Source organism: Schistocerca nitens, chromosome 1 (assembly GCF_023898315.1).
Source record: "Schistocerca nitens isolate TAMUIC-IGC-003100 chromosome 1, iqSchNite1.1, whole genome shotgun sequence".
NCBI classification, from domain to species: domain Eukaryota; kingdom Metazoa; phylum Arthropoda; class Insecta; order Orthoptera; family Acrididae; genus Schistocerca; species Schistocerca nitens.
This window is the reverse complement of record NC_064614.1, coordinates 469,439,254-470,592,686: the sequence shown is the minus strand read 5'-3', so window position 1 is coordinate 470,592,686 and position 1,153,433 is coordinate 469,439,254. Positions and strand designations below refer to the sequence as shown.

At 41.7% G+C, this 1,153,433-nt stretch overlaps 4 protein-coding genes and 1 long non-coding RNA gene across 12 annotated transcripts; 3 read left to right on the top strand and 2 right to left on the bottom strand.

Moving 5' to 3' along the window:
• Positions 1–387,363: 387,363 nt before the first annotated feature.
• Positions 387,364–484,727, top strand: LOC126251906 (protein SCAI). 2 transcript variants are annotated; one of them, XM_049952644.1, is made up of 15 exons: positions 387,364–387,906; positions 388,421–388,516; positions 388,594–388,680; positions 388,770–388,868; positions 388,961–389,057; positions 402,289–402,446; positions 406,933–407,026; positions 407,128–407,247; positions 415,836–415,983; positions 442,761–442,847; positions 451,188–451,278; positions 460,783–460,937; positions 461,020–461,190; positions 461,277–461,377; positions 481,340–484,727. In XM_049952644.1, the coding sequence occupies exons 1-15, from the start codon at positions 387,776–387,778 to the stop codon at positions 481,481–481,483; spliced, it is 1,779 nt and encodes a 592-aa protein (XP_049808601.1). In that variant the 5' UTR covers positions 387,364–387,775; the 3' UTR covers positions 481,484–484,727. The 2 variants fall into 2 exon arrangements, with proteins under 2 accessions (XP_049808601.1, XP_049808593.1); XM_049952636.1 differs by having other exon boundaries at positions 388,943–389,057.
• A 390-nt stretch (positions 484,728–485,117) lies between these two features.
• LOC126251881 (plectin) lies at positions 485,118–977,562 on the top strand. Of its 6 annotated transcripts, XM_049952605.1 has the most exons (13): positions 485,118–485,365; positions 643,985–644,117; positions 825,811–826,870; positions 855,109–855,395; positions 874,402–874,891; positions 888,899–889,663; positions 902,581–902,999; positions 917,909–918,164; positions 933,863–934,147; positions 941,898–942,185; positions 966,814–967,014; positions 976,458–976,922; positions 977,278–977,562. In XM_049952605.1, exons 1-13 carry the CDS (start codon positions 485,347–485,349, stop codon positions 977,386–977,388), a joined length of 4,779 nt encoding a protein of 1,592 aa, XP_049808562.1. In that variant the 5' UTR covers positions 485,118–485,346; the 3' UTR covers positions 977,389–977,562. The 6 variants fall into 6 exon arrangements, with proteins under 6 accessions (XP_049808562.1, XP_049808571.1, XP_049808545.1 ...); XM_049952588.1 differs by lacking the exons at positions 485,118–485,365; positions 643,985–644,117 and adding an exon at positions 715,655–716,290 and having other exon boundaries at positions 933,863–934,151; positions 941,902–942,185; XM_049952597.1 differs by lacking the exons at positions 485,118–485,365; positions 643,985–644,117 and adding an exon at positions 715,658–716,290 and having other exon boundaries at positions 888,902–889,663.
• LOC126251920 (uncharacterized) lies at positions 623,727–716,317 on the bottom strand. The gene is made up of 3 exons (XR_007545806.1): positions 716,199–716,317; positions 625,506–625,535; positions 623,727–624,603 (listed from the first exon to the last, which is right to left on the bottom strand). It is a non-coding gene; the product is annotated as an uncharacterized LOC126251920 (long non-coding RNA).
• Positions 977,563–989,346: 11,784 nt separating the features above from the next.
• On the bottom strand, positions 989,347–1,032,974 carry LOC126236043 (negative elongation factor E). Its single transcript, XM_049945080.1, has 6 exons — positions 1,032,740–1,032,974; positions 1,024,296–1,024,589; positions 993,668–993,843; positions 993,521–993,575; positions 990,972–991,083; positions 989,347–989,614 (listed from the first exon to the last, which is right to left on the bottom strand). The coding sequence occupies exons 1-6, from the start codon at positions 1,032,818–1,032,820 to the stop codon at positions 989,535–989,537; spliced, it is 798 nt and encodes a 265-aa protein (XP_049801037.1). The 5' UTR covers positions 1,032,821–1,032,974; the 3' UTR covers positions 989,347–989,534.
• Positions 1,032,975–1,033,176: 202 nt separating this feature from the next.
• LOC126251868 (circadian locomoter output cycles protein kaput) lies at positions 1,033,177–1,148,462 on the top strand. 2 transcript variants are annotated; one of them, XM_049952558.1, is made up of 17 exons: positions 1,033,177–1,033,382; positions 1,033,569–1,033,613; positions 1,033,699–1,033,847; positions 1,044,860–1,044,951; positions 1,052,451–1,052,540; positions 1,053,791–1,053,911; positions 1,054,003–1,054,098; positions 1,054,190–1,054,274; positions 1,067,622–1,067,753; positions 1,083,031–1,083,137; positions 1,083,221–1,083,368; positions 1,094,581–1,094,735; positions 1,101,399–1,101,607; positions 1,120,579–1,120,854; positions 1,130,652–1,130,852; positions 1,136,154–1,136,321; positions 1,148,096–1,148,462. In XM_049952558.1, exons 1-17 carry the CDS (start codon positions 1,033,342–1,033,344, stop codon positions 1,148,201–1,148,203), a joined length of 2,223 nt encoding a protein of 740 aa, XP_049808515.1. In that variant the 5' UTR covers positions 1,033,177–1,033,341; the 3' UTR covers positions 1,148,204–1,148,462. The 2 variants fall into 2 exon arrangements, with proteins under 2 accessions (XP_049808515.1, XP_049808522.1); XM_049952565.1 differs by having other exon boundaries at positions 1,101,402–1,101,607; positions 1,148,096–1,148,461.
• Positions 1,148,463–1,153,433: the final 4,971 nt, after the last annotated feature.

Here is a 1,153,433-nt window from a genome sequence, read left to right as displayed (position 1 = left end):
GTTTTTTACGCACGCCATTCAAGAGTGGAACGGTAGAAAGACAGCTTGAAGGCGGTTCATTGTACCCTCTGCCAGGCACTTAATTCTGAATAGCAGAGTAATCACGTAGATGTAGATGTAAATGTGTGCTCCTTTCAACTTACCCAGGCCCATCTCCTTAATTTTCATGTAGAGATAATAACCAATAAATTGTGATCAGAGTCACATTTGCCCCTGAAAACGTCTTACAATTTAAAATCTGGTTCCAAAATCTCTATCGTAGCATTAGAGAACCAATCTGAAGCCTTCCAGAGTCTCCAGGGCTCTTCCACATACACAACCTTCTTTCATGATTCTTAAACCAAGTGTTATCGGTAATTTAATTATGTTCCGTGCTAAATTTTCATTCCTTCCTACTATTCCATATTCACCTACCATTATGGCTTCTTTTCCTTTTCCTACTATAGAATTCCAGTCCCCCGCGGACGAGCTAGTTGGCGTATAAACTTGTACTGCTGTGGTAGGTGTGGGCTTCGTGGTTATCTTGACTACACTAATGCTTTCACTATGCTGGCCACAGTAGTTTACCCGCATTCCTGTTTTCATATTAACTATTAAACTTACTCCTTCATAACCCCTAACTGATTTTGTATTTATAACCCCATATTCACCTGACCAGAAGTCGTGTTCCTCCTGCCATCGAACTTCCTTAATTCGCACTATATATAGCTTCAATCTATTCATTTCCCTTTTTAAATTTCCTAACCCATCTGCCAAGTCAGTGGAGCTGTGAACGACCTTGATGCCACAAGTAAATAGCGAAGGTTAAACAGCGCTGACACCGCGATTCAGCTGAACTCGGAGAATTGCGCCGACCGAAAAATGCCGCACTGCATTGATAAACGAAATGTCTCGCTGTCCCGGATACTTTCGACAAGGACCGAACAGAGCCAAGTGACAAGCCAGACCATGGCCCGTACACGATACATGTATGAGTCTGGCACGCAATAGCCGGCTCTGCTACAGGCGGTATCTACCTTTCCCCTACTGAAATATGCTTCTAAATCCTTGATTTTGTTCTCTAGCTATTCCTGCTTATCCATTGTGCACTGCCTATCAATCTCATTTGTTAAACGTTTGTATTCCCTTTCACCTGTTTCATTTGCTGCATTTTTATATTTTCTCCTTTCATCAAGTAAGTTCAATACCTCTTACATGATCCAATGTTTTCTACTAGGCCTTGTCTTTTTACCTTTTTATCCTCCGCTGCCGTCACTATTTCATCTCCTAAAGATTCTCAGTCGTCTTCTACCGTATTCCTTTCCCCCGCTCTAGTTACCCGTTGCGTAATACTACCTGTTATATTGCTAACTACCTCTGGTTCTTTCAACTTACCCAGATCCCACCTCCTTAATTTCCTACCTTTTTCCAATTTCTTCATTTTTAATCTGCAGTTCATAATCAATACATTATGGTCAGATTCCACATCTGCCCCTAGAAATGTCTTACAATTTAAAATTTGTTTCCAAAATGTCTGTCGAATCATTATAAAATCAGTCAGAAACCTTCTGCCCTGGTCTCTTCCACGTATACAGCCTTCTTTTATAGTTCCTAAACCAATTGTTAGCGATGATTAAATTATACTATGTGCCAAATTCTACCAGGCGGATTCCTCTTTCATTCCTATCCCCAAGTCCATATTCACATACTATTTTTCCTGCTCTTCCTTTCCCTGCTATCCGCATCTCGTGGTCGTGCGGTAGCGTTCTCGCTTCCCACGCCTGGGTTCCCGGGTTCGATTCCCGGCGGGGTCAGGGATTTTCTCTGCCTCGTGATGGCTGGGTGTTGTGTGCTGTCCTTAGGTTAGTTAGGTTTAAGTAGTTCTAAGTTCTAGGGGACTTATGACCACAGCAGTTGAGTCCCATAGTGCTCAGAGCCTTTCCCTGCTATCGAATTCCACTTCCCCGTCACAATTAAATTTTCATCTCTTCTAACTGTTTGAATACTCTTTTGTACCTCATGCGTTTCTTGTATCTCTTCATTATCTGCGGAGATAGTTGGCACATAAACTTATATTACTGTGTTAGGCGTAGGCCTCGTGTCTATCTTGGCTACGATAATGTGTTCACTATACTGTCCATAGTAGCTTACCTGCATACTTATTTTCTTATTTATTATTAAGATCATTTCTGCGTTACCTCTATTTGGTTATATATTTACAAACCTGTAGTCACCTGACCTGAAGTCCAGTTCCTCCTGTCACCGGACTTCACTAATTCCGACTATATCTAACTTCAACCTACCCATTTTCCTTTTCAAATTTTGTAACCTTCTTGTCCCATTGAGGGATCTAACATTCTAGTCTCCGAACGGTACAACGGCAGTTTCTTTTTTTTTTCCCTGATGACGACATCCTCTTCAGCATTCTCCGCCACGCCAATCAAAGAAAGCGAGTGAAACGTGTTGACGTTGTATTTGCTTTACGTGTAGCAAGGGTATTGTCTATCATACATACCTTCTCTACGGACCTCTTCCATTTTTATCTGTCCAGTGCACTGTGTTCTCCCAGTGTTACCTCGCCACATAATTCTGGGTCTTCCTGTCGTGCCATCTATTGTCCTGCAGAATGATATTTTATGTACTTCATTCTCCGTCATCGTTTCTATGCGGCTAGCCCAGTTCACTTTCTCTTCTTTAGCACTTCGATGATGTTAAAGCGCTTTTTCTTCTCTCATAATTCTTCATTTTTCCTTATCCTCCATCCTTATCCTCCATTCCATATTATTTTCATCACTTACTGGTCCAATTCGCCCCTTCCCCCCCTCCCCCCCCCCCCACCATTAACATGGACGTTGATGATGGTGTAGCGCCTTGCGTTCCTCAGCGATACACGTTGCCGTATCATAGATGTAACCACAACGGACGGTTATCTGTTGAGAGGGTAGACAAATGTGTGATTCCTGAAGAGCGGCAGCAGCGTCTTCAGTAGCTGCAGTGACAGTAGTGTGGATGACTGACTGGTCTGGCCTTGTAACATCAACCAAAACGGGCTTGCTGTGATGGCACAGTGAACGGCTGAAATCAAGGGGAAACTACAGCCTTAATTCTTGACGAGGGCATGCAGGTCTACTGTATAGTTAAATGATGATGGCATCCTCTTTGGTAAAATATTCCGAAGGTAAAATCCCCATTCTGATCTCCGGGTGGGGACTATTCCTGAGCAGGTGTGTATGCTCGAAAAGACCCCTGCTACATGCAAAGTAAGAAAAACGGCAACAGTTTTCACTCGCTTGCGTTGAGTGGTGTGGTGTGGTGTGGAATGGCGAGTTGCGTTGTCAGGAAGTGTTTTTTTTATGTTACGGAAACGTATTAATATACAAAAAATTATACAGATAAAAAGTGTTCAGTTTTGAGACCTCTATTCGACCGACCAATTTTTTCCAATGTTCCTGTTTCAAATTCTGAAATGGAGTACGTTTTTTTCCATTTTCCAGTATCTTCGAGACAATATAAGTTTCAACATTCTGTTCATCAGTTTCCCAAAAACCTTTTATCCGAAAAAGAATCGACGCACTGTTTCCATGATAAACTCTTTGTAACACCATATAGCCTACTTTATATGTGATGATTTACTAACTGTTCCACAAATTCTCAAAATCTTACCTGCCACCACAAAGGAAAGTTTTTCTGTCGGCATGATTTCTAAACTGTTGAAACACATGCGAGAGGGTTTAAAACGATTAACTTCTTTTGTTTGAAAATACATAGTGGAAATGATGGGAATGAAGTTGTCCACCACGTATTCCTAGAAGATAACTCTACATGAATACATAGCTTGGACCGTAACTCCAACTATCAGCTGCAGATAGGTAGATGCTACTAGCGAACGTCCTCCTCTCCCCTCTCTCTGTCCATCTCCAAATCCCCCTATCTCTCTCCACCTCCACTTCTTTATGTCCTCCTTCCCCTTCTCTATCTCCCCCCCCCCCCACTTCACCGCCGAACTCCCGCTGTCAGTCTCCTCTTCCCCGGTCTCTCTGATGTTGAGCCTTGTTCATCGTTATTGCCAATGAAATCTTGACTGGAAATTGAAGTCGCAAAAATTAGTGGGTAAACCGTTTGGGATGATTAATATAAGGGGTATGAATGACCTCTCCTGCTACTGTATATGTAAAGATAGTAGCTTCAAAATGTTCAAATGTGTGTGAAATCTTATGGGACTTAACCGCTAAGGTCATCAGTCCCTAAGCTTACACGCTATTTAACCTAAATTATCCTATGGACAAACACATACACCCATGCCCGAGGGAGGACTCGATCCTCCGCCGGGACCAGCCGACAGTAGCTTCAATGGCGCTATTTCGCATAGTTTTAATCTGCAAATGGGTTGGATTACAAAGTTTCAGACGATTCAGATGCTTTAGTAGCATTCCAATCATAAGCTATGAATACTATTTTTTTCTTTTCTGATATAACAGATTGCGAGGAATTAAACAAAACAGTATACAGTTGTGTATACAATTTCTGTTTAAAATATGAGAAAGAATGTGTATGGGTGAAACGATATGTCTAATGTTAAAAAATGCGCTGCTCTCTTACTTAAAACTGATCAAGAATGAAAACGAAACCGCACGTTTTTCAGCACAGAATCGCACAATTTTTTTTTCTCACAGACGGTTTCAACAGAAAACTCGTTCATTGTTGTTGCAAAATATGTAGCTTTCTGAATGTTTATTATTCGGCTATTGAGTAAAAATCTGAAGCAAATCGCTCAAGAACTTTTCGAGATATTTGCTACCGTCTACCCTTTAGGAACCATCCCCAGAACGGATCGCTGTCGGGTTCTGAGCCAAGTAGAACGCTTAAACCAGAGATTCTGATACTTCTGTGGCGATCTCGGATGCAGGTTTTTTTGAGCTCCATTATCGGATGGAGGACTGAGCAATCAGCTCAACTGGTCAGGGATAGACTGCCACAGGAAATGGCTACTTTGGTAGAAGGTACAGGATGGCTCAAAGTTGAATTAAGGGCCATAAACGGAGGAGGAGTAGATAAGACTTGTTAAGCACAGATTAAAAGTTCCTTCTTGCAGATCAGAAGGATACAATATTAATGTGGTGTCAGTTAACAACCGAAATGTGCGTGATGAGCCCCAGAACATTAGTCTCATTTGCTAAAGATTATAACACCCAAATAATACTAGGAACGCAATAGAGAAAGTCAAAACTGAATACCACAGATCTCTTAAATTCAGATTGAAATATACGTGGTGAATCGCGTATTTCGTGAATGGTTCAAGGTAACGAAACGAGATTTCCGGCCAACGACGGTACATAATTTTGTTGTATGAGAGTGGGGCTTCGCGGTCTTAACATCACAATAGCTGATTCCGGGCGCCTTACCTTTCAGTTTCAGGATGTTTCTCAGATACTGTTGCAAAATGCTAACGTTAACCAAGTACTACATCACTATACTTGTCTTTTTCAGAAGCTTGCGAATGACGTTAGAAGAATTATACTGTTCCATTTAGAAAGGCATACTTGCTCCAATAATACCCTTCATACAAAGTATCAAACAATGTAATAGAATTACGTGCACTTCTGTGTTTTTTCATTTTTCGAAAACATCGTTTCCATATCTTGAATCCTTCACAAAATGAAGGGTCGTTAAGTCCTGCATGTTGTAACGAAGGCTGGACGTCAGTGATAGCAGTGTATTTATTGTCGTAACTAACTCGATAAATCACGTGGGGTTATTACAGATTGTGCCTGTGATATAATACGGGTGAAGGCAAGCATCAAAGGTAGGTCAAACATGGAAACCGGATGCCTTTATTGACCACCTGCTTCAGGAACTGTTGTGGCAGAACGTCTGGAGGAAACTTGAAGAATATTGCAGGCAAAATTTCCTGATCATGCTACTGTAATTGAAGGAGATTTCAACTTGCCAGCTCTAGAATCGGGGAGGCACGCGAATATACTGGCGTCAGGAATAGCGATTCACGTAACACTGTTCTGAACGTCTTTTCTGAAAATCTTTCTAGCATTTATTTAGAAAATCGGCACGTGGAAGTAATGTCCTAAATCTCCTAGTAAATAACAGAAACGAATTTTTTGAAACAGTTAGCGTATAGGAAAACAGTGGTAGGCTTATTACACTAGTTAAAAGTAACAACAAGAAAACGTTTTTCTCAGTAAGTGTGATAGTAAATAGGTTGCACATTATATGGGTTATCAACCTCAAGCATTCATATCTAGAGAGGATGATGCGTGTCAATGGATAAAATTTAAAGCTGTTGCACAATACACTTTAGAGATGTACTGCTAAGCAAGGTTTTGAGAGATTGAAAAGGCATGGCATAGTTCAATAAGCGTATTAGAAACTTGCTATGAAATCAGATAGAGCTCATCACAAATTTACGCTAAGTACAAACAAACAAAAAGTGAACGAAGCCAAAGTGAGTCTTAGGCGAACAATACGAGAAGCGTCCTGTGAATCCGAAAGTATTAAGTCTACAACCTCGCTTCCGCTGTTTTGCAATAGATAGCAGTAGCGGCAAGTGGTGGTGCAGGTCGTACGTCGTAAATGTCATAAAATAAGGTTCGCCATTTTTAAACATAATACCATCAAAATATTAGTCCATTATTGATTGTATCATAAAGTTATTCTCGATTGAATATGTCAACTTATGAGACTAGTTATCGTCGTTTGCGGGAAGTTTTAATTTTCTGCTTTAGCATGAGGAAGTCTGCGACTGAGGCTCATAAAATGCTGGGTAAGACCTATGGAAAGGCACCTATTAATAAAAGAACGTACAGGGAATGTTTTCAAGGCTTCAAGAACGGTGTTTCTGACGTTGAAGACAGGCATGGCTGTGGGAGTGAGAAGGCTTTCGAAGCTACTGAAACTGATGGGAACAGTCACAGGAGATCGTTGTCGATAGAAATTGAAGCGTTTGAGCCGAACACTGAAAGACGAACGGCCACGTTACAGCGATAGACATGAAAAGGCGACTTTACAGCATGACATTGCTCGACCCCAAGTTGCAAAACCCCTCAATACATATTGGAAACGTTGAAACTGGACGTCCTATCTCACCTGTCGTATTCTTCAGAAATTGTTACCTCTGACAACCACATTTTACAACCAACAGAATGCGGCCTGGCTAATCAGCATGTCCGAGTATAAGAACAAGCGCAAAATTTGATCGCTTCATATATCTCCTTAAATGCCGCCCAGTTCTTCCGCAGCGGGATTCTGAAAGAGAGGAGAAAGTAGTGGCCAGAGACAGTCAATACTTTGAATCGTAAATGTCATGTAAGATTTTCATAATAAAGCCTTAAACATCGAAAAAGACGGTGCAAGTGAAGTTATAGACATAATAAAATTTTGCCGAACGATGTGATGAAAAATTTTTAGCGACAGTCGGTCTTCCTACGCAGTATAGTTGAATAACATCTCATACACCATAAGCTAGTTGTGGAACATGCACGTAGTTGTAGATAAAGATATAGATTCACCCGACAATAGCACAGCGCATTGAATTCCACAGGCGTACACATTGCCTTAGTAGTCCGCAAGGGTGAGGTAGATGTGGGAAGAGGGGTACTTACGCCCCATGCTCCCTGTAATCTTAAACATGGAGTTACTGTTCATCATATGACCTCCCTATCACAACTATTGAATGTATAACTATCTATTCTTTGAGATACAAGAAACTATTTTTGTTACCCATTAAATTTAATTCTTGTGATAGGATCAATTCATTTATACCAAATTTTACAGTTTTTTCTTCCCTTCCCCCTCCCCAGCCCAGATAAATTTCTGGAAACGCCTATCTGTACGTCGTTGCAGACATACATATCCGTCAATAGTATTCTACTGTCACGGAACAAGCGAAAATGATTTATAACAGTTCACGCTGAGCTGACAGAAGTCATGGGACAGTGGTATGCACATACACAGAAGGTGTTAGCATCGCGTACACAAGGTATAAAAGGGCAGTGCACTGGCGGAGCTCTCATTTGTATATGGCTGATTCATGTGAAAAGGTTTTCGACGTGATTATGGTTGTACGACGCGAATTAACGCATTCTGAAAGTAGAATGGTACTTGGAGCTGGACGGAAACGAAAATCGTTAGAGAATTCAACATTCCAAGATCAACAGCGTCATGTGTGTGCAACGAATACCACACTTCAGACAATACCTCTTACTTAGCGACCGAGAGCAGAGACGTTCGCACAGAGTTGCCAGTGCTAACCGACAAGCAACACTGCGTGAATTAACCGTATAAATCAATGTGGGACGTCCGACGATCGTATCCGTTAGGACAGTACGGCGTTAAAGAGCTGTGGCAGCAGACGACCGACGCGAGTGCCTTTGCTAACAGCACGACATCGCCTGTACCATCTCTCCTGTGCTCGTGACCATTTCGGTTGGACCTTAGGCGACTGTACAAATGAGTCCTGATTTCAGTTGCCAAGAGCTGAAGGTATGGTCCGAGTGTGGAGCAGACCCCACGAAGCCATAGAGCTAAGTTGTCAACAACGCACTTTCAAAATGGTTCAAATGGCTCTGAGCACTATGGGACTCAACATCTGAGGTCATCAGTCCCCTAGAACTTAGAACTACTTTAACCTAACCAACGTAAGGACATCAAACACATCCATGCCCGAGGCAGGATTCGAACTTGCGACCGTAGCGGTCGCGCGGTTCCAGACTGAAGCGCCTAGAACTGCTCGGCCACAACGGTCGGCTAACGCACTTTCAAGCTGGTAGTAGCTCCCTAATGGTGTGCGCTGTGTTTACATCGAATGGACTGAGTCCTCTGCTCCATCTGAACCCATCATTGTAGAAATGGTTATGTCCCGATATTTGGAGACCATCTGCTGTCATTCCTGGACTTCATGTTCCTAATCAACGACGGAATTTTAAGGATGACAATGTGCCGTATCACCTGGCCACAACTGTTCGCTATTTGTTTGAACAACATTCTGGACAATTCGAGCAAAGGATTTTGAGATCCCGATCGCCCGACATGAGCCCCATCGTAGATTTATGGGTCATAATCGAGAGGTGAATTCGTGCACAGAATCCTGCAGCGGCAATACTTTCGTAATTATCGACGGCTATAGAGGGAGCATGGCCCATCCGTAGGGCACCTCCAACGGCTTATTGAGCCCATGCCATGTCAAGTTGCTGCACTACCCCGGGCAAAAGGATGTCCGACACGATATTAGAGGTATCCCATGACTTTTCTCACTTCATACAAACTACATTATAGACTTGTGTGTTAAAATCATATCATAGCACTAATGATTTCGATGATTTTTAACAAATCCAATGTATTTGTAAACTCGTCAGACAATTTTAATCACATCCTTAAAAGAGCAAATTGGTCCTTAGAAGCTATTTTGTCAGAAACTGACATTTTGAGCCCTTGGCTGTGTATAAAATATAGGTTGACTGTTACATAGAAGATAATAGCAGCTAGCCACTTTTTAAAATTCTATTTATTTATTTAAACAGCGCCGTTACCAGTTTCTAACCGTTTTACATTAGCTTTCGCCTTTTGTTTCCCAAACTGACGAAATTTCCTTGGGATGGAAGTGCCCTACAACCAAAACATGATGTGAGACAGTGTTTAAATAGATAAATAGCATTGTAAAAAGTGGCTGGTTGTTGTTACCTTCTATGTAAGAGTCAATGTTCAAGTGTGTGTGAATTCCTAAAGGACCAAACTGCTGAGGTCATCGGTCCCTAGACTTACACACTACTTAAAGTGACTTATGCTAATAACAACAAACACACCCATGCCTTAGGGAGGACTCGGACCTCCGGCGGAAGGTGTAAGAGTCAATCTATGGTCCCTAGAAGGCGCAAAGAATTGGTACCAGGTGGTCATGTGACCTTCCTTTGCTGGTGTAAATAATGATAATAGACTGGTGTCTATGTGTCAGTCTATTGTATGGTTTCAGTGCAGTGAGACGGATGGACATGGAGACCTGACAGAATGGTAGAAAGGGACTATAATTATTCAACGTGCACTCGATCATATCGTGAAGTAAGTTGTGCGATTTGTTTGTGTGTTAACATGGACTGTTCATTGTATCTACAAGGAATGGTGTATCAGTCGTAACCTTGTACACGGCGTAAGAAAAGTGGTCGTAAAAATAGCCTAACACAGACGGACTGTAGACGAGTGTCATACATTGCCAAAAAAATGGTTCAAATGGCTCTGAGCACTATGGGACTCAACTGCTGAGGTCATTAGTCCCCTAGAACTTAGAACTAGTTAAACCTAACTAACCTAAGGACATCACAAACATCCATGCCCGAGGCAGGATTCGAACCTGCGACCGTAGCGGTCTTGCGGTTCCAGACTGCAGCGCCTTTAACCGCACGGCCACTTCGGCCGGCCATACATTGCCAATGCGAATCGATTTCAAACCCTAGAGGAATTGTTACTTCCATTGGCTGTTGGTCCATCTCAACCAGCTTCCAAACAAACACTGAGAGGGAGCTGACTACCTCGCAGAAGCTACGTCTTCTGTGGGACAAACAACACATAAACTTTGTAACAGCTGACTTCAGGCATGTAGCGTGGTCCGCCAAGTCACAATTTCGCTGATTTGGGGATGATGCAATGTGTCTAGTACAGCGACGGACCAATGACGCTTTTAAGACGTAGTGTGTGGAGAATGCAGTTCAGTATGGGGGTAGCACTGTGATGGTTTGAAGTGTTTTTCGCACCATCACTATAATCCACCATAAATTACCATGAAGATGGACCAAGATGTTTATTTTGACATTTTTGGAGACCAAATGCTGACCTTCCTTCTACATCTTCACGATGAGTACGCTGAGCCGGACCGGGACTAAAATCTGCACATCCCGCTTTACGCGAGTGGTCGCCTAAACCGCTTTGGCTATCCGTACACGACTCACGGCCAGACCCATACTTCGGGTCCCAGTGCGACACAGATTTTCATTGTGGTCATTCCTTTATACAGCTGAAGGCTATTCCTTATACGCAATTGCGAATACATTTCGTGTATTCCATAACGGTAAAGAATATTGCATCATTCTTCTTAACAACACACGTACTGCAATATGGTATTCATCCACCGATACGGGGCAGCGACTATCATTTAAAATGTCCTCCCCTATACAGGAATTACATAATGTGTACACGAGTACAGGCTGTGACGCAGGAACCACGACGTATGGAGATTTATGTCTGGCCGTGAATCGTGCACGGATAGCCGCTCGCGTAAAGCGGGAAATCCTGATTCGAGTCCCAGTCCAGCACAAATTTTCATTGCCGTCATTCCCTTATACAGCTGCTGGTTGTTGGTATTCGCAACTGTGAATACATTTCGTATCTCATAACGGCTTTAGTTGCCGAAGTGCCTGTTCCTTCGGACGTGGAAGCATGTGCGAAGGAATATTGCATCATTCTCCTTGATAACACAGGCACTGCAATGTTATAAAATAAAACGCCCTGAAGTTAGCGGGTCCATAAACTCCTTGCCACCTTCGTTTAGTGTGCTAGGCTTCTGAGGCTCGAGGCGGCAAAGAAAGAAGTATAGGGCTTAACGTCCCGACGACGACGAAGTCATCAGAATAGGAGAACAGGCTCTGTGTCGGTTTGGAAAAAACAGCCGTGTTCTGTTGAAAAGAACTAACCCGGTACTTGCCTTAAATAATTTAGGGAAGTCGCAGAACACCTAAACCTAGGTTGTCGCACTGGTATTTGAACCCCGTGTTTACCATCGCACTACCTTGCCTGAAGCCAGAAAGACATGCGAAGAGATGGAATACAGTGTTGTGTACGACTGGTCCTCTGGCTGTGATAAATGCAGCCACTACCCTAAGCCCCTCACCAGTAGATGCATCGTGTATGGCGAGTAAGCACAAAGTAGCAGCCACAAGGCAGCGTGTCGGCGCGTGTCAGGCGTGGCCGATGGCGCTCTGCGAGCCCCGATGCGGCTGCGGCTCTGGCTGTGGCGTACAATCGCGGCGGATCTAAATCAATATCCCGCCCCCGCCCCCGCGCCGCCCTGCCGCCCCGCCCCGAGCCGCGGATACAAAGGGACGCCCTGGGGGAGTTCCTCGGCTGCCACCGGGGTTCCACGTAGCTCACCAGCGCCGCCTCTCTCCCACATCTCATTCGACGACACTCGGCACTCCAGTCATACACACTCGAACGCCAGGAGCTAGCAGCTTCTATCTAACGTCATATTGTCCAACAGATTTCCGGTACGCAACCGTGCATACTCAATCACATCTGCAAATATTTCGGCCGCGTGTCTTCCGACCGTCCTCGAACTAATCCAACAGAGGCCGAGGACGGCTTGAAGACACGCGCCGGAAATATTTACAGGATATTATAGGGCCTATCAATGTGTGGTGCCTCATATTTCGGACATGTGTGAAAGAACAGACACCACGCGGAATCCGCAGCTGTGATACATTATATGTAAACTGAAGGCGGAGCAGTGAGAAAGGAAAGGAAAGGGAGTGGAAGGAAAGGGAAGCTATTACTGATGTCAGCTGATTCCGCGTAACGCCCCGATGCAGCTGGTATCAGTAATCCCTTCCATTTCCTTTCCTTTGTCCCCTCTCCACCTTCAACTTACATATGATACACAGAATACATTGAATTTCCACTGCTGCGTGCCGCAAATTTATTGAACTATTCGTTACGCGGCGAAAAGCTGAAAATAACGTTAGATAATCTGCCACTGAGGCCCTTCATCTTGAGTGTTTGGCGTCTTTCAGACATCCGATACGACCACTGACAAGTGCATACAAGATATTATCCTTGATAAAGAGATTAAAAATTATGATACAACAAGTAACACCCCTTAAGAATACGGAAAGAAACTCGTTTTATGTACTTATGTATCTTTCTGAAGACCGAAATTCACCTCCGTAGGAACCAACATACATTCCGTCAACATCTGTCTCGTGAAACTCAGGCCGCGCTATTCAGGCACGATACTCAAGACAGTAGATACCGGAGCCTAGGTTGTTGCTCTGCTACTTAACTTCCTTAAGGCGCTCGATACAATTCTATACCGACAACTTACATAGAAAAAATGGACGTACGGAATAAAAGACCTATTTTACGACCACATTGGGAAGTTCGTAGCAAACATAACACAACGTGTCGTTCTTAATGTAGATAAATCTTCACACGTAAAGATAGCTTGGAGCTTATAACAAGAGAGTGTTGTATGCCCGTTACTGTTCACAATATTTGTAAAGAAGCTACAGGTTAACTTCGGAAGCTTCATGGGGCTGTTCTCGAGTTATACTCTTGCGCGTAGGAATCTAAATAATAGGAAATAGTTGAACAATGAAAGAAGGCCTACAAAGATCGATGCTTGGCGCAGGCAGTAAACATTCAGAATAAACAAATGCGAAGTACTGCGCATAAATACTTAGAAAGACTCATTATTGTCTGAATACAAGATTCTCGAGTAGACACTGATAACGTGTAAATATCACGTAAACCAATCTCAGGAAAGACCAATGCGTTAGAAGAATTTTCAGGAAGTGTAGTCTTTCAATGAACGAGGTAAATTGCAAAACCGTCTTCCGACTGATGTTCGATTATTACTCTTTGGTTCGTTACCAACTAGTAGCAATGGGGGAATTAGAGAACGTCCAAAGAAGAGCAGCACACTTCCCCGCGGGTTCATTTAGTCTGCGCAAAAGGTATCAAGGAGGTTCTCATTCAACAACTCGACAGATGTTACAAGAGAGGCATTGTGCAACGCTTTATAGGTTACTGTTAAAGTTCCGATACAGGAGGTTCCTAGAAGGGTCAACCAGCATACTGCTCCCACCTACATACATCCTAAGAAAACACCATGAAGCAGAATCAGATAAATTCATGCTCGTGCATAAACTAACTCACCGTTTCTCAACCACCTTGTTGCGACACACTGGTGTGTCGCGAATACATGTGTGTGCCGAAATTTTTATGTTCCTGCTTTTAGAGTCATACGTTTCTTTTATCGTGTGTTTTACGTTTTACGTCCTTACGCTATTCAAGAGTATCACGTAATAAATTATTAAAATTTGAATCTCATTGTCGTTCCAAAAAAAAGTGCTGTACGTACTTTGTGTGTTTGCTTTTTTGGATCTAACAAAAAAATCACATGCAGGGATGTTGCAAAAGTTTGAAACGTACTGTAGAGTGCCCCATAGGAAAATTGGTTGACAAACGCGTTGCTAATCAACAGCCGTTCTTTCCGCGCATACTTCACAGGGAAATTGGGCGTGACAGTTGCAAACCAAGAACTCTGCGCCACACAGTGTAAGGTCGGAGCGAGCTGGCACACTGGATTCGCATTCTGCACTATCACAACCCGAGCGACTATTATTTTTAACAGATACTAATATAATTTACGCTCCCAAAGGAAAACCTTTGAAATTCAGAGGCGAGAGAGACAGTTTAACTTATCGCTGCTTTAATTTCGACCCTCAAATGTTTTAAAGTGATTTGCAGATTTTGTAGCCTTTGTCTTCATCCTTTCTGATTGAGGTATCCGAGTGAACGACGCACAAATAGGCACTGCTATGTATTGCTATCATTTCATAGTAATTACCACCTATTTTAATTTCCTGGTAGGCCAGGAACACAAACATTTACGTAAAAAAGTTATTGTATGAGGACCAAAGTGAGAAGGCATTTAAAAACCGGTTCAAAATGGTTGAAATGGCTCTGAGCACTATGGGACTTAACACCTGTGGTCATCAGTCCCCTAGAACTTAGAACTACTTAAACCTAACTAACCTAAGGACATCACACACATCCATGCCCGAGGCAGGATTCGAACCTGCGAACGTAGCGGTCACGCGGTTCCAGACTGAAGCGCCTAGAACCGCACGGCCACACCGGCCGGCTTAAAAACCGGTAAATCTAATTTTTTCAGGTACCTCATTGAGTATCTTTATCCAACAATGAACGCACTCATCATTAACAACAATTTTTCTGAAACCTCCTGGCAGAGTAAAACTGCGTACCAGCGTGCCGGACTGAGAATGGAATTCGGGACGTTTGCCCGTCGAGGGCAATTGCTCTACCAACAGAGCTACCCAAGAAAGACTCACAAGCCGTCTCCACAGCTTTGCTTCCACCAGTACCTTATGTCCTATCTTCCAAACTTCAAGGAAGATCTTCTGCGAAACTTACAGGACTAGCACTCGTGGAAGAAAAGGTATTGCGGAGACATGGCTTTGCTAGAGCCGGGGGGATGTTTCCAGAATGAATTTTCACTCTGCAGCGGAGTGCTCGCCGAAATTTTCCTCTTTGCAGATGCATTCATTGCTATTAAAGAAACTGCAATCCCTGGTACAGTTAGTGATAGATGTTTGACTGTATGTGTATTGCCTGGCTCGTTCAAAGCGAAATTTAATTGACCTAATTAACATTATTTTTAAATGTAACGTTAACCAATATCTTTGCATATGAGATGTGCAGCCATAAAGCATCGATTGCGCACCGCCCAGCGCAAGGCCACGTAAACGGCATCAAGAAGGCGCCCACCCGCGCGCCAATGAAAAGAGTGAGCAGCGCCGTACCTCCAAGAAGACAGAGTTCAGCGCCGCCGTCAACGTTGACTTAACGAGCCGCCCATCGATGATCGGGCCCAGTCGATCGCAGACTTCGAGAGCATTAGTACTGAATAATAGGAAGACGATATTTAGCCTGTGTTCTGCGAATAGGAGTTGCAAACAGGAGGCACAGGAAGTCACCTCATAAGGAGAAGTTATGTTCTTTCCTCTTCAGAAAAAAATTCTATTAATCTGAATGTGTGTGTAGAGATCATTTGAGATTCCTGCCCCCGGCCATTGCAGCTTCTCTCCCTTCTCGTTTGAGTCCATCCATATTTCCGTATTTCGTGATTTCCCTATATCTCTCCAGGCAAATGGGATAACTCCTATGAAAAAGGCACGGCCGATTTCCTTGCCCATCCTTTTATAAACCGAGAGTGTGCTGCCGGCGTAATGACCGAGCTGTCGATAGGACGTGAAACTCTCGTCTTCATTCCTTCCTTGACAGTGTAAGCTATATAACGTAGTAAAGATATAGATGTAGAAATGTTAAGAAAGTGGGACTATCTGAGAACACTTTTATTCTCTCAGACATAAAGACTTGTGGGCAGCCCCACTCGCACCTCTTTACCGATAACAACGTCGAGCGGTGGTGAGGCAGTGCACTCGTATTACGGAGGACGGCGCTTCAAATCCCCGTCCGGCCATCCACTTTTAGGATTTCCGTGCTTTTCCTGTTTAGCGCAAGACTAATGCCGGGATGGTTCCCTGGAAAATGAAACGCCAGTTTCCTTTCCCATCCATCCGCAATCAGAGCTTGTGCCCGGTCTCTAATGATCTCGTCGTAGACGACATGTTTCATTCCCATCTTCCTTCTTCCCTTGCTTAATCAGTGTCAAAACAATCATTATAATTAGACGTCGACGGCAAAATTATGTCTCCTCTGTTCTATAATCGTGCGCAAAATTTTTTAAACTATTGCTGGAAGTGAGATGACCTGTGTTTTCAAAAAAGGTAACTGAATTGACCAGTCGGAACGTATAAAAACATCACCCGAAACTTACATATACTTCACGGCTAGCGATGTAAACGGTTCAGGTTTAGCTTCCAGCGAAGGTGACGAGTAGGGGAGGGAAGGTGGTCGATCAGCACTCAGAATCGTTTTGCCTCCTGGGCCACACCGTCTACAATTGCCCACTAAAATTCAGGATCTTTGAAAAAGAGGTTCACCCTTGTATATGACGTCTGACGCAGATCTCAAATTCGCATTGCTGAATGTAGAACTTCATGGATTTTTCTGTTCTGCGCCGATTGTGACGTAATGTGAGCCATACCGACAGATAAATGTACAAAGAGACATTTTAGAGCAGATATCACATGAGTTATAGGCTACCACTATTCGTAAGCTCCACATGACTTGCCCGGGAATGGCAACATTACGTGGGTCGGAGGTGAACAATATGAATAATACGTACAGCAGTCTAAGACATTGTAGGTTCATCTTTGAAATAAAACCAACTTTGGCTGCATATTTCTAGTCATTCAAATGTTTATTGTGCCGGACAGTAATCGGGTCACATTCGCATTTTCAGATGCACACTATAAGAATCATTACGCCAAACGTTCGTACAGTGTGTAGTTGAAAATGGGCATATGATCTGATCCGGTCTGGCATAGTAGAATTTAAAAAATTAATCCTATGCGACCGATATTAACTCTTTGTCATCATAAAGTTCCTGAAATTCGTGAGAACTACAGAGCTCCGTGTGTAGGAAAAGTTTATGCATAAGGCAAAGCAAAAAGAGTAGATCCTATTAATGCAAACTTGGAAGAGATATAGAAACCAGAAAGAAATGTAGACACAGTTGCAACCTTTTTATATCACGTGATAGGTAAGTGTTACGCAAACATAAAATCGTCACAGTCTTCAGGCCCCCAGCAAAGATACGGCACTAATGAAGCCTTTGAAAGATGATGTAGGTCTCAGAACACCGGGGTGGGTGTGGGCAGTTTTATGCTGGTCAGGCTTTCCGTACTATTGAACAGCGTCGCACAGAACATGAAAGGTGTTTCCGCCTACGCTATCCCAAAAAATCAGCTGTAGCGGAGTATGGTCTGGAAAACGGACACCGAATTTCATTCGACGATACTTATATTATTAAAAGGACCGACGGCTTCCAGGATAGCGTAATACACGAAGCAATAGAAATCAAAATATCGGACAACACCGTCAATAAAGACGGAGCATCGCAGCTGAGTACCGCCTGAGATCCCGTGATCAGGAAGTTGAAGCGGGCGCGGGGTTCGCGCAACCGAGACATTGACACATATGGCGCGAGTCTAGGCACCAGTGACGTCACTGATGGTGGCACAGCTATATAAGCAAGGTGGCGGCATTCAGACAACAGTCAATCACTTGACAGTGGCAGAGAAGATCTCTGCCGAAAGCTCGCGGGCAGTTAACCACTTGACGCGGCGTGAAACCCGAGAATATTTTATTGACTATCGGTATGGCCTTTCTCCGTCAAAAGGCACAGTTAAGGGATGCGTGTAAGTTCGAAACTAGTTGGGGGTTTTTCCTCCACTGAATGGATTAGTCACTACGGTTCGCACATGGCATGCAGCTGCGACAATGATAAACTTACAGAACCATGGAGCTTCGTCTTCAGCAGGAACACTGCAGAGGTTAGGGACCTGCCTGTTTCGAAGAAGCGAAGCCACCCATTGTGTGTTTCACTGGTGGCAGGTGGGACGCCACATCGGCTTACATTGCCCAAAAGCCACAAATGCCTTATACTGCAGTGGAAACGTTAACGCTGTTGGTGATGTGCTGAATGGCAAAATGTACAAGTATTTAACGTCCCTTCAACGGCGAGGTCATTAGAGACGGAGCGCAAGCTCGGATTCGGCAAAAATCGGCCGCGTCTTTTTATCACTGGAACCTTCCAGGCATTTGAATTTAGCGACTAAAGGAAACAACGGGAAACTTAACTTTGGATGGTCGGATGGGGATTTTAAACCGCCGTCCTCCACGAATACGAATGCTTCCTGGCACTGCACCATGTCGCTCGGGCAAAAGAGTTGAAACAACCTTGCCTATTATCTGTCACAAGACGTGCTAACATTCACAATTAGATCGAAAGTGCGTAAATGACTACTAGATGTCAGAAGAGGCGGACTCACCAGTGCGAAAGGTGGCGGAGAGTATTGTGTCGTCAGCACAGAAACTGTGACAACCGAACGCTTCGTTCAGAAGGGCTCAGTGACTTTGAACGTCTACCAGTCTCAGGATGTCACTTGAGTAGCACATCCATGATGGACATTTGAGCTCTTCTAAGGCTACCCATGTCGACTGTTGGTGATGTGATTGTGAAGTGGAAAGGCGAAGGAACATTACAGGTAAAGCAAGAAGACTACTAGTGCCTCATGTATTGACGGACAGGGGACGTCGAGCACTGCGGGAGGGTCGTTGTAAGAAAAATCGCGTGAAGTCAGTGGAAGGAATCGCTCGTGAGTTCTAAAGTTCTTTTTTTTTTTTGGTTACTTAGGCAGTATTGATAATAAACTAAAATACCACATTTATAAAAAGCAGTAATTCATACATTTACAATATAACATGTAATAATACACAACTAAAAATCTTAATTCTATCTTTGTTGTATTGTAAATGTATGAATTACTGCTTTTTATAAATGTGTTATGTTAGTTTATTATCTTCAAAACTGCCTAAGTAAAATTTGTATACATCGTACTTAGAATACTTCTATCACCCAAGTCAATGTTTAGTAAACAGTAGCTTAGCTAGAACCTCAAAACTTTCGTAAAATATAACTCTGTCCATAGATAAAACTACTTCTATCTAAAAAAACTGTCAGTCGACAACATGGCGGATAACGCAGTGCGTCTGTGTGAAATACGTGACAAAAAGTGTTTGTGCTGTTACAAAAAAGAAAAAAAGCCAAGAAAAAACAAGGAGAGGAGAATGTAAGTAAAATGAACAACTGATAGTGCGTAACTTTAAACTCGCGAAATTGAAGTAAATGATTGGAATCGAGGCTTTTGCACAGGCCAGCTGCAGCATCCAAACTGCTGTCGATATTGTATCAATGTAGAAACTGAAGATATATCTAATTTGCCAGCTGAAGATGGGTGCAAACCCGAAATGCATACTGGCATACATAAAACGCATTAAAAAAAGTGGCTGGTCGCTGTATTTTTATAGTAAAATATCATTAAATCTTGATGTTCTCGAGTCAAGTGAGAGACGGCAGAAATAGACGGACGGAAGCAGCGGACGGAAGCAGCGGACGGCGCAAAGGGGTCGTCTCGGTGCGTCAGGGTGCGGTTTGTGTGTGTGTGTGTGTGTGTGTGTGTGTGTGTGTGTGAGTGCGGTTGCGCCGATAAATTAGGCGCGATGAGGCGGCAGTAGGTCGGGTAAACACACCGGCTGGCCTGCCGCCGGTCTAACGAGGCGGCAGCGCCTGGCGCACTCACACCACACACGAGACACGTGGCCGGCGCCTGCCAGTGCTCGACCGCCGCTGCCACTTCGCTGCCCCCGGGGGCGGCAGTGAGCGGTGAACGGTGAGCGGGGACTTCAAGCACAGCGCTGCTACCGGTGCCAGGGGAATGTTTTCTGCCCGGCGCTGAAAAGTTGCCTTTTAGCGCAAATTGCACTTTTTCTTTCGATGTATCTTCAGGTGTGGTGGTAGCAACACGTCCCACATCCCTTCTACTTTGGCGATGAAAGATGGTCGCTTAATTTATGGTGGCAACAGCAAAGACCGCATTCTGTGTGCGCATCTTTTATTTGTGCGCGGATACGAAACCCAAATGCAGGCACAGTACAGCAACAAGGCGCGACGGAGAGCGAGTGTTAGGCTGGTGAAAAGTAGCCATTTACACTTTGACGCCGCGACTTGAAGGTGCCTCGGACGCCAAAGAAGAAGAGGTCGGAACAACGATGGCTGTTGTTCCGAAACGAAAACAAAAGAAGATTGTATGGAATTAGTTAATTAATTACTTATTTGCTTCTTGACTTTGGAATACTAACGATCTATCTGTCGACAAGTTGAGTTACTAAGAACCTAAATGTGAATGTTTATTTGATATGTGGTAATTGCGATTGGGACTGTTAAATATACAACGATTCTGAAAAGAAGTAATTACGTGATTTCGTAGACAGTGGGTACCAAACACAATCTTCCTTTATCACAGCGCTTTCCTGCAGACGGTGAAGAAGTTCGACACAGCTACGACGGCACTGCGTAGCGGGTCCACATCTTCAAGGAGCGACACGAGTGCAGAAAGATAAGATTTAAAGGTGATGGTAATTACGCACATACGACCGACAGATCGCATTAACGGAATTGGTACCCTGGTTATTATTCTCCAGTATCGAATACCAGCGGTAACAGATTACATGTCACCCTTTTCTTCCACCGAGTAGTTTCTTTACTGCGGAAATACTGCAATAGCTACCAGTAAGTAACAGTACTACAGTAGTTATGTAGAGATGAAAATATTATCACAAGACGCGGAAGGCTGAGAGATAGCATCAGATCAGTCGAAAGACTGCTGGCTTAAGAAAATTCTTACCTGAATTACAAGCCTGGAAGGACCATAAAATATCCATCTACCTAGGCCACAAGCTCTTCATTGGGCTTAAAACAATTCCCAATACCTGGGCGAATAGATGGAAGTGTGGATGTTCCAACAACTTATACATAAGTGTTTTCCACTGCCAAATAACTTTAGTGGGCAGGTTCACTTATATAATGTAGGAACTTTTTCAGTTTTTCACACTTCGTACCTACTGTTCCATCTACGCGGTAATCCCGAAAATACGTGTTATACTCATTGGTTACTGCTTTAATTTCTGGAATTTCACTTCACAATATTCTTCCAAATCACACAAAGCCTTAATTATAAACTTAAGAGCGAAGGAAATAGACTTCACATTTTTTTATGCAGGTTCAGCGGCTGGCAGCTACTACTTCGGTTGCTGCCTCACTTCTATCTTTAATTGTTGGACACATCTCAGCTAAACTAACAAACAGATGGACACGTTCATTTCCATTCTTTTCAAAAACCAAAATATATCTCCAGTAAATTGCACTCTCTACAATTTACAACTTCATGTAATCATTAAGTTAATGTAGCCGCTAGGGCAAGAACGGTAAACAGTAGCGTTCTTAAATGTAGTTTAATCCAAAGAAACATGAGTCCAGAAGTTTTTACAGGAGGGCCAAAGGACATCTAGAGAGGACAAAAAGATTTAGTTCTCAGTTTACACCTTTTACTTAACCTTTTAAGTGGTTATGACGGATATATCGGTCCACGCTCTGTTAATTCGCAGTAGGTTGGGCGGATATATCCGTCCGCTGCGTTCTGTTGCTAGTAGCTAGTGGGAATTACGAGTTATCGGCCTGCCGTTGAAACTGTGTTGTTCTCTTCACGCAACAAAGCGTATTCTGGGCTACTTAGAACATCTTCCACTCAAGCGCGCGTAGACACTACGCGTTCTGTGAAGCAGCCGCAGAAGCGTGATTTTTTTCACCTGTGTTTACCCCCTCGCTAGTGAGAGATCTTTCGCAATGGCTAAAAGAAGTCGTTTATCGGATTCGGAGGTAGAGCAGTTGCTTTTAGAAAGTGATTATAATTGCACTGACAGTTCTGAAAGTTTTCAAGAAGCGGATGTCGAGGCTAATGAAAATGACTTCGATTCAGAGACATCTGAACACGATAAATGACTGCAGCACATGGTACCTAGTGCATTTATGCATGCTAGCTCAGTTCGTGATCAATATTTGTTCAATGGTACATGTGGTGCAGTTGTGCGTCCAAAAGAATATGATGTGATGAGTTGTTTTATTTGTTTTGTGAAGGAAATCTTTGCGCACGTTAACAGACGAACATATAGCTTCTCATCAAAAAATATCAGCACGCTCCAGGGTTCGTCACTGGCAGGATACTACAAGGGATGAGATAAAAACATTTATTGGAATATTCATACTTCAAGGGATTCTTCAGAAACCAGAATACAAGGTTTACTTTTCAGAGAGAGAAATCACTAATGTGTGAAAAGCGGTTTCATCTTTTATTGAAATTCCTCAACTTTGCTGACAATACCTCGTATGTTCCACTAGACACTGTCAGCAGGAAACTACTCCAAATTCACCCGATTATGGAGCATCTGCGGCGTAATTTCAGATCAATATACATAAAGGAACATCATCGTTGAAAAATAGTTGCATATTTGGAATGGACGGCTTGGATGGAGGCAATTTTTTCCATCAAAGCGCAGCGGATTCGGCATCAGATTTTACGTACTCCGTGAAAGCAGCTCCAATTATGTATGGGACTTTATTTTTTACGCTGTAAAGGACAGTAATTATGGTAGCCACTATCCAGAAGAAACAATAATCTCTCTCATTGTTTTGGTGCTTGCACATAATCTATTCGGGAAAGGCCACTGGGTTTATCTTGACAGCTGGTACACGAGTCTTGATTTGGTGGACAAAGTAACTAGCAATAACACCAACGTTGTCGGCACAATGTGACCAGACAGGAAGAGGTTCCTGACTTCGTAAAAAAGGAAAAACTGAAGAAAGGACAGTAAATAAAAAGGTACAGAAGCAAGCAGATGGTAATTCAATGGAAGGGCAAAAAGAGACTTTGTTATGCTCCGCACTGTGCTGGCGTAAGCGACCAGAATAGACGGCGACGAGTATAATACAGAAGAAGATTTTGCTTGCTTCTGTAGTGTTTTAGCTTGCAGGTGTGCACATTGCTATTTTCTTGTTGTGTTCTTGCATGTACTCCAGGAAGGGAGCTGCAGAATTAATCAAATTTCTCTTTTCAGAGGCTTTGCATGCTTTGTGCTGTAACATATTTGTGTAAACCATTGCTACCCCACCTCCTCCAACCCCAGCCCCCGCGCCGCAGCCACAGACAGCCAATGTGATGGATCTAGCACAAGCTTTTCGGTTTCAGAACCAAGTAATTGCTGCTTTGCTGACGACGGTACAACAACTTCTGGCTGCAAAAGCCGCATCAGCACCACAACAGCAACATCCAACCGACTGACAAGCCCAACAAGTGCCGCCGACCAGCATACCAACGTTCGGACAATTTCACGACATCGAAGGGTACTGGTTCGAATACCTGACACAGTTCCAAGCACATTGTGGGATTCATCGAGTTCAAGGTACTGTGAAGCTACAATATTTTCTTTCGTTTGCGGGGTCCCCAGTATTGAGGTTAATACAAAAAATGTATCCAACTACATCTCCTGCCGAACTCAGATGCGACGAAGTAATCACAGCATTACCTCAGTACTACGAACAGCAAGTTCAAATAGCCGCAGCCAGATATCAGTGTTTTCACTTGCAGGAAAAGCTGTAATAAACATACCGTCAGTGATATACAGAATTAACAGGCATGACTAGGAAGTGTAATTTTAAGTGCATTTGTAGCAACTTTTACAATGACTTAATGATTAGGGATGCAATTACATTCAGTGTCCCAGATAGTAGAATACGGGAACAGATCCTAAAGTACTCTGATCCATCACTTCCTCTATTGTTGCAAATCTTAGAACAATAAGATTCTGGTGCCATAGCAGCCAATTTGCTGGGTCGAGTCGCCCCTTGCTCGCGACTGCCCCAAGCAGCCACAACAATGAGAGCGTGCACAGCCACACAGTCATGTAGACAGGTAAATCGACCTGTGAACTTAGTGAAGTCTTGGCCTACATGTTTTGCTCGCCATAAAAGATAGGATTACTCATCACATAATGCAACGTGTTACACGTGTGGAAAAGAAGGCCATGTCCGAGCAGTTTGTTTGCAACACCACAAAAACGCCAATTCTGGCCGCTCCCAGAAAAAAAGGCTCGTGCTTATGGTAGTGAACGCTGTGTTTTCTAAACCTGTAACATGTTCTGACAAAAGTAAGATTAAGGTTGTGCCTCTTTTTGGCCCTAGTGTCGTGCAACGACGTTCTAACGAACTATTTGCTCATTACGCATTGCCGGCCGTCGTGTGAACTTTCAGTTAGACACAGGTGCCTCAGTAACTTTGCTAAACCGTGCCATGTATGGACAGTTACAGGGTGTTTCAAAAATGACCGGTATATTTGAAACGGCAATAAAAACTAAACGAGCAGCGATAGAAATACACCGTTTGTTGCAATATGCTTGGGACAACAGTACATTTTCAGGCGGACAAACTTTCGAAATTACAGTAGTTACAATTTTCAACAACAGATGGCGCTGCAAGTGATGTGAAAGATATAGAAGACAACGCAGTCTGTGGGTGCGCCATTCTGTACGTTGTCTTTCTGCTGTAAGCGTGTGCTGTTCACAACGTGCAAGTGTGCTGTAGACAACATGGTTTATTCCTTAGAACAGAGGATTTTTCTGGTGTTGGAATTCCACCGCCTAGAACACAGTGTTGTTGCAACAAGACGAAGTTTTCAACGGAGGTTTAATGTAACCAAAGGACCGAAAAGCGATACAATAAAGGATCTGTTTGAAAAATTTCAACGGACTGGGAACGTGTCGGATGAACGTGCTGGAAAGGTAGGGCGACCGCGTACGGCAACCACAGAGGGCAACGCGCAGCTAGTGCAGCAGGTGATCCAACAGCGGCCTCGGGTTTCCGTTCGCCGTGTTGCAGCTGCGGTCCAAATGACGCCAACGTCCACGTATCGTCTCATGCGCCAGAGTTTACACTTCTATCCATACAAAATTCAAATGCGGCAACCCCTCAGCGCCGCTACCATTGCTGCACGAGAGACATTCGCTAACGATATAGTACACAGGGTTGATGACGGCGATATGCATGTGGGCAGCATTTGGTTTACTGACGAAGCTTATTTTTACCTGGACGGCTTCGTCAATAAACAGAACTGGCGCATATGGGGAACCGAAAAGCCCCATGTTGCAGTCCCATCGTCCCTGCATCCTCAAAAAGTACTGGTCTGGGCCGCCATGTCTTCCAAAGGAATCATTGGCCCATTTTTCAGATCCGAAACGATTACTGCATCACGCTATCTGGACATTCTTCGTGAATTTGTGGCGGTACAAACTGCCTTAGACGACACTGCGAACACCTCGTGGTTTATGCAAGATGGTGCCCGGCCACATCGCACGGCCGACGTCTTTAATTTCCTGAATGAATATTTCGATGATCGTGTGATTGCTTTGGGCTATCCGAAACATACAGGAGGCGGCGTGGATTGGCCTCCCTATTCGCCAGACATGAACCCCTGTGACTTCTTTCTGTGGGGACACTTGAAAGACCAGGTGTACCGCCAGAATCCAGAAACAATTGAACAGCTGAAGCAGTACATCGCATCTGCATGTGAAGCCATTCCGCCAGACACGTTGTCAAAGGTTTCGGGTATTTTCATTCAGAGACTACGCCATATTATTGCTACGCATGGTGGATATGTGGAAAATATCGTACTATAGAGTTTCCCAGACCGCAGCGCCATCTGTTGTTGAAATTTGTAACTACTGTAATTTCGAAAGTTTGTCTGCCTGAAAATGTACTGTTGTCCCAAGCATATTGCAACAAACGGTGTATTTCTATCGCTGCTCGTTTAGTTTTTATTGCCGTTTCAAACATACCGGTCATTTTTGAAACACCCTGTAGGTTCACCACGTCTTTCTAAATCTAGCAAGCATCTCATTGCGTACAACAGACAGGAAATTCCACTGATTGAACAGTGTAGTTTGCCTGTAACTTATAACTCTCAAACTTTGTGGGTGAATTTTACTGTGTCGAAATCAAGAGACAGTGGGACCATTTTTGGTTTAGATGCCTTTGCATCCACGACAGCTGTGTAGCATTTTGGAGGGGAAGGATGTGATGGGTGTAAACTGGCATAGAGGTTACGGGAAGATCGATAAAGGCCAGCGACTGACTCACAGGAAACGTGCCGCCATCGCCCTCTGGGCCGTCAGTATTTAGATCGCCGCCGCGGTCTGTTGCATCGAGTGGATTCCAGTCTGTCATCACTCGCAACCCAGTGGAAGTGGCAGTAGCAGTTAGCTCCGCCGCTAGCTCAGAGACAGGCAGCAAACAGCGACCAGAACAGTGCACATAGCGGTCTTTGTACGTCACCAGCAGTGAGACTAACGTGGACTATTACAGAGAGCTTGTACCACGACGTCTATCTTGAGTTAAGTACCTTTCTATTCTTATGAATGAGAAACCCGGTAATATATGCATGCAGTCGGTGTTATAGAAAGAGGATACCGGCCACAAAACATCCTCTCCTTACTAAAAATGGCTCTGAGCACTATGGGACTTAACATCTGTGGTCATCAGTCCCCTAGAACTTAGAACTACTTAAACCTAACTAACCTAAGGACATCACACACATCCATGCCCGAAGCAGGATTCGAACCTGCGACCGTAGCGGTCGCGCGGTTCCGGACTGAGCGCCTAGAACCGCTAGACCACCAGGGCCGGCCCTCTCCTTACTCCTACGGTACAGCTCTACAGAAACAACGATACGACACAGAAAGCACCTAATAGCGATAAATTTTTAAATGTCTACTCGAAGAAGAGAACTGTTCACACGACGCATGTTGTTGATTACAGCAAGAACATGGGACGTGTGGATATGTGGGATTCTCAGTCACAGAGCTACCAGATGGTCAGGAGCAGACTCAAAAACTTATCAGAAGCTTTTCCGCACATTGTTGGACACTGCATGTTACAGTGCATACGTTCTCTACAAGAAGCATGGTGGCGAACAAAATGGAATAAGCTTCTTGATTAGTTTGGCGAACATTTAGATATATATTTATCATAACATTGGCCATCAGTAGGACGCCCATCTCGAACACCGAAAGAAACACGCCTTACAGCCAGGCATTTTCCAGATATTCTGCCGCCCGTAACGAATAAAAAATGAACAAGGAGGTGTGTGGCGTACTTCATTCCGGTGAGTAGAAGCGAAGTTTCCTTGTGTGCAGCACCTTGCTTTAAAATGTTTCACGCTGAAAACGACTTGTGACATCGTGAAAATAAATTTTCTTTGACTTCTGCAAAATATTTAATTTATTCCCACCCAATATCAATTTAAATTCAAAAACGAAAACATGAAGGAAAATTTTTATGTGTGAGAAAGGTACACAGCACCATCGCGCCGGGGTGTGCTGGCGCAAATTTTCCACTGAGGAAGAGCCGCGCGCATAACAGGTGAATGTGAATATTAGTTCGCCTAAATATGGCTGTTATAAAACATTACATAACAACATCGAATAAGATTTCTGGTATTCCCCAAGGTAGTATTACGAGCCCTCTGCTGTTTCTTCTCTTTATAAACGAGTTAGGAGACAATCGGAGCAGCCATCTTAAGTCAGTTGCGGATGGTGCTGTCTCTTATTGTCTAGTGAAGTCATCAGAAGATCAAAACAAATTGCAGAACGATTCACAGAAGATATCTGTGTGGTGCGAAAATTGGCAGATGACCGTAAATAATGAAAAGCTTTTAGTCATCCACATGGGTGCTAAAAGGAATCCGTTAAACTTCCTACACGATAAATCAGTCAAATCTAAAGGCAGTAAATTCAACTAAATGTCTAGGAATTATAATCACGATCAACTTAAATTGGAAAGAACACATATAAAATGCTGTGGGGAAGGCGAACCGAAGGCTGTGTTTTATTGGCAGAACACTTAGAAGATGCAACCGATCTACTAAAGAGACTGCCTACACTACGCTTGTCCGTCCCCTTTTGGAGTACTGCTGCGCGGTGTGCTATCCTTACCAGGTAGGATTTACGGAGTACATCGAGAAAGTTCAAAGCAGAGTAGCAAGTCCTGTATTATCGGGAAATAGGGGAGAGAGTGTCACTGACGTGATACAGAAATTGGGGTGGACATCATTAAAACAAAGGCGTTTCTCGTTGCAGCGGAATCATATCACGAATTTCAATCACCAACTTTCTCCTCCGAATGCAAAAAGATGTTGTTGACGCCGACCTACGGAGAAGAAACGATCATCATAATAAAATAAGGGAAATCAGAGCTCGCACGGAAAGATATAGGTGTTCGTTTTTTCCGCACGCTGATCGAGATTGGAATAATAGAGAGTTATTGTGAAGGTGGTTCGATGAACCCTCTACCCGGTACTTAAATGTGATTTCCAGGGTGTCCATGTAGTTGTAGATGTAAATCCAGGCTACTCAAAGCATTAAAGTTGACCAAACCGTTATTATAATAACAATTTTCTTTGCAGACTACTGGATGTACCTAAACCAGTTAGGTCAAACACATTAGAAAGAAAGAAGTTATTTTGATAGGGGTCTTTACTCTTGCGGGTTTCTATCTCCAAGATAAATTACATTTCTACTAAACTCTTCTCCGCTATGTAGCCCAATCAACGTTTTTTGTGTTTTCACTTTTGGTAAATTTTTTTTGTTTTGTTTCTTGTTTATTATACTTCGTTCCCTCTAGGAGACAGATTGGCATACTTGACGATGGTTATTAATTTATGTCTACCGTTGGTGCCGGTACGTCCACACGCTAATGTTTTGCTAAACACCTTGGTTCTGATTCAGTGCAGCGCAAACACAGACCGTTACCTACGCCGTGACTGGTATCGTCATTCGCGACAAAAGCCCGTTGTTATAAGAACGTTAGCAGACAGAGCTCGGAATCTCTGTGAACCGGAGCTGTTCGGCGTAATACGGAAGTATCTCACTAGCGCGTTCCTGAAGAACGGATAATTTCCGACTGAAAGCAACATCAAGATCATAGTGATGTACAGCCATCTGTGGAACTAAGATTTTCTTGTTTCCTACCCTTCGTTGCAGACCTTACTGACGTCGTAAGAAAGATCTTGAAGAAGGGTCTACAGATCCACTCGATAGACACAGGAACGTCTAAGGTCAGTCAAAGCTGTTAGCTGACAGCTGGAACAGAGGCGTAACTAGGCTTGGACAACCGGGCCAGTTCTCTGGAGCCACCGAGGAAGAGGGACTATTGGCGCCCGAAAAAAAGAAAAAAATAAAGTGTAAAAATGACTGAAACTGAACGGTCAAACGAAGTCTTTTTCTATCTTAAAATAATCAAAGTTGGTCTTAGAAATCATATGAGGTAAAAATTGGAAATTTGTCGTAGTCCTATGGGACCAAACTGCTGAGGTCATCGGTCCCTTGGCTTACACACTACTTAATCTAACTTAAACTAACTTCGTCTACGGACAACACACACACCCGTGCCCGAGGGAGGAGGTGAACCTTCGACGGGGATAGCCGCGTGAACCGTGGCAAGGCGCCTAAGAGCGCACGGCTACCCCGCGCGGCCATGTGAGGTAAAGATACTCGAATTATTTAGTCATTTTAGCTAGAAGACGATTCTGTGGTCAGTGCGTCTATATACTGATAAACTAAAGCAGACGTTAACATGAAGAATTAAAGATCACAGAAACGTCATATGTAATTGAAGCTGACATGGATTAAACTTATTGTTACTCCCGATGAAGATACTATTTGCACAAAATATTGAAAACTAAGATCGGTAACAATCGTAAACAAGTGAATATCAGTCCGAAATCGTGCACAACCTTACAGATTCTATCGAAACATCTACTCCCATCAGCCATTGTTCCAAGATCCTTATCAAAGCGAACGGCTTAAAGTTCTTGTGTCAAATCAGGGGGGTACAAACCGGATAAGAATTGTGGACAAATGATAGCGTTACAAATTACTCATCACCGAAATGAAAGACAGCGTTAAGCAACGACTACTATAGTGTCGGGTCGTCTGCTCACAGTTTCATTTGATAACCAAAGTTCGCAGCGAGGAGAATCAGCATATTAGGGCATCGAATTCCAGCAGTCTCTATCGGTTCAGTACTAGGGAGACGAGAAGTCAAGAAAACGTGGATGCGCAGTATTGAAATTGAAATACGGACGAAAGCTAACCACCTTTAATTATACGTAAGCAGAAACAACAGTTTCCAATCGCATTTCATTACGTTTATAAAACACCCATAATTTTAAAGGCAAATTAGTTTTCTCTTAATACTACAGCTTCATTTTTGAAATCCGTCTATAATGGTTATAAATTTTTATAAAAATTTATTTCTTAGGATATGTGCATGATGCACGGTGACACACTCGACTTGGCTAACAATAGCTATATCGGCGTATGCAGACATCACTTATCACGGAAAATTCGTAGCAGTATGTATGATTTGTAGTATTCTGATTTTCCTGTAATTAGAAGATCTGCAAAATTCTTGCTTTCCCAATAAAAAATGTCTCAGACAAAACTTAATAACAATCTGAATGACTAGTCAGCAATTCTGACTACCTTCAATACGACTGCATTACCTAAAATCTCTGTATTCATTTAACATGCACGCCTATGAGAATTTGTTTAAAGTGCCACAGATTGCCAGAAAGAAGATGTTTGTTGAAGGCTTACCTCCTGAGTAGAGTCGTTGCCCCGCGTTTTTAGTGCATTTCACGGTTTTCTTAATGTTCTGTTGACTGAGAACGGATTCATTCATGTTGCTCGCCAGCCGCCTCGTCTCGAACTGCTGCTAAGCAACGGCTTCGCCCGCTGCAGAGAAAGCCTGCATTGTTGAGAACTACGCCACGTCGCAATATGTTTTTGTCTCTAAGAGGAGATGCCGAAGATAATCACAATACAAATAAGGAAATTCTCTAGCGATAATAACAGGAGGTTGGAGTGAACAGGGCAGTGCCTCCAAGTATAATGTTCGTCTTGCGCCCAAAGGAAAGAAAGGAAAAAATAAGGAAAAACAAGAATGGGAAGGAAAAGTTGGAAAAGCTGAGTGTTCTTTTTCCAGTTCAAAAATATTTTTTTAAATATTTACGTTCTACGACTCCTCAGATGTAGTTATCAGGTTTGGAAGTACTACCAATGGCGAAAATAAGCGTGAGTGACCACAGACTTGTCTGACTGGCGAGAGAGTGTGACTTTAGCGTTGAAAAATCCAAATTGTCAGAACCTTGAACTAATACGTGGCACATCTCTCAAGAACATGTTTGGAAATCTCCAAGACCCATCTTTCACAGTAGAAACCACAACTGCTTTTCTGCCCCTTCATGTCTATCTCGTAGAGATTGTGCAGATCGAGTTATGAAAATATAAGATTGTGCAGGCGTGGAGAAGAAGTCAGTTTTGCCACGCTCCATTTGCGAATAGAAGAGAAATAGGTTTTAATGTATAATCCAGCAAAAAATCTCCTCTGTTTCACAGTATACATTTGTTCGCAAAATATAAATGAAGACGAAAAAATGTAAACCTATGAATGAGCTGGAAGAGCACAAGCAATGAAATTTACTAAAATAATGCACCATGTTGCACATACAAGAATGAGAAAAAAATCATTCAAGTGAGACAAGACTTTACGCCAATAAGCTCATACATTTAATTAGCATTTTATATTAGTGTTCAGACCTATCTACTTCCTTGGCATTATCGACTCGTTCTTTTTTAGGTGTGCAATACAGTATTAAATACTGTTTCACTTTTTGTAACGTTATACAGTTTCTTAATCATTTTTATTCTTGTATTCCGAACGTAAGAAGATTTATTACTACTTAAAGTTTCTCGATAGAAACAGTTTGATTTTGTATTCGATTAAAACATACCTTGGGTGGTGTGGACTATTTGTTATGTGCAATGATATACGGTCGAATAGGAAATGTTTCATAGATGAATCAATCAAGGAAAAGTGTTAAGATTATATTTCACTTCATCAAAGTATTCAAAATAAAATAGCATATTTTTTCTTAAGTTTTGCTTACTCATTTCATTTTTTGAGTCCTAGTGGGAGGAGCGAGGCTAAAGTAATGGTTTAATGTAGAGTACATATTATGGTGGGGGGAAGGGGGGAGGGGGTTCGCTATGAGAGACTCGGTGTGGGAGGCGTTCTGTTAAGTTGGGAATGGAGTGGGGAAGGGTAAGCAAACATGAAGGTGAGGGAGACTTCACCTTATGTACTCGCTTCGAGGCCCCTGCGCTGCTCTCAAAAAGGATTCAAATGGCTATAAGCACCATGGGACTTAATATCTGAGGTCATCAGTCCCCTAGACTTAGAACTACTTAAACTTAACTAACCTAAGGACATCACACACATCCATGCCCGAGGCAGGATTGGAACCTGCGACTGTAGCAGCCGCGTGGTTCCGAACTGAAGCGCCTAGAACCTCTCGACCACTGCGGCCGGCCCTGCGCTCCAAAAAGCAGTAATTTACGGGATACCGTGAAGCTGTGGAGGGGTATACGTGGGTACCATAAAAAGAACTTTGGAAAAACAAGTGGAACAACATAAGGTGAAACGTATGTATCAGCTGTTGTAGAACACGGTTTGCATCCAGATGACCGTCAGACTCGGTTTGATAAGACTTGAGTAGATGCTATTATAGGCTATACATGGAGGCCATATACTTTACTAGATACGCCAGTAATTTTAATCGGAAGGAGGAGGGTGTGAATTTCAGGGCTGTAGAAGATGTGTGCCAGTCTTCCAGCGTGGGAAGATAACAACAGTGGACGATAATAACCGAAAACGATCAGTCACGCTCGAGTTTTGAAACCACATGAAGTACTCGTAATACTTTCGCACGTAAAACGCGGAAATAAAATTTTATCTCAGCGTTAGCGAGCCAAAATATGAGCTGGATCTTCATAGAAACTGCAACACCCTGTGGCAACATCCTCTGCACATGACATCAAAACGTTGTTTTTTCCTAACAAATTTATTCGTCCACAAGGTAACAGCCCTGAATATTTTAACAAGTGTCACAAGTAAACTTTCTTGCGACCAGGCAGAAACAACATACGATGTCGTGTCTGAATTTTTGCATCAGACGAGCACTTATTGATAATGTGACAGCAACAGCACGTATTAGGCACGATGCTGCACCTAGAATGCCAGTAGAGACCATCAAAACTGTTTAGCGGAAACTGAGCTTCGGGCGAGGATGTCCGTCGCCAGGCTTGCGCACACACCTCTTCGTCGCACAGCCCGTCACCAGTTGGGCGACGAAAGAATCAGTTAGTGGGAGCAAGGACGTAGTGTCGTATTTACTACGAGAGCAGTATCTGCTCTTGGGTTACATGTGAGTGCAACGTCGACCACCACAGCGCAGCTACTGGAGTGTGTCAGACATACGCCGAGCATCATGACACACGGAATAACAGTTTGTAATGATACTACACCTCTGGCGTTTCTTGGGAGAATACCAAAGAGTGTAGGAAAAGCGTACATCACATTCTCTTGCCGTTCCTCCAACATCATGGAGATCCTCTTTTTCAGAAAGACAATGCCTAGACACTCACTTCTCGCGTTCTCCATGCATTGTCCATCATGGTCAACTCATCTGACCTGCAAGATCAACAGACACGTCTTCTAATGTGCATGTGCAAGATATTGCGCACAGTATTTGTTCTGCGCTGCGGTACTAGCAAAATTTCTGGAGTATTTGCTGCAACTGGTAGAAGCAGCGTACAAACTGCATCTCAGCATATTTGGCGTCTCTACTATTTTCTCCGTGCACAACTGGAAAGCAGTCTTGTAGCTGTGGAGGAAACATAAGATTATTTAAATCTATTACCTCTGGAGGCAGCACCCCCAACCGTGCTCTTCTCCCGTGCCTGCAGTGGTCTTCTCTACAGAGAGCAGTCCACAGTGGCTATCAGCTGAAGTACCAGGGGCGTCCAATAAGTAATGCAATACATTTTTCTTTTCTCAGCAAATTTCGTTTATAGTTTCATGCAGTTCTGATAGGTGCCGGCGTTATGCGTCGCCTTCAAAATGGCGTCTGTAACGGAGATATTTTCAAAGCATAGAGCTGTCATTGAGTTTCATTTGGCGAAAAATCAGATCATCGCAGATATTCATAGGCGCTTGCAGAACGTCTTCTGATACCAGGCAGCGAACAAAAGCGGTGTGAGTCACTAGGCGAGGCGTCTGTCATCATCGCAATAAAGCTGCGCAAACCTCTCGGATCTCCGGCTTGTCGGCCGCCCTCAGACAGTTCTCTCTCCTATGGACACTCTTATTCGGGATGATCGACGGATCACAATTAAATAACTCGCTGCACAACGGGATGTCTCTGTTGGTAGTGCTGGCACACTTCCGCCGCCCGGAGTGGCCGAGCGGTTCTAGGCGATACAGTCTGGAACCGAGCGACCGCTGCGGTCGCAGGCTCGAATCGTGCCTCGGGCGTGAATGTGCGTGAAGACCTTATGTTAGTTAGGTTTAAGTAGTTCTAAGTTCTAGGGGACGGATGACCTCAGAAGTTAAGTCCCATAGTGCTCAGAGCCATTTGGCACACTTCCACCAGCGGGGGTACTTACAGGTGTGTGCCCGCTGGGTTCCTCGCCGCTGAACACAAGACATTAAATACACTACTGGGTATTAAAATTGCTACACCACGAAGATGACGTGCTACAGACGCGAAATTCAACCGACAGGAAGAAGATGCTGTGATATGCAAATGACTAGCTTTTCAGAGCATTCACATAAGGTTGGCGCCGGTGGCGACACCTACAACGTGCTGACAGCGGAAAGTTTCCAACCGATTTCTCATACACAAACAGCAGTTGACCGGCGTTGCCTGGTGAAACGTTGTTGTGATGCCTCGTGTAAGGAGGAGAAATGCGTACCATCACGTTTCCGACTTTGATAAAGGTCGGATTGTAGCCTACCGCGATTTCGGTTTATTGTATCGCGACACTGCTGCTCGCGTTGGTCGAGATCCAATGGCTGTTAGCAGAATATCGAACGGTGGGTTCAGGAGGGTAATACCGAACGCCGTGCTGGATCCCAACGGCCTCGTATCACTAGCAGTCGAGATGACAGGCATCTTATCCACATGGCTGTAACGAATCGTGCAGCCACGTCTCGATCCCTGAGTCAACAGATGGGGACGTTTGCAAGACAAGAACCATCTGCACGAACAGTTCGACGACGTTTGCAGCAGCATGGACTATCAGCTCGGAGACCATGGCTGCGGTTGCACTTGACGCTGCTATCACAGACAGGAGCGCCTGCGATGGTGTACTCAATGACGAACCTGGGTGCACGAATGTCAAAACGTTATTTTTTCGGATGAATCCAGGTTCTGTTTATAGCATCATGATCGTCAAATGGTTCAAATGGCTCTGAGCACTATGGGACTCAACTGCTGAGGTCGTCAGTCCCCTAGTACTTAGAACTACTTAAACCTGCCCGAGGCAGGATTCGAACCTGCGACCGTAGCGGTTGCGCGGTTCCAGACTGTAGCGCCCTACCTCTCGGCCACTTCGGCCGGCTCATGATCGTCTCATCCGTGTTTGGCGACGTCGCTGTCAACGCACATTGGAAGCGTGTATTCGTCATCGCCATACTGGCGTATCACCCGGCGTGATGGTATGGGGTGCCATTGGTTACACGTCTCGGTCACCTCATGTTCGCATTGACGGCACTCTGAACAGTGGACGCTACATTTCAAATGTGGTGCGATCCACGGCTCTACCCTTCATTCGATCCCTGCGAAACCCTACGTTTCAGCAGGATAATGCACGACCGCATGTTGCAGGTCCTGTACGGGCCTTTCTGGATACAGAAAATGTTCGACTGCTGCCCTGGCCAGCACATTCTCCAGATCTCTCACCAATTGAAAACGTCTGGTCAATGGTGGCCGAGCAACTGGCTCATCACAATACGCCAGTCACTACTCTTGATGAACTGTGTCATCGTGTTGAAGCGGCATGGGCAGCTGTACTTGTACACGCCGTCCAAGCTCTGTTTAACTCAATGCCCAGGCGTATCAAGGCCGTTATTACGGCCAGAGGTGGTTGTTGTGGGTACTGATATCTCAGGATCTATGCAACCAAATTGCGTGAAAATGTAATCACATGTCAGTTCTAGTATGACCTCGGATGTTCAGTCCCAAAGTTCTTAGAGCCATGGAATTGCTTGCACGTTACGAGGGAAGTTATTCATGTAGCAAGGCGTTGGCTCCAACGTCGACCAGTAAGGTGGCACCGTGCGGGCATCCACGCCCTCCTAATGATAGGAAATAACAACCTCATTATGTTTAAAAATAGGGATTCGTAGCTAAAGGACTGTCGAATAATATGGTGTACTGGAATCCTGAACAGAGCCAACCTGCTTTCAGTAAAAAATGTTTTGCTTTGCTTATCGAACGCCCCTCGTAGATAATCGTCATGAAGTACGACAAGCAGCCTGTAGCCGGCTATTCCGGACCCCGGCACGGAGAGACGGCGTGTCCGGCGGTGATTCGTTTCTGGTGAAATACCCCGGGCGGCAATAAATTAGCCATCAGTGGGGTCGGGCCCAGTCGGGCGGTGAGACGGCCTAATCGATGCGAGGCGGGGCTGGGAGGGGACGACCGTATGGTAGCCGCCTAATGAGGTGGCAGCGGCAGCAGCGGCGTGTACTGTACAGACCGCTGACTCAGGCCGGCCGTCTCCAGGCTCCAGGCACTGGGGAAGGTAGTGCACGCACAAGTCACTTACCCGGATCTTAACTTCAATTCCTCCATTAATGGCACTCTCCTGGGGTTTCTTGCACTCAATTGCCCAAGGTTGGGTAAGATGCAAATCACCCGGAGCACTAGTCCAGGTCAGGCATATCTCTCAATGAATGTCAACACAGCACATCTCGTACCCAACGAGAAATCTGGAGCACAATTATGTCTATACTCACTCCAAAATTAGAGCAAGTGATCCTCCTGTTGTAGTGTACTTACTTTAACGACTAACTTGCCCACTTATTGAGTTTTCCTGTCAAGAAGTTGAGATTCACTTTAATGAGCAAGTGATCCTCCTGTTGTAGTGTACTTACTTTAACGACTAACTTGCCCACTTATTGAGTTTTCCTGTCAAGAAGATGAGATTCACTTTAATGGAGCGATGAGAGCCGTTAGTGGCAGAGTCATATCTACACCTACATGTTGGCTACCAAAACTGTCATCGAAAGGCGGCTCTCTGTGACCTGCTACACCAAGATTACAGAACTGAATCAATCCCATTTCACGATTTTCTCTAGCTGCTTAGGAAACGCCTCAAATTCAGAAGACCAGCATATGAAAAAGTAGTCCAAATGGTCTGCAGTTGGTTCTGCCGGGACACTAAATGGAAACGTGTATGGCAAGACACGGAAACTCGGAATCACGAACTTATTGACAACTGAACTGTTAAAGTTCCAGGCTTTCATCATCCTAGGAAGGTGTGGATACAGCTTAGTAGATTCGGGCTGGAGAAGGTACGTGCAAATACAACATGCACAGGTGGGGCTTTTGCACTGACAGTAAGTATGAGTGTGGCTATATTCATAGACTTCTGTAATTGTGTGTCCTAACAAACGTACCCCTGATGCCTGGTGGTATCAAGAGTCTGTATAAGGCATCCGACGAGGCACTACATTGGATTCTGCCCTCCAACATTCTTGTGTAGTCTGGGCCGATGAATGTGCCGACAACGTAAACCGTTGCACATACGCATTTTTGGTTAAACATTTTTAACATTTTTTGCAGTAGGCCTAGTTGACACATACGATAATAACAGTAATAATAATAAATTGGGTCATCACTAATTGGTACGAAAGGCTGTCCTATTATCGTTCCCCGAACTTCACGTTACAATAAATCAAGTTGAGAGCGCATACTTGGCGCGATTTTTTTTATCTCTGCTTGTGTTCGAGTAGATATCCAAAGGCGCTATATGCTCAGAAATTTAGGATTCCTTGCTGTTATTCTTTTCGGCCGGCTAGAACAGTGAATTAATGAAATATATATATCAAAAATTGCCATTTTGTCTCCATCAGTCAAACTACCAACTAGATTTCAGAAAGCTGTTGTTATTGTGTCATTCACATATTAATAAATGTTTAGGTGAACATAATTGTGTCTGAGTCTCTCATTAGTCGTTTTACTCATTGCTGAGTTTCGTGACCTCATTTCCTCATTCATTCTTACGTAGTTTGTGTCTGAGTAGATAACTGCAAATATCCTAATCAATAATATTGAAGAGAAATAATTAATTAATGATTTTCATTAACTGAAAAACGGCGTAATAGAGAACTTACAAAGTCGATCCCACACTGTGTCATGCATTATTACAATTCCATCTGGCGGGTCCAATTATTAAATTAGAATATAGCCATTAATTTTATTTCGCGACATTGAACCCGCAGCTTAGAAGTAGGTTTTTTCCAAAGATTACGATGATGTCATTTTTATTTACGATCATTGACACCAGATAGGACAAGTAGTATATAAACGTGATATACAACTTGGTAAATGCGTTGAACACTATAACTTCTTCTTTTGTGCTGACTATCAGAGAAGTCTGGCTTGAGGAAATTCTTCACTCCATCGAGTGGAGCAACACAGACTGGGGCAAAGCGGCTTGAGACGCCCTCAGAGTAGTTGTGCAGTGTCACAAAACAGTAGTCGTCAAGACTCAAACATATGTCAAACAACGATCTAGATAAATACGTATCGTGTACGTAAATTAATAAAAGACAGCCAAGACCCAACAAGCTAAATCATACAAGTCGAAGAACATTCCAAAAATAGAACTGCAACACTCTAGCTTCAAAAGGCGATGTAGGTAATACAATAAAGAAACTCCGTTGGTAACTCCTGAAATAAATTCCACCTTCCCAAACAGCAAAAAATCTATCATAAAATCCTAGCAACGTCTACTGACACTTAAATCCAATGAACAGTTCACAAGCTCCTCTTCAGTCTCTCCTGGATCACTCTGATTTTGAAACTGAAGGTAACAGACATTCAGTCACCCGAAATATTAAATGCTGTAGTTAAAACTGTATTTATGCCTGAGGATACTAGTACACAAATGTTTGAACGCCACATAGAATCAGAAGTAAGAGCTACGGGAATACCTTCAGTACTGAAAAACGGGGAGGAGTAGTCCAAGCGAACAAGGCTCGAGGCCATGACGGAATTCCTGTTACACAGTTACATATTAGATTGAAAGAGCTGCGGAATTAATCCCATTCTTATGTCGTAATTATTAAAAATTCCGCTCTCACCAAAGAGGTCCAGGTGGCTGGAAAAGACCGCACGCCATTTCTGCTTCGAGTCATGACTGACATTGTTGACACTGAAGGAATGCAGTTGTTGCTCCTGTGTTGGTTGTTCTTACAGCTGGCGGTGGTGGTTGCGGCGCTGATGGCGATGGCGATGATCGTATTCTCCTCGTTGTTGCTCCCTTGTTTCCAGAACTGTTCATGTTCTTGGATTTTCTGTTGGCAGCTTGTGGTGTCGTGGACATTGCAGAACGATCAGTTTCTGTAATACCCGGTGTTCGGTCATATCCATTCATTGTTGCTGGCACACAAACACATCTTTTCCCAAACACTCGAGACCAAACTCACGTGCCAATTGTAAATCAGCACTAGAAAAGAGGATTGTTACTTCTAGAAGATGCAGAATGCTAGGTTCTGTCGACTATGGAGGATCTCCGCTGTGGATTTTCCATTCGCTGGCAAGGTTCAGTAGGTACTGAGAAAGACAGCGAGAGCTATTTTTAATAATGCCTCTCTCATTATTTTGGTCAGAGGTTTCTTGAATGCAGACACCGTGTAACTGCATCGCTATTACACCATGATTGTAACTGTAGTGCTGCTAGGTGTCCCACTCCACTCCCCGGGATAAATCCGCTAAACAAATGAGTGAATGACTGTGAACCATTGTCTGAAACTAGCTACGCTCTAAGACAAAGAAAAAGCTCGCCAACGAAGGAATTATCAGAATGGGACGGAAATCGGTAGAAGTGATGTATATGTACAGACAAACAAATGATTGCAGTTTCAGAAAAATAGGATGATTGATTCAAGAGAAAGTGCTTCAGAAATTGAGCAAGTCAGTATCACGTTGGCCCTCCTTTGGATCTTACACAAGCAGTTTTTCGTCTTGCCAATGATTGACTGAGTTGCTGGATGTCCACCTGACAGATATCGTACCGAATTCTGTCCAGTTGTCAAAATGCCGATATGGTTGGATTATCCTACTCATGCCCCCGCCCCCCCCCCCCAACCCCTCCCGGTTGGCAGTGCGGTCTAACGCACGGCTTTCCGGGCGGGAAGGAGCGCCTGGTCCCCGGCACGAATCCACCCGGCGGATTTGTGTCGAGGTCCGGTGAACAGGCCAGTCTGTGGATGGTTTTTAGGCGGTTTTCCATCTGCCTCGGCGAATACGGGCTGGTTCCCCTTATTCCGTCTCACTTACACAATGTTGGCGATTGCTGCGCAAACAAGTTCTCCACGTACGCGTACACCACCATTACTCTACCACGCAAACATCGGAGTTACACTCGTCTGGTGTGAGACGTTCCCTGGGGGGGAGGGGGGGGGAGGGGGGGAGGTCCCCCGGGGGCCGAAACGCACAATACCCCTGGGTTCGATGTGGGGTGGCGAAGGGGTGAAGTGGACTGCGGTAGTCGTCGTGGGGTTGTGGACCACTGCGCCTGCGGCGAGGACGGAGCCTCTCCGTCGTTTCTAGATCCCCAGTTAACATACAATACAATACAAATCCTACCCATAGTCCTCCAAACGTTCTCAGTTGAGTAGAGATCCGGTGATCTCGCTGGCCAAAGCAGTGTTTGGCAAGAAGGAAGACAAGCGGTAGAAACTCTCGCCGTGTGCAGACTGTAATTACCTTGTTGAAATGTAAGCCAACGATAGCCTGCCATGAAGGGCAACGAAACGAGGCGTAAAATATCGTCGACGCACCGCCGTGCTGCAAGGGATTACAACCAAAGGAGTCCAGCTGTGAAAAGAAATGGCAGCCCGGTCTCCTGGTTGTCGGGGCCTATGGCGAGCGTCAGTCACGGTGATGTCCTACCTCTGTCCGGGGAGTCTTAGACAGGTCTCCGCTGGTCATCGTGTCTCAGTTCAAAGCAGTATTCATCACTGAAGGTAGTTCTACTCGAGTCAAAGCGAGTGCAGGCCGAGTATGTGTCTAGAGACGCCCAAGACCGCGGTGGGATACCAACCAAACTGTTGTCCGCCATATGGCCCGGCAACCCTTGTCATCCGCGGCACCCTTACATCACAGCGGTACGCTGCCGATATACTACGGCCCGTTTTGTTGCCCTTTATGGCAAGCCATCCTTGGCTTACATTTCAGCAGAATAACGCACGCCCACACATGGCGCGAGTTCCAACTGTTTGCCTTCGTGCTTGTCAAAACTTACCTTGGCCAACAAGGTCACTCGATCTCTCACCAACTGAGAACGTTTGGAGCATCATGGACAGGGCCCTCCAACCACATCGGGATTTTGATGATGTAACGCACCAGTCGTACAGAATTTGGCGCGATATCCCTCAGGTGGATATGCAACAACTATCAATCAATGACAAGCCGGATAACTGCTTACATAAGGGACACAAGTGGACCAACGCGTTATTTACTTGCTCAATTTATGGAGTTCCTTCTCTCGAATAAGTCATCCAATTTTCCTGAAACTGTAATCATTTCTTTGTCTTTATATGTACATCACATCTACCGATTTCCGTCCCATTACGATAATTCCTTCGTGATGCATCTTTTTTTCTCCCTCCCTCCCTCCCCCCCCCCCCCACCCACTCTCTCTCTCTCTCTCTCTCTCTCTCTCTCTCTCTCTCTTAGAGCATATTCTGGCAGTCTCTCAATAGCAAATTACATAGTTTATGCTTTTGAGTTAGCTTCTACTGTTGTCGAATGCATAATTTTATAAGCGTGGGTGGATTTTTTTCACATTTACAATGATTAGGCACACTAACCGTTGGAACACAACTGCAAAATCTATATGAATCTTGTACCGGAGTTTGGTCAATGCTGGTCATGTTTATAATATCTGAAGTGCCTGTTCTTCTGCCAAACTGACTGTTGGTATCAGAAAAGGGTATTAAAGACATTCAAAAGTAGTACCACAACTGTGTATCACAGCTTCGATCTCCTTTAACCCACTTGGCGAGTACGCACATCAGCGATCTAAGCGTTTAATCCTGTTTATACCAAAACGGCCTTTGTGTAGTTGCTTCAGGACTATAGTCCTGAAGTCCTGGGGAAAGACTAACCGTAAGTCTTCCGAGTCTCTTGCCAACAGAATTACTCAATCATTGACTGGTAATCTGTATTATAATAAGACTAGCGTGGGCAACAGTGGATCGATTGATGCTGGAAGATGATAAAGCTATCATTCATTGCATCACCTGATGCATGTTTTCAGTGAGTCGACTTCCCACATCTAACTATCTAGTTCATGGACGTCAGTGCCATGTCCCAAGATGAAAATTTTAGATAAGTTGACTGCCTAGTAACATCAACAACACTGCAAGCAACTGTCAAAAAACTAGTTTATTTGAATTGATTTGGCTGATGTGCTTTATCAGAAAACGTTCCACTTTCGGTGAAAAAGGAATAGTAGTTTATTTACCGTAAATTTCTTAATTTGTACAGTTATTTATTGCACCGTAAGTTTAAATACCATTAATTTTCATTCAAAGATTTAATTGTTTTATGTTACGTAACGATTATTAATTGAGCCCAGCATTCTTCGTTCAGGAAATCTCTATCCAAACCAAGTGGTAGTAGCAAATGGGAAATTGCTGACGAACTTCAGAATTTCCTAGAAATTGGGAACTACATTATTTTTGGTGTGAATTAAGAAATAAAATAATCTGCTCAATATGTAATAATGTTATCAGTGTATGAAAGTTCCAAAATATTAGTCACCACTATGAACAACATAAATCAAGATAGGGTGATTACGATGGATTAATAGGACGAGAAAAGATGGTAATCACGAGTGCAGAAGCATCAGTGTGTGTTTTCTAATGCGTCAAAAGAAAGCGAAGCAACGGTGCATGTCAGCTATGCGTTGTCAGAGTTGATAACATGCATAACCTTTTGCTAAAAGTGATTCCATTACGAAGTATCTAACTAAAACCGTAGAGGTTATCTACCTGGAAAGGGCTTCTCAATTAGTTTCCTTGTCTCAGAATAATGTTGCAGAAAAAAATTACTTATTTGGCCTGAAATTGAGCATTAAAGTCAAAACAGAACCATCTAGTTTCGAAGGTTTTTCCACTGCATGTGACAAGAGCACGGATATTGGAAGCTGTTTTTCTTCATGCCTGCGATACACTTATCAACTGTTTAGAGGAATTATTGGATATGTTGTAACTGTATAACGCTGACAGATGATATTTAACTGTATTTTTGATTTACTATAAAAATTCAATCTACCATCATCATAATTAACGTGTGTAACTGCAGGCAGAACTGCTACCATGATCATGAAAAAAAATGCATTATGAAACTTCATCCAAGGCATCTGTAAGTATTGGCACTGAAGTACTAAACATGCAAATGTATGACATATGTAAACAACTTGTTAATTTAATTAAATCTGAAGGCTTACGTCAGCGACATTTCTCTGCTTTCTTAAGTGAATTAGAAAGAGAATTCTCCGATTTGGCGTGTTATACCGACGTACGTTGATCATGGTGGTTCAGAACTCTTATTTATGAGACTTGAAGGAAGAAATATAATCAAGACGAAAACGATGTTTTAAGGCATATTGTTACAAGATATATCCTTCTTCGTTGATATAACGAAGCACTTACGCAATTTAAATCTAAAATTGCAAGGAGTGAAACAGATAATACGAACCTAAATTATCTAGATAAGATATTCAAAAGTAAACAAGTTCTTTGAGAAAAGCAGTTGAAGAAACCTTATTGGACGCAACTATCCGACATGGAACGTGAACAAATACCTTTAAAATAAAACTGCATTATATCAGAAATACAAGGAGAAAATTGTTCAGGTTACAAAATTTTGGAAGGCAGTTCCTCTTTGCGTTCCTCTTTGTTTTCAATAGGTATTGAATCAGCGCCTAATCAAATGGAAATGGAGGTTTCTGAAATGCAGAGCGATTCAAACTTAAATGTAAATTCAGTGGAATCGCCGTTCGTCGATTTTGTAAATTTTCACATGGTTGGATTGAAAATACCAAAAAATTCACTTATGAAATTACAGTACATCAATCTTTGGAAGCACTTTTCAGTGTGCGCATTTACGTACAAATACGTATGTCGCTAAAGTTAATGCCAAATCAGACCTATTTCCTGCCAGTGGAAATAAAATGAAGCTGTACACTACCAGTTGATTCAATCTATAATTATTTAGGAAAAAGCTACCGAGTTCAGAACGAGATATTGTATTTCATGTAACTTTTTTTATGCAAAATTTTACAGCATTACCATTTAGTGTGTACAGAATGTTTTTATCAGCATAGACACTGATAGTTTTCGATGGAATAAACTGACGTACCTTTTAAGTCGTGACTGACACTACTTCAACCGTATTTCAAGGGGGCAGCAAACAAAATTCTCTGACACACACTGAAAGCAGCACCAACCACCATCGCAAGTGGAGTGTTGACAGCCTACCAGCGCGGCCACGAGCCGAAGACGAAGAGCGGCAGCTACATCACAGTGACAAAACAGATCAGAATTTAAATGCTATCTTGGTCTGTATCTTCTCTCATTTCAGCTGCTATTGAGAATAGAAAATGCATTCATTCCACCATCACACTTAATATTCATTGCAAATAATGGTGTGCTGATAAACGTCAAGTGTTAGCAGGAGTTTACCGGCGATTCTTTAGTTTACAGTGGTGGTTGTTCTTTGTTCTTAACATTGCCATACATACGTACATCACATTTTAAATTTTATCTGGGACAGTGGACAATACTGTCGCAGAAGTAAATTGAAATAGTTTCAATCTACCGGTCCCGACCAAGGAATTTCCCCTTCGTTACCAGACGAATGTCGAAACGGAATTCCCTGCCAAATATTTCCAATTTGTCTTACTCCTAGACTACTACGAAATCTGTCTGGAAAGAGCAAAGCTCTGTAATAGCCCACCAAACTCTCAATACGCAGCAAATGAAACATGTAAAAACACTTACAAAACCTGAAATTAAAAAAAAAAATTGTGTCCCAAGCCCGACGTTTTGCGAAATTAATTTATGTGCTTTGAAATCGTAAAAAGATTATTCAAACAATATTTTTAGTTTTTGAGAATATAAATATTATTAAAGTAGTTAACGGGTCAATAATACTGGGTCATCAACATCCAGTTCTTCGGTACACACTTGACGTAGCAATTTCTTTTGCATCTTAAACGCAAGTACCAGTAAGGTTATAAAGAAAGAACGCTTGCCGTATAAGATGCATAGGAAGTTTTAATGACATTCCAAAGAAACATAAAATATTATAGCGGCCGTAATCTCGGTCCTTCAGAAGTTTCTATTGTTTCCTACCTCTAAATCGTGAGTTATCGTTCGCAAAGACTGGTTTAGACTGGTTTTAATACATTTTTTTGCATACACGATATGAAATAAAAACCGAGAGCACTTTGGTGCGCGCAGAAAGGATATCCTTGATCTGCCAAAGTTTTTCTGCAGGCGGAAGAACGTTGCTTGAAGATTTTTTCTTATTGTTTCGAATATGAGTTCGTTAGTATGGAAATTATTAAACATAGACGTCTGTACAACAATAAGTTTCCCTTATCAGCGCAAAATACACGAATATTCATGTTTTTATTGCTGTTCCAAAACGTCTGACTTTTCGCATCATCTGAGGGAGTTTAAGGTACACGCAACGGTAATATGTTATTAATTAATAATTGACAAATTTTTTCATTGTACATATATCATCTTCGGTGTTTATCACAGCAATATAAAAATGGTCAGTTTAAAGAATACAACAAAATATTCTGAAATTTAATTAGTTTGAAATCACTGCCAACAAAACAATGAATATAAATACAATACGTATTATAATAAAATACGTGTAGCTTTCAAGGCTGCCTACAACAGACTTACAGCCTTTGCCGCTTCTAGCGAGTATCTTCACCTATGTACTATTTCTGCGCTAATTTAGGCAACTGTGTCTGCTTTATTCGATAGTCTACAGTTGCTTCGTGTCTTGACACTGCTGAATGCTTTGCAGATCCGTACGGGTTATTATTAGATTATTATAAATTCCAAGTCAACAGATGCACGTTAGACTTCCGGCACTAACCGAGAACATTGATATACAAAGCACCACACATGCTAATGCTTATTTTGGAACTTAAATAGTGGAAATTTCTTAATTTACATAAACGTTCTTCCCAGTTCGACAGTTCGAGAGTTTCATCCAGATCCACGGCCACGGACTATAGAACTGCAACACTTCTCGTTGTTACATTCCCTCGTTCCTTCTTTGCATCACACACATCGATACACTTCTCAACTAATTTAATTAATAAATACAGGCAATGTGGTCAATTTACGCAAGTCTTGCTTTCAAAACTCTTCGTGAAAGTTCTTTGCATCACACACATCGATACACTTCTCAACTAATTTAATTAATAAATACAGGCAATGTGGTCAATTTACGCAAGTCTTGCTTTCAAAACTCTTCGTGAAAGTATGTCCACATTGGTTCATTATTGCAGGTTCTGTTGAAGTTCACATAGGTCACCTTGCCTAAAATATTGCTCCTAGCGTCTGCCTGCAATTGGCTTGCTTCCTCATCTACACCTACATCTATACTCTACAGGCCACCTTACGGCGTTTGGCGGAGAGTACTTTGACTACCACTGTCCCTTTCCCACTTTCATATTCCAGTCACGAATGGTGTTTGGGAAGAACAAATGTTGGTAGGCCTCCGCGTGAACTCGAATCTCTCCAACTTAGCCTTCATAGTCTTTTCTCGATATATATGTAGAAGGAACCAATACATTGACTGACACTTCTAGGAATACACGTTCTCGGAATTTTAACAGTAAACCACATCCACTGGATCATTTATATGTTATGGTCATTCAAAAGAAACGAGCCGGTGGCTGTAAAATTAATACTGATAATGGGATCGTGATGCCTTTGTCTGAGAAAGTGTGGTCCCTACAACAGCGCTGATGCCTGAAACTCGCCACTAGGGGAGCATGGACACACTCCCACTCGACGTGCACTTGTACGCGTGTACTGTACACGGCATTCAATGGTGCAGAAAACAGCGAAATGGAAGGGTCAAAATAAGAAAAAAGAGGTGTATTGCATTTCCTTACAGCGAAACGAAACAGGGAACGATAATTCATCGAAAAATTGCACGTGTGTACGGAGAGCAGTGAATGTCCGCTGCATTTCCGACGCTCTTTTCGACATCTGGGGCAACAGTTGCCACCAGAACTCGTAGGTCTTCAATAATGAGGGCATCCACCCGCCGGACAATGGAATCGGTAATGCGGTATGGCGTTCCAGTTCGTGCGTCATCGGTGAACATCATCCGTTCTTCCTTTAATTGCTTGCAACTGTCATACATTGCTATTCGCACAGTTGTGTCATTCTTTGATTGTCCGTCAGAACAGACACCACTCGAATATACACATTTCTGTAAGAGCGTGACGGCAAAATATGCAAATGTTCAAATGTGTGTGAATTCATAAGGGACCAAACTGCTGAAGTCATCGTTCCCTAGACTTACACACTACTTAAACTAACTTATGGTAAGAACAACACACACGCCCATGCCCCAGGGAGGACTCGAACCTCTGGCGGGAGGGGCAGCCTGACGGCTCCTTGATGTTTGTTTCCCTGCGAGAATCAGTAATTTGCGAGCAGGTGGTTACTGAACGGGGGACGCTGAATTGTTGGACATTTGAGTTGGTCAGTGACCGTTTCCGGATGATGGAGGCAGTTAAGGCAACCGCTCACGAGGAGTGGCCAATCCGGCTTCTAGTCCAAGTCCCCTACAAATTTCCAACTTTCGCCTTAGCTTCACTACAATGCCCTATGTGGCTGGAAGTCATAAATTTTATCAATCCTTCTCCTTTCTTTCCTCACTCTCTGTTGCAAATAAATGTAAATGACGTGTTTCATATATGTCTATAAACTACTGTGATTAGGCGTAGTATACACCAGAATGAAAATTGCTCTTATTACAGCATAAAATAAGGCGAATATGTCCTGGGCAGAGTTAGGGATGTAAAAGAAGGGAGTTTGCTTTTCGACTTACCTGGCAGCTCCAAAGACATTTAAATGAAAACGTCTTGACATATTTGCGCATTTTTACTTGTTAGTATTGTAACCATGTCATGTAATATAATGCATCGTGTCATCTAAAGTAACATGATACATGACGTCATGTCGTATAACATGACATGTCGTTGTGTAATCCAGTACTGTATTTGTCATGTCGTGCAAAATGTCGAAACGTGTCATTGAAGTTTAGGATGCGTGCATCTCCATTCTTGGATACCTCGTATTATAGATACACCATCACTTTCGAACACTTCCTACTGTGGATGCATCCCACGCTCTAGAAGCACTTAAATGTGTTTCTATTTGTTCTTACACCCCTCATCACACATGTAACAGGTGGTGGGTTTGGGGGAGAAGTGGCTACTCGGGGAAAAAAATCAACAGCCACCCTACCCAGAACCGGAAATCAAAAAGGGATTTTAGCGCGCCCCCTCCCCCCCCCTTCCCGGAATATATCCACACCCCGAAATTTTTCCGCTCCAGTAAAACATTTTTAACTGTTACATTTATGTTCTTGAGTAATATGGTATTATGTATTGTTTATTATGGTCGGCAAATCATGTGGATTTTGGGCACAGAATCAGGGATTGTGGTCTATAAATTGCAAGCTGCAGGAGTGCCAACACCTTTCGAGCTAAGAGAGCTTAACTGCGATGGGGAAGTAGGATTCACTGGTAAAAAGAGCGAATATGTCAAAATGTTCTGATTTAAATATATTTGAAGCTGCCACTGATGTCGTAAAGCTAGTTCTCTTCTTTTATATCCCTATCTCTGCCCAGGACAAATTCGCCTTCTTTGTGCTGTGATAGGAGTATTTTTCATTCTGGTTCCAAATTTTTACTTTACCACAATTTTGATATTAGCCCGCCATAGCTTGGCAACCGATGTAGATTTTTGTCGGGCGACGACTGATGCGGAATAGGTCTTTTTACTACCTTTCGAACCACTTGTCTTGAGCTGAGGATCATTAGCCTGGCTCCTCTATTATTACCTGCCTGGTATAGTTGAACCTGTCCCGTATAGCCTACTGTGTTCTCAGAGCACACAAGCATCACCACCACGTCAAGGACACATGCCCGCAGATGGTATTTGTGTTACTTTTTATTTTTTATTTTATTTTATTTATTTTTTTAGTTACAGACATTTTATTTATACGTGCATGAGACTGTATACGTAAACATATAAAACAATAACCATAGATACTTAATAAACTGCACATAAAACAGCAAACATAAATACGATGCCGAACGAAATATTAAGTATTGTGCGAAGTTTATGATAATGATCTATGTAAATAGTTTATATCACGGAGACAAATTTACGATATGACCATATTATATAAATAAACGTACTATATCGCAAGCTGAACGATTCGAGCAACAAATAATAAACTACTGAAAAGCATACGTCAATAGTCTCTCATCTTAAAATTCTTGTTATTGTTTATTTAAAACATGCAATAATAAAACTGAAAATTAAGAAACTGCCGGTTAGAAACACTCACGTGAATAACTTTGGTGCGAAATGTTGCAACAACAAATCCGAATTAAGGATGAGTATGATTGGCTGGAGGACTACGAAACAATGTATGGAAGATCTACAAAACAATGTACGCACGACAAAATACTGTCAACTTTTCGATCCCGTACGAGAAACGACGAACTTAACGGTGTTTTGCCCGAGAATAAATCTTCTACAAGGCAGCATGGCAGTTTTTGAAGAAAACGCAGTAAAACATTTTCTATTTGTTAGAAATAAGGTGACCTTTTTCTTGACAATTATTTTATAGTGATTTTCAGGATACTTTAATTTACTGTGTGGTCATCGATAAAGCTTGAAATGATCCATCGAACAGTATATAATTTTGCAGAAGGCTGGGCACAATTCTGGTATCATACATACATTGTTTTCCACGTCCAAAGATTTTCCGAAGATTTTAAGCCACTAGTGAAAAGTCTTTAACGTATAAACAACGAAACCACAATCAACTGTAATAACCACTTTTTTGAAAATTATATTCCAATACAGCTCTTAAAATGAAACGCATTTCTACGAAACACAGTGCCATTTGCAAACCCATGATTTCTCGCACGTAAAACCCGAACGATGAAAGACTTTTGCAAATGCTCCCTCTCATTACCGTAGGAATAATTATATTTTTTATTATCATCTCTACCACTTTAAACCGTCTACGCAGGTGCGATCCGCGTAAAACTACACTCCTGGAAATGGAAAAAAGAACACATTGACACCGGTGTGTCAGACCCACCATACTTGCTCCGGACACTGCGAGAGGGCTGTACAAGAAATGATCACACGCACGGCACAGCGGACACACCAGGACCCGCGGTGTTGGCCGTCGAATGGCGCTAGCTGCGCAGCATTTGTGCACCGCCGCCGTCAGTGTCAGCCAGTTTGCCGTGGCATACGGAGCTCCATCGCAGCCTTTAACACTGGTAGCATGCCGCGACAGCGTGGACGTGAACCGTATGTGCAGTTGACGGACTTTGAGCGAGGGCGTATAGTGGGCATGCGGGAGGCCGGGTGGACGTACCGCCGAATTGCTCAACACGTGGGGCGTGAGGTCTCCACAGTACATCGATGTTGTCGCCAGTGGTCGGCGGAAGGTGCACGTGCCCGTCGACCTGGGACCGGACCGCAGCGACGCACGGATGCACGCCAAGACCGTAGGATCCTACGCAGTGCCGTAGGGGACCGCACCGCCACTTCCCAGCAAATTAGGGACACTGTTGCTCCTGGGGTATCGGCGAGGACCATTCGCAACCGTCTCCATGAAGCTGGGCTACGGTCCCGCACACCGTTAGGCCGTCTTCCGCTCACGCCCCAACATCGTGCAGCCCGCCTCCAGTGGCGTCGCGACAGGCGTGAATGGAGGGACGAATGGAGACGTGTCGTCTTCAGCGATGAGAGTCGCTTCTGCCTTGGTGCCAATGATGGTCGTATGCGTGTTTGGCGCCGTGCAGGTGAGCGCCACAATTAGGACTGCATACGACCGAGGCACACAGGGCCAACACCCGGCATCATGGTGTGGGGAGCGATCTCCTACACTGGCCGTACACCACTGGTGATCGTCGAGGGGACACTGAATAGTGCACGTTACATCCAAACCGTCATCGAACCCATCGTTCTACCATTCCTAGACCGGCAAGGGAACTTGCTGTTCCAACAGGACAATGCACGTCCGCATGTATCCCGTGCCACCCAACGTGCTCTAGAAGGTGTAAGTCAACTACCCTGGCCAGCAAGATCTCCGGATCTGTCCCCCATTGAGCATGTTTGGGACTGGATGAAGCGTCGTCTCACGCGGTCTGCACGTCCAGCACGAACGCTGGTCCAACTGAGGCGCCAGGTGGAAATGGCATGGCAAGCCGTTCCACAGGACTACATCCAGCATCTCTACGATCGTCTCCATGGGAGAATAGCAGCCTGCATTGCTGCGAAAGGTGGATATACACTGTACTAGTGCCGACATTGTGCATGCTCTGTTGCCTGTGTCTATGTGCCTGTGGTTCTGTCAGTGTGATCATGTGATGTATCTGACCCCAGGAATGCGTCAATAAAGTTTCCCCTTCCTGGGACAATGAATTCACGGTGTTCTTATTTCAATTTCCAGGAGTGTATATGTTATCTACATTTATGCGCAACATTAGAATGATATACCTTGTCAGTTGATAAAGCTTCCACAAAACAACAGGACGACCACGAATGACATGTACTTGTCTACCTCTTTACAAAATTTGAACCGATTTGCACAAGTCTGAAACATATAAATGGCTTGAGTAAGAAAACACAAAAACTTATTTTTTTGCACGTAAAATCCTAATGAAGCTAGATTTTTGAAAACGAGTTTTCAGCTTTATCTTTGCAATACATTTTTATTTATCTGTTTCATTTTTAAAATCGTTTCCGTGCATTCAGTTAATGTGAAAACAAATTTTACGTGGTACATTTAGCTGGAATTTAAACTAACGTACATCGACAACGAATAAAGATTATTTGCTAAAACGAATTTCGTTTTGACTTTATCCATTTATCTATCTTCGTACAAAGTTTGAACTGATTCCTACAGATTTAAAGTGCAGAAATGGCGCGTTTCGAAATACTTCTAGAGAAATATCCTTTCTGCATGTAAAATTTAAAGGAAGCAAAATTTTTTCTAACGGTTAAAACTGATCAAGGTCCGTTACATCGGTGGACCAAATTTGAACTATCAGTCTCGTTGAAATGCGGAGTTATTTAAGGGTGACTGTTCTCGCGCGTAAAATCCGAACGAGTGTGATTGTTTTTGCGCGTAAAATTAGATCGGTGGACATAAAAATAGTGCCATTAACTGACCTTTAATTTCAGCCCAATTAAAATCTTTTACAAAAGTAATTAATCGATTCGCACAGTTTGCCTGGACGCTACAGTAAGACAGATGTTAGACTGGCTATGCAAATATCTGTTCGTCCGGGCTAAACCAAAAAGCTTTTACCTCACGTTCCCAGCTCGAATAACAACCGAGCACCAAGACCCCCAAAACCACGATTCTGCGTGCGGCGTTTTCATAGACATTTGTTAAATCACTTCGGCGGTGTAAAGGTGATTAATATTGTTCACATACAAAATTGTTAAGGCTTTCGTGGCCACTTGTTGACAAACTGCCAATTGGCTTCTGTCTCGGGTTCTTCGGCCGACGTTCATCTAATGATTTTTCTATGTTTCGCCAGCACGAGTGGCTGGCATTGTCACACCACCGGCAATGGAGGGTGAAGCTTTGACAATGCCAGCCACTCGTGCTGGCGAAACGTCAGAAAAATCAGTAGATGAACGTCGGCCGAAGAACCCGAGACAGAAGCCAATTGGCAGATTGTTCACATACCTCACAGTTGAAAATCTTAATTATTGGATCTGAGCAAGTACTTCATAGACCTTGTTTCTCTGCGACTCTCGAGCTTTAAGAAACATTCGCTTCCCGTGATTTCACATTTATTCCGATTCCCGACATCATTAAATTTTAGGTCTCTTGTATTTACAGTTTTTCTTGTCGATATATCTACAAGAATCTGCAAAAGGTGCATAATGTCGTTCTTCTTTTATAAGTTGCTAAACGCATTCGCCGACTTCTGCTTAGAGATTAGCATGTTGTAGTGTGGTGTGAAAAATCATTTGTGGAAGCTACATTTTCAGTAACGTTACGTCTCCTGGGCAATTAAAAATGGTCATGAATATCTACTGTGCGGTGTACAGTGTGATTTGACACTACTTTCACATATGTTGGAGACAGATTTCTTACACCAAAACAAGAAAAAAGTTCATACATACATACCGTCAGTGCCAAGCCAAGCCAAGCCGAATAACTGCTTTCATAAAGGCCAGAGGTAGACCAACACCTCAGATTGTGAAGCTCTTTCTATTGAATAAACCACACAACTTTTCCGAAACAGTAATCATTTTGTTTGTCTCTACATGCACATCACTTCTAACAATTTCCGCCCCATTATCGTTCGATTTTTGTTTCTTTCATTGTTTATTTATTTTTGAGTGTACACACATGGTTTACATCCACAAAAGGTTCTCTTCTATTGTACAGTTTGGCAGGAATCCACGTGAAACGCTGTTCAAAGGTCAAAATGAAATTAACGGAATACGAAGTCATGTGCCCTTTATTTACAACTCGTTCTCGGAGTATACTGAGCACTATTTCGGTTTATCTGCAGTTAAATAACGTGAAAATTGAGGGTAAAAGAATGTTGTCACATAGAGACTCGATCCCACAGCCCTGAAATTACCGTTCAGTACTCTTTCCGCTGCGCGAACCGTTCATGCCTCGCCTGCGCCGAGTACAAAATGTTACTTTTTTTAAACGCTTGGCAGTCTAAAACTCCCACTTGAAGTCGATGAAGGCGAGTAGGCACGGTCCTCGTGTGAGGTGGATTGTTGATAACAAAAGGCATCAGCGAATAAAAGTACTGTGCGGTTCTGGGTAAAATTCCCAGCTGCTTGAAAAAATGTCCGCAAAATGCATGTCCCTCTTCGCAGACATAATTCTAATTAGTTTCTTTTGTGCAATGAATAACTTTAACCTAAGTGAGTAATTATCGAAGAATATCATCCCACATGATCCACGAGTGAAAATATGCAAAATATGTTGAAGTACTGACTTGTATATCCCGTAAGTTGGCAGTTATAGCCGAAAGTAAACGTTGTAGCAGGTCTAGTGTATGGTCCCTATTCATTTTTTTATCAATATGCACACTTAAGATCTTGGAATTTTCTAAGGTACTAATTACGTATTTTTGTTGGTATGCTGAATTAACAGGAAGTAGGATATTTCTCACAGCGCAAAACTGGATGATCTTTTTTTTTCTTTTCTGCAACACTACACAGTAACTTTCACAATATACTATTTTCTCGAAAGGTACAAAACAGTTCTCGTACCATTTGCAATCTGCAGACAGTACTAACTGTGCCTCCTGATTCAAAACGAAGTGGCAGATCAAGAAAGAAAAGCGGAAACAGCAGTGGAGCGTCAGCCCCTTTACCTGAGTGGTCGGCGTGTCTGACTACCATGCAGGGGGCCGGGTGCGATTCCTGACCGGGTCGGAGAGTTTTTTTTCTCTCGAGGACTGGGTATTGCGCTATCCTCATCGACACACAAGTCTCCCGATGTGGGGGCCAACTAAAAAATCTTCCAACCTGGCCGAAGTATTTCCTCAGGTGAGGAGTCCCAGTCATCAACGTCATACGAGTATTTCATTTTTCCAGTAGTGGACCAATGACCGAACTCTACGGGGCTCCCATTGTAATGAAAGTTGGCTGCAGTAGTCATGCCGATTTGAATCTGTATCAAACCACCCTTAGGACTGACAACCTTAAGAACAGAAGAGAAGCTATAAATATGGTACTACCAACCCCTTTCCCAGGAGTGTTTTAAAATTGTTGCCACCACTCCACGTAACCTCCAGCCCTGTAAGAAAGAGTTAACAATGACTGCGTGACTCACGAGAGCGACAAGTGTGCCAGCAGAGGGCGCTGGCAGCAGTGGCTGCCTGGCGCAGAGCCTCGCCACGTCGCCCGCTGTGAGTGCGCCCGCTGTGAAGCCGGAACAACTGTTGGCCCACATTCGCAGATGGCCCTCTCCTGGAGCCTCGCTGCTTCCTCGTCAAGTGGCCCGATTAGCTCCACAGATGGCTCCACTTACCTCCCGCTGAACAGCAGCCACTAGACACAGGCTCTCTAACCGCACTGGCTATGTGTTGTTACTCATTTCCCAACTCTTCCGTCCGTTTGAGTGACAGCAGCTTTGTCCGTGCACCAAATGTCCTGTTTCTTTTTGGAACAGCAGTACTGGCTTTAATATTGCCTTACTTCCCTAATAGTGAGCAGTTAAGTAGTCCACAGCCACATTGTTCTTGTTTGTCATAATACTGGTGTTGTTAACATCTTCGATACACCTGTCCTCTCTGTTGCAGTTGTCTGTGCCATTAGCGTATTCTGAGAGATCAGAGATTCTCAGCTACCAATCTCTGTGTTCATTGCAATATTCATCGATGACGCTTAATCTCAACGCGCTATTCGTCCACGAGACTCAGAGGGCCATAGACATGGGTTCCCAGGAAGATGCTGTGTTTCTTGACTTCTGCAAGGCGTTTGATACAGTTCCCCGCAGTAGTTTAATGAACAAAGTAATAGCATATGGACTATCAGACCAATTGTCTGATTGGATTGAAGAGCTCCTAGATAACAGAACGCAGCATGCCATTCTCAATTGAGAGAAGTCTTCCGAAGTAAGATTGATTTCAGGTGTGCCGCAGGGCAGTGTCGTCGGACCGTTGCCATTCACAATATATATAAATGACCTGATCGATGACATAGGAAGTTCACTGAGGCTTTTTGCGGATGATGTTGTGGTATATCGAGAGGTTGTAACAATGGAAAATTTTGCTGAAATGCAGGAGGATCTGCAGCGAATTGACGCATGGTGTAGGGAATGGCAATCGAATCTCAATGTAGACAAGTGTAATGTGCTGCCAATACATAGAAAGATAGATCCTTTATCATTTAGCTACAATATAGCAGGTCAGAAACTGGAAGCAGTTAATTCCATAAATTATCTGGCAGTAGGCATTAGGAGTGATTTCAAATGGAATGACCATATAAAATTAATCGTTGGTAAAGCAGATGCCAGACTGAGATTCATTGGAAGAATCCTAAGGAAATTTAATCCGAAAACCATGGAAGTAGGTTACAGTACACTTGTTCGCCTACTACTTGAATATTGCTCACCAGTGTGGGATCCGTACCAGATAGGGTTGATAGAAGAGATAGAGAAGATCCAACGGAGAGCAGCGTGCTTCGTTACAGGATCATTTAGTAACCGCGAAAGCGTTACGGAGATGATAGATAAACTCCAGCGGAAGACTCTGCAGGAGAGACGCTCAGTAACTCGGTATGGGCTTTTGTTGAAGTTTCGAGAACATACCTTCACCGAGGAGTCAAGCAGTATATTACTCCCTCCTACGTATATCTCGCGAAGAGACCATGAGGATAAAGTCAGAGAGATTAGAGCCCACACAGAGGCATACCGACAATCTTGCTTTCCACGAACAATACGAGACTGGAATAGAAGGGAGAACCGATTGAGGTACTCATGGTACCCTCCGCCACACACCGTCAAGTGGCTTGCGGAGTATGGATGAAGATGTAGAAATATACTTCCGAAGAAACGCCATCATCCCGTCGGACGGGTGGGGGGAAGGGGGATGGGGCAAAAGCGGGCGGTTGCACCCTCCTGCAATTTGGGTACAGAATTCTCACAAAGGCGTGATGGTAGTTCCGACGTCGACCTACATTCAAAGTGTATATGATGGTTTGCAGAACATTGCCACAGTGTAGTTTCCAAACCACGGCGACAAAGATCTTGGAATAGTGATGTGCACATACACAGATGGCGGTAATATCATGTACACAAAGTATAAACTGGCAGTGCTTTGGCAGAGCTATAATTAGTACGCTTTAGATTCAGGTCAAAATTTCCGACGTGATCATGGTCGCACGACTGCGGAATGAAGTTGGAGCTAGACTCATGGGACATTCCATTTCAGAAATCGTTAGTGAATTCAATATCCGAGCCCCACAGGTTAAGAGCGTGCCGAGTACATCAAATTTCAGCATTACTTCTACACGGGACAGTGCAGTGGCCGAAGGCGTGCTCTTGACCGAGAGCAGGGGCGTTTGCGTAGAGGTTGGTTGATTCAGGGGATGGAACCACAGAGCGAGGTCGTCGGTCCCATCGTATTAGGGAAGGATGAGGTAGGAAGTCGGTCATACCCTTTCGCAGGAACTATCCCGGTATTTACCTTAAGCTATTTAGGGAAGTCAAGGAAAACCTAAACCAGGATGTCGGCGCGCAGATTTGAACCGTCGTCCTCCCGAAGGCGAGTCCAGTGTGCTAACCACTGCACCACCTCACTCGATTTGCCTAGATCTGTCAGTGCTAACATAGCTGGCGGACCTCCCATCCTACAATGCTAACAGACAAGCAAATAACCGCAGAAATCAATGTGGGAGGTACGATGAACGTATCCGCTACGAAATTTGGCGTTAAACAGCTATGGCAGCAGACGACCGACGTGACTGCCTTTGGTAACAGAACGACGTCGCGTGCAGCGCCTCTCCTGGGCTAGTGGCCATATCGGTTGGACCCTAGACGATTGGAAAACTGTGGTCTCGTTAGATGAGTCCCGATTTCAGTTTGTAAGAGCTGATGATAAGCTTCGTGTGTGTCGCAGACCCTACGAAGCCGTGATTTGAAGTTGTCAAAAAGACATTGAGCAATCTGGTGGTGGTTCCATGATGGTGTTCCAGCAGAACCGATCATTCACTGTAAATGGTTATGTTCGGCTACTTGGAGACAATCTGCAGCCATTCATGGACTTCATGTTGAAATATGCCAATAGAAAATCAAAACAGGCCATGAAAAATATTTATAAGCTAAGAAATATGTAAATAACAATTGTAGTGTGTAAGAAAAATGTTAAGAAAAATGTTTTGTAAAATTTATTTAAGTTCTTTGGATATCCATGGTGACAGTGAAGTATACGTACCAAGCTTTTTGTTGGAGCGAGAGCGCGCAGCATTGTCAATAGAACACTCTTGCGTCAACCTTTGTGTAGTGACGTTGTGTGTAGAGATAGAGCGGTGTGCCTGTTCGCCAAGGGCTATGTATTACTTGAAGAATACTATAATTATATAATGGTAATTTGGAGTTATTAAAAATCGACGTCATGAAGACATCAAAGGTATTTAAGCGCTATCTGCATATTGTAAGTTCGTTGTTACATTTTTAATCTGTTTTATGTAAACTATCCCCAAACTAAACTTTTATAAATTGAATCATTATAAAGACTAAAAATTTATAGTCAATCATTTTCAGAATAGATCAGTTTATCTCAGTCAATATCGTATTATTTTTCATTGAACCCAGCAACCACAAGATTTAGCTTTTGTTGAGTTTTCTCAATTTTTTTTATTCAATAATGACACTGAATTTTTCACCAGTAGCTTCAATCAAAAAAGCAAATGAATAATAAGTACAGTTTTAGCTCAAATATTTGCAATCCCAGTAAATGAATGCCAACCCAAATAATTATCAACAATAGGTCAGTGTGAGTATATTCAGACATGCAGTCAGATGACGTTATCCAGAGGCGACCCAGTAAAATAAAACGTAAGGAAAATATATATGTGTGGTTTCAGGTTCACTGCATAGACAATGTTGTGTCCAGGTCCTACCGTCCAGACACAACGAGGTAGCTAGGTGCACGCTAAACTAACGCAGACGGGCTTGAAGTTCTGGAACATGAGACTTATTAATGAATAAGAAGAAAAGTACATATAGGTTTGTTACTTAACTTTAATGAATCCTTGGAATACATCTCTCTTGAATATTCGTTAGCTATAAGCACTGATACAAATGGCGCCTTGCTAGGTAGTAGCTATGGACTAAGCAGAAGGCTATTCAATCTGTCTCTCGGCAAATGAGAGGAAAGCTTCGTACGTCTGGTCGCAAGCTATGTAGTCCGTACAACTGGGCGAGGTCTAGTCCGTGTCTTGTGACCTGCCATGTGGTGGCGCTAGGTTTGCGGTCACACAGTGGCGACACGCGGGTCCGACATGTACTACAGGACCGCGGCCGATTTAAGTTACCACCTAGCAAGTGTGGTGTCTGGCGGTGACACCACAGACAAAATGGTTCAAATGGCTCTGAGCACTATGGGACTTAACAGCTGAGGTCATCAGTTCCCTAGAACTTATGACTACTTAAACCCAACTAACCTAAGGACATCACACACATCCATGCCCGAGCAGTCGCGCGGTTCCGGACTGAAGCGCCTAGAATCGCCCGGCCACCGCGGCCGGCTACTGCATAGACAACCAGTACTAAGGGCTACGGCGTAAGCTTATGTGTTCACGCCGAAATAATTTTCTTTTGATCAGTCACATTAATATTGTTACCAATAAAGGCACAAGGCGTACAAAATTGTGTACGCTAAAGACTATCGTATCAGACACGTTGTCAAAAGCAAGTCCACACAGGAAAGCTGCAAGGCACAAAAAGTTCAATTCTTTTTCTTTCTTTCATTAGACGGAAAGTGAGTTAAATTATTTCTTTTATTTATTCGACGGGAAGGTTTCAGTGTTCCTAAATAACGATGCACTTTTAATGAATGGGAATGCGCCATGTCACCGGACCACAACTGTTTACGATTGATTCGAAGAACATTCTGGACAATTCGAGCGAATGAGTTAGCCACCCAGACCGCCCAACATGAATCCCATCGAAAATTTATGGCACATAATCGAGAGGTCAGCTCGTGCACAAAATCCTGCACCAGCAACACTTTTGTTATTATAGGCGGCTATACCTCCACCCCATGAACCATGGACCGTGCCGTTGGTGGGGAGGCTTGCGTACCTCAGCGATACAGATAGCCGTACCGTAGGTACAACCACAACGGAGGGGTATCTGTTGAGAGGCCAGACAAACGTGTGGTTCCTGAAGAGGGGCAGCAGCCTTTTCAGTAGTTGCAAGGGCAACAGTCTGGATGATTGACTGATCTGGCCTTGTAACAATAACCAAAACGCCCTTGCTGTGCTGTGCTGGTACTGCGAACGGCTGAATGCAAGGGGAAACTACGGCCGTAATTTTTCCCGAGGGCATGCAGCTTTACTGTATGATTAAATGATGATGTCGTCCTCTTGGGTAAAATATTCCGGAGGTAAAATAGTCCCCCATTCGGATCTCCGGGCGGGGACTACTCAAGAGGATATCGTTATCAGGAGAAAGAAAACTGGCGTTCTACGGATCGGAGCGTGGAATGTCAGATCCCTTAATCGGGCAGGTAGGTTAGAAAATTTAAAAAGGGAAATGGATAGGTTAAAGTTAGATATAGTGGGAATTAGTGAAGTTCGGTGGCAGGAGGAACAAGACTTATGGTCAGGTGACTACAGGGTTATCAACACAAAGTCAAATAGGGGTAATGCAGGAGTAGGTTTAATAATGAATAGGAAAATAGGAATGCGGGTAAGCTACTACAAACAGCATAGTGAACGCATTATTGTGGCCAAGATAGATACGAAACCCACACCTACTACAGTAGTACAAGTTTATATGCCAACTAGCTCTGCAGATGACGAAGAAATTGAAGAAATGTATGATGAAATAAAAGAAATTATTCAGATAGTGAAGTGAGACGAAAATTTAATAGTCATGGGTGACTGGAATTCGAGTGTAGGAAAAGGGAGAGAAGGAAACGTAGTAGGTGAATATGGATTGGGGCTAAGAAATGAAAGAGGAAGCCACCTGGTAGAATTTTGCACAGAGCACAACTTAATCATAACTTACACTTGGTTTAAGAATCATAATAGAAGGTTGTATACATGGAAGAACCCTGGAGATACTAAAAGGTATCAGATAGATTATATAATGGTAAGACAGAGATTTAGGAACCAGGTTTTAAATTGTAAGACATTTCCAGGGGCAGATGTGGAGTCTGACCACAATCTATTGGTTATGACCTGTAGATTAAAACTGAAGAAACTGCAAAAAGGTGGGAATTTAAGGAGATGGGACCTGGATAAACTGAAAGAACCAGAGGTTGTAGAGAGTTTCAGGGAGAGCATAAGGGAACAATTGACAGGAATGGGGGAAAGAAATACAGTAGAAGACGAATGGGTAGCTTTGAGGGATGAAGTAGTGAAGGCAGCAGAGGATCAAATAGGTAAAAAGACGAGGGCTAGTAGAAATCCTTGGGTAACAGAAGAAATATTGAATTTAATTGATGAAAGGAGAAAATATAAAAATGCAGTAAATGAAGCAGGCAAAAAGGAATACAAACGTCTCAAAAATGAGATCGACAGGAAGTGCAAAATGGCTGAGCAGGGATGGCTAGAGGACAAATGTAAGGATGTAGAGGCTTTTCTCACTAGGGGTATGATAGATACTGCCTACAGGAAAATTAAAGAGACCTTTGGAGATAAGATAACGACTTGTATGAACATCAAGAGCTCAGATGGAAACCCAGTTCTAAGCAAAGAAGGGAAAGCAGAAAGGTGGAAGGAGTATATAGAGGGTCTATACAAGGGCGATGTACTTGAGGACAATATTATGGAAATGGAAGAGGATGTAGATGAAGATGAAATGGGAGATACGATACTGCGTGAAGAGTTTGACAGAGCACTGAAAGACTTGAGTCGAAACAAGGGCCCGGAGTAGACAACATTCCATTGGAACTACTGACGGCCTTGGGAGAGCCAGTCCTGACAAAACTCTACCATCTGGTGAGCAAGATGTATGAAACAGGTGAAATACCCTCAGACTTCAAGAAGAATATAATAATTCCAATCCCAAAGAAAGCAGGTGTTGACAGATGTGAAAATTACCGGACAATCAGTTTAATAAGCCACAGCTGCAAAATACTAACACGAATTCTTTACAGACGAATGGAAAAACTAGTAGAAGCCGGCCTCGAGGAAGATCAGTTTGGATTCCGTAGAAATACTGGAACACGTGAAGCAGTACTGATCTTACGACTTATCTTAGAAGAAAGATTAAGGAAAGGCAAACCTACGATTCTAGCATTTGTAGACTTAGAGAAAGCTTTTGACAATGTTGACTGGAATACTCTCTTTCAAATTCTAAAGGTGGCAGGTGTAAAATACAGGGAGCGAAAGGCTATTCACAATTTGTACAGAAACCAGATGGCAGTTATAAGAGTCGAGGGACATGAAAGGGAAGTAGTGGTTGGGAAGGGAGTTAGACAGGGTTGTAGCCTCTCCCCGATGTTATTCAATCTGTATATTGAGCAAGCAGTAAAGGAAACAAAAGAAAAATTCGGAGTAGGTATTAAAATCCATGGAGAAGAAATAAAAACTTTGAGGTTCGCCGATGACATTGTAATTCTGTCAGAGACAGCAAAGGACTTGGAAGAGCAGTTGAACGGAATGGATGGTGTCTTGAAGGGAGGATATAAGATGAACATCAACAAAAGCAAAACGAGGATAATGTAATGTAGGCGAATTAAGTCGGGTGATGTTGAGGGTATTAGATTAGGAAATGAGACACTTAAAGTAGTAAAGGAGTTTTGCTATTTGGGGAGCAAAATAACTGATGATAGTCGAAGTAGAGAGGATATAAAATGTAGACTGGCAATGGCAAGGAAAGCGTTTCTGAAGAAGAGAAATTTGTTAACATCGAGTATAGATTTAAGTGTCAGGAAGTCATTGCTGAAAGTATTTGTATGGAGTGTAGCCATGTATGGAAGTGAAACATGGGCGATAAATAGTTTGGACAAGAAGAGAATAGAAGCTTTCGAAATGTGGTGCTACAGAAGAATGCTGTAGATTAGATGGGTAGATCACATAACTAATGAGGAAGTATTGAATAGGATTGGGGAGAAGAGAAGTTTGTGGCACAACTTGACCAGAAGAAGGGATCGGTTGGTAGGACATGTTCTGAGGCATCAAGGGATCACCAATTTAGTATTGGAGGGCATCGTGGAGGGTAAAAATCGTAGGGGGAGACCAAGAGATGAATACACTAAGCAGATTCAGAAGGATGTAGGTTGCAGTAGGTACTGGGAGATGAAGAAGCTTGCACAGGATAAAGTAGCATGGAGAGCTGCATCAAACCAGTCTCAGGACTGAAGACCACAACAACAACAATAACAGGCGGCTATAGAGGCAACATGACTCAGGGTTTCTGCAGGGCACTTCCAACGACTTGTTGAGTCCACGTCATGTCGAGTCGTTTCACTACACCGAGGAAAAGGAGGTCCGAAACGGTATTAGGAGGTATCCAATGACTTTTGTCACTTGCGTCCTTTCCTCGTACAGTGATTATTGAGCTCCAAAACGAGACCACTTCAGTACCCTGGCTAGGGAATTCCGGCTCCTATCCACACCAGCATTAAATAAATATGGCTACAGGATACCAGCCCAACACTCGTACCTAGTCCCCTCAAGGACACTCTCCCTGCTGCGTAACTTAATTGCAACAGTATTTTATCACTTGCCTATGCTCAAAGAAGATCCGTCACTGCTTCCTGAGACCGTCACCGCTTCCTGAGACCACATTCAATATTTCAATCGCAGAGCGGAAGAAAAGTGTGAAAAATCAAAGCACAAAAGGATCTCTACTTCAAGAAATGGGATCTTCTGAAATTCCAAGGAATGCAACACAGCACAACATGCAGTCATACAATTACGAATTTGGCAGTGTAGAAGGAATATCTACACAATAATTTCACAAACTGGAAGGAAGATGAGGTTAAGACTCATCTTGGTTCAATACTATGCTGTTAAGAATCGATTGCACCGGGCAATTTGTTTTTGAGAAGTTTCCCACATTCATCTTGTCGAATGCTGGCCTGGGTTACATTCCGCACAAACAACTTAAAAATGTAGCTTTCAGAAAACATTTTGTTAATCTTCAGCTATCACAACCAACATTAAGGAATAGAAAGCATGAAAATAATAAATGAAATGCGTCAACAAAAAAAATGGTTCACATGGCTCTGAGCACTATGGGACTTAACATCTGTGGTCATCAGTCCCCTAGAACTTAGAACTACTTAAACCTAACTAACCTAACGACACCACACACATCCATGCCCGAGGCAGGATTCGAACCTGCGACCGTAGCAGTCACGCGGTTCCGGACTGAGCGCCTAGAACCGCGGGACCACCGCGTCCGGCTGCGTCAACATGATCAGACGTGAAGTTTTGAAAACAAACAGTGATATTGGTGGTATAATTTTAATAAGCGTTTCTAAAGTTTGTTTTGTGTTTCTTCACTCTGAAGAGTATTAAATGGTTCAAGTGGCTCTGAGCACTACGGGACTTAACTTCTGAGGTCATCAGTGCCATAGAACTTAGAACTACTTAAACCTAACTAACCTAAGGACATCACACACATCCATGTCCGAGGCAGGATTCGAACCTGCGACCGTAGCAGTCGCGAGGTTCCAGACTGTAGCGCCTAGAACCGCTCGGCCACTCCGGCCGGCGAAGAGTATTAACCAGTGCCATTTTTGTTTTTGGCTATTTATTCTAAATAATCTACAGGAATTTCTCGAGTTCCTGGTCTCAAAGACGGCAAAGTTTGCATTTTGCCCTCTCTCGCATAAATTCTGCGGGCGCCCGTGCCCCCGTGCATGATCTTCATGTGAGATGACTGGCTGCAACGAGCGTGAGGTGGTCGTGCATCTAGCGGCTGCAGCTGTCATATTTAGCGTGAACTATAGTTCCAGTGACGGACATAATAGTTACTTCTACTGTTATTTATTTGATTATGGGACACACTGTAGTTGCATATTGTCTCCCCTATTAATTAACGAGCATCTGAAGGATAAACATCGACCTAACACCCTCAGTTAGGTTTGTGTAACCTCGTATCCCAATAATTAACGTTTACAGTTCTGGTGGAAGCTGAAAATGCAATGATGAACTACAACAGTTATACATTACTCAGAAACAGGGAATATTTTAGAAACTATTTGAGACAAATAAGTGCAATAGACCTGATTCTATCTACAGAAACAGAAGTTCTTTGACAGACAGTTGCGAAGAACAAAGTAGGACAGGTCATATCAGATTAAGACATTCCGAGAAGAAATGTTAAACGCAAATCCATCTATCCATTCTCCGTATCCCACTGAAAGCGTAATGGATTTCTTTCCTATGCAGTTTCCAAGCATTGCCAAAACCAAATAATTACATATCTGACTTGTAAAAAACGGGAAAATAAAGAAAGAGAGAAACTACGAAACCAAGGAAGAGCTCCTCAGCAGCTCTTTTTTCAATGAACGCATGCAAAGGAAAATGGGGAGGAAGGTTAAAATCGACAGTGGGGTCCGTAGAGACGGGTCACTAATTACTTCGAGAAGGTAGAGAGAGGGTGCAACTGCGGCCTATCCAAGTATTCGTCTGAGAGAACTACAGTACACCTAAATCAAAACGTTGCGACAAGTGTTCGAATGCGGCTAATCTGGTATACGAGTGCATTGCCTTTACGAAGCATTCTCTCGTTCAGAAAAATACAGGCAACAGATGTCTGCACCAAAACTATTGAGATGACTACCTACGACTCACGCAGCAGTAAGTAAATATCGTTGAAAACTGTTCCTTACCTCAGTCTTAAGACAATTGCCATTCATTTAAAGTCTTGATGAATACGACGTTGGAAGGTTTCCTATTGTATGTCCAGCACACACAGTTTTGCCTTTGGAGGCAGTATCACATTTTCACTCCATGAAACGTATACAGTAGTACACAGAATATACGTAAATTGGTTCAGTGTTTAAAAGTAGTAGATCGTAATGTTTAATTTTTCTGTTCTATACTGCACTTAGGTACTGTAATGTTGGCCGTAATATCAGGAACTTGTAAAAGGAAAAAAAATACAACAAACACAAAGGAGAACAGTACACGCAGACGCTGTGCGATTCAGGCCGGAAAACTGAACTGACCGCTCACACACAAGATCTGGTATTCAAGATATTCGCTCTCGGAACAAGTCGGGTTGGTTGAGGGTTGTCGTGTTGACGGATCACCTACATCACTCTCAGGAAAGAAGCTGTTAAACGTGTGTTTGGCTGCTGATAACAGATTACTGGTTCAATACATCTACATGGATACTCTGCAAGTCATATTTAAGTACCTGGCAGAGGGTTCATCGAACCACCTTCACAAATCTCTATTATTCCAATCTCGCATAGCGCGCGGAAAGAATGAACACCTATATCTTCCCGTACGAGCTCTGATTTCCCTTATTCTATCTTGGTGATCGTTCCTCCCTATGTAGGTCGGTGTCAAAAAAATATTTTCGCATTTGGAGGAGAAAGTTGGTGAAAAACGCCTTTCTTTCAATGATGTCCATCGCAAAGCCTGTATCATTTCTGTGACACTCTCTCCCATACTTCGCGATAATATAAAACGTGCTGCTTTTCTCTGAACTTTTTCGATGTACTCCTTCAGTCCTATCTGGCAAAGATCCCACACCGCGCAGCAGTATTCTAAAAGAGGACGGACAAGCGTAGTCCAGGCAGTCTCCGTACTAGATCTGTTACATTTTCTAACTGTCCTGCCAATAAAACGCAATCTTTGGTTAGCCTTCCCCACAACATTTTCTGCGTGTTCCTTCCAATTTAAGTTGTTCGTTATTGTAATACTTATGTATTTAGTTGAATTTGCGGCTTTTAGATTAGACTGATTTATAGTGTAGCCGAAGTTTAACGAGTTCCTTTTAGCACTCATGTGGATGACCTCACAATTTTCGTTATTTAGGGTCAACCGCCACTTTTTCGCACCATTCAGACATCTTTTCTATATCGTTTTGCAGTTTGTTTTGATCTTCTGATAACTTTATTAGTCGATAAACGACAGCGAAGACGGCGGCTCAGATTGTCTCGCAAATCGTTTATATAGATAAGGAACAGCAAAGGGCCTATAACACTACATTGTGGAACGCTAGAAATCACTTCTGTTTTACTCGATGACTTTCCGTCAGTTACTACGAACTGTCACCTCTCTGACAGGAAATCACAAATCCAGTCACATAACTGAGACGATATTCCATAAGCACGCAATTTCACTACGAGCCACTTGTGTGGTACAGTGTCAAAAGCCTTCTGGAAATCCAGAAATACGGAATCGATCTGAAATCCCTTGTCAATAGCACTCAATACTTCATGCGAATAAAGAGATAGTTGTGTTTCATAGGAACGATGTTTTCTAAACCCATGTTGACTGTGTGTCAATAGACCGTTTCCTACGGGATAATTCATAATGTTCGTACACAATATATGTTCTAAAATCCTGCTGCATATCGACGTTAACGATATGGGCCTGTAATTTAGTGGATTACTCCCACTACCTTTCTTGAATAATGATGTGACCTGTACAACTTTCCAGTCTTTTGGTACGGATCTTTCGTCGAGCGAACGGTTGTATATGATTGTGAAGTATGGAGCTAATGTATCAGCATACTCCGAAAGGATCCTATTGGTATACAGTCTGGACCAGAAGATTTGCTTTTATTGAGTGATTTGAGTTGCTTCACTACTCCGAGGATAGTTACTTCTACGTTGCTCATGTTGGCAGCTGTTCTCGATTTGAATTCTGGAATATTTACTTCGTCTTCTTTTGTGAAGGCATTTCGGAAGGCTGTGTTTAGTAACTCTGCTTTGGAAGCACTGTCTTCGATAGTATCTCCATTGCTATCGTGCAGAGAAGGCATTGATTGTTTCTTGCCGCTAAGATACTTCACATACGACCAGAATCTCTTTGGATTTTCTGCCAGGTTTAGAGACAAAGTTTCGTTGTGGAAACTGTTATACGCATCTCGCATTGAAGTCCGCGCTAAATTTCGAGCTTCTGTAAAAGACCGCCAATCTTGGTGATTTTGCGTCTGTTTAAATTTGGCATATCTGTTTAGTTGTTTCTGCAACAGTGTTCTAACCCGTTTTGTGTACCAAGGAGGATCAGCTCCGTCATTTGTTAATTTGCTTGGTATAAATCTCTCAATTGCTGCCGATACTATTTCTTTGAATTTAACCCACATCTGGTCTACACTTATATCATTAATTTGGAATGAGCGAAGATTGTCTCTCAGGAAGGTGTCAAGTGAATTTTTATCTGGTTTTTTGAATAGGTATATTTTTCGCTTATTTTTCGAGGATTTGGGGATTACAGTATTCAATCTCGCTACGACAACCATGTGTTCACTAATCCCTGAATCGGTTTTGATGCTCGTTATTAACTCAGGATTAGCTATTTGTTGCTAAGAGGTCAAGTGTGTTTTCACAACCGTTCACAATTCGCGTGGGCTCGTGAACTAACTGCTCGAAATAATTTTCAGAGAATGCGATTATCACAATTTCGGATGATATTTTATGCGTACCTCCGGAATTAAACATGTATTTTCGCCAACATATCGTGGGTAAATTAAAGTCACCAGCAACTATTACCGTATGAGTCGGGTAAGTGTTTGAAATCAAACTCAAGTTTTCTTTGAACCTTTCAGCAACTGTATCATCTGAATTGGGAGGTCGGAAAAGGATCCAATTATTATTTTATTCCGGTTGCCAACAATGACCTTTGCCCATACTAAGTCACAGGAAGTATCTACTTCAATTTCGCGACAAGTTAAACTACATCTAACAGCAACAAACACGCCACCGCCAACCGTGTTTTGTATATCCTTTCGGAACACCGTTAGGTTCTTCGCAAAAATTTCGGCTCAGCTTATATCCAGCTTTATCCCGCTTTCAGTGCCTATAACGATTTGAGTATCAGTGCTTTATATTAGCGCTTGGAGCTCTGGTACTTTCCCAACACATCTACGACAATTTACAACTGTTATGCCGATGGTTCCTGTATCTACGTTCTTCCTGTGTTCAGCCTGCACCCTTTTTGACTGAAGCCCTTCTTGTGTTTTCCCGAGACCCTCTAACCTAAAAAACCGCCCAGTCCATGCCACACATCCCCTGCTGCCCGTGTAGCCGCCTTCTGCGTATAGTGGACACCTGACCTATTCAGTGGAACCCGAAACCCAAGCACCCTTTGGCGCAAGTCGAGAAATCTGCAGCCTACACGGTCGCAGAACCGTCTGAGCCTCCGATTCAGACCCTCCACTCGGCTCTGTACCAGAGGTCCGCAATCGGTCCTGTCGACTATGCTGCAACTGGCGAGCTCTGCTTTCATCTTGCAAGCAAGACTGGCAGCCTTTACCACTTCTGTTAGCTGCTCGAAACCAGAGAGAATCTCTTCTGATTCAAAGTGACACACACCATTGGTTCCGACGTGAGCCACCACCTGCAGTTGGCTGCACCCTGTGCTCTTTCCACTTCTGGAATGACTCCATCCGGTATGCACACGGAGTGCACATTGGTTTTCTTACCCTCCTTGTCAGTCAAGTCCCTAAGGGCCCCATAACGCTCCTAACGTTGGAGCTCCCAACTACCAATAGTCCCACCCTCTACTATTGCCCGGATCTTGCAGGCCTAGTGGTTTCTTCGGAAACAGGACAGGCGGCAGCATCTGGCTCAGCGACAGTGTCATCACAGACAGCACCTGGAATCTGTTTGTCAAACAAACCGAGGAGGCCTTACGTGCGGCCGCTTGGGAAGTCTTTCGCTGTCTGCTTCACCCCCGGGGCGACCTCCCACTTGACCACAGGTCAGGGATCAGCCTCAGTTTGAGCAGTAACTGGGTTGGCCACCGGTGAGGACCAATCGGAGGACTCTGACGTGCTGGACGTCCGCTGGATCCCCACGGCCGGCCCACAACAGTGGTGCTCATCCTCCGCAGCCTCAAGCTGTGTAACCGAAGCCATCACAGCCTGAAGCTGAGAGCGAAGTGTCACCAAATCAGCTCGCATCCGCACACAACAATCGCAGTCCCTGTCCATACTAAAGACCGTGGAAAACTACACTATGCAGATAAACGGACTGTCGGCACGTGGCCGGCCGCGGTGGCCGTGCGGTTCTGGCGCTGCAGTCCGGAACCGCGGGACTGCTACGGTCGCAGGTTCGAATCCTGCCTCGGGCATGGATGTGTGTGATGTCCTTAGGTTAGTTAGGTTTAAGTAGTTCTAAGTTCTAGGGGACTTATGACCTACGATGTTGAGTCCCATAGTGCTCAGAGCCATTTGAACCATTTTTTTGTCGGCACGTGCTGCGCAACTCTACTGTAGACCCTGACGAAAACGTACGAACTGTGTCTAGTAATACGCAGGTATTCAAAAATCTATCTACCGAAGCACTCAGGTGAAACTAAATAATATGCCCCTGATTAGGAACTTTTAATGTCACAAAATCGGTTTCTTTCCGACCCAAACGAAAACGCGCCAACTGTGGCTATTAGATAGTAAATTTACACGCAGAAACACAAGAAACTGAACTATTAAAGCACACCGATGATATAATAGAATTCGCTCCTGGTTAGGAACTCGTAAATGGCAAATGCGGTTACTTCCCTGTTGCTGCGTCTGTGTCAGTCGACTATTATACAAATAAAAATAGAGCTGGTATTACTTTTCAGCAAAAACCTAAGGAGGAGTGAAAAGCTCAAATTATAGTTGTTTCAATCATCCGCAGTCCAGCAGCTAACGATCTGTTGTGTGGTATGTGGTGTGCACTGTCAACATTGCTTCGTATACCAACTTCGTTAAGCATTTTGAGCATGGTACTCGACAATCATCTTTCGAGTGGCCAAAGCAGGGGTAAGATCATAGCTAAGGCAAGGCCTTTGACATATTCCTTAAAGGACATGACTGCTAATATTGGTGATCGTCGCTTTTCTCTGACAATTTTTGCTCACCAGCCTCCAATTTGATAACGGCAATAGACCACCATTTTCAGTCGATATCTCGGCCCCTCTCGACCGAATTGTCTACCCCATTAGTTCACTCTTATTTTACCAACTTGCATCATACCCCCAAACATGGTTTTGTCTGTCACGTATAGATCAACCAAGGTGAGTGCACCGCTATTGCTTTTACATGGGACTGTTGTCCGTAGCGATATCGCAAGCTCATTCTAAAATTTCGTGTGAATTGCTTTGTTTTAGTGAGATATTGTTTTTTCGAGAATTTTCTCCATTTTACGTAAATTAATTGCTGTATCATCACAAGTCTATGATAGCGAACATCACAAATAGTAAGAAGCGAACTACCAGCTGCAGAATTACCATGAAAGGTGGCTGGCCTGTACGCTTATCAATTTTATGTAAACATAGGATGGGCAACAAAAAATGAGTTACATAATACACTCCTGGAAATGGAAAAAAGAACACATTGACACCGGTGTGTCAGACCCACCATACTTGCTCCGGACACTGCGAGAGGGCTGTACAAGCAATGATCACACGCACGGCACAGCGGACACACCAGGAACCGCGGTGTTGGCCGTCGAATGGCGCTAGCTGCGCAGCATTTGTGCACCGCCGCCGTCAGTGTCAGCCAGTTTGCCGTGGCATACGGAGCTCCATCGCAGTCTTTAACACTGGTAGCATGCCGCGACAGCGTGGACGTGAACCGTATGTGCAGTTGACGGACTTTGAGCGAGGGCGTATAGTGGGCATGCGGGAGGCCGGGTGGACGTACCGCCGAATTGCTCAACACGTGGGGCGTGAGGTCTCCACAGTACATCGCTGTTGTCGCCAGTGGTCGGCGGAAGGTGCACGTGCCCGTCGACCTGGGACCGGACCGCAGCGACGCACGGATGCACGCCAAGACCGTAGGATCCTACGCAGTGCCGTAGGGGACCGCACCGCCACTTCCCAGCAAATTAGGGACACTGTTGCTCCTGGGGTATCGGCGAGGACCATTCGCAACCGTCTCCATGAAGCTGGGCTACGGTCCCGCACACCGTTAGGCCGTCTTCCGCTCACGCCCCAACATCGTGCAGCCCGCCTCCAGTGGTGTCGCGACAGGCGTGAATGGAGGGACGAATGGAGACGTGTCGTCTTCAGCGATGAGAGTCGCTTCTGCCTTGGTGCCAATGATGGTCGTATGCGTGTTTGGCGCCGTGCAGGTGAGCGACACAATCAGTACTGCATACGACCGAGGCACACAGGACCAACACCCGGCATCATGGTGTGGGGAGCGATCTCCTACACTGGCCGTACACCACTGGTGATCGTCGAGGGGACACTGAATAGTGCACGGTACATCCAAACCGTCATCGAACCCATCGTTCTACCATTCCTAGACCGGCAAGGGAACTTGCTGTTCCAACAGGACAATGCACGTCCGCATGTATCCCGTGCCACCCAACGTGCTCTAGAAGGTGTAAGTCAACTACCCTGGCCAGCAAGATCTCCGGATCTGTCCCCCATTGAGCATGTTTGGGACTGGATGAAGCGTCGTCTCACGCGGTCTGCACGTCCAGCACGAACGCTGGTCCAACTGAGGCGCCAGGTGGAAATGGCATGGCAAGCCGTTCCACAGGACTACATCCAGCATCTCTACGATCGTCTCCATGGGAGAATAGCAGCCTGCATTGCTGCGAAAGGTGGATATACACTGTACTAGTGCCGACATCGTGCATGCTCTGTTGCCTGTGTCTATGTGCCTGTGGTTCTGTCAGTGTGATCATGTGATGTATCTGACCCCAGGAATGTGTCAATAAAGTTTCCCCTTCCTGGGACAATGAATTCACGGTGTTCTTATTTCAATTTCCAGGAGTGTATTTATTAAGATTATGCACAAAAGTAATACTCAGTTTTGAGCGTTGACATGGGCGTGACTCTGCATTGAAGGTCCAACACACTGACTGCCTCAACACTTTGAAGATGTTTAGTAGGACTACCGTAACTGACAGTATACTGGTCTGTCTCTAATAACTTCACTTGACACTTGGTGCTGAACAGTCCAGCGAATACTGATAAATAGCGGCTTGCTACACGGTGACGAATGAGGATAAAGTTGGCTGTTTAGACTGGAATTGCAGGCATTTTGAAGTGAACTCCACGTGAACTGTGCTTGGCGTGAACTGGAACTGAACTGATGCGTGAACTGTATTGAGTTTTTTTTTTTTTTTCCTTTATTGGATTTCGATTCCCCCCCCCCCCCCCCGAAGGGGGCGGGCTGGCAGCAGCTTAGTACGCCGCTCTTCAGCCTACAGAATTTTTAAACATAAGAAGATAAGAAACAATAAAAACAGGCTATAAAACGGTGACGTAAAATGTAAAACGACGGAAAATTGTGGAAAGTTAAAACATAAAAGAAATGGTGGGCGATGATAATAAAAACACACAGGGAGCAGACAGGGAAAATAGTAGACAGACAATTAAAAGACACGGCGACAGTCTGGATTCTGTTGGCAAGAGATATTAAAAATCACACCCTGCGACAGCATGATATCCGTTCTCAACACTTCGGAAAATACGCACAACACTTAACGATCACTGGGAACAATGCACTGAAAAGTCGGCATGAAGATGACACACCACAGGCAAGGGCAGATGGGGGGGGGGGTCTGTTGAGTGCAGCGAGTCGCTTTTTATTCCACTACTGACGGATTAATCTTGCATAGGCGAAGAAGGAAACAGTTCCAGATATCAGCGTCCCCTGTGGCGGCTGATATCACTAGCGGCGGGTGTATCTGACGCTCAGACAGCCTTACAGCGGAGGCAGATCTCGGTTCCACGTTATGAGCGCCATCTAGGCGAGACGCTAAAAAAGCGAAATGGAGGTAGACCTGCAGGGGATCGACGATTGGTGCAAGGGATGGTAATTGACCGTCAACATAAATGTAACGATTACGAATACGTAGACAACAAGACTTTCTACTGTACGATTAGAAAATTGCAGAACATACACTGAAAGCCTTATTTCCATAATAGACATTGGAGTACGCGTACTGAGCTAGTTGAAGTGGAAAGGCCTCATAAAAGGAGTCCTGGGTAAAGCAGGTGATAAACTGAGATCCATTGGAAGAATTCTCAGGAAATGTAGTCGACCAACAAAGGAAGTAGCTTACAAATCACTCGTTCGATCAACACTCCAATACTGCTCGTTAGTAAGGGGTTCGTAGTAGATAGGACAGATAGAGGAAATAAATAAGATTCGAGCCGTGCTGGCCCCGGCTTATGCGTTGGTTTAAACCTTGACTGTTACTGTGCGTTTGGTTTCCCGCGGTTACTGCCTTTATGCCGTGGTTCTTCCTCTTTCTACGTGTGGCAGCAGTGGTTTGTATCGATATTCGCATCTTGTACTATCTTTGGTCTGGTACTTATGGTTTCCGGCTAGCCGGTGTGCGGCAGTCGGTAGGTTGGTGTGGATCAGCCAGAAAATCTCCGCGCGGCGCAGTGGGCCGGGCCTGCTGGCGGTCTCTACGCAGTGTCGGAGTGTGTGGGAGCTGTTCCGATTGCTACGAGGTTCGTGGCTCACCGACCCAGGACATCAAAGTTGAGTGGTGATTTAATTACCGAAGCCAGTCCGTTCACAATGAGCCGTTGGTTTTCATCGTTGTCTGTTGGGGGTATTCTCATGAGCAACAGCGAGTGTTCGAATTGGCGAATGTTTGGCTGCCATCCGGTGGAGTTTAACTGTATTTTGGTTATTTGAAATCCAAGTGCACCAGCGGAATGTTCTGCCTTGTCGCCGTTAGCGTTCCGGTTACCTGCCCTGGCCACTGACGCAAAATTCAGGCAGTGTCCTTTCCTCACCGTGTTGTCGCTGTCCAACACGTGTGTGTAGTTTTGACAGCTTATGCATACTTGGTTGTGGGCGGCTACGCCTTTTACGTTTTGACTTTGGAGTTCCTTGAGTACTGGACGGGAGGAAAGCAAGTCGTCTTGTCGGTGGGTCCGTTGACTGTCTCTTGGTTGGGTTGCCGGCGGATCGTATGTAGTTGGGCCGACTACCTGTCTCCCCTAAGCGAACGTTAATATCTCAAGTGCAGACCGACCCCCGCGCCGCTGGCTGTACTGCCTTTTCTTATTGGTGTTTGATTGTGTATTTTAATGGCTCATAGCCTATGGTTTGAATTTGTATGCTTTTAGTTGGGTTTTAAATAATGGGCCTTCAGCCGCTTTAAAATTAAAATTCCTTACTTGTTAAGTCTTAGATTGTTTGGACCTTCAGCCTCATTTGAAATATTATTTAAGGATAAAACCTTGCGCTTTCTGCCTTTTCAAAATTTATTGTAGTTTTGTTCTAAATCATCGGCCTTCAGCCGTTTTAAAAATTAAAGAGGTTGTGCCCTTAAGCCATAAGATTGTGTGACATATTCAGTCGATAGTTAAGTTCGGAAATTTGCGCTGTAATGTTTGGACTACTAAATAAAGTTATATGTGTTCAAGTGTAACTGACAGCCGCTCATTTTTGGCCCCTTTTCCACAATTCCAACTATCTGTTCTGTCCTGCGGATTTAACCAGGCGTTTCAATATCCAAAAAAGAGCAACACGTTTCTGTTGAGGATCGTTTTAGTAAACACAACAGCGTCACGTAAATGCTCGGCCAGCTCCAGTCGCAGACGCTGGAAGGAGTGGCAGTCTGCGTCACGGTAAGGTCTACATTTTAAAGTTCAGAGTGTAGAAGAGTGAACAATTATACTGCTTCCTCCTACGCATATCTCATCGAAAGAAAATGAAAATAAAATTAGAGAGATTCGAGCTTACACGGAAGCTTACCAGCAATCGTTCGTTCCGCGAATCGTAGCAGAGTGAACAGCAGTAGGGGGAAATGACATTGGTTCACAAAGTACCCCCCGCCACACACTGTAAGGTGGTTTTTGGAGTATAGATGTAGATGCAGATGAAAGCGGAAATAGACTGGAAATAGGGTAGAGTCACACTTGACGTGCCTGGAAGGTGGGCACCCTCTGATGCGTATCGCTGTGTACCAGTGACGAATTACTCGCCTTTAACGTAGAACCGTTTCTCGGTGTATGCAAATTGCCATCCTTGTTTGTTAGACTGTACAACTCTTCCCCCTGTCGTCTGTTAACTTGAGGGTATCACAGTACTCCAGACAGTTAGTTGTTAACCCCTAAGGATGATGGCGATGTCGTTCATCGTAAATACAAATTTTTATGTTAACTCACGTGTTACACAGTGCGCCTTACTCCCTGTGGCCGGAGGCTGTGCCAGGTGCAGCAGTGGCCGCCCCGCAGCAGCTGTGGCGCGAGTGGGACAGCACTTCCGGCGCCTGCAGTGCCTCTGGAGAGAGCCGCGAGGAGCCAGATTTAGTGGCCACAAAGTAGGTGTTGCTGGACGATGTTGGGAGTTTTCGCCGTGATAGGAGGCCGGGCCACGGCGGGTAATTGATGTAAGGCATGAATATGGAGGCGGCAGCCGCGGCCCGCCACCCACGCCGCCCACGCCGCCCTCGCCGCCCTCTGCTCGTGCCATGAATATGGAACGCGAGGCCCGCCGCGGCCCCGGGCGGAGATAGCAAATAATTGTCCGCGTTTTTTTAATGCCGTCTGCTGGACGCACGCGGGCGCCGCCACGCCACTTGATGAGACCTGTTTGACTGTCAGAAACTCTTTCCGCACACTATTAGAAAGGAAATCACTCCTATGCCTGCAGCTTGCTACTGTTTCCTCCAGTAACCATTGTCCTCCAATTGCTCTATTGGTGCGGATCTACATCCTAATTAGGACTGACTACTGGCAATATCGTCTGCCTCCGTACCTCAGGGGTCAGCATGTCTGACTGCCACGTGGAGAACCCGGCTTCGATTCCCCATGCTGCCAGGGATTTTGTCCTTGGTGGGAGTACTCGAATGGAATGCACTCAGCCTCTTTATGCCAACTAAGGAGCTTCTCGAGTGAGAAGTAGCGGCCCCAGAACCTGGGAAGCTGACTGCGACAGAGGTGTGCTAACCACGTGCCCATCTGTAAGTTAAGCGCTGTTGGGCGTGGCCGGCACTTGGATGAGTGACCACCAGTCGCCATGCGCTGTTGCCATTTTTCGGGGTGCACTCTGCCTCGTGATGCCAATTGAAGAGCTACTCGACCGAATAGTAGCGGCTTCGGTCAAGAATACCATCATAACGACCGGGAGAGCGGTGTACTGACCCCATACCCCTCCCATCCACATCCTCCTCTGAGGATGACACGGCGGTCGGATGGCCCCGGTAGGCCACTCGTGGCCTGATGACGGAGTGCTGAGTGCTTGTGTGAGAATGACAGCATTAGTAATCCATCAGAATTGTGGAAAACATTTCATAATCACTCCCTGTCAATAATTGGTAAGTTAAATCATATTGGGACAAGTAAATATGTAGAATTCTTAAAAGCTGCTATTCTGAAACAATTATATTACGAGGGCTATTCGGAAAGTAAGGAACGATAGGTCGCGAAATGGAAACCACAGTGAAAATCAGAAACATTTTATTTTCAAGAGTTAGTTACAACCTCCAGCTACTTATCTCCATAGTCGCTGATCCGACTTAGACGTTTGTCGTAGCGTTGTACCAACTTTCCAATACCCTCGTTATAGAAGGCAGCCGCCAGTGCTTTCCACCAATTCTCTTCGCTGGTCTACAGCTCGTTCTCTGTGCCAAAATATTGTCTTCATAGCCAGCGGTTCATGTGAGCAGAGAGGAAACTCAGAGGGAGACAATTACGGTCTGTATTGTGGGTAATCAACCATTTCCAATTGAAAACGATGCAGGAGCATCTTCATTGCCCATGCAGAATGCGGCTGAGAATTGTCTTGAAGACGAAACCGCACGACAGTTAAGTAATGTTGGCTGTATAGCTTCAGGCGAAATTTCTCACCAGGCCCTCGTGCTTGACGGGAGACACTATTGTTCTAGGTATCTTTATGTGCTCCCTGTGTGCTCGGAAATAAAAAGAACGACGTAAGGCGATCGACGGGCGTACTAGAGACACTGCCCAACACACCTGGGCTAAACGTCATCGGATTTTCACTGTGGTTTCCATTTCGTGACCGATGGTTCCTTTCTTTCCGAATAACCTTCGTACAAGCGGCTACAGGAAACAAGCAAAGAAAATGAATAATTTTTTAAATAATTTATTGACTATAGAGTAAGGACTTCCGAATTGAAATTGAAATATCAAGAATCATTATGAAGGTCAGTGCACTATGTAAACTGTATAGCCACACTAATGTGACCACCTGTCAAAAGCCTGAGTAACCAACTTTCACAATGCGGACCACTGCGAGATGTGCAGGGAGAGAGTCACTGAGGTTCTGGAACCTACCAACAAGGATGTGGATCCATGCTGACATCAGTGCCGTGGCCCGCTGCGGTAGGTTTCTACGTTGAGGATCCATGGCGCTAACAGCCCGATCGAGGTGTTTTCCACAGGTTTAAATCCTGGGAGTTTGGTGGCCAGGGGAGTAGGATAAACTCATTCTGGAGCCCTTCGAACCGCACAACTTACACTGTCAGCTGTTGACACGTTGCATTGTCCTGCTGGAAGAGGCCATCGTGCCGACGAAAAACAAACTGCATGTAGGAGTGGAGAAGGACCCCAACGATAGTTCCACACTTACGTTGATAGATTGTACCTTCCAGAATGACAAGGTCACCCAGGGAATGCCCTGCAGCTTGAACCCTTCCGACGATTATTGCATGGTGTTCGCTTTCAGACAATGCACTCCGTACGCGCCAATGGCCATCTATTCAATGGAGCATGAAATATGATTTATCTGAAAAGGCCAGTTGTTGCCACTCAGTGGACGCCCAATTGCGGTACTGGCGTGCAAATTCAGGCTTTCATCGCCAACGAACACCAGTCAGTGTGGGTACATGAACCAGGTACGCGCAACAACGTTGGCTCAACGGTGGTTGAAGAGACACTGTTGGTAACCTCTTGGTTCATCAAGGCGGTCAGTTTCTCAATAGTTGTACGTCTATTCGTCCGCTCACATCTCCGTAGCCGTTGTTAACCTCTGTGATCTATGGCCCATGGTACACCACACTTGCTTCGGCGCTGGTTTTGGATAGCGCCATTTTGCCATGCAGGTACACGTCAACCTTGGTTACACGTGTACATTTTATATGGTCAAATGTTCAGATGTGTGTGATATCTTATGGGACGTAACTGCTAAGGTCATCAGTCCCTAAGCTTACACACTACTTAACCTAAATTATCCTAAGGACAAACACACACACCCATGCCCGACGGAGGACTCGAACCTCCGCCGGAACCAGCCGCATAGTCCATGACATTTTATAAACTTAGCATTTCAGAGACCCCTCCACCCTTGGTCCGAAATCCAATGGTCAGATAATCGCTTCATTCATGAATTTCGACAACGACTGGGCTGCTTTCCATACCCTCTTCCACCCTCTTCTACTAGTGCTTCCACATACCGTCTGTGAGTGGTTACTATACGTTGACATCGAACATAGACGGTGACATGTTAATGCGACTAGACCGTGTAACAGTTCTGCATTCAGTTACCTCTACAATGCGTGTTTCCAGTGTGGGCCAATGTAATAAAAGTACTCAAGCTTTTAACAATGAATATCTTTAGCGGAACAAAATTGTTCAACTGTGACCTTGGCAATGAAAAACATATTCTAACGTATCCTTACAACCGAAGAGATTCTTGGTGGACATTTTCATAACAAAACTGAGGCGCTGTTATCATCTTCGGATGCCTCTATGTGCGACACAGGATTTTTATGTAAGCAGGCACAGGCGCTTACTGGTTCAGAATAGTAACTGAGAGTCGTGGGCGATCATATCTGGTGAAACTAGGTTGAGACGTGGCTGGCTCATGCTATGCGCTGGATTAAACCTTGGTTGCGATCCTGAGTTTAGTCTCCCACAATTATCGCGATTGTGCTGTTATCCTCTCCTTCCACAGGTGGTAGCAGCTGTGTGTATCGATATTCGCACCTTGGACCATCTTTGACCTGCCACTTATAGTTTCTGGCTGGGCAGTGTGTGACCAGTCTGTCGGTTGGCGTGGAGCAGAGAGCAATTCTCGGCGGGGCGTAGTTTGGCCGGGCCCACTGGCGGTCTCTACGAGGTGTCGGAGGGTGTGGGCTGTTCCCATTGCCACGAGGTAGGTGGCTCACCGACTATGGACACAATAGTTGAGTTCTGATTTAACTTACCAACAAGTCAGGACTGTTCACATTGTGTCGTTTGGAGTTCATTGTCGGCTGTTGGGATATTCCAGCGAGCAACAACGTGGTTTTCAAGTTGGATAATTCTAGCCACCCTCTGGTGGAGTTTCACCGTATTTGGTTATTTGAATTGAAGTGTACCAGCGGAATCTTCTGCCTTGGGACCGTTAACGTCCCACTTACCTGCTTTGGCCGTTGACATAAATTTCAGGCAGTGTAGTTTCCTCATCGTGTTGTTGCTGTCCAGCACGGTGTGTAGTTTGACAGCTCCATGTATGATTGGTTGTGGACGCCAATGTCTTCTACGTTGTTCCGTTGAACTGCCTGTTGTGCCCTGGTCGGGTGAAGTGGAAGTTATCTTGTCAGTGGGTCCGTTGACTGTCGGTCGGTTGGGTTGTCGTCAGATTGTGAATGGTTGGCCTTTCTGCCTGTCTGACCTAAGCGAGCGTTAGTGTTTGAATTTCAGGCTGAGCCTTGAACATCTGAGCGCCCTTGAGTCTACTGACCTATTTTTTAAAATTTGTTCTTGTTGTTTGTACTTGTTTGGCTTCTAGCCGATTTTTTAAAAATTAGAGTTGTTTTGCTGTTAAGGCGTTCAGCCTGGTTTAAAGTACTATTTCACATAAGCCCTTTGGCATTTTACAAATTTTAATGTTGTTGAATTTTTAAGTCTTGGGCCTTCAGCCGATTTTGAGTTTGAGTTGTTTGCTCTTAAGGCTTTCAACCTAAATTAAAGAACTGTTTCACGTAAGGCCTTTGGCATTTAAAAAAGTTAATTTTATGGAGTTATAAGCGTTAGGCCTTCAGCCGATTTGAATTTAACTTCTTTACTTCAGCCTAACTAAATAAATGTTTTAAAATACGCCTTGCCCTTTAAATTTATGATTATGCTTGCATTTTAAGTTATTGGCCTTCAGCCATTTTTAAATTAAAGTGGCTTTCAGCTGGTAATTAAGTGCCAAAGATTAAGGCTGTGTGTTTACAAAAAAAATGTTTTTGGGCTCTTGTGATCAATTAATAAAGTTGTATGTTCGTGTGTAACTGACAGCCAGTTATTTTGGCCCCTTTCCACAATTTATACTATCTGTCCTGTCCTGCTGGTTAAGCAAGGCGTCTTACTAGTAGCAGAGCATGGTTTGCGCTTGTGCTTGCCATTCTAGTTGCTGTCAGTTTTACTCTTCTTTCGTTTGTGTTCTGTGGCACCATATTGTTTTGGCTGTTACTTGTTTCAGGTACTTACCGTAATGGCAGTCAGTGTCCGGGGATCGGCCTGCTCAGAAAAGACCACCTTGTTTACGAGTTGGCATTAAGGCGCCAACCGTTTGAGGGCAGTGTTCCGGAGCTGGTAACCCGTTTGCGGGCTGCCGTTCTTCAGCCGGTTGACGTCACACCGGCGTTGGTGGGTGAGACAGGAGCGGCAATTGAGATCTTGTTGGAGGCTATTAGAGGCCTTGAGGACACTATTTGTGTTTTGAAGGGAACCCAACCTAGCGACAGTCAGCTGGATAGGATGCAGGCAGAGTTAATACATTTAACTAATCGGGTAGCGGATTTGAGCACGTTAGATTTGGAAGATCACCACAAAAAATTAACCGTTGAGCGCATTGCAATTTAAGCTTACGTGTTTGGAGTTGGATGGGAGGAAGGTTGAAGATAGAGACTTGCGCTGTCAGGGAGAGAGTGAGAGCCAGCACGGGGGTGGTACTGTGACAGCATCTGTCTAGTTAGATGCTGTGTTTGCTAAGTTGCCTAATCCTCTGGCCTATTTCTTTCGATATATTGCTGAAATGGTTGTGGAGCGATCAGGTAGAAGAATTATTGTGGTTATTGGTTCGCTTAGAAAAACACGCGGCCGCTTTTCGAGTTTCGCACCAAGTAATTTTGTCATTGTTGTACCCGTTAGCTAGAGGCGAGTTGCAGAACCTTCTCTCGGGAGCCATGGCGAAAGGGTTTTCCTTGCGGCACTTAAGGGAACTCGTAATTAGGCAAAGGTTGACCACCGGAGTTCGTAAACAGCTTGAGTGTCGTTACATTTGGGAAGTGCAGAGGGGTGAGGAGCAGTTACATCAGTATGTCGATAGAGTTCAAACAGCCTCTTTGGCCTTGCTGATTGATTTACCTGAACAAGGATTGGTCTCTGTCGTTCTTAGGGGAATGCGTGCGGCGAATAAGTCGCATTTTGTGTTCCGTAAGCAGCCGTCAACCTGGGAAGATCTCCATGACGTGGTCGTAGCAGCATCTGCATTACTACTTGACAACCATGTATGGCACGAGGTTAAGGGGTGGGACGTCGGCGCTGATGCCGGAGTATCTACATCTGCTGACGTTATCAAAAGGGAACGCCGGCGTTTTTTCAGGTGCGGCAGTACGGCTCATTTGGTGCGCTCTTGTGTTCAGTCTCGTGCACCCAAAGCCAATAGATGACGCCGGATTGGGCCGCGAAGTCGTGTTCGAGATTCCAGACATTGGTGTACTCTGGTGGTCGCTCCCTCATCACCCCCCTTGCATTACGTTTCTTCTCGGGTAGGTGGCGAGCGTAGGTGGCGAGCCGGTCTGTGCTCTTTTGGATTCTGGTAGTTCCTTTTCATTATTGAGCTTCGAGTGGTTTTTCGAATTTGGGCATCTCACGAAACTTCGGTTGGTCCCTTCGTCGGTGCAGAGATGTCTGGTGGCCAATGGCCAGGTGTTGCCTCTGTACGGTTGGGACCGGGGGAGTATATCGGTCGGCGATTTTACCTGACCTATGTCTGTAGCCTTGGTTAAAGAACTGCCCATTAATCTAATTTTGGGGTGTCATTTCATCAATAAAACCGGCTTGGTCTTGGATTATTCTGGACACACCTTTTTCTTTTCTTTAAATTCGCCCCTGGAGAGAAGTTTGCCCTTTGCGAGTGCGCTAAACCTGTTGCGCATCAAACTGTTGGGGCGTTGGCCATAGAGGCTGTAGCTAACGAGTTTGATCTGGCCCATCTTTTGCCCCATCAGGCTTCTCAGTTACGCGAGTTGTTGCACAGTTTTCCCCAGCTCCTTGGTGATAGCCTGGGCGTTACTAACGTTCTTGATTATCATATCCGTCTGTGAGACAATATTCCAGTTAGGCAGTCCCCATACCGCCTCTCACCCACTAAGGTGGAGATACTTAAGGGTAAGATATTTCAGATGCTCCAACAAGGAGTAATTAGGCCAGAAGGCCTGCCTAGTATTTCTTGTACCTAAAGATCAGGGGCGTGATTTCAGACCTGTGGTTGATTACCGCCGTTTAAACGCTAAGGTTGTCCTTGTAGCGGTACCCCTACCTGAGCTGCATAATTCTTTTATCTTGGTTTTACTGGCGCTAATTGGTTTACGGTCCTTGATTTTAATCAGGCGTGTTATCAGATTCCATTGGCTGAAGAGTGTAAACATGTTACTGCATTTTGTACTGATTGGAACCTGTTCGAGTTCAAAAGAGTCACTTTTGGTCTAGCAACTGGAGCGGCTGTGCTTACTCGTTTTTCGGATAATATCCTTCGTGACTTGAAGTTAGTCTGCGTGTATAATTATTTGGACGACTTGGTTATCTATAGTTGTTCGTTTGAGGATCATTTGGACCATATTCAGCAAGTTCTTTTGAGATTACAGGGAGCAAGGCTGACCGTTAAGCCTAGTAATATCACACTAGCCAAGCAGCAGGTATCTTTCTTAGGTCATATAGTGTCGGATCAGGGTATTCGCATTAACCAAGAGCGAATAAAGCCTTACGGGCTTTGCCTCCACCTATTGATAAGCGGGGGATTGCTAAATTCATAGGCATGACAAATTATTTCAGGCGTTTCGTTCCCAGTTTCGCTCAGTTGGCCGCACCCTTAAATCAGTTACGCCGGAAGGGCGTCCGTTTTGAATGGGGGACCCACCCAGGAGGCTACCTTTGAGCATATTAAGGCAGCGATAACCAATCCTCCGGTCCTTGGGGTACCCGATTTTAATAAAAGGTTTATTGCTCAAACTGACGCTTCAAGTGCTGAGGTTTCAGTTGTTTCCTCCAGGAATTTGAGGGGCAGAGACAGCCATTAGCCTATGCATCGCGACAGTTAACTGATGCCGAACTCAAGTATTCCGTCTACGCGTGTGAGGCTTTGGCCGTTTTGTTTGCATTAGAGAAGTACCGCTTCTACCTTGAACATCGGGTTTTCCAATTATAAACCGACAATCCGGCTTTGAGCTGAGTGTTGGCTAGGCCGCGTAAAAATGGCAGTATGGCTAGGTGGGCAGTACGCATTTCGGCATTTCAGTTTGAAGTTAAACATGTGAAGGGCTCTGAAAACATCGTTGCGGATGTCCTAAGCCGGATGTTCACCGAGACCACACGTAGTGAGAAAAACCAGCAGGTAGAAGGAGACGGTCTTAATTGTATGGTGTTGAGTGAAATTCCCTTCTTGTCTGAAGATGTGGGTCAGCATCAGGATCAGGACCCTGTTTGGGCCCCCATGAAGCAACGTGTGTTGGCAGGAAAGCTGTCGGATGAGTACGTTGTTAAGAGTGGTATTCTCTGTAAGAGGGTGGGTGAGGCTAAGCAGTGCAAGATCTGTTTGCCTGTAACTTTGGTGCGCCCGGTTTTTCGTTATTTTCATGATTCGTTGGTCGGTGGCCATTTGGGTACTTATAAGACAATCCAAAGAATAAAGAGCATTTAACTTGGCACTCCATGGACACGGATTTGAGAGAGATTATATCCCAATGCCGCTTGTGTAATGTAGCCAAACCCAAGAATGCTCTTCAACAGGGTTTGTTGAGTTCTGAACTAGAGTCGTGTCTTATGCACGAGCTCTATATTGTTTATTCAGGACCTTTACCTCGTACTAAGAAGGGTCATCGATATGCACTAGCTATTATTGATGCGTTCTCCAGATTTACTTGGCCCCTCCCCACCCGTAACGTTACCGCTGCCACCACTATTTATCATTTAACTAATATTTTCAGTATTTTCGCCCACCCAAGCAGCTTGTTAGCGATAATGCTCCCACTTTTCTTTCGGCTCCTTTCAAGGCCTTCTGCTTTCACAACAGTGTCAGGCATATCACTACCACCCCGTATTATCCCAAGGGGTCTTTCACGGAGAGAGGTAACCGAAATCTTAGGTCCGCATTGATTATTTATCATCAGAAAACCCCTAGTAAATGGGACTCCAGTCTTCCCTGGCTTAGTTCTGCCTTTAATACCGCCAGTCTTAAAGCCTTGCGAGCTACGCCCGCCTCCTCGATCTTTTCCTATCCGGTTAATTCCACCCTTTCAAACTTGTGGGGAATTCAGGATCTCATTCCAGCCAATATTAGTCCTCGTGTTATCAAGGAAAACTGGAACCTGGCCAGGTGCAATATACTCAGAGCACATAATAAACAAGCTGAGCGTTATAATCGCAATCTAAAAACATTTAAGGGCAGGCCAGGGGATCAAGTTTATGTCCGAAATTTCCCGGGGAGGCAGGTGCGCGGCGGGAATCTTAGTAAATTTACTCCTCGTTTTCTGGGGCCTGTCACTATCATGCGTATTTTAGGCCCGTTAAATCTGCTGGTCAAGGAGAACAGTTCAGTTAAGCAGTATCGGGTTCACCATATCCAAGTTAAGTTCAGGTAGCTCAGGGATTGAATTAACCCCTTCCTGCATTAAGTTTGAGGGGGAGGGGGGGGGGAGGTTGAGCTGTGGCTGGCTCAAGCTATGCCCTGGATTCAACCTTGTTGCGATTCTGTGTTTAGTCTCCCGCGGTTACCTCGATTATGCTCTTATCCTCTCCTTCCGCAGGTGGCAGCAGCGGCGTGTATCGATATTCGCACCTTGGACTATCGTTGACCTGGCACTTATACTTTCCGGCAGGGCAGTATGCGACCAGTCAGTCGGTTGGCGTGGAGCAGCAAGGAATTCTTGTCAGGGTGTAGTTTGGCCTTGCCTACTGGCGGTCTGTCTGCTGTGTAAGACTGTGTCGCGCTGTTCCCATTGCTACGAGGTCCGTGGCTCACCGACTATGGACACAAAAGTAGAGTTTTGATTTAACCTACCAGCGAATCAAGACTGTTCACATTGTGTCGTTTGGAGTTCATTTTCGGCTTTTAGAATATTCCAGCGAGCAACAACGTGGTTTTCAAGTTGGATAATTCTAGCCACCCTCTGGTGGAGTTTCACCGTATTTGGTTATTTGAACTGAAGTGCACCAACGGAATCTACTGCCCTGTGGCCGTTAACGTTCCGGTCACCTGCCCTGGCCACTGACGTATATTTCAGGCAGTGTAGTTTCCTCATCGTGTTGTTGTCCAGCACGGCGTGTAGTTTGACACCTCCGTGTATGATTGTTTGCGGACGCCAATATCTTCTACGTTATTCCGTTGAACTCCCTGTTGTGCCCTGGTCGGGTGAATTGGATGTTATCTTGTCGGTGGGTCCGTTGACTGGCGGTCGGTTGGGTTGTCGTCGGATCGTGAATGGTTGGCCCGACTGCCTGTCTGAAAGAAGCGAGCGTTAGTGTTTGAATTCCAGGCCGACCCTCGAACATCTGAGCGCCCTTGGGTGTACTGCCCTACTTTTTTTCTGCTGGTAATTAATTCCTTTCTTCCAGGAGTGCTAGTTCTGCAAGGTTCGCAAGAGAGCTTCTGTGAAATTTGGAAGGTAGGAGACGAGGTGCTGGCAGAAGTAAAGCTCTGAGGACGGGTCGTGAGTCGTGCTTGGGTAGCTCAGTTGGTAGAGCACTTGCCCGCGAAAGGCAAAGGTCCCGAGTTCGAGTCTCGGTCCGACACACAGCTTTAATCTGCCAGGAAGTTTCATATCAGCACACACCCGACTGCAGAGTGAAAATCTCATTCTGGAAACTTCCCCCAGGCTGTGGCTAAGCCATGTCTCCGCAATATCCTTTCTTCCAGGGGTGCTAGTTCTGCAAGGTTCGCAGGAGAGCTTCTGTAAAGTTTGGATGATAGGAGGCGAGGTACTGGCGGAAGTAAAGCTCTGAGGATGGTTCGTGAGTCGTGCTTGTGTAGCTCAGTTGGTAGAGCACTTGCCCGTGAAAGGCAAAGTTTCCGAGTTCGAGTCTCGGTCCGGCACACAGCATTAATCTGCCAGGAAGTTTCATATAAGCGCATATCCGGCTGCAGAGTGAAAATATCATTCATGACACTTTTATATTTTATGGTTCTTTATTATTTTCTATTACAAGTAAAAAATTTAGACCACACTGCGGTATTATTTTCAGCAAGAGTAACTTCCGCTGGGGAATATTTAAAATGCTTGTTACATTCTTTTCGGTTTCATAATTCTTGTGTAGCTTTTGTGTTAATATTTCAATATTCAGACGATATTATAGTCCCATATTCAACACTGATGACACTATTTATTATATATTTAAAGTAGGTATTTACTCTTAATTAAGGAATAATAAGGTGTGCTGGCCTCCCACATAGACTTTATGTAATACTATATGAATATTTAGATTGCGAAATGCGATTGCTCTTTTTCAAAGATTCAGCTGGTTTGTGGCATACAACATTATGTTTATCAGTGCTGTGTGTCCTAGAGTTTATTTTAGTGTTTGATAAATTAGGGGCTACATTAGTTCTTCTGCTAATCTGGTGAATGAGGACCATTTTTCTGCTCATTAGGATGGTTTAAATGATCAGCTTGGACTGTTGTTGTTGTTGTGGTCTTCAGTCCTGAGACTGGTTTGATGCAGCTCTCCATGCTACTCTATCCTGTGCAAGCTTCTTCATCTCCCAGTACCTACTGCAACCTACATCCTTCTGAATCTGCTTAGTGTATTCATCTCTTGGTCTCCCTCTACGATTTTTACCCTCCACGCTGACCTCCAATACTAAATTTGTGATCCCTTGATGCCTCAGAACATGTCCTACCATCCGATCCCTTCTTCTAGTCAAGTTGTGCCACAAACTTCTCTTCTCCCCAATCCTATTCAGTACCTCCTCATTAGTTATGTGATCTACCCATCTAATCTTCAGCATTCTTCTGTAGCACCACATTTCGAAAGCTTCTATTCTCTTCTTGTCCAAACTATTTATCGTCCATGTTTCACTTCCATACATGGCTACACTCCATACATATACTTTCAGAAACGACTTCCTGACACTTAACTCTATAATCGATGTTAACAAATTTCTCTTCTTCAGAAACGCTTTCCTTGCCATTGCCAGTCTACATTTTATATCCTCTCTACTTCGACCATCATCAGTTATTTTGCTCCCCAAATAGCAAAACTCCTTTACTACTTTAAGTGTCTCATTTCCTAATCTAATTCCCTCAGCATCACCCGACTTAATTCAACTACATTCCATTACTCTCGTTTTGCTTTTGTTGATGTTCATCTTATATCCTCCTTTCAAGACAATGTCCATTCCGTTCAACTGCTCTTCCAAGTCCTTTGCTGTCTCTGACAGAATTACAATGTCATCGGCGAACCTCAAAGTTTTTATTTCTTCTCCATGGATTTTAATACCTACTCCGAATTTTTCTTTTGTTTCCTTTACTGCTTGCTCAATATACAGATTGAATAACATCGGGGAGAGGCTACAACCCTGTCACACTCCCTTCCCAACCCCTGCTTCCCTTTCATGCCCCTCGACTCTTATAACTGCCATCTGGTTTCTGTACAAATTGTAAATAGCCTTTCGGTCCCTGTATTTTACTCCTGCCACCTTTAGAATTTGAAAGAGAGTATTCCAGTCAACATTGTCAAAAGCTTTTTCTAAGTCTACAAATGCTAGAAACGTAGGTTTGCCTTTTCTTAATCTAGCTTCTAAAATAAGTCGTAGGGTCAGTATTGCCTCACGTGTCCCCATATTTCTACGGAATCCAAACTGATCTGCCCCAAGGTCGGCTTCTATCAGTTTTTCCATTCGTCTGTAAAGAATTCGCGTTAGTATTTTGCAGCCGCGACTTATTAAACTGATAGTTCGGTAATTTTCACATCTGTCAACGCCTGCTTTCTTTGGGATTGGAATTATTATATTCTTCTTGAAGTCTGTCGGTATTTCGCCTGTCTCATACATTTTGCTCACCAGATGGTAGAGTTTTGTCATGACTGGCTCTCCCAAGGCCATCAGTAGTTCTAATGGAATGTTGTCTACTCCCGGGGCCTTGTTTCGACTCAGGTCTTTCAGTGCTCTGTCAAACTCTTCACGCAGTATCATATTTCCCATTTCATCTTCATCTACATCCTCTTCCATTTCCATAATATTGTCCTTAAGTACATCGCCTTCGTATAGACCCTCTATATACTCTTTCCACCTTTCTGCTTTCCCTTCTTTGCTTAGAACTGGGTTTCCAGAACTGGGATATTCATACAAGTCGTTCTCTTTTCTCCAAAGGTATCTTTCATTTTCCTGTAGGCAGTATCTATCTTACCTGTAGTGAGATAAGCCTCTGTATCCTTACATTTGTCCTCTAGCCATGCCTGCTTAGCCATTTTGCACTTCCTGTCGATCTCATTTTTGAGACGTTTGTATATCTTTTTGCCTGCTTCATTTACTGCATTTTTATATTTCTCCTTTCGTCAATTAAATTCAATATTTCTTCTGTCACCCAAGGATTTCTATTAGCCCTCATCTTTTTACCTATTTGATCCTCTGCTGCCTTCACTACTTCATCCCTCAAAGCTACCCATTCTTCTTCTACTGTATTTATTTCCCCCATTCTTGTCAACTGTTCCCTTATGTTCTCCCTGAAACTCTGTACAACCTCTGGTTTAGTCAGTTTATCCAGGTCCCATCTCCTTAAATTCCCACCTTTTTGCAGTTTCTTCAGTTTTAATCTACAGTTCATAACCAATAGATTGTGGTCACAGTCCACATCTGCTCGTGGAAATGTCTTACAATTTAAAACCTGGTTCCTAAATCTCTGTCTTACCATTATATAATCTATCAGATACCTTTTAGTATCTCCAGGATTCTTCCATGTATACAACCTTCTTTGATGATTCTTGAACCAAGTGTTAGCTATGATTAAGTTATGCTCTACGCAAAATTCTACCAGGCGGCTTCCTCTTTCATTTCTTACCCCCTATCCATATTCACCTACTACGTTTCCTTCTCTCCCTTTTCCTACTACCGAATTCCAGTCACCCATGACTATTAAATTTTCGTCTCCCTTCACAATCTGAATAATTTCTTTTATTTCATCATACATTTCTTCAATTTCTTCGTCATCTGCAGAGCTAGTTGGCATATAAATTTGTAATACTGTCGTAGGCGTGGGCTTCGTGTCTATCTTGGCCACAACAGCGCGTTCACTGTGCTGTTTCTAGTAGCTTACCCGCATTCCTATTGTTTTATTCATTATTAAACCTACTCCTGCATTACCCCTATTTGATTTTGTATTTATAACCCTGTATTCACCTGGCCAAAAGTCTTGTTCCTCCTGCCACCGAACGTCACTAATTCCCACTATATCCCACTTTAACCTATCCATTTCCCTTTTTAAATTTTCTAACCTACGTGCCCGATTAAGGGATCTGACATTCCACGCTCCGATCCGTAGAACGCCAGTTTTCTTTCTCCTGATAACGACGTCCTCCTGTGTAGTCCCCGCCCGGAGATCCGAATGGGGGACTATTTTACCTCCGGAATATTTTACCCAAGAGGACGACATCATAATTTATTCATACAGTAAAGCTGCATGCCCTCGTGAAAAATTACGGCCGTAGTTTCCCCTTGCTTTCAGCCGTTCGCAGTACCAGCACAGCAAGGCCGTTTTGGTTAGTGTTACAAGGCCAGATCAGTCAATCATCCAGACTGTTGCCCCTGCAACTACTGAAAAGGCTGCTGCCCCTCTTCAGGAACCACACGTTTGTCTGGCCTCTCAACAGATACCCCTCCGTTGTGGTTGCACCTACGGTACGGCTATCTGTATCGCTGAGGCACGCAAGCCTCCGCACGAACGGCAAGGTCTATGGTTCATGGGGGGGGGGGGGGACTGTGATCTCTTCCTTTCTCTACATTAAACGTTCCAAGTCTGCTCTCCGATTCAAGGGGAGTCTGATGAAAGTTGTCTGTTATATATTTGCCAAATCGCTAGGTCAGAATAGAACAAGAGTCGCCTGAAGTGTTGTGTGTGGGGAGGAGTTTCAGCACGGAGACGTGATCTTTGCGCTCCTCTTTAACTTAGCTCTAGAGAAGATAATTCGGTAAATGACAACAAACCCAGGGGAAACACTGTGTAACTGGCAAATCCAGGTGGTACCACATGCTGATGATGTATTAAATAAAAATAATGTCAGAGTTCTGAATATTAATTGTTCTGCATTAAAATAAATGCGTTAAGTTAGGACTGGAAGTACACACAGGCAAAACAAAGTATATGACGTGGGAGGTACCGGTAGTGATAGAGACTTCAAAATGTGAAATAATATCAAAGAGCTGAATAATTTCAAAATCTAGATTTAATAACGACAGAAGATAAGGCAACAGCAGTAACAAGTAGAAACCGGTGCTGTTATTCGTTGAAAAATATATTCAAGTCCAGACATGTTAGTTGATGTACAGTAATTTATGGACCAGAACGCTGGATGATGACTGTGAAGGAATAAAGCGGTTGTTAAGATGGGAAAGGAAGATTTTGAGAAAGATATCTGAGGCAGTGAAAGAGAAAGAAAGCTGGATAACAGTGACAAACGCAGAACTACAGCCACTTTTTGGACATGTGAATACTATAGTAAAAACCTATCTGCTCTCAGATCTGAAGATGGTAGGTAAGCTACGGAAACTGGACATCACTTTGTAAAAAATATTTAATGTTGAAAGCGACTGAGACAGTATATAGAAGAACCTTTCGAAAGTTTGAAAAAGTCTTATAGAAAGTGTTTAAAATTTTTATAATTTTACTCTAGATGAGGGAAGAATAAGATATGGTGGCCTCCCACCTAGAGGCTATTTTCTCTTTGAAAGTCTCTACACACCTACTGATGCCCACGAAGAAATTGTGAATAACTCTGAAATTGGAAATTTATGGTAAGGTCTTATGGGACCAAGCTGCTGAGGTCATCGGTCCCTAAACTTACACACTACTTAATCTAAGTCAAACTTACTTACGCTAAGGACGACACACACACACCCATAGACCTAGGGAGGACTCGAATCTCCGACGGGGGAAGCCGCGCGGACCGTGACAACACGCCTAAGACCGCTCGGCTACCCCGCCCGGCTAATAACTCTGATAAATTTCAGAATTATAGCTAGTAAAATGAAAAATTTTGGTGAAAATTGTGAAGCTTCAGCGGATATTTTTTTCTAGAACAACACAGTTTCGTTTTTACGTGTGACACTTATTGATTAGATACAGTTACCACCCTAATTTCCACATGAATAAAATGTTACTCACAATTAATCAGTTGTCACGCCAATACCTGTATTTTCCTTCCTCTACCATAGGTTAGATGGCGCACTAACATTTCTCTTACGTAAAATAGGCATCTATTCTCGTCGAGATTTATTAACTACTTTCATTTCAACAATGAAGCTTTTTCTTCTTTCGTTTCACCCACTTTAGATCAATTAGTTTTTTGTGTGTTGTTCTTTTCTCAGTGTCCAGTAATTCTTCATTCTTTCTGAACTTCTTTTCCTCTCTTTTTCCGGCATGATGTGCTTGGGTTTTTGTGTACATTTGTCTCGGAATTTTATATTAGCGTCTTTAGTAATTAATTTAGCTGTTCGATCGATTAGTAATTTTTCTGAAACCTTTAATTCTACTAGGTCTTTCTCAGTTTCTTTAAACCAATTGGGTTTAGTTTTGCGGTTACGGAAAAAGTCAAAGATTTGTTCGGTTTATCTGTTAAAGCTCATTGTGAAAAGATGCACATAAAAAGTTATATTCCTTTCTGTATCTGAAATTTTTTCTTGTAGCGAGTTTAATTTTTTATCTTGGAATTTTGGTCCTAAGGTTTTCCTTAAAATTTTCCTTTCCTTTATCTCAAGTTTCTCCATTTGGCCTTTGAAGTTCATTTTTAGTGATTCTGCTGCATACAATGATTCTGCCTTAATCACTATCTTGTAATTTGGGATCCCCTGTCTTCTGTTACCTGGAAGGCCAGTTCAAGTTTATTTTTTCTGGATTCCATTGCTTTGCTTTCTCCAGCGTTCCAACTAATGCATTCTCCGAGATATTTAAATTCTTTTAGTACTTCAATCTTTTGTTCTTGGACTTTGAGGTGTTTACGTGAGTTAATGAAGGAAATTACATATGTCTTTGCCCTTGATTTTTGGTATGTCACAATCTACTTAAGATTTAGTATTTGTTCCTAGCATGACCTGCCCTTTCCAAAAACCTCCCTGGTATTCCCCGATTTGCGGGTATAATTGCGGCTCTGCCCTGCTCAAAAGAAATCTAGAAAGAATCTCGTATGATATATCTAGCAGTGACATTCCTCTATAATTGTTGGGGTCTGTCTTTAAGTCTTTCTTGTGAATAGGATGGATGAGAGATGTTCTCCATTCTGGAGGGATCCCTTCTTCTTTCCAGACTTTATCGAAAACGCATGGAAGGAGTGTATTAGCAATTTCGTCAGCTTTTTTCCCATAGTTCGGCCACTATTTGGTTTTCTCCGGACGCTTTATTGTTTTTCAGTTCTGAAATTACCTTTCGTAGTTCTTCTTTCGGTGGTAGTTCTAAATCTGGTTTATCACAGTTTGTTATGATGAATTCAAATTTTTCAAGGATTCGTTCTCAGTTCCGGAGCTCCTTAAAGTAGCGTGCCAATATCTTGCAAATTTCTGTGTTACTGTGAGCGTTTACATCTCTAAACTGGAGAGTCGGAACTTTGTGTCTTGATAACCTTAGTTTGAACTTTCTGTAAACGCATCTCGCATTGTTTTTTAGTAAATTCTTCATCAATTTGGAGAAGAGTTTTGTTTTCATGAGTCTTCTTAACCCATTTTATACTTTTATCTACCAATTTTATAACTGTAATGAAATTCAATCTGCTTTCTTCTGTTTTCTGTGTTCGCCAATTTTGTCATGTCTGTTTTCTTATTTCAATAAGGGCATAACATTCTAGCGACCATGGGGCGCGTTATTGCTTTCTAAGTTGGGTCCTATCCGTTCGGCTGAAGTAATGATGTTTTCCTTGATATCAACTTTGAGCCTGAATCGTTTCTGTTGCTTTTGTGAGTTCATCTGATTTTAATATTTTTCTGGTGTTGCACTTTCGACTTTTGATGTGTTTCATGCTTCGTTTCCTGTTTGGGATGACTTTCAACTTAATTTTAGAGAGGTAGTGTTCCGTGTCCAAGTTTGCACCCCTGAGTAACGATCATGATTTCTTTGCATGAAATTTTCCTGATGGGCACACGATCAAGCTGAAATGCCGCTAGGCTGCGATTTGGGGATGTCCAAGTCTTTTGATGTCGTGGTAGTTTTTTGAAAGCTGTAGATTTAAGAATTAGGTGGTGTGCATTGGCAAAGCTCTGTTAGCCTGGTGCCATTTCTGTTTGTTCCTTTGTGGGCAGGATAATCTCCAACAATTTTCTTATACATTTTATCTTTACCAATCTGTGCATAAAAGCCTTCATGGAGAATGATGACGCTTTAATCCAGGATTTTCTGAATAATGTCATCAATTTGATTGCAAAAGGCTTCCACTTTTTCTTTGTTTTTCTTATTATCTTCATTTATAGGGGCATGGACATTGACGATTGTGTAGATTTTGTTTTTGCTTGTGAATTTAAGACTTGAGAGTTTTTCCGATGGGAAATCAAACTCATCTATTGAGTTCAAGATTTTTGTCGATCATAAAGTGGGTTCCAAGATACGGTGCATTTTCCATCACTCTCGGTCCCATTTTCCCTTTGTATATCCTTAAACATTCGGAGTCAAAGGTATCTGTTTCCATTATCGCGTTTCTTGAATGACTACTAAGAGTATGTTGTGGTTATTTGCCATATCTATCACATGTTTTAGTTTTCCAGTCTTTAACAATGAGTTTACATCAAATATTGGTAACAATGTTACTTGTTTGTGTTGTAATTTGGACGAGATTCCAAGACATTCCAACTTGTTTTTGTTCAATGTTGAAGACTTCCCAGATTTCCAAATGTCTGCTGACGTTCTGACGTACGGTGGCTCGTCCACCTGGGTTAAAATAGTTTACGTTACACACTTCCATGACTGATGACAGTTATTTTGGGAGGAGCCTAAGGGCCACAAGAAAATACAACCACGATTGTGAGTCGTAGAGGTAGTTCTTCCGCTCTCTCCGACGTTGGGAATCTGAGTTTCCTCCTCTGCCTTTGAGACTGTAGACCATGTTTCACTTAATAACCTTAGGTAAGGACCCTTACCGGGTGTTACCATGTGGAGCCAGATGGACCCAGGTTTATTTAAGAGGTGTTACTTCCCTACTGGCATTCTACGGATCGGAGCGTGGAATGTCAGATCCCTTAATCGGGCAGGTAGGTTAGAAAATTTAAAAAGGGAAATGGATAGGTTAAAGTTAGATATAGTGGGAATTAGTGAAGTTCGGTGGCAGGAGGGACAAGACTTTTGGTCAGGTGATTACAGGGTTATAAATACAAAATCAAATAGGGGTAATGCAGGAGTAGGTGTAATAATGAATAAAAAAATAGGAGTGCGGGTTAGCTACTACAAACAGCATAGTGAACGCATTATTGTGGCCAAGATAGACACAAAGCCCATGCCTACTACAGTAGTACAAGTTTATATGCCAACTAGCTCTGCAGATGATGAAGAAATTGATGAAATGTATGACGAGATAAAAGAAATTATTCAGGTAGTGAAGGGAGACGAAAATTTAATAGTCATGGGTGACTTGAATTCGTCAGTAGGAAAAGGGAGAGAAGGAAACATAGTAGGTGAATATGGATTGGGGGGAAGAAATGAAAGAGGAAGCCGCCTTGTAGAATTTTGCACAGAGCATAACTTAATCATAGCTAACACTTGGTTCAAGAATCATAAAAGAAGGTTGTATACCTGGAAGAATCCTGGAGATACTAATAGGTATCAGATAGATTATATAATGGTAAGACAGAGATTTAGGAACCAGGTTTTAAATTGTAAGACATTTCCAGGGGCAGGTGTGGATTCTGACCACAATCTATTGGTTATGAACTGCAGATTGAAACTGAAGAAATTGCAAAAAGGTGGGAATTTAAGGAGATGGGACCTGGATAAACTGAACGAACCAGAGGTTGGAGAGAGTTTCAGGGAGAGCATAAGCGAACAATTGACAGGAATGGGGGAAAGAAATACAGTAGAAGAAGAATGGGTAGCTCTGAGGGATGAAGTAGTGAAGGCAGCAGAGGATCAAGTAGGTAAAAAGACGAGGGCTAATAGAAATCCTTGGGTAACAGAAGAAATATTGAATTTAATTGATGAAAGGAGAAAATATAAAAATGCAGTAAATGAAGCAGGCAAAAGGGAATACAAACGTCTCAAAAATGAGATCGACAGAAAGTGCAAAATGGCTAAGCAGGGATGGCTAGAGGACAAATGTAAGGATGTAGAGGCTTTTCTCACTAGGGGTAAGATAGATACTGCCTACAGGAAAATTAAAGAGACCTTTGGAGAGAATAAAACCACTTGTATGAATATCAAGAGCTCAGATGGCAACCCAGTTCTAAGCAAAGAAGGGAAGGCAGAAGGGTGGAAGGAGTATATAGAGGGTTTATACAAGGGCGATGTACTTGAGGACAATATTATGGAAATGGAAGAGGCTGTAGATGAAGATGAAATGGGAGATAAGATACTGCGTGAAGAGTTTGACAGAGCACTGAAAGACCTGAGTCGAAACAAGGCCCCGGGAGTAGACAACATTCCATTAGAACTACTGATGGCCTTGGGAGAGCCAGTCATGACAAAACTCTATCATCTGGTGAGCAAGATGTATGAGACAGGCGAAATACCCTCAGACTTCAAGAAGAATATAATAATTCCAATACCAAAGAAAGCAGGTGTTGACAGATGTGAAAATTACCGAACTATCAGTTTAATAAGTCACAGCTGCAAAATACTAACGCGAATTCTTTACAGACGAATGGAAAAACTGGTAGAAGCGGACCTCGGGGAAGATCAGTTTGGATTCCGTAGAAATGTTGGAACACGTGAGGCAATACTAACCTTGCGACTTATCTTAGAAGAAAGATTAAGAAAAGGCAAACCTACGTTTCTAGCATTTGTAGACTTAGAGAAAGCTTTTGACAACGTTAACTGGAATACTCTCTTTCAAATTCTGAAGGTGGCAGGGGTAAAATACAGGGAGCGAAAGGCTATTTACAATTTGTACAGAAACCAGATGGCAGTTATAAGAGTCGAGGGGCATGAAAGGGAAGCAGTGGTTGGGAAAGGAGTAAGACATGGTTGCAGCCTCTCCCCGATGTTATTCAATCTGTATATTGAGCAAGCAGTAAAGGAAACAAAAGAAAAATTCGGAGTAGGTATTAAAATTCATGGAGAAGAAGTAAAAACTTTGAGGTTCGCCGATGACATTGTAATTCTGTCAGAGACAGCAAAGGACTTGGAAGAGCAGTTGAACGGAATGGACAGTGTCTTGAAAGGAGGATATAAGATGAACATCAACAAAAGCAAAACGAGGATAATGGAATGTAGTCAAATTAAATCGGGTGATGCTGAGGGGATTAGATTAGGAAATGAGACACTTAAAGTAGTAAAGGAGTTTTGCTATTTAGGGAGTAAAATAACTGATGATGGTCGAAGTAGAGAGGATATAAAATGTAGACTGGCAATGGCAAGGAAATCGTTTCTGAAGATGAGAAATTTGTTAACATCGAGTATAGATTTAAGTGTCAGGAAGTCGTTTCTGAAAGTATTTGTATGGAGTGTAGCCATGTATGGAAGTGAAACATGGACGATAACCAGTTTCGACAAGAAGAGAGTAGAAGCTTTCGAAATGTGGTGCTACAGAAGAATGCTGAAGATAAGGTGGGTAGATCACGTAACTAATGAGGAGGTATTGAATAGGATTGGGGAGAAGAGAAGTTTGGTGGTGGTGGTGGTGGTGGTTAGTGTTTAACGTCCCGTCGACTACGAGGTCATTAGAGACGGAGCGCAAGCTCGGGTTAGGGAAGGAAATCGGCCGTGCCCTTTCAAAGGAACCATCCCGGCATTTGCCTGAAACGATTTAGGGAAATCACGGAAAACCTAAATCAGGATGGCTGGAGACGGGATTGAACCGTCGTCCTCCCGAATGCGAGTCCAGTGTGCTACCACTGCGCCACCTCGCTCGGTGAAGAGAAGTTTGTGGCACAACTTGACTAGAAGAAGGGATCGGTTGGTAGGACATGTTTTGAGGCATCAAGGGATCACAAATTTAGCATTGGAGGGCAGCGTGGAGGGTAAAAATCGTAAAGGGAGACCAAGAGATCAATACACTAAGCAGATTCAGAAGGATGTAGGTTGCAGTAGGTACTGGGAGATGAAGAAGCTTGCACAGGATAGAGTAGCATGGAGAGCTGCATCAAACCAGTCTCAGGACTGAAGACCACAACAACACAACTTCCCTTCTTCTCCTTCCTCATCACTTGCGAGATGAGGCCCCGATTGGGAACGGCAATAAGTCCAGAAAATACTTTTTGTGAAGTAGGCTGAATAATTCTTCTTTAAAAATATAGCTGCAAAATAATACAATGTATTGTACTTGATAATATAGATGCATTAACAACCAAAAAAATTTATCCAACTACATACAGACTTAACAAGATAAAGAACAACTAAGATCACTACAGAAATGAAAGTAAAACAAGTTGCATATATTTGAAAACTGCTGTAAACTCAAAGCAACTTACACAATTACACACGAAACCTCCAGCCTACCCCAGTCATAAAAACAATAAGCACTTTGACTTATGCACCACAGATCAACAAAGCATCTCTCAACAAAGAAACTACCAAAACATTCTGGACACTATAATACAGATAGCCACAAATAATGGATATAGTAGCAACATACTCACACATCTGAACTCACAGAAAAACAATAGAGACAATAGGACAATAACTGCTGTAACATTTTATTTATGTAAAAATGAAGGTGCAAAATGTTTTGAACCTCTAAGTACCAAAGATTCAAAGTGATCGTTGGTCTGCTAACGTTGATAAAAAAGCAAGTAGAGTTCTTCCTTGAAATAATTTTATTCATCAGTGTAACTATACTACTACATTCACAACACTTCTTAAAAGTGACTTAGGCGGGCTTCTATGTACATATGACATCAGCACACGAAAATCTATTTTATCCATTCGAACAACCGTGGTGTTGTGATCGAACTGTGTCACAAGCTGCGAGCACTCTTGCAAGGAGAGGTACTAAGCACAAGAAGAAGTCAGTTGGGTTCACACAAGGTGAGCGATCTAGCCACGAACATTTTGTTTGCTAACTCTGTAACGGGCTACATCCCCAAACAAAACCTTTTATTTCCAAAGTTTTCACTATGGTTTCTCGACCAGGGTTCCTAATCTGAAACAGATACCTTTGCTTTTCGATGTCGTCACCAGAAGTTTATATCATCATCACCATAGAACCATACTGCAGAAATCAAATATGTGCAGGTAATCACCCAAGCCGTTTTTCCGGTGACGTTAGCTTATGTGTATGGGAAGACGTAACGCCTTATCTACAGATAAGTCTCGGCAGCAGCAGAAGCCTTCGCGAAACGCTTGGCGATGCAACTGGTCGTCGTTTGCAGTTCGAACTGGAGAGAGATGCTCGCATTTAGGTGCGCTTATTGCCCGTGATCGTCCACAGAAGGCGCCACGGCCGCACCGTTACGGCAGAAAACAAGCGAGCAGCGGGGCGCGCAGTCAACAGTTTTACAGCGGACCGCCTTGTTCCGAATTTATGGAGGCAATGCCGCCAGACATTAACGGGAGAAGATCATCAGGCTACAGAATTTTGTAGCAGGCGTAAAATTGCTATTCATGTCCGTTTTACGGCTGCCATTGTTCGCCAACAAGCGGCAAAACACACCCACATCACGTTCTCTCTCTGTCTCGGTGCCCTGCTGAAGCGAATAAAAAAAAGGGTGCTCTCTGGAAAAGCTTTCGCTTCCCCGCACTAGTGCTCGAACGGGGGTAAAAAAAGAACTGTTTTCCTCGGTACTCAGCCAGTGTTTCTCGTTAAATGCCGTATTTGCGAGTTCGTTCCATATTCCCGCGCCTAGTTTGCAGAACAGTTTGTAATTTGGGTCTCGCATGAGCAGCGTGCTTAATTTATAATTCTGCAGATACTCGGATGGCAATTTACATGCCACCGTCTGTCTTCACGGCATTCGTAAACGCCCCATTCATTATCAGGCGGTAATTTAGATGTGAATATAACTGCTTTTGCTGGTTAGAATTATGAACCATTCTGCGGAATAGCGGTTTGTCATGCCAAGGGCGAATAACTAATTCATAGCGGCTTTAAAATATTGTGCTCATTTACATTTATAAAAACGCAGGAACAGGTGGTCGGCAGGATAAGAATTCATTTACAAGATCTGTTGTGGTGCATTACCATAAAACTTCGGCGCGGATGTTTAATTCACTCGTCGCCCCTTCATCTACGTAGATCCCTCACACGTAGGTCTGTTAACTTTAAAGAAAAACGGTAGAATTTAAAATAATAATATGTACCATAGTTCAAGATACGTAAAACCCTAAGTGAAACTCTTTGTTACTCCTGAGTATCGTTAATAGCTACACAAGCTGTTTGAAACCTGTAAATCTAGCTGAAGTGAAAGATTTAAAAGTATTTGATAGCGCTAAGAAAGAAAATTATTGCTATATCCAAAGTGTAATATGCTTTGTTAAAGAAAATTAACAAAATTCGTGAATACTGTGAGCCGTATTGAGTCTGCTTTGTCCGTGATTGTGACGAAAATGTAGCTACAAAACGGTGGCCACAATCATTCACATAACATTACTAATTTATTTTATTTTGCTTATATGGACACAGCAGTACGCTTTGCGCAGTGTCGTCCATCGTCTGAGTGGTGAGGGCACTTTTTCTCAAGATTTATATGCACTGCTGGAAAGGTTCAGTGTCGTTACACTGAATTCTGAGAATCAGTTCAAAGTATACAACCGCTGGTAAACAAGAACAGACATCAGAAACGGCACACTGCTGCGACAGCTTAAATTAGGGTAGATTTTGTTTTCATTTCCAGCATATGCGTTGATCGTCCAAAACATTATGACCACTACCTGCCGCAACGTTGGGTGCGGCACGTGACGTGGTAATAATCGTCAGAGGAGCAGACACGGACGGAAGATCACCCTAGCGAGGATGTGGGCTGCAGACGGGGAAATCCACTGAGATAAGCGACTTTCACAAAGGGCAGATTACTATTACGCAGGGACTCTGAAAGAGTATCTGGAAAATTGCGAAGCTTGTCGAACGTTCAAATGCTTCTGTCGTGAGCACCTACGGAAATAGGTAGAAGGACAGTGAAATTACCTCTAGGTGCTAAATCGTTGGTCGTGCAAGACTTTTCACAGAACGTGGAGTTCGGCGGCTTGTCTGCTCTGTAAAATAGGATAGATGGTGATCTGTGATATCTCTGTCGAAAGAGTACAATGCTGGTGCACGCAGAAGTGTTCCTGAGCACACCGTTCATCGTACATTGCTGAACATGGATCTCCGCAGCAGACCACTCCTACGTGTTCACAGGTTGACTCAACGCATCGCCAATTACGACTGCTGTGGGCACGGAACATCGGGATTCGACCGTCATTCAATGGAATCGTGTCGGCTCTTCGGGTGAATCGCGTTTTTGCCGCTCTAGGTCGCTGGACGTCTCCACAAACGTCGTCGTCGAGGTGCACGGCGGCTCGAAATGTGTAACGCGCCACAGTCGCAGTGGGAGAAGTATTACGCTACGGGGGACATTCTGCGCTTGCTCGGGACCCGTGTTAGTAACCGAAGGCACGCTGACAGCTGCGAACCACTTGCATCCCTTCATGTTTGACGTCTTCCCCGACGGCGATGTCGTCTTTCAGGTGTATAACTACATCTACATACACACTCCGCAATCCACCATATGGTGCGTGGCGGAGGGTACCTCGTACCACAACTAGCATCTTCTCTCCCTGTTCCACTCCCAAACAGAACGAGGGAAAAATGACTGCCTATATGCCTCTGTACGAGCCCTAATCTCTCTTATCTTATCTTTGTGGTCTTTCCGCGAAATATAAGTTCGCGGCAGTAAAATTGTACTGCAGTCAGCCTCAAATGCTGGGTCTCTACATTTCCTCAATAGCGATTCACGAAAAGAACGCCTCCTTTCCTCCAGAGATCCCACCCGAGTTCCTGAAGGATTTCCGTAACACTCGCGTGATGATCAAACCTACCAGTAACAAATCTAGCAGCCCGCCTCTGAATTGCTTCTATGTCCTCCCTCAACCCGACCTAATAGGGATCACAAACGCTCGAGCAGTACTCAAGGATAGATCGTATTAGTGTTTTACAAGCGGTCTTCTTTACAGATGAACCACATCTTCCCAAAATTCTACCAATGAACCGAAGACGACTATCCGCCTTCCCCACAACTGCCATTACATGCTTGTCCCACTTCATATCGCTCTGCAATGTTACGCCCAGATATTTAATTGACGTGACTGTGTCAAGCGCTACACTACTAATGGAGTATTCAAATATTACGGGATTATTTTTCCTATTCATCTGCATTAATTTACATTTATCTATATTTAGAGTTAGTTGCCATTCTTTACACCAATCACAAATCCTGTCCAAGTCATCTTGTATCCTCCTACAGTCACTCAACGACGACACCTTCCCGTACACCACAGCATCATCAGCAAACAGCCGCACATTGCTATCCACACTATCCAAAAGGTCATTTATGTAGATAGAAAACAACAGTGGACCTACCACACTTCCCTGGGGCACTCCAGATGATACCGTCACCTCCGATGAACACTCACCATAGAGGACAACGTATTGGTTCTATTACTTAAGAAGTTTTCGAGCCACTCACATATTTGAGAAGCAATCCCATATGCTCGTACCTTAGTTAGGAGTCTGCAGTGGGGCACCGAGTCAAAGGCTTTCCGGAAGTCAAGGAATATGGCATCCGTCTGATACCCTTCATCCATGGTTCGCAAGATATCATGTGAAAAAAGGGCGAGTTGCGTTTCGTAGGCGCGATACTTTCTAAAGCCGTGCTGATGCATGTACAACAAGACACAAATCAGTGGACCGTTATTTACTCAAATTACGTGACCTGTGTGTAGACATCTACTGTCATTTACCTCCACAAACTAACCAACAAACTGTCGGATTCGTGATACAGAGAATCAGTGATGTATCTCGTTCCAAAGACGGACAAACAAGCTATAGATCGGGAAGTCATAATGTTTTGGCCCATCAGTGTAGATGTGTTTTGCGTTAAACTTAAGCAAATAAGGCACCGATAATGGACAATAGTCCGACACGCATTGCGCCATTTCTATATCAGGAATAAAAATGAGTGAGTTAGTAATTTTATGTGGCTGGACATTGCCATAAACATGTAGCTACAAAATAAATTCATATTAGCTAAGATTTTGTTTTCAGTTTTTGACATACTTAATTATATGCTCGTAAAACACCGAGACTTTAACACCAAAACACAAGATATGCATCCTGGTATCGCTTGACACTAACACACCAAAGGAAGTTCCTCTGTTGACGTGATTCTTCCTGATCGGTTCCAAAAATAATTGCAAAGAAAAAAAGATTACAATTTAACGTCAGATGCTCATCAGACAATCGGAAAGGACGTTCACTTAAGTAAGTAACAGACATTTTTATAGAGAACGAAGGACTACATTTTTTGCTAAATAAATACTGGCTAAACAGTATTCGGATTGTTTCTTACTTCGACGACATCCTTGAAAACATCTAAACCAGTTTCTGTGATGTGTTAGGGATCATGCATGGTTCGGATCGGATGCCTTTCTGTCTTTTCATCCAAGGTTCCACCGAGGACTGACACTTTTTACGCGCACTTGTACCTTGGAATTCGTGGCACCATGAGGTATTAGTTTCCAGAGTACATCGCTTTACTTGCTGGGTTGTACATAAGGCCATAAGAGTAGGAGTGGGCGGAGATCTGAACAGCATGTTGCAAGGCATCCCAGATCTGCTCAATAATGTCCATGTCTGGGGAGTTTGGTGGTGAGAAGAAGTGTTTAAACTCAGAAGAGTGTTCCTGCAATTCTGGACTTACATAATTGCGTAGGCTTCCGCAGCCAGAGTCAGTCAACATAAAAGTTTTAAAGGTATGGTAACCCGTCATAACGCATAAAACTACTGCTGATGCAAAAAAAAAAAAAAAACGTTGCGGCCACAGTTCCAGCGGCCTTTTTCTGAGTCTAGTGGTCAGTAGACTCAGAAGAAGGCCTGCTTTGTTAGGTAAGTTATGTTGACTTACTAGTGCTTTTACTTATGTAGTTTTATTCTATACGCAAATATGACCTGAAGATATACCTCCAAGGTATGTAACCGGTCTTCATGCAATGTAAACTCGATAAACAGCTATTGCGGATTTTGACTTTCACTTAGTTATAATACAGGATATTTTACCATCTCCGATTTTAAGTAGTTTCATTGTCCTTGACGTTATGTACAAGTTTTTTTAGCCGTGACTGCCCAACGTACATGGTTTTTTTTAACGTGAAAGTCTTTCGTGTTTTGGTGTAGTACAGGAAAATGTGATGATAAAGCAGCTATTTCCTCGAATTCTCGTAACTAAGCAGAACGTACAATACTGATTTTCGCTAAATGTATAACTCTGTAGACTGGATGAGGCAAGTGTTTAAAACAGGAAGAAAGAACAAACAATCTTGTGACATTGTACTAAACGTATTTTAAGAAATTTGTCTTGAGCAGCTGATGAGAGAACCCATTTGTACTTGTTCTAGTTTAAAGCTGAATATCAGCGACGATGCAGCTTTGGCAGCATCATTCAAATGGTTCAAATGGCTCTGAGCACTGTGGGACTTAACTTCTAAGGTCATCAGCCCCCTAGAATTTAGAACTACTTAAACCTAACTAACCTAAGGACATCACACACATCCATGCCCGAGGCAGGATTCGAACCTGCGACCGTAGCGGTCGCGCGGTTCCAGACTGTAGCGCCTTTAACCGCTTGGCCACCCCGGCCGGCGCAGCATCATTGCTCACTAGTGATGAACGAAAAGTTGAGAAAGATAAATGTATATTTCTTTTCGATAAGTGCGAGAAGAAAATCTGAGTGGTCAGCAGCAGACATGAGGACACGACGAGGAGAACATGGAAGATCTCTGGCACAAATTGAGACGTATTGTAAGCCAAGTACTAGGTATAATGGTGTTATGGAATATGCTGAGGAGTGGGATTGACACACAGTAGTTCACAAAGAATATTAGTAAGTTACTGTGAAAGCAGAGAGAGCTGCATAGCAGAGTTAAACGGAGCTAAACACTTGCTGATGAGAAAAATAAAACTGAAAGAAGTCATGGATTAGAGTAAGGGTTGGGAGGGACAGCCCGTGGTTCAGTAACTATAATATATTACAAAGTTTTGAAGCAAACAGTGAGAGCTGCATTGCACAATCAAATGTGACCGAGTCGCTACTGAAAAAAAAATCTGAATGCTTTCGAAGCAAGCTAAATACAGCTATGTGATAAGCGTTCACGAAATCGAAATCAAGGTCTTAGCTGCCGAATTACCAAAAAGTCTTAACACGTCTTGTTGCAACGTAAAATAACTCAAATGGAACAAGGCAACTGTCTTCCGAAACTACTTCACCGTAGACAAACGCGGTTCCAACTTTCGACTGTCGTACAAATATGGGAATAACAGATGTGTAAGTAGTGAGGACAGAAGTGAAGTTTAAGTCATTTCACGCGATGGAGGAAAAGCATGTATGTAAACCGTTGGCAGGACAGCGGATGTAGCTGTGAGACTGTTCGTCCAGCTATGTAGAGGGAGGAGTTATCCGTAGGTTGCTAAACATCTCATGGTTCATGGCACCAAAACAGAAGACTTCACCGTACACACAACGGGGCTTCAACTTTGGACCGTCCTATAGACATGGTCCGCAGCTCGTGGTCTCGCGGTCGCGTTCTCGCTTCCCGAGCACGGGATCCCGGGTTCGATTCCTGGCGGGGTCAGGGATTTTCACCTGCCTCGAGATGACTGGGTGTTTGTGTTGTCCTCATAATTTCATCATCATTCATGAAAGTGGCAATATTGGAATGAGCAAAGGTTGGGAATTTGTACGGGCGCTGATAACGGCGCAGTTGAGAATTTGGAATTTTGTGGTAAGATCTTATGGGACCAAACTGCTGGGGCCATCGGTCCCTAAGCTTACACTCTATTTAGTTTAACTTAAACTAAATTATGCTACAGACAACATACACACCCATGCCCGAGGGAGAACTCGACCCTCCGACGGAGTGAGCTACGAGGACCGTGGCAAGGCACCTCAGACCACGCGCGGCACCCCGCAGTCGAGCGCCCCACAAACCAAACATCACCATCATCATCATCGTACAGTGTGGTAATAACAGATGTGTATGTTAGTGACGGCAGGAGTGAAGTTTAGGTCATGTCACTCGATGGAGGAAGAGCATTGTGTAAACGGCCAGCAGGATAGTGGATGGTATCTCTGAGACTTTTCATCCAGCTACGTATGTGGTCTTCAGGACTGAAGACCACAACAACAACAACAACGTATGTACGGGAAGGAGTTATCGGTATAGTACTAAATAACTCGTGGTTCGATGGTTCACAGACTCACTTGCATGTTGCCTTTCGAACGGCTTCCAGGGGCCACACAAATTTGATTTTCAATATTTCGCATGATTATTCGCTGAATTTAAAATGCTAGCATAGTTTACTCATTAACAGCTATCACCTTATGTTATAGATATAACACATTAAGAGAAGTATTATAATAGTTACGAACGGTACGAACTGTGTGTCCTGGGCAGCATATCTCACAACGCGCGAATACCCACATCATATACCTCCAATACCTCCAGTGTTTGAAAATGAGTCCTTAGTGACGTGAAACAAACTTTACACATAATTTCAAACCTTTTCGAAACATTTTCTCGCTTACATGCTCAACATCAATTATTTAAGATAATAACTCATTTGTAAAGTAATTAGAAGTTTGAAACTGTTTTATACATGAGAATATGATTCTTTAAAGAATCGGTAGTGTATTGGTCGTTAATAAATTGTCAAGAAAGACAGAGAGAGAGCTGAAGATGATCGACATATGGTGAAATGATTGGCGGTTGATCTTCCGCATAACTGAATGGAATGCAGTGCATGTAAATACACGAAACAGTCCCATCACTGGAATCTACATCTGAATCTACATGATTACTCTGCAATTCACAATTACGTGCTTGGTAGAGGGTTCATCGAACCACCTTCAAGCTCTTTCTCTGCCGTTCCACTTTCGAAAACAGTACGTGGGAAAACGAACACTTAAATCTTTTCGTATTAGCTCTAGTCTCTCTTATTATATTACTGTGATCAGTTCTCCTTATGGAGCTGTTCGCCAAAAAAAATATTTTTGCGTTTGAAGGAGAAAGTTGCTCATTGAAAATTCATGAGGAAATGCTGCCGCAACGAAAAACGGATTTGTTTTAATGACTGCCATCGCAACTAGCGGATCACATTCGTGGCATTGTCTCCCTATTTCACAATAATACAGAACGAGCTAGTCTTCGATGAACTTTTACGACGTCCTTCGTGAATCCTATCTGATGCGGATCCCATGCCCTGAAACACCAATCTAGAAGAGGGCGGACAAGTGTATTGTAGACAGTCTGATTCTAAATGTTCTGCCAATAAATCGTTTTCCCCTCAACATTATCTACGTCATCGTTCCTAGCTAATTTGTTCGCAACTGTAATCCCGAAGTACTTACTTGAATCCACAATCAAGTGAAAAACAGCGAATTCTCGGAGAAATTTATAGTGGACGACCACACATGTTCTCCTGCGGCATAGGGCGATGTCAAGATCTGTTTTATTGGTATAATCTTTAGGAAATTCCCAACTGGGAATTATGTGCTCGATGCCCGGGGGCCGGCAGCAGTGGCCGATCGGTTCTAGGCGCTTCAGTCTGGAACCACGTGACCGCTACGGTCGCAGGTTCGAATCCTGCCTCGGGCATGGATGTGTGTGTTGTCCTTAGGTTAGTTAGGTTTCAGTAGTTCTAAGTTCTAGGGGACTGATGACCTCAGATGTTAAGTCCCATAGCGCTGAGAGCCATTTGAACCATTTGATGCCCGCGGAGGGGTCGAGGCGGTGGGGGGGGGGGGGATCAACAGGAATCCGTCGGAGGTGGAGGAAGCTGTAGCGCAGGACAGATGGCGTTTGTGAAATTTCTTTTTTATTCATCAGCTCGATCAGGTACAAGTGCGGAACCTCGTCCACTAGTGTAGTCTGGCGTCGATCCACGTACATTCGTATCGGTGCAGCGGCGGCAGATGTCCCTAAGGCCCGCATTACGCTGTCTAAGTTCTTTCGTAAAAGATCTCTTTCAAAGATTTTGTCAGACTTCTTTGATCAAAGTACTTCACTAGAGCTATTACACTATCGTCAAATTTTTCGTCATAGTTGTTGGGAAATAGATGTTGAACAGTTAATCGTCTGTACAGCAACATTCAATGTAATACTGACGGCAAGTGCATTGCTTGAAAAGAAAGAGAAACGGAAACGATGTTGTGTGAAACTATGGTTGCGAAAAGCGAAGCTCGAAGCGTTCATCAGACTTTGTTTCGTGAGCTACTGTGCGAGAACAAAGAGCTACGAAAATGCTCATAAGCAGATATATATTTGAGAATGAACGAACAAACATTTCAGTTTGTCATTAATAAAATGCCCCATTCATATTTGTAAGCAAGATAGTCATTTAAGAAATGTGATTTCTACTACAGATAGTCTCATAGTTATGTTAAGATTTTTGGCGAGAGCCGAAACCCATTCGAGGTTGAATATAGTACTTACATCGCACAACGTACAGTTTCACGTATTGTTCCGGAAACATGTGAACCAGTAAATGAACCACTTAAGGAAGGTTTTATGAAGGTTATGTCATGTTATTTACAGTAATAAATAATACATTTATTTCACTTATGTACACTTTATTGACATTTTTATTCCCACACCTTGTACATACTATTACTTCCTTACAGCACCTAAAGCGCAGCCATTTCGAATACAAATGATGGCTGCAGCTATTTCTTTATGACAGCTACCCGATCGATGTGTTTGGTGTTATGAAGAAGGCCGCTTTCCTCGTACTTGAAAATCGACAGTGTGTTGGTAGCCATATATAACAAGAAAATTTTGAAGTCATTTTACAGGTTGTAATCTACAACGCGAAATTCCTGGTAGCCGCAGCGACAGTGCTGGCTACAGCTGGCGGTGTGTAGGCGAGGACTGAGGCGTGGACACGGGGTCGTATGACGACCCGATATCCAGAGTATGAGTGGCGAGCTGATGATGACTTCGGCTGTCCAGTAGATGCTCAAAGGTGTAGCAGCACAGGGGTCGTCTGGTTACAGTTGTCAGCTCGAACCTGGCTGGTGGCTTGTTCGGCACTATAAATAATGCCCCAGTGACCATGATGGTTCTCTAGCAGTGAAAGTATTTCAGCGCTGGTTGGCGCAATTCTACATCGACGAGTCATTACGAGTGTCTTGTTACACGTTGATGTGATGTACTGGGCGTTTTGCAAGTCGACTGTGTCAGCATCAACGTGTCTTGGAACGGTAAATGGAACACCGTGTCCCGAATTACCTTGGCGTTGAGGTATTCTGTCCGTACAGCAACTGACCACTTACTGAAAACTGTTCCACGATGCGAGATCCTTACCAATTTGGATTAGCGGAAGAGACAGAAAAGATTCAAAGAGGAGCTGTCCACTATGGGATTTGTTCATTTTGGTAGTGCTGGAAAGCCAAGGAAATGCTTAACAAAGCACAGCCATAGGCGTGACAAGAGAGGCCTTATGCGTCACGGAGAATCGTAATCACAGAAGTGCGAGAACCAACGCTTTAAAACGAGTCAAGGACCATTACTGGCTACAATTCACATGTCGCACAACGATCACGACGGTAAAATTGAGAAATATCCTGCGATATCGACTATCTTTCTTGCTGCGTACTGCCCGCGAATGGAATAGGAAGGTGCAATGTTTACCCTCCTCCACAAGCCGTAAAGTGGCCTGCTAGGCTGAGGATGGACAGGCACGAAGGGATAATGATGTTGACTTTCAGATGCTCATAGGACGAATAATAAACCGATTAGAGCCTTTCAGGTGCTCAAAGAACCGAATAATAAACTGATTCGATTCCTTTGGTATATCAGTAAAATAAACACAATAAAACACCCGCTGATTCATGCTGCAGAATATTCCCACTGCTCTTTGCAACAAAATTCTAGAATAAAGCAAAAATGTGCATTCGTAGTTATAGTCAGATCCACGTCGACGTTTCCATTTTCCCCTTCATTTTGTGTGTGTTACTGACCTTTCTGCTCGTATATTAAACTTGATTCATCAAACCAAATTTTGGCAATATTTTAATGCCATGCACGAGATAAATGTGAACTACCTCATCTCATAGGCACAGTCAACTGATGAGCATCCTGGACAGTGCAGCGACGTGTAACCGCTTCCTTGTATTCTCATAAATTAAATTCACAAGAGTTTATTGGTTGTCTCTGGTCTGCATTACCATTATGTATGTGGTGATGATCTGCAGAACGAAAGTAAAATATTTCACTGCACCTCTTCGTCAGATCATCACTTCAACTACACATTTCGTTTGGAAGGCTAATGATCTTCTTCACCCTGAAGTTACGCGTGTATCATTACAGCCCGTTTTCCGCGGATGCTAATGGAATTGATCGCTCACGTTGCAATAACTAGGAATGAGAGGAAATAATAAAGAGCCTGTATCAGTCCATCATGAATTTGTTTTCCAATCATAGCGTTATTAGTGACGTTTGCAGGAGAACCGATAAATATGGGTTTAATAGGCACTTGCCTCAACAGAACGATATAACACTAACTGCACCTAAATAGGTCCATCATAATTTAGAATGCCCAGAAAGTAACGAGAGAAGAATGTACCGACAGACAAGCAAGAGTTGAAACTAAAGGTCAATCAGAGCTACGTAATAGTAGGATGTTTAAAAGATACACCCGAAAATTAGATTTTAACTGTTTTACCCGGAGAATACAGTACACGAGTGAAACCAAATAAAAAATATTGTTTTCTATGTCTCAGAATGAAGAGTTAGAGACAGCTTCAGAGGTTGCATTGAGAAAATCAGGAGAGAGTTAAAAAATAATATACTGCTGTTTGCAAAAATTTCGACGCCTGAAACTACTGAGATACCAGGCATTAAATGTAACTGGTAGAAGCCTAGAGCTTTCTCTATCAATGAACATAGTTTCACCATCACTGTTGGTATGGATGTGTAGCACCTATCTATATTGTAAACGATGTGTAAAGATAGCGCACAATGTAAGCTACGAAAAATAAGTGTATGGCATTGTAATATTAGCAGAATTTGGTTTGATGAATCATGTTTAATATACGAGCAGAAATTGAAATATTTCCTTCCCAGTCACAACATGTCTCGTCGCGGTCAAAGTGTACATCATAACAAAAGTAGAGCGTTTCCAGCAAGGCATTAACGCTTTTTTCTGCATTAGTCAGTAACAGTGAAACGTTACTGTTCTGCAGGGTGGTATACGAAAATCTTGCAAGAGCTCCTTATCCAGTCGTTAAGTCCTAATCTGTCAACATTTTCTGTTCATCAACGCAACGCGTGTGCCGAAAATATGTCACTCAGTCTGTTCCAAGCAATCGCGTTGGACTTTTTTTAGAACTGAAGGATGACACGTATGCAACACGGTAGATCACACACGTATCAGTGATTCACTTGCGGAAGCGGATGCTGCAGCCGCAACGAGTTCATACGCTGTGAAATCGAGTTCATACACAGTGAAACCTAGCCTCCGATCGGCCCAACTGATACGCCCATATTTGATTCTTATAATTCGGATCTGTTAAACTTTATATTTCGTCTGATGAATCTCATGCACATTTCTTATCCTAGAAGCCTTTCCCTTGTTATGGAAGTGTGAGTAGTTAACAGCTTCATTCCAAAGTGTTTCACTATTTTTGTGTGAACCCTTTCTTGTTTTTCTCCTTGACTGAAGGCTATATTTTACTCGCACGAAGCGTTCCTCCGAGTAATACTGCGGCTTAACATTCTTGACCCATGACGCATACCGACCGACCAGTGCAAAGGCGCAAGAAACGTCCGTTGTAATTATCATTCTAATTCTAGCTACCGTCAGAACATCTTGAGGTACGGTGGGTCTCATCTGAAATTCAGATCGCGCTTAATTGGCACATGAGGTTCGTTACAACGAGTAACCAATTTTGGAGTACGACTTGCGGAGGCGATATGCAGTCCAGTAGCGCGGGCTCATATTTTGCTGCTGCTGACAAAACGGGCTCTAAGCCAGTGAATTAAGTTATTGCAGCAGGAGGAGGGAAGTTAACTTGATTTTGTCATATTTAATATCACAGATTTAATTTCTCGTCTCACTGTAAACACTTGTCGAAGCTTTTTAATTTTCCTAGAGGCGGCATCTATCTTTCCTCTATTTATGCAAGTTTATACAGCCTTTAATTTGTCCTCTAGTCATTTCTGCATTTCCTGTCAAATTTTAGACGTCTGTATTTCCTTTCGCATGCTTCATTTGCTGCATTCTTTCGCCAATTCAATTCAATTTTTCTTGTTTTTTACAAAGATTTATACTACGCCTTGTTTTACACCTACACTATTTCATCTCTCAAAGCTAAGTATTAGTCTTCTGTTGTACTTCTTTCCCCTGTTTCAGTCAAACGTTGCATAATACCACCTCTGAAATTCTTAACAACGTCTCATCCCTTTAGTTTATCCAGATCCCAACTCTTTAAATTCTAACGTTTTTGCAATACTTTCAGTTTTCATCTGCAGTTCGTAATCAATAAATTATGGTCAGGCAGAGCGCCTGGAAAATTCTTGCAGTTTAAAGTATGATTTCGAAAATCTGTCTTTTTCATTGTGTAAGCGGTCTGGAACATTGCTGTATCTCCGTCTCTCTTCCGCGTGTACAGCCTTCTTTCATTACGTGTTTGCGATGATCAAATTACGCTCTGTGCACAATTCCACCAGGGGGCTCCCCGTTTCATTCCCCCCCCCCCCCCCAAGCCCCCTCCAGTCCATATTCATCTACTATTTTTCCTTCTCTTCCTTTTCCTATAGTCGAACCACAATCGTCCGTCTGCAATCTACTCTGCAATTCACACTTAAGTGCGTGGCAGACGGTTCATCGAACCCCTTTCAAACTATTTTTCTGTCATTCCACTTCCTTTTTCTCCGTTAACAATCTGAATAATAATCCTGTATGGTGGGTATTGGCTCAGTGTCTATCTTGCACTTCACTTGTGTTCACTATGCTGTTTTTAGTAGCTTAATCGCACTCCCGTTTTCTTATTCATTATTAGACTTATTCCTGTTCACCTCTACCTGATTTTCTGTTTATAACCCTGTAACTCCTGACCAAAAGTCCTGTTCATTCTGCCACCAAACTTCACTAATCCGCACTACATGTAACTTCAATCTATTCATTTTTCTTTCTTTAATTTTCTAACCTACCTTCCCAGTTAACAGATCTAACATTCTACGCTCCCATCCGTAGAATGGCAGTTCTGTTTCTCCTGGTGACGACATTCTCCTGAGTAGTACCCGCCCGCAGATCCGAATTGGTAACTATTTTACCTGCGCAGTATTTTGCTCATAAGGATGCCATCACCATTAAACCACACAGTGGAGCTGCATCTCTTCGGTAAACATAGCGGTTGCTGTTTTCCCTCGTTTTCGGGCATTTGCAGTACCGGAATAGCAAGACCAGATTGGCTAATGTTATCATCCCAGAACAGTGAATCGTCCGGATTATTTCCCCTGCAAGAGAAGATTTTGGTGGAATTTTGAAGGTATGTTTGTATTTTCTTTGAAATGAGAAAATTTTGTAATTGTTAGATTCTTCTTATGTTGTGCATTCTTTTTGTTAATAATCAGAATCTGATTTTTCAAAAATGATTTTCTTTAAAGTAAAATCCATCTACATGAGTCATCATAAAGTTTTAAAATATTCTGTCGAGGGTACACTGTACCTTACACCACACGCAATAACAAATTTTTTCTGACAAGCGAAGAAATTTAGAGTAGATTATTTATCTTTAGCTGCTGCATCTGCTGATTGGTATTGGCTTTCGAGAACTTTAATACATGAGACACAAAACAGCATGTCGAGCAAGAGGTTGGTCACTTTTATTTCAGGGCAGATTTCACCTTACATTCCTGAGCAAACAGTGTGTTGTCAGAGCTATCAGGTGGGGTACTAGTAAGCCGATTAATTTTCAGTGAAGAGTGTAGGTAATTTCAAACGATTATTCTCTTCCAAGCAGACCCGTAATTTATTTTTTGTAGATTTTCCAAATCTAACATTGCAGATCTTATCACTTAACGTTCATTATGTAATTCGGTTCTGAGTTTTAGTTATGTAGTTTTCATTGAGCTACAGTAGTTTCCTTTCACGTTTAGTTGGATTCAATTTCGTCCTTTCAAATTTTGCTTTTCAAGAAGTTTAAAGTTTTATTTCACGACACTGTTTAGATGTGCAACACAGGGCCAACCAACTTTCAGTTCTCCTCAGCAACTGAATACGTTGTCTAAAGTACACGTTACATGAGGAGAAACCTTTCCTAAATCAATTTATTCAGTTTTCTCGCATACAGACAATATTATTTTTATAAAAAGCTTACACGTGGCCCCACCCATGCCTTATGGTCTGAGGTGAGGTAAGTACAAATCTCGTTCACTTTTGGTGTTTCTGGAGGGAACGCCAACCAGAGCTCGATACTTGCAGGATTCTGTTAGACGCGTTATTTTGCCGTTCTTGCAATAGGAAGGTGATGTGTTGCTCTAACAGGATAATGCTCGCCAACACACTGCCAGTGAAACTCAACGTACTCTGCAAGACACGCAGCAACTTTCCTGGCCAGTAAGATCTCCGGACTTGTCTCCTCTAGAGCACATATGGGATTGGATGGAATGAGAAGTGGCTCGTGTGACTTGTCAACCAACAACTCTTACAGAAGTATGTGAACACATGAGCAGGCTTGGAATAACGTTTCCCAGGACAGTATCAGCCGTCTGTATGACCGACTGGATGCCAGAGTCAGTGACTGCACTGCCGCCCGTGGAGACTACACGACGTACTAATATGGGTCGACAGCTGGTACATCAGAAACGCTTGTGCCATCGATCACTAAATGATTTCATTTCATATACACTACATGCACCGCTGCAACAATCAGTCTTGAGTAAATTGGAAACCTCTAAAAGAGTGTACTTTTTTTTTTTTTTTTTTGTCCAGTAAGGTAGTAGGGACGCCTTGCATCCCAAACAGGTCTTCAGATGTTCCCGTAATAACAATCAGTGCTAATGACGCTCCTCTCTCGCTTCATGTTATGTACGTGAATCATGGATTGGTTATATTACACAGCTAAATTTGATCCTTAATTGTCACTGAGACGAACAGAGCACATGCCCCACAACCCACTTTCTACACTCATGCCCATAAATTAAGGATAATTGCAGAATGTGGTGCCACACAACGTGGCACTACACAAAAGTGGCGCTAGTAGCATAGACACATAGGGAACACACACGACACTGATCTGTAAGTCCACGGTATTGGTAATAAGTTTAGAAAACCGCCCCGAAACACATGTGCTACAAAAAACGACACTGTTTCCTACGCATGTACCCCGACATCAATATGGGATATGATCACCATGCACACGTACACAGGCCGCACAACGGGTTGGCATAATCTGTATCAGGTGCTCGAGCAGCTGCTGGGGTATAGCCACCCATTCTTGCACCAGTGGCTGTCGGAGCTCCTGAACTGTCGTAGGGGTTTGAAGACGTGCAGCGATACATCGACCGAGAGCATCCCAGACGTGCTCGATGGGGTTTAGGTCTGGAGAACAAGCAGGCCACTCCATTCGCCTGATATCTTCTGCTTCAAGGTACTCCTCCACGATGGCAGCTCGGTGGGGCCGTGCGTAATCACCCACCAGAAGGAAAGTGGGACCCACTGCATCCCTGAAAAGGCGGACATACTGGTGCAAAATGACGTCCCGATACACTTGACCTGTTACAGTTCCTCCGTCAAAGACATGCAGGGGTGTACGTGCACCAATCATAATCCCCCCCCCCCCCCCCCCCACCATCAAACCACGACCTCCATACAAGTCCACTTCAAGGACATTAAGGTGTTGGTATCTGGTTCACGCCAGAAGAAAATCCGGCGAGAATCACTGTTCAGATTATATCTGGACTAGTCCGTGAACATAACCTGGGACCACTGTTCCAGTGACCATGTAGTGTATTCTTGACACCAGGCTTTACGGGCTCTCCTGTGACTAGGGGTCAGTGGAATGTACCTTGCAGGTCTCCGGGTGAATAAAACATGTCTGTTCAGTCGTCTGTAGACTGTGTGTCTGGAGACAACTGTTCCAGTGGCTGCGGTAAGGTCCCGAGCAAGGCTACCTGCAGTACTCCGTGGCCGTCTGTGGGCACTGATGGTGAGATATCGGTCTTCTTGTGGTGTTGTACACTATGGACGTCCCGTACTGTAGCGCCTGGACACGTTTCCTGTCTGCTGGAATCGTTGCCATAATCGTGACACACTTTGTGGCACACGGAGGACCCGTGATACGACCTGCTGTGTTCGACCAGCCTCCAGTCGCCCTAGTATTCTACCCCTCACAACGTCATCAATATGAGTTCTCTTAGCCATTTTCAACACACAGTCACCATTACCACGTCTGAAAACCTCTGCACACTTACTCGCTGCATCGTACTCTGACATGCACCAACACACCTCTGTTTATGTGGACTGCTGCCAGCGCCACAGTGCGACGACCGCAGGTACAATGCACCGCATGGTCATACCCCGAGATGATTTAAACCCGCAAACCGCCCACCTGAGCGTTGTTTCACCATGTATCAGCATTATCCTTAATCTATGAGCATGAGTGTATTTTGTAGTGGGTATACCATACTTGGAGCCTCTGAGCATGAAGGCATGCTTCACAATAAGTACATTACAGAATTATAATCACCACCCGTTTGTATGTAGTTGAGTTTCCATATTTAGTATATATTTTAACATTTCAGCAGTAGGTAAAATTTTCACATCAATTAGGACCCTAACGAAAACCAGTTACGTTGAAGATGATCCTAGGAATACAACAGTACACTTAAGAAACACTGCACCCATATCACAGGCAAGACAAGATTTCAACTTCTCGACCACTCTCTTCTTTAGACACTCTTACTTGAGAGATCAACATGTAGCGGCTACAATCAGCTTGTAATACCGTCTAGATTAAGAGATTTGTGTGATCGCATGGTCTTTAGTCATAAAACCTTCGAAAAACAGCGTAACACGCAGTAATGTATGTATTCATGGTATCTACGTCCTCTACGCATTTATGCATACTAAACGGCACTGTCAGACATTTATCTCTGTGGTATACGTGCGTGCAGTAATTCCCGCATCTCCACGACACCAGTTTCTGGTCGCACAGTGTATGATACCAGCTATGTAATGAAGTCGGACTTGCAAGCGAAAGTGGGGCTGGATATACCACTAGTAACAGTTTGCCACAAATTCTTATTTTTGATTGAAAATTTCTAACGTCTCTTGTTGACCGAAACGCAATAGACGCCTAGAGTAAGAACACTGAAATTAGTAAATAAAAACTATAGCAACACTGTCAGTAAATAACGGTTTTGTGTGCACAGAAGCGAAGGATTCTTTTCATAATTTTCTTTAATCACTTCTCGTCATCTACTGACGATGCGTAGCGTTTAATGCAAATAATAAAACTGCAAAACAACGCAAGTATTGCTGAAAAATTAATGTTACGAAGTTATAGTGCGCGTGTGATTTCTTCGATTGTTTAAAGTTGCTGCCTGAAAGAAAATATATTAACGTGCATTGGATAGGCGGAAAAAATGATCTCACCTTGTACTCGTATTTTACTCCTGTCATCATTTGGCCTAATAAGGCTTGTAGCCATCCTGTTCATATACTGAATTTACATGAAATTACTTAAGAGCAATGGCGCAACTAAAAGCGTTCAGTATGCCAGCTAATATAAGCCGCAAGCGTTGACACACATTTCACAAATACATTTCGAACTTCACAAAACGAGGCCTCATAAGGATCAAATACCATAAGATACACTATGCGATCAAAAGTTTCCACTTCATTATCACATCGGAAGCAATGGACCTAGGGATGCTCGTTGTTGTTGTTGTGATCATCAGTACAGAGACTGGTGTGATGCAGCCCTCCTGCGCAAACTTCTTCATCTCCAAGTAACTGCTACAACCTACATCCTTTTGAATCTGCTTAGTATATTCATCTCTTGGTCTTCGTCTACGATTTTTACCCTCCACGCTGCCCTCCAATACTAAATTGGTGATCTCTTGATACATTAGAACATGTCCTACCAACAGATCGCTACTTCTAGTCAAGTTGTGGCACAAATTACCCGGAACCGCGCGACTGCTACGGTCGCAGGTTCGAATCCTGCCTCGGGCATGGATGTGTGTGATGTCCTTAGGTTAGGTAGGTTTAAGTAGTTCTAAGTTCTAGGGGACTGATGACCACAGATGTTAAGTCCCATAGTGCTCAGAGCCATTTAGCCCACAAATTACTCTTCTCCCCAATTCTGTTCAGTACCTCCTCATTAGTTAGGTGATCTATCCATTTAATCTTCAGCATTCTTCTATAGCACCACATTTCGAAATATTCTATTCTCTTCTTGTCTAAACTAGTTATCGTCCTTGTTTCACTTCCATACATGGCTACACTCCATACAAACACTTTCAGAAAACACGTGCAGACAGGAAAATCTATGCTCGATGTTAACAAATTTCTCTTCTTCAGAAACGCTTTCCTTGCTATTGCCTGTCTACATTTTATATCTCCCCTACCGCGACCATCATCAGTTATTTTGCTTCTCAAATAGCAAAACTCATCTACTACTTTAAGTGTCTCCTTTCCTAATCTAATTCCCCCAGCATCCCCCGATTTAATTCGACTACATTCTATTATCATCGTTTTGCTTTGTTAATGTTCATCTTATATCCTCCTTTCAAGACACTGTCCATTCCGTTCAACAGCTTTTCCAGGTCCTTTGATGTCTCTGACACAATTACAGTGTCATCGGCATACCTCTAAGTTTTTATTTCTTCAAATGTTCAGATGTGTGTGAAATCTTATGGGACTTAACTGCTATGGTCATCAGTCCCTTAGCTTACACACTACTGAAGCTAAATTATCCTAAGGACAAACACAGACACCCATGCCAGAGGGAGGACTCGAACCTCCGCCGGGTCCAGACGCACAGTCCACGACCGCAGCGCCCTAGACCGTTTATTTCTTCTCCACGGATTTTAATGCCTACTCCAAATTTTTCTTTTGTTTCCTTTACTGCTTGCTCAAAATACAGATTGAATAACATTGTGGATAGGCTGTACCCAGTCTCACTCCCTTGCGAACCACTGACTCCCTTTCATGCCCTTCGACTCTTATAACTGCCATCTGGTTTCTGTACAAATTGTAAATAGCCCTTCGCTCTGTATTTTACCCCTGCCACCTTCAGAATTTGGAAGAGAGTATTTCAATCAAAACTATCAAAACCTTCTTTATGTCTACAAATGCTAGAAACGTAGGTTTGCCTTTCCTTAATCTATGTTCTGAGATACCGTTGTAGAGTCAGTATTATCTCACGTGTTCCGACATTTCTACGGAATCCAAATTGAACCCCCCCCCCCTCAGAGGTCGGCTTCAACCAGTTTTTCCTTTCGTCTGTAAACAATTCGTGTTAGTATTTTGCAGCTGTGACTTATTAAACTGATAGTTCGGTAATTTTCGCACCTGTCAACACCTACTTTATTTGGGATTGGAATTATTATATTCTTCTTGAAGTATGAGGGTATTTCGCCTGTCCCATACGTCTTGCTCACCAGATGGTAGAATTTTGGCAGGACTGTTCTCCCAAGGCTATCAGTAGTTCTAATGGAACGTTGTCTACTCCCGGGGCCTTGTTTCGACTCAGGTCTTTCAGTGCTCTGTCAAATTCTTCACGCAGTATCATATCTCCAATTTCATCTTCATCTACATTCCCTTCCATTTCCGTAATATTGTACTCAAGTACATGGCCCTTGTATAGACCCTCTATATACTCCTTCTACCTTTCTGCTTTACCTTTTTTGCTTAGAACTGGGTTTCCACACGAGCTGTTGATATTCTCGGAAGTGGTTCTCTTTTATCTGAAGGTCTCTTTAATTTTCCTCTAGGCAGTATCCATCTTACCCACTAGCGATATATGCGTCTACGTCCTTACATTTGGCCTCTAGCCAGCGCTGATTAGCCATTTTGCACTTCTTGTCGATACCATTTTGGAGACGTTTGTATTCCGTTTTGCCTACTTCATTTACTGCATTTTTATATTTTCACCTTTCATCAATTAAGTTCAGTATCTCTTCTGTTACCCAAGTATTTTTACTGGCCCTTGTCTTTTTACGTACTCGATCCTCTGCTGCCTTCACTATTTCATGTCTCAAACCTATCCATTCTTTTTCTACTGTATTTCTTCCCCCATTCTTGTCAGTCGTTCCGTAATGCCCTCGCTGACTCTCTCTTCAACCTCTGGTTCTGTCAGTTTATCCAGATCCCATCTCCTTAAATTCCCACCTTTTTGCAGTCTCTTCAGTTTTAATCTACATTTCATAACCAATAAATTGTGGTCACAGTCCACATCTGCCCCTGGAAATGTCTTACAATTTAAAACCTGGTTGCTAAATCTCTGTCTTACTATTATATAATGTATCTGAAACCATAGAATGTCTCTAGTCCTCTTCCACGTATACAACCTTCTTTCATGGTTTTTTAAACAAGTATTAGCTATGCTTAAGTTATGCTCTGTGCAAAATTCTACCAGGCGGCTTCCTCTTTCATTTCTTACCCCCCATTCAATATTCAACTACAACTCTTCCTTCTCTCCCTTTTCCTACTATCGAATTCAGTCCTCCATGAGTATTAAACTTTCGTCTTGTTTCACTATCTGAATAATTTCTTTTATCTCATCGTAAATTTCTTCAATCTCTTCGTCGTCTGCGGAACTAATTGGCATATAAACTTGTACTACTGTGGTAGGCATGGGCTTCGTATCTATCTTGGCCACAATAATGCGTTCACTATGCTGTTCGTAGTAGCTTACCCGCGCTCCTATGTTTTTATTAGTTACTGAACCTACTCCTTCATTACCCCTATTTGTTTTGTATTTATAACTCTGTATTCACCTGACCAGAAATCTTGTTCCTCCTGCCGGCCGATGTGGCCGAGCGGTTCTATGCGCTTCAGTCTGGAACAGCGCGACCGCTACGGTCGCAGGTTCGAACCCTGCCTCGGGCATGGATGTATGTGATGTCCTTAGGTTAGTTAGGTTTAAGTAGTTCTAAGTTCTAGGGGACTGATGACCTCAGATGTTAAGTCCCATAGTGCTCAGAGCCATTTGAACCATTTTCTTTTTTGTTCCTTCTGCCACCGAACTTCACTAATTCCCACTATATCTAACTTTAACCTATCCATTTACCTTTTTAAATTTTGTAACGTACCAGCGCGATTAAGAGATCTGACATTCCACGCTCCGATCCTTAGAACGCCAGTTTTCTTTCTCCTGATAACGACGTCCTCTTGAGTAGTCCCCGCCCGGAGATCCGAATGGGGGACTATTTTACCTCCGGAATATTTTACCCAAGAGGACGCCATTATCATTTAACCATACAGTAAAGTTGCGTGCCCTCGGGAATAATTACGGCTGTAGTTTGCCCTTGCTTCCAACCGTTCGCAGCAAGGCCATTTTGGTTAATGTTACAAGGCCAGATCAGTCAATCATCCAGACAGTTGCCCCTGCAACTACTGAAAAGGCTGCTGCCCCTTTTCAGGGATTCTTATGAATGTGAAATCATGCGTACAGACGTATGACACAAGTGACACCCAATCACCTGACCAAGTTCGAAGACCGTGAGTTCCGCGGAGCGCCCCATTCTGCTCTCTCACGATGTCTAATGCCTGCTGAAATTGCTGATTTGGAGTACCTGGCAGTAGATGGCAGCACAATGCACCTAATATGAAAAACGTTTGTTTTTGGTGGTGTCCGGATACTTTTCATCACGTAGTGTAAATATAAATTCATGAAGTATAATCTAATCACATCTCGTATAGATTAGTATTCACGTACTTTTTGTTTCACAGATCCATAGCGATGGTGCCCTCAAGGATGTGGAACGTGTCATAAAACAAGAATATGTAATATACACTGGTGTGCAAAACGTTGCGACGAAAGTAACTTTTGGCACGATATGTCTCTGACTAATAACAGAGCTCGATGAAACTTGGATTATACATGGAAAGAACTGCTGAAATTTAGTACAGGGGGTGACTGAAAGAAATACGTAGTGAGGCGAACAGAAATGACACCTTTGTTCAAAGACAATAATTACGCTGGAATCGCAGCGAATTGAGATGGTCCTCTGGACAGTAAGAAAGGTGGGACATGGTTCTTGATAGGCTGTGTGGTCAGCACGAACGGCAATGAACGCTGTGCAAAGTGCTATCCCGTTGGCCACAAGATTAGTGAGGAGTTCTTGTGGTAGAGTGTTCAATTTCTTCACCAGCGTGGTTGACAACTGCTGGAGGTCGTTGGTACATGAGGACGTGCTGCAACACTCCCCGTAACGCACACAACACGTGGTCGACGGAGTTTGAGTCGGGGAAACGGGCAGGACAGTCTGTTCGCGGAATATCCTCTCGTTCCGAGACCTCCACCAGCTGCGCAATTCGATGCGGTCGCACATTGTCATCCGTAAAAATGAAGTCAAGGACGAATCCAACCGGTTAAGAAGCACGTGGTAATGGAATACAGTGCCACAATAAAGATGACATGTGAGCGTACGTCTTCAAAGATTTGGGTCAGTACGTCCATGTAGCATCATGCCTTCCCACACCATAACACCTGGACCACGAAAACGTTCGAGTAGTGATTCTGGCGAGAGGTAGGAGCACGTAATACACCCAGAAACATTGTCAAACATGATCGTTTTGTTGGTCCAGATGTTATAGTGTGGGGCAGCATAATGTTGCATCGGCGTACTGGCTGTAAAATGTTTGAAAAGGGTGCACTCACCCATCGAAATTTTTGTGACGCTACTCCTTCCACATTTCCTTTTCATTTGGTGAATTCGTTCTCTACTACATTTTTATGGACGACAATGCGCGACGGCATCGAACTGCACCGTGCGAGAAGCTCTTGGCACGAGTGAATATTCGGCGAATGGTCTGTCCTTCCCGTTTCTCCGACTGAAATCTTGTTAAGTACCAGCTGGATGCATTGGGGAGGCGAATTAAAGCACGGCCGCATCACTAACAAGCATCCAGCAGTTCTCTATCACGCTGCTAGGGAATGGAGCGCCCTACTGCAACAACTCCTTTCCAACCTCGTGGTCAACATGCGAGCACGCTGCACAGCATGCTCTACTGTCCGCAGTGATCATCCACCCTATTAACAGTCATGTCCCGCATTTTATAATGTCCAGGCATCCATCATAAATCTCTATGACTGCAGTGTAATCAATGTCTTTGAACAAAACTGTCGTCTCTCTTCGTCACATTACGTAACACTTTCACTTGCCTTCCTTCCAATGGCGTAGCAATTCTATGTAAGGACCAAGTTCCGTCGATCCATGTTACATGGCAGTGACACGTCACGTCAAAGTTACTTTCGTCCTTACGTTTTCCATACCAGTGAACATTTACTAAGGAAAGATAATATGCTAATATAACGTCCACAGAGCCGAAGTGATATCATTTTGTGAGAACCAAACACGTAATGTTCTCAGTTGTACTTCCTTCATGATATCTTCACTTCTTTGAATGTCAGAAACGAGAATGACGTTACCGTGGTTTTATTTCAGCTGGCTTACATGTAAGACAGTAAACAAACATGATAATACGAAACTACGCAAGTCGTGGCGATGGTTCTTCTTACTTAAAATTGAAGCACAGCACGTTTGTAACTAATTCCTTTGCCAGTAAATCAACCTTTTTGCTACCAACGATTCCGCAATGACGTTCAACCTAAATGAATTATATTTCTTTATTGGAATTTCTATAACCTTCTCTAATATTTTTGTAATTAAGTGGTTCTACATTTTTTTACACTTGATGATGTCAAGAGGTTTCACTGTCAAGATCAAAAATTTTATTACTGGAATATTAAACAGTGTTTCAGTATAGTTCGAGACGCAAGTCATCGAAGTGCCGTGAAATAGATAGACTTGTACAAAACAGACGAACTGTCCCTAGTCTCCTGGCCAACAGTGCCATACGATTATTTAATTTCACTTAATATGGTGTAACAGAATACTGTTGTACTCCATAATCCATTCAGTGTGCACGCCTAAATGTTTTGAAGTTTCTACCCGGTGAGCTCTGAGCCAAGAAAGTTAGTTCGCGGCAGGTCAACACGGCATACTGCATGACGTAGCAGAGGGCAAGGCTATAGTCGAGCGTTGCCAGACAAACTCCGAGTGCGGGAGCAAAATCACAAACACCGCAGTACATCCTAACAGGGCAGTATGAAGCAACGCTCTCGAACTCAAGGCACCAGAAATAGTCAGACTTTGCAGAAAGACCCCAGATCGACAACCCAGAATAATTACTGAATTACCGCGCCGCGCGGGATTAGCCGAGAAAAAAAAAAGCGGTCAAAGGCGCTGTAATCATGGACTGTGCGGCTGGTCCCGGCGGAGGTTCGAGTCCTCCCTCGAGCATGGATGTGTGTGTTTGTCCTTAGGATAATTTAGGTTAAGTAGTGTGTAAGCTTAGGGACTGATGACCTTAGCAGTTAAGTCCCATAAGATTTCACACACATTTGAACATTTTTTTTTAATCACCGCAATGAGGTAAGGAATGTTACAACGCCAGGAAACCAGGACAAATTCGGTCATCTCCTCAGAGCAGCCGTATCATAGGCGTGCTCGGATACTTTAAATGATCTTTCGCAGTTGACAGACACGTCCAGTCACGGCGCCATTCTGTCCATGTTATCAGTACCAAAGAGAATTGCGATCTATTGAGTTTCAGTGCACCTATGACAAGCTGAACGATGATGGCTTGCCTGCCACCTGCTTGCTGACTTGATGCAAGGCGCAGCCATTCCAATGCAAGCCTCTGCTGCGGTCTGGCGTTGTAGCCTACTTGGACATCACAGATGAGGAGAAAACTGGCGTACTGCCAGCCCCCCTCCTACTGAGGATCGTTTTTGGATGATCTGTAGGCTGGCATCCCCACAGCATACAGGCACAACACGTATGCACAACCCTGACCATCCCATAAGCATCTGGCGCAGTTTGGTCATCCCGTGGTCGGGGACCAGGGTCTGTCCTACATGAAAGCTGTCGTCCTGTGCCGCGCAGATTGCTTTACACGCTTAAGTGCGCAATAGGGCATCCACGAAAGTGCTGATGTATACAGGGTGTTACAAAAAAGTACGGCCAAACTTTCAGGAAACATTCCTCACACACTAAGAAATAAAATACGTTGTGTGGACATTCGTCCGGAAACGCTTACTTTCCATGTATGAGCTCATTTTATTACTTCTCTTCAAATCACATTAATCATGGAATGGAAACACACAGCAACAGAACGTACCACCGTGACTTCAAACACTTTGTTACAGGAAATGTTCAAAATGTCCTCCGTTAGCGAGGATACATGCATCCACCCTCCGTCACATGGAATCCCTGATGCGCTGATGCAGCCCTGGAGAATGGCGTATTGTATCACAGCCGTCCACAATACGAGCACGAAGAGTCTCTACATTTGGTACCGGGGTTGCGTAGACAAGAGCTTTCAAATGCCCCCATAAATGAAAGTCAAGAGGGTTGAGGTCAGGAGAGCGTGGAGGCCATGGAATTGGTCCGCCTCTACCAATCTATCGGTCACCGAATCTGTTGTTGAGAAGCGTACGAACACTTCTACTGAAATGTGCAGGAGCTCCATCGTGCATGAACCACATGTTGTGTCGTACTTGTAAAGGCACATGTTCTAGCAGCACAGGTAGAGTATCCCGTATGAAATCATGATAACGTGCTCCATTGAGCGTAGGTGGAAGAACATGGGGCCCAATCAAGACATCACCAACAATGTCGGCAGAAACGTTCACAGAAAATCCGTGTTGATGACGTGATTGCACAATTGCGTGCGGATTCTCGTCAGCCCACACATGTTGATTGTGAAAATTTACAATTTGATCACGTTGGAATGAAGCCATACTGACGAAACTAAAATGAGCTCTAACATGGTAATTAAGCGTTTCCGGACACATGTCCACATAACATCTTTTCTTTATTTGTGTGTGAGGAATGTTTCCTGAAAGTTTGGCCGTACCTTATTGTAACACCCTGTATAAGTTGCCCTGTGCTGTCAGAACGTCTACTAACAGACAATGCCTTCTTCTCTTCCACACTGCATCCTTCACACCTTCACAGCGACTGCTACTCAATGACCTGTGGCACCAGCTTCATAACTCACTGATGAGGGGCATCAGCGGTTCTCCCCAGTGCGTGCTGAGGTCTGCATGCTTCATGATGCTACGAGGCAGTTAGATAACTCTGTGTATTCATCCTGACAGTACAATGTCATTCCAGATTTCACTGACACCTCTCTGTATAGCACATGAACTCTCCCACACCATACCGTCAGACATTCTGATGTGGCTACATTTGGTAGCAACGATCGTGTCTGCAGCATCGATCGTCGTCTCGCAATAGTGGCACAATTCCGTGTGGTGAGTGAACATTTTTCTTCATTGTTGGCCTTTTGGTTTGAGTACGTACCGTGTTTGGCCATGGTAGAACTTAGAGGACATTCAGTGTAACTTTAAAGTTACCCTTGTCAGGCGTAGAATCTTTTAGATTAATCGCAATTTAGAGGGAACCGTAAACAGACATGCTTAACGCCAGTGCGGTGTTAATTTTTTGTAACCTTTCAGGGCATGAGTTGCCATGTACCAAAGCTGTCACAGCCACATGCAGTATTGGTAGACCGGTTGGACATTTGACACAAGATTGTTTTGAATCCCATTGGGCGATGATATGACAAAAGGACTAGTATAGAATTATTTTTTGTGTTTTTCACGTACAGTTTCTCTATTTGTGTTTGTATGTTTAGTAAACAGAAGTTGTACAGTTGAAAGGTCTCTGTTGGATTCCTTTCATGTTAATTTCTCAAATATATTGTCATTTACGACATAAATTCCTCTTCTAAATTTACTGTGGTGTTTCTGACTATCTGGGAGGAGACTGAGCAGTGAAACGTGTTACTTTTACACATAAACAAGAACAATCTGTCACACTACTACACTTTAAAACACATATGTAATTCATGTCACACAGTCTCATACGGAACCTACATCCGCTTTCTTTCATATGCTGTATATGATAAGATACTGTCATCCCCCTTCCCTTCTGTGTGAAAGAATGAATGAGCAAATGTATTTCTAGTTGCATGCTTGAGGGTAGCAGACAAGCCTGTCGGAACAGGTAGCTACGCTTTCTAAAAGCAAAGAGGTTTCTATCCTTAGTATGGTCCTGTCCGTCCCTTGTCATGTTGTTATAGGAAGCTGCCTCTCTGGTCACTTCCGTTGGTATTTGTGAAGCACCCCTCAGGAAGGTACCACGGCAGTCTGTCTGCGGCGAGCGTCTGAAGTGGTAAGATTTCCGGCTAAGCGCGTGTCTGCTAAGTCCGTAGGACAATGGATTTCTTAAGTTCAGCCTAACTGAAAATTTAATCACATTTATTTCAGGTTTAGCTCTAAAATATCTAATGTTATCTTAAATTGCAACGCAGTGTAATTCGCGTGTGAAGTTCAGAATATCTTCCGGAAGTTGCTTTGTCACTACTTTGTGAATAAAGTGGAACCACGTGTTGATCAGTAACTCTAATAAGATCATCAATCTTAAATGCGAATGTTCGTGTGATTATAACGTCTCCTCTGGACAATATTTTTCAATATAGCAACTTTTCTTTATGTTCAACCCACGTGGGGTGTACTTTATGAGACCAGTACCATGTGCTTATACAACTGTTTGACCCATCAGGTTAATAGTAAGACGATAGTAACCAGTTCGAGGTTTTTCTTTTGTAAATTGCTTTTCGATCTAATTTATTTTAATTATCAAAATTATTGTGGAGTTACACTCTTTGTGTAAACCAAGTTGACCACGTGAAGCATGTGGTGTAAGCATCAAAGTAGCCCTCAGCTATTCTTTTCGGGAAGATTTCACAGAGAGTTAGTATGAATTTAGTATACCAGTGTGTGGTAATTTCATGACGGACAGGATTGCGCTACGAACGTAACTTCTTTGGGTGGAAATTGAATCGGTTGGTTGTGGTTAATTTCCTCTTGTATTTTATGAATGCAGTGTTGTATGTAGTCTCCCAATCTTGGCTCCCTATTTGATGTGTTCCGTAAGATTACAAACTCACATTTTCACAGACCTGAATAAGGCACCAGCTTAGTTATGACTCAAGTTTAATATGCTGAAATTGCAATTATCAACGTTAAAATAAATTTCCAAATATAAACTGATTTATTTCTTTTTATTTAAATTATCTTTATATATATATATATATATATATATATATATATATATATATCACCAGTTGTCGTATGACGATTAAAAGATTATAATTAATGTTAGTCTGGTTGGGAATTTGGTAAGCTAGACTGGATAGCTGGTGAAACAGTTGCTCAGTAATGCAAGGTTAACTTCCCCAGACAGCTCACAGCTTTAACCCGCTTTTATTGTCTATCAGTAACGCTTTCATAGCAAATTAAAGCAACAACGTTACACAGTAGGCAAAATGCAAGACACACATGCTGCTACAGTGGTGAGACTACTGACGCTTTGACAGATCACGACAGGCATTATTAAATGTAAATTCCCATCAACAGCAGTATAATGAAGAGCCACATAGACAGGTAGAAGCTTTAAAAATTACTCAGCAACAATTACAGCTGGGATCAGGTGAAGCTAAGTCATTTCAACCTATCGGCTGATAGCTTAATAAAGCCTTCCTCTGGAAAAACAATCGAAAATGTAACTATGTATGTTAATGATGTTAGGTTTACGCCGCAATGAATGGTTGGTCAGACAAGACTTCTCTCCGCGTGGCTAATTTACAATTGATAGGCGAAGCTACAGCATACGTTTCATATCAAGAAGTTCTCAGTAAATCACAGATATTTCATTAACTAGGGTGACGGTTTACATCAGCGTCATCGTAAACAATATAGTAAAAGGTTCTTCAGAGAAATGTTAAATACTTTAGTCCAAAATCGTAATAAATCATTTACAAACCAGGAGATTAAGGCGCAGACGTCCAACTGATGCAAAATACAGAAGCAGAAAGACTCTTACTGCGTGAGGCCCAAAATAGTTTTGCTGCTTGGTATCCCTACTAGATGTCACGCAGACTTAGGATGGAAAATTCTGATTACTTGACTGCATCTCTTAAAGACGCTACGCAATTAGAGGAAATTGACATTGCCACAAAAGTACGTACTGACCACCGTTTCAGAGGTAAAGTTCTATAAATTTGGGTGTGGTGGTGATGTATAGAAACAGTGTCGACAGTCTGAATGGTATAGGTGTGGATAAGTTCGTGAGCAACTATAGGAATGTGTAAATCGGAGGCAGGGAAAACAACTTCAGTGAAATCAGCCGTTAAACACAAACATGAATCAGGAATGCTTCAATCACCAGAAAGTATTCCCAATACAACATAACATTGTACAAATATATGCACAGACCGAGTGCTGCTAGGCAGGATCGGTATAAAGTAAGGAGCATAAATTTCTGGGAGACACGAGTACGCAAGTGTCATTTGTCAGTGTGAACCATATCAGCAGAAAGAGATTTAGGTCTTCCAGTTACAAAACACGTGGAGTTGGTGACAATAGCGTAGAGTCATTAGGTACGACACTGCTCAGATTTAATATTGGTAATAAAAGATGTTCAAATGTGTGTGAATTTCTAAGGTACCAAACTACTGAGGTCATCGGTCCCTAGGCTTACACACTACTTAAACTAACTTATGCTAAGAACAACACACACACCCATGCCCGAGGCAGGACTCGTATCCCCGACGGGAGTGACCGCGCAGTCAGTGAAGTGGCGCCTTAACCGCGCCGCCACTCCGAGCGGAGGTACTAAAAGTTTTCGTGGGATATGGAAGTGTTACCATACGTAGGTGAAGGGTATTCAGTAACTCTTGGGCTGGATTGTCTCGACAAACATCATGGCTAATATCGCCGATCTGCTGTATACAGTAGAAATCAGAGGGACTTCGTTTTCATTGTCGGATGTAGCTGCAAAAGAGATACTGTCGGAAGCCACACCCTTCATGGAGGTGTTGCCAGCTAAACTGCGAACACATACACTAAGGATTGGTTCCACGACACTACAGTGTCAGGCATGGGGAAGCTAATGTGGGTTTCTGTTGACGCAGATTTACCATGTGAAGCATTGTATGTGGTAAAGCCACTGGTGGATAATGAAAAATTAGACAAAATGCATTGTTTGTTTGCGGAACTGTAGTGTGTGTAAGTAATATTAATGGTGGATTTATGGTTCGTATAAATTTGAATAATTTAGTCATGGGGATGGTTCGTCTGTTGTAAGACTTAATGATTGCCACTTTAGATGTATTAGATGAAGAGGGTATTGGTAGGTCACGTGACGACCACAACCACAAGCAAATGTCAAAGCATCAGTATTATGGAGGAAAGTGGGACACTTGCAGGGCTGTGATCAACAGGCAATGGAAGCTTTGCTACTGCGGTTTATGGATTCATGTAGTACGGATATTTCTTTAATAGCAGCACCTGTTACCCAACACTGTATAGGGCAGTAAGGTGCCACTCAGGAGAAAGCTGTACCACATAAAGAATCATCTCCAATCCATAATGGAATAGTTCATAGATCAACAATTGGGACAAGGAATAATACACTGACGAGCCAAAGAAACTGGTACACCTGCCTAATATCGTGTAGGGCCCCCCACGAGCACGCAGAAGTGTCGTAACACGGCGTGGCGTGGACTCGACGAATGTAGTGCTGGAGGGAGTTGACACGATGAATCATGCAGGTTTATTTTCACAAGTCCGTCTTGATCACATAGATTTCTTTGCACTTTATGACCGGTTTCGGCTCGTCGCCATCTTCAGATCGTTAAAATATTCTGATATAAATCATGACGAAACCGATCATAAAGTGTAAAGACATTTATGTGATCAAAACGGACTTGTAAAAATAAAAGTTCTAAAAATAAAATGATCGCGAACTCATATACAGACTTTATGTCTTCAATTGAATCCTGCAGGCTGTCCATAAATCTCTTCTGAGCAGCACGTTGCAAGGCAAACCAGATTTGCTCAATAATGTTCATGTCTGGGGAGTTTGGTGGCCAGTGGAAGTGTCTAAACTCATAATAGTGTTGCTGAAGCCAAACTATAGCAATTCTGGACGTGTCGGGTGTCGTATTGTTGTGTTGAAATTGCCCAAGTCCGCCGGAATGCACAATGGACATGAGTGGATGCAGGTAATCCGACAGGATGCTTATGTACGTGTCAAGTGTCAGAGTCGTATGTGGAAGTATTAGGAGTCCCTTATCACTCCAATTGCACACGCCCCATACAATTACAGAGCCTCCAACACCCTGAACACTCCCCTGCTGACGTGCAGGGTCCATACACGTACACGTCCATCCGCTCGGTACAATTTGAAACGAGACTCGTCCGCCTAGGCAACATGTTTCCAGTCATCAACAAACAGTCCAATATCGGTGTTGACGGGACCAGGCGAGCCGTAAAGCTTTGTGTCGTGCAGTCATGGTGCACGAGTGGCTCTTCGACTCAGAAAGCCCATATCGATGATGTTTCGTTGAATGGTTCGCATTAGACAGCCTAGCATTGAAATCTGAAGCAATTATGCAGAAGGGTTGAACTTCTGTCACGTTGAACGATTGTCTTAAGTCGTTGTTGGACCCGTTATTGCAGGATCTTTTTCCGGCCTCAGCGATGTCGGAGATTGGATGTTTTGCCGGATTCTTGATATTCACGGTACATTCGTTAAATGGTCGTACGGGAAAATCCCCTCTTCATCACTACCTCGGAGATGCTGTCTCCCATCGCTCGTGCGCCGACTCTAACACCATATTCAGTCTCACTTAAATCTTGATTATCTGCCATTGTAGCAGCAGCAATCGATCTTAAAACTGCGCCAGTGGTGGTCGGCAGTGCCGTATTCTGCCTGTTTATACAGGGTGAGTCACCTAACGTTACCGCTGGGTATATTTCGTAAACCACATCAAATACTGATGAACCGATTCCACAGACCGAACGTGAGGAGAGGGGCTAGTGTAATTGTTTAATACAAACCATACAAAAATGCACGGAAGTATGTTTTTTAACACAAACCTACGTTTTTTTAAATGGAACCCCGTTATTTTTGTTAGCACATCTGAACATATAAACAAATACATAATCAGTGCCGTTTGTTGCATTGTAAAATGTTAATTACATCCGGAGATATTGTAACCTAAAGTTGACGCTTGAGTACCACTCCTCCGCTGTTCGATCGTGTGTATCGGAGAGCACCGAATTACGTAGGGATCCAAAGGGAACGGTGATGGACTTTAGGTGCAGAAGAGACTGGAACAGCACATTACGTCTACATGCTAACACCTTTCTATTGGTCTTTTTCACTGACGCACATGTACATTACCATGAGGGGTGAGGTACACGTACACACGTGGTTTCCGTTTTCAATTACGGAGTGGAATAGAGTGTGTCCCGACATGTCAGGCCAATAGATGTTCAATGTGGTGGCCATCATTTGCTGCACACAATTGCAATCTCTGGCGTAATGAATGTCGTACACGCCGTAGTACATCTGGTGTAATGTCACCGCAGGTTGCCACAGTACGTTGTTTCATATCCTCTGGGGTTGAAGGCACATCACGGTACACATTCTCCTTTAACGTACCCCACAGAAAGAAGTCCAGAGGTGTAAGATCGGGAGAACGGGCTGGCCAATTTATGCGTCCTCCACGTCCTATGAAACGCCCGTCGAACATCCTGTCAAGGGTCAGCCTAGTGTTAAGTGCGGAATGTGCAGGTGCACCATCATGCTGATACCACATACGTCGACGCGTTTCCACTGGGACATTTTCGAGCAACGTTGGCAGATCATTCTGTAGAAATGCGATGTATGTTGCAGTGCTCTCCGATACACACGATCGAACAGCGGAGGAGTGGTACTCAAGCGTCAACTTTAGGTTACAATATCTGCGGATGTAATTAACATTTTACAATGCAACAAACGGCACTGATTACGTATTTGTTTATATGTTCAGATTTGCTAACAAAACTAACGGGGTTCCATTTAAAAAAAACGTAGGTTTGTGTTAAAAAACATACTTCCGTGCATTTTTGTATGGTTTGTATTAAACAATTACACTAGCCCCTCTCCTCACGTTCGGTCTGTGGAATCGGTTCATCAGTATTTGATGTGGTTTACGAAATATATCCAGCGGTAACGTTAGGTGACTCACCCTGTATATCTCTGTATTTGAATACGCATGCCAATAGCAGTTTCTTTGGCGCTTCTGTTTAAATCATAGTGATAGCCATGAGCTTCCAGAAAAAATGTTTATGGAACTAAAAATACAGATTCTGTTGCGACTACCATTACTTGAATTCGGAAACTGTCACTGACACATAACCCATTCCCAACATTAGGAAAACGTTTAACAACTTAGGAAAGTGTCAGTACTTTACAATGATGGTTCTAAGATGCAGGTATCAGCAGCTACATGAAATCCCAAACGACAGATCACAGACAGCTTTCACAGTATCATGGCGTCATTAGCAGTACCGTACAGAGTCGTTCGGGGTCAAAAATGCACCAGTGACATTCCAGATGTTATTAGACAGATGTGCTACATGGATTAAAGCCTTAAACATGCATTGCATTTTTGTGCAGTATCACTATATTCTCACAAGATATGCTGGGACTTGTGAAATTATTGGAAGATGTGTTCAGCAGAATACAATCAGCGCGTATGACGCTAGCGTAGGTATGTGCCATCTGGCACTGGCATAGGTGAAGTACCTTGGATATGTGATTAGCAAGAAAAGTGTTAAAAGCAATCCTTGCCTAACAGAGGCAGTTTGGAACTTAAAAATGTCATAGACCACAAAAGAACTACAGCCATTCCTGGGCTTATATAATTATTACCGAAAATTTTTATAAATAATTTTTCACAGATTGCAGAATCATTGAATCAGTTATTAAGGAATGGTGTGAAATTCCAGTAATCAGTGGAAAGTCAAATTATGTTTGAAACATTGAAGACAGCATTAATATCTGATCCAGTATTGATCTTACCTGTTTTTGAAATTGAATTTATCTTCTCATGCAACGCCAGCAGTGGGGTCGTTAGTTGCATTCTATGCCAGAATATCGATGGGTAGGAACATCCAGTAGCTTATGCTTCAAGATAACTGAACAAATTGGGTCATGACTGCTCCACTTATGGAGAAGGAAATGCTAGTGGTTATATGGTTATATATGGGATTGCATTATTTCATTGTTATTTACATGGCCGGAAGTTTATCACTGAAATGGCCGTTAGAGCTGAAAGTTCCTTCAAATAGATAAAAAATGATGAACACTCAGCTTCAATGAGTTTCATTATATGGTACAGTCAGATTCAATGAGTTTCGTTATATGGTTACTCATAAACCAAGGAGGAATCACACAAATGCAGACATGTTGAGTAGAAACATTACAGTACTGAACATGGTAGGGAAAAGTGGAATGGAGTGGCAGAGTGCAGGCATCTGACAAAGTCTGTCAGACGTTCAGGTCACAACTGTAGGTCGTGACACCTCTTGGCTTACTCTACAGAATGACTAAATGAGGACCATGTATAGTGGTTCCTGCAGTGCTCAAAGGCGAGGTGTTATGACAAGTGAACGACCATATGTTGTGGGCTATAGAGGCTATACAGAACGATGGAAAGACGAGTCTTGGAAAGGTTCTCTTGGAAGACAAGAAGACGTGAAGTTGAGCAGTGTGTAAAGAACTGTATACCTTGCGCACAGAGAGCAGATCTTAGTCAGCGAAAAATCTCTTTACAAAGGATACCAGAGGCATGTAACCTTTTTCCAATCATTGGGCTTGATGTCCTGGGACTGTTCAGTATAACATCCATAGGAAATAGACCACTTCTCAAGGCTACCATGGTAGCAACTCCCAATCGACAGACTAATGCAGTAGCTCACACTATAGTTAAACGCTGGATACTTAAACTAGGCGTGGCTGATACCTTAATTATATACCAAGGTAAAAATTTTGTATAAGACTTGATAAAAATATAAATTCCATGTGGCTAGGGCCTCCCGTCGGTAGACCATTCGCCTGGTGCAAGTCTAATGAGTCGATGCCACTTCAGTGACTTGCTTGCTGATGGGAATGAAATGATGGTGGTAAGGACAACACAACACCCTGTCTCTGAGCGGAGAAAATCTCCGACCTAGCCAGGAATCGAACCCGGGCCGTTAGGTATGACATTCTGTCACGCTGACTATTCAGCTACCAGGGGCGGACGTAAGATTGGATGAAGCAGTTATGTCATGTACTTCGTATCCGGAAGATATGAACAAGCCCATTCCATCCAGAGTACTGCCAGACCAGAGCGAGTGCTTAGGATCATTTCTAAAATGTTAGATTATTACTTTAATAATCAACACTACAATCAGCACTAGAAACAAGATATATATTTACAGCTCACAATTTCTGCACATAATTCTAAAGTAGATACCAGCACCCACCTATCAGCATTCAAGGTGGTGTATGGCAGGAAAATGGTGGTCCCCTTGGATGTCATGATTCCTAAATTAGGTTCAAAAATGGTTCAAATGGCTCTGAGCACTATGGGACTTAACTTCTGAGATCATCAGTCCCCTAGAACTTAGAACTACTTAAACCGCCTGCCCGAGGCAGGATTCGAACCTGCGACCGTAGTGGTCGCGCGGTTCCAGACTGAAGCGCCTAGAACCGCTCGGCCAATACGGCCGGCTCCTAAATTAGGACCTAACTGTGAATCAGTAAATAAATTTGTGAAGAAGATATGTGAGATGTGGAAGAAAGTGAAGTGAGCAATACTAAGACCTTGCAACGACAAGAGCAACTGGGATATGTGTGTAGGGCGGGGCAACCACGCGGTCTGGTCACCTTGCCACAGTTCGCGCAGCTTCACCCCGTCGGAGGTTCGAGCCCTCCCTCAGGCATGGGTCTGTGTGTTGTCCTTAGCGTAAGTTAGTTTAAATTAGATTAAGTAGTGTGTAAGCCTAGGGACCGATGACCTCAGCAGTTTGATCCCATAGGAACTTACCACCAAACACATATAGGAAAACTACCACAATATTGAGTTGGTCAGTGGGTCTTAGTCACTAATCCTTACACTTCTAAGGGAAAGAGAAAGAAATTCGTGACTAAGTATCAGAAACCGTACCAAGTGATTGAAATAACTTCATCAGTGAACTTTAAAGTGCAGTTTCCGACTAAAATGTCTGTTGTCTATGTTAGTAGAGTTAAACCTTTGAAAGGAATGGTGGTTGCGTTACCACAAATTCCAGCGACTGAGTCACTGCACATCCAAATAACTAAGAAAGTATAGAACGGTTTACCAATAGAGAAGCACGGCAATCCTATGCAATGAGTTCAGGCAATAATTAGTAATATTCGTGTTTTGTTATGTTATTTCTTGAACTATTCAATATATGTTTCACTTTTTTTTCTTGTTCAAGTGTTATTGAGATTTTACTTCTAAATTAGTTCCACGGGTCATTACAGTTTGTGTTTTGAATACAGGATGTTTGATAGTTGATTTGTTTTGTACACAAGTTTTTGAAGGAGGAAGGGAATGATGAACGTTCCTTTCCTCAAGTGATGGAAAAGAGCATGGCTTTATTCTACCACATAGTAACTGTAGAACTGAATACAGACAGAGCAAAATTGTATGTATCTGTCCAGTTACCATTAGTAGCAATGAAAGTGAGGTACCAGTATTATATTAGGTTGGTGCGTAAATTCGTAGCGTTTTTCGATTAGTTAAACAAACACGACAGATACGCATAATAGAGACTTCAGTCACCAATAATATATTCTCCTTTATTATTTACAATAATCTGCCAACGCTGAGGTAACTTTTCGATTCCGTGACGGTAGGAATCGAATGGTTTTGAGGCGAAGAACTCATCGAGCTATGTTCGGAGCGCACTTTCATCCGGAAAGTAAATTCCTTGAAGGTTCTTCGATAGAGAATGGAAAATTTGAAAATCTGTGGACGCAAGCTTAGGTGACAGCCCAACCCAACTCCTGTATAGTGTTTTTTGTCAGTCTAGGAGAATCCAGGTGGGCATTATCCTGGAATTGCGTCTCTTCACTCAATCTTCCTGGTCGTTGTTCTTGGACTGCGTCTGCAAGGCGTCTCAGTTGTTGACAACAGATGTCAGCTGTGATGTTTACACCGGGGGGGGGGGCAACCCATAGTACACCACATCGTCGCTGCTCCACCAGATGGATAACGTTATCTTTTGTGGATGCGCGCAGGTCTTTGTACGGGGAGTTTCTGCTTCGTTTTCCCGCGCTCGGGTTCCCGGGTTCGATTCCCGGCGGGGTCAGGGATTTTCTCTGCCTCGTGATGACTGGATGTTGTGTGACGTCCTTAGGTTAGTTAGGTTTAAGTAGTTCTAAGTTCTAGGGGACTGATGACCATAGATGTTAAGTCCCATAGTGCTCAGAGCCATTTGAACCATTTGCTTTGTTTGGGCTCACCCACTCCTTTCTTTTCCTTGTGCTAGCGGAACGACACCATTTCTCGTCACCAGTAATGACACAAGATAGAAATGGCCGGTGTTGTTCACGAGCCAATTGATGCCGAGCAAGCAGAGCTGCACATATGGGCATCCGCTGATTTTTGTGATTTTGGCGTATACCGTCCGGTACCAATAGAACGGATTTTTGAGCCTTCCTCATTGTATGCAAATGTCGTATGATGGTGTAATAATTACAGTTCATCACATTTACAAGTTCTCGAGTACACTGGCGTGGATCGTCATAGATTAACGCGTTTAAACTAGCATCATCAAACCCTGAAAATCTTCCTGAACGTGGAGTCTCACTAAAGTCAAAACGATCCTCCTTAAAATGAGAAAACCTTTTTCCCGCCTTGCTCTGTCCAGTGGCATTATCCCCACACAAGGCGCAAATGTTTCTGGCTGCCTCCGCTGCTGTCACCCCCGTACTGAACTCAGATAGGAGGATATGTCGGAAGTGTTCCGATCTCTCCACCTGGCACTCTCATTTTTAGCGTTCACAGTTTCATTCACTACGTCCAAAAGACAATTTGCAAACCCAAATAGGAACAGTGAACTACAAATAAAAATGTCAATCGATAAATAAACCGATAGCAACCGAAATACCAACAAACAGAACAAGAACGCTACGAACTTATGCACCAACTTAATACAATTAACCCTTACCCAGTATGACTGGGAACAGTAGGTAGGTGGATGCAACTGACGACACGAGAGATGTTAATAATCTCTGAGCGCCGAGAGGCTCACGCTCTTATGTCACTAGGGAACCTGAGCGATGGTCTACAAGAAAGCATCACAATTTGTCCATACAGAAGAGTACGGCTGATTCACGGACATGCAAAGTGCAACTGTTTCTAGGAAAGACAGGAGCAACAGAATGTCAAAAGGAAGTACTGGCCCCACAACATCGTTTTCCAGGAGCAGAAGCATACTGCACCTACTGCATCCATTCAGTTTTTGCACTGAAAGAAATGATCATGAATTGCTATGACAATGGGAAACCTAAGGACACGGTAAAGCTCGAGTGCCACAATAATGGTAATTTTTGAACGGTGTAACTTTCATACGAAGAGTTTCTAATTTGCTTTATGGTCAACAATGTGAAAATCGTCACTTAACACTTCCGGGCTGAGATGCCGTGGTCCATACATAAAACTCTCCCCTGACGTTTCGCCTTCGACTGCAGAAGGCATCCTCCGAGAACAAGCGGCGAACTGCAACGAGAGCGCGAGTCAGGGCAGAGTTTTATGTATGGACCACGGCATCTCAGCCCGGAAGTGTTATGTGCTGACAACACCTGCCATGAAAGCCTTCATTCTATGAACGTAAAATTCCTTGTACAACTGTGTAAATACGCTGTAAAACAGTTATCCTTGTCGAGATCTGAAAACTCTGTTATGGTCATACTGTATTCTGCTACTTCAGAAACCAATATGTGCTTCATTAACAAGGTTCTATTTATTCAGGTAACACATCAGTCGTCTTTCGTGATTGTTTCAGTTATTTTTGAAAATGAGGGCAGAGAATCTGACTTGTAGTTTCCAATATTTTCAACGTTATCTTCGTTGACTACAGGCGTGCGATGCACATACTGTAAAATACCTTCATTAAGATATTTGTCAATGGAATTTGAATGCTGTTTATTCATGCCCTCAGTACTGAGATAGACACTTCATCTAGGCCTGGCGAATTTCTATTTTCTAACTTTTTGTTATCTTTTGACTACATGTTTTGTCGTGGAAGGCCGCATCATACCGGAATATAATTACCGTGCTGCACATTCTCTGCAATATCAGAAACATAATCTTTCAAACAATTTGCTATTTCCAGTGGATTGCTTACTAATCCACTCCCGTATTTAAATTCCATGTCGTTATATTTGTTTGGGCCTTTACGGTTTTCTTTTTTATGCCTTCCCGCACTGCTTTACTTTCATTCTCTGCTTTGTACATTACTTAGTCATTGAATGATATTTTTGGCAGCAATCAGTATCCTCCTGTATATTTTCTTGCAATTGTGACAACAATTTAGAAACTCTGGATTATTTTACTGTTTTTGTAAAGAAATGGGATATCTGAACGTCTATAACAACTTTCTGATATTTGCAGTTATCTGTTTATCTTTCTTAGCTGTTCCTGCAGAAGTGATCATTTTTCGAGATGTCTCCTCAAGAATTGTCTTTACAGATTTCGGATTATGTACTCATTAATGAGATTTTCACTCTGCAGCGGAGTGTGCGCTGATATGAAACTTCCTGGCGGATTAAAACAGCGTGCCGGACCGAGACTCGAACTCGGGACCTTTGCCTTTCGCGGCCAAGTGCTCTACCAACTGAGCTCCTCAAGCACGACTCACGCCCCGTCCTCACAGCTTTACTTCTGCCAGTACCTCGTCTCCTACCTTCCGAACTTTACAGAAACTGTCCTGCGAACCTTGCAGAACTAGCACTCCTGAAAGAAATGATATTGCGGAGACATGGCTTAGTCACAGCCTGGGGGATGTTTCCAGAATGAGATTTTCACTCTGCAGCGGAGTGTGTGCTGATATGAAACTTCCTGGCAGATTAAAACTGTGTGCCGGACGGAGACTCGAACTCGGGACCTTTGCTTTTCGCGGACAAATGCTCTACCAACTTTTATTTTTCTGTCGCGCTGACCACTTTTTTATTTTATTTTATTTTATTTTTCAAACTGAGAGTACATATATATACACAAAGCAACAGTTCTTCAAGGTACCAGTTAAACATATACAAATGAGTGTTAGGAAACAAATTATTAGAATAACATTAAATACGACAAAATATAACATATTCTGCCTTCTTCCTTTTTTTTAAATAATCTTTATTGAACAAACTAAAAGTACATATATATACACTATGCAAGAGTTCTTCAAGGTACCATTTTAACATATACAAATGACTGTTAGTTAAACAAAAAAGATTAGAAAAACATTAAATACGACAAAATATAATATATTCTGTCTCTTTCCTTTTTTTATTTGTTCTTTTGTCGATGCATGAGAACGTGGATAAGGGTGCTGCATCATGTGACAGGTAGGCATGGCACACCCCAACTTTGAGGGGGTCAAGGAAGACGCTGCAGAGATAACCGGTAAAAGTTTGTCGGTAAGATGGTTTTGGGGTGAGGGTGCTATGTGCGGTCACAACTTTGTACCAGAAGTCAAGGACTGCATGCGGACCACTCTGAAAGAGGTATTCTAAAGCCTGTCCTCGAAACCAGATTAGGGTATGGTGCTTAGCAAGAGTATAGTGAAATGTCTGGGGCAACAACAGGAAATCCGGGGTTACCGTCGTTGGCGGGGCACGGAGGTAAAAGCCCACGGGTAGTTGGACGAGGAGCCATACGTTTCGTTTCAGGGGGCACGTAAGACGGTGCTCGTCGGTGTCTTCGAGCTGACAGTCAGGGCAGAGTGGGGAGGTGGCCAGTCCTATGCGATAAAGTCGACTATTAGTCGGGAATTTGCCATAGACTAAAACATACCAGAGTGCAGACACAGACGACGGTAAAAAGGGTGCATGCACACACCCCCAAACCGTTCGCCAGTTAATGTCAGGATGCTGTAGCACCATGGGGTCGCAAGGGTTGGACAGCGTTAACAAACGATAGTAATCTTTTGTACGAGGAGGTCGGCTGACTGGAAGATCGGCCCGATTGTAGCTGAGTTCTATGAAACAATTGGCGACGTGGTACAATAATGGAGAAATAGGTGCCACATTGATCGGTGGATCGAGAGAAGCTGGTCGGAGGACATCTAAGAGACAGCGTGTTAAGGACGAGACCGGCCCCTGCCAGTGCCGCAACATAGTGTGGACAAAAAGTGCAGAAGATCGTGCCCGCACGTTGACGAGTCCAAGGCCACCTTTTGCAGGAGGCAGTGTTAGAGTGATTTTAATGCAAAAATAGGGAGGAATGAACATCCGTATGGAGTTTCTGGAAAATATTCACTACATGAAGAAAACAATGAGAATGGAGACTTACTATGCCAATTCGCAGCAAGGAGTAATATGATTATTAAAAGTACCTGCTTTCCACATAAAAGGATCCATCTGGGTACTTGGAAGTCTGCAGCCAATGGAGTAGTCAATCAGATTGACCATATTTTAGTGATTGCACCGCCACTCCACGTCAGTTACGGATGTACGGAGCTGCAGAGGACCAAACTGTGATTCAGACCACTTTTTGATAAAATCAGTCTTGAGAGAGAAACTGTCACTAACAAAGGGCAACAGAATGGGAAAGATGATGAAATGGAATACAGACAAACTGAACATCCCTGATGAAGTAAAAAAATACCAAGTAACACTAAGCAGAAAGTTGAGCAATGAAGAGACCACAGTAGGAGTAGATGAAAGGTGGAACAGGTTTGAATAAGCCATTAAGGATGCTGCAGAGGAAATAATAGGCATAAGAAGGAACATAAGAACCCAGGAGTGGTTTGATGAAGATTGCAGGTCAGCAATAGAGGAAAAGACCAGGGCAAGAACAAAAGTGCTACAGAGAGAAACCAGAAATAATGTGGAGCAACATAGAGAATTAAGGAGAAGAGCTAACAGACTGTGCCAGAGAAAGAAAAGAGAGTGGAATAAGAAGAAATTTCAATAACTAGAAGAACTAAAGGAACAGAGTGAAATAAGAAAGTTCTATCATACCATAGGCAAAATGAAGAATAGATTCCAACCAAAAACAACGGCCTGTTCCAGTAAAGATGGGAAAATGATAAGGGAGGAAGAACAGATAGTGGGAAGATGGGTAGAGTATTTCAATGATACACTAAGCACCAGCCTAGAAGATGAAGAGACAGCTGCACAGGAGGGAAGAGTGGAGCTGGAAGTAGACAATGAAACCAATGAGGCAAGAAAGCCAACACTGCAAGAGATCTCCCAGGCTGTGTACAAGTCAAAAAACAATCGAGCCCCTGGGGGAGACAGCATAATTGCTGAATTAATAAAAACTGGTGGTGAGGCTGTAATAAAGGAACTGCACACATTAATATCAGATATATGGGAAACAGAAACTATGCCGGATAATTGGAAAATTGGAATAATAGTCCCCATTTATAAGAAAGGGGACAGAACAGCATGTGAAAACTATAGAGGTGTAACACTCCTAAGTACAGCTTATAAGATCTTCACAAGTATATTAAACGAAAGGATACAGAAGTGTGCAGAAGGCATACTAGGGGAATATCAGTGTGGCTTTCGACCAGGCAGAGGAACAACGGATCAAATATTTGTGATAAGGCAAATGATGGAAAAGTTCTATGAATATGATATAGATCTGCATTTCTTATTCATCGATTTCAAACAAGCCTTTGACAGCATAAATCGGCAAGAACTATACAGAGTACTGAAAGAAGTTGGTATATGTGCTAAATTAATAAGACTAATCAGAATGACAATGACAGAGAAAAGAGCAAAAGTAAAGGTCCTTAGCAGAACAAGTGATAGCTTTGACTTTAATAAAGGTGTAAAACAAGGGGATAGTCTCTCCACTGTCCTATTCAACATAGCCCTGCATAGTGCAGTAAATAAAATCAACAAAAGAGGCACCATATTTATGAAAACTAGCCAGATATGTGCATACGCTGATGACGTTGCTATAGTAGAAAGAAATACCAATACACTCCTAGAAACATACCGGGCAATGGAAACAGAAGCCTTAAAAATTGGCCTCATAGTAAATGAAAACAAAACAAAATATATGGTAATGTCACAATCTGAGGCCAGAAGAACCCCTAAAAACCTAAACATCAATGGGAAATGCTTCAATGGAGTGTCCTCTTTTAACTACTTGGGAGCCCTAATAACAAATGATAACAGTATTGGAAAGGCTATAAGGGAAAGAATACAAGCAGGAAACAGAGCTTACTTTGCAAATATGCAGCTTTTCAAAAATAGCCTTGTTACAAGAAAAACTAAACTGCTAATATATAATTCCCTAGTCCGCCCAGTTATCACATACGGCTCAGAGGTATGGACGTTGACAGAACACGATAAAAATGCTCTAAGAAGCATTGAGCGGAAAATACTACGCAAAATCTATGGGCCAATAAGGGAGGAAGAAGGCTGGAGAATACGCTACAATGCCGAATTACAAGAGTTAATACAAGGCAGGGACATAGTAAAATTTGTGAAATCTCAGCGAATACGATGGCTAGGACACTTGCAGAGAATGGCAGAGGATAGAATTCCAAAGAAAATGATGAAAGGTGTGATCCATTCAGTTAGGCGAAAAGGGAGACCTAGTAGAAGATGGATCGATGAGGTAATAATGGATATCAGCAATATGGGAGTCCGGGGGTGGAAAAGAGCAGCAAATAACCGAGAAGTGTGGAGGAAGATTGTTGAAGAAGCCAAGGCTCACCAAGGGCTGTAGAGCTACTGAAGAAGAAGAAGAAGAAGAAGAAGTGTTAGAGTGTTGTAGCGGACTCTGAAAAGTGCCCCTGCTGACACGAAATATCCAGAGGCTGATTGGATGTGGCGGCCAAGGAGTAACGGCATTGGGAGGATCTGGGCGACGTGTACCAGTTTAGGGGCGACATACATGTTGACATAGGACACACGTTGGAGTTGGTTTAAGTTACGGTGCACTTGACCGCGGACATGGTGCCGAATCGACTGCAAAAGCCGCCGGTAAGTGAGGGCCACTGTGCGGTGTGTGGAGCTCGTAATTTCGGTACCCAAGTAACGAAGGATGGTACTGACTGGGAGTGGGGTCGGCACCATAGTCGGAAGGCCGCGCTCAATGTGCATCATAGTCAATTTACGGACATTAAGAATGCTACCAGAAAGACGTCCATACTGGTGGATCCATTGGATGGCGTCATTGAGTTCCGTGGAGGAGCAGCTGAGAAAGAGGAGGTCGTCATCATAAGCCCTGTAGTGAAAGTTGTAGTCACACAAAGTGAGACCCTGCAGTCTAGAGGTAAGACCAGTGATGAGGGGCTCAAGTACAATGGCATATAGTAAAGTAGACATAGGGCATCCTTGACGTACAGAGCGGCGTATAGAAATCGGTCCTACAAGCCTCCCATTGACTTGTACCATCGAGACCGCGGGAAGTAGTAACCGGCGAATGGCATCGACAAAAGTAATGGGAACCCCATACGTGTCGCCACCATGAGGAGGAATGGGCGTGGAACGCGATCAAAGGCATTCGTAAAATCGATGGATACCAGTGCTGCACGAAGGCGACAAACCGACGCCAGTGCGATGAGGTCACGGCATTCTCCTAGGTCTGTTTGTAAGGTGGCCCCACAACCACGTGCAGTCTGCTCCGGTGAAAGGACCGTAGGTAAGACGGTGCGTATGCGCGCTGCTAAGAGGCGTGCATAGATTTTATAGTCTGCATTCAGTAGTGTAAGGGGGCGATATGCAGAGACATGAGACCCTCCTTTCGGTTTAGGCACAGGTAGAAGAATGCCAGTGACGAATTCAGGTGGAATTGGGAAGGACGGAGTAAAGAGTTCCTGAATCATTTCCGTCCAGCGAGGAAGCATTAACGTGGTGAACGCCCGGTAAAATTCCACTGGGAGACCATCTGGTCCTGGTGATTTTTTCTTGGCCCCTTTGTTGATCGCATCTACCACCTCTTCTGCGGTGATTGCAGACATCATGGGCGTTGTCTCGGCTACGGTGAGGGTCCGATCAGGGGAAGGATGGAGATCATCAGGAATTGGCGTTGCCATCGGTTCATCATCATAAAATTGGCGATAATGTTCAGCAAAGGCAGACACCACTGTCGCCTGTGTTGTGTGGTGAACACCATCGGAGGTCGTGATATTGGGGACGAAAAGTGGACGTCGACGACTATGGTCGGATGCGGCATGGATTGTGGATGGGGTTTCGTCGTGGAGGAGGTCTTGTCGTCGGGAACGCACCACGACACCATGCAGTCGTGCACGTTCGAGAGAGAGGAGACGAGCTTTAGTGCGCTGTCGTTCGCTATGGGTGTCAGGTGATGGAGGGAGCGCATCGAGCTCACGGAGGACGGCGTAGTGAAAATTTGTGGTGTCTCGATGCCATGCTGCTGCTTCCTTGCCACATTGCATGAAGACCTTTCTGATCGCAGGTTTGGCACATTTGAGCCACCAATGGAACGTGGATGTGTACTGGGGGAGGCGTCTTTCGTAAGATGCCCATGTAGTGGCAATACATTGTCGGCAGTGTGGATCATTATCGCTGCGCCACACTGACTGAGGTGGCAGAGCCAGGGAGCAAATTACGGCGCAATGGTCCGAAAATGCAAGGGGCCATCGTTCAGCTTGGCGACTTCATTACCAAGGTGGGCAGAGACATAAAACTGGTCCAGTCTGCTCGCAGAATGTGCTGTATAATGCGTAAAACCGGGGGTATTGGCATGAATTTTCTCCCAAACGTCCACTAGATGAAAATCTTCGATTAAGGTGAGCAGCGCCGGGCATGGAGAATAACCAGGCATTTGGTCCTGCGAATGGAGGACGCAGCTGAAATCGCCTCCCATGATAAGGCGATCATAGCGTCCAGAAAACAGGGGCGCCACGTCATGTCCGAAGAAAGCGGACCGCTGCCGACGGTTCGTGGAGCCAGACGGAGCGTAGATATTGACGACGCGCGTGTCGAAGATGGTAACAGCCATGCCCCTTCCACAGGGAAGGATTGTGGAGTCCTTGAGTAAGATCCCTTCGCGTATGTAGAAAATCACTCCACGCCCTGATTGATCACATGTGGACGTGTATGAGTCGTAGCCGTAGACTGGTGGTAGTGTGGCAACGCGTACTTCCTGAAGAAGGGCGACGTCGACGTCAGAGGCCCGAAGCAAGTCACATAGTAGTGATGCAGTGCCGATCATGTTGATGTTCAGTGTGGCGAACCGGTACGTTTGTTTCAGTGGTATGAGGAGGGCACCGACAGGAAGTCCCGTCCCATCACCTGCAGTGCCTCGCTTTTGATGTTGACAGGCAGCCTCGCCCGGCGGAGGCAGTTCATCCGGAGGAGGGGGCGTATCTTCCTCAGTGTCGTCGGCCCATGCTCCTGTGCCGTGGGTCTGTCCAATGTCCATGGGAATTGCGTCGGGGTGAGAAAGATCTGAAGTTGTCGGCGGGGCGACAGGCGTCTCAACCTGCGCACCGATCGCTACATTGTGCGTGGCGACCTCCATGTTGGTCCCGTCCTGCGAAACGTCTTGTTCATCGTGAAAGTTGCCCGCCGACCTCTGCGTGGAATTGTCGGCTGGTTGGGTGTCGTCTTCGTCGTCGCGAGTGGCGACGCTTTGAGAGCCCGTGGGTGAACGGCGGCGGCGTTTGCGCCGACGTGGCGAGCGTTGTTTGCACACGTGTTCCTCAGTGTCGGACGACGGCAAGGAGGAGCGTCGACTTGGTTCGAAGGCGTCGGTGGGTACAATGAAATTGTCAAACAGGTGCTGTGAAGAAGTGCTGGTCTCCTCAGAGTCCGCTGCGGGAGCCTGTTTGGCGGCAAGGTTGTCAGGTGGACGTCTGCACCGTCCGTAGGTGACTTGGACGGTGGGACGTGCCGATCGGAAGGACCGGGCGACGGACTGGACGAAACTGTAGGCGTGGCAAGAGCCGCTGCGTAAGTGACCAGTAGGGCGGTCATCGTGGGTGTGACGGACGCTTCCGACAACGGGAGCTGGCGACACGTCGTTGAATGCATTCATACCGTAGATGACCTTCTTTTCCGCAACCGGAACAGGTCCGAGGTTGGCCGTCGTACATTATAATGGCACGGCAGCCTCTGATACGTAGATAGGAAGGCACGTGTTTCTGCAACTCGATCCGGACCTGTCTAACACCATTTAAAACGGGATAGGTTTGAAATTGTGCCCATCGTTCGGCAACATGTTCCAGAACGTTGCTATAGGGACGGGGCGCCTCGATGACGACGTCTGCAGGTAGTTCGAACGGTAGTTCGAAGATCCTTATCGTCCGTGTGCCGAGACCTGCGTGATCGACGGTAACGGGTCCGACGTTGCCGTCGGAATGACAGAAGCGCAGTCCACGTTTTGCCTCTTGAAGCACCTTGTCGCACGCCGCATCGTTGATCATTTTGACGTAGACGGTACTGCTAACTATGGACAAGTGGATACCAATTAGATCCGTTGGTGGTATTTTAACTTCATCGCGAATAAATCGTTCTACCTCCAGGGCCTTGGGTCGGGCGAAGTCGGAACAAAAGTTGAAACGTAATGTCTTCTTCCGATAGTTGTGCGCCATGGTGGTCTAGAAGGAAAACGGCACTTACAGCGGCCGAAGTAAACACAAACACACGGTGCGTGCCTCGCCCGCAGCGCTCTGGCGCGTGACTGCCTCTCAGCACTGCCGGCGGCAGACTGCCAACTGAGCTACCCAAGCACAGCTCACGCCTCGTCCCCATAGCTTTACTTCTGTACTCAGTGCTTTCTCCAGTAAATAGAAACATATAAGACGGAACTGTTTACTACTGAAGTCAACAGATAACAACTGACACTAACTACGAGAGGCGTTCAATAAGCAATGCAACACATTTGTCTCTCGACCCATTTTAGTTGCAAAAACGCGAAATTTTTCGTGGGACATCGCGGAATATTCCCACTACAGCTCCTATAGTTTCATGAAGTTTGGATAAGTGGCGCCGCTCCACATAGCTTTCAAAGTGGTTTCTGCAACGGAGGTGCGTTCCAAGCGGAGAATAGTCATTTAGTTTCTTTTGGCGGAAAACTACAGCATTGCTGATGTTCTTAGGTGCTTGCAGAATATCTACGGAGACCTGGAAAATGAAGTGAGTCGTCATGCGAGGCGTCTTGAAGTAAAGCAGGCGCTGTATCGTGTGTGAGGTACAGAGGCGAGCGAGTGTGCCGGGACTTACCCCAGTTCAATGCTAGTAGCGCCACGCCACCTTAAAGCGTCCGCTTGTAGCGCACAAGTATTGAACCACAATTAAGTATAAAATTAAAAGTCAAAATTTACTTTTAAAACTTTCTTAAAATATATTTTATCGTAATTGCCGTTTTAAGAAAAAAATAAGTGGCGCTAAATAATAAAGTTAGAAAGCCAGGATTTGGTCAGAATGTGCCTACGGAGCTCATAAATAAGTGGTGCAAGTTTTAAAGCTACAGAACGAAAATTAAGACCAGAATCCACGTTTTTAAGAAACATGGAAAGCGCTAAAAATTGGACTTAGAAACGTAAAAATTTGTTTTATGCTTCAGTTCAGCCTAAAACTAATAAGTGAGAGACCACATTAAGCTACGTCTTATAGTTTTTGAGAAATTTAATAAAAACCAGATTTGTAACAAAAATATACCTATTTGTAGTAGATTAAGTTCTAGTAATTTTAATGATAGAAAATTTTGGATTCAGCACATGGTAAAACTTACTAAGCAATAGAGCTGTACCAAAGTTTAGAGTTGTGGTATTAATAACAGCCAATAGAAGTTCTAATAATGGTATGGTACAGAGGTAACGATCTACCGTTAGTTCCACTATAACAATTCTAGAAAGCAAAGTTTTTATTCACGCAAGCTGAAACTTTTTCTGTGATTTCAAACAACTTACCTAAATACATGCAAAAATTAAGAAGGTTCTAAATTAATTCATAACTAAATTATTAATGAATTAGTTGCCAAAAAAAATTGTCTTATTTAAACACGCCACCCCACAGTTTGGCAACAAGATCGCGCTGAACCTGTCCAATCTCCTGTGTGCCAGCCGGCCACACACAGCTATGACTCCTGCAATGTTGGAACATGCGTACATATCGCTGCTCAACTGGACGTGTCTGTGGTCAGTGCCGACTCACTCGTCCACCAGTTGGAACACTCAAAGGTGTGTTCGCTAGGTTCCTCGCCGTCTAACAGAAGACCATAGAGAGCAAAGAATGACCATCTATGGGGAATTTCTTGCGCATTACGAGCCTAACAATTTTTTTTTTTTTACTCATCGTCACAGGTGATGAAACATGTGTTCATTATTTCGAACCGGAAACCGCCTCTCCTCCGAAGAAAATGTTCGAAGCTGCACCCTCAGCCACATTAAAGTCATGGTGACGGTTTCCTGCGACTCTCAAAGGATTATTCTGCTTGATGTCCTCCATTATGGTGCAACAATCAACTCTGAAACTTATTGTACTACCTTCAGGAAATTGAAGAAACGACTTCGGTGTTTTCGTCGCCGCAAAGATGCAAATGAACGTATCCTTCTGCATGACAAAGCAAGGCCTCACACAAGTCTGCGCACCCTTAGAGGAGCTCACAAGTCTTCATTCGACTTGTGAGGCTACTGGTGTGTAGTATCTGTAAGTGGTTGTTCTTTGGAGGGTGACAATGCCCAGTGGCCCAGAGAGTCGCAAGTAAAGGTAGTTGTTGAGAGTCTGTGGAAGGTGTTAGGCTGCGTGAGCCAAAGGCGGTTGCGTAGCGAAGGATTTAGCTCTATGTTTAATAGTAGTGGCACACAGTTTGCGGTCCTAGGCGCTTCAGCCTGGAACCGCGCTACCGCTACGGTCGCAGCTTCGAATCCTGCCTCGGGCATGGATGTGTGTGATGTCCTTAGGTTAGTTAGGTTTAAGTAGTTCTACGTTCTAGGGGACTGATGACCTCAGATGTTAAGTCCCATAGTGCTCAGAGCCATTGAAACCATTTTTGGACCAACGCATTATTGACTTGCTTAATTTCTGAAGCTCTATCTCTTGAATAGACCACCCAATTTTTCTGAAACTGTAATCATTTCTATGTATGTACATGTCCATCACATCTACCAATTTCGCTCCATTCGGGTGATTCCTTCTAGTGCGTCTTTCTTTTCTTTTCTTTTTCTTTCTTAGAGTGTATTAGGAAGGTAGTATGGCACGCCTTACTCTTCGAATTAACTATAAAGGGAGTTTCGTGCTACTTGGTGGGCACATTATTCACTACCGAACAAAATCAAATGCTACAGTTATTTTCTCAGAAGAATTTGGACAATTTTAAACGACTAGAGCGTGGATTGGGTGACTATTCAGTAAGAAAGTACATTTTTGACACTGTTTCACAACTTACTGTTCAGTTGTTTTCTTGTGTGACGTTTGGGTCATTTCAAAAAATTTACTGTCTCTGTCCAGATCATCCTCTCTCACAACTCCGCCATCTCACTCCCCACATCCACCACTGCTGGTGGCTCACCTCCAACTGTGCAACGCTACGCGCTGTTAACATCCAGCTGCCCAACACTACAATGGCAGACAACAATGCAAACTAGCCACAGACTGCACACAGCACAGCCAGTGATTTTCATACAGTGCGCTACGTGGCGTTACCAGTATAAAAACCTAAACAGCCTACTTACACAATATATATTAACATTTTACTGGTATTTATATTACTGTTATTTTTAATGACATAGATTTATTTTTGGATACAGTGAATACTTGTGTAGGTTACTTCCAACTTCCTCAGAAGTAAGCCTGATGACCTAAGTGATTTTTACAACATTTTATGCACTATACATTCCAAACTGTACTAGATCTTGTTTTTCGCTGTGTTGATTGTTTCCTGGGATGTTGGACAGAGGAGTTTTCAGGTTATGTGGTATTGAACCCATGGCACCAGTGACGACTGGGAAGATATCCGTTTTAACATTCCTCATTCGACTGACGTCGATGCTCATATCTTTGTACTTCAGTTTCTTCTGAGCCACCTACTCATAAATTTTCCCTTCACACGGGACAGGCACAATATTTTACCTAGCTGACGTACAATAACGTCAGAGTTGTTAGGTACAGCCGTTCGGCTGGAGTGTATTTGCCGGTCCTACAGGATTGTGCTACAGCCAACTCTTGTAACCGCACGGCGTGAGTATCGTGCCATTTTCTGGAGAGATGCATTATTCCTAGTGTTTCTTATATTAGCCATTAAAGGTCTGAGCACACGTTTCTGTGCCTGTTTAGGTATTCATTATTCGCCAACACAGGACAGCCCGCTGTTATGCGGTCTATGATCTCGAGATGAACTCCACAAAGTCATCGACTTTCGTCTTGAATGGGTTTCATTACAACTTTTTCATAACAGTCTCAAGGACTTTTCTTGCCCAGCTTCGATCAGAGCTTCGAGCCCCGCAGTTATTCTCCCTCCTCTAAACCACAGGTGCGTCTGATCTCCAACCGGTTTGGCTAGGAACCATGCAGTTTTTGCTGTATCATGTTTTTTTCAACTTATTTTGTGTTCCCATTTTGACGCTACTTTTCCAGATGCTAGCCAGCCTTATAAGTACCGTGGGGTTTCTGTATGAACTTTCTTGCAAACTTCTTCTTCTTATTATTAAATCTACAACTTCTCTTTCACCTTTTTTTCTCTAAGTTGAAGGCCTTATTGTGGAAAGCTCGCTAAAGATTTACGATTGGAAGTATCAGCCATCGCTGACCACTACTTTCTCCTCTCTTTCGGCCAGCAAACGAATACCGCGGAGGAAGAACTGTGCGTCTTTGGGGAGATCCATGAATCGATCCATTGGCTCTTCTTCATATGACCGGATGTGCTGGTCAGACAGACCGTGTCCCATTGGTCGAAAAACGTGCTAGTCAGAGAGATCAATGTTTGGACAACATGATCCGCTGGGTAGGACTTCTCATTTCAACGTTTCCAAATATATTGTGACGGGTTTTGTGATATGGGATCGAGCACTGTCATGCTGCAGAACCACCTTACCATGTCTATCACTGTATTGTGGCCATTTTCCTTTCAGTCCTCAGCTCAAACGCATCAATTGCTTTAGATAAAGATGCTCCGTGATTATTTCCATCTGTCTCAAAGGCTTCGAAAACCTTTCTTCGTGCTAAGGCAGAAAATTAACGCATCCTGTAAACGACGAGAATTGGATCCGTAAGTTGATGACTTCAGTCGAGAATAACTTGATGATGCAATCACAATTCGACTAATATTTTGATAACCTTATGTTTACAAATGCCTAAACTTATTGTATGACACTTATGACCTACCACCTGCACCACCAGTTGCCTCTAATAGCCACTATCCGCAAAACGGTGGAAGCAAAGTTGTAAAACTAATATTATCGTCATTATACGGGGAAATTACTGTGTTGTTGTGTCTTCAGGCCAGACACCGGTTTGATGCAGGCCTCCATGCTACTCTATCCTGCGCAAGTTTCTTCATCTCCCATTACCTACTGCAACCTATATCCTTCTGAATCTACTTAGTGTGCTCATCACTCTATCTCCCTCTACGATTTGTACCCTCCACGCCGCCCTCCGGTATTAATTGGCGATCCCTCGATGTCTCAGAACATGTCCTACCAACCGATCTCCTCTTCTAGTCAAGTTGTGCCACAAATTTCTCTTCTCTCCAATTCTATTCAGTACCTACTCATTAGTTACGTTGTAATATTTTAGCTTTGATTTGGTATTCTGACATCGGGTGCTAATAGTAGAATAAAAGCGGGTTAAAAGCCGTGAGCTGTCTGGGGAGAAGTTAACCGTGCGTTTACTGGGGAACTGTTTCAGCAGGTAACTAGTCTAGGTTTACCACATTACCAATCAGACTAACATTGATTATAATCTTTTACAGTCATACAACAACCGGTAATATATATATATAAAAGGAGAATTTAAATAAAACGAAAGAAATCAGTTTATATTTGGAAATTTATTTTTAAGATTGATCATCGAAATTTCAGCATATTATACGTGAGTTATAACTGAGCTGGTGCCTTATTTACGATTGTGAAAATGTGAGATTGGAATCTTACGGAACACATAAAATATGGAGCCAAGATTGGGAGACTGGATACAACACTGCATTCATAAAACAACACACAAATAACATTGAAACACATGCAAGAGGAAGTTAACCACAACCAACAGATTCAAATTTTCAGTCAAAGAAATTACGTTCGTAGCACAATCCTGTCCGTCATGTAATTACCACACACTGGTATACTAAATTCATATTAACTCTTTGTCAAATCTTCCCAAGAAGAATAGCTGAGGGCTACTTTGATGATTCCACCGCATGCTTCACGTGGTCAACTTGGTTTACAGAAAGCGTATAACTCCACAATAATTTAGATAATAAAAATAAATTAGATCGAAAAGCAAATTACAAAAGAAAAACCTCGAACTGGTTACTAACGTCTTACTGTTAACCTGACGGGTCAAACAGTTATATAAGCACGTGGTACTGGTCTCGCAAAGTACACCCCACGTGGGTTGAACATAAAGAAATGTTGCTATATTCAAAATATTGTCAAGACGAGACGTTATAATCACACAAGCATTCGCATTTAAGATTGATCTTAGTTAGAGTTACTGACCAACACGTGGTTCCACTTTACTCATAAAGTAGTGACAAAGCAACTACCGTAAAATAATCTGAACTGGACACGAGAATTACACTCCGCTGCAATTAAAGATAACCTTAGATATTTTAGAGCTAAACCTGAAATCACGGTGATTAAATTTTCAGTTAGGCTGAACTTAACAAATCCATTGTCCTATGGACTTAGCAGACACGCGCTTCGCCGGAGATCTTACCATTTCAGACGCTCGCCACCGCCAGACTGCAACTCTCTACTGCTGGACTGCAACTCTGCTACTACCAGACTGCCACTGCCTACTACCCAGCGTGCTTCCTGAGAGTGGCTCACAAAGACAAACGGAAGGGACCAGAGGGGCAGCTTCCTGTACCAACATGACAAGGGACGGACCGGACCATACTAAGAATAGAAACCTCTTTGCTTTTAGGAACCGTAGCTACCTGTTCCGACGTTGGTCCTACTGTTCTCTAGCAGACAGCCTTGTCTGCTACCCTCAAGCATGCAACTACAAACACATTTGATCATTCATCCTCTCACACAGAAGGGAAGGGGGATGACAGTATCTTATCATATACAGTATATAACAGAAAGCGGATGTAGGTTCCGTATGAGACTGTGTGACATGAATTACATATATACTGTGTTTTAAAGTGTAGTAGTGTGACAGATCGTTCTTGTTTACGTGTAAAAGTAACACGTTCCACTACTCAGTCTCCTCCCAGATAGTCAGAAACGCCACAGTAAATTTAGAAGAGGAATTTATTCCATAAAAGACAACAAATTTGAGAAATTAAACATGAAAGGAATCCAACAGAGACCTTTCAACGTGATCTATCCATCTAATCATCAGCATTCTTCTGTAGCACCAGATTTCGAAAGCTTCTATTCTATTCTTGTCTAAACTTATCGTCCACGTTTCACTTCCATACATGGCTACACTCCATACAAATACTTTCAGAAACTACCCCCTGACACTTTCAGAAAACACGTGCAGACAGGAAAATCTATACTCGATGATAACAAATTTCTCTTCTTCAGAAACTCTTTCCTTTCCATTGCCAGTCTACGTTTTATATCCTCTCTACTTTGACCATCATCAGTTATTTTGCTCCCCAAATAGCAAAACTCATTTACTACTTTAAGTATCTCATTTCCTAATCTAGTTCCCTCAGCATCAGCTGATTTAATTCGACTACATTCCATAATCCTCGTTTTGCTTTTGTTGATGTTCATCTTGTATCCTCCTTTCAAGACACTGTCCATTCCGTTCAACTGCTCTTCAAATGCTCTGACAGGATTACAATGTCATCGGCGAACCTCAAAGTTTTTATTTCTTCTCCATGGACTTTAATTCCTACTCCAAATTTTTCTTTTGTTTCCTATACTTTCCGGCCTCTGTGGCCGACCGGTTCTAGGTGCTTCAGTCCGGAACCGCACTGTTGCTACCGTCGCAGGTTCGAATCCTGCCTCGGGCATTGATGTATGTGATGTCCTAAGGTTAGTTAGGATTAAGTAGTTCTAAGTCTACGGGAGTGATGACCTCAGATGTTAAGTCCCATAGTGCTCAGAGCCATATGAACCATTTTTTCCTTTACTTCTTGCTCAATATACAGATTAAAGAAGATCGGGGATAGGTTGCAAACCTGTTTCACTCCCTTCCCAATCACTGCTTCACTTTCATGCCCCTCGACTCTTCTAACTGCCATCTAGTTTCTGTACAAATTGTAAACAGCCTGTCGCTCCCTGTATTTTACCCCAGCCACCTTCAGAATTTGAAAGAGAGTATTCCAGTCAACATTGTCAAAAGCTTTCTCTACGTCTACAAATGCTAGAAACGTAGGTTTGCCTTTCTTTAATCTATCTTCTAAAATAAGTCGTAAGGTCAGTATAGCCTCACGTGTTCCAACAATTGTATGGAATCCAAACTGATAATCCCCTAGGTCGGATTCTACCAGTTTTTCCATTCGTCTGTAAACAATTCGTGTTAGCATTTTGCAGCCGTGACTTATTAACCTGATAATTAGTTTTCACAGCTGTCAACACCTGCTTCCTCTGGGATTGGAATTATTACATTCTTCTTGAAGTCTGATGGTATTTCGTCTTTCTCGTACATCTTGATTACCTGATGGTAGAGTTCTGTCAGGGCTGGCTCTCCCAAGGCTATCAATAGTTCTAATGGAATGTTGTCTACTCCCGGGGCCTTCTTTCGACTTAGGTCGTTCAGTGCTCTGTCAAATTCTTCACATATTATCATATCTCCCATTACATCTTCATCTCCATCCTCTTCCATTTCCATAATATTGTCCTCTAGTACATCTCCCTTGTATAGACCCTCTATATACTCCTTCCACCTTTCTGCTTTCCCTTCTTTGCTTAGAACTGGTTTTCCATCTGAGCTCTTGATATTCATGCAGGTGGTTCTCTTTTCTCCAAAGGTCGCTTTAATTTTCCCGTAGGCAGTATCTATCTTACCCCTAGTGAGATAAGCCTCTACATCCTTACATTTGTCCTCTAGCCATCCCTGCTTAGCCACTTTGCACTTCCTGTCGATCTCATTTTTGAGACGTTTGTATTCCTTTTTGCCTGCTTGATTTACTGCATTTTTATATTTTCTCCTTTCATCAGCTAAGTTCAATATCTCTTCTGTTACCCTCTCGTCTTTTTACCTATTTGGTACTCTTTCAGAGCTACCCATTGTTCTTCTACTGTATTTCTTTCCCCCGTTCTTGTCAATTGTTACCTAATACTCTCTCTGAAACTCTCTACAACATCTGGTTCTTTAACTTTACCCAGATCCCATCTCCGTAAATTCCTACCTTTTTCGCAGTTTCTTCAGTTCATAATCAATAGATTGTGGTCAGAGTCCACATCTGCCCCTGGAAATGTCTTACAATTTGAGACCTGGTTCCTAAATCTCTGTCTTACCATTATAAAATCTATCTTAAACCTTCCTGTGTCTCCAGGCCTCTTCCACGCACACAATCTCCTTTCATGATTTTTAAACCAAGTATTAGCTATGATTGAGTTATCCTGTGTGCAAAATTCTACCAGGCGGCCTCCTCTTTCATTCTTTACCCCCATTCCATATGCATCTACTATGTTTCCTTCTCTTCCTTTTCCTACTATCAAATTCCAGTCACCAACGACTATTAAATTTTCGTCTCCCTTCACTATCTGAATAATTTCTTTTATCTCATCATACGTTTCTTCAATCTCTTCGTCGTCTGAGGAGCTAGTTGGCATATAAACTTGTACTACTGTGGTAGGCGTGGGCTTCGTATCTATCTTGGCCACAATAATGCGTTCACTATGTTGTTTGTAGTAGCTTACCCGCATTCCTACTTTTCTATTCATTACTAAACCTACGCCTGCATTACCCCTATTTGATTATGTATTTATAACCCCGTCTTCACCTGGCCAGAAGTCTTGTTCCTCCTGCCACCGAATTTCACTAATTCCCACTATATCTGACTTTAACCTATCCATTTTCCTTTTTAAATTTTCTAACCTACCTGTCCGATTAAGGGATCTGACTTCCCACACTCCGATCCGTTGAACGCCAGTTCTCTTTCTCCTGATAACCACATCCTCCTGAGTAGTCCCCACCCGGAGATCCGAAAGGGGGGCTACTTTACCTCTGGAATATTTTACCCAAGTGGACACCATCATCATTTAACCATACATTAAAAGCTACATGCCCCCGCGAAAAATTACGGCTGTAGTTTCCCCTTGCTTTCAGCCGTTCGCTGTACCAGCACAGCAAGGCAGTTTAGGTTAACGTTACAAAGCCAGATCAGTCGATCATCTAGACTGTTGCCCTGCAACTACTGAAAAGGCTGCTGCCCCTCTGCAGGAACCACGTGTTTATCTGGCCTCTCAACAGATACCACTCCATTATGGTGGCACTACGCTACGGCTATGTGTATCGCTGGAGCACGCAAGCCTCCCCACCAGCGGCAAGGTCCATGGTTCATGGGAGGAGGAATTATTGTTATGAACCTTTAAAAATCCCCGAAACGATGTAGATGATACTGAGGCAAGCAATTTGATATCAGACACATAGGGTCGGAAACGACGGGAAATGCTTCAAAAATGGATGAGAAGTGTTGAACGTGTTCAAAAATTGGCTCTGAGCACTATGGGACTCAACTGCTGTGGTCATCAGTCCCCTAGAACTTAGAACTACTTAAACCTAACTAACCTAAGGACAGCACACAACACCCAGCCATCACGAGGCAGAGAAAATCCCTGACCCCGCCGGGAATCGAACCCGGGAACCCGGGCGTGGGAAGCGAGAACGCTACCGCACGACCACGAGATGCGGGCTGTTGAACGTGTGACGTCACCAAATGACGTACCTAGCCGCACTTGCAGCGGTTGGGCATGGGCGCAAAGGGATGACTGAACGATGCAATAGTTGCATTCGAGCAAACAGTGCAATTTTCAAAGACCTTTTGTAAATGTGATCTGCTGTAAAAGTTACAAAATTATAGTCCGCGCTTTAACAAAGTAAAACTGTGCTTTTTGTGTTTCTTTCCTTTTATCCGTTCTTTTTTCGTTTACAGACATTATTTAGTAAAGAACAGGTAGGTTGTTTACTGGTAACGACGCAGTTCTACTCATTTTCATGCGACGCAATACGGTAGGCTTTTGTTGTGCTGCAATTTGCAATAAACCAGCGGAGAGCGCGAGATCGGTAAATAAAATATTAAACGTTAACTATTGTAAACAAGTAGTTATCTGATGCAATAAAAGAAATACTGCCTGTCAGACGCTAGACTCGAACTCGGAGCCCCGTTCGCTAAAGTCAAGCACATGGGCCTAGAGTTATACCTACGGAAATACTTGACTTCGGATAATCAGGTGCGTCGGACCGACAGGCTCACCCGCTGAACGCGCGACAAGTTACATCATGTGGTGACGTCACATGTTCAACATTTGTCATACACTTCTAGGGTATTTCCCAATATTTGTCACCCGATATGTCCTATATTACATTAATTAACTCAACGTCATCTACACTCATGCTCATAAATTAAGGATAATGCTGATACATGGTGAAACAACGCTCTGGTGGGCGGTTTGCGGGTCTAAATCAGCTCGGGGTATGACCATGCGGTGCATTTGACCTGCGGTCGTCGCACGGTGGTGCTGGCAGCAGTCCACATACGCAGAGGTGCTGGTCAGACACAGCAGGTCGCAGCACTAGCCCCGCGTGTGCCACAAAGTGAGAGTGTACAACACCACAAGAAGACCGATATCTCACCATTAGTGCCCGCAGACGGCCACAGAGTACTGCAGGTAGCCTTGCTCAGGACCTTACCGCAGCCACTGGAACAGTTGTCTCCAGACACACAGTCTACAGACGACTGAACAGACATGTTTTATTCGCCCGGAGACCTGCAAGGTGCATTCCACTGACCCCAGGTCAAAGGAGAGCGCATAAAACCTGGTGTCAAGAATACACTACATGGTCACTGGAACAGTAGTCCCAGGTTATGTTCACGGACGAGTCCAGGTGCAGTCTGAGCAATGATTCTCGCCGGGTTTTCATCTAGTGTCAACCAGGAACCAGATACCAATCCTTGTATGGAGGTCGTGGTTTGATAGTGTGGGGTGGGATTATGATTGGTGGACGTACACCCCTACATGTCTTTGACGGAGGAACTATAACAGGTCAGGTGTATCGGGACGTCATTTTGCACCAGTATGTCCGCCTTTTCAGAGGTGCAGTGGGTCCACCTCCCTACTGATGGATGATAACGCACGGCCCCACAGAGCTACCATCGTGGAAGAGTACCTTGAAACAGAAGATACAAGGCGAATGGAATGCCCTGCCTGTTCTCCAGACCTAAACCCCATCGGTCACGTCTGGAATGCTCTCGGTCAACGTATCGCTGCTCGTCTCCAAACGCCTAGGACACTTCAGGAGCTCCGACAGGCACTGGTGCAAGAGTGGGAGGCTATACCCCAGCAGCTGCTCGACCAACTGATCCTGAGTATGCCAACCCGTTGTGCGGCCTGTGTACGTGTGCATGGTGATCATATCCGATATTGATGTCGGGGTACATGCGCAAGAAACAGTGGCGTTTTGTAGCACATGTGTTTCGTGCCAGTTTTCTCAACTTATCACCAATACCGTGGACTTACAGATCAGTGTCGTGTGTGTTCCGTATGTGCCTATGCTATTAGCACTAGTTTTGTGTAGTGCCACGTTGTGTGGCACCACATTCTGCAATTGTCCTTAATTAATGAGCATGAGTGTATGTCGCTTCAGAGGTTTTTAAACGTTGATAAGAATCATTTTGTATACTGTCCATATGAAATAAGTTTTGGAATACTGTCTCGCTAAGGATGTGTGCTTAGATGTAAGAGAGGAATTAAAGATACTAATGTTGTCAGATGAAATAAATGCATGAGTAAATAAATGTTTTACCGATCCTCCAAATCACACATCAGCGAGGTATCTACTCAGTGGCATATCGTCGAACGACGTGAGATAACCTAAAGAAAATTGAGGTGGGCTACCAACACAAGTACAAGGATAGTGTACCAATAGGGACAAGAAAGGAGGCATGAAGGGCGCCAAAACAGAAATAATAATCATCCATTTATTGCACCACTACACACGCACATTATGATATATGAGACATTATAATTGTCATACTGAAATCTGTGACACACAATATGTATCAGGAAGGCACACACAATGGAGTTTAAGAAATTACAATGGCACATCAACTCCGCTATGACAAACAGCGTGCGTAATGAAGGCCGCACAATCTTACCAATGTAAGAAATTAAAACAATACTAGCATAAAATTAACTAAAATGCCTTGAAGGAAATGTTTATTAGAAGAACACGACGGGGCCGTAAGGGAGGAGGCAACACAATAATTAACTTAGGTGCACGAGAACAAACAACGGACTCCAGGTCGCGCCAACAACGGACACGTAAGGCACGCAACTACTCTCTCCGTTGCGGTTCCGCGCGTTCCACCCAAGTAATAGCTACCTGAAACATTTTAATACTTGGAAGAGTACACCAGCGATCAGCAAATTAAAAAAAGAATAACATGACATGAAAATATAATAATTTAGGAAAATCACATCACATCATATGAGTATGAGCTTACGGTCTTTCGGTAATTAACAGATTACGAAACAGGTAAACGGGAAAGTGCCACTATTAAATCTTCCGTAATTACACTACTAAATTTCTCAGTACCCAAGTTGCAATTAACGCAACACGAATTAAATCATTTAAGTGATAATGCTACTTTAAAATAATAATAAAATCATTTCACACATCAGAGGACCAAGAATGGCCCGATCAGTACTCCCCAGTGAAGCAGTTCACACAAATGGTACTTCACGGCTCCGAGCACACAGCCCCATACAAAATGCAACACAACCACAGCGACCCGGCGTACTACCAGAACCACCAGGCAGTAAACCAAAATCGTACTAAGCCAAAACAAGCACCGACCTTTAAAATAACGAGACCTAGCCGGGGCCGGACAACAGACCAAATCCCGGGAAATCCATAAGAAACCTCAGCCAACTTAATACCAAAACAACAATTTATGAACAATATGCAAAACACAAGACCTGTCAGTCCAAAGGCTTCCGTTTAGTCGCGAAGGTGGCTCCGACCCGCCTGCTGAGGTGCCAAGCGTCGTACGGAGTGCCGAATCAAGCTTAACCTTCGTTGACGAAAAGCGGAAGCACCACAAGACAAAATAAACTCCAATCTAACTGCGCAAGGCAAACTCTAAGGAGTGCCACTCGAAGACGATGCACGTGAAGATCAAACATAAAGCACCCAGACTAACGAGCCGCTGAACGACGCACTTCCATCACGAGCGTCTAGTAGAGTACGGAGACCAGCGTAGCCCATCGATATACATCCATGGGACGGTAAACGAGGATAGAAATCCCAGGGACGGAGAGACAGGAGGACGAAATGACATTCCGCCGCACATAGAAGGTATTTCAAATTCAGACTCGACAAACTACAAAAGGCGAGATTTTGCTCCCCTTGCGAATCAAGTTAAACGGCACACCACGCCGCTGTCCACACTATTAACCGAAAAATCACGGTTCGGTCTTCCTATCGGACCCCACTCGGCGTCCAGACGCAATCAACCCCAGCCGAGCCGAACTGTTTTCACGCCAAGGCAGCCACCTCTTCCTTTCTCCCACGCCTCGAGCTAAGCCCCGGCCAGCGATCACACACGGAAACAACCGCCTAACGTCAAAGCGCCATCTGAGTGAAAACTCAGCACTAGGATCGATACGGACTTGGAAATAAGCGGACACCGTAACAAAAATAAATGGAGTTTGACCCCAAAAGAATAGTCTTATGTTGACGAGTCAAGAAACTCTCTCTTTGTCTTCTTAGATTTAATTCTCAAGGGTGCGAGAGTGACGTACTGAAATACCAGTAGTGTTTTGTTGGAAGATATGACAAAGTGGAGATCGCCCGCTGGACCCTCGGCGACTTGCCGGGCGGACACAGGGAGGAAGCGGCCGCGGCCGTGGCGATGCGATGCGATGCGATGCGGCGCCGTGGCGCGCACAGATATTGATCGGCAGCCCACCCCCGCGCCCGCCCCGCCGCGTTCGCACCGTCCCGCGCCGTGCCGTGCCGTCCCGTCCCATTAACAACAACTGATCCAATCCGCGCCCCGCTCTGATTTATGAGCGGCCGTCGCCGGCAGAAAAAACCGACCGGCTCGCCGACCAGCGCCGGTGACCGACGGCCGCTCGCCCCCCAGCGTGGCGCCGTCCCGTCGCCTGCGGATGCCACGCTACCATCACTTCCACGCTCTGCTCTCGCTTCTCTGCATCATCTTAGAGTCGTCAGAGTCTTTTTAGTGCTAAAACGCCTTCATACCGCGGAAAGTGTCTGGTGTTGCCTCTTTCATTTTCTCACCACCTATTTAAACTTTCCAAAGATCTACAATGTACAAGGTGAAGAAAAAATGGCGCGCGTGGTGATCGGCATGCGATTCCTCATCCTAATTCAAGGCAAAAGAGTATGTAGCAAAACCTAGTCTCACCAACAGGTGTAACAGAAATGTGATTTGAGAAACTAGGCTCTGGCAACTGAGTTCAGCGTGACCAAGAACAGCTAGCATAAACTCTGCGCTTTGCAAGCCATGCCTTGGGCAACATGAATGCAGACTTGCCGCTGTTCCAGTCGCTTTCGCATAAAACACTTATTTTCAGTTAACGCATCATATTGTATCTAATTTACATTTCCACAATGAGCTATCTTGTGTATTTCTTTCTGTTAACGTTATCTTAAACAGCAAGACGTAACAAGGACTTCTTACAGACAAAAATGACCACTTTGTTTCGTTCATGACAAAAATACAACCAACAGAAAATAATAATGGATACAGTAACATCGTCTGCATCCAGTGACGTGCAAAAACCAAAATACACTACTGACCATTAATTACTACACCAAGAAGAAATGCAGGTGATAAATGGGTATTCATTGGACAAATGTATTATACTAAAACTGACATGTGATTATATTTTCACGCAATTTGGCTGCATAGATCCTGAGAAATCAGTACCCAGAACAGCCACCTCTGGCCGTAATAACGGCCTTGATACGCCTGGGCATTGAGTCAAACAGAGATTGGATGGCGTGTACAGCTACAGCTGCCCATGCAGCTTCATCACGATACCACAGTTCATCAAGAGTAGTGACTGGCGTATTGAGACGAGCCAGTTGCTCGGCCACCATTGACCAGACGTTTTCAATTGGTGAGAGATCTGGAGAATGTGCTGGCCAGGGCAGCGGTCGAACATTTTCTGTATCCAGACAGGCCCGTGCAGGACCTGCAAATTGCGGTCGTGCATTATCCTGCTGAAATGTAGGGTTTCGCAGGGATCGAATGAAGGATAGAGCTACTGGTCGTAACACATTTGAAATATAACGTCCACTGTTCAAAGTGCCGTCAATGCCAACAAGAGGTGACCGAGGCGTGTAACCACTGGCACCCCATACCATCACGCCGGGTGATACGCCAGTATGGCGATCACGAATACACGCTTCCAATGTGCGTTCACCGCGATGTCGCCAAACACGGATGCGACCATCATGATGCTGTAAACAGAACCTGGATTCATAAAAAAAAATGACGTTTTGCCATTCGTGCACCCAGCTTCGTCGTTGAGTACACCATCGCAGGCGCTCCTGTCTGTGATGCAGTGTCAAGGATAACCGCAGCCATGATCTCCGAGCTGATAGTCCATGCTGCTGCAAACGCCGTCGAACTGTTCGTGCAGGTGGTTGTTGTCTTGCAAACGTCCCCATTTGTTGACTCAGGGATCGAGACGTGTCTGCAATATCCGTTACAGCCATGCGGGTAAGGTGCCTGTCATCTCGACTGCTAGTGATACGAGGCCGTTGGGATCCAGCACGGCGTTCCGTATTACCCTCCAGAACCCACCGATTCCATATTCTGCTAACAGTCATTGGATATCGACCAACGCGAGCAGCAATGTCGCGGTACGATAAACCGCAATCGCGATAGACTACAATCCGACCTTTATCAAAGTCGGAAACGTGATGGTACGCATTTCTCTTCATTTCGCGAGGCATCACAACAACGTTTCACCAGGCAACGCCGGTCAACTGCTGTTTGTGTATGAGAAGTCGGTTGGAAACTTTCCTAATGTCAGCACGTTGTAGGTGTCGCCACCGGCGCCAACCTTGTGTGAAGGCTCAGAAAACCTAATCATTTGCATATCACAGCTTCTTCTTCCTGTCGGATAAATTTCACGTCTGTAGCACGTCATTTTCGTGGTGTAGCAATTTTAATAGCCAGTAGTGTAGGTACGCTACACTAGAGTGCACATTATGCTACACAGCGTAATTCCATTCTGTACATTTGACGTCCAGGGTTATCTTCACAGAGTCGGTACATACACGTACGACCAACGTCCACTGTTCACTGTTCAGAGCGACCACCTTGCATTTGCAAACACTTTCCCACTTGTCGGATCGTACTTTGCTGTAGCTATACAACATAACTGCATCCACCATTTCCGAAGCGGCGTACACGCGAGCTGTTAGGTTGTGTACATCCATGGGTGGAGTACTATAAACTTGTCCCGTTAAGTGTCCCCACAAATAAAAATCTAGTGGATTAAGATCCAGAAAACGTGGAGGACAAGCATTGGACCTCCTCGATCAATCCTTTTCCCTAGAACTAGCTTCGTCGGTCCATACCACGTCATTTACAAAGTGCTCCTTATCTTCCACTTGGTGCAGAAACCGTTAACAAAACTGTACTCTTCGGATGGGCTTTCGGACCACTGGTGTTCAGCTAACAAGTTATGATATGGATGCAGTTCTTTATCGTGCAACACTTCAACAACTAGGCTTTAGGATTTCTGGAAATGCTTTGTTATATCACCGGTACTTCGCTGAGGTGATTGGTGAACTGTTACACGAATCATGCCCTCTCTTTGTGGAGTACGTCTAGTCCTTGGACGACCTTTGTCCATTACTTGTCGACGAAGATTACCGGTTTCCCGGAAGGCGATGCACCAGGTGACGAAAATACTCTTATTGGAATGGCGCCTTTGAGGGTACCGTTCAGCGTTCGAAAGAGAAGCAGCAGCTTGTTTAGCGGATGCAACAAAAACATATCGATGTATTCATCGTTTGTGTACTACATCGGAAAGTCACCCCGCAAGAAACTGACAGGACCAGCTATCGTTGTGCACTGGGCAGTTAGCAAGCACATGTATGTATTTTAACACTAGAGTGCACGCGCCCATAAACACTCCTTGAGCGCATGCGAGGGTTACATACGTAGCCCAGCAGCAAATTATGTTATTTACAAATTATTACATAATTTAAGGAAAATACCTTGTACGAGGGTGAATCAAATGAAAACCTTAAATATTTTTAAATATTATTTATTGTGCAGAAGGGGTACAAAGCTGTATCACTTTTCAACATAATCTCCCCCACGCTCAATGCAAGTCCTCTAGCGCTTACAAAGTGCATAAATTCCTCCAGGAAAAAATTATTTTGGTAGTCCGCGCAACCAGTCATGCACCGCGTGCCGTACCTCTTCATCAGAACGGAACTTCTTTCCTCCCGTTGCGTCTTTGAGTGGTCCAAACAAATGTAAACTACTTGGGGCAAGATCTGGTGAGTATGGTGGGTGAGGAATACACTCAAAATGCAGGTCTGTGATTGTTGCAACTGTTGTACGGGTAGTGTGGGGCCTTGCATTGTCATGTTGCAAAAGGACACCTGCTGACAGCTATCCATGTCGCTTTGATTTGACTGCAGGCCGCAGACGATTTTTTAGATTTGTTCTGATGACAAAGGTCCCTCTAGGCATATCATGCTCCAAAATGACGCCTTTTTTGTCCCAAAAGAGAGTCAGCATAACCTTCCTTGCTGATGGTTCTGTTCGAAACTTCTTTGGTTTTGGTGATGAGGAATGGCGCTATTCCTTGCTCGCTCTCTTCGTTTCCGATTGGTGGAAGTGAACCCAGGTTTCGTCCCCAGTAACGATTCTTGTAAGGAAGTCATCACCTTCTAGTTCAAAGCGCCGAAGAAGTTCTTCACAAGCAACAATACGTCGTGCTCTCATTTCAGAAGTCAGCTGCCGTAGCACCCATCTTGCAGACACTTTGTGAAGTGTGGTGTGCTGACCCATGACTAATCTGTAAAAATACTGCACTGTAGTTCAGTGTCACTCGGCAGTTTTCCTTCGCTATGGCTTCAACTGCTGCAATGTTCTGTAGAGTCACAACTCGTTGTGCCTGACCTGGACGAGGAGCATCTTCCACTGAGGATACACCATTTGCGAACTTCCTGCTCCATTCGTAGACTTGCTGCTGTGACAAACATGCATCACCATACTGAACCTTCATTCGTCGAAGAATATCAATAGGTTTCACACCTTCACTACGCAAAAACCGAATAACAGAACGTTGTTCTTCCCTGGTGCAAATCGCAAGTGGGGCGGCAATATTTATACTGATACTGCGACGGTATGTGTGCATCTGCACTATGCTTCCACCTACAGACCATTCTGCACGCTGTTTGTAGCACGCTTACTAACTTACGAGATAACGTCGCGAAATTTCGATTTCTTATTACAATTTTAAGGTTTTCATTTGACTCACCCTCATATAATTACCAAATATCTTTATTTTTATCACTTTTATGGATAACATCAATAAAATTTAACGTTTTAACTGTCTTTACAAAACACCGGTTTTGATGATGTTCACATAATTTTGATTTCAAAAATAATAGGTATTAGTTTCTTGATGCCTGATCTTCTAATGGAACCAATAAACAATTTTTCACGATCATCTTCATTCAGTTGACATACATTCAGGGCACAAGATCGCAACAAATGCGTCTCGTACATCTGCTGCATTGTTTACGCCTTGCAGAACAACGGCCATCTCCTCCGTGAGTAAGTGTAACAGGCTGCACGATTGTTCTTGAAGTTCAAGAAGTAGTTTGCTTTTCAGTTTGATAGCTCTGGATATGTTTTGCTGCAATATTCGACGCTCAAAAAAAGGTCTTGCTAGAGCGAATCCAACTTCTTGTAGGTAGTAACGGCAGACGACTTTCTTTTCAGAGTTGTGTATCTGATACATCACAAGACCATTTATGCCTGCCATATTGACAAAACTGTAAAACGGTGAGAGAAGCCATCGGCGACTGTTCCGAGCAATGTCATATTATCTACGCATTTTATCAAAAATATCGACGCCACGCTTTGTTTGGTTATGAAATGTGATAACTTCTGGTTTTCTAGCATCACCACTAGCAGCATCGGTTTTGTCTTCATTGTGAAGTGTAGATAACAACAAAACTACTTTATTTCGCTTTGACACATAACTGACTAGTATGCAATTAGATTAAAACCCGAAAATGGATTCAATTACAGTATTTCTCGGTTTCGTGTTGTTTTGAACAGTTCAGGTACCTCTGGTTTATTCTTTCTTAGTGTTCCTACTGCCGTAATCTTGCGAGTCAACAGTTCTTTGCATGTAGGCACATTAGTAAACCAGTTGTCCATGGTGGTCGGCCATAGTGGCCGAGCGGTTCTAGGCGCTACAGTCCGGAACCGCGGGGACTGATGACCACAGCAGTTAAGTCCCATAGTGCTCCATTTGTCCATGGAGATATTGCATCACAGGCCATATAATGGACTCAGAATGCGATGGACTATATCAGGCACTTTATTTGATTCTCTAAATGGCCCCTGAACGGAATAGACAGTGTCTTCAAAGGAGGATATAAGATGAACATCAACAAAAGCAAAACGAGGATAATGGAATGTAGTCGAATTAAATCGGGTGATGATGAGGGAATTAGATTAGGAAATAAGACGCTTGAAGTAGTAAATGAGTTTTGCTATTTGCGGAGCAAAATAACTGATGATGGGCGAAGTAGAGAGGATATAAAATGTAGACTGGCAATGGCAAGGAAAGTGTTTCTGAAGAAGAGAAATTTGTTAACATTGAGTATAGATTTAAGCGTCAGGAAGTCGTTTCTGAAAGTATTTGTGTGGAGTGTAGCCATGTATGGAAGTGAAACGTGGACGATAAGTAGTTTAGACAAGAAGAGAATAGAAGCTTTAGAAATGTGGTGCTACAGAAGAATGCTGAAGATTAGATGCATAGATCACATAACTAATGAGGAGGTATTGAATAGAATTGGAGAGAAGAGAAATTTGTGGCAGGTGGTTCTAATGGCTCTGAGCACTGTGGGACTTAACTTCTGAGGTCATCAGTCCCCTAGAACTTAGAACTACTTAAACCTAACTAACCTAAGAACATCACAAACATCCATGCCCAAGGCAGGATTCGAACGTGCGACCATAGCGGTCGCGTAGTTCCAAACTGTAGCGCCTAGAACCGCTCATCCACCCCGGCCGGCAAATTTGTGGCATAACTCGACTAGAAGAAGGGATCGGTTGGTAGGACATGTTCTGAGGCATCAAGGGATCACCAATTTAGTATTGGAGGGCAGCGTGGAGGGCAAAAATCGTAGATGGAGACCAAGGGATGAATACACTAAACAGATTCAGAAGGATGTATGTTGCCGTAGATACTGGGAGATGAAGAAGCTTGTACAGGATATAGTAGCATGGAGAGCTGCATCAAATCAGTCTCTGGACTGAAGACCAAAACAACAAGAAATGGCCCCTGTGGTTGCGTGCGTACGTAAACTTCAAAATCATAGGCATATAGATACTTGACGTCTACCACCATAATGATCTTTATACCGAGCTTTGCTTGTTTATTGGGTATGTACATCATGAAACCGCAGCGTCCCTTTAAAGCGACTAACCGCTCATCAGTGGTACGATTTTCGCTTGCAATGTAATATTTCTTACAGTTCTGAAATATTGTGTTAATTTTTTTGACGTTTTGCAGCCAGTCGGTCGTTTGCATGACGAGCCTGCCTGTCCCTCACATAATCAAAGCGGAGGGCTCGCAGTATGAATCCGAGTCTACTCTCTGACATAGTTGTATGTATTAATTCTATGTCAGTACGTTTCGAATTATCCCAAAAGTTCTTTAGATTTCTTTGACCTGCGTGACAAGTTCCAATTACTAATAAAATGCCTACAAGCGCCTTGATTTCTATCATGTCAGCATGAGATGCATCTCTGTCTCTTTGATATTTGCTTTTTATGGTGTCAATGTACATTTTTGTCGAATCAACGAGAATATACCAAGCATCGCCATCGAAAAATAGCAGAAATGATAGAACAGCTGTTTTAGCGTCTTTAGCAAAACCTGTTGGGCCTGGCGGACGAGACAAAATGTTGTGAGATCTGGTTCTTGAAGTGGATCCTGGTAACTTGCTCCATTTCGCGCCATTGCAAGATTGAAAGGTAGCCAACGCCAACAGAGACATATCTTCGTCAGATCGTCTTCCTCGCCTTCCTGTTCCATATCAGACTTGTGCGGAGAAACAGGCGGAACATTTTGTTCCACGAGTTCTTTTTCCTCCTCTCTTTCGCTAAAAACGTCACCATTTTCGTCATTCTACTCTAGCCATCTCTGAATCTGTTCACGCATCTTATTTATATAACCCGCCATCTAAAAATAGAATATAAAGAATACGAAACGACTAACTGCAAAAATGCGTACAAACAGCAACACTACAAAATACGCAATGCTTTTGTAGTATTAATCACAGTAATTGTACCATATTTACACCAGTTTTACAACTTGTGCAACCACAAATTTAAATTCCGCGAACGGTCGCGCGGTCTACCGACGTATCCCACAGACTTCAACGACAGTTTATTGACAAGTCTTTGCGCCGCGGGAGTCGGCACGCTACTAGCGAAAACTGGGATTCATACCTGAGGAATACGACAAACGACGGCATTGTAGCGCACCAATTGCTGAGAATAAACGACTTACTCGCTGCGCTACATACGAGGGAGAGTCAAATGAAAACCTTAAATTTGTAATAACAAATCGAAATTTCGCGCCGTGTCCTGTAAGTTGGTACGTGTGCTACAAACAGCGTGCAGAATGGCGTGCAGGTGGCAGCATAGTGTACATGCACACATACCGTCGCAGTATCAGTATAAAGATGGCCGCCCCACTTGCGACTTGCACCAGGGAACAATAGCGTTCTGTTATTCGGTTTTTGCGTAGTGAAGGTGTGAAACCTATTGAAATTCATCGACGAATGAAGGTTCAGTACGGTGATGCATGTTTGTCACAGCAGCAAGTCTACGAATGGAGTAGGAAGTTCGCAAATGGTGTGATTTCAGTGGAAGATGCTCCTCTTCTAGGTCAGGCACAACGAGTTGTGACTCTACAGAACATTGCAGCAGTTGAAGCTATAGTGAAGGAAAACCGCCGAGTGACACTGAATGACACTGCAACATGTTTACAGATTAGTCATGGGTAAGCACACCACATTGTGCATGATGTGCTCCAGTTTCAAAAAGTGTCTGCAAGGTGGGTGCCACGGCAGATAACACCTGAAATGAGAGAACTACGTGTTGATGCTTGTGAAGAACTACTTCGCCGCTTTGAACGAGAAGGTGATGGCTTCCTTGCAAGAATCGTTACTGGGGACGAAACCTGGGTTCACTTCCACCAACCGGAAACGGAAACCCACCATACTCACCAGACCTTGCCCCAAGTGAATTTCATATGTCTGGACCACTCAAAGACGCAAAGTGAGGAAAGAAGTTCCGTTCTGATGAAGAGGTGCGCCACGCAGTGCATGAGTGGTTGCACAGAATACCAAAAGAATATTTTTCTAAAGGAATTTATGCACTTTGTAAGCGCTGGAGGACTTGCATTGAGCGTGGGGGAGATTATGTTGAAAAGTGATACAGCTTTGTACCACTTCTGCACAATAAATAATATTTTAAAAAATATTTAAGGTTTTCATTTGACTTACTCTGCCCGCATCTCGTGGTCGTGCGGTAGCGTTCTCGCTTCCCACGCCCGGGTTCCCGGGTTCGATTCCCGGCGGGGTCAGGGATTTTCTCTGCCTCGTGATGGCTGGGTGTTGTGTGCTGTCCTTAGGTTAGTTAGGTTTAAGTAGTTCTAAGTTCTAGGGGACTTATGACCACAGTAGTTGAGTCCCATAGTGCTCAGAGCCATTTGAACCATTTTTTTGACTTACTCTCGTATGTAGCCAGCGCGTGCGCTCTAGTTTTTAATGGATTCAACTGTCATATTATCGGCTACTGTCATGTGACAAAATGATGACCTGCTTATAAATAACGAGAATAAGGAAACGGATGTTCAACAAGTATTAAGTAACCTGATGAAGATTCGAACTATGGATCCATGCTAGTTGTAGATTTGATGCCACCACAGTCTACTCAGTGAGTTACGATGGGTGGTAGTGTAGTGTGGTGAGATACAAGTTCCTCTGTACATTCCGATGCGATCCACGGAGTGACAGTGTTGCCAGATCCTCGTTTTCATACATGTGTTTCCCAAATGCACCCAATCCGATTTTTGCCAGATAAAATTTTGTCTTGAATCTGGATGAGGAATTGTATGCCGACCTCCAAGTGCAGCTTTTTTTCTTCACCGTGCGTATCCTATAGCTATCTCTAAGATATTCCGGGGCAAGTCGCAGGTGGCGGACGACGGACGACCCTCAGGCACGGGAGTATCTACGAATAAGGCGAGACAGGAGGAGGTAGTACCAGATCGAGACAGCGAGTTCTCAGGGTCGTGCGAGGGTAGCTTATGGCCGAGTTACATTCAGCAAGTACTATATATGCTCAATGCTGTGCCTGTATCAAAGCGAGTAAGCACCGCTACAAGTGCTGCTGTCTTGAAAAAAGGGTTTATCCCAAAGACTAAGGTAAAGGAATATCCTAACAAAAAACCAAAGTGCGAAAATATCTCTATAGGCGTGGAAAAGCCAATCTTTCAACGGGGAAAAACGACGACTGCTAAACCGCAGTGTTCCAGGTTGGGAGTTGGCGACGCGCTACCGATCCGTCCTGGAGAAACTGTTATCGGTACGAATATCACACATGGACCACAGATAGGAATAATCTCTACAAAACGACCTAAGCGAGAACATTGATTTCGAAATGAAAAGCAACTAGAAATCTGGAACGTCAGAAGCCTATACCAGCCTCGGATAGCAAAATGTGTTGTAAGGGAAGCCGATAAACATGGAATAGATCTGCTTACTCCGCAAGAGAGACGGTGAATAAAGACCGGGTCTATAGAAATGGAAATCCATGTCGTGTTTCAGTCAGCCTTAGATGCAAAACATTCATCAGGTTCAAATGGCTCTAAGCACTCTGGGACTTAACATCTGAGGTCATCAGTCCCCTAGACTTAGAACTACTTAAACCTAACTAACCTAAGGACATCACATATATCCATGTCCGAGGCAGGATTCGAACCTGCGACCGTAGCAGCAGCGCGGTTCCAGACTGAAGCGCCTAGAACCGCTCGGCCACAGCGGCCAGCCATTCATCAGGGACTAATATTTTGGTGAAGATATCTCTGTGTATCAGTGCTGTAGATTTTAGATCAGTCAACCCCGGAATCTCACTTGTACCAATAGACACCATTAAACACAAAGTCTCATGCATAAATGGTCATGCCCACACCGAAGGGAGTGATGATAACAAAGAAAAATATTTCTACTAGAAACTGAAGACAGTCTTGGACAGTGTACAAAGTGAACACGACAAAATCATATTGGAAGATCTTAATGCAAAAGTAAGAAAAGAAGCAGCTTTCAAAGGGACCATGCGTGCATGATGTGAACAAAGATAACGGAATTACGTTGGCTAATTTCGCGACTGCAAAACAGATGTTCACAAGTAGTACTGAATTCGACAGAAAAAGAATATGAAAACGACTCGGGCATCTCCAGTTGGGAAGACACTGAATCATATTGGTAGTGACAAAAGTAGAGAAGTGGACAAAAAACATAAAGACGGCAAGAAGTGCTGAATGTGGATTGGGCCACTTCTTTGTTAAAGTACTAAAAATGGTTCAAATGGCTCTGAGCACTATGGGACTCAACTGCTGTGGTCATCAGTCCCCTAGAACTTAGAACTACTTAAACCTAACTAACCTAAGGACATCACACACATCCATGCCCGAGGCAGGATTCGAACCTGCGACCGTAGCAGTCGCACGGTTCCGGACTGCGCGCCTAGAACCGCGAGACCACCGCGGCCGGCTGTTAAAGTACTGAAAGAGGTAATCTGGAAAGCCGAAATATGCAAAGGAATCCAACTAATTACTCTATATGATCAGGATAACATTTACAAAGGTAATACAAGTGAAACTTTCAAGATCTAACTGACCAACTCTTTAAAGTATCGGGAAATGAAGAGGACTAAAATACCGAGATAAATCACAATTGGAAGGTAATTACAGATGCAATTTAAGAAACAGTCTGTGAAGTAAATATAAAGTGAATTAAGGTAAAATGACGGTGGTTTGACGAGGAATGGAGGAGCCTTTACGAGAGAGACGTCGAGGAAATAAGAAAAAAAAAATAAAAACTTTAAGAACGGCAAGAGTTCAGGACGGGATAAAATTCCCGCTGTCCTTAGCAAGGCTGGCGACGAAGCTCTCTGCGCCAAAATCCACAAGGTAACTGAGTTAAATTTGACATAACATACAATATCAGAGGAATGGAAGGTAGCTGTTATATGTCCCACACATAAAAAGTATAAATCAATATGTGATAACTACAGGGGCATAGTGCGACACAACATCTGCTTTAAGATCTTCTCTAGCTGTCTACTAGACCAAATGAAATCCCTCACAACAGAAATAACTGGAAAGTACGAAGGGGGCTTCCAAATGGGGCGATTAACCACCGACCAGATTTTTGCCTTTAAACAGGTCTATGAGAGAATGTACGAGTACGGCAGAGAATTAATAAACATCAAGATGGACTACGATAGTATCCATAGACCGAGTCTGATGAAACCATGACAGAGCTTGGCAAACCAATGAAATTGGCGGGACTTGTATAGATATACTTAAATGTCACAAAAGCTAAAGACTAAGGTACGCAATAAAATGACAGGAAGTTTGCAAGTGGATACAGTATTAAACCAAGGAGGTGGATTATCAGATGTCCTTTTCAATCTCGTACTCGAAAAGCTAATGCTTTTCAAATCAACAATAAAAGTATTACCTGTTTGTCCTATGTACTGACAAACAGTAGCTTCAGTTGTTTGTTATAATTTTCGAATTTTATGTACTGTTTCACTGCTTTGAGCTTGCAACTGCTGAATGGTGTGAATTGTGAACAACCCACTAAACGTACAGCCAATTCCTCTTTTAGAATGAAAATAGCACAAACAGTTCTCGCATAGAGCTGAAAGATGATACACAGTAACCCTCAAAAGGGTTTTACGTGACATAAAAGGTAAATGTCTGGGTTTTCAAATGGCAGAGTTAAGAGATTCAGATCATGTTTTAAGACAATGGAATCATTTTGCAGTGAATACATAGTCCGTAGTGGGGCGATCACACTGTTGCAGAAATAATTCAGAAGCCTAGATGGCTTAAATACTGTTTACTGGATAACCGGTTTCAACACACTAAAGTTGCCATCATCGGATCTGTGAAGATATAACATGACAGGTTTGAGGGAGGGCCTACATAAGTTACACTATATACATTACTATTAGTACAGTGCCACATACCTAAATGTAGATTAACATTTATAAACTATTTGGATACAATGATACATGAGGCAGACCAGCTGATAGAAAATCATTGTCACAAAAAATAAAAATCAACTGTTCTCATGGTCATTCTTTTCCATAAGATATGTAAAATCGCAGCTACAATATAAAACTCTTTGGTACTTTACCGCTGCTCGACCAACAACGGTCTGCATTACACTGCCCTATTCCGCGCAGGTATACCTGCTGAGATTCTAGTGTTCACAACCGGCCACTAGATATCGCTCTCCAAGCAGTGCATACACAGTCCCACGGTATAACCACTCATTACTACTACAATACAACTTTACTATTACTTCTAATCGAATACCCATGCAAAGAACACTTTCACATACACTTTCTATACATACTATGCATACTATACATACTATAAAGTGCGTCAATTACAGAGCAAAAACATCTGAAGCAAAGGCATTATCCATATTAGCGCCATACAAAACTACATATTATAATTTACCCTTATTCATATATGGAAGTCAGGACGATACACATAGTAAGCTGTTCATAACACGACTTAGATACAATGTGACGAGTGATTAAAACCTGTATGCTGGGCTTTACCTGTCTGGGCACTACGGTCTTAGGTATTCTAAGCGCCAAAACAGTACTATCTTGCTTTAAAAGGCTCTCACCACCTACACACTCATTATGAACGTAGAACGGACCGACTATGAATACCTGCATAGGTACATGAAAGTAAGGAATGCCAAGTCAGAAACAAACCGAGGGAGCACGGGACACGGGAACAGGGGGGGGGGGGGGGGGGGGGGGGGGAGAACAGACACACGCGTACCAAGATGCACAGACACTCCACGTGCGCTCCCATCGGAATCGCACTTGTTCCGTCCATTCAGCTCACTGAATGGGAAGTAATGGAAAACCATATTACTATGATACCAAGAAAACACCCATTCTGGTCGGCCACACACAAATATATCTGTGGAATACAGAAACGTGACGAAGACACATTTGGCGGGCAATGGTAATTATCATGCAAAGATTTACTGGCGAGGCTGACCAACTACACGTCAAGCCTCATAACAAGCATTTACCTTACCATGGCAGGCCACGCCCAGCAAAAAAAAAAAAAAGTGACCGATAAATGACATTAGCAGTACTATATATGTGGTTTTCCGAGCATAGTAGATACGCAACACCCTTCACAGTGTGTGAATAGGCCGCACAGGATCCGTAGAGCACCGTATCAAATATGTCAAAGAAATTTTGGTCCGCCGATTCTAATTGGTCGTTCAACAATATACTTGGAAACCTCTTTCTGTTTTTGTAAATTTCGAGGTTTTCCAAAACGTTGAGTTTGCTTCCTTTAGGTTCTTTATGCAAGATTTTCATACATTGTTGCGTATCAGTAATTTTATGGTTCGAGTCCTGCAGATGGTCGCCCAAAGCGGACTTATTGTGGGCACTCGTGTGCTCACGAAAACGCGTAAAAAACGATTTCCTGTTTGCCCCACATAAAACCCTTCAGACCGGCCACATTTTAATCTTCATACCCCTGTGTTTCTAAATTTATCAATGCTGTCTTCAATCGTATGCCTAAGCTTCGAGCGCAAACTATTTTTCGTGCTAAATGCCAGGACCACGCCGGACTTACGAAACTGTCTGTCTATTTTGCCAGAAACCGGCCATTGATATGTCATTGGAACATACTTGTTACCCCTACTATTGTTAGATGGCCTTTCCTCCATATCCTTGCTTTTTTTAATTTTTGTATACAACCTGCCCACCATGGCCGCATCATAACCATTGCTACAGGCTATATACTTGAGGACATCTATCTCTTGCCTAACACTGCTCCGTTGCAACGGCAGCTTTAAGAGCCTATGTATCATTGAGCAAAAATAGGAATTTTTATACTTAGATGGATGGTTGGATTGCGCATGAACAACAAGGTCTGTACCTACTGGTTTCCTGTAAATGCTAAATGTATGATGGCCGGCTGCTCCAGTAATAGTGAGGTCTAAGTAATTAATACTATTATTACTTTCAACTTCTACTGTAATTATGATCTCCTTATGCATAGCATTCAGCGCATTTAAATAATCATTGATGTATTTTCTATCACCTATCACGAGGGCTATAACAGTATTTAAGCGATCTTGGCTTTTGAATCATTTCTACAACAATGGAATCACTTTAAACGCCTTTCATTCATACTCAGTTTGCCCAGCCAACATGCTCATAAACTGAATACTATTCGCATTAACAGTTACATTTTCGTTGTTTGACTCAAATATTTCCGTGTGTCCCAGACCAGACTACTAGGAAACGGAGTGTTTACGAAGTGTAATGCATCTGAGTGCTGATCATAAATAGATATGTACCAAACACCGTCACTGTCTCAGTACAATCCAGCTATATTAGCTATATTTGATTATTTAAAGCAATGATTATTGTTTTTTTGCATCAATGTTTATCATGGCATGTTAGTTTCCAATCACGTTCCCTAGTTTTCCATGTGTTCACACAAAAAAGCTATTGTGCGTATTAATGTTAACATAAATTTACTGTAACATTCAACAGGAATCACGAACTTGGAAAGCTTCTAGCTTTTGAAAAAATTTAAAAAAATAAATAAATAAAAAAGGTGGTCTATAACATTGATTGAATACCATTAATTCATGCCATTAGGCAGAGATAGAGCCGCATTGCCGGCCGGAGTGGCCCTCGGTTCTAGGCGCTACAGTCTGCAACCGAGCGACCGCTACGGTCGTAGGTTCGAATCCTGCCTCGGGCATGGATGTGTGTGATGTCCTTAGGTTAGTTAGGTTTAATTAGTTCTAAGTTCTAGGCAACTGATGACCTCAGAAATTAAGTCGCATAGTGCTCAGAGCCATTTTTGAACCAGAGCCGCATTCCTGCTGTTCATACAAATTTTTCTAATATCAACTAACTTGGAAAATGGGAATTTACAGACAAATGAAACATTTATCTTAATTGGTTGGCTGAACTTGCACACCCTGTTGCGAGAAACTGAAATACATGCATCAAGAAAGTGTTGAAGTGCATATTCGGCTTTTCAGAGCAGAATCCAAGCAAATCTATTCAGGAGTACTAACACTGATTTTAACAAACTTTGCAACTAATTCACTCATTATTTATACTTATACAGGGTGAGTCACTAACTATTGCCACCTAGAATAACTCCGAAAGTATGATAGTAGCTGAAAAGTTTGTGGGACAAATGTTGCGTGGGACAATGGCGGCCATAATATGACGTTGGTTTTTTGTTGCTAGGTGGTGTCGCGACATAGATATGGTCAACTTTGTTTTTTTAAATGGGATGCTATAGTTTGGTACTTATTTTCTGGTAGCGGCTATCGAGAAGAACACAATGATGTGTAACAGTAACGTTTTGAAGGTGCCATGGACGTCCATTCACAGAAGGTGTTCGAAGTGATGACCATTAGTATCAATGCAGTGCTGCAATCTTCTTATCATGGACTGTCTGGTATTCCTTATCATATCGGCTCTTATCGAAGCACATGCTCTGACAATTCTACTTGCATTTCTTCATGTGTAGTTGGAACGTCTTTATGTACACTGTCTTTTACAAATCCCCACAAGAAAAGATCCAGAGGTGTCAAGTTTGGCAAACGAGCCGGCCAAGACACATCTCTTCCGCGTCCAATCCAACGATTTGGGAATTGTCTCTGCAACTCATTCCTAGCCATCAGAGAAAAATGTGCCGGACACCCATCATGTTGATATCACATTCTGTTGCTTGTTCCTAAAGGTATTTCTTCCAATAACAGACCTAATGTTTTCTGCAGGAATGTGATGTACCTCCTACCATTAAGATTGCCTTCGGAATAGGGGCCTATAATTCTGTCCTCCAGAAACCCACGCCATATATTCACCGACCACGGTTTTCGGTGTGTAACTTGCCGAAGCCAACATGGATTTTCAGTTGCCCAATAATTCATGTTATGCAAATTAACGTTTCCATCGTTCGCAAATGTAGCCTCGTCAGTAAATAAAATCAAATTAAAAAATGTGTCATCCCTCTGAATCTGAATTTCAGCCCATCGGCTGAATTCAATGCGACGCATACAATCCGTACCAGTTAATTCTTGGTGGAGAGTGATATGGCAAGGATGATATTTATGGCGATGCAGAACACGAACGACACTACTCTGGCTCATGCCAGACTCCCTTGCGATTTGACGCGATCTAACAAAAGGCTCTCGAACCACAGTGACAAGAGTATCAATTTCCGTTTCCTCGTTACTAACTGTCCTTTGCCGGATATGTTTCCGATGCGTTAAATATCCAATTGTTCTCAATTTATCATCCACATATTTAAATGTACGACTGGTAGGGTCAGTAGGTTGAGGATATCTTTCAGCGTTTATGTCTCTAGCTCTCAATGAATTTCGATGAAAGGAATACACCATTCACATTCGCTTGAGTCGACGATAGTGGTCTTACCGTTCCCGTTAATGTTGTATTGCGAAACCGTCGAATGGTGTTTACATTTCAATGCCACGTTAGATGGATATGCCGTATTCGGCGAATATTTACTATTTGCACGATATACGAGAGAGAATTGTTAGAGCAAGTGCTTCGATAAGTGCCGAAGTGATAAGAAATACCACTGGTCCACGATAAGAAGATTGCAGCACTGCTTTGATACCAATGGTCATCACTTCGAACACTTTTTTGGCCTTCGTTGATCTTCAAAGACCTTATTGTTACACTTCATTGTATTCGTCTCGATAGCTGCTACCAGAAAATAAGTACCAAACTATAGCATCCCACTTAAAAAAAAAAAAAAAGAAAAAGAAACCGAAGTTGACCTTCATATCTCTGACGCGACCCTACCTAGCAACAAAAAACCAACGTCATATTATGACCCCCGTTGTCCCATGCAACATTTGTCCCACAAACTTTTCAGCTACTATCATACTTTCGGAATTATTCTAGGTGGCAATAGTTAGTGACTCACCATGTATACTGCTAAACTGTGTATGACGCCTCATCTTCGTCATCAACAGCTTGCAAATGGAGATGTCACAGTAGTTAACATATCATGGTTGCAGTTACCAAATGACAGAAGAAGATCGTCTGAACTTATATGAACACTGCAGTACAAAAAATATAAGAACTGATACTGCTGTTGCTGTGGTCTTCAAGCTAGTCTATCCTGTGCAAGCCTCTTCAACTGTGAATCAACACCGCAACCCAAATCCATTTGAACCTTCTTACTGTACTTGCATCTCGGTCTCCTTCTATAATTTTTACCGACCACGCTTCCCTCCAGTACTAAACTGGTGATTCCTTGATGACTCAGAGAGTATTCTAGCAAGCGAGCACCTCTTTTTAGTCACGTTAGGCCACTAATTTATTTTCTTCCCAGTTATATTCATTACCTTCTCATTAGCTACCTAATCTACCCAGGTTCGAATCCTGCCTCGGGCATGGATGTGTGTGATGTCCTTAGGTTAGTTAGGTTTAAGTAGTTCCAAGTTCTAGGGGACTGATAACCACAGCAGCTGAGTCCCATAGTGCTCAGAGCCATTTGAACCATTTTTTTTATCTACCCAGCTAATCTTCAGTATTCTTCTGTAGCACTACATTTCAAAAGCTTCTGTACTCTTCTTCTATGAGCTACTTATCGTCCAAGTTTCACTTGTCTACAAGGCTACCTTCCGGAAAGACTTTCAAACGCTTAAATTTGCGTTCGATGTTAACAAATTTCTCTTCTTCAGAAACTCTTTCTTTGCCGTTGCCCTCTCTGCTTTAGTCACCACCAGTTATTTTACTGCCCAAATAGGAAAACTTATCCGTTACATTTAATGCCTCATTTCCCAGTCTAATTCTTTCACCATCGCCTGATTTAACTGACTACATTCCATTACTCTTGTTTTGCTTCTGTTAATGTTCATCTTATATGTTCCATTCAGGACACTGCCCATTCCGTCCAAACTGCAGTTACAAGAACTTCGCTGTCTCTTACAGAATTACATCGTCGTAGACGAACAGAAAAGTTTTTATCTCCCTCTTCTCTGAACTATAATTCCTTTTCCAAATTTTTCTTTAGTCTCCTTCACTCCTTGCTCGGTTTAAAGATTGAACAACACTGGGGAAGGGTTACAACGCTTTCTCACTCCCTCCTGAACCACTGCTTCCCTTTTCTTTCCTTCGACTCTTATAACTGCTATTTAGTTTCTGTACAAGTCGAAAATAACTTTTTGGACCCCTTATCTTACCACTGCTGCTTTCAGAAATTTAAAAGTGTGTTTCAGTCAACAGTGTCAAAAGTTTTCTTAAAATCTACAAACGTTACTAACGTAGGTTTTCCTTTCCTTGACCTATCTTCCAAGATAAGTCATGAGGTCAGTATATTGTTCAAAATGGTTCAAATGGCTCTGAGCACTATGGGACTTAGCATCTGAGGTCATCGGTCCCCTAGAACTTAGAACTACTTAAACCTAACTAACCTAAGAACATCACACACATCCATGCCCGAATCTGCGACCATAGCGGCCGCGCGGGTCCAGACAGAAGTGCCTAGAACCACTCGGCCACAGCGGCTGGCATTGTCACTGTTGGTAAGTAATGTTCTTTATTCTTACATTTTGAAGCTGCCCGACATAGAAAAGATGTAGAACCACACCATTTTATTTAATACACCGAAGGCAGTTACCAATGTAGGAAAGAAGGGTAATTTGTATGTTTAATCATTCAGATGTGTACTTCCTTATAATAGATCCCTGAATCCAGTTTGGTAATGTTTGTGAATTGAATGAATGGCTGGTCGTCTGCTGACCACAGATAGTGAAGGTAGATTCTATAATCATCTTTGAGACGGTTCTCTGGTCACCTTTCGCCGAACCAAAGAGAGGAAGTATACGAGAGCACCAGAGGGCCTGGAATGTGGCTGACCAATACGGTGGCAAGGTCCTCCCCCACTTCTGCGGAAGCGCGGGATGACCGGATGAACGGCCATGTTTCAGCACTCTGTCGCTGGTTCCTGAGGTGTGAAGACGTGCTCTATGTGTGCTCCAGAAAAACGAATTTAAATGAAAATGGTGTGCATGTGGAATACTTAAGAGTCGATGCACTAATAATTGCTCTTTTCAGAAACATTTTGTGGGAGGCTCATACAAATTGTTCGGGGAAAGATAGGCAGATAAAAAAAAATTCATGGGGAACATAGGGTTCTTCAGAAGTGACAAAGAAACCACGTATTGTAATTATAAGACGACATTTAGCGTGTGGTAGTTTTAAGATGAAACACTCGCGTATGTAAATCTAAGTTGAAAATAATTAAGATTTCCATGTGCAGAACTTGAATTAGAGACAAGCACTTCCACGTGGTGAGTACAGTGTGTGTCTCAACCTGACTATGAGACAGTAAAAAGAATTAGAAGTGCTTGTCCTAGCATTCAGTTGAGGATCCGTGTGTGAAATAAATAAGATACCAAAACTTCCATTATGAGATACATTCGTGTGACACCAGCTTGATATTCAGATACTCTGAGAGTGAACTGAGGAGAGACAGCCATCTACCCGGCAACTCCATGAGGGTTGCATTGCACAGGGAGATGTGCATAAATCCTCCAGAGTTTGTGGTAGGAAAATTATTCCGTGGGTCAGTGCTGTGTGAATCTGGGATAAATATTGTTTGATGCGGGTAAGCAGGACGAGTAGAAAACCAAACATTTTGTTTTTAGAGATGTGTTTTATACTGTTAGTGTTATTTATTATGTGTATTTAATCTTTGTGATTTGCATGAGACAGTAGCGAATTTAGTGGGTCAAGCATGATTTTTTCCTAGTACAGCACGAAATTCAGTAAATTCGTTATGTTTCTAATGAATGAGATTACGAGAGTGTGGGAGAGAACGAAGTAGCAAAAGATTCCTTACCAATCCAGAAAGTGCACAGTAGCAATGGACAGAAACATTAAGAGACCATAGAATAGTAAAATGCTTATGTTATGTCATGCCCATTGGGTGGAGAATCCCTTGCTTAACTATTTAAGTGTAATGCAAGAAATTTTGCAACATTAGCGTCAAAGAATTTATTGTAATAAAAGAAGAGATATGTGAGACTAATAGAGGTCTTGATTATTGAGTTGTGGGTAGCCATTTTGTTGAGGTATTTTACCATAACCTCCATTTACATGCTGGGATGTCCAAGCTTTGGATAGAATATATACGACAGGAAGGAAATGTGGCCTTGCCAGGGCTGAGTGAGTCCATCAGAAATGTGCACTAACTATTTGTCAGATGCGTCATCCATTCCGTTGCATTAAGAAGTAAGGACGAGAATACGTTATAGCTTAACTGATAGGCACTAGGGCTCATATTTCAAGCATAGTTGTAGTGTGCATGATAAGCATGAAAATATTTCTGACGTACGAATAATAATTGCACTCGCTTGGCAAGCCACTGATCTAGTAGGCCTGACTACTAGATGCCACAGAATGGGGGAGGAACCTCCCAAGCTGAATGGGGTTATGCATGTGTGTAAGCAAAAGCTGTCGCTGACACACACACACACACACACACACACACACACTCACACTCACAGAGAGAGAGAGAGAGAGAGAGGGAGAGAGAGAGGGAGAGAGAGAGAGGGAGGGAGAGAGGGAGAGGGAGAGAGAGAGAGAGAGGGATGGAGAGAGAAGGGGGGGGGGGGCGGGGAGGCAGGGGTTGTCTCTGCCAGGAACAGGTTCAGTGACTTACCTCTAGTGGCTGCCTTGCTTCTAATATCAATCTTCCAGTTTAGTCAGACAAGGCGAAACACGCAACATCTAAACACATCCATTCAAGAAATTACTGATGCACTCTTTAAGTGTGTCATAATTCGCTAGGTCGATTGAAATGTACTAGAAATGTTTGCTGGAAAGGCATTGCGTTAAAAACTCGCAAGTCATATGTTGACTGTGACTACATCTTTTCTACTGAAATTTAGTAGTTCCCGTTTTTGCTGTCATTATCATTTGAAATAAAATCGTTTGTTGACCACCCTGTATTGTGCCTCACATTTTATACGTAGAGGTCGGGACGTGACCCCTAAGGTGGCGGGTATATCGGCTGTTGGCAAGGCAGTGCCGTTACCTTACCTGGATGTAGGCTGAAGAGGTAGTGATGACTGGAATTGTAAGGCGGATCTCAGTGAAGCATACCTGGTTAAGACAGTCTTTTATTCATGTCAGAGAGATGGAACAGAAGCCAGAGAGAAGGTCGTTGCTGTCTGTGATGTAGTAAGGCTCGCTCACGCAAAGTGCCGGCGTGCCTGTGTCAGCGGTTCGCCCACCGCTCAATGAATGCGTGCTGGTGGCAGAGTTTGCGACGTCAGCACAGCCGTGCGACAGCAGCGTACAACATATCAGGATAGAAGTTTGAACTGCAGTGCCCAGCATGACTGACGACCATGGCGTGTACTTGCTCAGGGCAGCGGACAGAAACAGTGCAGCTGTGCAACTAGCTGGATCAGCCCGAACCAGTGGCTGTCTAGTGAGCTGAAAATCAGTAGAAGGTGATCACCCAGCAGGTGACCCAATGGGTCTAAGGCACCAGGTTGATAGCACGGAGACTTTAGCCCAGGCACAATCCTGTGGCTACTGGTAGGAAAGTCTGCGGATGGCGCCTGGCTGCTTCCTCTTGCATTGCAAGTGGTCTTCATCTTGTAGTCATCGACTGGCACAGAGTGTGTCGCTTGGCGTGCCTTACACACCTGGGTACTACTGTGCACAATGAACATCTGAGAAGGAGGGTCTCATTTGCATGGTATATATGTGAGCTGGAAGACTACTGTTTCTGCAGCAGCAGCTCACCCCTGCAATGAAATCATCTGTCCCAGTTTTACTGTCTAGTCAGTTTTTTCACAAGCGCTGCCAGAGGTGTAAGACGTCACAACTTTGGCTAGGGTATTCAGCAACGTCAGCGTAGTGAATGAGTGTTCTTTCGTCCTGAATATGCTGTCTATCCGAGTAGGATATGGCCTTTAGATGATGGGCTCCTCTCCCTCTATGAGGTCGTTCAGCTGATGAACGCAGGAACGTTCATCGGCCTCGGCGAAGCCGTGGTGCAATACTCCTCCCTCCCTCGAAAAAACGGTGCCAGAAACCGAGACACCCGTTCTCACGATTTTATCGCATTGCTTACCGTGATGTTGCCGTAAATGCTGGAGCATCAGCTCGGAATTAGTATGAGCTTTCTTTTTGGCTATAAGTTTTTCCTCCAAATAAATAAGGTCAGGTTTTAAATATTACTTATGTACTTGCGGTACTGGGTTCGTAGCACATCCAGTAGTTTTCCAGTCAGTTCAACAAGGCCTGTATCTGATTCATTATAGTGCTCCGACAGATAGCAAGATGGAAAATAATTCCTGCTATATCACAAACGGGAAATTTGTGGTAAGACATGGGGCCAAACTGTGAGGTCATCGGTCCCTAAGCTTACACACTACTTAATCTAACTTAAACTAACTTACGCTAAGGACAACGCACACACACATGCCCGAGGGAGGACTCGAACCTCCGACGGAGGGAGCCGCGCGGACCGCGACAAGGCGCCCTCAGACCGCGCGGCTGCCCCACGCGGCACTATATCACAGGTTGTTCCATTAACCAATAATCCATTACCTCGCAATTCCAACCAAGTCATTCCCTTGGGCCGACTCTTTTCGTAACAATTTCCAATAACTGTTTCTGATGTAAACACGGAGTATATCCACAGTGTACTGACCCTTTGGAAGTAAGGGTGCAGCGCCAGGGCATCCCTTTGGCACCCTACTCCATCCACTTTACGTAAGAATAATTGTACCTCACACATCATGGTCGCCCTTGGTGCTGTCACGAACTGAGGGAAAGAAATATGTATCACTCTCCCTTCTGGTCTTGAAAGACCAAAGGCACATAATCCATCAGAACATACCAAGAGTAACACAACTCACACCGTTACTTCTGTTCCAATTATGCACTGTACTACCATCTGCCAACTCCATTACTATTAAACTCAATAAATGGAAACACTAATTTCCACAATGCGAAAACTCCATAATAATGAGACAATGATGTGAACATAACGTAGTTTACTAAAGTGCTTCTGTATGAATCTCGTGCATGGTAGCCGTCTACCGCCACCACCGTCTTCCATCACCAAAGCAGGGGCGTGACTTAAACAAGAAACTGAAAAGTTTGATTCGACGATCTGGTACGACAGTAAAAAACTCAACTGTGATTGAGAGACGTAACTGAGTGCTGGCTTGGAAGCTCTCTCATTGGCTATTCCCAAGAAATTTGAAGGGAAAGGTAGAGCAATGCTGATGGGAGGGGTAAGGGGAGGGTAAGGAGGTGGATGGTATGAGGGAAGGGGGGGGGGGAGTTTGTTAGGACAGGACAGTGGCATCAGATAATCTAACAATAAGTGGAGTAGACATCTATGCGACGAGAAAAGAAATAAAAACAGGTGATTCTTCTGGTCAAACTTCGAAAACCAGCAAAATGTGTTTCATAGTAATATACAGGGTGTTACAAAAAGGTACGGCCAAACTTTCAGGAAACATTCCTCACACACAAATAAAGAAAAGATGTTATGTGGACATGTGTCCGAAAAAACGCTTAATTTCCATGTTAGAGCTCATTTTAGTTTCGTCAGTATGTACTGTACTTCCTCGATTCACCGCCAGTTGGCCCAATTGAAGGAAGATAATGTTGACTTCGGTGCTTGTGTTGACATGCTACTCATTGCTTTACAGTACTAGCATCAAGCACATCAGTACGTAGCATCAACAGGTTAGTGTTCATCACGAACGTGGTTTTGCAGTCAGTGCAATGTTTACAAATGCAGAGTTGGCAGATGCCCATTTCATGTATGGATTAGGACGGGGCAATAGCCGTGGCGCGGTACGTTTGTATCGAGACAGATTTCCAGAACGAAAGTGTCCCGACAAGAAGACATTCGAAGCAATTGATCGGCGTCTTAGGGAGCACGGAACATTCCGGCCTATGACTCGCGACTGGGGAAGACCTAGAACGACGAGGACACATGCAATGGACGAGGCAATTCTTCGTGCAGTTGACGATAACCCTAATGTCAGCGTCAGAGAAGTTGCTGCTGTACAAGGTAACGTTGACCACGTCACTGTATGGAGAGTGCTACGGGAGAACCAGTTGTTTCCGTACCATGTACAGCGTGTGCAGGCACTATCAGCAGCTGATTGGCCTCCAAGGGTACACTTCTGCGAATGGTTCATCCAACAATGTGTCAATCCTCATTTCAGTGCAAATGTCCTCTTTACGGATGAGGCTTCATTCGAACGTGATCAAATTGAAAATTTTCACAATCAACATGTGTGGGCTGACGAGAATCCGCACACAGTTGTGCAATCACGTCATCAACACAGATTTTCTGTGAACGTTTGGGCAGGCATTGTTGGTGATGTCTTGATTGAGCCCCATGTTCTTCCACCTACGCTCAATGGAGCACGTTATCATGATTTCATACGGGATACTCTACCTGTGCTGCTAGAACATGTGCCTTTACAGGTACGACACAACATGTGGTTCATGCACGATGGAGCTCCTGCACATTTCAGTCGAAGTGTTCGTACGCTTCTCAACAACAGATTCGGTGCCCTATGAATTGGTAGAGGCGGACCAATTCCATGGCCTCCACGCTCTCCTGACCTCAACCCTCTTGACTTTCATTTATGGGGGCATTTGAAAGCTCTTGTCTACGCAACCCCGGTACCAAATGTAGAGACTCTTCATGCTCGTATTGTGGACGGCTGTGATACAATACGCCATTCTCCAGGGCTGCATCAGCGCATCAGGGATTCCATGTGACGGAGGGTGGATGCATGTATCCTCGCTAATGGAGAACATTTTGAACATTTCCTGTAACAAAGTGTTTGAAGTCACGCTGGTACGTTCTGTTGCTGTGTGTTTCCATTCCATGATTAATGTGATTTGAAGAGAAGCAATAAAAAAAATGGTTCAAATGGCTCTGAGCACTATGGGACTTAACATCTTAGGTCATCAGTCCCCGAGAACTTAGAACTACTTAAACCTAACTAACCTAAGGACAACACACACATCCATGCCCGAGGCAGGATTCGAACCTGCGACCGTAGCAGCCCCGCGGTTCCGGACTGCAGCGCTAGAACCGCACGGCCACCGCGGCCGGCGAGAAGCAATAAAATGAGCTCTAACATGGAGAGTAAGTGTTTCCGGACACATGTCCACATAACAAACACCCTGTATACAGTATAAGACCGGGAGCAGTTGCAAAAAAGATCTTATTTACCGTCCACACCGCGAAAAAATGTTTTCTCAGAAAATTTTCCTGTTTCTGTTGCCTTTCTTTCTTTCTCACACATATATTCGAGCATTTTACGTTATCTGTGTTGCAGTGAAGTAAATTAGTAAACCGTTCGGTCCTTATGGGCTCCGCGATTTCGGAGACACGAAATAAAGACTACTGAATACAGAGCCAAAGTGAGCTAAGTGACATATATCTTTGATAATGACTACTAAAAAAGGTTTCCGACAGTACAGATCACGTGTTATTGTGATCAATAGCTATTTAGGGAAAAACTTGTTAAGTAAGGCAAGAGAACTAGATTTTGCTCAGGTTTCTGCTGAAAACAAATCACTTGGGACTTTGGTCTCTTAAATGTATCTGCAAGCTGAAATATATAAATGTATAAGATCTTGGCATATTGAATTCAGTGAAAGGTTATGTCTGACATCTCCCAATCCCCTCCCAAGCTCCCGAAAAATCTGGGAGACATAGATATTTAAAGAAGTAATTTTCAGTGGATCTAGTTAATTTCCAAACGTGAACTTAGTGGTCATCCTGAGCTATATTCCAGTGGTTTTCCTATATCATTAGACCTCCGCCTCCCAATCTCCCGAAAAATCTAGGAAACATAGATATTTAAAGACGTAATTTTCAGTGGATCTAATTAATTTCCAAACGTGATCTTAATGGTCATCCTGAGCTATATTCTAGTGGTTTTCCTATATCACTACTAGCTAATGTTACGATCTATCGTTAGACCACGAACGTCTTCCTCCTCCATCCGTATCATCTGAACTAATCTTTGCCTGTTATATCCACGAAGCGGACTGGTGTTAAACTCAAACTATTCGCCCTTCCTTTCACAGTGGCGCACATCTATGCAAAAGAGGAAAAGCGTCACTTCATATTGACATTTGTTTAAAAGCCACCTCTTCTCCTGTCGGTGCTCTTACTTTTCCTAATATTTTTGTGGTCGCTGCGCGACGACATTATTACCAAAACTCGCCTTTGGAGTATGCACGCAAACGTACATTTGGTGTGTAACTCACGCCACGAAGGTAGGCTGCTTGTATTAAATAGCACAAAAGTGACCAGCAAGACTATGAGAAGTGGTGAGGTGGTTCCTGATTATCAGCCCTTGCGCCAGTGTGCTGATTTAAGTACCAAATGTAACAGTTCTGGTACTAAATGTAACTGTGTTTTCTCTTTTGATGCTAGTCAATTGTCAGGATGAGCATCACTGCAATGGGCATTTAATTCTAAAGCATTATATCAGGGTGAAAATACTAAATAAATTAATTTTTCTCTCTTAACAACATGTGGGCAGGGTGGGTTCTTCCTTGGCTCGGGTATGAGTTAGAATGAAACAGCATTTTTACTTAAGATAACTTTTATTGAAGATTTGTACAACTGTTTCCTTACTCGATGTCCTGGCTCTGAGAGCGGCAGCTGTGTCGTTTGCGAAGCCTTCTGCTGCGGCAGCGGCAGCGGCGGCGTCTGATTACGCGTGGCAGTGTGTATCTCGTGTCGCCATATCGCCCAGCTGACTGGAGACGCGCAGCGCGAGGTGGCCCGTTTAATTATTGCGAGCGAAGTCGTGCATCGGATGGTGATACCTTGGATGTGGCGTCCCAGTGTTTCTCTTCTCTAAGCGGCCGCGTGTGTTGTGCGTCGGCCAGCGGAGCGGCGCGGCGGGGGAAGGCCAGTGTCCCGGACTCGAACAACGGACTCCCGCTTGCCAGTCTTCGGCTGTCAGATCTTCATCCCAGCTCACAGGTGACTGCTGATGTGAGGCCGTCTCCTTCCCGTCCTCACGAGTCACCCGGGTACGTAAAAATCAGACTTCAAATACCTTTTAACTCCTGTCTTCTGGCGCCGAGGCTGCTGCTTGCTATTCCATTACAGCGGCGAACTTGGTGCGTCTGTGCATGATGTAGTCTCTTCTTGCATGACGGTGTTCAGCACCGAAACTGACTGAAAACTACTGCTGCTCTTCTCTTCTTCCTTCGTCCGTCGGGCCCACTGCGTCTCGTGTATTTATTCACTTCAGTTCACTGGAGGTGAACGACTTCATGGTCATTGCCTCGTCTGTCACATTGAAAAGCTTCTCGAAGAATCTTCTTAACGTTGGCCATTGGCTCTTGGAATGTAGGCGAGGGCCTTTGCTCACATGTGACAACTGAGAAACACGTGAGCCGGTCATTGCCTCTTCTGTCACGTTGAAAAGCTTCTCGAAGATTCTTCTTAACGTCGGTCATTGGCTCTTGGAATGTAGGCGAGGGCCTTTGCTCACATGTGACAACTGAGAAACACGTGAGCCGGTCGGGCGATGCCCTGACGGCTGAATCGACAGCGTCCGCTTATGTGGAACTTGCTGACTTCACGGTCATTGTCTCTTCTGCTCTGCTGTTCTGCCCGCTGTTTGCCAGTATGTAACTCTCTAAACTAAACCAAGATTTTCATTTATATTCTAATTTCTACTTCACTTTGATTTCACTAATTTATTTACTTAAGTACCACTCAACACAAATTATTCCGCAGTATCTCGAGGAGTGAAGGAATGTGATACAACTAACATCCGAGTATGTTCCATCCGTTAAGTTGGGGTGGTAAGCTTAGGTTACAATCAGTACTACACCACTGGCCATTAAAATTGCTACACCACGAAGATGACGTGGTACAGACGAGAAATTTAACCGACAGGAAGAAGATGCAGTGATATGCAAATGATTATCTTTTCAGATCATTCACACAAGGTGGCGACACCTACAACGTGCTGACATGAGGAAACTTTCCATCCGATTTCTCATACACAAACAGCAGTTGACCGGCGTTGCCTGGTGAAACGTTGTTGTGATGCCTCGTGTGAGGAGGAGAAATGCGTACCATAACGTTTCCGACTTTGATAAAGGTTGGATTGTAGCCTATCGCGATTGCGGTTTATCGTTTCGCGACATTGCTGCTCGCGTTGGACGAGATCCAATGACTGTTAGCAGAATATGGAATCGGTGGGTTCAGGAAGGGTAATACGGAACGCCGTGCTGGATCCCAACGGCTACATATCACTAGCAGTCGAGATGATAGGCATCTTATCCGCATGGCTGTAACGGGTCATGCAGCCACGTCTCTATCCCTGAGTCAACAGATGGGGACGTTTGCAAGACAACAACCATCTGCACGAACAGTTCGACGGCGTTTGCAGCAGTATGGACTATCAGCTCGGAGACCATGGCTGTGGTTACCCTTGACGCTGCATAACAGACAGGAGCGCTTGCGATGGTGTACCCAACGACGAACCTGGGTGCACGACTTGCAAAACGTCATTTTTCGGATGAATCCAGGATCTGTTTACAGCATCATGATGGTCGCATACGTGTTTGGCGACATCGCGGTGAACGCACATTGGAAGCGTGTATTCGTCATCGCCATACTGTCGTATCACCCGGCGTGATGGTATGGAGTGCCATTGGTTACTCGTCTCGGTTACCTCTTGTTCGTACTGACGGCACTTTGAACAGTGGACGTTACATTTCAGATGTGTTACGACCCGTGGCTCTACCCTTCATTCGATCCCTGCGAAACCCTACCTTTCAGCAGGTTAATGCACGACCGCATGTTGCCGGTCCTGTACGGGTCTTTCTGGATACAGAAAATATTCCACTGCTGCCCTGGCCAGTACATTCTCCAGATCTCTCACCAACTGAAAACGTCTGGTCAATGGTGGCCGAGCAACTGGCTCGTCACACAATACACCAGTCACTACTCTTGATGAACTGTGGTATCTTGTTGAAGCTGCATGGACAGCTGTACCTGTACACGCCATTCAAGCTCTGTTTGACTCAATGCCTAGGCGTATCAAGGCCGTTATTACGGTCAGAAGTGGTTGTTATGGGTACTTATTTCTCAGGCTCTACGCACCCAAACTGCGTGAAAATGTTATCACATGTCAGTTCTAGTATAACATATTTGTCCAATGAATACCCGTTTATCATCTGCATTTCTTCTTGGTATAGCAATTTTAATGGCCAGTAGTGTATATTTCAGTATCGCCTTCCGCCATCTCCCTCCCTCCCTCCCTCCCTATCTCTCTCTCTGTCTCTCTCTCTCTCTCTCTCTCTGTCACACACACACACACACACACACACACACAGACAAATACAATACTACACTCGGCACAAACTAATTACAATCGCCTACACTAAGTATTAGCTCTTAATGCACAATACACTCTCTTCACAAAGGAAAATTATCTAAAATTTGCAAGTAAGTGAATCTTTGCGATCTGGCTGTTGAATCTAAGTGTGGGGACTGCTAGTCAATAACGAAGTACCACTTTAATAGAATTTTATTTTTATAAGTTGTTACTGTTAATGAATAATAATTCAATGTAATAAAGTTATTCTTCCGTCTTTCCGTAAAGTTAGTGTGTTTTCTTTTTCTCAACAACTAAACAATTATTGGCAACTGTAGTGCCACATCCAAGTATAACAGAGAGCTTAAGCATCTTGTCACCATCTTGGCTGAAACCCCTAACACAGTTCATTTTGGTGAAGAAATATTCCACTTACCCTGGGTAATTCAGTTTTCCTGTTTTGCCATTAAACTGTATTTGCTGAGCTGTAGGATTTGTGTTTTTTCTTTAGAAATTGGTGACCCCTAAAGCACACACAGCCACGGATTTTGACATGAAAAAGAAAATGTCATATGGTTCACTGTTTGTGGCGTTTAGCCTTACGTATTGGCTTCACTGTGTATTTATCCAAGCAGTTCCTCAGATAGCCTCATGAAGCTGAATATGCCCCGTGTAGTTCACCAAGAGCCAAATCCAAATCCTCCACAAACTGAACACGCATTTAACACCAAGTTATTACGTTTCAAACATAATAACGTTGTGGAATGGTGTGTGCAGTTTTGTGTACTATGCAGGGAAGATTTCAGTGCTTCAGCAAACGCTGGAAGAATCAACTGCCCCTAACATTGGAGTATTACGCAATGCGCATTACGTCTGTATTGGAAATGGTACCCAAACAGATGACAGCGATTTAATCGATGCAAGTTCCCTCTCAGAGCTCAGGGCAACTGTTAGCAAACTGAATAATATTGTAAAAAAAATACTAGTGAGAATTGGCCGTTAGTTACAGGATATTTTTGAAGCAAGATATACCTTACTTTTGCCACACTTAACCAAGTGTCTCCAATCTTCCTTTCTGTAATTGTCGGGGTAGTCATACAGCTCTTGTATTTCTCTGTAAGTTCATTTCGTTTATAGTACTTAATCTTCCTTGTTTTTGCCATATTTATGCAAGAGTCTCCTGTCTTTCTTTGTGTAGCTAGCGATGTACTCGTACAAGTTCTGGATGTTTCTGTAAGTTTATTCAGTTTATATTACTAAATCTTTCGTAAATTGTTCAGAAACGCTGCCTTATAAAGTGTGTCTCACCATCGAAAACAACGAAATTAACGGGATATCAAAATAGACAGCCTGGAAGTAACAACTTTCCGGTATATGAAAGAGTAATATACGAGTTGACAGATTAATGTTCTAAAAATTGCACATTACGTCTAAGATGTCTCCGTCTAATTTACCAGTTATTCTACGAAATTTCGACAATGTGCTTGACATCTAGCGAGCGAACTGGGGCTGCATAAAACAAATCGCTAGGAGAAGCTGAATCACCCCGTATGTTGCGCACACATGTGAGAGAAAGCAACCCATACTACTCCTGAAGATGCCTAATATACTCCGGCGTAACCCGTAGAGCAAATCGAAAATTTGTTTTATTCAGCTGCACATAGGCAGGCAGAATCAAAGAATCGTTTCTGTAATATTCTCTACTTGCTGCATGGCTTCCAGATGTTACCTTAATATTTCATTTCTTGTGCAATCTTCGATTTAGGCTTCATCAGAAGAAATCTTAACAGTTTTTGCATGTTTTGTTACATAATTTTCTGGATGTACTTCGGAGCCTCCAAGGATTGTCTAAATGTTTCACGCCGTTGTTCATAGGGTGGTGTAACTAGCATACGGCTGTCAAACACATTTGCAAACATCTTGGAATAAGTAGTTGAGGTATGGTTCGACGGTAAAGATGAGATAATGCCAGTGTCAACGTCTTTATATCCTTGGCCCCACAGTCATCGTAGATTTCTTTGAACTATAGTCGAGCGACATATGTCGGTGGCACCTACCGCGCGGGGAAGCCGTGCGGTATGAGGCGTGTTGTGACGGTTCGTGCGGCTCCCCCCGTCGGAGGTTGGAGTCCTCCCTCGGGTGTGTGTGTTGTCCTTAGCGTAAGTTAGTTTAATTAGTGTGTAAGCCTAGGGACCGATGACCTCAGCAGTTTAGTCCCATAGTCCCTACCACAAATCTCCAAAAAAATTTGTCGGTGACATCCACAGTAGCGGACAGCACGCAGCATGCCGAATTGATTATCCTGTAACCAATAACTGTAGTTCACTACTATGCCGAAAAAAGTGATTGTCGGTCGGGGGGCAAATTCAGTTTGCCGATCAGTTTAGGCTAACGACTGCTCCAGTTATGTATGTGGTTGTAGCTTCTCGTTCTCTAGCAGTCAAATCGTGTTATAACCTAAAGAATCTTCCAAGGAGACATATCAAAACAATTATTCGAATAAGGCTGTCGCATGCATGTTTCCCTGTGTATGCGTACAGTATCGGAGTGATAGACTCTATCACATCCAGTGAACACACAGAAGACGATGGAGATCTGAATAAATTCACACTGGGAGCTATTAAAAATATTCCATACCAAAATAAGCTGTGGGAAAGTCTTGCAAAAGTGCGGGTTGCGTTACCAAACAAACACTGAAACCTGTTTAGAGCCAAAAAAATCTCTAAATTAACAGTTTAATAGCACCACATCTGCAAGAAGTGGCCATATATCTCTGATGTACCGAATCAAATTTATAAATTTATACGTATATAAAACCACAGTACGCTTACAATTTAACTCTCATAACTAACCTTAAAACGCGCTTTAATGTAGCTGTATTGTTTCCCGCCAAAAGTCAACACATTTTTTAAGTGCCAGCCCAGTGTTAATATAAAGCCGACAGACGTATTATACGACAGCTGTTTTGAAACATTTTTTCTGTTTTAGAAAAGGCATGGTGTTAAAACTGGCACTCTTAAAATCCAGGGGACTAATGGAATCATAACACGAATATATATCCTCTCTTATCAAACAGTTAACCTCACCACCTACGGTGTGCCCTGCCTACCAGACGAGGCTGCTACGACCAAATTTTTGCGGTATTACCATAACATCGAGTACAGAGGAAATTCTGTAACACACTCACCTAGGTGAGTTACGAGCTGTCGCTAGTAAAACCCGGAGATGACAGCCCCATTATCAGTCTTACGTGTGATAGACCAGCATTCCATTCAGAGACCCAATTAACATATTTAAAATATTCACCCTAGCCACAGGAACAGGTTTGATTACCAGATATGATACGATTAAGAAACAGGAACAAGAAAAATGGTTTAAGGACTCTTGGAAATCTGCCACCTGGAACGCTGGCAGAATTTCTCTTAAGGTAATCGAACTAGCTAAACATGTAAAAGAAAAGGAAATATATGATCTACAGCAGCATAATACAGGAACAAAGGTCAATAAATATGTTAACCATCGACATTCATAAAAAATGGGAAGGTAAAATACTGGATTATGAATTCGTAAACGAACGCTATCGGAAATAGAAGACCCAAGAGAAATCCTAAGAAAAACTGACAAGTCCAAGACCTTTCACGAACAATTAAAATGCTATTAATCAGGTACAACAAAAGTCAAGACGTGCATAGATTTACCTGATCAGCAAGAGAACGTAGGCCTATTATAGATTATATTATAATAAATGAGGGATTTTCTGGGGAGGTTGGAGATACCATTGTTTATCTGGGAGTGGATATTGGATCATATCTCTTCTTATTGATGTCAACAATTGACACTTATGGAAGTTGCAGAAAACGAAAGAAACCAGTTAAGGATCAAAAGAAAGAATAATTTTTAAGGTGCACGTTTTAGATCCCTACCAAAATAGAATGACAAAAACTTTAACAAGTTTAGGAACGTTAGAACACTTGGAAGAAGGATGGAAAAACTTAAAAACAGCCGTGTCAAACATAGCTAATGAAGTTCTGGGGAAGAAAAGGAAGTACAGGAATCGTAGAGGAGTAAGGATCTGGACACATCAAATGGAAACAGCAACTAAGGAAAAACAAGAAGATTCAAGACGTACATAAATAATCCCACAAATGAAAACTATAAAGAATGTAAAGAGGGGAGAACCAATGCGGATCATATAACTTGGAAAACACCCAAAAAAACATAGGAATGATGTATGAGGAATATAGAGCATGATTTCCATGGAAGACAAACAGTAGCTTATAAGGCTATGAAAACACTCAGTAGACAAGAAAAGGAACATATACGTGTCAATAATATAGCAGAGTAAGAATGGATAGCACATTACAAAGAATTTTGGTATGATGATAACTGTATTTCAGGCTTTATTTGACCTAAATCACTCAAAAGGTCTGGATGATACTGACATGAGAGAACTGACGAAAGCTCTAAAACCTACAACGAATAGGAAAGTCACTGGTTAAATGGTATTCACATGGAACTTTGGAAATATGGAGGGTTATTTTTACATCCAAGGGTTCCTCATATCTATAATCGATTTTGGAGAAGTAAGAATGTACCAAGAGGCTGGCTAAAAGCCAAAGTAATTTATTTCTTTAAGAAGGGTGATAAATATAAATGCAATAAATAGAGGTATAAATCTCTTGGTTTCTGCCCGTTAATTGTAGGCCAAAATCCAGAGTGCAAGATCAAAAAATATTGTGGAAAAAATATCTGAAGAACAATCATATTTTCGAAAGGGAAGATCAACTATTGACACTGTTTTTGTAATATAACAAGTTGTAGAACAGCCTCCATGCCAACATAAAATTTACAATGGAAGTAGAAAAGGACAAAAACTGCCATTTCTAGATGTGCTGGTCACAAGGGATGGTGAAAACCTGGGACACAGCGTGTATCGAAAACCGACACACACGGACCGATACCTGCACAAACTATCAAACTACCACCCGAGCCAGAAAAGAGGCATGATTAATACGCTCGTAAGGCGAGCAGGAAGAATCTGTGAGCCGCAGCACCTCAGACGCGAAATGCAACACCTGAAAAGTGTTCTGTGGAGCAATGGGTTCTCCACAAGTTTTGTTAGAAGTGTAACAGAGCGAAACACTCGGCGAAGTAAGGAATCAGAAAAAGAAATGCTGGATACGGCCTTTCTGGCGTACATTCCCAAAGTGACGGACAGAATCGGCCGTATATTTCGCAAACACGGCGTAAAGACGATTTTCAAACCGACAAGGAAGATCAAAGAGTGTCTTAGATCGGCAAAGGAAAAAGGGGACCCACTTGCAATGTCGGGAATATACCGTAAACCATGCACATGCGGAAAAGTTTATGTCGGATGACTGGGCGATCAATCAACACCAGGATCAAAGAACATAAGCGACATTGCAGGTTGGGGCAGGTGGAGAAAGCGGCCGTGGCAGAGCACGCACTGAGTGAGACCGACCACGTAATAAAATTCGCCGACACGGAAGTTCTGGCTGTAGAGAAGCACTATCACACGCGCTTGTTCAGAGAAGCTGTAGAAATACACAAACACGCGAACAGTTTCAACAAGAAAGAGGAAAGCCTTAAGGTAAACGGATCCTGGGTTCCCGTACTGCAGCGAACGACCGTCGCAGGTAGCAAGAGGAGAACCGCACCGGAAATGACCGAGGAGAAGCCCTCGGACGTTGGCGCGCCAGGTACATATAATCTGCGGCCGCGAGCTCTGTTCCAGTTTACCACCGGCAATGGAGGGTGGAGCTTTGACAATGCCAGTCACTCGTGCTGGCGAAACGCCAGTAAAATCATTATATGAACGTCGGCCGAAGAACCCGAAACAGAAGCCAATAGGCAGTTTGATCGCAATAATTCACGTCTCGTCTTCGGCATGTAAGCGAATATATTACGGGACGAACAGAAAAAAGGATTATATTTGTGCTGCACCTCAAACAAAGGTTATGCACAAAGAAAGTTTGCAAAATGTTCCGTAGATAACGATTGCTCGATTAAAAGTGCGTTTACGGCCAATGAAACAGCACAAATTTACCGCGCGCGTATTGTAAAGAGAAATTATGCTTTTGTACGTACACGCGCACATGTGTAGAGCGCATCAGGCTGCGGATTTTCCGAGAGCAGTCGTAAACATGCGCAGCCCCTGCTCAGCGAAATATTTTTGTTCAACGCGGCGTTAAATTCTGTTTTTGGTGTAAGGTTTTATATGACTTCCACTCGGAACTGGCCCCCCCGGCGGCCGAACAGTCAACCCCTCTAATTATCACCAGCTATTAAACGGCGTTAACGCGGCGCTCTGGAGTTTCCTTTGCGCCGATGAACTGGGCGGAAAAAAGGAACAAAAAAAAAAAAAAGAGTAGCAGCCGAAACAAAAACGTGTCAACTTGAAGCCCAACTATCGGCCGTGACACATTACCCTGTTCCGCGCATATTCGAGTACATTAAAATGGAGCATTAAACCAGCGAGGAAATGAATTAGCAGCACCGGTGATGCCCTCCACTGCTCGCCATAACCCGTCGGCCGTAAAATAAAACAACAGAAAGAGACTAGTAACCGGTAGCGGGAGGAACAGGGGAGGCGAAAAAAAAATAGTGGGCTGCATCAGGAGCGGCAGAACTGCAAAAAACTGCGGCACAGAAATTACGGCCCCCGCCCGAAAATTAACAGCACGGGGACCTGCGGCCGGCACCTGATTTGTATCGCGACCAATTTTTCAGACGGCAGTGTGGCAGCACTGCGAGCTGGCCCCACCGACAGAGGAACAGCCGAGTTTCCGCGTTTTATTAATAGGTGGCCGTACTAGAATTACGTCTAGGTCCTATCACTCTTCTCTCTCTCTCTCTCTCTCTCTCTCTCTCTCTCTCTCTCTCTCGCTCCTCCCCTCCGGTGATGCTGTGAGTGCGGTGCAATGTCGTGAGAGGAGGGCGAGAGAGGGGGAGGAACAGGGGGAGGGGCAAGAGCGAGCGGTCTCGCTCAAACGCGAGCTGGCAGAAATTATCTGCGATCGAAATCAAATGTCCTCTGGCCGGCGTGAGCGGGAACGCGTATACACGCCGCGACACCCCGTGTTTGCATCGCGTCGGCAGGAGAGGGAAGGAGAGAGGGGCAGAGGGAGAGAGCGCGTGGGAGAGGGGTGAGGGAACAGCGGGAGGAACAGGCATCGCAATAAATTCATCGCTCTGTATCTGTTGTATAATGTCCTCTCGCGCGGCGCGCGCATTATATCAGTGATTTACGAGTGAGCCGATTGAACGGCTGTGCTCGTCATAATATACATGTGAGTCAATTAACTTCACATCTACCATACATCAACAGACGGACGAGGGCGAGGGGGGTGGGGGGCGGGGGAGTACCCGAGGGTCGGCGGAGCGACGGTGGCGCCGCCGGCAGCGGCAGCGGCGGCGTACATGAATATTGCATCATTACGGCGCGGGCTAGCCCCCGCCCGCCGCTCGGATTCAATGCTTTGCATATATTTATAGAAACGGATAGATTACCGGCGTCACGACAAGCGCCGCTCCGGGCCCGCACTGGAGCCGCGCCGGCCAGCACGTTAAAGTCCCCGTATTCCTGCTAGGCGGCGCGCCTCTAAATATGTCCTGTTAGCGGCCTGTTTAATTAAGGGGCTTTATCTGTATGATAATGGGCGGCGATGTTTACAGGCGCGCTGGCCGCTCGCTGTCTGTTTTGGAGGCGCGCGCCCGCCAGGTATGAATTAGGCGGCGCCATTGTGGGCGAGCGGCGCGTGCATCATCATCATCACCATCAGCACCATCACCGCGCCGTCCTGCTGCCGGCGCACCCCTTATCTGGGCCGCCATTCGCGCACAATGCCCCATTGTCGGCGGGCGCGCACTTTTCGCCCGCGCGGAGTGCAGTGTTGTTGCCGCGCTGCACGGCCGGCCAGCCTTCCGCTCCACGGCGGCCAATCACGGACGTGTCGGCCGTACGTGGCCGCTTCCTTACCACGCCACACGCGTGCTCCCGTGCCGATACGTCAGTGTAAGCGCGCCGCCTTCTCAGCGCCGACAGAGACCACTATACTCCATGGTTGTACACAATCCCAGCACACAGAGCTAAATTTCATACAAACGCCATTACAGTATCATCGTATGCTTCTGCACTTCATCTATTTGCCATTTGAACCCGTTCTGTCTTCGCAAATTGACTGTTCATTTTTTCTCTGTTTATAAACTAATACCAATTTGGGAAGTCGTATGTTCCCCGCCTATCCTCTGTCTGTACCCGTAGCAGGAGCTATGGTTTTCACGATTTGCTGCTTGAACACTTTTAACTCTTGCCACACTGTTGCTATTTTTAATGTAATATCCTCCAGACAAATAAGTGATATTTCTCAGAAATTTTGTTTCTCCATTTCGTATTTTGCATACTTTTTTAGTTCTCTCTCTCTCTCTCTCTCTCTCTGTCTGTCTCTCTCTCTTTCTCTCTCATGGTATTAGAGGTATAAGTGCAGATATTTCTACTGATGACAGAGAACAGTATACTGAACAACATTAGATCAGTATTTACTTCATTTGCTGACTACGATGTTTTTAGGTGATTTAGTATCTCCATGTACACAAGGCACAAACAAGATATTAATGTTTATTTTGCCCTGGGCAACAGGGGACACATGGGTGCAGAACAGACAGTCAATAATAAAAGGTTTAGCCCACTTCACGGTGTAATTATGACTGTGCAGAAAAGATTAAGTAGTAAATTATGTGATGTGTTTACTTGAAGACTGTCAGATGCAGAGAAAAAACACGTAACACACTGAAGGTGCTATATGTTAAGGCATCAGTCATCGCATGATCTGTACCTGTACCCTTAACACTCTGTGTAATCTGATACATCAAGCTTTTGATGTATGAAGACGGGCAGGAGATTCATAATTTTATAAAATCTTACTCTTGTACTCCTTTCATCTTATTTTGAGAACCCTTTTTTTTGTAATCCCTTTCTTAATTCCAAACCTGCTGACATATTTAACACTATTCCTTCCGGCTTAAGGCAAATTATTCATGCAATAATTTACCTCACACTTTTAGTTTACACACCGTGTCGAGGTGGTGTCGTGCTTAGCACACTGAACTCGTTTTAGGAAGACGCTGGTTCGAACCATCTCCCGGGCATTGAGAGTCAGATTGCGTAATTACCCTAAATAGCCTAAGCCAAATGCCAGGACGGTTCCTTCGAAAAGAAACAAGATGATAGGCTTCCCCATCGTTTAATCTGATCTGTTCCATCTCTAATTAACTTCTAGTCCACGCGACGTTAAAACCTAATCTTCCTACCATCTATTGCTTTACACTGTCCTTACGTGGTGATCTTATAAATAAGCAAATGAATTCATCTTCTCTCTGAATCTACGATATGCCACTCGGCTGTAAATACAATCGAGGGAACTTTCTGGCATTCACCCCTTCTAGGCGGAGAGGAGGAAACGTCAGAGGTAGAGGGTATAGGGACTAGACAGCTTCTATCCTTGGACTGAAGAACAAATGTTAAGGACGGAGGAGCTACAATTTGTCCAACAACTTAAGATGAAAAATACAAAAGGAAAATGTATTACGAAATCCAAAATATCAGGACTTCTGGTGCGTCAGAGATTTGGAAAATATGATGTCTCTGCCTTTACTTCACGCCAAGTTTATGTATATTTAAAAAGTAAATTTTTTTCTCAAGTATTTAGAATTGCTGCAACGGTAGATAATGATATGCATCAGGAAGATTGGTTGTTGCATGTCAAACTGGTAACTGCAGAACTGAACCTACACTGAAGATCTGTGTACAGATATACCACAGCTATTGAACGTCTACTTTTATGAGTCTCGATTAACTTCATCTACTTCTACATGACTACTCTGCAATTCACATTTAACTCCTTGGCAGAGGGTTCATTGAACCACCTTCAGACTATTTCTGTATTGTTCAACAGTGAGGAAAACGACTACTTAAATCGTTCCGGACGAGCTCTGACTTTTTGTTACGGTGATCGCCACTCCCTATGCGGGGTCAACAAAATATTTTCACATTCGAAGGAGGAAATTACTGATTGAAACTTTGTGAAAAGTCTTGGCGCAACGAAAATCGCCTTTAATTTAATTATTGCTACAGCACGTCGCATATCATGTCCTCTCTCCCCTATTCCTAGATCATACAGAAGGACTGCCCTTCTTTGAACTTTTTTCATGTCATCCGTTAATGCTATTTGGTACGGATCCCATAAAGCGTAGAAATACTCCAGAATAAGACGGACATGTGTAGCGTAGGCACTCCCTTTAGTAGACCTACCGCATCTTCTAAGTTTTCTGCCAATAAAATGCAGTCTTTGGTTTGCCTCCCCCATAACATTGTCTATGCAATCGTTCCAATTTAAGCTCTTCGTAATTGCAATGTCTAGGCATTTAGCTGAATTGACGGCCTTTAGATTTGTGTGATTAGCCGTGCATCGGTAATGTGACGGATTCCCTAGAGTACTCACGTGTTATGACCTCACACTTTTCACTATTTAGAGTCAATTGCCACTATTCGCACCATACAGAAAAACCTTGTCTAAATCATTTTGCAATTGGTGTTAATCTTCTGATGACTTTAGGAGACGATGAATGACGGTACAATCCGCAAACACTCTCAGAGGGCTGCTCAGTTTGTCTCCTAAATCGTTTATATAGATTAGGACCAACAGATGGCTTATAGCACTTTCTTGGGGAAGATCTAAGAAACGAAAGGAAAACATTAGGGTCTAATGTTCAGTTGATGGCCTTCCAGGCCAGTCATTAAGAAATTACTCATATGAAGTGCGTGAATGCAGAAGCGGTTGGCCACTACTGGCCATTAAAATTGCTACACCAAAAAGAAATGCAGGTGATAAACGGGTATTCATTGGACAAATATATTATACTAGAACAGACATGTGATTACATTTTCACGAGATTTGGGTGCATAGATCCTGAGAAACAAGTACCCAGAACAAACACCTCTGGCCGTAATAACGGCCTTGATACGCCTGCGCATTAAGTCAAACAGAGCTTGGATGGCGTGTACAGGTACAGCTACCCATGCAGTTTCAACACGATACCACAGTTCATCAAGAGTAGTGACGCGTATTGTGACGAGCCAGTTGCTCGGCCACCATTGACCACACATTTTCAATTGGTGAGAGATCTGGGGAATGTGCTGGCCAGGGCAGCGGTCGAACATTTTCTGTATCCAGAAAGGCCCGTACAGGACCTGCAACATGCGGTCGTGCATTATCCTGCTGAAATGTAGGGTTTCGCAGGGATCGAATGAAGGGTAGGGCCACGGATCGTAACACATCTGAAATGTAACGTCCACTGTTCAAAGTGCCGTCAATGCCAACAAGAGGTCACTGAGACGTGAAACCAATGGCACCCCATACCATCACGCCGCGTGATATGCCAGTATGGCGATGACGAATACACGCTTACAATGTGTGTTCACCGCGATGTCGCCAAACACGGATGCGACTATCATGATGCTGTAAACAGAACCTGGATTCATCCGAAAAAGTGACGTTTTGCCATTCGTGCACCCAGGTTCGTCGTTGAGTACTCCATCGCAGGCGCTCCTGTCTGTGATACAGTGTGAAGGGTAACCGCAGCCATTGTATCCGAGCTGATAGTCCATGCTGCTGGAAACGTCGTCGAACTGTTCGTGCAGATGGTTGTTGTCTTGCAGACGTCCCCATCTGTTGACTCAGGGGTCGAGACGTGTCTGCACGATCCATTACAGCCATGCGGATAAGATGCCTGTCCTCGACTGCTAGTGATACGTATCCGTTGGTAACCAGCACGGCGTTCCGTATTACCCTCCTGGACCCACCGATTCCATATTCTGCCAACAGTCATTGGATCTCGACAAACGCGAGCAGCAATATCACGATACGATAAATCGCAATCGCGATAGGCTACAATCCGACCTTTATCAAAGTCGTAAACGTGATGGTACGCATTTCTCCTCCTTACACGAGGCATCACAACTACTTTTCACCAGGCAACGCCGGTCAACTGCTGTTTGTGTATGAGAAATCGGTTGGAAACTTTCCTCGTGTCAGCACGTCGTAGGTGTCGCCACCGGCGCCAACCTTGTGTGAATGATCTGAAAAGATAATCATTTGCATATCACTGCATCTTCTTCCTGTCGGTTAAATTTCTCGTTTGTAGCACGTCATCTTCGTGGTGTAGCAATTTTAATGGCCAGTAGTGTAGTTGCGGCCTTTCCCTGTGTCTCTTCAGCTGTTTCAGATTATATCATACGCACTGATGGAACATGTTCATACAATTTAACACACTTGCTGCCATGTGTATCAAACTGACACACAAGTTGATTTTTCTGTCAGGCCCTGTGCATCAAAGTGATACACATATTCCTGGCCGTGTGATAATACTTATACACAGCTACATGGAGTTCAAACAGATACACGTATACAGTTGCCCTGACCTTCTCGAGAGGCAGTGCACTTTTTGTTCCGAAATTCGTTGACGGGTAGTGTGACAGTTGACTCTTGTAAGTTTGCCCTACAGTCAGTCAGTGTTTTCTTGCGTTTACGACTTCTGTTACATTCACGGTAGCTCACACGGCAACATTGCTAGAAGTTATGTGTATTTGACGTCGTGTTTCCCTGAAGATCTGAGTTTGTTTTCTTGTGAATTTGTGACAATGTCCGACACAGAGACAGCTGCTGGTCGGTTGGACGAGGAAAGCGAATTCAGTGAGAGTGAGGCCAGTTAGTACGGCGAAGTATCTGATGGCGATGATCCTGAGTACTTTCCTGAAAGTTCTGATGCGATTCCGACGATTATGATGCAGGTGGATCGAGGAAAAGATAAAGATCAACTGTTGGGGAATCAGAAAATGTGCTCCCTGAGACGTCTCCTAAGTTACTAGGCATGATGTAATTGGAAATATGAATGATTTTACCGTAAACTGTAATAACGGACTTGCTGGTCGTCTAAAGATGAAAATGTCTGGAAGGTGTGATTAATTGGATTTTTACCGATTATTTTTGAAGACCAGGTTTTGGAAATTATTTTCGGCCAGACGATATGCCGAACAACAAATTGGTGACAATATTGTCGATGAAAAATGCTTAGAACACTGCAAACTACATAACAGGTGGGCAAAAATAATGAAGAAATGCTAGGTTTATTTGGATTCGTTTTATGGACTGTTTTGGATCGAAAACCTGCACTTCAAAACTATTGATCAAAAAATATACTATACCAGAATGAATAAGTAAGGCTTTGCCGCCCAACAAGTTTGAGGCTCTTGAGTGCGCTGCATTTTTCGGACAAGTCTAGCACAAACAAGGGCAAACAGTATAAAATTCGCCATTAGTTGAACTAATAACCGATGTGTTTCACGAAGTACTCGTATACTGTCCTGCTGATACAGCAAGCGTTGATAAAACCGTGATTCCGTTTAGAGGCAATACATTCCGGGCAAACTTCGTAAATATCGTCCTAACCTATTCAGGATGTATGTTCAGCTAAGCTATACCTGGCATGTCACATTGTATGCTGGAAATGAAATTGCCTCTTCAGAACATGAAATATGTTCCAATGTAGCGATGGAGGTAATGGATCCATTATTGAATGTCGGAAGCACTCTCTACGTCGACAGCTACTGCACATGTGTTGCCATAACCTATAACTTGAACAAACATTTAATCCACCTCGGTGGTACATCGAGGAATAACAGAAAGTAGAGTCCAACGACTATAGTGAAAGGTAAGTCAAGAAAGGTGAAATATCATGCATCCACCGTAAATTAAATTTTATTGCGGGGAAATTGAAGGACAAGTGAAATGTATTCATCCGACCACTAAATAATTTTCGGAAATGACAGCAACCACCTCACGAAAAGGAGCAACCAAACAACCAGCCACAATTTTGGAATATAATGCCGCAAAATTTGAAACGTCCCCTTAGAAACATTATAAATGGCTGTCCTTAAACTGACACACAATATTTTTAGCGCAACGCAATCTGACTTTCAAAAATCCCTACAAAAGAATGGCCCTGACTAACAATAACCTATACCTTTCATGAGTCACTTACCTCACAAAAATCTTCGTTGCTCAAACTATTGCAATACAGCATGCGCCAATACTGCCAGCTGAATAAAAAATTCTAACTATTGAAGGCACTAACTACTGATAGGCACAGTTAGTAAATGAAAGATTTGGATAGAGAACAAACAATGTATTTACCTTAATAGTGTTCAAAAGTCATATCGGTTCATGATATCCAGTATTACAAATCTACTCTTTCTGGCAACACACGTCCAGATCGTCCGCTCTTAAAATTCTGCCATCTCTCTCCCCCACATCCACCATTGTTGGCGGCTCACCTCCAACTGTGCAACGCTAAGCGCTGTTAACAGCCAACTGCCCAACACTACAATAGCAAATTCCAGCAATGCAAACCAGCCACAGACTGCACACAGCACAGTCAGTGACTTTCATATAGAGCGCTACATGGCGTTACCAACATAAAAACCTATACAGCCTACTTACATAGCCCCCATTCTCCTCACAAAAAATTTTACAAATTGTTTTGATAGTGGCCAATACAGATTTGAAAAAAAACTTTCATAATTACAATAACAAATAAATCAAATGCACACGCTTATTGATACAACGTTGGTCAAAAGCTAAAATTTTCTCACAGTCCATAAAGACAGTCCTGATCATTCATCACAGAAAAATTGCAGTGTTTTTTTTCCTCAAAGTCTGAGCAGTGAAAGAAAATGCACACGGAAGTAGTGGATTTCCATGCTGTCTTGAAGAAGTAGTGTTGTCCTTTCAATGGAAAGACAGTGCTGACTCTTGACATGCAGATAGGTAATGGGCCACAACAGAGCAGAGTCAGTCGAAGTTTTGAAGAATATTGGTAGGTAGGTCATCACAGAGCAGACCCACTGTAGTCCTTGTAGAGACGGCCAGCAGCCATCTACTGCGACTGTGCAGGTGCACAATCACCATCAAAGAGTCTTGCGGACAATATAGCAAGTCCATAAACCACCACTTGTACACTCACAAAGTTTTTGGAATTGTCCTTAGAACCAGCAATGCTGTTAACCAGTCCCTTGCTGAATTATTAACACACGTTCAAACACTAACAGTTCCTACTTCTCACATATTGTGCATATACTATGACCAACAGAAATGTGTGCAGTGAAATGTGACTTAATTTGAAGAAATGGTGTCTATACAATTATAAATTTACAACATAAGAGTACAATTACAAAGGTACAAAATACATCATTAAAGAACATAACAATACAGATAACATTTGTCATAATACAGGCTTTACAAAAGAATAGAAATAGACATATACATCAGTGTTACAGGAATTATGACATAATTACATAAATAAAATAATGAGAATATGTTCGAAACATTAATTTCACATATGAGCATTGAAACAGAACAGAATAATGTCTAAACATCTTTACAAAGTAAATAACATAGTATTAGAAAAATTCTACAATATATCTCTTATCAGACAAACACATAAATACAGGAAGAACACAAATACGCAAGGGTACACAAACACATAGCGGAATAACACAAAAGGAAAGGACAGGGTTTGTTTTCAGTGTAACATTTGGTACTGCAGTCCAACCCAAAACTTCATTCCATAGATCTTACCTCTTATTTCAACATTTGCTCCTGTGAAAAAAAAATCCTATCTAAGCCTGCTGTCCTTAAACCCTACTGTTATATTCATATCCTGTTTCAAAGTAAATCTTTCTCATTGTACAATACTCATTTTTGCCCAAATCTTTTTCTTATAACTTCTCAATGCATTCTTTCCCAATTCTTCATAGTTAGTTTCTTATATAGTCTACCCCCTCTTAAGCTAACTTAAATCTACTGAACTCAGATATATAAACTAAGGGACGAGGCAATGCAGCAGCACAAAACAATTAACACAAACAGCACTGACAAAAAATGCAAATTTGCAAAGCAGGCAGCAATAAATACAAATTAGCAAAGCAAATGCAACATTATCACTAATGTAAGCCAATGTGCAGCAAAAAGAAAGTAAATCAGTAGTAAAACTGGCTTAATACAATGTAAAATTCAGTAGAACTATGCCTGGCAAACAGCAGCAGCAAATGCAATAACTTATATCTAAACATGACAAATTCACAAGTAGAAAAAATAGTACACTAAAGACAACAATGCAGATAAGGGAAATGTCTATTCACATCTTAATGTCTATGTCATTAAAGTGGTGCACCACAACAACTTATTCTACAAAAAAAAATTACCCAGTAGTTGAAAAGAGAATTATGTATGCAGTTACTGTTATTAGTCCCTTCTTATTGATCTTTCCTTTCCAAGTGCTTTTTTTTAAGAATGTGGATCATAAAATTATTATTTAATAGATCTGTTGACAGAAAGTGTTCACATTAGCAAATGCATTTAATTTTATTTTATAAAACCAATGCTGCAACACAGATGGAAACCAGATATCAAACAAAACAGGCAAATATATACATAAAGCAAGGCATGAAACATCATTCACTAGCCATATGGCATTTCATAAGACAATAAAAAAAATCTCTCAACTAGAAAGACAGTAGTCATAATCTGGTGTATAGACATAAAATATTTCTCATCATTTCATTAGGCATTTCAGTAAATATCAGAAAGTATTTGAAATGCTTTTTACAAAGAAATGTCAATAGCGAGATTAATGGCTTATTTTTTCTTTACCTAATGGCTTTTTCACCAGGTGACTGGCACCGCTGGGCGTCCACAACGCATTACGTCAAGGTCACTTAGCTTTCTTACCGAAATATTTACGACAGCAGTTTTTGTTTGAATTTTCTAATTTGTTCATACTCTTCTGTGTCAGTGAAGGTTACATGTCTTGTGTCATTCAGATTATCATGTACCTTTGTAGATACGTTAGTGAACTGATCCAAAAGTTCAGTTACTTTCTCCGATAGTGAACTGATTTCCTCAGTGTGTTTTTCTGAACCAAGTTTCAGCGTGTCCATTTGTGTTGAAATAGTATCTACTGTCTCCTTTAAGTTTTCCTGAGTTTTTGCAAGTTGCGTAACCGAATCAGTAGATGCAATTGAGTCAGTTTTAGCTTGCAAGGTGTCGTGATTTTCATGAACAATAGTTTGCAGTTCTTTTATGGCTGCCTCATGATTCTGTAATGCATTTTCATGACGCGAAAAAATAGGTTGAAAATGCCCACAAATTTGTGTTTTTACATCATTACAGACATTTTGATATTTCGATTCGATTTTAAGTAACTCAGCAGTTAAACCTTCACGTGTTTGTTGAAGCATTTGTTCCATTGAGTCTAACTTTTGAAGCTGTTGCTGTGTTTGTCTCTGATTTTGTTCCATCGTGTCTAACTTTGGAAGATTTTGTTCCATTGTGTCTAACTTTTGCTGTGTTTGTCTCTGATTTTGTTCCATTGTGTCTAACGTTTGAAGATTTTGTTCCATTGTGTCTAACTTTTGCTGTGTTTGTCGCTGATTTTGTTCCATTGTGTCTAACTTTTGAAGATTTTGTTCCATTGTGTCTAAATTTGAAGCTTTTGTCCCATTTGTTGCATTAATTGTAATAACAATGCACTGGTGTCTGAAACATGTTCCTAAGTGCTATTCGGCAGTGCATTTGAACCGGAAATTTTCGCATTTTGAAAAGCAGAAAATGTGTCTCCACTTATTTGAGAAACCGGTGAGGACGCAAAACCTGAATCTACAGTATTTTCAAGATTGTGTCCTGTCATTTCGGATTCCTGAGGCGAGCTGTTGCCGACCGATCGATCGATATTGCTTCCCTGTTCACTAATTGTTTCACTGTCTACACCATTATTTGCCGCCCGCTCCATTTCCCTATGCACAATTACCACATTACTACTTTTAATGTCTGTTAATTCATTACACAGTGGTGCTGATAAGCTACGCTCGTCGTCACTATCATTTCTCAATTTGCTTTGGAGCCTAGTGTTACGTTTTCACACGCCATAATTATCACGTATTTCACCCGATAACAAGAAAAGCACAATTTGATGAGCAGAAAAAAGAAAACAAATTAACATAGCACTGAAAATAATATCTAGTTAATTGCAAGCGCAGCTGCGAAATACTTGGTGCAAATCTACATTCATGCCACAACTGTTTTACTGTACAACAATGAACAACAACAACTACAAAGGAAATTCTCTCTATAATTACGTGCTAGCAATAAACAATAGCTACACTAATTACACAAACTACAAGAAAAAATCAGAAGATTCCAGTGAGGTATCCTCGGCTAAGGGTCGACATACGAAACGTCCCCTTAGAAACATTAATGAATTACTGTGCTGGTAAACCCCTTAAGTTATTTGATTTTCAAACGGATGAGCAAAACTGAATGTACTCAGACATTTCTCTCTTGACTTATTCTGATCATCACTAAACTGACACACAATATTTTGAGCGCAACGCAATCTGACTTTCAAAAATTCCTACAAAAGAATGGCCCTGACTAACAATAACCTATGCCTTTCATGAATCACTTACCTCACAAAAATCTTCGTTACTCAAACTACTGCAATACAGTGTGCACCAATACTGCCTACCGCCAGCTGAATAAAAGATTCTATCTACTGAAGGCACTAATTACTGATAGGCATAGTTGGCAAATGAAAGATTTTGATAGAGAACAAACAATGTATTTACCTTAATAGTGTTCAAAAGTCATTATATATATATATATATATATATATATATATATATATATATATATATATATATATATATATCCGTTCATGATATCAAGTATTACAAATTTACTCTTTCTGGCGGACACACGTCCAGATCGTCCGCTCTTAAATTTCTGCCATCTCTCTCCCCACATCCACCACTGCTGGCAGCTCACCTCCAACTGCGCAAGGCGATGCGCTGTTAACAACCAACTGCCCAACACTACAATAGCAAATTCTAACAATGCAAACCAGCCACAGACTGCACACAGCACAGTCAGTGATTTTCATATAGAGAGCTACATGGTGTTACCAACATAAAAACCTAAACAGCCTACTTACAAATTCTTCATGGACGTTTCAGATCAAATGGTATCTTATGCCTCAATTTCGCGAAAAGGATTGAAGTAGTACCGCAAGATTACGTTCGACCTCCTCACAAATACGGCAATTGCCAATGGTGATGCTACCCGTAAGCAGATAATTGACAAAAAAGAGCATGTAACTGAATTTCGAGATATAGCTGCACTTGTATTGCTAAACTTGGAAACCTGAAAGATGTGTCAGGATCATCAGGAACATCAATTTCACGGAACCACGTCTTGCAAGAAACTGCCAGCTAGGGAAACAAACGCACATCATGTTACCGAAGACAGTATCAAGAATTTGGTTGAGCTGAAGCTATAAAGAAATCAAAGCAAGCCATGACAAACTGTTAGGGTTGTCCGAAGGAAAAGTTGATGTGCTTGGAATGTTTTTCATTATTCTCACTTGCTAAGTAAAGCATACAACCTGTTATTTAACTCATATATCTTGTTACATCCGCTACGAATTTGTAAAGCAACCTGTTAAAGTATTAAATATTCCAAATTTACATTATCTTTGCTCTACTTTTCTGAAAAATTATTGTCATTCGTTTCAAATGCTGAAAGGAGTTCTGATTTGTTATCAAAGGTTGTGCATAATTCCTACAGACATGACCTAATTGGAATGATATTGAAAAAATTAACTTCAAGCACATGTGGCTAACAGTTACATGCACCTGAAAAAGGCCTCGGCGTGGTACATAACATTGGAAAATTCAAGTCCATCAGCCTTTGTGTTAAACTGGTACGTAATCTAACCAATTTACTACCCTGCAAGTAATAATGTGATACTTTTTCCTCAGATTAATTCACAGAAGACTTCCTACCTCTTACTGACATAAAAGATAACAGATCTCCTTCCACTACACAGGGATGGACAACAATGCGAATTTCTCGATATTCTTTCACTGGTCTCACTGTGGCTCCAAAGTCAGGAATTTCTGTTATGGAGCTCAGTAGAATGCCGCATCATGGTCATCGCCGTCCTAGGGACAACGACAGTTAGGCTTTAGCATTATCAGACGGCGCATCAATAAACGTTGGCTACACAAATAAAGAAAGGAAAAGTACAGAAGCTCCTGTAAAATGTACAGGGCTATTACAAATGATTGAAGCGATTTCATAAATTCACTGTAGCTCCATTCATTGACATATGGTCACGACACACTACAGATACGTAGAAAAACTCATAAAGTTTCGTTCGGCTGAAGCCGCACTTCAGGTTTCTGCCGCCAGAGCGCTCGAGAGCGCAGTGAGACAAAATGGCGAGATGAGCCGAGAAAGCGTATGTCGTGCTTGAAATGCACTCACATCAATCAGTCATAACAGTGCAACGCCACTTCAGGACGAAGTTCAACAAAGATCCACCAACTGCTAACTCCATTCGGCGATGGTATGCGCAGTGTAAAGCTTCTGGATGCCTCTGTAAGGGGAAATCAAGAGGTCGGCCTGCAGTGAGCGAAGAAACGGTTGAACGCGTGCGGGCAAGTTTCACGCGTAGCCGCGGAAGTCGACGAATAAAGCAACCAGGGAGCTAAACGTACCACAGCCGACGGTTTGGAAAATCTTACGGGCAAGGCTAAAGCAGAAGCATTTCTTAAACAGGAGATTGGAAAACCGATGGATCGGTCGTGGTGGAGATCATGATCATCAATTCATGCCATGGCCTCCACGCTCTCCCGACTTAACCCCATGCGATTTCTTTCTGTGGGGTTATGTCAAAGATTCAGTGTTTAAACCTCCTCTACCAAGAAACGTGCCAGAACTGCGAGCTCTCATCAACGATGCTTTCGAACTCATTGATGGGGACATGCTGCGCCGAGTGTGGGAGGAACTTGATTATCGCCTTGATGTCTGCCGAATCACTAAAGGGGCACATATCGAACATTTGTGAATGCCTAAAAAAAACTTTTTGAGTTTTTGTATGTGTGTGCAAAGCATTGTGAAAATATCTCAAATAATAAAGTTATTGTAGAGCTGTGAAATCGCTTCAATCATTTGTAATAACCCTGTACATGCCGTTTAATGCGAATGATGAAAAGGACGGTACAATTTATTGTCTCGTAGATTTCGAGTCATATGAGTCGAACTACTAGCTCGAATTGGACTAGGGTGCGGACAAAAATCGGCCGCAGCTTTCTTTCAGAAATAATAGACGTATTTTTCTGGAGTAATTTAGGAAACAGAAATATCACATGCGAATGGGATCGGTTGCAAGTGATTTCATTCCCGCTTCTTTGAATAAGAAACACCTGTCGCATTCACTGGATCAGGTCACTCTATTTTAGTTTCCAAATACAGAAATTTATGGGAAAGACGATGAAGGAATTAGAAACGGCGGGATCGGAATTTTCACCTTCATAGTTACATAAACGTTTTAATCGAATCGAGCAGCGTCGGCACATTTACTGTCGAAGAATATTTCTATCATAGTTCTTAAGGATGAAAAAGTCACTGGAACGTTGTAATGCCACAGAAATTTTGTTTACCCTCTGTTTCAACCAAGTTAAAAAATTATAATCTGTATCGGAGGCTCACAGGCATCCTCATACATTCGACATTAGCAATTCAACTTGGTGCTGAAGCCCTATGACTTTTACAAATATGTGAAATATTCAGAATTCCGCACAAAGCCGACTGAAGTTCAATACTAAGTGCCTCTCTGTCTTAATGTATAATACGCAAGTTTTCGAAATCCCAGGAAATATAGCTTCATTAGTTTTAAGTAACAACACTTTTTGTGGTTCTTTATGACCTACAGCAAACCCATAGATCAAAAAGTGACAACAAATACCTTGTCCGTAGTATTCCAGCGAGGTATGCAAAATGAAATACGTAAGTCGTAAACAAGGTTATAAGAAAGTACGAGAGCGGTTGTTAAGGTGGAATCTATGCGGCGTTTGCCTTCCTTTTCAGAATGTTTTCCTTCTTGTCTTCAATGCCTCAAATTCTGGTTGTATGACTGTGGTCTCAGAGCATATACGTTTTTCTATACACTGCAGACATATGGGCACATTTTACCATGACTTCCAAGCTCCAATTCAGAGAGCTTTATATTTCGTGTTCCTAACCTGAGTATTTGATTCTTCGGATCATATTCAATCGGCTTTGTCTCCTGGATGCCATTAGTTGAATCTTCGACTATCATTGCCAGACGAAAGAGTCATCACAGCTGCTCCTTCCAGTTTCTTCTTCGGCTACTGACATTTTTACAGCGCGGTCTGAGTGTGTTATATCGTAATTTTGTAGTGTGTGGTTATTCACATCGGTGTTCGTGATTCAAAACCGTAAAAAAATCTAGGAGATTAAGCGTCTGCAAGGTGCAATGTTTGTGGTTTTGGTATTCTTCTGTTTCGTTAAGGCATCATTGGAGCGACCCAAATATCGGTCCCGTTTCAGTTGTTTAAAGATATCCTCCCACATATCTCATTTGTTCGCTGACTTGTTTATTGGGATGACAGAGGCCTATGACATGTAACTCTCTGTAATATAAAACGAAGATGTCAACAAAAAGGAAGTTATAAAGTAAGGCTCCGCATTTTAGACAAGAAGGACGTGTGGAACTTCCGTTACCTCGAGGGAATTGTTATGCCTGTGACAACATGTTTCCACCGTCGTTTCGAGTGCGCTGCAAAAATTTCGCTGAGAAGCCTTTATAGATCCCACATGCAGTACCGACCACTCCTCATGTATTTCTATATTTTGGGAGCCCTGAAGAAAGACATTTGTGGCCGTCGATTTGCTTTGGACGAAGGGGTGGACGCCTGGGTACAGCCGTGGTTCCATAAGCAACCGCAAATATTTTTTGTTTAAGGCACTGACCGTCTTGTCTCATAGTGGGACGGATATATTAACAGCTACATTTGAAATAATAAACAGTTTACTTACGGTTTTTAAATGTCTGGTTTTCATTTGACTGCCCCGGTTCTTGCATCTGTCTCGTTTTTATCTGACCACCCCTTATATTTTGCGATTGTCGGCCATAGTCACGTAAAATGGAACGACTGGGAAAACATGTTAGGCTAACATTCTTTGGAAGAATTCCTACGAAGTATACTCATTTACAAAATAAGTTTCTCGCAAAAGTCTCCTCCACTTGATCAATGAACATGGTTTCCTCCTGTGTGCCATCACTACAGAGCACGGTTAACATATATAGCGATTCCTGTGTTCTACGACCTGCGAAACGTAACGCGATCGTTAATGTTTAGAGGGATGTCACAAACGAATGCTAATGGACAACCAATCTGACAACCTCAGTGTTGGAGAACGACGGGGTACTTGCTCAAGTGTGTGGTTGGCACATACATTAGATGTTGTATTCGAGAATTTGAGAGATTCTTTCTGTTGTGGTTCGCAAGAGAGCCAACACCGTTTTACTAAAGGAGGCCGAAATGCACGCGGTTTAGCTCACGCAGGCTGGCGTGAGGTCTGACAAGGAAATTAGAGTTTAGAAAAACGGACGTAGCTGGTGGAATACTTAACTTTAATCCATTAATGATGAACGTCGGCCTTGACGGTACATGATTCAATATCAATAGTAACTGAATATGGCGCCTTGCTAGGTCGTAGCAAATGACGTAGCTGAAAGCTATGCTAAACTATCGTCTCGGCAAATGAGAGCGTATTTTGTCAGTGAACCATCGCTAGCAATGTCGGTTGTACAACTGGGGCGAGTGCTAGGAAGTCTCTCTAGACCTGCCGTATGGCGGCGCTCGGTCTGCAATCACTGGTAGTGGCGAAACGCGGGTCCGACGTATACTACCGGACCGCGGACGATTTAAAGGCTACCACCTAGCAAGTGTGGTGTCTGGCGGTGACACCACACTTTCTTTCATTATTCTAAGCCAAATAAACTGATGGGCCACTCGTAAACCACGAACAGTGCCCGTGACAATATACAAAATGCTAAGAAAACGACAACACACGAAGCTCTACCGCCTTCAACTATTAAAAACCCAAAAGGCTGCAGACTTTGAGCTCTGTCCCAACTTCGACCTCAGAAAGTAAAATCGAACAAAACAAAGGAAGGTTTCAACATCCAAATAGATTTTAGAGATGAAACGATATTTCAAATAAGTTCCCAAGTAATTACACACGTCATCAAGTGTAGTGGATACATATACATTCCAAGTGGTGGAACAACTGACGAACGTCCTAAAATTAATGTATTATCGTTCTTCCCAATAGGCAAATTACGTTTCCGTAAGTAGAAACTGCAACGAAGTATGTATATACTATGCGTTTCAGAAGGTCTCGAATAAGATTTGAAAATTTTTTTTATTCAAGGCATTGATAGTGTTTAAACAATACTTTCTTGGTAGACAGCTGCTTCGAGACGTTCGCTTTAACGGACTTTGAAGATACTTACATTATTTTTTAATGTGGAGTTACGTAAATTATCGTCTAATTGCAGTAGTTATGACAGTTGTAGTCATAGACAAACATATGTCTCAGATAAAGTTAAAAATTATAAATTCTGGGGTAGTGTAAAACCATTTCACCTGAAATATTATTGACACTCTTCCTGTAAGACATAAAAATTTATATTTCCCCTGTTATTTTGCTCCGACGTGTTTCACACGGGAAGTACGTAGGGGGGGGGGCGGTGGGGAGGGGGAGGGGTGTAATGGAGAAAAATATGGGAACGCCGCGAGAAACGAATGTTTGAAGATAAACGCATATACTAGCCAAGCCTGCAGGTTCTGCTTCTTTATTTGGCCACGAACGGCACATGTGCAATGTCTTTAATGTGTTGCAAGTGTAAGTCGTTACCAAAACAGCGCTGTTGTGAGTTCATTATGTCGAAGCTCATCGCATTCGAACGTGGGAAAACTGTTAGGTTACGTATGATGGATGCTTCCGTAACCAAGGTAGCCGAAGCGTGTTGTTTCAAGAGGCAGGGAATTGGGTGTTTATACCGCATGCAGGGAAAGAGAAAAAGCGTCATCCACTAAGTCTCAACGCGGACGAAAGTGTGTACTGAGTGATCGTTGTGGAAGGTCTTTGAAGAAGATTGTCACGAGAAATAATAGGACGGTAGCTGCAAAAGTCACTGCAGAACTGAATGTCACACTCGCGAACCCAGCAACAAAACAACGTGAAGGGAGCTTCATAACCACTCATCATCAGTGATACAAATACCTTAACAGCAAAATGTGCTGCCTAAGCCATAAAACCTTCACCTGACTTAAATTTTGTACCGTATTTTTAATTTATTCTTCTCATATTTTTAAGTACTGCATCGATTTAAGACTGCAACGAGCTTAACGAATAGTTAGGGAATAGAGCGATCCGAATCGGTCAATAAATTAATTTCTCTTGGTTACCTTTCTGTTTATCATCTACGTCTGTTTCCTAGTAACTTTCGCGTAATTTGATGTTGATTACAATAAGAAATAAGGGAAAATTAGTTTCAAACAGAGAAAACTGTTCAGTGGAGAGGACGTGCACGAAAAGTACGAATAACTCACCCATGCAAATCTATCGGAACGACGTGACAGAAATACGTAACTGAGCCGTGTCACCTAACCGCGCTGGAGCTGCTTTTCATACCGGTATCTGATACGCCACGGTTCCTTCCTAGTATCCGCTAGATCGCAGTCAACAAAGGGAAACACAGTGCATAGTAATTACGTTATGGACAAGCCTCCAACACGTTTTTATAGTGCGTAATTAGGCATAAATTTCCTTCCAGGTGAGAAACAGGACGGCATCTAATGTAAATTAATGTATTTACCTAGCAATTACAAGAATTATCCTTCGTCAGCTGCTGCATAATAGTCATAACCCGGCATAATTAGGGCGGTGCCATTTACGTGCCGTGTTCAGCATGCGGCAGGACGTTAGCCCGCGAACTATCGAGCCAACAACTTAAATGAGACCTATTTTCTCTGCTTCTCTTCACAACACGGTCAACTATGCTTCATTATACAGTGTCTATCACAGGATCGATACTGCAAAGGGCTTACGGTAATTATTTATTTCGTGAGCTCCACAATAGGTACGGCTACACTCAGCGTTCATTACAGAATGGGGACTCGATATCTATCACATGTTACACACATGGAACAAATCCTCCTTACAGTAGCAAAGGTTTAGGAAGTAACATAATTCCCCAAACTAGTTCAGTACTGTAATTTATCTATACTGTAATATAACTGTAATATCAGAAACAAAGAAGAAACTACAAAGCTCTAAATAAATTAACGGTTATATAATGATAAACAATGGTGTAAGTAGAACTGAACAGGCAAGGTTTGAAGTTGTACCATCAACCATTTTAGAATAACAACAACAGTTTTCTAAATCTGTAATAGACAATATTATTACAAATGAGGAAGCCATTCCATTAATAGAAGACACCAGAGTCTACAGAGGATGTGATGCTAGCACTGACCATTTTCTGGTAATATCGAAACTAACTTTCCCACTGTATATCAATAAAAGCACTAACAAAAAATAAACATAAGATCCAAGCATTAGACGGTTGTACATAAAACATTTAGATGGAATTGTAAAAAATGTGCAAGAGAAACAGAATATTAACGAAGAGTGGAAAGAAATAGTAAGGATAATAGACATACGTAACTGCTGGTGAAGCTTTAGGGAAGGGCTTGAAATATGAAAACAAAAGGAGACTCCAATCTGGAACCAAGAACTAACAGATGTCATAAAATGTAAGAAAAAGGTCTACCTGAAATATCTACAATCAAAGTGACAAGAAGACTAGATCGATTAAAGCAGTACACAGCATTAGTCAGGAGAGAGACAAAAAAACTAAAACAACAAAATTGCAAACGTTTTCTGACTGTTGTACATTGGCAACAAACTAAAGCCTATGAGATGCTGAAACAATGAAGAGACAAGAAATATGATTCAAACTAACTCCACTTCATAAAGTGAGTGGCTGAATTATATGCAAAGTTATGTACAGACGACGAGGAAAATGTGAAAACTGCTGTTAGTGACGAGCTTGTTGATCTTACAATCAAAAACAGAAAATCCCCAGGGGAAGACAACTTCACTGAGGAATTATTTTAACATCCTTCAGAATCGTTACTCTCAAAACTATTAAATTTTGTAAATATTTGTTGGAAATACAGCAACATACTAGAAAACTGGTAACCTGCAGTTGTTGTCCTATTATTTAAAAAAGGGGATCGAAGGATGAGTGACAATTTTTGAACTCTGGATACAAGAAATATTTGAAGCTATTTGCAATAGACTAAATGTATTTACAGAAACATTTGTTACAGAAGAACAGAACGGTTTCGGATAGAAAGATCTTGCTTACACATTATTTGTCCAGTCTGCCAAATTATCGAGAAACACAGAATAAAATCATCCCACATTCATAACCTTTACTGACTATGAGAAAGCTTTTGATAAATTTAACAGAGTTGAATTATATGATATTTTATAAAAGAATAGTATGCCTCACCATCTAATAAGTGTAATTCAAAGTACTGTATGACATACACAGCAAAATCAAAGTACGAAAAGGAAATCCGTTTGCGAGAACCGTCTGTCATGGAGTGAGACAAGGATGTTCTTTCTCACTCACGTTATTTAACATGTACATAGAAGTCATAAAGACATGGCAGAATAAGGTAGTGCACTATTACAGACTTAAACCTGTTTGCAGACCATCAAATAACCTCAGCGGATTCATAAGATAAATTACAGAGAGCAATTTGGCCCTTGCGCAAGATAGCAAATGACTATGGTGTATACAAATATAAAACTAGATAATATCATTCCATGGTAAGGAGAATTTAAGAGCAAAAACACTATAAATCGCACTCCCCAAAAAAGCCAGGAAAGACACAGTACTGAAATTTAATAATGTAATGACAGCACAAGTTCTAATGTAGGGGTCAGAGACTTGAGACTCTAACCTCGAGTCAAAGGAGAAGGACTGAAGCAGCGGAGTTGAGAGTCCTAAGATCTCTTGCCGGTTGCAGACTCACAGATCGCATAAAGAACAATGAATTTTGAAATAAAGTGGGCTTCAAAATTATACTTCAGAAAATAGAAGAGTAGAGAGAGAAATGGCTTGAACACATTCAAAGGATGCCAGATGAACGAACACCTAAATTAACCTACAAACGTGCATCTCAAGGGAAAAGGAATGATGGCAGTCCTAAGAAGGGATGGAAAGACCAGCACATTCGACTTGAAACTGTAACAGACAAGGTTGCCTAAACCAAAACTGGATATGATTATGATGATTGCATATAAAGGGGAAAAGTTACTAGCAAAAATCTCGAAAAGTTCTTGGCCAATTTACTTCAAATTTTTATATGCGACTCAAATAAGCATTCGGACGTACACACGCCATATATTTTTCAAATAAAATAGTGCAGATATTCTGTTACTATCGACTTTGAGAAAAAAATGTACTGCGAAAATATGCTGCTTCGTTTTCTTTCTTGCAGTCTAACTACGACAGCAGAGTATTTAAACCGTTAGGCAAACTGTTTTAGTCCACAGTGAACATTTATTCTCTTTGTAGCAATCGGGTTCAACAAAAAATCTTTACATAGTGAAAGAGGTATTTATGGCTCATCGACTTGTGGTTAAAATACGATTATGCAATTTGAACTGTTTGCAACTTTGTTAGCTGATCATTCGCGGATTTAAATTATATTAAATAACATTGTTAAGGCTAACATCTTCGCAGATCCAGCAGCTCGAGAAATCTGTCTCCACACCCCTTAAATCAATCATCACAACGTCAGTGATTTTCTATGGATCTGTGAAAGAGCAATCACTGCACCACTTAACATTTATGCTTCTGAAATAAACAATATTATTTTGGAAAAAGTTATAGGAGAACATAAGGAATTCCAATCAATCGGAATTTGGGTAGTAGTTCACTAAGCACAAGAATTTCTAAACTCACTGAATCCAGCTGGCTTTCCGTCACAAAGTTCAAGGCTTAAAGTCGTCTTTCCTACAATACTAGTCAGCAATCTCAACTGGTACCCGTTTGCAGATCAAAACTACGGGAAGTAATGTCATTGAAGGTGCTGTCGTCATACGTTCAGCAGGAGAGATCGCTCTCGTACCGCATGCACCAATGATCCCAACCAATTTACTCATTCATTTTAATCGACTTCAATTCTCAATCAGTTTTTTGTTTGCAATCGCAGTAAACAAGATGCAGGATCAGATATTCAAATCAGTTGGAAGTGATTTACGAGTCGGCCATTGTGGCCGTGCGGTTCTAAGCGCTTCAGTCCCGAGCTGCGCTGCTGCTAAGTTCACAGGTTTGAATCCTGCCTCGGGATGGATGTGTGTGATGTCCTTAGGTTAGTTAGGTTTAAATATTTCTAAGTCTAGGGGACTGATGACCTCAGATGTTAAGTCCCATAGTGCCATTTGATTTACGATCAGAATGTTTTCCGCATGATCAATTTTATGTTGCCCTTTCACGAACTAGCATTTCCGAAAGTCGCTTGATACTCTTACAACACATTATTCAAAGAACTAAAAATGTTGTGTATTCTGAAGATTTGTATTTGTAATGCGTGCAAAACATTAAAGAAAATATTAAAAGCGAAAACAAAGGAGTCTTTTTCATTCATATTCTGTATGCTGAATTCCTACGCAATTATAAAATATTCTACATCATTTGAAAGTGGGCGAAGTCACAACGAGAGTATAAATCTGCGTCCTGACACAGTTCCAAGCCTTACCTCAGGTTAGCACGTATATCCAATTCCCATACACATTTAGCAATTGCTCCTATCAACAATGTGCAAAGTATTTACTAAAATTGTCAGCCACAGAACAGACAAAAACATCGGACTTTAATCAGAATAATGAACAATCTAGCGCTAGAAGTAGTAACTATTTGCATATGGTGAACAATATTATGGTACAGGGTGTCCGGACCGAGCGAGGTGGCGCAGTGGTTAGCACACTGGACTCGCATTCGAGAGGACGACGGTTCAATCACGCGTCCGGCCATCCTGATTTCGGTACCACCACCACCACCACCAGGGTGTCCGGGTTTGACATAAAATAATATAAAATGTAATACCTTGAGACATAATTGAGATGTTTATTGGTGGTTTGATTCTTCAAGTATTTTACCTCAAAATATTTTCTGTGTTTGCTTTTAGCAGTTGGTACAGCGTGCGCATAGTGTAACTGCTGTGTTCACGTAAACGTGGGTCAATAGTCATACAGACTCCATAGCAGAACGCATTGTGTGTGCTTTCATCCACGAAGCTAATTTTGTCGCACTGGTGCAACGTCGTTTTCGGCGTGAGTATGGACTGCGACCAATTGGCGATAGTCTACGATACGTAGAAATGGGACAAGCGGCTTCGGGAAAGTAGGAGTTCGCTTTCTACTTCGGGCTACCACGTCAAGTACGGAGTTCCAGAGGCTACTGTTGAATTAATCCGTACGTCCTTCCAGCGGAGCCCTTTGTAACTCAATGCGACAAGCAAGTAGGCAGTTCCATTTACCTCGTTGGACAGTACACGATTTAGTCAATAAAAAGTTACGCCTAAGGGATGAAAACGAGGCTTCCATGATTTCGCCTGTTTCTCGAACAACGTTACATTCCACACTTCCGGCACATCAGTAAGCACCACAGTGGTCACATATGGGGAACTGAATCCTGTCACATAGTGATAGAATGCAAACGTGACTCTACGAAAGTGAATGTGTGGTGTGGATTGTTGAAGGACAGAGTTATAGGCCGATTCTTTTTCGCGGAGACTACAGGTAATGGAACAACGCACGAAAACATATTGGAGCTGCATGCTGTACCACAACTTCCTCGTGACGTAATCTTTCAACAAGATGGAGCACCATTCTATTTGCGAACACTGTCCGGATTTCTTGGATCATGAGTTCCTAGATTGATGGATTAAGAGATGTAGTTCATCGATTGCTTGACCACCTAGAAACCGACATCACGCCACTTGATTTTGTTTCTGTGGGGGTTTATCGAGAATCAAGTGCACCAGACATCAGTTCGTGATCTGCCAGATCTGCACCATCGCGTTCGTGCAGCTATCGCAAATGTTATGCATGCAGTGTTGCAAAACACTTGGGGAGAAGTATATGTCGGTTGCGCCACTAATGGTGCGCATATCGAGGAGTAGATATATAAAAATATTTTGAAATACCACACTTATGGAAACATACCATAAGTAAATGTCACGGTTATTTCTCAAGTTATTACATTTCATAATATTATACGTTTAAACCAGACACTCTGAATAATTCGGAGTAATACTTACGAATTACCAGTTCGCTTGAGATTTATGGATTCTGAGAAAGTTTTTGAATCAATTTCAGCACTTGTGGAAAAAGCTTAAGTAATTCTCCCTATTTTAGTAAAATGAAGAATATGTAGAGCAATGCTGCGCTCTGAGCACTATGGGACTTAACTGCTGAGGTCATCAGTCCTCCAGAACTTAGAACTACTTAAACCTAACTAACCTAAGGACATCACACACATCCATGCCCGAGGCAGGATTCGAACCTGCGGTCGCGTGGTTCCCGACTGAAGCGCCTAGAACCGCTCGGCCACAGCGGCCAGCGCAGCTTCAATTATAATGTACTATAGTAGGCGTGAGAAAGTCAGAACTGAAAGAGGAGTCATGGAAGTAGATTTCATAACGCCAAAACTGTTCTCAGAATTCCTGGAGGAACTATTTAGCAAAGTGAAAAAGAAGAAGGAATACGTATAAGGGTAAAACATCCGAACCACCTTCGTTTTGCTAACGATATTGTATTATTTGCCTCTATTGCAGGTGTACTTTAACAGCGAATGGAAGACCGGGACCGAACTGCTGCAGCTGAAAAGCTGAAATAGTACAACGAGCAATTAGTTCAAACCCTGAACTATTAAACTACGCAGTATTATAAGAATATTCTTGCCCCCGAAACAATTTCAAACGCTATCTGACCACAGATATCTAGCACAATAGTCACAGAAACGTAATCGAAGCCCAACTGTAACGAATTTCACATAGATACTGTTGGTTGGGTTGTTGTTGGGGGAAGACACCAAATAGCGAGGTCATCGGTCTCACCGGATTAGGGAAGGACGGGGAAGGAAGTCGGCCGTGCCCTTTCAAGGGAACCATCCCAGCATTCGCCTGGAGTGATTTAGGGAAATCACGTAAAATCTAAATCAGGATGGCCGGACCCGGGATTGAACCGTCGTCCTCCCGATTGCGAGTCCAGTGTGCTAACCACTGCGCCACCTCATTCGGTGGCTACTGTTCAAACATTAAATAATTAGTAATTATTCGTTAAGAAGAGGTCCAAAAATTGATTAGTGTGCTTGCTTTCGGATTACAGCTCCAAGCAGTGCAGATGAGGATGTTCCCTCAGATAAATAATCACTGACAATGAGTTTGAAAGAATATTTAAACCAACACTTTCTACAATCATTGAGATCACAACGCAAGATCAGAACGTAGTTTACACCTAGTATCGTAATAAGAAAGCCCCCTTTGTATCATGTAATCCACAACATATCTCATAATCTGCCAGACCACCATGTAGTCGCAGCGCGAGGCATTCGTGCGGTCAGAGGCGCCTTGTCACAGTTCGCGCGGCTCCTCCCGTCGGAGGTTCCAGGTAATAAATCAAATGGCTTGGAAGAAATGAAATAATTGAAAGAAAAGGCTATGAATATATGTGTATATTGTCCTTAAATTACACTCGGTGAAAAACAGCACCAGAATGGCGAATGCACATTCAGACTAGGGTACCTCTCTGTCCCATAACCACGAAGGCTTTTCATTGGCTGGTGGCAAAAACCGACTTCTAAAGATGCGAAATTGCTGAGCAGGCACACAAATAGATTTCTCGCAGAGCTTATTTCGATCAATAGACACTAATTGTAGTAGACAAATGCAAAGCATTACAAAGATAATATCATGGTTCAAGAAAAACAAAAATATAGTGAGCAGAGAAAATTGTTCAAATGGCTCTGAGCACTATGGGACTCAACTTCTGAGGTCATTAGTCCCCTAGAATTTAGAACTAGTTAAACCTAACTAACCTAAGGACATCACACACATCCATGCCCGAGGCAGGATTCGAACCGGCGACCGTAGCAGTCGCGCGGTTCCGGACTGAGCGCCTAAAACCGCTAGACCACAGCGGCCGGCTAGTGAGCAGAGAACGAAATATGGAGATGAACAAGTAACTTTCAAACGTAATGGAGCAGTTTTGAAAGTCGGCCTGAAAATGAATTAAAAGAGTGGTCTGATCGATGGCGGTGAGACATGGAATTTTAATGAGGAAAAAGGGGAAAACTGAATGTTGGTAAGAGAGTAACGGAAAAATGTGCATTGTAAACTGTTAGGAGAGAGGAAAATAAACAATGAGATCAGGAAATATGCCGGACGAAATAATGGCTACAATTACAATAAAACGGTGACGGGTAGGAGTGTAGCGTTATCGATCGTAGATGATCCAAGGAAGTGTTTTACTGGTTATAAAATATAACACCAAAACGTAAATTTAAGCACAGATAGCTGGATAAATTTACAAAATGTGGGTGGGTGTTGCTGAAGAACGTAATGCATGGAAAAGTCAAGAGGAAGGTTTTGGCCCAGCAGTGGAAGTCGCGTGGCAGATGATGGTATGTACTCCACATGTACATTTTCATCTAGATCTACATGATTACTGTTCAGTTCACAATTAAGTGCCTGGAACAGGGTTTATCGAACAACCATCAAGTTGTTTCATAGCGTTACATTCTCGAACAGTGCTTCAGAAAAACGAACACTTAAAACTTTGCGTGCTAGTTCTGATTTCCCTTATTAAATTATGATGATCATTTCTCCCTATGTACGTGGGTGCCAAAAAATACTTTCACACTATGAGGAGAAAGTAGGTGATCGAAATTTCATGAGAAGATCCTGCCGCAACTGGTTTAATAGCTGCAATCCTAATTCGCATATCATATCCATGGTACCTTCTCCCCTATTTCGCGACTACACAAACCGAGCTGCACTACTTGGAACTTTTTCTATGTCCTCCGTCAATCCTATTTAATGCGGATCCCACACCGTACTCCAGAAGACGGCGGGTAAGTATAGTACAAGCAGTCTATTTAGCAGACGTGTTTCGTTTTCTAAGTGTTCTGCCAATAAATCGCAGTCTTTGGTTTGCTTTCCCCACAACATTATCTATTTGGTCGTTCCAATTTAAGTTATTCGTGACTGTAGTCCCTAACCATTTAGTTGAATTTACAGCCTTCAGATTTGTATGATTTCTCGTGTAACCTAAATTTAACGGATTCGTTTTGGTAATCATGTGAGTTACTTCACACTTTCCATTATTTACAAAAATTTACCACCTTTATCAACGTACAGCTATCTTGTCTAAATCATTTTGCAATTGGTTTTGATCATCTGATAATTTCACAAGACGGGAAATGACAGCACCATCTGCAAACACTCTAAGAGAGCTGCTCAGATTGTCTCCTAACAAATATTCTTAAGAGGGCTGCTCAGATTGTCTCCTAAATCATCTATGTAGGTCAGGAACAGCAGAGGGTCTATATCACTTCCCTGGAGAAATTGGAAATTTGTTGTAAAGTCTTATGGGACCAAACTGCTGACGTCATCGGTCCCTAAGCTTACAACCTACTTAATCTAACTTAAACTAACTTACGCTAAGGCAACACCCGCACCCGTGCCCGAGGGAGGACTCGAACCTCCGACAGGAGGAGCCACGCGAACCGTGATGAGGCGCCCAAGACCGCTCGGCTACCCCGCGCGACCACACTTCCCTACCGAACGTCAGATATTTTTTATGTTTTACTCAGTGACTTTCCGTCAGTTACTACGGACTGTCACCTTTCTGACAGGAAATCACGAATCCAGTGGCACAACTGAGATGATACTCCATAGAGACTCAGTTTGATTAGAAGACGCTTGTGAGGAACAGTGTCAGAAGTCTTCTAGAAATCAAAAAATATGAAATCAATTTGACATCCCCAGTCGAAACCACTCATTACGTCGTGAGTATAAAGAGCTAGTTGTGTTTCACAAGAATGGTATTTGATGAATCCGAGTTGGCTGTTTGTCAATAAATCGTTTTCTTCGACGTAATTCATAATGCTCGAAAGCAGTATGTTACAAAATTCTACTGCAAGTCGACGTTAGTGATATGGGCATATAATACAGCGGATCACACGTACGCTACTGGCCATTAAAATTGCTACACCAAGAAGAAATGCAGATGATAAACGGGTATTCATTGGACGAATATATTTTACTAGAACTGACATGTGATTACATTTTCACGCAATTTGGGTGCATAGATCCGGAGAATTCAGTACCCAGAACAACCACCTATGGCCGTAACAACGGCCTTGATACGCCTGGGCATTGAGTCAAACAGAGCTTGGATGGCGTGTACAGGTACAGCTGTCCATGCAGCTTCAACACGATACCACAGTTCATCAAGAGTAGTGACTGGCATATTGTGACGAGCCAGTTGCTCGGCCACCATTGACCAGACGTTTTCAATTGGTGAGAGATCTGGAGAATGTGCTGGCCAGGGCAGCAGTCGAACATTTTCTGTATCCAGAAAGGCCCGTACAGGGCCTGCAACATGCGGTCGTGCATTATCCTGCTGAAATGTAGTGTTTCGCAGGGATCGAATGAAGGGTAGAGCCAGGGTCGTAACACATCTGAAATGTAACGTCCACTGTTCAAAGTGCCGTCGATGCGAACAAGAGGTGACCGAGACGTGTAACCAATGACACCCCATACCATCATGCCGGGTGATACGCCAGTATGGTGATAACGAATACGCGCTTCCAATGTGCGTTCACCGCGATGTCGCCAAACACGGATGCGACCATCATGATGCTGTAAACAGAACCTGGATTCATCCGAAAAAATCACGTTTTGCCATTCGTGCACCCAGGTTCGTCGTTGAGTACTCCATCGCAGGCGCTCCTGTCTGTGATGCAGCGTCAAGGGTAACCGCAGCCATGGTCTCCGAGCTGATAGTCCATGCTGTTGCAAACGTGGTCGAACTGTTCGTGCAGATGGTTGTTGTCTTGCAGACGTCCACATTTGTTGACTCAGGGATCGGGACGTGGATGCACTATCCGTTACAGCCATGCGAATAAGATGCCTGTCATCTCGACTTCTAGTGATACGAGGCCGTTGGGATCCAGCACGGCGTTCCGTATTATCACCTGAACCCACCGATTCCATATTCTGCTAAGTCATTGGATCTCGACCAATGCGAGCAGCAATGTCGCGAAACGATAAACCGCAATCGCGATAGGCTACAATCCGACCTTTATCAAAGTCGGAAACGTGATGGTACGCATTCCTCCTCCTCACACGAGGCATCACAACAACTTTTCACCAGGCAACGCCGGTCAACTGCTGTTTGTGTATGAGAAATCGGTTGGAAACTTTCTACATGTCAGCACGTTGTAGGTGTCGCCACCGGCGTCAATCTTGTGTGAATGCTCTGAAAAGCTAATCATTTGCATATCACAGAATCTGCTTCCTGTCGGTTAACTTTCGCGTCTGTAGCACATCTTCGTGGTGTAGCAATTTTAATGGCCAGTAGTGTATTTGCCTTCTTGGGTCTGGTGTGTCTTGCGCTACTTTCCAATCCTTAGTTACGGATCCTTCGGCGACGTGGCGGTAGTATATGATTGGCAAGTACGGAGCTATTGTATCAGTATACTCTGAAAGGAATCTGACTGGTATACAGTCTGGACGGAGGTGTCGCCTGTATTAAGTAATTTAAGTTGCTTCACTACAACGGGGATATCTACTTCCAAGTTTCCCATGCTGCAGTAGTTATTGACTCGAGTTCTGGAATATTTACTTCGTCTCCTTTGGTCAAGTAATTTCGGAAAAACTTCTTTAATAGCTCTAGAAGTGACACTGTCGCCATTAACAGCACCGCAAGCATCTCGCATTGAAGTTCTCGTTAAATTTTCTGTAAAACTTCGTCAATATTCGGGATTTTTTGTTCTTTTAAATTTGGCATGCTTTTTCCGTTGCTTCTGCAACAGTGTTTTGACCTTTTTTGTGTACGATGAGGTAATAGTACCATCTCTTATTCATTTATTCGTTACATATATGTCAACTGCCGTCGAACTTATTTCTTTGAATCCAAACAAAATCTACTCTGCACTCACTTAGCCAGATTGGAAGGAGTGGAGATGGTCTCTCAGAAAATCATGAAGCGAAATTTTTAATAGATGTAGTTTAAATTTATTTTTGATGGGTTTGGATGTTACAGTATTCAGTCTAGCCACAACAACCTTGAAGTCATCAATCCCTGTATCCGTCATGATGCAACCTATTTGCTTGGGATTAATTTTTGATAAGAGGTCAAATGTGTTTTCGCAGCCATTGACTCTTCGAGTGGGCTACTGAATTAATTGTCCAAAATAATTTTCTGAGAAAGCATTCAGTACGATTTCGGACAACTTTCATGCCCGCCATAGTCTTTAAACACGCCTTTTCGATAACATATTGAGGGTAGATTGAAGCCACTGCCAACTATAAGTGTATGAGTGGGGTACCTATTCGAAATGAGACTCAAGTTTCCTTTGAACTGTTCAACTACTCCACCAACTGAGTCTGCGGTTGTCAGGTATAACCTCTACTCATACGAACTAACAGGAACTATTTACTCCACTTGCACTGCAAGGTAAACTGCTTCCGATAGCAATAAACACTCCAGTACCAATTGTATTTAAGTAATCTTTGCTTTGTGAACACGGTTAGGTTCTTCGCAAAAATTTTGATACAACGAATTTATGGCTTTAGCCAGCTTTCTATACCTGTAACGATTTGAGCTTCAGTGCTTTGTGTTAGCGTTTGGAGCTCTGGTTCTTTCCCAACAGAGCTACAACAATTTACAACTATAGTACCGATTGTTGCTAGACTTACCTTCATCCTGTGTTTGCCCTGCACTCATTTAAACTGACGCCTTTTTGTAGTTTCTCGTGACCCTCTAACCTAAAAAATCCCCCAGTCCCCTCCACACAGCCCCCGCTACCCGTGTAGCCGTATAGATAATGCTACAGATGATGAGAAACACTGCACTTGCATTCTTCACCAAGTCAGCTAGCCGCCCCAAACCAGAGAGACTCTTTTCTGATTCAAACCGACGTACATCATTAGTACCGACATGATCCACCACCTGCAGCTGCTCTTTGTGGCATCCTGAAGCCCCCATTTCACATCTGGAAACACTTCTCCAAGTGTGCACACAGAGTGCACTCTGGACTCCTTCCCCTCCTCGGCAATCATATCCCTGTGGGGGCCCATTACATGCCTCGTGTTTGAGGCCCCAACTACTAGTAATCCCATCCTCTGTGAATGTGCACCGAAGCATCTGGCTCAGGGTCTTCGTCAGCCACAGGGAAGGCTCCGCGATCAGCTCCTTGGAAAATCTTTTGTTCCTTGACATTCCTTTGAACCACCTCCAACTGGACAACAGATGAGGGATCAACCTCAGCGCAGGCAGCATCCGGGGTGTCTACCACAGTGGACCGCACAGGGGGCAGCTGTGATGCGCTGGACGTTCCACAGATCTTTAGATGCGACCCCTCACGGCGATACCGAAGCCAACACAACCTGGAGTTGTGAGCGAAGAGTCACCAACTCATCTCATCTGTACACAACACTCAAGAGTTCCTATCCATACTAAAACTTGGGAAATATACTTTAGATAGTTAATAAAACGCAGAAAATGTAGCAGATCAAACTAAAGAGCACAGAGGAAACTCAGAATAAGTCTCTTCTAGTGAAAAGCTGTGTCGAATCATACAATGAAATGGTGTACCTCAGTGCACTGCTGCAGCAACGAAAGCTGCCACTAGACTGATGGATCTAACTATAAGTACTACAAGTGGATCTTCAAACGCAAAGCGCGGTGCAGACAGCGGTAGTATGCACTACACAGTAAATAAAACGCGGAACACTTTACCTGATAACTATACAAACACGAACGAAATATAGAACATTTAACTAAAGAGCATAGAAGAAATTTAGAATAAATCGCTTGTAATGAGAAGCTGTATTTAATCTGGTAATTCGTTAACTTCAGTTTACAGCGTACTTGAGAGTCTCTACATATAAAAGCACTTCATAACTGATCACTGTAATCTAAAACAGAAACCTACGTTACATGACTGAGCAAATGCATAATTCGGCTGGAATGGCGTTAGACTAGCAAAAATTGCTTTGAATTTTCTCATTTTGAGAGAACTGAAGGGCGTTTTTTTTTAATCCATTCAACAGCCTAGATCGTATAAAATGTTTCTTTATTTAAGACAACCGATTTCAACAGACTATGCTGTCATCTTCAGGTCTTAAATCTTTTTGTTGTAAAACATGTTCATTTTACGCTGACCTCATACACAAGATGCCAAGTGGATAAAAATAGCACATTATAAACTGTTTGTCATCTCTAAAATATTTAAAAGCATAAAGCATCTAACATGTCTAGGGGTCCAGAATATGAAAACAGTTGTACTGCTGTGTGCTGTGTTTGTGTTATGCAACAAGCAACTGGGAGCAGTATGTATAGGGACATAGTCTGCTGCACAAGGTGCTTTACTTTTTTAAATATTTTAGCAATGACAAATCTTTTGTAATGTGCTATTTTTATCAGCTTGACATCTCGTGCGTGAGGTCAGCGTAAAATGAACATGTTTTACAACAAAAAGTTTTAAGACCTGAAGACGACAGCATTGTCGATTGAAACCGGTTGTCTTAAATACAGAAATATTTTACGCAATCTTGGCTGTTGAATCGTTTTAAAAATTTCTTTGATGCACTGGTATGAATAGAAGTACACTGAGGTAGCAAAAGTCATGGGATACCTCCTAATATCGTATCGGACCTTTTGTCCCACGCAGTGCAGCAACTTGACGTGGCATGGACTGAACAAGTCGTTGGAAGTCCCCTGTAGAAATACTGAGCCATGCTGCCTCTATAGCCGTATACAACTGCGAAAGTGTTAGCGGCGCAGGATGTTGTGCACGAGCTGACCTTACGATTATGTCTCATAAATGTTCGATGGGATTCGTGTTGGCCGACCTGGTTAGCCAAATCATTCACTAGGATTGTCTTGATCGTTCTTTAAACCAATCGCGAAAAATTGTGGCCCAGTCACAATGCCATCGCTGTTTGGGAGCATGAAGTCCATGAATGGCTAAAATGGTCTCCAAGTAGCAAAACACAACCATCTCCAGTCTGTGACCGTTTCAGTTGAATCGGAGGACCCAGTCCATTTTATGTAAACACGAAACATACCATTATGGAGCCACCACCAGCTCACACAGTGCCTTGTTGACAACTTATGTCCGTGGCTTCGTGGAATCTACGCAATATTCGAACACTACCATCGACTCTTACCAACTGAAATCGGTACCCATATGCCGACGCCACGATTTTCCTGTCGTCTATACTCCAACCGGTATGGTCACGATCCTAGGAGAGGGGCTGCAGGCAATGTCGTGCTGTCAGCAAACGCACTCTCGTCGGTCTTCTGCTGGCATAGCCCATTAACGCCACATGTCGCCTCAGTGTCCTAACGGATACGTCGTCGTACGTCCTACATTGATATCTACGGTTATTTCACGCAGAGTTGCTTGTCTGTTAGCACTGACAACTCCATGCAAGCGCCGCTGCTCTCGGTTGTTAAGTGAAGACCTTGTCCCACGACATAGTCCATAGTGAGAGGAAATGTCTGAAATTTGGTATTCTCGGTACACTCTTGACACTATGCATATTTAATTCCCTAACAATTTCCGAAATGGAAACACGTAACCCTTACTTTTACAATCATACGATCTTCATGTACACTCCTGGAAATGGAAAAAAGAACACATTGACACCGGTGTGTCAGACCCACCATACTTGCTCCGGACACTGCGAGAGGGCTGTACAAGCAATGATCACACGCACGGCACAGCGGACACACCAGGAACCGCGGTGTTGGCCGTCGAATGGCGCTAGCTGCGCAGCATTTGTGCACCGCCGCCGTCAGTGTCAGCCAGTTTGCCGTGGCATACGGAGCTCCATCGCAGTCTTTAACACTGGTAGCATGCCGCGACAGCGTGGACGTGAACCGTATGTGCAGTTGACGGACTTTGAGCGAGGGCGTATAGTGGGCATGCGGGAGGCCGGGTGGACGTACCGCCGAATTGCTCAACACGTGGGGCGTGAGGTCTCCACAGTACATCGATGTTGTCGCCAGTGGTCGGCGGAAGGTGCACGTGCCCGTCGACCTGGGACCGGACCGCAGCGACGCACGGATGCACGCCAAGACCGTAGGATCCTACGCAGTGCCGTAGGGGACCGCACCGGCACTTCCCAGCAAATTAGGGACACTGTTGCTCCTGGGGTATCGGCGAGGACCATTCGCAACCGTCTCCATGAAGCTGGGCTACGGTCCCGCACACCGTTAGGCCGTCTTCCGCTCACGCCCCAACATCGTGCAGCCCGCCTCCAGTGGTGTCGCGACAGGCGTGAATGGAGGGACGAATGGAGACGTGTCGACTTCAGCGATGAGAGTCGCTTCTGCCTTGGTGCCAATGATGGTCGTATGCGTGTTTGGCGCCGTGCAGGTGAGCGCCACAATCAGGACTGCATACGACCGAGGCACACAGGGCCAACACCCGGCATCATGGTGTGGGGAGCGATCTCCTACACTGGCCGTACACCACTGGTGGTCGTCGAGGGGACACTGAATAGTGCACGGTACATCCAAACCGTCATCGAACCCATCGTTCTACCATTCCTAGACCGGCAAGGGAACTTGCTGTTCCAACAGGACAATGCACGTCCGCATGTATCCCGTGCCACCCAACGTGCTCTAGAAGGTGTAAGTCAACTACCCTGGCCAGCAAGATCTCCGGATCTGTCCCCCATTGAGCATGTTTGGGACTGGATGAAGCATCGTCTCACGCGGTCTGCACGTCCAGCACGAACGCTGGTCCAACTGAGGCGCCAGGTGGAAATGGCATGGCTAGCCGTTCCACAGGACTACATCCAGCATCTCTACGATCGTCTCCATGGGAGAATAGCAGCCTGCATTGCTGCGAAAGGTGGATATACACTGTACTAGTGCCGACATTGTGCATGCTCTGTTGCCTGTGTCTATGTGCCTGTGGTTCTGTCAGTGTGATCATGTGATGTATCTGACCCCAGGAATGTGTCAATAAAGTTTCCCCTTCCTGGGACAATGAATTCACGGTGTTCTTATTTCAATTTCCAGGAGTGTATTTGTAGTGCTGATGCAAAGGATCAAGGAAAGCCCACTGATGGAAAGTTGAACGAAGAGGCACAGTGTTGGAGCACACACTGCATTCACGCTAGGAAGTAGTTTAGTTCAGGTTAACATACGTCCATCCAGATTAGATTCTCCTTCGCTTCCTTAGAACAGATGCCAGTAACACAGTTAATCCCTTTCGGAGCATTTGTATCACAATCTATGGTATTTTCTATTTCCATGTATGATGTATTGTAGTACTCGTATATTCCATTAGTAATGTAGAGTAAGAGTTTGATTAAATGCAAGATTAAAATTCAAGATTGAGGGAAATCAATGATAAGATTCGCTGGTGATACTACTATCCTCAGTGAAAGTAGAGAAGAATTACAAGATATGTTGAATGGAATTAACGTTCTAATGGGAACAGAATATAGACTGGGAGAAAATTGAAGAAAGATTAAAGTAATGAGAAGTAGCAGAAATGAGAACAGCGAGAACACCAGAATTGAAGATTCCAAAGTAGGGGTAGTTAAAGAATTCCGCCACCTGGGCAGAAAAATAACCCATGTTGGACGACGCGAGGAGGACATCAAAAGCAGACTAACAGTGGCAAAAAGGGCATTCCTGGCCAAGAGAAGTTTGCTATAATCAAACACTGACCTTAATTTGAGGAAGAAATTTATGAGCACTTACGTTTGGAGCTCAGCGTGGTATGGTAGTGAAATACGGACAGTGGTAAAACGGATACAGAAGAGAATCGAAGCATTTGATCATTTGAGATGTGGTGTTACAGACGAATGTTGAAAATTACGTCGACTGATAACGTTAAGAATGAGGAGGCCCTCCGCAAAATCAGCGAGGAAAGGTCTATATAAAAATACTGCCAAGAAGAAAGGACGGGATGATAAGAACTTCTATTAAGATATCAGGGAATAACTTCCATTGTACTAGCGGAAGCTGTAGAGGGAAATCTGTAGAACAAGATGGGGATTGGAATCTATTCAGAAAATAACCGAGGACGTAGGGTGCAATTGTTACTCTGGAATGAAAAGGTTGGCACACGAAAGGAATTCGTGGCGACCGCAACACAGCAGGCAGAACACTGAAGATTTAAAAAAAAAAAGCAATGGTCGACAGCCTGACCCAGCTTTGTCAGACTAGGGCTTTAAGCTCTCAAATGCCGTATATATGAATTCTGTTTTTCGTGCTTAAACGGTAATACAATTATGTCAAATGCCCTTGTATAAGTGATCCACAAATGAATGAAAATACTACTGCTACTATTACTAAATCGGTTCGAATATTTTAGACAATGCATCCTTCTGTTTTGTTACACAGTAATACCGTTATCTTTTGAAGAATAAATTTACAGAGCATAGATATGAAATTTAGCATTGAATAAAGTAAATATATTGCTTACAGAGAACATGTTAGCAAACACAAAAAATTTTTTAAAAGTTAAACAAGACAGTTAGAATTTATATACTTTCACTATTAGGCAATGTAAATTGGAGGCAGGTATTTGAAAATAAAACTATGAGCTACTTGAATAGGAATCAATAATACGACATAAGAATTGAGGTGACAAGTAAGAAACAATAACTTTATCTTGGAACTCTTCCATTAGGTCTGTGTTTGCATAGGAAAACAATAATATAGGAATTGTGATTCCGACTTGATGCAAAACACCTTGTTATTTTTAGAGTAAAGTTCAGTCTTGATCACGTTATGTCTGTTTTAATGAGTAACCGGTTTCGGTTTTTTTATAAAACCATCGTCAGACCCATTGGCTCCTTTGGGCTGGTAGGTGGAGCTCTCCTTGCTGCTGTGCACAGCAGCAAGGAGAGCTCCACCTACCAGCCCAAAGGAGCCAATGGGTCTGACGATGGTTTTATAAAAAAACCGAAACCGGTTACTCATTAAAACAGACATAACGTGATCAAGACTGAACTTTAATCTAAATATAACAATTAATTGATCACTGTATTCCAGAAATGTTTACCAAAATTGTACCTTGTTATTTGTTTACTTATCTATTCCCCATACTAGCTTCGGCGACAAATATCACTATCATCAGTGGGTTCTTTAAATCTTAATTATTGTATATTAAGGCATGTTTTGAAGAATTGTTGTCGCTGTTTGCGGCATATGTTCTGTGCTTTTTCTGTTGCCGTTTTTTATCAGGGTACATCATGTCATATGCAAGTTCGTTGGACGGTAAGTAACTGATTCTATACACAGAAAAACAAAAATTTCTCATTTTGTTTATGATCCACAACATTATGCTATCTTGCTGTTCAACGCAAGACTTGCTGGACCAAAACATAATACCTGCAGATCCGGAAGAATCCAAACTGCAAAGATATTTTAAGAAAGGCCAATGACCAGAGAAGGATGGTAACAAGCAGGTAAGGAATATAAAAGTTTTTCTTTTATTGTATTGTCTGTTGAATACCACTTATCGCAAAAAGAGTTTAAATACAGAATGATGCGTATAAACAAGAGAAAAAGGATAATACTTGAGTTTACAGTATTAGTGCCTCTGAAGACTGTCAAAATATTTAAACAGAAAAGAGTAACGTAACGAAATGATGTGCATGAAAGATTTGAGAAGGCATTCTGGGAAACTGTAGTACATCCGTCAAGAAAATCGCATACAACACTCCAGTGCGACTACTCCACAGTACAGCTCTAGTATTTGGGCGCTTACCAAGTAGGCATACGAACGACTTATACTGCGAAAACATTTAGAGACGCGTTTTAGTATCGTAACTTACGACTGTCTAACACACACACACACAAGGAACCTAGCTGACAAAATTTGGAGGAAAGGAGAGGTTCTTCACGCGGCATAAACATGGTGAGTGTTCATCGGAGGTGAGAGTATCATCTGGAGTGTCCCAGGGAAGTGTGGTAGGTCCGCTGTTGCTTTCTATCTACATAAATGATCTTTTGGATAGGGTGGATAGCAATGTGCAGCTGTTTGCTGATGATGCTGTGGTGTACGGGAAGGTGTTGTCGTTGAGTGACTGTAGGAGGATACAAGATGACTTGGACAGGATTTGTGATTGGTGTAAAGAATGGCAGATAACTCTAAATATAGATAAATGTAAATTAATGCAGATGAATAGGAAAAAAGAATCCTGTAATGTTTGAATACTCCATTAGTAGTGTAGCGCTTGACACAGTCACGTCGATTAAATATTTGGGCGTAACATTGCAGAGCGATGTGAAGTGGGACAAGCATGTAATGGCAGTTGTGGAGAAGGCGGATAGTCGTCTTCGGTTCATTGGCAGAATTTTGGGAAGATGTGGTTCATCTGTAAAGGAGACCGCTTGTAAAACACTAATACGACCTATCCTTGAGTACTGCTCGAGCGTTTGGGATCCCTATCAGGTCGGGTTGAGGGAGGACATAGAAGCAATTCAGAGGCGGGCTGCTAGATTTGTTACTGGTAGGTTTGATCATCACGCGAGTGTTACGGAAATGCTTCAGGAACTCGGGTGGGAGTCTCGAGATGAAAGGAGGCGTTCTTTTCGTGAATCGCTACTGAGGAAATTTGGAGAACCAGCATTTGACGATGACTGCAATACAATTTTACTGCCGCCAACTTACATTTCGCGGAAAGACCACAAAGATAAGATAAGAGAGATTTGGGCTCGTACAGAGGCATATAGGCAGTTATTTTTCCCTCGTTCTATTTGGGAGTGGAAAAGGGAGAGAAGATGCTAGTTGTGGTAAGAGGTACCCTCCGCCACGCACCGTATGGTGGATTGCGGAGTATGTATGTAGATGTAGATGCGGCACCTACTGGACAAGTTTAGAGAACTTATATTCGAGATATTATGTGAAATATTCCTGTTGGCATCATTGTATAACACCGGTTGACCCCCTGATAGACGACATTAAGACGTATATGGAAGCATACTGACAATTGCATCTAGTTATCTCCACCACCCAGGGAGACGCTAATATTAGTACAAAGTACTCTTCTCCATGCTTTATACAATAGCTTGCAAATTTGTAGATGTGAACACAGATTTGTACAAAGCGTCGTATGACGCAATGAGAGGTGGTAGAACGCCGAAACTAATAACTAACTACCACAGCATAACTAATAGACACAGGGCCGGTTCAAAGCCCAAGCGACACGTGGGTGCTAAATGGCAAGATGCTTGTGCGGAAAAATTTTCTCGGACTGGCCCTGAATATACAACTACTGTAGGTAATCTAGCAAAAAGATGGAAGGAAAAGTAGTGAAAGAAAGTGTACTACAGAGCGGGTATTGCATGTAGAAAGTCGAATTAAAATATCGCAGATGCACTTAGCGAAGTAGAAATTAGCGACACTTTGAACACATCAGTGCTCTGCTTACAAGACATAACCTTTTAATTTCAGTAAGTGTACAAGTAGCATCATCATCGTAAATAAAATGATACACAACGAAGAAAATGGCATTTCTGTTTACTTTTCATCTGTGACTGGAGCGCTTCACACACTGATAAAATTACGAATTTCCTCTACAGCTAAAGTGACGTAAAATTTGTATTGTACATCGCTGTAATCGTGCGCATTTGCATCACTCCAAAACGCGAAAAACGAAAATTACTTAAGATATTGAAGAAAAATTACCAACGCACTGGCAGGAGTACGTAGTTACGTACATGTGTGACCTTTCTTGACATGTTAAAAGCAATCAAATAACGGTGCAACTACAAGTTATCTTCAGTTCCCTGCGGCGAGAGATCCTGTTTTTTTTTCTTTTTTTTTTTTTCCTTTGCGTAGAGGCGCTATTGGCCTTAACAATATCTTTGCTCCTCACAGTTTTGTGCGCCACAGCATGTCAGTTTCACGGTAAATCTGAGGTAAATTCGAGTAGGAAACTAAACTTCTGTGCAACTCAACATTTTTCATATTAAAAAGCATTGTCACAGTTGAAAGTAGTGATACGTGAGAGATAAAAATCTAGGTGTTTTTTTGTGAGTTACTCGTTGGAGATCTTGGATTATATCTTGAGAAGGATGTAATTCCAGATAGTTGAGTCACAAAATCGTTGATATTCATGTTAAAATATAAAATCATGAGCTTTCCACATAGTAATAAATTAAGTGTATCATTTAAGTATTAAACATATCTACTTCAGAAACATTGAGTAGATGTCGATCAATCATTTGAATACAATAACTTCTTTGTATTTCCTGTCATATTTAATTCTTGGAACACGATATGTTCTAAAATTTAGACTCTTCTGCCCTCGTGGGTAAATTTCTGCGTACGCACATGCACAGAACCACGCACCTTGCTATAATTTTCATATACTGTACTTGGTTAACGAAGGTCGGTGAAATCCAGTCTTTTTCTCAGGTAAAATTCCTGGTGTAAATATCTTCCTGGCCATTAAAACTGTTCAATATCTCTCTCTTTTGCGTATCCGTTACTCCAAAAACACCCGCCGAAAAATTATATTGTTCAAACAGTTAAGCATTATCTGTACATTAACGTTAACATAAAATGTTATTTCAGCCAATATTTACATACACTGATACATACAGAATAAAAGCTTTTAAGAAATTTTGATTATTATTAATTGATTCAATTACTTCAGCTCGCATTCGATGTTTACTTACAGGAGTACACGATAGATGGAACTATCAATTTATAGGTCCATATTTTTTTGAAACATTTCTAGTTCTAACCTACAGACGTATAACACTGCATTTTTGTAGTTTCTTATTCCAGATATTATCGTATACGCCAAAAACGGTTGTGGAAAACTAAGCTGCTCTCATCTCACAGCACGATGTCATGTTTTTTCAAGAGGCATCTGTATTTGTGGAACACTTGATTTTAATAATTACACGCCCGTAAAGGTTTGCCTAATATAGTGAACCCCCCACCCCGTCCTCGGGATCAAAGACGAATTCCCTGCTAAAATCGAAGTTACATCAGTCACAATGTCTCAGAGAATGCTCATCCTCGCAGACAGGATATAGAAAAGATTAATATGTTATTAGTAAACAGCAAGAGCATCCGAGGAAAGGTCTCATAATTAGTATCACTTGCTAAAGGCTGTAATCCCCAGAAAGTATTAGGGGCAGGAAACTGGTTGAAACCGGAAGTGAATAGCAACGAAATCGTGAGTTTAGAGCTGAATATTTACCGTAAGAAAAGATTAGTTGTCAATGTTGGCGGCGTATTCATTATAGTAAAGAAATCGATAATATCTAGATAGGTTGTCACGAATTCCGATTGTGAATTACTCTGGGTGAAGTTCATCAAAGATCAGCCAAAAGTAGTAATCGAGTGCTTTTATAGATCGGCTGGGTCGGTAGCTGTATCGGTAGAGCGCTTCATCGAGAACTTGTAGTATATCGTTAGTAATTTTCCTGAACATGCTGTTGTAATGGTGGGTGACTTCAACTTACCACGTACAGATAGGGAGAATCGTGCTATCAAAGCTGGTGCAGGAGACAAGGATTCGTGTCACATTATTCTGAAGATCTTTTTCAAAAATTACTTCTAGCAGATAGTTAGAGAATCAATCCTTGAAGATAATACCTTAATGTAGAGAAAAGTATCAGTGATCATATGGTTGTGATAGCAACTATGACTCCGGGTTATACAAGGAATGTTAAGAAAGGTAGGAAGATATTTTTGCTTAGCAAGAGCGACAGAACTCAAACTGCGATGTATCGGTGATGAGGACGAAGACTTGAAGCAAAAATGTAAATAATTCAAAATCATTTTCCAAGTTACTTGGAAAAGTATGTTCCGAGCATGGTTTTAAGAGGTGGGAAGGACTCACCGTGGTTTAGTAGCCGTCAGAAAACTGGTACATAAATAAAGAGAGCTTCATCACAGATTCAAGAGAAGTCAAAACCTAGCTGACAAACAAAAGATGAACAGAATGAAAATGAGCCTATAAGGAGAGAAATGAGGGAAGCGTTCAGTGACTGTCAAAGTAAAAATCTGTCAACCGACCTGAGTAAAAACCCTAATAGGGTTTGGTCTTATGTAAAATCAGTAAGCGGTTCGAAATCCTCTATTCATTCACTCAGTGACCGTGGAGGTCCGGAAACTAAGGGTAACAGAGAGAAGGCCTAAATACTGAATTCAGACTTATGAAATTGTTTCGCCGTAGTATATCGTAACCCTCATTTATCATCGTACGAACGTCGAAATGGTAGATAGTGAGGCAACCGATCGCTTAGTAGTTGAAAGACATCAGGACCAGATAACATGCCTGTATGATTCTACAAAGAGTATTCAAAAGAACTTGCTCCCTTTCTAACTGTAGTTTATCGTACACTGAGGGAAAAAACCAGTACCTAGAAATAATTAACCCAGAATAACGAAATTTCGGGATTACATTTTCTAGGTAACATATTTAAGTGATTAACATTGCGAGATCACAGGTTAATGTAAGCGCGAGATAATCCATTGCAAATGTGAAATCCTGGTACATTAATAACCGGTGACACTGCCAGAATGTTGAATTCAACCATGCAAACGCACATGCGTTGTGTTGTACAGGTGCCGGAGTCAGTTTGTGGAATGGAGCTCCTTGCCCGCTGTTCTTGGTCTGTCAGTATAAGGATGGTTAATTATGGTTATGGATGACGCTGGAGTCGTCGTCCTATGTTGTCCCATATGTGCTCGATTGGAGACAGATCTGGTGATCAAGTAGGCCGAGGCAACATGTCGACACTTTGTAGAGCATGTTGGGTTACAACAACTGTATGTGGACGAGTGTTGTCCTGTTGGAAAACACACCCTGGAATGTTGTTCATCAATGGCTGCACAACAGGTCGAATCGACAGGCTGACGTACTAATTTGCAATCAGGGTGCGTGGGATAACCACGAGAGTGCTCCTGCTGTCAAACTAAATCGCAAACCAGACCGTAACGCCAGATGTAGGTCCAGTGTGTCTAGCTCACAAACAGGTTGGTTGCAGACCCTCAACTGACCTCCTCCTAACCAACACACGGCCTTCACTAGCTTGGAACTGTCCTTGAAGTAACCGATTCGTAACAGTTCGTTGTTTCACTGTGGTGCCAACTGCTGCTCAAATTGCTACTGCAGACGCAGTGTGATGTGCTAGAGCCATACGTCGAACACGATGGTCTTCCCTTTCGGCAGTGCCACGTGGCCGTCTGGAGCCCGTTCTTCGCTAGAACGAACGTTCTCGTGACCAACGCTGCCAGTAGTTATGTATAGTGGCTGCATTCCTGCAAAGTCTTTTGCAATATCGCAGAAGGAACATCAAGTTCTCATTGCTCTCTTGCGCCACCTCGGTCAAACTGAGTGAGGTGTAGTTAATAGTTTCTTTGTCGTCTTAAAGGCATTCTTGACTAACATTAAGTCACCACGTCCAATGTCAAATGTAACAAACGGTCACGACCCGCAGAGCGTGTATTTAAAGCGCATCTGATTTGGATCCACAAACTGGCGCTACTAGCGCCACAGTGATCCAACTGGTGCGAAATTTGAATAGACATCATCTTTCAGATGTGTAAACATGCCTACCAACTTCCGATTATGTCGCACAACTCTTTCTTGGTGTTCTGAATTCTTTTCCGTCAGTGTAGGTCAAAGCAAGGAAAAGAAAGCGCAGATCTTTCACTTTACCAGGATGGGCCATAGAGTAGATATAATTAAAGGCCTATGTCGTTGACGGCAATCTATTGTAGAAGTGTAAAACATGTTTTATGATCAAGAATTATGACAATTTTGGAAAACGAAAATTACCTCAATAAAAATCAACATTCCAGAATGAGATTTTCACTCTGTAGCGCAGTGTGCGCTGATATGAAACTTCCTGGAAGATTAAAACTGTGTGCCCGACCGAGACTCGAACTCGGGACCTTCGCCTTTCGCGGGCAAGTGCTCTACCAAGGTACGAGGTACTGGCAGAAGTAAAGCTGTGGGTACCGGGCGTGAGTCGTGCTTCGGTAGCTCAGATGGTAGAGCACTTGCCCGCGAAAGGCAAAGGTCCCGAGTTCGAGTCTCGGTCGGGCACACAGTTTTAATCTGCCAGGAAGTTTCAAAATCAACATCGATTCCGCAAACAGAGAACTTGCGAATCTTAGCTTGCTCTGTTCCTTCATGACATCCATAGCGCTGTATACAGCGGCGCCCATATTGATGTCCATGTTTCTTGATTTTAGGAAGGCATCAGACACCATACCGCGCTGCCACCTAGAAAAAACAAGAAAAAAAGAAAAAAACGACGTTACTGATTATGGGACCAGATTTGCGTCTGGTTTCAACACTTTCTTGTAGATAGAACTCAGCTTGTCTCTCTTAACGAACAAAATCGAAGGAAGAAAAGAGAATTTTCGGAGTACCTCAAGGAAATGAGATAGGATCTTTACTGCTTACAATGTACGTAAATGACGTACGTCGTTGAAAACATCGGAAGGTCTTTAAGACTGTTCGCATATGATGCAGTTGTCTATAAGAAACTAGCAATGACAGAAGACAGTATCGACTTTCAGAATGATCTATAAAAGATTTATGAATGGTGCAGGCTCTGGCAGTTGACCCTGAACATGAATATACGTAGCGTATTGCACATACGTAGGAAAAGAAATTTATTGATGTACAACTACAGTTTTGGTGACAAATTGTTGGAAACAGTAACTACGGTAAAAGTGTGTAGAAGTAACTAACCAGAGCGCCCCGAAGTGAAATGACCACTAAAACAAACAATAGGAAAAGCAGATGCCAGACTGAAACTCATAGGAAGAATCTTTAAGAAATGTAACTCATCCACGAAGGAAGTGGTTTGTAAGGTATTCTTGAGTGCTATTCATCAATGTGGCATCCTTACCAGATAGGACTGCTAGAAGAGACAAAGAAAATCCATCGAAGAGCAGCACGTTTTGTCACGGGATCGTTTAGTCGGAGATGCTCAACAAACTCAAGTGGTGGATGATACAAGAGAGGCGCGGTGCATCAAACAGAAGTTTGATATTTAAATTTCTGGAGAACACTTTCTGGAAAGAGTCGGATAATATATTACTTCCTCCCACACACATCTCGTGAAATGACAACGACGAGAAAATTTGAGAAATTAGAGCTAACACTGGGGGTTACCGACAGTCATTCTTTCCAAGTGCCATTTGGGAGTGAACAGGGTGGGAGGCATCAGTTGGTGGTACCAGAACTACCCCTTGCCATACACGGTCAGGTGGCTTGCGGAGTATGATGTAAATGTGTTTACCTGTTTGTACAGAATCTCATAGATTTAGTTTGCACGACAGTCAAATGAAGAAGAAAGCTAATTCTCCTATATTCACTGTTACGGAATGGAGGGGGGGGGGGGGGGAGTGAAAGTGAAAAGTACTCATGCTTTTGTCGAAAATGGCTCATGTGAAAAGCATTACAGACGTGCTGCAACATCGAAGACGTTCACAACATGGTATCGGGCGAACGTTGATTAAAGGTGTAGGAAATGACTGCATGGCATAGCATATGAAAAGTTGTGGCACGTTCTACATAAAGAATCAAGTGTGAGAAAAATTGGTGCAAGGTAGTGCTGCGTTTCTTGAATACTGACCAAAAGTAAATGCGACCAGAAATTTCTCAGCACTATTTGAACCACCGTAAACAGAACCCGACTGATTAAGTGTTACACTTTATTTTCTTCTATAAGACGTGGGTTCACGGCCTCTCGCCAGAAACAAAACGATAAAGCAACTTGCGGAAGCCGGTAATCCTATATGACAAAAACGACACCAGTTCATTTCGTCGACATGTTATGTCGATTACACTGAAAACAGCAGTAGAATAATAGATGTATAAAAATTGTTTGAATCTAATTGTATCAAAAAATGCCTGCAAAGAGGTCTGGGCTGTAAAAACTAAAAAAAGATCGTTTGCATCACGTCTTTACACCAGTCCAGAAAAGTGCCCTGACAATAGGAAAGCGAAAGGCTTAGATATAAATTATTGGATGATCATCCTATTCACTACTAGCCTGCTCCCCTCATATATTGAACACATCTCGTTCTCCTCCTCTCTGCATTATTCACCTCTTCATCCCTTTGTCTATTCATCATGTCTTCCCATCTGTATCTGCCTATCTCCTACTTCCAACTCTCACCAGCTCTTCATCTCTTCCTCCCTCACTCCTTGCTTATTTCAAATGGTTCAAATGGCTCTGAGCAGTATGCGACGTAACTTCTGAGGTCATCAGTCGGCTAGAACTCAGAACTAATTAAACCTAACTAACCTAAGGACATCACACACATCCATGCCCGAGGCATGATTCGAACCTGTGACCATAGCGGTCGCTCGGCTCCAGACAGTAGCGCCTAGAACCTTGCTTATTTCCTCCACCCCTCTCTCTGACCATTTCATTCTCCCCTTTCCTCTTACTATATCCTCCTCCTTCTCTGCTTTCCCTTCTCCACCTCCCCCTTTTCTTTTTTCACCTGTCCACCAGCCCTCGACACCTTTTACCTGCCTCATGCATCCCCACTTCCTCCCTACTCTCTGTGTGTTTCCTCCTACCCAATGCTCTGTCTGTCCCGTCCTCTATCTATCTCAGCCTGACTCCAGCCATGCTCATCAGTATGTTTAGACCCTGCAATACAGTTCAGTAAAGCAGGTGGATGCTGCTCTCACAACATGCCAGTCATGTAAAGCAGACTACATTTCAGAGTCTTGAAAATCAGTTATTTGCCCCTTACATACAGGCTGCCATGTAAAGCAAGACAATGAAGCAGGCCTGTCATGCAGGTAAACCTACATTTCAGGGCATGGAAAAACCATTTCTTGCCCCTGATATGTAATCTGCCCTGTAAAGCAGGTTCATTTGGCATATTGTTTCCACAGAACATGTCTGTCATGCAGGTCAGCCTATACTCCAGTGGCCGGGAAAAACACATTTACCCATATTCCTACTGGAGCTGGGAGATTATAGACCACACAGTGCTGATACTCATGAGGCCTGCTGTTTCTGTGCCAAATTTAGTTGAAATCGATCCAGGGATTTGGGAGGAGATCCCAGACATACACACAGGCACACTTACACTCTGCTTTACATATATAGCAAATTTGGCACTTCCGAACTTCTATCTCTCTTACATATACAAAAACTAATACTGAAAATCTTTTTGGCCATTGAAGAGGTAATGGTAACTGTAGATGGGTATTTTGTAGACCTCCCAAAACTGTGTTTTAGGGGTAGAATCTAATGACTATAAAATGTTTAGCAAAGTACACTGTTCTGGAAGAAAAACGTACCTGAACGTTGTGTTTCTCTGATAATGCTCTTACTGACTGATTAAGGAGGGTACAATTCACAGCTTGCACTTCAACTTCTGTTGTGCCAATATGTATCTCGTACTTTCCAAACTTTGTGGAAGTATTCCTGTGTACCAGTGCCGTTGCCCCTCCAAAACTCCAGGATATTGCGAAGAAATGACTTAGCGACAGCCTAGGGGGCTGTTTCCAGAATGAATCATTCTATCTTTCTGTGCGCTGTTTTGAAACATTCTAGGAGGTTAAAAACCCCTACCGGACTGGGCCTGCATACTGGAACGAGTAATGTCCCTTGCCTAGACTGTAGCTAAGGTATGTCTCCCCAACCCTTTCTCCCAGGAGCGCCAGAGCCATGAGGAACATAGGAAAGCTTCTGCGAGGTTCATACAAGTATAAGATACGTGTTGCTGGAAGTAAACCACTGAGTTGTACCTGAATGGCTAAATCAGTAGGGTATCGCCAGGAGTGCCCCTTGGAAATCTGATACTAACACGTTCTCAGTGTACAAAAACAATCTCGTGGATATTGCGAGTAGAAATCTGGGACTGTTTGCTGATGACGCCGCAGTGTGTGGCAAAGCGTCGTCGTTGTGTGTCTGTAGGAGTATACAGGATGAGTTAGGACAGAATTTCTATTTGGTGTGATGAGTGGACCTGAGCGATGTGACGCAGTGGTTAGCACACTGGATTCGCATTTGGGAGGAGAAAGGTTAACCAGCGTCCGGCTTTCCAGGTTTAGGTTTTCCGTGATTTCCCTAAATCGCTCCTAACAATTGCTGGAATGGTTCGTTTCCATTCTTCACACAATCCGAGCTTGTGCTCCATCTCTAATGACCTCGACGTCGACGGGACGTTAAACTCAGTCTTCCTTTCTTTACTTGTGATGAATGGCAGAATGCTCTAAGTGTACAAAAACATAAGGTAATGTAGATGAGTAGGACAAGCAATCCTGTAATGTTCAAATACAATATTGATGGTGTGCTGCTTGACACAGTCATGAAGATTGAATATCTAGACGAAACGTTGCAAAGCGACATGAAATGGAACAAGCATTTAAGCTCGGTAGTAGGAAAGGTGAATGGTTGACTTCGGATTTTTGGAAGAATTTTAGGAGAGTGTAGCTCATCTATAAAGGAGACGGCGTTTAGAACATTAGTGCGACCCATTTTGAGTACTGCTCGAGTGTTTGGCATCTCCAACGGGTCGGATTAAAGGAAGAGATCAAAGGTGTGCTGCTAGACTTGTTACCGGTAGATTCGATCAACAACGCGAGTATTACGAACATGCTTCGTGAACTCAGGTCGGAATCCGTGGAGACGAAGTTCTTTTGACGAAGCAGTATTGAGAAAATTTAGAGAGCCGATATTTGTGGCTGACTGCAGAAGGATTCTATTGCCGCCAACTTCTACTTCGCGTAACGAAGACAAGCTAAGAGAAAAACAGGGCTCGTATGGAGGATGAAGACAGTCGTTTTTCCCTCGCACCATTTGCGACTGAAACGGTGAAGGGAATGACTAGTGGTGGTACAAAACACCCTTCACCACACACCGTGACGTGGCTTTCAGCGTATGTATGTAGATGGTGTTCCATCGCTCGGGCGCCGACTACAACACCACGTTTAAACTCACTTACATGTTGATAACCTTCCATTGTAGCAGCAGTAACCGATCTAACAACTGCGCCAGATACTCGTTGTCCTATATAGGCGTTGCCGACCACAGCACCGTATTCTGCCTGTTTACAATTCTCTGTATTTGAATAAGCATGCCTATACCAGTTTCTTTGCCGGTTCACCGTATTTTGGAATTCTGGCTTTGTTCTCGTCGGACAGAACCCTTACACATCGCGAAGGGAAGGTGCGAGAATCACGAAGGAAGCTGTCATTTTCAACAGCCCGTGGGTCGGCAGCCAGCAACGGCGCACGCCTCCCTTTCCGGCGCTTCTCGGCCGTGCCGGCTGCCAGGGTGCGCGCAGTATCGGGTGGCAGTGGCTGTGGCGGCACCACGGCGCGGTGCGAGGACAGACGCGGGCGGCGCGCCTCTCGTCCAGGAAGCGGCGGCGCCCAGAGGCGGCCAGATTTACTGCCGGGCCGCGGCCTCGGCCACTCTCCATTTCCCCCGGCCGCGGCCGCGATACATCAGCCGGCGCACCAGCAACACGTTGCGGCGCCGCAGTCGCCTCGCCTGCTGGCTGCCGCCCGCCGCCGCCTGCTGCACGATCGACCAGCAGACACCGCTGCCCGCCCTCACCCGCTGCCTTTTGGCCACGCGCTGCCAGCTCACACCTCACACAGCACACGTCCAGCACAGCTTGACCACGTAGCATACAGGCGTCTCTCACTGTGTTGTTCTGTCCGACTACTGGGTTGACGCAGCATTGCTCGCTAATATATCCTGACCGAGGGAGGTGACGCATAGGTAAACTAAACTCGTACGGCACGAATGGCTGCTCACCGGAAAGCGCAGGTTCAGTTGCGTGAATTGGAAAGGCGTGTTCTATCATTCGCACCCGTAGGCACCCATCCTTCGGAGGAGGAGGAAAGGAGGAAATTAGTGTTTAACGTCCCGTCGACAACGAGGTCATTAGAGACGGAGCGCAAGCTCGGGTGAGGGAAGGATGGGGAAGGAAATCGGCCGTGCCCTTTCAAAGGAACCATCCCGGCATTTGCCTGAAGCGATTTAGGGAAATCACGGAAAACCTAAATCAGGATGGCCGGAGACGGGATTGAACCGTCGTCCTCCCGAATGCGAGTCCAGTGTGCCATCCTTCGTGAAGCGTGAGTGCTGTGTGTACAAAATGTTCAAATGTGTGTGAAATCTTATGGAACTTAACTGCTAAGGTCATCAGTCCCTAAGCTTACACACTACTTAACCTAAATTATCCTAAGGACAAACACACACACCCATGCCCGAGGGAGGACTCGAACCACCGCCGGGAACAGCCGCACAGTCCATGACTGCAGCGCCCTAGACCACTCGGCTAATCCCGCGCCATGCTGTGTGTTGCTAAAGTGCAACTACTAAGATTAGATCACTGTAACAGGTATGCATGAGACAGCACGCTTATCAGTACGTTCCCTAACTCCCCGTATAAAATTGGAATTTCCCGGTGTTCATAGCTCGGGTTCTATCGGTGATAAAAAGATAGCGTCGGTGCTTGGATAAATCTTAGGCTAGGCACTACTTGTATACCCAATGCCGCGGGGTCAGAGGCACCTTGTCACGGTCCCTTCGGCTCTCCCCGTAGAAGGTTCGAGTCCTCCCTTGGGCATGGGTGTGTGTGTTGTCCATCGCGTAACTTAGTTTAAGCTAGATTAAGTAGTGTGTAGGTTTACGAACCGATGACCTCAGCAGTTTGGTACCGTAAAACCTACAACGAATTTCCAAATTTTTGTATACTCAACAGAAGGATCGTCTAAGTGTCACAATCGTACAGTACAGGGCAAAAGCGTGAATACCATATACTTCCTCCTGCTAGCTAAATAGAGCAAATCGGTTCGCCGTCACCAGCGAACCAAAAACAAGTCGAGCAGCCGGGCAGGGTGGCCGAGCATTTCTAGGCGCTACAGTCTGGAACCGCGCGACCGCTGCGGTCGCAGGTTCGAATCCTGCCTCGGGCACGGATGTGTGTGATGTCCTTAGGTTAGCTAGGTTTAAGTGGTTCTAAGTTCTAGGGGACTGATGACCTCAGAAGTTAAGTCCCATCGTGCTCAGAGCCATTTGAACCCAGCCGAGCATTCCAAGATGGCTGTGCACAGCAATGGGCTGACGTTATTACGATATATTCCTAAGATACCAATCTCATACAATCTTGATAATTTTCTTGATATCTTTGTCCCTTCCCCAGATGTAAAGACTCTTACACTGAAATATGCAAGTAAATGGTTCAAATGGCCCTGAGCACTAAGGGACTTAACATCTGAGGTCATCAGTCCCCTATAACTTAGAACTAATTAAACCTAACTAACCTAAGGACATCACACACACCCATGCCCGAGGCAGGATTCGAACCTGCGACCCTACCGGTCGCGCCGTTCCAGACGGAGGCGCCTAGAACCGCTCGGTCACAGAGGCCGGCGAAATATGCAAGTACAAATATAATTAACTGATTGATGACGGGTATGTCATTAATAAACCCATGATTTAATCAAACTGACGGGGATACCTGTGAATCATTATTTGGTTAAAGCCGTGGGCAGATCCTAAACAATCCTCAAAAAAGCATTTTTCGCTATTTTTTCCCCGTCAGCAGTGGGCTAAATCTCAGTCGCGGATTTAATATGGCTATTCACAATAAATAGCTGTACTTTTTAAAATTCATTTATAAGATTCAGGTCTCTAACAACCTTAAAAATTTTCTTGATAGCTTCATCCGCTCCCGAGATACAGAGGTTCAAACCTGTTCTACTAGTGCATGTAAAATACACACTTAAAATACTGTGTGACACGAAAGAGTAGATTATAAAGTGACGTAGCGCGGAGGCATATGATGTACACTACTGGCCATTAAAATTGCTACACCAAGAAGAAATGCATTCATTGGAAAATATATTATACTAGAACTGATATGTAATTACATTTTCACGCAATTTGGGTGCATAGATCCTGAGAATTCAGTACCCAGAACAACCACTTCTGACCGTAATAACGGCCTTGATACGCCTGGGCATTGAGTCAAACAGAGCTTGGATGGCGTGAACAGGTACAGCTGCCCATACAGCTTCAACACAATACCACAGTTCATCAAGAGTAGTGACGCGTATTGTGACGAGCCAGTTGCTCGGCCACCATCGACCAGACGTTGGTGAGAGATCTGGAGAATGTGCTGGCCAGGGCAGCAGTCGAACATTTTCTGTATCCAGAAAGGCCCGGACAGGACCTGCAACATGCGGTCGTGCATTATCCTGCGAAATGTAGGGTTTCGCAGGGATCGAATGATGGGTAAAGCCACGGGCCGTAACACATCTGAAATGTAACGTCCACTGTTCAAAGTGCCGTCAATGCGAACAAGAGGTGACCGAGATGTGTAACCACTGGCACCCCATAACATCACGCCGGGTGATACGCCAGTATGGCGATGACGAATACACGCTTCCAATGTACGTTCACCGCGATGCCGCCAAACACGGATGCGACCATCATGATGCTGTAAACAGAACCTGGATTCACCCGAAAAAATCACGTTTTGCCATTCGTGCACCCAGGTTCGTCGTTGAGTACACCATCGCAGGCGCTCCTGTCTGTGATGCAGCGTCAAGGGTAACCGCAGCCATGGTCTCCGAGCTGATAGTCCATGCTGTTGCAAACGTCGTCGAACTGGTCGTGCAGATGGTTGTTATCTTGCAAACGTCCCCATCTGTTGATTCGGGGATTGAGATGTGGCTGCGCGATCCGTTACAGCCATGCGGATACGATTCCTGACGTCTCGACTGCTAGTGATACGAGGCCATTGGGATCCAGCACGGCGTTCCGTATTACCCTCCTGAACCCAACGATTCCATATTCTGCTAACAGTCATTGGATCTCGACCAACGCGAGTAGCAATGTCGCGATACGATAAGCCGCAATCGCGATAGGCTACAATCCGACCGTTATCAAAGTCGGAAACGTGATGGTACGCGTTTCTCCTTCTTACACGAGGCATCACAACAACGTTTCACCAGGCAACGCCGGTCAACCGCTGTTTGTGTATGAGAAATCGGTTGGAAACTTTCCTCATGTCAGCACGTTGTAGGTATCGCCACCGACGCCAACCTTGTGTAAATGCTCTGAAAAGTTAATCATTTGCATATCTCAGCATCTTCTTCCTGTCGGTTAAATTTCGCGTCTGTAGCTCGTCATCTTCGTGGTGTAGCAATTTTAATGGGCAGTAGAGTAATTTGTTTCCGTTTTTCATCAACAGGGTTCTGGTAAATCCACGTTGTAGTATTGAAGACCATGCAAAACAACTGTCCACTTAAAATCCGGTCTTAGGTGTAAAAATAGTTTTGCGTGATTTCAGTTTCACGTAAGTAAACTATCAAAATTTTAACTGAACCATCAAGTTCTTTTCGTATGAGCGTCAAGCCTGTTGTGGCGGGGAAAAGAGAGGAACCGGCGAAAAAATGCTGCTATCGGAGCGCAAGAAAGGCGAGTATGTTCATCTTCATTAAAAGACTCAGATAAGTGGGATACCAGCTGCCTCTTTCTGCCTTCCTAAGCACTTTAAAAAATCTTGCAAAAAGATCGGAACGCGAATACATACACTCATTTTTATGCTGAGAAAGGAGACAGTGGCAGCGGAAAAGAGGCAGAGAAGTAATAGATACTGGAAGATAGTAGGCAGTGGTTGTTGAATAGAAAGAGCGAAGGAGACAATGGCATTGTGAGAGAAAGAATGGGGCACAATAGCAGTAGAACATAGTAGACAGTGAGAGAACAGAACAAGGAAAAGAGTGAAGGAGACGGTGCCGGTGGCAGAGCAATAAAGACAAGGATAAAGTGATAGTAGATGAGAGATAGTGATAATGAAAGACAGAGTCTGTGACAATAACAACGAAGAAGAGAGACAGAGTGAGAGACAGTGAGAAGAGACAGCAGCAGTGGGAAGGAATTAATGAGATATTGGCAGTAAGAGAGATGAGAGAGACAGTGACATTGAGAGGCGACAGTAGCAGTAGGACAGAAAAAAACTGACTGCGGCTTTAAGACAGGAGACAGTGACAGCTGGAGAGCCACAAAGAGATTATGATACTGACTTGGGCCGAATGAGTGAGTAAGAATTGGCAGTTAAGAGTAAACGAGCATGAGAGAGTGGACCAATGGATGCGAGCGAGATACAGCTTAGGACAGCTTGTGAGAGTGGGAGGTGAGCTTCATGTTAACAACAGTGCAACTATGTCCGCATGACAATATTTTTGCAAAAAATTTTAAAGGTACAGAAGAAGGTAGAATGAGACAGCTTGGTACCCCACATTTCATTCAGCGTCTTTTAATAAACAAGAGCATACTCGCCCTTTTTATGCTCCAATAGCAGCGTTTTCCGCTGGTGGATGTATGTTTAGTGTGTTTTCATGTAGGTGTTGGAAGGAGATGAGAGAATAAAGAGGGTGAAACCCGGTGCCGGAACATAGCCTTCTCCTACGCCAAGAGAGCTGCCAAGGTTAACGTCCCCATTCGACGAACGGATTATCATCAATAGTACCACATGCCCTTACTTCATGTGACACTGCGGAGAGATTTGGAATTTAATCCGGGACACAGGAACTTTTGCCACCTCGTTTCCTGTCCCGTAAGGGCAAAGGGAAAATTGTCAAGGGTAAGCGGCCTACTCGGACGGTCATTTACCCAGGTACTCGACACACGCGATGGTCCTTAACTTCAGTGATCTAGCGGCAACCGGTGTGTCCATTGCGGTACGGCCGTTGATAACGCTGGGGTTAGCGCTATGGGAAGACGACAGTTCAAATCCCCGTCCGGCCCTCCAGATTTAATTTTTCCGTGACTTTCCCAGGTCGCTCCAGGCAAATTCCGGGATCGTTTCTTTAAACAGGGCACCGCCGAGTACCTCCCCCAACCTTTCGTAATCCGAGCTTGTGTCCCATCTCCAACCGCGCTGTCTAAGGAACGTTTATCTCTAATCTTCATTCCTTTCTTAGTCTATTCCATTTATCCCGTTCAATCCTCTTCATCTCTGCGTAACTGCTGCACCCTACATCCATTTCAGACTCCTTGCTGCGCTCGAGCCTTGGTCTTTGTCTACTTTTTTTACCCCGAAACTTCGCTCCTTACCAAACTGACAATACCTTGATGCCTTAGGGTGAGTCATATCTACTGACCCCGTTCATTACCTCTTCATCAGTCGCTAGCTCTACCCATGTAATTTTCAGTATTCTTCTCTAGCACCACACTTCACAAGCGTCTATTCTCTTCTTGTCTAAACTCTTTGCCGTAAAACTTTCACTTCCACGTGAGACTACATACCACACAAATACATCAGATAAGACTTTGCAAAATTTAAATTTATATTCGATGTTAACAACTTTCTCTTTTTCGGGAATGCATTCCTTGCTATTGCCAGACCGCATTTTGTCTCTTCTCTACTTCGCTCATCATCACTTAATTTCAGTTTCTCATTTTCTAACCTAATTCCATCAGCGTCGTCTGATGTAATTTGACTACATTCCATCACCTTTGTTTTACTTTTTTTTTTATGCCCACATTTCGTTCAGATATTCTGCCGAGTTCCAAGTCGTCTCTGATAAATTACAATGCCACCAGCAAGCCTCATTTTTTCGTATTTTTTGTCCCTGAACTTCAAATTTCTTTCCAAATTTCTGCTTGGTTTTCTCTACAGCTTGCTCAATGTACACACTGAATTACATCGGGAATAGGCTACAACCACGTTTCACTCGCTTTTTAACTACTGTTCCCTTTTCAATTCTGATAACGGCAGCCTAGTTTCTGTAGAAGTTGTAAACAACCTCCCGCTCCCTATATTTTATACCTGCTACCTTCAGAATTTATAACAGTGAATTCCAGTCGACATTCTCAACAACTTTCTCTAAATCTACAGATGCTATAAACGTACGTTTGCCTTTCCATAACTTATACTATAAATCCTAGGATCGGTATTGCCTCACGTGTTTCTACGTTTTCCGAAACCCGAAACTGATCTCGCACTAGATCATACAAACAGCTCTGAAATCACTCAAGTCACGAAATCTTGACAAAGCTACGTATTCAACGGAAGATTGAACACTTTTTGTTTTAATTTTTAGCAGCTTTAGGGATAATACTTTTTCTTACCCTTTTTCATTGCGGATACATTTCTTGAAGCCATATCACCTAATCGCATGCCTAAAGCAAGTAATACCGCGCACGCTACCTGTTTCGAAAAGATGTATACTTTGTATGTGTGTGTGTGTGTGTGTGTGTGTGTGTGTGTGTGTGTGTGTGTGTGTGTCTGTTTAGGTGTTAAATGTGAGGAACTATCTTTGGCTGCCCCTGATTTCGCAAAGAGCTAGAAAATTACTACAGTGCCATGTGAAGTACAGACGACAGTAATCTACAGGTGTAAAGACATTCTGAAAGTTGATCAACTGGGCATACTTGCCTCTGCGATTGTTTTGTGTAGCCGTCGGTTGTATTTCATTGCCTGGTCACACTGTCGTGACTCAGTAGGTGTTCGGTACGACTGCTGCCGCCAAGACGCCGGGCATATACACTCCTGGAAATGGAAAAAAGAACACATTGACACCGGTGTGTCAGACCCACCATACTTGCTCCGGACACTGCGAGAGGGCTGTACAAGCAATGATCACACGCACGGCACAGCGGACACACCAGGAACCGCGGTGTTGGCCGTCGAATGGCGCTAGCTGCGCAGCATTTGTGCACCGCCGCCGTCAGTGTCAGCCAGTTTGCCGTGGCATACGGAGCTCCATCGCAGTCTTTAACACTGGTAGCATGCCGCGACAGCGTGGACGTGAACCGTATGTGCAGTTGACGGACTTTGAGCGAGGGCGTATAGTGGGCATGCGGGAGGCCGGGTGGACGTACCGCCGAATTGCTCAACACGTGGGGCGTGAGGTCTCCACAGTACATCGATGTTGTCGCCAGTGGTCAGCGGAAGGTGCACGTGCCCGTCGACCTGGGACCGGACCGCAGCGACGCACGGATGCACGCCAAGACCGTAGGATCCTACGCAGTGCCGTAGGGGACCGCACCGCCACTTCCCAGCAAATTAGGGACACTGTTGCTCCTGGGGTATCGGCGAGGACCATTCGCAACCGTCTCCATGAAGCTGGGCTACGGTCCCGCACACCGTTAGGCCGTCTTCCGCTCACGCCCCAACATCGTGCAGCCCGCCTCCGGTGGTGTCGCGACAGGCGTGAATGGAGGGACGAATGGAGACGTGTCGTCTTCAGCGATGAGAGTCGCTTCTGCCTTGGTGCCAATGATGGTCGTATGCGTGTTTGGCGCCGTGCAGGTGAGCGCCACAATCAGGACTGCATACGACCGAGGCACACAGGGCCAACACCCGGCATCATGGTGTGGGGAGCGATCTCCTACACTGGCCGTACACCACTGGTGATCGTCGAGGGGACACTGAATAGTGCACGGTACATCCAAACCGTCATCGAACCCATCGTTCTACCATTCCTAGACCAGCAAGGGAACTTGCTGTTCCAACAGGACAATGCACGTCCGCATGTATCCCGTGCCACCCAACGTGCTCTAGAAGGTGTAAGTCAACTACCCTGGCCAGCAAGATCTCCGGATCTGTCCCCCATTGAGCATGTTTGGGACTGGATGAAGCGTCGTCTCACGCGGTCTGCACGTCCAGCACGAACGCTGGTCCAACTGAGGCGCCAGGTGGAAATGGCATGGCAAGCCGTTCCACAGGACTACATCCAGCATCTCTACGATCGTCTCCATGGGAGAATAGCAGCCTGCATTGCTGCGAAAGGTGGATATACACTGTACTAGTGCCGACATTGTGCATGCTCTGTTGCCTGTGTCTATGTGCCTGTGGTTCTGTCAGTGTGATCATGTGATGTATCTGACCCCAGGAATGTGTCAATAAAGTTTCCCCTTCCTGGGACAATGAATTCACGGTGTTCTTATTTCAATTTCCAGGAGTGTAGCTATGATCTGTGGTGCAGGTCTTCGGGCAGTGCAAGAATCCGGTATTTGCAGTGGGTCAGTGGCTCTTCGGCAGGAAAAACAGACTGGAACTCACGTGGTAAAGCTAGCGATCGTTTCACTATTTTCTTTCACTTTCCCGGCATTTTGTTTCACCCTCAAAAGCCTTGTTAGACTACAACTATTGGAAGGAGGGGCGTCTCAATTTCGTACAATAATTCCTTTTTGATGACAAACACCTTATATGAGTACTGGTGCATATTACATCTTGTGGCCGTTCGAATCATGTACTGTGTGTTGTGTCTGCCGCTGGGGAGCACTTGTAAACAGACGATATAAAGGGAACAAACAATAAGTGAAACAAAATGGGTGCTAGTCCTTCTGTAGGTGAAACAAAATAAATGATTGTTCGTAAATAACGGATCCACTTAGACTTCCAGAATCACAAAGTAAATAAATGCATTCCATTATACTTGAAACAGTTACACACGCTTCAGTGAACATAATCTTAAAGTGTTAAGAGTTTTACTTTAGAAACGCTGATTTAAGTTTCGGTAGTCACACACTAGTTAATGAGCACAGTTTTCAAGTCCTAATAACTTTAGGTTAAAATGGAGTAATGTTTCACACTTCAGGTTTAAAACCAATGTTCAGATATGAGAAGAATAAACACTTAACAATGTTATGGTGTACTTCGCTGAAGAAATGTTGAGAGCCAACAGTAATGCAATATTTATGTCCGACAAGAATAGAAACTTTCAGTCTGGTACTATCTTGTCGGCCAGGAGAGCACCAGTACAGTTATACCAAGTCTCAATGAGAACATCGCTGATAACTTAAGAGTCCCAGCCGAGAAGGTGGCGGGCTGTCCAGAAGGCGATGGCCCAGTCCTTCATGCGGTGTCGTGAAGATCTTCAGGTTGCTGCCTGCGACGTAACTGCTCTTTGGAGCACGTGCGCCAGTCTAAATAGTCACCTGGCGGACGGATACGGGTAGGCCTATTTTTGGCACATGACATGGGGGATGCATGGAGAGGTGCTGTTTGTCAACGACCTCTACCGTCGCCATCCACGACGCCTGGTGACCCGGCCGAAGTGATGATGACACCCTCTGCTGGTCTGGCCGCAGTGTTCCGGGGTTGCAAAGTTCCATATCGTCTGCACTGTAGGAGCTGAGCTCGTACGATGAATAAGTTGCGCGCGGTGCCGTCGGCGCCTGATATCTAGGGCACATCGACGGTGTGCAGATTCACGAATATACATAAGTAGTTGAGGTTCTCAGATGCTTTCTTTAGCTCCCCCTCTCCCTCCTCTCCCATTACACCATTGACGACTGGTCGTTTAATTTGTGTGTGTGGGTGTGTGTGTGTGCGCGCGCGCGGCACCATTGTTGGCTCTTCAGGATTCAAGATGCAAAGTGAGTGTATTTCACAAGTGAAGATAGCGTTTGCTCATACGAAAGGAGTAAGCAGCTTACAAAATAGTCCCTCTCTTAACATTTTCAGTCATGTAGCGTTTCTGCAAATGGAGATTAGTTTCATTTCGCAGTCCCTACGGAAATTACAGTAAGCACGAAGTACGGAGGTATATCAACTCTTATGGACTAATTTATGATCGCCTGGTTGACATTCCCTGCTGGCAAAGACCTCCTCTACATTTTTCCGTACTTAGGGTATTGAACTGTAAACTCCACATGCTTTCTGACGTCATCTTCCCACCACACATTACGTCTCCGTCTCCGTCTTTCCTTATCGCTTAGAATCCAGTAAAGAACTTCCTTGGTGCGTCTGCTATCTGTTCAGATTTTTGCGTTTTCCGCTCATCCCCGCCTTAGTTTCATTGCGGTCACAATCACATCTTCCAGTCCAGAATCTTCCCCGACCCATTTGATTAATTTTCTGTCTCTCTCACAAACTCCATAAAAGCGGCCTTTTAGTGCTTTCTGAGCAATCCTCTGTGTTTGAATGGTTTCTTCACGCTCTGCGGCGTACGTCGAAAGTGACAGTACACAACGATTATTAACTTTCCTTCTCACACTCGGAGGGATTAATTTTATATATCACTCTTGAGCGACAGCGCAAGTATTAACAATGCAGTATTTTAAATCATAGCACGCTGGATTTGGGAATTTCGAACTAATGTTTTGTGTTTGTGATAAACCGCTCAGACTGTCCGTTGTTTCACACTAACGATCCTAAATCTTGGGAGCGTATGACATTCACTTTCGGCCAACCTCCCTTTACGTTATTCTGTATGCTGTAGTCAAGGAAGAGCTCGATACGCACAGAATGCCTTCTCCCTACTTTACTCTTTACCTTGTTGCCATCTGGTGTGATAGCCAGACTGTAATTTAAACCATGTTTACCTAGAATACCTGTCCAGTGTCTTCAGTACTATGCATCCTCCCTCGCCGGTCATTAGATTCGAAACAGACTCTCGACTAGATAAAAATGATAGTATGGACGCGACGTCGAAACGCTGCATTTGCAATCCTCAGAAAATACTGATGCAGAGCATAAAAAATGCAAACTACGTATCAACGAACAACGCACTACAGAACTGCAAATTCCCATACGCAACTCCAGCTGCCGCTAAAGTCAAAGCATTTTTCTGGTGTAACATTTACCTTGGGTGTGCATGTCATATTTGATTAATAGCAGAGCATCCTCGGAGGTTGGAAGTACACCTCAACTGTACAGCATTAATCTCAGGTCGACGCTTTGCTCGGCTGATACATTAGTGCCCCAAAAAGGCTGGGGTTCTAGTCTCAATCGACATAAAAGAATGCATTACGCGACGTGAAATGGTGCAAAATGTTTAAAATCGACATAAAAATACGAATAATTTAGTGGAAAAGAAGTGTACTATTCAATATGTACAGGGAGCAACGAAAATAGAAAAAGAATGGAAAGCCAATACAGAAGTGCTCGAATTAAAAAGGCAGGAAGAAAGGACTGCAATCTTTCTTCTAAGCTGTGAAACCTGTGCATCGTGCAAGCAATGAAGGAAACAATACAAAGTTTAAGGACCTGGATTGAAAATTCGGAGTGAAGAAATATTAGTGATAAGATCTGCTGAAGACAGGAAGAGTTACAGCATCTCCTGTATGGAATGAGCAGTCTACTGAGCACAGAATACTCACTGAGAGTAAATAAAAGAAAAAAAGTATTGAGGAGATTAAAGGCAAAGTTATCACTCACGTAATACATGAAGGGAAAGAATTATGCTACCTTGGAAGCAAAATAATGGATGATGGACAAAGCAAAGAGAACATAAGAAGCAAAGTAGCAAATATAACATTCCTAGCTAAAAGAAGCTTGGCAGTATCAAATACACGCCTTAACCTGAGAAAGAAATTTCTGAGTATTTACATCTGGAACACAGCATTGAACAAAGGAGAATTATGGACAGTGGAGAAATTATAAAAGAAAAAAAATCGAAGCATTTGAAATGCTGAAAATTAGGTGGATTGAGAAGAAATGGGAAGGCTCTCTGCAGAATCGGCGAAGAAACGTATGTATTGAATGTGTTGAAAGCACTAGCTAGAAAAGGGATTATCTTACAGCACACTTGTAAAGACGTAAGGGAATAACTTCCATAGTACTCGAGGGAGCCTTAAGAGCATAAATTATGGAAGAAAGTATAGATTTGAATACATACACCAAATTATTGAGGAAGCTGGATGTTGGTCTTACTGAAATGTAGAGATTGGCACAGGAGAGAAAATAGCAGTGAACTCTATCAAAAAAGGAAGAAGATTAATGAAAAGTCTTCAATCATTTGAAGCTCCCTTCTATAGATGGAAATTGTTTAGTTGAGACTGCAAACTTTTCAAAGTTAAAAGACACGCCTTAGCTTCCACAGCACTTGTTGAGTGCACCAGAAGATGAGCTGAGGCAGTTCTTGGTGTTAATTCTGCCGTCTGTTTACTACCTCACGGCAGTTGTATCCACAGAATTCCGTCAGAATTCAGTTTAGCGATTCTCTTCTTCTGAGTTCCTCCTTCGCCTATTTTACGTGTTCTTCCAAAATAAGTTAATTCTTTTCACTTCTTCCAGTGAAGTTTGGTGCTGTGTGTAACACAAAAAAATCGCATTCGGGAAGAGTGGCATTCAGATGCCTGTCCTCAAATCAAGATCTACGATGCTCTATATAAATCGTTCAATGCAAATGACAGGATGATTCCTTTGAAAAAGACACTACCAATTTCCAGATCCCTGTCCAAACTCAGCTTCTCTTCCATCCATAATGACCTTATCGTTATCTGGACGCGACCATCGACCTGGTTTAACGATAAACGGGATTCATCCGCCCAGACGAGGCGATTCCATTGATCCGCGGTCCAATCTCGATGATCCCGTGCCCACTGTAATCATAATTTACAACGTTGTTAGGTCATCGTGGGAACGCGTAGGGGTCCTCTGCTGCGGAACACCATGTTCAACACTGAGTGCTGAACGGTGTGCTCCGAAACACTTGTGGCTGCGCCAGCACTGTATTCCGTCGTTAGATCTGCCGCAGATCGCCGCTTATCTGGCTTTACAGACCTGGCAAACCTCCGATCCCTGCGTTCTGTGATGAGGTATGAACGTCCAACTTCATGTCATCTACTCGTGGTTTCAGCATTCTTCAACCATTATCCGTAGATAGTCACGACAGTAGCACGCGAACAGGAGACCAGCTTCGTCGTTTTCGAGATGCTCGCTCCCAGGCACAGGGCCACGGCTGTCTGGCATTTGTCAAAATGGCCTAAATCGTCGGATTTCCGCATTTGCGCCACTTATCGTAGCTAGAATGATGCCCTCACTGCCACCAGGCAACGTGGGCAGTGATCATAATGTTTAGGTTCATCAGTGTATATTCCAGCACTGCACTGGTATATGCGAGACGCAAAATATATCAGAAGAATTTGATAACATTTTCTTCGCTTCAGTAGTACCACAATAACAGGAAAATTACCTGCAGAATAAAATTGCTTGTACTGTCAACTTTTAGCAGCTACATTTTCTACATGGTATTTATACCTGCTGAAGTCCTCCGCATTTACAACGGACCTTAATTAGCCGGCGGTTATGGAACAGGTTATTACGTTTCGCAAATACTATACGAGGAAATTCTCAAGGGCGGATTGACGTTGACGTGGTACATTACAGATCCTCGGATGGTGGCAATACTGGAGCTGGCGCCGTTTGCCGCTAATGGGCAGCAGGATTTCCTCGGAGCAGTTTGTAGATCAAATCTGGCTTGTAGGACGTGGTATGGACATGCGTTTTGGACAAATCTGTTTCTGTAGAGAGACTCTCCCTTCTGGGAGACGACGTTATATACAAATGAACGTAATTTTCCCTTACGTCAATGGAAACCGGGTAATAGTCTTCATTTCTATTGGTGTACTCACAGGGCAAAGTTTTCTAGCATTGGGAGTTAGAATGGGGTGAGAAAGCAATAGCAATGGTTTTATTTACCTTACAGACATAATTTTTATTATTGAAGATGCAAGATGCAATTGCCTGGAAGTTTTCAAGTGGGTCTATCTTCCCCCTCGCCCCCAGAACGGAGACTCACTTTCGAAAAGTAGTCCTGCTTTGACCTCCACAGTGAGTGGACGTCAAAATGCCTGAGTTCCACAGATGACAAAAATCTCCGTGACTCAAAAACTGCGCAATTATAGATAGAGATGCGGAGATACAGGTAAACAGAGAATGACTGTAGGTGGCCAGGTGGAACTCGAATACAGTCTTGTAGAAAACAGAGATACTGGCAATCTATGATTAAGCATTTGATTGAGATAGGCATTAGTTGAGTGACCGGTAATTAAATAAGTGCCGAGATTTCAAGACAAATGCTAACCTGGCTGTAGGAAGGGAAATTGAATCAGTTATATAATTTGAATGAAAATGCTGGCGAAATGTTAGTGGGCTAAGTGGAAGAGTGGTAAAGTGCTGGGCTTTAATGAAATCCATAATACTTTAACAACATTTACTTAAAAATTCAAAATCAGGGAGTGTGGAAACAGCTTTTGCCTTTTCTTTTGCAATACAACACGTTCGCGATGGACGACAGCAAATAACATTTTTGATCAGAATGAATTTAATTGAAAACAGTTCCAACCAAAAGCAGTTATTAAACTCACCATTAAAAACTTCAACCTATTTAAATAAATCACTCAGCCAATTAAAACTCGTACAACTCAATAATGATGGATGAACTTTAAGACAATAAACCTTCAAAGTCTGAAAGATGTTCTTTGGAGTAAACAAAGTAGGAGGTTTACAATTGTAACCCGAACTCATGCAAGCTCTGCTGTACAAAGTAAAGGCCCGAGTTACAATTGTGTCACAACGAACTACCTATCTTCATTAAAGCACACGCCACGGCCTCCACGTAACCAGTTATAGTTTCAAGGCTTTTACAATACAGTAAATAAGCTGACAGTAAGACAGCAAAAATATAGAAGCACTAACACAGTTACACACACATACGACAAAATAACCCATCCCAACTTCAACAGCCAAAAGTACTTAAACTTGAAGACAATTTTTAAATTATTTCACAATGGCCACAACTGAGTGAGCCATCAATTTTAAAATATTTTGCTCGAAATAATTTCCCAGCGGCTCAGGAAATTTATAGCCCAGAAACAAAGATATACTGATTAACCGCTACTATAACTTAATCGTAACAGCACTCGCCCGTCACTCGGGTCAGAATTACACAGCAACCTTTGGTAAATGGCAACACTACCTTACGTGCAGGGCATAAACACATTACTTGATGATACACATTATTGTAAATACAGCTTAGATCAGTCTCAGCGAACTCTTGATGAACCACAATACGACAAATTGGAAACCTGGATCATTGTGCTTGATAGGCTCCCGAGAACGATGCTGATAACTTCTTGAAAGAATTTATGGAAGGCAGATGTTCACCATTCTGACGCAGGCACAGTCCGCTCAGAGTTAGCTGGTCGAATACCACAGTAGGAACGGCGACGCGACGAGTGCAGGTTTGAATATAAGGTCCTAATGCCGTGCCGTCTCCCCAACGGCTCCTCCGAAGGCACACCACTGTAGAGCTCCTGGCTAGAAGAATAATGGGTAGCTTTGAGAGATGAAGTAGTGAAGGCACCAGAGGATCAAGTAGGTAAAAAGACGAGGGCTACTAGAAATCCTTGGGTAACAGAAGAGATATTGAATTTAATTGACGAAAGGAGAAAATATAAAAATGCAATAAATGAAGCAGGCAAAAAAGAATACAAACGTCTCAAAAATGAGATCGACAGGAAGTGCAAAATGGCTAAGCAGGGATGGCTAGAGGACAAATGTAAGGATGTAGAGGAGCATATCACTAAGGGTAAGAGAGATACTGCCTACTGGAAAATTAAAGTGACCTTTGGAGAAAGGAGAACCACTTGCATGAATATCAAGAGCTTTGATGGAAACCCAGTTCTAAGCAAAGAAGGGAAAGCAGAAAGGTGGAAGGAGTATATAGAGGGTCTATACAAGGGCGATGTTCTTGAGGACAATATTATAGAAATGGAAGAGAATGTAGATGAAGATGAAATAGGAGATATGATAATGCGAGAAGAGTTTGACAGAGCACTGAAAGACCTAAGTCGAAACAAAGTCCCAGGAGTAGACAACATTTCTTTAGAACTACTGACAGTCTTGGGAGAGCCAGTCCTAACAAAACTCTACCATCTAGTGAGCAAGATGTATGAGACAGGCGAAATACCCTCAGACTCCAAGAAGAATATAATAATTCCAATCCCAAAGAAAGAAGGGGTTGACAGATGTGAAAATTACCGAACTATCAGTTTAATAAGCCACGGCTACAAAATACTAACACGAATTCTTTACAGACGAATGGAAAAACTGTTAGAAGCCGACCTCGGGGAAGATCAGTTGGGATTCCATTGAAATGTTGGAACACGTGAGGTAATACTGACCCTACGACTTATCTTAGAAAATAGATTAAGGACAGGCAAACTTACGTTTCTAGCATTTGTAGACTTAGAGAAAGCTTTTGACAATGTTGACTGGAATACTCTCTTTCAAATTCTGAAGGTGGCGGGGGTAAAATACAGGGAGCGAAAGGCTATTTACAATTTGTACAGAAACCAAATGGCAGTTATAAGAGTCGAGGGGCATTAAAGGGAAACAGTGGTTGGGAAGGGAGTGAGACAGGGTTGAAGCCTATCCCCGATGTTATTCAATCTGTATATTGAGCAAGCAGTAAAGGGAACAAAAGAAAAATTTGGAGTAGGAATTAAAATCCATGGAGAAGAAATAAAACCTTCAAGGTTCACCGATAACATTGTAATTCTGTCAGAGACAGCAAAGGACCTGGAAGAGCAGCTGAACGGAATGGACAGGGTCTTGAAAGGAGGATATAAGATGAACATCAACAAAATCAAAACGAGGATAATGGAATGTAGTCGAATAAAATGCCGGTCGGGGTGGCCGTGCGGTTCTAGGCGCTACAGTCTGGAACCGTGTGACCGCTACGGTCGCAGGTTCGAATCCTGCCTCTGGCATAGATGTGTATGATGTCCTTACGGTAGTTAGGTTTAAGTAGTTCTAAGTTCTGGGGGACTGATGACCTCAGAAGTTAAGTCCCATAGTGCTCAGAGCCATTTGAACCATTTTTTTTTTCGAATTAAATCCGGTGATGCTGCAGGAATTAGATTACGAAATGAGACGCTTAAAGTGGTTAATGAGTTTTGCTATTTGGGGAGCAAAAATAACTGATGATGGTCGAAGTAGAGAGGATATAAAATGTAGACTGGCTATGGCAAGGAAAGCGTTTCTGAAGAAGAGAAATTTGTTAACATCGAGTATAGATTTAAGTGTCAGGAAGTCGTTTCTGAAAGTATTTGTATGGAGTGTAGCCATCTACGGAAGTGAAACGTGTACGATAAATAGTTTAGACAAGAAGAGAATAGAAGCTTTCGAAATGTGGCGCTACAGAAGAATGCTAAAGATTAGATGGGTAGATTACATAACTAATGAGGAGGTATTGAATATAATTGGAGAGAAGAGGAGTTTGTGGTACAACTTGACCAGAAGAAGGGATCGGTTGGTAGGACATGTTCTGAGGCATCAAGGGATCACCAATTTAGTATTGGAGGCAGCGTGGAGGGTAAAGATCGTAGACGGAGACCAAGAGATGAATACATTAAACAGATTCAGAAGGATGTAGGCTGCAGTAGGTACTGGGAGATGAAGAGGCTTGCATGGAGAGCTGCATGGAGAGCTGCATCAAACGAGTCTCAGGACTGAAGACCACAACAACATGCTCCTGGCTAACGAACCATCCAGGAGAGACTGAGCCCTATTGCTTAACCCTCTATTTACTACTGTGATTTCGGAATCCCTGCATAATCTGTGTCGTTAGCTCTGTAGGAACCGAAAGATCCCATTCCTTACAGTTCGTGCTTCCTACGCTAGACGTCATTACAGCCTGCACGCCATTCCGAAGCTAATACATCAGCCCGTAATGTGAAAAACTACACCTCAAATGACTGCTCGTAGTGTGAAACAAACACCGCAAGGTTATGTAAAGTAAGTACAACGACAAACCAGTCCAAAGTTGCAAATTTTCCTTTATTTTATTCATTCGATGACTAGTTTCGTGCCGAGACCAATTTTCGAATCGTCGTAACATAGTCAAATGGTTCAAATGACTCTAAGCACTTTGGGACTTAACATCTGAGGTCATCAGTCCCCTAGACTTAGAACTACTTAAACCTAACTAATCTAAGTACATCACACACACCCATGCCCGAGACAGGATTTGAACCTGCGACCATAGAAGCAGCGAGGTCGTAACATAGTCAGAAAAGGTAATTCCGAAGATGTGAAAATCAAGTCAAAAATATGCAACTAGCAGTTATAGCGCATGCGGTTATCTGACACATTTTTGACATGGTTTTCACATCTTCGGAAATACCATCTTTTACTATGTTATGATGATTTGAAAATGAGTTTCGACCAGAAAATAGTCATCGAATAAAGAAAAAAAGTAAAATTTGCAACTAAGGAGTGGTTTTTCGTTGTACAGATTAACAGAAGTTGCTGTCCCACAGCTATTACAGAATGCTGGAAGTTCGTAAATAAAAGTAAGGTCCATATCTCAACTGATGTGTCTGTATGTGAATTCCTATGGGACTTAACAGCTATGGTCATCGGTCCCTAGACTTCCACACTACTTAACCTAACTTTTGCTAAGAACAACACACACACCCATGCCCAAGGAAGGACTCGAACCTCCGGCGGGAGGGGCCGCGCAATCAGTGACATGGCGACTCTAACCGCGCGGCCACTCCTCGCGGCTTAACAGATGTGATTGATAATTTATGTATAATTACCTTTATACAGGGCTATTACAAATGATTGAAGCGATTTCATAAATTCACTGTAGCTCCATTCATTGACATATCGTCACGACACACTACAGATACGTATAAAAACTCATAAAGTTTTGTTCAGCTGAAGCCTCACTTCAGGTTTCTGCCGCCAGAGCGCTCGAGAGCGCAGTGAGACAAAATCGCGACAGGAGCCGAGAAAGCGTATGTCGTGCTTGAAATGCACTCACATCAGTCAGTCGTAACAGTGCAACGACACTTCAGGACGAAGTTCAACAAAGATCCACCAACTGCTAACTCCATTCGGCGATGGTATGCGCAGTGTAAAGCTTCTGGATGCCTCTCTAAGGGGAAATCAACGGGTCGGCCTGCAGTGAGCGAAGAAACGGTTGAACGCGTGCGGGCAAGTTTCACGCGTAGCCCGCGGAAGTCGACGAATAAAGCAAGCAGGGAGCTAAACGTACCACAGCCGACGGTTTGGAAAATCTTACGGAAAAGGCTAAAGCAGAAGCCTTACCGTTTACAATTGCTACAAGCCCTGACACCCGACGACAAAGTCAAACGCTTTGAATTTTCGGCGCGGTTGCAACAGCTCATGGAAGAGGATGCGTTCAGTGCGAAACTTGTTTTCAGTGATGAAGCAACATTTTTTCTTAATGGTGAAGTGAACAGACACAATGTGCGAATCTGGGCGGTAGAGAATCCTCATGCATTCGTGCAGCAAATTCGCAATTCACCAAAAGTTAACGTGTTTTGTGCAATCTCACGGTTTAAAGTTTACGGTCCCTTTTTCTTCTGCGAAAAAAACGTTACAGGACACGTGTATCTGGACATGCTGGAAAATTGGCTCATGCCCCAACTGGAGACCGACAGCGCCGACTTCATCTTTCAACAGGATGGTGCTCCACCGCACTTCCATCATGATGTTCGGCATTTCTTAAACAGGAGTTTGGAAAACCGATGGATCGGTCGTGGTTGAGATCTTGATCAGCAATTCATGTCCTCCACGCTCTCCCGACTTAACCCCATGCGATTTCTTTCTGTGGGGTTATGTGAAAGATTCAGTGTCTAAACCTCCTCTACCAAGAAACGTGCCAGAACTGCGAGCTCGCAGCAACGATGCTTTTGAAGTCATTGATGAGGACATGCTGCGCCGAGTGTGGGAGAAACTTGATTATCGGCTTGATGTCTGCCGAATCACTAAAGGGGCACATATTGAACATTTGTGAATGCCTAAAAAAACTTTTTGAGTTTTTGTATGTGTGTGCAAAGCATTGTGAAAATATCTCAAATAATAAAGTTATTGTAGAGCTGTGAAATCGATTCAATCATTTGTAATAACCCTGTACATAATAATGTTAATTTGACAAAATATCGGTACAGTACCTCTGTAGTATTCATTTATAATGCAGAATATGGTTAGGACTTAGCATTCCCGTCAGCTCCAGAGCAGTGACTTCACAAGCTGAGGTTGCATTGACCTTTGGTTGCTTTGCTTTGATGTTTACAGCTTTTTCTGCTTTCAGGACCCTTTGTAAATAAAAACACAACCTTGCTGAGGACAATAAAGCATTGCATTTTATAAAAAACCAATAGAAATAATACGTGACTTGCAAAATATTAACGAAATTAGTAAAATTTTGTTTTGTTTTAGGCTATGACTACCTGTTACAGAGGAGGTCTTACTGCGGAAGAAATTCGTATTCAAGTAGAAAATTTTCCAGATGATACTGATACACAATTTGATGTAGTAATGACAATGAAGATGAAATGATGCATAGTACTCTGTGGAATCATAACGCGAAAATCTTCAGGCAGGTGTTAGTACTTCACTAAATATTGCAAAATCTGAACTAAATGCTAATGAGGAAGAGGTAGACAATGGACACAACGTTCAAACTGTACCTCTTCGTGTATGCGCTTCTACTTCATAGAATATGGATGGACAATTGCAATTCATTTTCTTTCAATTTAATCATGGAAATGAAATATGCAGTGTATCCAGAACATAGAAAGATGGAACAAATATTGATGTGCGGGCGCTGGCAGTTGTACAAGATTATAATGAATACGTGGGTGGTGTAGATAAGGATGACATGGTGAGATCTCTTTACTAAATAGAGAGAAAATTAAAAAAAGTGTTGATACAGAGGGTTTTATGCGGTGGTGGAAATGACCTTTGTGAATTCCTACATTTCATACCATGACATAAAAGGGACAACTCCATTGACTGATTTCAAACATAGAACTACATTTGATTTACTTACTCTTGAAAATCAAATGTCCAAAAACCTGAGAAGACCCAAAAAGGATCACAGTTTTCCTCTTTCAACTCCAACGAGAAAGAAGACATTATTTTCGGTAGCAAACAAGGTAGGTTTCCAGAATACAGGGTCTTACTGGCCAACATTTGTCAGCCAAAGAGGCAGATGTAAGCTTTGCTCATATACAAAGTTGGGATCTAGATACCATTGGGGACTGATGACCACAGATGTTAAATCCCGTAGTGCTCAGAGCCAGCCAGAAGCAATAATCGTAGCTGCATGATTCTTTTGGGATTTCTCAGTCGCTTAATTTGCATCACTTGTGTAATCCTGTCGAGACTTATAAGTCATCTGCACATTTTCTCCATTTTAATGACCATGTTTCATTTTAAAATAAAATAATTGGCTATTAATTCAATAACAGTTCATCAGGTACTAAAGCAAAAATTTTGAACCCAGATTTTATATTTTCTACAATGACAGTAAATGAGAAGTTAAGCCGTCGGCACACGGGACGAGGAGACTAGCGTTGACGTTCACTCAGACTGTATATCTAACGTCAAGAGGCACAGGGCCGCCGGCACGCGGCACGATCTGGTTGACGTTATTTTGCCCTCTCCAGCGACAGTTGTCAGCTTTAGTGGTTCGTAAATAGTACAGTTTGTCCTCGAAAATGGACACGAGTGAAATTCCTATCTTAGCTCTATTAAAACTTATGTTCCCTCTCTTGTGCATATCGTAGTCATGTTGTTCTGTCAGTGGTATACATAAATAAAAACTTCAATATGCATAAACAAGTAACAAGACCAAAAGGAAACATGCATATCCTGTCAGTAAGGACATTGTGCTGCTTGCCTCCTGGATCAGACACTTGTGCGATAAACTTTCGCGAAGGTGAACTTCATTTACCACGAAAAACTTCGTACAAGTTATAAAGTCATTTACCACGAAAAACTTCGTACAAGTTATAAAGTTTCAAAAACCGATAATGACGAACTTTCTCCACAAAAATGTTACGAAAAATATTAATTAAATGTGTCATGACTTACAGAGAACTGTTATATGGGAAACTACTATCTATGATCATTGTCATTCTTAGAACAAATGTTCTGATAATTTTTTTGTTCTCATTTCTTCTTCGATTTCTAATGCTGCATCTTGAGCCTGCTGGAGGCCAGAAGTGATTGCTGTAAGTGTAATTTGATAATTTCTAGCAATATATGGAATTTTACCTAATTTTGTACTTTCTTACTGTAGTAACTGCTAACCCCACCAGCCTACACTTTAAGAAAGGTCTGTGAATTTTTTAAATAACGAGCGAGAGGCGCAGATGCTATTCACATTGTTGTCGGCCATCTTAAAACCGACAACGTTATTTCACTATATTTATGGTCTGATTAATAATATTCAACTCAGACTTGTTTAAAGAAAATAGTACTAATAATACTCCTCCATAGTGGATAGGTATTTTACTTAATTTCAAGGAATTTTACGTAAAAACATCGTGCTTGTGTGTGCTGATAGAATCTGGGATGAAGACGACGTTTTATCAATGCTTAACGAAAGCAAATATTTGTCGAGAGAAGTTTGAAATATTAGGAGATTGCACACACTGTTGTTCATGCTAGGACGTAGCCCATGATAGCTTGATATTTTATTAAAAAACTATGGTATTTAATAAAAAGGTAGTCCTGAGAGCTTACTAGCCGGAACTTATAGCTCTACCCATCAAAGACAGTTTAATACCGTGTGGTTGTAATTTGTGAGTGTTGGTGAGGTATAGTTTCTGATGAAGCAGATGAACAATTAATAGAATCTTACCACCAAAGAGAATTTCTATTGTGCATGTGCATGCTGCTTCAGTTTAAAGGAAGTTTCAGACGTAAAGCTACCTACCTGCATTTTAATACATTCAAGATCGCCGCAGATTGTTTTCAGTGCATATTTTGAAAGTTTCACGTAACGTATTACGCAAACAATATTAAGCTAGGCCCACATCCAAAGATTTACTGTACACTAACAAGCCTTATCAGATTCGTACGATACATTTCACAGCTTGTGCAGTTTTTACAAATTTTAACACTATTCATACAGACAGACATTCTGCACGTCACGACCCGGTACACACCACAACATCAACTTATAAAAGTTTACCAAATCGAACAGACTCACTCCTGATAGAGAATTATTTGTATTTACACATGTAAGGTGGCCATATCATTTTGATTTTTGTACGTTATCGATGAGTACGTTAGAGAGAGAGCAAGTAACGTTACTGTTAAACAATCTTTGATCTTGTCGTGGCAGTCTTATGCCTCTGCGTAGCCTGATACATTCTTAGTTGAAGTGTGGTAGGTGATGGACCTATTGTCTAGTACTGTGTTGACTTGTGATTGTATCTGTTAGATGAAGAAGGATTTACTGTAAAGAATACATACAATGGAAAGCGAAAGGAATATAAATTTTGAATAATAATTTTTTTAAGAAAATAAGTTTGAGGTAACACAATAGCACTGCGCACCTAATTTGTAGAAATGGTTATTGGGAGCTAATTGACTTGGTTCACTCGCTCAGAACTGAGAGAAAGACCACCCCCCTTCCCTGGATCATGCATTAACATATTAACTCATTAAGCTGTTTGATCTTTATAGAAATTCTCTGCTAACATTGTAACCTATTTAAATATTGTTCACTTTGTTAAGCATAGTATTGTTCAGATCTATGTTATGTGTGAAGATCACACGAAGTTTTACTCTTGTCTTTTCGAATGTACTTCATTCTGAAATTGTTGTCTAGGAATATCAGATCGTGGAATAGTTACTCATCCCATCGTTTATCATTACACATTACCACATGCGGTATGCAACAGCTGGAACTTTGTTTTAGAAATGGAAATCTAGCTTAGTCACTGCCTACTTGCTGTTTGCTGTTGTGCTTGCGAGAAATCTACAACAATGTTGTCAAGAAGTGAGAGAAGTGGAGATTTTCATTACAGCCAGATGATTGTTTTAGTTCAGTTACTCATTTAATATTAAAGACATGTTGTATTCACAACAGTTATAGTTCTTTTCAGATTAGGTTCTGTTTAGTCAAATGTTAGCATATACAAACAGTTTGTGTGTACATAGTTTTGCTAATATGTAGACTTTTATAGAATGAGAGATAAAGTTGGGCTAAATTTCATACGAAACAAATATAGTGGGTAGGTTACCCATAACATCAACTATTGCAGAAATTATTTCTATTAATTACGAAAGAAAGTCCGACAATCTTTTAGAAAACGAGAAAGTGGGAAAAAAATTAGATACAGTAAGACTCGAAACCTCTGCCGACCTAACCTTTGCGATAGCTCTACCCACTACGCTAGGCTGCTGTTCCGTGATAAGCGAGTTTGAATTTAATATATACTCGTTTATAGTCTTTAATCGCCGAAATGTTATCAGTTTACATTTAATTATAACACATCCTAACAAGAGCGATAGGTTTCTCATGTATCTTCAATGTACCGTTGCCTTAAAACGGCTTGCTCTCATAACACGCGAGTTATAACGCTATAACAACTAAAACGAAGACTCTTTAACCACCAATACAACATTTCCCGGCGTTTTATTACAACAAATTTTATCAACAACGATTCTTTCTCGAGACGTTCTACAGGGTGTTTCAAAAATGACCGGTATATTTGAAACGGCAATAAAAACTAAACGAGCAGCGATAGAAATACACCGTTTGTTGCAATATGCTTGGGACAACAGTACATTTTCAGGCGGACAAACTTTCGAAATTACAGTAGTTACAATTTTCAACAACAGATGGCGCTGCAAGTGATGTGAAAGATATAGAAGACAACGCAGTCTGTGGGTGCGCCATTCTGTACGTCGTCTTTCTGCTGTAAGCGTGTGCTGTTCACAACGTGCAAGTGTGCTGTAAACAACATGGTTTATTCCTTAGAACAGAGGATTTTTCTGGTGTTGGAATTCCACCGCCTAGAACACAGTGTTGTTGCAACAAGACGAAGTTTTCAACGGAGGTTTAATGTAACCAAAGGACCGAAAAGCGATACAATAAAGGATCTGTTTGAAAAATTTCAACGGACTGGGAACGTGACGGATGAACGTGCTGGAAAGGTAGGGCGACCGCGTATGGCAACCACAGAGGGCAACGCGCAGCTAGTGCAGCAGGTGATCCAACAGCGGCCTCGTGTTTCCGTTCGCCGTGTTGCAGCTGCGGTCCAAATGACGCCAACGTCCACGTATCGTCTCATGCGCCAGAGTTTACACCTCTATCCATCCAAAATTCAAACACGGCAACCCCTCAACGCCGCTACCATTGCTGCACGAGAGACATTCGCTAACGATATAGTGCACAGGATTGATGACGGCGATATGCATGTGGGCAGCATTTGGTTTACTGACGAAGCTTATTTTTACCTGGACGGCTTCGTCAATAAACAGAAGTGGCGCATATGGGGAACCGAAAAGCCCCATGTTGCAGTCCCATCGTCTCTGCATCCTCAAAAAGTACTGGTCTGGGCCGCCATTTCTTCCAAAGGAATCATTGGCCCATTTTTCAGATCCGAAACGATTACTGCATCACGCTATCTGGACATTCTTCGTGAATTTGTGGCGGTACAAACTGCCTTAGACGACACTGCGAACACCTCGTGGTTTATGCAAGATGGTGCCCGGCCACATCGCACGGCCGACGTCTTTAATTTCCTGAATGAATATTTCGATGATCGTGTGATTGCTTTGGGCTATCCGAAACATACAGGAGGCGGCGTGGATTGGCCTCCCTATTCGCCAGACATGAACCCCTGTGACTTCTTTCTGTGGGGACACTTGAAAGACCAGGTGTACCGCCAGAATCCAGAAACAATTGAACAGCTGAAGCAGTACATCTCATCTGCATGTGAAGCCATTCCGCCAGACACGTTGTCAAAGGTTTCGGGTAATTTCATTCAGAGACTACGCCATATTATTGCTACGCATGGTGGATATGTGGAAAATATCGTACTATAGAGTTTCCCAGACCGCAGCGCCATCTGTTGTTGAAAATTGTAACTACTGTAATTTCGAAAGTTTGTCTGCCTGAAAATGTACTGTTGTCCCAAGCATATTGCAACAAACGGTGTATTTCTATCGCTGCTCGTTTAGTTTTTATTGCCGTTTCAAATATACCGGTCATTTTTGAAACACCCTGTATGTGATATTGCTTAGGAAACAGCATATATTCATGGGGTATAAGGTATAACATAAAATCCACACGACAAATACAATAAGGCGTCTTGCTTTCAGCGGTCCTCAAGCTTTCTGGTGCTGACATAGGGAACGTTTGTGTGTACATAGTTTTGGTAATATGTAGACTTTTATAGAATTGGAGTTAAAGTTGGGCTAAATTTCATACGAAATAAATATAGTGGGTAGGTTACACATAACATCAAGACCTTCGCATTACACCGATATCAGCCAAAAGTACCAAGGCTCAAGTCAAGGAAAAGCTTTCTCCATTCAACTGAAAGCCTCACTGAACCACCTTCGAACTTCAGATTCAATTCATGGCGTTCCAGATCCAGCCACCTTGCAGGATGGATGATCCCGACAGAAAGCCTCCCAGCAGGTCACGAAGAAAGCTGGTCAATATGGAAGAACCTCAACAGGCTGCGTTCTGGAGTTGGAAGACCGAAGACCAAGTTGAGAAAATGGGGATTTACACGCGACTCCACAGCATGTGAATGTGGTGAACAACAGACAATGAGTCATCTTCTTGTCTGCAGCCTATGCCCAACTTCATGCTCGCCACAGAATTTCATCGGTGCCACCAAGGAAGCATGCGAAGTTGCTGCACACTGGTCACGCCGCATTTGATTGTAATTGTAATGCTTATAGTACCATGTTTTGGAACATTTTGTATAAATTGTAAGCTACAGTGTGTGTTTCTGACACGATTAAATAAAAATAAAATAGGGAACGTTCTCACTTCGTGTTGATTCTAATTTAAATGACACACCGCCGAAATATCGCATAAATTGTTTTGCGTTTCACGTGGTGAAACGGCTTCTCAATGTGAAATAGCAGGACGTGATGTCACAGAACTTGTAGAGCGCCACGTCAGCTTTAGCTAACTCGTCCCATGTGGCGACGGCTACACTCCCGGTTATGGACTGCACTTCACGCTACATTACTCGTCCGCAGCTCGTGGTCTAGTGGCTAGCGTTGCTGCTTATGGATCACGGACGGGGTCCCGGGTTCGATTCCCGGCCGGGGTGGGGATTTTCTCTGCCTGGGGACTGGGAGTTTGTGTTGTCCTCATCATTTCACCATCATCATTCGTGACAGTGGCTAGATTGGACTGTGTAAAAAAAATTGGATTGTGTAAAAATTGGGACTTTTTCCGGGCGCTGATGACCGCCCAGTTGAGCGCCCCACAAACAAAACATCATCATCATAATCAAAGCTGCGTTACCTCTCCTGCACTAGACCAAACCCAGAAACACAGCCAAGCGTTCCTCCGAGAACACGGCACTTACGCTGCCTGCAGACCGAAGCATTACCACTTGTTACCGCTCTAAGAGCACTGTCAGCAAAAAGTCCTATCAGCGTATGCGCTCCTCTCTATCCACACATCTTCCGCCTTCCCCCTGGTGATAACTACCAAAGATGCCACCTATCGACCAAAAGCAAAGATCACTTGCTCGCCACAAGCGTGATCGATAATCGCGCACCACGTCTCAACAGATATATCGAGGAAAATGAAATAGTAGACAGGAGGTAAACCTGGAAGATAATCAAGATTTCGGAAAAAAGGAATATATAACCTAAAGCCTCATAAAATCTTTGCTAATAGTAGAAAAGTACTGTATTGTTATGGAACTACAGTTACTTGAAGTATCGATGACAACATGGTAGGGGTAGGGTAGCTTAACGTTCGTGGGCGTATGTTTCACCAGAGAGCTCGTCCAAAATGTCAGCACGACACTGACAATCGGGGTTCGGGGCAGATAGCTGCCGTTCGGGCTGTCACACGTCACAGTTTTTTGCTGACGTGACGCGGCGAGAGACGTATAGGGAGCTGGCAGCGCCCGCTCACGGGGAAACGCATGCACGGAACACAATGGGAGCTGTGACCTCTGCCGGCGTCAGATTTATCGTCTGCTGCGCGCACACCGCCGCAGTTTGCTTTTATAAAACATATTTCATTATTGACGGCACTCGTGAAGAATGGGAAGGCTGTAATCACAATCGACTGTATTTCATTTGTTATATCAAACATATTCGACGATACAGATCAAATGTTTTTCCGACGTTTTGTGTCGAGAAAGATAAACTACATATTCTCAGTATTATGATAGCGTTTTCAGAACCTACACTTTTCCCATGGCAAAATGTTATTCATCAATGAGTCCAAGTCACATAGTGATCCATCTAAGCACCGCTAGAGCTGCATCCCTGGTACGGTAAGCGCTGCGAACGCGTTGTCCTCTGTGTCTGTCACCGAGCACACCACATTCATCATAGCCTCCGTCTTCGTGCCATTGACATCGTCTTCGTTTGTCACAATCTTCCTATCAACACCCAAGCTCACTGCCCTGTAGATGCCCTGCACTCTTCCAGTCAACCTCGGCAGTGATTGGGCCGGCCGCGGTGGTCTCGCCGTTCTAGGCGCGCAGTCCGGAACCGTGCGACTGCTGCGGTCGCAGGTTCGAATCCTGCCTCGGGCATGGATGTGTGTGATGTCCTTAGGTTAGTTAGGTTTAAGTAGTTCTAAGTTCTAGGGGACTGATGACCACAGCAGTTGAGTCCCATAGTGCTCAGAGCCATTTGAACCATTTTTTTTGGCAGTGATTAAGTCACTGGATTCAATAGAAGTTGGCATGAATCCCACTCTGACCTCCCGTATTTATGCTCTTCTTCCATTACATCACTTATGTAGAACATAGTGGCAATTTCTTATAAAAAACTGTGATCTGCTTCCAAGTTTGTGTTCCATACCTATTAACACGCCGTCGATGGGGCATTAAAAGAAATTTTGCTCACTTTCATTTAATTGTGTTCCACATAGTTAAGAAAATTCAAATTGACGCTTCCATTCACCAGACACATAATCGATTTTATCCTTTCTTGGGACCCTACTGTCATCCAAATAATTCCCTTTTACCTCACTCCTACTGCGGAAGAATTAATCTGATTCATGAATATTGTTTTCTAATGTATTGAGCCGTTCTCAACGTATGGCCAATCCTCCTAGGCTCTTGCTTCATACAGCACCCAGCTGTCCATGCTATACAGACTTCCAGAACGATGTTCACTTCGTGTTTTACCACCTTGATACACTCATTAAAGAACTTCTTCCTCATCTCTCATTACTGCAACCTAACAATGCATCATAATACTGATGGGTAAGAGAGTCCACAAGTTTCTTCAGATGTGCCTCACTCAGCTGAAGCCACTCATCGATGATTGGATCCCGTAGATCAACCAAACTGCAGATGATGATTGCTCTGTTTCACCCACTGTTCCAAACAGCTCCCTACTTTTCTCATTGCTTAAGATCATATGAATTAGCGGGATAGTCGAATTATGATTAAGATACCCCAGTATTCGACAAAGAACTTATGCATTCATTTCTGTAAACACTTCTGTTTTCATCTTGTAAGACAGGAGTGTTGCAACACTATGTTAAATTAGCACTGCAATATTTAAGAGACCTACTGTGTAGGTAGACAACAACAGTGGCGTTTGGGTGGTGAAATAGTATTTTCGGTTGCTGTTGGTTAAGAAACGCTCGACCACGTAAGGTAACACGAATTTCCTGAGCTGTGGCTGAATGATTTGGTGTAGGGAATTAACCGAACGCGAGGCCGCGTACTTGCATTTTTCGGGAACGCGCATTTAATAACAGATTGCTGCCACCCATGACTTCAGTCGCCGAACGCATCATAGTGTGTCGCCTTGACTATTAGGATGGTAAAGTATTTGATGCTGCGATGTAGGGCTATAATATCTATTTCTCAGCACCCTGTTCTTTCGAACCATATTTTTCCTTTTTTTTGTATGGTGGAATATAGATGCTTGGTGGTGGCATAGTTTGATGCCATAACCTGGATTCACGTGTATGAAGTGAAATAAAGTGAGTAGTGTTTTGGTTAGTGCCGTGTGTCGATCCCCAACACATCACTTTGTCCACCATAGATCCCATTTTAGTAAGGCTTTTGTTAAATAAATATTTTTGGTCTTGTCTTGTTTAAGATCAATAAATCGATTATCAAGTAGACTACAACTTCTCCCTGAGTTCTGATTAACAGTTCCTTCGCATTTTTATGGCAGTCTAGATCAGAAACATAAGGAATAGCTTTTTCATTTGGTGTACACTGCGTGGATCTTTTACTGCATCAACAGTAATCTTCTTTCAAACGCTCCAGCGAGAGGGACATCATTACTAGACGCAAGGTGATTTCTACAGAAAACATATTTCCGACATACTGTCAGTGGAACAGCGACCAATGCAATACTGAAAAATTATATGTTTTAGTCTATAGTTTGTAGACTCTAGAATAAAGCATATACTATTTCAGTTCTACAGAAAAACTGTAAGGTGTTTTCGATTTGGAGCATCTCTAACGACTGCCCTCACATGTAGAGTCAGTCTGTTACAATCAACTACTGGAGCACATCTCATTCAGAGTGGAGGTGCTGTAGTGTCCACAGTAGAGCAGAAGGAAGGGCAACACTTGCTCACCAAGGATATTGACATTAACATGATGGTTCATGTTTACGGTAACCTGAATGAATGGGATACGAAAAACGATTCCAAACACCACACAACCATTTCAGGCGTGTGCTACACCCTGCAAACACCGCTGGTTAAACGCCCCATTGGGTTTTCGGTGTACTCGATCCCTTGCATCATTTGAAAAGATGCAAAATCGCTACTCGTCGAACCACACTACATGTGTCCTGTCAGCCACTGTTCAGTAGCTGTGTTTTGTCCACTGAATACATTTAGCTTTATGTGCCGCTGTGAACAATGCCGCCGGCCGCTGTGGCCGTGCGGTTCTAGGCGCTTCAGTTTGGAACCGCGTGACCGTTACAGTCGCAGGTTCGAATCCTGCCTCGGGCACGGATGTGTATGATGTCCTTAGGTTAGTTATGTTTAAGTAGTTCTAAGTTCCAGAGGACTGATGACCTCAGATGTTAAGTCCCATAGTGCTCAGAGCCATTTGAACCATTTGAACAATGGCCTTTTGCCATGCATCCAACTTCAGGTGTCCACTTTATGCACTACTCTTTGCAATCTTAGCTTGGAAATAGGTTGAAATAGACTTGCATTCACAGACATCAGCAGTTTCTATTGCGTTTGAAACTAACTGTCATTAACAAGTGACCCTTGTCTCGAGTCCATATTCGCTAAGATCTTTTTACGCCCATTGGTCCTACACAGTGCTACGAGCATGCGCTTGGTACACTATCTCTTATGCGACTTTCTCATACCAAGATCTTCAGTTATTCTTAGACTAACCGTTTCTCGATTGATGTTCAGTTCTTCTGCAGTCATTTTCAGGAATAATCTTCGATCAGATCGTACGAGTTCACGCACCCTGGCCAAGTTGGTACAGCAACAAATCGGGCAACTTCTCTCATGCTGCTTTCAAGGGTACGTCCAAACACGATAGCTGCTTTCTGCCATTCTCTCGTGTCTCCACGTCGACCCATGTTACTGCACTGCTTCCGTACGACTGACTGGCCCGACAGTGACAATTTTGTTCTTTTAAAGGGGTGACTGACAATTTACTGATGAACTTATTTAGATAAATAGAACAAATGGAGAAGATTCAAAGAAGAGCAGCGCATTTCGTGATGGGTGCGTTTAGTAAGCGTGAATGCATCATATTAATGCTGCAGAAACTCCAACGAGAGATCCGACATGAAAGCTGATGAAAGTTGTTGTGTACTGAGGAGAGCGTTACTCTCAATATTCTGAGAACTTACATCCCAAAGTGAGCCGTGGAATATATTGCTTCCTTCAACACACGTATCACGTATTCACTACTGATGTTACATTAAAGATATTTGGGATTATATGGAAAGGTTTCGGTAGTCTTTCCTTCTTTTTGCGTACCATCTGCAGAGAAAGAAAGAAAAGAAAAAATGTGTGGCGGGCGGGGGGCAGAGGTGGGTGGTGGGGGGAGGGGAGGGGAGATAATTCAGATACACTATTTACTCTCCGCCACAAACTATGTAATAGCTTGTGGAGTACAGTTGCAGATGTAGGTTGGCAATACTCCCATCACTGAATATGCAAGTCCAACTATTAGGCACGCATATTACGCACATTCGAATCAGTGATCAAAAAACTCTGACAGCAACTACGACAACGGGTATTACAAGGACTGTTAAAGAAGGTAGGAAAACATATTTGCTTAGTTAGAATGACAGAATACAAATTGCAGAGTATCTAAGTGGCTAACATCAAATATTCAGTGCTGGCGACGAAGATGTGGAGCACAAATGGAAAACAAATCAAACGCATTGCGCAATATGAGGTGTGACAATACAGTAATGAGGCTGATTTGAAAAAAAATATTGCTTACCGTTTTATTCAAGTTTAGTGTTGTCTCCTTCAAAGTAGTTCCCTTCTGATTGCACACACTTTTTCCAGCGTTTCTGCCATTGATGGTAACATTTCTGGAACTCATCTTCTGTGATATCCTCCAAGACCCTCATCACAGCTTTTTGAACATCTTGTGTTGTTTGAAAACGGTGTCCCTTGACCGCCGTTTTGACTCTTGGAAATAGAAAAAAGTCGCACGGAGCGATATCTGGTGAATAAGGTAGCTGTGGTAGTACTGAAATTTTTTTTGGCGTTAAAAATTGCCTTACTGACAGAGCAGTATGGGATGGCGCATTATCGTGATGCAGAATCCAATCTTTCTCATACCAATATCTTCAGTTATTTTTAGACGAACCGTTTCTCGATTGATGTTTAGTTCTTCTGCAATCATTTTCAGGAATAATCTTCGATCAGATCGTACGAGTTCACGCACCCTGGCCAAGTTGACATTCATCCGTGAGGTTGATGGTCGTCCACTGCGGTCTTCATCTTCAACATTCGTTCTCCCTTCACTAAACATTTTATGCCAATGAAAAACTTGAGCTCTTGACATAACCTCCTCTCCAAAAGCCTTCTGAAGCTTACCGTAAGTTGCCGTCGCGTTTTCACCCAATTTAACGCAAATATAAATGGCATACTGTTGCGAAATATTATACGGTTCCATTTCCGTGACGAGAGACACACACACACGTGTTAACTTATTACAGCACAACTCACGACTGAGCAGTTGCATCGATGTGCCGCCTGGGCTAGATGCAGCTTATAGACCAAGGTCAAAGATTTTGTGCCTATGCAAGCCTGCAGGGTTTTCACATCTTGCAAAGAAAATCAGTCTCATTACTTTATTGTCACACCTCGTATGCCTTAGACATTTATGTTCCTATCAAGGTCTTAAGGGATGGAAGGACTCGCGGCGGTTTAATAGCCATGTTAGAAAATTGTTACATAATCAAAGAGCCTTTCACCATAGATTCTAGAGAAGTCAAAACCTAGCACAGAAATAAAAGCTGAACGAAACAAAAATGAGTTCAAGGCAAGCAATGACAGAAGTGTTCGATGACTTTTGTCAAGTGATCTGACTAAATACCCTAAGAGGTTTTCGCCTTACGTAAAATCAGTAAGCGGTTCAAAATCAACTATTCAGTCACCTAGTTACCACACAGGTAACAAAACAGAAGATAACAGAAAGAAGGCCGAAACAGTGATTTCGGTCTTCCGAAATTATTTCACTGCGGAAGATCGTATTATGGCTCCCACTTTCAATCATCATATGAACATTGAAATCGTAGATAGTGAGATGGCGGAATAGAAAATCAGCTACAATCGCTTGTTATTGGAAAGGCATCAGGAGCAGATGAGATCCTTGTAATATTCTACAAAGATTATGCGAAATAACTTGTTACCCTTCCAGCAGCTGTTTATCGTAGTTCGCTGGAGCAACGAATGGTACCTGGCGACTGGAAAAAAGCACATGTCATTCCCGTTTTCAAGAAGGGTCGTAGGGCAGATATACATAATTATAAAGCTACATCGTTGACATCCAATCTATTGTAAACTTATGGAACATGTTTTATGCTCAAGAATTATGACGTTTATGGAGAACTAAAATCTTCTCTACAAAAGTCAACATGGATTCCACAAACAGAGATCTGGCGAAACTCAGTTCGCTCCGTTCCTTCGTGACAGCCATAGTGCTGTAGACAACGGCCCTCAGGTTGCTGCCGTGTTTCTTGATCTCAGAAAGGCATTTGCTACAGTCCCGAGCGGCCGTCAAATGAAAAAATAAGAGCTTGCGAGTATCGGGTCAGACTTGCAAACTGGATTCAGGACTTCTTTGCAGACAGAACTCAACACGTCGCTCTTAACTGAACAAAATCGACAGATGTAAAGGTAATTTTCGGAAAACCCCAAGGAATTGTGATAGGATCGTTGCTGTTTACAGTATATATAAACAACCTAGTAGAGAGCGTCGGAAGCTCTTTAAGACTGTACCCAGATGATGCGGTTGTCTATGAGAAAGTAGCGACGCCAGAAGACAGTATTGATTTGCAGAATGACCTATAAAATGGTTCAAATGGCTCTGAGCACTATGGGACTTAACTTCTGAGGTCATCAGTCCCCTAGAACTTAGAACTACTTAAACCTAACTAACCTAAGGACGTCACACACATCCATGCCCGAGGCAGGATTCGAACCTGCGACCGTAGCGGTCGCGCGGTTCCAGACTGTAGTGCCTAGAACCGATCGGCCACACCGGCCGGTAGAATGACCAATAGAGGATTGATGAAAGGTGCTGACTCTGGCAGTTCACCTTGAGTGTAAATAAAAGTAACATACTGTGCATACATAGGAAAAGAAAAACCCACTACTTTACAACTACACAATTGATGACAATTTGCTGGAAACGTTAACTACCTGAAGTATTTAGGAGTAACTACTCTGTGTGACGTTAAGTGGAATGACCATAGGAAACAAATACTAAGTAAAGCAGATGCAAGACAGATTAGTTTGAAGAATCTTAAGGAAATCTAAGTCGTCCATGAAAGAAGTGGCTTAGAATGCGCTTGTTTGACTGATGCTTGAGTACTCTTCATCAGTCAGAGATTCTTTCCAGGTAGCACTGAAAGAGTAGATGGAAAAGATCCAACGAAGAGTGGCCTCTTTCGACGCGGAATAATTTAGTGGCCCAAGAGCGTAACATAGATTTCAACAGATTTATTAGCAGACGCTACAAGAGAGGCATTATGCGTCATGGAGAGGTTTACTGTTGAAATTTCTAGAGAGTACTTTCCAGGAAGAGCCGGATAACATATTATTTCCTCCCATATATATCTAGCGAAATGACCACGATGAGAAAATTAGAGAAATTAGAACCAAAACAGAGGCTTACCGACAATCATTCTTCCATGCGCCATTCAGAGCGGAACGGGAAGGGTGAGACCAGGTAGTACCCCTGCCGCACATCGTCAAGTAGCTTGCGGAGTGTTCATGTAGATGCAGATATTCGGATATATTGATGTAGATGCAGATATTCGGATATATATGTACCCTGAAGAGCCAAAGAAACTAGTAAACCTGTCTAATATGGTGTACGGTTCCCGCGAGAACCCGTAAGACGACGTGGCATGGACTCTACTAATGTCTGAAGTAATTATGGAGGGAATTGAAACCTTAAATCCTGCGGGCTGTCCATACATCCGTAAGAGGACGACGGGGTGGAGATCTCTTCTGAACAGCACGTTGCAAGTCATCCCAGATATGCTCAATAGTGTTCATGACTGGGGAGTTTGGTAGTCAGCGGAAGTGCTTAAAATTAGAAGAGTGTTCCTGGAGCCACTCGTAGTACTTATGGATGTGTGGGTGTCTCATTATCCTGCTGGAATTGCCAAATTCGTCAGAATGTATAATGAACATGAATGGATGCAGCTGATCAGCAAGGATGCTTACGTACGTGTCACCTGTCAGAGTCGTATCTAGACGTACCAGGGGTCCCATATCACTCCAACTGTACACACCCCACAACATTACAGAGTCTCCACCAGCTTGAATAGACCGCTGCTGACCTGCAGGGTCCATGGATTCATGAGGTTGTCTCCATAGCCGTACACGTCCATCCGCTCGATACAATTTGAAACGAGACTCGCCCGACCAGGCAACATGTTTCCAGTCATCAACAGTCCAATGTCGGTGTTGGCGGGGCCAGGCGAAGCTTAAAGCTTTGTGTCGTGCAGTCGTCAAGGGTACACGAGTGGGCCTTCGGCACCGAAATCCGTATGCATGATGTTTTGTTGAATAGTTCGCACGCTGTCACTTTTTAATGGCCCAGTATTGAAATCCCCAGCTATTTGTGGAAGGGCTGCACTTTTATCACTTTGAAAGATTCTCTTCAGTCGTCGTTGGTCCCGTACTTGCAGGATCTTTTTCCGACCACAGCGATTTCGGAGATTGGTGTTTTACCGGATTTCAGCTAGTCAAGGTACAATCGTGAAAGGGTCGTACGGGAAAATCCCCACTTCATCGCTACCTCGGAGACGCTCTGTGTCAACGCTCGTGCGCCGACTACAACACCACGTTAAATCTCCTTTAAATCTTGATAACCTGCCATTGTAGCAGCAGTAACCTATCTAAGAACTGCACCACACTCTTGTTGTCTTACATAGGCATTGCCGACCGCAGCGCCGTATTCTGCCAGTTTACATATCTCTGTATTTGTATAAACATGTCTATACCAGTTTCTATGGCGCTTCAGTGTATATAAATGTTGCCGTATTCGAAAGGGACATAATACACACCGGGCACACGAAGAGCTATCTCGCTATCTCGTCTTTAAGAGAGCGCAGAAATATATATATATATATATATATATATATATATATATATATATATATATATATATATATATATATATGTACAGGGTGTCCCAGCTATCTTGACCACCCAAAATATCTCTGGAACAATAACAGCTATTGGAAAACGACTTTCACCGGTATCAATGTAGGGCTAGGGCCCATGAATGTACATATTTGGAAACATTCTAAAACGAAAGCATATGTGTTTTTTAACACAAACTTATGTTTTTTTAAGTGGACCTCCTATATTTTTTCTTCAGCAATCCATAGCATGACAAAGCACATACACAATGGCGTTGATTCCATCGCAATATTCCCATTACATCCCGAGATATTGAGACGCGAAGTTCATGCTCGAAACACCCGACATGCGCTGCTAGCGCACGTCCTGAGGCTCAGGCGTGAACCCCATGCTGCAGGATGGCAGCAGACCGTATTATTCGTTTCGGACTTCTTGATAAGTATGGAAGGGTGATTACGCATGTCAATCACATCGCGATTACGGGCATCATGGGGTTCACGCCTGAGCTGTTAGCAAATCTGGCTGCAAAATTCATACCATTCACTGTAGTAGCGGACTGGCTATGTTATCGGTTTGTTGCATGCTGTCGGCATGGTGTTGCAGTTTTATTGACCATCAGAGTATTAAATACGCTACCGGCCAATAAAATTGCTACAATTGCTACACCAAGAAGAAATGCAGATGATAAACGGGTATTCATTGGACCAATATATTATACTAGAACTGACATGTGATTACATTTTCACGCAATTTGGGTGCATAGATCCTGAGAATTCAGTACCCAGAACAACCACCTCTGGTCGTAATAACGGCCTTAATACGCCTGGGCATTGAGTCAAACAGAGCGTGGATGGCGTATACAGATACAGCTGCCCATGCAGCTTCAACACGATAATACAGTTCATCAAGAGTAGTGACTGACGTATTGTGACGAGCCAGTTGCTCGGCCACCATTGACCAGACGTTTTCAATTGGTGAGAGATCTGGAGAATGTGCTGGCCAGAGCAGCAGTCGAACATTTTCTGTATCCAGAAAGGCCCGTACAGGACCTGCAACATGCGATCGTGCATTATCCTGCTGAAATGTAGGGTTTCGCAGGGATCGAATGAAGGGTAGAGCCACGGGTCGTAACACATCTGAAATGTAACGTCCATTGTTCAAAGCACCGTCAGTGCGAACAAGAGGTGACCGAGACGTGTAACCAATGGCACCCCATACCATCACGCCGGGTGATACGCCAGTATGGCGATGACGAATACACGCTTCCAATGTACGTTCACCGCGATGTCGCCAAACACGGATGCGACCATCATGATGCTGTAAACAGAACCTGGATTCATCCGAAAAAATGACATTTTGCCATTCGCTCACCCAGGTTCGTCGTTGAGTACACCATCGCAGGCGCTCCTGTCTGTGATGCAGCGTCAGGGTAACGGCAGCCATGGTCTCCGAACTGATAGTCCATGCTCCTGCAAACGTCGTCGAACTGTTCGTGTAGATGGTTGTTGTCTTGCAGACGTCCCCATCTGTTGACTCAGGGGTCGAGACGTGGCTGCACGATCCGTTACAGCCATGCAGATAAGATGCCTATCATCTCGACTGCTAGTGATATGAAGCCATTGGGATCCAGCACGGCGTTCCGTATTACCCTCCTGAACCCACCTATTCCATATTCTGCTAACAGTCATTGGATCTCGACCAACGCGAGCAGCAATGTCGCGATACGATAAACCGCAATCGCGATAGGCTACAATTCGACTTTATAAAGGTCGGAAACGTGATGGTCACATTTCTCATCCTTACACGAGGCACAACGTTTCACCAGGCAACGCCGCTCAACTGCTGTTTGTGTATGAGAAATCGGTTGGAAACTTTCCTCATGTCAGCACGTTGTAGGTGTCGCCACCGGCGCCAACCTTGTGTGAATGCTCTGAAAAGCTAATCATTTGCATATCACAGCGTCTTCTTCCTGTCTGTCAAATGTCGCATCTGTAGCACGTCTTCGTGGTGTAGCAATGTTAATGGCCAGTAGTGTATAAGTTGGCATTGAATCCTCCTTACCCAAAATCGAAACAGTTGACAATGTTGTTACTAACTAAAGAGAAACCCTTTCCTCCCAATCTCCCGAGTCGTAGAACACTTAGATATTAGACTTGTAAAAACTCTTGCCGTTAATGTCAGTGAAACGTCTCTTCGCTGACTTTGAGGGTTGATACCCATAGTCACATTTCTGGTCAGTAACGCTTACGTGTCGGTGCTCCTATAAATTCAAAATGAGAGTTAGATGATCAGCTGGGTGATACATCTGACAGCCATAGTGGTGTTTCAATACTAAATTACAATATTTGAGTAGTATTTCATATTTAAATCATCTTTCACATTACCTAGATACATATGAAGAGTTTAATTTGATTCAGAAAATCAAATCATCATACATTTTGCGTTGTCGCCATGTGTTCCCCCTGTTCTATCCCGCTAGTTGTCTGCTTGCAAGCTGGTCAGGGACACGTGAGAACAATGATCCGTCACTTCTGTCATGTTGGCATATGTAAAAAGTGCACATTGTCTGTGCGCCGTGAACTCTTCTTGGTCAGACAGACACTGGCGCACGATCTTCCGTCGCTTTTGTTGGTAGGAAGTGCATAACGTCAGTGCGCCGTCTTCCGGTCCGCGGTGGGGACTGTGGGTGAGCGGACAGCCTCACTGCTCTGGGAATTGTCGGACAGGTAACATCTAGTTTTATTCCTAACAAGTGTTGTAATTTGATGAATGTGTAAGTTTCAGCTTAACTGAGTCCTTAATTCATTTCTTAGCAGGTTTCAGCTGTTGTAGAATAGCTCGGGATATCTTCCGGAGGCAGAAATTGAGAATAGTTTCGTGATTCTTGGAAATTAAAGCAGTGCTTTCTTTGTGCTCTATAGCTTTGTGTGCCGCGTGGGATTAGCCGAGCGGTCTGGGCTGCTGCAGTCATAGACTGTGCGGCTGGTCCCGGCGGAGGTTCGAGTCCTCCCTTGGGCATGGATGTGTGTGTTTGTTCTTAGGTTAATTTAGGTTAAGTAGTGTGTAAGCTTAGGGACTGATGACCTTAGCAGTTAAGTCCCATAAGATTTCACACACATCTGAATTCATAGCTTTGTGATTGTGGGGCACAAGGCCACACGAATCTAACGAATCTAAGTGTGTAACTGATTTGAGCAGTGCGTATGGTTTGAACATTCGGTAGTCATATTAAGAAAAAGGTAGCTGTGCAAATTGGAGTGATTTTTCATTGTGGATGGTTGGTAGCCGATACCACGTGTTTTGTTCATGAGATTGTGCTTTAGTATTCTTTGCTAGATATTGAATCAGTTTCCTTGCTTATGTAAACTCACCAGTTTTACTCTTCGATTTCCTCATCTTTCCTGTCGAGAATTTTTGTTCTATTTCATTGACATTTCTTTGTAATGGATATTACTGATTTTTGATGGCTCCTAGCTTTTGGAAGAATTACTTACAAGACATAATTCCCATTGATTGTTCTTAATTGCTATCTTGCGTAACTTTGTTTTAGTAAATTTTGGAATAATTTTCTGTTAAAGTTTTTGACCATCGAAGGTAGTCTCTCCCTAACCCAATTTGGATCTTGTTTCCCTTATTAAATTATTGAACGACTTCTTTCTCTGTGATGAATGGTTATTCCGAATGTGTGAGTGTGTAATCCAGTTTTCCCATGGGACTTCCGATTTCAAATTTCAAATTTCGTGTTATTCACGTATGCATTTTGCACCTTTTCAGCAACAAAGTTCAGTACCAACAACTCCATGATAGGTTAAGGTTTTTCTGTTAAATATACGTTTGTTCATGTGCACCCCTTTTAAATATTTAATCATGAAATTATATGTAACAAAAGTCATTTCTGATCCTCAGTAAGTCACCAGCTATTTACCAATTCCCTATCGATGCTCTCCTAGGTTAGCTTAGCTGACACTTGTATGATTTTTTTCCCCAAGCTAATTCTCCTACAGAATCAATCAAGAATTATCAAGGTAATTAAAATTTCATTAATTTCTCCTGAATTGAAGCCTATCCACTGATTGTTTTTCCTTTCCGAGCAAACATTCAGGGTAATTAAGTGGTAGGTCAATTCAGGTGGTGACCCGAGATATCTTCTGTAATAAAATGTCTGTGTCGCAGCCGGAAAATCAAAGAAGGAAATGTAGCGTTGTGTTTAATTCCAGCAGCGTTTTAGAGATTTGTGTTATTCTGGCGCAGTCTCCTGGAGAAAGCGCTAAGGCTGCCCTTTCGTTGAAGCTTGCAGTTTTATGTGCGGGAGGAATTGGATAGATACTGCCGCACAGCTCCAGAAAGAAGGTAATTACTTTCTCGTTAACATATATGTGATTAAATATTCATGAGAGCTACTGCGAAAACTGCTAAGGCGGCGGTGGAGGTTTATTTTTAATGGGGACGCTTCTTTGTCGCTTCCCGACGGCCCTCCTTTAATCCCAGCCCCTTCTCCCATAATTACAGCGCGCCGCTGCTAATGACGTCATGCGTCATCTCTAATGAACTTTTTTAAGAACATCCTCGGTGTTTTATTCTGGTCGCGAGGCGCTCGCTGACTGGGAAGAGGTATTAATGAGAACTTTTATTACTGGAACTTGTGCGAAAGTTGAAGAAAGCGAGGAGGCGCACAGGAAGTGCGTCTCTGGAGCAGCGAGCAGCGAGCAGCGTGCCCTTTCGTGAATATCCAGGCGGTGTCAGGGGTGGCGTGGGGTGGAAGGCCAGGGCAGAACGAAGGGGAGGCCTCACAGCGGCTCAGCTCGGCCGCAAAGCAGTCTGCCTCCACATGTACAGCAGTCTAAAAACTCTGAGGACAGGTCACTCACGTCTTAAATCAATGTGTGCCCGGAAAATACGAGCTAGATGTATTACCGTGCCGCAACACCACCGCTGGAGAGGATGTTAAAAGTACGAAGGGCGTTCTATATTGATTTCAATTTTATTTTTTTCCGTCATTCGTGGTGCGACATTCGATCTATCATTACAGCTGCAAGTATATAGCGCTCTGGTCTAACCGTAGGTGGCAGGACCGTCACTAGAACTGTAACGCCTGCGCAGTGCTACCCATTTTCCCAGTTACAACTGAATATCATGGAATCTTATCATCAATGACAGCGCTAGACGACGTGATTTCCTTGAAAGAAGGGTTATAAACACTGTGTATGTGCACAGGCGATCGGTGACGGTGTGTGGAGACCGTGTACCATCACGAAAAAAGTGCTCTTGGAACACGACAACACTTGTCCCCATATAAGTCAGAAAACCGCAGCTGCCATCGCCAGGCAATCATCGTAGGTCGTACCACTCGCTCCTTCCGGCTCCTGGATTTCTCCCTTACTGTCTGCGCACGTCCTGTCCGCCTCACCCCCACCCTCACCTACCTTGGCCTCACCATTGACCGTCACCTCACCTGGATCCCTCATCTCTGCTCCATCCAATCCAAAGCCCACAACCGCCTCCGACTCCTCAAACTCCTCTCTGGCCGGACGTGGGGGTTGAACCCCTCTCCATCCTCCACACCTACCAATCCTTAATCCGTCCCATCCTCTGTTATGCCAGTCCTGCCTGGATATCTGCCCCCCCAAATTCTATAAGTCCCTCCAGATCCTTGAGCGTCATGCACTCCGCCTCGCCTTCCGTATACGCCTCCCGTCCCCCACGCGGATCCTCTATGATCTCATTCCTTTCCCCCATCTGCTCCTATTCCTCGAACATATCTGCATCCTCTACACCTCCCGCCGTCTTGAACCCCCTCACTCCCTGGTTGCTCCTCTCCTCTCCGATCCCCGCCCCCTGCCACGTCTTCACCGTTGTGTCCCCCCTACCCTCCATCTCTACACCCTACATCTCCTTTCCCAAGGTGGCTTCCACCAACTCCCCCTCCCGGATGATGCCCTCTCTCCCTCCATTTATCCAACCTATCAACTCTGATCCTCCCTCCCCCTCCTTTCCTCTGTCCTTTTCCCAGGCTCCCTCTCCCCCCCCCTTCCATCCTCTTTCTTCCCCACCTCCCCTCTCTTTGCCCCCTTCTCTCCCCCGCGTCCTTTTACATTTCCCTCCTCTGCCTCCTCTCATTCCCTCTCGCGTCTGCCCTTCTCCCCCTTTATTAGTCCTCTCCCTCCTTGGTTCCCCCCCTTTTCGTTTTTTCCTCTCCTCCCTCCTTGTTTTTCCCCCTCCTGCAGGTCCCCCCCCCCCCCAATCTGCCTTTGGCTCGGGAGTGTCGTGTTTGTGCTGCCACTTTCGCGCAGTGTTCTACAGTGAGTGTTCTACAGTGCGTGTTTTACAGTGAGTGTTTTACAGTGAGTGTTCCGTGTTGTGTTTTTTGGAACTCGTTACGAACGGCCATCATGCTGTCGCTGGGTGTGCCTTTTATCTCTTGCGAACAGAAAACAGACTGTCGCCATGTTTTTTAACTGTCTGTCTATTGTTTTACCTATCTGCTTCATATGTATTTTCTTAGCATCATCATCCCTCTGTTCTTTGTTTTAAGTTCCACGATTTCTTTTCGCCATGTTACTCTTTACGTCTCCGATTTTTATCTCCTGTTTTTATTATTTATTCTCTTCATCTTTCTCACAAAGTCTGTAGGCTGAAGAGCGGCATACTAAGCTGCTGCCAGCCCGTCCCCTTCGGGGGGAATTGAAATTCAATAAAGAAAAAAAAAACTGCCATCGCTGAAAAGAGATTTCAGGTATTGCCACACCTACCGTATTCTCCTGACTTGGCCCCTTCTGATTACCACCTATTCGGGGCTTGTGGAGACATCATTTTGCAGACTTCCAGGAACTGCGAGCAACTGTCCTACAGTGGGTGCGACAGACTGAAAAAAAAAAAAAAGTGCTTCGAGAAGGGCCTGCCGAAATTAAAGAGACCAAGTCAGGAGAATATGACGGGTGTGGCGGTACCTGGTCACCATTTCAACGATGCCAGACATGGTTTGTGGCTTGCTTGGGAAAGAATGTTGTGTTGCAAGAGCACTTTTCCTGACGGTGCATATTCTTCACATACTTCGTGTAATTATCGCAGTGTTTAAACCCTCCTTCCACTACTCCTATTATACGTTATTATCGTTATTAGAAAACGATCGTACAATATTTGTTTATCATCATTTCCATTTGACAATAAATATGTAATTTAAATAAAACTAAAAAGAAAAGTTTCAACTTGCGAGAATCACATCAACAGTTTCACAGTCACCAAACCGTGATGCTACACACTCAACTACCAGCGTATTATGTGCATATGGGCAACGTGTTTTGTAGTTGGCAGCGCTTGGAAATTCACTAACATTCAAAGCGGAGTTTTTCGAGTTAATTCGTGAGACATACGCAGAGCACGTACAGAGTTGGTAATTAATCCAAAACTAACTCAGATACACTGCAGTCGTTTTCACAAGTCTTTAACAATATTCCAACACCGGAATGCAGTGCGAATATACGAATCGAAAGACTCGTTGGCAAAACATGGCGTCGCAATTGATCAGCCAATCACGTGCGACTTCACCTACGACCTCAGAGTGCATTACAGTTGCAGACAATCGACACGGATCTGGACAAGGCGAACAGCGCTTTAGTCTTAAAGCTCTTTTATCAGAACAACAGCAATAGTTCTGCTGCTCTTTTCGAGTACCGACGCATTAAAGGAATATGAAGAGGTCCTCTTTCCGCACAGGGGTTGAAGAACATGATTCGGAAGTTCGAATTAAGTGCCGATTTGGGAACTGGCGCTGGGAGAGGCCGACAGCCAATTGCGCCACAAATTGTTGTAGAGGCTACTGTTGCCATGGTTCAGAACGCAATGTACGATCTTCAAGCAGCGTAAGACCTGTGTCACGACAGCTGAACGTTCCACGGTCCACCGTTCAAAAAGATCTGTGAACAATTGGGAAATGGTATATCTAGTGCGATTCCAGGCTGTCTTCGATGCAGATGACCATCACGTTGACCAGTGTTTGTAGCGTGGGACTATACTTGGTAAGAAATTACAAAATGTTACTTTCTCATGTGGGAATTAAAATGTTTTTCTTCCAATAGTTAATTCGTTATTTCCCATGCGCGTGTCATTACACATGTTTCCACAAACTTTAATTGTCCTACGTTCACTCGTTTTCATGGGAGCCCTCTCGAGTAGCGAAAGTTTGATTATAACCACATTGTATATGGCCTACCTAATTAAGGGCAAGCAGCTACATAGCAGGCAGATTAAATTCGTCGTAATTATTAAAACTGTTCTGTCTTTCAGCAGTTTGTACTGTCTCTCGGACATTTCGCTTGCTTTGATGCAGTACCTTTAGTAAAAATTTATGGTGATAAATGTGGGATGGTGATGAATGAATATTCTCCTCGAAACAGTACAATTACAGTGCATCACAATGTGTAGCCAGTTGCCAGAAGAGAGCCGCAGCAGGAAGGCCGAAATGTTGATTCTCCTAGAATGACGCGGAACACATATCAAGAACTTTTAACGTCATTGACAACAGCCGCAAAAGCCTCTGTTCTTGTAAATACTACTGATTTAAATTTTGCTAGTGCAAAAACGTGACCAGCAGAGTACTAGAACCAGTTCAGCTTTCAAAATTCATTCCACGTTTTAGGGTCGCACTAATCAGATGAACACTACGATAACAAGACGATCTTTTGTCAGGAAAAGGTAAAACTAAGAAATAACACAAGTAAAACTTGGTATAAAATTTCGACCGTTCTCCAATCCACAAAATGTGGTAGGAAACACTAGCCAGAAATCAAAGTTATCCGTCAGCATCAGAGGAGACTGAAAAGGGTTTTACCAGGGGGAAGGTAAAGGCCAGCACAAGGGCTGTGGTGTGGTAGGAGAACCAAGGGTAACTAAACAGCAACACCACTAACGATTGAAAATTTTAACAGAAAATTTATGTAATTGGTAATCTTAATTCGATATAGCATGTATTTATGGTAATGAAATCTTAAGGGAAAAAAATTTTTTTGGTCTCGCTCAGCTTGAATAGTCTCAGGTATGTTTAAAATAATGATGTCTTAAAAAAGATAAAGATTAGCTTTAACAAATCACAAGAAAACGTTATTTTAAGAAAGATGTTTGCTTTATATATTTAGCAATTATTAAGGCAATCAACATCTTGAACTACTAGCAACTCCCTGAATCGGTGCCAAAACCTGACGCTAACAATGACTAATTAAATTTGTAATGCCTAGGGTACCAACACAAGACTGGATAAAATCGTAAAACCCACATTCTGTAACTGGCTAGTAATAATTTAGAGATATTAAAACATGATTAAATGAATTTCGTGCACTCGCATAGAATGTAAGGAAACACTGTTAGGCACACAGCCGGCCGCTGTGGCCGAGAGGTTCTATGTGCTTCAGTCCGGAACCGCGCTGCTGCTACGGTCGCAGGTTCGAATCCTGCCTCGGGCAGGGATGTGTGTGATGTCCTTAGGTTAGTCAGGTTTAAGTAGTTCTAAGTGTAGGGGACTGATGACCTCAGATGTTGAGTCCCATAGTGCTTAGAGTCATTTGAACCATTTTTTTAGGCATGCACTTAAACACAGCAAATCAAGCGAGGCTCTTTAACAACGTTTGAACATAATAACTTTAACACAACTGTTATGAACGTAACTTAGTCCAAAGTAATCCAAGGCCAAGACGCAGACCCGTTCTCCTTTGTCACAGCAATATTACAAATACGGTTACTGCATTGTGCAATTTCCTTCCTCCATCAACTGATCGCCCCAGACCATTTGAACCGCCATAAACAACTTGAATTGCTTGCCCAACAACATGGAGTAACGTACTAAAACTACTACGGAGCAATAGTTGGCCACACCGAAATCTTATATTGTTTAAAGGGTCGCTTGGCACATGAGCATTGACACAAAGATAAACTCCGTTATCTGACAAGAATGAAAACAATGTACCATGTTACTGCCAGTCTGCACTAGTAAGATTCAACGTATGTAATATTACAGCAAGCACGACAAGGCAAGGGAGCATTTACAGTTGTGAATGCGAAGAGACTAGATTATGTGATTCAGCTGACCAAGCTATACTACGAAGTCACGTGCATATGCTTGAGCCTACTACATTTGTGAGGCCAATAACCAGCATACATATTTCCTAGCATTAAACTCTATTGATAAGGAACATTCGCAGCCAATGTGTGATCAAATTCGCCACTGCATAAACACTGTTACATACAGGTTTGTCCGATGTGCAGCAAGGCTCACCGTTTTCTATTGCTGGAATTGGTCACATCGGGCAGCGTTCTCAGTGGTATCAGTAGACACGAGGCCACCACTTCATAGATCCGCGGACCACTTCGGCGAAGGACAACCGTAGCCGACCAAGACAACAGCAGCCGACCGACCCCGGGCTGGTCTCCACACCCCGTGCGGGCCCGCAGCACTCCTCTCGATTCCCTCTCGCGACCCCCGTCCGCACGCATTCATCGTTCACGTTGCAACTCTGATCTCTCCCAGCTACTTTCTCGACTCGATCCCTCGAAATTTTCGCAAAGATCTTCTTGCTGAAGGATAGCGTCCCCTTGCATTGAGCGCCACGGCCCATTAATCGGATAATCCCTCATGTGGAGCTGACGTAACGAATCTGCATTCCACAGTTCTCACTTTAGTGCACCTAGTTGCTGACTGTTGTGCCCCAATCTGACTATGCAAGCAACATTCTAAGATGACTGATGTTAATTTTCATGAATGTATGGGATTTTATTACAGGTTGGTTTAAGAGACCTCTTATCTTGTGCTTGCAAACTATCACTAACATGTCATTTCCAAAACTCAAGCCACTGAAACGGTTACATCACCCTTGTATACTGCACACATCTCCCCCTCCCCTCTTTCTCTGACCATGTTCTTCTCCGCCCTCCTATTTTCATTTCCTTCTTCCCCCATACCTCTTTCTATCTCGTCTTCACCCCCCCCCCCATCTCTCTGTGCATCTCTTCCTCCTCATATTTCATTCCCTCTCCTGTTTCCCGTTCTCTGTCGATCTCCTCCTTTTCTCCGCCTCTGCTATCGCCTCCTGGCCCACTTTCTGTCGGTCTTCTCTCATTTTCTCTGTCCATCTCCTACTCCCACCTCTCTCTGTCCACCTTCTCTAACTCCTCTCTTTGTTCGTCTCCTGCTCCCTCTCTTCCTTCTGCACTTACACATTACCCCTCTCCATCTTTAACCCGTGTTCAGCACCTCAACCTGCTCCTCCTCTCACTGCCAACGTTCTCCTCCCCCTTGCTCACTCCATCCCCTCTGCCTCTCTCTCTCTGTCAATCTCCTCCTTGTGCCTCTCTATCTGTCCATCAACTCATGCCTCCTCTCTCTCTACCCATCTCATTTTCCATCTCTAGCCATCCATCCCCTCCTTCTCCCAACCCCTATCTCTCCAGTTCCTCCTTCCTCTCTCTTCCTCTCTATCCATCTCCTACTTCCACATCTATCTATCCATCTCTTCTTTCCATTTCCCTCTCCATCTCACCATACCCCTGTTAACATCCCCTCCTGCCCTTTCTCTCTCTGCCCAGTCGTGCCAATCCTCACAAATAGCCCTTGGAATGCATTCCGATACTACCTGCGTAACAATGGGTGTGCTCTTGTCCTGCCACATGAAAAAACAGATGAAATATAACCAATGAACAAGTTATATCCATTATTGTCACACTCTTCCAAAAATTTCAGTCTGGTTACAAATGGTTCAAAAAATGGCTCTGAGCACTATGGGACTAAACATCTATGGTCATCAGTCCCCTAGAACTTAGAACTACTTAAACGTAACTAACCTAAGGACATCACACAACACCCAGCCATCACGAGGCAGAGAAAATCCCTGACCCCGCCAGAAATCGAACCCAGAACCCGAGCGTGGGAAGCGAGAACGCTACCGCACGACCACGAGATGCGAGCTTACAAATGGTCTCGCGACGTTGCATTTCTGAAGTATCTCCTCACAGTTACTTCCATTTGTACAAATATTATGCATACAAGAGAACAACAGAACTTGTACGCTCCTACTTGAACTTGTCCGCCTCTAACTATCCACATGTGAAGATAAACGCCAATTAGTAGAGTTTCACCAATAAGACTGAAATGAGTGAGAATCTGATCACTCATGAGCCATATGACTAGTACTACAGCCACATCTAAATTACGTGGTGAGTCACATTAGCATTTCATTTTAGTATTGGTTAACGAATGCATATTGGTCGAACTTTAAATCGAAAAGACTACATGATGTTTGTATATGTTTTTTTCTTTTGTTACAAGAGTAACGCAGCAAATGAATATGAACCGTCAGCAATTTTCCACGCTGTACGATGAGTTTGTGCAGCGGGGTGTAATCTTCCTGGAGTCGACGGCCGTGTAGCATAAGAAGATGCCTGAAGCTGCATTTAATTACTGTGATAACTATTATAACAATGTAAAAATAAAAGAAAATGTTGTATGTGATGAAATAAGTTAAGTCTGTATGCAGAGTTTATATTTATATGTTTTACACGCCACGGTCAAGTTAATTTCACAATTTTCAATACGTGGTAGACTCTGTAATCTGTGGTTAATAAATCGTTGCGAATTCGTCGGAAGAAACGTGTTACGGTGTTGCTGCTTTTTGTGAAAATAGATATCATCCTAACAAGGGAACCTCCCCATGGCACCCCCCTCAGATTTAGTTACAAGTTGGCACAGTGGATAGGCCTGGAAAAACTGAACACAGATCAATCGAGAAAACAGGAAGAAGTTGTGTGGAACTATGAAAAAAATAAGCAAAATATACAAACTGAGTAGTCCATACGCAACATGGGCAAATCAAGGAGAGTTTGAGCTCAGGAGCGCCGTGGTCCCGTGGTTAGCGTGAGCAGCTGCGGAATGGGAGGTCCTTGGTTCAATTCTTCCCTTGAGTGAAAAGTTAAATTTTTTATTTTCAGACAATTATTGTCTGTCCGTCAGTCCGTCTGATGCGATCACTTTTTTGGGAGTGATTATCACATCCACAAGAAAACCTAAATCGGGCAAGGTAGAAGAATCTTTTCACCCATTCGCCAAGTGTACAAGTTAGGTGGGTCGACAACATATTCCTGCCATGTGACGCACATGCCGTCACCAGTATCGTATAGAATGTATCAGACGTGTTTTCCTGTGAAGGAATCGGTTGACCTATGACCTTGCGGTCAAATCTTTTTGGTTCCCATTGGAGAGGCACGTCCTTTCGTCTACTAATCGCACGGTTTTGCGGTGCGGTCACAAAACACAGACACTAAACTTATTACAGTGAACAGAGACATCAATGAACGAACGGACAGATCATAACTTTGCGAAAATAAAAAATTAAACTTTTTACTCGATGGAAAACTTGAACAAAGGACCTCTCGTTCCGCAGCTGCTCACGCTAACCACGGGACCACGGCACTCCTGCGCTCATACTCTCCATGATTTGCCTATGTTGCGTATGGACTACTCAGTTTGTATATATTGCTTATTTTTTTCATAGTTCCACACAACTTCTTCCTGTTTTCTCGATTGATCTGTGTTCAGTTTTTCAAGGCCTATCCACTGTGCCAACTTATAACTAAATCTGAGGGGGGTGCGATGGGCAGGTTCCCTTGTAAGTAATTAATGCCTATAATTTATCATGAATATATTAAAATGAGAATTTAATAATGTGAAATGTAATGTCCAGATGCGAGATGCCAGATGCTACAAAAAGTGCAATACCACTAATTTCTTTGAAAATCAAATATTACAGTAAACCAGAGTTTTCATTGATGAAACCGATTTAACCGACTGAAGGACAGCAAAATGTGTCCCGCCTTAAAAAGTACAATATGTATTTATTAATAACAACTATTAAATTGAAAACAAGATCTTTAAATATTAGCATAAACATAATTGAAATCAGACAGTCTGCATACTGGGAAAGCACAAGATTGCAGGAGAGTCTGGTAGTAGGATCATTGGTTGCCTTGGAAAGGGATCAACAGAGCTATTAGTATGTAATAGTCTGATTGTGAATTTTGAAATTTATTACTGTAAAAAGAAAGTGTTTGGGCCTACAAGTTAATCGCAAAAGCGATAAAAAAATCTGCATAGATATACTTGAACTCTTTGGATTACAGTGAAGTGCGGACTTAAGGGAATTAGCAGTTTCGATCATAAAACGAAGATATTGATATTACGTCCAATATCACATAGTCTCTGAGCTACTGTAATCCAACATGGGTCCCAATGCAATATGGCGACCTTTTAGACGGAAAAAAAATTGTGGACACAGATTTCGAAACAATAAAAAAGTAATCAAGAAAGAATAAACGTGAGGGAACAAGATACATATGGAAGAGAGAAGGTATGCTCAGAAGAAACAAGATGCAAGTCAGAAGAAGAAGATCAAGTTTCAGCCGCGGTGTGTGTCGTATCGATATGGCCGTTGGGTCAAGATGATCTTTGATCAGTGATTGGCAGGTTAGATGCATGGCGTTACTCAGCACACTTGTGAGGTCAAATTGACGATGGGGCGCATGTGCGCAGGCAATGGAGTGAACGAAGTGAGTACTGTGGACAGTTGTCGGACGACAGTGTGTGTGGTAGTCGGGTCGGTGACGGAGAGCGAGTATAGAGAAGTGCTTCCGCGACTGCACACACAGAGACAGAAAGAGGCTCAGTGAGAAGTGCGGGGTTCGCTGGCCGGCTGAAAGCAATTGACAATCCATGAAGAGGACAGGAAGGCACCGCGAGGGTTCATTTCGGGAAGTAAGTGGATGCATTGCCTTCGGGTGTAGTGCCTTGGGAGGAGTCATTGCTGTTCCTTGGATGGGGCTGTGGCCAGGAATTGGATCTCCTTCCGATTTCGCTAAAAGCTGCGAAAACTTGGAAATCTGCCGTAAATGTGGTGGACCCACGGCAGATTTATTTAATTTAACGAGCACTTATTTTTTGCTTGTTAGATGTGAATTAGTGAACTTGGTCTGCAAATATAAAACTGTTACCCACCGTCAACCTGGTTTATAGTTGCAAATTTTGTATTTGATAATTTTACGACTTACGTTTACACTGTATATTATGTGGCGTAATCTAAAGCTTACACTTCTGTCAGTTAAGGCAGTGTCCACAGTTCCAAGCATGTTTTTCTTGGAAATACAATTGTCTTTGGAAGCTGTTGTCAGTGGACTAGGGGCGATGAAGCGAACTGGTACATATTAGATTCTCTGAGAGTTGTATGGCAGGAACTAGTTGTTGTCGTTGTCGAGTTTAAATACTTGTAAACTATTGTGCCATTCAGAGGACCTTAAGCGATAATAATTAGTCTTGGGGCTCCTTCACTTTGTTCATTAATGGCATAATTGACCGTGTATTTTTGGGTTAAAGTTTTAAACCAAGCAGGAGCCCTTTTAGTTCATCCGTTTATTTTGTATTTTAACGTTGCCGGAAACCTTGACGTATTTTGTGATTTTGCTGTTGATGATATGTGGAGGCTATGGTAATGTAGGGGCATGACTAATTGGCGATTGTGTTGGATCACAATGACACAGAGCTTTCTCCCGTTAAAGTAACGACTGTCTGGACATGTGGCACTGAGTTTTAAATACTTGAATTAGTTAAAGTGTTGGCCTTTGGAAGGCGATTGTACATAATTGTGTTATGGCATTTATCTTTTGAAAGCCGATAAGGAATTTGTAAGAATTACAGTCCAATTGAATCGGTTTAAATTTTTTAATTGGAAGTTCTTCTAACTTAAAAATGTAGAAGGTCAGCGAAATTGTACTGAATTTTTGCTTGAGGGAGTTTCTCAGGAAGTGTAAAATGTTATTCCACGGCCTGGGTGCTTCATGTCCAATAAATATTTAATTGAGAATACATACACACTGCTAAACAGGCCTAGCTCTGCTTATCGTGGTCAATAAATATATTACTTTACTCAAATGAAAATTTGGCGATTTCAAAACTAACAACAAAGATGCAAGAAAAGTGTAAGAGGCCAGTTTTGGAGGGGAAAAGGGACTTTGTTGTTTACAGACAGCGATAACAATATGACTAGTCGAGCTTCAGAGGCCAACACTTCGTGTCAGTGCCGTCACAGTCTCCAGCGCTGAACCATCTCCCCGCCAGCACAATGCAATGGGACAATCGCGGGATCTAGGAAGTGCATTCCCGCTACACCAGTCGCATTTGATTTGCTACTAGCTCGATGGACCGTAATACACTCCTGGAAATGGAAAAAAGAACACATTGACACCGGTGTGTCAGACCCACCATACTTGCTCCGGACACTGCGAGAGGGCTGTACAAGCAATGATCACACGCACGGCACAGCGGACACACCAGGAACCGCGGGTGTTGGCCGTCGAATGGCGCTAGCTGCGCAGCATTTGTGCACCGCCGCCGTCAGTGTCAGCCAGTTTGCCGTGGCATACGGAGCTCCATCGCAGTCTTTAACACTGGTAGCATGCCGCGACAGCGTGGACGTGAACCGTATGTGCAGCTGACGGACTTTGAGCGAGGGCGTATAGTGGGCATGCGGGAGGCCGGGTGGACGTACCGCCGAATTGCTCAACACGTAGGGCGTGAGGTCTCCACAGTACATCGATGTTGTCGCCAGTGGTCGGCGGAAGGTGCACGTGCCCGTCGACCTGGGACCGGACCGCAGCGACGCACGGATGCACGCCAAGACCGAAGGATCCTACGCAGTGCCGTAGGGGACCGTACCGCCACTTCCCAGCAAATTAGGGACACTGTTGCTCCTGGGGTATCGGCGAGGACCATTCGCAACCGTCTCCATGAAGCTGGGCTACGGTCCCGCACACCGTTAGGCCGTCTTCCGCTCACGCCCCAACATCGTGCAGCCCGCCTCCAGTGGTGTCGCGACAGGCGTGAATGGAGGGACGAATGGAGATGTGTCGTCTTCAGCGATGAGAGTCGCTTCTGCCTTGGTGCCAATGATGGTCGTATGCGTGTTTGGCGCCGTGCAGGTGAGCGCCACAATCAGGACTGCATACGACCGAGGCACACAGGGTCAACACCCGGCATCATTGTGTGGGGAGCGATCTCCTACACTGGCCGTACACCACTGGTGATCGTCGAGGGGACACTGAATAGTGCACGGTAAATCCAAACCGTCATCGAACCCATCGTTCTACCATTCCTAGACCGGCAAGGGAACTTGCTGTTCCAACAGGACAATGCACGTCCGCATGTATCCCGTGCCACCCAACGTGCTCTAGAAGGTGTAAGTCAACTACCCTGGCCAGCAAGATCTCCGGATCTGTCCCCCATTGAGCATGTTTGGGACTGGATGAAGCGTCGTCTCACGCAGTCTGCACGTCCAGCACGAACGCTGGTCCAACTGAGGCGCCAGGTGGAAATGGCATGGCAAGCCGTTCCACAGGACTACATCCAGTATCTCTACGATCGTCTCCATGGGAGAATAGCAGCCTGCATTGCTGCGAAAGGTGGATATACACTGTACTAGTGCCGACATTGTGCATGCTCTGTTGCCTGTGTCTATGTGCCTGTGGTTCTGTCAGTGTGATCATGTGATGTATCTGACCCCAGGAATGTGTCAATAAAGTTTCCCCTTCCTGGGACAATGAATTCACGGTGTTCTTATTTCAATTTCCAGGAGTGTAGAAGCAGTGACTGAGATTGATTAGTGGACTGTTGGCTGAACACTCATTGACTGTGAAGTGACTATTATAACTTACTTAAAGAGATATTTTGAGATCAGGGAATTAGAAGAGATAATTGAAATATATTATAGGGATTACCCTTTAACTGAAATAGTAGTATTTAATTTGCCCTGGGGGTAGTATAAATTTTGTGAGAATAACTTGTAGCTGTAATTACTCAAAATGGGACCACTAGGATCTTCATCTGATTTTTACCGTGTTATAGAGGAACTGCAACTGTCAGGTAAAGCCGATAGACAAGAAAAAGCAATAAAGGAAATACTGTTAGTTTGGTGACTATCATTACAGAAATAAGAACAGAAAAGTTAGGTAAAATGGAAGAAATGGTGAATAGACAAGATAGTGAAATGGGAAAAACCGTAACCAGGCATGAAAATAAAATGGAAGTATTGGTGAATAGGGAGGTTAGTAAAATGCAAGAAATGGCAAGTAGGCAGAATGATAACATGAAACAAGTTTTTGCTGTTAGTAATAATTAAATAAAAACAGAGATGAGGGACAGCATAGCTAATAGTATTTTAAAGATAACTGAAATGACAGAAGAAATAGTAAAATTTAAAGGAGAACTCTTGGAAAATATGGATAATAACACAGCAAGACTAGACAATCACATTCAGGAGTCAAAATTAGAGAAAGAACTAATGAATAAAAAAATACGCAAATTAGCATAACAGTTTATTATTTTTAATGTCATGTTCAGTAAAAATCTAGAGGAAACGCTTAACGAAGTCCAAAAAAGTGCCAATGATAACGTAAAAGAGTTAAGGGAAGAGTTAACGGCGTCTTTGGACAACATTAAATCGTATAGTATAGGACTACACTATACGAAGATAACCTTAAAAAGCAGAAAAGTCTGTAGAACACCTACAGGGACAACTACAGAATATTAAAATACAACGAGAAAGAGCTAGAATAGATTTAGAGAATAAGAAACACAGTTTAAGAATCTATATCCATCCCTGGAGCAAGGGGTCAGCTACAGCCATTCTAAGCTTTATAAGGAGGGACAAAGAGTAGTTGTAGAAAATGTAAGTAGGTCAGCCACGGGCATGACATTTCAACAAGTACCAGAGGAGAGTCCCACGAGTAGTCTCCTTAATGTAAATGTAGGCAGTTCTAGTGAGAGGCGCAAAGGAAAATAAGTGAGAGAACGGTGTAAATGGATTGCAAGTGCGGTAAAGGACTTCAGGGATGAATGGCAGTTTGTGAGTGGAAACGAATTGGCAAGAAAGATACCGATATTTAAACCGGGTAATGGAATATATTCGGAGCTATTTTTAATATCATTTTGAAGTGTGCTCCCCAAACCATGGCACAAAAACAAAAGAATACAGCATGCTGTTGGTCAATTGAGCGGAGAGGCCAGACACCGGGGGTTGTTGAATATCGACGAATTTACTGACAGATATTTTGTAGAGTGTTTAAAGAAGTATATTGGTCTGCAGGTGATCAGGAAAATATCTCTCTAAAACTCTCACATCCAAATCCTTGTGGCAGAAAATAAGGGGATATAAACGTTATTTTAAGTGGCATCTAAATAGTGGAAAATTTTAGATATTCCTGTAGACGAAAACCAGCTTGATACTTCCTGCCAGATTAAAACTGTGAGCCGGACCAAGACCCGAACTCGGGACCTTTGCCTTTCGCTGGCAAGTGCTCTTGCCCGCGAATAGCAAAGGTCTCGAGTTCGAGTCTCGGTCAGCACACAGTTTTAATCTGCCAGTAAGTTTCATACCAGTGCACACTCCGCTCCAGAGCGAAAATTTCACTCTCGAAACATCCCCCAGCCTGTGGCAAAGCCATGTCTCCGCAATATCCTTTCTTCCAGGAGTGCTAGTTCTCCATGTTGAAAGGTGGCTACACTGAGTCACAGCGCCAGAGATTGCGCCAAAGAGTATTATTCCGCCGCCTCCACTGGCGCAGTAGTAGTTCAGAGGTTGCCGTGGGCAGTACTTGTTGAGAGGATGTCGATAGCAGGACTAGTTGAGGGCATGTCGTGTGCAGTTGTTCTGTTGGGCGAGACAGCAGATGCTGTTCGATTGGGGATGTTGCAATGATCACAGTGTATTTTTCGTCAATATATATGAAGGTGATCACTAACTGAAACCCTCAGCTGCCGACAGGTGTTGTTGATATACCTCGATGTGGGCAGCTGAAAATGTGTGCCCCGACCGGGACACGAACCCGGGATCTCCTGCTTACATGGCAGACGCTCTATCCATCTGAGCCACCGAGGACATAGATGAATAGCGCGACTGCAGGGACTCATCCCTTGCACGCTTCCCGTGAGACTCACATTCCCAACTGTCCACAATTCTACATATGTAATCTACCTTATAGACATTTGCCCATCCACTCATTACTCGCGCACGCTTTGGCGATTCCCGTAAGAGTTTGGGCAACCTGTGCGCATTCGCACAGACGGAGGTCAATGGCTGGGTAGCCTTTAACTATATATATGAAGACAGTAACTGTTCTCGAAACAACAGAATACTGTTGATGACCGTGCAGCTTTTCCCTGGAATAAATGATGACTAACTGAATCCCTCAGCTGCCGACAGGTGTTGTTGATATACCAGGGAAAAGCTGCACGGTCATCAACAGTATTCTGTTGTTTCGAGAACAGTTACTGTCTTCATATATATATATGAAGGTAACAAAAAAAATTTTTATTTCAAATTTCCTAAATAACAATGCCTCTTGGTCACAGGTTCAGTCAACAAAGCATCTGGCTTGTGTTAATGTATTAGACTGTAATTCTGGTTTCTATGTGCAATTATAGTATTTCTGGTTTTTTAATTACTTCATTGTAAATGGTGTTTAAAATATCTTGTCGTATTGAGGAAGAACCGTGCCAGATACGTGTACGTTGAATCACACTTCCACACACAGAACAGTTACACTTGTGCTTTGTTGTTTCGTAGCTTTTATAGTTGCTGGGGATTTAATTAATCAATTGTGTTAACGGAAATTTCCTTTCAATGTTTATTTGTATTCTATGCAGTCAGATTGCGTACTAATACTACTCAGGGCCAACCGGTTACGAGACTTCGTAACCGGACATACAGCTACTAAAATTATTGCATTATAATTAAGCCCCCATGCAATGTTTCGCAGGAGAACTTCTGTGTAGTTTGAAAGGTAGGAGACGAGGTACTGGCGGAAGTAAAGCTGAGAAGACGGGTCGTGAGTCGTGCTTGGGTATCTCAGTCACCGGCACGGTAACTCAGCGCGTTCGGTCTGAGAACTGGCTGGTCTCTTTAACGAAAATCTGAGTCAAGCGATCAACAACGAACTTCAGGAGATGTTATGTGACGTTCGCTACGACCAAATACAACGAACAATAACGTACAAAATGAAAACAAGGCGAAGGTCCTGAGTTCGAGTCTTGATACGGCACACAGTTTTAATCTTCTAGGAAATTTCATATCAGTCAACACTCCGCTGCAGAGTAAAAATTTCATTCTGAAAGCCAGCTTATTCGAGAAAGAAAAATACATTGCATGTCCCATCACAGAAAAGGTTGTTGGGGAACGAGTGTGCTAAAGTCAGTGACGTATTAAATTATCTAGTACAACTAGAAATCCTCAATGAAAGGGGGGAAGAACAATGGTCCAGGAGAAATAAAAATGGTATGCAAAATGAAAATAAGAATTTTAAAAGAGAACTGGAAACACTGAACACTCAGAACTGTGCAATAAAAAGAACGAAGTTCAACAATTGAGGAAACCTCAACCAAAACATACACAATCAACAGGCACAATATTACAGAAATTCATCCAACGATCTGTGTCCTGTTGGGACAAAGGTGTCACGGGAGGGGTCAGACATGAGACCAATAAGGAGTAACACTAGGTCAAAAATTAGGAATACAGAGATTACACAAAGAAAGAATGTTGAGGGAGGAAAGAAATCTGGCAAGAAGATGAGCTTACTAAACCATTAATGATAGGAAATGTTGGAAATTGAACTGTGAACACCGTCTTAGTTTCAGATAGGGACATCAGGGTGTTGAGCTTCTAACCCACCTACCACTCCGGCTAATTTGGTTTTTCTATATGACCGGGTATCTAAAATCACTAATCTGCGGGGAAAAGGCATCTGCTCCGAAGAATAATGCAAAACCGAGAGAAGTAGATGAAGTTACAGCGAATCGTCACTGCTCAGTACTTTAGCAATGACGATTAGAAACGAAGTTCGGTTATTTTCACATATTTTTATTACGTAAACTAATCTTTAACTAACAGTAGGTAGTGGAAATTTTGGGAAAAAGGTTTTCAAAGTGTGTCATTAATGAAAATAACAACCGGTCCCCAGTTCCTCGCCAGAACAAAAATAATGAAGTTGGAACTGAACTTTATACTCGCAAGCAAGAATAGTTACAGGCGCCATGACGTAGACAGTACCTAACGCACACTTCTGAGTACTTCACACCACACATGTCACAGTAGTCTGATAATAATGAAACAGCAAACACATACAACATATTATATTAATTTGCAAAGATCAATTGAAGTAAGGTTGTTTACTGGCTGTGCCCTGGAACTTCTTGTTACGTTAGTCATAGTAATACTGACTGTCGTAATTGTAGTGTCAGCAGAAAGGTTGTTTGAATTTTCTCATTGGTAAGGACTGTCATTTACCTAGCAGTTACTCTGATATTTCTTTGTAATAAAAGTTATAAATAACGCCACAAGCTATAAATTAGAAACTGTGCTCTGACAGTGAAATTCAGGGTCCAATTTATGTAAAGTTTTGGTACCAATTTTTTACTATCGAAATTATTCTATTTTTAGCAAATGAATTAATATTGGCTTTTGCATCGTTCTATCTCTGACCTTATTCAGCCAAAGATTTCATTATTACGTAGCGTCCAAAAACTGGAAAAATTATGTTTTGATACTCTAATAAATTAATATTCACTTCTGTTTCAGTTCATTTTCTGATTATCTTGGTTCGTACAAAGTGACGGGATGGATACTACTTGGATAACGACATAGGAAAATTAGTTACGTGACAATATCTACGAAAACAATGTTATTTAAGCAATAAAATTCCAACTACGCTGGTCAGCCAATTACACTTCTAGTTATAAATAGTCTAGATCTTACTTCACTTTATGATGCCGTTGGTTTGTCGAGCGACTTCATTTAGCGGTAAACTAGAGCACAGGTTGATCTTCTTGCCATACCATAGCCAATAACAGTGGCCCACAGTACTCTTGATGTCATGTGCCCAATAAATGCCATACACAAAGCTTGCCCATAGTAAACATTCGCCAAAACAACCATTTCAGTTTTCACTGCTCCGCACTTCGCAAACAGACTTTTTATCTCCGCACTTTTGCATAGTCACACCGAGGGCTACACAAACCAACAACAACAGTCTCCTCACGACTCCGAACTGCTACTTTTTTGGCGCGCTCGCAGCGATAATGCATTTAGAATTTGTTATACTCTTTGACAATAGTTTTTCCCTGACTACGCCAGCGAGTCTACATACAAAATGTTAACATTCCATGCGTAACTTGACAATATATTTACAAGAATAATGTTCAGCACAACTAATAAAACAAACTTTCTAAAACACGTTGAAAATGTATGATCATTCACAGAGTTGTAGTGTTATAAGCTAAGGTTTGTTCGATCAAGTAGAAGGAAAAGAAAAATACCCCACATTCTCTGTGACTGGAGTACACACCACTGTTATAGCTGGCTGTAGAGGAAAAGCTGTAATAGAGATGGTTTTGGTAACTTCTTAAATTGGAAACGTAATACATGATTACAGTTTCCTAATTATTTAGAATTTGAGTTTTCCTCTATTGCTGGGATTCGAATGGTTGAACAAACATCAAGCCTTGCTAGACTTTGCACATAATAAGTTGATAATATCTTATTTGGACAAACTAGATAGGGCCCCCTTTGGTGGTAGCATTCAGAGTGAAGAATAAGCAGAAAACCAATAAATGATCTGCAAAATACTGATAATGTAAGGTTTTCAGGTTGCAGGTACATTGATGATGACAAACAAAGAACTCGAAAACAAAATTTTAGAAAAAGTTCAGTATTATCTAGCAATGAGAAGGAGGAATTACTGAAAATACTTGTACATTACAAGAAACTCTTTTGGAGGCCATACGTGGCAATGAATGTATGCTAAAATTTATGGACAACAAGACATTTTTCGTTCAGCCCTATCCTGTACCTTTTGCTTCAAAGAAGGCAGCAAGTCTAGAGATCAGCAAAAGGCTTGACAATGACATTACTGAAAGGAAGTCGAGTCCTTGTAACAATCCTCTACTAGTAGACAAAATACAATAGAGAAATGTATATCTTGCACTTGATGCCCATAATCTTAATCAAAGTACTGAAAAGGAAAGAAAGAACCTTATTCTTTTTGAAGAAACGTTCGTGAAACTAGAAGGCATCAAATACATGTGCTGTATGGATCTGACCTTTCGCTGTTGGCAAGTCCCTTTACATCTCAGTTCTAGACTCATCACGCCATTTTATTTTAATGACAGTCCTACCAATTCATAGTTTTATCATTTGGGTTAAATATATCAGTAAGAGAGTCGATGAGGGTTTTGCATCAAGCTTTAGCTACCAGTCTATTGTCGAAAACATTATTATACATTGATGATGTCATGATTATCTCAAGAAGTGAACATATGGACGTATTAGAAGAGATATTACAAACCTTTTTAGAGGACATAATCGCAGTAAAACTGTGGAAAACTCTTTTAGCTACCATCAAGTTAAGCATTTAAGTTGCATGTTGGGTTTCATACTTGTTGATGGAAAAAGCTAAGTGGCAATGAGGTCAACAGTAGGTTGGAATTTTTGACACTGTAAAAATGGAACGGATGAATGTCAACGTATTGCAGCATCTGAAAAGTGTCGAACTCTTTCAGATGTCTTTGGATTCTTCATCCTAAGGTAATGTTTACGAAATCTTTCAAGCGAACATTAGTGATGCTAAAGGGAACCAACAAAGTATGGCATTTACTAGCCGAGTTTGGGAGAAGCACAAACTGAATCATACTGTCACAAAAAAGGGGGCATTATCTGTGGTATGGGGATGTAAAAGATTTCAGTATCTATTAGTGGGATGCAGAACTATAATATACATAGACCACGAGACTCATTTCTAATGAAAACAAACTGTTGTATAAATGATACAAAAGATGGATATTATTGCTACAGGAATTTGAGTTTTAGATAGGTTATGTGGAGGGTAGTACAAATATCAGATCAGAGGTACCATCAAAATTAACCACGGGTTCAGAATATCATTGTGTGAGGGTGAGAATGGGGAAAGAGTTCCTTATTTATTTCTTGAAATCAAAGGTCAAAGATGTAAATGAAAAGACATTAGCATTAGCCATTGTAAATGAACAAGATTCATATCCTAATCTAGAGCTCTTTAGAGAGAATGAGATGTCCTAAGGAACAAAGTGACCATTGATTAATTTTTATAAAGATACACTTTACTGGAGAAACGATCTGCGAAGTGATGGTTGAAAGACGTGTATACGGAAATACGTAGTAGACCAGTTGATTTTTTATAGTCACCTTGGTTATGGTCATTTCGGTATAAAATTATGTTTAACTTGTATAAATAAATTTTGTTACTGTAAAAATATGGGAAGATTGCTGAGAGCTAATGTTAGAGGCCGTATGTCCTTTTCTTGGGTGGAAAGGGGGGGATGGTCATCCCACTAAATTCCTTTCATGTACCAACCTCTTCATCTCAGAGTAGCACTTCCAACCTTCGTCCTCAATTATTTGCTGGATATATTCCAATCTCTGTCTTCTTCTACAGTTTTTGTCCTCTGCAGCTCCCTCCAGTACGATGGAAGTCATTTCCTCATATCTTAACAGATGCCCTATCATCCTGTCGTATATCTTACCAGTTGCTAAAAGACATGAATCCTGGATGTAAAGTCCAACTGTTTCCTACAGTACCTAAAGGTCTATAGGATGTATTTGTCGTCGATTTCTGTGGACCATTATTGAAGGGAAGAGGAAGTGGAACACGTATTTGTTGCATTAGTGTGTTGGTTTGACTATAGCTGTTAAAAAATGCTACAGCAAATGGTAACAACTAATGCTTAAAGAAAAATTACTTCATAAAGTACCACATTTCAAAACAAATACTACCTGACAATGGGAGTCAGTTCATAGGGTTCAAGTATAAATTGTTCTTAGAAGAACACTGTCTTAGACGTAAAAGAACTTCCATGTACTCCTCTAAGGAAACGCAGCATAATTGGTGTTAAGAGAGTTGGGTAAATTATGGAGGATGTATTGTAAAAAACGACGTAGTAAATGGAAAGAAAACCTATGAGACTTTGAAAAATTGCTAAATGAGCCATCACACATGAGCAAAGGTTTAGGTCCTTAAGAAATTTTTGGAATAACGTAGTGGAAGAGCGACTATTAGCTAAATGAAAATGGGCTGCACACTGTAAAACCAAGGTGCCAGTTCCATCCAATGTAATCGAACAAAAGCTTCAATCAAGTGCTCATCACTGCCTACAAAACCATACTGTACTCTCCCGTCCACCTGTGTTCTGTGTAGTAGGTGTGGTAATGGTAAGGACCCGTGAACACAGTTCTAAGTTAAATAAAAGGTCAAGAAAATTTTGATTCAGAAACCAAGGCTCATTGGAAATTTTTGAAGTAAAGCACGCAGACGTAGTAATGCTTAAAGACCCTAAGTACAGGAGAAGAGAAAGACTTACGTAATAAAGAGCACACTCATAATTGCAGATTGTTGCTGATGTGTGAACATGCCAGAAATGAATCATTACGAATATTAGAAAACAGAATACCTGACAGAGAGTTTGAGTTTAATGGAATATTCCTGGGTAACTTAGAGGCAAAAAGAGTTGAGTTATGAAGTTATGGAAATGATGCGCCTTCTGATGTACAAAGCTACGACCATGAATTAACTATGTGGTAGAGGATCGTAGCTCTAACAAACATTTTAAAAAAGGAAACGTGCTATGGCATCGAGTGTTTAACGTAATAGGAAAAAGAGAAGGAAATGTGGTTTCGTGTGTTTCACGTTAGCAAGAAAAAAGTGCCACTGTCAGCTTTTGCAACAGAATATCTAGGTTGACAATACTAGTTGTGATTTTTTTTAAGATTCCACTTTAATTAATGAGCACCTGAAGGTAATAGGCTGTTGTATGTACAGAATAACATAATTGTGAGAACTTAAAAAGTAGTAGGTCGATAAAAGTATAAATCAGTGCGGACATTTTATTTTGGTTGCAACTGTTTATAGCATCAAGTCTCTACATAACTTAGAAATGTAGTCTAGAGCTGACAGGTATCAGTGGCTGTGTGGATGATAAAATAAAGTGATGAATTATAAAGGGTGTCCCTCATAAGAGCTGCCATGAGCATTTTACCTTGTGTTCAGAAGATATTTCCAATTTCGTGTTTGCTTTGTGTAGCTGGATTCTACTCGGACAAATAGTAATCATCACGTCTTTCACGCGACGTTCGGTGTCGACGGTATGCGTCGGATTGTTTCCCGGTACAAACAAAATTATTTTTAAAGCGGAATTTTGCGTGCCCGTTTGATACAGCTGTCCCTGATTAATCTCGTGAGATACTCCTTTTATAGCTAATGCGCTGCTTCCTGGACTCGGGTAGGCGCGCCGGCCCCGGATCTAATCCGCCTGGCGGATTGACGACGAGGACCAAATGGCTCTGAGCACTATGGGACTTAACTTCTGAGGTCATCAGTCCCCTAGAACTTAGAACTACTTAAACCTAACTAACCTAAGGACATCACACACATCCATGCCGGAGGCAGGATTCGAAGCTGCGACCGTAGCGGTCGCGCGGCTCCAGACTGTAGCGCCTAGAACCGCTCAGCCACCCCGGCCGGCACGACGAGGACCGGTAGGCTGGCCAGCCTGGATGTGGTTTTTAGGCGGTTTTCCATATCTCAGTTGGTGAATACCTGGCCGGTCCCACGTTCCACCTCAGTTATACGACTCGCAGACATATGAAAACGTTCGCACTATTCCATGGCTTACACTAGATGCAGACAGCTGGGGTACACTACTTCTGTCGCGGGGGATTTGGGGTGGCAGCAGGAAGGGCATCCAGCCACCCTCTGCAACTAACGCTGCCAAATCAATAGTAACACGGTCGACCCCTCATTGAAGCGGGACAAAGGCCCCAAGAAAGAAAGAAAAAAAGTAATACACGAAGAATATACAGTGATGACCCAAAATATTATGACCATTTGCTTAATAGCTTGTTTGTCCGACTTTGGAACGAAATATATTGTCACTCACCCTGCATATCAGGTAACCGACAGCTTGTTGGTTGGTTTGTGAAGGTATGTGGCATTAGATGTCTACGCACAGGTCATGTAATTTGCGTAAATAACTGGCCGCTGATTTGCGTACGCGGTGGTAGCACCCGATAGCGTCCCAGATTGGTTCCATTGATTTACATCAGGCGAATCTGGTCGCCGAGATATCAGCGTGAGTTCACTATAACGCACCTCAAACCACTGTAGCACGTTCCTGGCTCTGAGACACTGACAATTATATTGCTGAAACATGGCATCGTCGTCAGGGAAGACATCAAGCACGAAGGGATGCAGGTGGTCCGCAGCTGTCAGCGTGTCTTCGATAACTGCCACAGGTTCCATACCCCAACAGCATAATGCCGTGTCGCGGTTCGCGTTTCCGGCCGCCGTTCACCTCGATGACGGCGTTTGCAGAGACGACCATCGACCTAGTGTAGCAAAAAATGTGATTCACGCGAAGAGCCGTACGTTTCCATTGCTCCACGGTCGAATCCCGGTCGTCCCGCGCCCACTGCAGTGATAATTGACGAGGTCGTTGGGTGAACATGTGAACATTTAGGGGTTGTCTGCTGCGGAGGTCCATGCTCAACAATGTACGATGAACGGAGTGCTCCGAAACATTTGTGCGTATAGCAGCATTGTGCTCTTTCGGCAGAGATATCACAGATCACCAGCTATCATATTTTACAGAGAGACAAGACTACGAACCCTAAGCTCTGTGAAGAGTTGTGGACTTCAACCACTTAGCTCCAGTGGCAATTTGACTGTCCTTCTTCCTCTTTCTTTTGATGCTCACGGCAGCAGCATGTGAACATTCGAGCAACTTCGCTGATTTCGAGTTACTCGTTCACAGGCTTTGCGTAATAATAGTCTGCCCTTTGTCCACGTTTCTTACCTCAACGGATTTACACATTTGCAGCCCATATCCTCGCTAGTCTTATCCCCGTCCGTATTCGCTCCGCTTACATACTTTTACTGTCGCGTAACGTGTCCGCAACGCAACAAGGCAGCGTCAACGTCGCCGTGGGTAGTGGTCATGAAGTTTTCTTTTTTCTGATCGGTGTAAAACGATCTAGAAGCGACTCAATAGCGCTGATTCCAGTCAGGGCGAGCCAGGGCGGTCTGTCGCTGCTGGGGCACTGGATCTTAAGAGTTTTACTGTACCTGTTAACACATATCGATAAAAGAAATAGCTCACTACACTAATGCGGGACTGCACTATCGAATTCTATTCCATTCTATCGCTTGAGCCTTGGCCCGCAGTTACGGAGGGTCAGCCATCGTTAATTTTTAAGGGGTGGCCGGATGCCCTTCCTGCTGCCACCCCGTACCCCCTGGGACGGAACTAGTGGACCCCAACTGTCTGCGTCGAGTTTAATCCATGGAATAGTGTGAAAGTGTTCAGATGTCTGCGAGCCGTGTAACTGAGGCGGAACATGGGGACCAGCCCGGTATTCACCTAGCGGGATGTGGAAAACCAACTAAAAACCACATCCAGGCTGGCCGGCGCATCGGCTCTCTTCGTTAATCCGCCGGGCGGATTCGATTCGGGGCCGGCGTACCTACCCGAGTCCAGGAAGCAACGAGTTAGCGCTCTCGGCTACCCTGGCAGGTTCTGGGACTGCACTATCGAATGGGCACGTAAAATTCTGCTATAACAGTCACTTTGTTTGTAACGGGAGACAAACCAACGCTTTCCACTGACACTTGGTATTGCATAGAAGATGTGATGAGCACCATTTATTTGGGCTATCCCCAGCTATACAATGCAAAAACTCAAACAACAGAGAAAACGTCTCTGATGGCTGTTTGGAGAGTACCTTTTATAATATTACGTTGCAAGCACTGCCAGAACTGTAATAAACGGAACATGGCTGGTGAAGGTAGGTGAGGAAAGGGATCTCATCATTGCTTAGGTTAAGTATTGTTGACAATTTAGTCTGGAAGTGAATCCCTTGACATTTCTTGCAGAAGCAAGACTTTTCTGGGACCATAGTGTCTTCAGTGTTAGGTAGACTGAGGGCATAAAAAGATTAGCTGTTATTAATTTTAAAAATGGCTATTTTAATTCATTGTAGACTTCTAATATAAGTGGATATATTCACACAGGCCTTGTGTTGAAGACTTACATATTGTCAATGAAAGTACAAACAACAATCACTAACATTACGAAAGAAGAAAGATAATGGTTTGAAGTTAGCTGCCTGGTTACTATTGCTACCGATTAAATGGCCTGGTTGGCATAGATGACTCGCCTTAGACACAGGCGTAATACATTATTGTAAGTAGATAAGATTAAATGTAAAGACATATTTGTGAGGTGTAATAATTATAATTATATATTAATGATCAAGAAAGTGCTGACATAATTGCTCTTAGGTACAAAATGTCGCTCTTTATGTAAAGAGGAATTTTATAATCTTTCGAGGCTATGTTTCCAAGAGTTTTATAAGGGTGTGGTTACTTTAATTATTGTATTACCCATCTAACAATAATGCTTTCATAAAGAAGCGAATCACACAAGTGATTAAACAACAGAAATAAATGTTGAAGGGTCTTCGACGCAGCCAACTAGTATAAATAACAATTTACTATTGATTCGTATGATAAGACATTCTCTTTGAAACCCAGAATCGCAAAAATATTCTTGGAATCTTTACAGACATGGATTAGCAATGTACTAAGAGCAACTTCATTTAATTAATTGGATAACTAATTATTGGCAGCTCTCTTATAAGGCATTCTCGCAGTTGCCAACAAATACCTCCGCGTCATTAAGCTTAGTGTTGAGGCGTTGTTGAAACTAGATGGCTAGTGTTGTTACAGACTTAACCTTAGAGAAATACAACTATGTCATCGACATTTTCAGATGCTCTTCCTAGAAGAACCTTTGTGCATCCGGTGTCCCAGAAATGTAGGAAAATTACATATTGTAAAACGTAAGTGACAGTCAACTTATCAGACTGTGGGTGCCCCCCCCCCCCCCCCCATTGCACGCGCATACTAATCGTGAAATCTACTGCATGTGGAGACGAATATATTAACTGAAAGGGCATTTTTACCAAACAGTTTGCAGGCGAAATGCTTACTGTTGTCGACGTTTCATGGCCTGGATCTGTATGCTACGATATGGAGAAATTACTGAGAGAGGACCAGTGTAATGCCTTAATTTTAGAAGATAAAGGGTATGACACTGTACCATGGTTAATGACACGATTCCAGAATCCAGAAGTACTTGATGAGGAAGCCTACAACAGGCTTTAACATGACAGAATGAAGCTGTCAGTGATAGAGGTGATTATTCCATTAAATAACTACAGTGACACTAAAATCATCTGTCATAGCGAAGAGAGTGATGTCATTGGAGATTTCCATTATCATCACAGAAATGAAGTACAGGGGGATCCAGCTGCATGTTTGAAGCGCGCAGTTTACAGTTGTAAGTATTACATAACAAAATTATATTGTCGAAAGTTTTGAAATTTTGATAGGAACTAATGATCAGAAACTAATTCCAAATGAAGTTCATCTGAGGAATTTGGTCTGTATCACACAAAATTAATGTTGCCGCAATACTGAGGTACTGTTTTATTTTATTGCTTTTTTCTTCCTAGCAACAGCGGTTTGCCTATTTAAGATATGTTTTCTCACAGCATAAATCCTACTTTTTGTTATGGTAGAAATAAGTAGGCAGAACTGAAAAATTAATAACTGGTTCACTTCTAATCAAGGGATTTGTCTCGTAACGAAGCCACTCAGGCAACCGCTTAAGTACAAGACGCCCGAGAGACCATTACGCGTCATTTTTTACCAAAACTATCTCGTGTTAGAAAATTCTGACTCAGTTCCGGTTTAGAGTAGATAAGAACATGATGTGTTCTTGGGATATCTTTCGCATAATTTGTTCATCTAACTTCAACAACAAAAGTTTCCCGCATCTCGAAATTTCGGTAACATGGTCAGAAATTTCGTAAACTGTCCTTTAACCGTCACAATAATTTGTTACGGTACACAAAGGTAAAATAGAACCACTGCGAAACTCTTTCACAACACATTGATGCCAGTTCCTTGTTTGTATACTGAATAGCTGGTCTGTTTGAGCGAGTTGAAAGAATTATAAGGCTACGTGTGTGTTTTGTGCAAGACGTGTCACACAACACACACCGAGAACCTTGTAAAGGAGGGGAGGTAGTGAAAAGGTATTCCCATGTCAGAGAATATGCTTCGAATTTTTTTATTCATATGAAATTCAGAAATTTCTCAGAGAGTCTTCTCCGGAGAATGTTCTCTTTTCTATTCAACGGCCCACTGCAAGGTTTCAAGCCCATACGTTGAGAACTTTTATAGCAAAGTGATAATTAACAATGAAACCTAAAGAAGGCAATAAATATAATGGTCCTAAATGTACAGTAAATATAACATAGCTAGTAGGACAGACATAAAATAACTGCAAAGGATAATTCTTTAGAAATAATAAAACAAAAATATATCTTCAAAAATGGTTCAAATGGCTCTGAGCACTATGGGACTCAACTGCTGTGGTCATCAGTCCCCTAGAACTTAGAACTACTTAAACCTAACTAACCTAAGGACATCACACACAGCCATGCCCGAGGCAGGATTCGAACCTGCGACCGTAGCAGTCGCACGGTTCCGGACTGCGCGCCTAGAACCGCGAGACCACCGCGGCCGGCCAAAAATATATCTTCCAGATACCTTATGTAAGCTGATGAAAAAAAAAGCAAATGCCTACAATACGTGAAATTGTTACATAGATTTTATTGGAGAGAGAAAGAAAAGAGAAACACCGTTTGTCTTTGTATGTATTTAGTATTAAATTTTATAAGGCAAACTTCTTGAGATTGCGAAAGAGAAGTAAAGCATCACACCTTTCATCAACCGAAGTCAACTAAGGACCACACAATCAGTGGAACGTAAAAGGGAAAGGCTCTAAACTGCCATGCCACTTATAATGCAAAATAATAAGTAACTGCATTTCTTGTTAATTATTTATTGATATATTATGATGTTAGGAAATTGTTATTGAATTATATTGTGTGCATCAAATTAAAGCAGAAATAATTTTCAATAAAAGTAATTTCGATAATGTTAATAAAGGGGTTTCAAGTTGTTGGAACCGTATATTGTTAGAGTGGAGATGAGCTAATGTAGTGACACATCGTGCATCGGTGTATCATTCCGTAATCGAGCCGCCTCAACAATATATGACGAGTAACTTTATCATTTTATTCTTGTGTTAGTTAACGCATGCATATTAGTAGAGATTTAGATTGAAAAAAGGCTACAAAATCTTTGTTACATGAGCGGCGCAGAAAATAAATGGAGACCGACTGCAGTTGTCCACGCTGCATGAAAAGTTAGCGTCGCCGGATATAATGTTCCCAGAGTTGCAGCGGAAGTAAATGTCTGAAGTTGCATATAGTTTCCGTGGTGTTTGTTATAACAATGTAAAAATGAAATAAAATGTTGTATGAGGTGAAATAAGTTGAGTCTGTATGGGGAGTTAGTACACTACTGGCCATTGAAATTGCTACACCACGAAGATGACGTACTACAGACGCGAAATTTAACCGACAGGTAGAAGATGCTGTGGTATGCAAATGATTAGCTTTTCAGAGCATTCACACAAGGTTGGCGCCGATGGCGACACCTACAACGTACTGACATGAGGAACGTTTCCAACCTATTTCTCATATACAAACAGCTGTTGACCGGCGTTGCCTGGTGAAACGTTGTTGTGACGCCTCCTGTAAGGAGGAGAAATGCGTACCATCACGTTTCCAACTTTGATAAAGTAGGATTGTAGCCTATCGCGATTGCGGTTTATCGTATCGCGACATTGATGCTCGCGTTGGTCGAGATCCACAGACTGTTAGCAGAATATGTAGTCGGTGGGTTCAGGAGGGTAATACGAAACACCCTGCTGGATCCCAGCGGCCTCGTATCACTAACAATCCAGATGACAGGAAACTTATCCGCATGGCTGCAACGAATCGTGCAGCCTCGTCTCGATCCCTCAGTCAACAGATGGGGACGTTTGCAAGACAACAACCATCTGCACGAACAGTTCGACGACGTTTGCAGCAGCAAGGACTATCAGCTTGGAGACCATGGCTGCGGTTACCCTTGATGCTGCATCACAGACAGGAGCGCCTGCGATGGTGTACTCAACGACGAACCTGGGTGCTCGAATGGCAAAATGTCATTTTTTCGGATGAATCCAGGATCTGTTTAGAGCATCATGGTGGTCGCATCCGTGTTTGGCGACATCGTGGTGAACGCACATTGGAAGCGTGTATTCGTCATCGCCATACTGGCGTATCACCCGGCGTGTTGGTCTGGGATGCCATTGGTTACACGTCTCGGTCACCTCTTGTTCGCACTGACGGCACTTTGAACAGTGGAGTGGACGTTACATTTCAGATGTGTTACGACCCGTGGCTCTACCCTTCATTCGATCCCTGCGAAACCCTACATTTGCAGGATAATGCACAAACGCATGTTGCAGGTCTTGTCCGGGCCTTTCTGGATACAGAAAATGTTCGACTGCTGCCCTGGCCAGCACATTCTCCAGATCTCTCACCAATTGCAAACGTCTGGTCAATGGTGGCCGAGCAACTGGCTCATCACAATACGCCAGTCACTACTCTTGATGAACTGTGGTATCGTGTTGAAGCTGCATGGGCAGCTGTATCTGTACACGCCATCCAAGCTCTGTTTGACTCAATGCCCATGCGTATCAAGGCCGTTATTACGGCCAGATGTGGTTGTTCTGGGTACTGATTTCTCAGGATCTATGCAGCCAAATTGCGTGAAAATGTAATCACATGTCAGTTCTAGTATATTTGTCCACAGAATACCCGGTAATCATCTGCATTTCTTCTTGGTGTAGCAATTTTAATGGCCAGTAGCGTAGTTGCCGTGGTGTTTTTTATAACAATGTAAAAATGAAATACAATGTTGTATGATGTGAAATAAGTTGAGTCTGTATGGGGAGTTTGTATTTACACATTGTACTCGTCACTCTCAAGTTACTCACTCTTACTCTTTGGCGTTACAGCACTTGTAGTAGTTTGACCTCATTGAGGATCGCAGCCCAGTCTTGACGATCTTCTGCTCCGTCTTCTTCCCCCCATCTTTCCCAATTCGTTCTCCATATTTTACAGTCATCGCTTCTGTGGTCTCCCTTTGCACCTTCTACTACATTGATTTCCTCTGTAGACCTCCTTGGCAGATCTATCCTCTGGCATTCCAGCCAGTTCTTGATCTCCGAAACTAGGTCAGCGTAGCCATATAGTTGTTCCAGTTCCTTGTTTTTCCATATTCTTCATTGCCCTGCCTCAATCACTGTTACCAAAATCTTTCTTAATATTTTCCCCTCCAATATTCTCAGCCATTTCTCTTCTGCCATAATCACTGTCAGTGTTTCTGAACCGTACATTATCTCCGTCCTTATAACCGTTCGAGGGATAGTCATCTTCGATTTTCTGCTCAGCTACGTGACTGCATAATATTAATCAGTGTCCTGTAAGATCTGTTTTCCGCAGAAATCTTTGCTTTTATTTCTTCACTTCTGCTATTATCATCAGTTACAATCTTCCCGGGGTTGCAGCGGAAGTAGATACCAGAATCTGTATCTAGTTGCTGTGATAATTCTTATAACTATGTAAAAAAGAAAGACAATGTTCCGTGAGATGAGATAAGTTGAGTCTACATGGAGAGCTTCTTTGTAGATGTTGTACTCGTCACGCTCAAATTAATTTCACGATTTGCAGTACGTGTAAAATAAACCGTTGTAAATTTGTTGTGACAAAAGATATTACATTGTTGATGTATTTTAGGAAAGTAGGTATCATCTTGTGTAGTTAATGCTTATGACCTATAACGAAAATTAAAGTTAGAATTAAATAACCTGAAAAGTAAAATCCAAATAGTAGATGCAACGAAAATTGCAATATGGTAGATATCTTTGGAAATCAAAAATGTCTTATAAAGGTACCATACATATTAATTAATATAGTGATTAAAGTGACAATAAGATCTCTTAATATGAGAATAAACATACAATGACGGACAAAATATCGCAACACCAAGAAGGAGTTGTGCGATATAAACGAAAGTTTGTAGGTGCGTTTCTACATCTAAATGATTATGTCTAGATCTACATCTACATGGATACTCTGCAAATCACATTTAAGTGCCTGGCAGAGGGTTCATCGAACGTCTACATCTACATCTACATCTACATGGATACTCTGCAAATCACATTTAAGTGCCTGGCAGAGGGTTCATCGAACCACCTTCACAATTATCTATCATTCCAATCTCGTATAGCGCGCGGAAAGAATGAACACCTATATATTTCCTTACGAGCTCTGATTTCCCTTATGTTATCTTGGTGATCGTTCCTCCCTATGTAAGTCGGTGTCAACAAAATATTTTCGCATTCGGAGGAGAAGGTTGGTGATTGGAATTTCGTGAGAAGATTCCGTCGCAACGAAAAACGCCTTTCTTTTAATGATGTCCATCCCAACTCCTGTATCATTTCTGTGACACTCTCTCCCATATTTCGTGATAATACAAAACGTGCTGCCTTTCTTTGAACTTTTTCGATGTACTCCGTCACTCCTATCTGGTAAGGATCCCACACCGCGCAGCAGTATTCTAAAAGAGGACGGACAAGCGTAGCGTAGGCAGTCTCCTTAGTAGGTCTGTTACATTTTCTAAGTATCCTGCCAATAAAACGCAGTCTTTGGTTAGCCTTCCCAAAACATTTTCTATGTGTTCCTTCCAATTTAAGTTGTTCGTAATTGTAATGCCAAGGTATTTAGTTGAATTTACGGCTTTTAGATTAGACTGATTTATCGTGTAACCGAAGTTTAACGAGTTCCTTTCAGCACTCATGTGGGTGACCTCACACTTTTCGTTATTTAAGGTCAACTGCCACTTTTCGCACCATTCTGATATTTCTTCTAAATCGTTTTGCATTTTGTTTTGATCTTATGATGACTTTATTAGTCGATAAACGATAGCGTCATCTGCAAAAAACCGAAGACGGCTGCTCATATTGTCTCCCAAATCCTTTATGTAGATAAGGAACAGCAAAGGGCCTATAACACTACATTGGGGAACGCCAGAAATCACTTCTGTTTTACTCAATGACTTTCCGTCAATTACTACGAACTGTGACATCTCTGACAGGAAATCACAGATCCAGTCACATAACTGAGACGATATTCCATAAGCACGCAATTTCTCTACGAGCCGCTTGTGTGGTACAGTGTCAAAAGCCTTCCGGAAATCCAGAAATACGGAATCGATCTGAAATGTCTACTCAAATTTTGCTCCAGTCGCATAAGAATAGCGCTAGTAGCGCCACTTGGGGATGCAAATCAGGTTTGCTTTAAATACATATTGTAATGGTCGTGAGCGTTAGTTAGCTTTGGCACTCGACGTGTTAAGTTGACGTCAGTCAAGAATGCGTTTAAGGCACCGAAGACGCCTTCATCAACATCTCACTGAGTTCGGACAAGGTCATAAATAGAACTACAAGCATTGTATGTTCCTTCTACGATACTGCAGGAAGAGTTGGCAGGAATTTAGCCACTGTAAATGATTGCTGGCAGGTGGCCACCAGAATTTACCGGTCGCAATAAGACCGGGCTCCGGACGGCGACGTGGCACTACGGAGAGGGCAGACAATCTTGTTGGGCGTACGGCCGTGGCGCATCGAACTGCATCTGCAGCAGCAATTTTAGCAACACTTGGCACCACAGTGACACAACGAACTGTGGTGGTTACTCGAAGGACAACTCCGAGCCACATGCCCTGCACGTGCATTTCACTGACGCCAAACTGCCGCCATTTGCGACTTAAGTGATGTCAAGCAAGATCTCATTGGAGGGTAGGATGGAGATGTGTTGTATTTCCTGATGAAAGCTGATTCTGCCTCGCTGCCGATGATGGCCGTGTGTTGGTTAGAAGGAGGCCAGTTGAGAGGCTGCAACCAACCTGTCTGCATGCTAGACACACTGGACCTACACCTGGAGTTATGGACTGGGGTGCGATGACGTATGACAGCAGGAGCACTCTCGTGGTTATCACACGCACCCTGTCTGCAAATTTGTACGTCATTCTGGTAATTCGACCTGTTTTGCTACCTTTCATGACCAGCATTCCAATAGTAAAGGAGTTTTGCTATTTGGGGAGTAAAATAACTGATGATGGTCGAAGTAGAGAGGATATAAAATGTAGACTGGCAATGGCAAGGAAAGCGTTTCTGAAGAAGAGAAATTTGTTAACATCGAGTATTGATTTAAGTGTCAGTAAGTCGTTTCTGAAAGTACACTCCTGGAAATTGAAATAAGAACACCGTGAATTCATTGTCCCAGGAAGGGGAAACTTTATTGACACATTCCTGGGGTCAGATACATCACATGATCACACTGCCAGAACCACAGGCACATAGACACAGGCAACAGAGCATGCACAATGTCGGCACTAGTACAGTGTATATCCACCTTTCGCAGCAATGCAGGCTGCTATTCTCCCATGGAGACGATCGTAGAGATGCTGGATGTAGTCCTGTGGAACGGCTTGCCATGCCATTTCCACCTGGCGCCTCAGTTGGACCAGCGTTCGTGCTGGACGTGCAGACCGCGTGAGACGACGCTTCATCCAGTCCCAAACATGCTCAATGGGGGACAGATCCGGAGATCTTGCTGGCCAGGGTAGTTGACTTACACCTTCTAGAGCACGTTGGGTGGCACGAGATACATGCGGACGTGCATTGTCCTGTTGGAACAGCAAGTTCCCTTGCCGGTCTAGGAATGGTAGAACGATGGGTTCGATGACGGTTTGGATGTACCGTGCACTATTCAGTGTCCCCTCGACGATCACCAGTGGTGTACGGCCAGTGTAGGAGATCGCTCCCCACACCATGATGCCGGGTGTTGGCCCTGTGTGCCTCGGTCGTATGCAGTCCTGATTGTGGCGCTCACCTGCACGGCGCCAAACACGCATACGACCATCATTGGCACCAAGGCAGAAGCGACTCTCATCGCTGAAGACGACACGTCTCCATTCGTCCCTCCATTCACGCCTGTCGCGACACCACTGGAGGCGGGCTGCACGATGTTGGGGCGTGAGCGGAAGACGGCCTAACGGTGTGCGGGACCGTAGCCCAGCTTCATGGAGACGGTTGCGAATGGTCCTCGCCGATACCCCAGGAGCAACAGTGTCCCTAATTTGCTGGGAAGTGGCGGTGCGGTCCCCTACGGCACTGCGTAGGATCCTACGGTCTTGGCGTGCATCCGTGCGTCGCTGCGGTCCGGTCCCAGGTCGACGGGCACGTGCACCTTCCGCCGACCACTGGCGACAACATCGATGTACTGTGGAGACCTCACGCCCCACGTGTTGAGCAATTCGGCGGTACGTCCACCCGGCCTCCCGCATGCCCACTATACGCCCTCGCTCAAAGTCCGTCAACTGCACATACGGTTCACGTCCACGCTGTCGCGGCATGCTACCAGTGTTAAAGACTGCGATGGAGCTCCGTATGCCACGGCAAACTGGCTGACACTGACGGCGGCGGTGCACAAATGCTGCGCAGCTAGCGCCATTCGACGGCCAACACCGCGGTTCCTGGTGTGTCCGCTGTACCGTGCGTGTGATCATTGCTTGTACAGCCCTCTCGCAGTGTCCGGAGCAAGTATGGTGGGTCTGACACACCGGTGTCAATGTGTTCTTTTTTCCATTTCCAGGAGTGTATTTGTATGGAGTGTAGCCATGTATGGAAGTGAAACATGGACGATAAATAGTTTAGACAATAAGAGAATAGAAGCTTTCGAAATGTGGTGCTTCAGAAGAATGCTAAAGATTAGATGGGTAGATTACATAACTAATGAGGAGGTATTGAATAGAATTGGAGAGAAGAGGAGTTTGTGGCACAACTTGACCAGAAGAAGGGATCGGTTGGTAGGACATGTTCTGAGGCATCAAGGGATCACCAATTTAGTGGTGGTGGTGGTGGTGGTTAGTGTTTAGCGTCCCGTCGACAACGAGGTCATTAGAGACGGAGCGCAAGCTCGGGTTAGGGAAGGATTGGGAAGGAAATCGGCCGTGCCCTTTCAAAGGAACCATCCCGGCATTTGCCTGAAACGATTTAGGGAAATCACGGAAAACCTAAATTAGGATGGCCGGAGACGGAATTGAACCGTCGTCCTCCCGAATGCGAGTCCAGTGTGCTAACCACTGCGCCACCTCGCTCGGTACCAATTTAGTATTGGAGGGCAGTGTGGAGGGCAAAAATCGTAGAGGGAGATCAAGAGATGAATACACCAAGCAGATTCAGAAGTATGTAGGCTGCAGTAGGTACTGGGAAATGAAGAGGCTTGCACAGGATAGAGTAGCATGGAGAGCTGCATCAAACCAGTCTCAGGACTGAAGACCACAACAACAACAACAACAACATACCGTTGTTGTAACCCAACATGCTCTATATAGTGCCGACATATTGCCTTGGACTGCTTAATCACCAGATCTGTCTCCATATATGGCACATCATCGGACGACAGTTCTGGCGTCAACCACAAACAGCGTCAACCATCCCTGTCTTGACCGACTAAGTGTAACAGGCATGGAACTGTATCCCACAAACTGACATCCGGCAGCTTTACAACACAACTGATACACTTCGCATGCCTGCACTCAACATTCTGGCGGTGTCACCGGTTACTAACGTACCAGCATTTCACGTTAGCAGTGGCTTATCTCGCGTTTGTGATCTTGCAATGTTAATCGCTTAAATTTGTTACCTAGACAAATTTATTTCAGAAATTTCGTTATTCTACATTAATTATTCTTTCGTGCTGCGTATTTTTCAGTCAATGTAATTGAAATAAGATGTGGTGTCACAGCCAGACACCACACTTGCTAGGTGGTAGCTTTAAATCGGCCGCGGTCCATTAGTACATGTCGGACCCGCGTGTCGCCACTGGCAGTGATCAGACCGAGCGCTACCACCCGGCAGGTCTCGAGAGACGGACTAGCACTCGCCCCAGTTGTACGACGACTTTGCTAGCGACTACACAGACGAAGCTTTTCTCTCATTTGCCGAGAGACAGTTAGAATAGCCTTCAGCTAAGTCCATGGCTACGACCTAGCAAGGCGCCATTAACCATTTCAAGATAGAGTCTCACTTGTATCATCAAGAATGCTGTATACAAATGATGGATTAAAGTTAAGTATTATAGCAGCTACGTACTTTTCTTTATAGCATTCATTACGTCTCCTGTTTCAGACCTATCTCTAGCCTGCGTCAGTAACGCGTGCCTTTCGGCTACTTCGTGTGGCGTAGCGGTCTTGTTACGCCACAACATAAGATATTCTGCATACTGCGAGTAGCGCTAAATTGCGGGAGAGTCGGGTTATACAGTCTTTGGTCGCTGCTTTGTTAACTGAGATTTGAAATTTACTCTTGTAAACGATTTTGGGCCCACAGTTTAATTGCGACGGCGATAAAAAGTCTGCGTGGATACAATTCGGATTATAATGATTATAGTGAAGTGCGATTCTAAGCGGGTCTCAACTTCGGACATAAAACGACCATACGGACGGCACATAGTTATGACGCCACTGTCTTACACCTGGAGAGACGTGTCACTGACCTTTAATCCTGGGATGTTGCTGATGTATCGCTTGTTAGAGCGACGTCGTTTCTCGTCTGCCCAAGGGGGTTGGTTGTGAAAATTCGTGAAACATGTCCTGCCGTAGGTTTCTGGAATCACAGCTTGCTTCTGCAACCACAGACATCCGTTGGAGGTGGTTTGAATACAGAAGTTACCCGTCAAGTATCCTCCAAGTGGTGCTCTGACCTACTTTAATTATGCTAGCAGTTGTATTGCAACGCTACCTCTGTCAGCGACAACATGCTCCTCCACTTCACGTGCACCGGTAATTCCTGGTCTCCCACAGCCCATTGTTCGCGTTGTCTGGGATACTGTCACTGTGTCACAGCAAGTAACTTGTGAGTGACTGCGTATGTTTTACACTGCTAAGAGTGAAATTACAGCAGTCAGCAAGTAGTTCGTTTCATCTGCCGCCTGTAACGCTCCAGTAAAGCAGCAAGTCACGTATATAGTTTTTTCTATGTTATTTTTTACTTTAATTCTTAAATTTCTCGCGTGTTATTGTATTTAAAGGGTGTAATCTCACGTTTTCTGTAACTGTAAAGAGTAGATCCACGCAGTCTGTAACGCAATTATCATTTCTTTTAAACAGCCAGCTACGTTGTTGTTTGGTTTGTTGGTTTGGAGCCGAGTGGAGGGTCTCAACCAAAGGCTCCGTCTATTCTGTGACGGTCCTGGCTGCAAATTTCTCGACCTGCATTATGGGGCAGAGAACTGTAGCACACCCCTTTATAGGTCACGACCTCACGTACTTTTCAGCTACTTGTTTATAACCATATTTGTAAATATCTATATATAATAATGAATTTTATCAATATTTAGTGGATATGAAAATGTATTGTATTAAGAATTATTGTATTCAGAATTATTAATGTCAACTCAGTGTAGCAAACACACTGATCACGTCAGGGAAGTTTTTATTATATAAAGCACAGATATTATCTTTGGTATAACAGTAACATCGTTGGCACGAGTCAGAGTAAAGAGCGTGTGCTCGCAGTCGTACAGATGAAGGCAGAGAAGTAGTTGCGTAGCATCGGTGGTGTGGAACGGACATATAGTATATGTTGGCGCACAAATACCAGAGTGTATTGTAATATGCTGAGATGTCAAAAGTCATGGGATACCTCCTAATATCGTGTCGGATCTCCTTTTGCCCCGCGCAGTGCAGCAACTCGACGTGGCATGGACTCAACAAATCGTTGGAAGTCCCTTGCAGAAATACTGAGCCACGCTGCCTCTACATCTGTCCGTAATTTCTAAGCTGTTGACAGTGCAGGATTTTCTGCACGAACTAAAATGGTTCAAATGGCTCTGAGCACTTTGCGACTAAACTTCTGTGGTCATCAGTCGCCTAGAACTTAGAACTAATTAAACCTAACTAACCTAAGGACCCCCCCCCATGAACCATGGACCTTGCCGTTGGTGGGGAGGCTTGCGTGCCTCAGCGATACAGATAGCCGTACCGTAGGTGCAACCACAACGGAGGGGTATCTGTTGAGAGGCCAGACAAACGTGTGGTTCCTGAAGAGGGGCCGCAGCCTTTTCAGTAGTTGCAAGGGCAACAGTCTGGATGATTGACTGATGTGGCCTTGTAACAATAACCAAAACGGCCTTGCTGTGCTGGTACTGCGAACGGCTGAAAGCAAGGGGAAACTACAGCCGTAATTTTTCCCGACGGCATGCAGCTTTACTGTATGATTAAATGATGATGGCGTCCTCTTGGGTAAAATATTCCGGAGATAAAATAGTCCCCCATTCGGATCTCCGGGCGGGGACTACTCAAGAGGATGTCGTTATCAGGAGAAAGAAAACTGGCGTTCTACCGATCGGAGCGTGGAATGTCAGATCCCTTAATCGGGCAGGTAGGTTAGAAAATTTAAAAAGGGAAATGGATAGGTTGAAGATAGATATAGTTGGAATTAGTGAAGTTCGGTGGCAGGAGGAACAAGACTTGTGGTCAGGTGACTACAGGGTTATAAACACAAAATCAAATAGGGGTAATGCAGGAGTAGGTTTAATAATGAATAGGAAAATAGGAATGCGGGTAAGCTACTACAAACAGCATAGTGAACGCATTATTGTGGCCAAGATAGATACGAAGCCCACACCTACTACAGTATTACAAATTTATATGCCAACTAGCTCTGCAGATGACGAAGAAATTGAAGAAATGTATGATGAAATAAAAGAAATTATTCAGATTGTGAAGGGACACGAAAATTTAATAGTCATGGGTGACTGGAATTCGTCAGTAGGAAAAGGGAGAGAAGGAAACGTAGTAGGTGAATATGGATTGGGGCTAAGAAATGAAAGAGGAAGCCGCCTGGTAGAATTTTGCACAGAGCACAACGTAATCATAGCTAACACTTGGTTTAAGAATCATGAAAGAAGGTTGTATACATGGAAGAACCCTGGAGATACTAAAAGGTATCAGATAGATTATATAATGGTAAGACAGAGATTTAGGAACCAGGTTTTAAATTGTAAGACATTTCCAGGGGCAGATGTGGACTCTGACCACAATCTATTGGTTATGACCTGTAGATTAAAACTGAAGAAACTGCAAAAAGGTGGGAATTTAAGGAGATGGGACCTGGATAAACTGAAAGAACCAGAGGTTGTAGAGAGTTTCAGGGAGAGCATAAGGGAACAATTGACAGGAATGGGGGAAAGAACTACAGTAGAAGAAGAATGGGTAGCTTTGAGGGATGAAGTAGCGAAGGCAGCAGAGGATCAAGTAGGTAAAAAGACGAGGGCTAGTAGAAATCCTTGGGTAACAGAAGAAATATTGAATTTAATTGATGAAAGCAGAAAATATAAAAATGCAGTAAATGAAGCAGGCAAAAAGGAATACAAACGTCTCAAAAATGAGATCGACAGGAAGTGCAAAATGGCTAAGCAGGGATGGCTAGAGGACAAATGTAAGGATGTAGAGGCCTGTCTCACAAGGGGTAAGATAGATACTGCCTACAGGAAAATTAAAGAGACCTTTGGAGATAAGAGAATGACTTGTATGAATATCAAGAGCTCAGATGGAAACCCAGTTCTAAGCAAAGAAGGGAAAGCAGAAAGGTGGAAGGAGTATATAGAGGGTCTATACAAGGGCGATGTACTTGAGGACAATATTATGAAAATGGAAGAGGATGTAGATGAAGATGAAATGGGAGATATGATACTGCGTGAAGAGTTTGACAGAGCACTGAAAGACCTGAGTCGAAACAAGGCCCCCGGAGTAGACAAAATTCCATTGGAACTACTGACGGCCTTGGGAGAGCCAGTCCTGACAAAACTCTATCATCTGGTGAGCAAGATGTATGAAACAGGCGAAATACAATCAGACTTTAAGAAGAATATAATAATTCCAATCCCAAAGAAAGCAGGTGTTGACAGATGTGAAAATTACCGAACTATCAGTTTAATAAGTCACAGCTGCAAAATACTAACACGAATTCTTTACAGACGAAAGGAAAAACTAGTAGAAGCCAACCTCGGGGAAGATCAGTTTGGATTCCGTAGAAACACTGGAACACGTGAGGCAATACTGACCTTACGACTTATCTTAGAAGAAAGATTAAGGAAAGGCAAACCTACGTTTCTAGCATTTGTAGACTTAGAGAAAGCTTTTGACAATGTTGACTGGAATACTCTCTTTCAAATTCTAAAGGTGGCAGGGGTAAAATACAGGGAGCGAAAGGCTATTTACAATTTGTACAGAAACCAGATGGCAGTTATAAGAGTCGAGGGACATGAAAGGGAAGCAGTGGTTGGGAAGGGAGTAAGACAGGGTTGTAGCATCTCCCCGATGTTGTTCAATCTGTATATTGAGCAAGCAGTAAAGGAAACAAAAGAAAAATTCGGAGTAGGTATTAAAATTCATGGAGAAGAAATAAAAACTTTGAAGTTCGCCGATGACATTGTAATTCTGTCAGAGACAGCAAAGGACTTGGAAGAGCAGTTGAATGGAATGGACAGTGTCTTGAAAGGAGGATATAAGATGAACATCAACAAAAGCAAAACAAGGATAATGGAATGTAGTCTAATGAAGTCGGGTGATGCTAAGGGAATTAGATTAGGAAATGAGACACTTAAAGTAGTAAAGGAGTTTTGCTATTTGGGGAGCAAAATAACTGATGATGGTCGAAGTAGAGAGGATATAAAATGTACACTGGCTATGGCAAGGAAAGCGTTTCTGAAGAAGAGAAATTTGTTAACATCGAGTATAGATTTAAGTGTCAGGAAGTCATTTCTGAAAGTATTTGTATGGAGTGTAGCCATGTATGGAAGTGAAACATGGACGATAAATAGTTTGGACAAGAAGAGAATAGAAGCTTTCGAAATGTGGTGCTACAGAAGAATGCTGAAGATTAGATGGGTAGATCACATAACTAATGTGGAAGTATTGAATAGGATTGGGGAGAAGAGAAGTTTGTGGCACATCTTGACCAGAAGAAGGGATCGGTTGGTAGGACATGTTCTGGGGCATCAAGGGATCACCAGTTTAGTATTGGAGGGCAGCGTGGAGGGTAAAAATCGTAGAGGGAGACCAAGAGATAAATACACTAAGCAGATTCAGAAGGATGTAGGTTGCAGTAGGTACTGGGAGATGAAAAAGCTTGCACAGGATAGAGTAGCATGGAGAGCTGCATCAAACCAGTCTCAGGACTGAAGACCACAACAACAACAACAACCTAAGGACATCACACACATCCATGCCCGAGGCGAGATTCGAACCTGCGACCGTAGCGGTCGTCTGCACGAACTAATCTCTCGATTACGTCCCATAAATGTTCGGTGGGATTCATGTCGTTCGATCTGCATGGTCAAGTCATTCACTCGATTTATCCAGAATGTTCACTAAACCAATGTCGAACAATTGTCGCTCGGTGACATGGCGCATTGTCATCAAAAAAATTCCATCGATGTTTGGAAACATGAAGTCGACGAAAGGCTGTAAATGGTCTCCAAGTAACTGAACATAACCATTTCCAGTTAATGATCGGTTCAGTTGGACCAGAGGATCCGTCCATCCCCTGTAAACACAGCCCACATCATGGAGCCACCACCATCACTGAGCAAGGTGGCGCAGTTGTTAGCATGCTGGACTCGCATTCGAGAGGATGACGCTTCAAACCCGCGTCCGTTCATCCTGATTTAGATTTGTCGTTATTTCCCTAAATCGCTTCAGGCAACTGCCGGGATGTTGCTTAGAAAGGACACAGCCGAAATCCTTGCCCATCTTTCCCTAATCCGCGCTTCTGCTCCGTTTTTAATGATCCATGGTTGACGGGACGTTAAACACTACTCTCCTCCTCTTCTTCCTCCTCCACCACCACCACCATCTTGGACAGTGCCTTGTTATCAACTTGCGTCCATGGCTTCGAAGGGCCAGCAACACACGCGAACTCTACCATCATCACTTACCAACCGAAATCGGGACTCGCCTGACCAGGCTACGGTTTCCCAATTGTCTAGGTTCCAACCGATATGATCACGAGCCCAGGAGAAGCGGTGCAAGCGATGTCGTGCTGTCAGCAAAGGCACTCACATCGGTCGTCCGCTACCGTAACCTTCTGGCACAAAGTACTTATTACGCGATCTATTATTGGGAACAGGCTCTTCTTGATTAGCGACCTGCTTTAATAAATTTGGGCCACACAATATTCTTCATTAGTTCCACCATCTTCTTTCCACCATATACTGTGCCCACAAACTTGCTCCCTCAACTGGGATGGTCATCAGTCCAGGAGAGGCGGTGTAAGCGATGCCATGCTGTCAGAAAAGGCACTCAAGTCGGTCATCTGCTACGGCAAGCTATTAACCAAATTTCAAAAATGGTTCAAATTTCTCTGAGCACTATGCGACTTAACATCTGAGGTCGTCAGTCCCCTAGAACTTAGAACTACTTAAACCTAACTAGCCGAAGGACATCACACACATCCATGCCCGAGGCAGGATTCGAACCTGCGACCGTAGCGGTCGCACGGTTCCAGACTGAAGCGCCTAGAACCGCTCGGTCACAACGGCCGGCAACCAAATTTCGCCGCACTCTCAGAACGGATACGTTCGTCGTACGTCCCACATTGATTTCTGTGGCTATTTCACGCAGTGTTGCTTGTCTGTTAGCACTGACAACTCCACACAAACGCTGCTGCTCTCGTTCATTAAGTGAAGATCGCCGGCCACTGCGTTATCTGTGGTGAGAAGTAACGCAAGAAATTTGGTGTTCTCGGCATACTCTTCACTGTGGACCTCGGAATACTGAATTCCTTAACGATTTCCGAAGTGAATTTTCCCATGCGTCTAGTTCCAATTACTATTCCGTGTCCGAAGTCTGTTAATTCGCGTCTTGCTGTCTTAATCACGTAGGAAACCCTTATACACGAATGTCCTGAGTACAGATGACAGCTCCGCCAATGCACTGCCCTTTTACATCTTGTGTACGCGATATTTCCGCCAGCCGTATATGTGCGTATGGCTATCTTACAACTTTTGTCACCTCAGTGTATGTGGCGGCCGCGGTGGCCGTGCGGTTCTAGGCGCTCCAGTCCGGAGCCGCGCTGCTGCTACGGTCGCAGGTTCGAATCCTGCCTCGGGCATGGGTGTGTGTGATGTCCTTAGGTTAGTTAGGTTTAAGTAGTTCTAAGTTTTAGGGGACTAATGACCACAGCAGTTGAGTCCCATAGTGCTCAGAGCCATTTGAACCATTTGAACCTCAGTGTATGTGATCTAGAAAATTGCAAGTTTGTGGGCACAGTATATGGTGGAAAAAAGCTGTTGGAAGTAATGAAGATTACCGTGTGGCCCAAATTTATTCAAGCTGGTTGCCAACAATATATCTCATAATAAGCACTACTTCGTACCAAAGCAACGCGTCGCAAAGTAATATACAGCCAGTATCTTGTAGCTTTGTAATAGAAATGCCAACGTCTTAGCAACTTTTTGGAACATTATAGTCAAAAGTGAAAGTTATAGTCAAAAGAAGCCAAATCTAGTTAAATTTACAGCTGATTTTCAATCAAGTACTTATAATGTTCAAAAGCAGTAGCAACTATAGTGGTTCAGGTAGTACTGCACTATTACTGCAAACAATCAGCTAAAATTAAAAGTGATTTAGTTGAAATTCATTTTCTATGACAAAACTCTGCTGCCTTTTTTGTAGTCAAAGTAGTTTCAGAATTTTATGTTGTATATTGTAAATGACATTATGTATGTACGTCTACGTAACATTTGTACCAAAATAGTTGTTGTCATGAATGAAAGTTATTACGGCTTTAATCTGAGACGCAATCATTTGTAAAGTAATAAGTAAAGAACGATAACAAGTTTTTGTCTCGTTTAGGCATGTTTTCAAACAGACAGCTTTATCGTGAGTTACGTACAACAGTACAGTTTCCATACAGTGCCGCTTGTCATTGATTATTATTATTGATCGTTAAGGTAACTCACATCATTGCATTCCAAATTAACGTCTTTTGTGTTCACGTCTTTTACAAGTAAGGTAGCACTTCTGCATTTCGTCCAGTTGCTGCTTCGTCTTTATCACACGATACTTACGCGATTTCAAAGGCATTTCAGTCATTCACTGAAAATTAATTCCGCTCGTTTTTGGAGGTATGAATAGTCTTCTTATGCAATCTAAATTCATTAAAACTAAATTATGGCAACCAAAATCAGGGCTAACTACAGTGAAACTTTAATTTATTACCATTTTTTACATTTCGGTCGTTGTTGTATGCAGTAACAAACATGCGTGCGATAGCGACTAAGCTACAACTATCTACACCGCCGGGAAAAAATTAATGCGCCTTGAAAGACGACGTCGATTTCGATCCGATGACGGCATATGCCACCTGGGCGATATTAGATGTACTGATAATGGTTACAACGTCGTCCGCCGCCAGATAGCGCAGTGGCACAGTTACCGGAGCGTCTTCTGTTTCTATCCTTCAGCAGAGAATGCTCACAGTCACAAGGCTCAGTGTGGTGCAAACGTGTGAAGCAAGCAGGCAACCATGCCACAGAAACGCACTCGTGCTTCCTGAGCGAAACTGAAAAAGCTCGTCCGAGTGGCGGGATGGTCCTTTCGGAGAAGTGCCACACAAGTTGGACGTGCAGCGTCAGTTGTTCAACGATGTTGGTATCAGAGGTCACGTGAACATTCTCACACCGATAGACGAGGTTCTGGACTTGCACGCAGCACAGGCGCCCGCCAGGACCGTCGGATTGTAAGGGCGGCAGTGGCAGATCGACAACTACCACAGCACAGATAAGAGGGCTTATGCGCCCAGACGTGTCAACACGAACTGTTGCGAACCGTTTGTTAGCAGTGGGACTACAGGCGATCACACTTCTAGCACGTCTTCCACTCACGTCACAGCATCACGTGCGTGGGTCGACTGGTACCATCAGACGATCTCTTGGAAGATGGAATGGAGAACTGTGGTCTTCAGCGATGAAAGCAGATTCTGCCTGCAAGCAAGTATTGGTCGCTTGCTGGTACGATGTATAGCTGGTGAGCGCTGTCTCGTAGAAAGCATTCATTGGAGACACTCTGACCACACCTCAGGCTTTATGGTCTGGAGTTCGACAAGCTGCAACTCTCTTTCGCCTTTGGTGTTTCTAAAGGAACGCTAACCAGCGCTCAGTGCATGCAGAATGTTGTTAGATCTATTCTTTTGCAGTTCTTGAAACAGGAAGGTAATGTGTTGCTCCAACAGAACAATGCTCGCCGCACGCACTGCCCATGAAACTCGACGTGCTCTGCAAGACGTACAGCAACTTCCCTGGGCAACACGATTTCCGGACTTGTCTCTAATCGAGCACGTGTGGGATATCATGGGACGAGAAATGAGTCATGCGACTCGCCAAGTGGCAACTCCTACAGAGCTACGTAAACAGGTCGAGCAGACATGCATAAAGTATCCCCTGGGTGCCTGAATAAGCGAGTGCATTGCCGCCTGTGGACGCTACACTACGTACTAATATGGATGCTTCAGCATGGTTCGACACCTGGTACGTCAGAACCGCTTGTTCTACTGATCTGTAAATGTAATCATTTCATGTGCTCCACATGTACTGTAGCAGCAATAAATCCTGAGTGAACTGGGAACCTCTCAATTTCTTTTTTCATCGACACGTTCAACCAATCTTCCATAGAATTCATTCTTTCAGTTAATTCCCTGCTCATTTCATCTCTAAAACTCTCCATCTTCTTTTTTAATTCCTTGCTCATTGATTTAATTCTAATTCTTTCTAGAAGTGTATATTCTATCGGTAGGCACTATCTTTGAATTCGATGCCTTGTTTCCACTACCAGTGGAACATTAGCTAAGCGTCCGCGGCTCGTGGTCTTGCAGTAGCGATGTTGCTTCCCGCGCACAGGCTCCCGGTTTCGATTCCCGGCGGGTTCAGGGATTTTCTCTGCCTCGAGATGACTGGGTGTTGTGTGTCTTTCATCATCATTTCATCCTCCTTCACCCGGAAATCGCCGTAGTGGTGATAAAGTACTTGTGGAGCGGCGGCCGAACGGCCCCGCGAGGGGTCTTCCGGCTACCAATGCTATACGCTCATTATAATTATTACTATTATTAGCTAAGCATCTCAAAGTAAAACCTTACATACACTGTAGAGCAGGGCTTAACAACTGGCCGGTTTCGAGCGCGAGTACTCGCGTCTGCTCAGGCACGTGCTCGCGAGCAGGTGCAAGGTCGCGGAGTAGGGAGGGAGGGGAGGGAGGGGAAATGCGCGCGCACGTTTGAATGTGATCTCGCGTTCTTAGCAGATTTAACTAGCCATCTGAATGCTTTGAACATTTTACTACAAGGTAAATATCTGCTAATTACTCATCTCATAGATCGAATACGAGCTTTTAAAATGAAATTGACACTTTGGGTGAGTCAGCTGGAAACAGGAGACCTAGCTCATTTTCCTAAATTATCATCCATGCAAGATGTTCACAAAGACTGTGAACGTTGTTCACATAGTTTAGTTGATCAGCGCTTTCAAGATCTGACAGCACTAGACAGTGATTTTGATCTGTTCTCTCCATATTCAGCGAATATTTAAGAGATTCGTCCTGAGCTGCAGCAAGAAATTATTGATCTGCAGTGTGACAGAAAATACAGAGCCAAATTTCAGAACAAGAAAAACATTTTGGAATTCTACACACACTTCCCTCAGGATAGATTTCCTCGTTTGCACAAACTGGCGGCTACAATAATATCAATGTTCTGTTCCACGTATGTTTGTGAACAACTGTTCTCTGCAATGAAATGTAACAAGACGCACCTGAGAAACGCATTGTCTAATCGAAATTTAAACTGCACGCTGCGCCTAAAATGCACAAGAACAATTACTCCGAACATAGACGCAATTGTAAAGGGCAAAAAGTACAAGATAACCGAGAATCCCACACTTCAGTGACACCTTTTATTGTGTAACAGTTCACAAATTAATGCAAATGTAGAGGCATACACTAAGCTAATAAAATTATGTGGCATGTGTACATTCTCCTTTATTTGTTTCATTTGTCGCAGTAATAATTCGTGAGTGATATCCTTGCAGGTGGCCGCGGATTTACATTGACTGGCGGCAGCTGTTGTGTGCCCCACGTGACTTTCCCCACTCTCCGCTCTGGTCCGGTAGTGGGGGTAGCGTGCTCGCGCTGCTCCCTGCTCGCGCCTTGCTGCTCACAACTTGCTCCGCGAGCACGTATGTTGTGAAGCCCTGCTGTAGAGTATAGGTACGCTATGCTTGGCAAAAATACGTGACATGACATTGTCTTTAACTGATCGCCAACGTTATACTCGCCGACCGTATGTCGACAGGATATCGGACACTGAAGAGCCAAACAAACTGGTACACTTGCCTAATATAGTGTAGGGCCCTCACGAGCATGCAGAAGTGCCGCAGCACAACGTGGAGTGGACCAGACCAATGTCTGAAGTAGCGCTGGAGGAAACTGACACCATGAATCCTGCAGGGCTGTCCATAAATCTGTACGAGTAAGACGGGGTGGAGATCTCTTCTGAACAGCATGTTGCAAGGCATCCAGATATGCTCAATAATGTTCATGTCTGGGAAGTGTGGTGGCCAGCGAAAGTGTTTAAACTCAGAAGAGTGTTCCTGGAGCCACTCTGTAGCAATTCTGGATGTGTGGGGTGTCGTATTGTCCTGCTGGAATTGACCAAGTCCGTCGGGATGCACAATGGACATGAATGGATGCAGGTGATCGGACAGGATGTTAACGTACGCGTCGTCTGTCAGATTAGTATCTAGACGTGTCAGGGATCCCATATCACTCCAACTGCCCACCCTCCACACCATTACAGGGCCTCCACAGCTTGAACAGTCCCCTGCTGTTCTCTCCATACCCGTACACGTCCACCTGTTCGATACAATTTGAAGCGAGACTCGTCCGACCAGGCAACATGTTTCCAGTCATCAACAGTCCAATGTCGGTGTTGGCGGGCCCAGGCGAGGCGTCGTGCAGTCGTCAAGGTACACGAGTTGACCTACGGCTCCGAAAGCCCATATCGGTGATGTTTCATCGAATGGCTCGTAAGCTGACACTTTCTGATGGCCCAGCATTGAAATCTGTAGCAATTTGAGGAAGGGTTGCAATTCTGTCACGTTGAATGATTCTCTTCAATCGTCTTTTGTTCCGTCATTGCAGGATCTTTCTCCGGCCGCAGCGATGTAGGAGATTTGATGTTTTACCAAATTCCTGATATTCACGGTACACTCGTGGAATGGTCGTACGTGAAAATCCTCACTTCATCGGCACTTCAGAGATACTGTGTCTCACCTCTCGTGCGCCGACTATAGCAGTACGTTCAAACTCACTTAAATCTTGGTAACGTGCCTTTGTAGAAGCAGTAACCGATCTAACTGCGCCAGACACTTGTCTTACATAGGCGTTGACGATCGCAGCGTCGTATTCTACCTGTTTATATATCTCTGTATTTGAATATGCATGTCTATACCAGCTTTTTCCGCTCTTCAGTGTAATTTAGAGATATTGGTGTCTCGAGCCTAGCAAAATCTTATTCCAGATTAGTCACCTGTAATCAGTGTAGTAGCGCAATAAACAATAGGTAGAAAGAATGTAGTAGTTGACAATGGAAACAGTGTGACTACTACAAAGCCACGAGACGAACTCGCGAATGTATAACAGTGAATTGGCTAACAACTGTGTAACAACCAATACAATAGGGATGGAAGACGAAGTTACATAACGATAAAACAGGAAATCACAGACTCATATCAGGAAAGTTCGTAAGACACATTCACAGAGTAATCAAATGATCCGGATTCGTATATTAGCAATATTATGCCCTGCATATGAGATTATTGAAAACAAAGAGGAGAATGGAGCACGTGAAGTGCAAAAAAATCGAAAGATATTTAATGCCACTCCCAAAAGTAACGAAGTCGACGGAGTTGTATGGTCAGACGAACACTGTATTAAAGGGAAAGAGTATTTAGTAGTCGATGATCACTTGAAGTTCGTAGAAGAATCATAATAATGTATACGAAATCAGAGTAGATGAATTACGTCATGATTTAAGTAATGAAAAAAGTGAATCCGCTGCTGAATCGAATACTTCAAAAGCAGAAAATGTATTGTACAGAAATGAAGATCTGAGCGAAGATAAACAGAAAAAATATGCAAATGAAATTTCTGACCAGAACGATATTTCATCGAACAGTTTGAAAATCGAACGTAATTATGTATGCGAAAATAAAAGTAATGAATTAGAACAGGAGGTACAAACCATGGTTACATTGGGAATATGAGATGTAGAAACGGGAGTAAAGTTATTAGCTGCTACTAGTGTTTGTACTGAAGTGAACGAAAATAAAGCATACGTACACTTGTCAAGTAAGAGTGTTACGCTTGTATGTGACTTACTGGCAGTAACCCAATTGAGTACAAAAGGCGTAATGAAAAAGCGGTTGAAAAATCCACAGGCTAAAATGACATCTGTGCACAAAGCCTCCATTAGCACAGGGCGTGTGGCAAGTACGCAACACGAATTCACGAAATTTTGGACTTTGGATTTAGTCATAGGTATATTTGTTCTTTCAAAATTGAGAGCGTTCTTCAACGTAATGTCTTCTGTCTGGTACACACTCAGTCAGGCAAAAGATTAGGCATGCATAATATAATCGATCTGAAGCATTATCAGGGTAGAGATAACTAATGTTTGTAGTGCAAATGAATAAGTAAAAAAAAGTTAATGTGAGATTTGAAACCTTGTTTGTAAACCGATAATGATTATTTCATGTAAAGATACAAAAAAATGAAACGATCGTATGGCGTTGCTGGCCGGGAGGCCCCATTCGGGGGAGTTCGGCCGCCGTATTGCAACTCCTTTTTAGTTGACGCCACTTCGGCGACTTGTTAAGCCTAAATGGTACATAAACAAAAGAAATATTTATTTATTTAACCTTATCGGATTAGGGCCATCAGGCCCTCTCTTACATAGGACAGTGTTCACACATGCAGCATTTTACACATCATAGTTACATCATGACAGTAGACTGAAATAAGAAAAATAGATCAATCTAATGACAATATGAATAAAGAGTAATGGCTAAGACCAAAAAAAGTAAATACTGGCAGTATTTTTACAACAGCTGCTATACACAAAATTATGATAAAAGCAATAATAATAACAATAAAAGAAAAAATGTAATAGTAATGGTTAACATGAGAAAAATTGGCTATAGTAATGAAGATTTGTGCAGATGTACATTAATATATTGGTGTATAAAGTAGATGTTTACTGGTATAGCGAGTTTTGGGTAAGGGAGATTTAAGGAAGCCACAACAGTTAAGAAAATAAATAAATAAATAAAAAGCTGGGAACTGAGTAAGATCTAGTGGAAAGAAGGAAGTAATGCACTGAAGTGCATTCATGTACAGGGGAAGGCATTACCATTTCTTAAATAGATACGTCATGTTTTTAAGTTCTCTAATATAACGAGGGAGATTATTCCAGAGTCGGGTTCCTGCTACTGTGTTGAACTTCGAGAAGGTGACTGAGCGATGTAGTGGAACAGAAAGTATTTTATTATGATGAGAACGTGTGTTTCTGTCTTGTTGTTCGGACATGAGCGTTAAGGACGGGAGAGATATGAGGGACAGTGTACATTTATAAGAGCGTAGATGAGGCAGAGTGTATGGAAATCTCTGAGTTTGTCTGCACGCAGCCAGGACAGTTGTGCATATGCTGGCGAAATGTGATCAAAAAGTTGAATGTCACAGATATATCGGACGCAGGCATTCATGACCAGTTCCAGACGTCGCGAATTTTCCTGAGAGAGACCTTGTAGGATAATATCGGTCTAGTCAATGACTGGGAGTATAAACGTTTGTACTAATTTCTTTTTTAGATCGAAAGGGAAGAGTTTTTTTATATTTTTGTGGGGCATGAAGGGATGCTGATGCTTTTTTACACACTGTAGTTACGTGCTCTGTCCATTTTAGATTTTCATCCATTACTCTTCGCTGAGGGACAGAAGCTCATGTTTGTTCCATTTAGGATTATAGATGGTACGGATTCCCGATGTTTTGGGAGTAGTGATTGAATCATTGTGTGATGGTGAAGTAAGTTTCAAAATAATAAGACCTTTGTTTAAGTTACAGGTGAAATAAACTGAATGGACGCTTAATGAAGTACGGAAAGGTTAGATATTGTACTGAACAAAACAGGATATAGAAGAAACGGTAAATGAATGACTTACGTATAGAAACGCGGGAAACATATCACTACAAAAAATACAGAAGTGGAAAGATTGCACTATGTGGTGTTGAACTAGTTACCTATCCTGACGGGAGGATAAGTTTTATGTAAAAGTAATTTAGTGGATAAAACTCTGGTAAAAGACTGACCGATAAAAATAAGAAATGTAAATCTTGCTTTACATGTAAAGTAAATAATGGTGTTATGATTATGCAAATTAATATCAGGATGTTGTTTTGAAAAAATGGTAAAATGCTACACTACTATATAATGTGTTTAACACTTGCATTTAATATGCTAGTATATATATATATATATATATATATATATATATATATATATATATATATATATGTGTGTGTGTGTGTGTGTGTGTGTGTGTGCAAATCATTGAAACATGGGACACATGTAACACTACAAGCCATTGCCGCACGTACTTTTCAAGCGAGCAGATATATGGGGATGGTATATGTTCGCAAGAAGATTTGGCCGTCTGTGAAAAGATCGATGCGGGAAGCATACAACTATCACCGTCAAACCTTAGCAAAAGATGTTGCCGAGAACCCGAGAAAACTATGGTCAAACGTAAAATCGCTAAGCGGGTCGCAGGCTCCTAAACAGTCTCTCATTGATCAGACTAGCGTGGCAATAGAAGACAGCAAAAGTAAAACTGAAGTTTTAAATCTCGCATTTACGATATCATTCACGCAGGATGATCGTATTAACATACTGTCGTTCGACCGTCGCACAGACTTCGGTTTGGGGGACATAGCAAAGTGCGTCCCTGACGCAGAGAACCAACTGAAAGAGTTGAAAACAAATACGTCGCCAGGTTCGAATGGAATCCCAATTCGGTTTTATAGCATTGCGGCATTGGCTTCATACTTAACTTGCATTTATCGCGAATTTCTCGCCCAGTTCAAAGTCCCAAGCGACTGGAAAAAGCGAAGGTGACTCCTGTTTATAAGAGAGATAAAAGAACGGACCTGCAAGATTACAGATCAACATCCTTAACAGCGGTTTTCTGCAGAATTCGTGAACATATTTTAAGTTCGAATATAAAATTTCCCGGAGACGGAAAAGTTTCTGTTCACAAATCAACGTGGATTTAAAATTCTTCCCTCATGCGAAAGGCAGCTTGCCCTTTTTTCATACGTTACCCTGCAAACCATGGATGAAGGACAATACGTGAATTCCATATACCTAGATTTCCGGGAAGCATTTAACACAGTGCCCCACCGCCGACTCTTAACAAAGGTACGAGCATACGAAATAGGTTCCCAGATATGAGTACCTCGAAGACTTCTTAAGTAATAGATCCCAGTACGTTGTCCTCGGCGGCGACGGTTCATCAGACACGAGCGTATCGTCCTGAGTGCCCCAGGGAAGTGTGATAAGACAGCTATTACTTTCTGTTTACGCAAATGATGACTGCAGAACGATGCTACTGCTACCAACGTAAATTTCACGTAATGATCGCGAAGATAAGACAAATTAGGGTTCCTACGGAGGGATATATATAGCCGTTTTTCCCTAACTCTATTTGTGAGCGGAAGAGGAAAGGTAATGGCGAGTAGTGGTACAAGATATTCTCCGCCATGTACCACGTTGTGGCTGGTGTACTACGTATGTTATATAGATGCTGTTATTTTTCCATTTTTCGTCCAAGGCGGATAGATAAATGTTTATTTTATTTAATGGAGAACCTTCATTTTTTTGACATACGATTATCTCAGGAAGAAGACTGAGCAATTAAGAAGACCGAGTACTTAGTTGCAATCATAACAGCCAAATTAAAAGGCTAATTGCCGATTGGTTTTTTTAGTTGAAACAAGTCGTGGTTGCTCTCTCAAAGAAACTGCCTGTAATTATTAATAAACGACTGAAAATACCCAAATGGCTCTGTTTCTGTTTAAAATTAGTGCAGCTTTTAGGGCGAAATATCCGGGTAAATATAACGCCGGGTCGGGCCTTATATTTTTGAGTGTAACAACCACATGTACAGCTCATACACTCCTGGAAATGGAAAAAAGAACACATTGACACCGGTGTGTCAGACCCACCATAAATGCTCCGGACACTGCGAGAGGGCTGTACAAGCAATGATCACACGCACGGCACAGCGGACACACCAGGAACCGCGGTGTTGGCCGTCGAATGGCGCTAGCTGCGCAGCATTTGTGCACCGCCGCCGTCAGTGTCAGCCAGTTTGCCGTGGCATACGGAGCTCCATCGCAGTCTTTAACACTGGTAGCATGCCGCGACAGCGTGGACGTGAACCGTATGTGCAGTTGACGGACTTTGAGCGAGGGCGTATAGTGGGCATGCGGGAGGCCGGGTGGACGTACCGCCGAATTGCTCAACACGTGGGGCGTGAGGTCTCCACAGTACATCGATGTTGTCGCCAGTGGTCGGCGGAAGGTGCACGTGCCCGTCGACCTGGGACCGGACCGCAGCGACGCACGGATGCACGCCAAGACCGTAGGATCCTACGCAGTGCCGTAGGGGACCGCACCGCCACTTCCCAGCAAATTAGGGACACTGTTGCTCCTGGGGTATCGGCGAGGACCATTCGCAACCGTCTCCATGAAGCTGGGCTACGGTCCCGCACACCGTTAGGCCGTCTTCCGCTCACGCCCCAACATCGTGCAGCCCGCCTCCAGTGGTGTCGCGACAGGCGTGAATGGAGAGACGAATGGAGACGTGTCGTCTTCAGCGATGAGAGTCGCTTCTGCCTTGGTGCCAATGATGGTCGTATGCGTGTTTGGCGCCGTGCAGGTGAGCGCCACAATCAGGACTGCATACGACCGAGGCACACAGGGCAAACACCCGGCATCATGGTGTGGGGAGCGATCTCCTACACTGGCCGTACACCACTGGTGATCGTCGAGGGGACACTGAATAGTGCACGGTACATCCAAACCGTCATCGAACCCATCGTTCTACCATTCCTAGACCGGCAAGGGAACTTGCTGTTCCAACAGGACAATGCACGTCCGCGTGTATCCCGTGCCACCCAACGTGCTCTAGAAGGTGTAAGTCAACTACCCTGGCCAGCAAGATCTCCGGATCTGTCCCCCATTGAGCATGTTTGGGACTGGATGAAGCGTCGTCTCACGCGGTCTGCACGTCCAGCACGAACGCTGGTCCAACTGAGGCGCCAGGTGGAAATGGCATGGCAAGCCGTTCCACAGGACTACATCCAGCATCTCTACGATCGTCTCCATGGGAGAATAGCAGCCTGCATTGCTGCGAAAGGTGGATATACACTGTACTAGTGCCGACATTGTGCATGCTCTGTTGCCTGTGTCTATGTGCCTGTGGTTCTGTCAGTGTGATCATGTGATGTATCTGACCCCAGGAATGTGTCAATAAAGTTTCCCCTTCCTGGGACAATGAATTCACGGTGTTCTTATTTCAATTTCCAGGAGTGTATGTAACAGTCTGCGGTCTAGTAGCTACTCCGAGAATGACACATCGAGGTTTAGTTCACAGAAGACACTGCAATCTGCAGAGCCTCGTACGTGGGAAACTTTGCTGGCAGATTTGATACTGCGGGAAATGATCCCAATTCGTGCCTGGATGACTCAAGTGGTAAGAGCAACGTGACCCAAACTCAAGAGTTAAGTGTTCAGTAACCGGTCCGCCACATGGTTTTAACCTGTCGGGAAGATTCACTCCAACTGTCTATCATTTGCGTGTTGTATCAGTAAAGGTCTATTTTGGCTTGAGTCACGGTGCTGGTAGTAATTACATTTGTGGGACGCCCTGGCGGGTGCAGACGACCTGACGCCGCGAACTCTCTGCCCACCTCCCGCGCCCTACCCCACCCCCTCCCCCGCCCCCACCATTACCGCCTACCACACGCGGGCCACGTGTGTGGGCGTCTCTGTAAACAGCGGCGCCTGCGACGTCGGCACGCGCCGCCCGGGAGTCATCGCACAAATTACAGACCGCATTCGCTGACAGCCCTACCTATATTACTTCCCCTCATCACACACGTCGTCAAAAAAGTGTCCTCACAAAATTTATCGCAGGTTTTAATGTGTTCTGACCTGTAATTTTCCGCTTCCGAACACGGTACAAATGAGACCGTATTTCAGTTGATTGCGAATGCAGTATAGAATGTCCTTGGCCTGCTGGTATCAATAAAATTTTGCCTTTGTAACGTTAGTACACGTAACTTACGTCAAGTGTCAGGTCAAATTGGTATGCGGAATGACATTATTTCTTGGGCCCCACTCTGCAATGAGGTGACGTAAGTCATGGGATAGCGATATGCACATTTACAGATGGTAGTATATCGCGTATATAAGGTGTAAAAGAGCTGTGCTTTGCTGTGTCGAGCTGTCATTTGCACTCAAGAAGCTGATGAGCAAAGATTTCCGACATGATTATGACCCCCCCATGAACCATGGACCTTGCCGTTGGTGGGGAGGCTTGCGTGCCTCAGCGATACAGATGGCCGTACCGTAGGTGCAACCACAACGGAGGGGTATCTGTTGAGAGGCCAGACAAACATGTGGTTCCTGAAGAGGGGCAGCAGCCTTTTCAGTAGTTGCAGGGGCAACAGTCTGGATGATTGACTGATCTGGCCTTGTAACATTAACCAAAACGGCCTTGCTGTGCTGGTACTGCGAACGGCTGAAAGCAAGGGGAAACTACAGCCGTAATTTTTCCCGAGGACATGCAGCTCTACTGTATGATTAAATGATGATGGCGTCCTCTTGGGTAAAATATTCCGGAGGTAAAATAGTCCCCCATTCGGATCTCCGGGCGGGGACTACTCAAGAGGACGTCGTTATCAGGAGAAAGAAAACTGGCGTTCTACGGATCGGAGCGTGGAATGTCAGATCACTTAATCGGGCAGGTAGGTTAGAAAATTTGAAAAGGGAAATGGATAGGTTAAAGTTAGATATAGTGGGAATTAGTGAAGTTCGGTGGCAGGAGGAACAAGACTTTTGGTCAGGTGATTACAGGGTTATAAATACAAAATCAAATAGGGGTAATGCAGGAGTAGGTTTAATAATGAATAAAAAAATAGGAGTGCGGGTTAGCTACTGCAAACAGCATAGTGAACGCATTATTGTGGCCAAGATAGACACAAAGCCCATGCCTACTACAGTAGTACAAGTTTATATGCCAACTAGCTCTGCAGATGATGAAGAAATAGATGAAATGTATGACGAGATAAAAGAAATTATTCAGGTAGTGAAGGGAGACGAAAATTTAATAGTCATGGGTGACTGGAATTCGTCAGTAGGAAAAGGGAGAGAAGGAAACATAGTAGGTGAATATGGATTGGGGGGAAGGAATGAAAGAGGAAGCCGCCTTGTAGAATTTTGCACAGAGCATAACTTAATCATAGCTAACACTTGGTTCAAGAATCATGAAAGGAGGCTGTATACATGGAAGAAGCCAGGAGATACTGACAGGTTTCAGATAGATTATATAATGGTAAGACAGAGATTTAGGAACCAGGTTTTAAATTGTAAGACATTTCCTGGGGCAGATGTGGATTCTGACCACAATCTATTGGTTATGAACTGCAGATTGAAACTGAAGAAACTGCAAAAAGGTGGGAATTTAAGGAGATGGGACCTGGATAAACTGAAAGAACCAGAGGTTGTAGAGAGTTTCAGGGAGAGCATAAGGGGACAATTGACAGGAATGGGGGAAAGAAATACAGTAGAAGAAGAATGGGTAGCTCTGAGGGATGAAGTGGTGAAGGCAGCAGACGATCAAGTAGGTAAAAAGACGAGGGCTAATAGAAATCCTTGGGTAACAGAAGAAATATTGAATTTAATTGATGAAAGGAGAAAATATAAAAATGCAGTAAATGAAGCAGGCAAAAAGGAATACAAACGTCTCAAAAATGAAATCGACAGGAAGTGCAAAATGGCTAAGCAGGGATGGCTAGAGGACAAATGTAAGGATGTAGAGGCTTGTCTCACTAGGGGTAAGATAGATACTGCCTACAGGAAAATTAAAGAGACCTTTGGAGAGAAGAGAACCACTTGTATGAATATCAAGAGCTCAGATGGAAACCCAGTTCTAAGCAAAGAAGGGAAGGCAGAAAGGTGGAAGGAGTATATAGAGGGTTTATACAAGGGAGATGTACTCGAGGACAATATTATGGAAATGGAAGAGGATGTAGATGAAGACGAAATGGGAGATAAGATACTGCGTGAAGAGTTTGACAGAGCACTGAAAGACCTGAGTCGAAACAAGGCCCCGGGAGTAGACTACATTCCACTAGAACTACTGATGGCCTCGGGAGAGCCAGTGATGACAAAACTCTACCATCTAGTGAGCACGATGTATGAGACAGGTGAAATACCCTCAGACTTCAAGAAGAATATAATAATTCCAATCCCAAAGATAGCAGGTGTTGACAGATGTGAAAATTACCGAACTATCAGTTTAATAAGTCACAGCTGCAAAATACTAACGCGAATTCTTTACAGACGAATGGAAAAACTGGTAGAAGCCGACCTCGGGGAAGATCAGTTTGGATTCCGTAGAAATGTTGGAACACGTGAGGCAATACTGACCTTACGACTTATCTTAGAAGAAAGATTAAGAAAAGGCAAACCTACGTTTCTAGCATTTGTAGACTTAGAGAAAGCTTTTGACAATGTTAACTGGAATACTCTCTTTCAAATTCTGAAGGTGGCAGGGGTAAAATACAGGGAGCGAAAGGCTATTTACAATTTGTACAGAAACCAGATGGCAGTTATAAGAGTCGAGGGGCATGAAAGGCAAGCAGTGGTTGGGAAAGGAGTGAGACAGGGTTGTAGCCTCTCCCCGATGTTATTCAATCTGTATATTGAGCAAGCAGTAAAGGAAACAAAAGAAAAGTTCGGAGTAGGTATTAAAATTCATGGAGAAGAAGTAAAAACTTTGAGGTTCGCCGATGACATTGTAATTCTGTCAGAGACAGCAAAGGACTTGGAAGAGCAGTTGAACGGAATGGACAATGTCTTGAAAGGAGGATATAAGATGAACATCAACAAAAGCAAAACGAGGATAATGGAATGTAGTCAAATTAAGTCGGGTGATGCTGAGGGAATTAGATTAGGAAATGAGACACTTAAAGTAGTAAAGGAGTTTTGCTATTTAGGGAGTAAAATAACCGATGATGGTCGAAGTAGAGAGGATATAAAATGTAGACTGGCAATGGCAAGGAAAGCGTTTCTCAAGAAGAGAAATTTGTTAACATCGAGTATAGATTTAGGTGTCAGGAAGTCGTTTCTGAAAGTATTTGTATGGAGTGTAGCCATGTACGGAAGTGAGACATGGACGATAACTAGTTTGGACAAGAAGAGAATAGAAGCTTTCGAAATGTGGTGCTACAGAAGAATGCTGAAGATAAGGTGGGTAGATCACGTAACTAATGAGGAGGTATTGAATAGGATTGGGGAGAAGAGAAGTTTGTGGCACACCTTGACTAAAAGAAGGGATCGGTTGGTAGGACATGTTTTGAGGCATCAAGGGATCACAAATTTAGCATTGGAGGGCAGCGTGGAGGGTAAAAATCGTAGAGGGAGACCAAGAGATCAATACACTAAGCAGATTCAGAAGGATGTAGGTTGCAGTAGGTACTGGGAGATGAAGAAGCTTGCACAGGATAGAGTAGCATGGAGAGCTGCATCAAACCAGTCTCAGGACTGAAGACCACAACAACAACATATGACCTCACGACGGGAAGTAACAGACTCTGAACACGGAATGGTAGTTGGAGCTGAACGTATGGCACATTCCATTTCGGAAATGTTAGGGAATTCAAAATTCCGAGATCCGTAGTGTCCTTAGTGTACCGAGAATACCAAATACATGCCTTACCTCTCACTACGGATAGCGCTGTGGCCAACAGCCTTCACTTAACGACCGAGAGCAGCGCCACTGTGTCACTAATGTACCGAGACTACCAAATTTCACGCAGTACCTCACACTACGGATAACGCAGTGACGGACAGCCTTCACTTAACGAACGAGAGCAGCAGCATTGACGTAGAGTTATCAGTACTAACAGAAATAATCGCAGATATCAATATGGGACGTACGACGAACGTATTCGTTAGGACAGTGCGGCGCAATTTGGCGTTAATGGGCTATGGGAGCAGACGACCGACGCGAGCGCCTTCCCTAACATAACATCAACTGTAGCGCCTCTCCTGGGCTCGTGACTCTGTCGGTTGGACCCTAGACGACTGGAGAACTGTAGCCTGGTCAGATGAGTCCCAATTTCAGTTGCTAAGAGCTGACGGTAGGGCTCAAGTGTGGCTCCATAGTCCGAAGTTGTCAACAAGACACTGTACAACCTGGTGGTGGCTCCTTAATGGTGTTAGCTGTGTTTACATTAAATGGACTGGGTCCTCTCGTCCAACTGAACTGATCATTGACTGGAAATGGTTATGTTCGGCTACTTGGTGACCATTTGCAGCATTTATGTACTTCATATTCCCAAACAACGAGACAGCATTTCACAGTTTCCCATCTCACGTGTCGAAATTCGTGCTTTCTCTCATAACTTTCTCCATTACTTCCCGCATAGCTAGAGTGGCACTTGACGCAAATAGTGGAAGAGAACGATAACCTTTGTTTGACAAGTGTCACCTTGCTTCCAGATATTTTATGGGAGTAATACGCGAGTAAATCAATGTCCTCCTCCAAAAGAACTAAATACGAAGTCAAGTCACTTACTGCGACTGCTACCTTCACTCGAAAGTGTAAGACTTCTGGTGTGGTAGGGATTGGATCGCGATAGGGAGCGGCCAACCTCGCACTGCCCTCTCTCTATCGAGCTTGGAGTCACTGAACCGTTATGTCCTGTCGATGTGATCTGTGAAATGAGAACATATTCAGTTAAAATGTCTGACGTAAACCAGCTATCTATACTGGGTAGAGAATGGGTTTGTTACGTAATAATAGTATTTTGCGAAGTTGACAGCTTTTTGTTATGGTTCTTCTGTTTATGAAGGCCCAGTGGCAGCTTTTCCCCTTATCCCATTGAGACCAAATTTCACACAGCTCGTTTTAGATGGCACTGAACCAAATTTGAGGTAGCAAACGAAAAATTATTTGAAAAATAAAAAAAAATCGAAGTAAAAGCCACCCTAGTGTAGCAGCTATCTTCCATACGACATGTTGTGCTATCTTCAAGAAATACACGGCTACGAAATTTAAAACGGTATGCAAATATTCTTGCTATGCGATCCCCTTTCTTAAATATCGAGGAATTGCTGTTATAAACACATTAATGAGAATTATTGGGACAATAATTAAAAACAAGCTGGAAATAAATTTTAAAACTCAGGGAGATCAATATGACTTGACGGCTGGTAGATCATGCATAGACCACATTTTCACATTACGACAGATCTTAGAGAAACATAGAGTAAAATCAAAATACATAGGATTAATTTTTATAGCTTTAGAAAAGGCGTATGATACTGTCCCGACAAATCTACTTTGGAGAGCATTAAATTAAGGGTCATTTCATTAAAATAATACAACAAGTATATAAAGATAACATATGTCAAGTGAAAACTTGTAATACACTTTTACAGAAGTTTAGAAGAAGGAAAGGTTTGTTACGAGCCTGCCCCATGCCACCAACATTCTTTAAAATCTATATAGATATTAGTCTCAAGACATGGTCTTGCAAATGCACTACGATTGGGTTAGAAATTAAAGATGGAGATTGCATCACCCACTGTTTGCTGATGATAAAGTATTTATAGCACAAGACGGGGAGGATGCAAATTATGTATGTAATCAGTTAGAAATGGAATACAGAAACTGGGTGCTCAAGATTAATTATCAGAAAACAGAATACCTCACTAATGATCCACATGATTTGTACATACAGGAAAAGAAGATTAAGAAGGTCAATAATTTCTATTATTTGCGATCCATTTTAGAGATGGGTGGAAAATCAGAGGTAGAAATTAAGAAAAGAATTAGCAGTGGAAAGAAGGTCATTGAGATGCTCAACTGAATCTTATGGAGCAGAAATGTAATAAACCGAATCAAAAGGATCATACATAAATCGATACTAAAGAGCATAGATATGGAGTGGAGGCATGGATTACTAATATGAAACACATAAAAAGCTGCAAGCAGTAGAAATGGACTTCTGGAGAAGACCAGCAAGAATTTCTCGATAAGAGAAAATAAGAAACAACGAAATAATAAAAGCAACGGAAGTAAGAGGAAGAATACATCACGTGATGGATCGAAGACTGTTACAATAATACAGGCATGTAAAAAGAATGGGAGAAATCGGAATACTGAGAATGATGCTGGAATGGGAACCGGAGGGAAAGAAGAGAAGAGGGCGCCATATGACCATCTGTCTCCATGATGTACAAATAACAATGAGAAGACCTGGCGGAGAGGAAGAAGATATACAAGATCGGAACACCTGAAAGGACATCCTGAGGAGATGAATTAAGACCTTGTGTAACAGGTGTAATAATTCTCGGGTATTTGTTATGTTGGAGAAAAACCTTTGTATAGAGGAAAATCCCAATAAATAACAAAATGCAGTATTCTGGCGTTTGGAACTTACTTTTTACTAACTCTCGCAACAGAAAACAAAATTTCGTAGATACTAATATCATCTGTCTACCAGGCTGAGAAGTATTTCACTTCCCCGTGTACACTGCCTGACAAAAGAAGTGAAACACCGAGAAGGGGAGGAGGAAAAGAAATGAAATTTCGCGGACTCAAAGGGTATGTAATGTTCGGTGATTACAAAATCGGGCCAAATTTATAAAGTAATTGGGAGTTTGAACCTACTTATCAGAATGACGTTGTACCTCCTCTGACCTGGGAGCATGCTCCAGTTAGGTGTCATAAAGTCGTCGAATACTCTCCTGAGGCAAGATGGCCCTGAACTGTTATAACTGTTCCCTGATGTCCTTTAACTTGCCACCAGGACGGAGTTGATGATCGAGCTGGTCCCGAACATGTGCTATCGGGCACAAATCTTTGGATCCAGCTGGCCAAGAGAGTACCTCATCATGCATAAAGTTCATAGGACACGAGCCGTGTGTGAACCAGCACTATCCTGTTGAAAAATGGCACCGCGTTTCTGTCGTATGAGAGGTAACACACGAAGAAGCAGGATGTTCATGACGAACATACCGTCAGATTTCCCTCACTGACCGCCAGGCATGATCGGAAGTCATACCCGCTAGCTCCCCACATCAAGACGCCAGCAGTAACACTGCCCTACCTCCTCAAAACATTGGGAGGGTGGAGTCTCTGCCTAGGTCGCCTCCATACCCGTCGACGACGGACATCTGAGGTAGTGCAGAACTGCGATTCGTCGTTGAACACACTGCGACGCCATTTATCAGCAAACCATGTTTCCCATTCACGGCACCATCCAAACGTACCCATGCGTGTTCACGGCATCCTAGGCATGGGATGGTAATTACCTAACCCGCCTGCTGCTAGTCTCCGACCAGTGGTGCGGCGTGAGGCAGAATTTTGCGTAGAGTCCATTACTCGCTCTGGGATGGCAGGTACAAATGTGATGGGATTATGAAGTGCTTGATGCACAGTACGGCGTTGCCCCCTTGAGGTGGTCCGACGATTAGTACGCACGTTCACATGCATTTCAGTATCGGCCCATCGTCACTTCCGAATGCCCCACACCAATCTGCATATTGCACGATTCGACCTGCTGGCTAAATGGAGACACACAATGGACCCCTTTCAAACTCTTTATGGTATTTTGTTAGCTGCAACAGGGAGAAGACGTGTTCTGGTTGGTGCTACGCATTTCTCGATTTTGAATGAGATAAGCTCACGCTGCAATGTTCTTCTATGGCCGGCCGTTGTGGCCGAGCGGTTCCAGGCGCTTCAGTCCGGAACCGCGCTGCTGCCACGGTCGCAGGTTCGAATCCTGCCTCGGGCATGGATGTGTGTGATGTCCTTAGGTTAGTTAGGTTTAATTAGTTCTAAGTCTAGGGAACTGACCTCAGATGTTAAGTCCCATAGTGCTCAGAGCCATTTGAACCATTTGTTCTTCTTTGGCACGCCAGTATAGAAGTTGGCACACAAACAGCTAAGCAAAAAACCATGCAATTTGTACGTTTATTTATTTTTAATAGCCAACTTCGGAATTCTCCTTTGTGTGGTTCTTGTAGGGAATTAATACGGAAGAAATATCCGGCGTTCCCCAAGGAAGTGTTATAGGCCCTCGATTGTTCCTGATCTATATTAACGGCATAGGAGACAATCTGAGAAGCCGTCTTAGATTGTTTGCAGATGATGCTCTCATTTACCGTCTTTTGATCAGATGATCAAAACGACTTGCAAAATGATTTAGATAAGATGTCTGTATGGTGCGAAAAGTGGGCATTGACCCTGAATAAGGAAAATTCACATGAGTACTAAAAGAAATCAGCTAAATTTCGATTACGCGATGAGTCACACAAATCTGAAGGTTGTAAATTCAACTAAATACTTAGGGATTACAATTACAAATAACCTAAATTTGAACGATCACAGATAATATTGTGGGTAGAGCAAACCAAAGACTGCGATTCATTGGAAGAACACTTAGGAGGTGCAACAGGTCTACTAAAGAGACTTCTTACACCACGCTTGTCCGCCCAGTTCTGGAGAGTGGAACGGTAGAGAGACAGAATGAAGGTGGTTCATTGAACCCTCTGCCAGGCACTTTATTGTGAATACCAGAGTAATCACCTAGATGTAGATGTTTTAGCTCAACAAACCAAAAGATAATCAGCAAGCTTAGTTTAAAATTATTTGCTCGCCGACCTGTAATACAATGCATCAGCTAAAATGCGGCGCCATTGTGAATGCTGTTCTCGAACACGGGATGAGTTGGTTGACATTCGTAAGCAGCTAGAAATCGCCGTGACCACTGTAAAACGATTGGCAGCTTCTGCGAATCAGTGTGCTGCTCGAGCTTCCGCGAGTCTTGTACCTGTGGTACCGGTAACAAAAGTATCCAAAGTACTATCCACTCCTTTGGATCCTGTCTCCTCTGCAGAAAATACAGGATCTGTCATTACTCGACCACTTGACTGAGAGAAGTGTTTCACTGGTAGACCTAGGCGTCCTGTACTGGGTGGACAGGGACCAGGGAGAACTCAGTGTGTTGTACCAGATCCGTTAACCAACAAGTTCGAGGTGCTATCTTTCACTGAAACGGAAACTGATCCAGTGTAAGTCACTTCACCTGTTTTTGGGAACGTGTTTTTTTTCCGGTTTCAAGAGGAGGCAAACGCAAAATGGTATGGGTCTACTAATCGTTTAGACGTACGTCGAATGATGGCAACCCTAACTGAAATGACACTCAGTGTGTATGCCTGGAAGTCTCATTCAACATATTGTAGAGGCTATTCCTATAGGGTGCAACCAGCTGCAGATTGTGGCGCACGTTGGAACAAATGATGCCTGTCGTCTGGGCTCCGAGGTCGTGCTGGGATCACACCAGCGACTGGCAAAGGAGGTTGAGAAGACCAGCCTTGCGCGTGGAGCTTCAACAAAGCTCACGATTTGCAGCATTGTCCCCAGAATCCAGAGCTGATCGTGTCCCTTTGGTTCTGAGTGGAAAGACTGGACCAGGTACTTCGAATGTTCTGTGACAAGCTAGGCTGCGACTTCCTGTACTTGCACCAAATGGTTGAGAACTTAGGGTCCCCCTAAATGGGTCAGGCGTGCACTAAACATTAGAGACTGCTACTCAGGTAGCTGACTGTGTATGGGGTGCACACAAGGGCTTTTTAGATTAGGCGACTCTCCATCCAATGCAGATAACGATAGCTGTGGGAAACCTAGATGCGTCAGTGTGCGACCGATATTAAAACCCTAGCGGTAAACTGCCGAAGCATTCGCCACGAACCAGAGTTCAAAGTGCTCCTGAAAAGCGCTGAAGCTCATACAATACTAGGTGCAGAAAGCTGTTTGAAACCTGAAACTGATGGCAGTAAATTTTCGGGGAAAATTTAATTTCACTCGTATATCGAAAGAATAGGCTAACGGTAAATGGAGGTGGTGTGTTTGTCGTAGTAGACAAGAAATCAAATCTACGGAGATAGAAACTGAAACTACATGTGAGATTGTTTGGGCGAAACTCAGTACCAGGGATGGGCATAAAATGGTGGTGGATCCTTTTGTGGCCCACCAGACTCATCTCCTGATGTAACCGAAACCTTTAGAGAAAACCTCAGTTCGCTTTTACGTAGCTCCCCTTCGTACCGTAATTATAGGTCGAGACTTTAATCATCCAACAATCAATTGGAAAAATTACTCTTTTGTTAGTGGTGGGCGTGATAAGACATCCTTTGAAACCGTACTAATTGCCTTCTCTGAAAACTACGAAGAACAGATAGTTCGGAAATGTATTGGATCTAACAAATAGACCTGACATCTTTGAGGCTGTTTACATCTAAATTACTATCAGTGAGCATGACGCGGTGGTCGTAAAGATGATTGCCAAAGTACAAAGGACAACTAAAACAAGCAGAAAGATATATAAGTGCAGTAAACTAGATAAAAAATCAGTAGCGTCATATCACAGCGAGGAACTTAAAACTTTCAGTACAGGGTAGGAGCATATAGAAAAACCATGGCTCCAGTTTAAAAGAATAGTTGACATGCATTGGATAGATACTTACGGAGCAGAACGGTTCGCAATGGGAGGGACGCTCCATCGTGTACAATCAATGTCAAGAAAGTTCTAAAACAAACAGAGACTACTCATAATTTGAGCAAAACAAATAGTAGGATTATAGATACAGAGATGCTCAATGCAACGCGTTTGGCTGTCAAGATAGCAATCCGTCAAGCTTTCAATGACCACGGTATCACAATATTGTTAAATTATCTTTCACAATACTCAAAGAAATTTTGGTCGTATGTAAAGGCTGTTGGTGGTACAAAACATAGTTTCCAGTCCCTAGTGAATGAGACAGGAACTGAAATTGAGTGTGGCAAAGCAAAAACTTAAATGCTTAACTCTGTTTTCAAATGTTCATTTACGAAGGAAAACCCAGGAGAATTGTCCCAATTCAATCCTCGTACCACAGAAAAGACGAGTGAATAAGTATTAGTGGCAGTGGTGTTGAGAAAGAGCTGGAATCGTTAAAACTGAACAAAGCTCCATAGCCCGGTGTAATCCCTATGAGATTCTATACTGAATTTGCAGCTGAGTTTTCCTCTCTTCTAACTAAACCTCGAACAGAGAACCGTGCCCAGTAGTTGCAAGAAAGCACAGGTCACACCGGTCAACAAGAAGGGTAGTAGATGTGATCCTCAAAACTACCGTCCAATAACCTTGACGTCGATTTGTTGTAGAGTCTTAGAACGTATTCAGAATTCAAACCCAGTGAGGTATCTTGTACAGAATGACCTCCTCTATACCTACCAGCATGGATTCCGAAAACATCGATCACGTGAAACTCAACCAGTACTTTTCTCACTTGACGTTCTGAAATCTGTGGATCACGTCAGTCAGGCCGATGCAGTATTTCTTGATTTTCGAAAAGCATTTGATTCAGTACCACAGCTATGCTTATTGTCAAAAGTTCGATCGTATCGGATATCAAGTGAAATCTGTGACTGGGTTGAGGACTTTTTGGTAGGGAGGACACAGCGTGTTATCTAGAATGGAGAGTCATCAAATGTAGAAGCAACGTCGGGTGTGCCCCAGGGAAGTGTGTTGGAACCCTTACTGTTCATGTTATATGTTATTGCCCTTGTGGGCAGTTTTAATACTAACCTTTAAATTATCAGAAATGTAAAACTGTGCACTTCATAAAACAAAAAAAGGTTGTGTCCTATGACTATAACATCAATAAGTCACAGTTGGAATCGGCCAAATCGTACAGTGACCTGGGTGTAACACTTTGCAGGGATATGAAATGCAATGATCATATAGGTTCAGTTGTGGGTAAAGCAGGTGGCAGACTACTACAAATCATTCTTGCGACCGGTTCTAGAACATTGCTCAAGTGTGTGGGACACGTGCCAAATAGGACTAACAGGGGATCTTGAAATTATACAGAGAAGGGCAGCACGAATGGTCGTAGATTTGTTTGACTGTGGGGAAGTGTATCAGAGGTGCTGAAGAAACTAAACTGGCACACTCTTGAAGATAGAAGTAAACTATCCCGAGAAAGTCTACTAAAAAAACTTGAAGAAATGGCTTTATATGATGATTTTACGAATACACTACAGCGCCTAAAGTATCGCTCACATATGGATCGTGACGATAAGATTATAATAATTACATCACGCACAGGGGCATTCACACAATCATTCTTCCCACGCTGCATACGTGAATGAAACGGCAACAAACCCAAATTAACTTGTACAATGGGACGTACCCTTTGCCAACACTTCACGGTGGTTTGCAGAGCATTGATGTAGATGTACTGATAACGCTGTCTCATACGAGTACTTGACATACCCGTGTACTTTGCATTGGTCACTCAAAATGTGACGCTATTCACGCCTTCATATACCGTACCAGAGCTAGTAACAACACTAAACACGAACAACGCTAATGCACTCTGATGTCCTTTCTACCTGTCACAGTTCAAATGACATACCCGCCGACGGTGTGTACGTGTACCAAGTTACCTTGACCTCAGACCATGTCTTCTAGGTGCTTCATTTGTTTCGTCATGCTGAGGGAGCCCTGAGAAGTTGACTCGAAAACAGTCATTTGCTCAACGCCGCGCTGTTCTTCTTTTCTTTTTTTTATGGGACGTACGCCATCAGAGTAACAGCAGCGTGACCTCAGCACGCGCCATGCGTGTTCTTGCAAACATGGGCGCGTGGCGCTCAACTCGTGACAGGCCAGCGTTCGCCCCTGTGCGCGTGGCCATCGCCGCCCCCGCCCCGCATTTACTCCTGAAACGTACCACGGGGCTACAGGCATCCAGCACAACTCCGCCTAGTGTCTGTCTTTAGGCGATTCCAGTTTCACTCTTACAGGCCATATGTAGGATATTCTACACTTAAGCGCCAAAGAAACTAATACAGGCATGCGTATTCAAATACAGAGATATATAAACATACAGAATACGGCGCTGAGGTTGGCAACGCCTATATAAGACAACAAGTGTCTGACGCAGTTGTTAGATCGTTTACTGCTGCTTCAATGGCGGTTTCAAGACTTAAGCGAGTTTGAGCGTGACGTTATAGTCGGCGCTAGAGCGATGGGAAACAGCATCTCTGAGGTAGCGATGAAGTGGGTATTTTCCCATACGACCATTTCACGAGTGTACCGTGAATATCAGGAATCTGGTAAAACATCAAAAACATCAACTCTCCGACATCACTGCTGCCGGAAAAAGATCCTGCAACAACGGGACCAAGGACGACTGAAGAGAATCGTTCAACGTGACAGAACCATTCCGCAAATTGCTACAGATTTCAATGCTGGGGCATCAAAAGGTGTCAACGTGCGAACCATTTAACGAAACATCATTGATATGGGCTTTCGGAGTCGAAGGTCCACTCCTATGCCCTTGATGACTGCACGACAAAGCTTTACGCCTCGCCCGAGCCTGTCAACACTGACATTAGACTGTTGATAACTGGAAACATGTTGCCTGCTTGGACGAGTCTCGTTTCATATTGTATCGAGGGGATGGATGTGTACGTGTATGGAGACAACCTCATGAATCCACGGACCCTGCAGGTCGGCAGGGGACTGTTCAAGCTGTGGAGGCTCTGTAATGGTGTGAAGCGTGTGTAGTTGCAGTGATATGGGACCCTCAATACGTCTAGATACGGAACTCACACGCGACACGTACGGAAGCATCCTATCTGATCACCTGCATCCGTTCATGTCCATTGTGCATTCTGACGGACTTGGGAAATTCCAGCAGGACAATGTGACACCTCATACGCCCACAATTGCTACATAATGGCCACAGAAACACTCTTTTCAGTCTAAACACTTTCGACGGCCACCAAACTCGCCAGATATGAACCTCATCGAGCATATCTGGGATGCCTTGCAATGTGCTGTTCAGAAGAGATCTCCAACCCCTAGTACTCTTACGGATTCATTGGGTCACTTCCCTCCAGCACTACTCCAGACATTAGTCGTGTCCATGCCACCTGGTGTTGCGGCACTTTTGCGAGCTCGCGGGGGTCCTACAAGATACCCCCTCGCACACTTAGGGATTTATGGACAGCCATGTTCGATTCATAGTGTCAGTTCCTTCCAGCAGTACGTCAGTTGTTAGTCGAGTCCTTGTCACGTCGTGTTGCGGCACTTCTGCATGTTTGCTGGGGCCCTACACGATATTACGCTGGTGTACCAGTTTCTTTGGCGCTTCAGCGTAATTGCACCTTGTGAGTACATCAACCAATCTGTTATGTGCACGAAGAAGCGTATCAGTAACTATGAACAACAGCCACTGGGGCCATGTAACAAGAGCCAGACCAGTCTTAATTTTACCAAAAGTAAACAAATGAAAAACACACAACAGCATTTCCTGTAAGAGAGTAAAACGGTACAATAAGTTGCCCAAAAAGATGAAAGAGGCCTCTTTCTTAGGTCTTCAACCGTCAGGCTGGTTAGCAACAGCTGACCATGCAGTTCTTTCTTTTGTTAGAGGTTTAAGTGCTGCAGCTGGTATCCTCCATGATCTGGTCTGACCTTGTCTAGGTCTGCTTCTTGTACCTTTCCCTGCTACTCTCCCTTCAGTGAAACTTTTAATTATTCCATCACGCTCAGCAAATAGCCGATCCATGTGTCCTTTCTGTGTTTGTTGAGCTTCGGGAGACAAGGCTTCTCTTCTTCCACCCTGTCGAACACCTCTTCGTTTGATATCTTGTCTGACCAGGAAATCTTGAGCATTCTGCGGCAGCACTATATCTCGAAGGCTACAATTTTGTGTTTTTCTGCTTCTCCGAGTGTCAATGTTTCACTTCCGTCCAACAGAACACCCCAAACAAACCTCTTTATGAGGGCTTTCCCGAGATTTGTTTGTGCTGCTGAAGGTTTCGTCTCCTGTTAAAAGCGTCTTTTGCCTGGTGGATTCGCCTTTCAATATCCTTCCCTGATCTACCGTCTGCTGTAATTTTACACCTAGATAGGCAAAGTATTCGATGGTCTCCAGTTGCGCATTGTTAAAGGAGCTTGGGCAACGGTCTTTTGTCTGCTCATCACTAACATTTTTGTTTTACCTTAATTTTCATACTGTAAGAAGAGCTGAGTGTGGTTTCCATCTGGGCCAGCTTCACTATATCTGAGCTAATCTCAGCTTGTCTATTTTCTCACCATGAACTTTAATTCCTCCTGTTGTAGCTCCTAGTTTCTCCCTAACTTCATCTTCTTAATGCATCCATTGAACCAGACGGCAGAGAGTGAGCAGAGCTGTCGCACCCTGCTTAACAGAGGCTTCTTCCTGATGTTCCCCGCATCTTATCATACCCATAGCTTCTCTACACAGTCTCTGCACTACTCTTCTGTCCTTATACTTTATGCCACACTACTCTTCTGTCCTTATACTTAATGTCACTCTCTCTCAGCATCTTAAAAATCTGCCTCCAGCCTAATGTGTCAAATGCTTTCTCTAAGTCTAAGAAGGGAATGCATGTGTCTTGAGCATTCTTTAGTCTTTTCTCAAGTATTAATCGTAGGCAGAGTATTGCTTATCGGGTGTCTACACCTCTTAAAAACCAAACTGGTTGCCTGTAATCATTGCATCTATCCTGCATACAGCGGTCAAGAACTTGTAGACGTCTGTTACCAAACTGAGGACCCTGTATTGTTCACGTCTGTTTGCAGATACTTTCTTTGATATTGGCACTGTGGCACATTTTAAAGCACGTTGGGATTTCCCAGATTTCGTATATAACTTGTATGAGATGGAATAGTTCTTTATGTAGCTCTTCTCCAGCAGCCTTGATGAGTTCTGCTATTATATCATCAACTACAGTGGCTTTTCCAGGTCTTAACTGCCTGGCTACAAGGTCGAACTCATCGAGCAATATACAGTCTCCCTCTTTTTCCGGATCGACTGCCTCCGCGTTCCTCAGTTCCAGATCTTCTTTATTTACTGCATACAGTTTTTCAGGGTATTGTTTCCACATCTCCACTATGCCTATCTGCTCATTTTGTCCATCTATTTTGGACTCCACTGCATTTTATTCGTCTATTTCGAAAGAATCGTTTAATTGATTTATAGGCAAATTCCAACTTCCCTACCTCTATCATTTCATTCACCTCTTTGCAATGATTGTCCAAGGATTGTTGCTTAGCTTTTTTCGATTCTCTGTTGTTTCATTTCTCAACGCTCTACACTGCGTTTGTCCTTCCTCAGTGTTGTCTTATCTCAGTATACGTTTTAAATTTATTTTAGTTCTTATACTTTCTGTAATTTACTCTTTTTTATGCTTTTACTTTTGTCTGCCAGTTATTTCATTTGCTGCTCGTAGAATATTTCTTTTCAAGAACCCCCATTTTTCTTCAAGATTACTAGTGTTCATTATAACTGTAACGATGTTTGATTTGTTCCTTGTATGTCGACCTAAGCATATAATTCTTTGTCTATTCCGATCTCATATCCCACAAGTTCTTTTCTTAAATTTTTTGAATTTGATATTCTCCTGTCACTCTGTTATGATCACTACTATTACCTCGGCCTGGCTACATTCTACAGTCTCTTATTTGACTCCGGAACATTCGTCTAACGAAAATGAATTGTTACATATTACTACTTGTTGTTCTGTACAGAATTCTGCTAATCTATCTCCCCCGTTCATTTCTTTCTCCAAGCCCGAAAGGTTCCAATGTAGTGCTATCTCTTCCGTTTCATCTTATGCAATCCAGTATCTCATAATAAGGTTCTCCTGTCCTTCGACCATGTTTATAGCACCTTTTATTTCAGTGCAAACCCCTTGCACTTCTTCTTCTTCATCATAGGTTGATGTCGGAATGTACAATTCGACTGTCTTGTTCGGTTTTGTATCCAACTGACAAATAGTATTCTTTAGCCTGTTTGTTGGTAACCATCTACTCTACAACCGCGCTCTTTGCAGAGGACCGCTCTACCCCTCCTTCGATAGGTCGCTCCGCCACGCTGCTCTTGTATACAACTCAAGTCTCCACGATCTGGCCATCTCATCTCGCTCACTCCTAGTATGTCGATTCTCGTTCTGGTCCTTTCCAGTTTGACGTTTCTAGGTTGCCGCACCTCAGAAGTATTCAGACATTCTATGTTGCGATTCATTTTCTTGTATTCTTCATAACCTTTGTTTTATTGGAAGCAAAGACTTCTGCAGTTCTCTCGTAGAGATCAGAATGAGGGACTATTACGGAACTTTTGTAAAAGTACGTCTCATTTTCATTACTCAAGTGAAAGGAAACTGTTGTTTCTTGACGTATATCCTATGGATCTTTAATGCGGTGGTCTCCCTTTGCTGTCCCCACCCTGCACCGTTGGCTCGAGAAGAGTTCTTCCGCCTTTATCACGGATTTCTCCGTCCAAGGGCTAGAGGGTGAAGAGGGCTTTGGTACTTGTCAGTGGGATTCCTTAACTCAAGAATCAGTCGGTTCCTGTGCTCGTTAGCCATTTCTCACAAACGTTGCCCCCTCTCTACCGCGGGGAGGTGAACATCAAGATTTTCCTTTCATCGAACCTAGTGTGTGTGTTAATGTTGGGGGAAGTGACCAGTGATGTGATACAAATGAATGCTGTTAGACTACTTTTTGATAATTTAATATTACTCCATGCATAAATCAATTTTTTTTTTTTTAGTGGTTTCCTTTTTCAGTTAAGATGCCACGTTGATAATGATGGCTAGCTACATTTCGATACACTGCCGTTAACGACTCCCTGGGCTACAAATTCACATTTAGTAAATATTTTTTTTTGTTAGACTCAGTGTTCTCTCAGTGAATATTATAGCGGAGTGAAATTGCTAATATCTATGAGAGAGTGGATGCGGACTAATTTCAGCGGTTCCATGTACAAAGTACAATGATATTCGCTTAATCTAAGATACTAGCATTGTTAGACAACTTGGAGGCTAAATATTGTTACCAGCGTAGCTTCACTGGGACTTCTAATCGAGATTTTATTTTGAAGTTTTACTTATACTTGTTATTTCTTTAGTTTTCTAACATCTAGCATCAGTATGAGTCACAGTCATCAATCTGCCCACAGGAGAAGAATTCTAATTACTTTTTCCCTCCCCACGATCACCATGCTTATCTGGAAACAGCATTGCATTTTTAGGATAACAGTTGACACTGTAAACTGAGGTGCGTCGATTGCAGTAGCAGTGTAACTAAACATTAAATTGAGAAACACTAGTTCACTGACGCTAGCATGACTTGTATGAGGGCAAGGTGAAGATTTTTGTGGCCTAGCATACGGACAGTCGTCGCGTTTAAATACCGAGAGAGATAGTGCAGTGGTTAGCACACTGGACTCGCATTTGGGAGGACAGCGGTTCAAACCCGCGTCCGGCCATCCAGATTTAGGTTTTCCATGATTTACCTAATCATTCCAGGCAAATGCCGGGATGGTTTCTTTGAAGAGGCAGGGACAATTTCCTTCCCCAACGTTGACACAACCATAACTTGTGCCCCGTCGACAGGACGTTAAACCCTACATCCCTTCCTTCTATCGCATTTAAATAGCAATGCAGACGCACCAGGTACGATCTGGTATTATATTTCACATTCATCAACATCATAGCTCAAAAACAAAACACATTTTCATGGGACGAAGAATTGGAAAAGGAGATTGTTGGAAACTTCAGACTACGAAGAAGAAATTAAAGAGGAACCTGACTAAGTGAGTTATGCTCGAAGCACAAATTAGTTGTTGCAAACACACTTTTCCAACATCACAAACGAAAAACACCTGGAAAGCCCCGTGAGACTTAAGAAGACAACAAATCGATTGCGTTTTAGTGAAATCATCATTCAGGAACACGGAGGATTAAAAGAAGGCTGACAACAAGCTAAGTCTGGTGTATGTACTACAACAGAAAAGATACTTCGGAAAGCTAAATCCAAAGACGAGAAGAAATGAATTACAGCAGATGTTATTCAGCACAAATTTTTAGCTAGGTTTTCTGTTTCCTGTGCTTAATGCCTTGCCAGTCATTCAGTTTCTGTTTTTCTGTTTACCATGTCTCTTTTACTCTTTTTTTCGTCAGGCATTTGAATGTAAGTGAACCAGGTTGTTGTCACAGCCTATGTCTGTAGATGGATAGTTTCTACAGTCTTTAACTTGATATCTGAAAAGTGATTTCACTAAAATCCAATGCCAGATGTATTCCGATAATTATGGAAAAGTGTGTTTGCAGCAATTAATCGGTGCTTCGAGCAAAACTCAATTATACGAGCTCCCCTTTCATTTCTTCCCCCTAGTACATAGTTATGTTTAATCGCAATAGACGAACAAGGCAAATTGACTATGCAATAATGGGAAACATAGTTAGCAGAAAAGTTAGTAAAGCAAAAGAACGTTTTCTTGGGGAAATGTGCAGAGAGTGGAAGAAAATATGCGAAATGGCTACAGGACAGCAAACAATTTTTTTCACAAATGCAAAACAACAATTTTGAATAAAGTAGAGGACAGAGGGGAAAGTGCTGTTTGATAAAGACATGATGAAGAGTTAGAAAGAATGCACTATGGGATTGTATGATGGAAAACTTTCATCAGAGGATGTATTAGGAAAAGAAGAGGAAGCAGGCGGAGATGACAAAGGAGACAACATTCCGCAAGAAGATATCAAGAAAGCTCTTAAAGATCTAAGGGAGAACAAAGAAACAGGCATTGAAGACATTCCTGAAGAACTAATCAAGAAAGCTGGGGGTAACACGAAAATGATGCCATTGATTAGGTCCATCTACAACACAGTAGAGCTGCCAACATACTTCCAGAAATGGATCACGGTTCATGTACCAAAGAAGGCGACAACTACAAACAGTACCTTAAGTCAAATATCACACATGTCAAAAATACTCTTAAGACTTAAAGACATGGGGGGCGTTTGAAAAGTCCGAGCAAAGTCCGAGAGATGGCACCACTGGCGCATATCGAGGTCATATTTAGTTAGTAGCATCTTTGGAAAGAATGCACACCATGTTTCAGCCATATTGGTCTATTTCTTTGTGTTTCGCATTCGTGTGAATCAAGGAAGTCGAGTCATTGTCAAAAAATGGACGAAGACTACTTTATGACAGGCAAAACGCCCCAGGAGACTAAAGAGAAGCTTGATAAACATTACGCTGACTCTGCACCTTCGATTAGAACAATTTATAAGTGGTTTCAAAATTTTCGGAGTGGCCATATGGGCACAAGTGATGCTGAACGTTCTGGACGCCCTGTGGAGGTTACGACTCCAGAAATCATTGATAAAATACATGATACGGTGATGGATGACAGAAGAAGTTAAGGTGCGTGAGATTGCTAGTGCTGTGGGCATCTCGAATGAACAGGCACATAATATTTTGGATAAACATTTGGACATGAGAAAGCTATCCGCAAGATGAGTTCCACGATTGCTCACACTTGATCAAAAACGGAATCGTGTGAAGTGTTGCAGGGACGGTTTGCAGCTGTTCAGGAAGAAATTGCAGGACTTCAACCGTCGTTCCGTCACTGTGGATGAAACGTGATACATTACTATACTCCTGAGACCAAACAACAATGTAAACAATGGGTTACCAAGGGAGAATTTGCACCAAAAAAGACGAAGACCATTCCTTCGGCTGGAAAGGCTATTGCGACTGTCGTTTGGGATTCGCAAGGGATAATCCTCATCGACTATCTGGAAAAGGGTAAAACTATTACACATGCATATTATTCATCGTTATTGGACCGCTTGAAAACCGAGCTGCAAGAAAAACGCCGGCGATTGGACCGCAGAAAGTCTTTTTCCATCACGACAATGCACCAGCATACACCTCAGCAGTTGTGGCCGCAAAATTATTGGAAACAGGATTCCAACTCGTTCACATCCCCCCTATTCTCCAGACTTGGCTCCCTCAGACTACTATTTGTTCCCCAATTTGAAGAAATGGCTGGCGGAACAAAGATTTTATTCAGACGAGGAGGTGATTGCAGCAACTAATAGCTATTTTGCAGACTTGGACAATTCCTATTATTCGGAATGGATCAACAAATTAGAACGGCATTGAACGAAGAGTATAAGTCTTAAAGGAGACTATTTCGAAAAATGAAAAAAAAGGTTTACCCCAAACACGTAAGTAGTTTTTATTTTTGCACGGACTTTTCAAACGCCTCTCGTAATTCTGAGGAGAAATGAGGAGAATGTGGAGGATATGTTGAGTGAAGATCAGTTTGGATTCAGGATGTGGCTGGAAACAAGGGAAGCGATTCTTGCACTGAGGCATCTTATCAAAAAGCAAATATAGAAAAGTAAACCAACTTACACTGCCTTTGCAGACGTGGAAAAGGTAACTGATAATGTTATATGACGAGAGATAGTTATAATGCTGAAGAAGGTATATCTAAAATAAGAATACATGCGGGTAGTACTTGGCTACTGTAAGAACGAAGTGGCTGTGTTTAAGAATTTTTATCAAGAACAAGAAACAAAATTTGGAAAAGGCACGACGAGAATATTCTCTCTTTCCTATAATATCCAATGCCTACATCCAAAAAACTATAGATCAAGTTCGCGAAACTGCTGAGGTGGAAATCAAAATCAATGCGCAGAAGATAGACAAGCTGTGTTGTGCAGATGATATTGCTCTGGTCACAGAGACGAAAGATCTAGAAAATGTGCTCAGGACAATTGAAATGATTTTCTGCAACCAGTACGGTATGAGAATAAACAACCGAAAGACAAGTAATGGTATGTGAACCTCGGAGAATAAGAATTGGAAGGCAGCAATATCACAAGGGATGGAATAAGCCGGAAAGAAATTGTGAGTAGAATACAGCAGTCTAAAATTACATTTTATCTGAGAAAGAACGTACTCATCCTCAAGAACACCGCTCTTGAAATAGGAAAACGGATCATGAAAGCATTTGGAGAGTGGCCCTACATGGATGTGAATGATGGATAGTAAGAAAACAAGTGAGAAAAAAGCTAGAAACACTAGAGATTAGGTGCTACAGAAGACTGCTGAAGATCAGCTGGAGAAACAGAGTTACCGATGAAGAGGTACTGCGAAGATTTCAGGAAACCAGATCTCGGTGGAGGCACATCCAAACGAGAAAAGAGGAACTCGTAGGACCACATTTAAAGCACAGTAACACCAGGGGAACGATAGCAGAATGTGCTATTGAAAAAAGAATTTCCGGGATCGACCAGGGATGCCTTACATGCAGCACATTATGAATCGCTTATGCGCTACATAAGCGCAAATGAAGAGGGGGAATAGCGTACTGCTGCAAACTATCGTCAGAGTTGAACACTAAAGAAGAAGAAGTCCACCATGCAGATCACCGCAGTTACATCGGAGCGGCTGTACAAACCAGGAAAACGATTCTCGGCGTAACGGAGATTATCTGACGCCCACCAACTTGTTCCGGCTCAGAATAAAGATGCCAGTGCGCCTAGCGGACGAACACTTGCGTGTTGTCCCCTTCAGTATTTAGAGTCTGTGATCCGGCTATTGTTACTGCAACTGCGAGGGACTTGGACTTTGCGAGGATTACTATGCCGGCTGGATTCTCTCCTACAACTTATAAACGACTTCGCCTCGACTTGGCTTCGAATACTGTGTTTGTGTTCTTTATATGTAGTGTACCGTGCTTAATGAACGAGCCGTGTACCGTAGTGGCAACAAGACTGTACAAACTAGTGACCTATATATTGATTATAAACCGAGGTGACAAAAGTCATCGCACAGCGACATGCACAGTACAGATGGGGATAGTACCGCTTACACAAAGTGTAAAAGGGCAATGCATTGGTGCAGCTGTCATTTGTACTCAGGTGATCAATGTGAAAAGGTTTCCGACATGATTATGGCCGCACAACGGGAATTAAAAGACTTTGAAAGCGAAATGGTATTTGGAGCTGTACCTATGGGACATCCCATCTCAGAAATCGCCAGGGAATTCATTATCCCGCGATCCACAGAGTCAAGAGTGTGCCGAGAATACCACATTTCAGACATTGTCTCTCACCACGGACAACGTAATAGCCGACGACTTTCACTTAACCAACAAGAACAGTGGCGTTTGAGTTGAGTTGTCAATGCTAACAGACAAGCAGCACTGCGTGAAATAACCGCGGAAATCAATGTGGGACTTCGGCGAACATAATTGTTAGAACAGCGTGGCGAAATTTGGTGTTAATGGACTACGGCAGCAGACGCCGATGCGAGTGCCTCTGCTAATAGCATGACATCGCCTGCAGCGCCTCTCCTGGCCTCGTGACCATACTGGTTGGATCCTAGACGACTGCAAAACCATGGCCTGGTAAGATGAGTACCGATTTCAGTTGCTAAGAGCTGACAGTATGGTTCGAATGTGGCGCAGACCACACAAAGCCGTGGACCCAAGTTGTCAACAAGGCACTGTGCAAGTAGGTAGCTCCACTTGGAGTCCATTTGCAGCCATTCATTGACGTCATCTTCCCAAACAACAATGTACGAGGTGCATTCAAGTTCTAAGGCCTCCGATTTTTTTTTCTAATTAACTACTCACCCGAAATCGATGAAACTGGCGTTACTTCTCGACATAATCGCCCTGCAGACGTACACATTTTTCACAACGCTGACGCAATGATTCCATGGCAGCGGCGAAGGCTTCTTTAGGAGTCTGTTTTGACCACTGGAAAATCGCTGAGGCAATAGCAGCACGGCTGGTGAATGTGTCTTTCATTGTTGGAAAAAGCCAAAAGTCACTAGGAGCCAGGTCAGGTGAGTAGGGAGTATGAGGAATCACTTCAAAGTTGTTATCACGAAGAAACTGTTGCGTAACGTTAGCTCGATGTGCGGGTGTATTGCCTTGGTGAAACAGCACACGTGCAGCCCTTCCCGGACGTTTTTGTTGCAGTGCAGGAAGGAATTGGTTCTTCAAAACATTTTCGTAGGATGCACCTGTTACCGTAGTGCCCTTTGGAACGCAACGGGTAAGGGTTACGCCCTCGTTGTCCCAGAACATGGACACCATCATTTTTTCAGCACTGGCGGTTACCCGAAATTTTTTTGGTGGTGGTGAATCTGTGTGCTTCCATTGAGCTGACTGGCTCTTTGTTTCTGGATTGAAAAATGGCATCCACGTCTCATCCATTGTCACAACCGACGAAAAGAAAGTCCCATTCATGCTGTCATTGCGCGTCAACATTGCTTGGCAACATGCCACACGGGCAGCCATGTGGTCATCCGTCAGCATTCGTGGCACCCACCTGGATGACACTTTTCGCATTTTCAGGTCGTCATGCAGGATTGTGTGCACAGAACCCACAGAAATGCCAACTCTGGAGCGATCTGCTCAACAGTCATTCAGCGATCCCCCAAAACAATTCTCTCCACTTTCTCGATCATGTCATCAGACCGGCTTGTGCGAGCCCGAGATTGTATTGGTTTGTTGTCACACGATGTTCTGCCTTCATTAAACTGTCACACCTACGAACGCACTTTCGACACATCCATAACTCCATCACCACATGTCTCCTTCAACTGTCGATCAATTTCAATTGGTTTCACACCACGCAAATTCAGAAAACGAATGATTGCACGCTGTTCAAGTAAGGAAAACGTCGCCATTTTAAGTATTTAAAACAGTTCTCATTCTCGCCACTGGCGGTGAAATTCCATCTGCCGTACGGTGCTGCCATCTCTGGGACATACTGACAATGAACACGGCCTCATTTTAAAACAATGTGCATGTTTCTATCTCTTTCCAGTCCGGAGAAAAAAAATCGGAGGCCTTAGAACTTGAATGCACCTCGTAATTTGTGACAGTGCAGATTTTCCCGGCGTATTAGTATATGAAATTCTTATCGGGTTTCCAGCCAGATCGAACTGTCATCTGAGCACAATATTTCAGCGGTCCACCTGGCCGCCATCATCAGGTCAGAAAAGCTACTCTGCTCTCGCCCATAACTGATTCCACACGCAAATGACTGCATCTTTATATGCATCGGAAGTACAACAGCGCATGCGATCCTGTAGTAGCTTGCTTTGCTGTATTATATGCAAATGTCACGGTGGGTAGTACTGTATTTCAATTTCTTTGTTCGATCATACATCGAGAGGATATCTGCCAACGTTTTATTAAAGCGCTCTGTTAGGATATTCGTCTATAGGTGGGAGGCAAGTGACATTCTGTGAGTGGTGTCGCAACGTGAATTTACCTCAGATAACAGTCTGCTCTGTGTTTCAAAATAATGTCTTCTACAAGGAACCTAGCAATTCCCATTGCTTTGGCAGTTGGCACAGCGTTGGTGACAAAGTAGCACAAGAGGTAGTCGGTGCAGATTATTATCTATGGACCTCGTTTTTCAACTTCAGTAACATCCCTAAAACGTCGATCCCAGTGTGGTTTAATGGCGCTGTTGCAGGAGGAATTGGCCCTGAAGGTAATTGCAGGACATTCTTCCATTACTGACATTCCTTATTGTGGTTCATATAGTATCTAACGGATTGGTAGAAACCTACCCCATGATATTTACATCTTAGTCTGTATATAGTCTTCATTAATCCCAGGTGGACATAAGTCAGAGAGTGGTGGAAATGCTTCAGGTTATCTAGCCATAGATGATGTTGGATGAGGAGCAACCATTTCCTCCCCATTGGATCACACAGTCCCTCCTACACAATGTTCTTTTTATTAATTGGAATTCTCCTTTGGTTGGTACCTCCTTCTTCAAGCCTTCTATGGTTTTCAACAGTGCTGGAGCTTCCCTCTGGTCAGCAGCAATGTCATTTAATGCGGCGATGACTGTGATTTTATCATCGCTGCTGTATTCTGTCAAAGGATTCCTTGATAGGCAGTCTGCATTTTTGTGTTTGCATCCACTTTTCTTTACCATTGTGACATCATACTTCTGAAGCCTCAGTCCTCCTCCAGTGTTTATTGTAAGGGATAGAAGTCCTTCATGAATCGCTGGTGGTACAAGCACATTCGGAAGAAATTTCGCACATCACGAATGCCGCAGGGAGTCGACGACCTGTAACTCCTCTTGTTTTCTCTAGATCGGAACAGACTCCATCGTCATTAACCAGGTGCCCCAAGATTTTTATTTTCCTCAGCTGCGAAGAGGCTCTTTTTTGGATTCAGGCAGGCCTGAAGTTTGAACCACACTTTAAAATAGTTGTCAGGTGGCTTAGATGTATTTCAAATGTTTTCGAAAAGACAACATTATCATCTAGATGACAAAGCCACACCATCCACTTAAGACGTTGAAGCAAATTGTCCATTATATGTTTACAGGTGACCAAAACATTACATAGTCCAAACAGCATAACTTTAAACTAACAGTGGTAGTCGGCAGTTACGAAGGCAGTCTTTTCCAGGTCAGCATCCTCAGCACTGATTTGCCAGAAGCCTGTCTCCATATCCACAGTTGATAAATACTTTTTTCCTTTAAAGCAGACCAGGGCATCATCGATATACAGCAATGGATAGAAATCTCTGTAATTTTGTTCAGTCATTTTTAGTCAATGCAAAAATGCCATAGGAGGTGTGTGAGAAAAGTAATGAGATTAATTTTTCATCTACTGAAGCTCTTTTTTCGAACAACAATATTGTCCTTTTCAAAGTAGTTACCTTTGGCAGGTACACACCAGCACAGTCGTTTTTCCCATTCTTTGTAGCAGCACTGAAAAGCTTCAACTAGTGGCGCTTTTAAAATGTCTGTCACATTCTTTTGAATGTTCTCCAGGGTCCCGAAACGATATCCTTTTAAGATATTTTCCATTTTTGGGGAAAAAAAGAAAGTTACAAGGATTCAGATAAGATGAATAGGGGTGCTGTGGAACAACAGGAAAACCTTTTGAGATCAAAAATTCCGTTATAGAAATGGTCGTGTAACATGGTATGTTGTCATGATGCAACATCCACTTGTCTGCAATATCCTGTGCCACTTGATTCATCCTTTTCCTGAGCCTTTCAAGGACATCTTTGTGAAACACTCTGTTGACAGCTTGTCCTAAAGGAAGCAAATTCTGTATGCATAGTACCCCTGCTGGCAAAACAGCAAATGAGCAATGTTTTGATCTTTGATTTGCTCATTTGAGCTTTATTAAGTTGAGGAGATATCCCAGTGCGCCACTCCTCACTTCACCACTTTGTCGCAGGATCATACTCTAATATCTAGGACTCATTACCTGTGATCACAGGACTGAACCACTCATAATCATTGGCAATCCTTTCAACAAAATCAATGCATACATGTATTCTGTTTTAAGTTTAACATGTGTATCTGTTTGTGGCATCATAGCTCCCAAACGAAAGGTCCGATTTTAATACAGATTTATTAATTATTATTTCAAAACTGGTTTAATCATAATGGTTCTTAGCTATGTTCCATGAAAGCCTGTTCAGCTGTTTAAATTTCATCAGCTGAATTAAGTAAGAATTTTTTCACTAGTGCACTCTCTTGATGTCGCTATGTAATACATAATTTCAATACAGATTTCGTTTTTGAAAGCTAGTTTAATTGAGATGAAAGTCTAAATTAAGCAAAAATGTTTTCCTCCAGCATGGTTTCTTGATGTACACTATGTAATAAATAAGAGCTACGTCAAGTTATGCACTACTCGATTGTAGCGCTCAAAAACAGCTAAATAAAGTCGGAGGGTCTTTTACAACTGACCAGCAAAGACGATTTTTGGCTTTAGAAGTTGCCTGTTTCAGCACCTACAAAGCAGAAAAAGGTGATTGTCACTCATCTATACAAGATAAGCACATGCTCTCACAAATATTTTTGCAATTCTTTTTGAGGTCTAGAATTAAATCAAACGATTTTAACCTAATATTTTTGGTAGCCTTTTGCAAGTGAACGCACTGGCAGCTCACTTTCTTTCAACTTGATTTAGAACTATCGCCTCTACTTATTGCTTATGTTACATAAATTAGCTAAATATGTACTCAAACATAGTCAATGAATACACATGTGTGAGTTAAAAAAAGAAACATATAAACTGGATACATGAAAAAGATCTCACTTCGCAATTTCGTATTTCTCAGAAGAAAGCATTTTTGTGAAGGTGTGGATAGAGTGTCGATTGTACCATGTCTACTACTAAAATATGAAGTTTAAAAAGTGTTAAATAAAACTTAGATTAAAAATTTAAAAAACACAAAAAGTTACAAAAACTGAAAAAATTATATGCATTGCCCCTTATAGGTTAATATAAGTATTAACATTCTGATGTAAGCAGGGGACTGCTAAGTAAGTAAAATAAAAACACAATAAATATAAGCATGATAAAGTATCATATTTCAATACAAGTCGGCTACATCAGCTGCATAGGTAAGTATCAAAAAAGCAATATCAAATTGTAGAGTCTAAGTTTTAATTAATTTACTCTGAAAAATTAGCAATATAGATACAATCATCAACGACACCTGCCCGCCCATGACTGCCCATTTGGTTTGCCACACTTGGTCACTCCCTGCATACAGCATAGTGTGTACTGAGCTACTAGTGCTTTGGTTTCATGAAATGTGAGTTCATATGCTATCATCAACCTACTGCAGGACACAGGCCCCATAAGATAAATTCATCTATGAAACTAAGTTCATATGTAATTATGTAAAAATATAATATAAAGTAAATAGATAACTCTATTCTTTACAATGATAAGCTAATTAAAGACTGATTGGTTTCCGTATTTTATATAATAAGTAATTATAGCTTCACTAGCTATTTTGAGGTGTGGATGCGTGGTGCCAGGACTGGAAGAGATAATGCCAAATAAAAGAGACTTATATCCAGCAATAATGAAAGTTTGCTGTTCTAGAAAGGATAGCTGCTGTTAACTTCTATTTCCTTTTTAATTAGCTATTGTTCTTCTTCGACGAGATTATGCTTGAATCAAAATTTTACTATTTGCATTAAACTTAAAGGGGAAATACGTATTATTTTCTACTTTTTATGTGTTTTTTTAGTTTTTAATTTAAGCTTTATTGGACAATCCGCTCACATGTGCAAGACTTTGGTCAAAATTTGATGAATGGTGGAAGTGTTTATCAGATCACCAATCATTCTTATTGTTAAATGTTGATCTGGTCTCACAAGAGTGCACACACATTTGGTGTTTTTGTCATTTTTTGAAGCTAAGGGTTTCCCTGAGAAAAGGCTCATCTTCAGCACATTCTCGGCTTTCCAAAAATGATTTGTGCCAGCGAAAAAGCTGTGCACTTAATAAAGAATGTTCCCCATTTTTTACAGGTCACACTGGCACATTCCCCAGGTTTAACAAAGAACCTGATGGCATTTCACTGCTCTAAATTCCACTGTTCCGTTTTCGTAATATACAACAAAAACACAACATCACTGATGGCGCTTCCTAAAATTACGTGACGGCTCTGTGGAGCTGAAACTTGGACTGAGCATCTGGGAAGGATGAACACACTGGTCTACACAAGTAGAACAACATGGCGATGCCAGATCGCTTGCAGTGTTATCAGTCTCATTACTTTTCTCACATACATCGTATGCCATCCTTCTTCTTCACAACGAAAACATCAGAATATCAAGGACTCTCTAAAAGTTTCGTGATGTTGTCTGGCAACATCTTGTCCACTTTATCCTCGTTTATGTGTGGTTCAGCCAGCAACGACCTATACAAGTGCTGAGTGGTGGATGACCCTCTATGTTAGTACAATGTTTTACCATAGCCTGATTGCCCAAGTCCGCTATAGTATCCGAAAATTGGTGCAGAAAGGTGAACACTTGCTGACATTGATGTCAGATCAGATCCTACTGGCATTTCGATAGTAGCTTCGTCCCGTACATTGTCTGTTGCGGTAGTAGAGCATGTATCTTAGTTGATGGCTAATGCCTATTCTGGAATGGTTCGACGAGCCCTACATACATACCTTTAGGATAAGTTGTGGCTGTTCGTAACAACAAGTAACTCAAAGTTTTCCTTGACCAACTATGTTGTTTATGATCGTCGCTGGTATCTAGACTTCTTTGCAATCAACAAAAGCTTCACATTTTAACTGAGCATCTAGATTGACCACTGGGACTCGCCTCGTTGTTGACAGCGGGATAACAACGTCTCCATGGCAAACAACCACATAACATAATCTTCTATACGTGTGCTTGTTGGAACAGCTCCATATAACTGTGGTTCTAGTTTTCCACTCTCTATGACTACTTGTGATACCTGCAAGAAGTCCCATTCAAAAATGACATTGTGACTACATTTTGTTAAAACGATAGATTCGAAGAGATAAGTCTTGTCATTGATAGTTTGTCTTGCAGCATGTGTCCCTGTCGACTGTATGTGCTTCCCGTTTGCAACTTTCATACCACGCAACACAGCCTTCTTTAGCTGGCGACAGTAAGCTTTTGACAGTAGAGAAAGAGAAGCCCCTGAGTCGACTGGCACCTGGACAATGACAACATCAGATTTCCCAACATCTTTGTGACTGTCGTCCATGGAAAATTTTCATCTGCGGCGGTCTTGCTTCTATAGATAGTCACCTCACTTAGTTTTCCTGCATTCAACAGCTAGTCAAGCAGTTGGTATAACAGTACAGTACAGGAGCAAATTGGGGAGCAATCATGTCAAAGGTACGGTGATGGGCTTCATCCGAGAGATCGACTATAATCATCTGCAGTTGACTGGCGTGAATAGAAGTGTTGTGGCTGTTGAAGTCTGGCGGCGTAGTAATCTTCGAACACTCTTCTTATTTCCCTGTTAGTAGCATACAAAGTTCCCAGAGTGCCCATATCGGAAACATACCAGCATGTTGACCACTGCCATCCAAATGTATGTTCTTCTATGCGGGATTATACTTGGCAGTGGAACAGGTTGTACCTGTAACGGTCAGAAGCAGGGTTATCATTTGATGGCTGTAGCTTAAATAGAACTGACAAATTGTATTTTCCCTGGAGTGTGCAACTGCTAAATATTGCAATACCCCACTGTGTGTGAGACTGTGAAATCTATCAGAGAAATGGAAATAACCAGACTCCATCACAGTCCCCTTAACTGTAAATTACGCAATGGTCTCACTATCTTGAAATGCTCTAACATAGAATTATAAAGTGGGAAATTGCAATAATCCTTCTATATAACTATCTATTCAATCAGTAGAATAACTCAGTGAATTGAAGGGAACCATGTGCTCCTTCAATAAAAATGCAAATCAAGTATAACCTGATTATTTATTATATTAACCAATTACAAAGTATTTGCATCAACATTCTATGAAAAAAGCAAAGTTAATTGCTGACGACAACTAACATGATAGGTAAGCAAAGGGATGGCTTGGTTACTGTATCCTAGCTGCACATTAAATCATGAAACCACAACAACCCAACGACTAAGTTAGAAACAATGGCTCTGAGCACTATGGGACTTAACTTCTGAGGTCATCGGTCCACTAGAACTTAGAACTACTTAAACCTAACGAACCTAAGGACATCACACACGTCCATGCCCGAAGCAGGATTCGAACCTGCGACTGTATCGGTCGTGCGGTGCCAAACTGTAGCGCCTAGAACCGCTCGGCCACTCTGGCCGGCGACTATGTTAGAAGCTCCAGTGGTCCATTGAATACGATATCAAACGATACTAAGACTTGAGTCTGATTTACCAGAGCTGTGGCAACGTTGCGCTTCCTATCAAAAAATTAACCACCACCTAGTGAGACATGCCATTGTATACTCTCACTAATCTTGTAAGGGGTTGACCACCCTGCTGGAGCAAATGTAATTTCGATGTATTGCTCACGCGCTGCCTGCGACAGAAAATATCTTCGCTGCACTAGAGTCGCAGGTCAGAGAAGTCTCCGCAGCAGTTGCAGTCGCTCGCTGCTACATTACATTTGTAGTCTGTCACTGGTACAGCACAGTTCATAGCCATGTATTGTAAGGTAAATTTTATAATTTTTTTGGCATGCGCACGGTTAAGTCACTTGTATGAGACGATAATATGAATCTCTTTCAATCTTTTTGTGATTCGTCAGCAGCAGTTGACCCAGATTTGTAATATTTAATTTTTCACATAATGGATTGCAGATTTTTATCAGTAATGTAAAAGATTTTCAGAATATAATTTTTACCAGTCAACAAAAAAAGGAAGGAATAATTTTGCCTTAACTCATTACCAGTCACGATACAGTCATTTATTTAAATTTAAATATTTCAGAAATTTTCTCAGATCATAGTCTTGTGTTCCTTAGTAATCAGATGACCAGCTGTGCATCTATGTCAATAAGGAAAGTCAATTTTTCTAATAATTCAGCTCTCAGATAAATGTCCAGTATTAGTAGATAGGCCAGCATTGCACTAAGCAGTGCCATTTAAGAGCAGATATATAGACAGTGTTATCCGATGACACCATTATGAGGTAAGAATTTGATTGATTTCACAGGGCCATAGTGTAGCGCTGCTTACGTCAAAATTTATCAGTTTTCATGAGTTAAAATACTTTAAAAATTATCATTTTTATTTTTATGTGGGAAGGTTACACACTGCTGTGACGGTAAGTCGGAGGACCGTGGTCGTAGCAGAGAATCAGAATCTCGCTAGTCAGGACTCGGACACCTCCAAGTGCCACGACGTCTCGAACCAGCGACCTGTCTCCATTCACAATCAAACCAAGCTTCCGACTACAATTTGCACCAATCTTGCCACAAACCTCAGTCACGGAAAACATTACTGTTTTCAGCCAACAGCGTGTCTTTGCCACGTTTTACAAATTCCCACCACAGAATGTCGTCAATCACGGGCCAATCAGAGCACATCTTCCTCGCCAGTTTTAACCAGATATTCCCGTCTGACGTCGCCCAGCGATGGGCGAATTTCTCGAGGCTCCTGTTCCCATCGTGGTTTGCCCCAACATACCAAAAAGTGTACATTTCCGCCATAAATTGTGGTGTCCCTGCAATCACTTGAAATTTTTGCCCTTGGCCGTCTTAAGGGGCGAGTCGTGCCGCAGTCCACTAACCCCTACTTAGTGAAAAGGACCCGTAGATTCCGTAAGGTTACATTGATGACCACTTGACATGCACAACCCAGCACAAAGCTCTGAGTGTCCACAACACACATGCTGCATGCAGAGTGCAAGTTGCGCATTTCTGACATATTCACTGACTGAAACTATTAGCCTCCTTACCGCCGAATGCTGAAAATTTATAAAATACATTGTATGTAATGAATCGATGTAATGAAACTTTAAGTATCTTGACAATCGCCAGTAGTGACAAGAAGCAGGTAAATTGAGTATAAATGGAAGGAGGCTAGATAGACAGCTTGTAACTTCTAATATCGATCCATCTCTCCTTCAGCATTCTCTGTTATCTCTTGACATGTAGGGTCTACTTTCATGTCTTCTATCTCTTGCTTATTTGCTCTGACAAATGTGGCTACCATAAACTGTTGTATCTCTTCTATGTGACACATGGGATAGGTAGTGGTCTTCCAAAGCTGTCGAAGTAACCACATCAGGAAGTCAGTCAAACTTCTCTCATCCAAATTTTTTCTTTTGAATTTTCTCAATGTATTGGCACCACTTAATAAATTGCTCAGTTTTTGTGACATCCTTTACCAAAAGAGTTTGGTACATGCCATTTGCACCCTTTTCATCAAGTGTGATATTTTGTCAGCATCTGTCATATTTGGATTCACAGTGGGTCCAAAACATTCTGTGTGCAACATGGTGTCGTTTCCTCATGACACTGGCCCCTTTTCTTCAATTGTTCTTCCACTAAGCGGGCTTACTGCTGGTTGTGTTCAAATGCTTTCTTCATTTCAGCCTAGAAATTACCCCATGGCAACAGGTTATCATTTGTCCCACAAACATTTGCATCATAAAAAGATATAAAAGATGTAATAAATCTAGAAATAAAATAGATAAAGGTAAGTGGCTTTCAGATATGATAGCTATAGTGCAATGCTGTCATCTAAGATATAGTTTATTCAAATCACGTGAAGCATTTCAAAGTTGTTAATTCAGAGGATCATTGTAAAAATATTTATTAGCTACGAGATATTAATTTCTGTAGTTGTGAAGATATTGAAATACTGTTGTCATTGGATTGCCTCATGTATCTGACATAGCAGATGTATTCGTACTTGCTTTAATACATCTCTGTGAATTATTATAGACTCTTGAAGAGCTGTAAGAAACCATCTTTTAGCTTGTCTGACACTCTGTCACTTCTTGGAGCACTGTCTGTCCTCTTAAGCGATCAACACATCATCCAAATTCCCCATACCAAGATTTTCCCATTTGTCACCAGGTGCTCCTTTTCTCTGTACCTGAGCTCATCTGGGGTGGCCACGCGATATCTTTGTCCCACCATCTCACAACTAGCCAAATGAGCAAATTCAGCTATCCTCAATAACAGACCTAGGTAGACGAATAACTCGCCTACATACTTGTAACATTATATACATTTCCTAATTAGAGTTACGTAGGTGTAGAAATTTTAAATACCCAGTGTCTCCACCAAACACTGACACATTGTAATCATAATAAAATTCAAATCCGAAAGCAGGATCGTCAATGAAGTACAACACTTAGCACTGAAAGCACATTATTATGAACACTAACACACAGACTGGACAAAACTATGGAGTGAAGAATACCGCTATTTATGCATCAAATATTCCACAATACGCAATCGTTACAAATGTCATGTCTTGTATTTCGACAACTTTCAAAAAATGATAAATACTGTATAACCAGTAATTTGTGGTGGTTAGGTTTGAACTGGCAACACATCCATGCCAGATAGCGACACTAGCCACTACACTATATAGCATACAGCACATCTGATTGCGATATGATTTTCATATTTAAATTTTCTGGTAAAACTGGACAGTCAACAGAACAGCAACTTCTGTCTATTCCCTTCTGACAATGATTTTCCGTTACGAAATGCAAGTACTACTTATAATTAAGTCTTCAAACCAGTTACATATTTCTTTGGATGTGCTCTATGGAAATATTTTGTTTACTAAATAAAGGTGTGAAACTGTATGAAAGGCTTGTCGGATGCCATTCCTTGCCTCACTATCTAATGCATTCAGCGTCTCAGGAACAAACAGAGCAACGTGGATTTCATTAGATGTTTTACTTGTGAATACATGGATTGTTTCTGAGAGACGAGCTGTTTACTTTGCAGGAAAGTCATCAAATGTGATCACAAAATATGTTCAAATCTTTAAAAAAGATAGGTCTATAGTTCTGTGTCATGTTTCTGTACAGTTTCAAGGTCTGAAATGACCAGCACTTTTTTTCCTGTCATGTGGCTAATTTTATTATTCCATTGTCCTGTGGTAAACTGTTGCTAGAAGTTCTTCTGCAGGTTACTAGATACCTGGAAAATCTCGAACATACTTTAGATTTTAACCTACTGTGTGCCATCAGGGAAGAATTTTATAAAATCTCGAATCTCCTACATTCAGAGGAAGGCCTTATGCACAGCAACAAGGATCTTAACAGGATCTTCTTTTTCCTTGATCTCCAATGGCATGAAATAATGAAGCTGTTGTGCTTTCATAACCTAAGATCTGGTCAGTTGTTCTTCAGATTCTCCTCTATTGTTGTGGTATGAGATACTTTATTTCCTGCATTGTGAATAATGGATATATCAGCAACTAGAGCACACCTCTACTTTCCTCATTGCTTGGGAGAATCACCATATCTCCTTACACCATTTCTCCATTTCTAATTTTTTAAATGGATGAATTTAAATGAAAAAATATGTATGTGTGATATTTGAAACTCTATTCAGCTTTGAATGAAAAACGTTGTTACAATTGGTGATGTTGTGTGCAGCAACTACTTCTATGTTTAAAATTCGTTTTAGGAGCAAAAATCTAGGATCATCATCAAGAGGAACAGCTCAGATGTTGCAGCAACAGCAAGCTGAATGTTGTACTTCAGAACCACTAACACAGTACCACATGCCCCAGCAGATTAACCAGTATTTTGAAAATAATAACCTAATGTGTCTTACACATTACAGCTTTACATTTAGTCTCTCTACTGCGAATACGCTTTACACCATCACAACAGAATTACATAACTCCTTTGAGAATAAATCAGTAACATGTGCAACACTGCTGGATCGAAGGAAATCTTTTGATACAGTGTCACACAACATCCTATCAAGAAAGTGACAATAGAATGGAATAGGGCACAATGCCTCCCTTCTATTGCAGTCATACCTATGCAATCGGAGACATTTAGTGTACGCAAACAACAAAAATATAGGTTCTGTACCTCTTACAACAGGTGTGCTGCAAGGCTTCGATCTTAGGTCCTTTATGAGGATCGTATGAGCACCAAGTAAATGAATATGATGACTGTCCCCACTTGTATATTTGTAGTTGCATAGTATATACTAAAGAAAAAATGAATAACTTTGATCTTAGCATATCAATACACTATCATAACAGAAGAAATAGGCATGCAATTGACAAGCCACAGGCACACTGGCAAAGCTCCACTCCAACAGTTATAAATTTCTTGGCTTCATGTATTTTTAACAAAGTAACTAAAAATGTCTCTGAATGAGTTCAAAAACACAATAGTAAAACTGATAAACAGCAATCCATTTTATGCAGTGAAGAAATTTGAATCCTGTATGATAGCTGACATGAATCAGGAGAAAAAAATTATGAATTGTAATATTTCACAAAGCTATTAACACATATGAGACTGGTCTCAGTCACCCTGAATGAGGCAGACAGACTATTGTTTTAACACAATTTTTGAAAATCATAACTTTGAAACTATTAATGTGATAAATTTGTGTTATGTTTAATTTGAAATGAAGAAACCTGATTTATCTACTCTTAAAGTTTTATTATAAAATTTTAAAATTAGCTGATATACAAAATGTTTTACTGAATCACGTTTATTCTGAAATAACTTGTACACACCACTTTAATAGTTTGCCTGAGTGTGGTGTGTTTTGGAATGCTCAGTCATACAGAGGGGTACATCACAATTTCGGTACCACCAGGATGATTTTAATTTTTTTTTTTTTGCTAAGTTTGTCCCTTCTGGCTCTTACTGACATTGGAACGTATTTTTCAGACACATGTTAGCTGTGACTTTTTCTCAGTAAGTGGTACATTTTGGCAAAATGTCACTCACTAGGTCTGCTTGTTCCAAGAACTGCTGAAACACTCACATGTTGTTGCCTTGACTATCTGCCATTTCCCAGGTCCAACATGGATTCCATTCACAATGTGTTAATGTGTTACATTGATGCATTGTGGTACACTGCATTAGATTTGCAAACAATAATCAACATATGTGACAATGATCATTACTAAAGTAGTAGCTTTGGTAAATCCCTACTTGTAACATAATTGTAGGTTAATTAGACAAGTAGGCCTTCAAATATATTGAACTGTTGTAACCATAGATGCATATAAACTGTATCTGATAACACAGACTGAATGTAAATATATCTAAAGGCGAATAAATGTTGTGTTCTATTCAGTTCAGTTTAATTCTAATCCATTCTTCAGCCCAGCAGATAAGGCTGATCAAAGCATTTGGCATAGTGGATAGATGAAAACAATAAAATAAATATAGACTTAGTGAAATCATCTTAAAACAGTAGCCCACTATGAATTTTTTGATTGTGTTTGTTTAAAAACATTATCTGTCAGTGTGCTGCTTTCCTGTACTACCCAAGTAGGAAAATCGATAGATGGTTCAAATGGCTCTGAGCACTATGGGACTTAACATCTTAGGTCATCAGTCCCCTAGACTTAGAACTACTTAAACCTAACGACATCACACACATCCATGCCCGAGGCAGGATTCGAACCTGCGACCGTAGCGGTCTCATGGTTGCAGACTGAAGCGCCTTTAACCGCGTGGCCACACCGGCCGGCAAAATCGATAGATACTGTCAAATTAGCGAAACAAGTAATACTTCAATCTCATGCTTTCTATCAGACTCTTTCTGAAAATCTACACTGAAATCCCCTCAACCAATAGTTTGTTTCGCTCTGTCTGACAGACAGCATAACAAAGAATACAAATTTTTCAGAAATAGCTGAAAATTTGCCAGTGGAGACCTTTAAGACAGTTGCTACTTTTCTTCCAATTTTTATTCTACTGTACATCAGCTGCACATTGTTCTGCAGTAAGTGGCTAGTTTCATTTACAGACACTTCCTCTGATACTGAGAAATGGCATGGTGAATCATTCAGAAATAATCAAAATAAACAAAATAACCAATAATAAGGTGAAGGCTAATAAACAGTCTTATTTTAGATTTTTATTTTAACTTTACTATAATCTTAAAAATTTTCTCTAGATTCATTATCCGGTCTATCAGGAAGATAATATCGAAAGCAGTTGTAGGCAATTCCATAAATTCAATAAATTGCATTATAATAAGTAATATATGAAGTTGTTGACGTTGAAATTGAGGAGATCGCGTTCTTTACTGAAACCTTACATACTTTGCAGTTACTTTGTTTCATATTCGATGATTGTAAAGAAGGTATTGTTCAGATTTGTATGTGCCAATAAGTCCTACGGTACGGTTACTTTTTCATTTTGCATTGGCAAGTGGACTGTTTACTGCTGAATCGTCTAGCCTCCTGGATTACATCCTTCATTAAAATCGTTATGTGCTGTCCCATTTCCTGTATATATTTATCTCCGTATTACAGCTCTGTATTTGTTAAATTGCTTCAAAACTGATGCGCATATGATCCTTGGGTGTATGTTATCTGGCGATGATGCAAAGAATTTAATATTCGTACACTTTATTGAACATCTTTGAATACAACCTAATGTCAGAGTACTCAAGTGACATCTCGCGGTAAATTATCGCTACAGACTTTTCCCCCAAACGATCCTGTCGCCGGTAGTCTGTAAAGTTAAAGTGATGTCAATATTTGCATTGTGACATAAATAAACATACAGACTATACATTCTGAAGATTCATTGTGTATACGTTTCGTCCACTATAGCACTATGTATGGTTACGGTTACTTTTTCGACATCAGAATATGATACTGCAAAGCAATGAGCAATGTTTGTTTCCTCATATAGCTTCTCAAGTAACTGTTCCATATTGATGCCGTGAATTAGATTTTATGAGTTTAAGCTGCACGTTGAATTAAATTCGACATATGCCAGCCAGCATGGAATAGTCGACGCCAGAGCACATAGTCGATTTGAATGTTTTGGCAACGCTGATGCCCAAAACCACCCTATGTCGTCGGCAGTCAGCAATAGGGAGAGAGAGATGGTCGTTATGGCAGGGTTGGATGACCATGAAAAGAAGATAGTAATAGAATTTTGTCATTTATTAGAAAAATCCAAACAACTGTTTAACGGCCTTAGGTAAAGTACGAGTATTTTAATAACTTGTACACAGCTAATATATGTTAAGTATAGTTTTACACACCTAATTGTTTCATGCACAGTACATTCAAATTTCGATACATCGTGTGGTATTTAAGACATCAGACGACAGATCAATCTTAAGTCTATTGTCTCACACCCCCTAGAGCCTGGAACTGCTCCATTTCCAACTGCACTGTGCTTTCTTTGTCATGTGCACATGTCAGAAGCTTTGTTAAGTAAACAGTAGGTTGCAGATTAATTATATCTGAAAGTATACAGCCCATGAAAATGTAGCATTATTTTGTGGAACAGGTTAAATGATCTGTGTGGTTAATGTCTACATTTTTTATTGCTTTGAATTGATTTGAAAACTGATTGTTAAATTGACAAATGTTTCCATTGTGCATGGTGGTACTTAGTAGGATATGTATTTTGCTAACACTTTCGTCTGGTACATATTTTGTTATTATAAATAGAAACTGATGACCATCTCAGTTTTTGTGTTTTTCAGAGATTTACCCCAGTATGGTCATAAACAATGGCAGGCATACTTTGGAAGAACATTTGACATTTATACAAAGCTGTGGAAATTCCAACAACAGCATAGGTATAATGTGTGAAGTTCTTTACTTTTCATGTTTTTCTTTTTGTGTAGATCTTAATATTGTATGGTCTTTTTCACAGGCAAATTCTAGATACAAAATATGGTTTAAAAAGATGGCAAATAGGGGAAATTGCTTCCAAAATAGGACAATTATATTATCATTATTAGTAAGTGATTGTTCTGCTCTTTTTGTATAAACAATGTCCAGAGGTGAATTTGTTGCTTTTTTTTCTAAAGCATATTTCTTTGTCAACAGTTTACGTACAAGTGAAACAAATTACTTGAATGAAGCATATTCATTTTATGCAGCAATACGAGGTAGAGCTTATTACTCAAGAGCTTCTAAGGAAGATAGGTAGTTACCAAGTATTTGTGCATGCTCATCAATGATCTGGAGTGAAACAATTATTTATTTTTTATTATTGTAAGTGATGTGCTATGTTGCAGGTCTGATTTGATGGTAAAGAAGCTAAGGTATTATGCACGATTTATTGTGGTTTGTCTCTTGCTCAAAAAGATGAAATTAGTGAGAGATTTGGTAATGGTGAGTGTTTTAGACTCCTTAGAATTCAAATTGTAGTTTTATACAGAACTCATTGAAATGTAGTTGTCAGTAATTTGAATTTAATAGTGCTTGCTAGTATAATGTAAATCCACATAAAATTTATTGAAAACCTAACCTAATCGCTGTTGTTACACCATTCACATTAAAGAAAACTTCGTTATATGATATAAATGAAGGGTATGTAGACACTATTGTAACTGAATTTCAAGTAGCTGTACATGATCCTCTCAAAGCTTCCGTGTTCATTTCCATTATTCAGCTGATAAATTTCACTAGTGTGTTTGTTTCATTTGCCTGTAGTGTATACTAACAAGCATATGTGTCAGTAAGTTTCTAGGGTTCAAATGCAGATACTTTGGAGTCCATCCCCTGTAGTTTTAGATTTAGTATTGGCAGCTAATGTAGCTTTCTCTCATACACCTGCTCTTTGTAGGCTATGTTGCCTACTTAATGGTAACTTGTATTGGTTGTCGTGGTAGAGGATTTGTTACCAATGCAATACTGTGACTTTAGGCCAACTGTATACATATGGTTGCAGAAATAAAAGGCTTCACAAGCCAACAACTCTTGACATCACTAACAATCAAAACACTAAGCAGAATAAAATTAATATGTTCAGAATTATTAAGAACATCAGAATATTAGGCCAAAGAGGGGAAAGTAATGGTTTTCATCAGTACTATAATTGTAACTATGGTAAGCACAATTTATATTTAAAGTAAAATGAAGATTTCCATGAGACATTCATACCCCTTACCAGTTCACAACTAGACTATCACCTTCCAACCTAGACTAGACTTTGAGGTACGCTACATTCTGTCACTGCTAACTCATAAAAATCCATATACTTTATAGGTTTAGTTTACAATGCAGTTCAAAACAATGGATATGGGCCTAATAAACATACTGAGCAAGGTGGCACACTTTACTCGCGTTCGGGAGGGCAACGGTTCAAACCCATTTCTGACCATCCTGATTTAGGTCTTCTGTGATTTTCCTAAATCACTTCAGGCAAATAAAGGGGTGGTTCCTTTGACAGGGCATAGCAGATTTTCTTCCCCATAAGTCCCTAATCAGAGCTTCTGCTCCATTTCTAATGATCTCATTGCCAATGGAACGTTATACACTAATATCCTCCTCCTCTAATAAACCTCACAATCTAAGCTACCAGTAACATTAAGCAATGACTTACTGTAAACAAAACATACAACCAACACCTACAGCTCAAACACACATGCAAATACAGTAGTATTCACGTCAATTTTGAGTTGGTTACTTTAGTTCACAGACCGTAATTAAGAAAGGCTATCTGCTGATAATGGAAAGTCTTCTTGTGTTATAGTGACTGCAGATTGCGATTAAATTGTTTTGTGGTGTGAATCACTCTCTTCATTAGTGCTCAGTTACATGAAAAGTTCTGACGAATAACGTAAAGGATCATTCCATATAAACTCTTAGACATTTTAGTGGTTCCTAAGGTGATCATTTCGGAATTCAGTCATATTTGGTATCTTAAAAGTAAAACTGCCAAATAGCACTGTCCTAACTCTAACCTTTTTGAGATACTCAGATTTGAAGGTTCAAGGGTGTGTACCCAGTCATGTATCTGGCACCAATTTCCTTACTTTCAGAGTACTGCTACATAGTAATGAGTTGACATACAGACCTCAGTTTTTTATGCATCAGGTGCATAGGCCACTAAGGGTGATATAATGTATAAAAAGTAGGATACATCATTCAGATTGTTTATGAAACATGCACTTTTTTCAGGGTGTGCTTCAAATTTGTGATGTACAAGGAAACAGTGCAGACCTCAGCTTATGCACTGTAACTCTTTAGTCATATTATTAAATAATAGTAGTAATGAAAAGCATGTGGCATTGAAATTAATAGTTCTTACCTTCACTAAAAGATAACTCCACTGGAAAAAAATCAAATTTGACGGACTTTGAAATCCTAGGAGGGGGAGGGGGCTAGGGTTACATAGACAAATCAGTCTCAACTTGCTTTGTTGCTGAAATGTTTACATATCTGATAGCAATCTTAGACCCAAAGAGGAATATCCTAACTTGGTTTATTCATTGGAAAAAAAATAATGGAAATGCTACTTGCACATACCATCCACACTCAGCACTACAGGGAACTGGTAATTAAAAATCATGTGTATTCTTTGAAAAATTGTTCCTAAAATATATGTGGTTGTCCTGTAGATCAGAATTATAAACATATGAGACCTGAGAATGGTTATTAACCCTATTTTTAATGTATATGTTGTATTTCACCGTTAAATATCGTTCCAGTGTAAAGGATTACAAAAGGCACCTTGGATGCACAAATGTGAAGGTATATTCTTATTCTGTTAGTAGTGTTAATTAAAAAGATAACAAGATGCAAGCAGTAGTGAGAGACTAAGTTTTTTACAGACATACCAGAATACAGAAAGATATCAAAATTCTACAAAGAATAATTTCATAAACAAATTCAAATATAAAGAAGAAAACTGTTTTAAAAACTCCTCCACCTTGCATTTAACATTCTTTTAGTTGATATCTTGATCTGAAAACAAAATAAGTTCACTTAGAGGTAAGAGATAATATCTTTTCATAGTATTTATTGTTGAGTTTATACAACTGTGCACCATGCCATTGTAATGATGGGACTTCCATATTACTTAATATAAATTGGAGAAAGGAACCCAAATTGCATCTTTCCTATTAGTCCATTAAAGGAATTGTGATTCGGCAGGAGACTTGCAGTTAATCTCAACATCTTTTAAGTTCATGTAAAATCTGGGAAGTGTGTCCTTTGTACTAATTTTCGTCGTATCTGGAAGTCGCATACTGCCCCACCTGCAGTTGTACCAACAAAGCATTTTCACAAGATGCAAAGTGCATTCGTGTTCCTGGCACTGCCGTAACTTTGCTGTACCTGTGTTCCAAAAAATCTTTGTACGATTTGATGTCCTGAGAAGAAACAAAGGATGTGATAATGTTCTGTATTCTTCAGGTGTCAAAATGTAATTGGATGGTGATATAGCTTGCAGCTGGCTCTTCTGGCTAAGCATTTTACGTTTCCACCAGTACCATCTCAGGGGCTCTTCCGATGGCATGAAGCAAAAAAGTGCCGTTCTGCATCAATCCAAAAATCTTCTTGATGATAAGTTAGGTTTGTGAGGTTCTTAATTTGTACACTCTTATACAGCACCATCACTAAACTGTATAATTTTTTTAATCCACCCATCTGCTGGCTGCAGTTAGATATTGTTGACAGAATGTCTCAGGAAAATATGCACAGCTGTGGTATTGTGCTGCTGCATATGCTCAGTGATTTTACAAAACTGTTGTATTTGTAGTGTACTACAAATGAATGCAAGGTTGACTGAGAATTATCCCATTGATGGCCCTGTACCTCATGTTATATCAAGAAACTACAAAACTACGATTTCAGAATGGACCAAATTTTCCTTGCCGTATTGTAGATATGGAGATGGAGATTATACTTTTGGTATGTAATGGTATACTGCTGCAGGTCATCAGCCATCTCTGCTGGATTTTCACAGAATTCACTGACAGGCAGCTGGAGTGTTATTATGGTGGTTCTGTGGTATGCATCCACTTACAGAAGCTGATGATATCATCATCATGTTTCATATCTACCTCCAATTTCTGTCCAATGAATTCTTGTGCAATGTCCTTGCCAGAGCATTGGATGCACACCCGCATCTTACAGTTTCTGTTGTTGGTATCACATGCAGCATCATTATTTTACAGACCAACACTACATGTATCCATTTTGTAATTAACAGAAATAAAGCTAAGAAATATTACTGACTTAGCATTGTCTGCAACAAATGAGAATATTGAAAATATTGTTGACAAATATGAAAACCATTTCAAAAGAAGTTTCAGCACCACCTATTTGTCACTTATGAAACTGTTGAATAAAAAGCTGATAAAGCATAATTTGTAAACATCCTCAAACATAGAGGAGGCAGTTTATCCTTTTCATATTGTTATTCAATCCTGGTCTTTCCGTTGCCTGAAACTGGGTGTGAAACTCTTCTTTATTTTAGGCTTTGAATTTAAAATTTTACAAAAACAAATAAATAAAAAGAAAATTTAGTCACCTGTCATACCCTTTCTGACTTGAGATGGAACCGGACTTCTTTCCTTCTTTATATTTGAACTTGTTTACAAAACTGTTCTTTGCACGAATCATACAATTAGAAAAGTAATTAATAACTGTGTTTAGGTGTTTACAGTTCTGAGCTATAGGTCATCCAGAAATATATTTTAGGAACAATTTTCAGGGAATACAGATGGTTTATAGCTACCAGTTGCATGTAGTGCTGAATGCAGGTGGTATGTGTAAGTGGAATATTCATTTTATTCCTTGATAATGGATGAAGTGATTTAGGATATTGTTTGGATGTAAGACTGCAATCAGACATTTAAACATTTCAGCAAAAAATCAAGTTGAGATTCAATTGTCTACCTAACCCCCCCCCCCCCCCCCCCCCCAAGGAATTCAAAATTTGTCAGATTTTACATTTTTTCCCCAATGGAATCATCTTGAGTGAAGGTAAGAACTATTAATTGAAATTCCAAATGTTTTTCACTATTATTTATAGTAACGAGTTACTGCGCACAAGCTGAGGTCTCTACTGCTTTCTTTTACTTACTTATAATTTCATGAAAAATCTCCAATCTTGAGAACAGTGTGAAAAAACTGGTTGTTCCAACATTTTTCTTGAACAGTCTCAATGATATGTTCTATTTTTTATTGTTTTATCAAATTAGTGGTCTACTTACTAAATGCCTAAAAAACTGATGTTTGTAGATCAACTCATTACTAAGTAATAGAGCCCTGAAAATACGGAAATTGGTAAACACCTTTGAGCCTTCAAACATTCAATATGAAAGTTACTCCAGCATTGGCAGACTGTTGTAAATAGTGAAGGAGAATATATTATTGATAGCTGAAGTCTCTCTTATGTGTATCTGTTGTGTTTATTAAGCTTATGGAAGAGTGCTATTAATTCACATACCAACCCAATAATATTTGTGTGTAGACCAGTTAAATGTAATCTAACAAATGTTCTATGTAGCTAATAGGAATTTTTGACCCTTGTATCCAGGTAATTTGTGGATGTGGCTAGTAAGTCATGTTTTAATTTTCTTTTGAACTGCTAAGGATTCCCAGTTTTTTACTTTTAGGTTATATGGGAAATTGCTGAATGTGGGTTAATTAGAAACTGTGCTTGTTGAACAGTAAGTCTGTTGTTGGGTTTTGCTCTCCTAAAAGAGATTACAAATGTAAGGATGTAGAGGCTTATCTCACTAGGGGTATGATAGATACTGCCTACAGGAAAATTAAAGAGACCTTTGGAGAAAAGAGAGCCACTTGTATGAATATCAAGAGCTCAGATGGAAACCCAGTTCTAAGCAAAAGAAGGGAAATCAGAAAGGTGGAAGGAGTATATAGAGGGTCTACACAAGGGCGATGTACTTGAGGATGATATTATGGAAATGGAAGAGGATGTAGATGAAGATGAAATGGGAGATACGATACTGCGTGAAGAGTTTGACAGAGCACTGAAAGACCTGAGTCGAAACAAGGCCCTGGGAGTAGACAACATTCCATTAGAACTACTGACAGCCTTGGGAGAGCCAGTCCTGACAAAACTCTACCATCTGGTGAGCAAGATGTATGAGATAGGCGAAATACCCTCAGACTTCAAGAAGAATATAATAATTCCAATCCCAAAGAAAGCAGGCATTGACAGATGTGAAAATTACCAAACTATCAGTTTAATAAGTCACAGCTGCAAAATACTAACGCAAATTCTTTACAGACGAATGGAAAAACTGGTAGAAGCCGACCTTGGGGAAGATCAGTTTGGATTCCGCAGAAATGTTGGAACACGTGAGGCAATACTGACCCTACGACTTATCTTAGAAGAAAGATTAAGGAAAGGCAAACCTACATTTCTAGCATTTATAGGCTTAGAAAAATCTTTCAACAATGTTGACTGGAATACTCTCTTTCAAATTCCGAAGGTGGCAGGGCTAAAATACAGGGAGCGAAAGGCTATTTACAATTTGTACAGAAACCAGATGGCAGTTATAAGTGTCGAGGGACATGAAAGGGAAGAAGCGGTTGGGAAGGGAGTGAGAGAGGGTTGTAGCCTCTCCTCGATGCTATTCAATCTGTATATTGAGCAAGCAGTAAAGGAAACAAAAGAAAAATTCGGGGTAGGTATTAAAATCCATGGAGAAGAAATAAAAACTTTGAGGTTCACCAATAACATTCTAATTCTGTCAGAGACAGCAAAGGACTTGGAAGAGCAGTTGACAGTGTATTGAAAGGAGGATATAAGATGAACATCAACAAAAGCAAAACAAGGATAATGGAATGTAGTCGAATGAAGTCGGGTGATGCTGCGGGAATTAGATTAGGAAATGAGACACTTAATTTAGTAAAGGAGTTTTGCTATTTGGGGAGCAAAATAACTGATGATGGTCGAAGTAGAGAGGATATAAAATGTAGACTGGCAATGGCAAGGAAAGCGTTTCTGAAGAAGAGAAATTTGTTAATATCGAGCATAGATTTAAGTGTCAGGAAGTCGTTCCTGAAAGTATTTGTATGGAGTGTAGCCATGTATGGAAGTGAAACATGGACAATAAATAGTTTGGACAAGAAGAGAATAGAAGCTTTTGAAATGTGGTGCTACAGAAGAATGCTGAAGATTAGATGGGTAGATCACATAACTAATGAGGAGGTACTGAATCGGATTGGGGAGAAGAGGAGTTTGTGGCACAACTTGACCAGAAGAAGGGATCGGTTGGTAGGACATGTTCTGAGGCATCAAGGGATCACCAATTTAGTATTGGAGGGCAGCGTGGAGGGTAAAAATCGTAGGGGGAGACCAAGAGATGCATACACTAAGCAGATTCAGAAGGATGTAGGTTGCAGTAGGTACTGGGAGATGAAGAAGCTTGCACAGGATAGAGTAGCATGGAGAGCTGCATCAAACCAGTCTCAGGACTGAAGACAACAACAACAACAACCACCACCAGAGATTACAGAATCCTGTTTATTCTGTGTGCATCTTCTGGATCCATGGACTGCATACCAGGTGCCCAGCAAGTAGTCAGTATTCTTCTTGTTTCCACACACTGTGGCTACATATTTCCTTGTACCACCTCTCTGTAGGAACAGATACAATACACACAGTAGGTTTTTCAATATTTGACCCCCTTTCGCCCCCTCCCCCTCTCTCCCACATAAACATCATGTACATCTTTACCTTACGCGTCAGTGCTTCTTATAGCAGAACAGGACCTACACAATGTCCTGTTACACTACATATCCTCGCACTCAAGCTAAAGATGTCACTTTATCATTTTCTTTTATATTATGCAGTCTAGATATATTTAATGGCACATAATTGCCTTCTTATTAAATTTCCTTTTGGCATTCATTTTATTCCTTATTGCATTATTACGTATGTTTGTATATTTTCGTGTCTTCTTTTCCAGGATGTCACTTAGTACCCATTATACATAATTGTTGTGTTGTTTTGTTGCACCATTAATAAGTGTTCCGTAAATATTATAACATAAACATTCACTTGAATTATTGAAACTACTGGTACACAGTGAGTGATTATTACCCTCACAGAAGAAGAAGAAAAAGCTTTACAGATTTATTCCCTTTGGGCAGGCTTCATGTTTCCATTTATTAGAATATAGCATACAAAGGTTCTTGATATTTAAGAACAAGAACATAAGTTAGTCTATATTTTGTTTCATCAACAACAGAGTACATCTCGAAATTTCAAGTTACATCTGGGGATATATAAATCCCCTTAATTATCTTTTGTGTTTATGTATGATATCCCCTTCTTTAGTGTGATCACTTGTCCCACGAACTCCTACTTAAATTCTTTTGTATTGCATCATAGCTGAACCACCCCATTTTTGGGTAAGTACTACACAACTCACTTTTATTTGTCTATGTAAGTGACCCATCCCCAACTATTTCATGGAAGTGGTAATGACCATTTCTCTTGTAAGTGGACCCAAACTATGGCACAGATTAGTCACTCTAGGATCTGTCTACCCACATAATATCTTCTCCCCCACGAGTCCACATTCTTCGTATGCCTTATTTTTCTCAGACGGTATTGGTCAGCATCTTTAACAGCTTTATTGACCAGGAATGAAGAGAAGTGTTACTACTTTTCCTCAAATTTTACTCAGTTATGATTTCAGCAGCTTCTTTCTTGTCTCTCTGTGTAATCTTCGTCCTACTCATAATCCTTGTCCTGTAGTATGAATAACTATTTTCATTCGTATTTCCCTCATACAAGTGTTTTCGACGTGCATCAATAATACTTCCTATTTTAACCCACCGGGTTCTTTTATCATAATTTATGTGGGTCATTTAGTGAGTCATACATTATTTCATTGATGTTTCCTTAACTCCTCTCAAAAATGTGACAAGACCAAATTGTGTCATTTATCCATGTCCTTTGCGTTATGAGAAATGAACATAACTGTTTCATGTTTCTTAGTTCTGGACACTCCTTGATTGCTCTAATTCTTTCAGGGTCAGGTTTAATGTCGTTCACTTGTACAAGATGTCCTAGAAACTTCAACTCTTCTCTATCAAAATGTGACTTAATTATTTTGATAGTGATACCCTTTTCTCTAAACTTGTTTAGGGTTTTAATCAAAAGCTTACGGTATTTTTTCCAACTGGCTGAAATCAAAAGGATATTATCAACATGTACTAGGAGTCCCTGAAGCAACTCTCCCTAATGCTTGATCTATTGCTCTAATAAAAACAGATACTGAAATATTCTTTCCGAGTGGGAGTACTTGAAATTGGTACAATCTTCAATTGTTTAAAAATGTTGTGTATTGTTTAGAGTCCTCACTTAATTTTTTGCCTGTAACCAGTTGTGAAATCGATCAAGATAAAATACTTATCTTCTGTAAATTTATCTATTGAAGTCCTTGCATTTAGAACAAGATGGACACTGCCAGTAGTTTTTCTTTACTACTGACAGAGGGTTTTTATAGGCACTAATACTACGCTTTGTTGTGTGTTGGTCTTGCAAACATAACTGGGCCATACAGCTCTTGTTTCTACATATGTCAATAAATTTGATTGGAACACTTTAATGCAAATATCTTGTCTGGATTGATCCTGAACTTCATTATTTTGTTCCACTGATATGTTAGCACTATTTATTATCTGTTTTTTATTTGAATGAAAGATTTCTATATCTTAAAGTTCTATTGGAAAAATCAAGTATTACATAATCTTTCAGTAACCAATCTAAATGTAGCAATACTTGCATATTTGTGTTAGGCACTATTAATAAGTTTGGGTGAAAGAAAGAGGTCCAGTTTTTATTGGGATTCTTGTTTCTAGTTTAATTACCCCTTTATTCCCGGCTATTCTGACTACATACACTACAGTTAGGGAACAATGTCCTCAGCAGTTTGGTCCCATAGAACTTAACCAATATCGGTAATATTTCTTTAATTTTGCATGCTGTAAATAACTCTTCAGATATCAAAGAAATTTTGCCATCAGAATCTACATATATCTCTAGATTATTGCCACACAAAACTCCATATACTCTAGGTTTAAACATTTTCTCATCATTATGGAGTTCCTCCTCTAATACCCATTTCATGGCAGATATTTGTTAGCTGAAACTATGTATTTTTCTACACTTGCCCCACATAGTGTTCAGTCACATCTTGGCCCTGAACCCAGGATTCTCTCCATTTTCCTGGATAACCACTGGATTGTTACTTTGAATCACATCTTGGTTAGTATTTATAACCTCCACACATGATGCACTAGCCTGTGCTATCAGGTTACTTTGAAGTACAAACACTTGAGACTTAATTTTGTTATTTTCATTTGATTTTATTTTGCTTGTATTGTTACCATGTAACCTACAGTAATTATTTTCCTTATTTTTATTAAATGTACCTGAACTTTGAAAAGATGTCCCATTTCTGTTCTTATTGTTTTGCTCCTAGTCTTACTGTGTGTTGTTCTTCTCTATGTTTATTGTGTCTAGTCCTTCAACAAAGGATACTAGATCTCCTACATTTTACCATCCTCTACACACATTTCTTTTTCTTTTCTGATATATTGTGGTAGCCTGTATATCGACACTTTAACTAAGTGAGTTTCGTCCAATACATCATGTAAATACTTTGCTTTAGTTAAACGCCATTCAGTATACTTCTTGGAAGTGTCCTATGAACTATTTTAATACTTCGTATCTAAAAGCTGTAATGTTGGCTCGTCTTGGGTATTGTAGATCAGTATTTCCTCTTAAACTTCTTTAAATCCTCCCATGGTTTAAAATCTTCAGAATGAGCATTACCCCATTCTGTGGTGTCTCCAGATGAATATCCTAATGCGAAATCTGTTTTCTTGTGATCACACACTTACTGGGTAATGATCTATTAAATACTCTAAAGAAATAGATTGGATGAACTTCCGCTTCCAGCTTAAAGTTGGGGAACTGTTTTGCCCCATTTAAGCCACTGCTCAATTCCAAATCGCCTATCAATGCCAGTATGGATAAAATCAAAGTCACAGGTAAACTTACACCATTTCCAATTTGCTCGGTTTGCAAGCTGTCGTGTGTGTCTGTAATTGCACTCCAAAGTTTTTGTAATTCTTCTTGGCAATCTGTAGTATTACCCTCCAAGGTGGTTGAGCTATTCTGTAAACTGATAGTATCTTTTACAAAATTATGAAATTTGGTTTCTAAAGATTTAAATATATCTTCATTATTTAAGAGCTTGTTATGCTCTAAAGAGTTTACCCATATATTCATAATGGAAATTTCAAGTTGTACTTCGTTGAACTCATCTCTACCATTACGAAAATAGTGGTTGAACTGATTATTTACTACTTGATGTACTGTAACGGGTATGTTTTCTGTGAAACTGTTAACATTTGTGTCAATATCTGTTAACTTTGTTGCCTGCTCTGTTATTAGAACTGTGAAGTCCTCTTTTATTGCTTTAGTTACATTACTAGTAATAGTTTCTTGTGTGATATCCTGTTTTGCATGAAACTTAACATCTGCAATATCTTCTGTTATTTCCTCTGAGCTTTGTAAGGTCAAAGATAGTAAGGTTGAAGATAACATTTCGAAATTTGTGCTCGAAGTGTCGAATTTAGGGTTGAAAGTGGCAAACAGTTTTTTGTTATTGTCATCATATTCTTTCAATATATCATTTAAATCTGTTGTTATGTGAATACTAGTTTCTTCTAATTTTTGATTAATGCTTTCCATTAACTGTTGATTATTATCAGCTAAATGCTGCTTTAGCAACTTAAATATTTCATTCATTTCTGTTGAACACACACTACAACACACACACAGTACGACAAAATTCACTGCTCACTGCGTTTAATATCTCATCGACTAGTGGCTGCTCCTGCCAGCTGATAGTGGTGTGCCGTTGGTGCTCATAGGATGCAACTAGGTGTCTATGTGCCGCCAGCAGTCAAACATTGCCCCGGGTTGTTGTGTTGAGATGCATCTGTAGCGTGCCACAGCATCCATGATTTCTGTGTCTTGCGGATAAGATCTCCATCAAAATTCTTCTTAGTCATTGATCTTTTTCGTGTCAGATGACACTGTAGTATTGCTGATATTGGCAAGCAATTTTCAATTTAAATTCGCAGTTAACTGCGTAGTTCTGCATCACTTGTTGTTTGTTGACCATAGCAACTCTATCTTCTTGGTATACATGCTCTTTGTTTATTTGGCAAATTCTGTCGTTAATACTATTCTTTTGCAATTTTTCCTAAGGACATGGTTTCCATATATGACCAAAAAAATAAATAATATATCCATTTGTGTTTTGGTTGTGTTAGTTGGTTAAGTTTGGTTTCGTATCACTTGGTACTAGTTCACTTGCATCATACACGATGCATCACAATGTTCTGTTAAAGGATACCTCTTTTTTGATGAATCTGACTTGTATGTAATTCTGGTTGCCGTGCAGAACTTTGTGGACCAACTGTGCTGTCCCACGCCTGTGTGGACTTCTCCGAAGTGTCTTCTTCACTGCAAGAAATTGCTAAAGCTTTCCGACTAACGACTTACACCAAATTATCAAATGATGACTGAACACATATTTTCAATTTCAACTGTCCATTTCCAAATGTTTATTGCATAAAGGCATTTCCATTTCAGTCCATTAACATGACGTAAATACGTTTCTTCTTTATGAGAACTCAAACAAGAGCACCGCTGATCTAACAGTAATGCAGAAGGTTTCCTATGTTAAAATCAAAAAACATAATTTGTTTTTCTCCTAAGGGATTCCATAATCCCGTTTATTCTGTGTGCGTCTTATGGGCCCATAGACAGCATTCTGCCGTCTTCCATGCACTATGCCTACATCTTTTCTCGTGTGCCCTGCCTGTAGGTATGTTGATATTTGACCCTGCTACTTTATTTAAACTTTGCAAACATCTTTAGCTGATATGGCAATTCTTCGTACAGCAGAACATTGATCCACAACGTCCTGTTACACTACAAATTTTCGTAAAATATATTTCAGTTGCTCATCACACCTAGTACATACTTGTTTTGTTGTTCCATCTGATCCATTTTCCCAACCAAGTAAATTTATGTAGAAAAAGACCGGTGATTAGTAATCTGATCTCTCTGCCATATGCTGTTGTTTTGTCATTCAAGTTTGCATGTCTGAAAGCATATCTGTATTTGTAACATGCAAAGGATATATGACATATTTACGTTCCCTTTTTCACATTTCATTCCGTCATTGTAACTGTTATGAATTTTAATAGATGCCTTTGAGGAGAAGGGTTCGCATGAAATTTGGGAATTTATGTTGTTTGATTTATACTGAAACTTTTTATAGGAATATGGCTGATCTAATTTCACAACAGAAGGTATTGTGCCATATTTTGTTCATTTTATCTGGAATATGTTTTATGTTGTTTTCTAATTTCATGACTTAGCCTATCACATCATATTGAGTGGATGTTCTGTTCTGTTCATAGTTGTAAGATGTGCTGAGAAAAAGATTTTAACAGCAACAGACCATTGATTACTGAATTACATGTGTAGCACTTTCACGCCTTATTCAATAAAGTAATGTATGTTTTTTTTTTCTTTCGGCAGGAATTAGACAAACAAATTATAGATTATACAAGCACCTACGAACCTGATGATCAGTTAGAGTGGTCTCTTGTCTTAGAAGAAATAAAGTCATTTATTAAAGCTGATGGTGTTGTCAGTGTTTTGCATGCAGATTCAAATACCATTGTGCTTTCCCACAGGTATGAAAAGTGAAAGGATATCTATTGACATATTACAAATCTTAAGTAACTTAATTATTTGTGTAAATAGTTATAAAGGAGGATAAATTAGTTGCACCTTTTAGAACATTATGTATGTGTAAAATATTAATTACTGATTTGGTCCACACACATTTAATGTAATGCAAAATCTCTTTCTAAGATCTTTTCCAAATAATTTATACTGATTTATTATTAGCATATAGCCCCAATACGTAGGATTACTAGTCTGCTGCTTTCTCAAAAATTCAAACATTTTTGTATCGAGCATTCGCCATACCCACACCCTGCTTTCGGATCGCCACATTGTGTACCGTGATTTGTCACTCCACACAATGTTTTCCTTGTATTCAATCATCCAATGTTTACACTCCTTACACAAAGTGAGGCGTGGTGTGGCATGATGTGTGGCTTATGAGCAACCACTCGACCATGAAATCCAAGTTTTCTCACCTCCTGCCTAACTGTCATAGTACTTGCAGAGAATCCTGATGTAGTTTGGAATTCCTGTGTAATGGTCTGGATAGATATCTGCCTATTACACATTATGGCCCTCTTCAACTGTCGGCGGTCTCTGTCAGTCAACAGGTGAGATCAGCCTGTACGCTTTTGTGCTGTACGTGTCCCTTCATCTTTCCACTTCACTATCACATTGGAAACAGGGGTCCTACGGCTGTTTAGCAGTGTAGAAATCTCGCGTACAGATGTATGACACAAGTGACACCCAATCAACTGACCGGGTTCGAAGTCCGTGAATTCTGCGGAGCACTCCATTCTGTTCTCTCACCATGTCTAATGACTACTGAGGTTGCTGATATGGAGTACCTGGCAGTAGGTGGCAGCACAATGCACCTAATATGAAAAACGTATGTTTTTGTGGGTGTCTGGATACCTTTGATCTCACAGTGTATGTGTTGTACAATAATATAATATTGCAGCCTCATGAAGTGGTACTTGTGAATGCCATCTGCAAACTGTGTTCTAAATAGAGTTGGTAGTAAAGAAGTAATAAATTAAAACACTGTATTTGATGCTGAAGTTTTACTGCGTGAACAGTGAAAATGAAAATGTGGTAAGGGACAAACTTTTTTTCTTTCATCAGTTTACTTTGGGGGGGGGGGGGGGGGTTCCAGCTCGAAACAGTTTCTGAAAGATTTGAAGTTCTGTGCGAAGTTTGTTGGAAGTTGATAAGTGCTCTCATTCACAAATACTGGCTGCATAAAGTCCAGATATTTGTATGCCATCAGTTAGGCTGCCTCAGGACAAAGACTCAGTTTCTGACTGTAATTCTTGTCTTACTTCATTAACCTTTTAACATAAATTATACCACATTAAGAGTAGATTATGGCAGCATTTTAAATTCAGTCAGTAATTACATAAAACCAAATTTTTGTTGCCCAAGGAAGCAGTTAGACAGACAACCTGCAAGTAGTATTGTGTTCTGAGAGATAGTTGCTTAGTAATATAGGTTCCTTCCTAAACTCTTATTGTAGTTCTTTGTTATCACTTAACGACACTGAAGTGCCAAAGAAACTGGTGTAGGCAGAATACGTGCTTTGGTCGGCAACACATATATAAGACAAAAAGTGTCTGGTGCAGTTGTTAGATTGCTTACTGCTGCTGCAATGGCAAGTTATCAAGACTTAAGTGAGTTCAAACATGGTATTAGAGATGGCGCATGAGTGATGGGACACAACATCTCTGAGATAGTGATGAAATGGGGATTTTCCCATACGATCATTTCACAAGTGTACCTTGAATATCAGGAATCCAGTAAAACATCAAATCTACAACATCGCTGCGGCTGGAAAAAGATCCCGCAAGAACAGGAGCAATGATGTCATTCAACATGACACCCTTCCACAAATTGCTGCAGATTTCAATACTGGGCCATTAACAAGTGTGAGCATGCAAACCATTCAACCAAACATCATCAATGTGGGCTTTTGGAACTGAAGGCCCACTCATGTGCCCTTGATCGCTACCCGACATGAAACTTTACACTTTGCCTGGGCCCCTCTACACCGACAATGGACTCTTGATGACTGGAAACTTGTTGTCTGATCAGACGAGTCTCGTTTAAAATTGTATCGAGCAGGTGGACCTGTATGGGTATGGAGACAATCTCATGAATCCATGGGCCCTTCATGTCAGCAGGGGACTGTTCAAGCTGGGGGAGGCTCTGTAATGATCTGGAGCATGTGCAGTTGGAGTGATATGGGACCCCTGATATGGCTAGATATGGCTCTGGCAGGTGACACATACATAAGTGTCCTGTCTGATCACCTGCATCGATTCATGTCCATTGTGCATTCCGACATACTTGGGCAGTTCCAGCAGGACTGTGCGACAATCCTCAGGACCAGAATTACTAAAGAGTGGCTCCAGGAACACTTCCGCTGTCTAGCAGACTCCCCGGAAATGAACATTATTGAGCATATCTGGGATGCGTTGCAGTGTGCTGTTCAGGAGAGACCACTGTTACAGATTAATGGACAGTTCTGCAGAAATCTTGGGGTCAGTTCCCTCCAGCACTACTTCAGACATTAGTCGAGTCCATGCCATGTCGTGTTCCGGCTCTTCTGCATGCTCTTGGGGGACTGCACAATATCAGGGAGGTGTACCAGTTTCTTTTGCTCTTCAGTGCATGATGCTCAAAGATCTGAGTTATTTCCTCTTGTATATGAAATTACATGCCTAGGTTTCATACTATTTTTTACAAAAGTGTCTGTAACTGACTGGATGTTTGAGAACCTACCACCAATTTCTGGCATAATTCATATGTTTATGTCTTAATGTAAAATGAATGTAGTCTTTCTATAGAACTTGAATTTTGTCACCGCATGGACAATACATATATGTTAGGAGTATTTTCTCACTGGTGTCCCACCATGTGAAGTGATTGGGTGAGTAAGGTGCTGGACTTTTTGCTGAGAAGTGCAGCTTTCATGTCTGTGTAGCCAAGCTGAGTGGTGCAGTTGATAAGACATGCTCTTGAGGAACAAGGTTTAAATCATTAACTGACCATCCAGGTTCAAATTTTCATACTTTCTGGAGACCACTGTAGATGAATGTTGTGATGGTTCCTGCATGAAGTCCATGGTCAGTTCATCTTTGCATCCTTTTTCTGACCAAGCTAGTGCTGTCTTTGATCTTAATGTCACTGGGACACAAGAACTGTATCCTCCCTACCTTTTGCAGATGTCTTGTAGATATTGTTCACCATTTATCACCACCTAAGGTGTCACATGACTAAACTACATTTTTCATTTAACTAGTATATATGAACCTTCAAGTTTTGATGATTTGTTCAGTTGTCTCATGTTATGTTGACAGCATAGTGTGCAAGACAGCTTTGCAAGAGTATGTGTGAGCTAGTTTTACAGCTAGAAAACGTAGTTCCTTGGTTTTGTATTGAATTGTGAACTCTTTGACAGAAAGTTTGTCTTGACATCTGTCATAAATTTGGTGTCATTATTTTCCTCTCATATAAAGTCGCTGTCTGATGTCATCATTTATAATATTTGGCCAGTTTGCATGGATATTGAAGATGAGCACCAAACTAAAGTTACCATACGGAACACTTTTATGTGGAGATGATTATGATTTTTGTCTTGTTACTGTCTGCAAAGCTGTATATTGAGCCAGCTTGCATAGTAGTTAAGGCATTGAAACTCACACTCTGGAGGTTTGGCTCAGTTCCCCCATTTGATTATCAACATATAGGTTTTCTGTGATTTCCTAATTCGCTTAAGTCCAATGTCTAGACGATTTTTCTGTAGATAAAACGGGCAGTTTCCTTCCACATTTTGAGTTAATGCTCCATCTCTAATGACATTGTTCACAATGGGACATTTTAATACATACATTTCTTCTCCCTTGTAAAGTCATGAAAGAGGTTGATACTAACTTCCTGCCCTTAGTCAGAAAAATAGTGTATCTCTGTAAAAAACAAAAACAAAAAAAAAGAAAAACAAAAAAGAGAGAGAGGACAGTGTATTGTATTGGAATGAATATTTTTAAAGTAATTGCAGACAGTATTGCGATACATTATGATTGTAAAGTTAAAATTATTTGGTTCATAGCCATTACAGTTTTATTAATCGGCTAATATTGCGTTGAAGGAGGAGGATGTTACCAGTACTCCCCTGTTTTCTGCAGGTATACTGCTATTCAATATATGTACAGTGTATTCTAGCATTTTACTTAAATATTGCCAGTTGCCACTTGTATTTTTTGAACATGATTGTTTAATCTGAAAATCTGAGCTTAGATCAATGAAAAATTGCAAATAATGTGACATGGTGCAAATTGCTTGAAACATATGGACATATGTTTTGCAAGAAGGTGTTACAGCTGAAACAAATACTGAAATCCAAGGTGTCTAGATCAGACTGTGAATATATTTAACTGTAGACATAACAGAATTGTATAAATACATGTATAAATTTTTATTTAATGTTTCTAGACTCAGTCCATTAACAACTCCGCCCGTTGAGAAGTCTCCCATTATGAACCTCACTCTTCAAGAAATACTCATAATTGGCAACTGCAATGATCAGGTCAGACAATATTATTGGTATAAACCTAAAATATTACTGAAAGTTTTAAAAAAAAATTTTCAAATACTTATTGTGCTGTGCTACTTTTTTAACTTCTACAGGTAAAATTTAGTGAACTGACAATGGATATGTTTCGAATGGTGCAAACCCTTGAAAGAGAACCTCAGGATGAATACAACCATATTTATGATGCATCTCCTGCTCCAGTGCGGGCTTCCATTGTAAGTGTTAAATACCATGTAATGTGTGTGACTTAGGACTAGAGATACATTATTATTTTTGTCGGGATGGGCCCCACAGCCTCAATATATTTGAAAAATGACATGATTCCACCAGACTGTATTTTAAATTACTTTACTTACACTGCTAGCTTCAGACACTGTCCGTTTTCATGTGCATCCAAAAAACATGCAACACATTATAATAATAAAAAAGAAGAGCAAATACATGGAAGTCATATACAAAAGTTATGGGATACCTCCTAATATCAAGTTGGACCTCCTTTTTCCTGGTATAGTGCAGCAATTTGAAGTCATTGAATCCCTACTTGAGCCAGACTGCTTCTATAACCATCCATAATTGTGTAAGTGTTGCTGGTGCAGGACTTCGTGCACAAACTGACCCCTTGATTATGTCCCATAAATGTTCGATGGGATTCTTGTTGGGTGATGTGGATGGCCAAAAGATGTACTCGAATGGTCCAGAATTGTCATAACCTGATGGGGGTCGCAATATACTTACATGAACCCCTCAGTCGAATAGGAAGCGATGTGGAATTTTTCAGGTCTTCCAACTCTTTGGCACGCGCCACTTCGTGCAAGAGAATAAGTCGGCAACAGGGTCTAGCTCAGGTTTATCAGATGTCTGTGGTTGGAGATTGTATGGAAAGACTCGGGTATCAGGCTAGGGAGGTAGAAATGAAGAAACTAGCTTCTGGGTTGGTACCTTGGTCTGATCATATTGCCTCATCCCAAGTTTACATGAACATGTCGAAGGTCACAGTATCCAGGTCATAATTTTAATGAGTTTAGAACATAGATGAGGCTTACTACATACTCTAACTACTAGAACAGATAGCCTGCCTGGCCTATCACTTCTTCAAAAGGAGCCACTTTCTTATTGCTCAAATCGAACCCTCAGATTCCATTACATGTCACACTGTAAGTGACAATCAGTCATAGGTACATGTAAGCCATGATAGACTAACTACCCACAGTCCAGAGGTATCTGTAAGCAAGAATACAATTCCTTCTTAGTGTACAGGTTTAATTGAATAGATTTTTCCACTGACATAATTTTCTGCTTTTGGCTGGCGAGTCACGCGAGGCTTGTCTGCTGGCAGGAACTCTCGAACTGTTGAACTCTGTTTCGCTCGTCAACTGGTGTCCTCTGTTTGCTTATAGATTTTATGTGAATGAGTCACATTTTTACCTGCAGTTCTCAATCACCTAGCTTGCGATCAGCATGTCTCCTTTTTTTCCAGTCCCTTCATTATTCGGTCACTACAAAATGATATTCAAAACAATCATAGCTCAGTGATGTGTTTGGGAACATGAAGTCCATGAATTGCAGAAAGTGGGCTCCTGGTAGCTGAACACAACAATTTCCAGTCAATGATCAGTTCAGTTGGACTAGAGGACCCAGTCAGTTCCAAGTAGCCCAGTCCATGCCGTTATGGAGCCACCCCCCACAAGGTTTCATGATGCCTTGTTGACAACTTGGGTCCATGGCTTTGTGGGGTCTGCACCACACTTCAACCATATGGTCAGCTCTTACTAACTGAAATCGGTACTCGTCTGACCAGGCCACAGTTTACCATTTGCGTAGAGTCCAGCCTATATGCTCAAAAGCTCAGGAAAGGTGCAGGATGCAGGCAGTGTTGTACTGTCAGCAAAGGCACACACATGGGTTGTTTGCTGCCATAACCTATTAACATGAAATTTTGCCACTCTGTCCTAATGTATATGTTCGCCGTACATCTTACATTGATTTCAGCGTGTATTTGATGCAGTGTTGCTTGCTTGTTAGCACTGACAACTCTACGCACATGCCACTGCTTTCGGTTGTTAAGTGAAGTCTGTCAGCCAGTGCTTTGTGCATGGTGTGAGATAATGCCTGAAATTTGGTATTCCCATTGTGCTCTTAACACTGTGGATCTCTGAACATTAAATTTCGTAAAGATTTCCAAAATTGAATGTTCCATGCGTCTAGCTTGAACTACCATTCCACATTCAGAGTATGTTAATTCCCTTTGTACGGCCATAATCACGTCAGAAACCTTATCACATAGGTACAAATCACAGCCCTGCCAATTCAATTCCCCTTTATACCTTGTGTATGCGAGACTGCTGCCATCTGTATATGTGAATCTCACTATCTTGTGACTTTGTCATCTCAGTGTATAATTACATTGGAGATAGCATTAAACAAACATAATAGTTACCTGCTGTCAGTGCTGGATTTCTAAGAAGAGAGGTTCCCATACTGTGACCTTCCGGAGGAGGAGGTGGGGCAGGAGTGTTTTTGAAATTTAGACTTCTCAAATTATTATTTCAACACTTTTCTGTGCATTTCAAAAGTCTGAATACAACCTTTTTACTGGTAAAAAATAAAGTTCCATCATACCACATCCCAAAATCTGCAGTTCTGATTTCTTGTTTTCAGAGGGTACTACCGGTGCATACCAACACAGATCAAACACCGTCCTTAGTAACAGATGTGGTCACATCATTGTCAATTCATTAAAAAATCATGTGTATTGCATATTTGTGCGCACTCTGGTCGTCAGCTACCGTCTTGGCATAAGGAAAATGAACCATGTAATATTTACTACAAATCACACTGTAAGCACCTGTTCAAATGGCTGTCACATTTGCATGAATGCACGGCACGTGGTTTTTTAATGAATTAACAGCAGTGTGTCCACATCTGTTAGTATAAGTAACTACTATGTTTATTCAATGCTACATCCAATGTAGTTACATGACTTTAATGTTTTTAATGTCCGTTTTTATTTTTTGGTGTGTTGTACGTTTTTAGATGCATTTGAAAATGGACAATGAAACCAGTAATGCAAATAAAGTTATTTAAAACATAGCCTGGTGGAATTATGTCATTTTTCAGACATGTTATTCTCTTTATGTATGAAGCACACACTTCCATGAAATAATTGAAAAATTACTTGCTTGTTGCTCTCTACTACACAGTATGATGGCAAAAAGATAAATTTCACCTTTCACAAAAGACTTACTTGATTTGACGTCTTCTTATTACATTGGTTCAATAATTCAAGCAAGGTATGAGTTCTCCACGACACTGCCCTTCAGTTGATTTCATTACTTTTGTGAGTAATTCTGTTCCATAATGTATTGTGTTTCTTCTTTTTTTATTCATTTTTATTTGTCTGATTGTATTATTCATGTATTGTGCTTCTCATAAATCAAACATTTTCTTAAATTTATTTTCAAATTTCCATTTTTCTATTTTTTGCCCTATACTTCAAACTGTTATACATACCTTGTTATCTGTCTATAGTCAAAACATTGGCAGTTCATTCATTTTAGGTCTTGAAATATTCATTTTCATTCTAATTGGGGGGTCTTTTGAAATTATTTGTCTCAGCTGGCACATTTCTTCCTTTCTTGTGGCATTTATTTGTGCTATTTTGTGCTGACCTTGTATTCTAGTCTGCTCTGCAGTGTAACATCCCTTTCCTCATTTGTTGGAGCATTTGCTTTTACCATATGGGCTATTTCAAAATGGCTCCAAGCACTATGGGACTTAACATCTGTGGTCATCAGTCCCCTAGAACTTAGAACTACTTAAACCTAACTAACATAAGGACATCACACACATCCATGCCCGAGGCAGGATTCAAACCTGCGACCGTAGCGGTCACGCGGTTCCAGACTGAAGCGCCTAGAACCGCACGGCCACACCGGCCGGCATATGGGCTATTTCTCCTGATATCATTTATGTTGCTTCCAAAAAAATATCATGATGTCTGCTAGTATTGTCCTCTTTTTAATACAATTTTACTTCTTATTTGTGTATGTTGGTGGATTATGTAGAACATGCAGTCTGCTTATTTCTCAAACTGAAATTTTTGAAAGTTATGTGTAGAACTTAAATGACTACAGTAGTAGATGCATCTTTCTAGTCTCTAGATCTTCAAACTTTGTTGTAAATGTTAACAGCACCATGTTCACATTGTTGAATGTTCTGTTCTGTCATTAATATTTCTTTTTAAGAAAGTATTCTAATACAAGCAGTATGTCAGCTTTATTTCTCTAGTCCTATTTTACTTTTTCTCCGTATGAATCACCCACTTCCAAATTTCTTTTTTACGTTTTTTACTCAGTCTTACATTTAAACAATGTATCTGTACATAGTCATGCAGTATTATTCTTGTGTTATTGTTATCAGTTGTGAGCAAAGTTGTACAGTGGTTAGGATACTGGACTCATATTTGGAATGAGTAGTGTTCAGATTTCTACTGAGCTATTGTAATAAGGGATTTCTAATTTAATCTATGATAGAGAAGTAAAAATTCTATGGCATAACACAAAGGTAGCCTTGATGTCAATTATTTTCTTTGAACATGTTGCACAGTAGTATAAGTCAAATGAAAACTTGATGTGTGGAAGAGTTTTGTTTCTATGGGATTTTAAAGTAAATGTGTAGTATGTGTGTTATTCAAATGAGTAAAAAATTAAATTTACTCTCCATCAGTGTATGACAGAATAAGGTAACAATGAAAGAAAAGAAACATTTTCCAGATGTCCTGCAACATTTTGTATTTAATCTTTCAGCTTCTTTAGCCTTCATCAGGTGACAGCTGACTGTGGCAACAGCTCAGATAACTCTTGAAACACAGGTATATATGATATGAAGTACAATGCACGGGAAAAAATCACAAAAGCGATGGAATGTATGAAGTATGGGGGAAAGGAGGTGAAACCAGAGGGAGTAGGGCTGATAGTGAAGGTGAAAATGAGCTAAAATGACATGAGAACAATGAAATCCAAGAAAAAAATAAACAAAAGGGCCATAATAGTGGGATGCAGATCACTGGCTGGATATGTCTCAAGAGAAGGGACAGCAGTTGTAAATGGATTAGGTGAGATTCATATGTTTGTGCTAGAATAAGGAAAGAGAAGGGGTGATAAGGTCGAAGTTCAACAAGTTCAAGTGGCACAGGAAGGCACGGGAAACAACATGTGAAAATAGGCAAAAGAGAGAGAGATTTATATGCATAATTTATGTTGGGATTGAAGAATGTGGAACATGAGATGCTGCAACAACATTTTGCGCTGTCACGTGGCCATGTGTTGAGCACGGACAAGATTGTTGATTCAGTGTGGCTAATAAGTCATAGCTTGTGAAGGTTGGAAGACTAGTCCCTGTCTGCCACCTACCTACCGTATTTACTCGAATCTAAGCCACACTTTTTTTCCGGTTTTTGTAATCCAAAAAACCGCCTGCAGCTTAGAATCGAGTGCAAAGCAAGCGGAAGTTCTGAAAAATGTTGATAGGTGCCGCCACAACTAACTTCTGCCGTCGAATATATGTAGCGCTACACAGGCATGCTTTGAAGGCACAATGATAAATACTGGCGCCAAAACCTCTACGTCAGTAAATAAATTTAAAAAAAAGGTTGAAGACGAGCTTTTTTTCTCCGCCCCGAGTTTCGACCACTACATTTTCATACATTATCCAACGAAGTAAATACAAATTCCGTATTGTTCATCTTCGAATGTACCAGAACTTCAATGTACTATGAAAATCAGACTGGCAAAACTGTTTGGAATGTTTGTCAATATGGCCAACTCTACGTTCTGAATTTTTTCCTACCTGTGAGAAGAGATGGTTGCTAATAGGAACCTGATGAAATGTGAATCACATGCAGTATTCTCTTCACCATAAGAATAATAAGAATATAAACATTTTGCCATGTATTCTTTCGTGTTTGCTGCTATCTCATTTAAATCCTGTCTGCCTAATAAACTACGAAACTAGAGAGAGACAACAGCAAACGCGGAAGAATATACGTATCGTGTCATGTTTATATTCGTATTATTCTTGTGCCTAATAGTGATACAGTCAGAAATGAAGCAAGGCAACTGACTAGATTTTTAAATCTAAGATGACTAATTTCTGTGCAGAATTTGATGTACTAAAGAAGCGGCCGCAAAGATTTTCAAACGGAGAAACATTTTTGCCCAACTCTCATTCAGAACATGTTCTATCATACGCAGTCTATTATTTGGTTCTTGTTGATCATTATCAAAGAAAGCAGCGGTGTAAGTAACAACAAATAGCAGTCTCTTGCCATTGTTTCGCTAATGAGACGATTCCTTTCTTTTTTTTTTTATTGTAAGTGGCGGTAGCGCGCACAAAAGCAAGCCATGCCGCGAGCGGCACAGGCCGTAAACACGCACTATCAGAATGCGACAAACAATGCATGACACAGTACAGTAATGCATTTTCAGCTTAGAGTGACGTAAACACCTATAACAAAGAAAAAAGCACTTATCAGATCAAATCAAAATAAACAATCGATTCAAACCAGACGAAGCACGTGAAAAAGGAAGGGTACCCGTATCAATACGGACGGAGCGCCTGACGCATAGCACTACCTGGTAAAGCTTAACTGCTAAGCTTACGACTCGAACCAAACTACTGTAGCTGTATCGTCATTCATTCGACTTAAATTGTGTCTCATATTACAATGGACCAACTTTGTTTCGATTTGGAGGTGCGGCCTAAAACTTTTCTCTCCCCTTGAATTTCGAGTCTCAAATTTCAGGTGCGGCTTACATTCGGGAATTTTTTTTTTTTTTCCTTTATTTCGAGTCTCATTTTTCAGGTGCGGCTTAGATTCGAGGCGGCTTAGATTCGAGTAAATACGGTATCCCCTCCCCTGCTCCCACTCCAATATTATACAACGTTCTGTTCCACCAAAGCATGCACTAATCTTCATCCACTTCTCTCCTTTACCGCTCCCCCCCCCCCCCCCCCCAAACCCAAACCTTTCAGCTGCACGCAGTACCCCTACCCTGCCCCACTATGTCCCTGCACGCTCTCACAAGCAGCACTACATCTTTCCCCACCCTTAATCTGCTATCACTCCCCCTCCCTACCCATACCACCTCCTTACCCCCCACATCCTACACTGGATTGCTAATACCATCAGGCGTAGTTGCTCTGTATGATGAGTAGGCTGATAGATCTGTAGTAGCTGTTATTATTATTATTATTATTATTATTATTATTATAGCCTGTTTGTCACCTTCTTCTGAAGCAAAATAATTACAGTAATGTTCTAGTTTGAGGATACTGCCTACCTCCCTAGACATTCTATAAATTATTTTGTGAGTCCCACTTTCATTTTTATAGAAACATTGTTTCCAGCTGTCTGTCCTTCACAGGTAGCAAGTAAGAAAACAAATGTGCTTTATGCAGAATATTTATAAGATGGCCACACAAATTACAATATAACCCCACTTTTACGTTCCTGGAATTAACATTTTTCCACCATTTATGACATTTTTTATCGGTCTCGTCAAATTTCCTACACCCACAATGTTAATTTGCACCTGATTTTGCATCAACATATTTATAATTTTCTCGCCATTTATGCATTACAAAAAAATTTTTGTGGAGAAAAAATGGCACTGGCACGATGTTGGCCATCCAGTAGTGTTTACAAATATTACGTGGTTAAGTTTCCTGATACCAGGGCACTCTACTCAGTGGATTTGAACTGGTAAACATGTAGAAGTTCGAACAATTCGTGCGGTATCTCCCGCTGCGTGGTGGCTGATTTGAGTAACTAGATTTGTTTGAATGAAGATATCATGACCAATCGCAACCATTTCCAAACTGTCTCTATTGTGCAATCGCAATTTCGTGATTGTTGTGATCATTGTGACACCTTTGTCGAACCATATTTAGCATGTTTCAGCTTATGGCCACTTGGAACGCTAGTTGTTACTGTCATTTACTTTGTGTAGCTCAAATGTCTTTAGTTTAAACACAGCGTTGGTTATGTATGTTATTCATGATGAGCAAAACGTGATTCGAGAATTTATTCTAGTTGTCAAGTGCATTATTTAAGTATGTATTTTTTGTGATGTTACACAAACAAACAATGTGAGTGATAGTTTGCGCGCGCGCGCGTGTGTGCGTGTGTGTGTGTGTGTGTGTGTGTGTGTGTGTGTGTGTGTGTGTGTGTGGTTTTTTACATTACTGATGAGGCACCGTATCTGATAACCTCAAAAAGACGACTACAGTGCAAGAGATGCAGAATAACACATTCAAACACCATACAAAATACTTATTTATATATTTCCACTTGACAACGACAAACAATTCTTGAAATGCATCATGCTGAGTATGAAAAAATATGTAACTAGTGCAGTATTTCATTATTTAAATAATAAATGACACCTGTAGGCTTTCAAAAACATCGATTATGACATGTGGAATTCAAACGTTCCCTCTTCCCAGACATTTATCAGTTCCAGTTACATCTGTGGTTTTATTACATAGATAATTATATATTATTAGATGACGAACAAGTCCCTGACAAGTCTTTTGATGCCTATTACATAAAGTGCAAGTGGGTATCCTATACATAACTTTTTCAGCTTAAAACGTTATTTCCCACATTTTACATTTTCCCATGATTTACACCATTTTTTTCGAAGTCTTTTGAAAAGTGAAAAAGTGGAGTTATCTTATTTTTATTATTTAGTATCTGTTGTTAGATAATAGCTTCTAATGATGATTGTACTTTTTCTTGTAGGAAAAGAACTATGGTATTGGAGGAAGTAAAGGTCCATACCAGTTAGTATGCCAAGAGAATGGGGATCGACCTATGAAACGTGAAAATCCTCACAAATATTTGTTGTACAAACCAACTTTCAGTCAAATTATGGTGTTTCTTTCATCAGGTACAAACTTTTAGGAATTATTTCCTACAGCCTACTTGTGTTCTGAAATAGAGCAAATAATATGCAGAAGTTTTGAGGAATTTTAAAATGCATGTGGTTTCAAACTACCAGTTCAGCATAACTGCAGGATACTCTTAGTGGTCATAATAGTAGCAGTATCTGTGCTAAAGCAATTTGAAGTCTAGTTATATTTATCAAAAATGATTTTAAATTAGAGTGACTTTGTGACTGTAGATATGTGTCGAATACAAATCAATAAATCCAAGGTTCAGTCAAGGATTTGCCTATTAATGTGTAGGTTGCTATACAATTGGTTGAATACACCAATGCTCACATAACAGAAAGTCAAGGTCATTCACCTCCAACAGGAAAATACTATGTATAACACAGTGATGTTAAAACAATTTATTGGTTTGATAAATGCTTTGGTTTGGTTTAAATTATTATATTTGCAGTAACCAGATTTTGTGAAACCCATAATTTTGTATCAGTGAAATTATTATTGTTATTATTATTATTATTATTATTATTATTATTATTATTATTACAGCGACTAGTGTCACATAGTTAGGTATCATACAAGGTCTTAAACTGTGCACCTGCATATGTCTTTTTCTGCAAAGACCTAAGTATCACGTGTGTCAACAATATGTTACTGCATGATGGCTGCCTGCGCAAATTTCAGTACGTGAAGCACTTATCTTAGAGCATGTGTTGAAGTGTTTAGTTTACTTTGTAACACTGTGGAACTGAATGTCTTGTTAGCTTTGATTCTCATTTATATCTACTGGCTGAAAATATCTTACTTTCTTTGTGAAGTGCAAATATTACTTCTTAAAAGCGTGGTCGACATTGGTACTGTCAGCTAAGTAAGAGTGTGGTCAGCATTACACAAAGATGGTAAAAGATATCACCTTGGTTCTTTCACAGGCCAATAGAGGTAATCTTTGTTCTTCATGCAGTGTCCTTGAAGCATTAGTTCACTTTGAATTCTTGACTGAGATGCACGTGAAGAGGTATGAGTGCAGCTTATGTGTCACGTTTTGAGGCTGTATTTCTCCGTAGCTACACCAAATATTTCTCTGTAGCTACACCAAATGAGTCATTCAACAGCATCTAAATATATTTGGAAATCAAAGTCATCTGTAAAAAAGAGAGTAACATGCTATAAATTGGTTAAAAATGTGGATGACTTTGAAGAACGTGGCTCAAGTGGTAAAGTGACTACAAATGTGTAACAAATAATTTTTTTTTGTTTTTTATTTATTTATTTTCTTTTTTTTTGGGGGGGGGGGAGAGAGACTTGGTTTCAAGCATGCTTCAGACAGATGTCAATAATTATTGACACTGGAGGTGACTGGATGTATTATTAATTGTGATTGCACTTTTATTTTGTTTATGTTTGATGTATGCATATGTTTTAGTTTGTTATCAAATACATTTTTCTACTGGTTAACCCGACCACAATCTTACTTAGCGGACTGTACATATTTTGTTGGCCGTCGTCATCTCCAGTACTGTACATTTGTAAAAATACTGCATTTGAACTGGAAAGGAATTAAGTTAATGACCCTAAGCACGCATACAAATTTGGGTATTGTAGGTTTCCCAAAATCACTTGAGGTGAATATTACGATGCTGTATGCTTGATTTCCTTGCTTGTCTTTTGCTTGTGCTCCATCTTTACATCCTCGTCGATGGCACTTCAAACTTCAGCCTCCCTTCTCTCAATAAATCTGAAAGAGAATTATGTTTGAGGCTTCATAGATATCTAAAAACAATGAAGGAAAATGTGTTCATAAAGTGATGGTGTCATTGATAGCTAGCATAAAAATGTAAGTAGTGTCTTTCCAATTTTCCATTCATGCTGAGAGGAAAGGGGCTCAAATCCCAGTCCAGCCATTCAGATTTACATTCTCTGCAATTTCTGTAATTCACTTAAAGGCAAATGTTGAGATGGTTTTTCCAGTAATTTGTTTTTTGATTAAGATAAATTGGTTGTCACCTAAGAATTGACATTCACATTTGTGAATTTAGTTGGTTGGGCAGTTTAACTATATAAAACAGTCTTCAATTTTTATCATATGTACAGGATTTGAAGGTCAGTGTCCAAACATCAATTTGTGTGTTTTGCAGGATGCTGAGTGCGTAGCATGGGTCACTGGTTCAGTTGTAGCTGACAGCAATTCTCTCTCTGAAAACTGAACACTATTATGTATATATACAATTTTTTCATTTAACAATAAGAGACTTCATATGTCTGTATCAGTTTTCATGCAGTTACTAATTAAAAAATTAAATTAAATGTTAAAAAAAAGTGCAGGGGGTTCAGTAACTTGGTAAAAGTGAGGCAAGCAAAGAATAGAATGACTCTTTTAAGGAATAAAGTAGGAAAGTCACATATGACACAAAAATCAAATGTGAAATGCTAGCAACATATCTAATATTAAAATCTGGAATTTTAGAACTAGCAAAGAAGTTAGTTAACAAGTTAAAAAAGAGGAAAGGCAGGCTGAAAATGGAATTAATGTTACTGATAGCCGGCCGGAGTGGCCGAGCGGTTCTAGGCGCTTCAGTCTGGAACCGCGCGACCACTATGGTCGCAGGTTTGAATCCTGCCTCGGGCATGGATGTGTGTGATGTCGTTAGGTTAGTTAGGTTTAAGTAGTGCTAAGTTCTAGGAGACTGAGACCTCAGAAGTTAAGTCCCATAGTGCTCAGATCCATTTGAACCATGTTGTTATTGATAGATTGAAAGATTGAAGATAGTACAAAAATCAGCAACAACAGAGATAAAAAGAGAAGAGTAAAGTGAAGCAAAATGAATAACTGATGAAGGAAAGAAGTAGACAGTGACAGGAATGATCTCAAGTGTAAGCCATACAACAAATCTCCCTTTATGAAGTTCTAAAATATTGATGCTGGAAGAGAGAATCAAAATGACTCATGCAACAACAAATATGTACCACACAAATATCACTACTAAATGTACAAACTACATTCTCTAACACGTGACAGATACAACTGTCAGGATGACACTAGTGATTGTTGTGTCTTGAGATGCTTTCATCTTGCTGCCCTACATCTCCATACACTCGCTCCACTCGCTTTCATATATGCAAATTACACTTGTGGAAACTCTCCTTGCCCAAGCCTTGTTTGTTCTCACTGGCAGTAGATGTCTTGCTGACATATAAACCTTGAACAGTGCTTGACAGCCACATGGGTTGTATCAAAAGTAAGTTTTCCACTGATCCTTTCTTTAATGACCACATCAGTTATGGCATCTTACAATATAAACTTCATTTTCTGATATAAAGGGCGATACCAGTGATAGCAATAGGAGAGTGCATAGAATTTCACCATTGGTGTGACAGTGGTCAACATTGTTTCCCTCTAGTATTGATTTTCCCTGTACTCTCACATGCTGTGTCAGTGTCTCCATGGAGATTGGACTCTTCTGGTTGTTAATGAGTTTGTCTATGGGCTGTATTGACTCTGGTCCCAAAGTCTTGTTTAACATAACCAGACTCATTGCTGGTGACTGGTAACACTTGCCCATGAGTTCTGGCCAATGAAATCATTCCATTACTAGAAATAAGTGACTACTATTATTACTTTATCAAGTGTAGAGTGCAATCAAGGTGCCTCAACCTGCTGGAAGTACAATCACCACCCTCTTGCAATCCTTCTGTGCTTTCTGACCCAACAGTAACTTCACTGCTCAGGAATTGTGACCCTCTCTCTTTATTCTGGTTGTACATATCTTAATCTCATTCCTGTAACACTTCTGTAACTCTGCTTCTTCCACCTCTGCATGTCTTCTGCAACTAATATGATCACTGTATCTTTACTCTGTCAGATTTCTTCAACATACCCCAATTAATAGGATCCACGTGGACTTCATAACATTGGTACCATGACTGCTTCCCTGCTACTGGAAAGTAGGTTTTGCTCCATTGGTCCTTTCATTTGCTGTGCACTAGCTTAAAATAAAGGGGTAAGTTTCTATGATTAGGTTCCAAGAACAACCCTAACTCTGGTGGTAGTTCTTTTTGCACTCTCCATAGCCCCTCCAGATACTGTTCCGGTGACAAGAAGATCATTCCTAGCTAGCCTTCCGCAGCTTGCTGCATAGCTTCCTGTATCTCTACTGCTTCCCACACAATGTTCTCCAAGGACTGTAACATCTTTGTTTCCACTAGTTCCTTGTCCTATATTTCTACTTCAGTTTGCAGCCTCGTAATGTTCCTGTTTACTAATTTTCGTACAGTTTTTGCACAGTTCATCACTTTCCCAGTCAGATGGCGTTGTAGTGGAGTATTGTTCAACACATCTTTCTCCAAACTCACTGTTTGCATGGTGTACCTCTCACTTGATGCCTTCTTTTCCTTTCACCCATTGTTTCATTTCTTCTACTGTGTCGTTCATCCTTCTGACATTCTCTTCATCAGCTATCCCAAACATAATTTTCAGAAATTGGTCTTCCACATCGGTCCAACCTCTCCTCCTCCTTGTATGTGGTATAATCCCCCAAACCTACATCATCTCATTCCTCAACTTCTCACAAGTCCCATTTATTATCCTATCTGTTGTTGTTTACTACACTGCTTCCACTTGTCATCTGTCTTGTGCACTGTCTGCCTCTCCCTAAGCTCATTACCACCTCTTTTCAATATTGTTACTTTCCTGCATAAGCCTTCTGTGTTCCCATGTAATCAATCTCACTCAGTCGTGCCACCCATCATGTCAGCCAACTAGATAGGTCCTTCAACCCCAGTAGTCATTTCAGTGCTGCAACAGCTGTTATCACTTGAAACTTTTTCCTGTAGAGATAACACTTGAAGCTAGTAATTCCATAGATAAGGCTCAAAATCTCTTTTTCCATCATGGAGTAATTCCTCTCTGCTGATTTCGTTTGCCTTGATGCGTAGTGCAGGGTGCTTACGCCCCTGCTTCTTGAGACAACATACAACTAAGAGCATGGTTGGATGCATTGCATCATAGAATGAATTCTTTACTGAAATATGAGAACACTAAGATCAGACTTGATGTCAGAGCTTCTTTCAGTTTTTTGAAAGCACATTGACAGTCCTCTGACCAAACACATTTTGCACCTTTCTTCAGTAATTGTGTCAATGGTTCGCCAACATCCTCAGATCCCTTTATGATCTTTGGTAATAATTCAGAACTCCAAGCAGTGATCGTAGTTCCTTTACTGACTCATGCACAGAAAATTCACATATGCTTTAGTCGTTCTTGGATCTGGCATTATCCCCAGCCTTTCTAATTGTGTGACCAAAGTATGCCACCTCATCCAACACACAATTATACTTTTCTGTACTCGACCTCAAATTCGCTGCCCTCAGTCTCAGGAATTCTTCTTTTGAGCATTGTATGTGCTGCTCCATACCACTCGTATAGACAATTGTAGCAAAATAGACAATGCATTAATGGGTTTCAGTCCACTGAGAACTCTGTCTGACAATCTCTGAAACGTCGTAGGTGCATTGTTTAATCTGTTAGGCATCCCCCTATACTGATAATGACCTCACAGCGAAGAAACTGCTGTTTTTGGTCGCTCTTCCCAGGCAATGGTAGCCACTCCTGCTTTCATTCACCATTGAAGAATACTTGCACTGGCCCAAATAATCCATGGTTTCCGTAATGTTCAGCAAAGGGTAGGCATCTATTGTAGTCATAGCATTTGGATGTTGATAATCGCAACAAAACCTATACTTCAATGATCTGTCTGCCAACTTCTTGGGCATGGTGACAATCCTGGCCCCCATTGGGCTACTACTCTCCTCAATAACCCCTTCTTCAGCTGCTGACGTGTAAATTCTTCCAGAATTGGCTGCAGGTACAACAGGATTCTCTATAGTTTGTGGTAAACAGATGATTCAGTTCCTGTTTATACCTGGTGCTGAGTAATGCATAGCTGGCAATGGACCTTTTCTTTAAAAAATCCATAAATTCCAAAAGAAACTTCCATCAATTCCGTATGACTTCCCTTTAAGTGCTTTACCTTTCCTTGTAATTCAGTTTCAATGGCATTTGGCTATTGTCCATATCTGATAGAATTGTCCCACTCTTCCTCCTCCAGGATATCCATGTTAATGACCATCAACCCCTCCATTAACCGGAAATCCTCAGTGCTAAAATTATCCCCAAATACAGGTATTGTTTTCTCATCATTTATCTCCTGTACATGTGCAACACTTGCCAAGAAATGTGCCTGATCCAGTACTTCATTTGCTTCCAATGGTTTCACCACACATCTTTTAGTTACACTACTGTGTGCATCAAGTTGTAGTGTGATTATTTGTAGTTCAAATGGTATGTCATTTGGGATGGACTCACCTCCTGATATTGTTACACTGGGAGTGGTTCAACTCGACTGAAACACTTTCCCAACAGGCTCCACGATGTGTTGCCGTAGATCGTTTTTGACGCTTAACTGGTACAAGAAACCCAACTCCAGATCATCTCTTGGCCCTCACTGACATGTGGCACAATATCTACACATTGTTTAAACTGGACTGTACCCAGGCAAAAATCTGTGTCCACCAATACCAATGGTGTGACATCCTTATTCCCCAAGCCATGTAATCTATACCATGATGGCTTCCTATGCTTATATACCACAAGATCACCACTGGGCAACCGACATGTGCACCTGTGTCCATCAATATCCCGATATTCCTCTTTCTTTCTATTTCTCTGCACAATCCACCTCAGCAAATGACTTTATAGCATCTAATCTTACTGAGAATGCCCATAAGCAGGACCTCAGGTTCCCCTTGACATTTAACATCTGGTCCTTTCCCAGTCTCCTACCTCTGAAGCTACTGTGACCTCTGCGTCTACTCTTTGTCCCAGGTCTGATGACATTTCCTCCTCACATGCCTCGTTTGTCCACACCTAGAACACATTATATTGATTGAAAACGCTGTCTGTCTAACCCTCAGTCTTGTTGACATATAAATTTCTTCACATTCTATTGCCAATCAGATAGCTGGGTGCAGGCCAATCAAACTCTGTGTTCATACTTTTTTTGACACCTCTGAAAGTAATCCTCACAAAAAAATACATCAGACACCCTCTGTTCAGCCTCTTGTAAAATCATCTTATTTACCATAGCATTCTGTCCCAGCTTTGAAGTACACCCATTGATCTTCCTCGTTATGCCTGCAAATTCTTCCACTGACTACATGCTTCTTTGTTATGGTGCTCAACTATTTCCTAAAATGTCTTGCACTATTCTCTTCTGTATACCTCTGGACTAGCCCTCTCTTAAATTCCTCAACTTTCTAGCTCCCTTGAGAGCCTCCATATACCTTGCATAAGTTTTTGCTTCTCATATTAATCTCAACTTTGCTATCCTTTAAAGTTCTGTGTCATCATTTTTCCATATCTGCCAAATTCTTAAGATTTTCCACAAATGTTTGCACATCCTCAGTTGATTTCCCAGAGAAAGGAGCAACTAAACTTGCAGCTGACAAATCTGTACTTCACTGTGGCAACAGTGACTCCACTAGACCATGTGACTCCATATTGTTTGTTGCCAATAACATACCTTTTCATATAATATGCAAACTGCCTCCAGTTTTGACACACCTTACATCTCTGACTCTGCAGAAGCCTTGTTCTTCCAGACATTCATATTGAAACACCAGTAATAACAAGAAACACAAAACAAAATATATTTACCAAATTCTTTTACACGGTGCTGAACAACCTTCTAAGTTAGGCGTACCTCTGACAGGTACTAGCCAGTCATGACTCGCATTACCTCTGAAGTGAGATGAATCGCTGACACTCTGCTTGCAACAGAATATGCCTTACAAGCTTCCATTCAATGACTAAAACACTCAACAACAATTAAATTTACTTGACATATGGTACCATAGGCTTTAGGTTGAGACATTATGACATCAGTATACAGATGCCAGTGAAATTAGACTTGAGCAAGTAGAATTTTTTTGTGCTTTCCAAATTTCTTTATTGCAATCTTCCAACATGATTAATTACAAATAGCAGTAGTGTGGTTGAGGCATTCAGTAGCTTTGTGTGTGTGTGTGTGTGTGTGTGTGTGTGTGTGTGTGTGAGAGAGAGAGAGAGAGAGAGAGAGAGAGAGAGAGAGACAACCTGTAATACCGACAGAGGGAAAATTGGCTGTGCGGTGGTACAACGCTACTGCTTCTGTCAGTGACATCCTCCAAACTTGGCATTTAAAGCTGTGCTGGTCGAGGCAAGACTGTCGTCTCCTGCACTGCATCGGCCATGATCTGTTGTAGGAGCACTACCACCAGGGCTCCGCTGGCCTGCAGCGGCAGCTGTGTGTCTTGTTTCTCAGGGCAGTCTACCCTGATGTAAGGTAAAACTCCATAGAGCCTTCTGGATGGGCACCCCAAAATGTTACAGCCACAAGATGATTTCAGTACAAAAGGGGTTAGGTATTTATACACTTACAGGTTGGACTTTCTTAAGCTTTGCTGTCCTTTGTGGCATGTATACTAAACATTTCCATGGCTGCATGTGTGGAAAGGCTTCCGCCTTTGCACGTTTCTGACCAAATGTGGTTGATCCCCTAGAGCATAGTATTCCATCTGGGTTCATCCTGATTGAAGAGGCCAATTATTTTCCTATATCTTTGAAGTGCCATGGCATAACTTCAGTTATCTATAAATTTGATTTTGATGAGTCCCAGATGCTGTAGTGTGGAATCAATAACTTTAGCATGTATTGAAATAGACACACACATTAGTAACAATGGGGTGCTGGAGACTGATTTAATTCGTTCAACAATTTAAATTTCAGAGCATATTCTCAGAATGGAAAGACTGAGGAAATTCAAACAATTATAAACAAGAAAACCTAACTGGTTCCCTCTCAAAGGTCACTTTACATGTGATTAGACTCCAGTTAATTTGAAAAATAGAACTGGAATGTGCTTGTGATGTACGTGTAGCAATGTGTCTCCCTGTTTACTCAGGTAGTTGGCTTATAGACCCATCATTTGCATTGCAACCATTAGTCAGCTGTGACCTTTTGAAATCTTCTTGTACAAGGGTCACTCCAAAAGAAATGCACACTATTTTTTTTTTTTTAAGTCCATCTTTTATTCTACATGTTTGAAAGTTTTATAGTGTGTAGATACATCCTTTAGGAACAATAGTTTCATTTCGCCACATAATTTCCATCCCTCTCAACTGCCTTACGCCATCTTGGAACCAGCGGCTGTATACCAGCATGGTAAAATTCTGGACCAACCTGTTGGAGCCACTGTTTGGCAGTGTGCACAAGGGAGTCATCATCTTCAAACCTTGTTCCACGAAGAGAGTCTTTCAGTTTCCCAAAGAGTTGATAGTCACATGGAGCCAGGTCAGGACTGTAAGGCGGGTGTTTCAGTGTTGTCCATCCGAGTTTTGTGATCACTTTTATGGTTTTTTGACTGACATGTGGCCGTGCATTGTCGTGCAACAGCAAAACATCCTGCTTTTGCCGATGTGGTTGAACACGACTCAGTCGAGCTTGAAGTTTCTTCAGTGTCATCACATATGCATCAGAATTTATGGTGGTTCCACTCGGTGTGATGTCCACAAGCAAGAGTCCTTCGGAATGGAAAAACACCATAGCCATAACTTTTCCAGCAGAAGGTGTGGTTTTGAATTTTTTTTTCCTTGGGTGAATTTGCATGATGCCACTCCATTGATTGCCTCTTCATCTCTGGTGAAAAATGATGGAGCCATGTTTCATCACCTGTCACAACTCTTCCAAGAAATTCATCTCCACCATTATCGTATTGTTCCAAAAGTTCACTGCATACAGTTTTTCTTGTTTCTTTGTGAGCCACTGTCAACATCCTGGAAACCCTCCTGGCACAAACTTTTTTTAATGCCAACACTTTTAAGTATTCTGCAAACACTTCCTTCCCCTATCCCAGCAATTCGTTCACTGTGATGCGTCTGTCAGCAGTCACCAATTCGTTAACTCTCTGCACATTGTCTGGAGTGTGTGCAGTATGAGGTCTACCGCTGCAATGACAATCCTTAATATTGCTGTGCCTGCTTTCATCACGTAACCTGCTTGCCCACCGACTAACTGTATTGCGATTGACAGCAGCATCTCCATACACATTTTTCAACCTCTTGTGGATGTTTGCCACTGTCTCATTTTCACAGCACAGGAATTCTATGACAGCACGTTGCTTCTGACGAACGTCAAGTGCAGCAGCCATCTTGAAGACATGCTGTGATGGTGCCACTCACAGGAACAGGTTGAACTAAGTTTGAAAACAAGCAAGAAGGATGTATCTACACACTGTAAAACTTTCACACATGCAGAATGAAAACTGTATTTTTACAAAAATAGTGTGCATTTTGTAATAACACGGTTCACGTTTTCCGTCGCACTTCACTTAGCGTAGACCGGGAAATGTGTCCTAGGCATGCCCGATGTGAACTGAGTGGGCACAGCCCATGCTGCCTGAGTTGTTGTTGTTGTTGTTGTTGTTCCGCCGGCAGAGGTCGCGGCCGAATTCTCGCGTGCCCTCTGGTGGACGGGACTCTACTTGCGGCAACTACCGTCCGTGACGCGCCATGCCAATGTGCGCCTCCCGCGATCTTTCTGGTGGCTACTGCACTCCTCCTCCTTTGGGGGGTGAAGCCACTGTGATCCACTGCATCGGAAGGTGGAGCGTCGGGCAGGAGCAATGACCTCCACGTCCATCGGAAGGCTGGAGTCGAGGGGATCTGCCAACCCTCAAGCTGGAAACTTCGAATATGGCTGGAAGTGACCCACATGAAGAGGCCCCTGTCGTCCCACCACCAGAGCCCGGGACAGAATGGGAGACAAGCCGTCGAACTCCGGATCCTGGTCCACCTCGGGAGGGGCAAGACCCAGTGGCGGGGATGATGGGGAAGGGACGACCACAGGTGAACCAGCCTCCTGAGAAACCGGGCCTGCGAGGGGGGCCGGCTCTCGCTGGGGCATCTCCAACGATGGCGATGCTGGTGCTGGAGCTACTGGAGGCTGCCAAGGCTGAGAACCATCGCAGTGCGGCGGAGTCACAGCGGGGAGGGGCGGTAACGTCCCCTGAGAAACCAACACGGGTGCCAGCAATGGGGAAGCCAGTGCCTGAGGGGTCCGAGGGTGGGTGCCCAAACGTGGACGTAGCTGATTTTGGTGACGACGTACCTCCCGGTCCCCCACCTGCAAGGTATAGAGCCGGCGGCCATTTCGGCGCAGGACCACCGCCGATATCCAACATGGATTGCGACCAAACCCACGTGCCCAGACCGACATACCCGATGGAAAGCCAGGTACTCCGTTCTGCGAAGACTGGCGAGGACCAGGCCAGAGGAGGTGCAGCAGAGCCGTAGGTTGGCGCCCGTGGAGGAGCTGTGCGGGGCTGTGTTCTCCCATTGGTGTGGTCCGGTATGCCATCAGGAAAAACGTCAATGCCTCCTCCGCAGGAAATTTGTGCACATACTTTTTCATCTGCGTCTTAAATGTGCGCACCATGTGCTCGGCTTCCGCATTCGATTGTGGATGAAAGGGGGAGAGCAAACGTGCCGAATACCGAAGTGCCTACAAAATTCCTGGAAGGTCTGCGAAATAAACTGAGGTCCATTGTCCGAGACCAGTGTGACTGGCAGACCTTCCACAGAAAAGATTTTTGCTAGTGCCTGGATTGCAACTTCTTAAGTGGTTGAGGAGCAGTGAACCACATATGGGAACTGGGAATAAGCATCAATGACAATGAGCCAAAAGCCGTCGAGAAACGGGCCCGCAAAATTGATGTGAACACGTTCCCATGCCTGGGTTGCAGGCGGCCATGAAGAGAACGCTGACCTGGGAGATGCCTGTTGGCTCGCACACTGGGAACAGGCGGCCACCAACTGCTCAATTTCTCTGTCAATACTGGGCCAGTACACATGTCTGCGAGCCAAGGTTTTAGTACGGGAAACTCCCAAGTGGCCCTCATGTAATAACGTGAGGACTTCCCTTCGCAAACTTGCAGGAACAACCACGCGAGGAGCTGTATCATCGGTAGCCAGAAGGAGAACTCCTTCCAAGACGGAGAGGCGGTCTCGTAGAACAAAATAATTACGAAGAGGGTCCGAGGCCCGGCCTGGAGGTCGGGATGACCACCCCTGCTGAATGAGGCGAACTAGGAGAACCAGGTCAGCTGCCGTTTCCCTGGCGACTCTAGAACTAGTGTTCGGGAAGCCATCAACTGCTTGGCGGGACGCCACATCCAAATGAAAACACATAATCTCCTCTCGATCGAATTTAGGATCCGGGCCTACTGGAAGATGGGAAAGAGCGTCGGCGTTGGCATGCTGTCCGGTAGGGCGAAATTGAATGTCACAATGGTACTTAGAGAGGAACAAGGCCCAGCGCTGTAGTCTGTGGGCCGCCCTATCCGGAATCTGAGAGGCGGGGCCAAATAACGATATTAACAGCTTATGGTCAGTGATTAACTGAAACTTTGTGCCATACAAGAAAGGGTGAAACTTGGTAACAGCGTAGACAATGGCCAAAGCCTCTTTTTCCACCTGGGAGTAATGGGCCTGCGCGGGTCTAAGAGTTTTAGACGCAAACGCCAGTGGCTGCTCGGAACCATCCGCATTGCGATGGGCCAGGACCGCCCCCACTCCATACTGCGAAGCATCTGTAGCCAGGACCAACGGCTTATGGGGGTCAAAAGTAGCCAGACAAGGCGCTGACGTGAGGAGGCCCTTCACGAGGTGAACGCTCGATCGCATGCAGGCGACCAATCAAAAGGAACACCCTTGTGCAGAAGGCAGTACAGGGGGCTGGCTATGGTGGAAGCCCTGGGAATGAACCGGTGGTAATAGGCAATCTTGCCTAAAAAAGCTTGTAACTCCTTCAGCAAAGTGGGCCGAGGAAGGTCGACGATACCTTGGACCAAACTTCCTAGCGGCTGGACGCCGTGCCGAGAAATGGTGTAGCCCACATACTCAATGGACGGTTGGAAGAAGTTTGACTTACGCAGGATGCAACGCAAGCCCACAGACCTGAATTTGAGAAAGAGGGTGCGAAGGTTGTGCAAGTGTTCCTTCGTGCTGCAGCCTGTGACAATTATGTCGTCCAGGTAATTAATACAATGAGGGATTGTCGACGTGATGTGCTCAAGATAACGCTGGAATATCGCTGGGGCACTGGATATTCCGAAGGCCAACCGCTGGTATTGGTAAAGGCCAAACGGGGTGTTGACGACTGCCAGCCGTTTGGAGTCCTCATGAAGTGGTATCTGTTGATAAGCCTCCAAAAGATCGATTTTCGAAAAATATTGGCCTCCCGCCACGGCGGAGAACAATTCATCAGCACGAGGCAAAGGATAGGTGTCCACCACCAATTGGGAATTAATGGTGGCCTTGAAATCGCCACAAAGACGTAATTTTCCCGAGGGTTTCCTGACAATAACGAGGGGTGAAGCCCACTCACTAGAAGAACGACCCCTAGGGCTGTCATCCGGTCTAGCTCTTCTTTTACCTGAGGCCGGAGAGCCAAGGGGATCTGCCTCACGTGTAGAAAACGCGGGCAAGCCGATGCCTTCAATGTTAAGTGAGCATCAAAGTCTGAAACACGCCCCAGGCCCTCCTCAAAGATGTCCGGAAAGTCAGAGATCAAAGATTCCAATGATTGATAGGGAACGTCTTGCGGAGACCAATTGTATGGTGTCAGCGATAGAAAAACCGAAAGCTTGAAAGGTATCCAAGCCAAAAAGGTTAGCGGAGGTCGCATCACTGGCAACGATAAAAGTAATAGGCCGAGTGACCGATTTATAAGTCATGTCGGTAGTGAATTTACCCAATTGGGGAATGAACTGTTTACCATAACCGCGTAGAAGCCGGTAAACTGGCGTCAACAGGGGCGACCCAATGTCAGAGTAAGTTTGTGCATTCAACAAAGAAACTGCCGCGCCAGTATCTACTTGCAGTTGTAGTCGGCACGACCGAACCGACACCTCGATAAAGAGTTTGTGTGCCGATGCGTCGGGAGCCTGACCCGATGAAACTTCCTGAATGTCAACATCCATGTCCTCTGTGCCTGCTTCCTTCGATTCTTTTGAGGCTGAGCTGCAAACTTTATCAATGTGTCCTTTTTTATTACATTTGCGACAAACGGCCCAACGCTGGGAGCACTCTGACCGATCGTGATGTATATAGCACGATGCGCAGGATGGTAACGGGCCGGCGGCCGGAACTCTGTTTACGCGCTGTGCGGGAGTGGCCGTAATGGCCGGATTGTACCGCTCGCACGTCGTCCACCCCGGACGCAGTGGACGTGGCCGCGCCACGCTGAACCACCGCGACGTCGCACCACACTTCCAACTGTTGACCTGCGGCGTGAGAGACTTCATACGATTGAGCAATGGACAGTACTTCCTCAAGGGAAGGGTCTTCTAACTGCAGGGCCCGTTGCCGGACCTTCCTATCAGGGGCCGAATGAACAATGACATCGCGCACCATAACGTGGGCATACGACTCTCGCGACTGCTCCGTGACAAAATGACACTTGCGACAGACTGTGCAGGGTAGCGGCCCATGCCCGGTAAGACTGATGGGGCTGTGTCTTGCATTGATAGAACTCGACCCTAGCTGCCACAACATGTGTGCGGCGGCGATAATAGGAAGACAGCAATGAACACAATGCGCCAAAAGACAAGGACGAGGGTTCCTGCAACGGCGCTAGCTGCCGCAAAACTTGATACAGCGAGGGAGATATCCAAGACAAGAAAAGAGCGTGACATACCTCCGCATCGGCAACATGAAACGCCTGGAAATGCTGCCGAAGACGATGTTCATATGCGTCCCAATACTCCGCCGTCTCGTCATACGGAGGAAAGGGAGGAGGGAACGGCGCTGGAGCAGACTGCGTGGAGAGCAACGCCGGAAGCACTTGTTTCATGGTTGCCATGAGCTCCATCTGCTGCTCAACCAAAACCCGCACTAAATCCTCCATGCCATGGATAAGCTGCGAAACCGGGACGACGACGCAACACGCGGAAGAACGACCCTACTCGTCGCCAAGTGTGTAATAACACGGTTCACGTTTTCCATTGCACTTCACTTAGCGTAGACCGGGAAATGTGTCCTAGGCATGCCCGATGTGAACTGAGTGGGCACGGCCCATGCTGCCTGAGTTGTTGTTGTTGTTGTTGTTGTTGTTCCGCCGGCAGAGGTCGCGGCTGAATTCTCACATGCCCTCTGGTGGACAGAACTCTACTGGCGACAACTACCGCCCGTGACACACCGTGCCGATGTGTGTCTCCCATGATCTTTCTGGTGGCTACTGCACATTTCTTTTGGAGTGACCCTCGTACTTGTGCTTCAAATGTAATTTTCACAATATTTCTTCTAATTTGATAGACTCTTCCTCTCCTTCCTTTCACTGTTTTCATAGTACCAACTTCTGCACAAGCACATACAACATCCCTGACTTTTTCATTTGTATTCCTGTTACTGTTTGTTCTTTTTTCGCATGTTATATAGCAACCAATTTCTATTCTCTACGGACTTTAGTTGTATATGAAGCTTCAGTTCCATGAGAAGTAATGAGAAGTATGATTGAAAAGTAACAAAAAGAGAAATAGTACAGGATAAGAGTAATTTAGTAGAGGACAAGAAGTGGCCAGCTCCAGCCTAGACGGAGGAAGTGTAGAATTAATAAGAAAATGGTGAGTTTAGTGGATACAAGAAGCTGGGATGTGTGAAAGTCATGTGGATGTTTGCTGACTAAAATATATATTGAAAATTGTTACCAGAGTTCAAAGAAAGAAAATTTGTGTGGGAATTTAGTTAGTAATAGGTTGACCAAGCATAATACCTTGGTGAATATATACTTACAGAATATTTTCAATCTCCTTACTATTGAATATACTGAAAATTGGTCGCCCTGTATTTTTCTGGCCTCTGTGTATCTTTTTCATGACTCAGTCCTTACTCTTGTTAGACAACAGCTGATGATGCACAGCATAACTCCCCACTGAATGGTCGTTTGCTCTTCATCTTTTATATTCTCATATTGGACGCCAGTTGCTCCCATAACAGGACCTCAAATAACATACTTATTTTTCTCTTACATTATATTCACTTGTATGCCTCATAGATTACATATAGAGCAATCAAGTAGAAAGACGAGAAGTATTAGGAGGGCCAGAGGTTTCATTGCAATTTGTGTGATATAGCTTTCCAGGATTCTGCCTCAGCTGGTAAGTATAGTATTTCATCTTATCTGTGTAGCTGTTGATTGTTTTGTTTCCAGCTTTCTTTAGAGTAAGTAGTAGTTAGTAAAAAATTCAGAGCATCACTTAGTTGCCTTATAAATATATTGCATTAAGCTCGTAAAGCCTATTTTAGTGAACTGCACATAGTTTTACATGCCAGATACTTACTGTAATTTTTGCATGTTTAAGTGTAAAGAAGTGTATCATTTGTTTCTTGTGTTTTTTAAATCACATTTGTTGCTTTTTTTATCATTTCCGTCTTTTCTTTTTTTTATATTTTTCCCAGTGGCTGTGTAGTTCTGAAACGTGAACCAGTAGATTCCCAACCAATGGCAGTTGAGAAGTTCCCTTAGCACTGCAGTTTGAATAATGTGTTAATAAAGAAGAGAATGACATGCAAACACTGTTTTGTAAGTTTTCGTTACACATTAATGTGCACACACACATTAATTTTTATCTCAGGTAGAAATTAAATATTGTGATTGTAACTACGGAAGTATCATGCTTGACTCTCTAGTTATTTTACACAAGCTTGTTATTGCACTTCTAACATTACCTGGAGCTTTAGAGTTACAAGCTGCCTTCATCATCTCATGTGATACTACCTTAAATAGAAATAAGCTGTATAATAACCTTTGTTTCTTAGTGTGTTTCAGTTTTGTTTATTACTTTAAACACAGTGCATTTATTTTTTACAAAGTAAAGGATTAAAAACACCCATTTGTTATCAGAAAGACTTGGACCATATCTCCTTTTAACTATAGGTATTTTCAACAGGACATTTAACCCCTGTAGACGTTATTAGAGTTTTCTGTTGGTCTGTCCATAATCTACTTTGTTAACTCAGCAAAAATGCTTAGTAGAGCCACATGTGCCAAGCTTCCCTTTGAAGCCATCAAGTAACAATTTTATGGTGTTGTTAAAACTATTTTTAGGTCTTCGTTTCGAGCGGATGAAGTCAGCACGAAAAGGGGCCTCCTGTCGGGTGTTTCTTCTGATCTTGTGTCAACAGAAATGCACAAAATATATTGAAATCATAATTTTATGATCCCAATTAATAGAACAGCCTTAAATTGGCTTGTCAGAGTTTTTATTTCAAGGATATAAATTGTACATTGCTGGTGACAGCAAAGCAAAAAGAATAACTAATTCCCTTATCGTCTCAGTATGTTTGGCGTACAGCATCATGAGAATTTTACTGTTCGTCATCCACATGTGTGATAGGACTGTGTATTCAGTGCAGCTTGACACAGCAGTTATGCCTCAGTTGCTGCTGGGAAAACCAATTATTCTTCATATTTTACTGTCCCTGGCAATATCATTAATCTGAATATCAACCAGAGTAATTTGAAATTACTCAATCAATTAGGCACATAAAATTATAATTTAGACTTTTACATAATGAGAACCAAAATTGCATTTTGTGTTGGCACTGAGTATCGTATGAAATACACCATGAGAAAGCCACATGGCTGCCCCCCGCCCCCCTCATCCTACCCGCAACTGCCCAAACACAAGAAGACTTTCATTGAAAATTATAAACTACATTGCTCTAAAAGACATCCTTAGGCAAGATTGTTGTAAATTAAGATTATTATTATTATTATTATTATTATTATTATTATTATTATACCTATTTAAGTAAATCTTCAGTGCGTGGTTTTTGTATTGTTACATTTCAGTAACTGTTCAGTAGCCCCAAAGTAACTGAATGACTGAACTTTAAATATGTATATGATGCAACACCTTAAATGTACTACCCAATAGACTGACATTAATGCATAATAATGTTTGATAGTGACGTATGAAATACAGCAATTTCCAGGGTATTCTTCAGCTTCAGTTTTCCAACCAACAGTAGCAACTTCTTACACAGCTACAAACACCATACATATCTCCAACCATTGTGTTATTGTGCAGATGCTAGAAATGTTCAGTTTTCCAACATATTTAACACTTTCGCTTTAGTGTTAGAAAACAAGCTCAGGCAGAGTAAAATAAATCAGCAGTGCCAAATTCCAGGGCAAACTCAAATTGTTCATATAAGAAGCTAACTTGAGTGATTAAGTCAGTTTCCAAAATTCCACCAATCTTGTAAAAGCACCTTGGAGCTGTCCTATGAATTTGTGTCTTTCAAAGTTCGCGCCCGCACGCATACGCACGCGCACACGCGCGCACACACACACACACACACACACACACACACACACACACACAGTCTGTCCATGGAGCAGGTAAAAATGAGAAAAGTGTTATGAGTGCTTCAGTGTGCATTCATAATGCATTGTGAAAGTGATAAAATACTACCAGGGCACAGTAGTGTCAGAATGTGGTGAATAGTCCCACACTAGCTATTTATTCATTTTATGTCCTTGAACTTGTTAAAGGTGAGTCAATTGGGTGGTTCAGCAGATTTGTATACGATTCCAAGCTGAATATCTAAAATCCAATTGACAATGATGAAATGAGACTGGCTGCTTGGCATTGCAAAATATTGTTGGGGGGGGCTATCACTGGGGGTAGAAAATGTGCAATATACATTTACCAAACAAATTTGTAGATCTTATGAGCAGAGCTGTAAACTGCAGGAACCACACCTAATAGCTTGGTGCATGCTGCACAAACGTTGAATCAGATATGTATGCCACAGTGCTTAAACTCTTTTTTAAGGATTCCACGATCTTATGACTGGGATTTCATGGTCTTATGACCTAACTTCATGCAAGGTTTCCCTTACATAGTACATGAAAAATCGTGTTTTCGTGCCTCCAATACTTCATAATTATCATCCCTTTTAGGTGACGATGTCTCTATGGCAGATCGTGTTTTAAGTTTTATTCGAGCAAGTGGCTTTTATAGGTCCCTCTAATTTTATTGCATCACCCTCTTTTGTACTGTATATTTTACTTAGTTTTGTGTTGTAATTCGACTCCACCCTAATCTTTTAGGCTGAAGGTTTTAACGTGTTGCAGAGTGGCTGGCTCATCCTATTATTTTCGTGATCAGCCAGCCACAGTCCTCTGCTGTACAGTTTTAATTCCTTCTGCCTTTCTTCTCTATGTTGTTTTTGTTGCTGTGCTCTGTTTTCCGTGTTGTCTTACCATTGACCTTGGGGCTTTTCTCCCCCGGAATTTTTATTTTAGTGCTTCACCTGACTGGTGGATAGTTTCACTGTTCTCTATGTTTTTATGAAACAAGGGACCGATGACCTTTGCAGATTGGTCCCTTTAATCTTTAAACCAACCAACCAACTTCATAATTACATACAGCTAAAATTAAGGCTCATGAGTGCCACCCCTGTTATGAGCCATGCAAGTGATGTTTGTTGCATCACTACCGGCAGCCATACTGAGCACTTGTAAGGTACATTTAAAAGTTGGGCAGACTTTTTATATTCATTGACATTTTTTTTTCCTTCCTGTCTCTCATTATTGCCTTGGGGCTATATAAGGAACCCCAGAGGTACATTTCAGTGATGTTCTACATTAAAAAGTACCACATTGCTTTATTCTGAAGGCTCATTTTGAATTTTTGAATGATATTCTCTGGTTTGGTTTGCATGCAGTCCATCGAAGCTAATTCTACATTGTAACAAGAGTGGTTTCCAAACCATGTACATGGTGGTGTAAATTAAGGTCCAAGGTATTGTACGTATTGATGAAAAACTTTGGATTTCCTCATGATGCCCCATAGTTTAAAAATAGAAACAGTACATAGATTAATCGCATAGCATAATGTTTTAAAGTTCAGTCCTCCCATGCAAAAGGTTGTGAGTTTGAACATTGTTAGGTTGGTTGAAATCTTTTGTTTTTAAATAGTTATCGAAATAACTGTGAGCATTATTTTTATTCAATTAATTGGTTTAAATGCAATTTTTTTTCTTTGTCATATCATTTTAATTATCGTATTAACATTTTCATCTGCTCTCTTTTTCTTTCTCTCATTCTTTTGCACTTTGAATCTTTGTTCATACGATTTTAGTTATTATTATTATTATTATTATTATTATTATTATCATCATTATATGTATGAACATTGATTTAATTTCTTCTGAATGAAAAAGAATGACTCAGAGTCAAAATAAGGCCAAATAAGACAGTTAATACAATTAAAATGACTTGATGAAGAAATAGAAATAAAAAATATGTTGGAACCAATTAATTGAATAAAAATAATGATTAAATTCATTTCAATAAAGATTTAAAATTAAATATTTCAAAGCACCTGAAAGGTTTGAACCCACAACCTTTTGCGCGTGAACACTGTACTGTAACCATTGCGCTATGCAACTAGTCAGTGTATTACTACTATTTTTAAAGCTGTAGTGGGTCACATGGAATTCTGTCATAAGAAAGTGTGTCTGTTACAGGAAGACACCAAATACAGGATTCTTAAATGGCATCCCATGTCAACACTTAGCAGGAAGACAGAGGTGCCACTAAATAACTCTGTCATCCCGGGTGGACTTTAGAATAATTTATGCCGAAGAGCACCTAAGCCACCCAGATATTATGATCTCACAAAAATATGAGTACACAAAGGTGGCGTGCCTCTGAGACCAGTCATCAGTATATTATCTCTCCTGTATACAGGCTGACAAACCTTTTAACTTAATTATTGTCACCTATAGTTACCCACTATAAATACCATGTTAAGAACTCATAAGTGTTTGCAGCTATCATAAAACAGGTGAGGATAGGCACCAGGAAACTTATCGCCAGCCTTGACATGGTCTCCCTTTTTACAAAGGTGCTAGTAGAAATTATGTTAAAACTATTGGCTCCTCAGTTCTTCCTTGAAATTTTAAAATTATTTTGACATGCCTTTACAACCACCTATTTTTGGTACATTGGAAATTATTATTAATTGTCTGAGGTAACTGCCATCAAAAAACAAGCATTAGACAGTCTCCACCCTCAATCTATCCTGCTTCTTCAAATATGTTCACAATGTGTTCTTGATGTGGCCACATGGCATTGAGGTACTACAGCAATTCATTGACCGTATGAATGGTATACATATAAACATTAGATTTACCATGGAGATTGAGGGGGCAAGAACTTGCTAGATATGTTGGTTGAAAGGAAACCAGATGAACTTGGTAATTTTGTGTATTGAAAGCTTCCATCATCAGGCTCAGAGAAAGCTATACTGAACACTCTAATACACAGGCCAGGACTCAGGACAATTTTGAACAAGGAGCACCACAGCTCCAAGAGTAATCAACTGTAAATAGTGTTCAGAAGGAACGAGCGTTTGGTCTGCGATATTAGGTCAATGGTATTGAGGAAACCAAGATGCTATGGTGTTCAGCCAAACCAGGAGGACCAACACGTAGTGTGGCTTCCATTCTGTGATGCAACAAAAAGTAAGACAGGTAGATTCCTAAACAGTCAAGGAATAAGACCAGTCATCTGGCCAACCAGAAAAATTAAAGAAATGTTGCAACATTTTTAAGATTATCTTGGTCTGGAGTTCTAGGGATTTATAATATTCCTTGTAAGCATAGCAGTAGTTTAAAATGGACAGTCTATAAAGATATCATCTTAAATAGAGGCATTTTTAAAAATTGGTGGTGTTCTAGCATAACCTGTTACATAAATACAAGATTTTATTTGAAAATTGAGAATTCTGGCTCAGGTAGAATGGAGACTGTGTTATTAGGGACAAAGTGGAAATTAGACTCTGTGATAACAACTTTAATAGAAACACTGGCTGTGCGCAAGGCAGTGTGTGGAATAGTGCTGCACTTGATAAAGAAAGATCATACAGGAAGACTTCTCCTAGCTTACCGCCTGATGTGAGTGATGACGCTGCAAGTAATGCTGGTCATTAAGCACCAATGTAGTCTATGGATTTAGAAGACACCAGCTCAGCATGTGCCAGCTCTGTGACATAATCCAGCTGATCGAATGCTGTTCTGTGTGCATAAAAATGGCAGTCTCACTAGTTTCACAACTGTCAGATAGCACCTTACATGATGATGGAGGCGGTCAATGAAAGCTTGGGATTTTATCCAAATTTGATATGGCTAGTTAAATGAAAACTTTCTCTTCAGTGTTTGATGTTCATTAAGATCTTTTATGAGCATTATATTGACAGAAATTTAATGAAAAGTAGTGGAGATGCACCTTTATGTTATCAATCCCTGAAAGATGAATAATTTCTTTCTCATTGGAAATGTAACATGTACAGTTGCATATTTCTGACCATTGATACGGTATAGAGGTGAAATGACAATATGAGTTCTCCTTAGAGAACTGCAGCATCAAAGTTCTAGCAATTGAGCATCAAATTCAAGTAGGCTTTTCATTACCACTGATCTTGGAATGGTCATAGATGATAATTAAATGCAGAGAGGCTGTAGAAAATGATGGAGTAATGTGTCTCCAAAATTACAGACAAATCCATGGATAATGAGGATTTACTATGTTATCTTTCTAAAATGTATGTTGTAATAAACCACTGCCTAAGAAAGAAGGAAGGAGTGCCCAGAGTTGCTAAAATAAAATTGAAATGTGTACATATTTTTTGACAGCAGCAGTTCCAAGAGAATGCTTGACAGGAACTTCTATCCTGCAGAAAATGTAGTTAAATAATTATGTTGTTATTAATTTTTCCTCTCTATAGAAATCCATCATACATCCTATGAAATGTTGAAGCAGCTGTGCAATGGAAAAGCTTTGCATTAAATTATTCAATGGTGAAATGGTTTACAGGGCTCACCCTCAAAACACATTCCCACACAATAGATGCTGTTACTTGGACATGATGGAATGAGGATTGAGGTCCGTTAGGAAATTCAGCAATTGTACAGGCGTATGATGGTGTCCCTCTTACTCATTATTGTAATCAGAAGTGTGTTTCGTCATTGAAAAAGCAAAATTGGATACATCAATTCAGTTTGGACTCTGCATGTCTTTCCCAGTCACCAACACCAAAGAAAAGCCATGTTAATCTGTTGGAAGGGAAGGCACTTGTTAACCACAGATTAGATTAGATTAGATTTACTTTCATTCCAATTGATCTGTAGTGAGGAGGTCCTCCAGGATGTGGAACATGTCAGAAAAACAACAATACATGACAAATATTTACAACTAAAACAAATAAGCTAATGTACCATTCCACAGGTCCCAAGTGGAATGATCGTCATTTTTTAATTAACACTAAGAGTCATTTTACAAATACTAATGCACTGAATTTAAAATAAAAAAGTTTTTTATTTATTTATAAGGTAATACAACTATTGTAATACTTATTGCTATTCTAGAAAAGAAAGAAAGAGAAACAAACTTGGTGGATGACCTTTTCACAAAGACAGGGAAGAAAAACTTGTGTAGCCTGAAAGATTTTGGTTCCTTAGTAAATCTTTCAGTCTACATCAGTGTGTGTGCTGTTTTGAAAGAGGAATAGAACCTGGCCTTCGGTGGGCAGTTCTTATACTGAGAGTCATTCAGACACAATTGATGACATGCCTCACAACTTCAGTTTTGCTAGCACCCCTCTTTCAAGATGTGAAAGTGGAGAGAGGTACTGGCAGAAATGAAGTTGTGAGACAGATCTGGATAGCTGAGTTAGTATGAACATTGCCCACAAAAGGCAAGGTTCCAGGTCAAGTCCTACTGTAGCACTCAGCTTAAACACTTTAAGGTCTGGTACTTAGTACGACATTCTAGCACACAAGGCTGTTGTTTTTTGTCGTTTTTCAAAAAATCATAATTCGAGAACGGTTACAGATAAATCATTGCAGTTTTTTTGTGTTTTACCACTGTACTTTAAACTTTAAAATGAAGTAACAGATTGTAGTTACCAACTTCACTTAAATTTACACTGTTACAAGTTTTTTAGCTGAAAAAAGGTAAATAAAGTTTTGTAGTAGGATTTATTGTAAGCAGAAAGAATATTACACTTGTTTATGTTTTGTAAAAACAAACTGAAAGGTATTTATAAAGAAAATCACAGTACGCATCTATATTGCATTACTATTTTTTGTAAATCATTTCTATATGTAATTGGCTTTCGTGTGACATAGTTCAAAGCATTCTGTCATGCAGAAAACAACAACACACATTGGACAGTAGTATGTCATTTCTTTCCTTTTTCTCTTTCCAGTTTCTTTTTTAGCCTTGTCACCACACGTTTTACATGATCTGCACGTCCTCGCTTTGTTGTCAGTTGGAGGAATTTTTCTTCCAAAATGTCACCCAGTTAGTCTGTCGCATACAGTCGAAGGGTTCTGTCCTACTTGTTCCTCCCCTGTCATCATGGCCAGTTATTACACAACACTGGCCAAAATTGTTTACTTTTATACAGTCTATATTTTATTCGTGATCTGCTGGGCGTGTTTCCTGTTGAGATGTCATGCCAATATCCTTCTGAAGCTCTTATTCTGTAAATAAAGAAGTCATATGCACAACTGTATAAACTGTATTATTGTTAGAAGTCTAAAATATGTTACAGGAAATATACATAACAAAAGTATACAAGCCGCCTACTTTTTCGTACATATTACAACATTTCACAAAATCGAAATTTCAGTAAATATGTTATAATTTACCTGCAATATTTCTGTCATCTTCAGAATTGTCACAAAATTCTTCTTCAGACCCCGAATCATTGAATAAAACCTCCAAAATTTCTTCATCTGTATTGCGACATCTTGCCGGCACTGCTGTCGCGTGGATATGTCAAAAGCTAAAGACACGAACATTTCTCTTGTGGATTTTTCTCATAACTAAAACATCAAGCTGCATGATGAAGCACACGAACTGTGAGTGTAGCCCTTTCACTGCAGTGTAGCTCGTCGCTTGTCGGCAACGCATACTGCAGGGACTGCAAGCATAGCTCGCAGCTAGACCGCAAAGTGTTAATCTAACAGAAAGTATCAGAATATGATTTCTTTACAGAATATAAGGCTATGCTTTGAGGCATGAAAATTGTACCTTAAAGCTTTTATAATTAAGTACCGAACTTTGCACAGTTAAAATCTTCAGCGGAAGGTTTGATAAACAATTTTTTACCATATGGTGAGCAAACTACAGTGCTGAAGCTAGTGAGTGAATGTACAACTTTGGAGCATGTAGGTGTTGACATAGTTTTCAAATTAAATATTCTTGATGAAAGTGGTAGGTTATATATAAAGTGAAAGTTCAGAGACAAATGTTGACATTCTTATGGAAGAATTCAAACTAATTTCTGCACATTCCTTTTCACTAAGTGGCAGATTTGTGCAGGTTCTTTTCTGGAAATAAATATTTAAAACACACTATCAGCCATCACAGTGAAAGGGAATACAGTGTGTTACAGTGATGAAAATAAATTTTTGTTACATTAACAGTAATTCGAGGTTTGAAACAGTATCCAAAAATTAGGAAAGATGGCCAAGCAGCTGTAGCTGATTGATACGTAAAAATATGCAACAACAGAGAGCTTTAAAATTACTGCTCTTTTTCTGATTTAGGTATGCGCATGCATGCGCGCAGGCACTCCTGCCCACACACACACACACACACACACACACGCACACACACACAAAAACCAGACAGACACCCAAAAAGTGACACTGTAACACTACCTAATCACTCAAAGTGTTCTCCCTCCCAACAAATGCAATATTGTAGTGCTCCTCCATTTTGTGTATATCTTCTTTTTTGTACTTTTTATGCTACTGTTTCTAAGAGCCACCTGTCCCTCTTTCAGCATGTCTTTCATTGTGTCCTCACCCACGTTTTGCCATGTACATCTTTTGCCCTTCTGGTTAACTCAGTATCTTCCTCTCCACCCAATTCTGTTAGTCTGCCCAATCGCTCACAATTAGTCGGCTTTACTGAAGTCGATTTTTGTTTGTTTGTGTGTGTGTGTGTGTGGGGGGGGGGGGGGGGCGCAATCAATCAGCTGTAGATGGTGTTGTCTCTCCTCATTTTTGTTAATTAAAAAAAGTTGTTTATTACTGCCTTGTGTATAAAGCAGCTTAACCAGTCTGAATTTTCAGTGGTATTGAATTCACAATTTGTGGGTTAACTTACAGGTATAGGCTGTATCAAAAAATATAAAAAGGAAGAGGCAGCTTAAGTTCTGTGTTAAGCTAGTTTTTGTTTATGAATATATTTAAATGGTTCTTTATGACATAGTGTAAATTGCAAAATTTCATTCAATTTGTCATTTGTTTCCAATTTTTAAACTTAAAAATTTGATGTACATTGCTACACCTCAACAACTTCTTTTCACTCGTTGTAGCTCTGCCACTCTTTTCTTGTTACAGTAACAGATTTGGACAGAACAATTACTGGAGTGAATGTTAATGAGATGAGATGACTGTGGTATTGTTACCACGTAATGTGGGTGTGTCTCTTAAAGGATAGGATTGGTCTTCTTAGTTTACACTAATTGCACGTTTACACACCAGTTAATATACTGATAAACTTTATTACATGCCATCATTTTTCTATTATGAGTTGCCCGTTAAGGATGTTTCGTAGTTCACTTCAGGTCATTTAGAAATGTTGTTTTTCCAGGGTTTAAAGAGCTACCACCAAATGGAGCACTGCTGCTGTACATTTCTGCAGATGGATGCTTCTCATCAGTTAAACATCCAGAGGACAGTAAGTAATAATATAACTATTCTGAGTGATTGTGCTATCTGATGAAGAGTATCTGGACATCTATTAGTGGACATTAATGTAAGGATATCCACCATCTTTATGACGGCTTGAACTCTACTGAGGATTCTTTCAATGAGGTGTCTGCCTGTAAAGGAATAGCAGGCCATTTTTCCTCAATGGCCAAAACCAAAGAAGGTAGTGATGATGTTAGAAGTTGAGGTCTGGAGAGAAGTTGATGCTCCAACTCATCCTAAAGCTGCCATTGGCTTCAGATTGGGACTCTGGGCAGGCCATTTAATTGCAGGAATGTTATTGTCCACAAACCATTGCCTCACAGATGCTGCTTTATGACGGGATGCACTGCCATATGATAAAAATAATCATCATCGCCAAACTGTTCCTCTACTGTATGCATTAGACAGTGCTGTGAAATGTGCTCATACCATTCCCTATTTAGGGTTTTCTTAAGCTCAATAAGAGAGCCACACCGTAAGGGCAAAAACAGCTGTATAGTGTAAAATTACCTCCTCTGTACTTCATGACATATGCAGTTGGATAGAAAGTTTTCTAACAGAGTGCAGTATGTCATCCTGAACAGAGAGACTTCAACAGAAACCATCGTAACATCAGGTTTGCCCCAGGGCAGCGTAATAGGTTTGCTGCTTTTTACGATTTACATAAACGATCTGGTGGATGGTATTGACAGTGGCATTAGACTGTTTGCTGATGATGCTGTAGTCTACAGGAAAATAGTATCACATGAAAGTTATGAACAAATCAATGAAGATTTGCAGAAAATAAATGCATGGTGTAATGATTGGCAGTTATCTCTCAATATTAGTAAGAGTATCCTACTGTGTATAACAAAGTGAAAATCCCCATTAATGTATGAGTACAAAATAAATGCCCAGTCCTTGGAAGCGGTAACATCCGTCAAGTATCCAGATGTGACTATTCGAAATGATCTCAAATGGAAAAATCAGATTACACAAGTAACGGGTAAGGCAAACTCTAGATTGCGATTTATTGGTGGAATCCTGAAGTGATGCAGTCCTTCAACAAAGGAAATTGCTTAAAATACTTTAGTTCGTCCAGCCTTAGAGTATTGTTTGTCTGTATGGGATGCTTACCAGTTGGGTCTGATTCAAGATATTGAGAAGGTCCAATGGAGAGCAGCAAGATTCGTGACTGGTACATTTAGCCATCGCGAGAGCGTTAAAAATCTCATAGAAAGTTTGAAGTGGGACACACTTGCAGACAGACGACGCGCTAAATGGAAGGGGCTGCTCATTAAATTCCAAACTCTGACCTTCGCCAAGGATGTCGAGCATATGTTATTACCACCAACTTTCAAATCGCGCAATGATCACCACTCAAAGATAAGGGAAATTAGAGCTCATACTGAGGCTTTCAGACTTGTTTTTCCCGCGCGCAATCCACGAGTGGAACAGAGGGGGGTGGGGGAGCAGGAGGGGGGGGGGTGGGAATATGACTCTTTGGCACAAATAGTGCCCTCTGCCACACACTGCTTGGTGGCTAGCGGAGTATATATGTAGATATGGAGATTGTTGACACTGTTCTTGATGGCAGGCTATGTTCTCCATATGTTTGCCAAACCGAAACCCACACTCTTCCATTGGATTGCCACAAGGTATAGTGTGAGTCGTCACTCCAAATCATTTGTTTCAAGCCATGTACTGTCTAGTGGCATTGCTCTTTACATGAACTTAAGTACTGCTTAGCGTTGACTGCAGAAATGTGTGGCTTATTAGGAGCTAATCAACCAGTATACCCCATCATTTTTAAATGTCTAACACACATTGTGCTAGCTGGACTGTTGATAGCACTTTGGAACTCTGAATGATTCCTTCTGGTGATTTAATATGCTTTTTTACAGCCTCCTTCCACAGTGTTTGATGGCCCCTGGACTGCACAAGGTCTGCCTTTTCTTGGTTTAGCTGTAGTTGCCCTTTTGTGTTTCCACTTCAAGTCACATGTCCAGCAGTCAACTTGTACAGCTGTAGAAGGGTTTAAATGTGCCTGATGGATTTGTCATTCAGTTGACATCCAATGACTACCCCATTTTTGAAGTCACTGAGCTCTTGTGACTGACCTAGTTGGCTGTTACGGCTATTCTACTGAATGCACAATACATCCCACCTTGTTTTGTGCTGGCAGATCACTTCTCATGACACTTAGTGGTCAATTCCGCATTACATAGGGATGTCCAGATACTTTTGATCACATAATGTGTATGCACAGGTACTATTTCTGTACTATATGTTACACAAGAAATTAAAAATACAGTAGTCTTTTTCAAATTTTTGTTAATATCAAGCCAGTATTAACAGACAGAAACGACCATCTTACATCATTTCTTTTATTACATCTAGCTTTTTTTCAGACAAAATGTGTATTTCAAGTCAGCTTCCTACCCTGTAATTTGAAAAGGTTTATGGTCAGTACTAAAACCTTGCAAAAATTAAATATACTGAAACAAGAGTGTTTCCACTGCATTAGCAGTAATGTGCTGAGTGTCCTGGTCCACCTTTGTCACACAAACCAATTGTAATTGTCCACTTATTAGATACATGGTGTGAGAAAAATGATGCCTAAAGTCCATATGCTAGTCAGACAGTTCCAGTATTTTTAAGGGGACTTCCTCATTTGTTTGCATATATTATATTATGTTACTTTGCAGTAGAATTTGTTGCATACGAGGGTTGTCCAGAAAGTAATGCACCTCAATTTTTTTTCAATTTTTTTCCCCCCTCAGCTGAAAACAATTCTACGAATGCAAAACGTTACATATGTATTATTTGAAGTCTTCTGAGTGAGCATGTGAAGTTTCTGTAACTTCAGACAGCTGCAGGACAGTTTCAGAATGGCATCTGTAGGTAATGTACATCACAACCAATGTCCCGTCATTGAATTTCTCACTGCAAAGAAAGAAACTGTGGGGAATATTCACAAACGCTTCTGCAAAGTCCATGGAGCATCTGCTTTCAACATTACTTATTTAGCGTATGGCTAATACAGACATATCATAAAATTAAATTACATACACATGTGAACATACTGACACACACAAGAAACTTAAGTTTGTCTTTACAACTGAATATCCAGTTCTTCAATCCAGTGCACTGCATCTGGAGTTGCTGGCAGGAAGTTCTCCTCAGCACCGTGATAGGCTCGAATCCTGCATTCACTAACAATGTGGTGAACAGTCTGGTACGGAGCCCCGCAGTCACAGGCTGGATTAGGCAGCTTCTTCCACTTAAAGAGAGCATCCGTGCATCGGTCATTGCCGTTACGGATTCTGTTGAGTGTAGTCCAGGTCTTGCGTGGTAGGTCAAATCCACTTGGAAGTTTAGCACCTGAGATGATGATATGTAGGCGCACATCCGTCACTGCTTTCCACTGACCTTTCCATTCTTCAAGAGGTTTAAAATCCTCGGCAATCACAGAGTTGGATGGCGTGATTTCAGTCTTTTACGAATTAATAGTGGTAGGTCGCTATGCACGGGTAGGTTAGATTCCTGGAGATCTTGTGGAATTCTCTCATAAGGGCAGTGCATCTGCGCAGATCAGGAGGCATTATACCGGTTAACAGTGGGAGCCAATAAACTGGTGTAGATCTGATTGCGCCAGATATTATGTGCATTGTCGTATTCAGTTGGGTAGCGACGAGAATTGTATGATGACTGTTCATCCAAACAGGTGCACAATACTCAGCACTTGAGTGCACCAAGCCCAGAGTTGAAGAATGCAGGGTGGTTGCTGAAGATCCCCAGGTAGTTCCGCATAGCTCATGGAGTGTGTTGTTTTGAGTCCTCAACTTTTGAGCTAAGTTAAGATTGTGTTGTTTGAAGCATAGTGTATGGTCCAGGATGACACCAAGATATTTTGGGCTCCAATTATGATGAAGAATTCTGCCTCTGAAACTTACTTCCAGTTTTACGTTCGCCAACCAATTATTTAAAAGGAAGCAACACACTTCTGTTTTATTCACACCAGGTTGGAGTCTCCAGATTTTGAAGTAATTATCTAATGCAGACAGGTGATTGGTTAGAATCTCTTCTGTTGTCTTCATTTCCTGGTGTCTTAACAGCTAGAGCCAGGACATCAGCACAGCAGTATCTTCTGGACGAAGTGTCAGGTAGATCAGATAGATATAGGTTGAACAGTAGTGGTGAGAGAACTGATCCTTGAGGCAATCCGATGTTCAGCTTCCTCTCCTTACTTATATTGCTTCCAGTGATTACCTGGAACTTCCAAATGCTTTCATGTTGTTAATCAGTCGAGCCATTGTTCTGCAGGGTATGATGTGGAGAAATTTGTAGATACGGCCTTCCCTCCACACAGTGTCGAAGGCGGCAGTTAGATCAACAAACACCACAGATGTTTTCTGCTTCATTTGGTACCCTGACTCTATGAAGGATGTGAGAGACAATACTTGGTTGTAGCAGCTATGCCCTGGTCAGAAGCCTGCCTTATCAACTGGAATGTTCTCTAGGATAGTGCTACTTATTCTGTTGTATACTGGCCTTTCAAAATGCTTGTAGCAGCAGCTAAGTAGGGCAGTGGGGCGATAGCTTTCTACCGTGTTGTTGGGTTTGTCAGGTTTCAGAACAGATATTATCTTCACCTTTTTAAATTCCAATGGAAGTTGACCAGTCAGCAGGATGTCAGTGATGATTCTTCCAGCCATTTCTTAGCTTTTCCTCCCATATGGATCAGGAATTCTGGATAGATACCATCGAATCCAGGTGCCTTAAGAGGTTTGAGGTCCTTCACTCTAGAGTCAGTGTCTGAAACTGTGAAGGGATGGGTATACTCAGATAAGGGAGATGCCAACTTTTTCAGGTCATGAAGCTGTCATCTGATATGTCTTGTATGTTTCTCGTCAGGAGGCACTCTTGAGGTAGTAATGATGTGGGAAGCAATTTGGTCTGGTGTCACTTCGGAAATTTTTCTGCATGCTGGTGCACTTCCTCCCAGTTTTCTCAGAAGACTCCATGCTTTCCTGCTCGAGTGGGTAAAGTCCATATTTTTGACTGTTTCTGCCCATTTCTGCCTCTGAGATATATCCAAGCTGGACTGTAGTTCCGTAGCTATCTCTGGGTCACCACTTTGCTGTAAGTGTTGGTACAGTGTTTCACTGTCATCATTCCATCCTGGAACATATTCTTTTCGGTATCCTCTTGGCATATACGTTTTAGCTGCTGCTGTTACTGCACCAATGAAGCGTTGATAGTTCTTATGTGATGGAGGTATCCAGCGAATTGTGTTATTCAGTTCCATTGAAAACTTCGTCAAGTCTGCTTACTGGAAATTCCATCGAGCATGCGGGGTTGATCATATGACAGAAACAGTGCAACCAATTTGTATTATTACAGATCTGTGTTGGCTGTGAGGAAAGGCATCCATCACTTTCCTTGTGGTGTTGATGGGAAAGCCACTTTTGTCAACAGAAGTGCAGTTAGTCGCTGGGCACGGAGGGTGAGGTCATCAGAAAGCAGTTTCGCAGAGCTTTACGATTTGCAGCAGTGTAGGAGACCATCTGAGGCTGTCACACCTGACATATTGCAGCGAGGATATGAGGAGAGACGCATTACGACTCGGCAGTTGGCGTTGCATCCATCAGTTAGCAAAGGAATTGTGGATGCAATTATCCACACTCTTGGATATTCAAAAGTGTGTGCAAGATCGGTCCTGCGGTGTCTTAATGGTGGATCACACATCACACAGAAAAACATTTGTGTTGTTTTGTTGCAACATTTTGAAGTTAGGGAGAGGCCTTCTGGTCCCAAATTGTGTCAGGTGATGAAACCTGGGTTCACCATGCAATGGAATGGCGCCATTTCCAGTCCCCACAGAAGAAAGTATTCAAAACAACTGCTTCCGCCTGTAAGGTCATGATCACCATATTCTGGGACTGTGAAGGTGTGATTCTCATTGATATGATGCCAAGAGACAGTACCATTAATTCAGAAGCGTATGTCAACACATTAAAAAAACTCAAGACGCGTTTCTGGCAACTTTGGCACCACAGCGACCCAGGAATGTTTTGTTGCAATACGATAACACTCGGCCCCACACAAGTCTGTTGACTGCTGAACACATCACAAAATAGGAATGGACAGTGTTAGCCCATCCACCCTACAGCTCCATCTGACTTCCACTTGTTTGGGCTATTAAAGTATGCCATTCGTGGAAGACGTTTTGAGGATGATGAGGAAGTGATTCACACAGTGTAGCACTGGCTCTGCCACCAGGACAAGGATAGGTACCGACAGGACGTACACACCCTTGATTTGTGCTGGAGGAAGGCCATAGAATGAGATGAAGATTGCGTGGAAAAATAGGATGTGTAGATAAAACACCATTCTTTCATGCGTGTAATTTTCATTATGTTCAATAAAGGATTGTTGCAGGGAAAAAAAAAAAATGTGGTGCATTATTTTCTGGGCAACCCTCATACATGTAATGTGGCTTCCACCAAATCTAGGAATGTCATTGACATGGTAGACATATAACAACAAATTTCATGCTAAGTAATGTAGCATTAATTAATGCACCATGTCTTAATGACACATATTTTGAGTGGCATCGACAAAAGATTATGACTGCTCACTGGAAATTGTGTCATAAAACTGAGTGAATGTCTCTTTGACAGATGATCACCACCGCCTTCCATTTTGGAATAGGCTGTTTACATTTTTGTAAGAACATTGCAAAATTTAACACAATATTTCAGTTGTACAATGTCTGTTTCTACAACATTGAATCATAATCATTGTCAATATTTTCATTTTCCAGTTTCTTACCTGTGACATATGCAATTTCGCAGCTCCCTCCTGTCTGCATTTGTTTGTTACTCTCAAGTTTCTCCATTGCTATGTTGGCAAGTCTAAACACTCCTCCCCCCTTTTCTTTTTCTCTCCCCTCACCTTCCTAATTTTTGCCTCCCCCTCACCTCTCTGTCTGCCACCCACTTTCCCTCTCCCTTCCTCCCCCACTTATATATTTTTCAGTAAAGTCACATCAATTAAATTTATCCAATCCACCAGTAAAGACTGAAATAAAATACATGTTAATTTTGTCCTCTGAAGTACTGTACTGGCATTCAACAAGAGTATGTATTGAATGAAGAAATCTGACATTTTCTGCAGCACACTATCTGTGTAGTCTTGGATAAGTTGTTTAAATGCATTTTAAGTAGAATCCTGTGATAGTTTGGTTCTCACTTCAGAGCCTGTATCTGATGACCTCTTGTCATCCATATGTTACATCCTAATGTTCCTTCTTTCTCAGGCTCCAGAAATACTCCAAAATTATTTATTTTCACATTCTTGTCATTTTCATCCTTCTGTATTAAGTTCAGCACTGCCATGAAATAAAGCCTATGATGAGCTTTACATGTGTGTCACATTATGGGCCTATTCTAAATTGTATGCCTCTGTTTAATCATGATTCTCCATGTGTTTGAAATGAAGTCCTACATCTTTCATAGTCAAGTGTTATATTAGTGATTTGCAAGTGTTGAACTTGAATTTTTGTGAAGAAGAATGGAAATGTTTCACAGTGTGAGGCATCAAAATCACAACTGGGTTCTGTGCATGTTTTGATGTCTGTCTATGTGTACTGAAGCAAAGAGTCCCAGTCACTTTCATTGCTTTGCTGATCTGTTGATCAAGTCAACACCAAGAGACTCATAGTGGAAGAAAGATGAGTTGAAACTCTTTTATGGTACAGTCCTTAACAAGCCTGATCACATCGCATAAACACAATTAAATGTTGAGACTTTCAGAAGAGCATGTAAGTCAACATTCACCTGTCACTGACAAAAATGTTTCCACAAACTAGCAAGGGAATACTTCTGTGTATCCTTTAAGCAGATAATTGAGTCCTTCAGTCAGTTCACACTGTTCTGCAGTATGGCATACTAGTGAGAAAGTGCTGTTCTTTGTGTGTATTACTCTTTGACCAGAGGAGCATACACCATATTGTGTCTTCATTTCTGAAAACAGATCCAAAACTTCACAAGTACTCCATTTTGTTATGTAAACGCCACTTCATAATTGACAAAAACTCTTTGTGTTTATAATTTTTCAGCAGTTACCTAAAATTGTCAGAAACATTTCTTTATTGTGGTAGTTTTAGCAATAATTGGTATAGAATTTTTATGTAAGCATAGGTGGTTCACTGTCCTATTTAGCTTTGTCCCATGGAAGAGCTACTACAAAGCATTTTGAAATTTTGTAACTAAAAAGTTGATGTTTACTTAGTTATAAGAGTTGCTTGGAGTTCAACTTTTTTTTTTTTTTTTATTTTCAGTGGGTTATGACTTAGGAGGAGTTATGACCAACAGCAAGAAGGAAGTGGATCACCCCAATAAAAAGGCAATTCAGTTAAAAGATATGCACTGGTAAGTACATAATAGTCTTAGATTGAACAGAAAGGAATAGGTGCAATGTAATGATGTTACTTTGCCATATTCTGCCAAAGTGTTTCATACAAAAAATTGAGAGGATGAAATTATAACTCTGAACGTTTAAAATACGCATTACTTAATATAATCTTCTTAGCTATATACATGCAATAGATGATTGCATTTTTAATATTATATATCTTGTTATAGGTAGTACTAATATTATTCACCTGATTGATATTGTGAACTTTTAACATGTGTACAACAACACACATGCCCATTGTCCTGTCTCATATCTTGTAATCGTGATCTCTCAGAAATCAGCGAATGGTGTCAGTGAAATCATTTTTTTATGGAAGAGTCTTATTCTACTGTCACACATAATTTTCATAGATTATATAGTATACTGAAACATCATGTGTACAGAAATCAATCTAATCTGCAGCTTAGTTTCCTAGTATTTTATTATTTCCCTTTTCTTTCCTACTTTTTAACCAGATTGTCTGATCATGACCTGGCAGTATATGAAACTGGTAATGATGCCACCGGAGGCAGATATAATAAATCGTTTTTATGAGTAGGTCACTGTGTTTCACAGAGGCAGTATGCCTAATCTGTGCAAAGACTCTCATAAGTTCACAACCTTACAACATGTAGAAAGAAATATTTTTTATTTGTTTTATAAATTCAAACATCTTTCTTCTTGTGCAGTGTATTTTATTTGTTCAAGATGTGTTTTGCCTTTTACATTAAGGCATCTTCAATGGATGTAATCTGTAATATACAGTTTTTTTATTATATTAAGGTATCTTCAATTGATTTAATCTCTAATATATAGGTTTTTTTATATGTGGTACTGTAGATTAGAAAACAGTTCATGTCACAGTTTTTACATAAATAAAGTACTGCTGACAGTTGCTCATTTTTCTGGCCGAAATCTTTGTTTTTTATCATCTGCTCATAGGTTAAAGATTGCAGCCACGCTTCACATATAAAACTTTGAGACATAAGATTGTGACTTGAAAATATGTCTATGCTTTATAAATGAAGTGACAGTGCAATCTGTAACCCATGACCAGATGAGAGGAAATACAGATTTCAGTTGGGAAAATGAATAACTATAAAAAGTAATTTATTTGTGTAAAAATTATGTTTTGAATTGTTTTTTAATCTATACAAGGTGTGATACAGAAGTTTCAAGATTGATTCATTTCTAAGTAGTGGAGCATGTGTGGACTGGTTCTGCCAGTTTGGGGAGTAGTGGGGGGTCCCAGGAACGAACTGAGCCTGCCGGACTGGCCAAGCGGTTCTAGGCGCTACAGTCTGAAACCGCGCGACCGCTACGGTTGCAGGTTCAAATCCTGCCTCGGGCATGGATGTGTGTGGTGTCCTTACGTTAGTTAAGTTTAAGTAGTTCGAAGTTCTAGGGTACTGATGACCTCAGAAGTTAAGTCCCGTAGTGCTCAGAGCCATTTTTGAAAGGAACGAACTGACGCCACAGCAGTTGCCTCCAGAACCCTGGAGAGTGCGCATTGCTTGCAACATGAGTGCATGTCATTGACCTCGAGCAGCACTTGGAGCAGCGTTATGCGATTAAGTTTTGCGTGCGACTGAACAAAACTGCCACGGAGACACTCGATATGATTCAAGAGGCCTTTAAGGAAGAAGCCATGTCCTGTGCAATGGTTTTCATGTGGCACAAATGCTTCAAAGATGGCCACGGGAATATTGAAGTCGATGACCGCTCTCGGAGGCCATCATCAAGCAGAACAGATCAAAATGTGGAGAGAGTGCAGGAACTATTAAACAATGACCGTCATCTTAGTACTAGATCAATTGCCAATGAACTGGAACTCAGTAAGAGTATGGTTTGGAGGATTCTGATGGAGACTTTGATGATGTGAAAAGTGTGCGACAAAAGTTTTCTCGGTGGATCAGAAGAAACGGTGCTTGACTGATTTCCAGGAAATGTCTTCTGGAGAAAGTGGTTACTGGTGATACGACCTGGGACTACAAGTACGATCCTGAGTCGAAGTGTCAAAACTCAGAATGGTACACTGCTTCCTTGCCGAAGCTCAAGAAAGCTCGCGTGTGTAAGTCATGTGTGAAGTGTATGCTGATTTTGTATGGTAAAGGAGTGATTCACAAGGAGTGGAGTTTGTTGCTCGTGGACAGACTGTCACAGGTGACTTTTACACCGGAGTGCTCCGCCCTTGTGGGATCGAGTTCGCCGCATCCGCCCGGCAATCAACGGTGATTGGATTCCCCACCACGGCAACGCACACACTCACACGTCATGCGCCACCACTGAAGTTTTGGTCAAGTCCAATGTCATGACACTGCCGCAGCCACACTACAGCTCCGACTTGGCTCTAGGTGACTTTTTCCTCTTCCCCCCGTATCAAGACAGACCTAAAAGGGAAGCAATTCAACTCCATCAACGCCATCCAGCAGGCTTCGACGAGAGTCCTTGGCAACATGATGCCCGAGGCCTTCCAGAAGGGCTATGAACAGTGGAAGATGTGCTGGTGGTGCTGTGTTGATGCTGAAGGATCATATTTTGAAGAGTTTTAGTCCCCTGTACTTAAATGCCCAATAAATTTCTAGTTCTGAGTTAAGTCTTGAAACTTTTGAATCACTCCCTATAAGTATTGCACTTAGAAATAAAATTGTATTGTTCTAGATTAAATCTACTGAACATGCCTAAATGTAAAAAAAGAAATGCGTCTGGAACTTACAGCTTTGAGGACCAAACAAAATAATAGTAGTAATATTTTTAAACAAAAAGGTAGTGGATTTGAAAATTCTATTACTGTTGCTGAAATTGACTTGTCAAGAACTCTAAAGTGCCATTATAAAAAGTACATTGTTTCCATCAGAAAAAACTCTACTTTTGGTTCCGTTTTTAGTTAGATGAAACATCCTTTTAAATATCAATATTTTTGAGCAATATACGTGTTCATTTGCATTCTACCTTCATACAAAAATATCCTTTTGATACGTAATATTATAAAATGTATTTACACACTGCAAATACAATTGTACACTGGCTACATGATTTACAAGTAACATGAAAATTTGTGCCAGATGAGAAATCGAACCCGAATTTCCCACTTTACATGAACAGCTACCTTAATCCCTTTGGCTGTCCATTCACAGCTCACTGCCATACTCAAACTTCTATGTGTCGTAGTGTCTATGTGCCTTGGTGGTCACATACAGATCATCTTATTCCCACACAGGAAGAGACATTGTTTTGCTTATCAGATTGCCTTGCTGTGGCATGAAGTACAGTAGCTCAATGTGTATTTTACTGGTCTGTGTGTAATATTACTTGTGGCATGAATTTGTTGATTCCTGCTGTAGATAAATATGGAACTGGATCTAAGTTAGTTTGCATCAAATTGACCCTGAAACAAAATTAAAAAAGTTGTTAATACAGTGTAAACTTTATTGTGACTGACTTGCTTGATAAATTGTTTATAAAAGATGAATGTAATGCTGTCATGTCAGGGATAAAATGTACTTACTGCAGATGGAGTATGATTAAGCTCCATTCCAGCTTTAAAAGCAATTGCAACTAAATGAAAGGCTGTTTGTTTTGTGCGAAATGCACTTTGCCTCTCTCTTTTTTTTTTATGAATAGCCTTAAGTGGCCCATAACAAATGTTTATTTTATGTATTTAGTTCACAATTTTGTAGTCTTATTAACCCATATGTGTGGCGCAGTAATTGTACCTAGTCAGCCTGATTGCACCAGGATGTCTGATTTTGGCATTTTCAAACACATTTCTATTGAACACTTCTCTTTCACTTTGTGTTGGTTGTGTGTTTTTACCTTATATAATGTTTCCAGCTGTCATTGTGCATTTTTAATTCATCTTTAGTTTGTGTTACTGTGTCTGTATATACTTTGATATTTGTTTGTTATGGCGTGCATGTGTTGTGTGATGGGACTTGATCTTGAAAAAATGCCAAAAATTGGACATCCTTATGTATGCAGGTCAATTAAGAACAACTCCAGATTGACACATATCGAATACTAATATTGTAAAATCATGAGTAGAACCAAATAGCAATTTAACCTTTTGAAATTTGTGCTTCTAAAAGTAGTGTCCTTCCTAAAGGTAAGAGAAGAACAAACAACTGTAACACAGTAACATACCTGTAATCATTATGTGCCACAGTTATTATACACTTAAAACAATTATGTATTACAGACCACTGAGGCTACTTCCTAAATAAAAAGAAGCAAAATGCGTATAGCACAAAACAATCCACCTTTCATTTAGATGCTTAGACAGACATCTCAAAGAGCATAGAAGCAACTAAGGAACATAAAAATCTTATATGCTTGCTGCTCCACAGCTTGTAAGTATTTTTTAAAGGATAAAACAATGGAAAATCCAGGATGGTATGTAACAATATTATGAAAAGGGTAGTTGCTACTCACCATATAGCGGAGATGCTGAATCGAGGATAGGCACAACAAAATAAGCTTTAGAACAACAAGTCCTTTGCCAAAAACAGATCACACACACACACACACACACACACATACACATACCAGTGGGCACGCGCAAATGCAAATGCAAACACAACATGACTGCAGTCTCTGGCAGCTGAAGCCACACTGCGAGCAGCAGCAGCAGCAGCAGCAGCAGCAGTGCATGACGGGAGATGCAACTGGGTGGGGGTAAGGAGGAGGCTGGGGTGGGCGGTGGGAGGTATAGTGGGGTTAGGGGTGGCGGGCCGTGATGTGATATGCTGCTGGGGAGTGTGCAGGGACAAGATGGAGAGGGTAGGGCAGCTAGGTGCAGTCGGGAGGTTGAGATGGTTAGACGGTAAGCAGCGGAGAGGTGGCGGGTCGGGGGTGCGAAAAGACTGCGTGTGTTTGTCAATGACAATGGTAAGGACAGTGACTAATGAAGGTTGAGGCCAGGAGGATTACGGGAACGTAGGATATATCACAGGGAGAGTTTCCACCTGTGCAAATCAGAAAAACTGGTGTTGGTGGGAAGGATCCAGTCCATATGGCACAGGCTGAAGCAGTCATTGAAATGAAAAATGTTGTGTTGGGCAGCATGCTCAGCAGCAGGGTGGTCCAGTTGTTTCTTGGCCACAGTTTGTCAGTGGCCATTCATGCGAACATACAGTTTGTTGGTTGTCATACCCACATAGGATGCAGCAATGCTGATATCACAACTAGCCCTGCCTTTGGTGGGATAGGTGATGTTTGTGACTGGACTGGAGTAGGTGGTGGTGGAAGGATGTATGGGACAGGTCTTGTATCTAGGTCTATTACAGGGATATGAGCCATGAGGTAAGGGGTTGGGAGCAGGAGTTGTAGGGATGGACGAGTATATTGTGTAGGTTCGGTGGATGGCGGAACACCACTGTGGAAGGGGTGGGAAGGATAGTGGGTAGGACATTTCTCATTTCAGGGCACGGCGAGAGGTAGTTGAAACCCTGGTGCAGAATGTAATTCAGTTGCTCCAGTCCAGGGGGGTGCTGAGTTACGAGGAAAATGCTCCTTTGCAGCTGGACGGTGAGACTTAGGGATTTGGTGGAAGACTGGAAAGATAAGGCATGAGAGATTTGTTTTGTACAAGGTTGGGAGGATAATTATGGTCTGTGAAGATCTCAGTGAGACCCTTGGTATGTTTTGAGAAGGACCGCTCATCACTGCAGGTGCGATAACCATGGGTGGCTAGGCTGTACAGAAGGGGCTTCTTGGTATGGAACAGGTGGCACCTGTCGAAGAGGAGGTGTTGCTGGTGGTTTAGTAGGTTGGATATGGACAGAGGTACTGATGTAGCCATCTTTGAGGTGGAGGTCAACATCAAGGAAGGTGGCTTGTTGGTTTAAGTAGGACCAGATGAAGCAAATGAAGCAGAAGGTATTGAGGTTCTGGAAAAATGTGGATAGATTATCCTCACCCATGGTTCCTACCACAAAGATGTCATCGAAGAATCTGAACCAGGTGAGGGCTTTAGGACTCTGGGTATTTAGAAAGGATTCCTCTTGATGGCGTGTGAATAGGTTGGCATAGTTTGGTGCCATATAGAGTGTCCATAGCTATACCCTGAATTTGTTTGTAGATAATGGAATTTGTCAGGCATTGCGAAAGATAGTGCTCAATAGCGGTAAAGCCAGGGGCATTCGGGACGTTAGTATAAAGGGAGATGGCATCCTGGGTGGCTGGCTTTGTGGACTTTACAAAGCATGTAGAATGTAGGAGTGTGTGGAGTGGTAGGGATGAGCAGAGACATGGACTCCAGGGAGAAATTCTGGAATGTGCCTAAGGATTTGAGGAGAGACTAGAGATCCTGATGCATTTCTGGAATGGGGTCACTGTGGCAAGGTCTGTAGGTGGATGTATCTGACAGCAGGCAGAGTTCTTCTGCCAGGTAATCCTTGTGGTTCGAAACAACAGTGATGGAGTCTTTGTCCACAGGTAGGATTATAAGGGTGGGATCAGTTTTTAAATGGTGGACTGTGATTCTTTATGCAGATGTAAGGTTAGCTTGCATGTTGAGGGATTTAGGGAATGATGATGAGGCAAGGTTCGAGGTTACAAAATTCTGGAAAGTTAACAGGGAGTGATTTGGAGGCAGTGGAGGAGTGAACTGAGTCAGCCAGGGTTCAGCATTGGTTTTTTTGTTGAGTCTGATCAGTAGGATTGGTGGCGAGAAAGTGTTTCCACAGTAGGGACCAGGGTAAGGAGCGAATGTCTTTAACCAGTCCTGCCTTATTGTATTTGGTAGTGGGGCAAAAGGTGAGGTCTTTGGAAAGTGGGAGGGAGTTTGGAGGGTGGGGTAAATGTAGTAGGTCTGCAAGACAGGGTTTGTCAGCTATGAGGGGACATGGGGGAGGTTTGGAGGTTGTTGTAGGATGTTCTCTGTCCTGTAACCAATATGCAGAACAGAGAATACTTTAGGATATGCATTATACACAATGTACATAAGAGTCACGCATATAACATGACTGGAGAATATAAAATTTATCACACACAGTGATAAATTTTATTTTGGGCAGTGAGAAACTTAAGAACGAGGCTTAGAGAACATATTAATTTTAATGAACCCGATACTTCTGCATTTTGTCCTCATTTAAGAGAATGCGAGCACTTTGTTAATGACATCACAAAAAACAGCACCATTCTTCACAAGTAGAAAAATGCTGATCACTGAACATCTTCAAAGAAATTGAGATACATACTCACATGATAATACACTCTGACAGTATCCTTGATGAGAAGATATAGAAAATAAGATGTATATGCAGAACTTTAACTGTGTTTTAATGAAATGGGTTCAGATTAGAGTTCCCTTTGTTGCCTTTATGGAAAGTTAACTAATTTCACAGGGTATGTTGGTTTATCGGTAGATCTAGGTCCAAATTGACAACCTCATTTTAAGAAAGACACAGATTTTGCATTATGCCCATCTTACTCATTGTGTTGTTTATCACAGTAAAAATTAATTTTTATGTCTTCATATACATTCAAGACTTACATACTTTATATGTTTTAGTCTTATCTACTAATTGCCTAAATGGATGTCACAGATATGTCTAAACATGATCTCAGGGATAACGAGAAATCTATAATATAGACTCTATGGTCTATCTGTAGTGCCAGACGAAAGAAACTACTTGAGGTATTTGATCCTCACTGTAGTGGGTCCTCGCAAGGCTAGATTTACTTCTGGAGAAGGCTGAGTACATACTACTACACACACAAAACATATGAAATCTCTTTATTAAAATGTGCACAATCTGAGCTACTTTACGTGGAAACAATCCATGTCCACTGGAATATCACTTATGTATTTGTTACTGTCTCTGAACTCTAACTTATCACTTGATACATACAGAATGAAAGTCGTCTCTCCATATACAATTGGCTGTTAACTTCGATATACAATTCTGGTAGCTAATACAACTCATGCTGTTGGCTCTGAAGTAAGGTGATGCTATTGTCGTAAACAATGATGTGGGCCTAAGTGACACTGCGCTATGATGTAATTGCTTTTCCAGCAGTGGCGGCATATGGAATCACTTGAGGACGTGTCCACACCAACACCTCTCATTCATTGCTGTATCAGGCAGCGACTGGTCTTACTTGTGGTTTCTTCATGAGATACCAACATTGATGTGGGACCTCTTTCTGTGGATGACACCAACACTATCCATCAGTTCCACATTTACTTGCTGTGACAGTAGTGTCCAGTGTGACTGGGAAATGTTACTGTTTAACAATTAATAGCTGTAACATGTACACATGATGACTAGTGTACTGTGAGATAGGACAGACCTTAGATGCTATCATAACCACATAGACATGGTTATAAGTAGATTATAAATATCCATGACATTCTGTGTTTTCTGGATTGACATAAATTTTGACACCAAAGAGAATTTGTAATATATCTGATATAGAGGTCTATAATATGTAAGAAAATTAATGTTTCTGCTGTCGTATACAATTTTTATGTTGATGTAGATATAGATATGTATACAACTGTTTGTTTGTCCTCTGTATCAGATGCTACTGATGATGATGGCCTCACTGTCCGAATACCAATCGGGCAATTAAATATTTTACATGCAGCTCATGGTTATAACAGGAAGTCTTTATCAACTAAATAATGGCAGAAAACATTAAAAAATAACTGATTTCACTGTCTTAACCTAATTTCTCAATTAATGGTGTGATTTAAATTCCTGGAACATAAAATACTCGGTGTGCCTATTTTTCATTGCAGACATCCTGGTATGCAATGTGGTTGATTACTTAATTTTGAAGCATCTTATCTAATGTGGTCAATAATGATGATAGCCTCTTCCATATAAAGGTGTAATGGTGTGATGTGAGACTGTAAGATGCAAACGAATCAAATTATCTTCCCTCCAACCTCCTCCTTGGGCCAGTATTTTCTTAAAATGTGTAAAGACTGCATGGTGGCCAAAATGTGACTCCCAAAATAATGGTTTTCATTTTCTACATAAAATTAAAACATTTACCAAAAAGCTGACTGTAGTAATACACATTGCTTTGCTTTATTTGTGTAAAATACTTTTTGGAGAGCCTTGACAGATGACACACATACTTTTAGTATCTATTTCTCTCCTCCTCTGGCTAATGCGACCTTTCACGCCGAACAAGATTCTGAATATGCCTACAGAACATGGAACATAGTGACCAGGTGGTTGGATTACAGCTGGCCTGCTTAACTCTCTTGAAATGTCAGGCATGAAACTTTTTTAGTTAGAGTATTAGTAGAAAGTCTTTTTTTCTGTAGATACAATGCTGTAAGAGTAGTAAAAGGAACCTTTCAGGTAGTTAGTTACATGTGTTGTATCTTTAAAGTTTCACCCATATAGTGTAGTTAGGAAGACTTGCAGTGTGTTGGGAAGACTTTTGTAAACAGTTTTCTTCCATATCATTATATTTTCCATGAGACAATTTTTTGCAACATATTTTTGTATTTCCTTCAGCTTGTATCCTGGTGACCTCTATCCTTTCACAAGAAAGCCGCTGTTTGTAATTGTGGATTCGGACAACAGTTTTGTGTTTCAACATATCCCACGCTACTTTGGACAGCCTCTTGTAGTGTTGATGTCACCTCAGGACCTGCCACCAGCCTTTCAGGGTAAATTTCTCAAATAATTCTGAGGCCAGATTTTCCATGCCTGCTGCACTGTGATATTTTATTTTACTTCTTCTGTTTTCAGATCATCAGCACAATGGAAGTCTCTTCACACTTTTCCTTCACAGTCCACTGACAGCCTTCTGTTTCATTTGCAACATTCTGAATATTCCTATACACTTATGGGAAAGATGCCAGTCATATATTGACAGATTTGTAACAGAAGCAAGTAGACTGTTTACTCGCTGCAGAATCGGTTAGTGAACATGTAATCTCATTTATTATTGTTGCCTAATCATACTGCATACCTCCTCATTTATAAATGCTTTTCTTTTTTTCCAGATTCTGCGTATTTACAGTTCTTTGGAGATGATTTCTTACGATTGCTACTACTGCGGTACATTTTCTGTGATGTAGTGCTTCATCTACACAGATCTTTTAAGGTTTGTGTTTCAAATTTAATTCATTACCAAACAATCCTCTTAGAACTTTTCAGGAATGAAATGAATACGTAAAAGCTCTGTAGAATATAGGAGCAAAATTTGGTAATTTTATTGTGATCATGGTATGTACGAGGGAAGGAGAAATTTTCCTTGTACGTTAGAGAGAGTGTTGATATTAATGAAATTTTATTTGTACAGGTACATGTTACATAATAATATACATATGTCAGGTTTCAACTTGTTCATGTGTTGTTGTCAAGTCCCATGTTCTGTGTACGTTTCATGGGAAAAATTTGGCTAAGTGCAGGTAGGACTCGCACACTGAGAATTCCATACAGACTTAATTATGTATGCAGGCAGTTCATCCAGGCTATGAATCGAGCATCTTGGTGGTTTTTGCCATTTATTGACATTGATACTTGCAAGATATTGGTCCCAGGGACTCTTAAGACTTTTGAGAATGTTTTAATTTCAAATTTGAAGTCGGATAACAAATGACAAACTTTTTCATGTCATATAGTTAAAAATTAACAATTTTCATATTTTTTTCGCTTCTTGCCGAATTCCATGATTCCAGGTCAATGGTCACAATTGATCAGTGAGTTTGCGAGTATCAAAATATGTGACATAGATGGCCATAGCTCTTGCTTATGTTGATTTAGAATCGTAAATTTATAGACTGCCAAGAGACTATAAATTTGATACATCTACCCATTCCTGGGAAAAAGGAGGCTTAACAGAAGAACAGACAGACAGAAAGAGAGTCAGATAACAAATACCATTTTTTTTATTTATTTATTTTTATTTATTTATTTTTTTTTCATATGCTCTGATTATAAATCCACAATTTTCAGATTTTTTTTTCCCTTTACTGTACAGTGAAACATTGCTTCTTTCAAAATTTGTGATTCTGGTGAATAGTAGGTTTTGATGAGTGAGTTTATAAGTATATAAAAATGATATAAATGGCCATATTTCTTGATTCCATTGATGTAGAAGCTTCAAATTTTTACACATTCAAGTGACTGTAGACCTTAGTGAATAGTAAATTTCAACCTGGTACTTGTACCCATTCCTGAAGAAAAGGGTTTCCAATAGTTAGACAGATGGACAACACCCTACTTACCAGATTTAGCACTCTCCAACTTCCACTATTCCCACACCTACAGAAATTTGTGGCTGTGAAACCCCTTTTACTTCCTCACATTTCCATGTCTAAAGAAATTTGTTACTGTAAAACATTTTCTGTCCAATGGAGAGGATATGGCCGTCATAGATATGGTTCCTGAGGATTTTCCACAGTCATATTTTAGTGTTGGAAATTACTCATTAGAAGAACCTTGGATAAAAAGTACATTGACTTCATCAAAAAATAAGTGTGTTTTTTTCCTTAAAAACTTCCACTGCCAACCAGGAAAATTTCTCTATATTTTACACACACAATACTGGGAACTGAGTAACCTGCTTTTCTTACATAACCTTGCCCAACCTAACCCTCTCTCCTCCCTGAGGAAGGAACTAATAGTTTCAGAAGCTAAAATAGTGTCTTGTATTTTTATAGGTGTGTATTGGCAATACTAAATACAGGGTGATTACAATTAAAGTTAAACTTTCAAACTGCTGTAGCAATAACACCACTGGTCAGAATGACGTCAAATTGCAATGGAATATTATCGGAGAAGGGGGAAAACGTATGGCAGATGAAAAATAAAGCAATAGATGGCGCTGTAAGCATCATAATTTAATAGTGGTCGACTACAAATGACAAATGAATCATACAACAATGCCTAAGGTGTACATTTGACATTAAACAAACTGTATTACTCAGTGTGCATGGGTGTACAGGTCTGATACTGTTAGTTACGTAAGCCCATCCACCACGGAAAGGTCATACTACATTGGATGGGAAAACTCGTTTTTAATTGTCCTGAGGCCAAAAACCGCATAAAAAACATTATTCACATCGATTTTTAATTGTCCTGAGGCAAAAACGCATTAAAAGCATCAATCAAAATCAAATCGGATTATTAATTTCCAGGTGACTGGCACAAAACATGTTTAATATGCTGTCCACCATTTTCTGCAACAAGTTGAAATCAAGAAACAGCATGTTCCACAACTGATCAGAATGTTTCCAGGATCATGTTCAGCATATGTTGTGCAATGTGTACCTTCAATGCAAAGTTTGCAATAAGAACACTGAACACAAAGTCTTTCAGATAACCCCACAGCCAGCAGTCACACGGATTAAGATCAGGTGATCGGGACAACTAGGCTGTAGGGAAATGGTGGCTGATAATTATAGCATTTCCAAATTGGTGCTTCAGCAGGTGCTTAGTTGGATTTGCAATGTGCAGAGGTGCACCATCTTGCATAAAAATGATCGCATCCACACTGTTGAAGAGCTGGAATGATGTGCTTGCGCAAAAGACGCTCATAGCACACCGAGTGAGGTGGCGCAGTGGCTAGCACACTGGACTCGCATTCGGGAGGATGACGGTTCAGTCTCTCGCTCCAGGCAAATGCCAGGATGGTTCCTCTGAAAGGGCACAGCCGACTTCCTTCCCCGTCCTTCCCTAATACGATGAGACAGATGACCTCGCTGTCTGGTCTCCTTCCCCAAAACAACCCAACCCAACTCATAGCACTTACCAGTGACGATACTGGTAACAGGAAAAAATATGGTCCTATGATAAATGATACTGTAAACCTGCACCACACAGTGACCTTTTCAGGATGAAGTGGTACTGGTTGATTTGTGTGTGGATTTTCCATTGCCCTTATTCAGCAATTCTGTTTATTGACATATCCTGTCAGATGGAAGTGGGCTTCGTCTGTCCACAAAAATCTTCCACTACCAATCATTGTCCACTTCCATGCAAGCAAGTGGACAATGATTGGCAGTGGAAATTCTAAAGCAAAGGTCTCGCTCACTGGCAGGTCAACAGGAAGCAGTTTGTGCACATGGGTAATTTTGAATCGATAGCAATGAAGGATGTTTCGTAGGACTTTGTGCAGCATGCTCATGGGTATGTCCAATGTCCGGGAAATTCTCTGTGCACTTCACGTTTGCACACCACCACTCATCTCCTCCAGCATTGCTGTAGTCACAGCTTCCACTGACATTGAATCAATTCATTTTCTCCAGATCCTCAGCAGTCATTGGACCAATGCCTTTTCAGACGCTTCGGTGTCCAGAACTTCTGCAGAGCGATGTGTGCACAGTTATCATTCTTGTAATACAGCTTTACAAGCAGAGCACAATCTTGCATTGAGACAGTCATGGCGAATGTCGCAGACGTGAAAGGTGGAAAAGCCGTGTACCCAGCGTATTTATACCAAATTCAGTGGGTTGTGCACATGACAGGTGTTTTCATTTACATATTCTGACACATACAGCGCAATCTATTGATAAGTTTTCACTCTCTTTCTTCTGCCACAAGTTTTCCCCCATCTCCAATAATATTCCATTGCAAGTTGATGTCATTCTGACCAGTGGTGTTTTTTCTACAGTGTTTTGAAAGTTTAAATTTAATTATAATCTACCTGTATTTCACCTCTTGATGGGGAGTACTGGACAGCAATTGTGTTTCACAATTTTATATTCTCAGAGGTGGAGAAAAATAACCTGATAATAAAGTTGGAGCAGGATAGGGGGTATCGGATTCAGTAAAGGTTTCCAAGTAAACATAGGTCAGAAATGCACCGTTTGGAACTTCAGACATGAAATGACAGCCATTCAGTGATGAGCTAGCAGAAGTGTGTGCATTTTAAGTTTCTTGCCCCAGGTAATACCCTTCGTGCTAAAGAGCTTAGTTACTAATTAAATTAATTGAAGATAATAGTTTCACTTGAGCAGTCAGAGGTAGCCAAACTTTAATTTCTCATCAGTGGGTGGTTGCATTAGACACAGGTTTTCCATATTGCCTACTGGTAAAGCTTGACTACTAATTCAATTTCAATAAAACAATCGCAATGCCACTAATTTATTCAGATAGTAAAATGTACTGCAAAACCAGCACTGGAGTTAGGTAGTTGACATGAGGTAGCGTAAGTTGCAATATTATTAATAATGTAATCTAAATGTTACGTGCTTTAATTTTTATTAATTTACAGAGACCACGAATGGACTTTTATTTCAACAAATACAATAGATTTGTGAGTGTAACTAAGACAGTGAGAAAGAAAATGGAAATTAAATTTAAAAATGTCCTTTCTTTCTCAAATCACATTTTTTACAACAAATACTCAAAATTCCTTTCCAACATCATTACAAGGTTGACTTAGTGGAAGAAAAGATGGGTGTACCCTCTCAAAAATTTCAAGCATTTTGCGAAATATTGTCATGGTATCGGAGACTACTGTGACCAGCTCTTTACTTGTTTGACTGGTGTCTGGTAGATATAGTTTTTCATAAAATACCAAACAAAAAAGTTCAGTGGTGTTAAAACAGTTGATTTAAAGACCACTCTTGAGGCCACCATACGCAACCCACCTGTACCCGAACATTTTCTTCAACTGTTGCCGGCTGCCAGAGTGAAATGTTGGAACAGTGTCCTTTGACATTTTCCAAAAGACTGTCATCCAACAATATGAGAAATTTCATTTTGGAAAAAGCTGTAAATAATTGTATCCATTTAATCAAGGAGGCAGAGTGAAAGGTCTAGTTAATTTGTCACATATGCCTACACTGAAAACCTTTCCCATGGTGACCATGTTCTTGAATGGACATTGGCTTAATTCCGAGGCACAAAAATCTGCTTGCCTTGAATAAACTTCTAATGTCAAATCTTGGACTTTTATGTATGGTAAGGGTGTCAACCATTTCCCTCTGTGATATTCAAAACTAGTTAATAAATGACATTGAGTTTCTGAGCTGTTGCTCGGATGCTGGTTCAAGGCATTGTTTTGAAACACTGGATTATTTCGTAATCAAGTTCCAGAGTCCTTATTCTCTTGCATCATCCTGTATTGGCCTTTTATGTGCAAACATGTCTTCCAGTGGTCTGCAGTCTTAAAGATGTTGACTGCTGGTGGTCTTCTGTTTCGAAAATGTTCAATCTATCTTCTTCTCATACCTACAGCACTGCTTCCCACTGTTCTGTAAACATTGTGAATATTGGCTAGCTTCTTGTTTGTGTGCCTGTTCCTAATAAGCGGTGCGGCATGCAGCAGCAAGTGCAATGGAACACAACAGTCACAACATACTGCTGCAGCAGAAGCAGCAGCAGCTGAGTAAGCCAAATCTTACCAATGGATCTTTTCCAACACATTCACCCACCAGACAAATTTCCACATGCTGCTAGCTGATTGGCTGTCATATTATGGCTATACCTGCACAGTAGTGCCTTCCTACTGTGATCATTTGAAAATTTTTCTGAGTATGATTTCTTAGTATGCTTTGACATTTTCATCAGCGTTTTTTGTTTTGTGTGTGTGTGTGTGTGTGTGTGTGAGAGAGAGAGAGAGAGAGAGAGAGAGAGGATTCTGTGGCCCCTAAAATACATTGCCATAGGTTACCAAAAAGTCATACATACGATATATAAATTCCCTATTAATTGATATAAATCCACCTGATGATGGGGTATAATAATCTGAAACTGACAGTGTAAATTTTAATATAATAAATATGACTGGTTTCAGCAATTTGTATTTTGTTGTTGTTGTGGTGGTGGTGGTGGTGGTGGTGGTGGTTTCCAGTCTGAAGACTGATTTTGTGCAGCTGTGCTGCTAGTCTATCCTGTGCCATCCTCTTCATCTTTGCGTAACTACTGCAACCTACATCAGTTTGAGCTTGCTTGTTTATTCAAGCTTTGGTCTCCCTCCCTGTACAATGACAATTCTCTCCATTACCAAAATGAGATTCCTTGATGTGTCATGATGTGTCCTATCAACTGAACCCTTCGTTTATTCAAGATGTGCCATAAATTTCTTTTTTCTTCTCATTAATTATTTGATCTAACATACTATCAGCAAACTGAAGGATGTAGCTAATGTGTTTAACAGTTATTTTTTAAACATAACACAAAAAACTTGTTGAGCCAAATGTCACCCATAAATATGCCACACACCTGACCTGAAAATTTGAACAGTTAAATAACACAATATTTCTCATGCCAACTACCAGTAATAGGCAGGAAGTACAGAAAAAAAATCAAGGTTCTAAAATCAAAAAATTCCTTACGAATTGATGATGTGTTAGATTTTGTTGAAAAAAAGTACAAACAAACCTGCCCTCAGCTGCCAGCTTCCCAACATGATTAAAAATTGCTGAAGGCAAACTACTTCACAAAAAGAGAACCCAAGAATAGGTTCAAACTATAGAGCTGTTTCTCTACTGTCTGTATTTTTAAGGTATATATATAGAGATTTTTTTTAAAAAAAAGACTGCCTAATTTGTTAAATAAATATCATATGTCAATAGAGTCACAACACGTTTTTAGAACAAAAAAATCACACCCCTGAAACAGCAGTCTTTTCTATATGAAACAGTATAGACCCTAGATAGGCAGGAACATACTTACATCATTTTCCTAGACTTATCAAAAGCCTTCAATACTGCCAATTGTGATAAATTACTTATTAAGATACAGAATTGGGTTATTAAGAGAGCAGCATGAAATTTGTTTAAATCATACCTCCATGAAAGAAAACGGCCCATAGAGATAACACATGAAGCAAATGGAACAGTCAGTACTCATCAGTCAAAGTTATTAGTGGTCAAACATGGAGTTCCACAAAGTTCCCTATTGTGTACATTCCTGTATTTAATGTATGTATATGATTTAGATAGAAAACCAAACAATGGAAAATGTAACAATATTATGAGAAGGAAAGTAGCTACTCACCATATAGCGGAGATATTGAGTCGCAGATAGGCTCAACAAAAAGACACACAAGTAAAGCCGTCGGCCATTGGCTTTCATCAACAATACACACACACACACACACACACACACACACACACACACACACAGACATGACTGCAGTCTCAGGCAACTGAAGCCACACTTAGATAGAAAAAGCAGAAACAGAAAACTATACTAATTTGCAAATGACACCACCATTTTAATTCCAGTAAATATCAAAGAAAATTTTCAAAACAATTTTAAGGCTGTCACGGAGAATATAGCAGAGAACTATGATGCAAACTGTATTAATGAAAATTCTGGAAAAAACCTGTTACAATGGACATACTCACCACCCAGAATAGGACACTCACTAATTCTCATATTGAAATAAATGGGCAAACAATTTTAAAAACAGAACATACAAAATTTCTCAATGTATTGATACAACAACCATCAAATGGGATTCGCGTGTAGAGTACAGAAACAGAAAACTGAGTAAAACATGTTTCATAATGCTGATAATAAGAAACCGTAAATCATATCATAATCTTAGAACCATATATCTTACTCATGATCACTCAATATTGAAGTATGTTGTAGTATTTTGGGGAAAGTGTGGAGTAAGTTTGAAATTATTTAGATTACAGGTAAAAATCATTAGACTAATGGTAGAGATAGACCAAAGATCATCATGTAGGCCTTTGTGTACAAAAATTGAAATATTACCTCTTCCATTTAGTACATGCTAGAAAATGTGAGTATTAGTCAAGAAAAGTTAAACAGTAACAGTCCATGCATCACCTTCAATGAATCTGAACACAGCTACCACATACAACAAATAAATTATGTGCATGTACAACAGACAAATACAGCTCTATTACAGAAAGGCATATTCCATCCGAACACCAAACTGTATGATGCATTACCCAAATTCACAAAGATGATAATGAACGGAATGTTTGAAATCAACCTTGAAGGATTACTTGTTCAAGCACTGCTTCTGTACACTAAAAGAGTATCTAGAAAAACAAAACTCTACCATCAGTTAATTGTAATTGATCATAATCTGGACTGAGAGCCAAGTCACTGTATCCTCATTCCTTCACAACCTCAACACCATGCCTCCCATTTGCTTCACCTGGGCCCCCCTCAATCCAGCTTCCACCTTCCTGGACATTGACCTCTTCTTCTCTGATGGCTCCATCCACCCCTCTGCCCAGATTAAACCCACCAACCACTAACAGTACTGACTTTTCAACAGCTGCCATCCCTTTCACACCAAAAAATCACTCCCATTCATCCTGGCCGTCTGGGGACAGTGTATATTCAGTGACAAGGACTCCTTTTCCCAGTATGCTGAAGATCTCAGAAAGGCCTTCACAAACAGTTACTATCCTCCAGACCTAGTCTGAAAACAGATTTCGGGTGCCGTACCCTCCACATCCACAATCCTCCCGCTACAGTCATGAACCAGCTACAAAGGAACACCCCCTTCATCACACAATATCACCCCAGATTGGAACAACTGAACCACATCCTTCATCATGCCTTGAAATGAGGGACATCCTACCAACGACCATTCCCTTCTCCCCTCCTCCTAAAATGGTGTTCCGTCACCCATCCACCCTCTACAACACCCTAGTCCATTCCATTGCACAAAATGCCTCTCCCAATCCCATCCCCTTTCCAGGGATGACTTCCCTGTGGAAGATCCAAGTGAAGGACCTGCCCAGTCCACACACCCAGCACTTCTTACCCCTGTCCTTTCACAGGTGTATCCTAACCCACTAGAAGCCTGGCCTCCTGTAAAAGTAGCAATGTCATATCCGCACTCTGCTGCAGTCATTGCGCAGCGTTTTAGTGACGTGCTGTCCCCACACTCGCTATCAAAGTTTTTGTCCCCTCTGTCCTATTACCTCCTCCCAAATCGTGTTCCCTCACCTTGATTGTGTGCTACTATCTGTCAACACACCCACTGGTGTTTTCTCCTTCTCTGCTCCTCTCCTTTTCTGCTACGTGCCCCCGTCCCCACAGCCTCCTGACACTACACCTGGTAGCATTGTCTTGCCACTATCTAGTCCCTGCACGTTCCACCAGGCAATGCTCATTTCTCTCGCTCAACTGTACCCTAGTGAACTCCCCTCCCCCTACCCCTCCCCACGCTACTCTGGAATCCTTGCTTCCATTTGATGCAGTTGCATCCTGGAGCGGCCGGAAATCGGAAATAGTGCTTTTGTGTGTGTGTCCCCTCCCTCCCTTCTCTGAAGAATGCTTTGGCCGGAAGTTCAAAGTGTAACAGTCTTTTCATTGTGGCTGTCTGCAATTCAACATGTCATCTTTACGGTTAGTAGCAATCCACAGTTCACCAACTTGATAAAAGGATGGTAATTAAAAAAGTGAAACTAAGTGAAAGAATGTGGAAACAAAAAAGATGTGATGCTGTATACAAATGAATGACACACAATAGCAAAAGGCTTTAAACTACTGCAATGAACTTATGCCCAGAATAGAAAGTGCCACATGAGGAAGCCTTTCAAACATAGTTCACTGTGAATCTGAAGTACGGTATGAATTTATTTTCCAATGTTCATGATGAATTTAAGGAAAAGTGCTAGTACCAACTTACGACAGGGTAGTATTCCTTTGGATTTTGGTCTAGCAGTTAAATGTACTGGTCAAATGTACTGCCACCAAACCACTCATTATGAATAGTATAGCTTGTATACGAATGGTGTAGCGGTTTTTTTTTTTTTTTTTTCTGCTCACTAACTTAGTGATATTAGCTGACTTTTGTAAAACTGATTTGATGGTGCAGAGCAGCGCCAGGGTAAGTGTATTGCTCAAATAATCTGTCCCTTGGTTGCCATATGAAAGTGTAACAGAATCAGTGAACTTTCATATTAATATTCTACGTTTGGTTGGTAATTGTACGGCATTTCCCATCTGTGTTTTGTTACATTTGTTTTGCTTTTTGTTGTAGTATGAAATAAAATTGCATCACAAGTACTTACATTGCTGAACATTGATACATTTAGCTGATACTGTGCAGAGGCAGTGTGGAGGAATCGGTTTACCTCTTTTTGCATGACTTGACCTCATCACATGAATAATTTTGACAGATAAGTTGTAAATCAGTTGGGATTGAGAAGCAAATGTTTTGTTGTTTAGGCCAGCATAAAATTTCAAATCACTTGAATGTTTCCTGACTAATAAATTTTTGAAGTCTTTCATTTTTAAACATGCAGTAGTAAGTACTATAGAGTCTGGAAGAATGAATATGGTAGATAATAAGTAAGCTGAACATGAGCCTGCTCGGCTAGTCACACGGTCTAAAACGCTGCTTCCCGAGCGGGAAGGCGTGCTGGTCCTTGGCATGAATCCGCCTGGCAAATTAGTGTCAAGGTCCAATGTGCTGGCCAGCCTGTGAATGGTTGTTAAGGTGGTTTTCCACCTGCCTCGGCAAATGCGGGCTGGTTCCCTTTATTCCACTTCAGTTACACTGTGTCAGCGATTGCTGCGCAAACAGTGTCCACATATGCGTACACCATAATTACTCTACCACACAAACATTTGGGGTTACACTCATCTAGTATATGAAACATTCCTGGGGAGGGGGGATTGTCCTCTGGGCGGCCGAACCGCACAATACATTGAACAATTATTGAACCCTGGCTTCAGTGTGGGGTGGTAGTGGGGTGGGTGGTCTGCTGTGGCCTGTTGTGGGGATCTCTCTCTTTCATTGAAATTTGCCTCAAAAATATCTTCTTACAGATGGAAATTGTATGTGCTGATGTATCTGTCATTTAAATCTACTCAAACATTGTCTTCTATGAGATAGCAGTTGACAAGGCAGAGAAAAAGGGATATAAGATCGTGTATGAGACAAAGTATTCAGTGACAAAGAAAAACGAATCCTTAATCCATTCATGTATTTTCTGTCTCTCTATATTATAAAGAGATCATCTTGGGTTCAAGGTGTGGCAAGCAGACAACATTTCATCATATGTACTGTATCCTGCCCTCACTGAATTTGCAAAGAATGTCTACTTCAGATGGGTGGTGGCCCCAGCTTTGCATGATGGCACTCCCATACTCATCCCATACATTGTCCATGACACTGGAAAGGGTATTTAATATTAGTTTCTCCATCTCGTCAACCAGTTACTCAGATGGCCATCAGTTCGTGCCTGAGTTCTTTGCAGGATTTTTTTTTTTTAATTTTTTACCCCTACCACATGTATTTCCCAGCTGTCTATGATTCTTGCATTCTCTCCGCATCTGATGCATATGAAGGGTGCAGTATGAGTAAGCAGGTAGAACATGTAATCTTACTCTCCCATACATCACCATTAAATTTATCTTAGTCTCTTCGTTATTTTCAAAAGCTTCAAGAGGTGTAAGATATACAAAAGAAAAACTTTTTACTTATTTTCATTTTCTCTTCTTCTTGGCACCTAGTCTTGCATCTAGGGGTACATTCTCACAGCTGAAATTTTGATTTAATGTTGTGGGTTCCTGATGACTAAATAACTGATGAATATTTGCCTGTATATGTCTTGAATTGTATTCTTTGTCACATTGTTAAATGTCACACCATTTTTACAATTTCCAGTTAATATTCCAAATTACATTGTTAGTTTCGATCATATAAATATGTCTGTTTCCATCAGAGACATGCCCAATCTGCGGTATTCACAATATTCCAAAATGTTTACAAAGCAAAAGAGTTTACAAACTTTCTTGACAGAAGAAGAATCTTAGCCCAGAAATATATTTTATAATTATCGTCAGATTGTGCAATTAATAGTAGGAATTTTAAGTATACCACAAATTTTGTAATTTCAAATATTTTTAAAAGAAGAGTAATTTTAACTGTACGTCCATAGTGTTACCACATTAATTTCTTTTTATACACTTTAGTCTAAAATATTATCCATCGTATACAAAATCAAATGAAATTCTTTCAGTGAAACAGCCAAGAATGTTCACCTACGCCAGATTCAGGATTAATCCTGGTATCGGCTACTTCTACAAAAAAAGGTTATGTTAGAAAAGGGTGTCCCATTACAAACTCTGCACCAAAATTGATTTCAGGCATTCCATCGCGCCGGCACTGACTCATTTGTAGCAGTGCCTACCTTCTTTTTACATGCAGAGTCCCTGTATCCAATGTTGTTCCTGTTACAGTGCCATTTGAATCTCATGCCTAGGTATAAGGGCTGTGCACAATGCTGTAGTCATTCGCCTCACCACACCATGTGAAGTTGTTGCCACACTTCTCTGTTTCTGAGATGAGATGAAATGAAATGCGCAGACTTGTCTTGCTGTGATTTGGATTCAGGTGTTCAGCCTTTTATTACAGGCAGTGTACATACAGATTCTCTGTCAGCGTCTTTTCTCACTCTGTAAACCTCAAGCTTCGAGCTGCCTCTGCTGTGTCATCAGCAGCATATATGAACTACTTGGTGTGATTTGGCACTGTACGGTGTTGGTGCCAGGACACTTCCATTTTTCTGGTTCCTGTGTTTCCTACATATGATATTCTTTGCCCAGAGGCTAATGAAGACTCTACTCTTGTGCTTAACATCATATGGGGGACCCTTCTTAGATTCCACAGCTTAATCAGTAGCTTCCTGTGACTGCTGTTGTTAAGTGGCTATCATGATGGTGAAGGAAACTCCAGTAGTCTTTTTTCCCTCAGAGCCATCCACGATAAGTTGTCGGGGTTAGTAACTGGCCAGTACCTGCTTTTTATAGTTGGAATCCTGCTCGTAGTGAGTGAATTTCTCTTACAGGATTTTTGTATTTTGGTGGAGTATCAGTCATTACAGATTCTTATTTGGCAGTGTAGTGACACAGGTCGAAACTTTTGGGTCATTTGTTCCCTTCCTGGCTTTAACTAGGTAACCAGCCTCACTTTCCTTCCATGTCTTCTGAATCTGTTGGTAACATAGCTGTTCATCATGTCCAGGCACCATTTCAGTGTCATCAGTCCCAAGTTCTCAACTCTCATTTCAACACCAATGCTCTCTCAGGCATCATTTAGAGTGATCAGCTCAAGATCAATCATGGTGAATGCATCATTGGGAAAAAGATTTTCACTCTCCAGCTCCTGTGAAAAGTGTTTTTTGAGTCGTCCATTGTTTTTGCTATTAAGCAGCAGTTAGGAGCCACTTGGTGTGCAGGTGCTTCTGATACATTATCCTGGGACATGTGGAATCTCCACTGAAGTTCCTAAGGAACATCTATGCTACCTACTGTTGACTTTCATGTCAAGACTTTTCACCAGATTGTTCATTTTCATCTTTCAGTAATGATTTGCATCAGCTTGCCTCCTGCTATGTGGTCTTTTCTAGAAAGGATTGCTCTGGTAGAGAGCTTTGAACATATTATTTTAGAGGTCGCGCAACTGCAGCCAAAGTTGCATGTGATGAATAAAATCTTCCACACTGGCTGTTGAATTACTTTTTCTAAAATGTCGTGACAGGTTTCGCACCATTGGAGCACATCTTCACGTGACAGGTTTATTTATTATTTTCTTAAACAGTCATCATGCAGCAAATTAAATGCTTCGAGCCAAGCCCCCATCTTGTAAGTTTTAAAGCTAACATTTGTAGTCTTGAACCATATTAGGAAATACTCTGTCAAACCCTCTCTTGATATGCACCTTCATGAAATTTGATGAGGCCAATGAAGTTGTTGTGTCCTCATTCGAAGCATTTTCAGTTGGATTTACTGAAATTGAATCTCCTCTTAAACAATACCTACTCTGGTTTTGTTCCAAAGCTAAGAAAATGCTGTGTGTGTGTGTGTGTGTGTGTGTGTGTGTGTGTGTGTGTGTGTGTGTGTGTGTTTTGAGCTCACTCGCACAGTTCTCCCATTGTGCTGCCATCTCAGAAGAGACAACGAAAGTCAGTATTGTATCTTCACGTCCACCTACCACTGTTAGAGGAGAATCACACTTTGCTGTAGTGAATTAATTGTAGGTAATGTAACTGCCATCTGCGTCACTTCTGCTGTGCAGCGAGCTATGTTAATTTAAGTATTAACTGTATTTTTCTTACTTGTCACTTCTTCTTCCGTGTGTTTTTGCTTTTAGGAAACTTTAATTGTCGAGTGCTAGTAATAGTGTTCCATAGATTTCGTGTTTGTTTTGAATACAGTCAGAGAGAGTCCCTTTAGTAAACCATAGTGCCAGTAGTGCTAGTGTTTGTTTTCAATACAGTCCAGAGACAGGTAGTGCTATTTTCATTGTTTTCTACAAGAAGTGTCTAGTAACCACAGTTTAGTCAACTATCAGCCGCCTTTAGTGAATTAGCAGTCTAGTTAAAAGTTGATTGACTCTCTACAGTAAATTGATTTCGTAGGATGGATAGGATGTGTGACTCCTGTGTACGGACGTAGGAGAAGCTGGCCACTGTTCGCGAACAGCTGAACATGTTGATGGCTGCTGTCAGCCGTCTACAGGCTGCTGCCTCAGAGTGTAGCGGCAGTGGGGAGTCTGGTGCGTCGCATGGTACACCCCAGGTGTTACATGCTTCACCCACTGTCTCTGCTGTCGAGACATCTTCGCGGGTATCGGGCACGGTTGGGCCATCCTCTCCCCAAGGGGAGTGGCGGGTTCAGCGGCGTTCGCGGCACATGAGGCGGAGGGTCAATGTGGAAGCTGGCCGTATGGCATCGCCCGCTCTGCCTGTGAGTGGACATGGTGCCGCTCCTTCAGCAAGGTCCGAGCAGGCACACGGGAGGAGGGGTTTATTAGTTATTGGGACCTCCAACGTTAGGTGGGTGATGGAGCCCCTTAGGGAAATAGTGGAAAGGTCGGGGGAAAAGGCCAGTGTTCACTCTGTCTGCTTGCCGGGGGGGTCTCATTCGAGATGTGGAGGAGGCCCTGGCGACGGCGATAGAGAGCACTGGGTGCACCCGACTGCAAATTGTTGCTCATGTTGGCACCAATGACTCCTGCCGTCTGGGTTCAGAGGTCATCCTCAGTTCGACAGGCAGTCGGTGGAGTTGATGAAGGCGGAAAGCCTCGCTCGTGGGGTGGAATCTGAGCTAACTATTTGTAGTATCGTTCCCAGAACCGATCGCGGTCCTCTGGTTTGGAGCCGAGTAGAAGGCTTAAACCAGAGGCTCAGACGATTCTGCAGAGATCTGGGGTGCAAATTTCTCGACCTCCACTATCGGGTGGAGAAATGTAGGGTCCCCCGAATAGGTCAGGCGTGCACTACACGCAGGAAGTGGCTACAAGGGTAGCGGAGTACGTGTGGAGTGCACGTGTGGGTTTTTTAGGTTAGAGAATTCCCTCCCAAGGCCCGACAAGACGCCTCCTGAGATGCGGCAAGGTAGGAGTAGGCAAAATGCAACAGGGAATAACAATATTAATGTGGTAATAGTAAACTGCAGGAGCGTCTACAGAAAGGTCCCAGAACTTCTCATTAATAAACGGTCACAATGCCCACATAGTACTAGGGACAGAAAGTTGGCTGAAACCAGACGTAAGCAGTAATGAAATCCTAAACTCAGATCGGAATTGTATACCGCAGCGACAGGCTGGACAGTGAAGGGGGAGGCGTGTTTATAGCGATAAGAAGTGCAATAGTATCGAAGGAAATTGACGGAGATCTGAAATGTGAAATAATTTGGGTGAAGGTCACGGTTAAAGCAGGCTCAGACATGGGAATTGGATGTCTCTATAGGCCCCCTGGCTCAGCTGCTGTTGTGGCTGAGCACCTGAAGGATGATTTGGAAAATATTTCGAGTAGATTTCCCCACCATGTTATAGTTCTGGATGGAGATTTTAATTTGCCGGATATAGACTGGGAGACTCAAACGTTCATAACGGGTGGCAGGGACAAAGAATCCAGTGAAATTTTTTTAAGTGCTTTATCTGAAAACTACCTTGAGCAGTTACACAGAGAAACGACTCGTGGCGATAACATATTAGACCTTCTGGTGACAAACAGACCCGAACTATTTTAAACAGTTAACGCAGAACAGGGAATCAGCAATCATAAAGTGATTACTGCATTGATGATTTCAGCTGTAAATAGAAATATAAAAAAAGGTAGGAAGATTTTTCTGTTTAGCAAAAGTGACAAAAAGCAGATTTCAGAGTACCTGACGGCTCAACACAAAAGTTTTGTCTCAAGTACAGATAGTGTTGAGGATCAGTGGACAAAGTTCAAAACCATCGTACAATATGCGTTAGATGAGTATGTGCCAAGCAAGATGGTAAGAGATGGGAAAGAGCCACCATGGTACAAAAACCGAGTTAGAAAACTGCTGCGGAAGCAAAGGGAACTTCACAGCAAACATAAACATAGCCAAAGCCTTGCAGACAAACAAAAATTATGTGAAGTGAAATGTAGTGTGAGGAGGGCTATGCGAGAGGCGTTCAATGAATTTGAAAGTAAAGTTCTATGTACTGACTTGGCAGAAAATCCTAAGAAATTTTGGTCTTATGTCAGAGCGGTAGGTGGATCAAAACAAAATGTCCAGACACTCTGTGACCAAAATGGTACTGAAACAGAGAATGACAGACTAAAGGCCGAAATACTAAATGTCTTTTTCCAAAGCTGTTTCACAGAGGAAGACTGCACTGTAGTTCCTTCTCTAGGTTGTCGCACAGATGACAAAATGGTAGATATCGAAATAGACGACAGAGGGATAGAGAAACAATTAAAATCGCTCAAAAGAGGAAAGGCGCTGGACCTGATGGGATACCAGTTCAGTTTTACACAGAGCACGCAAAGGAACTTGCCCCCCTTCTTGCAGCAGTGTACCGTAGGTCTCTAGAAGAGCGTAGCATTCCAAAGGATTGGAAAAGGGCACAGGTCATCCCCGTTTTCAAGAAGGGACGTCGAACAGATGTACAGAACTATAACCTGTATATCTAACATCGATCAGTTGTAGAATTTTGGAACACGATTATGTTCGAGTATAATGACTTTTCTGGAGACTAGAAATCTACTCTGTAGGAATCAGCATGGGTTTCGAAAAAGACAGTCATGTGAAACCCAGCTCGCGCTATTTGTCCACGAGACTCAGAGGGCTATAGACATGGGTTCATAGGTAGATGCCGTGTTTCTTGATTTCCGCAAGGCGTTCGATACAGTTCCCGACAGTCGTTTAATGAACAAAGTAAGAGCATATGGACTATCAGAACAATTGTGTGATTGGATTTAAGAGTTCCTAGATAACAGAACGCAGCATGTCATTCTCAATGGAGAGAAGTCTTCCGAAGTAAGCGTGATTTCAGGTGTGCCGCAGGGGAGTGTCGTAGGACCGTTGCTATTCACAATATACATATATGACCTTGTGGATGACATTGGAAGTTCACTGAGGCTTTTTGTGGATGATGCTGTGGTATATCGAGAGGTTGTAACAATGGAAAATTGTACTGAAATGCAGGAGGATCTGCAGCGAATTGACGCATGGTGCAGGGAATGGCAATTGAATCTCAATGTAGACAAGTGTAACGTGCTGCGAATACATAGAGAGAAAGATCCCTTATCATTTAGCTACAATATAGCAGGTCAGCAACTGGAAGCAGTTAATGCCATAAATTATCTGGGAGTACGCATTAGAAGTGATTTAAAATGGAATGATCATATATAGTTGATCGTCGGTAAAGCAGATGCCAGACTGAGATTCATTGGAAGAATCCTAAGGAAATGCAATCCGGAAACAAAGGAAGTAGGTTACAGTACACTTGTTCGCCCACTGCTTGAATACTGCTCAGCAGTGTGGGATCCGTACCAGATAGGGTTGATAGAAGAGATAGGGAAGATCCAACGGAGAACAGTGCGCTTCGTTACAAGATCATTTAGTAATCGCGAAAGCGTTACGGAGATGATAGATAAACTCCAGTGGGAGACTCTGCAGGAGAGACGCTCAGTAGCTCGGAACGGGCTTTTGTTGATGTTTCGAGAACATACCTTCACCAAAGAGTCAAGCAGTATATTGCTCCCTCCTATGTATATATCGCGAAGAGACCATGATGATAAAATCAGAGAGATTAGAGCCCACACAGAGGCATACCGACAATCCTTCTTTCCACGAACAATACGAGACTGGAATAGAAGGGAGAACCGATAGAGGTACTCAAGGTACCCTCTGCCACACACCGTCAGGTGGCTTGCGGGGTATGGATGTAGATGTAGATGCAGATGTAGATGTAGATGTAGATGTAACTTTACCGTGCTTCAATACAGAGCCATGATTTCTGGTCACCTGGTAGCCCCATGTACACCTGGGCAATCATAATCTTCCAACACAAAGTTGATGTCACTATAGTTAAAATTGGAAGTTTTCTGGTAGATGTAATCCTTGTCTGGAGGCTTTGACACAAATGAGTGTTACTGTGGAACCCACATGGTAAGCACTACTATGTTGTGACTCCCTTTTAGTGAGACTAAGACGATGTTGAGAACAAGCATGGCAAGGATCACACTACCATCCAGGTTGTTTGGTTACTGGAAGTTAATTTCAGTGCCATTGATACTGACTGGTCCTGCCCATTGAAGTTCTAGTAAGGGTTTTCCTGCACCATAAGTATGTTGCCTGCATATTCTGCGCGCATTAGGTATTAAAATTCGTTATTGATGTATGATCTCGCAGAGTTGAGCGATATGATAATTAGCATTGAAAAAAATTAATTTTGTTATTTTGTGTTCCTGATTTGAACGTGCTCAGTAGTGTAAAAAGGAATAACCACTCATGTGAACTAGTGTTTCCAAGTGTATCTAATGGTGGGTGTTAGCAGTCTTCAGGCATTAACCAAATTTTCTGCCTTCAATGGCTTGTAACCAAAAGTAGTCAGGATGGAAAATTATGGTAACTAGTGACATAGTGATCATGGACCTGTATTATGACTTTAGGTCATTTGTTGGCAAATTTCATGAAGTCTCCTTTGCAACCCATGCTGAATGAAGTAGTGGAAAATAAAAGATAATTTGGGGACAACAGGAATTTTGAAACATAAGCAATCCATGGGAAGGATTATGAATAAATTTGAACAGCAGGAACAAAGAAAATTCTGCGAACACACACACACACACACACACACACACACACACACACACACACACACACACACTTATTATTTATCGATCATTTTCTTTCTCTGTCATTGCTATTGCTTGTTAATCGAATCTCTTCTCTCCTATGTCCCTCATTTGTCCTCATTTCTATTCACATTTAAGAGAATTCACGTTCTGGAGTTGTTCCTTCCTCAGTCTTATCTAACTGACCTGTACTCCATCTCTAGAGACATATGTGTGACCAGGATATTAAAACACTTATAAATTTTTGTATTTGTTTGATGATAATTCAGATATGAAGATGGTTTTCAGCTTGTTGTCACTCACTTAGCTTTACGTTTCAATTTTTGACTCTACTCTAATCTTTTTATTTAATGTATGTTTTTCACTGAGACCTAAAATTTATTAAGATACTTTTATTTACTTATTTTGCATTTCTCTCTCTCTCTCTCTCTCTCTCTCTCTCTCTCTCTCTCTCTCTCCCTCTCCCTCTCCCTCCCCTTCTCCCCCCCCCTCTCCCTCTCCCCCCCTCCCTCCACCCCCTACGTGTTTTTAATTTTGCCATTGAGTGATCATTTGTTTCTTTCCAGAACTGCTGTATAATTTTTAACAATGGGTGCTCTTTCTTGTTAGCTGTTCATTTCTGTTGCCACACATGTTTTTGTTCATTTCTATTCTCACACTGATTTTTATATAACTTTGTGAAACTATAACTAAAGAAGCATTCCATTCATCTGACTTGTTTGTTGACTGCTGGTCATTCCATCTGGACTTATAGCACCCCAGTGCTTTGAATATGTTTCCTTTACGTATTTGCCACCTATTAATACAAGTGACACACTGTGATTAACTGTTGTCCATATGCTGCTGTTATTTTACCAATATTTTGATGGCTTGTGGCAGATGTGTGTGTCCTCTTCTTCCATCACATAAAATCTGTGAAATAATGTGTTCCCCCAGCTGCCATTCCCTCTCCCCCCCCTCCCCCCCCCCCCCACACACACACACACAAAATCAAGAAATATGTCATTTTTAAAATTAAAAGTTTTATTTTCTTTTCTTCACAGGGGAGGCAGTTAAGGCCACGTAGCCAGCCACCTTTGCCTGATGGTGATTTACTTGATCACCCTGCATTACATCATCTAGTTTTGGACCTAGCATCTCATTTGGAAGTTCGATCACACTTCGTAGAAAGTGATGAAGTAGACTGATCGCCGGCCCCCATTGCTGTGACCCAAGATTCCAGCATTGTCACTGCTACAGCTGATAAAAGTGTCATCACAATCTTCATCTGCCACTATATCCTCATCAGCTAACGCCCATATTTTCACTCTGCCAATGATCAGTTGGTAAAGGGTGAATGGGAAATGTTAATTCAGTTCCAGAGAAATCATCCTTTTCATAGCTTTAAGAAAAAATAATATATAAAAGTTGACCTTGGTGATGAGTTTGTTGATATTTGTTAAAAGTAATCAAAAGTTACCGAGCTTTGCAAGTTGCATAGAGATATAGCTCTCGCTGGAGGACATCCACTGACTCACAGGAGTTGTACTAGACGCTTTGCTTTGAGGGCAAGTGGGCTCAGTCAAATAGGTTATCCCAATGAAGCACTGCCATAACTGGGAAGTTGGGATTTCCAAGAGGCTGTGAGACTAACTGAGCCCATGCACCACATGTATTGCAGTGATACTAGTCAAATTTACAAAATGCGTGGAAGGTGAGTATGATATTTGTGCCGAAAATCTGTATGTGAATTGTTTCTTATGTTGTATACATAGTCCAGTTCGATTTAGGGGTGTGTTGGTAGTTTGAGAGCAAGTGATTCACTATTAAATTGAGTTAAGCCTTTTTTAAGACTGAGGAATGTTTCACAAGGAGTGGATGTTAACGCTGTACAATATTATTTTGCTAAAGACGTTAATGTAAAATTGAGAACACTTATACAACTACATGTATATATTTTGTATTGTTAGAATAGTAACGTTTAACTTCTTCAGGAACTATCAAAGTTTTGAAGAACTGTTAAACAATTTCCAGCACACCCCAACATGTAAATACTGTATTTAAAGAGACAGTATTGTTGAGTTTTTGGGAACAAATTTTTGTGGCCCTCTGTGGCTTTTGTAACACTTATCTTCCACATTGGGCTGCTCATTCCTGCAGATATTGTTTTTGAATGAATATTTACTCTATCCTCAAAGATTTCTCTGGTTTTATAATTCAGGGATTAGTGTAAAAATGCAATAACCATTTCATACACATATGTAGATGATTTTATCTTAGTCTGTTCACCATCAGTAATTTACTTTCCTTTCTATGTTTTTATCATTGTAAAATTGTAATTCAATAAACTGTTGCTTTTCTGTGTTGGAGAAATAGAATTTAACTTTCTGTGAGCACTGTAATCCTGAGTCTGTTATATGATTATATTCTTCAGTTCTTTCATATTTTGTGTCATCTTTAGTTTTGACTGTGAATAAAATATACATTGAGGATCAGCTGGAGAAGCTGGCAGATAGAGAACTACACACAGTATGTTGCAGAAGCTAAATGTTAATTTGTTAGAGGTTGGTCTCATATCAGTTTCTGCTTAGACCAAAGTACCTATACAAATGCCTTGTGCATGTGCAATATTTTGGTATTCATACATGCTACATTCGTGAAGATAATTCTGTTACTGTTTCAAAGGGATTTAATTTTATAATCACCATTCAGTATTATCCTACATCTAGTACACACACACACACACACACACACACACACTGTATTTATAATGCCTAAAATGTGTAGTTATGAGGTTCAGCAGCATTTTGTTGCCCTTTTATTTTACATTATTATGTCTGCCACATCACTTTCAGATTAAATTTTCTTTTCTTTGTTTAGTAGTCACTTTATTTGGAGAAATCCAAATTTCTGTGTACTGTGCTATTTGGATCTGTAGTGATCAGTATGACAATTCAAAGAATCTTTTTAGGCTAGAAAAGTTTTCTCGTAAGATACCTAGCAGATCTATAAGAATTGCTTTGCATGTGATTCTGTTTTCAGTTTACCTCAGCTACTGTAGTTAAAAAGTTTGCACAAAAGAAATTTTCTCTCTCTTTCAGACATGACAAACATAATAGCAAATAAATCACAGTAGTAGTATTTTGTAGCGTAGGTGAAAAGGTTTGTACCATGAACACCACCAACATAACACCAGTTTTTATAATGAAGGCACTGGCCTTTTCCTCCTTCCATAATGTGCCTCCGTTATTTATGTACGTGCCGTCTAAATAAAAATATTGTGAAAGATGGGAAAGATTAGCATTCCCAGTAACTCTGTAGTGTTTTGAATACATAAGAGAAAAATTGTCAGATTGTTACATACTTCAGGAGATAAAATGCTTTTCAAATTGAAAATAACACACAATATAGATACAATTTCTATTAATATATACTGTAATACAGCTGCTATGTGCTGTTTGATCTTTCTTAATTAGATTTCAACATATCATTTTTTGTATCATAACTGACTGACACCATTATCTGCTGGAGGGGTTTCAATAATCATTGCAACATATTAAATCAAATATTTAGCAGATACATTTGAAAAATACACTCACTGTATAACAACAATAAATCATCCTTTATTAACAGTAATGTTCCTTGCAGTATATATTGCTGGAGGAAAATCTCGCTGAATGTAGATATAATGCACAACTTTGACTAATTGCGCAGTTAGATCCTAGAGATTCCACAGCACCAAATTTCAGTTAATTTACTGAATTCCTAGAAACTGAATTTATTAAAAGCAAGTAAAGATACAAGCATCTTGTTATTTTGGAGACTTATTTTTATAAGATGTAAAACCTAGACACGTCTTGTATCTAGGTAATATAATATTGTATGAATAAGTGACACTGTGGAAAAAAAAATACTTTACTGATATAACTGTTCAATATGTGATGATTTCCTGAATATCATCTAGTACTACTAACATGCATTGAAACTTGTTAATATCTCATATGTGGACCATGTGCCTTTTCAAAGTGCTTTTCCTCATAATTTGTAAGCTATTGTTTCTGGTGCTTTTTCATGCAAGGAGAAGTTCAGCTTAATGGTCCATTGTATGTTGCTGCAGCTTCTCTCCTGTCAGCGTGTGTCCTGCTTTTGACATTTTCCATTAAGAGAAAGTTGCCCTAAATAACGGGAATATATAAGAGATTCATTTATCTTTCTATACAATAGTACAAATGTCTGAAACTCTCCAAATAAAGTGACATACGTTACTTTTTGAAAATTGCATTCCTGAATGTAACACAAATCAAAAGGTTCTTTAAAAGTAGTAATATACTCTAAGCAGTAAAGTTTGTTTTATTGTAGTTACAAAATAGATATTTATTGTGTAATTATTTTGTCATGTCAGCGTGTTTATTTTGCCTTCCTTACAAATTGTAAACTGAAGTGTACAAATAATTGTTGTGCAAAAATAGTATGAAATATCTCCAAACAGAATAAATAACAATTTAACATGAAATTTGTTAGTATATGTATGCATATTTAGTAGCTAGTTTTCATCCATTATGTGTATGCATTTACTGGTGGTCTTAGCTTCACCACATTTTCAGTATTTTTTTTTTGGGAAGGTACTGTTTGTTATGCATTTCCTTGCAGCTGAAACGGTGCCAAAGAAGTGGGACCCATTGCTGTGTGTGTGTGTGTGTGTGTGTGTGTGTGTGTGTGTGTGTGTGTGTGTTTAAAATTAGGTCATTTCCTTGGCAGCTCTTCAGGTGGCTAGTCTGGTACAATAATAGTGCCATGTGCATCTGATGACTAAGTGTTTTTGGTGTTGTGATGCACAAAATACTGTACCACAGAACCTTAACTGATAATGGAAGCAAAATAGTGATTCAGCTCTGAAACTGTTTGATACAAATAGCTCAACATCTCATTAGTGTAGCTATGGGTTTAAAATAGTTGCACTTGAAACTGTTTAGTGGAGAGGTTAGTTAAACAGGTGATTTCCTGAAATAATCTGCATCAGCAAGTTAGCTATTCTGGAGAAGCACTCAGCACACGGTAGCAGACTTTGGTCATGGCAGTCAGTAGGCCAGGTGAGGTTAGCTACTGAAAGCCTTCTAACAACTGGTCTCACTGTTCACCGTCTCTTTATACATAGCAGTTTATTTTTAGTTATTCTTATTTGCCTCTCAGAAACACACAAATAGAATGAGGGTGGTTCAGGTCATTAACCCTATTGGGCAAGTGGACAGGTGTTACCGTTCTTTTTATTCATAATGTTGCATGTTTTATTCAGTAATAAAAGAAAATATATTTGAAAGATGTTTAACTGCTAGTTGGCTTGTATTGAGTCATATGTAAATGACTGATAATTCAGTGCTTTATATTTACTGGACTGAAACTGTATTGAATGGAACATTTTCTGAGGAACTTTCACTTTGTTCTGACTTTTTGCTGAGTCTTGTAGCTTGCGCAACTAGAAGCATTTTATCCATGGGGAAAACAAAATTGCTTAGGGTGTGTGTTTCTCTTCTTGTTAAACCTGTTTGTAGCAACAGATTCTACAGAATATAACTTCTTATTTTGTGAACATTGTGTAATGTAAGTAACATAGAGATATTCTGGAGTAAAACACAGTATAAATGACATTGATGGTGATTCAGATTTGACCTGTGGAAATTCATTGAAATGTGTTTCATTGTTTTAATTGTTACTGGTTATTTGTCGACAATTATTTATTTCTGTGTTTTTCTTTGTCCTTCCAAAATGTTTGCAATTAACATTTATTTGTTTATGTAGGAAGAACAGTAGTGTGTGGAAGTAACATGTGATGTTGAGAATCTCAGCTGATTTTGAAATGTTTTTACAACAGGAGAGAGCTTATAATAGAACTTAATGCAAAACTGAACAGTAGACATGATGCTGATAGGTGCCTAAAATTTCATTTATTTGTTTTGATAACAAGTTGTTATAAATACACATTCACTGTATTACACTATTTCATGGCACTTTGTAGGAAAAATATTTGATGAGGGGAGGGTGTTATTTACATCATGGCATAAATTGCTTCTCTTAAAGTATTTTAAGTGGAAAGGAAATGTAGCAACTCATCAATAAATAGTGAAAATTGACATTTCTTCCTTTTGTGACTACTGAACACTTTGGGTTGGCTATCATTGCTTTTACCATTGTTCGTGGGCATTCCAACAAACAGAAGAAAGTCAACAAATATAGGTGTCATAGAAAGTTTAATGTGAATATCGACTTTGTATACATACATTATGGGCCATAAATTGGGCTTCCAGCTGATATATGCTCCACAAGAAAGAGCAAAAATAAGAATTCAATTAAAAAAAAAAAAACAGCTTGTTGCAGTTATTTGCATAAAATACTTTGTACTTTTTTGAAGTTACGTATTATGTATAGTAAGACTCTTTACTGACAGCCGGCCATGGTGGCTGAGCAGTTATAGGTGCTTCAGTCCAGAACAACGCGGCTGCTACGGTCACAGGTTCAAATCCTGCCTCGGGCATGGATGTGTGTGATGTCCTTAGGCTAATTAGGTTTAAGTAGTTCTAAGTCTAGGGGATTGATAACCTCAGAAGTTAAATCCCATAGTGCTTAGAACCATTTGAACCATCTTTACTGACACATGACAATGAGACCATCTTGGAGCTAATGCCTAGTCTTATACAATCATGTAAGTGTACTATGAACTGATTACCTGATGGAGAATTAGTGATGACAACTAAAATGCATTTCTGTGGAAAACATATCTTCATACTCTTAGTACTTACATGTTATTGATTTGTCATTGCTGCTGCTGCTGTTGCTTCTGCCGCTACTACTGCTAATGATGATGATGATGATGTTGTTGTTATTGTTATTTTGAATAGCCTGGTGAATAATTGTCGACATAACACAATATTAGCATTTGAGATAAATTCTTCTTAACCAGATTTTGTTGCCTGCAGTTAAAACACACACTCTTCCAGAGCAGGAGAAGATAGTAATCATCTCTGAATTCAGTACTTTGGCGTAAGACTGTGTGAAATTTGCAGCTCCATGAATGTAGTATGCTAATGATGTGACTCCTGCAGACCATTAAAAATAGTGTATGTCAGAAAATGTTAATCTCAGAACACCAATAAATATATGGGTATGCAATGTACTCTGGATGACCATGTTTCTTTGCGGTGTAATGGTTAGTAGAGGACCATTGAAGAGAGTGAATCATGTGCTAATATGTAATTTGGCTTTTAAATCACTTAGTTTTATCGTACTAAACAATATGGTATTACCAGATTACAGAGTTTTGATGGAAGTTAATGGTTGGCCTTCTTGAATTAGTCAAAAATGTAGTGTGGGGTGCAGTAGTGATGCATGTGAGGCAAAGAAAATATAAAATAAATTTGACATCACAAATGACATAAATCTCATCTTCATAGTAGTCAAAAGACTGTAGAATAGTTACAAGACGGACACTGTCTGTACTCTTTCGTGTAGTAAGAGAAAAACTGTCATCACCTGAAGTTTAGTTTAAAGAACTCAGTGCTTTATTAACCATGGGCCTATTGGAAATTTTATGCCCTTACCTTTCTCTGACCTTCACACTGACGCAAGTCCAGTCATAGCAGTACATAGTTTTATGTGGATTCCGAACCATGGTGCGACTCAGCATTTTTCACACTAACAAACATTCCTAGATGTGGAAGAAGTGAAAGGCGACAGATTAAAATCATAGGACTCACAGGGGTTTGACTCCCAGACCTTTGGATTAGTTTTCTGGCAGGTTACCACTGAGCAAATAAACTATAAAGAAACTGAAGGCCAATCTGATCCTTCAGTGCAGATCGTGGCAAGTCAGTTGATAACCAATGATCATATTCTGTTGTCTGATTCTTATTCAAACTTCAGTGACATATGTGTATGTGAGATGCTATAGTCTTTGGCAATATAAAACCTAGTGTCGCACATAATGAATCTGTAGCATAATTGTTTCTTGTTCCAGAATGTTTTGAGTTGAGCTGCCTGTAATAAATTGTAGATACTGTCCATGGCAGTGGTTATATTACAAAAAGAGCAGCACCCAAAGTTATACCTTTTTTTAAGTATTTATGGAGCTCTAGTTGAAAGAATGTCCAAGTTAATTTTCTTCACGATACCATATCTTTCTTAGCCTGTCAATTCACTGACTGAACATCTCTTGAGATTTCAGCTGTCAGTGACTGACTGGTTTATGCTTACTCTGTAGCCAATAAAAATTTAGAACTTGGAGCTGTTTGGAATTTCATCTCTTGGGTAAATATTCAAAGACTGTTTAATGTCGGTATTTGTAGATATTGTTGTTAACAACTTCATCAAATAGAGATTTTGAAAATGTAGTTGTTCCATAATTTGACATATTTAATCTGTTCTTTGTGTTGCTCATGATCATGCGTGAAGATGATTCCTTCATTTTTCACAAAGAAATATGAGTTTTAAAAGTACTGTAATTTACTAAATGCTGGTTCTTTTATTTTTTGTATTTTTATTAGACAGCACTGTCAATAGATAAAAAGAGGAGAAAAATAACACTGAACAACAAATTTGAGGTGAAAGTGTGTAAATTGCATGATTTTGAGCTAGTTATGTTTATTTCAGTATAAAATGATACAAAATCATCATCTTCATAAATATTTAGCTGTAGTTTTTTAAAAAAGTAATCTACATTTTTGTATAAATAACTCACTAACTAAATATTAACTCATGTTCCAAGATTCAGCATAACAAATTTTAAGTGAATAATTACGTGAATTATGTTATGTGTTATGCATTGGTAAATTTCAGTGCCATTCTGGAAGTACAAAAATAAAATTTTAAGAAAAAATGAAGATATTATTACATGAATGAAAATACTTTGTAAGTCTACTTTGTACCAGAACTGTGTAAAGCACAAAAGAAAATATATAAATTAACTGGTCACAAATGTATATAAAGGATTACAAATGTTGAATGTCCATATGTACAATATATACAATTACATATTTTGTTCAGATATAAATTCAGATGATGACCATTTTTGCTTGGCTTGACGTTTATACAGATACTCGGGAAATTCCCTTATGACAGTCCAGCAGTAATCTGCTAAAATAGTAGGGCTCCACTTTCTGGCATACCTTTTCTCGAATGTGGCAATATGTTGTTGAAATCGCTCCCCATGTTCATCACTTACTGCACCACATCTTTGGGGAAGAAGTCAAAATGACTATGTAAGAAATGCATTTTCAATGACATGTTGCAGCCAAGTTTTTCATAAGATGACAACATGTTATCTACAATCTTCTTCTAATTTATTGCTCCTTTGTTCCTTAAGAACTGTAAACAGACTGTCTTAAAACATTCTCATGCATGCTTCTCATCACCTTGTATGATTCCATCAAAAGTGTGGTCTCCAAAAAGCTCTCAAATCTGTGGGCCTACAAAGATGCCCTCCTTTACTTTGGCATCACTTAAGTAAGGGAATTTTTGCCTAAAGCACTTACACGCATCAACATCTTTGTTCATTCCCTTAACAAAGTTTTTCATCAGACCCAACTTTATGTGCAAGGGCAGGAGCAGAATCTTTTTAGGGTCTACTAGAGATTTACACTTATTGTTTTTTATACCTGGTTGAAGAGATTTTCTGGTGGGCCATTCATGTTTACTATAATGAGATGCACAAGCTCGGCTATCCCATTCACAGAGAAAGCAGCAATATTTAGTATACCCTAACTGCATACCTAATAGCAGTGCAACCACTTTCAAGTCACCCCAAATCTGTCATTGAGAGTCGTTCTACTGATAGCTTCTAGTAAAATTTTAATGTTTTGGTATGACTCTCATATGCGCACTATGCCCAACTGGAATATAAGTGTTGTAACCACGACTGGAACGGTCGCGGGGTGGCCGCTAAAGAGTGGTGGACCAAACGGAGAGCGGCCCGCGAACAAACAAATTAACAGAAAGGACGGACACAAAACGACGACGGATGATAGAGAGAGACCTTACGACAACAACATGCAAGAACCAACGGAGTGACATAGACAACCAAACGAATCCAAGACGTCCACTAGCAATGAAAACAAAGAATGGTAAACACAATGTCTGTTGTCGAGGCGGTATGTCGAGACTCGCGCAACGATTAGACTCGCTGGCTGAGCGAGAGGCAGGCGCTTAAATACTCTATCGGGGGCGCCGCTATTGGCCGCTAGAACCACGTGTTCCACTGTGGCGCCCTCACACTAAATGGGAGCCAGGAGGCGCACGCCGCCACAGCTTATGACACGATGGTGTAGAGACCGCTAGGGGTCTTCTACGTCCATGACGCCTGGCAGGGATTCAAATTCTGCGGCGCGTGGTACGAGATCCCTCCCTCCAGAAACTTGCACGTAGGGGCGGAAACGCCCTGGACGGTGCCGAGGTAGGCGGCAGTGGGGAAAGGAGCCGGGCTCATCAACCGCTATTGGTGTGGAGGAAAGGACACCTGAGGTATCCATGATAGCCGATCCAGAGTCCAGGGCGAGGGAGGGATCCGCCAATCCACCCGTGGGTGGAGAGGGCTGGCGGCAGGCCCGTGGGGAGACGGCAACCGGGTGCAGGGACAGTGACTCCAGAACCACGTCTGCACCCAAAGGAGGTAGGGGAAGAGGCAGCGGCATGAGTCCTGCGGGGGCACGCGGGCGGAGCTGATTATGATGGCGGCGCTCCAACCCTTTCGACATCTGCACCGACATCACACGCCGCCCATGGGCCACGACGACCATGGCGGGTGTCCAACCCCCTTTGCGCCCGTACTCATGGGCCAACACGGCCGTGCCAGCGGCATACCGCTGTGAGGGCCAGGAGTGGGGGTGGGTGGGGGATGGCATCAGTAAATTTAGCAGGGTCCACGGCTGTCGCCCATGGAGGAGCTCTGCCAGACTGCGACCGTCAATTGGCGTAGTGCAATAGGTGCTCAGAAACAGGGTGAGGGCCGACATGGTTGGAAATGTGTTGACCGCCATGGTCAACTGGTGTTTAAAAGTGCGGACAAGCCTCTCTGCTGCACCATTGGATGAAGGGTGGATAGGGGGGCTACAGATATCTTTGATACCGTTGGCATGACAGAAGTCATGGAAGGAGGACGCCGTGAGTTGGGGACTGGTATCGGAGACCAACGTGTGTGGCGGACCCTCAGTGGTGAGAACCTGGGCCAGGGCCGTGAGTGTAGCCTCCGTGGTGGTGGATACCGTGCGGACAACATATGGTTATTCGGAGTAGGCATCAACGATGAGTAACCACATTGACCCCAAAAACGGGTCCGCAAAATCCATATGGATGCGATCCCAGGGCCAGCAAGGCACAAGCCAGGGTGCAAACGGCTAAGGGGAGCTTGCCTGGTCACGCGCACAGAAAGTGCACCCACGGACCAGGCGATCAGTGTCACCATCGATGCCTGGCCAACACGCATGCCGGCGAGCCAAAACTTTCATACGGGATATACCCCAATGCCCGCGGTGTAACAAACTGAGCACCCAAAGCCGCAATTCCGGAGGGATGTCCACCCGATGGGCAACCGACACTGCGGCCAACAGAAGGACATCATTGACCAAGTGGGACAGGTGGCGCCAGGGGTGAAATCGGACTGCATCCGACGAGTAACATAGGAGGGCCACCGGTGGACCACGTAGTGGAGAACCTACTGCAAGACAGTGTTGTGGCAGGTAGCTGCAGCAATGTGAGCAGCCATGAGAGGCAGACCGTCCAGCGCATCCCGGCGGACGGAATCAATGTGAAAGCAGAGGACCTCCTGTTTGTCAAAGGCAGGATCGGGGCCTGCTGGGAAATGTGACAAAGCGTTCGCATTAGCTTGGTGGGCGTTGGGCTTATACTGCATGGTGTAAGCATAATTATGTAAAAACAATGCCCAGCACTGGACACGTTGAGCTGTTTGCTCTGGAAGGTGAGAGTGGGGTCCGAAAAGTGTAACCAAGGTTTTATGGTCCGTCAGGAGGGTGAACTTTGCCCCAAGTAGATCCGTTGTGTTTGGGTCAACGCCTTGGAGACATAAGCGATGGGCTGTTCGGAGCCATCGGCATCCCGGTGTGCGAGGACGGCCCCAATGCTGTATGCCGACGCATCAGCTGCCTCAACCAAGGGGCGGTCCGGAGAGAAGACAGTAAGACAAGGGGTGGACTTCAGCATCGCCTTTAAACGGAGAAAATCCTGGTCACAGGCAGGAGTCCAATCAAAGGGTACCCCTTTGTGATGCAAGTGATTTGAGGGGTTGAGCAATGGAGGCAGCCTGGGGCAAGAACTTTAATAAGTAACCTTGCCCAAAAACACATGGAGTTCAGATAAGTCCTTGGGACGAGGAAGGACCTCAATGGCCGCGACATTATGACCCAAAGGGTGAATGCTATCATTGCTAAGCCAGTGGCCTAAGTATTCCACTTCTGGTTGAAAAAAACAACACTTGTCCAGCCGACAGCATAAACCAGCAGATTGCAGAGCGTGAAATAAGGCACAGAGGTTTTGCAAATGTTCCTGGCAGGAACGCCCGGTGTCCAAGATGCCATCCAGTTAATTCACACAGGCAGGGATAGGCTGTGTAAGCTGCTCCAGGAATCGCTGGAAAATGGCCGGCACCGAAGAGACACCAAAGGGAAGGTGCTTGTACTTATACAACCTGAAAGGCGTGTTGATAACCATGATGTTCTGAGATTCGACATCCAAGGGCAACTGGTGGTATGCCTCAGCTGGGTCGATCTTTGAAAAATACTCTCCCCTGGCAAGCTTGGTGAGAGGTTCTTCCTGTCGGGGAATGGGGTAAGTGTCAACGAGGGACTGAGCATTGACTGTAGTACCAAAATCCCCACTCAGCTGAAGGGACCCATTGGGTTTCCGTATGACTACCAATGGCGTCGCCCAGGCACTGTAAGTTACAGGCTCCAGAACGCCAGCAGCCTGGAGCTGATCAAGTTCCTGCTTGACTGCCGGCTGTAAGACCATCTGAAGGGGCCGGGCCTAGAAAAAGCGAGGCTGTGCATTCGGCCGTAGGGTGATGTGCGCCTGAAAACTGGAAGCACATCCGAGATCTGTTGCAAACAATGATGCAAAAGCGGAGCACAGATTGTCCAAGTCCTGAAAAGGAACAGCCATGCAAATGACCTTAACTTCATCGGAAGTTGAAAAGCATCCAGGCCAAAAATATTCGAAGCCGACGGATGGTCAGCGACAAAGAGAGTAAGGAGCCAGGGAACAAACTTGTATGTCGCCTGGTCGACGAACTGCCCACGAAGGGGAATGGAACCGTGTCCATAGGCGACCAAACGGGGAGAGCGAGGTGACAACTCAGGAGAGCCCAGTCGGGTATAAGTCGCCATATTAATCAGGGAGATGGTGGCCCCAGTGTAGACCTGAAAACTGACATCCTCCGTGAAAAGGCGGAGCGTGAGGAAAAGCTTCCGTGCTGATGGGTCATCCTGTGGGACGACCAATTGCAGAGCATTGACTGTATCTTGAGGCCCAGGAGGGGCAGGACTGAAGTGAGTCGAGTGACTACGACAAACCGATTGGATGTGGCCCTCCTTGTTACACAGCGTGCACGTTTTCCAGCGGTGAGGACAATCGGCTCACGAATGTGCAGTAAAGCACTGTGGGCAAGATGGAAGTCGGCTGCATGACCGGCGACGAGGGGCGACCGAAGGCCCCGATGCTGTAGAGAGTTCAGACAACGAGTAGTCCCGAAGGTGCTGGCCCCTGTCGGCTGGGCCACGTTGACATCGTGAGGGCGGAACCCACGGCGACGCCGCGATTGCCGCCACCTGCCATCGTGCCATAAGACACTCGTTACCTGCTTGAGCAATTTCAAAGGAGTGGGCAATGCAGAGAATCTCTTCCAAGGAGGGGTTGTTAAGTTTCAACGCTGTAGTATGGACCTCAGGATTGAAAGCCATCTGAACCACCACATCCCGGATCAGGGAGTCCGCATACGAAGCCTTACACTGCTGATTGGTGCACGTACAATCGCATCGACGGCTGAGACCCTTGAAGTCCGTGACCCAGGAACAGTACGATTGACCAGGTTGTTATGGTAGTAGTGGAACTCTACTGAGAGGTGACCACATGGTAGCATTGGGAATAATAGTTTGTCAGCAAAAGGCATATCTCCTGGAAAGAGAGAGCCACTTGATCAGACAATGGTGCCAACTTACGGAGAAGATAGAATGAGTCTAGGGAGGCCCAAGACAAAAACAACGACCACTACAAGGAGTCGTCCGTGACTTGAAAAGCCGGGAAATGTTGTTTCAGCTGATGTAAGTAAGTTACCCAGTCCTCTTTAGCGTTCATTAAAGGGTGGAAACGACGGTGGACGTGGGAAAGCATCGGACACCCAAGGACTCGGAAGCTGTTGTGGTAACGCGTCCCGGGCATCGACTTTGTCCGTTAGCAACTGCAGTGACTGTTGTAAGATGTCTAACTGGAGCTGCTGCTGCTGCTGCTGCTGCATGAGCTGCTGCTGTTGCTCCAGATGACAGACCAACTTTGCCTCCATGCTACCAACTACAACCGTTTACCTCATCGCCAAAGATATTGTAACCATGACCGTTCCGATCACGGTGTGGCCAAGAAAGCACGGGGGACCAAATGAAGAGTGGCCCATGAACAAACAAACGAACGGACAGGATGGACATGAAACAATGATGGACGATGCAGAGAGACCTTACGATGACAATAAGCAAGAAGCAACGGAGTGACAGCGACAACCAAACAAATCCAAGACGTCCACTAGTAATGGAAAAAAAGAATGCTAAACACGATGTCTGTTGTCGAGGCAATATGTCAAGATTCACACAACAATTAGACTTGCTGGCTGAGTGAGAGGCAGGCGCTTAAATACTCCATCGGGGGTGCCGCTATTGGCCACTGGAACCACATGTTTCACTGTGGCGCCCACACACTAAATGCGGGCCAGGAGGCTCTCACCGCCACAGCTTACGGCGCGATGGTGCAAAGACCTATAGGGGTCTTCGACGTCCATGATGTCTGGCGGGGATTCAAATTCCGCAGCACGTGGTACCAGAAGAAGGAAGCCATTACCAATATGTAAAAGCACTGCTTTTAAGCTCTAGTTTGGCGAATCAATAAAGAGTCTCCAATCAGTGTTGTAATTAATTCTGAGAGCCTTCATTAGACCATGTATGCCTACACATGCCACAAGAATATCTTGCATGTTAAAAAAAGAAGTGAATTGTTGCTCTCTTCTGTGGTAGAATGAAACATTTACGTTGCTTTTCAGAAAATTGTGCTGCTGCAGTCTTCATGCTAAAATCTCAGCCTTAGCTTTAGAGAGCTCCAAATCTCTAATGAGATCACTTAACTCATTTTGAGCCAATTTTTGTGGATCATCAGTTGATAATATATTTGAAAGAAACTCTGGATCGTATGATGTACATAGTTCAGGACATTCAGAATCCCCATCAGAAGTAATCTCATACTCTGTCAGTAGTTCAAGTATTGGCAATCCTTCCCCATGTAGAACTAGATGTATGACAGATGGAATGTTAGGATGGATCACTGTCCACTTCTTCTTCTTAGATATTCCCTTCTTGATAGGAGGAACCATACAATGTCAGGTTACAGACAGAGAGTACTGAAAGAGATCAAAACAGAATAGTTCCATAATGTCTGTAGCAGTACCCAAAGAAATAAAATTTGTGTGTTTCATCAGAACATTAGAGGATTGAAAAATAAGATAGATGAGCTGCTTGTATGCCTAGAAAATGGGGTAAATTCTGAAGGTATAGATGATTTGTGTCTCTCTGAACACCATGTAACCACAGGGACAGAGAAGTTAAATTTAAGGGATTACGGATTAGCATCTTATTCATGTAGAATCAACATGGAAGGAGGAGGAGTTGCTACTTATATAAAAACTGGACACACAGTCAAAAATATTGAAACAAATAGTTTTTGTGTAGATCAGATCCTTGAAGCATGTGCTTGTGAGTTGCTACTGCAATATACTTCTCTAGTAGTTGTAACAATCTACCTCAAGGTAACTTTCAGCTATTCATGAAAAATCTAGAGGCATTATTGAGCTACCTGTCATAGAAAAAGAAGCAGTTAGTGGTTTGTGGTGATTTTAATGTAGATTTCTTAAAAGATACAGATTGGAAAAATGAGCTAGAGTCTTTGTTTGGTTGTTTCAATCTAGTATCTGTTGTAAATTTTCCAACTTGTGTGCAGCAGGATAGTAGGTCACTTATCGATAACATTTTCATAGAAAGTGCTCAGGTAGAAACAATTAATGTGTACCCAGTTGTTAATGAGCTATCTGATCATGATGCACAATTAATGGAAATAACACATATAGCACCTTACAGGCTTGGGGCAGGTTTATACAAAGCAGGGATGCGTATTGATGCGAACAGGATACAGAGTTTTAAGAGCAGCCTAGAAAAGGTGGAATAGGATGAAGTATACACGGAAAATTATACTGATGCCAAATTCAGTTTATTCCACTGTAAATTTGTCTCAATATTTGAGAGTTTCATCCCTGAACTGTTACTCAAAAAACCATTACAAAGTCAAGTAAGCCATTGATTACTAAGGGAATTAAGATATTGTGTAAGAGGAAGAGGGAAATATATGTACAGGCCAGAATAAGTCAGGATCCAACATTACTTGCTCAGTACAAATGATACTGTAATATTTTAAGGAAAGTCAGTCAGAAGTTGAGAAGCTTATGTGTTCTGACAAAAATTAATACTGTGGATAATAAGACTAAAACTATATGAAATATTGTCAAATGGGAGACGGGGCACCCTGACAGTGCACAGCATACCATAGCAATAAAGCGAAATGATGATGATGTGAGTGATAATTCACAAGTTGCAAGTATTTTTAACAATCACTTTCTGAATGTAGCAGCAAAAATAGGATTAAAGGGTCCAGCTGAAGAAGCAAAAAAATATGTTAAAAATGTCATTCCCAGGACTTTAGGAATAGCACCAACATTCCCCACTGAAATTAAGGGAATTATAAATATACTGAAAAGCAAGAGCTCATGTGGTGTTGATGGAGTCTCTAACAGAATTTTGAAGTGTTGTTCTAATTTAATAAGTGGATTCCTTAGTGCTACATGTAATGCTTCGCTGACACAGGGAATTTTTCCAGACAGATTGAAATATGCAGTTGTCAAACCTCTTCATAATAAAGGGGACAAGAGTGACTTAAATAATTATAGACCAATCTCATTGCTGACTTCATTTTCTAAACTATGCGAAAAAGGAATGTATTCCGGAGTAATCTCACATTTAAGTGAAAATAATTTACTGAGCATGTCACAGTTCAGATGCTGGAAGGGTTACTCAACTGAGAATGCTATCTACACATTTACCCATCAAAAAGTACAAACCCTAACTAACAAATTATCGCCAGTTGGTATTTTTTTGATCTTTCCAAGGCATTTGACTATGTGGATCATGTTACACTCTTAGAAAAACTCAGGTTTTATGGAATTTAAGGCTACACACACAGCTGGTTTGAATGACACTTAACGAACAGAAAGCAATAAGTTGTGCTGAATAACTCAAATAATGCTGGGAGGGTGGTAAATTCTAGTGAATGGGGAGTTATCACAAAGGGAGTCCCACAGGGTTCAATTTTGGGTCCTCTGCTGTTCCTTATTCATGTGAATGAAAAAATTGTACCTCTAAATGTAGTTGCATGTGTAGAACTAAAAATTTCAGTAATATTAATATTAGCACTATTCATGTGTACATATGTATCTTGTAATCTGACTTGTTCCGCATCATATCGATAGAATAATCATGAAAATGATCTGCAGAACATGACATTACTAAACTAAACAAAAGTAGCAGTCATTGATATGGTTAGTTGCCTCATGCCAGATCATGTCCTTTCCCATGCATCCAGTTTCTGAGGTTGCTGGCACATGTGTTGCAGATCACATGTGGAGCCCACGGTTTATCCTGATCACCTATTTTGCACCCAAAATAACAACTGTAAGGTTTTTTAGTCAATGAAGGTATTTGCTGTTTTTGTGAAGCAAAAGTCACTTATCCACACACAAAATATAGCAAAATGTGTCAGCACTGTTAACACAGACTCGTAGCATTTTTGTTCACTTCAGTATCAGTCAACTTGAACAACTGGTAGTTAATCTGGAAACAAATGTGCAAAAATTATTACATGCATTAATAAAGTCACTGAAGTTGAAGAGGAGGGAGACAAAAAGATCACTAAAATTGGCATCAAAATGTTTATATCCAAAATATTGCACACAAGAAAGACCACGAACAATAATATAATCTATTGTTACTAGTTATTATGACTATGATAAACCATTATATTTGATTTTAAACTTAACATAAAAGTCCGTATATAATTATTTCACCATAATAAAACGGTGTAAAATGGACACTAGAGCTAATTTTGAATTGTCTTTGTGGTATCCCAAATCAGCACATTAGAATTGATAGGAATTGGCTATTTTCATTCAATTTACATTTTCATTGTTGCACAGTGTAATCATTATAGAATCTGTATTCTGCCAAGTAACTATCCATGTAATGATAAAAAGAATAAAATTACATCTACAAGCACATGCTGCAAACAGTGACGTAACTGTCTCATTATGTTGTCAACAATACTAATGGCAGCACTAAGTAGAGGTAGAGGTTTTATTATGTACACTACTGGCCATTAACATTGCTACACCAAGAAGAAATGCAGATGATAAATGGGCATTCGTTGGACAAATACATTATACTAGAACTGACATGTGATTACATTTTCACGCATTTTGGGTGCATAGATCCTGAGAAATCAGTACCCAGAACAACCACCTCTGGCGGTAATAACGGCCTTGATACACCAGGGCATTGAGTCAAACAGATCTTGGATGGTGTGCACAGGTACATCTGCCCATGCAACTTCAACACGATAACACAGTTCATCAAGAGTAGTGACTGGCGTATTGTGATGAGCCAGTTGCTCGGCCACGATTGACCAGACGTTGTCAATTGGTGAGAGATCTGGAGAATGTGCTGGCCAGGGCAGTACTCGAACATTTTCTGTATCCAGAAGGGCCCGTACAGGACCTGCAACATGCGGTTGTGCATTATCCTGCTGAAATGTAGGGTATCGCAGGGATCGAATGAAGGGTAGAGCCACGGGTTGCAACACATCAGAAATGTAACGTCCACTGTTCAAAGTGCCGTCAATGCGAACAAGAGGTGACTGAGACGTGTAACCAATGGCATTCCATACCATCACGCCGGGTGATACGCCAGTTTGGCGATGACGAATACACGCTTCCAATGTGCGCTCACCGTGATGTCACCAAACACGGATGCGACCATCATGGTGCTGTAAACAGAACCTGGATTCATCCGAAAAAATGATGTTTTGCCATTCGTGCACCCACGTTCGTCAATGAGTACACCATCGCAGGTACTCCTGTCTGTGATGCAGCGCCAAGGGTAGTTGCAGCCATGGTCTCCAAGCTGAAGTCCATGCTGCTGCAAACGTCGTCGAACTGTTCGTGCAGATGGTTACGAGGTGTGGCTAGAAAAAAACCGGACTAGTACTGGTGAAACAATAAAACGAATGCAATAAGGCTGAAAGTCGCGTGGCCTGTCACGTGACTCTCGCTCCGCCTACTGCTCGAGTTTCATCTGCCTCCTGCACTCAGTCTGCCCGTGGCGTCTGTTTTAAGTAGTTGACGTTTTGTCTGTGCGTCGGAAAATGTTGAGTGTACAGAAAGAACAGCGTGTTAACATCAAATTTTGTTTCAAACTAGGAAAATCTGCAAGTGAAACGTTTGTAATGTTACAACAAGTGTACGGCGATGATTGTTTACCACGAACACAAGTGTTTGAGTGGTTTAAACGATTTAAAGATGGCCGCGAAGACACCAGTGATGACACTCGCACTGGCAGACCATTGTCAGCAAAAACTGATGCAAACATTGAAAAAATCGGTAAACTTGTTCGACAAGATCGCCGTTTAACAATCAGATCAGGGTCTGAGTTAACAGGAGTTGACAGGGAAAGTGTTAGGCAGATACTTCATGAAAGTTTCAACATGAACAAAGTGTGTTCAAAAATGGTTCCAAAGTGTCTCACAATTGAACAGAAGGAACGGCAAAGAATGATTTGTTCTGACATCCTGGAAACTCCTGTTAACTCAGACACTGCTCTGATTGTTAAACGGCGAACTTGTCAAACAAGTTTACCAATTTTTTCAATGTTTGCATCAGTTTTTGCTGACAATGGTCTGCCAGTGCGAGTGTCATCACTGGTATCTTCGCGGCCATCTTTAAATCGTTTAAACCACTCAAACACTTGTGTTCGCGATAAACAATCATCGCCGTACACTTGTTGTAACATTACAAACGTTTCATTTGCAGATTTTCCTAGTTTGAAACAAAATTTGGTGTTAACACGCTGTTCTTTCTGTACACTCAACATTTTCCGACACACAGACAAAACGTCAACTACTTAAAACAGACGCCACAGGCAGACTGAGTGCAGGAGGCAGATGAAACTCGAGCAGTAGGCGGAGCGAGAGTCACGTGACAGGCCACGCGACTTTCAGCCTTATTGCATTCGTTTTATTGTTTCACCAGTACTAGTCCAGTTTTTTTCTAGCCACACCTCGTATTGTCTTGGAAACGTCCCCATCTGTTGACTCAGGGATCGAGACATGGCTGCACGATCCGTTACAGCCTTGCGGATAAGATGCATGTCATCTCGACTGCTAGTGATAAGAGGCCGTTGGGATCCAGCACGACGTTCCTTATTACCCTCCTGAATCCTCCGATTCCATATTCTGCTATCAGTCATTGGATCTTGCCCAACGTGAGTAGCATTGTCGCGATACGATAAACCTCAATCGCGATAGGCTACAATCCGACCTTTATCAAAGTCGGAAATGTGATGGTAGCATTTCTCCTCCTCACACGAGGTAATGCCGGTCTACTGCTGTTTGTGTATGAGAAATCGGTTGGAAACTTTCCTCACGTCAGGACGTTGTAGGTGTCGCCACTGGCGCCAACCTTGTGTGAATGGTCTGAAAAGCTAATCATTTGCATATCACAGCATCTTCTTCCTTACGGTTAAATTTCGTGTCTGTAGCACGTCATCTTCATGGTGTAGCAATTTTAATGGCCAGTAGTGTATATCGCCTATTCATACATGTCTATATTTGTGAAAGGAATAGCTACTTTGGACATTAATTTTTAAAATTAAAGTTTCATAAAAAGAAGTGAAGTGATATGATATGAGTGGGGGACAGGGAGGGCACATGATCATCTGGATACATTTAACAAGCAAATTAGTGGACAAGAGTAACAGTGGAGAGGATAGAGCATAGCAGTTGAGTACTGTCAACTGGATTCCAGTCAATAGGGTGTATCAGGATGGCAGAATAGTGAAAGTTAAGTGATGAGTAGTTTGTTGCAGATGTTGAAACAGGCATTCATGGAGAAATTGTTGTGTATGTTCAGCAGTGTATCAGGTTTATTCCTTCTTTAAACATAAATGTCCACTCCTCCTGAAATGTCTAAGGAATGGAGATTTATGTCTCGAGGAGGAACGAACCTGATAAAGTATTAAACAATGTAACAGTAACATGCAGAGTAGATATATTTGTGAAAAAATTGTCATAATGTCAAAGGAGAAGACTGTGATTAAAACATTTACAGTTTTAATGGTTGGTAGGTTTCAACCACCACTGATTGTCCGTCTGAAGATGTAAACAGATGGAAGTGACTGTTCGTCAATATTTATTTCCTCATATATTGAAACTGATGAACTTAAATGGCAGAATTTAACAGTGAAATGTATAACAACAACATAAAATTGTCTCTCTGTGACAGTCACTTTCTTAAAAAAAATTTCAGGGGAATGAATATGTTAAGATCTCATTGGCTTTGGGATATAAGTTACCCCACATTAAAAGCCACTGCTGTCAGTTTGTGCAACTCAGATCAGTATAACAGAGTTGACAAACATACAAAACTGTGAAATTATTAACTAATAGAACTGACAGTTTTTTCATCAGGGTTGAGTGAAGAGAAGAAATAGAGGTTTAAGTATGTAGTGAAAGAGGAAAACATCACCCAAAATGATAGACAACAAAAAGTGTGAAGGAAATAACAACAGTATGTAAGAATCATAATTCAAATACCATTACAGTAATAATTATCTGAACGTAATTGGATGATTGCTGAATGTGAAAACCAAAGTTTAACTAAGGAAGATGTAAGCAACATAAGCATTAAGGTATTGGTACTTAAGAGGAAGGAACAGTGAAGGTCAAAGGAAACACAAAACTGATTAAAGGATGATGAAGTAATTAATACTATGGATCTAGTGCAGAAGAATGTAGGTGCTTAGAAGTGTTGATATCTGAAGAAATATCTAAATTACTAGCAGAACTGACCAGCCCATCATGACATGTCGTACCATGACCATAAGATGGTGTAGTATGTTGTTGTTATAGCTACTTTGTTGGAGTGACCATTCACCCAAGCAGAATGTGACACAAAGCTATAGTTAATCCAAAGGTTTATAGCTTGAATCTAGATCATTGCTAGGACTTCATCACCTATCAGTTTTTTCGCACCTAGCAATGATTTGTGTGAAGTATGCCAAATTCCACTGTGGTTTGAAGTACACATTAAACGATAGATCATCCTTTAACTGGCTTAGTGAGTCATTTCACAGATCAGTGAAGGAAAGAGCATACTATTTCCAATAGTACCAGGTGTAGTAAGGCACTATATTGTTCTAACGAAACTCCGTGTTCAACACAGCCTGACTTTTAATAACTTGGTAGCTTATGTGACAGTATTCCCTCTCGACAAAACTATCAGATAAAATGAAACTTATGATATCACAAGTGAACACCTTCATTATGTTTGTGGTAGATTGAAACACACTGACACGTAGAGGAGGCTTTGTAATGAAATTGCCTACATGAGTCTGAAGCCACAGGCAGTGAAGCACGTTTGTATGTGTTACAGATTCAGACATGTATTTTGTCAAGGTTATACTGATAGTACACCAGAAGTGGAGGAGAAAACAGAATGAAATTTCATGGTTTGAGAGGGTATGTGATGTTATTTCAGTGCCTACAAAATGGACTCAAATTTACAAAGCACTTTGCAGCACGAGTCCACTTATCAGTGTGATGTTGCGCCATCTCTTATCTCAATGCCTACACTGATTTGTTACATCCTCTCATGACTCAAGCTAGCCTACAACTGGGAGAGAGTTGATGTCCAAGCTATTTCCACACACATTCTATCAGGGACAGTTCAGGGGATCTTGTTGGCCATGGGAGTAGCTCACCACCACACAAATAGTTCATAGAGACATGTACCGTGTATGGATGAGCATTGCCCTGTGGAAAAACAATGTACTGTCACACGAGAGAGGACATGAAGACACTGGATGTCTCTTACGTACCAATGTGCCATCAGGGTTCCCTCAAACACTACCAACCATGATCTCAAGTCATACTCAAGTGGCTCCACACACCATGACAGCAGGAGTAACCCCACCGTCTCTCTCCAAAATATCGAAAGAATGTGACCACTCCTCAGGCGATGCCACACTGATGGTATCTGGGTAGCGCAGTACCATGATTTCTCACTGAACACACTGCAGTGCCATTCATCAGTAGTCCATACTTTCTGGGAATGGCACTACTCCAAATGCTGCCTTTAATGTTGTGGTGTTAGTGGCAGCCTATACTACCCTAGTCTGACGAATGATGAAACAGGAAATGCCAGGGAGTCCATTACTTGTTCTTGGATGGCAAGCATAGATGTGAAGAGATTAGTGTGTGTTTGGTGCACAGTACAACAGTACAGCAATCCTCCCTTGTGGTGATCAGACATGGTTGACCAGAACCATGACAACAAGTATGCTTGCCCCTCACATTTCCAAGCAGTCCAGCCTCAGGCCACTGTCACATCCAAATGCTCCACAAACCTGGATATTGCATGATTTGACCAGCCAGCCAAATGAAGACTCACAAAAGAGGCGTCTTTCAAACTCTTGTCAGATGCTAATAATGCTGTTTCAGACAAGTATGCGGTATCTCCATCTCCTTCTCAATGATCACTCAACATCCAATTTCGTTAACGCCCCTTATATACCACAATAGGTGTAGTAGCAACATTAAACATGAACATTGCTAATGCTTTCTAATGGCTGTTCTGTCTGTCATGGAGAATAGCAGCTCTATAATTTATTTATTTACATGTCGATGGGGTGTACATGTACCGAGATCCAAGTACACTTGGGTGCTTCACTTTTTATGTCAGGCAGTTTAGAATACTAATCTCATATTTAGGCCGATTAATGCTGAATTTAAGTTGAATCAATAAGCCAAAATGTGGTGTTTCATTACGCATGTCATTCATGTTGTCATATAGCCAATGAAAAGTCTAGGAAGGAATTAAAACAATATGGAAAGGATAGATTGCTACTCACCATACAGAAAGTACTGAGTTGCAGACAGACACAATGAAAAAGAATTGCTCATATATTAAAGCTGGAGCTCAACATCCAGGGACAGTGGCCGGCTGTGTGTGTGTGTGTGTGTGTGTGTGTGTTTTCTGATGCAGAAGGAATACTTTGTACAAAAACTTTAATATTTGAGCAGTCTTTGTCATTGTGCCTGTCAGTGGCTCAACAACCCTTCTATGTGCTGAGTAGCAATCCATCCTTTATTTGTAGCATCTAACTTGGTGGTTTTCTCTCTGGTGCAAAAATGAACAGTTTTGTGGTTGTGTAACACACCATGTATAATTATCCACACTAGAGATATAATTCTTATAAATTCACACAGTAACATTGGAATTTTTGCCCTTGTGTTTTATTGATGGTCATATTGTACAAGCTAATCTTCATAGGAAACTGGAGCCTTTTAAAGCTGAGTGGTAATTTAGCTGAAATAACTCAAATTTGTGGCTTCCCCTTTTCCCCCCAGTTAATATTTCCATTTCTGTGATGTTTAGAACCTCTCTCCTGTCTCCACAGTTTATTTAAATATTTTTTTGACCACTGGTATCATATTCTGTAGTCACTGATTTGTTTAATGAACTAAGTCATTTTTGTTGCTGAAATTGTTCACACACACCAGATTTCTTATTTATATAGTTTTGTCTCTCAGTAAGTGGATACACTTTTTCAATGAGTTATTCTTCTGTCTTTAATACATTGCACAACTCATTAGTTTAATACAGTATTTCCTGGGAGAAGATCAAAGTTATGTATGCCATTTCCAAGTTGTATTATAGAACATTTGAAAATATTCTAAAACATTCATCAGCATGAAGGATACAGGGTACTTATAAGTGATGGAAAAATCGAAATTTTTTAGGACTTCATTAAATTCTATAGTCTTTGCTGATTGATATTATTTCGAAGAGAACTGTTTCCAGTGATTATACGTATGATACATTGTATATGTTGGTAACAGTGCAGGTTGCTAGTGTCTGTAAATGATTATCTTTTCTAGTATTTACTTTTGTTTTGCTGAAACAGCTTGTTCATGTGTTACGGAATGTTTGTTGCCCAAGTGCTACATATATTTGTGGAAGTACATATACTTTAGTGTGCAATAAATATGAATTATGCCACTCATCAAGAAATTCAATAAAAGTAAATTCCAAGATAACCATTCACAAACAAAGCAAGCCACACTGTTGAAAGTAATCTATGTATCAGTTCTTCAGGGAAGGAACTCCCACATGGCACACCTCCTGGTGATTCAAATTTTTGTGTTAACAATGACACTGTTTGTAGCTGATTTTTTGTTGTTGTTGATGTGGGCATTTTATCTTCTTTGATAAAGGATGTGGCAAAATGTAAACAATGTGATGATATTGGCTGTCTGGAAATAACTGAACAACATAGCAGCAGGAAGGGTTTAGCATCAAAATCAGTTGTTCTGTGTAGATCCTGCAATAAATCTACCTCAAAAATAACTTTGAACATTGTGCATAATCCATATGATGTGAATTTGAAGTTAGTGTATGCTATGCTTGCAATAGGAAAAGGAAAAACGACTGCTCAAACATTTTGTGGCTTGATGGACCTTCCTCCTCCTCACAGTAGGTTCAGCAAGTATATAAAAACACTTTTAGGTGCCTTGACAGTTGTATCTAAAGCATCTATGAAATGTGCAGTAGAAGAAACTGTAAATATTTGTGGAACCATGGACATTGCTGTTGCACTGGATGGGACATGGCAACATTGAGGACATCGTTCCTTGAATGGTGTTGTAAGTGATACTTCTCTGGAGAATGGAAAAGTTGTTGATGTAGAGTGCTTATCTAAGTACTGCCACATCTGCTGTGGTAACACTGAAGGAAATATTGAACATCAGTGTTCTAAGAACTACAATGATTACAGTGCGAGGTATGGAGTGTAATGGAGTTCTACAAAAATATTTCAGAGGCCGGTGCCTATTTACAACGTTAGATATACGAAGCACCTAGGTGATGGAGACTCTAAAGCTTTCAAAAAAATTAATAAGTTCAATGTTAATGGTGATACCTTGGTAACAAAACTGGAGTGTTGTGTACATGTGCAAAAGAGGATGGGTGCTAGATTGGGGAAGCTACAAAGAAAAATAAAAGGAAAGTTGCTCTCTAATGGAAAATCTCTGTCTGGCCAAGGCAGATTCACAGAAACTGAAATAGACCTCCTTCAGGGTTGTTGTGGACTGGCCATGAATGATGTTACAGCAATGAGAAAAGCTGTATGGGCCACCTACTTTCATAAGTTGTCCACAGATGACCACCCTGTTCACGGACTTTGCCTTAAAGAAGCAGATTCTTAGTGTGGTTACCAAAAAGCAAAAGAAAGTGGTCAAATATACCATCATAAGCATTCTCTTCCTGAGCCTGTTATGAATGAAATAAAACCAATTTTTAGAGACCTGAGTGACCCTGTTTTGCTTAGTAAATGCCTTCATGGGGGCACTCAGAATACAAATGAAAGTTTCAACCATTGCATATGGGAAAGATTACCCAAGAATGTTTTTGTAGGACTAAATACATTAAAAGCTGGTGTACTAGATGCAGTGATACGTTTCAGTGATTGAGAGATAGGAAGGTTGGAAGACCTGAGAAATTTAGTCACAAAATGTGGCTCTAATATGGAAGATCAGTTGCTTGCATGTGACAGACAATGGGTGCATGAAGCTGAAAGATTTGCTCTTCAAGTTACCAAAGAAGCAAGAAGTGCTGAAAGAAATGTCAAGAGGAAGATTGAAGATGAAGAAATGCTGCAGAATGAAGACTATGCTTCAGGAATGTTCTGAGGCACAGTTTAATTGGACTCATATCTTCATTTGCAATTTCCTGCAAGTTGTATTTTTCAGAATTCAGGTACAAATATTTCCTAAAGTTTATAAAGTATTGCTCTGATTTTTTTCTGTAACTTGGAATAGTCCATGCTAATGCAGTAGATCTAAGCTTTACTGCAGAATCATCCAAATTATAGAAAAAATAACATTTTATTAGGAAACAAATTATAAAAATTAAAATGTAAGATGTGAATTTTTTATCATTGTAATATACATAATATGTGGAATTAAATAGGTCTAGTACCTCAACCATCATGTCATGCATAACTGGTAACAATTTGGTCTCCTTCAGATGTATAACATTGGATTAAATGGTACCTCAATTTGAGGAAAAAAATTGTATCAATTTCTTTGCATTTTTTTTTTTATAAACCTAAGCCGGTTCAAAAATATGCAAAATACTTCTAATTTGTTTAGAAAGTGTGCTGCATTGCCTGATGTCAACAAAAAAATCTCTAAAACATATACATTATAAACAGTGCCTGAAAGAACTAGGTGTTGATTTTTACAAAATATTGAGGCGGAAAAGTACCCTGTATTCTTAAGCAAATATTCATAAAAGTTCAAGAGCATCTCAGTTTTCCCCCCCTTGAAAAATATATTGATGCGAAAGGGATGTCCTGGTGACCATGCAATCAGTTGAGACCACAATGAATAATATTTTGAATAGACAAGGAAAGACTATCATTTAATGAGTTTCATTATTATTATTACTATTATTATTATTATTATTATTATTATTATAAATGGGGAAAGTCATCAACCAGAATTAGAGAATGGAGGAACCATAGACTTATTTTTGACAAATAGCATAATATTTTTTCAAACATTACCTAGACATGTCACAACTAAGTGCAATTTCAGTGGAAAAAGGACAGCTGGTGAAAAGGAAGGAAGTATTAAATGTGCTAAAGAATATAGGGACAATTAAGAGAATATCTTTGGAGATATAATGAGAAGTTTATAAAATAGGGATGATCACTAAAAACCAAAGTATGAAGAAAAATTAAAGAGGTACTTATGTTAAATATACATCCCAACCTCTTGTTAAGAAGAAACAAAGTGACCACACCAAATGTGTTGCCATCAAGCCAATTCTAGCACTTTCTGCAACAGAACCTTCAAGCTATGTTGTGAGAACAAATACGTTCATGACACGTGGGAAGAGTAATTGGGAAAATGTCATTTGCCACTATCAGAAAGGAGAAACAATTGTGAGTGAAAGGATAACAGAAAAAAGGTAAATCAGGAAAGGTGGAGTGAGAGTGAAAACTTGCAGCATTATTCATTCATAACTGGTTTTAAAAGTGAATGTACTATTCATAGTTCATAAATGTGATCATATAAAGGAACAGTAATAGGTACAGACCTCTGTGGGATTTACAAATTTTGAGCAAGTGTTTGAGTGCTGGGATTAAGTCCATGCCAAAAGCACTCCAGAAACAAGAAACAGGATTACAGGCATCAATTTATTAAGCATTAGGTATAATAAAGTTGCTATTTTTATTACATTATAAAAGCACTGTGAAATAACAGCAGTATGAAAAGGATAGACTGCTACTCACCACATAGAGGCAATGTTGATGTCATAGGCTGATACAATGTAAAAGAAAGGAATGTTAGTAATAGTGAAAAATTCATAATCAGAATTGTAACTTGACAATGGAAAATCTTAGATGTAATATAATTGATGGTGTGAGAATTTTATGTACATGGTATGTAAAATTTTAAGAAGAATGCTAGAATAATAGCTGTTGTTCACTGATTCTCCTCTGTGCTGAGTAATTGACAGCCTCATCTTATTTGTGATGAAAATACTACATCCTTTTTCTCCTTGGTACTCCTACTGTACTTTTGAGGAACTTTGTTTCACGTGCCTGAAATCTTCTTAAAACTCTTTTCTTTATTGCTCATGTTTCATATGCACAGGTCAGTATTGTGATGTAGTAACTTCTGTATATCAATACTTTGCTTATTTTTTGTTGGATGTTTTTGCTACAAACCAAGCTATTAACACTTCAAAGGAATGCCTCTGCCAGTCTGCCATGTTCACTGATCTGTTTCTCATTTCTTCCATTTTTCTCTGTCACACTTCCCAAGTGCTTGTCACCCTCTAACTTCTTTGATTGTTCATCTCCAATTTTTATTCCATTAGTTGCTCTGTCTTTCTAGTTGTAACCAGGCTCTCAAATTTGTTTACATCAAATTTCATTCCATACTGTGTCACAGTTTTTTCCCAATCATCCAACTGTTTCTGCAAATAATCAAGTCCTTCCACATACAACTCTGCAGCTTCTAATGTAGCGCCTATAAATTGTGCTCATTTCTCTTCATCTGTTTTTGGTTCATCCTTTGGTAACCTTTCCCATATGTTCTCCTGGTACTCTTCCTTGACTTTCTTTTCATTCAGTTTACATAATCTAATTCTCCTTCCTAAGTTTTCTGTCTTCTTCCATTCCTTCATGATTCTCATGCTATCACCTGTAGCCAGTGATCACTATCCAATGCCTCACATGATAGTACCTTTATATTCATTACAGTCCTCTTATTTTCCAAATCATAGAGCATGTAATTCACCAAAGATGTCTGCTCTAGATTCCTGCTGTACCATATTACTTTGTGGCTGCCATTCCTCTGAGACCAGGAGTTACCTGTCACTTAACTATTTCTCTTGCAGACTTGCAGCAATATCTTTCCATCTTGATTTCTATTTCCCCATCCCTCTGCCCCAGATTATTTTCGTTTCATAGTCTTTCACTCCCTACATGTTCATTCAACTCTCCCATGACTATTATCATTTGTCTGTTAAGCTACTTGTGTAGTTCTTCCTCAAAGTCCTCCTTGTCTTGAGACTCATTGCCCACGTGAGGGGCCATACACCTGAACCATCTCCATGCTTCTTCCCTTTGTCACTATTCTGACCTTCGTTATCCTATCACTTATCCTCTGTATTTCTTCATTTAGACCATTCCTTGCAAAAACTCCCACTCCCTTTTGTCTTCCCTCTTCATTTCCACTCCAATAAATCTGTAACCTCTCCTCAGTTCCCCCACTGCCTCCCCCTTTCCATCTTCACTCTCCTATGCCTGAAATATCTCGTTGTCTCCTTTCCATCAGATCCTCTTATCTCCTCTACCTGTCTGGAAAGCAGAAATAATTCCCATTATTAGTAGCTACACAGATAAACACTATTAATAATATGTTTTCAGGGTACTTTATAAAAGTACAGTTGAAGAAACAGGGAAGATGCAGCAAACTTCCAATGTTGTTAAGGGTGTAAGTTAGAAATGTTAAGGGAGGAAGATCCTGTTGCTTGTTAACAATCATGTGTGAGGTTTAAGCCAACAGTTACTGTAGATATTAGGCAGGGAATACCACATTACTAGAATTTTTAAGCCAAATGCAGGGCTTGGTAAGGTGACTGGCTATTGCGTAAGGACTTTACCAAATGGAATCAGATTGTAATAATGGAAGGGACTGGGAACAGTCTTGCTAGAGACTGGGCATATGTTGTACATGACGTATTGGACATAATTTGCTTCTCAGATTCGCACCACTAATGCTCACTTTGTATAGCCTTTGCTGTATCACAGTTAGCCCCACTCCGAAAAAGCTATAAGACAAGTTAACGTAGAACACGGGGGTACTGATGGTTGCTGGTAAGTGATTTTGGTTGAGAGTTCTTATAGGACATGTTACAGTGGACACAGATTTCACGTGAATAAAATTGGGAGTGTGTGCTTGGGTAAGTATATAAGTGATAATATAATTGGGTGGCTGGGTTAGAGCTCATTCAAGGTCAAATGAAATTCTAATAGATATTGACTCTCGACGTTGTCTCTAACACAGAACATCATTTAGTTAGAGAAGAATGATTCCTGTAATGGGGTGTATCTTCACTTTTTTCTATGTGAGGAATTCTTAGCAGATATAAGGAGTGCTTGTTTATGCCAAACATAATATTTCATTAGAAGATCTGACTTATCAAAATATTGGCCAGAACAATTATTTGGCAGTTGTGCTGCAGTGTTTGAATTTTTGAGGAAAATTTTCAGTTATAATCCTCTACTGAACCCTAATTTCAGATTAAAAGATGTTCCTGCACACAGTCTACATAGTTGACACTTTGCTAAGCTCAGTCCTTAAAAAAGACAGAAAGTTAATTATTTGTAGGGATTCCAGTACAAACTTTTTGACTGATTCTTCAAGGAAATGGAAGTCATTGAATGTGTTTGACCATTCAGTTGCATTTTCCAACACAGTACATCAATCTGTAACACAGTTATAGATAATATTTTCATAGATTGTTCTCTAGTTTGTTCTCTAGTTTAGTTAAGGGACACACTAGACAAATTGTTAATGACCTCTCAGAACATGATGCACAAATAGTTAACATGAAAAGGAATCAAGGCAGTCACAGCCCAAGGTAGTATACAAAAGCTTTAGAGATATGATTCCACTTGTAATGAAGACCTTCCTGAAGGGCACACTTGACAAGAAGTCTAAATTACAGACAACATGGATAACAAGTATAATTCATTTCAATAAAACTTTACAATTTTTTAACAGTTCATTTATCAAAAAAATACAGGCAGGAATGCCATACTAATAAGCAAGCAATTTGGGTAACTAAGGAAATTAGTATACTATTAGGAGAAAATAGGAGCTGTTTCATAATATGAGGGGCAGTCAGAGCTCATTAACAGAATTTCACTGCAGACAATACTGGAAAGCTCTGAAAACTGCCTTCAGATTTATTACAGTGATACATAACATCAAGAAAATAATAAATTGCTCATGTTATCTAGAAACCAAGAAACAGGAGTTTTCCAACTGGTATCAATAAAACATACAAAGAAAATATTTTAATCTGACTGTTATGCTGTAAAGTGAGTTGGTGCTTGGATGGGGAAACAGGGTTGGGCTTCATTGCTTTTCTTCTATATATCAATGATCTGCTATTAAACATTGTGTGCAAGTTCTTATTTTTTCTACTTCTAGATGACTCAAGAGTCAACTTGAATGGAATATAATATAAATGATTTTGAAAACATGTAAAATTAGACCCTGACTTATAGAAAACAGATTAATGCTTAACTGCAAAAACACTCAGAGCACACAATTTCTGACACAGAGTCTTGTGGAAGCAAAAATTTACTGAGCAAAGAGATAAAATAATCAGTAAAGTTGGGCATTTTACATTCTTAAGACTTACGACAAATGGAAAGCTTTCTTAGAAGTATCACAATCCAGATCTTGTGTAGAAACTAAACTTTACTGTAAAGATAATTTCTACTGTCTCTGCCACTGCAACATGAAGCCTTGTTTACTTTGTATACTTTCACCCTATTATATCCCATACTATCATATTTTGGGACACTTATGTGTGCACAAAGTATGTTCTTACTCCACAAAAGCAAACCCACTGTCTCTTAACTTTACACAGGCCATTGCTTAAGCATCTCAGTATTCTAATTCCTGTCGTCTTTGTACATACATATCCTCAAAGAATTTGTGATTAATGATATGGATTCATTCAAAAGTACCTGCCACAATCACTCAGCGAATACCTGACAAAAAAACCTGAATAAATCATATTTAACTATTGTGCAGAAAGGTGTGCACTGTTCTGCAGGTTTAGTATCAGACCTGCAGCAGATCTGAAAAAAAAATGAGCAAAAAATCCTAGATTTTCAAATATAATTTGAAAGGCTTTCTTGTCACATATTCCATTTATGAAGGCCGTTCAAAAAGTATCCAACTTTTATTTATAAAATCAATCTTCATTTAGATATATTTGCTTGACACTAGTCACCTTTAAAGTAGTCCCCTTCAGCTTCTAAACATCTCTCTCAAAGCTGCTGCCACTGCTGCAAGCATCCATGGAAAGCCTCTTTTAGTATGGTGTGCAGCTGCTCCATCGAATTTCCCTATCCTGAAATCTGGTCCCTTTCAGAGTCTTTTTGAATTTAGATGAAGTCCAGAGGTCACTTGTGTTGTGTTTGGCCAAAAAGATACTGTATTAATTGAGAATGATGAATGGGTGCATTATCGTGGTGAAGATGCCAACTGCCTATTGCCCATGAGTTTGGCCATTTCCATCTCAGTGCTTCATGAAGGCAATGCAGAACCTCTTGGTAGTATTCCTTATTGGCATTAGTACATTCTGGGGTGTACCGTACTCATGATGGACCATGCCATTGGAGTAAAAAAAAAAAAAAAAAAAATAGTCAGCTTGACTTACACATTGCTGTGGAACTACCTCGGTTCTTTGTGTCTCAGGGATGATGTATGCTTCCAATGTAATGACTGAAACTTTGTTTTTGGGTTGTTCCCATAAACTGATGACTCATCGTCCGTGATCACTATATTAAGATAGTTGGGATTACTGTTCACAGTGTCCAGCATATCCTGTGTGATCTCTGAATGAAGTTGCTTCCGCTCAGTTGTTAGCAACTATGGCACAAATTTCATTGGATCCTCCTGAGGGCCAAATGTTCTGTTAAAATGGAATGAATAGATCCAATACTAATTTTAACTTTGTGTGCAAGTTCTCTAATTGTGATTCATCTATCTTGCATCATAAGGGTCCTTATGTGATCAATAACAACCTCATTTGTGGATGTTGACACCTACCTGAATGTACTTCACTCTCCACTGATGAGCAGCCATCTTTGAAGCCATTTCTGTGTAGTACCCTTTGCTTCCAGCCAAACATTTGTTGAATCTTGTGGATTGTTTCAGCCTGAGAATCTCCAGGCTTTAAAAAAATTGATGCAATAACAATGTTCCACTTTTTCTGTTATGATGCCCACAACGCAAAATCTGACGACTACCGCTTACAGGTGTTCAGTCATGAATGGCTGATTAGTGATTGCGTTGAAAAAAATCAGGCATATGCACTTTGTTTGACTACAAGCACAGAGAGTGCACATATGCTGATAGCGTTGTTGGTTTCAACTATAACAAGGTAAGGTCATATTCATTTTGAACAGCCCTCATATTCTGTATGGGATTTCCTCATAGTAGTTTACAGCCTTAAACAGTAATATATTACTTATTGTATATACTGTTGTAAATCTTTTTTTCTTTTTTCAGCATTTATAGTTTTCTTTTCTGATTTATAACTTTTCTTATCACTCTTTCTGTCATTTATGTATTGACTCATTCCATAGCCAAATAGATTTGGCTCACACAATCTCACAAAACCTGCACGACTATTGAACAGTGATGGGGACTATTATTGGTCACAGTATTTTTATAGTGTCTGTTTCATCATCTATCTTAAGCTCTCAAGTCAAATGGCTCAACTTAGGAAATACTGGGGATGCCTTGAAAAGTTTGTTCATTCCAGAAAGTTAGTCTTCTATGAAATTGAAATTACTGCACTAATATATATTATATGAGCAAAAATATCATCAGTTGAAGCTGGACATGGGCCTATTTCATGATGTAGCATGTACACTAGAGTCCAGAAATTAAGCATAAGCAGTATAAGATTACAATAGAAAGAGAAACATTTACATTGGCAATCATTGTAAATATCACTGAATTATGTGACACAAATGAGAAAGAACTGTTCACTGCTCTGAATAGCATAAAATAATTGAAAATTAATGGAAAGCAGGGCATTAGACACTAAATATCATGTTCATATTTGTACTTAAATTGTGAGCTGAGTGTAGTCTCTGCTAAAGATTACGACATAATCCCACAAAAATAGTATTTGACTACTGATTTTTGGCTCCTTTGTAATGGGTCAGGGACAGTCAGCAGTCACAGATGTGTCATTTCAAGACTCTGACAATGGTTCCAAAATACTCTAAATGTTCACGGTAGTCCAGTTGAAGATTAACTAAAAGCAGCAGCAACTCCACAAAAGGGCAAATATCTGGTATTAATTGCATGACAAAATTGAACAGTGTCTGTAGCGTTTAATGCTGCCTTAGAAATTGTTGCTCTCCAATAAACTCTATAAGGAAGGCTTGGAGCAGCTGTTCTGCATGGCAGGCAATTAGCAGTTTACTAATGCTCATGACTGTAAAGACTGGCCTGCTTATTGTGGAGTTGACAATGCTTAAACTGGATCATGAATGAATGAAGGGGTATTGTCAGATTAATTCCACTTCAATTTGGAGAGTGCTCCTCAATTCGAATTCATCTGGAGCAAAACTGGTGGTAGTTTGTGAGGTAATAGGAACTTCATTGGAAGATATTTGTTTGGTAGTAGTGGATTCTAGTGTGGGATAACACCAAAATGTCCCAATTTATGGAGCTTCATATCATCATTGGTATTTGTAGGAATACTATTAATACTCAGAGATAAATATGCAACCACAACACTTAAGAAGTGCAATTGGTTCAGGTTCGGGTCATTATCCTGAACAGGAAAGCTTATAATCAGCGTGTTTTGCACTGAGATATCATTTCCTTGTGAATAATACTGTAAAAATTAGTGTTCAGTCATGCTGATAGTCATATGGTTGTGGTTTATCAAAAACTGTCTGATCTTGGAAATCAAATTTTGTGTCACATTGTCTTGGTACCACAAACAGCTTCTAATTCAGTGGCAATATTTGATGAGAATGGTGTTAAAAGATCGTTAAAGTTCCAGAACAGTTTTGTCTTAACTTTACAACCTCTAAGCTGTGGGTATTCTACCATACTGCCCCTTCACTTTACAATATAGGACAGTGAGTATGCTTTGATGACATGTGCTGAAACCTTTTGCACTAACTGGACTCCTGTGCTGTGTTGGTGTGACTGTGAATACTATTCATTTAGCACAACCAGTAAATGACAGGAAAGTCAAAATTCATACCTAAAAATGTCATATTCATTACACATTCTGCAGAACTGCCATCCGCATTTAATTTGAAACAGTATTTTTCCTCTTTAACCTTAAGTTTATGATGTTTCTTTTATATTTGGTTCAGTTTTACTTACATATTTGATTTCAGGATTAAAAGTGTAGTAAGGTATCACTTCAGCTACCTGGTGGAAGAAATCATATTAAACTGTGAGGACTGGGAAGGTTGTGCACTTGATCCCAAATAAAGTTCTTGAATGGCAGAACAAAATGAAAAATAGATCCCAAAAATCTCATGGAGGAACACCGAGGTACTTGGTAAAAATAAAAGGTTCTTACAGAATTACTTATTTGATGTTGACCTGAATTTTTTTTGTTTCAATATGATAAATGAGCACAACATCAAATTTGAACAATGTTCAAATAGATTATTGAGTTGAATCCCACTTACAGCACCCAGTAATGAAATAAAGTGCTCAAAAAAGTTTTCACCAGCAGCGTGAGTGTGAATGGGTATGAGTTTAGATTCAGGGGAACTAGGCACTTAAATAATAAACCTTATGAAACTAAAATATAATAACTCTGTGCAATTAAAACAAAACAATAATTGCAATAAAGGCAAAATCTTTTACCCCACCCATTGCATTATAACATACTGCAATCCTCCTTGGGCTGCTGTCCACAAGTTGGTCAAGGTATCAATGCTCATGTCTTTGCCACCCTTCAACAGGCTGTCCTGAGGTCATCCAGTCTCCTTGTGATGATGCTCCAGAAGTGTCAACTCATCTCAGGCATCCTCAATCAGTTTATCAGATACCAAAGGCCATGCCATTCATTTGATTCTTGCCTCCTGAAGGAAAACATTAATGGCTTGCATATGGTGTTCTCGTGTATTATTGTGTTGAAAGGAAAGTTGAACGTATCACCAAAATGTTGCCTGTAGAGACTTTTGCTGTGCGATCCTGCCCTGGTACATCAATGTTAAACAAATAATTGCCCATGATTTCTACTAAATGCCTGAGTCTTCAGCTGACTGGTGTCAGATCCCAAAGTGAATGTAATCATCACATCACTGCATGTGAGTAGATCATTATAGTTGCAGTTTAAGTGAAACTTGTTCAATGAAACCATCTTCAAAGAAACAATCATCCCCCATCCTTCACTTAACAGTCACCATCAAAACATTGTACCAGAAAGGCTGACAATTCAATACAGCAAGCAAAGGTCTAGTGTTGCCTTGACACTCAACAAACTGTTTACTCACCTTACCAAAAGATGAAACTGCCTCCTTGAAACGTGTTAACTTAAAAATTCAAATTGTTTTATCCTTTGTAATCTCTTTTACCATCCCACACATTTCAGCAAATTGTCTGAGTGAGCTTCAGTGCTAAGGGGATAGTTTTTATGTATCCAGAAAATGTAGTTATAACTCCAGAATTGTTTTGTGTTACCATAACAACATAGTAAGACAAACATTTCTATGAAACTTAAGTTTTACGGAAGTGAATGATATGCAACTATAAAGCAGGTGTGAAGAGTACTTGTTATATTTTGGTAAACTCCACATATGCTTGTTGCTACCATTTGAGAACCGAATTTTATGGTTATGAAATCAAACCTACTGATGTGTTTTATAGTAAATAAATAAATAAATAAATAAATAAAACAGTTTTTTCCTCACTAGTGCCACATCTCGATTAGCATTTTGTATTTCTAAAAAAAATTTACCTAAGTTGACAGTTGATACCATACTTAACATATGTTTTATTGCAACTGACAGTGAGCATTATTTCACCAGTTCTGATTATTGTTGGATGAATTATTAAATCTGTTGATTGGAAATGTGTACATAACACTTTTCCTATTACTATTACAGGAAGAAATGTTGGCAGGAACAAATGATGACAGTAGCTGGAACATGTCAAAAATGTAATAAATTTAAAAAAAATACATTAAGCAATCTAGAATAATCCATAATGTAAGTAATTTATTCCCTTTATTAATGAGAAAGTACGTGAGACACATGTAGTGGTTAATAAAAAAAAAAAAGAAAAAGGGAAGATAAGAAAAGAAAAGGTTGAAAATGGTGGGAAGAAATGGTGAATAAAAAGGGGTTTTAAAATCGTAAATGACCGTGAAAAAGGGAAAGAATGAAAAGCAAATCGGACTTCGTGTTACAGAAAAGCTATCGGACTTCGTTATTCGGAAAAGCTATTGTTGGGGTGGTCCTTGTGGCGGTTTTGAGCAAAAAAAAACAATTTCCACTACAAAAATTATTGAAAAAGAACAGAGAATGACAAAATGTAACTGACAGGGGGAAATGACGTAGCTTAGAGTTCATTCTTTACCAGGTTAACATGTCTTCTTTCGTGCGGCGTCCAGGTCTTCAAAAATCTCCTTCAATTCTGCGTGAAAAGTCTGCTCCGAAATCTTGTAATCGTCCAGGAGTCACTAATTTATACCAATTAAAATCATCTTGATACTGTATGCAATTTAATTTACTTTGCTACTTCCATCCTCCGAATTTCTTAACAACTTCCACAATATGTCTACACATTAAAATCTGATCAAGACTATCTATTAAGTTTTTTACGTCAGCATCGGATCACGTCTGCAATAAGCTTCCGCTCTCGGGGGACAATAAAGAGACGGATAGAAAAACAAAAAAGAGTTACAATTTTAGTATTTTCTCTGCCGTCGAGCGCTCATACCGCTGCGACGGCACAATTCATGTCTGAGGGAACGAGTGCAGCGCGGCGAAATTCAAAGTCCCGCTACATCGCCCCTTCGACTGACACGCTAAAAGATTTAGCGTGGCAGGCTAGCAAACCTAAAAGTCAATATATGCATATTTTCATTGGAAAGGCCACGTGCATCCACAGAGGATAATCTTTGCCAACACTTACTTTCTAAACCTATATACTAAATACAATTATTACAGTTTGGATCCCTTTTACAAAATTAATATACATATATTTACATAGTGTGTGTTTGAGCAAGCTGCTCGCCCCATGTGCTCGCCAGTGCAATAAATCTCTGGCAGCATGTAGTCTTTGCGCATGCGCAATGGCATCACTGAATTTCGCGTGCGGCAGTTTCAAAATAGCTGTGTTATGACAGTCTTGAACAGTATTCACTAACCTTGGTATTCACTTTCACATAGTGTTAATTACAAGTTGTTATTCCAGCATAAATGGCGTGTTAAGTCCGGAGACACCATAAGATTGAGCGTGTGCGTGATCTGAAGCAATGTCCATGTCTTCTGTTACGACTTGTGCGTTTTATGACTATTGTTCCCGGGGCATATATGGTCGATGTAGTTTTTAGCCTCCACATCGCCTACGACAGGTGCTGAGTTTATTGTCTCCAAAGCATCTGAAGGCCGGCCAGGAACAACGGCGTCGATGTTCGCAAAAGTAGGTGTATCATCACGTTGTTTGGTTCTAGTGTAGCAGGGGATACAACGCTGATACAACCCGTCGGCTTTGAACAATGACGTCATTCCTTAGTCATAGATAGTAATGTCTTCACTTCGAGGCATAGATAATAAAGCAGTTCTGTGTTCTAATAAGCGCTATCATTAAAATAATTGAATGTGAATCTAAAAGCGATCGCTTGATATTAGATACAGATGCTTCAGTAGCTGATAAGTGTTTTTTGGCTTTTTTAAAAAAAATCTCAGAAGATAGAATAAACTGATCCTAAGATACAGATGCTTCAGTAGCTGATAAGTGTTTTTTGGCTTTTAAAAAAAAAATCTCACGAGATAGAATAAACTGATCCTACTTTATTAAGCAATCAATAAAAAAAGTAAATTAAAACATAACAGCAAAAGACAAGTGAAACACAAAGGTTAAATAAACAATCAAAACATATAAAATGAAACAGGTTGCAAATGTAACGTACGTGTATTTCCACCTATTCGTAGGTAGGCTCAGTTTATTCTATCTCGTGAGATTTTTTTTTTTTTAAGCCAAAAAACACTTATCAGCTACTGAAGCATCTGTATCTTAGGATCAGTTTATTCTATCTCGTGAGATTTTTTTTTTAAAAAGCCAAAAAACACTTATCAGCTACTGAAGCATCTGTATCTTCTAATGGGTGCGGGAGTTCCGACTCCTGGGGAGGTGGGTGGGTGTGAGTCGGAACTCCCGCACCCATTAGAAGATACAGATGCTTCAGTAGCTGATAAGTGTTTTTTGGCTTTTTAAAAAAAAAATCTCACGAGATAGAATAAACTGATCCTAAGATACAGATGCTTCAGTAGCTGATATTTTTTTTTTTTTGGCTTAAAAAAAAAATCTCACGAGATAGAATAAACTGATACTACTTTATGTTAGTAATAGCGGAGACGAAATAAACAGCACATCTACAATTTGTATCCCGTGTTCCACTTAGGGTTTACTGAAGCGGAGGATACATAGTTCAGGTGAAGAACAGGACAGTAATGCTAGTGAAAACGAAGAAATCGCCTTACGACAAACTCGTATTCCGGACTGTACTTAAGCAACACACTTCGAATGAGCTTTTAATTTGTATCGGGTTTCATTTGCGGTTTAGTGAAGCAGGGGATACATAGTTCAAGTGAACAACAGGACAGCAATGCTAGTTGAAACTAAGAAATCGACTACGCTGAACTTGTATCCCGTACTGCACTTAAGCAATACTGTTCGAAAGACTTTCGAGATACAACTGACATACATGTAACGTGATGTATTCTTTGCTAGTAATTTCATTCATTTCTTTCCATTGTATTTTGCGGAGAAATACTAAGATACAAACACGCGATATCGTTAACGTGAAAATACTACTGGCCCTTACATATGTGAAATAAAGTTTATCTCTCTCGCATTCCTTTCTTTCTCAACATTCTCCTCAGCTCTTTCATCTTTGTAATACATGCTCTCTGGCGACTTGTGACATCATTGTTCAAAGCCGACGGGTTGTATCCCCTGCTACACTAGACCCCGTTGTTTACACTTGCCAACAAACGTTCAATTGCAGTGTGAAAATCCTCATTATCGTCGAAGTAAATTGCAGTTTATATCGATTTACAAACAGTTATTTGGTTTATGCACCATAAGTTTCACAAATAACACAAAATTCGTCGTTTATAACGTTCACAGTTTAACACAGTTTGCAACACTTTTTTGCCATATACACACTTTAACAAAGTTCACTGTGTCCCAGCATGTTTAAATAGTTAATTATGAAAGCTTACATTTCGTGGTCACATTTCAAAATATGCTGACAATATGCAAAGTTTTAACACATATACAAATACATATAAATTTACAAGAATATGCATGTGAAATATTTACACTAAAAAAAGTTATACTAAGTACCATTGGCTTTCTTTTATTGGGGTATTAATTTTTTTTTATTCAGGTTTGGGCGTGCCAAGGGATGTCAAACTTAATATATAACGCACGGGCTTTCCTTCATTTATTATTTATTTATTTCTTTTGATTCCATATCTTGGCTAGTGGTTGACCAGGCTTGTAGTGCCTTCAATATTCATGTCTTTTTATTCATACCTGAAAGTTTACTGTCACACAATATATTCTTACATTCCATAAACAAACAATACCCAGCTGCAGGAGGTGTAACCAAAGTTTCTTCCTGTTTGGTGACTCGGTTGGACAAAGTCTCAAATCTCTGGCTGAGTTTTTGAGTGGTGTTATTTAATTCTGTCATCTGTTTTGTCGTTCGTTCAAAATTTTCGGTCATAGTACGGTTTAATACGTCAAATTTTTCGTCGCTTTTATCTAGCCTTTGTTTAAAGTCCTGACCAAGTGCGTCCAGTTTTGCGTCAATTTTCTGACCAACGTCTCGTTTCATGTCTGCAAATAACTCTAATAGTCGGTCCAGTTTGTCAGTTTCCTGTGTCCGATTTGTGTCACATTGCTGAATTTGTCTCATATTCGGTTCTGACATTGATGTTAAGTTGTTAACAATGACGCTGACGGTCTAGTCTCACGTCCATTACACATTTCGTCATTTAAAGTCGCCATCTGTGTATTATCACAAATGTTGCGAGTTTGAGGCAAAATCATTGCATTGATCTGTGAACTCGTCCATGGAGGGAAACGCGGACTTTCTTGTTGGTTGAACGATGAATCTAGTTCACTTAACTCATCTGCCGAAACTATCTCTACCTTACCGCGTTCCATTGTAATAGGATGTATAATCGTAAGTCAAAAAGGGAAAAATATGTCTGATTAATAAAGATTTGACTCAAATTTAGGCTGAAATATTTTCTCGTCAATGTAAATGATTGCTCTATTGCAAACAATGGTTGAGAAAGATGCAGCAGGGCGGACAAAATTTTTCGTAACAAATGACTGTTTCGCGGTCAAATTCACGATCTTCACATGCTACAACAATACTATAATTATCAAAAACTACAATAGAGATAGATAATTTTGGAAAAATCTAGAAGAAAACTACACGATGTTTGGAAAGGGAAAAATGGATTCTGCAGTTGGCTATTGAATGCCTGAATGAAGCATACTTGTGTGACTCACCATTAAATTTTCTGTCCTACAGCGGCTGGTCAATCACTTCTGCGTAAATCGTATTCGTCAAAATATGGATTTTCTTAATACATCTCCATCGGATAATCACCAAAAGGTCTCAAAATAAGTTTTGCATCAATAAATGCCATGCAAAGAAAAACAGATTGAATTAGTTACAAAAATGCTTTACTATATTGTTGTATGATCATTTGCTTAGGTACAATAAAGTTGGTGTTTTAGTTACCCTTTAAAGTTCAGGTTTTTTGGATATTCTGTGTTGGGAAAAAATACAAATTAAAGTTTCAAATTTGCTCAGAAACGACACATCCGAAAATTGCGTCCTGTCACAGTTGCCAGTTGTAGTGGTTAATAAAAAAAGAAAAAGGGAAGATAAGAAAAGGTTGAAAATGGTGGGAAGAAATGGTGAATAAAAAGGGGTTTTAAAATCGTAAATGACCGTGAAAAAGGGAAAGAATGAAAAGCAAATTGGACTTCGTGTTACAGAAAAGCTATCGGACTTCGTTATTCGGTAAAGCTATTGTTGGGGTGGTCCTTGTGGCGGTTTTGAGCAAAAAAACCAATTTCCACTACAAAAATTATTGAAAAAGAACAGAGAATAACAAAATGTAACTGACAGGGGGAAATGACGTAGCTTAGAGTTCATTCTTTACCAGGTTAACATGTCTTCTTTCGTGCGGCGTCCAGGTCTTCAAAAATCTCCTTCAATTCTGTGTGAAAAGTCTGCTCCGAAATCTTGTAATCGTCCAGGAGTCAGTAATTTATACCAACTAAAATCATCTTGATACTGTATGCAATTTAATTTACTTTGCTACTTCCATCCCCCGAATTTCTTAACAACTTCCACAATATGTCTACACATTAAAATCTGATCAAGACTATCTATCAAGTTTTTTACGTCAGCATCGGATCACGTCTGCAATAAGCTTCCGCTCTCGAAGGACAATAAAGAAACGGATAGAAAAACAAAAAAGAGTTACAATTTTAGTATTTTCTCTGACGTCGGGCGCTCATACCGCTGCGACGGCACAATTCATGTCTGAGGGAACGAGTGCAGTGCGGCGAAATTCAAAGTCCCGCTACACACAGGACACTAGAAGATTTAAAAGGAAGGTACATCACAAGTACTAAACAAAGACACAAGAAACTAACTAAGGGAGACATAAACATTCAGCTAAACAAGGTTCAGTCTGGCCCATAGTTGTAATGTCTGCATCAGATGATATGTCTGTGGGGGATCGAGATGTTACATACGGTAATATTGAACCCAACATTAAGTATTCACTCGTTTATAATGAATTAACTTCATTTTGATCATGTCGGTACAAACACATCCGCTCGAATAGAGTTCGGAACACACTGCGATCAACAGTTTTCAAAGATGTTCATTCTCAAAGATGAGGTGGTCAACTCTTGCAGTCGATAACCACTACAGAGCCCCCACCAGTAGTGCGGAGCATGGTAAGGATGATATGAGGCGTGTATACACCCGGCCGGCTGATGGCGCAGGTGCACGTGACCGATCGAGTCGTGGCAGGCGCTAGTGCGAGGCGCGATCCGACTGTTTCTCAATGTCTTGGTAGGCACGACCAGTGGAGGGAAGGAGGCGCAGAAGGCATCCACAGGTTGACCGTGCCATGCTGCTGATGGCGTGGTGGGAGCAGAAGGCGGCGGCGTGTCTGTGGGGAGAACATTGTCGTGCCGAGGCCGTGCGGCGCATCAGGGTTTTGATCCGATCAAAGGTATGGAGTGCGTCGAAGATGCGATGCAATGTATTGCCAAAGTATTTGCCGGTGAGTGCCACGGTAGGTGCAATGTGTCCGGTAAGAGTTTGTTATTGGCCGTATGACATAAAGGAGCAAGCATGCTGTGGCTTAACAGGTTGCGTAAGAGATGCTGGATGAGCAACACTCGTGGCAATGACAGAGTTATAGAGGCACTTGATGTTGCAGCAGGGGAGAAAACAGCAAGCTGCACATGACTGACCTTGGCGGCGGATGACTGGTGTAGACGGAAGCGTCACCTCAGATGCCGTGGACGGTGAGTGTGTTACAGCGGTAGATGGCAGGATGTTCCAAGCGGAGTTGACAGTGTCGGTGTTTTGATGTGCGAAACAGCCATGATCGATGGTTGGGGGACGTGGCCGTGAGCCCATGGTCGGAGCAGGAAGGCAATGAGACGTAATGTGGACATGAAGAAATGGAATCAGCAGATGAAATACTGGTCCGTGGCGGAGAGGCGACACAGTTCAATGGAACTGGAGCTGCATGTGTGCTGTCACTGTCAGTGCTGCAGTTGAGTCATAAGGCTGCAAGCTGCTCATGCGAAACTGCTGCACGGTCGCATGTTGGAACGGACAGATGCTCACTTGTTGAAGCAGAAAAAGCAGATGTCTTGGTCGTACATTGCGGAGGTAGTGAAGAGGGCGGCAAAGCAAGCGGCACTGGAATTCGGCTGGTTTATGCCGTTGTACATAAACGGAGTGTCTGGAACTACCAAGGAAAGGTGGCAGCGGCGTAAATAAGTTGCTTGTTTCACATCAGTAACATAGAATTTCCACTTGAGGTGGCGTGATGATAACAATTGTGACATCCGGGACATAGATCCATGTAGCGTGATCGTCAGGGTTATTAGTTGTAGCTGGCAGTAACGGCAAAGGATCGTCAGCAGTCGGAGGCGGAACAATGACAGGAGCATCTTGTTGCATGTCGTGCTCGGTCAGTGTCAGCTGCAGCATGTGTAACTGATCTTGTACCAACAAGTTGTATGTCGCAATTTGCTCATGTAGTTGTCGCAGTTGTTCAGGTGAAAATGCATCTCGTTGCATGTCGTGCTTGGTCGGTGTCGACTGCAGCATGTGTAACTGATCTCGTACCAACAAGTTGTATGTCGCAATTTGCTCACGTAGCTGTCACAGTTGTTCAGGCGAAAATGTACACTCCTGGAAATGGAAAAAAGAACACATTGACACCGGTGTGTCAGACCCACCATACTTGCTCCGGACACTGCGAGAGGGCTGTGCAAGCAATGATCACACGCACGGCACAGCGGACACACCAGGAACCGCGGTGTTGGCCGTCGAATGGCGCTAGCTGCGCAGCATTTGTGCACCGCCGCCGTCAGTGTCAGCCAGTTTGCCGTGGCATACGGAGCTCCATCGCAGTCTTTAACACTGGTAGCATGCCGCGACAGTGTGGACGTGAACCGTATGTGCAGTTGACGGACTTTGAGCGAGGGCGTATAGTGGGCATGCGGGAGGCCGGGTGAACGTACCGCCGAATTGCTCAACACGTGGGGCGTGAGGTCTCCACAGTACATCGATGTTGTCGCCAGTGGTCGGCGGAAGGTGCACGTGCCCGTCGACCTGGGACCGGACCGCAGCGACGCACGGATGCACGCCAAGACCGTAGGATCCTACGCAGTGCCGTAGGGGACCGCACCGCCACTTCCCAGCAAATTAGGGACACTGTTGCTCCTGGGATATCGGCGAGGACCATTCGCAACCGTCTCCATGAAGCTGGGCTACGGTCCCGCACACCGTTAGGCCGTCTTCCGCTCACGCCCCAACATCGTGCAGCCCGCCTCCAGTGGTGTCGCGACAGGCGTGAATGGAGGGACGAATGGAGACGTGTCGTCTTCAGCGATGAGAGTAACTTCTGCCTTGGTGCCAATGATGGTCGTATGCGTGTTTGGCGCCGTGCAGGTGAGTGCCACAATCAGGACTGCATACGACCGAGGCACACAGGGCCAACACCCAGCATCATGGTGTGGGGAGCGATCTCCTACACTGGCCGTACACCACTGGTGATCGTCGAGGGGACACTGAATAGTGCACGGTACATCCAAACCGTCATCGAACCCATCGTTCTACCATTCCTAGACCGGCAAGGGAACTTGCTGTTCCAACAGGACAATGCACGTCCGCATGTATCCCGTGCCACCCAACGTGCTCTAGAAGGTGTAAGTCAACTACCCTGGCCAGCAAGATCTCCGGATCTGTCCCCCATTGAGCATGTTTGGGACTGGATGAAGCGTCGTCTCACGCGGTCTGCACGTCCAGCACGAACGCTGGTCCAACTGAGGCGCCAGGTGGAAATGGCATGGCAAGCCGTTCCACAGGACTACATCCAGCATCTCTACGATCGTCTCCATGGGAGAATAGCAGCCTGCATTGCTGCGAAAGGTGGATATACACTGTACTAGTGCCGACATTGTGCATGCTCTGTTGCCTGTGTCTATGTGCCTGTGGTTCTGTCAGTGTGATCATGTGATGTATCTGACCCCAGGAATGTGTCAATAAAGTTTCCCCTTCCTGGGACAATGAATTCACAGTGTTCTTATTTCAATTTCCAGGAGTGTATGTCATTAAGCAGTTTGCTGTGTATCACTGAGTAAGTTGGGGTCAGAATCAAAATCACCATCTGTCTCTATCAAAGGGTAACCTGGCGTACAAGACAAGGTCGGCAGCACAGTATTGACATAACAGTTCGAGTAGAAGAGATCGTGTGTGCGATCGCAGATGTGAAACTCAGTACTCGGCGGTGGTGGAGTGAGAACACGTTCACTGCTGTATGAAGCATTGATACGGCTGAAATCATCTTCTGGGGTGGTTGAACAAGTTGCGGGTGCGATTAAGTAGTGAACGGCCGGTTGGTAAGCGTGCGTAGTGTCGGCGAGTTGTTGACAAGATGTGGGTGTGGTAGCTGTGGCAGGATCATATGTCACGCAGCTGTTTGTTTTACTGGATCGAGGTCAGTGAGCCAGCAGGTGGCGTCCGTGATGTCACTGACGGTAGCGGTCGAGCAGAGTCGGTGCGGCTCAGGTGCTGCGTAGAGGGAGCCGTGGCATGTCCAGTGTTGCACTGAGAAACAGCCAGCACTGTCATTGGTGTAATTGGTGCATTGTCGTTGATCGGTAGGATGCTCTTGATGAAATTGTTCCTGTGATGTTGGTGACAGCCGCTGAATTAAAGTGGCTTTCGCTCTGGTGTACTTGTCACTCAAATTGTCACAGATAATGTCCGTAATTATATAATGATAGTCCTTTAGGTGCCTGAAGAGTATGAAGTATTTTTCACTTTCGTCAGTGACGCCATAAGATGAGAATATATACTCCACGGCCATGAACCACATTGGAAGTTGGTCCGAGAGAAATGTTGGTAGGTAAATGCTGCAAATGAGGGATAAGCACGGAGAAGCGGCGGAAAAGTTGGCGCAAACATTCGAACTCTGGAAGACGGGCTGTGCGGAAACCAGGTCAAAAGAATTTGCAAGCAGCGTGGAAGACACGGTAGCCATGACGGGTGTCTGTGAATTCGACCAGGCATGCGATTTAGCTGTAGTTCGGAGTTTGAGCAAATTGGGATTTGCAACATAGTCCCTGTTTGTTGCAGTCCATTGTTTGGCACGATTGTCCGATGTTGAAGCACTGCACTGATGAATGTCACTGTAATAATTATCACACAAAAGCAAGTCAAAACTGGCCAAATTCATTGGCACTCTCCGGAAATGAAATTACCGACGCGTTGAGCAGGTTTCCACGGACGACATGCGTGCCTCGGTCGCATTGTCGATGTGTGAGAAGGTGACGAAAGTTACCAAAAAGCACAAGTCACACAAGAGTCAGGAATTTACACACTAATTACACTTCCTGTACACTGCATCCAGATGCGGCGCGATGCGAAGTCAATGGACGTAGAAATCTGACAAAGGGTTGCTGCATTGTTTGTCCATGGCAATGTTCCAGTACACATTTCTGGTGTCGTAAGCGGCGTTCATGAATGTCAGGTCACCAGTATGGGGATTGAGATGTTACGTACAGTAATATCGAACCCAACGTTAAGTATTCGCTCGTTTATAATGAATTAACTTTATTTTGATCATGTCGGTACAAACACATCCGCTCGAGTACAGAGTTCAGAACGCACTGAGATCAACAGTTTTCAAAGAAGTTCGGTCTCAAAGATGAGGCAGTCAACTCTTGCAGTCGATAACTGCCACATGTCTTTTGCTCCTGGTAAAAAGACAGGAAAAATCCAAGCTGGTCAAAATAACCAACTTGTGTGAAGTAAAAACCGAGGTGTCAGAAATATGATCCCAGTCCTAAGTAAAAATGGTGGAAAAATATAAAAAAATGTTATTTATGCTAATTTAAAATGGCTTCACACTCATGATGGATACATGACCTTTTCTCCTCCTCTGTCAAGCACCAATGTTTCAAGTTTAGTGCTGGAGTTGGTGTTGTTCCACAATTATTGTTAAATTCATCCATTTTTATGAGTTCTGCACTTTATAGTATTATATATGTCTGTCATGCCAGATTTGCAAATCACATTACTCAGACCACATGAGTTTCAGCCTTAAGAACAGTAATGTTTTACAAATGTTGAGTATGTTGTTGTTCCAAAACTTTGTTTGCAGATATCTCATTAAGTTTCATATGTTTATTTATTAGCCGTTCAGCATGTTTACCACACAATTGGCTTCATCAAAATACATTTTACATATTTTGTGTAAGTATAATCCTTACGAATTTTTACATTTCACTCACATCATCATTTTACATATACATAAATACATAAACTTCTTACTAATCAGACAATTTCAGCAATAATCATTATACAGTTTACATTCAAGAATTAATTATATGGTTCTACACATTTATTTAATGATAGTTACATTAAATTACCACTTTTTGGTACCTGGGCGTTTACTGAATTTATGAAGTATTCGTCGATAGTATTGCAATTAATTGGGTTACAGATTTCTTCTTTCTCCATGTGTATCTCATTTTTAACTATGTTCCAGGCAGGTTTACATTTGTTTTTAGAATTTAAAATATACTCCTCATTTGCTTTCATTTTTGCTGCTTTAATTTCAGATTTGTTTATTTTTCTTAAGTTTTTTACATCTATTCTTGTTTTCTTGATTGCCTTCAATTTTGTCCTTTAGTGTGAGTAGAAGGATTCTAATTTTATTGAGGTGCATGGAGTACCACTTTTTTGCAAGTTGTGGTTTATGCATATTGCTACGGTTACACCTCTTAGTAAAAAGAGGGCAGTTACTGTCTAATGTATTTTTTATATTGGATATGAATGCAAAAAAGCTTTCATTTATATCTTTGTCAATGGTTAGTATTCCAGCCCATTCTAATCTACTCAGTTCATTTCTCATTAATTCAATGTTCTCTTCCTTGAGAGCTCTATATGTAGTTAGCATCCTGGTGTCATCAAGTGTCAGATTTCAATTTTGAACCATATACTATCATGGTCGGACAGTCCTAATTTGATGGTATCCCATTCTACTTGATTCCTACACACATTGCTAATTACATTGTCAAGGCATGCCTCCATTCTGGTCAGTTTTTCATTTAAGCAGTAGTAATTCATTGATCTTAAGATATTTAGGATGTATACCACAGTTTTTCTCTTTCCTCTTGCATCTATATTAATGTCTCCTGTGATAAATGTTTTATACTGCTTGTATTTGGTAGCCAGGAAGATTAATTCAGAGAGTTTTTCCGTGAATATCTCCTCATCAGAAGCTGGTGGTTGCTAAACTGTTGCAATTATGAGTTTCTGAGTGTGTATAACCAAGGCAGATGCTTTGAATAGTCCTTCAACAGACAGGCTTGTGAGGTCTATGACTGAATACTTTAGATTCAAGTTTTTGTTGATATAAATGGACACTCCATCATGGGCATCATCATGGGCATTGTTTAGTCTACAGCAGCTTGTTGCCAGTGAGTAGCCAAATGGTACAAATAGGCTTATTTCCTCACTTTTAATACAATGTTCATTCACACAAAGAATGCCACACTGAATTTCCTCCAGCCAGTACTGTAGTTCAATAACTTTGTTTCTTAGGGACTGTACATTTATATGTAACAAAAGTAATTCATTTTTGCTGCAAGGTGGTACATTGCTTACGTTGGGCTTAGTTTGATTATTTACTTTAAGTGTGTTTTTTTGTATTAAGATATAAAGCTCTTTGTTTTGACCAAGTCTGACACATTTCAGGCTTGGTCAGCCTAATATGTTTCCCTGATCTGGCTCTGAGTTTTGAGACATATGTTCCAAATTGCTGATGCAAGATAATTTGTTATTTACCATACTAAGTAGTTTTTGGGCCAGCAGTGTCTTTCCTAAACCACTTAGGCCATGACCATGTCTTGTATGACAAATTCTTGAGCAGTAACAATTGTCAGAGGGTTGATGGTTACAACTTATATATTCCTTACTATCTAAAAGCATTACATTTTTAAAATGTTTGCAAATTGTTTCAAAATACTTGTTAGCTTTGGTTATTTCTCTGTTTACACATGATGTTTCACAAAACTGTATTATCTCATTCATTTTTTGTGGCACTTACCTGGATATTTTTATTCAGTGTTGGGTCCACTGGCTAGTCTGCAGTTGCTAATGTTGATCATAGTTGAGATGAAATACACTGAGGCAACAAAAACCATAGGATAGCGATATACACATATGCAGGCAGCAGTAGTATCACAAACATCAGGTATAAAAGGACAGTGCATTGGTGGAGTTGTCATTTGTAGTCAAGTGATTCAAGTCAAAATGTTTTTGACATGATTATGGCTACGTAACACGAATTAACTTACTTTGAATGCGGAATGATAGTTGAAGCTAGATGCATGGGACATTCTGTTTTGGAAATCTTTAGGGAAATCAATATTCTGAGAGCCACAGTGACAACAGTGTACTGAGAACACATAATTTCAGGCTTTACCTCTCATGCAGTGGCCGATGGCCTTCACTTAATGACCAAGAGCAATGGCATTTGCATGGATAACAGGCGACAATACTGTGTGAAATAATCACAGATATCAATGTGGGACATAAGACAATCATATCCATTTGGACAGTGTAACAAAATTTGGCATTAATGGGCAATGGCAGCAGGTAATTGACATGAGTGCCTTTGCCAACAGCACATGGCCTGCAGTGCCTCTCCTGTGCGTATGACCATATCAATTGGATCTAGATGACCAGAAAATTGTGGCCTAGTCAGATGAGTCCTGATTTCAGTTGGTGAGAGCTGATGGTAGGTTCAAGTGTGGTGCAGATCCCATGAATCCATGGACCCAAGTTGTCAACAAGGTACTGTGCAAGCTGGTGGTGGCTCCATAATGTTGTGGGCTGTATTTACATGGAATGGACTGGGTCCTCTGGTCCAACTGAACCAATCATTGACTGAAAATGCTTATATTTGGCTACATGGAGACCATTTGCAGTCATGAACTTCATGTTCCAAAAATAACAATGTCACTGGGCCACAAATGTTCACAATTAGTTTGAAGAACATTCTGGACAATTCGAACATATGATCAGGCCACCCAAATGGCTTGACATGAATCCCATTACATTTATGGGACATAGTTGAAAGGTCAGTTCATGGACAAAATCCTGCAATGCCAGCACCTTGCAATTATGGACAACTATAGAGCCAACTTTTATTACTTCAGTATAGGTTATGGGTGAACAACTGGATGTCAGAGTCCAGTGGAATCAATATTTTGGCAAGCGATTGTGTTGTCATCATCAGTTACAGTGATGAACTGACTCCCACCAACTTGTCCCCCCATCGGCAGTTCACACACGGAGAGACCTACTCCTGATGTCAGTTTGGGATATCTTCTTCCCCTTCTTAATCAAACTAAGTGTGCATTCCCAAGCCTTACTAAGGATGTAGCTAGTATCATGACTGATCAGTAGGGCCCAGATTTTAATTACCTAAAAAACAGTGAAATATGCAAGCACTTATGACCTAAAACTTACATAAATATGACCTTAAAAAATAAAATACGACTTAATAGAAGTTTATTTAATGCATTATTGTTTGTATATTTAATTTTTTATTCACCATAAAATAATACAAAATTCACTTCTCAAAATATTGTGAGTATAGTACTTTCTTTCTGTAGGGTTTGTGGCTAATTTGCACCTATTTTTTGAATGTCTGAATGTTTTATTTTCTAAACACAAAGTACAGTGAAAAGATCATCTATTGAAACAGTAAAACAATGTTTTTATTTCTACATAGTACACTCCTGGAAATGGAAAACAGAACACATTGACACCGGTGTGTCAGACCCACCATACTTGCTCCGGACACTGCGAGAGGGCTGTACAAGCAATGATCACACGCACGGCACAGCGGACACACCAGGAACCGTGGTGTTGGCCGTCGAATGGCGCTAGCTGCGCAGCATTTGTGCACCGCCGCCGTCAGTGTCAGCCAGTTTGCCGTGGCATACGGAGCTCCATCGCAGTCTTTAACACTGGTAGCATGCCGCGACAGCGTGGACGTGAACCGTATGTGCAGTTGACGGACTTTGAGCGAGGGCATATAGTGGGCATGTGGGAGGCCGGGTGGACGTACCGCCGAATTGCTCAACACGTGGGGCGTGAGGTCTCCACAGTACATCGATGTTGTCGCCAGTGGTCGGCGGAAGGTGCACGTGCCCGTCGACCTGGGACCGGACCGCAGCGACGCACGGATGCACGCCAAGACCGTAGGATCCTACGCAGTGCCGTAGGGGACCGCACCGCCACTTCCCAGCAAATTAGGGACACTGTTGCTCCTGGGGTATCGGCGAGGACCATTCGCAACTGTCTCCATGAAGCTGGGCTACGGTCCCGCACACCGTTAGGCCGTCTTCCGCTCACGCCCCAACATCGTGCAGCCCGCCTCCAGTGGTGTCGCGACAAGCGTGAATGGAGGGACGAATGGAGACGTGTCGTCTTCAGCGATGAGAGTCGCTTCTGCCTTGGTGCCAATGATGGTCGTATGCGTGTTTGGCGCCGTGCAGGTGAGTGCCACAATCAGGACTGCATACGACCGAGGCACACAGGGCCAACACCCAGCATCATGGTGTGGGGAGCGATCTCCTACACTGGCCGTACACCACTGGTGATCGTCGAGGGGACACTGAATAGTGCACGGTACATCCAAACCGTCATCGAACCCATCGTTCTACCATTCCTAGACCGGCAAGGGAACTTGCTGTTCCAACAGGACAATGCACGTCCGCATGTATCCCGTGCCACCCAACGTGCTCTAGAAGGTGTAAGTCAACTACCCTGGCCAGCAAGATCTCCGGATCTGTCCCCCATTGAGCATGTTTGGGACTGGATGAAGCGTCGTCTCACGCGGTCTGCACGTCCAGCACGAACGCTGGTCCAACTGAGGCGCCAGGTGGAAATGGCATGGCAAGCCGTTCCACAGGACTACATCCAGCATCTCTACGATCGTCTCCATGGGAGAATAGCAGCCTGCATTGCTGCGAAAGGTGGATATACACTGTACTAGTGCCGACATTGTGCATGCTCTGTTGCCTGTGTCTATGTGCCTGTGGTTCTGTCAGTGTGATCATGTGATGTATCTGACCCCAGGAATGTGTCAATAAAGTTTCCCCTTCCTGGGACAATGAATTCACGGTATTCTTATTTCAATTTCCAGGAGTGTATTTAAAGCATTTCACATTATTTAATACCATATGTCAATCTTCGGTATCTACGAAGTTGCACGGGATCACAAGGTGCATTTTCAGGTTTCCCATTGTCAAAGATCTACGGTTGTTGCTGAGGATAGTCTTGTACCTGGAAAAGCTCCTCTCCACTTCACAAGACGTCACTGGAGCATATTTGAAGGCAGCCAGGTCACTGTAGTTCAGCTTTGTTTCAGTATCTTCAAATGTTGCAGCATTCCCTGAAAGACTGTCACTAATTTTGCACAGTGTAGAATATCCAGGATTCCATTGGAGAACACTTTGCTATTTGGTTTTCACTTTGTCAGCCACATGACCACGAGCTCGACCTAACTCACTCTGCACATGTTGCACAATACTCAGGGCCTCACATAGCTGAGTGCCAACAGCTTCCAGTCATTTGATGGCTTTTGATATCACTGAAAAATTGGCGTTGATGAATGCCAAGTTTCGAGACAATGTATCTGTAAAAACTTCTTTCACAATTTTGATAGCACTTGATTCATCGCTATCAAGCTCACAGGAAATTGTCTTTATTTGAGTGTAGTTGGTGCAGTAATACTCAGCAGCCTTCAGCCAAGAACCCATCGTGTAAGAACAGGTTGAGGTGGGAGGGGCGTTGTAGGTGCTTGTTCCTTGAATTTCTGCACCCGTAGTGGAGCCTTCACATAGATTTTCTTGCCACAGGAAATTAATTTGTCCATGTCCGGTAATCTGATTGCACCTCTTCAGCAACTCTGTGCAACGCATGTGCAAGGCAAGTGGCGTACACCATACTGGGGTAGAGAATCTGAAGCCCTTTGGCTGCTTTAGCCATATATGAAGCACCATCTGTTACAAGCAGCAAAATGTTGTCTCTTTTCACACCATCCGGTCACAGTAGCTTCAGAGAGTTGTCAAACAAAATAGCAATCATCGAATTGTTTACTCTATTGAGAGCTTCATATGTTATTAGGAACATATCTCCAGGGCCATCAATTTTTAGAACACCAACAACAACATTTGCAATATATCACCCACTAATACCTGTAGTTTCATCTATCGACAGCCAGATCTTTTGCTCAGCAATAGTAATTCATATTTTGTTGAGCACATTATTGTAGCATATGGATAAATAGTTCTTTCTCATTGTAGATTCATCTGGAACTGGATGTATTGTGTACTTCTCCAAGAACCGTCTGAAGTGTGGATTCTTCAGCTTTTCCAATGGGATGTTGCAGGACACCATTATCTCACACAAATCCTTGCAGAATGATTGCACGGTTGACGATTGACCTGTCTGTTCAAATAACAGCGTTTGCCTGCTGTTATTTTCAGCACTTTGTTTCACACAGCTGCTGTGTTTAGTGGTATTACAGTGTTGTTGCACATTAATGTGCTTTTATGCACAAACTTTAACTTCACAAAATAATATTTCCCCATCAGTACTAAAGAACTTTTCTCCAAATTCTCGAACATATCCTCGCAACTTCACACTGTCGGAGCACTTTGCTTTAGGCATGTTGAACAAGGCAAAGGCTGTATTCAAACTGGTTACTGGGAACACCTGTGTGACTACGATGATTATTACAGCAGAAGCCACCTTTGTTGGTTCTGAGAGCATATCGTCGACTCTGCGCAACAATGTTATATGTTCGCGAAATGACTGTTGTGGTACACCGATTTTCTGCTGCAGTCCTGAGAAATAAAGCTGTGTACTAATTTATCTGTTTATCTTTCATAATAGCACTTTAAATATTGTCTCATGAGCAACATATTCATTTTCTTATTCGTGTGTCCCGTAATATACGAGAGAAATGGTATATGCATTTCTGGTGAAAGTGGACAGAAATATGACCTATTATATTAAAAGTTAGCTGTAATATGACCTATTACTAAAATTTGTTGAAATGTGACTTATATGCACAATCAAAATACATTTTTTGACACTAAAATGCCTAGATTTGTGTATAAATTGTTCTAAAATTCACCCTATATTTGAGAAAAAAATATGACTTGTCATTAAAATCCTAACCCTAGTGATCAGCTATATCCTTACTGGAATCTCAATAGATTCTTTAATTCTCCAAATTTTGCACTCTGTGAAGCTGTTCTTTGGGAACACCATCCTCAAATGTTCAAGCTCTTAGTTGAGCCCTATGTATCAATGTTTTGAGCACCATGTTCCACTTTGCATGTAATGGCAGCTGTCCACGTAGACATATAGGCCAGTGTACATTTTCTTATGGTACATACTGTGGTCCAACATGACATCAGCTCTTTTTTTTTTACCAGGACATTCTGAAAGGATAGCACTCCATCCACTTTGACCTCTATGGTAAAATTGATGTCAAGGAAGTCATTCATCTTGTCTCTTACATGTGATGGTATGAAGAAGGTGCCATCAACATAATGGAAAAATTCCTGTTCCATAAGTTCCAAGGATAAAGGCACTTTGGTGAAATAAGGGATAATGTCAAAGCTCAAAAAGGTGTCAGAATCTTTTTACTTAAGGTGCTTATGGCAAGAAATTTGACATAGAGATGACTAACCTTTTTAGGTATGTCTTGGCAAGTCTACTTTGAGCAGATGGAAGGAGTAGCCATGAAGAATCCACTTTCATCAGTCATCGCCAACATGTATGAGGTGTGTTCAAAAAGTAAGATGACATTATATTTTTATGAAAAAATATTTATTTATTCACCAATATTCATGTTGTCCCCTTCGAAAGCAATCCCCCTCAGATGCAATTCACCTGTGCCAACACTTCTTTCAATCCTCAAAGCACTTCTCATAAGCATTTTGTTTGTACAGCCTTGAGTACTTACAGGGATTTCCTCAGTCATTGAAAATCTTCGGCCTTTCATAGATCTCTTCAGTTTTGGAAACAGGAAAAAGTCATAGTGGGCCACATCCAGTGAATATGGTGGCTGAGGCAGGATTGTCATGTTGTTTTTGGGCAAAAAATCTCTCACAAGCAACGATGAATGAGCAGGTGCATTGTCACGATGCAAAAGTCATGAACTGTTTTTCCACAATTCCGGATGGTTTTTTGCATATTGCTTCTTGCAAACAGTGCATAACATCAGGATAATACTCCTTATTGACCATATGACCTTGAGGGGGTGGGGGCGAATTAAACTGACATTTGATCCAACTTAGTGTGCTTTTTTTGGTCTTGGCTCTCCACGATGCTTCCATTGGGACAATTGGGCTTTGGTTTTCATGTCATAACTGCAAACCCATGTTTCAGCACCATTTTTGACCCTTTTGAGCAAATAAGGAGCTGAATGATGATCATGTGATGGTTCTTCTGATCAAAATTGAGAAGTTTTGGAACAAACTTTGCCGACACACATCTCATGCCAAAAACATCCAATAAAATTGCATAACATGACTGATATGCCAACATCCTCAGCAACTTCTCTTATGGTAAACTGACAATTTTCCAAAACAATTTTCTTCACAGCTTTGACATTATCATCTGTTGTTGATGTGCTAGGACGTACAGAATGAGGTTCGTCATTGGCATCTTCTCGGTCATCTTGGAAGTGCTTGTACCACTTGTAAACATTTTTTTTATTTAGAGCTGACTCACCATATGCCACTGTCAACATTTCAAGTGTTTTAGAGCACTTGATTCCATTTTTCACACAAAATTTGATGCAAATTCTTTATTCCACTTTTTATAATAATCAAAAATTGCCGAACACACTAAAACATGTTTAATCTTTCTATCTGTCAAAAACAAAGTATGCTGTACACTTGAAACTGTGAACATATGTTCAGTACGTGTGAATCAACATAACAAAAAGAAAGATCGATAATTGAATTTATGTTGCCTGTGCAATTTGAAAAGTCAGCTTACTTTTTGAACAACCCTCAAATAAGTCATATTTCAAGGAAGAAGCTATGGAATCAGCCCAGTGGGAACCAAACTGTTTTCTTTCCAGTATGTTGATGACACTTCATCATATGGATATAATGGTCTCCTTTCTGGGTGTTCTAGTAAAAAGAAGAGCTGGTAGCATTTTGAGCAACAGCATGCACCATACCTAGACATGGACAACTGCTGCCACCTGGCACAAAGGAACATGATGCTCAAAACACAGGTATGTAGGGCTCGCATGCTCTCTGACAATCAGAGACTCAACAAAGAATTTGAGCTTGTGAGAATGGTGCTCCACAAGAAGAGCCTCACAGAGTGGCAGAGTTGGAGACCGTACAGCCTACACCAAGAGTACAACCAGTGGAAACAAAAGAGAAACCTCAAGACAGTAAGGACTTGTGTTTATTCCATTTTTTGGTTCATTATCTGGAAAGACATGATCAATTCTGTGGAAATACCAACTGAAGACTCTTATCCGCCCACTAGCTAAAACATGGGCACTGCTTGGTAATGTCAAGAATCATCTTCGTCTATGGAAGTCTGAAGTCTATCACATACCCTGCTAATGTGGCATGATGTAGCCTAACAAGTCATCACTCTTGGATACTACCTACATTACAACCATACTAAGGTTGAGGTACAGATGTTTAACTTCCAGGACTGTGTCATTAAAGAATCTATTGAAGTTTGAGTAAGAGAACAGCTGATCGGTCATGATAGTGGCTACATCCTTAGTAAGACCTCAGAAACCACTTGTTTGATCAATAATGGAAGGATCAACTGAACTGAACTGACTACGGGGCAGGCAGAGCAACAGCAGAGGTGCTGCCAGCATGAGTCTCTGTGCATGAACCACGGATGAAACAGTGAGTCGGTGTAATGAAGAGGGGGAGCAGATGCTGGCTGCATGCTTACACCCCGAGGCTTAGAGCATGCATGGAGTGGCATATCAGAGGCGGGGTGAGATAAAAGTGCCACATTAGCCCCAGGCAGTCAATTCATTAGTGCACGTGATGATGATAATGTGGTCACTTGCTGAAATATTGTGCCTCTTCTCTCTCTCTCTCTCTCAAACACACACACACACACACACACACACACACACACACACACACACACACACACACACACATGCAGCAATGCCACACTTATTGAACCTCTCTTTCATGTATTGAAATTCTGCAAGAAGGAAGGTTTGCCAAGATAGTCAACACACATCCAATGAAGTATACTACTTCAACAAGCAGGAACAAGTGCTCAGCTGGCAGGAAGTCTTAAAAATACTCCAGCACCCACATTAGTACAGTCTTTACCAGGTAGAGAGCTGTTTCTGTCTCCAGAGATGAAACCATATGCGAATGTGATGTAGGATGAAGGCCAGTGTCACGATTATAAGATGGGCTGAGTAAACTTGGAACATTCTGTGAGTACAGTGAAAGTTTCGATACTCCAAAGACTGACAGTTAGGGGTAAGACAGATCTATGTTTATAGTGCTAACTGCTGTAGTCCTTTTCACACAGGCATACATATTTTTGTGAATAATTTATGATATAGTATGTTTTTGCCAAAATAACTAATCTATGCTACTAAATAACCATCCTGGAACCTGGGGGCTTAGTATCCAGACCCATTTGCATGTTGCCTGTGTAGTTATTGACCGAATTTAAAAATTTAAAATGCTGTTGTAATCTACTCATTAAGAGGTATAATTGTTTGTTAAAAGTTTAAGACAATAAAGCAAGTACTACAGTTCGAAACTGTGCATTTGTCTTGGGGTAACATGACTGACAGAGTGCAAATGCCTAGACTTTATTCATTCAGTATTTGAGAATGAGAGCACTTAGCGACTTCTAACAAACTTTCTACATAATTTCAAACCTTTATGAAACTTTTTCTTGCTGACATTGTCACAAAATAATGAAAGGGAAAAAGTTTTTCTCATACTCCATTTCCCCTATTCATGCGGTTAAAATGGTAGCATCACGCATGATGTTTAAATTTATTACTTCTTAATATGTATTATATTCACAACACACTTTGCAGACAGTATGTATATTTATTGCTGAATGTACCTGCAACATTGTATCAATGTATGACACATAGTTCAGGAGATAAAATTTCATAAACACTGAGCTGCATGAGAAACTAGCTTTTGCTTCGAATGGCGCACAGTACATCTCCTACATCAGGCATGACATTTCAGCTTATTACTCCTTTACTAGACATCATAAACATCAATATGTGTGAAACACTAGTTGCTAAATATTAAGTACAATTGATGTGTTTATCAAAGAGTTTACATAACTAATCATTTGTAACACCACTGTTTTTTGTAGGGTCTGTTGGTAAAGTTAGACTGTTTCAGTCATTCCTGTAAGTGAATGCACTGTAGAGATTTTTAACATTCTACATTATATTGGCAGTGCAGTTACTTGAGTCTGTGAGAGTTCTGAAATATTATTTATGTTAACCATACAATGATAATGAGAACATGATCATGTGTGATCTAATGGTACATACTTTGGTATGACATTCCTGTAGACCTATCAAACTGAATCACATTCAGGAGTCCCACAACATCTCTATGAAAGTTTGGAAAATAAATGTGAACTATCAAGTCTGTTCTGATGACTAGTAATGCCCAATAAGAGGTCTCTACTTGATCACGGTATGTTATGTATAGTGGTACATTTGTTGACCATGGCATTTTTAGTTCTGGAACAGTACTTCGACCTAATATGTCATGATAACAATCCCAACGAGGTTTTTGTGCCTGCAGAAGACATCCATTGGATATATCTACTCTTTTCACACAGCTTCAGTGAGTATGAAGCACACTTTTGCATATCTTGATAGTAAAAACCCTTCCCTTCAGACATGAAAAACTAAGTGGTTTCTGTATGTAGTGTATGAGTAATTACATGGTGCCTGGAAAGTAACTCAGTTGTGAAATAGGTGAATAAATTCCATATTAATGAGGCTGATTTATTGAAAGTAATATTATGCATACATTGTTAAATGGTTCAAATGGCTCTGAGCACTATGGGACTTAACTTCTGAGGTCATCAGTCCCCTAGAATTTGGAACTACTTAAACCTAACTAACCTAAGGACATCACACACATCCATGCCTGAGGCAGGATTTGAACCTGCGACTGGAGCGGTCGCGCGGTTCCAGACTGTAGCGCCTAGAACCACGCGGCCACTCCGGCTGGCATACGTTGTTATTTAAGATGTGGATACACACTTTAAAATTCAATGTAGCTGTCTGAGACATCAGTCAATTATCTCAAATCACTGTGTATGGAATCCACAGTCCTCTGGAGAAAGTTGCATGGGATACTGCTCGTAATGACACAAGTCCATGCTTTCAATTCTTTCAGTGTGTGAGGTTTTGTCCAGTACACCTTATATTTTGATCACCCCCATAAAAAAAACCTGGACTTCTTGCAGGCCACTCAAGAGGTCTGCATCTTCCCAGCCAACATCCTGGAAACTTCTCATCCAATCACACACTCACAAACCGCTACAAAGTGAGGGATTGTGCCATCATACATAAAAATAACATATTCAATGTTACCTCTTATAGATACTGTGTGCCAAACATAATTTTCAAGTATCTGCAGATAGCATTGGCAGTCATTGTATCATGCAGGTTATATGGCCTGATAACGTTTGTGGCAGTCATTCCACACTACATAGTCACTTTTAGCTGAAGCTATATGTTCTCCACCATAACACCACAATCCTGTTCTGTCCAATAATGACAATTATGTTGTCTGATAAAACCTCCCATGTGGAATATGGCCTCATTATTTCAGAGGGTGTTATTAAACAGTTCAGGCCATTCTTCATGACAACCCAGCATCGACTCCCTATACTCCATTCAGCAATCCCAGTCTTCTGCTATCAGCTGTTGAACATGATGAGGTTTCCACATTCGATAATTCAATTCTTTATGCAAGATCTTACGTGTTGTGGAGCTTTGGAGTCCACTTTCACGTGCTGCCTCACTTGTTCATATCAAAGCACTATGTACAAACATTTCCTGCACAGTTGCCTCTTTGTCATCAGATTGAGATGTGGATGGACGACCAGTTTTTGTTGTATCTTTTGCCAAGCCTGTGGCCACTAACTTCCTGTGACAATTCTTTGTTGTCTCTGGATGAATTGAAGCATTCAGTCCATTCATAGTACGCCACCATTTTTGCACCAGGAGAATGCAACGGCACACTTCACAACACCAATCTGTACTCGCTATTGAACAGTCAGGTGACCAACCATCTTTTCAGTTGCTGTGTGCAGTTCCTTTCACAGCAACAATCTATACTGCAGAAAATGTAAATACAAGTGCTCACTGAGGGGGAAAAAAGAGTAAGGGGAGGGAGCGAGGGAGATGGAATAAATGCTGAGTGTGGACCGAAATCTGGCCTGGCAGCTAGATGTCTGCAGCTGTATTGGTGCCAGTTTGGCAGTATGACACCGGAGCCAGGTGTCACATGCCTGCACCATGGCTGCAGAGATCCAGACCTTATTTAATTATCTATATGTACACACTATTTCAATTTTGATTCATCAATGTCAAAACTTCTACAACTATTTTATAATACTTAGTTATTTTCAGACACTTTGTAGTATGTAGAGAATTTTAGTATTTATTGTAAGTAAAATGGTATAGAGTCCTCTTTCAATTAATGTGTAGTACAGCTGTTTTTACTGACTGCAGAATTCTCAAGCATTTCTGGGAATGGTTTACAGTGATTCTTGTAAACTCCACATTTGACCTATTTTGGTGTTATGTAAGTTAAGTGTGAATGAGAATACTGTAGTTATAACAACCAGTATATAACTTAGCTTTGTTTGGCAGTCACACTGTTCAAGGTGAATTACTCCCTTTCCTTTGGCTCAGCAGCAGTTTTGGCCCTGTCCTACAATGCAAACAGATGCAAACTTCTGCAGAATATTTCCAACATAGAGTTCTCAAATCATCTCTGTACATGTCCTTATCAATCTGCAGACATAGACTGCCATGTGGTATAGCAGGTGTGCTTCTCTATACTTCAGCTGTCAACTTTAATGCATCAGTCAGATGTATAACATGCTATTTACCATGCTAGAAGTGGGAGAGGGAATAATAATAATAACTTGATAAATGTGTTACAAGTTTAAAAAAGTGTCATGTCCAGGAGCTGAGGCATTCTCTATTTCAGAAAGGTGATCAACATTCATACAGCAGAAACAGAATTACAAATTTTGCAGTCTGTAATTATAGCTGCACAACAGTATATCAGACTGGAGATATGAGGGCTGACTTGGTCTATACTAGGCTGGTAAGGGTTGGACTCTTCTACAACTTGAGTGTGATCTTAGGAGGTTTATTACTTTCATCCAAACAAATCCTGGGTCTGGGTTAGGCTTTAACCAACAACCTGAGACCTGTAATGCAAGGATTCCATATGAGAAAATAAGATAACTTCTGGCTCTGCAGAACTCTTGCCCTTATTCTTCAGTATTTCACTATATATTTATTGCCCAGACCTACTTCAATAAGCAGTCATAGACTTCAGAGTATTGGTTTGGTTTATTATCATTCTTTGACGCAACAGGCCTTTCCAACATAAAGTATTTCAGATGACTGACTATATATACAATTCAGTTCACGTTCTTTTTCATACATCATTGTTACTTTTGATCTGAGTAAGACTTCTGCATGAAGTAATCCTTGGAGTGACATATGGCACTGAGTTCTCTGTTTTACACCTGTCCTGATGTCAAAACATTGGTTGCTCTGCCCACAACACCATTCACACAGCTCAGTGAATACTTCTAACAGAAATTATAAAACACAAGCAGATACATAACCTAGCATGAGTTACACAAATAAATCATTGATCTAAAAATCAATATCTTGTTTAATGTTAACTAGTGTCATTTCAGTAAGACAGTATAGTATGTTTGTTCATTCATAATTAACACCAAGAGTACAGAAATCTTAAATTGAAAAAAAAAAAAAAAAATATTCATTAGATCAGCCATAGTAAAACTTCAAAATTTGTGCACCCTACAGTAGCTATCAACATATGTTTCTTCAACTTTAATTATGCTACTCAGTGTTAAAAAATAGATCATGTGTAAATTATGCAAAGGATCCTGTAATGTGATCAGATTTGTAGCTTAGTAAGCAAACAAAGGACTTAGTATTGAGCAAACAAAGGATTTTACAGAACTACTTTAACAAACTTTGGGAAAGGGATGGTTGGGGAGGGGAGGGGATGGATGGGTGGGGGAGGTTCCTCACAACAAAAGAATAAAAAATTTCATAAAAACAAACAGTTTAAAAAGTTCTTCACTGCATTTTTCATAATTTTAAAGACACATAATTATAACAATTGTTCAAAATTTTCTACATGTGGAAGTATACATGTATGCACTCATCAGACAATACATTTTGGTACACTTTCAAATACTTAAATAGTTTTATGGGTTTCCATGATATTCTGATGAAGTGTCTGCTGGATAAACCACTTAGCAGATAATACTTTAAATAGGAGAATGTGCAGGCCATGGAAATAATCCTCCTTTATCAAAGACATTATTGAGTGGATCTAAAGAAAAAAGAAAAGAAAAGAAAGGAGCTAAGGTGTTGGATCCACATTATTTGAAATCATTTATTTTCTCTTATTTTCGGGGGCTCATTCTGTAATAAGTCTGGAAGAATTTTCTGAGAAGTCCTTGTCAACAGCACCTTGCAGGTTGTCGGCTACATTTCTAACCTACACACTGGTGATTGTGTCTACCCTCAATTATAACATGGAGATTTTCCTTCACCTACAAAAAATGACTGCTGAAATTTATGATTCCATTTCTTCCAAATGTTGCCTCATCTGGAAACAACAATGAAGATATAAAGAATGGATTTGTAGTTTGAGCAGCAAACCAAGAGCAAGAGTTGATCCCTGTTTGGTAATTGTCAGGCCTTTGGCCCTGCACATATTGAAGATGATACAGATATCTGAACTGTCTGCAAAGTAACCTCTGTATGGTACTATGTGATGTATATGTGCTATAGTGTGCTTGACCTGGATCTTTTTCAGCTTCATATAGATTGTGTTGTTTTTCATCAGGCATAAAAACAGATCTAGGTCTACATTGGTCAATTTTTTTGTTGGTATGGATCCTGTAAAAGCAATGTTGTGAGAAACAGCAGCAAACGTTAGATTAGTCACAGGTCTTATGTCCAGAAACACATTTTTATATGGCCTTGCATGCATTACTATTTGTGTGGTGATCTATAAAAATCACATCTATCTGCTCGTGAAATGAGTAGCCATCAACAATCAGAATCCCTATCATGTCACTCATGATTACAAAACATGTGAAACATTCACATTACTGTCAAATCTATTCAGATGTCAAATACAAATGTGTCTACACAACAGTGCATCACCACTGATGGTCAGCATCAGCAGACAGATTACCTAATAAAATGAATTGTGTAAGTATTGGTTACAAATTTAAATTGAATGAATTGATCATTAACTTTCAACTATTTTTGGAAGGATAGGCCCTATTTATACTGACTTTTCTTAATTGTTTTTGAGTGAGGAATGTGACACTACAGTTTGTTAAAATATTCTGCTAACTACTGTGAAGTGGATGACAGGGCTATACCCCAATGTATGATTTACTGACTTTTTATCAGTTCCTTTCATGTCTGGAGCTCAAAAAGAAAGATTGCTGAAATGGGTTTGTGTACATTCTAATTAGTCTGAACTTGTCTTCGAGGGTGCTATGGGGGTGACGTGTAGGGGTTGAAATGTATTTCTAGAGTCTTTACTTAATACTGTTTCTTGAAACTTTGTATGCAGGCTTTCATGAAATAACTGACATCTTTCTTCATGCATTGTCAGCTGAGGATGTGCAGCATCTCAGTAATGCTCTGCTCTGATTCAAACAAACCTGTGACCTTTTGTGGCACCCTTCCTTGAATACTTTCAGTGTTCTCTGTTAGTCGAAATTGGTATAGGGTCCATACTGAGCAATAGTCTAGGATGGGTCAGATGAATGTTTTGAAAGCAATCACCTTTGTGCACTCATCACATTTCCCCTGTGTTCTACCAACGAAATGAAGTCTGTCACCTGATTTACCTACAGCTAAGCTCACATGATGATTGCATTTTATGTTCCTACAAATTTTTATATCCAGGTAGCCTCTTTGAATGAACTGACTGACATTCCAAGTGTGATTCATTGATATTTTATGTATTTATTTAATCATGTTCTGTAGATCCAGTATACAAAAAATTGTACATATGAGAACAGTAGACTACTTATGGATGCTAATAGATACAAATTGCAATATGCGTAAATGAACAAAATATGTTAACAATTACCAGGTTAGCCACTTCCTAAAGTAAAACAGAGCTGTAAAACAATACAATAATAAATTACAATTATTCCATATTAATTTTTCTAGAGGTGAAGTACATTGTTATTCTGACATAGGTCATCATGTTCAGTTGCAAAGTGGAAAGCAAATAATACAAGTCAATGTGCCATATCTGACTTACAACATAGAAGTGTATATGTCAAAGAACTCGTCAAGAGAGTAAAAAGAGTGTTCCAGAAGATATTCTTTTAATTTACTTTTAAATTGTGGTATTACACTAGTAAGACTTTTTATTGTCCATAGGAAGTGCAATCAATACCTTTTTGCTTGAGTAGTGTACACCATTTGGTGCTAGTCTCAAGTTTTTCCATCCTCACGCAAGTCGTGTTTTCATCTTGTGTCATAGTCATGATAGTCACTGTCGGTTTTGTGCACGGGTAGGTTTCTAACTAAAAAGGACACAAGGGATAGGATGTATTGTGAGGTCACTGTTAATATTTTGTGTGTTTTAAGATTTCTGCATAAATGATTTCTACTCACTCTACTTAGAATTTGGATTGCTCTTCCCTGAGTGACAAATACTTTATTTGTGACTGGTTGACTTCCCCAAAACATAATTCCATATGACAACAATAAACAAAAATAGCCAAAATAAGCAGCCTTAACAGTGTCAGTATTTGCAGTCGCTGCTATAATACACAGAGCATAAGTTGCTGAACTAAGACTTTTTCTCAAGTTGGCAGATGTTGGAATGTCACATCAGGTTTTTTTTCAACTAAAAGAGATGTGTCATCTGCAAAGAGAGTAAATTTGGTAGGAGCTTTTGTACAGTGTAGAAGGTCATTAATAAAAACAAGAAAGGCCAAGGGGCCCAGCAGAGAACCTTGCGGCACTCCTGTACTTACTGTTCCCCAACCAGATGAGGCTATTGTGCCATCTCCATGATTAAGTGATACCCTCTGCTTTCTATCAGTTAGGTGTGAACAAAGCCACATTTCCATTGTGCCACTTAAGCCATAATAGACAGTTTTTGAAAAGAGGATTTCATGGTTCACACAGTCAAAGGCCTTGGTTAAATCACAAAATAAACCAACTGAAGCTAATCTATTGTTCAGTTCTTCTAAAACATTGTTGGTAAATGAAAATATAGCATCATCAGTAGACAGGTCTGCTTGGAATTTGAACTGACAATGGCTAAGAGCCTTGTGAATGTTCAGATGCTCCACAATTATCTTCTATGTAAGTTTGTAAATATTTGTTAAAAAGGAAATCATACAGTAGTTAGAAGCATCAGTTTTATGCCCTTTCTTGAATAGTGGTTTCACATTTACATACTTTATTCTGTCTGTGACAATACCTTGTTGAAGGGATTATTGTCATCAACGCCATATGTAGGATATATGACCCTTAGGGTGAACCTGTATTGTGGATCCCACCAGTTGAAAAATTTGTGGTTACTGTCAAAAATAGCATTTTAGAGTAGTTCTTGAATTAATGCCTGCAGCTCTAATTGTATACAATTTTACTATACAATTTATCATTTAATAAATTGGTGATGTTAAAAATCTGAAAATAACTGTAATCATTAAAGTATTCAACTTGATTTATGAAATTTGATAGGAAAAACTACTTTCAAACAAAAAGCCTTGGTTCATTTCTGTGCAAAGATCAGGATTTCTCTTTTAAAAACATCACATTGTAACTATAAGCAGATGTCTTTCTTAGACATTTGCAAGATATCAAAAGGAATGTATCAATAAACAAAATTTTACTTATATTTCATTGTAATAGAATAATTTCTCAAACAATCAGCAGTAAAATAAAAATTTTAAGTGATGGAATTGTTTTGTATGTACTTTTTGTGCAAATGAAGATACAATATCTTTATAACTTAATTGTCTTAAAATGTCTTGTTCAATACTGGATAAGTCAAAATGTCTTCTAATGTGAATGTCTGAATCCTGTTTTTTATCAACTTGAATTTTAAAACTGACCGTTTCCATTGCCGTTTGTGCTCATAAGTGACAGGCACATTCTTAGAGTGACGTTATATTAAGGAAACAGTCTTTGACACACTGTTGGTTCTGGTTTGGAGACATGAGGTATGGAAGAAGTCAGTTTTTCATGATATTATGGAGCAAGGGGCTCGAGAGATGAATGCCGACTTAATTCTTGTCAGCTACCAGTATGCACTGAAAACTTCAGCTGAATAAGCTCATTCAAAGTAATTAAATCTACATCTCTTATCATTATAAGCAGCTCCACACCAATTTATTAACACAAAGACCTTTTTATTTTAAATTTCTGTGTTGTACGTGGAATGTTGTGAAATGCAAAATTTTACATTTCTTACATTTCAGGCAAGTTTCCAGTCTTTACACCACACCGAAATCTTCTAAGGTCAGACTGAATATTTTTGTACCTTATTCCAGACAGTACTTCATTATATGCAGGGTTGCAGATTTCTCGGTCATCAATCCATTACAAAATGAGAAAAAGAAACTCTCAAATAGTAATGTAAAATATGTTTATTAAGAACAAAAACAAAAAATATAAACAAAATGTATACATTTGTATATATGATATTAATATAATAGAGGGAAACATTCCACGTGGGAAAAATATATCTAAAAACAAAGATGATGTGACTTACCAAACGAAAGCGCTGGCAGGTCGATAGACACACAAACAAACACAAACATACACACAAAATTCAAGCTTTCGCAACAAACTGTTGCCTCATCAGGAAAGAGGGAAGGAGAGGGAAAGACGAAAGGATGTGGGTTTTAAGGGAGAGGGTAAGGAGTCATTCCAATCCCGGGAGCGGAAAGACTTACCTTAGGGGGAAAAAAAGGACGGGTATACACTCGCACACACACACATATCCATCCACACATATGTATAGTGGACCAAGGTGAGGATGATGATGATTCAATGATTGTAACTAAAAACACAGAATATGTACTCTTTATTACTTGGTAGCAATATATAGCAACCCATGCAAATACAACCAAAGGTCAGCATGAGCTAACTGCAAAGATAGTCCTGCAGCAGAGCTGGGCCACTGACTAGAGGGTTTTCGTATACAAAACCCAAAATAATCACTGCTGGTTCAGTGCAGAGCCTCTCTCCCCCTCTCCTGGTAGTGTGGAGCACTGGAAGGGAAGGGGGGGGGGAGGAGGGTTGTGAATGCAACTGCTGTTGACCTCCTCTTCACACAGGTTTGTCAGACCAGCCATGCCATGGACAGTTGCCTAAGCAAGGCATGGTTAGACCATTTCTCAGAATATCAACAGGATGGAGGGAAGTGTGATTTTTGCTGGTTGGTATAGATGACATTGTGTGAGGTGGGTAGCAGTCTGTGTGGTCATTCATAATGAGATTTCTGATTGGCACTGGAGTGACGTGAAGCCTTAAATGGTGTAGGTGGTGAAATGAGGGCTACAGGTGTATCCTTCTCCATTTGTGAATGCAGAGGCTAAGTTTGTTTCTTGGTAGCTGTGACATTGAGCGTTCTGTCCACTGACCACTTAGAAGTGATAGTGTCTGAATCAAAATCCTGTAGAAGTCTATAACAGTGAGAGAAAGTTCCAGGAAATTTCCCTTCATTGTCCTGCTGTTTGGCATGCTGTCCTTCCACTACGAGAAGGTCATTGAAGAGTTTAACCAAGATAGCTTCAGGTTTAAGTTGTTACATGTCTACCCACATTACAAATATATTGTCATCTGGATCAATACGAGTACTGTTTTCTGTGCAGTTGACACTATTTGCACTCATCTCAGGGATATCCTGTAGGATCTTTGCAGACTTGAGTCTGTTGACAGTAACAGTTGTTGGTTTCCCAATCAATAAGATGTCAGACATGTTATTGTGCTGTTTAATCACTCTGTGCGGGCCAGAGTATGGCAGCTGCAATGCAGGCAGACTATATCTCTCAACATTAAGTAGTTGTGGTCATTTAGAGCATGATGGCAGAAATTTTGTGTGAAGAATGTGCTTGCGTGGCTGGTATCTTGAGACAAGCAATGCTCCACTTCACCTTGTGGATGAGCAGAGAATGCTGTTGGTTGAGAAGGCTCTTTGAAGTCTGAACACCCACCCCTCTGTGAACATGGGTGCTGTTTTGAGTATGTGGTGCCAGTACTCCACTATTCCATTATTTTTAAGGTTGTAGGTGGTGGTTTGGAAGTGCTAAACATGGCGTAAGTGACAGAGTTTGGTAGAAAGATTCAATTCAATTTATCTGATTTGATCTGTCATTATGGGAGTCGAGCAGCCGAAACATGAAATACCAGAAGTGGCAAATACTTTTGCCATGGTTTTTGCACTGACGTGAGATACTGGAATAGCCTCAGTTCAGCAAGTTATTCTGTCAGTTGCTGAAAGGATATAACAGTAAACACCTGAGTCATGGAGGAGACTGACAAAGTTTAGATGGACATGATGAAATCACCCCACAGGGATTGAAAGTGGCTGTGTTGTGTTTCCACACACTTTCCAATCTGAAAGCATTGGCAGGCAGTGCATGCTTGCATACAAGTTTTACAATCCCTTTTAACATCTGGCCACACAAAACAGTGTGTGACAGGTTTCATTGTTGAATAGATCTCTGTATGGGACAGACAATGCAGCTTATTGAAGACAAATTTTCTCATGCTGAGAGGTACTAGTGGTTGAAGACAAATCTATGAAACATCACATAGTACTTTTGTTGAAGAGGCAGGAACAGTGCAGCATTCTGTGTGAAAACCTGTTGTGGTATCATGTAGGTGTTGGCCTAATTTCATTGCCTGTAGTTGTGCTTCTGCTAGTTTGTCATAACCAGTACCCACTGAGAGTTTGTTGATCATAGAGGTATAATCTGCCACAACACTGTCTGCATCATGAAGCTGTCAAGTGTCTACTGGGAATTCTGCAATATGATCTGAATGATGAAAATGTCATGGACTACAATATTTTGTAGGATTGAAAATAGAATCTGTCAAAGGCTAACAATCGGTGTATGTTGTCAAAGGCCTGCCCTCTACATCATCTTTAATGTGTTGTACTGCTTCATACACTACCAACAATTCCCTGTCATAAGCTGACCACTTACACTAGGTTGACGACGTATGGAAGTTTGGGTCTGACCTTGTTCCATGCTTGGATAGCCAAATGGTAAGGCGACTGCTTGTGATAAGCAGGAAATCCTGGTTACTGGTCCAGTACAAATTTTCATTTTTGTCATTCCACTCTACAGCTGATGGTTGTCCATATTTGGAAACTGTAAATGCATTTAATGTGCTTACAGTGGGAGTCAGTTGACTTTTTGGAGAAGTTGTGTAGTGGTTGTTGTATTCTTACTACTGAATGTTGGAGAACTACTACAAACACAGAATCGCTCACATCTGAGGTGACAGACAGGTGGGTGACAGGTAGTGGATGTGCCAACAGCATAGCCTGAGAAAGGCAGTCTTTAATTTGCTCAATGACTATCAGACTGTCTGATGATGGGAGGTTGTAATAAATCATCAGCAGCCAACATGGCTATATGAAGTTCCAGAGCTATTCTACATACATTGTGTCGGATCATGGGCCTGGCATGGTGTTAATTTCATGATCAATTTTTCTGAGGATAGCACTTTGTTTGAATTGCACACGTGAATCTAGAGAGTGTGGAGAAACACAGTAAGTGCATGGGCACTGGTAGAATGGTACACTGAACTGACCTGTCTTGTTGCTGGCATAGATGTTGCAGGTTGCTCCGAAGGTGTATGTATGTCTGATTGTGTGGCACCCCATGTCTGCTGACTCATCATTGGTGACGATGTTGGAATGATGAGGCTGTTATTGAGTGAGTTGTCCCAAGTATGAATGCGCAGCAGCAAGCTCGTCCCTAGATGCACAAATTTTATCATGTATAGGAAAGTCTCTTCACATAGACAAAGTGTTTCGTATTTTATTTTGATGTAGCACTGGATGACTTGCTGCAATATCAATGGTGATGATAGTCTTGAAGTTACTGTTGGCCATGTTCGCTTAAGTTAGTGGAATGGATTATTGCGAGGTGGTGTTTATGGAACGTAGCTGCATGAATGGCGATGGATGCCACAGAAAATCCTCTGGTGTAATGTAGAAGAATTCCACAAGCCAAATTGGGGAAGAGATAAAAATGCCTTAGAAAGTCAGCCCCCAGCACAGGTTTCTTGACACAGCAATGAAAAACTGTCATGGGAACATGTCTTCCAAACCCATGTCCAAGGTCTGAGATGTGGTTCTATGCAATATGTGAATTGTTTACCCGAGGAGCTGGATGACAGATAAAGTTTTTTTTTTTTTTTTTTTTTTTTTTTTTTTTTTTTTTTTTTTTTTTTTTTTTTTGCAATGGTAGTTCAGGTGGCATGGCACTCATTTCAGACCCAGTGTCAATACAGAGATATGAAAACAGGCAGAATGCGGAGCTGTGGTCAGGAACACCTATATAAGACAAAAAGTGTCTGGCACAGTTGTTAGATCAGTTACTACTGCTACAGTGGAAGGTTATCAAGATTTCAGTGAGTTTGAACATGGTGTTAGTTAGTGCATGAGCCATGGGATGCAGCACCCCTGAGGTAGCGATGAACTGGGGCCCATTTCGTGAGTGTACCATGACTATCAGGAATCTGGAAAACATCAACTCTCTGACACTGTTGTGGCCGGAAAAGAAATCCTGCAAGAATGTGACCAACGATGGCTGAAGAGAATCGTTCAACATAGCAGAAGTGCAACCCTTCTGCAAATTGCTGCAGATTTCAGTGCTGGGCCATCAAGTGTCAGCTTGTGAACCATTCAATGAAACATCCTCCATATGGGCTTTTGGAGCCGAAGGCCCACTCATGAACCCTTGATGACTGTGCAACATGAAGCTTTACGCCTCACCTGGGCCCACCAACACTGACATTGGTATGTTGTATTGAGCGGATGGACATGTACGACTATGGAGACTACCTCATGAATGGACACTGCATGTCAGCAGGGGAATGTTCAAGCTGGCGGAGGCTTCCTAATGGTGTGGGGCATGTGCAGTTGGAGTGATATGGGTCTCCCTGATACGTCTAGATATGACTCTTGACAGGTGACATGCACGTAAGCACCCTGTCTGATCACTTGCATCCATTCATGTCCATTGTGCATTCTGATGGACTTGGGCAATTCCAGCAGGACAATGCGATACCCTACACATACAGAATTGCTACAGAGTGGCTCCAGGAACACTCTTCTGAGTTTAAACACTTCCGCTGGACACCAAACTCCCGAGACATGAATATTATTGAGCATATCTGGGATGCCTTGCAACATGCTGTTCAGAAGAGATCTCCAACCTCTCATACTCTTACGGATTTATGGATAGCCCTGCGGCATTCATAGTGTCAATTCCCTCCAGCACTGCTTCAGACATTAGTTGAGGGCCATGCCAAATCATGTTGCGGCACTTCTGCTTGCTCGCGGGAGCCCTACTCGATATGAGGCAGGTGTACCAGTTTCTATGGCCCTTCAGTGTAGCTTGTGAGTACGATCCAGAATGGTAGGGTGTACCACATTCATTTCAAGGCGGCGTGCAACTTGATTGACTCACATGATGACTAGCCAGGCGATGTTTATTGGTGCAATGATCTGGACCGTTCTTCCTGTTTGTGTGATCACATGATGTACAGTTGCGTGCTTTATCACTGAAAAATGCACAAAACCAACAAAGTTTTGGCACCATCTTCTTGTCTGAGTGCAGAATGGTGTTGTCAACTGGTCGCCTGTTTGTTTTGACTGGCTGGGGGACACTGTCCCAGTGAGTGTGAATGATGTCATCCCTGATGGCATCCATTCACGCTTAGTTCAGCTCTTCTGCCTGCTGTTCCACTATTGTCGCCTATAAGGTGAAACAAGGATCAAGGGGTTATCTGCTGTTTGTCATAGGATCACCAGTTTAGAGAGGACCCAAGTGAGGATGCTGACGATATGATGATAGCAACTACAAATACAGAATATGTAAACTTAATTTTTTGCTAGCAGTGCATGAAAACGTATGTGAATACAACCGAATATCGGCATGAACTTACTGCAAAAACAGTGCTGCAGCGGAGTTACGCCACTGACCAGAGAGTTTTCTTATGCTACCCGACATAATTGCTGCTGGTTGCCACAAATTTATTAAGGTAGTCTATAGAAACAGAAGACTGACGTTTCTTGACCACATGGTATGTAAATCACAACTCTACTAGAGAAATTTTCTCTCATTCTAAAGTTCATGTTCTACTATAAACTTTGTTACAGTTTTACATGCACTTGAGGATGATACATTGGATTTGACTGACGTTTCTTGACCACATGGTATGCAAAACACAACTCTGCTAGATTAATTTTCTCTCCTTCTAAAGTTCATGTTCTACTATATAATTTGTTACAGTTTTACATGCACTTGAGGATGATACATTGGATTTATGTTTCTCCTTTCCAACTCGATTCTTTATATCTACAGTTTCTCCATGGTCAATACTTAAATACATGTAACAGAGTTTGCAAAAGGCTTTATTCTGTTCTGCTTTCTTAAGAAAGAAATATTTCTCATTATATTTGCCAGAAAATTTTCGCTTTCTGTTTGGCATTTTGGACAGGACAAAAATTATGAAATATGGCATTTAGAACTTCGTCATTAATTTAAAAAAAAATCTGTATTTATGAACAGTAATACAAATCACCTCAGAGGGAGTGAGGGGGAAGGGGCACTGCAGGTTTAAGCAGTTAACAGCATTTCATACAGTGCTCATGCCATAAACTCGTGCCGATCAGCTGCTATGGTAGAACTAGAAAATAACAAAGTGTCGTTATGGCAAACTGTAAGGATGCTCATGTTCAAATATCATACTATCTGTTCTAATAAATACTAAATAAAATAAATTGAAGTGGCAATTACCTAATCAGTAGAAATCCAAAGACATTTTAAATTACACTAGTGTGTCTACTGTTATATCGCAAGTATTTGAAAGAACGAGAAAAGGCAAAATATCCATTGATTTATGCCAAGATGACGCAAGCAGAAATAGGGTGGGGTGAGTTCTCTAAAAAGTTGTCGTACTGTAATTGTTAGATTTCATAAACTTTGTCAAATGCCTCCTAAGCAGTTGATCCCAGTAACAATTGGAACCTAATTGTTCACAACTGCATCATAGACTAAAAGTCCCAGAGACCCTAATCTGTATATCACTCATCTTTGCAGTGGTATGAGAATTGAACTGCCAGCATAATATTTGATTTAACTGGTAAATAGACACATTCACTGGCACTGAGATGAGAAAGATATAATGGAAGGGCACATAGTCACTTTGTGATTGAGGTTCAGTGCTAAGGAATCAGGTACCGCATATGTTGATAAAGGAAATAATAAACACAATTCAAAGATTGGATCTTAGGCCTGTTATGCCTGTCCGACTGCTGCCTAAAAGGCAGTACAAGGAGTGATCTATGATCATGGACATGTGATCAGCATCTCCGAGTCCCTCTAGCCACTATTGCCAACAGATGAATCCTCATGATGCCACTCTTACTTAAAGCAGCTCTTCACTCGGCCTTAGAAGGTTTGAATGGACCCCGTAACAGCCTTCCCTACATCAGAAAAAGACTAGTCAGATACCAGGAATCAACCTAGGTCTTTCTGCACCGAAGGCAGTGACTGTAAATATTCCACTGTGGAGACTGCCAGTCACACTGGAATGCACTGATTTTCCTGTTTTTATCTTTTCATTTATTTTGTTCGAGGTCTAATTATTCTGCTTCAAAGAGACCAATTTTCGTCTCTTCTTAAGGAAAAGCCAAATACAAATACAAATAGCTGGTGTCTTATTTAACTGTAACTGAATGGTATGGCCTACAGCACATTCGCCATTACAAACATACTAGCAGTACCATCCAATGGCGTGAAATTTACCGATTTTGGAAATTAAGCTTGAATATTTCAGAAGCCAATAAAAGTAATGTATTGGTGTTTCTTTCAGAACATAGGTATTAAGCTTTAGTAATAGAATTTTTCATCTTTCTTACCTTTACTCTAATATGAGGTGAATTTGACAACTACCTTTTATATGATAATATAAATAACCATTTATAATGGATCAAATCAGATTGATAATAAATTATTGATTGTTTATGACTTTTTTATGACTCCAGGGTTACTTCGAATTGTTTTGAAACTCTACCAATAACTGACAAACAATAATTAAATTTTATTGCTAATTTCATAGTAATATACAAAGAAAATTTAAGGACAAAAAATGTGATCATAAATTTGTATAAGAAATTACAAAGGAACACACACAAAATTCAATTTATTATCATCCATTTTATCATATACATGTTATAGGAATTGTCATATAGAAAGATAGAGAGGGAGGGAGGGAGGGAGAGAGAGAGAGAGAGAGAGAGAGAGAGAGATTTATATTTTGAACAATTACATGTTTACTGTCATTGAACTCTGACATGTCAGCATCAAAAGGAAAATCTGCCCTTCTTCCAACTAGACCTGTTGAGTTTGGCAATATTTTTACAGCATCTGAAACCATTATTGTGTCTATATTGTCAATTACAGGCCACACCAAATGAGACTCATTTCTAGAAACGAATGTAATATGTGTCTGTCATTGGCATCTTGTAAAAACTTGCTCCTCATAGTGTTTCACTGGTTTCTGTAGCATTATTGAAGTAGCACCATGGAGACTGATTTGTTTTCATCAAGGAATGCCTTTGCTATATGTCAAAGATTCATGTTAGAAAGTGGACATCACCAGTTTCTACAGTCGAGAAATCCCATCAGTAACGCCTCTTCTTTAGCACTATAACCTGTCTAACCACCTTGTGTAGTACCATGATGACCAAGAATTCTTTTTATCAAGATTCCTTTGTGAATTTTATATATTTGAATAGCCTTGTTAATAATTATTTGTCCACTTGATTTCTATGAGACACACTACTAAAACATCAAGACTATATTTCTTCAATTAACCTGACGTAACAAATGAAATTTTCGCAGTGACAACTCTTATGATCTCACTTTTATAATGTAACAAATGGAACTACGAATTAAGTGACAAATTCATAATTCAATATACAGTCACTAACAACAACGAATTCCTCACTCCACCACATTAATTGAATCGGCGTAAGTCGATCTCTGACAGGTGCAATGGGCTGGGCTGGGCGAGCCTCAGTCAATAACGTATCGAGATTTTGTAAATGTCTCTATGACAACGCCTCAGTGTTGTCACATCTCTCTAGACGGCTCCTGCCTTCGCCTGCAACCGTTAAGTGTTTTGCAGTTGGAAGCTGGCAACATCACTACAAGATGTCAGGGACCTTCTTAGACTGTTATAGACAGTTGTTGCTTCATCCACTGTCAGATATTGTTGCTGAATTAATTAGGTCAGATTCTTGCAGCATTCACTAATGTTTGTGCAAAATAGAACCGCCCGAGAAAAGACGCTCAACTTCACCCCAGGTGGCCAACTTCACCCTGATTCCACAAAAAATTGGCATAGTTTTATTTGTCTCTAAATAGATAATTACAGCAGATTACCTTTTGTTATTGCTCTAATTCGCATTGTGAAGGGTCAGTGCACGACGTACATAAGATCTAGAAACATGAGATGTCTTACGGCAATCACACGAATAAAAGTTTTAGGTCATTCAAAAAGTTAAAAAAAGACCGGTTGTTTTGAAAGCGGTTGGTATTCAGAAAGAGGTACGGAACAGTGAACATTTAGCACAGTATACATTTGGCCACTGGTACGGAAGAAGAATTTTCGAACAGTAAATATAACTAAAATAAAATATTTTTGTCATTATCAATGTGTAGTTATTAAACATTCTTTTAACTTTTAGGTCAACGTCACCCTTGCGATCACCTTCACCCCATCTGATGGTACTTAAACAACATGCCAAATTTAAACGGACGCAAAATCTCCAAGATTGGCGATCTTTTACAGAGGCTCGAAATTTGCGCGGACTTCAATGCGAGATACTTATAACAGTTTTCACGACGAAACTTTGTCTCCAAACCTGGCAGAAAATTCAAACAGATTATGGTCGTACGTGAAGTATTCTGCCGGCAAGATACAATCAACGCCTTCTTTGCGTTATAGCAGTGGGAATACTATCGACGAATGTGCTGCCAAAGCAACCTTCCGAAATTGCTTCACCAAAGAAGACGAAGCAAATATTCTAGAATTCGAATCAAGAACAGCTGCCAATATGAGTAACGTAGAAGTAGATATCTTCGGCATAGTCTAGCAACTTAAATCACTTAACAAAAGCAAGTCTTCCGGTCCAGACTACATCAGTTACGTTCCTTTCAGAGTATGCTGATACAATAGCTCCATAATTATCAATCATATACAACCGTTCGCTCGATGAAAGATCTGTACCCAAAGACTGGAAAGTTGCACAGGTAACACTAATATTCAAGAAAGATAGTAGGAGTAATCCACTAAATTATAGGCACATATCATTAACGTCGATATGCAGCAGGATTTTGGAATAGATATTGTGTTTGAACATTATGAATTACCTCGAAGAAGACGGTCTATTGACACACAGTCAGTATGGATTTAGAAAACAACATTCTTGTGAAAAACAACTAGCTCTTTGCTCACATGAAATGTTGAGTACTATTGACAAGGAATTTCAAATTGATTCAATATTTCTAGATTTCCCGGAGGCTTTTGACACTGTTCCACACAAGCGGCTTGTAATGAAATTGTGTGCTTAAAATCGTTTCAGTTATGCGACTGTATTCGTGATTTCCTGTCAGAGAGGTCACAGTTCGCAGTAATTGACGAAAAGTCATAGAGTAAAACAGTAGTGATTTCTGGTGTTCCCCAAGGTAGTGTTATAGGCCCCTTGCTGTTTCTATTTATATAAACGATTTGGGAGACAATCTGAGCAGCCGTCTTAGGTTATTTGCAGATGACGCTGTCGTTTTTTTATCTTTTTTTGTAAGGTCATCAGAAGATCAAAACAAATGGGAAAACGATTTAGAAAGGATATCTGTAAGTATGGTGCACAAATTAGTGATCGACCCTAAATAACGAAAAGTGTGAGGTCATCCACTTAAGTGCTACGCGATAAATTGGTCAAATCTAAAGGCTGTAAATCCAACTAAGTACCTAGGAATTACAATTACGAACAACTGAAATTAGAAGGAACGTGTAGAAAATTGGTCAAATCTAAAGGCTGTAAATCCAACTAAGTACCTATGAATTACCATTACGAACACTGAAATTGGAAGGAACGTGTAGAAAAGACTGCGTTTTATTGGCAGGGCTCTTAGAAAATGTAACAGATCTACTAAAGAAATTGCCTTCACTTTGCTTATCTGTCCTCTTTTTGAATACTGCTGCAACAGTTTGGGATCCTTACTAGACAGGATTGACGGAGTACATCGAGAAAGTTCAAAGAACAGCAGCATGTTTTGTGTTATCGACAAATAGGGGAGAAAGTGACACTGACGCGGTACAGGAACTAGGGGGAACTCATTAAAACAAATGTTTTTCGTTGCGGCGGAATCTTCTCACGAAGTTGCAATCACCAACTTTTTCCTCCGATTACGAAAATATTTTGTTGACACCAACCTGCCTAGGAAGAAACGATCATCATAATAAAATGTGGAAAATCAGAGCTAGCGCCGAAAGATATAGGTGTTCGTTTTTTCGGAGCGCTGTACAAGATTGATTGGAATAAGAGAGAATTATTGTGAAGGTGGTTCTATGAATCCTCTGCAAGGCACTGAAATGTGATTTGCAGAGTATCCATGTAGATGTAGAAACTGAAATATAATACAAATCGAATAACCAATCAGTTTTTGAATATATCAGCATTCTTTTCCTGGTGGTAATTACAATTTTTAATTAAAAATAGAATCAGACACAACACCAATTCATAGAGCCAGCGTAAACGATAGTAAGTTGCCTCCACTCACTGCTTAGTAGCATGTGTTGTTTGCAACTATCATGTATGACGTATGTCAACCTATGTTTCATCAATCCCAATTGCATTTTCTGAATTCACTGGTAGTGCCCCATGAAGGTAACATCTCCATGAGAACCTTTTCAGTCTGAATCAAATTTCCTTAAAAATGCGGAATGACTCGTTCTGCCTATGAACAGATCACTTTCCGACATTAAAATTATCAACTTGCTTAGCGTCAGATAATCCTATTCTTTTTTGCACTAATAAATATGTATCGGGTGTATGCATTTTCGACAAAGCCAACAATCTCTTCCTTATATGTCAAGGCAGAACGGAGTTCAGCTGAATCTTTTTATTCTATTCACTGTCTCTGCAGAGACATGCAGTGCATCTGCCACTCTGACAGTTACCACATTGCACCTTTTACCTTTCAAAGTAAATATGTAGTATGCACAGATTCGAATGATTGACACTTCAGCACTGCTATTTTCCCACACTTCGTCTTTGCCGTGTTAGATGAAGTCATCTTCGCAATGATAATCACAAAGCTCACTTACAGAATCTATGGAATGCAATGCAAATATTTAGAACAGAACGCACACCATCACTGTCGGAAAACCATACTGGTACTCACCTTGAACAGCTACAACTCTGCAGCTGGGCTATATAAATGCAGCGATTTCACGTGAAGCAGCCTTGCCAAACCAACTTAATTCTCAAATAGGCTTTAGTGATCGTGTACTGTAAGCCCATTGGTTCCTATAAAGTAGAGTTCGTATTTGTGCTTTACATTCTCAACTCTTGTTTTTAGCTAAAGGATTTGTTTTGTACCTGCATCTGTCAGTGTACAATACTCAGTATTTACGTTTATTAGTGTCATTTAGACTCTATACATTGAAGGTAGCAGCTTTGATAGTTTTATTAGGTCATTTTCGCTTGTACGTAAACGTTTGTTTACATTATAAATACGAGGGATAATCCGTAGGTGTAGCTTACCCTAGGTTACTGTTTAGTTCTTTAGTGTTATTCACTAGATAGCCCCCAGCAGTTTACTGTAGGTCACTGTTTTTTTTTCTTTAGTATTCACTAGATGGCCCCTAGCAGGAAAATAAGGACCAGATTTAGTTTCTGCCATTCATTTTTATTGTTTTCACTGTCGAATGTCCTTTCTGCCAGCTAGAGTGTATCTGTTAACCTTGTATGGCACTAGGTTTCCTTAAGTGTTCTTATAGTAAATCACGTATTACCTAGATGGATAATAAGTTGTAAAAGTGTCTGTGGCAAGATCCCCTCTGAAATAATCAGTAGTAATGCCAATGTCGTATTAGGTACCGAAACCAGACATAAATAGCAATGAAATTTTGAACTTGGATTGGACAACGTTTAGGAAGGATACGACTGATGCTATGGGAGATGGTGTGTTCATTGAAGTTAACAGCTGTTTAAACACAGTTGAGATCGCTACTGGGTCGGACTGCGAAATAGTCTGGATAAAGCTGTCAATCAGACAAGGAGTGACCATTGTATTAGGAAGTGTTTATAGACCACCAGCATCAGCAAGAAACGTCGCAGAACGTTTCAGGGAAAGTCTTGAGTACATAGGAAATAAATATCCAAATTATCCATTAGTAATAGGTGGAGACTTTAATCTGGCGTCCATTGACTGGGAAAATTACACGTTTATCACGGGGGGTAGAAGCAAAGACTCGTGTGAAGTTATTCTAGAAGCGCTCTCAACATACAACCTTGAGAAATTGTTTAGAAAACCAACTCGAGATGGGAACATATTAGATATCTTGGCGACAAACAGACCTGATCTTTTTGAGGAAGTTAATCTAGGAGAAGGTATTAGCGACCATAATGTCGTTGTGGCTTCTATGTCAGTGGAAGTTACAAAAAAAACCAGAGAAACAGCGTGGAGTTTTCTTGTTTGGGAAAGCAAATAATAGTGTCATTAATGAATATCTTCATAGTCAGCTCCAAGCATTCACAGTGGGACACAAAGATATTGAACATCTCTGGTCGGAATTTAAAGGTATTGTCCACCACGAGCTAGAGAAATATGTGCCTAGCCAAAATATATGGGAGGGAAAGGATCTGCCTTGATTCAACAAACATATTAGGAAGTTGGAGAGAAAGCAAAGAATTTTGCACAGTCCTTTTAAACGTAGTCACTGCCCCGCAAACAAACAGAATTTATGCGAAATGAAAGCAGCTGTCAAAAGGTCAATGAGAGATTCTTTTAACGAATTTGAAAGCAATATTTTATCTGCAGATTCTAAAAATCACCCCAAAAAATTTTGGTCGTACATAAGATGTAGGAACGCTACAAATAATTCAATACCTTCTCTTGCTGACAGTATGGGTAATGTAACGGATGATGATAAACAGAAGGCCGAAATTCTAAACCTAGCTTTCAAAAACTCGTTTACACTAGAGGACTCGAACAACATTCCCCCTTTCAATTATCAAACAAACGCAAGGACGGCTGACATAGTGTTTAGTGTATCTGGGATTGTAAAACAGTCGAGATCCTTAGACGCCAGGAGGGCATCAGGCCCAGACGACATCCCCGTAAGATTGACTATGCTACAAATACAGCACCATTCTTATCCAACATCTATCAGAGATTACTGGAACAGTGGAAAGTTCCACGGGACTGGAAGAAGGCCCAGGTCACAGCAATCTATAAAAAGGGTAGAAAATCTGATGCACATAATTACCGGCCAAATTCACTGACATCGATTTGTTGTAGAATCATGGAACATATTTTGTGTTCAGACATAATGACCTTTCTAGACTCTGTGAAGCTCATCTGCAGAAATCAGCACGGTTTTAGGAAACAGCAGCCATGCGAGACACAGCTGGCCTTCTTTGTGCATGATATACAACAACAGGCTCTAGATACCGGCTCCCAGGCTGGTGCCATATTCCTCTACTTTCGAAAGGCGTTCGACTCAGTTCCACAATGTGGCTTGCTCCAAAAACTGCGCGCTTACGGTCTGTCCGATGACATATGCCGTTGGATAGAAAGTTTTCTAACAGACAGAGAGCGTATGTCGTCCTGAATGGGGAGACTTCAACAGATACAAGCGTAACATTAGGCATACCCCAGGGCAGCGTAATAGGTCCGCTGCTTTTTACGATTTACATAAACCATCTGGGTGATGGTATTGACAGCGGCATTAAACTGCCGATGAGACTATAATCTACAGGAAATTAGTTTCACATGAAAGTTGTAAACAAGTCAATGAAGATTTGCAGAAAATAAATGCATGGTGTAATGACTAGCAGTTATCTCTCAATATTAGTAAGTGTAACCTACTGCGTATAACAATGTGAAAATCACAATTAATGTACGAGTACAAAATAAATGTCTAGTATTTGGATGCGGTAACATCCGTCAAGTATCTGGGTGTGAATGTTCGAAATGATCTCAAATGGAACGAGATTACACAAGTAACGGGTAAGGCGATCTATAGCGTGCGGTTTATTGGTAGAATCCTGAAGCGATGCAGTCGTTCAATAAAGGAAATTGTTTACAATACTTTAGTTCGTCCAGTCTTAGAGAATTGTTCGTCTGTATGGGACCATTACCAGCTGGGTCTGATTCAAGAGATTGAGAAGGTCCAAAGAAGAGTGGAAAGATTCGTGACCGGTACATTTAGCCATCGCGAGAGCGTTACAAATCTCATAGAAAGTCTGAAGTGGGACACACTTGCAGATAGACGGTGAGCTAAACGGAAGGGGCTGCTCACTAAATTCCGAAATCCGATCTTCACCGAAGATGTAGAGCATATATTGTTACCACGAACCTTCATATAGCGCACTTATCACCATTCAAAGATAAGGGAAATTAGAGCTCGTACCGAGGCGTTCAGACAGTCGTTGTTTTTCCCTCTCACGATCCGTGAGTGGAACAGAGGACGAGGGTAGGAGGGAATATGACGTTGGTGCGAATAGTGCCCTCCGCCACACACAGCTTGGTGGCTAGTGGAGTATATGTCAAGATATTATCGTCAGTGGACGAACGGATTATAAATTTACCAACATTCCTTGCTTTAACTACATACATTTATAAAATTAAAGAGGATGGTACTTTGCCGTTTACTGTTAACATTTATTACCATATCTGAACCGTTCACCAATAATTACTGGACAGGATGCGTCTATTTTATAACACAGCACTACATACAATTGGGAATATACATACAATAAAATATTAATAGATTGAATATATATGGTTGGAACAAGGGTTGCTTTTTAAGGTTCTATAAACAACCGCTAGAAACTATTGTGATCTTGTTTTAAAATACACTGAAGAGTCAAAGAAAGGTACACCTGCCTAATGTGGTGTAGAGCCCTAACGAGACACAGAAGTGCCGCAATACGACGTGGCAAGGACTCAACTAATGTCTGAAGTAGTGCTGGAGGGAACTGACATCACGAATCCTGCACGGCTTTTGAGAAACACGTTGCAAGGCATCCCAGACATACTCAATGATGTTCATGTCTGGGGAGTTTGGCGGCCAACGAAAGTGTTAAAACACAGAAGAGTGTTTCTGGAACCACTGTGTAGCAATTTCGGGCATGTGCGGTTCGCATTGTCCTGCTGGTACTGCCCAAGTTCGTTGGAATCCACAATGGAAATGAATGCATGCAGGTGATCAGACAGGACGCTTATGTATGTTTCACCTGTCAGAGTCGTATCTAGACATGTCAGGGGTCCCATATCACTCCAACTGCACATGCCCCACAGAGTTTCCACCAGCTTCAACAGTCCCCTGGCAACATGCAGGGTCCATGGATTCTTGAGTTTGTCTTCGCACCCGTTAACTTCTATACGCTCAATACAATTTGAAACAAGACTCGTCCGACCAGGCAACATGTTTCCAGTCATCAACAGTCCATTGTCGGTATTTATGGACCCAGGCGAGACATAAAGCTTTGTGTCGTACACTCATCAAGGGTACACGAGTGAACCTTCGGCTCCGAAAGGCCATAGTGAGCACGTTTCGGTGAATGATTCGCACACAGACACTTGTTGATAGCCCAGCACTGAAATCTGCAGCAATTTTCGGAAGGGTTGCGCTTCTGTCACGTTAACACTTCTCTTCAGTCGTCGTTGGTCGCATTCTTGCAAGATCTTTTATTGGCCGAGGCAATGTCAGAGATTTGATGCTTTATCGGATTCCTGATGTTCACAGTACATTCATGAAATGATTGTACTGGAAAATCTCCACTTCATCGCTACCTCGGAGATGCTGTGTTCCGTCGCTCGTGCGTCGACTCTAACACCACGTTCAAACTCTCTTAAATGTTGATAACCTGCCATTGTAGCAGCAGTAACCGATCTAACAACTGCAACCCAACCGATAGACCAATTTTCCACGTCGGGCGTTCAGTTGGACACGACCAGCCCTCTTCCTCAGCCTCCCCCTCAGCCCCTCCTTTCATGCACCAACCTTGCTGTCTGACAAATCTGTCTTCTGCCACTGTGGCTGGGAATATGACTAACGTGAAGAGCTTTAGCAATTTAGAAAAGTATTTCTCGTCCATTCGTAAATAACTTCAGAAATGGTTGGATTCTAGTTCCTTCAGTAACGAAGTGTGGGTGAATTTCTTCACTTTAGGAAGCTATTTCTTATCCTCCAAGTTTTCTCTCACCATTTCAGGCCTTGCCATTTCTAAGACACTCAAGACAAGTCCAAGTTTTTGCCCTCTGTTAAGGCCCCTGGTAACGATCAGTTTTGTTTGTGGAATTTGCTGTTTCCTAACCATTGGTTTGTCAAACAAGTCACAGAGTGACCAGACCAACAAAGTTCGTCAAATTTACTTTCCTTTTCAAGCTATTGTCGCTATGTATTTTGACATTAATGTGAATGGCTACCAACGCAGTCAAAGCATTTCTTGCACTGACTATAGCACTATGTATAAAGAAGAAAAAGAAAGCAAGACACTGATCCAGGGTATAGTTGAAAATTGAGAGACAAATATATGCACGAAAAGCTGATGAAAGTTCATTAAAATACTACAATGTGAGAACATGTACATTCTCCATGGAAGAACCACAGAGCACCGTCTTTTTTTTAAATTTTGTTTCATTTCCACCTGCATGTTGTGTGAAGAATATCGATTTTCTTCTTAAGGTTTTCCTGTGTAATATATGGCTGGGAAAGACTAAACACTTCTACCATTTTGGTAACTGCCAGTGTTCCTTTGTTTTTATCCTTGATCTTAGTTGCTACAGTTGTGGAAACCAACGATACGGTGAAATGAACTGTAATAAAACCTCTTTCTTGCTAAAGATCAACCCAAACGTCTCCCATCTTGTTAAATCAGCCAAATATCAAAATTTCTCTCAAACACGACACTCCCTCTGCTGACAAACATTCCAAACAAAGCTACATACAGCTAAACCATTGACAAAACTTGTGAAGATTGACAAATTGTTTGATCATTTACAGGTGCCTTTCTATTAAGTGGCAGCTCAAGCAATATCACCTCAATGACCTAACGCAAACAACAAGCTGCCACCGGTACGAACAGGATGGTGCTGTTATAGCTGCATGCTGTTGATCAGGCTGTGTCGATGCTGCCATCAAATCGGCCCACCAATTAATTGGTGCATGTGTAGGATCATTAACATTGTAGTATACAAAAATTGAAATTTCAAACGAAGTTTATAGTTGGTTGCAGAATTTCATTGTCGTGGTGTACCTGGCAGCGAAGAACTTCCTATAGGTCGATCAGAATCTGCTGTTCCAAAAAACATCGACGCTGTATGTAGCTTGACTGAGGAATATTGTCAAGTGACTTGCTATTAGAGGCATTCTTATGCATACTAAAGAGTAAAGACTGCAGCAGGCCTACATTTGAATTTTTATGAACATTTAGTTTTTAAAAAGATATGGTCCTCATGGAATCTGTACAATCTGACCAGAGTTCAAAAACATGCTCGTGTCATTACAACTGGTGTGAGGAATTTCTCAAAAATTTGACAGAGGAAAAGTAAAATCAGTATAATATGTCCTCACATGAAAGCAGATTGGATGTTACTATTACATATGTGGTGTCTGTTCTTCCAGACATATTCAAAAGAACAAACACCACACATATAATAGTAACATATAGTCCTTTACAGCATTTTTAACCTCTTCGGTTTGGATCCGCCCTAGGTCCTACCTCCTGGGTGCATCATGCTAAATGCTGTGAACAATGAGGATAGAGGAGAATGGGTTGCTACAGAAATAGGTGCAACAAGTTAAGAATTTGGGCTGGACAGGAAGTCCATTCAGATAGCGAAAGTGCTTAAGGCGACCACTCATGTAAAGTGGCAAATCAGGATTTGAGTCTTGGTCTGGCACAAAGTCTGAATTGTCAAAACTAGTCAGCAGTCAACTACTTGGCTGTTTTAAGATGTACAACAAAAGTGATTAATTCGCAAAGAATGTCCAAGAAAATAATCATTTGGTTCATTGGTTATACTGGGCATCTCATGATCATTGCTTTAGAGGAAATTATTGATGAAATCAGAAAACACAACCAAAAACGTCACACTGTTTTTCCTTGTGACAATGCCAGCTGTGACGTAGCATGAAAAACAGTTGGATATTTGATGACAAAAAGCATTGAATTAAAGTCGTATTGCCCATATCACCTAACTGATCAACTAACTCCCTTAAATAATGAAAGTTTAACTAAAATGCATAATCTGATACTAAATAAATAATGTGACATTCGTGCTGTGATTCCGACAAACAGATTATAAGATAAATTCATACTTCAATACATTGATCACCAATATATTTATAGGCCTAACATTGATGTAATTTTGACAGTTGAGTTTAACGAATTAGATAAATGACATGGAGTGCAAAAAATTAAATAATAAATTTTAGCCTCCCTTAGGAGGTCCTTAAGCAATAATTTTTTTAAAACCTCAAACACAGGAAATCCCTTACAATATATCAAGGCTGACAATTCTGTATCAAAATATTATATGGATAGGTATTTCATCACATCAAGGAAATGCTGAATTCTTATAGAAGCTTTCTGAGACTATTACTCCTGAATGCATCTTAACTAGTACCCCTTCTTCCGCCCCCCCCCCCCCCCCACTCCCAACTAACATCAACATTAGCATCTAACTACTAAACTTTAGAATGAAAAAGAATTTTATTTCAGCACTTTTATTTTTCAAAATGGTTCAAATGGCTCTGAGCACCATGGGACTCAACTTCTGAGGTCATAAGTCCCCTAGAACTTAGAACTACTTAAACCTAACTAACCTAAGGACAGCACACACATCCATGCCCGAGGCAGGATTCGAACCTGCGACTGTAGCGGTCGCGCGGTTCCAGACTGTAGCGCCTAGAACCGCTCGGCCACCGCGGCCGGCACATTTATTTTTAAAATGACGAAAAGTAAATGGTATTTCTTTGGGTTAATGCAAGAATAATCGATGTTAGATTTTCATGAATTTGAGGCAAGTTATGTAATCAACTATAAAATGACCAAGTTGTTTAATATGTGAGAATGACCAAAATCAAACTTTAAATTATTGCTATAGACCAGGGCTTCTGGAAAACCAATGTTATGTCATAAACACAGAAGTATTTCACGGAACAATAACCAACAATGTACACTGATTTAAGATCTTCTATGGTTTTCACTGCTGTAATAGTCAAAGTCAATAATGAGGAAGAAGAAACTAAAATAGAAGAAGAGAAGAGCGTTCATTTAAGTATAGTAAAATTTAGTTATGAGCAGAAGAAACTTGACTAAGAGAAATGGAAGAAAAATGTAAGAATTTATTTCCTGTGATTTGCTTTGCAAAAGTGTTTACCAAAATCTTTATTATACAAAGTTATAGCTTTCTATAAATGATCTCTGTGGACTCTTAGTTTAACTGTGTACTTTTTAACCAATAGCCATAAACACACTCAGTGTTATATGTCAGATGAAACTATTGCTGGGCACATAGGGAATGAAATAGCTTTTTGTATTCACAAGCATAGTCTGTAGATGGCGTTGAGATCAATTTGTTTAGTAACATCTGCAGCTACCAGAAGAGGAATATTAATTTCATAATCATGGTTATAAATAAATTTCATGAACTAAAACACTGTGGTAGTAAATTAGAGGTTATTAATCATAAGTTCCTTGAACTTGGTCAAACCCACATAAAGGCTGACTACATTTATGCAGCTGTCGAAAAAATAAAAATTATACAACTGCATAAGTTGATACACCTAGGGATTGGGCTAATTTGATTACATTGGTTCCTAGAAAACCGCTTATAAATGTAGTTTAACTTGAGCATAAAGATTTTCTCATTTTCAGTGTACTACTTTTTCAATGTCATCTTAATAAAAAACAAAAGATTGTGAAAGAGTCAGTCCTTTGTATAGAGACAAAATGGTTCCAACATAAGCATAATTCACCTCAGAACTTTTATATAATTTTTCCTTCAGTTCATAAAAGGCATTCAATAAATTAAATCCAACATTTTGGTGAATCATGACTATCAGCCCATTCACACGACACCTACAAGATTATCTACAGAAAATAGCAAACATCTACAGTTGTTAAAGCCCTTTACACATCCACATAGAAGGGCATTTTACCAGAACGTGTTATCAAATCTCTTAGGAGAATGTGTACTTACCAAATGATGCTGATAATGAATAATGTTACAGCATGAAAATAACATATTTATCATTTTTAAAGAACTGTTTTATCTCTCTGTATTATGGACTGATACAATAACTATTCCATATGGTAAATGCCTTCAGACATTGCGATGTACAGCGTTATTTTATATTGTTTGTCTTTGTATTTACTTAGGGGGAATAAGTGCATAAAATGTAGAACATGCACAATTTTAATTATACAGGTAGCTGATTTTATTGTATTGCCTAAAACAACAAAAATAGGCATATTCGTAATCAATATGTGTAAACAAAAATGTAAATGTTTGGCGTTCTTTCGTTCACAATCATATATCTCCCATACTTCTTCACTGATTGCTTTGAAATTTTGGCACAATATTGCATCCGAATATGAATCTGTTACTATATACCTTCTGGAGCATCATATGATACTTAAATACATATAATATATACACTACTGGCCATTAAAATTGCTACACCCCGAAATGACGTGCTACAAACGCGAAATTTAAGCAACAGGAAGAAGATGCTGTGATATGTAAATGATTAGCTTTTCAGAGAATTCACACAAGGTTGGCGCCGGTGGTGACACCTACAACGTGCTTACATGAGGAAAGTTTCCAATGGATTTCTCATACACAAACAGCAGTTGACCGGCGTTGCCTGGTGAAACGTTGTTGTGATGCCCCGTGTAAGGAGGGGAAACGCGTACCATCACGTTTCCGACTTTTATAAAGGTCGGATTGTAGCCTATCGCGATTGCGGTTTATCGTATCGCGTCGTTGCTGCTCGCGTTGGTCGAGATGAAATGACTGTTAGCAGAATATGGAATCGGTGGGTTCAGGAGGGTAATACGGAACGCCCTGCTGGATCCCAACGGCCTCGTATCACTAACAGTCGAGATGACAGTCGTCTTATCCGCATGGCTGCAACGGATCGTGCAGCCACGTCTCGTTCCTTGAGTCAACAGATGGGGACGTTTGCATGATAACAACCATCTGCACGAACAGTTTGACGACGTTTGCAGCAGCATGGACTATCAGCTCGGAGACCATGGCTGCAGTTACCCTTGACGTTGCATCACAAACAGGAGCGCCTGCGATTGTGTACTCAACGACGAACCTGGGTGCACGAATGGCAAAACGTTATTTTTTCGGATGAATCCAGGTTCTGTGTACAGCATCATGATGGTCGTATGTGTGTTAGGCGACATCGCGGTGAACGCACATTGGAAGCGTGTATCCGTCATCGCCATACTGGCATATCACCCGGCATGATGGTATGGGGTGCCATTGGTTACACGTCTCGGTCACCTATTGTTCGCACTGGCGGCAGTTTGAACAGTGGACGTTACATTTCAGATGTCTTACGACCCGTGACTCTACCCTTCATTCAATCGCTGCGAAACCCTACATTTCAGTAGGATAATGCACGACCGCATTTTGCAGGTCCTGCACGGGCCTTTCTGGGTACAGAAAATGTTCGGCTGCTGCCTGGCCAGCCAGATCTCTCACCAATTGAAAACGTCTGGTCAATGGTGGCCGAGCAACTGGCTCGTCACAATACGCCAGTCACTACTCTCGATGAACTGTGGTATCGTGTTGAAGCTGCATGGGCAGCTGTACCTGTACACGCCATCCAAGCTCTGCTTGACTCAATGCCCAGGCGTATCAAGGCCGTTATTACGGCCAGAGATGGTTGTTCTGGGTACTGATTTCTCAGGATCTACGCACTCAAATTACGTCAGTTCTTGTATAATATATTTGTCCAATGATATATGTATATGTATACTGGGTGGTCCATTGATCATGACCGGGCCAAATATCTCACGAAATAAGTGTCAAACGAAAAAACTACAAAGATCGAAACTTGTCTAGCTTGAAGGGGGAAACCAGATGGTGCCATGGTTGGCCCGCTAGATGGCGCTGCCATAGATCAAACGGATATCAACTGCGTTTTTTTAAAAAATAGGAACCCCATTTTTATTACATATTCGTGTAGTACGTAAAGAAATATGAATGTTTTAGTTGGACCACTTTTTTCGCTTTGTGATAGATGGCGCTGTAATAGTCACAAACATATAGCTCACAATTTCAGACAAACAGTTGGTAACAGGTAGGTTTTTTAAATTAAAATACAGGAGGTAAGTACGTTTGAACATTTCATTTCGGTTGTTCCAGTGTGATACATGTACGTTTGTGAACTTATCACTTCTGAGAACGCATGCTGTTACAGCGTGATTACCTGTAAATACCACATTAATGCAATAAATGCTCAAAATGATGTCCGTCAAGCTCAATGCATTGACAATGCGCTGACGCATGTTGTCAGGCGTTGTCGGTGGATCACGATAGCAAATATCCTTCAACTCTCCCCACAGAAAGAAATCCGGGGACGTCAGATCCGGTGCACGTGCGGGCCATGGTATGGTGCTTCGACGACTAATCCATCTGTCATGAAATATGCTGTTGAATACCCCTTCAACAACACGCGAGCTATGTGCCGGACATCCATCATGTTGGAAGTTCATCGCCATTCTGTCATGCAGTGAAACATCTTGTAGTAACATCGGTAGAACATTACGTAGGAAATCAGCATACATTGCACTATTTAGATTGCCATCGATAAAATGGGGGCCAATTGTCCTTCCTCCCATAATGCCGCACCATACATTAACCCGCCAAGGCCGCTGGTGTTTTACTTGTCTCAGCCATCGTGGATTTTCCGTTGCCCAATAGTGCATATTAAGCCGGTTTACGTTACCGCTGTTGGTGAATGACGCTTCGTCAATAAATAGAACGCTTGCAAAAAATCTGTAATCGTCTCGTAATTTCTCTTGTGCCCAGTGGCAGAACTGTACACAACGTTCAAAGTCGTCACCATGCAATTCTTGGTGCATAGAAATATGGTACGGGTGCAATCGATGTTGATGTAGCATTCTCGCGCAATTTGTCTGCTACTGATGTGCGGATTAGCCGCGACAGCAGCTAAAACACCTACCTGGGTATTTGTTGCAGGTCGTGGTTGACGTTTCACATGTGGCTGAACATTTCCTGTTTCCTTAAATAATGTAACTATCAGGCGAACGGTCCGGATACTTGGATGATGTCGTCCAGGATACCGAGCAGCATACATAGCACACACCCGTTGGGCATTTTGATCACAATAGCCATACAGCAACACGATATTGACCTTTTCCGCAATTGGTAAACGATCCATTTTAACGTGGGTAATGTATCACGAAGCATATACCATCCGCACTGACGAAATGTTACGTGCTACCACGTACTTATACGTTTGTGACTATTACAGCGCCAGCTATCACAAAGCGAAAAAAGTGGTCCAACTAAAACATTCATATTTCTTTACGTACTACACGAATGTGTAATAAAAATGGGGGTTCCTGTTTAAAAAAACGCAGTTGATATCCGTTTGACCTACGTCAGCGCCATCTAGCGGGCCAACCATAGCGCCATCTGGTTTCCCCCTTCAAGCTAGACAAGTTTCGTTATTTGTAGTTTTTTTGTTGATGCTTATTTCGTGAGATATTTGGCCCAGTCACTATCAATGGGCCACCCTGTATATACCCCTTAGGTATATAAAAATGTGTGTGATTTTTTTATGAAATAATATATGCTACAACAATCACTTATCACTAATAGTTTATTAGTCTGACATATTTTTGGCAGCATGCTGTAAGCATCAGGTGCATTTAGAGTTACTTTTACATTGTAATTTATATGAAGTGAGGTTCGTGTACCTTGCTGTGTATCCCACTGAGGTTATGTGCCGAAAAAGATCTATTTTTGTTGGTAATTTCGTTATCTCACATACAGAGCACAGTACAAGGACATCACAGCTGAAGACTTTCACAATCATTTATTTCCATCAATCCAAAGAGGCATTGCTGGACCTCGGCCATTTGGTGACTGTCAAATCTTGTGGTCCTTTCTCAGAATAAGCACAATGGGACACCTGGCCATCCTGGTGTTTGGATCTGTGGCTCAGTTGTCCACTTTGGTTCCGAAACATTTCCTTACTTCCCAATAGTATGCAAGTCCATTTTTACACCACTGTAAGTAATGATAATTTTTCCATTTAAGATCAATTAATTACGCAATTCAAGAGTGATCCTACAGCTTGAATGTTGTGAAGTTGCATGATGTTGTGGTTTGTTCTGGAAAACGACCCTGTAACATAGTATTTTCGCGAGTTTTCGGTTTTATGGTGGCTCCTCCAAAAGAGCGGCATATCCAGGGTTGTATTTTTGCACAGGTTGTGTAGGGTGCAACTGAGGAGCTACTTGACAGAAGTAGTGGCTCCAAGGTCCAGTACATTTTGTTCACTGTTCAGTGGAGTTCATCTACAAATTCAGTCCTTTCTTACAAGCACAATACATTTAAAAATTATTGTTATTTAAAATTGTCTCTGAAAATACATCCACTAAAGCAGAAACAAAATTTTACATTATTTCTAGGCATACTAGATTGTCACATTAGTATTAACACTGTTGAAATACGAGAGGTTGCACTTGATCAGTGTTCACTGTTCATTCAGTTTGTTTGTCATAACATAATGGATGGGATTTGTTTTGGAGGAAGGTAGCCTAACTTCAATGTGGTACCATTCGTTGTCTACTAGTCTTAAAGTTTATCATGTGCACACTCGTTGTTCATTGTTCATTTTCTCGGGAACAAAAATGACTAAATTGTTCTACAAGTTCATGTCTCCATTCAGTTCATGGCTGGATGTGTAATGTTTGTATTGGCAACTGGTCAACACATCATAGATTGTCTTATAACTGATGACTGTTTAGTGTCCTTGGTGTTCAGTTTTGCTGAAGAATTAGTGACCAGTCTTGAAGGGACACATGATTGGGCATTTGCATAACACATAGTTGTAAATTAAGTTCCTTAGCTCATGTTAGTGAAATGCAGCATAAAATGATCTCCCAATAAGGCATGTGGTCTCACTTGGCAAACAGTCTTTAGAGCATAATCGGTAGGCTAGGCGAGATGCCTCTAGTTAAAGCATACAGCGTGATGGTGAGTGACATGGCCTGTGCACAACATGTGCTTCTATAAGCTAGTCTCTGACCTCGTGTGGTGGCTACGGCAGTTGGGGGGGGGGGGGGGGGGCAGCCCATGGTGTGATGGTGGCCTCTTCCAGCCTGCACTGAGCCAGCACCCTTCTGTTTCATTCCCTTGGGCTGTGGTCGTTAACAGTGGCCAAGAATGGCGGATATATGCCAGATGATCCCATCTAACCCAATCCCAAGCTGTACATCCGCCATTTCCATTTTCTCCAAGGCCATTCCTGCGAATTGCATCGCCTCTCATCATAAATAGTTACATGATTTACATAGAACAATTACAAATTATTACTCTCATTCAACAGCATACAACTTGCATACTGATTCTTGTCTTTCAGATCCGTTACAGACCCACTGTGCGGCGGCTGGTGGATATTAATTGTTGTTATTGAATAAAAATGTTTTGTTTGTAGAAACACTGCATTTCCCGGCCGATTAACCATATGTGCGGCGGCGGGTGGAATTATTGTTGTTAAATGTTCCTATTATTTATGCTGTCTTTTGCCATTCTCAACACTGGCTCTCTAACTACAATATTGGCAACCAGAAAGTGATTAGCAAAACGTGAAGCCTGTAATTAGAATTCCTAGTGCCCACTTCATCTGAGAAACACACTTATAGCTGCAGCTTATAGCTCTGAGAAATTAGGAGATTGTCTGGGATTCATAATCAAAAAACGATTTTCTAAAAATTCTCTGTATTCTGAAAGTCACAGATAAAAAAAAAGAAAAAAAATCCACACAATCTAACAGAGCCGTTCAGAGTCTAATGCGCTGATGCAACTATAACTGTTCACATTAAATGTTTCAATGAATGCTCGCCATAATTTGTTGATTAGGTTCATCAAACGCCACGCTAAATAATGGTAGAATGTTTGTCCCGCGGCGGCACGTGAAAATACGACATACGCAAACTGAAAATCGATAATTAAAGTCATCCCAGAATTAACACTTCACTCGAAAATGATTTCATGGTTACGCGTATCCCGAGTAACTTAATACGGCATCCGAGGCTGTTTATAGCAATGATACCGACGCGACGCGACTCCCGACACTGATGGTGTGCTATTCAGCGTCTGGAGAGAACTGGGGCCTTGCTTCCTCTCGCAGCGTTCTTATATATAATGCCGCGGTGCGGATGGCTAAGGGAACGCCTGATCAAATCGGCTCTCCCGACTAGCCGCTGGGCTAGTAATGCACCACATTAAGTTACCGAATAAATCATAGCTTCTTTTGCTGATGGCCGATGAAACTCTCAATTTAAATGTGCATTCAACACACAGGTAAGTAATCATAATAAAAGTTTGCCGTGGCTAAGTTAAATATTTTGGGCGAGAGAATTAATTTAATTACACTGCACGCAGTAGACGAGCTCTGAACTTGCCCTTTGGAGATACGCTATCGCTATAGTTTTATAGTTATTCAAATGAAACTTCTCACATCTTTATGGTTATAGCGGATCTCCATTCTACTTAAATATAAACATCCTAGCCTTATTTATTAGCCTACTTAATCTATCTTGCTTCTTTAATTTTTAAGACAAAAACCAGAAAATTATGAATTTCAACTAAAATCTTAATTTGTGAGATCCAAAGTACTGTTTCTATTAAATTATTACGGAAAAGGAATCTAAATATAAATTTTTAAATCACTAGCTCTTCCTATGAAAAATTAAAACTGAAATGTAAACATGTAGAAATATTAAAAGAAAACTGATTACCTACTTCAATTATTTAACTGGCTGGCATGTTCACTGCCTCTTAAGCAACATTATCACTCAAAATTTAAGCAAAATCAATGAAACACTTTGGCATACATATTGCCTTAGACAAACAAACACATAAAAATATGTAAAATTATGAAAATCTTAAATCTATTAAATATATTTTTACATACACAAATTCAAAGAAAATAACAGTTATTCATGATAGATAAACAGATGATTATATCTTAGCAGTCTTTTCTAAACCTGAAAGAAAATTTCACAAATCATTTTTACACACGTGGTTGTAGCCGCTTTGGCTGGCGTCCTACACTTCCATTCACAAGGGTACAGGAGGGGAAGTTGCTATGGTGTGCGTCCTTCACGTTCACTCTAAATTACATGGGGAAAGGGGAGGGGTCACTGTGAGTTGTGTCCAAGACACTCCACACTTTCACGCAGCTACCAGGCTGCCATTATCTGGTTTGTCCTGTAGAACAAACAAAAAGAGTGCCTCAGACTATGTTCACTTAATATCTAAGGGTGGGTCACAATGAAATAGGGATATATACATTTTATCCTTCAATATTTTGCTGGAACAAAGTTAACAGAACCTTTTTAATTTTACTCTCACGGTTACTTGACTGTTATAAAATCGATAAACAAATGGCTCAAAAGCCGTTAGTCACATACTAGAGAAAATTTATGCTCAAGGCATACAATCATGAATCCTATTTAATTTCAATTTATTATTTCTGGGCCGGAACACTGAACCAATGCTCGGTACATTCCTGATACATTTGTATTTCATTTACTTAGCTGACTCATCTTTGATTACCTTATTCTTAGAGATAGTATGAGTATATTTGATTAGTAGTTGTCTTCTCAGCTTCTTTGTACATGTGAGTAACTTGTGGTAATAGTACAGTTCTGAGTGTTCAAAACACACTACGTTTAGTTGACGACTACATCCACTTATTGGTCCTCTGCTGCTGTGTCAGTTCCACATCTGCAATTACGTACTTACTTCATTGAAGTGTATTTATGCTGAGCTATCAATAATGTTTCACGTCTGCCATTATGTTATTCAATTATGTTGCTAGTGTATGTACTTAAGTAATACTCACTCCATTAACATTTAAAGCATAGGACAGCACATTTATTTCATATCTATAGTGTATTGCAGCTGATCTGTTTGCTCACGTGGCAATCCATTTCCACTCGATCGGACGCTGAAAGCACAGGTAGTCTCTCTCGACCTATCACTAAAATGCATTAAGTAATTATGGACGAGCTAAATTCCTTAAACCTATAGGACACCATGAGCTGCTCTGTTTCATCTAACATAAGGGTACCTATGGTCGCATTCACGCCTCCAACTCATAACCTCAATACGTGTAGGTGTGTCCTGTCACACACTACACCAAATAACGGCTAGCTCCAAACTTATAAATACTTCAGGGACGTGTCCTTCACGTCTCAACCACAAACACTGTTCAATTCTATTACACTGCCATTCCTTGCTACACAAGGTGATTTTATTCTTACAACTTGTCTGCATATTTTTCATAACACTAAGCAATCTCTTTTACTATTAATTAGTTAGTTCTACAGCACACAATAGGTTTCACTGCCACTTCAGATCCTGCTTGTACACGAATTTGTACATCTTTTTAAAATATTATTGTGGGACCATTTCCAAAAAAACAACACTTTGTACTTATAATATTACCAGGGTTCTATACATACTTGTTACTCAAATACATTGTATCTTAACTACATCATACTTCTCTGTTGTTTATGTCACTGTTAGGTTTGTCACATTAGGTATTTTTCTTCACTAATCGGTGGATAGAATGGTTACAAAACTCATGGCTTGATAGCCATGACGGAAAATTTTCATATTGGAAAGAAGGGGTCAAAATTTTTGTAGATAGGAAAGATGAAGAATGGGTGAGACCTGAAATGGAAAGAAGGTCTCACACAGCTGGGACTGCACAGCTGCCACACTGTGTAGAGGTTACAGAACAACCTCCTCCCTACAGAATTCACTGGTTTCAGAAAATTTTCATATTGGAAAGAAGGGGTCAACATTTTTGTAGACAGGAAAGATGAAGAATGAGTGATATCTGAAATGGGAAAGAAGATCTCACTCAGCTGGGACTGCACAGCTGCCACACTGTGTAGAGGTTACAGAACAACATCCTCCCTACAGAATTCACTGGTTTCAGAAAATTTTCATATTGGAAAGAAGGGGTCAACATTTTTGTAGACAGGAAAGATGAAGAATGAGTGAAATCTGAAATGGGAAAGAAGATCTCACTCAGCTGGGACTGCACAGCTGCCACACTGTGTAGAGGTTACAGAACAACCTCCTCCCTACAGAATTCATTCATAACCTTCGACCACGCCACGTCGATCTGAAAATACCTTATGATGCCTTTTTAGAAGCTGTCTCAGTTCTTCCTTCTGATTAGCTGAAATTTTGTCGATTTCCTGCAATTTAGCTTCTATTTTGTCCAAAATAATTGCTTCTTCTTCTTCTGTGTTTAGCTTACTTGTACTAAGATTAACACCTTCGTCCCAATATCTCCTATTTTTCAGAACTCGTATAGGCAGCTTCCAAGTTTCATCATTAGTTATTACATGTTTATCACTAAAAGGTACTGTAATTACTCCGGTTATCGGCAAGACCATTTTTAACTGGCTTCTTTCAAAGTCAACCACACTCTGATATTTTGACAAGCAATCTATGCCAATTAAAACCTCAATACTGAGATTGTTTACAATTAAACATGGATGATCAATTAAATTACCATTAATGTTAAAGGGCAGCAAAGCTTCTTGCTTTACTGTTTTTGACACCTTGCCAGTAGCATCAATTATTCTTAGTCCTGATACCCTCATTACTGTAAGTTTGTCTTTACCAGGTAATGCATCAAAGAAGGACTGAGATATCGCACTCACCTCACTTCCACTGTCTAAGAGACAACGTACATTGATACCCAACATATTCACTATTATTATAGGGTGGCTTATTCTAGGTTGTACAGATGGTTCCTCAAACTCATCCAATAGTTCCTTTTGAATTTGTCTCCAACTAAAGTGATCGACACCTGTTTTCATTACATTTAAGTCAAAGTGTGTAGGGGTTTCCTGAATTACATTTTCAACTGCCTTTTCCAGTCGATCTATTAATTTCAAATCGAAACACCGCACGACTTCATTACATTTAGTTTGCTGAACATAACCCAAATTACTGTAGTCTGAGCGATTCTGCGCCTCCAGACCGGGCATAACACTAGTTACAGCTAAACCACTTTCACCATTATCGTCGGTTTCCTTCTCAAGTGACAACTGGTCACAGCTACCGGGTTCATCGACCCTCAGCAACCTACCCTCTACATTCTCACTTACCTCCCGTTCTAAATCTATTAGTACAGTATCAACATCCTGCACAGGCACTTTAGATAAGAGCACATCATCCTCATCGTAAATATAAGCATGAATTTCTTCTGCTTCTTCACCTGACAATTCAGTATTTTGTAGCTCTTCCCTACCGTTACACTGCTGCGCCATCTCTTTCTCTTCCCACTTAGAAAGCGTCTCTAACACGGTATCTATCAAATACTGTGAGTGATCTAATATTTCTGTTGTATCCTTAGATGCTACCGACCCCTCATCTACATGTTCAGTCTGAGTATTCTGATCTGTCTTACCAATTACCGTAACCACTGGCTTAGGAAAAGTAACCGCCTGGTGAGCGCCAGTGTCCTCATAGACGGGAACTAGTTTTCCTGCCTCGGCTTACTACTTTTTCCTTTATTTCCATTCTAGTTAACTGGCACAGCATTGCTTTCCGCACTGTTTTTTACCTGCATAATTTTGTTTGGAACAAAATTACTATCATTCGGATGCCATTGTTGGTCCTGATAATTATTTCTCCAATTCCTACCTCTCTTAGGATGGCGAACACCTACTGTTCTGATTTTTACATTGCCATTCTGCTCGTTCTTAAAATTACTACTAGTGTTATTAGCATTTCTGTTATTACGTGCTTGCTCCTCATTGGCAGCCACACGCTCTACACGTTCCAAATATTCAATGAAACGATCCAGATTCTCTCTAGGGGCAGATATAATTCTTGTTTGCCAATACCATGGCAGTTTGGCTTCAAGACCTAGTATTATCATTTCAGGTTTCAGCTTTTCGTCCAAATGTGACAAACGTGAGATCCATGACCTGGCAAACTCTTTAATAGATTCCTTGCCTGCATTGAAGCGTTTTCCACTCCAAAATTCTCTCAGCACTTCATTTTGCTGATTGCTAGACCAATACTCATTAATGAAAGCTGTTTTAAATACCGCTAATGTTTTACACTTCAACATAGCATCAGCTGACCAACGCATGGCGTCACCTGCTAAATGGCTTCTAATAAATGAGATTTTCTCTCGTTGTGACCAAGTTGGTGGAATCACATCTTCAAAATCGTTCCAGAAATCTAGCGGGTGGATATTTTTATCTGGATCGAACCGCAAGAACTGCCGACACCCGATAAAAGCGGCGTTTGCAGCTACAATTTGTTGCATACTACCATTACGAGAAGTTACTGAAGCTACATTACTCTCAAGGTTAGCAATGTTAGTACTGATATTTTCTACTCTCATTTCAATATTATCTACTCTTTGCACAATATGAGTAGTATCAGTTTTGATTGTGTCTACTTCTGCTTGACATATATTTACTTTTATATTAACATATTTAAACCTATCTGTGCACAGTTCAGATTCCGCCTCGATCTTTTCTGTTAACTTGTGCTCCAGCTTCGCATCTTCCATTTGGAAGTCCTTGCGAACCTCAGCAACTTCGGATTTTACTGTTTTATACATTTCAGAAAATTGTTGAGCAACCTTTTTCTTAATATCCTCATGATTGTAATCAATTTTATAATTCAAATTGTCCAGATCCTCTTTCAACTTATTGCAACCAGCCTTGAAGGTATTGTCCATTTCCTCCAATCGTTTATTAAAATTAGTTTGGCTGGCCACAATTCTGTTATTTACCTCAATTATATCAGATTTTAATTCAGCTGTCATTCTAGCATTACTGGCTGACATTTTTGCATTACTGCTTTTGACCTCAGTTATTTCAGACTTTAATTCAGCATTACTGGTAGCTATTGCTTGTAATATAACATTTAAATCAATAGCCCCAGTATCTTTGGGTTGCTCACTAGCTGGCTTTTTATCACACTCAGGTGACGAAAAACTAGCTCCAACACCATAATCATCAAAACTAAATGAAACTTCTGATTGTTCAGTCATATCTAACTTCTCCTGTTTAAACTCTACCACCTCTGATGACTGTTCCGTTTTTAACTCATTAGATAATGTATCATCCAATAAATTAACAATTTCTGATTTCTGCTTTACTACAGGGGTCTCTATTATTGAATCATTGCCCCTTCCCACACTACTGTCAGGAGACAATATTTCATATTTCACCTCAACATTACTATTTTCATGCATATTTACACTTGAACCATTGTCTGGATTTACAGTTCCTTCAACAGACATAGGTTCTAATTTAAGTTTAACCTCAGTTTCTTCTGGCAGTTCCAATTCCGACAGTCTTTTAGAGCAGGTTAGTAAAATTTTTAACAGCTTTTCACTTAACTTAGTTCCTTTTGCACGACGTATGGCGTTGCCGGCGCGGCGTAGCAGGATTACTGATGCGACGCAGCGCGCTGAACTGCAGACGGCACTCCGACGGCTGTTGTGTGTTTGCATGGCCCGCAACTGCAGGCGCGGCTCCGGCTGCTACGGCGGACGACTGCAATGAGGCGAAACTGGCTTCTTGCGATGCCGGCAGCGCCGCTAGACTCAGTGCCAGCTCCGTCAATCCAGATGCGTTGTTAATCCAATTGCGTCGTCCACATGCACACGTAACACTTTCACTGTTCTATTACTCAGTTGCGTGTCGCATTTCACTCGCGAATCTGAATATTTAAAAATCACTTTCACTTTTACTCAGTTTCTTTCCCGGCCGATTAGCACCATTTGTGTTTGCGTGGCCCACAACTGCAGGCGCGGCTCCGGCTGCTCCGGCGGACGACTGCAATGAGGCGAAACTGGCTTCTCGCGATGCCGGCAGCGCCGCTAGACTCAGTGCCAGCTCCGTCAATCCAGATGCGTTGTTAATCCAATTGCGTCGTCCACATGCACACGTAACACTTTCACTGTTCTATTACACGGTTGCGTGTCGCATTTCACTCGCGAATCCGAATATTTAAAAATCACTTTCACTTTTACTCAGTTTCTTTCCCGGCCGATGCACCATATGTGGGGCGGCTGTGGGATTTATGGTGGTATAAAATTTTGTAGAATGTAGAAACACTTCCCGGCCGATGCACCATTTGTGGGGCGACTGGTGGATATTAATTGTTGTTATTGAATAAAAATGTTTTGTTTGTAGAAACACTGCATTTCCCGGCCGATTAACCATATGTGCGGCGGCGGGTGGAATTATTGTTGTTAAATGTTCCTATTATTTATGCTGTCTTTTGCCATTCTCAACACTGGCTCTCTAACTACAATATTGGCAACCAGAAAGTGATTAGCAAAACGTGAAGCCTGTAATTAGAATTCCTAGTGCCCACTTCATCTGAGAAACACACTTATAGCTGCAGCTTATAGCTCTGAGAAATTAGGAGATTGTCTGGGATTCATAATCAAAAAACGATTTTCTAAAAATTCTCTGTATTCTGAAAGTCACAGATAAAAAAAAAGAAAAAAAAAATCCACACAATCTAACAGAGCCGTTCAGAGTCTAATGCGCTGATGCAACTATAACTGTCCACATTAAATGTTTCAATGAATGCTCGCCATAATTTGTTGATTAGGTTCATCAAACGCCACGCTAAATAATGGTAGAATGTTTGTCCCGCGGCGGCACGTGAAAATACGACATACGCAAACTGAAAATCGATGATTAAAGTCATCCCAGAATTAACACTTCACTCGAAAATGATTTCATGGTTACGCGTATCCCGAGTAACTTAATACGGCATCCGAGGCTGTTTATAGCAATGATACCGACGCGACGCGACTCCCGACACTGATGGTGTGCTATTCAGCGTCTGGAGAGAACTGGGGCCTTGCTTCCTCTCGCAGCGTTCTTATATATAATGCCGCGGTGCGGATGGCTAAGGGAACGCCTGATCAAATCGGCTCTCCCGACTAGCCGCTGGGCTAGTAATGCACCACATTAAGTTACCGAATAAATCATAGCTTCTTTTGCTGATGGCCGATGAAACTCTCAATTTAAATGTGCATTCAACACACAGGTAAGTAATCATAATAAAAGTTTGCCATGGCTAAGTTAAATATTTTGGGCGAGAGAATTAATTTAATTACACTGCACGCAGTAGACGAGCTCTGAACTTGCCCTTTGGAGATACGCTATCGCTATAGTTTTATAGTTATTCAAATGAAACTTCTCACATCTTTATGGTTATAGCGGATCTCCATTCTACTTAAATATAAACATCCTAGCCTTATTTATTAGCCTACTTAATCTATCTTGCTTCCTTAATTTTTAGGACAAAAACCAGAAAATTATGAATTTCAACTAAAATCTTAATTTGTGAGATCCAAAGTACTGTTTCTATTAAATTATTACGGAAAAGGAATCTAAATATAAATTTTTAAATCTCTAGCTCTTTTCTGTTGCGCCAATGATTTTTACAGAAAAACGTCCAAATTTCGAAAATGTTTAAAGTTATCGAACTGATATTCAACACATTAATTTAGTATTACTCCTCACATGCTAGAACCGTTTCAGGTTATTCACTTTGTTTTTAAAGTATTGCGCAACATTTATGACGTCAGACCTAGTTACAGCGGACTAGGCTGGCACACAATGGAAAGACTGATGTGTGTTTATTACGGCGTGAGTAGGCTGCTTCCCTACACCACTAACTATCTCACTGAATTTCTGTTACTATTTAACAAAGTGAAACTACACATACTTGTAAAATTTACTCAAAAAATTCATTTTTCTTGGTTTTAAATTACTATTTGACAAAATAAACTGGTTGGTTTCACAAAAATTAATCGATTACATATAGGTTTCTTGCTTCAGAATTACCTTTTGGGCAAACAAAAATGCTTCTATTTCATAAATTCAAAATTATTATTGTGAATTTAAGCTAAATCTTTTAAATTCCATATTTACAGGTTTCACATTCATTCTTGTGGTTTGCATTCTTAAATTTACATTCATTTGATGTCATATGGGATTGAGTTGGTGTGCCACAAGTGATGGGTGGTTTTCTCTCTGTTACCCATGCAAGCTGCAATTCCATCACCTCTAGTCTATTTTAACCACCTGCAATACCTATTCTTACCCCTCTAACTCTTTTTTTTTTTTTGTTGACTGACAATTTGTGTACTTGGGAAATTAAGAGTCCTCCTTCGTCTTATTTCATTGTGGATCCATGGATCTGTAACCAATAGCACTCACATGATTTGTTCACAACATACACATTATTATTCTATACTATTGTCGGTTGTTAACTATAAACATCTTTTGATTTTACCTTTTCTATTTACATTACCTCTTTATTTTTATTTTCTCTCTCTGCATGATCCATCGCTATTTTCGTCTATCTCCAAATGTATTGCTACAAGTTTCTCCTTTTGTTATTCATTCTGGCTTTGGCTTTGTCACATAGCTTATCAATTATACAGTTCACATCACATTAATAGTACCTGAGGGTCCGTAAAATTGTTACATGCTATTTTAAATCTCTCACTTAAACCAGCATATTGCTCTAAACAAAATCCAATCAGCATCCTTTGCACGCATTACCCCCATAAATCTCATACCTCAATTCTTATAACTCGGCAGCGTGCCTTGCATCTGCGAGATCTCATAAACATCATCTCTCACAATTACTTATTTCCGATGCATATTTCTCTTCTTGTACACTTATCGTTGACAGTCGTCCAATATTCCTACTCTTCACATCACCATTTGTATCTCCTTGACTTCTCTGGATGAGCTTCACTCATCCCATGTAATTTCAATTATGTTTATCTTGGATCAACTTCACGTTGTTGCGAATTAGCTTGCTTTGATGACAGAACACAGACTCGATGTTACACTTCCCTTAATCCTCTTTTATCCCTTAAATATTAAGATGTAGGAGATGTGATGACTCCCTATTTATTGTGGCTTTTTAATGTTTCAAACCCAGAGCATTCTCATGTACAATTCTTCTCACTCGCTATGATACGCAGCATATACAGAACAATTTTTTATATAAATAGTGACTATCTTTTGATCTTTTTCTGGGTCCTACCAGGACTTCATCTGGTATGTAGAGCATCAATTCATGTGCTGGTCCCTTCTGATTTTTCCTTCCCTTTCTACTTCCGGAACAATATTCTTAAGAGTAGCTTTTATTGTTTCTTGATGGTGTGTATGTCGAATTGGAGTGAGGTCCACACTCTTCCTTACACTATACTGCAGTGGCTGATTCATCAAAAGTTGTCGGGGTGCCAAGCCAGTCGCTTCATGTGGCAATTCATTCAGTGTCTCCTCAAAATCTTTGGTGTACTCATACCAGGTTCGGAGTCACTTATGGCAGTATAAGCTTCACGTTTTCGCAATGTCCCTCACGATTCTTTCATAAGAGTTCAAAGCGGGATGGTAGCAGGATATGTTTTAGTCCTGATTCCCTACTGCTGAATAAAACATGTCCACATCTCTAACCTGAACTGAGGTCCATTGCCCAACAAAATTAATTTTACTTTTGCTGTATTGTGGATGTGATTATTCAATGTGCTGGCTATCGTCCGTTTAGAAGCTTTCTTTAAGGGAATGAATACTACAGACTTTGAGATCGGTTCTAAAATCACAAGGATGCAGCGATAACCTTTGTTCAAGGTTGGAACAGGTCCTTTGCAGCAATGTCTAGTACTCGTTTGCACATTTTTGGGAACACAGATGCTCGATTGGTTGAGGTCGTATGTTTAGCCTTCTGAGAGGGAGTGCATACACTTAAAACTTCCTTATTTTGCCTGTACCTATTCTTGAAGTAAATTGATTCTCTCATCTTTGTCTGACATTTTCGTGGCCCAAAAAGTGCATGGCTCAGGTGTGTGTTCTTTCCACTTCCCTTTAATTGCATACAGTGCTAAGTCCTTGTCTTGCTGTCTTCCGATTTTCCCAAGCACACCTCCGACGGCATTATTGAAATTTATCTTCTTTATATACAGCATGTTAAAATGAGAGTGCTTGATCTCGTTGTCTCGCCTCATTCAACCAGTTGGTTCTCTGCACTGTGCATCAGTTACCATACTCTCCTTCCCTGTGATATGTACTAAAAACTGAAATTCTTGTAAATAAGTTGCCCAATGTAAGAATCGCCCATGCTCCATCTCCGCAACCATTAGGAACTACAGGACCTTATGATCTATATAAACCTTGTTTGTTCTGCCTGTCAAAAATTACCTAAATTTAGTGAAAGCCCAAATGTTGGGGAGCGTCTCTAGCTCAGTCGTGGTGTAATTTTTTTCTTTTTGGCTTTGCTAATAATGTGATTCGCAGATACAATTCTTCGATTACCACTTCCCCATCTCGTTTTCCTTCTTGAAAGAGGCGTGGTTCTCGATAAGACAGCCTGTGTGAACGCAAATCTGTTAATGTGACATGAGGGCTGGAGGAAACTGAAAATAAATCACCTGAGCACTGAGTGATTGTCATGGAATGAGTTAGTAAAGGAAGGCAACAAACCGAATTGTGGAAGACAGCACCTCACACCTGTTATAGGATTTGGGAGCAAACGTTTCATAACTTGCAAGTTATCTCATTAGAGTGAAGCTCTAAGATGTAAAAGTTGTAAACTTACTTGACTTTCCCTACACCTGATGTTGAACTGACTCGGTCTCAACATGTGGTGGCTGTTGGTGGCAGAAATACTGCAACCTCAATCTGCGGCAGCGCCAGTGGCCTTCCTTGTAAGTTGGCGCCATCAGCTGGAGGTCTGTAATGGAGATCTAAGTAGAAGTTATGCAGGGAAGCTCTGCAAGCCGAGGGTAAGATGAATTCTGATTTTACTGTGTAACGGCAGACCTGATTGGCTGTCTTCTGTTTCTTGTGAGCTCCGACCGCTAAAGCTGCATCTCTGAGAGTGCAGGTCGCCTTCCCTGAGCTATGCTTATTTTTAACTTGGTTAACCAGTGAAACACTTCCAACAGTCTTCTGTGAACAAACTCGTTCTTCGCTCATGTCTCTTTCATCAGCCAATAAAGGAACTTCCTTTCGGCCCTGCCATGCTCTCAATCATTCTGGGGAAAGTTCCAGATGACCCAATGTCCATTTTTCTTAAGTTATTAAACAAAGGTTTTGTGTAAGAGCCGCACATTCATCAGCATACCACGGTTTTCAAAGACTGGGGGCTTTTTTTTCACCTTTCCGATAGCAATCTCCAGTGTCTGTACCGAAAGTCATGGCTACATTTGGCAGACAATACCACTTTCTGCTAAGGTTTCTCCTCACTCCTCACTCCTCACTCCTCACTCCTCACTCCTACAGGAAGCCCTCCCTGTTGTGGAATTCACGTGGTGCAGGGTGTCAGAGAAGGCTCTGCCAGCCCTTTGCCATTTTGTGACCTCCACCGCTCGTGGTGCCTTCACAGAAGAAATGCAGACAGAGGAACTCCTAGCCTTCCCAGCATTTGGATCGCTGGCCGTGTCGTCCAGTTGACTTCCAAAACATTTCCTTACTTCCCCAAAACATACAAGTCCGTTTTTATACTATTGCAAGTAACGATCACTCATACGTTTAAGATTAATCAATTACGCAGGTCGACGGATGTGTCACTAATTTGAGTCTTTTGAATTTCCGTATCTTGGGGGTCGTTCTGGAAAGCAGTTCTGTAATTTTTTTGTTTGTGAGTTTGCGGTAGCTAACCTGAAAGAGCAGCACGTCAAGGGTCGCATTTATGTGCAAGCTATGTAGGCTGCATCTGAGAAGCTACTTGACAGAAGTAGCAGCTCCAAGGTCTGGTACGTCAGCAACCCAGCTGGGAGACCAATGCACTCACCCCAACCCCTCCATATCGCATTCACATGACACCATATGGCAGAGGATGATATGACAGCCAGTCGACACCCCTCGGACATCTCCTTTTTGGTTTATATAGGGTGCAGCCTACAGACACACACCATAGAAATGTAAAATAAAAATGTCTTTGTGTTTATTCATTGGTGTGGCCCCTTTGCACTTGTAAAAGATGTAGATGTAATTGCTTTACGTGGGCTCATGTAGCTCAAGTTCTCAGTGTACAGCTGACAAGAATAAAGTCAGTATTCACCTCTCAAAACCCGCACTCCTTAGTATAAAATTATCAAATCCCAGTCGCACTTGGTCAGACGCATGTTATTTTTAGTTGGCAAAATCTCCCAGATCCTTTAGAAAAAGGTTTAACGGAATTTTGGTAGTTTGAAGTATTGAAGCGAACTGGATCCTGTGGAAAATTGATTTCTTCATACCTCATTTCATCAAAACCAGAACCCATCAAATATCAGAGATTTTTTCCTAATATTGGAGTCACTCTAAGAATGTGTCTGTCACTTATGATCACAAACAGCGGTGGAAAAGGTCAGTTTCAAACTTAAAGTTGATTAAAAACATGCCTATGAACCTCCATGTTAGAAGACAGGCTCAACGTCTTGCCTTCATTCAGTACTGAAAATGACATTTAAGACAAGTGAGATACGAAGAAATTATACGAGGGTTGGACTTAAATAGTAGCAACTATTTATTCACAACCGATACAAAAGAGTTACGTGTTTGCACCTGTTGCTGTGCTTCAAAGTAGTCACCAGCGTTGTGTAGAACCCGTTGACAGCGATGTGGAAGGCGTAGTATACCGTTAGCAGAGCCAGTTCTGTTGATGGTGCGAATGGAGCGATCTAAAATTATGGTGATTCTCGTGTACGACTGTGATGGTGTTATCCTAACGCATTACGTTCCTCCACGACAGACCGTCAGTGCACAGTATTACTGCTCGTTCTTGGAGCATCACCAATTTTGCGAAAGAAGTGGCGACACTTTCTGCGCAACTCGCCCATCATTTTGCACGACAATGCGCGGGCGCATACAGCGCAAGCTGTGGCTGCTCTGTTCGACGATGTGACTGGGAAGTACTGTACTATCCACCATACTCCCCGGACTTAAGTCCTTGTGACTCTGATTTGATTCCGAAGATGAAGGAACCACTTCGTGGCCTTCGCTTCAGAACTGTTCCAGAGATTCGACAGGCAGAAGACCGCTCCATTCGCACCATCAACAGAACAGGCTCTGCTAACGGTATACTACGCCTTCCACATCGCTGGCAACGGTTTCTACACAACGTTGGTGACTACTTTGAAGGACAGTAAGGGGAAACTACAGCCGTAATTTTTCCCGAGGACATGCAGCTTTACTGGAGAGCTGCATCAAACCAGTCTCAGGATTGAAGACCACAACAACAACAACAACAGGTGTAAACATGTAACTCTTTTGTATCGGTTGTTAATAAATAGTTGCCACTATTTAACTTCCAACGCTCGTAATTAGCTTCATCTGTATGAAGTTTAGGCACAAAAAATGACCCAGTAAGTTTATTTAAAACTATCATTTTAACGCTGTCTGTTTGACAAAGTATTATATTATAATTAATTATAGGTAAATGTGGTTTACTAATGCATTCGTTTTGTTATCTTACGTATGCCTAAAGAACACATTTGCTCACAGTTATTACATTACATTTAAAAAAATGAAATACTGGTTTTTGCGTGGAGATGATCTTAACTTATTCCTTATTTGTAAAGACGTAATTATTCAAAGTGTGTTCATAAATCATGTTGAATACTTTAATCATTAAAATCCTCGCCAGTTAATTACATCATAAATCGTATAGTAAAATTTTATGCAATTACGTATTAAACCTTAAATTGTGGCTTCAGTTCTATAGGCTGCAATTCTAAAATTGCTCTAAAATGCAATTTTTTAATGGAATTCAACAAAATTTTTTCTTGTCGTAGGACATGCACCACAGGTGTAGCCTAGGGACTCTATAAATTTTAAATACAATCCTCAGCATGTGTAACTGAATTTTGTCTTAAATTTGAAATGCCTCTGCAGAAACTCACTAACTACTGAAGCTAACTTTTGGAGACAAGGTTTTGGGCCAGACACGGACTCACAACTGGTACAAGCACTTCAGAAACGGGGGAACATCAATGAGCGTTTCAGTAGGCTGTCAACTGGAAAATTTCACAGAGTGAGGTATCATGTTCTGTAGTATCGTACACACCACCCAAGACCTCAGCTTCATAAATGCATCTTTCCACTATCTGATCAAAAGTACCTAGATACCTAGATTAATTGATATTAATATAAGTCCGCCATTCATCTTTATGATGGCATGAACTCTATTGGAGAGGCCGCGCGGGGTAGCCGAGCGGTTTCAGGCGTCTTGTCACGATCCGCACGGCTTCCCCCGCCGGTGGTTCGAGTCCTCCCTGGGGCATGGGTGTGTGTGTCGTCCTTAGCGTAAGTTAGTTTAAGTTAGATTAAGTAGTGTGTAAGCTTAGGGACCGATGACCTCAGTTTGGTTCCATAAGACCTTACCACAAATTTCCAATTTTATACTGGAGAAATTTTAGGTGAGATGATTGAGGAATGGCAACTCATTCTTTCTCAGTAACCGAAACCAGAGTAGGTAGCAACGCCTGATCCAGTGGTCTGGAGCAAAGCCAACGTTAAAACTCATCCCAAAAATGTTTTGTTGGGTTCAGGTCAGAACTCTGAGAAGAACAATCCCATTTCAAGAATGTTATTGTCCACAATTCATTGCCTTACAGATGCTCCTTTATGACAGATTTCATTGCTATGCTGATACTAGCAATCATCGTGTCCATACTGTTCCTCTACTGTATACAGTATGCAATGCTGTAATGTGTTCATATTATTCTGCATTTAAAATTTTTAAGTGCAAAAAGTGGATTGCACCCTAATCATGAAAAATACCTCCATACTATAACACCATCTCCTCTGTATTTCTCCGGCCGGAGTGGCCGTGCGGTTCTAGGCGCTACAGTCTGGAGCCGGGCGACCGCTACGACCGCAGGTTCGAATCTTGCCTCGGGCATGGATGTGTGTGATGTCCTTAGGTTAGTTAGGTTTAATTAGTTCTAAGTTCTAGGCAATTGATGACCTCAGAAGTTAAGTCGCATAGTGCTCAGAGCCATTTGAACCTATTTCAATGCTAGGATTACGTATGATGGCAGGGAATGCCCTCCAGGCATTCACCAAACACAAACCTTCCATCAGATTACGTCAGTGCATAGCATAATTCATCACTCCAGTGGATTTGTTCTGTACATTATCTCAAGCATTGACTGCAGAAATGTGTAGCTTATGAGAAGCTGCTGGACCAATGTACCCAATTCTTTTAAACTCGCTACACACAGTCATTGTGGTATCTGGACTACTGGTATCATTTTTTAACTCATGAGTGATTCCTTCCGCTGACTGCATGCGACTTTTTTACAACTACGCTCTGCAGTGCTCGACAGCCGCTGTCCGTGAGTACGTGAGATCTACCTGGTTTTGGTTTAGTTGTGGTTGTTTCTTAGTGTTTCCACTTCACAGTCACATCATCAACAGTCATCTTGGGTAGTTTAGGGGGACTGAAATGTCTCTGACGGATTATGAAAACATAGCTAGAAAGCAAAACACTATTATTCCAACTCCTTAGGTCAGGATCTAATGTATAATTGTGCATTGGGAGTACCTCTCGAGTTATCTAGGGAGTGTAACTGTGGCTACCTAACATTTAATTTGGTCTCTCCTCTCACAGCAGCTGACAGGTGAAATGTTGACCCTGTAATGTCGCAGTCTGCTCTGTTAATTATTCAAAATGGTTCAAATGGCTCTGAGCACTATGGGACTTAACATCTATGGTCATCAGTCCCCTAGAACTTAGAACTACTTAAACCTAACTAACCTAAGGACAGCACACAACACCCAGCCATCACGAGGCAGAGAAAATCCATGACCCCGCCGGGAATCGAACCCGGGAACCCGGGCGTGGGAAGCGAGAACGCTACCGCACGACCACGAGATGCGGGCTGTTAATTATTAATCCGCTACCGTGCAGTTGCAGTTGCTTAGTTCCTGTGAACCTTCCGTGCTCGTAAGAGTTAAGTACCACCTCTGTGGTCCTGTTTGTTGACTAAACCGAGCACGGTTCCACTTGCTGAATGTAGGGTCGCGGCTCTAGGGTGTCATGTGGAGAGCCCTGGTTGACCACAGTACCTAAGTACAACTGAATTTCGCCAGTCTCAGTTACCCTGATCAGCCAACTTGTAACTCTCTGACAGTGCTTAAGTTCCCCCAATGACATCACTGTGTGACTATCTCCATCCTCTGAGATCAGCAATACTTGCCCTGTTTTAATCTGTACGAACTCCCTTAAGGTCCCCCACCTTCAAGGATAATGTTAAACGGTGAAACAAACTGTGTGTGACTGCTGGAAATCAGATATAATCACCTCAAAAGGATGCAGCTGTCCATCTTAGCCTCAGTTGCCGGCCGGAGTGGCCGAGCGGTTCTAGGCGTTACAGTCTGGAACCGCGCGACCGCAACGGTCGCAGGTTCGAATCCTGCCTCGGGCAAGGATGTGTGTGATGTCCTTAGGTTAGTTAGGTTTAAGTAGTTCTATGTTCTAGGGGACTGATCACCTCAGAAGTTAAGTCCCATAGTGCTCAGAGCCATTTGAACCATTTTTTAGCCTCAGTTGTTGCTATGCAGTAGTACAATGGTAGATTCTGCTTTTCTGGCTCTGCAGTGAATAACAACTCTGGTGGTATCACTCTCTGTAACTTCAGTAAGTCTAACAGAACCAGTCCAGTGCTAGCTGTGCGAGATTCATTTGCCCATGCACAGCACGGAGAATGGCTTCTTGCAAACTGGACACCACTATTCACAGATCGCACATGCTTTGAGCTAATGATTGTATCAGCCTTCCGAATATTAAATTTGTGACCAATGCATCCACGTGATGCTGTGTAAGTCCCAGGTTCAGGGTAGCGTTCTCGCTTCCCGCGCCCGGGTTCCCGGGTTCGATTCCCGGCGGGGTCACGGATTTTCTCTGCCTCGTGATGACTGGGTGTTGTGTGATGTCCTTAGGTTAGTTAGGTTTAAGTAGTTCTAAGTTCTAGGGGACTGATGACCATAGCTGTTAAGTCCCATAGTGCTCAGAGCCATTTGAACCATTTTGAACCCAGGTTCAGATCACCACATCTACCATTGTCTATACGAATTGCGTCATCTCTGTAGTTAACTTTTGTAATGCGCATGTATTATTCAATACTCCTTGTTCGAAATTGCCTCAATGGCTACTTTATTACCGCTTGCCATATCCTGTCCACTTACCGTTGTCCTATTTAGTTCCAAGACATCTTCAAAGTGTGCATTCCTGAATACCGTTTTTAATATCCTCCCTCCAACATCCAACCAATCTTTCTTGCATCAATGCGAGGTATACAGAACCACTTCCACTATCTGTGAATCTGCTCCCTTAACTGCTTGTAGGTCATATGAAACTTACTGTTCTCACCTACTTTATTACCTCTTGTCATATCCTATCCACTTACCATTGTCCTATTTAGCTTCCAGACATCTTCAAAGTGTGCCGTCCTGAATACCGTTTTTAATATCCTCCCTCCAGCATCCAACCAACCTTTCTTGCATCAACGAAAGGTATGTGGAACCACTTCCACTATCTGTGAATCTGCTCTTGTAACTGCTTGTAGGTCAAATGAAGCGTACTGTTCACACTCACATCTCTTTAAATATCTCCTTGCTTTCCGCCTGCTGCCATAGCCCCATAAATACGTCTTCCAATCCCCTCTTCTTATTATGCGTCTTCCATGCATTTCAAGTTAGTTTCAGTGTTCTTCAATGGCTGGTGAGAATCACATCATGTTGTTTAACAGAAAGCACTCTGCTCGCCAACCGTTGTACTGCAGTGCCCCACACCACTTCTGGTGAAGCGAAGCACCACCATGACTAGGATTCCTCTCATCTCTACCCCGTGCATATAGCATCATGGGAACAAGGAGCTGCAATCATTTCTCTTCCCCCATCCCCTTTGGATAGGCTTTCCATCCAGTAAACATAGAAAGAAATAATTAGGCAAAGACTATATATTGAGTACAAAACAACAACACTTTCACAACCAAGTTCTGCTCCCAACCAATGTCATTTACACAACAGCAACTTATTTCACATTATGTTTCAACTTAACCCCTTTATTGAACACAAGACAATACAAAAAGCTAAATGTCCTCCCCTACATCTTAAACCTCAATCCATATGGAATTACATTCACAGGTTGCATAGTGTTCTTGCACTCACCTTTCTTCCTACTATCCCCCCCCTCCCCCCGCCTCCTCCCCACTTCCCATCTGGTGGATGACTATACTTGTGCCAATGTTTCCAGAGTTATCTGGTATGGTCGTTTCACCATGTGATTCCTTACCTGCTCTTGGCGTTCTAGGACTTTGGCGTTTCCCCCTAACACACCTACATACATCACTAAATGTTTTGACAAAATGCTTAATGGACTCACCATCCCTGCTGGGTTTTGGACTGGCAAAGGCAAAGGTAGCCTAATATTAGTATCGACCTTTGAATTTTATGCAACCACAACAAATGATAAATATCTGTCACAGGCGTCATGGTGTGAGTTTATATAGAGACTCAACATCCCACCAATAGTACAATGCACATGCTCTGTCCTACCATTCTTGTTAATTTCCAGACCTGTAGCAAATGACATAATTGTGATATCAGAAGTAGAGAGGATATAAAATGCAGACTGGCAATGGCAAGGAAAGCGTTTCTGAAGGAGAGAAATTTGTTAACATCGAGTATAGATTTAAGTGTCAGGGAGTCCTTTCTGGAAGTATTTGTATGGAACGTAGCCATGTATGGAAGTGAAACATGGACAACAAATAGTTTAGACAAGAAGACAATAGAAGCTTTCGAAATGTGGTGCTGCAGAAGAATGCTGAAGATTAGATGGGTAGATCATGTAACTAATGAGGACATACTGAATAGAATTGGGGAGAAGAGGAATTTGTGACACGACTAGAAGAAGGGATCGGTTGGTGGGACACGTTCTGAGGTATCAAGGGATCACTAATTTAGTACTGGAGGGAAGTGCGGAGGGTAAAAATCGTAGAGGGAGACCAAGGCATGGAGAATGTATGTTGCAGTAGATGAAGAAGCTTGCACAGGATAGAGTAGCATGGAGAGCTGCGTCAGACCAATCTCTGGACTGCAGACCACAACAAAAACAAGATATCAGATCAGACATCAAGTCCTTCCATTGATCTGTGAATATGGTTTCTGACACACCAAACCTGAGCAACCACCTCTTGACCAATGCTCCTGCCACTGTTGCTGCTTGCTGATTAGGAATGGTGAACAATACCATGTACCAAGAAAAGTAATCAATAATAGCTAATATGAAATGGTTTCCCGCAATAGTCCTAAGATATCAAAGCCAAACATTAGAAAGAGTTTAATAACCTCTGACAGCAATTGCAATGGTACTAGCTCATGGCTCATGCCTACTTATTGTGCAAATTGTGTACAATTTCTTATGTACTGGCCCACATCTCCTCTTCTCGTTTCCAACTAATAGCATGCCACCACTGTCTTATTCGTTGTTCTATGTCCTCCATGCCCAGACAGCAGGTGATCATCTATCTCTCACAGACCTTCTTCCTTCAGTTTAGCTATGACATGTGGCCTCAACGTTATTGTCTTACATAACAGGCTGTCAAATTGTGGCTGTGTTGTGTACATTTTGCAGTCAGCATCAGCACGTTGAGCCACTTGCCAATGTGCAAAGCCATGACCCAGTGCCTGTATTACCACTACATTTCTGGTTAAATCTTCCATGTTTCTGTGTTCCTTACCATGTTTATGCACAACTTCATATTCGAACTCGCTCAATTTTAGCGCCCATCTTGTAAGCTTACTAGAAGCGTCCTTTAGCCCTAGCAGCCATTTAAGAGCTGTATGGTTGGTTTGTTCCCATATAAATAACAACGAAAATACGTAATCCCATGTATCACAATGACCATTTCCTGTTCTGTCATGCAGTAGTTGTTACAAGATGTTCTTTACTGTCTACCCCTCGACTCAAAATACATCCAAATGCCCAACTGGAAGTATCACATGAGAGCAAACCTCATTCTTGTAATCCGGAGAAAATTAACAGTGGACTCGTTAACACTCTCTTCAGCTCCTCGAATGCAGCCTGGCATTCCTTTGCTCACTCAAACTTTATGCCTTTCTTTGACAGTTGTGTAAGTGGTCACTCCATGTCTGCCAGCCCTTTTATGAATCTTCTATAATAATTTGCTGAACCCAAAAAGATTGTAATTCTATACTGCTCCTAGGAATTGGAAACCATTCACTGGCTGCATCAACCTTGAGTCTGTCTTAACCCCTTCACTACTGATTACATGCACCAAGCATGCAAGTTCCTCCAAAGTAAAATGACACTTCTCAGTACTTTGAGTCAAATCACTTAAACGATTAAATCACTTAATAAAGGCAAGGCCTCTTGTCCGTATTGTATACCAGTTAGGTTCCTTTCAGGGTATGCGGACACAATACTTAGCAGTCATATATAGCTGCTCACTAGTCGAAAGATCCACACCCAATACTGTTACGCAGATCACACCTATACAAATGGGAGTAATCCGCTGAATTTCAGACCCATATCACTAACAGCGATTAGCAGTAGGATTTTGGAACATATACTGTGTTTGGAGATCATGAATTACCGAAAAAAAAGATTTATTGACAAATAACCAAAACTGATTCAAAAGTGAAACATTATTTTCACAAAGTAATGAATGCTATTGCCAGGGAATGTCAAACTGACTCCACATTTTTAAATTTCCAGAAGCCTTTTGACACCGTTCCTCACAAGTGAGTTCTAATCAAGTTGCATGCCTATGGGGTATCGTCTCAGATGTGCGACCGGATTCGTGATTTTCTACCAGAAAGATCACACTTCGTTGTAGCTGATGGAAATTCATTCAGTAAGATAGAAGTAATATCTGGCATGCCCTCTGCTGTTCATGATCTGTATAAATGATTTAGGAGATAATATGAGCAGCCTTTAAGGATTTCTGAAGATGTTGCTGTCATTTACCATCTTGTAAAGTCATTAGATGGTCAAAACCAATTGTAAAATGATTGAGACAAGATATCTGTATATTGCAGAAAGTGCCAATTGACTCTAAATATTGAAAAGTGTAAAGCCATCCACATAAGCGCTAAAAGGAACCCACTGAACACTGATTACATGCCAAATCATACAAATCTTAAGGTTGTGAATTCAGCTAAGTACATAGGGATTACATTTACGAATAATTTAAATTGGAAAAATCACAAATATAGTTTTGTGGGGAAATGAGCCAAGACTGTGATTTATCAGTAGCACGGTTAGAAAATGCAACAAGTCCACTAAAGACACTGCCTACACTACGCTTGCCCATCTTCTTCTGGAGTACTGCTGCGCCGTGTGGAATCTACACCAAATAGGATATACGGAGGGCATCAAGAAAGTTTAAAGCAAGACATCTCGTTTTGTATTATTGTGAAATAGGGGAGAGAGCGCCATGGGTATGATACGTGAATTAGTGTGGCAGTCATTAAAACAAATTCGTTTTTCGTTGCGGCAGGATCTCCGAGTGAAATTTCAATGACCAACTTTCTCCCCCGAATGTGAAACTATTTTGTTGGTGCTGTCCTACATAGGGAAAAATGATAATCACAATAAACTAAGAGAAATCAGAGCTTGCACAGAAAGATTTAAGTTTTCGTTTTTCCCACACGCTGTTCAAGAGGAGAATGGCAGAGAATAACTTTAAGGTGGTTCGAAGGACCCTCTGCCAGGCACTTAATTGTGAATTTCAGAGTAATCATGCAGATTTAGATGAAATGTGCCACATGTAAACTTTCGAAAACCTTTCATAACAACAGAATACGCTTGCCATACCCCTCGTGAAAACAATTATATCATTGAGGTATCCACACATTGCTGCGATTTTAGACTTCCTAATATCCCATCCAAAAAAAGTTGCTGGCGCATTCTTTTTTAACGGAAATGACGTCCTTTTATAGAGATAACGATTCCAGGGTGCCTTGAACACTGACTTCTGTCAGTCATCAGGCAAGAACTCCAGCTGATGGAACCTGCTCCTTGTTCCATCATAGAGAAACAATTGCACTATGCCATGTTGTCAACAGCCTCCTTGATATTCAATATTGGGTACTCGTCTGATATTCTCTTACTGTTAAGATGTTTGTAGTCACTGCAGAATATATATTTTTTTAGTTCCATCTGGCGACTTCTTCAGCACCACTGCCATAGTGGCTCCAGTGGACTAATGCTTTCCCCTATTATTCCATGTGATACCTGCTGGTTGATAAAATCTTCATAACTGACTCCGAATACTAAGGTAAATGATACAGTTTATGATACATTGGTGCTTCAGTCCTTAAAGGAATTCGATATTGTGTCACAGGTATTGCTGGCAACCAGTATCTAGGAAAAAATAAATCTTCAAACTCTAGGAACTTCTCCATTTTCCACTCTTTCTGTTTCTACTGGATGCTCTACCTTCTTAGATACCGGTAACACAGTTTTAGTGGCGGAATCAGTATGATTTCCTAGTCATCGTCATCTAGGATCCAGATTAGCTACCAGAAACGCCTTGGTCACCTTCACTTCATTAGCGTCAAAACTGTCTACATTTATGGGTACCACTTACCCTTGTACGTGTACAATGCTTCCTCTCACAGAGCAACGTGATGTGCGGGGGCGGCTTTTGATGTAGTACCGCTGCGCTGTGCCGTGGCACCACCTGTGCGAAAAAAAGTAACAGTTGTCTTTAAGAATTTCATATAAAACATCATTCCTAAGTACGTTCTCTCTGATTTGAAGAGGTTTGTTAAGCCGCGCGAATTCTTCCAGTAGTTTTCTCAAGCTTGGAGCCAGCTCCAGATTGACACCGTCTGTGATCATAACCTGTGCATAAAGGCTAGGTCGTCTGTTTATACGCGGTTCTTATGGCAGGGATAGAGTCAAGATTACTCAACTCAAGAGCGTGAAGTTCCGCCCGTCAGTGGGCACTAAAGAGAAGAACCTGCACAGAAGCACGACTCTGCCATCTAGCGACAATGTTAGAATACATTCCGGGCTCTGACTTCCTGTAAAGCAAAGTTACAATGTTTCTGCAAGTTAATGTTAATGCATTTGGAAACGCAGTTAGTGATGAATTAAATCGAATTCAGAGATAATGTATTTAAATATCATTAGAAATGGCTATATATAATCTGAATGTAATTATGTCGTTAGACTTTGAAACTAAGAGGCATTATTTCAACATTCGTATACTTCACAACAGATAAATCTGATGCTCTCCCCCAAAGAAAGAGAGGGAGGGGAGGGGCTTCGTGAGCTTATTCAGTTTCGTGCGGAACTGGTTGACCGAGTAAAACTATTATAGTAGCTGATAGCTGCGACGGTGCAAACGTTGGTGAATAAAGAAGGAAAATTAATAGCTGGACAAGATGAGCTTAAAGAGACATGGAAGACATACATAGAACAACTCTTTTATGACAACCGACCAGAACTTCTTCCAATATATCGCAAAACAGGACCTAGATTTCTGCTCGAAGAAGTAAAAGCTGCGATAAATGGAATGAAAGATGGTAAATCACCTGGTCCCGGCAATGTGAATGCCGAAATTCTCAAGCTGCTTTGTGAGGATAATTTAAAATGGTTGATTGCAATATTCAGTGACATCTACGACTCTGGTAACATTCCACGGTAATGGCTTAAATCCGAATTTATTGCACTGCCTAAAAATCCCGGAGCTAAGACTTGTGGTGAATACAGGACCATCAGCCTCATGAGTCACCTGCTAAAGATCTGTCTGAGGGTCATTCACCAAAGAATTTACAAGATCTGTGAAGAGCAAATTTCTTCTACGCAGTTTGGTTTTCAGAAATGCATTTGGCACGCAGTAAGCATTATTTAGTATCCAGGTACTATTTCAAAGGTGTAGAGACGTGAATTGCGACTTTTATGCCTGCTTTATTGATTAACAGAAGACTTTAGACAGAGTAAAACACCAGAAGATTGTTGACATTTTAAGAAGCATTGGTTTGGATGATAAAGACCTATGTATAATTGTGAACCTATATTGAAACCAGTCGGCTTCTGTGAGGCTGGACAGAGAAAATACAGAAGACATAGTCATTCTACGAGGTGTAAGGCCGGGTTGTGTATTATCCCCACTGATTTTCAACATCTATTCAGAACACATCTTTAAGGAAGCTCTTGATGAAGCAGAGATGGGAATGCTCATAAACGGAAAATATATCAACAACATGCGATATGCTGACGACACAGTAATATTTTCTGATAGTGAGGATAGTTTGCAGCACCTTGTCGATAGACTTGCACAAAAAAGCTCTGAATGTGGTCCCGATGTCAACCCTCAAAAAACGAAAACAATGATAATCAGTAAAAAGAGAGTCCCTGCATGTCACGTTGAGATAGGCCAAAATCACATAGAGCAAGTACATAAAAACACGTACCTTGGCACTACAATAAATGACCAGTGGGATCTTTCTGATAATGTGAGAAATCGAACTGGAAAAGACAGAGCTGTCTTCAATAAGTTGAGTAGCCTTTTCAAGAGTCATGGCTTAGCAAGGACGACGAAGATCAGACTTCTACGCTGCTTCGTATTTTCCACCCTCTTCTATGGTGTTGAAACATGGACTCTGACAGAATCGTTGGGTAAGCGGTTGGAGGCTTTTGAGATGTGGCTGTACAGGAGAATGTTAAGAATACCGTGGACAGCGCACGTCACAAATGTCGAGGTCCTACGAAGAATGAAGAAAGAGAAAGAAGTACTGGCCACCGTGAAAGCAAGAAATATTCAGTACCTGGGACACATCATGCGGAACAGCAACAGATACAATCTCCTCCAGACCACCCTGGAAGGAAAAATACCAGGGAAGAGAAGCGTTGACCGGAGAAGAATATCCTGGCTAAGAACATCAGAACGTGGACCTCTAAAACACCTACAGAGTTATTTAGAGCTGCAAGTGACAGGAAAAGCACTTCCAAGATGGTTGCCAACACCCGGAATGGATAGGAACCAGAAGAAGAAACGTTATGAGTGGGAGGTCAAATGGGGTGCAGAAATTAATTAAAGACAAATACCCATATGCCAACTGCATCCATTGTTATGCGCATCAGTTAAACTTTATTATGTCTGTAGCAGCAGCTGTTAATCGCAAAGCCCACATTTTTTTGCACATCTTTCAGGTGTTTCTTCCGTCTTTTCAAATTCGCCACAGAGATCAAAAGTTTTGCGTACCATATTTCAGAAAAGCTTGCCCCATGCGTCTGTCACGATACGGAATTACCATTTACGAACAGTAAAGGATGATTATAAGCAGGGAAGATCTTATTGCTGTAAGGGAAGCGATTGGAAAAGTGAGAGCATAAAACTAATTTCTAATATAGAGGAAGTTGGCTCGTACAGACAGAGACTGTTCGGTTCTCATTTTTCTATAAGATAATCCCTCATGCGGACGTATGTTTATCACTTTTAAAAGAAGATAAGTGAACCGACTAAAGCAAAACAAGACATCCAAAACTTTAAAGCGGCAATGCAAAACATCAGAGATGACGCTGAGTCCATCATTAACGGAATTAGTTTTGAACATGACGAAACAACGCTTGCCAAGGAACCACGGATTGTTGAGGACTTAAAAAAAAGAGATGCTTCGGAAGTGTGCGATGTCATCCTTTCTGAAATAAAACCATGTTTTCAGTTCACTTGACACCTCATTGCAATTAGCTTATTTGATGCAAATCAGTTTCAAAAATACATAACAAATTTTCCAGACAAATATTTTGAAATTACGGACACATATTCACTTCAGGAGACAAGAATGTTGAAGGGAGAGCTTCACGTCTTCTATGCTACGCCAGAGATGAGAGTAGTTTTCTGCGTAGTTCCGTTTCTTTCGCTGATTGTGGATGCTTTCGGAGAAACTGTCAAAATTGTAAAACTGCGAATCACGATTTCTGTCTCGACATCAGAGGCTGAGAAGTGGTTTCCAATGCTCAAGACAATTAAAACGTTTCTACGAAACACTGAAAAAGAATAACGACTGACTGCCTTAAGAGAAGTTATCGTGTGAAAAGCCATTTCTGTGTAAAACTGAAAATTTCAACTCAGGGGTGATAGATTCATTGACCAACAAGAAGGGGTGACGAATGGGTTACCAATGCCGTTCCTCCTAATTATTTTCAAGCTGTCTTCCCCAAGTCATTGAGTTGCTGCTTTTGGTGAGTACAATGCTTTTGGTTTTAAATGTTGGTAATTTGATTAAATTTGCTTCCCAAAATCCGATTACTACTTTGAATTTATGTATGCTCTATCATTTTGTGTACTAATGGCACTGTTCTGGCATTCGGCAGCTATAGTAAACAAATCAGGACTTTGCCCGGTCGAGGGGAGAACAGCGATGCCGAGAGACAAGCCACGCATTGTTCTGTTCTTCTGCAAAGGCAATTCTTTTTCTTTATTGTCATTTCATTCGCCTCCTCAATATGGGTGGGGGGTGGGCTGTCAGCGGATATAAGTCGCCGCTCTTCAGCCATATAAGATAAACAAGTTTAAAATATACCTTAAAAGTGGACATGGCAGTTGACAAAATGAATATTTGACCTGATAGAAAGACATAGATTCAGTTGAATAATTTAAAATATAAAAGGTAAATTTGTTGATTAATTAAAAGATTGACACAGATGAAATGTTAAATGAAAGTTTCGCAAAAGATAAAAGACAGAGGGACGGTTGCATAAGTCAAAAAAAGTATGCAGTGTGCTGACCCATTAAAATAGATACGTAGATGAATGATGTGATGAGTGGGCGTAGACTGCCTAGAATAGGGATATCGTGGGAATGTAGCAGTTGGGGTAGTGTGTAAGAGGATGTTTGTGTGGGTGAATGTTTGGAGGAGAAATTTGGGAGAGTGAAGAGGGATGTCATTCCGGACCAAGGCCTAGGATGTGGGAGAGGGGGGGGGGGAGAGGTTCAAAAATGGTTCAAATGGCTCTGAGCACTATGGGACTTAACATCTGAGGTCATCAGTCACCTAGAACTTAGAACTATTTAAACCTAACTAACCTAAGGACATCACACACATCCATGCCCGAGGCCGGATTCGAACCTGCGACGGTAGCAGTCGCGCGGTTCCAGACTGAAGCGCCAAGAACCGGGGCGGAGAGGAGTGGAGAATAACAGAGCCCTGACTCAGGGAGGTGGGATGGGTTCTTTTAGACCTGGTAGGATGGGTAAATACCAGGCGGATTTCATGGTCGCGTAGGGAAAGGCGATTAAAGTTTCGTTGGGAGAGGATGTGGAGACTGTGGAGAGATGAAGCGCTGGGGGAATGTTGTGATAGAGACGCGGCAGAGTACCAGGCACAGTGAGCAGGGGCCAGCTAGGGGGTGGTTAGTGTCGAATTTATGGGTAATGTAGGATTTTCGGAGGTGTTCAAAATGGAAGAGGAGGGAGGGGAATTTCAGAAGTTGGTAGAGGATGCGGGTGGGGAAGGGTAAGCGGATGCGAAAGGCTAGGTGGAGTGCGTGGCGTTCGCGGATATATAGGGCTCCGTAAGAGGAGGGAGGAACGGAAGTCCATGCCACATTTGCGTTGCAGGCAAAGGTAGAGATGAAGTAAAGTCATAAGGATTGCTGATTTCAGCTAGGACTGTGAGAGTCGCATTCGAACGCATAAAGCCCAATTGTTTACTTGGGTTCTCGGTGCTGTAAACGTGGTAGTTCACGCCCGGCCTCTACTGGTATCTTACGCAACCATACTCGTATATCAAAACACTCCTCTCTCGAGGCTGTCAAGTTGAAGTGCCCACACTTACCCAATGAGCAGTGAAGAATAGCGCGATCGATATGTGCACTCGCGAGCTTTGATGTATGTCAGAAAAAATTCCGGAGTTGCTATTACGTTTTATTTCTCATGCAGACACGAGAAAAATATAGGTAAAGCACTGTTTCTTTTGTGAAATCGTATACTAAGGCTTCCTATCATGTTCTCCAAGAATGTATGGAACTGTTACTGTGTGTAATATGAGTGTCGTTGTAATAAATGTTTATTTCTGCTTTCCTATACATTTTGTCTGATACAGTATGAATTATTGATATTTCCTAATACGTTCGATGCTGATGCTACTCTGATACTGCCCGATTTTTTCTCCACCGCCAAAAGAATGTGTCAGCAACCGCCACTTGTAATACGTCCAATACAGCATTTTCTGCAAGTGGTTCTACCACACACAATATATTGACAGGCCAATCTGAGTACACTCTCTCGGCGCCTTGAGGCACAATATCGTGCGAATGAAGCCTTAGTGCTGATGTTCACAGTTCAAACGGTTCACAGCTTAAGATAGATAAACCTTGCTACACTACTGGCCATTACAATTGCTACACCACGAAGATGACGTCCCACGGACGCGAAATTTAACAGACAGGAAGAAGATGCTGCTATATGCAAACGATTAGCTTTTCAGAGCATTCACACAAGGTTGGCGCCGGTGGCGACACATAAAACGTGCTGACATGAGGAAAGTTTCCAATCGATTTCTCATACACAAACAGCAGTTGACCGGCGTTGCCTGGTGAAGCGTTGTTGTGATGCCTCGTGTAAGGAGGAGAAATGTGTACCATCGCGTTTCCGACTTTGATAAAGGTCGGATTGTAGCCTATCGCGATTGCTGTTTATCGTCTCGCGACATTGCTGGTCGCGTTGGTCGAGATCCAATGACTGTTAGCAGAATATGGAATCGGTGGGTTCCGGTGATAATACGGAACGCCGTGCTGGATCCCAACGGCCTCGTATCACTAGCAGTCGAGATGACAGGCATCTTATGCGCATGGCTGTAACGGATCATGCAGCCACGTCTCGATCCCTGAGTCAACAGATGGGGACGTTTGTGAGACAACAACCATCTGCACGAACAGTTCAACGACGTTTGCAACAGCATGCAGCATGGACTATCAGCTCGGAGACCATGGCTGCGGTTACCCTTGACGCTGCATCACAGACAGGAGCACCTACGATGGTGTACTCAACGACGAACCTGGGTGCACGAATGGCAGAATGTCATTTTTTCGGATGAATCCAGGTTCTGTTTACAGCATCATGATGGTCGTATGCGTGTTTGGCGACATCGCGGTGAACGCACATTGGAAGCGTGTATCCGTCATCGCCATACTGGCGTATCACATGGCGTGATGGTATGGGGTGCCATTGGTTACACGTCTCGGTCACTTCTTGTTCGCACTGGCGGCACTTTGAACAGTGGACGTTACATTTCAGATGTCTTACGACCCGTGGCTCTACCCTTCATTCGATCCCTGCGAAACCCTACATTTCAGTAGGATAATGCACGACCGCATTTTGCAGGTCCTGCACGGGCCTTTCTGGGTGCAGAAAATATTCGGCTGCTGCCCTGGCCAGCAAATCCTCCAGATCTCTCACCAATTGAAAACGTCTGGTCAATGGTGGCCGAGCAACTGGATCGTTACAATACGCCAGTCACGATTCTTTATGAACTGTGGTATCGTGTTGAAGATGCATGGGCAGCTGTACCTGTACACGCCATCCAAGGTCTGTTTGACTCAATGCCCAGGCGTATCAAGGCCGTTATTGTGGCCAGAGGTGGTTGTTCTGGGTACTGATTTCTCAGGATCTATGCACCCAAATTGCGTGAAAATGTAATCACATGTCAGTCCATGTATAATACACTCCTGGAAATTGAAATAAGAACACCGTGAATTCATTGTCCCAGGAAGGGGAAACTTTATTGACACATTCCTGGGGTCAGATACATCACATGATCACACTGACAGAACCACAGGCACATAGACACAGGCAACAGAGCATGCACAATGTCGGCACTAGTACAGTGTATATCCACCTTTCGCAGCAATGCAGGCTGCTATTCTCCCATGGAGACGATCGTAGAGATGCTGGATGTAGTCCTGTGGAACGGCTTGCCATGCCGTTTCCACCTGGCGCCCCAGTTGGACCAGCGTTCGTGCTGGACGTGCAGACCGCGTGAGACGACGCTTCATCCAGTCCCAAACATGCTCAATGGGGGACAGATCCGGAGATCTTGCTGGCCAGGGTAGTTGACTTACACCTTCTAGAGCACGTTGGGTGGCACGGGATACATGCGGACGTGCATTGTCCTGTTCGAACAGCAAGTTCCCTTGCCGGTCTAGGAATGGTAGAACGATGGGTTCGATGACGGTTTGGATGTACCGTGCACTATTCAGTGTCCCCTCGACGATCACCAGTGGTGTACGGCCAGTGTAGGAGATCGCTCCCCACACCATGATGCCGGGTGTTGGCCCTGTGTGCCTCGGTCGTATGCAGTCCTGATTGTGGCGCTCACCTGCACGGCGCCAAACACGCATACGACCATCATTGGCACCAAGGCAGAAGCGACTCTCATCGCTGAAGACGACACGTCTCCATTCGTCCCTCCATTCACGCCTGTCGCGACACCACTGGAGGCGGGCTGCACGATGTTGGGGCGTGAGCGGAAGACGGCCTAACGGTGTGCGGGACCGTAGCCCAGCTTCATGGAGACGGTTGCGAATGGTCCTCGCCGATACCCCAGGAGCAACAGTGTCCCTAATTTGCTGGGAAGTGGCGGTGCGGTCCCCTACGGCACTGCGTAGGATCCTACGGTCTTGGCGTGCATCCGTGCGTCGCTGCGGTCCGGTCCCAGGTCGACGGGCACGTGCACCTTCCGCCGATCACTGGCGACAACATCGATGTACTGTGGAGACCTCACGCTCCACGTGTTGAGCAATTCGGCGGTACGTCCACCCGGCCTCCCGCATGCCCACTATACGCCCTCGCTTAAAGTCCGTCAACTGCACATACGGTTCTCGTCCACGCTGTCGCGGCATGCTACCAGTGTTAAAGACTGCGATGGAGCTCCGTATGCCACGGAAAACTGGCTGACACTGACGGCGGCGGTGCACAAATGCTGCGCAGCTAGCGCAATTCGACGGCCAACACCGCGGTTCCTGGTGTGTCCGCTGTGCCGTGCGTGTGATCATTGCTTGTACAGCCCTCTCGCAGTGTCCGGAGCAAGTATGGTGGGTCTGACACACCGGTGTCAATGTGTTCTTTTTTCCATTTCCAGGAGTGTATATTTGTCCAATGAATACCCGTTTATCATCTGCATTTCTTCTTGGTGTAGCAATTTTAATGGTCAGTAGTGTATAACAGTTCACTGGCGACCGCTTCCCCTAGCTAGAATGTTTTACTCCTAAGTTCAGCCACACGTAACTTACTGTAAATTGTGGCTTGCTTTTTTATAAGTAAGTCTAACCCTAGCATCATACAATAATCTTTGCTTACATGAGGCACGACATCTATTCTCTCTCCCTCTCCCTCCCCCCCCCTCTCTGTCTGTCTCTCTCTCTCCATTCGAACAGACCTCGGAAGGCCCAGCGGTACCGACCGACCGCTATATCATCCTCAGCCAATAAGCGTCACTAGATGTGGATATGTAGGGGCACATAGCAGCACGCCGCTCTCCCGGCCGTTGTCAGTTTTCATCATCAGAGCTGCAACTTCTCAGTCAGATAGCTCCTCAGTTGGTCTCACAAGGAGTGAGTGCACTCAGCGTGGCAACAGCGCTCGGCAGACCTGCACGGTCACCCTAAGCCCGACAGCGCTTCACTTCGGTGATCTAACAGGAACCAGTGTTACCATTGCGGCTAGGCTGTTGGCTCCATGAGTACCACACATTGCTTAAAATGTTCTACCCCAACCTGAAAATTCTCCATTTCTGAGTTCAAAGATTTCATATCACTGTCCCCAACCCCGTTCAAACTATAGCGCGGTGGGTTCAATTGCTTTCACTGCCAGGTCCGCACTTGCCACTGACACAAATGTCCCAGTGTCCAACAAAAACTTGTACTTCGCTCTCACAACTCCCACTGTGCCACTACAATTGTGCTGATGGTGTCCAAGCACACCACAGCCACTACAATGAAGCTGCCAACATTGCCTCTGGGCATGCCCTGTCTATCCACATCTATAGCATTTGACGCTACCGGGAAACACCCCTCGAGTATCGCGTATTCCTCCTACTACATCTATTTCCTCAAACTGTGTTGCCAACCTGACCGTAGAGTATAAGTCCTTTGGGGTACCTGTCTTAACTCTTTTGGACATATCGGGTGGTAGGCCCCTTACGAAGGTATCCAGTGCCCTATTTTCAGCTTCCCTCACTATGACTCCTTTCGCCTCATCGTTCTCCCTCAACTCGTATGTTAGTACATTGAGGTTACATATTCATCTACACCTAAATAAATACTCCGCAAGCCACCGTACGGTGTGTGGCGGAGGGTAATCTGTACCACTGCTTGTCATTTCCTTTCCTGTTCCACTCTCAAATTGAGCGAGGGATAAACTACTATCTATATGCCTCTGTATGAGCCCAAATTTCTCGTATCTTATCTTCGTGTTTCTTACGCGCACTGTATGTTGGCGGCTGTAGAAACGTTCGGCAGTCAACTTCAAATGACGGTTCTCTAAACTTTCTCAATAGTGTTTCTTGAATAAAACGTCGCCTTCCGTCCAGGGATCCCTATTTGAGTCCCCGAGGCATCTCTGTAAGACTTACATGTTGTTCGAACCTACTGGTAACAAATCTAGCAGCCCGCCTCTGACTTCCTTCGATGTCTTCCCTCAATCCGACCTGGTACAGATGCCAGACACTCAGGACACTGCAGGAGCCTCCACGAAGATTGCGTTCACCACTCGAACAACAAGCAATCGGGCGTCCCCTGGAAACGACCTAGTCGGCCAATCCTGCAAACACCGGAGCACCAAAACCAAAGATGACAAAACTCTCCGAAGAGACTCAAAAAAGGCCTTTATCAAGACCATCACTAGTGACAACTTCCTGCAATATTGAAGGCTTATCTGTAAATAAAGAAATTTTACTATCTGACATGTGCAAACGAAACAACTGTGATGTTTTAGTGTTACAAGAAACACACAGAGCACCAACTAGCCATAGACCAAAAATACAGGGCATGAAATTAGTCCTCGAGAGACCACACGAAAGGTACGGAAGTGCTATATTTGTGAAACCGAACTTAGACGTATGCTCCTGTGCTCTGACCTGCGAAAAAAATATAGAAATTTTAACTATTGAGCTACATTCATGTACTGTAACATCCGTGTACAAACCACCCAGTGCGAGGTTCAAATTTACGGAGCCTAGAAATTTCCATTCAAAAAACATTAAAGTTGTACTAGGAGATTTTAACTGTCACGGTCTCGCATGGGGTTACAAAGAGACAAATGACGATGGCGAAATGCTGGAGACCTGGGCAGACCAGGCTAAACTGAAATTGATACATGACCCAAAGTTGCCTGCATCATTTAACAGCGGAAGATGGAAACGAGGATTTAATCCAGATAACATCTTTGTCTCCGAAAAGGTATCCCTGCAAACTGTAAAGCAAATCGAGGACCCAATTCCAAGATCGCAACACAGAGCAATAACTTGCTGCATTACTGCAGTAATCAAATCAGATGTAATGCCCTTTAAGAGACGCTTCAATTTCAAAAAAGCTCATTGGGAACTTTTTACAGAGGACCTTGATAAGGAGATCTTGGAAATTAAACCAGAGATACAATCATATGAAACTTTTATAGACCTCGTCAAGAAAATCTCTCGACGGCGCATACCTAGAGGGTGCCGCACCCAGTATATCGCTGGACTAAATGGTAGCAGCAAGGAAGCTCTGAAAAAGTATGAAGAACTATACAATAAGGACCCCTTCTCAGAGGAAACGATCCAGGCAGGTGAGGCACTGATGTCTGGTATCTCCGAAGCGAGAAAGGAAAAGTGGTGCAACCTCCTTCAAGAGACGGACATGAAGCACAGCAGTAGGAAGGCATGGAAACTGGTCAAAAGTCTCAACAACGACCCAACAGAACCACAACCAAATTACAGTGAAGTTACACCCGATCAGATAGCTCACCAACTACTCATGAACGGAAAAACTAAAAGGAAGATCAGGAATGGCAAAATTAAAAGAAAATTGAACGAGGAGATTAGCTTCCTAGCTCGCCCGTTCTTCATTCAGGAGCTACAAGATGCCATCAATGATTTGAAAAACAATAAGGCCGCTGGCCTCGACGATCTGAGATCTGAGCAAATTAAACATTTTGGACCGGGAGTACAAGCATGGATCCTAGAGCTAATGAATAACTGTATTACAACAATGCAAATTCCTAAACTGTCGAGGAAAGCTCGGGTTATTGCGTTACTAAAACCAGGGAAAGACCCAGCTGAAGCTAAAAATTTCCGGCGTGTATCACTGCTTTGTCATTTATTTAAAGTGCTGGAGCGAATGGTCCTCAAACGCATAGCTGATTATGTGGACAAAGCCCTTATTAACGAACAAGCTGGATTCCGACCAGGAAAATCATGCTGTGGCCAAATTCTTAATCTCACACAGTACATCGAAGACGGCTATCAGAGAGGAGAAGTAACTGGGGTCGCATTCCTGGATCTCAGTGCTGCATATGACACAGTTAACCATAAGTTGCTTACCCAGAAAGTGTATAATGTCACTAAGGACTACACCCTTTCTATGTTCGTGCAATGTCTGCTACAAAACAGACGCTACTATGTAACCTTACAATCTAAAAACAGCCGTTGGAGGACACAGAAAAATGGACTTGCACAGGGTAGTGTCTTGGCTCCAATATTATTTAACATCTATACCAATGATCTTCCCATCAGCCGCCAGACACGAATGTTCATATATGCTGATGATGCAGCAGTGGCCACACAGGATAAAACCTTTGAACAAGTGGAGGAGAATCTCACAGGAGCCTTAACAGAACTTGCTACCTATTACGACGGCAATAATCTCAAACCAAACCCTAGTAAATCTCAAGTATCCGCCTTCCATCTTAGGAACAAACAAGCCAAACGGAAACTCCGAGTCATGTGGCAAGGGGAAGAGCTGAAACATACAAACAGCCCAAAATACCTGGGAGTAACATTGGACAGAGCACTTACTTTTAAGCAGCACTGCCACAACACTAAAAAAAAGGTCTGTGCCAGGAACAACATACTGCGGAAGCTAACAGGTTCATCGTGGGGAGCTCAACCACATGTTTTGCGCACCACGGGTCTGGTGCTGAGTATCTCAGCAGCGGAATATGCGGCGCCAGTTTGGAGGAACTCTGCTCACACTAAGCAAGTTGACGTCGCCGTAAACGAAACTGTACGTATTGCCACAGGATGCCTCAAACCAACTCCCACAGACATCATTTACCCCATCATAGGCATAGCACCACCCACTATCCGCAGACAAGTAGCCGCCGAGATCGAAAGATCAAAACAAAAGAACGATCCTCGACACCCGATGCATATGCACCGAAAACAACGTGTCCGGCTGAAATCCCGCAGGAGTTTCATTGAAACTACTGCAGAGCTCGCCACCAAGCCCGCCGCAAGGCGGCTATCTCTTTGGGAAGAAATGGTGCCACACTCCACAATGGGACTACTTGAGGAGGAATCTGCAGGATTTCAACTACCCTTTACAACTTGGAGGTCATTAAACCGGCTGCGCACTGGAGTAACCGGGTGCAAATCAAACCTATTTAAATGGGGTTACAGTGATGGCGACAGGTGTGAATGCGGAGCAATACAGGACTTGGACCACCTACTGATCTGCCCAGATATGTCTATGACATGCACTAAAGATGATATTTTGAAAGTCAATGACAAAGCAATCTACGTTGCTAATTTCTGAGAAGGGAAGATATAATTGGTGCATCCGGACACGGAAGAAGAAGAAGGCAGTACTGAAGAACAGGTCACACCATCGTCCTATATGCGGTCTCCTTAACCGGTGAACCACTCTTTCCTACAATTCTCCCAATGAACCGAAGTCGACCATTTGTCTTCCCTACCAGTTCTCACATGCTGGTTCCACCTCATATAGCTTCGAAACGTTATGCCCAGATATTTAAACGACTGACTGTGTTAAGCAGGACACTAGTGACACTGTATTCGAACATTAAAGGTTTGATCTTCCTACTCATCCGCATTAACTTACATTTTTCCACATTTAGGGCTAGTTGCCATTCACCGCACCAAGTGGAAAGTCTAAGTCGTCTTGTATCATCCCACAGCCCACTCAACTTCGACACCCTACCGTACACCACGGCGTCATCAGCAAACAACAGCAGATTGCTGCCCACCATGTCAGTCAAATAATTTACGTATATAGAGAACAACAGCTGTCCTATCTCACTTCCCTGGGGAACTCCTGACAATATCCTTGTCTCCGATGAACACTCGCCGCCGAGGACAACATATTGAGTCGTATTATTTAAAAAGTTTTCGAGCCACTCACATATCTGTGAACTTATTCCATATGGTCGTACCTTCGTTAACAGCCTGCATTTGGGTACCGTGTCAAATGCTTTCCGGAAATCTAGGAATATGGAATAAGCCTGTTGTGCTTCATTCATAGTTCTCAGAATATCATTTGAGAAAATGCCAAGCTGAGTTTTGCAAGAGCGATGCTTTATAAAACCATGCTGATTCGTGCACGTAAGGTTCTCAGTCTCAAGAAAAATTTTTATATTCGAACTGAGAATATGTTCAGGGATTCTGCAGCAAACAGAAGTTAGGGATATTGGTCTGTAATTTTGCTGGTCCATTCTTTTACCATTCTTTTATACTGGAGTCACCTGCGAATTTTTCCAGTTGCTTGGGACTTTGCGCTGGCCGAGAGATTCACGATAAATGCAAACTAGGTAAGGGGCCAATGTCGTAGAGTACTCTTTGTAAAATTGAACTGGGGTTCCATCAGAACCTGGTGATTATTTGCTTTCAGATCTTTCAGCAGGTGTGCTTATTACTATGTTGTCCATACGAGAGTCTGTCCGATGGTCGAATGATGTTATGTATGTACGATTTGCTGTGTGAACGAGTTCTTGAACGTGAAATTTCAAACTTCAGCTTACCTTTTGCTATCTTGAACTGCCACACCAGACTGCTCAACAACGGATTGAATGGAAGCCTTAGACCCACTTAGCGATTTTACATACGACCAGAATTTTCTCGGGTTCTCTGCCAGATCTTTTGCTAAGGTGTGACGGTGGTAGTTGTTTTATGCTTCGTGCATAGATATTTTCACTGCCTCTCGGATCTCTGCTAAACTTCACTTGTCGTCATTTATGCGTTCCCTTTGGAAACGAGAGTTCAACAGGCTCTTCTTCCTCAGCATCCACCGAATTTTTTTATTAAATCATGGTGGGTCTTTTCTATCCTTTATCCACTTACTAGGCACATAACTCTCCAACCAACGATTTATAATTGCCTAAACTTTGCCCCTAATTCCTCTCATCCATGTTATTGGAATCAAACGATGCCAATTCACTGTCTATGTGAGATGTTAATAACTGCCTATTTGCTCTATCTAGCAGACATTTTCTCCTAGCCTTCTTGACCGATTTATTAACTTTCGTAGTCAAGTTGCTATAGTGACACCGTGATCACTACTCTCCGTTTCTGTACTGACATTGTCGATAAGGTCCGGGCCGGCCGAAGTGGCCGAGCGGTTCTAGGCGCTGCAGTCTGGGACCGCGAGACCGCTACGGTCGCAGGTTCGAATCCTGCCTCGGGCATGGATGTGTGTGGTGTCCTAAGGTTAGTTAGGTTTAAGTAGTTCTAAGTTCTAGGGGACTAATGACCTCAGAAGTTGAGTCCCATAGTGCTCAGAGCCATTTGAACCATTTTTGATAAGATCCGGCCTATTTGTAGCTGCAAGGTTTAAGATATCTCCATGGCGTTAGGGCTGCCGAGCTAGCTGCATAAGACAATTTTCAGAACACGTGTTCAAAAGTATTTCGTATGACTGTCTGTCTGTACCGCCGCCCCCTCCCCCCCCCCCCCCCTCTCTACCCCAATGAAGCCATAGACATCTCAGCCTATATGCGGAAGGTTAAAGTCACATCGGTATTTACGCGCTATTTACTACAGACTTTTTTTGAATGACTCTACAACTGTTACAGCAGAATCGGGTGGCCGATGAAAAATCCAACAATTAACTTGGTTTCATTTACACCTGTTATACGCGACCAGATGACTTCACTGTCACACTCAACTGCGGCTTCAATAGAGACTATTTTTGTTAACTGCAATGAACACTCCCTCTCCTATGGCTTCTAATCTGCCTTTCCGATATTCGTTCCAGTACTCGCTAAATATCACAGAGCTTTCCACTTCGGATTTCAGCCAGCTCTCGGTCCCAAGAATAATTTGAGCACAAGAACTTCCGTGGAGAGCAGAAAATTCGGGAACTTTATTACGAATACTTCGACAGTTTACTCATAAAATTGTGACATTCGAAGTGTCTTTATTCTGAACGCCGTTTGACTTCCCTTGCTGCATATCGACTGGCGAGTGTTCATCAGAACACCTCAAACTATCGCTTAGTCTAAAAAACCCTTTTATGCACTCTGCATGTACTCTACTACACGAGCAGCTGCAGCCTTTGTGTAGTGCACCCCTGACCTATCACGGGGAGTCATCCAAATCCCCACACTACAACACAGGTCTAGAAATCTGCAGCCAAGTCCATCAAAGAATCGAAGAAGCCGTTGATGAGACCCCCCCCACTCGGCCCCAAACTAAAGGAGCCCGATTGACTCTGGAAACGATGCTGCAAATTGTGAGCTCTGCTTGCACCCTGCGCGCGATGCCAGCAGTCTTGACCATCTCCGCCAGCCGCCTGTATGAACTGAGGATCGCCTCAGAACCCACGCGACAGGTGTCGTTGGTACCCACGATAGCCACAATATGCAGACGAGTGCACCCTGCATGCTCGATACCCACGGGCAAGGCCGCCTTCACATCTTGGATGAGGCTCCCCAGCAGACATACTGCGTGCACATTGGCTTTCTTTCCAACCCTGAACGATATCTGCCTAAGGGGCTCCATAACTTGCCTAGCATTGGAGCTCCCAATAACTAGTAAACTCCTCCCCCCATGTATCTGCTCGGACCCTGCTGAAGGAGCGGCCACCTGTCCACTCACAGGCTGAATGGGCAAGGCTAACTGACCAGTCTCCACATTGGCCCTCCACCTCGAGCGAGCCGGCCGGAGTGGCCGTGTGGTTCTAGGCGCTACAGTCTGGAACCGCGCGACCGCTGCGGTCGCAGGTTCGAATCCTCCCTTGGGCATGGGTGTTTGTGATGTCCTTAGGTTAGTTAGGTTTAAGTAGTTCTAAGTTCTAGGGGACTGATGACCACAGCAGTTAAGTCCCATAGTACTCGGAGCCATTTGAACCATTTTTGAACCTCGAGCGACGCGAATGAGTTACCACCCGCCACTCACTCTGCTGTTAGGGTAGATCCATTGCGTCGGGTGCACAAGGAGGTGCCTTGGAAGCACAGTCCTTGGCCGAAACAAGTGACATCTGAGGTGTCCCATGCGATGCACCAGATTCCCCGCCACCGCTACAACCCGAGGCAGCAGCCTGAAGGTGATTGACTGTGGCCAAAAGCACATTCAGATTTTCCCGAACAGCGGCCAGCTCTTCCTGCATCCACACACAGCAAGCACAGTACTTTGTCAGTAATATTTTCCACCAACTCACTGTGCTTCTTCATTGCACTACTCAAAAGCTCACTGAAAAATCTCGTGCTGATATCTTTCTTATGCCTTTACAGGGGTGTTTCTCCAACTCCTTAAACGTCTGTGCATTTTTTAGCCCTTCTTGACACATGACAGATTTTTGCTTCCCGTATTGAACGTAATTTTGCTATTTCGAGTAATTGGTCCTGTGGACAACCTCCAGTCTTAGCTGCTAACTGTAGGTTATCCAAGAAAGACACTGTATCCTCAATTGATTTTCCTGAGAATGGTGTGATCAAGGTTGCAGTGGCTGGATCTATTAGAGGACTAGATTGTTCATCTAATGCCAATTGTTCATCCCTAGCTGCAAGCTTCCCAAGTAAGCCTGTTATATCCACCCTTAATTGTGCTACCTTATTAAGCAACTCTTGCTCAGTAACACTCTATTTTAGACTCTCTCAATGCAGAGCCCTAATCTTCAATACACACTAAATAAAACAGAACGTCAATCAACAATAGCTTAAACACTACAATATACCAGTTACAACCTACATATCATCACGAGCCATCTCAACACCGTGCATTCTCTATACACTTGACCACACCTACGAAAACAAAGAAATTACTGACGCTGACTCAGTACATGACGCAGAATGACGAAGCAAATTACACTGATTACACATCATAGGTTGCAAATATTGCTCCCTAATATTACCACGAAACGTAGTAAGATAAGCTGGTTCTGGTAACTGCAATGAAGTAACCTTAAAATTCCAGTGAATCTCCAATATACACCCATTGTTCTCTACACACTAAAAGAGGAAGACAACCAAAAAATTAATAGTCTCTTCACTCATCACGCCGTGTGACGTTACTACATGGTATGTTGAAATCGAGTCTGCTGGCACCAGTTGCCAGCCAGGGGCTTCTGACACCAGAATTTATTGGTCCGGAGGTGAGAGGCCGCTACAGTGTAAGGTTGTTATAAGCTGCACAGATTTTTATATAATAATGAAGACATTATTTTATTTTGCCACAAACGCAGCCACCATTTTTTGAACACCCGGCCGAAGAGTTAGAACTCGCTTATATGGATACGTAGACAGTTCTCAACATTTTTTCATAAAGAATTATAGCACATTGCGCTTTATACGAGTGAGTTACTTTGCTCGTGTCCTGTCATTTCACGAGCACGACTATTACGCCTTGATGCTCCACGGATCGGTTGTAAGTCTATTAGTACTGGCAACGTGGAAACAGGACATACGAACGAAAATATTTTATTGTACATGACGTTAAAAAGAGCATATCAATTGGCGTCGATGAATGAGAATTCTCGACTTACCTGTTTTACGGGACGCTTTAATTACAATCCCGTCTTGGAAACACACGCTGTAAGTACAATTGTTTCTTAGATATTTATTTACAGTCCCAAATTTTCCTTTGCCTTTTCTTTTCATACCTTTTATGAAAATATTAATAAGTAAAAAGTTGAAAAACTTGAAAATGAAAAATAATAAAAAGTTTTCTCCCGACGGACTCGACCCCACGACTTCTCGGATTAACGTTTTTAACTCTTTCTCCTGCGCCAACTGCAACCTGGATACTGTGCCAACATAAATAGCTTATGCCTCACCCGAATCGCGCCAAAAATGCTATTTTTCTAAACGCTCGTATATCTGGAGTTCCCACTTCTGTCGCTCTCATTTCTTGCCAAAACTTGCATTTACCGTAAACCTGGATGAAATCGGTAACGACGAGTAGCACAGTCCCATTGGTAATATTAAATGATCAAATTTGGTTTCGTTTGTTGCCTTCTGTTAAATTAAGTTTTAATTATAAGAGTTTTAGATTAAAATTGCAAATTCAACTTTATTTTTGATCGGTTTTTAAATATATCCTCACATAAAACCCCATATTTATCCTATTTTTGTTACCTGTAATTATTCCTGTGTGACATAACAATGTAATTATTTAATGTGTAAACACTCTGCGTGTCATTTTTGTATTCTTTTGTACCTTCTTTATAAACAACCTCTATGTAAGTCGCACGATATTTTATCTGAGTTTGCGACGTTGATTTGTCACCTGACTATGGCCTTGGAAGGCGAAAGTCAGTTCGTGACTACATATATATTATTTTGTAGAGCATTAGGAAGTATTTCCTATTTAATATTGTTGTTGTGCTGTGCCAAGCACCTACGGAAAATTCAGCGAAGTGTTATACAAGCGTAAGTTGTTGTTCGTACATACTTGGAAAGTATAAGGTTCACTCTCTTACTATACCTCGACAATTCGTTTTCCGATTTCAAATCTGTTCACTATAACTCTTCACTACTATGTGTTAGTTGGCCTTTGATGCGTGTCAGAACGCTGTTTTGTTTCCTGATATTGAACAACAAGTTTTGACTACAATACTGAAATCTTGGCTGATTGCAGAGGTAGTGTTCAGATTAATTTCTGTGATGATTTTTAGAGTGAGAAATTTGTCGTATCTGGGGCGATACTAGGAAATTTCAATTGATGTGTCGGCAACACCGTTTTTCTTTAATCACTCCCATAAAGACAGTTATAGAGTATGACTTTACATAAATTTCCAGCCAATCCTCATCGAAACCTAACTGCTTTGAAGATTACAGCGTGTCTTTGTAGAAACCTGTTTCTATGGAAACATGTATCCTATCTTTACAGCACCATGATGAGGTGACTAACAAACTCATGGGATATTTTTGTGTTATGGACTTTGAGATTAAATTTTTCATGATACACGCGATAAACCTTATGTGGCCAGGATTGGCTAATTGTGCACAGTACTGTTACATTTGCCACCTGTACATTAACTGCGTGGTAATTAAGGCAAAGCTTCAGAGACGAAGACTACTGCGACCTCTTGATGGCTTCAAAAAGTGCCCCTTCTATAAGGGTAAGTCAAGTGAAAAACGTAAATACATTGCCGCAAAAAATTAGTACCCCCTTTTAGAGGTTTCGAAGTCACTCAAGATTGCAACAGTGTCTATTGAGTACCTAAAATGATTACATTTACAGATCAATAGAAGAAGCGGTTCTGAAGTACCAGGTATCGAACCACGCTGAAACACTCATACCAGTATGTGGTATAGCCTCCGCAGGCGACAATGTAGGCTCTGATTCTGGCATCCTGTCGATCGTACAAATGGTAAATACTCTTCTGTGATACGTTGTACCATGCCTGTTCGACCAGTTCACTTAGTTATGTAAGAGTTATTGGCTGAGGAGTCGTACAGGTCGCCTCTCGTCCCATTATATACCACACGTGCTTCATTAGAGGCAAGTTTGGAGACAGTGCTGGCCAGATAAGTTGCTGCACCTATTGCATAACACGTTGAATTTGCACGCAGTGCGTGGGCGAGCATTATCCGGTTATATGAAGATGGTGTCCGAAAGAACAGATGCCATCTTCATATAGTTAAGGCTAACCGGCCATTGACCTTCTTCTGTGCTGTATGCATACGCATTTACCGAACTCTTATGGGACTCGGTAAGATCGTCTGCCGCGAGTAGAGTGTAATGGGCAGGGGCACTACGAATGTAGAGTGTGGACATTAAGTTGGGAATGTGGGTCTCACAGGGAGCGTACAAGGGATAAATCCCTGCAGTCGCACTATCCTCTGTGCCCTCGGTGGCTCAGATGGATAGAGCGTCTGCCAAATAAGGAGGAGATTCCGGGTTCGATTCCAGGTCGGGGCACACATTTTCAACTGTCCCCGTTGATGTATATCAACGCGTGTCGACAGTTTATGGTCTTGATTTAATTATAATTTCATTATCCCGTTGGTTAGCGTTCCCCCAAAAACATCTGATGTCCAAATCCAGTGTGTCTTGGACGAATGTACTCACCAAGGCGGCATCATACGCGCAAACGACCGTCATATGCATGCAGGCAGAATCTGCTTTCAGCGCTGAAGACCACGGCGCGCCATTCCATCTCCAAAGTGATCCTCTGACGGCATCAGTCGAGTCGTGCACGTCATTGCGGTGGCGTGAATGGAAGACGGACTAGATGTGGACGTGCTCGTAGTGCTACTGCTAATAACTGGTTCGCAACAATTTGTGTTGACATGTCTGGACTCACAAGCCCTCTTATCTCGGCTGCGATAGCTGTACAATCTGCAACTGCTGCCCTTGCAATACGACGCTCCTGGCGGGCGTTTGTGCTGTGTGGACGTCCAGAACCTCGTCGACGGGTGTGTGTGAAAATGTCCAACTTGGGTGGCAATTATCCGAAGGGACCACTCCGCCACTTGGAAGGCCACAATTTGACCTCTTCCAAACTCCTTCAGTTGGCTGTAAGAAGCATGTTCTGTAGCACGATTGCCTGATTGCTTCCCCCGTTTGCACCACACTCAACCTTCTCACTGTCAGCATTTCCTATTAAAGAGAAGACACAGATCGCGCTCTGGTGGCTACGCCACTATGCTATCTGCTGGTGGACGACGTCGAAACCATTAACACTACATCTACTATCCCCCAAGTGGTATACGCCACCATCGGATCAAAATCGAGGTCGTCTTTCCAGGTGCACGAATTTTTTTCTGGCAGTGTATGTAACAAAAACGGAAAAATGATACCAGTAGCCTGAAAGTCGATGAAACGTAGGCCTTTTCCTAAGAGTATGTCAGATTTTCACTAGGTGGCAGTATCATGTAGACGTACCAATAGCTGCACGGGAGCATTGGTAAGTTGGAACCACTCTAGCAACTTGCACCAGAAACGACGCCCTTCCGCTGTCTCAGGATGTGCCGATAGTGATGTCTGCTGCTTGTATGGTCCTGCATGTCACGCTGGGGAGAGTCGGGCGCCAAGCTCTCGCCGTGCCTTGCTGGTGTCGGAGTACCCGTGAATACAAGCACAAAAAAATGGTTCAAATGGCTCTGAGCACTATGCGACTTAACTTCTGAGTTCATCAGTCGCCTAGAACTTTGAACTAATTAAACCTAATTAACCTAAGGACATCACACAAATCCATGTCCTAGGCAGGATTCGAACCTGCGACCGTAGCGTCACGCGGTTCCAGACTGAAGCGCCTAGCCGGTCGGTGTGGCCGTGCGGTTCTAGGCGCTTCAGTTTGGAACCGCGCTGCTGCTACGGTCGCAGGTTCGAATCCTGCCTCGGGCATGGATTTGTGTGATATCCTTAGGTTAGTTAGGTTTAAGTAGTTCTAAGTTCTAGGGGACTGATGACCTCAGATGTTAAGTCCCATAGTGCTCAGAGCCATTTATTTGAAGCGCCTAGAACCGCACGGTCACACCGGCCGGCTCACTTTTGCTGCGTCGTAGGAATAGAATAGGAAGAACTGCGTCTTTATTTAAACAAATATAGCACCGGGAGAGGCCTCTTTCCCACGTACACTCTCACCTCTGCCTCCTCTGGGTCTCCCATCTCCCCAGCTGTTGCCAACTCACAAGCTGTCACAATGTTGGGACAGCCCGACAGCCTCTACAGCCACTACCTGCTTGCTGCAGTGGAGAAGACCATACAGGGGTGCACTGCATGCATACTGCTAGTTTGTGTATCTAACACGCAAGGTCTAACGACACAGTGGAGTCAGACAATGATTTTGCAAGTATGTTGAACCGCAAATTTTGCACCTTACCGTTACTCTTTCGTCTGAGCTATACATACCTGGTATGGTCCTAACAGGATGTCTGACTTCGTTCGATATGTGTTATCATGCTTACTTCATTAAGTACTCCGAACAACCATGTAGAATTGATCGTACTAGCGTTTTCTAAATTATTTCCTTTGCAGTAGATGGCATTTTCCGAGAACCCTTCCAATAACTTCATCCACTCTTCCTAATCTACTTTACGTGATCATCACATTTTTTAATAAGACCACTACTGTTGAGCCTCTAAACTGAAGAATAAAATGATGCATGCGAGTGACGGTAGGCACAATGTCGTAGGCTTGTACTCAGATCGTAACTTCAGCATAATGGTATTGTTAGAAAATCCACTATTTAGTGACATGAATGTAATGCTTTCAGTTTAAGAATGGTATCAGTTACGCCAGAATCCGATAGAAATAATTGTAATGTTCAATGCTCAAATGCCTGCTCTGTTACTGGATTGTCATCCAATATATGTTGGAGACTACGAAAGAACAGTGAAAATATGCAACAAAAAGAATACCACACAGTGAATTTCCTTTCTGGTATCTACGTTCAGCAACCTAATGTGTGCTAGCTCAACCATTCAGCTCATGGTCTATCGTGTCTCAGGTGGTGTTCTGATATGTAAGGACATTTTGAAAATGTCTGGCACACACTTACAAAAATTACCCATCAGAGAACTTCAGAAGAAGTCTTTACTACAAGTTTCGATGTGTGTTGTTCTCCGGTACAAATGCATCAGCATCACTACCTGATATTGCTGCAGAGTTACACACATATTTGTATTTATTTGTGTAGGCTACAACATTAGATGAAATTGAAAAAGTGGAAATAAATGACTGCCTATGATTCTACATTGTGCTTTATTTCTCCAAAATCTCAAATGTATTGTATAAAATATACAGTGAAGCTTACTACAGTACAAATTGGAAAGAGAATGCTTTTCACGTTTGGTAATCTAGATAAAGAAACAATGGAGACATATCTCAAGGAGGAACTAGAAACTTTTATCTGCGTACAGGAGCATATAAATGAACTATATCTCGAGTCTAATGCATGCATAGGATGCAAACATATCTAGTAAAACAGTTCTTGATGTGAGGGACCATGATCTTACAGCCAAGTTACTGCTAGGTCGAAGAGACTTAACACATTTTTACATAAGGTGGAACTTAACAGTTCAGTTGTTGCAAAGTCAGAAAGTGAGACGCAGCAGTTTTTGTTGGTCTCAATAGTTCATTACCAGAAGAGGCAACATGACAAATGAAAGTAGTGCATTTAAACACTTAACATGTGAAAACTATTCGTTGATCCTGAATTTTTTACGGCAAAAATGCTCATACTCTAGCTAAAATAGGAATCTGACACACAGCATGGGAGATATACATTTAGTGCACACACAATTTTTCATCTGCAGATGTTGAACTCATTATCTGTGCATAAAGCCCACAACATTGTGGTTACTGCCAATTGCGTTCAGCATTACATTGCAGAGATTAACACCACTTTCGTAGCCGCAGTATACCGCAGCACCTCTTGACGAGTGGGGCAGACATTGGTGAGAGTAGAAAGTAAAAGTCTGGAAACAATTCCGCATAATGACTTGATTTCTGTTCCAATGTACCATGTGCACTATGCAATGCTGTTGGTGCAACGAATGGTGCATTTGTTGTATAAATTCGAAACTCAGAGTCTCTAAAGAATTCTGTCCTGCTCTGACGTATCACGTGCTGCATAGTGGAATCTGTCTGCATGCTGACACGATTGCAACTGCTTCATCTTCTATGTCAGTGGGATGTTAAGCTGAGAGAGAAATAAATGAAAACCATGAAAACACATGCATGTAGACACACTGAATAATAATGAGAAACATTTAGATAGAGGTATCGATAAAGACTTACCATCAATGACACGAGTTAATTTTTTTCTGTCTGGAGGTGGCGGATCTCCGATGACACTTCAAGATGATCAGTCTTTCACTAGCGTATGTTGAGTACATCTGTGAAGTTCAGCTGATGAGTGGGTGGTGTTATGGATGGTACAGGAGAAACGGCTGCAGCACTACGGAAACTGGAAAAACCATTTTGGGCTACGTATGGATCCACAGGTGCACCATCTTGGATCGCCATCTTGGATTCTGACATGATAGGTCTACCATCTTGGATCGTCATTTTGGATTTAGGTGTAAAGTTGGATTATACATTTTGCACAGGTGGCCTGCTTAGAGTATGTTGTCAGTAAAAAACGCAGTGCGATACAACTATGTTGGCGTTAAGAGATCTTTGGTAACAGCACTGAACACTTATGCCTGCTATATTGTCAAATGTGTTAATAGGCCCATATCAGCAGATCGGTATGTGGCTGATGTAGAACTCGCACTGACCTCTCTGTTGTGTGTATCCTAAAGCTCTTGTGGAATTTTGCAGCTTGTATGTGTTCAGTGAATTTTACAGTTAGATAGTGTATACTGCATAATTTGTTACAGTTTTTGGTATAGCAAGGGGCTGTTTGTTACAATTCAGCTGGAAGACAATGTGATTTATTACAAATTCGCTGTAACTTAGGGAAATTCGTTACAATTTCGGGGCATTTTGTTACACTTTAGGGGCATTTTGTTACAATTTTTGCTGATATGTGGGGCGTAGTTTAGGTACAATTGATTATAATTTTGGGACATTTTTAACAGCTTTGGAGCAACTACTTACGGTTTCTGGGGTATTTCGTTGTAATTTTTCCTGTAACAGAGGGTAATTTGTTACAGTTACATGGGGTATTTTGTAACAATTTTTACAATAACATGGGGATTCTTTTACAATTTCACTGTAACAGGGGACATTTTGTTCTAATTTAACTCTAATCTGTAAATGTATAGGGGGAATGATTGCGTAGTCTCGACTGATCAACGCAAGAACTCTTCAATTTCTCATCGTATTCCTAATTCATATAAAATATTCGGAATCTAAACTTCATCGTTAATATTTCAGAGTAGCTTTCATAAAATAAAAATCCCCATAATCTTGAAAACTCTTAGATCGATGATAGTTGGAAATGAATATATCAATGTCCTACAACCTAGCAGGCTTGTAGAATTACTTCAAGTCCGCAAGTGCAGTCATTTCATACGACATCTCCTGGCTCCTGCTATTGTGACCAGCAAAAAACCTCCCACAGAAGCGCCTTTATTGAAGGAATCTTAAGGAATTTGTTGGAAATGATTTAAAAATCCTGCAGAAAGTGTGAGCTCGCAAGTTGAAATCCCATTACCCTGCCAGTCGATTAACAAAATGAAAATCTTTCACATCCCAGACGATCGACACTGATCCTACAAAGAGGGTGGAGAAGAAGACCATGGTGCTTCTCAGATAACCTGGCTTGCCTAATGAGATTGTTAAGAAACTAAAACAGAGAGCAGCAGTTCCACTGAGACATTATGGATTGCCAAAAATTCACAAAGATAGAGTACCTTGACATATTATTACTAGCCCGAGAGAACTCAAGCCTTTAACAGTTCTACGATCGGCCATGCAATGAGCATTTAGCTCACATTCAACAAGCAGTCTAAAATATACGTAATATGTGTAAATCAGTGTGTTTTTGTTATTTTTATAATGAAACGCCCATGTTTTACTATTTAAAATATTTATTTGCAGTATAAGACAATCAGTGTGTCTATATTGTTGGTAATAATCTTAGGCCGATTAAAATCGGCAGTCTTCTAAGGTATTCATATAAAAAAATTGAAACAAAAACTAAGTTAGTATATCTTGATTTAATTATTGTGACTTAGTCTTCGTCATATATCTGATCTTTGCACGTATCACATAATGTTACAGCACGTTCATTACAAAAGGTTTTTTGATGATGAATACGTGCCTTTTTTGTCTTCTGATTTTTGCATCTTGAACAAGCTTGACATATGCCACTGGACTTTTCAGCGTCTGAAACTTCAGTTTAGTTGGTAAATGGTTTCATAACTTGCTTTAGAGGATAAGACAGATTTTGCATTGAACTCTTGTGCACAATATGTGGTCGTGTTAGCCCCAGAGCCATCATTTCCAGGTATTGTCTCCTAGTAATAACCACATTTGTACTTTCTTCATATATTATTTGACTGTTTATGCCAGTAATATTTAAAATCGAAAAAAAAATAATCTCATTGGTCACCTACATGCTATTCGACCTGAGAAATATTCTTCTATCAGACAATACCTCACATCGACACCTTCTTGAAATTGAATATCATCTGTCTAAACACTGAAGCACGACCACTGATCGCTGGAAACACTTAATTACTTCCTAACAAAATTTCTCACCCGCTTTTGAGTTATTTCACGCCTACTTTGTCTGTCGGTAACTGTTTTGCTCAAGACCAAGTCGCATATATTTTCGGGTCTCAGTCTCAACGACCTATTACGACGCTAGCAGAAAAGTCACGTTTGAGAGAGAAGGAAGAATATTTTTCCGTAGGATTTTCTATCGTATGGGAAGGCCCAACATCGTTTTTATCTGCAAAGTGTTATATAAGGCTGCTGGTTTATGTATTGGGATTGTAAAATGCAAGTTCTAATACGAAAAAACTAGAAACGACGCACCACGAAGGAATTATCCGAATGGGAGATAAATCAGTAGATGTGATGTACATGTACAGACAAACAATCACAATTTCACAAAAATTGCTTGATTTGTTCAAAAGGAAGAGCTTCACTAACTGAGGAAGTCAATAACGAGTTAGTTTACCTCTGGCCGTTACACAAGCATTTATTCGGTTTGGCACTGACATAAAATTGTTCGATGTCCTCCTTGAGGGATGTCCTGCCAAATTATGTCCAACTGGTGCGTTAAATCGTCAAGTTAGTGTGCCCTGCCGATAGTGCTCCAAACGTCTTTATTTGAGAGTTGATTCGGTGACCTTGCTGACCATAGTAGGGTTTGGGAAGCACGAAGACACGCAGTAGAAACTCTCGTCGTGTGCGGGCGGGCATTACCTTGCTGAAATGTAAGCCCAGGATGGCTTGGCCTGAACAGCAATAAAACGGGTTGTAGAATACCGCCGACGTTCCACTGTGCTCTGAGGGTGCAGCGGATGACACCAAATGGGTCCCGCGATGAAAATAAATGGCACCACAGACTATGACTCCTGCTTGTCGGGCCGTATAGCGAATGGCATTAAAGTTGGTATCCCAGTGCTGTCCTGAGCGCCTCCAGACAAAGTCTTCGCTTGTCATCGAGGTTCATTTCGAAGGGGGACTCATCACTGAAGATTACTTTACTTCAATCGATCAGATTCGAGCCCGGAGACTTGTCTGGAGACACTCCAGACAGTGTTGGGATACCAACTTGACTGTCACTGGTCACACGGCCAGACTCCCAGGAGTCATGGTCTGGGGTGCCATTTCTTTTCATAGCAGGACCCCTTTGGTTGCCATCCGCTGCACCTCTACAGTACAACTGTACGTCGACGATATTCTAATCTTCGTTTTGTTGCGTGTCATGGTAAGCCATCCTGCGGTTACGTTTCAGCAAGATAATGCCTGCCGGCCCACGACGGTTGTTTCTACTGCTTGTCTCCGTGGGATCTCTTCCCTGTTGAGAATGTTTGGAGCGCTAAGGGCAGAGTTCTCCAGCCAGTTCGCGACTTTGACAATCTAAACGCGTCAGCTGGATAGATTCCTGCGCGATATTGCTCAGGAGGACAGCTAACATGTCTGTCAGTCAATGCCAAGCCGAATAAGTGCTTGCATAACGGCCAGATATGGTGGACCAGCGCGTTATTTAGTTGCTCAGTTTGTAAAGCTCTGCCAGCCGGGCAGGTCTCGAAATTCCGCCTTAGAGAATACGATATGCAAACAGTTAAAATACGATGATCACAGAACAAACTTTACACTATTCACAGACAGTGGCGTACACCCTCCTTTAGGTTACCTTTATGACCTACAGAGTTAAACAATGAAATAAAATTTTCCCAATTCTTGAATATATGGCCCATACTAGACGAGATAAACTCTGGGGAAAAGAAAGAAAGACAAGCGTCCTAGAATTAAAGGCTCACAGAACTCACAAATATGTCTAGGTGGGATTGAATATATCTCAATTTACCGACTTATAACAAATAAAATCGGAGAAGGAAATACGTAGACCTTGCAAGGGTATAAACACGCTGGGTAATATTTCAGGGGTTTTGTGAAACTTATATCCTTAAAAGTTAGTATAACCGAGTAATCATTCAGCTAAGTTTAAGCAGCATTATAATCGTTAGTTGGGTACTAAGACGATTCCGGGGTTTGTGGAGTTGGTCTTTGATGCTTGAAGGCTCCTGGAGCGTCGTGCGACAGCGAAAGACACCCTTTCGATAAGTTTTAACCATTGCAAGTAGTCGCTCAGAGTCTGCAGCGCCATGCTTGCACCGTGGAGCTCCTCCCTGGTGAAATTCCCCGATTTTTGTCATTACAGATCTAAGGATGTAGAACGAAGAGAAGAACTTAATGTCAGAAATCTGGGAGACGATATGCTCTTGTGAAACGGCTAAGTTGTAATCTGAGTTATAAACTGAGTCAGAGTTATAGCCTGGACACTAAACCAGACGGTGTCCAATGTACATTGCGTGTTCTCCTTCACGGTAAAAAATCCTTACGAAATGAACAGCTGGAAGAGGTGGAGGTTCCGTCTGGCATAAGATAAAAGTATTCCTCAAGACTGCGGAAATGCTCACAATCTGTTACTGAGGAATCTGATGGAAATTAAATCTTCAATTGGTACCGCGTTTATTATAACGAAAGGAACATTATGTAATAAGGACATTAGTTTTAATGAAAACATGATTTTTTGAACGCTTACATAATTTTATTTTTTCTACGCGGTCTAAGGACTGATTAGGAATATACTCAAACTAAAAGAAGAAAATCTGAAGCTTTCAAACATGGTAGTTAACCAACTACACACATATAAAATTAAGGAGACCAACCGAGTTTCTTTCACCAACCAAGAATTGAAACCCAAATGGACGCGTTATGAACCATTGCGGGAATTCCAAATTCACTAGGTAGCCAAGAACAGTTAGAGGTGCAATAGAGATCTTGGAATAAGAAAATTATCCTGGTTTAGCCACCATCGAAAAATGGTTGGTTCAAAGACATTATGATCCCATTGGACAGCCAAAGTCAGGAATGGATAAGTCAACGCATGAAGCTGAAGCATTGTCTCGATACGAAGATACTCCATCAAAGCAGCCCTACTTTCGTCACTGTTCGGACTGAGTGCTTTGATAACATGGCATCCTTTAATGCCGACAAGACAAAGAAAGTCCTAAACACTATGGTGTTAACGATATACCACTTACCTGCTCGTAAACTCTCCTGTAATTATTCACCATACACAACCGCTTATCGTTTATGCGAGCATTCGCAATGCGTTCCTTAGAATTGATAGAATTGAATCTTCATTTTTAATCCCTTCCTCCCCGCTCCCCCCCCCCCCTCCCCTCATCCTTGAATCATGGACCTTGCTGTAGGTGGGGAGGCTTGCGTGCCTCAGCGATACAGGTAGCCGTACCGTAGGTGCTACCACAATGGAGGGGTACCTGTTGAGAGGCGAGACAAGAGTGGGGTTCCCGAAGAGCGGCATCAGCCCTTACAGTTTTTCAGGGGGAACAGCCTGGCTTTATAACATCAACAAAATGGCCTTGCTGTGGTGGTACTGCGAACGGCTGAGAGCAAGAAGAAACTATAGCCGTAATTTTTGCCGAAAGCATGTAGCTCCCCTGTATGGTTAAACGATGATGGCGTTCTCTTGGGTAATATATTTTAGATGTAAAACAGTTCCCCATTCCGAACTTCTGGCGGGGGCTTCTCAGGAGGATGTCATCATCATGAGAAACAAATCTGGCTTTCTATGGATTGGAGCGTGGAATGTTGGACCCCTTAATCGGGCAGGTAAATTAGAAAATTTAAAATGGAAACGGATCGGTTGGAGTTAGGTACAGTAAAAATTAGTGAAGTTCGGTGGCAGGAGGAACAGGACCTCTGGTCAGGTGTATGATGGGTTAATACAAAGTCAAATAGAGGTAATGGAGGAGTGGGTTTTAAAAGTGAATAAGAAAATAGGAATGCAGATAAGCTACTACGTACAACATAGAGAACGCATTACCGTAGCCGAGATAGACACGAAGCCCACATCTACCACAGCAGTACAAGTTTATATGTCAACTACCGCTGCAGATGATGAAGAGATTGAAGAAACGCATGATGAGATATAAGAAATTATTCATATAGTTAAGGGAACGAAAATTTAATTGTGTAGAGCACTGGTATTAGCGAGTAGGAAAAGGAAGAGGAGGAAACATTGTAGGGGAATATGGACTGTGGGAAACAAATGAAAGAGGAAGCCGCCTGGTAGAGTTTTGCACAGAGCATAATTTAACTATCACTGACACTTGGTTTAAGAATCATACGTGGAAGAGACCTATGGACACCATAAGATTTCAGACTGATTACATATTGGAAAGACAGAGATTTTAGAGCCAGGTTTTAACCTGTAAGACATTTCCAGAGGCAGATGTGGACTTTGGTCACAATTTATTGTTTATGAAGTATGGATTAAAACTGAAGAAATTACAAAATGGTAGGAAACTGAGGAAATGGGATCCAGATGAGTTGAAAGAACCAGAGGTTGTTAAGGGTTTCAGAGGAAGCATTAGGCAACAGTTGACTAGCACAGGGGAAAGGAATACTGTAGAAGTCGAATGGGAAGTTTTGAGAGATGAAATAGTGAAGGCAGTAGAGGATCAAATAGGTAAAAAGACAAGGTCTAATAGAAATACTTGGATAACACAGAAGATATTGAATTTAACTGATGAAAAGAGAAAATATAAAAATGCAGCAAATGAAGCAGACGAAAGGGAATACAAAAGTCTAAAAATGAGATTGATAGGAAGTGCAAAATGGTTAAGCAGGCTAGAGGACAAATGTGAGGATTTAGAAGTACATTTCACTAGGGAAAGTTAAATACGACCTACAGGAAAATTAATGAGATTCGTATAGAAAAGAGAAGCATCTGTGTGAACAAAAAGAGCTGAGAATGAAGACCAGTCCTAAAAAAAGAAGGTAAACCTGCAAGGTGGGAGGAGTGTGTAGAGGGTCTAAGCAAGGGAGATGAATTTTATGGTAATATTACAGAAACGGAAGAGGGCATAGATGAAGATGAATCGAGGAATGACACTGCGAGAAGAGCACCGAAAGAACTAAGTCGAAACAAGGCATCGGGAGTACAAGACATGCTGTCAGAACTACTGATAGCTTTGGGAGAGCCAGCTATGACTAAACTCTTTCATTTGGTGTGCAAGATGTATGAGACAGGCGATAGAACCTCAGACTTCAAGTGATCCTACGACTTCTCTTAGAAGATAAGGAACAGCAAAGCTACGTACATAGCACATGTAGACTTAAGACATAACTTTAGACAATGTTGACTGGAATTCTCGCTTTGAATCTCTGAAGGTAGCAGCCGTAAAATAAAGAGAGCTAAGGGCTCTTCACAACTTGTACAGAACCCAGACGACATGTATAAGAGGCGAGATGCATGAAAAGGAAGAAGTGGGTGAAAAGGGAGTGAGACAAAGTTGTAGCCTGTTCCCGGTGTTATTAAATCTGTACGTTGAGCCTGAAGCAAAGGAAACCAAACCAACGTTTGGAGTAGGAACTAAAGTTCACAAAGAAGGAATAAAAAATTTGGGGTTTGCCGATGACATTGTAATTCTGTCAGAAGCAGCAAAAGACTTGGAAGAGTAGTTTAATGGAATGGACAATGTCTTGAAAGGAGGATATAAGATGATCATCAACAAAAGCAAAACAAGGATAATGGAATGTAGTCGAATTAAATCAGGTGATGCTTAGGGAATTAGGTTAGGAAATGAGAGGCTGAAAGTAGTAGATGAGTTTTGTTATTTTGGCAGCAAAATAAATGATGATGGCCGTAACAGAGAGGATATAAAATGTAAACTGGTAATGGCAAGGAAAGAGTTTTTGAAGAAAAAACATATGTTAACAATGAATGCGAACTTAAGTGTTAGCAAGCCTTTTCTGAAGGTATTTATCGGGAGTGTAGCCTTGTATGGAAGTGAAACACAAAAATGGCTCTGAGCACTATGGGACTTAACATCTGTGGTCATCAGTCCCCTAGAACTTAGAACTACTTAAACCTAACTAACCTAAGGACATCACACACTTCCATGCCCGAGGCAGGATTCGAACCTGCGACCGTAGCAGTCGCGCGGTTCCGGACTGAGCGCCTAGAACCGCTAGACCACCGCGGCCGGCAAGTGAAACACGGACGATAAACACGTTACAGAAGAAGAGAATAAAAGCTTTTGAAATGTGGTCTACAGAAAGAATGCTGAAGATTAGACGGGTAGATAAAGTAAGAAACGAGGAGGTACTGAACGAAACTCGTCGTGCCGCTCTCCCACTGCATTCAGAGAACCTATACACGAGGTGCACATTGGCCAGCTGTTCATTAGGAAACCTATGCACGCACCTGTGTATCGCTGTTTACGTACAGCTAACACAGTCGGAAAAACAAATGCAAGTCAGAACCGAGCAGTGCTGAATGCAAGCTTGAAGGCGAAGAGTGAAATGGGTAGTACTGTTGGCTACAGCAGGAATAATGAGCGAATGGAAACAAGGCAGGTCGACATTTGCGCTGTGGTGCAAAATTACCAGTGCAATACAGACGCAAACCTAATTGGGACAAGAAACAGAAAAAAATATAATAACTCTGTAACGGGCTGCCGGAGATTGTGGGTGCCGCATTCCGAAATACTCAGAAGGTATGCCTTACAACCTCTGAAAGTTTGTTAGTGAAGTTATGATTACCTTGGAGGACGGCCGATGTTAATATACGTCTCAATATTTCTCCTTGTTAAGAATGACATGCTGGGTGCTGTTTGTAAGAAACTTTTCAATCCATTCTCAAAGGTGGACCGATATTTCATACGTCATACATGGCTTTGATCCGTTTACTGACTTAATGTAAGGCCAAACCTTCTTAGGATTTTCTATCATGTTGGTAGATAGAATTTTACTTTGAAATTCGTTAATAACTAAGCTCGCTATCGTTACGTTTATTTTTGGTTCGTAGACTTTTTGTCTGTCACATAGCTTTGGCTACGTTCAAATCTGTGCTGATGCTGTCTTCCCTTTCCAAAAACCTTCTTACACGGTACAGTCACATTAATGTGACCACTACCTATGTGCGACGTCAACTTGCAATAATCACTCACAAACGGCAGGGACCAGCACTAGCAGTGGAGGGTAACAAAGCGTGTCGGAGGGACGCGAAAAACAGTGCAGTGGTTGTCGTAACGCGGAAACGGAGCGATTTATCTGACGTCCAAAAGGGCATGGTCATGGTTTTGGGCCAAGGGTGGAAGCATTTCCGAAAAGGCTAAGTTTGTAAACTGTTCGCGTGTCGCCGTGGTGAAAATACACCGTGCATGGTAAAATGGTGCTATCCAAAACCGGCTTCGAGGCAATTGTGGGCTACCACAGCTCTTAGATCACAGGGATGAACGAGTGCTGCGGAGATGTGTACGGGCGAATAGGAGTGCAACTGTTAGGCATCTGACCACTCAGATGAACCAAGAGGCTCCCAGAAGTGTCTCATCATCGACCGGCCAGCGAACGTCGCTACGTATGGGCCTGTGCAGATGGCGTCTGGTTTATGGACCCATGCTGACTAGCCGGCCGATGTGGCAGAGCGGTTCTAGGCGCTACAGTCTGGAACCGCGCGACCGCTCCTGTCGCAAGTTCGAATCCTGCCTCGGGTATGGATGTGTGTGATGTCCTTAGGTTAGTTAGGTTTAAGTAGTTCTAAGTTCTGGGGAACTGATGACCTCAGAAATTAAGTCCCATAGTGCTCAGAGCCATTTGAACCATTTCAACCCATGCTGACTGCTGTTTATTGGTGACGAACGCTGGACTTTGCGTGCCATTACCACAACTGCACGTCCACTGAGTGGCAAGAGGTGGCCTTTTCGTATAAATCACGTTTTATGCTTCATCGGCGAGAAATGTTTGAAAGCAAACACCCTGCAATAATCGTTGGGAGCACTCAGGCCGGAGGAGGGAGCGTTATTGTGTGGGGAATGTCTTTTTGGCAATCCCTGGGTGATCTCGTCATTCTGGAAGGCACCATGGGTCGACACAAGTATGCGCCTATCGTTGGGGACCGTATCCACCCGTACATGCAGTTTATTATTTCTCGGCACGATGGCATCTACCAGAAGGACAATGGAACGTGTCACACGGCTCGTATTACACGTGCATGGTTCGGAGAGCACCAGGATGAGTTTACAATTCCCGGATTTAAATCCAATCGAGAATCTTTATGGCTACTTTGTTTGGGCTGTTTACGCCATTGATTCTGAAACTGCAGCTGGTCACGGCACTGGAGTCGGCGTGGCTCCATATTCCTGTTGGTACCTACCAAATTCTCACCTACACTCTTCCTGCACGTCTCGCAGCGGTTTGCACTGCAAAAGTTGGTTATTCAGGCTTTTGACTCGTGGTTACATTAATGAGAATGGACAGTGTAACTGGGATGTTGAACACAACATGGCCTTTCGATCTCACAACTTTACTCGGCATTTACGCACTGTATAAGGGGGGGCGATGAAAAAGCTTTCCGTTGAGTGCGTAGCTGCAGCATACAGGGGGCGTTTGAAAAGTCCGTGCAAAAAATAAAAACTACTTACTTGTTTGGGGTAAGCCTCTTTTATTTTTCGACATAATCTCCTTTTGGAATTATACACTTCGTCCAACGCTGTTCTAATTTGTTGATCCCTTCCGAATAATAAGAATTGTCCAAGTCTGGAAAATAGCTGTTACTTGCTGCAATCACCTCCTCGTTTGAGTAAAATCTTTGTCCTGCCAGTCGTTTCTTCAAATTGGGGAACAATTAGTAGTCCGAGTGAGCCAAGTCTGGAGAATAGGGGCATGTGAAACGAGTTGGAATCCTATTTCCATTAATTTTGCGACCAAAACTGCTGAGATGTGTGCTGGTGCATTGTCGTGATTGAAAAGGACTTTTTGTGGTGCAATCGCTGGCGTTTCTCTTGCAGCTGTTTTCAAACGTTCCAATAACGATGAATAATATGCACCTGTAATAGTTTTATCGTTTTCCAGATAGTCGATGAGGATTATCCCTTGCGAATCCCAAAAGACAGTCGCCATAACCTTCGCTTTTTTTGGTGCAGATTCTCCATTGGTAACTCATTGTTTAGTTTGTTGTTTGGTCTCAGGAGTATAGTAATGCATCCATGTTTCATCCACAGTGACGAAACGACGCTTAAAGTCCTGCGGATTCTTCCTGAACAGCTACAAACTATCCTTGCAACACTTCACACGATTTCGTTTTTGGTCAAGCGTGAGCAATCACGAGACCCATCTTGCGGATAGCTTTCTCATGTCCAAATGTTTATGCAAAATATTATGTACCCGTTCATTCGAGATGCCCACAGCACTAGCAATCTCACTCACCTTACGTCTTCTGTCACCCATCACTATATCATGGATTTTATCAATGGTTTCTGGAGTCGTAACCTCCACAGGGCGTCCAGGACGTTCGGCATCACTTGTGTCCATATGGCCACCCCGAAAACTTTGAAACCACTTATAAACTGTTCTACTTGGAGGTGCAGCGTCACCGTAATGTTTATCAAGCTTCTCTTTAGTCTCCTGAGGCGTTTTGCCTTTCATAAAGTAATGTTTAATCACCACACGAAATTCTTCTTCGTCCATTTTTTGACAATCACTCGACTTCCTTGGTTCACACGAATGCCAAACACAAAGAAATAGACCAATACGGCTGAAACATGGTGTGCGTTCTTTCCAAAGATGGCACTAACTAAACATGACCTCCATACGCGCCGGTGGTGCCACCTCTCGGACTTTGCATGGACTTTTCAAACGCCCTCCCGTATATGCAACCCAGCGACAAATCTGATGCGGATGTACAAGCATGGATATGTTGGCAAGGGGTTAGTGTGGCCTCCGAATGGAGGTTTTTTTGATCGCCCTCATACAATACTCTTGAATTCTGCACTTTTACACTCAATATTTTTTACGTGAGGGATGAATAAGTGATGTATAAACAGTTGGAAGACGTGAATCAATGTGCAATTGTGTTTATTAGTCAGTGTAGAACGTTTGACGAAAATGGCTGTACTGGAATGCTATTGAGCCTATATTGGCCTGTATTATAAAAACGCTATCATCTCTCAAGGAATAGGGAGATTATCTTCGTGAGTCATAATTTTAAATCACATTGGCTATCACTGGTATTCTATTCGTACTTATCGTTGGGAAGATTAAGATCGTCTTGGATGTTAAAGATGGCTCTACACTATGTTACATGGCTATTGATGATTTTTGTGCAACACCTCCATTGTGATTTCTAAGCCCACTGGACAAAGCCTTAGTCGCCACTTTAAAAGAGCACACGGGTCGCTTTGGAGCGCTTTAGACTGCGTAGTACTGGTACCAGGTGGTAACGAGACCCTCCACCGCTGATGTGAGCCACGCCAGTGAAGTAGTGTGTGTGCCAGTCGGTTGTATGGAATTAGTAATAGGATTTTATGGAGATGGGACAAAATGCCAAAAAGGAGCTCTCGTTTTTGGACGTGCACATTAACACATCGTCAATGAAGTTGCCAGATTTGTTGGTGTAGCGACGTGTACTCACCAACGTGTTCACAAGTAATGGTGTATTACTCTCAGCCATACAACGTAGCGCAAGAAAAGTGGTTGTAAAAGCATCCTAACCTACAGGGACCAGAGATGAGTTTCACGCCGTTTCGGTAACAATCGGTTTCAAACACGACAGGAATTGCTTCTGCTTGTGAATACAGGTCCATTTCTACCTGTTTCTAAGGGACCAATGCGAAAGAAAGTTTAGAAATTAGGAAGGGTACCTGAAAAAGACTGTTACATCGGGACGCAGAGCTCAAGAAGACTAGAGAGCAACTGAATGGAGGCGAGTAGCATGATCCGACAGATCACAATATTGCCTCTTTTCAGCATATGCAACGCTTGGAACTCACCGACAGACCAACGTGGCGTTTAAACTAAATCCGCCTTACAGATTAACGACGAGGACCTCTGTGCCTCCTGGCGTAGATGTGGTTTTAAGGCGTTTCCCACATTCGACAAGGTGATCACCGGGCTGGTACCCATGTTCGGTGTCTGTACACAATTTCATGTGGGATAACACTAGAGACAGGCAGGTGGGGTACACAAATTGAGTCCCAAGTGGGGGTAGGAAGGAGGAAGGGGGTGGCGACAGCAAGGTCATTCGGCCGCCCTCTTCCACTAACACTGCGAAGTCCACATTAACATGCTGACCCTGTAAGACACGGGATAAGTCCACGAAAAAGGAGAAAGAGGGATCCTGTCTCGTAAAATAGCAACAACCGTGTTCAGAGGGCTACACGAATAGTTTTCTGGTTTGACGAATAGTCAAGCGCCCTATCGCCACTTCAATGGCCCGTGAAATAAACCTTTCTTAAACCTGTAAAAATACCTGGAAGTATTTCAAATAGCGGGTTAAATGCAACAGCCAAGATCATCTCATTTTGATAGCTCTACGGGACCTAGTCACGAATGAGTGAATTCAGCTGGATACGGCATACGTGAAGAAAGTTGTGGGCCTTCTTCCTCGCCGTATAGGGTCCATAATCAGGACTAGAGACTTGGTCTTAGTGTGATGTGTCCTGGGGGATGACTAACATTTTGTCCGGTGTGCTTCCTCTGTGACAAAAATTTGAATTTTGAAGTTCAGTAGGAGTCTTGTTGAGGCAGTGAGCCTTGAGCAGCAGCTGGTGAGGTATCAGTGCAGCAGTAGTGCAGCAGTAGTGCAGCAGCAGTGCAGTATGGAGTCGCATATTTAGCTTTCATATTTGTTTTGTAGTTTGATTCTTAATTTCTTTCCGAGTATTTGTGCGCTTGCATATTTAATTACATAAAATCCTTGCGTATTCTCGTATTTGAGAGGAGTTATATAGCTTATTGATAGCTGTAAAGTATAAATTCGCGGAGTCGTTAGTCAGTTGTTTGTTTTGGACAGCCAATGCTTTCTGTTTATTTCATAGAGTCAGTTAGCAGCAGACAGAGGCCAGTGCAGTTTCATCTGTGCTTGCAGAGTGACGTGTGCGAGCAGCAGTAGCAGAAACTAGTCGTATATTCAGTTTTTCGTATTAGTTCCGCAGGTTTAATTCAAATTACTTTGTGTGTTTGTGTGGTGAAATTTTTCGGATCTTTGCGTATTTTCGAATTAGGAAGGGGTAGTATCAAATTTTAATAACGGTAGAGTGTAACATCGCGTAGGCGGTTGTCATTTGTACTAAGACAGGTGTAGGATCGCATTGTAATATCTGCATAGTGGCGTAGTCGTGGTCATTTGATTGCTTAGTTCGTAAGTAATTGTTCATATATCGCAGCTCAATCTGGCGCTGGTGACGCAACTGTGTAGTCGCATATTGCTGTTTTATTTGTCGCGACTCTATACGTCCAGATATTAGCAGTAGGATGGGTAGGGTGTGTGCGTGCTGTGTGCGGCCGCAGGAGGAGCTGGCCGCGGTTCGCGAGCAGCTGAGCGTGCTGTTGGCCACGGTCAGCCACCTTCAAGCTGCTGCCTCGAGGTGCAGCGACGGCGGAGGGTCTGGCGCGTCGCTTGAGACACCGCAGGTGTCGCTTACTGCGTCCCGCTGACTCAGCCGCCGAGGCACCTTCTAGTGTACCCGGCGCGTTGGGGCCGCCCTCACCTCAGGGTGAGTGGCGGACTGCAACGCGTTCGAGTCGCTCGAGGCGGAGGGTCAATGTGGAGGCTGGCCGGCTGGCCTCGCCCGTTCATCCTGTCAGTGGACAGGTGGCCGCTCCTTCAGCAGGGCCCGAGCAGGCACACGGGTGCAAAGGCTTGCTGGTTATTGGGAGCTCCAACGTTAGGCGGGTGATGGAGCCCCTTAGGGAAATAGCGTACAGGGCTGGAAAGAATTCCATCGTGCAGTCGGTTTGTCTGCCGGGTGGCCTCATCCAAGATGTGGAGGCGGCCTTACCTGCGGCTATCGAGCATATGGGGTGCAGTCGTCTGCAAGTAGTTGCTCACCTCGTCACCAATGATGCCTGTCACTTGTGTTCTGAGGCGATCCTCAGTTCGTACAGGCGGCTGGCGGATTTGGTGAAGACCGCTGGCCTCATACGCGGGGTGCAAGTAGAGCTCTCTATTTGTAGCATCGTTCCCAGAGTGGATCGGGGTCCTTTGGTTTGGAGCCAAGTGGAGGGTCTCAACCAGAGGCTTCGTCGACTCTGTGACGGTCTTGGCTGCAGATTTCTAGACTTGTGCTATTGGGTGGGGAATTGTAGGACGTTCATAGGTAGGTCAGGGGTGGAGTACACAAAGGAAGTGGCTACTCGGATAGCAGAGTACTTGTGGCGTGCACATGCGGGTTTTTTAGTCTAGGCAGTAGTGCGAGTTGTCCTGATGAACACTCACCAGTCGACGTGCAGGCAGGGAAATCAGGACGCGCTCAGGGTAAAGACACTTCAGGTATCAAGATACTAGCAGTAAATTTTCAGAGTGTTCGGAATAAAGTTCCTGAATTTACTGCCCTCCAGGAAGCGTGTGGCGCGCAAATTATTCTCGGGGCTCAGACGTGGCTGAACCCTGAGATAGGAAGTTCTGAAATATTTAGTGAGCGTTGGAACGTGTATCGGAAAGACATTAGACACCGCAGGAGGTGGTGTCTTCATTGCAGTTGTCAAAAATATTGTGTCTACTGAGGTCGAAGTAGAGTGTGATTGTGAAGTTATCTGGACACGTTTAACAGGGCTAGGAGAAAAAAATTAATTGTGGGGTGTTATTACCGGCCACCAGGTTCCACCGTGACAGTTTTAGAAACATTCAGAGGGAGTTTACACTCTGGTTCGCAGAAGTACCTGGATCATGCTATATTAGTCGGAGGCGAATTCAGCCTACCTAGTATAGACTTGGATGTCTATGGATTCATTACAGGTGGTACAGACAAGCCGCCGTGTGAATTATTTTTGAACACATTATCCGAAAACTGTCTTGAGCAGCTAAATCGACAGCCAACGAGCAATGGAAACATTTTAGATCTGGTGGCCACGAACAGACCAGACCTCATCGACGGTGTCAATGTTGAGACAGGGATTAGTGATCATGATGTTGTCATTACGACTATGGTTACAAAAGTTAAAAAGTCGGTCAAGAAGGCTAGGAGAGTATTCTTACCAGAAAGAGCAGATAAGCAGTTGTTAGCATCCCACAAGTAAATGAATCGACTTCATTTACTTCCGGTACGATGGACGTGGAAGAATTATGGGCAAATTTTAAACACATTGTAAATCACGCATTGGAGAGAGAAGTATGTGCCGAAAGAGTGGGTTACGGACGGAAAAGACCCGTCGTGGTTTAGCAGCGCAATTCAGAGAATGCTCAGGAAGCAAAGACAGTTGCACTCGCGGTACAAGAAAGATCGGGAGAATGAGGACAGGCAAAAGTTAGTAGAGATTCGTGCTGCTGTAAAAAGAGCGATGTGCGAAGCATACAACCACTACCACCGTCATACCTTAGCAAAAGATCTTGCTCAAAACCCAAGGAAATTCTGGTCTTACGTAAAATCGGTAAGCAGGTCGAAGGCTTCCATCCAGTCACGCACTGATCAGTCTGGCCTGGCAACGGAAGACAGCAAAACGAAAGCTGAAATTTTAAATTTAGCATTTGAGAAATCTTTCACGCAAGAGGATCGTACAAACATACCGCCGTTCGAGTCTCTTACAGATTCCCGTATGGAGGACATAGTGATAGACATCCCTGGGGTTGTGAAGCAGCTGAATGGGTTGAAAATAAATAAATCGCCAGGTCCTGATGAGATTCCAATTCGGTTTTACAGAGTGTACTCTACTGCATTGGCTCCTTACTTAGCTTGCATTTATCACGAATCTCTTGCCCAACGTAAAGTCCCGAGCGACTGGAAAAAAGCGCAGGTGACGCCTGTATGTAAGAAGGGTAGAAGGACGGATCCTCAAAATTACAGACAAATATCCTTAACATCGGTTTGTTGCAGGATTCTCGAACATATCCTCAGTTCGAATATAATGAATTTCCTTGAGACAGAGAAGCTGCTGTCCATGCATCAGCACGGCTTTAGAACGCATCGCTCCAGCGAAACGCAACTCGCCCTTTTTTCACATGATATCTTGAGAACCATGGATGAATGGTCTCAGACGGATGCCATATTCCTTGACTTCCGGAAAGCGTTTGACTCGGTGCCCCACTGCAGACTCCTAACTAAGGTACGAGCATATGGGATTGGTTTCCAAGTATGTGAGTGACTCGAAGACTTCTTAAGTAATAGAACTCAGTACGTTGTCCTGGATGGTGAGTGTTCATCGGAGGTGGGGGTATCCTCTGGAGTGCCCCGGGAAGTGTGGTAGGTCCGCTGTTGTTTTCTATCTACATAAACGATCTTTTGGATATGGTGGATAGCAATGTGCGGCTGTTTGCTGATGATGCTGTGGTGTACGGGAAGGTGTCGTCGTTGAATGACTGTAGGAGGATACAAGATGACTTGGACAGGATTTGTGATTGGTGTAAAGAATGGCAGCTAACTCTAAATATAGATAAATGTAAATTAATGCAGATGAATAGGAAAAAGAATCCCGTAATGTTTCAATACTCCATTAGTAGTGTAGCGCTTGACACAGTCACGTCGATTAAATATTTGGGCGTAACATTGCAGAGCGATATGAAGTGGGACAGCATGTAATGGCAGTTGTGGGGAAGGCGGATAGTCGTCTTCGGTTCATTGGTAGAATTTTGGGAAGATGTGGTTCATCTGTAAAGAAGACCGCTTATAAAACACTAATACGACTTATTCTTGAGTACTGCTCGAGCGTCTGGGATCCCTATCAGGTCGGATTGAGGGAGGACATAGAAGCAATTCAGAGGCGGGCTGCTAGATTTGTTACTGGTAGGTTTGATCATCATGCGAGTGTTACGGAAATGCTTCAGGAACTCGGGTGGGAGTCTGTGGAGGAAAGGAGGGGTTCTTTTCGTGAATCACTACTGAGGAAATTTAGAGAACCAGCATTTGATGCTGACTGCAGTACAATTTTACTGCCGCCGACCCAAATTTCGCGGAAAGACCACAAAGATAAGAGAGATTAGGGCTCGTACAGAGGCATATAGGCAGTCATTATTCCCTCATTCTGTTTGGGAGTGGAACAGGGAGAGAAGATGCTAGTTGTGGTACGAGGTACCCTCCGCCACGCACCGTATGGTGGATTGCGGGGTATGTATGTAGATGTAGATGTAGATGAATGGCCCGTGAAATCACCCTTCCTTAAACCCGCAGAAAATACCTGGGAATATTTCGAACAGCGGGTTAAACGCAACAGCCAAGATAATCTCATTTTGATAGCTCGACGGGACCTAGTCACGAACGAGTGAATTCAGCTGGATACGGCGTACGTGAAGAAAGTTGTGGGCTTTCTTCCTCGTCGTATAGGGGCCATCATCAGGGCTAGACACATGGTCTTAGTGTGATGTCGCCTGGGGGATGACTAATTTTTTTGTCCGGTGTGCTTCCTCTGTGACAAAAGTTTGTCGAGGCAGTGAGGGAAAACATCGTACCTGCCATCATCACAAACACATGCGGCTCCTGAAATTTGCGCCTGAATGGGAAGTTGTGCCACAAACTCACAGGCCTCCTACAGTCTGTCGAAGCCCTTGTTCACCATGACGTAATGGCATCTACTTGGGACGGCTGCTGCGACGGCAGTCACGGCTGGAGTGCGATTGCGAAAGTTTGAGAGCGCGCGCCGCCGACTGACTTGAATACGGCAGCAGCGGCGGCGGCGGCGGCGGCGGCGGCGGCGGCGGCGGCGGCGGCGCAGCGTGCGTGCGGCGGGAGAATATCGAACGGCGTGGCGCGGCGGTGCGCGGCGCAGCATTGGCGGCGCGCCTCTTCGCCTTTCAGAGAGATCGCACAGACGCCCTGGGCGCAGCGCAGCAGATGACAGCAGAGACTACGCGCGCCCGGCGCCCGTCGCCGGCGTCTGATAAGCGAGCAGCCAGTCTGGTGGCGAGAGTGCGAGCGTTCTCATGTGTTCCACAGCGGGCGGGCAGCCGCGGCCCAAGATCCCTCCGCAGACGTACCTGTTCGAGGAGGTGCGGCGCCAGCGGCTGCGCGGCGGCTACCCGTGGACGCACGTCGATGGACCGCCGTTCGACCCGCTCGCTGAGCCCAGGTCAGTGCTGCTGCCTTCCACTCATAAGGGGAGGCCGCCAATTGTGAAATTCAGATTCGATTCATACTGCGCATAATAAAAGCTCATGGCCAGAGGTATAATGTGGCAAAGCACCAAGATGCACTTCTCAGCCGTTGTCGAGAAAATCGACAGTTAAAAGAAACCGTTGCGGTGAAATACTCTCTACGATTTATAATTTCCTACAGCGTCGTGGCGCAGCGGTAAGCGCTCGGGTTCGTAATCCGAAAGTCGCCGGATCAAATCTCGCGCCATGCAACTCTTTTTTTAGTATTTGTTTTTTGTAATACAAATATATCTCTAATTCGAACGTTTGACTTACACTATACGTATTCGTTTCGGAATATCGTTTCTACGTCTTCCGTTAACTACACGTGTAAACATTATGAAGATAATTAATAACATTTGTGAAATACAACTTTGTTTGCGGAAAACATAATCATGTTCGAAGTCGCCAGTTTTTCCACGACAAACGACTTTCAACAACTTATTATGTGCATAATTGTTGGAACTGATTGCCGGGAATTTTATATATATATATATATATATATATATATATATATATATATATATATATATATTAATTACAAAAAACAAATACTAAAAAAAAGTTGCATGGCGCGAGATTTGATCCGGCGACTTTCGGATTACGAACCCGAGCGCTTACCGCTGCGCCACGACGCTGTAGGAAATTATAAATCGTAGAGAGTATTTCACCGCAACGGTTTCTTTTAACTGTCGATTTTCTCGACAACGGCTGAGAAGTGCATCTTGGTGCTTTGCCACATTACACCTCTGGCCATGAGCTTTTATTATGCGCAGTATGAATCGAATCTGAATTTCACAATTGGCGGCCTCCCCTTGCCCTCCGAGACCAGATACCAGGCCAAGCAGAACAAAAATCACAGCCTAAGTGTATAAGGTTGTATTTTTAGTTAAAAAAACGCATTTGTTTATCGGCGTCCCATTTGAGGCCAGTGGTCTATGACTAGCGTTTCTTCCTGGAATAGATTACAATCCCATATTTACCTTCCAAAACTACTTCATTTGACTGAAAACAAATTTCAGGCATAAATTTTTGTGCTGTACGTAAGTACAAGTACAAGCTAGATCTGAAGACTAGGTTGTGCAGGGTGACTCAAAAGTCTGTTAACATTAGAAAATGTACTAATTCACGGAGTAGAGAGGTAAGAATTGGCACTCATACCCGAAATGACATACGATTTTATTGAAACCAGAAACGAGTGCAAAAACTGGCCAGCAGTTGGCGTTCGACAGCAACACATCAGTGCTGCCGCTTGGGAATCGCGTATCAAATGAGGTATACTGAGAGACGGACTAAGATCTTCTCTAGCCTGGCTAATAAGCAGCTGCTGGAAGGTACGACTTTTATGAAGAACGGTGCTCCACTTCATGTTGCTACACGTGTGAAAGATCTCTTGCACACATAGTTTTATGAGAATCGCGTGCTGAGCCGCCACATTCGTCATCCTCGGCCTCCATGGTACCCAGACTTCAATCTGTGTGATTATTGGTTGTGGGTTTACCTGAAGTCGCAACCCTACCGCCATCGTTCGACCTCATAAGAGATACTAAAAGGCAACATCAGATGGCACTTTCTCACCAGACCTACTGGCAAGCTGTGCAGCGCTGTTCACAACATTGTCCAGCGACTACGACTACTATTGTTGAATAACGGCCGACAAGTTGGTCATTTGCTATAAAAAACAAAGTTTTTGCTAAAAATCAATTGTTATGCTAATTATTGCTTTTGTATCATATTAAGCCCTATCTCTTGCTTATTTTGAGCACTTTATTTTTGTTTCAGTAGGATCCCATGTCATTTGAAGTATATATGTGAATTTTTACCTCTCTAACTACATTGTTCCATGAAATATTGAACTTTCAAATGTTAAGGATCTTTTGAATCATCCTGTATATTTGCAACAATTCAAATTTCAAATTACCCCGTTAACCATCGCTAAAGTACCTCTTGGACGTGAGTATTGTCCTGATGAAGCAGGATTTATTTTTAAGATTCCATACCTCGATCACTTTGTTGTCTATCTTTCTGTGTGTGTCCGTCTGTCCGTCTGTTAAGATCCCTTTTTTTCAGGAACAGGTATAGGTATCAAGTCGAAATTTATGTCACATGCTAGTGTCTACTTCCTCGGAGATCTGAAAAACTTTAGCTTCTAAGTCAATGCATTCCAAAGATACGGCCATTTATGTACATATTTCGGTACTCGTGAACTCACTCATCAGAACCTATAGATGAATTACCTGTACACACGGCAAGCCGGAAGGCTTCGAGGTAAAGCACATGTCTGCTAACCGAGAGGTCGGGGAATCGAATCTCTCTTGAACTACGGAGTGTCCAATCTTCGTTTTAACCTAATCAAACGTCCATGGACAACGGATAGGAGACGTGGAAGGGAGAACCGAGGCTGAGCACATCATTTTTCCTTAAGAAATTACAGACTTATTTCAAAATATGCCAACAGTCAGAATGATAAATAACACCATAATCGTATCTTGCATGTCACATAATAATGAACAGCAAGTTTTTCTTACGTAAGTAGTATAACACAAGATAAATATCATTTTAAACAATCAGCTTCACTGACAAGCAAATTTAAAGCTGAGAAACAATAACTGAAATAACACAATTGAAATAACATAATTGAAATAACACAATAACTAGGCCGAAACCACCCTTACCCCCCCGCAGAGACCACTCTTAGAACTCAGCAGATAACAAGTTTAGGTAATCCAAAATTTTAAACGGCCGTAAGGCCCTTAAATAAAACCCACACAAGTAAAACTGCGGAATGAAGTAAAGGTTCCTACTTTAAATTACACAACAACCAAGCAAAAGAATCACTCTTACAAGAAAGAGGGCAAATTTACGCCTTAAGTCTGGTAATCTTCCAGTGAATTATAAGAAGTATGCAACCAAGTTAGGCCAAGCTGACTATCAAGAGCAATGAATTACAGACGGAATTTAAACGTTCAAAAACTTAAGTACATGAATGTTCGTAAACACAAGTACAGAAAGTAGATTTTAAGGTTTGTTACGGTAGGTCACAAGATAGGACAGGCTGGACAGGGCAGTTACTTAAAACCGCCTATCAAATGGAATATCGGGAAAACTTAATTGGTTTACCAGCTGTGGCTGGAAACAGAACTCTAGCGAGAGGTAACGGCCACAGGAGACGCCACGCCGTCCCAGTACATGCACGGCCGATATACAGGAGTACGTACACGCTGGCAGGCGCAGCGTCATTACAGTATCACAGCTCAGAAGTCAAGACTGTCAACAAGTAGCATACACGTTACGACACTGAAGTCAAGAGCTCCGGCAGTAACGTCTTCAGGTCTTTCAAGATTTAATACAGCCCTTAAAGTAATGTAACATTCGCTAAGTAATTATATAAGTCTAAGAAAAGTGAAACCCCCCCATGAACCATGGACCTTGCCGTTGGTGGGGAGGCTTGCGTGCCTCAGCGATACAGATGGCCATACCGTAGGTGCAACCACAACGGAGGGGCATCTGTTGAGAGGCCAGACAAACATGTGGTTCCTGAAGAGGGGCAGCAGCCTTTTCAGTAGTTGCAGGGGCAACAGTCTGGATGATTGACTGATCTGGCCTTGTAACATTAACCAAAACGGCCTTGCTGTGCTGGTACTGCGAACGGCTGAAAGCAAGGGGAAACTACAGCCGTAATTTTTCCCGAGGACATGCAGCTCTACTGTATGATTAAATGATGATGGCGTCCTCTTGGGTAAAATATTCCGGAGGTAAAATAGTCCCCCATTCGGATCTCCGGGCGGGGACTACTCAAGAGGACGTCGTTATCAGGAGAAAGAAAACTGGCGTTCTACGGATCGGAGCGTGGAATGTCAGATCACTTAATCGGGCAGGTAGGTTAGAAAATTTAAAAAGGGAAATGGATAGGTTAAAGTTAGATATAGTGGGAATTAGTGAAGTTCGGTGGCAGGAGGAACAAGACTTTTGGTCAGGTGATTACAGGGTTATAAATACAAAATCAAATAGGGGTAATGCAGGAGTAGGTTTAATAATGAATAAAAGAATAGGAGTGCGGGTTAGCTACTACAAACAGCATAGTGAACGCATTATTGTGGCCAAGATAGACACAAAGCCCATGCCTACTACAGTAGTACAAGTTTATATGCCAACTAGCTCTGCAGATGATGAAGAAATTGATGAAATGTATGACGAGATAAAAGAAATTATTCAGGTAGTGAAGGGAGACGAAAATTTAGTAGTCATGGGTGACTGGAATTCGTCAGTAGGAAAAGGGAGAGAAGGAAACATAGTAGGTGAATATGGATTGGGGGGAAGGAATGAAAGAGGAAGCCGCCTTGTAGAATTTTGCACAGAGCATAACTTAATCATAGCTAACACTTGGTTCAAGAATCATGAAAGGAGGCTCTATACATGGAAGAAGCCTGGAGATACTGACAGGTTTCAGATAGATTATATAATGGTAAGACAGAGATTTAGGAACCAGGTTTTAAATTGTAAGACATTTCCAGGGGCAGATGTGGATTCTGACCACAATCTATTGGTTATGAACTGCAGATTGAAACTGAAGAAACTGCAAAAAGGTGGGAATTTAAGGAGATGGGATCTGGATAAACTGAAAGAACCAGAGGTTGTAGAGAGTTTCAGGGAGAGCATAAGGGAACAATTGACAGGAATGGGGGAAAGAAATACAGTAGAAGAAGAATGGGTAGCTCTGAGGGATGAAGTGGTGAAGGCAGCAGACGATCAAGTAGGTAAAAAGACGAGGGCTAATAGAAATCCTTGGGTAACAGAAGAAATATTGAATTTAATTGATGAAAGGAGAAAATATAAAAATGCAGTAAATGAAGCAGGCAAAAAGGAATACAAACGTCTCAAAAATGAAATCGACAGGAAGTGCAAAATGGCTAAGCAGGGATGGCTAGAGGACAAATGTAAGGATGTAGAGGCTTGTCTCACTAGGGGTAAGATAGATACTGCCTACAGGAAAATTAAAGAGACCTTTGGAGAGAAGAGAACCACTTGTATGAATATCAAGAGCTCAGATGGAAACCCAGTTCTAAGCAAAGAAGGGAAGGCAGAAAGGTGGAAGGAGTATATAGAGGGTTTATACAAGGGAGATGTACTTGAGGAAAATATTATGGAAATGGAAGAGGAGGTAGATGAAGATGAAATGGGAGATAAGATACTGCGTGAAGAGTTTGACAGAGCACTGAAAGACCTGAGTCGAAACAAGGCCCCGGGAGTAGACAACATTCCATTAGAACTACTGACAGCCTTGGGAGAGCCAGTCCTGACAAAACTCTACCATCTGGTGAGCAAGATGTATGAGACAGGCGAAATACCCTCAGACTTCAAGAAGAATATAATAATTCCAATCCCAAAGAAAGCAGGTGTTGACAGATGTGAAAATTACCGAACTATCAGTTTAATAAGTCACAGCTGCAAAATACTAACGCGAATTCTTTACAGACGAATGGAAAAACTGGTAGAAGCCGACCTCGGGGATGATCAGTTTGGATTCCGTAGAAATGTTGGAACGCGCGAGGCAATACTGACCTTACGACTTATCTTGGAAGAAAGATTAAGAAAAGGCAAACCTACGTTTCTAGCATTTGTAGACTTAGAGAAAGCTTTTGACAACGTTGACTGGAATACTCTCTTTCAAATTCTGAAGGTGGCAGGGGTAAAATACAGGGAGCGAAAGGCTATTTACAATTTGTACAGAAACCAGATGGCAGTTATAAGAGTCGAGGGGCATGAAAGGGAAGCAGTGGTTGGGAAGGGAGTGAGACAGGGTTGTAGCCTCTCCCCGATGTTATTCAATCTGTATATTGAGCAAGCAGTAAAGGAAACAAAAGAAAAATTCGGAGTAGGTATTAAAATTCATGGAGAAGAAGTAAAAACTTTGAGGTTCGCCGATGACATTGTAATTCTGTCAGAGACAGCAAAGGACTTGGAAGAGCAGTTGAACGGAATGGACAGTGTCTTTAAAGGAGGATATAAGATGAACATCAACAAAAGCAAAACGAGGATAATGGAATGTAGTCAAATTAAGTCGGGTGATGCTGAGGGAATTAGATTAGGAAATGACACACTTAAAGTAGTAAAGGAGTTTTGCTATTTAGGGAGTAAAATAACCGATGATGGTCGAAGTAGAGAGGATATAAAATGTAGACTGGCAATGGCAAGGAAAGCGTTTCTCAAGAAGAGAAATTTGTTAACATCGAGTATAGATTTAGGTGTCAGGAAGTCGTTTCTGAAAGTATTTGTATGGAGTGTAGCCATGTATGGAAGTGAAACATGGACGATAACCAGTTTGGACAAGAATCGAATAGAAGCTTTCGAAATGTGGTGCTACAGAAGAATGCTGAAGATAAGGTGGGTAGATCACATAACTAATGAGGAGGTATTGAATAGGATTGGGGAGAAGAGAAGTTTGTGGCACAACTTGACTAGAAGAAGGGATCGGTTGGTAGGACATGTTTTGCGGCATCAAGGGATCACAAATTTAGCATTGGAGGGCAGCGTGGAAGGTAAAAATCGTAGAGGGAGACCAAGAGATCAATACACTAATCAGATTCAGAAGGATGTAGGTTGCAGTAGGTACTGGGAGATGAAGAAGCTTGCACAGGATAGAGTAGCATGGAGAGCTGCATCAAACCAGTCTCAGGACTGAAGACCACAACAACAACAACAAGAAAAGTGAACAAGGCTTAAACTTTTTAATAATAAGCAGAAAATTCAATTACTGTACTAAAACTGCTAATATAAAAGGATAAGACACTTGTGATAACGAGTAGCAGATTTACCAATAGACAATGAGTGCTCTTTTGAAACTACAGAGTAATACATATAAGCCGGCCGGATTGGCCAGAGGTTCTAGGCGCTATAGTCTGGAACCGCGCGACCGCTACGGTCGCAGGTTCGAATCCTGCATCGGGCATGGATGTGTGTGATGTCCTTAGGTTAGTTAGGTTTAAGTAGTTCTAAGTTCTAGGGGACTGATGACTTCAGCAGTTAAGTCCCACAGTGCGCAGAGCCATTTGAACCAATAGATATAAGCTAAAGCGCCTGTCACGGACTTCAGGCTTTACGTTTATAGATAAGACTGAGGTTGCAGACCCATCTAAAACAAATTCAAAAGAACATTAGTTTAAAACTTCAAAAGCTGATTTAACATTGCTCAAAATTTACAACAGATAAGAATGACTTAAAGCTAACGAACAACAAGTGGAAACAGCAGTGCACATTAAGTACAGGGGGCAGAATCGTAGAAGAACAGTTCAAAGACAAATTTACCACTTCAGTCAGTGGTCCATCAAAGTATACATTCTAACAAACCACCTGCCCGTACAACACTTCTTATACAAACATAGCAAATCAGCAAAGTTACAAATGGCTCTGAGCACTATGGGACTCAACTGCTGTGGTCATCAGTCCCCTAGAACTTAGAACTACTTAAACCTAACTAACCTAAGGACATCACACACATCCATGCCCGAGGCAGGATTCGAACCTGCGACCGTAGCAGTCGCACGGTTCCGGACTGCGCGCCTAGAACCGCGAGACCACCGCGGCCGGCAGCAAAGTTACACTCGCGGCTTCAAACAGGTTACAGTAATTGCAAGAAAGCCTCATTTTTCCAAAGAAAATTCCGCACTGCTGGCTGTATCAATGATTTTTATTAAATCAGCGACCGGTTTCGCACCACTTACCGGTGAATCCTCAGGCAATCTGTACAGAAAATAATATAATAAGAGCTCATATAAACTATTCGATCTCCCAATTCTGACGTATAAACTGAACTTTTAAACAACCAGTTTTTTGAATGAGGCAAGAAAGTACTCACAAAATGGTTCAAAGGGCTCTGAGCACTATGGGACTTAACTTCTGAGGTCATCAGTCCCCTAGAACTTAGAACTACTTAAACCTAACTAACCTGAGGACATCGCACACATCCATGCCTGAGGCAGGATTCGAAGGTGCAACCGGCAAGGTACTCACATACGCTATTTATAACATGGTAACGTTGAACATTGCCCTGTAGCCACTCCCCACCATTCACGTCCAATACACCGTCATCTGGTGAAAGTCTTAGTTAAAAATTAAAAATAATTTATTAAAAAAATTTTTAAATGATGGGAGCGGCAATGACCTAGAAAATAAAAATAAAATACGTTGCTGATAAAACTCCCCAAAACACGAACGACTAAGAGCACAAACATTAGCATGAACAAATAGCGGAATTGAGGGCCATGTAAACATATCAGAACATACCGTGAAAGCTGAGAGGAGCCGCGCGGCAGCAGACACGGCCTGACTGACTGGCCGAGCCGGCCATGCTGTTCTAGGCGCTGCAGTCCGGAACCGCGGGACTGCTACGGTCGCAGGTTAGAATCCTGCCTCGGGCATGGATGTGTATGATGTCTTAGGTTAGTTAGGTTTAAGTAGTTCTAAGTTATAGGGGACTGATGACCTAAGATGTTAAGTCCCATAGTGCTCAGAGCCATTTGAACCATTTGACTGGCCGAAACCCGGAAAGCGCTCACGCAGTGGCGCGAGGGTCGCCAGAGGCCGGATGGCGTGTACAAGGTGTGAAGAGTAGGGGGTGCTGAACATTTGATAAACAATTCCTTATGTCTATTCCTCTATTCCATATGTCTATTTCAAAAAACTGGTTGTTTAAAAGTTCAGTTTATGAATGTTCAAATGTGTTCAAACGTCCCCTTAGAAAAATTACTGACACACAATATTTTTTGGCGCGATTCAATCTGACTTTCAAAAATCCCTACAAAATAATGGCCCTGACTAACATTAACCTATACGTTTCACAAATCACTTACCTCATAAAAATCTTCGTTACTCGAACTATTGCAATACAGCGAGCGCCACTACTGCCAGCTAAATAAAAGATTCAAACTACGGAAGGCACTAACTACTGATAGGCATAGTTAGCAAATGAAAGATTTTAATAGAGAACAATGTATTTACCTTAATAGTCATAATATATATAGCAGTTCATGACATCCAGTCTTTCAAATTTCAAAACTCCGCCATCTCTCTCCACATCCACCACTGCTGGCGGCTCACCTGCCATGCGCAACGCTACGCGCTGTTCGCACCCAGCTGCCCAACACTACAATGGCAGACAACAATGCAAACTAGCCACAGACTGCACACAGCACAGCCAGTGATTTTCTTACAGAGCGCTACATGGCGTTACCAATAAGAAAACCTAAACAGCCTACTTACAGTGTGTGAAATCTTAAGGGACTTAACTGCTAAGGTCATCAGTCCCTAAGCTTACACACTACTTAAACTAAATTATCCCAAGGACAAACACAAGCACCGATGCTCGAGGGAGGACGCGAACCTCCGCCGGACCAGCCGCACAGTTCAGTTTATACCTCAGAACTCAGGGATCGAATAGTTTATATGAGCTCTTATTATATTATTTTTTTGTGCAGATTGCCTGAGGATGCACCGATAAGTTGTGAGAAACGAAACCTGTCGCAGATTTACTAAAAATCATTGAGAGAGCCAGTGAATTTTCTTTGGAAAAATGTCGAAGTTTGGCTGTGGTTGCCCGCCCTACAAAACAACATGTTAAACCCTCCACACGCTTGGTCTACTGAGGGAATAAACACAATATGCATCATTACTTCTTTAGTACTCCACATGCGCCGGCCGGAGTGGCCGTGCTGTTCTAGGCGCTACAGTCTGGAACCGATCGACCGCTACGATCGCAGGTTCGAATCCTGCCTCGGGCATGGATGTGTCTGATGTCCTTAGGTTAGTTAGGTTTAATTAGTTCTACGTTCTAGGCGACTGATGACCTCAGAAGTTAAGTCGCATAGTGCTCAGAGCCATTTGAACTATTTGAATCTTTAGTACTCCACATGGCATCATTTGAAGCACTATTCCGGCCGCCAACATCCAAACTACACACGGCGAGAACATTACAGAAGGCAAACTGCTGGCGCACTCTCTCTCCAAAACCCAGAAATCAGGCACAGTGGATGCTGTCGTGCATACGGCTCCGAATATACCAAGAGCCGCCAACGGCCACCACGTCAACAGCCTGCCCCCTCTGTCCGTACCTGCTGCCGCCTCGTACCAACACCGACTGACGAAGCGCGGCACGGCTCCCGCCTGTTCCTCACTCGTAAACAGCGATAAACCGAGCGAATCAGTGCGGCACTCGCGCTCCGTGCCGGGACGCCAGTCAGTCGGAAAATCCAAAGATAGCGCAACGCCGCTACAGCTCACCTTGCCTTCACCTTTCAACGATGTGTGGAATCACCAGACACAGCACGTGGTTCGGATTCTTAATTAAACTGTAGGGCCCATTCCCACGGTTAGGGACTCGCAAGTCCCCGAAGTGGCTTCCAATAGACTTGCACCGATCCACTGAGCCACACGAAATTATTATTATCATTTATGTTATGTTATGTTAACCGGGGACCTAGAAACGACTGCCCGGATCTCGTGGTCGTGCGGTAGCGTTCTCGCTTCCCACGCCCGGGTTCCCGGGTTCGATTCCCGGCGGGGTCAGGGATTTTCTCTGCCTCGTGATGGCTGGGTGTTGTGTGATGTCCTTAGGTTAGTTAGGTTTAAGTAGTTCTAAGTTCTAGGGGACTGATGACCATAGATGTTAAGTCCCATAGTGCTCAGAGCCATTTGAACCATTAGAAACGACGGAGAGGCTCCGTCCCCGCAGCAGCCGCAGTGGTCCGCAAATCCACGAAGACTACCGCAGTCCACTTCACCCCTCCGCCGCCCCACACCGAACCAAGGGTTATTGTGCGGTTTGGCCTCATGGAAGACATCGAAGGGATTCAGCTACAATCGTAACTGGTTGATATAGCAGGTATGGAAACAGAGCATAGGGCACAGGCAACAAGAATGGAGATCATTGGAACTAAGACGACGTTGTATTCGGTAATATTTGTCAGATAAATTTGGAGTACCGTTACTCACGTTGGATGATGCAAACATTCTACTATCTCTATCGTGTATCTCGGTTAGAGTACCGACAAATAAAAGAAGTATGGTGCCCTTGAAGGCCCATAGACAAGTTAATCTTCCCACACTCCAGATGTTGATAAAACAGAAGAGCTAGGGACTAATAATAGCGCAACGTGATTTCTGTCTTGCACTGTACAGCGGCTTGTCGATTGCATAAGTAGATGTGTATACAGGAAGGGCTCTCCATAACACGAACAACGCATCAGCATTAACCTCAGAAACATATATATAGTCTGCTGAAGTTAGGGAGAAGGTTAATACGCTGATCAGCCAGAACCTTATGACCACCTACCTAAGAGCCGGTATGTCTATCTTTGGCACGGATAACAGCGGCGACGCATTATGGCATGGAAGCTGGAGGCCTTGGTAGATAGCTGGAGGGAGTTGGCACCACATCTGCACACACAAGTCACCTACTTCCCGTAAATTCCAGGGAGGGGGCGACGCCACGTTCAATCACAAAGCAGTTGTGTTCGATCGGATTCAGATATTGGGATTTGGGGGGGGGGGGAGGCAGCACATCAATTGGAACTCGCCGGTGTGCTCCTAGAACCACTTCTTCACACTCCTGGTTTTCTGACATGGCGCATTTCTTGCTAAAAAAATGTCACTGCTGCTGGGAAGCGTGATCGTCATGAAGGAGTGTACGTTGTCTGCAACCTGTGTGCGATACTCCTTGGCCGTCATGGTGCCTCGCACAAGTTCCTCTGGACCCATGAATGCCCACATGAATGTTCCCCAGAGCATAATGGAGCCGCCTCCAGCTTGTCTCCGTGCCACAGTACAGGTGTCAAAGAACATTTCACTTGGAAGAAGACGGATTCGCGCCCTCCCATCGATATGATGAAGAAGGCATCGGGATTCATCAGACCATGAAACGCTCTGCCCTGCGCCAACGTCTAGTACCGATGGTCACCTGCCCATTTCAGTCGCGCTGCAGATGTAGTGTTAACATTGGCACATGCATTGTTCGTCGACTGCAAAAAAAATGGTTCAAATGGCTCTGAGCACTATGGGACTCAACTGCTGAGGTCATAAGTCCCCTAGAACTTAGAACTACTTAAACCTAACTAACCTAAGGACATCACACACATCCATGCCCGAGGCAGGATTCGAACCTGCGACCGTAGCAGTCGCGCGGCTCCGGACTGAGCGCCTAGAACCGCTAGACCACCGCGGCCGGCTCGTCGACTGCAGACGCCAATCGCTAGGAGTGTTTGGTGCACTGTGTTTTCACACACACTTTGTGCAGCATTGAAGTTCCGCCACAGTTCACCGCCTGTCTTGTTATACAAGTCTGCCCAGCCTACGACGTCCGACATTTCTAGTGAGGGGTGCCCACCCAGCTCCATGACGCATTGGACGTGGTTTCACATTGGTTTTACCACGTCTTGAAGACACTCACCATAGCAGTCGTGCAGTTCCCGAAATGCTAGTGCCGAGCCTCCGGCCATCGTAATCTCCCTTTGATAAAACTCAGATAGATCGCACGCCTTCCCCTTTCTACAGACAGGCAACTCTATCACTGATACTACATACACCGTGCGTGCGTGTGACTAGCAGTCATTGCTCGTCCGGTGACGCTGCTATCGCCTGGACAGGTTTTTATCGATAGCCGGTCGGCGATCATAATGTTCTGTCTGATCAGTGTACTCTCAGAGGTCAAATTAACGAGTAACGTAACTGAATACTTCAATGTGAACATTCCAAAAATACACCTCTGTCAGCAACATTGCACTGAACTGTTTTGGAGGTGCTGTAGAGAAATAGCTTCTGCTTAAATTTACGGTATGTTATTGTCGTCCGTCTGGCAAAGCATGCGTGCAGCTGCTGAATATATGTAAAGTGAAAGCCTCTGTTGTACGTAACCCATTGCGCACTCCGTGACGATGCTTCTGTAATATGCATTAACTGTGGCACCATCCAAGGCACAAAACTTCATTCCAGATTTTCTATAAATGCGTTTGACACATATTCATAAAGCACAAGAGCATTTGTTGTTGGTGTTGCAGCCTTCAATCCTCAGACGTAAAATGCAGCCCTCCACGCTAGTCTGTCTTGTGAAAGTTTCTTCATCTTAGTATAACTACTAAAACCTACGTCCACTGTGGCCGAGCGGTTCTAGGCGCTACAGTCTGGAACCGCGCGACTGCTACGGTCGCAGGTTCGAATCCTGCCCCGGGCATGGATGTGTGTGATGTCCAAAGGTTAGTTAGGTTTAAGTAGTTCTAAGTCCTAGGGGACTGATGACCTGAGAAGTTAAGTCCCATAGTGCTCAGAGCCATTTTGAACCTACGTCCACTTGTCCTGTTTTCGAAGTACGCTACCTGATCAAAAATATCCGGACATCTATGATGCACATTAATATGAGGTGTGTCAACCCTTCGCTACAATGCAGACATGAGTTCTGCTGGGAACATTTTCACTGAGGTGTGTGAGTGTCTATGGATGAATGGCAGCCAATTCTTCCTCAACAGTCTAAACCAGAAGAGGTAGTGATATTAGACGCTGGTGTTTACGGCGAAGTGCACATTATATCTCACCGCAAAGGTGTTCCATTGGGTTCACGTCGGCATCCTGAGCAGGCTAGTCCATTTCAGGAATGTTATTGTCCACAGACCATTGTCTCGTAGGTGATGCTTTACGACAGGTTGCCTTGTGATGCTGATACAGTTATCATCTCCGAACTGTTCCTCTCCTGTACGCAGTACACAGTGCTGTAAAATGTCTTCATACCCTTCCATATTTAGTGTTTAAGCGCAATAAGGGAACCATATCCTAACCACGAAAACCAACCTCACGCCGCAACACCACTTCCTTCGTCCTTCACTGTTGGCACCCGCATGATGGCAGGTAATGTTCTCCAGGCATTCTCCAAACCCAAAGCCTTCCTTCGATTGCCGAAAGCTATAGCGTGATTCAACACTCCAGAGCACTCATTTCCAGTCATCCATTGTCCAATGGCATCGCTGTTTACACCACCTCAAGCGTGGTTTAGCACAGAGGGAGCAGAAATGTGTTGCTTATGAAGAGCTGCCCAATAACTGTACCCCTTTTCTTTTTGTTGGTACTGCTTTGGAACTCACGAGTGATTCCTTCCGCTCGTTTCATGTGATTTTCATAATCACCCTCAACAATGCTCGATGGACCGCTAAACGCAAATTTTACTCCAGTCAGTGAGATACTAGGCCGAATATGCCGGGCACCATTACAATGGGCTTGTTGGTGCACAGAGATCAATGGTAGGTCACAAGGAGTGACGTTGGTTCAACTCCCTTTCAGTGAGTCGCCGATTAATGGTTCTTGTGACCACAGAAGCACTAGTTGCTCGAGATGATGAATCCGGTGCTCTGAGTGCCTCTCTGACGGTTGCTCGGCCCTCACTGTCTGTCGTCTCTCTAGGTGGACCGCTTCTTTCTTAAGGCTGTGTTCGGCCACGGTTCATCCAATACAGCCAACATCGTCTAACAGTGGCATCGCTTCTATTCAAATGTCGAGCGATTCGCCGGTTACTCCAATCAGCTTCTTTGGGCCCAACTACACGTCCTCTGTCAGAAGATGAAACCTGCGTATATTGTTTACGCGCCTATCTGCGTGACATAGTTACTGTCCAGCTGAGTTCGCGGGATGAAATTCTTAGACTTTATTGAACTGGAATCGACTTGTCCTCTGTTTACTATCCTTGCCGGTTGCTCGGTGAAACTGCACTGCAGCGTCATACATTCATTCATCGGCCGCCAAGTTTACAATTTCAGTTTTGCATTTATCACTGATACTGTCCGCCCCCGGTAGCTGAGTGGTCAGCGCGATAGACTGTCAATCCTAAGGGCCCGGGTTCGATTCCCGGCTGGGTCGGAGATTTTCTCCGCTCAGGGACTGGGTGTTGTGTTGTCCTAATCATCATCATTTCATCCCCATAGACGCGCAAGTCGCCGAAGTGGCGTCAAATCGAAAGACTTGCACCAGGCGAGCGTTCTACCCGACGGGAGGCCCTCGTCACACGACATCATCATCACTGCTGCTTCTATGAATATCAGTTTGTGACTAATTTGCATAACTCCTTCGTGGTACAACGTTATGTCATAGGTGTACTTTCAGAAAATACTTCGTGACAGTTAAAATAATATTAATTGTTAACATACGAGTATTTCTCTTTTCCATGAGAGTTTTTCTTTCTATTGCCACTTACAGTTTCAGTTCTGTTCGTTTCTACTATCGTCAGTGATTTTGTTGCCCGCATTATAAAACTGGCCTACTATTGTTAGTGTCTCATTTCCAAATCTAATTCCCTCAATATTAAGTGATTTAATTCGACTAAACTTCGTTATCCCTCGCTTTAGTTTTATTTATCTTCATCTTATAACATTTTTTCATGCATTATCCATTCCGTTGAACCGATATTCCTAGTTGTTTGCTGTCGCTGACAGAATTACATTATTGCAAACCTAAATTACGCATATTATTTCGTGTGTAGTCGTGACAACAGTCTCCTGCAATCTATCCATAGTTACGAAAGCAGCGAATGTCCATAGTATCGCATTGAAACCTGAAGTGCGTAATGCCGGCAGCAAACGGATGCAACTGGAGCACACGTGGAGCGCGGCGGCTCCCACTGGGGCCAGCTACGCGCAGGCGCGGTGCCAGCCGAGCCCTCCCGTCCCGCGAATCGCGGCAGAATCGATTCCACCCTGCGCGCGGGACGCCTTCGATCTGAAACAAAAGTACTCGAAGGAATGTGCTGATACGAAGTGCCAGAGGCTGCCATTCCTTGTGTCACTTCAACTAGGAGCTGTTACCAGCAATAGAAGTGCGTGCCTTCTAATTAGCAACGGCCACGTCGAGGCCTGTCCAGCCCTCTGACGGTGGTCACGCTTATTAGCTTGACCGGGCGTTAGCTACTATAAATTCTTAGACATTAAAAATAATTGTAAAAGTATCCACTTGTGTGTGTGTGTGTGTGTTAGTTGACGGGGATATCTCATTTAGGTATGATTATCTATGGATAAAGAATAGACACATCTGCGTTGCTTCAATTAAAGCAGCAAAGTTTTAGTTAATGAGCGAAAGAACTTTACCCTTACAGTGTTATCTAACGTCTTGATCGTTATTCGCATCCTTCGCCTCGCCGTTACACTGAATGCTAATTACTGGTTTGATTATGGCCTGCTGCTCACTATGTTCAAATGGTTCAAATGGCTCTGAGCACTATGGGACTTAACTTCTGAGGCCACCAGTCCCCTAGCACTTAGAACTACTTAAACCTAGCTAACCTAAGGACAGCACACACATTCATGCCCGAGACAGGATTCGAACCTACGACCATAGCGGTCGCGCCGTTCCAGACTGTAGCGCCTAGAACTGCTCGGCCACTCCGGCTGGTCTGCTCACTGTGTCTTACACTGTAATTGGAGCCAGGCAGTATATAAGCTTTTTTTCGGACGCTTATGGTCAAACGACAGATTTTGGAATAAGAAGCCTGTGGTGCTCAATATGACTTCACAGTATTTATTTACCTGTCAATCTTTCCAGAAAATTATCTTTAATGCTGGGACAGCCAATTTTGCTTTTGAAATATATATAGGAAAGAACTAAATTTGAAATGCGAAGGGTGTTCAATAAGTAATGCCACACATTTCTTTTCACGAACAGTTTTTGATGAAAAAAAATGGGAAATTTGTTGTGGGACATTGTGGAATATTCTCGCTTCAGCGCCTATAGTTTCATGAAGTTCCGATTCGTGGCGGCGATATACGTAGCTTTGAAAATACCATTTGTAACGGAGGTGCGTTCCATGAACAGAGCTGTCATTGAGTTTCTTTTGGCGCGAAAATCAGAACATCACAGATATTCATAGGACTGTACTGAATGTCTACAGAAACATGGCAGTCAACAAAAGCACGGTGAATCGTTGGGCGAGGCATCTGTTATCAGTGCAAAAAGCTCGCGCAAACCAAACTGATCTTTTGTGTGCCGACCGACCGCAAACAGCTGTGACTCATGCAGTGTTGGAACGTTGGACACTCTCATTCGAGGTGATCGACAGATCACAATAAAATTTCTCTCTGCTCATTTGGACTTCTCTATTGGTTGTGCTGACACACTGTCCACAAGCTGGGGCACTCAAAGGTGGATTCCTCGCCGCCTAACAGAAGACCACAAAGAGCAATGAAGACCATCTGTGCGGAACTGCTTGTGCGTTACGAAGCTGATCATGATTTTCTTTTGTCGAACGAAGTCACAGGTGATGAAATGTGGGTTCATCACCTGGAACTGGAAACAAAACGGCAATCCATGGAGTGGCGCCACACCAACTCAGTTCAGCGCAGCACCCTCAGCCGGTAAAGCCACGCCGACGGTCTTCTGAAGCTCTGAAATGATCATTCTGTTTGATATCCTTCCTCATGGAGCGACGATCAACTCTGAAGTGTATTGTGTTACCACAGTGCGGTCTGGGGCGCCTTGTCACGGTTCGCGCGGCTGCCCCCCCCCCCCCTCCCTTCCATCCCCGCATCAGAGGTTCAAGTCGAGTCCTCCCTCCTCGGGCATGGGTGTGTGTGTGTCTTGTCCTTTGCATAAGTTAGTTTAAGTAGTGTGTAGGCCCAGAGACCGATGACCTCAGCAGTTTGGTCCCATAGGAACTTACCACAAATTTCCAGAAATTGTTGTGCTACCCTCACGAAGCTGAAAAAAAAAAAAAAAGACTTCAACGTGTTCGTCGCCACAAAAATGCAAACGAACTTTTCCTTCTCCATAATATTGCAGGCCCTTACACAAGTCTGCGCAGCCGAGAGGAGCTCACCAAACTACATTTGACTGTTCTTCCTCATCCACCCTACAGACCGCATCTCGCCCTTTCCGACTTCCACCTGTTTGACCCCATGTAGAATGCAGTCGGCGGGAAGGAGCACGTGGGTGATAGGGAGGTTATCGATGGAAAGGCGTTGGCTCCGACGTCGACCAGTAGAGAAGTACCACGCGTGCATACAGGCTACACAATAGGGTGGCGCAAGGCAGTCGCACTGAATGGAGACTATGTTGAAAAATAAGGTACTGTAGCCAAAACAGCGTATTGGAATCCTGAATAAAACCAATTCGCTTTCGGAGAAAGTGTGTTGCATTACTTATTGAACGCTCCCCGTATATGCTAACAACAGTGGCAGAAACACAAAACTGACAGATATTAACAAAAGCGGAGCAGGGAATGGCGGTGCAGACGCCAGTAACGAGGAAGCTTCGAGTGTACAAGTGTGAATGGTGGCGAATACGAAAAACTAAGTTTTGTGGAGTGACATACAAGTGATAAAGGCGAAGGATTTGGCCGGGAATGAAATATAGTTTATGCATCAGATACAGTTGTTTACAACGCAGTTTGGGCTTGGGTGGCTGTGAATCACGCTGCACATGAAGGAACAAGTAGAATTGCAACAAATAACGTACAAACGCCTTATGATCAATGAAGCGTTACGAGAACTGCAGTCATACACAGAGTGTTCATTTTTCTTGACCACCACAAATTAACTTTTTGTCCAAAAGCGAAATAATAAATGTATCTAGAAAATGTTTTTGTTACCAGGGTGAATTAACCAGAATTGCAGCCTTTCTTGTAAATTTGTTCATTACGGAGCTATGTCCGCAGCTCGTGGTCGTGGGGTAGCGTTCTCGCTTCCCACGCCCGGATTCCCGGGTTCGATTCCCGGCGGGGTCAGGGATTTTCTCTGCCTCGTGATGACTGGGTGTTGTGTGCTGTCCTTAGGTTAGTTAGGTTTAAGTAGTTCTAAGTTCTAGGGCACTGATGACCATAGATGTTAAGTCCAATAGTGCTCAGAGCCATTTGAACCATTACGGAGATATGAACAGCAATACGTCTTTTTTCAATAATACCCTTAATTTTTTTATTCGGTGATCCGCTACCTCTTCTCAAAAGCTGTTCGAAAACATATCGCAGTGTAGCACTGACGTAAACTTGACGTTATTATGAAAGTAACACAAAAATCACTTTGACTCTCTTGTAATATGGCTCTGAGCACTATGGGACTTAACATCTGTGGTCATCAGTCCCTCTCTTGTAATAGCACACAGTGCTATTTACCAGGGGTAACGTAACTCGTCCACTTGCTGCAGAAAGAAACAAATGGAAACACAATGAAACTCTAGAATGTAAGTTTGCAGAACAATGACTGCAATAATATTCTCTTATTCACTGTACCGCTGGCCGAAGTGGCCGTGCGGTTAAAGGCGCTGCAGTCTGGAACCGCGAGACCGCTACGGTCGCAGGTTCGAATCCTGCCTCGGGCATGGATGTTTGTGATGTCCTTAGGTTAGTTAGGTTTAACTAGTTCTAAGTTCTAGGGGACTAATGACCTCAGCAGTTGAGTCCCATAGTGCTCAGAGCCATTTGAACCATTTACTGTACCGGTACATGTAGTATCGTAACTTTGAAACGCTATTTCGTGTACAGTAACTTCGATGATTACATTGCCTTGAGTTGAAGCTTCCTGTTTCCTGAAGCTTCACAACAAGACGAGAAAAAATCCGTCGGTAAGGTGGAATCTCGTCAGGATATCACTCTCTGTACAATTTCTCTATCCGCTTACCATTACACCTACTTTCAACGACAATAAAAGAAAATTAATGATGCAGTTTTTAATGGCGGACTGCCTTTACTGTACACACTGTATCGTGTAAGAGTACAGCCGCATTGTACTGCACGTAACCGTATTATAAATAACAAAACAATATCGCAATTACTGTTCTGCTACTCCATAGATAAGTAGCATTTCTGCCTCCTTTTCGGTGGTGTACATTGTACTCACACAAAACGTCGACTGAAGACGCTTGGGTGAACGACCATTGTAATTATTTGTTGTTTTTCCATGTATTTATTATCTACTCCAGCACGTGAACGAACTACGTTATTCCAGGTACCAGCAGTGTGAGTTAGTACAAGGAGAATCAAACTCAGTTTTGTGATACGTTTTTAGTACGTCATGATTACGTGAATGGTAGACTGTGATGCGTTTCTGAAGAGCTCTTGAGGAGAGGAAGATGATTACAAAAAATATAAGGTGATATTTAGAAAAGGCACTGCTGGTCATACAGGAGTAGGACAAAATATGGAGACACCAAAAAAACAACACCTTATCATGAATGAGGTTTTCACTCTGCAGCGGAATGTGCGCTCATATGAAACTTCCTGGCAGATTAAAACTGTGTGCCGGACCGCGACTCCAACTCTGGATCTTTGCCTTTCGTGGGCAAGTGCTCTACCATCGTTTTTTTTTTCATCTTATTTTGTTCGCTTTTGTTCGTTGCATTTGCTCGGGGCGGACGTCGTAAGGCATCCGTTTAAGTTCGTTGTTGATCGATTTTTTATTACAGAGGGCAGCTAACCCTCGGACCGAACACGCTGCGCTACCGTGTCGGCGCCGGCCAGTGTGGCCGAGCGGTTCTAGGCGCTTCAGTCTGGAACCGCGCGACCGCTACGGTCGCAGGTTCGACTCCTGACTCGGGCATGGATGTTGTGTGATGTCCTTAGGTTAGTTAGGTTTAAGTAGTTCTAAGTTCTAGGGGACTGATGACCTCAGATGTTAAGTCCCATAGTGCTCAGAGCCGTTTGAACCATTTTCGAATCGTGTCGGCGGTTTTTGTTCGCTTTCGTTCGTTGTATCTGCTCGGGGCGGACGTCGCAAGACACCCGTTTCAGTTCGCCGTTGATCCATTAACTCTTTTATTACAGAGGGCAGATAACCCTCTGGCCAAACACGCTGAGCTACCGTGCCGGCGCCATCTGAGCTACTCAAGCACGACTCATGCCCCCTTTACTTCCGCCAGGTCCCGAGTTCGAATCTCGGTCCGGCACACAGTTTTAATCTGTCAGGAAGTTTCAACACGTTATCATGTCTAACACGGTGTATTAAAACTGTTGGCAATCGACACTGCTTTCTCTCGTCTTGGAGTGGATAAACACAGGTCCAGTATGGTTTTCCAGAGAATCCTATTCCATTCTTCTTGCAAAATAGCGGCAAGTTTAGGTAAGGATGATAGAGGTGGTTAGCTATCAGACACGATTCTCTTCCAAGCAGATGGCAAAGGCTCAATAATATTGAGATCTGGTCACTGTGGTGACCAAGAGAAACGCGACAATTCATCCTCGTGCTCACAAAATCAGTCCTGAACGATGCCAACAGTGTGAATAGGGGCTCTGTCGTCTTGGAACACTGCATCACCAATGGGAAACAAGCATTGTACCATGGAATGGACCTGTTCAGCCAGAACGGTCACATAATCTTTGGCAGTAATGCAGCCTTCCAGAGTAACCGTGAGACCCATGGAATACCACGATATGGCTGCCCAAATTATCACCGAATCCCCGTCATGTTTCGCTCTTGGGACGTAAAATCCGCCAGAGGCTATGGACAGTGTGAAACAAGACTCATCTGACCAAATGACAACATTCCATTGCTCCACAGTCTAGGTTTTATGGCTTCAGCACTACGTTTTCCTGTTGGGGGCGTTTGCATCACTAATTAGTAGTTTTGGAATACCAGCTCGCCCTGCAATTTCCTGTGTTGTTTTGGTGATGACTTTCAGCTCTACAGTGACTTTTGCAGCTGCCGTCCACTTAGTTTTCGTTATACGACAGTCCTTCAGGATCACTCAACACACACTTCCGTCCGCGTTCTGTCGTAGCGAATGATGCTTTTCCGCTTTTATTGCATGCAGCATAAATTGTCGATGTGGCGCCACTTGAAATACAAAACAGTTCGGCCACCTTGGTTACGATCGCGCCCCCCTAATGAGCCCGCAACTACACACAACACTGTTCTGACCACGAGCGACACTTACAAAGTGTTGAGAACATTGATAGCACAGGTGCCGTTCGTGGTCAATTAACCACAGCGCAACCTGTAGGCTTGGATAGCATCTGGACTTTCGTTCAAGCATGCGTTTCTCGCTGTGTTTCCATATTTTTGAGCAACTCCTGTGTCTTCCTACATACATTAATCCTTGTTCCATAGATCATGAATACGACATTTTGTAATGATGTGGAACGTATCACTCAAACGTAAGTTTTCTTTACACAAAATATTTATTTTATTTTTTATTTTATTTTATTTTATTTATTTTTTATTTTTTTACAGTTACTACTTCATATATAAGAATTCATTTATTGAGTAGAAGGAGTTATCATTCAGAAATTCTTTTAATTTGCTTTTAAATGTTGGTTGGCTATCTATCAGACTTTTAATACTATTTGGCAAATGACCAAAGATTTTTGGGGCAGCATAATTCACCCTTTTCTGTGCCAAAGTGAGATTTAATTCAAAATAGTGGCGATCATCCTTTCTTTTAGTGTTGTAGCTATGCACTTCGCTGTTATTTTTGAACTGGGCTGGGCTATTAATGACAAATTTCATAAGTGAATATATGTATTGCGAAGGTACTGTGAATATCCAGAGTTGCTTAAATGTCTGCAAGGTGATCTTGGGTGAGCTCCAGCTATTATTCTGATTAATGCTTTTGTGCAATTAATACTTACTTTCTCTCTTAATGATGAATTGCCCCAAAATATGATGACATAGGGAAGCAGTGAATGAAAATAGGCATAGTAGGCTAATTTACTGATGTGTTTATCACCAAATTTGCAATAACCCTAATAGCATAAGTAGCTGTACGCACCAAGCTGCAAGAAAGGCAGTGTTGCTTGTTAATATCCCTCTGGTGCGTTTCCTTGCTACATTTTTTATTTTACTTCAAGAATAAAGTTACGTGGGATGTTCAAATAAATGGGGCATTCTGTATAGTGTATACAAAAACCAGCTAATAAAAAGACAGTATGTATAACCCACACAGAGTTGTTGTGACTTGTCACTCAGAAGTCGGAGTTTTATTTACAATAAAATAATTAGTGTAGCATCCATTAGCGGTTTGCAAACGAAATTGCGAGTATATCTCCATTGGAGTTGACATGGCTGGAGATGTGTCGCGACATGCACTAACCATATTAGATAAGTATTGTTATAACGCAGTTTAGTCACAATAGTTGTACACATTGTATATGTAACTATAAATGTTCCTCTTAATGTACACAGAATTCGAGCCAAATGCAGGTAGCCTAACATCAGAGGCCACACATAGAAAGCCATATGGACGCAGATTGTAAAAGTAGCTTATCAGTTTCATGTGATTTTGTAATATCTCACTAATATAAGTCTTTTAACTTTAATTTCGTCCAATTTAAATTTGTTTTTTGCTTTGTTATGTTTTCTTTTTTTGACGCTTCTTTTAAGATACGTACATTGCATCAGACTGCTATATCTCGTGTTACATTGTCGGAGTTAAGACTAACACGTATAACTTCCTGTAAAGGACTTTCAAAGCAATTGCTTGCCTTAGACACACGAAAATATAGGTTTTGAGGAAGAAAATATATAATTGAAAAATGTCACTAATGGCGACTAGTTATTGCATTCTTTTTTGCACTAAATGAACATGTTAGTGCGTAAACAGAATTGTGCCTTATGATTAGGCTACCCGAGCACGTCTCACGGCCAGACCCAAACTTCTATATTCCGTCAATCGTGTTTTTACGGCCTGAACTCCTACATTTCAAATGGTTCAAATGGCTCTGAGCACTATGGGACTTAAATTCTGAGGTCATCAGTCCCCTAGAACTTAGAACTACTTAAACCTAACTAACCTAAGGACATCACACACTTCCATGCCCGAGGCAGGATTCGAACCTGCGACCGTAGCAGTCGCGCGGTTCCAGACTGTGGCGCCTATAACCGCTCGGCCACTACGGCCGGCCCGTACATTCATTATGTATACTCCTGTACAGGGAGACATTTTAATTGAAAGTCGCTTGCCCGGAGTCGGCGAATAAATACGATATAGCAGTGCCTATGTTGTTCATAATTACGATGCATTGTTGCTTCAGACATGCATGCACTGGAGCGACTACAGCGGCCGCAGCTCGTGGTCTTGCGGTAGCGTTCCCGCGCCCGGGTTCCCGGGTTCGATTCCCGGCGGGGTCAGGGATTTTCTCTGCCTCGTGATGACTGGGTGTTGTGTGCTGTCCTTAGGTTAGTTAGGTTTAAGTAGTTCTAAGTTCTAGGGGACTGATGACCATAGATGTTAAGTCCCATAGCGCTCAGAGCCATTTTTTGAGCGTCTACAACCGTTATGAAATACATGAAATATATTCGCAGTCGCGATGACGACAGTGAAAATTTGTGCTGGACGGGAACTCGAACCCAGATTTCCCGCTTATCGCAGCAGTCGCCTTGCCATTTGGCTATTCGCGCACGACTCACGGCCAGACTCAAACTTCCATATGCCGTCAACCACGCGTCTACAACCTGCATTCGCACATTCATTATGTATCTCCCGTACAGGAGAAACATTTTAATTGAAAGTCACTTGCCCGGAGTCGGCGAACGCATGTCCGAAGGAATATTGCATCGTTATTCTGAACAACACAGGCATGCAATATCGTATTTAATGAGAAAAGTGGAGTGAGCAAAGTAAGAACTGTAGCTGGGGTCAGTTACAGGACTCCATTTGCTATCATCACCATCACCATCATCATCATCATCATCGTCATCAGTGTTTTGCCCTAGGGCAGGTCTTCACATGTAGCTCTCCATGCGATCCTGTCATTTGCTACCCTCTTCGTTTTCTCATGATCGTTTCCTATCCATATACTATCCACCATCTAGTATTTTCTGCATCTCTTCTTCCATTCACCGTTCCTCCCACAGAATTCATCCGTAAACATCCTCATCTCATTTAGTGTCCAAGCCAATAGTGTTTCCTCTACCCGATTGCCTTTAAAATTTCTCCCTCTTTCACCATTCTTCTCATCACCTCGTCATTTCTCACTTTATCTATCCATTTTATCTCTTCCATATTGCTCCAAATCCACATCTTAAATGCTTCAATTCTTCTTTCTTCCTGTTTCCTCATTGTCGACGTCTCAGCTCCTTATAATGCCACGCTACATGTGAAGCACTTCGGCAGTATCTTTCTCAGATTCCTGACCATGCATTCATATACAGGATGTAAATACAGAATAACTCGAAAAATAAGCTTCACACGAAAAAATGTGTAGAATCCAAAGTTGATTAGTTTGGAGGGGGACATCTACTGGTGCTAAAATTAGCCCGCCACCCCAGCCCCCTGGGGGTGGGGCGGGAGGCAACTTTAAAATTTCAAATGGGAACCTCCATTTTTATTGCAGAATCAGATTCTACATAAAAAACTATGTACATTTTGTCTTAAACATTTGTTTTGATTCTTGGTAGTTGGAGTTATAGTTCAAGAAAATCCATGTTCTGAATTTTGCGTGGAATATGGTTAAGGATAAATAAAAAAAACACTTATTCACTTCGAAATTTTTGATTCGCTAAAGCTAAAACTCTCCCTCTCTCCCCATAGGGTGGGGTTTATGAGGGAGGAATTAGAGTTTTACAAATATTGACCCAAATATTAATTTTTTCCGCAGATTCGGATAAGTTTGGTATGTTTCGTAGTCATGAGGCCACACAACTTGTAATTATCAAACAAATCATCTGACTAGCTAACTAACTAACCAAACATCCTACTTACTAAAGAGTGAACTCATTAACTCACCGAGTAAACAAAACAAGAAATATGCTGCATTTATCATTAGCATTTGGCTCATTACATACATCTTCCCAGTTTACATTTCCTATACTTTCTCTAAAGTGATCTACAGATACTGGATTGAGCACCCTCACACTTTTACTTAATGGTTTCTGAAGTGTACACCCTGTTAGTTTTTGTAAGTTAATCAGTTGTGCATCATGGTCAGATAATCCATTTACCGCAGGGAAACCATGTGTTTGTTCCACATCCTCTTGCTGTACAAATACATTGTCTATTAGAATACTACTGTCCTGAGCTAAACTTGTAGGGAAATTCATCACTGATTCTAAGTTATATGTTGTTAACAACACTTCTAGTTCACTTTTGCTATCAGAATTGCTTAGAAAGTTAACATTGAAATCACCACAGATTAATAACTTCTTTTCGTCTGACAGACAGCATGATAGGGAGTCAAACTTTTTTATGAATAGCTCCCAATCTCCTAGTTGAGATCTGTACACTGTTGCTAATATCAACACAACATTATCTAGCTGAAGTTCACATGCACAAACCTCAAAGTGCTGATCAACACAAAATTTGCTTACTTCAACAGTTCTGTATTTATACCCTTGTTTTATGAAAATGGCAACTCCTCCTTTATCCATACTAGATCTACAAGTGTAAGATGCTAAATGATACCCATTTATTCTGACATTTTCCATCCCCACAGTTACATGGTGCTCAGACAGACAAAGTATATCAATCTCATTCTTATTTTTGAAATCATCTAAACACATTATCAGCTTATCTACTTTATCTTTTATTCCCCTGATATTTTGGTGAAGTAAGTTGATACCACCCTTAGCTTTATCCCTATTTGCTGTGCATGAAGTTTCTTTTCTTCTACTTTCCTTGGTTGTTGTCTGTCTGGAATTTGGCTTCAACCTAAAAAACCTGTCTGCCTGGTCCCAATAACCACAGGGATCACCCCGTGTGTGACTCTGACCCCCCCCCCCTTACAGTATCTGCTAATAGAGAAGCTAACTTATCTTTCCCCATTCTATTAAGGTGCAGGCCATGTGTAGTGTAACCCCACCTACCAATTGCATCAACTGGAACAACACTCATGTGAGACTTTGCCGGTGTCTGGAGCATCCCTTTCAGCTCAGTGTTGACATGCCTTACAGCAGTGTTTACCCAGGGCTGATCATGGCGCTGAAAGACCTCCAAAAACCCCACATTCGTGTGCCCAGTTTCTGCTCCTATTTTACCCAGGTCACTCCTACTACTATAACTTGGATTCATAGCCAGGCTGTTTCCTGTTCCCCCAACTATAATTACCTTAACTTCCTTCTCAAAGTCCCTGCATAGCTGACCTAAGTTTTCTGTCACCTGGCTAAGGCTAGCACTTGGTTTCACAAAACTTGTGACCTGGTACTCTGTCCCTAATTTCTCCTGAAGCTGTTGGCCCACATCCCTCCCATGACTGCTACCTATAAGCGGAATTCTTCTGTTCCTATTCTGGTTTGATACCGACCTGTCATTTTTATTTAAGCTAGTATTCTGCTTCAACCTACATTCAACTACATCTGAATGAGGCCCTTCCTCCACTACTTCAGATAGCAAGCCAAACTGATTTGCTAACTGAATTTTAGAAGTTTTATCAATTGTTTCCCTTTTTCGCCCTTTGCTTATTACCTTTTCCCAGCGCCCAGAGTCCTTTTCCTCCCTTAGCTTACATAATTCCAATTTCGCGATTTCTAATTCAGCCTTAAGGGCACAAATCTTTGCCTCCTGTTCCGCGATTTTTCTGTCCTTTCTGTATAACCTACACTGCCATGGAAGAGCCTCATTATCTACCCTCGTTTCCTCTCCGCTGCACTCGCGCCAGTGAAGCCACAACCTACAGTCTATACAGAACACCTCCTCTTTCAAATTTCTATGGCAACCACCACACTTGTCACACATGATTTGGTAGTAAAACGTAACACAAAAGCAGAAAATAACTTCAACAACACAATAGTTTCGTAACCTGTACTAATACGTAACTAAACACTAATGTAAACAAACTTATTAACTTGCTTCAGAAACTTTTAATTAACCACACAAATTCTGGATGAGACGAGAGACACGAATTAACTTTGAAGCGCTAAGTCTAGTCACGTTTTGAGGCTGTGGTAGTATCAGAACGAGATTATTGATTGTGTGGAGTGTGAAAAATGCCAACAGTATATTGGAATTCTCATATTCACGCGGGAAATGGCAGACTCGGTATTATGTGACTTAGCCGTTAATCGACAGGTATGCATTCCATAAAGGGAACTACAGCGTCACCAAGGCATTCCAGCTTAAAAAAAAGAAAAATGTTCAGAGGATAGTTCCTGCGACTTAGAGACTACGAGATTACTCACAATGACATAAGGAATCGCAGCAGACCTTCAACAGTGGGTGCGCCTGATATAGAGGAGCGAGTAATGCGACGAGTGTAAAATGATCCTAAAACAGATGTGCCAAAAATTGAAGCTGCTGATGGCATAACGACGCTGCGCGAGCAGTTACTTCAGCCGTCTCATTTACAGCTCTCAGGCCCCAAGAACCCCAACCCACATTACCGTTCTGGTAAGGGATTCTAAGACGGAACGCAGAAAATCCGCAGGTCACAGCTTGCAGTTTATTTTTGGATAACACGAAATTCACACAGAGTGTTACTGTAATGTACCACAGTAACTATATGGACAGATGGAAAACCTCAAGTGATAGTGGAAGCAAGGCATCCGGTTCGGCTTGGTATCAAAGGAACCTCCAGGAATCGTGGGTGACAGACACGTAGAACCTTACACTTTATCAGACAAAGCAACAGGGAGTGTTGCATCATCAGTTTCTGCGTAACAAATTATCCGCGTTATTGCAGGAACACAGGGTTCAAATGGCTCTGAGCACTATGGGACTTAACTGCTGAGGCCATCAGTCCCCTAGAACTTAGAACTGCTTAAACCTAACTAACCTAAGGACATCACACACATCCATGCCCGAGGCAGTATTCAAACCTGCGACCGTAGCAGTCGCGCGGTTCCAGACTGTGGCGCCTATAACCGCTCGGCCACTACGGCCGGCAGGAACACAAGGGATGTGATTTATGCTCGATGGGGCATGATCCCATATTTTACGGTTCGTTAAGATAGTACCCAACACAAACGTTTAAAGAGCGATGGACTGCTCGAGGAGATCCAGTAACATGGTCTCCCCTTTCATTTGATCTTAATCTCTTAGAATCCTGGTTATGCGAACGTTTAAAGACATTGGTGTATTCTAGACCCATCGATAACGTTACTGGAGCGAGTGTCGCATGAATGTGACCAAATTCGAGAGCAGCCAGGTGTGGTCGCTCGAGTTGGTGATTCTTGGAGCAAAAGGGGTGAAGGATGTGTAAGACTGAGTGGTAACCACATTGAGCACGTGTAGCATCGGTAGAAAGATGGCTCTCGTACGACTCACATGACAAGTATTTGTTTTCGGACATATGTTTCTAGTTTCTAATTTTGACCAGTACTCTCTTCTGTAAGATTATGAGACATTTCTCAAAGAAAAAAAAAACACTATGTATCTCATTTAAGTCCGTCGTTGGCACGTGTATGTTAAGGGATGATACATAATCGACCATGTTGCTTCGTGTCAGCTGTGCTAGATATTCAAAATTTGTGAATTTGAAACCACATGATCGACAAGTACTATCGCATATTACGTTAACAGTTCCGGTACCTTACATTTCACTTCACTCGTTCCATAGTTTTCAAACTGAGACGTCACTTTTCTCGAACCTTTAGAGAGCAACATCCAGTTTTCCGTTGGATAACCTTTCTGTCTACACGCTCTCCGAGTTGTTGTTACGCACCACACGAGATGTCGCAGTGGTCAACAAACAGAACTGTTGCTCAGGAAGAGCGATTCTCAAACCCTCACGAACACAGGTTTAGGTCTTCTGTGGACCGTACGAATGATTTCAGGCAAATACTGCAAGGCTACTTTTGAATAAGCTACTGTTTATTCCCGTCCCCATCATTGTCCAGTCCGAGCTCGCCCTTCGTTATTCATAATCTCGGTGTTGACAGGGAGTTTAACGTTAACCTTCCTCCCCTTTTCTACTATTTAACGTTCCGCCGATGCTGGGATCATCAATTGAACAAGGCTGACAAAGCAGTCGGTGGTGACACTATTAAAGGGGCCACCCCATTTCTAATTTTCAATAATTTAGGAAGCCAAAAAAGACGAAATATGAGTGGCTGGAAGGGTGAGTAAAGTGCTCGCATACCGACGTTGAGTCCAGTATTTTAAAGCTAGTGGCTATCTGACACTGATGCGGGCTATTCTGCTCTTGGCTGCCGTGCTGCTATGCTCTATGTGCACGACTGAAGGGCGCTTGGTTCAGCTTAGTTCCAGTTGAGAGGGCTGGAGTATCTTTTCTGTATTTCGCGAATGTGGTAGTCCGGCGAGAGACGTCCGGCCTGGACGCCATCTTTAGACTGAGTGCGGCATCGGCAGCTGGTCAAGAGCAACCACTACCACTGCTGGCTGGAACCCTTAGGCCGTCTTTGTCCAGAAATATAACTGTACTGGAGGAACCGTGACGAGAGAATGCTGCCATTGTTGTTCATACCGAAACTCTGCGATTTACATGGCGATCCGCTTTTATAGAAAGATTTCACAGCTTATCTCTACAAATTAAAAGACTCTCTAAGAAACGTGCCTATCACATTTCGAAAGAATTTTTACCGGGTGTGTTTTTGTTGGCGGCTACGGTTAACAACTATTTCAGTTATTCCTTCAAGTCGTTATCCAGCAGACATAGTTTAGAGCGCAGCTGTAGCGGCCATGAGCTTGGAGCAGGTAGCGGCCTCGCCCTGCTACTAACTGGTTCTCTCCTCTGAGCCTCCTCTATCTGTTACAGGGTCGCCCACGCGGCTCACACACGTCCTAGCTACTACATGCAGAGAACAGTTTCCATCAGTGGAGGAAGGATCATATAGCCGTATTCGAACCAATGCACTGTATTACCGAAACAGAATCCACTCCGCAACAAACTGAAAAGAAAGCGCAAGATGACAATGAGCAAAAGCTTCATAGTCGTATTACTGGATACAGGCTGCAGCTGTAAATGCTTTATCCTTGTTTAGCAAAATAACAAATGGTTCAAATGGCTCTGAGCACTATGGGACTCAACTTCTGAGGTCATCAGTCCCCTAGAACTTAGAACTACTTAAACCTAACTAACCTAAGAACATCACACACATCCATGCCCGAGGCAGGATTCGAACCTGCGACCATAGCGGTCGCGCGGTTCCAGACTGAAGCGCCTAGAACCGCTTGGCCACCACGGCCGGCAGCAAAATAACATAATCGTTAGTTTCGTGATATGATAAAGCCACCGAGCGAGGTGGCGCAGTGGTTAGCACACTGGACTCGCATTCGGGAGGACGACGGTTCAATCCCGTCTCCGGCCATCCTGATGTAGGTTTTCCGTGATTTCCCTAAATCGCTTCAGGCAAATGCCGGGATGGTTCCTTTGAAAGGGCACGGCCGATTTCCTTCCCCATCATTCCCTCACCCGAGCTTGCGCTCCGTCTCTAATGACCTCGTTGTCGACGGGACGTTAAACACTAATATCCTCCTCCATGATAAAGCTGTCTGTTAGTCATCACCTGATGGAGGCAACTTGCTACAGTAGTTGATACATCATTTTGCTTCATGACGTGGTTTTCAGCCCAGAAGAAACATTTTTTGAATCCGATTCTGACCCCTAAAGCCTAAGAATTAACTCAACCAGTTTCAGACTGCAGGACAATTTTCTAGCAGCTTGAGCTATAGCAGATAAGAAACTGGAGAGCACGTTGTAATACATTAAAGTTCTGTATGCTGACTGGCTGGTTGAGTTTTTAAAGAATAACAAGACGCATTTTATGAGCCGAAGTCGTTTTCTTTATCAGGATTTCCCCCTTCAATTAAGATAAAAACAGTCGAACAGAATCCTATGACAATAGCCGGATACCGAGACAGTTGCTTAACACATGAGTGCTGCAGTATAAAACTTACTGTTAAAATATGTCTTTATAAATGCAAATCACGGTATGTATTCTGCAGTTGGATTGTAGTCCGGTGGAGAGATGAAGAAAACTAACTTAGCGTAACGTGCGCTGTACTGCTGCCGGAAATGGTGAAAGTAGAAACGCCATTGTTAGGCAATTACACTCTCAAGATATAGTCCAAAAATGCACCAGAACTGAGGGTAGTACTCATACATTACTTACAAGCGCTGAAGCAAAGAATTAAATTCCCAACTGGGTGAGTAGAGGACGCATCGATTCACGTCTGTTTGCAAGTTAGCGACTGAAGCTATTCACAAAAAAGCTAAGGACTCGTATGGCTGAAATATTGATTTCTATGCGAATTGTCGAATAGATCCACATCCCAGGTCTGACAAACTTCGTTCAAGACGACATCTGTCGAGTAATTACCAAGCAATTTAAGAGCACAAACCACCGAAATGCGACCCCGCTCATTGTTCACTTGACTATGAAAACCAAGGTTCACTCTGTTGAAACCGAATATTGTTAATTAATTTTGCGTCGGCGTTCATGCCTATGTCATGATCATTATACATAGAATAAATAATAGTGACTGTGGGTAGGCATTCCTTCAGTCTCATGTCATACTCCGTTAGATGTTCCACAGCGTAGCCACATTATCCTAGAGCGGGATATGACTACAAAAATATTACTGCGTGTTATCATAAAGGACTGCGTATATAGGAACTCCCAGCATGCGGAATAGCTTGGGTCAGTAACTTCTGTTAATCGGTAGAACAAAAACCAGTCCAGGTTGGAAAATGTTTACTCTTTATTTATTCGATGACTAGTTTCTAGCTGAGTCCCATTTTAAAATCATCATAACGAAGTCGAAAATGGTGCTTCCGAAGACGTCTTCGGAAATGCCATTTTCTACTTTCTTATGATGGGTCTCGGCCCGAAACTAGTCATCGAATTAATAAAGAGTAAAAATTTTGCAGCTTGGACTGGTTTTTGTTGTACTGAAGAACTGTTTATATCAAACGCTAAGGAAAACGAAATATTATTATAAAATAAAGTAAAAATTCAATAAAGTTAATTGATATATTGTCAGGTTACTTCATGCTAATACCTGTAATCGATAGAGATAATCGGATACCCAGTAATCACCCACGTTACATTTCTCGTGAAGTAGATTTGAGGCTTTGGTTCATTAATTGATATCGGGGAATTGAAGTTATCGTCAAATCCTGAAAGTGACATCTCTCCAGAGACCACATCCTAACTGGGGTCCAGTCAGTCTCAAATCCCGTTCCAGGATTCTCTTGTTCTGTTCATTTTCTGTGGCTCACGGCCTGACGCAAACGCCATTTCGGCGCCTTGCGTGTGGGGCGTGTTAAGAGTAACAGTGTAGTTTACTGTGATAGGAGCGTGTAGAATGCAGTGTCGTGTTTGTGACGTTGGTGATAATGAGAGATAAGGAAGATGTTATAAAAAATGGTTCAAATGGTTCTGAGCACTATGGGACTCAACTGCTGAGGTCATTAGTCCCCTAGAACTTAGAACTAGTTAAACCTAACTAACCTAAGGACATCACAAACATCCATGCCCGAGGCAGGATTCGAACCTGCGACCGTAGCGGTCTTGCGGTTCCAGACTGCAGCGCCTTTAACCGCACGGCCACTACGGCCGGCGAAGATGTTATAAAGCAATTCGGTTTCTTATTTATCCCCTTACATTATTATATCCATTGTCGCATGCGCCTTCAAGAATTCACAGCATAATAAGATGTTTCAAGAGATAAATGATAATTCAGAATATATACACATGAGAAAATACGTTCTTGCGTGTTTCGTTCCTTCCAGAAGATTCTACGTAGTCAAATTCGTTCAGTCCGGCCAAACGCAAGCGCATATACCACGGGGATTATTACAATTTTACCTGGAGAACCTGTAAACGAGTGTTCGATACTAAAACTGGTCGTTTCTGGTTATGTTGCATGTCCACCTTCTCGCTCCGCCTACACCAGTAAGTGAGAAATGTCGTCATGAGTTTCGCGAGTCTCCTCAAGCGACCTCTAAACTTCCGCCTTGACACTAGTTTCAGACAGTTCACGTTATTTTTACCCCCTTTCCACTCCTGTCCCGCCTGCGTTAGTCAATTGCCATCGGGACAGCCTCCAATCAGCCAAAGACCACGAATGCTATGAATATGAACTGATAATATCAATCTTTTCGCTTATTTTTCCATGTAACCATATCCTCCTTTCCACTTCCACATCGTCGGATGCTTGGTATGTCTTGTACCTCAATGGTTTTCAATATATTGTGTGAAGCGTGTATCAATTTGGCTGAAATAGCTCCAAGCGTTCTAGAGTTATGCTTTACACGTAACGTTTTCTATAGCCGCCCACACCCAGAAATGTTAAATGTCACCAGGTCTGTTACCCCAGACCAAATAATGTGATCTAGGCTCTTACTAATCGGACTAGTGACTCCTGGTACTGTCACATTGTTCAAGTTCGGTTGAAATTGCTTCAGATATTCGAGGGAAATGCTTCTATTACGAGGACGTTCTTTGAATAACGACACATAAGATTCTGACAATGCAGTAAACGAGCAGAGGTAGGTTATCTGAAAACCATACCAAAAAATAATTTTACTTCGGAAGACGGTCATCTAAATGAGATAATAAATGACAAAATAAAAAGTTAATCTTTGCAGCAAAGACTTCTAGACCATGAATGACGAGTTTTACTTTGTGTGTCCTGCTCCTCGCTGAAAAGAAATTAATTTATCAGCTAATCATAAATAATTTCGAAATTTAAAGAATGAAGTGTTTTCAGTCTTAGTTCTTAGTTACAAAGTTAGAAAAATCACATAGATCGAGCGCACAAGGGACAATTTATAAAGCATGATGCAGTATTAGTCACAGCCACGGTAGATCTCACGTTAAACACAATCACAGACATCTGAAACACAGTCACCAACAGTGAATCAAAATTTCTGCGAAACACAAGGAAACTGAAGAAATTTCTACCGTAATTTGTAAGTTTTAAATATAGTTCTAAAGGACTCTGCTGCTTCTGATGTTGTCAGTATACAACAACAAACAGCAGTGGCTCCTTCTTTTCGAACTGAACATACCACTGCGTTAGTGCAAGCAAACCGCAGAGTCCAGATGTCAGTCATTTTTATGGCGTTATTCATGTATACACTGAAGTATGTTACGAAGGTGATGGACTGTATAAATCAGATGTTTCATTATACGGTCCTGAAGGTTAGTAATTACTTTAATTTCTTCTTATCAGGAGGAATGCCAAGTTGCGATACGCCATGAAACACGGGTTTAAGGGTCTACAACGAGTACATTTGTTGAAAAACCAAACACGTACATGCCACTTCTTATAACAACCCCAAAAAAAGTTTTGCATCACCCCTGTTCCAGAACTCCTGAAGATGACGTTGACTGTGGATATTGTTTCGCAGACATAGTCCCTTTGACTGTTCTACGTCACTAAGCCCGCCCAAACATATAAACAACCATGCATAAGCAGCGCCTATTAGACGGAGGCGGTCCGACAGCCAATCAGTTCCCGTGATTCCACCAGGAAAGAGGAACACGGCTCGTGTTGTCTGTAGTACAACCATGCCTAGACGGTCAATACCGCGGTTCGATCGCGTCTCCATTGTTACTTTGGCCAGGAAGGGCTCTCAACAAGGGAAGTGGCCAGGCGTCTCGGAGTGAACCAAAGCGATGTTGTTCGGACATGGAGGAGATACAGAGAGACAGGAACTGTCGATGACATGCCTCCCTCAGGCCGCCCAAGGGCTACTACTGCAGTGGATGACCACTGCCTACGGATTATGGTTCGTAGTAACAGTGACAGCAACGCCACCATGTTGAATAATGCTTTTCGTGCAGCCACAGAACGTCATGTTAAGACTCAAACTGTGTGCAATAGGCTGCATGATGCGCAATTTCACTCCCGCCATCCATGGCGAGGTCCATCTTTGCAACCACGACACCATGCAGAGCAGTACAGATAGGCCCAACAACATGCCGAATGGACCACTCAGGATTGGCATTACGTTCTCTTCACCGATGAGTATCGCATATGCCTTCAAACAGACAATCGTCGGAGACGTATTTGGATGCAACCCGTACAGGCTCAACGCCTTAAACACACTGCGCATCGAATGCAGCAAGGTGGAGGTTACCTGTTGTTTTGGGGTGGCATTATGTGGGGCCGACGTACGCCGCTGGTGATCTTGGAAGCGCCGTAACGGCTGTTCGATACGTGAATGCCATCCTCCGACCGATAGTGCAACCATATCGACAGCATATTGGCGAGGCATTCGTCTTCATGGACGACAATTACCGCCCCCATAGTGCGTATCTTGTGAATGACTTCCTTCAGGATAAGAACATCACTCGACTAGAGTGGCCAACATGTTCTCCAGACATGAACCCTATCGAACATGCTTGGGATAGATTGAAAAGGACTGTTTATGGACAACGTGACTCACTAACCACTCTGAGGGATCTACGCCGAATCGCCGTTGAGGAGTGGGACAATCTGGACCAACAGTGCGTTGATGAACTTGTGGACAGTATGCCACGACGAATACAGGCATGCATCAATGCAAGAGAACGTGCTACTGGGTATCAGAGGTACCGGTGTGTACAGCAACCTGGACCACCACCTCTGAAGGTCTCGCTGTATGGTGGTACAACATGCAATGCGTGATTTTAATGAACAATAAGAAGGGCGAAAATGATGTTTATGTTGATCTCTATTCGAATTTTCTGTACATGTTCCGGAAGCCTCGGAACCGAGGTGATGCAAAACCTGTTTTGATGTGTGTATGTATATACATCTCTCCCCATCGCTACTCAGGACTAAATTTTGTATTCTATACCCCTAGGTATTTTCCGCATATGGTTATAAGCAGGCGTCGACTGTCTTCATCATCTCAAGGATGTGTCGTCCAGATGCAGAAAACAATGAAAATAATTAGCATCCGGATGACGGCCGTAGGGAGAGGGAGACAACTGGTCCTACCTGAAAGTCGTGATCGTTGAGCTTCTAATAAACTTCCGAACTTCCTTAGTTAGTGTAGTTTGTTGCTGACTCCTCTGTAAACGTTGCAGACTTAGCTTTACATGTCTGCTACGATCGCCTTCTGTATACTCACTAAAAAAAGCCTGAAAGTCACTTGCGGCGAACGATACAATTGTGCTTGTAAATCCATAGATTGCATGAAACTAGATACAAATAGCTACGTTCTTAGAACAGCTCCGTTGCCCGCGATATTGCAGTCGACTCAGAATGCTGCCAGTATTCATCAACAGAACTTACTTTTCCGATGATCGTTACGAGAATGAAAGGGTAACTTGTATCGCTATCGTTCATTCACCCTCTGACTGAATCAAGCAAATTGCGTCCTCACTCAACAAAATGTAATGTTAAATGTGACACGTTGTCCTACACGGATAGATCACCATCAGCGTCATAATAATTTTAAGCAATATATCTTTTTAAAAGATTTTGGTTTCTTGCTCATATGATATCATGGCAGCAGCGGTCTTGAAAACTGCTTACGGATCGTCCATCTCTCTGAAGTTGAAGAAGACTCGTTTTAAAACTATCCATGTACAAGCTGCCATGAGGCACTTACGGTCCTTCTAAACTCTCCCTCGTGCAGAAGTTACATGTACTTGGAGTTTACTCGTCATCTCGGGTAAATTCTGTAATAACATAAATAACGGTTAGCACTATACAGCTTCTGAAATACCACTCTTTAAAGTGGAACTTTAGAACCCAGGAAATTCTCATATCATATTAGTCACCTTATTGTTTCAATAATCTTTGTACCTGCACATTGGGGCAACAGTTTTCGTTTGTTTTTCTTTTTTAATTGATAACTCAATTATTTAGTAATTTTCAACTTTTGGAATATCATGCTCGACCACCACAAACAGCGTGGGAGAAATGTGTTATGAATGTAGCCACGAAGAAAAGATCAGCATACGCGAAAAAGTGTTATAGCACAACATTCAGAGCAAAGCAGTGCCCTATATTCGTGTGAGGCTTTAAAGTCTGAGTCGAAATGCCGATAGTAGATTGGCATAGTTCCAATATGAGAAAACGGACAGAGGTTGATGACTAACGTTGTGTTGACGTCAAGTTGTATTATGTGGAAACTAATACGTTGTTTCTTTTCTCCGTATTCGCACGGAATACGTTCATCGTAACTATGTGATCCGAAACTTCAATAAACGCCAATAAGCGGTGTGCGGTGCGGCGCATTAAATCATAAGGAGGCAAGCCAAGAAAGATTATGTTTCTTCGTAATAATCATTGCGTTGCGCACAAGATTTAAATAAGAATGTTTGTTTATTTTAAGTTCAAAAATGGCTCAAATGGGACTTAACATCAGTGGTCGTCAGTCCCCCAGAACTTAGAACTACTTAAACCTAACTAACCTAAGGAAATCACACACATCCATGCCCGAGGCAGGATTCGAACCTGCGACCGTAGCGGTCACGCGGTTCCAGACTGAAGCGCCTAGAACCGCACGGCCACACCGGCCGGCTTATTGTAAGTCCAACCAAAGTGCTTCAGGATAAACGTGAAATTAAGGAGACAAATACACGGTAATTAGTAAACATAAATGGTACTGTAAATCATGAGCAGCAGAAAAATGATTTGCACTGTCATTGTATTTGATTTCTGTTGTATGCTCCTAAGATCTCGTTATTGTGATTTTTCCACTTGTCTCAGTTGCAGTGATAGTACACCATTTTTAGGTGTAACTGTAAAAACTATTTTTAAAATTAATCGGAATATAATATTACTAGAAAAGTAAACATTTCCAAAAACTGTACCTTTATTACCAGATTGTGATTGTTATCGCGAACGGGTAGACAGTAAATTCTGTCACTCTGCAAAGCGTTTTCTTTTCGTGATCTCTTTGAGATCTGGTGTTCTGCCGGTAGTCCGCATTTTCCCAAAACGATATGACATAACTTCTTTATGATTCACAGCAACTTCATAATTTATTCTGACGCAAGAAACAAATGTTTCCTTCTTTTTGATAGGTACTTGCAGGCGTTTCCTTCTTTCATTCAGGGCGCTACATCAGTATTTCAGTAATTTTTATTTTATTTTGGAGGGTTCCGACTCAACGGCTCCTTACACCCACTACATAAACATTTTGTACACCTAGCATATCACAATAATGGGGCAAAACATTTAATACGGAGGTAATAAAAACATCACAACATGACAAGGCGCAGACGAATATTTTATATTAATTATAATTTTCAGTATTACAATTTATAGTATTGTTGTTGTGGTCTTAAGTCCAGAGACTGGTTTGATGCAGCTCTCCATGCTACTCTATCCTGTGCAAGCTTCTTCATCTCCCAGTACCTACTCCAACCTACATCCTTCTGAATCTGTTTAGTGTATTCATCTCTTGGTCTCCCTCTACGATTTGTACTCTCCACGCTGCCCTCCAATACTAAATTGGTGATCCCTCGATGCCTCAAAAATGCCCTACTAACCGATCCCTTCTTCTGGTCAAGTTGTGCCACAAATTTCTCTTCTCTCCAATTCTATTCAATACCTCCTCATTAGTTATGTGATGTACCCATCTAGTCTTAGGCATTCTTTTATAGCACCACATTTCGAAAGCTTCTATTCTCTTCTTGTCCAAACTATTTATCGTCCCCGTTTCACTACCATACCTGGCTACACTCCATACAAATACTTTCAGATACCACTTCCTGACACTTAAATATATACTCGATGTTAACAAATTTCTCTTCTTCAGAAACGCTTTCCTTGCCAGCGCCAGTCTACATTTTATATCCTCTCTACTTCGACCATCATCACTTTTTGCTCCCCAAATAGCAAAACTCATTTCCTAATGTAATTCCCGCAGCATCACCCGATTTAATTCGACTACATTCCATTATCCTCGTTTTGCTTTTGTTGATGTTCATCTTATATCCTCCTTTCAAGACACTGTCCATTCCATTCAGCTGCTCTTCCAGGTCCTTTGCTGTCTCTGACAGAGTTACAAAGTCATCGGCGAACCTCAAAGTTTTTTATTTCTTCTCTATGGATTTTAATTGCTACTCCGAATTTTTCTTTTGTTTCCTTTACTGCTTGCTCAATATAGAGATTGAATAACATCGGGGATAGGCTACAACCCTGTCTCACTCCCCAATCACTGCTTCCCTTTCGTGTCCCTAGACTCTTATAACTGCCATCTGGTTTCTGTACAAATTGAAAATAGGCTTTAGCTCCCTGTATTTTACCCCTGCCACCTTCAGAATTTGAAAGAGAGTATTCTAGTGAACATTGTCAAAAGCTTTCTCTACGTCTACAAATGCTAGAAACGTAGGTTTGCCTTTCCTTAATCTATTTTCTAAGATAAGTCGTAGGGTCAGTATTGCCTCACGTGTTCCAACATTTCTACGGAATCCAAACTGATCTTCCCCGAGGTCGGCTTCTACCAGTTTTGCCATTCGTCTGTAAAGAATTCGCGTTAGTTTCATGGGGGCTTAATTAAAATAAAATGAAAATAATTTTAATTTTTGGTAGCTGTATGTCCGATTACGCTATGTCTCGTAAACGGTTGGCCCTGACTAGTATTATTACGCAATCTGACTGCATACAACAACAACAAAGTATGAAATGGAAATTTTCATTAACTCAATTAATTAATTAAGTCCCTAGCAACTATAAAACCTACGAAACCAAAGCACAAGTGTAACTGTTCTGTGTGTGGAAGTATGACTCAACGTACGCATCTGGCACGGTTCTTCTTTAACAACACAAGAAATTTTAAATATCATTTATACTGAATTAATTAAAGAAAATAGAAATACCATAATTACTCAAGAAAACCAGAATTACACTCTAATACAAGAACACAAGCCAGATGCTTTGTTGACTGAACCTGTAATGACGCATTATTCAGGACATTGAAATAATGAGAAAGAAAAGAAAAGTAGTTTGTTACCTTAATTTATATTGATGAAAAGCACTCTAGACATTACAATCTCCCCACACCGACTCGCTACTATCACATCTCAACAAGAACTTTTCAGTATCACATCTCAGCAAGCACTGCCTACTAGCTCATCTCAACAAACACTCCTCACTACGACATCTCAGCACTGACTACCACGAGTTCTCCCAAAGCACTGCCCACTACGACATCTCAATAATCACTGCCAGTGGAGGCGGCGGAACAATACTCTCTAGCGCGATCTCTGGCGCTGTGGCTCAGTGTAGCCACCTTTCATAGTATTTTGCAGCCGTGGCTTATTAAACTGATATTTCGGTAATTTTCACATCTGTCAACACCTGCTTTCTCTGGGATTGGAATTATTATATTCTTTTTGAAGTCTGCTCACCAGATGGTAGAGTTTTGTCAGGACTGGCTCTCCCAAGGCCGTCAGTAGTTCTATTGGAATGTTGACTACTCCCGGGGCCTTGTTTCGACTTACGTCTTTCAGTGCTCTGTCAAACTCTTCACGCAGTATCATACCTTCTATTTCATCTTCATCTACATTCTCTTCCATTTCTATAATATTGTCCTCAAGTACATCGCCCTTGTAGAGACCCTCTATATACTGTTTCACCTTTCTGCTTTCTCTATTGCAATTTACAATTCTACAAATCATTATTTTCAACAATGTTTGACCTATAAAATACGTAAATATGTTATTACAATGTTTGTACTGTTGAACGTTGTATATCAGCTTCAGCCTGTATTACGGACGTGGTAGAGACACGAACTTCGGGCTATTATGTTTGTCCGGACATCGATATCACAGGTGGATTATTAAGTAAGGAAGTTTGGTGTAAAATCTTTTAGATGTAGAGTGGACCTCTTCTGAAACAGTTTTAACTTTTAAGTCATTATGGATTCTTGAGTTTCTAACTAACCATGTAGCATTTAATATTATGCGCAGTGTCTTATTGTGGGCAACCTTAAGTTTGTGCAAATTTAGTAGAAGCTACGCTAAAGTACAACATTTTCTGGTGAGGGCACAAGACACATGTCGAAGTTATCCAGCTATATTTGCCTTCACAGTTAAAACGCAATCGCACGAAAAACCCGTAAAAATACGTGTTATGCATTAAACAGCCCATCTGACCTACACTCTGACGGATAACGTGTCTTAAGACTTGGGAGATAAGGCACTGACTTACGTAACGTTGTTCTGGTCCCGCGGCGTGGAAATAACTAAGACTACCGCCATGTGCGTATGAAGCGAAGTAAATTTTCCCGTCCTCTGCCACTTTTGTATACGTAGAGCGGTGCCGCTGCTTTTGGCGAAAGTGGGTCGGCCGGCCGCAGCGTTCGCGCCGCTGGTGGAACTCGAGCTGTTTACCGAAGGCTGCTGCTGAATGGCTCAACTCTTCCGAGCCTACTGAATGACAAAGAGCGCAAAACGCACAGCGAGGTGCGCGCGACTACCCGCTATTGTGTCAAGACTGAATGATATTGCCAGTGATGAGAGACTGGTATATTTATTACTATTATACCCCTCCCTCTCTTACGCTCCATTTTGTATGCTACGTTCCCATACACTCGTACAATAAGCGGTGAAAAAGTAAGCTATACCTCAAGTAAAAGCACAGAAGATTAATTTAAGATATGTGTGTGCATGTTGCCGGCCGCTGTGACCGAGCGGTTTTAGGTGCTTCAGTCTGGAACCGCGCTGCTGCTACGGTCGCAGGTTCGAATCCTGCCTCGGGCATGAATGTGTGTGATGTCCTTAGCTTAGTTAGGTTTAAGTAGTTCTAGGGGACTGATGACAGATGTTAAGTCCCATAGTGCTTAGAGCCATTTGAACTGTTTTTTGTGTGTGCGTGAAATATTTTTAGAAAAGCTGTCAGTATATGCGAAGTATTTACTGATTTTTAGATGATGTGTTCCAGCCAAAGCGCCAAATGACCGTATTGGTGTTATAGAGGCTGAGAAAGGAAAGAAGTAAGATGAGGGTTTAACGTCTCGTCGAACGACAGTGTCATTGGAGTTAGAGTGCCATCTCGGCTAGGATAAATACGGTGAGTAAAAACGGCCGTGACCTTTTCAAAATAACTATCCCTACGTTAGCCTTAATCACTTTGCGGATTTCACGGAAACTTAAATCTTGGTGGCCGCACGAGGATTTCTGTTCCTGAAACCACGGCATGTTGTGTAGTGTACATGTATCCTTTTAATCTCTTTCTTTTTCCATTGACAGTTAGCGGAAAAAAATTGAGCATTAGTGTAAGCCAGACTTTCTCTAACTTTATTGACATGATCATTAAATGTGATGCTCTAGAAGGAAGTAACATGTTTCTGCATTCGTAACAAACGCTCTCGGAATTCAAAGGATAATACATTATCTGAAGCGCAACTTCATCAACTGGCAGTTTTTCAGAAGGTCTGTGACACCCTGCGCTAAGAAACAGCTGATGAGCTGCGCTGCCCTTCTCCGAATTTTCTCTGCTTCTTCCGTTTATTCAAGCCGAACTAGAGAAGTATCACGAAATGATCGGTACGCTGAGTGCTTTGTAAGTGACCTCATTAGAGAATGAACTACATTTCGTAAGTGCACATCCAGTGAATCTTAATCTTCACCGTCACTACAAGTATATTGCGTTAATTCACTCCGCGTACATACGCCTAGCTATTTCTCGATTGTGACTGATTCCACTAATTGCTTGGCAACAGTTTAGTCAAGTAATATTTAGATTTGCAAGCATTCTCTTCAAAATCCCTCATTCATTTCGTCGGCACCCTCTATTATTTTCCAAGTGATCAACTAAGCCCAATTCTGATAGTCTGTGTATTTTAACAATGGATTAAAAAATGACTTTCCTGTGATATCCACGTGCCATGACACCTAGCAGAAAGAGTCCTTCTTCCCCAACCTTTGTAAGCGTGAACAGTTTCCTGAATATTGCGCACTATTTTATCTGCTGGGTACAAGTGTTGTAGAAAGGGAAGGGCACTCAGAGCGTCAGAACAAACGAGGAATTTAGAACTCGAAGACGTTTACCTGCTCCAGTGACCGTAAGATCGCACATAATTCCGCATCAAAGACAGTATATTTGTTAGGCAGTCGGATCTTGAGGACACGGTCAAGGAAAAGAACAGAGCAACTAATGTAGTCCCCTATTTAAACTCGTTCGTAAATACAGCTACATAGTTGTGGTGCTCAGTTAAAATGACATAAAATAATGTATTATAAAGTATTATAAACAGATGCAGAAGTGCAGCTTCCCCTTTACCGCATTACATCTAAAATTACTCTGAGTCTCTGTAGTAACCAGGATGGGAGTCGGTTAAGATACTGGATTTGGGTTGTAATTGCCGCATACCAAATGACTCCAGCACTCGTTTCACACGTATCCCGAACGGCCTTGTTGCTCGATGAACGACTAGAGAGAGGCATTCCATAGCTGAACATGCAACAGTATGGTATGCTGGTGAACTGGGAGCAGCGAGTCACTTACGCATATTGAAAGGTGGCTACACTGAGCCACAGCGCCAGAGATCGCGCTAGAGAGTATTGTTCCGCCGCCTCCACTGGCAGTGATTATTGAGAACTCGTAGTGGGCAGTGCTTTGGGAGAACTCGTGGTAGTCAGTGCTGAGATGTCGTAGTGAGGAGTGTTTGTTGAGATGAGCTAGTAGGCAGTGCTTGCTGAGATGTGATACTGAAAAGTTCTTGTTGAGATGTGATAGTAGCGAGTCGGTGTGGAGAGATTGTAATGTCTAGAGTGCTTTTCATCAATATGAATTAAGGTAACAAACTACTTTTCTTTTCTTCCTCATTATTTCAATGTCCTGAATAATGCGTCATTACAGGTTCAGTCAACAAAGCATCTGGCTTGTGTTCTTGTATTAGAGTGTAATTCTGGTTTTCTTGAGTAATTATGGTATTTCTATTTTCTTTAATTAATTCAGTATAAATGATATTTAAAATTTCTTGTGTTGTTGAAGAAGAACCGTGCCAGATGCGTACGTTGAGTCATACTTCCACACACAGAACAGTTACACTTGTGCTTTGGTTTCGTAGGTTTTATAGTTGCTGGGAACTTAATTAATTAATTGTGTTAATGAAAATTTCCATTTCATTCTTTGTTGTTGTTCTATGCAGTCAGATTGCGTAATAATACTAGTCAGGGCCAACCGTTACGAGACTTCGTAACCGAACAGACAGCTACTGAAGCAAAAAATTAAAATTATTTGCATTCTATTTTAATTAAGCCCCCATGCACGTGGCGACCCTGCCAGGATCGTCCCTTGGAATTCTTCTGATTGTAAAAATAGTAGACAGTAGTATTGTTGTAGTACTTTGTAGTTTAGTAATTGTAGTCTATTTTGCATGTGTAGATTTGGTAATTGTCACTCTTCTAATGTTTTTTTTTTTTTGCAGAATTTAATTTTGTTATCTTGTATACCGGTTTGACAATTTTGTGCAGTTAGGAAGATTTCAATTGTTCGTTAATCGTGGTTGAGGGAAGCATTTCGTGTGAATGGTATTGTTGGAAATAAAGAGGCATTGTGTGTAATTTTCGTACAGTAACGAGTTTTGTATGCTTTGTAAATGATTACGCGATCAATGAAAAAGGCGAAAATGATGAATAGTGAGAATGACGAAATTGTCGACATGGCGAACTCGCCAACACAGGACAACAGTATGATGAATAATGGAGTTGAAAACAATTTAATAAGTCGGGAAGACAGTCCGGAACCATTTCAAAATTTTTCTCAATCAGAAAATTCACAGAATACGAGATTAACGATAGAAAATTCTGGAATAGCATCGAACACAGATAGCTTTACAGCTATGACGAATGAAACTGGTTTTGCGGGAAATGTTAGGGGCGAAAGGAATTTCGAACCGGCTATTATGGAGCAGTTGATGGGTGCAATATTAAATATGGGATCACAAATAGGAACAATTAAAACAGAAATAGGAACTTTGGCAACACGGTTAGACTCACAAGGACCTGAATTAAAAACAGAAATAGGAACAATTAAAACCGAGATGGGAACTTTCGGATCTGAATTAAAAACTGATATGGGAACACTGGAAACACGGTTAGATTTACGAATAGGGACATGTTTCAAAAATATGAAAGATGAATTAAAGAAAGAAATTAGGGAAGAAGTACAACCGATTTTGAATTCTCACAATAATAGATTAATTGCAGTGGAGATTAGACAAAGGGAACAAGATAGAGAACAGGAAGAAAGAGATCGCGTGATAGTACAAAAATTTTCAGAGTTAAATTTACAACGTGTACACGATAAGGAAGAAATATTTGAGAGAATCGAGGAATCCGTACCAAATGACAGAATAAATAATCTAACACAACAATATGAACAGTTAACTACCAAATGTGTCAACACTGAAACCCGAGTCGCGACACTTACGGAAGACGTAAATAAACAGAAAGAAAAAATAGGTGACTTATCGGAAAGAGTTGAGGAGATTTCAGATAAATTGACAAATCTTAGTTTACATGGGGACAGAGAGTCGGATGATACAGCTCCATTACCATTTGCAGAAACCGAAGAGTACCAGCATGTTGAAAATCCGGCAAAATTTAATGAACGCGTTAAAAAGGAATTTGAGCCATTACGAATGCAAGTCAAACAAATCGAAGGCGAAATTGTAGGAAAGGACAGTAGAAGAAATTTGGAATCACAGATAGCAGAGGGGTTTGAAGAAAATAATTTGTTTCATTTACGGGATGCAACAAGAGAGCGCCAGGCGCGCGAACTTGACAATAATCGACATTCGGACTGGAACAGACGCGGTAGGTCTTTGTCGCCGCGAGGCGGAAGCTTTGACTGTAAACACTTCTTGACTGTTCGGAAATTTAAGATCTTTTGCAATTCTAGGAATGACATACGTCCATGTTCATGGTTGGATCAATTTACGTACGCACTTCCGACAAATTTGCCACTAAGTCACAAACTGAAATTTATGTGCAGCTATTAATGTCCTCAGGGGATTCACTATACTAAGTGAATATGTGCTGTAGCGTTCACAGGGCCCCGAGCTGTAGTGGTGCTATTTCCCTTTTAGTTTTCTGCACCGCTACCTACTCTTTCACTATTCTTTGCATCTATAAAAACAACTCTTCTACTATCCATCTATCTAGACAGTAGGTAAAGATTAACCGGATTTGACTGTTTTACCCAAAAGTGACTTTGTAAATTACCGTTTGGACTTACTATATTGTCTGCAGCATTCATTCGTAATTTAAACGAAATTTTACCTGTTTATCTTCGTGACGATATTACTTCATATGCAGACGATATTCCTATTGCTAAACGTTCTTGGAGTGAGCATAACAAAATTTTGGATTCATTGTTACGTATTTTTGCAAGAGTTGGCATTACAGAGAACTTGGAAAAATCTGAATTTGATCGTTCTTAGGTGAAATTTCTCGGTCACATTATTTCTACAGAAGGTATTCTTCCTGATCCAGAAAAACTAGACGCTATTCGTAATTATGCTGTTCCTACCACAAAACGTGATGTTCGTAGTTTCCTTGGTGTCTGTAATTTTCTTAGACGCTTTGTTAGATTGGACAATGTGGCCACACCTCGTTTATGTGAACTATCTGGAAAGAATTCTAATTGGTGTTGGGATGAGGAAGCTCAGTCAGAATTTGAACAACTTCGTGATGCTTTAGTTGCTGCTCCACTTCTTTCACATCCGGATTTATCTAAAGATTTTTGTTTGGCGACGGACTCATCATACAAAGGCCTAGGTGCACACTTATTTCAAGAGATAGAAGAAGACGGCGTTGTAATACAGAAAACTATTGCCTTTGGAAGTCGTGTTCTCTCTAAATCCGAAAAGAATTATTCGATTACGGAACTTGAAGCTTTGGCTGTTGTTTGGGCTTTCACAAAATTTCGCACATTTTTATATGGCAGACATACTAAGGTTTACACCGATCATCGAGCTCTGGAATTTCTTATGTCGACAAAATTAACTCATGGAAGATTGTCACGATGGGCGCTGTACCTACAGGAATTTGATTTTAGTATTGTTTACATACAGGGATCTTCAAATATTGTTGCTGATGCTTTATCACGTGCACCTATGGGTTTGAAACAAAGTGCTGAAGAGGACTGCAAAGAAAACCATTATTGTTTGATGTACATTCAAGGTGTTGCGTTTGAGAACTTTATTTCGTCTTCGCTCCAGGACATCGCTAAGGAGCAAAATAAGGATCCAATCTGGAAGGACATTAAGGAGAAGTGGAGGAGAAAGGAAAGCGTAGCGATTAGACAGCATTATTTAGTTCGCAACGACATTCTTTTTAAACGAAAATCGGTCGACAACTGTGTTTGGTTAGTTTGTATTCCTGATGAGTGAGTTAATAAGCTGATTTGGTATACGAATTTCAGTTATGCACACTTTGGTCCCAGAAAATGCTTTCATAAATTACGGGAAAATTGCTACTTCAATAATATGGAAAAACGCATTCGATCTGTTCTTGCCAAATGCAAGTTATGTCAAAAGGCTAAGCCGCCAACTGTTTCTCACAGAACACCGTTGTTTCCTATCATTCCAGCGAAATTAAAGGACATGGCTGCAGTCGGTTTGTTCGGTCCAGTGGTTCGTTCTACTAATGGTTTTGCGTACATTTTCGTAACAGTGGAATTGACATCAAAATATGTGTGTTTTACACCTTTACGCAAAGCAACACCTCGTTCAGTATCTAATGCTTTCATCAAACATTTTCTTAAAGAAGTTGGTCATGTTGATAAGGTTATATCAGATAATGGATCACAGTTTCGCTCTAAAATTTGGCTTCGTACTCTACGGCGTCGTAAGATTAAACCAATTTTTATTTCACTTTTTCACCCTCAATCTAATGCTTCAGAGAGATGGATGAAGGAAATCAATAAATTGTGCCGTCTTTATTGTCATCAGAATCACAGAACTTGGGATCAGTATCTTCATACTTTTCAAAACATTCTGAATGAACTCCCTAATGATTCAACTTCTTTACCGCCTCTATTGATATTAAAAAAATAAAGCACCGTCAAATCGCATTTCTGAAATAGTTCCTTTTCCGCCTTCACGGAAACTGCGGCATTCTGAAGTTGTCAACCTGGCTCTACGAAATATTGCGTCTGCGGCTGCAAGAAGAGAGAAATCAGCTAAACGTCCTGGTCGTTTAAAAATTTTGTCAGTTGGTCAAAAGGTGTTAATTAAGTCTCATCGTTTGTCTCACAAAGGAAAAGGATTGTGTCGCAAATTTTTTCTGCTTTATAACGGTCCATATAGAGTTCGCAAAATTATCCATGATAACACTGTCGAAGTAGAAACTCTTAAATCTCGGCTCTCTAAGGGAATACATCACATATCTAACGTTAAAATTTTTGTGGAATGACATACTTTAGAGAAACTAACAGCTACATGTAAACATGCAGAGAATACAAGGATACCGCGCTGTGTCTTGGCGGCGGCACATACTCAAAGCAACAGTCAGTCTGCGCGCCGCACAAGGCTGTCGTTGACCGCAAACAATTACTTCCTACGTCACGCGCCTACAGCTGATCGAGCACTCAGTGTGAATGCACTGACAGCCGTAAACAAATACACAGTCTATAATTTCTCCGATTAAATTCAGTATAAGCTATAGTGACTTGATGAATTATGTTATTAACGTTCAGTATTTTTCAGGATACGGTTGTATAAAATATTTAAGACCTTCAGGTAAATTCTGTGTGTGTCCGACGTTAAGAGGACTTGCTATGGGGAAAATTTCAGGAAGAATGTAATTTCAAAAAAAAAAGAAGTAAAAAACCAAAAAGGTAACGATTAATTGAGTTTATTTTTCAGGTAACATATTTCCACTTAGGTACGTACTTAGGACGTAATTTGCTGCTCGCGATTACGTGATTTATACTTTGTGCTAAATTTTATGTTCTATGAATTTACTTGTGAAGCGACGTGCTTGCGTACATTTACTGATTTTGACAATGTTTTATTAATGAACAGTGTTATTACTTGCGTATATTGTGCATCGCTTGGCTGCACTGCCTTTTCACTGATGTCATATTTTTTTATTATGTGCCTGCTGTGTTTATTTATTTAAATTATAATTGTCACCTGATTAGTTGTGCTGATATGTATGTAAGTTATACTTTGTGATTTATCTGCTTGCGCCTTCATGTTTACTTATTAAGATTACGTATGAACATTTATTTGCTTATGCTGATATGATGATAATGACCTGTTTATTACGTAAGATATATGTTTGCTGCTGTGCGTATGGATTGCATATTTACACACTTCTGTTTTGTTGTCATTACTACTCTTTAATTTAGAATATAGAAATGCTGATATACTGTGTACGAACATAGAGTTTAGGTTACACTGTGGTATTAATTATAGATTGTTTGCTTGGCAGAGCCTCGTTATAGGGATTGTGCTGCATCCACTTGTTGACATTCTGTTCTCTACTGGTATATTTACTCGCTATTGCATGTTTTGCTTACGCTCAGTGCCTTATATTTTTAAGATAAGAAAATGAACTGCTAATTCTACGAACGACATTGGTACAAGAAACTGCATAGAAGTCACATGAGCTGGAGGATTTATGGAAGCTGTATAAACTTATGCTAATAGGAAGGAAGCTAACGACATGACATACCAAAACTAGGGTTAGACCATTGACAGTTATTACACTGCATTCTTCGTGAGCAATTGAAATAGGAAGTGACACTTGACACAAGAAATACTCCACATGTTTGCTTCTGTTTGCCATAATTTTTGAAGTGGTGTACACACTGAAATATTATGATCATTAACACTTCGTAATCGTACTTACTTACTGAAAGTTATTCAAACTAAAGGCTGTTAGAGGTCATGTATGCATTTCTTTTATTTAATGATGGACAAGGAACCAAAATGTATCTTATAATTTATAATGAGTAGAAAATTTGTGTCAGATGGATTACACAGAGGTTGTGTGTGGACACTGTGTCTTCGGATTGTATGGGATGCTGAATTGAAGTTGCACTAGGATTTTGTCTGTACTTGTTCGAGGAGACTGACTAGAGGAAGGAGTTGTTATGGAAGTGAAATGATATTGATGCTGAGGTTTATATGTATCGACGTATTATTGAGGTATTGAGATTATGTGAAGTTGATGATTATAAGAGGTAAGGTAAATGAGGTATTATTGAAGTATTGAGATTATGTAATGCTGATGATTATTGGAGTTTGGTGGATAAGAGGTGAAGTAAGTGAGGAGCATTTTTTTTTTGTTGGTCTATATGGAACAAGGAGGATGAAGATGGCAGACTAGAACACTCAAGTAGAAGGAAGATTGTCCACACACACACTTTGTTAAATCACTAAGCAGTATATACTTTTTTTGAAGAGAGGAAGTATTTGCATATCTTGGCTCGCTGACAGTTGTTCAGCAACCGTACATTTTGATCTGGCTTGGCAAACATTGGTCTTGACATGATGACTATGACGTTGACTAACTATTATTGACTGTTACACATTGCTGCCACTACTACTTGATACACATGATGAACATAAAATTTTGACAGAATTGCATTTACACAGTTAACACTATTCAACTACACAGTAGCACTAAATGTGGATGAAAGGTGAGTGAGTGTGTTTTGTGTGTTTTCCTTTTATAATCCCAGAGAAGTGATCCCAACCTATCTCCTAAATATTATTTTACTTGTTGTTGTGGCTTGCACTGACACCCATAAATATTATAGGTTTACTGGTATTTGTGTATTGTAATAGTTAATAGGACAATTATCTGATATCATTTGTGTGTTTGTTATGATTTGTATGTTTAGTGTAAAAGCATTGTATGTGTATTCAAACTATTGTTCATGCCTGAACTGTCTGATTAGTGATGGTGCTGCACTTTTCAACATGGTGGATGCCACCTGGACATGTTTAATTTCTGCTGATGAACTGTGTGATTAGTGATAGGGAATATTATGAACTGTTATTTGCACTTTTTCTACATGATTGGTGCCACTAGGACATGTTTAATTTCTGCTGATGAACAGTGTGATTAGTGATAGTGAATTTTATGGACTGCGGTCAGCACCTGGTCAACATTACTGGGTGCCACTGATGGACTGCTTCTACCGAAATGGTGTTACTTGTTGATGTCTGCACCTGCTCAACATTGCTGGGTGCCACTAATGGAACTGCTTCTACTGAAAAGATGTCACCTGTTGCTGTGTGCACCTGCTCAACATTGCTGGTGCCACTAATGGAACTGCTTATACTGAAATGGTGTTACTTGTTGGTGTCTGCACCTGTTCAACATTGCTGGTGCCACTAATGGAACTGCTTGTACTGAAATGGTGTTACTTGTTGGTGTCTGCACCTATTCAACATTACTGGGTGCCACTGATGGACTGCTTCTGCCAAAATGATGTCACTTGTTGATGTCTGCACCTGCTCAACATTGCTGGGTGCCACTAATGGAACTGCTTATACTGAAATGGTGTTACTTGTTGGTGTCTGCACCTGTTCAACATTGCTGGTGCCACTAATGGAACTGCTTATACTGAAATGGTGTTACTTGTGGGTGTCTGCACCTGCTCAACATTGCTGGTGCCACTAATGGAACTGCTTATACTGAAATGGTGTTACTTGTTGGTGTCTGCACCTATTCAACATTACTGGGTGCCACTGATGGACTGTTTCTACTGAAAAAATGTCACTTGTTGGTTTTTGCACCTGTTGACCATTGCTGGGTGCTACAGCTGGAACTGTCAACTACTTGTTTCTTGGGCTATGGAAAGCGTTTATGTGAATATTTGTATAAACTGATTTTTTGTGTATTACTGTTTGTGAAAAGTTATGAGACTCTTACCTGCACATATTCGTCATTGCTGACGCTATTGATTGAACTGTTTAACCACATAATACTTGTGTAAACTATTATGTAAAGTCACATGTATGAAAGAATTTGTATTGCTTACTGTATTTTATATATTAGGTTATTGAAAGGTCAGTGCAAAGCCAAAATTTTATCTAGTATGTGATATTTACGTATTAATATTATCTTTTATTTTTGTCTGTATTTTTTTGACGAATTTGGTGGTATTTTCACCACCAATGCTGGCAAAAATACCATCAAATTCTAGCCTGTGGAGGAAGGGCATATGAAAGGTGGCTACACTGAGCCACAGCGCCAGAGATCGCGCTAGAGAGTATTGTTCCGCCGCCTCCACTGGCAGTGATTATTGAGAACTCGTAGTGGGCAGTGCTTTGGGAGAACTCGTGGTAGTCAGTGCTGAGATGTCGTAGTGAGGAGTGTTTGTTGAGATGAGCTAGTAGGCAGTGCTTGCTGAGATGTGATACTGAAAAGTTCTTGTTGAGATGTGATAGTAGCGAGTCGGTGTGGAGAGATTGTAATGTCTAGAGTGCTTTTCATCAATATGAATTAAGGTAACAAACTACTTTTCTTTTCTTCCTCATTATTTCAATGTCCTGAATAATGCGTCATTACAGGTTCAGTCAACAAAGCATCTGGCTTGTGTTCTTGTATTAGAGTGTAATTCTGGTTTTCTTGAGTAATTATGGTATTTCTATTTTCTTTAATTAATTCAGTATAAATGATATTTAAAATTTCTTGTGTTGTTAAAGAAGAACCGTGCCAGATGCGTACGTTGAGTCATACTTCCACACACAGAACAGTTACACTTGTGCTTTGGTTTCGTAGGTTTTATAGTTGCTGGGGACTTAATTAATTAATTGTGTTAATGAAAATTTCCATTTCATTCTTTGTTGTTGTTCTATGCAGTCAGATTGCGTAATAATACTAGTCAGGGCCAACCGTTACGAGACTTCGTAACCGAACAGACAGCTACTGAAGCAAAAAATTAAAATTATTTGCATTCTATTTTAATTAAGCCCCCATGCAATATTTGCCTCACTGTTGAGGTGCAGAGCCATGCATCAGTGGGAAGAAGTTTGGTTGGAAGTAATAGACAATGAGCTGTAAAGTTCACAACGTGGCCGTGGCGTATCTCCTTCCAGCCACGCAGACGTGACGAAGTCCTTCTCACTCGTCTTGGCATTGGACTGTGCCGTATGACGCATGATTTCTTGCTCCAAAGAGATGACTCTCCAATGTGTGGTGCCTTTGGCATGAATGTCTCGGTGCGCCACGTTTCAGTGAACTGTGTTTTGTATTCAAACAAGGGGGCAGCTGTTCATTTGTCGACCTTTCTGCCCTCTATTTAAATGACAGTGACCCAAATGTAGTATGTTTTTTTTAAGTTTTTGTTCAATATCGGACTTGTTCCGCAAAATTTTAGGGCGATGTTTTCAATTTGTTATGTCAGGGTGGCTTGTTCATCCGTGTTCTTTGTAAGTGATCAGCCAACCGTATATTCTTGTGTATCTATCGCTTCACTTTTGTTTTAATTGATAGTTGTAGAATATCGGACTATTTTTAGCGTTTACATGATGTGTACTAGTGTGGTTGTGTGGGTGATCGTGGATGAGATTGAGAGGAAGCGAGTGCAGTTTTATCTCAGATTGCTTTTTATTTCTTTTATCGCATTTTCTACGTCTTAAGCAATTAGTTTCTACCTTTTCCTATGAGAGCTGATAACCTCGTCCTTGAGCGCCTCTAACCCTCGAACACTCACACATAACTTACTCGTACACACACACACACACACACACACACACACACACTCACAGTCTATCTAGTAGGGGGAAGAAATGTTTATTTTCAGAATTATTCATGTAGATATCGTACGATTCAAAGTGTATGTTCCAATGTCCGGCGAAATTACTTGCATCTCCAAAGCATCACGGAGGTAAAAATTTCATACCTTACCGCTGGCTAGGAGACACTGAAGGGTATGCTGTGCCACCTAGCTGCAAATGTTTCCTTTCTTCTGGCATAATACCACTTTTGTATCGCGAAGTGTTAATTTGTGTTTTAACTGAGAACACGTGACAATATAGATGGTGGGTCTTTCGCAGGAAGGATATGTCGGCGCTTTACCAAGTACATGTCAGGTTTACAGTACCTCACCGACAGTGGGGTACACGTAGCGGGTCATTTTTTGTTGACTTGCCGTTTATGAGCTATACGCATGAATGGTGTCGATTGGTCGTCATACATAAAGTGCCGTAGCCAAGGCGTAGTTACTTGTTCTGTTTCTAAACTATGTGCTTCAATAGCTACTATTTATGTGTGATGTTCTACATCCAGTTTGAACTACGTATTGTTTGAAGTCAATGACATGATCACGTTTTACGGCGACGCGAGGCAACTTATACCTGTTATGCACAAATGAGGTCTGCTTTATGTGAGCCTGTTATTTTAACCGCCAGAACACAATAGGGAGTATGTCACTGCTGTTGAATCTCATCAAGAAAGTCATTCCGTGGATATTTGCGGTAAAATGGTTATTAATCATTTTCTACTAGCCGTACATCAGGTAGCACGCGTGAAAGGGGTCAATACGTCATCTGTTTATGCACACCATACATACAGAATTTCTGGATAAAACTCTGCTTGCTGTTCGCAACAGCCTCTAGTTCCAACGCGATGGAGCCCCAGAATATTTCAGTATTGGTACTCGAGAACGAGTAACTGTCGACTTGTCGATTTAGTAGATCGAATGCAGGACGATGTTAAACATTAACAAAAGTATGATGAAGATTAAATATTGGAACGTACCTTTGAATTTGTACTTGTAACAGAAACCAAATTATTCAAAGCCTTCGCTTGCTATGCCCGTATTGTCATCAACTAGAGAAATAGTACTTCTTACTCGCAGGAAGATACCTATTCTATCTCCTCTACACAGCCGACATGCCCAAACCACCTCTACTAGTCCACCTCCTTCAGTAGGCCTACGCTGATTACACTGCTTTCTTTGCTCTCTATCCTACACTCCAGAAATCCCAACGATCCCTCCAAAGCCACCCCAATCAGTTTACCTCCTGGTGTAAACAATGGCTCCTCTAATCAACCCTTCCAAAACCCAGGCAATAATCCGCCCCACCGGCACCTTCCGTCTCCATGACTTCTGCTTTCCTATTTGTGACCGTTCTATACAGCTAACTAATACACTAAAATATCTTGGACTAACAATCGACCGGCAGCTAACGTGAAAACTTCACCTACTAACCATCCAACAGAAAGCCCAAAATACACTTCAGCTACTAACTGGCCGAATTTGGGCATCGCACCCATCCACTGTCCTCCAAACCTGCAAAACCTTGATCCGATCTGTCCTTTGCTCTGCGGATGTTGCATGGATCTCCGCCCCACTCAAGCTCTATAAGTCCCTGCAGGTCCTGGAGCACCATGCGATCCATCTCGCTTTTCCCATCGTTTTACCTTCTCCCACAAGGACCCTTTACCAACTCTGAAATTCACACCTCTCCTCACTCACATTGAACACCCCCAAACAACCTTTACCATCCGCAAACACAACTCCATTCATCCTATAGATGCCCCTCCGCTTTCCAATCCACATATGCTTCTGCGCCCTTACCAGCATATCCCACAAACCCTACACCTACACACCCTCAACATACATTTCCAAAGGAACTTCAGCCAATCTACCCCCTCCCAATTATGAACTCTTTCCCTACATTTACCAATCCTACCAACTACTGTGTAAGCCCACCCCAAACATTCCACCTCATCAGAGCTACCTCTCCCTCCCCTTCCCACGTTTCCTTTGCCTCCTTTTCTCCCTGTCTACCTTTTTCTCCCCACCGCCCTTTCACTGTCAAGTATTAATCTCACCAATAACCCCCTATACGCCACCCTGCGTTCTGTCCCAACAGCCATTCCTACCCTACCGAGAGTATGCACCAGTCCTCCATCCTTATACCACCACATTCCTGCCCTCCTCACCTGATAAGCGTTTCCCCTTCAACAACAGTCTTCCTATCTCAGGGTTGGTCCTTCTAGTTTTAGTTCCCAGAAATTGCTTCTTTTAAATACCAGAGTTTTGGCATAATCTTTTAAATGTATTTAAATGTGCTCTTATTATGTTTCGTTTTACCTTTTATTATGAATGTTTGTAACTGCAAGTGCTATAAGTTGTATTTCTTGTAGATACAGGGTGTCCCATTTATCTTGACCACCCTAAATAACTGTTTGTCCAGATGCAAATTACAAAATGTTTCAAGCAAATGTTCTTCAGCCGTCAGGGGGACATCAATCAGCATGATTGACTTCGTTGTAGCTTTGTTTTTTACTAGGATACGAACAGCGGTATGACTATTTTAAATGGCACCCTGTATTTTTATTCCGTTATTCATTTCCTTTCCTAAAGAGCTATTCAAAAATGTATCACAGTGTACCATTCACTGAAAAACAACGTTATTAATTACATAAAGCTCATGACTCACAACTTGTGAATGACCTCTCTGCACGGTTATGGATCCCTTATGTATACTGACACGTGGCGGCATCCAAAACATTGTACAATTGGTGCTTTAATGCAAGTCACTCACTTTTGATGATTGATTTAAGCTCGACTTTACTATCAACAGGAAAACTGTAATTTCAGGTTCTTATTACGTTGTTAATAGATGAATCCTGCTTCAACGCGAAGCATATCACTTGTGTCAAATGTAATATGGTTACACAAATACTTAAAGGTACACAAAGGGACTGTAATAAGTAGTGCATCTGATTTACTACAGGAAAAGAAAGTAAGTGATGTGAGACTTTTGTGTTCTGCTCTAAAAAGGAGCAACTAACTTGGACGTGGATTTAGATGGAAATAGACCATTACCACGATGGCTTGCGGAGTATGTGTGTAGATGTTGGCGTAGATGAAACAGAACGTCTGTCGCAATCAGTTAATACATAAACACGTCGTCAGCTTTGTACCGCACATTAGGAAGAATGGACACAATTTCCATCCTCAGTGCACCAAAACTTAGTGGAAAGTCTTCTTCGGAAATCGAACTCATTAATAGCAGCAGAAACAGGTCCTACGTGCTATTAGGCAGATAACTGGCGTCCTCACAGTGTGTGGGCAGACTTTTGGCCATTAAGTGCAATTCCCGTTTCGTCATTAGACGATGTATTCAACATCTAGGTTGAATGGCCTTTCTTTTGGCCGATGCTTGTGTTAAACGAAAGGAATCAAGTATTCTACTCTGCTCATTTATTAAATTATGGGTCAACTGCGTCACTTAATGAAACAGACGACTTTTATCTTCATCTTTACCCAGAGTGCTCTGTTCCTCGTGTGATGCATTTTTTTCTGATCTTTAGAAAGGCATTTTTAATTTCATTTTTGTAGTATGAAATCGGCACCAACAAAAACTGTTCATCTGGTGTTTCATGCCAATCTCAGTGTAAATAGAAAACGTGTTTATTTCTATTTGCGGTAGCAATTAAGTAAGGTCCCTATATGAAAATGGTGCGAAGACGATTCTTCGATATACTTGCGTAGTGAATATGCATCGCTTTAGCAGTGAAAGTTTGAGCAGTAGTTAAGACAGTGATCTAGTATTCCGCGTAGATAGGGTCCATATTCCCGTCCTGCCACACTGATTTGAGTTTTCCATGGTTTTTCTGACGCCCTGGCGACTAATACTAGGATGTTCAAATGTGTGTGAATTCCTAGGGGACCAAACTGCTGATGTCATCGGTCGCTAGACTTGCACACTACTTAAACTAACTTATACTAAGAACAACACACACACCCATGCCCGAGGGAGGACTCGAACCTCCGGCGGGAGGGGCCGAGAAATTCGTGACATGGCGCCTCTAACTGCGCAGCCACTCCGCGCGGGCTAGTGTGGTTTCTTATATGTGGTAGTGGTATGTTTCCATCTAAATCCATGTCCAAGTTATTTGCTCCTTTTTAGAGCAGAACACAAAAGTCTCACATCACTTGCTTTCTTTTCCTGTAGTAACATCAGATGCACTGCTTTTTACAGTCCCTCTGTGTACCTTTAAGTACTTGTGTAACCGTATTGCATTTGACAGAAGTGATATGCTTCGTGTTGAACCAGGGTTCATCTATTAACAACATAATAAGGAGCTGAAATTAGAGTTTTCCTGTAGATAGTAAGGCCGAGCTAAAATCAATCATCAAAAGTGACTGATTTGCATTAAAGCATCAATTGTGCAATGTTTTTGTGCCGCCACGTGGCAGTATGGTTCAAATGGCTCTGAGTACTATGGGACTTAACTTCTGTGGTCATCAGTCCCCTAGAACTTAGAACTACTTAAACCTAACTAACCTAAGGACATCATACACATCCATGCCCGAGGCAGGATTCGAACCTGCGACCGTAGCGGTCGCGCGGTTCCAAACTGTAGCGCCTAGAACCGCTCGGCCACACCAGCCGGTACGTGGCAGTAAGTCGAAACAAGGCCCCGGGAGTAGACAACATTCCAATAGAACTACTGACGGCCTTGGGAGAGCCAGTCCTGACAAAACTCTACCATCTGGTGAGCAAGATGTATGAGACAGGCGAAATTCCCTCAGACTTCCAGAAGAATATAATAATTCCAATTCCAAAGGAAGCGGGTGTTGACAGATGTGAAATTACCGAACTATCAGTTTAATAAGTCATGTCTGCAAAATACTAACACGAATTCTTTACAGACGAATGGAAAAACTAGTAGAAGCCGACCTTGGGGAAGATCAGTTTGGATTCCGTAGAAATATTGGAACACGTGAGGCAATACTGACCCTACGGCTTATGTTAGAAGCTAGATTAAGGAAAGGCAAACCTACGTTTCTAGCATTTGTAGACTTAGAGAAAGCTTTTGACAATGTTCACTAGAATACTCTCTTTCAAATTCTGAAGGTGACAGGGGTAAAGTATAGGGAGCGAAAGGCTATTTACAATTTGTATAGAAACCAAATGGCAGTTATAAGAGTTGAGAGGCATGAAAGGGAAACAGTGGTTGGGAAGGGAGTGAGACAGGGTTGTAGCCTCTCCCCGATGTTATTCAATCTGTATATTGAGCAAGCAGTGAAGGAAACAAAAGAAAAATTCCGAGTAGGTATTAAAATCCATGGAGAAGAAATAAAAACTTTGAGGTTCGCCGATGACATTGTAATTCTGTCAGAGACGGCAAAGGACTTGGAAGAGCAGTTAAACGGAATGGATAGTGTCTTGAAAGGAGGATATAAGATGAACATCACCAAAAGCAAAACGAGGATAATGGAATGTAGTCGAATTAAGTCGGTTGATGTTGAGGGGATTAGATTAGGAAATGAAACACTTAAAGTAGTAAAGGAGTTTTGCTATTTTGGGAGCAAAATAACTGATGATGGTCGAAGTAGAGAGGATATAAAATGTAGACTGGCAATGGCAAGGAAAGCGTTTCTGAAGAAGAGAAATTTTTTAACATCGAGTATAGACTTAAGTGTCAGGAAGTCGTTTCTGAAAGTATTTGTATGGAGTGTAGCCATGTATGGAAGTGAAACATGGACGATAAATAGTTTGGACAAGAAGAGAATAGAAGCTTTCGAAATGTGGTGCAACAGAAGAATGCTGAAGATTAGATGGGTAGATCACATAACTAATGAGGAGGTGTTGAATAGGATTGGGGAGAAGAGAAGCTTGTGGCACAACTTGACTAGAAGAAGGGATCGGTTGGTAGGACATGTTCTGAGGCATCAAGGGATCACCAATTTAGTATTGGAGGGCAGCGTGGAGAGTACAAATCCTAGAGGGAGACCAAGAGATGAATACACCAAGCAGATTCAGAAGGATGTAGGTTGCAGTAGGTACTGGGAGATGAAGAAGCTTGCACAGGATAGAGTAGCATGGAGAGCTGCATCAAACCAGTCTCAGGACTGAAGACCACAACAACAACAACCGTGCAGAGAGGTCACTCACAAGTTGTGAGTCATGAGCTGTGATTTGTCAGAGACAGAAGTCTCCCCTCAGGCGCAACCTTTTACGTAGCTTGTGCGTGGCTGGTCTTACACGCTTATTGCAATTACTTTTATGTAGAATTCCCAGTAGTCTTTCGGAGCACCACCCGATGTCCACTTCTTAACTGAAAAGCCGTTTTACAGGTTACACTACGTGAGAAACGTGCAGCATGGGTACCAGCAGAGAAAGAATAGTGCAGGCGCGTGCGAGGAGTGAGTCGAGCGATGACCAACGTGGGTAGGTAGCGCATTGATTACTTGCCTACAATTTGGCACATAGTGTGGTTTGTATTGCAAGTGTTCCATCACATAAGAGTGGGCGCTGCAAAATATGTGTATGGCTGTGTTTTCGTTGGACAGCTTTGTGCCTGACATTGCCTTAGCTGTACAGTCTGCCTGTGACCGTTACAAAGGAGCTCTGGACGTCGAAAGGTAACTCAAATTCAATGGTGCAATCATGGAACAGTAAAGGTTTCTTTTCACTCGTAAGTAGAACAAAATATCGTAGTGTAGGTCGAAGGCCAATCCTAAGTTTCTGGTCTTCTCCAATGCAAAGTCCTGGTGATGTTGAAGGCAGGCAACTGCCTCAGTCAGAGGTGGCTGGTGTGGTACAGTGATGTACAGTGCGAAGGTCCCGATCGAGACGCTGAAGAACTGCGCGTGCAGTCGACGCGTTGACCAGAGCTCGACGGAAGATGCTTCAGACCGTTTTACGCCGCACTAAATACCCAGGCCGTGTAGCGATACTAGAGGAAATACTTGCTATCATGGAGTCCCCAGAGGCAAACAGGCCTGTGGGGCCAGCGACTTCTGGCGGCGTTCGCTCTGCCACCTGTTGGCCTATGCAGCATGCATGATTGGAGCTCTGTCACCTGCTGATGTAACCTTTTCGAAATTAGGACTCTGGTGCACCACTGCTGTGAGAAGGGTTGCCAGTCTGTAAGGCATATAGCTCGGGTACGGCATCCCTCTCACCCCTCAAAAGATGAGAAGGTGTGGCACATCTCGATGTCTGAGGAACCTGGAGCCCCTTCCTTCACTGTCCATGAAACTGCTGACCCCGGTGGGTGAGGCAGATTTTCATCGGAGTGGGTATCTGGATTGGGGATGGACTGTCCTTGCCAGAGGCCAGAGGATGTGAACCATGTAGCTGCTGTGTTTGTGCTGTGGCATCCAAGGTCCAGGGAATGGGGACATCCAACTCTGGAACAAAAGATGGTCCAGTGCTAAGAGGCGTCGCTGTTTTCCATGCGCGCACCTTGTTCACATGCTAATAGTACTTCCACCATGGCATGTCCCAGTTAGTGTATGACCACTGACAGGGCCTACTAACAGTGATTTTTGGAGAAAACCAACGCTCGGGCATCTTCTTTGATGGAACAACAGCGTCTTCAAGACTTCGGATGGGAAAACAAAGTTCTTGTAGGGTGGAGGATGGAGAGTTTGGACCAGTACTGCTGTCCATGGAGATTTTCGGCGGGACTGTCGCCGTCCTGTGGGGTGGAGCAATAATACGCCAATAACACAGTGAGGGTTTCATCTATATCACGATGGCGGTTTAACTTTGCCGATTGTGATTTGAACGTGTAAACAAAACATTCTGCTAATCCATTGGAGGCGGAATGAAATGCGCTGGAACCGACAGTTGTGGGATCAACGCTGCAATTTGTCTATCCACTCTCTGTAAGACTGTCCACGAATCACTGCTCATAACTCACAGCTAGTGTATGCGATACTGTTGTAAGAACAAAAAGAGGTAAATTCAGAAAATGTTAACTGAGAGCCATTGTCTGTATCCTTGGTTTCCTGGAGCCCTTCTATGGAGAAGATCTGTGTAAGAACCTGGATAGCCAGTGCCAAGGATGTTGAAGACGATTGGAAACATGATATTGAAGACAATCCATAAATAACCAAGGGAGGGCCCTGCATCTAAATGGAATCATGGTCAGGGTGCTGAAGCATCCTCCCAAGGAAGTTTCTGTTAGCGAGTCCTACCTGTTTGCTTTGGCAGGTGTTGCGTGGTGCCACCACGTTGTTATTATCTGCATCGATCCATCACCTTTATACATGTTGCTGAGCCAGTCTGATCAAGAGCACAGCTATCCAGTGGCCCTAATGTAGGGGGGACAAGATGCAGTGCCACAAAGTGGATGGAATAGCAGCACAGTTTCAACCATTTTCTTCTTGCAACAGGAGGACTATCTGAGGGTGGAGAACTCGTGGCGCCTGTGCCAGAATGCTTGAACTCCTGGATGATCCAACTGTTTCCAACCTGTGGGCCACCGTTAGTGCAATAAACAGAGTATTTCATGGATAACTGGATCATCCAGAGAGTCACAGGCTATGACCTTTGCATCCAAGGGTATATCGGCTCTGACATCTTCTGCTTCTGTGTGCACGTAGCAACAGACCTCTGGTTCTGAATCGAATTGTGTGTCTTGTCCCAATGGTAACCTGAAGGCAAAGCAGCCGCTTGTATATTGAGCTGTCGAGTGATTTATAATGCCGTTGAATAGCTGGGCAACTAACTTGTACTTGGAGCATAGGTCTCTTAAATACAAGCTAGCCCCTAATCGCTGAATGCTATTTGTTGAGTCATGTACTTCCACGCCCAAAGCATTCAAAAAGTCCAAACCAACGACGTTTGTAACCTCTTCAGTGTTTACCACCAAGATGCCTGCCGTGAAGACAGTAAAAAATTATACCGAATGCGAGCCATGACCTGTCCTTTCACTTCGATAGTATTGTTGCTGTAGCCATGTAGACGTCAGGAGTATGCCTGCAGCGGAGGTGAGCCCAAATGGCGACACTTCTATATCACAATAGTCGTGGAAGAACCCCTATCAACCTGGAACTCCACTGGCACTGCGTTGACTCTCACTATGAGCGTTAAAAGTCTATTAGACACGGGGTGCACAGTGTGGACATGTAAAATATCCAGAGCATAGGCGTCGAATACCCACATGGCGTTCCATATGGGTGTAACCTACATTCTTCTTGAGGGAACACTGAAAGACTTCAGCCCTGTCTCCTGTCTTGCCACAGGAAAATATGTAGCCCTTCAATAATACGACTGTTGCTGTGGGTGAGTGATAAAACAGTTGCCACATGAGGATAACCATTGCGGGCAACGCACGTTGTTGGAGGGCATGCTAGCTGCAGGTGACGGCCGTGGTTTTGGTTGGGGCCGCAAACACGTACGATGGATCGTTTAATGTTTCAGATGACTGTAGAGACTGTTCAAAAGCCCGAATGATGGGGAGGCAAGTCCCTAACGTGGGTTACTTGTCATTACCGAGGCCTTTAAACCCTGCAATTTGGCTATTCTCATATGTAAGATTGTCCACTAATCTTGTGACAGCTAATGTTATGCGGGCCACTGCAACATGTGCTTGAGTGTCGAACTATTCTGGTGGACAAGTCTTTAAGCGAGAGTACAGGAGAGCATTGAAATCCTCTTCAGGCTTGAGCTGATGCAGTACATGATAAATTTTCAGGCCTGCGTAGGCCATGAAGAACGTGCACTGCTAGTTGTCACCTGTGAGACAAAAGCCAGGAAATGTTGCTACATTCTGGCCATGTGGTTTGCCCAGGGCTCGATCTTCCGTTCATACACCTGGGAAGGCGGCGCGCCCCTCTGCGTTCTTCTATCAGTGAACTGATGCAGGACAGACAAATGGACAGCTCCTGGTTAGAAGTGGTGATGGCCGCCATCCTGTCCACCATTGCGTGCATGGCCTTTTCCATGTTCTAGAGTAGCAGCAAAACCTTGGTAGTAACATCCAAAGGGTTAGACATGGTGGAACAAAAATACGCTGTCAAGATATCTGCAACGCAGAAGTTACACGCAGACTGACACTGTGTACATGGGGCGTGAAACACGCATGGTGATGCTGGTTCATGGAAAAATTCCTCATCGCCACTCGCTACGTTTTGCGCCGGTTGAGGCGCAAGAAAACACATTCCAGGTAAATAATGCAGAAGAGTTTTACTGAAAAATATGTAAACTCAATACTTCCACATTACGTGACCAATTACCTGACTGTGACACATACCAACTAATAAGACAGCAAGACACTTTTCAAACTCTTAATAAACTAGCAGATGAGGTATCACGAAAAGTGCTAAAGGAATACCTGAGGGACATAAATTAACATAAATTACTGTAAAAAATTGAGATATACTAAATACCAAATACGCACCCTACTCCTATACTGCCTGCGCGTGGATAGGCCGACTTTCTCGTAGTCTGGAATCCGCCACGTACGGTACTAGGGGGAGTGGGGAACAATATCACCGACTAGACAAAGCACCGGATTTGACTTAGGTTAGAACTAGTTAGTAGGACTTAGATTAGAAATTTAGTATTAGGAACCTGCAGCGAATAACATCTTGGCCTGTCCAGTGTCAGGGGCACACCCATCGGGATTAGCTCGCTGGACAAGGCAATAACACTCCTGGAAATGGAAAAAAGAACACATTGACACCGGTGTGTCAGACCCACCATACTTGCTCCGGACACTGCGAGAGGGCTGTACAAGCAATGATCACACGCACGGCACAGCGGACACACCAGAACCGCGGTGTTGGCCGTCGAATGGCGCTAGCTGCGCAGCATTTGTGCACCGCCGCCGTCAGTGTCAGCCAGTTTGCCGTGGCATATGGAGCTCCATCGCAGTCTTTAACACTGGTAGCATGCCGCGACAGCGTGGACGTGAACCGTATGTGCAGTTGACGGACTTTGAGCGAGGGCGTATAGTGGGCATGCGGGAGGCCGGGTGGACGTACCGCCGAATTGCTCAACACGTGGGGCGTGAGGTCTCCACAGTACATCGATGTTGTCGCCAGTGGTCGGCGGAAGGTGCACGTGCCCGTCGACCTGGGACCGGACCGCAGCGATGCACGGATGCACGCCAAGACCGTAGGATCCTACGCAGTGCCGTAGGGGACCGCACCGCCACTTCCCAGCAAATTAGGGACAGTGTTGCTCCTGGGGTATCGGCGAGGACCATTCGCAACCGTCTCCATGAAGCTGGGCTACGGTCCCGCACACCGTTAGGCCGTCTTCCGCTCACGCCCCAACATCGTGCAGCCCGCCTCCAGTGGTGTCGCGACAGGCGTGAATGGAGGGACGAATGGAGACGTGTCGTCTTCAGCGATGAGAGTCGCTTCTGCCTTGGTGCCAATGATGGTCGTATGCGTGTTTGGCGCCGTGCAGGTGAGCGCCACAATCAGGACTGCATACGACCGAGGCACACAGGGCCAACACCCGGCATCATGGTGTGGGGAGCGATCTCCTACACTGGCCGTACACCACTGGTGATCGTCGAGGGCACACTGAATAGTGCACGGTACATCCAAACCGTCATCGAACCCATCGTTCTACCATTCCTAGACCGGCAAGGGAACTTGCTGTTCCAACAGGACAATGCACGTCCGCATGTATCCCGTGCCACCCAACGTGCTCTAGAAGGTGTAAGTCAACTACCCTGGCCAGCAAGATTTCCGGATCTGTCCCCCATTGAGCATGTTTGGGACTGGATGAAGCGTCGTCTCACGCGGTCTGCATGTCCAGCACGAACGCTGGTCAAACTGAGGCGCCAGGTGGAAATGACATGGCAAGCCGTTCCACAGGACTACATCCAGCATCTCTACGATCGTCTCCATGGGAGAATAGCAGCCTGCATTGCTGCGAAAGGTGGATATACACTGTACTAGTGCCGACATTGTGCATGCTCTGTTGCCTGTGTCTATGTGCCTGTGGTTCTGTCAGTGTGATCATGTGATGTATCTGACCCCAGGAATGTGTCAATAAAGTTTCCCCTTCCTGGGACAATGAATTCACGGTGTTCTTATTTCAATTTCCAGGAGTGTATATATCTCTGACACAAATGTGACGCTGAAGGCAGTAGAGTTAGTTAAGATTTTATACACTAAATACTAATACTTGTAGGAATTTAGCTGCCCATTGTAATTAGTTATAGCTGTAGCTCACAATTAATTAAATTACAATTAGCTGCAATTGATGTTTAAACAAATTAAGACCTACTAATCATATAAGGAAGTGGGTTATGTTGTATAATTATTATTGTTGCTGAAAATAAAGAATTTATTTAAAAAAAACTCAATACTCCTCTGTTGAAGAAAAGTTAATCAGTACAATAGTTCGTGAAAATTTATGATTAACACTTATCTACATAGGTGCAAACTTAGGATGAATGCCATAATGAAGAAACAGTCGAAGATGAATTTCACTCAGAACGAAATAAAGTAGTGAAGGTCGACGGATAATTCTAAGTTCCTGGTCTTTCCAGTGTGAAGTCCGGGTGATGGTCAAGAATGATACTGGCGGATCCCTCAGTCGGCGGTGGCGCAGCATCGTAGGTAGCGAGGGTTCCGATCGACGCTCTGATTGAAGTATTGCGGGTGCAGTCAATGTCTGGTCCAGAGAACTCGACAGGAGATGCTTCAAGCCGCTTTACACCGTCCTAACCCCCAGGCCACGTAGAGGTACTAGAGGAAATATTTGCGATCATGTGGCCCATGATGGGAAGCAGGTCCGCGGGACTAGCGCCTCTGGTGGTGCTCGCTCTGCCACCTGCTGGCCTAGCAGCTGAAGTAACCCCCTCGACGTTAGGCCGCTGGTGCACCCTTGCCAATCTGTAGGGCGTACAGCCAGTATACAGCATCCGTCTATCGACAAACACCTCTTGCAATTCTGAGTTCCGACTAATGAGCTAGTTATACACAAGAAATTGCATGAATGGTGCTCCAGAGACAGAATATTTATGATCTGTGGGAGAAGATCATTGGGACAAAGGGAAACGGTGAACCAGTATATTTGTTGCTAGCTAATTGATATAATTTATTACTTCATCTTCCATTTTGCTGAAGAGATGGGGATGTTGTTCTATATACTAACAATACACATATAAAAAAAAAATTTGCATCACCCGGTTTCCAGAACTCCTGAAGATCAACGTTGACTGTGGGTATTGTATCACAGGTACAGACCCTTGTACTGTTCAGAGATGTCACTAAACCCATCCAGAGATGTAAACAACGATGTATGAGCAGCGCCTATTAGACGGAGGGGGGTCTGACAACCGATCAGTTCCAGTCCTTCCACCAGGAAGGAGGTACACAGCTCATTTTGTCTGTAGTTCAAACATGCCTAGACGGTCAACACCGCGGTTCGATCGCTTCCGCATTGTTACTTTGGCCAGGAAGGACTCTCAACAACGGAAATGTCCAGGCGCCTCGGAGTGAATCAAAGCGATGTTGTTCGGACATGGAGGAGACACAGAGAGACAGGAATTGCCGATGACATGCCGGGCTACTAATGCAGTGGATGACCGCTACCTACGGATTACGGCTCGGAGGAACCGTGACATCAACGACACCATGTTGAATAATGCTTATAATGCTTTTCGTGCAGCCACAGGTCGTCGTGTTATGACTCAAACTGTGCACAATGGGCTGCATGATGCGCAACTTCACTCCCGCCGTACATGGCGAGGTCCATCTTTACAACCACGACATCATCCAGCGCGGTACTGATGGACCCAACAACATGCCGAGTGGACCGCTCACGATTGGCATCACGTTCTCTTCACCGATGAGTCTCGCATATGCCTTTAACTAGACAATCGTTGGAGACGTATTTGGAGGCAACCAGGTCAGGCTGAATGCCTTAGACACACTGTCCAGCGAGTGCAGCAAGGTGGAGGTTCCATGCTGTTTTGGGATGGCATCATGTGGGGCCGACGTACGCCGCTGGTGGTCATAGCAGGCGCTGTAACGACTGTACGATACGTGAATGCCATCCTGCGACCGATAGTGCAACCATATCGGCAGCAAATTGGCGAGGCATTCGTCTTCATGGACGACAATTCGCGCCCCCATCGTGAACATCTTGTGAATGACTTCCTTCAGGATAACGACATCGCTCGACTAGAGTGGCCAGCATGTTCTCCAGACATGAACCCTATCGTACATGCTTGGGAAGGATTGAAAAGAGCTGTTTATGGACGACGTGACCCAACAATCACTCTGAGGGATCTTCTCCGAATAGCCATTGAGGAATGGGACAATCTGGACCAACAGTGCCTTGATAAACTTGTGGTTGGTTTGCCACGGCGAATACAGGCATGCATCAATGCAAGAGGACGTGCTACTGAGTATTGGAGTTACCGGTGTGTACAGAAATCTGGACCACCACCTCTGAGGGTCTCGCTGCGTAGTGGTTCAACATGCAATGTGTGGTTTTCATGAACAATATAAAGGACGGAAATGACGTTTACGTTGATATCTATTCGAATTTTCTGTACAGGTTCCGTAACTCTCGGAACGGAAGTGATGCAAAACCTTTTTTGATGTGTGTATTAAAATCTCTATTTTCCTTCAGTATTTGTCATAGTTGTGGTTGCGATAATAGTCATTTCCTTTAGTGACAAGTTTGTAACAATCACGTACATTTTCACACCACGTCCTTAGATGTAAGTGCAATCGTACACTTTCCACCAATGTACATGTTGGTAAGCAAATATGCGTCATTTCTCAACACTGACGATTACATGTATACAACATGACAAACCTAGTACGAGCATCCAATCGAATCCAGTTTACTGTGTTCGATTGGAAAGAATTCATTTTAACTCCCTATGCACACTTATTGTCCTAACTGTACTGCTGATAGCGGTTTGGAACTCACGAATGATCCCTTCCAGTGATTTAATGCGATTTTTTACAACCGCCCTCCGCAATGTTCGATGGTCCCCACCTGTTAGTACACGTGGTCTGCGTAGTCTTACATTAGTTGTGGTTGTTTCTTCACATTCACACTTAGCAATCACATCACCTAAAAGTCGACTAGGACAACTTCAGAAGCCGCCTGCGGTGGCCGAGCGGTTCTAGGCGCTTCAGACCGAAACCGCATGACTGCTACGGTCGCAGGTTCGAATCCTGCCTCGGGCATGGATGTGTGTGATGTCCTTAGTTTAGTTAGGTTTAAGTAGTTCTAAGTTCTAGGGGACTGATGGCCTCAGCTGTCATGTCCCATAGCGCTCAGAGCCATTTGAACCATTAGACAGTTCCAGAAGGGTTCAAATATCCGTGATGAATTTGTTACTCGATTGACATCCAGTGACTAGCCTATATTCGAAGTCAATCAGTTGTCCATACCGACCCATTCTGCTGTTATACCTCCTGTTTCCTTTTAGACTGGCAGGTCCGTCTCTCGAGACATGTAGTAGTCAGTTCAGCATTACACAGAGGTGTCCGAATACTTTTGATCAAACAGTGTATGTGCCAGTTTTGGCGAAGCTATAGATGATAGAGTCCAATGATTGTGCAGATACATACTTTGCGGTTTCTCAGCAATTGGCTGGCCTTCGCATGTTCTTCATGATGAAGTCATCAGAATTTCGAAATATACCGTAATAAGTGAATATAACCAAACGCAACTGGTTGGAATTAATTGAGAAAAATAGAATAAGTAGATATTCTACGTAATAACGATTTATTCAGAAGCTGCCGCGCCTGCAGAATTAGGGCGGATGGAGGAAAGTGAGGGTTTAACATGGAATTGACATAAAGGTTGTTACAGATATCACAGGCTCGGACTGGACGGGGAAGAGGGAAAGAAGTCTTCCACGTCCTTTTCGAAGCCATTATTCCGACATTCACCTTACCCCGTATAGGGGAAACCGTAGGAAAGTTAAATTTGGATGCCCCAATCATGGTGCTACGTATCCAGAATGAGATTTTCACTCTGCAGCGGAGTGTACGCTGATATGAAACTTCCTGGCAGATTAAAACTGTGACTCGAAGTCGGGACGTTTGCCTTTCGCGGGCAAGTGCTCTACCAACTGAGCTACCCAAGCAGGACTCACGCCGCGTCCTCACAGATTTACTTCTGCGAGTATCTCGTCTACTACCTTCCAAACCTAACAGAAGCTCTCCTGCGAACCTTGCAGAACTAGCACTCATGAAAGAAAGGATACTGCGGAGACATATCTTAGGCACAGCCTGAGGATGCTTCCAGAATGAGATTTTCACTCTGCAGCGGCGTGTGCGCTGATATGAAACTTCCCGGCAGAATAAAATCTGAGCTACCCAAGCACGGAAGTTTGGAATGTAGGAGACGAGATATTGGCAGAAGTAAAGCTGTGAGGGCGGGGCGTGAGTCGTGTTTGGGTAGCTCAGTTGGCAGAGCATTTGCCCGCGAAAGGCAAAGGTCCCGAGTTCGAGTCTCGGTCAAATGGTTCAAATGGCTCTGAGCACTATAGGACTTAACTTCTGAGGTCATCAGTCCCCTTGAACTCAGAACTACTTAAACCTAAATAACCTAAGGACATCACACACATCCATGCCCGAGGCAGGATTCGAACCTGCGACCGTAGCGATCGCGCGGTTGCAGACTGTAGCGTCTAGAACCGCTCGGCCACACCAGCCGGCAGTCTCGGTCCGGCACACAGTTTTAGTCTGCCAGGAAGTTTCATTGTGCTACGTAGCTCAGTAACCAGAGCGTCTTTCGGGAATGGGCTTGCCCATCATCCACTGAGTGCAGTGGTGGTGAGGTGCAGCGGCTGTTCCGGGGCCGGATAGCACGTGGCGGTCATCGCCCGAGCGCCGGTCCACAGGCTGCCGCTGCCGCTGCCCACTCGGCTGCTCCCGCTGGCACGTCGCCCCGCCGCGCCGGCTCCCGCCTGATATTTCGCCAGCACTATTTCTGCCTCAAGCCCACCGCTTCGCCAGTCGATGGGCCGCGTTATATTTACCTGATCTACCACCAGTCTCAGTGCCTGCTGCTACCGCAAACCCTTCATTCTTCCGTTTTCGTGCGATTTTTTCGCACTGATGCGGCGCGGAAGGGGCATTTGGAACGAGGAACGGGGACGGAAGCTACTGCGCCGCTAGGAGATTTCCTAAGCGGTAGGTTGACAGAAACAATCGGAGCATTGCTGGCAACGCCGCTGTCCCCTGGCGAAGAGTCCGGCAATAAAAATAGCGGCCACCCGTTGTCACTCGGCCCGGTGAGAACGGTGGCGGCGCAGCCAGCAGCCGGCAGCCAGGCGAGAGCGCATGCGGTGTAATTAGGGGATCGCAGCCGAGCAGCAGCAGCAGCAGCGGCAGCTTCCGGGGGGCGGCGAGCGGCAGTGCGGATGAAGCCCCGCGGCCGATCGGAAGAGCCGCGCAGCCCGGGGGCGGCGGCCGCGGCAGTCGGCCAGCCCCGCAGCCGCCGCGACTCGTCCGCGTCGAGCCTGGGGAGCGGTGTGCGCTGCGCCTGCCAGTTCTACCAGAGCGACAGCCTGCTGCCCGAGCGCGCCGCGCAGCGCGCCGCCCTGCAGACGCACCAGCGGCCGCCCAGTAGGCCGCCGAGCCGCACCGCGGACTCGCCGACGACCTCGCCCGCAGCCACCATGCAGCGACCGCGGCCCGCCTCGGGGTGAGCTGACGCTAGCGCGCCCTCGCGCCGCTCCCCGACTGCCGACGCTCGCCGCCCGGCTCGGTATTTCAGACGGTGGAGGGGATGAGGCTTGAGGTCGTTCACTTATTGTTAAATGTGCCACATCGTACGACGCATCCGAGTGGACTGCATTCCCTTGGCGCCAGTTGTAGGCTACTCTGGATTAACTATCGCGGTGCAGACAGCTATTTACCATAATTCGTCACAGTCCTCTTCTGATTTCATACGTAGCCTAGATTTCCGGGAAGCTTTTGACACCGTTCCTCACAAGCGACTGCTAATCAAGCTGCGGGCCTATGGGGTATCGTCTTAGTTGTGCGACTGGATTCGTGATTTCCTGTCAGGAAGGTCGCAGTTCGTAGTAATAGACGGCAAATCATCGAGTAAAACTGAAGTGATATCAGGTGTTCCCCAGGAAAGCGTCCTGGGACTTCTGCTGTTCCTGATCTATATAAATGACCTGGGTGACAATCTGAGCAGTTCTCTTAGGTTGTTCGAAGATGGTGCTGTAATTTACCGTCTAGTAAGGTCATCCGAAGATCAGTATCAGTTGCAAAGCGATTTAGAAAAGATTGCTGTATGGTGTGGTAGGTGGCAGTTGACGCTAAATAACGAAAAGGTGTGAGGTGATCCACATGGGTTCCAAAACAAATCCGCTGGAATTCGATTACTCGATAAATAGTACAATTCTCAAGGCTGTCAATTCAACTAAGTACCTGGGTGTTAAAATTACGAACAACTTCAGTTGGAAAGACCACATAGATCATATTGTGGGGAAGGCGAGCCAAAGGTTGCGTTTCATTGGCAGGACACATATAAGATGCAACAAGTCCACTAAAGAGGCAGCTTACACTACACTCGTTCGTCCTCTGTTAGAATATTGCTGCGCGGTGTGGGACCCTTACCAGGTGGGATTGGCGGAGGACATCGAAAGGGTGCAAAAAAGGGCAGCTCGTTTTGTATTATCACGTAATAGGGGAGAGAGTGTGGCAGATATGATACGCGCGTTGGAATGGAAGTCATTAAAGCAAAGACGTTTTTCGTCGCGGCGAGATCTATTTACGAAATTTCAGTCACCAATTTTCTCTTCCGAATGCGAAAATATTTTGTTGAGCCCAACCTACATAGGTAGGAATGATCATCAAAATAAAATAAGAGAAATCAGAGCTCGAACAGAAAGGTTTAGGTGTTCGTTTTTCCCGCGCGCTGTTCGGGAGTGGAATGGTAGAGAGATAGTATAATTGTGGTTCGATGAACCCTCTGCCAAGCACTTAAATGTGAATTGCAGAGTAATCATGTAGACGTAGATGTAGCCTCCTTAGAATGTCGCGAACTTTGTGGACGAACTTTCGTGGATTATTCAGAGATTGTGGCTGACTGCGTGGATGTATGGGAACTGCGGCTAGTAAGTTAGTATTTTCATCACTGGAGGGGATGAGAACTGATGTCAGTCACTTATCGTTAAACGTGCTACATCTCGCGACGTACCCGACAGTATTGCATTCGGATGCTGCTGGATTAATTTTGTGGTGGCGAGTGTCTTTTGCCATAAGCCGCCGTCCGCAGCTCGTGGTCTAGCGGTCGCGTTCTCGCTTCCCGAGCACGGGGTCCCGAGTTCGATTCCCGGCGGGGTCAGGGATTTTCACTTGCCTCGAGATGACTTGGTGTTTGTGTCGTCCTCATCATTTCATCATCATTCACGCACGTGGCAAGATTGGGCTTAGAAAAGGTTGGGAATTTGTACGGGTACTGATAACCGCGTAGTTGAGCGCCCCACAATCCAAACATCATCATCATCGTATAGTCGCCACAGCCATCCTCTCTTTTCATATCCTGCCTTAGCACCTCGACCGAGATGACGAAGCAGAGTGGCAGCGAAATTCGCGGACAAACTTTCGTGCTTTGTTCAAAGATTTTGGTTAACAGGCAACCATTACAGCTGCCACTAGTGACAGCCGAGTTCGGTAATTCAACCAGAGAAGTGCTCCAGTCGGGAGATCACACACCAATCAGACTTGCTGATTCTCTTGTGGATAAATGTGTCGCATTGTACAACCAACTTAAACGGACTACAGTTAGATGTCTTCTGTTTTTGCTCCGGCTGGGTTAATATCGTGGTGGAATTTGTAATTTCCCCTATTGTTACCAAAGACTTTATTTGATTTCATGTGCATCTGCAATCTGATATCGAGGTGAAAATAAGAGGACACCGCAGACGGACGTAAAAGTATTGTCCACAAATTTTGGCCGGCTACTGGTAGAGAGGAAATCATCCCCGCCTACCGCCAAGTTTGGTATATCAGTCGCCCAATATGGAGAGTTGAGGCCTTTCGCTTATCGCTAAATGCGGCGCATAGTGCCCTCCGCCGGAATGGGTGCAGACGATTTCAAGTCTTATGTCAGCGACTATGGACTAATTTTCGTCTTAGAGAGTGCTGTTTGTTACATTATTATAACAGAGTTCATTACATTTTGTTTACAGCTTTCACACTGATATCGAAACCGCAACTTAAGTTCAAAGATAATTTAATAACGAATCTTAAGTGATCTTTCATTGGCTGGTTGTAGTAATATATGGGAACAATTGCCACTGGTGACTGCCGAGCTCGTTTTTGAGTCGTCGGATGAGATTGCAGTTAAGGATTTCCACAATATAGAGCGCGGAGGGCATTTACTAATCTTTAAGTTGGCCGCACTGTTTACGTCAGATCGCCTTCTGATCAAGCTGCTGGGCGTATCCCAGCAACTATAGGTTATTTGTCGCGCTGGAGAGTCCCATCTGCCTTTTCATCTTCATGTACTTCATCTTATTCGATAACTAGTCTCCCGATAGACGCCGGTGCTGCTGTAATATTTTAACGTCACATATGACAATGATGAAATTAAGAAAAGGCTTCTAAAAGCATATGTATTCAGTGATGATCTATACGGCTGTGAAATTTGAGCTTTGCGAACTGAGGAAGGAAAGAAGTTGAAGCGGTACAGTGCCACAAACTCGTGATGAAGATGGAATGGAGTGATCATATAGTGAAGACACTGGCGAAACGGCATTTAAGAAGGGAAATATACTTTGGAGGTTGTTCACAAATACTGTCCGACCGCATTAATGCAAGGAATTTCCTGTGAGAGAGTAAAGTGTGTGTTGCAGTAAAAAAACTGAAATGAGAGTTCCACTTAACTGTGTAACATTTTGTTTGTACTTCAGTTTATCTAAAGATAAGAGGCCACAACTAGCTCGACTTTCTGGAAGTCACTGAATTATGCAAAAAAATAGTGGCTAGTTACATATAATTCAGCCAAAATATTCATGAAATCATGTGTAACTGACCGAAAACAGAGTGATGCTAGCGATATCGATAAAAGTAATTACCTTGGTAAATCTGTCGACAGCTCATCATCGTCTTTCATGCACATCGTACAATTACATAAATCAAGACTGCACTGTGAACCATCATCCCAGCCTACCGCCAATCTATCAGTAGGAGTTCTCCACTTATCTCGTTTCCCCAGTTGCCTTTTTATTTCTTCATATACATCATATCATGCGTATTTCAAAATGTGTTCCTGTGCCTCAATTGTGATCCTCCGTTTCACTATTCCCCTTGTCATGTTAGTCTACTATTGTTTTCAGGAGCCTCTAGTACCTCAGTAAATGTGCAATAAGGCTATTGTTCCCCGTTACTGTGGACTTCCACACACCTTTCCATTCACCCTCTTTATTGTCTTGTCGGTCCCTGTGGTCGTTATCATGATCTCTAGCATCGTATCTCAAACAAATTCAGTCTCTTGTTAAGTTCGATTCTAAAAGTCTAAATTTCACAACAATACAACCAACGATCTAAATGTAGGCTTTTATAAGTATTTTGTTAAGTTGCAAGTTACAACGCGACGTTAAAATACTTTTATTCTTACTAAGAGCACTTTTTTCTTGATAAATTCTGCTTGGTATCTCTACGTTGCACTTCTCATCGCAGCTGATCTCACTCCCCACATAAAACGATGAAGCTGTTTACTCTTGGACATTTACGAATGGAGTGACCAGAAAACACATGTCCAAAGATTGGGAATAAAGCATATTGGCTCGTAAACTACTGTGTATTAAGTAGTGCTCCTCGAAACTGGTTTTAACAGTAGCCACCGATATGATCGTAGCTAATTGTGAGGAGTTTTTCTCATGGGGTGCAATATCACAGAACACTGGTGCACGCCTTGAACTGCTGCTACAATCCAAATGTCGCTTTCGCGTCCTATCTTGTGAGCGAGATGGTCACTGAACAGTGCTACCGGGGTCAGTCCGTGGATTACCGAATTTCTCATCAAGGATTTACCCAACATAACCAACTAGCACACCTTACTCTATGTTAAAACAACATTCGTGAAGGGGAAACTAACCGAGGAACAAATAGATACTTAATTTTGTTTAAAGAAAAAGCAAAGAGGCTGTGGATACCTAAATTCCAAGTATTCAGCTTGCATAATATAATAAGCTGTGTAAGCTAGTCACTGGATGTCGGGCCCGTCCTCTAGATATGGGACTTGATTTAGGCTTACAGAACATTTAGAGGATATCTCTGTGCTGTTTATTAGAGCATATTTCCAGTTATTACGGGAGTTTCATAAATTACCTCCATTACATTGATTTTCACAACATTCATCTAAGTAATAATCGAAGTTTTCATTTCATTTTGCGTTATTTGTCCTCTTTTATCTCTCACTTTTAGTTAGGACGCTATTCCGACTTCAGAATGGATTGATATATGCACCAAAACACGCATTAAGAAGCCAGTATAATGGCCATTGTCCATGACAGTGTCTGTGGATATTTTCCTTTGGAAAGCGTGGTGCAATCAACTAACTAATACGAAGAATGACTGATTTGCCGGTACTGTTACAAAAACTAGGAACTGGATATCAGCACGATATATGACGCGAAACTAGTTTTTCGAGTTGCCATCTGAACAAAGTCAACACGAGTGTTTCCAGTGCCTTAGAATAGATGCACTACGTCTATGCACCGCCCCCACATCCCCACCCTCATCCACTCTCGCTTGAGCCTCAGTTACGTCTTACAAGCGGTGAATGGTGCTACGGGTGTCTTGCCTTCATGTAAGTCCACCTCACGGGCGCAGTAAGTGTTAGTAAAAAATGTGTAGCTAATGGGTTTTCAATATTATCGCTGCTTTGAACGAGGATGGTGTAAGTGCAAAGCGACGATCTCAAGTAAGAAAGATACAATGGAAGAGAGTTATGCGCAGTTACAAAAATCAGAACTTCATTACAATTACTTGATATTAACAGCAAAAACTTCGTGTGCAAAAATAAGGACAACGAATCGATATTTATAGAAACATGAGAGTACAAATATAATGTATTACTGCCTCCAGTGATTAAATGCCAAGGATGCCCCACAGTCATACGTGAAACCTATTTTCTGAAATAACTGTTCTTATCATAGTTGATTGGTCCTATCAATTTATATTAATCGTATTCGTTTATAAACAAAACATCTTAATGTTTACACAGGTGCTGGGCAAAATGATCATTAAAAAACTGTTAGATTAACCGTGATATTCTGGAACGGATGTCTATGCTGGAATGTTATTGCTCCGTCCTTCCTCTTTCGAATATAATACCCCCCATTTGAGGCTATGTTAACCGAAAAAAATGAACCGTGGTAATGTTCCCATATGGGCGTTCGGAGTATTTATGAATTATATTACCTCTGTAAGATCATGCAGCCGCAGATGAACAACTGACGTGTAACTTGCTGTATCTTTACTAACAGGTGATATTAGTCATGCAGATATAACGAGTTAAAAGATTGTCGATCACATAACGATATTTACTTAAATAGGACTAATTATAGTAAAATTTCTGTAGATGATTAAAAAAAGGAGCGGAATTGATGGAATCTTCTGCATAGGTTAAGAAAAATTTCAGTCATTAACTAAAACACAAACAGTGAATATTGTACAATATTTATTTATGAACGAGTTTTCAGCTAACAAGCCCATAGCCAGATAATAATTTCCTATCATTGTCGAACACGTTAACAAGGGGGAGAACGGCTTTCAAAAACGTATTAAATAAAACGATGTCTTGCAAAACTTACAGAGTAAAATTATCTTCGAGATTGTAATCCTGACATAGTAGAAAAGATTAAAATCAAGCTTTGAGTAATTGTAAGGTAAAAAGAAGAGGTGATGTACAATATGAACCAGATTAAATTATCAGTTCAACCTGCACTACGACTAAAACCAAATTTGTAAATATGGAATTATCTACACGTTATGAGTAATATATAAATTGCGGTTTATATGAAGGTAAATAATTACACATAACTACAGAGAAGATGTAAGAATAAATTGAAAATCACTTCAAAACACACTTTTGTGATGTTTCATTAAGTGACAATTATGTTAACTTCACTCTAACGATCTAATCTATTTGCTTCATACACTGTATTAGTAATCTGGAAATGAGGTGTTAACCTATATTTATATTGGTATATACTTTAACTGTTGAAGGTTGCAATTTTGAAATCATAATTTTACAGTAATCATAAGCGCACATTTTATTTATATGAGTGGTTGAGTCTTGATCTTTCCACCATCAGTTCATGACTTTATCTGAAGATGTATTCTTCAAACCCAGATGAAATACTATGAATGAAGCTTCTGAATCTACGAGATCAACATCATTAGTAGGGAAAGAAAACAGAAGACTTGGATTTATGGGAAGGATTCTGGGAAAGAGTACGTATCTAAAAAAAAAGTGCCGTACAGAACGACTACTGGTCCAGCTTTTGGAGTCCCTAACGAGTAGGTCTGACAGCAGACATCGAAATAATTCAGAGACGCGGTTCATATCCCCATGCACGGATCCAAATCAAGGTTTTGCGTGGTTTCGCTACATTACTTAACGCAAATGCGCGAGTGGTTCCTTTGAAAAGGGTATGGCCATTTCCTTTCCCCCCCGTCACTATTCCAAGCTTGTGCTGCATCATCTACTCAATGACCTAGTCGTTGGTAGAGTTAAACTATAATGTGCCCGGTATCATTTTCGTATATTTCACGTCGGGATCATGAGAGTAATGTAAGAGCGAACCAGCAGAAAATGCTTCTATCGGAGACAAAAATGGCGTATACGCTACTGTTTAAAATATTGTGACTGAGAACTGGGATACCAGGTGCCTCATTCTACTTCCCTTAGCCTGCAAACATATTTTAATGTACAACTCACCTGTCACTCCCACAAGCTCCCCTAACTGTAATTCACTCACATCTACTATTCCATCGCTGTAAGTGCTCGTAACCCATCCACTCCCACTTATCCCTTCTCACTCACTCATCCAGCCCTGCTCTTTGTCATTATCTCTTTGTGTTCCTCTCACTCTAAATGTCTCTTGTATCACAGCCACAGTTTCCTTCGTTCTGACCTATTATTACAGTCTCCCCTCACTGTCACTGTTTCTCTCTTGCTCACGCTTACTGCTACTATGTCTTTCATTTCTTTCCACTACTGCTGTCTCTTCTCACTGTCACTGTAAATAATTACACATAACTACAGAGAAGATGTAAGAATAAATTGAAAATCACTTCAAAGCACACTTTTGTGATGTTTCATTAAGTGACAATTATGTTAACTTCACTCTAACGATCTAATCTATTTGCTTCATACACTGTATTAGTAATCTGGAAATGAGGTGTTAACCTATATTTATATTGGTATATACTTTAACTGTTGAAGGTTACAATTTTGAAATCAGAATTTTATAGTAATCATAAGCGCACATTTTATTTATATGAGTGGTTGAGTCTTGATCTTTCCACCATCAGTTCATGACTTTTCTCTGTCATTTCCATATACTCTGTATCTAATTATCGCTGGCTCTCACCCAATTCCACCATCTCTGTTTCTTTATTCCTTCCGCATTCTCCGCTTCACTCTTCTCGTAGCAGTTCTCTGTCACAGTCAGCTATGTTCCACTGCCACTATGTCCCTCTCTTTCTCTCACACTGCCATCGTCTCCTTCGCTGTTTCTATAACAAAACCATAGTCTACTTTTTTCCAGCACATATTTATTTCGTTTTCGTCTCTTCCTCACTCACACTATGTTCTTTTCTCTCAGAATAAAGAAAGCGCAAATGTGTTGGACGGCCAAAATTTTTGGGAAATTTTTTAAAGGTGTTGAGGAAGGTACAATGTGGCAGTTGGTGCCCGACTTTTCAGTCTTTTAAAGAAGATCATATTCACCCTTTTTGTGCTCCGATAGGAGTACTTTTCCGCTGGTTCCCTTATTTTCGCAGCTGCAATAAAGGATGAAACCATATGAAAATAACTTCATGGGTCGGTAAATTTCTTAAAGCTTACCTACATGAAACTTAAATGAGACAAAGCTAATTTTGCGCCTCAGACCGAATTTAAAGTGCAGAAAAATTTTGCATGTGCCTCCATATTACAACATGGTGTCCCCAGAACCCTTCTAATGATAATGGAGACACTTTACAGCATATTTCTTCGCGCTGCGTCACTTTATAAACTATGTTTTCGTCTTACATCGGATTTTACGTACATATTTTACATGCACAAGTAGAGTAACTTTGAACCTCTCTATCTCGGAAACGGACAAAGACACCGAGAAAATTTTCGAGATTATATGTCATCCGAATCTTAGGAATATATCGCAAAAATTTCAGCCTTTTTTTTCGTAGCCGTCTGTCGTCTGTGGAATCAGCAGCTCGCTTGGTACGCAAACGTTATGTTTTTAGTATTGTTCCTCGATAACGGATAAAGATTTTTGAAAATGAGAAGATGGCACTTCTAGAAAATGCCTAGAGAATGTACTATTACAATTTTAGCAATTTCTGAGGTTATTTACGCAGCTATCCGTTTATTTTAATTATTTATCGTCTGACAATGCATATACAAAGATTCCAAAACTATTACATGTCAACATTTAAACACAACTCTGCAGCATAAAATGACACAAATGACAACAGCTTTATATGGATGTCAAGGTCTTTTATGTATTTTATCACATCACTCGTCGCTCTCAGAAAAGTTTCGAGAGGAGCCTTGTAGGAACGTGCGGGACACATTGATGCAATACCAGAAACTGCCTATCGTACAGTGACACGATGGTGATGAACATTTGTCCCACTTGTGAAAAGTGTCTGCACATCTTCCATGGCGCTTCCGGATGTGGTTCAGGGTAGTCAAACTGTCCAATGTCGGTCAAATCCAGGGGGTGCAGGGCAGTTTCAGGCATTGTGAAGGACATTTTTGTTGCCAGCAGCGTTTCAATTCATCGACGATATTGAATTCAGTTCCCCTGAGAGTACTGGCTGTGATAAGAGTGGTATATCTTGATCTTAGTCTTTTTCGCTCCGCAAGGAATACGTTACATCGTTCAATATTGGAATGTCGGTGTTACCAGCAATCTCCTGCTACTCACTTAGTAGGTCGCTCTTCTGTCTGATATCAGGAGGTGGAATGTGGCTCAAGATAGGTAACCAGTATGTGGGAGTAGGTCGTTCTAAGCCACTAACAAAGCGCATGTCTTCGTTAAGTTGTACGCATATCTTTTTTACGTGTGGACTATTAAGCCACATACGCCCACAGTACTCTGCTGTTGAGTAAACTAATCTGAGTACTGATACTCGAAGACTGTCTGTTGATTATCCCCAAGTAGTACCACAGTGTTTATGGAGAATGTTGTTTCAGCTTTTGAGCTTAGCGAGCGTTCGTTTCAAGTGCTCAATAAAATAAATTGTCCTATCTAACGTGATGCCAAGGTCTTTTGGATGTATGTTACGATGAAGAATCCGCTTCTGATGGCGAAAAACTGGTGAAAAACGCTTTTTTCGGGTTTTCTCAGGACCCGCCCATGAACTAAATGGTGCCTTCGTAAGCGCCTTAAGGCGCACCGTAGGCCACTTCTAATGCAAAAAGAACCAACCGACTCTCTCCCTTTGCCTAAGCTGCATGAAGTATGTAATATTCAATTTGGAATATACTGGTAACGCATTCTGTCGCCTGCGTAGAGATAGGGTTCGTACCCTGACATATGGTACTTTTTATAGACAAGAAGACTTTTGTCACACCCTAAGTGAAAGGCACAGGTCAGAGATTGGCAAACATCGGTAGGAGTTAGGGGTAGATATAGAACAACGCGCGCTATCTTGCGGCTGGGGCAGGAAGGCCCCGTGTGCTGGCGCGGCTTGCGGCAGCTCACGTCAGGTATTTTTGTGGGTGTTCTGCAAATGTCTCCTGGCAGAGGCTGCGGAGGAGCCGCGGCCGTCGAAATTTCCGCGAGCCGAGGTGCCACGTCGCCTCCAACAGCCCGCGCATGCGCTCTGGCGCTGGCATACACTGGGCCCGGTCAGGCGAGCGGCCGCGCGTGGGACGCCGCCAGGACGCGGCCACTTTGCAGCGGCCGGCCTCGCGGTCGCGCCACTGACTTCAGGCTGGCGGCGTCACTGGTCTTAGCGCACGAATCCCTGGGAGACACCGCGAGGTGGGATATCAAGCAGAACCGCAGCAAAAGTAAGAGTTTCGTAAATAAAGCAGCTAGTCTCGAGCCGAACACCTCTATTATTCCTCCTCTGCCAAGATCCGTTCACGTTCACTACCATTGAACCCTGAAAAACAGGCCTTCATCACAGAAGTCACCTGGTCATCGTATTACGTACCACGAAATGGATCTTTAAGTCAAAAGAATTTGTCCAAAGTGGGAGCCATATCTGGGAAACACGGACCGTGGGATAACGTGGCTAACTCTAGGCTCAAAAGAAGGATCATGGCCGGCCGGTGTGGCCGTGCGGTTCTAGGCGCGTCAGTCTGGAACCGCGAGACCGCTACGGTCGCAGGTTCGAATCCTGCCTCGGGCATGGATGTGTGTGATGTCCTTACGTTAGTTAGGTTTCAGTAGTTCTAAGTTCTAGGGGACTGATGACCTCAGATGTTAAGTCCCATAGTGCTCAGAGCCATTTAAACCAGAAGGATCATGTATGCACGAGTTGCGTTTTGTGTCACAGCTTGACACAAATCACAGATCATTGCCGAAAACGACGGAGCATGTGGGAAACAAGATCGACGCTTAGTCGGTAGTCGAAAACTTGTAGACAGTAAACGTCACGGTTGCAGGTAACTTGAGGTATAATCACTATCGGAATCCGTTCTCTTAGCTGAATAGTCAGTGCGCCTGACTGCCATCCAGCGGGTCTGAGTTCAATTCCCCCCCCCCCCAGGTCGGACATTTTCTCCTCTCAAGGAGTGAAAGTTGTGTTGTCTTCGTCATCATTTCATCATCATCGACACTCAAGTCGCCAAATGTGGCGTCATCTGAAAAGACTTGCAAGTAGGCGGCCGACCTTCCCCAGGTGGTGACTCCTGACCGTCAATTTCATTTGAGTACCAGAAAATATTGCCAACATCGTCTTAAACACAACAGTACACAATCAGCGTTCCAAATTCAAAGTCGGGGTCCAAAAAACAAGGCAACTTTTGTGTTTGAGGGTCGTTGTACCAAGATTTCAGGAACAAAATACGAGCTGTTAATGCAGCCGCCAGGCCGGGTGTTTATTTTCTGTAGCGAGAAAATGGCCATCCCCGTATGACGCGCTTTTTGCCCCTCGAAGCGTCACAGAACTCTGCTCTACAGATAATATATACCGCTGGAGCGGTGGGACATTGAATTCTGGGAAAATTTAAGCATCGTTCGTTGTTATTTGTCAACCTCCTCACTTCGGTTACTTGAAGCACTTTTTGTACATACCTATAATATTCGTAATGTTCTGTCGACTTCTTAACATTAGAACATCGCCGTCACAGTCCCAAAAATACCCAACATCAACTTCTCAAACAAGGACTGTGTCTGTGTCTTCCCTGGTGAAAAGAGGACCGACTGATCGGCGCGCTAGTGATTTCTTTCTTTCATGGCCATAAAACATTACTGTTCATAATGCGCACGTATAAATGACCCGGTGGGTAATTCTGAAGCTCTACGAGGCTGTTCTCAGATGACGCGCCTGTGTAAGGATGCTCAAGTCGTTAAAAGATTTACAAATGATCGACGTATGGTGCAAAGACTGATAGTTAAATCTAGATATTAATAAATGTGACGCAATGCATGTTATTAGACGAAAAGACGCTACGTCGTTTGACGACATAAATGCCAATGAATCACTAGAATCGGTCGCAACAGTCAAGTATCAGGGAGAATAGGCAAAAAAAAAAAAAAAAAAAAAATCACACATAACCATCAAAAAGAAATATTGAGCTCGTACAGAGATGCTGATAATATTTCTTCTCAAATACAATCCTTAAATAAAACAGAACGGAGGTGAAATAATTCTGATGCTTTGTACGCTCGCTACTCATCGTACGGCGGCTTCCGGAGTACTGATGTAGACGTAAAATGTAGAGGTAACGTTGAGCCCAGTACTCGTTCATCATGTTGAAATCGATAAAACCGTGTTCATTGTTTTTCCAGGTTACCATTGTCTCTCATTAAGTTTATTGTTGCTCCCTCAGGGATTAATACTTTTTTTCACGTGCATTGAGGCATACAAAAAACTGCAAGGAGATTCAGAATTAACACAAACCCTTAAGATGTTGTTTGAAGGATCATGCGCCTGTCGGAAACTTTAGCATGCTATAGGATAAAGTATTTCTCCTACATAATCTGTTCGACGTTCTTTCTGAAGTTCTATGTACTCTCAGTGATACTTTTTCCATTTACTATAGAGTCTTCTATACTGTCGAATACCTAAGAATATAATTCATATTTCATCATGATTCTTCTTCAAAGATTTCCTTCTGCAGATGGAAAAACCTAAACATCGCACGTACATTCACATCACACCTCGTCGTGATAGTATAACACTATTATAATCTATCGAATCTGGGAATCATACGAAGGAACAGTCAAAGACGTCGTTGTATTTCTATGACCTGCGGCTGCTTACAGTTTTTCGGAAGACTTATAATCAAAGTTACGAATGTCATAAACTTTTTGTGGACATGTGTATTAAGCATATGATTGGTCCATTAGTAGGATTCTCGAAATTAGAGTTCATATATGGATAACTTTCACACAGAAAAGTTCAATGGTGCATCTTTGAAATTCTATGGGTACGAAGAATATCTTATCTTTTTGGCCTAACTCAACATTCTAGCTGTTGAATCCACAATGTGGAAAAGTTTTTAATCGCTACAAATTGAAAAGCATAGACTGTTGGTGGCGTGATCAACATATGGTTCATTTATTTCCGGAATTAAATTCCAGATCAATCGAAAACATCGCATGCTAGAGGTAAAAGGATACCCTGATGATGGTCTATGCCTTTCCAACACCTCCCAAATGAAATTTTATGGTACTTTTAGAGACGATTTAACGACAAAATTGGATTAGAATTCAACCCTATTGTTTTATTTTTAAATATATTTATAATATAAGCATCAAAATATTAACACTCATCCTCATATACTTATAAAACAATTTACGTCAGAAAGCAATGTCAGTTCATCTTGTTAAAATCCTTTTCTTCTCTCTTTTTTTTTTTTACAGTTTGCCCTCGTGTAAGGACCTGAACTGAGCTATGCTCAAAGAAAGGCTTAAATAATTTCAAAAATTTCGTATTTCAGAGATCATAAACAATCTCAGAAGAAATAAAGTATCGGTCGCAGAGAAACCACGAAGAAAATATGACACTAAACACATCAGTTCTGATGACATCTAGGAAGTCTTACTACGTTTTTTTTTCAGTCCGAAGTGGAAAGAACTAATAATAATATGACACCACGAAAACTACCATTTTATCTCATACTTACCAAGCTATTTAGGGATTGTAAATATAAATAAGACAGCTTTGCCATCATTCATCTTCTGCCCTGTTACCTGACTTCCTATACCTCTCTTGCATCCAAACATTATACTTCAGGAAGCGCTTTATTTTAATAGACAAAAAACAGTGATCAAAGGAATGGCTTGTTCAAACTGACACAACATTACATTCTCTGGTTTAAAATTTACGTGTATCAGAAGCTATACACGGCCCAGTTACATTAATGTGAGCACCACCTATGTTCGACGCCAAAGTGCAATAGCCACTCACACACGCCAGGTGGCATCACCAGTAGTGGAGGGAACATAAAGCGTGTCGGGGAGGGGGGCGGTAAATAATGCAGTCGTTGTCGTAATGCGGAAACAGGGCGATTTATCTGACCGCCAAAAGGACATAATCATTGGCTTTCGGACCTATGACGGAAGCGTATTGGAAACTTCAAACTCTGAAAACTGTTCGCGTGGCACCGTGGTTAAAGTACAGTGTGCATGGCAACATGGCGCTATCCAAAACCGGTGCCGAGTCGAGTATGATGCGCCACGGGCCATAGTTTGACAGGAGCAAACGACAGCTGTGGAGATGTATACGGGTGAATAGATGTGTAACTGCTGACTGACTGACCGCCCAGATGAACCGAGGGGCTATCACCAGTGTCTCCTCAACGACCGTTGAACGAACGTCACTGCGTATGGGCCTCTGCAGCAGGCGACATGTCGAGTGGCGTTCACTGGCGACGGAGGATGGAATTAGCACGCCAATACTGCAATTGGTTGCCCACTGAGTGGCAAACAGTGGTCTTTTCAGATGAAGGACCTTTTATGGTCCACTGGGTAGGTGGCCGTTGACGTGTACGGCGTGAAACATCTGAAAGAAAATACCCTGCAACAATAGTCGGAAGAGTTCAGGCCGGAGGGGGGAGCATTATGGTCTGGGGAATGTTTTCGTGGCATTCCCTGGGTTATTTCCTCAATGGATCAACACAAGTATGCATCTATCGTTGGGGACCATGTCCATTCCTACAGGCAGTTTGTTCTTCCTCGGCACGATGGCATCTAGCAGTAGGACAACGCAATGTGGCACACAGCTCGTAGTGTACGTGTGAAGAGTGACAGGATGAGTTTACCCTACTCCCCTGGCCACCAGACTCCCCGGATTAAAACCGAATCGAGAATCTGTGGGACCACGTAGATATGATTGTTCGCGCCTTGAATCATCAACCGAGAAACATAGAGCAATTGGCCACGCCACTGGGATCGGCATGGTACCACATACCTGTCGGTACCTTCAAGAACCTCATGGACTTTCTTCTTGCACTTGTCGCAGCGGACCGCGGTGCAAAAGATTATTCAGGCTTTTGACAGCTGGTCACATTAATGTGGCTGGACAATACAATCACTATATATTAACCATATGAGAGAACCTGACAGAAGACGAAAGATGATGAGTGTTAAGTTGGGTATTGCATGGTTGCTTCTAGTGGAGGCTCTTAAGGGGCAAAACTAGATTGCCCGGTTACTAAACGTCTGTTTCTTTCTGACAACTTGATAAGCGATGGTACCACTTTGTTTTGTCCTGTTTATCGTGCGCAAAACTTACGGACGAAAGTAACTTTCTTGTGATGTGTCACTGTCAAGGAACATAGCTCGATGAAACCTGGACCATGCATAGAAAGAATTTCTAAAGTATAGTGCGAAAGGTAACTTTGAGAACCATGCAATGAGACGAACAAAAATGACATTCTTGTTTAAAGACAATAATTAGACTGAAGACAGTGCGATTTTTGATGGTCTTCAGTACATTGCAAAAGTCAGCACATAGTTCTGAATAGTATGTGTGATCACCACGGAACCAAGTATGCTGTGCAAAGTGGTCTGATGGTGACCCTAGATTGGTAAGGTTTTCATGTGGTAGGGCGTTCTATTTTTCTGCCAGTGCAGTTGACAAATGATGGATGGCCGTTGGTGCATGTGTACTTGCTGCAATATGTCTCCCCAATGCATCCCGTACGTGGTCGATGGGGTTTAAGTGGGAGTAACGAGCAGGTCAGTCCATCCACCGAATACCTTCCCTCTCCAAGAGCTCCTCCACATGCGGTGTTCGATGCGGTCGCTCATTGTCATCCCTAAAACTGAAATCAGGGATGAGCGCACGCATGAAAAGACGCACCTGGTGTAAGATTACAGTGCGACAATAACGTTGATCGGTGAGTTCACAGTGTACAGTCTGGACCCGAGCGTCCGCTACGGTCGCAGGTTCGAATCCTGCCTCGGGCATGGATGTGTATGATGTCCTTAGGTTAGTTAGGTTTAAGTGGTTCTAAGTTCTAGGGGACTGATCACCTCAGAAGTTAAGTCCCATAATGCTCAGAGCCATTTGAGCCATTTTTGAGTTCACTGTGTTCAAAGCTTTGGAGGTCATTACGCCCTTGCAACATTATACCTCCCCACACCATAACACCGGGACCACGAAAACATGTTTGACAATTCTGGACGTACTCTCATATGGCGGGAGGTAGAAGACGTAATACACCGAGGAACATAGTCGAACATGAGCGTTTTGTTGGTCTAGGTATTATGGGTGGGGGGGGGGGGGAGGCGGAGGGAGGGCATAATGTTGCAGGGCTCACCTACTTCTTTAAACACGGTACACTCACCGGTCAACGTTATTGTGTCACGGTACTCCTTCACCGTGTCATCTTTTCTGAGGGATATTTGTCTCTGACTTCAGTTTTATGGATCATAATGCGCAGCCGCAACGAACAGCGCAGGTGGAGGGGCCTTGAAGGGAGAAGGTATTCAACAAATTGACTGATGCATCCGTTCCCCCCACCTAAACCCCATCGAGCACGTGTTGGATACGTTGGGGAGACGTACGGCACCATGTCCACATGCACCAACAACCATCCGTCATTTGTCAACCGCGCTGGTGGAGAACTGAATCCCCTATCACAGGAACTTCTTACACGCTTGTGGACAGCATAGGAACACACATTGCTGTCCACGGTGATCACACCTGTTAAGACTGCTTTTTGTAATGTCTTGGGAACCATAACAATCACAATGTCATCAGTGTAATTATTGCCTTTAAACAAGTCTCCGTCTGTTCGCCCCATTGCGCGCTTCTTTCAGTTACCTATGTACTATACTGCAGTGGTTTTTTCTATGTATGGTCCAAGTTTGATCACGCCATGGATCTTGGCAGCGATACATAATCGAAAGCTACATTCGTCCTTAACTCTTACACACCACAATGCGTCAACATGCTGAGACTGCCGGTTATGCTGCGCCCTCTTGTGCTACCGCTGTGTGTCGCGACTGGCGGAGGCAAAGCAGTCATTGATGCTGCTGGAGGTGCCAGCCTATGTGCTAAACTTCGCTCGTGGTATCCTTGAAATGTAAGGGGCATTCAAATGAAACCCGGTCACCAGTATAAAGTAACGGTAACGATTTTATTAACTCAAAAATGTAGTTATACACAGTACACATACTCAAAAATAGACGCCAAAATTGTTGGCACATTTATCCACTTCGACACTAGCTGGTCGATTTCATCCTTAAAGTAGCTAGTAGGCTGCTGTCGGATCCAGGCGCGAATAGCTTGTTTTAGAGGTCGAGACACATGAAAGTCACAGGGTGAAAGGCCGGGACTGTACGGTGGATGTTCCAACGTTTCCCACCGAAACTGCTGCAATGTTGTCTTCACCACATTGGCTGTGTCTGGGCGGGCATTATCATGCAGGAGGATAACGCCATTGGACGACATGCCTCGGCGTTAGGACTTGATGACTCGTCTAAGGTTCTGTAAAGTGGCTTGATAACGCTGGACATTGATGGTGGTTCCCCGTTCTGGAAACTCGACGAGCAGTGGGCCCTTGTGGTCAAAAAAGAACGACATTATGACCTTAGCAGAACTGGTGTGCACGGCCTTTGATTTCTTTGGAGATGGTGAAGTCGCATGTTTCCACTGCTTGCTCTGACGCTTGCTTTCCAGTTCAAAATGATGACACCATGTTTTGTCACCTGTGACAATACGCTACAGAAAGCCATATTCCTCCTCATGATAACGTCGAAGATGACTCGAACACAACGCCATTCGAGTATTGCACATTAGTTGGTGGGGAACCCACTGCCCACGCTAATACCCAGTAACCGATGGATCTCGTCCACTCTGATTCTGCGGTTGTCCACGGCTAAGGCATTCACTTCCGCAACCATTACCGGTGTGATGACTCGACGAGCCTGTCCAGGACGAGCATCGTCTGCCAGTGACTCGCGCCGCTCAAGGAATCGTTTGCGCCATTTCACGACACATGAACGACTCAGACTGTACTCACCGTACACAGCCTTCGTCCCTCGATACATTACACGGCCCCCAACTCCCTCCGCGAGTCAAAAATCGAATCACTCCTTGTTGTTCCTGCTTATTCGCCTGCATGTTCGGTAGTGGACGATAACTTGTGTGACCACCTTCTCTTCGGCGTGAAACCACACTGGCGCTATGCAACATCAAACGGTGCGCACGCGTCAGTCTCTCTGCCAATAGATGGCGCCACCATACCCGCAGTTACGTGGTGCCATCTTACGTGTAAGGCACTGACCAGGTTTCATTTGAATGGACCTCATACAAACGAAATTATGTACTCTTCTTACTATGATGTATACGTACTGTAAGTATAAATTTGTCATTTTTTGGCCTCCCAATTGTTGCAGTTTTAATGTCCAGCAGTGTAGTAATATATTCGCAAATCGGATAAATGTTGAAGATGAGCGATTAGGGCAGTTACCCTTGAGGGTGAAGAGAGCTATAGATGCTCCTTTTTTTGCTGAATAGGTCATCCTTGATGACTTATTCTTCTAGGATGGGATGTTAGGATAAAACGAAAACACTTTATTTATTACACATTTAGTTAGGCTTCGGCACTCTGTGGGTCATTTAGCCTGCTGTCTCTGGTGATGTCTATCTCCTGTGAAGGGTGGGATGTGTCTAGGCTGTTATGTGTGACTGCCTCCTCGTGTTGTGGCAGATCGCCTATGGGGGGTGAAATGTTATTGACTTCGGGACTCGATACTTGTGCCATCTTGCAGGGTTTACCGTTCCTACCCATTCTAACTGTCGAACTTCGTCCCTAAGGGCGCGGGCAGCGTAGAGCCTTGTCATGGACCTTTTCTTTTATAGTGGTCTCGTGGAGTGCGGTGCGGATATCGACGTTTCTTGTCCACTATGGAGCTCCTGTGATCCATCGGTAGCAAATGTTTTGCAGGGCTTGGAGTTAGTTGTAGTTGGAGACGCACGTAGTTCCCCACGAGGTGGAGCCATATAACATTGTGAGTTCCACCGTTGCCTTATACAACTAGAGTTTGGTCTTAGGGTTGAGATCCTTACTCTTCAGGAACGGTCATCTCCTGGGCTGCTGTCTTCTTGTCGTCAATCTGCTGCGTAAAGAGCAATTTTTTGTCATGGTAGAGACCGAGGTACTTCACTCCCGGCGACCATGGGATAAACTGATCAGCTATCTAGAGTCTGTCGTTCAGAACTGGTTTCCTCCGAGTGAATATAACAGCTGTCGTCTTCGTCGGGTTCGTAGTTATCTTATTTTGCAGCGCCCAGCGTTCCATTACATCAAATTGCCGTTGCATCCTAGCGATTAGCTGGTCCAAGTGTCGTGCAGTCGTCAGAAAGGCCGTATCGTCTGCATAAAAACTCGCCGTAACAAGGGGGAAAGTTGTGATGTCATTTATACAGGGTGTTAAAAAAAGGTACGGCCAAACTTTCAGGAAACATTCCTCACACACAAAGAAAGAAAATATGTTATGTGGACATGTGTCCGGAAACGCTTACTTTCCATGTTAGAGCTCATTTTATTACTTCTCTTCAAATCACATTAATCATGGAATGGAAACACACAGCAACAGAACGTACCAGCGTGACTTCAAACACTTTGTTACAGGAAATGTTCAAAATGTCCTCCGTGGAATCCCTGATACGCTCATGCAGCCCTGGAGAATGATGTATTGTATCACAGCCGTCTACAATACGAGCACGAAGAGTCTCTACATTTGGTACCGGGGTTGCGTAGACAAGAGCTTTCAAATGCCCCCATAAATGAAAGTCAAGAGGGTTGAGGTCAGGAGAGCGTGGAGGCCATGGAATTGGTCCGCCTCTACCAATCCATCGGTCACCGAATCTGTTGTTGATAAGCGTACGAACACTTCGACTGAAATGTGCAGGAGCTCCATCGTGCATGAACCACATGTTATGTCGTACTTGTAAAGGCACATGTTCTAGCAGCAGAGGTAGAGTATCCCGTATGAAATCACGATAACGTGCTCCATTGAGCGTAGGTGGAAGAACATGGGGCCCAATCAAGACATCACCAACAATGCCTGCCCAAACTTTCACAGAAAATCTGTGTTGATGACGTGATTGCACAATTGCGTGCGGATCCTGTCTGCCCACACATGTTGATTGTGAAAATTTACAATTTGATCACATTGGAATGAAGTCTCATCCGTAAAGAGAACATTTGCCCTGAAATGAGGATTGACACATTGTTGGATGAACCATTCAAAAATGGTTCAAATGGCTCTGAGCACTATGGGACTCAACATCTACGGTCATCAGTCCCCTAGAACTTAGAACTACTTAAACCTAACTAACCTAAGGACATCACACACATCCATGCCCGAGGCAGGATTCGAACCTGCGACCGTAGCAGTCGCGCGGCTCCGGACTGAGCGCCTAGAACCGCTAGACCACCGCGGCCGGCGATGAACCATTCGCAGAAGTGTACCCGTGGAGGCCAATCAGCTGCTGATAGTGCCTGCACACGCTGTGCATGGTACGGAAACAACTGGTTCTCCCGTAGCACTCTCCATACAGTGACGTGGTCAACGTTACCTTGTACAGCAGCAACTTCTCTGACGCTGACATTAGGGTTATCGTCAACTGCACGAAGAATTGCCTCGTCCATTGCAGGTGTCCTCGTCGTTCTAGGTCTTCCCCACTCGCGAGTCATAGGCTGGAATGTTCCGTGCACCCTAAGACGCCGATCAATTGCTTCGAACGTCTTCCTGTCGGGACACCTTCGTTCTGGAAATCTGTCTCGATATAAACGTACCGCGCCACGGCTATTGCCCCGTGCTAATCCATACATCAAATGGGCATCTGCCGACTCCGCATTTGTAAACATTGCACTGACTGCAAAACCACGTTCGTGATGAACACTAACCTGTTGATGCTACGTACTGATGTGCTTGATGCTAGTACTGTAGAGCAATGAGTCGCATGTCAACACAAGCACCGAAGTCAACATTACCTTCCTTCAATTGGGCCAACTGGCGGTGAATCGAGGAAGTACAGTACATACTGACGAAACTAAAATGAACTCTAACATGGAAATTAAGCGTTTCCGGACACATGTCCACATAACATCTTTTCTTTATTTGTGTGTGAGGAATGTTTCCTAAAAGTTTGGCCGTACCTCTTTGTAACACCTTGTATATAAGTTGAAAAGCAGAGGCGAAATGACAGAGCCCTGCGGAATTCCTGCGGAGATCAGTTTCATTTCGGAGTTTTTATCGTCGACTCGGACATACAGTTTCCTGCCCTGCAGAAAGTTCTCTATGAGTCAAATGTAACAATCCGCAATAGGGGTAGTGTGATGTAGTTGCTCCTTTACTTTGTCACAAGACTGAGGTTATTTCCCGGAAGGAGTGTCAGAGGTCGTACGCTACGCAGTGGGAGGGGTTCGAGAGGAGTGGTGCGGCCGCGTCTTTGAGAGCGGCTGTTTGTTGATAGGCGGCGCGGCGACTCCTGTACGTCTGCCAAGCCGCGCCGGGCCGGGCCGGCAGCTCCGTAATCGCCGCCGGCGCAGACGCTGCCCGCGCATCGCGCCGAGTGAGCGCACTGTGTCGGTCGCGGGCGGACACGCCCACCTCTGCCGGTAACGCGTGTGGCCTGCGCTCGATCCCGCGGACTAGATTCTGCACGCGCCTCGGATGTGACTGCCGCCAGCAGTGCGTGTGCACCGGAGACACTCCCCAGACAGCGCTGCCGCCTCATCATGGCTAGGTAAAGTGTGTGCAGTCACGCGACGCGGTGAGCGCTGCGTGTCGCGTGTGGCGGTCACGCACGGTGACGTACAGTGTGAGCCAGTGTGCGTGTGTGACTACAACGACAAATACGGATATGGAATAGCGGAGAATATCAGTCACTCGTCTGATCAGTAGAAGAAAAATTCTGTGACAGCTTTCGTACACCGTTTTTAGATTTAAAGCAACAGAGGTATTTTTATCCCCTTTGAGCAGTAACTGCCCCAGATAGATCGATGTTACATCAGATATGTGTTATAGGTTACCATATTGCGGAAGATGCAGTGGTCCAGTTTACAGTGACAGTACGGTAACGTACATCTTCCTGAGTAAAAAATGGCTCTGAGCACTATGGGACTTAACATCTGAGGTCATCAGTCCCCTAGAACATCGAGCTACTTAAACCTAACTAACCTAAGGACATCACAAACATTCATGCCCGAGGTAGGATTCGAACCTGCGACGTAGCGGTCGTGCGGTTGCAGACTGAACTTCCTGAGTAAATACTTCACAAAGAAAGAAACAGAAGAAGGAGATGCTTCGCTACAGTAGCTATTATCGAACATAACAGTGTAAGGTTTAAATTATAAACTGATTTTTCATCTTTGAATTTGACGACGAAATACGTTTGTTAGTGGCTCATACGAAGCAATTATGAAACAATCTAAAACTGGCATTTTTTTTATAGTAGCTTTATAAACCAAATTGCACTTAACATATCGAGTGCGACGAATCTGCCACTATTCGAGTCAACAACACTCACCACAGTTTCAGTATTCGATAAAACAGGTGTTGATTCATCATTAGTTCTTAAGTCGACGAATACAGTGATATTCGTCGTTCGGAACAACACCAGTCGTTCCTGTGGTATTGAGGTGAAACTGAAATTTGGAGGACGGTAATGCGGAGATAAATATTGCGATATTGTGGCTAGTGTCAAACACCAGTCCTATTGCACTTTTGATAGCTATGCTAAAAGTCAGTTCAGAATGTCCCCAGTACGTTACAAGCATCCTTTGCCTATAAATCGTACCCTAAAGTTTGTATACCTATTACGAAAGACATTCGTTACTATCGTAACTATTATGAAACATATTCGCATTCTACGACTAAGCGTTGATGTCAGTTGCTTGCGACACATGAAAATGTATGCCGGATCGGGGCTCGAACCCGGATTTTCCGCTTTGTGCGAACAGTCGCCATAACCACTTAGGCTATCCGAGCAAACCTCCAGGACCGAACGATACTTCCATATGTCATGTAGTCACAGCCCTTATGCTCCCACAATTCGTGGTTCCCGCACAGGGACATTTTAGCCCATCCAGGCATGGATACATTATTGGTGGTTACAATGTCTGTGTTTCTACTGTGTCTGTATCTTCACACTACGATGTCCTTCAGACGCGCTTGCATGCATACATGCATATCTGAATGACATTGTATTGTCAAGATACAGATAATGTACCAACGCAGACATTGTAGCCATCAATGATGTATCGTGACTAGGTTTATAACTATGGCAAGATTCAAACGCGTGTTTTGTTAAACAATTACTACAACCAATCGTATACCACTGTTGTGGTAGTGTCAGAAGTACAGTCGATAATTTTACAGGCATTAACTAGAAATGAATACGAAAACTGTATGAGTTCCAAAAAACTTCTCCTCTTTGGAAACTTAAAGCACTGTGTTAAAATAACATTCCTGCTGGTGGAGCCAGATGTGGTACCTACTCTCGTGCCTTCTCATTTTGGTGTCGAGAGTACGCTGAAACTGAGTGCATAAGATAGTCCGAAATTGGGAGGCAGCTTCCATTCTCCTTCAGCAGGATGCCCTCTTGAAACCTACCTTTTGGATGAACCAGTAGATTTGCGACACGGCGTCGGATCAACGTCATGGCTAATGACCAACTAGAATACTGGACGAATGGAAAAATTTCCGACACCACACACAACTGTTTATGTACTGACATCACCTGGCAACAGGGAGCGGTAGTTGCGAAGGTGGTAACTCTCAAAGATGTAGATATAAATGTGTTATACCGAACGTAATATAATTTCTAGAACGCACACAGGTATTTCAGAGATGAAGCCTAAAATAAGTAGCAGAATTACTGAGAGACAGATTTCACTTCGGGCTGGAAATTGCTGACACTAAAGATTTAGGAGCGATGGGTGTATCGAAAGTGTCAAAAGATAGAACTCATTACACTTTGTGATGAGCGTCATTCACCAGAAATGCAAGCCGGTCGCGCGGTTCCAGACTGAAGCGCCTAGAACCGCTCGGCCACACCGGCTGGCTCCAGAAATGCAACCTTGAGTCCAAAATGCTTGGGGAGCACTTATTATTATGCCATTACTTCACTCTGATTCAGTATTTCTATCATTTGCTAATTAAGAAGGGTTTTGAATAATTCTTTTAATAAAGCGCTCTGTAGTCAATGGGGCAAATATTATTGGATGAAAATCAGGAAAAACATTGTCGCTGTCCACTATCGATAGAAAATAAAGCACACACGTTTCTTCCATCGAAAACAGCAAGGTTTTTCGATTCCCCGTATTATCGTTAGCGTAGTCTGCATCTAGAGAATGTCAGCTATAAAGTATCTCTGATTTCCTTTTGCCCAAAACAAGGGAAGAAAATGCGCTACGCGTGAATCACGTGAGCAAGGATACTAGTACGGCGTGTATACTTCCGCGCGTACTTCCTCGCAGACAGGGTTGCGTAAACCAAACAGCGCTAACGTCACTTACCGTGCCCGAGGACATGGGCAAACAGCGCTGGATGAACAGGCAGCGTCTACAACTCCAGCTGCAGCAGCGCTCTCCTCGCGGAGATATTTTGGAAGTGGCACACTCTGTTTTGAAGGGTGTATTCTGGTTCGGCAGAGAATAACAAACGGTTCTGTGACCGAACACAATCAATACAGTCGACGTGCATTACCTGTAGTCGCACTATACATCGTCAGTAACGACTTGGTCGTGAACTCGCGAGTGCCATAAACGTCTTTTTTATTGTTAATTCATGCTACATTTACGTAGAATACTACCTTCACTGTGGTTGACCGAATGAGGTAGCTGAGTGATTAACACAATGGAGCCGCATTAGAGACGACCATGGTTCAAAAGCCACACCGCCCACTTCTAAATCTCTTACGGCGAAATCCCGGATGGTTACTTTGGAAATTACACAGCCGATTTGCTTTTCTTACCCTCGTCTGTTACCAGCGTTTGTTCTGTCTGTAATGTACTCGTTCTCGACGGGACCTTAATGTTTCTACCCTCCCTCCTTCCTAAAATATGATCGAAATGTGAATTTGTTACATGATGCAGACAAGTACGTGTTACAAATTTCATAACGACAATCTGTTCAATGAGGTGCTAGTTTGTTCATGAATTCAAACCATTCTGTTCAGAAAGATGAAAAGACGGATGAAGATGTATACAGACAGCATTATGATGGGAACTACCTAATCTCTCTCTCTCTCTCTCTCTGTGTGTGTGTGTGTGTGTGTGTGTGTGTGTGTGTGCTGTGAATTGCTGTAACTGCAGAATACTGAAGTAGCACCGGCGTAAACAGTTTTCTGTCTTAAATTATTCTAAATCACGTTTGACGATCGCTGACATAAGTGAATAGGTGAGTTATTGAAGAGGTAAGCGGATGCTGTCGCTCCTCGGAACAGACGAGAGTCGAAAAAATCTTTAAGAAATATTAGTTGCGTAAGTGTTTACGAAATATTCATGAATTGTCTAAGAAGTGCGATTGACCATGTGACATAAAAGTAATTCGAAGGTCGCGGTATCGAATGAGACGGCCATATTACTCTTCTCTTTTTTCTACGGCGTTCACTTTTGGTTAACATCAGACTAGGTGGCAAAGTGGTATGTGATTTGGACTCATATGCGTTTCAGATCACCGTCCGGCCATCCAGATTTAGTTTTCCGCTAAATAGCTGAATCAGAAGGCTCTGATAAGGACATTACCGATTTCGTTGCCGAATTCGAGGCTATGCTCCGTTTCCAAGGATATCGACGTCGACAGGACGTTAAGACCTTGTCCTCCTTCCTTCTTTTCACTTCCGGTTAATAGCGAAATGGCTAAGCTTTCACGTTAATCTGCAAACCATCATTTAGTTAATGAGGTAATGTGAAGTACGGTTCAGCGATAATAGAGGATGTACTACATACAGCCGGCCGATGTGGCCGAGCGGTTCTAGGCGCTTCAGTCTCAGATGTTAAGTCTCATAGTGCTCAGAGCCATTTGAACCATTTGAACTACATACAATAGCAACATCCACAATACATCATCACTGTACTGAAATGAATCTCTACATCATTACTGAATAATTAATCATTCCAGTGTTGACTAATAGTTGAACCGTAAATGAAATGGTTAACTGTCTACGAATATTATTGATAGAATGAAGTAAGATAGTCACATCTGTTTCACAAACCTCCATCCCCCATTCTGTCAGGGCTGTAGGTTGCGGTAGTCGTGCAGAGATAAAGGGAATTGCGCCGAATAGACTCGATAGATATCTGCAGCAAGTCATTCGTCGGACTTATACTATAACAACACTGCTGTGACAACGTATCAAACCCATATATCAAACCTCTGTAACTGAGCAAAAAATGCCTGTGTTGCTACCTGCAATTAACGCAAATTATAGGGGCATCGTCACTGATTGTGTAATTATTGACGTAAGTGCAAGAGACACCCACTTTACGTACGATCAGCAACTTCATGCAGTCTTTCAGTCAGTGGTATACTGCTGAGGAAAGAAACTGCAGGGTCATTAAGGAGTAGTAGTTAATTAGCAGCTCCACTGAACTTTTCACTAAAGCAATAGATGTAGTCTATGGTCTCACTAAATACAGTGTAGGTAACTATGGTAAATGGCCTTGAAATATGAAATAACTAGCGACCAGTCCAGGCTTTACACAGGTAGCCCTCAGGATCTACGGCCGGACGACTTGTCTGGCGTGGCAGTAGTAAATTATAAGCACAAACCTTCTTCGTGAATCAGTCTGCCTATTAGTGAAAAGCGTGTCAAAATCTCTACAGTAGCTCCTGGTGGAATGCTTCACACGCAGACAAAAACGCTAAGGGGAATTTTGATTTATGATATAAATAGAAAATACGTACAAATTCTGGTGTAGCTCGACTGCTCTCTGGAGTTTTGACGGCTGTTTACTGCTTTTCCCGCCAGATACCGCCTCTCTGTAGTCGATCAGTTCGTAGCTCCTAGAGCCTCTGTGACCATTAACTCCTCATTGTTACTGTATTATTATCTTGTGTTTCAATTTTTCAAGTACTTAAATAACTTTAAATTGCCTCAGTCTAATTTAAAATGCCTATGTTGTCTATATGATATTAAATAACAAATCTGTCAATCTCACTTCACTGGCTGTCCGCCCCCGGTAGCTGAGTAGTTAGCGCGACAGCATGTCAATCGTAAGGACCCGGGTTCGATTCCCGGCTGGGTTGGAGATTTTCTCCGCTCAGGGACTGGGTGTTGCGTTGTCCTAATCATCATTATTTCATCCCCATCGACGCGCAAGTCGCCGAAGTGGCGTCAAATCTAAAGACTTGCACCCGGCGCCGACGGGAGGCCCTAGTCACACGACGTTCACATTTACTTCATGGGCTAAATGACTAACACCACAGGCCATTTAATAAATCAATCAAAAAGCTCGCAGTTCCCGTCATTGCAAAGAGATCTCAGTCCAAATGCCAATTAAATATTGAACAGATAAATACATATTCATATTACAATAATTATAAATCATACACACAAATCTTCCTCGTGAATCAATTCATGTATTGGTCAAAACACTATCGAAATACCTACAATTGTATCTGAGATTAGCCTTTATATACAGCCAGAGAAAACGGCGGGCGGGCTTTAATTTGTAATATGCATAGAAAAATACGGATTTGGCAGTTCGCGAACAGAGGTTGTTGAATGCGTCAGAAACGAAGATATATACCCGCCTCATGGCACTGGAACGTTTTCCGAATATGTACTAAATTACGCTTTATAAGCTAATGAGAGATGCTTTGTAAGTAGTTATCAAGCGCTATCCTAACGTCGATAATTGCAATAAAATTATGCCTTTTACTGCAAAGTGTAACAGTTCGCCGTGTTTTGCTTGTCCTGATACTGGAAAGTTAAAAGCTCAAAGCACTGATGGGACTGTGACGCTTGCTATTACGTGCAGCGAGAACATAGCTCGGTTGCTCATCGTCTTCAGCCATGCGAACACGACGGGCGCCTGTGAGCTAATACATAATTCAATGCGCCGGAAGAGCGCCTATCCTTGGTGACGCCACGCTTGCAGCTGATAACATGCTCCTCAGAGGCACAATGCCACTTCACTATTGTCGCCAGCTCATTACAAAGTGTAACGAAATAAGCGGGAAAAACGTGTAATAACACCTTCCTTCGACACTGTCGGTGTTTTTTATTTGTATTTTCTTCTAATACATCAATTCCTTTACATAAAAGACAGAGTGTAGATGCAACTACTCTACCAATCAGTTTTCCAGATTGATTTCACTCATTTGGCTTTTACATTGTCACTATAGCTACGTTTTGTTTTAAATAACCCTATTACCTCCCGAGGACGATTCTTATTTGAGGAATATCGCTGCTTTCGGTAATCCAAGATCATATTACTAAATCCTGTCATGTTGTTTCAATTGCTGACAATGAGGCAAGAATTGGCAATATATATATGGTAGTGATTTTAGACAACATGTGCACGAAAATCACGTGCGGTAACACAACTCGTCAAGTATAATCATTTGTCATTTTCGAAATTGCAGTTTCATCGGAGTATTAAATGAAATCCTGAAGGTTGCGTTACCGACGTGCCTCTGTTTTTCTAAGGAAACGTCTCTCATTAAGAAGTTAAAACCAATGAAATAATTTAACATTCTACCAGATTCTGCAGATGTAAAGAATTACTTGCCCCATTGAACATAGTGCCTTCGTTGAGATGGCAAGTTTCCAGCGGCTGATTTGCAACACTGATCGTAAATGTTAAAAGGTGGAAGCCATATGGTATTTCAGTGCGAATCGATAGGCCACGTATATTCCGTGTAATATTTACATTACTTTGAGACAGTTTTCCGCTCTCCTTCAAGAGAAGTCTTTCGTCTTCCGCACACAATGTTTTGTCCGCTTCGCTCACGGAGATTTCTAATCAGACGTGTTATTTCCTAGGCATTAACGGGTACTGTCCTTATTCACATAAGAGATGTCAAACAATAAGAAGTTAATTCTTCTTCAATAGCTTCGATCAAACCAAAGACACACGTGTACTCAACTTGATCTCAGAACAAAGAATATAACGAACTGTTAAGACAATGAGAGTAGTACACTAAGGTTGATTACATGTAGGTATTATCGTTGAGCAACTCTAGAGACATTCAGGACGATTTAGACAAAATTTCCCCTTTGTCTAACGAATGTCACCAATTCAAAGTAATACGTGTGGTCAGGAGAAAAGTCAGTTTCTTTTGAATACAACTGTAGCGATGTGTTGTATGACGATCAAGACCCAAGCGGAGCGCTGCAAGGATTATGGAAAAGTGAGTGCTTGTACGGCGAACACCACTAGATGCCTTGGCCCCTGTTCTTGAGCTTTCCTTAGTGTTTTGTATCGTCATCAGGTCGAACTAAAAGGGGAGCTCGAAGGAATTCAGAGGTGTGTTGCTAGCATTCTAACCTCCTGGTTCATTTAATAGGATAATGATAGGGGTACGTTCATGTACCTTAAAGGAATCCGTGAACAAAAGACAACGTCTTCATTGCGAAACGCTGTTGCGTAAATACAAAGAACAAACATCCAAGACGGTCTGTTACAATGATTTTACTGTTTATATCGTGTACCTCGCAGAAGGGAAACTAGAAGAACGCAAGATAGATAAAGCCATTCGCTGTGGCATAAACACTTTCATTTTCCCACGCTCCTTGAAAAGTCAATCAGCGAAGATGGTGACATATACAACTCATAAATACCATTCCTCACGCACTCTGCAGTGCCGTGCGGAGTACACGTAGATGCTTTTGAAGCATTCTACGTTAAACAAATAAAATTACGATGATATTTATTTAAGCTCGTGTCATGTTACTATTTCCATTTTTCCACTGGATGTCAGCAGATAATACGCATAGCGAATAGAAGAGGTGGTTGTATAGGTGATATAAAAACTCTCCGTGCGTTTCACTCTTTCGTGTTGTGAATACAGGTGTGATTTATCCAAGATGTAAGAAAGTTTTTATGACGAATATTTATCGTGACTGTGCAGATCGTTCTACTGTTAACAACCGATGTGTAAATCATTGCCGGCCGTAGTGGCCGTGCGGTTCTAGGCGCTACAGTCTGGAACCGAGCGACCGCTACGGTCGCAGGTTCGAATCCTGCCTCGGGCATGGATGTGTGTGATGTCCTTAGGTTAGTTAGGTTTAATTAGTTCTAAGTTCTAGGCAACTGATGACCTCAGAAGTTAAGTCGCATAGTGCTCAGAGCCATTTGAACCATTGATTGTCGCATGCCAAGAATGTGAGAAATAGCTGTCGACTAGGAAGACGTACATGGGACGAACATTACTTTAAAGAGAGCAACGAATTTCTACTACAGATCTACATCAATATCCGTTCTCGGCCGGCCACCTCACAGAGTGTGGCAGAGACTACTCATGTAGCACTGTCACTGTACCTTTTCCTGATCTAGCCGCGAATATTCACAGGAAAGCTTGCTGGTAAGTCTATGTGAACTCGAATATCTCTAATTTTACATTCATGGTCTTTTCGCGAGATATAACTGGGAAGAAGCAATATTTTCGTTGACTGTTCTAGGAACGTACGCTCCCGGAACTTTAACGGTAAACCACAACGTGATGCGGAAGGTTTCTCTTGCAGCGTCTGCCACTGAAGCCGAGCGACCATCTCCGTGACGTTTTCGAGTTTTCTAAATGGACCCGTAAGGAAACGCGCTGCTCTTCTTTGTGCCTTCTGTATTTCCTCTAGCAAAACTTTCTGGACGGATCCCAGACTGATGTGCAATATTCAAGTGTTGGATGAATGAGTGTTTCGTAAGCTACTGCCTTAGGTGACGGACAACATTTCTTGTGAATCATTCCAATGAATCTCAGTCTGTCATCTGCCTGTCCTGAAGCTACTGCCTTAGGTGACGGACAACATTTCTTGTGAATTATTCCAGTGAATCTCAGTCTGTCATCTGCCTGTCCTGCGATTATTTTTATATGGTCATTTCACTTTAAATCGGTACCTTCTCATACTCCTAGGTATGTTATGGATGTGACTGTTTCCAGTGATTGTTCTGCAACCGTGTAGTCATACATAATAGCTCTTTCCGCCTATTTATGGGCAATACGCTACATTTGTTTATGTCGTGGTGAACTGGTAATCCTCGAACCAAGTGTCGATCCTTTGCAGGTCTTCCTGCATTTCACTGCAATTTTTTAGCGTGGTGACTTCCCTGTACACAACAGCATCCTCCACGAAAAGCCTCATGGAACTTGCGACGTTATGTACTATGTCACTTATATAGATGTTGCGAAAAGTGTTACAACCCTCCCCTGGGGCACACCAGAAGTTGCTTTTACGTCAGAAGACTTCTCTCCTTTCAGAATGAAATGCTGTGTTCTGTTTGAAAGAAACTCTTCGGTCCAATCACACAGGTAGTCCGATATTCCGTACGCTCGTGTTTTCTTCCGTAGGCGACAGTGCGTGTCTGTACCTAATGCCTTCCAGAAGTCAAGGAACCCGACCTCACCCTGGGCGCTGTTATCTGCTGCTTTCTGGGTCTCTTGGATGATCAGAGCGAGCGGGGTTTCACACGCCAATTGCTTTCGAAACCAATGTTGATTGCTACGGACTTCAGCTCTCGAGAAATGTGATAATACGCGAGCATAAAACATGTTATCGAATTCTGCAAAAGACCTACTTCAGAGATGTAGGCCTATAGTTTCGACCGCCTGTTCGGCGATGCTTGTCGAAACCAAGAATAACCTACTCTTTCTTTTTATCATTAAGTACTTTCCGCTCCTCCAGCGACTTGCGGCCCACCGCTACTAGAGCAGGGCCAAGTTCTTTTGCATAAGCTACGTAGAATCCAATCAGATCCAGTGGTCTCTCCTCTGTTGAGCGATTTCAGTTGCTTTTCTGTCCCGTTGTCATTTATTTCGATGTACGTCACTTTCAGTCAGGAACTATAGTGCGATCTTCCTCAGTGAAACAGCTTTGGAAAAAAACGTTTAGTATTTGGCATTTTCTGTATCATCCTCCAAAAATGGCTCTGAGCACTATGGGACTCAACTGCTGTGGTCATAAGTCCCCTAGAACTTAGAACTACTTAAACCTAACTAACCTAAGGACAGCACACAACACCCAGCCATCACGAGGCAGAGAAAATCCCTGACCCCGCCGGGAATCGAACCCGGGAACCCGGGCGTGGGAAGCGAGAACGCTACCGCACGACCACGAGATGCGGGCTGTATCATCCTCCGCTTCGATGCCATTATGAGCACAGAGTGTATAGATAGATGGCTTCGACCGATTTAATGTTACAATAAGATCAAAACTTCTTACGATTTTCTGTCATGGTTCAAAATGGTTCAAATGGTTCTGTGCACTATGGAACTTAAATGCTGAGGTCATCAGTCCCCTATAACTTAGAGCTACTTAAACCTAACTAACCTAAGGACATCACACAGATCTATGCCCGAGGCAGGATTCGAACCTGCGACCGTAGCGGTCGCGCGATTCCAGACTGTAGCGCCTAGAACCGCTCGGCCAACCCGGCCGGCATTTTCTGTCATATCGGTAGGTAGAACATTACATCCGAATTTATTGAATACTTCGCACATGCCTGTCCTTACGGTCATTTTGTCTTCGTTCATTTTGTTTCTCTATGGAAATGGAAATGAGCGTTTGGCGTCATTGGCCGGGGGCCCCTCGCGGGGCAGGTCCGGCCGCCTTGATGCAAGTCTTATTACATTCGACGCCACATTGGGCGACCTCCCGCCGGATGGGGATGGAATGATGATGAAGACAACACAACCGTAGGACGGCAATCCGTCACGCTGACCACTCAGCTATAGGGGCGGACTAGTTTGTCTATGAGGCATTGGCTACGTTTAAATTTGCAGTGAAGTTGTGTTTGCTTTCGTAACAGATTGCTAACACAGTTGTCGAAGCACGGCACGTCTTTCCCATCCTTCACAACTTTGTTCCACACATAATCGTCTAAAACGTATTGCACAATATTCTTGAACTTCATTCATTGTAAGTTAAGTATTACACTACAAAGCGAAAATGGTTCAAATGGCTCTGAGCACTATGGGACTCAACATCTTAGGTCATAAGTCCCCTAGAACTTAGAACTACTTAAACCTAACTAACCTAAGGACAGCACACAACACCCAGTCATCACGAGGCAGAGAAAATCCCTGACCCCGCCGGGAATACAAAGCGAAGCGTATCCCAGACCGCCGCGGGAAGAAACTTGATCACTTGACTAGGTATAGGCATATTTCACTTCAAAATATTACATGACAGTGGAAACAGGGAAAGTGATAGTGGAAAATGCCTTTGCAAGCTGTCGTGACAGTTTGCTGTTTACCTCAAAAATTTTACTGACAGTTAAAAGGAGAAAAAGTAACAGTGTCAACGGAAAAGGTGACGGGACATGCAAATATATATATATATATATATATATATATATATATATATATATATATATTAAAGTGGAGTAAGTCGATGGTGTGATAAGTACAGTAGGGACATGATGCTGTACAGTGCGGGATTCAAGTGTCACCTCCAAAGAAGAAAAAATCAAGACTACACAATAAATGTCCCATTGACGATACGTATAAATATATTAGCATTCGACAATTTCTAGATTTCCCAAAGGCTTTTGATATCGTTCCCTACAAGCGGTTTCTAATCAAATTACGTCCATGGAATATCGTTGCAGTTGTGCGACTGAGTTCGTGATTTCCTGTCAGAAAGGTCACAGATCGTACGAACTGAAGCAAAGGCATCGAGTAAAACAGAAGTAATATCTAGAGTTCCCCAAGAAATGTTAGAGGCCCTCTGCTGTTTCCAATCTATCTAAATGATTTAGGAGACAATCTGAGCAGACATCTTAGACTGTGTGCAGATGATGCTGTCATTTACTGTCTTGTAAAGTCTTCAGAAGATCAAAACAGTTGCAAAATAATTTAGACAAGATATCTGTATGGTGAGAAAAGTGGCAGTTGACCCTAAATAACGCAATTTGTCAGGCAATCGACATGTGTACTAAAAGGAATTCATCAAATTTCGGGTACACGATAAATCACACAAATCTAAAAGCTGTCAGTTCAACTAAATACCTAGGACTTACGATTACGAACAGCTAGATAGATAATGTTGTGTGGCAGACTAAACGAAGACTGTGTTTCACTGGCTGTACACTTTAGAAGCTGCAACAGGTCTACTGAAAAGACTGCCTGCATTAAATCTGTCCGTCCTCTGCTAAAGTATTACTGTGGGGTGTGGGATTCCTACCGTATAGGATTGACGGAAGACGTCGAAAAAGTTCAGAGAAGTGCAGCCGGTTATTTATTATGGAGAAATGGGGGAGAAGTGTCAAGGACATGATACGCGGATTGGGGTAGCGATCATCAAAACAAAATATTTTTCACGAAATTTTCATCTCCGGCGTTCTCCTCCAATGCCAAAATATTTTGTTGACAGCCACCTAGATAAGGAGAAATGATAATTCTAATAAAAGAAGAATAATTAGAGCTTACATGGAAAGATGTAAGTATCCGCTTTTTCTGAGCGTTGTTCGAGAGTGGCACGGAGGAGAAATTGAATGAAAGCAGTTCGATGAACCGTCTGCCAGGCATTTACGTGTGAGTTGCAGAGTAATCACGTAGACGTAGGGAGGAAGTTCTAAATAAAAATGTTCTGTTTACGTGGAATATAAAACAAAATGAGAGATGTATAGAGGATCTGCCATGTAAGTAGGAGATCCCGGTTTCGAGTCCAGGTCGGGGCACATATTTTCACCTGTCCCCGTTGATATATATCAACACCCGTCAGCAACTGAAGGTATTAATATATGATTCTAACAATCATCTTCCTCCTTTTCTACCAAATTCGCGGAGAGCAGGCGGGAAGGACCTCTGTACCTCTATATAGAGCCCAATTTATCCAGTTGTAACCTCGCGGCTGTTTAGTGAGATGTGTTGTGGAGGAAGTAGTATGTTAAAAAAAAAATGGTTCAAATGGCTCTGAGCACTATGGGACTTAACATCTGAGGTCATCAGTCCCCTAGAACTTATAACTACTTAAACCTAACTAACCTAAGGACATCACACACATCCATGCCCGTGGCATGATTCGAACCTGCGACCATAGCGGTCTTGCGGTTCCAAACTGAAGCGCCTAGAACCACTCGGCCACACCGCCGGCGTAGTATGTTCTTTGCATCGTTTTTATATATGGGCTCTCTAAATTTTGTTAAGAATTGCCTCTGTGATGTACGACACCTTCTTTGTAGCGTGTCGCGCTGAAGTTTGTTGGGCATCTCCATGACATTCGAAAAGCTAACCATACAAATCCATGTCGAATCGTGCAGTTCTTCTTTGAATCTCTTATGTCTTCCGTTAACATAATTTGGTAAGGGCCCCACACCGCGTTTTATGTGAGACCTCTTTTATGCATGATTTATAAGACAATACCTTAGGATTTTTTCGAATAAATGTGGGCCTACCATTTACCTTTGCCACGGCTAGGTTTATGTCGTCCTTACGCATTGCAAGTTCCAACCTGGCACTTCTAGACAATTGAAGGCTGTGACTGCTGAAAGTGACAAGTCGTCGATTGCATGAATATCTGTGTCTTCTTCGTCCTTTTTATATTTAGGGTCAGTTGCCGATCTTAGCACTAAATATCGCATATCTGCAAGTCTCTCTTCAGCGCCCTTGGGTTACTTCTAGAAATTCTAACAAGTTGATGATGTTGCTGAAGATGTTTACTCTGTATACTAAATAGGTACCACAATAATGTAATTCTTCTTTGTAAGGAAAGAAGTCGTTGCCTTTGACAATTTTAATAGGAAAGCATGGCTGTTGAAAAAGACGGTAATCACAACTTTTTCAAACTGTTATCGCCGCTGACACCATGCCAGACTTATGTTAACGAGGTGAGTCGTAACGTAATATTACGGTGCAGAAGCAGACACTGCTCGGCGGCAGTTGGTGTGTGCTCCTGTACCGCACGCCGTGCATCGTCGGGACACGGCAGTGTGCGGCGACGCCTCACGGTTACGTAAGCCGCCAGGAACGTCGAGACCTCTGAAACACAAGCCAGGTCTCCGACAAACAGTCCACATAAACAATGGCATGGCGCTTTAAAATGGAACGTTAAATGTCTTCCTCTACAGAAATAGTACTTGCCTGTCAGCGTCGCGTTATATATGTACTTTACTGAAGTATTCAAAGGCATCGCCCATAACGAAATAAACCGAAGGCGCTTATTTAAACAACTTAATGAAGGTCAAGTTTTAAATGAGGGTGTCCGCTCAGCGAAAGTATTCAGAAACTTTCGGTACTAACCTTTAAGCGGTGAAACGAACACGCTAATCTTTTATACGAGATACTCAATATCGAGAATAACGTTTAAAAAATATTATTAAATTAGACATATAGTGTTATTCTGTCTTAAAATTTCGATTTTGACCTTTTGCTTTGTGTCATCAATTCAGCGTTGTGCCGTTATAATAACTTGGAGGTTCATGATTGTGATCAAATGCTTGATTAATGGAGCCTTTTTTTCCTTCACCGAGCTAGATAGAGCAAATTTTGAACAAATGGTTTTGTCGTCTTTTGCACTCAAAAATTAACGTATAAAGCCGCTTGAAGTAGAGCAGTTTCCAGTTTATACGCACAGGCTATAATTTTTGTAAACAAGATTGCTTAGTTTTTCTTTCTCCGTTATTTATGACGTTATAATTTCTTCCAAACAGCCTCCAAAACAAGGCATTCAAACTAAAATTTTGATTGAAATACCTAAAAAAAAGTGATTAATATTCAAACAAATGTCGCTTATCTGCACAACGTTCTCAGTTTTACACTACTGAATATATGTCAAGGTGCATGATCAGAGCAATAATATACCATTGTCTTAATACTAGATGTTCATTAAAAAATTCCTGTAACTGTTTACTAAGATAAAGCGATAACGCAAAAATAAATCGACAGAGTTATTCTTCACAGCGAAATGCAATTTCAGTAAGGGATTGTCTAAATATCGAGTACTTGGAAGAAAATTCATTTCTTCCTGATTACTTACGAAGGAATCGATTTTATCTCTGCTTGATCAGCTGGTTTTCAGGGAGAGATATTGATGCGTCACCCTCAATAAGACACCACGTAATATCAGTCTTGGTTTTTCAGGGGAGTACACTGTACTGACAAAAGTCATGGTGTAGCCATATGTCTACATACAGATGGCGATTGTATCGTGCACACGAGGTATAAAAGGGCAGTGCATTGGCGGAGCTGTTACTTGTACTCAGGTGATTGATGTGAACAGGTTTCCAGGGTGATTCTGGTCGCCCGACGGGAATCAACAGACTTTGTACGCGGAATGAGAGTTGGAGCTAGACGCATAGGACTTTCCATTTCGTAAGTCGTTAAGGAATTCTATTTTCCGAGATACACAATGTCAGGAGTCTGCCGAGAATATCAAATTTCACCACGATCAATGCAGTGGCCGATTGCGTTTACTTAAAGACCGAGGGCAACTTGCAGTTGTCAGTGCTAACAGACAGGCAATACTATGTGAAAAAAACAGAAGAAATCAATGTGGGACGTCCGACGAACGTATCCGTTAGGACAGTGCGGCGAAATTCGGCGGTAATGGGCTGTGGCAGCAGATGGTAGTGCCTTTGCTAACAACACGACATCGCTTGCAGCGCCTCCTCTGGGCTCGTGACCACATCGGTTGGACCCTGCCGCGCGGGATTAGCCGAGCGGTCTGAGGCGCTGCAGTCATGGACTGTGCGGCTAATTCCGGTGGAGGTTCGAGTCCTCCCTCTGGCATGGGTGTGTGTGTTTGTCCTTAGGATAATTTAGGTTAAGTAGTGTATACGCTTAGGGACTGATGATCTGAGCAGTTAAGTCCCATAAGATTTTACGCACATTTAAACATTTTTTTTTCTTGTTGGACCCTAGCCGATTGAAAAACCATGGACAGCTCAGACGGCTCTCGATTTCGGTTGATAAGAGTTAATGGTAGGGTTTGAATGTGAGGCAGATTCCACGAAGCCATGAACGCAAGTTGTCAACAAGGCACTGTGCAAACTGGTGGTGGCTCCATAATGGTTTGGGCCGTGTTTATATGCTGTGTAATTGGTCTTCTGGTCGAATTGAACCGGTCATTGATTGGAAATGGTTCTGTTCTGCTACTTGGAAACCACATGCAGCCATTCATGGACTTCATGTTCCCAAACAACAACGGAATTTTTATGGATGACAATGCGCCATGTCACCGGGCCACAACTGTTCGTGACTGGTTTGAAGAACATTCTGGGCAGTTCGAGCTAATGATTTGGCCTCCCAGATCGCCCGATACGAATTGCATTTATAGAACATAGACGAGAGGTCAGTCCGTGTACAAAATCCTGCACCGACAATACTTTCGCAATTATGGATGGTTATAGAGGCAGCATGACTCAGTATTTCTTCAGGGGACTTTCAAAGACTTTTTGAGTCCATGCCACGTCGAGTTGTTGCACTATGCTGGGCAAAACGAAGTCCCACACGATATTAGTAGTATCCCATGACTTTTGTCACCTCAGGGAAGATATGTGTATTCAATTAGTAGCTCAGAGCCATATCCTCTGTTTGTTTAACGAAAGCACTGGAATTTGGAGATCGCTGAGAGAGACTATCGGCGTACTGGACGCAGGCGAAGGTGTGTTGGAGCGATGAGCCGGTCTCGGCGAGTCGCCTCCGGGCCGCAAGCAGCTGGGTATATCTGGCGAGGGCGGCGGCGGCGGCGGCAGCCACGGCTATACTTAGCCCCCGCGAAGGGCTCGCGCTTCTTCAGTACACACGCACGCACCACGTGCGTGCGCCGTGCTGATACGCATTCACTCAGATTAGTCGACTGTTACTTGCTCATAAAGAAAATGAGCTGTGCGTCCGGGCAGAGGGGTGAAGTGCTCAGGCTCCGCAGCGTAGTTCAACTGAATGAAAAAACATGTAACCCTGACTCAGTCAAACATTTTACTTCATTTATTATGCCTTTCGGAGTTTCAACGATCATCATAAAGTGGGTGTCATCTTTTACATAGCTTTTTTTCAGTGCTAAGCATTAGCAGTTCAGCAGCATGTGAAGTTGCCATGAGTCTCATGGCCACCTCGTAAGTTGCTACAGGATATTGCCAACGTTTGCCACTAAAAACAGCTATGTAAAAGACGCCTGTCATCTGATGATGATTGTTAAATTGCTGAAGCACTTAGCTGATGCAGTGAAATCTTGGTGACTGACGCAGTACTATACACTTGTGGATTTTAATCAACAATCATTATCATCACAACACAGCCCAAAAAGAGTAAATTGCTAACTGTTTAGCAGACAGCAACATTTATTCAAGTGGCAAGTAATATGTTACATAGCTATTGTCAACGTTATATGTACTTCATACTCTAGCGCTGTAAAACTATATCTGAATACCAGAGACATTAACGCAATGCGTCTGCAGTGCCACGGACACCCTAATATGTTACTTTACATTTTTAAAATGATTTATTTACTTCTTTGTATATTTAAACCTGTTACACTGGGGTTCTGAAGCCTTTCCAGACTTTTATACAGACAAACCTTTTTGCATTATAATTCAATTTTATATTGATAATTGCATTTATATCGTAAATAATAACAACAATAACTGCGAAAAGATTATTTAGAGCAGCTTTTGGTACGCCTAGTCTACAGTGCATTCGTAAATAGAACGTCAAAATGGTTCAAATGGCTCTGAGCACTATGGGACTCAACTGCTGTGGTTATCAGTCCCCTAGAACTTAGAACTACTTAAACCTAACTAACCTAAGGACATCACACACATCCATGCCCGAGGCAGGATTCGAACCTGCGACCGTAGCAGTCCCACGGTTCCGGACTGCGCACCTAGAACCGCGAGACCACCGCGGCCGGCAATAGAACGTCGAAAAACAGTATACAACACGTTATTAGTTTCAATTTCACAAAATGTATAATAGCGCCTGGGCCTTCCACACTGCGGCGTAATAAATAAAACATGTGCTTTCGGAGTAACTGATCGTAAAGGTAATTGAACTTTGATTTGTCAGCAAACGTAACTCATTACGTCATTTTCACTGAGAAAACGTTGTGTGAAACTAAGGTTGCGTTTGGCATTGCTCAGTGAATTTTAATACGAGCTTTCGTAATTGCAGATGATCATCACCTGGGAGAAATACTGGCGGCTGAACCACTACATCAGTAAACGCAGTTCGATGACGGTAAATATACTGAAGGTCCCGATAGTGACTGATAAGAGCATCGCCGATCAACCATTCACAGCCATCAAATTGTATGGCACATCAATTCGAAACGAACTGAGAAGCAACGACAATGCAAATCTTTACGCAAGGAAGGCATATGCTAACTTGAGATTCATTAGATGATTAATGAAGAAATATAATTCAGTGCTTACCATGCCAACTTAAAAATTGTCCTTCTGTCTAAAACCATGACAAGTTTAATTAATTTATGAGACCGGGTAACTGCAGAGAAGAGCTGCAGAATCGCCCCATACTTGTCTAGTCAACGGGAAAACGTCAGAACATACACGGGGTCTCTGCAAGAGAAAATTATGTTCCGCGAAAACATTTGTAGCTTCGAAAGAGATCGTTGTGAAAATAGCCAAAAAATTTATTACTTGATTCGACACACAACTTGCGTAATGACTTTGCCTTCAAAATTCGAGAAACTCGGATCCGTATGGAGGCAAACTGACAGTCGTTCTCCTGGCGCACAGTCAGCGAATGACATAGAGAGCATAGTCAATGATTCTAGTAAACTACATAAATCTCCGCTGCACAACTGTATATACAGAAGTATGTAAACAGAGTAATGTTATTAAAACCTGTGGGGCAAATACGTTGTCGGAATTTTAAGACCAACATTTCTCATTGTGGGTGATGCTTTACTGTAAGTTGAGAGTTCCTGTAATTATTTTGCGTAGGCCAAATCCCGTCGTTCATTACCATTTTGCTAATGGTGTCAGCTAGAATATTCACGATCTTTTTGCGAGAAAACCGTGAACGAATTCCAGGAATAAGAAACGTAACGGTATTTGCCCTCTTACTGTTAGATTCGTAAGGCTGTTAAATCATATATAGCTCCTAGTGCTCAGTGCGACATTTTTGACCCATGACACAGACACTCTCATGACATCTGAGTTTCAAATCTACTCATCCGTCCTGTGATGTACTTCCTCAGCTGCTGGTCGTTACTACATGCACTCATGTGTTATGTATCACAATATATTTCTCTGGATTAAATTTTATGTATTTGATCAGATGAACGCTTACTCGTATATTATGCTGTAGCACTTAAAACGTAGTATTCCTGTTCATTTAGAGCCTTTATCTGGATTCAACTGTGAAAGACCTTCCACCCAATCGTCTTTATCTAGCTGATCATGCTTTTAGCAGCAAATACGTGTTTTTCTGAACTGTGGTAATTTCGCTTAAAATTGAAAAGTATTTATGAATCTTCCTACACCTACGTGATAGACACAACAAGCGGGATAGAAAGAAAGGGCACCAGTTTAGAAATCGATATTTCAGTCCAAGAGATGCGTCACTCTCTTTCAACTACGCACATTGGATTAAGTTGCATGGCTCATGAAACATTATTGATGAAGTGCCACATTACAATAGGATTCCGAACATGTCTCTCCAGCAAAAGTACCGTTCATATAGTTCATTTTAAAGGGACAACACATCAGCAAATATTCAAATCAGCAACCTCCCTTTGAAATGCGTCTATAGAGATAATAGCAAGGGGAAGTTAGACAGCAAGTTCATAGTTTAACATACTGTAGACGCCTCAGACGCTGCAGACGAAGCACTAGCTGATTTCCATAAGTGGATCAGGAAGCAGCTGTAAACTGTTGGGCAACCATCCTGTGTTTCAGCTGCAGTGATATATGCACGCAACGGAGAATTTTAACTAGAATGACTGGATAGTGATTTGAGAGCCTCTCTTGTCGGAACCTCTCCCGAGTCATCATCGTTGCACACGTAGCTCTGCGGAATAACCTATATTGCTATTCTCATTTCTAGCTGCGTTTCTGTATGCAGACTCTAGAGTACCACATTTACAACATTTAGATACAAAACTTCTGTGTGCTGTCGCACAGTATTTATTTTATTTTGTTATACGAGAAAATTACGATGTATTCATCCTTCATATGTAAATTTATTAGGTGAATGAAACTGAAGTACGTCGACCTTGCTGATTATTACACTCGCTGCTAACATAAAACTGTATGTAACATCGGGTAATGTACCATACTTACACTGACATGCTGCCGCAATGCATCACTTGAAACCCGTACGGTACTGGAAAGGACACTCTGTGGTACCAACATACTTACGCTGCCTTTCCGATATACAAGACACAAGATATCCAAATCCGCAGCCGGCCGGGATGGCCATGCTGTTCTAGGCGCTGCAGTCTGGAACCGCGCGACCGCTACGGTCGTCGCAGGTCCGAATCCTGCCTCGGGCATGCCTGTGTGTGACGTCCTTAGGTTAGTTAGGTTTGAGTAGTTCTAAGTTCTAGGGGACTGATGACCTCAGCAGTTAAGTCCCGCCGGCCGCGGTGGTCTCGCGGTTCTAGGCGCGCAGTCCGGAACCGTGCGACTGCTACGGTCGCAGGTTCGAATCCTGCCTCGGGCATGGATGTGTGTGATGTCCTTAGGTTAGTTAGGTTTAAGTAGTTCTAAGTTCTAGGGGACTGATAACCACAGCAGTTGAGTCCCATAGTGCTCAGAGCCATTTGAACCATTTTTAGTTAAGTCCCATAGTGCTCAGAGCCATTTGATTTTGAACCAAATGCGCGGCTTAAACATATTTTAGTGTAAACATCCGCGCAGGGCTCTACTCAAAGCAAAATGACATTGTATTATTAGTGAAAAAATACTTTCATGGCCATGGAATGCTCCTATACAGAGAGTATTAATGTGCAAATAAGGGCCAAACATCTTGATTTGATGTAGATATTCTGGAAACTTTATACATCGTAAAACTCTAGGAATAACTATCCAGAGCGATTTTAATTGGAGTGACCGCATGAAACGAATAATAGAAAAAGCAGATGCCAGGCAGATTCATAAGAAGAAACTTAAGGGAATGTAACTCATCCACGAAATAAGTGGCTTACAAGGCGCTTGTTCGACCAATTGTTGAGTATTGTTCACGAAAATGGGAGCCTTACCAGAGATAGACAAGAACCAACGAAGAGCGGCGCGTTTCGTCACCGGCTCGTTTGGTAGGCGCCAAAGCGTTTCAGAGATGCTCAACAAGCTCCAGTGCAGACACTGCAAGAGAGGCGTTGTGAATCACGGAGAAGTTCACTATTGAAATTTCGGGGGAGTGCTTTCCGGGAAGAGTCGGACAACATAATACTTCCTCGCACATACATCTCGCGAAATGACGACGACGAGAAAATTCGAGAAATTGGAGCTAACACAGAGGCTTACTAACGATCATTCTGCCCGCGCGCCATTCGCGAGTGGAACAAGCAAGGGGGGATCAATTAGTGGTACCAGAAATACCCTCCGTCACACACCTTTAAGTGGATTGCGGAGTATTGATGTAGACGTAGATGCAGATTTTTGTTTTCTATTGACGACTGAATCGTCCCAGATAAACCTCCTTGTAATACACTAAACAAATAATCGTGATTTCCCCCTTCCGTTGTTGAATTTCTGAAAATAGCCTTCAGTACTTCCTCTGTTACCGCTACTTAACACGTCGCTCAACATTTATTTACCTCCTTGTCTCTTCCTCATTTATCCTCCTCCGTACCTGAGTAAAAAATGGTTCAAATGGCTCTGAGCACTATGGGACTCAACTTCTGAGGTCATTAGTCCCCTAGAACTTAGGACTAGTTAAACCTAACTAACCTAAGGACATCACAAACATCCATGCCCGAGGCAGGATTCGAACCTGCGACCGTAGCGGTCTTGCGGTTCCAGACTGCAGCGCCTTTAACCGCACGGCCACTTCGGCCGGCCGTACCTGAGTAGTTAGCGCGGCTGACTGGCATGCAGAATACCCGGGTTCAATTCCTGGCAGTTCCAGGAACGGTAGGAGGACTAGAATGATGGTAGTGATACGAGGAACAGCGACACCAAGTTTTGCAAATCCGATAACGATCGGAAGAGCGGTTGCTGATACTATGACCGTCCATACCGCAACCAAATGATACCGCTGGCTGAGGATGATACGGCGGTCGATCGATGCCGATTGGCCTATGCATTGTCAGAACGACTGTGCTTTCCTCTTCCATGTTCTGTATTTTTATGGGATTATGCAGAACTATATAACTGAAGTACTTTTCGCGTCATTTTTATGCTACAGCATCTAATAAAGGGCCAACTATCTGTTACATTCTAGTCTGTGTTCCAGCGTATGAGAGCTATGCAGGAAAGCGTAAATGTCATCATACCTCGTCTTAAGTGTCTGTCAGTAACAAAGACATGTAATCTCTCACGGAGGGAAAAATCGGTGCGGAAAACCACTTTAAATATGTGTGAAATAAGGCACCGTTACCAGATAGGCATTTATGAACCGGAGGCCTACGCACAACATATCCCCTGCATACCCAAGACGCATTTTCTTGAGTGAAGCGCTGTTTGTTTGATATGGCTCGACGTACATGGCCCTCTTATGTAAGTCTTAGTAGCTGCGGCACTATTTTGAACAAAGGGTTGTTACGTATTAGTAAGCAAAAATTAATTTCGTGTTAAAATAATCACTTTCTTCAAATGGAATTCAGAATAACCTCTCAACACTTGCAGAAAATATTCTCCCTGCGTTTTCTTCTTTTTTAATATTATTTTACATGCGGCAAACAGCATTCTTCATCCAGTTCAGAAATCAAGAAGCAAAGAGTTCCTTATGATAAAATATAACTAAAACTTCGTCCGAAAAGGCCTCAGAAAGCCCAACGGTGCCGACCTACATCCGTGTCATCCTCAAGCGACAGGCGTCACTGGATGTGGACATGGGAGGGTATGTGGTCACCACACTGCTCTCCCGGCCGTTGTCAGTTTTCGTGACGGGAACCTCTACTTCCCCATCAAGTAGCTCCTCAATCTGCCTCACCAGGGCTGAGTGCACCCAGCTTCCAACAGCACTCCGTAGACAAAGAAGGTCACCCACCCAAGTGCTAGTCAAGTCCAACAGCGCTTAACTTCCGTGATCTGACGGGACCTGTGTTACCACTGCGGCAAGGCCGTTAGAGATAAATAAAATGGGCAGTCAAATGAAAATGAGACAAATAGAAAAAAGTAAATAACCTTTTTATTATTTCAAAAATTGCCAGAATTGTTACACATTTATTGCACTGTGAGACAAGACGGTCATTGCCTTAGTGGAAAAATGTTTGCGGTTTCCAACGGAACCACGACTGTACTCAGACGTGCACTACTTCGCCCAAAGGAATCCGACAGCCACGAATGTCTTTTTTCAGAGCTCCAAAAATTAGGAAATCGCAGGGAGAATGGCCGGGAGTATGTGGAGGATGGGTAACGACTACCCAGCGAAATTTCTGCAGCGTAGTCGAAACAACCAGCGTAACATATGGGAGGGCATTATCTTCCAACAGAATATTGCCGTCGTCAGCTTTCCTGGGCGTCCGGCCTTGTTGGCGTGCTTCAGTTTTTTGCAGAATGTTCACCTACCGCTGTGCGTTGTGTCACCATGTCCCACAAAGTCAATGAATAGCGGGCTCTCGCAGCCAAAGAAAGATGTCATTATGATCTTTCCCGGAGATGGCGTGCACGGATTAAGATTTTTTAGGTGGAGGTGAATCCATGTGCTTTCATCGCTGGGTCTGAAGCTTGCTCCCCAGCTCAAAATGATGACACCATGTTACACCTCCCGCGACGATATGGGACAGGAAACAATATTCTTCATCATGAAACCGTTCCACGTACTGCAGTGAGACCTACATTCTAGAACGAGATTTTCACTCTTTAGCGGAATGTGTCCTGATATGAAACTTCCTGGCAGATTAAAACTGTGTGCCGGACCGAGACTCGAACTCGGCACCTTTGCCTTTCATGGGTAAGTGCTCTACCACTCTTTTCTTTTTCATCTGCTCGGGGCGGACGTCGTAAGACATCCGTTTAACTTTGTCGTTGACCAGTTAACTTAGTTTTTTTTTTTTTTTAATTAGAGATCGAACACGCTGAGCTACCGTGCCGGCGACCACCTGAGCTACCCAAGCACGACTCACGCCCCGTCCTCACTGCTTTACTTGCGCTATATCACATCAGCGCACACTCCGCTGCAGAGTGAAAATCTCATTCTGGAAACATCCCCCAGGCTGTGGCTAGGCCATGTCTCCGCAATATCCTTTCTTCCAGGAGTGCTAGTTCTGCCAGGTTCGCAGGAGAGCTTCTGTGAAGTTTGGAAAGTAGGAGACGAGGTACTGGCGGAAGTAAAGCTGTGAGGACGGGGCGTGAGTCGTGCTTCGATAGCTCAGTTAGTAGAGCACTTGCCCGCGAAAGGTAAAGCTCCCGAGTTCGGGTCTCGGTCCGGCACACAGTTTTAAACTGCCAGGAAGTTTCAGACCTACATTCTGTTCAATTTCTGCGCTTTTCCGTCAGGCTATGGGGAGCCACCTGCGCACAAATTTTCCGGAACTTCTGTCATGATAGCGTGAATGGTACAGTGACCGATGACAAACATGAGCCGTAAGTCTTCCATCGTCCGCCGCCGGTTATTTCTGACGGCAGCAACCAATGCAGCAACGACAGATGGAGTAACGACACGATGAGCCTGTCCTGGCCGACTGCTGTCTTTCCATGACGCCGGACCTCTTCGAAATCTTTTATTCCACGCGTACACGCCATACAGTGTTCACCATACACACCACACATTTGGACATAATTATACTCCCTGGCACTTCTTGCGCACTACCCCTCGCTGTTTCTCTCTCCCGGCCTTCATAGCGAAGTCGGAAGCACACAGGGCTCGCTGGCCTGATTTCGAGCACGTACAGCAGTCAAGTGACACAGTTGTGAAGTTCGCGCTGCTGCTTCTTGTTTCCCAACAGAGGGCACTTCTGTACCCATACCTACCTGCGTATTAACGTCCGCTCGTTATATAGTCTGTCTCGATTTCATGTGACTGCCCCTTATACAGTGTGGAGAAGTGTCACGAAATTTTAACCCTGGATATCTGATGCCAGTAGGAACCAAAATTACTAATGTTGTCTAGGTGGACAAAACAATTTTTAAACTACGGGAACTTAGCGCCACGCACTCCGATTGGCCGCGGGATTGCCCTGTTGCCGGATGCTCTGGACAACTCATGACCGCAAATGCTTTGCCTGCCGGAGATCGCGATGTATCCAAGGCGGCCGGCACGCTCTGTGGTAGCGCGCCAGCCTTCGGCTCTGTGGCCCTGGGGGCGAATTCGCGGGGGTCCCGACACAACCATTGTAGTTTTATGATAAGACGTACCGGGAACAAACCCATCAACAGGTGTTAGTTCGCGTACAGAAAGTCTTTTACAAATTGTGTTGGCCCTAAAAAGGATCATTTTTGTTGCTAGGACATTGTTTACTTAAAGCAGATGCTCTAACTGGCGACCCTCTGACGAGACACAAGCTTGGTAACGTCGAACGGTGTTTTGCCGAACTCTTTCAAAGATTCCTGGCCTTGCCGTGATGTGACTGGCGGCATGTTCAATGCGATCCATAAATTCCTCTTCGATTCTAGGTGGTTTGCGTCCGGGTGGGTGAACTAGTACCTTGAACAATCCCCACAGGAAAGAGGCTGGTGGCGTGAGGTCTGGTGATCGCGGAGAACATGTCCTTCGAGCACCTCTGCCAATTACCCGGCCATCGAAAATTTCATTTAAATATCCACGCCTCATCATGCTGCAACCACATGCGTAGCCATCTTCAGGGGAACATCTTCCAGAAGGCCGAGTAGAGTTTCTTTCAAAAAGTGAAGGTAAGTTGCCCCGTTAAGTCAAGGAGGTAGACGGAGCGACCCAATCAGATGGTAACCCACAATGCCTGCCCAAATGTTGAGTGAAAATCGTTCCTGGTGTCCGTGGACGTACGTGACGTGAGGATTTCCCCTTGCCCAGTAATGAACGTTTCGAGTGTTGTAAAGGCCATCCCGATGGAAGGTACACTCGTCGGTAAGCAACATAACGGCGGGGAAGTCGCGATCTCAAAACTCTAGCCTGTATTCATAGTCCGCCGCAGGATTTAGGTCTTGGACAGGGTGGAAACTAAATGGATTCTCGCCGTCACCCCTCAAAACCCCCCAAACTAACCGATGAGTGACCCTCATGACGTGTCCAACCGCTCGAGTACTTGTCGTAGGTGCTTCCTCGAAGCGCTCGAGAACAGTCTCTTCAAGTGCAGCATCCCGTCGTGTTCGAGGTCTTCCAGCGTCACCGTGATATCCCGCTAATGAGCCTGTTTCGCCAAGTCACCGTTGAATTGCTATAAACGTTTGTGGGTGTGGGTGGCGTGTTGCTGGGTACCGTTCCTCATACAACCGTCGAGCTTCAAGCGCATTACCGTCGCCTAGTCGATAAACGAAAACCATATCTCGTTGTTCTTCAAGAATACTGTGGCACCGTGCTTACGGTATGACTAAATCGCAGGTGACGTGTGTGTACTCCGAAGCGAAGCTTACGTGTGAATGCCTATGACATGAGGTGGAGACAAACAGCAAGACGTATTCGACACGTGTGCGTATCACGTTGGGGCAGTGACGGGGCGAGGGACGTTTGTAAGTGCGAACCAACAAAGATAGCACTGCCCGTCAACCGATGAAAGGCAACAGGGCAATTCCACGGCCAATCGGAGAGCGTGGCACCAAGTTTCCGTAGTTTAAAAATGGTTGTCGACATACACAACATTTGTAATTTTGGTCCCCACTGGCATCAGCTATCGAGAGTGACACAATTTTTCTCACCCTGTATATTTCGATATGATGAAAACCTGATGTCCCCAGGAGGGGTTTTGCCGGCCGGGGTGGCCGAGCTGTTCTAGGCGCTTCAGTCTGAAACCGCGCGACCGCTGCGGTCGCAGGTTCGAATCCTGCCTCGGGCATGGATGTGTGTGATGTCCTTAGGTTAGTTAGGTTTAAGTAGTTCTAAGTTCTAGGGCACTCATTACCTCAGAAGTTAAGTCCCATAGTGCTCAGAGCCATTTTTGAACCAAGAGGTGTTTTATTATTTAGGGTGTTTTCTCGTGAATGCAAGCATGTCAAGGACCAAGAAACTTAACACACACCGGAAGTTGGTGAATGAAGTTCTCATTGTCAGTAACCAGTACACCCTCGCTTCTTTAAAGAATCGAACTCCCACTGTAAAACAGCTTCAAACTTCTGATTAATTTACAAAAGACTTAATGTGTTAAATATTTGACGTTAAGCATATAAGCGATAAACAGTTTAGAAAAGCTTTGAAATTGTGTTTGCGGTAAAGTTTGTCAGAAGTCGCTAAGTACTCTCATGATCAAACACTGTATGAGAAATTAGCGCTCAGTTTCAAGCTCTCTCTGGCGTGGGTGTATGTGTTGTCCTTAGCGTAAGTTAGATTAAGTAGTGTGTAAGCCTAGCGACCGATGACCTCAGCAGTTTGGTCCCATAGGAACTTACCAAAAATATTCAAATATTCTCAAATTCTGGATTAATATCATCTGGGAAAGAGCACGTCATGAGTTACACATCTTCAAAATATATACACAGTTTCTAAACGTGTACCTGTCGTTATTACGTTAAACCTATAACATATGATTATACCTTTTAATGCACAGATTATGATAGCATTTTAAATTTTTAGATTCCGTCAATAACTTTATGAAATATTGAAAATCAGTTTTTCGTTGGGTTTGGAAGCTGTTGAATAGGCAACCTGCGAACGGGACAATGCAGTTAACCATGAACTACAAGGTGTACAACTTTGCTTCCGCTGTTTTTTCCCCAACATTTGAGGCTTTAATGAAACAAATTGGTTACATATGTATCATTCAAAGTATTTTCCGTCGATGACCACTACTTTCTCCCATCTTTCGGGCAGTGTACGAATCCCGTGTCGAAAATATTGTTCATCTTTTGAAGCGAACCACGAATCGATCCAATTTATGACTTCTTCATGAGATCGGAAGTATTGGTCAGCCAGGCCATGCGTCATTGATCTAAACACGTGATAGTCAGAGGGAGCAATGTCTGGAGAATACGGCGGGTGGGGTAGGATTTCCCATTTTAACGTTTCCAAGTACGTTTTGAAATCTTTTGCAACGTGGGGTCGACTGTTGTCGTGCTGCAAAATCACTTTATCGCTGTATTGCGGCCGTTTGTCTTTTAATGCTCTGCTCAAACGCATTAATTGCGTTCGGTAACGAGCACCTTTGATTGTTTCAATTGGCTTCAACACCTCATAGTAAGCCGAGCTGGTCCCACCAAATGCAGAGCATGATCTTGAAGCCGTGAATACTCGGTTTGGCCGTCGACGTGGAAGCATGGCCGGGATACCCCCATGATTTTTTGCGTTTAGGGTTATCGTAATGAACCCATTTTTCGTCCCCGGTCACAATGCGATGCAGAAATCCCTTCCGTTTTTGCCTCTGAAGCAACTGTTCACAAACACACAAACGCCGTTCAACGTCTCATGGTTTCAGCATACACAGGAGCCAAGTTGCTTCTGTCTGAACCACGCCCATAGCCTTGAGTCGTCTTGAAATGGCTTGGTGTGTCACTCCCGCTAATCGTGCCAATTCTTCTTTAGTTTGATGCGAGTCTTCACTCAACAATGTCTCCAATTTTGCATCTTCGAAAACATTCTCTCTTCCATCACTATGCCGGTCTACGACGTTAAAATCACCATTCTTGCAGCGTTGAAATCACCCACGACACGTTCTTTCACTAACAGCGTCCTTACCGTACGCACTTGAGAGCATCCGATGAGACCCAGCCGCTGTTTTCTTCCTACTGAATCAAAACAGTAACACCTCCCGCAAATGACGAGAATTAGGCTCGTAAACTGACATTTTCAATCAAGAACAACTTTATGATGCAGACACAAATCGACTAATGCTTGAATGAGGTTATGTTGACCGAGGACTGCGCGATTACTAGTCCTCTTATACAATTTCCATTCGTTATAGGGATACGTGTATTTGACTTCAAATGAGGAAATGGGGGTGTGACAGTATTAGTTAGTACATGCTTACGCGTGATCTGACAAGCGAATTACTCAATTAAATTATTTTGAAACATATATATGAGATTATGTTCTGCTCTAAGTTATGCTTATTGAACCACTGGATAAAAATACTGAGATAATGATTCTGAGAACATGTCCTACTACTGAAAGCGGTAGCCTTAAAATTAAACATGAGAATCGTTTATTCTAGGGATATCCATTTTCACTCCCTCTATATATTTTGGATATGCGGTTTAAAGTTTCCTGTTAGTATAGAGAGCCTACCAAATCGTCTACATAACGGCGAGCTCGTTACCTATAAGAATGAGGTGGAGCATCCAACTAGCTGTCAACACACCTACGTATGTTGGTTTTGGAACCTGTACGGAGAGAGCGTTCCGCCCTCTTTGGCGTTTCGACTGTCTTTTAGGAAGGCAGCTTCCTGGTCGTTCGTCCAAAGCTACTAAAGAACACATCCACTACTCGTGTGCTATTTTTATTGGAGACTTTATGTTTCTGATCTGTAGACATATCATCGGCTTTGTAAAGTCATTAGGTGAAGGACATTACTTGCTGATTTTAGTACCGACCGAGGTGGATCACTGATTAAGAGACCGGACACGTATGCTGGCAGAATGGGATTCAAGCCCCTTTCCAGTCGTTTAATTTTTACAGATTCTCTTAAAGCACTTAGGGCATGTGTCGGGACATATCCTTATACAAATAACGATGTCCCTAGCATTCCTTCACATGTCCGAGTTCACGCTTGGTCTCTTGTGATGCCGACGTCGCGTCGGCACGACATTAACATCTACTTTCCTTCCTTCGTTTTTTGAATTTTTTGATGTCTTTCAAATTGTGATTATACTGTTTACAAGCTGATTAAAACTAAATAGCAGTAGATTTTCCGTGTTTATTCAGCTTGCTGCACGCGAGGTATTGTATCTTTTATCCATTTATGCATATATCTTGCCTTTGTGATGGAAACATGTTGTCAAATATCGACTAAACGTAAAGCTACCCAGCGCAGTTCTACAGATTTTTGCAATTTACTTCAGCAATGCATTGTCTTGCGTTGTCGGAAGTAGCTCAAATGGTTTAAATGGTTCTGAGCACTATGGGACTTAACAGATGAGGTCATCAGTCCCCTAGAACTTAGAACAACTTAAACCTAACTAACCTAAGGACATCACACACATCCATGCCCGAGGCAGGATTCGAACCTGCGACTGTAGCGGCCGGGCGGCTCCAGACTGAAGCGCCTAGAACCGCTCGGCCACACCGGCCGGCTCGGAAGTAGCAGGGAGATATTGATGGGAATCTTGCACTTTTCTAGCGAGCGTTTTATTTAGCCTATTCTATGGGTTCTTTATAGAATTATGATTCAAAGAGGACCTCATGAATTTACATCCCGTGCGAAATTATAACGGATCTAATTTATGGTATTTCTAACCATGAGCTGCATATCTAACACGTTGTGTTTCACTCAAATGAAGGGTACTGGACAATAAATTGACTTCGGGCAAATATTAACGGTGTTGCCCTTCGCGCAATCGACACACAAACGAGAATGGCGGAATGCCACACAAGCTAAAAAGTTCTTGTGAATCAAGTGACTACTTACAAACAAAACGCTTTTACATCTTGACATGACGTATCGATGACAGACAACGCCTTAAGCTCCACGAAAATTAGAGTTTTTGAAGATACCGATCTCTTCTCCGGTTCTCAAATTGAGTGTAGGGCCTCTTCGGGAAACAGTTATGAACGGCAAACAGCTGGTCGCTCGCTATTTGAGCACTTTGTTCCATCGTTATAGTACAGTTTATGCTACACATTATGGCAAGTCTCGATTTCTTGGCAAGATGAATAGCTTAAAATAAATGGGCTGTCTTGCAGTGTAGATTATCTTCTTGCTCGAGTTACGGTAAGGGAGTTTCGCAACTCACTTCTGGGACAAGGTTCAAGAATAGCTCCCCACTCATGCGGCAAAGCGATGCTCTTCGTTGCAGCATCAGATATTTTGCACGAAGAGCTAAGCAACTTCACCTTTTCTTAGGGAAGTCAGCCTGTTACTAAATTTGTTATTTTACATATTTGCTCTGTCTATATGAGTGCTTCAGTCTTACCGTAGGAAAAACGTTCTTAACTCTTTGATGTTGCCCGCCCTTCGTAATTGTGATGCAATATATTGTGGTTTTGGTACCGGGTATCCTCGTAACGAACGTTCAGAGGTTACTATCAGGTATTTGAGCAGATATTTTCAGTTACGTTTTTGGAATGACTGTCTTCCGAAACTAGTGGGTGTTCCATCCCGTACAAGGTATCAAGACGAAAAACTGTATAGGTTACCATTACAAACAATATGTGGGAAGTCCTATGTTACGAGCTAAGTCAAGACAGCGGTGTGAAAATAATATGGTGCAATGCTCGGTTGAAGGCTGTTTATTGACGGTGACATGAAACGCGAGGAGTACATTGTGTCCCAAGAGCGATACTGCAAGACTGCTGTATGAGGCGTTTGTCGCGCTTCGTTGTTCCCACGGTGCAGTCATCCAGTCGCCTTACTTAATCACTGCTGGGAACACTATTATTCTATGTGGTTGCCGTGAACAGCTAAATGTTTCATCGAACTGAATATTGTACCAGACTGATTAGAGATCACTGTATCAACTGAGTTAGTAACGTCACACCTTACACAATATTTAGCTTGTAATGAGGATTGAAACAATATTTTCAGTTCACAATAGACGCTGCGTGAAACACCCGAAAAGCCGTCTTTGTATCCTCGTACTCTATCTACATGTTACATAAATGATATACAGATTGTTCCGAAACTATTCCTTGAAATTAATACAGCAGGTAGAGAACATCAAAACAAATACGTATATTTAATTGTGGCACATGTGATCCCTGACGGCAATTTCTGATGCTACGAACGATTTACACAGAGGGTAGTTTAGCGTGCTAATTACAGCCGCGCCACTCACAGGAACTGCTAGCGTGCGCGACCACTTACATGTATGCACGCAGTACATCTTCGGATCATTATTGTCGTGTCCGTTCGTCCCTTGGCATATCGGCAGTGGTACCAGTAGCGACGGCTATTCTAGCGACGAGGTCATCTTCCGTTTCCACAACGGTTTCATACACCAGCTACTTCGTATATCCCCATAGGTAGAAATTGTCGGCCTATCCATCGATTCCCGAAGTTGGATCTCAGATGATTCCTCATAGCAACGCTGAAATCGCCTGGCACCCCATTGTGCTGGAAGTAGATCCTTTGTCTAACATTCAGAGGTTCACCCTCCAGCAGTTCTGGCAACACGTGGTCCACGAAGATGCGATGTCTCTTCTCGTTCAGGAGGAATCGAAAGATGTGTGGTCCTGTCAACATATCACCGAGAATGCCGGCCCACACATTAACATTAAATAGCTGCTGATGAGCACGAGGTCGAGTATCTCATGGATTCACGTGTGCGCAAACATGGGAATTGTGTATATTGAAACAGCGTTCACGAGATAGCCGAAAATAAGGCCGGAAATAAGGGATCCAGGGCAGTCTGTTCTAAAAACCATTCTACCAACTGCACAAGTTGGGAAAATCTTCTTGTGTTAGTGCTGCCACGTGCTGAAGATGGAAAGGATGAAGCTGCAGGTCATGTACACACAATGCTGGTCTCAATGTTATGTCTGATGCCAATGGAGTATGCAGTACGTCGCGTACTTGTAGATGGAGTGTCTTCAGCTTGTACTAGAATCTCGTCTTCCATGTCGGGAATTCGCACTGTTCGATTATGATCTGTATCATGCACACTTGAGCGGAAAGTTCCTATTTCACGTAGCATGTGATGGACACGCCCGAATGTCTGGTGTTGTGGAACCTGTCGGTTGGGAAAGCGCTGTCGATACTCTCTCACTGCATCTCGTCCATTTCCATTCACAGACCTGTATACCAAATGCGCGTCAGCATTTTCAGCATGTGTAAACCGCTCCCTGTTCACTCTTGTTGACACAAGGCGGTAATGACTGCGACTGTATCGGTTTGTTTACAGGGAAGTCACCATTGTTGTCACAAGGCGGCGACGCCTGCGAAAGCATCGTTGTTTTTCCAAGCAGACCTCAGAGTCAACTACTCATACTCAAAGGAGTTTAGAGTGTCAGTACACATGCAGTATATCTACATGGGCTCCCAAAACGGGATTTCGTAAACCGGTTTACCAGTACCGCTTCTGGTTGGTCATGAAAACACTCCAAAATCGATTCTGCAAATCAGTTTCTAGCTGCCAGTTTCCCACTGCCGCAATCGATTCTCTCTTCCATGAAAACGCACAACCGGTTTTCAAACATGCTTGGGCTGTCAAATTACCTCTTGTTCTCAAAATATTCCCACAATATGGACGGAGTGACTTACTGTGCAATGAAATGGAGGTAGAAATATTAGATTCGGCATGGAGCCTTCTACCTCTAACATTTAAGTGAAAGGATACAGCAATTGTGCTGACTAAATCAGAAAGTGGAACAGCTGTTTTTCAAGCACCAATTTAATTGGTGTAGCAAATCTGCTTCAGGCCTTAACACGTGAACACGACAGCGAAAAATGGTTTCCGAAATTCGATTTTCGGCTTTCGGAAGATGTGTAGCATATATACGTAGTGATGGTCTGTCAGCGACACCGATGCAACAGCTTACGTTAACACCACTAACAAAATGTTCAGTAACATGACAAGCTGACTTCAGAGGCCATATATCTCCTATCGATATATATATTTCTTTTGATGTTCTCTACCGCCTGTATCAAACTGAGCGAATAATTTCGGATCACCCTGTATATGCAGTTTTAATTTAAGATAATAAATGGCATTATCTCCACTTACCAGCGCGTTTTGCATTTTCATCTAACGAAACTGTTGCACATTGTCATAACGTTGTTACTTAAATTTCTTGATACGTTTGTTTATGTAGATGCACACAGGGTCTACGTACAGTTAATTGTTTCTGAGAAGCTAGGTTTCCATTCTTGATAATGCGTTTGTTCACAATAAATATTCCCAAAACAGTGTTATACGAGTCTCGCTGTGTGGTATATGTCTGTCTCAGGTTCTGATGGGAAAATGGCAGACATGAAAAGATAATAATGACCATCATAACATTGTCGTGATAACTAATAACAAAGAGTTAGTCCATTGCCTTCATGCTGTAGTACTGGCTATTAAAACTACAGCATCACGAAGGATAGCAAATAACGTTATTTTACTCGTAGTGCATATACAGTATAGTAGGAAGAATAAATGGTTGAATTTGTTGTTGATTTGGAGATACATAGGGTGAGAAATTTAGTACCAGAGCTGCCAACTTTGGTAGCAACAGTGGTCTAAATTGTCTGGGAAGCGAGTCGAACTACTTTGGGTGAGTGATACAGATAAGTTCTGTAATTGTATGCTGCTACAACAATATTCCAGAGTTTACCTATCGTAGTGGCTGGTGTGTGGTGGCGGACCAGTCTCTCGGCATCAATGATCAAATGCTTTAAATGAGTGAGAGATCTCGAGAATGTGCTGTTTATGACAACAGGAAAACACACACTCTATCGTGGTAGGTCAGGACAGCACGGGTAACACGCAGTCTTGCGTTATCATGTTGATAGATAACGTCACGGGACTTAGGAAATAGGGCCCAGCCACTGGACGTCAGAATTTTAACTGCTGCTGTCCAAATTATAGGCTGTGCTGACGTTAGGTGATCGTGTCGCGTACCCAGCAGTATCCCATAGCATCACATCAGCTGCGAGGTCAGTATAACTATGACAAATGCAATCCAGGAACGTGGTCTAGACGTCGTCGCTAATGTCCGTGTGTGAACGATTTGGCATAGCTGAGTAAACAATATGTCTGTCTTCTCTTGTACTAGTCGAATGGGGCCGTTGAGATTGTATATGCCGTTGAATATGATTCTCCTGAACGCTCGATTCCGTATTTTCATGACAGTCGTCTGACACGGACCAGTGCGAACTGCAGTATTTAGGAACGAAAAAGCACAGTCTCAATAGACCACGCGTAGTGTAGCCGTATTTACCTGCAAATGTACGCCCTCGGTAGCTACGCATCCACCGAATCTGGCTGAAAAATCGTTGTCAAAAGTAGGTTTGCAGTTTAAATACTTTACTTCCAGTCGGATGTTAAATAACCTACGGTTTATAGCCAGATCATGTCTCCTTCGCATTAACTACAGTACAGATAAAAGTAGTCACATGCAATGAGGTGACAAATGTCTTGGGAGATCGACATGCATGTATACAAATGGTGGTAGTATCTCGTATACAAGATATGAAAGAGCAGTGCAGAGGCAGAGCTGTCATTTGTAGTCAGGTGATTCAAGTGAAAAGGTTTCCGACGTGATTATGGCCGCACGACGGGAATTAATAGACTTTGAACGCAAAGTGGAAGTTGAAACTAGACGCATAGGCCACTTCCTTTCGGAAATCGTTAGAGAGCTTAATATTCCGACATCTGTAGTGTCAAGAGTGTGCGAGAATACCAAATTTCAGGCATTACCTCTCACCACGGACAACGCAGCGGCCGACGGCCTTCACTTAACGACCGAGAGCAGCGGCATTTGGGTAGAGCTGTCAGTGCTACAAGATAAGCAGTAATGCGTGAAACAACCGCAGAAATCAGTATGGAGCGTACGACGAACGTACCCGTTAAGACAGCGCGGCGAAATTTAGCGTTAATGGGCTGTGGCAGCAGACGATCGACTGAGTGCCTTTGCTCACAGCACGACATCGCCTGCAGCTCGTCTTATGGGCTCATGACCATATCGGTTGGGGCGCAGACAACTGGGATAATGTGACCTGGTCGGATGGGTCCTGATTGCAATTGGCAAGAGCTGATCGTAGAGTTCGAATGTGGCGCAGACCCTACTAAGCCACGGACCGAAATTGTTAACAAGGCCCTGTGCAAACTGGTGGTGGCTCCATGGTGGTAAGGGCTGTGTGTATGTGAAATGGATTGGCTCCTCTGGTCCAACTGAACCTATTATTTCGAAATGTTTATGTTTGACTACTTGAATACCATTTGCAGGCATTCATGGACTTCATATTCCCAAACAACGGCGACCTGTTAGCGGGACACAGTTGTTCGCGATTGGTTTCAAGAACATTCTGGACAGTTAGAGTGAATGATTTGGCCACCCAGATGGCCCATCATGACTCTCATTGAACATTTATGGGATATAATGGAGAGGTCACTTCTTGCACAACATACTGCACCGGCAACACTTTCGCAATTATGGACGACATTAGAGGCAGCATGGCACAATATTTCTGCAGGCGACTTCCAACGACTTGTTGAATCCATGTCACGTCGAGCGGCTACACTACGTCGGGAAAAAGGAGGTCCGACACGATATTAGGAGGTAACCCATGACTTTTGTCACCTGGGTGTACTGCCCGCGGTTGACATTCTGTAATGTGATAATGATCGCTCGAATGTAGTAAAGTAACACTGAAGTTATACAAAAATTCACGTGTGCAACACTCACTAAATAAAGTTATTAAATTACTGCACTTGGAATCTATTAAGTCATATAAATAAGAACATGGTGTGTACTCTACTGCATTGGCTCCTAACTTAGCTTGCATTTATCGCGAATCTCTTGCCCAACGTCAAGTCCCGAGCGACTGGAAAAAGCGCAGGTGACGCCTCTATATAAGAAGGGAAGAAGGACGGATCTTCAAAATTACAGACCAATATCCTTAACATCGGTTTGTTGCAGGATTCTGGAACATATTCTCAGTTCGAATATAATGAATTTCCTTGAGACAGAGAAGTTGCTGTCCATGTATCAGCGCGGCTTGAGAAAGCATCGCTCCTGCGAAACGCAACTCGCCCTTTTCTCACATGATATATTGCGAAACATGGATGAAGGGTATCAGACGGATGCCATATTCCTTGACTTCCGGAAAGCGTTTGACTCGGTGCCCCACTGCGGACTCCTGACTAAGGTACGAGCATATGGAATTGGTTCCCAAATATGTGAGTGGCTCGAAGACTTCTTAAGTAATAGAACCCAGTACGTTGTCCTCGATGGTGAGTGTTCATCGGAGGTGAGGGTATCATCTGGAGTGTCCCAGGGAAGTGTGGTAGGTCCGCTGTTGTTTTCTATCTACATAAATGATCTTTTGGATAGGGTGGATAGCAATGTGCGGCTGTTTGCTGATGATGCTGTGGTGTACGGGGAGGTGTCGTCGTTGAATGACTGTAGGAGGGTACAAGATGACTTGGACAGGAATTGTGATTGGTGTAAAGAATGGCAGCTAACTCTAAATATAGATAAATGTAAATTAATGCAGATGAATATGAAAAAGAATCCCGTAATGTTTGAATACTCCATTAGTAGTGTAGCGCTTGAAACAGTCACGTCGATTAAATATTTGGGCGTAACATTGCAGAGCGATATGAAGTGGGACAGCATGTAATGGCAGTTGTGGGGAAGGCGGATAGTCGTCTTCGGTTCATTGGTAGAATTTTGGGAAGATGTGGTTCATCTGTAAAGGAGACCGTTTATAAAACACTAATACGACCTATTCTTGAGTTCTGCTCAAGCGTTTGGTATCACTATCAGGTCAGATTGAGGGAGGACATAGAAGCAATTCAGAGGCGGGTTGCTAGATTTGTTACTGGTAGGTTTGATCATCACGCGAGTGTAACGGAAATGCTTCAGGAACTCGGGTGGGAGTCTCTAAAGGAAAGGAGGCGTTCTTTTCGTGAATCACTACTGAGGAAATTTAGAGAACCAGCATTTGAGGCTGACTGCAGTACAATTTTACTGCCGCCAACTTACATTTAGCGGAAAGGCCACAAAGATGAGATAAGAGAGATTAGAGCTCGTACAGAGGCATATAGGCAGTCATTTTTCCCTCGTTCTGTTTGGGAGTGGAACAGGAAGAGAAGATGCTAGTTGTGGTACGAGGTACCCTCCGCCACGCACCGTATGGTGGATTGCGGAGTATGTATGTAGACGTAGATGTAGATGCACAGCAAGTAACTGTTGGAAGTATCTCTGTTAATATTACTATCCAATTATCACTATAAGTATTAGCCGTTATTAGAAAATCAACACAGTTCATGAAGTTAAATACAACTACGCGGTCGATCAGTAAAAACAGTCACTCCCAGAGACGAAATTTAGATAGATCGCGGTACATTTTCAGACTTGTAACATGTGGTAACTCGTCTGCGGTACGTTTCCTTGTTTTTATGGACATAGATCTTTCATCATTCACAACCTTCGTCAGACTGACTAAAATAGCTTTCTAAGAGAAGTTATTTTAAAAGCGTGCAATAAGCAAAATTAAAGTTAGCTATTGTTGCTTGCCGTATTTTCGTAAGTTACAAATAAAGATTTACATTTCTAATTAACTGAATATAAAGAGGCATTCATCTGAAAGTTAAATAGAACAATAATTGCTGTTGAATTACGCTATCTGGTTTGCCAAACTACGGGAGTCTATTTCAGTAACAATGTTTTAGTTAAGAATGCTGTTTACGCTGGAATTAAATGAATGCAGAAGTTGGTACCTAACATATTTTCAGCATCAACTGTATAAATGCTACAGCCCTTTACATGGCTTTTTTATCTACTTTATCAGGAAGTTAGCGATCAGGTATATGTTTACATTTGAAAAGTGGTAACTAAGTTTTATATTACTGGAATTTGTAATTAGCACGGTTTTGGGTAAATTAGTTGTGCTTATGAGTTATAATTAACGAAAAAAATATAATATAATAAAGTTAAGTTGGTTGAGCCCTGAGCCAATATTTGAGATTTTTAGATACTGTGCACATGTTAGAAAAATAACTCTATTGAAGAGAGTTGCAAAAAAAATTGTTTTCGAGAGAAGAAAAACATAGCAGCTGGATGGAATCCACCTGCTTAATGCGATTTATGAATTAGAAACTCGCTACGTTGTCTTTCCTTGTATACAGAATGGAGGTGTTGTTACTTCTACCTTCTTCGTACGGTTGCAATGAAATACTAAGCATTTACATGCCAAAGCATGTAGTGCACTTCATACTAATTTGGACTTTATTTCACGCCTCAATCACGTCGCTGAAATTTTAATAGCCAGCATTGTTTCTTCTTCAACTACCACATTTCCTGGAAGCTTTTGTGCATGTCTGTTACGAGATAATTTGTACCTCTAACAACGCTTTATGCATTCCGCGCCATTTGGGTTGAGTAAGCAACCTCCTGAAAGACCATACCTCCTAACACCAACGTCTACGATACGTAACTGGAATAGCAGTTCACCAAATCAGGGAACTCGTTTTCAATGTTTCGTGGAACAAAAGATGTTTGTGTACCCTTCATAGTCGTAACTGACGATGTCATAAGGTTAACGAAGACATATTTTCTGGTTCCCTGCAGACGAGTCCTTTTTACAGCAAAATGCTGTGAAATGCCGGTCCCCAAAACTGCAGAATACTTGTTCCTTCCACAGCATATCAGTTACACCATTTTTCAGAGGGCAGGGATTCTTCGACGTATACCTTCAGGGAAGAGACATGTAAATGAATACCATCGAAGTCTACTAGCGTTCCAAGAATCTTAACCGTTTCCCTGATAATCGTCCCCTGACATCGGATGAATTGTTACAGTGGTTTCATCACTGAAGCCTGCTCAGGATATGTGGGGAAAATTCTCGAATCCTTGATTTAGGCTTCTGTAAGTCCGACTGAAGCAAGACCCTCATCGAGTTTGAAGGGTTGTTATTCTCTAATCTTTCTTCCTACGTTTTATGTTTTATTACCTCTACGGATATAGGAAGTTTATTTGCTTATTTCGTACTGTACAGTCTCTTGAAAACTAACTATACAAGAGTCGTAAAGTGGTCAGATATTTTCGGTATCCTGATCTAAAGTTAGTTTCCAGTACTTTGCCAAAAATGCAGCTTGAGCGGCGTCGCTTCTCTCTGAGAACAGCTTGCTTCCTCTAAGTTTCCTTCCTTCGTTTCATATTCACCTACTGCGTTATTTCAATCATCACCAGATTACCTGCACATCGATTACATTGAATATTCAACAATGACCACATGTGCATGGACTCATTCTAGCAGTGTAATACTGATCATAAACTCCAGGCTCACTCCCTGTAAGTGTCCTTTTGTTTTTAATAAATAAGAAATACACTTTATGTTGACCTTTAGTTTACACTTGATCACAGTACAGAGCAAGCCTACTAACGCGCACTATGGTACGCTCGAATGGTGCAATCGGCTGTTCATTTTTACGACGAAATGCAGAAAACACGGTTTACCACAGATAGCTCGAAGTCCACGAAACTCAAGGGGCAGTTCGTAAATGTAACGCTATGCAATGGTACGAAACTGTACCGTGTTTCTTGTTCATTTCTAATTGTTTATTTACACAATTTTGTTGCTAGAATGCTTTTTTCCACACGAAAAGATTTACATTATATTGCAGAAATGCTAAATAAAACTGTCCCTTGCACTCCTCAAATAAATAATACTGTTTAAATATTGCTGTGTGAGTCTTCTGAACGATTCCGCTAGCAAATACTAATTAATATACGCTGAGTTGTTTTCATGCAGCATTTATTTCACCTAAAATTCCTCCTGGCAGATTTAAAACGTAGTTTCCTAATACTACTTCAGAATTTGCGCTACTTAGGAAATCAGCGTAACATATTGTTATACTTGTTATTATACTGCTGTTCCAATATAGCTATTTTTTGTTACTTTCTCCACTATTTAGATGTTCTGATTGGATAAATGGGATTGAAACATTGAGGTATGGCTTGAACCCACTGGCTGTGCAGTAAGTGAAATTAACAGTTCGTATCCAACTCAAACTGATCTAACTCGTCTATATCGGGTGCTTAAAAAGAGTAACATAGTGTTGCTGGAGGTTGTGTTGATCAAAACTAGGAGAAAAGTTTCTGTAATTGTGTATCTGGAAACCAACACCTGTTAAGGTATGAGTCGTTTTACTTGTAACAAACACTTACGGCATACGCTCTACCAAACAGATTAAAAGTTGCTGTTTACCACAGATTTGTGCGATGGGTTGCTCGAGGAGGGCTGGTAGCATGACCTCGTCGTTCACTGGACTTGAATCCATTGGATTTCCGGCTATGGGCATTTGAGTATGCCCAACCCATCGATAATGGACATACATGATAGAAACGTGTGACGTAATCTGAAAGGAGCCAGGTATATTTCAAAGAGTAGTCAAATGTATTTCAAAGAGTGTATGATGCACTGCGAAGAATGGATAGAGAATGTGTTAGGATGCATGGTACCACATGAAGCGCTGATTATAGTGTTCTTTCTACGTAACAAACTGGAATGATTAGACAGACTGGCCATATTTCAATTAGTATTGGTTTCGGACATACAATAATAGGAAATTTTCTTCTAGTCCTGACCTATACTATGTCCTGCAGACATATGTGACACTTAAAAAAAAAAAAAAGAACATGTGAATTGCTCGAGTGAGGTAGTGGAATGGCTTAGACATTGGACTCGCTTGGATAGAATGGGATTAACACACCCGTACAGCCATCCAGATTTGGGTTCTCTGTGACTTCCTCAAACATTGGAGGAGAGTTGTAGAAAGACTCCATGAGACGCAACGAGCTATTTACTCGCTTTACCCAATGCATTACGAGTTTGTGTTCCGGCTCTAACAATACTGAAGTCGTTAGAAAGTTAAGGTCTAACCTTCCTTCACCAGACAGCAATGCTATCGCTCTAGAAATGAATGGATACCACAACATGAATAAGTAATCTTCACGCCAGATACTGTAAACCACTTGCCAGTACTTTCTGTTCTCAACTAATGTTCCAATAATTAGGTAAAGGTGTGTATGAAAAATGAGGTTACGATGGGAAAGTGATAAGTAATTGGTGTATAGCTGGGTTTCGTACAGCACTTCAACGAGAGTCTACACGTAAGTTTGTCACGATATGATCTAAGGTAAGAATTTCAGGCTGCACGTAGCACAACAGACCTTTACTGAATTTCGTGATGCCTTCTCAGTCTCCTGCTTTACCGTCCACTGGTTACCAACCAATTTGATCGCTCCTTGTCCACAAAAAAAAAATCTTAACGTTATAGAGGCACATGACACGGCTGCCCCATTTATGATTGGCTCATGATTCTTACGTTGGATTCTTGCCCGCAGGAGACACTGTTCGATTAACCATAATTCTGTTTTAATAAATAAGCTTGTATTTAGAGTGGGTAGGCTCTCTGGTCGTTCCTATTTAATTCCCATAAATCAAATGGCTTCTTCAGTAAGTTCAAGGTTCATTCTTTCTCGGCTTCGTATCAAAACACCCTGAGTTGTTCGTCATTGCCGTAATGTTAAGTCTTCACGGAAGAAAACAGTTCGAACCATATGGGACACACGAGGTATCGATTTTATGTATGTCGAAGAATGGAATGTCTGATAAATATCCCAAACGCACCTTTTCAACAATATGGGAAATAATTCCGCTGTAATTTATTTATATCAACAACAATAGTCTCTCAAAAGGCAAGTTGTTGTTATACATATAAATATTTCTATAGTTGCTGTGGAAAATAGCCACTAACACATACTCGGTACCGTTAGACTTTCGAAACGTTTCTATTGGCCGCAGAATCAGTTTAATCTAGCGTTCTGTTAGGAAATATAGTTTCATATTTTCAATTTGTCTTGTGTGACTGAGTTTCACATACTTTCTTGAAACTCATATCCTATCTAACTTCATAGCGTCGGGATCAAATTCAGAGCGAAATAAAACAACAGAGAGCTTTATCCCCCTAAAATGTTTTCCTCTTTGATCTACCATTATTGTTGCATTGTATTCCTTTTTCTTACAAATGTGTTCTCCATTCTTGCGCAATGTACATAGGTCTATTAATTTGTTCTCTACCTTTCTTAAGTTTTCCAGTTGAGTGACGCTGTACACGTACAACGTTTCTCTCCAGTCTTTTGTTTTTATCCTATCTTTGAGTGCTTTCTTGTTGTTTGATAAATAACATGTGATCTTGTTAGCCCAACATGTTATTAATACTTATCTGCAAAATATGGCTGATTAGTGATTCGTCAATCGTAATTACCATCCAAAATGTAATGACAGTAATGTGGAAGACCATGCGACGACAGCCAGCCCAGACACGACGTACAACTATTGCAGACTAGGCATATCCATATAAGGCCTTTGAAGCATAATCATATTTACGCCGATTTAATAATGATATTACGACCGAAACTAGACGTCAGTAATCATTGTATTCACAAAGTAGCGTACTAGCTTTCAAAAAATGCTCTTCCTTCAACATATTAAGGTTTTGCAGCACTAAGTTCGAAAAATAATTGAAATTTATCTTTTTTAGCTTAAGCAGCTGCCTTAGTCGTGTAGCGCACCTTGTTTCTGTTTGTGATCTAACAACTTCAGTTTTAGAAGTTTATTTTTTCTCCGCAGTGTGTAGATTCTTTTAATTCCGGAGATATTTTGTTGTCAGTCATAATATATTTTGTGTAACAGAGTTCCCACTATTTTTGCCAATTCATGAAAATTTCCGCATGCGTCCTCTAAAGCCGCCGAACATTGTTTGTTACACATTAATGTGATAGACCCCCCCATGAACCATGGACCTTGCCGTTGGTGGGGAGGATTGCATGCCTCAGCAAAACAGATAGCCGTACCGTAGGTGCAACCACAACGGAGGGGTATCTGTTGAGAGGCCAGACAAACGTGTGGTTCCTGAAGATGGCAGCAGCCTTTTCAGTAGTTGCAGTGGCAACAGTCTGGATGACTGACTGATCTGGCCTTGTAACATTAACTAAAACTGCCTTGCTGTGCTGGTACTGCGAACGGCTGAAAGCAAGGGGAAACTACAGCCGTAATTTTTCCCGAGGGCATACAGCTTTACTGTATGGTTAAATGATGAAGGCGTCCTCTTGGGTAAACAATTCCGGAGGTAAAATAGCCCCCCATTCGGATCTCCGGGCGGGGACTACTCAAGACGATGTCATTATCAGGAGAAAGAAAACTGGCGTTCTACGGACCGGAGCGTGGAATGTCAGATCCCTTAATCGGGCAGGTAGGTTAGAAAATTTAAAAAGGGAAATGGATATGTTAAAGTTAGATATAGTGGGAATTAGTGAAGTTCGGTGGCAGGAGGAACAAGACTTCTGGTCAGGTAAATACAGGGTTATAAACACAAAATCAAATAGGGGTAATGCAGGAGTAGGTTTAATAATGAATAGGAAAATAGGAATGCGGGTAAGCTACTACAAACAGCATAGTGAACGCATTATTGTGGCCAAGATAGATACCAAGCCCACGCCTACCACAGTAGTACAAGTTTATATCCCGACTAGCTCTGCAGATGACGGAGAATTTGAAGAAATGTATGATGAAATCAAAGATATTATTCAGATAGTGAAGGGAGACGAAAAGTTAAGTCATGGGTGACTGGAATTCGTCAGTACGAAAAGGGAGAGAAGGAAACGTAGTAGGTGAATATGGATTGGGGCTAAGAAATGAAAGAGGAAACCGTCTGGTAGAATTTTGCACAGAGCTCAAATTAATCATAGCTAACACTTGGTTCAAGAATCATAAAAGAAGGTTGTATACATGGAAGAAGCCTGGAGATACTGACAGGTTTCAGATAGATTATATAATGGTAAGACAGAGATTTAGGAACCAGGTTTTAAATTGTAAGACATTTCCAGGGGCAGATGTGGACTCTGACCACAATCTATTGGTTATGAACTGTAGATTAAAACTGAAGAAACTACAAATATGTGGTAATTTAAGGAGATGGGACCTGGATAAACTGACTAAAGCAGAGGTTGTACAGAGTTTCAGGGAGAGCATAAGGGAACAATTGACAAGGAAAGGGGAAAGAAATGCAGTAGAAGAAGAATGGGTAGCTTTGAGGGATGAAGTAGCGAAGGCAGCAGAGGATCAAGTAGGTAAAAAGACGAGGGCTAGTAGAAATCGTTGGGTAACAGAAGAAATATTGAATTTAATTGATGAAAGGAGGAAATATAAAAATGCAGTAAATGAAGCAGGCAAAAAGGAATACCAACGTCTCAAAAATGAGATCAACAGGAAGTGCAAAATGGTTAAGCAGGGATAGCCAGAGGACATATGTAAGGATGTAGAGGCTTATCTCACTAGGGGTAAGATAGATACTGCCTACAGTAAAATTAAAGAGACCTTTGGAGAAAGGAGAACCACTTGTATGAATATCAAGAGCTCAGATGGAAACCCAGTTCTAAGCAAAGAAGGGAAAGCAGAAAGGTGGAAGGACTATATAGAGGGTCTATACAAAGGCGATGTACTTGAGGACAATATTATGGAAATGGAAGAGGATGTAGATGAAGATGAATTGGGAGATATGATACTGCGTGAAGAGTTTGACAGAGCACTGAAAGACCTGAGACGAAACAAGGCCCCGGGAGTAGACAACATTCCATTAGAACTACTGACAGCCTTGGGAGAGCCAGTCCTGACAAAACTCTACCATCTGGTGAGCAAGATGTATGAGACAGACGAAATACCTTCAGACTTCAAGAAGAATATAATAATTCCAATCTCAAAGAAAGCAGATGTTGACAGATGTGAAAATTACCGAACTATCAGTTTAATAAGTCACGGCTGCAAAATACTAACGCGAATTCTTTACAGACGAACGGAAAAACTAGTAGAAGCCGACCTCGGGGAAGATCAGTTTGGATTCCGTAGCAATGTTGGAACACCTGAGGCAATACTGACCCTACGACTTATCTTAGAAGCTAGATTAAGAAAAGGCAAACCTACATTTCTAGCATTTGTATACTTAGAGAAAGCTTTTGACAATGTTGACTGGAATACTCTCTTTCAAATTCTAAAGGTGGCAGGGGTAAAATACAGGGAGCGAAAGGCTATTTACAATTTGTACAGAAAGCAGATGGCAGTTATAAGAGTCGAGGGGCATGAAAGGGAAGCAGTGGTTGGGAAGGGAGTGAGACAGGGTTGTAGCCTCTCCCCGAAGTTATTCAATCTCTATATTGAGCAAGCAGCGAAGGAAACAAAAGAAAATTCGGAGTAGGTATTAAAATCCGCAGAGAAGAAATAAAAACTTTGAGGTTCGCCGATGACATTGTAATTCTGTCAGAAACATCAAAGGACTTGGAAGAGCAGTTGAACGGAATGGGCAGTGTCTTGAAAGGAGGGTATAAGATGAACATCAACAAAAGTAAAACAAGGATAATGGAATGCAGTCGAATTAAGTCGGGTGATGCTGAAGGAATTAGATTAGGAAATGAGACACTTAAAGTAGTAAATGAGTTTTGCTATTTGGGGAGCAAAATAACTGATGATGGTCGAAGTAGAGAGGATATAAAATGTAGACTGGCAATGGCAAGGAAAGCGTTTCTGAAGAAGAGAAATTTGTTAACATCGAGTATAGATTTAAGTGTCAGGAAGTCGTTTCTGAAACTATTTGTATGGAGTGTGGCAATGTATGGAAGTGAAACATGGACGATAAATAGTTTGGACAAGAAGAGAATAGAAGCTTTCGAAATGTGGTGCTACAGAAGAATGCTTAAGATTAGATGGGTAGATCACATAACTAATGAGGAGGTATTGAATAGGATTGGGGAGAAGAGAAGTTTGTGGCACAACTTGACTAGAAGAAGGGATCGTTTGGTAGGACATGTTCTGAGGCATCCAGGTCTCACCAATTTAGTATTGGAGGTAAGCGTGAAGGGTAAAAATCGCAGAGGGAGACCAAGAGTTGAATACACTAAGCAGATTCAGAAGGATGTAGGTTGCAGTAGGTACTGGGAGATGAAGGAGCTTGCACAGGATAGATAGAGTAGCATATAGGGCTGGAAGGACGGAAGACCACAACAACACCAATGTGATAGATTACACGAACATTACTGTATCGATATTTGCTTAGTATATCAAAAGCAATCGGCTGAAGAGTGTGGCGAAACTACAGCCTTGACAAATATTCTTCCTTCTGCCAAATTCCATGACCCCCCCCCCCCCCAGAAAAAAAAATAAAAACGTTGACATTTGCGGAATATTTCGCCGGTACTTGGAGGCTCAAATGGTTCAAATGGCTCTGAGCACTATGGGACTTAACATCTGTGGTCATCAGTCCCCTAGAACCTAGAACTACTTAAACCTAACTAACCTAAGGACATCACACACATCCATGCCCGAGGGAGGATTCGAACCTGCGACCGTAGCGGTCACGCGGTTCCAGACTGAAGCGTCTAGAACCGCACGGCCACACCGGCCGGCGGTGCTTGGAGGAATATAGGTGTTAATGTTTCACAATATTTTTTACAGTTCGTTGTGAGCCAGATTTCGGCTTTGTAAGCCATTGTCAGACAATTTAGGCTGAACAGACAGTCCACAAACGTCAGCAAGAGCCTCCAGCTGTACAGACTGTTATTTCCAAAGATAAGCGACGTTTATATATTATGAATCTATACAAAAAATACAAAATTGTAATGCTTCAATCGAACAAGAGTACTTATGAACTATTGTGTAACAATATGCTGAATGTTTTAATATCTAAAGATGTAAGTAAATACGTAAACCCTACATTTGACTGACCTAAACATATTGAACTACACAAGTTATACAAATATTATTTAAATATCTAAGATATACACAAACTGATACTGAAAAACTGATATGAATTTACGTTCGTAAACAGGAGGGCAGATGCAAATGCAGCTTATCAACTGCCTGAGTGTGCAACTCATCATATGTTAACCTTTTTTAAATGATTGGATATGCCCAAGAAAAGAAATAAATATAAAACTAAAGTTAAGTTCAAACGATACAATTCTGTAAGAAATAACACAAAAATAAGAGTATAAAAGAACTTCCGATTTGTGCTGCCATTTTAAATAACTGTTTAATCTAAACAGTGAGTAGCAATAGAGACTGTTGTTTCAAGTGAATTGCATGTTTATTTACATTGAGACTAGCAATTTATGAAAGACTGTAAAATTAATCATCTAAGAATCTCTTCTTTTGGTTTTGTTTCTTTACTGAATTGTAATAGCTGTGGGAGCTATACCACGAATGCTTCCAAAGCTATCCTGCGTCGATAGATTATCTGAAGTGTGGGCACATGATGGCGAAATTATTAACAGCTATGTATGGTGAAATAAAAAGTACAGCTTTTAAATTAATAATACAACATCATTGAAACATAAAAGTTATAACATAAGACAGATGCAAATACTGAGTACGAAAGGTATAACAAAAACTTTTATGAAAATGTGACAGTGGCCGTGACAAGAAAACTGCCCATAATTGACTGATTGGAATCCATCTATTGGAGGAAGTGAGACACTCCTCTCCAGCAGTTTATATGTGAATTTAAAACTCCAATAGAAATTTAAAAAATCGATTGTCACTCTTTTTGTGTTCGGACTGAAACTGAAGTTCAAAACAAACCACGGGAAACTGCCTCACCAACGGGCTTGATCGATATTATCGTTGGGACAAAGGGTTCTGCCCTATTCTGAAAATAGTAGGCCACGGTCGGATCTTCATCTTTCCCGACCGCTGTTTGTTATCCGTCAACCTCGCAGTTTATTCTGAAGTGATACATTTATTCTGAAATTATACATGAGCCTTGGTCTTTTCGATGTGAGTTCTTGTAGGATTCTAAACTGAGACGTAGCCTTTCCGATATAAGACACATTGCTTGGCTGCTGCAAGAGGTAATGTGGTCCAATAAATTTGCTTCATGATCTCCAACAGCATGATATTTTCTTTTCCAGAAGTGGTAGGTGCAGAAAGGGCTCTTGGATTTTCTGGATTTATTTGTCTGTTGAATACATGCAAGGGATGGGATGAAGCGCGTTCAGGTTGTCGAACAGAATGGGTTGAGAAATACCAATACAACAGTAGTGTCACATCTACACCATTGCCTTAAGAAACTTTTGAAGAAACCAACTCAGCGTTCGGTTGGAATGATATAGGGAAACCACGTAAAATCTAAATTAGTAGAGTGGCCGAGCGGTTCTGGGCGCTACAGTATGGAACCGCGCGACCGCTACGGTCGCAGGTTCGAATCCTGCCTCGGGCTTGGATGAGTGGGATGTCCTTAGGTTAGTTAGGTTTAAGTAGTTATAAGTTCTAGGGGACTGATGACCTCAGAAGTTAAGTCCCATAATGGGCAGAGCCATATGAACCATTTTTTAAATTAGTAGGGCTGGAGGGCGTATGATACCAGTTCTTTTCGAATTTGTCGTCAATGTCTTAACCCTACCCCACAGTATAGCTCTCTCTAAATCGCATATAGCTCTGAATTTATTCGATAATCAGGGGTCAAGGACACGAAATGAGGAAGACAACACTTTAGGAATATTATTCTCCTGAATTGTCTGGAACTTTCATCTTTTAAATGCGTAAATATTGGTCACTTGGGCAATGGAGCTCAAGCTTTTCTCATGACCATTCCATGGTACGTAATTTTCTCCGTCTAGTATTACACCCCTGTACAAATGCCAAATCATGTACAGATGGCATACATACTCCAGATTGACGCGTGAAATTTTTTATTTAATTATGGAGAACATTATCTTGCGTGTCTGGTGAGAAACAGATAGTTGTATCGAATGATTGCAGATCTGCGAGTCCTGGGCGACATTTACTAAGCGGGTGCCATTCCCTGCATGCGTGTCAAGCGTGTCTGTCTCTGAGGGCTGGGTCGCTGACCGCAGGATACGCTAAAAGCGAGCTGTGGCCATCCAGAGATGCTGGAAGAGCTGCCCGTCCCCAATTAGCGGTCCCTGGGAGCTGTACGGAGGCAGCGAAGAAAGCCGCGCGAACAGCTGGCAGCGTGCCACAGCGGGACATCGCTGCGGCCGCTTTTAGACGGCACGGCGCAGCCTGGCTGCTGTGCGGCCGCAACTCGCCGCCCCACTGCATAAAGCGCCGCATTGTCTCGCATTTCAGCACGGTTCACGTTCATCATTTGATGTAAACCTGTCTACACACACTACCGCCCCTAAAATCGCACCCTTACTACAAAAGTGACTTACTACAAAAGAGACTGAAGAATACTCAGTATAATGCTTTTTTATTTCAGTCTGTAATGACCATCCTCAGATCTTTTTTACACCATGTACTAAAGTGATATGGCCATAATGGCATCGTCAAAACATTATGGCCGTATCACTTTAGGACATGGTGTAAAAAAAGTTCTGATGATGGTCATTACAGACTGAAACCGGTCATCGTCTAAAGAATTCATATTGTGATCAGTGACTGGAATAAAAAAAGCATTTTACAGTATTGGATCACTATTTATATACGCGATTATGTCGCAGTTGGTGTAAATACTCAGTATTGTGGAACACTCAGTATAATGGCGTTTATTGAAACTGAACTACACTTCTCGAACAATCACTATATACACACAAAGAAAAAAATAACATGTAGACGACTATTCATCAAGAGCGTCGGTGAGGTCCGTCGGAGCTGGTTCTAGCTCGGCGAGGAACTGGCTGTACTGCTGCTGCGCTGGCCTTATAAAGCCGGCGGAGGCCGGCGGAGTACTCCAACTTTCCCTGTGTTTGTGAGGCGACCTCTACAGAAAAAGGTTCGCATTAGTCTCTAGCAAGTTCTGTTTATTTTGAAGAATTGTTTTCCTCTTGGTTGCGCCTGCAAGTGCTTGTGTATATGGTACACAGGGGTGTCTTGAGTGTCGTCTGCCTGGCAGGGGCCGTAACAGAGACACAACGCAAAATCTAAGGTTTTTCATAAACCACGTATAACGTTTTTGGCAATAATGAAACTTTATAAAGACAAAAAAATTTGTCGGCACTAACATGAATGGATATAACTCCAGGATCAAACAGTGTTTCAGTCACTTCTAACATTAACCCCAAAGAGCTGCCCTTTGGTTTAGGTACGTCACTTTTACTGCCTTGATCAGACATATAGCCGTTGAGACTTTCCTACAATAAAGCATATCTCACTTCTGATGTTCAGTTTATACTTACTGACATTCTTTTATTTCTAATCAAGTCACACATTGCGTAGGACACATTTTGACCAATAGGTTACTGCTGTCCATTGCTGCAAACATTGCTGGAAATTGGATATATTTAACAAAACCTTCCACAAACTCAGATGTATATGTCAAATGATAGTATCATTTAGGGTTATAAAAGTCTACTATTAATTAGACAATAAATGACTGAATCTTAATGAACAGTTCAGCTATTCAACAAACATTTAGAACGTGTTTATGATAAGAATTACAATACCTATTGCTGTTTTGAAGCAGAGGAAATTGTTTAGAATCTACTTTCCGACCTACATACAAAAGCACAGATGTCACTTATCTCTCCTACAGAACTGGTAACAGTAACAAAAAATGGTTCAAATGGCTCTGAGGACTATGGGACTTAACTTCTGAAGTTATCAGTCCCCTAGAATTTAGAACTACTTAAACCTAACTAACCTAAGTGCATCACACACATCGCGCGGTTCCAGACTGTAGCGCCTAGAACCACTCGGCCACCCCGGCCGGCGCTAACAGTAACAGGTGATACTATTTCATTATAGTATTTCGTTATGAATCAAGCATTTCTATCACAATGCAGTTCATGAAGTATTTTTTATGTTCTTCCTTTGGTACCTTATCACTTCGATTTGTTACAAGGGCTCCTTTTCTATGAATACATTCCAGATTAGTAAGACGTCCTTTCTCTGTATTAACGTGCAATGTGACAGGTGGACATTATTCCTCTACATGAAAATGGAACAGAAATGAATGAGTATATTCTTAAAAAGTGACACAATATCCTAACCTAATTCTTCAAACTGACACAACTGGGAACGTTAGAAAGTAATTCATCTAAAGTGAATCAACTCAAAATATCATCATCGCAAATAATACAATTCGTATTATAGTCAAAAGTATCGTTTTAACTTGGAGAATTAACAATGGTTAAATTAGAAAATTAGGAACTTTTGCAGTCAAAGCACGGAAAATAAACTCCTCAGTTTATTCATTGAAACCGACGTAACTTGAAATTCTCTGAGATGATTCTTCAAAATGAGCACAATCTATATCATTTAACCTTTCTATGCTTTCCTTGTTCGACTAAAGTGACACAAACAGAAATATCACCCTGCATTATTGTGACATCAATCGTAAAAAACGACTCAACTCAAAATAACACTGTTTTGAACTTAACAATGATCCGTTCATTATGGAACTCATTACTCAACTAACAATGCAACGCCCTTGTTCTTTTGAGTACGTTCGCACTCGAAACGATTGAAGTGAGGCAGGTGTCTTGTAACGATCGAATAATGAAATTATAGACTCACGCTTTTGATGACTGGTCAGATATCATTTCTTAAACTATATCACATTAAAAATTGAAGATTTTTGAATTGTATTACTTTTATAGCAATGGTACATGTTCCAGTATCTGATAGTTCTGTGGAAAATAAATAAAGCTAATCCTATCTACGAAACTGAGGACAAAACATTTCAGACATCTGATTTTTTTTTTTTTTTTTTTTTTTTGTGAAAGTGCCGTTTTTGTTATTGTTATGTAAAGCCTGGTACAACTTTTCGGTGTTGTCTCCTTTTAGGGCAATGTAATTTGTCCAATTTTTTCCAGTGAGAAAATTCAATCTCTGAAGCGTGATCCTGGAAGATTTGCCAAACATCTATTTACGGTTGTCAGCCTATTCAGTGAACTTAGATTGTTTTTGATCTACAATCTTTTTATTGGTGGGAATATGTGGAATGACTCATACGGTGAGTAAGTTGATGGACTAACAACCTGAATTTCTAAAGTTTTATGCAGGTTTTCCGATTTGGAAGATCCCATGGGAATCTAAATGGATATTTTACGATCTAGCGGAAAAGTACTTCAAGAAAAAGTTGGATAAGTCCCTCGATCTAAAAGAGGGCTACGTTTAAGAACAAGTGAATTTCGTTCTCAAAAAACACGCTGAGGCCTTTTCACCTTGATCTCATAGACAACAGTAAGTTTACAGTGCACTACATTCGTGTGTTATGAAGACAATAAGCCATCTCTTTTCTTTTGTCCAAGTGTTACTCGCGAGAAGAAAACGTCTATTTTATCACATTCGACATAAAGAAGTGAAACTACAACTTTACTAATAATTTACTTGACAGTTCTGATCACATGCTTAGCTTTATGACTAATTTCAACCTTTAACAACGTACGAAAAGACAGATTGCTACTTACCGTAAAGAAGACATGTCAAGTTGCAGAAAGGCACAACGAAAAGACACTCACATAAAGCTTTCGGCCACAGCCTTCGTCAGTAAAAGAAAGACACATACACTCCATTTCACATACACAGAAGCAAGCACACCTCACAGACATAAGGCCGGCTACTCCAACATCTCGGTCCGGAGTGCTCTTATTATGAAGCACTGGATGAATATAATCGGGTAATATGTGCCCAATTGTAAGGAAAAGGTCGCACATCTCAATGTTTACGGCGTTATATCTCCTGAACTTGTATTCCGGCCCGAGATGCTGGAGTTGGCGGTCGTAAGTGCGTGAGGTGTGCTTGCTTGCGTGTGTATGAATGTTTTGTGTGTGTGTGTGTGTGTGAGTGAGTGTTTTACTGATAGAGGCTGAGGCCGAAAGTTTTATGTGAGTGTCTTTTAATTGTGCCTGTCTTCTATGAAATCTTCAGGTGTTTTCAGCCGCGTGGCGTCGTCTTCTAGTCGCAACGCTTCAATGGATTGCGTATCCATCATCTTCAAGCGAAGATGACGTTGCCGCTAGAAGGCGACACCACTCGGCTGATAACCCGTGAATATTTCATAGCTGAAATACGCCAAGAAAGCCTGCCATCGCATTTGACGTGTCTTCTTTGTGGTAAGTAGCAGTCTGTCTTTTCCTACGTTGTTGATATACCTACCTGGACTTTCCATTGTTCAATTTCAACCTTTTGCAGCCGTCACTTGATCTCATATAGCAGCTGTACAATTTTGGTAATCATTTTTGGAAACAGTTATCAATAGATTATTATATTTTAACTAAAGTTCAGTCTTGATCACAACACTTATGTCTCAATAACATAGGTGACCTGTTTCGGTTATATTTATATAACCATCTTCAGACCCATGGCTTCAGTTGACTTCGTAGCAGCTGAGGAGAGCTCCGCCTACCATCCTCCAAGGAAGCCATGGGTTTGAAAATGGTTATATAAATATAACCGAAACCGATCACCTATGTTATTGAGACGTATGTGTTGCGATCAAGACTGAACTTTAGTTAAAATATTATAGCAACTGATTGGAGATATTTGCAGAGGCGTTACACTTCTGCAATATCAACGAGAATACCGGAAGACCGAGAGAAAAAGCGCAGTGGTGCATACTCAGGACTCGTTCGGGAAAATCGAGGTCTAAATTCCCGTCTTGTCCAAATTGAACTTAACCGTAGTTTCGCTGAACATTGGAATATTGGAATATTTCTTTCGAAAAGGAAACTCCAAATTACTTTCCAATACTTTTCAGAGTTTGTTCCCCATCTCTAATGATCTTGTCGTCAACGTGCCTTTCACCCTTTAGCTTTTTATCACTATCAGTATAAGATATTTCTTATTTCTAGACTCAATATTTATTTCTAAATGCTGGCCTTCGCCAACATTTCATTTACAGTTTGTAATAACTGCAATATATATCGTAATTTCTTCACTTCGATGGCAGTGTTCAGCTTTGTAATGTTCTGAAAAGACAATACACTGAAATGGAAAAGAAATTACATAAATTCAAGAACACTGAAGACAATTACTATAAGAGGTGCCAATTCCCCTGTGGGAAATCCGGTGCGGTCAGTCAGATACAAGTATCCGTGGTACATGATATAATCAAAACTCCTTCATGGAACGTGGGCCAAGAGCCTACCAACAAACTGCACTGACTCTAGATCATACTACTGCAAATATAAGGACACTCACTGTATCGTTGCTAGCACTCGTATTAGTCGTCCTTGTTGAAATATTCACGTATTCGCTCTTCAGGATACACCTCAGCGTCTTGGAAAGCATTCAAGGGCGTACAGTAAAGCTCAGTTGTCACCGGTCAGCCCTGACGCGTATTGCGCGCTATTCACCAGGGCCGCAAGTGTTTTCATTTCCCTGCATCTTCTTACTCTCAGTAGGCATCACAGTCTAGTACCAGTAATTCGACATGTCAGCAGCCGATGGTGAACAAATGCAATTTCAGTGTACTGTAATTGTGCCATTTACATGTAAAAATTCAAGGAAAGACATTCTCTATTTTCTCTATCTCCTCAATAATTGCGCATTCGTCTTTCAGAGTACAATTAATAAACCCCGACATTTTAAGGAATCGAACATATGTTTGAAATAGCTTCAACCATCTGATTACTTTACAATAATTGTAAAGTCTTCATCATTTGACGTTTAGCATGAAAGCGAAAGAAACGTTTAGAAAAGGTTTGATATTATGTTCAAAGTCTGTTGGTAATCGCTAAGTGCACTGTATGAATATAACCGGGTAACATGCTCTCCATTTTCAGGAAAAGGTCGCGCAAGTCAGTGTTAGCGACGTCATACCTCTTGAACTACGTGCTGTTAAGTTCAATAAGTTCTGCGTCTGGTCCTAGACATGTCAATTGTGCCACGTCATCCTCTGCCAATGGCGTCATCGGATGGGGTATGGAGGGTTATGTGGTCGGCAAACCGCTCTCCAAGCCGTTTTTGGGTTTCTTGACTTTTGAACGGCTACTGATTAGTCAAGCAGTTCCTCAGTAGGCCTTACTAGGCTGAGTGCAAGGCGTACTGGTCTTCCCACCAAGGAAAAAATCCATATCAGCAACGGGAATCGAACCCGCGTTCCCCCGTATGGCAAACAGCCGAGCTGACGAATCAGCTACGAAGGTGGACGAACTATGTACAGTACATCAATATAATTTTGTAGGAACATTCACTGCTATACGAGGATACTGTCTGCAAAACGTGTACCGAATAGCGTTAATAGCAAAATAGTAAAAAATTAAAACGTCGTTCTGATGCTGACGTTTTACTGCACGAACAGCGAAAATGTAGTAAGTGATAAACCTTTTCGCTTTCATCGTTTTGTGAGGGGGGAAGGGGGAGGGGGAGGGGGGGAGGGGAGGAGGGGGAGTCTCAGCATGAAAAAGTTTCGAAAAGTTTGAAGTTATGTGTACCGTTTGTTGGAAGGCGGTAAGTATTCTCATTCTCAAGTACTGGATGAATGCAGTGTGAGTAACTTAGTACCGCCTTAATCCGTGTCATTTCTGATCAAAACATGTAGTTTCAAATATTTTGCTTTCCACACGCTACAACCAGTTGCCTTTACATGCTTTAGATAATTATTTCAGAAAATGCACAGTAGCGGTTCCAAGATGGAAGTCCTGTTTGGATGCTGAGAGGCAAAAGAAAAATCGTTCTTTTATATAGTCGCTCTGCGAACAATAGGAAAGTTAAAAAACTTGGCCAGACAAAACTGCGTATGCGGAAGTCAAAAAATGGCAGAATTTCGGCATAAAAATGAGTAGATTTTACAATCAACGTTGGACAGTCTACATATACTTCCCATTCCTTGTGCATTTTTTGCAGCTAGTATTGAATAAAAATGCAAGCAAATCCTATTTGCTTTTTTGTCTGCTGCTACATTTTTTTTTTTACACACACGTATTCATTGCTTTCGCTTAGACCTGAGGCATTTTATAATATTGCAATAGGAAATGTTGGAAATGTTACTGATTCTGACAAGAGCTACATTTATCGTACTATTTTGTTTACTTCAGACATAATGCCAGTAAGTGAAAAAACTACTTGACTGCTGATTTCTACCGCCTTATTAATACTTGTATCAATCTCTCTTTCTGAAAGCGCTGGCAGTTCCAGAAGTACTCTTCTCAGACTGCTAACTCTTCCGAATTTTCATCTTTTATTGCAACAATGGTTTCATTAATCCACATACCTTAACCTTTGGCTTAGTTTCGCCTATCTTCTACCACTCTAGCAGTAAGGAAGGTTACAGTTCAACGTCCCGTCTGTGATCAGGCCAATAAAAACGAAGCATTAGCTCGGATTGGTATGAAGGAGTTGATTGGGGCCTTGCTAAAGGGAAACGGCGAAAAACCTACATCGGAATGAATAAACGTTTACTCTAAAACTCCTTTTCGCGAGTACGACTCCAGAGTATTTATTACAGAACGTCTTCCTAAGCACTTACCTTGAAATATTTTCTCGCCTCTTTCTAATAGTTTTTTACCTTTACCATATTTTAAGCTTTGTAATGAAGAGAAGTGGTACTAATATAAGGATATAGGATTTAAAAACGGAAGAACCGGGCTCATATTCCACTATTCCTTATAGTACTTCTTGCAAACTTGTCTTGATCACTAATAGATGTGCGGGGAACAAAGATACCTAACGCCACCCAGCACACTGACTTGCATGTGGACGAGGATGAAAAACATTCCGCTTTCCTCTCACAGTCTTGACATTACTCAACATTCACTCTTTTAAATAATGGCTAATTCATCACTATGCACAGTAACGTTAGCTGGGTAAGGTTGTCAGTGGCTAGGGACAAAACAATAGCATCCCGAAGTCTTTCGACTATCAGACTCAAAGAATAAGGAAGCCCGCAACTAATGACCTGAACGTCTATGAGATGTCAAACTCTAATTCATCTCGTGCTGACGTCGACCTGCCCCCTATTGTCTCACTTCCCAGATCATTTGCTGAACAGTTACCCAAAGATTTTTCTTTTCTTTAGTTATCCTTAGTTCACAAGAATAACACCTGGTTGACAATATTGTTGTTCCATTCGAAATACGAAATTTGCACGTACCAAAGACACAGTTTTAGTGACTTATTTAAGGAAACAAGTAGTATAAGAAACAATGATATTCTTACCTTATCAGCGTGCATAGCTAATTTGATCTCACTACTTCCATGGCTTACGTAGCTCCTGATTAGTTAGACGCACATCATCATAAAATTCCAGAGTGTCTCGTACGTTACTTCGCTTGCAGTTTCTGGAATAACTGAACAACGAACATTATCAGTAGATCAATGCTGAATCCATTCCAAAAAACGCAACGAAAACTAGAATTTGTAATACATCTACGGATCTTCACAACACAGCAATACTGTTTAATCGTATAATATCGTAGGAGCGGGGAGAGATGGTTGACAAGCTATTCAGCTGGTACCAGTAATTCTAAGGATGATCTCATGAGTAAATACTGTCTTATTACGGTTTGTAAAAGAATGTTACTAACTTATCAGACTGTATTAATTATATTTATTCTTTTCAACTTAAGTTTCAGGACCACTAATTTTCCGATGTATCTCAAAACAGCTAAGAAAAGGAAATTATAATGTTGACGGTTCACACAAACATTATCTTTGTAGAACTCTTTTGTTGTCATTGTTGTGACAATAAGATCTTTCCATCGCAGATTCGATGGAATTGGTTTTACAGCAATCAGAAACATTGCTACTAAAACGATGCACGATACATCACGCTCTTTTACTGGCGCAGTTGGAATTAAAAATTTAAGGAGATGATCTGAATGTACTTTTTTATATAATTCACTGATAAACTTACCTGAACATTGTTAAGTTACTATTTAGCAGTTATTGTAAACAACACCAAAGAAATTAAAAACATTTCTCCAGTCGTAGTCGAAATATCATCATCACAATTTTCCACCTCTAGCTGTTTCTCAACATGCTGCTATTGTGCAATATTACACATATTCAGTCACAACGCTTTTGGATAAAACGGTTCGCTATTCTAATATGTTGTCACTTCTCTGGTAACTGATGACGAGGAACTATTAAACGTCTGTCGTACTAAGCGGTGGCTGTAGCTTTCTCGTCTCCTGCACGGAATGTCCAATATAAAGTGACTGTAACAAAGATAATGTAACTTTAAGATCGCAAAATCTCTGACTGTAACTACTGAAATTTCTTCGAAATTAACACTGCTAAGAACGTGTTCACAATAAACAGGAATGAAATTAGCACATAATAAAACGTAACAGTGACAAGACATTAAACAGGGAACCTATTTTCAAATTAACAGGATGTTTTTCATGTCATAAGTAATTAAAAATAAGGGAGTACTTGCAAGATGATATAATCTCAGATATCATAGTAGCTTTTTTCCGATCCTACTTGTAGAATCTGTGATGGAAAGTAGTTATACAGTGACAGCAATCACATAACAAAAGAGTTCTACAAAGATAATGTAGAGGTACTCAGGCTAGCTGATTTATTTAAATGTTCAAGTAACGGTAATCTAGATTGCTTTAGATTGATGTAGTAATGAAACTGGACGAATAAAGCGAAACCTAAATATGTTTGTTGCCTTTTTGTAAACTTAAATGTCAGCATACGGCAAAATTTCAGTAATAATTTGAGATGTTCTCATATTTAAAATGATGGTATACTTTACCCAGAATGATACTAATTGTACGGAAGATTTAGGTAATATAATCCTTCTGCGCATATTAAAAGTTAGTATCGTACATAGAGCACGGAAGTACGCGTACAAACTGCTATAACTGCTTTCGACCAAACGTTAAATCACCTTCAAAAATAGGACCAATTCGTGAATCCATGTGTAACGGAATAATACAAGAACTGAAGGTGTATGCAAACGATTAATATACAGGGTGAACTATATGAACTAAAATCGCCATAACTTCTGAATGGTTTGCCTTAGGACGTTCAAGCTGCACTATTGGTAGCGGAGAATTGATGGGAATTAGTATGCGCTGTATGGTTTGGTTTGGCGACGAAGTCCACTTTCATTTGGATGGGTTCGTCAATAAGCAAAACTGGCGCATTTGGGTGACTGAGAACCCGCATTTCACGATCGAGAAGTCTCTTCGCCCTCATCGGGTGACTCTGTGGTGTGCAGTGTCTAGTCACGGAATAATCGGTGCGATAATCCTTGATGGCGCGGTGACTACCGAACGGTACGTGAAGGTTTTGGAAGATGATTTCATTCCCATTATCCAAAGCGACCCTGCTTTCGACACGATGTGGTTCATGCAAGACGGAGTTCGACCCAATCGAAGCAGAAGAGTGTTTGATGTCCTCAGGAGGGCTTTGGGGACCGTATTCTGGGTCTTGGGTACACTGAGGCCGCTGGCATGGGCCTCGATTGACCACCATATTTTCGGGATCTGAACACATGCGACTCTACATCTATATCATACTCCGCAAGCCACTTAGTGGTGTGTGGCGGAGGGTACTTTCGGTACCACTATCTGATCCCTCCAACACTGTTCCACTCGCGGATAGTGCGTGGGAAGAATGATTGTCGGTAAGCCTCTGTATTGTTTCTAATTTCTCGAATTTTCTCCTCGTGGTCAATACGCGAGATGTATGTGGGGCGAAGTAGTATGTTGTCCGACTCCTCCTGAAAAGTTCTGTCCCGAAATTTCAATAGTAAATCTCTCCGTGATGCACAACGCCTCTCGTGTAACGTCTGCCAGTGGAGTTCGTTTAGCATCTCAGAAACGCTCTCTCGCCAGCTAAATTATCCTGTGACGAAACGCGCCGCTCTTCGTTGGACCTTCTCTATCTCCTCTACCTGGTAGTGACCCCAGATAGATGAACAATACTCAAGAATCTGGCGAACAAGTACCTTATAAGCCACTTCTTTCGTGGATGAGTTGCATTTCCTAAAGGTTCTTCAGATGAATCTGAGACTGGTGTCTGCTTTTCCCACTATCTGTTTTATGTGATCATTCCACTTAAGGTCGCTCTAGATAGTTACGCCTAGATATTTTACGTCTGACGCTGTCTCCAGCTGTTTGTCATCAATAGTGTTGCTGTACATTAGTGCATTTATTTTCCTATGTATGCGCAGTATGTTACATTTATTTACGTTCAGGGTCAACTGTCACAGCCTACACCAATCATCAACTCACTGAAGGTCGTTCTGCAAATTGTTACTATCTTCTGGCGTTGCTACTTTGGTACAGACAACTGCATCATCTGCAAATAGCCTTAAAGAGCATCCAACGCTTTCTACTAGATCATTTATATGTATTGTAAACAGCAAACTTCTCTGTGGTACTCTGGATATTACCTTTACATCTGCCGATTTAGTTCCGTTTAGCGCGACGTGTTGAGTTCTATCTGGAAGAAAGTCTTGAATCCAATCGCAGGTCTGTTCCGATACTCCGTAAGGTCGTTTTTCTTTTATTAAACGACAATGCGGGACGCTGTCAAATGCCTTACTGAAATGAAGGAACACGGCATCAACTTGAACGCCGTTGTCGACTGCGCTATGGATCTCATGGAGGAACACAGCGAACTGAGATTCACAAGCTGTCTGTTTGCGGAATCCATGTTGATTTTTATAGAGGGGATGTTTATTTCCCAAAAATGTCGTACATATTTCATAATTCTACAACAGATTGGCGTCAACAAAATAGGTCTATAATTGTCTTACGGCCTTTCTTAAAAACGGGAATGACCTGCGCTTTTTTCCAGTCGTTAGGTACTTTTCGTTGTTTAAGCGATCTACGATAAATTTCTCCTTTTTGTGGGGGCTTTATTAAATACAAAGTGTACAGCAATTACCCAAAAGCATTGATGAGCCGAAAACAGCCATTCAAGAGGTCATCGACAGCATCAATGTTCCGACACTTCAGCGGATCAAGCAGAATTTCGCTATTCCTCTGCGCCACATCTTCGCCAATGGTGGCAGGCACGTCGAACATGTCATAACCTAAATCCGAATATCTCTAGTGACTTTTACATGTTGAACGAAGTGTGTGCACGCCTTAGTTTTGTAACTATTTACGTTTCTTTTCATACAATTAAATAATTGTCACACTGTAAGTCAAAAGCGGTATAGCTTAGTAATTGTATGCGAGAGTGACTGCAACAAAAGTGATTTTATGTTGTTGATGTTGGTCCGTACGTTAAACGGAAACGTTAACTTAGACAGACCTGACGGTGTTATATGAGACAAATACCGGTATGCTATCCCTGCCGTCAACTCTCCCTTCTCGTCATTATCATCAGCAACACAAAAGAAATGCTACTCTATACAGTCATTCAGCAACCTCAGATGCAACAAATTGCTTGACATCAGAGCGCAACACTGCCGTAACAGTTAAGCGTTCAATATTTGTCAGGGTTGCGTAACGACCTTCATACTCGGCAAAATTGCTCCACTGAAACGATGTTGTGTAATAAGATGCGTTTTAGTTGTCGAATAACACCTATGGGGAACTAAAGTACATGCACAGTATTTTCATTTAAATGTAGCTCCGAATTCATTTCGCCCTTTACATCTTGCCTCAAATGCCATAATATTTCAAATCAAAACGCTTCTACCCACAATAGTGGGATCACTAGACTGTGCGATGTGCCATACCGTACATCCAGTAAAAAATCGCAATACCTCACTGAGTGGAGGTATGTAACACTTTATCTTGTTGTACTAGCCACAAATGGAAAGGAACGCATCTTCTTCTTTTTCTTGTGTCTTCGTCCCAAATCTGGGCAAGAATGGCAAGATTATTAACGGATTTAGCATGGTTAATTTAAGAGTGGGCGGATGCTTTCCCTGACGCCATTCCGTACTCTTCGGGATGCAATATGTGTATCCCTACTGTCTGCGTGGAAGTGGGGGCGAAGTTTTCGCAATGTTTGCAAATCGTGTAACTGCGGTGGGACTTGTGTACCAGCCCCGTATTCACCTAGTGGGATGTGAGAAACCGCTTAAAAGCCACATGCAGGCTGGCCGGCATACCAACCCTGGTCGCTAATCCGCCGGGGAGATTCGGTCCAGAGCAGGCGCATCTCCTCGAGCCGGAAGCAGCGTTTTAACTCGCACGACTATCCGAGCGGGTTGAAAGCGAACGCATCGAAATTCCAGTTCATGAAACGGCTTTTACTAAGATCACTTATGCTTACAAAGCCTGTAACTTTATCGACTAAATGATTAGTCAGTTTCGATAGCTCCGATTCTTGAAAGCTTGTGAAAGCAGAGCGATGCTAGCATTCAAGCGTTGTGTAAATGATTAACAAACAAGCTCACATCATAGCACAGCACTAACAATTTTCATGGAAACGGACAAGAAAAGTGATGCGTGATGGCAAATATCCATCTTAATTTAATGGTTTTATTCGGAGAATTCTGCGAAAATGCAGACTGTTGCTTTCTCGCTGAATAGAGAATGGTAAATAAATGGTAGCATATGGTTACGAACTCATATGCATAATGTACACCCATTTCACGGTGCTATTAGAAAAGCTGAAGTAGAACGTGAAACAAGAACGTATCGAAAATGGATCACGATAATTAGCATTCTGAACAACCACTCGGAGTCTTCCGCTAGATAATGCCACCCTGAATTATTATAGATGACTTCAAGTCAAGAGGATATGAACAGCGCTCCTCTGGAGAAATGTGGCAAAACTACCACATATTTGTATAGTTTATCAGCGAATAATCGTTGATGAATGATAAGAATAATATATCTAATTATTACATATTATTATTCATTTCATTTTTGCATCTGATTTAAAAGTTTTAAGTGTGTAGCGAGTATGCAATTACTTTAGAACGTTCGTAATACACGACTGTTAATGTGTTTTAACTGATGCTATAAATGTTCTGCATCCTAATTTTTTGTTTATGAAATAACAAATTAAAACCACGCTACATGAAAGTTCATAGTTTCTCTACGTTTTCAGTTAAGTGTTTGGAGAACTCCCTTTCTCAACAGTTAATTCGACAAGAAATTCAGAAAATGAACGTAGATATACTATTATTTGTAAGCATCTGATTGCTGCATCCATGCTGTAAACTAGTTTGCTAAACCAGTATAAAGGTATAAAGGCTGGCAAAATGAGTGAAATGTGTCATGGATGACAGGATTGCGTAGTCGCTATTTCCGTATTCAAAGCTCTGGCAGACCGCCCGCTGTGTAAAGCCTCTCAGAGTATGAATAATTATTCTATTTATCCTACTTTCACTACTTTCAGCGGAACTTCAAATAGATACGGTTTTAGAAACATCGACTTTATTACTGTTGTTAATGAAAGTGGGAAAAAGTCCTTCACCTTTATAAGACAAGTGGCGCCCAGTTGACATTTTCGATGAGGTATCTATAACAAGATCTCAAGCTCGCTATATCGTCAGAGAAATTTTAGAAACTTCACTATCGGAAGAGACAAGAAGGCTACGCCATTCTCATGTCTTACTCACCGGAAGACACTCGATATGAGTCTAGCCAGCGTTCTGCTTTTAGCTTCTTCCGTGCTGGAATGTTTGCCGCAATCTCAGAGGCATGTTGCAACGTTGCGCGCAGAGTGCGATAAAAGCGAACGAGAAATATCTCCAAAAGAGGTCAAAGAAATGGAGAGAAAAAAAGTACAAATCAAAATCTGAAAGCGTGGAAAATGTTAAGCCGAGAGTACTCTCATCCAGAAAAGAATCACACCACCTCTGGTGGGGGAAGAAGCGTGACCATCGCCCGTAAGAGAAAGAATAACCGCTTGATTGCAATGGCCGTTCTTGCTTCCAACAGCGTATGCTTAACACTGTAACTGGCAAGAAGTGTGTTCACGCTTCTCACAGCGTTCGTCTCAGTGGTCCCTTTGGGTGACGACACCGCGCGATCATAACGTCATAGTATTTCTCGAACCATGTAGGATAATAGAAAGTAGTTCTCTTCCCACCCATTTCTTCAACGTTATAGCAGAAAATATAGGTTTCATCGAAAAGAAATAGCTTTATACGTGCTGACTTATGAATTGATTTAACATATGACCCTTGTGGGCACTGATGAAAGAGCAGCGTCGCAATGGTAAATTCCGTCTCGATATTTCTTGCGTTATGATCCTCTGTAGAAACGCAACTTGAGAATATTTTTCACAGAACTAATTTAAAATTTTTGCAATGTTCAAAATGGTGTTCAAAGTGTTGCGCTTCTTCGCTGTCGTGTTACAGCAGTATTATTTCTCAAAAACGTCAGGTCTCATTCCTGTTTGTGTATACAAAAAGTTCCAGTATTTTTCATAAATGTCCTTTATTTTATCATTATTTGTACGAAATTATATTGATTGCGTTTCAATTATGAGTTTAATTTGCAAATAACTACCAAAGTACGAGGGACTTCAATAAGTAATGCAACGCATTTTTTTCTGAAAGCAGGTTGCTTTCATTCAGAAATCCAATACACCATATTATTCCCCACGCTTTTATCTACAAAATCTTATGTTTTAACATAATCTCCGTTCAGTGCGGTGGCCTTACTGGCAGGGTCTGCGCCCCCGCACGGTACCCCTCTACTGGCCGACGTCGGAGCCAACGTCCTGCTGCATCAATAACCTCCCCATCATCCGCATATGCTTCCCACGGCTTGCATCCTTCATTGGGCCAAACACATAAAAGTCGAAAGGTCCGACATCAGGACTGTAGGGTCAATGAGGAAGAACAGTCCAATGAATTTTTGTGAGCCCCTCTCGGGTGCGCAGAGTTGCATGTGCTTCGTTTGGTTTCCGTAAGTCGATCAAGGGAGCAACACAAAAATTGGACATTGGATGGTAACGAAACTGAGCCAAAGGCTGAGCAGTCTCGTGCGCTATCGTCTACGCAGTGACAGCAACTAATTGTATTGTATCTGGCGGACCGTTTGAATTTGGCCGCACAAGTGCCTAGTTGGGTAACTTCAATGCCAATTTGCTAGGAAACAGCGGATAGTGAAGGAGAAGTTCGTTTGCATTTTTGTGGTGACGAACAGGCTGAAGTCGTTACTTCAGTTTCCTGAGGGTAGCACAATACACTTCAGAGTCGATCGTTGCACCATGAGGGGGGACGTGAAACAGAATAAACCCTTCAGAGTCACAGAAGACCGTCGCCATCACATTACCAGATGAGGGTGCGGTTTTTTATTTTTTTCTTCGGAGGAAAGATGGTCTGGCGCCACTCCGTGGATTGCCGTTTTGTTTCCGGTTCGAAGAAATGTGCCCATTCTTCACCGCCTGTGACGATGTTCGACAAAAGTTGTCAACATCAGCCTTCTAACGTGCAGGCAATCCTGCACAGATGGTCCTTTGTTGGTCTTGATGGTCTTCTGTTTGGCGGCGAGAAACCCAGCTGGTACACTCCTTCGAGTACCCCGGCTGGTGGACGAATGTGTCAGCACTACCAACAGAGAAGTATAGTTGAGCAGCTAGGCATTTCATTGTAATCCGTCGCTCACCTCGAATAAGAGTGTCTGCATATTCCAACATTGCAAGGGTCACAGCTGTATGCGGTTAGCCGGCATGCGGGAGACCAGACAGGTATGCGCGACCTTGTTGAGATGGTGACAGACGCTTCGTCCAACGACTCACCGTGCTTTTGTTCATTGCCAGGTCTCCGTAGACATTCTACAGGCGCGTATGAATATCTGCAATGCTCTGGCTTTCCGCCAAAGAAACTCAATGATAGCTCTCTGCTAGGAACGCACCTCCGTTACAGACGGTATGTGTACGTTTAGCGCCGCCATGTATCGGAACTTTATAAAGCTATAGGGGCTGATGCGGGAATATTTCACGATGTCTCATAACAAATTACATATTTTTTTCAACCGAAATTCAGCAAGAAAAATGGCTCTGAGCACTATGGGACTTGACATCTATGGTCATCAGTCCCCTAGAACTTACAATTACTTAAACCTAACTAACCTAAGGACAGCACACAACACCCAGTCATCACGAGGCAGAGAAAATCCCTGACCCCGCCGGGAATCGAACCCGGGAACCCGGGCTTGGGAAGCGAGAACGCTACCGCACGACCACGAGATGCGGACTTCAGCAAGAAAAAAATGTGCTTCATTGTCTATTGAACGCCCCTCGTACTTCTTCGCAAATAGGTAACATCATTTACTTATATACCGTTAACTATGAGAATTAAACATAGAGTGCCATTCGCTCCAGAAGAAACAGGAAAAGCAACAAAAGGAAAAAGTGCAACCACATAGAACAAAAATTCCCATCTGCCACGTATATCACCGTGCCTGGCGCAGTATACAGCGTGGTCAGAAACATTCTGTAAAGCTTGTAACGGTGTCGGAGGGTAGGTTGTTCTAAGAAATACTTGTTCATAAGAACTTTCGATGCGTTCCGCCGTTTCCGACTTAATCAGCACTGAAGTTAGCGAATCAGACCGTTCCGCACGTAAGTTCTCGCCAAACGTGTACTTCGTTTGGTTTTCTAAAGTCGAACAAGAGAGCGACAAAAAAATTGGACACTTGACGGTACGAAGGATCGAACCTGAGCCAAAGTCTGGGTAATCTCGTGCGCTATCGTCTCTGCTGTGAGAACAACTGATACTAGTTGTATCTGGCGGACCACTTGAATTTGGGCGCACAACTGTCTTGTTGGCTAACTTCATTGCTAATTAACTCGCAAACAGCGCAACTTATCTAATTTGTTTCCTAGCAATTATTTCTCAGCACAACCTACCATGCATTATCCTTACAAGCTTTTCAGCCTTTTTTTGACCACTCTGCATCCGCTGGTTAGCCGAATCATTATGACTACAGCGAACCGTGAGATTGAATGCCGTCTTGTGGCTTTGCAGGCACTTGACGCAGAAAAGAATGTACATAAGCGGAGCAGAGACGAATGCGGAATCATTCTAGTGACGACACGGAGTGCAAATGGGGAAATCCAGTGACATAAGCGACTTTGAGAAAGGCACAGATTGTTATGGCTCGGTGCTTGGGAACAAGCTGTCGACGAGCTGGTCGGCTGTCGCGTGATTCTGTCATGAACGTCTACGAAAGGTGATTAAGGACGGTCCAGGACGTGGAGGTGCCCGCTCTGTAAGCCAGGACAGGCGGCGATCAGTGGCAGATCTGAAGACAGAGCACAGTACTGCTGCAGGCACAAATGTTACGGAGCATAGTGTTAAACATTGGGCTCAGTAGCAGACGACCTATACGTATTCCCCATGTTGACATAAAGAAATCATTAATTCCGAATGCAGTGGCTACGGAATCTTCGAGACTGGACAGTGGATCAATGGAAGAGTCGCGTGATCGGATGAATCACGTATCTTGTTATGCCAGGTGGATGGCTGTGTCCCGAAGCACCGCCATATAGGCTACTTTCTGCTCTAAACAAGAACCACGCCATCGATGCAAGCATTTGGGGGCAACATTAGTGTATGGGGGTCATTCACCTGGCTTCAGTGGCACCTGCGGTTGTAATCTAAAGCATTGCTGCAGCTGCGGACCACCTGCATCCTTCGTGGTGGTGGTGGTGGTGGTGGTAAGTTCCTATCGGACCAAACCCTAGGCTTACACACAATCTAACTTAAACTAACTTACGTTAAGGATAACACACACACCCACGCCTGAGGGAGAACTCAAACCTCCGACGGAGGGGGGGAGGGGAGGGGGGGGGGAGCCGCGCGAACCATGGCAAGGTGCCTAGACCGAGCGGCTACTCCTCGCGGCATCTTTCGTGCTTGATGCGGTGGCATCTTCCAGCAGAATACCTGTGCGCCTCATAAGGTCAGAATCGGCTACAGTCTTCTGAGGAGTGTGACAGCAAACTCACGGTGATGTCTTGGACACCAAATTCGTCTGATCTGAACCTTGCGGAAGTCAACTAAGACGTTATCTGGTGCTAGCTCCGTGTCTACAAACCACCGGCTCGTAATTCAGGGAAATTGCGTGACCCGTCCGTAGAGACATCTGGTCCCACATATCCCCGTAAACGTATCGAGGACTCTTAGAGGCCATTCGCTACTGTACTGCGCTTCAAATGTGAACACACGTTATTAAGCAAGTGGGAGTAATTAGTTTGGCTCTTCAGCGTATGTAGCTGTAACATCTACATCACTGAGAGGGACCGCTTCATCGAGAATGACAAAATGTCGTACTCCAATGAAAAGAGAATTTGATTATGTGCTTCACGTTCTTACACGGTAGATGTAACGACTAGATCTTATATCCGTCTCTGTATCTTCAAAATGCTAGATGTGGTAAACTCGCTCTACAATCATAGGATTCCTTCCAACTTAACGAAAACAACTTGAAACGTCCCCTTAGAAAAATTATGAATGACTGTGCTTAAACTGACACACAATATTTTTAGCGCAACGCAGTCTGACTTTTAATAATCCTTACAAGAGAATGGCCCTGACTAACATTAACCTATACGTTTCACAAAGCACTTACCTCACAAAAATCTTCGTTACTCGAACTACTGCAATACAGCGAGCGCCAATACTGCCAGCTAAATAAAAGATTCTAACTACTGAAGGCACTAACTACTGATAGGCATAGTTAGCAAATGAAATATTTTGATAAATAACAAACAATGTATTTACCTTAATAGTGTTCAAAAGTCATAATATATATCAGTTCATGACATCCAGTCTTACAAATTTACTGTCTCTGTTGGACACACGTCCAGATCATCCGCTCTCAAAACTCCGCCATCTCTCTTCCCACATCCACCACCGCTGGGGGCTCACCTCCAATTGCTCAACGCTACGCGCTGTTAACAGCCAACTGCCCAACACTACAATAGCCAACAACAATGCAAACCAGCCACAGCCTGCACACAGCACAGCCAGTTATTTTCATACAGAGCGCTACGTGGCGTTACCAATAAAAAAACCTATACAGCCTACTTATATAGCCCCCATGCTCCCCAAAAAAAATTTTACAAGTAGTTTTGGGCCATGGCCAATACTGATTTGAAAATAATTTTCATAATTACAATAACAAAGATATCAAATGCACACACTTATTGATACCACGTTGGTCAAAAGCTAAAATTTTCTCACAGCCCTTAAAGACTGTCCTGATCATCCATCACAGTAAAATTGCAGTTTTTTTTCTCAAAGTCTGAGCAGTAAAAGAAAATGCACACGGAAGTAGTGGATTTCCATGCAGTCTTGAAGATGTATTGTTGTCCTTCCAACGGAAAGACAGTGCTGACTCTTGACATGCAGACAGGTAATGGGCCACAACAGAGCAAACCCACCGCAGAGTCAGCCGAAGTTTTGAAGAATATTGGTAGGTAGGTCATCACAGAGCAGACCCACTGTAGTCCTGGTAGAGATTATGGTGTTGGTGGGCCACCAGAAGTGCAGACCCACTGCAGTCCTTGTAGAAATTATGGTATTGGTGGGCCATCAAAGATGCAGACCCACTGTAGTCCTGGTAGAGACGGCCAGCAGCCATCTGTTGCGACTGGGCAGGTGGTGCATAATCACCATTGAAGAGCCTTGCGGACAATATAGAAAGTCCATGAACCACCACTTGTGACCTCACAAAATTTTTTCTTTTGAAACGTCCTTAGAACCAACAATGCTTTTAACCAGTCCCTTGCTGAATTATTAACACACGTGCAAGCACTAACCAACTTCTCACATACTGTGCATATATTATGACCAATAGAAACGTGTGCAGTAAAATGATACTTAATTTGAAGAACTGGTGTCTATACAATTATAAATTTACAACATAAGAATACAATTACAAAGGTACAAAATACATTATTAAAGAACATAACTGTACAGATAACATTTGTAGTAACACAGGCTTTACAAAAGAATAGAAATAAACATATACATCAGTGTTACAGTTTCACAAATCACTTACCTCACAAAAATCTTCGTTACTCGAACTACTGCAATACAGCGAGCGTCAATATTGTCAGCTAAATAAAAGATTCTAACTACTGAAGGCACTAACTACTGATAGGCATAGTTAGCAAATGAAATATTTTGATAAAGAACAAACAACGTATTTACCTTAATAGTGTTCAAAAGTCATAATATATATCAGTTCATGACATCCAGTCTTACAAATTTACTGTCTCTGATGGACACACGTCCAGATCATCCGCTCTCAAAACTCCGCCATCTCTCTCCCCACATCCACCACTGCTGGGGGCTCACCTCCAACTGCGCAACGCTACGCGCTGTCGACAGCCAACTGCCCAACACTACAATAGCAAATTCCAACAATGCAAACCAGCCACAGACTGCACACAGCACAGCCTGTGATTTTCATACAGAGCGCTACGTGGCGTTACCAATAAAAAAACCTATACAGCCTACTTACAAACTGAAGACATTTATTCAACAACTCCATCCAGGCGAATATTGGTTCCAGCTTAACTAGTTGCATAGCAGTTGATAGTGGTATTAGACAAGCCCGCAAATTTTTAGTATACTCATGGACGAGGTAATAAAGAAGGTATTAACTGATAGTGGTTATAGAATGGGGGACGAAGAAATAAAAATCATTTGTTAACCTGACGATGCAGTTCTTCTGGCAAACAGTGAAGATAATCTGCAGAAAATTTTATATACATTTTACGTGCCAGCCAAAAACCTAAAGATGAATATGTCCACACAAAAAGAAAAATATATGACCACATTCGTGGAACTAATTAGATGTGAACTGGAAGTGGATGCGAAAATTATTCAACACGTAATGGCATTTAAATATTGTGGTATTGAACTGTCCATCAGAGGAAATGTCGAAACGGAAGTTAGAGAACAAGTAGCAAAAGCAAATAAAGTGGCAGGGGGTTTAAATCATACTATTTGGGAAAACAAGCATATAGGAAAAGATGCAAAGGCAAGAGTGTACAAACCAATAGTGGGACCAATTATGATATACACCGCTGAGACAAGACCGGAAACGTCAAAAAGAAAAAGATTTTTCGGAAACCATGAAAACTAAAATTTTGCGAAGGATTACAGCGATAACACTGCGTGATAGAGAGAGAAGTGAAAACATTAGAAAAGGTTGTAAAGTGGACTCCATTAATAAATGGGTTCACAAGAGAAACCACGAAGGAAACGAACACATACACAGGATGGATGAAAGAAAGATTGTGAAAATCGTAAGAAATAAATTACTAGCTGGTAAAAGATATATCGGCCTCCCAAGGTAAAGATGGCGCGACAAACTCAGAGTAAACTGCGAGCAGACATTATCCTAGGAAGGAAGAAGAAGGAGAATGCCTCGCTCGTTCTTTCTGCTGGAAATCGTCTGTAGCGATAAAGAGGCAACTTCTTCATGTAATAATGTCCGAGAATCTGCCGCAGTTGCCGAGCGGATCATTTGTGCATGGAGACGTGTTCGAAGGAATCAATTCCAATTCCCCCTTGACTATCCTAACATACGTTTTCCGTATTTTCACTAATTCGCTTCTGGCGAATGTCTGGACGGTTGCTTCGAAGAGCCACAGCTGATCGTTCCCTTGTCTCTCTCTCAAGGTGAGTTAGCACTCCACCTCTAGTGACCTTGGCATCGACGAGATGCTAAAATCTAACATTCTTTTATTGTGCTCTGTTGTGAGATCTGTTGTGCCCCTCAGTTCAGGCGATGATGTTGTTCATACTCGTAGAAGAAATTCATAAAATTAATTACGCACGCGTTTCATAGACAATAAGTTTCTTCCTTGCAGTCACATTCTCAGACCATTTGTCATTAGTTGGTCATTGTCTTGTCGGAAATCTAACCAGAAACCAATCTACAAATATTTATACTGCACTCCTCTCTTTCTAGCTGCAGGTGCAGCTACGCTATCTGCTCTGTCCCGCTGGCCTGTAATGAGGGAAACCTGACATGCAATTAAGCAGTCTCTGACATCTCGCCACTTACTTAGAGCGCCAGGCGTACAGTTACGCGACACGCATTTCTTGGCAAGCGAGAGGATAAGTGAAATGAATACACCTCACTGTGAACAACGACGGTGTCACATTGCCGTCCCTGTACACCGGGCGTTCGTGCATAATTAGTTTAAAAAGAAGAGAGGAACGTCGTCTGTATGCTGATGCCGGCGCCGTGGGCGAACTCGTGCCTGCAACTGCCCACGCGTCGCGCACGCGTGGCTTTCACGCCGTCGCCGGGCCTAGCCCTAGCAGGTGAGAGGCGAGCCAGGTTGCGGCCTTACTTTCGGTGTTAACATCTCGAACAGCAAGTCAGTTGCGGTTGCACATTTTTACATTTCTTTTCCGTAGATATTGTTTACAAGAAAACTTACGGTCCTCTTTAAATTGCTTCGGGAAGAAGTCTATTGTGGTATTTAGTAAGGAGGAATTCTTGAATCATCTTTTCAAAGTCATCTGTCATTCGACTAGTTCGACGTCGACCTCAAAATCTTCCTACATTACGGAAATCTTTCAATTTCTGCATATACGTATATCGCACTTATCGTCCTCGATAAATTGTTTACCCTGTTCTAACATTTCCCCTCTAATTCTCCTTTCAGTGCCGAGTTCGTGTCTCTTGGATGATGCACCACATATTACACAAATAACGGATAAGGCGAACTCTAGATTGCGGTTTATTGGCAGAATCCTGAAGCGATGCAGTCCTTCAACAAAGGAAATTGCTTACAATATTTTAGTTCGTCCAGTCTTGGAGTATTGTTCGTCTGTATGGGACCCTTACCAGTTGGGTCTGATCCAAGCGATTGAGAAGGTCCAAAGAAGAGCGGCAAGATTCGTGACTGGTACATTTAGGAATCGCGAGAGCGTTACAAATCTCATAGAAAGTTTGAAGTGGGACACACTTGCAGATAGACGACGCGCTAAGCGGAAGGGGCTGCTCACTAAATTCCAAAATCCGATCTTCGCCAAGGATGTAGAGCATACATTATTACCACCAACTTTGAAACTGCGCAATGATCATCGTTCAAAGATAAGGGAAATTAGAGCTCGTACTGAGGCCTTCAGGCAGTCGTTTTATCCTCGCGCGATCCACGAGTGGAACAGTGAGGGGGGGGGGGGGGATATGACTTTGGCGCGAATAGTGCCCTCCGCCACACACCGGTTGGTGGCTAGCGGAGTGTATATATAGATGTAGATGTAGATCACATTAAACTGTCCTTCCCCAGGTAGGGGATTACGTATGCTTCTGTCATTTTCTATGTTTGTATCTTCTTACTGCGTATTTTATCTGGCCACTTAATTACTAACATCGTTTTATATCACGACACTTAATACAACACTCTGTTCAACACATGCACATTCAAGGACTGTTTCCTACACTCGGCGTGAATATGCTTCAACAGATGAGAGTTTTTATTCAGTATGCGTAATTTGCTTATGAGGTCTCACTAGCTTTAGCTATCTTGCTTCCCGCATGTTTTAACCAAGTCACTATTTCCATACATCTAACCTTCTTAGTTTATGTTTAAAAAGATTCTTTCTTCTATTCTACTCTTAGTGCCCTCCTTGCTTTCCACAAGACGGATTATGTCATCAACTTTACGGCATATTCCACATAAAGGTTCAACAAGTTGGCTTAGGCAACAGTCCTCCTTTACTCCCTTTGTAATACAACCCAATCTTTAAAACAGTTTTAGGTACTGGAGATTGTTCTTACGTCTCTGTTTATCTTCCCACTACCATAGGGTAAGCCACAAGCCAACGCAGCGTTCAAGGATCTTTGGAAACTATTATAGCAGTTTTTTACTACGGGCTGATCTAACAGATGACGGCATTCCATCAATACGCCGTAACAAAAATGTTTCACACGCGATGTAAGGTCTATGTGACACAGCTGTGTGATTCCACGACCACACGACTGTTCCAGGCTGTTATTAAAGTAAACAACTCCTGAGTGATTATTTTAGCTTCGATTTTTTTGAAATGTGTAGAAACAGCCAGACTGACACTCTACTATCGGCTCTAGTGCAAAACTAACTTCGTTGCACGTTGATGTTGCTCTTGGATTGTCTGCTGATGAGATCATATCTACATCTAACTACGTACTCTTCTGCTATTAATGGCTGTGTACAATTTTAGAAACACATCTTCACAAAACAAAATTCAAGTGCCTACTTCTAATATGATCTTTGGAATCTTTGGAGGGTCTTATACGAAAGACGAAGTTTCACAATTCGTTTATAGATTCTGTATGTGCTAGGTCAGAAACTTTCAGCTAATCCTCGGATGTTACACTGGATCGTTCGTACTGTGTGCAATAGAGGTCGCTATCGGATGGAAGATACCAAAGCCAACGGAAAGCATGTATCAACAAAGATCCCAATGTTACCATTCGTTTATTTACTTCGGGATGAACAATATCCTAGTGCTCAAAACTTAAGCATCGTCAGGAAATTAGAGCAAATTTCCTACACAATATGTCCGAAACGTAACAGAATGAAGTATCATTTAATTGCAAAACATTCGGCATATATTTCCAAAATATTTGTTATGAAAGGTCTCAAATATAATATAAACATTTTAAAAAATACAAAGGGTGGAAATCTCTGTCATCACTGCGCCATCTTGGACGACGGAATTTGTAAAAGCCCTAGTGGCGAGTGACGGGTGTAAGTATTCTTCTATAAGGATCCAAGACAAGTTCTGCACCATACAAACTCGGAGACTTTTGTAGTCAGTCCATTCACTGCATATTTTCACTTACAAGAGCTGCTGGATGTACTCGAAGAGGAGGTTCGGATTAGCGACACCTCTGCGTAGTCGTATAAATGGTTGCAGTGTATCATATCTAGATTTCAGGATTTTAAGAATATTTCTCTTACTACCAAAATAGAGGCGACTCTCCGCACACTCGTCGGTAATGATCTGTAAACTGGAGCGGGACCAATCTGTAAAGAGTGCAGAGGACATGCAGTAAAGTATCGTGCTTGCTTGTAATTCTCTTCAGCAGGCAACACTGGCAGCAGTAAATAATTCCTTCATTCAACGAGTGCACCAGTTTATCGGTGTCCAGGGTTACCACTTTGAGCACCTTCTAAGCGTGGGCAATGGTACAGGAGAGTCAAAGTCAATTTTGTGTTGTTTTTACTTGTTTTTCAGTTGTTTTCTGACAACTCCATCAAGTGGACGAGTTTGTGATCCCGGGTTCAAAGTCAATGTTGTGTTATGTAATTAACAACGTTGTGTTTCAGTGAATGTTACACTGTGATACATTTTTGAATAGGTCTTTAGGGGAGGAAATGAATTACCGAATAAAAAATACAGGGTGCCATTTGAAAAAGTCATGCCGCTGTTCATATCTTTGTAAAAACGAAGCTAGAGCCAAGGCAATCATGCTGATTGATGTCCCCCTGACGGCTAAAGAACATTTGCTTGAAACATTTTGTAATTTGTATCTGATCAAACAGTTATTTAGGGTGGTCAAGATAAATGGGACACCCTGTATACGACCCTGAACTGTCAGTTTCAGTAAGTCCTTTGGATCTGAAGCTTTTAACGATTTATTGAAACCAGTAATGCAGTGATGTAGGCCTATATAGCGATCAAGACTGACTAATAAATTATTATTTTGTGCCTCACATCTCGCAGTTATTTTAAAAGCGTTATATTTTACCTCCCAAGAGTTTGTGATCAATAATTATTTATTTATAATCAGTTTTGAACCGCTGATCATCATCTATCTTAAAGTTATTTACAAGAGCTTAATGGCTCTGAGCACTATGGGGCTTAACATCTGAGGTCATCAGACCCCTAGACTTAGAACTACTTAAACCTAACTAACCTAAGAACATCACACACATCCATGCCCGAGGCACGACTCGAACCTGCGACCGTAGCAGTAGCGCGATTCCGGATTGAAGCGCCTAGAACATCTCGGCCACAACGGCCGGCTACAAGAGCTTATGCGTCAGTATTGATACTGTTAATTTTTGTCTATTATTACAGCAGGGTTCGATCTTTTTTTGTGGAGACACTCTACATGCGTCTCCAAACGTGGAGAGCTTCCACGCAGCATAGCCTAACCTATTGTAGTAGTAGACGAAGATTAACAGTTGACGCCACGACATTAGTGTTGCAATGTTAGCTCTTGTAGTTAACTTTAATATACGTGTCTCCGTACGAAGGCCCAAAGGTACTGAACGACCGCTGTATTAGCTTCAATCGATAGCTGCACTTGGAGGAACATGAGATCAGCACACCGCTCACCCGGTCGTTGTCAGTTTTTGTGTGCGCAGCTGATGCTTCACAATCAGCTAGCTTCTCAATTGGCCTCACAGGGGCTGAGTGCACCCCGCTTGCCAACAGACCTGGAAATATCACCCATCTAAGTGCTAGCCAAGCCCAACAGCACTTCGGTGATCTGACGGGAACCGGTGTTTCCACTGTGGCAAGGCCGTTGGCGTCGAGAATCGAACTATATAGGGTGACATTTGTTGGACCGTATGAAAAAAAAAACGCAAATACGTTACAAACTACGACGAGCACACACTTTATTGAACATGTAAATGTCAACACAGATATTCGGATTTAGGTTATGACATGTTCGATGTGCCTGCCATCATTGGCAATGATGTGGCGCAGACGAACAGCGAAATTCTGCATGACCCGCGAAAGTGTCGGAACATCGATGCTGTCGTTGTTCTCCTGAACGGCTGTTTCCACCTCAGCAATGGTTTTCAGATTATTGCTGTAGACCTTGTCTTTAATATAGCCCCCACAAAAAGGAGGAACATGTGTTCAGATCTGGACAATATGGTCGCCATTCGAGGCCCACGCCAGTGGCCTCTGATTACCCCAGAGCCCGAATACGGTCCCCAAAGTGCTCCTCCAGGACATCAAACACTCTCTTGCTTCGATGGGGTCGAGCTCCGCCTTGCATAAACCACATATTGTCGAAATCAGGGTCAGTTCGGATAATGGAGATGAAATCATCTTCCAAAACCTTCATATTCGGTAATCACCGTGCCATCAAGGAACATCGCACCGATTACTCCGCCGGCCGAAGTGGCCGTGCGGTTAAAGGCGCTGCAGTCTGGAACCGCAAGACCGCTACGGTCGCAGGTTCGAATCCTGCCTCGGGCATGGATGTTTGTGATGTCCTTAGGTTAGTTAGGTTTAACTAGTTCTAAGTTCTAGGGGACTAATGACCTCAGCAGTTGAGTCCCATAGTGCTCAGAGCCATTTGAACCATTTTGAACCGATTACTCCGTGACTGGACACAGAACACCACAGAGTCTCCCGTTGAGGGTGATGAGACTTGTCGATCGTGAAATGCGATTGTCAGCCCCCAAATGTGCTAGTTTTGCTTATTGACGAACCCATCCAAATGCAAGTGGACTTCGTCGCTAAACCAAACCATACAGCGCATACTAATTCTCATCATGCCCCACTGCCAACTGTGCTGTTTGAACGTCCTAACGCAAACCGTTCAGATGTTATGACGATTTTATTTCATGTAATTCAATAACTGTCATTCTGTGCATATCCGACGACCAACGATCCTTTCTATCTGCGCAGATGCACACCGTACCCGATGTCTTACGGGAATCAGGGACTATGAATAAGGGGTTCATGAGTAGGTGTCGCTACTTCAGTAGTGGATAACAGTCTGGGAATTTGGGTCGGAAGGGAAGCGGGCTCGGATGGCCGAGGCGGTTAAAGCGAGCGCACGCATCAAGCGCATAATCCGGGTTCGAGTCCCAGTCAGCCACAAATTTTCACCTGTTACCATTCATTCTTTTCCATCGCCAAATGCGGCTAACGTCATTAAAAACAATTACAAAATACTTATCGGTATCTCTTGCCGGTTGAAATATGACGTTTCTCGTGTATGGTTCAAATGGCTCTGAGCACTATGGGACTCAACTTCTGAGGTCATCAGTCCCCTAGAACTTAGAACTAGTTAAACCTAACTAACCTAAGGACATCACAAACATCCATGCCCGAGGCAGGATTCGAACCCGCGACCGTAGCGGTCTTGCGGTTCCAGACTGCAGCGCCTTTCTCGTGTATGGTTACAGTTCGTTATACACTACTGGCCATTAAAATTTTTACACCAAGAAGAAATGCAGATGATATACGGGTATTCATTGGACACATATATTTTGCTAGAACAAACATGTGATTATATTTTCACGTAGTTTGAGTGCATATATCCTGAGAAATCAGTACCCAGAACAACCACCTCAGGCCGTAATAACGGCCTACATACGCCTGGGCATTGAGTCAAACAGAGCTTGGATGGCGTGTACAGGTACAGCTGCCCATGCAGCTTCAACACGATACCACAGTTCATCAAGAGTAGTGACTGGCGTATTGTGACGAGCCAGTTGCTCGGCCACCATTGACCAGACGGTTTCAATTGGTGAGACATCTGGAGAATGTTCTGGCCAGGGCAGCAGTCGAACATTTCCTGTATCCAGAAAGGCCCGTACAGGACCTGCAACATGCGGTCGTGCATTATCCTGCTGAAATGTAGAGTATCGCAGGGATCGAATGAAGGGTAGAGCCACGGGTCGTAACACATCTGAAATGTAACGTCCACTGTTCAAAGTGCCGTCAATGCGAACAAGAGGTGACCGAGACGTGTAACCAATGGCACCCCATACCATCACGCCGGGTGAAACGCCAGTATGGCGATGACGAATACACGCTTCCAATGTGCGTTCACCGCGATGTTGCCAAACACGGATGCGGCCATCATGTTGCTGTAAACAGAACCTGGATTCATCCGAAAAAATGACGTTTAGCCATTCGTGCACCCAGGTTCGTCGTTGAGTACACCATCGCAGGCGCTCCTGTCTGTGATGCAGCGTCAAGGGTAACCGCAGCCATGGTCTCCGAGCTGATAGTCCATGCTGCTGCAAACGTCGTGGAACTGTTCGTGCAGATGGTTGTTGTCTTGCAAACGTCCCCATCTGTTGACTCATGGATCGAGACGTGCCTGCACGATCCGTTACAGCCATGCGGATAAGATGCCTGTCATCTCGGCTGCTAGTGATCCGAGGCCGTTGGGATCCAGCATCGCATTCTGTATTACCCTTCTGAACCCAGCGATTCCATATTCTGCTAACAGTCAATGGATCTCGACCAACGCGAGCAGCAATGTCGCGATACGATAAACGGCAATCGCGATAGGCTACAATCCGACCTTTATCAAAGTCCGAAACGTTATGGTTCGCATTTCTCCTCCTTACACGAGGCATCACCACATCGTTTCACCAGGCAACGCCGGTCAACTGCTGTTTGTGTATGAGAAATCGATTGAAAACTTTCCTCATGTCAGCACGTTGTAGGTGTCTCGACCGGCGCCAACCTTGTGTGAATGTTATGAAAAGCTAATAATTTGCATATCACGGCATCTTTTTACTGTCGGTTAAATTTCGCGTCTGTAGCACGTCATCTTCGTGGTGTAGCAATTTTAAAGGCCAGTAGTGTAAATCTGTGCTCTGCCACTAGGCAAGAAAATTTCTATAGCCCTTCCTTTGTCTCCCCCTGTAAGTACGAAACAGGGCAGAGACTTCCGTGAGCAAAGAAAGTTGCGAACAGAGAGCGCGCTTGAGACGACCGGCCTTGGAGCAGCAGGTGTGGAGTGGAGTGGAGTAGGGTGTACGCAGCCAGTGAGCCAGTGAGTGGCGATGCGGCGGCCGGCGGAGCACGCGGCGCGGCCGGTGCTGTCGGCGCTGCGGCACGGCGGCCTCACCTGCGTCTACCTGGCGTGCGCCGCCTGCGAGCAGGCCCGCCACAGGCGCCGCCGCCGGTCAGTGGCAGCTACCAGCCTGACAGCCAGCCGGGTCACGTCCTCCGTCCTGCCATATCGCTCTGCTGCCTCAGCTGCCGCCTGTGCCTCGACTTTCGTGATTTGTCGTTCTGTCATTTGCTTCTTTGTGCGGCGTGTTTCTTTTAAACAGCAGAATGAGTGAAGCTAACAGTGAAGTGCAGGGAAATGATAAGGCAACTGTAATTAGTATCATTTTTTCTGCGGGGTTGTCTGTTTCCAGATTCACCACTTAAAGCTGGTTCTTGAATCTCCGTAAATAGTCTTTCTCAGGATGATCTATTACGTCTATCTTCAAGTGTGTGCCAAATCAATTACTACTGCATCTCTGTGCGTCTCTCGCGGATTAAACAAACCTGTAGCTATTTGTGCTGCCCTTCTCTGTATGGGTTCACTATACGCCGTTACTTCTATCTGGTACTGGTCTCACACATTTGAACAATATTGTAGGACTATCCTAGCGCCCGCTGCTTAGCTCACGTTGATTGTGTGGTCTGCACAGATGTTTTCGTTTCCCTTTAATCGAATTTTTATTTACTCACAAATTGCAACACCTTCTAAACTTGGCAAACTAATTAAGCCCAAAGAAGCATGGGCCGAATTTACTTCCGACCAGAAAACTGTTCTGGTAACTATAGTTAAAAATGTTTGTTAATCCGCCCTTTTGAGTTCTTGTGGTGATATTTCCACAGAAACATTCATCTCCTAGTACTTCTTATTTAGAAATCAAATACAAATTTTCGTAGATTTAACTTTGAAAATGTTTTAATATGACGAAATATTTTAATAAAAATTTTCATCCCCTATTTCACCTATATAGGGGTTAGATTTTCAAAAATCCCGAAACCCATGTATCTTTATTTCTGACCGATAAAACAAACACCAATTTTCGTAAATCTAGATTCCAAATTACATTAATACTGTCATTTTTCAAAAAAAAAAAACTTTCATCCTGTATTTCACTCCTTAGGGGTGGACTTCCGAAAAATCCCTTCTTAAACGATGCCTTCAGTGTAAGATCAATACGCTCTCCAAGTTTCAAGTTTCTATCCTTCGTAGTTTGCGCTGGGCGGTGACGAGTAAGGGAGTGAGTCAGTCGGGACACTGCATTTTATGTATAGAGATGGGTCGAACGAGTGTCTTGCAAGCAATCTGCTTTGGACATTGATTGCATTTCTTTAGTATCCCATCAATGAACTGAAGTTTTCCACCTGCTTTGCCTACGAATGAACCCACATGATTGTTCCATTTCACATCACTACAGATTTTTACACCCAGGTTTTTGTATGAGTTGACCGATCCCAGTTGTAGCTCTTTGATGATGTAGTCACAGCATACTATGTTGTTTCGTTCTGTGAAGTACAAATTTTACTTATTCTAACACTTAAAGCAAGTTGGCAATCTTCGCACCACTTTGAAATCTCCCGAAGATCTGACTGAATATATGTGCTGCTTGACTCATATGTACTGCTTTACTCTGATGATACTTCATTACAGATAACTGCACCATCTGCGAAGAGTTTGAGCTTACTATTAACATTGTCTGCAAGGTCATTAATGTACAATATAAAAGTAATATATGTATAATTTCAATATATAGGGTGTTTCAAAAAGAATATACATATTTCGAAAGCATATGTTATTAAACAGGGACACATATTTACGAATCTCTCAAGTCTATATTACAGACGTTCAATATGTCCTGCCATACTCCGGTAAGCATGTCGATCGTCAGTGGTATTATGGCAGTAGAGATCCGGTTCTTCAAGTCTTGTAGGTTCTGCGGCAGTATTGGTGCATAAACGTTGTCCTTAATGAAACCCCACAGGAAGAAGTCACAGTGCGTCAAATCCAGTGACCATGGAGGTCAGCTGAGAAGTCGCCGGATGTTTGACGACCCATCCAATGTTTCGATACAATTTCATTCACATATTCACACATTTGGCGACTATAGTGATGAGGTGCTCTGTCTTGTTGAAAAATGAAGTTGTCGTCGTTCAGCCTCGGAAACAACCAGCTTTGTAACATAACAAGATACTGCTGGCCGTTATCCATGTTTCCATTAAAGAATACTGGGCCGTAAACAGGTGAGTGGGATATCGCACAAAACACATTGACTTTGGGTGAATCTCATACATTTTCAGTGTGTGCATATGGGTTCTCTAGGCCCCAAATTCGAAAACTGTGTTTGTTCACATTCCCACGAAGATGGAAAGACGTTTCACCACTGAACACGATGCGTGGTGCGAAAGTGTAATCATTGTCAGTAGCACTCTGAAGTTATCAGAAAATGCCACACGTTTCCGTAACAGGTGTAACTTGCACAGCTTGATAGCCAACCGGCGTCTTAAAATACGTCCAGTTAGTATTGTAGGCAGTTGTACCTCCCGACTGACGCGACGAGTTGAATTTCTAGGACCACCTTGCAAAACGGTTTGAATTCATGAGAGTATCTTCGTCGGAAACACGAGGGCGGCTAGGACTCTTTCCTTTATATATACATCCTGTGTCTACAAGCTGCCGATTGTTGTTGTGGTCTTCAGTCCTGAGACTGGTTTGATGCAGCTCTCCATGCTACTCTATCCTGTGCAAGCTTCTTCATCTCCCAGTACCTACTGCAACCTACATCCTTCTGAATCTGCTTAGTGTATTCATCTCTTGGTCTCCCTCTACGATTTTTACCCTCCACGCTGCCCTCCAATGCTAAATTTATGATCCCTTGATGCCTCAAAACATGTCCTACCAACCGATCCCTCCTTCTAGTCAAGTTGTGCCACAAACTTCTCTTCTCCCCAATCCTACTCAATACCTCCTCATTAGTTACGTGATCTACCCACCTTAAAAATGATTTCTGCTGTGGGGTAGTCATTTTGCAACATGTAACGGTAACCAAGCAAACAGAAGACATCCCATGTCTAGCGGCGATGAATATAACCTAGACAAAGTATACATTCCTCCAATAATCTAACCGTGGCGCAGCGAACCATAGTGTTGATAACATAGTAATTTTTAATATGTATATAGTTTTTGAAACGCCCTGTATAATTTTATTATACATTACGATCCTACAAAGTGAATTCAAAGCTGCAAGTTAACGGATAACGCGCAGAAGTTCTCATTTACCGAACCACTCAGCTATACGAGTATTGCGCTAACGGGTAACAGCGAATCGACGACATCGTCCCATACCATGCTCAACTCTCAATTACTTGGTTACTCTGATCTAAATATAGACGAGTACTTGATGCTGATAGTTCTTCGCGTATATTTGGAGCCATTCTCATCTACGGTGCCTCCCACAGGTGTTGAAGGATACGTGGCGGCGGATTCACACAGAGAACCCTAATTTCTTGGTAGTCACACCTACATTCATAGCGTTTAGATATCAGAGATTTGGTGGTCGAGGAAATACTTTAAATTCGTAATTGTGCACTTTCCACGGTTTGCAGACACTTCTATTAATGTGACAAATCAGATTATCTACCTTAACTGTTACTTCCTCTCGGGGGAAAATAATCGTCATACAAAGGTCTGTGATCTCTGAGAAAACAGATTCGTGATTACTTCTCGGCATAGTGTCTTCCACTTGGATTGCTATTAATAAAGTGTACCAGGAAGATATTACCCACACCAAACGATTCCTTCGCTGCCTTATTATCCGGTTGCAGAATGTTTCTTCTGCGCCATTTGACACTAGACGTGCCACTTCCATCCGTTCTACCATAGCCGAAACTGTGACTCTAGTCTAGTTTCAGTAAAGGCAACAAAATCTAGTGTTTCTCGTGGATGACAGCTCTTAGCAAGGGCGTAGACATTATCCACCTGCGATAGAGCCCAGTGAGCGCCAGAGCTTGAAGAAGAATTGAGGTAAATTCGAGTTTATTTGGTTTCTCATTTATCATGAAGATGAGAGGCTTCACTGTAGCGTGTAATCTGGCTTCCATGCACTTCAGGCATCAATGGTTTCAGTATCGCCACAGTGACGGTTATTTGCATGGGCGACATTAGTTCACTCACGACACATCTTCACTATAGTACTGTAGATATGTGCTGTGAATGTTGAATCTCGGAGGTGGTCTTAATGCTGTGATTTGACAGTGTATTACCTCTGTGATTGACTGAGCGGCCTAAGTACGAAGTCTCGTCTGTAGAGGGTTACAGTGAATTGAAAAGGGTAACAGTTCAAGGTTGGAGTTAGATCATTTAGAGATACTTCAGTTCTGAGGCAGTGTGGACGAGCTTTCCCTCCCAAGCCCTCAGGTGCATAATTTCAATGAGATATCACACACCTATTCCTACAAGACCCGCTCTCCTTCACTCTAATTCATTTCCCACAACACGTACTTAATTGAACTTGCATCAAGTAAGATAATACGGTGTCAGTGCACTCCACTTTTCTTCAAAAGTAATTGCGTCGAAACTGTCCAGATTTAGAATATCAGGCATTCCCCTAAATCATTTGAGAATCAAAGAAAGGTGAAACTTTGTGGGAGGGTTTTACCGATTTTCTTCCACTTGCTTCTCCAACCGTGTTTCATGACGTTGACGGCAATGTCATTATTTGGAGGTTTTAAAGGACACTACTTATGCATGTGTTTTCTTAAAAATATAGGTATATGACGACGTCGCCTTTAATAACAAATGTTGTATTAAATTACAGTTGTCCTACCTGAGACAACAGGCATATAATGAGAAAATGCAGAGAGAATGTACTTGCTTTCGTGCAAAAATATTCAGTGAACTTCATAGTCTTTTTTTCCATAAAACTTGTCTTTGATAGTAAACAAAAGAAGCTAACTGATGGTTGCGCAATACACTGAAATATGTCTAGGCCAAAATGAAGAAAAATGACATATCGTTTCACCAAAAGCAACACCCTCAAAGGAGCTTATTTTTGATGAGTAAAATGTCGACATCAGTTGCATAGGAATTATTTTTTATTTTTTTTTTTTTGTGCATGACCAGTCTCTGCCGACATTGCCATCTTCAGTGCACACTGGAAGTGTCATTGTGTTATATACTTACAGGGTGGCTGCAGATGATAATGTGGCCCGATATCAGCCAGGCAAAAAAAATTAAAATAAATCCTATGAGGCCGTTAGTGAAACTTCAGTTATTAAAAATGAAGTCCATGAGTCCAGTGCTACATACAGACTATGGATTGTATAAAAGTATCATGAAAGTACAAGGGGCAGTCAAATGAAAACGAGACAGATGGACAAAAAGTAAGTAAATTGTTTACTGAAGCCGTACTGCGGGAAGTAAAGCAGTGACGAGGGGTCGTACTTGCGTAACTCGGATGGTAGAGCGCTTGCCCGCGATAGACAAAGGTTCCGAGTTCGGTTCTCGGTCCGGCATCTGCTTATAAGTTTTATATCAGCATACACGCCGTTGCAGAGCGAAAATTTCGTTCTGGAAACTATTTATTATTTCAAAAGTAATCACCATAAATGTTAATACATTTATCCCACTGCGAGATAAGACGGTTATTGTCTTCATGGAATAACGTTTGCGGTTGTCAGCGGAACCATGATTGTACCCACGCATGCACCTCTCCGCCGGAAGTAAGTTGACGGCCACGAATATCTTTCTTCACTTCTCCAAATACATGGAAATGGTATGGGGAGAGATTGGAAACATATGGAGGATGTGTAAGGGCACCACAAACCCGCCCGGTTGGCCGTGAGGTCTAACGCACGGCTTTCCGGAAGGGAAGGAGCGCCAGTCCCCGGCGCAAATCCGCCAGACGGATTTGTGTCGAGGTCCGGCCAGACAGCCAGTCTGTGGATGGTTTTTAGGCGGTTTTCCATCTGCCTCGGAAAATGCGGGCTTGTTCCCCTTATTCCGCCTTAGCTACACTATGTCGGCGATTGCTGCTCAAACAAGTTCTCCACATACGCGTACACCACCATTACTCTACCACGCAAACGTAGGGGTTACACTCGTCTGGTGTGAGACGTTCCCTGTGGGTCCACTGGGGGCCGAACCGCACAGTAACCCTGGGTTCGGTGTGGGGCGGCGGAGGGGTGAAGTGGACTGCCGTAGTCATCGGGGAATTGCGGACCACTGCGGTTGCGGCGGGGACGGAGCCTCTCCGTCGTTTCTAGGTCCTTGGTTAACATAACATAAGGGCACCACAGCGAATCTTCTGAGGTATACTCGAAAAAAACCATAGGCTCAAAGGCTGCCAAGGATGTTTCGACTACAATGGAAAAGTTTTGCCGTGAAGCTCTTACACATCTTCCATGCAGTCCCCATCTCTCCCTCGCGATTTCAATCTTTTTGGAACCCCGAAGAAAGTTTACTTAATCTTTGTTCATCTTGTTCTTTTTCATTTGACTTCCCTGTATAATTAACATTGGACTGTTCCTTCTTCTTTTCTTTGATATTACACTAAGAGTGCATCGCAGGAATCGGAATAATAGCAGCGCGCCCTTCTATGTTACAGTGAGCACCTGTACGAGCCGATCTCTCCGCCGCCAGAAGTCACCAAAATGACGGACAAAGAGGCGAAGTCGGCGGTGGCGGCGGAGATGTCGGACGTGGACATGGCCGACGACCTGGCCGACGAGGAGATGCTCAAGGACGTGGCCGAGCTGGGCCCGCGCACGGCCAGCGCCGACAGCCGCGAGCGCCGCTTCCTGGGCGCCGCGCTCGAGGACAGCCTCGCCGTGCCCGACGACGGCACCGAGGAGGACGTGGCCATGGCGGGCCCGCAGCTCGGCGACTCGGCCAACGGCCAGCCCGCTGCCGCCGCCGACGCCGCCGCCGCTGCCGACGCCGAGGCGGAGCGCCGCTACATGGCCACGCCGACGCCCACCACGACGACCGAGTCGCGCACCGACTGCGACATCAACACCAGCCAGCTGGACTCGTCGGGCCTGGAGGACCTGCCGCTCAAGCGCGGCGCGCGCAAGCGCATCACGGCCGAGCCCGAGGCCGCGCAGCTGGGGCTGCAGCAGCGGCTGCGCTCGCAGGCGGGCCGCCTGCGCTCCAAGATCCGCGGCATGTCGCGCCCCAAGTTCTCCATGCCCGAACGGCCCAAGTTCAACCTTCCGGACCGACCCAAGTTCAACCTGCCTGAACGGCCCAAGTTCAACATGCCCGACCGCCCCAGGTTCCACCTCCCGGATCGGCCCAAGTTCAGTCTGCCAGAACGCCCCAAGTTCAATATGCCGGAAAGGCCCAAGTTCCACCTCCCGGACAGGCCCAAGTTCCACATGCCGCAGCGGCCGAAGTTCACGATGCCGGGCGCGGCCAAGACGCCCGAGGACGAAGAGAAGAAAAAGAAGAAGAAGCCGACGAGCAGCATACGGCGGCCGCTGCGGGACCGCGCCTCCACTGTCTCCACCGCCTCGTCCACAGCGGGCGGCCACAAACGGCTGTTCGACTTTGATTTCAGGTCCTACCCGCGCATCTTCGATCGCGCGAAGCGGTCGCGCGACTACGCCACCTCGTCGCCCAAGGCCGGGCCGCGGAAGCTGACGCCACCACCTCAGCAAGTGCGGGTACGTTCTGCGACGGGCTGTTGCGCCTCCATCCTACTTAGTGTAAAGTAGCCACGCATAAGCTATTTCATTTTCTTGCCATCAACAACCCTAGTTCACTCTCACTGTAGAGTAAATTTTCTCGCCTGACATCTCGTTTAAAAGTTCCACATTGATTAAAAAAAGCTTTTCCTTATCAGAATTAACGTCTTCAACGAATTTACAATAATATTCACAGAAATTTCATTCACCCTGTCGTATTACAGACATACAGGGTGTCCCAGGAAGAATGGTCAGTATTTAGGAATATGACAGGAAGGATCGTTCGAAGCAAAATGTCTAGTAAACATGGGCGCTAAAATGCACACCTTAAGAGCTATGAGCACTTTTTCATCTTCGATACTGCGAAACAAATTTCTTCTATTGCAAGATCTTTCCTTTCCATATTTTGAGAGGAGGAAGTACAAACCAAAACAAAAATAAAAAAAGTTTTTCAGTACAGGAGATGTGTTTCACAGTATCATAACTCTTAAGCCACGCATTTTAGAGCTCATGTTTTCTGCTTCGAATGATCGTTCATCTCATACCTCTGAATATCGACCGAGCCTCCTGGGACACCCTGTATACGCTAGTGAAGAAGAAATGCGGGACCACACTAATAAATTTAAACTGTCTGTAGAAACTACACTACTGTTTGTAAAAATTGCAACAAGAAGAATACATGTGATTACAATGAAATTTCATCCATAGATTAGAGACATGACAGTACACAAATGATTAGAATTACAGAACCGTACATGCACCATGAGAGTGAGAATTCTGTATGGTGTGAAGCCTTCATCTGCTGCAGTCAGAGCATCTAGACGTCATGGCATGGAATCAAAGAGGGCCTAGATATGCTGCTGGGAAACAGAGTGACAAGCGGTTAGCAGCCGCATCCACACAGCAACGACAGTGGTTGCAGAAGGGCCAGAACGATATCCCAGACATTTTCGAAGCGTGACATGTCAGGCGACGCGCAGCTCAGAGAAGCTGGAGTGCCCAACATCCTTCGAAGAAGGCTTGCACATACTCGCCATATGTGACCGAGTGTTATCCTGCTGAAATATGCCTTGTGGAGCTGCCTGCAGGAGGGTCAGTGCTAATCTACCTGTTGCTGTTCATATTGCCCTCAGTACATAGCAGCCAGATCACATGCTATAGGCAGTGGCACCCTAAGCCATCACTCTTGCGTTTGTCCGTTGTGCAATAATGCCATCTTGACTGCATTTACCAGGATAACGTCTATAACTGTAGGACAAGCTGAAGCAGGACTCATCCAAAAACAACTTACTTTGCCACGCACGACGCCGGTGATGGCGTTCATGAGCCCACTGTTCTGTGAGGCGTTGGCGGTTTCTGTCCGATGGAAGCTTAGTCACTGGCATGCATGTCCCAGTCCCCACCTCTAACCGTCGAGGCAAACATATCCACATCGGTTGTAGCGATCCAAGCTCAACCCAACACCGTGATCGAAACATTTACGTCAATTACGGAAGTGCGGTCAAGATGGCGGTCATCCCGCTCTGTGGTCACATTGTATGATGCAGTATCCGCTCATTTCTGTGTACGACTTCTTATATCCACTGGATCCACACAAGAGTCACTGACGTAGCAACGTGTCCTGTGCGAGTCACAATTTCATGATACGATAAACCAATCATTGTACCATGTTTGAACTCACTGTCGTGCCGATATTCCCCTTTTTATGTCGACGAGACTTAACCTGCGCTTGGGACGATGTTAGGGCACCTTACCTTATAACTGTATGTATTCTTCGATTCCTGTCAGTTCTTCTTCCCCCCCCCCCACTTAACTCGACACGTTTACTGTTTCGTCGATCCGTAATTAACAAACAATCGAAGGACATTTTGGGTTAAATGAATTTGAAGAAAGTCAATAGCCACAGTTTGTGATCAGTTTCATATCTCTCTAGCAAGCAACACATACCGGTTAACACATTTACTGCCAGAAATACTACATATAATAAGCCAACGTTAACACAAAATTACTTTTTCACCTAGGTAAGCTTCTTCATTCACTGAATGACAATGTTAAAATATCTGTAGGAATTAACAAAGCGACAGGTCATTGACATTCTACAAACTGTGTGGATACAATTCTTTAATACTGATCATACCTCAGATGTGTTAATGTAATGCGAAACACTATGATGCTCAAACGTATCCGAACGATTTGAATTGCCTTCCGCCTGATTTGTATGCAGCCCACATAACATAACTATCTTACATGCACTGTAATGTATTTCGATACATCCGTTTGACTATACAAAACGATTACTACAAGAGAGCAGTGGAGAACACTGTTCTCTATGGCTATCAGTCCAGTTGCAAACTGAACCACGGTTATGAAAATATCACGAAAATGATTATTAGAGAAGGCACAGTCTTTAAAGCTTCTGAACTCAAATTTATTACAACAAATGACATTTCAAAAAGCAAGCTTCGCTCTGAAACTACGTGAAGAATTTTTTTTTCGAAAGACATTAAATATGGTTTAAGTCACAAGTAACAAAGCCTGCGCATATTTAAACTTGAAATGACGTAACATACAGGGTGATTCAAAAAGAATACCACAACTTTAGGAATTTAAAACTCTGCAACGACAAAAGGCAGAGCTAAGCACTATCTGTCGGCGAATTAAGGGAGCTATAAAGTTTCATTTAGTTGTACATTTGTTCGCTTGAGGCGCTGTTGACTAGGCGTCAGCGTCAGTTGATGCTAAGATGGCGACCGCTCAACAGAAAGCTTTTTGTGTTACTGAGTACGGCAGAAGTGAATCGACGACAGTTGTTCAGCGTGCATTTCGAACGAAGTATGGTGTTAAATCTCCTGATAGGTGGTGTATTAAACGTTGGTATAAACAGTTTACAGAGAATGGGTGTTTGTGCAAAGGGAAAAGTTCTGGACGGCCGAGAACGAGTGATGAAAATGTAGCACGCATCCAGCAAGCATTTGTTCGCAGCCCAGGAAAATCGACTCGCAGAGCTAGCAGAGAGCTGCAAATTCCACAATCAACTGTATGGAGAGTCCTACGAAAAAGGTTAGTTATGAAACCTTATCGTCTACCTGAACGTCAACTACCCGAGGCGATGGATCGGCCGCCAGGCAGCCCGTGACAGAGCACTTCATCACTGGCCTCCAAGAAGCCCTGATCTTACTCCCTGCGATTTTTTCTTATGGGGGTATGTTAAGGATATGGTGTTTCAGCCACCTCTCCCAGCCACCATTGATGATTTGAAACGAGAAATAACAGCAGCTATCCAATCTGTTACGCCCGATATGCTACAGAGAGTGTGGAACGAGTTGGAGTATCGGGTTGATATAGCTCGTGTGTCTGGAGGGGGCCATATTGAACATCTCTGAACTTGTTTTTGAGTGAAAAAAAAACCTTTTTAAATACTCTTTGTAATGATGTATAACAGAAGGTTATATTATGTTTCTTTCATTAAATACACATTTTTAAAGTTGTGGTATTCTTTTTGAATCACCCTGTATATTTGTGTTCGACGAGGATTCGAACCCAGCATCTAATCGGATCGTTAACCAAGCACTATTAAATGTTAAATATCAAATTTTTCACGGTAGTGAGATGACAGACCGAAACGACGAGGCGAAAAATTTTTTCGTTACCGGAATTCGAACCCAGCATCTATCCCCGTCGTTTTTCTAGCCACGAGTAGATATTAAACACCGAATTATTTCATCATCAGTGATGTGCACGTATCTCTGAACTGGAAATAATGTGACGATGAAACGTTCTGTGCTTACTGCGAATCGAAAAAGCACGCCAAGCGGAGCGGCCGAGCGGTTAGAGACGTCATGTCAGTAATCGCGCGTCCCCTCCTGCCGGAGGGCATGGCATGGGTGTATGTGTTGTCCTTAGCGTAAGTTAGCTTCAGTTAGTTTAGGTAATGTGTACATCTAGGGACCGATGACCTCAGCAGTTTGGTCCCTTATGAATTCACACACATTTTAAACCACCCACATACTATCGTTGACGACTACACACGACATCAACTATTGAAGTCTTTTTCGCCAGTAGCTATGAGAGGCACGTTTGAACCGGAAATGTCATGAAAAGTTCCGTTTCTGATAGGGAGTTGACAACGGTACCAATCTTTGTAGTTGAAAACGCACAGAGAGACGTTAAAAATATGATCATTTTCAACTGTCGCTTAGTATGCTCAAGCTACACCTTCAAGTGATATGATGAAAGGTTTTGTACCGAACCACGATTCGAACCCAGACTTGCGGTTTTTGTGGAGAGCTTGAGGAATCTGGAATCTTGGGGAAACAACGAAACAATGGAATTATATCGTCCTGAACGAGGCAAATCTCAGGAAAGTGAGGATTTCCAATTGCAGTCCAGCACCAAATATTTCAGCATCTAAGTTCAAATGCAATAAGAAATAAGTGTCCTGTGACCTTACATGACGATTGTTCATTAATAAAATAAAATTCCTGTCGTAAGAGCGCTCACTGTTGACAGAGTTTCTCCTTGCCGCAACTTATGACCCTGTCTTGGCCCCCCCTACACGTACTCCCTTGTCTCTTCCAACCGAAGGGACATACAACGTTAATGTGGATTTGGAACCACGGTGCCACTGTAAGCTTTTCAGTTGGCGTTACCAAAGGTGCAGGGGTCTATTCATGGTTACTAAAAATGTTTGCCTGAAGTGTGAATCGAACCCAGACCTTAAGTATACGCAGATAGACTCATTCCAGTAGACCATCAAACTGCAGACATGGCTGTCTTGTGATTTCGTCGTAACGAAGGATGTTTCACGTTGGATGAGAATTCTGTCTGCGGGAGGTGGAGTAATTGGAGTACATTCAAAGCATTCGTTTCGTGGTTCGTCTCTATCACAAATCAAAAGCGAATCGGCTACGCAACACGTACTTTCGACTTGATTTTGTAACCATTGAAGTAAAATCACATAACGGCCACCCGCATGAACTAGCAACACAGTGGTTTGCGGATTATAAAATTAAGCGTGAAACGAAAAAAGGTCTACCGTGTGAGATTTTGTTCCCTTTGGATTTAATAGAGCGTTACAGCAGTGGAGGCAGCTGGAAAAGTCTCTGCCGGTTACGGGGTAAATGCATCGAAGAAATCACGTCAAAAAATAGTTCTCATTTCAGTTAGGATCGCTTGGACGTGGTTTATTTGCCACGTACAAGAAGATCAACGGGCTTTGATGAAAAACATTTTTACGGTTTGTCGCTATGGTCCACCCAACTATTGGCAAATGTGATGATGTGCGACCATTTAACCGTCGCGAGAGTGTTGCATTCAGTGGTCAATGTTTGGAAATAAAGCAAAGAAAGTATGAATAGGATCAAACCTCCGTCTGCAACAAAGTCATTAGAGACGAAAGCAGAATCTAGGATTGGGAAGGAAAATAACTGTTTGCTTTCAAAGGAAAGATTCCAGCATTTGATTTAATCTGTTTAAGGAAATAACGGGAAACTTAAATCAGGATGACGAAACGGGAATTTGAACCACCATGTGTCAACTTCATAAAAAGAATACAATGGTTGGCCTTAACAAAAAATATCTGAAGCAAAGGCCAACGTGAGCCTACAAAATGCAATATTATCCATCTGGTGGCACTAGACAAGTGTTTTGTGTGTTACGAACTTTATTCCACGAATGCGTCTATCAGAGTCGCTATCTGTTGCCAACGACTGAGACGCCTGGCGGTCATCATGTAAGAAAAACTACTAAAGAGTCTGTATCAAGTGTTGCTGCTGCGCGAGAACACCCGTCTACACTCTGCTGATTTCACTAAACCACCTAGCCAGGAGCTGGAAAGAATTCCCTACCACTCTTATTTTTCTAAACTTTCGTCCTGAAGCGTTTACCTTCTTTTTCCTCGCCGAACAACCATTTCAATAAGTTATCGGGAAATGCTATCATACACGCTCCGTTCTACTACGAATGATTTACAACTTACGATGATCTACATATACATTTACACAGATACTCCACAAGCCACCATACGGTGCCTGGCAAAGGGTATCCTCTACCACCACTAGTCATTTCCTTTCCTGTTCCACTCACAAATAGAGCCAGGGAAAAACGACAGTCTGTATGCCTCCTTATGAGACCTAAAATCTCGTATCTTATCTTCGTGGTCCTTACGTGCAATGTATGTTGGCAGCAATAGAATCGTTCGGCAGTCAGCTTCAAATGCCGGTTCTCTAAATTTTCTCAATAGTGTTTCTCGAAAAGAACGTCGCCTTCCCTCCAGGGATTTCTATTTGAGTTCCTGAAGCATCTCCGTAACAAATATGTGTTGTTCGAAACTACCAGTAACAAACTAGCAGCCCGCCTCTGACTTGCTTCGATGTCTTCTTTCAATCCGACCTGGTACAGATTCCAAACATTCGAGCAGTACTCAAGAACAGGTCGCACCAGCGTCCTATATGCGGTCTCCTTTACAGGCGAACCAATCTTTTCTAAAATTCTCCCAATAACCGAAGTCGACCATTATGAAGAAAGTCTACCTTAACAGATAAAACTTATATTTGAAACGAGGCTGCCCAAAATGTCACACAATAGCAACATATTACGCACATTTGACCTCGATATGCCTGCCGGTGTGGCCGAGCGATTCTAGGCGCTTCAGTCTGGAACCGTGCGACCGCTACGGTTGCAGGTTTGAATCCTGCCTCGGGCATGGATGTTTGTGATGTCCTTAGGTTAGTTAGGTTTAAGTAGTTCTAAGTTCTAGGGGACTGATGACCTCAGATGTTAAGTCCCATAGTGCTCAGAGCAATTTGAACCATTTTTTGACTTCGATATTGTCTGTGTCTACTTGAAGCCCTGTGTGCTACCCAGGAAGCAAGATCAGTGCTGGACTGTGATTCGAACTCAAATATTCCCTTTCGCTGGGTTTGACGCCTTCAGGACGATGTAATTCCATTGTTTCGTTGTTTCCCCAAGATGCAAAAATGGTTCAGATGGTTCTGAGCACTGTGGGACTTAATATCTGAGGTCATGATTCCCCTAGAACTTAGAACTACTGAAAGCTAACTAACCTAACGACATCACACATATCCATGCCCGAGGCAGGATTCGAACCTGTGACCGCAGCAGTCGCGCGGTTCCAGACTGAAGCGCCCAAGATTCCAAATTCCTCAAGCTCCCCATGAAAACAGCAAATCTGGGTTCGAATCGTAGTTCGGCACAAAACTTTCATCATATCATTTCAAGCTGGAGCTTATAGTGGCATAAATTTGCAACTAGACTTGTACAGAACAGTGTTCTCTACTGGTCTCTTGCAGTAACCATTTGGTCAGACGAATGTTCCGAAATACTTTGGAGTGCCTGCAAGACAGTTATGTTATGTGGGTTGCATACAAATCAAGCGGAAGGCAATTCCGGTCGTTCGGACACTTTCAAGCACGACAGTGCATCAGCATTTACACATCTGTTGGGAATCACTCGATCGCTTTTTTCATCGTATCCATGACACAGTAAGCAGACACACTTGCATTAAAAGTTGAGGATTTTCATACTGAAATACAGAGAGAGAGAGACAGTCTGCTACGACTCTGGGTGAGTGCTCGGGATACGAAAGAAATGTGATGACTCTGTTAATTCTGACAGAGTGTCACCACTGCTGATAGACAATATAATCCTCTTTCCATATGTTTATGCCATTTACCTTTGAAAATCGATTCACTGTGTACTGCAGTTTACACGCATAACGTAGTAAAGCCATCTTCTCGCTGTTCTGGTTGCATACAGTTCAGTTATTCGGATCGATAAGAGACGTGGCTCCTCGTGCCGAACGAAGCAGTGCGGCGCACTGAACATACTCTTTCAGACCACTGACCAGATAACAATAGAGTCAGTCTTGCGAAATCAATATGAAAAGCCGACTGTAACGTAATATGTCTTTCACGTCTGATATTCTTAAAGTCAAGAGACGATTAAATTTTTTTCATTCACTGTAATCATGAATGAGACGTGTCAACGGTTATATCTTTATGAGACTTACGACACTTCTGAATAGGTCGTTGGAATAGCTGGTCGAATGGTGTTCAAAAATTGTTATTCATTAACTCGTTTCGCGCATAGCGCGTCACCAGAACAGATGTTCTGATAATGGGTTTTTCCCGAAACGCGTCAGTAAATCAGTATTTTTGAAGAGCGAGTGACCAGTTGTTCTGACGACCTATTCAGCAGTGGCATAAGTTTCCTCCTGTGCTACTCATTTCACTCCTTAACACTTCTGTCAGTAATTCTTTTTTAAATTATCCAGTCATCAAAGTTATAAGGTCAAGAGATTGTCTGTTTATATATTTCTACTTACTTCTTAAGCTTTAACGAAGCTCAAGAAAAAATTTTCTTGCTTTCCGTCAAATTATTCTGGGTGTGTGATTGCGCAATACTGTATAATACTCCACCTACAAACAGTGAGCCATCGTAAGTATCCTTTACTCTAGGACTCTGTTACGCATCCGGCCACTGGAGTGTACGTCCACAGTTTTATTAACCAGCTCACATTTGAAGCTATGCTTTCTGTCTATCTAAATGTCGACAGAAGACGTAACGTACTCGGATGCCGTATTTTTGTTGAAACGTGGCCAAACTTCTTTTCGTACACCATGTTCAATAGACGCGTCAGCGGCAGAATACGAATCGCCTAGAGCAAAAAGGGATAAGATTAACCTCCTGGCAGCACAACAGCCTTTCCCCGTCGGCTATTAACAGATGTTTGCTGTTGACCCAGTTTCCTTGGACTGAAGGTGACGAGTTCACAGTCTGCGCTACTTCATAGCTCTAGAAAGACTGTGTCTTCTCGTTGCGGTCTTTAACCTGAATTTTGCTGTTCTTTTCGTCCATGCACAGTTATTGTGCACTCTTTGCTTTTCTGCCTTTGTAGACCGACAGTATGCAGTAAATTTGTCTTCCTGATGTGTTAGCTGGTGGTTCATATGCTAAACAAGGAACAGTCCTTGCTTCGTAAAGGTAGCACTGCAGTAATTGTGTTTACTGAAAACGTTTTTTAGAAAATAAGTGTTTTTGTTTTGTATTTGATTGATGTGCTCACTGGGCAGCATATTACTTAGTACGGGGACATAAAACCAATTTCCAGTGACTCAATAATCCAAAAAACGATTTTGCGGACCATAAGTACGCTGAGATACGTCACTCTTGCCCTCAAAAGAGAAAATACACACATTCCACTCTCGCCGCGTATGAACTCTTTTACTGACGTAAAGGCGTTATTCAATTGTCTTCTGTTGATTTTCTTTTCTGTTTAAAACTGAAAACACTACCTTCCTGCAGTTAAGTGAAAGCGATGGACAGTCATTCCATGTCACTGCTTATTATGTACAGTATTCAGTGCAAATTGAGTAACTCTGTGTTATGTAATCAATATGAGTGAAATTAGACAGCATGTAATACAATAGAAAACTACCAACTCTCGGCTGCTTTTACAGGTACTTCATGATTTAGGGTGAAAAAAATAGAACGTATTTAGAAAATAACGAGCTTACAATCTCCGAATAGCCCATCTCAGTAGGTCCAAGTGTCACGCATCTAACGAGACGGTTTTTTTTTCAAATTCTCAGTCGAGTACGGTTACGAGCGCGGTGTTCCTATTCAGGACTGCGCGACATATTCATCGCAACTTACGGTAACCCCACCACAGTAACACTGCGGATCACTTGATCACTTGTAACTTTAGTAAATACCCAGGGAGACGTTTTATTGGAACTCCGTGTGGTTGTAGACCTAATCAGTTACTTTAGCGTGGAGCTTGATCAGCACAGCCGGAGTCACTAGTTGTTCTGTTCTTATCTAACCGTATTGTACGTATTTAACCAAAGTACCGCTATTGCATATACTGTTAAGAGTTACGAATGACCCAACGACCTAATGAGGTTTTTCACGCAAATGTTATCGTATGTGGTACTAAAAATATTTTAACGAACATATAATCATCACCATCATCAGTGTTCTGCCTAAAGGCAGGTTTTAACATGGTAGTTCTCCAGGCTGTCCGGTCTTCTGCCATCCTCTTCAGGTCTGCATTGTTTCCTCTTCCCTTTATGTCGTCTATCACCTTGTATCTCCTTCTTCCTCTTAGTCTTCTCCCACAAACCAATCCTTCCAAAGCATCTACTAGCAAGCACTCCCTTCTCAATGAATGTCCCAACAAGTTCTTTTTCCTTTCTCTTACAACCTTCAGCAAACATTTTCTCTCACCAACCCTTTCCAATACTCTTTCATTACTCACTCTTTCCATCCAGCTTATTCTCTCTATTCTCCTCCACATCCATATCTCAAATGCTTCTAACCTTTTTTCATCCTCTCGTCTCAGTGGCCATGTTTCTGCCCCATATAGCGCCACACTCCAGACAAAACATTTGCCAAGCCTTTTCCTTAGTCCTTTATCTAATTTGCCAAATAAGTCTCCTCTCTCTGTTGAATGCCTCCTTCGCTATGGCAATTCGGGTTTTCACCTCTTGGTGACATCTCAAGTCTTCAGTTGTTGTGCATCCGAGATATTTAAAATCACTTACTTGGCTAATGGTAGATTTCCTATTTTAATATTGGACAGTCTGCGTCTTGTACTGATGACCATACTCTTTGTTTTTGCTGTGTTTATTTGAATCCCATATTCCACACAAGCTTCCTTCAGATCTTTGAGCATGTTTTCACTGTCCGCTCACTTTCTGCCATTAATACCATGTCATCAGAAAATCTTATATATTCTATTCTCTTTCCACCAATACCTATTCCTCTTTTCCCATCTACACTTTTCGCAATAATCTCTTCAAGGTATACGTTAAACAACAGAGGGGAAAGGCAAGAACCTTGTCTAAAACCACGTCCAATGCTGCTTCCTTCTGACGTTTCATTTCCAATGCTTATCCTTACTTTCTGGTGTAATTATAGATTCTGTATCAGTCGTCTCTCTTTCCAATCTACTCCTTTCCTCTTCAAGATATCCATCAGCTTGTTCCACTGGACTCTGTGAAAAGCCTTTTCTAAATCTATAAAAACAGCAAAGATTTCTCTACTCTTTTCCATATATATTTCCCCTATAGTTCTTAGCAGGCCAGTAGCATCTCTTGTTCCTTTTCCTCTTCTAAATCCGAACTGCTCCTCTGCAATCCCTCTATCCAGCTTGCCATATAACCTTCTATTCAACACTCTCAGCAAGACTTTAGTTGCATGAGAAATTAGACTGATGGTCCGGCGCTCTTCATATTTTTTAGTACTTCTCTTTTTCTCTATTGGTATCATAATTGTTGCACCCTCAGGCCATTCCCCTTTGTATATCTCGTTACAGAGGTAGACTATTTCTTTTCTTGTCTTGTTTCCCAGACTCTTCAACAGTTCTGTTGGTAAATCATCTATTCCACATGCCTTCCTATTCTTCATCTCCTTCAGCGACTTTTCTACTTCTGCTTGCAAGATGGTAAATCCCTTTCCATCTTCCGGCACATATTGCTCCTCTTCAACCTTAATTTCGCTTTGCATTTCATCCCCCTTATACAGACATTCAATATATTCTTCCCATCTGTTCAAAACCTCCTGTGGTTCTTCTGCTAGAGTACCATCCGCTCTTTCTATTTCCATGTTATTCCTCTTTCTTTTACGTTCAAAAACTATCTCACTAGCCAGTCTATACATCATTTCATACTTTCCCTCTCTCTCCATTTTCTCTATTTCGTCGCATTTCTGTTTCATCCATTTTTCTCTTGCTTCTTCAGTTTCTCTTCTTAATTCATTATTGAGTTTCCTGTACCTCTTTTTGCCTTCTTCAGTTTCTACACTTTTCCACTTTCTGCGCTCTTCCATCTTTTTCAACATGTTTTCCGTTATCCATTTTTTCCTGGTGCTTTGAGATACTCTAATTCCTAGTACTTCTTTGGCAGAGTCCATGAGTCCTTCCCTCATTTTTATCCACTTGTCATTAACACTTTCATCAACACTACCTCTTTGCCATTTTTCCATAAATCTGTTCTCCAAATCTGATGTCTTTCCTACCTCTTTGAGTCTTTCTGTGTTTAGTCTTTCCTTTGTTTTACCTCTCCAGACTTTTTTCGACTTCACTTGTATTTCTCCCATTACTAGGTTGTGGTGTGAATTTATATCCGCTACTGGATAAGCGTTAGCTTCTTCAAACAGTTCCTAAACCTTTTTTGTATCAGGATGTAGTCCAGCTGATATCTTTCCCTATTCAATTTTGATAACCATATGTAACGTCTCCTTTTGTGGTGTTCAAATACTGTGTTACCCACTGCTAATGAATTTTCTGTACAGAAACTAATTAGTCGTTCACCTCTCTCATTTCTTATTCCTAATCCAAATTTTCCTACTGTATCTTCATCTCTTCCTTCACCCACCACTGCATTCCAGCCCCCCCCCATGATGATAATGCAGGCATTTCTATTTTCTTTCTCGATGAGTTCTTGTATTTTCTCATAATATTCTTCCACTTCCTCATCTCTGTGCTGGCTGGTTGGCATATATATCAGTATTAATACCAAATCTTTTGAACTACCCTTCAGTCGTATCATCAACAGTCTTCCATCAATATATTGTACCTTCATTACCGTATTTTTCAACTTTTACCCTATCAATATTCCTACTGCGTTTTCACCACTCTTGATTTCCCCTGAGTAAAAGAGTTTATAATCTCCACTTTCTATCTCCCCATTCTCTCCCCATCTCATTTCACACAAACCGAGGGCATCTAATCTGTTCCTTTTCATCTCCCGTTTTGCATTCTCTAGCTTTCCTGCTTGCAGAAGTGTCCTCACATTCCATGTTCCAATCCGTATCTTTCCTCCCTTCACTGTCCCTTTCTTCCTTCCCCTCCCGGATATCCGAATGAGGGGAAGTTTTAACTCCGGAATCTTTCACATGGAGAGACATACCATGTACTGCTTGGGAATGTAATGTGGTAGTTTCCCGTTACTTTCCACATAGGCAGTAGGATGCCCAACCTAAAGTCAGCCGCTCACCATGAGTAAGACGCTGTCTGTAGCCGCCCCTCTGGGGTCCAGTCGCTACTTTTACTCTTTTTGTACCCAAAGAGAAAAGGTGCCTCTTCCGCCAGCTCCGCCCTACCGAAGCCCATCTTCTCTGCCTTCGCTGCCGTTGAGGTCTTCACCGCATCCCTGGCAAGGGGCCCTCACGAGGTACTATCACCCGGGCCAGGTGAACAAAGGTTTTTTTAACGAGTTGTTACTCCTCCCCCTCCTCCTTTCTCAACCGGGTTTGGGACTGGCTAAGGCGGAGTTAACGAACATATAAGGGTGTTCAAAAGAAAAGGTACGAAGTAACATTGTGGGTATAATTGAACTCTATATTCAAAAGAAATCACCAGAGGCCTGAGCACAACTACTCCACTGTTTCACGATTCGAAGGATTCCCTGTTCCCATAATTCCTCTGGTTGTGACAGAAGCACGTTCTCCACTACGTCCTTCAATTCGTCGTCTGATTTGAAGCACTTCCCTTTTAGAGGTTTATTTAGCTGACGAAAACCATGGAACTCGCAGGGCGACGTGTACAGGCTGTAGGGTGGATGCTCAATTTGCTCTCATTTGAACTTGGCTATTACACTCTGCGTGACCTTGGAGTTGTGTGGACGCGCTTAACGTGAAGCAGAATCAGTCCCTCTGAGCTGTCCGAGCTGTTTGCTCTTTATGGACTTGCGAGGGCTATGGTATGTCTCACAGTACACGTCAAAGTTAATGGTTTTTCTCGTGCTCGAAGAATTCGATGATTATCAGACCTCGGACGTCGGAAAAGAAGGTGAAAGCCACCTTGCTGATGAGGGCGCAGATCTGAATTTCTGAATTTTTTTTTGGGGGGGGGGGGCAGGTGGCGACACAACACTCGCGTCCCTAGGTGTTTTGAACACTCCGTATATATATATATATATATATATATATATATATATATATATATATATCACGATCATCTCCAGAAGATGTCGTACCTCATAAAAGATGCTTATCATATTTTGTTTCCACACTACATGGATTTATTTATACAAATATCTATATTTCTGATAAAATAACATGAAATGTAGCCTACTTATGTCAACAAAACGACACACGGCTTTTTGTACTAATGCTCACATGTCAAAGCGTGGAACTGTATCATCAGGTGTACAGTACTGAAAGTAGTTATGAAGTTTGAATCAACACTTGGAAAACGTCAAGTTGAGTCCATGAAACTTGATGATGGGTTTAGTGCTTCTCTATTTATTGAAAGACACGTTTTGCCTATGGACGATCTTGGATGTGGGAGTCTTTAGTTTGGTTGTACAGGAAACGTTCCACGTCGAAAATTACCTCGTCAGCATTTTGCAAATGTCTGCTGAGGGAATTACGAGGGTTGCTTTTTAAGTAAGGGCCGTTTTTATTTTTAAAAAAGATACAAATACTTTTGTAAAAAAACTTTTATTTTCTGATTCTACATACTTTTACCTATTTTTCTACATAGTTGCCTTGTTTGTTTAAGCACTTGTCATACCGTACAACTAAGTTTTTAATTCCCTCTTCAAAGAATTCGGCCGCCTGCTCCGACAGCCAAGAGTTCACGGCCGCTTTCACTTCATCGTCGTCATTGAAGCGCTGCCCGCCAAGATGGTGTTTCAGGTACTGGAAAAGGTGAAAATCGCTGGGAGCAAGGTCGGGGCTGTATGGTGCATGGTCCAAAACTTCCCAGCCAAAAGAATCAATCAAATCCCGAGTCTTTTGAGAGGTGTGAGGCCTAGCGTTATCGTGCAAGAGCAAAACTCCTTTTGTCAGCATGCCGCGCCTTTTGTTTTGAATTGCTCTGCGGAGCTTCTTTAGAGTTGCACAGTAGGCATCTGAGTTGATTGTCGTTCCTCGTGGCATAGTCCACTAGCAAAACACCGCGCCGGTCCCAGAACACAGTTGCCATAATCTTGCGCTTTGACAGCGTCTGTTTGGTTTTGACCTTGACGGATGAGGTTGTGTGTCGCCATTCCATCGATTGTCGCTTGCTTTCGGGAGTGATATGGGATACCCATGTCTCATCTCCAGTGACAATTTGACTCAACATGTCATCCCCTTCTTCCTCGTAACGAATCAAAAAGTCCAATGAAGCGGCAAATCTCTTCCCTTTGTGGTCCTCTGTGAGGAGTCTGGGTACCCACCGAGAACACAGTTTCTTAAAGTTTAGGTTTTCAGACACAATTTTGTACAAAACCGATCTTGAAACTTGTGGAAATTCCAAAGAAAGAGTGGAAATTGTGAATCTTCTGTCCTCACCAATCTTTGTTTCGACTGCAGCCACCAAATCATCAGTGATCACAGAGGGCAGGCCTGAGCGTTCTTCGTCATGGACGTTTTGACGGCCATTTTTAAAATCTTTAACCCATTGACGCACTTTACCTTCACTCATTGCATTCGAGCCATAAACTTCTGTTATCTGACGATGAATTTCTGCAGCTGATACGCTTCTTGCGGTCAAAAAACGTATCACTGACCGTATCTCACACGCGGCGGGCGGTTCAATAATCGTAAACATTATAAAGTAGCACAGCGATGCGTACACGTCAGCTACAGAGCTGCAACTTGCATCAGTGTGAACGGGAAGGATGCCGGCAAGTGGCGCGGCGGCTTGTTGCGGCGTCCGCGCGAACTACGGGACTATACGCGCGAACGGCCCTTACTTAAAAAACAACCCTCGTAGATTAGGAAATGAGACACTAAAAGTGGTAGATGAGTTTAGCTGTTCGGGCAGCAAAGTAACTGATGATGGCTAAAGTAGAGAGGGTATAAAATGCAAGCTAGCAACAGGAAGCACTGGCGCGCATCTCCCCCTACCCCTTTCTCTTCATGGGGATACTTCGCGGGACCCCTCCAGGTCTGGCCGGTTTAGCATTCGCGCTCGCACCAAAGCGGTTCATCTACATCTACATCCACTTGGATACTCTGCAAATCATACTTAAGTACCTGGCAGAGAGTTTAGCGAACCATTTTCACAACACTTCTTAATTATTCCACTCTCGAACAGCGCACGGAAGAAACGAACACCTATATCTTTCCATGCGAGCTCTGATTTCCCTTATTGTATGAAGATGGTCGTTTCTTCCTATATAGGTCGGCGTAAGCAAAATATTTTCGCATTTGAAGGAGAAAGCTGGTGATTGAAATTTCGTGAGAAGATCCTGCCGCAAAGAGAAACGCCTTTGTTTTAATGGTGTCCTGCACCACGTCCGTGACACTCTCTCCCCTATTTCTCGATGACACAAAATTGTTGCTCTTCTTTGAACTTTCTCGATGTACTCCTCTCACCCTATCTGGTAACGATCCCACACTACGCAGTAGTTCTTCGAAAGAGGACAGACAAGCGTAGATCTGCTGCATCCCTTAAGTCCCTGCCAATAAAACACAATCTTTGGTTCGCATTCCCCACAAAATTTTATGTGTCTTCTTTCCAATTTAAGTTGTTCGTAACATTAATTCCTAGGTATTTAGTTGAATCTACGGCCTTTAGATTTGATTAATACAGGGTGTTACAAAAAGGTACGGCCAAACTTTCAGGAAACATTCCTAACACACAAAGAAAGAAAATATGTTATGTGGACATGTGTCCGGAAAGGCTTACTTTCCATGTTAGAGCTCATTTTATTACTTCTCTTCAAATCACATTAATCATGGAATGGAAACGCACAGCAACAGAACGTACCTGCGTGACTTCAAACACTTTGTTACAGGAAATGTTCAAAATGTCCTCCGTTAGCGAGGATACATGCATCCACCCTCCGTCGCATGGAATTCCTGATGCACTGATGCAGCCCTGGAGAATGGCGTATTGTATCACAGCCGTCCACAATACGAGCACGAAGAGTCTCTACATTTGGTACCGGGGTTGAGTAGACAATAGCTTTCAAATGCCCCCATAAATGAAAGTCAAGAGGGTTGAGGTCAGGAGAGCGTGGAGGCCATGGAATTGGTCCACCTCTACCAATCCATCGGTCACCGAATCTGTTGTTGAGAAGCGTACGAACACTTCGACTGAAATGTGCAGGAGCTCCATCGTGCATGAACCACATGTTGTGTCGTACTTGTAAAGGCACATGTTCTAGCAGCACAGATAGAGTATCCCGTATGAAATCATGGCGGTGAATCGAGGAAGTACAGTACATACTGACGAAACTAAAATGAGCTCTACCATGGAAATTAAGCGTTTCCGGGCACATGTCCACGTAACGTCTTTTCTTTTTTTGTGTGTGAGGAATGTTTCCTGAAAGTTTGGCCGTACCTTTTTGTAACACCCTGTATATCGTGTAACCGAAGTTTAATGGATTTCTTTCAGCACTCATGTGGATGAGCTTACGGGTGTTACTGTTGTCTTCGCACTGTCAGTAAGCACGCAGGATGTAATTACTACAATTTTTATATGGGCGTAGGCCCATGGTAATTTCACATGTGTGGCCAGGTGGCATTCCTAGTTGGTATATCGGACATTCAGACAAATCCAGTTTCCTTTCTTGTGCGCCGCTGTCCATTTCTTGTGATCACCGCATGTGATCATTTAGCATGTACTACACACGCCATCCAGCTGCGAAATAGATAACTTCGTAGCGGGTCTGCCACCTCTACGTCAACACTCCGCCGGCAGCTTGGTGCTGCGCGTCAAGCTTTGAGAATGATGAACGCCTCTAGCTTGCATGGACGATACGTGGATATTATCAGCGTGCTTTTTCATCATTTTCGTGTATTTTACCAACTGGATTTTTATCAAGGCATGTATAAGTGGGGAGTTCCTTTTATGTTTGATTTCATGTAACGTAATATGGCAATTTTATATCAAGTTCCATAAGTTACGTGGACTATTGTATATTTATATATCCGTCACATGAACTGTAGCCCCTCTCCACCCCACTCCCCCCACCCCCATTTATTATCATTGTTTTCCCTTTATATTAGATGATGGCAGCATAAGACTGTTAAAACCCGTCATCTTCGAGCAATAAAAGTGGCTGCACTGCGACCGCGGCGTATGAAGTGTGTTCATTTTCAATCGCTAGAAAAGCTTTTCTGAAAAATAGAAATTTGTTAACATCGAATATATAAGTAAATTCAAATGTTAGGAAATATTTTCTGTACAGAACGGAGACGGGGACAATAATCAGTTCAGATACGAAGAGTAGAGAAGCTTTTGAAATGCGGAGCTGCAGTAGAACGTTAGAGATTGGATGGGTAGTCGAATAACTAATGAGGAGTTACTGAACCGAACTGGAGAAGAAAGAGTTTTATCACGCAACTAACTGAAGAAGGTGTCAACTGATTGGACTTATTCTAAGGCCTCGAGGAATCGACGTCGCCGCCTGCAAGTAGGCATGCCGGAGCAGAGAGGTGCCTAGTAGTTGTCTACTACTACCAGGCACCTAGGACTCTCGTACTCTCGTCACGGGCCCAAGAAATGTGAATGTGTGTCCTTAGGGTATTACCGAAGGGGGGGAGGGGGGAGTCTTAGAGGGGTCCTTCGCCGTTTCATTCACGCTTTTGTCAATGTAGCACCCGTCCATGATCACGCCTTATGAGGGCGCGAAACAGTCGCTTGTGATTCTACACTGTACATTAGAGCAAAAACTGCAGTCGCACTGCACTCCAAAAGGATGCTATCACTTTCAGTGGTGTTTCTGACCTACGATGGCTTTAGAGAAGGGTTGAAGCGTCGTAGGAGAGCAGTATTGTCGAAGATTGTAAAGAACGTCGTTCTGCCGCTCATCTAACTGTGAACTGTCGTTATCGATGGCAAAATGTGTGAGAATCAACGTCTCAGGGGAAGAGGTGGAGTCATTGAATCCCTTAATGCTATCCATAAAGGCCTTTTAGTGTGGAGTATGAGCAGTGGGGTGTCTGAAACGTTTTTCTCCACCACATATAAGAAAACCGTGTGATTTCAATGCTGGGCGTTGCGGTTCTAACCACTATCGCGGAGACGTCAAAACAAAAGGCGAAATATGGGTAAGACGGGGTGCAACAATCTTCCCCACTTGTGACGCGTCCACTGTGGCGATGGGCTGAATTGATGTGAAATTTGGTACAATGCGACTTCATTAACCCACTTTACATCTCACATGAACTTCTGAGCTCTAGCCTTTTTTCAGATGTGTCGACTTCTCGTTGTTTGAGGCTTCGCCGACCCCGAGAGTGAAGTCGCACGGCCCCACGCTTTTGCATCACTAAGGAGGAGGCTTGTTGGCACCTTTGAGCCAGTTTTTAAACTTATACGTTGCAAAGGGAAGTAATTGCGCGGTTTCGAAAAAGTGATCCTTGAATTCTGTTGCGCAGTGTATTTCTTCGGGCTCTTAATGCAAGATGTCTTTCTGCAAAAAACACCGGCAAAATCGTAACGCAGCATAGCTGTGAAAGACTTAGGCTATATACTTTTCTGAGTCTATTTTATTTTACCCATCATATTCATAGTACACACACACAAACACACACACACATATATATATATATATATATATATATATATATATATATATGATGTGACTTACCAAATGAAAGTCCTGGCAGGTCGACAGACACACAAACAAACACAAACATACACACAAAATTCAAGCTTTCGCAACAAACTGTTGCCTCATCAGGAAAGAGGGAAGGAGAGGGAAAGACGAAAGGATGTGGGTTTTAAGGGAGAGGGTAAGGAGTCATTCCAATCCCGGGAGCGGAAAGACTTACCTTAGGGAGAAAAAAAGACGGGTATACACGGGTATACACGGGTATACACTCGCACACACACACATATCCATCCACATATATACAGACACAAGCAGACACACACACACACACACACACGCGCACACACACACACACACACACACACACACACACACATATATATATATATATATATATATATATATATGTGTGTGTGTGTGTGTGTGTGTGTCTGCTTGTGTCTGTATATATGTGGATGGATATGTGTGTGTGTGCGAGTGTATACCCGTGTATACCCGTCCTTTTTTCCCCCTAAGGTAAGTCTTTCCGCTCCCGGGATTGGAATGACTCCTTACCCTCTCCCTTAAAACCCACATCCTTTCGTCTTTCCCTCTCCTTCCCTCTTTCCTGATGAGGCAACAGTTTGTTGCGAAAGCTTGAATTTTGTGTGTATGTTTGTGTTTGTTTGTGTGTCTGTCGACCTGCCAGGACTTTCATTTGGTAAGTCACATCATCTTTGTTTATATATATATATATATATATATATATATATATATATATATATATATATATATATATATATATATACTCCTGGAAATTGAAATAAGAACACCGTGAATTCATTGTCCCAGGAAGGGGAAACTTTATTGACACATTCCTGGGGTCAGATACATCACATGATCACACTGACAGAACCACAGGCACATAGACACGGGCAACAGAGCATGCACAATGTCGGCACTAGTACAGTGTATATCCACCTTTCGCAGCAATGCAGGCTGCTATTCTCCCATGGAGACGATCGCAGAGATGCTGGATGTAGTCCTGTGGAACGGCTTGCCATGCCATTTCCACCTGGCGCCTCAGTTGGACCAGCGTTCGTGCCGGACGTGCAGACCGCGTGAGACGACGCTTCATCCAGTCCCAAACATGCTCAATGGGGGCAGATCCGGAGATCTTGCTGGCCAGGGTAGTTGACTTACACCTTCTAGAGCACGTTGGGTGGCACGGGATACATGCGGACGTGCATTGTCCTGTTGGAACAGCAAGTTCCCTTGCCGGTCTAGGAATGGTAGAACGATGGGTTCGATGGCGGTTTGGATGTACCGTGCACTATTCAGTGTCCCCTCGACGATCACCAGTGGTGTACGGCCAGTGTAGGAGATCGCTCCCCACACCATGATGCCGGGTGTTGGCCCTGTGTGCCTCGGTCGTATGCAGTCCTGATTGTGGCGCTCACCCGCACGGCGCCAAACACGCATACGACCATCATTGGCACCAAGGCTGAAGCGACTCTCATCGCTGAAGACGACACGTCTCCATTCGTCCCTCCATTCACGCCTGTCGCGACACCACTGGAGGCGGGCTGCACGATGTAGGGGCGTGAGCGGAAGACGGCCTAACGGTGTGCGGGACCGTAGCCCAGCTTCATGGAGACGCTTGCGAATGGTCCTCGCCGATACCCCAGGAGCAACAGTGTCCCTAATTTGCTGGGAAGTGGCGGTGCGTTCCCCTACGGCACTGCGTAGGATCCTACGGTCTTGGCGTGCATCCGTGCGTCGCTGCGGTCCGGTCCCAGGTCGACGGGCACGTGCACCTTCCGCCGACCACTGGCGACAACATCGATGTACTGTGGAGACCTCACGCCCCACGTGTTGAGCAATTCATATATATACAAGGATAGTGAGGAAGGAGAGGTATATACAGATTTTCCAAAGTCTTTATTAGCAATTTCTCCAATGTGGTAGGTGCGGAAGGCAATGACATCACGATCGACGAAACTCTCCAAACCACCAACTGCGGGAACACCAGATCCACCTCTGACGATAGCTACTGTTAGCCATCTTACGTCTACTTCTAGTATACAAGGATAGTGAGGAAGGAGAGGTATATACAGATTTTCCAAAGTCTTTATTAGCAATTTCTCCAATGTGGTAGGTGCGGAAGGCAATGACATCACGATCGACGAAACTCTCCAAACCACCAACTGCGGGAACACCAGATCCACCTCTGACGATAGCTACTGTTAGCCATCCATTGCCATGAGTAAATGTATCATTCACGTCAATACTAAAATTCAGTCTGCAACCACGAAACATACAGGGTCCTTCCAGGAGTTCACTGGCAGAAATGTTCTTCAACTTGTTACTCTTCTTGTCAGCAGCAGATGTTGTCATTTCAATGTTCTCGATAGTTTTGTAAACTGTTTGACGAGAACGTCGACGGTATCTTCTGTAAGGCATCGTGGCAGCAGAACATTGAAATGAAAACATCTGCTGCTGACAAGAAGAGTAACAAGTTGAAGAACATTTCTGCCAGTGAACTCCTGGAAGGACCCTGTATGTTTCGTGGTTGCAGACTGAATTTTAGTATTGACGTGAATAATACATTTACTCATGGCAATGGATGGCTAACAGTAGCTATCGTCAGAGGTGGATCTGGTGTTCCTGCAGTCGGTGGTTTGGAGAGTTTCGTCGATCGTGATGTCATTGCCTTCCGCACCTACCACATTGGAGAAATTGCTAATAAAGACTTTGGAAAATCTGTATATACCTCTCCTTCCTCACTATCCTTGTATACTAGAAGTAGACGTAAGATTAATGTTAACGAATCTGTATATATTTGGATTAAAGGTAAAGGATGTTGTGAATATGTAAAGTTTGTGGGAGACTGTATCGTATATTTTTATAAATAAACTGATTGCTAGCGTAGCCCTGTATTCTGTAGCGTAGCTGAGAACCTGTAGGCGTACATCTAGGATCTGTAGGCCATAGAGTATGTAACAGCATGTTCCATGTTAAAGTTCTTATCTATATATATATATATATGCACGATGTGTCTGTGTGTCTAAACGATAACTGTTTCCAACGTACCACAGTGGTATAGAGGAAGTCGAGACGAACAATTTGATACAGGACTCTTGTGGTTTATCAAGACAGGAAACCTCAAAGTGGCCTACAAAAACCATCTGAGATACAGCGCATTCGCGACGTGCAAGGTTTTCAATGTTGTATCGTTCTTTTGGCGCATACTATCACAGGGTAGTTCTAGAGAAAAAAATGAGTAGTACAGAAGTGGCGCTCAAAGGCATCCCACCCCCACTCACCTCCGAATCGGTCAGGACTTTTGCAGCGTTGTTCATAGTACTCCCTCCTACCAATGTACAAAAAATTGCAACTACACGAATAATTTCCCATATTTTACGTTTTTTGGTTTTCACTGACTGGGCTATTACACCATATGCTTAGATGACTATTTCGTTAACATTATAAATTTATAATGAAGGAAAAAAACTCTTGTAAACTTATGTAAAAGCTTATGACGCTTACAATTCGATCTAAACTTAACCCTTACAAGCACAGTAGTTATGTAGTAAGAACACCAGACAAATAAAACTATTTTTTCCGGGTTTTATGCCCTTAAAACTCACAAAACTGTGATGTAATTTACACAAACATCTGTTTTACAAACAGTTAAGTGCACGTTAGGCGTGTGGCTCCTTTTTATTTAATTCGTCAGCTTTACAAGGACGAGATTTCATCGAAATAGCTGAGTCTGCTAACCATATGAGCTGCATATGCATATTACTTACCTCAGTAAACTGATAGAGTGATTTTCAATACGAAAACATTAAGCGATGTATTTTAGAAGCGAAGCGCGAACTGAGAGCCCATGATTGGCATCAAGGCAACACATACTGCATACGCTTGCTGCAGTGTGCCTGCATCCTGCTCCGTCTTTGAGGCATACCCAATATTAAAGAAACTGCAAAAAGGTGGGAATTTAAGGAGATGGGACCTGGATAAACTGAAAGAACCAGAGGTTGTACAGAGTTTCAGGGAGAGCATAAGAGAACAATTGACAGGAATGGGGGAAAGAAATACAGTAGAAGAAGAATGGGTAGCTCTGAGGGATGAAGTAGTGAAGGCAGCAGAGGATCAAGTAGGTAAAAAGACGAGGGCTAGTAGAAATCCTTGGGTAACAGAAGAAATATTGAATTTAATTGATGAAAGGAGAAAATATAAAAACGCAGTAAATGAAGCAGGCAAAAAGGAATACAAACGTCTCAAAAATGAGATCACAGGAAGTGCAAAATGGCTAAGCAGGGATGGCTAGAGGACAAATGTAAGGATGTAGAGGCTTATCTCACTAGGGGTAAGATAGATACTGCCTACAGGAAAATTAAAGAGACCTTTGGAGAAAAGAGAGCCACTTGTATGAATATCAAGAGCTCAGATGGGAACCCAGTTCTAACCAAAGAAGGGAAAGCAGAAAGGTGGAAGGAGTATATAGAGGGTCTATACAAGGGCGATGTACTTGAGGACAATATTATGGAAATGGAAGAGGATGTAGATGAAGATGAAATGGGAGATATACGATAATGCGTGAAGAGTTTGACAGAGCACTGAAAGACCTGAGTTGAAACAAGGCCCCGGGAGTAGACAACATTCCATTAGAACTACTGACAGCCTTGGGAGAGCCAGTCCTGACAAAACTCTACCGTCTGGTGAGCAAGATGTATGAGACAGGCGAAATACCCTCAGACTTCAAGAAGAATATAATAATTCCAATCCCAAAGAAAGCAGGTGTTGACAGATGTGAAAATTACCGAACTATCAGTTTAATAAGTCACAGCTGCAAAATACTAACGCGAATTCTTTACAGACGAATGGAAAACTGATAGAAGCCGACCTCGGCGAACATCAGTTTGGATTCCTCAGAAATGTTGGAACACGTGAGGCAATCCTGACCCTACGACTTATCTTAGAAAATAGATTAAGGAAAGACAAACCTACATTTCTAGCATTTGTAAACTTAGAGAAAGCTTTTGACAATGTTGACTGGAATACTCTCTTTCAAATTCTAAAGGTGGCAGGGGTAAAATACAGGGAGCGAAAGGCTATTTACAATTTGTACAGAAACCAGATGATAGGTATAAGAGTCGAGGGGCATGAAAGGGAAGCAGTGGTTGGGCAGGGAGTGAGACAGGGTTGTAGCCTGTCACGGATGTTATTCAATCTGTATATTGAGCAAGCAGTAAAGGAAACAAAAGAAAAATTCGGAGTGGGTATTAAAGTCCATGGAGAAGAAATAAAAACTTTGAGGTTCGCCGATGACATTGTAAATCTGTCAGAGACAGCAAAGGACTTGGAAGAGCAGTTGAACGGACAGTGTCTTGAAGGACAGTGTCTCGAAGGGAGGATATAAGATGAACATCAACAAAAGCAAAATGAAGATAATGCAATGTAGTCGAATTAAATCGGGTGATGCTGAGGGTATTACATTAGGAAATGAGACACTTAAAGTAGTAAAGTAGTTTTGCTATTTGGGGAGAAAAATAACTGATGATGGTCGAAGTAGAGAAGATATAAAATGTAGACTGGCAATGGCAAGGAAAGCGTTTCGGAAGAAGAAAAATTTGTTAACATCGAGTATATATTTAAGTGCCAGGAAGTCGTTTCTGAAAGTATTTGTATGGCGTGTAGCATGGAAACTTTAGACTAGAAGCGAATAGAAGCTTTAGAAATGTGGTGCTACAGAAGAATACTGAAGATTAGATGGGTAGATCACATAACTAATGAGGAGGTGTTGAATAGAATTGGGGAGAAGAGGAGTTTGTGGCACAACTTGACAAGAAGAAGGGACCGGTTGGTAGGACATGTTCTGAGGCATCAAGGGGTCACAAATTTAGCATTGGAGGGCAGCGTGGAGGGTAAAAATCGTAGAGGGAGACCAAGAGATGAATACACTAAGCAGATTCAGAAGGATGTAGGTTGCAGTAAGTACTGGGAGATGAAGAAGCTTGCACAGGATAGAGTAGCATGGAGAGCTGCATCAAACCAGTCTCCGGACTGAAGACAACAACAACAACAGCGTTGCCAGAAAGCACCAGCGAAGATTTTTGTCTCTAAGAAAATTTTTTACTCGTGATGTGACCTATCGCCTCTAGACGTTTGATACGAAGGCTTTGAAATACACTGTATATACGTAAGCTATTTTTCTCCCCGAAGGTGGAATTGGTCGCGAAATGGAAACCACAATGCAAATCAAAAACGTTTTGTTTGCGACATTTAGCTACACCTTCCAGATACTTCTCTACACAGTTACTGCTCCGACTTAGACATTTGTCGTAGCGTGGCACCAACTGTCCAACACCCTCATCATAGAAGGCGGCCACCTATACTTTCCCCCAATTCTCGTTGGTCGAGTACAGCCCGTTGTCTGTGCCGATCTCTGTCCTCGCAGCCACCTGTTCGTATGAGCAAAGAGATGGAAATCAGAGGCAGCCAAGTCCGGTCTGTGCGATGGGTGCTCAAACACTTTCCATCAAAAATTCTGCGGAAGCGTCTTTGTTGCTGCTGCAGTGTGCGGCCAAGCTTTGTCACGAAGTAGGACAATGCCTGGTGACAACATTCCTCTTTGCAGGTTCTGAATTACCCTTCGTAGACGAATTTCTCTAATCACCTGATACACTCGCTGAACAAGATCATCGGTTGGCATTTGCATCTTTCTCTGATTGCTGTGAAGGGTCTGCATCCAACAAATACATTTGCCTTGGATGCCAAGGTTGTATGGGAGGGAGTGTTTGACATGGATGGCAACTGTCAAAATGTAGGTACTGTTGTTTGTTGGTATGCTTAATGTGGATGGAAGAGAGTAGGTGGCTTTCGGCGAGGACAAGATCAACATCAAGAAAAGTGGCATGGGACTCATAATAGTACCATGTGAAATTTAATAGGGAGAAGGTATTCAGATATTCTAGGACTTTTAGCAGGTCAGCCTCACCAGGAGTCCACATGGTAAAGTCATCATCAATGTATCTAAACCAAACGAGTGGCTGAAGACACAGATTGCAGGAAAGCCTCCTCCAAGCAACCCATGAAAAGGTTGTTGGCAAACTGCTCTGATCGACTTTTATCGTTGTCTTTTACGCCACTTTAATTGCCAAGCTAAGTAGTTTACATTTTCTCCTATGACTTTCACTTCTGTTTACACAGTTCTTAAAATTAGACCTGTTTCACGACTTTCCCAATTGATTTTTTCCTTTTTTCTTTTCGAATAACTTTTTTTTTCATATCATGTAGACCACACACTCCTTACCTCGTATCTATATTGTTCTGTGCATCTTTATGTGCTCACTGTGCGCTCAGAACAGAAAAATACGACCTGACGCGATCCACGGTCATACTTGAGGCACTGCGCAACACATCTGTGCAAAGCTTTATTGGATTTTCACTGTCGTTTTAATTTCACTACAGACCAGGCCTTGACAAACAAACAAAAAAAAATTAAAAAGAAGCTCTCATATACATAACAGGTGACTCAGCTGCTCCTACTTATGGATTTTATGCAACCCGCAATACTTTCAAAACCCACGCACGAAATTTTCACATTCTCTCACTCACTAAGCGCAAATTATTAGTCCTACATAAAAAAAATGAACAGGATCTTTTGCAGAAAATTTAATGTCATCAGATTTTGTACTGGGATATATTTTCGCTGAAGGCCACTGTTTTCCAGTTGACAAATATGCTTGAAGGTCAGTTTTGCACGTTTTTCTTGAATAACTCGAAAACTGCAGCCTCTGGCGCAAACGTATCTCAGCACAAAAATTAACTATCTTACATTTCCTAAAAAAGGTTCTGTTCATCTTTTCTGTAGGGCTAATCGTCTTTGCATAGCGAGCAAGAGAATAGGAAAATCTTGCGCATTGTTTTTGAAGGGATTGTGAGCTGTATAAAGCCCACAGATAGGGGCGTTATACAGGGTGGTCCATTAGCAGTAACCGGGCCAAATATCTCACGAAATAAGCGTCAAACAAAAAATCTACGAAGAATGAAACTTGTCTAATTTGAAGGGGGAAACCAGATGTGACTATTACAGCGCCATCTATCACAAAGCGAAAAAAGTGGTCCAACAAAAACATTCATATTTCTTTACGTACTACACGAATATGTAATAAAAATGTGGGTTCCTTTAAAAAAAAAAAACGTAGTTGATATTCGTTTGACCTATTTCAGCGCCATTTAGCGGGCCAACCATAGCGCCATCTGGTTTCCCCCTTCAAGCTAGACAAGTTTCATTCTTTGTAGTTTTTTCGTTTGACGCTTATTTCTTGAGATATTTGGCCCGGTCACGATCAATGGACCACCCTATATATATATATATATATATATATATATATATATATATATATATATATATATATATATATATATTCCTTAATTAATTAATCAAGCATCTGATGATGACATCACCTAAAATATGTCATGAAATAATGAAGTAATTTTTTTAAAAGCGTCAAGTAATAGAAACGGCATTATTCGCAAATCATTCTGACAGCACCACGAGCAGTCTCCCGCGTTTTTCCCGCGAGCAGAGTGACATACGAGAGACCACGTCTGCCAGATTAGGCGCGCTTGCCACACGGCGTGTGAACGCGCTGCAGCGAACAATGCCGGCGGTTCCGGTGCGCGGCTGAGTCGTCGCTTGTGCAACAGGTGCCGCCGGCGCGGAAGAAAGGCCCGGTGGGGCAGCGCTGGCTGCACCGCTTCACGGACATCAAGTTCGCCGACGACGAGGAGAACCTGCCCGACCTGGGCGACGACGAGGAGGAGGGCGGCCCGCCGGGGGAGCGCACGCGCGTCCCGCTGCCCGCCCACGAGCCCAGCGACGAAGACGAGCCGCGCACCGAGTCCACGGCGCCCTTCCACGACAAGGACTTCGGCTACGCCATCTCGCTCGAGCGCCGCGACCAGCCGCCCGACGCCGACACGCGCTACGGCAGGTAAGCGCGCCTCACCCACTCTGCGAAAATACACTGCCTGGCAAAAAAAAAGATTAAGCATCTGGCAGGGCAGAAACTTCACTGCCTGAGAGAATATGCGATGTTACTGCAGTGATTACAGAATCTACTCAAATTTACAAATAAGTTGTGGGTATAATTCTAATTATCTGACGACACTGCAGTCCCTCTGACCTGGATGAATGCACTGGTTCAGTTGCGAAGCGTTTCATAAAGCTGTTGTATCCTCTCTTGAGTCAAACTGGCCCACAACTGCTCTAAATGGTCCTCCGCATCCTGGATACTGACACTGGGACGCAGCTGACGTCAGAACTGGTCCCACGCATGACCTATCAGGAACAGATCTGCGGAGCTTACTAGCCATTGGAGTACCTCAACATCATGTGGACAGTCAATAGTAGTATGTGTCATGTGAGAACAACCATCGTCGTGCTGAAAAATTGAACCACGACACTGTTGCAGGAGAGCTAACACATGGAGATGAAGGCTGTCCATGACCTACTGTTGAGCTGTCAGACTCCGCTCAATCACTACCGGTGGCGACCTGAAGTCATACACCACGGCTCCCCTTACCATGATGCCAGCTGTATCACTACTCTGACTCTCCAAAATATTGGAATAGTGGCACCTCGCACCATGTTGTCATCTTGGTCGTCTGGAGTACACAGTGCGACGCCATTCATCAGCAGTCCATGCTTCCCAGTCACGACACCACCCATACACAGCCATTTGTGTTGTCGTGTTAAGGGCAGCCTCTGCACGAGATGGTAGTTCCCAAGTCCGGTAGCTGCTACAAACCAACCAATAGTGCACGATAACACAAAATGTTGTAGGGAGTCCATTACTTGATCTCGGATGGCAGCCATCGGTGTGAAAGAGTTACGATTTGTTTGGTGCTGGTCACACGTGCCCCACCAGAAATTTTGCGACGACTATGACCACTCTCGGGTTCCAATGCAGCCCAACATTGGGCCATTCTCACATCCGAATGCCCCAAAAATCTGGATATTGCATGATTCGACCAGCTGGCCAAATAAAGGCCCACAATGAGGCCTTTTTTCAAACTGTCAAATACTGATAACGTTGTTTCACACGAGTATGGGGCATCTCCGCGCCCTTCTCAGTGATCACTCAACATCTGTCGGTATTCACATCGCTTATACAACCTACCATGCCTAGTAACCTCATTAAACACGAACAACCTAATGCAATCTGGTGTCGGTTCTGATTGTCACAAAGAATTCATCTCTAATCATTTACATATTCACCGACAGCGAATATGTGTGCTATGTTACATTGACATTGCACCATGCTTTCTAGGTGCTTCACCTTTTTCATAAGACAATGTACAATGCAAATCACTGCGAATTATACGAGGTGTGGCTAGAAAAAAACCGGACTAGTACTGGTGAAACAATAAAACGAATGCAATAAGGCTGAAAGTCGCGTGGCCTGTCACGTGACTCTCGCTCCGCCTACTGCTCGAGTTTCATCTGCCTCCTGCACTCAGTCTGCCCGTGGCGTCTGTTTTAAGTAGTTGACGTTTTGTCTGTGCGTCGGAAAATGTTGAGTGTACAGAAAGAACAGCGTGTTAACATCAAATTTTGTTTCAAACTAGGAAAATCTGCAAGTGAAACGTTTGTAATGTTACAACAAGTGTACGGCGATGATTGTTTATCGCGAACACAAGTGTTTGAGTGGTTTAAACGATCTAAAGATGGCCGCGAAGACACCAGTGATGACATTCGCACTGGCAGACCATTGTCAGCAAAAACTGATCCAAACATTGAAAAAATCGGTAAACTTGTTCGACACTTTCCTTGTCAACTCCTGTTAACTCAGACACTGCTCTGATTGTTAAACAGCGATCTTGTCGAACAAGTTTACCGATTTTTTCAATGTTTGCATCAGTTATTGCTGACAATGGTCTGCCAGTGCGAGTGTCATCACTGGTGTCTTCGCGGCCATCTTTAGATCGTTTAAACCACTCAAACACTTGTGTTCGCGATAAACAATCATCGCCGTACACTTGTTGTAACATTACAAACGTTTCACTTGCAGATTTTCCTAGTTTGAAACAAAATTTGATGTTAACACGCTGTTCTTTCTGTACACTCAACATTTTCCGACGCACAGACAAAACGTCAGCTACTTAAAACAGACGCCACGGGCAGACTGAGTGCAGGAGGCAGATGAAACTCGAGCAGTAGGCGGAGCGAGAGTCACGTGACGGGCCACGCGACTTTCAGCCTTATTGCATTCGTTTTATTGTTTCACCAGTACTAGTCCGGTTTTTTTCTAGCCACACCTCGTATGGCAGAGAGTGGTTCATAAAACGGTTTATTCCTGTTCCATTCCCGTATGGAGCGGGGGAGGTATGACTCCTTAAATGCCTCTGTGTGCTTTGTAATTTGTCTAGCCATGTATCGCAGCCTGTATGGGAGAGAAGGGCGGAAGAAATGAAATAAAGATGTGGTAGACTCCTCTCTTATTACTGGTTGTAGAAACTTTATAAGTAGCCATCCATGGAAGAGCTAGTGTCTTTCTTAAAACTGCTTTTTCAGTTTTCCCACAACAATATCCCATGGGACTTTGTGTAAGTCCAATATTCCCTTTTAGTACTAATTGGCTTGGTTCTGAATACCGTCCTAGGATGAGGGGCACAGTTTTTTGCTAGCAGTCTCTTTTGTAGACTACTCTATACTCCCAATGGCCTGCTAATGAACCAAAGACTGTTACCTGCTTTACCTGCGACTGAGCCAATGCAATCATTCCATTTTACGTTCCTCCAAACTGTTACACCAAGCTATGCGTTCACCAATCCCAGCAGTGACTCATTGATACTGTAGTCATGGCATACTACTATTTTGTTTTTGTCATGTGAAATGCAAAATTTTACAATTCTGAACATTTAAAGCAAATTCCTAATCTTTCCACTTCTGCCCTGTCAGTGTCTCTCCAACCAGGATAAAATGTTCCGTCCTCCCTATCAAGAAATCCTCAGCCCATTAACAAACTTCGTTTGATATCCCATAATATCATTTCTTCATGAATAAGCTTTGATCTTGTACTGAGTCAAAAGCTTTCCGGAAGTATTTAAAAAAGCAGCCACTACTTTGTCTACTAATGACCCTCGCATGGCCACTAGAAAAATTATTAAGTATTCCTTATAAGGGCAAAAAGAACAGACAGGCAGACTCGAAACTTTCCGCTGCAAAATTAATTGTAACTAGTGTTCCCTACTCTTACTAGGTCCTCTTTCCTTCCTTGTACTAAATGATTTAAATGGCTCTATCCGTTGATGTTTCTTCTGAATATGAAAATTGAAATTGACCTTTCCATCGAAATTAAAATATTTAGCATAATATTCACTTCATAAATGAGAAAAATTTTGTCTTTTAAGATTAGAATTATTATTTCATTACAACTTTCTTCTCAGTGCTCAACTATTACAGTATATATTCAGCTTCTTATCTTGGAAGATAGATTAAGGAAAGGCATGCCTACGTTTCTAGCATTTCTTGACTTAGAGAAAGCTTTTGACAATGCTGACTGGAATACTCTTTCAAGTTCTGTAGGTGTCAGGGGTCAAAAACAGGGAGCGAAAGGCTATTTACAATTTGTACAGGAACCAGATGGCAGTTAGAACAGTCGAGGGACATGGAAGGGAATCAATGGTTGAGAAGGGAGCGAGACACGGTTGTAGCCTCTCCCGATGTTATTCAATCTGTATATTGAGCAAGCAGTAAAGGAAACAAAAGAAAAATTCGGAATAAGAATTAAAATCCATGGAGAAAAAATGAAAACTTTGAGGGTTGCCGATGACATTGTAATTCTGTCAGAGACAGTAAAGAATCTGGAAGAGCAGTGAACGGAATGGGCAGTGTCTTGAAAGAAGGATATAAGATAGACATCAACAAACGCAAAACGAGGATAATGGAATGTAGTCGAATTAAATCAGGTGATGCTGAGGGAATTAGATTAGAAAATGACACACTTAAAGTAGTAGATGAGTTTTGCTGCTTAGGGAGCAAAACAACTGATGATGGTCGAAGTAGAGAGGATATAAAATGTAGACTGGCAATGGCAAGGAAAGCGTTTCGGAAGAAGAGAAATTTGTTAACATCGAGTATAGATTTAAGTGTCCGGAAGTCGTGTCTGAAAGTATTTGTGTGGAGTGCCGCCATGTGTGGAAGTGAAACATGGACGATAAATAGATTAGACAAGAAGAGAATAGAAGCTTTCGAAATGTGCTGCTACTGAATAATGCCAAAGATCAGGTGGGTAGATCACGTAACTAATGAGGAGGTACTGAATAGAATTGGGGAGAAGAGAAATTTGTGGTTCAAATGGCTCTGAGCACTATGGGACTTAACTTCTAAGGTCATCAGTCCCCAAGAACTTAGAACTACTTAAACCTAACTAACCTAAGGACATCACACACATTCATACGCGAGGCAGGATTCGAACCTTAGACCGTAGCGGTCGCGTGGTTCCAGACTGTAGCGCCTAGAACCGCTCGGTCTCCCAGGCCAGCAGAAATTTGTGGCACAACTTGACTAGAAGAAGGGATAGGTTGGTAGGACATGTTCTGAGTCATCAAGGGATCACCAATTTGGTATTCGAGGGCAGCGTGTAGGGTAAAAATCGTAAAGGGAGACCAAGAGATGAATACCCTAAGCAGATTCAGAAGGATGTAGGTTGCAGTTAATTCTTGGAGATGAAGAAGCTTGTGCAGGATAGAGTAGCATGGAGAGCTGCATCAACAACAACAACAACAACATTCAGCTTCTTACAAGAGCCTATATACTGACAAAAATTAATACTTTCTTATATCTCGCAACAATGGCTGCTGTCGTTTCTTTTCTAACAATAGAAGTATACCTCCTCTGAAAATACGTCCTTCCGTAGTCAAGTCTACTATCAGAAAAAAAAATCATTCGTAAAGTCACAGAACAAAGTGTGTTAAAAATCACGAACGCTTGTTAGCCAACGATGTTATTTACAATGTCGCGCTCTCGGAGGCGAAAGCGATAATTCAGGTTATGAAATAATACTGTAGTCTTGATCGCAGGTTTTGCAAGTTGTCGGGTTGAAAACGGTGTCGATTTCGCATGATTGGCGACTTTGAAATCCGTGCCGAATTGAAACGGAGAAAGTCATTCTGTTCGGTAAGTCTGATTACGTTTGAGCTCAGAAACTGCAAACTATGTTGTTTCCCATAAAATATGGAAAGCTCACAAAAAAGGACTAATTCGAGAGTATGTGAAATAATAGGCACCAAGGCGGTTCTGTTGAAGTCACAGTACATCTACATGTATACTCCGCAAGTCACCTTACTGTGTGTGATGCAGAGTACCTTCTATGCCTCTGTCACTCTCTCCCTTTCCTCTTTCAGTCGCGAATGGTCCGCGGGAAGAATGATTCTTGGTAAGCATCCGTATAAGATGTAATCTCTCTAATTATACGCACGCAGTTTGTCTCGAGATGTACGTAGGACGAAGCTATATATTGGTTGTCTCTTCTAGGAACGTACGCTCATGTAATTTTAACAGTATATCAAATCTTTATCCACAGCGCCTCTGATGTAGAGTCTGCCACTAGAGTTACACGAACATATCCGTGTCGCTGTCGTGCTTACTAAATGAACCTGCGGTGAAACGCGCAGCCCTTCTTCGGATGTTCTCTGTTTCCTCTATCAATCCTATCTGGTACGGATCCGAGACTGACGAGCAGTACTCAAGTATTTGTCGAACGACGGGTTTGTAAACTACGTCCTTTGTCGGTAGCCAACAGTTCCTGCCATTTCTTCCAACGAATGTATGGCTGACATCCGCCTTACCTACGACTCTGTAATGTGGACGTTCCAATTTAAATCGCTCTTTTCAAATACTCCCAGATATTTAACGAATGTGACTATTTCCACTTATTTTTCTGCAATTGTATATTTTTTCACAATACATTGCAATTGTTCATAATAATGGTTAGTTACCAATCCCTACAATATACTTCTTTTCTCCGGAGGTCTTCCTGAACTTCGCTACGATTTTCTTGCATTGCAGCTTTTCTGTATACAACAGCATCTTCCGCGATAAGGCTGTCACCAGCCTTACCACCAGCTTACAACGTTATCCACAAATGTCATTTTTATATATTGGGAAAAGTAATTGTTCTACACCACTCCCTTGGGGTATCCGCACAAGCTGCTTTTAGGTCTGGAGATTTCTCTCTGTTGAGAATGATATGCTGTGTTTGCTGGAAAGTCAGTCCACTAACATAGTTGATATGGTAGTCCTTGCGCTCGTATTTTGTTCATTAGGCGACGTCGCGGAACTGTATCCGGAAGTCAAGAAACATCGTGTCTAAAGCAATGCACAGTAGTGCTGCGTAAGACTGCCACATGTGAACCAACGACACTGCAGTTTGCTTGTGTGGTATGTAAGTAGCCCGTAGTTACATGTTTCAAGGAATGATTACAGCTGGTGCTGTTAGATTTAAAGAAGGAGACAGGCATCTACATCTACATGTACGTGGATAATCTGCAAATCTCAATTAAGTGCGTGGCAGAGGGTTCATCAAATCACCTTCACAATTCTCTATCATTCCAATCTCCTATAGCCCGCGGAAAGAACGAACACCTATATCTTTCGTATGAGCTCTGATTTCCCTTATTTTATCATGATGATCGTTTCTCCCTATGTAGTGCGGCGTCAACAAAATATTTTCGCATTCGGAGGAGAAAGCTGGTGATCGGAATTTCGTCTAGAAGGTACCTCCACAACGAGAAACGCCTTTGTTTTAATGATGTCCATCCCAAATCCTGTATCATTTCAATGAGACTCTCCTCTATTTCGCGATAATACAAAACGTGCTGCTCTTCTTTGAACTTTTTCGATGCACTCCGTCAGTACTATCTGGTAAGGGTCCCATACCGCACAGCAGTATTCTAAAAGAGGACGGACAAGCGTAGTGTACGCAGTCTCCTTAGTAGATCTGTTACATTTTCTAAGTGTCCTGCCAATAAAACGCAGTCTTTAGTTAGCCTTCCCCACAACATTTTCTATGTGTTCCTGCCAATTTAAGTTGTTCGTAATTGTAATGCCAAGTTATTTAGTTGAATTTACGGCCTTTAGATTTGACTGATTTATCGTATAACCGAAGTTCAACGGATTCCTTTTAGCATTCATGTGGATGACCTCACATTTTTCGTTATTTAGTGACAATTGCCAATTTTCGCACCATACAGATATCTTTTCTAAATCTTTTTGCCATTTGTTTTGATCTTCTGATGAGTTTACTAATCGATAAACGACAGCGCCATCTGCAAACAACCGAAGACGGCACCTCAGATTGTCTCCCAAATCGTTTATATAGATAAGGAACAGCAAAGGGCCTATAACGCTGCCTTGGGGAACGCCAGAAATCACTTCTGTTTTACTCGATGACTTTCCATCAATTACTACGAACTGCGACTTCTCTGACAGGAAATCACGAATCCAGTCACATAAATGAGACGGTATTCTTATAAGCACACAATTTCACTACAAGCTGCTTGTGTGGTACAGTGTCAAAAGCCTTCCGGAAATCCAGAAATACGGAATCCATTTGACATTCCTTGTCAATAGCACTCAACAGTTCGTGCGAATAAAGAGCTAGTTGTGAATCACAAGAACGATGTTTTCTAAATCTTTGCTGACTGTATATTAATAGACCGTTTTCTTCGAGGTAATTCATAATGTTCGAACACAGCATCTGTTCCAAAATCCTGCTGCGTATCGACATTAATGATATGGGCGTGTAATTTAGTGGATGACTCGTACTACCTTCCTTAAAAATTGGTGTAACTTGTGCAGATTTCCAGTCTTTGAGTACGGATCTTCCGTCGAGCGAACGATTGTATATGATTGTAAAGTATGGAGCTATTGCTTCAGCATACTCTTAAAGGAACCTAATTGGTATACAATCTGGAGCAGAAGACTTGCTTTTATTAAGGCACATAGAACTGTGCAGAGCCATCACTTCACTCGGCAACCTGCGATGGAGGGGCATTAGCAGACAAAAATTCTGGTGCGAGCAACCCTCAATACTTCACGTTACATCGAAGGAGACCGTAACAGACTCATTGTTAGGATATGTGTTACATCCCGCAATGTTGGTAAACCTCATCCTGCCATTCCCAACGTCCCAGCTCTGCTGGCGATCTCGCTTTCACTGTTGTCGTTAGTACTTTAGAAATGTACCTCTTAATTAAGGAAACGGACAGTGTCCGATCTTTTAAAAGAAAATCTTGGAATCCTCTTTATACAGCCGTTTACTTGCTGTATCAGAATAGTCAGTAACTTATTAGTCATCCCAAACAGGTGAACGTCTGCGGCAGAAATGAACAATGACTGCTCACTCACGACAGGCTAGCTGTCAGCTTAACCATGCACAACAACGTGGGGCACTTTTATATAGCATGCATCGTAATTAATGGTGAAAACTGACACGGGCGAAAATACACGATGTTACAAGCAAAAACGGTCCCGTAAACATAGTTCCGCCAAATAACCGTTTGTGAGTGCGAACTCATGGTTATGAGCCGCCTTAGACTTCAGTATGAAATATTGTCGTGATTAGTACAAATTTATATGAACTGTAAACTTTTCGATTAAGTCCCCATCTAATTGAGTTCAAATTTCACCCTTGGTCCATGGTTTAGAATTATGTCAGATGCATAATGGACCACCGGCACATTTGATGCTGATGTAAGACGACATAATGGCCCAAGATGGATAGGTGGAGTAGTATCTCTACCTTGGCTTTTCACCTGACGTCAATCCTCTGGGTTTTTCTGTCTGGGGTCATCTCAAAGTGTACAGTACTTTGATACGGAAGAAGAACTAGAGCAGCTAATTTGAGTCTTGTCAAGTCTTACGAGATAATGCCTTGTGTTGGAAGAAATTCATAACTCACTGCACAGACGAGTCCAATATTGCATGCAAATGCGACGACGACACTTAGAACACCTATTTTTAAGGAACGAATTCGCAGTAAACTGTAACATATGAGGCCGGCCGAAGTGGCCGTGCGGTTAAAGGCGCTGCAGTCTGGAACCGCAAGACCGCTACGGTCGCAGGTTCGAATCCTGCCTCGGGCATGGATGTTTGTGATGTCCTTAGGTTAGTTAGGTTTAACTAGTTCTAAGTTCTAGGGGACTAATGACCTCAGCAGTTGAGTCCCATAGTGCTCAGAGCCATTTTTTTGTAACATATGACGTGCTGAAGCAGTGTTCTACCTCCTGTTAAGATAGGCCATGGGTGAAATTTGAAGCCAGTGAAATTGGAACTGAATCTAAAACAAGTTTAAAATACATTTGTACTAGCCAGGACAATATTTCATACTGTAATCATTGACTGCCCGTAACCACAAATATGCAATTACTTCGCAAAGGACTCCTTCGCGGTCCCATTTTTAATGGAATGTTTCAGCTGCTTCGTACCCATTTATTTCAATTTATTTATTTACTTCCATAACATTATGAATGTCCGTCCGGTCACTAAATGTTTGTTCTCTTTCTGTAGTCTTGGCAGTTATCATACTACACATCGCTTACAGAATACGAATCATGTGGTAAGAATACGTTACCGTCGAAAGTAAATGTGATAAATAGTAAGAGCAAGCGAGATACCACATAGACGTTTCACAGAAATGAAAACAACAAATAAACGGGTGTGAACTGAGATACAACAAAGGAATTCAAGAGTCAAAACTTCCAAAATGGAACGGTACTTGAAAAACGTTAAAAACGTATTTTCTGACACAGCACAGAGAAACTGTGTAATTGTGAAACTGTTGCGTTCGTTTGTTGCAGCTTATGTCACCAACTATTGCGTTTTCACAATTTCCTTGGGAATAATCACATTCACATTCATATGAACATCTAAATCGGGCAAGGAGGCATATATCACTCACTCACCAGGCGTAAACATTCACATTCATATGAACACCTAAATCGGGCAAGGAGGCATATCTCACTCACTCACCAGGCGTACATACACTCCTGGAAATGGAAAAAAGAACACATTGACACCGGTGTGTCAGACCCACCGTACTTGCTCCGGACACTGCGAGAGGGCTGTACAAGCAATGATCATACGCACGGCACAGCGGACACACCAGGAACCGCGGTGTTGGCCGTCGAATGGCGCTAGCTGCGCAGCATTTGTGCACCGCCGCCGTCAGTGTCAGCCAGTTTGCCGTGGCATACGGAGCTCCATCGCAGTCTTTAACACTGGTAGCATACCGCGACAGCGTGGACGCGAACCGTATGTGCAGTTGACGGACTTTGAGCGAGGGCGTATAGTGGGCATGCGGGAGGCCGGGTGGACGTACCGCCGAATTGCTCAACACGTGGGGCGTGAGGTCTCCACAGTACATCGATGTTGTCGCCAGTGGTCGGCGGAAGGTGCACGTGCCCGTCGACCTGGGACCGGACCGCAGCGACGCACGGATGCACGCCAAGACCGTAGGAAACTACGCAGTGCCGTAGGGGACCGCACCGCCACTTCCCAGCAAATTAGGGACACTGTTGCTCCTGGGGTATCGGCGAGGACCATTCGCAACCGTCTCCATGAAGCTGGGCTACGGTCCCGCACACCGTTAGGCCGTCTTCCGCTCACGCCCCAACATCGTGCAGCCCGCCTCCAGTGGTGTCGCGACAGGCGTGAATGGAGGGACGAATGGAGACGTGTCGTCTTCAGCGATGAGAGTCGCTTCTGCCTTGGTGCCAATGATGGTCGTATGCGTGTTTGGCGCCGTGCAGGTGAGCGCCACAATCAGGACTGCATACGACCGAGGCACACAGGGCCAACACCCGGCATCATGGTGTGGGGAGCGATCTCCTACACTGGCCGTACACCACTGGTGATCGTCGAGGGGACACTGAATAGTGCACGGTACATCCAAACCGTCATCGAACCCATCGTTCTACCATTCCTAGACCGGCAAGGGAACTTGTTGTTCCAACAGGACAATGCACGTCCGCATGTATCCCGTGCCACCTAACGTGCTCTAGAAGGTGTAAGTCAACTACCCTGGCCAGCAAGATCTCCGGATCTGTCCCCCATTGAGCATGTTTGGGACTGGATGAAGCGTCGTCTCACGCGGTCTGCACGTCCAGCACGAACGCTGGTCCAACTGAGGCGCCAGGTGGAAATGGCATGGCAAGCCGTTCCACAGGACTACATCCAGCATCTCTACGATCGTCTCCATGGGAGAATAGCAGCCTGCATTGCTGCGAAAGGTGGATATACACTGTACTAGTGCTGACATTGTGCATGCTCTGTTGCCTGTGTCTATGTGCCTGTGGTTCTGTCAGTGTGATCATGTGATGTATCTGACCCCAGGAATGTGTCAATAAAGTTTCCCCTTCCTGGGACAATGAATTCACGGTATTCTTATTTCAATTTCCAGGAGTGTATTAGGTGCGTTGGTAAGTGATTCCTATCATACGTCACACGTGCTGTCCCTAATACCGTGCATGTCACACCGGACATGCTTTCCGGTGGAGGATTCGGCTGACTTGTCGCCTTGCCATCAAACGTTTGCGATTCCCATTCGAAAGCCACTTCCTTTCGGCTGCTAATAGATTAGTTGTGCAGAAACATTTCCATTACAGGTCCCTTCCTTACACCTCGCTGTTGCAAACGGACGTTACATACTTTACAGATACAAATTTGAATACAGCGAACAGTGAAAAAAAAAATGACACTGGGTAACTATGAACACAGCTCTCCCGCTTCGCAGTCCAATACGATGACCACTTTTTTCTAATGTCGTTTTGTTCGATGTTGTTCGTTCCATTTGTTCGGGTCGGATATCCCATAACACCCTTTCAAGTTGACTGTTGATCCGTTTACACAGTTTTTTATTACGGAGGGCAACTAACCCTCCGACCGAACACACTGCGCTACCGTGCCGGCTAATCATGACGCCTTGCTTGTTTTATAGCGCCCTGTGTAGCACTTCCTGGACTTGCACCGTTCTCCGTTTCTATTTTGCTCCTTTTTTCGCTGTTCAGTACACCTTGATCTGTGTTCAGTTTTTGACGGCCGTCCAATGGGCCCTCTTTCCACTAAATCTGACGGGGGTTGCGACGGGGCATTTCCCTTGTAAGACAGACGTAAACAGATTGCAGCCTCTCCCCTTAACAAAATAAGCCTGTAGTCATTTTGAAAAGCAGAAACGGGAAATACACGCGTGATCACTAAATCGGTTCCGCCAGGGATGCACGGTTGACGGTACACACGCCGTAGGCCGCATCTCACACATGTCACTTTCGTCCAGGCTTCTGCGCACAGTGCTCCATGATATCATGGTTCATGTACCTGCTGCAACAGCAGAATGCAATTGGAACGGGATTCTCTTTTCGAGAGTGTAACATCAAATGTTCGCTATCGGTGTGAGATATAGGTGCAGGCAGTCCTTCTGGACCCTCACCTACCGATAGAAATTGTTGCCACAACCAGTCAATAGAAGGATGATCATTCAGCCATTTCGCTACTTGGTTGGGGTTGGGTTGTTTGGGGAAGGAGACCAGACAGCGAGGTCATCGGTCTCATCGGATTAGGGAAGGATGGGGAAGGAAGTCGGCCGTGCCCTTTCAAAGGAACCATCCCGGCATTTGCCTGGAGCGATTTAGGGAAATCACGGAAAACCTAAATCAGGATGGCCGGACGCGGGTTTGAACCGTCATCCTCCCGAATGCGAGTCCAGTGTCTAACCATTGCGCCACCTCGCTCGGTCGCTACTTGGTAACATGCATCTCGATACATCACTGATTTGATGCAGCTCTCCATGATGCTTTACCCTGTGCAAGCTTTTTCAACTCCGAATAACTGCTGCAACCTATATCCTTACCGAGCGAGGTGGCGCACTGGTTAGACACTGGACTCGCATTCGGGAGGACGACGGTTCAATTCCGCGTCCGGCCATCCTGATTTACGTTTTCCGTGATTTCCCTAAATCGCTCCAGGCAAATGCCGGGATGGTTCCTTTGAAAGGGCACGGCCGACTTCCTTCCTCGTCCTTCCCTAATCCGATGAGACCGATGACCTCGCTGTCTGGTCTCCTTCTCCAAAGAACCCAACCCAACCCTAGATCCTTCTGAATCTGCTTACTATATTCATCTCGTGCACTCCCTATATCATTTGTTACCCTATTCTTGCCTCGGTAACCCTTTGATGTCTCAGAAAGTGTCCTATCAACCGATACTTCTTCTAGTCAGGTTGCACTACAAATTTCTTTTCTCCCCCATTCCGTTCATTACTTCCTCATCAGTTTCGTGATCGACCTAAATAATCTTCAGCATTCTTCTGTAGCACCACATTTCGAAAGCATCTTTTCTCTTTTATATAAACTTTTTATCGTTCATGTTCACTTCCATACATGGCTACACTCTGCACAAACACCTTCAGAAAAGACTACCTAACACTTAAATCTATAGTCTATGTTAACAAATTTCTCTTCTTCAGAAATGCTTTTCTCGCCAATGCCAGTCAACATTATATGCCCTCTCTACTTCGGCCACCATTAGTTATTTTGCTGCCCATCTACTTTTAGTGTCTCGTTTCCTAATATAATTCCCTCAGTATTAACTGATTTAATTCGATTACATTCCATTATCCTTGTTTTGCTTTTGTTGATGTTCATCCTGTATCCTCCTTCCAAGACTGACCATTCAAATGCTCTTCCAAGTCCTTTGCTGTGTCTAACAGAATTACAACGTCATCGGTAAACCTGACAGTTTTTGTTTCTTCACCTTGATCTTTAATTTCTACTCCAGATTTGTTTCTGGTTTCCTTTACTGCTTGCTTTAAATTGGAACTATTTTCTTATTTTGACCGTACAAGAAAAGAAGCAGGTATTTCCATTTTTTTTAATGTCTTCAACACGGATTACTTTTCGAAAAAGAAAACGAACAATACATATGCAAATAAGTTTACGTTGTTCACAAAATAATCTCAGCAAGCATACGATGTATTAGAAAATACTGTAGAAAATCTCGTGCAGAGATTAAGTAAAATAGTGAATGATTTCTCAAGATAATTACCTTCCTAATTTTCAGTCGTTCTCTATGTGTATAGCGCCACAAGCCACAATCCCGCGAGACTGTGAAAACTGAGATTTCCGCAGAAACCATTCTCCATCTCAAAAAAGACAAAAATACTCTTAATTCCTGTGTCCTGTCATAGCTCATGTCCAGCTATCTGTCAAATTATAACAAAAATCCGTATAAATCTACGTGTGAACCATAGTCTGCTTCGTCATTCACTGTACTTTTTATCCCAGTGCTTGAACAATGTTGTTGTTGTTGTTGTTGTTGTTGTGGTCCTCAGTCCTGAGACTGGTTTGATGCAGCTCTCCATGCTACTCTATCCTGTGCAAGCTTCTTCATCTCCCAGTACCTACTGCAACCTACATCCTTCTGAATCTGCTTAGTGTATTGATTTCTTGGTCTCCCTCTACGATTTTTACCCTCGACGCTGCCCTCCAATGCTAAATTTGTGATCCCTTGATGCCTCAAAACATGTCCTACCAACCGATCCCTTCTTCTAGTCAAGTTGTGCCACAAACTTCTCTTCTCCCCAATCCTATTCAATATCTCCTCATTAGTTACGTGATCTACCCACCTTATCTTCAGCATTCTTCTGTAGCACCACATTTCGAAAGCTTCTATTCTCTTCTTGTCCAAGCTGGTTATCGTCCATGTTTCACTTCCATACATGGCTACACTCCATACAAATACTTTCAGAAACGACTTCCTGACGCACTAAGACAAGAAAAGACGCACCACTAAGGAAGTATCCGAACAATCGGTGAATGTGGTGTACATGTACAGACTAACAAATCATTACCATTTTAGAAAAATTGGATGATTTACTAAAGAGAAAGAAAATGGCTCTGAGCACTATGGGACTCAACTGCTGTGGTCATTAGTCCCCTAGAACTTAGAACTACTTAAACCTAACTATCCTAAGGACATGACACACATCCATGCCCGAGGCAGGATTCGAACCTGCGACCGTAGCAGTCGCACAGTTCCGGACTGCGCGCCTAGAACCGCGAGACCACCGCGGCCGGCTAAAGAGAAAGAGCTTCACAAATTTAGCAAGTCAGCAACGTCTTGGTCCACCTCTGCCCCTTATGTTAGATATGATTTTCCCATACAAAAGAGCCTTTTTCCACAATACTGACAAGTGGGGCCGCGTAAAAGACAATAACCTGAAATTTCGCTGCAGACATTTTGTGGCCTACGTCATCTTTGGGGCAAAGTGGGAATGTGTCCGTCGTCGTTGATGATGAAAGTAGCGATATTACCGTCCTACCTGAATATTCTTGTAGAATCAGTGTTGCATTTTGATGGGCATATACACTGTAACTGGGCACTGTGTTTCTCTTTGACGTCATTCCATAAGTGATCCGAACAATTTTGCGACAGTTATCAAGGGAAAGGCTCCAAGTAGGACAAGGGGTGGGGGTGGGGGAGTGAGGGGGAGGAGGAAGAGAGGGAGGGAGGTGCATGTTTAAATAAATACGCACTAAGACAAGAAAAGACGCACCACTAAGGAAGTATCCGAATTATCGGTGAATGTGGTGTACGTGTACAGACTAACAAATCATTACAATTTTAGAAAAATTGGATGATTTACTAAAGAGAAAGAGCTTCACAAATTTAGCAAGTCAGCAACGTGTTGGTCCACCTCTGCTCCTTATATCACCAGTTATTCGGTTTGGCATTGACTGATAGAGTTGTTAGGTTTCATCCTGCGGGATATCGTGCCAAAACCAGTCCACTCGGTGCGTTAGATAATCAAACTTCCGAGCCAATTGACGGCCCTGTCCCTAATGCTGCAAACGTTCACAACTGGGGAGAGATCCGGCGACCTTGCTGGCCAAGGTTAGGTTTGGCAAGCACGAAGAGAAGCAGCACCAGAAACTCTCGCCGTGTAAAGGCGGGCATTCTCTTGCTGCATGGCTTGCCGTGAAGCGCAACAAATTGGGGCGTAGAATATAGTCAATGCGCCGCTGTGCTGTAAAAGTGGAGGGAATACCAACCAAAGTGATCTTGCTATGAAATGAAATGGCAACCCAGACCACTACTTCTGGATGTTGGGCTGTATGGCGAGTGACAGATTGGTATGTCACAGCTGTCCAGGGCGACTCCAGACACGTCATCAGCCTGGAATCTCACCGGCTGGAGTATAATTGTCTCCAGTGACGAGTCCCGCTTCGAAATGAGCCCCAGTGACCCGCGAAGACGTGTCTGGAGATGCTTGGACGGCAGAGGGATACCAACCTGACTGACGCCCATTGTACGCCCCGACAAGCAGGAGTGATGCTCTGGGGCGCCACTTCTTTTCGTAGGAGAACCGTTCTGGTTATTATCCGCGGCGCCCTTACAGCAGAGCGGTACGTCGACGATATTCTGCGGCTCGTTTTGTTGCCCTTCATGGCAAGCAATCCTGGGCTTACATTTCAGCAAGATAATGCCTGCCCACACGCGGCGAGAGTTTCTGCTGCTTGTTTTCGTGCTTGTCAATTCTGCCTTGGCCAGCGAGGTCATCCGGCCTCTCCTCGATTGAGAATGTTTGGAGAACTATGGGCGGGGCACTCCAGCCAGCTCGGGACTTTAACAATCTAACATATCAATTGTACATAATTTGGCAAGATACGCGTGAGCGGAGCATTCAGAAACTCTATCAATCAATGTCGATTCGAATAACTGCTTGTGTGTCCGCAGCTCGTGGTTGTGCGGTAGCGTTCTCGCTTCCCACGCCCGGGTTCTCGGGTTCGATTCCCGGCGGGGTCAGGGATTTTCTCTGCCTCGTGATGACTGGGTGTTGTGTGCTGTCCTTAGGTTAGTTAGGTTTAAGTAGTTCTAAGTTCTAGGGGACTGATGACCATAGATGTTAAGTCCCATAGTGCTCAGAGCCATTTGAACGAATAACTGCTTGTGTGAGGGCCAGACGTGGAAAAACACGTTATTGACTTGCTCAATTTGAGTACTTTCTCTTGAATAAATCATCCAATTTTTCTAAAATTGTAATAATTTGTTTAATTTGTTTATTTGTGGATGAACATCACATCTTCCGACTTCCGTTACATTCGGTTAGTTCTTTCGTGGTGCTCAGAATGTATATAGTGCACGAAGTTGGTTAACGTTCCTGCAGAAAGTGAGAAAATTGCTGCGGAGTGTTGTTTAACAGTCACATCTTGAGATTCGCCCATTTTTAGAGTTCGGTACCTTGAACGGTAAAAGCGGAACCCTTACAACGTCACTGTGTTGTGCGCCTGTCTATCCGTCTGTTAAAGCCCCTTTTCTGAGTAATGCGTAGAAGTATCAATTGCAATTTATGTTAAATACTAAAGTCTTCCGTCTGTTGGCGGTGTAACAAATTTGAGCTTCTAAGTAAATGCAGTCAAAAGATATAGTCATTTATGTCACACCTTTAGACACTCGGAACTCACTCGTCAAAAGCTACAGATGAGCTATCCACGTATACAATTAAGTTTGTACGGAACCCTTAGAGCGGTCGTCCTACTCGGACTTGTCCGATTTCTCTTCATCTAAAGCCATATTTACTTGGACTTGTTGGAACATAGTTTAGGTGGAATAGCAAGTGTTCGTGTACCGATATGATAGGGTTCATCAGTTGCATTCGGCCAGTAGGACCTTAATTGAGATCCGTCATCTCCATAAATTAATTACACATATTCCACTGACAACACGTTCTATACTACTGTATGACGACCACACTAGCCTAATTGCTGTGTCCCCTTCGGCCCTTGTGAAAAACAATCATTTAGTATGAAACTTCCTGGCAGATTAAAACTGTGTGCCGGACCGAGACTCGAACTCGGGACGTTTGCCTTTCGCGGGCAAGTGCTCTACCAATTGAGCTACCCAAGCACGACTCACGCCCCGTCCTCACAGCTTTACTTCTGCCAGTACCTCGTCTCCTACCTTCCAAAATTTACAGAAGCTCTCCTGCGAAACTTGCAGAACTAGCACTCCTGAAAGAAAGGAATTAAATCTGCCAGGAAGTTTCATATCAGCGCATACTCCGCTGCAGGTTGAAAATCTCATTCTGGAACCATTTAGTAATCACTCCAGACGTACTGGGGAGGGCTGCTGAAAATGTGACGACTTTGTGGGCGTCTGTCGTATTACAGTAGCTTACATCAACACATTTAAGTTCATGGTAAATAACAAGAAATTTCCTCTCTCGTGATGTTGTGAGCTTATATTTGTGCTCAGTGTTGATGAAAACATAACCTAATGAAATCTACCAATGATTTATAATCGTCCGCAGCTCGTGGTTGTGCGGTAGCGTTCTCGCTTCCCGCGCCCGGGTTCCCGGGTTCGATTCCCGGCGGGGTCAGCGATTTTCTCTGCCTCGTGATGACTGGGTGTTGTGTGATGTCCTTAGGTTAAGTTAGGTTTAAGTAGTTCTAAGTTCTAGGGATCTGATGACCATAGCTGTTAAGTCCCATAGTGCTCAGAGCCATTTATAATCACTCTGCATAGTGGAGATTTACATATGGAGAAAGACCAGTATTTATCTTAATAATTCTGAAATCTCTTTTAAAACTAAATCCTTGGCATAATACTGCTCCTTGGCGTCTAGTGTTTGACAGGAGTAGATGCGATCATTGTATGCCGTAAGTTTTGGTCTCCACTGTGTACGGTTTTCAATCACAGCTCTAAAGCCCAGTGCCTCTCGATGCAGTTGTCAGGATTTCCTCTTTACTGTCGTAGTCAGACTCTCGGTTGAAGCACAGTACGTCAGACGCTGTGCGGAAGACAGTAACGTTCGCCAGAGTCCTTTCGCGGGACTATTTCTGTCGAGGGGCCCCGCCGAGGGGAAGGAAGGAGGCGCCAGCGAGGCAGGGCGCCGTCGGATATCCTGGTGACGCGCCTGCGCCGCCTTGTGTGTGTCTGCAGGGTGGAGGAGCCGGCCAGCGTGGGGGACTCGGACCGCGAGCAGCGCTCGTCGGGCAGCTCGTCGGACCGGCGGCGCGCCGGCGTGCTCGAGGAGATCGACTCCGACGAGTTCTTCCTGCGGGAGAAGGGCATCAGCCAGGAGGACGTGGCCGTCGGCAGGTACCTGACGTCGGAGATCCGCGACGCGTTCCGCTCGCCGGTGAACGCGCTGCGGCGGATGGACGCCGACGAGGACGGCGGCGGCGGCCGGGAGTCGCCGCTGGCGGCTCAGTACCGCGGAACGCCCGAGCGCGAGCCAGAGCGGCCGGCGAGGACGCGCTCGCTGCGGCCGGTGCGCCGCCGCCACTCGCCCAGCCCCCCGGCAGAGGCGGCGCAGCCGGACTTCGGCACCTTCCCGCCCGCCAGGCCCAAGCGCAACCGCCGCGCACCGCTGCTGCAGCAGGCGCCGCCGCCGCCGGAAGCTGACCAGCCAGAACGGGACCACTTACAGGTACTGCACTCACCGCTACTACTGTGTAATATAAAACTATCATTTATGTCTACATCTACATCTACATCTACATCCATACTCCGCAAGCCACCTGACGGTGTGTGGCGGAGAGTACTTTGAGTACCTCTATCGGTTCTCCCTTCTATTCCAGTCTCGTGATGTACGTGGAAAAAAAAGATTGTCGGTATGCCTCTGTATGGGCTCTAATCTTTCCGATTTTATCCTCATGGTCTCTTCGCGAGATATACGTAGGAGGAAGCAATATACTGATTTACTCCTCGGTGAAGGTATCTTCTCGAAACTTCAACAAAAGCCCGTACCGAGCTACTGAGCGTCTCTCCTGCAGAGTCTTCCACTGGAGTTCATCTATCATCTCCGTAACGCTTTCGCGATTACTAAATGATCCAGCAACGAAGCGCGCTGCTCTCCGTTGGATCTTCTCTATCTCTTCTATCAACCCTATCTGGTACGGATCCCACACTGGTGAGCAGTTTTCAAGCAGTGTGCGAACATCCCGCGTTCGATTCCCGGCGGGGTCAGGGATTTTCTCTGCCTTGTGATGACTGCATGTTGTGTGATGTCCTTCGGTTAGTTAGGTTTAAGTACTTCTAAGTTCTAGGGGACTGATGGCCATAGCTGTTAAGTCCCATAGTGCTCAGAGCCATTTTGAAGTGGGCGAACACGTGTACTGTAACCTACTTCCTTTGTTTTCGGATTGCATTTCCTTAGGATTCTTCCGATGAATCTGTCTGCCATCTGCTTTACTGTCGATCAACTTTGTATGATCATTCCATTTTAAATCACTCCTAATGCCTACTCCCAGATAATTTATAGAATTGACTGTTTCCAGTTGCTGAGCTGCTATATTGTAGCTAAATGATAAAGGATCTTTCTTTCTGTGTGTGGTGTGCGTACTGAAAGACCTTCGGTACACACACCATCAGATTATTTGACTTGTCGCTCTAATGAAGTAGGCGAGTGTTAGCAATATGTCTCGTGGTCTTATTGTGGCGTGTTTATCTTCTGCCGTTAGGTCAGACGATAGAAATGCCACTTGCACGCTTAGAGTAGCAGATTGACGGTGACCAACTTTAAACAGAACTTGATTAATTTTCACACACATTTATTAAAATAATAACAATCATAAACCTTACTTAACTTGATTCTGGATGTTATTTACAATTGATAATCTGATGTTCCTTTGGTCTTCGTACGTTAATCTTATTCTCTGATATCTCTGATACTTGACAAAGTGTCTATACATTTATCTTCATGGCTGTGTACAGGAATATGGTAATCTTATTAGGCGCAGACTGAAACATGACTATAGACTAATGCAGACTTACTAATCGGAGGTCTGTACACTCGTTATAATACCTTGCGCGTTCATGTATCACTGCGCGAGTGTGATCCGCGAGGAGAAAAGGTTCTACGTTAGCAGCAATCTCATTGGCTGCGTTACATATTAATACGCGGATCGGCGGAAGCAGAATTTGGTCCGTCTCTATGAAAGCGCCATCTCGTAGTGCGGAGACGGACGAGCGCTGCGCCTGCGCTGTTGTGCTTAGCGGGGCGCGCTCTATTGGGAAAGTTGTGTACGCGCTGACTACGCGGAACTATGTACACAACACTGTGTATTCGCAGCACATTACACTTATCTACATTGAGATTCAATTGACATTCCCTGCATCATGCGTCAATTCGTTGCAGCTCCTCTTGCATTTCAGTAAAATTTTCCATTGCTACAACCTGCATCATCCGCAAAAAGCCTCAGTGTACTTCAGATGTTAACCACAAGGTCTTTTAAGTATATTGTGAATAGCAACGGTCCTACGACACTCCCTTGCGGCACACCTGAAATCACTCTTACTTCGGAAGACTTCTCTCCATTGAGAATTACATGCTGCTTTCTGTTATCTAGGAACTCTTCAATCCAATCACACACTTGGTCTGATAGTCCATATGCTCTTACTCTGTTCATTAAACGACTGTGAGAAAATCTATCGAAGGCCTTGCGGAAGTCAAGAAACACGGCATCTTCCTGGGAACCCGTGTCAATGGCCCTCTGAGTCTCGTTGACGAATAGCGAGAGCTAGGTTTCACACGATCGTCTTTTTCGAAACCCATGCTGATTCCTACAGAGTAGATTTCTAGTCTCCAGAAAAGTCATTATACTCCAACATAATACGTGTTCCAAATTCTACAACTGATCGACGTTAGAGACATAGGTCTATAGTTCTGCACATCTGTTCGACGTCCCTTCTTGAAAACGGGGATGATCTATGCCCTTTTCCAATCCTTTGGAACGCTACGCTCTTCTAGAGACCTACGGTACACCGCTCCAAGAAGGGGGCAAGTTCTTTCGCGTACTCTGTGTAAAATCGAACTGGTATCCCATCAGGTCCAGCGGCTTTTCCTCTTTTGAGTGATTTTAATTGTTTTTCTATCCCTCTGTCATCTATTTCGACATCTACCATTTTGTCATCTGTGCGACAATCTAGAGAAGGAACTACAGTGCAGTCTTCCTCTGTGAAATAGCTTTGGAAAAAGACATTTAGTATTTCGGCCTTTAGTCTGTCATCCTCTGTTTCAGTACCATTTTGGTCACAGAGTGTCTGGACATTTTGTTTTGATCCACCAACCGCTTTCTGCAATACAACGCAACAGTAGGTCGCAGGAGGCTGATTGAGGCTGTGTTCTGAGACTACTTCGTACGTGCATTGTAGCCGATGTGTCAACTCTGTGGGGTTAGTCTGATGTGCTTGCTATGGCATCGCGGTCAGAAGTGAGACTCGGGCAGATTTGCTTTACAACTCCGCCCGTGATTTAAACACACACCAGTGCTTTGAAGAAATGACTCGCACGCTCGCACTCATGATGTGTGTCCACATCGTACAACTATATTCAGGTGGTACAGACAATTCCGAAGATGAAATTTCACTCTGGAGGATGCTGAGAGGACGGGAAGACCACAATCATCAGTTACGGAGGAAAACATCGATGAGTGAGCTGTAAACAGATAGAGGATACCTTAGGGCTAAATGCACCAGCAATTCCTTCGATCCTGCATGATTATTTCCAAGTAAAGAAACTTCGTTGTCTCTGGGTGCCGCATAGAGTGACGGGAGATGTTAAAGAAGTTTTCTGAGGGACAATCCCAGTATGTGAGTAACATGACAGGTGACGTTCGCGGCTCGTGGTCTTGCGGTAGCGATCTCGCTTCCCGCGCACTTGGGTCCCGGGTTCGATTCCCGGCGGGGTCAGGGATTTTCTCTGCCTTCAGATGACTGGGTGTTGTGTGTCTTTCATCATCATTTCATTCTTATTCACTCGCAAGTCGCTGTAGTGGCGTTAAAGAACTTGTGGAGCGGCGGCCGAACCGCCCCGCGAGGGGTCTCCCGGCCACCAATGCCATACGCTCATTCCATGACAGGTGACGAGGCTTGGCTGTACTATTATGACGTGCCGACTAAGACTCAAAACAAAGTCTGGGTCTTTGGAGATGACGACACACCCATAGCTGTGAGAAAATCCCGATCACTAAAGAAGAAAATGGTGGCTGTTTTTTTTTTTTTTTTTTTTTTTCAAATTCAGTGAAATCGTGGAGCGTGTTTTTTTGGGCACACAGAATACAGCCACAGCTAAGTGGTTCACTGAGCAGTGCCTGTCCAAAGTCATCCAGTCTCTGAAGAACCTGCGACCGATGTTGAGAATGGACACTAAGTTCCTCCATCACGACAACACTCCAGCTCACTGCACTTATCGATTATCTGCGGGGCACATCATTGACACATGTTGAGAACCCTCCTTACAGTCCACCCATTGCTCCTTGCGACTTTGCACTGTACCTGCATGTGAAAATGAAGTTGGAAGGAGTGCAGTTTTCAAGTGATGAGGACCTCTTGTGGACTTGGGACAAGGAGTGTGCCTTACTCCCTAGAGAAACTTGGGACAACTGGTTTAGGCTCTGAGCACTATGGCGCTTAACTTCTGAGGTCATCAGTCCCCTGGAACTTATAACTACTTAAACCTAACTAACCTAAGGACATAACACACATCCATGCCCGAGGCAGGATTCGAACCTGCGACCGTAGCGGTCGCGCGGTTCCAGACTGTAGCGCCTAGAACCGCTTGGCCACCCCGGTCGGCAACTGGTTTAGGGATTGGTTTCGGAGAATGGAGAGCTGTAGTCAATGTGGCGGAAATTACTTCGAAAAATTTAAATAAATGAAGCTGTATTGCGCAGATGTGCTGTCAGCGGTGACGTCACCACGGAACACATGCCTCATCGCACCGCGTACAATCTTAAAAGCGCATCGCGCACACGTGCTTAACTGGAACACAGCTATCAACACATTCGGGATTCTTCATGTTACTGTATATTATTATTGTTGTTATTAACTTATTCATTAGTTAAATAAAAATTTGATTTTAAATGAAACTTTTTCTCGGCATAAAACGTAATTTAAAAATATCTAAAAGATTGTTTTCTAAAATTTATCTACGCTATTTTTCTGTGGCTACCAAAATGCCAATATAAAGCTACCGAAGCGCGTCAGCCATCTGTTGATAGCCAGAAAAAGAACCCGCAATCACTTTTTGAAAGTGTTACTTCAATTCAACATTACACCGAGAGGTACTATGCAGTAAATTGGTATTTTTTGCCTAGGGTCAGTATTTCTTTTCCCATAATTTCTAATTGTTGGCACAAGCCGCCCTCGCATTTACAGGATTGGCTGTTTTCGTAGTGTACTTGTTTTATCTGCTAGTAGTTTCTTCATTACTTACTGATACATTTATTTGTAAAATCTCTTCTACTTTCGTTACAACAACTTCGTTTTTTTGCCCGAATTTTCTATCATTATTATGCTCATTACCACCCGCAGATGAAGTCTGGAAGATGGGAGATATAGAGCTAGAATAACATCTTGCCTTTCGGAATGATATTCAACAGTTCACTTTTCAGATTGCTTTCATAATACGAACCAGAAAAAAATATTTAGCGCAATCAGCACGTCTACAATTGTTTATCCTTTTTGCTTTAGTGTTCTTATGAAATGTATCAAACTTAATTCCAAAATTATTTAGTTGTCTGCGGTGGCCATTACAACTCGCAATTGCACAGAAAACCATTATTTTTCACTGAAAACAAATTAGACCATATACTCTCAGAACCAGTCGAATACACCGTAACTGTGGGCTATATTGGGGAGGGGACAGGTGCATGCGGAGTGATAACAGGGAAGGTTGGAAAGTAAGCGTCGCAGCTTGCTACTGCGCAAACACCCCGTGATCCCCACCATGTATTCTATTCTAATAACCGTGGGTGTAGTACACACACACCAGCGCATACGTCCAGTTGTTCAGTGGCTGAACAGTATTAAGTCCCTTTCATAACAGAGACACTTTCTCTCAGTCGACTGTTTATGGCAAGTGAATATGGTGTAGCGTCCAGGGTGTTTTTTCTTGTACCGAGCCTCCCATGTCAAGAGTGATCGTCAGCACCAAAATTGTGTGTGTCTGTTGTATAGCTATGCACCTGGACGATGAAAGTGAGGATCTAAAAATTTACCCGAAATAACTGAAGCAAACCACGGAAAATATAATTCAGGTTGGCCAGAAATGGATTAGAGTCTCCACACTCCAACACACAATTCAGTGTGTTAATAAGAGCATAAGCTATAATAGTTCAGTTTATCCGTAGTGTATAATTTTGTTTTGTTAATACATTTTTGCAGAGTAGTGGTTTATAATATAAAAAGGTAGTACTGCACTGTTCTGTACACGAATCACTGTACAACTTCACTATCCAGCAAGTGTTAATTTTCCTGTTTCTGGAAAGTAGCGTCATTCCAGTTTCTCTTTCGGCTTATTTTTAGATGGCTGATCACAGTCGTCTGTTACCAAATGTGATGCTTGTTTCTTGGGGTGATGACGCCCTACAGCAAATAGCGATACGCAGTCAGAAAAAGCATTATTTCATGTTTTAATTTTGACAGTGCTAATAACATTGTCTACTTGCCACAAGAAACTTGAACCACAGCAAACATATGTCATAACTCTTAATAACCTTCTGAAAAGTAATTCGGTTCGAAACCCCTAACTACACTATTTTTTAATAAAAATAATAATAACTGTGAATAGTTGCTGTTTTGCTCTTTATAATGATCTACTACCAATATAAACGCTTTATTATAAAATTATACACTACAAATGACTTTCTTTAATGATATTACACTTGTACTTTAAACGTAAGGAATTAGATGTTATCATTGAAATATTTTATGATTGCTCTCCTCATCTCTACTCTGGTCGGCCTCTAGGGCGATTCACTATACTGCACATTCTCCCATATTGTCCTCTCACAAGGGAACCTCCCCATCGCACCCCCCTCAGATTTAGTTATAAGTTGGCACAGTGGATAGGCCTTGATAAACTGAACACAGATAAATTGAGAAAACAGGAAGAAGTTGTGTGGAACTGTGAAAAAATAAGCAAAATTTACAAACTGAGTAGTCCACGGTCGCATAGGCAACATCATGGACAACGTGCGCTCAGGAGCGTCGTGGTCCTGTGGTAGCGTGAGCAGCTGCTGAGCGAGAGGTCCTTGGTTCAAAGCTTCCCTGGAGTGAAAATTTTATTTTCTTTATTTTTGCATAGTTATTATCTGTCCGTTCGTTCATTGACGTCTTTGTTCACTGTAATAAGTTTAGTGTCTGTGTTTTGCGACCGCATCGCAAAACCGTGCGATTAGTAGACGAAAGGACGTGCCTCTCCAATTGGAACCAAAACATTTGATCGCAAGGTCATAGGTCAACCGATTCTTCCACAGGGAAACACATCTGATATATTCTATACGACACTGGTGACGGCATGTGCGTCACATGACAGGAATATGTTGTCGACCCACCTAACTTGTACACTTGGCGAAGGGGTAAAAAGATTCTTCTACCTTGCCCGATTTAGGTTTTCTTGTGGATGTGATAATCACTCCCAAAAAAGTGATGAAAACATAAGAGTTTGTCACATAAACTGAAAATAAAAAATTAAACTTTTCACTCGATGGAAGATTTGAACCAAGGACCTTTCGTTCCGCAGCTGCTCACGTTACCACGAACCACGGCGCTCCTGCGTTCCTAGTGTCCTTGACGTTGCCTATCTTCCCATGAACTACTCAGTTTGTATATTTTGCTTATTTTTTCACAGTTCCACACAACTTCTTCCTGTTTTCTCAATTGATCTGTTTTCAGTTTTTGAAGGCCTATCCACTGTGCCAACTTACAACTAAATCTGAGGGGGGTGTGATGGGGAGGTTCCCTTGTCAGTACTCACTGAATATGCTCACATTTCCACGTGTGACAGATGAACAGTAGATATACATCGCCGAGTCTAGGTGCTTATATAAATTTATTTTCCAGGCGAACAGATGATAACTTCGAAATCCCATCAGGCATTCCTTTTCCATCTCTTTCAGAAGGCCTCCATAAGTCACAATTTATTCGCTCACACATTATAAGCACCGGGAGTTAACGACTGCCTCTGTGGCAAGAGTGACAATGAGCTGTTTCTCTGCAGTATATTACCAGTCCAGCATTATCCAGAGGCAACGTGTATCCGTTGCAGTAGGGTACTTCCATACTGTGTTCAGAGCGATATATCTCTAAGAGGCGTTATTCTGCACAAACACCATTCCACGTCACAATGAAGGATTTTAATTGACGGATCAGTACTTGAAATATAGTTCAGGAAAGTGACAGAAACTTACCTTAGTGCTGGGCTGGTCGCATTTCTCGCTTCTCTCTAGTACAGTGATCGTTGTACATGCGTGAATAGCTTTCCTTCGTCGACTTTACTCCCTGAGTGTAGAAGCTGACGAAGATCGCTCTCTCTGCCGGCCGCGGTGGTCTCGCGGTTCTAGGCGCGCAGTCCGGAACCGTGCGACTGCTATGGTCGCAGGTTCGAATCCTGCCTCGGGCATGGATGTGTGTCATGTCCTTAGGTTAGTTAGGTTTAAGTAGTTCTAAGTTCTAGGGGACTGATGACCACAGCAGTTGAGTCCCATAGTGCTCAGAGCCATTTGAAGATCGCTCTCAACCAATGTTCAGACAAGTTTTGGCACCATTCCATATATTTCTGAACGGAGAAGGAGCTTTCAGTACAGTTACAGACACGTGATTACTCATTTGCACATTACAATTTAACCCCTCCAAAGACTGTACAAGGTGGTCAGAAACAGACTGAAAAGCGTGTAAGGGTGTTGCAGGGTAGGTTGTGCTGAGAAACAACTGTTAACAAAAAATTCGATACGTCACACCACATTTTAGTCAATTAGCATTGAAGTTAGCCAATCAGGCCTTTGTGCGCGCAAATTCAAGCGGTCGGCCAGAGACGATGATGCCAAATGTGTTCTTCGTTTGGTTTCCTGAAACCGTACGGTAAATTAATAAAAAAAAACTGGACGGTAATAATGATCGAACCTGAGTCAACGGCTGAGCAGCCTCTTGCGCTATTTTTTACGCAATGAGAACAGCTGACACTAATTATAACTGGCTGGCTCTGAGCACTATGGAACTTAACTTCTAAGGTCATCAGTCCCCTAGAACTTAGAACTACTTAAACCTAACTAACCTAAGGGCATCACACACAGCCATGCCCGAGGCAGGATTCGAACCTGCGACCGTAGCGGTCGCGCGGTTTCAGACTGTAGCGCCTAGGACCGCTCGGCCACCCCGGCCGGCACTAATTGTAACTGGTTGGCCGCTTGAATCTGTGCGCGCAACCACCTAATTGGTTAACTTCAATGCTAATTGATTCGGAAACAGTGCAACGTATCGAATTTTTTTCTTAACACTTATATCTCAGCACAACCTATCCTGGAACACCCATACAGGCTTGTCAGAGTCTTTCTGACTACATTGTATATTCTAAACAATTACGTAAAGGTTTTTTAAATTACCGCTACCAGTCACAAACTTTGTCAACTATTGTATTACTTATTTATTTAGTAACATGTTTCGAGGGTTAAACCTCATCTTCAGGCTAAATGGCATTACAAAAACAACTTTACAATAAGGTCATAATGATACAAAATAGTCTTTTCGTAAATACTGTGGAAGAAGAGAAAGCTTAGTAAAAGGCGATATCACTTTGGAAGCTGGATTGATGTTTGCACGAAAATGTTGTGTAACGGTCACTCACTTTGTTCTTCTGGCGTGGCAGTCTCGTTGTGATGTGTTGCGGTGTATCCATTTCCATGGCTCTCTTGGTCACTGTTCGTGCAAACATCAATCCAGCTTCCAAAGTGACATCGCCTCTTACTAAATTTTCTCTTCTTCCACAGGATGACCGCAGTATTTACGAAAAGACTATTTAGTATCAATATGACCTTACTGTAAAGTTGTTTTTGTGATTTCATTTAGCGAAACATATCGCTAAATGAATAATTAATACAATAGTTGACAAAGTTTGTGACTGGTAGCGGTAATTTAAAAAACCTTTACATATTTCTTGATACAGTCATGGTCGAAAAATAGTTAAAATGGCTTCAAATTCTCCTAAACAGTTATACTTGAGAACTACAAACACAAGGAAGTATAAGCAAATCACTAAAATGTAATGTCTCTCTGACATCGAAGCCTTCGAAGGTGATCTTTATATTTTGGAAACAGATGAAAATCAGATAGGACCAAGTCGGGACTGTATCGAGAATGAACAATGACAGTGAACGCAAGGCGTTGGATTCTTGCAGATGCCATAGCACTCGTGTGTTGTCTGGCGTTGTGGTGTTGACGAAGATGGTGCTCCATGTGTGGACGAACTCATCGAAGTCGTAACTCAATTACAGCACGTTTCTTCTCACGCATCGACATAGTTACGTTACACGCCGCCACGTTACACGCTCCATTTCGGAGCACCTTAGCGGCTAAGGGCTGCAAATATGTAGAAATGAAGAATAAAGATGTAGAATGCTGCTGATGTTTGTTTTTAAAAATCTATAAGGGTTTTCATCTAAGAAAGTAGGAGCCCTACTTTTCAGCACGCCCTCGTATAATGTGCCCTTGTGCCCTTTAGATCGCAATATTATGTCATGAATCGAGAAATCTAAACACTGCTTACGAGGAGTCAGTGATAACACTTGATAATTTCACCATAGGATTTACACAGGTTGATACGCACAGTTCAGTAGACTTCATACTTGTTGCCTGGGAGTCCACACGTAATGCCATGCTTTATCATCCCACATAACATTCATTCCATTATGTCACAGCTTAATGATTAGTTTCTTCATGAAGAAAACTTGTGTTCATATTTTCTGGGTTGTGCTAGTGATGATTCGAAAGACTGGGAACATTCGCTTTGAAACCAGTAAAGCGATCACTCGTGTAGAGTAATAGCTATAAACCTTGCCATTGATGATGTCTTTCAAAACACAAAGGCGAAATGAGTTTTCATGATAAAACTGATTTTATTCAGGTGCACATAGACGGACTCAAAGTGACAATCATCAACAGACGACAAAAGTACGTTTCTCCCTAGCAAGGAATGTTGTTTTACAAGGTGGGGCCTTGACAAAGTGATCTGTAAAAGGACCAGTTACCTTTGTTATTGTTTGTCCTGTCTGTGGACTCTCGTGCACGAACATACAGCACCGCTAATCACTCAACAGTGTAACAATATCCACTCACATCAGCCATCGTTACACAACTGAAACACTGCAATACCGAAACAAAACAATACGATACTGACAACAACATTTTTTGTCAGCTTCAGTGTAGGGATATTAATGCAACAATTATTTATTTCCCCAACTGCACAAAACCAAGAAAGCTTCAGGGACATCCTGTGCGTTGGCTTCCAGAATATATACACTCATCAACAAAAGTGTTGCATAATATGTCATGCAGGAGCATTGCTATTGTGACTATTACTCTACCGACCGGAAAGTCACCCTGAACGTGTTTGTAAACATACACGCAATTACCATGGGCGCTACCAACAGGTTGAAAGCTGCACTCGAATGGACTGCGGCATTTTAGTTAAAGTAAAGCACCAATAGGGACGCATTAGAGGCGTCTGTGGAACAGCAGTTGTAACACCCATCATGCTACGAAAGACATTCGCGACAAATGATCGGGTCCGCATCATCACATTACGTGCAAAGATACAGGGTGACAATTATTGAACTGTATGAAATGAAACGAAAATTAGTTACAAGCTACAGGGTGTACACACTTTATTCAACATGTAAACGGCGGCCGGCCGAAGTGGCCGTGTGGTTAAAGGCGCTGCAGTCTGGAACCGCAAGACCGCTACGGTCGCAGGTTCGAATCCTGCCTCGGGCATGGATGTTTGTGATGTCCTTAGGTTAGTTAGGTTTAACTAGTTCTAAGTTCTAGGGGACTAATGACCTCAGTAGTTGAGTCCCATAGTGCTCAGAGCCATTTGAACCATTTTGTAAACGGCACTACAGTTGCTCGGATTTAGGTCATGACATGTTCGATATACCTGCCATCATTGGCGATTGTGTGGTGCAGACGAAAAGCGAAATTCTGCATGACCCGCTGAAGTGTCGGAGCATCGATGCTGTCGATGAAATCCTGAATGGCCGTTTTCAGCTCAGCAATGGTTTTGGGGTTATTGCCGTACACCTTGTCTTTGATATAGTCCAACAAAAAGGAGTTGCACGTGTTCAGATCCGGAGAATATAGCGGCCAATCGAGGCCCATGGCAGTGGCCTCTGGGTACCCCAGAGGCAGAATGCGGTCCCCAAAGTGCTCCTCCAGAGCACCAAACACTCTCCTGCTTCGATGGGCCTGAGCTCTGTCTTGCATGAACCACATCTTGTCGAAATCAGAATCACTTTGGACAATGGGGATGAAACCATCTTCCAAAACCTTCACGTACCTTTCGGTAGTCACCGTGCCATGAAGGAATATCGCGTTGATTATTCAGTGACTGGACATTGCACACCACACAGTCACCCTTTGAGGGTGAAGAGACTTGCCGATCGCAAAATGCGGTTTCTCAGTCCCCCGAATGCGCCAATTTTGCTTATTGACGAACCCATCCAAATGAAAGTGAGCTTCGTCGCTAAACCATATACACATTAACAATTCTCATCATGTCCCGGGGTCAACCATTCAGTTTGAACGTCCTAACGCAAACCCTTCAGAAGTTCTGACGATTTTGTTTCATACATTTCAATAACTGTCACCCTGTATGTCAGCGAGGGAGGTTGCTCGATGGGTTATAATCATGCGGAACGGATACCCCGTGATCGGATTTGGGCGTTGTTACGGACGAACCTTGGGTTTGCTTGCACCCTGCTATAATCACAGACAACGTCTTTGGAGACAGCCCGGTAATATCCAGTGCCTCGAACTCAGTGTGTGCCACATGTGCGACAAGGCGGTGGTGGAGTGATGTTCTGCGGTGACTGGACCTACGGTCACTATACACTTTTCTTTGTTGTCGTAGTTGTCGGGAGCGATCTCACTGCCCTACGGTACAGAGAAGAGAATCTGCAGCAAATAGTTGGAATACATCGCCAACATTTTGGTGAAAAATTCATCGTGATGGATTATAGCTCGCATGGTCATTGTACTGTTCTCGTGAACACGTTCCTTCAGCAAACTATTTCACCAGAACAGAGTCACCTGCCTATTCCCCGGACATGAACCTAATAAAATGTGTGGGATCGATTGAAATGAGCTGCTTTTGGACGACATCAAAGACCACGTACTTTGCACGACTTAGACAGAATCGCCATTGACTAGCGAGACAGTTTGGACCAGAGTTGGCTTGGTGATCTCGTCGATGGTGTGACACAACAAATTTAAGCCCACATCCGAGCAAGGGGACTTTCCACTACATACTGACATTTCTAAGGACTGCTGCTGTGAATGCCCTCCTCCTCCCTACCCCCTTGTAGGAAACAGACGATTTTGGCATTGCACAAATATTTTTTTTTTCATTTGGTGATTTAGATATATTGCAAATGAATATAAACGCATGCTACAGAACCAATTTTTTTATTTCCTGTGCCATGAACTTCGAAAATGGTGATACAAAACTTTTGTTGATGTGTGTATATAAATGTAGATTACCTGTGGCCACAGTACACCTGTCACGGTTATTCAGGGCAGTCTCACTGCTCTACGCTGCAACGACAAGGACCTGCTGCCAATAGTGGGAAAGTATCGCCAACATTTTGGTGACAAATTCATCATGATGGATGACTGCTCGCGTGATCATTGTGCTGTTCTCGTGAACCCCAGCATGCTAGATCACCAGAACGAAATGGCCTGCCTATTCCCCGAACATGAACCCATGAACCCAATCGAATGTGTGGGATCGATTGAAATGGAGTGTTTTTGGGCGTCAACAACGGGCACGTACTCTGCACAGCCGGCCTCTGGTGGCCGAGCGGTTCTAGGCGCTTCAGTCTGGAGCCGCGCGACCGCTACGGTCGCAGGTTCGAATCCTGCCTTGGGCATGGATGTGTGTGATGTCGTTAGGTTGGATAGGTTTAAGTAGTTCTAAGATCTAGGAGATTGATGACCTGAGATGTTAAGTCCCATAGTGCTCAGAGCCATTTGAACCATACTCTGCCCAACTTACAAAGAATCGCCGTTGAAGAGCGAGACAATTTGGACCAGAGTTGGCTTGGTGACTTCAGCTTGGTGACTCCCCCCCCCCCCCCCCCACGCCACCTTTTAGGAAACACATGATTTTGGCATTACTCAGATTTTTTTTTATTTGGTGTTTTGGATATATTGCAGATGAATGTAAACGCATGCCAGAGAGCCGATTTTCATTTTTAATACCACGAATTTTGAAATAAAGGGTTATTCAAAACTTTTGTTTATGTGTGTATAAATGCAGATGTGGGTGTTGAAAGCGTTCAGTGCGGTGTCGCAAGTCGTTGGCCTCAAATTGCATACTGTACTGTATTTTGCTTCATTCCCACATATGCGAGACATTTAATTGCCTCGTGTGTTGTTCTAGCAGCAGGAATCGCAGCAGCATGAGGAGGAGGAGCAGGAGAAAGAGCTGCAGCAGCAGCGACACGAAGACGACGCCGATATCGACGCCGTCCCGGCAGCCGAGGACGACGAAGCGAAGAGGGCCGAGGAGCCGACGGCCCGGGCGCCGCCGACGCTGACGCTGACGGGTCCGCAGGAGTCGGTGGAGACGCAGCAGTCGGCGGACGAGCGCCAGTGGGCCATGGAGGTGGAGGACGAGGAGCAGCCGCTGCCGCAGCCGGAGCCGCCGCAGCCACCCAAGAGGAAGCGGCGCAGCAGGAGGGACCTCTCCGACATCCCGCCAGGCGGCGCGCGCTACGCCAACCAGGACTTCGACGCCGGAGACGCCTCTCCCGCCCGGTACGGCAGCGAGGACTTCGCCGCGCAGCCTAGGTACGCCAATGAGAACTTCGCAGCCGGATCCGCTGACAGGCTACACAGGGACGTCTCCGCAACGGAAGGCGACCGGTACGCCAACGGGAGCTTTGCGGAGACGCACGACCGCTACCGGCTCAATGAAGTGCCGACTATACGCCGCTACACCACCGAGGATGTCAGCGACTTTAAGGTAGAAGAGGAGATCCGGTACGCGGAGGATGCAGAGGAGAAGGTCGAGGGTCGTTACGTCAACGGCGACGCCCTCCACGACGACTACAGGAGGCACTCTGTGGACGCTAGGCTGCCCGTCGTGAACGGCCACTACACCAAAGAAGACTGGTTGGAAAGCGTGCAGTCCAGCAAGCACGAGGTAATGCTCTTCAGTTTTGGAAACACCTTTTCTATCGTACGTGGTGTCCATAAGGTCCCAGATCATTTCAAAAAATCTAACTATTAGAAGTATTAGAAATAGTGTACTGTGGTTTGTTGTAGAAATGTTCATCATCTCTCAAAACTATTTTTTTCTGTTCTGCCAGAATTTGAATGTGTGCTCTACTCGTCGCTAGTAGGACGTCAAAGCGATACTCGAATTCTGCCAGTGTACAGTCAGCACTGCAGCATCAACAGTTCTGATGTTTCATTCATCTCTGCAAGAACGGAAGTAGTTTCTTGAAGGGTGTTGTGTCCCCGCGATCCTTGACTAAACACCACAGAAATCGTATGACATCGGTGGAGGGTGCGGACCATGCGATGGGACCATCATGACCCATCCACCTCTCAGGAAATGTCTCATTCAGTGCTTCCCACATGACGAATTGACTTCTGGGGGCTGCGTTGAAATGCAACTTGTTTTCTGTCAACAGGTGCTTGACACAGAGTGGGACATCTTGTTCGAAGAAGGTCTGTGACGCTGCCTGTCTCTTCAATGTCTTTGAACCACTTCGTATGCTTGTTTTTGCCGGTGGTGCCCTCTCATAATGACGTCATAATCCCGCAGTACCGCAGATCTGGATTCTGCGTACCTGATGACAAATTGCGCCTTCTCCTGTCCGAAAGAACAGACACCTTATCCATATAAGTATATAGTCTGGCAATACTGGCCATGACCTTCTTCTTCTGTGCGGATGCACACAATTCCCCGAACTCTTACGGGACTTGGAAGAATTTCTTCCACGAGTAATGAGTGTGTTGGGGTGGGACACTACGAATGTAGTGTGTGGACATACAAGGTGAGAATGTGGGTTTTGCGGGAGGCCCTGCGCGAGATACTCCCTGCAGTCGCACTGTCCTCTGTGCCCTCGGAGGCTCAGATGGATAGAGCGTCTGCCATGTAAGCAGGAGATCCCGGTTTCGAGTCCCGGGCGGGGCACACATTTTCACCTGTCCCCGTTGATATATATCAACGCCCGTCAACAGCTGAAGGTATTAATATAATTCCAATTTCGTTCTAGGCAGCTGCAGGTCATCAGTGGTGTCTGTTCTTTCGGACATGTCCGAAAGAACAGACACCTTATCCATGTAAGTATAATTAAAAATACGTTTGCTCTCGATTCTGATGAGAACAATCCTACCACGGAACTGTTCACAATAACACACTCTCTGCCCTATCTTCCTATTCATGCCGAATCTTGTTCCCGTTATACCATTTTCTGCTGCTGTTGACAGTACCGTATCCTCGTCTGGCCAGAAATCCTTGTCTTCTTTCCATTTCATTTCCTAGATTGAGACTTTGCATTTCTCTTCTCAGATTTTCTAGCTTCTCTACCACGTTCAAGCTACTGACATTCCACATCCCGACTTCTAGAACTTTATCCTTGCGCCGGTTATTCAATGTTTTTCTCATGATAACCTCTTCCTTGGCAGTCCCCTCCCGGAGATCCGAATGGAATACGATTTCGGAATCTTTAGCCAATGGAGAGATCATCATGACACTTTTTGAATTACAGGCCACATGTCCTTTGAATACATGTTATGTGCCATTAATGCAGTGGTTTCCATTGCCTTCTGCAATCTCATGCCGTTGATCATTGCTGATTCTTCCGCTTTTTGGGCAATTTCCCACCCAAAGCGCAAGAGAGTGCCCTGAACCTCTGTCCGCTCCTTCGTCCTCTCTGACAAGGCCGTTGGCAGAATGAGGGTAACCTCTTATACCGGAAGTCTTCGGCCACCAATGCTGATTATTATTCAAAATATGAGCGGTGACGGGTGTAACCTCACCCTCACTTATCGACCTTAATGACAGTGAAAAATTAAACCGCGTGTACCTAATGGAAATTTCGGAAAAAGCAATCGTCACCGAAGTCAATTTGTCGGTAAAGAGGGAGGAAAGGGTTACATCTAAATGAAAGGAAAAATGCAAATGAAACTGGTGGAAATTAATTTTGAAAAGGGGTAGAGTTAATAAAGAAAGTAAATGTGCGGCCGTTACGTTAACAATTAACTAGCGGTAATTAGATATTTGAGATTTGGGGGAAATTACGGTCTCTAGTCCTAAGGACAATTACTATAGTAACTGAAAAAAGAAAGGTTATTACACATATAATTAGCACTAGAAGCGTGGCAACTGAAGGTTGACACGTGTAGTGTGAAAACTGAAAGTTTGTCAGAAGTAATAAATTTCGCTACACTCTGACTTAATTTAGCAAAAGAATTAATAAAACCAGAAAATCGAAAGTTAATTTAGTGACTGAAGTTAATAGTGAGCTTTCTTTCTGAAGCACATCGAAATTCAGTAACATACGGTTAGTCTTGGACTACCTCAACAATCATTTCAAAAGCTACTTGAATCTACGCAATTTAGAAATAAGAGATTTAACTTTGAACTTGAATTAAATGATTCTGAACAATTAACAATAGTAAAATTTAGTACGTACCAAGCTGAATTGCAGTCACAGGTAACTAAAATACGGTAACAAAACTCGCACTCTTAATTTGTGCCTGTGCAATCTAAATATTGTAGCCAGCTATGAATACCTTAACTGAACTTTGAAATTAGAGCAGTGAAATCGAATGATGCTGGCGTTTGAATTTCAACGACTCATTTCGGAAAAGGAAGGGACCCTGCTTGGCAATGCAATTGGAACAATGAGCAACAAAGGTTCATGCTAAGTTGCTGTAATTTTGTGATGCAACAATTTTAAAAGTTTGAAAAGCTGAGGTCTGCCATACAGTTCTAAAACTTTACGTGCTTCCAGTCTTCCTTGTTGGCTGATTGAAGGTTTGAAGCCGTCGATCGAGGAGGTGGCGACAGTCACTCATTGTCGGCCGTCGCTGTTGCAGAAGCTGGATGTTGGCGCGCCTTCTTCTCGACACGGTCACCAGACGAAACGGGCTCTTGATGTGCGCCAGCTAATGCTTCCCGTCCGCGACACCATGTCAGAAACTATCATCGCAAGTCGAGCGCAATTACATGCTGCCAAACCCCGAAAGCGCGGCAACTCGCGGGAGCTTCACACAACACACCTGCTCCACTGCACCACCCCAGCCAGACTCCCTCTGCTCTGCCCGCGCTCCACGCGGCAGAGTTCACACTACCAAAGATCCTAAACACTTTGATTCTCCACACGACCTATCGATGTAATGGTTCGATAGCATAGTTTCCCTAGGCCAGACCCAGCGTAAAAATACAAATAATCTTTACACAACAAACCAATTATACATCGACAGAAATGCATATATATACAAATAGTAAAACAATTACAATATACAAAGACACAGAAACGTCATATATTCAGGTAACAAAATAAGAAAAAAAATTATAGTACAATAGATGGAAACAGGAGGATATGCATTTCCAGCGTTACACGGGGTTAGAACCTGAGATCGGGAAAGTTTTGATTACTAAACAAAGACGCTATCTTTTTTCTTTAAGATCCTTTGTCTGTTTGTTTAAGGATTAGACTATTATAAAACGGAATTTCTTGAAGGAATGTGGAACCTAGAAATGCCCACAACTCCACAATTTGTAGCGAATTAAGGTTTAAAATATCACCTGCAGAGGTCAAAATAAAAAAAAAAATTACAACTGACTCCAGTTAGAGTAGAACGCTCGTTCTTTACGTTCGAAATTCGTCAGCCTACCCACTCAGCCATTTTCTTTATTTTTATTTTTTTCTATTATTACTCCTTTTTATAGGTCGTGGATCTATCTTCTCATGTAGCTAAGTTTAATCTCTAAAAATAAAAATAAAAATAAAATATCAAATCCACCCCTATTTGGCACCGCCACTTTAACTCTGCCATTAAAGAAAGGAAATGAACTATCCATCTTCAGACCCCTAGACCACGAGTGACATTAATAAACTGAAAGTAGGGTAAATTAAATTTCATGGATGTTTGTTGCAAGATTCTAGTGCGAGTCGTTTACGAGATATCGTATTTTGAAAAGTTTCCGCATAGACCCTTATTTGTGCCATTCAACCTGCGTAGATGTTATGTTTCCTTACACAGCGCTTGTGTTTCCTTCAGTGCATTGCTACTTGCTAATCAAATGGTTCAAATGGCTCTGAGCACTATGGGACTTAACATCTGAGGTCATCAGTCCCCTAGAAGTTAGAACTACTTAAACCTAACTAACCTAGGAACATCACACACATCCATGCCCGAGGCAGGATTCGAACCTGCGACCGTAGCGGTCTCGCGGTGCCAGACTGTAGCGCCTAGAACCGCTCGGCCACACTTGCTAGTCAGTTAGTGTGTGACAGTCCAAGCAGCAGGTCGTGAGTGAACAATGGGATTTGCCAATGCAGAAAAAGCCGACATGCTCGTAGTGTATGGAGAGTGTACACTGAAGCGCCAAAGAAACTGGTATAGGCATGCGTATTCAAATACAGATATGTAAACAGGCAGAATACGACGCTGCGGTCGGCAACGGCTATACAAGACAACAAGTGTCTGTCGCAGTCGTTAGATCGGTTGCTGCTGCTATAATGGCAGGTTATCAACATTTAAGTGAGTTTGAATGTTGTTTTGCAGTCGGAGCATGAACGATGGGACATAGCATCTCTGAGGTAGCGATGAAGTGGGGATTTTCCAGTACGACCATTTCAGGAGTGTGCCGTGAATATCAGGAATCTGGTAAAACATCAAATCTCCGACATCGCTGCTGCCGGAAAAAGATCCTACAACAACGGGACCGGCGACGACTGAAGAGAACCGTTCAACGTGACAGAACCCTTCCGCAAATTGCTACAGATTTCAATGCTGTGCCATCGACAAATGTCAATGTGCGAGCCATTCAACGAAACATCATAGACATTGGTTTTCGGAACCGAAGACCCACTCGTCTACCCTTAATGATTGCACGACACAAGGCTTTACGCCTCGCCTGGGCCTGCCAACACCGACATTGGACTGTTGCCTGGTCGAACGAGTCTCGTTTCAAATTGTATCGAGCGGATCAGAGTGTACGGGTATGGAGATAACCTCATGAATCTATGGACCCTGCATGTCAGCAGGGGACTGGACAAGCTGGTGGAGGCTCTTTAATAGTGTGGTATGAGTGCAGTTGGAATGATATGGGATCCCCGATGCGTCTAGATACGACTCTTACAGGTGATACGTAAGTAATCATCCTGTCTGACCACCTGCATCCATTCATGTCATGTCCACTATGCATTCCGACGAACGTGGGCAATTCCAGCAGGACAATGCGACACCCCACACATGGTAAATTGCTACAGAGTGGCTCCAGGAACACTCTTCTGAGTTTAAACACTTCCACTGGCCACCAAACTCTAGGATGCCTTGCAACGTGTTGATCGGACGAGATCTCCACCCCGTCGTACACTTACCGATTTATGGACAGGCCTGCAGGATTCATGCTGTCATTTCCCTCCAGCACTACTTCAGACATTAGTCGAGTCCAATGCCACGTCGTGTTGCTCTCTTCTGCGTGCTCGCGGGGACCCTACACTATATTATGCAGGTGTACCAGTTTCTTTAGCTCTTCGGTGTAGAAAAGATGCAGTTCGTTCTCGTATTGCGTATAAAGCAAGATGTTCCAGTAGACGTCAAGGAAGCCTGATATTGAAAGGATTTAGTCCGTGTTCGGCCAGTTAGTAGTTTCAGTCTATTACGAGATATCGTTTGGGTTGTTAGTAGGTGGGATTTCCAAGTTAGGTTTTCGATCGAACGTTAGCCCAAGATGTTTTAGTGGTTTTTTTTTCCTAGGTGGATTGGATGTCCGTGGACTGTGACGTGAAGATATCGGGAACGGCTGTTTTGTCTATAATTACTGTTTTGCAGAATTAATGGAGAGGTACGAATGGTTACACCGGAAGGTGAAATAACTTAACTGGAGATTGAGGGATCGTTGGGAAAAATGGAGACCAATATAAGATGTAGTCAACCTCTGCGGTTATTATTGTCTTGCATTCCATAGAGGGTTGGGGAAGTAATCTTTGTGTCTGTTATTGCTGCACCACCGATCAGTGAAGAAACATGTGCGGGTAAAACTTATACGTCAAAACCACAAGTTTCCTTTAGTGATTACCACTTTCATGTAAGTGAGGAGCTATCTTCAGATCTAAAATGCAGAAAATAGCATATAAAAAGAGAACGACAAAAAATACACTCATTGTTTGAATTTCCATTATGCAATACGCGTTGTTGTTGTTGTTGTTGTGGTCATCAGTCCTGAGACTGGTTTGATGCAGCTCTCCATGCTACTCTATCCTGTGCAAGCTTCTTCATCTCCCACTACCTACTGCAACCTACATCCTTCTGAATCTGCTTGGTGTATTCATCTCTTGGTCTCCCTCTACGATTTTTACCCTCCACGCTGCCCTCCAATACTAAATTGGTGATCCCTTGATTCCTCAGAACATGTCCTACCAACCGATCCCTTCTTCTAGTCAAGTTGTGTCACAAACTTCTCTTCTCTCCAATTCTGTTCAATACCTCCCCATTAGTTATGTGATCTACCCATCTAATCTTCAGCATTCTTCTGTAGCATCACATTTCGGAAGCTTCTATTCTCTTCTTGTCCAAACTAGTTATCGTCCATGTTTCACTTCCACACATGGCTACACTCCATACAAATACTTTCAGAAATGACTTCCCAACACTTAAATCTATACTCGATATTAACAAATTTCTTTTCTTCAGAAACGCTTTCCTTGCCATTGCCAGTCTACATTTTATATCCTCTCTACTTCGACCATCATCAGTTATTTTGCTCCCCAAATAGCAAAACTCCTTTACTACTTTAAGTGTCTCATTTCCTAATCTAATACCCTCAGCATCACCCGACTTAATTCGACCACATTCCATTATCCTCCTTTTGCTTTTGTTGATGTTCATCTTACATCCTCCTTTCAAGACACTATCCATTCCGTTCAACTGCTCTTCCAAGTCCTTTGCTGTCTCTGACAGAATTACAATGTCATCGGCGAACCTCAAAGTTTTTATTTCTTCTCCATGAATTTTAATACCTACTCCGAATTTTTCTTTTGTTTCCTTCACTGTTTGCTCAATATACAGATTGAATAACATCGCGGAGAGGCTACAACCCTGTCTCACTCCCTTCCCAACCACTGCTTCCCTTTCATGCCCCTCAACTCTTATAACTGCCATTTGGTTTCTGTACAAATTGTAAATAGCCTTTCACTCCCTTTATTTTACCCCTGCCACCTTCAGAATTTGAAAGAGAGTATTCCAGTCAACATTGTCAAAAGCTTTCTCTAAGTCTACAAATGCTAGAAACGTAGGTTCGCCTTTCCTTAATCTAGCTTCTAAGATAAGTCGTAGGGTCGGTATTGCCTCACGCGTTTCAATATTTCTACGGAATCCAAACTGATCTTCCCCGAGGTCGGCTTCTACTAGTTTTTCCATTCGTCTGTAAAGAATTCGCGTTAGTACTTTGCAGCCGTGACTTATTAAACTGATTGTTCGGTAATTTTCACATCTGTCAACACCTGCTTTCTTTGGGATCGGAATTATTATATTCCTCTTGAAGTCTGAGGGTATTTCGCCTGTCTCATACATCTTGCTCACCAGATGGTAGAGTTTTTCAGGACTGGCTCTCCCAAGGCCGTCAGTAGTTCTAATGGAATGTTGTCTACTCCCGGGTCGACTCAGGTCTTTCAGTGCTCTGTCAAACTCTTCACGCAGTATCATATCTCCCATTTCATCTTCGTCTACATCCTCTTCCATTTCCATAATATTGTCCTCAAGTACATCGCTCTCGTATAGACCCTCTATATACTCCTTCCATCTTTCTGCTTTCCCTTCTTTGCTTAGAACTGGGTTTCCATCAGAGCTCTTGATATTCATACAAGTGGTTCTCCTTTCTCCAAAGGTCTCTTTATTTTTCCTGTAGGCAATATCTATCTTACCCCTAGTGAGATAAGCCTCTACATCCTTACATTTATCCTCTAGCCATCCCTGCTTAGCCATTTTGCACTTCCTGTCGATCTCATTTTTGAGACGTTGGTATTCCTTTTTGCCTGCTTCATTTACTGCATTTTTATATTTTCTCCTTTCATCAATTAAATTCAATATTTCTTCTGTTACCCAAGGATTTCTACCAGCCCTCGTCTTTTTACCTACTTGATCCTCTGCTGCCTTCACTACTTCATCCCTCAAAGCTACCCATTCTTCTTCTACTGTATTTCTTTCCCCCATTCCTGCCATTTTTCCCTTACGCTCTCCCTGGTTTAGTCAGTTTATCCAGGTCCCATCTCCTTAAATTCCCACCTTTCTGCAGTTTCTTCTGTTTTAATCTACAGTTCATAACCAATAGATTGTGGTCAGAGTCCACATCTGCCCCTGGAAATGTCTTACAATTGTAAACCTGGTTCCTAAATCTCTGTCTTACATTACATAATCTATCTGAAATCTGTCAGTATCTCCAGGCTCCTTCCATGTATACAACCTTCTTTTATGATTCTTGAACCAAGTGTTAGCTATGATTAAGTTGTGCTCTGTGCAAAATTCTACCAGGCAGCTTCCTCTTTCATTTCTTAGCCCCAATCCATATTCACCTTCTACGTTTCCTTCTCTCCCTTTTCCTACTGACGAATTCCAGTCACCCATGACTATTAAATTTTCGTCTCCCTTCACTATCTGAATAATTTCTTTTATTTCACCATACATTTCTTCAATTTCTTCGTCATCTGCAGAACTAGTTGGCATATAAACTTGTACTACTGTAGTAGGCGTGGGCTTCGTGTCTATCTTGGCCACAATAATGCGTTCACTATGCTGTTTGTAGTAGATTACCCGCATTCCTATTTTCCTATTCATTATTAAACCTACTCCTGCTTTCCCCTATTTGATTTTGTATTTATAACCCTGTACTCGCCTGACCAAAAGTCTTGTTCCTCCTGCCACCGAACTTCACTAATTCCCACTATATCTAACTTTAACCTAGCCATTTCCCTTTTTAAATTTTCTAACCTACCTGCCCGATTAAGGGATCTGACATTCCACGCTCCGATCCGTAGAACGCCAGTTTTCTTTCTCCTGATAACGACGTCCTCTTGAGTAGTCCCCGCCCGGAGATCCAAATGGGGGACTATTTTACCTCCGGAATATTTTACCCAAGAGGACGCCATCATCATTAACCATACAGTAAATCTGCATGCCCTCGGGAAAAATTACGGCTGTAGTTTCCCCTTGCTTTCAACCGTTCGCAGTACCAGCACAGCAAGGCCATTTTGGTTAGTGTTACAATGCAGGATCAGTCAATCATCCAGACTGTTGCCCCTGCAACTACTGAAAAGGCTGCTGCCCCTCTTCAGGAACCACGCGTTTGTCTGGCCTCTCAACAGATACCCCTCCGTTGTGGTTGCACCTACGGTACGGCTATCTGTATCGCTGAGGCACGCAAGCCTCCTCACCAACGGCAAGGTCCATGGTTCATGGGGGCGATGCAATACACACCACTGTAAAATGTTGTTCAGTGTATGACAGTCATTACACATCGTCGCAATGTTAGGTCTAAATCGCCCTAGTTAAATAATAATATGGTGAGTGGTATAAAACACCTCACTTGAATGAAAAATCAGAGATGATTATGTAAACTGACAACGTTAATCACTAGCCAAATATTGGTTTTGTGTCCATATCGCCACACATGTGTACAAACAATCGACAGAAATGATTGTTGCACCGCCCATGGGTGGATGTAAGCAAGATATCACTTCTAATATTCATAAGAGAAACAAGGAAGTGTCTGTGTGACAGCTGTCGGCCAACTGATTGAGTTGTAGCATCATGGATACAAGAAAATATTGGCTGCCAGATAGCGCTACCATCCAAATAATTTAACACAGACGTGACTCTAGTAAGACAAAGGATGTTAATATAACGAAATTTTTTTGTAGACTTACATTATATAAATGCGAGAAATTATAATCATATCAATACATTTGCAATAAATAAACACTAAGTATTATCTGTTATTTAAATGATAAGAATTAAAAGTACATTCAGTACTTACTGTTTTTTTATTATTTTTAACATTTTGCCATTATGCCTATATGATTTTTTTACGTAACAAGGGTCATGACTGTCATGCAGTGAACAATTTAGATTGGTATGTAGTGTATAATGGAAATTCAAATACTGGATGTATTTTTTATCGTTCGCCTGTTATATGCAATTTTCGGTATTTTAGATCTGAAGATGGCTCGCCAATGAGCTGAAAGGGGTCATCAGTAAAGAAAACTTGCGGTCTTGACAAAGGATTTTTAGCGAGCAACAGATCGCGTGTCTCCCCATTGACAATGTCATGGAATAACATGATCAGTGCCGGACGCGATGGCCGAGCGGTTCTAGGCGTCTCAGTCCGGAACCGCGCGACTGCTACGGTCGCAGGTTCGAATCCTGCATCCAGCATGGATGTGTGTGATGTATTTAGGTTAGTTCAGTTTAAGTAGTTCTAAGTTCTAGGGGACTGATGACCTCAGATGTTAAGTCCCATAGTGCTCAGAGCCATTTGAACCATTTTGAACATGATCTACATCTACATCTACATGGATACTCTGCAAATGACATTTAAGTGCCTGGCAGTGGGTTCATCTAACCACCTTCACAATTCCCTATTATTCCAGTCTCGTATAGCGCGCGGAAAGAATAAACACCTATATCTTTCCGTACGAGCTCTGATTTCCCTTATTTTGTCGTGGTGATCGTTCCGCCCTATGTATGTCGGTGTCAACAAAATATTTTCGCATTCGGAGAAGGAAGTTGGTGGTTGAAATTTCGTGAGAAGGTTCCGTCGCAACGAAAAACGCCTTTCTTATAATGATTTCCAGCCCAAAACCTGTATCATTTCTGTGACACTCTCTCCCATATTTCGCGATAATAGAAAACGTGTTGCCTTTCTTTGAACTTTTTTGATGAGCTCCGTTAGTCGTATCTGGTAAGAATCCCACACCGCGCAGTAGGTCTGTTACATTTCCTAAGTGTCCTGCCAATAAAACGCAGTCTTTGGTTAGCCTTCCCCACAACATTTTCTATGTGTTCCTTCCAATTTAAGTTGTTCGTAATTGTAATACCTAGGTATTTAACTGAATTTATGGCTTTTAGATTAGGCTGATTTATCGTGTAACCGAAGTTTAACGAGTTCCTTTTAGCACTCATATGGACCACCTCTCACTTTTCGTTATGTAGGGTCAACTGCCACTTTTCGCATAATTCAGATTTTTTTTTCTAAATCGTTTTACGGTTTGTTTTGATCTTCTGATGACTTTATTAGTCGATAAACGACAGCGTCATCTGCAAACAACCGAAGACGGCTGCTCAGATTGTCTCCCAAATCGTTTATACAGATAAGAAACAGCAAAGGGCCTATAACATTACCTTGGGGAACGCCTGAAATCACTTCTCTTTTGCTCGATGACTTTCCATCAATTACTACGAACTGTGACCTCTCTGACAGGAAATCGCAAATCCAGTCACATAACTGAGACGATATTCCATAAGCACGCAATTTTACTACTAGCCGCTTGGGTGGTACAGTGACAAAAATTTCCGGAAATCCAGGATTACTTAATCGATCTGAAATCCATTGTCAATAGCACTCGGCACCTCATGTGAATAAAGAGATAGTTGTGTTTCACAGAAACGATGTTTTCTAAACCCATGTTGACTGTGTGTCAATAGACCGTTTCCTTCGAGGTAATTCATAATGTTTGAACACAATATATGTTCTAAAATCCTGATGCATATCGACGTTAACGATGTTGTTGTTGTTGTGGTCTTCAGTCCTGAGATTGGTTTGATGCAGCTCTCCATGCCACTCTATCCTGTGCAAGCTTCTTCATCTCCCAGTACGTACTGCAGCCTACATCCTTCTGGATCTGTTTAGTGTATTCATCTCTTGGTCTCCCTCTACGATTTTTACCCTCCACGCTGCCCTCCAATACTAAATTGGTGATCCCTTGATGCCTCAGAACATGTCCTACCAACCAATCCCTTCTTCTAGTCAAGTTGTACCACAAAATCCTCTTTTCCCCAGTCCTATTCAGTACCTCCTCATTAGTTATGTGGTCTACCCATCTAATCTTTAGCATCCTTCTGTAGCACCACATTTCGAAAGCTTCTATTCTCTTCTTGTCCAAACTATTTATCGCCCATGTTTTACTTCCATACATGGCTACACTCCATACAAATACTTTCAGAAACGACTTCCTCACACTTAAATCTATACTCGATGTTAACAAATTTCTCTTCTTCAGAAACGCTTTCCTTGCCATTGCCAGTGTACATTTTATATCCTCTCTACTTCGACCATCATCAGTTATTTTGCTCCTCAAATAGGAAAACTCCTTTACTACTTTAAGTGTCTCATTTCCTAATCTAATTCCGTCAGCATCACCAGACTTAATTCGACTACATTCCATTATCCTCGTTTTGCTTTTGTTGATGTTCATCTTATATGCTCCTTTCAAGACACTGTCCATTCCGTTCAACTGCTGTAATTTAGTGGATTACTGCTACTACCTTTCTTGAATATTGGTGTGACCTGTACAACTTTTCAGTCTTTGGGTACAGATCTTTCGTCGAGCGAACGGTTGTAAATGATTGTTAAGAATGGAGCTAATGCATCAGCATACTCCGAAAGGAACCTAATTGGTATACAGTCTGGACCGGAAGACTTGCTTTTATTAAGTGATTTGAGTTGCTTCACTACCCCGAGGATATTTACTTCTACGTTACTCATGTTGGCAGCTGTTCTCGATTCGAATTCTGGAATATTTACTTCGTCTTCTCTTGTGAATTGATCAGTGGTGAATTGCCTGAGTGGGCTGCTGAGGACAGGGAGTGCGGGTGCTGCAGGCGGCGCTGGCGCTGGAGCCGGACTACATCATTCCCGGGGAGGGAGAGGGCGAGCCGGGTCCGCGGCAGCCGCCGGTGGCGCCGCGGAGGCTGCGGCGGCGGGCGGCCGGGTCTTCCCGCGGCACGTCGCTCGCCGACGAGGACGCCACGTCTCGCGGCGCGGAGTCGCTGCCGTCTGAGGCGGAGCACGAGCCGGAGGCGGAGGTGGAAGCCGACCAGGAGGCGGAGGCGGAGGCGGAGGCGGAGGCGGAGGCGGAGCCGGGCTACGCGGCCGTGGTGGCGCGGCCGCGGGCGCCCAGCCGCCGCACCAAGCCCAAGTCGCCCCGCAGGCGCTCGCTGCCGGTCACGCCGCGCTTCTTCTCGCTGCCCAGGAGGGCCCTCCGGCCGGCGCCGCCGGTGCGCCCCGTCAGGAATTACAGGTCGGTAGCTGTACCGCTGCTGCCATTGGCCAGCAGCTTTGTCTCTTGGCGCTTCTATCCACACTATCACGTTCTCTCTCTCTCTCTCTCTCTCTCTCTCTCTCTCTCTCTCTCTCTTCCTTCTTTTTCTACCTGTGGGAAGCCAAGGCGAGTCACTAGTGTGTCAGGCAAGAATTGTAGTCACCTCTTTGCCTTGATCCGTGACTTTCAGGATACCATATGGCAAGACAGTGAATTTGATATCGTATGGTTGATGTTTCCTAAATCCATGCTGGTTGACACGGAGGGGGTAATTCTGTTCGAAATACTTACATCTGAGCAAAACGATGCAAACTAGACTGCTTGGCAAAAGAAGTGTAGCACACTGTACTCGCATTCGGGAGGACGACGGTTCAATCCCGCGTCCGGCCATCCTGATATAGGTTTTCCGTGATTTCCCTAAATCGCTCCAGGCAAATGCCGGGATGGTTCCTTTGAAAGGGCACGGCCGACTTCCTTCCCTAATCCGATGACACCGATGACATCGTAGTTTGGTCTCTTCCCCCAAACAACCCAACCCCCAACCCAAAAGAAGTGTAGCGCCCAGAAGCGAAAAAGGAAACGAAATGAAACTTCAGATTGAGAGAGTGCGTTATATTTTATTACAATGATTACAAAACTGGGCCAAATCAACTTTTTTTGTGCGGGTAGCTAGAGTCCTCCTGTCGAGTAGACCGAGCACCTGCTTCAAGTCTTTCAAGTTGATATCACTTCGGCGACGTCAGTGTCGTCGAGGATGAAATGATGATGAAGGCAACACAACAGCCAATCTCCGACCGAAGAAAATCCCCGACTTGGCTGGAGCTTGAATCTGGGCGCCTCGCATGGCAGCATGCCACAATGACCACTTTTTTTTTGATCGCATTTTTTTCGTTGCATTGGTTCGGGGCGGACGTCCTTTGACACTCGTTGAAGTTCATCGTTGATCAGTTCACTCAGTCTTTTATTACTCCGAGCAGCTAACCCTCTGATCGAATACGCTGAGCTACCGTGCGACATACCGCTCAGCTACGGAGGCGGATTAATGTCGTGCGTCACACGGGCCAGGAGCAAGTCTTTCATTGGACACCATTTCGGCGACTTGCGTGTCCATCAGCCCATGGCACCTGCTGTTCCCCAGACGGTCACCCATCGAAGTACTAACCGAGCCCAATTTTAACTTCGGTGATCGGGCGGAAACCGGTGTCACCAGCGTGAATTTGGTAGTATGAGCTCATTTATGATACTGCGCCACCTCTGGCCTGAATGCATGCACCGATTCGTTTGGGAAGGGTGTCATAAAAAGTTGTATCCGCTCCCAAGGCAAGCTGGCCTACAACTGATGTAACTGATTCTTGGTATCCTGCATATTGGCGCTGGGATTCACTTCACATCCGAGTTGGCCCCGCACATGTTCTATCAAGGACAGATCTGGGAATCTTGCTGAACTGCAGCGTCACGCAGTCAGTTCATAGAGGCATGTGCCATGTGTGGACGAGCATTGTTCTGTAGAAAAATGGTACCACGATACTGTCGCATGGGAGGTAACAAAACAGATTGCACGCTGTCTTTGGCAGACCGTTGTGCCGTCAGTGATATGTCACTCACAACGAACGTCACCTGAAGTTGTACCTGATGGCTTCCCACACTATCACGTCTGGAGTAACACCACTGTGCTTCTCCAAAACATCCGAAGAAGAGGAGCTCTGCTGAGGTCAGTGTTGAACACGATGGTCATCCGGGGTAGTGCAGGACTGCAATCGATCTCTCAACACAAACCAAATCCATTCACCAGCAGTCTGTGCTTCCTGGTCACGGAACGACTCCGAACACACAATTTTGTGTTGTGGTGTTAGCGACAGCCCAGCTGCTGCTAGTCTCCAACCAACATCGTGGGACGACACAGAATGTTGCAAAGAGTCCATTACTGTTCTCGGATGACAGGTGCATACGAGTACGAGTCACGATGCGCTTGGTCCACAGTAGGACGATCCTCCTTTGCTGTGGTCAGATGCGTTCGACTGGAACCTTGACGACTAGCATTCCTGCCCTCATGTTCCCGAGCAGTCCAACATCGGACCACTGCCACTTCTGAATGCCCCACAAATCGTGATGTTGTATGATTCAACCAGCCGGCCGAATGCAGAACTGCAATGAGCCCCCCCCCCCCCCCATCCAAATTCTGTCAAGTGTTGGTAACGCTGTCTCACATGACTACATGGCGTCTCTGTGTCCTTCATATTGATTGTTCAGCATCTGCTGCTGTACCTACCGGGAATGGCAATTGAATCTCAATGCAGACAAGTGTGATGTGCTGCGAATACATAGAAAGAAAGATCCCTTGTCATTTAGCTACAATATAGCAGGTCAGCAACTGGGAGCAGTTAATTCCATAAATTATCTGGGAATAGGCATTAGGAGTGATTTAAAATGGAATAGTCATATAAAGTTGATCGTCGGTAGAGCAGATACCAGACTGAGATTCATTGGAAGAATCCTAAGGAAATGCAATCCGAAAACAAAGGAATACTGCTCACCAGTGTTGGATCCGTACCAGATAGGGTTGATAGAAGAGATAGAGAATATCCAACGGAGAGCAGCGCGCTTCGTTACAGGATCATTTAGTAATCGCGAAAGCGTTACGGAGATGATAGATAAACTCCAGTGGAAGACCCTGCAGGAGAGACGCTCAGTAGCTCGGTACGGGCTTTTGTTGAAGTTTCGAGAACATACCTTCACCGAGGAGTGAAGCAGTATATTGCTCCCTCCTACGTATATCTCGCGAAGAGACCATGAGGATAAAATCGGAAAGATTAGAGCCCATACAGAGGCATACCGACAATCTTTCTTTCCACGTACATCACGAGACTGGAATAGAAGGGAGAACCGATAGAGGTACTCAAAGCCGGCCGCGGTGGTCTCGCGGTTCTAGGCGCGCAGTCCGGAACCGTGAGACTGCTACGGTCGCAGGTTCGAATCCTGCCTCGGGCATGGATGTGTGTGATGTCCTTAGGTTAGTTAGGTTTAAGTAGTTCTAAGTTCTAGGGGACTGATGACCACAGCAGTTGAGTCCCATAGTGCTCAGAGCCATTTGAACCAGGTACTCAAAGTACTCTCCGCCACACACCGTCAGGTGGCTTGCGGAGTATGGATGTAGATGTAGATGTAGACTGCTTACAGTACTAAACATGGACAATACTAATGCACTCTGGTGTCTGTTCTACCTGTTACAGACAATTGTAACGCTAATCGTTTACATTTCTGCCAATGGCGTGTACGTGTACGACGTTACACTGACGTCCGACTATATCTTCTGAGTGCTTCACTTTTTTTGGCAAGTGTTTTAAATATGTATACATACCTACAAACATTAGCGACTTGCCCCGACTCCGCACGAGTAGCTCTAATTGTATCTACGGCCAGACGGCTTGCCTGGCGTAGTGGTTATTATTATATTGTATACAAAAACATTCCTCGGCAATCAGCTTATTTATTAGTAAAAGCCGTATCTGAATGCCTGAGTAGTTCCTATGATTAGCCTTCACATACGTACAGAAGAACGCGGCAAGTGACTTTAGTCTTGTATGTATAGATGTACAGATTCTGATCAAGCTTTGCTGCTCTCTGGAGTTGTGGCGGCTGTTTACTGCTTTTCCCGCCAGATATCGCCTCCTTTTTAGTTGATCAGCTCGTATTTCCCATCATTACTATGAGATGTCACTCCAAACGTCAGTTAAACACAGAACAGATGATAATAAATATACTGCACACTTATCATTACCATAATTATAAATTATATATACATATTTCCTTCATGAATCAGAAATATTAGATACGCTAACTGTTGATTAGCGCGTTGTGCAAAGATTATTGGCAGTTGGCTTTGAACATAAATAAACGTACGTAGGTGAAAAAATCTGACTAGGAGTTTCTGTTCAGAGTAATTTAAAGTGAACGACCACATAATTTTAGCCGTTGGCAAAGCAAATGGCAGAGTCGGATTTTGTAGAATAATCCTAATGAATTGCAATTCACGCACGCTAGGGCGCTTACAAAATAATTATTCGACAAACAACTGTTGAATACTTTTCCTTGGTCTAGAACCCTTACTAACAATGGATTAGTGAAAGAAATAGGAAAGATTTCAGGAAGAGCAGCTTGTTATCACGGGTAAAGTATTGAGCATCACGGATAACTCTGTCCATTTTTTTCAGCTATTTTAATTCTGTGGGTCACACAGAGAAAAAGCCGCTTCTGTATGAGGAACCTCTGCTATGTGACACACTAAAATGGCACATACAGATTGCTGCAACTGGACACCAGTTTCAAAAGTTAAACACGATCAGATAATGAATTCAGAATGTTGAAAGAGTTATCTGGTATATCTGAGAGAATAGAACAATTAACCAGAAAAGTTCTCATACTGAAGATACACATTTTAAAAAATTGTGTCACAGTAACAAATCAGTAGACTGGGAATATGCTTATCCAACAGCTACAACACGTTGTTGACAGTGATGTGCACTGAAGTGTCTTATCTGAGATGACATACGGAAGGAGCTTTGCTACATCTGCATCAGCTTCTTTTACTTTACTCTGTAATCACGGAGGATACAAAGTGTGGGGCATTGGTTCCATTTGGCCACTTCCTGTTCCATTCATGGGTAATACGCAGGGTGAAAGATGGATAGCATTATAATTTGTTATTTTTCTAATTGCGCTGTCGTGATCACGACCTCAGAGGGCGGTTTGCAGTGTATACAGCTAGACGTAGATGTAATGGTTTCTTTTATAAATAGAGTTCGGTACCACCGGTGCACATTTGTTTCTTACACATCGGAATATTGAAAGTTTTCAGTTTCAAGTAATTTAAATCTGCCGCTGTAATAAAAGTTAAGATGGCGGCCAACAAAAGATAGAGGATTTCTTTTTTAACTAAGATTTTCCTTTTCATAATAAATCATTTAAATTGATGTCACCAATAAAAAAAATTATTAAATTTTTCGCAAATTAGTTTAACACAAACCCATGCTATTTTCAACTATAAGTACAGACGAAGTTGCTATATAATAGCAACTAACAATGGCTGCGCTTCTTGCAGCTATGATAAAACAATTCATACAAAATTATAATTAAAACGGGGAGTGAATTTTCAATAATTAATCATAAATAGTTTTAAAGCATTTGTCTTTACTTGTTTTTATCAGCAAATGAACATAAAAGTACAATAATTTTACATTAAATGTTTTTCATTTAACAGACCTCAAATCGATTCGCGTCTTGCGATGTACATCAGAAGAAGACGACAAAAGAGTACTAAACAAAAGAAAAGAATGACGTAGATTAACAAAGAATGTGAGTCAAATATTGTCCCTGTTTTACATAATTATCATCTTTTTAAGAAATAATTACATAATTGAATGAATATTATCTACACGTTCATATTCCACTCGTAATATATATATATATATATATATATATATATATATATATATATATATATATATATATCGTGGATGTTATACATGGAGGTCTTTGTACGGGTAGTTGTTGCTTTGTTTGGCCTCAACTATTTCTTTTCTTCCTTACGGTGGTACAAAGACACCGTTTCTCCTTGTCAGTAAAGATACAGGATAGGGATGATTGGTGCTGTTCACAAGCTACACTACTGGCCATTAAAATTGCTACACCAAGAAGAATTGCAGATGATAAACGGGTATTCATTGGACAAATATATTATACTAGAACTGACATTACATTTTCACGCAATGTGGGTGCATAGATCCTGAGAAATCACTACCCAGAACAACCACCTCTGGCCGTAATAACGGCCTTGATACGCCTGGGCATTGAGTCAAACAGAGCTTGGATGGCGTGTACAGGTACAGCTGCCCTCGCAGTTCCAACACTGTTTTCAGTTGGTGGGAGATCTGGAAAATGTGCTGGCCAGAGCAGCAGTCGAACATTTTCTGTATCCAGAAAGGCCCGTACAGGACCTGCAACATGCGGTCGTGCATTATACTGCTGAAATGTAGGGTTTCGCAGGGATCGAATGGAGTGTAGAGCCACGGCTCGTAACACATCTGAAATGTTCAAAGTGCCGTCAATGCAAACAAGAGGTGACCGAGACGTGTAACCGATGGCACCCCATACCATCATGCCGGTTGATATGCCAGTATGGCGATGACGAATACACGCTTCCAATGTGCGTTCACCGTGATGTCGCCAAACACGGATGCGACCATCATGATGCTGTAAGCAGAACCTGGATTCATCCGAAAAAATGACGTTTTGCCATTCGTGCACCCAGGTTCGTCGTTGAGTACACCATCGCAGGCGCTCCTGTCTGTGATGCAGCGTCAAGGGTAACCGAAGCCATGGTCTCCGAGCTGATAGTCCCTGCTGCAAACGTCGTCGAACTGTTCGTGCATGTGGTTGTTGTCTAGCAAACGTCCCCATCTGTTGACTCAGGGATTGAGATGTGGCTGCACGATACGTTACAGCCATGCGGATAAGATGCCTGTCATCTCGACTGCTAGTGATACAAGGCCGTTGAGATCCAGCTCGGCGTTCCGTATTACCCTCCTGGTCCCACCGATTCCATATTCTGCTAACAGTCACTGGATCTCGACCAACGCGAGCAGCAGTGTCGCGATACGATAAACCGCAATCGCGATAGGCTACAATCCGACCTTGATCAAAGTCGGAAACGTGATGGTACGTATTTCTCCTCCTTACACGAGGCATCATAACAACGTTTCACCAGGCAACGCCGGTCAACTGCTGTTTGTGTATGAGAAATCGGTTGGAAACTTTCCTCATGTCAGAACGTTGTAGGTGTCGCCACCGGCGCCAGCCTTGTTTGAATGCTCTGAAATGCTAATCATTTTAATATCACAGCATCTTCTTCCTGTCATTTAAATTTCACGTCTGTAGCACGTCATCTTAGTGGTGTAGCAATTTTAATGGCTAGTAGTGTAATTGATGTCCGCCGCTCGTGGTCTCGCGGTAGCGTTCTTGCTTCCCGAGCACGGGGTCCCGGGTTCGATTCCCGGCGGGGTCAGGGATTTTTCCTGCCTCGAGATGACTGGGTGTTGTTGTGTCGTCTTCATCATCATCATTCATCCCCATTACGGTGGAAGGAAGGCAATGGCAAACCACCTCCACTAGGACCTTGCCTAGTAAGGCGGCGCGGGTCTCCCGCGTCGCTCCCCTACGCTCTGTAAATAAGTATGGGACTCATCATCATCATCATCAGTGTAATTGATGACGAGCAAACAAAGATGCATGTTTGGCCACACGTTGATTTTTATGAATTTGGTTCAGAGAGTGCGAACCCATTTCCCGGATTTTTGTACCTTCCACATTGCATGCAAATGTCGCAAGATGGTGGTATGATCACAGTTCATCACATTTACCACTTCTCGAATACAATTACGTGGATTATTGTGGACTAATGCGTTTAAACGAGCTTCATCAAATCCTGAAGGTTTTCCTGACGTGAGGAGTCACTAACGTCAAAACGATCCTCCTTAAAACGAGAAAACCATTTTCTTAGTGTGCTCTGTCCAATGACATTATCGTCATACTCCTGAAAATATTTCTGGCTACCTTTGCTGCTGTCACCCCTCTACTGAAGTCAAACAGAAGAATATTTATGTCGGAAGTGTTCCTATTTCTCCACTTGGTGCTCCATTTTCTAACGTCCATAGCAATAGTGAACTACAGATAAAAAATGACAGTAGATAAATAAACCCATAGCAACCGGAATATCAACAATCAACTATCGTCGCCGGACATAATGAGCTCTGTTAAGTGCTGATATGCTTCCTACCTTGTTTTTCGCAACTGCTGAAAGTGCGTCGCGGTCGATTCACACGGAGTTGTGACTGAAGTGGCCTCTGAAATACTCAATTGTATGAGACGTGGAAAATTGGAGGCCACGGAAACGCTATAAACATTTGGTGGTGCTCTTCCATATAATTCCAGACACTTCTTTTTCCAAAAGCTCCTATAAAACTGTCATCATGTCCTATCGAACGTGAGATCTAAGTTGTATTGACAATAACATTGGCAAACAGGGCTTCCACATGGATTATTGGTTGTGAAACACACCATGAAACATATGACGAATCCACAATGCTATTGCTACCGGGTCCCTCTATAAATGGCAATACAGCTTAAAACAATCCATTCTGCGAAGCAGAAGACATGGCTCGTCGGTGAAGGCTACGCATAATCAATCAGCAGCAGTCTCATGTGGAAACTAGATATCGAACGTAAGCCTTTACAATAGAAGCACCGTCGATAGTGTAAGACAGACGTCATACGTCTGCTTTAGGGCCCATGCATTAGAGGACAATTAAATAGGAAACTGCTGAAGTGTGATTGGATGGCGCTCCTTACTGGAGTGCTGTGCTAGCGGAACGCACTTTTCCGCCACGAACATGATCGACAAACACACTTGCTTCTCTTCCCTGGACACAGCTAGATGGTAAAGATGGAGTGATAGACCGATCGCTGAGCTGACAGGGTAGAATTTGATTCTAACTGCACAGTTAAGCAAATAACCTTTCCAGCTTTATTTGTAATAATTGTTAACAACTTTAGATACGTACATAGCTGCCTTCACGTATTACTATGGAAGTAAAGGTGCTATCCAAAACGCAACAAAAATGCTATGAAGCAGTGACGATTTGACGAGTTGATATTAATGGAAATACTAAGTTGTACTTTAGAGCCCCTGCTATTGGTACTGGAGTACGTGTCATAACAATCAATATGTAGATGTGTTAAAGAAACTTCTTAGAAGCCGTAAGACAAATGATGTATAATAAAGAAGTAGTCATATAAAAGGACTAAAACGGTATATTTTCGGTTTCGTTCGCTGTCGACGTGTGTACGACTTCTACACGTAGGAAAAAGTAATAACTTGCATTGTATGTTGTTCAGTTTGGTCCCAAATATATGTCCATATGCCTGCTCAGTTCTTCGCTGTAGGGTGGGTGCTAGAGAGAAAAACTGTAACACCGACAGTGCAAACACTAATTAATCAATTTTTTTATTATTAGAATTACTATGCCGTCCTGTATATTTTAGTTAAAACTTCAATGCGCTACTGGCCACACTTCTCGTGTTACGGTCTTCCTGCTATCTCCCACTTTGGAAGCAGCTGGTACATTATTTCTCATTGTTGTTATTAGTGGAATATAGAGGCGGGTTCACACAAGCAAAAAAAGTGCCACCACAGCTAGTGGCCTACTACAGTTGCAATGCAGTTACATGTGTGAATTCTGTTTTGGAGGCGCAACTTTTGTCATGCCACAAAAAGTTCATCTTGGTTGTACTTTATTGTACCACTTTCTTTCCACTAGTTCTCCCTGGCAGCTGTATTTCGAAACACAATTATTATGTAACAGTTATCGCAGAGTAATTGCTGTTGCACCCCTTTCGCGCGCGTAATATTTGTAAACCAATGACGTAGCCAAAATCTTAAAAGATTTTTGGATGAATAAATACATAAACTTATTATGAAACCAAAAAAGTAAGTCCGTGATTTCTGAGGCGAAGTACTGTATAAATCGTGGATTATACGAGGGAAATAGCCCGCGAGTGTGATGTGGCAGCTGTTAAAATAAAAATTATTTATTCGAAATCTCTACACGAACGAAAATGATAAGATTCCAAAATCTTGGAAGAGTGGTTTATCTGTAGATTATGTTTACTTGCCAGCTGTTGGTTAGTTTGCCATAGCAGACAGCATTTTTCGCCTCCATCCGTTATTTCTTTTATAAATGTGTTTGTGACCCCCGATTTATCCCTGAATGCCATAACCTGCACTATAACATTGACACCCGCGTATACGATTTCATTTGACGCCATACTGAACGCTGTGCAACTACATAGAATTTGTGGCGTCCTGTGTGAACGGTAGCTCATGGTGCTACTACAGAAAGCTGCAAGCTGCTGCGTCACATCAGTTGCGTGTGTGAAACTGGCTGAAAGATGAAATGACTACGATACTCTCACTGTTAACGGTCGGACCTTTTTCTTAATGGTCCAAACTGTTGTTACGTTTATGACCTCGAGCAAGGCGTATCCAGCGGGGCAGGAGCATAACTGCGCCCCTCACCCATCTCCTACTCTACCCTCTAAAAAATCGCAAACTGGACTTGCATCCTGCCCTCTCAAACAGTGAAATGAAGCATTTCAGTATGTATTTAAAGAAAGACGGAATCTGTATTAGATACCGACGAGTGGAAAGTCTACCCAGTCGTGAAACTCAGAATTACTTCGGCATTCATCATTCATAGGAAATCTAACATGTGTTGCCGCCTCCCTCTTCCTTTTACCTCATATGCTGGGTACGCGCTACATCTCTATAGCCCAATTAATGTCTTGTCACTTGCGGCTACGGTGTTGCCACATAGGCTGACGCCTACCTCTCCGTTATAGGTGACCCACAAATACGGCGGGTCATCTGAGAAATGCTGTTAATGTGAAACGTGGAGCAATGTTGCAAGTGGCCGCCGCGAGATATGTCGGAAATGCGAGATGCTTTGTCGACAGCTGATTTTAAGTGACCAATGGCTGAACTGTGGCATTTGGCGCGCTTTTTAGCCCCGAATTTAAACTAACGATGCTAAGCTAACCACAGCCTCGTGATGTACAATGTATACGAGAAAAGAGCCGTCAATAGTCTGCGGCAGAACTGAAATCACGGTCTCTTTGTTCACGGCGATTAAAGCTAATATCTACGAGCAAACTCAAGACAGGAAAAATTCAGTTTCTGCGCTAAAATTAAATAGTAATTTCCTGCTATAATTTATAACATGAAACTATCCTCACACTGGTTACACGAGTTGCCACGTTACCGACCGATTAGCAGTCCTTGTTGGTGCTCGGTTGCAGATTATAGGCGACACAGGCAGATTCCAAACAAAAAAGAATGATAAGAAGAAAAATAATAGCAAATAAAGAAGTAAATATGATGACGAAAATGACACAGGGAAGTATTAGAAATAAAAAATTACATGTGCGAATGCATGCTTTCGCGGCGATATCCATTAATAAAACATTCTCGGGTTTCAAGCCGCGTCAAGTGGTTTACTGCCCACGAGCTTTCGGCAGAGATCTCCTCTGCCAGTGTCAAGTGGATGACTATCGTGTGGTTCTCATTGCCGTGCTTATATAGCCACGCCGTCGCTCGTGACGTCACTGGTGCTCGGTCCCGCACCATATATGGTAATGTTTTGGCCGCGCGACCGCCGGGCCCGCTTCAACTCCCTCAGCACCGGATCCCACGCTGCAGTCCACCGTCTCTATTGAAGGAGATGTCAGAAATTCTAATCTCTATGGCCTCGTTTATCGCGCTATCCCAGAAACCATTAATCCGTTTAATAATAGACGTCTCATCGAATGCAATTCGGTGATCGTTTTCCAGAGCATGTTCTGCTATAGCAGGTGGTAACACCTTTCATGTTCTATGTGGCGCTGTTCAATAGTGCGAACAGTCTGGCCGACATAGAGCTGCCCACATCCACAAGGTATCTTGTAAATTCCTGGCGTTCTGAGGCCTACACAGTCTTTCAGAGCTTTCTTTAGTTGCCGGAGGCGTGAAGATTGTGTCTATTTTATGCCTCTTCAGAAGCCGACTAATCTTCCCTGTTGTCGTACCACAAAACGGTAAGAAGGCAACCTGCTAGGTGTCTTCTTCAGAGGTCTTCTTCCTTTGAAGCTTGGATGACATTGCTTGTGAGGTCTGTTTGTTGTTGTAATCGTTTTCCTTAAAAACTTTGCGTAAGTGGTTCAATTCTCTCGGCAAGTTTTCAGCGTCTGAGACGGTTTCAGCTCGATGTACTAAGATCCTCAAAACTGACTGTTTCTGTGCTGGGTGATGGAGGCTGGTGGCGTGCAGATGCAGATCCGTGTGGGTGGGCTTGCGGTAAACGCTATGACGTAGAGACCCATTGGGTTTACGGCGGACAAGCACATCCAAGAACGGCAGGGAACCCTCCTTCTCTACTTCCATCGTGATGTTGATGTAGTCGTGGATGCTGTTGAAAAAAAAAAAAACAAGCACTCCGTCTTCAGGCCACGAGTGGCCTACCGGGACCATCCGACCGCCGTGTCATCCTCAGTGGAGGATGCGGATAAGAGGGGCGTAGGGTCGTTAGGATGATATTCTTGACCGAAGCCGGTACTATTCGGTCGAGTAGCTCCTCAATTGGCATCACGACACTGAGTGCACCCCGAAAAATGACAACAGCGCATGGCGGCCTGGATGGTCACCCATCCAAGCGCCGACCACGCCCGACAGCGCTGAACTTCGGTGATCTCACGGGAACCAGTGTATCCACTGGGGCAAGGCCGTTGCTTGGATGCTGTTGAGGTGCTCCACGAACTCTTCTAACTTTTCTTGTCCATGTGGCCAAGTGACGAATGGCAGAGGAGATCTCTGCCGAAAGCTCGTGAACAGTAAACCACGTGACGCGGCTTGAAACTCGAGGATATTTTATTAAGAAATTACATTTCAACCAGTTAATTAAATAAAAGTAATAATCAAACTCTTTTGATTGGATTTAGAAATAAAAAAATATGTGCTGTATTTGAGGAGATTCGAACCTATGACGTATAAATCAACTTTCTATGGTATCCATTGCGTTATGATGATGATGTTTGATTTGTGGGGCGCTCAACTGCACGGTTATCAGCGCCCGTACAACTTCCGAAACTTTGCTAAGTCCAATCTCGCCACTTCCACTTCCCTGGCCCCGCCGGGAATCGAACCCGGACCCCATGCTCAGGAAGCGAGAACGCGACCTCGAGACCACGAGCTGCGGACCCATTGCATTGTAGCACCACACTGTGCTAGATAGTTATATTAACGGCTGTCGCTACGATGAATTGCAGCTTTCAGAAATTCGGCTTGAAGCAATGTCGTGCAAAGCTTAGCTAACGTAAGTCCATCTCCATGACTATGATAAGTGTATGTATGACGCCGAATCAAGTCTTGCGCAGAAGAATCCAGTAGTGTTTGGTTAGTACTGCGTATGAAACGTGTGTATTTCTGTTTCATTTGCATCGCTGTGTGTGTGTCAGGCAATGGTCATCCCGCAGTGGACACACCGGTTCCCGTGAGATCGCTGAAGTTCAGCGCTGTCGGGCGTGGTCGGCACTTCGATGGGCGACCATCCAGGCCGGCATGTGCTGTTGCCATTTTTCGGGGTGCACTCAGCTTCGTGATGCCAACTGAGGAGCTACTCGACCGAATAGTAGCGACTTCGGTCAAGAATACCATCATAACATACGGGAGAGCGGTGTGCTGACCCCACGCCCCTGCTATCCGCATCCTTCACTGAGGAGGACACGGCGGTCGGATGGCCCCGGTAGGCCACTCGTGGCCTCAAGACGGAGTGAGTGTGTGTGTGTGTGATTGATGAAATCCTAAATAGAAGTGACAGACCTATGATTCGGGGTTCAAGCACACAGAGGGCCATAGACACGAATTCCCAGGTAGATGTCGTGTTGGGGTTGTAGAAAAAATCCGCTACCAGTCACGCGGATATTTTTCTACAACCCCATAAAGGAACAGACACGGAGTTCGACAGCATCCACTATGGATAAAATTCATTAGATGCCGTGTTTCTTGACTTCCGCAAGGCATTCGATACAGTTCCCCACAGTCGTTTAATGAACAAAGTAAGAGCAGATGGACTATCAGACCAATTGTGTGATTGGATTGAAGAGTTCCTAGATAACAGAACACAGCATGTCATTCTCAATGGAGAGAAGTCTTCCGAAGTAAGCGTGATTTCAGGTGTGCCGCAGGGGAGTGTCGTAGGACCGTTGCTATTCACAATATACATAAATGACCTTGTGGATGACATTGGAAGTTCACTGAGGCTTTTTGCGGATGATGCTGTAGTACATCGAGAGGTTGTAACAATGGAAAATTGTACTGAAATGCAGGAGGATCTGCAGCGAATTGACGCATGGTGCAGGGAATGGCAATTGAATCTCAATGTAGACAAGTGTAATTTGCTGCGAATACATAGAAAGAAAAATCCCTTATCATTTAGCTACAATATAGCAGGTCAGCAACTGGGAGCAGTTAATTCCATAAATTATCTGGGAGTACGCATTAGGAGTGATTTAAAATGGAATGATCATATAAAATTGATCGTCGGTAAAGCAGATGCCAGACTGAGATTCATTGGAAGAATCCAAGGAAATGCAATCCGAAAACAAAGGAAGTAGGTTACAGTGCGCTTGTTCGCCCACTGCTTGAATATTGCTCAGAAGTGTGGGATCCGTACCATATAGGGTTGTTAGGAGAGATAGAGAAGATTCAACGGAGCGCAGCGCGCTTCGTTACAGGATCATTTAGTAATCGCGAAAGCGTTACGGAGATGATAGATGAACTCCAGTGGAAGACTCTGCAGGAGAGACGCTCAGTAGCTCGGTACGGGCTTTTGTTTAAGTTTCGAGAACATACCTTCACCGAGGAGTCAATCAGTATATTGCTCCCTCCTACATATATCTCGCGAAGAGGCCAAGAGGATAAAATCAGAGAGATTACAGCCCACACAGAGGCATACCGACAATCCTTCTTTCCACGAACAATACGAGACTTGAATAGAAGGGAGAACCGATAGAGGACTCAAGGTACCCTCCGCCACACACAGTCAGGTGGCTTGCGGAGTATGGATGTAGATGTAGAAGAAAGCAGGACAAGGAATTGGAAGTGAACTGACCAATTGTTGGGGTTGTTTGGCGACGACGAAAGTTTTGTGCGTGGCGTTGAGCGTTCTGATTGGAGAGATTGCGCCGTAAAGTAAGGACTATAGTGCAGACGATCCTCCCTGAATGATCTGCGTGCACGCCCGCAGCACGCTGGGACCATCGCGGCCGCCGCGGCGGACCCGCTTGCTGCAGCAGCAGCAGCAGTACGTGGAGATCGACGAGGCGGCGAGCAAGTCGCTGGAGGGCGGCGAGGAGGAGACCGCGGCGGTCGACGGCGGCGTGGCCGGCGCGAGCAGCCCGCTGCAGGCGGGCGACGTGGTCGAGCGCATGAAGGGGCGCCCGCTGCCGCCGCCGCCCAGGCCGCCCCGGAAGCAGCGCGACGCCCGCGAAGACGCCCAGGAGGTGGGTAGCGCAGCCTAGCGCTGTGGGTACGCAGCGCTGTTTCATTTGCATCGCTGTGTGTGTGAGAGAGGTTTTTTAAAGCTAGGACCGTCTGTATGCAGGGCCGGCGCAAGGCACGTGCGAAACTTTCCGAGGGGCGGCAATTTTGCCGCCACCAACCCCCCCCTCCCTTTTTTTTATTTAGGACAAACTCAACATTCATGCCCAAGAGGGGATTCGAAACCAACCTCTGTGGGAGCGGCTTCGGGAACTGTGGCATGGCGCCTCAACTGCCTGCCTGCCGCCCCTGTTGAACAAGGGGGGGGGGGGGGGGGGGGGAGGTGGACTAATTTCTTCCTCGCCACTGTGGCAGCACCGTCGTGCTTAAACCGGAGGAACAGAGAGGGGGAAGCAGACTGGCGTACAGCCGTACACGCCAGTATTCTTATGAGTGGAGCGTAGGCAGCCTGTTACGCGCCGTGCGTTTACTCACAACTATAAGTTCAATTCTTTTATCTTGGCGGTTCGTGCGTGCCCGCCCAGACGCGGGAGATTGCTGCGTTGCCAATTGTACGCGCCAATAGAAGCAGCGCCATAGTATAGTTCGCAAACTTACGTTTAGGGGGGAGCGCGCAGTTTATGAAGTAAAGCCACCACGGCCGCATTAACCCTTTCGCTGCTGCAGAGACGTGCTCCCCGCATTCCGCGATGTGCGCGATTTTGTCAGCAGTGCATTGCTCGCCTGTGCAGGCACATGGTGTTTCGACTGCTTTGACACACTTTATCATTCGATTTCATAAAAACTATTTGGCCCAAAAATTTGATTTTTACACATCTTCTTGACTGATACCTTCCCACCATATTCAATGCAGTTATTGTGCAGCATTATATGTAGTAAACCATTGCACGAAATTTTGAGGAGTTTGCAGAGGTAAAAGTCCATAGAGTATACTTTCCATATGGTCGATTTTAGTTGCCACTAGAAATTTCAAAAAATTACATTCAAACGAATAAAATTCACGAAATAAGAAACTTCGATATTGTTTTCAAATAAATAAAACGTTACACACCAAACAAGGTTTGAACTCAGCACCTTACACTTAACAGCCATACACTATCACCATGACGCTAACGCAGCTCCTCATTCAATGCATCTCCCAGAGGAGTTTAAAATATCACGCAAAATACCGACAAACACTGTTGGTATGACTATGAATTACTCACATTTCGTCGAAGTACAATAGGAAATAACAATTACCGCTGTTCTTTATTGAGAAAAGGCGGTTAGTGAGAATGATACAAACACCTTTCCTTGCTGTCGCCTGAATTAGGAAGCTTATTGCTTGTTTGGGTTAATTAATTAATAGAATATGAAGTAATTGGTATAAAGAATGCTTTTTCCAAACTTTCTATAAAAGAAAGATTGCTATCAAGACATTGCTTTTGTTCAATTACTTTATTTATGACTGAACGTTTCTAAAACTGAAGACACTCGTCCGTGCTCTGCATTGCAGTCGAGCTCTGGCAACGTCGTTCTTTGTTCATTGGTTGACTGTGTTTTGCGACGTCAGATGCGCAGAACGAACCTAAACTCGGCCGCCGTCATAAATGACGCGCACTTTTTTTTTTAATTTTGCAGAAGACAAAATCTAATTTGGAAATTCGAATGCAATGTTCGATACTGCGGTTACATGTTAAGCCTGAAGCAATTTTGTTAAGCCCTTCAATGGCAGTTCTCGGGTGTTTTATTCTTCCCGCATTATGGAAAAAAAAGGTTGAACATTAGTACAGCCAAACATGTCCAACCCCTACAATGACTAGAAGTATTCCGAATGGCATAAGTTGGGTTTCGACGTTTTTTTAAAACTTTTGCTATCCATTTCAGAGTGATAGTCGGACGCTTTGCTTTTTGAGCCATTAAACACCTGTCTCCGCCTGCATGAGCAACAATTACACTCTGACCGGCACTTTTGTTTGACAATACTACTCGCACACTAGGTATAAGCACATATTAAAAGCTTCGAGACTGGCCACTCAGTGGCCGAAACCTAGGTAGATCTGAAAAGTAAAAACAAAAATTGCGATTGACAGCTGACATTTCCTACAAATTTGTTTAAATAAAATTCCACAAACGTTTTGTAAAAAAAAAAAGGAGGGGCGGCAATTTAGCAGCTCGCACGGGGCGGCACTTGGTCTTGCGCCGGCCCTGTCTGTACGCAACTGAACAAATATTGCCTTCTTCAGTTGCAGACATGTGGTCCTAACCTGTTGTTTTGGTCTTCAGTCAGAAGACAGATTTTATGCGGCTCTCAATCCAACTCTATCCTATCCAAAACTCTTCATTTCCGGGTAACTACTGCAACTTACATCCTTCTGAATCTGCTTACTGTATTCATCTCTTGGCCTCCCTCTGCTATTTTTACCTCCCACGCTTCTCAGAAGTCACCTGTTGCGATTTTTTGTGATCTCTCAAAGGCTTTTGATTGTGTAAATCATGGAATACTTCTAGATTAGCTCAAGTACTGTGGTATGAATGGGAAGGCGCTCAAATGGTTTAAATCACACCTAAATGGAAGAGTGCAGAAAGTTGAAATAAGCAGTTCACATAATATGCAAAAAACTGGTGATTTCTCCAACTGGGGAACAATCAAGAATGAGGTGCCGCAAGGTTCGGTCTTGGGTCCTCTGCTGTTCTTAATATATATTAATGACTTGCCATTCTATATTCACGAAGATGCAAAGCTGGCACTTTTTGCCGATGATACAAGTATAGCTATCACACCCAGCAGACAAGAATCAGTTGGTGAAATTGTAAACGATGTTTTTCAGAAAATCATTAAGTGGTTCTGTGCAAATGGACTCTCATTAAACTTTGACAAAACACAGTACATACAGTTCCATGCAGTAAATGGAAATACACCATTAATAAATATAGACTTCGATCAGAAATCGGTAGCTAAGGCGGAATATTCAAAATTTCTAGGTGTATGCATTGATGAGGGGTTGAACAGGAAAAAACACACTGAAGATCTGCTGAAACGTTTAAGTACAGCTTCTTATGCTATTAGGGTCAATGCAAATTTTGGCGATATACATCTCAGTAAATTAGCTTACCACGCCTGTTTTCATTCTCTGCTTTCGTATGGCATCATATTCTGAGGTAACTCATCATTGAGTAAAAGAGTGTTCATTGCACAAAAGCGTGTAATCAGAATAATTGCTGGAGCTCATCCAAGATCATTAAAGAGCTAGAGATCCTCACTGTAGCCTCACAATATATATATATTCGCTTATGAAATTTGTTATTAACAATCCAAACAAATTCAAAAGTAATAGCAATGTACATGGCTACAACACTAGGAGAAAGGTTCTGAGCACCATGGGACTCAACTGCTGTGGTCATCAGTCCCCTAGAACTTAGAACTACTTAAACCTAACTAACCTAAGGACATCACACACATACATGCCCGAGGCAGGATTCGAACCTGCGACCGTAGCAGTCGCACGGTTCCTGACTGCGCGCCTAGAACCGCGAGACAACCGCGGCCGGCTACTAGGAGAAAGGATGACCTTCACTACTCAAGGTTAAATCTAACTTTGGCTCAGAAGGGGGTAAATTATGCTGCCACAAAAGTCTTTGGTCACTTACCTAACAGTATCAAAAGCCTGACAGACAGCCATTGTTGTTGTTGTTGTGGTCTTCAGTCCTGAGACTGGTTTGATGCAGCTCTCCATGCTACTCTATCCTGTGCAAGCTTCTTCATCTCCCAGTACCTGCTGCAGCCTACATCCTTCTGAATCTGCTTAGTGTATTGATCTCTTGGTCTCCCTCTACGATTTTTACACTCCACGCTGCCCTCCAATGCTAAATTTGTGATCCCTTGATGCCTCAAAACATGTCCTACCAACCGATCCCTTCTTCTAGTCAAGTTGTGCCACAAACTTCTTTTCTCCCCAATCCTATTCAATACCTCCTCATTAGTTACGTGATCTACCCACCTTATCTTCAGCATTCTTCTGTAGCTCCACATTTCGAAAGCTTCTATTCTCTTCTTGTCCAAACTAGTAATCGTCCATGTTTCACTTCCATACATGGCTACACTCCATACAAATACTTTCAGAAACGACTTCCTGACACTTAAATCTATACTCGACGTTAACAAATTTCTCTTCTTCAGAAACGATTTCCTTGCCATTGCCAGTCTACATTTTATATCCTCTCTACTTCGACCATCATCAGTTATTTTACTCCCTAAATAGCAAAACTCCTTTACTACTTTAAGTGTCTCATTTCCTAATTTAATTCCCTCAGCATCACCCGATTTAATTTGACTACATTCCATTGTCCTCGTTTTGCTTTTGTTGATGTTCATCTTATATCCTCCTTTCAAGACACTGTCCATTCCGTTCAACAGCTCTTCCAAGTCCTTTGCTGTCTCTGACAGAATTACAATGTCATCGGCGAACCTCAAAGTTTTTACTTCTTCTCCATGAATTTTAATACCTACTCCAAATTTTTCTTTTGTTTGCTTGCTCAATATACAGATTGAATAACATCAGGGAGAGACTACAACCCTGTCTCACTCCTTTCCCAACCACTGCTTCCCTTTCATACCCCTCGACTCTTATAACTGCCACCTGGTTTCTGTACAAATTGTAAATAGCCTTTCGCTCCCTGTATTTTACCCTTGCCACCTTCAGAATTTGAAAGAGAGTATTCCAGTTAACATTGTCAAAAGCTTTCTCTAAGTCTACAAATGCTAGAAACGTAGGTTTGCCTTTTCTTAATCTTTCCTCTAAGATAAGTCGTAAGGTTAGTATTGCCTCACGTGTTCCAACATTTCTACGGAATCCAAACTGATCTTCCCCGAGGTCGGCTTCTACTAGTTTTTCCATTCGTCTGTAAAGAATTCGCATTAGTATTTTGCAGCCATGACTTATTAAACTGATAGTTCGGTAATTTTCACATCTGTCAACACCTGCTTTCTTTGGGATTGGAATTATTATATTCTTCTTGAAGTCTGAGGGTATTTCGGCTGTCTCATACATCTTGCTCACCAGATGGTAGAGTTTTGTCATGACTGGCTCTCCCAAGGCCATCAGTAGTTCTAATGGAATGTTGTCTACTCCCGGGGCCTTGTTTCAACTCAGGTCTTTCAGTGCTCTGTCAAACTCTTCACGCAGTATCTTATCTCCCATTTCGTCTTCATCTACATCCTCTTCCATTTCCATAATATTGTCCTCAAGTACATCGGCCTTGTATAAACCCTCTATATACTCCTTCCACCTTTCTGCCTTCCCTTCTTTGCTTAGAACTGGGTTTCCATCTGAGCTCTTGATATTCATACAAGTGGTTCTCCTTTCTCCAAAGGTCTCTTTATTTTTCCTGTAGGCAGTATCTATCTTACCCCTAGTGAGATAAGCCTCTACATCCTTACATTTGTCCTCTAGCCATCCCTGCTTAGCCATTTTGCACTTCCTGTCGATCTCATTTTTGAGACGTTTGTATTCCTTTTTGCCTGCTTCATTTACTACATTTTTATATTTTCTCCTTTCATCAATTAAATTCAATATTTCTTCTGTTACCCAAGGATTTCTATTAGCCCTCGTCTTTTTACCTACTTGATCGTCTGCTGCCTTCACTACTTCATCCCTCAGAGCTACCCATTCTTCTTCTACTGTATTTCTTACCCCCATTCCTGTCAATTCTTCCCTTATGCTCTCCCTGAAACTCTCTACAACCTCTGGTTTAGTCAGTTTATCCAGGTCCCATCTCCTTAAATTCCCACCTTTTTGCAGTTTCTTCAGTTTCAATCTGCAGTTCATAACCAATAGATTGTGGTCAGAGTCCACATCTGCACCTGGAAATGTCTTACAATTTAAAACCTGGTTCCTAAATCTCTGTCTTGCCATTATATAATCAATCTGATACCTTTTAGTATCTCCAGGATTCTTCCAGGTATACAACCTTCTTTTGTGATTCTTGAACCAAGTGTTAACTATGATTAAGTCATGCTCTGTGCAAAATTCTACAAGGCGGCTTCCTCTTTCATTTCTTCCCCCCAATCCATATTCACCTACTATGTTTCCTTCTCTCCCTTTTCCTACTGACTAATTCCAGTCACCCATGACTATTAAATTTTCGTCTCCCTTCACTACCTGAATAATTTCTTTTATCTCGTCATACATTTCATCTATTTCTTCATCATCTGCAGAGCTAGTTGGCATATAAACTTGTACTACTGTAGTAGGCATGGGCTTTGTGTCTATCTTGGCCTCAATAATGCGTTCACTATGCTGTTTGTAGTAGCTAACCCGCACTCCTATTTTTTTTATTCATTATTAAACCTACTCCTGCATTACCCCTATTTCATTTTGTATTTATAATCCTGTATTCACCTGACCAAAAGTCTTGTTCCTCCTGCCACCGAACTTCACTAATTCCCACTATATCTAACTTTAACCTAGCCATTTCCCTTTTTAAATTTTCTAACCTACCTGCCCGATTAAGGGATCTGACATTCCACGCTCCGATCCATAGAACGCCAGTTTTCTTTCTCCTGATAACGACGTCCTCTTGAGTAGTCCCCGCCCGGAGATCCGAATGGGGGACTATTTTACCTCCGGAATATTTTACCCAAGAGGACGCCATCATCATTTAATCATACAGTAAAGCTGCATGTCCTCGGGAAAAATTACGGCTGTAGTTTCCCCTTGCCTTCAGCCGTTCGCAGTACCAGCACAGCAAGGCCGTTTTGGTTAATGTTACAAGGCCAGATCAGTCAATCATCCAGACTGTTGCCCCTGCAACTACTGAAAAGGCTGCTGCCCCTCTTCAGGAACCACGCGTTTGTCTGGCCTCTCAACAGATACCCCTCCGTTGTGATTGCACCTACGGTACGGCCATCTGTATCGCTGAGGCACGCAAGCCTCCCCACCAACGGCAAAGTCCATGGTTCATGGAGGGGCAGACAGCCATATAGCATTTAAAAGGAAATGAAAAGAATTTCTTAATGTCAACTGCTTCTACTCATTAGATGAATTTTTGGATATAGTAAGTGGGTTATTTCCCCAACACCCCCCCCCCCAAAAAAAAAAAAAAAAATTAAAAATATTAAGTGTCATATAATATTTTGTGTAATGTAATAGCTTGTATAGACACCTTTTATTAACCTGACACGTTCCACATCATTACGAAGTGTCGTATTCATGATCTATGGAACAAGTACTAATCTAATCCCTCCAGTACTAAATTGGCGATCCCTTAATGTTTCAGCATGTGTCTGCCTACTGATGCCTTCAAGTTGTGCCACAAATTTCTTTGCTCCCCAATTCTATTGAGTACCTCCTCATTAACTACATGATCTGCACATCTAATTTTCGGAATTCTTCTGTAGGTTCTGTCCTCTCCTTATCTAATCTGTTTATCATCCAAGTTTCACTTCCATACATGGCTACATTCTAGACAAATACCTTCAGGAAAGACTACCTAACACTTAAATATATATTCAATATCAACAAATTTCCCTTCTTCAGAAAGGCTTTTCTCGTCATCGCGTCTCAATTTTACACCCTCTCTACTTCGGCTATCATCAGTTACTTTGCTACCTAAATAGCAAAACTCAACAACTTCCAGGTGTGTCGTTTCTTAATCTAATTCCCTCAGCATAGCCTGATTTAATGCAACTACTTTCCATTATCCTCGTTTTACTCTTGTTGATGTTCCTCCTAAATCCTCCTTTCAAGACACTGTCCATTTTGTTCAACTCCTCTTACAAATTCTTTGTTCTCTCTGACTGAGTTACAATGTCATCAGCAAACCTCAAACTTTTTGTTTCTTATCCCTGAACTTTAATTCCTACTCCAGATTTTTCTTTTGTTCCTTTTATCACTTGCTCAGTGTACAGATTGAATAACATCGGGGATAGCCCACAAGCCTGTCTCACTCCCTTGTCAACCACTCCATCCCTTTGACTTTTGTCATTGTCGTCTATCTTCTGTACAAGGTGTAAATAGCCTTTCGTTCCCTGTATATTTCCCCTCTTGCTCTCAGAATTTCAAAGAGAATATTCTTGTAGATATTTTCAAAAGTCTCATCAACGTCTAACCTAAAAATTATTAATACTACCATCAGCTCTTACCAACTGAAATACGTACTCATCTGACCGGGCCACGGTTTTGCAGTCGTCTAAGGTCCAACCGATATGGTCAGGAGCCCGGGAAAGGCGCTGCAAGCGATTCGTGTTGTTATTAAAGGCACACGCGTCAGTCGTCTGCTGCCATAGCCCATTAACGCCAGATTTTGTCGCACATTTCTAATGGATAAATTCCTTGTATGTTATTGAGTTCTGGGGTTATTTCAAGCAACGTTGCTTCTCTGTTAGCACTGACAACTTCACATAAACGCCGCTGCTCTTGGTCGTTAAGCGAAGACTGTCGGCCACTACGTTGTCCCTGGTGAGAGATGATACTTGAAGTTCCGTATTCTCGGCACACTCTTGATACCATGGATTTCGGGATATTGATTTTCCTAATGATTTCCGGAATGGAATTTCCCATGCGTCTAGCTCCAGTTCCGCTCTGCGTTCAGAGTCTGTTAATTCCCATCGCGCAGCCATAATCCCGTTGCAAACATTTTCACATGAATCACCTGAATACAAAAGACAGCGCCGCCAATGCACTGCGCTTTTATACCTTGGTTTCGACAGTTCAAAGACAATGATTTAGAGGTAAGTGACAAAATGCGTCCTGGTTGGTGTGATGTACCATGGGTTGCTGCGACCCGGTCAGATGGTGAATGCTGAACGCTACAAAGAACGATTACTCAATTTGAACGGCGCACGTAAAGACAGTGATGTGCACAACACTATCCATGACTTTAGTCATCTCAGTATACAAGACAGAAACACGTTGCCCACAACACTGGATGGAGGAGGATTCAAAGTTTCGTCACTGCTGCGCTGTTTCTTTGTAACAACATGAGAACTACACCACAAGAGAAATCATTTTGTGTGTTGGTGTTGGAGTGCAACGTCCACTCTGCCGCCGATTCAGCGAGCAGCCACCCCTGCACAGGGACATTTATGAGTGGCATGCAAAATTCCTGAAAGTTGGTTGCATATGTTAAGGAAAAGCACTGGTCGGCCACACATGTCTCACGAAAATGTCGAGCTATCCAAGATTCTTTCACGCGTAACCCTCGGAAGTCCATGTGGCGTGTTCTGAAACGACGCCTGCATATGAAGCCCTACAAGCTGCAGTTACTGCAGCAATTGCGGCCCAGCAACTGCAACAAAAGGTACGAATTTTGCGTTTCAGTTCTCCAAGATATGGCAGCGGGCACTTTTTCTCAACGACTCGTTTTTTCGGACGAATCGACGTTTCCTCTACCGGGTAAAGTAAACCACCATGATATAAGAATCTTGAGGGTCACAAAACCTTGGCGTCGTCGTCATGAAACATACTCACACAAGAATATCGAGGGTCACAAAATCTTGGCGTCGTGGTCGAAGATGAAAGAGACTCGCCAAAATTGAATGTTTTTGTATCCTTTCTTTCCCCAAAGCTTATGGAACTTTCTTTTTGCGGGGAATCTGTAACAGGAATGCCATACCTGGACATGGCGAAAAATTGTTCGTTCCCTCAACTTTACGAAGATTCCAACGATTTCATGTTTATGTGTGATGGTGCCCCACATCACGGTGTTATCTTAACAACACCATGCCACAGCGTTGGATCGGGAGAGGTGGACAACAAGCTCTTGTTCATTGTTTTTCGTTTCCCAGCTCACGAGACCTCACACTTTTCATTTTTTTCTGGAAACATTATTTGGATCTCACGATTTGATCTCAGTAATTAACTTTGCAATATGGGACCCTAATTGATGATGATTTTTTTGATTAAGTTCAGATAAAAAAACTATTTACCCAGTAACAATCAATCTATCTGATCATGATGCACAGTTGGTTAGGATAAACAACTTAGTGCCATGACTCCAGGACAAATGTTTTTAAGAATAGTTTACAGGAGATGACGTTGGATGTAACTTATAATGAACCAAATGCAAACGTAAATTTAATCTATTCCATGATAAATTCGTATCATTATTTGAAAATAGCTCTCTGCTTAAGATAATCAGAAAGGACATTGAACAGCCAGGTAAAAAACCATGGATCAATCAAGGGATTAAAGTATCTTGTGAAAGGAAAAAGGCAATGTATCCAGTGACAAAAAAAAGTTTGGATCCTGCAGTACTTACACGATACAAAAACTACCGAAAATTATAAAGAAAGGTAAATAAACAATTTTTACAGCCTTCAGTTGCAAGGTAATTTTTACTCGTTTACCTAGGTTTCGATTCCAGCAATGGAATCTTCTTCAGAACAAAAAATTAAATTATTTTGAGAGCCAAACACTGGCCATGTCACAGATTAAAAATTAAAACAATAAAGACGTATAATCATAAGGTTATGTCTGTCAAACTTAAAACCCTTAAGGTGAACGTAGACGAAGCTACGCCAGCCAGAAATAATATTTCTATACATATACGGTTGCTGACATGCTGCATTATGTTAAAGATTTGTAAACAAAGAAAGGTTATTAAAAAATCAAAGAACATGCACATAATTTCATAAATCAGTACTTACAACAAGAGACTTAAGGCTATTAGAATGCTATGCAGTCTGCGACAACCAGCCACAGAACAAGACAATATCACTACTAAACTGAATAGAATGGCTGTAATTGATCACTAACAAGTAGCAAATGCATTTAATAATCATTTCTTAAATATGGTAGGAAGCATAGGGACAAACAGTTCAAGAGCAAAATCACAGCAGTATGTTGAGTATGTAACTTTCATAAAATTCAATCATATGAATGTATCACCAACTTTTCCTTCTTAATCTGAGAAAATTATACATTCTCTTAAAAATAGGATCTCATCTTGTTTTGATGGTGTTTCCAGTAGAGTACTAAATATTCATTCCCTTGTAAAAACCCCGCAATTATCCAAAATATGTAAAGCATCACTAACTCGAGGCATTTTTCCAGAGAGAGTGAAATATGTTGTTGTTAAATCCCACTTTAGGAAAGTGATAAGGGAGATGTCAGTAACTACTAACCCATTTCACTGCTGACATCACTCTCCAAATTTTTTGATAAGGTGGTGCATTCTAGAGTAGTACCTTACACTAGCAACAACAGTATCCTTAGGAAATCACAGTTTGGGTTTCAGAAGTACTGCTCTGCTGAGAATGCCATTTACATGTTCACTCACCAGATTTTGCAATCATTAAATTATAAAATAGTGCTGGTTGGTATTTTCTACAATCTCTAAGGCATTTGACTGTATGAATCACAGTATTCTCCTAGATAAATTGGTGTTTTATCGGATTTGTAGTATAGTCAACCAATAGATATTGTCACATATAACCAAAAGAACATAGAAAATTGTGCTTAGTAACTGGAGCAACATAGTCCAGGGACATAATTCTGACTGGGAGGAAATCACATGTGGAGTTCCCCAAGGTTCAATTCTATGTCTACTACATTTTTCATATCTGTAAATGATCTTCTGTCTAATATACAACAAGCAGATTGGTTCTTTTGCAGATGAAACTAGTATTGTGATCTATCCAGGCATGCATATATGGAGGCAGAAGAAATGGTGAACAAAATTCTTAAAAGTATTATTGACTGGTTTTCTGTGAATAGTCTCACTGTCACCAATGCTAAGTGTAACACGCAAAGAGGAAATAATAAATAGGGTGGAAACTTCAAAGTTGTCAGGGATCCATATAGTGGAGAATTTGAGTTGGAAAAAATGCTGTTTGGAACTCCTAAAACAACTTAGTTTAGCCAAATCATTGCAAATCTTGGGGAGAGACAAATCAGTATGTTGGCATATTTGCATATTTTCATTCAATAACATCATATGGAACAATGCTCTGGGGTAACTCATCTTTAAGAAAGAAAATCTTCATTGCACAAAACAGTGATGTTAGAATAATATGTGGTGCTCACCCATGATCATCCTGTAGCCATCTGTTTAACGAGTTGGGCATTCTGGCTACTGCTTCACAGTGTATTTATCCCCTCACGAAGTTTGTTGTAAATAATTCACTACAGTTCAAAAGGAACAATGATGTTCATAATCAGAACACTAGAAGGAAAACTTCATTAGTCCACATTAAGGTGACATTAAGGTCACATTCTTGTAACAAAAATTTTTGTTACCTTACCCAGTGATATAAAATGTCTGACAGACAGCAGAATAAAATTTTAAAACAAACTGACAGAGTTTCTCCTTGACAACTCTTTCTGTTTTGTGATGTGTAAAAGGTGGATGGTAGGAATTACTAACTCACATCTATAGATTTTTTCTCTTTGTAATAAAAAAATTAAAAACTTAAGAATGTTCAGAATGTAAACATATGTACAAATTAACTTTCAATGTGAAATGACTCATTCCACATCATTATGATTTAGTGTGGAAAATGATCCATGGAACATGGAACTAACTGAAACTAAAGTAACTAAAATTGAGTGACAGATTCCACCTATGGTAGCTACTCTTCAAGAGCTGAGAAATCAAATTGTTGAAGCTGTTGATTCAATAAACAGGGATCTGTTGATTCTTGTTTAGAATGAACTGAATTACTATTTCAGTGTTTCTTGAGCAACACATGGTGCTCATGTTGAGTGTATAATATAGTGTCTGTGCGAATATAAAACTTTGAACCTTCCTCTAGCCAGTGACATGTGCATTATGTTTGTATCTTTTATAATTTGTTTGTAATAAAAAATTTATGGTAGTTTATTGATTTTTCTGACATGTCACCAACACAAGTGGCTAGCAAAGCCAAACATTCACCATCCTCTGCTGGTGGTGGATTTTAGTCGAGTCTGTGACCAGAGTTCATATGTAGCTGTCACACCAATGTCTGGGGGCTTTTCCCTGGATATTAATGCTGTGGTGCTCCACGTCTCACCTCCAACAGTTATTCACTAGAGCACAAGAATCCAGAATCTGCTTACCTTGAGGCTATCTTCTTTCTTGTCAAACTGTTACCATGTTACTGAATTTCTGTGGCTTCTCTGAACAAACGGGCATAGTAATTCTTCTCCATAGCAAGAACCTGCATGTCAGTGAATTTCTTTTATTTGGCTGATCTCAGACAGCACATGCTCTCCCATGACAGATTTCTCCACATGTCACAACCTGCAATACTGTTTATGTTTGATGATCCTGGCATTGCTGGATTGTCTAGTCATCCCTAAATAGATTTTTCCACATGAACATGTTATGTGGTATAGTCCCAACATCATGAGTAGTGCATGCAAGATGAATATATGAGCAACAGCATTTCATAATTGAGATGAAACACCTGAAATTCATCCTGAGAAGTGACAGGTAGTTGCACAAGAAGTGCCAGAAAATCTAACAGCCATGGAAGTGACACATTGGATGAAGAAATGTCATGACCTTTCTGCCATATGTCCTCATGATGGGGTAGATAGAACTAGCCATATGTTGTGCAAACATGATGTAAAGACTATTTACAAATCTACCAAGAAAATCAAAGAATATCTCAGATTAGCAGACAGCAAAAGGGCCCCTGACACAATATTGTGAGTATATCACATTCCATGTATAGGATCACTGACTGTAAACATATTGCTGGTTGGAATGGATGGAGTTATCAGCCATAACAGAGGATGTGCTGTGTGGAACCTGCCACATTACAAAATTTGCTGACATGCAGGTTAGCAAAGATCTATCATGCCCATTTATTCAGGGAAGCCATAAGAATTAACTAATATGACAACAGTTTTAACAAGGAAAAAGATCAACGTAACCAGACCTTCATTTCCTGTGCTGCAGGAAACAACCACTGCAGGTAAGAAAGGGAGAACCACAGTGGCAATGACTGGGGAAAGGTCCTCAGAAGTTGGTGGGCAGATACATGTCACCTCTGGCCTTGCACTTGACCACAGTCTGTAATCGGCAATGGACTGTGAATGTTTGACAGTGCCAGCCACTCATGTTGGCGAGACATCTAAATAATCTCTAAACAAACTTTGGTCATACATCCCGAAAAAAAACCAACAGGTGATATATCAGTGTTATAGATGTTGCAAAAATGTTTGGACTACCATTGTGACTTGCATATCTTATGTTTCTGTGTATTTTTTATTTAATTAGAGACCACATTTTCAATACTGGTACTCTTTTTACCACAGGAAATCACTACATAAAGCCACCTGTACAACACAGATAAAAATAAACCTGCATTCAAAAATCAGTTCAAAGGAACATGCTCTGTCTCCAGCCATGATTGGGACAGGTCTACTTATGTGCACTGCCAACATGCACCACATGATCATTTCAATCTTAATCTGTGTTTCCACATGCAACAAAAGTGATGCCAGAACAAGTGACATGACAGCTGATACAGCAGTGGAGTTGTGTGCTGTTGTTCCCACACACTCTTTTAAAAATTGTTGTAACACCATTTTCAACATGGTGTTAGCTGGGATTATTCATACAGACTACAGACATTAGTGTTGTCATTCAGCTTATGGTATTAAAACTGAGCCAGGAATCCAATAAGAAGAAGAAAAAGTACAGATGTTGTATTTGGAATTGGAATTTATTCACAAATGACACAAGCGGATCAAAGTAATGGACACATCACTTGTAAATGAAGACCCATATGTGAAACACATTTGGATAAGGCACGCTAGGTTTGAGTACTTGTAGAGCTATGATTTGAGGTCTATTAAAAGTCTGATACTCAAATGAAAGACTCAAGTAAAGTTAGGAGTGACACTTCCAGTATTTGCCATTTGGTGATTAAATCTTTCCAATATTTAGCCCTATATCACATTCTCAAAAGTACTATTTCAAAGTATTTGTGTGAGATGTTGGATGCTATTTGTGATGGCCTAAAGACTCATTAAAAGCTAACATTTTCACTCTTGCACCGCCGTCAGTTAAATACAATGAAATATTAAAATTAAGCTATACTGAATTTTGGAGTTATGCTTCATCCAAGTGCACTAAAAGACACTGTAGTATAGTTGAATGCCTTTATTAAAAGCAACACTCAATATGAAATAATACTGCCACCAGAAAACTTGTTATTTCCTTTCTCAAATCCACTGGGCAAATATTTAAAAAGCATTTGAAGTTACCTATACCAGAATATGATTATCTGAATATACTGCCAGTATTGCATTAATTTTCCATGCATATCCAATATATTGTATTATCTGAAAAAAGCGAAATGAAATCCATCAGAAACATAATTTGTCAGTGGAATGCAAGGTGCAAATTACATACTGAAATGACACTTGGTAGTATTTATTAAGGGACAGTAATTTCCTCCTTCAGCTATTTTTCTTTCACAGTTTTGGTTACCATAGTATGAGGTCATGTTTCTTGTGCTACTTTGTAACATTAGTGTAAATTACTATGTAAGTGTTGACTTTTAAGTCCTCTGTGTTATTAACATTGTTATCAACTTCACACTCACATTTCACAGTAGTCCTAGTTGCATCAATATAATACACCGCTACTTTCATAAAAATAAGAAACCAAATTATTTTTATATCAAATGTACGTATAGTTTGATGTTTTGGGAACAAACAGCCTTAGCCCCTATATGATAATACCCCATATACATGATCTGTGAAAAATGTAACTAACGGCTCAGGTGGAGGACGACACTGCACTGCCAGAATCTATAGCAGAAGCAGCACGGCGGGAGGCTGAAGAGGAAGAGCCTCTAGTTGGCGCACTGCGTGAAGATGCCATGGACGTGGAGGCAATGGCTGCTGATGAAGAGCCATCGGCAGCTGAGGAGGCATCAGTGGCAACACAGACAGACCCACTGCCTGATGATGTGTGTGTTGAGCCTGCCTCTGATGAGCCACCACCTACATTTGCCGATGCCAGCACTGAGACAGAGCTCAAGGCAGCAGTCACCACTCAACCAAAGGCAAGTGCAGCTCTCTTCTTCCATTTCATTGCATCTTACTGAAGTTGACGCCTCGCTTCACTGTCTATGCAGCATTTAATGATTGACAACTGTCTTAAAAACTAAAGCAATATGCTGTACTGTTTTTCAAGCCAGTCTCCCCCCCCCCCCTTCTATCTCTCTCTCTCTCTAGCAAAGGGTCTTGTGACCTGCTTTGCTAACCAAGTCACTTTATATTATGTGAATGGAGACCATGCATGATTTGTATCAGGGGGATGCACTTTTGAGGTGCATAATGTCAGGTGCTCAGTTACATTTATCAGCACAGCACACTTCATGAATTCTTATCTGGTGGACCTACTGGAGTATAGCACATCTGAAAATGGCCCTTCTGATAGGAAGTAGACAGTGACTAGTAATCCATGTAAAAGCTGGAGTGAATTTTGGAAAGAACTAGTTAATAGCTGTCATCACCAATGGTCAATATTCAAAATAATCACTGCAAAAAAACATGCCACAAAAACAATGGGTCAAACCCCATAGGCACGCACCTCCGGGAGGATTAACATATAAATTATTTTTCCCATTTCACTTATGCATTCTTACATGTATCTCCATCTTGTGACACTCAAATATAAATCATACTCTGCTAGATATCCATTTGTCAGTGATTGAATTACTTTTCATCCTGCAGTACTTATATGAATTATAAAATTTCTCTCCAAATGATAATTTATTTCATAGCATGTCTAACAATGATAATAATAATAATAATAATAATCAGAATCCATTTTGATGCTTATAGGACTCATTAAGTCACCACATAGCACAAGACTTGAATCCATTATTCAAATACATGAGTAATTCACTGTTATTTCAAATGATTTTCTCGTGGTGCTAGAGCCATAAACCCTTCAGAAACCATTCTATAGCTAGTCAGATCTATATTTAGGTGAAACAGATATGCAATGACAAAATTGTAAATCAGAAGTTATAAACCATAAACTGGCACAATAAATTTCTCTTTGAGAATTAAGTAGGGAGATGGATAGCTATTGACACCCTTCTTCAACAATGCTCATAAACCCTGACCGAGACTTGCACAACTGACAGTATCGTAGCACAAACAGGAAAATCTGAGGCTGATAACCACTTTAAAAAATTTACTTCAGCATGTTAAACTCATACCCAGTCTGCTGAAGAGCAAAGTATAGTCCACTACTCCAATAGAACAAAGTCTTGTGTTTTTATTAAATGTTTAGCATTTCTTCACATTTCAGATTAATTAACACTAGTCTCCTACTTCTTCTCTAATGGTTGTCATGGAAAATCAGACAATGTAGTCCAAAACCTTTCAAAATTCACTCATCATATATAGTCCATTTAGTTTATTCTACAGTTGCCTCACACAGTCATGTTGTCAGCCAAGACAACGTGGGTGTGTGGGTGTATATGTGTGTGCGTTTTTTATGTGCCTGTTGACCACTCAATGCATCAACTATACTGTAAGTTATTACCTTAAGTCCTTCCATTATTTAAATAGTGCTAGATATATATGAGTTATTCAATCTGTATATTGAGCAAGCAGTGAAGGAAACAAAAGAAAAATTTGGAGTAGGTATTAAAATCCATGGAGAAGAAATAAAAACTTTGAGGTTCGCCGATGACATTGTAATTCTGTCAGAGACAGCAAAGGACTAGGAAGAGCAGTTCAATGGAATGTATATTGTCTTGACAGGAGGGTATAAGATGAACATCAACAAAAGCAAAACGAGGATAATGGAATGTAGTCGAATTAAGTCAGGTGATGCTGAGGGAATTAGATTAGGAAATAAGACACTTAAAGTAGTAAAGGAATTTTGCTATTTGGGGAGCAAAATAACTGATGATGGTCGAAGTAGAGAGGATATAAAATGTAGACTGGCAATGGCAAGGAAAGAATTTCTGAAGAAGAGAAATTTGTTAACATCGAGTATAGATTTAAGTGTCAGGAAGTCATTTCTGAAAGTATTTGTATGGAGTGTAGCCATGTACGGAAGTGAAACATGAACGATAAATAGTTTGGACAAGAAGAGAATAGAAGCTTTTGAAATGTGGTGCTACAGAAGAATGCTGAAGATTAGATGGGTAGATCACATAACTAATGAGGAGGTATTGAATAGGATTGGGGAGAAGAGAAGTTTGTGGCACAACTTGACTAGAAGAAGGGATCGGTTGGTAGGATGTGTTGAGGCATCAAGGGATCACCAATTTAGTATTGGAGGGCAGCGTGGAGGGTAAAAATCGTAGAGGGAGACCAAGAGATGAATACACTAAGCAGATTCAGAAGGATGCAGGCTGCAGTAGGTACTGGGAGATGAAGAAGCTTGCACAGGATAGAGTAGCATGGAGAGCTGCATCAAACCAGTCTCAGGACTGAAGACCACAACAACAACAACAACAACAACATATATGAGTAATCAAGTTGTAATTGCAGGATATTTCAGGACATAGTTGTCAAATTGGACTTCTAACATAAAACATAGCATGAAAATACAAACAGCCATTGGTTTATTTGGAAAAGGTATCCATTCACACATCACTGCTAGAAAAGTGACGGTATGTAATACTATTGTCAGACAACAAAGGCAACTAATGTTTAAATGTTATGTTTTTCCTTTGTGTTCAATACTCAAAATTTTGCAGAAAAATGTTTTATATTCTATAACAGTTATTGTATTGTTTGGATTGACACACAGGAGATCTTACTTTCAGTATTGGAATAAATGGCATGATAACACTATGGCTAGCATTCCTTTTCAGGAGCTGAAAACTATGGTGCTTGTCATCACCAAAGGAAACAGCTGCAAAAGTACTGCCAGTGAAATAATGTCCGCAGCAGACACAGTAACAAGTGACATGATAACATGATATGCTTGCAGAAATTTTGCACTTCCTACTGTCATCATCTGCTTCTCTCTCTCTCTCTCTCTCTTTCTCTCAGATGAAAAATGGTCATAGCACTGACAGTCTGAGTGGATAAATCAGTGTGTCTTTGGGATATTAGTATTAGGAAAGTAATTAAATGAGTGTAACGACATTGCTAACTACTGTATGTGCATATTTCTTGGGCACCCAACTACCTCATTCTGAACTTGCAGAAGCCTGAGAATTTTGGGCCATTAGGTCATGACTTCGGTCACTATCAAACTTGGCATTCAAAAATAGCAGTGCACAGATCACTGTAGTAATCATTGGTAAATCCCATGTTGACCTATCTTTTTCTTTGCAGTAAAACTGGCAGTTACTGGTACATCGCATTTTCTAGTTATGATTCCCCAGAAAAGGAAGGTTACTACCCACAGTTCAGTCAGGAAACCTTAAACAGATACTCAGTGTGCAGCACTTACAGGGGAATGGTCCACTCTGGCATGTTGAAAACTACTCTGAAATTACTCATGTTTGCCACACAAAGAACTGTTTATAGCAGTGGTTTGTACAGTCCTTCCTACTTAGCATGTGAAGCCACAAGTAAGCAGACGCAGCCATGACAAGAGAATGTAGTGTGAAGTCCACATGAACTTATGCACTTAAACCACACCAAAAGTGTCTCAACTCATTAATTTTTTGAGTAACTTGCAGTTCATATCAGTAGCTGAAATCTATCAGATGTAATTGTTATGCAAGTGGCTAGCAGAAGAAAGAAAATCATGGCAGTGTATGGACATCTCCCATCAATCAGGGCCTTAATTTATTGACATGAAATATTTTACAATTCCTGAGCCAAAATATTATGATAATTTTTTAATACTGTACACTGGTGTCCAAAATTAAAGCAACAAACTGTTATTTCCCCATCCTGTGTCTAATTCACAGTATAATCATACAAACTTTTAACAGATGTCATCACGATCATGTTATTCATGAAAGGCTGCATTCCGATCGATGGACAACCACAATAACAATGACATCGGGCCACCTATCAAGTGGGGTAGTGTTTGCAGGGTAGTCCCACATCCACAATCGCTGTGTACACAGTTACAGACAGTGCTGTATGGCACAGAGAAGACTTTCTCAGATGAAGCGACAGTTCATAGAGACTGAAACTGCGTCCCAGAGACCAGGATAGGGCCGACCACATGGATGTGATCTGATGGCTTAATTTGAATTGTTCTATTGTTTCTCAGATGAGGCGACGGTTCATAGAGACTGAAACTGTGTCCCAGAGACCAGGACAGGGCCAACCACATGTGGCATCAGAAAGAGTGTACCGTTATTTGGCTGTAAGGGCACGATGGTACCGCCTTACTACTACATTGCAATTGGCATCTTATCTCGCAGCATCCACTGGATGTGTTGTATCGAGGCAAATAGTGTACAGAAGGCTTCAGTAGAGTGGCCTTTATTGTTGGAGACCTTCTGTCTGTTTATCTCTAGCGTGTCTTCACAGAAGTGAATATCTAGAGTGGAGCTGTCAAAATACCACCTGGATGGTTGAACGAAGGGCCAATGTTCTTTGCAGAGATGAGCCTGATTTGGTGTGGAGAGTGCTCTTTTGATGGATTCACATCTGTAGGGCATGTGGAACACTATTTTGGAACCCATACATTGTGGAAAGTGACTGATATTGAGGAGGATCCCTAATAGTGTGGGCAGGAATTATGTTGACCACGCGAACACCTCTTCATGAAACTGTACAAGTGAATCAGCAAGATTTAACTGCTGTCAGGTACAGTGAGGATATCTTGGGATTTCATGCACAGTTGTTGCAACACACTTGTTGCAATGTGCTGTCAGCCCAGACTTCATATTGATGGATGATATTGCTTGACCTCATAGAGCATGGGTAATTGACATCTTTTTGGAAATGGAAGATACTGCATGCATGGTGTCATGGCCTGCTCACTCTCCCAATTATAATCCCATAGAACATGTCTGTGATGCACTAGCAAGACAGGTTGAATCACATCAGTATCGACCAATCACTCTAGAAGACCTGTGAGCAGCTCTGCAGGAAGAATGAATGTCACTGCCTCAACATGAGATTCATGACATCATTCACACCATGTCCCACACTGTCAGGCCTGTACTGGCACAAGAGGTGGTCACACCCCATAGTGAGTGCATTAACCAGCTGTCATAATGTGTGTGAAAATCTGTTAAGTTGGAAAAGAAATTAAGAACATTTTTGTCTGCTGTTATGCATGTTGCAATTGATTATGTTCTGTATTCTTTACATTGTTTCTATTTTACTATTTACTTTGTACTGTTTTGTGGAAAAATAACCATAACCTTGCAAAATTTCTGTTTGTTGCTTTAGTTTTGGACACCAGTGTATATTTTACTTACAATGAAACAGTTTCTTGTTTATTCCCTGAGTTCTTCACAAAAATTTGAAAGTGTCTATTGGAAGGCAAAAAACAAGCATTTTCCTTACACCCACCAATCTGGTAAAAGAAAAATTAATGCAGTCAGCACAGTTTTATTGAGACAGGATTGGGATGGAGTAAGAAACAATCATGGCCATTGTTCTGCATCTTGTGCTGCGCACCAGGCATACACGACCAAATTTGTAAAGCGTGGTGATGCAAACTGACAGTACACAAATGACTAAACTTCAACAGTACTGTTCTGCTGATAAATATGAAATGACAAAACACTATTGAAAATAATAATTCTGACACTTTTGTGAAAAATGCTTACACTGTTGAATAATTTCTTAATTTAAAGGCTGAATCATACTATTACTTCTGGATGGAATCCAAATCAAATGAAGTCTTTTCATTGTCCTACTAAAGAACAGTGTGCTGATATGCCTGGGGCAAGAATCTAATAAAAGCAATGACTTATATTCTGCAAGTGTTAAGAAGACATTATGTATGTAATACTGAAAATTATTCTCTCTCAATTTTTCCAGATTTCACTATGTTGATTACAGGACTTTTGCAAGTAAACAGTCCTTTTCTTTAATTTTTGGCCCTAATTTGACTTTCCTGAAGACAGATATAAATTAGTAGAAACATTAACCCACTCATACTTACCAATGGGATTTGTTGTACACTAATATGTCATAACATTCATCAACTGCACAGGCAACTCTGTCTTATTTTCACTTTAAATGATAAAGTGTGGTTTTCATGCAGTTCTTACACAAATCCTGATTGACTGGCTTCACACACCGCATTTTAGGGGATAACAAGAAGCTTTGTCTTCTTGTCAGCTACGAATTTTTCTGTAGTATTATACATTGAAGACATCTCTACACATTTACTTGAAGCAAACATAATAATTTTGCGAATTCCTTTTCTGCATAATTTCTTGAATCCTTTTACAGGGGTCAAAGATACCTGGAAGACAGTAATTTTCATATCTCTTGCAATTCAGAAGCCTGAGTCTGATAAATCTCCTTTGGTGACTGTAAATTGACTCTCACAAGCAGTTCTAAGTCTTTTGAATAGTTTTTCTGTCACTCTTTTGTGAGTTTCATTTTGGCACATATTTCACACGTCATGTAAAACTTCCTACCATTTATATAATTCACATTCAGCTTTAATGAAACGAAAAAGGTTTTGCATCATTCTTAGTTTTACGTTATTTCGCCCTCCTTCATTTAACAAAAAATAAAAAAAATAAAAAAAATTCACAGCATTTTCATTGTCACTGAAAGCTGTTACTGTATATATTTTCTTTGGGCTAGGAAGATACTGTATTATTGTTCTAGAATTTAACTATCACAACAATCATTATTCAAATCATAATTCATGGAATCATTAAGAGCTATTTCCTAGTTCCTCCAATGTTTTCACAATTTCTAAGAAAATCTCAACATAATTTGAATGAGTGTGCAGGAAATTACAGAGACTGATACATTGCACCCCATGTTCTTCATATTTCATCTTTGCCAGGTTGAAAACAATAATTAGGTTCCACATTACATTGAAACACTTGGAACCTGCTCAAAGACACATGCTATTAACAAGCATATATGGAGGAAACACAAAGAAAATTAATTTAGTTTTCTCTGTATTCTTAACATTTAGAGAATTCACAAAGGCAAGTGCTACTTATTATGGATATTAAATGAGTTGTAAATCCAAGTGGATAGCAACAGTGAACCGTTGTGTCAGAGAAACTGCCAATGTAAACTGAAGTTCGGTTTACAAAATAAAATTGCATTGGTCACGTTATCTACTCACTAGCACATCGGCAACAACGGTTATGTGCCTCCTACATTACACATGCACTGTATGCTGCAGCCCCTTAGAGGTGTACATTTTTCCACTGCCTGATAAGCCACAAGTTTGTAAATTTTCAATATTTAAAAAAGAATGTTTGAAGTGTGTCTTAGTAGCTAAAATTTTGACATTTTGTTTCTTCTGGTGTGTTCTTCCTGTATAAAAAATTCAGGGCAGGTTTTTATACGTCAGATAGGACCATTCCCTTGTTAGAACAGGTAGGCCTGTACCAGTACTTGTTTGCTTTGGTATTAGGTACATGGAGAACCTCCTTTATTAGTACTGGTTGAGGAAAAAGTGCATATCTTGTATTGTAATCACTGCAATTACATGATGCACCACCTACAAAATGCTACACAGAAATAAGACAAAAAAAAAAAAAAAAAAAAAGTGAAGAAAGTCCACTACTGGTCAAGGCTTTACTGTATCAATTAAACATTGTTTATGCTATGCAGATGATAACAGGAAATTTTTGTCTCCCTTAGAATTCATCATGTTCTTGAAGTTTCAGTTCATCTTTTCCTACTCTCAAATTTGTTTCACTTTACCATCTGCAGGAAGAAGTGCAAGAGGAAATTAGAGAACTGAGAGAGCAGATGGAAGCCCTTTCCGAAGAGAGTGCACGGCTGAAGGCAGAACAAGAGGCTTTGCAGAAGACAGCAGAGACAAAAGCAATGATGCAGGAGGCAAGAATCACGGCATCAGTTGACCAACCACATGAGCCACCAATACCTCAACCACAGCCACAGCCACCACCAGAGCCAATCATAATTGAGAAACCTGTGCCATTCTATGTCATGCCAGATGCTGACACTGAAGTTGAGCTTAAGGCTCGGCGGCTTGAGGTGTGTACCTATTATTTGTTAAGTTTTCATTTAAGCATTACTTTAGAAGCAGCTGAAAATATATTCTCTACATCAAAGACATGTTTTTGATCACACACTTTTACACTTGATCTACCTAAAGTGGCCAAAAACATTTCATCGGTAAAAGCTCTTCTTTGATATATAACTAATATTCATCTATTACTTTTACAATTAGCTACATCCTAATGTGAATATTCTCAATCATTATTTAACATTCTATCTGTTTGCACATTTTATTGCAGCCAAGTTGATGGCATCTCTGATTTATTTTACTTCTTTTTCTAAAGCTTCCTGTTGTGTTCCAATCACTGCTAACATTTTAAGTAAAAAGTACAGGACAAAAAGACAAAGGGGAAAGAGACAGAAAGAATTGGAGAGAGGGGAGCAGAGAGAAATGTAGAAGCAGGAAAAGAACCAGTGCATCCTACTTCTTATTGTGTATTGTAAAATAATGGAAAGCAAGGGGATTCTACAACTTTTACTTTTATCACTGAGGACATGCAGCTCTACTGTATCACTTACAGATGAGTGCACCAACTTTGATTAAAAGTTTAACAGGGTAAAGTCAGCATTTAATCCTGTTCAATACAAAATTCTGGCACACCAAACTCGATCAAAGTTAAATGAGGGAGCTGACCACAGTTAAATTTGACTGTGGCTCAAACGCAATTTTCATGAGATGACCAGGGTTTTATAAGCATACACTGCTAAAATGGTGGCATGTTTTGATGTACTGACACAGACTCAAGGCATTGTGTACTGTACTCTATATGTAAGATGAACCTAGAAAGTTTATCAATTTATGAATCAAACTTACCAGGAGTATAACTAAATTGTGCCTCCAAACGTGACCACACAACAATTGGATTCATGTAATTTTTTCATTTATGATACATGAAGTTCAAAACTCAAATAAACCTCTCTCAAAGCAGTTCAATGTAACTCTCAAAAATTCTCAGGAAATTCAACTTATAAGTTTTCTGAGCATGTTAAATATGCTAAAATAAAGTAGATTTATTGTGACAAGTGCTGTGCCTTTGTTGTAGCATGCTTCCTCTCTGTGGTACAGAAAAAATAAAAAAGATAGGAAAAATTTATTTTGTAGTTTTTAAATTATATAATCTTGATCAACAATCTTTTATAAAAGATTGTTGTTTGCAATGAAAACTGGATTTTTGTATGCAGCATATAGTTAGAAATAAGAAGACATGCATTTTTCATAAAATAACAATTAGATGTGCTAATTAGCATATACTTGATGAATTTTATATTTGAATGACATAGGTATTTGAAGTGAATGGTAAAAAATGAAAAAAATAGTGACCAAAACGAGATGCTGTACATTTCTTCTTTGATACTGCAGCCATCTGTTCTTTTATTTTCAAGAACTGATGCATTCACATGAACAAAATTGAGAAGTATGTCCATCTCATTCTTTGAAAAATTTGGTGTTGTTCTTTTGTTTTCCATTTCACCAAACATAAACAAATGGACTATTGGTGAGGTATACACACACATCTTCTTGTTGATGAAAGTGAGAGCATGTGACAATGATGACACTTACCAATGATTTTCTAGAAAACTTGTGTATATAGGTAGCTGTATGCAAATTCATATCTCTGTCATATCTTTGCAGCCCTGGGGTTCCTTCCATCACAGTACACAGACTTAACCATGGGAAAATGCATGGTTGACTGATGAAAATTTGCTGATTTGATTATTAGATTAGATTATTGTATTGTATTGTTTTGTATGTTAACCGGGGCCTAGAAATGATGGAGAGGCTCCATCCCAGCCGCAGCTGCAGCGGTCCACAACTGCACGATGACTAACGCAGACCACTTCACCCCTCCGCCGCCCCACACCGAACCACTCTTTCAGGGTTATTGTGCAGTTCAGCTCCTATTGGACCCCCCCCCCCCCACCTCCTCCCCAGGAAACATCTCACACCAGACGGGTGTAACCCCTATGTTTGCGTGGTAGAGTAATGGTGGTGTACACGTATGTGGAAAATTTGTTTGCACAGCAATCGCCGAAATAGTGTAGCTGGGGTGGAATAAGGGGAGCCAGGTTGCATTCACCAAGGCAGATGGAAAACCACCTAAAAACCATCCATAGACTGGTTGGCTCACCGAACCTCGACGTAAGTTCGCTGGGTGGTTTCGTGCCAGGGACCAGGCATTCCTTCGCAATCTGGAAAGCTGTGCGTTAGACTGTATGGCTAACTGGGTGGGATGGACTAGATTAGATCCAGCTTTTGTTCCTGCAGGTCAGGGCATGGAATGTTAGGTATCTTAATCAGACAGATCGGTAGGTAAGAGAATGTAAACAGGGAAGTGGATAGGTTGAAATTAGATATAGTGAGAATTAATTAAGTGCAGTGACAGAAAGAACAGAATTTCTGGTCAGGTCAGTACAGAGTTATCTAGACAAAAAGAAATAAGAATAACGCAGGAGTAGCCCTATTATGAATAAGAAAATAGGAATGCTGGTAATCTAATATGAACACCATAGTGAGCACATTATCATAGCCAAGATAGACGTGAAACCAACACCCACCACAGTAATAAAAGTTTATATGCCAAGTAGCTCCAGGGATGATGAAGAGATTAAAGAAATGTATGATGAGATAAAAGATATTATTCAGATAGTTAAGGGAGAGAAAAATTTAATTGTGGTGGGTGACTGCTTTTTGATACTAGGAAATGGAAGAGAAGGAAAAATAGTAGGTGAATATGGAATTGAGGAGGGGGGGGGGGGGGAGGGAAGGAATGGAAGAGCAATCCATGTGGTAGAATTTTGCACAGAGCATAATTTAATCATTGCTAACACTTGGTTTAAGAATCATGAAAGAATGTTGTACATGTGGAAGAGACCTGGAGACATTGGAAGACTCCAGATTGTTTACTTAATGGAAAGATAGAGATTTAGAAACCAGTTTTTAAACTTTAAGAGATTTCAAGGAACAGATGTGAGCTCTGACCATAATTTGCTGGTTGTGAACTGCAGATTAAAATTGAATAAATTACAAAAAGGCAGGAATTTAAGGAGATGGGACATGGAGAAATTTAAAGAAACAGACACTGTTGTATGTTTCAGAAGGAATATTAGACAACATTACATTGAAATAGGGAATAGGAAAACAATAAAGGACAAAGGGCTAGCTTTGAGAGATCAAATAGTGAAGGCATTAGTGGATATCATAGGCAAAAACACAAGCCCTGGTAGAAATCCTCAAATAATACAGTAGATACTGAATTTAACTGATGAAAAGGTAAAACATAAAAATGCAGAAAATGAATCCGGCAAAAGGCAATACAAGTATTTAAAAAATGACATTAACAAAAAATCCATAATGGCTGAGTAAAAATGGCTAGAGGACAAATACAAGACTGTAGAAGCATTCATGACTTGGGGAAAAATAGATGGTGTCTGCAAGAAAATGAAAGAGACCATTGAAGAAAAGCAGTGAAGCAGTATGAATTTCGAGAGCTCAGACAGAAAGCCAGAACTAACCAAAGAAAGGGAATCTGAAAGGGCTATATAAGGGAAAGAAACATGGAGAAAATGTTATAGAAAGGGAAGTAGATGATTTGGATGGGTGATGTGATACTGTTAGAAGAATTTAACAAACCACTGAAAGACTTAAATTCCAAAAAGGTCGTTAGAGTAGATGACATTCCCTCAAAATGATCGAGATCTTAGGGAGAGCCAGCCAAGACAAAAAAATTCAGTCTGGTGTGCAAGATATGTGAGTCAGGGAAATACCCTCAGACTTCAGGAAGAATGTGACAATTCCAATTCCAAAGAAGGCAGGTGCTGACAGTTGTGAAGACCACCAAACCATCAGTTTAATAAGTCATGGGTACAAAATATTGATATGAATTATTTACAGAAGATTGGAAAAACTGAGAGAAGCCAACCTCAGGAAGATCAGTTTAGATTTTGGAGAAGTAGAAATACACAGGTAATTCTGATCCTACACCTTACTTTAGAAGATAGGTTGAAGAAAGGCAAACCTATATTTTAGAGCAGTTGTTCATTTAAAGACATGTTTTGACAATTTTGACTGGAATACACTCTGAAATCATGAAGATAGGAGGCTTTAATTACAGAGAGTAAAAGTTTATCTGCATCTTGAAGAGAAATTAGACTGCAGTTCCAAGATCAAAGGACAAGTAAGGGAAGCAATAATTGAGAAGGTAGTGAGACAATGTTTTTCAGTGTGTGTCTTGAGCAAACACTAAAGGTTGTAGCCTATTCTGATGTTTTCCAGTCTGTGTCTTGAGCAAACACTAAAGGAAACTAAACAGAAATTTCAAAGGGAAATTAAATTTCAGGGAGAAGAAATAAAGACTTTGTTGTTTGCCGATGATATTGTAATTCTGTCAGAGACAGCAAAGGATCTGGAAGAGCAGCCAAACAAAATGATAGTGTAATGGAAAGAGATTATAAGATGAACATCAACAAATGTAAAATAATGGTAATGTACTATAATTGAATTAAACTGGGTGATGCTAAGGGAATTAGATTAAGAAATAAGACACTAAAAATAGTAGACAAGTTTCTTTTGGGCTGAAAAATACCTGATGAGGGCTGAAATAGAAAGGAAATAAAATCAGACTAGCAATAACAAGAAAAGCATTTCTGAAAAACAGGAAATTGTTAGCAGCTAATATAAATTCAAATGTTACAAAGTCTTTTTCTTGAGGTATTTGTCTTGAGTATAGCCTTGTATGGAAGTGAAACATGAATTATATGCCATTCATGCATTGAGAGAATAGAAGCCTTTGAAATGTGATGTTGTACTAAAATCCTGAAGATTAGAGGGGTCAATTGAAGAACTAATGATGAAACATTGAATCGAATTGGGGACAAATAAATTTATGGTATAACTTAACTAAAACAAGGTATCAGTTGACAGAACACATCCTGACTCTTCAAAGAATAGTTAATTTGGTAATGGAGGGAAATTGGGGGAAGACTGAGGGGCACTGAGGCATGAATACAGCAAGCAGACTAAAATGAGTGTAATAGGTTGAATTAGTTATTCAGAGATGAAGAGGTTTGCACAGGATAGACTAGCATCAGACCAGTCTTTAGACTGAAGACCACAACAATATATGATTCAGAAGTTAGTAGTTTACATTGATTAACAAAGTATGGAAAGTTTACAAATGTTGAATTAAATAAACTTGTTTTATTTCTATAGAAATGTCAAATGTGATGACTGGGATGTGACTATTAAACTATGTTGCTTCAAACTGTTAGTCTCTTTCATCAGTGTAGAAGTTGTTGGGAAGCAGTTGGTAGTGATACATTGTCTGTTAGATTGGCACAGTGCTTTTGCAGTTAGTTTTAAAGCAATTACTCCTTGTTACTCAAAGTGAGTCTGTTTTGTAAGTGTGAGAATTGATCCAAGATTGCTGATAAACATTTAGTTGCATAATACTTTGTGTAATTTAGTTCATGTGCTACACATCACTAGGAATCCTTGAATTTTGACCGCAGATAAGTGTGAGACTTTACTTGACATCATGACAGCAAATAGAACAAGAGATGGAACATTTCAGTTTGAACTACTCAGAAAGGAGTTACCAGAAAGATGATGAACAAAACTTACATTCTAGAAATCATACTATGGAATTTAATTAGTTTTAATTTGTTGGAAAAACAGAAAATCTGAAAAGAGAAAGATGAACAGTTTGAAGTGGTACTCCATAGAGATTAGTGGACAGATAGAGGTATGATGTAGTTTTTTAGACTGGTAACTAAAGAACCAGGACTGCTGTTAGCATTTTTATGAACAGGGAAGTGTGTGACAATGAACAACTGTGAGCGACTAAACATTCTTCTCAGGATGGAGCAAAGCCAATGCTAACCACAATCATACACATTTTCATTTCCATTTCCCAATTTTATGATAGTAAAATGGAAAAAGTATGTGACAAAATTGAAGATTGGGCCTAGAGAGATCAGTTGGAGCTCAATGGGTGCCATGTCATCCTCTGCCAATGGCCTTATTGGATGTGGTTTGGCAGGGCATATGGTCAGCACATTGCTCCATTGTCATTGTTGAGTTTACTTTGGAACACCACTAATTGGTTGAGTAGCTCCTCAGTTGGCCTCAAAAGACTGAGTTCACACTACACCAACACCTCTCCTCTCCCATCCCCCTCCCCCTCCCCAGGAGGAAAAATTCCTGGCAGTATAGGGAATCAAACTCGGTCCTCTGCATGGCAGACAGCAATACTGACCACTCAACTATAGAGGTGTACCATAAAACATGTAAAGGAGAATGAAAATATGATACTTTGGATGACTTCAAAACTATATTAATGGAGACACAAAAGGTAGAATTACTGAAGAACATGGGCTGTAAAAGATAATATCACCTCTGTCCTGGTTATAAGTGCTGAGGGAACTGATCCACATTCCTGGAATTGGGTGATTAATCTCATTACTTTTTAATTGTTGGATACTGTACCATTTACAGGGAATAGTGTGAACAGTGGTAGTAATGGGATGATTGTGTTTGATGGTCAACAACAAAAGTAAGGCAGGTGTCGTGCTGGACTGTGCTTGTTCAGTACGGACTAGGCATCAGTGCAGGTTGTTTACGAGTAGTGCACACTTCGTATTTGCATCCAGAGGCCGAGGTCAATGTACAATGAAAGACCTAACAGAGTTCCAAAAAGGGCAGATTCTGGGGGCCTGGTTAGCTGGAGCATCAATTACTAAGATAGCCAACTTACTGAATGTCTTAAGAGCAACTGTTTCAACAGTCATCACAGCCTATACAAAACATGGGATGACATCATCATGTAAACTTAATAGTGGGTGCAAATCAAAACTGAATGACAGAGATCATCATATGCTAATACAAATTGTGTCAGAACAACATGAAACTGTGGTGGCTAAAGTGACTGCACAGCTCAATAGCCATCTTCAAGACCCTGTATCTATCGACACTGTCCGACAAGAACTGCATAAAGTGAATCTTCATGGATGAGCTGCTGTACCAAAACCATTAGTGATGACAACCAATGCAAAGAAATGTAAAAGATGGTGTCAGGAGCATAAATCCTGGACAGCTGATCAGTGGAAACATGTCATATGGTCCGTTGAGTCAACGTTATTTCCAACGTCGGGCCAGGTTTATGTCTGGAGAACACCAAAAGAAGCCTACAATCCTCATTGCTGGACTTCAACAGTTAAGCATGGAAGTGGAAGCATGATGGTGTGGGCAGCCATATCATGATATTCTGATGGTCCCAACATTAGCCTCAAAGACCGTGTTACAGCTTACAATGAAGGTTGATTTTTCTTTCAATTTTTTGGCTAGTTTGCGTGAAGACATTTCTGCCTTTGCCCAGAAATGGTTCTATAAGATGCATCACTACATAATCTGAAATCCTTTCATCTTGGGACTGTGCAGTATCCTTAAGAGAAACCATTGAGTATATACTTGTTTTCAGCATCTATAGGTAAACAATATTTTTGCCCATACTTGTCAGGCTTTGAAGCCATGAATTGTGTGAAAGAGCACCTAGTTTTACTTAGGAAGAACTGCTCGTCTAATGATATGTAACTTCCAGGTTTGTAACACATTGTACAGTTTTCAATGAATTTGTTTCAGACAGCAGAAACAATGCAAACTTATCATTCTGTAATCGTACAGAGCATGTAGACTTCTCATCGAACCTCATGAATATCATTATCTCACAGAATCTATTTTTACTTATGGTTTCCACACAAAATAGTAGGCCCCAGGAATCTGACCATAAGCTGTGAAGGTTTGTACTTCAGCAACCACCATGGGCATAAATAATTGCAATAAATGCTTCTAGTTCTTCCGTGGTCATTGACCAGCTGTCGTTTCCTAGTACTCTGTGTGCCTCTGTTGTAGTACATTTCAAGACATGTTTGGTTATATAATTGTCTATGAACAAGTGCCATGCACTTGATATAAGTTCAACACTTACATTTCTTTTTACGTGTGGTATAAGTCAAGGAGTTTCTCTCAAAATATTGTTTATAGGAAGATGCCCACCTTGTGAATTAGGTACTGTTTCTATCCAGACTGTTTCATCAGGAGCAACTTCTTTATGTCTTTCATCAGATGATGAAGAAGCAGTTACTTGTTCTACTCTCTGAGGAACAGGATTATATCCTCTTCTGTTACATGATTCTCCTCGATCTATAGAGCACAAATAATAGAGTTGTCATCTGTTGATATCGCATGTTTGCTCAACTGGAAATGGATCTGGTGATTGTGCAGGTCAAGGCAATATAACGACACTTGTAGAGCATGTTTACAACAACGGTATGTGGGCAAGCATTACCCTGTTAGAAAACACCTCTTGGAATGGCAGCACAACAGATCAAATCCCTAGAATGACATCTAAACCTGCATTCAGGGTGCATGGGGTAACCATGAGAGTGTTCCTGCTTTTGTACAGGACAACGCACCAGACCTTAACTCCAGGTGAAGGTCCAGTGTGTCTAGCACACTGTCATGTTGGTTGCAGGTCCTAAACTGCCCTCCTTCTAACTAACACATGGGCATCACTGGCACTGAGGCAGAACCAGCTTTCATCAGAAAAAACAAAAGACTACCACCCTGCCTTCCACTGAGTTCTCACTTGACACCACTGAAATCGCAAATCGTGATGGTTTGTGTTCAGTGTAATGCACACCAGAGCAAATGCAGTATGATGTACCACAGCCATAAACCAAACACAATGGTCTTCCCTCTCCATAGTGCCACGTGACCATCCAGATACCATCTTCTTGCGACCATAAATTCTCATGACCGCTGCTGCAGCAATCATGTACAATGGCTACATTTCTGCCAAGTCTTTCTCCAGTATTGCAGAAGGAACATCCAGCTTCTCAGCACTATTACATGACCTTGTTCGAACTCAGCGAGATGTTGATAATGGGGGCTTCATTGATTAAGGGCATTCTTGACTAACATCAACTCACCATGTCTAGTCTCATAGGTCACTAATTCTAATGACCATTACAGCATTTATTTGGAGCACACCTGATTTTCATCCTCATAGTGGTGCTGCTAGCACCACTGTTATGCGACTGGCACAAAATTAGAATAGACAGCATCTTTCAAATGCAGAAACATGCCTACCAACTTTCGATTATGTTGCACAACTACTTCTTGGTGTTGCGATTTATTCCCATCAGTATAATTAAAATGATAAGGACTAGTGTCATGATATAACCTGTCAATTAAGGATCTATATTTCAGTTATAGATTCATTAGTGTAGCAATGGTGGTCCATTTGCATAAATGTCGAAGTTTTTACAAATTGAGTTACTTGGTGGGGAGCTATTCAAGCTGTCATTGGCTGAAGTGTTGTAACATTGGTGGATTTTAGTGGTGGAAGAGGTGCTCTTGAGAGCAGGAGGGAATATACAAAGAAAGATCAGGTCATGACATCGAGTGAAAAAGAGACTCTAGTTTTCTGCCATTGGTGAATATGGCAGAGTGGTATGATTTTATGTATGCACAGACATTTCAAATCTCTTATCAGATCTTGTTTATGGGCATTTAAGAATTTGGGTGAAGGAATTTATGCACTGAGTGCACGTCGCAGATTGATCTTAGAGGGATTCTGTCCTCTTTTATACCACACTAGTTAATTCAAAGGCTGTTGATATATATCAATAACTAACTTTTTACTTATAAAACTGCTTTAGGACCACAATTCAGTAGGAGTTTGGGCTTTACTGAATATATTTAAGAAAGCCACCATAAAATCTAAATTAAGTACAGTAACATTATATGTAGATAAGAATATGTTGATTATAAATTAGCAGCAATAATAATAATATACTTACTAGACTGTAAACTTCCATTATCTGTATCGAAAGAATCAGAATCATAGTATTACATGGTTCATCTTTTCTCAATGCCTGTGGTAAAAACACTTCCTCTGAAAAAGTTCACCACCATCTGAATCACACTCCATAGCTCTTTGTAACTCTGCAAGAATTTCTGTGTCTTGTAAATACTCTTTCTCATTCATTTCAATCTTCAGCTCACAGTCACCTTTGAAAGACTGATTCTTACAAGGGAATGACGGACAACAGTGAACTGAGTCCATTGTTGTCATTTCATATGGCAATCATATGAATGAAAGTAAATTATTGAACTACAGAGTAAAGCAGCCAAGGCTTGAGAATGCATGAGATAAATGTATGGCATAACTATAAACAAAATTACAGCTTTTTTCTAAAGGGGTCAATTTGACCCCTCTGGGTGTTAAAGGTAAAATTGGAAAAAAGTTGTTGAAAAGGCAATAAAATAAAAATAAATAAATAAAAAAATGGGAAAGAAAATTTCACAAGAAGTGTAAAATAAAAGTGGGACATTTTACAGTGAAGTACTCAGATAAAACAGCCCTTCAAGCTGAAAATAAGGAAGACTCAGAAGAACTGTAGAATTGAATGGACGATGCTGAGCACAAAACAAAGACGAATATGATGAAAATTTTGGGAGGATACAATACCTATGAAGAAAAGTTCCATAACATAGCAAACTAGGAAGCATATGAAGTAATCTCACCAAACAAAATATTAGTGACTCTCTTAAAAGATACTGCTTGCTTTGTACCTGTGTAGATGGTGTAGGACTGGTATCAGATGGCCGTCTGCGCCTCCCCTGCTGACATAAGTCATGGCACTAGGATGAAGTTGCCCAATTTGTTGAGGCATCAATGTGTACTGTTCAACATAACTACAAGGAAATGATGAACCACTGACTGCCATGTAACATGAAATAAGAAAAGTGACCATAAAATGATGTTAACTGAGTGAGACTGGAGATGAGTATCATGGCTTGGTAATGACAGTCAGTTTCAAACATGAAAGGAATTTCTGCAGCCAGTGTTTGCAGCTACATCTCAACCAAGTTATGAGCAAACATTACAAAGGGGAACTACAAGCAATGGGTATTTGGAGTTGGTTACCTCACAAAGGCCACTGCTCACAGTGGCATGCTAATCTGCATGTCTTCCGGGGGGTACACAATGCAGAAGCAGGGCAATAGCTGATTAGAGGCCAGGAGTGTGGTCTGATGAATTGCAGTTTTCTCCCTCCTGAAATGACACAAGGTGCTGAGTGCACTGGCATCCCAGTGAGGTTTCTAACCCGCAGATTGTGGTGAGTGTAATTTAAGCCAGAGGTAATTCTGTGGTTTCTTTTTTTCCTACCATAACTTGAGCCAATTTATTCAGATTACCGTAAACATGAACCAATATGTGTATTTCACATTCCTGATGAGCAAATGTTGCCATTTCTTCCAAATATTCATGACGAATAAGCTGTGGACACTTTCATCATCCACAATGACAACAGCCCTATTCAAAAGGCTGCATGTTTATGTTCTTGGTTTGACAAACATGCAGTCAGCCTAACTGCACTTCTGCTGGTCTGCTAAATCACAGTCTTAATCCCATATAAATATCTGAGAATGTATGACTATTTGGAGTAGTGGATAAAACAATGACTGCAATTCCAGCAATCTGGTATCTCTGTGGGATCTAATCATCAATAAAAGGCTTCTGCTGAATTTTGTACTCCTGAAAAAACTTGTTGACCCTCTTCCTTAGTCAACTGAGGACACTGTCAAGGCTAGAGGTGGTGCTACACAGTATTAGTTCAATGCCCCCTGGGAGTGCCTTATTTTTTGTTAAGTGTGCCTAGATTTGTGCCAGAAAATAAAACTATTTTCGCAAAAAGAGTTCTGATGGTGCCAAATGTTGATATGGGACAGACAAAGAAGTTCCTGAAAGTGTATTTCTTAAACACTGCATCATTTGAAAGTGAAGTATTGACTACAGGAAAACCAGAGAAAAAGTAAGTAGAGTCATTTAATAATTGATTATGTAAAGCTACAGAATGAAGTCAAAAATTAAGTGAATAAATGAAGTACCAAATTAAGAGGTACTCAGTCAAACATTTATCATACAAACTCACTATGGACATCTACAAGAAGAATTTTTAATCAATGCAAGATTAAGACCTCACCAGGGTGTGATCCAGTCTGAAGGTTTGTACATAGGTGAAGGTCTGAACCTTGTGAGGTTAGGTTTATTTAGGACACTAGAACACATTGAACTTAAGATTATTATAAGGGTTTTGGGACCCCAAAGAATGAAAGAAAGTTTATCTGGAAGATGAGCAAACCAGAATAGAAAGGATAGAAAGGACCTTGGTTACCATCAGGAAAAGAAGGAAAATACTCATTGAATTCACCCAGAGATTGGGCCAGGGGAGACTGACACACAAGATACTCCAGTTTCTTCTGACCAACAAAGTCAAAGTACTCTGTGCTGGATCCACCAGATACAAATGATTTAGGACAACGTGGGAATATGGGAAATAGAAAATTACAACAGTGTAAACTTCTAGTAAAGAATCAAGGCTGCCACAAGTTTCCAGAACAAAAAAATCATAGAGTGGGGAATGGAGAAAGCTGTAAGTGTGAGGATATGGGACAAGGAATGCCTGAAAGAAAGAAAGGAACTTGATCCAGATTAACTTTGCCTACATAAGACCAAAACAACAAGAAGAAAAAGAAATAATTTATTTTTAACATTTAAACACAGGCATAGAATATTTTCAATACAGGTTAGGTTCTGCTGAAACAATATCAGAAAAATAGTTTAATTTAGGAAATTCATTCAAAGGGGCTAGATGCTAAATAAAATTGACTGGCTTCAGCTGGTCATATATACTGTATATTGCTAAAGTGAATAATGACTTTTCATTTATTTTACAATTTTTAGAGAAAGTGGGTGACCTTATTGAATATAAATGGAAGAGGAATTGGACATAGGATTGTTGAAGCAACTGTTGTGAAGGAAGGTAGGAAGGAAGATAGAGTTTAATGTCACATGACAATAAGGTCATTAGAGGTGGAACATAAGCTTGAATCAGGGAAGGATGGGGAAGAAAATCAGTCAAGCCCTTTCAAAGGAACCATCCTGGCATTTGCCTGGAGCAATCTAGGGAAACCATGAAAAACCTACATCTGGATGAATGGGTGGGAATATTATCTCTCATGCTGTCAAATGAGAGCCCATTGTGCTAACCACTACACCACCTCTCTCAGTAAAACTATTGTGATATGTCACTCAAGTGATTCAGCATACTTATAAAAATTATTCATTGTGACAGTGCTGCCTTAAGTCATTCATAAGTCTGCAATGATTGCTTGATGATTACTTCTCAGAAGTTAATGGAAACTCTCACAATTGCTGAGATCTTGCTGTACAAGATTACATTTCCCTGTGACATGACTGAGTGAAATGGCAATTATTTTGAAACAACAAGGAGATTTCAAATTTGTATTTCACTGACTCATTTACAATAACTCAGAAATATTTAAACTGTGATGAAAGTGTTTTAAAGGAACATAAAAAATAATGTAGTGACACAAGTTTTCTTCACACTGTATCTCCCTGTGGTAGGAGATGATAATTTGTGTACATGCTGTAGCAGACTTTTACTAAGGAACTTCACAGAAATTATTTCGTACTCTCCATTACAACAGCAGTAGGTATGGTACTTCCTGACAGATTAATAGGTACTGTGCTTGTAATAATGTTGAGTGTTTCCCTTTTATTTTTTTACCATTCTGTTGTCTTGTCATTAATCAGCTTTAGCCTAAATTTCATTTTCTCTTTCATTGTATTTCATTTTTCTTTAAGATTGATATGTATTTTTAGGTACTTATACTATCACAGTTGTACCAACATGTATATTGAACTAGAAACATGTGATGAAATTAACATTCTAGTATCATAATTGGTGTGGTGTTCAATAATTTGTAAATTTAAGTTTTTTTTGTGTGTATTAAACATGTGGTCAATTTACGGTGCCATCTTGTAAGTAATATTTTAGCTGTGTGTATTAGATGAATTACTCTTTTTTTTTTCAATCTTTGCTAATTTGAACCCTGTGTCTAGCTAAATATTATAATGAAAATTTTATGCATTTGTACAATAAAATATATTACACAAAAGATTTGAACACACAAATACCTATTACCTTGAATATATACATATTAATTTTAGAGACCTATGAAAGGAGAGAGACTCATAGGAATGTTTCTGTTCACTTTCTAAAGACACTGTGAAATATACTGTAATCAAGAGAACTGAAGAGGTTGGAGGAAAACATTTGCAACTGTACATATATAATGATCATCCAAACGTGTTTGAACCCCACTGCACATTTTCTTCTTAACACAAGAAAAGATATAAACACGAATGGAATGATGATCTTATAATCTATTTGGCATGTTTTCTTCTAGATAATAACACATATTTCCCTTTGTTAGACCTAACAGCATGAAATGCTGTAAAACTGCAGTTGATTGGTCAAGTTATTATTACTGCCATGATTTGCTGCATTTAATTTTTTTCTGCTGCATGTGTGAGAATCAGTTGCCTTTGATAACTATGATATAACAAAGTGTGGTGTTATAACGTCAGTGTAAGTAAGATAAATATGTTCAGTTTGTTATTTATTTATTTTTGAATACGCAACACCAGTGGCAAAACAGTTTAGCAACATGATCCCAGCATATCTACTCATAGCGTGTGATGGTTTAAAAAAACTAGAATCCAAAAATATTAAATCTGATCTATTTTGCCATAAAAACATACACATATGCAAGTGTTGCTCTACCACTAACTGTGTGATTAATTTATTTATATGCCTTTAGAGCTCAGTGAACACAATCAAATTTTTATTATTAACTATAAGGGCCAGTCACATGAAAACTGAACATTCACCACAACAGGACACTGAATGGTTCCATTCAAAAATAATCATCACATGGATTAAGACATTTATCCGAATGGGAGATGAGGTGATCAATTTCTGTTTCATAGAACATGGTCAGGCACTGAGGGATCCACAACCGCACTCACTCTTACTTTTTCTTGTCCGACCGAAACCAACATCCATACATATCTTTCTTCAGGTCACCAAAGATATGAACATTACATGGTGAATGATTTGGGCTGTATGGAGGATGCTGCATTGTTTCTCAACCAAATTACTCAGGCATAGCCTTCGTCCAAATGGCAGTGTGGGGGCAGGCCTAATAATGCAACAGGATGACTGCATCTGACTGTGTTCCTCTGCATTTTCTTTATGGCATGTCACAGTTTCTGCAAAGTGCCTTCATAGTACTGCACATTGATTGTGATTCCATGTCTGAGGAACTCGATGAGCAGAAGGCCCCTGTAGTTGAAGAAGGGGCTCATCATGAACTTACCACAACTTGTGTGGGCAGCTTTGGATTTTGTTGGCAGGGAGATGTGGGATGTTTCCACTGTTGGCTTTGCCATTTGCTCTCAGGATCAAAATGGTAGCACCATGTGAGGTGGAGGTCAGTTTCTGTTAGATGAGGAACTGTGAGAGTGGGTGTGGTTGTGGATCCTTCAGCAGCCAACCGTATTCTACAAAACAAGAACTGATCATCTTGTCTCTCATTGGCATAAACATATTTAATGTGTATGGTGATTACTTTTGAATAGAACCATTCCATGGTCCAATTGTGGCAGGCATTTTATTTTCATTTGACTGCCTGTCATAGTTTCAGATGAGGTGGCCTATCTGATTATCTTGGTACTGCGTATTATTATAGCAACATAGTTCTCATAACCTCAGAGCAAAGTGTGACTCTACTAAGAACTGAAAGGAGAGAGGGGGGTGTTAACTGCATCTTAATAATTACTAATGGAATCAATGAGAGGAAACCCTGCTGATGATTTTGAGATGTCACAGTTACAGTTAGTAATCCGCATAAGGTAAGAATCTTGATGGGCTACTTTATGTGGAATAAATGTGGACTGGTTGCTCACCAACCAATACTGTAGACAGCGTGGTGAATAAAAGTCTGTTACCCTCTCAACTGAAAATGTTAAGGGTGATACAGAGGCTGACTGACTGTCAAATTCCAATGTTAATTGAAGAGTTGAAGGCTCTGCTGGTATTTGATCAGTATGTGAACTGGCAATGTTGCTCTCAAGCTATGGCATTCAGAGGCACACAGATCCAGGCTGAGACTGCTTTGAGCATAGCTCTACCAAACCTTACAGTGTTCACATTTCTCAACAAACTCCTTGAGCTCTGGCAGGGAAGGGTATGATTTTCAGGGTTGCTGGTGGCCCTTCTGCTACTTGAAAGTCAATCTGTTGATGTCGAATATTGTGGGCAGTGGACTGAGAGAACTCAGGCAGTGGTTTCAGGCCATGGGACATGCCCAGATACTGCTCCATTCACATCTTACTATGCAAAGTTGGACTAAGTAGATAGTAACACTGGACCTTAGAACCTCAATGACTTCTACTACTTTTTATGTAGGGACGTAAAACTGTAGAATTGTAAGATCCTAAGATAGAGTAATTCTAAATCTACATCTACATATATACTCCACAAGCCACCAAGCAGTGTGTGGCAGAGGGCACAATTTGTGCCAAAATCATATTTTCCCCCAGTCTGTTCCACTTGCAGATTGCACGAGGGAAAAACGACTGTCTGAACACCTCAGTACGAGCTCTAATTTCCCTTATCTTTGTATAGTGATCATTGCGCAGTTTGAAAGTTGGTGGTAATAATACATGCTCTACATACTCGGTGAAGATTGGATTTTGGAATTTAGTGAGCAGCCCCTTCTGTTTAGCGCACTGTCTATCTGCAAGTGTGTCCCACTTCAAACTTACTATGAGATTTGTAATGCTCTCACGATGGCTAAAGGTACCAGTCACGAATCTTGTCACTCTTCTTTGGACCTTCTCAATCTCTCGAATCAAACCCAACTGGTAATGGTCCCATACAGATGAACAATACTCTAAGACTGGATGAACTAACGTATTGTAAGCTATTTCCTTTGTTGAAGGACTGCATCGCTACAGGAGTCTACCAATAAACTGCAATCTAGAGGCCACCTTACCTATTACTTGTGTAATCTGATTGTTCAATTTGAGATCATTTCGAATAGTCACACCCAGATACTTGACAGATGTTACCGCTTCCAAAAGACTGGGCATTTATTTTGTACTTGTGCATTAATGGGGATTTTCGCTTTGTTATATGCAGTAGGTTACACTTACTAATATTGAGAGATAACTGCCAGTCATTACACCACACATTTATTTTCTGCAAATCCTCATTGATTTGTTCACATATTTCCTGTAGACTACAGCATCATCAGCAAATAGTCTAATGCCGCTGTCAATACCATCGACCAGATCATTTATGTAAATTGGAAGAAGCAGTGGACCTATTACGCTGCCCTGGGGCACACCTGAAGTTACGCTTGTTTCTGTAGAAGTCACCCCATTCAGGATGACATACTGCTCCCTGTCTGTTAGAAAACTTTCTATCCAACTGCATATGTCATCAGATAGACCATAAATGCACACTTTTTGGAGCAAGCAACAGTGTGGAACTGAGTCGAACACCTTTTGAAAATCAAGAAATGTGGCATCAACCTGGGAGCCGGTATCTAGAGCCTGTTGTACATCATGCACAAAGAGGGCCAGCTGTGTCTCGCATGACTGCTGTTTCCTAAAACTATGCTGGATTCTGCAGATGAGCTTCTCAGAGTCTAGAAAGGTCACTATGTCTGAACACAAAATATGTACCATGATTCTACAACAAATCGATGTCAGTGAAATTGGCCGGTAATCATGTGCAACCAATTTTCTACCCTTTTTATAGATTGAAATGACCTGGGCCTTCTGCCAGTACCATAGAACTTTCTGCTGTTCCAATGATCTCTGATAGATGATGGATAAAAATGGTGCTATATTTGTTGCATAGTCAACAAACATATAATCTTATGGGGATATCATCTGGGCCAGATGCCTTACTGGCATCTAAGGATCTTAACTGTTTTACAGTCCCAGATACACTAAACACTATGCCAGCCATCCTTGCGTTTGTTCGATAATTGAAAGGAGGAATGGTGCTGCAGTCCTCAACCATAAATGAGTTTTTGAAAGCTAGGTTTAGAATTTCAGCCTTCTGTTTTATCATCATCAGTTACATTACCCGCACTGTCAGCAAGAAAAGGTATTGAATTACTTGTAGCATTCATAGATTTTACATACGACCAAAACTTTTTGGGGTTTTTAGAATCTGCAGACAAAATATTGCTTTCAAATTCATTACAAGAATCTCTCATTGACCTTTTGACAACTGCCTTCATTTTGCGTAATTTCTGTTTGTCAGTGGGGCAGTGACTCTTCCTAATATTTTTGTTGTGCCAAGGTGGATCCCTTCCCTCCCCTATATTTTTGCTAGTCACATACTTCTCTAACACAGGGTGGAAAATAACTTTAAATTCTGACCAAAGATGCTCAATATCTTTATGTCCCGCGGTGAATGCTTGGAGCTGACTATGAAGATATTCATTAATGACACTTTTATTTACTTTCCCAAACAAGAAAGCTCTATGCTGTTTCTTTGGTTTTTTGCAACTTCCACTGACATAGAAGCCACAATGACATTATGGTCACTAATAACTTCTTCTAGATTAACTTCCTCAAAAACTTGGAATAGAAGTTAAATAATATCAAATGGGTTATAGAAGTGTTACAACAAGTGTAATGAAAAAGTGAAGACAAGACAGAATTTAAATCATGACGTGTTTTACTGCAGAAGATCAGCATAGTAAGAAATTCAGGTATAAACTGAATAATAGTAAACAAGATTGTTTTGAAAACAAATAATAGATAGTCCTTACAAATCATTCTGTTTTGCATCTGTATATTCACATTCTAATGACAAGGTAAAAGACCCCTGCAGAAAGTTACAGAAGCTTATATAAGAGAACAAATCCCATTTCAGGATGATAAGGGGGCAGATTTTAATATTAAAGCAGAACAAAAAGTACAAATTTGGTTTTTCAGTGGGATCCTCTGGATATGACACCAGAAATGACAAAGATCATACATTAGTATAATTTGACAAGAACAACAAAATGTTAATCCTTTCATTCAGGAAAAATATAGATAATGGAAAAATTAAAAATACTACATTTGTCAAATAATAAAGACATTGTACAGGCTGTAACACCTCAAAAAAGAAGGTTATACAGACATTAACAAAAGGGTACAGTTATTTAACAAAAAATGTCACACTGTAGCAGTTACAAGGAAACCAATAGAAATGAAAATCTCAAATGTAATAATGCAGTTAATACAGAGAAGGTATGAGTTTCAAGCAAACTGTATCAGGGACATGACAGAATATGATGAATTAAACAGAACCATTCATAAATGTGAGAAGTTGTAACAAAAATGTATTAAGAGGAACAACAGAAAACAATAAAGGTATAAGAAAAAGACCTTAGACTGAATGGATGCTAAATTTCATCAGTTAAAATCAAGATGGTGTGTAACTGACAACAGAGGAAAAATTGAACAAGTATTCCAGTTTTTCTTTACATGTTGGTATAGTTCATGAGATAAATCAGCAAACACATTTAGTAATGAAAACAATGACATTCTGAAAGTAATGGCAAATGAGGTGTTTAAAGCCATTTGTGGTAAAATGTGATGCCATGAGATGACAGTGTTTCAATACAAATGATTACAGCTTGAGGAAAAGTCTTGCAAAATGAACACACAAAATTATTTACAGAAAGATTGCAAAGAAAACAGCAGCTCAAAAGTGGAAGTTGCGGTAATATTATCCTTCACAATAAAGGAGAGAGAGACAAGAAGTTAAAAAACTATATCCCTTTCAGACCCAAGGTTGCATTATAAGTGCTATTTTGAAAACAGGAAGTTTTAGGGTGTAAAAACCATCATTAATTCATTAGGAAAATGAAAATAAATTTATTCTTAGAAATTTCTGGAAATTTGGCAACCACAAAATTGTGCATGTTGAGTCTTTACTGCAACTTATTTTATGACATATACAATCTAGCTACTTCATGTTTTCACTGTCATTTCTTTATGTGATACAAACAAAAACAGTTAGTATCTTTTGATAACCACAGGTACACAGCAAAATCATCACATTTTGATCTTGACGCTGTTTGCAATGTGTTTTTGCAGCAATGTCTTGCAGAGTTTCATCTATAGGCCACTGATCAAATCTATCCAACCTCTTATCTGTGTGCGGTGAACATTAAGGTATACATCTTTTGATTTCAGCTGTAATTAAATGTTCTTCTTCTGTTTCATCATAATCATCAATCCCTGCATGGACTTCCAATTTGTGCTGTGATGAGGAATTTCCTCATGGATGTCCAGAATGCAAGCAGGTTATGTATGTCTTTTGTTAGAACTTTATTTGCTTTACTGTCAATCCTATACTGAACTCACACCTGCCACATTCATCAGATGTAAATTTATCTCCAGGTTACACTTCTTACTTTTTATGTGTGTACAATATATCTCCATCTGCTGATCACTCACAACAGTTCCTTCCATCGATTGAGTGTACTTATGTGTAGTTGGTGCACACACCAAACAATTTCTTGGTTTCATGTGAATTTGTTGCCAGTTGTTGTCCAGTTTTAGTCTTGCAGTAAATGCCTGTACAGGCTGTACCTTCATGGAACAATACTTAGCAAATAAGACGCTGGATGTATAGCTACGACAACAACCTGAAACAAATGAAATGAAGCTTTTATTGAAAAATATTCTGCACACATAAAATCTCTGCTTTAATATAAGTAAATGGTATGGTGTATGTTCTGTCCGATTGTCAGAAGCTGGTGAAACCCGAGAAAAATCTTCTTCCCCTAAATGTGTCACTAACTAGATGTTTCACCATTTGCTGCTACAGCTGTAGCCAGAACAAGTGTGTTTTGTCCCTCTTGCTGTTGCTTCTTTGGTTGTTGTTGTTGTTGTTGTTGTTCTTGGTGGTGGTGGTGGTGGTGTTTTACTTTCTCTAGATTTTAATTTGAATGTTATTGCTTGTCATCTTCATTGTACTGTAAAGTGGATACTTCTACAAAATTGTCACCTGAGGATTGTGATCCAGGCAAACTTTTCCAGCATTTTTCTTTGCAGTTACGAAAATCAGGGGTATTATCATTATTGCTTAAATAATCTATATCAGACAGGTTTTGCAAAGCAGTGGTCACAGAATTCTTCAGAGACGCTGAAATTGCACCAACAATTTAATGTTATTTTGATTAATAACAAATAGTAGACAGAGTGATATTACCAAAGCAATGGCAAAACATCACATGATCATGTAAAATCTACTGTCAGATATGATAGATACAGGTGTTGAAACAAATGTGGACATCAACATTTTGTCAAAATGCTATTGTCCTAAAAATCTGACATTAGATCCAACACACATAGTTGTGCGTATTCTAATGTTTCGGTTTATATCTCCATTAATTTTCAAATAAACTAATAATTTATGGGATATTCACATAAAATGATCTATTTAAAGTAGATTTATGCCATGAAAATGATCTAAAAATAATGTATATTATCACAATAGACACAAACAGTTGAATGTGTACCTCCTGGCCACCATCATAACTCGTACTACAAATTTGCTGAATCATTCTTATGAAACACTACTGACTCTTTCCTCACATGGAGTAATGAGTGCCAATAACAGGGGATCTCAAGTTGATTCCATGTTTCTAGATTTCCAGTACATTTTTACGTCATTTCTCATATGCCATTTCTAATCAGATTGCGTGCCTATGAGTACCATCCCACTTGTGTGACTTTATTCGTGATCCCTGTCAAAATGGTAACAGTTTGTAATAACTGACAGGAAGTCATGTAGTGAAACTGAAGTGTTATATGGGGTTTCCCAAGATAGTGTTATAGGACCTCTTCTGTTCTTAATCTATATAAATGACTTAGGAGACAATCTGAGGAACCTTCTTAGATTATTAGCAGTGATGTCATTTACCATCTAATAACTTCATCAAAAGATCAAAAGCAATTGTGAAATAGCTTAGACAAGATACTTGCATTGTGCAAAAAAGATGATTAACCCTAAACAATAAAAAGTGTGAGTACCTTGAAAATGGATTAGCACTGTACACATTTTTGCACAAGAGTCAAGGGGGTGTGATCCAAATGCAGATTGGGTTTCTGCCTAGTATTCACTGAGTGAAAGCTGCTACTTCATAGGAATATGCTCATAATGGTAACAACAAATGGCATTGTATATTGTGAGACCAGTTTCAGAATTCTTAGATTCCTGAACATAGGTTGACAAGATGTTTATAAACTTACAACATATGGCTCAACCTACTCATTTCTCAGCCAGGGAAGTAGAAGCCAATGGATCAGTAGACAAATCAAACCATATAGAAAAATGGTGGATGCTTTTGGAAGACTAAACAGGATTTCAGAACTAACCTCCAGATTTATTTGAAAGTGAAAGTTTAAAATCGAGAAGTTCTTTGCTGGATTCCAAGAGATTAGAATATGCTGAGGTGATGACTTATTGGAGGATGGACAGTTCAAATTAAAAAACATGTACGAGCAACATGGATGTATGTAGCCGAAGGCTGTGATACATCAAAAAGTCTTGAGGAAGCCTTAATCCACCAGTGGATGTGAAATGGCTGATGATGATCTCCAAGCACTATACAGCCACTTAAATATGAAACACAGAAGACTGAATATTTATACAAATTAAGCTCTTTTAGACTGGGTACTCTAGTTTTTAATTAGATTCAGTGACAAACACGCCTCCATAGCTATGTCAGTACAAGCCAATACTAAAAAGAATAATGTATGCATTGTTTAATTCAGTTTAATGAATGTTGGATTTGAGTCATTCCCTCTCAGAAACCAAGCATTGACTGAGTAAGTGACATCGTCGACAAAATGTGTCTATTTCCTTATGTACAATGTTCTGTAGTCTGCAATGTCCCATTTAGGAATATCTTGCGGTAGCTTTCTCCCTTCCCGCACACTGGGTCCCGGGTTCAATTCCCGGTGGGGTCACGGAATTTTCCTGCCTTGAGATGATTGAATGTTGTTGTGTCACCTTCATCATCATCATTCATCCCCATTATGGTTGGAGGAAGGCAATGGAAAACCACCTTCACTAGGACCTTGCCTAGTATGACGGTGTGGGTCTCCCACATCATCCTATACGCTCCTCAGAGTATGGGACCTCACCACCATCATTTAGGAATATGAAACAAGAACATATATTAGAAAACAGGTATTATAGCATGTGTCTACATATTACTCTAAGTATTAGATACTCGTAATGATTGTCTGCTTATCTGGTGTTAATAATTAATGCCACATCAAGAGCATACTGTTAATGTTGATAGATAATGTAGTATACAGCAACAGATTATTTTTACCATGGTATTTCTAAACTTGTTCTGTAGGCCACAGTGCCTGTATGAAGTAATGTCTTAAAGAGTAAATACTGTAACAGCAGTTTCAGTTTTTCCTGTCTCACTGTACTGTCTGGCCTTTTGACTAACTGCTGTGGTAATGGGCACTGGGATGTCACAGAGAAAACTGAAAATAATTCACATCTCAGATACAGATAAATTGACCATGAATATCCCCATTATGTTAAGTGGTAACAGAAATATGGGATGTGAAGCTATCTTTTGAAAACTTTGTAGAACTGTGTAATGTTATTGGGGCACAGATTCAGTGAGCATAAAATATTACACTGTGCTCAAAGTCAAAACAATAAAAGAGTGAATTAAAAATACTTGATGAGCTGTGTAATGTTAATAATCCACCACACCCCTTTTTATCAAAGGGGTAACTGAGGGAACTCTTTTTACTATGATGCTATTGAATACTGAATATTTGCTGAGTCTTGAGAAATGACCCTACCATGTGCTTGTGGAAGAAACTGCAGTAGGTTTTACATGAGACGATTTGCAGAAAACAAAATTAGAACAATGCTTAACCAGAAATGTAAGAATGACCACATATTTTACAGGCTATCAAACATGCAATGGATTAAAAAAACAAAGACTGTCAGTGAAAATAATGCAGAAGATTCAAATTTACAGTAGTCCAGTAGATTGATATTCTCATTCGAACATTCCATTATGAAGCTTTACTGAAAAATACAAGACACACCATATGAGTTCCTCTTAGGTTGAACATTTTGGAAGTCATTTCGTGATTATTAAAGTAGGAAAAATTGAGTCCAAATGATTAACTTAGGAGCGACTTCATTGTTATTATGATGTGTTATACACTAAAGCTATTAATCATTTGCATGAGAGTATAATTGCTTAATTCCTGCATGTAGTAAAATTCAAAAGATTGGAACCAGCTTTTGCACAAGTAAATTTTCTGTACAGTGAAACTAAGCACTCATTTAATTTTAACTCTGACAAGAAAAACAACTGAAATTAATTTCTATTAAATAGCAGCAGGGTATTGCCTAAAAATATAACTGGAAGAGGCACATTTTGAAAAGATACTTTGACACTCAGTACTTTTTATCTCCACTTTTTTTCATCTTCTCTTATGAGTGGTACTGGCAACAAAAATACCCAGTCTTTATTATTTTATCATTGGAATTGCTTATGAGACTAAGTGTTTGTGGTGGGTGCATGGTGTGGTGCATGAAGGTGTCGGAGCTGGACGTGGGTCGGCTGACTGTTGGGGAGCTTCAAGCACGCAAGATGGTGGTGTCAGATGTGGACAGCGTGTCACTGCAGGCTGCTGAGTTCAGTTCAAAGACAACAAATTTGGCTGTGAGCACACTTGAGCTTCCATCTGGACTGCTGCAAGAGCTTCGAGACTCTCTTCAAGCACAGCAGACAGCTGAGGTAATGCAATACACAGGGTCGCTTATTTTCTCAGAACTTATATTTTTCTTGCCATAATATGCTTCTGCAATTTTTTATTTTATTTTTTTTTTTTATTTTTTGAGCATTATGGGTTCATTTGTGTCAAGCAATTGCTCCAAACCTTACTGACTTCTATCAATGGGAATGGTCTGCCAGTCTTGACAGTCGAGAATATCCCTTGGTGAAAAGAAATGTAGAGAGGTAAAATATACATCGCAACATGCACTAGAAAATAAACAGAAAAATGCAATATCATGAAAGGCTCAATATAAAATTAACAAATAAAAATCTGTTAACAGTAAAAAGCAGTGTTTAAATGCCATATTATTTGAATATAAGAATTATAATGTGGAAATATCAATGCGAAGAAGTTAAACTAAATTGTCAACATTTGAAAGAAAAAGTTCATGTTATAAAAGTTAAAAACACAATACTGAGACACTCAGAACAAATTAGTGCCATCTGTTCTTCTTAGCTCTTGATAATGAAGTCATAAGATCCAGAGAAGTTCAGATGCAGTATCTAATTTTCCTTTGACTGTTGTTTTGTGTGAAACACAAGAGTCTAATGAACAGTGAAAGCATAGTAAGGCATATGGCAAATTGTTTCATCAAATCACTGATTTCACTGAACAGCAGAAAATATAAGGTGGACAAAAAATAATACAGCCCTGAACTGCACTAAGAAAGCATGTGTTTGTTTCTCCTCTTGCACATCTGTTATTCTGACAATTCTTTCCAATTGCTATCAGATTGGCAACTGTGCAAATATTACAACCACAACATATTTTTGTTGCAATAGTAAATATAATTACAATAACAGAAACAATGTTTGCATCCAATAAAAGTGGAAATTTGCTTATAAAAATGAGATTCTGAAATCTTGCTTTCCATGATAAGCATTATTTTCTTTTTTCACATTTGAGAAATGTTATGCCAAGTGAACCCATATGTGTGTGGCTGACAGCCAACAGTCAATCAGTGAACAAAAAATTAACAATAAATACAGATGTTGTGAATATCGGGATGGGAGACAAAATGGCCAAGGAAGAAAAAAGAGAGTGAAAAGCAAGGAAGTGCTGGAAAGAGAGTTGAGGGGTGAATAAAGATTAAAAGAATGATACTGTGATGAATTGGGAAAACTAGAAAGAGAAACAAAAAGGGAAAATAGCATGAATAGGAAGTTAGAAGGAGCAGGAAACAATGGATATCTATCAAATGCAGAATACTAGTGTGTCACTTCAATAGGGTGTAGTTATTAGGCGAGGAATGACCTCCTGGAGAGACACTTATGTGGTGTCTGAACCATAACAAACTCTGCAGTTGTGATGTTGAACACATTTTATTATGGAGTTATACATGATGAGTGAGGACCATCTGCCTGTGCCTGTCTTTCTCACAGTGTGGTTCTTCCATCTCATGCAGGTGCTCTCTTAGGGTTCAGACGAGCCACTAAGTGAAGTTGATACTCTCACAAGTGGCTTTTCCTATGTGCAGGTCTTGCCAGCTGTGATGGATATACAGGGCATTTAAGGAGCACACTGACAAAACTTGAGTGATGGTAGATCACACAGGAAGACTACTTTTTTTTTTTTTTTTTTTTTTTTTTTTTTTTTTTTTTTTTTAAGGAGCATATCCTCTGTTTCACATATATGTTTGGTGCTTGGGAAAAGCGCAGTGATTGTGATATATAGTGTACTGAATCAACTCAAGGTTAGTTGTTGTCATGATACTTAGCCTTCAGTATATATCACCATTTGTTGCTTAAATATGAGGTTCTGGGTTCTTTATGGACTACAAAATAACTGAGCTCACATGAAAGATTTTTATATGTTATGGTGAGGAGAGACACAATAAAACAGGTGCTCATTATACACAGGGAGTCACAGGAGGAATTGTCAATATTCAGGGATACGACAGGAACACTCATTTGAAGCAAAAAATGACATATGGCCATATACCTTCTTCTGAATGGTTTCCGAGATAGAAGACATTTAATGGACATTTGTTTTTGGGCTAGTAACATGTACATATGTGCTTTATCTGTCTGAACTCTGACATTTTGTCAAGCACAACCTGCCTCATTGCTTTCATCCTTTTTGCATGGGATGTCTTTCTGCCATTAAAATACTCATTGAATGCACAGTTCTCCATGGTCTGTTGCAAGTGAAGTAATGTGAGTGACTGAGAGAGCCTCACAGAGAAGCATCAGCTAACTGTGTTTGTACACAAGATGGCTAAAATCCCAACATATGTACTAATGAAGAATATGCAGATATGGTGTATGTTTATAGATGGTAATGCTCCTATTGCAGTCAAAGAATATCATCAGTGCTTTCTGAATGGTCAATTTCCTGATCATAGAGTGTTTACCAGGTTTTTCAGCACATTGTGTGCAACAGGCATTCTTCTAAGTACCCCCTTTTCTTCTGAATATATAGTTCAACAACCTGCTCAGAAACAGCAACATGCTGTTGAAATATTGCAATGTAGTCCTGCTACCAGCACATGGTAACTTCCTGTACCTATCAACATCTCACAAAGACATGTATGGCTAACATTACATGCAGGAAAGTTGTACACATTTCACATACAATGTGTTCACAATCTTCACATTGGTGACAATGCCACAAAGCTTGAATTTTGTTGTTGGTTAAATGACAGTTATCATTTGTTTCCATTAATACTATTCACTGATGAAGCCATGTTTACATGGAATGGAATCAACAACAAATGTAATAATCATCACTGGTTGCAGGAAAATCCATGCACTACAGTGGGAATCAATTTCCAAGTTTGTTTTTCAATCAATGTTTGGTGCAGCATGATTAGTAACATGTTGATAGGTCCAGTCCTTTTGGATGAAGAATGGCAGGACAGAACTACTTGCATTTTTTGGAAAATACATTTGTTGAACACTCTAATTGCTGGATGGTAGTACAATTAACTGGCCACCAAGATCTTAAGATCTTATGTCATCAGATTTTTGTTTTTGAGGTTGGATGAAGTTTGAGGGGTACAAATGAAAGGTGAATATGTGAGATGAACTGCTCGGTAGCATCATTGATGCTGCTGCCCTCATTAGGGAATGTGCAGGGTTGCTCAGACAAGCAACACAACATGTTCTCCCAATAACACACAGATGCGTTGATGTTTTGATGGTGGGTATTTGAAAATTTATTGTGAATAAGTAATCTAATGTGTACAACAATGCTTAGAGGGGAATGTTTTAAAAGGTATGCATTTTTCAATTGATACTTCGTAAAATGTATGTTGTAATATTTACTAACAATTGGACATGGGTAAACGTGACAGTGTATTGAATAGTACAGAAAATAAATAACAATGTACATTAAGTGTGTACTATTTCAGGACCCATTCAGAATAGGGCATATTTCCATACAAATTTTTTTGCTTCAAATGATCACACCTGTTATGTCACTAATGACTGACCATTTCTCTTGATACAGCATCAGTTTCCTAACAAGGGCATCAACACCACTGTACCTTTGCTTCACTTTATTGAAACCTTGGAGAGTATTTATCCTGACCATACTAGTGGTAGAAAGTTTCATGTGAGTTTTTAGGATGCCACAATATAAATGGTAATAATTCACCTTCAACCAGTATGTGGTGAGTGATATGTGCTGTAGGCACAGATGTAGGGTTCTGGAGAGTATTTCAGAGATACAGCTTACAGGTGCAACACATTCAGAAGGTGCAGGCCATAGGATCACCAGTTTCACATCTCATTTTGAACTTTATTTAACACAATGCTAATGACACTGTCTCCTTTATATGTGTTATTTACAAATTGACAACTGTCAGTTGTTTTAGTATTCTGAATAGTCACATCTAGAGTTGTGAGAACTGACATGTGATTGCTGTAATATCTCACTAACAACAATTTTCCATGAAAAATTTGGACTGAAATGGTTAGTAATCATCCAGTTTCTCTATGTTAGCTGGCAAATACAACTGCAACTACCATATGTTTCTGCATAATATATTTATTAAACGGCTAGACATAGTACAATGTGCTATGCATAGTAGCTTCCAGCTCTAGCATGAAGAAGTCCTTCCAGATTTCATTGTTGATAGATGCATACAACTAATTGTCAACTTTAAGATTCACCACATAAAGGAGACATTGAGTTGCAAACACACAATGAAAAAAACTGCTAAAATATTTACACTTCTGGCAAAGTTCTTATTTTGGTGCAGAAAACATACACATCCACAGAATCACAACTCACACACACACTGCTAGGGAGGGTGGTGGGGGTAAGTAGGCACAGGGCAGGGGGAGGGATAGCGGGGTAGGGGTAAGGTAAGGTTTTAGAGTTGCCTGTGGGAGAGTGCAGGGATATGGTTGGGACAGGATAGGGCTGCTAGGTGCAATGCCGGGAGGCTGTACTGTAGGGAAGCCAAGGGGGAGGGGAGAGAAGGGGAGGAGAGAGGATAGAAGTAGTAAAGGGCAAAGACCTAAGTAGATGCATTGTCGGGGTAGAATGTGTGAGGAGGCAGAGGAGGACAGGTACTAGTGAAGGTTGAGGCCAGCTGAGTTTTGTGGGAATGAAGAAAACGTGTTGTAGGGAGAGTTTCCATCTGTGCAGTTAACAAAAGTTGGCGTTGGTAGGAAGAATCCAGATGAAACAGTCTGTGCAGTAGTCATTAAAGTAAAGCACATTATGTTGGATGGCAAGTTCAGCAACTAGGTGACCCAGCTGTCTGTTGGCCACAGTTTGGTGGTGACCATTCATGCAGACAGACAGCTTGTTAGTTGTCATGCCCACACAGAAAGTGGCAAAGTGGTTGCAACTTATTTTGTAGATCACATGGCTGTTATCACAGGTGGTCTGATAGGACAGGAGATGCCTGCGACAGGGCTGGGGTAGGTGTTAGTGGGAGGCTGTATGGAACAGGTCTTGCATCTAGGTCTATTGCAGAGATATGAGCCATGGTGCAAGTGGTTGGGAGCTGGGGTGGAGTAAGGACAGGCAAGGATATTGCTTAGGTTCAGTAGGTAGTAAATACCACTGTGGGGAGGGTGAAGAGGATAGTGGGGAGAATATTCCTCATTTCTGGGCACAATGAGAGGTAGTTGATACCCTGGCAGAGAATGTGATTCAGTTGCTCTAGTCCTGGGTGGTACTGAGTCATGAAGGAATTGTTCCTTTATGACCAGATATGGGGTATGTGGGAGATGGTAGGTGACTGGAGAGACAAGGCACTGGAGATCTGTTTCTGGACAAGGTTGGGAGGGTAATTTCAGTGTATGAAGGCCTCGGTGAGACGCTTGGAATATTTGGAGATGGACAGAAGCAATGATCTCAGGCTAGACTGTATGTTAGGGACTTCTTGGAATGGAATGGGTGTCCTCAGTGTTGATATGACATTAAACTCTAACTTCCCTTAATATTTAGGAATGGAAGGAAGGAAGGAAGGAAGGCTAGAAGTGAAAGTCTCATCCATGACAAGGTCATTAAAGATGTAAAACAAGCTCAAAATTAACAATGAATGGAAAAGAAATTGCCTGTAAAGGAAATTGCTGTGATGTTTTGAGGGAACCACCTAGCATTAACTATAATTTATGTATGGAATCCATGTAAAACCTAAATCAGGAAACTCAAATATAAAATTAATAAATGTTTTAAAAACTTTCTATGAAACTTTTTAAAATTTTCAAAAATTTTCTATATATTATCTTCCTTATACTTGACATAAAAAATTTTTACGAAGTGAAGACCAGTTTCGGTAGCCTACGCACCATCTTCAGATCATGCTATCTGTGACAGCAGTTGGAACAAAGAGCCTGTACAGCATCATAAAAATGTTATACACTGAAACATCATTGTAATTATTTTTATTACAGTCAGTGATTGCAAAGATAGATTTTCCAGTTGCCAAATTTTTACAGTGCTGTCACAGAGAGCATGGTCTGAAGATGGCAGTCAAGCTACTGAAATTGGTCATAACTTTGTAAAAAATTTAATGTTAAATGCAATTGAGACTGTATACAGAAAATGTTTGAACAATTTTAAAATGTTTTGTAGACATCTTTTAAAATTTTTATAATTATATATTTGATTATCTGCTTATGATCACTTTCTTCTATTCTTACAAAGTCAGATATAATCACTAAACCAAGATGATTAAATTATGGCCTGATGTGCACTCCTAATGAATACAACACCAATATGTGAACCACCGTAGGAATGGAAATCTGTTGACACCATTCATCAATTCAAGGTTAGTCACATAATGTCACTCTGTATTGGCTCAATTGTTACACAACTCCTGAAGCAGTGAATGCGACCAAATATATCTTGTAGGTAATACACAAACCATTTTGTAACTTCCTGAAATAAAGCAAATAGGACATAGCTACATGTTTCAGTGCCTCTATAGCTTGGGTGCAGCTACTTACTTCTTCATATTTCTGTTCTTTCATATTCTTCTTCTGTTGCCCATTTTCTTGTTTAACTTTACATATCCATTATGATGCTGGAGCTCTAAAAAAGGAGTTTGACTTGTTGATAGGCTTCTCCGTAACTATTTTTAGAGAATTATTGCTTTTCTTAATCTTTCTTACTTGTTTGCTTTTCCTTAACATGTTTATGTGCACTTCATTCTTGCATTTGTGTGGGTCCTAAGAATGAAATTTTTTGTTCAAAAAGCTAAGTTTTCCAGCAGCTATTTTGTTGTTCCATCAGCATAAACACACTTCTTTCACTATATCAGTATTTAAACTTATAGATAACACTTACTGGTTTCTTGTGATTGTTTCATTCTAGTGTTACTAGCAATGCTTTTTACATGTGAATTTTCCAGTGGCAGTTGTACCTTTATATCATTGTACATTCTCTTCATTTGAATGTTACACAAACAGTGGAAAGAAACACATTTATAAGTTAAATTTGTGCAATTTTTAACACAGTGAACCAGGTCAATTTGCAGTACATAGTATAATTTGATTTATTTGCAGCTAATCACAATTTTCTAAATTTTTCTTCACTATTTGGCTTTAGAATTTATTTATACTACACAAATTTGTGATTTTGCTCTATCTAATTAGCAAAATATTTAGGAAAACAACAGTCTAAAGTACCTTTCATGAAGTTTCTGCTTCTTACAACTGAATGTTCAGTTATCACAGACAGTGAAATACACTTGTTTTTTCTGTACAGTTCATTTAAAATTTTAACAGGTAAAGACAGAAATTAAAGAACAAAGACAGTATAGAGATATAATAAAGTCTTATCTTTAATATTAGGAATCTTGATTTACACAAGTTCTGAAGATGAATCTCACACTTCTTTAATTTCTTCAATTGTGTGTTGTTACATTAACAAATTACTTCCAGTCATTGTAAAAATGACTGGAAACTACTGATAACTGTAAGATATTGGCACACTTAAAACACGCTTTGGTGATAGGTGTGAGACTACAGTAATACTGTACCCATGTGAGTTATAAAAAAATGCAGTGTGTATGACCAGCATGTGACAAATCAATTATATGATGGTGGAATTAATTCTTATCTGAGTCAGGGCTACTGTAAAAAGAGCCATGTCATGCACCAATCCTACTATAGCTTCTGAGGAACCCCAGTCTTCCTTCTTTCTTTTATGTGGGCATGACCACCAACCAGCTGTCTGCCTGAATGCAACCAATGCTAAATTGAGGCCAAGAACAAAGTGATCAGCCAGTAGTGTGCTGCCTGCTGCCAAGCACAATGTGCTCAACTTCTTCAACCTGTGCCAATTAAAATTCGCTTCTCCTCCCAACCCCAATATCCGTTATCTTATCCTTAACAAAACATCCTTTAATATAACAATCATCCTGGCTCCAATCTCCATCTCTGCTAGTCTTTGTCCCACAATCACCTCTGCTCCTCTCTGTATTACTCTACACTCACACAGATCTCTCCATGGTTTACCACTTCCCCTGTTCGATGCACCCCTTCCCCTCCCCTCCCCTCCTAAACCTACTTCTCTACCAATGTGTGTCACACAAAGATTCTCTTGCTTGTATTAGGGCAGACTTGCCAGCACCAAAGTCTTGCTCCATTCACATACAGCTTCTCCTTCCCAGCGGCCACTGGCTCTTCTGTCAACCACTCCCTTTCTTCTTGTTCCTTTAACCCTAGTCAGGCTGTAGCATTAGGGCAATGTAGCCAGCTGGGACAATGGAGACATGCATGTGTATCTGTGTATTTTTGTTGGTAAATTAGCTTTGAGGAAGGACATCATCAGAAAGCTTAGCAACGATTTCAATCACATTTATGTGTCTGTTGACCATTAACTTTATTCCTTCCATTATTTATATTACACCCAAGCTTTCAAATCTTATATTAAAAGTGGTAATATCTTATTTATTAAATCAGTTAATGTGTACATAGAATAACACTTTCTTCACAGAAAGCTGCTAGAATCACATTGTCATCAAATCGATGGCCACGAAGCTTGTTCCTGACCAAACAGGTGGAAGTTGTAATGTGATGTTAAGAAACGTGGATCATGCTGACTGCTTTCTGTTTTTGTCAAGTTTCAGGAATTATCACGTTTGTGTGAGATTCAGAGGGATTAGAAATCCAGACAATGAGAAAATTGCTTAAAAACTACTGGTTTATTTGGATGCATGGAATTAAATATCCAAATTCATAATAGTCAGTTGTGTATAAAACTGTCTTTGTGTTTAGTTATTAGGAAAGTAACACATCCTTTGATACAAAATTGTTGAAGTTTTCATGAACACTTGTTGATGTATTGCTTGTTGGCTGCTGTCTCAGGATCACACTCCATTGCTTCCATCTCGTAATCCTCCTGGCTCACTCTCTCCAAGACCCATGCACCACACTCACCTCCTGTACTGACCTAAGATCCTAATTTCACTCATCCTGCACTCACATTCTATTTCCCATAGTGTCCACTTTCTCTGTTCTGTTTTCCGATCCCAATCCATTCTACATGTTATTGTCATTGTGTGGTGTACGAACCTGCTTGTGCTGGTGCCCATGTTGTATTTCCATCCAAGGCATCTGCCGCCTCTCCCTCCCAGCCTTCAGCCACCCAACCAAATTCTCCATTTCATCTCTCACTGCACATTCCACCTGACAAAACCTCTTCCTCTCACCCCAGTCAAGTGGCAGAACTGCAGTTCTGGCACACTGTATTCACCCAGCACAGCAAGCCATAGTGTGTGGGTGTGTTCCATTTAATTTCAGAAGTAGGACTTAGTCCGAAACTTAAAATATTAAGTCTTTTTTGTTATGCCTGCCTGTGATCCAATGCCTCCTCTACCTGGTGAGTAGCGATCTATGCTTTTCTTATTGTTGTTATTCAGACCATGACTTCCCATTTTTTGACACATCTATCTTTGACATTTGTCATATCCTGAAATTAAAATTTTGTTTTGCAGTCCGAATCTCAAGAGCCAGTCCAAACAACACGCACAGAGGCCACAGAACTGCAGGCTGTGACAGCAGCTGAGTATCGACAGGCAGCTCAGCCACAACCAACCAGTACCATTCCACCTTCTGTTAGCCGACATAGGCATAGAGAGTACGAGTCTGAGGAGGAAGAAGAAGTGCCAGTGTCGGTTTCAACACCTGTAAGCAGACGTCGTAGACACATACCAAGGCCACAGCTGCGACATTCTAGCACCGATGAGGAAGAACCTGAGCTGCCAATATCACGTCCTGTTTCTCGAGGAAGGTCAAGAGTAGCTGCAGGTGCTGTCGGTTCTGAAGCCAATGCCGTAGAGCTGGGGCGTCAGTTGATTGCAACATGCCAGGCTGCTGCTGTCAGAGCCCTGAATCGTTCTGTTCAGTATGCATGCTCATTTGCAAATATTGATTCTGAACAGCATCGTCGTGAATTGCAGGTAAATTTCACTGCATTCAGTTTTGATATATTCTACATTTGAATCAGTGTGGACTACGGAAAGTCTCACACTAACTTCAAACATTCCTTAAATAATAAATACTTGACTGTGCACAAAAGGAAGTCCTCCTCACGATTACAAGAATATTTTAGTTGTATTGCAGAATCTGTGACTTGACAGTTGAGATGAAACTAGCAGTTTACTCAGTCAGTTATTATCTACTAGCATAATATTTATTCAAATAGAAACAATGCTTTATACAAAACAAATCATGCTATAGATTTTGTGTGGATGACTAATAGTACAATACAATTATATAAATGAACTAAAAATTGTGTTATTTTCATCTTAACAGGTTGTATTGTGTGGGCTTCTTGTTGCTGTTGCTGCTCTGGTGTTATTTGGATTTGGATCTGGAAAGACATTTCACTACCATCATTGGGATTATGTTTTTCCACCACCCTGAAAATGTACTGAAAGAAATTTTTAATACTTCAAGATTTTTCCCTTTTCATAAATTAATCTTTGTTGTTGACAAACTTCACCCTAAAATGTTGCATCATTTTTAAAAATCATTCACATCATGCACAATATTTTCAGAGATGTAGACACTTATTGTAAATAAAATGTTATATTCTTATTTTTCTCTTATTGATTTTCCTTCCAATATACAATGCATTTAATTAAAATTAACACGTGTCCATGATGCAATAACAAACTCATGTGCAGAAGAAGGTAATTACCAAGTTAATACTACTTTAAAACAATCAACTAAAGAAGAGGTCATCACTGTTTCAGCATGAAAGCATACATAAATAATTTATTGAGGCAGGCAGATTTTTTTCTAAACAGACACTAAGAGTGTTCCCAAAATTCCATCAAACATTTTAAATTCACAACCAATAAATACAAAATGTATTTTATGTTAAATGAACAGGACTGCTGATAAGAACAATGCAAAGAAATTTTTGCACTTTAAAGAGTCGATTCATGTTTCAAAATGTATCTCCCTCAAAGATAGCCCATTACATGCATTCTGATTTGTATGAACTAAAGTATGTGCTGAACAGGCCCAATAAAGACTCAGAATTCTGCATGAAAGTGTCATGTATGGTGTTTATGTATTTCATTCACATACTACTTAAAGTTGATGAGCTATTTCTGAACTGTGCAAACACACGAACAAAATCTCACGGAATATTGGCAGACAAATGAGATATCATTAGGCACAAATTGACAATTAAGTTTCATTCTGGGTAACAACTGAAAGATCAGTTGAAATCACATACAAGTAACAGAAACAAAGTCCACTGCTGCAATACCAACCCCATTTGGAGTCTCATCCAGGGTGGCAGTTGGAGCAATTGTTTATTGAATTTGCAGTGCAGTAAGGTGCGACATTTCTGTGCGTAAACATTACAGCACGTAGATAATGCACAAGTGAGTGCAGCATGGTGTAATGTGGCAGTGTAATCCAAGTGTCTAGGTCAGCTAGGTGGAGGTCTGCCTGAGAGGCTGCAAGGTGCAGTTTGCTCATGTCCTCGAACTAAGCAAGTGAATGAATACTGCCTGCTGTAGGTTGTGCTCTGCCTTAAATATCGAGCATGTGGAAGGATGTCTGCAGGAGTTTGACAACCATATTACCTGTGGACAGAAATGAGTTCCTCAATCACAACACTGCATTTTGCTTATGCATGTGCTGCTCGGGAGTGTGACTGGTGACCCCCCCCCCTCCCCGCCCCCCCTCCTCCCGTGGCAACTATAATAATTGTGGCATCGTATTGTTTATAAATAATATCGCGTTCACAAAATGCAATGTCCTTGTGATATTTGAAAATAATCTGGAAAATAAATGCCTATGGGCAATGGTAGACAAACCTGCACAGTGAAAATGTTGTGCTCGAAGCACAATGTAGTTGGTGTACAGCCGATGTACAGCACTCCTTCCCCCCCTTAAGGAGGAGGTGGTGAGGCCATCTCCATGAAGGCCACAGATCCTGTGCCCTGCCTCCCAGGAGAGTGAATGGTGAAGCAGGGCAGCACCTACAAGTATCTACAGAATCAATGCTTTCCCAAGTGATGTGAGAAGTCCAATGTGATGGGGAACTCATGGTAGTTTCAACCCATTGCCAGGAACCCCTGACCAAAGGTTGTGAAGTGGTTGCTGCCCCCAAGTGTAGATAAACTGGGCAGGACTGTGATGTGAAAATGCTCGAGAGTTAGTGGCGGCACTAAGTGCAAATAAGCACGAGATGACCAGAGACCCATGGAGACAGGCCTGGTAACCAGGTGTGTCATGGCATTAAGTGTGAAGATGCCAATGACCTCAGGTTGGCAGTGCCGGGGCATTGGGGGGCACTGGGAAGCCGGGTTTGATCAATGTGGATACCGGAAGAGTGATGGTGCCAACAACAATCACAGCATCAGCAGGCACTGTGTGACCATTTGACCAGTGTGAGCACCGGGAAACGGCAGTACCAACAACAGGTATAGAGTCAGCAGGCGCTGATGAAACCATGGACATCAGTCATCAGTTGTACGAGCATAGTTGAGGGGCAGATATGTTAAAAGTGTGGCAGTGTGCATTAGGAGCACTTTGGTGCACTTTGTTGTATGCTGGAGTCTGAAGGGCAGAGAGATGCCACGAAACGGAACGGAAAAGTGCAGAAAGAGAGGAGAGACCAGAGTGGTTGAAAGGTCATCGCCTAATGTAGTGAACATAAGAGCACATGAAAAATTGGGTCAGAGAGAGGCCAGGGTGGCAGGAAAGTCACCACCACAATGCAGGATCACGGGAAGAATTTGGCCAGAGAGAGACCAGGGGCAGCGGGAACATTGCCACAGTATTGTGTGTGTGTGTGTTTGTGTGTGTGTGTGTGTGTGTGTGTGTGTGTGTGTGTGTGGTATGGAGCATGGTAACAGCTGCCAGAGGGAGGCCAGGGACCACAGTGTATGTATGAGCATGGGAAGATCTACACTGCAGAAAGGGAAGAGAAGGATATGTGTTACTCAGAAGAAAAGGCCTATGGTGCTGAGCTATCCTCAAGAGAAAGAGGTCAACTGTAGGTGTGTTGGCTTGAAGTGGTGGTGCATTTCAGTGAGCAGTGCCACTCTCAACTGTGTGAGGGCAGCATCTAATTTGACTGCCATGGAGCTGGAAGACGACACTAGGACTGCAGACAGCAAGTTCATCGTCAACAAAGGTGTTGCACCACACCAGAAGGGAGGCTGGCCCGGGCTGCACCAAGGAAAAGGCACAGAATACCAGCAGCTTCAGGTGCAGCCAGGAAAAGACAGCAGCTGGGCAGCAGTTGAGTTTAGTGCTGTGTGAAGAGGGCTGGACATGGTTGTAGCATCATGGCAAAGCCAGGTGCAGGTGCAGCTTCACGCATACAGCCAGAAGGAGTGATGAGTGGGTGCCAGGAGAGGTTGGGTGCAGTGAGAGGAGATTGGTGACAGAGAAGCAGGATGGTGTGTCCTGGGCTCTGTACTCTCATGAGGGAGGCTAGCCATCACTGCATCTGCACGGCAAAGTGTCAGGGCAGCATTGGACAAGACTGAAGGGAGCAGTCGTGGTGGCCAGGCTGGAAACAGCAGCTGATGACACCAGGAGCTGCAGCATGTGGACTCAGAATGCGCTACCAATGAATGTCCAGGCAACACCAACCTCAGGAGAAGAGCTGACTGTGGCTGCAATGTGCAGAGCAGCATTAGGCATGGATGGAAATGGGCAGCAGATGGCAGTGGATGAGATGAAGTGAAGCATGGATGGACAATACCTTGTCGCTAACTTGTAATCGGATAAGGTCACACTTGAAAGAAGGACTGGCCACTGCTGCAGAAGTGCTGGGCACAGCTGGTGGAGGGTGGAGACTGGCTGACAAACAAGGCCAGTAGCTTATGCAGGAGCCGGCAGAGGCACTGGAGCCAAGTCTGATGCCGGATCAGCCACGACAAATGAGTAACAATACCAGCTACCCATGATAATCTGTATCTTAAGACACCATTTCACCACAGGCAGTGACCTCCAAAACACAAAGCGAAAAGGTAACATAAGCAAATGGTAATCTAAGTGCACGCAGTGCATAAAAGTGAAAAATGTACACTCCCATATGAAACAGTACCCAATATACACGGGAAAGAAATAGATAGTGAAACCAATTAGCTGCAGTACCACAGAACATAAGGAAAAGGACACACAGTGCAGAGGAGAAGGCAACAGGGTTGAGCACAAAGACACAGGGAATGAAATCCCAGAACCAAAACAGTCAGTGTTTGAAGAAGTTGACCCTCATTGCTTCTGTTTAGATGAAAGCATAGCAGAAAATATGCTTTTAACTCATCAACACTGTTGAAATCCATTGTGGGTTATGAATGCTACAGTGGATGATGTTTCCCAGCTTGTAAATAAGAACACTTTTATTTACAGCACAAGATCACAATAAAGTTTGGTTCTGGGTAACAAGTGGAAGATCAGCAGTGATTACATAAGAGTAACAGAAACAAAGTCTGCTGCTGTAATACCAATTCCATCGTAGTGTCTCATTCTGAGAGGCTGTTGGAGTGATGTCTATAGTGCAGTGCAGTGTGGTTTATTTGATGTTCTGTACAGTATGACATAGCAGCAGGTAGATGGCATGTAGACAGTGCAGAGACGTATGCGGCATGGCTGTGTAGGTGCAAATGTCTGGGCTGGCTTGGCGAAGTTCTGATTGAAGGGCTGCTAGGGGCAGCTGGCTCATGCCCAGGACTGAGTGAGTGAAGGAATGCTGTCTGCTGTAAGTTGCTTGCCACCTTAAATATCCAGAAGCCAGAAGGATATCCACAAGCGTTCATCTGCTACATGATTCATGGATGGAATTGGTTCTTGGACAGCAGTGCCATCATTTTGCTAATGCGCACACTGCTCGAGAGCATGTCTGGTGCCCTATATGACAAACGGTGTGTCAAGAGATTGTTTATAAACAGTGTCATATTCACAACACAAGATGCCATTTTGGTATTTGTAAATAGTCTCGGAAGAGAAATGCCTGCCGGCCAAGGGTAGGCAAACGTGTAGGGTGAATACGCTGTGCTGGAAGCATAATGTCGTTGGCATAGGGCCTATGTAGAGCACTGTTATTTCAAAGTATGCTTCAATGAAAATCAATACTTTGTATGATTCCATTTGGTATTTTGGGCATTCTTCTGATTCCATGGCTGTGACATTTTCTGGCTGATGAGTTCAGATAAGAAATAAATTCTCTCAAAGAATAAAAAGCAAATTAGAATGTTCAGCAGGTGGTTTACAGACAGAAAATCCTTTTCATATTAATTAAAATAATCACCTCTACCAGCATATTGAATGTTCACTTGGTGGATCGCTAACCAGCTTTACAATTTTGCATGAGTGTCTTCATTTTAAGAAAATATGCAATTAGCAAATTGTGCATTATCTAAACCAAAAATAAAAGGCACCTGTCGACACATATTTCCTAAGTTTAATACTGACAGATCAGCATTCAGCATCATACTGGTGACAAATTGTGGCTGTACGAGTTTAAATCATAGGCATAATGTCAGCCATGCATTTCAATCTTCCCTGTTGTTGCTCACCTAAGAAAGACAAAATGAGCAGGGAGTGTGGAGAAAAAGGTGGTTTGCACTTTATACACTGCAAGTGGCAACATTGCCATAGTGTGTGTGAGGAAATTAGGGCAGCAACCATAAACTAGTTTTTTTAGCACATGCATTCCTAAATTTTTCAAAAGAAGCCAAAGGAAATGACCAAATACAGGCTTTCTTGGAATCCTGTTCTACCATATGATGCTTGCTGAGTGGCTATCCAACACACACAAACAAGAAGATCCAGATTCATGAATGACCATTTATCACTGGGTCAAATGGGTACAGCAATGACTTGTCAAATGTTATGAAAATTAATATAGACTGTCCGATCAAAGGAGCCCAGACAACCCTACATAACGTGGAACTGACCACTAGATTTCACAAAAGGTGGTGATAAGCATTGTGTTGATAGCAGAGAAACACAAACAGTAGATGGTTCGGTCAGGAGAGCTCAGTGACTTTGAATGTGGATTAGTCATTGGTAGGCTTCCCACGCATCCAGAATTAGCTTGGACAGTCCTTATCTTTTTAGAGCTGTCAGGAGTAATGTACAGGATTGTAAAAAAGGTCCAGGATTTGACAATTTTATGACTGGTGAGGATTTCTTAAAATTTTAGACCTATATGTTTGAAATGGCATTTTTAAATGCAATCGTATGGCTGTGCCTCTCTCAGCTGACATTGGAGCAAGTGCTAACTTGATGGGGGGAATGGCTGCCAGTTCCACCACAACTTTTCACTTAGTCGTTTGGCAACACAACAGGGGCAATGTGTTCATGTTGTTTTCGTGTGAAAAATGACTCATGTACATCTTTTTGACCATTTTACCTCTCTTCGTTTTTTGTCTCATGGTTTAGCAATGGGCGAAAGAATGTGTGTGTTTCACATTAATTTGCAACAGGAATACAAATTTTTGAAATCTCAGAATTAATTCAGAACTTTCTTCTAGTGGATTTAATGATGTAATGAAAACAAACAAACCACTTTTGAAAAAAAAAAGTCATGTCTAATGAAAAGTACAACTGAATAAATAAAGTTAAATGCTTCAGTGAACTGTTAAGACTTTTAAAAATATGTCCTGAGTTGGACCCCAAATAATATGGTAAGACTAGTCATTGGATCTCACCTGAATAACAAATTCATCAGGGGCATTTCAACCTTTCTAAAAGTGATCAAGTCAACTGTTGGTGATATGATTGCAAAGTGTTAATGTGAAGGAACAACCACAGCTAAAACAAGACCACGCACATCTCATGTATTGAAAAATAGGGACCATTGAGCATTGCAAAGCATTTCTTTTTTTTTTTTTTTTTTTTTTTTTGCACAAAATCAGCAGAAGGAATCACTCATGAGTCCCAAAATGCTACCAGCAGTCCAGTAAGCACAATGACAAAATTAATAGAGTACAATGGTCCAGCAGCTCCTCATAATCCACACATTGCCACTGTCAATGCTAAGTGATGCTCAACAGTGTATAAAGACTGACACCACTGGACAGTGGATGACTAGAAACGAGTATTTTGGAGTGATGAATCACAATATACCTTGTGGTAAACTGATGGGAGGATGTGGATTTGGAAAATTCTTGGCGAATGCTACCTACCATCATGTATAGTGCCAACAGTGAAGTACAAAGGAGTTGGTGTTAGACTATGTGGATGTTTTTTGATCACTCCAGGCTCCAGTGTATAATAACACCACATTCTCTGGTTTTGACTCTTACGGAAGAAAGGGCTACCATTCTTCCACAGACATTCAGCCTCCTCACTGAAAGTGTCCCCAATAGAGTTGAAGCTGTCACAGATGTCAAGGGTGGACACACCGCATACTAACGTCCACTAATAGGTGTAATCTTCATCTTTGAGGCTTTATTCATGGCTACTGTCTACCGCAAGGAAGGGGGCTTCAGTTACCAATAATACATCTCCACAGCATTCTATGAGGTCAGAGGTAACATGCTTCACCATTTGTTGATGGGACTGGATTATCACTTTGACACATCCTCTGAACAATGCAAATTTCTGTTCATGGACATAATTGCCCCATGGCTTGTGAAACTGTTGATAAGTTTTTTTTTTCCAGAATAAAACTTCTTTGGTTGTGGAATGCTTTCAGCACATAAGTAACCTGAAAGTGTATACACGCTTTGTGTACATCCAGTATATGTCTAAGTAATCATTAAAGTGACTCAAATGTTACATTATTAATAAAAAATAATAAAAAAGTTCACCCACAACCATTTTTAGGATATGAGTTCAGTTAGAGTACATCTTCCTATAGAAATTTGCTATAGTGATCTAAAGTAAAGTTTACTGATTTTTAAAAAATACACATTCTCCAATTTCTTTGCAATCAAGCTCCTCGGATTTCAATTTTTATTTCAGTATTTGAAAAACTTGTTCGCAAGCTGTAGACCATTCAAATTTGGTACCTTTGCATCAACGTGCATTTAAGGAGCCCAAAACTGTGCAAGATTCAGTATGAAGTGGGAATAATAATAGATTTTTTTCCATAAATTCAAGAAATTCTTTTTAACTCATTGGACTGGACACTTTTTCCTATCTCATTAAAAACTGGCACTTCTATAAACAGCATATAATCTTGTCTGATACAGTATGATGAACAATAATTTTATGTTCACAAAACGTTATTGGATGTTACAACCTGTTATCTATGGTGTTATCTAAACAACTGACACACCTTGGAGGTACATGTCTGTAAAATCTATGGTTTTTTACATCATTCACAAGGAATCAAGAAAAAAGTCAGTAACAGATTGAGTGCTGGCTGCCCTTAAATCACATATACAGTAATCTGAGCAGTCCATTCTGTTTGCAAATCATTACGAAGAATATTGCCCATAAACTACATTGGACTGAATTGACAACGTGCTGTTCTTGTAGAGTGTCATGTATCAAACTGGAATGATTGGCGCAGAATACTTAACTCAGCATGTGTCCAGAATATGTACACAGACGTGCTATTTCGTATTTGTATCATGTAACAAGCATCTGTGAGCAATATGTACATGGACATGGTCTTTTGGACAAGGTGCTGTGTGTTTTTAAATATTTTAGCGATTATAAACATTTATAATGTGCTAAGTTTTATCCACTTGACATCTTATGCAAGAAGTTCAGCATAAAATGAATATGTTTTACTACAAAAAATGTTTAAGACCTGAAAATAACAGCTGAGACTGTTATCTACGCTAAGACTGGTTGTTTTGAATAAAAAATATTTTGTGCGATCTTGGCTTTTCAATGGTTTTTAAGTCATGAAGTAATTTTTGACATCTATTTGTTGCTAGATGATACCTGTGCATGTATATCATGCAAAGCATCATCCTGTTTGAAATGAATTGTGTGGCAGATAGGGTGAGATAGACAGACATCCCTAACTTGGATAAACTTCCCTGAAGTGACAATACTGAGGTTGTATTTCTCTATAGTTCTGGCATGAAGGTGAGATAAAGTACTTGGGGCAGTTATGGTGCAAGCCTACAAAACTTTGGCTTGGCGTACTTGTCGCTGGTGATGTGAGATGCAGCTACACCAAGCTGACACAAGATTTACAAGGAGTGGCTAGGCAGTTTGTGTTGTGTCCACTCTGTGGCAGGAGAAGGTAACCAGGCTGACTATAGCGTGACTGGAACGTAACTGTGCACTACAGTGACATCCTGACTGCACTGAAGATGCTTTTCTGCTCCCTGAACTAATTAAAAACTTTGCACAATTGACAAAATTTCAGATAAGGGTGAGTTTGATAGGTATAATGTCTTTACTTGGATCTCTTTAACCCAGGCTAACCATACGGTGCAATCACAAATTGAGAAGTCTGCATAAGATTACTCACTCTAAGGATTATTGCAAACAGATTACAATACTGACAAAATTTTCTCATTTCTGCCACCAAATCAGAACAGGACTGGATGAGGACTTTGGTAACTGGAGTAACTGCAATTGGATTTCTTGTACAACAAAAATCTGTTTGCTATAGTACGCAGACAGCAGCCCACTAACACAGGAAAAAGACACAGTATTGAAGTCCTGCAGAGGGCACAATTTGCAAAGAAAGCTAACTATGTCCCAAGAAGCCAAGCAAAAATCAAGACCAGCTTAACTGTAGGATGTGTTATGTGATGCACACCAAAACGATGTGGAAGACATTCTGGTATACTTACCAATCATCAACACTCTCAGTAAATGAAGGAAAAACTAGATTTGGCAATGTCATTAATTGTAATTGTTTGCTGTTGGAGAAGTTTTGTACATTCCTTTTGGTTTTATAACAGTTCCTATAATGCTTGTTTCATGGTGATTTCTTGTAGATTTGTAGTCTCTTACTGTGATGCCTGAATAACAAAATTTATTAAATCCAAGACAAAATGCATTGAAGCATGGAGCTGGTTATTTGCATATTCCATGCATCATAATTGAGGTCTCAACTCAGTTAACAAATACATTACACTTCCTCAGTAAAAGAAAAATGGCAATATGACTGTATAAATGATTGTCTTACACTACCTTTCTTTCCATATACTGTATTATTAAACATTCAGATATTTTTTCTAGAGTAGCAGTCATCAGACAGACATTTTCAGGTTCTTGTTTGGAGTCGATTTTATATCTATTAGAGTCTACTGAGAAAAGTATATAGACATGATAGCTGTAGAATAGCAGAGTCATCAAAAAAATACATGAAAAAGTTCAGCCATAATAAATGCCCAGTTTACAAACAGTTCCATAACAATTTCTTCCTGATGGCATCCATATGGAATCTGGCTGGAGTAAGAAGCCTGGACATACGACCATGGGCAAGTGTCTTCATGGCACTGCAGTTCGAACAATGATAATTCTTGATCCTAAGTTTCTAATTACGGTAGGGTAGCAGTGTTGCCGTCAACAGTTGGACCACAACAACTGGTGAAGCTCAATCACCATATCAATATCAGCACTTATACTCTTTTCTCTGTCAAGGGATTATATATGTAGTCTGTTGAAAACTGAGTAGGTCACAAGGTAATGAGTCATTAACTGAACACAAAATGACTTTATCGATCGAAATTGATGTGTTTCGGCTTATGCCATCATCATACAATCCTGGCGCTGAAGGTAACAAATAGACCTGCTAGTTATATGATATTAATGTAACCATAATGAATAGACTTCTGTGCTAGGATTATCTGATAACGGCATATGCAAAAATGTGTCATTCTGGATCAATAAAGTCATTTTCTGGTACCACGCGCTGCAGAATTTGAATCTGTGCCAGACGTCATGGACGTCAAAGACCCCTAGAGGTCTCTGCACCATCGCGCCGTAAGCCGTGGCGGCACGCACCTCCTGGCCCACATTTAGTGTGAGGGTGCCACAGTGGAACACATGGTCCCAGGGGCCAATAGCAGCGCCCCTGATGTATTTAAGCGTCTGCCTCTCGCTCAGCCAGTGAGTCTAATCGTTGCATGCATCTTGACATATTGCCTTGACAATGGACAGTGTGTTTACCATTCCTTGTTTTCATTACTAGCGGACGTCTTGGATTCATTTGGTTGTCTCTGTCACTCCACTGCTTCTTGTGTGTTGTTGTCGTAAGGTCTCTCTCAATTGTCTGTCATTGTTTCATGTCAATACATTCCGTTCGTTTGTTTGTTCGTGGACCGCTCTCTGTTTGGTCCCGCTGCACTTTCTTGGCCACCCCGTGACCAGAACGGTCGTGGTTACAAAACATTTTATATTCAGTTAATGACTCATTACCTTGCGAACTAGTCAGCTTTCTACAGGGTACATATTTGGTTTACCATGGTCACTTTTCCCCAATGTTACTTAATGTCATGGCTCTGTAATGTTGAGGGGGAGGAGGAGATTAGTTGGTTGGTTGGTTGTTTGGGGAAGGAGACCAGACAGCGTGGTCATCGGTCTCATCGAATTAGGGAAGGATGAGGAAGGAAGTCGGCCGTGCCCTTTCAGAGGAACCATCCCGGCATTTGCCTGGATTGATTTAGGGAAATCACGGAAAACCTAAATCAGGATGGCCGGACGCGGGATTGAACCGTCGTCCTCCCGAATGCGAGTCCAGTGTCTAACCACTGCGCCACCTCGCTCGGTGAGGAGATTAGTGTTTAACGTCACGTTGACAACGAGGGCATTAGAGATGGAGCACAAGCTCGGAGTAGGGAAGGATGGGGAAGGAAATCGTCCATGCCCTTACGAAGGAACCATCCCAGCATTTGCCTGAAGTGATCTAGGGAAATCACAGAAAACCTAAATCAGGATGGCCGGACAGGATTGAACCGTCATCCTCCCGAATGCGAGTCCAGTGTGCTAACCACTGCGCCACCTTGCTCGGTGTGTAACGTTAAGGAATTGCCACTGCCCTTATTGGAGGGAATCAAAATGCACAGCCCCACTCCCTTTTCTTAAAGGCCCAAGAGATGTAATGAATGTAAAACAAAGGATGTAAAACGTTGTAGTTCAACATCACTGCATAGTGTAACAAGACTCTCCACCTGAAGGTGAGGGAGTAAAACTCTCAAAATGCACTGTGGAGCTACCAAAAAATAATATTGACTGTGTGAAGCACATTTTATTTGGAAGCTAACATCCTTGCTCTACAACATTTTGTAACTGAACACTGAGGACCATTTCAATTAGGTTCTGTGCAAGGATTCCCCTCCCCTATTTTTGTAAATATGTATTACATATTCTTGTTTCATGACATCCTTGAGGATCTACAGAACAAAAGGCATAACTATTCTAATCTAAAGCAATAACCTACAGGAAGTCTTCATTTCTTTCATGTGCCTGAACAGAAATAAATATCAGTTTAATAAAATTTTATAAGATTTCAAAATGACATATGACTGTACAACATAAACAACCACAGTTTCCTGTAGGCAATTTAAAACATATCAAAAAGTTTGATATTTACACAATTCACAGCAATAAAATTCTCAGTTAATACACATAAGTCAGCATTAGCATACAATGCCTCATGGAAGAAGTATTCATCCAAATATGTCGTCATCATCGTATGTAACCATTTCTCGTTTGTCCTTATGGCTTCCTTTCTGGGAATGGCTGGCAGCTGTAAAAATGAAGCATTTGTAGAAATGATGAATTTACAGTGAGCAATAACATATGCAGTATTAAATAATGACAAAAGCTAAACACATGTACTGACTATTTTTCAACAGCAAGAAACAGGACTTAAATCAGCACGTAACTTAAAATATACTGAATGCTTGAACGAACAAACAAACAAAGTAGAAATATTGATTCAATTGTTTTTATTTGTCTGTATCATTTGTGCCCTTTGTTGACAGCCAAGATTGGGACTATAAGGCCCTTTCTTAAATACAGCCACATATTCTTCATCAAACAAAAAATATTGTACTAGATAGTTAGTCTAACTCTCAAAATTCTGTACAGAAACAAAGAAAATGTTAGGAAATGAAACAAAAAGTTACACAGGTTGCAAGTTAACCATCTGTACATTTCATTAACCTTATGCTAAACTTAACAGCTTTTGTGCTCATTTAACAAAGCCATTAGGTCTTTGAGCTATGAGTGAGTCTCATGTTAACAGATTGAAGGAGGAAATTTTCAGAGAACCATTTCCCACTCTATGTTCTAATTTATGTTTTATATAGTTCTTTTCATTTCAAAACATATTACCTATTGGATTTCTAGTCTGAATAATCAGACACAGGTTCACTAAGGTTACAGTCTGAACTTTTGTAATAGTAATGTGCTTGTTTGCATAAATCAAGAAAAAATTACAAAAATGTATATTCAAAATGTTATATGTTGAATGTGATGAAACTTAGGAACAGTTTGGAAAACAATATAGTGCAAAGAAAACAATAAATACAGTTATGAAGTATAATTGAAGAGTGAATTTAGAACATGAGTGAAATGTACGATATAGATGTATGATTTTTGGTATGGCATAAATACTATCAACACAGAATTTGATTAGTCAGAATAACAATATAGCACACTCAATGATATACGACACTTTTAAAGGTGCTAAGCTCATTAAGAAATGAATCCCTTTCTTCTTCTCAGTATGGCAAGGGGTTGAGGATAAGGACAGATACATGTCACCTGAGAGCATCAATGTTCGGGATGATATTTGTCCACACGCTGATACCCCTTTTGTCAAGTGGTGTAATCATAAAACCATAATTTACAGCACTGGCAATGTAAACTAATCCTGTCATTTATAAAGATACCACAATAATTCATAACATATCATTAATGCTTAGATGTATTTGTACATATAAATCTCAAGAAGTTAACTTCTGTAGTCTTTGTTGACCAAAGGTGAGGAAAGGGCTTCACATAAAATTAAGAGAAATATTTCCAGAGGAAAAAAAAATTATAATTTTTTTCCATAACTAATTCAGGCTTGGTGACGAGGTAAAATTGCCATATAATACCTATTGTAGACCATGCCGATGATGATGACGCATCATTAATGGGCTGTATGACAGGCTGCCTCCTAGCCAAAGAAACTTTTAACTGTATGCCAGATACGATGGATCCATCAGTCTGAAAGGGTAAAAGAAATAATAAATAACTACCACAATCTGCTTAACTACCACATAATCGATAATACAGGGTATACGTAAAGTCTGTGAACACTTTCAATTATTTATTGCATAAGAATAAAAATTGTACAGATGTCATAATACATATTGCATTTTGAAGAGAAACTCTGAAAGTTTTTTTTACAAACATTCGATATGCGAACCTCGAGTAGACGTCAATATGGTAATCGAATTCTTACCATACCCATCCCAGCATGGCCTTGTCAACTGTAGCAGTCGCTTCCCGTATTCTCTCTCGGAGCTCTGCTACATCACATAGTCGAAGCGGTACATACATCAGATCTTTAATGTGTCCCCACAGAAAAAAGTCACACTGAGTGAGATCTGGTGATCATGGAGGCCATTTCATGATACAGCTGTCCCTTTCTGTAGCATGGCCGATTCATCGACTAATGCAGACTATCAGCAAATTACTAAATTATGCTGTGGCAGTGTACATGGGGGGGGGGGGGGGGGGGGAGCTTTCAGGGATTCTCTTTAAAATGACATATGTATGATATCTGTACAATTTTTGGTTCTTGTGCAATAAATAATTGAAAGTGTTGCCGGACTTTATGTACACCCTGTATACATAAATCCCACTGACTAAGAATTATTACTCTCTCTGGTCAACAGCATGTGATGATAGGAATTATGAAAATTAAGTACATACTCTAACAAAAATTATATTAATAAATAAACCACCAACTTCGGCAATATATTTCTTTCCTGTGCTAGCCTTACCAAGCTTTTGTGGGCACAGATTTTTTTTCCTCTTCAATTCTTAACTTGCAGGTTAATTATGTATCACCTATTAGACACATTTATCAAAATGGTTCAAATGGCTCTGAGCACTATGGGACTCAACTGCTGTGGTCATAAGTCCCCTAGAACTTAGAACTACTTAAACCTAACTAACCTAAGGACAGCACACAACACCCAGCCATCACGAGGCAGAGAAAATCCCTGACCCCGCCGGGAATCGAACCCGGGAACCCGGGCGTGGGAAGCGAGAACGCTACCGCACGACCACGAGATGCGGGCACACATTTATCATTAAACTAAATAATACATCAGACAGAAATCTATTAACCAGCTTATAGACTGAGAATAAGTTGTCCTTAAGACATCCCATAACACTCATGTCATCTAGATCTACATGTACAAAAATTACTCTATAAACTACCATACAATCATGGGAAAGGGTTCTTCATATAATTAACTGTTGTTATTCATGTCCTCTCTGTGAATCAAGCAAGTGAGAAATAGCACTGTATGTCTCTGTATATACATTACTTTCATTTGTTTTTCCCTTTTAGAGAATGAAACTGTGTTTCTTCCTATAATTATTGTTCAGGTTCCCTTGAGTAAATAAAGCTATCCTCAACATAAATGTTGGTTTGAACACCACAATTTTTACCTTCTTTTCATTTTCATCTATTTTGACTACATTAACTATTCTAGTCCGCAAAACCAAATTTCAGTAAACTTTAAAAACCAAGCTCAAACTGAAAACTTTTCTTACAGTACATTATCTCTTTATTGTCCACAAATGCATCAGATCAATTAACAAGCCACACAGTGGCAGTAGCAAAACACTGTAATGACAATTAAGATGGTCTAAATTTGCTGCATGGTCTACCCATTACAATTTACATTCATGTTTTCACAGTTTTTATAACTTAAACAGACAAAAGAAAGGACAGTGTTTTGTGCCACATCTTAACCAACATCCTTTTGTTCATAGCAATACTGAGTTCTTTATGGGCCCGAAGTTCTAACATTAGTATGATATCTTATGCAGGATTGTTAAGATACTAAATACTTGTATCACTGAAGTTAAAATTATTTTCTGTGTGAAATGGCACATTAATTTAATCTCTATCACAAACAAAGACATAAAACTTCCTTGTTACGTACACGCAATACAAAGTTATTTACATGTTCACTATCACAAAATCAAAACCCATTAGTTGTACTTCAGTTTTAATTACAAATCAATACTAAAATTGAAAGATCTATTCTCAGTAGGTAATAAATAGAGCATTTTGCTACAGACCAAACAAATAGGTGTGCACTACTCATGTAAATTACATAAGAAAATAACAAATGTCCTAAATTGTAGTAATCCTTGCAAAACCGCAGGTAAAACATTGTTATGTTCAAACCAACTGTTGGGTTGAGGACAGCTTCACTGTTTTTACCATGAAACATAATATGAGAGCAGATTTTCATTACCATCATATACAAAAAGAGAAAGCAAATGATATAAATAGAGTCTGCAAAGGAACATGTCCACACGGACAATTTGTATGCATTCATGAATACACATTAAGATGAAGCTTTGTACTTGATTAAAACTACTAAACTTAAGATTTTATGAAGATAATTTTAGTTACCTCACTAATAGCATCTGCAGCCGCTTCCATCTTGTCAAAAGTTACAAAACCACGGCTAAAATGAAGCAAAAACAATACATATATTTAGAGAATATATTCTGCAGAATGTAACAGAGATAACTATGCATATATCATTTATATTCTCACTTCTTTTCGATTTCCATTGTGACATTGACAATATTGCCATAACGCTGGAATTCTTTCCGAAGATAATCTTCTGTTATTTTATGACCTGCAACAAATATGGTATTTCCCTGCCTTGGTTTATCTGGTCTGCCTCTCTCTTCTCTGTCTCTAGCAGTGACAAAACTTTCATATAGATTCTGAAACAAAATAAAAAAAGGGAAATGGTGTTAAAGGTTGAAAGTAGATGGTCTACAAAAATTAACATTCAGTCAATGTAAACACAATAACTGAATGTCAATATTGAAGAAAGACAACTGGATGAAACTGTTTATACTTGAAGCTACAAGAGTGGATCTAGTGTTTTTGTGTGATAAGGTCACTATCCTGTCATATTTTATTTTACCACTCATGGTAGCCCTCATTAGTCTACACATCTACCGAATAGAATAAGTTACAAATCTTGAAAATTAATACAACTATAATTACAACCCATTATTGTATACTTTGTAAAAAATCATGAGCAAAACTCGGTATCTAGTTCCCAACTACAGAGCAAGAAAAAGAAGACTGATACAGAATGGCATATGCTGAATCTGCAGAATGTATCCATGTAGCTTGGTTCTCTTCAGCATACTGGCAAATCAACAAAGAATTACTACACACTGGTTTTGAAAACTATGTCTTGGTATGATGATACAGTGTGCATATGCAAGAAATCACCTATGAGGATAGGGAGGAAATGTGCAGTTTAGTATATGTAAGTCAGTTGCAGAATACTTCTGTTTATACATATTTTTAAGGTAGCCGTGTTGTGTGAGCTTCATTCTGATGGATAAAAAAAATTTGGGTATCCAAATTAAAATGTGGTCATATTTTTCTTGAAGAAGGCCCCATGTGGACGACATTTGAACAACACTGCAATCATAAATGAAAACTTCAAAAAAGTGTACAATGTAGTATCGTATAATCAGTGATTAAAGTTGTGTGAAGTAATGATGCCTCTAACATATAAAAAATATGAACATAGTACACGTTACACAAAGAATTAACTATGAACAAGCATGGCCCAAGATGTGTGTTACATTTGATGAATGCTTACCAGAAGAAAGTGTGAAATAAAATTTCTCAATAACCTTTGAACCCTTTTAAGACAAATCCAACTGACTTTTTGCAACAATTTTAGTGCTGGAGATACATACATCCACCGTTACATATATGAAACAGCAATTGAGGAACTGGGTGGAAGTCGGTGGGCTTGTACCAAACAGGTGAAGTTGATTTGATCTGCTAGATAGGTTTTGGCCAGTGTTTTATATGAAGCAAAAGGGATTATCCCTTTGGTTTCCTTGCAAAACATAAAGCACTAACTGGCCACTATGAGGAATGATTTCAGAGTCAAATGAGTGAAAAAAAAATGTTTAAGAGGGTTGAATTGCTAAAGGAAGGTTATTTTTTCTGGACAATACCTCTGCTCACAGCACTACTTCTGCAATGGGAAGACTGAAGGATTTGAAATGTCCTGTCCACAACAATAATCTGCTGCGGATAACTTGAACAAAACATTGTGCCCAATGGTTGAGAAAATAGCACAGAAAAAAACCTGTCTACAAGGAAGGTAGCGGGAGTGATCCACAAAACTAGCATCCAATATCCTCGATATCAATTTGTTGCAGAATCTTAGAACAAATTTGAGCTCAAGATATTAGGAACAGCATGACATGTTCCATGCTGACCAGCATGGATTCCAAAAACGTTAATCATGTGCAAATATGCTTATTATTGAAAGTATGATTGTATGGAGTATCAAGCAAAATTTATGACTGGATTGAGAATTTTTTGATAGGGATGATTTAGAATGTTGTCCTGGGTCTAGAGTCATCCACAGCTGTAGAAAGACCTTCGAGTGAGCCCAGTGGAAGTATGTTGGGACCCATGCTATTCATGATGTATATTAATAGCCTTCCAGACAATATAAATAGTAACCTAAGGCTTTTCACAGATGATGCAGTTAACTATAATGAAGTACTGTCTGAAAAACCAGCACAAATATTCAGTTGTATCTTGATAAGATTTCAAAGAGGTGCAAAGATTGGTAATTTACTTTAAATGTACAGAAATGTAAAATTATGTACTTCAAAAAGCAAAAACAACATTGTATCCTATGATTACAGTATTAATGACTCATAAGTGGAATTGGTCGACTCATACAAATACCTGCATGTAACTCTTTGAAGGAACATGAAATTGAATGATCACCTATGCTCAGTTGAATGTAAAGCAGGTGGCAGACTTCAGTTCATTGACAGAATACTAGGGAAATGCAATCTGTCTACAAAGGAGATTCCTTACATATCTTCTTTTTTTTTTTTTTTTTTTTTCTTCTAGCATAATGTACGACAGATAATGACATGATTGTTAGAAAGATGCACCAAAATAGCTGCTTGTAGTAACTAATCTTTATTCACAACAGACTGTTTCGGCATTTATTGGCATTGTCAAATATGTCTTGAGTATTGTGACATCCATATTATGTCATTAGTGAACTGTCTTATAAATGTCACTGTTTTGATAAGACATAAATAAAGGCTAAGCAAGAATGGCTGGAAGACAAATGTAAGAATTTAGAAGCATATTTCACTAGGGGAAACGTAGATATTGCCTACAGGAAAATTAAAGAGGCCTTTGGAGAAAATCAAAGCAGTTTTATGAATATCAAGAGCTCAGATGGAATACCAATCCAAAGCAAAGAAGGGAAGGCCAAAAGGTGGAAGGAGTATATAGAGGGTCTATACATGGGAGACATTCTTGAAGGCAAGATCATAGAAAGGGAAGTGGGTGTAGATGAAGATGAGATGGGAGATATGTTACTATGAGAAGAACTTGAGAGCTCTGAAAGATGTAAGTTGAAACAACGTCCTGGGAGTAGATGATATTTCATCAGAACCACTGATAGCCTTGGGAGAGCCATTCCATCTAGTGTGCAAGATGTATGATATGGACAAAATATCCTCAGACTTCAAGAAGAATGTAATAATCCCAATTCCAAAGAAAGCAGTTGCTGACAGATGTGAAAATTACCAAACTACCAGTTCAACAAGAAATGGTTGCAAAATACTGACACAATTTCTTTATGGAAGAATGGGAAAACTGGTAGAATCCAACTTCGGGAAAGATCAGTTTTGATTCTGGAGGAATGGAGGAACACATGATGCAATACTGATTCTATGACTTATCTTAGAAGATAGGTTAAGGAAAGGCAAACCTACATTTATAGCATTTGTAGACTCAGAGAAGGCTTTTGGCAATGCTGACTGGAATACTCTGTTTCAAATTCTGAAGGTAGCAGGGGTAAAATACAGGGAGCAAAAGACTATTTACAACTTGCACAGACTCCAGATGGTAGTTATGAGTCAAGGGGCATGAAAGAGAAGCAGTGGTTGACAAGGGAGTGAGACAGGGTTGTAGCCTATTCCCCAGGGTTATTCAATCTGTACATAGACCAAGCAGTAAAGGAAACCAAAGAAAAATTTGGAGTCGGTATTAAGATTCAGTGAGAAGAAATAAAAACTTTGAGGTTTGCCAGTGTCATTATAATTCTGTCAGGGACAGCAAAGGATTTGGTAGAGCAGTTGAACAGAATAATGGAATGTAGTAGAATTAAATCAGGTGTTGCTGGGTGAGTTTGATTAGGAAATGAGGAAATTAAAGCAGTAGATGAGTTTTGCTATTTGGGTAGCAAACTATCTGATGATGGCCAAAGTAGAGAGGATATAAAATACAGACTGGCAATAGTGTGAAAAACATTTCTGAAAAAGAGAAATTTATTAACATCTAATATAGATTTAAGTGTTAGGAAGTCTTTTCTGAAAGTATTTGTCCAGAGTGTGGCCATGTATAGAAGTGAAACATGGATGATAAACAGTTCAGACAAGAGGAGAATTGGAGCTTTTGAAATTTGGTGCTACAGAAGAATGCTGAAAATCAGATGGGTACATCATGTAACTAATGAGGAGGTACTGAAGAGTATACGGGAGACAAGACATTTGTGGCACAGCTTGACCAAAAGAAGGTATCAGTGGATAAGACACATTTGAGACTTCAGGACATAAAGGCATCACCAATTTAGTACTGGAGGGAACTGTGGGAGCAAAAAATTGTAGAGGGAGACCAAGAGATAAATACAGTAAGCAGATTCAGAAGGACGTAGGCTGCAGTAGCTATTTGGTGATGAAGAGGCCCACACAGGTTGGAATAGCATGGAGAGCTGTATCAAACCAGTCTTCCAACTGAAGACAACAACAACAACAACAACAACATATGTTAATTATGGTTTGACAGTAGTTTGACAGTTCATCTCTTATGGCGTTATATATTTATTACTCAAGTGTATGGCACCAATACCAAATAGGACTAAAAGGGGATACTGAATACAAGAGGGTGGTTTGAAAAGTTCTCGGAATCACCACGAGAGGTCAGTGGTAGCGCAACAAATTGTTCACGTGATATTCATTGGGTTGTTGCCTGTAAACATGTGCCACATCAGTGCTCTTGGAAGAGAGCTGTGGTGGTGACATGGCTCTGTTGTTGTTCTCGTGCAGTGATTTGTGAAGATGGGGGGGGGGGGAGATAAAATCGAGATTCGAGCAGTGATTAAGTACTTCGTAAAGAAAGGTATGAAAGCAAAGGACATTCATGCCGATTTCCAGAATACACTGGGGGACTCCGCTCCTTCGTATTCAACTGTTGCCAAGTAGGCAAATGAATTTAAATTTGGGTGGAAGAGCTTAGATGATGATCCGCACAGTGGTCGAACGAGATGTGTCACTACTCCAGAAATCATTGTAAAAGTGCACAAAATGGTGATGGAGGATTGCCGATTGAAAGTGCGTGAAATTGCTCATGCTTGCCAGATGTCATCTGAAATGGTACATCGCATTTTAACTGAAGAATCAGAAATGCAAAAAATTATCTGCAAGAGTGATGCTGCGACTCTTGATGCTGGATCAAAAACACATGAGAATGGACATATCGGAACAATGTTTGGCGTGTTTTAGGAGAAATAAACAAGATTTTTTGCAACGGTTTGTGACCACAGATGAAACTTGGGTGCACTACTATACCCCAGAGACAAAGCAACAGTCAAAGCAGTGGAAAAATGCTGATTCTCCACCACCAAAGAAAGCAAAGACAATTCCTTTGATGCGAAAGGTCATGGCATGTGTTCTGGGATGCGAAGGGAATTCTGTTGGTCGATTATCTCCTCACTGGGCAAACAATTACTGGAAAATACTATGCTACCCTCCTGGATAAATTGCAACAAAAGATACATGAAAAAAGGCCAGGTATAGCAAGGAAGAAAGTCATCTTCCATCAAGATGATGCGTGCCCGCACACATGTGCCATCGTCATGGCAAAATTACATGAACTAAGGTATGAATTATTGCCACACCCACTTTATTCACCTGATATGGCTCCATCAGACTTCCATCGCTTCCCAAAATGGAAAATTTTTCTTGGTGGGTGAAGATTCACTTCACACAAAGAATTGATAGCCGGAGTTGACAACTATTTTGCAGGCCTGGAGGAAACTCATTTTCGAGACGGGATCAAGATGCTGGAACATCGTTGGATCAAGTTCATTAATCCACAAGGAGACTACATTGAAAAATAAAAAAAAGTTTCAGTGATGTAAGTTCTTTTTTCTATTCCATTCCGAGAACTTTTCAAACCAACCTCGTATATTGAGAAGGACAGAACATATGATCACATGTTTGTTTGACTTGTGGCAGAGTGTGACAAAAGTGCTGAAGAAACTGAACTGGAAGACACTTGAGGAGAGACTTAAAAGCCTACTTACAAAGTTTCAAGTAACAACTTTAAATGATGACTCTAGGAATATGCTACAACACACCATGTATCGCTCCCATAAGGATCGTGAGTACAAAATTAGATTAATTACAGTGTGCATAAAGGCATTTAAACAGTCATTCTTCCCGTACGCCAAACATCAATGGAATGGGAAGAAGCTCTAATGACTGGTAAAGTAGGAAGTTCCATCTGCAATACACTTCTGAGTGGTCTCCAGAGTATGGATGTAGATGCAGATCTGCAGTTTTGGGTTGGAATGAAATTATTGGAAGAATGCTGAACAAAGTGCATTGTCTATAAGTGAGTGTGTCAAAAAACAAGCACATTTTTTTTACATAAAAACAGTCTTTCGCAGCTAGGCTGAGCAGTAGTCAGTGATATTGTTGTAAGCAATTCCTGTATTGCATCATATCAATACAACTAAAAAGAAATCAGAAAAAATAAATGATAATTGTTTGAAATAATGGATTATATACATATCAGCATCATACATTTCAAAAATCAAGCTATTTCTTTTTTAATTGTGCAAAATTAATCAAAATGTAGTACATAATTGTAACTGATAGATAAAAAGTAAATGCTGTTACCACTAGTTGTTAATAAAACATTTGAAATTCTTATCTTCAAATGTACATGTACTTGTACATTGTTCATAATGAGTAAGTAATCAATTGTTCCTAACATCATGACAGTATAACTGGTGTATAATGTATACTGTTCAGTGTGCATTTGGGAAATATTAAACAACAAACTCTCAGAGCATCTGACCAGAAAATCCATGTGACATATAGCTGCGGTATTTATTACATTGTGGATGAGTTTAAACATTATTAATTTTGTTAGGCTATTTTATGATGTTTCTTGATGAGTGGTTTTCAACGTTATGTAGTTCTTTAAACTGTGGACAAGTTTATACAATTTTACTTATTTTATTAAGCTGTTTTAATGATTTTTGTGGATAAATGGACTTCAACACTATTTATTTTATTACACATACTGCTGCTGATGCCTGTTGCTACATTCTTCTCTATATAATTAATACAACAGTTTCAACCTCTCTCTAACCATGATCCTTCTCCCTTTCCTCTCAAATAACCACTGGTAATCTTCAAGGAATTCCTCACTTCTGACCTGGTCTCATCTTCCTTTTCTAAGACCTTTCCCAGAAAGTCCAACATAATTCCTATGGAACACACTGCTATCCGCAATCTGAAAGAATCCAGATATCATCATCCTTCCTGCAGATGAAGGCTCCACCACAGTGGTCAATAATTGTAGTGCCTATGTGGCTGAGAGTCTCTGCCAACCTTCACCCACCTCTGCATATGAACTTTACAACCACAATCCCATCCCAGAAGTCCAACATGACTTCAAGCAGTGGTCAAGGCCTTAGGTCCCTCCAAAACCTGACACCTGAATCCATCTCCCTTCTCACACTAGCAACCTCCTGCACTCCTGCCTTTCACCTACTCCCTAAACTCCAAAAACCTAACTGCAGAGGTCTCCCTACTGGTCATCCCATTGCAGCTGGGAACAATTCTCCCACAGAATGGACCTCTGCCCTTGATGACCGACAACTCCAAACTATTGTCTGTAAACTCCCATCCTAAATTCAAGACACTGCTCACTTTCTTCACTGCCTCTCCACAGTTCCTGCCCCATTTCCCCGGATTCATTGGTGGTCATTGTGGATGTGACAACCTCATACACCAACATCCCCATGTCACTATCTTTCTAATGTCCTTCTGATACCAAACCCACAACCTCTTTCCTAATCCTCCTAGCTAACCACATCCTGACCCATAATTATTTCACTTTCAAATGCTAAATTTACAAACAAAATCCATGGTACCTCTGTGGGTACTCACATGGCACCATCCCATGCCAACTTATATATGGGCCTTAGGAATCCTTCCTAGCCAGACAACACCTAAAACCTGTTGTCTGGTTCAGATTCAATGATGGCATTTTCATGATCTAGACAACCTTTTCTCTTTCCTCCATAACCTCAACACATATTCCCAAATCCATTTCATCAGGTCCTTCCAAACTCATTGAGCCACCTTGCTAGATGACAATCTCCACCTCTCGGACAGCTCCATAGACATGTCTGTCCATATCAAGTGCACCAACTGCCAACAGGAGCTCAACCCTGACAGCTGTCACCCATTGCATGCCAAAAAGTCACTTCCTTACAGCTTTGCTATCCGTGGATACCACATCTGCAGTGGAAGGCAAGAGTTGCCTTTACTGACAGATATATATCCAGCTCATCCACAAACAAGTCTCCCATGCCATCTGCTCCTCTGACATCAGTAAACCTGTTAGCCAGCTATCGACCAGCACTCCTCTCATCACACAGTATCATCCTGGCCTTGAAAAGTTCAGCCTCATCCTCCACTAGGGCTTCAATTACCTCTTGTTGTGCCCTCTGCCAACCCAATCTACAAGATATCCTTCTCCATCCCTACCTACAAGATATCCTTCTCCATCCCTATACCAATCCTATTCCCCCCAATCCTACACCCAATGGGTTGTTCCCTTGTGGTCGGCCCAGATACAAGACCCACCCCATACACACTACCACCACCTCCTAATGCAGTCCAGTCACAGGCATTTCCTACCCAATAAAAGTCAGGGCCAATGTGGAACCAGTCAAATTACATATCAGCTATGCTGCAATTACTGTACAGCATTCTATGTGAGCATGACTAGTAACGAACTATCTACTCACGTGAATGGCCAAACTGTGCCAAACCACAAGCTTCACCATCAAGTTGCTGAACATGCTGCACATCACAACACAAATGACTTCACCAGCTGCTTCACTACATGGGCCATTTGGATACTCCCTTCACGGACAAGTTTCTCTGATTGATCTATGCAGATGGGAACTGTTTCTCCAACACATGCTTCACCCTCGCAGTTCCCTTGGCCCTTTTTTTTTTTTTTTTTTTTTTTTTTTTTTTGTCATCAGTCTACTGACTAGTTTGATGCGGCTCGCCACGAATTCCTTTCCTGTGCTAACCTCTTCATCTCAGAGTAGCACTTGCAACCTACGTCCTCAATTATTTGCTTGACGTATTCCAATCTCTGTCTTCCTCTACAGTTTTTGCCCTCTACAGCTCCCTCTAGTACCATGGAAGTCATTCCCTCATGTCTTAGCAGATGTCCTATCATCCTGTCCCTTCTCCTTATCAGTGTTTTCCACATATTCCTTTCCTCTCCGATTCTGCGTAGAACCTCCTCATTCCTTACCTTATCAGTCCACCTAATTTTCAACATTCGTCTATAGCACCACATCTCAAATGCTTCAATTCTCTTCTGTTCCGGTTTTCCCACAGTCCATGTTTCACTACCATACAATGCTGTACTCCAGACGTACATCCTCATAAATTTCTTCCTCAAATTAAGGCTGGTATTTGATATTAGTAGACTTCTCTTGGCCAGAAATGCCTTTTTTGCCACAGCGAGTCTGCTTTTGATGTCCTCCTTGCTCCGTTCGTCATTGGTTATTTTACTGCCTAGGTAGCAGAATTCCTTAACTTCATTGACTTCGTGACCATCAATCCTGATGTTAAGTTTCTCGCTGTTCTCATTTCTACTACTTTTCATTACCTTCGTCTTTCTCCGATTTACTCTCAAACCATACTGTGTACTCATTAGACTGTTCATTCTGTTCAGCAGATCATTTAATTCTTCTTCACTTTCACTCAGGATAGCAATGTCATCAGCGAATCGTATCATTGATATCCTTTCACCTTGTATTTTAATTCCACTCCTGAACCTTTCTTTTATTTCCATCATTGCTTCCTCGATGTACAGATTGAAGAGTAGGGGCGAAAGGCTACAGCCTTGTCTTACACCCTTCTTAATACGAGCAATTCGTTCTTGATCGTCCACTCTTATTATTCCCTCTTGGTTGTTGTACATATTGTATATGACCCGTCTCTCCCTATAGCTTACCCCTACTTTTTTCAGAATCTCGAACAGCTTGCACCATTTTATATTGTCGAACACTTTTTCCAGGTCGACAAATCCTATGAAAGTGTCTTGATTTTTCTTTAGCCTTACTTCCATTATTAGCCATAATGTCAGAATTGCCTCTCTCGTCCCTTTACTTTTCTTAAAGCCAAACTGATCATCACCTAGCGCATTCTCAATTTTCTTTTCCATTCTTCTGTATATTATTCTTGTAAGCAGCTTTGATGCATGAGCTGTTAAGCTGATTGTGCGATAATTCTCGCAGTTGTCAGCTCTTGCCATCTTCGGAATTGTGTGGATGATGCTCTTCCGAAAGTCTGATGGTATGTCGCCAGACTCATGTATTCTACACACCAATGTGAATAGTCTTTTGTTGCCACTTCCCCCAATGATTTTAGAAATTCTGATGGAATGTTATCTATCCCTTCTTCCTTATTTGACCATAAGTCCTCCAAAGCTCTTTTAAATTCCAATTCTAACACTGGATCCCCTATCTCTTCTAAATCGACTCCTGTTTCTTCTTCTATCACATCAGACAAATCTTCACCCTCATAGAGGCTTTCAATGTATTCTTTCCACCTATCTGCTCTCTCCTCTGCATTTAACACTGGAATTCCCGTTGCACTCTTAATGTTACCACCGTTGCTTTTAATGTCACCAAAGAGTGATGGCTCTGAGCACTATGGGACTTAACTGCTAAGGTCATCAGTCCCCTAGAACTTAGAACTACTTAAACCTAACTAACCTAAGGACATCACACACATCCATGCCCGAGGCAGGATTCGAACCTGCGACCGTAGCGGCCGCGCGGTTCCAGACTGTAGCGCCTTGAACCGCTTGGCCACCACGGCCGGCTGTCACCAAAGGTTGTTTTGACTTTCCTGTATGCTGAGTCTGTCCTTCCGACAATCATATCTTTTTCGATGTCTTCACATTTTTCCTGCAGCCATTTCGTCTTAGCTTCCCTGCACTTCCTATTTCTTTCATTCCTCAGCGACTTGTATTTCTGTATTCCTGATTTTCCCGGAACATGTTTGTACTTCCTCCTTTCATCAATCAACTGAAGTATTTCTTCTGTTACCCATGGTTTCTTCGCAGCTACCTTCTTTGTACCTATGTTTTCCCTCCCAACTTCTGTGATGGCCCTTTTTAGAGATGTCCATTCCTCTTCAACTGTACTGCCTACTGCGCTATTCCTTATTGCTGTATCTATAGCGTTAGAGAACTTCAAATATATCTCATCATTCCTTAGTACTTCCGTATCCCACTTCTTTGCACATTGATTCTTCCTGACTAATGTCTTGAACTTCAGCCTACTCTTCATCACTACTATATTGTGATCTGAGTCTATATCTGCTCCTGGGTACGCCTTACAGTCCAGTATCTGATTTCGGAATCTCTGTCTGACCATGATGTAATCTAATTGAAATCTTCCCGTATCTCCCGGCCTTTTCCAAGTATACCTCCTCCTCTTGTGATTCTTGAACAGGGTATTCGCTATTACTAGCTGAAACTTGTTACAGAACTCAATTAGTCTTTCTCCTCTTTTATTCCTTGTCCCAAGCCCATATTCTCCTGTAACCTTTTCTTCTACTCCTTCTCCTACAACTGCATTCCAGTCGCCCATGACTATTAGATTTTCGTCCCCCTTTACATACTGCATTACCCTTTCAATATTCTCATACACTTTCTCTATCTGTTCATCTTCAGCTTGCGACATCGGCATGTGTACCTGAACTATCGTTGTCGGTGTTGGTCTGCTGTCGATTCTGATTAGAACAAGCCGGTCACTGAACTGTTCACAGTAACACACCCTCTGCCCTACCTTCCTATTCATAATGAATCCTACACCTGTTATACCATTTTCTGCTGCTGTTGATATTACCCGATACTCATCTAACCAGAAATCCTTGTCTTCCTTCCACTTCACTTCACTGACCCCTACTATATCTAGATTGAGCCTTTGAATTTCCCTTTTCAGATTTTCTAGTTTCCCTACCACGTTCAAGCTTCTGACATTCCACGCCCCGACTCGTAGAACGTTATCCTTTCGTTGATTATTCAATCTTTTTCTCATGGTAACCTCCCCCTTGGCAGTCCCCTCCCAGAGATCTGAATGGGGGACTATTGGAATCTTTTGCCAATGGAGAGATCATCATGACACTTCTTCAATTACAGGCCACATGTCCTGTGGATACACGTTACGTGTCTTTAATGCAGTGGTTTTCATTGCCTTCTGCATCCTCATGTCGTTGATCATTGCTGATTCTTCCGCCTTCGCCTAAACCTCTGCTAACCTGGTCCCACCCACTGCCTCAGATTGTTTTTCCTTTCTCTCATCTGTTCACACCACTTGTCCCTTCTCTCTTCAGTCCACACCACTTCTTCTCTGTCCACATCATGCACAGCCTTCTCCCACTGCTCCTCACCCCCACCCCCCGACATTCTCTCTTCTCTTCTTGTCCCTGTCTCACTCTCTCACCCCATTTTTCAACCTCTATCCCTTCTCTCCCCCCTCTCTTTCTCTCTGTTCATCTTCACCTTTATGTCCTTTTCCTTCCTCGCCCCCCTCCCCAGAAACTCCCTCTTCCTCTTCCTGCATCTCTCTTTGTTTCAAGCTCTGTACTCTTTTCATCTTGCTTGTGGTCATTAAATCATCTGTCCCTTCCTTGTGTCCTCCCCACCTTTATTAGATCAGACAGTACCAATAATTAGTCTCGCCATGACCATGGGGGAGTGTGTGTGTGTGTGTGTGTGTGTGTGTGTGTGTGTGTGTGTGTGTGTACTATAGATAGAAAAGAGCTAGGGTGAATGCTTTTTTCTGTTATGTGTTACTGTGCTTCATGCATTTATCTGCTATAGGTGAGTGGTTGCTTTTCCTTTATTTTAAATATGACAGTGGAATATAACATGGAAAATGGCCTTATGGGCTGAAACCAGTCATGGTTTTTACAGTAAATATGAAAAGTGGTATTAGGGCTGCCACTGCATTCCAAACTAGTTGAGAAATCTGGCGTTGCCTGGGTATTTATTTATTTCAATCTTTGTCCATCTCCTCCCCCTTTCCCCTTTCTGTCTGTCCATTTGCTTGCCTCCCTTCTCTCTCCACATCATCACAATTACCCCAATAGGAGACTGCTGGGTTCTTACCCCTACAGTATTTCTTTCCAGATTGTAACTAATATGCATACCACAACTAACTGAAATTGTTCTAGGGGTTTAGGATGAGCTTTTTACCCGTGGATTTGCTTGCATACAAACATATCAAATATATTTCCACATATTTATCATATTTCACTCACATTTGTACACATATTTCACCTGTGCATCTAGTAATTTTGTCCTGGAGTTTCATTTTCACACAGTTTAATGTTTATGACATTATATCTCCTGAGCGATGTGCTGTATAGTGATATAATACTGCAGGTACATCCAGTTGTATATGCGCCTACTGTCTGTGAAATGTGTTGTGAACAGAGTTAGTAGTGAAGAAGTAAAATTAAAACACCATTCATGATGTGGCAGTTCTTCACACATCTCGGTTTTTGACATCATATCACCTGAACTATTTGTCATACAATAATATATTTTTGTATGTATGTATGTGCATATGTGGATATTGTCTGCAAAATGTATCACAAATACTGTTAGTAGAGACAAAGGAATAAATGAAAAGTCATGCTTCATGTGGCAGTTTTACTGAATGGACAACAAACTTTTTTCCTTTCCTTATTCTGTGGGGGTGTCAATGAGAAAAAGTTTCATAAAGGTTTGAAATTATGTGTAAAGTTTCTAGTAAGTCTCTAAGTGCTCTCATTCTCAAACACTGGATAGCTTAAGTATAGGTATTCTCTTATCTTGGGCTACACTGCTTTTTCAGCCTCATCCCCACAAATTTGATATATGGTTGGTTCTTTTCCCGAGAGGTAATTCTTTCCAGACATTAAATGAGATATGTACCAAGTTTGGTTGAAATTGGTTCAGTGGTTTTAGGAAGAGATGTATAATACATTTACATACACATATACAAACACACATTCTTTTTTATAATTTGTATGGATTAAACAATGAAATCACAAAATATAGTGGTGGATAAACTGAAAATTCAGAGTTATTTTCAGGTGAAATTGGGTTGTTGTAGTACAAAGTTTGTGAAATCAAATCACGACTGCAGTACAATATACAACATTGTGCAGCTAAACATGTTCATTCTGTCATGTTCTCCGGCAGACTATGTAGTCCTGGATCCTCCCCCCAGCCCACTTTATTTTCTTTTGTGTATTGATAATTTAAGCCCTTTAAAATAAGCTACAGAGAATTAAATGCAATTGTGATTGTGATGATGATCATATTAACATTATGATTTAATGGAGGAACAATCAGTATCATCATACATCATACACAACATGTATAATTAATCAATAAATACACAAAGGAAAAGATGAAATGTGAAAGAGTCAATGAAACTGATTAAAAGTGGGAGGGGGGGAGAGGGAGGGAGGGAGGGAGGGAGGGAGGGAGGGAGGGAGGGAGGGAGGGAGGGAGGGAGGGAGGGAGGGAGGGAGGGAGGGAGGGAGAGTAAAGCTACAAAACAAATCACAAAGAAATAACAGTTGTGAATTGCCTGGTGGAACTACTTTTATTGCGTTGTAATGGAAAATAACAATTTTAGCTACTGAAGTCAAAGTTAGTCCCACACTATTTTCAGTGACAGGCCATATTTACTTTTGTAGCTCAGTGAATGAATTAACAAAATACAATTTTAGACATAAGGACTTTCACACCTTGAACAAGTGATCAAACTGTTGCACTCTTGTAGGTGAGTGCCTGATTGGAAGAAACTAATGAGGTTGTATTACAGAGGCTGGCATTGACATCTTTTATGGTGATGATAACACCTCATAACTACCCATCTCAGAAAAATTTGGAATAATGCAATGTCAGACAATCATAGGCTCAGATGGTAGCCTGTGGGGTTCAGTTATGGGTTCTACTTCTGGCTTGGTGAGGACGACCAGAGAAGAGGCCTGCTGCTTTGCACCAAATGCCTGTATCACAATGCTCTAAGACCTGATGATGTAATGTGGTGTGCAACTGACTTCAATGGTAAGTCACTCCTGGTACTGACTGCAGGCACATCAACAACAGTCTACTATACTGTTTTTCTGTCGAGCAAGCAGTAAAGGAAACAAAAGAAAAATTCGGAGTAGGTATTAAAATCCATGGAGAAGAAATAAAAACTTTGAGGTTCACCGATGACATTGTAATTCTGCCAGAAACAGCAAAGGACTTGGAAGAGCAGTTGAACAGAATTGATAGTGTCTTGAAAGGAGGATATAAGATGAACATCAACAAAAGCAAAACGAGGATAATGGAATGTAGTCGAATTAAGTCGGGTGATGCTGAGGGAATTAGATTAGGAAATGAGACACTTAAAGTAGTAAAGGAGTTTTGCTATTTGGGGAGCAAAATAACTGATGATGGTCAAAGTAGAGAGGATATAAAATGTAGACTGGCAATGGCAAGGAAAGCGTTTCTGAAGAAGAGAAATTAGTTAACATTGAGTATAGATTTAAGTGTCAGGAAGTTGTTTATGAAAGTATTTGTATGGAGTGTAGCCATGTATGGAAGTGAAACATGGACGATAAATAGTTTGGACACGAAGAGAATAGAAGCTTTCGAATTGTGGTGCTACAGAAGAATGCTGAAGATTAGATGGGTAGATCATATAACTAATGAGGAGGTATTGAATAGGATTGGGGAGAAGAGGAGTTTGTAGCACAACTTGACTAGAAGAAGGGATCAGTTGGTACGACACATTCTGAGGCATCAAGAGATCACCAATTTAGTGTTGGAGGGCAGCGTGGAGGGTAAAAATCGTAGAGAGAGACCAAGAGATGAATACACTAAGATTCAGAGGGATGTAGGTTGCAGTAAGTACTGGGAGATGAAGCAGCTTGCACAGGATAGAGTAGCATGGAGAGCTGCATCACACCAGTCTCAGGACTGAAGACCACAACAACAACTGTTTATCTCCTACTGGAAATTTAATATTTTCTTGAACAAATAGACATTTTTGAAAGGGAATAATTACTGACATCTGTAAATAGTTAACACACCGATAACACTTCCTATTTACATTTTTTTCATATTTCTGCTTTCAGCTTTTCTAATTTCTGATCTTATAACATATACAAATAACAGGGAAAGATAAATCAAAAGATAAATAAAGGAATTGGGAGGAGTTTATTTGTTTCAAGATATCTAATATACATAGACAAAAGGCTGTAAATAGTGGAGAACATTTAAGAATTTAAGAATAACCAATAATGCCAGACTGTAGACCCATCTTTCACTGGAAGTTCAAGCAAAGAAATGAAAAGACATTATAAATTTAATAGGAAGAGAACAATCAACATGAAAACTATGGGTAAGAGACATTATGAGTGTGCATGAACAAGCAAACATTAAAATAGCTAAGCAAAATGACTGAAAAAGGATTAAAGAGGAACAGTAGGGAAGGCAACTTCTGACATTAACTGTCTTCCTTCTTTTTGTAATCTAACTTAAAAACCTGTAACACCTTTGAGTAAATTACGATAATGTGATCTGTTTAATGTGACATAATAACCATTAACCTACTGCACATAAAATGTATGTTAGATGGATGTTGCTCCTGGTGCAAGAAGGGGACAGGGCCTCCTGGGCCGATCTCTCAATTCTCTGAAAATGTGTAAATAAACGAAAAGCAATAAGCTAAGAAACTCATCCAAATACTTTTGTTTATTTATGATATCTTTATTTTTGTCAGCATGTAATTTCTTTGCAACCCTATTATTAACTCTACATCTATACTCTATAAATCTCCACTAAGAACGTGGCACAGGACAGTCGCTCTTAATCAATCATTTGATATCCTCTGATGTATTAACATCTCCTATTGACTTTTCCATGTATTTGACCATCAGCTACACACATACATGTTGCTCCTGGGTGTTTTCTAATAACATCCATCTACCTTTCATTAGGTCATTTCAATCTTTAATTATCTCTTGAATTTCCTATGGATATCTTCCAATCATTCATCTATGAACAGGAAAGAAACAACATGAAACAACCTGAAGATCAAGTCCATAAAAGAAACTATGGAGAGTACATGGCCACATCAAAAGAATGGGACCAAAAAGACTTCCAAGAAGAGCCCTAGAATTGACAACATTTGGATGAAGACCAATTAGAAGACCAAGGAAAAAAATGGAGAGGCCAGGTGAAATATAATGTGAACCACAATAGCAGGTGATGCTAAATGATAGACTGTGGGAGAAAAGAGATGCTTGGAAGATACTCTATGAATGACCTCCATAAGCAGAAATGTTTCAGCAGGAGGAGGAGGAGGAGCAGGAGCATGAGGAGGAGAAGGAAGAAGAAGAAGAAGAAGAAGAAGAAGAAGTAGAAGTAATGTCTGGCTCACCTCTGCTTCATTTTCAAAATGTCACAATTACGTCTTCCACTCCAGTATCTCTCATGGTCTATTTCGAATTGTTTTTCCAATTAAAGTCAATGGCTCACAGCCATACATCAAACCTGATAATACATAATGGCTGTAAACTTTCCTTTTCAAACACATCATAAAATACGAACATTCCAGGAACTTGTATGTGCAGTAGGACCTCAGACGACCCTATTGTGTTACACTATAGTGTGTCATGGTTTGAAGAGTATGGTAGGACATACAAACAGTACCAAACCTCAGAAGAGTTATGCTCACAGCAGACTCAGTCCAGGCATGACTGTTTCTGCACCTCAGACACTGGGATCAGCACAACCAGTTCTCATGCTAATAAATTTTGTAACAGCTACCTCAAGTTGTTTGTCAGTTTTGTCAGCTGGCCTTCAGTCAACTTCGACCTTAACACATTTACTCCAGTGGGTAGCAGATTCTTGATTTACATGTGATATGAAAAGCCATTTTTTGCTGGACATTCAATATATTTCTTTCCATGGTAGTCATTTGGGATTTTTATGCCTTTTTTCACTCACCCACATGGTAACTAGGCCAGTGACCTTAGTTTAACTTGATATGTATCCCACACTGAATTAGTATTACAATGCATGGCACACATGTGTTTTGTATGCAGTCTTTTTCACATATAAGATGCAGTTTCCCAGTGTACAGGCAATAAACTGAACTCTCCTATTTGCTTTACCCATGTAACCATTCCACTCCATATTTCCATGCATTGTTTTGCTTGACATTGCTGAGTCCAGTTACAGCTTATTATTCATGTGTCTAGGGGATAACACTACGAAATGCTATCAAATGAAATCCCAGGGAAGTGTAGTGTACCTGTTACCCCTCTCCTAGGTGTGGTGTGCAAGGATACATCCACCAGTGCTAGGTCAAGTGGGAAAATACCTGCACCAGATTTCAGGGCTATCTCAGACCACCACGGGTTCACTTGTCGCTACCAGCCAATGTTCAGAGTTTCATGTGCAAACTGTCAATGACTATGTGCTAAGTAGTTTTCTTCTGGACTGTGATCTGGACTTCATCGTATCCTACCTTTGACATTCAGCTAGCACATGGACTTGCTGTCTGCCTAATTTGATAATGTCCTCACCCACCGTTCAACTGACAGCTGTGTTCTAAGTGAATGAACTGATAAAATATGGGTGTACCGACAGGAGGTTCAAATGTTTCTCAGACAAACCTAATAACAGTGTTCTCCTGGACTAGTGTATGAGCTATTCAACAAACTTTCAAACTACTGTACTGACCAAGGCGTATCCCCCTACAGAAGCTTTTCATTTTGTGTGTTTCCAGAAGAGTCAGGAATATTACTATCTGTAATTTATTTGTAAATAATTTGTGCATAATAAAACCTGTGTTGTTGAAGAAACAGACTTACAGCACCTTGGATTGTTGTGGTTATACTTGCTACATGTTGTTTTAAGAACTGAGCTGTTACTGGCTCATTTGTCGGCCTGTGCTGAGTACTTTGTGTTCGGGTTGCTATTAGGTACTAAGTTATCCAATTGCCTGACTTGACCTGAGCTGAACATTTGTGGAACACTAGAAGAGATGAATCTCATCACTCAGGTTAGTCACTGTCACAAAAAACCAAATACAGTGGCTGCAAAAATTATTCACTTATTAATTTCTAACTTTGAAGTTTCTCCAAAAATTGGTTACTTAATGGCAAAACCATAGAGATGATAAAATTGCTTCTTTTCACTAAGAATTGTACATTCATTGGCAGTTTAATACATACTATTACTACGCTTTGATGAAAGTGAGGTTTCATTTCTGATTCATTTCAGCTGTTCACTGTCCTCCCTTGCTACATAATAAAATCAACTATTCTGCCTGTCGTCACGGCACTAAATTAAGAAATGAATAAATCTGTTAATATTTGTGCGAATATTTTTAATCACCATATATTACTTATATTTTGAGTTTGGGAAGGGGAGGGGGGGCGGGGGTTACACTGTTTGCCACATTGCCTGTCAGCAACACAGACCTCCACATCTTGGCTTACTACTTTATAGTATGTTTTGGTAGAGCAAAACATCTTATTTAGTCACATGGTTAATGAGGAACACAGAATGTTTGTGATGCCGTACCACTGCTTTATTGTGATTTACAGTAATAACTGTTGAATGACACCTGTTTTGTAGCTTCGTGATATATGTTCCTTACAATGTAGCAGAGTTAGTGCTTAGTCACAGAAGGAGCTTACATTAATTTTCTGTAATGTGTACACTATAGAAACAGTGTGACAGCAACACAGCTTGTTGTTCAGTTTAGCAGCTTTTCAAAGGGTTTCAAATAACTTCTTGTGCACTGAAGAGAGATTACTATCTGCAAATGAATTATCAAAGTAAGCAGCCACACTCTGTACTGACAATTTCTGGAGCATTGCAATTTTGTCTGATATAGGTAATTTACAAAAAATGCAGTAGAACCAGAAATGTCCACTGTTTCCTGATTGCTGTTAGCACAAAAATTCATCAATAAACAACTATCACAGACAAGCTAAGTGTGTTGGAATAGTTATTGAAAGTGTCCAAGTGGATTTTGTGCATGTAAGTCAATAAACTGTCCCTAGGAAATCTTCAATACAAAAATTTCTCTGAATCTTGTACTTTTTGTTGATATACAAATAACTCAACACCACAAATAGACGATTTTTTATAAATGTTGTTTGGTTGGCACAGTGTGTGGATATTCTTTTTAAATGCAGTAATTCATCTGGAGAGATGCTTCAAATCAGAATATCTAAGTTTCTGAATTCTGATGAGGTACTCTTGAGTTTCCAGCAACATCAAGTCATTTAAAATCCATGGGCTTTCGGCCGATTATTCTTCGGCGATTTTCAAGTGGTGACTGTCTTTTGATTGCTACTACAATCCTTATATAGCCATGTTGACTTCTGTGACATCACTGTCACTCGCTCCAGCACCATATAACGTAATGTTTTCATTGCGTACCCACTGAGCCTGCTTCAACCTTCTGACGGCCAGGTCCCAAGCCATGGTCAGCTGCAAGCCGCCATCATTACTGAGGATATTTTCACAAATTTTTGTGTTGATTGCTTCTTTCATTACACTGCCCCAGAAAGTATTAATCTGTGTAACTGGTGCCTCATCAAATGCAATACGATATATGCTTTCTGAGCATTCGCTGCTACCACCAAGTTCTCAGGGTACCAGAGGTGAAAGCATCCCTCATGTTCAATACATCGCTGCTCAATAGCACACACAGTCTGTCTGACCTAAAACTGTCCATATCCACATGGTATTTTATATACACCTTACATTCTGAGACCTGCATCATCTTTCGTAGTGCTCATAACATTTGTTGGCGTCCTGAAGACTGAAACAGTTTTATGCCTCTTTGGAGTTGGCTAATATTTCCAATTACTGAGTCACAGAATGGCAAAAATGCAAGTTTCTTTGACTTCTCCTCCAGGTCTTTCTGCTTACATGTTTTTGGGATGATGGTGTGCAAAATCTGGCAGTAGTTGTAGCCATTTTCCTTGAATACTTCCCGTAAGTGGCTTGGTTCCTTTGGCAGGTTTTCAACGTCTGAGATGGCTTCCATTGGTTGCACCTAGATCCTCGTAACAGAACATTTCTGCAACTAATGATGATAGCTGTTAGCAAGCACATGCCAGACTAGGATGTCGAGGAAGAGCAAGGCACCATCTGTCTCTACCTCCACTGCAAATTAGATGTAGTCTTGGATATTGTTGGTGCAGTCCAAGAATTCTGCCGGCTGTCAACATCCATAAGATCAGACAACAAACATGTTGGCAACATAATGATAAATGCAATTAGCCTTTGCAGGATCCATTTCCAGGCCAATGTCCTCGTAGAACGTCATAAACAGGTTGACTATAACTAGAGCTAATGGGCTCCCCATCACGATGCCGTCCATCTGGCTAAAATATTCTTCAAAATACAAAAAATTTGATGACAGCAGAATGTGTTTAAATAAATCTGCAATACTGTCATCAGATAACTGGGCAGATCAGACAACAAACATGTTGGCAACATAATGATAAATGCAATTAGCCTTTGCAGGATCCATTTCCAGGCCAATGTCCTCGTAGAACGTTATAAACAGGTTGACTATAACTAGAGCTAATGGGCTCCCCATCACGATGCCGTCCATCTGGCTAAAATATTCTTCAAAATACAAAAAATTTGATGACAGCAGAATGGGATATGTATTCTCAATCTTTCTTTTTGTTTGGAGTTTTAAACCAACATTTGCAAAGTTAGAAGCATATATGAGTTTGAGTTTTGTTTTGTGTACTTTATTTTCTTTTCTTTTTTGTTTTGAGGAGTATCACTTATATCACTCTTCATGGGCATAGATCATGATTAGTAATTTTTATTTGTGTGTTTAGGCAAGAAAAAGGGTATTACACATATTATTTAGGTTGCATGTTTTGCATTCATATCTGATTTCATGGCACTCTTTCTATTTCAAGAGAACAGCACATCTTTGCATCAGCACACTTTTCTTCCATTATTCTCTTACAAAACAAATTGGAAATTGCATCTAAGGATACAGTAGAGGATTACACTCAGCAGATTATCTTCCTTTGTCTACTTTTCTTTGTCCTTTTGTGAGATCTTTACAAGTTTTGTCACCAGAGATAGATAAAATTCTGCTATTAACATAGTTTGGCCTATTGCTGCCCAGTAGAGAATATGGGGAATTTAAACGCACAGGTCCAGAATGTGGAAAATGTTCTTTTTGTTTCATTCCACATCTCTAAGAACTGATCTAAATGAGGCCAGTAGCACATCACACAGGTCAATAGCCTGGTAATCGAGTTTTAACCAAAAGTTTCTCAACTCTTTTTTACCCACTGTTTAACCTGTCAGCCTTTTCCATCTCGAGTATGTCTATGATGTTGAAAGTGGTCAGCATTCACACTTCTTTGTGTCGCATTACTTGATTGTCAAATGATGTACAATGTACAGCTGATATAATGAGGATGTCTCCTCAATTCAGTTTCTTGTGCAACTGTCTTGTGTTGCACTCATTCCTATAAGAAGTACAACATGATGATGTTCTGTGCTTGTGAAGCCATTGAAACACATCTCAACTTGAATACCAGTTGCTTCTTCTCCTGCAATACTGACAGAGGTGCACTGAAGTGAAGCATTCACAAAAGGAACTACTGGGCCACATTTAAAAAAAAAAGAAAAAAAAAAGAAAAAAAAACTGTAGTGTACCAAAGTACATCTTTGGATCAGTGACTGAAAACTTACTGCCAGACCAATGGTACGACAAACAGCAGTGAAGCAATTAAGTTTCGTAAATCCCAATCTTTGAGGTTTGACAGCCAAATGTACGGAATCTTGCACATGTAACTTGGTGTGTGAATAAAACAGTTAGTTTCACTGGGTGTAAATATCATCAAGTCTTTTATTAGTAATATCATGAAAGATGATATTTACCTATTTGTATTTGTGGAATAAAGTCATATCACTGAATACATATTTAAATGGACAAAATCTACTTTTTTCAACATAGTTTGGCCTATTGCTGCCCAGTAGAGAATATGGGGAATTTAAACGCACAGGTCCAGAATGTGGAAAATGTTCTTTTTGTTTCATTCCACATCTCTAAGAACTGATCTAAATGAGGCCAGTAGCACATCACACAGGTCAATAGCCTGGTAATCGAGTTTTAACCAAAAGTTTCTCAACTCTTTTTTACCCACTGTTTAACCTGTCAGTCTTTTCCATCTCGAGTATGTCTATGATGTTGAAAGTGGTCAGCATTCACACTTCTTTGTGTCGCATTACTTGATTGTCAAATGATGTACAATGTACAGCTGATATAATGAGGATGTCTCCTCAATTCAGTTTCTTGTGCAACTGTCTTGTGTTGCACTCATTCCTATAAGAAGTACAACATGATGATGTTCTGTGCTTGCGAAGCCATTGAAACACATCTCAACTTGAATACCAGTTGCTTCTTCTCCTGCAATACTGACAGAGGTGCACTGAAGTGAAGCATTCACAAAAGGAACTACTGGGCCACATTTAAAAAAAAAAAGAAAAAAAAAAAAGAAAAAAAACTGTAGTGTACCAAAGTACATCTTTGGATCAGTGACTGAAAACTTACTGCCAGACCAATGGTACGACAAACAGCAGTGAAGCAATTAAGTTTCGTAAATCCCAATCTTTGAGGTTTGACAGCCAAATGTACGGAATCTTGCACATGTAACTTGGTGTGTGAATAAAACAGTTAGTTTCACTGGGTGTAAATATCATCAAGTCTTTTATTAGTAATATCATGAAAGATGATATTTACCTATTTGTATTTGTGGAATAAAGTCATATCACTGAATACATATTTAAATGGACAAAATCTACTTTTTTCAGTCAAACATGCTGCTAAAGCATGCACCTTTTTCCAAGAGCTTAACAATCTCTTCCAGATTCTGAAGAATTATAAAAGTTGAAAGTACTGTACTTCTGCATCTAGGATGAGCAGAGCAGTGTATTATACTTGCTGAAGTATATCACTCACATCCTTACTTCAAGATTATGAAGAACTGTCACCACAATTTTTTATACTGGAAAATCAATCTCATGATCATTACTACTACCTACAGAATTATTTCTTCTATGCAGCTTCAATAATGTGTCATTTTCTTGGCAAATTTCAAAGTGGTCTGCCTGTACAGGCAAGAACAATGAATAGAACAATCCCTTAAAGCCAATATTGAATAACTTCCAGAAATGTTGAGAGAATCTGAAAGCATTAACAGGAGACTACAATGGCAAAAGACCACAATTACTGTAACTACATAAACCAAACGTTGAAAAGTTACTGTGTGAATAGAACAGAGTAACAGTTGTGAATGTAGACATCCACAGAATACATGAGCAGCACTGTATCAAAACATGTCTATTGCACTGTTGGGGAAAGCAGGTCAAACATCTAAGCTAACTGCTGTGTCAAGGCCTTGCACCCACCCAACCAGCAAAAATCACCACAGATAGGTTAAGCCGGTATGGGCTTCACAGAGGACAGCTCTTCAGATGACAGACAAGGGATGATTGCACTCAGCCCAACCACCTGGCTGCAACCACAGTGTCACCAGAGGTCACTGGTCCCCAAAATACTATTCTCTATGGACCATGTGAATGAAAACAGTACCTGCAGTATCCTGGGGCCTGGGCACGGTATTTAAACTGGCAGCTGGGCTATGCTCAAGGAATTTGCTCTGAGCAAGTTTCCAGCACCAGGCACTGAATGAAAAAGCATTCCCACTATCAGGATCTCAATCTGGAACCACTGCTATGATGATGAGGCCATCCACATCAACCTTTGCCTTTAGGAGCTGCCAGCTACTGAACAACCGTTTGTGCTCTCTACATCAAAGAGGTGTGGCCTCTGACACTGTGACCAGAAATTGGATTTTGTAATATTTGTCTTTGTTTTTCCTTGGTGTTACACTAGATTCAAACTTTTCTGTGTCCCTTTGGGACTAACTTTTGTTCATTCTCTCAGGATTTAAACTTTTGCACGTCCCTTTTGGACCTTGATAATGGCACATTTAGTGTATGGACATTGGATATTGAAACTCTCAATTTGCAGTGACATTTCCAGCACTTTGGATTTTATTATAGTTCTTTCAATATACATGAAGCGACTTGTTTTCAATTATTATGTCCTAAATTAACTCCTGTCAGAGAAGATTGTTTATGTGTGTTACAATAAACTTCATATTCATTTTCTACCTGTGTATTTTTCCTCTGCCGTCTTTGGTGAAAACTTCAGTTGGTAATGAATTCTTTTTCTTTTTTCTTTCTTTTTTTTTTAAAAAAAAATCTCTAATCAGTGTCCTAGGCATGTGCTTTGAGCCAGGTAGACAATGTTTTGACGGGTGTTTCTCCACTTTCAAGTAACAATTAATGTCACATTGCTTCCAGTATGAAGGAACTGGTGGAAGTCACTGCCCAGGTGTTGTTACTGCTCCATCATATGCAGCACACCCACAAATTCCTGGCCATGTGGCTGGTGGCTATCTCCTCTTCATCTATGGAGATCTCTGACTGCCTCTCTTGGATCAACAAAATGGTCAAGGCCTTCCGGATGATGCCCCTGCTGTTCCAGTAGTTCTACAAGAAGGTCCAGCCATGGGCGAACTACGTGACACACATGAAACAGCACTTCTCAGCCCATAGCATCATGCCCAGCAGTGTGCCTCTTTTCTGGCATACGCAGGCACAGGCATTTACCACCTCTTGCAACAACTTAACTTGGAAGTGGAACCGCACACTCTGGACTATGACAGGTTGAAGTCTAGTTTGTTAGAATTCTTTGACTTCCAGGTGCATGTGGCAGCAGCCTGCCACAAATTTTTCAGCTTCCATAAAGTTAATGTGAAATCTTAGACAAACTGCTGTATACAGAGCAGTAATCTTCAGTGTAAGCAATCATGCATGGCTTCCAGGCTCCTGGACATCATTCCCCTGCACTGCCCCAAATGAAGGACTATGCAGGGATCTCCTTAAATTGGAGAGCCCTTCCTTAGAAACATGCGTACCGATTATCAGAACTTTTGAACTATCTCTCAGATCATCAACCATCCTGCAGGACCCATCACACCAAGTGTTCCCAGCCTGACCAAAGTGCCACCCTCACCCCTAGTCACCCCCCCCCCCTCCACCCAGGTCAGATTCACACAATGCAAGCAAAGACTCAGCAGCCAGACAGACACTGACATCAAAAGCTTCCTTCCTGGAGCCAGTGTTTTATTAGTTGCCACTCCCTTTGGTGAGAAATACTTGAGTGTTAAAGATTTTGAGGTACATGTGGCTCTTCTCTTACCAGTGACACCAAAGGTCTTCAAAGCCAGAAATGTTCCCTACATACTCAGAGACAAATTTTGGCTTGAGGTACAGTAGTTGCACGATGGGGATATTCTCACTCCCATTCCCCATAGGCAATGGATATCCCCCATTGTTACTGTAAAAAAAAGCAAACAACACATTGTGCATTTGTGGGGACTTCCAGACAATCATTAAGGCTCACTCTGTTATAGATGCTTACCCTATTCCCAAGTTAGAGGACATAATGACCTCCTCATGGCCAGCGAAGTGTTTGCCATGGCCAAGGATTCCCAACACTTCTCAGTGATCAATACTCCTTTTTGGACTGCTTCAGTATAACAGACTTCTATTTGGCATTTCCAGTGCTCTGGCCACTTTTAGTGCCACCTTGAGCCCCCCCCCCCTGCCCGCCCCAAGTTGAATACTCAGTTGTAGGGAACATGCACCAGTCGTCAACAATTAGGAGGCCTATGTCAGTTGCAAAGTCCAACAGAAAGAAGACGGTTCTGCTGCTAGGTAATTCGCACGGTAGAGGTGTGGGCCAGCAGTTGCAGGAAGTGTTGGGGTGTGAGTACCAGGTCAACAGCATTGTGAAGCCTAGTGCAGGTGACTGACAGCATAGGGGAGTTATGTAGGAATTTTACAAAGGAGGATCACGTAGTGATAGTGGGTGGAGTGGGTGGAGCAGGGAACAGTCTCAGTCTTGATAAGGATGGGGAATATGATGTAGGTGGTGACCTAGTAAAGATAGCTATTCAAACTAGTGGTACTAATGTGCACTTCATGCAACTGTTTCAGCGTCATGTTTGGCCTCATCTTAACGCAGCCGTTAGGTGCATTAACATGGGGCTGGGGAGAACGGTCATGGCAGAAGGCATGGGTCATATTTCAGTGGTGCTAGTTGGGTCTATCAGTAGGTCGGGTTTCACTAGGCACGGCCTGTACCTCAATAGGTATGGGAAGGGGAGGCTGGCTAAGCTTATAGGTGACAGTATGGTGGGTGGTGGTGAGATCACTCATGGAAAAATTACTGTAGTAGTTGGTGTTAGAGCTGCACCTTTTTTAGATTGAAGTCAGTTGATAGGTATACCTGCTTAAAGGAAGTCCCTCTAACTAAGGGCTCACCTTCAGAGGATGTCATGTTTCCAAGTAGAGAAGAAATATTAGAGGTATTAGAGATAAAGTTAGTGAACTGCTTATAGATGTTGACTCTGAAATTATTGGTTTAGTGGAGCACCACTTAAATAATTTGACAATTCAGAGACTTGCTTTACCAGGCTACAGATTAGCTGGCTGTTTTTCACGGAGTTCCTTGTGGGGTAGGGGAGTGGCTATGTACATAAAAAGCAGTATTCCATTTGAGTCCATAGACGTATCACGACACTGCACTGAACAGATATTTGAAAGTTGTGCAGCATTAGTTGAATTTAGTGAAACTAAACTTCTAACTGTTGTTTTTTATAGGTCCCCTAATTCTGACTTCAGAGCATTTTTGCTCAAGCTACAGGGGGTTCTTGATTCACTATGTAGGAAATACCAGAAATTAGTTATATTTGGTGACTTCAATATAAATTTTGTATATGATGGTGCAAGAAAAAGGATTTTGGGAGATCTCCTAAATTCATATGATCTGATGCAGACTGTATTTTTTCCAACTAGGGTGCAGAGGAACAGTAGCACAGCCATAGACAATATTTTTATTCATTCTTCATTATTAGATGGACATTCTGTTAGTGAAAGGGTGAATGGCCTTTCAGACCATGATGCACAAATTTTAACACTAAAAGGCTTTTGTACTCAAACAAATGTCACATATAATTACAAACTATGTAGGAAAGTTAACCCAACAGCAATAGAGAGTTTTTTAAACATTGTCAAGGAACAAGAGTGGCATGATGTTTATAATGCCGATAACATAGATGATAAATATAATGCTTTCCTTAACACATTTCTCATGCTCCCTGAGAGTTGCTTTCCATCAAGACATTTTAAATGGGGTACTAGCAGTAATAGGCAGTCTGGGTGGCTGACTAGTGGGCTACAGACATAATGTAGAACAAAGCGGGAATTATATCAAAATGTTAGAAGTTGTCATACTCAAGCTACAGTAGCCCATTACAAACAATATAGTAAGATGCTTAAAAATATTATTAGGAAGAGTATGTGGTATGCAAATAGAATAGCTAATTCACAGGACAAACTTAAAACCATTTGGTGAGTTGTGGAGGAAGTGTCTCGTCAGCAGCACAAGGTTGACATTATAAAGTCAGTTTGCAGCAAAAATATATCTGTTACTGATAAATCAGATATATGTACAGTATTTAGCAACCATTTTCTGAGCACTGCTGGTGAATTAAATAAAAATTTAGGTTCTACAGGAAAGCATATAACTTTCTTGGCAGATGCCTTTTCGAGATTGATGTCGGTAATACTCCTCTGTGACACAGACAAGGGGGAGAGTGAGTCAATGATTAAATCATTGAAGACTAAGAGCTCTCATGGATATGATGGAGTGCCTAGCAGAATATTAAAGTACTGTGCTGCACATGTTAGCCCTGTATTTACCATATTAGTAATTTTTCCTTTAGGAATGGTCAGTTTCCTGAACGATTAAAGTACTCAGTAGTAAAGGCGCTTTATAAAAAGGGAGAAAGGGATAATGTAGACAATTTTAGACCTATTTCTATGCCATCGGTGTTCGCTAAAGTTATTGAAAAGACTGTGGATGTAGGAATAGTTGATAATTTTATATCACACAATTTGCTATCAAATGTACAGTTGGCTTTAGATGTTGTTGAACAACTGAAAAAGCTATATTCTCTTTTCTTTGTGAGGTACTGGACAAATCACAGCTACTGCAACTTTCTCGAATGCTTGGAATCCTTACCCAATCTGTTACCCCCGGAAACCATCCTTGTAACCATTGATGCCACTTCCTTATACACAAATATTCCGCACATCCAGGGCCTTGCTGCGATGGAGCACTTCCTTTCACGCCGATCACCTGCCACCCTACCTAAAACCTCTTTCCTCATTACCTTAGCCAGCTTCATCCTGACTCATAACTTCTTCACTTTCGAAGGCCAGACATACCAACAATTAAAGGGAACAGCCATGGGTACCAGGATGGCCCCCTCGTACACCAACCTATTTATGGGTCGCTTAGAGGAAGCCTTCTTGGTTACCCAGGCCTGCCAACCCAAAGTTTGGTACAGATTTATTGATGACATCTTCATGATCTGGACTCACAGTGAAGAAGAACTCCAGAATTTTCTCTCCAACCTTCCATTCAATGGATTTACCAAGTCCTATGGTGCCTCTGGAAGAATTAGCAAACCTGAAACCTGTACCATTATGTTTCTCCATCTGAAACTGGAAAATGTCTGAATTTTAATGCTTAATTTAGTATATTACACAACGATCTCTATCACTAAAGCACCCTGCCCAATGTTCCCACACATTTACTATTATCCATTTTCTTCACTGCTATTAGTCCACAGTCTTCTGATATGCACTGAGTGTTCATGTTTGCACATTTCTCAGATCAAAAGTTTTGAGGGCTAGGTGTAAAACTGTTAATTTTTATAAAAACATCAGTTAACATAAATTGTATACATCAAATGATCAGTAGTTTATGTGGATTGTTTTCACTCGCAGAACTAAATTTGAAAGCTATATTTGCTATGTAGCATCAAAGTATAAGGTACCATTTACAAGAGGATATAAAATTAAACATAGCGCCTATCTGGCCTGCAAAGATAGAAGAAGAAGAAGAAGAAGAAGAAGAAGAAGAAATGATAATTAGTCAGCAAACAGAAGTGACATTTGGAAGCAGACAGAAATGTAGAACTAGTTCATTTGGTGAACACTTATCTTAAAGTTTATGAAAAATTATTATGCTTTTATATATTACTCTCTTAAGAAGATACTTTTACAGGAGTGACTGATATTTGGTTCGTACGGCGCTCAACTGCGAGGTCATCAGTGCCCGTACAAAGTCCCAATTTTGACACAGTCCAATTTTTACACAATCCAATCTAGCCACTGTCATGAAAGAAGATCATGCACAAAGACCCAGTCCTCAGGTAGAGAAAATCCCCAAGCCATCCGGGAACTGAACCCGGGACTCCGTGATCCAGAGGCAGCAACACTAGCCACTAGACCACAAGCTGCGGACTGGAACAACTGTTGGAACCTACTTTGAAGTATACCTACATAAAAAGGTATTTGACATATTCATAATTTTTCACATGCAGTGGGATATGCTCTCACCCTCTGACAGACTGCTGTAGTCTTGGCTCTGTTCTTAGAAAATTAATTAAGGTTGAAGTGTTTATGCATGACATGTACAATCACAGGTAACAAAGGAGCAGCAAAGAGTGCCTATGGCTTTCATGATAAACTAGCATTATAAAAGGAGCTGTACCTTAACTTTAGGTCTGTTATCTGCTTCTAGATCCTCTGGATGTGTAGCAGAAAATGGCTGGTAACCACTAACAGTCTTTTCAGTTCCCGGAAATTTTCTTTTGAGATTTCTTGGTCTTTTAAATCCAGCCTGTTCTGGCCTTTGAGGAGCTTTTGGTATGGCAGTTATTGCACCTGACTTCAGGAGCTTCTTTGCCACTTCTCTTGCATCTCTAGCCTCAGCTGGTCGCTTTGGTGTTTGTGGTGTCCTCTCTGGCTCTGGACGAGGTGATTTTAAAGCCTGGACAGCTTTCTTCTGCAAAATCAATACAGTATGGTTTACTTAAAATTTTAATGTAAAGAAAGAATGATTAGCCTATTTTGGTTCTTAAACAGAAATTAAATTTTAAATCTTTAATCATTTGCCTTTACAACAAATGAGTCAATAAATATAAGGGTAGAAAAAGTATAATTTTATTTAAGCACTTTCTAGTAATTTGTAAATGTTGATTAGCAAACAAGTACCACAAAAATGTTTTTGACTTGTTAGGAATATGACAAGTACTGCTTTCCAACATGATATCATATAGATGCTCCAAAGAAATTGCAGTTGATTAAATTGTGCATAAATAAGTGTCCATGTTGAAAGAAACTGCAGGAAAAATTCACTGGTAGTGAAATCATGATAGATAATTATAGTATGGTGTATGCCACAGGCTATGTATTAGCAAGGAGAAAAAAGGGTACAAGAAAGAAGATGATGATTATTATTACTGTGATGATCATGGAGAAAAGGGAGAAAGTATACACTCATTCTGAGGGTTATGCAGTTGGCTGTATGTTGTGGAATCATTACTCCAGTATTCTACATCTACTCACATACTATGGGGCAGTAATATGTGGAGCATGTTTCAGCAGTTTCCCATCATTTAATTAAACTTTTTAGAAAATGGGTTGAACTGTATGTGACCATTTATGGCATATTAGTTTTTCAAAATTATAACAAATCAAATCATTTGTGTGTATACTCAATCAAATGACAAAAGTTATGAAAAAAATTATTGAAAAATAATCGGATTGTAAGCTACTTGTTTTCTTTCTGTCTTTCTACATTTTTTTCTTTCCTTTCATTTTCTGTTCTTTCTTTCTTATGTTGGACAAACGAAAGAACATGCACTTTGTTGGCATAAATATGAAGCTACCATAAACAAATACTAGATGAGGTTACTTAAGAAACCACTGTTCGCACTGCAAAATTTGGTGAAGGCATCAACAAGTCAGGCTCTGTTTTGTTTGGCCTTGGTCCTACTACCATTAACCATGGACGAAGAGGCCTATTAAGACAATTAGAGGCAGCTGTCTGCTAACTATGTTATGGAAACAACATTTTAAAAAAAAAAAATTCTGAACAATACACAGTGTTTCAGTTCATAAGCAGCAGGCCATAACTGAACAGTCTGGCAAAACAGAAATGGACAGAGTAATAGTTGGTCCATAGCTCTGTTGGACAGAGTAATAGTTGGTCCATAGCTCTGTTTCCAATCATCTCAGATAAATTAAGGCACTAAGTTCATTACTCCGTCTTCAAGCCACGAGTGGCCTACCGGGACCATCCAACCGCCGTGCCATCCTCAGAGGAGGATGCGGATAGGAAGGGCGTAGGGTCAGCACACCGCTCTCCCGGTCGTTATGATGGTATTCTTGACTGAAGCCGCTACTATTCGGTCGAGTAGCTCCTCAATTGGCATCACGACGCTGAGTGCACCTCGAAAAATGGCAACAGTGCATGGCAGCTGGAGGGTCATCCATCCAAGTGCCGGTCACACCCAACAGCGCTTAACTTCGGTGATCTCACGGGAACCGCTGTATCCACTGCGGCAAGGCCGTTGCCACTAATTTCATTACGGTACCATATAAGATTGCTCCGCAACAGGTACAAAAAAAGCTCACCATGTTGCAGGAGAAATTGTAGAACATCCCTTCAGACAGCGACTACAAAGAAGAAGAAGAGACTTCAATGGTGGGAGAGAACGGATCTGTGTAATACTGGTACCAGATCTAACTCTACTTCCTCAATGAGGCACTCAGAAACACTGGAGTGGTATGCGGTTGGCAGTTGAAACCTGAGCAGCACATCTCAGTTGTGTTCATGAGGCTGTGTTGACCACATTCCAGTCCACTCATAAGGAAAAATTGTAGAGGGTACCTGGGATCATGCCTTGGTCCTCAGTGTTCTGATCAGATACTTTGACCAACCAGCCACACAAATGAATCCAACACTTTAATAGCTCCAGCTAACACTGACATTGTGCTAGGCAGCTAACTTAAAATGCAAAAATAATAGAGGAGAAGCAAATTCACACATAAGAGTAGGAACTGAAGGATGAGTGTGAACAGTTTGAATAAAAAGCAGCCACCTAATTTCCTCCCCCCATTCTTATCCAATTTGAGGTTAAGTACCATCTCTATTGATGCTACTCTTACTTCCTTCGTAAGAGTTGGGCATGATTAGGAGCAAGTGTTTTTAATATGTAAATCCAACACATCTATACGTATATTCAACAAGGCACTCGGTATGTATGGTGCAGCACATGGCACAGCATTATTAACTGCTTCAATTTTTATTAAATTCATGTATGTAGCAGGAGAAAAATAGATTACATTCCCTTGTTTATTATGGAATTGTCTGACTTTACATGCTAGCTGATAAGTTTTAAAGACAAGCTGTGTCAAAGAGAACTATGCTGTGATGTTTAAAAATTGCTACTGTTTCTCAGCAGGACATACTGTAATTTTGCTTGCTATGAAAGTACATTTTACAGTCACGAAACATCAATATGAGGAAATCTACTGTGTTCCTTCAATCACAAACTTTTGCATGATGTATCTTGGTAGCAAAAACCATGCTCCTTTCAGGGAATGTTGAATGAACTGCATTAGAAATAAACTTCCTGAGATATCGAAGAAACATTTACTGGTGCAAAATTTGCTGTCATTATCTCAAGAGGTATCCACTCACGAAAGCTACATTTTGCAGATCCCACAAAGAAACTAACAGAACGCAGTTTCCCAAAAGCATAGGTTTTTATGACAATTACTTCAGGAAATAAGTTTATCCAAATTTTGAATGCTTTTCTTTCTGATAAAATTTCTCGACAACTTTGAGAGCCATTAGTAGAGTGAACATTATATCAAAACTCTTGAAGTTTTTATACTTATACTGTCCAAACTATTGAACTTGTGTATTAACTCATAGGGATGCAGGCAAGCTAAACAATGAAAGACATCACCAAAAAAGTGACAAAATCTTCTGCATCCTCATCACAAAATATCATCAGCTTCAGCTCAAGGGGCTCCAAAAGCCAAGCACTGCTTCAGTAAGTGCTAAGAATTTGTGCAATTACCCACAACATGTAAATACATCTAGAAAATCAGTGGTAGTAAGCTAAGAACCAATAGAGCACTTGGCATAAAATGATGCCTCTAGATATTTAACGAGTCTTACAGATTCCAATGGTTTATCATGATCGATGTAATGTAAAAGTATGGCCTACAGGAATATATCTCCATGTTTATGCTCATCATCTTCCATTTAAAGTGAACAGCCATTCACTGCAGAACTGGAACTTTATCTAAGACATTATGGATATCTTTACATTTACTTAAAGATTATATTTTCCTATACATAACACTACTATCAGACATCATCTTCCATTTTTTCCAGATAGAAGCTTCTGAACTTTTAAGTGCTTTTTTATGGGACAAGAGTATTTTATGGTTTTTTAAACAGCAATGAAGGAAAAGACAGATTGCTACTTACCATAAAGAAGACACGTTAAGTTGCAGACAGTCACAATTAAAGGACAATTATATAAAGCTGCTGGTAAACCTTTCAGGGTGTGAGGTTGTGGTCCAAGAAAATCTTCCATTCCTGACGTTTCATCCAGGATTGTGCTGGACGTCTTCAAAGACTCTACTCCACTCCGTCTTGCCGACTGACTGGTCGGACATCCAAGAGTGACATATATACTGTAGGAAAGGGGACACAGTCAAAGTAACACGTGATGAGCAAAGATAATCCTTGACAAAGATAGAACTTAACTATCAATTGTCATCTTGTTAAAGGTAAAATCATCTAGTGATTCTGCAAAGCTACTGTCCATATGTCTCTAAGTTTCATTGACTCCTCTTTCCTGTTAAAATTATCCTGATGCTTATAAATTTCAATGGCTTCTCTACATAGTCGTGGATAATAATTTGATGTTGTAAATAAAATTTCTGTTTCAGAAAACTTCACTTCATGGTTTCCTGACTGAAGAGCATGCTCTGCTACAGCTGATTTCTCTATTTTTCCTAGCCGGCAAAGACTTTTGCACTCTTTTAGCCGTGTATTTATGCTCCTTTTGGTAGTTCCAATATGAACTTTACCACACATACACAGAATTTTGTACACACCACATGTCGACAGAGGAGGGTGTATCCTTCACAGATCGAAGTACTTGACTTATTTACTTTGTTGATCTAAAGACCGATCTGATGTCATGTTTCTGTAAAATTTTACCTATCTGATCTGTTTTAATTTTTTTAATAAAAGGTGGAGAAACTGTATTTTTTTCCATTGATGTGGTTCATCCTTGTCCTTTGGTCTTCTGTTCCTTGGTCACAAAATTCTCTTTACCTCTTTCCCTGAGTAGCCATTTTTCTCAAAGGCCTGCTTTAGATGTTTTATTTCAGTGTCCCAGTGTTCTGATGTCCAATCACCATCCACAACAAAAAAGGGGTGTCATTAAAAGTCTTGTCGATAGAGCCAAATGAATATGCACATAAGAACACCTGGACGCTGAAATAAAACATCTGAAGCAGGCCTTGGAGAAAAATGGCTACTCAGGGAAAGAGAATTTTGCAACCAACGAGCAGAAGACCGAAGGACAAGGATTAGACAAATTTATGGAAAAATACCTTAGCCTTCATGACAGCTTCCACGTCAATCAGGTGCTGGAAGATTTTCTTGCGGAATAACAGCCCATTCTTCACGGAGTGCTGCACTGACGAGAGGTATTGACATCAGTCAGCAAGGCCTGGCATGAAGTTGGGGTTCCAAAACATCCCAAAGATGTTCTATAGAATTCACATCAAGACTCCGTGCAGGCCTGTCCATTACAGGGATGTTATTGTCGTGTAACCACCCTGTCACAGGCCGTGCATTATGAACAGGTGCTCGATCATGTTGAAAGAGGCAGTCGCCATCCCCGAATTGCTCTTCAACAGTGGGAATTAAGAAGGCGCTTAAAACACCAATGTATGCCTGAGCTGTGATAGTGCCAAGTAAAACAACAGGGGGTGCAAGCTCCCTCCATGAAAACCATGGCCACACATAACACAACCGCCTCTGAATTTTACTGTTGGCTATACACATGCTGGCAGATGATGTTCACCAGGCATTCGCCATACCCACATCCTGCCATCGGATAGCCACATTGTGTACTGTGATTCGTCACTCCACACAACAATTTTCCACTGTTCAGTTGTCCAATGTTTATGCTCCTTACACCAAGCGAGGTCTCATTTGGCATTTACCAGCATGATGTGTGGCTTACAAGCACCCGCTCGACCAAGAAATCCAAGTTTTCCCACCTCCCGTCTAACTGTCATAGTACTTGCAGTGGATTGTGATACAGTTTGGAATTCCTGTGTGATGGTCTGGATAGATGTCTGGCTATTACACATTACGACCCTCTTCAATTGTCAGCGGTGTCTGTCAGTTAACAGAAGAGGTCGGCCTGTACACTCTTGTGCTGTATGTGTCCCTTCACGTGTCCATTTCACTATCACATCAGAAAAAGTGGACATAGTGATGTACAGATGTATGACTCAAATGACACCCAATCACATGACCATGTTCGAAGTCTGTGAGTTCCGTGGAGTACCCCATTCTGCTCTCTCACAATGTCTAATGACTATTGAGGTCAGGAACAGGAGATTTTCTTGGACCACGACCTCACATCACGAAAGGTTTACCAGAAGCTATGTCATCCGGTCATTAAAGCCTTCATTCTATGAATTATATAAAGCTTTTGGCCATGGCCTTCATCAGCAAAAGAGAAACACCACCATTCATACACACAAGCAAGCACACCTCATGCACACATAACCGCCAACTCCAGCATCTCGGGTCAGAATGCTGGCTGGAGTTGGTGGTCATGTGCGCATTGAGGTGTGCTTGCTTGTGTGTACGAAACGTGTGTGTTTCTCTTTTGCCGATGAAGGCTGTGGTTTAAAGCTTTATATAAGTGTCTTTTAATTGTGCATATCTTAAATTTAATGCATCTTCTTTATGGAAGTACCAATTTGTCTTTTCCTACATTGTCGATATTCGCACCTGGAGTTTCCATTGTTTGATTTATTGTTTTCTAAAAGGTTTTTGGTAAGGTGTAATTATTTAAATAGTTGAAGATGACACACATAGTGCTTTCTGCAAATGCTCGAAGTGTCCTACAGCTTGGTATGTAGCTATCCTCATCTTCTCTTTGGAAACGAAAGGGTAAAAAAAATATTTTCCATGTTTTCCAAATGTGACTATCAACATGGGTCTGTACTTACTTCTATAACATATCTTGGTATGCAAATTACCACAGCATAGGCCAATGTGGAACCACAACTTCTCTTTATTATTATCTTGCATGGGTCAGATGAGTTCCTGACGAACTTTAGGAAGAGTATGAAAACAATAATAAAGTACAGCACTCATTGAAGAAAAGGGTAAACAAAATATTTTCCATGTTTTCCAAATGTGACTATCAACATGGGTCTGTACTTACTTCTATAACATATCTTGGTATGCAAATTACCACAGCATAGGCCAATGTGGAACCACAACTTCTCTTTATTATTATCTTGCATGGGTCAGATGAGTTCCTGACGAACTTTAGGAAGAGTACGAAAACAATAATAAAGTACAGCACTCATTGAAGAAAATTTCTGTTGTGTTCGATCCCAATAGCATGTTGACAAAAATGTGGGTGGTTGTAGTAGAGTACCGACTATGACAATGACAGAAAAGAGTAAGAGTTTGAGCAGTGGTTTGGACAAAGTTTACAAGATGACAAGGTAAAGAAATTTCAAATAAAAATTCAGTAATTTTTATTTTTGTATAGCCCTAAGGTTTAAGACCTTCAACCATCGCTACTTCAGGTACAGCACTATCTGAGGTATTGTTTGCTTCAGAATGCGAAATAAATATATAAGGTTCTGAAATTAATTCCACACTGCTGAAAAATGTAGAGTAGCAGTAAGTCTTTGGTCCATCACACCTGCTTTCTTAAAATTTTTGTCTTTCTTTGAAACACACAGTGATACAAAATTTGCCAGGATATCAAAATCAGAAGGAATGTCCTAGGGAAATTATAGATACCAGAGCCATATTCCATATTCAGCTCCTGTAGCATGTTTTTATCCATGAGTTGTGGCAGCATCTTTCTCTTCATTTGCTTAAAATTTTGAGGAGGCTACTACTAGTGAAGCATCACATATCAACAATATATTGTAATCATTACAAAATAAAGCGTAGTAAATAATGTAAATACACTTTGAGAAATTTTTGCTGCTAGTATGGATCAAGACTGTAATGAGAAACTTAGTTGTGAACAGCATTGGAAACATGTATGGAAGACTTGTATTGCTCCACTGGCGGTAAGCATGCAGCTTCAGAAATTACAAAGGCATGCTGGTCTGGGACTTAAATCCAGTCACCTTACATCTTCAGACAAAATTCAATTGAGCTGTTCACACATATCTCAATGGAACATAAAAATTGTGATTGGATTCAAGTCCCAGTCGCTTCACGAAAATTTTAGCTTCTTCCTGTTGCAGCATGAACAATATCAATACATTAGATTTACTTTCATTACAATTGGTACGTAGTGAGGAGGTACTCCGGGATGTCGAACATGTCAGAAAAACAATAATACATGACAAATATTTACAACTGAAACAAATAAGCTAATGTACCTTCCACAGGTCCCAAGTGGAATGATCGCCCCTCTCCCCCCCCCCTCTCCAGCTTTTTTTTTTTTTTTTTTTACATGAACAGTACAGAATGAGCCTAGAACGCCAGGAACCAAATGGCTTTAGTTTGTCTTCAAACACAACCACTTGGAATAGCCTACTTATATAGACTTAAATAATACTAAAGAATCTGCCTTCTGCATTCACAAAACATCAGAGAAACAATGCAGATTGACGTCATGTATAAAGCAGCCTCAAGAAATGTTAATAACTGAGTTTAATTATTTTACCCTTAGCACAATTATGCGTTGGGCTGATAGTTTGTGAAAACTATAATATCTATAATACATTAGGTACCGCATGCAGCGCAGTTTTCCTTGATTAGGTGCTACGAAAGAAAGGCATGGCGATTTAATAACTATTCATTTTGATTTGTGAGTTAGACATAGTATAATTACTTACCTTTTTCTTTAATTTCGCGTATTTTGCCTGTAACATTAACTCCTCTTCTGTTTTATTAGAAGGAAAATGTAGATAGACCATGTTATAAACAGTAAGTTCAAATTCGACGCTAAACACTGACTTTTCACTGACAAGAAGTCTCTCTAAGCACAGGCGTCCCCGGCCTGTTTACAAACGGTATAGGAAAACAAATTGGTCTTGACAACTCGCAAAACATCTGACGGCTGACGTCCGTTTTATTATTTAGTGATAGTTCAGAATTCATAAATTCATTTCAGCTACTGGATGAAAACGTTTTCTGTCTACTGTAATAGAACAAAGATGACGAAAATAAAATAATATTTTAATGACAGCACCGTAAAAAATTATAATTTGGTTATTGAATAGACTTCCCGGGTGCGATTGTTGGCTACAATGAAAGAAATAAATGACGATAGCGAAGCACAGTAATGACGGAAACATCAGATTTGTGTTGTGTTTATAATCTGAATGGAATTATTTAGATCAGTGGCTATGAATATAGTAGTGTTGAATCTCTTAAGCAAGATAGGTGTATTGCAGTGTGTGGATAAGCGCTGAGAAGTAGAGAATAATTTTCACAAATGTCTAGTTACATAAAAAGGGAACCATCTCGGAGATCCGAGTAAGTACTATACATCTGTAGTAATGTTTTGCAAACTATGTATGATCACCTATTGCGGTAAAGGGTGCATTTTTTAATGCGAAAAAATTGGCAGTCTTCCCAAAGAAGTGTTTATTAGGTGCAAAATAAGGCTGCAGTTGTAGAATAACGAAATTCTCACAATGACAAATTAAATAATTGTTTCAGTGATACCATGGACGACGACGGTGATGACAAGGATGATACCAAACGGTGAATATAAATGTGGGAAATATATGTGCGAGGATGTGTTAGAAGTCTTTTGGTTATTATTGCTATATCAATTTATTGTCTGCAGGAAATCTCGAAATTTGAGTGAGAAGAAACGTCGAGACCAGTTCAACATGCTAATCAATGAATTAAGTTCGATGGTTTCTACAAACAATCGTAAAATGGATAAATCAACTGTTCTGAAGTCTACTATATCATTTTTGAAAAATCATAATGGTAAGCTTGAGATGAAATAAAATAATAGTTACATTATTAAGGTGGCGTCATTGTTTTTATATAGATGTGTATACACATAGCTTTCATTGAAAGACTTCTCTCTCCTATCTATGATATGGACTGTATAGTGTCCAGTCATATTTATATTACTCTTATTAATTTGCGAAACAACCTCCCACAGTAGTTATCAGAATGTATGGGATGTTTGAAGTTAACAAGTAAAATCTCATAAGTGAAAATTACAGTAATTGTTCACTCCTAATGATATTATTTATATGTATTTATATTTAATTTGAGTCAGACAGAACTACATTAAGTTGTACTGCATTTGGCAGTGGTCTTTGCTTTGTCACTTATTACCTTGTTTTTCGAGTGAACTTGCTTATGCACCCATGGCTTAGACCACTCGTCTTGTAGTCAAACATTAGTGTCCACCTTCCTAGCTGAGCAATCAGTATTTCTGACTGTCATGTGGAGGACCTGGGTTCATTTCTTAGTAGGCCTATTACCAGGGATTTCTTTGGTGGGAGAACTGGTATGGGGTGTTCTCAGTTTTATGAAGCCAATCGAGTGGCTGCTTGGATGAGAAATAATGGCTCCAACATTTGGAAAGCTGATAGTGTTGAGGAGACTAGTGTGCAAACACCATGCCACCTCCCGCCCCCCTTCCTCCCTCCCCTTATCACATCCAAATGATATTTTATGGCACATAAGGACTGACAGACGTTTGCGAGCATGTTGTCCTCTGAGTGTGTTTGTGCAGATACTTTTTATTGGCCATTAATATCTGTTTGTCGTGTTTTTATGTTGGAGCGATTTCTATTGATGGCTTTTTCAAATTTAATTTGGAGATGTTCTCCACTGCTTATAACTAATAAATTTAGGTTTTGGGTTTTCTGTCACAAAAGTCAAATATCCCGTTAGTCAACCTACTTCCTTCCATTGAGTTAGATGCTAAATGAAACATGTATGCCTGACAGAAGAGCAACGCATGAAGCCTATGATGACTGTCGTAGCAGAATCATGTCAATAAACCTGTGACATAACCCACAGAAATTATCATCATATATAGGGCTGGCTCTTTTTATTTTCTGTTGCTGATTCATACACTGTTAATAATTTAATAGGAGCAAATAAAATCTGTTCTTTATTATAGCTCATGATAAAATCAATGTTCAGTACCTGCCACAAACAATAAGACATATATTTTGTTTTACTTTCAATTTTTTTTAGAAAGTTTGGAAAATTAGTAATTTATTTATTACACTGACACATTTAATTTGTTGGGCACTATATTTTTCATCTGTATAGCTTATGTGAATGATATTCTTCCCTGAGGCTTTATTTTTATTAAACCTTGTGTACAAATTGCAAAATGTCTTAGATCTGTGTAGAAAAAATTGCATTAAGATAGTTTTCCTTGAAGAGTTAGGGTGCACAGCTTCAGCAGTTTTGCCAAGGGCACAAACGATATGGCTCTTGCTTGGGGTCCTAGCCAGCTGGTCACAAACATTGTGTAGATGAGTGAGCAGGAGGGGAAAGAGGACACCAGGGTTCGCTGGGCTGCAGGGGAAGGAGGGCATGCCTGAGCTGGTCCGTCCAGGGGGCACACCTGATCCGTGGTTGTTTCACTATGATGGCAGTTTTACGAACCAAGGGTGTGGTGGGAGTATGGGCCACCTGATGTTGGCCCAGCACTGGTCGAATGACCTGGCTACTGGCAGCTCAGGTTAACATTGTCTGTGCAACGGATCATTGAATACTGGCTTGATTACATCTGGTCTCTGTCGCTCACACTACATCAAAGTCATGTCATACTCAGTTTACTGAAAAAATACACCAAATAAAATGATATCACACGATTTCTGGTGTGGCTGGGGCCCTCTGGCCCTTAAGAACGAGCTGCCCCTGAACCACAGTACACACCATCCACAAAAAAGGGTTAGCAAAAGTGATCCACGGAATTACTGTCCAGTCTCATTGACAGCCATCTGTTGTAAAATCATACAAACTATTTTGAGTTAGAACATAATGATGCATTTAAAAGATAATTATCTCCTCCATTCCAACCAGCATTGATGCTGAAAACATTGGTCATGCAGACCTCAACTTGTGTTTCTCTCAGATGACATCCCAAAAGCCCATGGAGCAAGGCAGTTTGCTAGGTGTAGTATTTCTTGACTTCTGAAAATTTTTGATTTTGAAAGACACAAACTATTGTTAATGAAAGTACAATCATATGGGGTATGAAGTGCTATTTGTGACTGTATGGAGGATTTCTTGGTTGGGACAATGCATCATGTCATCATGTATGGAAAGTCATTGACAGAGGCAGAAGTAACTCACCTGTGCTTCTGGGGAGTGCGCTGAGATTGAACTTCCTATTTATCTACTGCAATTACTGTGCACTAAAAATCGTGTGCAGAATATTAAATTGCTTTGTTAATTATTAAAATTCATAACTTCACTGAGGTAACTAGAATGTTGAATCAGAGAATTTACACACACACACACACACACACACACACACACACACAAAATCAGTAAGGAAAACAGTCAAAGGTAAGAAACACAAGTGTACTTTGTTGCATTGTAATCTCTCTGCCTTTTAAAGTGCTGCCACATCGATTCATGATCATCCGCCACACAGCCTCCCCTTCTAAAGTGCGGAGCATGTACGTATATTTAAAATGCACTTTATGTTCTGCTTGGATCTGCCTTTGTGGTATTCGCTCTTGTTTAGTCGTTTGTTAAGTCGTCAGTGGAAGTGAGCTTGGTGTTGGTTCTTGTGGATTAGTTGGTGCTTCTTTTGTTATCGCTTGGTTAGGAGCTTGGGAATTATCACAGATCATAAATGCTGGCTTCACACTCTGTATGTAAACCACTATGGGGTTTCCATTTCGCATATTTCCTTTGTTTGTTTGTCTCTGTGTAATACTTCCTAAGGCACTGAATGCGGTGGCTGCAACAGTGGCTTGATAACGTGCGATTGGAGCATAATTTGGGCACACCGTTTTAAATCTACGTCAACAAAAGTTGGTCAGGTCCCTTGTCTACTCCATGAAAGAGTCCCAAATTGAGACATCTGTTGTCATAACTGTGCAATAAACTTTGACAATGCATCAGCCCCCATTGCTGTAGGCATCGTGTCTTTGATGAAATTTGCTGGGCATGGATATTTTTGCCATATATCTTTTCTGCTACAGGTGTGCTGATGTCAGACTTATAAACAGTGCATAAACCCAGGAAAACCAATGATAGGGCCTATGTTCATTTGTCTTTGAGATGCACTGTAGCTGCCCTCAAAGACCTGTGCCAGCTTTCCATCATTCCATTGCTTTGCTGTTCGTCTTATGGTGGTTCACCCTGCACAGCCAGGGTAACTGTTGGAATAGAATTGACTCAAACTGTCTGTCTCTGTCAGTCTTTAGACATATCAGGCAACTGAAATGTGCTGTTCATGTGTTCAAAAATGCTTTTTCCATAGTCTCAGTTGAAATATCAGTGATAGAAGTGGCCTCCGCCAAACATGTAAACCCATCAATAACTGTAAACAGGTAGTGGGATCCCTCTGACGGCAGAAGTCGCTCCACCAAGTTAATATGTAAGTGCACAAATTTTTTCAACTGTTGGGAAATGTCCCCAAAGCGGAGGGGTAGGTTGTAAAGTTCCATTTTACTCCTTTATCAGGTCCAAGCTTTACTTACTAGCATCTGGAACTAATACTTACTTTCTCTGGATCTGAGGAATTGCAACAGGAGACAAACAGAACTCTAGAAAGATGAAATATTTCATGTAATGTTACTAAAGCTTTGAGAAAAGGTGCAATTTCTGCAATTTGGCAAAGGAACGAGTAATCACAGAAAAGCAGGCATTTAATGCAAAATTAATGTGATAACCAAGCAGTTTCCGCGTTTTGTTTGCAGACAAGAATCAAAGTACTGGTACCTTTTGGAAATTTTAATACATATCTGTGGAAATCATTCCATTCTTTTGCTGTGATGAATTAAATGTGAAATTTATCGTGTTGTATTGGAATTAAGCTACCTTTGTTCCATACAAGCTTCTATACAGATTTAACAGAATTATCCCACTATGTAAAAAGCAGAAAATTCTTTAATGCAGTAAGCCAGTTTAATTTATTGATGCAGTATCTTCATATGTGATGGAAACGGTCAACTTTTGTCTTAGTGTGTGTGTGTGTGTGTGTGTGTGTGTGTGTGTGTGTGTGTGTGTGTGTGTTTGAATGGAGGAAGAAGTGTTTGTACTACTATTTCCATACACCCAACTTAATATGTACACAAACACTCATATGCAATGACACTAAGGAATAAGGACAAGAAAAGACCTGAGGATGCAAGTCTGACTATAGTATTTCTGGCTGGCTAAAAACTTGTAAATTATGTTATTTGGCAAAAATTACACATTGGAAGGAGCCAGTAATACACCATTTTGTTTGTACCTATAATTTCTTTTTTTTTTTTTCTTCCCCCCCCCCCCCCCCCTCGACACAACCACATAAAAGTATTTGACTGTTAATTGGTATCAACCACCGCTGACCATTATCAGAACAATTAAGCAGCATCAGTTATGATAAAGCATTATGTGGAGCTTCAGTTGTTCAGCTGTAATCAGTGGTGTCTGATATCAGTCAACTATATAAACCTTTTATCTGGTAGCATTAGAGACAGTATAAAATGTTCAAACAACGTATGTTACAATAGTACAACACTACTGACATACTTCATTTGTCACTGTAAACATGTTTTTTTTAGTGGCTTTTGGTATGTGCCCATACATTCATCTCAAATGTGGAAAGTCAGTTAAGATGTTACAAACATAAAAACAGCACAACACCCAATCCCCAAGCAGAGAAAATCTTTGACACAGCCGGGAACTGAACATGGGACTCTTTTCCCTCTATAATTTTTACTACCCATACTTCCCTCCATTATGAAACTGACCATTTCATGATGCCTCAGAATGTGTTGTATCATCCTTTTCCATCTTTTAGTCAAATTGTACTACAGAATTTTTATCCATCTAATTTTCAGCATTCTGGGTCAATCCATATGAAGTAGTCCAGTGATGGTTGCTTGACCATTTTTAAATGTTTTAATTTTTTATATGTGATTGCCCTATATTTGAGAATTTCAAAACAGTTTTTTAAAATAATTTATCTTGCACCTTTACTGGATGGTGGCCATTTTTATTTATAGGTGCGCGACGATTTTTCAGTCAGGAGACATTAGATAAAATTTGAATGTCTCTGCACTGGGTTAAGTTGCAACATTGCAATTTGCATGATTGTTTTGAGAAAGGTTTCCTCTACAACATTGTCTATAACACAAAATACCCTAAATTAAAAAATAACCAGTCAAAATTACCTTCAAAATTTGGTTTCAAAATTTTCAAAAATCCACTTTTTGTGCCTAAAAATAGCAAACAAGGAGTGATTTATGAGAGTCTATTTTTTCCTATAGTTAGATATCATACACTACTAGCGTCATATAGAGCAAGAACACTTACAAATGTTTCCTTAATTTTTTATGAATTTTTGAAATTTGAAAAATTTCATTTTTTGTCAAGTTTGGGGTTAGTTATCTCTGGTGGGACTGAATATAAAAATATGATTTTTGCACAATTTGTACACCTATGTGATATCTATGTACTGTAAAAAATTCAACATTGATATCTGATTGTGAACAAAGATACGAAGTTTTGAAAATGAGGAAATAATTCACATTACTCTACAACTGATCTTATGGCTGTCGCCTATTTAAATGGGTTATTGTTTCATTGTAATAAAATTTAATTGTGACATATCTTTAGTTAACACTATCACTCAATATTCATTTAGTCTATTTATTTTTAATAATGCAATATTAAACAATAGGTGCTTTCGCTTTAGTTCTATGGTAATAAAAATGCCCATTTACATTTAGCTTTATTGTCAGTAAAGAAGTACATTATTGATGAGTGTGGCATTGTAGAAGTACATTATTGTTGGGTGTACCATTCTTGTAGTCAGTTTGTTCTGAAACCTCTGTTAGAGTGGATGTACATACTTCACCGAGAGTGTAGAATGTGTTATATGCTTTGTTCTGTGTGTAATTTATAATTAATTTTGAGAGATTAACTGGAATGCAATAACATGGTTGAACAGTGCTCTGTTGGACAGATAGCAAGTGAAGTGTGTCACAAAGCAGTTTATGGTTTAGTTTCAAAAAACATGAAAAATGCCAATGACTTTGATGAAGTTAGACAAACTTTGTTTAAATTTCAAGTAAGTTCTTCTGTAACATCAGTGTGTGAGTATCATAAGAAGAAATATATTGTGAAGTACAACCACATTTTTGGAAGAAAGTGCTCTGATCCACTTAAAGTTCATAAAAGCCTATTACTAAAGGTTTGAGGGAAATAAAACTTGAACATTTGTCCTTGTTATGTGAGAGTGAAACAGTTTCCCAATTGAAACGCAATATGATTCCTGGAAATTCCCTGTGCCCAAATTGTTACTCAAAAATATTTGTTGTGAATCCAGAACCAGAATCATGTAACCTCGTTAATGACATTTATATTCCTAATGGGGAAGCTGTTAGCATATTGGATTTTGCTTGTTCTAAGTTAGACGTATCTCCTGCTTTAAAAATAATAAAATTAAGTAGCATAAAAAGAAAAGCAGCTATTGAAAATAAGGTACAACAAATTTCAGACAAAATTAGAAAAGACTTAAGATCATGCTTTAATAATACAGATACCATTATTATTTCTAAAGAAGAAGAAAACCTACCACCAGCATCATCTGACACTGAATATTTGAGCTTAATAGAAAAATTAAAAGTTAAAATTTTAAGTTTTCTCCCTGACTCTTGGTCAAGAGAAAAAAATACACTACTGGCCATTAACATTGCTACACCAAGAAGAAATGCAGATGATAAACGGGCATTCATTGGACAAATATATTTTACTAGAACTGACATGTGATTACATTTTCGCGCAATTTGGTTGCGTAGATCCTGAGAAATCAGTACCCAAAACAACCACCTCTAGGCATAATAACGGCCTTGATACGACTGGACATTGAGTCAAACAGAGCTTGGATGGCGTGTACAGGTACAGCTGCCCATCCAGCTTCAACACGATATCACAGTTTATCAAGAGTAGTGCCTGGCGTATTGTGACAAGCTAGTTGCTCGACCCTCCATTGACCAGATGTTTTCAATTGGTGAGAGATCTGGAGAATGTGCTGACCAGGGCAGCAGTCAATCATTTTCTGTATCCAGAAAGGCCCGTACAGCACCTGCAACATGCGGTCGTGCATTATCCTGCTGAAATGTAGGGTTTCGCAGGGATCGAATGAAGGGTAGAGCCACAGGTCATAACACATCTGAAATGTAACGTCCTCCGTTCAAAGTGCCATCAATGTGAACAAGAGGTGACTGAGACGTGTAACCAATGGAATCCCATACCATCACGCTGGGTGATACGCCAGTATGGTGATGATGAATACATGCTTCCAATGTGCGTTCACCACTATGTTGCCAAATACGGATGCGACCATCATATTCTGGAAACAGAACCTGGATTCATCCACAAAAATGACGTTTTGCCATTCGTGCACCCAGGTTCGTCGTTGAGTGCACGATCGCAGGCGCTCCTGTCTGTGATGTAGCGTCAAGGGTAACCACAGCCATGGTCTGCGAACTGATAGTCCACGCTGCTGCAAACGTCGTCAAACTGTTCGTGCAGATGGTTGTTGTCTTGCAAACGTCCCCATCTGTTGACTTAGGGATTGAGACATGGCTGCACGATCTGTTACAGCCATGCGGATAAGATGCCTGTCATCTCGACTGCTAGTGATACGAGGCCATTGGGATGCAGCACGGCATTCCATATTACCCTCCTGAACTCGCCGATTCCATATTCTGCTAACAATCATTGGATCTTGACCAATACGAGCAGCAATGTCGCGATACAATAAACCGCAATCGCGATAGGCTACAAACCGACCTTTATCAAAGTCGAAAACATGATGGTATGCATTTCTCCTCCTTACACGAGGCATCACAACAATGTTTCACCAGGCAACGCTGGTCAACTGCTGTTTGTGTACGAGAAATCAGTTGGAAACTTTCCTCATGTCAGCATGTTGTAGGTGTCACCACCGGCGCCAACCTTGTGAATGCTCTGAAAACCTAATCATTTGCATATCACAGCATCTTCTTCCTGTCGGTTAAATTTCGCGTCTGTTGCACATCATCTTCGTGGTGTAGCAATTTTAATGTCCAGTAGTGTAGTTAATGAATTCACTGTTACTCATCGTATGGTTAAACTAACCTGAAAATTAGTGAAAGAACGAGGCATTCTTCCAGTATCAGGAAAGAAGAAAGGAGTGAAGAAACAAAGAGATCCAGCAGTTTTTTGAAGATAATGAAAACAATAGAATGGGCCCAGGTTGCAAAGATAGCAAAAGAGTTATTATAAATGGGGTTAACGTAACAAAGGAGAAATGATTAGTGGTGTCAAATTTAAATGAACTTTATGTAGCTTTCAAAAATTGTCATCCTGAATGCAAAATTGGAAGGTCAGAATTTTATGGCCTCCACCCTTAGTGGTGTATTTTGGCTGGATCCTCAGTGACACACTCCGTATGTGTTTGTTTATATCATCAAAATGTCAAACTGATGATTGCGGGTGTGAAACTCAGTTACCAGATTTAATGGTCTGTGACACTAACAGCTATGACTGCATGATGAGTTTGTGTAATAAATGCCCTGGTAAGGGAGCTGTTATGAATTGTTTCACGAATATGAGGAGGAAATGCCAGACAGTATTACCTTCAAACAGTGGGTCACAAATGACAGGGCAGAAATGATAACAGTGGTTAAATCTCAGGAAGAGCACTTGGAATCTTTAATTGATAACTTACAAAAACTACCACCACTATGTTTCTAAAATCCAAAGTAAGTTTTTGAAGGACAAAAAGCACAACTTCATGAAACTGAATACATAGCGCTAACTGATTTTGCAGAAAATTTTACGTTTGTGATTCAGAATGCAATACAATGGTACCACTGGGTCAATCAATGACCAGGCAACAGTGCATCCATTTATTCTCTACTTTAAAAATGGAAAGATAAAGTGTACAGTTCTTCAATTTGGATTCTAAGCAACTACTTGGAGCACAACACTTTGGCTGTACATGCGTTTCAAAAGTATGTGATAAATTACATAAAAGAAAATTTTCCCAAGGTTGAGAGGCTGATACACTTTTCAGATGGAAGTGGTAGTCAGTATAAAAACAAAAAGAATTTTCCAAATCTGTGCAACCACAAAGTAGACTTTGGGTTGGAGGCTGAATGGCACTTTTCTGCATCTTACAGTGGTAAAAATGCATGTGATGGAGTAGGAGGTACAACAAAACATGAAGTAAGTAAAGCCAGCCTACAAAGACCAACCACAGACCAATTTCTCACAGTACAGGACATGTATGTCTTTTGCAAGGATAATATTAAAGGCAGTGCCTATTTTCTGATGAAGAAAGAAGAAGTGGTTCTGCATATTAAAACAAAAATTCGAACCAGATTTGAAAGCTGTATAGCAATAAAAGAAACAAAGCATTTCTGCAATTCCTTGGCATTGCAGAAAACTTAGTTCGATGATATGTAACATTAGAAACTGATGACAAGGTGGCATGTGTGTATGATGGACAGTGGTGGCTTGCAGAGGTTGAAAGAATAAATTTGGAAAACAATGATGTTTTCGAGCATTTTTACCACCCTGCTGGCCCAAGAACATAATTCAAGAAATCTACTACTGACAAAATTTGGATACCAATGTCAAATGTTTTATGGAAACTTTCAGTGCTTGAACTTACCGCAGCAACTGGGAGGTCTTATTGTATATCACAGAAGCTGTCTGAAGAAATATGTTTTTAACATTCACCACCAGGTTTAGGAACAGTCGCATCTCGAAGGATGTTAATTGAAAATATTTATTTTAAGTATGTGAGAATAATGTAAATGTTAATTTGAGTGATGTTTCCACTTTTTGTATATAATTCAGTATCTTACTTCAATAATAATTGATTATATCCCACCAATATCACACATGAACAGGCAACAGTCATAAGATCAGTTGTAGAGTAATGTGAATTATTTCCTCATTTTCAAAAAATCATATCTTTGTTCACAGTCAGATATCAATGTTGAAATTTTTACAGTATGTTGCTATCATATTGGTGTGCAAACTGTGCAAAAGTCGTATTTTTATATTCAGTCCCAAACTTTACAAAAAATGAAATTTTTCAAATTTCAAAAATTCATTAAAAATTGAGGAAACATTTGTAAGTGTTCTTGCTCTACATGAAGCTAGTAGTGTATGATATCTAACTATAGCAAAAAATAGACTCTCATAAATCACTCCTTGTTTGCTATTTTTGGGCATAAAAAGTGGATTTTTGAGAATTTGGATACCAAATGTTGAAGGCAATTTTGACTGGTTATTTTTGAATTTAGGGTATTTTGTGTTTTAGACAGTGTTGTAGAGGAAACTTTCCTAAAAACAATCATGCAAATTGCAATGTTGTAACTTAACCCAGTGCAGAGATATTCAAATTTTCACTAATGTCTCCAGACTGAAAAATCGTCGCGCACCTACAAATAAAAATGGCCACCATCCAGTAAAGGTGCAAGATAAATTATTTAAAAAAACTGTTTTGAACTTCTAAAATATAGGGCAATCACATACAAAAAAATTAAAATATTTAAAAATGGTCAAGCACTCAATTTTTATTGGACCACCTCATTTGGATTGGCCCTTCTTCTGTAGCACTACATTTCAGAAACTACTGTTTTCTTCATGTCTGTCTGTTTTTTCTCCAATAAACATATCCACATAAAAATTTATTGTAATGTTTTAATTAATTTTGAGATTCCAAATGTAATTTCAAATTCTGTACAAAATCAAATGTACTGTGTTTTTTCCTTCTCTTTCTAAACGTTTTCAAGAACTAGCTGTTCGCTCAAGAGCACATGAGATTCAGGAAGACTGGAAACCGTCTTTCCTGTCAAATGAAGAGTTTACACACCTTATTTTAGAGGTAAGATTATGATTTAATTTAGATCCTAATTTTTAAAATGTTTATATCTATAGTTTTTCTTATCAGTATAACTTGTTTAGTGTTAGTTAAAACAAAGAAAAAGGAAATTTTAAAATACTTGTAGAGATGAAGTGATCTCACTCATGAACTAAAAAGGTTTTAGAAACGGGGTTCAACATGCCGAATGAGCTGAGATAGCTCTCACATTGGATATTTACGTAGCACAGTGTAAATTGCTGTTAGAGAGGATTGAAGCAGGGAGGAACTAACAGAAAGATTGCTTATGAAAAATGCAAGAGGCTGAAAGTATGAAGATGTTAAGCAAATGTAATGAGCATACAATGGAAATTAAATTTAAGGTGTTTCAGTGACCACCAAAATGTCAAATTGTTTGTAGGATATTAGGGTAAAATCAGTAAAGATGAAGTTGTCCGAAGTATTCTGGAGACCAAGTTGGTTTTTGTGGGGTAATGTAGAATGAAATTTTATTTGAATGTTAGTTAATTGTGAAAAATAGGTAAACTGAGGGCAGTAACAACAATAACAAAACAACAACAACAAAAATAGAAGAGGAAAAGGAACCACAAAGTTTCGGTTTGTTTGTTAAGTTTTTTATAGAGACTTAGTGTATGAGAATGACCGAGTTACCTACTGATTTTGTTTTAGATTGTGTCAAAAAGAGCATTAAATTGGTAGCAGGCTTATTTGTGCACAATTTGTTCCCAGCAGCTATGAGAAGGCATTTTAAAAAATGAGGGGTTGTAGATCAGTATTGTTATTGTTGTTGGGTTGATATTATGGCAAACAGGCAGGCCCATTTGGGGAATGAAAGGTTGGAATCGACTGATTGAGTTAAAAGTACAATAATTATGCATTTATTGATAATGCTACAATGATAGTTTGAGGAGAACTTTAAGTTACTGTCCTTAATTTCATGAATACACTAACTTGAAATATGATAACAACAACCAAAGGAGAGCATTAATTTTGAAATTTTCCACTGTGTATTGTAACATAAAACAACCAACTGGTGCAGCTAGCAATTAAATTAATAAATGGCGTTAGTCCAAAATCACAGGAAACCGGACACTTAACAAACTTTTTAACTAAACTATAGCACTGTGTTCCGTTTTGTAACATAGAACGCCAACTGGTGCAGCAAGCGCAGACAGTACAGAGTGCAAAGTATCACTGTTCACTTTGTGTATGGTCAACCTATTAAAAAACAGTAATGTGATAATTGGAGTAAAGACAGTTATTGGGTATGAAGCTTCCCTTGCCATCCCTGGATGCTTCCAGTGAGAATAGCAGTGTCACGCAGACAATAGTACTGGAGGCTCAGTCCACCAGTATATAGAAAGAAATTAAAACTTTATAGTTTGTTGATGATATTGTTATTCTGTTAGGGATAGAAAAGAACTTGAAAGAAGAGTTGACTGGAATGGACAGAGTCCTAAAAATTGGTTATATGATGAACATTGACAAAAGTAAAACAAAGATTACAGAATGTTGTTGAATTAAATCATGGAATGATGAGGAAATTAAATTAGGACATGATATACTGAAAGTATCGGAAAAATTTCAGTATTTGGACAATAAAATAATTGATGTTGGCAAAAGTAGACAAGGTATAAAATCCAGACTTACAATAGCAAGAAAATCTTTTCTAAAGAAGAGAAATATGTTAACATCTAATGCAAATTTAAGTGTAAGGAATTATTTTCTTTAGTCATTTCTCTGCAGTGTAGTCTGATGTGAAAGTGAAACATGGAAATAAACAATTCAGAAAAGGGAAGAATAGGAGCTTGCGAAATGTGGTGCTACTGAAAAATTCCAGAGCCGATTGGATTACTAATGAAGAAGTACTAAATTAAATTAAAGAAAAAAGAAATTTGTGCTTTACTTCGCTTAGAATTTGAGTGACAGTTAATTTATTGTTGGAGGGATTTTTTTTTCTTTTTTTTTTGGGGGGGGGGGGGTAGTGTAAAATTGTAGAGCAGTGTTTCCCAGCCTTGGGGAAATTACCGCCTAAGGGATAAAATCTTATTTTCTGAGGGTTGAAAACAAAAGGGATCAATTGTGTTTCAGTCACGAAACTAAATTATTTTCAAAAGATCATTAGTTTTATCACTGTAATTCTGAATATAAAAGTTACGTATAAATACTTTTTTTTTTTTTTTTTTTTTTTCAAAATCTAGCATTAACGTGGCGGGGAGTCTGTGTGAGAAATGTATGACACACAGCTTCCTGAGTACACTGAAGGAAAAAAAATTGTAACACCAAGAACGTGTCAGGCAACATAAACGAAAATTGGTAGGTGTGTTTCACATCTGAGAGATTATATCCATTCAGATTTCACGTCAGCCGCATAAGAGTGGTGCTAGTAGGTCCACTATGAGGATGCAAATCAGGTTTGCTTTAAATATACTCTGTAACAGTCATGAATGTTAGTTACCTTTGAGATTGGACATGGTGGGTTGATGTTAGTCAAGAATACCTTTAAGGTGACAAAGGCACCATTATCAACATCACTGAATTTGAATGAGGTCATGTCATAGGGTTGCAAGAAGCTGGATGTTCCTGCTGCAGTATTGCAGAAATATTGGCAGGAATGTAGCCACTGTACATGATTGCTGTGAGCGGTGGTCACGAGACTCATAAAAAGACTGGGAACTAGGTGTCCATGTAACTCTACCAAGAGAGAAGACTGCCATGTTTGGTGTACAGCCCTCGCACATCGTACTGCATCTGCAGCAGCAATTTGAGCTGCAGTTTGCTCTAGAATGACACAACGAACAGTTACAAATCGGTTACTTCAAGTACAACTCCGAGCAACTTGCCCTGTAGCGTGCATTTGATTGGCCCCAAACCACCACCATTTGTGACTTCTGTTGTGTCAAGCAGGATGTTATTGGAGGGCAGGGTGGAGCTCTGTTGCATTTTCTGATGGAAACTGTTTCTGTCTCAGTGGCAGTGATGGCCATGTGTTGGTTAGGAGGAGGCCTGTTTGAGGGCCTGCAACCAGCGTGTCAAGGTGCTACACACACTGGACCTACACCTGGAGTTATGGTCTGGGGTGCAATTTTGTATGACAGGAAGAGCACTTCTCATGGTTATCCCATGCCACCTTGACTGCAAATTTGTATGTCAATCTGGTATTCGATCTGTTGTGCTGCCATTCACTAACATATTACAGGGGGTGTTTTGCGACAGGGATTATCAGATCTGTTTCCAATCAAGCACGTGTGGGACATCATCAGATGATAGTTCCAGTGTCATCCATAAACAGCATTAACTGTCCCTGTACTGACCAATCAAGTGCAACAGTCATTGGAATTTCATCCTACAAAGTGACATCCAGACCTATACAGCATGATGCATGCACTTTTGCATGCTTGCGTTTAACTTTCTTGTGCTGCCGGTAATTAATGTACCAGCATTTCACATTTGCTATGGCATATATCATGCTTACATTAACCTGGAGTGTTAATCACTGAAATATGTTACCTAGACAAATGTATTCACGAAATTTTGTTACTCTACATTAATCATCTTGTGATGCTGCATCCCCCGCCCCATCGGTGTGTTTAGTACTTTGTACCATGCATCTGCAGCAGCAAAATTAATACATATACATCACATGTGCTTAAACATTTCATGAACAGGCCTTCTCCAAGTTGTACATTATTGCCACAAGTGATCAGAGATTGCTTCACTATTTATTTTGCAACAACAACTGAACTGTTTGACAACATAACAACAGTAACTTTTTAACAGCTACTTCACTGCCCCAGGCCATACACAGTATTATTATTATTATTTCTTTACTTTCTCAGACTTTTTAGAAGTCTGGTTAAGAATGGAGTGACGCGGACCTTTATCAAGCGTCACTTCCTTTTTGCTGTACGGTACATGTTATATTGCATTTAGGAACTTTCGGGTAATTGAACATGTATCAATAATTACGGATTTCTGTAATTGTATATATATGTTTGGATGTAGCTGTATTGCATTGATGTATTGGTGGATATTGTGTGGTATGACTCCTGTAGTTGATAGTATAATTGGTATGATGTCAACTTTATCCTGATGCCACATGTCTTTGACTTCCTCAGCCAGTTGGATGTATTTTTCAATTTTTTCTCCTGTTTTCTTTTGTATATTTGTTGTATTGGGTATGGATATTTCGATTAATTGTGTTAATTTCTTCTTTTTATTGGTGAGTATGATGTCAGGTTTGTTATGTGGCGTTGTTTTATCTGTTATAATGGTTCTGTTCCAGTATAATTTGTATTCATCATTCTCCAGTACATTTTGTGGTGCATACTTGTATGTAGGAACGTGTTGTTTTATAAGTTTATGTTGTAAGGCAAGCTGTTGATGTATTATTTTTGCGACATTGTCATGTCTTCTGGGGTATTCTGTATTTGCTAGTATTGTACATCCGCTTGTGATGTGATCTACTGTTTCTATTTGTTGTTTACAAAGTCTGCATTTATCTGTTGTGGTATTGGGATCTTTAATAATATGCTTGCTGTAATACCTGGTGTTTATTGTTTGATCCTGTATTGCAATCATGAATCCTTCTGTCTCACTGTATATATTGCCTTTTCTTAGCCATGTGTTGGATGCGTCTTGATCGATGTGTGGCTGTGTTAGATGATACGGGTGCTTGCCATGTAGTGTTTTCTTTTTCCAATTTACTTTCTTCGTATTTGTTGATGTTATGTGATCTAAAGGGTTGTAGAAGTGGTTATGAAGTTGCAGTGGTGTAGCCGATGTATTTATATGAGTGATTGCCTTGTGTATTTTGCTAGTTTCTGCTCGTTCTAGAAAGAATTTTCTTAAATTGTCTACCTGTCCATAGTGTAGGTTTTTTATGTCGATAAATCCCCTTCCTCCTTCCTTTCTGCTTAATGTGAATCTTTCTGTTGCTGAATGTATGTGATGTATTCTATATTTGTGGCATTGTGATCGTGTAAGTGTATTGAGTGCTTCTAGGTCTGTGTTACTCCATTTCACTACTCCAAATGAGTTATTATTATTATTATTATTATCATCATCATTATCATAAGTAGTAGTAGTAGTACAACCACCACCAGTGGTCAGACACAAAGAATTGGCAGCCAGAAGTCTTCCAATTTCTTGTAGTTAGAAGTAAGGAATCCAGCAATCAAGTGAGTTACAGACAGTAGGCCTAATTATTCTGTACATATTTTATTTGGTTGATTTTAAATGGGACATGGAAAATGGATGAAAGAAATGTCTCTAGAGAGAAAAGTGCTGTTTTGTTTTAATTGTCTACCCTCAATGTGGATAGCTTTCTGTTTTGAAGAGGAATTGTCGGTAACACTCGTAACACACTGAGAATTTCTTCATCGTTCCATTTAAAAAGGAAAAAAAAAAAAGGTTGTTAGAAATTGGCTCATTAGTCTGCAGTTTAGTAAGACATCTACAAAAACTAAATACTGTTCACCTTTTGTCATTTTAAAAATAAGTGTTCAAAGGTAAACAGGTTCAAGTGAATGTAGGATGCAGTGTGGTGATTTAAAAAGATTGATGCGTGAAATATATAACATCTTCTGCCATCATAAGTTAGTGGAAGATCTTGCCAAGAAAATAAAGGTCTCATGTAAAATTACTTATCGGGCTGAAGGTTTGTATCCACTCAATCATCAACAAATCTGGTGCAGTGGTAGAAGACACCAAAAGGAAAAGCAGAAGTTTTAAATTCCGCCAGGAGGATCATATGGACATACCAATGTTTGAGTGACAGACTACCACATGGAGGACATAGAAATAGACATCCTAGCACTGATAATCAAGTGAAAGAGTTGAACACAAATAAGTCACCAGATCCAGATGAAATCACAGCATTGCAGCATTGACATGTACCTAGCTTGCATTTCTCATGAATCTCTTGCTCATCGCTGAGCCCAAGCAATTGGAAAAAAGGCACAGGTGACTCCTGTGTATAAGACGAATAAAAGAATGGATTCTTAAAATTGGAGATCAACATTCTTAACAGAATACATGAGCATATTTTAACTTTGGAAATATTAAATTTCCTTGAGGTGGAAAAGAGTGTGTCTGCAGATCAGCATGGATTTAGAAAGCATTGCTATTCGGAAACGCAGCTTGCCCTTTTCTTGCATGATATCTTGCAAACTGGTGGTGAAGTGCAACAGGTGGACTCCATTTTCCTAGATTTCTGGAAAGCGTTTGACGTGATGCTTCACTGCGGACTGTTAAAGATCTGAGTTACAAAATAAGTTCTCAGATGTGTCACTGGCATGAAGACTTTTTATGTAATAGAACCCAATATGCTGTCCTGAAGAGTGAGTGTTTATCAGAGAAATTATATCATCAGGAGCTTCAAAGGAAGTGTAATAGGACCGCTCGTACTGTCTACATACAAAAATAAAATGATGTTTGATGATGCAGTGTATTGTACAGCTCAGTGCCATTATTGAGTGACTGTAGGAGGATACAGGATGACAGAATTTCTATATAGTGTGATGAATGGCAGCTTACTCTAAATATAATTTAATGCAGAGGAGTAGGGAAAACAGCCCTTTGTTTTATTGAAATACAGCATTGCTGGTGTGCTGCTTGGCACAGTCACATTGATAAAAATATCTAGATGTAATGTTGCAAAATGATATGAAATGGAATGAGCACATGAAGTTGGTTGTAGAGAAAGCAAAATATCGACTTCAGTTTATTGTGAGAATTTTAGGCAAGTGTATGTCACCTATCAAGGAGACTATGTATAGAACACTAGTGGAACCCATTCTTGAGTACTGCTAGATTGTTTGGGGTGCCCGTCAGGTTGGATTAAAGTAAGACATCAGAGCAGTTCAGAGGTGCAGTGCTAGGTAGGTTTGTTACTGGTAGGTTCAATCAACATATGAGTATTATGGAAATACTCCTTGAGTCCAATGGGAATCCCTGGAGAGACAACATTATTTTTGTGAAACATTATTGAGGAATTTTAGGGTACCAACATTTATGTCTGAATGCAAAACAATTCTTTTCCCACCAATGTGCATCCCACCCAAGGACGACGAAGACAAGATAAGAACAATTAAGGCTTGTACAGAGACATATAGACAGTTTTTTTTCCTTGTTCCACTTGCAAGTGGAATAGGAAAGGGAATTACTAGCACTGTTGCAAGGTACCCTCCACTGTGAACAATATTGTTGCTTATAGAGTGCAGATGTAGATATAAATAAAATTTAAATATACAACAACAACAACAACAAATTTCTAATCTTACTAGCTGAGCTTGATTCAGAGACCTTGTATTCTTCATAGCTTGTTTGCTTTATTACTGATAAATATGTGAGTCTTATAAGCTTTTGATATGTACTGTTATATAGTTTTTTAAACATTGTATTCATTTATAAGTAAACTACTTACAATGAGGTCTGTTGTTGTGTATTCAGTATTTTTCTTTGCTTGTTTATTTATGCTGCATATTTTATTTTTGTTGTAGGCATTAGACGGTTTCATCATGGTGTTCTCCTCATCTGGAAGGATCTTTTATGCTTCTGAGAGCATTACTTCTCTCCTTGGCCATTTACCAGTAAGTTCCAGTTTTGTACCTCAAATGAATTGTCATTATCTGTATGTAGTTAATTAAATACCTTATTTCATCAATGGATTGTGTACATTATCATTAGCAGGGGTTAATGCTCACCTCACCCATAGTGCTATATTTGATATGCTGTACATTCCCCATTGATTGTACGAAATTGAGTGCGTCTTGGGAACTTAGGCAGACTTTGCTAAGTACCATTTTGGTGAACTCAGCATTTCATAGTTGGAGGCTGGTGAACACTACCAGTTCTCTGTAACCATAAGCCCTGGACATGTAAATCCATGAAACAGTTTAGGAATTATACATTACTTATAGAAATATTTACTTCTCTACAAACTAAACAATTACAAACTGCAAAAATACTTGGCGATAAAACATAATGACCACTGTTTCATAACACTGTGATCTTCTGAAAATGTATTGTTTCCTGTAGTTATCTAATGGCACTAGATCTCTATGAACTAAGGGAAGAGTGAGAACAGGAGAGTGTGGCAGATTTGGCAAATATTCTGAAGAGAGTAACTGGTGAGCTAGGAAAATAGCTACATTTATATTTATTCTTAATTCATAGGTACTGGCAAAACACATCTAAGCTTGTTTTCCCAGTCTTAAAGTATCATCAGATGTGTCCAGTCTGATGAGGTGTTTTAAATGCTAGAAAAATGGACATTCCATTGACAGTGTAAGAAGTCTGTTAAAAAATTCTGGAACATTAGTAATTTTGTGTGAGTGGTGTGTTGCAGTGAAATGTGGTTGACACCCTGTACACATCTGTGTTTAATGTGTAACTCCTGGAAGTTCCATTGTTGTATGTATGTTAGTTATTGTTCAGTGCTGTATTGAGTAGAATGTTGTGCTGCACAGTTTGTGAATTTTGATATGGCGGAGTTAGAGGAGCTACGTGTCTGCATTAAATTTTGCGTGAAACTCAAAGAAAGCCTGTACAGAGAAACACCAAATGATGCAGGAAGCTTATGGTAATACGTGCCTAAGCCATACTCTGTGTTGTGAATGGTTCACACGGTTTAAAAATGGTCAGACAGAAGTTAAAGATGACCCTCGTTCAGGACACCCGTCAACGTCTACCAATGACGCTCGTGTCAGGAACATCTGACATGCACAGAATAAAATTGTGACTTGCCCACTTGTACCCTTCTATTTCAGAACTTTGCTAATGGCACTTGTATTGCCACGATTTGTTGCTAAAATTACTAGTAATACTTTTTTTGCTACAGAGTGACTTAATGAATATGACGATCTATGACATGGTGTATGAGGAGGATCAGTCAGCTCTCTACAACATACTACTGAACCCAGCTAGCAGTGTTGACTCAATGAACTATGGTGACACAAAAGGTATTTAGAATGTACAACATTTTTGAAATGTTTAGAATAAAGAGAGAATTAAATAACAGTTGTAAATTTTTGTCCCTCGTTTTTTCTGCAGAAAATCAAGTATCCTTTTCATGTCACATGCGTCGAGGTGGTCTGGATTTCCGAGATGAGGATACATATGAGCTTGTTCAGTTTGTGGGCTATTTTCGTAAGTTATGGTGTCAGTGGGGATAAACTTGTTCAGTAGAGTTTAGTGAGAATAACTTTTATCACTTTTGCTTTTTGTTTCTAATTTTTAGGGTCAGATATTGATCCATTGGAGGTTGATCACCTTATTTCCAGCAGTAATCGGCTGGTCAATTTCTCTGGAGAAGTAGGCATGAAGTGAGTGTTACACTATTTTTTATCTTATAATGCATGTTTGTAAAGATTGGTGCAGTTTTATGATAATAATGTGAACTAAAAATAGTTTAGATTCATGTGTTTCTTTTCATATATATTTTAATGTCAGTACTTCTATTTGGTTTCATATTGATAAATGAGGTGTTTTACTGTATGTGCCTCAGTAGTTTTGTTACATTGTTCTCATACCGAAGAATGGGTGCTCAAAATTACAGATTAATATCCTTAACATTAGTTTTCAGCAGAATTCTTGAACAAACTCTGAGTTCAAATAAAATAAATTTCCTTGAGAGAGAAGCATGAATTTAGAAAACATTTATACAAAACTCAATTTGGTCTTTTCTCACATGTTATCGTGCAAACCATGGATGAAAGGCAACAGGCTGATTCCTTTTTCCTAGATTTCCAGAAAACATTGGCGTAGGGTCCCCACTGCAGACTTTAACTAAGGTTCCGATGACCTATAGCAGACTGTTAACAAAGCTCCAAAACACATATCAGGTCACCAGATATGTGAGTGGCTCAAAGACTTTTTAAATAATAGTATGTTGTCCTCGAAGTTCATCAGAGACAAAGGTACCATCAGGTGTGCCAGGGAAATCTGATAGGACAACTCTTTTTCTGTATATACATAAATGTTGGACATGGCGAGCAGCAATCTGCAACTATTTGCTGATGATGCTGTGGTATATGGGAAGGTGTAGTCATTGAGTGACTATAGGACATCGCAAGATCACATACAAGGAGACCACACGGCAATCAGATTTTGGTATTTTTCTTCTGTTTATGATATGTGAAGTCCAGACATGAAATGAAATGAAATGAAATTGTATGATTGTGTGGCATTGTTGACCGGGATCTCCCATTTGGGTTCAGCCGCCAAGTTCAAGTCTTTTTCAGTCGGTGCCACATTGGGCGACTTTCAGCTAATGGTGAGGATGAAATGGTGATGAGGACAACACAACACCCAGTCCCCAAGCAAAGAAAATCTCCAACGCGGCCGGTAATTGAACCCGGACCATGTGTATGGGAGGCAAGCATGCTACCACCCAGCTAAACGGGCGGATAGACGTCAAATATCAAAGCCTCAAAGCAGTTCAGCCCCCAAAGCAATTCTATATAAATCTCAAAAATTTTTGAGAAAATTGACTTTGAAGTTTACTGACCATGCATAATAAGCTAATGTAAGGACCCTTTTTCAGCAGTGTGGCTCTGTGGTAGAGTACTCTCCTGCCACTTGGGGGCCTGCATGCAGTTTGAGGCAGATTCACATTTTTAAGCAAAGTTATATGTTTTACGAACAGTTGTATGAAGCATAAAATACATACCATATTTACTTGACTCTAAGCCGCACTTTTTTTCCGGTTTTTGTAATCCAAAAAACCGCCTGCGGCTTACAATCAAGTGCAAAGTAAGTGGAAGTTCTGAAAAATGTTGGCAGGTGCCGCCACAACTAACTTCTGCCGTTGAATATATGTAGCGCTACACAGGCATGCTTTGCAGGCACAAAGATAAATACTGGCGCCAAAACCTCTACGTTAGTAAATAAATTAAAAAAAAATGGGGTGGAAGACGTCCTTTTTTCTCCACCCCGAGTTTCAACCACTGCATTTTCATACATTATCCAATGAAGTAAATACAAATTCCATATTGTTCATCTTCAAATGTAGCAGCATTTCAATGTACTACGAAAATCCGACTGGCAAGACTGTTTGGGATGTTTGTCAATGTGACCAACTCTACGTTCTGAATTTTTCCCGACCTGTGAGAAGAGATAGTTGCTAATAGGAACTTTTATGAATTGTGAATCACCTGCAGTATTCTCTTCACCATAAGAAAAATATGAATATAAACATTTTGCCATGTATTCTTTCATGTTTGCTGCTATCTCATTTAAATCTTGTCTGCCTAATAAACTACGAAACTAGAGTGAGGCAACAGCAAACGTGGAAGAATATACACATCATGTCATGTTTATATTCGTATTATTCTTATGCCTAGTAGTGATACAGTCAGAAATGAAGCACGGCAATTGAATAGATTTTTAAATCTAAGATGACTCTAATTTCTGTGCAGAATGTAACATATTAAAGAGGCGTCTGCAAAGATTTTCAAACGGAGAAAAATTTTCGCTTAACTCTCGTTCAGAACATCTATCATACGCAGTCTATTATTTGGTTCTTGTTGATCATTATCAAAGAAAGCAGCAGTGTAAGTAACAACAAATAGCAGTCTCTTGCCATTGTTTCGCTAATGAGACGATTCCTTTGGTTTTTTTAAATTGTAAGCGGTGGTAGCGTGCACAAAAGCAAGCCATGCCGCGAGCTCAGGATGCGACAAACAATGCATGACACAGTACAGTAATACATTTTGAGCATAGAGTGACGTGAACACCTTTAACAAAGAGAACGGTGCGTATCAGATCAAAGAAAAATAAGCAATCAATTCAAACCAGATGAAGCTACTACCGTAGCTGTATCGTCATTCATTCGACCTAAATTGTGTCTCATATTACAATGGACCAACTTTGTTTCAATTTGGAGGTGTGGCCTAAAACTTTTCTCTCCCCTTGAATTTCGAGTCTCAGATTTCACGCGCGGCTTAGATTTGGGAAAATTTGTTTTCCTTGATTTTGAGTCTCATTTTTCAGGTGCGGCTTAGGTTTGAGTGCGGCTTAGAGTCGAGTAAATTTGGTAAAGTAGGAGAAAAATTAATGTATAATTCACTCAAAAATTTAAATAATCTTGACCAAAAATCTGTTCTACTATATAAAGAGAAGTCATTGTTTAACATTATCAGCCAAAATTTCGAAAAGTTCTTGTCTGGTTTACTTCAGATTTTTGTATGGTACTCTGATAAACATTTGGGCAGACTTAGGCTATACATTTAAAAAAATGTATTACGTTGGTGCGTAAGTGTAGTGTTTTTCTGTAAGTTTAGGAAATACAACAGATATTTGTAACAGAGATATTAGTCATCAATAATATATTCTCCTTCACTGTTTACAATAGTCTGCCAGTGCAGGGGTAACTTTTCGATTCTGCGGTTGTAGAAATCACTTGGTTTTGAGGCGAAGAACTCGTCGAGCTATGTTTGGAGTGCATTTTCATCTGGGAAGGAAGTTCCTTAAAAGTTGTGTTACCGAGAGTGGTAAATGTGAAAATCTGAAGTTGCAAGATAAAGTGAAAAAAGTAGGTGCAAAATGAATTCCCAACCCAACTCATGTACAGTGTTATTTGGCAGTTTAGCAGACTGGAGGCGAGCATTACCATGGAATAGCATCACTTCATGCGGTCTTCCTGGTTTGTTGTTCTTAGATTGCATCTGCAAGACATCTCAGTTGTTGACAATAAGTGTCAGCAGCAATGGTTACACCTCGGGGAAGCAATTTTTAGTACCCCACTCCATCACTGTTCCACCAGATGCATATCATTATTTTTTGTGGATGCATGCTGGTCTTTGTACTGGAAGTTGCTGCTTTGTTTGGGCTCAACCATTCCTTCTTTTCCATATGTTAGCGTAAAGACATCATTTCTCATCACCAGTAACAATACAGGATACGAGTGGTCAGTGTTGTTTACGAACCAATGGATGATGAGCAAGCAGAGGTGCACATTTGGCCACCATTGTTTTTTTTTTTTTTTGTGATTTTGATTTGGAACATGTGATACCCATACACCTGATTTTTGTACCTTCCCCATTGCGTGCAAATCTCATAAGATGATGGAATGATTATAGTTCATCACATTTGCCAGTTCTCAAGTACAGTGACATGTTTCGTTGTGGATTAACGCATTTAAACAATCTTCATCAAATCCTGACTCATTTGATGTCAAAATGATCCTCCTTAAAATGAGAAAATGATTTTCTTGTCATGCTTAACGGCTTATGATTAGAATACCATTAAAAAAAAGTAAAACTATGTGGAATATTCCCCTTGAAGCTACTATCCTCAAAAGATTCTGTAATAGGAGGTCTGTCAGTCCTGTATACTAATGATCCCACTTGAATTACCCATTCATTTAAACAACTTCAATTCTCAGCCTTAGTTTCATTGGCAGTGACAATAAATAAGGGACAAGTTCAGAAACTGGTGGGAGGAGGAGGTGAAAAGAGGTAGGGGGTAAGGAGAAGATAGAAAGAGAGGGGAGAAAGGGAGGAAGATAGGACATATATACACTGAGTTGACAAAATTCATTGGATAGCAATATGCACATACACAGATGGCGGAAGTATAGGGTACACGAGATGCAAATGGACAGTGCTTTGATGGAGCTCTCATTTGATCTCAGGTGGTACATGTAAAAAGATTTCCGACTTGATTATGGCTGCACAATGAGAATTAAGTCTTTGAACACAGTGTGGTAGTTGGAGCTAGATGCATGGGACATTCCATTTCAGAAATCATTATGAAGTTCAATATTCCAAGACCCAAAGTATCAAGAAGGTGCCAAGAATCCATAATTTCAGGCACTACCTCTCACCACAGACAACTCAGTGTCCAACGGCTTTCACTTAACAACCAAAAGCAGCGGCTTTTGCTTAGAGTTGTCATTGCTAACAGACAAGCAAAACACCACATAAAAATCAGTGTGGGACATATGATGAATGTATCCATTAGTGTGGCGAAATTTGATGTTAATGAGCTATGGCAGCAGATGAATGATGCGAGTGCTTTTTCTAACAGCACATCATTGCCTGCAGTGCATTTCCTGGGATTGTGAACATATCAGTTGGACCCTAGACTACTGGAAAACCGAGTCCTGGTCAGATGAGTCCCAATTTCAGTTGGTGAGAGCTGATGGTAGTATTTGAGTGTGGCACAGGCCTCATGAAACCATGGACGTAAGTTGTCAACAAGGCACTGTGCAAGTTAGTGGTGGCTACATAATTGTGTGGGCTCTGTTTACATGGAATAGCCTGGGTCCTCTGGTCCAACTGAACTTACCATTGACTGGAAACATTTATGTTCGGCCACTTGGGGATCAATTGCAGCCCTTCATGGACTTCATGTTCCCAGGCAATGATTGAATTTTTATGGATGAAAATGCACAATGTCACTAGGCCACAATTATGTATGATTGGTTTGAAGAACATTCTGGGCATTTATAGCAAATGATTTGGGCACCCATATTAGCCGACATAGATCCCATCAAACATTTATGGGACTTAATCGATAGGTCAGTTCGTGCACAAAACCCTGCACCAGCAACACTTTCCCTGTTATGAAAGGGTATACAGGCAGCTTGGCTCAGTATTTGTACAGGGGACTTCCAAACGACTTGTGGGGTGCATGCCTCATTGAGTTGCTGCACTACTCTGGGCAAAAAGATGTCCAGCACAATGTTAGGAGGTATCCCATGACTTTTTTCACCTTAGTGTAGGATCTCCATACATATTTAGCAGTTACAAAGCATTGCTGGGTTGCTAGTATTTTATGAAAGTAAGAACTTATATTTGTAATGAAAACTGGATTTTTCTGTATGATATGTAATTAGAAATAAGATGACATGCATTTTTCATTAAAATTACAATTAGATTTGTGTTAATTGCCATATATTTGATGAAATTTATATTTAAATGATGTAGGTATTCAAAGTGAGCAGAAAAGAATGAAAAAAGTTATTGAAATGAGACTTGATCCAGTGGCTACCTATCTCAAGCCTTACTGATTATTTTCCATCTTTATGTATTTTAGGCTTAATGCAAATGCTTACAGAACATGTCATTCTTTAAAAATTTGAATCCGCTGGTAATGGAACTGAGTCCACTGACTTCGCAGGTGAGCACCCTACCATGGAGCCGTGCTATATATATCGACAAATCAACCTAACTTACACACATTAAAGGTGATTTGAAAACTTCAAAGTTGATTTTCTGGAGAATTTTTGAGAATTGCATCAAATTGCTTTGAAAAATTATTTGAGTTCTGAAATATGTGTACCACAAATATAAAAAAATTACAAAAATCTGGTTGCTGTGTGGTTTCCTTGTTAGACAAAATTTCTAGTTTGTATGATGAATGGCAGTTAAACAAAGAAAAATTTAAGTCTGTGTAGTTGAGTAGGAAAAGCAATCCTGTAATGTTGAAATACAGCATTAGTAGTGTGCTGCTATGCACATTATCTAGGTGTAACGTTGCAAAGTGATATGATATGAAATGGAATGAACATGTGAGGATGGTAGTAGGGAAGGTGAATGGTCATCTTCAGTTTATTGAGAGGATTTTGGGAAACAGTAGCTCATCTGTAAAGGAGGCTTCATACAGAACAGTAGTAGGACCCATTCTCAAGTACTGCTAGAGTTTTTGGATACCCAACAAATCGTATTAAAGGAAGACGTTGAAGAAATTGAGAGCAGTGCTTCTAGATTGGTTACCGGTACAAGACTGCAGAATGATTCCACTGCCACCAACGTAAATGTCTCATAAAAACCACGAAGATAAGATAGAGAAATTATACCAACCATTAGAATAATCCCACATATCTTGCTTTTTGTGAAAGATTACAACATTTAAACTGCAGTTCGCCTGAATGTAAATGCAATCAGAACTGTACTGAGCATACAAGTGGATAAATAATCAACAGTAGTATACTTTTCTACAGGAGATAAATTAGTTCTAATATAAATAAATTCACACAGAACATCCAAAACACAATATAATAAATGAAACATCAGCTTCAAGAATTATACTATAGCACCAACTGCTCGACAGCACTGTTTATTTTGAAAGTTGTCAATGAAGGATAAAGCACACTGTTAGCTAGAAGTGGTCTGATATCTGTTGATTCAGCAGTAAGGAGCCAAGAGGATGACATATTATTATCGTTCAGCTCACTTAACGCTGTAGGAACAGAAATTGTACTGATTGATATCTGATGACTCTGTTGAGAAAATGTGCCTCTATAAGTTTGGAGTTCACAATTTATTCATGCACATAGCACAAAACTAATTTTGAGTTAATGGTTATTCGTGACACAGAGGCCACAAATAATGTCGCAGCAGGAAGAAAATTTGATGTCACAGAGTCAAATGTTTGTAAGTGGTATCAGATGAAAAATAAATTAGAGATTGCCAGTTATACATACCAACTTTCAGGGGACCAAATCAGGGAAGGTTTCATGAATTGGAATAGCTTGCTGTTCTCTATGTGCGAGAGAAATGTGATGAATGCTTCCCAATTACTTGAGAAATTACACGAATGAAGCCACTGGAGAAAAAGAGGAATTTTCCAACTGCATGTGTTGCAAAATTCAAAACAAATATGAGCTGGTGGTGATTTTGAAAATAATGGGGCTTGCAGTATGATATAGAACAATGCTAGTCCAATGACATCCCACAGCTATTGTTCATCACTATCATATAATCTGAATAAAACACCATGACTCTCTGCAATACATAGTGTTAACTTTTTTAGATGGATTTTAAGATACTTGATATCAGTAAAACAGTTTGTAAATTTGATTAGTCAGAATAAATTTTTAAAAAAATTTCATACAGAACCTCTTCAAAAGAAGTGGGTCATCTTATATTCAGGGTTGTCATATTGTTGGGTAAAAACCATAATCATTTCAGATGACTCTCATTTTCACAGCTGACATTACTTGTACAGAAATTTGTTGGTACAGTTACTTCTCTGTGGAGTTTGATTCAACAGAGGCAACAGTGTACTCTCCACATATTTACATTAATTTACTTATTAGCAGGTTTGTGTATCAGACAGATTCACTTTGTAACATGACACAACTCTACACAAACCTGAAGACAATGATGTGAGTGGTTATAGGAATGGTTTCAAATCCCTGACTATTCTTGGAAGTACAGGTAATTTTGTATTTGTAAATAAAGTGATTTTTTGAAGAAATGGCCTTTTAAAAGTACTATATATAGGTCACCCAACTGACAGAGTGATTCAATGTGTGAAGAGAGTAGGCTATATATTGCATGTGATGTGAGTGAAAATGGAAATGTTTGAGCATTCCTGGGATATTTTTTCTGTTAACTTCTCACTTTCTTCACCCTTTGCTGTGATTTGTTTGTAAGAAAAATGCTAAACTGCACAATGGTTCAGAGTCCATAAGTTGTGGCTGTTCCTACTACTAGCTGTCAGTCACATAAGAATAAAAGAGCAAAGGCATACCACCCATAATAGACCACACCTAAAGGAAATTCATATAGATGATAACAGAGAGATGACAGAATTATAGCAGTGTTGTCTAACTGGTGCAGGAACCAAGGAGACTGGCAGGAGCTAAACTGTGGTGTCTGGTGAAATTTGCCAAGAAATAATTTTGTATGGCAGTGGGAACTAATGTTTTGTTATGGGGAATAACAAGTTGCAGTTCTTTTGAGGGCAGCACTTTAGTTTTCTTCTCTGAGCAGGTTAGAGAATTTGCCAGCATGTGACTCTACAGTATTGTTCTGAAATAGGTACCAGAGCTCCTCTCTAAAGTGTGTGACTGTATGGTGTGTGAAGAGGAGGATTTTTTGGGGGCTGTTCATCACAGTGTTTCAATATGTTCAGGCAGCCATATGTCTCTTCTTTTTCGTGGTAGTATCCCGTATTTTCACAGGGTCAGCATATAAATCTGGATTTGGCAATGGTTGTGGTAGAGTGTGCCCAGAGGCCCTTCCTGTCAGTTTACAGTGAAGGTATTGTAAGCAGAACAGTTAACAGCAAAGGTATTGTGAGCAGAATAGTTGTGTATTATAAGTGGTGTAGGGAGTTTAGTGGAGGCAGAACAAATGTTCATGATGAACAGAACACTCTTACAGGAACACTCACAGAAATGCTGGGTTACCAGAAACTGTGCACACTGTCAGTTCCAAAACAGCTGACAGTGCAGCACAACTAAATAGTGCCTGTGAGGGTTTTTTTGAAACTGAATTGGAAGGTGAGAATTTTCTGATCCCTTTTGTGACTGGAGATGAAACTTTGGTGGCTCATTATAAATGTGTACGTTACTCTCAATACCATCAGAAAGCTGCCGTGCCTATCAAATCAGCATATGCTGCACATGATGGAATCACAGTGAAAATGATGGAGCTTATTACTGATGCACTACAGGCTACTATAACATGTATCCTCAACTGCTTCTTAACTGCAAGTGTTTTCTTTGAGGTCTGGAAACAGGGACTAGTTAAGCCACTACCCAAAAAGAACATTGCACAGTATCCTCTGATTACCATCCTATTTGCATTCTTCCTGCACTGCCCAAGGCCTTAGAATATAATCCACAGCCAGCTGACAAACTACCACAAACAACCTATTAGACAAATATGAATCAGGTTTCTGTAAATACCACAGCACAACACCTGCCTCAATAAAACTAACAGATGACATAAAGCTTGCCTTGGATGCACAAGAAGCAACTATCATGTGCTTCCTAGACTTCAGCAAAGCCTTCGACACTGTTGACTTCGACATTTTACTTGCCAAACTTAGCAGCCTAAATTTATTGCCAAGTGCAGTGCATTGCTTTTGTTCACACCTGATGACTCGCCAGCAATGCATCATGCTGACACCATAAAGTCATCCCGGCTTCCCCCAGGGTTCAGTATTAGGTCCTGTACTCTTTTCATTGTACATAAATGATGTGTCATCAGTTTTGTCCTACCGCAGGTACCACATGTATGCTGATGGCCTCCAGTTGTATGTAAGTATAAAACCAATAAACCTGAAAACAGCTATCAAGAATCTCAATGCCAACCTGTGAACGGTATCAAAATGGGCGCAGTATATAGGGTTTGAGCTCAACCTATCCAAAACCCAAGTGGTACTCATTGGTCATTCTAGGCTCATTAGCCCGAATTGTCAGGGATCCCTACCACCTTTAATGCTATCAACTTCTCTCCTTCAGCATAGATTTTAGGTGTAATAACGGATGAAAATCTACATTGGACAGCTTATGTAACTACAATGTGGAAGAAGGCATCAACATCTCTCCACACTCTACAGAAATATAAAAATTTATTCTCTCTTGCCTGAAAAAAAGAGACTTGTAGAAAAACGTATATTTCCAATTATTGATCACAGAGATGTTATCATGCAAGATCTTTCTCAGGAAAGCTCATGATGCCTGGAACTGGTTATGAATGCCTGTGTTTGTTATAAATGTGATGTTTAACTTTTTGATCATATTTCAACATCATAAACACTGCTATCCTGGCTGCATGCAGAAAAACACAGATATTTTCAAACCCTCTTTCTGCTTTACTGTCTCATCAATGAACACTGTCCCTCATATATCTGCCCAACCGTAATGTTCTTATTTGAACAACACGGCATAAACAACTATTCCCATCAGAGGAAAATCTAGTCTGTCCCACTGCATCATTCATCCACTTTCTTGAAGTTTTTCTCAGTAGCAGCAACCCAACTCTGAAATAACCTCCCACATTATATTAGATAATTGAATTACATCTCCTACTTTGGAAGGTTGTTAATGATAATATCTACAAGGCATGTTTAGAAAATAAGCCTACTAGATTTTATATTTTTCAGAAAAACTGTATCTGAAAAAAAAATATTGCACTCATTGACTATTTTTCCACACATTTGCCATCCCAATGAATGTGTGTGGTGAGCCATGGCACAAGCTTCTTTATGCCCTCCTCAAAGAACTGTCCTGCCAGTCCCTTCCCCCACTTAAGAATGTCTTTCTGCACCGGCTCATCAGTTGTAAATGTAATTCCACTCATGTTTGCCTTAGGAAGGTGAAAAGATGATAATCTGAAGATGCCAGGTCAGGGGAATATGAGGGGATCATTCAAAACATCCCAACCCAATGAATCCAAAACGCCAGGGTGACTAAGGCTGTGTGAGGAGGGGCATTGTCAATATTCCCCTCCTTTTGTTTTGAATGTTCCTTTTGAGTTTTTATAGGGTCTCACAATATTGCTGGGCATTGGAGGTCTACCTCGAAGCAGAAATTCATCTAGAATGATTCCTTTTCAATTCCAAAACACAGAGGCCATGATTTGTTGCACGAAATTGTGGTTTTCAATCTTTTTGAAGATGGGGAATTGGTTTTACACCACTGTGACAACTGTCTGCTACAGTCATTTGTATCCACAAAGTAATCAGTGAGTCTCTGTTTCGTGTGTGGTTCAGTTGTGGTTGTAGGTAATGTGAAGTACCAGTTCAGTTTTTCTTCTGGGACAGTGGGATCAGCTGCAGTTTTTACTTTGCCAGTACCAAGACCACACATGTTTATTCCATAGATGAGTTGGCCTATTTCTGTTGTCAGATAACATATGGGCATGCTAGATTTTTGCATTTCTCACAGCTTGACTAACTCTCTTCTGCTTCTGCTTGTAAGCAGTGTGGTGTAGTTTGTATGCCCAATGTGCAGCATCTCTGATAGTCATGAGCTGCTTTAGTTCTTGTTAGGCAAGGTGCAGGTTTGTTTCTTACATTTCCGGTCTTTATGAGAGCACATTTCTCATATAGTTGTATAATTTTTTTTAATAAATCCATGTTTGTCTCTTTCCATTAACATACTACTCTACTATTGCATTGAGGAGTCCCTTGGGTCTCATTGGATGGCCATTATATGTAGTTTGCTCTCTTTCTTTTACAACTTATTTCCACAGGCTTCTCTTATCATCCACTCTTTTGCAGACTTCTACATTTGTAACCATATCAACCCACTTTATTTTGAGCATGTGTCTCTAATGTTAAGTCTTAGAAGAATGCAGTTTCTTCTGTTCATATGTCTCCGTAACACCAAAAAGTAGGCTTTGATAAACCTTTTCCTGATTTCTAGGCTAGCATTTTTACAATAATAATAATAATAATAATAATAATAATAATCTTCATCTTGTTGTTGAAGGCACTTTTTGCTAATGTTACTTCCTAAATAACTAAATGATTCAGCTTGCTCAAGTACCTCTCTACGAACATAAATTTTGACTTTGCCTTTCTCTTCTTTATCAGTTGCCATCAATTTTATTTAGTACTTATTTATTTTCGTGTTTTATTCTCTGACTGTAACCATATCCATTTTAATTAATGTGACTTCAAGATCTGCACTTTCTGTTAGGATAACTATATCAGTATATCTTAAAATATCTGTTCTTTGGCCATGTATTAGTGTACATGTCTGTGAGTCTCTGAGAGATTCTTAAAATGTAATCCCAATAAAGAGATGCACCTAATCTAGTTGTTCTAAAGACCCATATCAAGTTCATCACATTTGTCTTGTTGTACCGAATCCTTTACAAGCTTTGTTCTCTTACACTGTAATCATTCTTTATGAAACTTGTAGAAGTCTGAGCCATAATGGAGGATGTATAACATACTTAATTGTGAGATTGTTAAGATTTATGTAATTTTTGGAAGAGTACAGTTTACGTAAGACAAACAGGTTATATTCAAGAAACCTTGTTGGGGTGCAGCTCCAAGTGCATGATGAATATGTTTAAGTGAGCATATAACACTCAAGCCTCTTTGCGTATAAGATGGCAACCAACAATGACATGGTCACGACATACTGAAAGGAAGCTGGAATTATTACTCTAGATTTGATCCCTAGCAAAAGCAGGATAGCTAAGTAGCACTATATCAGTCAATTCAGTTACAATAGAAATTCATAGTATTAGATATATACAACACAGGGTAACTAGACGTAGTTGCATTGAAGGTGATTTACATCCACACTATTAGATGGAGTCATTTGAAAGGTGGACAACAGCACAGAGAAGAGGAAGCACTTGCTAATGATTTGCAGCTGCATTGAGATATGCTATAGAAGTTTCACCAACTTAGTCTGCTGAAAATACCTCTTTTTCATTCAAGTAAATCTGAATATTATGTAATTGAGGACTATGACACATTAAGTGGCTCTTGACAATAAATGAGAAGTATATTGAAAATGGTATATATGTGGTAGCCACTCAGAGTAACTGTGGTTAACCACCTCAAGAAAATCTTAAGTACCTGGAGGATAAACTCAGATGAAGTATGAGGTTAAAGACGTGAAAGGTCTGATGCAGACAGGCATCTTTACAGTCATGTATCAAAATTTCCTTGAATTATCAACAAACTAGACATTTTGGAATAGCTTTGGTGAAACGTTACTCCATCTGTTGAATTCTTAACAATAGACAAAGAAAGAGCATTGCATAAATCAGTAAGATTGGTAGCTTACAAAATGCATACGTTGAGAATATTGTAGCGAAATATGCTTTGTGTATGGTATTGACATTAGCAGCATCTTGTGTATAATTTCCTGTAGTGTCCTTGCCTTTAGAAATAGGATTTCCAGTAACTGATTATTTCATTAAATAAAATATGTAGTCAAAGTTTCATTATGTTTTCTGTTTTAGATTAGTTTTTGTCGGTGTTGGACGCTTGCAGACTCCACTATTAATCCGTGAAATGTCAGTTGTGGACTCTACTAAAAGTGAATTCACTTCAAGACATAGCCTAGAATGGAAATTCTTGTTCCTTGATCACAGGTAAATCCCACCATATCCTTTGCTAGCATTAGTAGCATTATTTATATTATCAGAGGGAAAAGCCTATAGTCCACAATTCTTTTCTTTCAGTGCATATCTAAGCTTTTGAACTGTACATGGTGTAGAGTATTGTTGAGACCTTTGTTTATCTATTTGCCTCCAAAACAGTTGTAGTATACAAAGGTGCTAATGAAGAAATTACATTATTTTGATATCTGTGTGATAAACGTAAGTAAAGAAAATTAAGAAGATATCATTCTATTCATGTGTTCTGTGTTTATTGGGGACAAATCTAGATTTCTTTTGCTAGTGGAGACCTCATCAGCGTATTTCTTGCTATTACAGGATACATTTCCTGTGAACGCACATTATACTCTGATTAAAACTGCTTTGTGACTGACAGATGGCAGTGGAGGGGAGCAGACTTGCCAGCTTGTGCACAGTATGCCATGTGCTCATGTGCTTGATAACTGTGCATGCACCAAGAAAGAGACAAGTCATCTGCTTACTGACTGTTGCTAAGGTCTTTGTAATTAGTGGGGAGAGCAGTGGTGGGGACCACTGATGCTGTAGGGGCGGCAGTGCGTAAGATACCCTATCACACGTTATAGGCAAATAACAGCAGTAAGAAGAATGTGCAACCACACACATGCTACAAAATAATTGTTTCTCTAAATAAGCGGAGAAAACTGGGAGGGGTGAATATAAATAAGTATACCACTGTCGGGTGCAAACCACGTATCTCTGAATCATTTTCACTATCATCAGTGTGATCATTAGAACTGCTGTCAGAATTAAATGAAATAAGAAGTTGTTTAGTATTATTTTCCACTACACACTTGTTCTTAACTGCTTTCATCATTACTTTGTTTGTGTACCTTACAACATTATGAAGTTTGGTTGATAGAATTCTTTGCCAATCTTTCTACTTTTGCTAGTGTACAGTTTTTGTTATTCCTTTCCACATAACCTTTAAATTGAGCCCATATGAATTCAATGAAATTGAATTGGCAGTTATATAGTGGGAGGATGAGGACAATGTGGCCATATTTTTTTGCCAGTTCATCTATGACATATATAGGTAAAGGTTATTCTGAGCCACAAGATCCAGTAGTTCACCTTTTCTAAAGTCATCTAGTATGGAAACATTTTTTTCAGTGTAGTCAGTCGATAATCTCTTATTTGCTGGAAGGTACTATAGCCACCTTACCAGGGATAGTCAAATGTTGTCAGGCATTGTCCAGAACTATTATGAAAGATTTTCTCGAGTTTTCCAAAACTGAGTCTTTAAAACAGTGCTGAACTGTGTCTCCATTCATTACTTTGTGGTAATCAGGGGTTTTCTTCTCTCTAAATGACAAAATACATTTTTCCATGAATCTTGCTAATGTACCTGCATGGAGAAGAATCAGCCTGTTACTTTTTCCAACAGGGTGTAGTGTGGTGCTAGTTACTGAATCTTCTGTCCAACCTGTACTCATGTTTTGTTGAGCCAAACAATTCCATTAAAATTTTCTTTTGATATAAAAGAACAAAAAATACTAAGTTTGTTAAATTAATAGAAGGAATGATACTAACAAAAATGATAGCCATTAATTTTATGACAAGTACTTGTTTCACGCAATCGTTTGCGCTCCATAGATGCAGTAATATTGTAGAGGGCCTTGGAATCGACAGGTGGCGCGCATGCTACGGTAACTTGCGCATGCGCGTCTTGCGGCACTTTTACACATAAATAGAGCGACTTGCACTAGCAATCTCCAGTGTCAAACACTCGCCTGAAGATGGCTGTAATGTTGTCAGCCGAAATATCGTGGAAAGAAGTCGATGAGATCCGGCTGCAATCCCGAAGTCTTGTGGAATAGTTTATTTATGTTTGCTTGATAAATATTATCAATCTGACATTATTATTTCAATATTTTAGTTCAAAAACTAAAATATTTACCAAAGTAATAACTTTAGCAGGGGATATAGTTTTGCCATATTTGCATAAAACTATTTTTATAGTGGCACGATAGAATGTGCAAAAATCATTGCGTATTTGGTGGTCTTTCTCTGCTCCAGCCTTTGGAAGAGGCCCGGGCTGGCCCCCTCCCAACCTCTGTGGGATGCATCGCCTGACAAGGCTCTTGCTTGCAGAACAGTTAACACAGCAATCATGTGCAGCCCAAGAAACAGTTGTGATTGGCTGAGTCTTGCCCTACCACTTGACTCATTCAAATGTTAATCAGAAAGTAATTTTAATTGAAGTATAGGTATCATGTATCTTTTATCTGGCCTATTAAGTCCTGGAATCATGTTGCTGCCTAAGAATGATCAGTTGTTGTTACTGTTACAAAAACAAAATCTTTTATTTTCACAAATTTTTCTGATCAAAATTCTTTTTCTAAATATCATTATTATGCCCATCCTTGCATTAATCACTTTTGTTCTATGAGAATTATCGTGGAAAATCCAGAATTAATTTGTCATTTTACCTCTAAGTTTAATTGGTATAGTTGCATTTGGTCACAAGTTCCATTGTTGAATATTGATTTTGACCTGCCAGAATGAAACATATCAAATTTCTGTTGACAGAAACCTGACACTCAGCATTCTGTTCATTGATTACACAATGTTCAAGCTATCATGGCATGAAGCCTCTAAACCAAGCTCTTAGAGACAACTACAGCTATTCCCAAGAGAATACTGGATTGCTGGTGGGTGACGTAGGTGCCCTCTACAATTATCTGAATGCAGTAAATTTTCTATGATTTGTTGCAATTTTAATCTCCAGGAGAATGTATCATATGTATTTGGTGAAACAAAAAAGTGTGTACTAGTGGAAGGAGATTTGGCAAATGCAGTGGCTAATTGTAGTGCTTCATACTCCGACGTGCTTTGAAACTGCTTTTATTTCAAGGTCATGCCAACAGTCCTAATACACAGCAAGGAAAAAAAAAACCTTGAATTCATACTAATACCGAACATGGTGTTGTGCACAATAATAGAGACTCCTCTATATCTTTGCATTAACATTTGTGAAAATTTCAGCATCAAGGAGGATAGATATGCTTGAAATAAATTTTATACCCCAGATTAAGTATGTGGCAATACATAATGTGAGGATTACACAAGTATGCATTCCCATTGGTTTTGATGAACTGGTATGGTGTGAAGCCCTCATTAGATCTCTAAATATTGTAATATGGAGGCAGTGAGCATATGGATATGTTGTTGGGGAATTTCCCTCCACAGCATTTGTATGAGCGGTCACTTTAAATGAACAATGGTTACTGGAGGACCATAATGCTACCAACGAATCATACTTGTTTGATGGGTGAGACATCAGGTGAACTCACAGGGCTGTGAAGCAATGCACCCGTCTCTCCTTGAAGAAGATTTATACATTCCTCATCACAACTGGTCAGACACTGCCCTGCTCAAATTTGGCGTAAGGAGCTACTTTGTGGAAAGACAGTACCGCAGTCTCTACAGTGTTGCTGAGATAGCTGTTATTGTTCATATGATTCCTAACACATAGGAATAAATACTGCTATGCCTCTCAGTAACACAAGCTGTCAGACTGCAGTTGTCATGTAATATCTAACAGGTGTGTGGTCCATGACTTTAGCACAGGTTGGAGTAGGATGCGTATGCACGAGCGCGCCTGGGTGCACGCGCGCACACACACACACACACACACACACACACACACACACACTTGTAAAAATGTGTTGGCTATTTGTTGCTGTTGGCCAGCTCTTGAATAAGTTGTGTGACAGTTATCAGAATCCATTAATTCCAAAACATTGGATGTTGTTGTCTAATCAATATATATTGTTAGCATTGTGTCCAAAGGACATGCTATAAATATTGATCACCTGCAAATGTTTAATTGGTATTGAAATTAGTATTGATGTGTGTGTATGGTGTTCCATATGCAATATAGCAGCCTGAAAATATAAATAGTTAAAGTATAGCAACAATCATGTTTTTGTTGAGGAGTGTACTACATGGTTAATATAGGTTAGGTTAGGTTAGGTTAGGTTAGGTTAGGTTAGTGTACAGTTAATAACACAGGCCAACGATGGAAAATTGTTTTTGCTGAAAATACCTTATTCCTATGTTTTTTAGGGTGGGAAATCCAAATACGATACTTAAAAAACTGTATCACCCACCATTTCTTCACATTTTACAGTTATATTTATTAAAACAAGCGCTTTTTAAAGAATTTTACACCTTTTATATAGTTAAAATAATTTAAAAAGGAGGTGTAATGAATTTAGATGATGTTGGTAGCACTGCTGAAAAACATTTGCTGGCAAATAAAGGTCAAGTCTATTTTTATGTTAACAGATGGTGTTTTGTTTACTGTCAACCTAACCTCATTTTCCTGTTTCCTCTACATGTGCTCAGTACATCTAATTGTGGTTGTAAAAACTCTGCTGACAGTTTTTGTTATATTTTTGATGAAGTTGTGATTAAAAAACACCAAAGAAACATTACAGACTTTGTGAAAAAGGTTTATCTATCTTTGGATCTAAACTTAGTGATAAAGATAAATCTTGGGCACTGCATAAGGTATGTTATGTGTGTGTTGAAGATCTGAGGAAATGGTCCAAAAAGGAGAAAAAAGCCTTTAGATTTGCTGTTCCTATGATATGGAGAGAGCCAAGAAATCATTCCGATGATTGCTACTTTTGCAGTGTTGATATTACTTGCCATAGTTCGAAAAACAAGAAGATAATAAGCTGCCCTAACCTTCCGTCTGCCATCTGACCAGTAGGGAATGGTGTAGATTTCCCAGTTCCTGAACCACCAGATGATTTAAATTCTATTCCAACAGAAGTATTTTCTGATGTACAATCTGATTTAGATGAACGTCCTGATGATGAATTCCATTGTAATACAGAACATCTAGAGCCCAAATTGTTTACTCAGACCGAGCTTAATGATTTGGTTAAGTATCTGGGCTTAACAAAAGGAAAAGCTGAATTGCTTGGCTCTAGATTAAAAGAAAAGGAACTTATTGGCAGTTGGAACCATATTCTATACATGTATAGAAAGAGAGACCTGCAATTTCCCTGGTTTCTTTCAACAAGAAGATGATTTAGTGTACTGCTCAGACATTCCTGATCTGATGAATGAGTTTGGTATTGAATACAAAAAGGAAGACTAGAAGCTGTTTATTGATTCATCCAAAACCAGTTTAAAGGCTGTTTTGTTACACAATGGTAACATGTATGCATCTATACATGTTGGACATTCTGTTCATATGAAAGAAAGCTATGAAAACCTAGTAATAGTGCTAAATAAAATAGGCTATTCTGCTCATGGTTGGATGATATGTGGTGATCTAAAAGTAACATGCATGCTCCTTGGTCAGCAAGGTGGCTTTACCAAATTTCCATGCTTCTTGTGCGAATGGGACAGTAGGACTAGGGATCAACACTCGTGCAGAAAGAACTGGCCTATGAGGGAGTCTTTAAAACCTGGTGAGAAGAACATTCTACGCAAAAACCTAGTAGATCCAAAACTGGCCTATGAGGGAGTCTTTAAAACCTGGAGAGAAGAACATTCTACGCAAAAACCTACTAGATAAAAAAAAAAAAAAAAAAGTATCTCTGCCAAAAGTTTCCATACCTTTCAGACGCTAAACTAAAAGAAGGCGTCTTTGTCAGACCTGACATTAGAAAATTGATATTTGATGTTAACTTTGAATCTACAGTGACCTTAAATGAGAAAGAAACACGGGCATCATTCAAGCAAATCGTTACATAGTTCGTAGGACATGAAAAAAGACCCAAAACATGTTTCTATTATAGCTACAATGTTAAAGAAGTTTGAAACTTTAGGATGTTTAATGAGCCTGGAAGTTCACTTTTTGAACAGTGACCTTTGTTACTTCCCGGACAATATGGGAGATGTTAGTGAGGAGCAAGGAGAGCGTTTTCTCCAGAACATTAAAGTGATGGAAAAACGCTACCAAGGCTGCAGGAACACCAACATGATGGGGGACTACTGTTGGTCAAGTTCAGCAAGCAACTCATCATAGAAAAAGCAACACAAGAAGCTTCAATGGGGGAAAAAAAAAAAAAAAAAAAAAAAAATAATAATTCCAAATGACAAGTGAAACCTCTATTAACACATACCACTGTCATTGTTTTAAGTAGCTTGCCGTAAATACAAACCATGCTTATGTTGTAACAAAGTGTTTCATTAATTTCCCCATTCACCATATAGCATATGATTTTTATACCTTATAATAAAAAGCATATTGCTCGAAAACTATGGGTGATACAAAAAAACTAAGGCTAGATTTCGAGTCAGCTCATAAAAATCTATAAAGATCAGCTATCAAAGTAAAAAAAAATTTCATTGGCCTGTGTAATTATTCTTCATTACACTAAGAATGCAGCATACAGGGTCCTCTGTTGCTACTGTAACAGTATGTAACATCCGGAGAACCAGGTTAAGTGTTTATCTTTTCCAGTGTATGTATTTCTTAAATTTTGTGCATGTTTCTCTGTTTAATAGGTTTAATCTTGCAGTTTTGTAATTGTAAATTCTTTCAGTCAGTAGCACAGTTTTCATTTCTTCTGAACAGCCATCTATATAGCTTATTAATGCATCAGTGTTATTGGTGACACATCAAGAGAGTAGTAAGCTGGATATCTAGGATTTTTTTGCTTTTGCAGTCTACTTTTTCACGTAGACTTGATAGGATGGGCAGGATGTGTACATGCTGCATGCAGACCCAGTGGTAGCTGACTGCAGTTCGCGGAACAGCTGAATGCATTTTTGGCTATGGCCAGTCACCTTCAGGGTGCTGCCTCAGAACGTAGCTGTGGCGGAGAATCTTGTGCGTTGCATGGGACACCTCAGGTGTTGCTTGTTTTGCCCACGGGCTCCTGCTGAGCCACCTCGCAGTGGACCTGACGTGGTAGATCAGCCCTCACTGCAGGGTGAGTTTTGGGTGGTAATGCTTTCATGTCACTTGAGGTGGAGGGCCATGTGGAGACAGGCTGTCTGGCATTGCCCATTCTTTCCCATTCACCCTGTGAGGACATGTGGCTGATGCTTGAACAGGTACGAACAGGTGAGGTTTACTAGTTATCAGGAGCTCCAACGCAAAGACGTGTTATGGAGCTTTTTAGACAGAAAGCATCCAGGGCTGTAAAAGAAAGCCAATGTGCACTGAGTATATCTGCTGGAGGGCCTCATCCAAAATGTGGAGGCAGCTGTGCCTGTGGCTATCAAGTGTGCAGGGTGCAGTCATGTGTAAGTTGTGGCTCACGCCAGCATCAACAATGCCTGTCATGTGGGTTCTGAGGCCATTCTCAGTTCGTACAGGTGGGCTGGCAGGAGTGGTGAAGGCTGCTGGCCGCACACTTGGGTTACAAGCAGAGCTTGCAATTTACATCATTGTTCCCAGAGTTGATCGGGGTCCTTTGGTTTTGAGCTGAGTGGAGGGTTTCAACCAAAGGCTTCGCCGACTCTGCACCACATTGGTGCAGATTTCTAAACTTGTGCTAAAAGAGTGGGGATTTGTGGGATTCCCTTGATAGGTTAGGGCTAAACTATACAAAGGGAGCAACTACTCAGGTAGCAGAGTACTTGTGGAAAGCATATTTGGTATTTTTATGCTAGCTGGTAGTTTGAGGTACTCTGATGATGAACATTCGCCAGTCGATATGCAACAAGGAAAGGCAGACCGAGTTCAGAGGAAAGACATTTCAGCTGTCAAAATTTTATCAGTAAATTGTCAAAGTATTCGTAACAAAGTTCCCAAATTTACTGCCCTCCAGAAAAGTTCTTGCACTCACATTATTCTTGGGATTGAGAGCTTGCTAAAACTCAAGGTGGAAAGCTCTGAGATATTTAGCGATTCATGGAGTGTGTATCAGAAAGACAGAATAGAGACCATAGGAGTGGGAGTGTTCATTGCAGTTGCCAAAAATGTTGTCTCTACTGAGGTCAAAGTTGAGTTTGACAGGGAAGTTGTCTGGTCGCAGATAGCAGGTGTAGGTGAAACCAAATTAATTGTTGAACTTTTTATCAGCCACTCAATTCCGTTGTGACAGTTCTATAGTCATTCAAAGAATGTCTGTGGTCAGTAGTATGTAAATACCCAGATGTGCTAGAAAGAACAGATAAGCAGTTTATATCATCTCACTTACACAGTGATTTGACATAACTTACTTCCAGTAAGGTAGTTGCAGGGGAATTATGGGCAATGTTTAAGCAGATTGTAAATCATGGTCTGGAGAGCTATCAACCTAGTAAGTGGATTAAGGCTGTAAAATACCCACCATGGTTTAATAATAAGATTTGAAAAATTCTGAGGAAGTAGAGGCTGTTGCACCCCCAATTCAAAAGAGAATGCACAAATGACTGCAAGCAAAGGTTAGTAGACATTTGTGCATTTGCGAAAAAATCTATGTGCAAAGTGTACAACAACTACCACCATCATACCTTAGCAAAACATCTGGCACAGAACCCAAGAAAATTCTCGTCCTGTTTAAAATCATTAAGTAGATCAATAGCTTCCAACCAGTCCCTAATTAACCAGTTTGGAGTGGCAAATGAAGAAAACAAAACTAAAGCTGAAGTTTCAAATTTTTCATTCAAGAGATCTTTCATGAAGGAGAACTGTACAGACATACCATCATTTGAACATCAGACAGATGCCCGTATGGGCGACATAGTAATAAGCATCACTGACATAGAGAAGCAGTTGAAACATTTGAAAACAAATAAATGAACAGGTCCAGATGGAATCCCAGTTTGGTTTTACAAAGAGTACTCCCTGGCACTGCCCCCTTACCTAGCTTGCATTTATCACAAATCTCTTGCCCAGCGCAAAGTCCCAAGCAAACAGAAAAAAGTGCAGATGAGTTCTGTATATAAGAAGGGTGAAACAATGAACCCGCAAAATTACAGACCAATATCCATAACATCATTTGCTGCAGAATCCTTTAACATATTCTAAGTTTGAATGTAATAAATTTTCTAGTGACCGAGAAGCTTATGTCCGTGAATCAGCATGGTTTTAGAAAGCATCGCTCATGCAAAACTCTGCTCTTTCCTCACATGTTATACTGTGAACTATAGATGAAGGGTAACGGACAGATCCATATTTCTAGATTTCCAGAAAGCATTTGACATAGTGCCCTTTGCAGGCTGTTAATGAAGGTATGAGCATATGGAATAGGTTCACAGGTATGTGAGTGGCTAGAAGACTTTTTAAGGTATAGGGCCAGTATGTTGTTCTTGATGGCGAGTGTTCACCAGAAACAAAGGTATTATTAGGAGTGCCCCAGGGAAGTGTAATAGGACTGCTGTTGTTATCTATGAACATAAATGATTTGGTGGACAGGGTGGACGCACTCTGCGGTTGTTTGCTGATAATGCTGTGGTGTACGGTACGGTGCTGAAGTTGAGTGATTGTTTGAAGATAAGATTTAGACAAAATTTTTAGTTGGTGTGATGAATGGCAGCTAACTCTTAATGTAGAAGAATGTAAGTTAGTGCAGATGTGTAAGAAAAACAAATCTGTAACATTTGGATACAGTATTAATAATGTCCCACTTGACACAGTCATGTCATTTAAATATCTGAGCGTACCGCTCTAAAGTGATATGAAATGGAAGGAACATGTGACAGTTGGGGTAGGGAAGGCGAATGGTCAACTTTGGTTTATTGGGATAATTTTGGGAAAGAGTGATTCATCTGTAAAGGAGATTACATATAGGATGCTTGTGTGACCCATTCTTGAATACTGCTTGAGTATTCGGCAAGCGTACCAGGTCGTATTAAAGAAAGGCATCGAAGCAGTTCAGAGGCGAGCTGCTAGATTTGTTACTGGTAGGTTTGATCAACACATAAGTGTTATGGAGATGCTTCAGGATCTCAGTGGGAGTCTCTGGAGGGAAGGAGACTTTTTTTGAGAAACACAATTGTGAAGATTTAGAGAACCAGTATTTGAAGCTATTCTACTGCTGCCATCACATATTGCACCTTAGGACCATGAACATAAGATACAAGAAATTAGGGCTCACGCGGAGGCCATATAGGCAGTTGTTTTTCTTTTGTGCTGTTTCTGAATGGAACAGGAAAGGAAATGATTAATAGTGGTACAGGGTGCCCTCTGCCATGTGCTGTATGGTGGCTTGCAGAGATCTTTGTAGATACAGATGTAGAAACTGACCCCAACAATTCTGATACATTGAAAGTTCAATTTGTTTCCTATTCTTTGTGAAACATGCTGAATAGTTTCCATATTTTTAGGTGGATTGATCATGCACATGAGCAACACACATCATCATCATCATCCCAAAGATTTATGAAGAAATACTTGGAACAATAGTCTATGATTGCAATTTTTTTACTTAGTTCAGTAAACAATTTTAATTGCTATGATCACAATCAGATTGACCTAAAAAGAATGCGCATATTTATGAATAAGAGCATTATGATAAGTGACTGCTATGTAATTACTAATATTTATTCACAGTTCCTGAGAAACATCTAATAAACATATCTGTCTCCTACAAACTTGGTAAAAGAAGAAAATAAATTTTATGGCCATGGTTGGCATCACCATACGACATTTAAACATGATAAAACTGTGGTGAACGATCATGTCCCATGGTGTAGGGCCATCATTAACACGCTGTGCTTAAGGCTACAGACAGTTGAGGAAGCTTGGCCACTTGGTGATTTTGACAGTAAGCATAGTTTACAATGTTGTATTACAAAGCCAGAGAGAGAATATTTGAAATTCTGCCTAAGCCAGAGTAGAATGAGTTAAAAATATAATTAAAACTGAATTAGAGAATGCAAATGGATTCACAGCAAAATATTACTTAAAAAAGTCAGCTCTCAAACAGGTGTCTGTGGTGTATATAATAAGCAATGAAATTAATGGAAAGTAGCATACCAAGACACAAAACCCACAGGCACAATTAGCTCACATAAACAGTGTCAACAAGACACGTACACCCATGAGCAAGACATGGATGGCGTGGGAACATGGATGGAAAATAAATGGACAGGGTCAGAACATCAGGATGCGCAGGAACTTCAAGAGCCTGTTGTACAGTGAAAAATAGGCATTTGATGTAAATTCATTCACTATTTTAGCAGGGTGGTGTTTCTCATACCCATAGATGTCTACTTCCCTTTTGGTGGAGTATGTACGATCTGCATGTTGTAACCTGTGTTCATTTGTGTTCAGGAAGATATTGTACAAATGTAGTTTTGTTCCGTGGATGTGTGTTCCCTAAAACAAGTATCAAAATTTATATCCATCTGTCCAATATAAAATTTATCAAAATCGTTGCAGTGTATTTTGTGAATGTCTGAATTTTCAAATTTATTTTACTTGTTATTTGTCTTATATTCAAGCTGCAGTTTCGGAGTATAATTTATTTGGAAGCCGCGTCTGTCAATTGTGTTCTTAAGTAATTTCTCTAGCTGATACACTGAAGTGCCAAAGATATGTATAGGCATGCATACTCAAATACAGAGATATGTAAACAGGCAGAATACAGTGCTACGGTCGGAAGCGTGTATATAAGATAACAAGTGTCTGGCACAATTATTAGATTGGCTACTGCAGCTACAATGGCAGGTTATCAAGATTTAAGTGAGTTTGAACATGGTGTTATAGTTGGCAAATGACGACTGAAGAGAATCATTCAACCTGACAGAAGTACAACCCTTCCGCAGATTGCTGCATATTTCGATGCTGGACCATCAAAAATGCTACCCATTCAATGAAACTACATCGATATGAGCTTTCGGGAGCCGAAGGCCCACTCGTGTATCCTTGATGATTGCACAACACAAAGCTTTACATGTTGCCTGGGCCTGTCGACGCCGCCATTGGACTGTTGATGACTGGAAACATATTGCCTGGTCGGACAAGACTTTTTCAAATTGTATCGAGCAGATGGATGTGTATGGGGATGGAGACAACCACATGAATCCATGGACCTTGTACGTCAGCAGGGGACTGTTCAAGATCAGGCTCTGTAATGGTGTGGGGTATGTGCAGCTGGAGTGATATGGGACTCCTGATATGGTTGTATGTGGCTCTGACAGGCGAAATGTACATAAGCATCTGGTCTGATCACCTGCATGCTTTCATGTCCATTGTGCATTCCGATGGGCTTGTGCAATTCCAGCAGGACAACGCAACACACCACATGTCCAGAATTCCTACAGAGTGGCTCCAGGACTACCCTTCTGAGTTTAAACATTTCCGCTGGCCACCAAACTCTCCACACATGAACAGTATTGAGCATATACGGGATGTCTTGCAACATGCTGTTCAGAAGAGATCTCCACTCCCTCGTACTCTTAGATTTGTGGATAGCCCTGCAGGATTCAAGGTGTCAATTCCCTCCAGCACTACTTGATATATTAGTCAAGTCCATGCCATGTCGTGTTGCAGCACTTCTGCATGCTCGCGGGGGCCCTACATGATATTAGGCAGATGTACCAGTTTCTTTGGCTCTTCAGTGTATGTCGTCCAGTCACCTTCCCCATTTTTGTGCTCTTGAGTGTTTATGTCATTCTTATTTCTTTATCTTATTGCACGATCTCATGAGAAAGCTTTCTGTGTACCCATTTGCCACTGCTATTTGTTTTAAAAAGTGTAATTTCTTACATATTTCTTGGCTGTCTAATGGCAAGTGAATATGTCACTATATCGTGGAAGTAAAAAGGACACTATTTTATGCAGAATTGGGTGACAGATTTTGGCTTGAATATTATTATTGGTGCACTTAGGTTTTCTATAAATACTTAACGTATGTCTGTTGGTAGTTTTAGCAGTCATCAGACCCAGATGGTTGATGAAATTAATTTTCTCTATTTTGGTGGTGAAGCTAATTTTGGGATGCATAGATTAGTATTATTTGCGCTACCTTTTAGCATCATCAAGGTATCATCCACATAACATTTATCGGAGAAAATGTCCTGCTTTTCACAGTTTGTGAAATTATTAAAAAATTATGTATATAAATCGGTAATAAAAGTGTCAGCCAGTGCATCAGGTAAGTTATTTCCCATTGGAAGGCATTATTTTTCGCAATATAAAGGTCAAGCAGCCTAGAAAAACATTAATATTTATACATATTAAAAGAAATAGTGTGCAAACAGAAAGAGAGAGCTTTGTCGTGCTACTATACAATAAGGTAAATCAGCATCCTGATGTTCTGACTCTGTCCGTTTATTTTCCGTCCATGTTCCCATGCTGCCCATGTCTTCCTCACAGGTGTGTGCATCTTGCTAACCCTGTTTTCACGGACTCATTGTGCATGAGGGTTTTTGTGTTTAAATATGTTGCTTTTATTTAATTTCGTTATGTGTTAATATTCATCGTAGGCACCTGTGACGCCATAGATTTTCACGGCGTCTTTATGTTTATGCTCTTCACAGGTATATTGTTGGATATGATCGCCTTCACTGTAGTGAAGACGATCATATCCGGCAGCATACCCATGAAGAGCATAATCATAGACACCTGTTTGAGAGCTGGCATTTATAATGGCTCTGAGCACTATGGGACTCAACTGCTGAGGTTATTAGTCCCCTAGAACTTAGAACTAGTTAAACCTAACTAACCTAAGGACATCACAAACATCCATGCCCGAGGCAGGATTCGAACCTGCGACCGTAGCGGTCTTGCGGTTCCAGACTGCAGCGCCTTTAACCGCACGACCACGTCGGCCGGCGCTGGCATTTATAACTAATATTTTACTGTGGACCCATTTGTTTGCTGTAATTCATTTTAAATTACATTTTACCTCATCCTATTTTGGCTTATGTAGAATTTTAAATATCTTGCTGCTAGCTTTGTAACTCACCATTGTAAACTATGCTTCTGATCAGCAACACACAGTGGCCAAGCTTCCTCAGGTGCTTGTACTGCACCAGCAAGCACGATGTTGCTAATGGCAGGTCTCCATCAAAGCCATGTGTGTTTATCACAGTTTTATCGTGTTTTTATATTATGTACTGATGGCAGTCATGGCTAGTTTAAGAAGACACGTGTCATTTGTTTGATACTTCCCTGATTAATGTGAAGCTATGCTACTGTTTATGCTGCAGTAACTTATCATAAACACTTTTGTGCATACATTTGCACATTCCGGGGGAACTTGCCACAAATCTCAGAGTTATGATTCCTTGTTATTAAATAAAATGAGTCTTATTTTGGTAACATTGTATGTCAGTTTGCATTGTGGTACATTTACCAAAATTTTAGCTTGACTTTAATTATAGTCATAAGCATATAAAGACATTAAACTGTAAAAATATTCACTGCCGATAACATCATGTAGCTTTGTAGAGTTAAGCTATAAGCTGACAAACATGTCCTAGCAGTTAATTTCTAATACCTACCACAGCTCTGACTGTATTTAGTGCTTCCTTGATGTTTCCACATCTCTTCATATAACATTGTTAACAATGGCAGAGGCACCTGTGGAATCTCTCTGACTGAATGCCTGAACTAATGGGTTCTTATGACCTCTTCCTGTGGATTTATTCACAACTTTTGATTACATCGTGTATGTACTGTGTGGAAGAGTAACTGTTGCTTTACAGAGAATAATAATCTGTTCAATTTTCCAAAGATGCTGAGAAAGGAATGGTTTTGTACTAACGAGAGTCCAAAATTGGTCGGAAGATGCATATCTGCTTCTTAAGTAAATGAAGTCTCTGTGTGAAAGATTTGAAAATGTAGTTCTATTGATAAAACATGTATCCATAAATTCCAAATGTTCCATGCGCCATTAGAAAACACCATTAAGTAACTATGCTGTGCCTGACATACAGCCCTCATCAGCAGCATCTTGACAGGGAGGAAGTTTTGTATTCAACCAGAGAGGAATGTCTTACATTGTATTTTTTAACTTTGCAATGAAATTTCGTAACTCAAACCTGATTCTCCAGTCTTTTCTTTTGGGAGGAGCAAGTGAATAAAATGTATGCAGGAAACAAGTGTATGTAATTCTAAGTAAATCCCAGTTGTTGTCGTGTGAAACATTAAATGTCTGAGAACACACATATTTAGTTCTTAGAAATCTGTGTAATATGCGTGTGACCTGCGAAGAAATTTTAAGGAAACTTCTGAGAAACTTAAAACAAAATTTCTTTCATAAAGTGAGCTATAAATTACTTGTACTTTTCTTTGAGATATATTGGTATGGCACTTTAATTTTGAATATTCATTCAAAATGATGACATTGTTATTGCAGTTGCATTCTTTGATACTTTTCAGAGCACCTCCCATTATTGGCTATTTACCATTTGAAGTACTGGGTACATCAGGTTATGATTATTACCATGTGGATGATCTTGAGAAAGTTGTCACGTGCCATGAAGCTTGTAAGTATAAACGAAAATGCTATCCATCATAAACCTGTGTTATTCCTGCTCAGAATTCAGGCTTTTTCTTCTATTATTTCCAGTGATGCAGAAGGGAGAAGGTACTTCTTGCCATTATCGTTTTCTGACCAAAGGGCAGCAGTGGATATGGTTACAAACTAGGTTCTACATAACTTACCATCAATGGAACTCGAAGCCAGAGTTCATTGTATGCACACACAGAGTTGTCAGGTGAGCTCCATGACCTTCTTGCTGTTGAATACATTGCACATTCCAATTTTACCACACAAAGTTAATGTACATGTTTGATATTTCATGATTATACTATTTTCCTGTGTCCATAATGTTTTTGTTGGGAATCACATTCATTGTGTAATGGTACTGAAACTGACAAATGAGTAAAACTTACGGAGCCAAATTAGAATACAAAGAAAGTTTACATAAGGGAATAGGAAAGCTAGGAGAAGCTTTGAGAAGTTGCGAGCAGAGTACCCTGTTTATCTGGAAATTGGGGAATTTGATAAGGATATAATTTGCTTAGATAGTGAAAGGCACAGAGCCTTGCTTTGGATTTATGTAGATGTCCCTCATGTTGGTATAGTCTGTTCACTGAACATGGGACTGACAGTATGGCACACATGGCATCCCACTTGAGATTTTCCCATACACATCAAAATGAAAGCAGTGTTTGTTTTGTGGTTATACTTCAGTTGCTCACACACAAGAAAACTGTAGTTCAGATATGAACACTCAGAGAACAGAGTTTATGTAGTTCACAGGCAAATGACCTACTCAAACTATGCCTCCTCCTCCAGTCCTCTGTGCTACCTGAACTGGCTTCTGTGGAAGAAGAAAGCCAAAACAATTTCTTTGGAAGAAACAAACATCGAGAAAATGATGACTATGTTTGTAAAAGAGTGGTATTGCTTTATTTGCTAGTAGTTTGTTTTACAAACTGAGTGATTTCAGTGAAGTCATATTTTCACATAAATCTGCATCTTTATTATCTAGCATTTTCAGCATTACAAAGAGTAGAAGGTGTGTAGATGGTATTGTTATTACACTTTTTTGAATGAATATTCTCACCTTTTCCTATTCCACTCACTGCTGTAATAGGACAAATACAACGAATACTTGAAAGCTATTAGAGAAGCAGAATTCTGAAAATTTTTGTCACGGTGATTGCTTTCATAAAGCAAACTTTGTGCGAAACACTCAATATAATCCAATTCTTTGGGTTATGTAAATAAAATGGAAACAAAATTGTAGGTGCCTGTGAAGCAAGCAAACATTTATGTTGATTTTGAGAAGTCTAGACCTGCAAAAACCATGATCATAGGCATATATTTCTACCCTGCTATGTTTTGTGTGTGTGTGTGTGTGTGTGTGTGTGTGTGTGTCACAAAGTTTCAAGGATGCTGCAGTAGATGAGGCAGGTAATTGTGGACTTACTGTGTTCCGTCATATAGGCAGGTTTCCATATGAATCCCTTGACAACTGTGGACAGTTATGCAGGGGGGAGGGGGGGCGGGGCAGAAGGAGGGTGGAGCCAGCTCTTTTGGTGTGTCTATCAGTGTCTCGTACACCAAAAGCTTCATCTCGTCCCTCAGAAAGAAATGCAAAGAAGGTCAGCAATATATCTAGAACAATATTCATCACTCAGCAGTTTGAACACTCTCTCTGCTCGTTACTAACATCAAGACCTTTTTGGACTCTGCTGGTGAAATGGTGCAACTGCAGCTTTCTTCTCCCACAGAAAAGTTTCATTTCATCTCCTCTAAACACTCTAAAATTATACATACTTTGTTTTTTTTTACATGCTATGTACATTAAGGTGACAAAAGTCATGGGATGCCTCCTAATATTGTAATATCATGTTGGACCTCAATTTGACCAGCAAGTTTGTGCAGCAGCTTAACACTTCATGGACTCAAAAAGTATTGGGAGCCCCTGCAGAAATAGTGAGCCATGATGCCTCTGTGGCAGTCCTTGATTTCGAAAGTGTTGCCAGTGCAGTATTTTGTGCACAAACAGACCTCTTTATTGTGGCCCATAAATGTTCAGTGGGTGGCCAAAACATTCACTTGAATTGTCCAGAATGTTTTTCAAACCATTTGAGAACAATTGTGGTCTGGTGACATGATGCGTTGTCATTCATAAAAATTCCATTGTTGATGGGGAACATGAAGTCCATGAATGTCTGCAAATGGTCTCCAGCTAGCGGAACATAACCGTTTCCAGTCAGTGATTTGTTTAATTGGACCAGAGGACTCAGTCAATTCCATGTAAACACAGCCCACACTATTATGGAGCCACCACTAGCTTGCACTGTGCCTTACTGACAACTTGGGTCCAAGGTTACTTGTGGTCTGCCCCACACTTGGAACCAACTATCAGTTCTTACCATCTGAAATTGGGACTCATTTGATTGGTTCACGGTTTTGCAGTTGTCTGGGGTCCAACCAATATGATCACAATCCCAGGAGAAGCACTGCAAATGATGTCATGCTGTTGGCAAAGGCAGTCACATCAGTCACCTGCTCCCATAGCCCATTAATGCCAAAACTTGCTGCAGTATCCTAATGTGTACATTCATTGTACATCTCACATTGATTTCAGCAGTTATTTCACACAATGCAGCATGTCTGTTAGCACTGATAACTCTGTGCAAATGCCACTGCTCTTGGTCGTTAAGTGAAAGCTATCGGCCACTGAATTGTAAACGATGAAAGGTAATGCTTGAAATTTGGTATTCTTGGGACACTCTTAACACTGTGGATCTCGGAATACTGAATTCCCTAACAATTTCTAATATGGAATGTCCCACGCATCTAAAGCCCGCATCACCTAGGATGGCACTTCCATGTGTAGGAGCAGAATGGAAAGGAAGCAGGGGGGGGGGGGGATGAGAACCGCACATGCGCGGCAGCTGGGAGTGGGCAAACAAAGTCCTCGTTGCCGAACTGCATTGCTGCAGATAAGAGCCAGGCTAGTTTGCCTCTATTATACGTTCAAATCTGTGAGGGGAATAACGAATACTTAAACCAATTTCAGTCAATCATCACGAGAGAAATATTAATTCACGTCGTTAATTAACATCCACTGCTCCACAGATTTACTCTGTGTGACACTGGGAGGTGAGAACAGCTGACACATCTTTGTGAAGATGTGAAGTACAATTTTTCTCAAAATGACATTGAAACTGCTTGCAATAATTACCATTTATTGCGATTTGAACTGCATTATAAGTAAAAATTTAATAGACAACAAAATTAACTTCAAGCATGAACCGAAATTCATTATATTTGCTTCACAACAGCTTCTGCTCAATAGAATGTGTAAAGTGTGTGTGTGTGTGTGTGTGTGTGTGTGTGTGTGTGTGTTTTTGAGTGTAATCACTGCGTGTAAAAAAGAATTAGTGGTAGAAAGACTAATGTAAAAGGCTATTCTAAAAACACTTAGTAAGTTGTCATATTTTTCGTTGTTAATGGGCATTATGAGCATAAACTAACACATTTGATATTACAGTGAGAGACCACATTTATAATCCATTGAACAAGCAAACAATTAATCATATTCTGTGATTAACTCCAGGGAATCTGACCAATAACATCAAAAATCACCAGTATCTCAAAAAGTAACAGTTACTGTTATTTTAGGTCCTCATCAGTTCGTACGTTGGAAATGACTAGACGTTTACAACATGGTGGGAGAATCTTAACTTCTTGAACATTATAGTCTGGATAATTAAAAGGATACAGAAGTCCTAATCAAAAAGGCTAGGAAGTTCTCATTATTATGTGTGCAACCGGTATGTTGACACATTTTTTAAACCTCAATTCTTTAAAAACTAAGAAATGTTATACTTTGTTACAATACCATCATAACTTCTGTTTGAGTTTGTTTTGTTTGAGTTTCTTTCCGAACAGTCTGATTTTAAATTTATGATGATAGGTTCAAGGCTTATATCCACCATCACTTCCCTGTCACATTTTTCTTTCTGAAGCTTTTAAGCATGCCACACAGTGAGTGCCCACACTACAGGTGGGTTGTTGCATGTTGCCTCATTGTCTATTACCTCATGCACAAAGTGATTCACTGTATGTTATCTTGAACATTTTTTTTTCTCCCACATAGTCTTAAAACCATTTGCCCAAATACTCATGGGGCTTTAATTACAGTGATATGTGGGTAAATCCAAGACTATGTGATCCCATTCACCTGCAAGGAAGTCAAGTTTGTCGTTCTGTCACCTGACTTGTGCAGTGTAAATCAATGATCTGCAGATCAGCACGAATGTGATTTGTACGGTGCTTAATATTTTTATTTTTAAGTTGGAGAAAAATGTCCACTTTTCTGGTGTTTGTACTTTGTTTTCTCTATAACAGTTGAATTATAACTGGCAATGACCGACTTCAAAGCAAGGTATGACAAGAATTGTGAATCACGTCTTAAAACTGACAGTGTTCATTGCCAAATGGCAATCACTGCTGTTTTTCTTGCACAAGAATACAAGTTTATTTTCAGAAATAAAACCAGAAGAAGAGTCAGCATGCAGAATAATTATCTGAGAACCTATCCCTATGAGAACTTTAAAACTGCCAGTACCATCACTCATTTTCCAACAGATCTTCTTGGAATGATTCTAATTGATCCATGTTTCATCAAGGTAATATACTCTTGAACTACTTTTCTCTCTTGTGTCATGAATCTTTATGGGATATAGTTCATGCTGCACCTAGGTCACTTCTTTGAAATAAAAACTCTCATCTTAACATACGTACCTGGACCAATGTCTTTTAAAATTCTTTACCTCGACAGAGCACTTATCATTGAAGCTTGCATAACTGTAACATGTTTTTGTCATGTCGGGCATTCATCATTCGCATGGAGCACTTTAAAACGTCGTTGTTAAAACTATCCATTTGTGTTACAGGTTCCTTGCAATTTCGATGCTTTCCATGCGGCACAAAACCAACTGTTGACACTTTCCCTTAAAATTCTCTTTACAGTTCTCTTGCTGGCACCACATGGTTATGGAGTCGGTTCTTGTGTTTTCCAATGTCAACCGTAGGAGACCTGCTTTTAAATTCATATTTGAAAAAGTTATAAATGTGGTAAATAATCCACCTCACCTGCCTGTGAAGCACTTCACGTTTATTGCCGTCACCTAACTTTTTTTTAATCGCACCTAAACATTTACAAGATACACATTCACAGCTATACTGCTACAAGAAAAAAAAGAAACAAACAAAAAAATTGATAGTTGAATGAATTATTAAATTGTCACGTAGTGCAGAAACAGTGCGGCATGTAGGAGTGAGATTCTCGCTCTCTAGCTGTAACTCACTGCTAGCCACTCGGAAAGAGAATGAATATTATTGGCCGCTAGTGACTAGTGGACAGGGAGGCACAGAACGGCCGAAAATTGGGCTGCCACCTTATGTGACGCGAACAATAGCTTCAACCACCATTCCATGTTCAGAGTATTTTAATTCTTGTCATGCGGCCACAATTGCATTGGAAACCTTTTCACATGAATCACCTGAGAACAAATGACAGTTGTACCACTGCACTATTGTTTTATACCCTGCGCACGTGATATTACTGCCATATGCGTATGTGCATATCTCTGCCCCATCACTTTTGTCACCTCAGTGCATCTTTCAGCCTTCCAGCTCTGCAGTGGCATGGTGACAATCACAAAAAGTTGTATAACACCATAAACTGTGGAATACAAAAAAAAAAAATACTACTGTCACTTCTTTCTACAAAAGGGTTAGTACCTCTGCTAAGGAACTGTGATGTTATCCATCTGTCTGAGAGAAAGACGTGGTGTGGCAAGCAGCATGTGGAAAGACCTATGCAGCAGCCTAGGAAGGCAGTAGGGCAGTAAGCGAACTTACATTTGCCAGCCGTGACAGATCATGTAGAGGTAAGATTTTTGTTGGTAGTGGGTGTCTTACAGTTAATGTGGTATCTGTTTTGTTGTTCATGTTCATCATGAACATTATCAGTGTGGTCTATGCAGTAGTACTATACACTGCTTTGAACACCTGTGCACCAATCTGGAAAGGTTTGAGGAATGCTCTACTGCAGTCTGTCACCACCACCATCACTGTCGTGACTGTACAGAGCAGCAGGCCTCGGGCAGGCTGCAATATCCTCTACACTGTCGCCCCTCGCTAGCTGTGCCATTAGCTACTGCTGCTTCCTCTCCATCCTGTTGTCACAGTGCTAATATATTTCCACGGTGCATTCTTACAGTAATTTTTTTGAGGAAAGACATCTTTATGCATCTCTGTAAATACATCCAAGGCTGGCACAAGTTCTGGAAATCAGGGAATATCAGGGAATTCCAAATGTATCAGGGAAATTTGGGTGAAAATAATGGAAAAACAGGGTGTATACGACCCGGGACAACCGGGAGATCTGGGAAAAACCCGGGAATTTTTTTAGAATTCTGGGATTTTTTTGTTTTAGTTTTCAGTTAAATTTTTGTCATTTTGACTGGTAAGAAATAATACTCAAACAAAGGATATTACCGTATCCCACTACTGCAGAATAATACTGCAGCAATAAAACATGAACGAGCGAAAAAAACTAAAATAAAACTTAAGTTGCAAAGGAAATGTGCCATGTAAAACAACAAAACACAGTGCATCTGCCAGCAGCAAAATGTGTCAGAGGCTTTAGGAAGACTATGCAATGCTTCATACCAAGAAATTGCCTCCGATGAGCATGACGTCGCAACTGTTTACATTAGATTCCTGTGAGCAGTTGCATGCGGGCCCATGCGCATGCGCAGTTGCGTCATGTGTGTGTAGCACCTTCTCTCACTTCTGGCTACTAAAGTGTGTCTGTTAGCTATATAAGCAGTAGCAGCAAGATGCTATTCGGAAAAATTTTACTGTCGCGCACAAGCTGCCATATTCACTAGGAGCGAACCGGGGTATCTGCCCGGGCGACAGTTTCAGTCAAGCGTTAATTGCCTTGCAGAACAATGAAGTTATTTTTGTCTGTTTGCTAAAGAAAAGTGGTTTTTATTAGTCTTTTCCGCTGAGGCAGTCAATTTATTTGTAACGAAATGCTTAATTCTACACTATTGGCTAGTTTCAACTGTTCTCTGCATTTCAAAAGAGCATGTTTTCGTCTTGTTGCAAGTATGGCATTATGCCATAATAAAGAACCAAAAATGAAATAATACAGTACTGGTATTGCAAGAAAATTTACAACCGAATCTGGACGTACGAATGTGCACTTTAAACCGAATTATGCACGTTATTATGGTTCATGAAATTCTGATGCTCTTGGAATATCGTCTGATCTCTTGTTTCTTTTATGACTTAACGTAAGATCTTTTAGTGTTTTACATGTACGAACATATGGGCTTCTTGCGTCATCGTAGCTGCACAAGCAGTGTGACGCCTGTAATTGGCGCTCTCTGGCAACTGCTGAAACGAACCTGTTTCTAACAGGTCGCGGGAAAATAAGCGTTACTTTCAAAGTAAATTTCCTTTTACCCAAGATGAACTGTGTGCGATGAATTTCTTTAATCACAGAGCGTTTCACTCTCATTCAAAAATCAACTCTTTGAGGATGACGATTTAGAAAAATTTCGAGCCCAGAAGATCATACATTTATGTCTTTATTAAAAATTTTACTGGCGCATTTGTGTGATGTATCTTAAAGTGTAACACGCGCAAAGAAGATCAACGTTATACGTGAAAGTTAAGCTTCTCTTGCGGCTTATTAATCGTTGATACCAATGTTGTATGTGAAAGCTTTGCTTTTCTTGTAGCAACGCTATGTATATTAATTTAAACCATTAACTTTTCCTGTTTGTGTGTACACACTACTTAACGGTGATAATGCTATTGGCTGACGACATGACGTGTCCTTTGCTTTGAATATCCGCTGTATCGGCTGGCGAGATCACGTGACATGAACTACGACTGGCTTACAAAAGCGCGTTGCAATCTCTATAAATTGATAAATTTTACAGTTCCGAGGATAAGTATACTGTCACTTAACACGGAAAAAGTGTATTTTCACCTGGGAGAAAGTGTATTTTTAACTGGGAAATCTGGGGAATTTTTTTTTCCCTTGTCCACGTATTCGCCCTGAAAAATCTCATTTTTGTCTCAGTAGCATGAAACTGTTTGTTTACTGAGATGTCGTGCTTCATTGCTGGCTGGGTGCAGCTGAGTATGTGCGCTGCTTCCCAACTCTCTCATTCTTACTACTTCTCCCCTTGCCACGCCTTGCCTCCGCTTGCAGTCAGTGCTGCCACCACTACTTGCTGCTAGCCTAGCAGGTAGTGTGGGGTGAGGAGTGGTTAGTTTGGAAGTGATTCTCAGAGCTTGTTGACGCAGTGGCCGGAGACAATGGTACATGATTTGTTGTCTGATTGATTGTGTGAATGTGTGTGCGCTCTCGTTTTCTGACTATGGCTATGGCCAAAAATTTAGTTGTGAAAGTGTGATTGTCTTTTCTATGTGCCTCTCTGTGGCTCAGCAATCACCTTTACGGTGAGTTGCTACCTGTTCTCATTAGTATTGATTCTCATAGTATTTGCACAAGTAATCTGTTGCGTCGGTGATTGCTGGGGTCTCATTTCATCAACATGGTGTCTGAGAAATGTGAATGGCTGGCCAGACGAGTGGACTTCCATGACAGGCCAAAACTGCAGGCCATTTCTGTGGGTATCTCTAATGGATTTGGCCTGCTGATCTGAAGCCAATATTTTACCACTAACATGTGGGCCCTGCCTGTTGGATCTAGTCTCACCGATCGGCCCGCAGGCTGGGTCTGTCTGTGTGGTGTAATGTGGTGGATATTCGTGGTTTATCCGTGGACCCAGGACTGAGATGCTCCTCGGCAAACCAGAGGCCACAGGCGACGTATTTCAAGAATAGCTACTGTCTCACTGCAAGTACATTGTACAGTGCAGCATTTTATAGACATTTTATTTATTCTAGTACATTTTGACACTTTGAAAGTAGTTTTTACATTAGAAAGTATGGATGAAAAGAAGAAGAAAATTGTGGCAGTCACTGGCAGTTTATACATTATGCACTCATGTATTTCTTGAAAGAAAAATCACACAATACCTGTAGAATAATAGACATAATACAGTGGGTAATAACTGTCAATAACGAACATAGTAGAACCAACATTTTATTTGTGGTCACCTACAGTGTTGGATTACACAACTCTTTCCCACCTTATTCATTTCTTTCAGGAGGTGTTCTCTTTTCTGAGGTTATTTCTGAAAGCAGTGAAGCTATTTTAAATCTGTCTTGCAACTCCAACAAAATGTGTATTTTTGTCACCAAATGTGTTTCGCTTTATTGAAATAAAATAACATCGAAACATATATACCATTTGGCTTGCTTTCTCCATCGAAAAGCAGTTCGTTACACAAAATGTTGGTGTTAGTACTTAAGGTTTTTGCTCAAACCTATAGAAACACAGAATTCCTTACATTTTTTGGTCAATTTATGTCTTTCCTTACCCTTGAGATCTTAAAATTTGTCAGGGAAAAATGCTAAAACTTGTCTGGAAATCAGGGAATTTCACTTGGGGGAAACTTGTGGCAACCCTGACATCATCTTCTGTGTGTATTAGGCTTTGTCTGTTATGCCTTCTTATAGGGATTAGTTTAAGTTCTGATTTTTGGTCTTTCTATGTGTCTCCATTCCATTGGTCTGTATTTTTATAGTACATTTGGTAGTCTGTCATCTTCCATCCTAATGACATGCTCTTTCGATTTCATTCTGTATTCTCCAGTTCTTTTGTATAGATATATTAATCCTAGTTGTGCTGTTATTTCTGTATTTTACTTTCGATCTTGCCTTATATGTCTTCCTACAAATCCAAGGGATCCCATTTCTGCATGCTAGATTCTTAGTGTATCCTTTTTTGTTGTTATCCAGGTTTCACTTCCATTCATTACAACCGGGAGTGACAAATGTTTTGTAAAATTTCAGAATTCTCTCTTTCTGTACTTTTAGTTTGTGAGATAAGATGTGTCTTCTAGTACTATTTTTTTAATTTCTTTATCTTAAGTTATCAGATACATACAAGGTGTGTCTCAAAAGTCATGGAGTGTGTGTGTGTGTGTGTGTGTGTGTGTGTGTGTGTGTGTGTGTCAAATTAGCTGGAGGGGGGGGACTTTCCTCAGCTTTGTTGCTTCACACTCTAGACCAATCTGCTCTGAGCATCAATGGTGCGACAATGCTATGATTGTGAACAATGTTGGGCAATCAAATTCTGCACAAAGGCCAACAAAAAAACTCTAGAAATTCATGAACTGATTAAACAAGTCTACAAAGAGTGTGCTTTTTTGCATGTGCATGTTATGAGGTGGATGAAGTAGTTCAAGCAGGACCAAGAAGGGCTGGACAATGTCTTTGAACAGCCATCAACAAGCTAAACTGATGAAAATGTTACTCGTTTGCATGAGTTGTTGAATGCTGACCTTCGAATGAGTGTGCGGCTGTTAGTTGAAACTCTGAACATTCCGAAAAGTGTTAAAGTGTCGATTGACATAGGTCTATCTCCTCGGCTTTCTGCTGCTCTTCCAATCAGTCTCTGGCACCCAACTGACTCTTCACATAGTAAGGTACAGATTTATATGTGTAGTAAATATTCTGTTGTTGGCCCAATAAATAATCAATTTATAATAATAATAATAATAATAATAATAATTTTATTATAGCTCAGTTGCCTCTTACAAGTCTTTCAATTCGATGTCACTTCAGTGACTTGCGTGTCCCTAGTCTACTCCAGTTAACCATCAGGGAAAGAGGACATACAGTTTAATGTGGAATCCGAACCACATGTCATTCTCGGTGATTCCTCATGTCATCAAGAGATGAAGGCTAGTATAAAATGCAGACTGCAAAATATGTCGTTTGACTGGTATTCAATCCCAGGACTTCTTGGTTTCCAGGCACACGCTTTACCACTAGACCATCAGGCCCGACAAACACTTTAAAAACTTCCTGCCATTCACTGTTTTTGACTCAGCTACAAAAATAAATGCACCATACTTCAAAACTAGTTACTAATCTGTCAGATTAGTAATTCAAGTACATATTGAAGTAAATATTTAACATATAATGTGCAAATCAAAATTTACCTGTTGTGTGCTTGGGTACTGAAGGCTAATAAGGAATAATTGGTCGTAAAACTGTGCAGCAGTCTATATTTCACAGTGTGTGTTTTTGTTTACAGTTTCAATTTCATTACATTTAAGGTAATTTATTTTTGAGGAGGAGCAAGAAATTTGCATGATGATGACAGGCACAAATAGGAAATCATAATGTAACAAAATCAAAAATTGCACCTCACAGGTATTGACTTATTTATAAGTTAACATGTTTCCTCATTCAGAAAAATTGGTCCAATATTAATTTTAACAAGTTTAATGTTATAGTTACATGGATGTAATGAAGCAAATGAGAAAGGACCCTGAAGAAGGTGAACGAAGCCAAGACAGTGAGATGGGTGCATGGGAATCTTCTGATAAACAAGTGGGTACTACATCACAAGGTAGCATCTCTTCTAGTGCCTGGACTTCTCGATCTTCAGGTATGTGTATTTTGGCAGTCATTTAATATTTTTATGACAAGAAGTGCATTCTGGTGTGTTGATCCTTTCTGGCTGTGATCAACAGCGCACTGGTCTTTGAAATAAACTTACAAACTTCCATAAAAAGATGTTCATTATAATTTTTTCCTTGTCACAAAGGGTTTAGTTGTGACCTTATTCTTTTGACCTCATGGTCCCTCCAAAAAGATAAAACTGTAATGGATGAAATGTCAAGATGATATTATTATGCAAAAGAAAGATGACCTCCAAAGATCAGTATAGCAGCTGAACAGAATATGCAAGAAATACAACTTTAAAATTTTTAGTAATAAAACAAAAATAATGACATTCTGGAAAAATATCTAGTAAGATCAAAAATTGTTTTGGATAATTCAGTTGTAGAACAAGTGTCTCAAATCTCTTATTTAGGCTATTGTGTAAGTTTTGATTTTGATACTGATATTGTAAATAAGATACACAAATTCCAAGCTGTCTGTGGTACCATTAGCAGATCATTGAGTAACAAAAATACCAAAAGAGACCATCACAAAAATCTATAAAGCATTGGTGGTGGTTCCTGTGTTATTAGATGAAAGCAAAAGCTGGATTACCACAAAATAAACAAATAAATGCAAACAGCAGATATGAGGTTCCTAAAAAAGATGAAGGGCTGCACGAGAAGAGGCATTATTATAAATGAATACATTAGAACAGAATTAAATATTTTGAACATGAATAAAAAAAATTGAAATATATTGTGAAAATTGGAGATGACATCTTGTTAGAATGCCAGGTCATGGAATTCCCCAGAGATACTGAACCATAAGCCAAACGGGAAAAGAGGTATTGGAATTTCTCAAGAAAGATGGGAATGATTCTGTTTAAGGATTCAGAACAGGCCATGGCCTAGTCACTGAAAGGATGATGATGATGATGAATATCAAATAGAATTGTCACCTAATGTCTTATTTAGTGACAGATAGGCAAGTAGCTTTGAGAAGGTAATGGTTAGGGCGAATGATTTCATTGCCATGCCCAAGATTGTGTGGTACCCCACTTAGTGAACAGGATGTACACTCATTTACAAACTGCTTATGAAGGCAAATAGTATCCTGTTGTGTGATTAAGAAGCTAAATTGAAATACCTTCATTGGAGAGTACTGCTATGTTCTTTGAACTTTACAAATTTTTCCCAGAGCACTTCAATAATTTGGCTCAATCAAATGTATGTCCAAAGGACAGCAGCACTATGATGACTCAGTAGAATAGTTCATACACAAGTTTTGGTGCACATGTCACTGTTATTTCTTGTAGAAGGGAATTAAAGAAACAGCTAATTTTATATATATTGAGACATTATGTGGAAGCATTGCTAATTTTATATAGATTGAGACATTGTGTGGCTTTAATTATATTTAATGAATCTGTAATAGAAGATGTAATTTCTTTTGATCTACAGTATAGTGATAAAAACTGGAATGGCTGGAGAGAGAGAGAGGAGAGGCAGATCACTACACCAAATGAACAAGCATAGAAAATCCATGTCGTGAAAACACTTATAGGAGAAGGAAAGATGTACCTAAAATGTGAAACTGTCATTGTTGACATGTTAATAGAATGAGAATATGGGAGAAACCCAAGAAAACATGAGCAGCTTACATAGGCATCAATATAATATCCGTAGTTCTACAAACTGCTTTTAGTCTAATACTGTACATTTAAAAGACAGTAATTTACAATGCAAATATTATACTGTAACTTCACTATTACCCTGTAGCTCCACTTATACTACTGTGATGCAGCAGTGAAATACGCCTTATGCTGTTAAAGAAAAGCAGACCATTCACTTTTAGGTGTTTTTTGGGAATCCAGGAGTATCACAAATTTAGGTTGTCTACTGTTCAGTACAATATCCACAGGTTATTCTACATTCTTGAAATAACTTATGCTGATGGAAAAGTCTTTGTGGAGAATACCGTTTGGTAATATAGACTCCCTGTAGATCTCGTATTTATTTCAATTTTTTTTCAATTGCCTCAGTTGCTTTGCCATGCAAAAAGAGGTGCTTTAGCAATGCCCAGAAATCACTTTTCCCAATTTCAGCAAAGAAGCGCACACAGAAATGAAATCGGTGCATAAGGAATGCCCTTTTAGTTGTTATCATTGTTTTTGTGAAACAGTTTAAAATCGTCTGCAGTAGTAATACTACAGGTAACCAATGAGACCTCTTATCACTGTTCAACAGCCTCCAAAGCCCTTGCAGTGATTTCTTTTTAAAGTGGGATGGTTTTCTATTACATCGTGTATGGGCTGTTTGACAATTTGGGATGTTGCATTGGGTTTTTTTCTAAAAATTATAGTAAGATATGACAAAAGTACCCATTTTATGCCTGCTAATGTTTTTACATTTGATATGCAGTGTGACAGAGCTATGTACTAGCAAAATATCATAAAGCTCACCATTAAGGAAGCAATGGTACAGCTTTATTTGTATATGAAGGTATGCAAGTGCATAAACAGATTCTGAAAATTGTTAAAGAAAACAGGCGAAGAAACGTAATTCAGAATTAAGTCAAATAAGCCATATAATATACACAGTAGGAATTAAAAGTAATGTCAAAATGAAAGTGGTGCAGTTCATACTGCAAAGTAGTAGAAATGAACTACAAGAATATGTTTGATGAAATACAAGATCGTTATTGTTTATTTTTTGAACACAACTTTGCTATTGTTATCTTTTTTACTTTATAGCGTGTTTCATTGCTGCCCCCCACCCTTCTGCAGTCCCCCAAACCACAACTCCCTGGCCATTGTGTTATTGTGTCTTCTTCATTGCCTCATTTGCGATTTACATAAATCCATAAATACATCATCCATGTCCTTCCTTCTGAGAGCATTTGAGCTCTTCCATCCAAATTTGCTGTTTGCAGATTCACTTTTTATGATTAGGTGAAATAGCTTTCCACTGTAACATAATTTAGTTTCTTGCTGTTCCCATGAATGTAATCCACCTTGTCTGTATCCTTCATTTATTTTATTTTATTTATTTATTTATTTTTTCAAATTACTTGTGAATCCATGTTTCTAAACTTTCATCTTTATTCTGCTGTGGTATTCTACCAATTAATTTATTTTGTTCTTCTCCATGTTAATGAAATCTGTCAGCTCATGATGCACGTGGTTGAAAGGTATATGACTGAAATGTTAAGAGAAGAACAAAGCTTTCTGCAGCTGCAAACCAAAATTTAATTGACCATCTGTACAAGAGTTCATTTCTTTCACTTGTATACAGTGTGTTCATTTTAGACAGTGAAATATCTTGAAAACTATACACTGAATAAAAAAAAAGTTATAATTCCAATTATACCACACTTGATCCCACTCCACCATTTGCATGGCTGGTGGAGACAGCTTCGAAGTATTCAATGGAAACCCCACTTTTATTGCACATTATGATGCTATGGCAATATCTACATACATTTTGTCTGAATCATTTTCTTCATTTTGCCACAAATGGCACTGCAATTGAAGGAATAGAAATGGGTACACGATCATAATTTGACATGCTACTCAATGGTCCTTGAATATCTAGTGGCACAAAGGAGCGCATGTCCATGCTTCAAAAGTAGGACAATCCATTATTTCATAACTTCTAATTGGAAACCTCATTTGCAGTGTTGCATTTCTCTGACATATCGAACAGGGGACCACGCATTGCACCACTGTGAACATGGCTCGAGGTGAATGCTGCTCTACTTTTCCATTTAGAGTTTAGCATTCAAACATAGTACGGCCAACTTCAGTACAATTAGTGATCCATTTTTCAAATGACCGTACTCAGTACAGAAGCATATCTCCAGAAATGTCAGCACAGGTGTTTCTGATGCAGTCGACCATGCCTTCATGGCCTGTTGGCGTTTGCTGGTACATCTTATCTTTTAAATACCCCCACAGAAAGAAATTCAGTGATGTCAAATCTGGTAACCTAGTGGGCAAATTAATAGGGCCATCTCTGCCAATCCACTGACCAGTGTAAACGTGGCCTGATACCTATGTGCTTCAGTTGTGTAATGCTCTGGACAACCATCATGCAGAAACGATATATTTTGTTGAAAGTACAGGGCAACATCTTGCACTAATACTGATTGTTCTCATTCCTGAAACATTAGATATTTATTCCCATTCAATATGCCATTGATAAAATATGAACCAATGAGTTTGTTCCCCATGATGCCACACCATATGTTAACTGACCAGGGATGTTGATGGTCAACTTGCCATAACCATCGGATATTGTGTATGCTCTAGTAATGCATGTTATGCTGATTAACACTACTATGGTTTGTGAATGTAGACTCGTTGGAAAATAGTACCTCAGCAAAGAATGTGAGGGTCGTTTGCATTTGTTGATGTCCCATTCACGAAACACTATGTCGTCACGGAAATCGGTGAGATGAAGTTCTTGATGCAGTGACACGTGATATGGATGATACTTATGACAATGCAGTATAATGACAATACTCCCTGCAGACATACTGGTATCATGGTGTAATTGCCGGATGCCTATCTGTGGGTTGTGGTGCACTGTCACTAGTACAACTATTTCATTAGCTTCCTCTGTAACACATTTGCTTTTTTTTCCTTTTGCCGGTCTGTATGCTCCCATCAGACATAAAGGCATTCTCAATCTTATAAAAGAACGAAAGAGAGCGAACTTTCTCTGGAAACCTCTTGGCATACAAGGCAACAGCAGCCTCACCATTTCTCCTCCATAAATAAGGATTATTTCAGTTTTTTCTTCTATGGTAGCAACATTCATCGTCCACTTGCATGTCTGTTCTTCGAATGATAGGTAGGTGTGCAGGTGATAAACACTGTGCAAGTATTGTAACATTGAGAGCTGCTATCTGTTCTATGTCTGCATGACGTGTGAGATCCAGTCACGTATACGTCATAGTTAGCTACACCGCCACAGTGGCACGTAGGGTAGTCTCTGTTTGATGTGTTAGAAGAATACAACTTTGCGAATGGGCTTTCCAATTAGAAGTTATGAAATACTGGCCTGTCCTACTCTAACAGCATGGAAACAGGTTTCCATGTGCCATTGGATATTCAAGGGCCATTGAGTAGCTTGTCATAAATTATGATTGTATACCCATTTCTGTTCCTCTGACTGCAGCTCCATCTGAAGAAATGAAGAAAATTCTTAGAGACAAAACATATGTAAATTTTGCTGTAGAATCATAATCTGCAATAGAAAACAGTGGTTCCCATTAAAGATTTCATAGTCTCCCATCACCACCACCACCACCACCACCACCACCACCACCACTACCACCCAACCACGGGGTGGCATGGCGGGTTGAGTGTGGTATCATTGGATGTCCCTTTCCGAAACAAACAAATGGGAATTACAACTTTTTTTGGTCCAATGTGTAGTTTTTGAGTATTTCAGAGTCTCCAGTTGAAATGAACATACCATATAGTGACCTTTATCTTGAATATTTAATGACAAACTTTTATTACATACCTTTTTACAGGTTATTGTATTTCTACACACTCCTTATTTTTTAAATTTCTACTCATGTCTTTAATGTTTTTACCTTCAGCTTCACTATAATTTTCCGAGATCTTACACCAGAGGATTTCTCTGTTGGGCAAGGCAAATTTTCTTTCATTATATAAATTTTGTGATGTTTCTTTGTAACATAATGTATTTCACAGCTGCGGACTTGTTTCTTCAGCAGATTGTTACTGGTGTTTCAGTTTATGGACTTGTCCATATTCTGTTACTGTAATTTTTTCATTTACTTAATAACTTTCCAATTCTTATGTCGTATTTTCATTTCTGTATCCAGTCTGTAGTGCAACTGTACTTGTTTTAATGCGGAAAGAAAGTTCTTGAAGTTAATGTGTTTTGCAGTCAACTTTTATTTTCTTCTCCACAAATGTGATTGGAATTCTGTAACCATGTCTTTAATGTGTTTGGAAAAGTAAAAGCAATATCTGTGTCAATCATTGTGAGAACTAATCAGTTTTAGAAGTGTTTGGACACAAAGAAATGTAATTGAGATGTCCTTTGAAAGAGATAGCTCTGCCACACAAAAACAAAAGTGAAGTACAGACAGTTTTCTGTACTGTTCATAAACATTGTTGTTTGTGCAATGGGGAAGAATTTTATTACTCAGTAGGCTGTAGCTGTCTCATTTAGAACAGATAATGCTAAAAATATTTTAGTCATCTGCTGTTTGATTGTGTGATCATATTTGCTGGTATCGTATAAAGAGAATTTTTTAAAAATAAACTATGTATAAAATAAACTCTATTATTTTACTGACTGTTCTGTGACTCATCTCATAACTCTGAATAATAACTGATTCATATCTGAGGAATGTATGATAAAATACTAGCCATTGCTCATAAAAAAAAGTGCACTGATCTCATTAATTTCTTTTCCACGCTAGTGGGAGTTTTGTAATGTTGATATTGGTCTCATTCTAGGGAACTAATTAAATGGAGGAAAGATAAATGGTGGTAACAATCTATAGATGTAAATTAATAGTTACTCCCATTTTTAACTTTTGTGGCATGGATTCCTCTCTCATCGGGCTACTCAATTACTATGTTAACTTGAATGCTTCAAAGTGTCTGCCTTACAAAAAGCAGGGAAAGTCTCTAGAGCAGAGACAAAATCGCCAGTGACACAGAAGCAGCATCAGTCTGGATGTACTACGAACACAGTTCCTTCTGCAGCTACTACTCCAGGTTCTGCTACACCTAGTCCTGGATCTGCATGTGATTCTGCTGTGGGTGTTGCAGCAACCAGCTCCTCTGCACAGGCAACATCATCAAGAAATTCACAACTTAGCACGGTACTATTAATTAAAAGCTGTGTACAATATATTATTGGTTGCAATCTCTCTCTCTCTCTCTCTCTACACACACACACACACACACACACACACACACACACACAAACAAACAAACAAAACTGTTCATGTTTCCGTTTTGCAGAAAATTAGATAATGTTTGTATTGCATGCAGATGGTTATCAGTGTAACTGTAACACTTACTCTAATTACTTTATTATTTATTTGAATATTCTGTGGATTATATTTACATTATTTTGGTGTGATGTGTAATATCACAGTTGATTTTCACCAGTGGATGCTGCCTTACTTTTCACTGACAATGTGAGTGAAGTGGTTTAGGTGTTCACATGAAGCAATAAGCTATTCTACCAGTGGCATAGTTACTGGTAGAGTACCACATTTGCGTGTTAAAGCTGAAAACGGCACACATTTCGTATCACTCACGATCCATGCAGCTCAGGCTCTTTTGCCTTTATGTGGTTGAGCACTCGTGGCCACTTGTGACACAACAGGCATGTGGCACCTGTCACACATCTAAGGAAACATGATGGTTAATTACATCACAATGCAACATTCTGTATAGTGGCAAGGAAAGGAAATGCATTGAGTCTGTGCAGTATACAAGCTACACAAGTATCTGTGTCAATAAGGCGAGATGGTATTAGTTATCTTCTGAGAGTCCCATCGAGCTGAGCCAAGTTTATTTGCACTCTCCCACTCCCTCTCCCCCTCCCTTGCACTCCTCATCAGAGTGAACACCACTTGGATTGGGCACATGCCTGCAGTGCTCTGTTTTAGACAGTAAATGTGTGCACCCTCCCAGAGAGTCCACATTGCCTTCTTTAGTAAAAACTGGTTGACTGGAATTAATTAATCTTAATAATATAATCTGTTCTGCCACCTTTTCAGCATGTGAACTAGCTGTGTGAATGTTTATCTTCAACATTTAGAAACAATTGGAGATGGTCTGAAATTTGTGTGAGATGTTCTACGCAAGGTTTTAGCACTAGACATGTCTCTCACCAAATTTTTTGGTCCTGGCAGGCTGGCATACTATGCACAGAGTTGTCAAAAAGAGGCCCTATATACTACATACTAGTTTCTGGGATACTGCATTCTTGAACTGTGTTGGAGCACGTTTGAAGTATTGGACTGAACGAACTTTGACAGTGTATTTGAAACATGGGGCTCACCCAGTTACTTCCATGACCACAGTTGCCACAAGAATTTTCGTGAAAACAAAATACCTTGGCCTGTAAAGACTTGATTGTTAAATTACTCTCAATACAGGGTGTATCATAATTAATGACGAAAACACATACAGTTGAAAGTACATGATACTAGAAGGAAAAAAGCTTCAGTAAACATAGGACCAAAAATGCACACCTTAAGAGCTATGAGCAATTTTTCATCTTCAATATTGTGAAGCAAATCTCTTCTACTGCAAGCTCTTTGCTTTCCACATTTTGGAAAGTAGTAGTATGGACCAAAATGAGAAAAAAGTACAGTAAACATTTGCTCTAAAATGCATACCTTAAAAGTTGTGAGCAATTGTTCATTAGAAGAGTCGTTTTTCCAAATAGCAAAGATGAGCATGTGCTCATAGTTCTTAAGGTATGCATTTTAGAGCACATGTTTATTCGACATTTTTTCCTTGTTTTGGCCCAAATTACCATTTCCCAAAATCTGGAAAGCAAAGAGCTCAGTAGAAAAGATTTTCTTCACAGTATCAAAGATGAAAAATTGCTCTTAGCTCTTAAGGTATGCATTTTCAACCCTACTGAGACTGTTTTGCTTCTAGTATTGTGTACTTTCAACTGTATGCATTTATGCCATTAATTTGATACACCCTGTATATGATTCATAAACTGCTGACAGAATAGCATGAATAGTTTTGAAAATAAAAAAATATATACTTACTGATAAAAGTAAAAGTTCTTGCACCAACAACTTTACGCCCCACAGAAAAAGTTGAAGACCTCTGGTGAGTTACAGAAATTATGGAAAGTAATTCACACTATAAGATAGTAATAGACAACTTTAACACTTTTGCCCCTGAGCTTTAATAAATAATCCCAGCTGAATAACATATCTGATTTTACTATAATTTCAGGTATAGTAACTCACAGAAACTCTTTGACATAATAATAAGAATTACATTAATTAAAAATACATTTTCAAATTTTAAATGATATTTAATGCCATACTCTTGAATTAACATGTACTTCTTTGAAGCAGTTGTTTATAACATTGTTTTTTCAATGAGAAAAAATTGTCAAAGTTATGTACACAGAATTTTTCAGAGAGCAACATGTTTCTTTTATGTAAAATGCGTAATAATGAAGCATAAATCTTGTCTTATGTACAGTAATGCTGTTTGGGAACATTTTATGAAACAATTTACTCCTTTGTGAGATAAATTTTGAAGCACTGTAGTTTGTATTATGTGACATTGTCGTCACTACAATGGTAGTTTGTATTTTTGTATCACAATTTTGTAGCCAGCTTCTTGCCTTTGTGAGAACACACTGGGCACAATTTGATAGTGTTCAGGTAGGAGAAAGAAATTTGTATTTTGTAGTTTACATGCACACAGTCAGTGGCCATTCAGCTTTTGTCATAGTTCACCATTGCGCGTAGTCATTCACACTCAGGTGTGATATTCAGGGGATAACACTACTGTATAACTGGAAGTGACTCAGTGTCTGCCTTTTTCTTCTGATGTACCACAAAGTCATATTTGAAAGTGAAATCACTTTGGAATCACATACTGAAAGCACTTTCAACAAAAATCCGAATAAAAAATGCAATTATTTTGTTCCAGATATTCTTTGCCTGAATCTCCATAATTTAATCTTGAACATTAGTTCACTTTATCCCCAGATTCATCTGGAACATTGTCTTCCCAAAAATCACAATTATTATCTTCAAAATCACGATGTAACTGTGCTTTTCCCTGGGCATAACATACCGCTACTTGTGTACCTAACAACATGAAGATGAGCACATAAAGAAATAAACAAGAGGGTAAAAATGGCTTGGCATTCATTTGGAAAACTAAATGCTATATTGTTCTCCTTTGAAAAGGCTAAGCCTTGTCTCTACAGCCACAGCTTCCTCTCTTCATCTCCATCTATCATTTTCTTACCTATGATCTTACCTTCAGACACATTTTGTAAAAGAATATTGTGTCTAATTAAGTGTCGAGTGAATTTTGTTTTGGCATGACTTATGACTTTCAGTAGCTTCTTCTATTTCTTGTTGAGCCATCTCACTCATTTTACTGTCAGTCCAGCTAGTTGTACGGAACTGACTGCTGCAGCCTTGAGGCGAGCTCTCCTATTTCTTTGATAAGTTTATTCAGCTACATTTATTTCTTTCAATGGCACTTGCTCCCAGTATTAAATTTATCTTTCCCTTCTTTTTCTGGTCTTCCTGTTTTTTCTGTGTGAAAATTTTGAAGAGTGACAAACAGAGGAGCCTCATCTCTCCTGCTGCTGGACCTTGGGATCTTACACCCATGATCATTAAAGATGGATGGATTATTAGATTCTGCCATGGTTGTTAAATATAGGGTATCAAACTGAACTTTCAATGTGCCAGTTCCCCTCTACTTTTCGCATCTTTATGCCATTGGCATTAGTGCCTCACCCATCTCCAAGGATAATTGCTGTATTCAGAAGTAACTTCCCAGTATGTCTTAAAGGAAAGGTTTATAACCAGAACTAAATTAAAGACATGAAACATGTCTGGTCAGATGGAGAATTATTTCCGCCTACACACTATCTTTTGTGTCAAAGGGCTTAAGTAAAAGTGTTACCGATTTTTGAAGTTCATTGACATCCTGTGTGTCTATGGCAACACACTTGTTGCATTACACTGTTAATGTTGTCTTAACTTCCAATAACTTGATTAAATTGCAGACAGAATTGTGCTTGGTGAAATGAAGAAACATTCTTAAGGGGAGGTTTACTATCTTTTGGTTCAAAAAATCGATTTTTTTGTTTAAATTGAATTTTTGATCCATAAAAGTGTTTAGAATCCACCCCTGAAACGGTTTTTCCGACTATGGAACGGAAATGTTCGTTGTTGAGCAAAAAAATGCACCTGCCTGAAATAGACCTTTTCCATTCACCAGTTTGTTTCTTTCGGAGGACGAGTTATTGTACCGGTGCTTGGGAGGAAACACACACAATTCAAATGAGAGTTTAAACACGTATGTCTGGAAGTTAGCCCAAAGCATTTGCATTCTGGTGCGAAGACTGTGGAGATGAGACTTTCCTGGCAGTGAGCAGCTTCATCGAAGGGTATTCAGCAATTCTGAAGACCATGACAACAATGGACATCACCCTGGGACTCTATTCGATGCAGTTTTCCAAGCATTCGGATGACCACCGGATTCAAGCGGCCAAAAACCGCTTGCCACCGGCCATACAAGCGGCTCTGGAGCAGCACAGGATGGCCCAGATTGTGCAGGACACCCTCTATGACGAAGAGGAAGGACTAGTTTATGGGCTCAGAATAGCAGATTGAATGTACATTGCATTTATATGTAGTCAATACTTCAAAAGCGTTTTTCTCGAAATGACATTTTTTTTACCGTGCAGTATGGTAACTTCAAATCTACTGAACTGATTGGCATGATTCTTTGTCTCTGATGAAGCTAAACAAATTGTCTAGGAGTTGTACCACTTTTATTCCGATCCATCAATTATAAATATTTTTATTTGGCTGACAAAGTTGAAAAATCGATGAAAAACCTTATTTTTTTCAAATGGCCGCCATTTTGTTTCCTATGGTCCAAATAACTTAAGCGAGATAAAACTCCTAAAGAATCTTATATACTTCGCTAACGTCAACTCAATTTCGATTTCAGACGAGCCGTCTGACCTGTGACATACTGCGCGTGGAGGTGTACATCGAAATTTTGTTTCGTTATAACGGCACTTCCGCCTTTACTCTTCAACATTCCCGGTCAAAAACATTCCAGTTTGTAGAGGAAATATCAATAAACATTTTGACCAAATTTGACATTGATATCTGTAAAACATCCTAAGAAAACAATTTTCAAAGAATGTGCTTTTTTTCGAGCCAAAGATAGTAAACCTCCCTTGAACATATGCTGGGTGCTGCTGGGAAGTTAAAATGTTTATTGAGCTCTTGCGTAATGCTGTGACTGCAATGTCTGATTGATTTGTGAGCTTGTTCAAGAATGCATGAAGCCCAGCTCACCATGTTACTGTTCTAATTTGAAGTTCAAAAAATTAGTTGTGGACAACTTTTCGAAGTCCACAAGTCTAAGCCGTCAAGTCTCCAAACACGATGCTGCAGTTCACAGTTGAAGTCCTGAAACTATACAGGATTTTTCCAGATCTAACACTGCTTTTCCATTGTAAGTTGAAGTCTATGAGGGCAACTGTTGAAGACTTACCTGGCTCACAAACTCCTGCAGAAATTCTATGAGTCACTTAACTTGTCACCTGAAAAATTTTAAGCACTTTAATCATGACTGACATGCCACGCATAAGCACACACACAATCATCTCTGATCTCACTAAGTGAAGTCACCAAGGCCAACATAGCTGCTACCCTAACATCGACTCAATCTGTCATTACAAAACCCATTCGATTTCACATACTGTACGTATTACTATAAAAGCTGCCTGTCTAAACACTACATGTATTGTGCTTGCATGCTGATTTCCATGAGCTTTTAAAAATTGATAGTTTCATGTATTTTTATCAGAAAATCTAGCATAATGTCTTTACTGGTTGCACATGAAACTTAAGGAATAAAAATTACATTAAACTTATCACTATCATAAGCATTACACATGAAATAAGGCAAGAATTTCACCAGCTTTTTTGTGGTGGTGTTAGTTGCTTGCTAGAGCCCTTGGTTTTGGGTTAATTAAATCTTATTCAGAGAAATGGTCAGATTAGCATTATTTACCATTGACTGTTTTAAATCTAATGAGAATCAAACCTCTGCAAATGCACTATGTGATCAAAAGTACCCGGACACCTCCCAAAACATACGTTTTTCATATTAGGTGCATGTGCTGCCACCTACTGTCAGGTACTCCATATCAGCAACATCAGTAGTCATCAGACATCGTGAGAGAGCAGAATGAGGCCCTCCGCGGAACTCACAGACTTCGAACATGGTCAAATTATTGGGTGTCACATCATACATCTGTACGCATGATTTCCACACTCCTAAATATCCCTAGGTCCACTGTTGCCGATGTGATAGTGAAGTGGAAATGTGAAGGGACACGTGCAGCACAAAAGCATACAGGCCGAACTCATCTCTTGACTGACAGAGGCCGCCGACAGTTGAAGAGGGTCGTAATGTGTAATAGTCAGGCATCTGTCCAGACCATCACACAGGAATTCCAAACTGCATCAGGATTCACTGCAAGTACTATGACAGTTACGCGGGAGTTGAGAAAACTTGAATTTTATGGTCGAGTGGGTGCTCATAAGCAACTCATCACGCCGATAAATGCCAAACGACGCCTTGCTTGGTGCAAGGAGCATAAACATTGGACAATTGAACAGTCAAAAAACATTGTGTGGAGTGACAAATCACGGTACACAATGTTACGATCTGATGGCAGGGTGTGGGTATGCTGAATGCCTGGTGAACGTCATCTGCCAGCATGTGTAGTGCCAACAGTAAAATTCAGAGGCGATGATGTTATGGTGCAGTCGTGTTTATCATGGAGGGGGCTTTCATTCCTCTGAATGCCTGGTGAATGTCATCTGCCAGCATGTGTAGTGCCAACAGTAAAATTCAGAGGCGATGATGTTATGGTGCGGTCGTGTTTATCATGGAGGGGGCTTTCACCCCTCGTCATTGTGTGTGGCACTATCATAGCACAGGCCTACATTGATGGTTTAAGCACCTTCTTGCTTCCCACTTTTGAAGAGCAATTTGGGGGTGGCGATTGCATCTTTCAACCGAGTAAGCACCTGTTCATAATGCACAGCCTGTGGCTTACACGAAAACAACATCCGTGTGATGGACTGGCCTGCACAGAGTTCTGACCCGAATCCTATAGAACACCTTTGGGATGTTTTGGAACAACACCTTCTTGCCAGGCCTCACTGACTGACATCGATACCTCTCCTTGGTGCAGCACTCTGTGATGAATGGGCTGCCATTCCCTGAGAAACCTTCCACCACCTGATTGAATATATACGTGCAAAAGTGGAAGCTGCCATCAAGGCTAAGGGTGGGCCAACACTATATTGAATTCCAGCATTACCAATGGAGAGCGCCAGGCAGGTGTCCAGATACTTTCGATCACAGATTGTGATCTACTACACAGCTCTACAAAATAAAATTTTTTTTTCGTTGCCAGGGAAGTTTGAATGAAAATGGGATATTGTTATGATACTCATTCCGAGTATATTTGTACTTTTTCCAAATTGGCTCTGGTTTTTGAGATATAGGTTATTTGTGGAAATGAGAGTTTCATGTGGATAATATCGACTGCAGGGTCCATATATGGTGTAATGTATTTGCTACCTGTTTTTTAATTAGTGATATTGTACTATCTTTATGAAACAATTGTGCTCAGGGAGTGCATCTGTGTGGTTGAGGATTACATCATGCAAACATCACACTGTCAGCATGTGTTCAGTCCTGTTGTGCGGTGCGTGTGTTGAAGATATTGAGGGTTGTGCAGATTTGAATTCGGCGGTACTCGACATTCATTTGTTGGCCGAGGTAATCCCCGCAACAGCCGATAGGTAGCGTTCAGTGTAAACAAGAAAAATGGCGATGGTCGAAAGTCACACACATGTGCAGTGCAGCTTCAAGGAGATAGAACCTTTTCATCGTGACGTAGCAAATAAGAGGTGAGTATTCATTTCACACAAAACAATTAACATCAGTTAACAATTAATGATGTTTGTTGGATGTGATTGACATGCAAATACAAGAAAGTTCTGCATAATATGTAGTATTTGTGCAATTTTGTTTTAGGAAAACATGAGTTCTTCACGCCGTCTTTGCGTGAACCATCCAGATGAGTTCTGCTACATTTGTGGTGAATACGTTCTTCAAAAGAACAGGAAGAATATCACTCCTTTTGTGAAGGAAGCGTATCTGGCATATTTCGGAATTAAACTTGGAGATCAAGACAAGGCGTGGGCACCCCATAAAGTTTGTAAATGCTGTGTGGAGTGCTTACGGCAGTGGACAAAACGAAAAAGGAGAAGCTTAAATTTCGGAGTGCCTATGGTATGGCGAGAGCAGAAGAACCATACAGATGATTGCTATTTTTGCATTGTTAATGTGAAAGGTTTTAATAGGTTCAAAAAACGAACGTGGGAATATCCCGATTTGGAGTCAGCAAGAAGACCGGTGGTGCACAGCAACGATGTTCCTGTACCAACCTTCACAACATTACCCACGCTAACATCATCAGATGACGATGTGCACGGCGAGGAATGTACAAGTAGTGGTTCGGAATACGAAGGATGTGAGACACAACCCCAGCAGTTCGACCAGAAGGAGCTCAGTGACTTGATACGAGAACTCAATCTTTCAAAGCAAGCATCAGAACTCTTAGCATCCAGGCTTAAGGAAAAGAACTGTCTTCATCCAAGTGTTAAAATAACAGCTTACCGGACGAGAGAAGAAAACCTTCTTCCATACTTCAACCAAGAAGAGGTTATAGTGTATTGCAGCAATATACCTGGACTTTTACTTGAATTGGGGCTGCCGGAATATAGGCCAGAGGACTGGCGTCTCTTCATAGACAGTTCCACTAGAAGTTTAAAATGTGTTCTCCTACACAATGGCAATCGTTACGCATCTATTCCAATTGCCCATTCAACAAAACTTTGTGAAGCATATGCTAACATCAAGATGGTTCTGCAGAAAATTCAGTATATGCAGCACCAGTGGTTGATTTGTGTTGATTTGAAAATGGTGAACTTCTTGCTTGGACAACAAAGTGGATACACAAAGCACCCATGTTTTATCTGCATGTGGGATAGTAGGGCAAAGCACGAACATTGGAAGCAGAAAACATGGCCTCCAAGGGAACATATGGCTGTTGGTGAAGCAAACATCATTAACTCTTTGATGCACAGATTTTATGTTTAATTAATTTTTTAATAAAACATGCATTTTCTATGTCTGGTGGGGTTGCTAATAAAGGAAAACATGAATTAAAATTTTTTATTGTATTGATTTTGGTTTTAGATGGTGGTATATATAATATACCACCATGCCACTTAGGGCCGTACCTAAAGTTTTTGAGATATCTTGGTTTGTGCTTGTAACTCACCTTTAAATTCTACTCTAAGCAGTAATAATTAGTATAATTAATGTAAAATAATTTTATTTCTGGCAATTGGTCATTTACAATACAAAATCAAATTACAAACCTTACAAATAAAATATGTTTCTTATTCCTTTTTGTGAAAATCTTGAAAGCACCTTTTTGTTTTGCTAAGGCACAAAGGCACTTTGCATTCAGCGCACATCCAGAAAGTGCGCACTTGCTTCTTTTTTGTACTGCATTTCGCACAACGTCTGGCGGTAGTACGCTCTGGCTGGTGGGATGAATTGTCGAGACGCTGGCGTGAGGAAACATATGGCTTGTTTTTCTTTACGTGGACTTGACTCTCATGAAGTCTAGATGGCCTCAATGGTGTTTTCTGGGTTACTAAGCTTTGCAGGATACTCATCCTGAAGACTTTGGCAGTCATTTTTTCTCTATCGCCTAGTTCCTTCCAAATTATATAGCTGTTGACGATACTGACATCAAGCAGGTGAAAGAATATTCGGTGCCACCACTTTTTACTTCTCCGGCTTATTTCATATGATTTTTTCAGTTGGTCGAACTTGTCGACATTGTTCATGTGTGCATTGTAATCCATCACTGCTTGAGGACAAGGTAGCTCTATGCGTGAACCATCTCTTTCACGGCGAGTCACTGTAGTAACTTCAGGACTGTGAAAATTTGAAAGGAGATGAACAGCTCTCTTATCTTTCCACTTCAAGTAGAGGATGCCACAGTTGCTGACCCTCCAGTCAAATTCACCTCTGCTTAATTCTTTGTCTGTTTTTAATTTGGGTAAATGTTTCCTTGTTGGTTGAACTGTCCCACAGGCATATATGTTTCTCTGCTGTAAACCAGCCAACAAGTTATAGCTATTGAAATAGTTGTCGAAATAAAGATAATGGCCTTTATTTACGAGTTCAGAGGACAAACTCAGCACTACATGCTCCCCAAGGCCTGTTTGCACTGTGTCACCTACTTTTCCGGTGTAAATATCAAATTTCAAGTTGTAAGAGGTCTTGTCACACAGCATCCACACTTTGTAACCACGCTTTATGGGTTTATCTCTCATGTATTGTTTCATACTGTTGCGGCCTTTGAATTTGATCATTGACTCATCAATTGCTAGGTGTTTGCTGGGTTGGTAACACTTGGAAAAAGATTCAGATAGTATCTTGATCACTGGTCGCAGCTTGTACAGTTTGTCATAACCTGGGTGTCCTTTTTCTGGATGCAATGTGTTATCATTCAGATGAATGTTCCTCAGTAACCATCCAAACCGATTTACTGCCATCAGAGATGCAATATAACGATCATGAAGTTCTGGGGCACTAGACCAGTAGTCTCTGTATGCTGGCATACGCTTTATACCCATCAAAATGTTGATTCCCAGGAAAGTTCGTATTTCATTGTCAGTTGTTGGAGTGAAAGACTTGCCAGATTGCGTCGCATATAAATTTGTTTGGAAAACGATTAGCTCAACTAGCTCTTTTGGAAATATTTTTTCGAATATATCGATAGGTTCTGGATCATCAATGTCCCTAATAAAAGCACTTGGTCCTGATTCACTGTCGAACTGCATTCCTGAGGTAGCATTGAATTGTTGTCCCCAAGTTGGCGCTGTGTCAGCAGCGCGTTTTGGCGGAGTGGACTCACTTTCTTCCTCGCTCTCTGAAACTTCGCCTTCAGACGACACAATAGCCTCCGCAACAATGCTTGCTTCATAATCAGATTCGTCATCTGTGGTGTCAACAGTGGAATCCTCGTCTGATGGAATTTCACACAATAATCGTTCGATTTCTTCATCTCGTAAGCCTCTTCTTGACATTTTCATTTTCAAACAACAGCCTGAATCCAAGTAAAGAATACGTAAGCAAAACAAAATGGAGAAAGAGCTAAAATAAGTCACAACACAATTAAAAACTAAACTTTGTAGCGGAGGATTTCGAATTTTATACTAGGAAACGAAATGCAATAGAATACTGCTACATGCACGGTGGTACAAATAATATACCACCAAAATAAATTGTATATAAATAACGGAAGATTGTGCATATGAATGTATACATGGGTTCATACCGTAGCTGTGACGTCCAAGATATGGAAAAAACACAGGCGCAACAAGAAATTCGTTATAAACCACTATTCACACGCAAAAACCATGCACAACTCAGCACGCAGCTTTCACAGTTGTAATCTATGCAATTCTTGGCGGGAACTGATTCCTTATAGGCAGTGAGTGCCATCTGTCTGATAAGTAGAGAACTAGGTGAGCATATTAGAGTGGTGGTCGTGCAGTTAAACCACTGTGCAAAGAGCCAAGAAAATTTTCAAAAGGTGGTATACTATGTATACCACCGTGCTCCAAAGAGTTAATGAACCTCTGGTTAGTAGGGACAAGATTGTTCTTCCACCATTACATATTAAGTTAGGACTAATGAAGCAATTCACCAAAGCTTTAGACAGAAATGGTAATTGCTTCACATACATCTGCAATACGTTCCCTGGACTCAGTAGTAAAAAACTTAAGGCAGGAATATTTGATGGTCCTCAAATTCGCAGGCTCATCAACGATACCAATTTTACAAGTGTCATGACTGTCACTGAAGCATCGGCCTGGAACAGTTTTGTCGCTGTTGTAAAATGTTTTTTGGGCAATCATAAAGCTCCCAATTACGAGGAACTGGTCAAAAACATGCTCACTAACTTTCAAAACTTAGGAGCTAACATGAGCATAAAATTGCACTTCCTTCACAGCCACTTGGATCGATTTCCTCGTAATCTAGGTGATTTCAGTGAGGAACAAGGAGAGCGGTTCCATCAAGATATGAAAGGAATAGAGGAAAGATATAAAGGAAGATGGGACAGGCATATGATGGCAGATTATTGCTCGAATCTGCAACGTGACTGTTCTGAAGAGACCTATAAAAGGAAAGCGTGCAGGAAGCGGTTCGTCATGGACGGAAAATGATATACTTATAGAGAAACTTTTCAATTATGTTTTATACGTGGACAAATGCCTATCAGGTTTTCATAGAAGCTATTTATAAAGATTATTTTCTTTTTTCATTGTAGTTTGTAGCGCTCGAGTTCAGTATTAGCAATTTTTTCTAATTTTTTGAATAAATCATGGATTATCTCAAAAACTAGAGCCAAACTGCATAAATGGTTGCTATATTCGTCCTCAGCACCACTAATCCATCCTAAAGCCACTCAAATATCCTTGGCAAGAAAATGAGTGTTGACCAGTGCTATTTAATATTACCACTGCACAAATCTTATTGCAATTTACTTTGCATTAGAATGCATTTTTTAACTCTTAGAATGAACATTGTCTCTCATAACTCATTTTGTCCTATGTTAATAGAAATTCTGAAGCCGTTTCGTAATAGTGCTGTTTGTGCACTATCTGTATGTACTGTGTTTTTTAAGGTGACTTAAGGTGTTTAGATGTTATTAATTTTCAAAGGAATTAAATATTTTCGTATTTATTTCACAGCCATACCTGTATATTCATGTATTGTCATCTGATATTAATTTATAAGTAAGTTATGGATGATTGTCAGCTTCATTCATAAATTTCTGAGCAATGTCTACGCAACGTCGTTTTTGATCGAAATGAAACAAGTATGGAACGAACTTTGCTGCCACTTGTTTCTTGCCAATAAAATCCAAAACAATTGCTTGGTGTCAGCCAGAGGATATGCCAGCATGCAACCTCTATGTTGGTCCAGGCCTTATCGTTGTATGGTCAATAAGGAATACTACTTACAAGTTATGCACCGTTTGCATGAAGCAGAATTGTACCAAACCAGTTGTGGAAATTGCACACGATAATGCTCCTGCTCACACTTTAATGCTTCTTCATGACTTTTTGCTTAAAAACAAAACCTTTGTGTTGCGTTCACCGGACAAGGCCCCTTACAACTTCTTTCTATTCCTGAGGCTGAAGAGAACCATGAAAGGACATATTTTGCCATCATTGATGAGACAAAAACAGAATCGCTGAAGGAGATGAACAGAATAATGAAAAGTGAGTTCCAGAAGGTCTTCCAAGATTGGAAAAAGTGGAGAATTGCTTTGAAGAAAACATCATTGGTGTTGATCAATAAATAAAGGTTCTTTAAGAAAAACAAAAATTCCCATTACTTTTTTATCATACTTCGTATTAGATCTAATGTCAGCAAATAGAAATACTCTCTTTCACAGTGTCCACACTGAATCTGGTATCACTTAACAGTCGATTGGGATAATTACAGCTTTGTAAGTGGTGAGAGTAACAAGACATCTTGCAAAATAATACGAAATACTTTCTCTTATAGCAACTTGTAACAAATAGCTCAGAAGACCACTAATGATGGAAATATACAAATGTTTTGGTGATTTGTGGATTTTCCAGAACCATTTTCTCACTGCTTCTACGTCATCGTCAGTAACTGATGTGCTAGAGTGTCCAGGGAGGTTGTCATCTTCAACATCTTCTCAGTCATCTTTGGAACATTTATACCACTAGTAAACTTTTGTCTTACTCGTAGTAGATTCGTCAGAAGCCACAGTCAACACTTTGAATGTGGTGCTGCACTTTATTCCATTTGTCAAGCAAAATTTAATGCAAATACTTTGGTCCAACTTTCTGGAAATAAAAATTTACCGAGAACTCAAACACTTACAACCTTTTTGACTGTCAACAATAAACTAAACACAGCACATCAGACAATTGACACATAAACATTTTGACTATCATGATGAAAACAAACATGCAACACAAATGCAGCAGACAGCAATCTTGATTGCTACACACAAAAATGTTCTTCATTGTCTTGAAAGTGGTGTGTTTACTTCAATCAGCAATGCATTGGCCCTGGTCAATGTAATATCCTTTGTAATTGTGTGCAAGGCTTCATACTGCATAGTATCGAGTTTCTGGAGTGTGCTGTCTGGTGCTAATCCATATCGTGTGTCCACAATCAAATGAGTCCTTATTAGGCTTCATTGTAGAGTCACAACTGTTTATCAATTGGAAACCTACTATACTCCGTTGTACCTCATAATATCGCAGCAAGCTTAATCAAATCTGATAACAATGTGTCTGAGATGATATTTCCATTTGTTCTTATTATTTATTATGACTCCAAGGTATTTTGTTGTTTTAGCAGTTGGGAAGTTATACTGTCGCAGCTGCATTGTTTGGCTGCTTAAAGTTCTGTGTGTAGTTAAGATCATCACTGTCGACTTACTACATGTAATACAAGGCCTCTGTCTATGCATGAGTCATGGGTAAGTCTAATGTCTGTATTCATTTTTTGTTGACAAGACTGTAAATTTTTGTCTTCTGCCTTTGTAGACATTTCAGCTTTATATTGTACTGTTTGGATACCACTGTGAAAATATTCTTGAAAGTTTGTGTTACATGGGATGAACAGTAAAGTAGCCAAGACTGATTCTTGTGGATGTCCTCTTTTAATTTATATGGCCCCAACATATTTCTGCTTTGCAGTATGGTTACTTTCCAACTTCTCAGAACCGTGTACAATGTTGTTCTCAAATGATTTTGGGAATTTTAAGTTTTCCCATTCTTTCCCCCAAGATTGATATAAGGAAGTTTTCATTTGCTTTTTGGTTAAGTATATGCATGCAACTAACTTGTATTAAGTTCTAGAAAAGTTAGTTTTTCATCAATGAGTAGCTGTAACTGGATTTCAGTCTCTTTCCAAAAGAAATTTCTGATCTTGTAAGACTTTCTAGTTCTCACACCACCATCCTGAATGCCACTTAATAATCCTTTGCATTAGCATTGTCAAGCAGGGTAGTCAGTCTTAGTCTTTTCTCATTTTGTTAATGGAGATGGCATGGTATATTTTCATTACATCTGTTTTGAGTCTTCAAGGCAATAGATTATTAATAAAGATTTAGCAACAATAGTTTCCTTTTTTGTGATGTATAATTGGTGCCAGGTGCTGTATTCTTCTCTTGGGATAATGCAGTTGTCAGTTCTTCCATAAAAAGGGTTGCCTATATGTGTTGTTGTCATGCATTATGGTAATATTTAACATATTGTGATAGAAAAGGATCGCAGCTATGTGGGGCAAGAGGATGAGAAGGTTGTGATATATTTGTTCCTGGGCTACAGAGTTATGAAGTGGTCCTCTGTGGTCTTCATATATCACACATTGCTGCCATTGTGGCTGGTTGTGTTGTACAGCAAAAGGTGGATGTTGTTCTGGCAATTTTGCCACCGAAGTTTCCTTTCCTGTCATCTTTGTCATTAGCTTTATGGTGTGAGCTAATTGCTGTGAGCTGCAGGTGGCAGTGCTGAAGTTTCCATTAAAATGGTGGTGGCTTGGTAAGGGCAGAAATTCTTTGTCCTGTCTCTCTATTTTGGGTAAGGGGTAAGTACATTCATGTAAGTTCTGTTTTCAAGTGAAGCTACTGATACCCAGAAAGTAATAATGTTAAGAGCCTTAAATTTATTTATTTAGTTGTGTTTTATATATGCTGGACAAATTTTTAATATGGCATTTGGATCACAGGTGCGATAATTAGAAACTGTGACTGGTTTCTCCATAAGTGTTGCTTTTGTGAGGACATCTGCAATACTCACATCCTGTGATCTGTGGCTTCGTTTGGTACTGTGTCCAATCCTCAAATAATTATAGAATTGTAAAATAGATGGTGTATAGACTTCGATTGGATAGTCAATTCAATGAGTATAACTGAGCTGTGGTAGCTCCTGGGGTCTGAAAGTGAAACTTTCTTCATAGGATTTCATTTCATTTAGCAATTATTCTGCTGTTGTAGCTGTTCCTACATTGTCTATGATGCTATGTCTAACAGTAAATAATTCTGAAGCACAATCTCCAGATTTGCTTTGCTAAAACAAATTTTGGACAAAGGCATTTGTAGTTATTCCTGAGAAAATTTCAAATTGTCATGCAATTCCCCCCCTCCCCTCCTGGTGCCTTCTGGCCTCCTGTAAATTTTGTGCCTGAATAACGACTCACATTCTCAATTAACAAGCTTGCCAAAACGCATTGGGAGCTTGCCTGCGGTCTTGTCTTTTTTTTCTACAAATAAAATGAAATGCCGTTTGTTGGCACTGGGAACACTTAAACATTGTTGAGGTGAGGTGTCATCTTCTTAAGTGGCATTGATATGTAACAGTCTCTCAGTTTTATCTTGTCAATTATCGGGCTTTTCCTGTGCAGTGTTGTTTTGTTGTCTTTCAGCGATTTGTTGTGACAGCTCTCCAATATGTGACATGATGATCACATTAACAATCATTTTAATTGTAAATATTGTTCCAGCTACTGCTCCACAGGCTCATTCTGAATGTTTTATTTTGAATTCATTAACTATTCTGTTTTCTTTGTAAAACCTGTGCCGTGAGTTGCCTGTTGGGGAAACCATTTAAAAGATGATCTTCTTTCCTTTTGATTGCAGTCCATAGATGGGTTGGTAGGATATCTTGTCCTACATTTCTCCCTGTCTCCTACAGGTCTCTTCAGTTCATAATTCATTGTTAATTTTAGACCTTTTGTTGTCTGCCTCATACACTGAAGCCTCGACCTTCTTCGTACATACTCTGTATTGGCATTTTTTCTTCTGCAGTTTTCACTTTAAAAGGACAGTGTCTATCTATGTGTCCAGTGGAGTTACTTACCTTTCTCCAAAGCTAGTTCACCAGAGAACTAAAATGTTAATGGTATATTAAATCTATCTATAGTAAAATGCTTAATCTGTTCAATGTTTGGTCAGCTTCATCTTTTGCAGAGGCCTGTAAAGTCCTGTCACTCTGTCTGATTTTATTGGTGTAATTTCACTATAGCAAACCATTGATTCATTTATCTTTATTTTTACCCTCCTCTGTGAATGAGCACGTATTACGCAGTACTTCATTTTTTGCTACCAAATACATTGAGTCACAAACTATCACACATGCCTGTCTAAAATTAACAGTTGTTACTTGTTGGTTGCTTCTTTGGAGTGCTGTTATCTTACTACTATGCTTCTTCTTCCCTCCTCTCGCTCCCCATCAACCCCCGTGTGCGGTGTAATCACATATGCTTTAACTACATGTGTTCCATAAAAGCCACAAACAGATTTGACAAACAGTGACCAGTATTGTCTTACAGTGCCCATGGCAGCTTCTACAGCATGTATGTAAATTATGACTACAGATGTGTGTTTGTGGTGTTAACCTTACCAGACCATGTCTATGAACTTCATGCACAGATGATGCAATTATGTGCAGTAGCCGGCCGCAGTGGCCGAGCGGTTCTAGGCGCTTCAGTTCGGAACTGCGCGACTGCTACGGTCGCAGGTTCGAATCCTGCCTCAGGCATGGATGTGTGTGATGTCCTTAGGTTAGTTAGGTTTAAGTAGTTCTAAGTTCTAGGGGACTGATGACCTTAGATTTTAAGTCCCATAGTGCTCAGAGCCATATGTGCAGTACACCCAGTGTAGGGTAATTCGATGAAACATATGTATAGCTGCAACTATGCTGTGTAAGCCCAAAACAGAGAAAGAAAATACAAGACTTTTGTATATGACTGCAACTGCCAATTGAAACCAGAAAACTATGGACAAGGACTTTTAGAGATATGGATAACATACTACAAACATTCTTTTTTCAAAAACCCTTCCTGCTTTTTATATTACTGGTCACATCCATTTTCCTTTTCGTAGCAGTAAAGCATCTGAATATATATAAGATGGTAAAAATCACTTCAATCTTGCAAAACTAGGAAGATAAATTTACGTATGTAACAGAGTACAAGATTGGTTATAATAGAGGGAAACATTCCACGTAGGAAAAATATATCTAAAAACAAAGATGATGTGACTTACCAAATGAAAGTGCTGGCAGGTCGACAGACACACAAACAAACACAAACATACACACAAAATTCAAGCTTTCGCAACAAACTGTTGCCTCGTCAGGAAAGAGGGAAGGAGAGGGAAAGACGAAAGGATGTGGGTTTTAAGGGAGAGGGTAAGGAGTCATTCCAATCCTGGGAGCGGAAAGACTTACCTTAGGGGGAAAAAGGACGGGTATACACTCGCACACACACACATATCCATCCACACATATACAGACACAAGCAGACATTGGTCTTTAAATATGTCTGCTTGTGTCTGTATATGTGTGGATGGATATGTGTGTGTGTGTGCGAGTGTATACCCGTCCTTTTTTCCCCCTAAGGTAAGTCTTTCTGCTCCCGAGATTGGAATGACTCCTTACCCTCTCCCTTAAAACCCACATCCTTTCGTCTTTCCCTCTCCTTCCCTCTTTCCTGACGAGGCAACAGTTTGTTGTGAAAGCTTGAATTTTGTGTGTATGTTTGTGTTTGTTTGTGTGTCTGTCGACCTGCCAGCACTTTCATTTGGTAAGTCACATCATCTTTGTTTTTAGATATATAGAGTACAAGATTGTTTATTCCAGTGATGTATCAAAAAAGAAGGAAAGACTTTTTTAATGTGAAAAGAAGTCTAAAAATTTGGAATATTATAAGAGAGAGACAATATATTTATAAAATGTGAAATTGCTTGCTTCTACATGAAGGGCTATATGTGCCTGCAGTAAATATTACAGAAAAATAATGACAGTCAGTAGTTCCATAAAAATGTGCCATTTCAAAAATAAGAAGAATGATGATTTTATTGCAGCGACGGTCGAAGTCAGTCAGCAGCAAAATACAGATGCCTGTAACTCCACCAGCTCAACAGCAGCGGCAACAGCAGCAGCAACAACAGCAGCAACAACAACAACAACAACAAGAACAGTCATCATCTAATGCGATACCAACCTCAACGTCCCAAGTTTCACTACCAGTGGCAGCTCCATTCTTAGAAGCCCAGCAGCAGTATGTTACAGCCATACCTGTCCAGCCAGTATTGGCTACAGGTTTCCCAGCTGTTGTTACTACATTGCCTGCAACTGAGGTAAGCAAACAATTCAGCAGCTCAAAACCCATGAAGGCATTGATACAGGATTAAAGGAAGACATTTAAGCAGTTCAAAGGTGTGCTGCTAGAGTTGTTACTGGTACGTTTGATCAACATGTGAGTATTACAGAGATGCTTCATGAACTCAATGGGAATCATTGGAGGGATGACAGTGTTCTTTTTGCGAAACATTATTGATAAAACTTATAGAACTGGCATTGCTGGGTGACTGCAGGCTGATTCTACTGCTGCCAGCTTATGTTTTGCGTATGATCCATGAAGACTAGATAAGAAGAATTATGGCTTGTATGCAGGTATTTAGACAGACATTTTTCCCTCGCTCCCTTTGTGGGTAGAACAGGACAGCGATGACAAATACTGGTACAGAGAACCCTACTCCATTTTTACTTGTTTTTGTTGCTGTCTTCAGTCTGAACACTGGTTTGATTCAGCTCTCCATGCTACTTTACCCTGCGCTAGCCTCTTCATCTCTGAGTAACCACTGCAACCTACATTTTCTGGATCTGCTTACCGTATTCATCTATAGGTCTTACTCTACGATTTTTATACTTGTAAGCTTTTTTCTGTTTTCTACACTCTGGATGCAAATTTCAGTACACAGAAGAATAACAGCAAGGGTAATAGTGTTGATCTTACAATGTTTTCAGTTCGAATTTAATAAATTATCTTGAGACTGAGAAGCTTATTCCATGAATCAGCATGGTTTTAGTAAGCATTGCTCGTGCGAAACTCGGTTTTCCCTTTTCTCCCACCATATACAGCAAATTATGGGTGAAGAGCAACAGGCAGATGCCATATTTCTAGATTTCCAGAAGGCATTTGACACAGTGCCACATCGCAGGCTGTTAATGAAGGTACAAGCATATGGATTTAAGTTCACAAATGCACCAGTGGTTCTACGACTTCTTAAGTAATAAAACCCAGTATTTGTCCTTGATGAAGAGTGTTCATCATAGGCTAGGGTATCATCAGGAATGCCCCAGGGAAATTGTGATAGGACCCCCCCCCCCCCCCTCCACACACCCACGAACATGGTCACTGTCTCCAGGTGCTGGGGCCTGACTGTGACTGTGTCTGACATAAGTGACAATTTGATGGGATGGGTGGGGTTGGGGATAAGGGGACAACTTGGGATGGGGAGGGGGAGGGATAGCTGCATAGGAGTGGTGGAAGACGCTGTGCTGCCTTTAAGATAGGTATGTGATTGGGGACACGACAGAGCTGTTACTGGCAGTATGGGGAGGCTGTGAGGGGTTGGGGGAGATGGTAGGGCTTTCTATACATAATTTCTAAGTGAATTGTCTCGGAAGCATGTTTTTGGTGCTATACCAAGTCGACAGCTCTAATGAGTTGTCTCCTGTATTTTGCCTGAACTGATAGAGCAAATAATCATTCCACAATCAATTAAGACATTTCAGTCACCAATGACTGTGAGGTTATTTCACTCTTCCATTGATGCATATTTGTGAGTGTTATAGAGTCTCCCACCCATGAATAAGCTAGACACCTTGCTGCAACCTGATGTTGGCAAAACTGATAGTCATATTAAAAATTCATATCATTTCATTGACAGGTTAAAAGAAAGGGGTCAAGGTGATATCCTGGTTAGTTTTTATGTGTCATCGTTTACCATGATTCCAGTGAATGAAGCTATCCCATGTATAGCTGATATTTTTCCTGCAGATATTGTGGAGCTTTTAGACACTGCATCACCACAGCCTATTTTCAGTACAGCAATGATTTTTATGAACTGATTGTTGGGGTGCCTAGGGCAGTCCTCTTAGCACAGCTGTTGCCAATTTGTTTATGGAAAACTCTGAACAAGAGGCTTTGCAGACTGCCAGAAAAATACCAGCCAGGTGGACCACTATGTTGTTGATACTTTCGTAGCATAGTCTCGAGGTGCAGAGAAATTGGATGCCTTCCTGGTACACCTTGACAGTATCAACCCAAAAATACAATTTACTGTGGAGTCGGAGAATAACGCCCAACTGAATTTCTTGGATGTGTCTGTTATCAAGTGAGGGGACGGGACATTGGGCCATAGCGTATATAGAAAAGCCATGCATACTCTCCGTTACCTGCATGAAGATTCTAACCACCACACCAGACAGGAAAGAGTGATGATTAAAACACTGGTAGATGGGGCGCACAAAATTTTAGAACCGACTTAACTTAAAAGATGAGCTCAAACATCTACGGTTAGCATTCAAGAAGAGGGGTCATTCTGACAAGGAAACAGATAGAGTACTTTGCCCTAGGGAGAGAAACAGGACCATTGAGGAACAATGGCCACCCAAAGGGAAAGTTTTCCTTCCATTCATTAGTACGATTACGGATCGCATTGGGAAGACATTGAGCAAGTACAGTGTGGAAACTATCTTCTGACCAAAAGAATACCGAGCGAGGTGGCGCAGTGGTTAGACACTGGACTCGCATTCGGGAGGACGACGGTTCAATCCCGCGTCCGGCCATCCAGATTTAGGTTTTCCGTGATTTCCCTAAATCACTCCAGGCAAATGCCGGGATGGTTCCTCTGAAAGGGCACGGCCGACTTCCTTCCCTAATCCGATGAGACCGATGACCACGCTGTCTGGTCTCCTTCCCCAAAAACCAACCAACCAACCAAAAGAATGTTTAAGATTGGCGAAAGATACACAACATCCTTTGGCCACACCGGGTGTATATGAAATTCTTTATAGTTGTGGACTGGTTTATATTGGTACCACAAAGAGAAGTGTTAACACCCATCCTGTTGAACACAAGAAGAATTGTCACCTAGAACATATGGATAAATCTGCTGTAGCAGAACATCTTTCCCAAAAGTATGTTCATGAAATAAAATTCACTGACAAGAGTGTTATATCGAAAACATTGCATTATCATGTGTGTATGTATAGAGAGGCTATTGAGATCTATAAATACAATAATAATTTTAACAGAAAAGAGGAAGATGTTAAATTAGACAAAATTTTGATATCAACATTACAACGTCAGAATGGTGATAGATTACTTCCAATCGAGAATGTTGGCAATACCGGTGATAATCTCATGGCCGATGTCACATGATAGACTGTGGTGCCTTCTGCACTGCCTGTTTAATGAGTGCTCCCTGGAGTTCTGGTTGGAATTAGCCATTTTACCTCTGAAGATGTCTCCCGCAGTCAGAGAGGAAACATTAGGAGAAAGTTTTATACATCGACAATGGCTTAATAGCCCGGAAGTTTAAAGTGACGTTAGTATCAGTCGTGAAAGCTTATATTGTATGAACAGTTTAGTAAGTTTCTCACCTGTAAAACCCACTGCCCTAGTTTATTCATGGGAAGTTGGTGTATACACTTTCATTAAAACTTTAAGAGCATAGTATTCCAAGAATGAATGATTAGTACAGTTCACAAGTAGCACAATTTCTAATTCTGTTCACAATGTGAGAAGTTGTCATTTGATATCAACATAGCTTTGCCACCTGTCTATAAATTTAAAGTTGTCTTATACATTTGGATAAATACTTTTCAAGACACTGCACAATGTACACTAGCAGATATTTCTTGCTATTCTTTTTGTTTGTCTTATTTCGATAAATAGGCTGCAGAAACAGTAATTATCCATGTGCTCCACATCTCTTCTAATTTCTCTTGTTTTTTTCCTTACCTGTAGTAAAATATGCCATGGAAACATCTGTACTAAACACAGATGCTTTAAATTTATGAGATTATACTTATTGATAAATTTACCCATAACATTTATTGTGCAAAATTACCTTTATGTTACTAATTCCCATTGAAGTTCTGTGAACATCTTCATAACTCTCATATTGACTAAACCTGTTGGATAGAATGCTGGCAGCATTCCACTTTGGAATTCCCTCATTCAAATACTTCATGTTGACTTGATAAGAAATCCAAACTATCTGTTAGTACTCAAGAGATTACTCAAGATTCTCATTTGTGCAACTTTTATAGACTTTTGTCAGCAGCTTCCAGTGGGTCTAACTATAATCGACTTTTTGTGTATTCAAAATCAGAGTCCAGGGACATATAATGTACGTTATAACCAAATATTACTGAGTTTTTATTGTTGCCTGTTTACCTACATAATTTGAATTTTTTTAATGTTAAGTCAATCTTCCATTCATTGCATCACATTGAAATTAAATTTAGGTTTTTTTGCGTTTCCCATTGTAGCGTAACTGTTGGCTGTACGTGTATGCCCCCGCTAGCTGTGACTGTGTTGAATATGGCTGAAAAGTGGGTGTCAAAAATAGTCTGTTCTAAGTAATGTCGTCTACACCAGTTTTGCAGTTCAAACACTTTATTTGCATTTGGATGTTGAATGAACTACTATATATGGTCAGTTCGAGTCTTGTTTATTTAAATTATACACAGATAAAGAGTTAGGCAGTTGCTGTACTCGGCTGATGTCCTATAATGCGATTGTTCAAGTGCAGTAACTTAGCACTGAAGTGACCCTGAAGTTCACATGTGGCAAACAAATAATTAACACAGTCACTGATTAAAGTTCTCAAATTGCTGTCCATGAAGAAATATCAATACAAAAATGATGTAAACAGCAAGTAACTGTTGGAAGTAGCACTGTTCATATTCTGATCTAGTTTTCACAATAAGCATTACTGAAGTATGGCACAGTCCTTCATCACTCCCTAATTATTCATTTACAGCAGTCACTAAATTATTAAATAAACTTCAGGACATGAAATCTAGATAAATGGTGGTACTTCTATGACTTGTGATTTTGTTGACTCCTCTGCTTTGCAGTGCATTGTCCCGTATTTGTGGACACAGATTGCTTGTTTCACAATCTTCTGCAGATTGACTAAAATGGCTTCCTAAATGTTTGCTTACATAGATTTACAATAATTTGACATAGCTTTAACTATTGTTGTTTGCTGTATTTTCATAAATTAAAATTCAAGATTTATATTCTGAGTAATAGAATATCAAAAGATTTGTTTGAATGAGGACTTCTAGAAACAAGAATAATTTCTGTTGAATTACATTGGCTAGTTTGCATAAATTGGGATTCTGTTTCAGTAAGAATGTTTCTAACTAAACAGCTCAATTACTCTGAAACTAAGTGAATGCCAAGGTTGCTAGTATGTTTTCATCATTAGCTGTTTAAATGCTATAATTATTTATATTCCTTTTTATTAACTCTGTCAGGAAGTTAGTAATTTGCTATCTGTGTACTTATAAATAGTGACAATAAAATCTGAAATTTCTGATGTTTTATAATTACTGCAGTTTTGAGGTAAACTAATCACACTAGTAGATTCAAAATAACCCAAAGACTGTAACAAATGATAAAGTTAAGATGGATAAGCCCTGACTCAAAATTTGAGATTATTATGCACTGTGCACATGCCATATAAATGATAATACCAAAGAGAACACAGAATTTGGAAACAATTAATACTAATTTTTGGGGAAGCTAATGGAAGAAAGCCACCCCCTTTGTTACAGCATCTGCATAGTTCAGAAAAGCTGGTGCTGGAGGGAAGGACCCAGATGGCCTAGGTCGTGAAGCAGCCATTGACCTCAAGCTTGTTGTGCTCAGTTATTTGTTGTGCCATTGAGTGGTCAACTTTGTTCTTGGAAACAGTTTGGCACTGGTCATTAATTCTGGTGGATAGGACTGGAATAGGAGTCCTGGGTGAGTGGTTGGGCAGGTCTTATACTTGGGTCTTCCACAGGGGTATGCTGATTCTTAGGAGTGCTTGGAGGATTAGGGGTGTATGAAGATACGGCGTGGGAAATCTGTAAATCGGTTTTCAGACTAGGTTTTTTGGGTGGGAGTTGTTGGGGCAGTTAGTGTCACAGTCCAGAAAAGTCCTCATGAGGCCTTCAACACATTGGGCAATGAAATTTTCATCACTGCAGATACACTGTCCACGGGGGGCTAGGCTGTATGGGTGCTGTTATTTTCGTGTGAAACAGGTGACAGCTGTTGAAATACTGGTGCTGTTGGCAATTTGTTGGTTTAATGTGGACGAGGTGTGGATGGGAGCCATCAGAAGGGTGGAGGTCAATGTCGAGGAAGGTGTCATATTGGATTGAGGAAGACCTGGTGAAACTTGTAGGGGAGGCGGTATTGAGATTGTGGAGGAATCTGGATTGGATGTCTTAGCCCTGAGAGTCCAAATCATGAAGATATCATCAGTGATCCTGAACCAGACGAGAGGTTTGGGTTTGTGAGGCTAGAAAGATTTTCTCTAGATGAACCATAAAAGGATTGGCCTAGCAGGATGCCTTGTGGATGCCCATGGCTGTGCCACAAATTTGTTTATATACCTTCCCCTCAAAGGAGAAGTAGTTATGTGTGAAGATATAGTGGGCAAGGTGTATGAGGAATGAGTTAGGAGGTTTGGACTGTGAAGGATGATGGGAGAGGTAGTGTTCATAGTGGGCAAGGCCATGGGCATGAGAGATATTGGTGTGTAGGCAGGTGAGATCACCATTGGCGAGAAGGGTTCCAGTTGGTAAAGGGATGGGGAGGATCCAAGCGATAAAGGGATGGGACTGGCGGAGAGTCAGTGAAGGAAGTGGGTAGTATTTTTTGTGAGAGGGTAGGCTTTAGGCAGTTAGTTGAAGATTTTGGTCAACAGGAGTGGAAATTCTTTCAGTAGGAGCACAATAACTAATGGTGTATCTTGGATTATTGAGTGTGGAAGGGGGTGGAGGGGGTGCTGTTCGGGTGAGGAGGTAGATGGACTCAGAGGAGAAGTTCTGGGATGAGCCTTAGGAAATTAGTAGGGAATAAATTGTCACCGCAAAACTGTGGCCAAGAACAAAGATGGCCACTGACTGGCACAACCTTGCAACACATACTTCACTCCTGTAACCCTCCTGGCCCCTGTTACCATACCCTCCACCTAACAGTTTCTCCTTCCTCTGCCTGTCATTCCCTCCCACTCCATGTCTATGTGCCACTTCATTATGTGCCACATCTCACTGCCTCTGGTACCTGTGTATCACATGCCGAGCCTGTGATCCTGCCATCCCTCCCTCCTGCATTCTTAGCCAGCAAAATTGCTGTCTCCCCCTGAATCACAGGGGGAGACTTCAATCTACCAGGTATAGAATGGGATAGTCACACAATCAGAACTGGAGCCAGGGACAGAGACTCTTGTGACATTATCCTGACTGCCTTGTCCGAGAATTACTTCGAGCAGATAGTTAGAGAACCAACTCGTGAAGCTAACGTTTTAGACCTCATAGCAACAAATAGACCGGAACTTTTCGACTCCGTGAATGTAGAAGAGGGTATCAGTGATCATAAGTCAGTGGTTGCATCAATGACTACAAGTGTAATAAGAAATGCCAAGAAAGGAAGGAAAATCTATTTGCTTAACAAGAGTGATAGGGCACAAATCGCAGAATATCTGAGTGACCACCATCAAACGTTCATTTCTGAGGAAGAGGATGTGGAACAAAAATGGAAAAAATTCAGAAACATCGTCCAGTACGCCTTAGATAAGTTCGTACCGACTAAGGTCCAAAGCGAGGGGAAAGATCCACCGTGGTATAACAATCATGTACGAAAGGTACTACGGAAACAAAGAAAGCTTCACCATAGGTTTAAGAGTAGTCGAATCATAGCTGATAAGGAAAAGCTGAACGAAGCGAAAAAGAGCGTAAAGAGAGCAATGAGAGAAGCATTCAACGAATTCGAACATAAAACATTGGCAAACAATCTAAACAAGAACCCTAAAAAGTTTTGGTCATATGTAAAATCGGTAAGCGGATCTAAATCCCCTATTCAGTCACTCGTTGACCACGATGGCACCGAAACAGAGGATGACCGAAGAAAGGCAGAAATACTGAATTCAGTGTTCCGAAACTGTTTCACTGCGGAAAATCGTAACACGGTCCCTGACTTCAGCCGTCGCACGGACGCCAAAATGGAAAATATTGAAATAAACGATATCGGAATTGAAAAACAACTGCTATCACTTAGTAGCGGAAAAGCATCCGGACCAGACGAGATACCCTTAAGATTCTACAGTGATTATGCTAAAGAACTTGCCCCCTTTCTATCAGCAATTTATCGTAGATCTCTGGAAGAACGTAAAGTACCTAGCGACTGGAAGAAAGCACAGGTCGTTCCCATTTTCAAGAAGGGTCATAAATCAGATGCGAATAATTATAGGCCTATTTCACTTACGTCAATCTGTTGTAGAATAATGGAACATGTTTTGTGTTCTCGTATTATGACGTTCTTAGATAATACAAATCTCCTTCATCATAACCAACATGGATTCCTCAAACAGAGATCATGTGAAACCCAGCTCGCCCTATTTGCCCAAGAAATTCACAGTGCCGTAGACACTGGTGAGCAGATTGATGCCGTATTCCTGGACTTCAGGAAGGCATTTGATACGGTTCCGCACTTACGTTTAGTGAAAAAAATACGTGCTTACGGAATATCGGACCAGGTTTGTGATTGGATTCAGGATTTCCTAGAAGAAAGAACACAACATGTCATTCTTAACGGTTCAAAATCTGCAGATGTAGAGGTAATTTCGGGAGTACCGCAAGGAAGCGTGATAGGACCTTTATTGTTTACAATATACATAAATGACTTAGTTGACAACATCGGTAGCTCCGTGAGGCTATTTGCAGATGACACGGTTGTCTACAAGAAAGTAGCAACATCAGAAGACTCGTACGTACTCCAGGAAGACCTGCAGAGGATTAATGAATGGTGCGACAGCTGGCAGCTTTCCCTAAACGTAGATAAATGTAATATAATGCGCATACATAGGGGCAGAAATCCATTCCAGTACGATTATGCCATAGGTGGTAAATCATTGGAAGCGGTAACGACCGTAAAATACTTAGGAGTTACTATCCGGAGCGATCTGAAGTGGAATGATCACATAAAACAAATAGTGGGAAAAGCAGGCGCCAGGTTGAGATTCATAGGAAGAATTCTAAGAAAATGTGACTCATCGACGAAAGAAGTAGCTTACAAAACGCTTGTTCGTCCGATTCTTGAGTATTGCTCATCAGTATGGGACCCTTACCAGGTTGGATTAATAGAAGAGATAGACATGATCCAGCGAAAAGCAGCGCGATTCGTCATGGGGACATTTAGTCAGCGCGAGAGCGTTACGGAGATGCTGAACAAGCTCCAGTGGCGGACACTTCAAGAAAGGCGTTACGCAATACGGAGAGGTTTATTATCGAAATTACGAGAGAGCACATTCCGGGAAGAGATGGGCAACATATTACTACCGCCCACATATATCTCGCGTAATGATCACAACGAAAAGATCCGAGAAATTAGAGCAAATACGGAGACTTACAAGCAGTCGTTCTTCCCACGCACAATTCGTGAATGGAACAGGGAAGGGGGGATCAGATAGTGGTACAATAAGTACCCTCCGCCACACACCGTAAGGTGGCTCGCGGAGTATAGATAGATATAGATAGATATAGAACCATCCCCAACCTCTATTTCTGCCCCCCTCCTCTTCATCTACCATCGCCTGCTGACAGAAATGTTTTTTGTCGATGATTCAATGCTTCTGATATTCAGTCAGTGGTCTTCTGTACTCCTAAATTATTAACAGTCTGCCAAAACTTTACACACTACAGTTCTCTTAAAATTGTTAACTGAATAAATTGGTATTACCAACACATTTATGTATCTGTGAAATTTTTTCTGCCATAAGCATACTTATTGTGTTCTGATTTAGATTCATTCTGTAATTTATAACAATCTGTATGTTAGCTATAATGTTCATATTTGCAGCTGGTGCGGCAGCCAATTGCAATGACAACAGCGCAGAACACCATTCAGGAGCAGTTGCAGCGCAAGCATGAAGAGCTTCAGCAGTTGATAGTACAACAACAAGAGGAACTTCGTCGTGTCTCAGAGCAGTTGTTTATGGCACGCTATGGTCTTCTTTCGCCTATGTCACTTAATATCAGCAGCACTGCTGCCAGTCACCTTGTAAGTGAAGAATGAACACAAATATTATTTGTGAGACAAAAAATAGTGCCAACTTACCAGTTAAGGAGACAGTAAAAAGAAAAAAGTCTCTCTCTCTCTCTCTCTCTCTCTCTCTCTGTCTCTCAGCTGATTTGTAGATAGGCACAACAAAACAACTGTCAAACAAAACTTTCGGCCAAACATGCCGTTATCGGAATTAGACAACATGCACACACGCACGCACGCACGCACGCACGCGCGCGCGCCCATGACAACAGTCTCTGGTTCTGAAGGCCTTGGCAGCCAGAGACAGTTGGTCATGTGTGTGTGTGTGTGTGTGTGTGTGTGTGTGTGTGTGTGTTGTCTCATTCTAATGAAGGCCTGTTCAGCCAAAAGCTTTGTTTGACACACTTTTTGTTGTGCCTATCTGCGACCAGCATCTCCGCTGGATGGTGAGTAGCAACTATCCTTTTAAGAATATTGCCTTTGTTGGACATACATTCAAGTAGAAACTATATTTCATAACAGTTCAAATCTGTACGTTTTGTTCTACTGTTGCACTGTGAGTGAATGTTTGGAACTCCATATGCTCATCACCTTTTTGCTTATTTGGTAGGATAAACATTGCTTCAAAATGCATGATTTTAATTCTTTTGTGGTTCAGAAGTATTGTGTGGGTCTTGTTGGAACATTTTACAGGGTCTTCAATCATTATTATTCAGAGCAATGTAAATTGCTAAAACTTAATCTCATAATCATCCCTATGTATAGTGCTTATCAGGGCTGCCTTTACTTTTTAGTATGTGGAAATTTTTATTTTATTTATATATTTTTTTTATAGTTCTGGTTTCATTGTACAGTATGTCTTATCTCTGTTCAAAGTTCTCTTTCAACAATATAGTCTTTTACTCAAAGTCAGTGATACCAGCTTATCTTCCCCGCACAGTGAGGTGCATTGCTATAAGTGATATTTTTAGTTGTAAGTTTAAGGAAGGTTGCAGCATACTTTTTCCAAATAACAGATCATGCATCTGTTCCATGATTTGTTCTTGTTTCGTCAATCTTCCCAAATTCTTTTCATACTTTCGCTGTGTTCTCTCTTGGTTCTTCTGACCACTTTTTCTTGTTCTCTTTTCTTTGTGTTTTTGTGTAAAAGCATTTTTATGGTGTTCATGAACTTTTGTCAGTTGGTTATATTATCTTGTGTGAGTCCCAATTTTTAATATTTTCTTCTGTTTTCATGATCTATTTTGTCTTGTTTTTGCTACCTCAAAAGATTTGCCTTGTGACCCTGATCCTATTCATCCTGTGGATATGTTCATAGAATTTCATCCTTCTTCTAGTAAAGGTGTCTGTTACTGTTGTTGCCTCTTTGTAGACCTATCTCAGTGGCCTCTTTATCCAATTCCCTTCACAGGAATTTGATCTGAATATTTTCCTAAGAAATCCTTTTCTGTTTTTCAGTCTCCAGATATGGTATTTTTCTCTGTAACTAACACAATAATAAGTGAAAGTAATCTTTATGCAGCTAGGCAAACATAAGAAACTTTACTGTTTCTGCAGAGTTGTGAACTTTAATGTTCTTGACTGACGGGAACAACATGCTGCAAATTGAGGTGCCCAGGCAGAAAGGAACAATTGTATGTTTATTAAGACTACTAAAGAGAATACAAGGAAACAGTTTCTTGGGACGTGGCTTAGTACCACTTGGTTCAGACTGAAGGGCAATCACTGATGTTGTAATGGAATGATTTTACACTGATGAAGCCTGTCAGGCTGTGGTCGGCAGTGAGTAGTAGATTGCTCGAGGATAGATGAAGTCCAGTGGAGAGATGAATGGAAGATGCTCTCGTTGGCTTGGCAATTTGGACACTGTGGTAAGATACTCCTTGTTACAGTCAGCATAACCCTGGAGTGTGAATTATTGGCACTCCTGTGGGCTTGTGACTCATGGAAGTGAAGTAGTGCAATGGTGACACTGATGTTTGCGACAGTGCTTTAGCCTCTGGCGTGGATGCTGATGCCACACAGTACCAATGCGGCTACTGGAGGTTCGATCAAAAACAACCCGTCATGTTTCATCCACCCCTAAAACTTCGAACATTTCTGGCTCCCTACCTAAAATTGATAGAAATTTGCTTTAAATTGATTTGCACACAATTGGTTTAAGTACATCATCTAAATGATAGAAAAGTAATGTTGTATTTAATGTTACGTTAAAATTAAAACACCTTGACCACATAAAAACATTCATTATGATTTTGGCTGGTTTCAGTCTCAATTATTATGGTGTTGACTGGTTTCAGTCTATTTCAGACCATCTTCAGACTGTTCTTCTGTGGTGGCAGACAGAGGTGGTGAACAGAACAGGTGCTCCCTGTTTAAAGACAAACATCAACTGCCTTCCACCTTCACCTACTGCTATTGTATAATGGGCTGAAGATGAAGAGGGTCTGTAAATAAACCAAAACCAGTCACCATCATAATATATATTTTATGAGCTGAAGACTGTTTTAATTTTAACTTTAAAATTTTATGCAGAGATCTCTTTTATTCCAATAATGCTAACAACTCTATTTAACAAATTATAATTCCTTGCTGAAACTACTTTGGAAATAACTATGTACACTTTGTTCAGAAAATCACATAAGGAGCAATGTTTCTTACATTTTTTAACTTTCTGGAAAATAACTAAGTGAAAACATTCATAACTCCATAGAAAGAGTAAAGGTTCTTATGTTTACCTATCTAAAAAAGGATATTTCTTTCACTTATTATTATGTCAAACAATGGAAAATCCAGGATAGAATGAAACAATATTTTGAAAAGGAAAGTTGATACCATATAGTAGAGATATTGAGTCCCAGATGGGCACAACAAAAAGACTGTCAAATATAAAGCATTCGACCAGTAAGACCTTCGTCAAAAATGGGCGACACACACACACACACACACACACACACACACACACACACACAACTCGCACAACACAACTGCAGTCTCAGGCAACTGAAACCATACTGCGAGCAGCCGCACCAGTGCATGATGGGAGAGGCGACTGGATGGGGCTAAGGAGGAGGCTGGAGTGGGGTGTGGGAGGAATAGTAAGGTAGGAGTGATGGACAGTGAAGTGCTGTAGGTTAGATGGGGGGGAGGGGAGGGGAGATCTTGGGGGAGGGGTGGGGAAGCAGAAAAGGAGAGAACTAAAAAGACTGGGTGCGATGGTGGATGAGGGCTGGGTAGTGCTGGAATGGGAATAGGGAAGGGGGTGGATGTGACAGTGACTAACAAAGATTGAGGCCAGGAGGGGAGCGTAGGATGTATTGCAGGGAAGGTTCCCACCTGCGCAATTCAGGAAAGCTGGTGTTGGTGGGAAGAATCCATATGGCACAGGCTGTGAAGCTGTCATTAAAATGAAGGATGTCACGTTTGGCAGCGTGCTCAGCAACAGGGTGGTCCACTAATTTCTTGGCCACAGTTTTTCGGTGGTCATTAATGTGGACAGACCGCTTGTTGGTTGTCATGCCCACATAGAATGCAGCACAGTGGTTGTAGCTTAGCTTGTAGATTACGTGACTGGTTTCACGGGTAGCCCTGCCTTTGATGGGATAGGTGATGTTTGTGACTGGACTGGAGTAGTTGGTGGTGGGAGAATGTATGGGACAGGTCTTGCATCTAAGGCTATTACAGGGGTATGAGCCATGAGATAAGAGGTTCAGAGCAGGGGTTGTGTAGGGATGGACAAGTATATTGTGCAGGTTCATTGGATGGCTGAATACCACTGTGGGAGGGGTGGGAAGGATAGTGGGCGGGACATTTCTCATTTCAGGGCACGGCGAGAGGTAGTCAAAACCATGGCAGAGAATGTAATTCATTTGCTCCAGTCCAAGATGGTACTGAGTTATAAGCAGAAGGCTCTTCTGTGGCCGGATGGTGGGACTTGGGAGGTGGTGGGAGACAGGAAAGATAAGACACAGATTTGTTTTTGTACAAGGTTCAAAGGAGAATTACAGTCTGTGAAGGCTTCAGTGAGACCCTCGGTATATTTGGAATGGGACCGCATGTCACTTCCCCTTCCCGCCCCAGCCTCTTCCTTACCTCCACCCAGTCGTCACTCCCATCATACAGTGGTGCTGCTGCTAACAGTGTGGTTTCAGTTGCCTGAAACTGCAGTCTTGCGCGCGCGCGCGCTCGTGTGTGTGTGTGTGTGTGTGTGTGTGTGTGTGTGTGTGTGTATTTTTGATTAAGGCCTTACTCGCCGAAAGCTTTATTTGTGACATTCTTTTTGTTGTGCCTGTCTGTGACTCAGCATCTGCATTATATTGTGAGTAGCAACTTTCCTTTTCATAATATTGTTACTTAGTATTATGTAAGTTACAGAGAGTAATACTTTTTCTGAAAGACCTGTAATACTGTGCCCACAGAAAGTTTTTACATTTATATTTACATATACATAAAGATAATGCAAAGTAACTATCATGTGTATTTTATTGCTACACATGAGATATGCAATGCTAAGTTGAAAGGATTCAGCAGCAAACTACTTGTCTTGGGATTAGCCTTTCCTTGTGTGTGCTGAAGAAAAAAAAGAAAATATCATACAATGGAAAATCCAAGATGGAATGTAACAATATTACAAGAAGGAACATGGCTACTCACCGTATAGTGGAGATGCTGAGTCGCAGATAGGTACAACAAAAAGATTTTCAGACTTAAAGCTTTCGGGCAGTGGCTTTTGTCAACAATAAAAACACACACACACACACACACACACACACACACACACACGCAACTCACACATACAACTGCAGTCTCAGGCAACTGAAACCACACTGTGAGCAGCAGCTCCAGTGCATGATGGGAGTGGTGACTGGGTGGGGGAAAGGAGACGGCTGGGGTGGAGAGGGGGAGGGATATTATGGTGGAGATGGCGTTCAGTGAAGTGCTGCAGGTTAGGTGGCCAGAGGGGAAGGGGGGGAGGAAGTAGCGGGAAAGGAGAGAGATAGAGAGAAATAAATAAAAAAATTATAAAATAAAAAAGAAATAATATTATCTGCTCTATGTTTTTGCATAGGCTGACATGTTATGTTGTTAAATTTGTCTCATTTGTCGATGAAAAGATTGTTACATATGGCTCATTGAAATTAAGTAAACCTTTTCTTAGAAATCACTGATGTAGCAGTGATCAGTGATTTTCCATTGTATAATTGAAATTGAGATTAAGCACTGTCAATATTCATCATATCAATAGAAAGTTTTGTTGTTCTACTAACTGAAATTAAAAATTTGTTCTTACGTGAGGCTAATATTCCATTTCTATAGGTTACACTGCCATACAATGCAGCTGTTAGTAGCACAACTTCTGTGGGACGAGAGGGTGAATCATCTACTCCTGTCTCATCAGAGCTTTACCATGCGCCGATCACTGTGGCTACTGTCACAGCCCGCACCCATACACCAACGGCTTCCATCATGATAGATCCTCAGCAGGTGAGCAAGTTTATTACTACTTCTTCTTCTTCTTCTTCTTCTCTCCTCCTCCTCCTCCTCCTCCTCCTCCTTCTCCTTCTTAGTGATGAAATGTCTCGTGTCTAATTATTGGTGTTGTTGAATGTTATCAGTAGAAATGTAGTAGCACCCAATGAAAATTTGGCAATGATTGTATTTCGCTTCTGTCCCCAAAGACAAAAAGATCTGCCTTGTAATGTTAAAGATGATCTATGCCTCTGAAAATAGTTTGTTATACATTCTGTGCCAGTGCTGCAGTTTATGCTGGTTTTGTGTGGTGGAGGTTAGTAGAATAGTTGTAGAAAAGTGCAAGAAACATCAGTGATACATAGGAACAGGAAAAAAATCAGTGTTACTTTATGACGAAAATATGTGTTATTTTTTGTACTTATCGGTGTTATTTTCTTGCAAGCTTTTACTATTATCAGTTATCTATTTTTGTCATATTTAACCATTTTTCAATGCTATGTTGAAAATGGAATTACACCTAAGGTAGGGTGGGCCAAACATGAGACGAGTGTAGAGAAAAATTATTTTAACAAAAAATTTTGATGCAAATAATTATTTAGAAACAAATACCAAAGGTAAAAATGAAAATTACAGTATGTTGCAGATATTTTATTGATGACCTGTTTCGCGGTTCTTCATATCATTCTTGAGCTGTGAAGACCACAGAAGCCGGTCTCTGAGGCTCAAGAATGATCTGAAAATTCACTAGAAGCATGAAATGTGTTAACAATAAAGTATCTGCAACAGAGACTATTATTTCAATTTTTAACATTTATATACTGTTGCTGCACTTGATCTGAATGGTGTGGAGTGATATATGTATTTTAAATACTGCAAAAAAATTATTTATCAGTGATGATGTATCCAGCAGATAAAAAAATATACAGAACTCTCCTTTTTTCAGGTCCGCAGCATGTTTTTGACCTTCAACATTTTTTCTCACTGACTTAAATATTTGTATTAAATATTTGAAATTTCTTACGGAATAGCAATTATGTAACTTAAAAGAAAATCTTTTAATGTAAAGAAAAATCTTTGCCTCTACAGTGCTATTATTAATAAATAAAATGTCTTGGCTACATCCCCATGAGATTTTTCTGTATGAATATCACTAAGAAAACTTGAAGGTTATTTTTACGTATTCCTAAGTAACAAAATATTTATAAACATTTACAAAAGGTATTTATCTTGGGTTAAAAATAAGACAAAATTTAATTTTTTTAATGTTCACGCACATGTTGCTTGGAAACAAAGTTTATAATATGTTTCAGTACAAGTTTTGAGTTTTAAATTCTATTTATTATCAGTAACACAGTCTTTCAATACAAAAACTTCCTTTAATGTAGTCTCTTCTTCTTCTTTTTTGACACATGTATACAACTGGTAGTAAGGCTCATTTATGTACTGCATTTTCAGCTGTTTTTACCGCAATCTGGACAAATAGGGTAAAAACAGGCAAAACAGAAATCCATCCTCAAACAAAAGAAGCATAGTTCAACATTACACCAGAGAAGTAAAAACTAAAAAACATTTTAAAAAGTGAGAATATGCATAGTTTTTTCTTTTTAAGAAGAATAAAGAAATGAGCTAAAAAAAGATAGGTCTACAGTAGCACTAAGGCACTCTCTGTAGACAGTTTTTTTCAAATGACAGCATTGTCATTATTTCAATGTTGTCTTCAGAGATATTGTGTCGCCTATCTGTCAGTACTTCATTATAGTTTGAAAACAGCCTCTCGCTGTCAGCTTTCAATGCTGCAGCTGCAAATTGCTGTCTGTTGACTGCAGTTGCCTGCAAACATTTCACTCTGTCAACATGTCCTGACTGCATTGACATTTGGGTTTGAATAAAATTCGAGAGAGACTGATACCCTTTCAGAGTATATGCAGTGCTAAGAACAGTCATCCCAGGTACAGATTGCAAGATGCTGGCCATTTTGGAATTAACAGGATTGAGAATTATTGTCTTTGGATCTAAACAAGAACCCAAGGCTTTGAAAACTGATTACCTTGGATCTGTGGCCATTAGAGTCGACAATCTCATTTGGAGTTGCAGCCCAGTTCACGTCAATCCCTTCGTAATTCCTCCCTGAAGCACTTCCCTCTTTATCGTTTTTAAAATCTCACTGGTTTCATTGCCAAATATTCCTTTTCCCACAATACTGAAGCATACTTCAAGATGCTTCAGCTTTGAATAAAGTTCATGTGAAGTTGAATGCTTTGAAGTCTCTAACATCATTATCTGACAGCGAAATATACTCAGTGACTGCATTCAGCATCTCTCGCATATCATCACTGCAGAAGAATTCAATCATTACCTCAAAATATTCTGCTGCGTAAATGGCTGTGGAGAGCCAAGAGTTCCATCATGTTAAAACTGGAAGAGGAAAAATCTTTGGGTTTCTATTTTTCTCTTTAAGAAACTGCAGATATAAATGTTTCCTCTTCCTGGTGTTTAAAAAAAGCACCCTTTAAATAACTGATAGTAGCATTTAACTTGCTAAGTTCCTTGGAATAAATGTTAGCAATTAGATTAATTTTATGTGCTCAGCATTGAATGTTCAAATGTGTGTGAATTTCTGAGTGACCAAACTGCTGAGGTCATTGGCCCCTAGTCTTACACACTACTTAAACTAACTTATGCTAAGAACAACACACACACCCATGCCCAACAGAGGACTCAAACCTCCGGTGGGAGGGGCCATGCAGTCCGTGACATGGTGCCTTAAACCGCTCGGCCACTCCGCGCAGCCCCAGCATTGAACATGGATTAAATTATCACCTATTATTGTTTTCAAGGAGTTAATGCATTTGTTCATATAACTAGCACTGTCACTCACTACTGCTTTAACATTATCATACTGTATATTATATGTTTGAGGAGGCTCCAAAATAGCATGAGTACATTGTGTCGAGTTTGCTGCATTGAGAACTTTCACACTTGCCACAAAAAGTTTCTGCTCATTCCAAGCTTCAATAGTTTTCAACAAAATGGCAAAAACACTACGGCTTCTTCTGTCAGCGGTCTCGTCAGCTAATATAACAGTATCTCTCCATGTTAGTTGTTCCATTACCTCAGTTTTAACACATAGGTTTTAACACATAGGTTGTTACCAGCACCTAAAAATAAGTCTGTTAGTTATCTGAACCTTAAAATAATATGATACTGTACAAGAGCAAGGTAGGGGGCAACTGGGGTAATTAGAACACCAGGTTATTAGAAAAATGGCCTATAAACAGTAAACCAAGCAAGTTAAAGGTACCAAGAAGTTGTTGTGGATTTGTAACAATCAGCTCTTATGCCTAAATTAGTACCATTATTTAAGATTCACTAATTAGATTTTGGTGAAAATTTCAGGGTATATAGTGCTGAGGTTAGGTACGTTCCCTAACAGCTGTACAATACGTTCATTCATTGTAAGTGTGAAGGAGTGGGACACACTGTTCCAATACTTCCAGATGTGGTAATTAGAACTTACGGTTGCAGACTTAACATTTTTTTTTTTTTTTAACTATTAATGGTTTGTCCATATCGTAAGATACAAAGATGAGAAAATTGAGAAAGTCTCAGCATCAACATAAATTTTAACTCAAATATCCAAGTTGTTTTGTTTTGAAGTTTTGCAAGTATTTAAAAAAATATATATTTATTTCTGTTCCAATTGCCTGGTCCCCTCCATATTTTTATCAAAGATGAGAGGTACGGACTTCAATTATGAACTGATAGAGTGTACACGTAAATTGAAGATTTACCAAAAAAAGTTTTGAGGCAGGCTGTAGCCACAATATAACCACTGCTCACCTTCAATGAACTCATTCATCCACTGCCGAAAGTCTTCGTTTTCCAATTTGTAGAGTAGAATGTTGACCTTCAAAGAGGTTTCCACAGTCCTTTGAGCCAGATATTCACAATAGATCTTCTTCTTTTTTGCAGTTTCAAAGCTGCTGCTAATTGTAGACTGCTGCTTTATTGGCAAACTGCTCTGCATCATCTTGTTGCCCTTATGTTTTTCGGTCTACTCATGTTTCACTATAGAATCTTTATACTCCCATGAAACTCCGATATTGCAGAATTTACAGAACACTGTCAACTTATCGGGAGCATATAAACCATCAATTTCAAATTCTCGCACCCTTTCGTCAGCAGTTGCTGTAGGCTTTGGCATTTGCACAGAACAAATTTGTTTGTCACCGAGTCTAGAATAAGAATACAATGAATGAAAAAAAGCAGATATAAAAATGAGTATCCGAACGCGGGAACTGCAATAGCTTTGAAACGATTGAAAAACGCGCCACAAACAAAACACGAGTCTAGTGAAGTGCACCCCCATTCTAACACAGACAGCTATGCGCATGTGGGAATGTGGCAGTGTCAGAAAAATTTTTCCGGGTAGATTCTGGCTGCTTTCTCTCACTGCTTATACACTAAACAACCACACTCCAAGTAGCCAAAAGTGCGAGTAGGCACTGCTTATACATGATTTCAACTCTGCATGTGCGGGGAAAGCTGTCTGGTAACTGCTTAAATGAACCTTATTTCAACGAAATTTGAAAACAATCATAGCAATGTTAATTAAAATTTTGGTAAGTTAATACATGCAGAAAGATATGCACTCAGCTTTGGTTGACAGCGAACATTCACAAACCAGTTGTCCTGCCAATGAATGGTCTCTGCAAACATGACTAATGGCTTAAACACACGCATGTACAATATTCTACATCTACATCTACATTTATACTCTGCAAGCCACCCAACGGTGTTTGGCAGAGGGCACTTTATGTGCCACTGTCATTACCTCCCTTTTCTGTTCCAGTCGTGTATGGTTCGCGAGAAGAACGACTGTCGGAAAGCCTCCGTGCGCACTTGAATCTCTCTAATTTTACATTCGTGATCTCCTCGGGAGGTATAAGTAGGGGCAAGCAATATATTCGATACCTCATCCAGAAATGCACCCTTTCGAAACCTGGCGAGCAAGCTACACCACGATGCAGAGCGCCGCTCTTGCAGAGTCTGCCACTTGAGTTTGCTAAACATCTCCGTAACGCTATCACGGTTACCAAATGACCCTGTGACAAAATGCGCCGCTCTTCTTTGGATCTTATCTATCTCCTCCGTCAACCCGATCTGGTACGGATCCCACACTGATGAGCAATACTCAAGTATAGGTCGAACGAGTGTTTTGTAAGCCACCTCCTTTGTTGATGGACTACATTTTCTAAGCACTCTCCCAATGAATCTCAACCTGGTACCCGCCTTACCAACAATTAATTTTATATGATCATTCCACTTCAAATTGTTCCGCACGCATACTCCCAGATATTTTACAGAAGTAATTGCTACCAGTGTTCGTTCCGCTATCATATAATCATACAATAAATGATCCTTCTTGCTATGTATTCGCAATACATTACATTTGTCTACGTTAAGTGTCAGTTGCCACTCCCTGCACCAAGTGCCTATCCGCTGCAGATCTTCCTGCATTTCGCTACAATTTTCTAATGCTGCAACTTCTCTGTATACTACAGCATCATCTGCGAAAAGCTGCATGGAACTTCTGACACTATCTACTAGGTCATTTATATATATTGTGAAAAGCAATGGTCTCATAACACTCCCCTGTGGCACGCCAGAGGTTACTTTAACGTCTGTAGATGTCTCTCCATTGATAACAATATGCTGTGTTCTGTTTGCTAAAAACTCTTCAATCCAGCCACACAGCTGGTCTGATATTCCGTAGGCTCATACTTTGTTTATCAGGCGACAGTGCGGAACTGTATCGAACGCCTTATGGAAGTCAAGGAAAATAGCATCTACCTGGGAGCCTGTATCTAATATTTTCTGGGTCTTATGAACAAATAAAGCGAGTTGGGTCTCACACGATCGCTGTTTCCGGAATCCATGTTGATTCCTACAGAGTAGATTCCGGGTTTCCAGAAACGACATGATACGCGAGCAAAAAACATGTTCTAAAATTCTACAACAGATTGATGTCAAGAGATATAGGTCTATAGTTTTGCCCATCTGCTCAACGACCCTTCTTGAAGACTGGGACTACCTGTGCTCTTTTCCAATCATTTGGAACCTTCTGTTCCTCTAGAGACTTGCGGTACACGGCTGTTAGAAGGGGGCAAGTTCTTTCGTGTACTCTGTGTAGAATCGAATTGGTATCCCGTCAGGTCCAGTGGACTTTCCTCTGTTGAGTGATTCCAGTTGCTTTTCTATTCCGTGGACACTTATTTCGATGTCAGCCATTTTTTCGTTTGTGCGAGGATTTAGAGAAGGAACTGCAGTGTGGTCTTCCTCTGTGAAACAGCTTTGGAAAAAGGTGTTTAGTATTTCAGTTTTACGCGTGTCATCCTCTGTTTCAATGCCATCATCATCCCGGAGTGTATGGATATGCTGTTTCGAGTCACTTACCGATTTAACATAAGACCAGAACTTCCTAGGATTTTCTGTCAAGTCGGTACATAGAATTTTACTTTCGAATTCACTGAAAGCTTCACGCATAGCCCTCCTTACGCTAACTTTGACATCGTTTAGCTCCTATTTGTCTGAGAGGTTTTGGCTGCGTCCCGTCCCTCACAGTTTTACTCGGCACGTACCTGTCTAAAACGCATTTTACAATTGCCTTGAACTTTTTCCATAAACACTCAACATTGTCAGTGTCGGAACAGAAATTTTCGTTTTGATCTGTTAGTTAGTCTGAAATCTGCTTTCTATTACTCTTGCTAAACAGATAAACCTTCCTCCCTTTTTTTATATTCCTATTAACTTCCATATTCAGGGATGCTGCAACGGCCTTATGATCACTGATTCCCTGTTCTGCGCTTACAGAGTTGGAATGTTCTGGTCTGTTTGTTATCAATAGATCCAAGATGTTATCTCCACGAGTCAGTTCTCTGTTTAATTGCTCGAGGTAATTTTCGGATAGTGCACTCAGTATAATGTCACTCGATGCTCTGTCCCTACCACCCGTCCTAAACATCTGAGTCTCCCAGTCTATATCTGGTAAATTGAAATCTCCACTTAAGACTATAACATGCTGAGAAAATTTATGTGAAATGTATTCCAAATTCTCTCTCAGTTGTTCTGCCACTAATGCTGCTGAGTCGGGAGATCGGTAAAAGGAGCCAATTATTAAACTAGCTCGGTTGTCGAGTGTAACCTCCACCCATAACAATTCACAGGAGCTATCCACTTCTACTTCACTACAGGATAAACTACTACTAACAGCGACAAACATGCCACCACCGGTTGCATGCAATCTATCCTTTCTAAACACCGTCTGTGCCTTTGAAAAATTTCGGCAGAATTTATCTCTGGCTTCAGCCAGCTTTCCGTACCTATAACGATTTCAGCTTCGGTACTTTCTATCAGCGCTTGAAGTTCCGGTACTTTACCAATGCAGCTTCGACAGTTTACAATTGATGCTTGGTCCCCACATGTCCTGACTCCGCCCTGCACCCTGTGAGGCTGTTGCCCTTTCTGTACTTGCTTGAGGCCATCTAACCTAAAAAATTGCCCAGTCCACGCCACACAACCCCTGCTACCCGTGTAGCCGCCTGCTGCGTGTAGTGGACTCCTGACCTATCCAGCGGAACCCGAAACCCCACCACCCTATGGCGCAAGTCGAGGAATCTGCAGCCCACACGGTCGCAGAACCGTCTCAGTCTCTGATTCAGACCCTCCACTCGGCTCTTTACCAAAGGTTCGCAGTCAGTCCTGTCGACGATGCTGGAAATGGTGAGCTCTGCTTTCATCCTGCTAGCGAGACTGTACAATATTAATGTGGTTTGCGTGCTATCACAGAGTACACCTTTTTCTTTGTTTGGATTATTTGAAGATGGGTTCTGATACGTGAAACTGGTCATCAATTAAACAAAAGTAACTGAATTTTGCAACTTTGGCTGTTTTCTACAGCAAACTGGTTAACTCAAGTTGCTGTCCTGTTATTAATCCAGTGTGCTGGAAATCCAAAAAGATGAATTTTATAGCTTCTTGTTTCTGTAGCAGAAATTAATGCTGTCCTGTAAGATACCTGCCACACCAACCATTCGGAGCTCATCACATATTCGGAAATAAACATCCAAATACTTATTTCATTCTTCGACCTCTAATCAGACAGAAATGTTAACATCATTTATTGCAGAACATACTTGTTTTACACTTTCGGATTTTTCCCTTTACTTTTAGTGTAAAAAGTGGTAGAGTCATAAGCTGAATGATTCATGATGTTTTTGGCAGTGTTCGCACCCACCTCCTACCAAATATTTGCATTACATTCTTAGCAAAAGACCCAGACTGTGCTGACAATGCTACGATGGCAAAAAATACATACTAGCATGCAGTGGGCATGGTGTATACGACCCGGGACATCTGGGAGATCCGGGAAAAACCCGGGAATTTTTTAGAATTCCGGGAATTTTTCATTGTTTCAGTTACCAGTTAAATTTTTGTGATTTAGACTGGTAAGAACCAATACTCTCACGAAGGATATTACTGTATCCCGCTTCTGCAGAATAATACTGCAGCAACAAAACATGAACGAGAGAAAAAAAACGAAAATAGAACTTAAGTCGCAAAGGAAATGCGCCATATACAACAACAAAACACAGTGCTCTTACAAGCGTCTGCCAACCAAAGTGTGTCAAAGGCTTTAGGAAGAATATGCAGTGCTTACTAACAACAAATAGCCTCCGATGAGCATGACGTGACAGCTGTTTACACTAGATTCATTTGAGCAGTTGCAGGCGGGCTCTTGCGCATGCGCAGTTGAGTCGCTTCTGGCAACAGATGAGTGGCTGGGCGTAACTATCTAAATTGCTCCGGTTCGGAAATATCGTAGATCCGGGTCTGATGCACAGAGTAGTCTGAGTTGTTGTGGGGAGGTGGGTAGTCTCCACGTGACTTGTGTTTACATTTAGTGATTTTGCTGTTTGCTCTTCGTTTATTGCTCTCACATTAAATGAAAACAAAATGGATTTCTGTGGCCGGGAGCTATCAAATGAATTAAAATACGTTCGCATGATTACGGAAGGCTAAAATATGTTGTTAGTTTCAGGTTTTATTTCCACCTTTCCGACAGTCAAGCATTAATCGCCTTGCAGAAGAATGAAGTTATTTTTGTCGCTTTGCTAAAGAGATTTGGATTTTATTAATCTTTTGCGTTGAGGCAGTCAGTCAATTTATTTGAAATGAAGTGTTTAATTTCACACTGTTGGCTAGTTTCAACTGTTCGCTGCATCTGAAGTGCACGTTTCCCTCTTCTAGCTCGTATGGCATTATGCCATAATAAAGAACCAAACATGAGATAATACAGTACTGGTACTCCAAGAAAATTTACATCCGAATCTGGACATACGATTGTGCACTTTAAGCCGAATTATGCATTTTCGTATGGTTCACGAGTTTATGACATAATGCAAGATTTTTTAATGTTTTACACGTCCGAACATGCGGGCTTCCTGCGTCATCGTAGCTTCGCAAGCGTGATGACGCCTGTTATCTGGCGCTCTCTGGCGACTGCTGAAACGAATCAATTTCTAACAGGTCACAGGAAAATATTGCGAATGGTGGTTTGAAAAGTGTTACTTTGAAAGTAAATTTTCTTTTACGCAAGATGAACTACGCGCAAGAATGTACAATGAATTTCTTAAATCACAGAGCATTTGACTCTCATTTAAAAATCAACTCTTTGAGGACGACCATCTTCAAGGATTTCGAGCCTAGATCAGACATTTACGTCGTTATTAAAAATTTTACTGGCACATTTTTGTGAAGTATCTTTAAGTATAACACTCGCGAAAAGATCAGCATTTTATATGTCGAAGCTTAGCTTCTCTTGCAGCTTATTGATCTTCGAGACCAATATTATTTGTGAAAGCTTTGTTTTTCTTGTAGCAACAGTATGTATATTAATTTAAGCCATTAACTTCTCTTTTTGTGTGTTCGCGTTATTTAAAAGTGATCTTGCTATTGGTTGACTACATCACGTGTCCTATGCTGTCATGAGGTGGCGAGATCACGTGACATTGAGCTATGACTGGCTTACAAAAGCGTATCGCAATCTCAATTTCATTGCTTCGGAAAATAACGTGCAGTGTTTGGCGGAATTTGAATTTATACCTCCGTAAAAATGCAGCTTACATGTTGCTGCACATCAAAGATCTTTCCAAAACGTGTTTTTTTTCCCCCTGGGTTTCGTTTTCTAAAGTGCCGGCAGATTCTACGTCTGTGTAGAAAACCATAAACATTCAAAAGACTGATAAGTTTTACAGTGCCACTTAACACGGATAAAGTGTATTTTCACCCGGGAGAAAGTGTATTTTCAACCGGGGAATCCGGGAAAAATCCGGGAATTTTTTTTCCTTGTCCATGTAGACACCCTGAGTGGGACACAAACCTACATCCATTCGTATTGTAAACCACGAAAATATCCATTAGATTACGGCTTACTCATTCGGCTACTGTCTCAAGTCTCAGTGATCACATTTCTTCAAGCCTTATATTGTTGCTGCATTACTAACCACATTTAATGAGCAGGATGGTGTGTTAGTGGTAGATTTTCATTGCGCCATTGCTTTGAAACGGCATACTGTGACACATACAATACAAAAGAAATAAATAATTGAAATTCACACATTGGTCATTGGTATGCACTTGCAAAAGTCGATAGTCAAAAGGCCACTAGTGACGTCACAACTGCAAAAAGTAGTGCGACATTTGAACATGGAACATTTCAACATTAAATATGTTACTCACATCATTAGATTTACAACACTTCTTACGAGGAAACAGAGAAAATTTGTTGAAAAACAGTGATTTTGTGTTACTTCCTTAAAAACTGACGAATTCGCATTACTTCCTTAAAAACCACCACATTCACGTTATTTGTCACATTATCTTTCAATCGGATTTTATCGGTTCCTACTGATTCATTTTATTGGCAGCCAAACAAATAAGTTTCTGTCAAGCACTGCCTTGAGATTAAGCATAAAATGAGATACAGCAAGACTAATATCATGATTCCAGCTTTTCTGATACGGGAGTCTATTACAGTAGGAGCTTCAGGAAATCTAATAGTTAGAGTTGAATTTATGTAAGGGATATACTTTTCTTTGAACAACAGTGCCGTTGTCAGAAAACATGCATTTAAAGGGTTAGCTTGTGTTCAGAAATAAACTGTGATATAAATAATTGCACATAACTACTGTAACGATTACTCATCATCTGATTGGATTTCAGGGAGCAATCATGTTTAAGACCAGTTCTCACAGCATTTGATGAAAACACTTGTATAAGACTGGTCATCAAAATATTCTGGTCTAAGTGTAATTGTCAACCTGATTGAATACCAAGAAATACATCTTCTGTCAAACTTGTTGAGAAAATCCTAGAAATCACATAACTTCTTTGCTCATTATCTTAATAAGTCATTAATGACAGTTTCCTTACATTCCTCTATTTTGCAAGGTATCAACAATTATTAATATTTTTGAGCTTAATAAAAATTCTGTTTCCTGCTGTCCACTATTTTTTTTATCCACAATACATATAATGCACATAAAATGAAATAATTTTGTCATGTCATGCTTGTAATACTTTTGTTATTGCTTCTTTTATTGTAAATTTCATAGTTAATTGAGGGTTATAAATGTGATTAATAGCTGTGAATATCTTTGATTCTGTGATGATATTAACTTTTAATTTAATTTTTCATTGTCACTCATATTACTTTGTGGCTTCAGGTGAATTTGCAAGCTCATGGAACAGAGGAACCAATACCTTTTCAGCTTTCTCAGCAACAAGCGCAGTTGCTCTTTTCGTCTCCTAATTCTGGACAACAACAACAGTGACCAAATGGTGAATTTCTCTAAACATAAACAACACTAGTAATTTCCAGACATCAGATACAGGTTATTAATATCAAGAAATGTTATTTGTAGGATACAGCTACTGTAAAATTCATGTTATGTTTTGTATTTCTATTGTATATTGAAGATAATGTACAGGGTCTTAAAGTTGTTTGTATATAATATTGTATAGAATTTAAAAATGAGAAATATTTTTGTGATAGTAATACATCAATGCTGTGAACAGATGCATTCCTTTATTATACAAAATGAGATGTATAAGTATTGGTATTAGATGTTGGACAGTAAATGTTGGAAGCTACAAATTTTTTTCGACAAATATATAGAGTCCTGATATTGCCTGTTATACTTGTTTTACCCTAAAGTTTCTCATTTGTAAGTTGCCAGTTATCTTTCATGTTCTCCAGTAATTTTTCTTGCTGGAGGGTTGTAAAATTTTTTTTGCTAGTAGTGTTTCTTGCCAGAGTTGCACTATTACATATTTATTTATCTAACAGAAGTCAAACAATTAACAGTTAAGTTTTACTTCTTCAACTCCAGTCATTTTCTTTGGATTCCCTTTGAAAAATGGGAAAAGAGTTTAGGAATATAATGGGGAGCATAGCAGAAGACAAAGACAGTTGGCTGTCAGCAAAATTAGTGAAATGAGGACTGAGAAAGGTGACACTTTTGGAACTTTGTGTGTGTGTGTGTGTGTGTGTGTGTGTGTGTGTGTGTGTGTGTGTGTGTGTGAGGGGGGGGGGATTGCAGAGCAAATTTTAGACAGGAGAGGAATTATGTGAGAAATGAAAAGACAGGAAATATTTGGATAAGGCTAACGGAGGAAGTAGGGTATGCCGAAGAGGCAATTTCTACCTTTTAGACCGGAGAAGCTGATGCTGAAGAGGGATTTGGGGGGGGGGGGGGGGGTTAGAAGCACATGGCATGAGTGTTAAAACAGCTTCTGAAGCTGCCATTTGCAGTGTGTTCAACAAATGGGTTGTTGATATTGTGGTTAGCCTGTGTATAAACCATAATTGTACTACAACGTACAAACACTGAAGTCTAAGTTTTCAAGAAGAGTGATATTTGAGGTGTTGAGTTATTGATGGGCACTTAAACAACACTGAGAATATTGCTCATCTTCCAAAAAAATCCTTCTTCAGAGGTAACAGAATACACTTACACTCTTGTGCAGTACTAACGTCCTAATTGACTACATTGTGCCAGCACTGCATCTTGACTGGGGTGAGGGAGAGTGTCAGATGAAAAGGCTGAGGGGAGGAAAGAGGTGAGGAATGAGAGGAAGAGTTGGACGGAACAGTGACTAACAGCTGAGATGGAGAGGCAGCAAGCTCACGAGATAGGAATGTGATTTCGGGAATCTCACTCTGATGCAGGCAGGGGTTATTTTGTGCTGTGAACAATGGTGATGAGTGGATTGAAAAAGGAGGAGGTAGAACAGAGGAAGTGGAAGATGTGAGTGTAGAATGAGTGCTGTGCGATCATTAGGACAGGAGTGGAGTTGGGTTTGGGACAGGAACTAGTGTAGATTGAGGACAGGAGCATTACAGGATTGATGGACAGTGTTGTGAGGATAATTCCCATCAACAGATGGCTTGAGGTAAAGCAGCCATTGAAGCGGAGGATGATGTGCTCAGCACCACTGGGTGGTCAACTCAGGTCTTGCCCACAGTTGGGGGTGGCCATTCAAATAGGTGGACAGCTGATCAGTTGGCAGGCCCACATAAAATATTGTGCAGTAGATCCGGTGGGATAGGACTGATTCCAGATGTGTCATCAGTCAGGTCTTGCACCTAGGTTTTCCAAGGGAGAATAACCCATGCTGCCAGGGATTGGGAGTAGGTGTAATGTTACCATAAACTAGGATATTTTGTAGAATGGGTGGTAATGGAATATCACTTTGGAGGCAGTGGGAACCATTGTAGGTAGTATGTTCCCCAGTATCGGGCACAATGATTAGTAGTTGAATTTGAACATCTTAACCATATTTTTCACCATGACTTTGACTGCTTATCATCATGCCACTGGTATCATATTCCTATTCTGTGTATGTGGTGCCTCTTGCTCCCGACCATTAACCACCCTTCCCTCGAACCCTCTCTTGCCTCCATTCTCCTCTTGCCTGTATTCTCCTCTTGCCTGTCAACGGAGTCAAGCTATAGTGCTAGAACTGAGTAATTGACCAGGACAGTGTAGACATACAGGTATTATGTATTTGTGTGTATGTATATCTGTTAGCTATGACGAAGGATTTTTCCAAAAGCTCAGCAACATTCTCAGATGTGTTTAAGTGCCTATCAACAACTCAAAGCCACAGCAATATGGTGAATTGTTATATTTGCTCCTTCCATTATTTATATCTCACTAAGGGTTGTCTATTGCTATATGTGTGAAGAGTGGTATTATACATACATGGAAGAAAGAAGAAGCAAGCAATAAAATAAAATATTCTGTATTTAGTGCAAGAACAATATTGTTGGTTTCTGCTTTCGTGGAACATTTCGGAACTGTTGCCTAGTATATCTTGCAATAAGCACAACATAATGCTATGTCTGTGTAATTTTTCTTGCCCACTCAGTCACACTGTGGACTGTTTCATTAAATTTCACAGCTAGAATTTGAGCTTATGACTGAAATAAAGTGCAGTATCTTACAAATGCACTGATATGAATTATAAACATTAAATTATTACTAAAAGGTTAAAAAATAAATATGGTAACAATCGAAAATAAATATGAATATTTCAGTATTAAAAACGGAGGGGGGGGGGGGGGGGTGAGAGACTTTCTGTTGTCCTCACTTTGCTATCTGCCACTGTCTTTACACTACCAAGGAAGGGAATTTTGTATCTAGAAACCTCAGAATTAACTGTGCGTTTTCCAAAGAATTCTAAAACAAGCAACAGGATGGCTGATAATAGTGCACACTGTTGCTTGTCATAGTATTTCTTATTGGCAAAATATGTGATGCAAGCACTTTGTGAAAGGCTGTCATTTGCATTCTTGCCATTATAATATACTAATTAAAACAGCTACATTTCACATGTACTCCACATAATATTAGAAATTGTGAAATTTATTTCTTCTACTAATGTTCGAAAGTTAAGCAATTTACTATGTACCTGCCTGCTGCTCAGCAGCTCCAACATTTGGCATTTGCCAACTATTCTTACATACATTTTGATTCTATCCTGTATTGCAGACCAATATGTATTTATAAATCACAGTTGATGTATGGATGAGTAAATGATTTTGTCGCCTTCCTTTTATAAGATTATAGAGGCATTGATTAATCAGTGTTTCTCATTCATTTAGTTTTTAAAGGAAAGTGGTCAGCATCTCAGCTTGCCCATGAAAATGCAAGAGTCAAATGAAATCATTCAAAATTGTACCTAGTTTAAGCCAAGTTTGACTGTTTTCAGAACACTAAGCAGGCATTGATATGTGTGAATTTGCCACAAATCACTTGTATCTCTATATTGTAAAAAGAGCTGGTAAATTTAATTGTTTGTCAACTCTTAAGATTTTCATAATTGTAGGACTAGCTACTGATAGTTTCATTTCACCATTAATTAGACCATTCTCTCTCAAAATTTTAGTTCTTCCGTGCTTTATCGGTGACATGGTAGTTTGAACAGTATTTCTTATTGAGGACAACAGTTGTAGGTTTATCATGAAAATTCATATTAAGTTGTTCTCATTTGACAGTGTTACTTTCAGTTACTGTCGGATACAGTGAGATATAACTTTCTTATTTTTTCCATCAATGTGCCATTGACACACATGCCTGGAAACGTACAATTTCACTGTGCTGTGTTACTTGAATAAAATTATTGTTATGTTGTTTGTTAGTTTTGTATTTGTTAATAGAATGGCAGATTTTATTTTTTGTTGTTATTGATATTTTTTTTAGTATTTTTTCTTTGGGAAGTCTGACAAATTATGTGTGTAATTAATGTGTACATAGAATGTATTTGCATTCATTTCCAGACTGCAGTCAACATGCTCTCAAGCAAGTCTTCATTGAAAAATCCTTTCATGTGCACTATATATGTATATGTTACGGACATATGCAAATTTTATTAATTATAACTACTGAAGTGTAAAATTGTGAAACATAAGGTAATTGCAGGGAAGTAAAGCCATCTTTTGTTTTCCATGTACCGTCAAACGGCGTGATTTCGGACACTGGGGCGAATTCGGACAGTATAGCTTATTTGCTCTTTGCCACTGCATAGAAACAAAGAGTTACTTATTTTAACATCCGTGCGCCAGTTATTTTAAGCGCAAGATTATATGTATTGCTTTCCACAACTTTTATTTTGCGTCAATTGTTTCCCTAGGTGTATAATTGACGAACAGTCTCAGTGTTAAAAATCCATGCATTATTGTGAAGTGGAAACTTTCTATTGTTGCGCTGAGTGATAAGTTATTGTAACCTTAATTGTCGACGAGCTCAGTAGCTAACAGCATTGAGACAATTTCTGTACAAGTTTGTCGAGTTTCTCTTGCAAGGTTATAAAATAACGAAGGTTTTTGTAAAACTGTGTACTGTGTGGGGTGATTTCGGACAATGCCAAGAACATATAAGAGCAGGAGAGGTGCTACAGTACGGTGTAATTATGACCGGGAACTTTTAGATAAAGCTGTTCATGATATTCAGAGTGGTAAATTATCATACAGAAAAGCGTGTGATTTGTGTGGTATACCTAAATCAACCCTACAAAGTAAAGTGCAGGAAGCACATAAAAAAAATGGGAGGACAGTCAGCGCTAAATGAAGAAGAAGAAGAAGAAGAAGAAGAAGAAGTATTGAAGCAAGGTATCTTGAGGGCTACAGTTTGGGGATTTCCCTTCACTAAATTGGATATTAGATATTTAGTTAAAGGCTACCTTGATAAATCTGGCCGAAAAGAGATGAAATTTCGTAATAATTTGCCAGAAGAAGAATGTGTGCATTTATTCCTCAAACGACAGTCAGAAGATCTTACTGTTCACTTAAGCAAGAATATTAAACGAGCTCTTGCAGGAGTGAACAAAGAGACTGTTAAATTTTTTTCTCAAATATCAAGGCAAAGCTGGAAAATTTCCCACCTAGTAACATGATCAATGTGTAAAATGTCACCAGAATCAAATAAAAAGCATGTAGAATTTTAAAAAAAGGCAGTAAATGTCCAAATTTGCCCTCTATATACTGTAACTTTGGACAGA

Coding starts and splice junctions, on each gene's coding strand:
- LOC126251906 (XM_049952636.1), top strand. CDS start 387,776: ATGTCGTCGGCAGTCAGCAATAGGGAGAGAGAGATGGTCGTTATGGCA. Junction 388,869..388,942: donor AGAGCTTCTAAGGAAGATAG/GTAGTTACCAAG, acceptor TATTATTGTAAG/TGATGTGCTATGTTGCAGGT. Junction 442,848..451,187: donor AGTTAAACATCCAGAGGACA/GTAAGTAATAAT, acceptor TTTTATTTTCAG/TGGGTTATGACTTAGGAGGA.
- LOC126251881 (XM_049952588.1), top strand. CDS start 716,007: ATGAAGCCCCGCGGCCGATCGGAAGAGCCGCGCAGCCCGGGGGCGGCG. Junction 874,892..888,898: donor CAGAACGGGACCACTTACAG/GTACTGCACTCA, acceptor GTGTTGTTCTAG/CAGCAGGAATCGCAGCAGCA. Junction 967,015..976,457: donor AAGCACAGCAGACAGCTGAG/GTAATGCAATAC, acceptor TTTGTTTTGCAG/TCCGAATCTCAAGAGCCAGT.
- LOC126236043 (XM_049945080.1), bottom strand. CDS start 1,032,820: ATGGTCTATCTACATTTTCCTTCTAATAAAACAGAAGAGGAGTTAATG. Junction 1,024,590..1,032,739: donor ACGCGAAATTAAAGAAAAAG/GTAAGTAATTAT, acceptor TTGATTTTGCAG/AAGAAAGCTGTCCAGGCTTT. Junction 993,576..993,667: donor ACAATGGAAATCGAAAAGAA/GTGAGAATATAA, acceptor GCTTCATTTTAG/CCGTGGTTTTGTAACTTTTG.
- LOC126251868 (XM_049952558.1), top strand. CDS start 1,033,342: ATGTCTAGTTACATAAAAAGGGAACCATCTCGGAGATCCGA. Junction 1,033,383..1,033,568: donor GAACCATCTCGGAGATCCGA/GTAAGTACTATA, acceptor TAATTGTTTCAG/TGATACCATGGACGACGACG. Junction 1,033,848..1,044,859: donor ATTTTTGAAAAATCATAATG/GTAAGCTTGAGA, acceptor AACGTTTTCAAG/AACTAGCTGTTCGCTCAAGA.